At 44.0% G+C, this 1,153,433-nt stretch overlaps 2 protein-coding genes across 5 annotated transcripts; one reads left to right on the top strand and one right to left on the bottom strand.

Annotated features, from left to right (window-relative positions):
• Nucleotides 1–338,773: 338,773 nt before the first annotated feature.
• On the bottom strand, nucleotides 338,774–807,491 carry FARS2 (phenylalanyl-tRNA synthetase 2, mitochondrial). 2 transcript variants are annotated; one of them, XM_077269812.1, is made up of 8 exons: nucleotides 807,401–807,491; nucleotides 782,072–782,157; nucleotides 662,729–663,321; nucleotides 640,573–640,732; nucleotides 632,342–632,473; nucleotides 512,780–512,940; nucleotides 486,681–486,832; nucleotides 338,774–339,033 (listed from the first exon to the last, which is right to left on the bottom strand). In XM_077269812.1, the coding sequence occupies exons 3-8, from the start codon at nucleotides 662,888–662,890 to the stop codon at nucleotides 338,895–338,897; spliced, it is 906 nt and encodes a 301-aa protein (XP_077125927.1). In that variant the 5' UTR covers nucleotides 662,891–663,321; nucleotides 782,072–782,157; nucleotides 807,401–807,491; the 3' UTR covers nucleotides 338,774–338,894. The 2 variants fall into 2 exon arrangements, with proteins under 2 accessions (XP_077125927.1, XP_077125926.1); XM_077269811.1 differs by lacking the exon at nucleotides 807,401–807,491 and adding an exon at nucleotides 797,588–797,704.
• LYRM4 (LYR motif containing 4) lies at nucleotides 797,450–996,778 on the top strand. 3 transcript variants are annotated; one of them, XM_077269814.1, is made up of 5 exons: nucleotides 807,565–807,604; nucleotides 814,053–814,166; nucleotides 849,645–849,797; nucleotides 870,868–870,988; nucleotides 996,306–996,778. In XM_077269814.1, exons 3-5 carry the CDS (start codon nucleotides 849,712–849,714, stop codon nucleotides 996,366–996,368), a joined length of 270 nt encoding a protein of 89 aa, XP_077125929.1. In that variant the 5' UTR covers nucleotides 807,565–807,604; nucleotides 814,053–814,166; nucleotides 849,645–849,711; the 3' UTR covers nucleotides 996,369–996,778. The 3 variants fall into 3 exon arrangements, with proteins under 3 accessions (XP_077125930.1, XP_077125928.1, XP_077125929.1); XM_077269815.1 differs by lacking the exons at nucleotides 807,565–807,604; nucleotides 814,053–814,166 and adding an exon at nucleotides 797,450–797,524; XM_077269813.1 differs by lacking the exon at nucleotides 814,053–814,166 and having other exon boundaries at nucleotides 807,482–807,604.
• The last annotated feature ends 156,655 nt before the right edge of the window (nucleotides 996,779–1,153,433 follow it).

Genomic DNA, 1,153,433 nt, shown 5'->3' with positions numbered 1-1,153,433 from the left:
CGGTAGGTTTAGCTCACAGTCAGCTCGAGTTCCCATCTTCCAAGAGCTAGTCCTTTTGTATGCTTTACTACGGTCTCTTGCCATTGAGAACCATGACACAGGGGGCATTCCTGCGTTGTCTCTAGATGCCGCGCGCCAGCCGGAGAACTAACTACCCCTGGTAGAAGAAAACACAGTCCTGGCTTGCCTCCAGAGAATGTCCCCACAGGAGATAGCAGCCCCCCACATATAATAACGGTGAGAGCAGATGAAAAGACACACGTAGTATGAAAGCAGATTTAGCACAGAGAGGCCCGCTAACTAAATAGCAGAAAGATACAACAGAGGACTTCGCGGTCAGCTGCAAAACCCTTCAAAACACCATCCTGAAATTACCTTAACTCATGTGACAACTCATGCCACTGGAGTGGTAATTTCAGCCCAACAAGAGCTTCCAGCTGCAGAGATTCACATAAGTGCAAACTGGACAAAACATACAAAAATAGACTTAAGGACTAAAGTGTCCAACTTAGCTGAGCAGAAAACTGGGAGCAGGAACATGCAACAGAATCACTCTGGATACATTGATGGCCAGCATTAGAATGACTGAGGAGCAAGGTTAAATAGGATACTCCCACATCCTGATAGGAACAGGTGAACTGAGAAGGCAAAGCTTGCAGGACACCAGTACCACAAGAGACCACCGGGGGAGCCCACGAACCGAATCACAACAGTACCCCCCCCTTAAGGAGGGGGCACCGAACCCTCACAAGAACCACCAGGGCGATCTGGATGAGCCCTATGAAAGGCACGGACCAAATCAGAAGCATGAACATCAGAAGCTGTAACCCAAGAATTATCCTCTTGACCGTAGCCCTTCCATTTCACCAGATATTGAAGTCTCCGTCTGGAAACACGGGAGTCTAAGATTTTCTCCACCACGTACTCCAATTCACCCTCAACCAGCACAGGAGCAGGAGGCTCAACAGAAGGCACAAGTGGTACCTCATACCTCCGCAATAATGACCGATGGAAGACATTATGGATAGCAAAGGATGCTGGGAGGTCCAAACAAAAAGACACAGGGTTAAGAATTTCCAAAATCTTATAAGGACCGATGAACCGAGGCTTAAACTTAGGAGAAGAGACCCTCATAGGGACAAAATGGGAGGACAACCACACCAAGTCCCCAACACGAAGACGAGGACCAACACGACGATGGCGATTAGCAAAACGTTGAGTCCTCTCTTGGGACAACTCCAAATTGTCCACCACCTGCCCCCAAATACGATGCAACCTATCCACCATGGTATCCACTCCAGGACAATCCGAAGACTCCACCTGACCAGATGAAAAACGAGGATGGAACCCTGAATTGCAAAAGAAAGGGGAGACCAAAGTGGCAGAACTGGCCCGATTATTAAGGGCAAATTCAGCCAACGGCAAAAAGGAGACCCAGTCATCCTGATCAGCAGACACGAAACACCTCAAATAAGTCTCCAAGGTCTGATTAGTACGTTCCGTCTGGCCATTTGTCTGGGGATGAAATGCAGACGAAAAAGACAAATCAATGCCCATCCTGGCACAAAACGCCCGCCAAAATCTGGACACAAACTGGGATCCCCTGTCGGAAACGATATTCTCCGGAATACCATGCAGCCGAACCACATTCTGAAAAAACAGGGGCACCAACTCAGATGAGGAAGGCAGCTTGGGCAAGGGCACCAAATGAACCATCTTAGAAAAGCGGTCACACACCACCCAAATGACGGACATCTTCTGAGAAACAGGGAGATCAGAAATAAAATCCATAGAGATGTGTGTCCAAGGCCTCTTAGGAACAGGCAAGGGCAACAACAACCCACTAGCCCGAGAACAACAAAGCTTGGCCCGAGCACAAACATCGCAAGACTGCACAAAAATACGCACGTCCCGAGACAGGGAAGGCCACCAGAAGGACCTAGCCACCAAATCTCTGGTACCAAAAATTCCCGGATGACCTGCCAACGCAGAAGAATGAACCTCCGAGATGACTCTATTGGTCCACTCATCCGGCACAAACAATCTACCAGGCGGACAACGATCAGGCCGATCCGCCTGAAACTCTTGTAAAGCACGTCGCAGGTCTGGGAAGACAGCAGACAATATCACCCCATCCTTAAGTATACCCGTAGGTTTAGAATCACCAGGGGAATCAGGTTCAAAACTCCTAGAAAGGGCATCCGCCTTCACATTCTTAGTACCTGGCAGATACGAAACCACAAAATTAAACCGGGAGAAAAACAACGACCAGCGCGCCTGTCTAGGATTCAGACGTCTGGCCGACTCAAGATAAATCAAATTTTTGTGATCAGTCAAGACCACCACCTGATGTTTAGCACCCTCAAGCCAATGACGCCACTCCTCGAATGCCCACTTCATCGCCAAAAGCTCCCGATTACCGACGTCATAATTTCGCTCGGTGGGCGAAAATTTTCGAGAAAAGAACGCACAAGGTCTCATCACTGAACAATCTGAACTTTTCTGCGACAAAACCGCCCCCACTCCAATCTCGGAAGCATCAACTTCCACCTGAAAAGGAAGAGAAACATCAGGCTGGCACAACACCGGAGCAGAAGAAAAACGGCGCTTAAGCTCCCGAAAGGCCTCCACAGCAGCAGGAGACCAATCTGCAACATCAGCACCCTTTTTAGTCAAATCAGTCAAAGGCCTGACAACGCTAGAAAAACCAGTTATGAATCGACGATAAAAGTTAGCAAAGCCCAAAAATTTCTGAAGGCCCTTAAGAGAAGTCGGTTGCGTCCAGTCACAAATAGCCCGAACCTTCACAGGATCCATCTCAATAGAAGAGGGGGAAAAAATGTACCCCAAAAAAGAAATCTTCTGAACCCCAAAAACACACTTTGAACCTTTAACAAACAGAGAATTGGTCCGCAAAACCTGAAAAACCCTCCTAACTTGTTGAACATGAGATTCCCAGTCATCCGAAAAAATCAAGATATCGTCCAAATACACAATCATAAATTTATCCAGATATTCACGGAAAATATTGTGCATAAAAGACTGAAAGACCGAAGGGGCATTTGACAGACCAAAAGGCATCACCAAATACTCAAAATGGCCCTCGGGCGTATTAAATGCGGTTTTCCACTCATCCCCCTGCTTAATTCGCACCAAATTATATGCACCGCGAAGATCAATCTTAGAGAACCACTTCGCCCCCTCAATGCGAGCAAATAAATCTGTCAGCAATGGCAAAGGATACTGATACTTGACTGTGATCTTATTCAAGAGTCTATAATCAATACAAGGTCTCAAAGAACCATCGCTTTTAGCTACGAAAAAGAACCCCGCTCCAAGAGGAGACGAAGAAGGACGTATATGTCCCTTTTCCAAGGACTCCCTAATATACTCTCGCATGGCAGAATGTTCAGGTACAGACAGATTGAATAGACGACCCTTAGGAAATTTACTGCCAGGGATCAAATCTATGGCGCAATCGCAATCTCTGTGAGGAGGAAGAGAATTAAGAGTAGATTCCTCAAAAACGTCACGATAATCAGACAAAAACTCAGGAATTTCAGAGGGAATAGATGAAGCAATGGAGACCAAAGATGTGTCCCCATGATTTCCCTGACATCCCCAGCTTAGTACAGACATTGTTTTCCAGTCAAGGACTGGGTTATGAGTTTGCAACCATGGCAATCCCAGCACCAACACATCATGTAGATTATACAGTACAAGGAAGCGAATCACCTCTTGATGGTCTGGAGTCATACGCATAGTCACTTGTGTCCAGTATTGTGGTTTATTACTAGCCAATGGTGTAGAATCAATACCCTTTAAAGGTATAGGAACTTCCAGAGGCTCTAGATCAAACCCACAGCGCCTGGCAAAGGACCAATCCATAAGACTCAAAGCGGCGCCAGAATCCACATACGCATCCGCAACAATAGAAGATAACAAACAAATTAGAGTTACAGACAAAATAAACTTGGACTGCAAAGTGCCAATAGCAGAGGATTTATCAACTTTCTTTGTTCGTTTAGAGCATGCTGATATAACATGAGTAGAATTTCCACAATAGAAGCACAAATGATTTTTGCGCCTATAAATCTGTCGTTCGCTTCTGGACAGAAAGCTATCACATTGCATACTCTGTGGTGCCTCTTCAGAAGACACCGCCAACTGGTGCACAGGTTTGCGTTCCCGTAAACGCCGATCAATCTGAATTGCCATTGTCATGGACTCATTCAGACCAGTAGGCGCAGGAAACCCCACCATGACGTCTTTTACAGCATCAGAGAGACCTTCTCTGAAAATTGCCGCCAGAGCGCACTCATTCCACTGAGTAAGCACAGACCATTTTCGAAATTTTTGGCAATATATTTCGGCTTCATCTTGCCCCTGAGAGAGGGCTATTAGGGCTTTCTCAGCCTGAATCTCCAAATTTGGTTCCTCATAAAGCAACCCCAAAGCCAGAAAAAACGCATCCACATTGAGCAACGCAGGATCCCCTGGTGCCAATGAAAATGCCCAATTTTGGGGGTCACCCCGCAGTAAAGAAATAACAATTTTTACTTGCTGGGCAGGATCTCCAGCAGAATGAGATCTCAGCGAAAGAAACAATTTACAATTGTATTTAAAATTTAGAAAACAAGATCGATCTCCAGAAAAAAACTCCGGTATAGGAATTTTAGGTTCAGACCGAGGAGCATGTAACAAAAAATCTTGTATATTCTGAACTTTAGAGGCAAGATTATACAAATTGGTAGCCAGAATCTGGGGATCCATATTTCAACAGATAAAGTCTGAGCCATTCAGAGGTTAAGAGGAGAGGAAAACAGGAGACTGCAATTAGAGCTGGAGTGCAACCTCAGAGGAAAAAAAAAAAAGGTTTCACACAGTTCCTTTTCTCTCCTGCTTCAGCCTATAGATTAAACATTTGGGCTGGCCATACTGTTATGGTTTCCAATGGCAAGGAAACATCAGAAGCACAGAATAAACGGACAAGCTCTCGGGTGATGGAAACTAGAGCTGACCGCGATGCTAAACCTACACACCACACTAGAAGTAGCCAGGGGGCATTCCTGCGTTGTCTCTAGATGCCGCGCACCAGCCGGAGAACTAACTACCCCTGGTAGAAGAAAACACAGTCCTGGCTTGCCTCCAGAGAATTTCCCCACAGGAGATAGCAGCCCCCCACATATAATAACGGTGAGAGCAGATGAAAAGACACACGTAGTATGAAAGCAGATTTAGCACAGAGAGGCCCGCTAACTAAATAGCAGAAAGATACAACAGAGGACTTCGCGGTCAGCTGCAAAACCCTTCAAAACACCATCCTGAAATTACCTTAACTCATGTGACAACTCATGCCACTGGAGTGGTAATTTCAGCCCAACAAGAGCTTCCAGCTGCAGAGATTCACATAAGTGCAAACTGGACAAAACATACAAAAATAGACTTAAGGACTAAAGTGTCCAACTTAGCTGAGCAGAAAACTGGGAGCAGGAACATGCAACAGAATCACTCTGGATACATTGATGGCCAGCATTAGAATGACTGAGGAGCAAGGTTAAATAGGATACTGTTATGAATTTCCCAATGGCAGGGAAATCAAAATAACAACGGACTAGCTCTCGGGTGATGGGAACTAAAGTGACCGTGACCTGAACCTGACACGACACTGGAAGTAGCCGGGGAGTGTTTCCTACGATGCCCTAGACACCACGCGCCAGCCGGAGATCTAACTACCCCTATCAGAGGAATATACAGGCCTGCCTTACCTCCAGAGATGAACACCAAAAGAAGATAGCAGCCCCCCACAGATATTGACGGTGAGTCAAGAGGAAAAGACATACGTAGGATGAACAGCAGATTTAGCACAGTGAGGTCCGCTTACTAGATAGCAGAAGTACAGGAAAGAGTCACTTCACGGTCAACTTCAAAACACTACTCAAAAACACCATCCTGAAATTACTTTAAAACTCCAGTGACAACTCATGCCACTGGAGTGGCAATTCCAGTCCACGAGAGCTTCCAGCTACAGAGAGTCACATTGCAAATAGCTGGACAAAAATAGAATAAACTAGAAACAAAATTCAACTTAGCTGAACAGGATCTTGAGGCAGGAGAATGCAACAGAATGCTACTGATACATTGTTGGCCGGCATCAGACCAGCAGCCAAGCAGCCTTAAATAGGAAACTCCCCTAATGGGTGTCAACAGGTGATCAAGGATAGAAGAAGGCAAATAAGTGGCACTACCATAAAACACCACCGGGGGAGCCCACAAACAGAATTCACAACAGTACCCCCCCCTTAAGGAGGGGGCACCGAACCCTCACCAGAACCACCAGGGCGATCTGGATGAGCACTATGAAATGCACGAACCAAATCAGGAGCATGAACATCAGATGCTGTCACCCAAGAATTATCCTCCTGACCATAGCCTTTCCACTTAACCATATACTGAAGTTTCCGTCTGGAAACACGGGAGTCCAAGATCTTTTCCACCACATACTCCAACTCACCCTCAACCAGCACAGGAGCAGGAGGATCAGCAGACGGAACAACCGGCACCTCATACCTCCGCAACAATGACCGATGAAAAACATTATGAATAGTAAAAGATGCTGGGAGGTCCAAACGAAAGGACACAGGATTGAGAACCTCCAGAATCCTATAAGGGCCGATAAACCGAGGCTTAAACTTAGGAGACGAGACCTTCATATGAACAAATCGAGAAGACAACCAAACCAGGTCCCCAACACAAAGACGAGGACCGACACGCCGATGACGATTAGTGAACTGTTGAGTCTTCTCCTGGGACAACTTCAGATTGTCCACAACCTGTCCCCAAATCTGATGCATTCTATCAACCACAGCATCTACTCCAGGACAATCCGAAGACTCCAATTGACCGGACGAAAAGCGAGGGTGAAACCCTGAATTACAAAAAAATGGAGAAACCAAAGTGGCAGAACTGGCCCGATTGTTAAGGGCAAACTCTGCCAATGGCAAAAAATCAAGCCAATCGTCCTGATCAGCGGACACAAAACACCTCAAGTAAGTCTCCAAGGTCTGATTAGTACGCTCAGTCTGGCCATTAGTCTGAGGATGGAATGCAGACGAAAAAGACAAGTCGATGCCCATCCTGGCACAGAACGCCTGCCAAAATCTAGACACAAACTGAGTACCCCTGTCAGACACTATATTCTCAGGAATACCATGCAAACGCACAACATTCTGAAAAAATAGAGGGACCAGCTCAGAGGAGGAGGGCAATTTGGGCAAAGGTACCAAGTGAACCATCTTGGAAAAACGGTCACACACCACCCAGATGACGGACATCCTACGAGAAACAGGAAGGTCAGAAATAAAGTCCATAGAGATGTGCGTCCAAGGCCTCTTAGGAATAGGCAAGGGCAACAACAACCCGCTGGCCCGGGAACAGCAGGGCTTAGCCCGAGCACAAACATCACAAGACTGCACAAAAATACGTACATCTCGAGACAAGGAAGGCCACCAGAAGGACCTAGACACCAGATCCCTGGTGCCAAAAATTCCAGGATGACCTGCCAACGCGGAAGAGTGAACCTCCGAAATAACTCTACTGGTCCAGTCATCAGGGACAAACAATCTACCAGGCGGACAGCGATCAGGCCTATCCACCTGAAACTCCTGCAAAGAGCGCCGCAGGTCTGGGGAGACAGCTGACAATATCACCCCCTCCTTCAGGATGCCAGTAGGTTCGGAATCACAAGGCGAGTCAGGCTCAAAACTCCTAGAGAGGGCATCCGCCCTCACATTCTTAGACCCAGGCAGATATGAAACCACAAAGTTAAATCGAGAGAAATACAACGACCAGCGCGCCTGTCTAGGATTCAGACGCCTGGCTGACTCCAGATAAATTAGATTTTTGTGGTCAGTCAAGACCACCACCTGGTGTCTAGCACCCTCAAGCCAATGACGCCACTCCTCAAATGCCCACTTCATGGCCAAGAGCTCCCGATTTCCAACATCATAATTTCGCTCAGCGGGCGAAAACTTTCGAGAGAAAAACGCACATGGTCTCATCACTGAGCAGTCAGGACCTTTCTGCGACAAAACTGCACCTGCTCCGATCTCAGAAGCATCCACTTCAACCTGGAACGGGAGCGAAACATCAGGCTGGCGCAACACAGGAGCAGAAGAAAAGCGGCGCTTAAGCTCCCGAAAGGCCTCCACAGCCGCAGAGGACCAATTAGCAACATCAGCACCCTTCTTGGTCAAATCAGTCAAAGGTTTAGCAATGGCAGAAAAACCCGCTATGAATCGGCGATAGAAATTAGCAAATCCCAAGAATTTCTGAAGACTCTTTAGAGAAGTAGGTTGTACCCAATCACAAATAGCCTGAACCTTAACAGGGTCCATCTCCATAGATGAAGGGGAAAAAATATATCCCAAAAAGGAAATTCTCTGAACCCCAAAAATACACTTTGAGCCCTTCACAAATAGAGAATTAGCTCGTAAAACCTGAAAAACTCTCCTGACCTGTTGAACATGCGATTCCCAGTCCTCCGAAAAAATCAAAATATCATCCAAATACACAATCATAAATTTATCCAGATATTCACGGAAAACATCGTGCATAAAGGACTGAAAAACGGAAGGGGCATTCGCGAGACCGAAAGGCATTACCAAATACTCAAAATGGCCTTCAGGCGTATCAAACGCGGTCTTCCACTCATCCCCCTGCTTAATCCGCACCAAATTATACGCACCACGTAGATCGATCCTAGTGAACCACTTCGCCCCCTTTATGCGAGCAAAAAGATCAGTCAGTAAAGGTAACGGATACTGGTATTTAACTGTAATCTTATTCAGAAGTCGATAGTCGATACAAGGTCTCAATGAACCATCCTTTTTACCCACAAAGAAAAACCCTGCCCCCAGTGGAGACAAAGAGGGGCGAATATGACCCTTTTCCAAAGATTCTCTGATATACTCCCGCATAGCAGTATGTTCAGGTACAGACAAATTAAACAAGCGACCCTTAGGAAATTTACTACCGGGAATCAACTCAATAGCGCAGTCACACTCTCTGTGAGGAGGGAGAGAATCAGTTTTAGGCTCCTGAAAGACATCATAAAAATCTGACAGAAATGCTGGGATCTCAGAGGGAGTAGATGAAGAAATGGGAACCAAAGGTGCATCCCCATGAATCCCCTGACATCCCCAGCTCAGCACAGACATTGATCTCCAGTCCAAGACTGGATTATGAATTTGTAACCATGGTAATCCAAGTACTAATACGTCATGTAGATTATATAACACAAGGAAACGAATAATCTCCTGATGGTCTGGGGACAGATGCATAGTCACTTGTGTCCAATATTGTGGTCTATTGCTAGCCAAAGGTGTAGAATCAATACCCTTTAAGGGAATAGAAACCTCCAGAGGCTCTAAATCAAACCCACAACGCTTGGCAAAGGACCAATCCATGAGACTCAGAGCGGCGCCAGAATCCACATAAGCATCCACAGTAACAGATGATAAAGTACAAATCAATGTCACGGACAAAAGAAATTTAGACTGCAAGGTACCCATAGAAAAAGATTTATCAACCTTTTTATCAACCTTCTTTATGCGTTTAGAGGATGCTGATATAACATGAGCTGGATCTCCACAATAGAAGCACAACCCATTTTTGCGCCTGTAATTCTGTCGTTCGCCTCTAGACAATACACTATCGCATTGCATATGCTCTGGTGCCTTTTCAGAGGTCACCGCCAAATGATGCACAGGTTTTTGCTCAGAAGATACCGCCATATGGTGCACAGATTTTTGCTCAGAAGATACCGCCATATGGTGCACAGATTTGCGCTCCCGTAAACGCCGATCAATCTGGATAGCCAATTTCATGGCATCATTCAGACCTGTAGGCACAGGGAACCCCACCATGACATCCTTCACGGCATCAGAGAGACCTTCTCTGAAATTAGCTGCTAGAGCGCACTCATTCCATTTAGTAAGCACCGACCATTTACGAAATTTTTGGCAGTATATCTCAGCTTCATCTTGCCCTTGAGAAAGAGCTATCAAGGCTTTCTCAGCCAAAATCTCTAAATTAGGTTCTTCATAAAGCAACCCCAAAGCCAGAAAAAACGCATCTACATTTAATAACGCAGGATCCCCTGGCGACAATGCAAATGCCCAACTTTGTGGGTCACCCCGCAATAGAGAAATAACAATTTTAACCTGTTGCGCAGGATCACCAGCAGAGTGAGATTTCAGAGACAAAAACAATTTACAATTCTCTCTGAAATTCAAAAAACGGGATCTGTCTCCGGTAAAAAATTCAGGCATAGGGATCTTAGGTTCAGACATTGGAGCACGTATAACAAAATCTTGTAAGTTCTGGACCTTTGTAGCCAGGTTATTCAGACCTGCAACCAAACTCTGTGGATCCATGATTCAAACAGGTGTAACCAAAGCCATTCAGAGATTAAGAGGAGAGGAAAAAAAAAAGGCTGAAGACTGCAGTTTAAGCAAGGAGTACAAATAAGCACTAAGGTGCACTTTCCAAACACAGAAGGAAAAAAAAAACCTTTTCATATCCTTTCCTGCTTTAGTGCATAGTTTTAACACATGTGGGCCGGCCAAACTGTTATGATTTTCCCAATGGCAGGGAAATCAAAATAACAACGGACTAGCTCTCGGGTGATGGGAACTAAAGTGACCGTGACCTGAACCTGACACGACACTGGAAGTAGCCGGGGAGTGTTTCCTACGATGCCCTAGACACCACGCGCCAGCCGGAGATCTAACTACCCCTATCAGAGGAATATACAGGCCTGCCTTACCTCCAGAGATGAACCCCAAAAGGAGATAGCAGCCCCCCACAGATATTGACGGTGAGTCAAGAGGAAAAGACATACGTAGGATGAACAGCAGATTTAGCACAGTGAGGTCCGCTTACTAGATAGCAGAAGTACAGGAAAGAGTCACTTCACGGTCAACTTCAAAACACTACTCAAAAACACCATCCTGAAATTACTTTAAAACTCCAGTGACAACTCATGCCACTGGAGTGGCAATTCCAGTCCACGAGAGCTTCCAGCTACAGAGAGTCACATTGCAAATAGCTGGACAAAAATAGAATAAACTAGAAACAAAATTCAACTTAGCTGAACAGGATCTTGAGGCAGGAGAATGCAACAGAATGCTACTGATACATTGTTGGCCGGCATCAGACCAGCAGCCAAGCAGCCTTAAATAGGAAACTCCCCTAATGGGTGTCAACAGGTGATCAAGGATAGAAGAAGGCAAATAAGTGGCACTACCATAAAACACCACCGGGGGAGCCCACAAACAGAATTCACAACAGGATACTCCCACATCCTGATAGGAACAGGTGAACTGAGAAGGCAAAGCTTGCAGGACACCAGTACCACAAGAGACCACCGGGGGAGCCCACGAACCGAATCACAACAGACGTGTTCTCGAACCCTGACACGGAGCTCCCGGGATGTTAGGCCAATGTAGATCAAATTGCAAGCGCAAGTCGCATAATATACTACATGCGTAGTGCTACAAGATATATAGCTTGTAATCCGGTAATCCCTACCCCCCGTCGCCGCCGAAAAAGTAGTAGCCCTGATGATATTGCTGCATGCCTTGCATGAGCCACATGGGAAACACCCCCATCTCGGTGGTCCTGATCCAAATATTCTAGAGGGAGTTGGAACATAGTGGCTCCTCACCAGCTGATCTTTTAAACTTCTACCTCTTCTGGCCGTAAGGAGGGGACGATCTGTTGTGAATTAGACTTTTTTGGCTCCCTCTTGTGGTCACTAGTGATATGACTCTGGGATTGTCTTTCCTCAGTTTGGCACCCACCTGGGTCGTTAGTCCAGGGGTGTTGCTATATAAACTTCCTGGTTTCTCAGTCCAGTGCCTGGCATCATTGTAATCAGTTCCTTTCTGTTTGCTCCTGTCTGCTGGTCTTGGATCTTGCAAAATTAAGCTAAGTCCTGCTTCCTTGTTTTTTGGTTATTTGCTTTGCTCTTATTTTTTGTCCAGCTTGTACTAAATGTGATTCCTGATTTTGCTGGAAGCTCTAGGGGGCTGGTGTTCTCCCCCCGGGCCGTTAGACGGTTCGGGGGTTCTTGAATATCCAGCGTGGAAATTTTGATAGGGTTTTTGCTGACCATATAAGTCATCTTACTATATTCTGCTATTAGTCAGTGGGCCTCTCTTTGCTAAATATCTAGTTCATTCTTACGTTTGTCTTTTCTCCTTACCTCACCGTTATTATTTGTTGGGGGCTTGTATCCAACTTTTGGGGTCTTTTCTCTGGAGGCAAGAAAGGTCTATCTTTTCCCTTCTAGGGTTAGTTAGTTCTCCGGCTGGCGCGAGATGTCTAGAACCAACGTAGGCACGTTCCCCGGCTGCTGCTATTTGTGGTGCTAGGATTAGATATATGGTCAGCCCAGTTACCACTGCCCTATGAGCTGGTTTTTTGTGTTTGCAGACTTGGTATGTACTTTTGAGACCCTCTGCCATTGGGGTCATAACAGCGATCCGGCAAAATCCTGCTCAGGGTGGGGTCAGTTTTTAATATTGACCAATGTTTTTGTAAAATCCCCCGAATGTCATCCCACCTGTTGTTAAAGGTAGAAATGAATCTAAGTGGCTGGTCTCTCTTGACAGAGGCGAGCCTGGGAGGTACACATAACAACTGGTTTCTAGGCAAGTTCCTGGCACGTAAATAACCCTTTTTAATGACCCTCCTGCTGTAGCCCCGATCCTGGAAACGACCAGCAAGGTCCCGAGCACGGTGCTCGAAGATCCCATCCGTAGAGCAAATCCTTTTCATTCTAAGGAACTGGCCCACTGGTATGGCACGTATCGTGGACCGTGTATGTGCTGAAGTCGAATGCAAGAGGGCATTGACGGATGTTTCTTTACGGAACACGTCAGTCTGTATTAACCCTTCTTCACCCCTGATTATTTTGATATCAAGGAAATCAATATCACCAGCTGCTATTCTATACGTAAGCCGGATGTTACGGCTATTCTGATTCAGTCCACGGATGAAATCCACGAGAGCATGCTCGGGACCCTGCCAAATCAACAACACATCATCAATATAACGGTACCAGCACTGCACATGGGAGGCGGCGCATGCGCCCTCCCCAAAAACCTCCCTCTCCCAGTACCCAAGAAAAAGGTTAGCGTACGAGGGCGCACACGCCGCGCCCATGGCAGTGCCCCGTTTTTGTAGAAAATAGCGATCTTTAAATAGAAAAAAATTGTGTGTTAAGATGAACTGTAATAGCTCCAGGATCAGGGCCCGCATTAACGGGTCAAGGTTACTCATGCCCAGGAAAAACTCAACCGCCTCCAACCCATCATCATGTTGGATACTGGTGTACAAAGACTCCACATCAATAGTTGCAAACACCATGTCCGGCTCCAATGCAAGGACGTCCAGTTTCCTCAGGACGTCCGTAGTGTCCCTGACATAGGAGGGGAGCGACTCCACCAATGGATGTAAATAATGTTCAATAAACTTGCAAACAGGGTGAATGTATGATTTAGCCTTCTGACCGAGCACTCCTCCTCCTAGTCACAGGTGTCTTAATTGCAGCAGGTCCAGTACCCCTCCACAGAGAGAGAGAATGTCAGTCTCATGAGAGGTTTTCACAGGTACCCATTCACATGGAGACGTTTATTCTCAGCGAGGAAGGAAAGCGTAGGACCTGGTATAAAAGAGATGCCGTAAAGTGGCTACCAGGTACACATAAAATTGGCCTTTTTTATGCGCTAAACGCTCTCATTTTTCATATTTTTAGTGCAGTAATGCAATTCAATTTCTGTGTTTCATGTTTGCATGTGTTAGCGCTGCAGTGTGCTGCCTTTTTGCTTGACTGTATAGGAGTTGGTGACTCTAAGGTTCAGCACCTGTTCACACTTGATCTATGTTTGGATGTGACGGTCAGTTTTTTCAAATGTATGATTTAGCCTTCTGACCGAGCACTCCGCCTCCTAGTCACAGGTGTCTTAATTGCAGCAGGTCCAGTACCCCTCCACAGAGAGAGAGAATGTCAGTCTCATGAGAGGTTTTCAAAGGTACCCATTCACATGGAGACGTTTATTCTCAGCGAGGAAGGAAAGCATAGGACCTGGTATAAAAGAGACACCGTAAAGTGGCTACCAGGTACACATAAAATTGGCCTTTTTTATGCGCTACACGCTCTCATTTTTCATATTTTTAGTGCAGTAATGCAATTCAATTTTTGTGTTTCATGTTTGCATGTGTTAGCGCTGCAGTGTGCTGCCTTTTTGCTTGACTGTATAGGAGTTGGTGACTGTAAGGTTCAGCACCTGTTCACACTTGATCTATGTTTGGATGTGATGGTCAGTTTTTTCAAATGTATAATTTAGCCTTCTGACCGAGCACTCCGCCTCCTAGTCACAGGTGTCTTAATGGCAGCAGGTCCAGTACCCCTCCACAGAGAGAGAATGTCAGTCTCATGAGAGGTTTTCACAGGTACCCATTCACATGGAGACGTTTATTCTCAGCGAGGAAGGAAAGCGTAGGACCTGGTATAAGAGAGATGCCGTAAAGTGGCTACCAGGTACACATCAAATAGGCTTTTTTATGCACTAAACGCTCTAATTTTTCATATTTTTAGTGCAGTAATGCAATTCAATTTCTGTGTTTCATGTTTGCATGTGTTAGCGCTGCAGTGTGCTGCCTTTTTGCTTGACTGTATAGGAGTTGGTGACTCTAAGGTTCAGCACCTGTTCACACTTGATCTATGTTTGGATGTGACGGTCAGTTTTTTCAAATGTATGATTTAGTCTTCTGACCGAGCACTCCGCCTCCTAGTCACAGGTGTCTTAGTTGCAGCAGGTCCAGTACCCCTCCACAGAGAGAGAGAATGTAGTCTAAGAAAAGGTTTTCATAGGTGCCCATTCACATGGAGATGTTTATTCTCAGCGAGGAAGGAAAGCGTAGGACCTGGTATAAAAGAGATGCCGTAAAGTGGCTACCAGGTACACATAAAATTGGCCTTTTTTATGCGCTAAACGCTCTCATTTTTCATATTTTTAGTGCAGTAATGCAATTCAATTTCTGTGTTTCATGTTTGCATGTGTTAGCGCTGCAGTGTGCTGCCTTTTTGCTTGACTGTATAGGAGTTGGTGACTCTAAGGTTCAGCACCTGTTCACACTTGATCTATGCTTGGATGTGACGGTCAGTTTTTTCAAATGTATGATTTAGCCTTCTGACCGAGCACTCCGCCTCCTAGTCACAGGTGTCTTAATTGCAGCAGGTCCAGTACCCCTCCACAGAGAGAGAGAATGTCAGTCTCGTGAGAGGTTTTCAAAGGTACCCATTCACATGGAGACGTTTATTCTCAGCGAGGAAGGAAAGCGTAGGACCTGGTATAAGAGAGATGCCGGAAAGTGGCTACCAGGTACACATAAAATTGGCCTTTTTTATGCGCTAAACGCTCTCATTTTTCATATTTTTAGTGCAGTAATGCAATTCAATTTCTGTGTTTCATGTTTGCATGTGTTAGCGCTGCAGTGTGCTGCCTTTTTGCTTGACTGTATAGGAGTTGGTGACTCTAAGGTTCAGCACCTGTTCACACTTGATCTATGTTTGGATGTGACGGTCAGTTTTTTCAAATGTATGATTTAGCCTTCTGACTGAGCACTCCGCCTCCTAGTCACAGGTGTCTTAATTGCAGCAGGTCCAGTACCCCTCCACAGAGAGAGAGAATGTCAGTCTCATGAGAGGTTTTCACAGGTACCCATTCACATGGAGACGTTTATTCTCAGCGAGGAAGGAAAGCGTAGGACCTGGTATAAGAGAGATGCCATAAAGTGGTCACCAGGTACACATAAAATTGACCTTTTTTATGCGCTAAACACTCTCATTTTTCATATTTTTAGTGCAGTAATGCAATTCAATTTCTGTGTTTCATGTTTGCATGTGTTAGCGCTGCAGTGTGCTGGCTTTTTGCTTGACAGTCTTGTGGAACAGACCCCATCGCTATAGAGTCCCTAAATATAAGATATAATGGCTTGTCTATTACATTACTTAGTTCTCTTAGTACTCGTGGGTGTATGCCATCCGGACCCGGAGATTTATCTATTTTAATCTTATTTAGTCGGTTACCCATCTCTTCTTGGGCTAGATTGGTGACCCTTAATATAGGGTTTTCTTTGTCTCTCAGCATTCCACATAGCATTTCATTTTCCATCGTGAATACCATGGAGAAGAAGGTATTTAATATATTGGCTTTTTCCTCATCATCTACAACTATTCTTTCCTCACAATTTTTTAAGGGGTCTACACTTTCACTCATGATTCTTTTACTATTGATATAGTTGAAGAACAGTTTGGGATTAGTTTTACTCTCCTTAGCAATGTGCTTATCTGATTCCTTTTTGGCAACCTTAAGCCCTTACTGACCTCGGACGGGATAGTACGTCCGAGGTCAGCTCTCCTGCTTTGATGCAGGGCTCCGCTGTGAGCCCGCATCAAAGCCGGGACATGTCAGCTGTTTTGAACAGCTGACATGTGCCCGCAATAGCGGCGGGTGAAATCGCGATTCACCTGCCGCTATTAACTAATTAAATGCCGCTGTCAAATGCAGACAGCGTCATTTAACTACCGCATCCGGCCGGGCGGCCGGAAATGAGCGCATCGCCGACCCCTGATTTTCTGCTGCATAGCAGCGAACAGCAGATCGCTGCTATGTAGCAGAGGTGATCGTGCTGTGCCTGCTTCTAGCCTCCCATGGAGGCTATTGAAGCATTGTTATAGAAGGGTAAAAATGGGCAGATGCTCACTGGTGATCTGTCAGCTGACACTGGGTCAGAACAAAAACAGCTACGACAGTTTTGGCGCCCGACGTGCGGCCGTGTAACCAGCCTATTCGGAATCCGTATGGGGGAGCTTCGAGAGAGTTTGGACATGCAAACAACAGCTGCAGCAAGGTGAGAAATATTATTCTTACAATCTGTTTGCACCTGCAATCTCTCTTCCGGATTTCTCCATACCTCTGGGTAAAAGGCTGTAAACACGGTTCAAAGAATCCACACATCACCAGTGAGTTTTGTGTTATGTCCGTATGAGAGTTGAATAATAGAGTAATAAGATGATAATTGTTATCTGTATTATTTGTCAATATCCTAATTGGTTGTGTATTTGTTTAGTGTGTGTAATACAAGAGCTGGGATAGGCTCTGTGCAGTGTTGTTATTTTGGTCATTTTGGATTGGCAGTGCATTATATGAAGCTGTGTTTTGTATAAGGCCGTGGTTTTAGTTGTTTGGCCTTAAAGTGTTTTCAGAGTGTCAGTGGACACTGCTGCAGTTTTATTTATATAGAGTTGTGTTAATTCCAAAGTGCAAAAAAGGCAGGCTGTGTGAACCTTGTATGTATGTCCATGAGAAGCTCTGATTGAGATAAGGGATTTTCTTCTTGTAAAATCAACTAAAAAGTGAAAGGAAAAGAAAAAAAAAACAATCCCTGAGCACGTATGAATGAGTGATCACAAAAGTATCATTACTTGTCTAACTGTTGTTGAAGGTCCAGGATGAATGAGTTGTGGATATTTTTGATGTACATTTAATTTACATCTGAGATTCAGTGAAACCTGTGTTATATATGGTTTGACACTGGATAGGTGTCTATGTGTGTTTTGGCCGGACGCGGTCAGAATCAGCTTATTCAAGTTGTGCAGTGATTTGCCTGTATAGAGAAATTGTTTTTAAATTCCGAGAGGATGAATGTTTTGTAAACTGCTGTGTGTGTGAGGCACCAAGCTCTTATCAGCGCGGAATACCTGATGGGAGGGGTGAGTTGAGCCCCTGCGCGACTTGCTTGAGATTTCTCCCCTTTGCGCTGTGGGCCAGAGGAAGGGGGGCCACGAAGCTGCATTCTAAAGTTTCTCTGTCCTTGGTTTGGTACACGCTGAGAGATTCGTGTTTAAAGCAATACATACTGTATGAAATTGAAAGTGAAAAAGATCTGTGCCTATTTTAGAGGAAAACTTGTAAGTGATTGAAAAGATTGGTAAAAAGATTCACCTGCTTCAAGTTGAGTGACTGATATAGCAAATTGAGGATCAGCAGAGGAGGTAGCCAACTGCACGGCTGATGTAGTGTACGGAGTAACCTGCTACAGTCAGTCTACGGCATTAGGTGGTGTAACCTTGCCGTCCATGGAGCTGTGCTAGCCAGCTGATTTACCGAGTGGTAGGTAGTGCACCTGCTCGGTGCCACTGAGTGGTAGGTAGGGAAACTGCTTGGTGTTGTTGAGCGGATAAGTTGAAGCCATGGGCAACTTATTCTGGGTGCAGTCAGGGCCCGCAATGGGATCCAAAAACCGCTGTATAGATGTGACAAAAGGAAGCAGTGAAAGATGTGAAACCAATATTGAAAAAGGCAAAAATGCCAGTGAGTGGATGTTTTGTTGTTCAAAAAGGCACAGACAAAGGAGGAAAATAGCAAGAGAATAAATGGCGTCTGAGAGTGTGCAGCAGGACGGAAGTAAGGTGTATTATGAATGTTTTGATGCTTAAAAGTCCAACTATGACTGACACATTACTGCTACGGTCATACCTTTGTATAACCAGAGACCCAGACAAGACAGATGGACTGTGGTCAGACAAACCCAGACTGGAGAAATACTTGTATGATCTGTGCTGCAACCCAACCTAAGAGAATTGCACTGAATCCTGTCCGGACAAGATCACATGTAGTGACATAAGAAGCTGACACAGGATTGTGGTTGGTGGATAGTGGGGACATTAACTTTTGGGAGTAGGCTGACAGTAATCCTTTTGGGAAGGAGCTGTAGACCTGCATGTCGTGTTACATCCAACCGGTCATCTAGTCACCCCCACCACCAGAGAACCAACCACATCAGGTAGGGTAAGACAGATACAGGAGTATTATCCCTGGAGGCCCTCTGACTAGCTAGTTACGCAAAACAATTAGCTGACCCTGAGAACCAACCTTTCCCATTTTTCAGATAAAGACAATATGATGGACGTATAAGTGCACCTGGGCAGGCCTAGGGAGCTAGTGAGCACAAAAGCACGTGATGTACTAGGATGTACTTTGGACGGTTACAGCTGAAATGGGAAGACATGGGGTACAGTCCAGTAAACCCACCTGATGTTAAAGTATTGGTAAATACATTCATTGACGGTATGATCAAAGGCTTACGAGACGCAGTACAGACAGCCAGACCTGAATGGAGAAATGTAGATCCAAAAGATCTCCTGAAAATTGCTAAAGGAGTTGAACAAACTAGGACAGTAAGGGACCTAAGGACTTAGAAACAGTAAAGTGCTGGAATTGTGGAGAAAATGGACACTCAGACCAATTTACCACTTCCTTCACCTTCAGACTAGGAAACTGACAACCCAGTGACAAATGTGTGCCCTGTTCTTGTCCCCTCCGGACCTGGTCCAGCCTTGATGACCACCATACCAATGCCGGGAGGGAAAGAGACAGAATTCTTGATTGACACTGGGGCAGCCGGAATTGCGGTACACAAAGACTTGATAATGCCAGACATGATTACTGACGAGACTGTGGAATGCGTGAGTGTAGAAGGACAAGCGACTGAAGCCCCTATGACTAAACAAATAAGACTAGAATCACGAGACAGCCAAGAGGTGCTTACAAATTTATTGTTTGTGACAATTCCCCTATGAATTTGCTGGGAGCAGAGTTGAGTGCTGGCTAGGCCATCATACAGTACTCTCCTGAGGGTATTACAGTCACAAGTCCCCTTTCATACAAACACTTGGGGCAGAGGGATGCCAGGGTCTTCCACGTGCACATTATACCACAAGTAAATCATGCCCTATTATAGTTACACTTAATTCCATTCATTTGCCAGTTTAGTAGTTTCCTTACACAAGATGGTATAGTTACCATATATTTCTAGGTTGTCTTCATATGATATATAGTTTTTTTAGCCATTCATTATATTGGCTCAGACCATAATCACTGTTTATTTGTCTTTTCCACTTCCTATACCTTATCGCAAGCAACTGGTATTAATATTTGGTATTTTTCAAATCCCTTCTTTTTATATTTGGAACTGTTAGTTATGGATTTACATAGGGCTACTACCTTCTTAAAATAAGCTTGTGCTTTGCTGTGGCCTATGGCATTGTGCTCTCCCATTTTACGACTCAGTATCTTTCGTAAATATATATTTTCATATATATAATTTTCTTTTGGTAACATATTCTGTGAATCAAATTTAGTTTTCTTAAGGGGTACCCTACCCAATCAAATACGGGTATAAATAATATTTGGACATTAATGTGTGACTTATATAAACACTTGTGTAATATTGCAGAACTGGTGTATATGGCAAGAGTAGTGACAGTAACACCTGACACCAGAATGTCTGAAGACAGGGAAAAGAGTCAGGTACCAGACACCGTTTGGGCAAGGGGAAATCTGATGTGGGTCGGCTGCCCATTCCCCCTGTCATGATAAATTAAAAGAAGGAACCATTCCTCTTTGGTTAAAGCAATACCCCCTTAAGTCTAGTCAAACCAATGTCCCTGAGCAGGGATATTAAAGAGTATGTTAGGGCAGGGGTTCTGGTGCAGAGATCTTCCCCCTGCAACACCCCTTTGTATCCCATTAAGAAGAAAAAAAAAGGGACCCAAGGGTTCCCCTGACACAGAATAGTTCAGGACTTACAGGCCATTAATGATGTTACAGTGAGTGTAATCTCAATTGTCCCTAATACACACACCGTACGGTCACAAAATGTTCCCAGTCATTAATTTGGAAAATGCATTCTTCTCTGTACCCCTGCACCCTGACTGACGGCATCTTTTCTCTTTTACTCGCAAAGGTAAACAATACTGTTGGACGGTCCTCCCAAAAGGGGGAAAGAACTCCCCAACCATCTATTCAACAGCGATGGCAGGGATTCTTCAGCAGTGGCAACCATCTCATCCACAGACTGTACTATTGCAGTATGTGGATGACCTCTTGCTCTGCTGCCCGGACCAGACTGCAGTTTCCTTGCTGTGTTTTTTGGCAGAGAAGGGTTGCAAGGTCTCACGTGACAAATTACATTTTTAGGACATTGTATTGCTGAAGGTACAAGACACCTGACTAAAGACAGGAAACAGGCAATACAAAATCTCCCTTTACCCAGGTCACACCAGCATCTACGCATTTTTCTAGGTTTGGTGACCGTCGACGACTATAGGCCTTGGATAAGGTCTGCTTCACAAATGATGCAACCACTCTGACAGGTTGTCACCAAACCCCTACAATCTCACTCAAGAAGCAATTGATTCCTTCTATCCTCTGAAGCTACTCATTGTGTCAGCCCCGGCCTTAGGCATTCCAAACTATGATCAGCCATTTTTCTTATTTTGCACAGAGCAGGGAGGACATGCTACCGCAGTACTGACACAACAGCATGGAGAGGAACAGAGACCAATAGCTTACTACTCAGCACGATTAGACCCAGTGATTAGAGGGTCTCCTACGTGTGTCTGTGTTGTAAGAGCTGCTGTATTACAGCTAGGCATGTGAGCTCACACTGACTTTTTCGTTTGACAATTTGTTCCCCACATGACATAAATGCCATACTCATACAAATACAACCAGAACACCTGTCTATGGATAGACAGATCAGACTCGAATGTGTTCTAATACTAATTCCTGAATACGTCACCCTCAAAAGACATAGTGTTCTGAATCCAGCCACTCATCTGCCTGTTGATTCAGAAAAGGGGGAATTGGTGACAGCATTAGAAAAAAAAAAAAAAAAAGTACACTGGTACGTTGACTGTTGTGGATTCTGTTTTTGGGCTCCCTCTGGTGGTTACAACTGGTACTGGGTGACTTTGGTGGGTTGCGGTCTCTGGTTTCCACCTGTCCATCAGAGGCTGGGTGTTTCCTATTTAACCTGGCTTTCCTGTCATTCCCTTGCCGGCTATCAATGTATCAGTGTGTCTCTGTTACCTTTGCTACCTGCTCCTAAAGCCTTCAAGACAAGCTAAGTCTGGATTTCCCTGTTTCATGTTTGCTTTCATGTTTTTAGTCCAGCTTGCAGATATGTAATTCTCTGCTGCTGGTTGCTCTAGTGGTCTGAAATTATCACTCATGTGCCATGAGTTGGCACATGAGTTCAAGTAATTTCAGGATGGTATTTTGAAGGGTTTTAAGCTGACCGCGCATTTCACCTTTTGTATCCTCTGCTATCTAGCTTAAGCGGGCCTCATTTTGCTGAATCTGTTTTCATAACTACGTTTGTGCCTTCCTCTCATTTCACCGTCATTATATGTGGGGGGCTGCTATTTCTGTGGGAATATTTCTCTGGAGGCAAGATAGGTCTGTGATTCTTCTAATAGGGGAAGCTAGATCTCCGGCTGGCGCGAGACGTCTAGGGGCCCCCCAGGAACGTTCCCCGGCTACTGTTAGTTGAGTGTTGAGGTTCAGGATCGCGGTCAGCTCAGGTTCCATCACCCTAGAGCTCGTCCTGTTTTTGCCCGTGTTATGTTGACAAATTCCCTGCCATTGGGATCATGACAGTATAGCCGGCCCACAAAGTGTTAATTGTTTGGGCTGAAGCAGGAGAAAAAGAAGTGTTGAAGGGAAATTTTTTTTTTTTTTTTTCCCTCAGTGTTTTGCTGCCTAGCCCTTAATTGCTGTCTAGCTGCTTCTTACCTCCTCTTAACCCTTGAATGGCTCTGACCTTAGCTGTTTAACATGGATGTCCAGAGTTTGGCTTCCAGCCTGAATAATCTTGCTGCAAGAGTTCAAAACATACAGGATTTTGTTTTTCACACTCCTATGTCTGAACCTAGAATTCCTATTCCAGAGTTTTTTTCTGGAGATAGATCTACCTTCCTGAATTTCAGGAACAATTGCAAATTGTTTCTTTCTTTGAAATCTCGCTCCTCTGGAGACCCTGCTCAGCAGGTCAAGATTGTAATATCTTTCCTGCGGGGCGACCCTCAGAATTGGGCATTTGCATTGGCACCAGGGGATTCTGCATTGCTCAGTGTGGATGCGTTTTTTCTGGCACTGGGATTGCTCTATGAGGAACCTAACCTGGAGATTCAGGCTGAAAAGGCTTTATTAGCCCTCTCTCAGGGGCATGATGAAGCGGAAGTATATTGTCAAAAATTTCGGAAATGGTCGGTGCTTACTCAGTGGAATGAGTGCGCCCTGGCTGCAAACTTCAGAGATGGTCTTTCTGAGGCCATTAAGGATATTATGGTGGGGTTCCCTGCGCCTACAGGTCTGAATGAGTCTATGACTATGGCCATTCAGATTGATCGGCGTTTACGGGAGCGCAAACCTGTGCACCAGTTGGCGGTGTCTTCTGAACAGGCACCTGAGACTATGCAATGTGATAGAATTCAGTCCAGAAGTGAACGGCAAAATTATAGGCGGAAAAATGGATTGTGTTTTTATTGTGGTGATTCAGCTCATGTTATATCAGCATGCTCTAAACGCACAAAAAAGGTTGATAAATCTTTTGCCATTAGTACTCTGCAGTCTAAGTTCATTTTGTCTGTAACTCTGATTTGTTCACTGTCATCCATTTCCGTTGATGCCTATGTGGATTCGGGCGCTGCCCTGAGTCTTATGGATTGGTCATTTGCCAAACGCTGCGGTTTTAGTCTGGAGCCTCTGGAAGTTCCTATTCCTTTGAAGGGAATTGACTCTACACCGTTGGCTATGAATAAACCGCAGTACTGGACACAAGTGACCATGCGCATGACTCCCGTTCATCAGGAGGTGATTCGCTTCCTTGTACTGTATAATTTACATGATGTACTAGTGCTTGGTCTGCCATGGTTACAAACTCATAATCCAGTCCTGGATTGGAAAACAATGTCTGTGTTAAGCTGGGGATGTCAGGGGGTTCATGATGATGCACCTCTGATTTCCATCGCTTCATCTACTCCTTCTGAGGTCCCTGCGTTTTTGTCTGACTATCGGGATGTTTTTGAGGAGCCTAAGCTCAATTCGCTCCCTCCTCATAGGGATTGTGACTGCGCTATAGAATTAATTCCTGGCAGTAAATTCCCTAAGGGTCGTTTATTTAATCTGTCAGTGCCAGAGCATACTGCTATGCGGAATTATATTAAGGAGTCCTTGGAAAAGGGACATATTCGTCCATCTTCGTCCCCTCTGGGAGCAGGTTTTTTTTTCGTGGCTAAAAAAGATGGTTCCCTGAGGCCTTGTATAGATTATCGCCTTCTGAATAAGATTACAGTCAAATATCAGTATCCATTGCCATTATTGACTGATTTGTTTGCTCGCATTAAGGGGGCTAGGTGGTTCACTAAGATAGATCTTCGCGGTGCGTATAATCTTGTGCGGATAAAGCAGGGTGATGAGTGGAAAACCGCATTTAATACGCCTGAGGGCCATTTTGAGTATTTGGTAATGCCTTTTGGAGTTTCTAATGCTCCTTCAGTCTTTCAGTCCTTTATGCACAATATTTTCCGTGAATATCTGGATAAGTTTATGATTGTGTATTTGGATGATATTTTGGTGTTTTCTGATGACTGGGAGTCTCATGTTCAACAGGTCAGGAAGGTGTTTCAAGTCCTGCGGGCCAATTCTCTGTTTGTGAAGGGCTCAAAATGTCTCTTCGGAGTCCAGAAGATTTCTTTTTTGGGGTACATTTTTTCTCCTTCTACTATTGAGATGGATCCCGTCAAGGTTCAGGCGATTTGTGACTGGACACAACCTACATCTGTTAAGAGTCTTCAGAAGTTCTTGGGTTTTGCTAATTTTTATCGTCGGTTCATTACTAATTTTTCCAGTGTTGTTAAACCTTTGACTGATTTGACTAAAAAGGGTGCTGATGTTGCTGATTGGTCTCCTGCGGCTGTGGAGGCCTTTCAGGAACTTAAGCGCCGGTTTTCTTCTGCTCCTGTGTTATGTCAACCAGATGTTTCACTTCCTTTTCAGGTTGAGGTTGATGCTTCCGAGATTGGTGCGGCGGCGGTTTTGTCACAGAGAAGTTCCGATGGCTCGGTGATGAAGCCATGTGCGTTCTTTTCTAGAAAATTCTCGCCCGCCGAGCGCAATTATGATGTGGGTAATCGGGAGCTTTTGGCCATGAAGTGGGCATTTGAGGAGTGGCGTCATTGGCTTGAGGGTGCTAGACATCGTGTGGTGGTCTTGACTGATCACAAAAATCTGATTTACCTTGAGTCTGCCAGGCGTCTGAATCCTAGACAGGCCCGTTGGTCGTTGTTTTTTTTCTCGTTTCAATTTTGTGGTTTCATACCTGCCAGGTTCAAAGAATGTGAAGGCAGATGCTCTTTCCAGGAGTTTTGTGCCTGACTCTCCTGGAGATTCTGGGCCTACTGGTATCCTTAGGGATGGGGTAATATTGTCCGCCGTCTCCCCAGACTTGCGACGTGCATTGCAGGAGTTTCAGGCGGATAAACCTGATCGTTGTCCACGAGAAAGACTGTTTGTTCCGGATGATTGGACCAGTAGAGTCATCTCCGAGGTCCATTCTTCTGTGTTGGCTGGTCATCCTGGAATATTTGGTACTAGAGACTTGGTGGCCAGGTCTTTTTGGTGGCCTTCCTTGTCAAGGGATGTGCGCACCTTTGTGCAGTCTTGTGAAGTGTGTGCTCGGGCTAAGCCTTGCTGTTCTTGGGCCAGTGGGTTGTTGTTATCCTTGCCTATCCCGAAGAGGCCTTGGACGCACATTTCCATGGATTTTATTTCAGATCTCCCTGTCTCACAGAAAATGTCCGTTATCTGGGTTGTGTGTGACCGCTTTTCTAAGATGGTTCATTTGGTACCCTTGCCTAAGTTGCCTTCCTCCTCTGAGTTGGTCCCTTTGTTTTTTCAGAACGTGGTTCGTTTGCATGGGATTCCGGAGAATATCGTTTCTGACAGGGGATCCCAGTTTGTGTCTAGATTTTGGCGGACGTTTTGTGCTAAGATGGGCATTAATTTGTCTTTCTCGTCTGCATTCCATCCTCAGACGAATGGCCAGACGGAGCGAACTAATCAGACCTTGGAAACTTATTTAAGGTGTTTTGTTTCTGCTGATCAAGATGACTGGGTTGCCTTTTTGCCACTGGCCGAATTTGCCCTTAATAATCGGGCTAGTTCTGCTACTTTGGTTTCTCCTTTCTTTTGTAATTCGGGGTTTCATCTTCATTTTTCCTCTGGTCAGGTGGAGCCTTCGGATTGTCCTGGAGTGGACGTGGTGGTGGACAGGCTACATCAGATTTGGAATCAGGTGGTGGACAATTTGAAGTTGTCTCAGGAGAAGGCTCAGCAGTTTGCTAATCGCCGTCGCCGCGTGGGTCCCCGACTTCGTGTTGGGGACTTGGTGTGGTTGTCTTCTCGTTTTGTCCCTATGAAGGTCTCTTCTCCCAAGTTCAAGCCTCGGTTCATCGGTCCTTATAAGATCTTGGAGATTCTTAACCCTGTATCTTTTCGTTTGGATCTCCCAGCATCGTTTGCTATTCATAATGTGTTCCATCGGTCGTTATTGCGGAGGTATGAGGTGCCCGTTGTTCCTTCGGTTGAGCCTCCTGCTCCGGTGCTGGTGGAGGGAGAATTGGAGTATGTTGTTGAGAAGATCTTGGATTCTCGTGTTTCCAGACGTAAACTCCAGTATTTGGTTAAGTGGAAGGGTTATGGTCAGGAGGATAATTCCTGGGTGGTCGCCTCTGATGTTCATGCGACTGATTTGGTCCACGCCTTCCATAGAGCTCATCCTGATCACCCTGGGGGTTCTCGTGAGGGTTCGGTGACCCCTCTGTTGTGAATTGGGTTTCTGGGCTCCCCCGGTGGTCACTGGTGGTACTGAACTTGTGTGCTTCATCTCCTCTGTTCACCTGTTTCCATCAGGATGTGGGAGTTTTCTATTTAACCTTGCTCCTCAGTCATTTCTATGCCGGCCAACAATGTTACCAGAAGCCTTTCTGTTGCATGTTCCTGCTCCTAGACTACTATCAGCTAAGTTGGACTTGTAGTCCTAAGTTCGTTTTGCATTTTTGTTCCAGTTCTCTGTGTTTGAATATTTCTGAGGCTGGAAGCTCTTGTGAGCTGAAATTGCCACTCTAGTGTCATGAGTTGATATTAGAGTCTTAAAGTAATTTCAGGATGGTGTTTTGAAAAGGGTTTTCAGCTGACTGTGAAGTTCCCTTTTCTGTCTTCCTACTAACTAGTAAGCGGACCTCAATTTGCTAAACCTATCTTCATACTTTGTATGTCAATTTCCTCTAAAATCACCGACAATATATGTGGGGGCTACTGTCTGCCTTTTGGGGAAAATTTCTCTAGAGGTAAGCCAGGTCTGTATTTTCCTCTGCTAGGGTCAGGCAGTCCTCCGGCTGGCGCTGGGCGTCTAGGGATAAAACGTAGGCACGCTACCCGGCCACTGTTAGTTGTGCGGTAGGTTTAGCTCACAGTCAGCTCGAGTTCCCATCTTCCAAGAGCTAGTCCTTTGTATGCTTTACTACGGTCTCTTGCCATTGAGAACCATGACAGTTTGGCCGGCCAAGGGTTAAAGTAATTGGCAGAAGAAAGGAGAGAAAAGAAGTCTGCAGAGAATTTTTTTTTTTTTTTTTTTCCTGAGGTTGCTCATTAGTTGATTTCTTGCATCTCTGCTTACTGCAGCCTTCGTCTCTCTCTCCTTCTAATCCTTGAATGGTTCTGATTTCACCTGATAAAAATGGATCAGCAGAGTTTAGCTACAGGTTTGAATAATCTCGCTATGAAGGTTCAAAGTTTACAGGATTTTGTAATTCATGCTCCTATATCTGAACCTAGAATTCCTTTACCTGAATTTTTCTCCGGGGATAGATCTCGCTTCCAGAATTTCAAACATAATTGTAAATTATTTTTGTCTCTGAGATCTCGCTCCGCTGGAGATCCTGCACAGCAGGTCAGGATTGTAATTTCCTTGCTCCGGGGCGACCCTCAGGATTGGGCATTTGCTTTGGCACCAGGGGATCCTGCGTTGCTCAATGTGGATGCGTTTTTCCTGGCATTGGGGTTGCTTTATGAGGAACCTCATTTAGAGATTCAGGCTGAAAAAGCCTTGATGGCCCTGTCTCAGGGGCAAGATGAGGCTGAAATATACTGCCAAAAATTTCGTAAGTGGTCTGTGCTTACTCAGTGGAATGAGTGCGCCCTGGCGGCGAATTTCAGAGAGGGTCTCTCTGATGCCATTAAAGATGTTATGGTGGGGTTCCCTGTGCCTACAGGTCTGAATGAGTCCATGACAATGGCCATTCAGATTGATCGGCGTTTGCGGGAGCGCAAACCTGTGCACCATTTGGCGGTGTCTACTGAGAAGGCGCCAGAGATTATGCAATGTGATAGAATTCTGTCCAGAAGCGAACGACAGAATTTTAGGCGAAAAAATGGGTTATGCTTCTATTGTGGGGATTCAACTCATGTTATATCAGCATGCTCTAAACGTACTAAGAAGGTTGATAAGTCTGTTTCAATTGGCACTTTACAGTCTAAGTTTATTCTGTCTGTGACCCTGATTTGCTCTTTATCGTCTATTACCGCGGACGCCTATGTCGACTCTGGCGCCGCTTTGAGTCTTATGGATTGGTCCTTTGCCAAACGCTGTGGGTTTAATTTAGAGCCTCTGGAAGTTCCTATACCTTTGAAGGGTATTGACTCCACGCCATTGGCTAGTAATAAACCACAATACTGGACACAAGTAACTATGCGTATTAATCCGGATCACCAGGAGATTATTCGCTTCCTTGTGTTGTATAATCTACATGATGTGTTGGTGCTTGGATTGCCATGGCTGCAATCTCATAACCCAGTCCTCGACTGGAAAGCAATGTCTGTGTTAAGCTGGGGATGTCAGGGGACTCATGGGGACGTACCTTTGGTTTCCATTTCGTCATCTATTCCCTCTGAGATTCCGGAATTTTTATCTGATTATCGTGACGTTTTTGAGGAGCCTAAACTTGGTTCACTACCTCCGCACAGAGATTGCGATTGTACTATAGATCTGATTCCGGGCAGTAAGTTTCCAAAGGGTCGTTTATTTAATCTATCTGTGCCTGAACATGCTGCTATGCGGGAATATATTAAGGAGTCCTTGGAAAAGGGACATATTCGTCCTTCGTCATCTCCCTTAGGAGCCGGTTTTTTCTTTGTATCTAAAAAAGATGGCTCTTTGAGGCCGTGTATTGATTATCGGCTTTTGAATAAAATCACGGTTAAATATCAGTATCCTTTGCCACTGCTTACTGATTTGTTTGCTCGAATAAAGGGGGCCAAGTGGTTCTCTAAGATTGATCTTCGTGGGGCGTATAATTTAGTGCGAATTAAGCAGGGGGATGAGTGGAAAACCGCATTTAATACGCCTGAGGGCCATTTTGAGTATTTAGTAATGCCTTTTGGTCTTTCAAATGCCCCTTCAGTCTTTCAGTCTTTTATGCATGACATTTTCCGTGAATATTTGGATAAATTTATGATTGTGTATCTGGATGATATTTTGATTTTTTCGGATGACTGGGACTCTCATGTCCATCAGGTCAGGAGGGTTTTTCAGGTTTTGCGCTCTAATTCCTTGTGTGTAAAGGGTTCTAAGTGTGTTTTTGGGGTTCAAAAGATTTCGTTTTTGGGGTACATTTTTTCCCCCTCTTCCATTGAGATGGACCCTGTCAAGGTTCAGGCTATTTGTGATTGGACGCAACCCTCTTCTCTTAAGAGCCTTCAGAAGTTTTTGGGCTTTGCTAATTTTTATCGTCGATTTATAACTGGTTTTTCTGATGTTGCTAAGCCGTTGACTGATTTGACTAAGAAGGGTGCTGATGTTGCTGATTGGTCCCCTGCTGCTGTGGAGGCCTTTCGGGAGCTTAAGCGCCGCTTTTCTTCCGCCCCTGTATTGCGTCAGCCTGATGTTACTCTTCCTTTTCAGGTTGAGGTCGACGCTTCAGAAATCGGAGCTGGGGCGGTTTTGTCGCAGAAAAGTTCCGACTGCTCCGTGATGAGACCTTGCGCGTTCTTTTCTCGTAAATTTTCGCCCCCTGAGCGAAATTATGATATTGGTAATCGGGAGCTCTTGGCTATGAAGTGGGCTTTTGAGGAGTGGCGTCATTGGCTTGAGGGGGCTAGACATCAGGTGGTGGTATTGACCGACCACAAGAATTTGATTTATCTTGAGTCTGCCAGGCGCCTGAATCCTAGACAGGCGCGCTGGTCGTTATTTTTCTCTCGGTTTAATTTTGTGGTTTCTTACCTACCGGGTTCTAAAAATGTGAAGGCGGATGCCCTTTCTAGGAGTTTTGAGCCTGATTCCCCTGGTAATTCTGAACCTACAGGTATCCTTAAGGATGGGGTGATATTATCTGCTGTTTCCCCAGACTTGCGACGGGTCTTGCAGGAGTTTCAGGCGGATAGACCTGATCGTTGCCCGCCTGGTAGACTGTTTGTTCCGGATGATTGGACCAGTAGAGTCATCTCGGAGGTCCATTCTTCTGCGTTAGCTGGTCATCCTGGAATCTTTGGTACCAGGGATTTGGTGGCTAGGTCCTTCTGGTGGCCTTCCCTGTCGCGAGATGTGCGAGGTTTTGTGCAGTCTTGTGATGTTTGTGCTCGGGCCAAGCCTTGTTGTTCTCGGGCTAGTGGATTGTTGTTATCTTTGCCTATTCCGAAGAGGCCTTGGACTCACATCTCCATGGATTTTATTTCTGATCTCCCTGTTTCTCAGAAGATGTCTGTCATCTGGGTGGTGTGTGACCGTTTCTCTAAGATGGTCCATTTGGTCCCCTTGCCTAAATTGCCTTCCTCATCCGAGCTGGTTCCTCTGTTTTTTCAAAATGTGGTTCGCTTGCATGGTATTCCGGAGAATATCGTTTCTGACAGGGGAACTCAATTCGTGTCTAGATTTTGGCGAGCATTCTGTGCTAGGATGGGCATTGATTTGTCTTTTTCGTCTGCTTTCCATCCTCAGACTAATGGCCAGACCGAGCGAACTAATCAGACCTTGGAGACTTATTTGAGGTGTTTTGTGTCTGCGGATCAGGATGATTGGGTTGCCTTTTTGCCCTTGGCGGAGTTTGCCCTCAATAATCGGGCTAGTTCTGCCACCTTGGTTTCTCCTTTCTTCTGTAATTTGGGGTTTCATCCTCGTTTCTCTTCCGGTCAGGTGGAGTCTTCGGATTGTCCTGGAGTGGATGCTGTGGTGGAGAGGTTGCATCAGATTTGGGGGCATGTGGTGGACAATTTGAAGTTGTCCCAGGAGAAGACTCAGCAGTTTGCCAACCGCCGTCGTCGTGTTGGTCCTCGTCTTTGTGTTGGGGACTTGGTGTGGTTGTCTTCTCGTTTTGTCCCTATGAAGGTTTCTTCTCCTAAGTTTAAGCCTCGGTTCATCGGCCCGTACAAGATATTGGAGATTCTTAACCCTGTGTCCTTTCGTTTGGACCTCCCTGCATCTTTTTCTATTCATAATGTCTTCCATCGGTCATTGTTGCGCAGGTATGAGGTACCGGTTGTGCCTTCCGTTGAGCCTCCTGCTCCGGTGTTGGTTGAGGGTGAGTTGGAGTACGTTGTCGAGAAGATCTTGGACTCCCGTGTTTCCAGACGGAGACTTCAGTATCTGGTCAAGTGGAAGGGCTACGGTCAGGAGGATAATTCTTGGGTGACAGCCTCTGATGTTCATGCCTCCGATTTGGTCCGTGCCTTTCATAGGGCTCATCCTGATCGCCCTGGTGGTTCTGGTGAGGGTTCGGTGCCCCCTCCTTGAGGGGGGGGTACTGTTGTGAAGTGGGTTTCTGGGCTCCCCCGGTGGTCACTGGTGGTACTGAACTTGTGTGCTTCATCTCCTCTGTTCACCTGTTTCCATCAGGATGTGGGAGTTTTCTATTTAACCTTGCTCCTCAGTCATTTCTATGCCGGCCAACAATGTTACCAGAAGCCTTTCTGTTGCATGTTCCTGCTCCTAGACTACTATCAGCTAAGTTGGACTTGTAGTCCTAAGTTCGTTTTGCATTTTTGTTCCAGTTCTCTGTGTTTGAATATTTCTGAGGCTGGAAGCTCTTGTGAGCTGAAATTGCCACTCTAGTGTCATGAGTTGATATTAGAGTCTTAAAGTAATTTCAGGATGGTGTTTTGAAAAGGGTTTTCAGCTGACTGTGAAGTTCCCTTTTCTGTCTTCCTACTATCTAGTAAGCGGACCTCAATTTGCTAAACCTATCTTCATACTTCGTATGTCAATTTCCTCTAAAATCACCGACAATATATGTGGGGGCTACTGTCTGCCTTTTGGGGAAAATTTCTCTAGAGGTAAGCCAGGTCTGTATTTTCCTCTGCTAGGGTCAGGCAGTCCTCCGGCTGGCGCTGGGCGTCTAGGGATAAAACGTAGGCACGCTACCCGGCCACTGTTAGTTGTGCGGTAGGTTTAGCTCACAGTCAGCTCGAGTTCCCATCTTCCAAGAGCTAGTCCTTTGTATGCTTTACTACGGTCTCTTGCCATTGAGAACCATGACACCCCTCCTCAAGGGGGGGGTACTGTTGTGGATTCTGTTTTTGGGCTCCCTCTGGTGGTTACAACTGGTACTGGGTGACTTTGGTGGGTTGCGGTCTCTGGTTTCCACCTGTCCATCAGAGGCTGGGTGTTTCCTATTTAACCTGGCTTTCCTGTCATTTCCTTGCCGGCTATCAATGTATCAGTGTGTCTCTGTTACCTTTGCTACCTGCTCCTAAAGCCTTCAAGACAAGCTAAGTCTGGATTTCCCTGTTTCATGTTTGCTTTCATGTTTTTAGTCCAGCTTGCAGATATGTAATTCTCTGTTGCTGGTTGCTCTAGTGGTCTGAAATTACCACTCATGTGCCATGAGTTGGCACATGAGTTCAAGTAATTTCAGGATGGTATTTTGAAGGGTTTTAAGCTGACCGCGCAGTTCACCTTTTGTATCCTCTGCTATCTAGCTTAAGCGGGCCTCATTTTGCTGAATCTGTTTTCATAACTACGTTTGTGCCTTCCTCTCATTTCACCGTCATTATATGTGGGGGGCTGCTATTTCTGTGGGAATATTTCTCTGGAGGCAAGATAGGTCTGTGATTCTTCTGATAGGGGAAGCTAGATCTCCGGCTGGCACGAGACGTCTAGGGGCCCCCCAGGAACGTTCCCCGGCTACTGTTAGTTGAGTGTTGAGGTTCAGGATCGCGGTCAGCTCAGGTTCCATCACCCTAGAGCTCGTCCTGTTTTTGCCCGTGTTATGTTGACAAATTCCCTGCCATTGGGATCATGACAGTTGACATGATGCACAAACATGACTGCATAGGGACTGATGAGTCAGGAGACAGTATGTTTTACATATGTTCATGAAAAAACAGTTCCTAATGCATATGTTGAGGTTTTTATTTTTATAGATGGCTCCAGATACCACCAGGATGGGCGATTCTACACTGGACATGCAGTAGTATCCTCACATGAGGTAATCCGAGTTGAACCACTCCCTCCTCACATGTCAGTGCAGGAGGCAGAGTTGAGGGCACTCACTGAGGCGTGTAGAGCTGCTGCAGGTAAAGTCGCTAATATTTACACAAGATTCGAATTGTGCATGGGGAATATCCCATGATTATCACCCTGTCTGGAGAAGAAGAACGTTTCTTACATCAGCCGGTAAGCCCATTAAAAATGCAGAGCTGGTGAAACAATTAGTGGAGGCATTGACGTTACCAGTCTAGGTTGGCATCGTCAAGGTAACAGCACACACGGACGGTGACTCTGTGGAGGTAGAGGGCAACAGAAGGGCGGACGAGGCTGCTAAAGTAGCAGCAAGGCGGCCTAGGGAGCAGTAGACGGTGGCGGAGAGTCAGCATATTCCAGCCACACTGAGCCTAGATGTCCTGAAATCCCTCCAGCTGCCCAAACAGAGAAGGACCACGGGGGAGAATGGGAGCTGAGCTGAACTCAAGAAGAGTTTTGGGAGAATAAGGATAAATTGTATATACCAAGGTCCCTGTTCCTAATTATGGCACAAGCAACACTTGGCCCCACTCACACCTCAAAATGTCACATGTGTCCATGGTAGATGCCTTCTGGATCGCTCCTGGTTTCAGTTACGCAGCAGCAAAGCTCGTATGGTCATGCCTCATCTGTGCACAGCACAACCCTGGTAAAACAGTAAAAAAAAAAAAATCCCTAAGAAAGCGACACCCAGGCCTCTCTACCCGTTTCAGAGACTGCAGACTGACTACATATAGCTACCCAAGGTAGGAGTGTGTGAAAAATGTCCTAGTATGTGTAGATCTCTTCTCTGGTTGGCTGGAAGCCTATCTGGTAAAAATGTGCAAATGCTAATGTGACTGCAGACAAACTGATGAAAGAACTGATCTGCAGGTATGGTGTCCCAGAAACCACAGAGAGCGGTAGGGGCACACACTTCACGGGAGAAATATTGAGGGAAATCATGCAGGCCCTGGGAATACAGCAAGCATATCATGCACCATATAGACAACAAAGTAGTGGGAAAGTGTAAAGACTAAATGGGACAATTAAACTGAAAATTCAGAGGCCATGGCAGACACAGGAAAGAGCGGGGTAGAGTGCTTGTCTCTTGCACTCTTAGACTGGTCTGTACTTCCCACAGGTGCTACAAATGCAACACGGTGCTATGACAGCCCATGTCCAGGCCTTGCAGAACATACTTAATGTGGTGCATAAACATATGTTTTCGTCCATTCCAGATCTTAATGTCAGTGCAGATGCACATCAGCTGAATCCAGGTAATTGGGTGGTCATACACAGACACGTGAGAAGGAGCCTAGACCCACGGTTTGACGGCCCGTTGTAAAGTCCAGCTGACCACATTCATTTGAGGGAGCGCCCACCTGGATCCATGCCAGTCACTGCAAAAAGATCTTTTCACTAGCAGAAAGTCTGTTGTTCTAATCACCTTGCTGGCAGTGGTAGGATGTTTGCACCTAACAGAGACACTGGATACACTTTTAAATGTCGACAAGGACAAAACTGCTGGACTGTTGGATCTGTGCATACAGCCCAGTATCTGCAAGGACTATGCTGTACTTTGCCATACCCCAGGAGCCAAGGATGGTATTAACACCACACTGCATACACAATGAGACTTGGACTCAGATTTTCTTGGTTCCTTAAGGCTCTTAATGAGACTAATACAATATAGAGACTCCTTTTTAAATCCAGCCGATTGGCTTAGCGGCCTAGCAGGATGGATTATTTTTGGTATTTTCCAGACTTGTATGCAAATTTTATTACTTTGCTTATTGTTTTATGTAGCCGTAAAAGCGCTAATATATGTCTTATCTAAGGCTGAACCTTCTGTAGTATATCATAGGCCCCGTATGGCCACTGCTGACGGGGGAGTTGAGTGTCCACACTGAGGGTGGATGGGCAAAGCAGGTAGAAAGCCCCCTTGTGGGTACTAGACCCATGAGACAGTAGCTCCTTTGTGGACATCAGCTGACCCCGTAGCAAAGGTTATACCATTTACAAAAGGGGGAAATTGTTATAGAAGGGTTAATAGTTTGCCTTTAACTGCCTTGCCTTTAAGTGCCTTTTACCTTTAAGTGTTAGAATTACTAGAATCTGTTGACGCAGTAGTCTGATGGTCTCCCCCTTCAAGGAGACTACACTTCTTATCATGTATGTTCTCAATAGTCAGTCACAACATGTTCCGAGCTATGGTAAATAGAATATGACCCTGGGTGATGGTGGGGGCTACATGAGTTACATTGAAATGCATTTGATGTAAATGGTATAAAATATTGCTTTGGCTTTTTATATATCAGATAAAAGTGACTTGCTCACAGGATACGTGTGAGGTGTATTTTGTCTCCAAGCGCTTGTCAACTAAGGGCGTAAATCCACAATTAGGCCTCACTGGTGATCTGTCAGCTGACACTGGGTCAGAACAAAAACAGCTACGACAGCATGGCAAAAGTTAAAAAAAAAAGTTAAAAAAAATGTGAAAAAAATAAAAAAAATATAAAAGTTTAAATCACCCCCCTTTCGCCCCAATCAAAATAAATCAATTAAAAAAAATCAAATCTACACATATTTGGTATCGCCACGTTCAGAATCGCCTGATCTATCAATAAAAAATTGCATTAACCTGATCGCTAAATGGCATAACGAGAAAAAAAATCGAAACGCCAGAATTACTTTTTTTTTGGTCACTGCGACATTGCATTAAAATGCAATAACGGGCGATCAAAAGAACGTATCTGCACCGAATTGGAATCATTAAAAACTCCAGCTCGGCAGGCAAAAAATAAGCCCTCAACCGACCCCAGATCATGAAAAATGTAGACGCTACGAGTATCGGAAAATGGCGATTTTTTATTTTTTTTTTTAGCAAAGTTTGGAACTTTTTTTCACCACTTAGGTAAAAAATAACCTAGTCATGTTAGGTGTCTACGAACTCGTAATGACCTGGATAATCATAATGGCAGGTCAGTTTTAGCATTTAGTGAACCTAGCAAAAAAGCCAAGCAAAAAACAAGTGTGGGATTGCACTTTTTTTGCAATTTCACCGCACTTGGAATTTTTTTCCCGTTTTTTAGTCCACGACATGGTAAAACCAATGATGTCGTTCAAAAGTACAACTCGTCCCGCAAAAAATAAGCCCTCACATGGCGAAATTGACAGAAAAATAAAAAAGTTATGGCTCTGGGAAGGAGGGGAGTGAAAAACGAACACGGAAAAACAAAAAATCCCAAGGTCATGAAGGGGTTAATTAGTTTTTTAGATAAAGTATTTTTCTCCCTATAGTTTTTTAGAGCTTCAACGGTGCCATCCTGCTTTAGTAGTTTAAATGCTTTCTTTTTACTGTTAATCACCCCTCTTACTTCTTTGTTTAGCCACATTGGGTTTTTCCTATTTCTTGTCCTTTTATTCCCATAAGGTATAAACCGTTTACAGTGCCTATTTAGAATGTTATTAAACATTTCCCATTTATTATCTGTATTCTTATTTCTGAGAACATTGTTCCAGTCAACCAGATTAAAGGTACCTTCACACTGAGCAACTTTCCAATGAAAACGACAGCGATCCGTGACGTTGCAGCGTCCTGGATAGCCATCTTGTTGTGTTTGACACGCAGCAGCGATCTGGATCCCGCTGTGATATCGCTGGTCGGAGCTAGAAGTCCAGAACTTTATTTCATCGCTGATCACCCGCTGTCATCGCTGGATTGGCGTCTGTGACGCCGATCCAGCGATGTGTTCACTTGTAACCAGGGTAAACATCGGGTTACTAAGTGCAGTGCCGCGCTTAGTAACCCGATATTTACCCTGGTTACCATTGTAAAAGTTAAAAAAAAAACCACTACATACTCACATTCTGATGTCTGTCACGTCCCCCGGCGTCCACAGGGTTAAAACTGCTTTCGGCAGGAGCGCTTGCTAATGCTGCGCTGCTGCCGAGAGCTTCCTGCACTGAATGTGTCAGCGCCGGCCGTAAAGCAGAGCACAGAGGTGACGTCACCGCTGTTACTGCCGGCGCTGACACATTCAGTGCAGGAAGCTCTCGGCAGCAGCGCAGCATTAGCAAGCGCTCTTGCCGAAAGCAGTTTTAACCCTGTGGACGCTGACAGGGGACGTGACAGACATCAGAATGTGAGTATGTAGTGTTTTTTTTTGTTTTTTTTTACTTTTACAATGGTAACCAGGGTAAATATCGGGTTACTAAGCGCGGCCCTGCACTTAGTAACCCGATGTTTACCCTGGTTACCCGGGTGCTGCAGGGGGACTTCGGCATCGCTGAAGACAGTTTCAACGATGCCGAAGTCGTTCCCCTGATCGTTGGTCGCTGGAGAGAGCTGTCTGTGTGACAGCTCCCCAGCGACCACACAACGACTTACCAATGATCACGGCCAGGTCGTATCGCTGGTCGTGATCGTTGGTAAATCGTTTAGTGTAACGGTACCCTAAGGGCATCTCTAAGCTGGTCAAACTTTGCCTTCCTAAAGTTCAGTGGTTTTTGTGACTCCCTGACAAGTCCCCCTAGCGAAAGACAAGTGAAACTGTGCAATATTGTGGTCGCTATTTCCTAGATGCCCGACGATCTGCAGATTTGTTTTTCTTTCAGGTCTAAAAGTGCTGCTCCTCTGGTTGAATTCTGCACAATTTTCCGAGTTAATACCCGAGTACTTAAGTCCCCCATAACAAGGACCTCATTATGGGTGTTAGATTGAACAATTAATAAAATGTTCACTTTCTAGTTGCCTACTCCTGGCCTAATGGATATTGATCATGTGCGCACTAAAGAAATACACCAGACAGACACAGTCAGATGTAAACTCTCCTTGATCAATCTGTGGCTCAGCTCCAAGAGGGTTTTATTAGTTAGACACAAGTTTATATAGTTCCTGTAAGGGGGCTCGGTTAGCTCTAAAATGGGAGTGATCGGATGTATTCCATTGGTTAGTGGGTTGGGCAATGAGCAAGTCCATGGGTGGATCCATGAGGTCATCAGGGTGGGTTGGTCCATGAGGTCATCAGGGTGGGTGTCACTGTGGGTGGATCCATGAGGTCATCAGGGTGGGCGTCATCTTGGATATCAGCACATGGTGTGCTGATACAGGAAATGGCAGCCATCTATAGTGTCTCACTTTGATATGGGAAAACTTATATAAGGTTAAACAATACACGTTATGGGTTGCTTCTCTCAATCTCTTATGTCTTGAGGTTAATTAAGTATTTGATCTTATGGCTCTCCTCAACAGTCCCCCCTAAATACTTTATTAACCCTTTTTTTTATCTTGATCCCACCGTGGTTCCCTAACCCACCGGTGTTAAGTGTTACTATGACATCAGAGACTTCAGGACAATTCGGATGCTATTGACACCAGAGAATGTGTGTCCAATTATGGGTATACCGAGGAGGTATATCAGAGCGCGTTACCCATGTCCTCAGGACTTTCCTACCAGCTGGATATATTACTCTCCAAATCTCCCATCACCATGGTTACATAAAATACACATGTGACTAACCCTGATGCAATACATCCTAGATCTGACCGTCTCGCCCGGGAGGGGGAATTGGAGTTTTCACCAGTTTGAGATAAGTTTTCCCTTGTGGAAAACCTCCCTTTATAGCTGGACTTTGACAAGCAGGTCAGATCCTACTCTGTCCCTAACTGTCTAACAAGTTTACAATGTGAGAGATGGATCCAGGAGGCGCTCAGCAACCCTGACCGAAGTAGGAGTAGTCAGGAACACTTGGTAGGGACCCTCAAATCTCAACTCCAGGGAAGTCTTTCTGACGAACTTCTTAACCAGCATGTAGTCACCAGGTTGGAAAGTATGGGTACCTTCACTGGAATCTGGACCTGGAATGGATGATAAAACTTGTACATGTGTTACTGACAGTTCTTTAGTAAGGGCAATTACATAATTTACAAGAGTATCACTTTCTAAGGCTAGCTGTTGTGGAAAATATTGACCCAACCTTGGAGGCCCCCCCAAAAGAATCTCGAATGGTGTGAGTTTAGTGGAACCCCTTGGAGTGTTTTTTACTGAGTACAAGGCAACGGGCAAAATGTCTGTTCAAGTCTGACCTTCTAACTGGCTTTCAGTAATTTATTTTTGAAGGTGCCATTCAGTGTTTCTACTTTCCCACTGCTCTATGGGTGATATGGAGTATGTAAACCCAAATCAGCTCCCACCAATGTCCATAGTTCCTTAGTGCTGCAATGAATGCGGGTACTTGGTCACTCTCAATCACCTCTGGGACCCCCATATCTGCATACTACTTCAGTCATCAGTCTCTTAACAGTCACTCTGGCAGTCATGTTGGTTACTGGATAGGCTTCGGGCCATCCTGAGAACATGTCAGTCACTACCAGTACATACCCGCACTTCCCTACTTTTGTCATTTGATTGTGATGTATCTGAATTCTCTAAAAGGGATAGAGTGGTTTAGCCAAATGTTTCTGAGTAACTTTCTGAGGCGGTGCTGGACTGCATGCTGCACACACAAGGCAGGACTTGAAATATTTTGGGTGACAGTAGAGATCCCAGGTGCCATGTAAGTCTTCCAAATCAGGTCATTCATCCGATTCTTGCCTCTGTGGGTGATACCGTGTGCCCATTCTGTCACCGAGGGGTACAGATTACGGGGTAGATAGAGCTTTTTGTTCACCCTCCAGACTCCATCTTCATCCTTTTTAGCTCCTCCTTCTTGCCATGACTTCTTTTCATCATCTGATGTCTTGTCTTGATGTAGATGGATAATCCTCATAAGAGAGCCTTTAGTCCCTTCTTCAGTGTCTTGTGACATGTACACCGCTGCTTTCTCTTTCCCAAATGGATCATAGCATAGGTTTTTGCTGTTTTGTCAGCAAAGAAGTTCCCCCTTGCTTCTGGAGAATCCAATCTCCCATGAGCTTTGATCTTGATCACTGCAACCTCCGAAGGTAGATCTAGAGCGGCCACAAGTTCTTGTATGGTAGCAGCATGTTTTACAGGAGTTCCACTGGATGTTAGGTATCCTCTGGCTGCCCAGATACTGCCGAAGTCATGAGCCACTCCGAAAGCGTATCTTGAATCCGTGTAGATGTTGACCACATTCTCCGTCGCTTCCTGACAAGCCAACGTCAAAGCTTTAAGTTCCGCTTCTTGTGCAGACATGTGCGGTGGCAAGGATCTGGCTGAGATGACCTGGTCATGTGTAACCACGGCATATCCCGTATGGAACCTTTCTGTTTCATCTGCAAATCTGGAACCATCAGTGAAGAACGTCAGGTCAGCATGTGGGAATGGGTCTTCAGACAGGTTTTTCTTGGAGGCTACTTCTTCCTGCATTTGTTCAAGACAGTCATGATCCTCCTCTGAGTGTGTAGAAGCATCTTCACCGAGAGCATCAGCATCATCATCCACATCCCCCCTGGAAAGAGGAAGCAGCGTGGACGGGTTGAGGATGGTGCAGTGGACAAGAGTGACATTATCCGGAATCAAGGGGGAACATTGGAGTCTCATATGACGCTGCACCAACAGATGTTTAGGTTGCAAGAATAGCAATTATGTCATGTGGAGCCATTAAGAGAACTGGATGTCCTCAGATGATATCAGAATTTGGGATTCCAAGAGCTGGTGCAGACTGTATGGCCTGTTTAAGAGCGTAGAAAGCTTCCACGGATTTGGTACATAGTGGAAACGCTGACGTCTTGAGGTCATCGTACAATGGCTGCATCAGCTTGGAGGCATCTGGAATCCATTGGCGACAATAAGTGATAGGTCAGCCAGCTCATCCGAGGCCCATGTCTTAGGTTCTTTGCAGAACTCAACACCAGAGTCCCATGTCTTGTCACTGGCAAGCGAGTCATCATTGAACACGATATCCACAACAGGCCAATATGCATCGCCTGCTTTAAGATTTGCCAGGGAAATGAGATCTTGCCACTTGGCTGGCTAAGTACTTTGGACTTGAAGCATGCTTTTGTAGAAAGGCATCGGCTGTTTTTCTGGATCTGGAAGTTGGTTCAACAGAGTAGCAGCTTGCTGGGGAGTGAACTTGACATAGAGGGTGGGCTCCTCAGACATGAGCATTGGCACTGTTGGTGGTGGCACCTGAGGCAGGAGTAGAGATGGCACCGGGAGTACAGATGTTATCCCTTGTGTATGAGGAGCAGGAGGAGGTAACAGTCCCGGAATGAGGGGCTCTATTTGGGCAGCTTCAGTATCATGGTGTGGGGTCCAGGTGATGCAGGCAGTCTTAAAAGCTTTAACAGTCCTGTCCTCATTACTAATTAACCTGATTTCAGAGAGGCAGCAAATGCTTGGGGGGCTACACTTGTTTATTATAATTCCAACGATTTCCCTTGTACATGCATGAACAGGGAAACCGAAAATGCCAACACCAATGGCCGGAATTGTCAAGGTCTCAATCTGCTCACTAATATTTGCATACTCTAAAATGCGAGTTATTGATGCACGAAGTTGTTGAGCACTAACGTCTGGATGAATAGGGTCAAAAGTAGGGGTCACAGCGTGTATGATCATTCTACACGGGAGATTGCCAGCTTTAGTCACTGCTATGTCCCCAACAGCTATCTGACCACGTGACTCAACAATGATTCGACTGTCAGCTTGAATAGTCACCCCTCCTGCTTCCACTATAGCTCTAGCTACACCTCCATTGTGCTCTAACCGAGAATCAGCAGCATTAACAATAGCGTCTGTCTCCATGGTTATGTCACCCTTTCCCACCACTAACAAGGGTCCCTCAGGAAGTTCTTTTTCAAAAATAGGTTGCCAACATTCCCTCCCCTTTGTGCTTCCTGTGCTATTGGTATCCCCCTCCCAGATTGAGCCCCCCTTGTTACAGTTGCCACCATCCCATACAGGTGTGCACTTGGCTGCAAGAGAGCCTGTGAGGTACTGGGTATAGGGTTGGGTAGACTGCGTGAGAGTGCTGTTGTAGTGGAAGCATTGGGAGGAGAGGCCGTTGCTTGGAGCATCTCGTGTGGGTGTGCGGCTAAATTGGCAGTGGAAGTGACAGTAGAAAGGGTCGGTGCCGGGGACGATCCAGGTGGGAGGATTGCTGGATTCACGACAGGAGTGATAGGGGAAAGGGTCAGTGCCCCATTGGAAACCACTAAGACGGGAAACATGGGTAAAGCCTGTTCACTTCCCGAAGGAATATAGTATTGGCCGTTAGTGGTCATTACAGGGTAACAAGAATTTAGTGATGTGGTGTGTAGCCTTAGTCTGAGATGTTCACCACCAGGAGCAGCACATTTGCCATCCACAAAATGGCTGCTGCCAGAAATACATTTGCCATCCACAAAATGGCTGCTTTTAGAATGAACACATTTGCCATCCACAAAATGGCTGCCGCCAGCATTAACACATTTGCCATCCACAAAATGGATGCCGCCAGAATTACATTTGCCATCCACAATATGGCTGCTTTTAGAATGAACACATTTGCCATCCACAAAATGGCTGCTGCCAGCATTAACACATTTTGCCATCCACAAAATGGCTACCACCAGCATTAACACATTTGCCATCCACAAAATGGCTGCTGCCAGCATTAACACATTTGCCATCCACAAAATGGCTGCCGTTAGCATCAACACATTTGCCATCCACAAAATGGCTGCTGCCAGCATTAACACATTTGCCATCCACAAAATGGCTGCTGCCAGCATTACCACATTTGCCATCCACAAAATGGCTACCGCCAGCATTAACACATTTGCCATCCACAAAATGGCTGCCACCAGACTTAGCACATTTGCCATCCACAAAATGGCTGCTGTTAGAATTAGCACATGGCCCATGCATAAAATGGCTGCTATTAGAATTAGCACATGGGCCATCCACACAATGGTTGCTGCCATCAGAATAAGCACATGGCCCTTCCACAAAATGGCTGCTTCCAGAGTTAGCACATGGCTTTGGGCCACCATTATACGGTGGTGGCCGCTCACAGGATATATTTTTGTAATACACATAAGTCAAAACTCTACGCTTTTTATTCCTTTAATATTCTACCCAATTTTCTCTATACAGACTTTCAGAGACTCTTTCCCACGCCCTAGCAGTAGACAACAATCCATTATCTTCTAGGATACCTTTTCTTTCCTTCAAGACAATCTTCCACTCCAGGGGCTGTAACCTTCCCCCTTCTGGCATTCCACACAACTTCATACGTTTTTTACATTGTTTAACATGACTCTTCCCTTCACGAGTCGCTACTAATGTGCACGGGTCTAACTTGCCATCTGAATTTGGCTTAGTGCCAATACGGCAGAACTGCATTAATTTCTCCATCTTTCTATAGATATACAGTATATATATCTATCTATCAAGATAACAAACACCAAACAAACAATAAGACGGGGGAGATGACTCAAACCTGAGATACTAAAGGGAACTGAGTCTGCAGCACTCAGTTCCTATTCCTTCTTGTCACGTGGTCCCTGTCTGACTTCCGTGTTCCGTACTTTACAAACCAATTAATCCCTACTTTATCAAATTGCTCCCTAAATTACCAGTCCCTGTGCAGAGTCAATTCACTCGATGTCACGAGGCAAAACTATAAATTTAATTGGCTCGAACTGAGTCATCTCACTCAAAGTTTAACGGGCCGCTACACAATTTATTAGGCGCCGAACTGAGTCATCTCACTCCAAGTTTAACGGGCCCCTCCTAGGCCGAGTCAATCACTCAAGGTCCTAGTCTCTCCTATACATAACTGAAAATTGTATCACAGGCGACAACCGTGTACCACAGACAAAAATATATATATATTTTTTTTCCAACACTAGCTTTTCTTTTCCAAACACTTGCTTTCCTTTCCTAACACTTGCGTTCCTTTTCCTAACACTTGCTTTCCTTTCCTAACACTTGCTTTCCTTTCCTAACACTTGCTTTCCTTTTCCTAACACTTGCTTTCCTTAACTACCAGTCATCTCCCCTCTTCCCAACACGTAACAGGCAGTAGGCAACTAAAACATGTGACGGTTCTTGCAATTAAATGACCAGCAGCAGAGAGACCCTTCTGCCGTCTTACAGCACGAGACGTACCACGAAAACCGGACACGGTCAGGCAATCTGCACAGGATACCCTGAAGGACACAGGTAAAGACTACAGATTATAAAAAATCAGCAGACTTACCGTGTTCTGATAAGGAGGTGATCAGTCTCCAGGTTCGGGTTATTCAGCGCGTCCTGCTGTTCCACTCGCCAGTCCTCAGGATTCAGGGCTCTTCCTCTGCTGGCCCCACATTGGGCGCCAAATATGTTGGGTTGAACAATTAATAAAATGTTCACTTTCTAGTTGCCTACTCCTGGCCTAATGGATATTGATCATGTGTGCACTAAAGAAATACACCAGACAGACACAGTCAGATGTAAACTCTCCTTGATCAATCTGTGGCTCAGCTCCAAGAGGCTTTTATTAGTTAGACACAAGTTTATATAGTTCCTGTAAGGGGGCTCGGTTAGCTCTAAAATGGGAGTGATCGGATGTATTCCATTGGTTAGTGGGTTGGGCAATGAGCAAGTCCATGGGTGGATCCATGAGGTCATCAGGGTGGGTTGGTCTATGAGGTCATCAGGATGGGCGTCACTGTGGGTGGATCCATGAGGTCATCAGGGTGGGCGTCATCTTGGATATCAGCACATGGTGTGCTGATACAGGAAATGGCAGCCATCTTTAGTGTCTCACTTTGATCTGGGAAAACTTATGTAAGGTTAAACAATACATGTTATGGGTTGCTTCTCTCAATCTCTTATGTCTTGAGGTTAATTAAGTATTTGATCTTATGGCTCTCCTCAACATGGGTTGCACCTTCTTCTATCTGCCTTAGGCCAGTCTCACACGCCCAGATATTTCTGGTACCGGAAAAATAAGTACCGGAAATATCTGTGTCCGTGTGCTCATGTTGCACATCAGTGTGGCACACATGTGGCAGCCGTGTGCCGCCCGTGTGCCGCCTGAGAACCACACGGACCGCCGCAAGAGAGACAGCGCTACAGTAAGCGCTGTCCCCTGCGTGTGGTGCTGAAGCCGGCATTCATCCCTTCTCTCCTGCTCGGCTGAAAGCAGCGCTAGCAGGAGAGAAGGGATGAAAGATCAAGTTTTTTTTTGTTTAAATTAAAGTTTGGGGTCACCTCCCACCTCCCCCCCCGTGCGCCCGCCCACTTGAAGAGAAATACTCACCCTACTCCCGCGATGCCTGCTCTCAGCGCCGGCAGCTCGTCCTGTGTGAGTGGTCACGTGGTACCGCTCATTAAGGTGATGAATATGCGATGAATATCGCGGGATGTGACCCCAAACTTTAATTTAAAAAAAAAAACTTGATCTTTCATCCCTTCTCTCCTGCTAGTGCTGCTTTCAGCTGAGCAGGACAGAAGGGATGAATGCCGGCTTCAGCACCACAAGCAGGGGACAGCGCTTACTGTAGCGCTGTCTCTCCTACCACGGTACGTGCACACGGAGGAGAGTGCACAATATTCTCCATGTGCATGTGTGCGGGACGCTTTGTGGACCATGCTGGCAGAGAAAAACAGACATGTCTACATGTTTTCAACACGGACACATGGTCCGTGAACACACGCAGGCATGTGCATAGACCCATTCATTTGAATGGGTCTACGTGTGTCAGTGTCTCCGGTAGTTGAGAAAACTGTCACTACACATACCAGAGACACTGACGTGTGAAACCGGCCTTAGTAGTAGACTTTCCATGATTTATGTTATATTTGGGGGTTTGTAACAGACTTCAGTGAGAATTTTGTTAGTATTTTTCCCTCCATGTATTTCAACCCATATGGACTCAACATCCTTATTCCCTTCACTAATATCCTCCCTTAAAGTGAACTTTAGACAAGTCTTTACATAAAGACAAACCCCTCCTCCTCTCCGAATTTTATGATCCTTTCTAAGGGAAAATAAACTCCAAGCTAATGTGGCGCTAAGCACCTTAGGATTTTTTGAATGCATCCAGTTCCAGTGAAAAATCTTAATAAAAATTAATTTATTTTCTCAAAGCAAAAAAAGGGAAAAAAATTAATAAATAAAATATATTTTTAAAATATTTTTAAAATACAGTACAACGCGTTTCGGCTGCTATTTTTACAGTGCAGCCTTCATCAGGTAGCAAAAAATAAACCAGACATACAAGCACTATAAAGTGATGTTACAACCTCCAAGTTTTCTTATTTATGAGGGTTCCTAGAAGGGATTAGCAGGGCGGGACCGGGGATCAGGTTCTCCTTTCCTGACGAATATCTACATGGTAGCGTCTAAAGAGACTCATTTTTCTTATATATATAAAAGAGCAATTTAGTACTTCTATTCTATCCAAAATGAGCTTTTAAATACATGGTGTTACATTGTTGCGAGCAAACATAACATTATAAGTATAGGTATAGGCATACACAATTATAACTATGATTCACTCTAGGGCCTGGATCACACATATGCGAGATACGGCCGAGTCTCGCAGGTGAAAACCCAGCTCTGGCGCCGGCACTCCGGAGCGGAGCGTGCAGCTGCACAGCAATACATGGAGCTGCACGCTCCGCTCAGGGGTGCCGGCGCCAGAGCTGGGTTTTCACCTGCGAGACTCGGCCGTATCTCGCGCATGTGTGATCCCAGCCTAATACGTTATCAATTATACTACTATCATCTCTACATGAATCAATTCATCCCATAAAAAAAAAAACACTTCCAAAAAAAGTTTACAAAAATTAACAAAAAAACTCCAAAAAAAGGATTTTTTTCTTTCCTTTTCTTTCTTTACTATCCATCTATTCATTTTTCCCTTTACCTTCCCCTCCTGAAAAAGGGAAAATTAAACTTTTGTATATATTATATTAACCCATGAGCAAACGACTGAGCTATTCTTGACAAACCCTAAGGGTATGTGTCCACGTTCAGGATTGCATCAGGATTTGGTCAGGATTTTATGCAGGTAAAATCCTGACCAAATCTGCACCTGAGGTCACTGGCAGGTCACCTGCGGTGTTCTTGCGTGTTTTGCTCATTGTAAGGACATGCTGCGTTCTTAAAAGGAGCGCCGCATGTCCGTTTCCGCGGGTCTGCCGCCTGCGTGTTTTACCGCATAGTGGAGACAGAATTTCATGAAATCCCCTCCACTATGCTGTAACATCTGGATGCTGCGTGTTTGACGCTGCGGCTCTACGCAGTGTCAAACATGCAGCATTTCCTGAACGTGGAAACATACCCTCACACATTCTCTACTACATCATTAAGTCCATTTGGATAAAGGCTTTGTAACCTATATATCCAATATGACTCCTTACGGTTTAACAATTTGTTCCTGTTATTAGCCCCTTTTGGTATATGCTCCAACGGTGTGACCGTGATGCAGAAGCATTTTTTGTGCTTCAGCAGGAGATGACGGGACAGACTATGTTTAATCTGCCCGTTCTTTGCATTATAGCGGTGATTATTCATCTGGGCACTCAATTCCTGGGAAGTTCGTCCCACGTATTGGAGCCCGCATCTGCAAGTCACTACGTAGATGACAAAATCCGTTCTACATGTGAGTCTCAGCTTAATCTTAATTGTTTCCCCTGTAGTATTAGATTGAATACTCCTAGCTCCATGGTCAATGATCTTACAACATTTACATTTGTTTGAAGAGCATCTATATACTCCTGTATTTACCTTCCCTCCATTCACATTGGTATTGTTTCCTATCATATTTTCTATTTTTGGAACCTCTCTTAATTCACTCCGAGCTACAATATTTTTCACTGCCGCCCCTCTCCTAAAAGTTATTCCCAGTTCCCTCGGAAGCATTTTCCCAAGAATCACATCTTTTTTTAAAATATACCAATATTTTTTTAAAATTCTTCTTATCAATACATTCCCTTTATTATAAGTTGTTATAAAATTAAACTCCAAAGATTTCTCTTATTCTCCTCATTGTTTGCTGTCCGCTCTTTCCCTCCACTATCCTCTGCATTACAATCTTTTCCCTTCTTACATGGGAGACAATCCTCCTGTACTTTGTCCAAATTCTTTCTGTATGCTGCCTCGATTAATTTTTCTGGATATTTCTTATCCCTGCACCTTTTCTTCAGTATTGCTGATTGGGTCACATAATCTTTGGTGTTTGTACAGTTTTTTCGTATCCTTAAGAACTTGCTGAATGGTACATTAGTTTTCCACTTTTTATAGTGCGCATTTCACTTTTTTTTTCCCTCTTTCCCTAAACCAGGGTATTTCTAAAGGCCATATGATCCTTTCTAAACAGACTGTAACCCTGTAAGTTAACTGCCCAGTCATAGCTTTCATCTAACCATAGTGTCAGATATTCCCACTGTGTCATAGTTACCTGTAGATATTTCTGCTTCTAGTTCTTCCATCTTGTTTGTCAGGCTTCTGGTGTTTGCGAGCATGCCGTTTAGAGGATTTTGTTTTGTTCCAATCTCCTTCCTGTGGATTGTTTTAGAAATGTTCTTACCTCTTTTCCGAGTATGTTGTCTTGGGTATTCTTTGCCGCACCTCATATTCTTCATCAGTATATTTTCTGGCTTCATGTTCGTGTCTAATATTTTTCTTCCCGTCCCCTCTTCTTCCAGTTTAACGCTCTCCTGATGAGTGAAGCGAGTCTTCCGACGAATGTGTGTTTCCCAGGTTTATTGAGGTGTAGTCTATCGCTGGCGGGGAGTCCATCGTACAGGTAATTCACACCGTGGTCCAGGAATCCAAATCCTTGTTGACTGCACCATCATCTTAGCCAGTTGTTCACATCAAGGATCCTGCTCCATCTCCTGGTGCCATTCCCATCCACTGGAAGGATAAAAGAAAAATCTACCTGAGCATCCACTTCCTTTACTTTCTTCCCCAACTCTTCAAAGTCCTTGCAAATTGTCGGTAGGTCCGTCCTTGCAGTGTCATTGGTGCCAACATGTATCAGAAGAAATGGGTGGACGTCCTTGGAACTGATGAGCTTTGGTATCCTAACTACTACAATAAAACAACACAACAAAGATACAACAAACAGTGGGAAACACACAACAAATAACACTACTTAGCTACTCCAAGAGGAAACTTCACTGCTGCATATGTAGCAAACTCCTCAGCTTATCTAGAGATAGGCTCCTTCAAAGGGGGCAGCACGGTGGCTCAGTGGCTAGCATTGCAGCGCTGGAGTACTGGGTTCAAATCCCACCAAGGACTATCTAGCGCCCCCACGCCAGGGCAATGGGGTACCCGGTACCGGGTCCTACTCAGTTCTGGGGATGTCACGGTGGCCCAACCCGGTCCGTGGCCCAGTGAGGGGCGTCCAATTAAAGGGGAAGTTTGTATAGTGTTCGTGACGCCACCTGTGGTATTCGGTCAGGGTGACCGACGCTGCTGAGGGGTCCGCTGGGGTGATGTTATGGCAGCTAGATGGTATACCTTCCCACAGGTGAAGTGTATCCCCAGGGCTTCCCAGAAGTGTAGATGGTGATGGTGTAGGGCGCGGTAAATAACGAGGACACAAGGTTGCAGTCTCTTTACCTTTTACTGAAGGCTTCAGCATCCGCAGTCCAGAGCACTGATCACAGGGCAGGAGGAATCCAGCCAGTCCGAAGGCACATCCAGAGTTCTCTTATCCAGGTGGAAATCAGTAGCCTTCCTACTAGCGCCTGTGTGTTGTAGTACCTCCCTGCTGAGCACCACGGGATAGTCCTCACAACTTTCGTGGATGTTTCTGATGTTCTCTCTCTCTCTGTCCCCCAGATGGTATGGATAGAACAACACGTATGACGGGGTAGGCCTGGAGCTTATTTATAGGGACCCTAGAGACGCCCCTCTCCCACAATTTGCCTCTGTGTCTTCTTAGGTATTAAGGTTGGGCAACCAACTTGGAATTGACTGTCCTGCCGGTCTCTGAAGTAATACGTAGAATCTATTACTCCCTCGGTGTTCCGGCCACCGGCTACGCGCCTCAGAAGGAGGCTGCCGTTCTTGGGGCAGAACTCCTCCCGGTATTATCTCCTTGTGCTGTGACTTCGTTTCTCATTCTCCACAATACAATTCCTTTCTTGTCCTTTCTTAGGATGCTGCCGCAATGGGTGCAATCGCAGCTCTGTAACTTTCTATCTCGTGCTTGGCCTCTGTCAGGATCCCACCCCTGACAGGGACCCTCTGTCTGCAGCTCAGATCTTCCTCCTTTCCCCCTGTCTGCCTGACAGGTCCTCTCTGGGTCAAACCTAGGCAGCTTCTGACTGACTACCTATCCAATCCACCAGTTTTACCCGTGTGTGAGGAGTGCCCTAATAGATAGAATCAAGACTCCCCCTGATGGACTGGAGTGTGAAGTGTAGTGTGTGACTTGTGATACCTGGTCAGGTGAACTCCTTTAGTACCATCAGACGTAATATCACTCCCCCTGGAGGAAGAGCGACATTACTGCAATGACCAGGACTCTGGGGAGCTGCAACAACATCTGCAAGGAGTTTGTGTGCTCTCCCTGTGTTTGAGTGGGTTTCCTCTGGGTACTCCAGTTCCTTCCCACATTCCAAAGACATACTGATAGGGAATTTAGATTGTGAGCCCCAACGGGGACAGCAATGATAATGTGTGCAAACTGTAAAGCGCTGTGGAATATGTTTATATAAAAATAAAGATTTTAAATAAAGATTATTAAATAGGTCAGTATAGACAAACTATAACCGTCAAGGAATGAAGCTAGCAGTGGGTTTTACAGTGAAAGGGAGTGGTCACAAGGTGCTGCAGAAAAGTACTCAAGCTCCAAGTTCACAGCCAGAAGAGAAAGAGTTCTTAATCTTTTCAGCACTGAATTAAAGTAAATTCACTCTAATTCAAGGTAAACGACCAATGGATCCTAAGAAGAGGACATGCGATCTAATAAATGTTGTGACCTTCTGATTCCAGATCCTCCAGGAGTCACATCAAGGCATGAAAAGCCTGTGACACCGAGAAACAGATTTCAGCAATGTGTCAAACTGTTGGCTGTTGTTTCCATACAATGAAAGTTATAGCACCAGGAGATTATCACTGCCTGGACCACTGTGCACATGAGCCCCTAGTCCATCAGGTTCCTTCCTGTGATAAGAAGCTTACTGTCAATAGACAATGTACACAGAAAGCTGTGGTGTGGGAGGGGGGAGCTTTCTAAGCTCTGCTACATGCTCAAAACTGATTGTAGGACAACTGCTGCACCCAGTAAACTAAGTGATACATCATTACAATCAGAATCTCTTTTCCGATATTAAACTGCTCTCACATAAGGTGGCAAAAATCTGGTGTCTGATTCCCTTTAGCCTGACAGAATGTCACTCAAAGTCATTTTTAATTGAAATTTTGTCAGAACAATTGACATTAATCTCACATGGTAAAAAAAAATCCATGACAAGAAAGGCCACGGTCTGGAGAGTCGCTAAAACATAGGGCACATTCGAATTTTCTCTGCAAATTTGAGTGATTCTGCTTAATTGAAATTTCGGCATATTAAAGGAAATCTGTCACCAGGTTTTTGTCACGTTATCTGAGAGCAGTGTAACGTAGAGACAAAGACTCTGATTCCATCTATATCACTTACTGCTTGCTGTAGTTTTGATAGGATCACTGTTTAATCAGCAGGAGATTACCACTAGAGTTCTAGAAAATCTACTGCCATGTAGTCCTCCATATTCATGAGCTGTGTATAAGTCCACCCCTCCACTGATGGGCAACTTCCTTAATACACTGTACTGTATCTATATATATAATTGTCTACGGTCCACATCCGTTTGTCTGTAATGGAAATCGGCCGCGACCAATCAGCGATGCGGGATTTCCGGGAAGGGGTGTGGTCTCCACCATCACTGCTGGTGTACAGGAGAGAGGAGCGGAAGAGTGTACCGACCAGGAGGGAACGTGGAGGACTCTGGACAGTGCGTGTACCAGCCCGGGTGAGTGAGGGAGGCAGAGAGGAAGCCGGGGACTGGGAGAGGGCAAAGAGTGGAGGGCAGAGGGGGCTGCGAGGACGCCAGCCTGTGATGATCTATTGTGTGCGGGAACCCGGAGTCCTGCGTGTGCAGAGAGCCAGGGCGCGGGAGCCAGGGCTTTGGGGAGAGGGAGCCGGGGACCCAACTCCCCCGCTGCATTGAACTATACCGGCGTCTGCCGGTACAATTCAAATCAATGATGGAGGAGAGAGCATCACCTGACGCTCCCTCTCCCATCATTCCCCGCTCTGCCTCTGACACTGCGGGTGCGCGATGACGTCATCACGCAGTCACTGTGTCCCAGGCAGCGCAGCGGCAGCTGGTGAGACAGGAGCAGGGAGCAGCACGGGCACGAGGAGAGGTGAGGAATGTGTTGTTTTTTTTACTTGACTGTGGAGCCATTCTCGGAGGGGGAGGGAGGGGGGGAGAGATGTGGGCTGTGCTGTATGCCACTGTGTGGGCTGTGCTGTATACTACTGTGTGGGCTGTGCTGTATACTACCGTGTGGGCTGTGTTACCTACTACGCAGCCAGATAGAGCTATATTCCGTATATGTCCATGTAGCTGCACAGCCTATATGTGTATGTATATATCTATATATATAATTGTCTACGCGTCTGTTTGTCTGTAACGGAAATCCTGCATCGCTGATTGGTTGCGGTGGGCCGGCCATGACTAATTAGAAACAGGCACAGTCCAGCAGCGAATTGGCCCCTCCCTACTCCCCTCCAGTCAGTGCCCCCTCCATTCTCCCCTCCAGTCAGTGCTCCCTGGTAAGGCAATGTGTCGCCCCATCCCGGATCCCTGTGCCGCCGGTTACCCCAAGTTAGGGTTCACGTCGGCGTACACACGGGCTCTGCACCTGGCCTGTGGGCCCGGCATGGAGGCTGGGGGTCTGGAGCTCAGGCCCTGTGGCCCAAGGATAGGTAGGCGGTGGGAGGCCACTTGCAGGAGGCGAGGGCCGGGATCACAGTCTTCTGGGACTGATGGCAAGGAAAGGGCAGGTGGTGCCACAAACTGCATTACAGGCTGCCTGATCCCACGACATCCTGCACCCCAAACCCTCAACATCCTGCACCCCGAACCCCCGACATCCTGCACCCGAACTCCCGACATCCTGCGACCAATCAGTGACAGGAGCAGTCCGCCCGCGAATTGGTGCGGATTTCAACCACGTTTCGTTGATTAGTCGCGGCTGGCCGGCCGCAACCAATCAGGGATATTGGCACGGAATTTAACTCCCACTCACAGTGTGACGTACATACATAAATACATACTCTAGAATATCCAATGCGTTAGAATCAGGCCTCCATCTAGTATGAACATAAATCAGCTAATCAGTGGTGGGGGCGGGATTATACACAGCTCAGCATTCAGAGTGTAATCATTATAGGGGATAACTCAGGAGACTCTTTGCGTGGAACAAGAAAACTACAGGACACAGTTTTATAAGTGGTGAAGTCTATATTATCACATCGTGATTCAAACAGGTGCAGAGAGAAACTCAAGTCCACAACACTTGGTGTAAATATAAAACGGAGTTTAGCAGTCTATAGGAAACTTCAGAGGAAAATGCAATCAAGCAGAAAGTCTATGAAGCACAGTTATTATTGAGGATACTTGACACGAATAAATCCTTGTCTTAGTCCAAACACAGATAGATAAGCTTTATAAGGCAGTTCAAATAATATCTTAGCTCAACCAGTGAGGCCTGGTTAATACTAATCAACAAACACCATACCCATTGCAGGTGAAAAAGAGGCATAGGCAAATATAAAAACCGTATATACTTTATTAAACAATAATAAAAAACAAGACAAGGATAGTCATAAAAAACTGATGGCAGGCAGAGCAGGACAGTATAACAATGTACTCATGAACTATTGAAGCAATAAAAAACGCACCATATTTCAATAGTACAAAATAGTTAATAAATCTGCATAATGACTTATATTTTTAGTCTATATATGCAGAATAAACTACTCAAAAGGCACTTGTATATACTAATACAGTATACTTAGGTTAATTCAGGAAATAGTCTCTATATATAACTCCCCAAGGAAACATATCAATACCTTATGGGAGCCTAAACTACCAGAATATGTTTCTTCTTCCATAAGCAGCATATCAATATAAAAAAGTGTCTAGTGCAAAAGAAATAAAGGTGCTATATCATATCACTAGCTTGAATTGCAGACAAAACCCACTAATACCAGCTACGTCATAAGCGGCTATAGTCCCATATAACTTACATAAATATGCTTCCTGTCCTGCGTGCTCATCAGTCACCCCCGACAGCGCCGTTTCGCCTTTGTGGCTTCCTCAAAATAGGGGCATATGTGTACGCTGCAAAGATTGTTACCTTTATACCCCCGCCCACAGCTGATTTCGATGTCGGCGTACCCGACTTGTAATTGCGCATGCGTCAGTGGCGGACTTCCCCCAATATAAACAGTGACTTCCTATCCTCCGCGCCTGGAACGCAAGCGTGACATGCTCTGCGTCGCCCTATTTGAGCGGAGGAGGAAAGCACATGGTCGTCCCCTATAGCGCATGCGTCAACTGGACAGCGAGATCTTTACATATAATTAAGAAAAAATGCTAAAAAACAATGGACAATGGGCATCTAATAATACAAAATACGATGAGTAAATCCCTAGTGCAAACTCAAACAGTGTAATCAATTAATAAATATAAACATATAATTAAACATAAATACAAATATGAGAAGACAAACTTCAATTATGAATAAAAATATTAATATTATAACACACCTAAAAATTAATAATAGATGAGTAAGTGAAACCACAAATAAATAATTTATCATATATAAAATCAATATAGTGAATATGTGACTATAAACAAATAAATCCCATGATTAAAGCCTCCATAGCAAATGACATAATTTATATAATAAATACTTTAAAAGGCCATGTCCCACTACACCTAAAACATATAAAGTGCATAATAAAATTCTTTTTATACAGTTCATAGGATGTCGGTCCAGGGAAGCATTAATTCCAACAATTCTTCATATATAGATTCCTTAGGATACAAAAATCCCTTTCTTATACAAGGAACACCTCCCAAAAACGAATCCTCCTAAGACTAGGGATAAAATCGGTAAATTAGTGAATTAATTAAAAAACAACACAACATGCACACTAACAAAGTTAAAAACAGGAAAAAGGGGAAAGAAAATTATTTATTAAATTACCTATATTACAGTAGAGACCTCTGTTTACAAGAATGCGTTGAACCCTAAACTCTCATTAAGGCCTTTAGGGGCCATAGTCCCCAGTAGATAGATCCACCTACTTTCTTTTTGAGCTAGAATCCTTCCAAGATTACCACCTCTGGGGCCCAGGCATACTTGATCAATAGCCTGAATCTTAAGCCCTGTAGGATCACAGTTGTGGTGTATTCTAAATTGCTTTGGTAAGGTTTTAAGGGAATTAATATCCTCAATTAATACTGACTTTTCGATATCCCTTATATGCTCTCTTGTCCTCACTCTTAATTCTCTTGTAGTCAGTCCTATATAAATTTTATTACAAGGACAACGGGCGTGATATATCACACCCTTTGATGTACATGTGAGGGCCTTCCAAATTTTATACACTCTACATCCATCAAAATTCTCAAAAGTGGTACTTTTAACATGATTACTACAGGCCTTACAAGAGGTACACGGAAAGAAACCCTTCACCTCTATCTTGGTGCTTGGTGATGACAGACCTGAGTAATGACTGTGCACCAACATGTCATTCAAATTTCTTGACCGTTTTGGCATCATTAGTAGTGTTGAGCATTCCGATACCGCAAGTATCGGGTATCGGCCGATACTTGCGGGTATCGGAATTCCGATACCGAGATCCGATACTTTTGTGGTATCGGGTATCGGTATCGAAACAACATTAATGTGTAAAAGAAAGAATTAAAATTAAAAATATTGCTATACTCACCTCTCCGACGCAGCCTGGACCTTACCGAGGGAACCGGCAGCGTTCTTTGCTTAAAATGCGCGCGTTTACTGCCTTCCGTGACGTCATGGCTTGTGATTGGTTGCGTGCCGCCCATGTGACCGCGACGCGACCAATCACAGCAAGCCGTGACGTAATTTTCAGGTCCTGAATGCAGAATTAGGCATTCAGGACCTGAAATTACGTCACGGCTTGCTGTGATTGGTCGCGTCGCGGGCACATGGGCGGCACGCAACCAATCACAAGCCGTGACGTAATTTTAAAATGCGCGCGTTTCCTGCCTCCCGTGACGTCACGGCTTGCGATTGGTCGCGTCGCCCATGTGACCGCGACGCGACCAATCACAAGCCGTAACGTAATTTTCAAATCCTGAATGCCTAGAATTAGGCATTCAGGACCTGAAAATTACGTCACAGCTTGCTGTGATTGGTCGCGTCGCGGCCACATGGGTGGCACGCGACCAATCACAAGCCGTGACGTCACGGAAGGCAGTAAACGCACGCATTTTAAGCAAAGAACGCTGCCGGTTCCCTTGGTGAGGTCCAGGCTGCGTCGGAGAGGTGAGTATAGCAATATTTTTTATTTTAATTCTTTCTTTTACACATTAATATGGATCCCAGGGCCTGAAGGAGAGTTTTCTCTCCTTCAGACCCTGGGAACCATCAGGGATACCGTCCGATACTTGAGTCCCATTGACTTGCATTGGTATCGGGTATCGGTATTGGATTAGATCCGATACTTTGCCGGTATCGGCCGATACTTTCCGATACCGATACTTTCAAGTATCGGACGGTATCGCTCAACACTAGTCATTAGAGGATAATTTGATAAAACATTTTTTAATATTGGGTCTGACTGCAATATCCCCCAATATTTTCTCATAATAGAGACAAGTTCAGGCCATTGTTTATTGTACTCTGTGATAAATCTCACCTGATTAGCTGCCCCTGTCTTTGGTGTATTATAATATTAATATTTTTATTCATAATTGAGGTTTGTCTTCTCATATTTGTATTTATGTTTCATTATATGTTTATATTTATTAATTGATTACACTGTTTGAGTTTGCACTAGGGATTTACTCATTGTATTTTGTATTATTAGATGCCCATTGTCCATTGTTTTTTAGCATTTTTTCTTAGTTATATGTAAAGATTTCGCTGTCCGGTTGACGCATGCGCTATTGGGGACGACCCTGTGCTTTCCTCCTCCGCTCAAATAGGGCGACGCAGAGCATGTCACGCTTGCGTTCCAGGCGCGGAGGATAGGAAGTCACTGTTTATATTGGGGGAAGTCCGCCATTGACGCATGCGCAATTACAAGCCGGGTACGCCGACATCGAAATCAGCTGTGGGCGGGGGTATAAAGGTAACAGTCTTTGCAGCGTACACATATGCCCCTATTTTGAGGAAGCCACAAAGGCGAAACGGCGCTGTCGGGGTGACTGATGAGCACGCAGGATAGGAAGCATATTTATGTAAGTTATATGGGACTATAGCCGCTTATGACGTAGCTGGTATTAGTGGGTTTTGTCTGCAATTCAAGCTAGTGATATGATATAGCACCTTTATTTCTTTTGCACTAGACACTTTTTTATATTGATATGCTGCTTATGGAAGAAGAAACATATTCTGGTAGTTTAGGCTCCCATAAGGTATTGATATGTTTCCTTGGGGAGTTATATATAGAGACTATTTCCTGAATTAACCTAAGTATACTGTATTAGTATATACAAGTGCCTTTTGAGTAGTTTATTCTGCATATATAGACTAAAAATATAAGTCATTATGCAGATTTATTAACTATTTTGTACTATTGAAATATGGTGCGTTTTTTATGGCTTCAATAGTTCATGAGTACATTGTTATACTGTCCTGCTCTGCCTGCCATCAGTTTTTTATGACTATCCTTGTCTTGTTTTTTATTATTGTTTAATAAAGTATATACGGTTTTTATATTTGCCTATGCCTCTTTTTCACCTGCAATGGGTATGGTGTTTGTTGATTAGTATTGTCTTTTTAGGTGGTGAGTCCACTAGTGGATTTTGGTTATGTATAGGCCTGGTTAATTGTCTCAGGTTTTTGCAGAGCAGCAAACGCTTACATGTCCAGCAAATGCAGATGGAAGTAAACACGAGCAGCAGATGAAGGAGGATTACTGGAACTGGTGTATGCAGCAGGAACTCAGAGCAGAGTAGCAGGATAACCCCACAGGTTCACAGGAGCAGGTATATAGCCAGGGAGTCACCAGAGGTCAGGAGCTGGATGCAAGGCAGAATACTCTAGCACAGACTGAAGGCTGGGGTGGAGTTTTATAGCAGGAAGACACAGTGCACATGAGACCAAAGATGCCATCTTGGAAAAGGGCAGTAATGCACAAAAGGTAAAAAATGTTCAGAGTCCTGACACAGCAGTGATAGATCTGCAAGAGAAAAAAGTGATTTTATCAAAATGATATCAAGCAGCTCAGTAAGTGATACATTGCTGGAACCAAGGTCTTTGCCCCTACATCATGCTGCTCTCAGATGGGGTAGCAAAAGCCTCATAACAAATTCCCTTAACGTCCACAGCGCTTGTCAAACATCATCATCACTGTCCCTATTGGCACATGCAATCTAAATTCATTATCAGTATGTCTTTGAAGTATGGGAGGAACCCACGCAAACACACGGAGAGAACATAGAAACTCCTTTGAAATGATATCCTAACCACTGAACCACCACACTACATATTGTGGAAGATTTTCTCCATTGAGGAACGTTTTTGGTGACATTGCTGGGAATACTGAACAGCCTGAAGGTATTGTCATAATGTTCTGGTGGTACTAGAAAGAGTAAAAACCTAGGAGGACTATTTTGCGTTGTGGTGCACCACACACACTCTGGCTCTTATCATATTCCTTCACATAGAGAGAAAAAGCCCAGGGACAAAGGAGAGCAGCTTAGAGAGAAGGAAAGGATCGATTGAGGTTCACTAGAGCCAATGCTGATGGATTGCCCCCATTGGGCCGTGGGGTACTCGGTACCGGGTCCTGCGGTTCACAGGGGGATGTCACAGTGGCTGACCCAGTCCATAGCCCTGGGACGTCCGTGTAAAAGGGAAAGGTCTTTAAAGGGATAAAGTTTGTGTTCGTGACACCACCTGTGGTATTCAGTCAGGGTGACCGACGCTGCTTTAAGGGGTCTGCTGGGGTGATGTTATGGCAGCTAGATGGTATACCATCCCACAGGTGAAATATGTCCCCAGGGCTTCCCGGTGTGTAGATGGTGGATGGTGAGAGGCGCAGAGAAGAACGAGGAGACAAGGTTGCAGTCTCTTTACCTTTACTGAAGACTTCAGCATCCACAGTCCAGGGCACCAGATCACAGGGCAGGCAGAGTCTGGCCGGTTTGGAGGCAAGTCCAGAGTCCCCTTGTCCAGGTGGAAATCAATAGCCTTCCCTTGCGCTGTAGTGGTGTAGTCCCTTACTGCCTATGGCTTCACATAAGGGTCTCACAGATGGGGTGTCTCTCTCTCTGTCCCCCGTAGTCAGATAGGACAAAACCCGTATGACTGGTGGCTTGAGGCTGTTTGTAGGGACTCTAGCATGCCCCAGCCTCTGAGGGATGCCACCGTGCCTCCTGGGTGTAGGAGCGGACAGGTAACTTGGGGAGTGACCTAATAAATAGGAACAGAAGCTCCTGCTGGTGGTCTGGAGTGTGAAATGTGTTGCATGTTTGTGATACCTGGATGCAGTTATCCCTCTTTGCCTCCAAATGTAGCATCACTCTCCCCGAGAGGAAAGCAATACCACGGCGACGACCAGGACCCTGGGGCGCCACACTCCCCCCCATTAAATCCAATACTCCCAGACTGGGAAAAGAAACAACAGTTACAGGTTAGCAAACAGACATACACATTTTTGAAATGCTATAAAACAAGTTAATACTATATCTAAGCTTCCCTTTATGGGAGGTGAGGACACTTGAACATTGCATAACATATTTACATTGTAGGCCTACTTTTACAAACAATTTAGCAAAACAGTACGTTAACTAACTATGCAATGCGATCACCCTAACGGGTATACTATCTCTCAAGTGCTAAGGCAAACATTCTATCTTTATAGTGCAAAGTTTCTGTCCAACCCCCGCGGGTTACTTTATTCTCTTTATTTTATCAAAAGTGCATCAGGATATCAGTACTCACTATTGGCTATATTGAAACACCATTCTAACTAAATTCAAACCTCGGCTTTCATACTACATTAACTATATTAACTCTTTAATATATTCTATCAAGGTGCAACGATTAAACATTCCCTTTAAGGGTTCCAACAATATTCAAGTCTCCTTTTAATGAGGTAGTGCAAAGTAGCAATTACATTGATATTCAAGTCAATTAAAACTTTAGAACAGCAGGAACAATGCGAGGGACTCGTCATTAACCCTCAACGTTGGTCTTGGGCGGGCTACAAGGCGTGTTTCCAGACTCGGAATCCTGCCACGCCAAACAGGTTTTTCTTTAGGTCTCTGTAAAACAAAATAGCTTTCACAGCAAAATTAGAAACAGTCTCTTTAGAAGCAGTCTCTTTAAAAGCTTCTTTTGTAAAACCAGTAGTAAGCACCTTTAAGAAGGTGCAAACTATTTACAAGACAGTTTGTGAATCATTCACCATCCATGATTCCAATGTTCTTTAAATGAACGGTAACTGTGCAAAACACAGGATCCCTTTAACATGGGACCTCTTTAAGGAGAAACCCTGGTCAGGTTCAATAAACGTTAGCCGCAAAAAGGCAGCAATGAACTATTTACAGCTATTTTCACAGTTACATAGTTACATAGTTAGTAAGGCCGAAAAAAGACATTTGTCCATCCAGTTCAGCCTATATTCCATCATAATAAATCCCAAGATCTACGTCCTTCTACAGAACCTAATAATTGTATGATACAATATTGTTCTGCTCCAGGAAGACATCCAGGCCTCTCTTGAACCCCTCAACTGAGTTCGCCATCACCACCTCCTCAGGCGAAATTACTTTAGCAGTTCCGGAGGTAGTACTGGTGGAGGTAATCCTGTTGGGTATGGATGACTCCCAGGTACCAGATAGAGTGCGTCTGCACTCCTGATGGGAGTTTGGGTGCTCACTGACCTCCGCTCCATGACTGTTTGGGTGCACTTTGAACACATGGTGACCGGTGTAGGAGTCACCTGTTCAGGTGGGGGCGATGCTGGGTGACATGGTACCACTGGTGGTAATGGCTCCAGGCTGCGAGGTAGCGATCTCCCCTCACTCAGTTCATGTTTATGCACATGAAGAGTGTACCATCCCTTGTCTCCCCAATGCCTGGTGTAAGTGACGCGGTCACCAGGGTAGAGGTCCCTGTCAGGATGACCCTCCATCAAGTGTGCCTCCACATCCTTAGTGATACGTATAATAAAACCTGGCACTCAACTTTTATAAAGGTGTTTTTTTATTCTAAGCGGAAGTGCAGTAACAGCAATGCAGTAACAGCAAAACGTTTCGGTCATAAACACATGACCTTCGTCAGTTACGTATGGTGATTGATGGTGAGATAAGTGTTTGCTCTGTTTTAACAAACTGTAATGCTTAATGCCCTTTAAAGGAAGGCACTGAGAATGCTCAGGTATGGGCGCAGCCCTGCTGTAACGCTGCAGACACGGTGTCCACCGCTTGTCCACATCCTGTCTGTTCACGAAGACCTCGGGGTAAAGGTCCAAGTCCTTGATGAAACCCCAGCCAGCATTAAAGCAGAATGTGACCACGGTTCCACACCTCCACGGGCCTCGGTCTCCATGGCCCACCTTCCGGGCCCGAGCTTTGGCCTGCAGATCTTTTTCATGCGCAGCTTGGCGCTGGAGTTTCTCTTCCATCTCCTGCTGCTCACACCGGAGTGTCTGCTGTTGGTGGTACTCCTCCTGGCTGATGACCTCGATTCGTTCCCCCTCAGGCTGGGTCTCCCCAGGGAACCCGATCAGGTCGGTGGTGGTGTGGGTCCACAGAAAAGTCACCCACTCCCCCTGGACATCCACAGTCTGTTTAGTGGGTTGCAGCAGGGCGTCGGAGGTCCTCAGGGTCTCCCAGGGCCTTTCCTAGTCCAGGCGGCTACACACCCGTCCGGGTGGTGGTGGCGGGGGTGTCTATAGCCACTAGCAGGGTGGTATCCTCGGCTACCGGGGCAGGGTCAGTAGGCTTACCCGCTGCCACGGCGTCTCCGGTGCCGGTCTCCTCCACTGCAGGCTGAGGCTCCGCTGGTTGGTTGCACTGCCTCTCCTGGATGCTGGCAGCCGCTCAGTTACAGGAGCTTCGGAGTGGACAACACAGCTCCTCGACCTCCGCGCCAAGAACCTCCGGGTTCAAGAGTGATGATGGGATCTTTCCTCCCTCCAATTGGTGCGAAGCGTCGCAGGTTTTCTCCCCCTTCTCCGGGTGACCTCCGCTCACCATCTTGCCAACCAAGTCTGTGTCGGCATCTTCCTGTTGTTGCTGCTCCTCCTCTCCTGGAGGGCGGTTCCTTCTTCTCCCTCCGCCATCCCAAACTAGGAGGCGGATCCCTTTTGTTGATGGGCATAGTAGAAATAGAAATGTGTGCATTGCTAACCTCGTCACGTGATCCGGGGTCAGCGATGTGTCGGCATGACAACCAGAGGTCTACTAAAGACCTCTATGGTTGTTGCTGTGAGCACCATAGTAATGCAGTAATTCTACTACATAGGAGCAATCTGAGCATCACTCCTACGTAGCAGAGCCAATCATGCTATGCCAGCTTCTAGCCTCCCATGGAGGCTATTTAAGCATGGCCAAAGTAAAAAAAAATGTTTTAAAAAATATGAAAAAAAATATATATAAAAGTTCAAATCACCCCCCTTTCACCCCATTCAAAATAAAACAATTAAGAAAATCCATACACATATTTGGTATCGCCGAGTTCAGAATCGCCCGATCTATCAGTAAAAAAGGATTAACCTGATCACTAAACTGCGTAGTGAGAAAAAAATTCAAAACGCCAGAATTAGGTTTTTTGGTCGTGACATTGCATTAAAATGCAATAACGGGCGATCAAAAGAACGTATCTGCACAAAATGGTATCATTAAATAGGTCAGCTCGGCACGCAAAAAATAAGCCCTCACCCGACCCCAGATCATGAAAAATACAGACGCTACAGGTATTTGAAAATTGTGCTTTTTTTTTTTTAGCAAAGTTTGGAATTATTTTTTTACCACTTAGATAAAAAATAACCTAAACATGTTTAGAGTCTATGAACTCGTAATGACCTGGAGAATAATTTCACCGCACTTGGAATTTTTTTCCCATTTTCTAGTACATGACATGCTAAAACCAATTATGTAATTTAAAAGTACAACTTGTCCCACAAAAATTAAGCCCTCACATGGCCATATTGACGGAAAAATAAAAAGTTATGGCTCTGGGAAGAAGGGGAGCTAAAAACGAAAACGCAAAACTGAAAAAAGATGGGGTCATTAATTGGTTAAAAAATCTCTTGGCCAAGACAAAAGTTGCTGGCTATGTATGTGATATAGTGTTCAATGGGAACTGTTAATGGTCTGATTGGCGAGGAGGTGGTGCAGAAGTGGCATTTTTCCAAGAGTGGGCTATGAGACTGTGGAAAGTTCGAAGGGTGGAGGTGGAGCTGGGGTGGAGCCTGGGCAGAGTCTCAATGAGGCCCAAAAGTTTTGCCAGTATGGGGCCTTGAATTTCCTGCTGGCAGCCCTGATTACATGATCTCTGGTCTCAAGTGCCAAGAAAGTGGGCAATGTTTAACCAGTTCTTGGACAAAAAAGTATCACAAACATAACACTTTTAAAATTTGTATTCAATACATTAATATTTGTTCTGACAAGAGGCTGTGACATGAACATTCCCTGACTTCAGTACTTGTTTAATATTGCAGTTGACAGAGCAGGTATGATTAATGCAAATAAAAAGTACTACAAAAAGGCACAGTCTTAATCAAAGTTCCCAGTGCTAATTACAGGATGTCATTAACAATTCATTCAGGAAAGAGCCTAATAGAAATAGCATCAAATGAAAACTGTGTCTCATGGTGCACTGTGCCGGACTACCTCTGATAGAAATTGTGGAGTTAAATAGCTTCATTTTAATTGCCTTGATTAATAATGTGTTACATCCTTTGTTTGCTTTCAGATATGTTAAAAACAATGTTAAAATACATCACAACATGATTAAAACATTGTCTGTGTTTTAAGACATTGGTTCTGGGTGCACGATGGGCTATTAGGAGCAAAAAGGAACAATTAACAATATTGTGGTTCTTTATCGCAACTTCTATATGTCTTGTGAAGATCTGAGGTTGTGGGTTGTATTAATCACCTAGGCAAGTTAATGATGCAATTAGTTTTATTATTCACAGTCATACAGCAACTCGAGGAAGATGGCCACAATGAGATACCCCAGTCCACAAGATCCCAACCCAGAACCAATAGTTCCACTGCCACGTACCAGGTGATGCCCTCGGACTCCCAACTTTTGGTTGTCCTACAGCTTTTGGATCTCCCAGCGGTATAGCCTGCAGTTACAGCTAGGGTTGAGCGACTTTTACTTTTTTGGGATCGAGTCGGGTTTCGCGAAACCCGACTTTGTGAAAAGTCAGGTCTGGTGAAATCGGCCGATTATTGCGTAAAGTCGGGAACCGAAACAAGAAACCCAATGCAAGTCAATGGGGAATCAAAGTCGGCAGAGAGTGGAGGACAGGAAAACACCTACAGTGCCCATTTTAAATGCTAAAAACATCAATTCTTATTACTGAAGCTTGTCAACCTTAATTTACTTTATAATAATAGTTAGGTATTGAAAACTGGGGGTCATTTGGCTAAAGTTGTGGGGGGGTATGGCTGGCTCAAGTTTTTCGTGGGACCAGGAAACACAGAATACGTCACGGCGGTGGAGCAGGGAGAGGTAAATATTTCAACTTTGCAAGTGCTGTGATCCTGAGCAAGCAGGGGGGGCCCACTCGTTGGCATTGGCACTGGCACAGGGGCCCTCAAAGTACGGCGGTGTGTTTGACGGCGGTGGTGCCTCCCACTGGCAGACACTTTTGCGTACTATGAGGGGCCCTGCGCCAGTGACGTTGCCAACGAGTATGCCCCCCCACCTGATGAAGGAACCTGCACTTTCATCTGCACCTTCCTCTTTGTCCCCGTGTAAGGTGGTATAGTATGCGGGAAGGGAACCTGACTTTCGGCAGGGTCAGATTCTGGCTGTGTAGAGTGCAAGGGGAATGTAGTGGTCTGGTTCAAAACTGGTAAAAGGACTAAACAGGCAGCATAGCTTTGTAGATAAATATCGGTCACACAGTACACATAGAATAAATTTCAAATAACTCACATTCCTATTTATATATCTGTATATGTGAAGAAAGTGTACAGAGTTCCATATGCATCACCCCAGTGCATTGTGTAACAATTCGCTGTGGAAACCACAGCAACAACCAAACTAAAACCAAAACAATCAGTAGAGGACACCAAGAACCAAATGAAATATCAAGACGTGGACATATCAGAATAAACTTTTATTATTTATTATATTATATATGACGATGGTTACAAAATATATTAAAATTTGCATAAATCCATAAATATAAAATATTATGTAAACATAAATATTTAAAAACAACAAAACATGCGCTGCACCAGGAAGATCAGAATAAAAGAGTGAAATATCACTCCTAGCTCCAGCCCCACTATAATAACAGGGTGTCTCAAATTATGCTGGTACCACGTAATAAAAAGTATCTCTGCCAAGACCAACACAATAAAACAACAATATAAAGTGCACAAATGCCAACTCAAAATTGTATTGCTAAGTTCAACTCAATAGAACTAAATTAAAAGTGCATCAGTGCCAAATCCACATTTAGATAACCTCTCATGATTATCAATTGATGTAAATCACTGCATAAAGTGACATAGTGCAAAAAGTGTAAATAGTGCAAAAGTTTACCCACAAAACATACCTAATAGAGTGTCAGTATATGTTGGCGATAGCTCATTATAAGAAAGTGGTGTCAGCAGTTAATTATTAATTTATACCTGCGGGGGCTGAATCCTGGACCTGCGCTTCTCCCGACGCGCGTTTCGGATTCAATATATCCTTCTTCAGGGGGAATAATTAATTAATAATATCAGGGGCTTTTTATAGTGTCCTTATTTCAACCGCCGCGGCCCGATTATGTGCGGCGCGTGCGCAGTCAGGAGGACCGGAAGTTCCGGCCCCTACGTCACATGCTCGGTCACATGGGGCCGGAGTACCCAGCGTTACCTAGATACATGGACGCAGGAAACCGAAACCTCAGGACACAGACCGCGCACGCGCTCTAACAGGGGCGCGGTGTGGGAACAACACACAATGAAGCAAAAACTCTGCTGTGTAGTAGTAAATGGCTGAAAAACTAAAAAGATGTGGGGAAATAGTGCAAAAAGTGCATGTAGCAGTGAAGCATGATAAATACATAAACAAATACCAGATATATATATATATACACATCTCCAAAAGTGAAGTTAATATCGTGGCTGTAAAAAGAAAAAAGAAAAAGCAAAAATGTGAAAATAAGAACTAATATATAGTATATAAAACAACATCTTAATTAATCATATCAAATAGTTAATTTTTTTTATCTTTATCTATAATAGCATTTAACAAATGAAAAATATGATTGTTTCTCTTCTATATACATATATATATATATATAAAAACAGCACTCTATAAAGCCATTCATGACAATATCCATTTATCCATTTAGATTAAAGCAATAGTTCTGGACAATAATAGCTCGTATATAATCACATTAAACAATTTTATCCTATATCTACATATATGTGGTTATTTTCCAAAAGATAATAATAATAGATTTTTTCTTCTCCTCAATAGGTATGAACTACTTCTTCCAGGTTCTCCAATGCAGAGTCCACATCAGGTGAGTTCATCATATAGGTGAATCAAGGATCCATCCTCATAGTGTAACAAAGTAACGCTACTATATAGGAAAATATAATAAAATTATTAGTATTTAGAATTATTAATGTGTCAGCCAAAAAATGCTACTAAAAACTACTAAGAAGACCACACAGAGACATTCAATAAATTAAGGCCCCATAAAAATTTAAAATATTTTAAAATTTATAAAACCAAAATATATATTTAAATTAAAAAAAGAAAATTACTGATGGTTATTATAGGAATGGCACAAAGCTCAGATTTTCGTTGAGGCCCTTTGGTGATACAGTATCAAGAGTCCATATCCATTTAGTTTCTTTCCTAGCTAGAGCAGTGCTTATTTTACCCCCTCTCTCATTGGTTCTTATCATATCTATACCAGTTATCTTCAATAAGGACACATCACATCCATGGTAAAGTTTAAAGTGTTTTGGGATAGTTTTCAACACTGATAGATCATCTATTTCTTTAGCAGCCAAGATGCCCCGAACATGTTCCCTGGCACGCACCTTTAACTGTCTTGTTGTCATGCCCACATATACAAGGGAACAGGGACATGTAGCATGGTAGATTACAGTTTTCGTTGTACATGTTATGACGTGCTTGATTTTGTATTGGGTTGTTCCATTAAAATTGCAGAATGAATCAGTCCTTATAATGTTGGGGCATGCAATGCATTGACCACACGGTTTGCAACCCAATGTCGCCCTGGCTGCCGTTAAAAAGGAGGGGATAACTGGATTATAACTATAATGGCTCCTAACTAATTCATCTTTAAGGTTCCGTGACCTACGATAAGTAATATTGGGTCTCTCTCCAATATATTGGGATAGAACCAGATCGGCCCTCAGAATGGCCCAAGACTTTGTTAGGTAGGATCTCATTAGTTCGGTCTGCCCATGATATTGTGTAATGTATCTAATTACTTGATCAGATTTATCTGTTTTATTCCCATATAGGGCTTCATGTCGTGATATGTATCTCGCCCGATTATATCCTCTCTTGATCGAGCGTTTACTGTACCCGCGTTCCTTGAATCGTTTTTTCATATCCAAAGCTTGAAACGCGCGTCGGGAGAAGCGCAGGTCCAGGATTCAGCCCCCGCAGGTATAAATTAATAATTAACTGCTGACACCACTTTCTTATAATGAGCTATCGCCAACATATACTGACACTCTATTAGGTATGTTTTGTGGGTAAACTTTTGCACTATTTACACTTTTTGCACTATGTCACTTTATGCAGTGATTTACATCAATTGATAATCATGAGAGGTTATCTAAATGTGGATTTGGCACTGATGCACTTTTAATTTAGTTCTATTGAGTTGAACTTAGCAATACAATTTTGAGTTGGCATTTGTGCACTTTATATTGTTGTTTTATTGTGTTGGTCTTGGCAGAGATACTTTTTATTACGTGGTACCAGCATAATTTGAGACACCCTGTTATTATAGTGGGGCTGGAGCTAGGAGTGATATTTCACTCTTTTATTCTGATCTTCCTGGTGCAGCGCATGTTTTGTTGTTTTTAAATATTTATGTTTACATAATATTTTATATTTATGGATTTATGCAAATTTTAATATATTTTGTAACCATCGTCATATATAATATAATAAATAATAAAAGTTTATTCTGATATGTCCACGTCTTGATATTTCATTTGGTTCTTGGTGTCCTCTACTGATTGTTTTGGTTTTAGTTTAGCATAGCTTTGTGCAGAGGAGGACAACTTTAATGGGAGGCAGACACAGTTAGTAGGCCCAAATAAATAGGCTAAATGCAGTTCAAAACTGATAAAAGGACTAAACAGGCGGCATAGCTTTGTGCAGTGGAGGACAACTGTAATGGGAGGCAGACACAGTTAGTAGGCCCAAATCAATAGGTTAAATGCAGTTCAAAACTGATAAAGGACTAAACAGGCGGCATAGCTTTGTGCAGTGGAGGGCAACTGTAATGGGAGGCAGACACAGTTAGTAGGCCCAAATAAGTAGGTTAAATGCAGTTCAAAACTGATAAAAGGACTAAACAGGTGGCATAGCTTTGTGCAGTGGAGGGCAACTGTAATGGGAGGCAGACACAGTTAGTAGGCCCAAATAAGTAGGCTAAATGCAGTTCAAAACAGGTAAAAGGACTAAACAGGCGGTATAGCTTTGTTCAGCGGAGGACAACTGTAATGAGAGGCTGACACACTTAGTAGGCCCAAAAAAGTAAGTAGGCTAAATGCAGTTCAAAATTGGTAACAGGAATAACCAGGCGGCATTGCTTGGTTCAGCGGAGGACAATTGTAAGGAGTGGCTGACACAGTGAGTAGGCCCAAAAAAGTAAGTATGCTAAATGCAGTTCAAAATTGGTAACAGGAATAACCAGGTGGCATTGCTTGGTTCAGCGGAGGACAATTGTAAGGAGTGGCTGACACACTTAGTAGGCCCAAAAAAGTAAGTAGGCTAAATGCAGTTCAAAATTGGTAACAGGACTAAACTGGCGGCGTTGCTTGGTTCAGCGGAGGACAATTGTAAGGAGTGGCTGACACACTTAGTAGGCCCAAAAAAGTAAGTAGGCTAAATGCAGTTCAAAATTGGTAACAGGGATAACCAGGCAGCATTGCATGGTTCAGCAGAGGACAATTGTAAGGAGTGGCTGACACAGTGAGTAGGCCCAAAAAAGTAAGTAGGCTAAAAGCAGTTCAAAATTGGTAACAGGAATAACCAGGCGGCATTGCTTAGTTCAGCGGAGGACAATTGTAAGGAGTGGCTGACACAGTGAGTAGGCTCAAATAAGTAAGTAGGCTAAATGCAGTTCAAAATTGGTAACAGGAATAACCAGGCGGCATTGCTTGGTCCAGCGGAGGACAATTGTAAGGAGTTGCTGACACAGTGAGGACTGAGGTATATCCACTTTGTGAGAATTTGAATCTCACTTTTTTTGGGGGGGAGACAGCACCACAACTCAGGCCCAGTGAGTAACACAACGCAATGTAAGTGGCAGCAAGTCGCTGGAAGATATCTGAAAAAATCCAAGGACTGTAGTACAATTTCAATCTCCCTACAATGATCTCAGGACAAGTATGGCAGCAACAAAAAGGACTGCTGCACACAAAAGTGTGGACAAATAAACAAGATAACTGCAGAAAGGAGCAACAGGATTTTTGCTTTAAAAAAGCAGTTGGTTTGCACAACTATCAGGGAGCCTTATAAGGCAGCCTAATAAGCTACAGAGCTGATGCACAAAGATATAGCCTCCAGTGTCCCTGCAAAACAAAGGTGGTGTTGGACAGTGGAAATCGCTACAGTACAAGCGGTTTGGGGGTTAATCTTCCCTCCCTAACTATATTCCTGCTTCTGACAAAGCTGCAGCAACCTCTCCCTATGCTAAGATCGGCAGAAGTAAGATGCCGGTCGGTGTGCATGCCCCTTTATACCCCCTGTGACGCCGCAGAAAGCAAGCCAATCACTGTCATGCCCTTCTCTAAGATGGTGGGAACCAAGACCTATGTCATCACACTGCCCACACTCTGCGTCCTCCTTCATTGGCTGAGAAATGGCGCTGAACGCGTCATATGAAACGCGACTTTGGCGCTAAGATCGCCGACCTCATGGCCGATCCCACAGTGGGATCAGGTCGGGTTTCATGAAACCCGACTTTGCCGAAAGTCGGCGATTTTTGAATTTGTCCGATCCATTTCGCTCAACCCTAGTTACAGCCTATGCTCCTCCAGATGATGGATACCACAAGCGAAGCACATGTATCCAGCTCCAGCCAGCAATAATGCCCCACATTCCCTAGTCAGTGTCATAAATACCAAAAGCCCCTTGAAATTGTGCCCGATCCTCAGAAAACACTTCTCCCAAAGCTAATTGTGTATTGGTGGATGTATTTTCCTGCCGCCGAGCCCATCACCTGGAACTGCATGTGAGACCCCCGGTGGTGACAGTTCAACTGGTCTACTATCATCATCCACATAATTGGACTAGTGGTTGGCATAACAATGGCTTGAGGCCCCTGACACAATAAAGAGAGTGGTGGAATGATTGCTTTACCTGATTTCCAATCTTGTCTCTTTCATTATGTATGCATAAGCTCAAGCCCACACATCATCCTCTGCTTGCTGTCACTAAACATAAACATTGATTCCTGATGCTGAATACTTTCTGGGAGAGATTTATGCCCTTAAACTGACAAGCTAAGAATTATCTAATAAAACACAGCAAGCAAATTTCCAATAAAACACAATAAGATCGACATAACCAGTGCTCCATGCGAGAAAAAGTCTGCATCCCTTAGACTTGTGGATTCCGCTCTACATGCATTGGTCCAATAGTCTTAAGTCCAAAGCCAGCATCTCACACTTTTTGAGCATGGCCAGCGCTGAGCTACCATTCATGGGATCGACTATCCACCTTCTTCTGGTGACAATTACCGTGGTTAGGGGTTTCTTCAGTTTGTCTCAATAGGCAATCAGCATTGCCGTGGTCTCTCTCCTTTTTGTGCGAAATTGTAATGTTAAATGGTTGCAATGCCAGGCTCCATCATAGCAGTCGCCCATTCTACCCCTGTTGTAGAGATTTCAGTGGTCCATTGCTATAGTGAATTCCCTCCCAGACACATAGGGTAACAGTTTTTTCAGAACCTAGACAATGGCCAGACATTGTTTTTCAATGGTGGCATATGCCTTCTCTCGGTCTAGCAGTTTTCTTGAAAGGTATACCTTTGGGTTTTCCTGCTCTGTGCCATTCACCTGACTAAAGACAGTGTCCCCCCCACTGTCTGATGCATCAGTCTGCACTAGGAATCTCTTGGTATAATCTGCTGCAGCCGGCACAGGGGGCCCCGTCAGGGCTTGTTTGAGCTGCCCAAATGCCTTTTCACATAGATCTGTACATTTTGTCTGTGTTTGGAATTAATTTGCCGTCAAGTCAGTCAGGTGCTTTGCTCTGGCACTCTGCCCTGGGATGAATTTCACACAAATATTTCTGCTGAAAAAAATTGCCATATATTAAAGGGGTTTTCCGATCTAAGACTGTATTTCATTATTTCATATGTTAGTAGGCGGATGCGTGAACACATGTATGCCATTTGCAATACAAAGCAATTCGATATTGGCGGAATGCTTAGTGCAACCCCGGAGCATGGTCCAGGTCAATGCTCTCAGGCTGTGGACAGGACCTGCTCAAATCTCCTTACCCTCTGAGATTCCAAGCTTGGCCTATGATAAGCCAGGCTGGTGAGATATTATCTGTGTACTGCATGCCATGCTAGCAAATCACAAACCATGCTTAAGAACGCGGAAGCTCCAGAAATTTGTGCAGCTCCTGTCCATTCCCAGAGAGGAATGACCTGGACCATGGACTGGGATTTCACAAAGTCTCATGTTCCATGGTTTATATAGTATTGTATTATGATTGTATTGCTCGTATGCTGCAGTCCAATCAGTTTGCATTTTGAAGTCTGTCCTGTCTGTCTCCCTGTAGTCTAGCTCTGATGTAAGCAATCCCTCCCGACCATTGTTTTATATTCATCCTCTGTATATCTTAGGGCTAAGAATCATCTTTTCACCAGCAGATGTTGTTGTTGTGCACAATACAATAGTTTCAGCCTGAGAATAAAGTTCTCCTGTATTCTTAGGCTGAACTGACACTGTCTGAGAAATGGTAGTGGGAATACAGGGGAATCGTGACAGTGTGTGCATCATGATACAGCAGTCTCCAGTCACAAAGTATGACTGCAGACTTTTCTTCAGGAAAACCCCTTTAACCAGGTCCTAGATAATGACACAATATCTAGAAATACAATGCATATATGTCCAAGGTCAGACCATATCAGTTTCTTATATAATATCAATAGCACAGACGGCTCATACAAATGCCCAGTTGACCATGACTTGCCATACTTCATGTAAGTCTCCTCCTCGGGCCCATTCATCTTTCCAAGTCCCATGGATGTGTTAACACATGGTCTAGAGCCGCTGGAACCGCGCCGGCACCGGAGGCGAGTATTAGTATTAGTATTTTTCAGAGGGGAAACATAAAAATTGAGAAGGGGTTATCAGTAGTAGTGGACAACTCTTTTAATCTGGACATAATTATTTATTAATAAATTGGGCTTTGTTATATATTTTAAATTAAACTACATGTAATAATATGTTTATTGCTGTAAGACAGCCCAACTTTATAGATACCGGAATATAGTGATATCTTACACATTTAATGCCATCATTGATCTGTTCTATCAGACTCCTGCAGTACTGTTAGGAGACCAGTGATGATAATGAAACAAAAAACTAATATTAAATACAAAAGCTTTATAAACTGGAGCAACAACAAAAAAAAACATGTAATACATATGGGACAATGTTTCCATGGAAACTGGCATTACAGCTTGCTTCCAATAATTAATGGAGGGTTTTGCTATTACAGTAGGTTGAAACTTCACTTCCCTGTGCTGCACTGCAGAACGTAGCATCATTTCCCCATTCATAAATATTTCATTACCATAGGCTGCTGTGTTTCATCACACCCTAGTCCTAATCTGCTCACTGCCGGATCTTTGTAACCCTGGCAGTGCGGTAACTTTCATTTCCCCCCTTACTTTCTGCCATCTTCATTTCTCGCTCGCTTGATGATTGTAGGTTGCAAAGATGCTTCATTGTGCTTTATTTTCCCGGTCTACTGGGCTTTTTCTTCCTCATTTAAAGCATGGGTTATCAAAAAACGTGCAGAAACAATAATTCAGAGTAAGACAGGTAATATTCTCTGTGGGAAATGAGACAAACGCAAGGTTAAATTTAGAAGAAGGGAAGAAAGCGGCTGTTCATCTCCATTCACGTTGTACTGTTGTTTACACTTACAATATGTTATTTTATGCTGTTGATTTTGTTTCTCACATCAATAGCAGATAATGGCCTCCTCGAACACCTCTACTGGCATCACTACTCTTCACACGTCTCAGCCTGTACCAGTTTTTATTTGATTAAAGAAACAATGAAAAGCTAAAGAGTGATATATGATAGTTGTATGAAGGATGCTATCAGGAAAAGCTGGACGGTAATAGTGCGCTGCATAACACAGTCTTTTTGGGTCTTGTAAATACTTTAAAGGGGTATTCTTATTTTATGAAATTATAATATGGAATATAGTGGAATAAAAAATGCTTCTTTATATTATTGGATCAAGGATTTTCATTTCGGTTAGTGCAGCCCAAATTGTGAACTATCTTTTCTTTCAAGTATCCTGTGGAGTTCATCCCCCAGCCATGGGGTAGCAATAACCATTTTTGAGTTTTCATAGGAGTTGTGCCTACACATCTCTCTCAGGTGAGCATATTACCTGGATCTAATAAATCGTTTTACAAAGGTATCACCCTATGGACTGGTGCACTCTGTTTCTCTACAGTGCTTATCCTTGTTATGAAATTATTATAGACTAGATGGTGGCCCGATTCTAACGCATCAGGTATTCTAGAATATGCATGTCCACGTAGTATATTGCACAGCCCACATAGTATATTGCCCAGCCACTTAGTATATTGCCCAGCCATGTAGTATATTGCCCAGCTACGTAGTATATTGCCCAGCCACGTAGTATATTGCCCAGGTGCGTATTATATTGACCAGCCACGTATGTCACAGGTTAAAAAATAAACATATACTCACCTTCCGAGGGCCCCTTGTAGTTCTGTCGCCTGTGTGCAGTGTAGGCGGCAGCTTCCGGTCCCAGGGTGTGATGATGTCGCGGTCACATGACCGTGACGTCATGGCAGGTCCTTCTCGCATACCATCCTTGCCACCGGAACCTGTCGCTTGCATGGAGCGGTCACCGGAGCGTCGCGAGGAGCGGGAAAGGCAGCGGAAGGTGAGTATATAATGATTTATTTTTTTATTATTTTTAACATTAGATGTTTTTACTATTGATGCTGCATAGGCAGCATCAATAGTAAAAACTTGGTCACACAGGGTTAATAGAGGCAGTAACGGAGTGAGTTACCCGCGGCATAACGTGGTCCGTTACCGCTAGCATTAACCCTGTGTGAGCGGTGACTGCGGGGAGTATGGAGCAGGCGCCGGGCACTGACTGCAGGGGAGTAGGGAGGGACTAATTGGACTGTGGCCGTCGCTGATTGGTCGCAGCAACCATGACAGGCAGCTGGTGAGACCAATCAGCGACTTGGATTCCATGACAGACAGAGGCTGCGACCAATGAATATCCATGACAGACAGAAAGACAGACAGAAGGACAGACAGTAAGACGGAAGTACCCCTTAGACAATTATATGGTAGATAGACAGCATGAAAATAAGCAAGTTTGTATTTGACTTGCTTTTTCTGAGTTGACTTCTTTGTTTTTATTCTCCTGCTATGAAAGCTTTTATCTTACAGTGTGTACATAGAAGATAATCCTAAAGTCAGTCCCTTTATAAGCAATAGCTACATTCCAGGTTGTGGAGTTAACTCCTGAAATTCCAGCCACTTCTCTCCATCCCATTCATTGCTTACCGAGCAGTTTTACTAATCACTGCTCTCACTTTCCTGAGCTACTTGCATGTTTAAAGATTCTATTCTCTTTATATTTAAATAGACCAATAACAGACTTATGAAACATTACAGACCATTAATGTGTTTCACAGTAGCAAGCAAAAATGTCACAGCTCTGTTTTTGAGTGACCCAGGACCAGGGACTCCTTCCCTGTCCCTAATGCTAGGGGTGCCCTAGCTCGCCATGCTCCCCAGATTACTTCTGATGTTGAATAAACCAAGGACACTACCTTGCCTTAGCTTCTGAATCTGCCCTTAGTCTGTGCCCTTCCCCCACCCAGGGAAGAGAGGAGTAGTAGTGTACCGTGGTACACCAACTAGACTAACAAGGTAATATGAACAGAAGTGATGACAAATACCAAACATACAAATATATTCACATATATAGCACAGGAATGGACTGGGGAGTGGAGGATGGGGTTAAACTAAAGTAGGAAAAGAAAGAGAATTATCACACACTTAAAACCTAGCAAAAGTCATAGAAAAATCAACCAAATGCCTTCTCCAATAATAACCAAGAACAACCTCCAGCAATGCAGCAAAAGCTAGCTTTGTCAATGTGCGCTATCCAGGACCCAGTTTATATAGGAGATGGGAGTGGCTAGCAGTGCATAGCTGAGAGCCTTAGTGCTCTCAACTGAGCAGATTAACCCTTGCACTGCTAAAAGAAATTTGCACCATTTAATGTGAAGGTGAAGTGCTTTTAATCAGTGGAGGAGAAGGAGAAATCATGTGCTGCAGTCTTCTGGCTCCTCTCTGTTGCTGTAAACCAGTGACAATAACTCAGCAGTAGGAGGAAGCTAGCAAAACTGTAACTCAATCATGGGTACCTGCCCCCCCAGAATAAAGGAAATGAAAGGTGGTGCAGCTGTGCAATGCTGAACATGCAAGTTGGGAATAACCCTTTAATATTTACCACTACATCACATTGTTTTAAATAGGATGGACACCAAAGACTGAAAAATGTTTAAAACTGTAAAACTTTAAAAGGTTTGTCCGGTCCAAATCAATAAGCCTGCAGTCATTCTGTGTGACTGGAAACTTATGAATCCCCCCAGAACATGTAGTGTGTGCTGAGGGTATTCGCCAGTTTCTGAGCCAGGACAAGAGGGTATGTATGCATTATACATACTCCTGGCCAGAACCAATCTAGTGTTGAGTGATGCTGCACCCCAACTAGTTATGCGGCCGTCCAGTGGGCATGGCTGACTACACGGACCATCCTTGCTCCATACAAGTGTAAGGAGTGAGGCCACACCCACTATATGGTCTCTGTCCAGGAGTATGTATACATGCCCTCTGTTCCCGGCTCAGAAACTAGTTGGGATTCATAAGTCTGCAGTCACACAGGGTGACTACAGACTTATTGATTTGGACTAGACAAACCCTTTAATATAAAGAGGCTATGTAAGCTTTCATCTGCTTGAAAACATTCATTGACCATATCAAGAATCCAGCTTTATCATACATCTATGTAGGAAGAGATTAATAATAGGACAGTCTCTTGTATAAAAAGACATATGATCTATTTTAGAAGGTAAAGAAAGATTGCAATAACTTTGGTCATAAAATATCCTATTTGATAACTGCACATTTTTAACCTAAATAGGCGCATGTTTTCAGCGGAGCAGGGACCCCATCAATGAGCCCTGTTAAAATAAATGGGAGAATGTTCCATGTAATAAGGATCTCTTAAAGTCTATAGTGATTCTTGTTTCCTTGCTCCAACCACTCTCACTCTTTTTGATTGACATGTCTCAAAAGTTGACAGTCATTAAAAATAACAAAAACATATATGATATTAATAGCCTTCATTGTAACAACACTTTGCACAAGTTTCCAAGACCTTTGTTCTTAGCGCAGTATGCTCTAGGAATAATCAGGAGGCACAAATACTATACTATTAATTTGTTGGTAACTTTATCTAGAAATGCGTTACGGACATGATTTTGTGGCACTTACCACAATATATTACAGGTTCTCCCCTTTGTTAAGTGCCACCGACAGCATCATCACAAACTGCACAACACTTTTGTTTTCAAAATGGCAGATTATGGGGAAACATGTGACAAAAACTATCATCGCTTTCAACTGATAACAGCTTTCACATGTGCAGAATTGTTCATTGGAGGATACTGAAGAACAAGTCTGGTCATAAGGTGATCCATCAGCAGGCTTTTTGTGAACAGTAGCATTGATTAATCTGTAAGGAGGTTACAATAACATGTGTGCATTTCACAAAAGAGAACATACAGTACTGTGCAAAAGTTGAAGACACAACTGTGTCTAAAAATTGTGGAACAATTTCATAAAAATGTTCCTCAACGTAAAATTGCAGATATTTGGAATTTCTCACCATCTACAATGTTTGTGATCTACAGGCCCGTAGGCGGCACTGCATTAAAGGCAGCCATGATTCAGTTGTGGAAATCATTTCATGAGCTCAGGAATATTTCAGAAATCATTGTCTCTGAACACAGTTTGAAGTTCAACCCACAAATGCAAGGTAAAGTGCTATCATGAAAAAAAGTAGGTGTATGTCAATACAATCCAGAAATGCTTCCATCTTCTCTGTGCTGAAGCTCATTTAAAGTGGACTGAGGCAAAATGTAAAAAGCTGTTCTATGGTCAGAGGAATCAAAATTTTAAAGAAAACCGGTCAACGTAATTTTGCATGTTAAAGTAAAGGCACAGCCATAATGGTGCTGTCACATAAACTATATAGGTATATTAAAAAAAGAAAATTCTCATAGTAGTTGTTCTTTAATCAGCATTTGCGGTTTAGTGTGATAAGTTTTAGGTGCATAGGAACAGAACTGTGGGTAGGGTCTTCAGCTCCTTCCGCAGCCCCTCCATCTGCCACTATTGTGAGTATGACAGGTCACTACTTTGTGAGAGTTTTAAAGTATGCACCAGTGCTGTCCTCGCCGTGGGCGGCATTTGCGCACATTGGTCTCCCAGCAGTCTTCAGTAAAATGGTGCCGATGACGGCACATGCATCGATTGATGTCTCAGCTAAATTAAATCTCTAAAGGACGTAATTGAGTCAAGATCTCAATCGGCGCAAGCACCTCTACAAAAATCACCGGATTCTTATTTTCTATATACATTGTACAAAGCGTCCTTACTTTTTGCCATTGGGGTTGAAAAGTAGAAGTGTTAATAATCTATTTTTATCAATTAGTGCAAAATGAATGAAAAAAAGAGAAAAGTACATCAAAACAACATCTGATGTGACCATCTTTTGCATTCAAAGCAGGATCAAATCACCCATTCTTCCAGGTACATTCACAAACTTTTTGAAGGAACTTATCAGGTTTGTTGTTTCGAACATATAGGAGAACTATGCACACATCTTGTGTGGATATAGACTTGTGCAAATCCTTCTGTCTGTGTTGAGATCGGGTCTTAATTTCATCAATTTTTACACAGTACTGTGAACCTCCTACTATCTGCGACATCCCCGGGGCCTCTTATGATTAGTAAGCATACAGACTATTTGAAGTCTACTGTAAACTTGTATAATTAGTTATGATTTAGACTATTGTAATTAGTGTCATTTCATGATCTTGACATCCATACCCTATCTGTATTATCTCCATTTTGTTAATTTCAAATATATCCTTTCTTAGTCTTTTTTTGTCAATTTTAGGACAGAACCAGAGAACATGATAAAGCGTGGCCTTCGTGGGTTTCCACATCTCCAGCATAAGTTTGATTCTGCTAAACCTCATGTGAATAATTTTTAATGAAAAAAAACATGTTATCAAAAGTTATTGCTATTCCAAATGTATCATTTAAAGGGGTTAAACTGCAGGTTAATAGTGTTAAGAAGGTGCCCGGCTGCCACACTGAAAGTGCGGCACCCGGGAGAGAGTGAACTTTATTCTTCCTGGCTCTGCACTTATGCACTTACAGTATGACAGCCGGGCACTTTCCTTAGGCCATGTCCACATGTTCAGTATTTGGTATTTTACCTCAGTATTGGTAAGCCAAAACCAGGAGTGGGTGATAAATACAGAAGTGGTCACATGTTTCTATTATACTTTTCCTCTATTTGTTCCACTCCTGGTTTTGGCTTACAAATACTGAGGTAAAATACTGACCAAATACTAAACGTGTGAACGTGGGCTAACACTAATACTCTGCAGCTATAGGGTTGATCTGTTAGTAACATCCAATGTGACAGGTTCCCTTTAAAGTTGAAGTGACAGCACCCTCAATGGAAAAAAGAAGGGAGGGCAAGGAGAAAGAACAGGGGTGCTACCTAAGTGTGGTGATGGGTGATATGTTTTGGGTTTTTTTAAATGTCCACTCACCTTAAAATGTTGTGTAACTAATTGGGCACAACTCCATAGAAGGCATTAGTGAAATGATTCCCTGGTATCCACCAGCTGCAATTTTTTTTGATTCAGGGATCATATTGTCATTTTGGGGCTCTTAGATTCCCCAATGGAACAATCAAATAAGAGCAGATTATACCTTGCACTTATGACCTGAGACGGCACTGGTGGATGGATATAGTCATAAAAAGAACTCTTACGAATAAACAGTGCTTTTTGTGACAATATCCACCCGCAGAACCATCTCAGTTCCTAACTGCAAGGTTTCATCTGACGTTAAAGTTGAAGGCATAGGTTTGGAAGTTATTAGACCATGTATTTCTCTTAGATGTAGATATGGATCTTAATATACAGTATTTCAAAACCATGTAAAATGTTAGGCTGCCGGCTGTGGTTAAGGGATTTCACAAATTTCTCCAGAGGAAAAGGAACACATCTAAAATAATTGCTGGTTTGTCAATTGTGTGGGGGTGCAGTATCTTAGTCATCTTTTATTTCATAAAAAAAATACCATAGCTCAGCTATTTATGACTCACCGTGACTTCTCCATGTTTGATTCTCCATATGCTCCAAAGTCATTAGAAATAAATTACTCTAGTTTTATTTTGAACAACCTCATGTAAATAATAAAAGTATACCTAGTGAGAATGCTGTACAACAGGACGTCTGGTAAAAGACAGCTGTAGCAGTGGGATTTGTTCTTGACGCTCCTTTGGAAACCTTTTAAAAAGTAATCTTGAGTAAAATAACAAAAGTCAGGCTTACAGAATTAGAAAAAACTAATTTTCATATTTTAAGCACACAAAAAAAGTTTAGGGGAATTATATTAGAATTTTAACATTGTGCCAATGTATAAATGGATTAGCTTTTCTGTGAGAACACATTAAGCTAATGTATTCTTGCATAATTCACTCATCATATTCAGTCCTTTCTGTATGAGTATGATTTGGCTGATGTTGTGTTTGGGAGGAACATCTTTTTATATGTAAAATAGATGTAGGATGGTTAGCCTCCTCAAGTCTGATAAAATGTAATAATGCTTGGTGGAAAAGTGGTGCCCTACTCGAGAATGGTGAAGGCAAACATATGCAGTAGTCTCTTGACCTTGGTAAATGTATGTGCAGCGCCCCCACTGTCGCAGGGACGAGGGGTACCCGGTACCGGGCCTCTGAGTCTCTGCTCTGGGGTTGTCACGGTGGCTAGACCCGGTCCGTGACCCTGCTGAGGGGCGCCCAAATAATAGGTGTTGGATGGTGGTAGTGGTGCGGTGTAGTGCCGGTCGCAGTTAATAACGAGGACACAAGGTTGCAGTCTCTTTACCTCTTTACTGAAGGCTTCTGGGTCCTCAGTCCGGAATACAGTTAACCGGGCTGCGCAAGTCCAGCCGGTCCGATGGCACCTCCAGAGTTCCCGTTGCAGGTGGAAATCTGTGCCTTCCTTCTAGCGCTTGTGTGTTGTGGTCCTCCCCTGCTGTGCTTACGGGATAGTCCCCACAACTGTTGTGTCTGTTCCTCGTGTTCCCTCACAACAACTCGATTCTGATGTTCTTCTTAATCTCGTCCCCCAGATCTTATGGTAGGACGCACCCGTATGACGGGAAGGCTCGGAGCTCTTCCGGGACCCTAGAGTCGCCCCTCTCCAAAGGTTGCCCCCTATGTCTGCGTAGGTGATGTAGGTGAGACAGCCAGCCTATAGCTCTCTGTCCTGCCGTTGGTTTGAAGTAATGCCTAGAGCTCTGTACTTCCTCGGCGTTCCGGCCACCGGTTATTTACGCCTCAGTAGGATGTTGCCTCGGTCTAACAGCACGACTCCTACTGGTATTTCTCCCTGTTGCGTTGATCTCGTTTCTCACTCAGCACAATAAATCTCGCTTCTTGTCCTTTCTTAGGGCACCGCCGCTATGAAGTGCAGGCGCGGTCCCGTAGCTTTCTCTCTGATTGCCAGGCCTCTGTCAGGATCCCACCCCTGACAGGGACCCTACCGAATCTTCCCCTACAACACCCTCTCCCACAAGGTGTTGCCTGGTTCCAACCCAGTCAGTGTTCTCTCTAACTTCCTGCCTAACCCCCAGTTTTACCAGACTGTGAGGAGTGGCCTAATGAATAGTACCCTTAGCTCCCCCTGGAGGCCAGACTGTGAAATGTATTGGTGTCTGTGATACCTGGTCAGATGAACTCCTTCAGTGCCATCAGACGTACCATAGCCCCCCTTAGCGGCGGAGCCACAGTACTGCAACGACCAGGACTCTGGGGCGCTGCATATGCAAAGGAGGCAACAAGCTTGCTATTACTCAGTCTTCCAATAGACAATGTGCTTCAAAACAAAAACCTAAAGGGATGAACTGGAATACCAGTTGGTGTGCATGCAGCGTGTAGGCCACTAAACAGACAAAACCTAAGATAACAACAAAATTAGGCTGGTTTCACACTTGCGTAGGGCACAACTGCGGAGGGCTGCGGAGTTACTCCGTTAAGCCCCACCCACTGCTGCACCTCTTCCATTCAGCTCCACCTACGTCAGCATGCGTCCTGCGTACCTATCTTTAACATTGGGTACACAGGCCATGCGAATGTATGCGGATGCCTCCACATGCGCTGTTTTGACGCTGCGCCGAACGCAACATTTGTTTTGCGGTTGGCGCAGCGTCAAAACGATGAATGCAAAGGCATTTGCATACATTCGCATGGCCTGCGTACCCAATGTTAAAAATAGGCATGCAGGACGCATGCCGACGTAGGTGGAGCTGAATGGAAGAGGTGCGGGCAGTGGGCAGGGCTTAACGGAGGAACTACGCAGCCCTCTGCAGCTCTGCCCAATGCAAGTGTGAAACCAGGATTAGCAAAAACACCCTGGAGTAAATAAATAAATAGCAAACTGCATGAAAATAATATAGGGTGTTTAGTTAACATAATTTTATTTTAAAAAAAATAAAAGCCATCCCACCACATCAAGGCGACCCTATTCGAGATGCTCCTAACCTCAAGTATTAAAACTTTACCATTTGTCTGTAATAATTACAAGGGATAACTCAGGAGACTCTTTGCGTGGAAGAAGACAACTACAGGACACAGTTTTATAAGTGGTAAAGTCTATATTATCACACGGTGATTCAAACAGGTGCAGAGAGAAACTCAAGTCCACAACACTTGGTGCAAATAATAAACGCAGCTTAGCAGTCTATAGGAAACTTCTGAGGAAAATGCAATGAAGCAGAAAGTCTATGAAGCACAGTTATTCTTGAGGATACTTGACACAAATAAATCCTTGTCTTAGTCCAGGCACAGATAGATATGCTTATTAGGCAGTTCAAATCATATCTTAGCTCAAACAGGGAGGCCTGGTTAATAGTCTCAGGTTATTGCAAAGCAGAAAACAGCTTACATGACCAGCAAATGCAGATGGAAGTAAACACGAACAGCAGATGAAGGAGGATTACTGGAAACTTGTGTATGCAGCAGGAACTCAGAGCAGAGTAGCAGGATCACCACACAGGTTCACAGGAGCAGGTGTATAGCCAGGGAGTAATCAGAGGTCAGGAGCTGGATGTCATGTCGGACACTGTTCACACTAGGGAGTCCGACAGACAGCGGTAATTCCACATACGTCCACTACACGCTCAGTGGCGTCGGCTAGACTTTATCCAGCTTGCTCGGGGTTAATCTAGCTGGTAATTTGGTTGGAGGCTGGGTCATGCCCACGGCCTTTAAATAGTCGTGCTGGACTTTGGGCGTCGCCGATTATAGCTTGTGCTTTGTGCCTAGCGAATCCGGTCTGGAGTGGTGGTCTTGTTGCAGGAATATCGTATCTGGTGGTGTATTATCCTTTGTCATATTCCTCCTTCCTATATTTGTATTTGTTTTGCCCTGTGCACATTATAGTGTATTCCTGTGTGTCTGCGGCGTGGTGCGTTTTTCAGTTTCCCTGTCGGTGCTTTCTGTGGGGATTGGTGTGTGGTCTCTTCACTGGGTGGCGGGTGGTGGTTTCAGCTTAGGGCTGAAACAGGAGACAGGGTCAGGCCTGGCGGCCCAGACATGCACACCTTTAGTGTAACTTCTGGGAAAGGGTCAGACAGGGTTTCCCTAGCCTGAGGGATATCGCAGGGGCCCGGGTAACCAGCCTTAGTCTACCCAGTACTCCAGTGACATTATAATCGGCCCAAAAGAAAAAAAAAATAATATATATTTTTTGTATGTCATGGATCCCATTCCATAAACCGCCAGTTGGGGGCGCTGTTCTTACAGTTCACTGAATTGAAGGGGGCAGTTCAGCAACAGGGTCTTGTGGTATCTAATGTGCGAGTGGAAACTGCAGGTAGAGCTGCAGAGCCAAAAATCCCTTTACCTGTTTTCCGTGAAGCTTGTAAATTGTATTTTCGTATGCGCCCGCTTTCCTCAGGTAATGAGGCTTGGTTTTGTCATTACTGAACGGAGACCCCCAAGCATAGGCGTTTTCATTACCTTCTGATTCGGCTGCATTTAACTCAGTAGAGAGTTTTTTTTCTGCTCTTGGACTCATATATGATGATCCTGACAGATTGGCTCTAGCAGAATCTAAAATATGCGCTCTCTGCCAGGGGGAGCGAATGGCGGAGGATTACTGTTCTGAATTTCGCCGCTGGGCGGTGGACACACAATGGAATGACCCGACGCTGCAGAGTCAGTTTGTATGTGGGGGTCGAGAAGGGTTAAACAAGCCCTTCTGATCTATGAGACTCCTGCTTCTCTAGAGTCTGCCATGAGTCTTGTTGTCCGCATTGATCGCCGTTTGCGTCAGGGGGCGCTAGAGCCGCCGCCTATGGGGGAGGTTGTAGGTGCACGTGAGGTTGCTGCAGGTGAGCCCACGGAGCCTATGCAAATCGCAGGGGTGTCACGTCAGCAAGCCCCCTCGCTCAGGAAGCAGGGACTGTTTTTGCTGTGGTAAAAAGGGGCATTATGTAAATGCTTGTCCTCTGTTTTCTAAAAAAAAGCGCAACGGCGGAAAACTACTAAGATCAGAGGGTGTGGAAGAGGCCAATCTGAGCTTATGCATATCCTCCTTGGTGGTCCATGGTGGTCTCTCAATGTAGGCTCCCTGCCAGAGTTATGGTCGCTGGCAGAGAGCTGCCAATCAAATTTTTGTGGATAGTGGTTCGGCCACTAATCTCATTGATGAGGAGTTTGCGCGCACGGCCAGGTTCACGGTCGAAAAATTGCCTCATCCTAGCCCGGTGGTCACCATCAATGCTACCCCTCTCCCACAGGGGGAGATTACTGATTTTGTGGCTGAGGTTAAACTCCACATTGGGGTCCTACATTCTGAGCAGGTTACATGTAGGGTGCTCAGTAATCTTCCTGCACAAATGGTTCTGGGTTTTCTATGGTTATCTATGCACAACCCGGTTATTGACTGGAAAACTCAGGACATAATTCAGTGGAGCGGATTTTGCCAGGAGAATTGCCTGGCCACATGTGTGTCCGCTGTGACTCCAAGCATTCCTGAGTCACTGCTGGATTTCGCGGATGTGTTCTCAGAGAAGGGTTGCTCAGAATTGCCACCACATCGCCCCTATGACTGTACTATTAGGTTTAAACCGGCTAAATTGCCGAAAGCAAGGATGTTCAACATCTCTGGTCCTGAGAGGCAAGCATTAAAAGACTACATTGCTGAGAGTCTGAGCAAAGCGCACATCAGGCCTTCGTCCTCACCAGTGGCAGCGGGGTTCTTCTTCATTAAAAAGAAAGATGGCGGACTACGCCCGTGTCTGGATTTCAGGGCGTTAAACCAGATTACGGTTCGTGATCCATACCCTATGCCACTGATACCTGATTTGTTCAACCAGGTGGCTGGTGCTAAGTGGTTTTCAAAGCTTGACCTCAGGGGGCGTACAACCTCATAAGAGTCCGTCAAGTGGAAGACGGCTTTTAATACTCCTGAGGGTCATTTTGAAAATTTGGTGATGCCATTTGGGTTGACAAACGCACCTGCAGTTTTTCAACATTTCATAAATGATGTATTCTCGCATGTTCTGGGGAAATTCGTTATTGTGTACCTAGATGACATTCTCATTTATTCATGCGACCGTGATACTCATTTAGAGCATGTGAGGCAGGTGTTACAGCTACTCAGGGAAAATAAGCTCTATGCTAAACTTGAGAAATGTGTATTTTCGGTTCAGGAGTTGGCTTTCTTGGGTTATATTGTGTCTGCTTCAGGGTTTAAAAAGGACACCGCTAAGGTGCAAGCAGTGCTGCATTGGGAACGGCTTGATAACCTAAAAGCACTCCAGCGGTTCCTTGGGTTTTCCAACTATTATAGAAAGCTTATCAAGGATTTTTCTACCATTGCTAAACCGCTTACTGACATGACAAAAAAGGGTACCAATTTCTCCGCCTGGCCTCAGGCTGCTGTGCGCGCATTTGAATTTCTGAAGAACATTTTTTGCTTCGGCCCCCATTCTGGTGCAACTGGACATATCAAAACCATTTACCGTGGAAGTCGATGCGTCTGAGGTTGGAGTGGGGGCGGTGCTGTCACAAGGCTCATCCTCGGGTGAGTTGCGTCCATGCGCCTACTTTTCCAAGAAGCTGTCGCACGCCGAAAGTAATTACGATATCGGCAACAGGGAGTTGTTGGCTATCAAGTTGGCTTTTGAGGAATGGCGACACTTTTTGGAGGGGTCGGTCCATCAGGTTACAGTTATCACCGACCATAAAAATCTGCTGTATTTGGAGTCAGCCAAGCGTCTGTCCCCCAGGCAGGCTCGCTGGGCATTGTTTTTCACGCGGTTCAACTTTTTTATTACGTACCGATCTGGGTCTAAGAACACTAAGGCAGATGCTTTGTTCAGGTGTTTTTCGGGGGGAGAACCTCAGGAAGATCCGGTACCCATCCTCCAAAAAGGTGTAGTGGTCTCGGCTCTCACAACAGAGGTTGAGGCTGAGATTGCCGAGGCTCAGGAGGAGGTACCACCAGAGCTTCCCATTAATAGTTTGTACCGCTCCATCTTCACCTAAAGGTGTTGGGTGAGCATCATGATGCTGTCCTGGCTGGCCATCCAGGGGTTAGGGGTACCTTGGAGTTGGTGTCGCGTTGGTTTTGGTGGCCCAAAATCCGACAGGACGTGGTCTCGTACGTATCAGCATGTACCACGTGCGCTAGGGCTAAGACGTCCTGCTCCCGTCCTGCTGGCACACTACATCCTCTCGGGGTACCCAGTAGGCCATGGACGGAGATTTCCATGGATTTTATCACAGATTTGCCCTCCTCTGCTGGGAACATAGTCCTTCTGGTGGTTGTTGATCGGTTCTCAAAGATGTCTTTGTGTCCTTGCCTTCGTTGCCTAACGCTAAGGGTACCGTCACACATTGAAATTTTCATCGCTGCGACGGCACGATTCGTGATGTCGCAGCGTCGTATGATCATCGCTCCAGCGTCGTAGACTGCGGTCACACGGTGCAATCACGGCGCTGGAGCGATGCCGAAGTCCCTGGGTAACCAGGGTAAACATCGGGTAACTAAGCGCAGGGCCGCGCTTAGTAACCCGATGTTTACCCTGGTTACCAGCGTAAACGTAAAAAAACAAACAGTACATACTCACCCGTCGGTGTCCTTCAGGTCCCTTGCCGTTTGCTTCCTGCTCTGAGTGCAGCCGTACAGTGAGAGCAGAGCGCAGCACCGCTGCGCTCTGCTCTCACTTTCCGGCCGGCACTCAGAGCAGGAAGCAGACGGCAAGGGACCTGAAGGACACCGACGGGTGAGTATGTACTGTTTGTTTTTTTACGTTTACGCTGGTAACCAGGGTAAACATCGGGTTACTAAGCGCGGCCCTGCGCTTAGTTACCCGATGTTTACCCTGGTTACAAGCGAAGACATCGCTGGATCGCTGTCACACACAACGATCCAGCGATGTCAGCGGGTGATCAAGCGACGAAAGAAAGTTCCAAACGATCTGCTACGACGTACGATTCTCAGCAGGGTGTCTGATCGCAGTAGCGTGTCAGACACAGCGATATCGTAACGATATCGCTAGAACGTCACGAATCGTAACGTCGTAGCGATGGAAATTTCAATGTGTGACGGTACCCTAAGACTCTGGCTCAGGTATTTGTGCAGGAGGTGGTCAGACTACACGGGGTCCCGTCTGACATCGTGTCTGATAGGGGTACTCAGTTTGTGGCAAAATTTTGGAAAGCTTTTTGCTCACGGCTGGGGATCAAGTTGTCGCATTCTTCTGCGTTTCATCCTCAGTCAAATGGTCAGACCAAGCGTATGAACCAGAATTTGGAGCAGTACTTACGCTGTTTTGTTTCTGACAATCAGGAGGAGTGGTCGAAGTTCCTTCCTTTGGCTGAGTTTGCTATAAATAATCACCGTCAGGAATCGTCTGGGGAGTCCCCGTTCTTTTGTGTTTACGGGCTCCGTCCTCAGTTTTGTACTCTGCGTCAGGGGGGTTCTACTGGCATCCCGGAGGAGGACCAGTTAGGAGCACAACTGGCATCCGTGGGGAGGAGAGTGAAACAGCGCTTGCTAAATGTAGGTGCAAGGTACAAACGAGTGGCTGACAGTAAACGTGTGACAGGTCCGGACCTGAGTGTGGGTGACTGGGTGTGGTTGTCCACAAAAAACATAAAACTCAAGATTCCATCCTTGAAATTGGGTCCAAGGTTTATTGGTCCATTTAGGGTTGCCGCCATCATTAACCCGGTATCCTACCGTTTGGCGCTCCCTACGGTATATAAAATACACAAGATCTTTATTAAAAAAGGTGGTGGGTTCTGTGGACACGGTGCCTATGCCACCTCCAGTTTTGGTGGATGGCAATTTGGAGTTTGAAGTCTCCAAGGTGGTTGACTCTCGAGTAGTGCGCCGCACATTACAGTACCTGGTACACTGGCATGGTTATGGGCCGGAAGAGAGGTCCTGGGTACCAGCCTCGGACACACATGCGGACCGGCTGGTCAGTATGTTTCACCACCGCCATCCGGACAAGCCGGGTCCTATAAGTCGTGAGGGCCCTGGGGTCCCTCGTAGAAGGCGGGGTACTGTCATGTCGGACGCTGTTCACACTAGGGCGTCCGACAGACAGCAGTAATTCCACATACGTCCACTACACGCTCAGTGGCGTCGGCTAGACTTTATTCAGCTTGCTCGGGGATAATCTAGCTGGTAATTTGTTTGGAGGCTGGGTCATGCCCACGGCCTTTAAATAGTCGTGCTGGACTTTGGGCGTCGCCGATTATAGCTTGTGCTTTGTGCCTAGCGAATCCGGTCTGGAGTGGTGGTCTTGTTGCAGGAATATCGTATCTGGTGGTGTATTATCCTTTGTCATATTCCTCCTTCCTATATTTGTATTTGTTTTGCCCTGTGCACATTATAGTTTATTCCTGTATGTCTGCGGCGTGGTGCGTTTTTCAGTTTTCCCTGTCTGTGCTTTCTGTGGGGATTGGTGTGTGGTCTCTTCACTGGGTGGCGGGTGGTGGTTTCAGCTAGGGCTGAAACAGGAGACAGGGTCAGGCCTGGCGGCCCAGACATGCACACCTTTAGTGTAACTTCTGGGAAAGGGTCAGACAGGGTTTCCCTAGCCTGAGGGATATCGCAGGGGCCCGGGTAACCAGCCTTAGTCTACCCAGTACTCCCGTGACACTGGATGCAAGGCAGAATACTCTAGCACAGACTGAAGGCTGTGGTGGAGTTTTATAGCAGGAGACACAGTGCACATGAGACCAAAGACGCCATCTTGAAAAAGTGCAGTAATGCACAAAAGGTAAAAAATGTCTGAGTCCTGACATTGTCAAGTGACGTACATGTGAATAATGGATGAGAAGGACTGCTTGAAAACACTTGGCTAAAACGTGTTGCAATTCACTGACACCTGGAAGAGTTTGACGGCACTTTGTTCAACAGCAATCCCATCATTCTGCAACTTCTGTTTCTATGCAAGTATTTTAGAGGAATTTATCAAGGGTGGTGTTGCCTGGTTTGCGAAAATAAAAATTTAAATTGTGCTTTCCTGTACCACTTTACCTACTTTGAAAAGTGATCGTAATCTAGGTAGGGCAATCGCCATAAACAAACCAGATTTTTGATTTGCAATTTTTTTTAAAAATGCACACAAAAAAGTCACAAACTCACTCCATTGGCGATTAGTTCTTGACAGAAGTGTTAGTTCTACAGGTGCACCAAACTTAGCAAACATTGTGTAACACCTTGATAAATTATGTTGGGAATAAGTCTACATGCACTTTTCTGGACTGGCAATCCTCACCCTCTACTTATGGCAGCTCTCTCTTGCACTGGTGGACTGGTCCTCACCTGCTTGGGATAAATCTCATATGCTACTGCTCAGACTGAAGCTCTTTCTTGCTGAGAAGCCCTAAGTTCTGGGGTGTATAGCATATTTAAGTGCTTACTCCCCCCCTACTAAACTTAGATAGTGACATTGATGTGCTGTCGTAATCTTCTCCTGTACCTTTTTATTTTTTTATTGTTTCCGAAACAATACAGTGGCACACAGATGCCAGCTTTAGTGCCCTGTATGTTGATCTATGTCAAAGTCTTTTCAGCTGCAACCCGTTGCATGTATATTTGAGGGCACAGTGTAAAAACATCACACACTATTGCCACTATTTCAGACACTTCACCCACTAACCATTGACCCCTGCATGAAGCATTTCTTGAACTGGGTGCACATCTCCCCCACTAAATTCAGTCATCATGTCATCACTCATTTGCATGCCACTCGCATTAGCAAATTACTTTAGTTACATTAAAGAGGTTGTTGTTTTTACTTAAATTCTGGTTTACCCCCATTTAAAATAAAAAAAAGATACTCACCGCCTGCACCAGTGCTGTTCCAGTGATGTGACAGTTGGCGCTTACATGATATTGTTATGCCACGTGTGTGCTGAAGCTACTCACAGTTGTTTCTGATGGGCTGCAGTGCTCACACTTCCCTCAAACAATACACTGTAGCCCATTAAAAACAAAAACAAAAAACTGAGCTGGAGTATGATTTGAAAACATGCATGATGTAAAGGCATGTTCACACTGGCCATAGAAACAAGCAAAACCAAAGAAAAAGCAATGTGCGCATATACCCTAATGAAAATAAATAAGTAAAAAAGTGCATTAAATAATTAACATAGGGTATTTAGTAAACACTGTTTTTGATCTAAAAAAGCATAAAGCTGTCCCACCGTGACAAGGTGAACCCAATTGGGACAGTAACTACACTCTCTAATGTTAAACCCTACCTAGGGTGAACAGTAGCAGAGAGTAACCAGGTCCCAACCGGACACCCAGCTTTGGAGGGACTATATATGAACTGCCCGCTCAGTGAAAAGGGGGCCACACCCTATTTGTACTGAATACAAATGTATACCCAATTTCTTCTGTATTTTTATATTCAGAACAAATAGGTGTGGTCCCCTTTTCACTGAGCTGGCAGTTCATATATTGTCCCTCCAAAGCTGGGTGTCCGGTTGGGACCTGGTTACTCTCTGCTACTGTTCACCCTAGGTAGGTTTTAACATTAGAGAGTGTGGTTACTGGCCCAATTGGGTACACCTTGTAGCGGTGGGACAGCTTTATGCTTTTTTTAATCAAAAACAGTGTTTACTAAATACCCTATGTTAATTATCTAATGCAGCTGCTTTTTTACTTATTTATTTTCATTAGGATATGCACACATTACTTTTTCTTTGGTTTTGACTGTAGCCCATTAGTAGCCGCTGACTGGCTGCACAGCTCATGTGGCATAACTAGTACAGTGTTAACAGGAGCTTTTTGTTCAAATCATTTAGTGTTTTAATCACTTCCTATACTATTCTTTCTACTGTGTTATTTATGCTACTAACCATAGCAATTAAACTGGCCAAGAAATAAAGAACATCTGATTGTCTATGTATTATGGCACAGCAGAGCTTACAGGTCATAATGGCAGTATTACCAAGGAAACAGTGAGAAACAACTTACAAAATTTCAAATGACATGAAGCAAATCTCAACAAGACCGAACTTGTGCTTTTAATTAACCGTATATAGAGAGACATCTCATCTGCACATCCACGGGCCCCATGGCCTGGCTTCCTACAGGACTGGGATGACAGACTGCACAAAAACCTGTTCTAGAGCTGGTGGAAACCACAACTCTAAGCATGACATGTCTTGGTTATCAAGACATGCTTTTGTTTGAAGACCACCATATATTGACAATGCCTATGTACTCAAGACAAAATACAAAATTCTGCAAATTCAGTGCATCGATCTGGCATCAGTTGATCCTCCCTTCTGCAGATATTAGCTACTCACAAATAGCACCCTTACAAGATCCAGATGCTGCAGCATCTAAAAAAGGATGACCCATATCGGCGTGCTGAATATGCAGAATGGGCAAAATAAAAATTGGAACATGACCCTTAGTTTACACAGAACATTATGTTCAGTGATGAGGCAAACTTTTTTGCGTGGGCCATTTGTATGAATACACCTAAATAACATGGCAATGGTGACAGTATTCTTGCTCAGGGTGTCTTGCATTGAAATCTGCTGCAATGACCCGGGTACTGAATTCACCAGACATCATCACAATTTCAATCCGCTCCTCACGTGTTAACCTCTGCGACACATCAATGGCTGTAAACAAAGAGAAACTTGTAAATAACTCATGAACAAATAAATATACATTAAAATCAAGCACACCATTGTTTTTCTTGTGAAATTTTCAATAAGTTTGATGTGTCACATGACCCTCTTTCCATTGGAAAAAATAAAGTTGGATCCAAAATAGCCGACTTCAAAATGGCCGCCATGGTCACCACCCAACTTGTAAAGTTTTCCCCCTCCCATATACTAATGTACCACAAACAGGAAGTTGATATCACCAACCATTCCCACTTTATTTAGGTGTATCTATATACATGGCCCACTCTGTACTGAGAACGCAAATAAAAACCCACATGACAGAAAAACAGTTCAACAGCTAGTTTATTTGAAGTCTTCCAACAGGAGGAATTTTACTTCAAAATTCTGCCCTATTACTATTTACACCCTCTAGTTTGAAGGAATTTCTCTAAACTTCTTAAGGCCACGTTCACACGCTGCGGGTTCCTCTGCGGGTTAATCCCGCAGTGGAATTGAAAATCTGCAGGGCAAAACCGCTGCGGTTATCCCTGCAGATTTATCGCGGTTTGTTCCGCGGTTTCCGCTGCGGGATTACTGCTGTACTATTGATGCTGCATATGCAGCAATATGCAGCATCAATAGTAATGTAAAAAATAATAAAAATTGGCTATACTCACCCTCTGACGTCGCGATCTCCTCGGCGCTGCAAGCGGCTGTGCCGACAAGGACCTTCGTGACGTCACGGTCATATGACCGCGGCGTCATCACGGTCATGTGACCGCGACGTCACCACAGGTCCTGTTCGGCACAGCAACTGAGACCGGACGCCGCGGGCCGCGCTGAGAGGTGAGTATAGCATCATTTTTTATTTTAATTCTTTTTTTTACACCCAAATATGGTTCCCAGGGCCTGGAGGAGAGTCTCCTCTCCTCCACCCCGGGTACCACCCGCACATTATCCGCTTAACTTCCCGCAACGTGGGCACAGCCCCATGCGGGAAGTTAGCGGTTCAATGCATTTCTATGGGTGCAGAATCGCTGCGATTCTGCACCAAGAAGTGACATGGTCCTTCTTTTTTTCTGCAGAAAATCCGCGCGGATTTTCCACAGAAAAAAAGGATCGTCGGCACAGCGGGTTTTGTTTTCCATTAGGTTACATTGTACTGTAACCTACATGGAAAAAGGATGCGGACCCGCAGCTGCAAAACAGCTGCGGGTCCGCAGCAAAACCCGCAGCGTGTGAACATAGCCTAACACACCGGGCGCACCTGCGTTTGCAATAATTGCGTACTCTCTAAGGGTTCCGCAAGCATCTATGCATGCTACCCAAGCCTCTCAGCCAACTATTCCTCCAGACTCAATAGACTTTCTCTCTGCTCTCTATCTATAGCAGAGACAGAACTACAACACATGGATGCACATTGACATCTTCTTCTGGGTGTATGACATAGCACTCCCAAAATCGACTGCTTGTGTCTTTCTTTACATGTAGAATTTTCCTATCTCTACCTCAAGGATGCCACCGACACTACACCTCAATCTCAGCATCTACAGCACAAATGTGGTCTCTCTCCTAGTGGAGACCTTTTGCTCTGGACGCACACCACCACTCTGCAGGCAACTGCTTCTCTGAAGCCATACTATGCTACCATTTCCAATCTGTCTCTGTGATAGTTTTAACCTCAAAAATTAGGCGTCTACATGGGGAGAGAGAGCCACATCCAAGGGATGAGCATGTATGTTGATCCCTGTGTGTAAAGTGGTTTGACACCACAGAGATGATAAAGCAAGTGAGTGTTGGCTTTGGGAAAGCTATTTGTCCAAGGCAGATTTAAGAAAAGCTGCTCTGGGCTTATATTTTTTAAAAGGGCTACAGGATGGTAGTGGGGCAATCCGTTTCCTTCCCCTGGCCCAGGTTTTCCATGTGGCCGACGGCGACAGGTTCTTTGGTAAAAATCCCTGCAGCAGAGGGTGAGGTGTGTCAGTTTTCATCTTGCAAGCAGGCAGAGCAGTAGGATCTGCAGATCTCAATCTGTGTGAGGCAACACAGGGCCAAGCGGAGCCAAAAGGTCTGGCACCCTCAGCGTACACGGCGGTGCAGTCATCCACGACAACCAGTCACAGACTGTCTTTGTTTTCCTGGCTGTTATCCGAAGGATATAGTGTGCTGTACACTGTGTGAGTTTTTGGACATTAAACACATTTTGTTTTGAACTTTGCTGGGTCACTGCCTCATTACTGCACAGCGTGGACACCACTGCATTACATCAGTGACAGCAAACGCCGGTTGATGGGAGGAGTAGTCTCATCAGCCCACGCCTGCTGACCTGTGGTAAGCGTTATACCATGGGTCACTGCTGCGGGTCACAGTATCTCTGTGTGGTCATGCTGACATCTGACAACATGACCCCGCAGCGCTCTGACTGACGGTTTTACCTGCAATAGCATTACCGCTGATAAGAGCCACCATGCTGGTGTTTCCCATGCTGTCACACAGATGACAGGGTGGGAAACACCATAGGAAGTGAATAAAAATGCAAACAAAAGCTCAGGTAATCCGTAAACATTTTTATACCTGTGTTTTTGCTGTGGATTTGACTGACTCAATTGAAGCCAATGTGTAGGAAGCGCTGCAGAAACGCACAAAGAATTGACATGCTGCAGAAAAAAATGCATAGCAAATACTCAAAGGAAATTTACTGATTATGTGCACAGCACTTCAGGATTGTCATTGAATTAGTTTGCATAAGGTTTCCGTAGCATTTTTGGCCCATTTCCGCCAGAAAAAAACGCAGCGAAAATGCATCAAAATCCCACCATGTGCACATAGCCTTTCTCTTCCGTATCTATTTTATCAGTCAAATGATCTGTGGATCTACAGCAACTGCAGTATTTCATACTGTAATGCTGTTGTAGCACTTGTACGCAGTGAAGAGGCAGTGACCCACAAAGTTCCAACACAAAGTCTCTTTAATGTGTTTCCTCACACAATTAAAGTCCTATTCACACATATGCATATAACTTCAGTGTATATTATCAGTATTCAGTTCACATCCATTCATAGCACTACATACAGTATCATATGACTTTTAGATTGCAGTCCCTAAAAATGCCGGACCTCTCCTTGTCCAGTATCCGTGGGGCGACCGAACACCATACTACAGTGTCCAAACACAGCCTCATATGTTGCAGACACTACACACGCCAGCCCTCCTCTGACTAGTTCCCGAGGTTGTCCTGCAACACTGTATCACAGTCTCTCTACTCACACAGCCATACACAGCCCAGGATATCCTCTGGATAGCAGCCAGGCACGATATCCACTTGTTTGCAATCGTTACCCATGCCTGTCCTCTTTCGGGCCCAGGACATCGACCTCCGGGCACAGAACTGTCCACATCCGACTCCTTCGGGCACAGGACATCCACCTCCGGACACAGGACTGTCCACATTCAAGACCAGTACTATGGACGACTTGCATCGCTATATATGCTGTGGGTGCCAGGTTGTTCAGCTGCCCTGGGTGCTGGCTTCGCTGGCCTGTGCCTCCATGCCCTCACCCAGCGCTCTGCAGGCCTCTGCTCTGCACACCAGTGCAAACCAGACAGGCACTGACATTGCTCCTGACACCTGGCACACCCATACCCCTTACTGCAGGGCTTTTAACAAACAAACCTGTGGCTTTCAGCCACATGGAAAACCCAGACCGGAAATCCATGACTCCCATGCACACCTATGGACTCCATCAGTCTCCATGCAAAACCTGGGGAGAACACAAAGCGACCCCTACCTGTGGCACAAGTCACTACCTCACATTGTAATCACAGCTACACCTGCAACTGCCATGCACGCCTCTGGCCTTCATATGCCTCTGTGCGCATTCTGAGGAGCACAAACAGCACCCCCTAGCTGTAACAGGGGTCAGTGCCTCACATATCCTCCCCTCTGTTCATACCTGTGGGGTTGAACACTTGTTACCTTGTATGGGCGCAAGATAGGGCATCCGTATGACCCTGTGACATCCCTGCCCAAAACAACATTTTCAGTTTCTCCTGCCAATACCTCTAGGGGGAACCTATCGGTATTACACCCTGACCCTAATTTAGCGACCCCTATGGCAGGTATCTCAAAATTTTCGGTTTCTACGCCTAACACAGTACATAAAAACATTCTCTGCTGCTTCCGCTGCAACGGCAGCGCCTCTTGCTGCTGCTGCTAGAACTTCACCTCCTGCTGCTGCAGAACCTCTTGCTGCGCAGACTTCATGGACCTGCCGATCCACAATAAATCTTCGTAACCCCGCCGAGTTACCGCCAGAAGCCTTCAATGTTCGTGGCCCAGCCGAGCCACAGCAAGCTGTCTTGCAAACATTTTTTCCAGCAGATTTTGCAGAATGCTATGCAGCACGCTTTGGGGTATGCCTCAGTTTACACTGCCCGCATTCTTTCCACCACATGTAATGCTGCGGTAGCAAATGTACACAGTGAAGAGGTAGTAACCCACAAAGTTCCAGCACAAAGTCTCTTTAATGTGTTTCCTCACAGCATTAAAATCCAATTCACATAAATGCATATAACTTCAGTGTATATTATCAGTGTTCAGTTCCCACCAGTTCATAGAACTACATATCATATGGCTTTTAGATTGCTGTCCCTAAACACGCTGGACCTCTCATTGTCCAGGATCCGTGGGGTGACCGCACACCATATTACAGTCTCCAAACACAGCCTCATATGTTGCAAACACTACACACGCCAGCCCTCCTCTGACTAGTTCAGGTTGGTGTCCTGCACCGCTGTATCACAGACTACTTACTCACATAGCTGTACACAGCCCAGGATATCCTCCGGAGAGCACCCAGGCACCATATCCACTTGTTTGCAATCGTTACCCATGCTAGTCCTCTTTTGGACACAGGACATCCACCTCCGGGCACAGGACTGTCCACATCCAACTCTTTCGGGCACAGGACATCTACCTCTGGGCACAAGACTGTCCACATCCAACTGCTTCGGGCACAGGACATCCACCTCTGGTATCCAGTACAATGGACGACTGGCATCACTGTATACGCTGAAGGGGGCCAGGCTATTCAGCTGCCCTGGGTGCTGGCTCCGCTAGCCTGTGCCAACATGCACTCAGCCAGTGCTCTGCAGGCCTCTGCTCTGCACACCAGACTGACACTGACGTTGCACCTGACACCTGACACACCCATACCCCTTACTGCAGTTCTTTTAACAAACAAACCTGTGGCTTTCAGCCACATAGAAAACCCAGACTGGAAATCCATGACTCCCATGCACACCTATGGACTCCATCCATCTCCATGCACAACCTGGGGAGAACACACAGTGACCTCTCCATGTGACACAAGTCACTACTTCACATTGCAATCACAGCTATACCTGCGACTGCCATGCACACTTATGGCCTTCATACACCTCTGTGCACATTCTGGGGAGCACAAACAGTGCCCCCTAGCTGTAACAGGGGTCACTGCCTCACAATACCTATACATTGTTGTGTGAACACAACTCCATAAGGTTAGAAAAATCTATCTATATAATTTGATTTTTTCTGGGTAAAACTCTTTTTCTGCTCCCTAGCCCCCGTATATATATAATATGGAGGTTGTGTGAAGCAGGGGCAGACATTCCATTGGTGCAGCCACCCAAGGGCCCAAGATGTAAGGAGGCCCAATACCACCTCCAAAGTGGGCATTGTGTATTATGATAAGATATTGGACTGATAATGACCCATATATTGCTCTTTTGCAAGGACTCTCTTCTGCCTGTGTCCGACCCGGGTCAGAAGGTCATAACTAATTTATAAATTAGAACATGTTTGCATGAATATTGATGGTCTTCATGAAGCGGAGTGTTGAAGTCAGACAGCTGGTTCGCCTGCATAGTGACCTTGACTCGAATAGGGGGTAGATCTGCAGTACCCAGCCATGCGTGGGTACCAGTAGTGTCATACCTCCCAACCATCCCGGATCCAGCGGGACTGTCCCGATTTTGACAGTCAGCCCCCCGATCCCGGGCGGGACATTAGTTGTCCCGCACTGGTTGGGAGGTGTGTATATCACCCGGTCAGCTCCCTGAGCCCCTGCACCCACAGACTCTCTGTGCGCACAGAACCTGTGATGAAGTCACAGGATGGGAGGAGTCAGGGGGTCACATGATCGGGAGGACCTCCATGTACAGGACTCTGCTGGTGGTCATGGCGCTGGAGGAAGGTAAGGGTATGTGTGAGGTCAGGAGGTGTTTACAGTGTGGATGTAGCAGAGCCATGTGTGTGCGAGGTGTATGGATCGGAGCAGCGTGTGAAAGGTGTATGGAGCAGAGTCGTGTGTGTAAGACGTGTACGGAGCGAAGCCACGTGTGTACGAGGTGTGCGGAGCAGAGCCATGTGTGTACAAGGTATACGGAGTGGAGCAGCATGTGCAATGTGTATGGAGCGAAGCCGTGTGTGTACGAGGTGTATGGAGCAGAGCCGTGTGTGTACGAGGTGTATGGAGCGGAGCCGTGTGTGTACGAGATGTATGGAGAGGAGCCGTGTGTGTACGAAGTGTATGGAGTGGAGCCGTGTGTGTACGAGATGTATGGAGAGGAGCCGTGTGTGTACGAGATGTATGGAGAGGAGCCATGTGTGTACGAGGTGTACGGAGCGGAGCCGTGTATGAGGTGTACGGAGCGGAGCCGTGTGTGTGCAAGGTATACTGAGCGGAGCAGCGTGTGCAATGTGTATGGAGCGGAGCTGTGTGTGTACGAGGTGTACGAAGTGGAGCCGTGTATGTGTATGAGGTGTACGGAGCGGAGCTGTGTGTGTATGAGGTGTACGGAGCGGAGCCGCATGTGCAAGGTGTATGGAGCGCAGTCGTGTGTGTACGAGGTGTATGGAGTGGAGCCATGTGTGTACGAGGTGTACGGAGTGGAGCCGTGTGTGTACGAGATGTATGGAGAGGAGCCGTGTGTGTAATGAGGTGTACGGAGTGGAGCCGTGTGTGTATAAGGTGTATGGAGCGGAGCCGTGTGTGTATGGAGTGGAGCCGTGTGTGTACGAGGTGTATGGGGAAGAGCCATGTGTGTACGAGGTGTACGGAGCGGAGCTGCATGTGCAAGGTGTATGGAGCGGAGTCGTGTGTGTACGAGGTGTATGGAGCGGAGTCGCATGTGTACGAGGTGTACGGAGCGGACGCTGGCTGTGTCAGATCGGAGCAGATATTACTCCTCGCTCTGACACTGACTGGCACAGGAGACACAGGAGGTCTTTATCAGTGGCGTATCACAGCTGCAGCGACGTGAGCAGTCAGCGGCGCAGCTGGATGACACCATTCCGCGCCATGGGAGTGGAAGCTGCCGGCTGCTGCGAGGGAGCGCGGTGAAAGGTATGTGTGTGTAGTGATAGAGAAGGCAATGATGGGGGTGGGGTAACCATGTGTGGCCATTATACTGCACCCAGCATTGTGTGGGGCCATTATACTGTATGGAGCATCGTGAGGGGCCATTATACTGTACCCAGCATTATGTGTGGCCATTATACTGTACCCAGCATCGTGTGGGGCCATTATACTGTACAAAGCATCATGTGGGGCCATTATACTGTATGGACCATCACGTGGGGCAAGTATACTGTACGCAGCATCATGTGGGGCCATTATACAGTATGGAGCATAATGTGGCCATTATACAGTATGGAGCATTATGTGTGGCCATTATACAGTATGGGGCACTGTGTGGCCATTATACAGTAAGGAGCATCATGTGGAGCCATTATACAGTAAGGAGCATCATGTGTGGCCATTATACAGTATGGAGCATCATGTGTGGCCATTATACAGTACGCAGCATCATGTGTGGCCATTACACAGTATGGAGCATCATGTGTGCCCATTATACAGTACGCAGCATCATGTGTGGCCATTATACAGTACGAAGCATCATGTGGTGATATTATACAGTATGGAGTATAATGTGGCCAATGGCCATTATACAGTATGGAGCGTCATGTGTGGCCATTATACAGTATGGAGCATCATGTGGCCATTATACAGTATGGAGCATCATGTGTGGCCTTATACAGTATGGAGCATCATGTGTGGCCATTATACAGTATGGAGTATCATGTGTGGCCATTATACAGTATGGAGCACTGTGTGGCTATTATACAGTATGGAGTATCATGTGTGGCCATAATACAGTATGGAGCACTGTGTGGCCAATATACAGTATGGAGCATCATGTGGAGCCATTATACTGTATGGAGCATGTGTGGCCATTATACAGTATGGAGCATCATGTGTGGCCATTATACAGTATGGAGTATCATGTGTGGCCATTATACAGTATGGAGCACTGTGTGGCTATTATACAGTATGGAGTATCATGTGTGGCCATTATACAGTATGGAGCACTGTGTGGCCAATATACAGTATGGAGCATCATGTGGAGCCATTATACTGTATGGAGCATGTGTGGCCATTATACAGTATGGGGCATCATGTGGAGCCATTATACAGTATGGAGCATCATGTGTGGCCATTATATAGTATGGAGCATAATGTGGCCATTATACAGTATGGAGCATCATGTGTAGACATTATACAGTATGGAGCATCATGAGTGGCCATTATACAGTATGGAGCATCATGTGTGGCCATTATACAGTATGGAGCACTGTGTGGCCATTATACAGTATGGAGCACTGTGTGGCCAATATACAGTATGGAGCATCATGTGTGGTCATTATACAGTATGCAGCATCATGTGGGCCCATTATACTGTATGGAGCATCACGAGGGGCCAGTACACTGTACGCAGCATCATGTGTGGCCATTATGCAGTATGGAGCGTCATGTGTGGCCATTATACAGTATGGAGCGTCATGTGTGGCCATTATACAGTATGGAGCGTCATGTGTGGCCATATTTTTTTTTGTTTATAATTATTGTTTACGAAACATTGTGATCAGAAGTGCTAAATGGGTTTGGTTGGGGCGTGACTAGTTGTGAAATGGGTGTGGTCAGAGGAGTGGCCTAAAATTTGCCGCGGCGCGCACAGCGTGCCGCTGACTTTGTCCCTCTTTCCCTTCCTCGAAAGTTGGGAGGTATGGTAGTGTAGCTACTAGGGGGGCAGAGGGGGCCTTCGCCCCGGGCCCTGTCACATGAAGGGGCCCACTGGGAGCCGGCACTGCCACTTCCGTGATGAGGCACAATACAGCACAGGAGGAGAGCAGCAAAATGTCTGCTCTCCTGCCTGAAGGAGATTCTGCACGCTGATAGCACAGTGGCCAGTTGTACAATCTCCTTCCTCACCTCCTGCACTGTATTGTGCTGACTGACCTCAGGAGCTTCTCACAGGCTGCAGGTTTCTTCCCTCCCCTTGCACGCTGGGATTGGCTCAGGGCAGGCACGCTGGGTCCTAGTGCCTACCTCATTACACTCACTCAGATACTTCCTGGTCCTGCTGCAAACTTCATTGGTAAGTGGGGATAAGATGCATTAGATTGATAGGCATGTCATAGTCACTAGGGGGGTAAATGTGAGAGGATGGGGGTATTGTGGGGGCTTAGGTGGGGGAGGGGGACAGGGCACTGGGGGGTGAATGTGAGAAGATAAGCGTATTGTGAGGGCTGAGGTGGTTGAGGGGCGACAGGCATTGGGGGGCTGATTATTATACGGTTTTGTTACGAGATTATATGTACTCCATCACATGTAAGGCTATGTGCACACGCTGCCGATTACTCTGCAATTTTTTCCTGACTGATTTTGGTAAATCCGCAGGAAAACCGCACTGCGGATTTACTGCGGTTTTTACTGTGGTTTTTTTTTTGTGCTGCTGAGGTTGTTTTACACCTGCGGATTCCTATTATGGAGCAGGTGTAAACCGCTGTGGAATCCACACAAAAAAATGACATGCTGTGGAATAAACAATGATACGTATCCACGCGTTTTTTTTCCCGCAGCATGTGCACTGCGGATTTTGTTTTCCATAGGTTTACATGATACTGTAAACTCAGGGAAAACAGCTGCGAATCTGCAGCAAAATCCGCAGCGTGTGCACATAGCCTAATAGTTGTTCTCTGGGATGGGGAGGTAGGGGGCTTATTATACTAACCAGCTGGGTAAGCCATAAGCTGCATCACATTTAAAGCATCACTCCAGCTTTTTTTTTTATTTCACCGCTGGAGTGGCGCTTTAAGGGTATGTGCACACGTTGTGGATTTGGCTGCGGATTCGCACCAGTTTTCCATTCGGTTAACAGTACCATGCAAACCTATGGAAAACAAAATCCGCAGTGCACATGCTGCGGAAAATTCCACGTGGAAACCCTGCGGTTTATTTTCCACAGCATGTCAATTCTTTGTGCAGATTCCACAGCGTTTTGCACCTATTCTTTAATAGGAATCCTCAGGTGTAAAAACGCAGGCGAAATCCGCACAAAAACCACTAAATCCGCGGGGAATCCGCAGGTAAAACGCAGGGCGTTTTATCTGCGGATTTTGAGGAATTCGCGTGGAAAAATCCGCAATGGAATCCGCAATGTGTGCACATACCCTAAGAGGCGCAGTTACAGCTGCTGCTCTCTATACTCAGAGGGGTAACTGAAACTGTGCTGGCGCAGCCCCCAAGACTGCAGTGAGGAATAAAGTTAATTTTCTCCTGGCAGTGTGACTCTCAGTGCAGGAGACATACAGTGTCAGAACACTATTAACTATTAGGCCGGCGTCACACATGCGTGTTTTACGGACGTAAGAGCGCAAAAACTACGTCCGTAAAACTCGCATAACATACGGCACAATGCTTCTCAATGGGGCTGCTCCTATCAGCCGTATATTACGGATCCGTAATATACGGCTTTCTACGGCCGTACAAAATCGCAGCATGCTGCTTTTGTCAGCGTATTGCGCAAATAATACGCCAATGAAAGTCTATGGGGGCGAGAAAAATACGGATTCCACACGGACCAGCAGTGTGACTTGCGAGAAATACGCAGCGGTGTTAGTGAAAAGTCGGTAATTCAATTGCCGGCTTTTCATTTCTCCTGCCTAAACCCAACAGGATATGAGACATGGTTTACATACAGTAAACAATCTCATATCCCCTTTTTTTTTGCATATTCCACACTACTAATGTTAGTAGTGTGTATGTGCAAAATTTCAGCGCTGTAGCTGCTAAAATAAAGGGTTAAATGGCGGAAAAAATTGGCGTGGGCTCCCGCGCAATTTTCTCCGCCAGAGTGGGAAAGCCAGTGACTGACGGCAGATATTAATAGCCAGGAGAGGGTCCATGGTTATTGGCCCCCCCTGGCTACAAACATCTGCCCCCAGCCACCCCAGAAAAGGCACATCTGGAAGATGCGCCTATTCTGGCACTTGGCCACTCTCTTCCCACTCCCTGTAGCGGTGGGATATGGGGTAATGAAGGGTTAATGCCACCTTGCTATTGTAAGGTGACATTAAGCCAGATTAATAATGGAAAGGCGTCAATTATAACACCTATCCATTATTAATCCAATTGTTTGAAAGGGTTAAAAAACACACACACACATGATTAAAAAGTATTTTAATGAAAGAAACAAACAGGTTGTTTTAATAATTTATTGCTCTCTCAATCCATCAGCAACACCCTCACTTGGCAAAATAATAAACACACAATATACATACCTTCTGATGTCCTATCACGTCCCACGAGGTAATCCATCCGAAGGGGTTAACTAATATTACAGGCATGAGCTGCGCGAAACCACTCGCTCGTGCCTGTAATCCCCGGGTGCTGAAAGCAAAGCAGAGTGATCTATACTTACATTCAGTCGCGGTGATGCGCCCCTGCTGGATGTTCTCATGAACTGCAGCCTGGGAACTTTTTCCCACGCTCCAGGTCATATGAGGACATCCACCAGGGGGCGCATCACCGCGACTGAAGGAAATGTAGGTCAATGACCTACATTTCCTTCATTCGCCGGGGAATTACAAGCACGAGCACAGCTGCATTTGCAGGGCTCCTGCTTGTAAATTTTTTTAACCCCTTCAGATGGATTACCTCGTGGGACGTGACGGTTCAACAGAGGGTATGTATCTTGTGCATTTATTGTTTTGCCAAGCGAGGGTCTGCAAATGGATTGAGAGAGCAATAAAATATTAAAACAACCGCTGTGTTTATTTCATTAAAATACTTTTTAATAATGTGTGTGTGTGTTTTTTAACCCTTTCAAACAATTGGATTAATAATGGATAGGTGTCATAATTGACGCCTCTCCATTATTAATCTGGCTTAATGTCACCTTACAATAGCAAGGTGGCATTAACCCTTCATTACCCCATATCCCACCGCTACAGGGAGTGGGAAGAGAGTGGCCAAGTGCCAGAACAGGCGCATCTTCCAGATGTGCCTTTTCTGGGGTGGCTGGGGGCAGATGTTTTTAGCCACGGGGGGGCCAATAACCATGGACCCTCTCTAGGCTATTAATATCTGCCGTCAGTCACTGGCTTTACCGCTCTGGCGGAGAAAATTGCGCGGGAGCCCACGCCAATTTTTTCCGCCATTTAACCCTTTATTTTAGCAGCTACAGCGCCCAAATTTTGCACATACACACTACTAACATTAGTAGTGTGGAATATGCAAATAAATGGGGATATGAGATGGTTTACTGTATGTAAACCATGTCTCATATCCTGTCGGGTTTGGGAAGGAGAAATGAGAAGCCGGCAATTGAATTACCGGCTTTTCACAGATATCGCGCTGAAGTAAATATAAATACAGACTATATATATATATATATGTGTCTCAATGACATATATATATATATATATATATATATATATATATATATATATATATATATATACTGTATATATGTTTTCCCGAACATTTGAGCACATAAATCCATTAGATGTCGGTTTTGCAAGCCTGCGAGAAAATATCGCAGTACGGATGCCATACGGATTACATACGGAGGATGCCATGGGCAAAATACGCTGACACACCCTGACTACGGATCAATATTTTGGTAACATTTCTCCGTATTACGGCCGTAGTACGGATGTATAATACGTTCTGTATTGTCTTACGCCAAGTGTGAGGCCGGCCTTATACTGTGATTTGGGGGACCAATGGGGACATCATTCTATGTATAGGGGAACTGTAATGGACATCATACTGTATGTACGGGAGCTGTGCCCATCATACTGTGTATAGGGGAGCTGTGGGGGCATTATACTGTGTATAAGGGAGCAGTTAGCCCATTATACTATGTACAGGGGAATTGTGGGGGACATCATACTGTATATATGGGAGCTGTGGACCCATCATACTATATATAGGGGAGTTATGAAGGCATTATACCGTGCATAGGAGAGCTGTTGGCCCATTATACTGTATATAGGGGAGCATTATACTTTCTATAGTGTAGCTCTGTTGGCATAAAACTGTGTATAGGGGAGCTGTGGGCTCATCATACTGTGTATAGGGGAGCTGTGGGGGCATTATGCTGTGTATAGGAAAGCTGTGGGCCCACCATACTGTGTATAGTCAAGCTGTACATGGAGGCTACTTAGGGGACATTATTAAATGTTAAGTGGGCATTTAAACATTATTGTTATAGGGGCACTCAGAGTAATGAGACCATCAAAATTTCATATGTGGTATTATTACTTTTTAGGGACAAAATGTGGAGGGCACTAGCACAGGGCATTAACGTTTTCTAGGGGTGAATTTTATTATCTAGAGAGCACAAAGGAGTCATTATTACTATGTAAGGGGCACAGTGGTGGCATTACTATGTGGGGCGGCACCATTATTGTACCACACAGCAGGTGCTATAGGACACATACGGCAGCAGCGGCTCAGTATTGGGATATCAGCAGAATGAGGAGTTTGTGCAGGTTGGGGATAGATGGGGACGGGCTGGAAATGTGAGAAGTCTGATGTGTCGTCATAATTTCTGCAGACGAGTTCTGGGTGGAGAAGTTGTCATGTCGGTCTGGTCCTGATGGAAATGACGAGAAAGATGAACGATTCCATCAGAAAGAATGTCATCTGTAAGTTATCTATAACTGTGCTGTGATCTCTTATATGGTCTGTAGGACTGGTATCTACCAATATATGGTCCTCATATAGTAATATCAGTGTTTATTTTTGTATATAGAAGTATTTTCAGTAATAGTGCGGTCATCTGCTGATGTTTCCTTATGCTCACAATTAGGGTGCACCATGTAGCTGTAGTCAGGGGTACCTCATTAGGGGCCCACTCAGATTTTTCGCCCCCCCCCCTAAACTGAAACCCTAGCTACGCCTCTGGTGGGTACTATTCCGCTGATGGAGTCATGTTATGCAGCATTGCAACACAGCACATCTGACATCCGGAACAGGTGATGGGCTGGGGAGCCGAATGCCGCAACCCCACCGATCAGGTATTGATGACCTATCCTGAGGATAGGATATAAACATATGAGATAAACTTTAACAACTCAAAAACCATGTAGTTTGTATAGTAAATAAGTTTTTCTGATGACAGTAAGTCCTTAATCAATGTTCTTTTCTGCTGAAAAATACTGCAAATGTACTTCAGACAAAACATTTTGGTAATAAAAGCATTGACATACCTCTAACAAAACTACTAAATTAACTCTTCATTATGGAATTAAACGAACAACTGTTACAGCTCTGTAGCTATCAACTACTGTATATGGGTCTCTGTTATAGAGTTATTGTGGACTAATACAAATCACACTGTTTTATTACAAACTGTTCTATTATCTTCTATTGTGCCCAGCAACTCTGAAGAAAAGCCTCTAGAGATTTATTCGATTTTGAAAGTTGAAATAACAAATGTCACAAACGAAAAACGAAATATAATAGACAATTTTTATGTGAAGAGTATTTTTCAGGTACGGTAATTAGATTGCTAACGGGAATTTCTGCACATTACTACACATTATAGTAATTCTTTAGCACCCTTTTGAAAAAATGAACATGAATGACAATTTTTTTCTACTTTGTTACTTTAAGAAACATATTTTCTGCAACTTTTATTAAAGGCATTTGTAAAGGTGTACTGAAGGTGGACAGTAAGATTGGAATCATGAGAGAGTATATACCGGTAGCTGTTTATTGTGGCAATGTACATTTTTTAGACTTTTTTCAATAATGTAAGATTAGGTACTACAATTAATCCTACACAAATATGTATAATAACTGTAGGATCTCTAAGATGAAATCGCTATTGTGTCCAAATACAGACATGCATAAAAATATTACATGATTAATTTACAAAAGATTTGTTTGACATGTCATAAAGTATGCCACTTTTTGGGATTTGCTGTGGTCAGCATGAATCTAACAGAACTGCTTAAATCAGTATTGGGAAGGTAAAAGTGATAACAGAAGACATAAAACTGGGACATTTAATAAAGGCGTTAAATGGGGTTTCTGCTTCCTGACATAGTTAGAAAAAACGGAACAGCACTAGTATTGGATGGGTGCACAGCCTCCCAGCAGTCAATCCATACTTGCCAATATGTAGCAGACAAAAAACAGAAAGCAGCACTCCAAAAATTGTTGTAAATAAGGTGGACTTTATTGGGTCCACATGGCGTGGTTAAGTTTCGGCTCCAAGCCTTTCTTAATCCTTGACATAGCTGTTTTTAATTTTTGCATTTATGTTTTTCCTCTCCTTAAAAGAGCCGTAACTTTTTTTTTTCCATTGACGTAGCCATATGAGGGCTTGTTTTTTGTGGGGCAAGTTGTACTTTTGAATGACACCATTCATTTTAACATGCGATTACTGGAAAGCAGGGAAAAATTTCCAGGTGTGGCAAAATTATAAGAAAATTGCAATTCCACAGTCGTTTAACCCCTTCATGACCTTGGGATTTTCCGTTTTTCCGTGTTCGTTTTTCACTCCCCTCCTTCTCAGAGCCATAACTTTTTTATTTTTCCTTCAATATGGCCATTTTTTAAAAAATTTATTTCATATTTTTTAACCCCTTTCTGACTTCGGACGTACTATCCCGTGCTTTGATGTGGGCTCCGGCGGTGAGCCCACATCAAAGCCGGGACATGTCAGCTGTTATGTGCAGCTGACATGGGTGCGCAATAGCGGCAAGTGGAATCGCGATCCACCCAACGCAATTAACTAGCTAAATGCCGCTGTCAAACGCTGACAGCGGCATTTAACTACCGCTTTCGGCCACTCGGCCGGAAATGCGCTCATCGCCGACCCTCGTCACATGATCTGGGGTCAGCGATGCGTCGGCACAGTAATCAGAGGTCTCCTTGAGACCTCTATGGTTACTGATGCTGGCTTGCTGTGAGCGCCACCCTGTGGCCGGCGCTCATAGCAAGCCTGTAATTCAGCTACATAGGAGCGATCTGATGATCGAAGCTATGTAGCAGAGCCGATCAGGCTATGCCAGCTCCTAGCCTCCCATGGAGGCTATTGAAGCTTGGCAAAAGTAAAAAAAAAAATGTTAAAAAAAATATGAAATAAATAAAAAAAATATAAAAGTTTAAATCACCCCCCTTTCGCCCCATTCAAAATAAAACAATAAAAATAAAATCAAATTTACACATATTTGGTATCGCCATGTTCAGATTCACCCGATCTATCAATAAAAAAAAGGATTAACCTGATTGCTAAACGGCGTAGCAAGAAAAAAATTAGAAACGCCAAAATTACGTTTTTTTGGCTGCCACGACATTGCATTAAAATGCAATAACGGGCGATCAAAAGAACATATCTGCACCAAAATGGTATCACTAAAAACGTCAGCTTGGCACGCAAAAAATAAGCCCTCACCCAACCCCAGATCATGAAAAGTGGAGACGCTATGGGTATCGGAAAATGGCGCAATTTTTTTTTTTTTTTTTTTTTTTTTTTTTTTTTTTAAGCATAGTTTGGAATTTTTTTTCACCACTTAGATAAAAAATAACCTAGTCATGTTAGGTGTCTATGAACTCATAGTGACCTGGAGAATCATAATGGTAGGTCAGTTTTAGCATTTATTGAAGCTAGCAAAAAAGCCAAACAAAAAACACGCATGGGATTGCACTTTTTTTGCAATTTCACCGCACTTGGAATTTTTTTCCCATTTTCTAGTACACGACATGGTAAGACCAATGATGTCGTACAACTTGTCTCTCAAAAAATAAGCCCTCACATGGCCATATTGACGGAAAAATAAAAAAGTTATGGCTCTGGGAAGGAGGGGAGGGAGAAACGAACACGGAAAAATGGAAAATCCCAAGGTCATGAAGGGGTTGAAAATTATTTTTTACTATCCTCTATGGGTACTATCCTGACGCATCGCTGACCCCCGATCATGTGTAGTTAATAACGGCAGGTGGATCGCGACTCCACTCGCCGCTATTGCGCACACATGTCAGCTGTTCAAAACAACTGACATGTCTCGGCTTTGATGTGGGCTCACCGCCGGAGCCTGCATCAAAGCAGGGGACCTGACCTCGGATATACTATCCCGTCCGAGGTCAGAAAGGGGTTAATGGGCTATTTTGTGTACAGCATTCATATTTGGTAAAAACCATCCATCAATATGATTCTCAAGGTCAGAATGATTACGGAGATACCGAACATGCACATCTTTTTTATTATTTAAGGGATGAAAAAATTCAGAACTGTATAAATAAAAAATTACACCTCTGTTGCCATTTTCCGAGACATATATTGCTTTACATTTTCAACAGAATATTGCTGTGTATAGCAAAAATCACAGTTCCCTATGTACACCAGCCAGAATCTGGCGTTCACAGTACCATGATGACAGGCATGTTGGTCTTCAGCTGACTCATGCCATCATAGTAATCAATCAGCACCCTGCGTAATAATGCCCTCCATCCTGGCCCCCATATTATAATAATGCCCCCCGTCTTGTAATAATATCTCATCCCAGAATCTATTATGTAATAATATTACCTATAATGTAATAATGTCCTCTGTCCTGGCCCCATCCTGTAATAATGCCTTCCTTCCTTGCCCCCATCCTGTAATAATTTATTCTGTCCTGGCCCCCATTTTGGCTCTTATCCTGTAGTAATGTCCCCCAGACTGCAATAATTTTTTCTATCCTTGCCTCCATTCTGGCCCCAGTACTCTGGCTGAAAATATCGTTCTGTGAAAGTAGCCATAAATGGGCCAACTCCTTTCCACAGCAACTTACAGGCTTCAATGTCCCATCTCTAGTGTTGAGCATTCCGATACTGCAAATATCGGGTATCGGCCGATATTTGCTGTATCGGAATTCCGATACCGAGTTCCGATATTTTTGCGATATCGGAAATCGGAATCGGAAGTGTGCGGTGCATATGGTTCCCAGGGTCTGGAGGAGAGGAGACTCTCCTTCAGGCCCTGGGATCCATATTCATGTAAAAAATAAATAATAAAAATAAAAAATATTGATATACTCACCCCTCCGGCGGACCCTGGCTCTTAGCGGTGCCTCCGTTCCTAAGAATGCAGGGAGTGAAGGACCTTCGATGACGTCGCGGCTTGTGATTGGTCGCGTGAGCGGTCACATGAGCGGTCACGCGACCAATCACAAGCCACGACGTCATCGAAGGTCCTTCACTCTGCATTCTTAGGAACGGAGGCAGACGCTTGGACCGGTGAGAGCCGGGGCCGTCGGAGGGGTGAGTATAGCAATATTTTTATTTTTATTCTTTATTTTATACATGAATATGGATCTCAGGGCCTGAAGGAGAGTTTCCTCTCCTTCAGACCCTGGGAACCATTCTGATATTTTGTGTCCCATTGATATGCATTGGTATCGGTATCGGCGAGATCCGATATTTTGCCAGTATCGGCCGATCCAATCCGATACCGATACCTTTGCATATGGGTAGTGTTGAGCGATAACTTCCGATCTCTCAACCACAGATTTTACCAAACACTTCAACACAGCCTTCCTCCAAGTCACTCGAGAGAAAGAATCTTGTTTCTCCAGGTAGCCAAGCCAGCCTGAGATGTATGAAATCCATGCAAAGAATTCGCCAGCGCTCTGTATATAGTGCAGAAAACCCATAAGGCCGCTTTCACATTTGCGGTTGTGTCCGCAGCGTTTCTTCCGCAAATATCCGCATGCGTTGTGTATTCCTATAAATAACATTAGGAACGTATGCGTTTTTGTATGTTTGCGTTTTGCCGCGTTTGACGACGCATGTGTCGTCTAGTCGTCTGCGTCTGGGCGCGGAAATGCAACATGTAGTAATTTTTAAAGGCGTCAATTTGCCGCCTAGAAACGTATGCAGCCGATTGCGTTAGGTTTGCGCCCAAAAAACGCATTGTAGTCTATGTAAACGCATGCGTTTTTAAGCACATGCGTTTGGTTGTGTTTTTCAACGCATGCGTTTCAATTGAGAAAAACATGTCTAGTCACTGATAAGCCACTCCCCACATACAAGGTGATAAAGGGAGGTAGTGGACATTTGCAGGTCACTACTCAGCAGACTGCCTTGCAGACGAGATGCCCCACAACCCCTTGGAGCAGCAAACAAGCCTCTGAACAATGTGAGTATATCCTATCCAATGCCTTTCTTTTCAATTTTCTTTCTCTACATGTCCTAATTTCTGCCATTTCTTTCTTTCTGCACGCATCAGAATGTCTTCTTCTTCTGATGATGATGATGATGATGATGAGCAAACGCCTGGGCCTGCACAAGGGGAACATGTCAGCGAAGTGAGTATTCACCTCCTCAGATTGGTAAGTATTCACTGTCACATCTACACATATGACAATGTATATTTTCCTTTTTTCAGACCACTTCTTCTACAGCGGAAGAGACTGGGCAGGAGACTGGGCAGGAGCAGCGTAGTCACAGTCGGGTGGCACGGCGGCAGCGTGTAAGTATACCTGGCTGACTGTTTATTGTATCCTCATTTTACAATTCTTGAATCTTCATTTCTTTCTACTTCTCTCTTTCTTTCCCTTTTGCTTCAGCACTATTTTTTTATTTTATTTCAATATTCATGCCATTCCTCTGCTTCTGTTTTCTGTCTTCCTTATGTTAATGTCTCCAATATTAATGTCCTTTATGTTTTTAGGTTCCAGAACGGGATGAGGACCTCATAGAGAATGAGCACCTCATCTCCCTGGTCCATGAGCGAGTCCCGTTGTGGGACACCCGGGATCCACTGCACGCCAACAACGTGACGATCCGGCGGCTTTGGAATGAGGTGGCCACAGCGTTGTGAGATGGCTGGGCCAATGCCCCGACTCGGGTCCCTTCTGCATTTGGTAAGTATAGCAATGCAGTGTGATGCAGTCAAGACCTTGGCCATGCTCACACAACTGTGTATGATGAGAGAAAGTCATTACTTTTTCTCAGCACACACAGTTGTGTGACCACGGTCAAAAGAGCATTGTCCTAACTATTATGTTTTGTTTTGTCAACAGTGTCAAAAGTCAAAACACGTTAGCGATCGATGAAGGACCGCTTCAACAAGGACCTGCGCCAAGAGAGCCGGCTTCCAAGTGGTTCTGGAGCAAGGATACGAAAATACAAGTACCACCGCATCCTTGCGTTTTTGAGACCGGTCCTTGCACGAAGAACGTAAGTATATTGGTTAAAAAAAAAAAAAAAGTTTTGTAATGCTAGCATTTTTTGGTCAATATTTTGAATCAGTATTTGGAAACCAAAACCATGAGTGATTGATACATGCAGAAGAATGGCTCCTGAATTCATTTTTCCTGACACTTGTCCTGGTGAGTATAGATGTGCCTTGTATGACCTCCATCGTCCATTCATATTTTCCATCAGTATTTGGAAACCAAAACCATGAGTGATTGATACATGCAGAAGTGGGGCACGTGTTCTTTGAATACTTTTCCTCACATATAGTTCCACTCCAGGTTTTGGCTTACCAATACTGATTTGAAATACTGAGCAAATACTGACAGTGTGATGGCAGCCTACACAACAGATCTATAGTCATCAAGTCAGGTGTCAGAAATATTGAATTCATGATGCAAATGGCTCCTGAATTCATTTTTCCTGACACTTGTCCTGGTGAGTATAGATGTGCCTTGTATATAGATATGGCTTGTATCGCCTCCATCGTCTCTTCATATTTTACATCAGTATTTTGAATCCAAAACAAGGAGTTGTTGATGCATGCAGAAGTAGAGCATATGGTTTTATTAAACTTTTCTTCCTACTGTTGTACTCCTGGCTTTCAAACTCTGATGTAAAATTCAGTCCAAATAGTGCTATTGTGACCTCTGCCTTAATCTCAATGTTTATATTCATCTGGAGTTATCGTTGTAAATGTTTGGTATTAATTTTTTTTTTCTTTTTTCACAGCACTTGGAGCTCCACTGTTGGCCCAGGTTCTGGAGCGGTCCTTCATCATTCAGCCACGGACCCGTCCCAGCCATCCTCCAGCGCTGCAGCAAGTGGGCCTGCCACACAACCTGGAGACCAGGAAGCTGGTCCATCAGGTGTTCCCCTTCCCCAGTCCTCTGCCTCTAGCCAATTTTTTATGGGCTCCTCCCGGCAGCGGCAGAGGGCCGCGGACAGGTCACTCATGCCCGAGTTTTTGCACTTGAGCTCGGTCTTCCATGAGGGACTCAAGGCGATGGGTGACCGACTGGATACTGCCATTAGTCATATGAGTACACGTATCCAGGAGGTTACCACAGCCCTTGCCCAAGTGAAAGCCGACCGCCAGAGGCCAGCACATCATTTTTTTAATCAAATAGAACAGGGCATGTCGGAACACCTTAGTCCCGATCTCCAGATTAGTGTTATGCAGGCCTGCAATGCTGCTTACGTGCAGGCTATGCAGCAGAGTCGGTATTTTCATCAGACAGTGGGGGCATTTCCACCTGTGCCCACACTGTCACGCTTTACCTCAATGCTGACCTGTGCTGCATACCACTGCACGGCCACCTCCATTCCAAGCACTGCCGGACACCACTATAGCACCACCACCATGCCGAGTGCAGTAGGACAGCCCACCGCCACCACCATGACAACCGCTGCTCCTGCTTGGACCTCTTCCACTGCCACCACCATGCTGCAGCCGCAGGACCCTGGCCTGGCGTTCCCCGCCACCACAAGAATGCCGCTGCCGGACCCTGCCCTGGCGTTCCCCGCCACCACAAGAATGCCGCTGCCGGACCCTGCCCTGGCGTTCCCCGCGACCACAAGAATGCCGCTGCCGGACCCTGCCCTGGCGTTCCCCGCCACCACAAGAATGCCGATGCCGGACCCTGACCTGGCATTCCCCGCCACCACAACAATGCCGCTGCCGGACCCTGCCCTGGCGTTACCCGCCACCACAACAACATTGCCCCTGAAAAGGCACACAGACCGTGTCAGGTCGGCCACCACGGCCAAGCCGATACCAATGAGCCCAACGCGGCTCCCAGGATAGCTGCGCCAACCCAAGAAAGGGAAAGGCAAACAAAAAAAAAAAACAATAGCTATCCCTCCCCCCTCACCTCCCAATGTGTCTGGTTTGTCTCACCCTTCCAGTGTGTCTCAGCCCTCTCATGTGTCTAGCCCAATCCCCGAATTTCCTGACCCCAGTAGTTTTATTGCGCCTTCTCCTGCCACCCCTATGTCTGCGACAGTAAGCCAGACCTCACAGCTCGACACCCCACAATTTCGTCTCTCAACCCCAAGCAGGCGCCGTTAATTTTATTTCTTTATTTTTGTGTTTTAAAAAATAAAACTGTATTTTGCCCCTATAAGGTTTGGTTAATTGTGTATTTCGCCAACGGCAACACACACCGTGTGCCAATAACAAAAAATGCATAGAACACTTTTTTGGGGGCCACCTGCAACCTCCAGTACTTAGTTAGCAGAACACTGAAGCTTTGTGTGTGTTTGGTTTAGAGATATGAGGTTGACCCCAAAAATAACACTTGTATTTTCTCCAAAACCCCTTCTTTCTGTTTACTCTGTGACTTTTTGTCGCACACAGAAGACAAAATGGTGGTAATACACAGCACAACTATACTCAACAGGTCGTGTCTTCACAAAATCATTATTTATGACCCCTGACCTGCTGATTTGAGAAATGCCTTGTATTACCTCCATTTTATCTTCTTTGTACAGTACATATATTTCACACAAAGTGAAGGGACGATGTACGTCATACAAGGCATATCTATACTCAGCAGGACAAGTGTCAGAAAAAAAGAATTCAGGAGCCATTTATTTGTGCATCATGAATTCATTATTTCTGACACCTGACTTGATGACTATAGATCTGTTGTGTAGGCTGCCGTCACACTGTCAGTATTTGCTCAGTATTTTACAGCACTATTTGTAAGCCAAAACCTGGAGTGGAACTATGTGAGGAAAAGTTCAATAAATACATATGCACCACTTCAGCATTTAACTACCACTCCTGGTTTTGGCTTACAAATACTGATGTTAACCCCTTAGCGACCTTTGACGCATACGCTGCGTCATGAAAGTTGGTGCCAAAGCGACCTATGACGCAGCGTATGCGTCATGGAGGGATCGCGTCCCTGCAGATCGGGTGAAGGGGTTAACTCCCATTTTACCCGATCTGCAGAGACAGGGGGAGTGGTACTTCAGCCCAGGGGGGGTGGCTTCACCCCCCCGTGGCTACGATCGCTCTGATTGGCTGTTGAAAGTGAAACTGCCAATCAGAGCGATTTGTAATATTTCACCTAAAAAACTGGTGAAATATTACAATCCAGCCATGGCCGATGCTGCAATATCATCGGCCATGGCTGGAAAACCTGAAGTCACCCCCCCCACACCCACCGATCGCCCCCCCAGCCCTCCGTTAGTCCTCCGGTCCCCTCCGTCCGCCTGCCGGCTCCCCCGTCCTCCTGTCCGCTCCCTCCTTGCTCAGGATCCCCCCCCCCTGTGCTCCGATCACCCCCCCTGTGCTCCGATCCACCCCCCCACCACCCCTTCATACTTACCGATCCTCCCGGTGTCCGGCCGTCTCCTCGCTGGGCGCCGCCATCTTGGAAAATGGCGGGCGCATGCTTAGTGCGCCCGCCGAATCTGCCACTCGGCAGATTCCTTACAGGTACATTTTGATCGCTGTGGTAGGTTCTATCACAGCGATCAAAATAAAAAAAATAATAAATAACCCCCCCCCCCCTTTATCACCCCCATAGGGACAATAATAAAATAAAGATTTTTTTTTTTTTTTTTTTTCCACTAGGGTTAGGGTTAGAACTAGGGTTAGAACTAGGGGTAGGGTTAGGGTTACGGGTAGGGTTAGGGGTAGGGTTATGGCATGTGCACACAGAGCGGATCGGCCGCGGATCGGCAGCGGATCGGCCGCGGATCGGCAGCGGATCCGCAGCGGATCGGCAGCGGATCCGCAGCGGATCCGCAGCGGATCCGCAGCGGATCGGCCACGGATCCGCAGCGGATCGGCCGCGGATCCGCAGCGGATCGGCCGCGGATCCGCAGCGGATCGGCCGCGGATCCGCAGCGGATCGGCCGCGGATCCGCAGCGGATCGGCAGCGGATCCGCAGCGGATCGGCAGCGGATCCGCAGCGGATTGGCCGCGGATCCGCAGCGGATTGGCAGCGGATCCGTAGCGGATTGGCCGCTGCGAATTCGAAGCAGTTTTCCATCAAGTTTACAGTACCATGTACACCTAAGGAAAACCAAATCCGCTGTGCCCATGGTGCGAAAAATTCCGTGCAGAAACGCTGCGTTGTATTTTCCGCAGCATGTCAATTCTTTGTGCGGATTCCGCAGCGTTTTACACCTGTTCCTCAATAGGAATCCGCAGGTGAAATCCGCACAAAACAACACTGGAAATCTGCTGTAAATCCGCAGGTAAAACGCAGTGCCTTTTACCTGCAGATTTTTCAAAAATCGTGCGGAAAAATCTCACACGAATCCGCAACGTGGGCACATAGCCTTAGGGTTAGGGTTGGAATTAGAGTTAGGGTTGGAATTAGGGCTAGGGTTTGAAATAGGGTTAAGATTAGGCTTGTGGTTAGGGTTACGGATAGGGTTAGGGGTGTGTTGGGGTTACAGTTGTGGTTAGGGTTGGGATTAGGGTTACGGTTGGGATTAGGGTTAGGATTAGGGTTGGAATTAGGGTTACGGGTGTGTTGCGGTTAGGGTTGTGGTTAGGGGTGTGTTGGGGTTAGGGTTGTGATTAGGGTTATGGCTACAGTTGGGATTAGGATTAGGGGTGTGTTGGGGTTAGTGTTGAAGTTAGAATTGAGGGGTTTCCACTGTTTAGGCACATCAGGGGTCTCCAAACGCAACATGGCGCCACCATTGATTCCAGCCAATCTTGCGTTCAAAAAGTCAAATGGTGATCCCGCCCTTCCAAGCCCCGACGTGCACCCAAACAGTGGTTTACCCCCACATTTGGGGTACCAGCGTACTCAGGACAAACTGGGCAACAACTGTTGGGGTCCAATTTCTCCTGTTACCCTTGCAAAAATAAAAAATTACTTGCTAAAACATAATTTTTGAGGAAAGAACAATTATTTTTTATTTTCACGGCTCTGCGTTATAAACTTCTGTGAAGCACTTTGGGGTTGAAAGTGCTCACCACACATCTAGTTAAGTTCCTTCGGGGGTCTAGTTTCCAAAATGGGGTCACTTGTGGGGTGTTTCTACTGTTTAGGCACATCAGGGGCTCTGCAAATGCAATGTGACGCCCGCAGACCATTCCATCAAAGTCTGCATTTCAAATGTCACTACTTCCCTTCCGAGCCCTGACGTGCGCCCAAACAGTGGTTTACCCCCACATATGGGGTATCAGCGTACTCACAACAAACTGGGCAACAAATATTGGGGTCCAAATTCTCCTGTTACCCTTGTGAAAATAAAAAATTGCTTGCTAAAACATCTTTTTTGAGGAAAGAAAAATGATTTTTTATTTTCACGGCTCTGCGTTGTAAACTTCTGTGAAGCACTTGGGGGTTGAACGTGCTCACCACACATCTAGATAAGTTCCTTGGGGGGTCTAGTTTCCAAAATGGGGTCACTTGTGGGGGGTTTCTACTGTTTAGGCACATCAGGGGCTCTGCAAATGCAATGTGACGCCCGCAGACCATTCCATCAAAGTCTGCATTTCAAATGTCACTACTTCCCTTCCGAGCCCTGACGTGCGCCCAAACAGTGGTTTACCCCCACATATGGGGTATGAGCGTACTCACAACAAACTGGGCAACAAATATTGGGGTCCAAATTCTCCTGTTACCCTTGTGAAAATAAAAAATTGCTTGCTAAAACATCTTTTTTGAGGAAAGAAAAATGATTTTTTATTTTCACGGCTCTGCGTTGTAAACTTCTGTGAAGCACTTGGGGGTTCAAAGTGCTCACCACACATCTAGATAAGTTCCCTTGGGGGTCTAGTTTCCAAAATGGAGTCACTTGTAGGGAGTTCCTACTGTTCAGGCACATCAGGGGCTCTGCAAACGCAACCTGATGCCCGCAGAGCATTCCATCAAAGTCTGCATTTCAAAACGTCACTACTTCCCTTCCGAACCCCGACGTGTGCCAAAACAGTGGTTTACCCCCACATATGGGGTATCAGCGTACTCAGGAGAAACTGGACAACAACTTTTGGGGTCCAATTTCTCCTGTTACTCTTGCAAAAATAAAAAAATTCTGGGCTAAAAAAATATTTTTGAGGAAAGGAAACACATTTTTTATTTTCACGGCTCTGCGTTATAAACTTCTGTGAAGCACTTGGGGGTTCAAAGTGCTCACCACACATCTAGATTAGTTCCTTGGGAGGTCTAGTTTCCAAAATGGGGTCACTTGTGCGGGAGCTCCAATGTTTAGGCACACAGGGGCTCTCCAAACGCGACATGGTGTCCGCTAATGATTGGAGCTAATTTTCCATTCAAAAAGCCAAATGGCGTGCCTTCCCTTCCGAGCCCTGCCGTGCGCCCAAACAGTGGTTTACCCCCACATATGGGGTATCATCGTACTCAGGACAAACTGGACAACAACATTTGGGATCCAATTTCTCCTATTACCCTTGGGAAAATAAAAAATTCTGGGCTAAAAATCATTTTTGAGGAAAGAAAAATTATTTTTTTATTTTCACGGCTCTGCGTTATAAACTTCTGTGAAGCACCTGGGGGTTATAAGTGCTCACTATGCATCTAGATAAGTTCCTTGGGGGGTCTAGTTTCCAAAATGGGGTCACTTGTAGGGGAGCTCCAATGTTTAGGCACACAGGGGCTCTCCAAACGCGACATGGTGTCCGCTAACGATTGGAGCTAATTTTCCATTCAAAAAGTCAAATGGCACGCCTCCCCTTCCGAGCCTTGCCGTGCACCCAAACAGTGGTTTACTCCCACATATGAGGTATCGGCATACTCAGGAGAAATTGCCCAACAAATTTTAGGATCCATTTTATCCTGTTGCCCATGTGAAAATGAAAGAATTGAGGCTAAAAGAAATTTTGTGTGAAAAAAAAAGTACTTTTTCATTTTTGCGGATCAATTTGTGAAGCACCTGGGGGTTTAAAGTGCTCACTATGCCTCTAGATGAGTTCCTTGGGGGGTCTAGTTTCCAAAATGGGCTCACTTGTGGAGGAGCTCCAATGTTTAGGCACACAGGGGCTTTCCAAACGCGACATGGTGTCCGCTAACGATGGAGATAATTTTTCATTCAAAAAGTCAAATGGCGCTCCTTCCCTTCCGAGCCTTACCATGTGCCCAAACAGTGGTTTACCCCCACATGTGAGGTATTGGTGTACTCAGGAGAAATTGCCCAACAAAATTTAGGATCCATTTTATCCTGTTGCCCATGTGAAAATGAAAAAATTGAGGCAAAAATAATTTTTTTGTGAAAAAAAAGTACTTTTTCATTTTTACGGATCAATTTGTGAAGCACCTGGGGGTTTAAAGTGCTCACTATGCTTCTAGATAAGTTCCTTGGGGGGTCTAGTTTCCAAAATGGGGTCACTTGTGGGGGAGCTCCAATGTTTAGGCACACGGGGGCTCTCCAAACGTGACATGGTGTCCGCTAAAGATTGGAGCCAATTTTTCATTCAAAAAGTCAAATGGCGCTCCTTCCCTTCCGAGCCCTGCTGTGCGCCCAAACAGTGGTTTACCCCCACATGTGAGGTATCAGCGTATTCAAGACAAATTGGACAACAACGTCCGTTGTCCAGTTTCTCCTTTTACCGCTGGGAAAATAAAAAAATTGTTGCTAAAAGATCATTTTTGTGACTAAAAAGTTAAATGTTCATTTTTTCCTTCCATGTTGCTTCTGCTGCTGTGAAACACCTGAAGGGTTAATAAACTTCTTGAATGTGGTTTTGAGCACCTTGAGGGGTGCAGTTTTTAGAATGGTGTCACTTTTGGGTATTTTCAGCCATATAGAACCCTCAAACTGACTTCAAATGTGAGGTGGTCCCTAAAAAAAATGGTTTTGTAAATTTTGTTGTAAAAATGAGAAATCACTGGTCAAATTTTAACCCTTATAACTTCCTAGCAAAAAAAAAATTTATTTCCAAAATTGTGCTGATGTAAAGTAGACATGTGGGAAATGTTATTTATTAACTATTTTGTGTCACATAACTCTCTGGTTTAACAGAATACAAATTCAAAATGTGAAAATTGCAAAATTTTCAAAATTTTCGCCAAATTTCCGTTTTTTTCACAAATAAACTCAGAAATTATCGACCTAAATTTACCACTAACATGAAGCCCAATATGTCACGAAAAAACAATCTCAGAATCGCTAGGATCCGTTGAAGCGTTCCTGAGTTATTACCTCATAAAGGGACACTGGTCAGAATTGCAAAAAATGGCAAGGTCATTAAGGCCAAAATAGGCTGGGTCATGAAGGGGTTAAGTACTGAACAAATACTGCGAATGCGATGACACCAAACAGCCATCGTCTCTACAGTCTGCGGCAAATAGCTACTGGTGAACCGACACAGGACACAATGACGTCAACAACCTAAGCCCAAAAACCCAAAGTGGTTTGTAAAGGAAATAGATAGGAGACATGGTGAAGAAAATAAAACACAATTATTTTATTAGAAAAAACATTATTAACATTTAAAACATAACTTTACAGAGCCGAAGCCAGCAGGACATTTTACACCATATTGTCCTGCCATGACACATGTCCAATGTCAGAATCAAAAAAGGCAGCAAATTGGTCCCGCATGTGGCCTACATCAACTGTTGACCGCAGCGGGTGATGACGGTAATCAGGCAAAGGGTTTGCAACAGGTTCATCAAGTTCTATGGTGGGTTGCTCCTTAGCCAGAATGAAATTGTGGAGAACCACACAGGCTTTTACCACCTCATCCATTGTCTCCATTTTTAGATTTATGGCAGTTGCTAGAATGCGCCATTTGGACACCATAATCCCAAAGGCACACGCTACTGTTCTGCGGGCCCTGGTTAGTCTGTAGTTATAGATCCGTTTTGTGCTTTTCAAGTCCCGACTTGAATAGGGCTTCAGGAGATTTTCACTCATCTGAAAGGCCTCATCCCCAACCATTACAAATGGCACCGGTGGGCCTTGAGTTTTGGGGAGAAGTCGTGGCTGTGGAAAATTAAAATTTTTGCCATAAACATGTCGGCCCATATCCGAGTTTTTAAAAGTCTGTGAATCGTTGCCACTGCCATAAGCACCAATGTCCACGGAAAGGAAGCGACAGTCCGCATCGGCTATTGCCATGAGAACTACTGAAAAATATTTCTTGCAGTTGAAGAACTGTAATCCCGTTCTGGCTGGTTTGATAATCCGGATGTGCTTCCCATTCACCGCACCCAAACAGTTGGGGAAATCACACACAGTCCAAAATTTATCAGCAATTTCCATCCACATGTCCTCCGTGGGTATGGGTATAAATTCTTCACGGAGAATGTTCCACAAAGCCCGGCAGGTGTCAAAAACTATTCCGGACAGGGTGGAAATTCCAAGGCGGTATTGGAAATGGAGGGATGACAAGCTCTCTCCAGTTGCAAGAAATCTGTAAGAAAGAAAAAATAATTTACAAATATGCAAAGAATACATGTCAGACCAGCAATAATTATGACTAGCATTTTTTTAGAATTATTACGTACCTTAAGGTAACCAGGAGACGTTCCTCTGGTGGAATCGCTCTACGGAGCTGTGTGTCCTGTCTCCGGATGGCTCCTTGGACGCGAGCAAGCAAATCCCGGAAAGAGTCTTGTGACATCCTGGTATATTCCGGGAATTTTTCCGGGTTCTCATTGAGCTCGACATACAGGGTGTGATATGCACCACGGCTCTCCCGCAGTTCTACAACGTGGTGTTGCCAAAAACGCCTACGCCGTGTCCTTCTCTGTCTTTCACGGTTTCGGTGTTGCTCCCAAGCAAACGCACACGCCAGAAAAATCTTGATGCTCAGATCCAGGTTGAAGTAAAAGCTATCCATGTGAAGATCCATCATGTCACAGGATACAGGAGCAAAATCTGAAGATTTCAGCTGTCCTAGGGTCTATATATAGATATCCCATAATACACGCCCTCTGTAGTCCCATTGGCTGTTTCTTGTGATCTAAATTTTTCTCCTGTAAATTTTTTCAACATGCGCAAAAACAACGCAAACGCATGAAAACCGCGTAAAAAAGCATGTAAACGCAGCGTTTTAATGCCGCATGCGTTAACCGCATGCGGTTTAAAAACGTTGCTTTTACACGCGTTTTCTTGCGTTTTTCTTGTCCTTGCGTTTGCGGATTAAACGCTGCAGATTAAAACGCAAATGTGAAAGTAGCCTAACTTATGCTCATCCCATAATCATCAAACTTACAGTAGTGTCATAGTAAACTTGAGTCCTTGAAGGAACATGGGGTTTTGCACTTCACTCTAGATTACAAGTAAAAGACCATAATAACATTCTGATAAAATAGTTGTTATAAAACAAAACACAGTTATTGTTTTATTTATTTAAAATCTTCAATTATATCCTGCTGCTCTAAAGTCTAAAGACGTCTAAAGCTTTACAGCATTCTGTCATAGCCGAATCACATTTGCATCATAACTGTGTCTATAAAGTCTGCCTGTAATATGTTGGAACACTGAAAGCACCACTCCAGCTTTTTTTATTTTAGCACTGCAGTGGTACTACTAATGTTAGTTCCATGACCCTAGTAATATTCTTACTAGCAGCTGTCTTCATCACTTCCCAGCACCATTCTTGTTCCTCGACATCTTGTGACTACAATGTCCTACTGATTGGAAGTCAGAAGTTGGTCACAAGCTCTCAATGTAAGTCTATCAGATCCTCGTTGTCATCTTGTTCTGGCTCTCATAGACTTACATTGAGAAGTGACTTCTGCTTTTCCCAGCAAAATACTGGAGTGATCCAGAAAGTCACAACCTGCAGAAGATGGCTAGAGCAGCACCGATAACAGATGAATATGGTGGATGATAAGTATAAGACTAAGGTCAGGGAATTTACAATAGTGACACCACTCCAAAGGTAATTTTAAAAAAATTATTGAGTAGTGCTTGAAGCATAAGTAGGCTGTTGCACCCTGGTGGAAGGGCTATGTGCTACCACTGCATCACAAATAATATCAGTCTTTTTAAATTTGACAAATGGAAAATACAGGCAATGATACTAAATTATGAAGCTTTGTTCCCTTCTTAGCATTAACGTTATAGTTCCAACTTAACATGATAGTACAATCAGTAGCAGCGCCAGGTAGAACAGGTAGGTACTTGCCTTTGTTAACAACTACCTGCCTGCTAGTTTATAGGACCATAGTAAATAAAATAGTCCTGGACAAGCCCTTTACCAATGAATGGAGTGGAAGGACACATGTTTGACTGACACTGCATCCCTCCCTAGAATATGCCATAACTTTATGATCGGTGGAGGTTTAGAGTCCTGAGCTTTTATCCTGCATAGCAAAGCTCCTGTTCAACTGTTATACAGCTCCTTTATTGTATGGGACGGTTGATCAGGAAGTTATGGTATATCTCAGCAAGATTCTATGATTTCTAATGATGGGCAGACAGATAACAATGAATGACAGATACATTCCAAATTCTGACTAATTCTTTGGCTATCAAAACACCTCAGGCTTCTCTTTTTATTGATCCACAAGATAGGTCATGTCTGAACACTGGGAGTCCCGAGCCTAAGAACAGAGTTTTGTGATTGTGGCTTTTGTCCTCCTCATCGCATGTAAGCTGTGTCTGAAGAATAGCCTGAGTGAAGTGGTGGTCTAGCATGTGCATTGCCATTTAACTCCATGTCTATGATGCTGACAGAAACAACTGATCACTGTATGTTTGGCTTTCTCATTAAAAGGGTTATCCAGGAGTATTTAATATTTTTACTACAGGCTTCAGAACTAACCAGCAGTTGCAGTTGCCTGTTGTGCCAGTCACCGATCTCTGCTGGCACAGAGTAGTCACAGACCACTCCTGCCAGTAATTCTGTGGCTTCTGCTGACATCACATCGACAAAGCAGTAGTTCCTCTTCTGCTCTGCTCTGTAAATGGGGCATGACTGATGATGAAATGCTGATTGACAGAAACTCCTCGCTGCCTAACTGTGGGGAGCCGGCTGTCAATCTGCATGATGTTGAGAGTCATGCCCCATCAACAAAGCAGCCAAGAAGAGAAAGAGCTGCTCTGTTGATTTGGAGCAGCTGAATAGCTGGCAGGAGCGGTCAGTGTGCTCTCTGAGCTGGTGCCAGTTAGAACAAGCAGGTACTTACCTGTGTTAACAACTACCTGACTGCTAGATTTTAGAGCCATAGTGAATAAAGTAAAATAGTCCTGGACAACCCATTTATCAATGAATGTAGTGGCAGGACACATGCTTGACTGACATTACATTCCTCCCTACTGTGGTCATAAAGTTAGGTGAAGCAGGGGATACTTGTCTTGTGGATAGATGATAAATGTCAACTTTGGAAACACCCCTTTAAGTTATTCTGTTACCTAAGGCAAAAAACTTTTCTAGTTAAAAACAGAATTATAAATCGTGATATGGTATGTAAGAGACAAAAAAATAGATTCTAAGAATAGAGGAGACTCATGTTCTGAACTGTACTTCTCAGAAGCCTATACTGACCTAGCATGCTTTAATGTTAACTTCTGTACAATATAATTTCCCAAACAAGGAAAAGTTTAGTACTGCACAATGGTAAGAGTTTAACTTTCAAGGCATGACCTTTAAACAGCTTGTCACCACACATATCAAAAGAAACTTCAGAATTCTATGTGAATCCTGGAGAATTCGATCTACAGCCATAGGCCAAAATGTACCTATTAGTGTTGATTAGACATACCAAGAATTAGCCTTTTATCTCATACTCTTATAATACTTTCTTATATATTTATAGAACCAAAGCAGCTATAAAACCAAAGAGATTAAGAAATAATTATATGTTTTGTAGTTTAACTTAAAAAAATGCCGATTCTCATCTAATAAAGTGAGTTGAAAAGGATATCCAGTTTCAGTTACTTTTCAAAGCTGCGAAAAGAAGTTTTTCAATTCAGCAAAGCGAATTAAAAACCAAAATACTTTGTGACTTCAATAACATAGTAACATGGGCATAAACTATATATCTGACGCGTTTCAGGTCTAGCTGACTCGCAATAATAGATGTAGTTTGATTACTATTGCCCCAAAGTACAGACAGGTCAGTGGCTTGCTCCTTCTAGATTGACAAAGCCGCCGAGCTCGATGTGACAGCAAACATAGACCAAGGCAATGGCATAGACACAGCTCTGGACGCCGGGAAAGAAAATAAAGCACAGTTTGGTTTTTTTACATTAATCTGGGGACAATAGTTTTACTGAAACTCGGAAAATCCCTGTAAGACATTTTCTCATAGGCAGATAATAGCTGTGTACAAATATCTGAAGGGCTGTCACAGTGTAGAGGGATCATCCTTATTCTCATTTGCACATGGAAACACGAGAAGCAATTAAATAAAACTGAAAGGGAGACGATACAGATTAGATATTAGAAAAAACTTTTTGACAGTGAGGGTGAGCAATGGGTGGAACAGGCTGCCACGAGAGGTGGCGAGTTCTTTAATGGAAGTCTTCAAAGAGAGGCTGGACAGACATCTATCTGAAATGGCTTAGTGAATCCTGCATTGAGAAGGGGGTTGGAAACGATGACCATGAAGGTCCCTTCCAACTATACATTCTATGATTCCATGATCTGTGTGTAAAAAGCGCTGATCAGTTGACAATATAGCAAGTCAATCTACTCTTGTTTACTCCCCTTAACATACCACAGTTATTATGGGGATTCCATATGAATGAACTTTGGTACATTTGTTTTCTACCCATAGTATCCTTTATTGTCGCCAGCAGAATCCTGTTAACAAGAGAGGATGTGTTGGTGACAAATGACTGTAATATACACGTAAAAGATACAATTAGCAACAAACAAGCATTTTGAAGTTTGTCGCTCCGTCGTTCAGTAGCTACTTATCTTTACACAGGGAAATGAAAATGATTAGGAGCAAGCTTTTTTTTTTTTACAAACGGTCTTTCAGGCATTTATGTTTTAATTAAAGCCTTGAACGTCTCCTTTCTTTCTAAAAGTTTAATTAATATATGAAAATTAACCCCTTCATGACCCAGCCTATTTTGGCCTTAATGACCTTGCCATTTTTTGCAATTCTGACCAGTGTCCCTTTATGAGGTAATAACTCAGGAACGCTTCAACGGATCCTTGCGGTTCTGAGATTGTTTTTTCATGACATATTGGGCTTCATGTTAGTGGTAAATTTAGGTCGATAATTTCTGGGTTTATTTGTGAAAAAAACGGAAATTTGGTGAAAATTTTGAAAATTTTGCAATTTTCACATTTTGAATTTTTATTCTGTTAAACCAGAGAGTTATGTGACACAAAATAGTTAATAAATAACATTTCCCACATGTTTACTTTACATCAGCACAATTTTGGAAACAAATTTTTTTTTTGCTAGGAAGTTATAAGGGTTAAAATTTGACCAGTGATTTCTCATTTTTACAACAAAATTTACAAAACCATTTTTTTTAGGGACCACCTCACATTTGAAGTCAGTTTGAGGGGTCTATATGGCTGAAAATACCCAAAAGTGACACCATTCTAAAAACTGCACCCCTCAAGGTGCTCAAAACCACATTCAAGAAGTTTATTAACCCTTCAGGTGTTTCAGAGCAGCAGAAGCAACAAATAGGGGAAAAATTAACATTTAACTTTTTAGTCACAAAAATGATCTTTTCGCAACAATTTTTTTATTTTCCCAAGGGTAAAAGGAGAAACTGGACCATGGATGTTGTTGTCCAATTTGTCCTGAGTACGCTGATGCCTCATATGTGGGGGTAAACCACTGTTTGGGCGCACGGCAGGGCTCGGAAGGGAAGGAGCGCCATTTGACTTTTTGAATTAAAAATTGGCTCCAATCTTTAGCGGACACCATGTCGCGTTTGGAGAGCCCCCGTGTGCCTAAACATTGGAGCTCCCCCACAAGTGACCCCATTTTGGAAACTAGACCCCCCAAGGAACGTATCTAGAAGCATAGTGAGCACTTTAAACCCCCAGGTGCTTCACAAATTAATCCGTAAAAATGAAAAAGTACTTTTTTTTTCACACAAATTTTCTTTTAGCCTCAATTTTTTCATTTTCACATGGGCAACAGAATAAAATGGATCCTAAAATTTGTTGGGCAATTTCTCCTGAGTACGCCAATACCTCATATGTGGGGGTAAACTACTGTTTGGGCACATGGTAAGGCTCGGAAGGGAAGGAGCGCCATTTGACTTTTTGAATGAAAAATTATCTCCATCGTTAGCGGACACCATGTCAGGTTTGGAGAGCCCCTGTGTGCCTAAACATTGGAGCTCCCCCACAAGTGACCCCATTTTGGAAACTAGACCCCCCAAGGAACTTATCTAGATGCATAGTGAGCACTTTAAACCCTCAGGTGCTTCACAAATTGATCCGTAAAAATGAAAAAGTACTTTTTTTTCACACAAAATTTTTTTTAGCCTCATTTTTTTCATTTTCACATGGGCAACAGGATAAAATGGATCCTAAAATTTGTTGGGCAATTTCTCCTGAGTACGCCGATACCTCATATGTGGGGGTAAACCACTGTTTGGGTGCACGGCAAGGCTTGGAAGGGAAGGCGCGCCATTTGACTTTTTCAATGGAAAATTAGCTCCAATCGTTAGTGGACACCATGTTGCGTTTGGAGAGCCCCTGTGTGCCTAAACATTGGAGCTCCCCTACAAGTGACCCCATTTTGGAAACTAGACCCCCCAAGGAACTAATCTAGATGTATAGTGAGCACTTAAAACCCCCAGGTGCTTCACAGAAGTTTATAACGCAGAGCCATGAAAATAAAAAAATATTTTTCTTTCCTCAAAAATGATTTTTAGCCCGGAGTTTTTTATTTTCCCAAGGATAATAGGAGAAATTGGACCCCAAATGTTGTTGTCCAGTTTGTCCTGAGTACGATGATACCCCATATGTGGGGGTAAACCACTGTTTGGGCGCACGGCAGGGCTCGGAAGGGAAGGCACGCCATTTGGCTTTTTGAATGGAAAATTAGCTTCAATCATTAGCGGACACCATGTCGCGTTTGGAGAGCCCCTGTGTGCCTAAACATTAGAGCTCCCGCACAAGTGACCCCATATTGGAAACTAGACCTCCCAAGGAACTAATCTAGATGTGTGGTGAGCACTTTGATCCCTCAAGTGCTTCACAGAAGTTTATAACGCAGAGCCATGAAAATAAAAAATTATTTTTCTTTCCTCAAAAATGATTTTTTAACCCACAATTTTTTATTTTCCCAAGGGTAACAGGAGAAATTGGACCCCAAAAGTTGTTGTGCAGTTTCTCCTGAGTACGCTGATACCCCATATGTGGGGGTAAACCACTGTTTTGGCACACGTCGGGGAGCGGAAGGGAAGTAGTGACGTTTTGAAATGCAGACTTTAATGGAATGCTCTGCGGGCGTCACGTTGCATTTGCAGAGCCCCTGATGTGCCTAAACAGTAGGAACTCCCCACAATTGACCCCACTTTGGAAACTAGACCCACAAGGGAACTAATCTAGATGTGTGGTGAGCACTTTGATCCCTCAAGTGCTTCACAGAAGTTTATAACGCAGAGCCGTGAAAATAAAAAATGTGTTTTCTTTCCTCAAAAATATTTTTTTAGCCCAGAATTTTTTAATTTTCCCAAGGGTAACAGGAAAAATTTGATCCCAAAAGTTGTTGTCCAGTTTCTCCTGAGTACGCTGATACCCCATATGTGGGGGTAAACCACTGTTTGGGCACATGGCGGGGCTCGGAATGGAAGTAGTGACGATTTGGAATGCAGACTTTGATGGAATGGTCTGCGGGAATCATGTTACGTTTGCAGAGCCCCTGATGTGCCTAAACAGTAGAAACCCCCCACAAGTGACCCCATTTTGGAAACTAGACCCCCCAAGGAACTTATCTAGATGTGTGGTGAGCACGTTCAACCCCCAAGTGCTTCACAGAAGTTTACAACGCAGAGCCGTGAAAATAAAAAATAATTTTTCTTTCCTCAAAAAAGATGTTTTAGCAAGCAATTGTTTATTTTCACAAGGGTAACAGGAGAAATTGGACCCCAATATTTGTTGCTCAGTTTGTTGTGAGTACGCTGATACCTCATATGTGGGGGTAAACCACTGTTTGGGCGCACGTCAGGGATCGGAAGGGAAGTAGTGACATTTGAAATGCAGACTTTGATGGAATGGTCTGCGGGCGTCACGTTGCATTTGCAGAGCCCCTGATGTGCCTAAACAGTAGAAACCCCCCCACAAGTGACCCCATTTTGGAAACTAGACCCCAAAAGGATCTTATCTAGATGTGTGGTGAGCACTTTCAACCCCCAAGTGTTTCACATAAGTTTATAACGTAGAGCCGTGAAAATAAAAAATAATTGTTCTTTCCTCAAAATTATGTTTTAGCAAGTAATTTTTTTTTTTTGCAAGGGTAACAGGAGAAATTGGACCCCAATAGTTGTTGCCCAGTTTGTCCTGAGTACGCTGGTATCCCATATGTGGGGGTAAACCACTGTTTGGGCGCACGTCGGGGCTTGGAAGGGAGGGCGCACCATTTGACTTTTTGAACGCAAGATTGGCTGGAATCAATGGTGGCGCCATGTTGCATTTGGAGACCCCTGATGTGCCTAAACAGTGGAAACCCCTCAATTCTAACTTCAACACTAACCCCAACACACCCCTAACCCTAATCCCAACTGTAGCCATAACCATAATCACAACCCTAACCCCAACACACCCCTAACCACAACCCTAACCCCAACACACCCGTAACCCTAAATCCAACCCTAATCCTAACCCTAATCCCAACCCTACCCACAACTGTAACCCCAACACAACCCTAACCCTATCCTTAACCCTAACCACAAGCCTAATCTTAACCCTATTTCCAACCCTAGCCCTAATTCCAACCCTAAGGGTACCGTCTCACATAACGATTTACCAAAGATCACGACCAGCGATACGACCTGGCCGTTATCGTTGGAAAGTCATTGTGTGGTCGCTGGGGAGCTGTCACACAGACCGCTCTCCAGCGACCAACGATGCCAAGGTCCCAGGTAACCAGGGTAAACATCGGGTTACTAAGCACAGGGCCGCGCTTAGTAACCCGATGTTTACCGTGGTTACCAGCGTAAAAGTAAAAAAAAAAAAACGTACATACTCACATTTCGGTGTCCTTCAGGTCCCTTGCCGTCTGCTTCCCGCTCTGACTGAGTGCCGCCATACAGTGAGAGCAGAGCGCAGCGGTGACGTCACTGCTGTGCTGTGCTCTCACTTTCCGGCCGGCAGACAGTCAGAGCGGGAAGCAGACGGCAAGGGACCTGAAGGACACCGAAATGTGAGTATGTACGTTTTTGTTTTTTTTTTTACTTTTACGCTGGTAACCACGGTAAACATCAGGTTACTAAGCGCGGCCCTGCGCTTAGTAACCCGATGTTTACCCTGGTTACAAGTGAACGCATCGCTGGATCGCTGTCACACACACCGATCCAGCGATGACAGCGGGAGATCCAGCGACGAAAGAAAGTTCCAAACGATCTGCTACGACGTACGATTCTCAGCAGGGTCCCTGATCGCTGCTGCGTGTCAGACACAGCGATATCGTATGGATATCCCTGGAACGTCACAGATCGTACCGTCGTAGCGACCAAAGTGCCACTGTGAGACGGTACCCTAACTCTAATTCCAACCCTAACCCTAAGGCTATGTGCCCACTTTGCGGATTCGTGTGAGATTTTTCCGCACCATTTTTGAAAAATCCGCAGGTAAAAGGCACTGCGTTTTACCTACGGATTTACAGCGGATTTCCAGTGTTTTTTTGTGCGGATTTCACCTGCGGATTCCTATTGAGGAACAGGTGTAAAACGCTGCGGAATCCGCACAAAGAATTGACATGCTGCGGAAAATACAACGCAGCGTTTCTGCATGGAATTTTCCGCACCATGGGCACAGCGGATTTGGTTTTCCTTAGGTGTACATGGTACTGTAAACCTGATGGAAAACTGCTTCGAATTCGCAGCGGCCAATCCGCTGCGGATCCGCGGCCAATCCGCTGCGAATCCGCGGCCAATCCGCTGCGTATCCGCTGCGTATCCGCTGCGTATCCGCGGCCGATCCGCTGCGTATCTGCTGTGTATCCGCTGCGGATCCGCTGCCGATCCGCTGCCGATCCGCTGCGGATCCGCTGCCGATCCGCGGCCGATCCGCTGCGTATCCGCTGCCGATCCGCTGCGGATCTGCGGCCGATCCGCTGCGTATCCGCGGCCGATCCGCTGCGGATCCGCTGCCGATCCGCTGCCGATCCGCTACCGATCCGCGGCCGATCCGCTGCGTATCCGCTGCCGATCCGCTGCGGATCTGCGGCCGATCCGCTGCGTATCCGCGGCCGATCCGCTGCGGATCCGCTGCCGATCCGCGGCCGATCCGCTGCGGATCCGCTGCGTATCCGCTGCGTATCCGCTGCGGATCCGCTGCCGATCCGCTGCGGATCCGCGGCCGATCCGCTCTGTGTGCACATGCCATAACCCTACCCCTAACCCTACCCGTAACCCTAACCCTACCCCTAACCCTACCCCTAGTTCTAACCCTAGTTCTAACCCTAACCCTAGTGGAAAAAGAAAAAAAAAAATTCTTTATTTTATTATTGTCCCTATGGGGGTGATAAAGGGGGGGGTTATTTATTATTTTTTTTATTTTGATCGCTGTGATAGAACCTACCACAGCGATCAAAATGTACCTGTAAGGAATCTGCCGACTGGCAGATTCGGCGGGCGCACTGAGCATGCGCCGGCCATTTTCCAAGATGGCGGCGCCCAGCGAGGAGACGGCCGGACACCGGGAGGATCGGTAAGTATGAAGGGGTGGGGGGGGGGTGTCGGAGCACAGGGGGGGTGATCGGACCACAGGGGGGCTTTATTCACACAAGGAGGGAGCGGACAGGAGGACGGGGGAGCCGGCAGGCGGACGGAGGGGACCGGAGGACTAACGGAGGACTGGGGGGGCGATCGGTGGGGTGGGGGGGTCCACTTAAGTATTTCCAGCCATGGCCGATGATATTGCAGCATCGGCCATGGCTGGATTGTAATATTTCACCAGTTTTTTAGGTGAAATATTACAAATCGCTCTGATTGGCAGTTTCACTTTCAACAGCCAATCAGAGCGATCGTAGCCACGGGGGGGTGAAGCCACCCCCCCTGGGCTGAAGCACCACTCCCCCTGTCTCTGCAGATCGGGTAAAATCGGAGTTAACCCCTTCACCCGATCTGCAGGGACGCGATCATTCCATGACGCATACGCTGCGTCATAGGTCGGGAAGGCACAGACTTTCATGACGCAGCGTATGCGTCAAAGGTCGGGAAGGGGTTAATGGGATAAATTAACCTGTTAAAATCTACAGCACAAATGAAAGAAAAATTCTAACACTCCTTCTTCCAAGAACTTTTGATTTTTCTGATGACATACCCATATGTACAGGAAAAGTTGTAATTTTGAAGAACACCAATCATTTTACCATTCTGGAAAACAAGAAAAAAAGTCCAAGTTGGATGAAATGGTGAAAATATATGACACCGCTGCTTTTTGAGCAGTAGTTCACCCTGGGCATAGGTTGTATGCCCTCCCCTCCCCTGATGAATCACTAATGAGGAAACGCATCGGGAGATAAGCATGCCTGGGATAGACCAGTGTAGGCTCCACTTGATACAACACATGGACCTTTGAACAGTTGGAAACTCAACCTGCAGTGGGCGGTGAGATTGTTCCTTTATTATGTTGAAACAGGACCAACTTAAAAATTGATGAAAACCACCTTGGTGCATAGTTTATCACATGCCATAATAGGTCAATTATTAAGCACTGTATGACATAATGGTATATGCTGATGTTTGTTACCCAGGTGTGTGGGACTTTATATGCTAATATTATGGGATATTGGTGTTGAGACAATAAATATACCGAATCTTATAAAGCTTGTTCTTGCTGCTATTATTACAAGTAGCCTAGATGCCACTATACTTTATTACCCCTATATAGGACATGCATCTGTATATATGGTGACTAATCCATGCGGTTGTTTATAAAGCGGTATCACTATACTTAGAAATTATATGCATATTGGCATGAGTCAGTGTATAATTTTTCATTAACAATTCGGGATTGATCCTTTTTAGTCAATTTTCTGATCCATATGTACATGTGTTAATTAGGGCCGTATCTTCTATCGTTCTCAGACCCAGCAATCTTGAAGATTAAGCTGGGCTACTGAGTAAAAGAAGATCAGGTCCATATAAGTTAATCTGTGAACCAGATACCGACCTTTTTGTATGTTCTTGAGTGGTAATCTGCTATTTTTTATATATTCACAACACTTTGGCACTTTTTATGTGATTTGTGTGGTCTATAAATCATTTTAAATGATATATTAAAAGTTAAATTTTATTTACCCCAATCTGCTTCTACCACCATTCATTTTACAATTCTGGAAAACAAGAAAAAGAATCCAAATTGGATGAAAAGGTGAAAATTTATGACACCACTGATTTTTGAGTATTATTTTTGTAGCGTTCATTATATAAAAGTGTAAAACCAGATAAAAATTTATTGGAAGCATGAGTCTCCAGGTCTGTGCGATACCAAATTTGCATGATATTTTTTTTATTTAAGTGATTGATGAAAAGAAATTTAGCAGATAGTAAAAAAAAAAAAATCTATGTGTTGCTTTATTCTAAGTTCTGTATTATTTGTATTTTTCTGGTAACTGAACTGTGTGAGGAATTCTTTTTTGTGCTGTGAGCTGACGGTTTTCCTTATATCAATTTGGAGTGCACGTGACATTTTGATGGCTTTTCATTTTGTCTTATTAGGGACGTGTGGTGACCAAAAGACTGCAATCCTATCATTTTTATTTTTTTATTTTTTACAGAATTTACCATATGAAATAATACATTTTATTTATTTATGGAAGAGGTGATACCAAATTTGTTTCATTTTTTTATTTATTTTTAACGAGGGCGGAAAGGGTGGTGATTCAAATTTTTATGTATTTAAAAATTGTTTTCAATTTCACTTTTCAGTCCCCTTAGGCCAGTCTCACACGTCCAGATAATTCCGGTACCGGAAAAATCGGTACCGGAGTTATCCGTGTCCGTGTGTCCGTGTGCTCACGTGGCACATCAGTGTGGCACACGTGCGGCAGCCGCCTGCCGCCTGTGTGCCGAATGGGTACCACACGGACCGTGCAGGAGACAGCGCTACAGTTAAGCGCTGTCCCTGCTTTGGGTGCTGAAGCCGCCATTCATTTCTTCTCTCCAGCAGCGTTCGCTGGAGAGAAGGAATGAAAAATCATTGTTTTTTGGTTTTTTTGCGGTTGAAATAAAGTTCCCGGTAACCAATCCCCTCCCACCCCCTGTGCGCCCGCCCGCTGGAAATAAAATACAAGAGATGGCAGCGGCATGACAATTTCAGAGAATATCTACTTTGTTTCTCCTGGACACTTATTACATGTCAGTACAGCTGAGTTGGCAATATCTGAGGACGCCTTGCATGTGAGTACAACAGTCATATAATTATCTAAGGGATTGATGGCTAAGGATTTAGAGACTCATATTTCCTTGAAGAGTTAGAATAGTGGAAAGAGTGGCCTGCCACCAAGAACAGTATACAGCTTACAATCCAGAGAAAGGAACATCTATAAAGCTAATTGTGAAGATATAGCAGCTTCATAGAGTCTTTTTAGGCACACTAATCATACACACAAGACTGAAGAGTATAATTATTTTTTAAGCACATTATTCATATAGACACAGCGGTAGAGTAAAATTATTTTTTAGGCCCACAAATGGCGGCTGTAGGGTAGAATTATTTTTAGGCCCACAAATTTCATAGGCAGAGTGGCAGACTAGAATTATTTTTTTAGGCACACTACTTGTACAGACACAGCGGTAAAGTAAAATTATTTTTTAGGACCACAAATAGCAAAGAGACTGCTGCAGAATAGAATTATTGTTTAAACCCACAAATGGCACAGGCAGAGCAGCATAGTAGCATTACCTTTAGGCATAATATTCGTGTAGACACAGAGGCAGAGAAAAATTATTTTCTAGGCTCACAAATGGCAAAGAGACGGCTGCAAAGTAGAATTATTTAATAGGCACACTACTCAAACACACACAGCTGCAGAGTAGACTTAATTTTTAGGCTCACCACTCATACAGACACATTGGTAGACTATAGATAATTGTTAGGCCCACAAATGGCACAGACAGAGTGGCAGAGTAGAACTGTTTTTTAGGCACACTACTCGCAAAAAGACGGCTGCAGAGTAGAATTAATTTTTTAATGACTGCAGAGGTGAAGAGTACACACAGAGGCTTAAAGGCACAGTACTCCAACAGATATGTGGCTTTTTTTCACAGTACTCTCAATGAGACTCGAGCAGAGTACACATAAGAGGCTTTTTGGCACAGCGTGCACACACAAAGTCTAATTCTGTCCCTCACTCCAGATGTGTCCTGTCCCTACACTAAATAGAGCAGAATGGTATGGCTGTCATGGTTCAGGAAGTGCCCACAGCCAAAAGCTTTCTGATTGACTTCACTGCAGCCTTTCAACAAATCTTATTCGGAATTCGAACACGAACAATAATCCTGACCGGTAAAAAGTCCATGTTCAGTAACGGACACTAGATGTCCGGTACGAACCCCGAGCTATACAGTTCAGGTTCGCTCATCCCTACTTAGGAGGGTTGATCCTACTGACAGATTCCCTTTAACAGCAGCAATTTGAGCAAGCTCTGCCCCCTGGTATTAGCCATAGATAGTGGCTGTGTAACACAGCCAGCATCTGACGTTAATGGAAAGGGCTCAGCTCCTGAGCCCACTCCACCATTACGGACCCTAGCATGGGCATATATTTACAACCTTTTAAGTGATGGCGTTAAAAAAAAGAACATTTTCTGATTATTCATTCCCTTTAAAAGAAAGCACAGTAGCATACACCTGAACATATTGAGTCGCCCGCCAGGGCTGTAGGGTACCCGGTACCGGGTCCGGTGTGCACAGGGGGATGCCACTGTGGTGACACGGTCCATGGCCCTGGGCCCCTATGTAAAAGGGATAATTGAATAAAGTTTATATTCATGATGCCACCTGTGGTATTCGGTCAGTGGGAACCGACGCTGCTTTAAGGGGTCCTCTGGGGTGATGTTATGGCAGCTAGATGGTGGAACTTCCCACAGGTGAAGTATGTCCCCAGGGCTCCAGGTGTGTAGATGGAAGATGGTGGATGGCGCAGTAAAGAACGAGGACACAGGTTTGCAGGTAAAGAGTTACCTGGCTTACTGAAGACTTCAGGCAGCCACAGTCCAGGGTACCAGATCATAGGGCAGGTAGGGTCCGGCCAGCTTGGAAGGGAATCCAGAGTCCCCTTTACCAGGTGGAGTTAAAAGCCTTCCTCTAGCGCTGTAGTGTTGTAGTCCCTTACTGCCTATGGTGTTGTGAATTCCGCTCTTGGGCTCCCTCCGGTGGTTGTAAGTGACACTTTTGTGAGTTCTGCTCTTGGGCTCCCTCCGGTGGATTTAAGTGGAACTGCTGCTCCTTGGATTTAGCAGTCAGCAGCTGCTTCCACTGATTGTCTATTCTGGCTCGGCTATTTATCCTGGCTCTGTCCTTCAGCTAGTGCCAGTTGTCAATGGTTCCTGCTTGGATTCACATCTCTCTTGGATTTCCCTGATATTCTGACCAGTTCAGCAAAGATAAGTCCTTGCTTTGTTCTTTTGCTTTCCACTTGTTGTGGATTTAATCGTTCAGCACATTCTATGTTTTTTTTCTAGTCCAGCTTGTCAGTATGGATTTATTCAGTTAAGCTGGTAGCTCTGGGAAGCAGATTTACCCTCCGCACCTTTAGTCAGGTGTGGAGATTTTTGTAAACTCTGTGGTGGATTTTTCTAGTTTTTAATACTGACCGCACAGCATTCTGTCCTGTTCTATCTAGCTAGATTGGCCTCCTTTGCTACATCCTAGTTTCATTCTGTGTATGTCATTTCCCTCTCCACTCACAGTCAATATTTGTGGGGGGCTGTCTGTCCTTTGGGAATTTTCTCTGAGGCAAGAAAGCTTTCCTGTTTCTATCTTTAGGGGTAGTTAGTCCTCCGGCTGTGACAAGGTGTCTAGGGAGTGACTGGAACATCCCACGGCTACTTCTAGTGTTGTGTTAAGCTCAGGAACTGCGGTCAGTACAGGTACCACCTCCTCCAGAGCACGTCCCATGTTGCTCCTAAACCACCAGTTCATAACACTATGGCTTAAGATAAGGTCCTCACAGTTTTTCTCTCATGTCCCCCATATAGGATGGGACAATACCTGTAGGACAGGTAACTCAAGCCTTTTGTACAGGGACTCTATCATGCCCCGGGCTCTATGTGTTACTGTGTCTGTGTGGCGGACAGGTAACTTGAAATTCAGCTGTCCTGCTGGTCTCTGATGTAAGTCCTAGAGTCCTGTTGTGAATTTGGATTCTGGGCTCCCCCGGTGGCCGCTTGTGGAATTGGACTTGTCATCCTCTTTCCTGTTTCACCTGATTCCATCAGTAGTGGGTGTCGCTATTTAAGCTCATTTCTCTGGTGGTTTCTTGCCGGTCAACAATGTTATCTGATGCCTCTCAGTGCTTGTTCCTGCTTCTAGACTACTACTAGATAAGTTGGACTTTTGTCCATGTTTTGTTTTGCCTATTTGTTCCAGTTCACAGCTGAAGTTTTGTTACTGTGTCTGGAAAGCTCTCGTTGATCAGGGATTGCTACTCTGGCGTTATGAGTTAATGCCAGAGTTTAAGGTAATCTCTGGATGGTGTTTTGTTAGTGTTTTTCTGCTGACCATGAAAGTATACTATCTGTCTTCTGCTATCTAGTAAGCGGACCTCAAATTTGCTAAGACTATTTTCCTGCTGCGTTTGTTGTTTCATCTGAACTCACCGTCATTATATGTGGGGGGCTACTGTCTTCTTTGGAATATTTCTCTAGAGGTGAGCCAGGTCTTATATTTCCCTCTGCTAGCTATTTAGGTCTTAGGCCAGAGCTGGGCATCTAGCGATAAATAGGAAATGCTACCTGGCTATTTCTAGTTGCGCGGCAGGCTTAGTTCATGGTCAGTATAGTTCCATCTTCCGAGAGCTTGTCCCTCTATAGGCTTGCTATGATCTCTGCCTGCAGAGATCATGACAGTTTGACCGGCCAATAAAGTGTTAAAGACCCAGGTTGAGAAAGGAGAGTTATAAGAAGTCTGCTGAAATTTTTTTTTTTTTTTTCCTCCAGTCTGCCTTGCTGCAGTCTTTTCTCTCTCTCTCCTCCTAATCTCTGTATGCTCTGTGTGCACCTGACAATAATGGATCTCCAGAGTGTAACTGCGGGTTTGAATAATCTCATCACGAAAGTACAAAATTTACAAGATTTTGTGGTACATGCTCCGGTATCTGAGCCGAGAATTCCTTTGCCGGAGTTCTTCACAGGGAATAGAGCTAGCTTCCAGAATTTCCGAAATAATTGTAAGCTTTATTTGTCCCTGAAGTCTCGTTCAGCTGGAGACCCTGCTCAGCAGGTTAGGATTGTGATTTCCTTGCTCAGGGGTGACCCTCAAGATTGGGCCTTCTCATTGCCAGCAGGGGATCCTGCGTTACGCGATGTGGATGCGTTTTTTCTGGCCTTGGGCTTGCTTTATGAGGAACCTCATTTGGAACTTCAGGCAGAAAAAACTTTGATGGCACTATCTCAGGGGCAAGACGAAGCTGAAGTTTTCTGCCAAAAATTCCGTAAATGGTCTGTGCTTACTCAGTGGAATGAGTGCGCCTTGGCGGCAACTTTCAGAGAAGGTCTCTCTGATGCCGTTAAGGATGTTATGGTGGGGTTCCCTTTGCCTGCAGGTCTGAATGAGTCCATGACAATGGCTATTCAGATTGATAGGCGTCTGCGGGAGCGCAAACCGGTGCACCATCTGGCGGTGTCTATGGAAAAGACGCCAGAAAGTATGCAGTGTGATAGAATTCTGTCCAGGAGCGAGCGACAGAATTTTAGACGGAAGAATGGATTGTGTTTCTATTGTGGGGATTCTACTCATGTTATATCGGCATGCTCTAGGCGTACAAAGAAGCTTGATAAGTCTGTTTCCATTAGCACCATTCAGTCTAAGTTTATTTTGTCTGTAACCCTGATTTGCTCTTTGTCATCCATTGCCACGGACGCCTATGTTGACTCTGGCGCCGCTCTGAGTCTTATGGATTGGTCCTTTGCCAATCGTTGTGGTTTTGATTTAGAGCCTTTGGAGACTCTTATTCCTCTGAAGGGGATTGACTCCACCCCATTGGCTAATAATAAACCACAATACTGGACACAAGTAACCATGCGTATCAATCCGGATCACCAGGAGATTATTCGTTTCCTGGTGCTGTATAATTTACATGACGATTTGGTACTGGGATTGCCATGGTTGCAGTCTCACAACCCAGTCTTGGACTGGAGAGCAATGTCTGTGTTGAGCTGGGGATGTAAGGGTATTCATGGGGACGTACCTTTGGTTTCTATTTCGTCGTCCATTCCCTCTGAAGTCCCTGAGTTCCTCTCTGATTATCAAGACGTCTTTGACGAACCCAAGCTTGGGTCGTTACCTCCGCACCGTGAGTGCGATTGTGCCATAGATTTGATACCGGGTTGTAAATATCCAAAGGGTCGTTTGTTTAATTTGTCTGTGCCGGAACATGCTGCTATGCGGGAATATATAAAGGAGTCTTTGGAAAAGGGACATATTCGTCCATCTTCTTCTCCCTTGGGAGCTGGGTTTTTCTTTGTCTCAAAAAAAGACGGCTCTTTGAGACCATGTATTGATTATCGGCTTCTGAATAAGATCACTGTTAAGTATCAATACCCATTGCCATTGCTTACTGATTTGTTTGCTCGTATAGAGGGTGCTAAGTGGTTCTCTAAAATTGATCTTCGTGGGGCGTATAATTTGGTGCGGATCAGGCAGGGGGATGAGTGGAAGACCGCATTTAATACGCCCGAGGGCCACTTTGAGTATTTGGTCATGCCTTTTGGTCTTTCTAATGCCCCTTCAGTTTTCCAGTCTTTTATGCATGATATTTTCCGCGATTTTCTGGATAAATTTATGATAATATATCTGGATGATATTCTGATTTTTTCTGATGACTGGGACTCTCATGTCCAGCAGGTCAGGAGGGTTTTTCAGGTTCTGCGGTCTAATTCTTTATGTGTGAAGGGGTCTAAGTGCGTTTTTGGGGTCCAGAAAATTTCCTTTTTGGGGTATATTTTTTCTCCCTCTTCCATTGAGATGGATCCCGTCAAGGTGCAAGCTATTTGTGACTGGACTCAGCCCTCCTCTCTTAAGGGTCTTCAGAGATTTTTGGGCTTTGCCAACTTTTACCGCCGATTTATTGCTGGTTTTTCGGATGTCGTTAAACCACTGACTGATTTGACCAGACAAGGCGCTGATGTTGCTAATTGGTCCCCTCATGCTGTAGAGGCCTTTCAGGAGCTTAAGCGCCGTTTTGCCTCTGCCCCTGTGTTGCGTCAGCCTGATGTGAATCTGCCTTTTCAGGTTGAGGTTGACGCTTCGGAGATCGGAGCTGGGGCAGTGTTGTCGCAGAAAGGTTCCGACTGCTCCGTCATTAGGCCTTGTGCCTTCTTTTCTCGCAAATTTTCGCCCGCAGAGCGGAATTATGATGTTGGGAATCGGGAGCTTTTGGCCATGAAGTGGGCGTTTGAGGAGTGGCGCCATTGGCTCGAGGGGGCTAGACATCAGGTGGTGGTATTGACTGACCACAAAAATTTGATTTATCTTGAGACTGCCAGACGCCTGAATCCTAGACAGGCGCGCTGGTCTTTATTTTTTTCTCGCTTTAATTTTGTGGTGTCATACCTACCGGGTTCTAAGAATGTTAAGGCAGATGCCCTTTCTAGGAGTTTTGACCCGGACTCTCCTGGTAATTCTGAACCCACAGGTATCCTTAGGGAGGGAGTAATTTTGTCGGCCGTTTCTCCTGATCTGCGGCGGTCCTTGCAAGAGTTTCAGGCGGATAGACCGGATCGTTGTCCGCCTGATAGACTGTTTGTTCCGGATGATTGGACCAGCAGAGTCATCTCTGAGGTACATTCTTCTGCATTGGCAGGTCATCCCGGAATTTTTGGTACCAGGGATTTGGTGGCAAGATCCTTCTGGTGGCCTTCTCTGTCACGAGATGTGCGAGTCTTTGTGCAGTCATGTGACGTTTGTGCTCGGGCCAAGTCTTGTAGTTCTCGGGCTAGCGGACTGCTGTTGCCCTTGCCTATTCCTAAGAGGCCTTGGACACACATCTCGATGGATTTTATTTCAGATCTGCCTGTTTCCCAGAAGATGTCTGTCATCTGGGTGGTCTGTGACCGTTTCTCTAAAATGGTCCATTTGGTTCCTCTGCCCAAGTTGCCTTCTTCTTCTGAGTTGGTTCCTCTGTTTTTTCAGAATGTTGTCCGATTGCACGGTATTCCTGAGAATATTGTTTCTGACAGAGGTACCCAATTTGTGTCTAGATTTTGGCGGGCATTCTGTGCTAGGATGGGCATAGATTTGTCTTTTTCGTCTGCTTTTCACCCTCAGACTAATGGCCAGACCGAGCGGACTAATCAGACCCTTGAGACATATCTGAGGTGTTTTGTCTCTGCTGACCAGGATGATTGGGTTGCTTTTTTGCCATTGGCAGAGTTCGCCCTCAATAATCGGGCCAGTTCTTCCACCTTGGTGTCCCCGTTTTTCTGTAATTCGGGGTTTCACCCTCGATTTTCCTCCGGTCAGGTGGAATCCTCGGATTGTCCTGGAGTGGATGCGGTGGTAGAGAGATTGCATCACATTTGGGGGCAGGTTATGGACAATTTGAAGTTGTCCCAGGAGAAGACTCAGCGTTTTGCCAACCGTCATCGTCGTGTTGGTTCTCGGCTTTGTGTTGGAGATTTAGTGTGGTTGTCTTCTCGTTTTGTCCCTATGAGGGTCTCTTCTCCTAAGTTTAAACCTCGGTTCATCGGCCCTTATAGAATATTGGAGATTCTTAATCCTGTTTCTTTCCGTTTGGACCTCCCTGCGTCCTTTTCCATTCATAACGTTTTTCATCGGTCGTTATTGCGCAGGTATGAGGTACCTGTTGTACCTTCAGTTGAGCCTCCTGCTCCGGTGTTGGTTGAGGGTGAGTTGGAGTACGTTGTGGAGAAAATTTTGGACTCTCGTGTTTCCAGACGGAAACTCCAGTATCTGGTCAACTGGAAGGGTTACGGCCAGGAGGATAATTCTTGGGTCAATGCATCTGATGTTCATGCTTCTGATCTTGTTCGTGCCTTCCATAGGGCTCATCCTGGTCGCCCTGGTGGATCTGGTGAGGGTTCGGTGCCCCCTCCTTGAGGGGGGGGTACTGTTGTGAATTTGGATTCTGGGCTCCCCCGGTGGCCGCTTGTGGAATTGGACTTGTCATCCTCTTTCCTGTTTCACCTGATTCCATCAGTAGTGGGTGTCGCTATTTAAGCTCATTTCTCTGGTGGTTTCTTGCCGGTCAACAATGTTATCTGATGCCTCTCAGTGCTTGTTCCTGCTTCTAGACTACTACTAGATAAGTTGGACTTTTGTCCATGTTTTGTTTTGCCTATTTGTTCCAGTTCACAGCTGAAGTTTTGTTACTGTGTCTGGAAAGCTCTCGTTGATCAGGGATTGCTACTCTGGCGTTATGAGTTAATGCCAGAGTTTAAGGTAATCTCTGGATGGTGTTTTGTTAGTGTTTTTCTGCTGACCATGAAAGTATACTATCTGTCTTCTGCTATCTAGTAAGCGGACCTCAAATTTGCTAAGACTATTTTCCTGCTGCGTTTGTTGTTTCATCTGAACTCACCGTCATTATATGTGGGGGGCTACTGTCTTCTTTGGAATATTTCTCTAGAGGTGAGCCAGGTCTTATATTTCCCTCTGCTAGCTATTTAGGTCTTAGGCCAGAGCTGGGCATCTAGCGATAAATAGGAAATGCTACCTGGCTATTTCTAGTTGCGCGGCAGGCTTAGTTCATGGTCAGTATAGTTCCATCTTCCGAGAGCTTGTCCCTCTATAGGCTTGCTATGATCTCTGCCTGCAGAGATCATGACAGAGTCCCTTACAACCTCGGTGTGCCGGCTGCCGGTTATCTGCGCTTTGCCAGGGAGACAGTCTGCCGCTGGTGTCCTCGCCTGTGCCTCGCTCTCCTTCACTATCACTGAACTATGTCCTTTCCTTCTGTATTTCTATCCAGGAGCTGCAGCACTTTCTCGTGGCTGCACGGCCCCTCATACGTTCTTCCTGCCTCAGACTGCTCCAGTCTGCTTCCTGGCACTTTTTGACTGGAACTCTCCTACCTTTTCCTCCAAAACCATAATATATATATGCATATGCAGGGGAGTCACCTAGGAAAAGGATCAAAAGCTCCCTCTTGTGGCCCGGAGTGTGAACATGTTGTGTGTATGGTGATTACTTGATAAAAGATATCCTTCATCGCTTCCAAACATAACATCACTCTCCCCGTGAGGAAAGCAATGCTACTGTGATGACCAGGACCCTGGGGCGCCACAATATAACATCTGTATTCCGCAACTGAATGACACTGCCATGTCTTGCCCTGCAAAACACCATCTTTGTACCTTGATCGGAGAATGTCAGCATACCATAAATTAATAATACCTTTATTCCATGAAAATAGAACACCACCATACAGTGACTAGATAACACCATCAAGTTGTAATACTATTATACAGTGACTGGATAACACCACAACCTTCCCTGATAAGACCAATATACAATGTTTGGATAACACCACCACATTACTGAATAATGCACCAATTTACTCAGTAGAATTTAAGCCCTCAAGCCCTCTTCCTTCTGTACTTTATGGCTGCCGTCACACTATCAGTATTTGGTCAGTATTTTCCATCAGTATTTGTAAGCCAAAACCAGGAGTGGAACAATCAGAGGAAAAGTATAATAGAAACATATGCACCACTTCTGCATTTATCACCCACTCCTGGTTTTGGCTTACAAATACTGATGTAAAATACTGACCAAATACTGCTAGTGTGACGGCAGCCTATCTGTTTGTAAAGTAGCTTGTTCATTGTAATATCTAATTGTGTTTTGCATGTAACCCCTTCTCATGTGCAGCACCATGGAATCAATGGTGCTCTAAAAATAAATAATAATAATAATCATAATGTGACTGAATCTCACCACCACGTTAAACCTGCGCTATGTAGTCCATCCACGCCCCAACCACTGATTAGCAGCTGTCTACCTATATACAATGTACACAAAAATCTGTTAATCATTGTTGTGGGTGGGATTATACAGAGCTGAGCATTCAGAGAAATGCAGAAGAGAAACCTTTGAGTTTATCAAAACTGCAGCAAGCAGATTTGGAAGTGATACATTGCAAGAATCAAGGTCTCTTCATCTACATCATGCTGGTCTCCGATGGAGTAGCAAAAATATGGTGACAAATTCCCCTTAAAAGAGGCTTAATAACTGTTCCTTTCAGTAGATCATGAAAAATCCCAGAAGGCAAAGAAAAGTTAACTATATTCTTGATTGCAAGATGTCATGCCCGCAAGTGGCATACATAGTTCGTGAACCCACCTTGCCACAGGAATGGACCTGCCTAGGAAGGGATGTAGCTAAGTGGCTACCTGGTGTTCGCTGGAGTTCCTGAGAGTGGAGGCAGACTGGACTGCAGGTAGCCGCCAGGTACCACTCCTAGGCGGGCATCGATACTGCAGCTGCCAATCCAAGGGGTCGGGTTCGCTGACGCAGGGTCACTGACTATCTGGAACCGGAGACGGATTGTAGAGACAGCTTGGATCTAGAAGATAGATTCTTGTTCACAAATCCTCCAAAGAAAAGCAGATAGCGCTCACCGGTATTTTGTAGAAATTCCGCTCTTTATTTGTAGTAAAAAAGCATTTTGGCCGGGGGAGTGAGGACAGAAGTGGGCAGAAGCTTGACGACGGCCATTTCGCGCCTGCTAACACTACCACTCCCGTCCTCACTCCCCCGGCCAACATGCTTTTTTACTACAAATAAAGAGCGGAATTTCTACAAAAGACCGGTGAGTGCTATCTGCTTTTCTTTGGAGGATTTATGACACTAGACTAGCACCCGGAGTCATAAGGCTAAGCCTGAAATATGGTATGACATTGACAGCATAGGAATCAGCAGCACTGGCGGTGCCATCCGTCTTTTTGCCTTATAGCTCAGTAGATCCTTGTTCACACCTATAGGAACAGTACTGGAGCGGCCCGCATTAGGACTAGGGACAACGGACACAGGACTGGCCACAACGGGACCAAGGATTCGAAGATAGGTACCGCAGATGCGGTTTCAGGATTAGAATCACAGGAACACAGGCAAACTATATTAAGGCAGACGGGAACACGGGATATGGGAATAACTTTAACAGACTGGGACAAGGGTCCTGGCAATATATAGTTGCACACACCAACATCACTAATATTAAACTATAAGGGTTGCTCAGGTACATCTCTATTTGGGAGGGTGCCTTACAAACAACATGCCTCCCAGCTATTGGCTGGAAGACATATTGCAGGGGAATACTTTAACTAAATGCCTCCCAGGTGACCACTCGGGCATTTTAATATGTGCATGAACTGCCCCTTTAAGAGCAGGGCAGCACACTGCCGGAACCCAATGTATCACGCACATAGGAGGACGGGACAGCTTCCGGGGATGCTGCTGTGGCCGGGGCGGTGAGAAAGCCAGCTTTCCCACATGGTGGGAGGAGGGGAAGAGTGGAGAGGCGCAGGCAGACGCTACACAAGAACAAACGGCAGGACACTCCAGCGGGAGTAAAGTTTGGCTTTAGCACAGATCACATATTGTTCTGCGGAGACACTGAAGGATTGCTATGATTGCTGGCTCACTTAGCAAATCAAATTTCACACTCCCTCTCCCATCATTCCACCTCTGCCTTTGACGCAGTGGGCGTGCGATGATGTCACTTTATCGTGCGTCACGCTGTGCAAGCAGTGGAGCTGATGAGATCTGCTGCAGAAGCCAGAGCACCGGGGGAGCAGGGAGAGGTAAGTATTTTGTGTGTGTCTGCATTATACTGTGTGTGTTATACTCCTGGACTGTGGGGCTGCATTATAGTGTGTGTATTATACTGGTGGACTGTGGGTCTGCATTATAGTGTGTGTATGGCAGCATTATACTGTGTGTGGGGGGCTGCATTATACTCTAATACTCTATGGGAGGGACTGCATTATATTCTATGGGGGTTGCATTATATTCTGAGGTGTGCAGCATTATACTCTATGAGGGGGGCTGCATTATTCATTGAGGATTATGGGTTGCATTGTACTAAATGTCCTATATGGGGCTGCATTATGCTATATGGGGACTGTATTATGCTATACTATCAAAAACCATGGGGGGTGCATTATACTATATGTACTATATGGGACCTGCATTATACTGTATCGAGGATTATGGGGAATGAATTATACTATATGAAGGACCATGGGGTGCATTATACTATGAGGAGTGTATTGTACTATATTGAGAACTATGGGGGTGCATTATACAATATGGAGGACTATGGGATGCATTATACTATGTGGAGGACTATAGCGGGTACATTATACTATAGGGAGGATATGGGGAGTGCATTATACTACAGAGAGGAAATTGGGAGCATATTATGCTATGGAGGACTATGGAGAGTGTATTAGACTATGGGAAGTGTATTATAGCCTGTGGAGGACTATGGGGCACTTTATACTATGTGGAGGACTATGGGGTGTATTATACTATGTGTAGGATTATTGGAAATATTGTACTTAACAAGCAAAATGCTGCATATTCATCTAGTGATTGGATTGTTTATGCCGGAACAAAAATCATTGTTCTCAGCAGCACAACGCCCGGTGAAAACTGATCTATTAGCGATCGTTCAGTGCCCATCACTGCTCTTCAGCTCGTGTGAAGAGGCCAGGAACCAAGCGGCGAACTACTTCAATATTTTCGATCACGCTCATTTAACATCCTGAACTCAGCGCATGTAAATACAACTAAAATGACAAACATATGTGCATGGTACACTGTCATTTGTGCTCAAAATGAACTGATTGTTCTTTCCCATACAGATTTGTCTGAACGTAGTAAATGACGACTAAATACCTTATACAGTATATAGTCATTCAGGTTTTCATTGTTGCCCATAAACAGTGCCTTGATGACCAGATGTGTGTATAAGATGTGCAGAGTTTCGATACACTGGCCTTCTCTACTGCACAAGGGCCCCAGTGTAATCAAAGACCACTTTACAATATGAGAGAGAAAATCTAGTGTAAATTAAATGGATGGTTGGAGGGGCCCTTGAAAACATTTCCTATCACTCTAGTGTATGAGTAAAGCTGGCTATATACATGAAAAAGCTGTCAGCTGAATGTCTAGTCTGACACTTCCATACACATGAATGCTCAGCTCTGATGAGGATTTGTGTGGTTTTAATCAAGAGAGAAGAGGAAAAAAAAGTATGGAGCATTGAAATTCAAACTATCAAATCTTTCCCCCCCACCAATATCAACTGTCAGGGAAGAGTCGGACGGGTCCAGCAGACTTTCATCTAATGTGTATGTAGGCCTTTACTCTATGCTATATGTCAGGATTCATGGTGATCTATTTGATCATATTTGATCATAGTCATCATGTCTGCAACAAGCAACAATTGGAGGCCACGAAGATAGTGTGAACAGACTACCGTATATCCAATAAGTACACAGTAATGTTTCATTCAGGCTGGTCTGGATATCAGATTTAACGCACTGGCCCTCAATGGCTCTACTACGCCACCAAAAAAAGTTTTCTCACCTTAAGCTAAAAATTTCAATATTTTTTATTTCCTGTTAATTAGAAGGAAAGCAAATAAAAAAGAAAGATAAATTCTTTCTTCATATTGCATTTCAACTAATATAAGTGGCAGAATATGTAGATTTCTATTTTTACTGTTTTACCATTAGGCATGTTGTACACATTGCATTATGGACCACAATGCTTGCCGTGGGTTTCCTTGACATACTCATATATGCATAGGCTGTAAAGTTAAGGTTAAGAGATCTGCAGCTGGTTTGTATGGACCTTAAAATACAAAGTGTGAAGTGGCCTTACACTGGTTTCACACATCCAATCTTCACGACTGGGTATGGACCTCGATGCCTGGACCGGCTGCAGGGCTTCTATATATATTATATATACCTATGAGTTGTTGAGCTCAGGTCAGGAGACCAGTGGCTGATCCAAACATTATGGTCGGCACTCTGACTGGGAATGTCAGACATGTGAAAATAGCATTAAAAAAATGAACAATATTTGTGGAACCAGGGAGAAATAAAACTAAGTGTGGAATTTATTTCCCTTTAAACAGATATTTCTCTTCATTTTCTATATTCTATTACAATATTAGCTGTTTGTTCTTAGAAGATTAGAGTAAATACGCACAGTAAAGCTGAATATGTGGTGTTTATGTGCAATTTATTGATCCAATTCAAATGCAATTTAGAACTCAAGGTTGGATACTAATTGGCTGCAGTTCAAAGTTGAATGTAACTTTCACTTTTAATTGTTTCCTCTCAACCACCTTCAAGGTTCTTTCATTAATGTCTGGGCTTAGCTCATGGTTTACATCTTTAAGTTGAAAAATGCTTTCTATGTACTAGCTAGTGCCAGCTTCAAGCAATAAAAGATAATCTAATTTTGACCTATATCACCATACGTTCATATCTCCATTCATTTACCATCCGTTTCCCTAATGGCATGGCATTATGACAGGCAAATACTGATTTTATTAATACCACTCATATTGTATATAAAGCCACAGTAAATTTAACATTCCATCAGCATTTTCTTAAAAATACAATGAGAAGACTTAATATAAAAGATTTCTGCTTAAAAATACTTTACTGACACTATGTTTAAAGCTCACAGTCACACAAGTCTAGTACAGATTTGTGGTGTACTAAAACCCTACTATTTGCATGAGAAAAAACATTTTTAATAACATGATTATCAATGGCCATCGCGTAAACAGAAGATTTCACACTATTACCGTACTTTTGGACAGACTTTGCTCTTAGCAGGGTGCAAAGGTTCTCTGATATTCACCTTTCATCTTTGTATAGAGATTTCACCCCTAAGTTGCATCCACAAAAGTAATGGTGGCCAGTAAAGTGGGTTAGGGTAAGAGGTCCCAGCTATCTGGGTAACAACCAGAGAATTGGGGTCAATAACAAAATCATGTAATTAATGCAGAGAGGAAATAGTCAGGTCTGAGCCCAAGGGGCCAGGTAGAGATGTGAGGTAGAAGGATAATCAAATCATCGAAGCATTAAGTCCAGAAAGACTCCCTGGTGGTTAAAGTATATGAGGAATCCAGTATAAGAGCACTAAATCCGAAAAAAATTCAAAAACTGTCAGCACAAAAGTGATTTGAATAGGGCGTTGGGAACACCCATCGTCTGCTGAAAATTACCGAGTATTGATCCCCTGACCTGCTGCAGTAATTGGTCAGAAAGCAGGTCTTATTTATTTTACTTGCTTATATAGCACCATTAATTCCACAGCCCTTTACAGACATTATCATAGCTGTTCCCGATGGGGCTCACAATCTAAGGTCCTTATCAGTATGTATTTGGAGTGTGGGAGGAAACTGGAGTACCTGGAGGGCACCGACGCAAACCCAGGGAGAACACACAAACTTCTTGTAGATACTGGCCTTGGTGGGATGCAGGACCCCAGCATTGCAAGGATTCAGTGCTAACCTCTGAGCCACCTTGCTTCCTAATATAAGATCACTTATATAAAAAGGAAACTGCATTATTCATACCTGGATTGGACTCACACCATTAGGAAGGAGAGAACCCTATTTGGAGAAGTTCACAATACTATAGCACATCCTGCGGGATGATCTCAACACATGGCTGAGACATCATCACCACCTCCACTGCTATCACCATTGACTATTGATTTGGAGAGGAAACAAACAACAACAAAGGCATCCTGTGTGGGAGAATCCACATGTAAGTTTGTTACTGTCATTTATGGCTCCAACATACCAAATGTACTGGATACCTGGATACTGCTATATACTTATACAATTCAAAAAAGAAATCAAATACACTAAGTAATCAAAATATACATTTATTGACAATAGCGAGAAGCAAGGGCAAAACAATTTAAAGCCAGAAACAGATAGAAAAATGGAACAATTAAATGATGAGAGGAGGAGGGACACAGCACAAAAATATGGAACTTATAATAGTAAATCCATAATAAATTATGTTGTAAGACAGCGGCTTCATCGCCAGTGTGGTAATTAGACAGTGTCCCAACATAAACGTCTTTATTTTCAAAGTCACAAAATAAATCCAGAACTTTTATCCTCCATTTCGCAGCTGGCCAGAAGACTGCACCACCCTATAATCCGTAGGCGCGGTAAAGTCATGGCTCAAGTCTCTGTGTTTCATTTCACACTGACAGGCATAAACAGAACCCTCCTGCTCTGCTACTTGCAAACTAACAAGTAGGTTTTACTATAGGCTGCGATATCACCGCTGCGATCCGGTCCTGTATACTCACAACGTGCTCTATTACGCTTTTATGGGGAGTAGGTTCCTGTTCCCACGTCTTTTGGAATACGTCCAGCAGTCCACTGAGATGTCTACTTTATAAAAGCTCGAATGGAGAGAACCACGTTGAAGACTGCGGTATCTCTCAAATGGCAAACAGTAAATAAAGCAGTAACATATCCCAATCCCTTCCATCTTTAGAGACCACTTTTTTTGTTAAACTTTTCAACTAGACCAATGGTCTGTGTATGGTACATCACCATGCACAGTTCTTTTGACATTTTGGACACAAAAGGAGTCCCTTCAACTGTCAGGATCTCCTTAGGTAGCCCAAGGTAGCAGAACATGGCACACAGCTCCCTGGCAATACGTTTAGCTGAGGTGTGACAAAGCAGAATTGCCTCTGGGTAACGAGTATCATAGTCTAGTACCACTAATATGTACCCAGGGGAATGAAGAGATCCATTAAGGTAAAATATATCATTTTATTTATTAATATTAAAAACAAAGTACATGAACAAGGTAAAAAAAAACAGAGTGCCTCACAGGGGAGATGCCAGAAACCTCCAATAAATTAAGACCTGTAATTGTAGAAGTACAATCCCAGGCAAAAATTATGGAATCACCAGCCTTGGAGGATGTTCATTCAGTTGTTTAATTTTGTAGAAAAAAAGCAGATCACAGACATGGCACAAAACTAAAGTCATTTCAAATGGCAACTTTCTGGCTTTAAGAAACACTAAAAGAAATCAAGAGCAAAAAATGTGGTAGTCAGTAATGGTTACTTTTTTTAACCAAGCATAGGGGAAAAATTATGGAATCAATCAATGCTGATGAGAAAATTATGGAATCACCCTGTAAATTTTCGTACACAAAAATAACACCTGCATCAAATTACATCTGCTCATTAGTCTGCATATAAAAAAGTGTGATCACACCTTGGAAAGCTGTTGCACCAAGTGGACTGACATGAATCATGGCTCCAACAGGAGAGATGTCAATTGAAACAAAGGAGAGGATTATCAAACTCTTAAAAAAGGGTAAATCATCACGCAATGTTGCAAAAGATGTTGGTTGTTCACAGTCAGCTGTGTCTAAAATCTGGACCAAATACAAACAACATGGGAAGTTTGTTAAAGGCAAATATACTGGTAGACCAAGGAAGACATCAAAGCGTCAAGATCGGAAACTTAAAGCAATATGTCTCCAAAACAGGAAATGCACAACAAAACAAATGAGGAACGAATGGGTGGAAACTGGAGTCAACGACTGTGACCGAACTGTAAGAAACTGCCTAAAGGAAATGGTATTTACATACAGAAAAGCTAAACAAATGCCATCATTAACACCAAAACAGAAAAAAACAAGGTTACAATGGCTAAGGAAAAGCAATCATGGACTGTGATGAATCTCGAATCTGCATTGGGCAAGGTGATGATGCCGGAACTTTTGTTTGGTGCCATTCCAATGAGATTTATAAAGATAACTGCCTGAAGAGAACATGCAAATTTCCACAGTTATTGATATGGGGCTGCATGTCAGGTAAAGGCACTGGGGAGATGGCTGTCATTGCATCTTCAATAAATGCACACGTTTATGTTGATCTTTTGGACACTTTTCTTATCCCATCAATTGAAAGGATGTTTGGGGATGATGAAATCATTTTTCAAGATGATAATGCATCCTGCCATAGAGCAAAAACAGTGAAAACATTCCTTGAAAAAAGACACATAAGGTCAATATCATGGCCTGCAAATAGTTCAATCCAATTGAAAATCTTTGGTGGAAGTTGAAGAAAATGGTCCATGACAAGGCTCCAACCTGCAAAGCTGATCTGGCGACAGCAATCAGGGAAAGATGGAGCCAGATTGATGAAGAGTACTGTTTGACACTCATTAAGTCCATGCCTCAGAGACTGCAAGCTGTTATAAAAGCCAGAGGTGGTGCAACAAAATACTAGTGATGTTTTGGAGTATTTTTGTTTGTTTTTCATGATTCCATAATTTTTTCCTCAGAATTGAGTGATTCCATAATTTTTTCCCTATGCTTGCTTAAAAAAAAGTAACAATTACTGACTACCACATTTTTTATCTTGATTTCTTTTAGTGTTTCTTAAAGCCAGAAAGTTGCCATTTGAAATGACTTTAGTTTTGTGCCATGTCTGTGATCTGCTTTTTTTCTACAAAATTAAACAACTAAATGAACATTCTCCATGGCCGGTGATTCCGGAATTTTTGCTAGGGGTTGTATATGTTACTGAGATGAAAACTATACCATTCTCAGGAAAAGGGGTGAGGAGACACAACTCCAGACTCTCCAAGGTGAATCCGTTTTCCCTACCTACCTCTGGGTACTTAATGCTTATATGGTCTATCTTTATATGTTTCCCATCCTCAATGTTGGGTACTAGCGTACACGCTTCAGGTTTACATAGATTTACTATTATTATTTTTCTATATTTATTGTGAGATTCTGATTTACTTGTTACATGTACCTTCTCTACTTTCAGCATATCAACAGGGAGTGTGAGGAACACTTTTTTTCAGGGTATTGCAATTCTCTAGCACTAGGCACTTTATTTACTTCAATTGACAGCTTATACAGTTGTGCTCAAAAGTTTTTGCTTTCTTGGCCTTTTTCAGAGAATATGAATAATAACACCAAAACTTTTTCTCCACTTATCGTTAGTGGTTGGGTGAAGCCATTTATTGTCAAACTAATGTGTTTTCTCTTTTTAAATCATAATGACAACCCAAAACATCCAAATTACCCTGATCAAAAGTTCACATACCCTGGCGATTTTGGCCTGATAACATGCACAGAAGGTGACACAAATGGGTTTGATTGTGAGTCATGGGGTTAACATATAATATCTGTTATATGTTAACTGTTACCTGACTGCTATAGTCAAGTTCCTGCTTCTAGCAGTTTGCTCATCCTGGGCCAGATGGTACACCATTGAATCTGCAGAAAATGTAGCAATAAAAACAGCACAAATTAAGTAAAAAGTAAAATATTTTAGAGATATATAACATAAGAAAAAATATTTGCCTTTTAATAATGATCTGAGTTAAAGGAAGTTTTAAATATCAGTAATTCATTAGAACACAAATTGGAAATTTGTCTCTGATCTAAATGAGCTCTCACCCATACTAATCAACCAACATCAGACAGAATAGTTGGCAAGGTAGCGAAGCAGGACATTGAACATGTTTTTTAACAAATATAACAAGGGTTCTAGACCAGAGCAAAACTCCTATGCATTTTTATTATACATATATTTTTTTTTTCTTCTTCTTTTTGTCTTTTTAATCCTTTTTGAACCATTTTAACTACCACTTCTCTCCTATAAACAGCCCCCTAACTTAAGGAATCTCCTTGTCAGAAGTGTCCTCTCATCAGTGACTGGCACATTCCCATGTAACAATGAAAAATGCTAAACGTGTACTCACATATTACCAACAAATATAGTCTGCGAACCAAACACAAATCGGGACTATAAGGTCACGGGTTCCTTTTCACGTACGTCCTCCAACGTGGTGTACATGATACAATGTACGAGGTGCCCTGGGAGTATCTATACTGGGGAAACCATGCGAAAACTACAAACTAGGATAAATCTACACAGACACACAATCAGGAATGAAATGGACACGCCTGTGGGAAAACATTTCTCTGGACCTGGACACAGTATGAGGCCTGTTTCATACGTCAGTGGCTCCAGTACATGTGGTGACAGTTTTCTCACGTACCGGAGACACTGACACAGGTAGACACATTAAAATCAATATGTCTCTGCAGATGTCAGTGATTTTTTGCGGACCGTGTGTCCGTTTGCAAAACACGGAGACATGTCAGTGTTCGTGGGAGCGCACAGATCACACGGACCCATTAAAGTCAATGAGTCCGTGTAAACACGTACCGCACACGGATGCTGTCCGTGTGCTGTCCGTGTGCTTTTTCCTGTCATAGGCTTAAAATTGTAAAAATTGTTGCAATACACGGACACGGACACACGTACAGCACACGTACAGCACACAGATAGCACACGGACCTTAAAAACGTACTCACGGACATTACACGGATCCCACACGGATAGTCTACATGAGCACACGGACTCACGGACACGGATAACTCCGGTACCGTTTTCTCCGGTACCGGAATTATCTGGACGTGTAAGACTGGCCTGACAGATATAAAAGTCTTAATACTAAAAGGTCATTTCAAGGATGACAGAAAAAGAAAAATTTGGGAATTCAAACTAATGAAGATGTTCAATTCTTTGATACTAGAACTCAATTTAACACCTGGATTTATGAGTCACTACATGGATACAATTTACCCCTCCACCAGACGGAGTCCAGATAACTAAAAACATCATTCCCACTGCCTCCATTTGTAAGAAAATGCCTAATTTGATTTATTTGGCTTATTTTTAGGAGGCATCACACCTACCACCACCTGAACAAATGTCCTACTGTAGTATTCCTTAAATGTTGTGCTTTTTTCTTATTAATCTATTTGTAATCTTGCCTGAAGAATGAGCCACTGTGCTCTGAAAGCTTGCAAACATATTACATATTATTTTCTGGTTAGCCAATAAAGGTATCACTCCTAGAATACTTTTGTCATCATTGGTCAGAAAAGTATTCACATTAACAAATGTTTGTAATTTATTGTATGTGAATTTTAATTAATCCTGCTTTTATGACACAAAAAACCACGCTTACATTGAACTTTGACACAATCTGAACTGTCAGGTGGTATCTTTTTGGATTCAAAACGTGCACCTAGAAGAATCCACCGTTATATCTACTATGTACATGTGCTCCTTTTTCCTGAGGAAGAAGTTCTTGTAACTTCGAAACACATAGAATAAAGACACAATTTATTAATAAACCACACATAGACTGACGTCTCTTCAATCGCTCAGCAGCACAGAGGATTTCCACTAAACAATTCTTCTGGATAAAAGTCTTTTAGGTTATGTCGTAAACCATGGATTTGCAGCAGCTGTAACATACTGCAAGAGCAAAAGAAGGCTAGTCAGGTTAACACAATCTAATATAACCTATACCCCTATTTTATTTTGATAAAACCCTATTTTCTCTCCCCAGCATTTTTTCAGATTACCTCTATAATAGGCAGAGGAACCAGTAGACTATGAAAACCCATAGTTGACCTGAAAGGGAGACTTTCCAGTGGACTGACTCACATGAGAGTTAAACACAAATTTTGCCATGGGCAATACCTCACACCAGTCTTCCTGTCTGGAAGAGGCCAGGCAGCTCAAAATTTGCTCCAAAGATTGGTTCATGCGTTCAGTCTGTCCATTAGACTGGGTAATAGACAGATGAGAAAGACAGCGCAATCCCCAGCTTCTTACAAAAAGACTTCCAAAACCTGACCACAAATCTGTCTGACACCACATTCACAGATACTTCATGCAACCACACAACATGCTGTATAAATAAGCAGGCCAATGTTTCAGCAAATGGTAATGCGGGCAGAGGTACAAAGTGGGCTTGTTTGGAGAACCTATCCACCACCACCCATACCACTGAGTTGCCCTTGGAAGGAGGGAAATTTGTGATAAAGTCCATGGACAAATGTGTCCATGGCCTATCCGGAATTGGCGAAGGCACCAATTCCCTGGCTGGTGGGGTATGAGAACTCTTGGAATGGGCGCACGCCCCACATGCAGTCACAAACTTTTTAATATCTGATACCATAGAGGGCCACCAGAAACCCCTAGCAACTGCTCCCCGTGTAGCTGCAATCCTAGGATGGGCACTTAACATAGAATTGTGAAACTCCTGAAGGAGTCTGAGACGGTACCGTTTCGGTACAAACAATTTATCTATCTTTGCAAATCAGTTGAGATTTCAGCCACCACTACTCCTGGCTGAAGAATGGAGGAGGGGGTTCTGGAGGGGACATAGAATCAAAGCTTCGGGATAAAGAATCAGCCTTAATATTTTTAGATCCCGGGCGGAATGTGATGGTAAATTGAAATCGAGAAAAAAAAAAGCACCCACTGAGCCTGTCTGGGGGTCAATCTCTTGGCAGTGTCAATAGAGGCCAAATTTTTATGATCAGTGATAACTATAATGGGGTGGATGGCCTCCTCCAGGAAATGCCTACACTCTTCAAAAGCCATCTTAACCGCAATCAATTCCCTATTGCCGACATCATAATTTCTCTCAGCCGGAGAGATTTTTTTTTAGAAAAGAAGGCGCACGCCTTCAGATTAGTCAGTGTGGAAGGACCCTGAGACAAAACTGCCCCCACCCCCACCTCAGAAGAGTCAACCTCTGCAATAAAGGGTCTTGACGGATCGGGTTGTACCAATACAGGAGCTAAAGTAAAGCTTTTTTTAGTGTTAGGAAATAATTTTTTGCAGCCACAGACCAATTTTTCACATCAGCCCTCTTGAGGGTGAGGTCCGTCAAAGGATTTACCACCTGTAAAAAACCCTTAATCTTGCTATAGAAGTTAGCAAAGCCCAAAAATCGCTGCAACCACTTCAAGTCATGAGGCTGCACCCAATCCGTAATGGCCGAGACCTTTTCAGGATCCATGGGAAATCCCTCCCCTGACACAATTAAACCCTGAAAAGGCAGTTCTTGTACAAAAAAATGAACATTTTTCCAGTTTATCATATAAATGATTCTCCCTGAGTCTCCTAAGAACCATACGCAGATGGTGCAAGTGGGTTTGACTGTCCACTGAGTACACTAAAATGTCATCCTGGTAGATGACCACAAAACGCCCAATTAGGTCAGAGAAAACAACATAGATAAAATTTTGGAAAATGGCAGGAGCGTTAGTGAGACCAAAGGGCATAACTAAGTTTTCAAACAGCCCCTCAGTCGTCAGGAATGCTGTTTTCCATTCATCCCCTTCCCGGACCCTTATAAGGTTATAAGCCCCTTGTAAATCGAGCTTAGAGAACCATTTGACCCCCATGAGTTGTTTACATAAATTGGGGATCAGGGGAAGAGGGTGCGTGTTTTTTTACTATAATTTTGTTAGTTCCTGAAAGTCGAGGCACGGCTACAAACCAACATCTTTCTTTTTTACGAAAAAGAACCCCGCTGCCACCGCTGAAACAGAAGGCCAAATATGCCCCTTGTGGAGACTCTCTGCTATGTACTCCTTTTCTTCATGGCTTGATGCTCAGGCCCGGACAAATTAAACAGGCGAGCCTTGGGTAACTTGGCTTCCGGAACTAAATCAATGGCACAATCGAAAGGTCTATGTGGTGGAAGTGCCTCAGCCTCCCTTTCGGAAAACACGTCTTCAAAGTCCTTCAGGTATTCCGGAATACCCTCCAGACCAACAGACGACACAGATTTTACAGGGGTGACAAGAGGAACCAGGTTACAACATATACCGATATCCTTACATCCCCACTGAGTGATCTCCCCCATCACCCAATAAATGATAGGATTATGGCGTTGAAGCCAAGGCATCCCTAGTACCAGTCCAGCAGGCAAATTATCTAGAACAAAATAACTTAATTTTTCCACATGAGTAGAACCCACGTTCAGAGAAAAAACTTCAGACATGAAACAAATTCCATCCTGGGTGAGAGGAGACAAGTCAATAAGCACACTTTTAACAGGATCCTTAAGCCTGACTGTCCCTATCTTATTAAGAGTCACCACCTGGGCATCGATCAGGTTAATGGTAGAACTGCAGTCAACAAAGGCAGTGGTCATGACAGGACCGCCAGCAAGTTCCAATCCCACCTGAAGCAAAATTTTAGCAAGTGGGGAAAAATGTACCTGGTAGTCTGTGTGACTTCCTCGATCGTTACCCAGACTTAGGCTAGGTTCACATTGCGTTAACAGCAGCCCGTTCAACACATGCATTAATGGGCTGCTGTTAACACAAGTGCCATTTTGTCATCGCGCTAGCGCAGATAGAGCATCTGCTAGCTCTATCTGCGCTAGCAGTGACGGACCCGGAAACACTGCAGTCTGAGTCCCAGGGTCCGTCACTCAATGACGGCACATGGCTAGCGCACACCCATTGTGGGCGTGCGCTAGCGATGCGTCCGACATTGCATTCAATGGCGGCGTTAATGGACTACGTTACACCGCGTTATGCCGCAGTGTAACGTAGTCCGTCTAACGGATGCCAGGAACGCAATGTGAACCCAGCCTTAGGCATTTCCCGACAGCTTAGCAGAAGAAGTACGAGAGGGACAGTCCCTTTTCCAATGTCCAGAGGCTCCACAGTAAAAGCATAGTTGATTGTCTCTGCGGTATCTTCTCTCTCTTTCCATCACCGAGATAGCCCCAACCTCCATGGGCTCAGGGACGGATGCAGTGTCACACAGATTGGAGTATAATGGAGACTCCTGCCACATTACTCCCCTGGCATGGAGTCTCCAGTCCATGCGGACCGACTGCGTCATGGCATCATCCAGGGTATACGGGGCGGATGTAATGCCAGCATCCTGTAAACGGTCAGACAGGCCACTGCGGAACAACCCCCTCAGGGCAGCGTCATTCCAGGATACTTCAGCGGCCCAGTGTCTAAACTCTGAGCAGAACCATTCGGCTGAGTGCCTCCCCTGTATCACACTCATCACCTTATCCTCTGCCAGACACACTCAATCAGGCTTGTCATAAATGTGCCACAACGCCTCAAAGAACAAGCTCATCGACATACATTCAGGAGCAGAGGGAGAAAGAGAGAAAGCCCATGCCTGTGGAGCCTCCCTTAACAAGGACATAACGATCCCCACCTTCTGCCTTTCATTACCAGAAGCTCAGGCATGTAACTTGAAAAACAACGTGCATCTCTCTTTAAAAACCCTAAACATTTTTTTATCCCCGGAAAAATTGTCAGGTAACTTTATGGGTGGTTCGGAGTCCTCTAGGGATACATCACTAGGGTCCCCATCCCGAGGCCCAGTAGAGGAATAGGACCCAGTAGAGCACCCGCCACATCTCTCTGCACCTGCTGGTGTGAGTGAACCAGGGCTTGTTGCTCCATGGACAGCTTCTACATAAGTTGCGAAAGCTCATTAACCTGCTCCGTGAGAGCCCGTACCAGATCCATAATAAACTCTTACCTAACCACCTGGAAGAGACTGTAGGGTCAGTTATAATGTCAAGGCTCCCAGGTGTAAATACTGCCGGGAGGCTAGCTGCTGCTGTAAGGGAGCCTAGAGCAGAATGGTGGAGAACTCACCGGGTAGCAAGCAGGACCTTAACCATGTGACAGAGGGGGAGTGGCCAGGGGCAGAGCCAGGTGCCGGGGTGCAAAGGAGGCGAATGGCACTTGAGAGTAGTCAAATGTGCCGAGTAGTGTTGAGCATTCCGATACCGCAAGTATCGGGTATCGGCCGATATTTGCGGTATCGGAATTCCGATACCGAGATCCGATACTTGCCGCATATCGGATACCGGAATCGGAAGTTCTCAATTCAAACAGCACAAATTCAGCCGATGAGGACTGATTACAAGTGTGGGCACATCCTGTTCAGCATGGTGGGCATGAAACTACTGGCAAGGCTGTGATTGGCTGCTGAAATGATGTCATGCTGCAGTTTAAAAGTCGCTGGCGCCATTTTGGGCTCACTCTGCTGTGAATTCAATTAGGCATAGGACGCTGTGTTCTGACTGAGGGCCAGTTGAGATAGCGATTTGCTTCTTTGTGCTTTTCCCAGGCTAATTTAGCAACCGCTGTTCACCTTGCTTTTGCCTTACAGAGCTGTTTTCACAGCGATCTGCAAGGTCTCTGTGTGTGTGTGTGTGTGTGTGTGTGTGAGTGAGTGCAGCCCACTCTGTAGTCTGTGTGCAGCCATAGCTGGTTGTATCCAGCTCAGGGTGGTTCACTGACTCATACAGTTCTATCCATTCCATTGTCCTTTTTTGCAAATAGTGCAGGCCGCTGCACATTTTTTCAAATAATTCCTATTATTGGCTTTCTACCCGTGTCCAGCTAAACTGTGGAAAAACACTACATAGGATAACGTAGAGGAGGTTTTTGGGGCCTTGCAGCGCCGTTTACGGCTGTCTGCACGGTCTCCGTGTGAGTGCAGCTCGCCCTGTAGTCTGTGTGCAGCCACAGCCGGTTGTATCCAGCTCAGGGTGGTTCACTGACTCATACAGTTCTATCCATTCCATTGTCCTTTTTTGCAGATAGTGCAGGCCGCTGCACATTTTTTCAAATAATTCCTATTAGTGGCTTTCCACCCGTATCCAGCTAAATTGTGGAAAAACACTACATAGGATAATGTAGAGGAGGTTTTTGGGGCCTTGCAGCGCCGTTTACGGCTGTCTGCACGGTCTCCGTGTGAGTGCAGCTCGCCCTGTTATCAGTTCAGCCCAAAAAAAATAAATAAATAATAAAGTTCACCAAACACACCACTTTACAGTTGTGTAGGCCACATTAGCTCATATTAAAGTCTAGTCCACACTTTAGAAAATTAGTGTTTCTTATACCTGTTAGGAGCTGTTCAGGAATAAGCACACTAAGCCGTTAGTACTTTTCTGCTTATCTTTATCAGTCAACCAAGATGAAGAAGGCAGGGAGTAAGGCACGTGGGCGTAGGCGCGGAGCAGGGAGAGGACGTGGGGATTCTGTGCCTGCTGCGGGCACCGGTGACTCATCATCACCCATTTTCAGCAGGGAACAGTCCTTCATGCGCAGCTTTGTCGGAGAGCGCCGTACACCGCTGCTGCGTGAAGACCAAATTGAAGCCGTTGTCGGATGGATGGCAGCTAATGCATCGACTTCAATTAGTGCCACATCCTCTCAGACACAGAGCACTGGAGAGCACCCATCTGTCTCTTCGCCACCTGCCAAATTGCCCAGGCAGACAGAGAGCCCAGGACAGGAGCCGTCTCTACTTCTGTTCTCTGAATCTCTTGGCTTGGAACAGGGGGCCAGCCAAGCAGCATTGGAGAAATGGAAGAAGAGGCAGTGTGCAGTGATGCCCAACAGCTTTTTCTCTCTGAGTCTGAAGAGGCGGGTGGGCCAGTGCCTCCGGTCACCACACCGCAGAACGCATCCGCTGATGACACTCAGGTGCCACTTTCTGGTGCGTGCTGTGCTGCTGAGACTACCCAGGAGGAGCAGTTGGTGGCAGAGGGTAGTGTAGATGATGAGTTCCTTGACCCATCGTGGCGTGAGGGACAGGAAGGTGGTGGGAGCAGCTCTGAGGAAGAGATTCCCCGAACAGGCCAAAGAGGGAGAGGGAGGGGGAAGACTGCGGATCCTGTAGCCTCCCCTTTGGCACCCGTTAGGAGCATGTCTCTTCCAAAAGCCAAAAAGGGCGCTCCCAAGACTTGCAGTGCCTGGTCCTTTTTTGACACAGTTGCAGATGACATTTGCTATGTCAAATGCAAGGTGTGTCATCATAAAATCAAAAGAGGGAAAAATGTCAGCAACCTCAATACATGTGGAAACATGTGCGGACCAGGCACGTGGCAGGTTACAAAAACACACTGAAGACCTAGGCCAACCAACAGCGGCAGCTACCACCTCTTCAGCTTGGGTTGCCTCTTCCTCCAGCTCACACACAGCTGGTTCGGCTTCCTCCCAAGATCGCCATGGAAGAACCTCTGGCACTGTTGTCCAGAGACCCACTGTAATTCCACCAGCAGCACCACGTTCCCAGTCATCCTCACACTCCCAGCCCAGTCTACAGCCATCGGTAGTACAGGCATGGGAGAAAAGGTGGCCTTTCTCGGCAAACCACCCACGAGCACAGGCTCTGACTGCAGGCATTGCCAAACTTCTGTCACTGGAAATGCTGTCATTCAGGCTGGTGGAGACTGACAGCTTCAGTGACTTGATGTCATTGGCAGTCCCACAGTACAATGTGCCCAGCCGCTTTTATTTCAGCAGGCAAGCCGTCCCTGCCCTGCACAAGCATGTGGAGGGACACATAAAACACGTGCTACTGAACGCCATCAGTAGCAAGGTCCACCTCACCACCGATGCGTGGACCAGTCACCATGGACAGGGGCGATACCTTTCCCTCACAGCCCATTGGGTTAATGTTGTTGAGCCGAGTACAGATCGTGCGAGTGGCGCAGGACATGTCCTGCCCACTCCAAGGATTGCAGGAATCCAGTCTGTACGCATTGAATCCTCCTCTTACACAAGTTCCTCAGAATCATCGCTGCAGGAGCCGTCACAGTCCACCTCCACATGGACCAGTGATGAACGTTTACCTGTTACGACCGACATGAGCACAGCCATGGCCAAACATCAACAGGCCGTCTTGAAATTAATTTCTTTGGAGAATCGAAGCCACACAGCGCAGGAGCTCTGGAATGCCATCAAGCAGGAGAGCGATGTGTGGTTTGTGGCAGCGAATCTCCAGCCAGGCATGGTAGTGTGTGATAATGGCCGAAATCTGGTGGCAGCGCTGGGCCTCGGCAACCTCACTCACATCCCATGTCTGGCACATGTGCTCAACTTGGTCGTGCAGAGTTTTTTGAGGGACTATCCGGATCTTGATGCACTGCTGCTCACTTGTGGCGTTCAGGCAAAATCGCGCATTGCGGCTCTGCAGCGCCGATTCCGCCTTCCGGAACATCGCATCATATGTGACCTACCAACCAGGTGGAATTCCACGTTACATATGTTGGAGCGGTTGTGTGAGCAGCAGCAAGCAGTAATGGAGTACCAGCTGCATCAGGCGCAAAGAAGTCGCACTCCGCGCCGTTCAGACTTCACAACCACAGAGTGGGCCACTATGAAGGACGTCTGCCAGGTATTGCGTCCCTTCGATTATTCCACGCGGATGGCGAGTGCAGATGATGCACTAGTCAGCATGACTGTCCCCCTTATCTGCCTGCTTGAAAAATCACTGCAAGCGCTAAGGGATGATGTTGTGGAAGAGGTGGAGGATGAGGATTCACCATTTCCATCATCTTCTGGACAGTCAGCGCCACGTGGTTCCTCACAAACGCGTAGGCAGGGGACACTTTGTGAGGAGGATGAGGAGGAGTCAATGGAGGAGGAAGACATCGTTCCAGAGGAGGGAGTTACACAATTGTCCAGTAGTCAGTGTGTACAGCAAGGGTGGGGTGATGACGAGCGGGCAGAGATCACGCCTCAAGCAGGGGACAGCGTTTCTTGGCCAGTTGGCAGTCTGCAGCACATGGTTGATTACATGTTGCAGTGCCTGAGAAATGACGGCCGCATCGCCCACATTCTCAACATGTCTGATTATTGGGTGTTCACCCTCCTCGATCCTCGCTACCGGGACAACGTACAAAGCCTCATCACACCGTTGAACTGGGAGCGTAAAATGCGGGAGTACCAAGACACACTGGTGAATTCCATCATCTTCTCCAGTCCGACTGAGAGAAGTGCTGTTAGTGCTTTACAAAGCAGCTCAGTGCATCCAGGCAGTGGAGGAGGCCCTGCACAAAGAGGGAGCAGAAGCAGTGCCTCTGCCCAAGGCAAGACCAGTATGGCCCAACTGTGGCACAGTTTTGTGTGCCCGCCACAAATGTCTACACCATCACAGACGGCTCCAGTCGGCAGGAGGCAACGGTTCCCTCAGATGGTGACAGACTATATGTCTTGCCCTCTTGCTCTACTCCCAGACGGCTCTTCCCCTTTCAAGTTTTGGGTCTCTAAGCTGGATACATGGCCAGAGCTAAGCCAGTATGCATTGGAGGTGCTGGCTTGCCCTGCGGCTAGTGTATTATCGGAACGCGTCTTTAGTGCTGCAGGTGGTGTACTAACAGACCGTCGCATGCGACTATCCTCCGATAACGTTGACCCGCTTACTTTCCTGAAAATGAACCAGGCCTGGATCTCGCAGGAATTTGCCACTCCTCTTCCTGATTAAATAATTGGGTGACTGTCTACAGTATCCAGGTCTCCTGTTGTGTTCATCTTTCTACCACCTGAACTGTAATTCCTGGGCTCCAACACCGCCAGTTGAGGCTCAGAAGTGCTGTCTGCACAGTCAAAACATACGACGCAGTGTTATTGGGTGTCAGTAACGTCAGCTGATCCCCAGCTGTGTAGCCGGCAATGTGTCCTGCGACCGCCACGCTGACACAACAACTGAAATGTAAGGGAACCTGTCCCCCCCCCCAGGCGTTTGTTACTGAAATAGCCACCTTGTGCAGCAGTAATGCTGCACAAGGAAAAGGTAACTATTTTTGTTTAGCTCCTTGCACACGCAGAACTTAACACTTTTAAAGTGTGTCCACTGATACCGTAAAACCATCCCGGAGGTGGGACTTTCCTTTGTAATGTGATGCAGCACACCCGTCATTCCTACCCCCTTAGCGCCGTGCGCCTCCTCCTCCGCGTTGTTTAATTCTGTCCCGGAGCCAGCGCTGTTATGTTATCCCTTGGCCAGGCACACTGTGCGGTGCCCGTCTTCTGACATCATTTGGTGTCAGGCTGGCTGCGCCCGTGCGGCCGCGCTGGCCGAGATCCCGCCTCGCAGTGTCTTCTGATTTAATCACACTGCGGGCCTGGGATCCATGGGCATGCGCAGTGCATATCTTCACCTCCGCCTCTCACTCATCTCCCTCCACCTTCTTCAGACTGTGCGCCGTCAGCTGATCCCTAATAGCATGCCACGGCCGTGACACCGCACAGTCTGAAGAAGCCGGAGGGAGGGGAGTGAGAGGCGAGGATATGCACTGCGCATGGCCCCGGATCCCAGGCCCGCGGTGGGATTACATTAGACGACACTGCGAGGCGGGATCTGGGCCAGCGCGGCCGCACAGGCGCAGCCAGCCTGACACCAAATAATGTCAGAAGATGGGCAGCGCTAAGTGTGCCTGGCCAAGGGATAACATAACAGCGCAGGCTCCGGGACAGAATCAAACAAAGCTGAGGAGGCGGCGCACGGCGCTAAGGGGGTAGGAATGACGGCTGTGCTGCGTCATATTACAAAAGAAAGTCCCACCTCCGGGACGGTTTAACGGTGTGAGGGGACACATTTTATAAGTGTTTAGTTCTGTGTTTGCAAGGAGCATAATGAAAAGAGCCACCTTTTCCTTTGGCATCCTTTGTGATGCAAAAGCTGGCTCTTTCAGCTACAAACGCCTTTTGGGGGGGGTTAAAGGTTCCCTTTCGACTTGCTCCAATCAGGCTTCGGCCTAAACGGTGTTCCTCTGCTCCTCCTGCTGTCCCTGGGCTCCAACACCGCCAGTTGGTGCCTGGAAGTGCTGTCCGCACAGTCAACAGTCGCTCCTCTGTTATTGGGGTTCAGTAATGTCAGCTGCTCCCCTGCTGTGTGTGCTGCAATACCTCCTATCTGATCCTCCTGCTGTCCCTGGGCTCTAACACCGCTAGTTGGTGCCTGGAAGTGCTGTCCGCACAGTCAACAGTCGCTCCTCTGTTATTGGGGTTCAGTAACGTCAGCTGCTCCCCTGCTGTGTGTGCTGCAATACCTCCTATCTGATCCTCCTGCTGTCCCTGGGCTTTAACACCGCTAGTTGGTGCCTGGAAGTGCTGTCCGCACAGTCAACAGTCGCTCCTCTGTTATTGGGGTTCAGTAACGTCAGCTGCTCCCCTGCTGTGTGTGCTGCAATACCTCCTATCTGATCCTCCTGCTGTCCCTGGGCTTTAACACCGCTAGTTGGTGCCTGGAAGTGCTGTCCGCACAGTCAACAGTCGCTCCTCTGTTATTGGGGTTCAGTAACGTCAGCTGCTCCCCTGCTGTGTGTGCTGCAATACCTCCTATCTGATCCTCCTGCTGTCCCTGGGCTCCAACACTGGTGGTTGCTGCCCGGAAGTGCTGTTTGCACAGAGCCAAACACCTTGCCAATGTGTTAGTGAGGTTCAGTAACGTCAGCTGCTCCCCTGCTGTGTATCCGGCAACATGTCATGCGACCGCCACGCTGGCACAACTAAAACTTAAGGTAACCTGCCCACCCCCACCCCCCCAGGCATTTGTTACTGAAAGAGCCACCTTGTGCAGCAGTAATGCTGCAGAAGGAAAAGGTGGCTCTTTAAATTATGCTCCTTTCAAAGGCTAAACTACACACTTATGAAATGTGTCCCCTCACACCGTTAAACCGTCCCGGAGGTGGGACTTTCCTTTGTAATGTGACGCAGCACAGCCGTCATTCCTACCCCCTTGGCGCCGTGCGCCACCTCCTCAGGGTTGTTTGATTCTGTCCCGGAGCCTGCGCTGTTATGTTATCCCTTGGCCAGGCACACTTAGCGCTGCCCATCTTCTGACATCATTTGATGTCAGGCTGGCTGCACCTGTGCAGCCGCGCTGGCCGAGATCCCGCCTCGCAGTGTCTTCTGATTTAATGACACTGCGGGCCTAGGATCCATGGGCATGCGCAGTGCATATCTTCACCTCAGGCTGTCACTCATCTCCCTCCGTCTTCTTCAGCCTGTGCACCGTCAGCTGATCCCTAATAGCATGCCACGGCCGTGACACCGCACAGTCTGAAGAAGCCGGAGGGAGGGGAGTGAGAGGCGAGGATATGCACTGCGCATTGCCACGGATCCCAGGCCCGCGGTGGGATTACATTAGACGACACTGCAAGGCGGGATCTAGGCCAGCGCGGCCGCACAGGCGCAGCCAGCCTGACACCAAATGATGTCAGAAGATGGGCAGCGCTAAGTGTGCCTGGCCAAGGGATAACATAACAGCGCAGGCTCCGGGACAGAATCAAACAACGCTGAGGAGGCGGCGCATGGCGCCAAGGGGGTAGGAATGATGGCTGTGATGCATCACATTACAAAGGAAAGTCCCATCTCCGGGATGGTTTAACGGTGTGAGGGGACACATTTCATAAGTGTGTAGTTCAGCCTTTGAAAGGAGCATAATTAAAAGAGCCACCTTTTCCTTTTGCATCATTAGTGCTGTACAAGATGGCTCTTTCAGCAACAAACGCCTGGGGTGGGGGTTAAAGGTTCCCTTTCAACTTTCTCCAGTGCAGGCTTCGGCCTACTCTCTGCTCCTCCTGCTGACCCTGGGCTCTAACACTGCCAGTTGGCGCCCGGAAGTGCTGGCTGCACAGAGCCAAACACCTCGCCAATGTGTCAGTGGGGTTCAGCAACGCCAGCTGTTCCCCTGCTGTGTAGCCGGCATCGTGTCCTGCAAACGCCACACAGACACAACAGACCTAAAACTGCCTCCAGTGCAGGCTTCGGCCTACACTCTGCTCCCTCTGCTTCTCCTGCTGACCCCGGGCTCTATCACCGCCAGTTGGTGCCCGGAAGTGCTGGCTGCACAGAGCCAAACACCTCGCCAATGTGTCAGTGGGGTTCAGCAACGCCAGCGGTTCCCCTGCTGTGTAGCTGGCATCGTGTCCTGCAAACGCCACGCAGACACAACAGACCTAAAACTGCCTCCAGTGCAGGCTTCAGCCTACACTCTGCTCCCTCTGCTCCTCCTGCTGACCCTGGGCTCTAACACCACCAGTTGGTGCCCGGAAGTGCTGGCTGCACAGAGCCAAACACCTCGCCAATGTGTCAGTGGGGTTCAGCAACGCCAGCTGTTCCCCTGCTGTGTAGCCGGCATCGTGTCCTGCAAATGCCACGCAGACACAAGAACTGAAATTGAAGGGAACCTGTCCCCCCCCAGGTGTTTGTATGTATAACAGCCACCTTGTACAGCAGTAATGCTGCATTTGTACAAGGTGGCTCATTAAGTTACTCTCCTTGCACACGTCAAACTCAACACGTATAAAATGTGTCCTCTGAGACCATTAAACCGTCCCTGAGGTGTGACTTTCCTTTGTAATGACACGCAGCAGCCCCCTTGGTAGCGCTGCCCATCTTCTGACATCATTGGTTGGCTGGCTGCGCCTCTGCGGCCTCCCTGCCCGACACAACGCCCCTCGGTGTCTTATTTATTTTAACTGTGAGGGTGTGATTGATGGGCATGAGCAGTGCATATGTGTTATGATCCTTAGTGGCTGAGGATCACGAGTAGACCAGCAAGTGAATAAACTAAGGACAAGCTCTAGGGAGATGGTAACTGGACTGATCGCAAATCTGAACCTATCCAACACAAATAGAGGTAGCCGGTGAACGTGCCTAAAAAAATTCCTAGACGTCTCGAGCCAGCCTGAGGAACTAGCTACCCCTAAAGAGAAAGAAAGACCTCGCTTGCCTCCAGAGAAATAATCCCCAAAGATATAGAAGCCCCCAACAAATATTAACGGTGAAGTAAGAAGAAGGCACATACGTAAGGATGAAATCAGATTCAGCAAAAGAGGCCCACTAGTACTAGAAAGCAGAAAATAGAGCAGGGGTCTATGCGATCAATAAAAAACCCTTACAAAATATCCATCCTGAGATTTCAAGAACCCACGCACCAACTAATGGTGTGTGGGGAGAAACTCAGTCCACTAGAGCATCCAGCAAGCGAGGGAATCACATTTTAGCAAGCTGGACAAGAAAACATGATAAACAATGCTGATCAAAAAATGAGCAAACAAAACTTAACTTGTCCTGGATGGACTGGGAGCAAGGTAGTCAGAAGGAATATGAGTAGCACTGATTAAATCGACAGCCGGCAACAAGTTGAAGTAAAACAGAGCTATATAGGAACCTCCCAGAGGATAACGAACCAGCTGATAGCCAGAGACCAGCAGGATAACAAACAAAGCCACCAGGGGGAGCCCAAAGCAAATGTCACACCATACCACCAGTGACCACAAGAGGGAGCCTGAAAACAGAGTTCACAACAGTACCCCCCCCCTTAAGGAGGGGTCACCGAACCCTCATGAAAACCCCCAGGGCGATCAGGATGAGCCACATGGAAGGCACGAACCAAATCGGCCGCATGAACATCAGAAGCGACAACCCAAGAATTATCCTCCTGACCATAGCCCTTCCACTTGACCAAATACTGGAGCCTCCGTCTAGAAACACGAGAATCCAAGATCTTCTCCACCACGTATTCCAATTCTTCCTCAACCAGCACCCACGTATTCCAATTCTTCCTCAACCAGCACCGGGGCAGGAGGCTCAACTGGAGGAACCACAGGTACCACATACCTCCGCAACAATGAGCGATGGAACACATTATGAATAGCAAATGATGCCGGGAGGTCCAGACGGAATGACACAGGGCCAAGGACTTCCAGAATCTTATAAGGACCGATAAACTGAGGCTTGAACTTAGGAGAGGAGACCTTCATAGGAACGAAGCGAGAAGACAACCACACCAAGTCCCCAATGCGAAGTCGGGGACCCACACAGCGACGGCGGTTGGCAAAGAGCTGAGCCTTCTCTTGTGACAACTTCAAATTGTCCACTACATGATTCCAAATCTGATGCAACCTATCCACCACAACATCCACTCCAGGACAATCAGAAGGCTCCACCTGACCCGAGGAAAAACGAGGATGAAACCCCGAATTACAAAAAAAAGGAGAAACCAAAGTAGCAGAACTAGCACGATTATTAAGGGCAAACACGGCCAACGGCAAAAAAGTAACCCAGTCGTCCTGGTCAGCAGAAACAAAACATCTTAAATAAGTCTCCAAGGTCTGATTAGTTCGCTCGGTTTGGCCATTCGTCTGAGGATGGAAGGCCGACGAAAAAGACAATTCAATGCCCAACTTAGCACAAAAGGTCCGCCAAAATCTAGACACAAACTGGGATCCTCTGTCAGAAACAATGTTCTCAGGAATCCCGAGCAAACGAACCACATTTTGAAAAAACAGTCGAACCAACTCGGAGGAGGAAGGCAACTTAGGCAAGGGCACCAAATGGACCATCTTAGAAAAACGATCACACACCACCCAGATGACAGACATTCTCTGAGAGACAGGGAGATCTGAAATAAAATCCATGGAAATGTGCGTCCAAGGCCTCTTCGGGACAGGCAAATGTAACAGCAAACCACTGGCACGAGAACAGCAAGGCTTCGCCCGAGCACAAATTCCACAAGACTGCACAAAGGAACGCACATCCCGCGACAAGGAAGGCCACCAAAAAGACCTGGCCACCAAGTCTCTGGTACCAAATATTCCAGGATGGCCCGCCAACACCGAAGAATGAACCTCGGAGATGACTCTGTTGGTCCATCTATCCGGGACAAACAGTCTCTCCGGTGGACAGCGGTCAGGTCTATCCGCCTGAAACTCTTGCAGCACACATCGCAAATCTGGGGAGATGGCAGACAAAATCACCCCTTCTCTAAGAATACCAGCCGGCTCTGAATCTCCAGGAGAGTCAGGCACAAAACTCCTAGAAAGAGCATCAACCTTCACGTTCTTCGAACCCGGCAGGTACGAGACCATGAAATCAAAACGAGAGAAAAACAACGACCAACGAGCCTGTCTGGGATTCAGCCGCTTGGCCGACTCGAGATAAATTAAATTCTTGTGATCAGTCAAGACCACCACACGATGTTTAGCTCCCTCGAGCCAATGTCGCCACTCCTCAAATGCCCACTTCATAGCCAACAGCTCCCGATTACCGACATCATAATTCCGCTCGGCAGGCGAAAATTTTCTTGAAAAGAAAGCACATGGCTTCATCACAGAGCCATCGGGGCTTCTCTGCGACAAAACAGCCCCCGCTCCAATCTCAGAAGCATCAACCTCCACCTGGAAGGGAAGTAAGACATCTGGCTGACATAAGACCGGAGCCGAAGAAAACCGACGCTTCAGCTCCCGAAAGGCCTCCACAGCCGCAGAAGACCAATTAGTCACATCAGAACCCTTCTTGGTCAAATCTGTCAAAGGCTTAACAACGCCAGAAAAATTAGCGATGAAGCGACGGTAAAAATTAGCAAAACCCAAGAACTTCTGAAGACTCTTAACAGATGTAGGCTGCGTCCAGTCATGAATAGCCTGAACCTTGACTGGGTCCATCTCAATAGTAGAAGGAGAAAAAATGAAACCCAAAAAAGAAATCTTCTGGACTCCAAAAAGACATTTTGAGCCCTTCACAAATAAAGCATTGTCACGCAGGACCTGAAAGACCATCCTAACCTGCTTAACATGAGACTCCCAATCATCCGAAAAAAACAGAATATCATCCAGATACACAATCATAAACTTATCCAGATATTCACGGAAGATGTCATGCATAAAGGACTGAAAGACTGAAGGAGCATTAGAAAGTCCAAAAGGCATCACCAAGTACTCAAAATGGCCTTCAGGCGTATTAAATGCAGTTTTCCATTCATCACCCTGTTTTATACGCACAAGGTTATACGCACCACGAAGATCTATCTTGGTGAACCAACTAGACCCCCTAATGCGAGCAAACAAATCAGTTAACAATGGCAAAGGATACTGAAATTTGACCGTGATTTTATTCAAAAGGCGATAATCAATACAGGGTCTCAGGGAACCATCCTTTTTAGCCACAAAAAAGAATCCTGCACCAAGAGGGGATGAGGACGGGCGAATATGTCCCTTCTCTAAAGACTCCTTTATATAACTCCACATGGCAGCATGCTCCGGCACAGATAAATTGAAAAGTCGTCCCTTAGGAAACTTACTACCAGGAATCAAATCTATAGCACAATCACAGTCCCTATGAGGAGGTAGAGAATTGAGTTTGGACTCCTCAAATACATCCTGGTAGTCTGACAAAAACGTAGGGACTTCCGAAGGAGTGGACGAAGCAATTGACACCACAGAAGCGTCACCATGAATTCCCTGACAACCCCAACTTGACACCGACATAGCTTTCCAATCCAGGACTGGATTATGAGTCTGCAACCATGGCAGACCCAACACGACGACATCATGCAAATTATGCAGTACAAGAAAGCGAATCACCTCCTGATGAACAGGAGTCATGCACATGGTCACTTGTGTCCAGTACTGAGGTCTATTCGTAGCCAATGGTGTAGAATCAATTCCCCTTAGTGGAATAGGGAATTTTAAAGGCTCCAAATCAAAACCACAGCGCCTGGCAAATGACCAATCCATCAGACTCAGGGCGGCACCTGAATCTACAAAAGCATTAACCGGGTAAGATGACAGGGAACAAATCAGGGTAACAGACAAAATGAACTTAGGCTGTAAAGTACCAATGGTGACAGATTTATCAACCTTTTTTTTGCGCTTAGAGCATGCTGAGATAACATGAGCTGAGTCACCACAGTAAAAGCACAACCCATTTTGCCATCTATAATTTTGCCGTTCACTTCTGGTCAGAATTCTGTCACATTGCATAGATTCAGGTGTCTGTTCAGAAGACACCGCCAAATGGTGCACAGGTTTGCGCTCCCGCAAACGCCGATCAATCTGAATGGCCAGAGTCATTGACTCATTCAGACCTGCAGGCGTAGGGAACCCCACCATGACATTCTTAATGGCTTCAGAAAGACCTTCTCTGAAATTTGCAGCCAGGGCACACTCATTCCACTGAGTAAGCACCGACCATTTCCGAAATTTCTGGCAGTACACCTCTGCTTCATCTTGCCCCTGCGAGAGGGCCAATAACGTTTTTTCAGCCTGGTTCTCAAGATTAGGTTCCTCATAGAGCAATCCAAGGGCTAGAAAAAACGCATCTACACTAAGCAATGCAGGATCCCCTGGCGCCAATGCGAAGGCCCAATCTTGGGGGTCACCACGCAAAAAGGAAATGATAATCTTAACTTGCTGAACGGCATCACCAGAGGAACGAGGTTTCAAAGAAAGAAACAACTTACAATTGTTCCTAAAATTCAGGAACCTAGATCTATCTCCAGAAAACAACTCCGGAATAGGTATCCTAGGCTCTGACATAGGACTGTGAACAACAAAATCCTGAATACTTTGAACCCTAGCAGCAAGATGATCCAGACTGGAAGCCAAGCTCTGGACATCCATGTCAGCAGCTGAACTCAGAGCCACACCAAGATTAAGAGGAGGAGAGAAGCCAGCCACAGCAGCTAGACACACGGCAAAAAAAAAAAAAAAAAAAATTTCTCAAGGCTTCTTTTCTCCTGCTTCTGCCATGCAATTAACACTTTATGGGCCGGCTGTACTGTTATGATCCTTAGTGGCTGAGGATCACGAATAGACCAGCAAGTGAATAAACTAAGGACAAGCTCTAGGGAGATGGTAACTGGACTGATCGCAAATCTGAACCTATCCAACACAAAAAGAGGTAGCCGGTGAACGTGCCTAAAAAAATTCCTAGACGTCTCGAGCCAGCCTGAGGAACTAGCTACCCCTAAAGAGAAAGAAAGACCTCGCTTGCCTCCAGAGAAATAATCCCCAAAGATATAGAAGCCCCCAACAAATATTAACGGTGAAGTAAGAAGAAGGCACATACGTAAGGATGAAATCAGATTCAGCAAAAGAGGCCCACTAGTACTAGAAAGCAGAAAATAGAGCAGGGGTCTATGCGATCAATAAAAAACCCTTACAAAATATCCATCCTGAGATTTCAAGAACCCACGCACCAACTAATGGTTTGTGGGGAGAAACTCAGTCCACTAGAGCATCCAGCAAGCGAGGGAATCACATTTTAGCAAGCTGGACAAGAAAACATGATAAACAATACTGATCAAAAAATGAGCAAACAAAACTTAGCTTGTCCTGGATGGACTGGGAGCAAGGTAGTCAGAAGGAATCTGAGTAGCACTGATTACATCGACAGCCGGCAACAAGTTGAAGTAAAACAGAGTTCACAACACATATGTTCGCCTGTCACTCATCTCCTTCCGCCTTCTTCAGACTGTGCGGGTTCATGGCCGTGGCATGCGATAAGGGATCAGCTGACGCCGCACAGTCTGAAGCAGGTGTAACGACCCGAACGAGAGGTGAACATATGTACTGCGCAAGGCCATGAATCCCAGCCCCACAGTGTGAATTAAGGAAAAGACACTGCGGGGCTGGGATTCATGGCCATCACGAATCGCACCGGCCGACATGAAATGATGTCAGAAGATGGGCAGTGCTAACCGCGCAGGGCCAAGGGATAACACAACAGCGCAGACTCCTGTACAGCTAATAACGACGCTCAGGAGGCTGCGCCCAGCACCAAGGTGGGATTTTTGACAGCTGTGTTGCGTCTCATTAAGAAGGAAAGTCACGCCTCCAAGACAGTTTGACTGTATAAGGGGCTAAATGTTATACGTGTTTCATTCAGCGTCTGCAAGATTCAAAACTTAAAGAGCAACCTTTGACTTTTGCAGCATTACAGCTGCACAAGGTGTGGCTCTTCTAGTTTGTAACACCTGAGGGGGGGTTAAAGGTTACCTTTAAAATTGGTTCAATTAGGCTTCGGCCTACACTCTGCTCCCTCTCCTCCTGCTGACCCTGGGCTCTAACACCGCCAGTTGGCGCCAGGAAGTGCTAGCTGCACAGAGAAAAACACCCGCCAATGTGTCAGTGGGGTTCAGCAACGCCAGCTGTTCCCCTGCTGTGTAGCCGGCATCGTGTCCTGTAAACGCCACGCAGACACAAAGCTGCCGCCATTGCAGGCTTCGGCCTACTGTTGTGAATTTGGATTCTGGGCTCCCCCGGTGGCTACTGGTGGAATTGAACTGTGTCTTCATCTTCTCTGTTCACCTGTTCCCATCAGGATGTGGGAGTCGCTATATAACCTTGCTGCTCTGTTAGTTCCTTGCCGGTCAACAATGTTATCAGAAGCCTCTCTGTGCTTGTTCCTGCTCCTAGACAACTACTAGATAAGTTGGACTCTTGTCCATGTTTGTTTTTGCATTTTTGTTCCAGTTCACAGCTGTAGTTTCGTTACTGTGTCTGGAAAGCTCTTGTGAACAGGAATTGCCACTCTGGTGTTATGAGTTAATGCCAGAGTTTTAAAGTAATTTCTGGATGGTGTTTTGATAGGGTTTTCAGCTGACCATGAAAGTGTCCTTTCTGTCTTCTGCTATGTAGTAAGTGGACCTCAAATTTGCTAAACCTGTTTTCATACTGCGTTTGTTATTTCTTCTTAACTCACCGCCAATACATGTGGGGGGCCTCTGTCTCCTTTCGGGGTGTTTCTCTAGAGGTGAGCTAGGACTAATATTTTCCTCTGCTAGCTTTAGTTAGTCCTCCGGCTGGTGCTGGGCATCTAGAATCAACGTAGGCATGCTACCCGGCCACTGCTAGTTGTGCGTTAGGTTTAGTTCATGGTCAGCTCAGTTCCATCTTCCAAGAGCTAGTTCATATATATGCTTATGCTATGTTCTCTTGCCATTGAGATCATGACAGTTTGACCGGCCCAAATAAAGGGTTAAAATCCTTGGCTGAGAAAGGAGAGAAATAAGAAGTCTGCTGAAATTTTTTTTTTTTTTTTTTTTTTTTTCTCTCCTTCTTTGAATGGCTCTGTGTCCACCTGTTTGTAATGGATCTTCAGAGTGTAACTGCAGGTTTGAATAATCTCGCCACGAAGGTACAAAATTTGCAAGATTTTGTTTGTCATGCACCTGTATCTGAGCCGAGAATTCCCTTGCCGGAATTTTTCTCGGGGAATAGATCCGGGTTTCAGAATTTTCGAAATAATTGCAAATTATTTTTGTCCCTGAAATCTCGCTCTGCCGGAGATCCTGCACAGCAGGTCAGGATTGTGATTTCCTTGCTCCGGGGCGACCCTCAAGACTGGGCTTTTTCATTGACACCAGGGGATCCTGCGTTGCTCAATGTGGATGCGTTTTTTCTGGCCTTGGGGTTGCTTTATGACGAACCTCATTTGGAGCTTCAGGCAGAAAAAACTTTGATGTCCCTATCTCAGGGGCAAGATGAAGCGGAAATTTACTGCCAAAGATTCCGTAAATGGTCTGTGCTTACTCAGTGGAATGAGTGCGCCCTGGCGGCGACTTTCAGAGAGGGTCTCTCTGATGCCATTAAGGATGTTATGGTGGGGTTCCCTGTGCCTGCGGGTCTGAATGAGTCCATGACAATGGCTATTCAGATCGATAGGCGTTTGCGGGAGCGCAAACCAGTGCACCATCTGGCGGTGTCCACTGAGAAGTCGCCAGAGAGTATGCAGTGTGATAGAATTCTGTCCCGAAGCGAGCGGCAGAATTTTAGACGGAAAAATGGGTTGTGTTTCTATTGTGGTGATTCTACTCATGTTATATCAGCATGCTCTAAGCGCACTAAAAAGCTTGGTAAATCTGTTTCCATTTGCAACTTACCGTCTAAGTTTATTCTATCTGTGACCCTGATTTGCTCTTTGTCATCTATTACCACGGACGCCTATGTCGACTCTGGCGCCGCTTTGAGTCTTATGGATTGGTCCTTTGCCAAACGCTGTGGGTATGATTTAGAGCCTTTGGAGACTCCTATTCCTCTGAAGGGGATTGACTCCACCCCATTGGCTAATAATAAACCACAATACTGGACACAAGTAACTATGCGTATTAATCCGGATCACCAGGAGATTATTCGCTTTCTGGTGCTGTATAATCTACATGATGATTTGGTGCTAGGATTGCCTTGGCTGCAATCTCACAACCCAGTCCTCGACTGGAGAGCTATGTCTGTGTTGAGCTGGGGATGTAAGGGGGCTCATGGGGATGTACCTGTGGTTTCCATTTCATCATCTATTCCCTCTGAAATTCCTGAGTTCCTGTCTGACTATCGTGACGTCTTTGAAGAATCCAAGCTTGGTTCGTTACCTCCGCACCGAGAGTGCGATTGTGCCATAGATTTAATCCCGGGTAGTAAATACCCAAAGGGTCGTTTATTTAATCTGTCTGTGCCTGAACATGCTGCTATGCGAGAATATATAAGGGAGTCCTTGGAAAAGGGACATCTTCGTCCATCGTCATCTCCCTTAGGAGCCGGTTTTTTCTTTGTGTCAAAAAAAGACGGCTCTTTGAGACCATGTATTGATTATCGGCTTTTGAATAAGATCACTGTTAAATATCAATACCCATTGCCGTTGCTGACTGATTTGTTTGCTCGCATAAAGGGGGCCAAGTGGTTCTCTAAGATTGACCTTCGTGGGGCGTATAATTTGGTGCGAATCAGGCAGGGGGATGAGTGGAAAACCGCATTTAATACGCCCGAGGGCCACTTTGAGTATTTAGTGATGCCTTTTGGTCTTTCAAATGCTCCGTCAGTTTTCCAGTCCTTTATGCATGATATTTTTCGCGATTATTTGGATAAATTTATGATTGTGTATCTGGATGATATTCTGATTTTTTCGGATGACTGGGACTCTCATGTCCAGCAAGTCAGGAGGGTTTTTCAGGTTTTGCGGTCTAATTCTTTGTGTGTGAAGGGTTCTAAGTGTGTTTTTGGGGTACAGAGGATTTCCTTTTTGGGATATATTTTTTCCCCCTCTTCCATTGAAATGGATCCTGTCAAGGTTCAAGCTATTTGTGATTGGACGCAGCCCTCTTCTCTTAAGAGTCTTCAGAAATTTTTGGGCTTTGCTAACTTTTATCGTCGATTTATTGCTGGTTTTTCGGATATTGCTAAGCCATTGACCGATTTGACTAAGAAGGGTGCTGATGTTGCTGATTGGTCCCCTGATGCTGTGGAGGCCTTTCGGGAGCTTAAGCGCCGTTTTTCCTCTGCCCCTGTGTTGCGTCAGCCTGATGTTGCTCTACCTTTTCAGGTTGAGGTCGACGCTTCTGAGATCGGAGCTGGGGCAGTGTTGTCGCAGAGAAGTTCTGACTGCTCCGTGATGAGGCCTTGTGCCTTCTTTTCCCGTAAATTTTCGCCCGCTGAGCGGAATTATGATGTTGGGAATCGGGAGCTTTTGGCCATGAAGTGGGCTTTTGAGGAGTGGCGCCATTGGCTTGAGGGAGCCAGACATCAGGTGGTGGTATTGACTGACCACAAAAATTTGATTTATCTTGAGACCGCCAGGCGCCTGAATCCTAGACAGGCGCGCTGGTCATTATTTTTCTCTCGGTTTAATTTTGTGGTGTCATACCTACCGGGTTCTAAGAATGTTAAGGCGGATGCCCTTTCTAGGAGTTTTGAGCCTGACTCGCCTGGTAACTCTGAGCCCACAGGTATCCTTAAGGACGGAGTGGTATTGTCAGCCGTTTCTCCAGACCTGCGGCGGGCCTTGCAGGAGTTTCAGGCGGATAGACCTGATCGTTGCCCACCTGATAAACTGTTTGTTCCTGATGATTGGACCAGTAGAGTCATCTCTGAGGTTCATTCTTCTGCGTTGGCAGGTCATCCTGGCATTTTTGGTACCAGGGATTTGGTGGCAAGGTCCTTCTGGTGGCCTTCCCTGTCACGAGATGTGCGAGGCTTTGTGCAGTCTTGTGACGTTTGTGCTCGGGCCAAGCCTTGTTGTTCTCGGGCTAGTGGATTATTGTTGCCCTTACCTATTCCTAAGAGGCCTTGGACGCACATCTCGATGGATTTTATTTCAGATCTGCCTGTTTCTCAGAAGATGTCTGTCATCTGGGTGGTGTGTGACCGTTTTTCTAAGATGGTCCATTTGGTTCCTCTGCCCAAGTTGCCTTCTTCTTCCGAGTTGGTTCCTCTGTTTTTTTCAAAATGTTGTTCGTTTGCATGGTATTCCTGAGAATATCGTTTCTGACAGAGGGACCCAATTCGTGTCTAGATTTTGGCGGGCATTCTGTGCTAGGATGGGCATAGATTTATCTTTTTCGTCCGCTTTCCATCCTCAGACGAATGGCCAGACCGAGCGGATTAATCAGACCCTGGAGACATATCTGAGGTGTTTTGTGTCTGCTGACCAGGATGATTGGGTTGCTTTTTTGCCATTGGCGGAGTTCGCTCTCAATAATCGGGCCAGCTCTGCCACTTTGGTGTCCCCGTTTTTCTGTAATTCGGGGTTTCATCCTCGATTTTCCTCTGGTCAGGTGGAATCTTCGGATTGTCCTGGAGTGGATGCTGTGGTGGAGAGATTGCATCAGATCTGGGGGCAGGTGGTGGACAATTTGAGGTTGTCCCAGGAGAAGACTCAGCTTTTTGCCAACCGCCACCGTCGTGTTGGTCCTCGGCTTTGTGTTGGGGATTTGGTGTGGCTGTCTTCTCGTTTTGTCCCTATGAGGGTCTCTTCCCCTAAGTTTAAGCCTCGGTTCATCGGCCCGTATAAGATATTGGAGATTCTTAACCCTGTTTCCTTCCGTTTGGACCTCCCTGCATCCTTTTCTATTCATAACGTTTTTCATCGGTCATTGTTGCGCAGGTATGAGGTACCGGTTGTGCCTTCCGTTGAGCCTCCTGCTCCGGTGTTGGTTGAGGGTGAGTTGGAGTACGTTGTGGAGAAAATCTTAGACTCTCGTGTTTCCAGACGGAGACTCCAGTATCTGGTCAAGTGGAAGGGATACGGCCAGGAGGATAATTCTTGGGTGAATGCATCTGATGTTCATGCCTCTGATCTGGTTCGTACCTTTCATAGGGCCCATCCTGATCGCCCTGGTGGTTCTGGTGAGGGTTCGGTGCCCCCTCCTTGAGGGGGGGGTACTGTTGTGAATTTGGATTCTGGGCTCCCCCGGTGGCTACTGGTGGAATTGAACTGTGTCTTCATCTTCTCTGTTCACCTGTTCCCATCAGGATGTGGGAGTCGCTATATAACCTTGCTGCTCTGTTAGTTCCTTGCCGGTCAACAATGTTATCAGAAGCCTCTCTGTGCTTGTTCCTGCTCCTAGACAACTACTAGATAAGTTGGACTCTTGTCCATGTTTGTTTTTGCATTTTTGTTCCAGTTCACAGCTGTAGTTTCGTTACTGTGTCTGGAAAGCTCTTGTGAACAGGAATTGCCACTCTGGTGTTATGAGTTAATGCCAGAGTTTTAAAGTAATTTCTGGATGGTGTTTTGATAGGGTTTTCAGCTGACCATGAAAGTGTCCTTTCTGTCTTCTGCTATGTAGTAAGTGGACCTCAAATTTGCTAAACCTGTTTTCATACTGCGTTTGTTATTTCTTCTTAACTCACCGCCAATACATGTGGGGGGCCTCTGTCTCCTTTCGGGGTGTTTCTCTAGAGGTGAGCTAGGACTAATATTTTCCTCTGCTAGCTTTAGTTAGTCCTCCGGCTGGTGCTGGGCATCTAGAATCAACGTAGGCATGCTACCCGGCCACTGCTAGTTGTGCGTTAGGTTTAGTTCATGGTCAGCTCAGTTCCATCTTCCAAGAGCTAGTTCATATATATGCTTATGCTATGTTCTCTTGCCATTGAGATCATGACAGCCTACACTCTGCTCCCTCTCCTCCTGCTGTCCCTGGGCTCTAACACCGCCAGTTGGCGCCCAGAAGTGCTGGCTGCACAGAGAAAAACTCTCGCCAAGGTGTCAGTGGGGTTCAGCAATGCCAGCTGTTCCCCTGCTGTGTAGCCGGCAACGTGTCCTGCAAACGCCACGCAGACACAAAGCTGCCGCCATTGCAGGCTTCGGCCTACACTCTGCTCCCTCTCCTCCTGCTGTCCCTGGGCTCTAACACCGTCAGTTGGTGCCCGGAAGTGCTGGCTGCACAGAGAAAAACACCAGCCAATGTGTCAGTGGGGTTCAGTAACGCCAGCTGTTCCCCTGCTGTGTAGCCGGCATCGTGTCCTGCAAACGCCACGCAGACACAAAGCTGCCGCCAGTGCAGGCTTCGGCCTACACTCTGCTCCCTCTCCTCCTGCTGTCCCTGGGCTCTAACACCGTCAGTTGGTGCTCGGAAGTGCTGGCTGCACAGAAAAAAACACCAGCCAATGTGTCAGTGGGGTTCAGTAACACCAGCTGTTCCCCTGCTGTGTAGCCGGCATCGTGTCCTGCAAACGCCACGCAGACACAAGAACTGAAATTGAAGGGAACCTGTCCCCCCCCAGGTGTTTGTATGTATAACAGCCACCTTGTACAGCAGTAATGCTGCATTTGTACAAGGTGGCTCATTAAGTTACTCTCCTTGCACACGCCGAACGCAACACGTCTAAAATGTGTCTCCTGAGACCATTAAACCGTCCCTGAGGTGTGACTTTCCTTTGTAATGACATGCTGCAACCCCCTTGGTAGCGCTGCCCGTCTTCTCACATCATTGTTTGGCTGGCTGCGCCTCTGCGGCCGCCCTGCCCGACACAACGCCTCTCTGTGTCTTATTTATTTTGACTGCGAGGGTGTGATTGACGGGCATGAGCAGTGCATATCTTCGCCTGTCACTCATCTCCTTCCACCTTCTTCAGACTGTACGGCTTCATGGCCGTGGCATGCGATAAGGGATCAGCTGACGCCGCACAGTCTGTAGCAGGTGTAAGGACACGAGTGAGAGGCGAACATATTTACTGCGCAAGGCAATGAATCCCAGCCCCACAGTGTGAATTAAGGAAAAGACACTGCAGGGCTGGGATTCATGGTCAACGCGAACCGCACCGGCCGACATGAAATGATGTCAGAAGACGGGCAGCGCTAACAGCGCATGGCCAAGGGATAACACGACAGCGCAGACTCCTGTACAGCTAATAACGACGCTCAGGAGGCTGCGCCCAGCACCAAGGTGGGATTTTTGACAGCTGTGCTGCGTCTCATTAAGAAGGAAAGTCACGCCTCCAAGACAGTTTGACTGTATAAGGGGCTAAATGTTATACGTGTTTCATTCAGCGTCTGCAAGATTCAAAACTTAAAGAGCAAACTTTGACTTGTGCAGCATTACAGCTGCACAAGGTGTGGCTCTTCTAGTTTGTAACACCTGAGGGGGGGGTTAAAGGTTACCTTTAAAATTGGTTCAATTAGGCTTCGGCCTACACTCTGCTCCCTCTCCTCCTGCTGACCCTGGGCTCTAACACCGCCAGTTGGCGCCCAGAAGTGCTAGCTGCACAGAGAAAAACACCCGCCAATGTGTCAGTGGGGTTCAGCAACGCCAGCTGTTTCCGTGCTGTGTAGCCGGCATCGTGTCCTGCAAACGCCACACAGACACAAAGCTGCCGCCAGTGCAGGCTTCGGCCTACACTCTGCTCCCTCTCCTCCTGCTGACCCTGGGCTCTAACACCGCCAGTTGGCGCCCGGAAGTGCTAGCTGCACAGAGAAAAACACCTGCCAAGGTGTCAGTGGGGTTCAGCAACGCCAGCTGTTCCCCTGCTGTGTAGCTGGCAACATGTCCTGCAAACGCCACGCAGACACAAAGCTGCCGCCATTGCAGGCTTCGGCCTACACTCTGCTCCCTCTCCTCCTGCTGTCCCTGGGCTCTAACACCGTCAGTTGGTGCCCGGAAGTGCTGGCTGCACAGAGAAAAACACCAGCCAATGTGTCAGTGGGGTTCAGTAACGCTGTGTAGCCGGCATCGTGTCCTGCAAACGCCACGCAGACACAAAGCTGCCGCCAGTGCAGGCTTCGGCCTACACTCTGCTCCCTCTCCTCCTGCTGTCCCTGGGCTCTAACACCGTCAGTTGGTGCTCGGAAGTGCTGGCTGCACAGAGAAAAACACCAGCCAATGTGTCAGTGGGGTTCAGTAAACCCAGCTGTTCCCCTGCTGTGTAGCCGGCATCGTGTCCTGCAAACGCCACGCAAGACACAAGAACTGAAATTGAAGGGAACCTGTCCCCCCCCAGGTGTTTGTATGTATAACAGCCACCTTGTACAGCAGTAATGCTGCATTTGTACAAGGTGGCTCATTAAGTTACTCTCCTTGCACACGCCGAACGCAACACGTCTAAAATGTGTCTCCTGAGACCATTAAACCGTCCCTGAGGTGTGACTTTCCTTTGTAATGACACGCTGCAACCCCCTTGGTAGCGCTGCCCATCTTCTGACATCATTGTTTGGCTAGCTGCGCCTCTGCGGCCGCCCTGCCCGACACAACGCCCCTCGGTGTCTTATTTATTTTGACTGCGAGGGTGTGATTGACGGGCATGAGCATTGCATATCTTCGCCTGTCACTCATCTCCTTCCGCCTTCTTCAGACTGTACGGCTTCATGGCCATGGCATGCGATAAGGGATCAGCTGACGCCGCACAGTCTGTAGCAGGTGTAAGGACACGAGTGAGAGGCGAACATATTTACTGCGCAAGGCCATGAATCCCAGCCCCACAGTGTGAATTAAAGAAAAGACACTGCAGGGCTGGGATTCATGGTCAACGCGAACCGCACCGGCCGACATGAAATGATGTCAGAAGACGGGCAGCGCTAACAGCGCATGGCCAAGGGATAACACGACAGCGCAGACTCCTGTACAGCTAATAACGATGCTCAGGAGGCTGCGCCCAGCACCAAGGCGGGATTTTTGACAGCTGTGCTGCGTCTCATTAAGAAGGAAAGTCACGCCTCCAAGACAGTTTGACTGTATAAGGGGCTAAATGTTATACGTGTTTCATTCAGCGTCTGCAAGATTCAAAGCTTAAAGAGCAACCTTTGACTTGTGCAGCATTACAGCTGCACAAGGTGTGGCTCTTCTAGTTTGTAACACCTGAGGGGGGGTTAAAGGTTACCTTTAAAATTGGTTCAATTAGGCTTCGGCCTACACTCTGCTCCCTCTCCTCCTGCTGACCCTGGGCTCTAACACCGCCAGTTGGCGCCCGGAAGTGCTAGCTGCACAGAGAAAAACACCCGCCAATGTTTCAGTGGGGTTCAGCAACGCCAGCTGTTCCCCTGCTGTGTAGCCGGCATCGTGTCCTGCAAATGCCACACAGACACAACAGACCTCCAAATGCCTCCAGTGCAGGCTTTGGCCTACACTCTGCTCCCCCTGCTGACCCTTTGCTCCAACCCCACTAGTTGGGGCTCTAAGAAGACAAGCTTGAATAGGTCCCCATCCTGGTTCCAGTACCGTCAGCTGGTTCCGGGCAGAGCCTTTGGCTTAGGTGCCTCCCTCTGGGTATCCGAGTTCCACCAACGTCAGGTGGTCCTTGGTAGTGCTTTCAGGCACGGGTACCTCCTGCTTAGTAACCGGGTTCCAGTAACGTCAGCTGGTCCTTGGTAGTTCCATTGGCTCTTGGACTTTCGGCTACCCATCCGGGTTCCAGTACCGTCAGCTGGTTCTCGGCAGTGTCTTTTGCTCTTGTACCTTCTGCTCCCCATCCTGGTTCCAGTACCGTCAGCTGGTGCCGGGCAGAGCCTTTGGCTTAGGTGCCTCCCTCTGGGTATCCGAGTTCCACCAACGTCAGGTGGTCCTTGGTAGTGCTTTCAGGCACGGGTACCTCCTGCTTAGTAACCGGGTTCCAGTAACGTCAGCTGGTCCTCGGTAGTTCCATTGGCTCTTGGACCTTCGGCTACCCATCCGGGTTCCAGTACCGTCAGCTGGTTCTCGGCAGTGTCTTTTGCTCTTGTACCTTCTGCTCCCCATCCTGGTTCCAGTACCGTCAGCTGGTTCCGGGCAGAGCCTTTGGCTTAGGTGCCTCCCTCTGGGTATCCGAGTTCCACCAACGTCAGGTGGTCCTTGGTAGTGCTTTCAGGCACGGGTACCTCCTGCTTAGTAACCGGGTTCCAGTAACGTCAGCTGGTCCACGGTAGTTCCATTGGCTCTTGGACCTTCGGGTAGCCATCCGAGTTCCAGTTCCATCAGCTGTTTCTCGGCATTTTCTCAGCCTTCTTGTACCTTCTGCTACATTTCCAAGTTCAAGACCCTAAAGACGATGACCCGGAAGACCACCCCTAAGATGACGACGACACCAGAGACGACAACCACTGAGATGACGACGACCCTGGAGACGACGACGACATGGGAGACCGAGAAGCAGAAGAACAAGAGGCTGCAGAACAAAGAGCAGAAGAACATTAAGCATAACACTAAATATCAGAGCAAAAGATATTATCTAAATTATAAGCAGAAGAAGACAAAGCAGTGTATGGGGGTGAGTCCGTTCCTCCTCTTGATGCCCCTGGATAAAGCCTGATGCTGCAGGCCAAACTGAACGCGGACAAATCTAACTGTTTTGTGACAGGCAGAACGGAAGGTGTAATCTTCAAACTTTTATAGATAACAACTACGGGAATGCCTGTCACAAATAAGAATATGATGAAGAAGTTGAATATGAAGAAGAATAATAGTTAAATAAAAAGAATATGAACAATGTAACAAAAAAAAATTATAGGTAGAAGATGAAGAAGAAGATGAATAAGGTGAAGAAGAACTTGATGTCAAAGATGCTGATGATGATGAAGAAGAAAGTGTGGGAGAAGTAAAAAAGAGGGTGAAGGGCGTGGAAGTAGTGAAACATCAATATCTGACAAAATAAAAAAAATCTTAACATAGTCAATATCTTTGTAACTCCGAACGTCTTAAAAAAAAATTAAAATTCCTGCCATTCTATTTGATTGGGCTAAACCTCTATGCCTTTAATGTCTCCACCACCTCCCCCAATACATCCTACATTATTCTTAGTTGTTTTCCTTCATGTAGAATGAACCTACAAGGAAAGAAAGGGTTTATTTTAATTCCGATATTTTCGTCCCATTGACTTGCATTGGTATCGGGTATCGGTATCGGCGAGATCCGATATTTTGCCGGTATCGGCCGATACTTTCCGATACCGATACTTTCCGATATCGGAAGGCATCGCTCAACACTAGTGCCGAGGTCAATAACCAGGGGACATGCGAGGTACTGGAGGCTGGGACAGAAGGATAGTCAGGTGGAATAGAAACTCAAAGCAGATAAGCCGAGAAGAACAAACAGACCAGATCAAGCACGGAGAGCAAACAAACAACACAGTATGCACATTCACTTCAGGGGGGTCAGACACACAGACCAAACAAAAGTATAACTGACAGAAAATCCTAGTCCAGTGTGGGTATAAATAACCCTCCTAGATCCAAAAGGAGGCCACAACAATTAACCCTGAGAGGGCAGGGCATTAACCCTGTACAAACCATGACATTCCACAACCAGACAGACCTTTATCTTGGGAGGGTTAGTTTTACTCTCCTACAAGGACCAGAACAGGGGCAAGTCTCTTTCCAACACAGCCCAGTAAGGAAGGGTCTTTACTACTCCCACCAAATATTTAACCTTCCCAAACATAGTGGAAAAGGCAACCACCACCATCGAGCACTCCCGAAGTTCGCTCTGCATATAAATGACCCCGACTTTCCCCCAGTGGGCTCTAACCCGGAAATCAGTGACCCATGGATGAGTCTAGGCTCCCTGTGTCCAGCAGAGCATCTGCCCGGTGTTCATTGATGCACACCTGGCACAGATGGGGTTCACCAGCTGAACTGATGGTGTCCACGGTTTAGATGGTCTGAACATGCATCAACAACCAGCGAGTAAACCCTGTTGTCCATGGGTTCAGCAGTCTGGTGTCACGGGGAGACTAGGTAGGCTAAGGCTGGTTACCCGGGCCCCTGCGATATCCCTCAGACTAGGGAAAACCCTGTCTGTCCCTCTCCCAGAATTTACACTAATGGTGTGCTTGTCTGGGCCACCAGGCCTGGCCCTGACTCCTGTTTCAGCCCTATGCTGAAACCACCACCCGCCACCCAGTGAATAGACCACACACCAACCCCCACAGAAAGCACAGACAGGGAAAACTAAAAAATGCACCTCGCCGCAGACACACAGGAAAACACAATAATGTGCCCAGGGCAAAACAAATACAAATATAGGAAGGAGAAATATAACAAAGGATAATACACCACCAGATACAATATTTCTTCTCCAAGACCACCACTCCAGACTGGAATCACTAGGCACGAGTCACAAGCTATAATCGGCGATGCCCAAAGTCCAGCAAAACTATTTAAAGGCCGTGGGCGTGACCCAGCCTCCAACCCGAGTACCAGCTAGATTAACCCTGGGCAACCTGGATAAAAATCTAGCTGGCGCCACTGAGCGTATAGTGGACGAATGTGGAATTACCGCTGTCTGTCGGACGCCCTAGTGTGAATAGCGTCTGACATGACAGTACCCACCTTCTACGAGGGACCCCAGGGCCCTCACGACTTATAGGACCCGGCTTGTCCGGATGGCGGCGGTGAAACACTGACCAGCCGGTCCGCATGTATGTCCGAGGCTGGTACCCAAGACCTCCTCTCCAGCCCATAACCACGCCAGTGTACCAGGTACTGTAAAGTGCAGCGCACTACTCGAGAGTCAACCACCTTGGAGACTTCAAATTCCAAATTGCCATCCACCAAGACTTGAGGTGGCATCGGCGCAGCATCCACGGAACCCACCACCTTTTTTAATAAAGATCTGTGGAACACGTTGTGTATCTTATATACCATAGGGAGCTCCAATCAGTAGGCTACCGGGTTAATGATGGCGGCGACCCTAAATGGACCAATAAACCTTGGACCTAATTTCAGGTATATGGTATTTTGAGTCTTATGTTTTACCCTTCGCCATGACAGCACCCACTGGAGAGATAGGGATCCGCCCCAAGGAACAGGAAACCTACAGAGACATAAAAGGGGGCGGTCCCCCTCTCCTCAGTTTAGGTTTCCTGTTCCCAGGGGACAGGATCTCTGGATTCTCTGAACTACAGGCATACCTGGGCTAGAAGCATCCGCCTGTGTGGTTTCCGCAAGAACGGCAGGGGATGCAGTCCAGAAGCAGCGTTGGGGGAGACTCCGCTAGACGGCTCCCCCCTCGTCTGGCCGGCATGTGGAACGCCTGGTCCGGGGAGGCCACTCGGTTCCACGAGGCAACGCGGCAGAGATGCGGCCCTGAAGGAGCTCCAGACGCGGACCGGCAGGTATGAGGTCCGGGTTCTGAGGCACAGCTGCAGTGGCAGCCGGCACACCGCTCCATAGCGCAGGCCGGGCAAGATGGCGGCCGCGCGTGCGTGGTAGCGGTGAAAAAATCCCCATACTGCCCCGGGGCGGGGAGCACTTCCGGGTCATCCACACAGCGGTGAGGGAAAGCGCGGTTTCGCGCATGCGCAGTACACCGCTGTGGGGCACAGAAGGAAAAAAAAAAAAAAAAAGCTGACCGGATCTTGGCCTATAAAAAGGGGGTAGTTGCAAACGCACAGGCGATGCAACATGTCATCCCCAGGCAAAACAGTAGACCCAGCAGGTGAGCCAGCCAGCAAAAGGTCCTCAGATGCCAGCCACAGGAGCGAGACCAAGGATTCAAGATCCAGAAAGTCGCAACCTCCTATTTCGGTACCGTACAGCTTCACTGGGTGAGTGTAATTCCCCTCAGCCTATAAAGCTGACACTCTCTTCCACAAATGTCTTCTTCACCCAGGCCAAAAGGAGACAAAAATCTAAACACAAACAGTGTGTGTTATGTGACGAGCCTCTCCCAGATTCCCACCCCAAAAAACTCTGCAATCAATGTATGACTGAAACAATGCAGAGTCCATCTATGTCGGTCACAGATATACGGGCCATAATTAGAGAAGAATTACAGGCCATCTCACAAGCCAGTACCCCCCCTAAAAAATCTGGGAAAGAAAAGGCAGTATCCAGCTCTGAGTCCGAGGAGGAAGGCGTTATCCACTCAGACTCCTCGCAGGCGTCATCCTCTTCCTCGACACAATCGGACATTGAGGGTCGAGCTTGTTTTCCCCTTGATGGGGTGGACAACCTAGTAAAATACATCAGGAATACAATAGGTTGTGAGGATGCAAAAGACGACCAAACTGCACAAGACATCATGTTTGCAGGGTTGGCAGAGAGGAAGAGAAGAGCCTTTCCAGTAATTCCTGCGGTTAAGGCACTGATAAAGAGGGAGTGGGAGAAACAGGACCAGAGAGGTTTTCTCCCGTCAGCCTCCAAAAGGAAGTACCCCTTTAATGATGAGGAGTTAATTTCATGGACTAAAATTCCTAAGGTGGACGCTGCAGTCGCCTCCACCTCAAAACAGTCAGCTCTACCAGTCGAGGATGCAGGCCTACTTTCTGATCCTCTAGCTCGGAAGGCAGAATCGTCACTAAAACGATCATGGGAAGCTTCCACGGGCATATTTAAACCATCAATTGCCAGTACATGCACTGCTAGATCCATGCTTGTTTGGATTGATCAGCTGGATCAACAGATCGAACAGGGGGTCTCCAGACAAAAATTGCGGGATGCGATACCACTAATTAGAGGTGCAGCAGCATTCATGGCCGATGCTTCAGCTGACTCTCTTCGCCTTGCAACAAGATCAGCGGGTCTGATTAATAATGCCAGACGTGCATTATGGATGAAGAGCTGGAAGGGGGGAACGCAGTCAAAGGCTAAGATCTGTGCTATTCCATGTGAGGGTGAGTTTTTGTTTGGGAAAGCATTAGACGAGATCCTCAAAAAAGCGAAGGAGAGGAAAAAAGCCTTCCCTGACCCCTCAATTCCTTTCTATAGGAAGACCTTTAGGAAGAGGCCGTTCGGGAAAAGAACACAAAATGAAAGATCGTCACGATGGGCCACAAGAGAGGGAAAACAGGGTGGCACTATGTTTAAAGGCCCCCCCTTCCGTAGAGACAATAAATTCTAAAACACCAGACACCCCAGTAGGGGGTAGGTTAAAATTTTTCTTTCCCCAATGGCGAAAAATCACGTCAAGTTCCTGGGTGCTAAATATTATTAAGGAAGGAATGAAGATAGAATTCCTCCAAATTCCCCATGACTCTTTTATTTTAACAGCCCTTTCCTCACCAGTGCAACAGAAGGCCCTTGAACTGGAAATTCGAAGTCTCATAGTTAAAAATGTTTTAGTTAGGTTGCCAAAGGGACAAGAGGGTAGAGGGTTCTACTCTCCGTTATTTTTAATCCCTAAACCCGATGGTTCATTTCGAACAATTATAAATCTTAGAAAACTCAATACGTTTATTAAAAATTATACGTTTAAAATGGAGTCTATTGGATCGGCCATTAAGCTCCTTTTTCCAAATTGTAAAATGGGCGGCATTGATTTAAAAGATGCCTACTACCATCTCCCTATCCATAGCAGGTATCAAAAATACTTAAGAGTGGCAGTAACTCTTGAGGGGGAGATTCATCATTTCCAGTATACAGCCATGCCCTTTGGTCTCTCCACGGCACCTAGGATCTTCACGAAGGTAATGTTAGAAGTAATGGCCTACCTTCGCCAGAGAGACACCTTAATCATTCCCTACTTAGATGATTTTTTAGTTGTAGGAAATTCGTCCCTTCAGTGTGCGGAATGATTAGCTGACACTGTCTCGTCCTTAGAAAGCCTGGGCTGGATCGTCAACTATAAAAAATCCAGACTCATCCCACTTTCTCTTCCGACATTTTTAGGGTTCAATCTAGATTCCATAAAACAAAAATGTCTACTTCCCCAAGAAAAAATATCTCTTATAGAGGGTAAAGTAGTGGCGGCCATTCACAAACCTCAAATGTCCCTGAGGGCAGGAATGTCCTTGCTAGGATCCCTCTCCTCCTGTACTCCAGCCGTTCAGTGGGCACAACTTCATACCCGAACGTTGCAACACCAGATACTTCGGGAACAGAGAAAATTTCTGGGGCACCTTGAATCAAAAATAACTTTGTCCAAGAAAGTCTTATCCTCCTTAGAGTGGTGGCTAGATAAAAACAACCTAGCGGGGGGTGTCCCTTGGGTAATATCACCATCCCACACGATAACTACGGACGCTAGTCCCCACGGGTGGGGCGCACACATGGGAGATAGATTCTGCCAGGGAACCTGGGATAAAAATGAGGATTTATATTCATCAAACCTGAAAGAATTGAATGCGGTAAACTATGCACTGCGTCAATTTCTCCCACAGCTACGAGGAAGCCACGTCAGAATCTGTTCAGACAACACTACGACAGTGGCGTATTTAAACAAACAAGGCGGCACAAGATCAGACGCTCTAATGTCTTCCGCAAACAGTACCTTAATCCTGGCGGAAAAGCATCTGTTGTCCCTCTCGGCAGTCCACATCAAAGGAGAGGACAATCAACAAGCGGACTTTCTAAGTCGACACACTCTTCATCAAGGAGAATGGTGTCTCAATCCTCACATTTTCCACAAAATAACATTGTTATGGGGCAAGCCCCAAATAGACCTGTTCGCTACAGAACAGAACAAACAAGTCCAGAAATTCGCATCTCGGTCCCGTGCAGATCACCCGGACATTCTAGATGCTCTTCAAACACCCTGGCAATTCAAACTAGCGTATGCTTTCCCTCCGATAATTCTGCTTCCACAAGTAATACGGAAGATCAGGGAAGAGCAGGCCAGGCTAATACTGATAGCTCCATTCTGGCCCAAGAGACCATGGTTCTCGTGCCTGCGGTCAATGTCGGTGACGGATCCTTGGGTCCTTCCCTCAATCCCAAACCTTCTCTCTCAGGGACCTTTCTTCCACCCTCAGGTGGACAGCCTCCACCTGACGGCCTGGAATTTGAAAGGCAGATATTAAATTCCAGGGGTTTTTCAAAAGGCCTAATTGATACACTCCTGCTTAGCAGGAAACCATCTACAACAAAAATTTACACCAAAATATGGAAAAAGTTTCTTCAGTTCCATACTAGTTCAAACCCCTCTGAAGTCCCAATAAAATCTATACTAGAATTTCTACATAAAGGGAAAGAGTTAGGTCTGTCGGTTAATACACTAAAGGTCCAGGTGTCCGCTCTGGGTGCCCTCTATGGCCATAATATTGCTGGTAATAAATGGGTATCCCGCTTCATCACGGCCTGTGAATGAGTAACTCCTGTCCACATACCTAGGGTAGCTCCTTGGGATCTAAATCTAGTCTTAGACTCTCTAACAGAATCTCCGTTTGAGCCTATAGACACAGCATCTTTGAAACATTTGTCGCTAAAAACAGCCTTCTTGGTAGCCTTAACTGTTGTGGATTCTGTTTGTGGGCTCCCTCTGGTGGTTACTGCTGGTACTGGGTGACTTTGGTGGGTTGCGGCCTTTGGTTTCCACCTGTCCATCAGAGGCTGGGTGTTTCCTATTTTACCTGGCCTTTCTGTCATTCCCTTGCCGGCTATCAATGTATTCAGATGTGCTCTGTTTGGTTCCTGCCTACCTGCTCCCAGATCTTTCAGGATAAGCTAAGTGCTGATTTTCAGTTGTTTGGTTTTTTTGTCCAGCTTGCTTATTATGTCTCTATGCTAGCTGGTAGCTCTAGTGGACTGAGGTTCTCCCCATGTGCCATGAGTTGGCACATGGGTTCTTGTAATCTCAGGATGGTTTTTTTGATTAGGGTTTTTTGCTGACCGCTCAGTCCCCTTTTGTATCGTTCTGCTTTCTAGTTTACAGCGGGCCTCAATTTGCTAAAACTATATATATCATCTCTATGTGTGTGCCTTCCTCTCATTTCACCGTCAATACATGTGAGGGGGCAACTATATCTTTTGGGGTTCATTCATCTGGAGGCAAGTGAGGTCTTTATTTTCTCTGCAGTACTAGTTAGCTCTTAGGCTGGTGCGTGGCGTCTAGAACCAACGTAGGCACGCTCCCTGGCTATCTCTAGTTGCGTTTGTCAGGCGTAGGGCAGCGGTCAGCCCAGGTTCCATCACCCTAGATCTCGTTCGTTATCTATTTGTACTTTGCTTGTCCTGTGCTATCCCTAGCCATTGGGGATTCATGACAGTATAGCCGGCCACAAAGTGTTAATTGTTTGGGCTGAAGCAGGAGAAAAAGAAGTGTTTAAGGGAATTTTTTTTTTTTGTTTCCCTTCAGAGTTTTGCTGCCTAGCCCTTAATTGCTGTCTAGCCACTGGCGTAGCTAGAGCTTTTGCCGCCCGGGGCTGTTTCCGAGTTTGGCGCCCCCCCCCATTGCCGTCACTCAACGACGGGCACCGTCCCCTCAGCACTGTTTACCCATGAAATCCGGTGCCTGCGCTGTGTATCGCTGTTTGGTGCAGGCGCAGAGAGCTCTGGCCGTCTGACGTCACAGCCAGGCTTGCAGACTGCGCCTGTGCGGCCACCCACCTTGGTAATCCCAGCCCTGCAGTGTGTTATGCATTATGCAGAGTTCGGGGCTGGGATTCACAAGCAGGGCGGCCGCACAGGCGCAGTGTCCAGCATTGCCCCAGTGTGTCCAGCATTGCCCCCAGTGTGTCCAGCAATCTGCCCCAGTGTCCAGCATTGCCCCCAGTGTGTCCAGCAATCTGCCCCAGTGTCCAGCAATCTGCCCCAGTGTCCAGCAATCTGCCCCCAGTGTGTCCAGCAATCTGCCCCAGTGTCCAGCATTGCCCCCAGTGTGTCCAGCAATCTGCCCCAGTGTCCAGCATTGCCCCCAGTGTGTCCAGCAATCTGCCCCAGTGTCCAGCATTGCCCCCAGTGTGTCCAGCAATCTGCCCCAGTGTCCAGCATTGCCCCCAGTGTGTCCAGCAATCTCCCCCAGTGTCCAGCATTGCCCCCAGTGTGTTCAGCAATCTGCCCCAGTGTCCAGCATTGCCCCCGGTGTGTCCAGCAATCTGCCCCAGTGTCCAGCATTGCCCCCAGTGTGTCCAGCATTGCCCCCAGTGTGTCCAGCAATCTCCCCCAGTGTCCAGCATTGCCCCCAGTGTGTCCAGCAATCTCCCCCAGTGTCCAGCATTGCCCCCAGTGTGTCCAGCAATCTCCCCCAGTGTCCAGCATTGCCCCCAGTGTGTCCAGCAATCTCCCCCAGTGTCCAGCATTGCCCCCAGTGTGTCCAGCAATCTCCCCCAGTGTCCAGCATTGCCCCCAGTGTGTCCAGCAATCTGCCCCAGTGTCCAGCATTGCCCCCAGTGTGTCCAGCAATCTCCCCCAGTGTCCAGCATTGCCCCCAGTGTGTCCAGCAATCTCCCCCAGTGTCCAGCATTGCCCCCAGTGTGTCCAGCAATCTGCCCCAGTGTCCAGCATTGCCCCCAGTGTGTCCAGCAATCTGCCCCAGTGTCCAGCATTGCCCCCAGTGTGTCCAGCAATCTGCCCCAGTGTCCAGCATTGCCCCCAGTGTGTCCAGCAATCTGCCCCAGTGTCCAGCATTGCCCCCAGTGTGTCCAGCAATCTCCCCCAGTGTCCAGCAATCTCCCCCAGTGTCCAGCATTGCCCCCAGTGTGTCCAGCAATCTGCCCCAGTGTCCAGCATTGCCCCCAGTGTGTCCAGCAATCTGCCCCAGTGTCCAGCATTGCCCCCAGTGTGTCCAGCATTGCCCCCAGTGTGTCCAGCAATCTGCCCCAGTGTGCCCAGCAATCTGCCCCCAGTGTGTCTCCGGCAATCTGCCCCCAGTGTGTCTCCGGCAATCTGCCCCCAGTGTGTCTCCGGCAATCTGCCCCCAGTGTGTCTCCGGCAATCTGCCCCCAGTGTGTCTCCGGCAATCTGCCCCCCGTGTGTCTCCGGCAATCTGCCCCCAGTGTGTCTCCGGCAATCTGCCCCCAGTGTGTCTCCGGCAATCTGCCCCCAGTGTGTCTCCGGCAATCTGCCCCCAGTGTGTCTCCGGCAATCTGCCCCCAGTGTGTCTCCGGCAATCTGCCCCCAGTGTGTCTCCGGCAATCTGCCCCCAGTGTGTCTCCGGCAATCTGCCCCCAGTGTGTCTCAAGCAATCTGCCCCCAGTGTGTCTCCAGCAATCTGCCCCCAGTGTGTCTCAAGCAATCTGCCCCCAGTGTGTCTCAAGCAATCTGCCCCCAGTCTGTCTCCAGCAATCTGCCCCCAGTGTGTCTCCAGCAATCTGCCCCCAGTGTGTCTCCAGCAATCTGCCCCCAGTGTGTCTCCAGCAATCTGCCCCCAGTCTGTCTCCAGCAATCTGCCCCCAGTCTGTCTCCAGCAATCTGCCCCCAGTCTGTCTCCAGCAATCTGCCCCCAGTCTGTCTCCAGCAATCTGCCCCCAGTCTGTCTCCAGCAATCTGCCCCCAGTCTGTCTCCAGCAATCTGTCTGTCTGAGTCAGACATAAAGAAAAAAAAAAAAAGTAAAATCCTCACCTCTCCCGTTCCCAGCACAGGTCCCGTGCACTCAGCGTCTCTCTGGCTCTGCAACGCTCAGGACAGAGAGGCTGAGCGCGCAGTGATGACGTCATCGCACCCTCTGCCCTGAGACGTCGCAGAGTCAGAGAGCGGTGAAGAAGCTGCAGCTGCCGCAGGAACCAGGAGAGGTGAGGATTAGAACGGGGGGCCCAATGCCAGCTGGTATGGCGGCCCTGGTTGTGGCGGTGGCGTCGGCGCCGCCCGAAGATTTAAAGGGCCCGCGTCTCAATTTTTTTTCTTTCTTCCTCCTCCTCCCTGGGTCGGAGCCGCCCCCGGCATTGTGCCGCCCGGGGCGGCCCGCCCCCCCCGCACCCCCCTTCCTACGCCACTGTGTCTAGCTGCTTCTTACCTCCTCTTAACCCTTGAATGGCTCTGATCTTAGCTGTTTAACATGGATGTCCAGAGTTTGGCTTCCAGCCTGAGTAATCTCGCGGCAAAAGTTCAAAACATACAGGATTTTGTTGTTCACACTCCCATGTCTGAACCTAGAATTCCTATTCCAGAGTTCTTTTCTGGAGATAGATCTACCTTCCTGAATTTCAGGAACAATTGTAAATTGTTTCTTTCTTTAAAATCTTGCTCCTCTGGAGACCCTGCTCAACAGGTCAAGATTGTAATATCTTTCCTGCGGGGCGACCCTCAGAATTGGGCATTTGCATTGGCACCAGGGGATCCTGCATTGCTCAGTGTGGATGCGTTTTTTCTGGCATTGGGATTGCTCTATGAGGAACCTAACCTCTCCCCGCTTTATTAGCCCTCTCTCAGGGGCATGATGAAGCGGAAATATATTGTCAAAAATTTCGGAAATGGTCGGTGCTTACTCAGTGGAATGAGTGTGCCCTGGCTGCAAACTTCAGAAATGGTCTTTCTGAGGCCATTAAGGATATTATGGTGGGGTTCCCTACGCCTACAGGTCTGAATGAGTCTATGGCTATGGCCATTCAGATTGATCGGCGTTTACGGGAGCGCAAACCCGTGCACCAGTTGGCGGTGTCTTCTGAACAGGCACCTGAGACTATGCAATGTGATAGAATTCAGTCCAGAAGTGAACGGCAAAATTATAGGCGGAAAAATGGATTGTGTTTTTATTGTGGTGATTCAGCTCATGTTATATCAGCATGCTCTAAACGCACAAAAAGGGTTGATAAATCTTTTGCCATTGGTACTCTGCAGCCTAAGTTCATTTTGTCTGTGACTCTGATTTTTTCACTGTCTTCCATTTCCGTCGATGCCTATGTGGATTCGGGCGCTGCCCTGAGTCTTATGGATTGGTCATTTGCTAAACGCTGCGGTTTTAGTCTGGAGCCTCTGGAAGTTCCTATTCCTCTGAAGGGAATTGACTCTACACCATTGGCTATGAATAAACCGCAGTATTGGACACAAGTGACCATGCGCATGACTCCCGTTCATCAGGAGGTGATTCGCTTCCTTGTACTGTATAATTTACATGATGTACTAGTGCTTGGTCTGCCATGGTTACAAACTCATAATCCTGTCCTGGACTGGAAAACAATGTCTGTGTTAAGCTGGGGATGTCAGGGGGTTCATGATGATGCACCTCCGATTTCAATCGCTTCATCTACTACTTCTGAGATCCCTGCGTTTTTGTCTGACTATAGGGATGTTTTTGAGGAGCCTAAGCTCAATTCGCTCCCTCCTCATAGAGAGTGTGACTGTGCTATAGAATTGATTCCTGGCAGTAAGTTCCCTAAGGGTCGTTTATTTAATCTGTCACTGCCAGAGCATACTGCTATGCGGAATTATATTAAGGAGTCCTTGGAAAAGGGACATATTGGTCCATCTTCGTCCCCTCTGGGAGCAGGTTTCTTTTTCGTGGCAAAAAAAGATGGTTCCCTGAGGCCTTGTATAGATTATCGCCTTCTGAATAAGATTACAGTCAAATACCAGCATCCATTGCCATTATTAACTGATTTGTTTGCTCGCATTAAGGGGGCTAGGTGGTTCACTAAGATAGATCTTCGCGGTGCGTATAATCTGGTGCGGATAAAACAGGGTGATGAGTGGAAAACCGCATTTAATACGCCTGAGGGCCATTTTGAGTATTTGGTAATGCCTTTTGGACTCTCCAATGCTCCGTCAGTCTTTCAGTCCTTTATGCACAATATTTTCCGTGAATATCTGGATAAGTTTATGATTGTGTATTTGGATGATATTTTGGTGTTTTCTGATGACTGGGAGTCTCATGTTCTACAGGTCAGGAAGGTGTTTCAGGTTCTGCGGGCCAATTCTCTGTTTGTGAAGGGTTCAAAGTGTCTCTTCGGAGTCCAGAAGATTTCTTTTTTGGGGTACATTTTTTCTCCTTCTACTATTGAGATGGATCCCGTCAAGGTTCAGGCTATTTGTGACTGGACACAACCTACATCTGTTAAGAGCCTTCAGAAGTTCTTGGGGTTTGCTAATTTTTATCGTCGGTTCATTGCTAATTTTTCCAGTATTGTCAAACCTTTGACTGATTTGACTAAAAAGGGTGCTGATGTTGCTGATTGGTCTCCTGCGGCCGTGGAGGCCTTTCAGGAACTTAAGCGCCGGTTTTCTTCTGCTCCTGTGTTGTGTCAACCAGATGTTTCACTTCCTTTTCAGGTTGAGGTTGATGCTTCCGAGATTGGAGCGGGGGCGGTTTTGTCACAGAGAAGTTCTAATGGCTCGGTGATGAAGCCATGTGCATTCCTCTCTAGAAAATTCTCGCCCGCCGAGCGCAATTATGATGTGGGTAATCGGGAGCTTTTGGCCATGAAGTGGGCATTTGAGGAGTGGCGTCATTGGCTTGAGGGTGCTAAACATCGTGTGGTGGTCTTGACTGATCACAAGAATCTCATTTACCTTGAGTCTGCCAGGCGTTTGAATCCTAGACAGGCTCGTTGGTCGTTGTTTTTTTTCTCGTTTCAATTTCGTGGTTTCATACCTGCCAGGTTCAAAGAATGTGAAGGCAGATGCTCTTTCCAGGAGTTTTGTGCCTGACTCTCCTGGAGACTCTGGGCCTACTGGTATCCTTAGGGATGGGGTAATATTGTCCGCCGTATCCCCAGACTTGCGACGTGCATTGCAGGAGTTTCAGGTGGATAAACCGGATCGTTGTCCACCAGAAAGACTGTTTGTTCCGGATGATTGGACCAGTAGAGTCATCTCCGAGGTCCATTCTTCTGTGTTGGCTGGTCATCCTGGAATATTTGGTACTAGAGACTTGGTGGCCAGGTCTTTTTGGTGGCCTTCCTTGTCTAGGGATGTGCGTACCTTTGTGCAGTCTTGTGAAGTGTGTGCTCGAGCTAAGCCTTGCTGTTCTCGGGCCAGTGGGTTGTTGTTATCCTTGCCCATCCCGAAGAGGCCTTGGACGCACATTTCCATGGATTTTATTTCTGATCTTCCGGTTTCACAGAAAATGTCCGTTATCTGGGTTGTGTGTGACCGCTTTTCTAAGATGGTTCATTTGGTGCCTTTGCCTAAGTTGCCCTCCACCTCTGAGTTGGTCCCTTTATTTTTTCAGAACGTGGTCCGTTTGCATGGGATTCCGGAGAATATCGTTTCTGACAGGGGATCCCAGTTTGTGTCTAGATTTTGGCGGACGTTTTGTGCCAAGATGGGCATTGATTTGTCTTTCTCGTCTGCATTCCATCCTCAGACGAATGGCCAGACGGAGCGAACTAATCAGACCTTGGAAACTTATTTGAGGTGTTTTGTTTCTGCTGATCAAGATGACTGGGTTGCTTTTTTGCCACTGGCCGAATTTGCTCTTAATAATCGGGCTAGTTCTGCCACGTTGGTCTCTCCTTTTTTTTGTAATTCGGGGTTTCATCCTCGTTTTTCCTCTGGTCAGGTGGAGTCTTCGGATTGTCCTGGAGTGGACGTGGTGGTGGACAGGCTACATCAGATTTGGAATCAAGTGGTGGACAATTTGAAGTTATCTCAGGAGAAGACTCAGCAGTTTGCTAATCGCCGTCGCCGCGTGGGTCCCCGACTTCTTGTTGGGGATTTGGTGTGGTTGTCTTCTCGTTTTGTCCCTATGAAGGTCTCTTCTCCTAAGTTCAAGCCTCGGTTCATCGGTCCTTATAGGATCTCGGAGATTCTTAACCCTGTATGTTTTCGTTTGGATCTCCCAGCATCGTTTGCTATTCATAATGTGTTCCATCGGTCATTGTTGCGGAGGTATGAGGTGCCCGTTGTTCCTTCGTTTGAGCCTCCTGCTCCGGTGCTGGTGGAGGGAGAATTGGAGTATGTTGTTGAGAAGATCTTGGATTCTCGTGTTTCCAGACGCAAACTCCAGTATTTGGTTAAGTGGAAGGGTTATGGTCAGGAGCATAATTCCTGGGTGGTCGCCTCCGATGTTCATGCGACTGATTTGGTCCGCGCCTTCCATAGAGCTCACCCTGATCGCCCTGGGGGTTCTCGTGAGGGTTCGGTGACCCCTCCTCAAGGGGGGGGTACTGTTGTGGATTCTGTTTGTGGGCTCCCTCTGGTGGTTACTGCTGGTACTGGGTGACTTTGGTGGGTTGCGGCCTTTGGTTTCCACCTGTCCATCAGAGGCTGGGTGTTTCCTATTTTACCTGGCCTTTCTGTCATTCCCTTGCCGGCTATCAATGTATTCAGATGTGCTCTGTTTGGTTCCTGCCTACCTGCTCCCAGATCTTTCAGGATAAGCTAAGTGCTGATTTTCAGTTGTTTGGTTTTTTTGTCCAGCTTGCTTATTATGTCTCTATGCTAGCTGGTAGCTCTAGTGGACTGAGGTTCTCCCCATGTGCCATGAGTTGGCACATGGGTTCTTGTAATCTCAGGATGGTTTTTTTGATTAGGGTTTTTTGCTGACCGCTCAGTCCCCTTTTGTATCGTTCTGCTTTCTAGTTTACAGCGGGCCTCAATTTGCTAAAACTATATATATCATCTCTATGTGTGTGCCTTCCTCTCATTTCACCGTCAATACATGTGAGGGGGCAACTATATCTTTTGGGGTTCATTCCTCTGGAGGCAAGTGAGGTCTTTATTTTCTCTGCAGTACTAGTTAGCTCTTAGGCTGGTGCGTGGCGTCTAGAACCAACGTAGGCACGCTCCCTGACTATCTCTAGTTGCGTTTGTCAGGCGTAGGGCAGCGGTCAGCCCAGGTTCCATCACCCTAGAGCTCGTTCGTTATCTATTTGTACTTTGCTTGTCCTGTGCTATCCCTAGCCATTGGGGATTCATGACACTTAACATCGGCTAGAAGAGTCAGCGACATTCGACACCTTGTCGATAGATCAACCTTACCTTCTCACATTTCACGACAGACTAATCTTAAAACCAGACCCCTTATACCTTCCCAAGGTAGCAGGGAAGTTCCACAGGTCACAAGAGATACATCTTCCTACTTTCTTTAAAGACCCCTCTACTCCTGAAGAACAAAAATTTCATACTCTAGACATCAGGAGAGTAGTTTTGCAATATATTGAGAAAACTAGTAGTTGGAGGCAGAGTAGGGCTCTGTTCATATCCTTCCAGGGCAAAAAGAAAGGATATGGAGTCACAAGAGCAACATTATCCAGGTGGATAAGAGACGCTATCCGGTTGGCCTATTCCATGAAAAATGAAGAACCTCCGGAGGGTATCAAAGCACATTCCACCAGAGCCATGGCTTCTTCCTGGGCCGAAAAAGGGAACGTGCCAATCGAGGATATATGTAAGGCCGCAACTTGGTTGGCTCCTTCCACTTTCTATAATCACTACAGGCTTGACCTGTCTTCCGACTCTGACCTACACTTTGGCAGGACTATCCTCAGCACGGTGGTCCCCCCCTAGGTGTTGGTCTCTGGAAATCTCTCCAGTGGGTGCTGTCATGGCGAAGGGTAAATAGCCGGATTACTTACGGTAATGCTCTTTTAATGAGTCCATGACAGCACCCAGTCACATCCCTCCCTAATAAAAGCCAATGTAATTACTTCTATGAAGTTTATATTCTGATGATACATTGTAATGGTTGACTAACACTGGCGGTCCTCCGGGTACTCTGAAATTAAACTGAGGAGGAGAGGGGGACCGCCCCCTTTTATGTCTCTGTAGGTTTCCTGTTCCTTGGGGCGGATGCCTATCTCTCCAGTGGGTGCTGTCATGGACTCATTAAAAGAGCATTACCGTAAGTAATCCGGCTATTTTTGTGGACAACCACACCCAGTCACCCACACTCAGGTCCGGACCTGGCACACGTCTACTGTCAGCCAGATGTTTGTACCTAGCACCCACGTTCAGCAAGCGCTGTTTCACTCTCCTCCAGACAGATGACAGTTGTGCTCCTAGCTGGTCCTCCTCCGGGACGCCAGCAGAGCACCCCTGACGCAGAGTACAAAATTGAGGATGGTGCCCGTAAACACAAAAGAACGGGGACTCCCCACATGATTCCTGGTGGTTATTTATGGCAAACTCCGCCAAAGGAAGGAATGTCGACCACTCCTCCTGATTGTCAGAAACAAAGCAGCGTAAATACTGCTCCAAATTCTGGTTCATACGCTCGGTCTGACCATTTGACTGAGGATGAAACGCCGAAGAATGCGACAACTTGATCCACAGCCGTGAGCAAAAAGCTTTCCAAAATTTTGCCACAAACTGAGTACCCCTATCAGACACGATGTCAGACGGGACCCCTTGAAGTCTGACCACCTCCTGAACAAATACCTGAGCCAGAGTCTTCACGTTAGGCAATGAAGGCAAGGACACAAAGTGCGACATCTTTGAGAACCGATCAGCAACCACCAGGATGACCGTGTTCCCAGCTGAGGAGGTCAAGTCTGTAATAAAATTTATGGAGATCTCCGTCCATGGCCTACTGGGTACCCCGAGAGGATGTAGTGTGCCAGCAGGACGGGAGCGGGGCGTCTTAGCCCTAGCGCACGTGGTGCATGCTGACACATACGAGACCACGTCCTGTCGGATTTTGGGCCACCAAAACCGACGCAACACCAAACCCCAAGGTACCCCTAACCCCTGGGTGGCCAGCCAGGACAGCATCATGATGCTCACCCAACACCTTTAGGCGAAGATGGAGCGGTACAAGTGATTTGTTAATGGGAAGCTCTGGTGGTACCTCCTCCTGAGCCTCGGCAATCTCAGCCTCAACCTCGGTCATGAGAGCCGAGACCACTACACCCTTTTGGAGGATGGGTACCGGATCTTCCCGAGGTTCTCCCCCGGAAAACACCTGGACAAAGCATCCGCCTTAGTGTTCTTAGACCCCGGTCGGTAAGTAACAAAAAAGTTGAATCGCGTGAAAAACTGCCCAGCGAGCTTGCCTGGGGGACAGATGCTTGGCTGATTTTTATGATCGGTGATAACTAACCTGGTGGACCGACCCCTCCAAGAAGTGTCGCCATTCCTCAAAAGCCAACTTGATAGCCAACAACTCCCTGTTGCCGATATCGTAGTTACGTTCGGCGGGCGACAGCTTCTTGGAAAAGTAGGCGCATGGACACAACTCGCCCAAGAATGAGCCTTGTGACAGCACCGCCCCCACTCCAACCTCAGACGCATCGACTTCCACGGTAAATGGTTTCGATACGTCTGGTTGCACCAGAATGGGGGCCGAAGCAAAACTGTTCTTCAGGAATTCGAATGCGCGCACAGCAGCCTCAGACCAGGCGGAGAAATTGGTACCATTTTTCGTCATGTCAGTGAGCAGTTTAGCAATGATAGAAAAATTTTTGATAAACTTTCTATAATAGTTAGAAAACCCAAGGAACCACTGGAGTGCTTTTAGGTTATCAGGCTGTTCCCAACGCAGAACCGCTTGCACCTTAGCGGCGTCCATTTTAAACCCTGAAGCAGTCACAATATAACCCAAGAAAGGCAACTCCTGAACCGAAAATACACATTTCTCAAGTTTTACATAGAGCTTATTCTCTCTGAGTAGCTGTAACACCTGCCTAACATGCTCTAAATGAGTATCATGGTCGCATGAATAAATGAGAATGTTATCTAGGTACACAATAACGAATTTCCCCAGGACATGCGAGAACACATCATTTATGAAATGATGAAATACAGCAGGCGCGTTTGTCAACCCAAATGGCATCACCAAATTTTCAAAATGACCCTCAGGAGTATTAAAAGCCATCTTCCACTCATCCCCTTGACGGACTCTTATGAGGTTGTACGCCCCCCTGAGGTCAAGCTTGGAGAACCACTTAGCACCAGCCACCTGGTTGAACAAATCAAGTATCAGCGGCATAGGGTATGGATCACGAACCGTAATCTGGTTTAACTCCCTGAAATCCAGACATGGGTGTAATCCGCCATCTTTCTTCTTAATGACGAAGAACTCCGCTGCCACAGGCGAGGACGAAGGCCTGATGTGCCCTTTGCTCAGACTCTCAGCAATGTAGTCTTTTAAAGCTTGCCTCTCAGGACCAGAAATGTTAAACATCCTTGCTTTCGGCAATTTGGCCCCTGGTTTTAACCTAATAGTACAGTCATAAGGTCGATGTGGTGGCAATTCTGAGCAACCCTTCTCAGAGAACACATCCGCGAAATCCAGCAGTGACTCAGGAATGCTAGGAGTCACAGCGGACACACATGTGGCCAGGCAATTCTCCTGGCAGAATCCGCTCCACTGGATTATGTCCTGGGTTTTCCAGTCAATCACTGGGTTGTGCATAGATAAACATGGAAAACCCAGAACCATTTGTGCAGGAAGATTACTGAGCACCCTACATGTAACCTGCTCAAAATGTAGGACACCAATGTGGAGTTTCACCTCAGCCACAAACTCAGTAATCTCCCCCTGTGGGAGAGGAGCGGCATTGATGGTGACCACCCGGATAGGATGAGGCAGTTTTTCGATCCTGAACCCGTCTATGCACGCAAACTCCTCATCAATGAGATTAGTGGCAGAACCACTATCCACAAAAACAGTGATTGGCAGCTCTCTGCCAGCGACCATAACTCTGGCAGGGAGCATACATTAAGAGACCACCATGGAAGATAGGCATAAGCTCAGATTGGCCTCTTCCACACCCTCTGAGCTTAGTAGTTTTCCGCCGTTGCACTTTTCTTAGATAACAGAGGACAAGCATTTACATAATGCCCATTTTTACCACAGCAAAAACAGGCTCCCTGCTTCCTGAGCGAGAGTGCTCGATGATGTGACACCCCTGAGATTTGCATAGGCTCCGTGGGCTCACCTGCAGCAATCTCACATGCGCCTACGCCCTCCCCCATAGGCGGCGTCTCTTGCGCCCCCTGACACAAACGGCGATCAATGCGGATAACAAGACTCATAGCAGACTCTAGAGAAGCAGGAGTCTCATACATCAGGAGGGCTTGATTAACCCTTCCCGAAACCCCATGAACAAACTGACTCCGCAGTGCGGGGTCATTCCATTGTGTGTCCACCGCCCAGCGGTGAAATTCAGAACAGTAATCCTCCGCCATTCGCTCCCCCTGGCGGGGGGCGCGTATTTTAGATTCTGCTAGAGCCATTCTGTCAGGATCATCATAAATGAGCCCAAGAGCAGAAAAAAAACTCTCCACTGAGTTAAATGCAGCTGAATCAAATGGTAAAGAAAATGCCCATGCTTGGGGGTCCCCGTTCAGTAATGACAACACCAGGCCCACACGCTGAGCCTCATTACCTGAGGAGATCGGGCGCATACGAAAATATAATTTGCAAGTTTCACGAAAAATAACAAATTTACTGCATTCCCCAGCAAACCTCTCAGGTAAAGAGATCTTTGGCTCTACAACTCTACCTGCAGTTTGAGCTTGCACATTAGATACTACTAGACCCTGTTGCTGAACTGCCCCCTTCAACTCAGTGACCTGTAAGGACAGCGCCTCCAACTGGCGGGTTATGGAAGTCATGGGATCCATGGAATACAAAATTTTGGGGCCAATTATAATGTCACGGGGAGACTAGGTAGGCTAAGCCTGGTTACCCGGGCCCCTGCGATATCCCTCAGACTAGGGAAAACCCTGTCTGTCCCTCTCCCAGAATTTACACTAATGGTGTGCTTGTCTGGGCCACCAGGCCTGGCCCTGACTCCTGTTTCAGCCCTATGCTGAAACCACCACCCACCACCCAGTGAATAGACCACACACCAACCCCCACAGAAAGCACAGACAGGGAAAACTAAATAACGCACCACGCCGCAGACACACAGGAAAACACAATAATGTGCCCAGGGCAAAACAAATACAAATATAGGAAGGAGAAATATAACAAAGGATAATACACCACCAGATACAATATTTCTTCTCCAAGACCACCACTCCAGACCGGAATCACTAGGCACGAGGCACAAGCTATAATCGGCGATGCCCAAAGTCCAGCAAAACTATTTAAAGGCTGTGGGCGTGACCCAGCCTCCAACCCGAGTACCAGCTAGATTAACCCTGGGCAACCTGGATAAAAATCTAGCCGGCGCCACTGAGCGTATAGTGGACGAATGTGGAATTACCGCTGTCTGTCGGACGCCCTAGTGTGAATAGCGTCTGACATGACATCTGGGGGCAGTTGGCAGCCACATGTACTGACTCTTGGCACCGCCAGCACCTGATAGCCGTGGCACTACTAGTCAATGAGACTGGTTTAGGGGTACCTGGTCCCCTGCCACCCTCAATCCACGTTACCCCCTCAGTATGTGCTCGGTTCTGACTGACCCCATCAGAGGTATTGCTGGTAGCTATACGGCACTCCTAGAGTGCGAATAGGTGCCCTAGTAGGGTTCCAATCCATAAGTAATATAGTAGAGAAAACTTGTGTAATGGGCAATCTGTATCAAATTGTATATGTGCTTGCTTCGGCAGCACATATAAAATTTGATAAAGATTGCCTATTAAACAAATTTTCTAATTTTCAACACAACCTTTCGAGAGCCAAGTTTTTTCTACTATGACCCCATCAGAGGGTTGGGTCCCTTTTTTAGACTCCTGGACTTGCAGGTGCTGTCGTGATACTCTCAGTGGGGTAAGAAGTCCTTGGTGGTCACATAACGCTTGATCAGGCTAACCACCTCATCTAGGTTGCCAGGCTCCCCTTGTCCCACCAAGTGCTGTATAGCTGCTGGCAGAATTTGCACCAACCATTCGACTACCAACCTCTCTACCATCTGGGCTGAGCTCAATGGCTCAGGCTGGAGCTATTTTATACTAACTGCAACAACTTAAAAGCGTGAGACCTAGCAAGTCGGGTCACTCGTTGTGCCTGTACATCTTCCTTAGTGCTGACCCTAATTTGCTTCAGGCCTCAGGATGAACCAGGGTCGGCGATGGAGTGTGTCTCTCGCAGTGCCACGGTCTGTTGCAGAATCAAGTTGTTAGTCGGCTGCCGCTGCTGCTAGTACATCTACTGCTGATGCTGCTCCTGCTGTTGCCACTGAAACTGCAGCTGCTGCTGTTGGGTGATGACCAACTGCCATAGTAGCTTCTCCAGGTGATTGGCAGGCCTGAGCTGCAGTGTTGCAGGCTTGAGCACCCACATGCAGTTAACCTTGGGCTATGCCTCAGTTCATGCTTCCTGCATTCTCCACCATATATCAATAGAACAAAACCCAGGCTCATATTTAGATAGTGCTCCAAAAGTGACGCAATTGATTACATATTACTCAAAAAACATCATATCTCAAAAAGGAGGACAAATGTGGAATTTAAAAAAAAAAATATGTACAAAAATCTTTATTGACATAATAATGAGCATACAAAAGGACAGATAAAAACATGTGCTATAAAGGACACCACAAAAAGTGGTGGCCTTTAGTACAAAGTATAGCTCAATTCACAATAACAAATTTATTAATCGTAAGATGAGGACTTGCTTGTTGAGCTCAGAGAGTCACATTACAATGCCCCCTGCTGTAAGCAAAAAGTGCCATCAGTCATTATACTATTCCTGTGTTTATACTAATGCCCAGGGTTGCATGGTCTGTGGTCAAGAGTTTGTTATTATTATTATTTATTTATATAGCACCAATAATTCCATGGTGCTGTACATGAGAAAAAGGGGTTACGTACAGAGTTATAGATATCGTTTACAGTAAACAAATTTACAATGACAGACTGGTACAGGAGGGAGAGGACCCTGTCCTTGCGGACTTACATTCTACAGGATAATGGGTAAGAGACAGAAGGTCGGGGGTGCGGCAGCTCTGGTGGTGGTGAGGCGGCAGCTCTGGTGGTGGTGAGGCGGCAGCTCGGGTGGTTGGTGATGCAGCAGCTCAGGTGGTTGGTGAAGCGGCAGCTCGGGTGGTGGTGAGGTGGCAGAATGGTTATTGCAGGTTGTAGGCCTTTTCTGAAGGATCCAAGGGTGGTGGATAATCAGATGTGTTGAGGCGTGGAATTCCAGAGGATGGGGGATATTCGGGAGAAATCTTGGAGACGGATGTGTGAGGAACGAATAAGTGTGGAGGAGAGTAGGAGGTCTTGGGAGGATCGAAGATTACGTGAGGGAAGATAGTGGGAGATTAGTTCAGAGATATAAGGAGAAGACAGGTTGAGGATGGCTTTGTAGATCAGTGTTAGTAGTTTGAACTGGATTCGTTGGGGAATTGGGAGCCAGTGGAGGGATTTACAGAGGGGAGAAACGGGAGTAGCGAGGAGAGAGATGAATTCCCCAGGCAGCAGAGTTGAGGACAGATTGGAGTGGTGCAAGAGAGTTAGCGGGGAGGTCACAGAGGAGGGTGTTGCAGTAATCGAGGCGGGAGGTGATGAGGGCATGCACAAGAGTTTTAGTAGATTGTGGGCTGAGGAAGGGACGGATTCTGGCAATATTTTTGAGTTGGAGACGACAGGAGGTGGCAAGATTTTGGACATGCGGTTTGAAGGACAGGGCAGAGTCGAGAGTTACCCCAAAGCAGCGGATTTCAGGTGCGGGAGAGAGCGTGATTCCGTTTACCATAATAGATAGATCAGGTAGGGGGGATACGCGAGATGGGGGAAAGATGATGAGTTCGGTTTTGTCTACATTGAGTTTTAGGAAGCGAGAGTTGAAGAAGGAGGATATGGCTGATAGACACTCCAGGATTCTGGACAGCAGAGAGGTGACATCTCAATTGTGAATTAAGCTATAATTTGTACTAAACACCACTACTTTTTGTGGTGCCCTTTATAGTACGTTTTTATCTGTCATTTTGTATGTTCATTATTGTGTCAATAAGGATTTTTGCAAAAATATATTTTTAAAACTCCATTTGTCCTCCTTTTTGAGATTCTCCACCATATGTAAGACAGCAACTTTCTCCTACATTCGGTAATTAGGCAATGACCCAAGAAAGTTCAACATAAAAGTCTTTATTTTCAAACTCACAAAATAAATCCAAAATTGTTATCCTTTTATTGCAGCTGGAATGTCCGTATCAATCCGTAGGTGCGGTAAAGTTTTGGCTCAAGTCTCTGGGTCTCTGGTCTGTGTTTCATTTCACACCGACAGGCATAAAGAGAACCCTCCTGCTCTGCTACTTGCAAAGTAACAAGTCACACACCCAAACCTTAACTGAAAGTTTAAATGGAAATCTGGGACATGGGCCACTACCAAGACCTGGAGTGGAGGGAGATATCCGTCCCACTACATCCTACAGATCTCTTCAAAAATAAAAGCCCGTGTCAGGTTTTCTTATATCTGATTTGGTCGAATAGTTTAACCAAATCCACACTCTTGTTTATTTTGCATTGTAACGACAGCTGTGGCTGTAATTGCAATTCTTTCCAGTGGGTCTAATATGCTTCTATGCAGATTCTGGGGGACACATAGCATTCCTCATATATGATTCCCTTCACTGCCTCATAATGTGTAGGAGGACGTAAGACCAAATTAAAATATAAATAAATATATTATGTAACTCATGATAAAGTGCACAGTGCACAGTTTTCTTCCCAGTGGTTTACAATTGATATGAAGAAGATAAAGTCAGATCTTGCTATGGAGCGATCTCAAGGGATATCCATTGGAAATTATTCAATGCTAGTAATTTATTATCTTACAAGGCATTTCGGATCCACATCAGCTCTTCTTTAAATAAATAAAAACATTTTATCAAATTGAGAAGTTACAAAGGAGTATGCAGTATATGCCATAAAAAAGTGGCAAATATATAAAGGCCAAAGTTCAGACATAAAGATGCAACAATATAAATAGTATTAAAACATACAGTATAGTATGAGTATAAACCACACAGTATAGCATTAGTATTATTGATGCATTATTTTAATGGTTTACAATGTATTTTCTTATCACAGATGCAAATGCGGGACAATGTCAGGGCAAACTAATTAACCCATCATTATAGTAATTGGCCAGTTGAATATGTAGAACACATTGTAATTCTAAATGGTCAACATATTTTGCGTGGGAAGAAGGTAAACATTCATGTCTATGAAGCAATTTAAATATTTTGAGTCAGTTTAATTTGCTTAGTGAATAATATTTTACTGAAGAATTCTCACACATCAATACTGTACTGTAAAAATTTATAATTGTAAAATATATAATTGTACATACCGTATATACTCGTGTATAATTCGACCTGAGTATAAGCTGAGGCACCTAGTTTTGCCTAGAAAAACTGGGAAAACTTATTGACTTAAGTATAAGCCAGGAATGCATTGTCCCCTAATCCCTATTCTGGGATGCATGGTTCCTCGTCCCCATCCTTGTATGCATGGCCTCCTCATATCTATACTAGTATACATTGTCCCCTCATCCCTATCCTCGTACGCATGGCTTCCTCCTCCCCATCTTTGTATGCATGGCCCCCTAATCTCTATACTAGTATACATTGTCCCCTCATCCCGGTATGCATGGTTCCTCATCCCTATCCTTGTATGCATGGCTCCTTATTCCCATCCTTGTATGCATGGCTACTTATTCCCATCCTTGTCGTCAGCATGGTTCCTTATCCCCATCCTTGTATGCATGGCTCCTTATCCCCATCCTTGTATGCATGGCTACTTATTCCCATCCTTGTATGCATGGCTACTTATTCCCATCCTTGTCGTCAGCATGGCTCCTTATCCCCATCCTTGTATGCATGGCTTCTTTTCCCCATCCTTGTATGCATGGCTCCTTATTCCCATCCTTGTATGCATGGCTACTTATTCCCATCCTTGTCATCAGCATGGCTCTTTATCCCCATCCTTGTATGCATGACTCCTTATTCCCATCCTTGTATGCATGGCTCCTTATCCCCATCCTTGTATGCATGGCTCCTTATTCCCATCCTTCTATGCATGGCTCCTTATTCCCATTCTTGTATGTATGGCTCCTTATTCCCATCCTTGTATGCATGACTCCTTATTCCCATCCTTGTATGCATGGCTCCTTATCCCCATCCTTGTATGCATGGCTCCTTATTCCCATCCTTCTATGCATGGCTCCTTATTCCCATTCTTGTATGTATGGCTCCTTATTCCCATCCTTCTATGCATGGCTCCTTATTCCCATCCTTGTATGCATGGTTCCTTATTCCCATCCTTGTATGCATGACTCCTTATTCCCATCCTTGTCTGCATGGCTCCTTATTCCCATTCTTGTATGCATGGCTCCTTATTCCCATCCTTGTCGTCAGCATGGCTCCTTATTCCCATCCTTACCTGCATGGCTCCTTATTCACATCCTTGTATGCATGGCTCCTTATTCCCATCCTTGTATGCATGGCTTCTTTTCCCCATCCTTGTATGCATGGCTCCTTATTCCCATCCTTGTATGCATGGCTACTTATTCCCATCCTTGTCATCAGCATGGCTCTTTATCCCCATCCTTGTATGCATGACTCCTTATTCCCATCCTTGTATGCATGGCTCCTTATCCCCATCCTTGTATGCATGGCTCCTTATTCCCATCCTTCTATGCATGGCTCCTTATTCCCATTCTTGTATGTATGGCTCCTTATTCCCATCCTTGTATGCATGACTCCTTATTCCCATCCTTGTATGCATGGCTCCTTATCCCCATCCTTGTATGCATGGCTCCTTATTCCCATCCTTCTATGCATGGCTCCTTATTCCCATTCTTGTATGTATGGCTCCTTATTCCCATCCTTCTATGCATGGCTCCTTATTCCCATCCTTGTATGCATGGTTCCTTATTCCCATCCTTGTATGCATGACTCCTTATTCCCATCCTTGTCTGCATGGCTCCTTATTCCCATTCTTGTATGCATGGCTCCTTATTCCCATCCTTGTCGTCAGCATGGCTCCTTATTCCCATCCTTACCTGCATGGCTCCTTATTCACATCCTTGTATGCATGGCTCCTTATTCCCATCCTTGTATGCATGACTTCTTTTCCCCATCCTTGTCTGCATGGCTTCTTTTCCCCATCCTTGTATGCATGGCTCCTTATTCCCATCCTTGTATGCATGGTTCCTTATTCCCATCCTTGATAGATTTCCAACCATTGACTGGATGATGCCAGTTTATTGCTTTCTAGGACTGCATAGCATATCTAAAGCATATATAAAAAATGTATTGCTTGTTTTTATGTACTTTGTACGCCTACCTACCTCTTTCAGTCTGTCAGTTTATTGTTTCATAAAACAAAAATAATCACCAAAGATTGTCTACTACATTAAGGCTTACTGAAAGAGCTAAGCAAATAAAATTACAGGTTCAGCTACCACGTCTGTAGTCCGTCTCTGGCAGACCAGAGCTCTAAGAACCTTACGTACTGGAAGTCCTGGCAACTCTTTTGACTACTAGGGTTGGCGCAACAATGATGCCATACAGGGGAGCTGGGGATACCAGCTGGTAGGAGAAAGTTAACAGAGCTCTTGTCCCCCTGTCAATGTGGCTGTAGACCAGGTTACTGTGAGTGTTTTTGCTCAACTCTATTTATTGATCATTTTCATGAATAATTGAAAAAAGGATTGAGGTCAAGGATTTCACTAAGGTTTTTCTGTTCAAATGTGTTTGATATGAGATGGCTGGTGTTGCAAGAGGTAGAAGGAAACATGGGGAGGAAATTATAAACCGTTTCAAAACTAATCTTACTGGAATTGCAGCATATTTCTTGTAGCACTGAACAAACCCCATCTAATAGATGGCCATTTCTGGGTCAGCTACGCGCTACTATTTTAAATTATTTTAAAGCCGTCAGCTTTAGCATGACTGGTTGTCAAAAATGAGGTGTACCTCACACAGTTTTTAAAATATTTATTAAAATACGGTGTGGGGACCCCTCTGTTCTTGATAGCCAGCCTTGCTGAAGCTGACAGCTGAGGGTTGCAGCCCATAGCTGTCAGTTTTGCCTGGCTGGTTATTAAAAATACAGGGGAACCTCATGTCATTTTTTGGGGTTGTCCCCCATTTAAATAACCAGGAAAGGCTAAGTATACAGCTGTGAGCTGATATTAATAACCTGAGAACCTTTATGAATATTGTCTCTTTCCCAGGATATTAATATCAGCCCCCAGCCGTCGGCTTTCTGTCTGCTGGTTATGAAAATTACGTTGGACCCGCACACATTTATTTAAATGACTTTTTTAATTGTCAACAATAAAAGTAAGGTCACCTGAGTTCATAGAAACTGTTTCTCTTGCTTTGCAAGTGCCAGTGTTGATAAACGGCTGCAAGTCGGGCACTCCAGCAATCAACAGTCCGGCACTGGAGCTACCGTGAGACCCGGTGGCTTAAACTCAGGTAACCTTCAGGTTATAAACCAAGGAAGAAACTGAATTTAAAACCCAGGTTGTGTGAGCAAATATATATATATATGCTTTATTGATCACAAAATAACATTAAAATAGGGTGCAGGTGGACACAAATAGCCAGGGAAGAAAAAGGGACAGGCTGACAACTGGGAAAAAATTGGTAGCAGCAAAAATGGTTTACAACATCAACATTAGGAAAAAGTGCATTTGTGCTGTGCTGCTAAGAGACCAAAGAATGAACAGTTAATATACATATATATAATTGTGCACCCAAGTAAAAAGGCAGGTTACATATATCAAAGAGAAAATGGAAAAATTAAAAATAAAATATGTGAAAGTGCCAGTTCATACGAATCACTCTAAATCAAATAGTAATCACATGGTGAATAGTTAAAGGAGAAACCTCTAAATAGGTTGATATAGTGCCATGCTGCCAAAAAAAATAATTATATGGCACCTGCTGAAAGATGGAGAGGAGGGTCATAAGATATCTTGTGGATGCATCCACCCTGACGCATGTTTCGGTGTCAGCCTTCGTCAGGGAGCTTCGTCAATTCCCCTGATGAAGGCTGATACCGAAATGCAATCCACCTCTGTGCTGTCATGATCCATTTTTTAATTCGTCGCAATTCTGGTTCCACTATGATTTAAATGAAGCCTTTTTCCTTTCAGGACCAGAGGGGGTTAATGCCAGTTTCCCTCACTGTCAATGTGTTGCAACTGCAAAGTTGTTGGGTCAGCTGATGTGGGTGGTGTCCACTCCCTCCATTCTTTAAATGGTCACCTGATGCATCAGCTGACTGTCAGTGATAGAGCAATCTACAGTGACCAAGCCTGGAGTAAGGAGTTTGCTGGCTGCTGTGGTTTATCAGCTGGTTTTGTGAGTTTGTGATCCTGGTGCCTTTATTCCGCTGTGTGGTGCTTTGCAGCAGAGGAAGTAATAAAGCTAAGTTGTGTTATTACCCCGTCTGTCCCATGTTTGTCACTGTCCCCTTTGTTGTACTATCTGCAGTGGTGAGGCTAGCACCCTTACCAGCCAGTGCACTAGCCAGGGCAGTGTGAGGTGACAGCGAGGGACAAGGTTCCTGATGGCAGAGAAGGGAAGGACCCACTTAGGGCGTTAGGGGAGTGCAGGGTCAGGCTCAGGTTTGAGCAAGAGGTGACCATTCCTCATTTCCCTATTGGTATGACCTTCCTCACCTTTTTACCATCCCATTGTGTGTCGTGCTATCCGCTGACCGTTTCTCTGTGGTTGTTCCTTTTCCGTGGTTGTTCCTTCCTGGTGAAAGACCTGGCTATTCATTGCTTGCATTGAGAAACACGTGATGGTGTCTCCGCGGTGTTGGATGTTTTGATCTCCCCGAGGTCATTTATCCTTATGTTTATAGTCTTTTCACTAGGCACTGCTCCTAATAGCCAGTTTCCTACTCCACACTGATGAGGGGCAAATACCCCGAAACAGCTGTCTGTGGATGGATACCATGTTTTGGCATAGGTGGTTTTCCTTTATTGGATGCTGCCCTTCCCGTGGTTGTTCCTTCCCGGTGAAAGACCTGGCTATTCATTGCTTGCTTTGAGAAACACGTGATGGTGTCTCTGCAGCTTTTCTACGTGCATTTGCATATTTCCCTTTAGGGATGGGGCAGTGTTCTGGATCACTGCGTTGAGAAACACGTGATGGTGTCTCCGCGGTGTTGGATGTTTTGATCTCCCCGAGGTCATTCATCCTTATGTTTATAGTCTTTTCACTAGGCACTGCTCCTAATAGCCAGTTTCCTACTCCACACTGATGAGGGGCAAATACCCCGAAACAGCTGTCTGTGGATGGATACCATGTTTTGGCATAGGTGGTTTTCCTTTATTGGATGCTGCCCTTCCCGTGGTTGTTCCTTCCTGGTGAAAGACCTGGCTATTCATTGCTTGCGTTGAGAAACACGTAATGGTGTCTCCGCAGCTTTTCTACTATATATATTGTGACACATGCTTTACAGTAGGAATGGTGTTACTTTCATCATAGGCCTTATTGACCTCTCCAAATGTAACGTTTATGGTAGTGGCCAAAAAGTTCAATTTTGGTCTCATCACTCCAAATTACCTTTTTACCTTCTTACCTTGTGCTGTTTTACATATTGTAGGCGAGATACTTTGTGGCATTTGCACAGTAATGGCTTTCTTCTGGCGACTCGACCATGCAGCCCATTTTTCTTTAAGTGCCTCCTTGTTGTGCATCTTGAAACAGCCACATCGCTAGTTTTCAGAGAGTCCTGTATTTCAGATTATGTTATTTATGGATTTTTCTTTGCATCCCGAACAATTTTCCTGGCAGCTGTGGACAACATTTTTGTTGGTCTACCTGACCGTGGTTTTGTTTTTACAGAGCCCCTGATTTTCCACTTGTTGATCACAGTTTGATGACTGCTGACTGGAATTATCAATTCCCTGGATATCTTTTTGTATCCCTCTCTTGTTTTATACAGTTCAACAACCTTTTCCCATATATCCGTTGACAATTCTTTTGCTTTCCCCATGAGTCACAATCCAGAAATGTCAGTGGCTGGATGAAAGATGCAAGAGTCTGTCTGGATCCCAGAAACTCACTCAGCTTTTATGCACACACACTGATTACAAGCAAACAGGTCACAGGTGAGGATGTTACCTTAGTAGCCATTCAAACCCATTAGTGTTAATTTGTGCATGTTATCAGGCCAAAATCAGCATTGCATGTGAACTTTTGATCAGGGTCATTTGGATGTTTAGGTTGTCATTATGATTTAAAAAGAGAAAACACAGTAGTTTGACAATAAATGGCTTCACACAACCACTAACCATTAGTGGAGAAAACATTTTGGTGTTATCATTCATATTCTCTGAAAAAAGGCCAAGAAAGGAAAAATTCTGCTGGGTATGTAAACTTTTGAGCGCAACTGTACACTCACCGGCCACTTTATTAGGTACACCATGCTAGTAACGGGTTGGACCCCTTTTGCCTTCAGAACTGCCTCAATTCTTCGTGGCATAGATTCAACAAGGTGCTGGAAGCATTCCTCAGAGATTTTGGTCCATATTGACATGATGGCATCACACAGTTGCCGCAGATTTGTCGGCTGCACATCCCAAAGATGCTCCATACAAGGCAGGATGGATCCATGCTTTCATGTTGTTTACGCCAAATTCTGACCCTACCATCCGAATGTCGCAGCAGAAATCGAGACTCATCAGACCAAGCAACGTTTTTCCAATCTTCTACTGTCCAATTTCGATGAGCTTGTACAAATTGTAGCCTCAGTTTCCTGTTCTTAGCTGAAAGGAGTGGTACCCGGTGTGGTCTTCTGCTGCAGCCCATCTGCCTCAAAGTTCGACGCACTGTGCGTTCAGAGATGCTCTTAGGCCTACCTTGGTTGTAACGGGTGGCGATTTGAGTCACTGTTGCCTTTCTATCAGCTCGAACCAGTCTGCCCATTCTCCTCTGACCTCTGGCATCAACAAGGCATTTCCGCCCACAGAACTGCCGCTCACTGGATTTTTTTTCTTTTTCGGACCATTCTCTGTAAACCCTAGAGATGGTTGTGCGTGAAAATCCCAGTAGATCAGCAGTTTCTGAAATACTCAGACCAGCCCTTCTGGCACCAACAACCATGCCACGTTCAAAGGCACTCAAATCACCTTTCTTCCCCATACTGATGCTCGGTTTGAACTGCAGGAGATTGTCTTGACCATGTCTACATGCCTAAATGCACTGAGTTGCCGCCATGTGATTGGCTGATTAGAAATTAAGTGTTAACAAGAAGTTGGACAGGTGTACCTAATAAAGTGGCCAGTGAGTGTATATCACAGAGAAATATTAAATAATAAAATGACATACATGCAGGCAATAACAGTGTAAAAGGGATAAATACAGATATGTTTTCTGTGGTCTAACAAGGATATTTCTTAGATGACATGTCATGAAGGGACTCACCAGACTCCTCACTCCTACCTCCGCTGAGGTAAGAGGGGGATGGCTGATTAGATTCGATTCTGATTCAGTTTCAGTTCTCATTTAGGCAGTGGGTCATATTTTCCCCAAAAAATCTCCAAGAGAAACAACATGGCCATCACCTTACTGAACATTATCCAATCATTCTATACATCATTCTATACATACCACACATGAATATGATATATCCATAATTCAAGGAGATATCACATTCCTGTGGGTTGCCAGCTACCAAAACTTTTGCAATTTAAAGGGAACCTGTCACTTCGCTTTTGTCTATTAAACTGATCCCTATGTGTGGTTGGTGATGCAATGTGCATCACTAATATGTTTTTATCAAAAGAAATCTCCAAGTATTAGGTTACAAAAACCACTTTATATCATTAGAGGATTTCCTTCCCCCTTTTCTTTCCGCCATAGGGGTGATGACTTTATCTTTTTAGTCATGAATCGTTCAGTGTACTTTTGAAATTATGCACACCCACAGCATTGCATTTGATTGCTGTGACTGACCCGAAGTCACGTCACGGCAACTATGTATCAAATCCTGGGCATGCGCACTACCCAACCACTCCCCGAGCATGCACACTGACTCTGGGTGTACAGCCCCAGCTTCATGTGAGATACACACATGCGCCGGAGCCACTCTGAATCAGTGTCTACATGACGTGTGAGCGCACACGCTATGCACGTCATTGTATCCCCATCCACTCTGCGCTCCGGCTGTACACCCAGAGTCAGTGCGCATGCCCGGGGAGCGGATGGGCAGTGCACACACGCATGATTTAATACGTGGTTGACGTGACTTCGGGCCAGTTACTGCAATCAAATGCAATGCTGAGGAAGACCAGCAACTCAACAGCTTGATACTATCAAGACAATGGCAGAGAAAACCATGATGGACCTTTCTAGGCTTGCACATGATCGATCATCTTACAGATCATTCATTCATCAAGTCAACACGGCTCGAGATTGAGCTGAAAGACGTTAAATAAATTAATAATAAATATTAGGACTTGTAGATTTTATTTTTACCTTAATTGAATGTTTATTGAGTTTTAATTATGCAGTGCCTTGCGAAAGTATTCGGCCCCCTTGAACTTTTCAATCTTTTCCTACATATCATGCTTCAAACATAAGGATACCAAATGTAAATGTTTGGTGAATTATTAACAACAAGTGGAACACAATTGTGAATTTGAACGAAATTTATTGGTTATTTTAAATTTTGGTGGAAATTCAAAAACTGAAAAGTGGGGCGTGCAATATTATTCACCCCCTTTACTTTCCTCGATACAGTATAATGCAGGTCCCAAATAGTACATAAAGTATAATGCACTCACCATGGTCCTTGATAGTATAGTATAATGCAGTCCCCATATAGCATAATGCAGCCCCCATATAGTACATTTAGTATAATGCAAGCCATGGTCCTCAACGGAGTATAATTCAGCTCCCTTCATAGAGTATAATGCTGTACACCTCAGAATATAATGCAACCCCCATAGATTATAATGCAGTCCCTCCCATAGAGTATAATGCAGTCCCCCCACACAGTATAATGCAGCCACACACACACACACACACACATACTATAATGCAGACCCACAGTCCACCAGTATAATACACACACTATAGTGCAGCCCCACAGTCCAGGAGTATAACACACACAGTATAATGCAGACACACACACAATACTTTCCTCTCCCTGTTCCCCCGGTGCTCTGGCTTCTGCAGCACATCTCATCAGCTCTACTGCTTGTACAGCGTGGCGCACGATGAAGAGACGTCATCGCATGCCCACTGTGTCAAAGGCAGAGGTGGAATGATGGGAGAGGGAATGTGGCGCTGGGTCCCCTTACTTACAGGCCCCATAGTGGCCACGTGGTGTGCTGCTATTAACAGTATGCCACTGGCTGGGGACCCCTGGAGGAGCGAGGGCCCTAGGCAGCTGTCTAGTCTACCTATCCCTAACGCCCGCCCTGGATGTGCACCTTGGCCACAGCTGCTGCCATGCCCATTACAATGGCAAAAATACCAGTCCCTAAATTAGGTCATTCAATGTCTATCGCAAGAACTACTAATTGATCATGAACAAGAAAAAAAACACATCTTTTTGTATATACCAAATGTAAATTTTTGGTGACAAATCAACAACAAGTGGAACGTAATTGTGAAGTTGAATGAAATTTATTGGTTATTTAAAATTTTTGTGGAAATTCAAAAACTGAAAAGTGGGGCGTGCAATATTATTCGGCCCCTTTACTTTCAGTGCAGCAAACTCACTCCAGAAGTTCATTATGAATCTCTGAATGATCCAATGTTTCCTAAATGCCTAATGATGATAAATATAATCCACCTGTGTGCAATCAAGTCTCCGTATAAATGCACCTGCTCTGTGACAGTCTCAGGGTTCTGTTTGAAGCACAGAGAACATCATGAAGACCAAGGAACACAACAGGCACGTCCGTGATACTGTTGTGGAGAAGTTTAAAGCCAGATTTGGATACAAAATGATTTCCAAAACTTTAAAAATCCCAAGGAGCACTGTGCAAGCGATCATATTGAAATGGAAGGAGTATCACACCACTGCAAATCTACCAAGACCCTCTAAACTTTCATCTCAAACAAGGAGAAGACTGATCAGAGATGCAGCCAAGAGGCCCATGATCACTCTGGATGAACTGCAGAGATCTACAACTGAGGTGGGACAGTCTGTCCATAGGACAACAATTAGTCATACACTGCACAAATCTGGACTTTATGGAAGAGTGGCAAGAAGAAAGCCATTTCTCAAAGATATCCATAAAAAGTGTTGTTTAAAGTTTGCAACAAGCCACCTTTGAGACACCCCAAACATGTGGAAGAAGGTGCTCTGGTCAGATGAAACCAAAATCGAACGTTTTGACAATAATGCCAAATGATATTTTTGGCGTAAAGGCAACACAGCTCATCACCCTGAACACACCATTACCACTGTCAAACATGGTGGTGGCAGCATCATTGTTTGGGCCTGCTTTTCTTCAGCAGGGACAGGGAAGATGGTTAAAATTGATGGGAAGATGGATGGAGCCAAATACAAAACCATTCTTGAAGAAAACCTGTTTGAGTCTGCAAAAGACCTGAGACTGGGGCGGAGATTTGTCTTCCAACAAGACAATGATCCCAAACATAAAGCAAAATCTACAATGGAATGGTTCACAAATAAACGTATCCAGGTTTTGGAATGGCCAAGTCAAAGTCCAGATCTCAATCCAATCGAGAATCTGTGGAAAGAGCTGAAAATTGCTGTTCACAAACGATCTCCATCAAACGTCACTGAGGTTGAGCTGTTTGCCAAGGAAGAATGGGCAAGAATTTCAGTCTCTCGATGTACAAAACTGATAGTGACATACCCCAAGCGACTTGCAGCTGTAATCGCAGCAAAATGGGGCGCAACAAAGTATTAAGTTAAAGGGGCCGAATAATATTGCACGCCCCACTTTTCAGTTTTTGAATTTCCACAAAAATTTTAAATAACCAATAAATTTCGTTCAACTTCACAATTGGTTTCCACTTGTTGTTGATTCTTCACCCAAAATTTACATTTGATATCTTTATGTTTGAAACATGACATGTGGGAAAAGGTTGAAAAGTTCAAGGGGGTCGAATACTTTCACAAGGCACTGTACAATAAAAGGGTATAACATGGTCAATAAACAATTAATTGCTTACATCTGTTATATAATTCATTTAGTTTGCTCATTTATATAGCCCTATTAATTCCCCCACTCTTCATAAACATCATCATCACTGTCCCCATCGGGGCTCTCAATATAAATTCCCTATCAGCCAGTGTTTGGAGTGTGGGCGGAAACCAGAGTGCCCGGAGAAACTGAGTTAACCACTAAACCACCATGCTGTCCATATTGTTTACAGTACCCTGATGATACACATCAAAAACAATCTAAACAAGTGAATAAAGGAGGAAAAACAAATACGGTATATAAAAAAAGCCAAGAAAAGCAAAGTGAAGAAGCTAGTCTCTAACATTTTTTAAATCTTTTATTTGACATAATTTTGCTGTACGTATAATTTAACTTTTATTCATTTTTGGATGGTAACATTCTCTGGGTCTGTAAATTTAAAGTAATGCCATGTGTATGCAGGTTTTTTAATGTTTTACAATTTTTGTTAAATAAAGCATTTTTATGAGAATATAATTGTGTCATAATCGAGAATGAATTTTTTTGTATTGTCATATTAGTTATGGCCTTTGGACTAAGGGTATGTGCACACGTTGCAGATTTGCTGTGGATCCGCAGCGTTTTTTGAGGTGCAGAAACGCTGCAGATCCGCAATTGATTTACAGTACAATGTAAATCAATGAGAAAAAAAAAATGCTGTGCACATTTTGCGGAAAATCCGCTGCGGTTTAAAAGAAGTAGCATGTCACTTCTTTTTTGTGAATCTGCAGCATTTTTGTACCCACTCCATTATAGAAAACCGCAGGGGTAAAAACCGCAGCAAATCCGCAAGAAAACCGCAGCAAAAACGCACAAAAAAACGCTGCGGAACCGCACAAAAAAACGCAGGTGCGTTTTCTGCCAGGAGAGACAGAATCCGCACCAGAAATTCCTAAGCCTAATCTGCAACGTGTGCACATAGCCTGATAGTCCAGCAAATTAGTCTCTACATGTGATGTCCTGATAAAAGGCATAACATGGGATAAGATCTCCTTCAAGGAGTAGTTTCTGATATAAAATATATTTTTCTTATTGTAATTTTACTAAATTATAATGTGAGCTTTCTTAACTATACTTTCTTATAAATCTTTGTAAAACATCTGCCACATTTTAACCCCGATCAAACTCTAGGGTTCTATTGAAATATAATGAGTACCTGTGAATTTGTAAGTATGTAACTCTATGAACGTATGTGGGTGGATGCCATCTGGACTAGGTGCTTTATCAATCTGAACTTGTTTAATCTTAAGTATATTTCCTGCTGATTTAGACCAATAATATCTACTGTTAAGCGTGGGTTATTACAACACAGCATGTTTCCTGGCATTGTTTCTGCCTTTTGTAAACACAGATGAAAATAACATATTTAATAAATTGGCTTTCTCTTTATCTCTTTCAGTCAAGTCCCCTAGTTCATCTGTTAGAAGCCCAATGCTGTTTGAGTTAAATTATTTCTATGGATATACTTGATAAATCTAATAAGGGTACACTTGCATTCTTTTAGCAATTAAATTGTTACTTGATTTGTCTACAAGCATAACAGTTTATTGCAATTCTTTCAATTTTATATTACGCTGTCATTATGAGCAGATAAAATTACTGAAGACTGGCTGGAGATGTTTTCGCAGATAAGATAGCTGTTGGCCTCCATTTATATTCGTTAACTCACCAATAAACATGCAAGTAAGCTGCCAAAAAATAAATACAAAATACAAAGAAAATGCCTAATGATAATTGTGCAGTTGAGAGAATCAAGAATACAATTAGAATATGTTCAAAAACTTTGGCAGATATCTCATATTATTGCATATTTGGCACCCTGAATGATTTCAACAAAAATAATGCAAAATGGGTCGAAGTAAATACTGTATATAACACAATTATAAATAACTAGATGGAAGGAGGTAATGTTACAATGGGGGCAGGCTTTGTAGCGTTGAGAATCTCTCCCCTCCATGTGCTCACCCACCTAACCACTCTCTCCCTATGTGCTGACTTCTCCCGTCTGTGGTCTCTTCTTTGACCTGTCTGCCCCATGTGCTATCCCCCTTGTCTGCTGTCTCTCTCCTTCATGTGCTGTGTTCTCCCCTCATGTGCTGTCCTGTTTGAGCTGTCTCCCCCTGTGCTCTGTCTCTCTCACCCCTGTGCGCTTTCTCTCTCCCCATCTGCTGTTTTCTACTCTCATGTCATCTCTTCTTTGACCTGTGTACCTCATGTGTCCTCCCACTTGTCTGCTCTCTCTTTCTCCACCACTGTGCACGCAGTAAACAGACGACCGCCATCTTTGTGCACACAGATAGCGGCGGTCACATTAAAAGTGTGCATGTGCTCCTCCTGTACAGATGGTGGCGGTCAGTGAATCATTCGGCTGATCCTGGTGGCGGCGTGTTCTCGACGGTGTTCCGGTGGTGGTACCATGCAAGAGGCTGCGAACGGCGTATACAGTGTGTGTGTGGTGTGTACGATGTATACAGTGTGTGTTTGTGTGGTGCGACGGTGTTCCGCTGGTGGTACTGGGCAAGAGGTTGGTACCACCACACCGGATTGCGATCCTGGGGTTGCTGCTGCTAATCCTGAATCGTCATACACGTCAGGTAAGCAGATGTCTGGGGTTTTTTTGTTTTTTTTTATATTGGGTTAACATATTCCGCATTGCTTTACAGGCATGTTTCAAATATTTTTCACAGTGTTGTGTTTTAAACAATATATATATATTTGTTTTTATTTTAGAGGCAGCGGCGGCAGAGAAGGCGTACACAGAAAAGAATGAGGGTGCACCCTCTTGTAGCACAGCGCACACAGAAGGGGCACTTTTATGTCCTTTACAATGACTTGTGGAGGTACGTTGAAATCAATTGAAAGACAAATTTCACTGTTTTTTCAAACAATGTTATATGTGAAGTAACCCTTTTTTTTGTCTTTTACAATTTTCAGATATCCTGACAAATTTCTTTCTTTTTGTCGGCTATCCATTCTGGCGTTCGACAGACTGCTCACCATCCTGGCACCCCATTTGACACTGCAAGACACAGTGATGAGGAAGGCCATCTCTGCTGAGGAAAAGCTGCTCATCACCTTGCGGTAAGTAACTAATTATTTTGTTTGAATGTCGTTAGGGCTCTTTCACACGTCTGTGTGTCGGGTATGTGTGATGAAATTTTTCATATCTCCTGGAGACACTGACCCACTCATCTATGCACATGTCAGCTTGTTTTGGGCGGCCGTGTGTCCGTTGGCAAAACACGCTGACATGCCAGATTGTTAACATTTGCACGTTCCACATAGTGTCCCACGCACGTGCACAGGGAGAACACACATTGATGTCCTACGTGTGACACGCATCGCACAGGTGAAGAAGCGTTACAGGAAGCTCTGTTCTTTGGCGGCAGGTGATGAAGATGCTGTCTTCATTCTCCTCTGCTCTGCATGATTTCAGCGCCATCAGGGAAGAATGGGATTTGACAGGATCACATGCCACCATGTAACTGCGCCTACTGTAGTGCTTTTATCCCTGCAAGCCATCCGTGTTGTTATAATTCAGCCCACGGTTGCGTCAGGTGTGTCTCTCTCTCTCTCGCTTGCACACATACACACACACACACCCACCCCTCTGGTAGGCAGGGAGCACACACAAATGCGAGATACGGCCGAGTGTCGCATGGTAATCCCCGGCCCTGCCGCCTGCACTCTGGAGCGGAGTGTGCACCCGCATAGCAATACATGGAGCCGCACGCTCCACAACGGAGTGCAGGCGGCAGGGCCGGGGATTACCATGCAACACTCGGCCGTATCTCGCATGTGTGTGCTCCCATCTGTACAGTGTTTTATTGTACAGGAAATATCATGTTGACAAGTCGCTAGGAACCTGTTTCCAATTTATGGTTGCTTGCAGATGCGGGCACTGTATTCTACTGCTTATGTATAGCATTCTATAATTAAGGCCCCAAGTCAGTCGAGATAGGTCACAAAAATTACACACATGATTTTGATTATACCCGTGGGTGTTGCACTATCGTGTGATCTTATACCATAGCAGGTCCTGCGGCAACCTTTCTTGCGATAGCACTCTGCTGCTCTATTGTGCAGACGTACTATAGTGTCCTAATAAGGATAGAGCAAAGTGCGCAGATGTGCATGCGCTGGGCTTCTCAAACTTTCCATGCTTTCGCACCTGTTCTGCCCTCAACAGGTATTGCATTGAGCCAAGTAGGAGGGCGGTGGCTAAACATTGCAGTGGCTGGACACAGACCGACAAGTCCCATCTGTTGTCACAGGCTTTTTTTTTTTGCTTACACCCTTTGTGTTGTGCCGGGTGTTAAGGCCGCCATTATAGAGTGCTTTATATAAGACATGAAAGGTGCTGGACGCATATTATAGCGCCCATAACTAATGACATGTTTACTTAAATTTTTGTGTGACACTTCTAATATTCTTTTTTGTTTCTTTGCAGATTTTTGGCCACAGGAGAGAGCTATACATCACTGCACCTCCAATTTAGAGTTGGTAAATCCACCATCTCTAAAATTGTGAGGTGTACATGTACCGTCATCTCGCAGAAGTTGCAGCCCATGGTGATGCCTTCCCCAACTGAGGAGACTTGGCTGCAGGTTGCAGCAGGCTTTCAGTCTGTGGCCAATTTCCCAAACTGCATAGGTGCAGTTGATGGTAAACATGTAAGGGTTCAGCAGCCACCACGATCAGGATCACGCTTCTTTAATTATAAGAAGTATTTTTCAGTGGTCCTGATGGCGGTGGCTGATGCCCATTACAAATTTGTTGCCATTGATGTTGGTGCCTATGGTAGTACTGGAGATTCTCGGGTGTTGCGAACGTCACAGATTGGAATGCAAATTCTTCAAGATGGCGGAACACTCCCAGCCCCAAGACCTTTGCCGGGTTCCACACATCCAGTACCCTTTGTGATGGTATCGGATGAGGCGTTTCCCTTAACGACAACCCTGCTGCGCCCATACCCACAAAGGGGACTGAATGCCCGGCGGAGGATTTTTAATTATCGGCTGAGTCGTGCACGCAGATATGTGGAATGCACCTTTGGGATCATGACTAGTCAGTGGAGGATCTTTCACACTGCCATCCAGTTGGACACAGACACCGTTGACGCTGTGATTAAGGCTTGCTGTGTACTCCACAACTATGCTCGTGAGTACAACACTGACGTAGATGTGGAGTACCAGCAGCCAGTATTTAATCCAGTGGTCAACGTGGGTCTGGGCAGGCCGTCCAACTCAGGTGTGCGTGTGAGAGAATCCTTCACTGACTACTTCATGAGTCCAGAAGGTGCCGTGCACTGGCAATACTCCTGTGCTGGTGTTGGGCAGCCTGACCAGCAGAGAAGGATGCATCTACACTGACCCTCCAAAAAAAAGTTGCCTACATCGCTGAAAACTGTTGTGAAAACAAGTCAAGATCCCGATGAATCAGAATCGACAACAATCAACACAATTGTGTTTAATTATTTTTTTTGTCTTGTACCAAAAAAAAACATTTGGTTGTAATTTAAATAAAGAATTTTTTTGGCTTACTTTCTTTTGTTTCTTTTTAGATAAAAAAGGGGTGTGTTTTAACAAATGTACTATTCTCTCTCTCATACTGCAGTGAACACATAACAATAACACAACCCCCATTCCATAATCCAGTGCCCATATACCCAGGACAACGTCAGACATAGAGGCCTTGTCCCCATTGGCTAAAAACCAGAGAATAATTTTTGAAAAACAAGTTTATTTTAACAACAAAGAAATATTGGAAAATGTAATCATAGATTTTTCAATTTGAAAGAAAGTAAACAGCCCCTTGTCAAGGCAACGTGCAACTGGAGCATTTCCTAATTTTGATTCTACTGCAGATATGTATAATCTGGAGAATACCCGTAGTTTGCTGGGTCTGTGTGTGAACTTTGGCCCAGTTGTTGGTTTGTTCCTCTCTCCGCATAACTGCCTTGTTGACTGCTGGCAAAATAATATGGTCTTGAAGGTGGTTCTGGTGTTCTATGTCGGGGCCTAAACAGTCCCAACACCCCCATTAGAACCTCGTTATAAGGAACAATTGGAGCAGGGTCCTCCAGAGCGGTGAGGGACATCTGAACCATAGACATAAAAAGAGACTGCCTATCCGGTGGCAGTGAGCGAGTCTTCCTTGCTACAGTCAATGCAAATGAATCACAGTGATCCTCGCAAGAAGATTTTTTTAGTAAATCCAGGGTGTCCGTTGCAATTTGAACTGTTTGATCATCATTGCTCTTCTTCGTTATTTTTTTTTTTTCTCTGCTGCCACCGGATAGGCAGCTCTCTTCTCCATTACCACAGCTTCTGCGGAACCAGATGCTCCAGCAGCTGCTGAAGCGGATGTGGATTCAGCAGAAGCTGTGGTAATGGATGGAGAGATGGTCCCTCCCGCTCCAGAGGAACTGCCTGCTCCATCCTCTGTGTCGGTGTCATCTACATCAGCCGTTGAGATGTTTCCTTCCGTCCTGTGAGAAACAAACAGAACAATAATTAATACAGAATTTTAGAAGGCTGCGAAGGAGCAAAGTTTTACATGCAGCAAATCGGCTGCTACGTCAACATGTATGTCCACTATTTTGCTTGTGTAGTGATAACACCTGTTTCCAGGTCATCCACCTGACAGCACCATGGAGGTTGTCTTCTTATCCACAGTGGGACAGGAAACCACGAGTATAAAAGGACCCTCCCCTTACCAATCATCAGTGTTTTTCCTGTCCCACTTTGGATAGGAACTACGAGACTCCGGCAAGCTCCGTGGGGAGTGTGGATCGGGGGGTTTAGGCCCTTATTACCCTTCCCACTACAAGACCCTGTGCGCTGAAACCCGACACAGGGTCCCTCAGCTTACCCAGTGTAGCGCTGCTCCTGGGATCGCCGGTCGTTTCCTCCCAGGGGGGCTCTCGTCCGTGCACGCCGCCCAAGCTTCCCCTGGTCCGCCCCTGTGAACAGGCAGGCGGCCTGGCGGCTCACCGCAGCACCGCATCACTGGAGCGCCGCACGCTGAAGTCCGGAGTAGCCTCTTCCGGGTCACGGTCAGCGGTGGGCGGGGTCGGCGTCTCCGTCTCCGGCTATGGTAAAGACGGAGCACTTCCGGGGCATGCCGGCGAGCGCGAACGCTCCAACGCCAGGAGACAAGAATATAAGGTAAAAGGAGTAGGTAGGCTTCTATCCTGCACAATATCCGAGATGGAGGATACCGCCAGGATAGAGGGTGACAATCAGGCTCACGTAAGTCCCCTGAAGAGGGCAATTATTAATGCTTACCTCCCGGGTGTACATACCTCCTTCTAAAACGGAGCTGCTTCTATTGTTATAGGTAGCCCCCGCCACCGTGGTTAAGAAGGGGAAATATAAGAAGTGTCCTATATGCTCCATTAAATTAAAAGAGACATGGCAGAAACCCCTGTGTGAACCCTGCACTAATCGCATACTGGGTGAAGAGCAGGCCTCTCTCATGTCTAACATGCGGGCTATTATCAGGGAGGAGGTACAGGCGTCAGTCTCTGGCTTAATGACCCCTCAACCCTCACAGCCGGCTAATAAGAAGAGAACGAGGGATTCGGACTCTACGTCTGAAGGAGCGTTGTCCAATTCAGATCTGGAGGATGAGGAGTTTAGAGACCCTCCCGAGAGGGGGAAAAAGTACTTATTTTCTTCTATGGTCACGGACGAGCTGCTTGGTGCAGTAAGACACACCATGCAAATTGAAGAGCCGCCAGCCTCTTGTTCAATACAAGATGAGATGTTCGGCGGGTTACGAGCTCAGACCTCAAAAGTCTTTCCTGTTAATGCTCATATTCGCGGGATGATTCTGGAGGAGTGGGAGGAGGCGGAAAAACGCCTGATCATTCCAAAAGACTTTAAACTACGCCTCCCATTTGATCCAGCGGAGGTCAAAGATTGGGAGGATGTCCCCAAAATAGACATTCCTCAAGCCAGAGTCTCCAAGAGAACTGCAATACCCTTTGAGGACTCATCTAACTTGAAGGAGGCTATGGATAGGAAAGCAGACAGTCTCTTAAAACGAGCCTGGGAGAGCTCAGCAGCTGTAATGCGTGCGAACATAGCAGCAACCTCAGTAGCACGGTCTATGCACTTATGGGTAGATGACCTAGCAGATCAGCTTTCTTCTAAAACCCCTAGAGAAACTATATTAAAATCCCTTCCCCTCCTTAAAATGAGAACAGATTTTCTAGCAGACGCATCGGCAGAAACAGTAAGATTTACGGCCAGAAATCAATCCCTATCAAATGCGGCCAGAAGAGCCATCTGGCTCAAAAACTGGTCAGGGGACGTACATTCCAAAAAAAAGCTTTGTGCCATCCCATTTTCAGGTGGAAGGGTATTCGGTCCGGTACTAGATGACATCTTAGAGAAGGCGTCAGATGATAAAAAGGGGTTCCCAGAGGACAAACGCAGAAAGTTTCAGCCCTTTCGGAGGTCACGTTTTAATCAAAGAACTGACTATAGGGGGAAAGGGAAACAAGGAAGGTGGAGTTACCCGAAGGGTGGAGAAGCTAGAACCAAAAGTAAAGAGTCCACCTTTTCAGGTTCAACATCGGGTTACCACAGAAAATGACGCCACCAGAGTGGGGGGCGTTTAACCAGGTTTTCGGGAGGCTGGCAAAAGATCACTACAAGCCCATGGGTGTTACAACTAGTTGCTCAGGGTTACAGGATAGAATTTTCTTCTCCTCCCCCACAAAAATTCCTAATCTCCAGCCCCCATCTCACCGCGACATCTCCCATGTGGGTAGATATTCAGGACCTGCTAAAAACAGCTGCGATTGTCCCTTTACCTCCCCAAGAGATAGGACAGGGGTTTTATTCAAGCCTTTTTTCCATAATAAAACCCTCGGGGGAATCAAGAACTATCATAAATTTCAAACACCTAAATTCTTGGGTAGTGTACAAATGATTCAAAATGGAATCAATAAAATCTACGATTCCCCTCCTGGACAGGGGAGTGGTGATGTGCACCCTAGATTTAAAGAGTGCGTATTACCACGTTCCTATCTGCCTAAACCACCAAAAATATCTGAGGTTCGCAGTAGAAAAAGGAGGAAAAGTCCTTCATTACCAGTTTCGCTGTCTTCCGTTTGGTCTAGCTTCGGCGCCAAGGGTTTTTACGAAGATTATGATAGAGGTAGTAGCCTAACTAAGAAATCGAGATATCTTAGTCATTCCGTATCTGGACGACTTCCTAGTGGTTGCAGACACGGTAAATCAACTCAGGACCGACTGTCAGTTTGTAATCTCCACACTGCAGAATTTGGGGTGGATCATAAACTGGGCAAAATCCGATCTAGTACCCAAACGGAGGATAAAATTCCTCGGAGTCATGCTAGAGAATGTCCTTTCTGCCGGAGGAAAAACTGCGAGGCATAATAAACAAGATTCATCTTTTCGCGAAGAGCAGGGTTTCCATCAGAGATGCCATGAAGATCCTGGGGCTGATGATGGCCTGCATACCTTGCGTAAATTGGAGTCAATTTCACTCCCGACGGCTTCAACAGGCGATTCTCTCATCCTGGGACAGAAGACAGGGATCCTTAGACAAAGTGATACAGCTGCCAAACCAAGTGAAGACCTCATTGCGTTGGTGGGCAGATCCCAAAAATCTCAGGCGGGGAGTGGCCTGGAATCATGTTCCCGAAGTGATAATTACCACGAACGCAAGTCAACAAGGCTGGGGAGGTCACATCCAGGGAAGGTATTACCAGGGCAGTGGGCCCGGGAAAACAGCACGCGATCCTCAAACTTCAGAGAACTGCTGGCAGTCTGGAAGGTTCTATCTTCAGCACAGGCCTTGGTGAAGAACAAACACGTAAAAGTACTCTCGGACAACACAACAGCAGTTGCTTTTCTTCGACATCAGGGTGGTCCGAGACACAGGGCTCTACAGCAGTTGGCAGAACGAATCTTCAGGTGGGCAGAAGTGACGGTACTCTCGATCTCTGCAGTTCACTTGGAAGGTTCCAGCAACCAAGTGGCGGACTTCCTGAGCAGGAGGACGGTTCTATCAACAGAATGGGAGCTAAACAACGTGGTTTTCAAAGACTTGTGTCGTCATTGGGGGTACCCGGAGATAGACCTCTTTGCAACCAGACAGAACGCAAAGGTCAGCGTATTCTATTCACTAAACCCTCAGGAGAACCCGGCTGGAGTCGATGCCTTCTCCCAATCATGGGAAAGAGGTCTGTTGTATGCGTTCCCGCCGCTTGCGCTAATACCAAGAACGCTCAGGAAAATCGCAGAAGACGGAGCCAAAGTCCTGCTTGTAGTGCCGTACTGGCTGAAGAGGAGTTGGTTTGCCTTACTGAAAAAAATGTCAAAGGAGAAACCAGTTATTCTTCCACAAAGAACGGATCTCCTCTTTCAAGGTCCCATTCTCCACCAAAATCCAGAAACCCTTCGTCTATCGGCCTGGATCCTGAGCGGCAAGTCCTAAGAGCAAAGGGTTTATCGGACGAGGTGATTTCTACATTAAAAGCAAGCAGGAAGCCAGTAACCTTCAATCTATTCCAAAATTTGGAAAAAATTCTGCAGCTACTGTGGAGAAACTACAGTCGATACTGACCGCCCCAATGTACCCAAAATCCTTGACTTTTTACAGGCAGGGTTTAATGCAGGTCTTAGACCCAGTACCTTAAGGGTACAAGTAGCGGCCCTTAGTGTTTTTTATGACTGTACTTTATCAGCTCACCCATGGATAAGTCGATTTTCCAGGGCAGTTGCAAGACTAAAACCATTAATAAGAAAAACTATCCCACCATGGGACTTAAATTTGGTTCTTAATGAATTATGTAAAATTCAGTTTGATTTGGGGGATAATCCAGACATAGGTAAATTGTCCCTAAAAACGGCCTTTCTTGTAGCCATTACTTCCGCAAAGAGACTGGGAGAGCTTCAGGCCCTCTCTATTCAGGATCCATATTTACAGGTTTTTCATGACAGATTGGTTCTGAGACTGGACCCAGCTTTCCTCCCGAAAGTGGTCTCCGATTCAAATATTAATCAGGAGGTCATACTTCCTTCTTTTTTTCAGTCACCCAGAAATCAAAAAGAGTCTCTTTACCATAGTCTGGACGTTAGAGAATCGGTTCTTAAATACCTAGAGGTTACAGCACCCTGGAGGGTAGATAATAATCTTTTTGTTCAGTTTAGAGGCCTGAATAAGGGTAGAAAGGTGTCTAAATCCACAATCGCGAGATGGATTAGATCTACAATAATTTCGGCCTATAAAGCCCGGGGGAGGGATCCACCGGGATATATCAAAGCACATTCGTCTAGGTCAATGGCAGCCTCATGGGCAGAAAAAAGGGGGGCTTCAGCAGATCAAATTTGTAACGCCGCTTCCTGGTCTAATCTTAGTACATTCTCCAAGCATTACAAACTAGACGTGATGTCAACACAATTAAGTTTTGGCAGCAGGGTACTCCAGGCAGTATTCCCACCCTAGGAAGTAGTCTGCTTTGGTACTTCTCCATGGTGCTGTCAGGTGGATGACCTGGAAAACGGTAATTAGTCTTACCGGTAATAGTATTTCCAGGAATCCATCTTGACAGCACTGCTAGTTTCCCTTCCCATGCTGATTTACTAAGAACTGATGTGACGTAAACATTTGTATCTTGTTTGTGTTTAAATAAAATATTCTTTTTGGCATCCATCCAGATGTGGTACTTTGAAAATCACTGATGATTGGTAAGGGGAGGGTCCTTTTATACTCGTGGTTTCCTGTCCCACTGTGGATAAGAAGACAACCTCCATGGTGCTGTCAGGATGGATTCCTGGAAATACTATTACCGGTAAGACTAATTACCGTTTTTCATGTAAGTCATGCGTTATCACCACATGTTATAAATAAATTATCTCGTGGAATGGAAGCGCCAACGCAAGATAAATAGAAAAGGAAGTGGTGTCAAGACACACAACGCACGTGTGTTTACGTAGGGTAGGTATGACACCTTTGTCTTTAGAAGCATAGTGCAGATGGGATTTATGAAAATCCTGTCTTCACTATACTATCACATCTTGATGCAGTGTGTTTAACGCGGTGGCAGGACACAGGGTTGAATACACAGCCAACTGTGCAAGTGCACATGGAAACAGGCTACATGTATATTTGTGGTTTCAAAATTACCTCCGCAATGTCCGGCTGGTGATAAGGAACTGTAGCTCGTCGTTAAACGGGAACGTTTTCTTACTTGGTGACGAGCCACTTCTAGCGCAGGTATTGATGTACTTGTTAAACCTGTCCCTGACGGAGTGCCACCTTTGCTTCACATCTGTTTCTACAAAAAAAAAATAAAAAGAAACAAAAATTTTTTTTTAGATATATAATCAAAGTACATTTGTAATACAATCAATTATTAATTACTAAATAAAATTATAATTACCAATTTGCAGTTGCGTTGCCCCTGGATAGGAGTCCCATTCTGGAAACAGGTCACGGAATATTTTGGTCCATGCAATCTCCCGGAAATACTTGTCTGTATAAGACTCATCCGCAGGGTCCCAAAGGGCTGGATAATCACGAATAGTGTTGAGCATTCCGATACTGCAAATATCGGGTATCGGCCGATATTCGCTGTATCGGAATTCCGATACCGAGTTCCGATATTTTTGGGATATCGGAAATCGGAATCCATATTCATGTAAAAAATAAAGAATAAAAATACAAAATATGGATATACTCACCCACCGACGGCCCCTGACTCTCAGCGGTGCAACCGGCAGCCTCCGTTCCTAAGAATGCAGTGAGTGTAGGACCTGCGATGACGTCGCGGTCTTGTGATTGGTCGCGTGACCGCTCATGTGACCGCTCACGTGACCGCGACGTCATCGAAGGTCCTTCACTCTCTGCATTCTTAGGAACGGAGGCAGACGCTTGCAGCGGTGACAGCCAGGGTTCGTCGCAGGGGTGAGTATATCCATATTTTTTATTTTTATTCTTTATTTTTTACATGAATATGGATCCCAGGGCCTGAAGGAGAGTTTCCTCTCCTTCAGACCCTGGGAACCATCCAGGATCGCTCCCTATTACGTTCCGATATTTGTGTCCCATTTACTTGTATTGGTATCGGGTATCGGTATCGGCGATATCCGATATTTTTTGGATATCGGCCAATCCAATCCGATACCGATACTTTCAAATATCGGAAGGTATCGCTCAACACTGATCACGAACCTACAATGAATACAATAGTGTCATTTGATACTATATCGAACAGTAAAGTAATGTTAAAGAAATGTTTTTCAAAAATTGGAATATATTTAAATATAACCCCTACAGTAACCCAAGGACAAACAAGAAACCCAAACACCAAATTATACCCCGAAAAAACCAAACACAACATAACGGCTGCCCTAACAGAGAACACAGTGTTGTAACTTCAAAGTCATTGGCAACTATCCCAAAGGGCTAATTTCAACTTGCAATAAACACGTCCGTGTGTCGCAGGTTAAAAACAAGCTCTGGCGCCGTCAATCCTGAGCGGGGCGTGCGGCTACATGTGTTGCTGGGTGGGCTCAAGATAAGCTCTGGATTGCCGGTGCCACAGCTTGTTTGCAACCTGCAAGACACTCTACACTCAACACTCTAGCTTTCAAAACCATAACCCTAATCTCAACACCAACCCAAATAACAATCCAACCCCTAAACTAAACACTATTTTACCCAAAAAGTTAACAAATAAGCGATGTGGCCTAAATTAGCGTGGTCTACAGTGGAATTATCAGCAACAGAGTGGGAAAGCAGACAGCTGTGGGCCAATATTTGTGGCCTGGGAAGGGGTTAAAATACCCCTGGCTGTTCCCAGGCCATGAATATTAAGCCCACAGCTGTCTGCGTAGCTTTTCTGGCTCTCAAATATAGGAAGAGCCCCCCAAAAAAAGAGTTGGGGTCCCCCTATATTTTGAGGCCAGAAAGGCTGCGCAGACAGCCGTGGGCTTATATTCATAGCCTAGGAAAGGGGCCATGGATATTTGCCCCCCCCCCCGGCTACAAATAGAAGCCCGCAGCCGCCCCAGAAAAGGCGCATCTAAAAGATGCGCCGATTCCGGCACTTAGCCTCTCTCTTCCCACTCCCGTGTAGCGGTGGGATATGGGGTAATGAGGGGTTAATGCCACCTTGCTATTGTAAGGTGGCATTAAGCCTGGTTAATAATGGAGAGGCGTCAATAAGATGCCCATCCATTATTAATCCTATTAAAAGGATAAAAAAATATATATGGGGAACCCAAAAAAAAATGACATAGGGTCCCCCTATATTTTTAGCCCAGAAAGGCTAGGCAGACAGCTGTGGGCCAATATTTGTGGCCCGGGAAGGGGTTAAAATACCCATGGCTGTTACCAGGCTAGGAATATTAACCCACAGCTGTCTGCGTAGCCTTTCTGGCTCTAAAATATAGGGGGCCCCGAAAAAAAAATTGCATAGGGTCCCCCTATATTTTTAGGCCAGAAAGGCTAGGCAGACAGCTGTGGGCCAATATTTGTGGCCTGGGAAGGGGTTAAAATACCCCTGGCTGTTCCCAGGCCATGAATATTAAGCTCACAGCTGTCTGCGTAGCCTTTCTGGCTCTCAAATATACGAAGAGCCCCCCCAAAAAAAGTGTTGGGGTCCCCCTATATTTTGAGGCCAGAAAGGCTACGAAGACAGCCGTGGGCTTATATTCATAGTCTAGGAAAGGGGACATGGATATTTGCCCCCCCCTGGCTACAAATAGAAGCCCGCAGCCGCCCCAGAAAAGGCGCATCTAAAAGATGCGCCGATTCCGGCACTTAGCCCCTCTCGTCCCACTCCCGTGTAGCGGTGGGATATGAGGTAATGAGGGGTTAATGCCACCTTGCTATTGTAAGGTGGCATTAAGCCCGGTTAATAATGGAGAGGCGTCAATAAGACGCCTATCCATTATTAATCCTATGAAAGGGTTAAAAAAAAAACACACACTAGAAAAAATTATTTTAATGAAATAATGACACCCACTTTTTGACCATTTTTTAATTTAACTCTCAATCCACCAGAAGACCCTCGACCTGAAAAAGAAGTAAAAAAATAAAGCAAATTCATACTCCTTGGCCCTGTCCGCAGAAATCCATCGAGGGTCCCACGAAGATCTGCCATGGAGAACAGACACATCCGGAGATGTGTCTGCTCTCCACGGCTGCAGCAACACACTGACAGGAGCTGTGGCTCCTGTCGGTGTGTAACTGCGCATGCGCGAGAGTTTACCGGCGTTCATTGACCCCGGTACTCTCGCTTTACGGCAGTGCTGCGTGGGAAAGTTCACACGCAGCTGTACTGCCATAAATAGAGACGCCGGAGCAGATGAACTCCGGTAAAGTATGCAATACACTGCTAGGAGCTTCGCTCCTGGTAGTGTATCACCGGAGAGCAGGCGATTGGCGTGGGACACTCGGTTTTGGATTCTGCGGACAGGGAGTATGGATTTGCTTTTTTGGGGGGGATTTTTTTCTAGGGGCGAGGGCACACATACACAGATACACACACATACTTACCAAACCGATCAAACGACCGACATCGATCTCCATGCGACGATATGCCTCCATGATGACAGCCACACTCCGCCCACGCACTTCTGCCCACGCACTTCCTCCCGCTTCCCCGCACTTCCTGCTGCAGCAATGAAGGTCTATGGGTGCAGAACCGCTGCAGTTCCGCAGAAAGAAGTGACATGCTGCGGAATGTAAACCGCTGCGTTTCTGCGCTGTTTTTCCCGCAACATGTGCACAGAAGTTTGCGGTTTCCATAGGTTTACATGTAATTGTAAACGCAATGGAAACTGCAGCGGACCCGCAGCAGCAAAATCGCTGCGGTTCCGCGGTAAAAACCGCAACGTGTGAACATGGCCAAACTCTATAGCGCCACCTGTTGGAAGTAGCGATCCTACAAGTCACAATCAACCCTTTAACGAGTCGTACAATATGACTTAGGATAAAAGCCAAATCAGTATCTCAATTCGCAAGTCCTCTTAAAGAGTTTAAGTCCTCTTTTTCTCAGAAGAGGCAGTTTGCATATTATATTTCCCAGAGGAGCATTGCACGGCGAATAAGCCTCCTTACCTTGGCAAGCCAGAGATAGTATGTCACTCTATATAAGGAGAAACGTTACCCCTTAGACCCCAGTCCAGAGCCTCTCACCTAGCCAAATCAGTTGTCATGCTTCGCACTGACGAGGGCCAACAGCCTGAAACACCGTGTCTGCGAATTGAGATACTGATTTGGCTTTTATCCTAAGTCATATTATACGACTCGTTAAAGGGTTGATTGTGACTTGTAGGATCGCTACTTCCAACAGGTGGCGCTATAGAGTTTATGTCCTCTTTTTCTCAGAAGAGGCAATTTGCATATTTTATTTCCCAGAGGAGCATTGCACAGTGAAAAAGCATCCTTACCTTGGCAAGCCAGAGATGGTATGTCACTCTCCATAAGGAGAAACGATACCCCTTAGACCTGAGTTTTAAAATGCATCTGGAGGTGACCTCAGCACAAAATCTGTGGAACTGTGAGGTTTATTAACCCCTTGACGACCGCCGATACGCCTTTTAACGGCGGCCGCTAAGGGTACTTAAACCACAGCGCCGTTAATTAACGGCGCTGTGGAAAAAGTGAATAGCGCCCCCCAGAGTCGGATTGTCTCTGGGGTCTCGGTTGCCGAGGGTAGCCGAGACCCCAGAGAACATGATTCGGGGGGTTTTTACCGACCCCCGAGTTGCGATCGCCGGTAATTAACCGTTTACCGGCGGTCGCAACAAAAAAAAAAACGCGATTTGCCATTTAATTTCTCTGTCCTCCGATGTGATCGCACATCGGAGGACAGAGAAATAGGGTCCCCGATGGCCCCCGATAGCCTCCCAATACTCACCTATCTCCCCCGGTGCTCCTCGTGGCTCCCGATGGGCGCCGCCATCTTTTTCCGGGGAAAAAATGGCGGGCGCATGCGCAGTGTGCCCGCCGCCCGGCCCCCGGAAGATCTTTGGGGTCTCGACTGCCGGGGGTAGCCGACACCCCAAAGAACATGATCGGGGTCGGTTTTTACCGACCCCTGTTTTGCGATCGCCGGTAATTAACTGTTTACCGGCGACCGCAAAAAAAAAAAAGCGATGTGTAATTCTCTGTCCTCTGATGTGATCGCACATCAGAGGAAAGAGAAATAGGGGGATTCGGGGACCCTATCATACTTACCGGTGTCCCTGGGTCCTCCTGCGTCTCCTCCTGCCGGCCGGCTTCTTCCTCGGGAAAGAAAATCTGCTGCCATCTGCCGGCCGGCAGGAGAGACGAGTTGGGGTTAGGGTTAGGGTTAGGGTTAGGGTTGGGGTTGGGGCTAAATTTAGGGTTAGGGTTGGGGCTAAATTTAGGGTTAGGGCTAGGGTTAGGGTTAGGGCTAGGGTTAGGCTACTTTCACACTAGCGTTTTTTTGGCTTCCGTCGCAATGCGCCGTTTTGGAGAAAAACGCATCCTGCAAAAGTGCTTGCAGGATGCGTTTTTTCTCCATTGATTTGCATTCGCGACACATTGCGACGGATTGCCACACGTCACATTCGTCGTGCGACGGATGCGTCGTGCTTTGGCGGACCGTTGGCACAAAAAAACGCTACATGTAACTTTTTTTGTGCGACGTGTCCGCCATTTCCGACCGCGCATGCGCGGCCGGAACGCCGCCCCCGCACCTCACAATGGGGCAGGGGATGCGTTGAAAAACAGCATCCGCTGCACCCGTTGTGCGGCGCTTACAACGCTAGCGTCGGTACGTCGGCCCGACACACTGCGAAGGGCCGAGTACGACGCTTGTGTGAAAGTAGCCTTAGGCTTCTTTCACACTTGCGTCGGTACGGGGCGGTCGCAATGCGTCGGCCTGACGTAGCGACGCACGTTGTGAAAATTGTGCACAACGTGGGCAGCGGATGCAGTTTTTCAATGCATCCGCTGCCCAGTCTATGTCCTGGGGAGGAGGGGGCAGAGTTATGGCCACGCATGCACGGAAATGGCGGACGCGACGTACACAAAAAAGGTTACATTGAACTTTTTTTGTGACGATGGTCTGCCAAAACACAACGGATCCAGTGCACGATGGACGCGACGTGTGGTGTTGTGAACTCCCTCTTGTGGTCACAACTGGTACTGTGTGAGTGCTGTCTTTGGGCTCCCTCTGGTGGTTCTTTGTGTCATTCTGCAGGTCTGAGGCAGGATCAGCTGTCTCGTTATCTCTTAGCTGGTTTCCTATTTAGTTCACCTGGACTCTCAGTTGTTGGTCAATGTCTTCAGTGCTATTTTGGAGCTCTCCTGCAGTCCTTCGTTATCAGTCTCTTGAAGAGAAGCTAAGTTTTGCTTGGTTCATTTTTTGACCATCAGTGGTCATATGTTTCTTGGTTTATTTTTGTTTTCTTGTCCAGCTTGCTAATATGTGATTTCCTCGCTTGCTGGTAGCTCTAGGGGGCTGAGTTTCTCCCCTCACACCGTTAGTTGGTGTGGGGGTTCTTGTATTCTCAGCGTGGATATTTTGCATAGGGTTTTTTACTGACCGCACAGTTCCCTATCTGTCTTCTTCTATCTAGTATTAGCGGGCCTCATTTGCTTAATCTGTTTTCATTTCTACGTTTGTGTTTTCCCCTTACCTCACCGTTATTATTTGTTGGGGGCTTCCTATATCTTTGGGGTGATTTCTCTTGAGGCAAGTGAAGTCTTACTTTCCCTCCAGGAGTAGATAGTTTCTCAGGTTGCGTCGAGACGTCCAGGATTTTAGGCACGTTCACCGGCTTCCTTTAGTGTGTTGGTTAGGATCAGGTTTGCGGTCAGTCCAGTTACCACCTCCCTAGAGCTCGTGTCTATGTTCATAAACTTAGCTAGTCCGTTTTGTGATCCTCAGCCACTAGGATCATAACAGTGTGGCCATCCGTCAGCAATACAAGTCTATGGGCAAAAAAAGCATCCTGTGGGCACATTTGCTGGATCCGTTTTTTGTCCAAAACAACGGATTGCGACGGATGCCACACGACGCAAGTGTGAAAGTAGCCTTAGGGCTAGGGTTAGGGTTGGGGCTAAAGTTAGGGCTAGGGTTAGGGTTAAATTTAGGGTTAGGGTTGGGGCTAAATTTAGGGTTAGGGTTAGGGCTAAAGTTTGGGTTAGGGCTAGGGTTGGGGCTAAAATTAGGGTTAGGGTTGGGGCTAAAGTTAGGGTTAGGGTTGGGGCTAAAGTTAGGGTTAGGGTTGGGGCTAAAGTTAGGGTTAGAGTTGGGATTAGGGTTAGGGTTGGTATTAGGGTTACGTTTGGAATTAGGGTTGGGATTAGGGTTACGTTTGGGGTTAGGGTTGGGATTAGGGTTAAGGTTAGGGTTGGGATTAGAGTTAAGGTTAGGGTTGGGATTAGGGTTAGGGGTGTATTGGGATTAGGGTTAGGTTTGAGGTTAGGGTTGAGATTAGGATTAGGGGTGTGTTGGATTTAGGGTTTTGATTAGGGTTATGGTTAGGGTTGAGATTAGGGCTGTTTTGGGGTTAGGGTTGTGATTATCGTTAGGGTTGTGATTAGGATTATGGATCAGGTTGAGATTAGGGTTAGGGGTGTGTTGGGGTTAGGGTTGGAGTTAGAATTGGGGGGTTTCCACTGTTTAGGTACATCAGGGGGTCTCCAAACACGACAGCCAATTTTGCGCTCAAAAAGTCAAATGGTGCTCCCTCCCTTCTGAGCTCTGCCGTGCGCCCAAACAGTGGTTTACCCCCACATATGGGGCATCAGCGTACTCGGGATAAATTGGACAACAACTTTTGGGGTCCAATTTCTCCTGTTACCCTTGTGAAAATAAAAACTTGGGGGCTAAAAAATCTTTTTTGTGGAAAAAAAAAAAATTTTCTATTTTCACTACTCTGCATTATAAACTTCTGTGAAGCACTTGGGCATTCAAAGTTCTCACCACATATCTAGATAAGTTCCTTGGGGGGTCTCTTTTCCAAAATGGGGTCACTTGTGGGGGGTTTCTACTGTTTAGGTACATTGGGGGTCTGCAAAAGCAACATAACGCCCGCAGACAATTCTATCAAAGTCTGCATTCCAAAACGGCGCTCCTTCCATTCCGAGCTCAGCCATGTGCCCAAACAGTGGTTTACCCCAACATATGGGATACCAGCATACTCAGGACAAATTGTACAACAACTTTTGGGGTCCAATTTCTCTTGTTACCCTTGTGAAAATAAAAACTTGGGGGCTAAAAAATCTTTTTTGTGGAAAAAAAAATATTTTTTATTTTCATGACTCTGCATTATAAACTTCTGTGAAGCACTTGGGCATTCAAAGTTCTCACTACACATCTAGATAAGTTCCATGGGGGGTCTAGTTTCCAAAATGGGGTCACTTGTGGGGGGTTTCTACTGTTTAGGCACATCAGGGGCTCTCCAAACGTGACATGGCGTCCGATCTCAATTCCAGTTAATTTTGCATTGAAAAGTCAAATGGCGCTCCTTTGCTTCCGAGCTCAGCCATGTGCCCAAACAGTGGTTTACCCCCACATATTGGGTGTCGGCGTACTCAGGACAAATTGTACAACAACTTCTGGGGTCCATTTTCTCCTGTTACCCTTGGTAAAATAAAAATTTGGAGGCAAAAAGATCATTTTTGTGTAAACAAATGCGATTTTTTATTTTCACGGCTCTACGTTATAAACTTCTCTGAAGCACTTGGGGGTTCAAAGTGCTCACCACACATCTAGATAAGTTCCTTAAGGGGTCTAGTTTCCAAAATGGTATCACTTGTTGGGGGTTTCCACTGTTTAGGCACATCAGGGGCTCTCCAAACGCGACATGGCGTCCGATCTCAATTCCAGCCAATTCTGCATTGAAAAAGTCAAACGGTGCTCCTTCACTTCCAAGCTCTGCGGTGCGACCAAACAGTGGTTTACCTCCAGATATGGGGTATCGGCGTACTCAGGAGAAATTGCACAACAAAATTTGTGGTTAAATTTCTGTTTTTACACTTGTGAAAATTAAAAAAAATGGTTGTGAAGTAAAATGTTTGCAAAAAAAAGTTAAATGTTCATTTTTTTCTTCCACATTGTTTCAGTTCCTGTGAAGCACGTAAAGGGTTAATAAACTTCTTGAATGTGGTTTTGAGCAGCTTGAGGGGTGCAGTTTTTAGAATGGTGTTACACTTGGTTATTTTCTATCATATAGACCCCTCAAAATGACTTCAAAGGTGATGTGGTCCCTAAAAAAAAGATGGTGTTGTAAAAATGAGAAATTGCTGGTCAACTTTTAATCCTTATAACTCCCTAACAAAAAAAAATGTTGTTTCCAAAATTGTGCTGATGTAAAGTAGACATGTGGGAAATGTTATTTATTAACTATTTTTCGTGACATATCTCTCTGATTTAAAAATACAAAGTTTGAAAATTACAAAATTGTAAAAATTTTCGCCATATTTCCATTTTTTTCATAAATAATCGCAAGTAATATCGAAGAAATGTTACCACTAACTTGAAGTACAATATGTCACGAAAAAACAATCTCAGAATCAGCGGGATCCGATAAAGCGTTCCAGAGTTATAACCTCTTCAAGTGACAGTGGTCAGAATTGTAAAAATTGGCTCGGTCATTAAGTACCAAATTGGCTCTGTCACTAAGGGGTTAAATATATTTCTAAGACTGTAAACTGTAAACTTTGATGTAAAAAGAATAATAGAATGGGGCTGTTTTTCAGGGTATGTTAGACTCCTTATTTCTAGTGAAGCAATTGGAACAGTTTTAGGATGTTCCAGTCACATTTAATGATAGCCGCTTCATATATCAATGCACTATATACTGTAAATAGACAATCCTCAACATGATGGAAAAATAACCAATTAAATTGATACTACAATATTTTAACTTATTACAAATGGTAGAAATAGGAAACCAAGCAGCTTTATAAATAACAGTTTTTGTTTGAATTAAGTTAAAAAACAAAGATAACATAGTTTGAAAATTGCTTGCTGGTATTATGGTGGTGGGGAATCACATGGAAAAGACCACTTTGTAGGTTAAAGATGTATAATTAAGTATGCTTGAATTGCATATGTATGCATATAACTCAAATGCATATATATGTAGCATATTTCGCACATAATCATCCCCACCCCCATGCAGGGCCGGTTTTAGGCAAAGTGGGGCCCTAGGCAAAAGTTTAAAATGGGGCCCCAAATACTAACATATTGCACATCACACAGAAATAGTAAAAAGATCTAATGTTAAAAATAATAAAAAAACAAAAAACCTGCTATTCTCACCTTCCGTCATCCGCCAATGCGCGCGCGGCTGCCGCCAGCTTCCGTTCCCAGAGATGCATTGCGAAATTACCCAGAAGACTTAGCGGTCTCGCAAGACCGCTAAGTCATCTGGGTAATTTCGCAATGCATCTCTGGGAACGGAAGCTGGCGGCAGCAGCGCGTGCATTGGGACAGCTTCGCTGGACGCCGGAGGTGAGTATATAACTATTTTTTATTTTAATTATTTTTTTAAACATGGATATGGTGCCCACACTGCTATATACTACGTGGGCTATGTTATATACTGTGTGGCTGCTATATAGTACGTGGCCAGTGTTATATACTACGTGGGCTGTGCTATATATTACGTGGGCTGTGTTATATACTGCGTGGCTGCTGTATACTACGAGGGCAGTGTTATATACTACATGAACACTGTTATATTCTGCGTGGGCTGTGTTATACACTGCGTGGCCACTGTTATATACTGCGTGGGCTGTGTTATATACTGCGTGGGCTGTGTTATATACTGCGTGGGCTGTGTTATATACTGCGTGTCTGCTATATACTATGTGGCTGCTATATACACACATACATACATATTCTAGAATACCCGATGCGTTAGAATCGGGCCACCATCTAGTAGATTACATAACCACGATATGTCTGGTATCTGCTCTACATATACTGTACAAACATACACACATATACCGTACATACATACAGATACACATATAAATACAGTATATGCAAACACATACATATACCATACATACACACAGATACACATACATATACCATCATACACATACCGTACATACACACATGCATATACCGTACATTCACACACATACCGTACATACACACAGATACACATACATATACCGTACATACCTATACATGCATATACCTTACATACATACACACATACCGTACATACATATACACATACACGTACTGTACATACACACACATACTGTACATACACAGTTATATACACATATTGTATACACATACCGTACATACATATACCATACATACACACAAATTCACATAAATACAGTATACCGGACATACATACACATACCGTACATAGATATACCGTGCATACACACAGATACACACATACGTACATACAGATACACATACATGTACCGTACATACACACAGTATATACACGTATAGTATAAACATACCGCACACACATATACATACACATACTGTATGCACATGCACATAAACATACATGCTATATACATACAAATTTATTGCACATACACAGATACACATACATATACTGTACATGCATACACACAGCCATACAAATATACCATACATACACACATATACCGTACATATATACACACACAGATAGAAGCATACACATAGATACACACACATACACAGATGCACACATACATATACACACATACAAGCATATACATACACACATACTAATCTGTGATATCAGCTCACAGGTGATCAGATGAGCCCTGGATGAGGTCACATAGTTCAGCTGGAGAGGGCTGCAGACCTCACTGTGGGGGATGGGGCACAGAGCAGGCAGGACTGATATCAGCCCCCTGGTGCTGCCGTGCTGTCCTGTGCAGTGAGCTCCTCCCCCATCTCTTCTCTGTGAGGAGACGCTGCAGCCTGCTCCGATTAGAACAGTGGAGGGAGCAGAAGACCCCCTGTAAGTCCTGCTCTTCCTCCACTGCTGTTCCTGCGTGCTGTGCAGCCGGGGCCCCTGACTGTGTAGGTGAGTACTCACCATTGGGACGCGCCATGCAGGAGGACAGACCGCAGCCAGTGAGCGCTCTCCTCAGTCTAGTGAGGAAAGCGTTCATTGGCCAGCATCTCTCCCTGCATGACACGCCCCCTTTTTAATCTCCTGCACTTCGCGCCCCGCTCTCTCCCCGGCACCGATGTTCCATGATTACAGGAGGGAGTGAGAGGGGCCTGATCCTGCATGATACAGGGCCTGCCTGCAGGGGCCCCCCTCCACCTCTGGGCCCCAGAGCAGTGCCATCAGCAGTATATGCACCACTGGCTGGGGGCCCCTAGGGCAGCGGGGACCCTAGGCAGCTGCCTAGTCTGCCTGCCCCTAACGCCGGCCCTGCCCCCATGTCCCCTAAAAATATTAATGCCCTGGGCAAGTTCTCTAAAAAACAGTGTCCAGCTTCTGCCAACTAGAAAGTAGTAATGCCCACTGTGTGCACCTTTAATGGTCACAATATCCCCGAGTGTCCCTATAACAATAATAATTAAGTGGCCAATTAACATATAATAATGTCCCCTGGGTCTCTCCATTTAACCCCTTCATGACATGTCGGGTCTCCCCCTTTGACGCTGAGCCCACATCTTTTCTGGCACATGTCAGCTGATTTCAACAGCTGACATGGGCCTCCAACAACTGCGGGAGGAAGCGTGAATCACTTCACAAAGGCGATAATCAAATCGCCTGTGTGTAGCAGAAATGCTCCCTTGCTATGAGCGCCGACCGCTGGGCGGTGCTCATAGCAATCCAGCAATGACAACCACAGGGTCTCCTGCAGACCCCTGGTTGTCATGTCAATCCATTGGTGACCCGCGGTCATGTGACATGGGCGCCGATGGGATTAGATACATGCTTCTGGCGCGATCACATTAAACGCCGTTGTCAGAGATTGACAGCGGCATTTAATGGGGTAACAGCCACGGGTGGATCGCGATTCCACCCTCACCTGTTAGAGGCACATGTCAGCTGTTCAAAACAGCTGAAATATGCTGGGAAGGATGTGGGCTCAGCGCTGGAGCCCACATCAAAGGGAGGACACGACATGCGCCATACATATACGGCGCATGTCGTGAAGGGGTTCAATCACCCCTCATTCAAAATAAAGCAATGTAAAAAAATGCACATATTTGGTATCGCCGAGTTCAGAATCACCCAATCTTTAAATGTATAAAAAGAATTAATCCAATCAGTAAACGGCGTAATGAGAAAAAAAGTCAAATTACCAGAATTACAGTTTTTTGATAGTAGCAACATTAAAATGCAATAACAGGCAATCAAAACATCGTATCTACACCGAAATCATATAAATAAAAACATATAAAAAATAGGCCCTCAACCAGCACCAGATCACGAAAAATGGAGAAGCTATGGGTCTCAAAATTATGCAATTTTTTTTTTAACAAAGTTTTTATTTTTTTCACCACTTAAAAAAGTACCTATACATGTTTGGTATCTACAAACTCGTAATGACCTGGAGAATCGTAATGGATGGTCAGTTTTAGCATTTGGTGAACATGGTAAAAAAAAAAACAGAAAACAATTGTGGAATTGCTCTTTTTTGCCATCTCACCACAGTTGGATATTTTTTCCGTTTTCCAGTACACTATATGTTAAAACCAATTATGTCTTTCAAAAGTAAAACTCATCCCACAAAAAACACGCCCTCAAAAGGCCAAATTGACACAAAAATATAAAAGTTATGGCTCTGTGAAGTAAGGGAGCAAAAATGAAAATGGACTGCTGCGTGAAGGGGTTAAAGAAAGAATGTTCTCTAAGTCCCCTCCAATGTACGTATAGTAATAATGTATCCTGAGCAGTGATGGGCGAACATGAATGCTAATATTCAGTATCCGTACCAGACACTTACTGTCAGCATGGACTTCTCATGGAAGTTCATGTTACTGCTTGGCTTTGGCAGCCCAAACAAAGCATCTGCACAGCCAATCAACAAGCTTTTCTGGTGTGGGCACTTCCAGCCCAATCACATCCATGCCAAATATTGGCGTGCCTGTGATTCTCTGGTGCACCATGTGAAGAAAAAATAATAATAAAAAAAAAAAGACGTGAGCTCAGCTGATTGCTTTATCTTAATTGTTATAAAAAATAGAGGGGGCCCCACGATGTTTCTTTTTTGAATAAATTTAAATGAATAATTGAAAAAATGGACTGGTATCCCCCTAATTTTTGATAACCAGCTAAGGAAAAGCAGACTGCTGGGGGCTGGTATCTCAGGCTGGGAAGGTTCCTGGTTATTGGTCCCTTTCCAGCCTAAAAATAGCAGCTCACAGCTGCATCAATTAGATGCACCAATTCTGGCACTTTGCCCTGCTCTTCTCGTTTGCCCTGGTGGTTTGGCAAATGGGGTAATATTTTGATGTCAGCTGTGAATTGAAAGCCAGCATGCAGTCCAGAGGTTAGTCATGGAGTAGCATTTATCAGACACACCCATTACTAACCCGGCAAGTGAATAGTTAAAGGGAACCTGTTACCCCCAAAATCGATGGTGAGGTAAGCTCACCGTCATCAGGGACTTATCTACATCATTCTGTAATGCTGTAGATAAGCCACCGATGTTACCTGAAAGAGGAGAAAAAAATGTTAGATTATACTCACCCAGGGGAGGTCCCGCTCTCAGGTCCGGTACAGCACCTCCCATCTACAGTACTACAGTGCGCAGGTGCCGGAAAGGTAAGAGAGGCCCGGTGCCTGCGCACTGCAGTACTTTGCTCTGCCATCAACAGGGCAGACAAAGTACGCCTGCGCCGGAGCCGTGGCATGAAGACCAGAAGAGGACGTCATGGAATGAAGATAGGAGGCACCAGAGCGGACCGGAGACACCCATTTGACCGGACCGCAGCAGGACCGCCCCAGGTGAGTATAATCTAACCTTTTTTTCTCCTCTTTCAGGTAACATCGGGGGCTTATCTACAGCATTACAGAATGCTGTAGATAAGCCCCTGATGAAGGTGAGCTTACCTCACCATCGATTTTGGGGGTGACAGGTTCCCTTTAAAAAAACACAGACACACAGGAAAAAAAATACTTTATTTGAATGAAGACTTCACCACTCCTTTGTTTACCAATTTATTAAAAATAAATCAAGGAAGTTCCGATGGTAATCTAAAAGTGTAATGTCCCACAACATCCATTGAATCATATGGAGTCTCGTTCAGAGAAAGTTCTCAGAATGAGACTTCATAATTCACACTCATTGCGTTGCAGGCACGGAAATTCTAAGGCTCGTGCCTGCCGCTAACTGCGAGTAACCCTATTGATCCTCGTTCTGGGAACATTCTCAGAACGAGTCTCAATAGGGTTACTCTTGTTCAATGGCAGGCACGAGCATGAGTATTTCTGTTCTTGATGCTTAACAGGAGTGAACTATGAAGTCTCGTTCTGAGAACTTTCTCAGAAAGAGACTACATAGGATTTGATGGACGTCATGGGATTTTACACTCTTGGATTACCACTGGAACTTATTGGATTTATTTTTAATTAATAAATTAGTAAACAAGGGAGTCGGGGGAGTCTTTATTCATTATTGGATTACTGTCGGAGCTTTGTGCATTTTTAATAATATATTGGTGAAAGAGGGAGTGTGGTGGAGTCTTGATGTCAGCTGTCAATTCACAGCTAACACCAACCTCAAAATATTACCCCATTTTCCAAAGCACCAGGGTAAGCTGGAACATACAGAGAAAGCACCAGAATTGGTGCATCTAATGGATGTGCCTTTTCTTGATTGGCTGAATGCTGCTATTTTCATGCTGAGAAGAGCACAATAACTATTGAACTTCCCAGCTTGAGAATACCAGTCCCCAGCTGTCTGCTTAACCTTGGCTGGTTATCAAGAATGGGGGGACCACATGCCGTTTTTTAAATATTTATATAAATAATATTTATTTAAATAACTAAAAAAAAATGTGGAGGTCCCTTTATTTTTGATAACCAGCCATGATCAAGCAGACAGCTAAGGGCAACTGTCTTGTTTTTAAACACATTTTACTTCCTTTTGCTGCACCCTAGTGGATACTATGAACATTTTACAGCCTGAAGTTTGGGTTTCCGTTGATTTATATTGGGTTTGGGTCCATGGTCAAATTACCCTTTTTATGTAGTTTCAAATGTGATTTTTATATTCCCATATCTGTTACTTGCCACAAGTGAGTTTGAATGAGCATCAAATGCTTGAAACAAAGTTGTTTACCCTCAATTTTGTAAAGGTGCCAAAAATTTTGTCCAGCCCATTTTGGAGGTTTTATGTGAAATGATGTCAAATTTGCTTTTTTTTTCTCTGCTTTTATTAGCATTTTTCCAATACACAGAAAGGAAATAAACATGTGTATAACAAAACATGGGTAATTTGAATAATTTTCTGTGATAAATACTTCATTTTCTGGAACAATTTCAAGGGTGCCCTCCTCATTCGGCTGTGACTGTATATCAATTTGGTGTGGTATATACTCATTAAGTGGGCTAAATAAACCATATAAAACAAAAGAGTAGAGATACAGCATACAGTGAAAGTATTCACCCCGCCTTAGCTTTTCACCAATTCCGTTACATGTCAACCTGTGTTTAAATATTTTTTTAATACAATTTGGGTGTGATGCATCAGCACTAGTGATGAGCGAACGTGCTCGCCACTACTCGTTACTCGCTTGTGTATCGCTAAGCTCGGCGTACTCAGTGAGCAGCGAGCATTTCCGGTATTATTCAACAGTAACTGCAGTCTCCACCCAGCAGTTTTGACGGACTTTAGAGACCCAATCACGGTGCAGGGATTGTCTGCCAGGCCATGAAAGGCCGCAGCCATCTTTGTTGTGGTCGTGCAGTGATTGGCTGGGCCACACAGCATCATCCTGAGTATAAGAGACTTGGCGCCGCCCTGCTTGCTGCTTGCTGTTCCTGTTTCAGGGAGAGTAGGAAGAGCTGCTGCCGAGATAGGGTCAGAATCGTGGTTTTAGAGTTAGTGTAGGTCTGCAACTCTTACATCCACAACTCCTCAGAAACCAAAAGTCCTTTTTAGGGCTAATTCGTGGGTCCCGATATTGCAGCGCTAGGTAGGCAGGGCAAAGCATATCCACATCAGTGCAAGGCCTGCAGGCACTGTATATGCGTCCATTGGTCCCACTGCATCCTTCCCAAAGCTCCATAACTGTCTGCTGCAGCTTATTTACTGTATATATACCTTTTTTATCCAATAACAGTCTGTTCTGTCACACTGAGGCCAGATGAAAAGTTATAGTTTGTCAGGCATAGTTGTGTGTGCTACCCTTGTGCCCCCTTTTTTTTGGTGTTTTAAATTCACCGAAAAAGGCCTCATATATCTGCGTGCTCCAAGTTTGGTTATTGCAGGCCGGTGTACTTATTTTTTGGCTGTGTTATACTCAAATTCTATACAGCGCTATTTACCATAAAAAAAATCCAAGGCCACAGATTTGCCAGTGTGGTATTTCTGTTACAGCTGTCATATATCTCTGTGCTCCAAGTTTGGGCAGTGGAGGCCCGTGTACTTATTTTTTGGCTGTGTGATACTCAAATTCTATACAGCGCTATTTCGCATAAAAAAAAATTCAAATGCCACAGATTTGCCAGTGTGGTATTACCGTTACAGCCGTCATATATCTCTGTGCTCCAAGATTGGGCATTGGAGGCCGGTGTACTTATTTTTTGGCTGTGTGATACTCAAATTCTATACAGCGCTATTTAGCATAAAAAAATTGAAAGGCCACAGCTTTGCCAGTGTGGGATTTCCGTTACATCCGTCATATATCTCTGAGCACCAAGTTTGGGCATTGGAGGCCGGTGTACTTATTTTTTGGCTGTGTGACAATCAAATTCTATACAGCATTATTTCGCATAAATTAACTTTAAAAAAAAACACCCAAAATTGAATACAGTCTGTTAGGTCAGGCTGAGGCCTGCCTGGTGTTTGGGTTTGAAAAATCATAGCCTTGCAGGCATACTGATCACATATTATTTCGCTACTAATAAAGACATTTGTGTTGAGCATTTGAAATAGTGCAGTAGTCCATTTAAAATGGTTAAGGCAAGGGGCAAGGGACGGGGAAGTGGACGTGATTCTGATGGTGCATCCAGAGGACGAGGTCGTGGGCAAGGTGAAAGTGGGCAACAACAAAGACCCACATCTTCTCGCTCGACCTTCCTGTCCCAGTTTATAGGGGACCACAGCACTCCACTATTGCAGCCAGAGCAGTGTGAAATGGTTCTTGGTTGGATAGCAGACAATGCTTCCAGTCACTTAGCCACCACCACCACCTTGTTTTCCACACGGTCAAGTCTGAGTAGCAGTGAGTGTGGCCAGGATATTCCTCACCCTGATCCTCCTTCCTCCCACCATGCCGAGTGCCCTGAGACAACTGATCCCACACTTGGACACTCTGAAGAGCTGTTCAGTTTTCCATTTCAAGATTCAGAAATTTCTGCCGGTAAACTTAAAGTGGGGAAAGATGAGATTGCATGTAGAGCTGCCCAAAGCTTTGATCAGCCCCAGTCACACGAAGGCGATGGCCTGACCACCACCAGCATGACAAGGCACATGCAAGCAAAGCACCCGATTTTGTGGGCCGAACCCCAGGCTGGTCACACCACTGCTTCTTCCACTGTTTTGCATAGAAACCAATCCCCAGTACACCGTGCATGTGAAGATGCCTCTAGCCCTGCACCTGTTGTGGCCCACAGTCAAGCAGCACCATCAGCAAGCCCATCCACGTCCTTGTCCCAGCACAGCATTCAGTTGTCTATAACCCAGTCTTTGGAAAACAATCGGAAATACCCAGCCAACGCCCCACAGGCCACAGTCCTCAATTCTAATATTTTTCTTCTGCTTGCACTAGAAATGCTGCCTTTTAGGCATGTTGAGATGGAAGCTTTCCGCAACCTGATGGCGGCAGCCGTCCCAAGGTACTCGGTTCCCAGTTGCCTCTATTTCTCCTGGTGTGCTGTAACGGCATTACACCAGCATGTGTCCCACAACATTACCCATGCACTCAACAATGCCGTTACCGGGAAAGTCCACCTAACCACGGACATGTGGACAAGTGCTTGTGGGCAGGGACGGTACATCTCAATGACAGCACACTTGGTTAACATAGTGGAAGCCGGGACCCAGTCGGACCTTGGGATGGAACACATCCTCCCCACACCGAGGATTGCTGGCCCTATGTCAATCAGGGTTGCCCCCACAGTCTACAGCTCCTGCACCTCCTCCTCCTCTTCATCCTCCATCTCTGAAATCAACACATCAGTCAGAAGCTGGAAGCACTGCAGCACTGCCTCAGCCAAGAGGCAACAGGCTGTGCTGAAGCTAATCTGCATAGGTGACAAACCGCACAATGCAGAAGAGTTGTAGACAGTGCTGAAAGAGCAGTCAGATGTTTGGATGACACTGCTGAACCTACAGCCAGGCATGGTCATGTGTGACAATGGCCGTAACCTGGTGGCGGCTCTGAGGCAAGGTGAGCTCACACACGTACCTTGCTTGGCCCATGTGCTAAACCTCATGGTTCAACGTTTTCTGAAAAGCTACCCGGAGCTGCCGGATCTGCCAGCGAAAGTACTCCGTCTGTCTGCCCATTTTAGAAAGTCAGCTACATCTCCAGCCGCCCTTGCCGTGCTTCAGCAGCGTTTTCAGCTTCCAGCTCACCGACTGTTGTGTGATGTCCCCACTCGCTGGAACTCAACGCTGCATATGTTGGAAAGGATTTGTGAGCAGAAGAGGGCTGCTGTTGACTACCAACATCAATAAGGCCGTCGAATTTCAGGTCAGACTCCACACATAAGACCTCAGGAGTGGACATGGATGTCAGACATATGTAACATCCTCCAAAACTTTGAGGAGTGCACCAAGATGGTGAGCGGCGATGACGCCATAATTAACATCACCATCCTGCTTCTCAGCATTCTGAAAATTTCTCTGTTCACAATCAAAGAAGATGCATTGCTGGTGGAGCATGAGGACATGGAGCAAGGAAACATACAAGGGGATTACACTCAGCCCAGCCTCATGTCTTCTCAACATGGATTGGTAGGCAATGAGGGGGAGGAGGAAGAACAGGAGCTACTTTCATGTGCTATAGACGGTACTACAAACACATCTGTATTAGCTTCTGTTCAGCGAGGATGGCCTGAGGACAGGGAGGAGGAGGAGGACAGCATGGTCAGTCGTCCTGTTGATGAGGACACGGTAGTCATGCCCGTTAGCAGTCTGGCACGCATGGCTGACTTTATGTTTCGCTGCATTTTACGTGACCCTCGGATTATCAAAATTTTGGGTGACACTCATTACTGGTTGGTGACACTTCTAGACCCACACTACAAGGAGAACTTTCAATCTCTTCTGCCTGAGGCAGAGAGGTGTACTAAAATGTTGCAGTACCACAGGGCCCTTGTAGCAGAATTGCTTAGAAAATTCCCATGTGAGAACGCTGGTAGCAGACGTCAGAGTTTGTTGTACAAAGACAGAAGTACAATCCAGCTCAGGCAGGGGAACAATGGCCAAGTTCTGGGACAGTTTTCTCAGACCCTCGCATCGTGGCGGCACAGAGGCATGAGGTGCAGTCACAAGAAGTGCAATGTTTGGGAAGATGGTGTGGGAGTACCTTGCAGATAGTACAAACATCCTCCGTGATTTCTCTGTGCCTTTTAATTATTGGGTATCCAAGCTGGACACGTGGCATGAACTGGCTCTCTACGCCTTGGAGGTCCTAGCCTGCCCTGCTGCTCGCATTCTGTCAGAGAGGGTTTTTAGTGCCGCTGGTGGAATTATAACAGATAAGCGCATCCGCCTGTCAACTGAAAATGCTGACAGGCTGACTCTTATAAAAATGAACATGGCCTGGATTGGGAAAGACTTCTGTACACCACCAAGTGAAAACAGCAAAACATAACCGCAAATACATTCTCTCTTTTGGGAAGGTGTATTCTCATGCACCTCTTCACAACCACACATGGTTATACGCTTCCAGATTTGGTCTGTTTGTTCCTATCCTCCTCCTTATCCTCATCCTCCTCATCCAGAACCACTTTATCACCAGGGTGAACTTGGTCTGTACGGTGCATTTTGGCCACGGGAGCTGTGATGGCACTCTTTTATTTTAAAAAAAAAGAACAACACATTGGGGAATTGGGCATGACATTACATTGGGCCTACTTCTTAACTCGGTCTCCTGCAATCTGTCCTGTACCTGCCAGTAGATCACCAGGGTGAACATGCTCTGCATGGTGCATTTTGGCCAAGGGGGCTGTGATGGAAGTCATTTATCTTTTTAAAAAAAGGACAATACATTGGGGAATTGGGCATGACATTACATTGGGCCTACTTCTTAACTCGGTCTCCTGCAATCTGTCCTGTACCTGCCAGTAGATGACCAGGGTGAATGTGCTTTGGATGGTGCATGTTGGCCAAGGGGGCTGTGATGGCACTCTTTTATTTTTTTTAAAAAAAGGACAACACATTGGGGAATTGGGCATGACATTCCATTGGGCCGACTTCTTAACTCGGTCTCCTGCAATCTAAAATGTACCTACTACTAGATCACCAGGGTTAACGTGCTCAGTACTGTTATAGGCTGTTGAAGTTTGGGCTTGGGGCATGCGCACTAGTGTATTTTTAAAAAAGGTACCCCATTGCGGAATTGTTTGGCAGATCATGCATTACCTGCAAGTCTCAGAGACCCACACCACTACATTGGCCCTCATTTTTTACTCTGTCTCCTGCAATGTCTCTTCCTTATCTCTGATGACATGACCTAGGTGAACATGCTTTGTACTGTTATAGGCCCGTGAAGTTTGGGCAAGGGAAGCTGTGATGGCAATAGTATATTTTTAAAAAAGGTACCCCTCATTGGTGAAACCACATCCTTGATGGCAAACACTTCACATTTGCGTACCTTAAAGAGCTCACTTGAAAAGCTCCTTTTTGTGTTGCCTGGTTGCTCAAATTGGACACAATACACTTCATATAAATTTGATAAAGCAATGCTGTTAGTTTGGCTTAGTAGTTCATTAAAAATATAGCTTTGTCCACTATATTAGTTTCTCTCCTTGAGAGCCATAACTTTGGTTCCTCAATTGTACAAATGGCAAATATACAAATGGCGATTTGTAAACAAGATTGAAATACTGTACACCGAATGCATTCAGACAACCACATAGCTGCATGTCTTGTAAAACATTTACAGATGTGACAGATAATGCTCATAGTGACACAATCTTGATAAATGTTTGTTTACTCACTTCACAAACAGTTTGAAGCCTCTATATGTTTGCTGTTTGTCATTGTAACACATTAAGGTTTACTGAAACTCTGCCTGTGGTGCTTTGATCTAAATTCTTGTGGCTTTTATTTTTTAGGGGTTTATGGTCCCTCGTCTGATAAGTCCATGATATCTCAGTTTCATCCAACCTTGAAAAGTGGCCACTTGAAGGTCTGGGTGAAACTAGAGTTACTACATAGTGTAAATCACTATATAAGACCAGAGAAACACAACTAAGACAGATGCCAAAACTGGGGTACCTGTACATGTACAGTGTGCTGATACCTGCATAATTGGGAATGCCCATGCAGTGTAGGTAATCTCCCAGGGGTTGGGCATCTCTTGGTGTTGCTTCTCGGATATTCCAGACGGATGATATTTAAAAGCCTCTTGGTGATGATCTAAGTAGACTGTATGAAGTTAATCTTCATATATACGTAATCAGTATATTTATGTAATCCTTATATGTACTTATTAACCTTTGTATGTTATTGTTAACATATACAAAAATGTACGCACTCACACTATTCAATCTTAATATTCCTTGAATTTTGTAGTTTTCAATGAAATTGCTTTGTATTACAAGGATTAGCCTTTTTTATAGCCGTATCTGAAACTTAGTGTTAAAAACATGGCAAACACAATTGCCAAATTCTCCTGTAAATAATTCTGCAAAGACGGAAACATCATACCATTAAAAAATATGAATGGATTTTCATGGGCCCATCCACTATGTGGGTTCCAAGGCCTAATGGGGTGCATATGACTGACTATGCAGCAGGGCTCATTTTCCTGCCAATGTGTAAAACAAAGGAGTAAGGGAGTACAAAATGCATATTGTGAAGTGGATTTTCATGGGCACATCCACTATGTGGGTTCCAAGGCCTAATGGGGTGCATATGTCTATGCAGCAGGGCAGGACTTGCCGCCAATGTGTAAAAACCAAGGAGTACGAGAGTACAAAGTGCATATTGTGAAGTGGATTTTCATGGGCCCATCCAGTGTGTGGGTTCCAAGGCCTAATGGGGTGCATATGACTGACTATGCAGCAGGGCTCGCCTTCCTGCCAATGTGTAAAACAAACAAGTACGGGAGTACAAAATGCATATTGTGAAGTAGATTTTCATGGGCACATCCACTATGTGGGTTCCAAGGCCTCATGGGGTGCATATGACTGACTATGCAGCAGGGCTCACCTTCCTGCCAATGTGTAAAACAAAGGAGTGCGGGAGTACAAAATGCATATAGTGAAGTGGATTTTCATGGGCACATCCACTATGTGGGTTTCAAGGCCTAATGGGGTGCATATGACTATGCAGCAGAGCTGGCCTTACCGCCAATGTGTAAAACCAAGGGGTACGGGAGTACAAATACATATTGTGATGTGGATTTTCATGGGCCCATCCAGTATGTGGGTTCCAAGGCGTAATGGGGTGCATATGACTGACTATGCACCAGGGCTGGCCTTGCTGGCAATGTGTAAAACCAAGGAGTACGGGAGTACACAATGCATATTGTGAAGTGGATTTTCATGGGCCCATCCACTATATGGGTTCAAAGGTCTAATGGGGTGCATATGACTGACTATGCAGCAGGGCTGGCCTTCCTGCCAATGTGTAAAACAAAGGATTACGGGAGTACAAAATGCATATTGTGAAGTGGATTTTCATGGGCCCATCCAGTATGTGGGTTCCAAGGCCTAATGGGGTTCATATGACTATGCAGCAGGGCTGGCCTTGCCGCCAATGTGTAAAACAATGGAGTACGGGAGTACAAAATGCATAATGTGAAGTGGATTTTCATGAGCCCATCCAGTATGTGGGATCCAAGGCGTAATGGGGTGCATATGACTGACTATGCAGCAGGGCTGGGCTTGCTGGCAATGTGTAAAACCAAAGAGTACGGGAGTACAAAATGCATATTGTGAAGTGGATTTTCATAGGCCCATCCAGTATGTGGGTTCTAAGGCCTAATGGGGTGCATATGACTGACTATGCAGCAGAGCTCTCCTTCCTGCAAATGTGTAAAACAAAGGAGTACAGGAGTACAAAATGCATAATGTGAAGTGGATTTTCATGAGCCCATCCACTATGTGGGTTCCAAGGCCTAATGGGGTGCATATGACTATGCAGCAGGGCTGGCCTTGCCGCCAAAGTGTAAAACCAAGGAGGACGGGAGTACAAAATGAATATTGTGAAGTGGATTTTCATGGGTCCATCCAGTTTGTGGGTTCCAAGGCGTAATGGGGTGCATATGACTGACTATGCAGCAGGACTTGCCTTCCTGCCATTGTGTAAAACAAAGGAATACGGGAGTACAAAATGCATATTGTGAAGTGGATTTTCATGGGCTCATCCACTATGTGGGTTCTAAGGCCTAATGGGGTGCATATGACTGACTATGCAGCAGAGCTCTCCTTCCTGCCAATGTGTAAAACAAAGGCGTACGGGAGTACAAAATGCATAATGTGAAGTGGATTTTCATGAGCCCATCCACTATGTGGGTTCCAAGGCCTAATGGGGTGCATATGACTATGCAGCAGGGCTGGCCTTGCCGCCAATGTGTAAAACCAAGGAGTACGGGAGTACAAAATGCATAATGTGAAGTGGATTTTCATGGGTCCATCCAGTTTGTGGGTTCCAAGGCGTAATGGGGTGCATATGACTGACCATGCAGCAGGGCTGGCCTTGCTGCCAATGTGTAAAACAAAGGAGTACGGGAGTACAAAATGCATAATGTGAAGTGGATTTTCATGGGTCCATCCAGTTTGTGGGTTCCAAGGCGTAATGGGGTGCATGTAACTGACCATGCAGCAGAGCTCTCCTTCCTGCCAATGTGTAAAACAAAGGAGTACGGGAGTACAAAATGCATAATGTGAAGTGGATTTTCATGAGCCCATCCACTATGTGGGTTCCAAGGTGTAATGGGGTACATATGACTAGGCAGCAGGGCTGGCCTTGCTGAAAAATGTGTAAAACAAAGGAGTACGGGAGTACAAAATGCATATTGTGAAGTCGATTTTCATAGGCCCATCCAGTATGTGGTTTCCAAGGCCTAATGGGGTGCATATGACTGACTATGCAGCAGGACTCGCCTTCCTGCCAATGTGTAAAACAAAGGAGAACGGGAGTACAAAATGCATATTGTGAAGTGGATTTTCCTGGGCCCATCCACTATGTGGGTTCCAAGGCCTAATGGGGTGCATATGACTATGCAGCAGGGCTGGCCTTGCTGAAAAATGTGTAAAACAAAGGAGTACGGGAGTACAAAATGCATATTGTGAAGTGGATTTTCATGGGCCCATCCACTTTGTGGGTTCCAAGGCCCATGAAAATGAAAGAACATCCTCCAAGGCCGGTGATTCCATAATTTTTGCCAGGGGTTGTACTATACTTGTTGGGGGAGTACTCCTTTGAGGACCCGTTTTCTGTTCCTTTCGGGAATTTTTTATCTCATTTGATGACTTTTTCAAGTATAATTATTTAATACATTGTATGATTAGATATAAATTAGTTTAACCATTATATGCCTTTCAGTATTAGCATTATTCTAACTTTAGCAATATATTCTTGATTTAAGATGCATTTTTTTCAGTGGCATATTTTATTCTTTAAGGAGTTTCATAGTGTTTTATTGGTGGAGAATTTTGTGCAGGTTATTATGCACGAGCCAATTTTTTGCAGAACATTTGTTTAGCAGACAGTTACAGTTGAATCCAGAAGTTTGCATACATTATATAAAAAGAATGAAAAGACACATATGCATGTTTTTCTCAATATCTTACTTGAAATCAGAATAACATCTTAGAATAAAATATAACTTTTAATGAAATAAATATAAAATATAGAATACATAAAGTGCAAGGTGCCAGGACAAACAAGACAAATTATGTGGAACACACGACAATATATGGTCTATACAAGAAAGACCAGAACCAAGTGTGGCCACTCCTGTGTCTAACCTAAATTATAGTAGCAGTCCCCTATGTTTGTACACCAAGTGGCATAGCACAGATATTGCAACAATTAGTTTAACACACAATCAAACCTGCCAGCCACGAAAATAGCCTCTAATTTATGGTATAACTAGTAATACTCATAGGTTATCACCCCCAGTATTCATGTTAGGGCTATAGTCAAAACATGACAAAGGCAAACAAAAGGGAAATCTCACTAGTATTGGAGGGTGGCATATGCTTTATGAACTCATCTTTCCTATAGTCATCCAGTGATCGACACTCCTCATTAAACTCCCTCACCTCATATAGGCTATGGATTATTGCAACATTTGGCAAAAAACAAACTGCAAAGGTCTGACCCGATACATAGGACGATAAGCATTAGTCAGATATACAGTGGGGAAAAAAGTATTTAGTCAGCCACCAATTGTGCAAGTTCTCCCACTTAAAAAAATGAGAGAGGCCTGTAATTGGCATCATAAGTAGACCACAACTTTAAGAGTCAAATGAGAAAACAAATCCAGAAAAAAATCACCTTGTCTGATTTGGAAAGATTTATTTTGCTAATTAAAATATGAAAATAAGTATTTGGTCATTAACAAAAATTCATTTCAATATTTTGTTATATATCCTTTGTTGGCAATGACAGAGGTCAAACGTTTACTGTAAGCCTTCACAAGGTTGGCACACACTATTGGTGGTATGTTGGCCTATTCCTTCATGCAGATCTCCTCTAGAGCAGTAATGTTTTGAAAGACCCATCCTTGTTTCATCTTCAATGCCCTTGCTGATGGGAAGGAGGTTTGCACTCAAAATCTCATGATACATGGCCTCATTCATTCTTTCATGTACATGGATCAGTCGTCATGGTCCCTTTGCAGAGAAAGACCCCCAAAGCATGATGTTGCCACCCCCATGCTTCACAGTAGGTATGGTGTTCTTTTGATGCAACTCGGCATTCTGTCTCCTCCAAACACGACTAGCTTTGTTTCTACCAAACAGTTCTACGTTGGTTTCATCAGACCATATGACATTCTCCCAATACTCTTCTGGAAAATCCAAATGCTCTCTAGCATACTTCAGATGGGCCCAGACATGTGCTGGCTTAAGCAGGGGGACACGTCTGGTTTTGCATGATTTGAGTCCCTGGCAGCGTAGTGTGATTCTGATGGTAGCCTTTGTTACGGTGGCCCCAGCTCTATGCAGGTCATTCACTAGGTCCCACCGTGTAGCTCTGGGATTTTTGCTCACCGTTCTTGTGATTATTTTGACCCCACAGGGTGAAATCTTGCGTGGAGCCCCAGATCGAGGGAGATTATCAGTGGTCTTGTATGTTTTCCATTTTTTTATTATTGCTCCCACAGTTGATTTCATTACACCAAGCTGCTTGCCTATGGCAGATTCAATCTTCCCGAGCTGGTGCAGTGCTACAATTTTGTTTCTGGTGTCCTTCGACAGCTCTTTGGTCTTCACCATAGTGGAGTTTGGAGTGTGACTGTTTGAGGTTGTAGATATGTGTCTTTAACACTCCCTAACATAAGTTATGTCGCTTATCCATGTTATGTAAATAAAAGCTTATAACCTGACGTTAAATTCATCCACTAGTTGTATAAATATTCTTTTGAAAGCTGAAACCCTCAGAAATGTGGTTTAGGTTAAGAAAATAAATTGGCATAAATGCAGAAATATTGATCAGTTAATGGACACAGAATGGTCAGATTTTGGCAAGACAAAAGTTTTGTCGCCCACAGAAAGTAATGTGATATTCAAACAAATAATTAATAAAAATATATGTTGCATAACATTGGTGAATGAAGTTGTGGTGCTATTAGAGTCATATTTAATATTTTGTGTGACTTCCATAAGCTTGAAGGACTGCATCTATGCGGTTCAACAATGATTCATACAATTTATTAATGAAGTCATCAGGAATAGCAAAGAATGAAGTCTTACATGCCTCCCAGAGTTCATCTAGATTCTTTGGTTTTGTCTCCTGTCACGATTCACACCGTGGCGGTCACCAATTGTCAAGATCCCTTAGCCACTGCCCACAATATGTCACGGATTGGGGTGACTTTAGACCAACAGATGGCTCTCACATGTGCAGGGGGGTTATCCTAGTTATCCCTCCACTGCCACAATGTGATGAAAACACACACCCGAGGCTATTGACCGCTTAGTTTACAGCAGGGGCTTATTTTAGGTATCCCACTGCTCTTCAATATACCATGAACTGCAGGGATTTGTGTATCCCGCTTACAGTTCCACTTAAACCTTGCAGCTCTCTGGCGCCCCCCTTTCTGTCAGGTCAGATTAGGTACTGCACCTAGGGTGATTAGTCGTCAGAAACGCTGCCTGCTATGTACTGGCTATTGGGTGCACTGCAGCGACGCGATAACTACTCCCACTCAGGCAGGAACAATAATTATCAAGCCGCAGTCGCTACAGTGACCCCCAAAAGCCTGCACACGGTCGCTGCCACCAGCTCCAATTGAACGGGTCTGGAGCTAACCCAAAACAGTAGCGTATTTCCCCTTCAAGAGACTTAGGGTACGTTTTTAGAGCAGGGAGAAAGGACTGGCATGAAATAATATACCCCACAGAAGGTAGGCAGTGCTTTTTATAAAAATATTTTACAAAGATGTTACAAATGAGACAATTGCAAATATGTACAAGGTAATTATGAAAGTAAAAGGATTAAAGGAAGAAAGGATAACTCACATGTTCTTAGTTCATATCAGTTCAGGCAAACACCATGCTAGGGGAAGGGGCTCCCAAAAATCCCAATGCATGAGGTACAGCTCTTCAGGTCAGACCCACATGTTCTTCCAGCAACAGACTCACTGCTGGAGTCCGGCCAAAACAGTTATAGCTTAACCTGGTGACATCACCAAAAAGGCTGGCTATCCCAGTCCCTCCTCTCTCTGCATTCTGACTAAGTATAAGCTAAATCTTTCTAAGACTTGTAATTCCGCTGCTGAACATATCATCATCGCACCATACCTCTCATTCATCTCGTATTATCGCTGGCTTTCTAGTGAGATCAAATATGTCCTATTTGGGATGTATATTTACAGAGAAATCCCTACTTCTTCACCTGATGGAGTTAAAAGCTCATGTTTAGAGTGATGGGTAGCTCCTTCGATGGAGATTACAAATATATGTTTTCGTGGTCTTAACTTAAACGATTTGCCTAATATCTTCCAAAAACAGAACAAAAGACTTTCATATTCTGGAAGGTTCTAATCTAGTAAAAGCTGGGCACTTTCCACCACAGGAAATACTGGTCGTAAATACCTTTCGTCAATAAAACTCTCTTCCCCATGTACATTGACAAGGCAGCTCTTGGCTGAGTGAAAGGGAAGGGGGGTTTTTAACCCACAGCATGCTAGCAACAGAACTAAACTTATATGATATTTCATACCATATCGTGACACCTCCCCCTTTTAGCGTGCGCTACGGTGGCAGAACCTCTCGGTATGCCTCCATGCGCACCTCCGTGGGTTCACCCTGGCGGGAGAGTCCATCTGCATTACCATGCTCTTTGCCCGCTTTGTGTTTAATGGTGGTCAAATTGCTGAAGGGCAAGGCTCCAGTGTAGCAACCTGCCGTTGGTTCCACACATGGTGCTTAGCCAGCGCAGAGGGTTGTGGTCGGTCACCACCGTGAAGGTGCGACCGTACAAGTAGGGCTGCAAGCGCTGCAGGGCCCAGACTATGGCCAGGCACTCCTTCTCGATGGTGGAGTAGGCCACTTCTCTCGGCAAATATTTCCAGCTCAGGTACAACACGGGGTGCTCTTGGTCCTCCGAGTCAACCTGGCTGAGCACAGCACCAAGGCCAAACTCGCTGGCGTCGGTCTGTACCAAGAACGGTCGACTGCTGTCGACTGCTTTCAACACAGGGGCGTTGCACAGTGCAGTTTTCAACGCCTGGAAGGCCCCCTCACAGCCATCTGTCCAGTTGACGATGTCGGGTAGCTTCTTCCTGGTGAGGTCCGTCAAAGGTTTTGCCAGGCTACTATAGTGCTGCACAAAGCGCCTATAGTACCCTGCAGTGCCCAGGAAGGACATCACCTGTTTCTTGGTCCCAGGAGTGGGCCAGTTCACGATCACGCCCACTTTGTCAGGCTCCGGTTTCAGGGTGCCTCCGCCTACCCGGTGCCCCAGGTAGTGGACCTCCCTCATGCCCATCTGGCACTTTTCCGGCTTGATAGTCAGTCCTGCTCGGTGAATTCGCCCGAGCACCTCCTCGAGATGCTGCAGGTGTTCATCCCAGGAGGGACTGAAGATGGCAATGTCATCTAAGTACGCCACGGCGTACTTCTCCAGTCCCTGAAGCAGGAGATTGACCATCCGCTGGAAAGTGGCAGGGGCATTCTTCATGCCGAAGGGCATGACCGTGGACTCGTACAGTCCAAAGAGTGTGATAAAGGCGGACTTCTCCTGCGCCTCGGGGCTCAGGGGAATCTGCCAGTATCCACGACTCAGATCCATTATTGTCAGGTATTTTTCGCCAGCTAACTTCTCAAGCAGCTCCTCGATGCGCGGCATTGGGTGCGCATTAGAGGCTGTAATGGCGTTGAGCCCCCTGTAGTCCACGCAGAACCGGGTGGTCCGGTCCTTCTTTGGCACGAGAACTACAGGTGAGGCCCACGCGCTCTTTGACCGTCGAATCACCCCCAGCTGTAACATCTCATCAATCTCCTGGCGGATAATCTGCTGCACCTGGTCAGAGATTCGATAGGGTGTTCGCCGTAGTGGGGCGTGATTCCCGGTGTCCACCTCGTGGACCGCTAACTCAGTCCTTCCAGGCCGGTTGGAGAACACGACCCGGAAGGGTTCCAGTGTGGTTTGCAACTGCAACCGCTGTGGTTCATCTAGCGAGGCGCTTACCTCCACGTCCTCAATGGACCCACGGGCCTTGGCTTGGGCCAGCATGTCCAGGAGGGTGTCTTCCTCCCCTTCTTCGGGTGCGCTGCAGACCGGTAGGACGAAAGGTTCACGTTCGTGATGAGCCTTCATCATGTTGACGTGACAGGCCTTTCGCCTACCCCGAGTGTGGTCAAGCGTGACCACGTAGGTGACCGGGTTGAGCTGTTGGTGGACGACGTACGGGCCCTCCCAGGCTGCCTGAAGCTTATCCGTTGGTACGGGAACCAGCACCCACACCTTTTGACCCACGTGATAGGTCCGCTCTCGGGCGTTCTGGTCGTACCAGTGCTTCTGATCAGCCTGAGCCTGCGTCATGTTGTCATGCACCAACTGCGTCAAGGTCTGCATCTTGTCACGGAAGCGCATGACATACTCCACTATGGACACTTCAGAAGGGTTCGGCTCCTCTTCCCAGGATTCTCTTACCAACCCAAGGGGTCCCCGGACTCGCCTGCCGTACAGGAACTCGAAGGGGGAGAACCCCGTCGAGGCCTGCGGAACCTCTCGGTAAGCAAATAGCAGGTGTGGGAGGTACCGCTCCCAGTCGCACCCTTGTGTCTCAACCAGCATGCGTAGCATCTGTTTGAGGGTACCATTGAAGCGTTCACACAAGCCATTGGTCTGTGGGTGATACGCACTCGATACCAGGTGCTTCACCTGCATTTTCTTACAGAGAGCCTCCATTAGGTGAGACATAAATTGGGTCCCTTGGTCAGTCAGCGTTTCCCTGGGAAATCCTACACGTGAAAAGATGGCCAACAGGGCATCTGCCACCTTATCTGCCCTAGTTGACGACAGAGCTACTGCCTCTGGGTACCGGGTAGCGTAGTCTACCACAGTAAGAATATATCGCTTTCCAGAGCTGCTGGAGACGGCCAGCGGGCCCACAATGTCCACCGCAATCCTCTGGAAAGGCTCCTCTATCACTGGCAAAGGGATCAGGGGAGCCTTAAGAGCAGGCCCCGCCTTCCCCACTCTTTGACAGGTGACACAGGAGCGGCAGTAGTTTGACACATCTGTCCCCATCTTAGGCCAATAGAAGTGTTGAGACAGCCGGGCCTTAGTTTTGCTGATCCCCAAGTGTCCAGCTAGCGGGATCTCATGGGCAATCCGCAACAAATCACCCCGGAATTGCTGTGGGACGACCAGCTGTCTTTCCCTCAACCACTCCTTTTGTGATTCTCCGGGTACTGTCTCCCGGTACAACCTTCCTCCTTCCCAGAACACCTTCTCCTTATCAGTCTCGGAGAAGGACGTCCCGGCGAGTTGTCTCAAACTCTCTAGGCTCGCATCCGTGTGCAGAGCGGCCTGAAACTCCTGGCTAGGGGAAGCCAGAAGCGATGTCAGGGTCCCTTCCCCACGGGAGCCCTCTGGGACCTGCTCTGGGTCCACCTCTGGTTCAGTCACACTGATGACTGAGGAGGGTCCGGAAGGCAGACAGGTATCTGCGTTCCGGGCACTCTGACTGCGGGTGACAGCAGCTACGTAGGCTGTCTCCCCGGGGATTTCTACAGACCCAACAGCCGACGCTGCTATGGGCTCTACCTCCCCATCCACCCCCATTACCTCAGGAGCATTGCTACTTATGGGCCAGTTACCTTCCTCGGTGGCACTGGTCAATTGCATGGCATCACCTTCCTCACGGTTCCCATGTATCTCCCCATTTCTTGTAGCACCGACACTTGCCCCTGCTAGGGGTTCCTCAGCCGTCTCACTCCGCAGAGCGACTTGGCTGAGCACTACTGTACCTATGGACACATCAACTTTCACAGAAACATCATTATCAGATACAGTTGGCACAGGTACAACATTTCCCCCATCAATCCTAGGGAAAAAATGGTTAACAGATGCATCATTACAAGATAAAGCATGGTCAGGTAACACATGCGATTTCCCATCATCATCATCATCATCAGGGTTAACGTTACCCTTATTAGCAGATTGGGGAGGGGTGTCAGGGACGTAGTATGCAAACAACCTCCCCAAATCAGTCCCCAACAAAACATCAGTGGGCAAATTATCAGACAGCCCCACTTCCTTCACCCCACTCCCGGCACCCCAATCAATAAAAACACGGGCCATCGGTAAGGGACAGCTGATGCCCCCAATCCCAGTGACAGTTAGGGTTTTCCCCGGAATGATTTCTTCAGGGGCCGCCAGTTCGGGTCGGATGAGGGTTCGTTCAGCCCCGGTGTCTTTGAGGCCTGTAGCAACATGACCTCCCACAATGACATGCTGTACGTTATCACACCCCCTCCCAGCCACACCACCCACCAAAAGAACTGCTGCGTTAGGCCCTGGGGCCTGGGATGAGGGGTTCTTCTGCTTGGCTGGACATCGGTGACTGAGGTGTCCAGTCTGCCTGCAGTGGTAACACTGGCGAAGTTCGGTGGTAGGTCTGGTGCTGTTGGCCACGGGGACAGGACCTCTGGGGTGTTGGCTGGCAGGGGTACTGGCGTTGGCAGCAGGCTTACCCCCTCTCCAGCTGGTGGTGACTGGCTTCCGCACTTCCGATCTACGGTTGGCCTCATAGGCATCGGCAATCTGCGCTGCTTTCGTCACGTCTTTGGGTTCTCTGTCCATCACGAACTGTCGCACCTCAGTTGGGCAAAGATGGAAGAACTGGTCTTTGATCATCAGGTCTCGTAGCTGTGCAAAGGTGGTCACTGACAGTCCTTGGGTCCACTGGTCAAAGTGGGTCCCCAGTCCATGCACCACATCACTGTAACTGTCGTGTGGGCCACGTTGGAGGGTCCGAAACTTTTTACGGTACACCTCGGGTGTAAGCTGGTACTTGGCTATCAGAGCCTGCTTGATGGCCTCATAGTCACCATCTTGTTCTTGAGGGAGGGCAGCAAACGCCTCCAGAGCTTTTCCTCTCAGCCCTGGTGTCAGGTATCGTGCCCATTCTTGTGTAGGCAGTTGGTACTGTCTGCAGGCTTTCTCAAAGGCCCGCAGAAAAGTGTCCAAGTCCCCATCCTTTTCCATAACAGGAAAGTGGTCGGGCCGGGGCTTTGGTGCCTGAGCGCTGCTGGGCTCACGGCTGGACTGGGACGACCCCTGCATTTGCAGTCGGGCCATCTGCAGCTGGTACTCCCGCTGCGCTTGGGCCTCTCGCTCGGCTCGCTGGGCCTCTCGCTCGGCTCTCTCTGCCTCTCGCTGGGCTCTCTCTGCCTCTCGCTGGGCCTCTCGCTCGGCTCGGGCCTCAGCCTCCTGCCGGTATTGCTGAATCAGCTGACGACGTCCCTCATGGTCGTCAGTGGGGAATTCTTTCAAGGCCGCCTGCAGGTGGGGGTCCAATTCGCCCGGATTGCTAACAGGGCCAGCATTCAGTGGTTGGACCTCTGCTGCAGCACCATGTTCGCTGGTGCTGGCATCTGCGGCTTCTGGGCTCTGTGAGTGGTCTAGAGCGGCTTCCCATTGCATCAGGGCTGCGACCAGTTCGCTTTTGTTTTTGCTTGCATAGTCAATGTGCTGTGACTTGCATAAGGCAACAAGGGTGTCTCTGGTCTGCTGTTCATAAAAGGCTTCTCCCAGCCCAACCATGGTTGCCAAATAAAAGATAGGATAGAAAAACGAAGAAAAAGGGAGGGGATAATTACCAGTACACAATTGTCTCACAACTAATAAGCACTGAGTTCTTTCTCCAAACTTATTTGCGCAGAGTTCTCGCAAGAACTTTCTGAAAGTTTTTAGTGAGAGGAATGATTGCTCAAACCAAATCACTAATGCTCTAATATCCCACCGCCTTGCCACCAATATGTCACGATTCACACCGTGACGGTCACCAATTGTCAAGATCCCTTAGCCGCTGCCCACAATATGTCACGGATTGGGGTGACTTTAGACCAACAGACGGCTCTCACATGTGCAGGGGGGTTATCCTAGTTATCCCTCCACTGCCACAATGTGATGAAAACACACACCCGAGGCTATTGACCTCTTAGTTTACAGCAGGGGCTTATTTTAGGTATCCCACTGCTCTTCAATATACCATGAACTGCAGGGATTTGTGTATCCCGCTTACAGTTCCACTTAAACCTTGCAGCTCTCTGGCGCCCCCCTTTCTGTCAGGTCAGATTAGGTACTGCACCTAGGGTGATTAGTCGTCAGAAACGCTGCCTGCTATGTACTGGCTATTGGGTGCACTGCAGCGACGCGATAACTACTCCCACTCAGGCAGGAACAATAATTATCAAGCCGCAGTCGCTACAGTGACCCCCAAAAGCCTGCACACGGTCGCTGCCACCAGCTCCAATTGAACGGGTCTGGAGCTAACCCAAAACAGTAGCGTATTTCCCCTTCAAGAGACTTAGGGTACGTTTTTAGAGCAGGGAGAAAGGACTGGCATGAAATAATATACCCCACAGAAGGTAGGCAGTGCTTTTTATAAAAATATTTTACAAAGATGTTACAAATGAGACAATTGCAAATATGTACAAGGTAATTATGAAAGTAAAAGGATTAAAGGAAGAAAGGATAACTCACATGTTCTTAGTTCATATCAGTTCAGGCAAACACCATGCTAGGGGGAGGGGCTCCCAAAAATCCCAATGCATGAGGTACAGCTCTTCAGGTCAGACCCACATGTTCTTCCAGCAACAGACTCACTGCTGGAGTCCGGCCAAAACAGTTATAGCTTAACCTGGTGACATCACCAAAAAGGCTGGCTATCCCAGTCCCTCCTCTCTCTGCATTCTGACTAAGTATAAGCTAAATCTTTCTAAGACTTGTAATTCCGCTGCTGAACATATCATCATCGCACCATACCTCTCATTCATCTCGTATTATCGCTGGCATTCTAGTGAGATCAAATATGTCCTATTTGGGATGTATATTTACAGAGAAATCCCTACTTCTTCACCTGATGGAGTTAAAAGCTCATGTTTAGAGTGATGGGTAGCTCCTTCGATGGAGATTACAAATATATGTTTTCGTGGTCTTAACTTAAACGATTTGCCTAATATCTTCCAAAAACAGAACAAAAGACTTTCATATTCTGGAAGGTTCTAATCTAGTAAAAGCTGGGCACTTTCCACCACAGGAAATACTGGTCGTAAATACCTTTCGTCAATAAAACTCTCTTCCCCATGTACATTGACAAGGCAGCTCTTGGCTGAGTGAAAGGGAAGGGGGGTTTTTAACCCACAGCATGCTAGCAACAGAACTAAACTTATATGATATTTCATACCATATCGTGACATCTCCCAAGCTTCCTCTTTCATCCTTCCCCAAACATGTTCAATGATATTCATGTCTGGTGACTGGGCTGGCCAGTCCTTGAGCACCTTGATCTTTTTTGCCTGGAGGAACTTTGTTGTAGAGATGGATGTATGAGATGGAGCACCATCCTGCTGCAGAATTTGACCCCTGTTATCATTTGGAATTTAAGAGGTCGCTAATACTTCTTGATATTTTAGGCTATTAATATTGTCTTCTACCTTATAGTAATAATAATAATATTTTTTTATTTATATAGCACCAACATATTCCGCAGCACTTTCTAATTAAGCGGGGACATGTACAGACAATACATTCAGTACAAGTTAAGACAATTTAAACAGTGACATTAGGGGTGAGGTCCCTGTCTACAAGGAAATGGGGGGACACAATAGGTGAAAAGTGCTTGTTATTTCAGGTCTGGCAATTATAATAAATAGGGATTTTCATATAAAGCTGCTTGATCCGGTCATCAGCCTGTGTGTTTAAGTGCAATAGTCAAGTATCAAGTGCAGTTATCATGTGCATGGAGGGTGTGGAGACAGATGAATAGTAGGGTGCAGATTCAGAATAATATTTGGAAGGAGGAAACAGGGCAAAGTTAGCTTACTGAGTAGTTGATGTGGTAGGCTTGTTTGAAGAGATGGGTTTTTAAAGCTCGCTTGAATAGGTCGGGGCTAGGTATCAGTCTGATCGTCTGGGGAAGTGCATTCCAGAGACCTGGCGCAGCATGAGAGAAGTCTTGGAGACGGAGGTGCGAGGTTTGGATTATGGGGGATGTTAGTCTTAGGTAATTTGTAGAACGGAGGGCATGTGTAGGGCGATAGACAGAGATGAGAGAGGAGATATAAGGCGGTGCAGAACTGTGGAGAGCTTTGTAGGTGAGAGAGATGAGTTTATACTGGACCCTGACGTGAATGGGTAGCCAGTGTAATGACTGGCAAAAGATGGAGGCATTGGTGAAGCGGCTATGACTCTGGCTGCTGCATTCAAGATGGATTGGAGTGGAGAAGGGAAAGTTTGGTAAGAGGGAGACCAATCAGAAGGAAGTTGCAGTAGTCCAGACGAGAATGAATAAGAGCGACAGTAAGAGTCTTAGCAGTTTCAAAGGTGAGAAAAGGTCGGATTCTGGAGATGTTTTTAAGATGCAGGTGGCAAGAGCGAGTGAGTGATCGGATATAGGGAGTAAAGGAAAGTTCGGTATCGAATATGACCCCAAGACAGCGGGCATGCTGCTTGGGAGTTATGGTTGAACCCTCCAGGGTAATTTTGATGTTGGGTAGAGTGAGGTTAGCAGAAGGGAGAAACACAAGAAGTTCAGTTTTGGAGAGATTTAGTTTCAGATAGAGGGAGGACATGATGTTAGAGACAGCAGACAGACAATCCTTGGTATTTTGAATTAGGGTAGGGGTGATGAAAGGAGAAGAAGTGTATAATTGGGTGTCATCAGCATAGAGATGATACTGGAACCCAAATCTGCTGATTGTTTGTCCAATAGGGGCCATGTATAGAGAGAAGAGAGGGGGCCTAGGACTGAGCCCTGTGGAACCCCAATAGTAAGGAGACGAGGAGAGGAAGAGGAGCCAGCAAAAGATACCAGTGAAAGACCTGTCAGAGAGGTAGGAGGAGAAACAGGAGAGGGCTGTGTCATTGAGGCCTATGGAGCGGAGCATATGAGAAGGAGCTGGTGATCCACAGTGTCAAATGCGGCAGAGAGATCCAGGAGAATCAGCAGAGAGCAATGACCTTTGGATTTACATGTTATTAGATCATTAGAGACTTTTGTGAGGGCAGTTTCAGTGAAGTGTAAAGAGCGGAAACCAGGTTGTAAGGGGTCGAGAAGAGAGTTATCCGAGAGATAGCGGATTAGACGGGAGTGGACCAAGCTTTCCAGGAGTTTAGAGATGAAGGAAAGTTTAGAGACAGGTCTGTAGTTAGCAGTGCAGTTCTGGTCCAGGGATGGCTTTTTAAGTATAGGGATTATGATGGCATGTTTAAATGAGGGAAAGATACCTGAAGAAAGAGAGAGGTTAAATATTTTAGTCAGGTGAGTGGTGACCACTGGTGAGAGAGACTGCAGGAGATGTGAAGGAATGGGTTCACTGTTGCAGGTTGTAGGCTGAGCAGAAGTGAGGAGCTTAGAAACTTCTTCTTCTGAAACAGGCTCAAAGATGTCTAGTGAGCTTGAGATACGGCAGGGAAAGGGATCCAGGCGCTGAGGAGATTGGGCTGAGATATCCTGATGGATGTGGTTGATTTTTTCTAGGAAATAAGTGGCCAGATCCTCACCACTGAGATTGGTGATGGGGGCCTGTACTTTAGGTTTGAGGAGGGAGTTTAAGGTTTCAAAAAGTCATTTTGGATTGTTGGATAGTGAGGTGATGAGGGTGGTGAAGTAGGATTGTTTGGCCAGATAAAGGGCAGGGTTATAGGTTTTGAGCATTAACTTATAGTGGATGAAGTCTTCTGCTAAGAGAGATTTTCTCCACTGCCGCTCTGCACACCTTGAGCAACGCTGAAGAAAGCGTGTTTGCATAGTGTGCCAGGGCTGCCTTTGTCTGTGTCGGGTCTTTCTGCATGTAGAAGGTGCTGCTTCATCTAGGGCATTCTTCAGTGTATTATTGAAGTGTGACAATGCTAAGTCTGGACAGGAGAGGGAGGAGATGGGGCTAAAGATGTGTGGAGATTGTCCATAAGCTGCTGGGTATTAATGGTACGTGTATTCCGATAAGTGTGATAAGTGGGGGTGTCCTGGGTGAGGAGACAATTTTTGACAGAGAAGGAAAGAAGGTTGTGGTCCAAAGAGTGGGAGAGGGGTGTTAGTAAAGTCGTGCAGCAATCCGGGACGGGAGAAAACCAGGTCCAGAATATTCCCATCCTCATGCGTAGGAGAATTAGTAAACTGTGAGAGGCCGAATGAAGAAGTTAGAGAAAGAAGATGAGAGGCAGATTGGGAGAGGGGATCATTGATGGGGATGTTAAAGTCTCCCATGATGATAGTGGGGATGTCACAGGATAGAAAGTGAGTAAGCCAGGTGGCAAAGTGGTCTAGAAACAGGCGGGAGGAGCCTGGAGGGCAATAAACAACAGCCACTCACAAGGAGAAGGGCTTAAAGAGTCTGACTGCGTGGACTTCAAAGAAAGGAAATGTAAGTGAAGGAACCGGGGGGATGACCTGGAAAGCATATTGTGATGAAAGGGGCAAACCAACACCTCCACCCTGTCTATTCTCAGGTCTGGTGGTATGTAAAAATTTCAGCCCACCAAACGAGAGAGCGGCAGCGGCGGTGGTGTCTGAGTGCTGGATCCAGGTTTCTGTAATAGCCAGAAGGTTAAGGGAATTAGAGAGGAAAATGTTTCGCACACCCCCATACTGAATGTTACCCCAGACCATGATCTTTCCACCATCAAATTTAACTGTTTTCTGGGTGTATTTTGGATCACTATGGGATTCAGTAGGTCTCCTGCAGTATTTGCAGCAGCTGTGGTATAATTCTACTGAAGATTTATCAGAGAAATCCACCTTCTGCCACTTTTCCAGAGTCCATCTGTTTAGCAGGCTGTGGGACTTTGCAAATGCCAGTTTTTTATTTGTCTTTTGTTTAGTGCTGGCTTCTGGGCACTGATTTGACCATGGAGGCCATTTCGAGACAGAATACTACAAACTGTTCTAGTTGACACAGGGACTTGAGGTGACCAGGCCTGTTGGAGCTCTGCTGCAGTGTAAGAGGGGCTTGCTTTGAATTTTCTAACCGACAAATGTTCCTCCTGAGCAGTTGTCTTGTGGGGTCTGCCGGACATGGGCTTGTCAAACACATCTCCAGTCTCTTCAAATCTTTTTTAAATTCTTTGTACTTGATGCTGAGACACATTAAAGGTGCCAACCACCTCTGCAGTGGATCTGGTCTTCAGCCTCTTGATAATCCAGGCTTTGGTCGCAGGGTGGATTTTTGGCATGTTGTCAGAGCTCAAGTTGCCATTCAAGTGAAGGTCTGGGGTGCTGGGTTTATTTTTATACACACACTAATTTTTCGCACTTTACCTTATCCCCTTTTTTCTATACATCTGCAGGCGCTCACTAGTCTGTTAGTATCCTGGTTTTATTCATATATTTGCGGTGCGCGCTTGTGGATACTTCCGGTTTTCGGGTCGCTGTGGAGACGCGTCTGTAGTGTGGCTGATTCCGCCCCCTGTTCTGACGCGTCGGAGAGGGGATTGGATAGGCCGCATGTGACGCTGACCGGCAGTGACGTCCGAACCGGAATGTTGAAACAAGCGCCATTACAAACCGCTGCCACCACTGATTACACCTTCTATATAAACCCTGAAATAGCCACTATGTGCTGTGACTATCCCCCTGGACGAAGCATACCGCGAAACGCGCGTCGGGGTTCCTGTACTGTGCTGCATACTTAGGTAATATGCCCTAATTTATTTTCATGCCTTATATGTGCACTATATGTACCTTTTTTTAGTGATGCACTATCCTGCACCCTTCACTGGTGGTGCAATAAGCTATACGTTTTGTTCAACTAGATAGGGTTTCCTCTTTTGTAAGCATGTTTGCTATATAGTGTACTTTATGGGAGTAACCCTTTGATTGTAACATGTTTGCTATATAGTGTACTTTATGGGATTAACCCTTTTGATTGTAAACATATTTGCTATATAGTGTACTTTATGGGATTAACCCTTGTTTGCTACTTTTGGCATGTTTGTATATATCACTTGATTTTGAGGCATATTCTTGTATGCAGACAGCAGTATTCTGTCACATGTATTCCCACTGGCTGCTATGAGATTTGTTTTTATTTTTTGTGAATAATAAAATATTGATACTTTTAATGGTATTTAAGCTTCCGATTGCTTTTTTGATTGATTTTGTGTATATGGAAGTACCTTTTCTACTTAGGCCTAGTATTTGGTTATTGAACCAATCATTTACTGAGCACAGGTGAGGATGTAAACTAGGATTGGGTGCATTATATGACCAGGCGACAAAGCTTTTGTCTTGCCAAAATCTGACCATTCTGTGTCCATTAACTGATCAATATTTCTGCATTGAAAACAATGTATTTTGTTAACCTAAACCACACTTCGGAGGGCTTCAGCATTCAAAAGAATAATTTATACAACCAATGGATGAATTTAACATCAGGTTATAAGCTTTTATTCGCATAACATGGATAAGCTACATAACTTCTGTCAGGGAGTGTATAGGGATAACAAGTTCAAACAGGTGCCATTACTACAGGTAATTAGTGGAGGACAGAGGAGCCTCTTAAAGAAGAAGTTACAGGTCTGTGAGAGCCAGAAATCTTGCATCTTTTTAGGTGACCAAATACATTTTATCCACCATAATTTGCAAAATAAATCTTGTCAAATCAAACAAGGTGATTTTCTGGATTTGTTTTCTCATTTTGACTCTCATAGTTGTGGTCTACCTATGATGTAAATTACAGGCCTCTCATCTTTTTAAGTGGGAGAACTTGCACAATTGGTGGCTGACTAAATACTTTTTTTCCCTACTGTTTGTTCCTTTTCAGTAATCAGCAGTGGACATTTTTTCTCCTTCTCCTGATGCATTTTGTCAATGCTCATCAGGGGAGTGCTTTGGGGCAAATGCGATCATGTCGCCATGTAGAATGCCGTCATATGCGAGCGGTCTTAGACTGTCCATTCATATATACACGCCTTACCCTCAGTCAGCGTGGTACTTCCAATTATAGTACTTCCAGCCTTTGGACTGCAAGATAGTGCAGGTATCAGGTCTCTGACTCGCATGGGTCCTGAGCGCAACGCAAGCTCTGGTTACGGCACATGCGCTGCGGGGAGAAGGATGTCACTATAACATATATCCAAGTCAACCTGCAGAAAGATATCTCCTCTGATAGACATGAGCATACACATGCCATAAAAAGGTCTTTACTCGGAACCTTACTGTTGTTACCGTGGCAGGCAATTTTAACACTTTAATAAGCATGGTAATGGATTTGGTTAAATTAAAAAGCCATCCTATCATGTGCGGGCCCTTGTTCACGGCATGACCTTACAGGAATCCTTGGGTGGTGATTAGATGGTTCAAATACGCAGAAAAAGCAACCCCCCCAGTGTGAACTATGTATGCCAGGGATATGTAGAAACAGGTATAACCACACGTGAGCTAATCAGACCAATCTCCCTAGAATACAGCATGGGAGTGAAAGAAAGGGGAAAAAGAAGAGAAGAAAAAAAGAAAATGGAGGTGGAAAATAGAGAAGCAAATAAAATCCGCGTGAGGAACTATCATCCCTGTGGTTGCTATTCTAACTTATAGCCTACCTAACGTGGAGGTTGGCACCCTAAGGACCTGCGCACTGACGTGCCAAGTCATCAGCAGCTGTCCCTCCCTATCAGTCCCTAGTTAGCCCTGATCTATAAGAAGGAAGAAGTTGGTCATTTAGACCATTAGGGTGTGTGGTCTGGAGCCAGAAGATCCATTTGGATTCTTTTCGAAGGATCATCTGGTCTCAGTTTCCTCCTCTCAATGAAGGATTGATCCTATCTATTCCCATAAATGTGATCGTCTTGGCATCACCCTGATGACAATTGTTGATATGATTTGCCAATGCCATATCTCTTTTATTTGTCTCGATGTCTTGAACATGCTCCCCCACTCTTCTTCGATCACATTTATTGGAATAGATTGTAGATTGTGGGCTCTCGCGGGCAGAGTCCTCTCTCCTTATCTACCAGTCTTGACTTGTATTGATTAAGATTACTGTACTTGTTTTTTTTTATATATACCCCTCCTCACATGTAAAGCACCATGGAATAAATAGTTCTATAATAATAATAATAATAATAGTAATAATTGATAGGATCAATCCTCCATTGAGAGGAGGAAACTGGGACTAGATGATCCTTCAAAAAGAATCCCCTAGCTCTTTCTTGTATAGACTATATTTTCTCATTTGTTCCACATAATTTGTCTTGTTTGTCCTGGTACCTTGCACTTTATACATTCTATATTTTATATTTATTTCATAAAAAGTTATATTTTATTCCAAGACGCTATATACTCAAGAGATTTAGTTGGACATAACCATCTGCTGTATCTCATGAAATCAGAATAAATCATTCCCGTTTTAGGTCCATTAGGATTACCATAATTATTATTTGCCAAATGCTAGAATAATGTGAGAGATAATGTTTTAAGGCATTTTTATTACTACTGCCAAGTCAAAAGTTTACATACACTAAGATTGCTATGCATATAAACAATATGTGTCTTTTTATATAGTGTATGTAAACTTCTAGTTTCAAATGTATCTCTCCCGACTCCCACATAGCCCTAATTTCCCAGATCAGCTGAATGCTCATGTGTTTTAAATGGAGAGAGAGGAAAAAGATGCTGCCAGACTTCTCTGACATAAGTTCTTCTACTCAGAAAATGAAAGTATCAGCCATTGAAATGATGATACCCCAATTTTTCTCTCCCCCAATGTCATCAAGTCGGGAGGACCTTATACACATCGGATGATCAGCCAGTCCATTATCAGTGGTTTATTTAACTTTAATATAATGTGCATGGAGGACTTATTAGGCAATATTTTTTTCACATAGTTGATACGAGTATTGAACACTTTTAGTTTTGAAAATAGGTTTTATGTGAACATGTTACATTGCTGCACAAAGTGATACAAATTCATGTGGAAATAATGATGTTTCAGACGAATAGACTTTTATCAAGTTGTGTCCAACAATGAACCACTCAATATGGCCTTTTGAGCATTTTGTGTAACTTTGGAAGGTGGCAAAAATATTTCAAATAATATAATTTGATACACTGGCATTCCATTAAGATGGCCTGTCTCTTTATACTACCAGGGACATAATTGTTAATATTTTATTATCAAGGCATTTCCAGACATTTTTCTACAGTACAAATAAATAACGGATTAGCTAAATCAAGTATTTAAAGTGACCTTGTTAAATTATTGCTTTCCCAATAAATTTTTCTTAAGAAATAAAGCCACCGAAAGTCCACCCCAAAAAATTATCATGAGCAATGTTATTAGTACTATGCTATGTGGAAAATCATTTTCATGAGAGGCTCATCAATGCTATGCAGAAAAGACAAGAATAGGGAGACTACCATGGTAAAAAAAAGGTGATGGAGAATCAGGTGAAAAGCTACCAAGGAGTGTGATCAATGTCGGACTGGGGTACCAAAGGCCCACCCGTAATCTGTAAACTCCAGGGCCCCACTTTTCAGCCACATGCAAATGAGATATTATCCTCTATCACAAATTTATATATCAATGAACTGGGTAGATTGTTAAATGAATAAGATTCCGCCTTTGTCTGTACATAGTGAATAAAGTATATCGTGCCAAGTACCTCTCTTATAAGAGGGTGGTGGCCCACTCTTGCACTGAGGCCCACCAGACGATTCTCCTGTTCTCCTGTGGGCCAGCTCAAGCCTGAGTGTTTTTAAACCTGAATAACTGCAGTTAATATGTCCATGATTTATTCTGCCTATGGTTTGGGCATCAAAATTGACCTACAAGATGTTCTTTAAATTATCATTAGGTTAAACCTGCACAGTGAGCAAGCAACAGAAAAATAAAATAAACTGTAAAACAATGCTGTTTATGTTTACTGGCCTTCCAAAAAAATTGAGAAAAAAAAAATGTAACCCAAAGAGCATTAATAAGAACTACGACTAGGTTAGTTCTGCATAAAAATACATCCTTTCTCAGCTCTGTCGACAGAAAAAATAAATGGTATTGGCGACACAATTTTTTTTAAACCATTTTTATTAAGCCAAAGTTGTTAACAAAAAAAATATTTTTGGCATTGCCATAATCATAACAATCTGCATAAAAATGATAACATGGTATAGATGTGGCACAGTAGTTGGAGCAAGATTTATAATGCAGTCGTTTGAAAGCCAAAAATGGAACAGTTATGGAGGAATTTTATTTGCTTAAACTGTTCGAACTAGGTACATGCAAAATATCCAGCAGTGTGGGCAATATAATCTACTGTTTAATATTATCCATAATATCTAGATTTATTTCTAAGGGGCGCCATAACAAGTTACACTGTACACATCAACAAGACAATGTCAGACTTTGCATCCCAAATACATAATTCTATCAGATCACAGGTCAGGAGCACTAATTGTCCAGCAATTTACTGCACAACAACCAAAGCCCGATAAACTAAATTGAGCTGTAAATTTGCTGATAGCCTGCTGAAAAGGTAGCCTGTGGCATGTTACAAATTATCTCCACTGTTCCCAGTCTGATGACAGGGATAGTGAAATCACTGACATTAATTAATTAATGAATGTAAACCATTAAGTATCTCGTCTTAGCGCACATGAAAATTAAAATTCAATTTCAAGCTGCAAGGTAAATTAACTTATACTGCAATCTTAGCTCAAAACAGACCATGAAGATTCTTCATCGCAGTGCAACCAAAAAACCCAAACCAAACAAAGCATAATGGGATTTATTAAATATCCAAGTGCAGGAATTAGGACTGTTGATTTTACATTAGGGAAGGGCTATTTGTAGGAGTTTGGAAGGACAAGGCTACCAGCAATAGAGCTTTTCATTGCAAATCCCTTAAGAGTTTCTTAATAGGAGGTTCTCATGATTTTGGTGTTTGAGCACGGATTAGAATAGTCATTAGGAACGAAGACCAATAAAGGAACAAATGATTTCTATGCTGGTAAATGTTACCGTTGCCTGAACTCATAATTCACCGCTGTCTTTCATTAAAGTACAATTACATTTGGTTACTGTTCGGTTTATGTCAGTATGTAGGATGCCACTAAGTTCTTAAATGTGAAAACTGTTGAGACATTATCTCTTTCTTCTTCAAAGTACACCAGACATTTCATAGATTAACAGTCTATGTGAATTGTTGGAACTTTTAAGGTACTTTACTTGGGAAACTGCATTTTCTTCACTTTCTAGCAGCTTATAGTTTCCTATAAAATGAAAATGTTCAGAAATGTCAAGTAGCCCCTCAAAAATATCTAAACAATTTACAGGAAGTGAGAAGGGGAGGGCACACTAGTTTGTTAGGTCTCAAGCAGGCGCTGCTGGTCCTCGGTCTGATCATGGACCACAACGCATTGACTAACTGCGTGTCTCGCAACCCGAGAATAACAGCCTCATAGAAATATGTTAAGTAGTCATGCTCCATTCAGGAGAACCGCAGCCTGTCAATGTATTGAGGTCTGTGATGGGACTGAGATTCCCGGCCGTCTACATGAGCCCATATTCTGTGTTGTAAGAAAGCATCAGGAAAAAGAATGAGGAGGAGCTGCTTTAGACAGGCAATATTTAAATAGTTATTCTCATGATCTTAAATTGGTCACTCAAATTGCAAGTGTATATTGCAAAACTGAGCACGTTTTTCAATTAACTTGCTGTTTCTATGTTGCTCCACTCTCCTGCTATTTGAGATATTAAACATTATTTTTACTGTTCATTGCCTAGGAGACCAGCCATCACTCCAAGCCAGCAGCAGTGGCCAGTCACCTAGATAATGAGCAGTAACAACATTTCATGTAATCACTGAGACTCATTGGGACCTCAGGAACCCATATTTTGAAGTTCCTGATCCTGGCCACCCCTCTCCAACACTATTCATTGTGATAAAATGGCCCCTGGGCATTCAAAACTGATCAGGAGCAATTCTACACATCTCCTCACCTCTCAGCACTAGCTAGACTAGATGCTGTTCTCCCTCCCTGTCAGCTGTTGAGGAAAAGCAGCTCCAGCACCTTTGGTCCCTAATTGGTAATCTCCATGCTCCCAGTTGGATGCAGTGGTGGGTAAGCAGTATTTCTCTTCTTACCTACGCCTATCTCTAGCAGATCCAACACTGCCCTCTCCTGCCTCTCCACTAGTTCATCTAAGGCACCTTAGAGGCACCTGTATCTTTATATGTACATACAGAGAAAGCAGTGTAAAGTTTGGTATCAAGAACTCAAGTGCTTGCCTTGGGGAGTAAAGTATTCCTGAAATGCGATGTTGAGACAACCCTTTTAGTTGGTTAAAAGCACACATAACACAAATGTCATATTTAGATTTAGGAACTAATGCAAAACACCAGAGCAAAGTCTTTGCAAACACGGACCCAAAGAACCAAAGCTTTGGAATTCTAGTCAATGGGGCAAGACTATACAAACTTTGACACTGTCCAGTCAGTGCTGAAGGACTGTATACGACATGAACATTTTTTGACAAGAGAAAGGTATCAATCAATTGTCAATTTATTCATTCATTTACAGAAAAAACAAGGAAAATGAAGAGGAATGGCACAAAATAAAAATAATACTAAAATATGTTCCAGAATTGGAAAATGGAAAACTCAAGTATTTACTAAAACAGGCCTAACAGGAGAGCTAGTAGGTACCCTTTAAAGGGAATCTGTTAGCTGGTTGTTACCCTGTAATCTGAAGACCGCATGATGCAGAGTTTAAAACACAGAATTCAGTAATGCATATATAAGTGGTGTGCTGCCTTAGGCTACTTTCACACATCAGGTTTTTAGCATCAGGCACAATCCGGCGAATGTTGGAAAAACCGGATCCGGAGCAGATTGAGCAAAACTGATGCGACGGATCCATTTTTTCAATGGATGCGGCTAGCATATCTAGATTATTGGATAAAAAAATTGGAGCATGCTCAGTTTAAAAAAACGGAATCCGGCACCGGAATCCGTAATTTCCCGGATCCGGCACCTTCCGGCTCCCATTCTAGCAAACAGCCAGAAGCGCCAGAATCCCGCGGCCATTTTCCTGAAGCCCCGGGCAGCAGAGCGCTCCATCTGCGCGCGCGCGGCCACAGGAAAGATGGCCGCGCCCACCGGTAAACGGCTGAATAGCGAAGACCGCGCTGTTTTGAATCTCCTGGGCAGTGGATCTTCGCTTTGGACATGCGCACACCACTACGCCACCAATGTAATGATGAGCAGGATTCTGGGGGAGAAACAGCGCTGTCACCACACCCATATGACCAGACCAGCGTGAGTGACAGCAGAAAACGGCGACTTTACAAAGGTATTTCGGCAGCATAGGTGGGTAATAAAGGCACACAAAAGACACTAATGTAACGCCCAGCTCTGCCCCTATTTAACGCTATTTTTAGCTCATCTTCAAAAAACGGGGTGACAGGTGCCCTTTAAATATCCCATCCCTATTGAATGACTGCTCGCGTAAGGTGGATGATTGATATCTAGCGCCCGACTTAGCCATCAGCACGTAACACACAAAACAGCGTCTATTGCTGTGACCGCCAGTGCGGCGCCGTGCGCTTTCACAGTACTTTCCTGACCCAAGCCAGGGTGGTTAGTGGCATCCGCCAGTGCGGCACCGCACGCACTCTCGTGCATCTTTATTAATATTATTTCTTTCTCTCTGACACCCCGGTTTCGGTGTTGAGCACAAGAGGTCTATATGAACTCAAATCCTGTGTCTTGGGATTGGGTTCTGGGACTCCTTGCTTGCGCTCTTGGTGCGGTACCGCGGCCCTGTGACGCAACAGGGTTCGCTTCCTTCACACAGGGTGAAGTTAACCAGTGTGTGTATCCACATTGTACCGCCATATAGTCCGTCATTACTTAGCAGCAGGTTCCATCTCTGCACGGTGGACCCCGGGCTGCGAACGCACCTTACTCTATCTTCCTAATTATTTGGTGCATTCCGCTAGCCCTAAAAAACAAGTCTATGGGAAAAAAACGAATCTGGCGGCAACATTCGCCGAATCCATTTTTATTAAACTTAGCCGGATTGAGCCTGACAGCGAAAGCCTGATGTGTGAAAGTAGCCTCATATTTACAGTGAAGGTTTTATCACCAGGACATTATCATTGCTGTGAGTAGCTGGTGTGCGAGTACTTGTCTAACCACTCTCCCTCAAGTGATAATGTCTATAGACAATGTACATACAGACTTTGGTGTGGGCAGGGTTAGCTTTTGAGCTCTGCTTCATACTAAATCTAAGAACTCTGATTGTGTCAGAGCTGCTACACACAGTAAACTAAGCGATACATCGTTGAATTCAGAGTGTCTCTTCCTACATCATGCTGCTGTCAGATGAGGTAGCAAAAACCTGCTTACAAATTCCCTTTAACTACTCCTGGTCCATCTATATACTTTAAACTGCACACTTGACTCTGTACTGACATTCTAAAACGTCATTGCAGAGTAAGCAGCTTGCAGGTCCTTGTTTAGCTGGGTGTAGGGAGAGAGCAGTAGCAGCTGGGTTCAAGAAGACAATTCATTTCCACTATAACTTGGGGTAACAAAGCAACCCAATTACACTGAAAATCAGCAAGAAAAGTAATGTGTTATTATTTACATATTCCCCTAAAAGGTCTTTTGAGACCTAATGAATGGGCAAGGTCCATAAAATAAAAATAAAAATAAATAAGAAAGAAAAAAACAACATCAATCTGAATTAATGTTTATAGCCCTGTGTCCATCGAAAGAAAATATGTTCAATGTATAAAAATAATTTCTACGGAAAGGTAATGCAATTAAAATTATATATTTTTGTTCCTTTGTGATTGAAATTTAAAAAAAAAAATAAAAATATGATAAATACACACATTTTTTATTTTTCACTATATTTTTCTCAGATAGCAGCAAAAAAGGAATATGACATAAAACTTAAGCACAATGTATTGCAAAAAAAAAGCAAACATTATTTGCAAACCCAAACGAGAATTTTTTTTTACAGCCGTTAAAGGTGCATGTACAAAAGAAAAAAATTAAAATGTGCTTTGTAAGGAAAGGGAGAAGATGGCCTAGTCATGAACTGTTTAATTTCCCAGCCATACCACCCCATAGAAAAGAAAGTAATAAAAAGTTCCTTATTTAAATCAAAAGTTGTTCATAAAGTACAGTACAGATGTGCCAAGCACTCAAGAGAGACACTTTTGTAGGTGATCCCTACTTTAGCCAATTGAAATTGTACCCACAGATTGCACAGAAGCCCCCTCTCTATTGATCATACAATTCAGTAGAAGATGTTTTGAGTTTTCTAAACCAGACAACCACTTTAAAAATGAAACATTTCTGCAAATGTTAGTCTAAAGCTGTTTATATTCTGAACTTTGCAGGAGAAAAAAATGAATAAATGAAGCATTTGGCATCTGTAAATGTGTGGGCAGCCCGTTAGTCAAAACTAAGTAACACCTCCTTTGGCACAAATCAGCAACATTTATTGTAGGAAGCTAGCAGACTATATTCTTACTTTAGAGTTTTTCTCCCACTATTATTATAGCATATGACCATTACATGAATGTGAACTTTATTTTTTTACTTGGAGATTTGTTCATTTACCTTTAACCCCTTCCCGACCTGTGACGCCACGTAGGCGTCATGAAAGTCGGTGCCATTCCAACCTGTGATGCCTATGTGGCGTCATGGAGGGATCGCGTCCCTGCAGATCGGGTGAAAGGGTTAACTCCAATTTCACCCGATCTGCAGGGACAGGGGGAGTGGTACTTCAGCCCAGGGGGGTTGGCTTCACCCCCTCGTGGCTACGATCGCTCTGATTGGCTGTTGAAAGTGAAACAGCCAATCAGAGCGATTTGTAATATTTCACCTATGAAAATGGTGAAATATTACGATCCAGCCATGGCCAATGCTGCAATATCATCAGCCATGGCTGGAAACCCTGATCTGCCCCCCCCCCCACCGCCACCGATCGCCTCCCCAGTCCTCCGTCCTGTGCTCCGCTGCCCTCCATCTGCCTGTCCACTCCCCCGTCCTCCTGTCTGCTCCCCCCGTGCTCCGATCCCCCCTCATACTTACCGAGCCTCCCGGTGTCCGTCCGTCTGCTCCATGGGCGCCGCCATCTTCCTAAATGGCGGGCGCATGCGCAGTGCGCCCGCCGAATCTGCTGGCCGGCAGATTAGTTCTAGGTACATTTTGTGATAAAACCTATCACAGTGATCAAAATAAAAAAAATAGTAAATTAACCTCCCCTTTATCACCCCCATAAGTAGGGACAATAATAAAAATAAAGAAAATATATTTACTTAAATTTTTACACTAGGGTTAGGGTTTAGGGTTAGGGCTAGGGTTAGAATTAGGGTATGTGCACACGCTGTGGATTTCGCTGCAGAACCGCAGCTGCGGGTCCGCAGCGGTTTCCCATAAGTTTACAGTACAATGTAAACCTATGGGAAACGAAATCCGCAGTGCACATGCTGCGGAAAAAAACGTGCGGAAACGCAGCAGTTTATATTCCGCAGCATGTCAATTCTTTGTGCGGATTCCGCTGCGGGTTTACACCTGCTCCAATAGAAAACTGCAGGTGTAAACCCGCAGCGGAAACCACACTAGAAACCGTGATAAATCCACAGTAAAAACCACAGCGGTTTTGCACTGCGGATTTATCAATTCCGCTGCGGAAAATTCCGCAATGGAATCCGCAGCGTGGGCACATACCCTAAGGCTATGTGCACATGGTGCGGATTTGGCTGCGGATCCACGGCGGATTGGCCACTGTGGATTCGTAGAAGTTTTCCATCAGGTTTACAGTACCATGTAAACCTATGGAAAACCAAATCCACTGTGCCCATGGTGCGGAAAATACCGCGCGGAAACGCTGCGTTGTATTTTCCGCAGCATGTCAATTCTTTGTGCGGATTCCGCAGCGTTTTACACCTATTCCTCATCAGGAATCCGCAGGTGAAATCCGCACAAAAAATATGCTGGAAATCCACGGTAAATCCGCAGGTAAAACGCAGTGCATTTTACCTGCGGATTTTTAAAAAATGGTGTTGAAAAATCTCACACGAATCCGCAACGTGGGCTCATAGCCTTAGGGTTAGGGTTGGAATTAGAGTTAGGGTTGGAATTAGGGCTAGGGTTAGAAATAGGGTTGAGATTAGGCTTGTGGTTAGGGTTATGGTTAGGGGTGTGTCGGGGTTAGGGTTGTGGTTAGGGATGGGATTAGGGTTAGGATTAGGGTTGGGATTAGGGTTAGGGGTGTGTCGGGTTAGGGTTGTGGTTAGGGGTGTGTTGGGATTAGGGTTGTAATTAGAGTTATGGCTAGAGTTCGGATTAGGGTTAGGGGTGTGTTGGGGTTAGTGTTGGAGTTAGAATTGAGGGGTTTTCACTGTTTACGCACATCAGGGGTCTCCAAACGCAACATGGTGCCATCATTGATTCCAGCCAATCTTGCGTTCAAAAAGTCAAATGGTGCTCCCTACCTTCCGAGCCCTGACGTTCGCCCAAACAGTGGTTTACCCCCACATATGGGGTACCAGCATACTCAGGACAAACTGGGCAACAACTATTGGGGTCCAATTTCTCCTGTAACCCTTGCAAAAATAAAAAATAGCTTGCTAAAACATAATTTTTGAGGAAAGAAAAATGATTTTTTATTTTCATGGCTTTGCATTATAAACTCCTGTGAAGCACTTGGAGGTTCAAAGTGCTCACAACACATCTGGATAAGTTCCTTGGGGGGTCTAGTTTCCAAAATGGGGTCACTTGCGGGGGGTTTCTACTGTTTAGGCAGATCATGGGCTCTGCAAACGCAACGTGACGCCCGCAGACCATTCCATCAAAGTCTGCATTTCTAAACGTCACTACTTCCCTTCCGAGCCCCGACATGTACCCAAGCAGTGGTTTACCCCCACATATGGGGTATCAACGTACTCAGGACAAAAAGGGCAACAAATATTGGGGTCCACTTCTCCTGTTACCCTTGTGAAAATAAAAAATTGCTTACTAAAACATAATTTTTGAGGAAAGAAAATGATTATTTATTTTCACAGCTCTGAATTGTAAACTTCTGTGAAGCACTTGGGGGTTCAAAGTGCTCACCACATGTCTAGATAAGTTCCTTGGGGGGTCTAGTTTCCAAAATAGGGTCACTTGTGGGGGGTTTCTACTGTTTAGGCACATCAGGGGCTCTGCAAATGCAACGTGACGCCCGCAGACCATTCCATCAAAGTCTGCATTTCAAAACGTCACTACTTCCCTTCTGAGTCCCGACGTGTGCCGAAACAGTGGTTTACCCCCACATGTGGGGTACCAGCATACTCAGGACAAACTGGGCAGCAACTATTGGGGTCTAATTTCTCTTGTTACCCTTGTGAAAATAAAAAATTGCTTGCTGAAACATAATTTTTGAGGAAAGAAAAAAGATTTTTTATTTTCACGGCTCTGCGTTATAAACTTCTGTGAAGCACTTGGGGGTTTAAAGTGGTCACCACACATCTAGATTAGTTTCATGGGAGGTCGTTTCCAAAATGGGGTCAAATGTGGGGGAGCTCCAATGTTTAGGCACACAGGGGCTCTCCAAACACGACATGGTGTCCGCTAACGATTGGAGCTAATTTTTCATCCAAAAGTCAAATGGCGCTCCTTCCCTTCCGAGCCTTGCCGTGTGCACAAACAGTGGTTTGTGACCACATATGAGGTATCAGTGTACTCAGTAGAAATTGCCCAAGACATTTTAGGATCCATTTTATCCTGTTGCCCATGTGAAAATGAAAAACTTGAGGCTAAAAGAAATTTGTGAAAAAAAAGTACTTTTTCATTTTTAAGGATCAATTTGTGAATCACCTGGGGGTTCAAAGTGCTCACTATGCATCTACATAAGCTCCTTTGGGGGTCTAGTTTCCAAAATGGGGTCACTTGTGGGGGAGCTCCAATGTTTAAGTACACAGGGGCTCTCCAAACGCGACATGGTGTCCGCTAAAGATTGGAGCCAATTTTTCATTGAAAAAGTCAAATGGCGCTCCTTCCCTTCCGAGCCCTGTTGTGCGCCCAAACAGTGGTCCCCCCCATATGGGGTATCGGCGTACTCAGGACATATTGTACAATAACTTTTGGGTTCCAGTTTCTCTTTTTACCCTTGGGAAAATAAAAAAATTGTTGCTAAAAGATCATTTTTGTGACTAAAAAGTCAAATGTTCATTTTTTTCCTTCCATGTTGCGTCTGCTGCTGTGAAGCACCTGAAGGGTTAGTAAACTTTCTGAATGTGGTTTTGAGCACCTTGAGGGGTGCAGTTTTTAGAATGGTTTAACTTTTGGGTATTTTCAGCCATATAGACCCTTCAAACTGACTTCAAATTTGAGGTGGTCCCTAAAAAAAATTGTTTTGTAAATTTCGTTGTAAAAATGAGAAATCGCTGGTCAAATTTTAACCCTTATAACTTCCTAGCAAACAAAAAATTTTGTTTCCAAAATTGTGCTGATGTAAAGTAGACATGTGGCTAATGTTATTTACTAACTATTTTGTGTCATATAACTCTCTCGTTTAACAGAATAAAAATTCAAAATTTGAAAATTGCGAAATTTTCAAATTTTTTGCTAAATTTCCATTTTTTTCACAAATAAATGCAAATATGATCGACCTAAATTTACCACTAACATGAAGCCCAATATGTCACGAAAAAAGAATCTCAGAACCACTAGGATCCGTTGAAGCGTTCCTGAGTTATTACCTCATAAAGGGACACTGGTCAGAATTGCAAAAAACGGCCAGGTCATTAAGGTCAAAATAGGCTGGGTCATGAAGGGGTTAATGTTGCTCTTCTAGCAAGGCATTCCCTTTTTTTGGTATCCGTTAACATGACGTTACTATAGTGACCAACGACTGATAGTCCAGTTACTGCTTCCAGATTGTAAACAAAAACCAGTAGGGGATCACAGGAGTATCATCGATGAAGCGGTAGGGTACTTAGAGGGGTTGTTTACTATAATAACATTTGAATGTAATTTGGCCCAAAGTGGTGTAATTAATAAAAAAGAAATGTACTCACTTTCAGGATCAGGCCAACTCATCTGCAATCTTTACTGTGTCCCCAACCAATCACCCAGCATCAACAACTGGCAGTGACCACTGCAGCCAATCATACACAAGAAGAGAAGTAGCGGGCACCACAATAAATGAAAAAATCAAAAAATCCGGGATCAACCATATGCATATATAAGAACCATGAACACTAAACAAGAAAAAGGATATGCATACTACTGGGATCAACCAGAAAATAATTTCTGATTAGAGCAGCTTTCAAATATCATCCATACTAGAAGAAAGACTGAGCATGTTAATGCCAAGAAACCGAAAGGGTACACAGTAGTGAGTGAGGAGTGTTGCTGCCTGGAAGGCCATAGTTTTTTTTCTTATTTATTATATTGCCCACGGGACATTTAACTAATTTTTGTATTGGTTGTCAACCCCTTTAAAATGTACCACTGCTCCTATTTTTTTTCTTCTTGGAAACCCCTGGCTTTGACCTCTCTTGGTATAGAGACCACAGTTATGAAAACTTCTGTATGTAACAGGAATAACACACATCACATAATAATTTGACAGATAGGATTTTCAGTAAACTGTTATGGCTTTGACAATAAATACAGACAATGATTTTCTAAATTACTTCTGGGAACGACAAACCCTAAGGCGATCCACATTGCAAGGAAGAATCATTCAGAATTTTACCATGAGCCAAGCAGAAATTAGAGTTCATTGGAGACATTCACCTTTTTGACATTCAGTGTTTATCTAAAATTGTTATTTTAAGACTAGTGTTGAGCGATACTTTCCGATATCGGAAAGTATCGGAATCGGAAAGTATCGGCCGATACCGTCACAGTATCGGAATCCAATCCGATACCGATACCCGATCCCAATGCAAGTCAATGGGACGAAAATATCGGAATTAAAATAAACCCTTTATACACTTGTAGGTTCATTCTACATGAAGGAAAACAACTAAGAATAATGTAGGATGTATTGGGGGACGTGGCGGAGACATTAAAGGCACAGAGGTTTAGCCCAATCTAATAGAATAGCAGGATTTTTTTTTTTTTTTTATGACGTTCGGCGTTAGAAAGAATTTGACTATGTTATTTTTTTTTTTTATGTCAGATATTGATGTTTCACTACTTCCACGCCCTTCACCTTCTTTTTTACTTCTCCCACGCTTTCTTCTTCATTATCCTCATCATCAGCTTCTTTGACATCAACTTCTTCACCTTCTTCATCTTCTTCTTCATCTTCTACCTATTATTTTTTGGGTTACATTGTTCATATTCTTTTTATTTTACTATTATCTTCATCATATTCTACTTCTTCATCATATTCTTATTTGTGACAGGCATTCCCGTAGTTGTTATCTATAAAAGTTTGAAGATTACACCTTCCGTTCTGCCTGTCACAAAACAGTTACATTTGTCCGCGTTCAGTTTGGCCTGCAGCATCAGGCTTTATCCAGGGGCACCACGAGGAGGAACGGACTCACCCCCATACACTGCTTAGTCTTCTTCTGCTTATAATTTACATAATATTTTTTGCTCTGATATTTTGTGTTATGCTTAATGTCCTTCTGCTCTTTGTTCTGCAGCCTCTTGTTCTTCTGCTTCTCGGTCTTCCAGGTCGTCGTCGTCTCCAGGGTCGTCGTCTCCGGGGTCGTCGTCATCGGGGTCGTCTCCGGGGTCGTCGTCATCGGGGTGGTCTTCAGGGTCATCGTCTCCAGGGTCGTCGTCATCACGGTGGTTGTCGTCTCTGGTGTCGTCGTCATCTTAGGGGTGGTCTTCCGGGTCATCGTGTTTAGTCTCTTGAACTTGGAAATGCAGCAGAAGGTACAAGAAGGCTGAGAGAATGCCGAGAACCAGCTGATGGAACTGGAGCTCAGATGGCTACCCGAAGGTCCAAGAGCCAATGGAACGACCGAGGACCAGCTGACGTTACTGGAACCCGGTTACTAAGCAGGAGGTACCCGTGCTGAAAGCACTACCAAGGACCACCTGACGTTGGTGGAACTCAGATACCCAGAGGGAGGCACCTAAGCCAAAGGCTCTGCCCGGAACCAGCTGACGGTACTGGAACCAGGATGGGGAGCAGAAGGTACAAGAGCAAAAGACACTGCCGAGAACCAGCTGACGGTGCTGGAACCCGGATGGGTAGCCGAAGGTCCAAGAGCCAATGGAACTACCGAGGACCAGCTGACGTTACTGGAACCCGGTTACTAAGCAGGAGGTACCCGTGCCTGAAAGCACTACCAAGGACCACCTGACGTTGGTGGAACTCGGATACCAAAGGGAGGCACCTAAGCCAAAGGCTCTGCCCGGAACCAGCTGACGGTACTGGAACCAGGATGGGGAGCAGAAGGTACAAGAGCAAGTGTCTGCGTGGCTTTTGCAGGACACGATGCCGGCTGCACAGCAGGGGAACAGCTGGCGGTGCTGAACCCCACTGACACATTGGCTGGTGTTTTTCTCTGTGCAGCTAGCACATCTGGGCCCCAACTGGCGGTGTGTTAGAGCCCAGGGACAGCAGGAGAAGGAGGAGGAGCAGGAGCAGGGGGAGGGGAGTGTAGGCCGAAGCCTGCACTGGCGGCAGCTTTGGGTGTGTTGTGTCTGCGTGGCGGTCGCAGGACACGTTGCCGGCTACACAGCAGGGGAACAGCTGGCGGTGCTGGACCCCACTGACACATTGGCGAGGTGTTTGGCTCTGTGCAGCCAGCACTTCCGGACAGCAACGAGCGGTGTTGTAGCCCGGGCTCTGCAGGGGGAGCAGAGTGTAGGCCGAAGCCTACTTGAACCAATTTCAAAGGTAACCTTTAACCCCCCCTCAGGGGTTACAAAGTAGAAGAGCCACAGCTTATGCAGCAGTAGTGCTGCGCAAGTCAAAGGTTGCTCTTGTAATTTTTCTCCTTGCACACGCTGAATGGAACACGTATAACATTTAGCCCTTTATACAGTCAAACTGTGTAATGGAGGCGAGAGTTCCCTTTGTAATGAGACGCAGCACAGATGTCAAGAATCCCACCTTGGTGCTGGGTGCAGCCTCCTGAGCGTTGTTATTTGCTGTACAGGAGTCTGCGCTGTCGTGTTATCCCCTGGCCTAGCGCCGTTAGCGCTGCCCATCTTCTGACATCATTTAATGTCGGCCGTTGCGGTTCGCGATGACCATGAATCCCAGCCCCGCAGTGTCTTAACATTGTTAAAACACTGCGGGGCTGGGATTCAGGGCCTGGCGCAGCACATATGTTCGCCTCTCACACGCGGGTCCTTACACCCGCTTCAGACTGTGCGGCGTCATCTGATCCCTTATCGCATGCCACGGCCATGAAGCCGCACAGTCTGAAGAAGGCGGAAGGAGAGGAGGGACAGGCGAACTGATGCACTGATCCTGCCCATCAATCACACCCTCGCAGTCCCAATAAATAAGACACCGAGGGGCGTTGTGTGGGTCAGGGCGGCCGCAGAGGCGCAGCCAGCCAAACAATGATGCCAGAAGACGGGCAGCGCTACCAAGGGGGTTGCAGCGTGTCATTACAAAGGAAAGTCACACCCCCGGGACGGTTAAATGGTCACACAGAGGACACATTTCAGACGTGTTTTCAGTTCCACATGTGCGAGGAGAATACGTTTATGAGCCACCTTGCACACATGCAGCATTACCGCTGTACAAGGTGGCTGGATAACGTAAAAACGCCTGGGGGAGGGGGGACAGGTTCCCTTCAATTTCAGTTCTTGTGTCTGCGTGGCTTTTGCAGGACACGTTGCCGGCTGCACAGCAGGGGAACAGCTGGCGGTGCTGGACCCCACTGACACATTGGCTGGTGTTTTTCTCTGTGCAGCTAGCACATCTGGGCAAAAACTGGCGGTGTGTTAGAGCCCAGGGACAGCAGGAGGAGGAGCAGGAGGAGGAGGAGCAGGGGGAGGGGAGTGTAGGCCGAAGCCTGCACAGGCGGCAGCTTTGGGTGTGTTGTGTCTGCGTGGCTTTTGCAGGACACGTTGCCGGCTACACAGCAGGGGAACAGCTGGCGGTGCTGGACCCCACTGACACATTGGCGAGGTGTTTGGCTCTGTGCAGCCAGCACTTCCGGACAGCAACTAGCGTTGTTGGAGCCCGGGCTCTGCAGGGGGAGCAGAGTGTAGGCCGAAGCCTAATTGAACCGATTTCAAAAGTCACCTTTAACCCCCCCTCAGGGGTTACAAAGTAGAAGAGCCACAGCTTATGCAGCAGTAGTGCTGCGCAAGTCAAAGGTTGCTCTTGTAATTTTTCTCCTTGCACACGCTGAATGGAACACGTATAACATTTAGCCCTTTATACAGTCAAACTGTGTAATGGAGGCGAGAGTTCCCTTTGTAATGAGACGCAGCACAGATGTCAAGAATCCCACCTTGGTGCTGGGTGCAGCCTCCTGAGCGTTGTTATTTGCTGTACAGGAGTCTGCGCTGTCGTGTTATCCCCTGGCCTAGCGCCGTTAGCGCTGCCCATCTTCTGACATCATTTAATGTCGGCCGTTGCGGTTCGCGATGACCATGAATCCCAGCCCCGCAGTGTCTTAACATTGTTAAAACACTGCGGGGCTGGGATTCAGGGCCTGGCGCAGCACATATGTTCGCCTCTCACACGCGGGTCCTTACACCCGCTTCAGACTGTGCGGCGTCATCTGATCCCTTATCGCATGCCACGGCCATGAAGCCGCACAGTCTGAAGAAGGCGGAAGGAGAGGAGGGACAGGCGAACTGATGCACTGATCCTGCCCATCAATCACACCCTCGCAGTCCCAATAAATAAGACACCGAGGGGCGTTGTGTGGGTCAGGGCGGCCGCAGAGGCGCAGCCAGCCAAACAATGATGCCAGAAGACGGGCAGCGCTACCAAGGGGGTTGCAGCGTGTCATTACAAAGGAAAGTCACACCCCCGGGACGGTTAAATGGTCACACAGAGGACACATTTCAGACGTGTTTTCAGTTCCACATGTGCGAGGAGAATACGTTTATGAGCCACCTTGCACACATGCAGCATTACCGCTGTACAAGGTGGCTGGATAACGTAAAAACGCCTGGGGGAGGGGGGACAGGTTCCCTTCAATTTCAGTTCTTGTGTCTGCGTGGCTTTTGCAGGACACGTTGCCGGCTGCACAGCAGGGGAACAGCTGGCGGTGCTGGACCCCACTGACACATTGGCTGGTGTTTTTCTCTGTGCAGCTAGCACATCTGGGCAAAAACTGGCGGTGTGTTAGAGCCCAGGGACAGCAGGAGGAGGAGCAGGAGGAGGAGGAGCAGGGGGAGGGGAGTGTAGGCCGAAGCCTGCACAGGCGGCAGCTTTGGGTGTGTTGTGTCTGCGTGGCTTTTGCAGGACACGTTGCCGGCTACACAGCAGGGGAACAGCTGGCGGTGCTGGACCCCACTGACACATTGGCGAGGTGTTTGGCTCTGTGCAGCCAGCACTTCCGGACAGCAACTAGCGTTGTTGGAGCCCGGGCTCTGCAGGTGGAGCAGAGTGTAGGCCGAAGCCTAATTGAACCGATTTCAAAAGTCACCTTTAACCCCCCCTCAGGGGTTACAAAGTAGAAGAGCCACAGCTTATGCAGCAGTAGTGCTGCGCAAGTCAAAGGTTGCTCTTGTAATTTTTCTCCTTGCACACGCTGAATGGAACACGTATAACATTTAGCCCTTTATACAGTCAAACTGTGTAATGGAGGCGAGAGTTCCCTTTGTAATGAGACGCAGCACAGATGTCAAGAATCCCACCTTGGTGCTGGGTGCAGCCTCCTGAGCGTTGTTATTTGCTGTACAGGAGTCTGCGCTGTCGTGTTATCCCCTGGCCTAGCGCCGTTAGCGCTGCCCATCTTCTGACATCATTTAATGTCGGCCGTTGCGGTTCGCGATGACCATGAATCCCAGCCCCGCAGTGTCTTAACATTGTTAAAACACTGCGGGGCTGGGATTCAGGGCCTGGCGCAGCACATATGTTCGCCTCTCACACGCGGGTCCTTACACCCGCTTCAGACTGTGCGGCGTCATCTGATCCCTTATCGCATGCCACGGCCATGAAGCCGCACAGTCTGAAGAAGGCGGAAGGAGAGGAGGGACAGGCGAACTGATGCACTGATCCTGCCCATCAATCACACCCTCGCAGTCCCAATAAATAAGACACCGAGGGGCGTTGTGTGGGTCAGGGCGGCCGCAGAGGCGCAGCCAGCCAAACAATGATGCCAGAAGACGGGCAGCGCTACCAAGGGGGTTGCAGCGTGTCATTACAAAGGAAAGTCACACCCCCGGGACGGTTAAATGGTCACACAGAGGACACATTTCAGACGTGTTTTCAGTTCCACATGTGCGAGGAGAATACGTTTATGAGCCACCTTGCACACATGCAGCATTACCGCTGTACAAGGTGGCTGGATAACGTAAAAACGCCTGGGGGAGGGGGGACAGGTTCCCTTCAATTTCAGTTCTTGTGTCTGCGTGGCTTTTGCAGGACACGTTGCCGGCTGCACAGCAGGGGAACAGCTGGCGGTGCTGGACCCCACTGACACATTGGCTGGTGTTTTTCTCTGTGCAGCTAGCACATCTGGGCAAAAACTGGCGGTGTGTTAGAGCCCAGGGACAGCAGGAGGAGGAGCAGGAGGAGGAGGAGCAGGGGGAGGGGAGTGTAGGCCGAAGCCTGCACAGGCGGCAGCTTTGGGTGTGTTGTGTCTGCGTGGCTTTTGCAGGACACGTTGCCGGCTACACAGCAGGGGAACAGCTGGCGGTGCTGGACCCCACTGACACATTGGCGAGGTGTTTGGCTCTGTGCAGCCAGCACTTCCGGACAGCAACTAGCGTTGTTGGAGCCCGGGCTCTGCAGGGGGAGCAGAGTGTAGGCCGAAGCCTAATTGAACCGATTTCAAAAGTCACCTTTAACCCCCCCTCAGGGGTTACAAAGTAGAAGAGCCACAGCTTATGCAGCAGTAGTGCTGCGCAAGTCAAAGGTTGCTCTTGTAATTTTTCTCCTTGCACACGCTGAATGGAACACGTATAACATTTAGCCCTTTATACAGTCAAACTGTGTAATGGAGGCGAGAGTTCCCTTTGTAATGAGACGCAGCACAGATGTCAAGAATCCCACCTTGGTGCTGGGTGCAGCCTCCTGAGCGTTGTTATTTGCTGTACAGGAGTCTGCGCTGTCGTGTTATCCCCTGGCCTAGCGCCGTTAGCGCTGCCCATCTTCTGACATCATTTAATGTCGGCCGTTGCGGTTCGCGATGACCATGAATCCCAGCCCCGCAGTGTCTTAACATTGTTAAAACACTGCGGGGCTGGGATTCAGGGCCTGGCGCAGCACATATGTTCGCCTCTCACACGCGGGTCCTTACACCCGCTTCAGACTGTGCGGCGTCATCTGATCCCTTATCGCATGCCACGGCCATGAAGCCGCACAGTCTGAAGAAGGCGGAAGGAGAGGAGGGACAGGCGAACTGATGCACTGATCCTGCCCATCAATCACACCCTCGCAGTCCCAATAAATAAGACACCGAGGGGCGTTGTGTGGGTCAGGGCGGCCGCAGAGGCGCAGCCAGCCAAACAATGATGCCAGAAGACGGGCAGCGCTACCAAGGGGGTTGCAGCGTGTCATTACAAAGGAAAGTCACACCCCCGGGACGGTTAAATGGTCACACAGAGGACACATTTCAGACGTGTTTTCAGTTCCACATGTGCGAGGAGAATACGTTTATGAGCCACCTTGCACACATGCAGCATTACCGCTGTACAAGGTGGCTGGATAACGTAAAAACGCCTGGGGGAGGGGGGACAGGTTCCCTTCAATTTCAGTTCTTGTGTCTGCGTGGCTTTTGCAGGACACGTTGCCGGCTGCACAGCAGGGGAACAGCTGGCGGTGCTGGACCCCACTGACACATTGGCTGGTGTTTTTCTCTGTGCAGCTAGCACATCTGGGCAAAAACTGGCGGTGTGTTAGAGCCCAGGGACAGCAGGAGGAGGAGCAGGAGGAGGAGGAGCAGGGGGAGGGGAGTGTAGGCCGAAGCCTGCACAGGCGGCAGCTTTGGGTGTGTTGTGTCTGCGTGGCTTTTGCAGGACACGTTGCCGGCTACACAGCAGGGGAACAGCTGGCGGTGCTGGACCCCACTGACACATTGGCGAGGTGTTTGGCTCTGTGCAGCCAGCACTTCCGGACAGCAACTAGCGTTGTTGGAGCCCGGGCTCTGCAGGTGGAGCAGAGTGTAGGCCGAAGCCTAATTGAACCGATTTCAAAAGTCACCTTTAACCCCCCCTCAGGGGTTACAAAGTAGAAGAGCCACAGCTTATGCAGCAGTAGTGCTGCGCAAGTCAAAGGTTGCTCTTGTAATTTTTCTCCTTGCACACGCTGAATGGAACACGTATAACATTTAGCCCTTTATACAGTCAAACTGTGTAATGGAGGCGAGAGTTCCCTTTGTAATGAGACGCAGCACAGATGTCAAGAATCCCACCTTGGTGCTGGGTGCAGCCTCCTGAGCGTTGTTATTTGCTGTACAGGAGTCTGCGCTGTCGTGTTATCCCCTGGCCTAGCGCCGTTAGCGCTGCCCATCTTCTGACATCATTTAATGTCGGCCGTTGCGGTTCGCGATGACCATGAATCCCAGCCCCGCAGTGTCTTAACATTGTTAAAACACTGCGGGGCTGGGATTCAGGGCCTGGCGCAGCACATATGTTCGCCTCTCACACGCGGGTCCTTACACCCGCTTCAGACTGTGCGGCGTCATCTGATCCCTTATCGCATGCCACGGCCATGAAGCCGCACAGTCTGAAGAAGGCGGAAGGAGAGGAGGGACAGGCGAACTGATGCACTGATCCTGCCCATCAATCACACCCTCGCAGTCCCAATAAATAAGACACCGAGGGGCGTTGTGTGGGTCAGGGCGGCCGCAGAGGCGCAGCCAGCCAAACAATGATGCCAGAAGACGGGCAGCGCTACCAAGGGGGTTGCAGCGTGTCATTACAAAGGAAAGTCACACCCCCGGGACGGTTAAATGGTCACACAGAGGACACATTTCAGACGTGTTTTCAGTTCCACATGTGCGAGGAGAATACGTTTATGAGCCACCTTGCACACATGCAGCATTACCGCTGTACAAGGTGGCTGGATAACGTAAAAACGCCTGGGGGAGGGGGGACAGGTTCCCTTCAATTTCAGTTCTTGTGTCTGCGTGGCTTTTGCAGGACACGTTGCCGGCTGCACAGCAGGGGAACAGCTGGCGGTGCTGGACCCCACTGACACATTGGCTGGTGTTTTTCTCTGTGCAGCTAGCACATCTGGGCAAAAACTGGCGGTGTGTTAGAGCCCAGGGACAGCAGGAGGAGGAGCAGGAGGAGGAGGAGCAGGGGGAGGGGAGTGTAGGCCGAAGCCTGCACAGGCGGCAGCTTTGGGTGTGTTGTGTCTGCGTGGCTTTTGCAGGACACGTTGCCGGCTACACAGCAGGGGAACAGCTGGCGGTGCTGGACCCCACTGACACATTGGCGAGGTGTTTGGCTCTGTGCAGCCAGCACTTCCGGACAGCAACTAGCGTTGTTGGAGCCCGGGCTCTGCAGGGGGAGCAGAGTGTAGGCCGAAGCCTAATTGAACCGATTTCAAAAGTCACCTTTAACCCCCCCTCAGGGGTTACAAAGTAGAAGAGCCACAGCTTATGCAGCAGTAGTGCTGCGCAAGTCAAAGGTTGCTCTTGTAATTTTTCTCCTTGCACACGCTGAATGGAACACGTATAACATTTAGCCCTTTATACAGTCAAACTGTGTAATGGAGGCGAGAGTTCCCTTTGTAATGAGACGCAGCACAGATGTCAAGAATCCCACCTTGGTGCTGGGTGCAGCCTCCTGAGCGTTGTTATTTGCTGTACAGGAGTCTGCGCTGTCGTGTTATCCCCTGGCCTAGCGCCGTTAGCGCTGCCCATCTTCTGACATCATTTAATGTCGGCCGTTGCGGTTCGCGATGACCATGAATCCCAGCCCCGCAGTGTCTTAACATTGTTAAAACACTGCGGGGCTGGGATTCAGGGCCTGGCGCAGCACATATGTTCGCCTCTCACACGCGGGTCCTTACACCCGCTTCAGACTGTGCGGCGTCATCTGATCCCTTATCGCATGCCACGGCCATGAAGCCGCACAGTCTGAAGAAGGCGGAAGGAGAGGAGGGACAGGCGAACTGATGCACTGATCCTGCCCATCAATCACACCCTCGCAGTCCCAATAAATAAGACACCGAGGGGCGTTGTGTGGGTCAGGGCGGCCGCAGAGGCGCAGCCAGCCAAACAATGATGCCAGAAGACGGGCAGCGCTACCAAGGAGCTTGTTGCGTGTGTCAATACAAAGTCAAATCACACCTGAGGGACGTTTTAATGGTCACAGAGGACACATTTTAGACGTGTTCACTTCAACATGGGCAAGGAGAATAAGTTTCTGAGCCACCTTGAACACATGCAGCATTACTGCTGTTCAAGGTAGCTGTAAAACATAGAAACACCTGGGGGAGGGGGGACAGGTTCCCTTCAATTTCAGTTCTTGTGTCTGCGTGGCGGTCGCAGGACACGTTGCCGGCTACACAGCAGGGGAACAGCTGGCGGTGCTGAACCCCACTGACACATTGGCTGGTGTTTTTCTCTGTGCAGCTAGCACATCTGGGCAAAAACTGGCGGTGTTAGAGCCCAGGGTCAGCAGGAGGAGCAGGGGGAGCGGAGTGTAGGCCGAAGCCTGCACTCGAGCAAGTTGAAAGGAAACCTTTAACACCCCCCCCCCCAGGCGTTTGTAGCTGAAAGAGCCATTGTGTACAGCACTAATGCTGGAAAAGGTAAACTTAGCTCTTTTAATTATGGTCCTTGTACATGCGGAACCAAACATTTATGAAATGTGTCTCCTCACAGCGTTAAACCGTCCGGTAGGTGGAACTTTCCTTTGTCGTGTGACGCAGCACAGCCATCATTTTTACCCCCTTGGTGCCGTGCGCCCACTCCTCAGCGTTGTTTGAATCTGTCCCGGAGCCTGCGCTGTTAGGTTAGCCCTTGGCCATGCACACATGTTGCGCTGCCCGTCTTCTGACCTCATTTGGTGTCAGGCTGGCTGCGCCTGTGCGGGTGCGCTGGCCGAGATCCCGCCTCGCAGTGTCGTCTAATGTAATCCCACCGCGGGCCTGTGATCCGTGCCCGTGCGCAGTGCATATCCTGTCCTCTCACTCCCCTCCCTACGGCTTTTTCAGACTGTGCGTTGTCACGGCCGTGGCATGCTATTAGGGACCAGCTGACATCGCACAGTCTGAAGAAGCCGTAGGGAGGGGAGTGAGAGGAGAGGATATGCACTGCGCACGGGCACGGATCACAGGCCCGCGGTGGGATTACATTAGACGACATTGCGAGGCGGGATCTCGACCAGCGCACCCGCACAGGCGCAGCCAGCCTGACACCAAATGAGGTCAGAAGACGGGCAGCGCAACATGTGTGCATGGCCAAGGGCTAACCTAACAGCGCAGGCTCCGGGACAGATTCAAACAACGCTGAGGAGTGGGCGCACGGCGCCAAGGGGGTAAAAATGATGGCTGTGCTGCGTCACACGACAAAGGAAAGTTCCACCTACCGGACGGTTTAACGCTGTGTGGGGACACATTTCATAAGTGTTAGGTTCAGCATGTGCAAGGAGCATCACGAAAAGAGGCACTTTTTCCCTTTGCATTATTACTGCTGCACAAGGTGGCTCCTTCAGTAACAAACGCCTGGGGGGGGGGGGGGTCAGGTTCCCTTACATTTAACTTGTTGTGTCTGCGTGGCGGTCGCAGTACACGTTGCCGTATACACAGCAGGGGAACAGCTGGCGGTGCTGAACCCCACTAACACATTGGCGAGGTGTTTGGCTCTGTGCGTACAGCACTTCTGGACGGCAACTAGCGGTGTTGGAGCCCAGGGACAGGTGGAGGAGGAGGAGGTTGGAGGAGGTTGGAGGAGGTAGGAGGGATTGCCACACACACAGCAGGGGAACAGCTGACGTTACTGAACCCCAATAACAGAGGAGGGACTGTTGACTGTGCGTACAGCACTTCTGGACGGCAACTGGCGGTGTTGGAGCCCAGGGACAGGTGGAGGAGGTAGGAGGAGGTAGGAGGGATTGCCACACACACAGCAGGGGAACAGCTGACGTTACTGAACCCCAATAACAGAGGAGGGACTGTTGACTGTGCGTACAGCACTTCTGGACGGCAACTGGCGGTGTTGGAGCCCAGGGACAGGTGGAGGAGGAGGAGGTAGGAGGAGGTTGGAGGAGGTAGGAGGGATTGCCACACACACAGCAGGGGAACAGCTGACGTTACTGAACCCCAATAACAGAGGAGCGACTGTTGACTGTGCGTACAGCACTTCTGGACGGCAACTAGCGGTGTTGGAGCCCAGGGACAGGTGGAGGAGTAGGAGGAGGTTGGAGGAGGTTGGAGGAGGTAGGAGGGATTGCCACACACACAGCAGGGGAACAGCTGACGTTACTGAACCCCAATAACAGAGGAGGGACTGTTGACTGTGCGTACAGCACTTCTGGACGGCAACTGGCGGTGTTGGAGCCCAGGGACAGGTGGAGGAGGAAGGAGGAGGTAGGAGGGATTGCCACACACACAGCAGGGGAACAGCTGACGTTACTGAACCCCAATAACAGAGGAGGGACTGTTGACTGTGCGTACAGCACTTCTGGACGGCAACTGGCGGTGTTGGAGCCCAGGGACAGGTGGAGGAGGAAGGAGGAGGTAGGAGGGATTGCCACACACACAGCAGGGGAACAGCTGACGTTACTGAACCCCAATAACAGAGGAGGGACTGTTGACTGTGCGTACAGCACTTCTGGACGGCAACTAGCGGTGTTGGAGCCCAGGGACAGGTGGAGGAGGAGGTAGGAGGAGGTTGGAGGAGGTAGGAGGGATTGCCACACACACAGCAGGGGAACAGCTGACGTTACTGAACCCCAATAACAGAGGAGGGACTGTTGACTGTGCGTACAGCACTTCTGGACGGCAACTGGCGGTGTTGGAGCCCAGGGACAGGTGGAGGAGGAGGAGGTAGGAGGAGGTTGGAGGAGGTAGGAGGGATTGCCACACACACAGCAGGGGAACAGCTGACGTTACTGAACCCCAATAACAGAGGAGCGACTGTTGACTGTGCGTACAGCACTTCTGGACGGCAACTAGCGGTGTTGGAGCCCAGGGACAGGTGGAGGAGGAGGAGTTTGGATGAGGTTGGAGGAGGTTGGAGGGATTGCCACACACACAGCAGGGGAACAGCTGACGTTACTGAACCCCAATAACAGAGGAGGGACTGTTGACTGTGCGTACAGCACTTCTGGACGGCAACTGGCGGTGTTGGAGCCCAGGGACAGGTGGAGGAGGAGGTAGGAGGAGGTTGGAGGAGGTAGGAGGGATTGCCACACACACAGCAGGGGAACAGCTGACGTTACTGAACCCCAATAACAGAGGAGGGACTGTTGACTGTGCGTACAGCACTTCTGGACGGCAACTGGCGGTGTTGGAGCCCAGGGACAGGTGGAGGAGGAGGAGGTAGGAGGAGGTTGGAGGAGGTAGGAGGGATTGCCACACACACAGCAGGGGAACAGCTGACGTTACTGAACCCCAATAACAGAGGAGCGACTGTTGACTGTGCGTACAGCACTTCTGGACGGCAACTAGCGGTGTTGGAGCCCAGGGACAGGTGGAGGAGGAGGAGTTTGGATGAGGTTGGAGGAGGTTGGAGGGATTGCCACACACACAGCAGGGGAACAGCTGACGTTACTGAACCCCAATAACAGAGGAGGGACTGTTGACTGTGCGTACAGCACTTCTGGACGGCAACTGGCGGTGTTGGAGCCCAGGGACAGGTGGAGGAGGAGGTAGGAGGAGGTTGGAGGAGGTAGGAGGGATTGCCACACACACAGCAGGGGAACAGCTGACGTTACTGAACCCCAATAACAGAGGAGGGACTGTTGACTGTGCGTACAGCACTTCTGGACGGCAACTGGCGGTGTTGGAGCCCAGGGACAGGTGGAGGAGGAGGTAGGAGGAGGTTGGAGGAGGTAGGAGGGATTGCCACACACACAGCAGGGGAACAGCTGACGTTACTGAACCCCAATAACAGAGGAGGGACTGTTGACTGTGCGTACAGCACTTCTGGACGGCAACTGGCGGTGTTGGAGCCCAGGGACAGGTGGAGGAGGAGGAGGTAGGAGGAGGTTGGAGGAGGTAGGAGGGATTGCCACACACACAGCAGGGGAACAGCTGACGTTACTGAACCCCAATAACAGAGGAGCGACTGTTGACTGTGCGTACAGCACTTCTGGACGGCAACTGGCGGTGTTGGAGCCCAGGGACAGGTGGAGGAGGAAGGAGGAGGTAGGAGGGATTGCCACACACACAGCAGGGGAACAGCTGACGTTACTGAACCCCAATAACAGAGGAGGGACTGTTGACTGTGCGTACAGCACTTCTGGACGGCAACTGGCGGTGTTGGAGCCCAGGGACAGGTGGAGGAGGAGGAGGTAGGAGGAGGTAGGAGGGATTGCCACACACACAGCAGGGGAACAGCTGACGTTACTGAACCCCAATAACAGAGGAGGGACTGTTGACTGTGCGTACAGCACTTCTGGACGGCAACTGGCGGTGTTGGAGCCCAGGGACAGGTGGAGGAGGAGGTAGGAGGAGGTTGGAGGAGGTAGGAGGGATTGCCACACACACAGCAGGGGAACAGCTGACGTTACTGAACCCCAATAACAGAGGAGGGACTGTTGACTGTGCGTACAGCACTTCTGGACGGCAACTGGCGGTGTTGGAGCCCAGGGACAGGTGGAGGAGGAGGAGGTAGGAGGAGGTTGGAGGAGGTAGGAGGGATTGCCACACACACAGCAGGGGAACAGCTGACGTTACTGAACCCCAATAACAGAGGAGCGACTGTTGACTGTGCGTACAGCACTTCTGGACGGCAACTAGCGGTGTTGGAGCCCAGGGACAGGTGGAGGAGGAGGAGTTTGGATGAGGTTGGAGGAGGTTGGAGGGATTGCCACACACACAGCAGGGGAACAGCTGACGTTACTGAACCCCAATAACAGAGGAGGGACTGTTGACTGTGCGTACAGCACTTCTGGACGGCAACTGGCGGTGTTGGAGCCCAGGGACAGGTGGAGGAGGAGGTAGGAGGAGGTTGGAGGAGGTAGGAGGGATTGCCACACACACAGCAGGGGAACAGCTGACGTTACTGAACCCCAATAACAGAGGAGGGACTGTTGACTGTGCGTACAGCACTTCTGGACGGCAACTGGCGGTGTTGGAGCCCAGGGACAGGTGGAGGAGGAGGAGGTAGGAGGAGGTTGGAGGAGGTAGGAGGGATTGCCACACACACAGCAGGGGAACAGCTGACGTTACTGAACCCCAATAACAGAGGAGCGACTGTTGACTGTGCGTACAGCACTTCTGGACGGCAACTAGCGGTGTTGGAGCCCAGGGACAGGTGGAGGAGGAGGAGTTTGGATGAGGTTGGAGGAGGTTGGAGGGATTGCCACACACACAGCAGGGGAACAGCTGACGTTACTGAACCCCAATAACAGAGGAGCGACTGTTGACTGTGCGTACAGCACTACCAGGCAACAACTAGCGGTGTTGGAGCCCAGGGACAGCAGTAGAAGCAGAGGAACACAATGTAGGCCGAAGCCTGATTGGAGAAAGGGAACCTTTAACCCCCCCCCCCAAGGCATTTGTAGCTGAAAGAGCCAGCTTGTGCAGCTCAAAAGATGCAAAAGGAAAAGGTGGCTCTTTTAATTATGCTCCTTGCAAGCACAGAACTAAACACTTATAAAATGTGTCCCCTGAAACCGTGAAACTGTCCCGGAGGTGGGACTTTCCTTCGTAATATGACGCAGCACAGCTGTCATTCCTACCCCCTCGGCGCCGTGCCCCGGCTCCTCATCGTTGTTTGATTCCGTCCCGGAGCCTGCGCTGTTAGGTTATCCCTTGGCCAGGCACACTTAGCGCTGCCCATCTTCTGACATCATTTGGTGTCAGGCTGGCTGCGCTTGTGCGGCCGCGCTGTCCGAGAGCCCGCCTCGCAGTGTGGTCTAATGTAATCCCACCGCGGGCCTGGGATCAGTGGCCATGCGCAGTGCATATCCTCGCCTCTCGCTCCCCTCCCTACGGCTTTTTCAGACTGTGCGCTGCCACGGCCGTGGCATGCTATTACGGATCAGCTGGCACCGCACAGTCTGAAGAAGCCGTAGGGAGTGGAGCGAGAGGCGAGGATATGCACTGCGCATGGCCACTGATCCCAGGCCCGCGGTGGGATTACATTAGACCACACTGCGAGGCGGGCTCTCGGACAGCGCGGCCGCACAGGCGCAGCCAGCCTGACACCAAATGATGTCAGAAGATGGGCAGCGCTAAGTGTGCCTGGCCAAGGGATAACATAACAGCGCAGGCTCCGGGACGGAATCAAACAACGATGAGGAGCCGGGGCACGGCGCCGAGGGGGTAGGAATGACAGCTGTGCTGCGTCATATTACGAAGGAAAGTCCCACCTCCGGGACGGTTTTACGGTATCAGTGGACACATTTTATAAGTGTTAAGTTCTGCGTGTGCAAGGAGCATAATGAAAATAGCTACCTTTTCCTTGTGCAGCATTACTGCTGCACAAGGTGGCTCTTTCAGTAACAAACGCCTTGGGGGGGGGGGGGGACAGGTTCCCTTACATTTCAGTTGTGTCAGCGTGGCGGTCGCAGGACACATTGCCGGCTACACAGCTGGGGATCAGCTGACGTTACTGAAACCCAATAACACTGGGTCGTATGTTTTGACTGTGCAGATGGCACTTCTGAGCCTCAACTGGCGTTGTTGGAGCCCAGGAATGTAAGTTCAGGTGGTTGAAAGATGAACACAACAGGAGACCTGGATAACGTATACAGTGACCTAATTATTTAATCAGGAGGAGGAGTGGCAAATTCCTGCGAGATCCAGGCCTTGTTCATTTTCAGGAAAGTAAGCCGGTCAACGTTATCGGAGGATAGTCGCATGCGACGGTCAGTTAGTACACCACCTGCAGCACTAAAGACACGTTCCGATAATACACTGGCCGCAGGGCAAGACAGCACCTCCAATGCATACTGGCTTAGCTCTGGCCATGTATCCAGCTTTGAGACCCAAAACTTGAAAGGGGAAGAGCCGTCTGGGAGTACAGCAAGAGGGCAAGACATGTAGTCTGTCACCATCTGACGGAACCGTTGCCTCCTGCTGACTGGAGCCGTCTGTGATGGTGTAGACTTTTGTGGGGGGCACACAAAACTGTGCCACAGTTGGGCCATACTGGTCTTGCCTTGGGCAGAGGCACTGCTTCTGCTCCCTCTTTGTGCAGAGCCTCCACCACTGCCTGGACGCACTGAGCTGCTTTGGAATGCACTAGCAGCACTTCTCTCAGTTGGAATGGAGAAGATGATGGAACTGACCAGTGTGTCTTGGTACTCCCGCATTTTTCGCTCCCGGTTCAACGGTGTGATGAGGCTTTCTACGTTGTCCCGGTAGCGAGGATCGAGGAGGGTGAACACCCAGTAATCAGACATGTTGAGAATGTGGTCGATGCGGCGGTCGTTTCTCAGGCACTGCAGCATGTAATCCACCATGTGCTGCAGACTGCCAACTGCCCAAGAAACGCTGTCCCCAGCTGGAGGCGTGATCTCTGCCCGCTCGTCATCACCCCACCCTCGCTGTACACACTGAGTACTGGACAATTGTGTAACTCCCTCCTCTGGACGGATGTCTTCCTCCTCCATTGACTCCTCCTCATCCTCCTCACAAACTGTCCCCTGCCTACGCGTTTGTGAGGAACCACGTGGCGCTGACTGTCCAGAAGATGATGGAAGTGGTGAATCCTCATCCTCCACCTCTTCCACAACATCATCCCTTAGCGCTTGCAGTGATTTTTCAAGCAGGCAGATAAGGGGGACAGTCATGCTGACTAGTGCATCATCTGCACTCGCCATCCGCGTGGAATAATCGAAGGGACGCAAAACCTGGCAGACATCCTTCATAGTGGCCCACTCTGTGGTTGTGAAGTCTGTACGGCGCTGACTGCGACTTTTGTGCGCCTGATACAGCTGGTACTCCATTACAGCTTGCTGCTGCTCACACAACCGCTCCAACATATGTAACGTGGAATTCCACCTGGTAGGTAGGTCACATATGATGCGATGTTCCGGCAGGCGGTGTCGGCGCTGCAGAGCCGCAATGCGCGCTTTTGCCGTGCTGGAACGCCGCAAGTGAGCACACTCTAGGCGGACCTTGTGCAGCAGTGCATCAAGATCCGGATAGTCCCTCAAAAAACTCTGCACGACCAAATTGAGCACATGTGCCAGACATGGGATGTGAGTGAGGTTGCCGAGGCCCAGGGCTGCCACCAGATTTCGGCCATTATCACACACTACCATGCCTGGCTGGAGATTCGCTGGCTCAAACCACACATCGCTCTCCTGCTTGATGGCATTCCAGAGCTCCTGCGCTGTGTGGCTACGATTCCCCAAAAAAATTAATTTCAAGACGGCCTGTTGACGTTTGGCCACGGCTGTGCTCATGTCGGTCGTAACAGGTACACGTTCATCACGGGTCCATGTGGAGGTGGACTGTGACGGCTCCTGCAGCGATGATTCTGAGGAACTGGTGTAAGAGGAGGAGTCAATGCGTACAGAATGGATTCCTGCAATCCTTGGAGTGGGCAGGACACGTCCTGCGCCACTCGCACGGTCTGTACCCGGCTCAACTACATTAACCCAATGGGCAGTGAGGGAAAGGTATCGCCCCTGTCCATGTTGACTGGTCCACGCATCGGTGGTGAGGTGGACCTTGCTACTGACGGCGTTCAGTAGCGCGTGTTTTATGTGTCCCTCCACATGCTTGTGCAGGGCAGGGACGGCTTGCCTGCTGAAGTAAAAGCGGCTGGGCACACTGTACTGTGGGACTGCCAATGACATCAAGTCACGGAAGCTGTCAGTCTCCACCAGCCTGAATGACAGCATTTCCAGTGACAGAAGTTTGGCAATGCCTGCAGTCAGAGCCTGTGCTCGTGGGTGGTTTGACGAGAAAGGCCGCCTTTTCTCCCATGCCTGTACTACCGATGGCTGTAGACTGGGCTGGGAGTGTGTGGTTGACTGGGAAAGTGGTGCTGCGGGTGGAATTACAGCGGGTCTCTGGACAACAGGGCCAGAGGTTCTTCCACGGCGATCCTGGGAGGAAGCCGAACCAGCTGCGTGTGAGCTAGAGGAAGAGGCAACACGAGCTGAAGAGGTGGTAGCTGCCGCTGTTGGTTGGCCTAGCTCTTCAGTGTGTTTGTCTAACTCCGCCGGGTGCCTGTTGCGCACATGTTTCCACATGTTGGAGGTATTGAGGTTGGCGACTTTTTGACCTCTTTTGATTTTTTGATGACACACCTTGCATCTGACATAGCAAATGTCATCTGCAACTGTGTCAAAAAAGGACCAGGCACTGCAAGTCTTGGGAGCCCCCCTTTTGACTTTTGGAAGAGACATGCTCCTTACGGGTGCCAAAGCGGAGGCTGCAGGATCCGCAGTCTTCCCCCTCCCTCTCCCTCTTTGGACCGTACGGGGAATCTCTTCCTCAGAGCTGCTCCCACCACCTTCCTGTCCCTGACGCCAAGATGGGTCAAGGACCTCGTCATCCACACTACCCTCTGCCCCCAACTGCTCCTCCCGGGTAGTCTCAGCAGCAGAGCACGCACCAGTAAGTGGCACCTGAGTGTCATCATCAGCTGATGCGGCCTGCGATGTGGTGAACGGAGCCACTGGCCCACCCGCCTCTTCAGAGGAAGACAGAAAAAGCTGTTGGGCATCACTGCACCCTGCCTCTTCTTCCATTTCTCCAATGCTGCTTGGCTGGCCCCCTGTTTCCAAGCCAAGAGATTCAGAGAACAGAAGTAGAGACGGCTCCTGTCCTGGGCTCTCTGTCTGCCTGGGCAATTTGGCAGGTGGTGAAGAGACAGATGGCTGCTCTCCAGTGCTCTGTGTCTGAGAGGATGTGGCACTAATGGAAGTTGATGCATTAGCTGCCATCCATCCCACAACGGCTTCAATTTGGTCTTCACGCAGCAGCGGTGTACGGCGCTCGGCGACAAAGCTGCGCATGAACGACTGTTCCCTCGTGAAAGTGGGTGCTGATGAGTCACCGGTGCCCGCAGCGGGCACAGAATCCCCACGTCCCCTCCCTGCTCCGCGCCCACGCCCACGTGCCTTACTCACTGCCTTCTTCATCGTGGTTGACTGATAAAGAAAAGCAGAAAAGTACTAACGGCTTTGTGTGCTTATTCCTGAAAAACTCCTCCTAACAGGTATAAGAAACACTAATTAGCTAAAGTGTGGACTAGACTTTAATATGAGTTAATGTGGCCTACACAAATGTAAAGTGGTGTAACTGGTGTGTTTGGTGAACTTTATTATTTATTTCTTTTTTGGGGGCTGAACTGACAACGGATAGAGCTGCAGTCACACGGAGACCGTGCAGACAGACGTTAACGGCGCTGTAAGGCCCAAAAACCCTCCTCTACTTTATCCTATGTAGTGTTTTTCCACAAATTAGCTGGAGACGGGTGGAAAGACACTAATAGGATTTTTTTAAATTAATTAGCAGCAGACTACAGTACTTGAAAAAAAATTAAAATTGATTTGGCGGTATGACGCAGTTAACAACCCTGAGCTGGAGACAACCAAGCTACGGCTGCTCACAGACTACAGGGCGAGCTGCAGTCACACGGAGACCGTGCAGACAGCCGTAAACGGCGCTGCAAGGCCCAAAAACCCTCCTCTACTTTATCCTATGTAGTGTTTTTCCACAAATTAGCTGGAGACGGGTGGAAAGACACTAATAGGATTTTTTTAAATTAATTAGCAGCAGACTACAGTACTTGAAAAAAAATTAAAATTGATTTGGCGGTATGACGCAGTGAACAACCCTGAGCTGGAGACAACCAGGCTATAGCTGCTCACAGACTACAGGGCGAGCTGCAGTCACACGGAGACCGTGCAGACAGCCGTAAACGGCGCTGCAAGGCCCAAAAACCCTCCTCTACTTTATCCTATGTAGTGTTTTTCCACAAATTAGCTGGAGACGGGTGGAAAGACACTAATAGGATTTTTTTAAATTAATTAACAGCAGACTACAGTACTTGAAAAAAAATTAAAATTGATTTGGCGGTATGACGCAGTGAACAACCCTGAGCTGGAGACAACCAAGCTACGGCTGCTCACAGACTACAGGGCGAGCTGCAGTCACACGGAGACCGTGCAGACAGCCGTAAACGGCGCTGCAAGGCCCAAAAACCCTCCTCTACTTTATCCTATGTAGTGTTTTTCCACAAATTAGATGGAGACGGGTGGAAAGACACTAATAGGAATTATTTGAAAAAATGTGCAGCAGCCTGCACTACTTCAAAAAAAAAAAAAAAAAAGGACAGTATGAGGCAATGAACCACCCTCCCTGAACTGAATACAACCAGCTATGGATGGCCTATGTGGCTGCACTCAGACTAGAGAGTGGGCTGCACTCACACACACACACACAGAGAGACCTTGCAGATCGCTGTGAAAACAGCGCTACAAGGCAAAAGCAAGGTGAATAGTAGGTGAACACAGCGGTTGCTAAATTAGCCTTTGGAAAGCACAAAGAAGCAAATCGCTATCTCTAAACTGTCCCTCAGTCAGCAAACAGCGTCCTGTCACTAACTGAATTCACAGCAGAGTGATCGCAAAATGGCGCCAGCGACTTTTAAACTGCATCATGACATCATTTCAGCAGCCAATCACAGCCTTGCCAGTACTTTCATGCCCTCCATGCTAAACAGGATGTGCCCACACTTGGAATCTTTCTCATTGGCTGAATTTCTGAATTTTGAATCATGGAACTTCCGATTCCGGTATCCGATACGCGCCAAGTATCGGAATCCCGGTATCGGAATTCCGATACCGCTAGTATCGGCCGATACCCGATACTTGCGGTATCGGAATGCTCAACACTATTTAAGACCCTATTATATAAAACTTAGTATTATGCTGCTACAAAGAGCAGTTTTGTTTTATTTATTAGCAGACCGATAACATAAAATGCACTACCACAGACTTTGTGACCTTGACAGAAAACACCTTTTTTTATTTAATGGGATACTATTTGTGGCTTTCCAACATTTTGAAGGTATAATATTTCTAGTATCCAGCTTCAAGAAAATCTTTCACCTAATCTGAGAGCAGCATAATCATAGAATCGTAGAGTGTTGGATATGGATGGGACCTCAAGGGACCTCGTGTCCAACCCCCTGCTCAATGCTGGATTCACTAAACCATCTCAAAAAGATGTCTCTCCAGCCTCTGTTTGAAAACTTCCACTGAAGGAGAAATCACTTTTCGTGGCAGCCTGTTCCACTTATTGATCACCGTCACTGTCAAAAAGTTTATTGTAATATCTGGATCTTCTCCCTTTCAGTTTCATTCCATTTGTTCTCATATTTCCATGTGTAAATGAGAATAAGGATGATCCCTCTACACTATGACACCCCTTATACTTCTAGACAGCTATTAAGTCTCCTCTTAGCCTTCTTTTTTGCAAGCCAAATATTCCCAGATCCTTTAACTGTTCCTCATAGGACATACTTTGCAGCCCACTTACCATCTTGGTAGCTCTTTGTAATGATTATTAGGGATAACTCAGGAGACTCTTTGCATGGAACAAGACAACTACAGGACACAGTTTTATAAGTGGTAAAGTCTATATTATCACACGAGTTTCTCTCTGCACCTGTTTGAATCACCAAGTCCACAACACTTGGTGTAAATATTAAACGCAGCTTAGCAGTCTATAGGGAACTTCAGAGGAAAATGCAATCACGCAGAAAGTCTATGAAGCACAATTATTTTTGAGGATACTTGACACGAATAAGTCCTTGTCTTAGTCCAAACACAGATAGATATGCTTATAAGGCAGTTCAAATAATATCTTAGCACAACCAGGGAGGCCTGGTTAATAGTCTCAGGTTTAAGCAGAGCACCAACAGCTTAATGTCCAGCAAATGCAGATGGAAACAAACACAAGAAGCCAGATGGAGGATTACTGGAAACTGATGTATGCAGCAGAAACTCAGAGCTGAGTAGCAGGATCTCCACACAGATTCACAGGAGCAGATGCAGGTGCAAAGCCAGGGAGTCGTCAGGAGCTGGATGCAAGGCAGAATACTCTAGCACAGACTAAAGGCTGGGGTGGAGTTATATAGCAGGAAGACACAGTGCACGAGACCAAAGACGCCATCTTGGAAAAGGGCAGTAATGCACAAAAGGTAATCAAAATGTTCAGAGTCCTGACACTCTTCTCTAAACTTGCTCCAGTTTTTCCATGTCTTTTATAAAATGTGACGCACAGAGATGGACACTGTATTTCAGATGAGTAGTGATGAGCGAATATACTCGTCACTCAAGATTTCCCAATCACGCTCGGGTGACCTCCGAGTATTTTTTAGTGATCAGAGATTTAGTTTTCATCGCCGCAGCTGAATGATTTACATCTGTTAGCCAGCATAAGTACATATGGGGGTTGCTAGGGAATCCCCACATGTAATCAAGCTGGCTAGGAGATGTAAATCATTCAGCTGCGGTGATGAAAACTAAATCTCTGAGCACTAAAAAATACTCGGAGGTCACCCGAGCATGCTTGGGAAATCTCGAGTAACGAGTATATTCGCTCACCACTACAGATGAGGCCAAACCAAAGAGGAGTAGATAGGGATAATTATTTTATGTGATTTAGACTCTATCTATGCTTCTCTTAATACATCCCAGAACTGTGTTTGACGTTTTTGCTGCTGCATCACTCTGATGACTCATGCGCAGTCTGTGATCTATTAATATACCCAAGTCTTTTTCACATATGCTGTTGCTTAGTTATATTCCTCCAATTCTGTAGATGTAATTTTATTTTTTTTTATCCAGATGTAGAATCTTGCATTTCTCCATGTTAAATACCATTCTATTAGTTGCTGCCCATTGTTGAAGCTTATATGGATCCTTCTGAATCCGTTCTTTGTGTTCTCTAGTGTTTCAAGCGGTGGACACCGCGTCAGAGAGGATCACTCACCACAGCGGTTTCCCTCCAGCCGCCAGATCATATGACCGGCCGCCCTTGGAGGCCATCACCTCTAAATTCTTGATATTATCAATTAAGTGATAACATTATCTGCCTCATAGTCACTTCATGCTTCCACAAGACGGCCATTCACTGTCACACGCATGAACTGCGTTCTAGTGCTAAATACTGTCGATACACTTCGAAAGACATAGCACATGACTGATGAAAGCCTAGTTAAGGCTGAAACGTTCCTCCAGTGCTACTCCAGTACTAATAAATCTGCAAAAATATTTAAGTTGAGTGCGAGATTTTCTTTACTGTTCATTAGCGGAGCAGAGGGCACGGGTAGGGTGGTAGACGAGACCAGAGAGGAGATGTAGGGTGGTGCTGAGTAGGGTTGAGCGACTTTTATTTTTATAGGATCGGGTCGGGTTTCACGAAACCCGACTTTCTCAAAAGTCGGGTCGAGTGAAATCGGCCGATCCTATAAAAAAGTCGGGGTCGGGGTCGGCCGAAACACGAAACCCAATGCAGTGCAATGGGATACTATGGTTCCCAGGGTCTGAAGGAGAGGAAACTCTCCTTCAGGCCCTGGGATCCATATTAATGTGTAAAATAAAGAATCAAAATAAAAAATATTGATATACTCACCCTCGGACGCACCCTGGTACTAATCGGCAGGCTTCCTTCCTAAGAATGAGCGCGTGAATGACCTGCGGTGACGTCGCGGCTTGTGATTGGTCGCGAGCGGTCACATGGACAAGCCGCGACGTCATCTAAGGTCCTTCACGCGCTCATTCTTAGGAAGGAAGGCTGCCAGAAAGAAGCAGGGTGCGTCCGAGGGTGAGTATATACCTAATAGGAATATACTCACCCTCGGACGCGCCCTGCTTTTTTCCGGCAGCCTTCCTTCCTAAGAATGAGCGCGTGAAGGACCTTAGATGACGTCGCGGCTTGTCCATGTAACCGCTCGTGACCAATCACAAGCCGTGACGTCACTGCAGGTCATTCACGCGCTCATTCTTAGGAAGGAAGCCTGCCGATTAGTACCAGGGCACGTCCTAGGGTGAGTATATCACTATTTTTTATTTTGATTCTTTATTTTACACTTAAATATGGATTCCAATACCGATTCCCGATATCGCAAACATATCGGAACTCGGTATCGGAATTCCGATACCAGATTCAGAAGATCGCCGACCTCATGGCCGACCCCACACAGGGGTCGGTTTTCATGAAACCCGACTTTGCCAAAAGTCGGCGACTTCTGAAAATGGCCGACCCGTTTCGCTCAACCCTAGTGCTGAGCCATGGAGTGCTTTGTGGATGAGGGTAGTAGCTTTGTACTGGATTCTGGAGTGGATGGGTAGCCAGTGTAATGACTGGCACAAGGTAGAGGCATCGGTGCAACAGTTGGTGAGGAATATGATCCTGGCTGCAGCATTCAGGACAGATTGGAGCGGGGAGAGTTTGGTAAGAGGGAGGCCAATTAGTAGAGAGTTACAATAGTCCAGACGAGAATGAATAAGTGAGACAGTAAGAGTTTTTGCAGAGTCGAATGTTGTGAATTTGGATTCTGGGCTCCCCCGGTGGCTACTGGTGGAATTGAACTTGTGACATCATCTTCCCTGTTCACCTGTTCTGATTAGATCTGGGTGTCGCTATATAACCTGGCTTCTCTGTTAGATGCTTGCCGGTCAACAATGTTATCAGAAGCCTCTCTGTGCTTGTTCCTGCTCCCAGACATCTACTAGATAAGTTGGACATTCGTCCATGTTTTGTTTTTGTATTTTGGTTCCAGTTCACAGCTGCAGTTTCGTTACTGTGTCTGGAAAGCTCTTGTTGATCAGGAATTGCCACTCTGGTATTATGAGTTAATGCCAGAGTCCTAAAGTAATTTCTGGATGTGTTTTGTTAGGGTTTTCTACTGACCATGAAAGTATGCTTTCTGTCTTCTGCTATCTAGAAAGCGGACCTCAAATTTGCTAAAACTATTTTCCTGCTGCGTTTGTTGTTTCATCTCATATCACCGCCAATATATGTGGGGGGCTTCTGTCTCCTTTTTTTGGGCATTTCTCTAGAGGTGAGTCAGGTCTTATATTTCCCTCTGCTAGCATTATTTAGTTCTCCGGCCGGCGCTGGGCATATAGGGATAAAAAGTAGGACATGCTACCTGGCTACTTCTAGATGATGCGGTAGGTTTAGTTCATGGTCAGTACAGTTACCATCTTCCAAGAGCTTGTTCCTATAGAGGCTTATGCTAGTTCTCTGGCCATGGAGATCATGACAGTTTGACCGGCCCACTAAAGGGTTAAAATCCTTGGCTGAGAAAGGAGAGAAATAAGAAGTCTGCTGAGAGTTTTTTTTTTTTTTTTTTTTTTTCTGTGCTCTTAATTGGATCACTTGCCAGTCTGTCTATGCTGCAGTCTTTCTTTTTTTTCTCTCTCCTTATAATCTTTGAATGGCTTTGTGTTCACCTGTTAATAATGGATCTTCAGAGTGTAACTGCAGGTTTGAATAATCTCACCACGAAAGTACAAAATTTGCAAGATTTTATTATTCATGCTCCGGTATCTGAGCCGAGAATTCCTTTGCCGGAATTCTTCTCAGGGAATAGATCTGGGTTTCAGAATTTTAGAAATAATTGCAAGTTATTTTTGTCCCTGAAATCTCGTTCTGCTGGAGACCCTGCACAGCAGGTTGGGATTGTGATTTCCTTGCTCCGGGGCGACCCTCAAGACTGGGCTTTTGCATTGGCACCAGGGGATCCTGCGTTGCGCAATGTGGATGCGTTTTTTTTGGCCTTGGGCTTGCTGTATGAGGAACCTCATTTGGAACTTCAGGCAGAAAAAACTTTGATGTCCCTATCGCAGGGGCAAGATGAAGCTGAAATTTACTGCCAAAGATTCCGTAAATGGTCTGTGCTTACTCAGTGGAATGAGTGTGCCTTGGCGGCTACTTTCAGAGAGGGTCTCTCTGATGCCATTAAGGATGTTATGGTGGGGTTCCCTGTGCCTGCGGGTCTGAATGAGTCCATGACAATGGCCATTCAGATCGATAGGCGTCTGCGGGAGCGCAAACCAGTGCACCATCTGGCGGTGTCCACTGAGAAGACGCCAGAAAGCATGCAGTGTGATAGAATTCTGTCCAGAAGCGAGCGGCAGAATTTTAGACGGAAAAATGGGTTGTGTTTCTATTGTGGGGATTCTACTCATGTTATATCAGCATGCTCTAAACGTACTAAAAAGCTTGATAAATCTGTTTCCATTGGCACTTTACAGTCTAAATTTATTTTGTCTGTGACCCTGATTTGCTCTTTGTCATCTATTACTACTGACGCCTATATCGACTCTGGCGCCGCTTTGAGTCTTATGGATTGGTCCTTTGCCAATCGTTGTGGGTATGATTTAGAGCCTTTGGAAACTCTTATTCCTCTGAAGGGGATTGACTCCACCCCATTGGCTAATAATAAACCACAATACTGGACACAAGTGACTATGTGTATTAATCCGGATCACCAGGAGACTATTCGTTTTCTAGTGCTGTATAATCTACATGAGGATTTGGTGCTGGGATTGCCATGGCTGCAGTCTCACAACCCAGTCCTTGACTGGAGAGCTATGTCTGTGTTGAGCTGGGGATGTAAGGGGACTCATGGGGACGTACCTTTGGTGTCCATTTCATCATCTATTCCCTCTGAAATCCCTGAGTTCCTGTCTGATTATCGTGACGTCTTTGAAGAACCCAAGCTGGGTTCACTACCTCCGCACCGTGAGTGCGATTGTGCTATAGATTTAATTCCGGGTAGTAAATACCCAAAGGGTCGTTTATTTAATCTGTCTGTGCCTGAACATACTGCTATGCGAGAATATATAAAGGAGTCCTTGGAAAAGGGACATATTCGTCCATCGTCATCTCCCTTAGGAGCCGGTTTTTTCTTTGTGTCAAAAAAAGACGGCTCTTTGAGACCATGTATTGATTATCGGCTTTTGAATAAAATCACGGTTAAATATCAATACCCATTGCCGTTGCTGACTGATTTGTTTGCTCGCATAAAGGGGGCCAAGTGGTTCTCTAAGATTGATCTCCGTGGGGCGTATAATTTGGTGCGGATCAGGCAGGGGGATGAGTGGAAAACCGCATTTAATACGCCCGAGGGCCACTTTGAGTATTTGGTGATGCCTTTTGGTCTTTCTAATGCCCCTTCAGTCTTCCAGTCCTTTATGCATGATATTTTCCGCGATTTTTTGGATAAATTTATGATAGTGTATCTGGATGATATTCTGATTTTTTCGGATGACTGGGACTCTCATGTCCGGCAAGTTAAGAGGGTTTTTCAGGTTTTGCGGTCTAATTCTCTGTGTGTCAAGGGTTCTAAGTGCGTTTTTGGGGTTCAGAGAATTTCCTTTTTGGGATATATTTTTTCTCCCTCTTCCATTGAGATGGATCCTGTCAAGGTTCAAGCTATTTGTGATTGGACGCAGCCCTCTTCTCTTAAAAGTCTTCAGAAATTTTTGGGCTTTGCCAACTTTTATCGTCGATTTATTTCTGGTTTTTCGGATGTCGTTAAGCCATTGACCGATTTGACTAGACAGGGTGCTGATGTTGCTAATTGGTCCCCTGATGCTGTGGAGGCCTTTCAGGAGCTTAAGCGCTGTTTTTCTTCTGCCCCTGTGTTGCGTCAGCCTGATGTGACTCTTCCTTTTCAGGTTGAGGTCGACGCTTCTGAGATCGGAGCTGGGGCAGTGTTGTCGCAGAAAAGTTCTGACTGCGCCGTGATGAGGCCTTGTGCCTTCTTTTCCCGTAAATTTTCGCCCGCTGAGCGGAATTATGATGTTGGGAATCGGGAGCTTTTGGCCATGAAGTGGGCGTTTGAGGAGTGGCGCCATTGGCTCGAGGGGGCCAGACATCAGGTGGTGGTATTGACTGACCACAAAAATTTGATTTATCTTGAGACCGCCAGGCGCCTGAATCCTAGACAGGCGCGCTGGTCATTATTTTTTTCTCGGTTTAATTTTGTGGTATCGTACCTACCAGGTTCTAAGAATGTTAAGGCGGATGCCCTTTCTAGGAGTTTTGAGCCTGATTCACCTGGCAACTCTGACCCCACAGGTATTCTTAAGGAGGGAGTTATCTTGTCAGCCGTTTCTCCAGACCTGCGGCGGGCCTTGCAGGAGTTTCAGGCGGATAGACTGGATCATTGTCCGCCTGATAGGCTGTTTGTTCCTGATGATTGGACCAGTAAAGTCATCTCTGAGGTGCATTCTTCTGCGTTGGCAGGTCATCCTGGAATTTTTGGTACCAGGGATTTGGTGGCAAGATCCTTCTGGTGGCCTTCCCTGTCACGAGATGTGCGAGGCTTTGTGCAGTCTTGTGACGTTTGTGCTCGGGCCAAGCCTTGTTGTTCTCGGGCTAGTGGATTATTGTTGCCCTTGCCTATTCCTAAGAGGCCTTGGACACACATCTCGATGGATTTTATTATCAGATCTGCCTGTTTCTCAGAAGATGTCTGTCATCTGGGTGGTGTGTGACCGTTTTTCTAAGATGGTTCATTTGGTTCCCCTGCCCAAATTGCCTTCTTCTTCCGAGTTGGTGCCCCTGTTTTTTCAAAATGTTGTTCGTTTGCATGGTATTCCTGAGAATATCGTTTCTGACAGAGGAACCCAATTTGTGTCTAGATTTTGGCGGGCATTTTGTGCTAGGATGGGCATAGATTTGTCTTTTTCGTCTGCTTTTCACCCTCAGACTAATGGCCAGACCGAGCGGACTAATCAGACCCTGGAGACATATCTGAGGTGTTTTGTGTCTGCTGACCAGGATGATTGGGTTGCTTTTTTGCCATTGGCGGAGTTCGCCCTCAATAATCGGGCCAGCTCTGCCACCTTGGTTTCCCCGTTTTTCTGTAATTCGGGGTTCCATCCTCGATTTTCCTCCGGTCAGATGGAATCCTCGGATTGTCCTGGAGTGGATGCGGTGGTGGAGAGATTGCATCATATCTGGGGGCAGGTGATGGACAATTTAAAGTTGTCCCAGGAGAAGACTCAGCTTTTTGCCAACCGTCACCGTCGTGTTGGTCCTCGGCTTTGTGTTGGAGATTTGGTGTGGTTGTCTTCTCGTTTTGTCCCTATGAGGGTCTCATCTCCTAAGTTTAAGCCTCGGTTCATCGGTCCGTATAAAATATTGGAGATTCTTAACCCTGTTTCCTTCCGTTTGGACCTCCCTGCATCCTTTTCTATTCATAACGTTTTTCATCGGTCGTTATTGCGCAGGTATGAGGCACCGGTTGTGCCTTCCGTTGAGCCTCCTGCTCCGGTGTTGGTTGAGGGTGAGTTGGAGTACGTTGTGGAAAAAATCCTAGACTCCCGTGTTTCCAGACGGAGACTCCAGTATCTGGTCAAGTGGAAGGGATATGGCCAGGAGGATAATTCTTGGGTCACTGCATCTGATGTTCATGCCTCTGATCTGGTTCGTGCCTTTCATAGGGCCCATCCTGATCGCCCTGGTGGTTCTGGTGAGGGTTCGGTGCCCCCTCCTTGAGGGGGGGGTACTGTTGTGAATTTGGATTCTGGGCTCCCCCGGTGGCTACTGGTGGAATTGAACTTGTGACATCATCTTCCCTGTTCACCTGTTCTGATTAGATCTGGGTGTCGCTATATAACCTGGCTTCTCTGTTAGATGCTTGCCGGTCAACAATGTTATCAGAAGCCTCTCTGTGCTTGTTCCTGCTCCCAGACATCTACTAGATAAGTTGGACATTCGTCCATGTTTTGTTTTTGTATTTTGGTTCCAGTTCACAGCTGCAGTTTCGTTACTGTGTCTGGAAAGCTCTTGTTGATCAGGAATTGCCACTCTGGTATTATGAGTTAATGCCAGAGTCCTAAAGTAATTTCTGGATGTGTTTTGTTAGGGTTTTCTACTGACCATGAAAGTATGCTTTCTGTCTTCTGCTATCTAGAAAGCGGACCTCAAATTTGCTAAAACTATTTTCCTGCTGCGTTTGTTGTTTCATCTCATATCACCGCCAATATATGTGGGGGGCTTCTGTCTCCTTTTTTTGGGCATTTCTCTAGAGGTGAGTCAGGTCTTATATTTCCCTCTGCTAGCATTATTTAGTTCTCCGGCCGGCGCTGGGCATATAGGGATAAAAAGTAGGACATGCTACCTGGCTACTTCTAGATGATGCGGTAGGTTTAGTTCATGGTCAGTACAGTTACCATCTTCCAAGAGCTTGTTCCTATAGAGGCTTATGCTAGTTCTCTGGCCATGGAGATCATGACAGTCGAAAGTAAGAAAAGGGCGAATTCTAGAAATGTTTTTGAGATGCAGATAAGAGCGAGCCAGTGATCGGATGGGGGGGTGAATGAAAGCTCAGAATCAAGTATGACCCCAAGGCAGTGGGCATGTTGCTTTGGAGTAATGGTGGAACCGCACACGGAGATGGCAATGTCAGGCAAAGGTAGGTTAGTAGAAGGAGAGAGCACGAGGAGTTCAGTTTTTGACAGGTTCAGTTACAGATAGAGGGAGGACATGATGTTAGAAACAGCAGTAAGACAATCACTGGTGTTTTCTAAAAAGGCAGGCGTGATATCAGGAGAAGAAGTGTATAATTGAGTGTCATCAGCATAGAGATGGTACTGGAAACCAAATCTACTAATTGTTTGTCCAATAGGGGCAGTATACAAAGAGAAGAGGAGGGGGCTTAGGACTGATCCTTGAGGAACCCCAACAGTAAGGGGAAGGTGAGAGGAGGAGGAACCAGCAAAAGATACAGTGAAGGATTGGTCAGAGAGATAGGAGGAGAACCAGGAGAGACCGGTGTCCTTGAGACTGATGGAGCGGAGCATCGTGAGGAGGAGCTGATGATCCATAGTGTCGAATGCTGCGGAGAGATCCAAGAGAATTAGCATGGAGTAGTGACCATTAGATTTAGCTGTTTGTAGATCATTAGAGACTTTATTGAGGGCAGTTTCAGTAGAGTGTAAAGAGCGGAAGCCAGATTGAAGAGGGTCGAGAAGAGAGACGGGAGTGGACCAGGCGTTCAAAGAGTTTAGAGATGAAGGGAAGATTAGAGACAGGTCTATAATTAGCGGCACAGTTTTGAACGAGGGATGTTTTTTTAAGTAATGGATGTATGATGGCATGCTTAAATGAGGATGGAAAAATACCAGAAGTGAGAGAAACGTTTAATATTTTTGTTAGGTGAGAGGTGACAGCCGGGGAAAGGGACTGGAGGAGATGTGACGGAATGGGGTCACTGGTTCAAGTGGTTGGGCGAGAAGATGCAAAGAGCCTGATTACTTCTTCTGTAACTGGTTCAAAAATGATTTATGATGGTTTATGAATGAATAATGCAAAGTTTGTGGAAATAAGTAGGGTTTTCTTAGAAAAAAGAAGGCGGCCTCTAATTCACATGTGCCCTAACACCTACTCTCTCTTACTTTAGATTCTCTGTTTAAATGGCCAGTAAAATGTATGATTTTTCTTACCCCTTCTATGTTGAAGAAATGAAGAATCTGCTGTTAAATGATGATGAGGGAGACCCCACAATGAGTCATGATTTAGGGAAAGAGAGGGACATTTCATCTCAGGATGAGGTAGAAGAATATAAAAGTGATTCAGGAACAGAGCAGGATGGTGAGAAGACTGATACAGATGAACAAGATACAGATAACACTTATTATTTGGGCAAAGATAAAATGACCAAGTGGAGCAAGAAGCCACATACACTTAGTCGAAACGTCAAGCGCTGGCCAATGGTTATCTTCTTCGCGATGATGAATGTGGGTGGTATCAATTTACAAGTGATTTATCTCAGCAATCAATTGGAACCACTGCGTAGAAGAATTTACCTGAAAACATTGGCTAATGAACTGGTGAGTGAAGAGCTACGCTGAAGAAGTTTGAAGATGAGTAGAATCCTCTCTAGCCTTCAGGTCCAACTGAAAAGATGTAATCAGAAAGATGATCAAGAAAAATTACCACCTCTCACACCTCACAAAAGATGTAGATGATGTACCACCTGCATTGTTGAAACTGGTGGCAGAAGGATGTCAAATTATGAGTGCATAAAATGTCACAACACGATCTGCCTGTCCCATGCAAATAATTCAGCCATGCTTCTCTAAGTGTAACTGTGTGTGTCTTCTGCTGAACATGTTATCTCTGAATCTGAGTGAATAAATGAATAGTAATCAAGTATCATGTAAGTGCATTACCATAATTTTTTTCCCCCTAATTTTAATGTTAAGTAATAGTTATAATATGAGAACTGGAGGCTATTTGGCATTAGTTGAGAAATCTGGTACTTTTTGTTTTAATATGTTTATGGTTATTAACCCCTTTACCCCCAAGGGTGGTTTGCACGTTAATGACCGGGCCAATTTTTACAATTCTGACCACTGTCCCTTTATGAGGTTATAACTCTGGAATGCTTCAATGGATCTTGGCGATTCTGACACAGTTTTCTTGTGACATATTGTACTTCATGATAGTGGTAAAATGGAAATTTGGCGAAAATTTTGAAAATTTCACAATTTTCCAACTTTGAATTTTTATGCCCTTAAATCACAGAGATATGTCACACAAAATACTTAATAGGTAACATTTCCCACATGTCTACTTTACATCAGCACAATTTAGGAACCAACATTTTTTTTTTGTTAGGGAGTTATAAGGGTTAAAAGTTGACCAGCAATTTCTCATTTTTACAACATTTTTTTTAGGGACCACATCTTATTTGAAGTCATTTTGAGGGGTCTATGATAGAAAATACCCAAGTGTGACACCATTCTAAAAACTGCACCCCTCAAGGTGCTCAAAACCACATTCAAGAAGTTTATTAATCCTTCAGGTGTTTCACAGGAATTTTTGGAATGAAAATGAAAATTAACATTTAACTTTTTTTTTTACACAAAATTTATTTCAGCTCCAATTTGTTTTATTTTATCAAGGGTAACAGGAGAAAATGGACCCCAAAAGTTGTTGTACAATGTGTGCTGAGTACGCTGATACCCCATATGTGGGGGTAAACCACTGTTTGGGCGCATGGCAGAGCTCAGAAGGGAAGGAGCGCCATTTGACTTTTCAATGCAAAATTGACTGGAATTGAGATGGAACGCCATGTTGCGTTTGGAGAGCCCCTGATGTGCTTAAACATTGAAACCCCCCACAAGTGACACCATTTTGGAAAGTAGACCCCTAAGGAACTTATCTAGATGTGTGGTGAGTACTTTGACCCACCAAGTGCTTCACAGAAGCTTATAATGCAGAGCCGTAAAAATAAAAAATCATATTTTTTCACAAAAATTATCTTTTTGACCCCAATTTTTTATTTTCCCAAGGGTAAGAGAAGAAATTGGACCCCAAAAGTTGCTGTCCAATTTGTCCCGAGTACGCTGATGCCCCATATGTTGGGGTAAACCCCTGTTTGGGCGCACGGTAAAGCTCGGAAGGGAAGGAGCACTGTTTTACTTTTTCAATGCAGAATTGGCTGGAATTGAGATCGGACGCCATGTCGTGTTTGGAGAGCCCCTGATGTGCCTAAACAGTGGAAACTCCCCAATTCTAACTGAAACCCTAATCCAAACACACCCCTAACCCTAATCCCAATGGTAACCCTAACCACACCCCTAACCCTGACACATCCCTAACTCTAATCCCAACCCTAATCCCAACTGTAAATGTAATCCAAACCCTAACCCTAACTTTAGCCCCAACCCTAGCCCCAACCCTAACCCTAGCCCTAACCCTAGCCCTAACCCTAAAGGGAAAATGGAAATAAATACATTTTTTTAATTTTATTATTTTTCCCTAACTAAGGGGGTGATGAAGGGGGGTTTGATTTACTTTTATAGCATTTTTTATAGCGGATTTTCATGATTGGCAGCCGTCACACACTAAAAGACGCTTTTTATAGCAAAAAAATGTTTGCGTCTCCACATTTTGAGATCTATAATTTTTCCATATTTTGGTCCACATAGTCATGTGAGGTTTTGTTTTTTGCGGGACGAGTTGGCGTTTTTATTGGTAACATTTTCGGACACGTGACAGTTTTTGATCGCTTTTTATTCCGATTTTTGTGAGGCAGAATGACCAAAAACCAGCTATTCATGAATTTCTTTTGGGGGAGGCGTTTATACCGTTCCACGTTTGGTAAAATTGATAAAGCAGTTTTATTCTTCGGGTCAGTACGATTACAGTGATACCTCATTTATATCATTTTTTATGTTTTGGCGCTTTTATACGATAAAAACTTTTATAGAACAAATAATTATTTTGGCATCGCTTTATTCTGAGGACTATAACTTTTTTCTTTTTTCTTTGATGATGCTGTATGGCGGCTCGTTTTTTGCGGGACAAGATGACGTTTTCAGCGGTACCATGGTTATTTATATCTGTCTTTTTGATCGCGTGTTATTCCACTTTTTGTTCAGCGGTATGATAATAAAGCGTTTTTTGCCTCGTTTTTTTTTTTCCCCTATGGTGTTTACTGAAGGGGTTAACTAGTGATATAGTTTTATGGGTCGGGTCTTTACGGATGCGGCGATACTAAATATGTGTACTTTTATTGTTTTATTTTTTTTATTTAGATAAAGAAATGTATTCATGGGAATAATATTTTTTTTTTTTCTTTTTTACTTATGTGGAAATTTATTTTTTTTACCTTTTTACTTTGTCCCAGGTGGGGACATCACAGATCGGTGATCTGACAGTTTGCACAGCACTCTGTCAGATCACCGATCTGACTTACAGCACTGCAGGCTTACCAAGCGCCTGCTCTGAGCAGGCACTCGGTAAGCCACCTCCCTCCTTGCAGGACCCGGATGCCGCGACCATCTTGGATCCGGGCACCTGCAGTGAGTAGGAGGTAAGAGACCCTCGCAGCAACGCAATCACATCACGTTGCTCCGGGGGTCTCAGGGAAGCACGCAGGGAGCCCCCTCCCTGCGCAATGCTTCGCTGTACCGCCGGCACACCGCGATCATGTTTGATCGTGGTGTGCCGGGGGCTAATGTGCCGGGGTCGGTCCGTCACCGCTCCTGGCACATGGTGCCGGATGTCAGCTGTGATAATCAGCTGACACCCGGCCGCGCTCCCCCCATGAGCGCCGCCGATCGCGCTGGACGTACTATCCCGTCGGTGGTCATACGGGCCCACCCCACCTCGACGGGATAGTACGTCCAATGTCAGAAAGGGGTTAAGTGCACCTGCTGTATATAGCTAAGAACCAGGAAATGGATGCAGCAGAGTGGAGTGTGTGGAGGTTGGTGAGCAACCAGCCAAAATGTGAGCTGTAGATGGGAGAGAGACAATCCAGGGTCTCTCTCTGAATGGAGTGACTGGCAAGTTAGCTGAGGAGTGGAGCAGTCTTTGTTCCAAGATAGAAAAATAACCATTTAATGGTAGGCAGAGTACCAGAGTGCGGGACCCAGAGAGCTCTCATACTGATCTGTGTGATGGTGGACGTATACCTACTGGAGTATTGGACATATATTTGCCGGAGTATTAGATGTATACCTGTTAGAAAAAATAACACTTCCTTACTTTTTCAAGTAAGAGGATAGAAAGGAAAGCAATATTAAATTGTGTGGATAAAACAAATCTTGTTTAATGTTCATTCAAAAAGTGATTACAAAAATGAAGTGAAAAGCAAGAAGGTAAACGCAGCACTCACCGCTACTGAGGTCAAAATGTTCTCTTTATTGCGGCATATAAGAATACATCTTCACGGCACGGGGGAGTCTGACGAGTGAGGAGCGTGCAGGATGGGACAACAGCCATTTCGCGCTGAACAATAGCGCTTCTACGGGTCCATGTCCGAGAGGAAGTTACGCAGAGAGAAAAAGGTAGGTATCCCCACCCCCTGCGTCAGCCTCCAATCGGACTATGAACAAGGTGCAAAGTGCATAAGAAATAATTAAAACCAATTAAAAACAAGAATTAACAAACTGACAACTATAGATCTTTTCACAACAATCCTAAGGCTAGGGTCACATTGCGTTAGGGCAATCCGTTAAGCGCATAGCGCTAGAGGATTGCGCTAACGCAATGCTTCTCAAGGGTCCGCGTTCGGTGTCCCCGCTAGCGCAGATCCCCGATCTGCACTAGCGAGGAACGGACCTCGGGCGCGCTGCGGACGCTGCAAGCAGCGTCCGAGGTCCGTCACTCAAAATGACGCGACATCGCTAGCGCACGCCCAATGTGGGCGGGCGCTAGCGACGCATTCACCATTAGGGGCAATGGCGGCGTTAACGGACTACGTTAACCCGCGTTATGCCGCGGTGTAACGTAGTCCGTTTGACGCGGTCACATTAACGCAATGTGACCCTAGCCTTATCGCAATTTTTCGCTTCCCAATATAATAAGACTATACTCAATACAACGCAGATCTTATGGTAATATAGTTAATAAAGAACTGTACATATCTTACTAAATTAAATTAAATTACATCTAGGTACATATTCGATCTATATAAAGTATATATAGACCAACTAGAATAGCAATATTACCCTTATAAGAATAAAAGGGGCAACTACATTAGATATTTAGCTGCATGATAGACAGAAACAGTTCTATCAAAATGTAAGAGAGTTTACACATTTCTTGCAGAAGACAAATGGTAGTAATTATAACGCAGAACATCATATTCAATCAACAGACAAAAAAGCTGTAATTTTAGTTTTAACCTGGGGTAACATAGGTGTCTCACAGGAAGATAGACATGTCCACTCTGTCATTGAGGCCAGCGGGACCGGTGGCACGTGTCCGCATGATCCACTTGGCCTCTTGTTGCAACAAAATTTTACCTAAATCACCTCCCTGTACCGACGGAGTGACTTTCTCAATGCCTGCATAAGTGAGGACAGTCGGATCTCCCCCATGAAACTCTCTTATAGTCTAGGTACCCCCTTTCCTGATGAAATCGATTTGAAATGCTCTCTAAAGCATATAGCTTTCGTATTGTTTTCCCTATGTAAAATCGTTTACATGGGCAAAAGAGAACATAAACAACATACTCTGTTTTGCATGAAATAAATTGTTGTACACTGTGCATTATAGGGCCAATCTTTAAGGATTGACCCGACACATGATACTGGCAGAACTGACAATGCCCACCCCGATAATTTCCTTTTGGGATGGCTTGATCTAACCAAGTGGTTTTTTTATCTTTTGTGACCCGATTACGAATTAATACATCCCTGACTCGAGTACTCCTTCTGTTGGACAAAAGTGGTCCTCCTACAGTTCTACCCACCAGATCATTATCTCCTTCCAATACGTGCCAATGTTTACGGATAGTAGAACGTATCTCCCTATCCATTGGACCGTATTGGAAGCAGAAAGTGAACCTCTGTTTAGAATTATCTCGCGGTCCCTCCTCCTGGTGAGATGTTGCTCCCACTCGTTCTGCCGTAGTTTTTAATAAGTCTTCCGGATATCCTCTATCTCGGAATCTATGGAAGAGTTCCTCCGATTGTGACTGAAAACCGGTTTGTGTATTATTCAGTCGCCGTGTCCTCAATAGTTGACTATAGGGTAAGGCTCTTTTCACATGGTTCGGGTGATAGCTATCATAATGTAGGATGGAATTGACAGAAGTGGGTTTTCGAAAAATAGATGTACATACCTCCCCTTCTACCACTTGTACGGATACATCAAGAAAATCTATATTGGTGCCCCCAAATTTGTGTGTGAAGGACATTCCCATTGTATTACAATCATTGAGGTAATTGACAAATACCCCAAAATCCTCTTCGGTACCGTCCCACACTATGATCACGTCATCCACATACCTCATATAGAGTTTAATGTGTTTCAAGAAGACGTTCCTAGTGGAATACACATAATCTTCAAAAACCGCCATATATAGTTTGGCGAAAGTACATGCAGCCGGGGTCCCCATTGCAGTCCCCGTGGTCTGTCTGTACCACACATCCAAGAACATGAATGCATTGTGTGTGAGTATTAGTTTCAAACCTTCACACACAAAATTATTATATCCCGGACTTTTGTAAGTGGTATTCAAAATCCTTCTGACAGTGTCTACACCTAAATTTTGAGGGATATTGGTGTACAGACTGACCACGTCAATGGATGCCAGGGAGAACCCCGGCTGCCAAACAAAATTCTGAATGTGTCTCAAAAAGGAATTAGTATCTTTAATATACGACGGGATATCTCTTAGTAAGGGACGTAGAAGCCAATCAATGTACTGGGATAGGGGCTCGGTGAGCGATCCTATCCCAGACACGATTGGTCTTCCAGGAGGACATGTAACCGATTTGTGGATTTTAGGAAGATAATACCAGTGGGGTTTGGTGGGAAAATTGGGGAGTAGTTTTTCTGCCTTCTTTTGTGTTAGCACTCCACTCTCTACTGATTTCCTCAGAAAGGTACACAAATTGCTCTTAAATTTTTGTGTGGGATCCCCCGGTAGTCGAACGTAAGTAGTAGTATCTGACAATTGTCTCTCAGCTTCTGCTAAATATGCCTCTCTTGGTAATAGGACCGTCTTACCCCCCTTGTCAGCGGGACGTACGATGACATCTGTCCAGCTAGCTATTTCCCTCAAGGCCTTTTTCTCATTGGCCGCGAGGTTAGGGGGTGCCCTCTTATAGAGTAATGCTTCTATGTCTTTTAGAACTAATGTTTCGAATAAATCAATCATATTCCCCGGAGATACAGGGGGCATATACGTAGAAGGGACTCCACCCATAAATGGAGTGGTCTCCCTCAACGCTAATTTCTCTGATCCCAATGGTTCCATATCTGTTAAACTAAGTAATTGTATAGCGTCATGACAATAATCTGCGAGAACATCTTCTTGTGCACCTGCCATGAAACCTAACGGTCCCACTATGCAAGGTTGTTCCCCCTCTACAGTATTAGTGTTCACAGAATTAGGAAGAAAAGATTTGTATAGATGCATTTTTCTAGTGGCTTTAAATAGATCTATTTGGAAAGAAACAAAGTCAAAATCGTTGGGAATGCAGTAGTTTAAACCTTTAGGCTATGTTCACACTTTGCGGTTTTTGCTGCGGATCCGCAGCGGATTTGCAGCTGCGGATCCGCAGCCGTTTTCCATGCAGGGTAGAGTACAATGTTAACCTATGGAAAACAAAAACCGCTGTGCCCACTTTGCGTTTTTCCGCTTGAAAATCAGCACGGATTTTCTGCGGAAAAAAAGAAGTAGCATGTCAATTCTTTCTGCGGATTCCGCAGCGGTTTTCCACCTGCACCAATAGGAAAGTGCAGTTGGAAACCCGCAGTGGAATCCGCAGTAGAAACCGCACAAAAAACTGCAGTGAAAACCACCGCGGTTTTGCACTGCGGTTTTTCCAAATCCGCAGCTGAAAAATCCGCAGCAAAAAAAGGATAGTGTGAACAAGCCCTTAGACAGTAATGACAGCTGAGCTGAATTCAGCACATGATGCGTAAGATTGAGTACATAGTCCTCAGGACGAGTCCTTAATACCGAGATATCCGTAGGCACTACTATTACGGGTGGTGCGCAAGTAGGTGCCCAAACCATATAATCTTTAAAATTGACTTGGCACACACATAGACTGATGCTGAGTGAAATTTAATAAAGAGAGTACATACAGACGTTTCGGTCAAAGACCTTCTTCAATGTACTGAACAAAATAATAACAATAAAACGTAATAAATAAGGTATATACAAAATACATGAAATGCATACAATACATAAATTCGTGGTCTTTCGTAATTTCCAGCTGAATACAGGAATAACTGCTAAGGCTTATCATGTGCTAGAATTGCTACTGTCTTATACTGTGCAGTTTAGAGAGAAACGTGCCAAAACTCATGCACAAAAGTTATAAGTGTTATGGAGGACTGTTGTCCTGGTGACCGTGGGAGTGAGGGGTAGAGAATGGTAAATATAAAGCGGAAGAGAGCTTACCCTCTCACAAGTTAATTTGTCCGTTACTCAGATGTGTGAGGAAAAGAAAGGGGAACCTGTAGACGTATATAGAATAATTATAAACCTATGGAGGTCTGTGCTGGCATATTGTACAGATGGGATCACATGACATACCCCTTATAGGCTCCGTCCGGAGTCATTCATGAAATAACATGAACTGTGCAGTATTTCCGCTGTGGAGGAAAAGGGAGTACGTATTGCTTACGAGGCACTCTCCTGTAGGGTACAGTCTGTAATCTGGTCCAGTGCTTACCTATATTGGTCCTCTCAGGACGCGGCATCCACCGCTAGTCCTCTGTGCAGGGAGGCTGTAGTGTAAGTGCCGTGAGTGAGCGCGTTATGAGGCGCGTTACCGGAAGTGGCTAGCCGGAAGTGCCCCTGCGCTGTCAGTATCCTGATTCCTGCGTATCACTACCGCTGAAGTAGGTGGGGCCATGCGTTCCACTGTGAGTCTGCGTGGTGGGGCTGTGCCTCAGATTATGGGAAACAGGACCCGCTCATCCAGGGCAATCCTGTTTTGTGATCTTACTCTGTGACCGATTGCTCTATAATAGAGGTGATCCCTTTGGTGTGAGTTAGATAGAAAAGGTATCAAATCCAGAGTGCGTTAGTATAGCCGATTCTGCGGAAAGAAATAGTGGAGTTAGAATCGGGTTCACAAACATAACGGTACATTTATCAACAATGTTCTGCATTAGAAGGTGGCAATGTAAAAGTCCCATCAGTGTTGTTCCGAAGTCATAGTCCACTGGATACATATATCTTTTTAAGAGAGGAAGGATTGAATGTCATAGTCTCTGTTCATACCCCTTGGGGTCAGAGTTTGTAGTTCGTGTATCCAGTAGGCCTCCCTTTTTTTGAGTAGGCTCACTCTATCACCTCCTCTCCGTGGTGCTGTTACCTGTTCTATCACTTGGAATCTTAATTGGGCTATTGTATGGCCCTGTGTGATGAAGTGGTATGGGATGGGTAGTAGGGTATTTTTGCACCTGATCGTGGACTTATGCTTCGAGATCCTTTGTTTGATGGGTTGAGTGGTCTCTCCCACATAATACAGTCCACATGGGCATTTAATTATGTATATCACATACATTGAGTCACATGTGAAAAAGCCTTTGATTGGATATTCCTTGCCATTATGTGGGTGGCGTATGGTTGTGCCCCTTTGTATGTTATTACACTGTGTGCATTGAAGACATGGAAATGTGCCCGTCTTTAAAGACACTCACGGCACTTACACTACAGCCTCCCTGCACAGAGGACTAGCGGTGGATGCCGCGTCCTGAGAGGACCAATATAGGTAAGCACTGGACCAGATTACAGACTGTACCCTACAGGAGAGTGCCTCGTAAGCAATACGTACTCCCTTTTCCTCCACAGCGGAAATACTGCACAGTTCATGTTATTTCATGAATGACTCCGGACGGAGCCTATAAGGGGTATGTCATGTGATCCCATCTGTACAATATGCCAGCACAGACCTCCATAGGTTTATAATTATTCTATATACGTCTACAGGTTCCCCTTTCTTTTCCTCACACATCTGAGTAACGGACAAATTAACTTGTGAGAGGGTAAGCTCTCTTCCGCTTTATATTTACCATTCTCTACCCCTCACTCCCACGGTCACCAGGACAACAGTCCTCCATAACACTTATAACTTTTGTGCATGAGTTTTGGCACGTTTCTCTCTAAACTGCACAGTATAAGACAGTAGCAATTCTAGCACATGATAAGCCTTAGCAGTTATTCCTGTATTCAGCTGGAAATTACGAAAGACCACGAATTTATGTATTGTATGCATTTCATGTATTTTGTATATACCTTATTTATTACGTTTTATTGTTATTATTTTGTTCAGTACATTGAAGAAGGTCTTTGACCGAAACGTCTGTATGTACTCTCTTTATTAAATTTCACTCAGCATCAGTCTGTGTGTGTGCCAAGTCAATTTTAAAGAGTCCTTAATACCGTTCCTGTCTCCATGACACAAATTTCCTCTTGTGCTGCTGATTGGGGCCGTGATTTGCGTTTGCCCCTCCGTGTTTTCCTCCTAAAGGGAGTAACACAGCTGTTTGGGCTTCTGACGTCACGTCTTCTGATGATCCTGCGTTGGTAGTTGGACCCTCGCTCAAGCTGGAATCAGACTCGGTTGTTAAATAGTCTTTTTTACCTTGTTGGTTTCGCCTTTTTTTAAAACTGCGTTTTCTTTGTCTAAAACTACCTCCACTGTTATATGTAGCCCGGTTGTCTTTATTCAATTTATTCCAATTAAAAATATTACCTGAATCGTAATCATTTTTATCGCGGAGAAATGTATCTCTTTTTCTCTGCTTTATCTCCGCTTGTATAGGGATGAGTTTTGCGTCCAGTTTTTTATTGAATGCTGTCCATTGGCTCTCAGTTAATCTGCTCTGCAGTTCGGACTGTGTCTTAGCGATCTCTGAACTCACCATGTCATAGTTTTTTATATTTGATTTAAGTACTAAATTGAGCAGCTCCTGGGAACATTTCAACATGACTTGTTCCCATTCCATTTTAAGTGTCGCATCGCTGCTGAAATAGGACATTTCTTTCCACACGCGCAGTCCTCTTGGGACCCGCCCATTATCAACATATGATCGTAGTGAGTTATTAGTCCAGAATAATCTAATTTCTCTCTATGAGAGATTAGTCAGTTTAAATTCCAAAGACCTCGTGCTTAGCATATGCACCTCGTCCGCCTGTTCGCACTCCTTGAAGTAATTTACCACATCCTCCCGGCCGGCTTGCAGGCTGACATGCACAGGTGCTACATCTGGTTCCATAATGAGATGTTGAGTATAATCTCAGACCCCGGTACACAACCTCTTACAGTAAGCGTGCTCACTTAGAAAAGGAATTGATCAAAAAAAGCAAAAGAAAAAAGCAAAGTGGCACAGCTCGTATTCAGAGGATATACATCATGGTGTACCGTTAATATGGGGCAAACCCACAGACGTATTGAACAGCGGTGCTTGCGTAAGAGCAAAAAAAGTCTTTCATGAGTGAAAAGCAAGAAGGTAAACGCAGCACTCACCGGCACTGAGGTCAAAATGTTCTCTTTATTGCGGCATATAAGAATACATCTTCACGGCACGGGGGAGTCTGACGAGTGAGCGTGCAGGACGGGACAACAGCCGTTTCGCGCTGAACAATAGCGCTTCTACGGGTCCATGTCCGAGAGTAAGTTACGCAGAGAGAAAAAGATAGGTATCCCCACCCCCTGCGTCAGCCTCCAATCGGACTATGAACAAGGTGCAAAGTGCATAAGAAATAATTAAAACCAATTAAAAACAAGAATTAACAAACTGATTATTGTAGCGGACAACTATAGATCTTTTCACAACAATCCTTATCGCAATTTTTCGCTTCCCAATATAATAAGACTATACTCAATACAACGCAGATCTTATGGTAATATAGTTAATAAAGAACTGTACATATCTTACTAAATTAAATTAAATTACATCTAGGTACATATTCGATCTATATATAGACCAACTAGAATAGCAATATTACCCTTATAAGAATAAAGGGGGCAACTACATTAGATATTTAGCTGCATGATAGACAGAAACAGTTCTATCAAAATGTAAGAGAGTTTACACATTTCTTGCAGAAGACAAATGGTAGTACGCAGGGGGTGGGGATACCTACCTTTTTCTCTCTGCTTAACTTCCTCTCGGACATGGACCCGTAGAAGCGCTATTGTTCAGCGCGAAACGGCTGTTGTCCCGTCCTGCACGCTCCTCACTCGTCAGACTCCCCCGTGAAGATGTATTCTTATATGCCACAATAAAGAGAACATTTTGACCTCAGTGCCGGTGAGTGCTGCATTTACCTTCTTGCTTTTCACTCATGAAAGACTTTTTTTGCTCTTACGCAAGCACCGCTGTTCAATACGTCTGTGGGTTTGCCCCATATTAACGGTACACCATGATGTATATCCTCTGAATACGAGCTGTGCCACTTTGCTTTTTTCTTTTTCTTTTTTACAAAAATGAAGTAAGTTCATACGTTCATAGCACACAAAATTAAGTATTAGATTATAGAAGAGAAACCAATCAGTCATTGGTCTTACATATGGTCTTGAGGCATGGTGTGGTCCGTGTAGGAGATTCCCAAAGTAATGAGAAATCTGACTGAACAGGAGTCGGGTCTGCTTATATACTATTTTGACTCATAGACTTACATTGGTTTCTATTTTTCTATCTCATAACCACATATGGTGATCTACCACTGTGTTCGTAGCTTCTATCATATTAGAAGAAAACTAGTAACTTGCATAACATGCATATTAGTTCTGTACTTTACCTCATTTTGAAATGTAAACATATTGCTTGTGACCTTTACAAGAATCATTTACTATCTCCAAATAGCCAAATGTTGACAGTTCTGACAAGAGCCCTATAGTTATGACATACAGAGAACAGATGTATCTAGCAAAGTCCTCAAAATAACTCAGTCACAAACTAACCAGAATCTCAGCTCGCTAGTTAGACTCTGTATACGTTAAGTAATCTTCTATTTTTTTTTATTCTTGATATATTAATATTTTACCATACCCTCCAAAGTATTGGACATATATCTGCAGAAGTATTGACCTACCGCATGTACTGTACTTTCCTGCTGTGTTTACCTTTGTGCCAGAGCAGGGCTGTTTTGTGTTAAAGTCCCTCCAGGAGATAAGCTTGCCTTGTTGGACTACAATGTTGCCTGTGTGAGCACTGCTTAACACCTATCTGAGCAAATTCCTACAGACCCTTTTGTCTGAAAAATTATGTTTTAAGGAACCTTTTGTTTTTGAGCCTATAGCAGATTAGATGACAATACTTACTATATACTGTATGCTATAGCGATCACTTGTATTTGTGATCTGTATCCATCCATGTTAGCAAATGATGCACTTTTGCTTGGCAAAGTAATGACCACTACGGGGGATATATAAACAGCAACTTAATGACACCACAGTATAAAGTAATTGCTTTTGTATCCTTTCTAGGTCATAATGTTTGAGCATAAATTCTTCTGCACGGATGTACAATGGTTTTAGTCTAAATGAGCACAACAAAATCCATATTGTTTTAAATACGCTGTTTCCAGGATAATGTCTTTTGGCTTATTCTCCATGTTTCCCAATTGGTACAGTCTCGATATTAGCTGTGCTGGCAGAGAGCTTCAAAGTAATTTGTGGATTACGTTTTTATGCTTGGTTCATGGTAGAGTTGTATATCGGGTAAATGGTTGATTTAGGACATACTGTGTGCTACTATCTGTTGTAAAGAAGACTTTAAAATCTGATCTTTGCCAAGTGTACGAATGTAGTCAATATGGTGAGATGAGACTCTGGCCCCCATATAAGTACTCATTAAGCAGGTTACAATAACTAAGAATGAGTCCTAGTGATGAACGAGTATGCTCATTACTCGAGTTTCTTCGAGCATGCTCGGGTGGTTTCTGAGTATTTCGGCATGCTCGGAGATACATCTGGAGATTGCCTGTTTGTTAGGGAATCCCAACATTTATCCAGCTGTCTAGCAGCCGCAAATCATGCAGGTGCGTCGACATAAACTAAATCTCCGAGCACGCCGAAATACTCAGAGATCACCCGAGCATGCCCGGAGAAACTCGAGTAACGAGCATACTCGCTCATCACTAATGGGTCACAAATATACTAATAATGGGTTCCAAATAAAGCCACTCCAGACTGTAGAGACCAAGACATTAGACTAAACACAAGAAATTCACTTTGCATACTCATACTTCCAAGACAGAGTTTGTTAACATATACAGTGCTGCTTAAAAGTTTAAATGTTTCTGCATAAATTGGACCTAGAACTATATCAGATCTCCACCTGAGTCCTAAGAGCAGATAAAGGGAACCAAACCCAACAATGAGTCTAAAATATTAGACTTTGTCTATTAGGAAAATGATGTATCACATGGCTGTATGTGGCAAAAGTATGTGAAACTTTAGGATTAGTAGATATTTTGAAGGTAAAATTAGAGAATGTAGTTTTCAATAAATGAGATGAGTCATTTGTGAGTGGGAGACCTGTTTTGTTTAAAGAACAAGTCTGATCTTCACAACACAGATTTTTTTGGACTTTGGCAGAACAGTTATTGATGCTCATCAAGGTGGAAAAAGTAAACAAAAAAATCTCTAAAAAGTTTGGATTCCACCAAACCAGACAAATTGTGTAGAAGTGGAGGAAATTTATCTGTAGGTATGGTCTATAAGCAGCCTTGAGGAGAAAAGTGTCTAAGGAGCAGAACATTTTATAGACTAGGGTTGGCTGAACCCGCTGATATCAGTGGGAATGACCGACAGTCAAATGTGTCTGGGGGGCCGTCCAGTCTCTTCTGACAGATGATGTTGGGGAAGAAAAGGATCCAGCCTGCTGAATTTCAGTTATAGATCCGTCTGTTCTCTAGAGGTAAGCTAGCTACCGCCAGAGAAGTCTTACAGCGGCCTTCTAATAGAGAACACATATGTGCTCGGCCAAGCAATCTTGTGAACTAGAAGTAGGGAGAGATATCTGTGGACAGCTATATAATGCGTATGGGGGCTTTGAAAGGAATGCGTAGTCAAAAAATGAACAACTTTTAAATAAGATTTTTGTGTTAAAGGGAATCTGTCACCTCATTTTGGCCCAATAAACTGTGGCCACCGCCATCAGGGGCTTATCTACAGCATTCTGTAATGCTGTAGATAAGCCCCTGATGTAACCTGAAAGATAAGAAAAACAAGTTATATTATACTCACCCAGGGGCGGTCTGGTGCGGTCCGATGGGTGTCGCAGGTCCGGTCTGGCGCCTCCCATCTTCATACGATGACGTCCTGTTCCTTGCTTCCTGTTGCAGCTCCTGCGCAGGCGTACTTTATCTGTCCTGTTGAGGGCAGTGCAAAGTACTGCAGTGCGCAGGCGCTGGGAAAGGTCAGAGAGGCTCGGCGCCTACAGTACTTTACACTGCCCTCAACAGGGCAAATCAGTACACCTGCGCAGGAGCCGCAACAGAGGCAAGGAGGATGATGACATCGTATGAAGATGGGAGGCGCTGGACCCAGACCTGTGACGCCCATTGGACCCGAACCGAACCAGGACCGCCCCTGGGTGAGTATAATCTAACTTGTTTTTCATATCTTTCAGGTTACATCGGGGGCTTATCTACAGCATTACAGAATGCTGTACATAAGCCCCTGATGGTGGTGGCTGCAGTTTATAGGGTCAAAATTAGGTGACAGATTCCCTTTAAATATATTTTTATAAAAATGTTGGCATTTTTTTTCCCATACTACAATCTATATGAAAAATAAAAATGAGAAATCTTGCAATTTTCACACAGGCCACTGAGGCTACACTAGACACATACTTTAGGAAGTCCACATACAATTTAGCAGTAATAGACGGATTTAAATCCGGTCATGTGTTTTGAATCATCTAATGAGCATGTGCAAAGGTCAATGTGAAGGAAGGGTAAAGCAGGGTCAGCTGTGACACTGCCTATTGTGAAGAGTGGACCTTGTGTTATCAGCTGTGTATAGAGGTGTTACCATGATTAATTATGGTTAGTCTCTTGAAATATGTAGGTCTGCTTTGCCTGTTTTTTTCACAATGTTTTCTCTGCTGGGATTTTAGTGGCTATCAAATAATAAAGAAGAATTTACTGTTTTAATTTTAGCGGCTGAACAATGACATTTCTATTGCTTATGCAGGTGTGCTGAACAGGAGTGTGGTACATGCCTGGGATAAGTGCAACATCTACATCACATAAGCTTTTTTTGTACATTCATGAAGGTGTTAATGATCAGCAATATGTTTGCTATGTTGTAATGCTCATAATCAATCATAATTACGAAAAAGAGGAAAATTCTTGTATCTGTGCCTAGCTTGCTGGTGGTCAGGGGCAAAGTTGAGGGCAGAGGAGACAGAAGTAAAATTAACAGATCAAAAAAATTGCTGTAAGATATGTGGCAAAAGGCCAACACAGACACAGTCAGACGCACTGGTCTTGTGTGCTAAATTTCCATATGAACAGCATTAAAAAATATAAAAAAATATAAAAGTTTGGTTTGGTAAATGTGTCTGATAATAACAGTTGATAGTATTTTCTTCTACTGAAAGGGGTTTTCCAATCTCATAAAGTGATGATAAATTACTACATAAGTTTATAATCTCTGTAGATCTGAACTCTGCGATCTTGATTGATACATAGAATGAGGCAACATTGATTTCTGCAGTCCTGGTGATCCCCCGTCCTAAAGTGTCCCCAGCCAATAGCCCTGAGCGACATAGGGCTGGCTTTAGGTCCTTGCACCACTGTGTAGCCAGTGATGCCGATAAGCAGGGAAAAATTAAAAAGGAAATAGGGAGACACCAGGATTGCTTCACTTCATTCTCAAGATCATTGCAGTCTCTGAGAATGGACATCCAACAATTATATAGTGATGGCAAATCATAAATATGAGATGGGAAAACCTCTTTAACCTCAACTAAGTTTGAAGATGTAAATAAGATGACCCAGAAATTCATGTTACAAAAGAAAAAGCATCTTTAATCAGATATGGTTATATTTGAAGTCATATACCTGACCTTAAACAAATTACATTTTACATAATTTGCATCATAGAAAGAGAATTTGCAAATACAACATGTTAAAATCTTCCTTCCACTCCCAACTCCGTTATTACCAAGCTGCCAATTTTCTTATGTAATAGGCTGACTTCAGTCTGTGTCAGAGTGTGCTCCATGTGTCGATATTTAATTCGGTAACAATGGCTGGTTCTCTTCGTCCTGGAAGAAAAAGAAAGTCAAACAGACATTATATAAAGACATCAGTTCAACATTTTACCTACACTGAAAAACAGTAAGTTGGGACTAAACATGGAACTGAGGGGAGATAATTCATGAAATTGGAATAAGTAGGTGTGAGATAGAGAGTTTAGATTGTGAGCCCTGACTGATGAAAACCGACAGAATCCTTTTAATAAGGTATATCTCTTTGTAGGAAACAGGTAAACTCTTAACAAGTCAGATATAAAAAGTCAATTATTTGCCTAGTGCAAGGGAGAAAATCCAGATATTTTCTTTAAAATATAGCATGTAAAAACACTCAGCATATAGCACACACAGAATATTGCAACACTACATCACAGGAAGTCTGACTGTCATGAAACCCACCAGTCTTGAAAATGAAAGGGTGCCCCAACTTTTGCATCAATTTCACAGCTTTTTCTTTTTCTAAAACTTTCTGCCTATGGATGGAACTTTATACCCAATGTGAAATGGTCTCTTTAGGTGAAACGAAGAATTTAGCGAAATACACAAACATTGTAAGACTTGTTTAGCTAAATGATGAGCTTTTTTATTAAAATAAATCATAATTTAACAGTTCATCATTACAATTCATTAACTTGACTATAATTTAGTAAAATATATGAACGCCTTCTACTTCTCTTTAAATAAACAGTTTCTAGGGTAGTACATACAGTTTTGATTACATAGTAATATAATGGAGTCAAAAGTACAAAAGTTTAGTCGAAAGGAAACATTTCTACTTTTTTCAATGAAGCTTATGAAGTGATAAAACTTTTAAGCAGATGGAGAGACAGATGGGAGTCAATATCCATTAACCTGCTCAATTTGTGTTGGGAGCTAATTATTTAGTCTCTATAACAGACCGCTTTTTGTTGGGAGCGCCACATTGCTATTTTTAATCTTATATTCCAAATTACATAGCAGGCAAAAAGCGGGTCATTGACTAAAATCTAGCAAATGTTTTAGCAACTTTCTGCAACTATTTTTGTTCCATAAAGCTTCCTTTATATTTCAACAAACACTGAAACTAAATTTTAGATTAAATGCCAGAAGCAGATTTGGCTTAATCATGAAAGTCATCAGGAAAGCCCATTAAGTGTGATGTAATTTGAGTAATAGACTTGAAGGGGCAGACACAATCCATGAACAAAATAAGCGGACTTTACAGAAAATAAAAAAATAACCCTTTTAATGCCTTCCCAACATGTTCATCACATGTTAAGTACAAGTGTATAAAGAATGGTCCTTACACAGAGGGTGGTGGATGTGTTACGCCGACGAAGGCATCTAATCAGTTAGTCAGGGTCCCCTGTGTAACTCCAACATCTTACTGACCTCCCACAAGTTATTATGTGGGTACCAATGGGTTGTCAGGACAGACTGGGACCTACTGAACACACCACCTTAAGGCGCCACGTTAATATACTTTTTAAATCCTGCCGAAAAATAGTTTCAAAACACCAAATTATTATTAATAAACATCTGAGGAATTGTATTTTTTGATTCTTCAATAACCAGTACTACTCAACAATGATTTTTATTTCCATTTATCAATACATTATATGGTATTATAAAATGGTGTCATTAAAGAGGATCTGTGTCCAGACTTCACACTACTGCATACATATTTTTTAATAGATCACTTAAACCTGACGAGTCTGGTGTTGTAACATTGATAAGCCACGTCAGAATGACTGTACAGTACTCAAAATGAAAATCGGAATTTTACATGCCAAGCCAAAGAGTGAAAAATCTCATGAGTCCAAGTGTATTCAGTCTGCCCACACCTGGCCTGACTGACAGAGATCTCAGCAGCAGCAGGAAAAAGGGACAGTGAGGACCTGTCAATCAGGCACATTGGGTGGAGACCGAATTTCAACTTTTAAAGAGAATTATACTGATATTATGGCAAGGCTTTTCAAAGTCAGTAGAACAGCTTCATAAGATCTCCGAGAACTACAGTGGCATGTAAAAGTTTGTTCACCCCTGCGCAAAATTACTGTTATTGTGAACAGTTAATCAAGTTGAAGACGAAATGATCTCTAGAAGAGCTAAAGTTAAAGATGACATACTTCATTTGTATATTAGGCAAAAAAAATATATTTTTTCATCTTCTACGTTTTTAAAATTATAAAAAGGAAAATGGGCAGCTGCAAACATTTGGGCACCTTTGGATATTTTTTGTGCTCAGATAACTTAACTAGCCTGATAAGGTTCTGGCTTGTTCACGATCATCATTAGGAACAGCCACGTGATGCAAATTTCCCAGCTTTATAAATAACCAGCCTCCTCTAACCTTGTGCCAAAACACAGCAGCCATGGTTTTTTCTAAGCAGCTGACTAGCACTCTGAAAATAAAAAAGTCACAGGCCCACAAAGCAGGAGAAGGCTATAAGATAGCACATTGTTTCAAGTTGCCCTTTCCTCAGTTTGAAATATAATTAAGAAATGGCAGTTAATAGGAACAGTGGAGATCAAGATAAAGTCTGGAAGACCAAGCAAAATTTCAGTGAGAGCTGCTCGTACGATTTCAACAGAGGCAATTCAGAACCCCTGCTTGTCTTAAAAAGACCTTCAGAAAGATTTTGCAGACTCTGGAGTTGTGGCATATTGTTCTACTGCTCAGAGACAGGTGCACAAATAAGACCGATATGGTTAAAATAGAAATCTTTACCCACAATGATCAAAGGTACCATTAGGCATGGGGGTGGATCAATCATTATCTGGGGTTGTGCTGCAGCCAATGGCACAAGGCACATTTTACGGGTAGAGTGAAAAATGGATTCAATGAAATTTCAACAAATTTTTGATGCAAACATAACACCATCTGTAAAAAGCTGAAGATGAAAAGAGGATGGCTTATACAAATGGATAATGACCCTAAATATGTCAAAATCCACAACAGACTACCTCAAAAGGTGCAAGCAGAAGGTTTTACAATGGTCCTCACAGTCCCCTGATCTGAACATCATTGAAAATGTCTCAAACAAGAGTTGTATTCAATGGGAAATTCATAGTTAAAATTCCGCCACTGTGAATCAACTACATTCTCCTGAAATTCATCCCAGCGGCAGCGCAGTATTTTAACCCTGCTGTTCTGTTTAGATTTCACATACACTTGTACTGTTCCCAAATAAAGTAAACAAAAATTAAAAAAAAAAAAAAATTCCCACAGAGAGTACCCCCCTAATGACGAAAAGTCAGGGAGCCTCAAGTCTCAGAATCACACGCTGAATTTTTATAACATTATAGAATTTCAAAAACGGTCATTTTTGACCTAACAGAACAGCAGGGTTAACTACGAATTTCCCATTGAATACAGTACTTTCTCTGGTCATTGAAGACCTGTGGATCTGCAGCAGCCGCTATGCTCTTATCTCATCCTAACCAGGTGAACAAATTTGGTATATATTCTCTCCTGTGTAACATAGATAAGACCCTATTGCGCTCTGTCTCCCCGTTATCTTGCAATAGTTGTCAAACAAGAGTTGAAAGACTGTTGGCTGGCCATAGAAAGAGTTTACAAGCTGTGGTACTTGCAAAAGGAGATGCTACTAGGTACTAGCAAATTGTTCAAATTTGACCTGTCATTCAAATTTTACAAAACTTGACACAGAACAGTCTTGCATTGAATTGATTTGATAATTTCTACCCATATGGCTATGATGCTGGAAAAAATAAAATAGTTATAGTTCTTGGAGGGAAAGGGTGAAATCAAAACATGGGATTTGTTATAAAGAATTATTTAGGAATGCTTAGATCTTCATAGTAAGAACATATCTGGAAAGCCTGATACAATACATTTGGTGTCACATTAGATTTAGAAATACAATCCTTATATGTCAGCTGCACCTTCAAGATATAGTAACGTGAAATATATCTCCATCTGAAAACTAGCTCTGTTCATCGGAATAAGATTATTTTAGCAGCAGCTGAATAATTTTACAAACGGATTAAATGGACAGTCACCACTCCTGAATATGTCTTAACATCTAATGTGATATGTAATTCAAGAAACAATGCTAGTTTATTTTATCATTCCAGTATCATCACAAATGTGGATTTTTAACGTACCATATTGATAATGACACTATAATTGACCATATCTGCTATCTCATTCCAAACCTAGGAGATACAGAGAAAACTGATAAATATATCTGGCCAACTGGACACTTTCAGGATCAATACTACAGATCTATGAAGAGTCCTTGTGAGCTGGTAGCATTGATCTCTTTCAGGTTGTCTTTAAGTTAGCATCTTCTACCTCGATGTGTCATGCAACAATATTTCTATTGATTGTACAGAACACCCTGCAGTTAGACATATTGACTGTGCTCTATATATAGCGGTCATGCTTGGCCATGCATGATTTTCATTCTTCGCTCCTTTCCATTTTTTGTAAAAATAATTAATTTGAGGGAGTTTATTTGAATTTGGAAGAATATATTCTGCCATATAGCACTAAACAAAAAATTCAGCAGACCAGAGGAACCTAGAACATCTAGAAAATAGCTTAATTTCAGTTCAATAAAAATGTTTGACAAATTTGCTCATTTGAAAATATTTTAAGAATCAAAGATGATTTTGATACAAGACAACCCTACATCAGTGGTCCAGAGGTCACACTTGTCACACCATAGTGAGGCTGCCTGGTAATAACGATTGCCTGTGTCCATGTAAAACAATTACTGCTGAAAACCGTAATCAGACTTAAGATGATTTGATTTGTTTTTATAATAAAATAATATTTTATATACAAAATACTAAAAGTTTTTGTTTTTCTTTTTTTCTTTGTTGATTCTTTCTCATTTTTCATAATCCTCTTATTTTCATTTTCAGATCTGTAACTCAAAAGAATTGTCTGATGTTAATCACATTGGGCTTTTCATAACGAATATGTTCGGGACAATTTTTGCTTCAATGAAAAAGTCTAAATGTGCCACCCCGCTAATTCATCCGATGTCTCCCAATGGGTTTGCAATGTTTGTCGTCTCTGTGCCCATCTTTGACTACTTGTATTCATCTGCATCTTTTGCTGATTTTTTGTTTCTATTCTAAACTTAAAAACATACAAATCCCATGGCTGGACGGTCAGTGACATTGTGCCAATTTATAGGAATGCTGTAGCTCAGTATCTGGTCCGTTACATACCCACTGTAACTCATTCATTACAATAAATCACACAATCTGTATGTAAATACTGAATACAAAACCTATATATACTGAAAATCAAGGATGTTACAAACTATTTGACTTTTACCTAAATTATTCCCCGGTGAGGCTCTGTTGATGGAGAGTCAGAGATGCTCAATATTAGTATAGCAATAATATTTGGTGTTCTGCAATGAGCAATGTTGATCATACAAACCTTATACCCGAATTTCGCAGTTGTAGCAAAATATTACTACTCAAAGTGGTTTCTAACTTATATGAGTTAAGTATAAGCGCTTATTAAATTTAACCTGCACTAAAAGTAATCGGCACCGATAGGAAATACAATTCAATTGTGAAATAATTAGAAACGAAAACAATTATTAAAAAACAAAACCCTGAGGTACAGATATAAATGAACTGCTACATGAAGGTCAGATTGTAAAAACGAATTATATAAAATGCGAAAATGAAAAAGTATATGACATAAGAACTAATATTGATTTAAATGTTATAATAACCCTAAAGCGAACATACTCTTAGGTCTCATTCGCCTGGCTTTGTAGCCCGTACTATGCCACAAGGTATACCAGTGGTTCTGTACTACACAGAAGCTGAACCTTTCTGTGCCGCTGTACAGTACATCTGTTTGGCACTGTATTCGCTCTTGGAAGCAACTCATGACCAGAAGTGGCATCATACGGAGATATCAGCTGATTGCTCCAGATTAGGAAAAATGGATCTGCATTGAATAACTGATTGGGTTGACTTATGTTTACAACTTAGTTCAAGAACGAGTTGCACATAAGTTTTTCTGCATTTGTACAGCAATCCCAAAGTAGCTGTAGACCAAATAATGCCATAAAATAACAATTGGAAGTGCCCAGAAACCTGTAAACTGGTACCTCACTATCCAACCTGTTGTGCAATCATGGATAGAACTTCATTCTAAGGGGGACTGATCAAAAAAGAAAAACATTTTTTATATGTTGTGTTTTGTCAGAAACTTTAACCCCCTCACCTCTCCAAACAACTTATCTTTGTGTAGCCTTTAAAAAGATAAGCTAGTGGATCCCTTTTTGAACCCAAAACTGCTCCAGCAGTGAAAATAATTGTGTTTTGAAGTTAAGTCTGGAAGTGCACTGGGGCGTGACGATGCCCTTCCATCTGTATTCCCTGCATAGCATGACATTCTACATCACAGACAATACTACTACCTTACAACCATTACTTTAATGAAAATTACTTAAAAAAGATTGTCAGTGCAACACCATAACTAATTCAGTACTCCACCAACAGCAGCACGGAACCACCAATATATCACTGCTTTACACTAGGTGCCTACCAAGGAGAGCCTCCCACTAAAGGCGTAAGCCAAGAACCCCTATGTATACACTTCTTTACCTTTATATATCCATGCCTGCGCTAGGTAAGAGTGATCTTCTGATGAGAATGTAAGCTAAATACTATTGTGTTATACACCTGATGAACCTTTGAGACCATCAAAGGGGAAACGCGTTGAGTTTCATATTTAGTCGTATTTATTCATACTGGGCATCATATATAGGTTTTTAACCATTGGTCTGGATTATCTTATACAGCATGACTTATCTTGAACCATATATACTGTACGTATTTCATACAGCATGACTTCGTTTTACTCATATATTTTGGGGTGCCTTTAGGAAACAGGCAGAATTTACACATGTGATACTGCCCGATCCTGAGGTTCATGAGGATCAAGTGGTACTAAATATGCACTTGTCACATTAAATATTATAGACGTTTGCACTGACTGGTGGTTACACTTTAAAGTTATAGGTGCATATCGCTGATTAGTTTATTTAATTTTGTAGATACTATTCAGTATGATGGAAGTGCTGTATCTGCCATTTAGAGAAATTCATACGATCATTATGCCATTTTAGCTAGTAATTCGTGATGAGATAGCATGCTCGGATAAGGTGTCATCCGAGCACACTCGTGTCCTAATCGAGCATTTTTGGTGTGCTCGAAAAAAGAATGCTTGAGTCGCCGCGGCTGCATGTCTTGCGATTGTTCAACAGCGACAACACATGGAGGGACTGCATGTTTGTTGTTTGCTCTGGGTCTCGGAAAATGGTGACATTTTCATTTTATTTTTTTATTACTAACTTTGGATGTTTTTTCACTACTTAAATAAAAAATAAACTAGACATGTTTGGTATGTACAAACTCATAATGACCTGGAGAATCATAATGGCTGGTCAATTTTAGCATTTAGTGAACATGGCAAAAAAAAATAAACAATCGTGGAATTGCACTTTTTTTGCAATATCATCATATTTTGAACTTTTTTCCCCATTTTCCAGTACATGATATGGTAAAAGCAATGATGTCGTTCAATAGTACAACTTGTCCTGCAGAAAATAAGCTCTAACATGGCTATATTGATGGAAAAATCTAAAAGTTATGGCTCTGGGAAGGAGGGGAGTGAAAAACGAAAACTCAAAAACTGAAAACCCAAGGTGGTGAAGGGGTTAATATTGGTGACTATAGATTCAGAGAGATATATACTTTTTATGTGGGTAATATATCTTTATTTTTGTTAATTATGTCACTGTATTATTTATTTTCATGTTATTATATATACAGTGGATACAGAAAGTATTCAGACATTTTGTATTTCTTCCATTTTCTTACTATTGCACCAACAGTTGTCTCCTGCTCAGCCAGCGTCTTACTTATGGTTTTTTCGCCCATTCCAGCTTTGTGTAGGTCTATGATCTTGTCCCTGACATACTTATAAAGCTCTTTGGTCTTGCCCATGTTGTAGAGGTTAGAGTCTGACTGATAAATTGAGTCTGTGGACAGGAGTCTTTTATAAAGGTGACTATGTAAGACAGGTATCTTTAATGCAGGTAACGAGTTGATTAGGAGTGTCTAACTAGGGGGCCAGAATTCTTGTTGGTTGGTAGGGGATCAAATACTTATTTCTCACTGCAAAATGCAAATAAATTTATATAGGTAATTTATACATTGTGATTTTCTGTATTTTATTTTTGATATTCTATCTATCAATGTTAAAATTAACCTACCCTTAAAATTATAGACTGTTCATGTCTTTGTCAGTGGGCAAACTTACAAAATCAGCAAAGGATCAAATACTTATTTCCCCCACTGTAATAAGTACTAAGACCCTGATTCCTAAAATAGTTTTAGCCAGAATTACGGTGTAAAACTGTATGAAATATTACAAAACCTTTTTGAAATGTTGCAAAATCTTGTGCCCAGCTACATCAACATTTTGAAAAGTGGCCTGAGATTTGCGGGGAGGAGGGATGGCCAAGTATGGCCATTCAAACTTATCATAATTGACTGGTTTGGATGACATTTCTTGTGGTGCACAACAGCTGAAAGAAGCACCAAATTCATCAGCAGACACAATTTTTTATGAATTTGATGCATCTTGCTCCACAAATATTATCTAAGGTCCTAAGTATCCTACGCTCTCAGATGAACAACATTTTTGGTATTACTTCCATTTAAAGTAAAGTAAAATGTGCTGTCGTGTAGCATTAAGGAATAATACTATAATTTACATTTACCTGAAATCAACACCTCTGCATTATATCACATCAAATTCAAGACATTTAGATATTATATGTCTAAACGAGCAGAAATCCTGGCTCTAAATTATTTAGTAATTTTCTTTAAAGTGAAAAATCTCCCTGTCCATTTCTGTAGAGCAATAGTATTGACAAAAAGACCTTTCAGGAAGCATAGAATTCCAGCCCGTCAGCACTGCAGATATAAATCCAAGTGGGTATAAACAGAATTTAGTCCATATAGGCCTTTAATAACAACACATCCCAGACGCATATAGAAAGCTTTTCTTTCAATGAGAAGATTGATTTTTACCTTTCAGAATATCTGTTCCTGGGGAACTTCTTCCATTAACAAAAATGAGAAGATGACATACCAAACATAAATAAAATATGGCAGGTATCCTTCTGCCAATTTGTGGCCTTAGCCTGAATGCCTATATTTATTTGACTCATCACACTTACTAAATATCACAGTAGTCATTTTATTGCTCTTCTGACTGTAAAGGTGCCCATACATATCTGTGGATTCTGTCAACTTTTGAGCTCTTCACATGACTGTATTTTTGGTCTGAGTGCTGTTGGTGGAAAAAATGGACAGCACTCGGACCAATGTTATTCAATGGGGAGTGCAGATGAGCAGTAAAAAAAAAAAAAAAAAAAATCGGACTCCATACAGAGCCACAGTATAGCATCCGATTTTTGCAGATGCATTGCAATTCTGTAACACAGAAAACTAGAAATGGTCTTGTCAGATTGCGTACAAGCTGCACATGGATGATAAAAATTGTCCCAATTTTGTGGATGAAACTCTGAACCATTTTTTATAGGCTGGTGTTAATCTACCCTTAATGGCATGGGGGCCTTAAAATGTATGTAAAGAAAAATCATTCAACTAATATGCAAAGTACTACCTGTCAGTAAATAGGGTACCAAGCTAATGTAAATGATATCAATAATGTCTCAAAGTGCTACAACTAGTGTTGAGCGATACCGTCCGATACTTGAAAGTATCGGTATCGGAAAGTATCGGCCGATACCGGCAAAGTATCGGATCCAATCCGATACCCGATACCAATACAAGTCAATGGGACTCAAGTATCGGACGGTATCCCTGATGGTTCCCAGGGTCTGAAGGAGAGGAAACTCTCCTTCAGGCCCTGGGATCCATATTAATGTGTAAAAGAAAGAATTAAAATAAAAAATATTGCTATACTCACCTCACCGAGGGAACCGGCAGCGTTGTTTGCTTAAAATTCGTGCGTTTACTTCCTTACGTGAAGTCCCGGCTTGTGATTGGTCGCGTGCCGCCCATGTGGCCGCGACGCGACCAATCACAGCAAGCCGTGACGTAATTTCAGGTCCTTCAGGATTTTAAAATTACGTTCTGGCTTGTGATTGGTCGCGTCGCGGTCACATGGGCGACGCGACCAATCACAAGCCGTGACGTCACGGGAGGCTGGACACGCGCGCATTAAAATGCGCATTTAATGCGCGCGTGTCCAGCCTCCCGTGACGTCACGGCTTGTGATTGGTCGCGTCGCCCATGTGACCGCGACGCGACCAATCACAAGCCAGAACGTAATTTTAAAATCCTGAAGGACCTGAAATTACGTCACGGCTTGCTGTGATTGGTCGCGTCGCGGCCACATGGGCGGCACGCGACCAATCACAAGCCGGGACTTCACGTAAGGAAGTAAACGCGCGAATTTTAAGCAAACAACGCTGCCGGTTCCCTCGGTGAGGTCCAGGCTGCGTCGGAGAGGTGAGTATAGCAATATTTTTTATTTTAATTCTCTCTTTTACACATTATTACATTAATGTTGTTTCGATACCGATACCCGATACCACAAAAGTATCGGATCTCGGTATCGGAATTCCGATACCCGCAAGTATCGGCCGATACCCGATACTTGCGGTATCAGAATGCTCAACGCTAGCTACAACTAAAGGTTCTCCTTATTTTGGCCAATTTACTTTTTGGAGAAATGTTCTTTGATAATAAAATCACAATGTTCTTCTGCTGGAACCCGCATTGATCTTTGTATTCAATTTATAGTCAGCCCTAGAACTGGGGAGGCGGAGTGCACAGGGCCCATTCAAATCAATGTACTCTCTGTGCAGAATTTTAGTGAAAATATCACCTTCTACGGATAGCACTTTTATCTTTAATGGAGTATAATGGTCTTTTTCAATGAACTTTGCACAAATAGTTTCATTCCATCTATTTTTGCTACCAACAGAAGAATAGGCTTTCTTTGGTTATCATTGATTCTCTTCACTTTGTTTTCCTTCCGGTCAATAATATTCTTAAATGCCCTCACCAACATCAAAGTTCAACGTCTTGAATATTTTTTTTGGCTGTATCTCTTTATATTCCAGAATTCATATAAATATAGAGCCACAGGAGAAAAAAACAAGATAACCTAACAACCTTTTTATTAATATGAACAATTAGATTTATTTCTTAACCTGTAGATCGTGTGTTGTTAATACCCGATTCAGGTACTGTATAGGGGTAGAATATAAACAATAACACTGCACTGCTAACTATCCAGTCATTAATAATATTGCACACAGCCCTAAATTGAGCAGGTTCCATCTCCGGCCACTTTATTTTTCCACAGCCTTTTTCTAAATTCAACTACTTCATAAATAGCCAATAATTAGCACCAACAAATGTATTGTGTAACAAGGTAGCAGTATTTTTTTTTCTTTTTCTTTACAAATCTGGGACTTCAATTGAAACAACATAAAATAAATGTATTTTATTAACCCCTCTAAACTTGTCTACATTCATATGAAAATTAATAAATTAATTAACCAATATTAAGAATAAATGACATTTTTAATGCTTTAGTTGGTACATCTCTACTGACTCCACCCGAAAAGAGCTCTGACTGGCTGGATAAGCCTGAAAGAGGGGCATGAAAAAATTAATCCAAACACATCTTATGAAAATCTAATCTTTTTGGTTGCTAGAATAATGAATACCATAACCCTAACATACAATTAGTTTTAATCCTTTAAAGGGAATCTGTCACCTACTTTTTCGTATATAAGCTGCGGCCACCGCCATCAGGGGCTTATCTACAGCATTCTCTAATGCTGTAGATAAGCCCCCGATGTTACCTGAAAGAAAAACAAGTTATATTATACTTACCTGGGGGGGCAGTCCGGTCCGATGGGCATCGCGGTTCGGGTCCAGCACCTCCCATCTTCATACGATGACATCTTCTTCCTTGCTTCCTGTCGCGGAACCTGCGCAGGCGTACTTTATCTGCTCTGCTGAGGGCAGCACAAAGTACTGTAGTGCACAGACGCTGGGCTTCTTGGACCTTTCCCGGCGCCTGCGCACTGCAGTACTTTGCTCTGCCCTCAACAGGGCAGATAAAGTATGCCTGCACAGGAGCCACGACGGGAAGCAAGGAAGAGGATGTCATTGCATGAAGATGGGGGGCGCCAAACCCGGATCGCGACGCTCATCGGACCGGACCGCCCCCCCCCAGGTGAATATAATATAACTTGTTTTTCTTATCTTTCAGGTAACATCGGGGGCTTATCTGCAGCATTACAGAATGCTGTAGATAAGCCCTTGATGGCGGTGGCCGCAGCTTATATATGAAAAAGTAGGTGACAGATTCCCTTTAACACCCAAATACTTGCAGTGTCCATCATTGGGTGCCTCCCTCTGTTTGGTGTGGACTCCGGCGCTAGGGGTGTCAGGGTTAAGGGTGTGGTTAGGGTTACAGTTGAGATTAGGGATAGGGGTGTGTTTGAATTAGGGTTTCAGTTATAATTGGGGGGTTTCCACTGTTTAGGCACATCAGGGGCTCTCCAAACGCGACATTGCGTCCGATCTCAATTCCAGCCAATTCTGCGTTGAAAAAGTAAAACAGCGCTCCTTCCCTTCCGAGCTCTCCCGTACGTACAAACAGGGGTTTACTCCAACATATGGGGTATCAGCGTACTCAGGACACATTGGCAACAACTTTTGGGGTCCAATTTCTCCTGTTACCCTTGGGAAAATACAAAACTGGGGGCTAAAAAAATAAGTTTTGTGTAAAAAAAATATTTTTTATTTTCACGGCTCTGCGTTATAAACTGCAGTGAAACACTTGGGGGTTCAAAGTTCTCACAACACATCTAGATAAGTTCCTTGGGGGGTCTATTTTCCAATATGGGGTCACTTATGGGGGTTTCTACTGTTTAGTTACATCAGGGGCTCTGCAAATGCAACGTGACGCCTGCAGACAGTGCCGTATTTAGCGTTTCTGCTGCCCTAGGCAATTTTCGTGGTGCCTCCCCCATTGGTGAGTATGACTAATGCAGATCCTGTCGGCAGTGACTTAGGCTACTTTCACATCAGCGATTTTTGCCATTCGCAGAAGATCCGGCAGTTTTTCTGCATCTGCCACGTAGCAGATCACTTACGGCAACACTGCGTTCGGCCTCATTCATTCCCTATGGGACTTGCAGACATATGCGGCACTTACGGTTTTGCCGCGATCCGGAAAATGCGGTACTTGCAGCAATGGAAAAAAAAGTTGCTAGCAGTGTTTTTTTTGTCTCACCGCAAGTGCAAAACCGCAAGTGCCGCACATGTCCGCAAGTAGCCATCACTACCTGTCCCTGCACCTTGCTAGCTCATCCCTAGCATCCCTCTCTGACCTAAAACTACACTATAAAGCTTAGAAAAACAATTTATTAACTGACATATTCCTACGATAATGATGGCTCCAGGCTACGGCGTAAGTGCATTGTTTTCCCTGTGGAGGGATTCTGGAAGACGGCCGCCACAGGCGGCGCATGTGCAGATTGAGATCACATCTGGACCAAGATCCGAGTCTTCACCTTCGGTGGCCCACAGCTTCAGAAATATGTCCGGCAGGAAAGCAATGCACTCCACTTAGCTCTTACCGCCAACATTGGGCCCGCAGCTTTGCACCGCTGTGACACCCCCTCCTCCCATTCAGGGCCCGCTGCATTGTCCCACTTCTGCCACTGCAGACTTCCAGAGGAAGGGGGCACAGTATGCACACACACAGACTGCACAAGGGGGCACAGTATGCACACACACAGACTGCACAAGGGGGCACAGTATGCACACGCAGACTGCACAAGGGGGCACAGTATGCACACACACAGACTGCACAAGAGGGCACAGTATGCACACACACACACACACAGACTGCACAAGGGGGTACAGTATGCACACACACACAGACTACACAGGGGGGCATAGTATACACACACACAGACTGCACAGGGGGGCACAGTATGCACACACATACATAAACTGCACAGGGGGGCACAGTATGCACACACATACATAAACTGCACAGGGGGGCACAGTATGCACACACATACATAAACTGCACAGGGGGCACAGTATGCACACATATACATAGACTGCACAGGGGGGCACAGTATGCACACATATACATAGACTGCACAGGGGGGCACAGTATGCACACACACAGACTGCACACACCCATCACAAGCCAGTGCCACCGGCGCCCAGCAGTCTCCAAAGAGCAGTAGAGCAGAGCCTCAGCAGGATAACCCCGCAGCAGTGTGCCGCTAGCCGGCATGAGCGCCTCACTTCAAGCCGAGGTATCGCTCTGGCTCAGTGTCCTCCACTTACCTGTCAGATCCCAGGACCGTCCTAGCCAGCTGCGATCTGGACTGGGGGCTCTGTGCCACTCTGGATCTCCTCCTTCCAGTCAGGTGAGTTCGGCAGACACTGACTGCACACAGAGTGGGCGTGTCTGGAGAGCAGGGATGCAGCTGCCGACACCCGGCCTTTAACCCAGCAAGCAGCCAGAAGCTGGGGGACCGTCCCAGGGGCATCTGCACCCTGCGCTCCAGCCCAGCCTGCCACTGGTGGGATCCGAGACCCCCACAGCAGCCGGAAGACAGGTGGGTGGGCGGGCCGACACAGGACTGTGAGGCAGAAACTGAACTTGGCGCATCAGCGAGGAGGGGGTAGGGCTTGCACTGTGACTTGTTTCCGTTTCCGGATCCAGATCCCTGTGTAGTACACGTGACGGCGCTGTATCTGAGACCCCCGCAGCAGCCAGAAGACTTAGGAGGGCGGTAAGAGGGCGGGGGAGGGCGGGCGGACCCGGACTATTAAAAAAAAAAAAAACACCTTGCCTTGCTCAGGTGCTGCCTCCCTGCATCTTGCCGCCCTAGGCACGTGCCCTCAAGTGCCTAGTGGCAAATACGGCCCTGCCTGCAGACCAATCCATCCAAGTCTGCATTCCAAATGGCGCTCCTTCCCTTCCGAGCTCTGCCATGCGCCCAAACGGTGGTTCCCCCCCACATATTGGGTATCATCGTACTCAGGACAAATTGTACAACAACTTTTGGGGTCCAATTTCTCCTGTTACCCTTGGGAAAATACAAAACTGGGGGCTAAAAAATATTTTTTGTGGGGAAAAAAAGAATTTTTATTTTCATGGCTCTGCGTTATAAACTGTAGTGAAACACTTGGGGGTGCAAAGCTCTCACAACACATCTAGATGAGTTCCTTAGGGGGTCTACTTTCCAAAATGGTGTCACTTTTGGGGAGTTTCAATGTTTAGGCACATCAGTGGCTCTCCAAACGCAACATGGCGTCCCATCTCCCATTCCAGTCAATTTTGCATTGAAAAGTCAAATGGCGCTCCTTCCCTTCCGAGCTCTCCCTTGCGCCCAAACAGTGGTTTACCCCACATATGGGGTATCAGCGTACTCAGGACAAATTGTACAACAACTTTTGGAGTCCAATTTCTTCTCTTACCCTTGGGAAAATAAAAAATTGGGGGCGAAAAGATGATTTTTGTGAAAAAATATGATTTTTTATTTTTACGGCTCTGCATTATAAACTTCTGTGAATCACTTAATAGGTCAAAGTGCTCACCACACATCTAGATAAGTTACTTAGTGGGTCGACTTTTCAAAATGGTGTCAATTGTGGGGGGTTTCAATGTTTAGGCACACCAGGGGCTCTCCAAACGCAACATGGAGTCCCATCTCAATTCCAGTCAATTTTGCATTGAAAAGTCAAATGGCGCTCCTTCGCTTCCGAGCTCTGCCATGCGCCCAAACAGTGGTTTACCCCCACATATGGGGTATCGGCGTACTCAGGACAAATTGTACAACTTTTGTGGTCCATTTTCTCCTGTTACCATTGGTAAAATAAAACAAATTGGAGCTGAAGTAAATTTTTTGTGTAAAAAAGTTAAATGTTCATTTTTATTTAAACATTCCAAAAATTCCTGTGAAACACCTGAAGGGTTAATAAACTTCTTGAATGTGGTTTTGAGCCCTTGAGGGGTGCAGTTTTTAGAATGGTGTCACACTTGGGTATTTTCTATCATATAGACCCCTCAAAATGACTTCAAATGAGATGTGGTCCCTAAAAAAAAATGGTGTTGTAAAAATGAGAAATTGCTGGTCAACTTTTAACCCTTATAGCTCCCTAACAAAAACAAATTTTGGTTCTAAAATTGTGCTGATGTAAAGTAGACATGTGGGAAATGTTACTTATTAAGTATTTTGTGTGACATATCTCTGTGATTTAATTGTATAAAAATTCAAAGTTGGAAAATTGCAAAATTTTCTAAATTGTCGCCAAATTTCCATTTTTTTCACAAATAAACGCAGGTAATATCAAAGAAATTTTACTACTATCATGAAGAACAATATGTCACGAGAAAACAATGTCAGAATCACCGGGATCCGTTGAAGCGTTCCAGAGTTATAACCTCATAAAGGGACAGTGGCCAGAATTGTAAAAATTGGCCCGGTCATTAACGTGCAAACCACCCTTGGGGGTAAAGGTAATATTCTTCATTTAACCATACTTACCATACTTCAGCGCCTGCAAAAAACTTAAAATAATAAACCATATACTACCTGTCCGCCGTAGTCCAATTAATAACGAGTGTCCCACGACGATCTCCCCTATAGAACAGTGACATCGGGTGGTGTCACTGCTCTATAGGACCTTCAGTGACACACTGACAGGAGACAATGGCTCCTGCAGTGCATCACTGAGAGGTTACTATAGTTCAAAGTCTCACTTTATGGCAAAAAGCTGCGTGGGAACTTTCTCACACAGCAATGCCAAAAGTGAGACTAGGGACTATTTTCTCACAGGGGCGTAGGAATACATTGTAAGGAATACATTGTGGAAGGATATCTTCCATCATTGCATTCCTGGTGCCCCTGGAGAGCAGTCGCAGCAGCTGATGCTGCTGTTCTCCACGGGAGATCGCCGAGGGACACTCGTTTTAATTGGATATCTGCGGATCAGGGAGTATAGTGTTTGTTTATTATTTTAATATTTTTACAGATGACACTGGCTTCGGGGAACAAAGTGACAAGTGATGGTGAGTATGTACTCTATGTTTAATGTATTGTATGTCTGTATGTATGTATTGTATTGTAATGTATGTAGTATGTATGTATGTATGTAGTATGTATGTACTGTATGCATGTACTGTATGTGGCATGTTGCATGTTGTCAGATGTCGCATGTTGTCACATGTCGCATGTTGTCCCATGTCACATGTCGCATGCTGCATGTCACATTCTGTCACATGGTGCATGTCGTTACATGGTGCATGTCGCATGGTGCATGTTGCATGTCACATGATGCATGTCATGTCGCATGGTGTATGTCGCATGTCACATGCTGTCACATGTCGCATGTCACATGGTGCATGTCGCATGCTGTCACATGTTGCATGTCACATGCTGTCACATGTTGCATGTCACATGCTGTCACATGTCGCATGTCACATGGTGCATGTCACATTGTGCATGTCACATGGTGCATGTCGCATGCTGTCACATGTCGCATGTCACATGCTGTCACATGTCGCATGTCACATGGTGCATGTCGCATGCTGTCACATGTTGCATGGTGCATGTCGCATGTCACATGGTGCATGTCACATGCTGTCACATGGTGCATGTCGCATGTCACATGTCGCATCGTGTATGTTCTGTATGTGTGTAATGTATGTTCTACGTATGTACTGTATATGTGTGTACGTGTTGTTGTTTTTTTACATTCAACACATTAGCCGGATGATGGGACTACTACTGTCCCATCATTAGCTAATGTGTCACTCACTGTCACTGCAGCAGGCAAAGCCTGATGGGACTTGTAGTGCCATCGGACTATGCCTGCACACAGAGACACACACCAATGACCCCACCGCACAGCCACGCAGACCCCCCGCCCGCACACCCCAACACCTTCGGCGGATTCACCACACACCCCACCCCCCGCATCGGCCGCTGCCACCACCACAGCACCGGCCGCCGCCACCGCTGCACCGACCACCGCCGCTGCATCGGCCGCCGCCACCACACCGGCCGCCACCGCACTGGCAGCACGTCATAGCATATGAGCACGGCCGGCCAGCAGAATAGCAGATCCAAACAGCTCCCGCCGCCAGCACAGCCCCGAAGGCCCTAGCACAGCCCTGCAGGCAGCCCCCAGCCCTGCCCACAGCCAAGTCACTCTTGAGTGACCGCTGTCTGTGGAGGCTGGGTCACTCCTGTTGCTGACGTCACGTCAATTTCCAGAGTCTGGAAATTGACGTGACGTCGGCGGAAAGCGGCGGCTGCAGCCTGAGGGTCACGTGACCCGGACTCAGTCGCCGCCATAGCGCCGCTCACAGGCGAAAACGGCAACAGAAGGTTATTTATAAAATTCATTAGGGGCCCTGGGGGGATACATTAGGGGGTTAACTGAAAGTAGTGGACAACCCCTTTATTAGAAAGTTGAGTGAAAGGAAAAAGTGTGGTAGAAAAAGGTTAACAAGCAATCAGGGATAACTGCAGCCTTGAAATGTAGGAGTGAGAGCTCTCCCAAATGTATGATATATGGTCACCTGAGGGTCCTTACCAAACTCAGGTTTTACGGCACCTACTGGCACTCTGCAAATTGTAAGCGAGGGCTGCATAATGACATGGCGATGGACATGGCGGTGGTGGCAGGCGATACCCAAAATTCAAATGGGCATGTTTGAAATGGCACTGTAAAGGGATGGGGAATATGAATTCTACTATCTTGCTAACTATTTGGTATGAGGGAGGGGCCTCCCAAATGTAAGAGTACACTGTGTTCCAAATTATTATGCAAATAATATTTCCTCATATTTTCTCTAATTTACCTATCTGAATTGCAGTCATTGTTATTTTCCAGTCATCTACTATTCTAGTATAATTGCAATGTTTTGGAACAAACTGCCTATGAAAGCAGTATCTTTTAAAAAAAAAATAAACACTCAAAATGCATGTTCCAAATTATTATGCACAGCAGAGTTTTCAACCTTTTTTTTTATTTTGAACAAAAAAATGGTCAATTGTGAAGTTATAAGCATTATCAGCTTATTACAAAATGAAATCAAACTGTTTTCAAGTGCAAACTTTATTCTAGGTGATGTTACATTTGCACATAGGACCCCTTGTTCGAAAGAAGCTTCTGAACTCTCTCGTCCATTGAATTTGTCAGTTTTTGGATGGTTTCTGCTTCAATTGTTTTGCATGTGGACAGAATACCCTCCTAGAGCTGTTGCTTAGATGTGAACTGCCTCCCGCCATCATAGACACTCCTTTTGATGATGCTCCAGAGGTTCTCAATGGGGTTGAGGTCAGGGTAAGATGGTGGCCACACCATAAGTTTGTCCTCTTTTATGCCCATAGCAGCCAGAGATGCAGATGTGTTGTTTGTAGCATGAGACGGTGCATTATCATGCATGAAAATGATCTTGCTGTGGAAAGCACGGTTCTTCCTCTTGAACCATGGCAGGAAGTGTTGTTATAGAAACTCCACATAGATTATGGAGTTCATCTTTACCCCTTCAGGGATGGTAAAGGGGCCGACAATTTGTTGCCGACAATTTCTCTCCCCATGATTCCAACCCAAAACATTACTCCACCTCCTCCTTGTTGGCGCCTTAGCCGTGTTTTCATGGGATGTCCATCAACCAGCCATCCTCCACCCCATCCATCTGGACCATCGAGCGTTGCACGGCACTCATCGGTGAACAAAACAGTTTGGAAGTCAGTCTTCATGTATCGTTTGGCCCACTGGAGCCGTTTCTGCTTGTGTGCAGTGGATAGAGGTGGTCGACAGGATGGCTTACGCACAGCTGCAAACCTCTAAAGGACCCTGCATCTTGTTGTTCTGGGGACGTTGGATGCACCAGCAGCTTCAAAAACTTGTCTGCTGCTATGACAAGGCATTTTTGCAGCTGCTCTTTTAACCTTACGCAATCGCCTGTTGGAAAGAGTCCTCAATTTTTCCTTATCAGCACGCACACGTGTGTGCTGGGAATCAGCTACATACTTCTTGATTTTTTTTTTCCTCTCCCTTTGCTGCAGTCTGTCCAGCTTCTCTCATCCCCTTAATCTCTGGGTGGCTTTGAGTTCAGCTGCAGACATGGATATTCAGAGTCTGACTTCTGGTGTGGATCATCTTGCTGCAAGGGTGCAAAGCATTCAGGATTTTGTTGTTCACAGTCCTATGTCTGAGCCAAAAGTACCTATTCCTGAGTTGTTTTCTGGAGATAGATCTAGGTTTCTGAATTTTAAGAATAATTGTAAATTATTTCTTTCTTTGAGACCTCGTTCCTCTGGTGATTCCGCTCAGCAAGTTAGAATTGTTATCTCCCTGTTACGTGGCGACCCCCAAGATTGGGCTTTCTCCCTGGCGCCGGGAGATCCTGCATTGCTGAATGTGGATGCATTTTTTCTGGCGCTTGGATTGCTTTATGAGGAACCTAATCTTGAGAACCAGGCAGAAAAGGCCTTGCTGGCTCTCTCTCAGGGCCAGGATGAAGCTGAGGTGTATTGTCAAAAATTTCGGAAATGGTCGGTGCTTACTCAATGGAATGAGTGTGCCCTGGCTGCAAATTTCAGAGAAGGTCTTTCTGAAGCTATTAAGAATGTTATGGTGGGGTTCCCCACGCCTGCAAGTCTGAGTGACTCAATGGCTTTGGCCATTCAGATTGATCGGCGTTTGCGGGAGCGCAAGTCTGCGCACCATCTGGCGGTGTTTTCTGAACAGAGACCTGAGTCTATGCAATGTGACCGAATTCTGACCAGAATTGAGCGGCAAAATCATAGACGTCAAAATGGGTTGTGCTTTTACTGTGGTGATTCAACTCATGTTATCTCAGCATGCTCTAAGCGCGTAAAAAAATTGCTAAATCTGTCACCGTTGGTACTACACAGCCTAAATTCATTTTGTCTGTTACTTTAATTTGTTCTTTGTCATCCTACTCGGTTATGGCTTTTGTGGATTCAGGTGCTGCCCTGAACCTGATGGATTTGTCGTTTGCCAGGCGCTGTGGTTTTGTCCTGGAGCCTTTGGAATTCCCTATTCCACTGAGGGGTATTGATGCTACACCATTGGCTGAGAATAAGCCTCAGTATTGGACTCAAGTGACCATGTGCATGACTCCTGTACATCAGGAGGTGATTCGCTTTCTTGTGCTGCATAATCTGCATGATGTGGTCGTTTTGGGTCTGCCATGGCTGCAGGCCCATAATCCAGTTCTGGATTGGAAAGCTATGTCTGTTTCAAGTTGGGGTTGCCAGGGGATTCATGGCGATGCTCCTTTGGTGTCAATTGCTTCTTCCACTCCTTCTGAGGTCCCTGAGTTTTTGTCGGACTACCAGGATGTATTTGATGAGCCCAGATCCGGTGCTCTGCCTCCTCACAGGGATTGTGATTGTGCTATAAATTTGATTCCTGGTAGTAAGTTCCCTAAGGGACGACTTTTTAATTTGTCTGTACCAGAACATGCTGCAATGCGGAGTTATACACTCACCGGCCACTTTATTAGGTACACCATGCTAGTAACGGGTTGGACCCCTTTTGCCTTCAGAACTGCCTCAATTCTTCGTGGCATAGATTCAACAAGGTGCTGGAAGCATTCCTCAGAGATTTTGGTCCATATTGACATGATGGCATCACACAGTTGCCGCAGATTTGTCGGCTGCACATCCCAAAGATGCTCCATACAAGGCAGGATGGATCCATGCTTTCATGTTGTTTACGCCAAATTCTGACCCTACCATCCGAATGTCGCAGCAGAAATCGAGACTCATCAGACCAAGCAACGTTTTTCCAATCTTCTACTGTCCAATTTCGATGAGCTTGTACAAATTGTAGCCTCAGTTTCCTGTTCTTAGCTGAAAGGAGTGGTACCCGGTGTGGTCTTCTGCTGCTGTAGCCCATCTGCCTCAAAGTTCGACGCACTGTGCGTTCAGAGATGCTCTTAGGCCTACCTTGGTTGTAACGGGTGGCGATTTGAGTCACTGTTGCCTTTCTATCAGCTCGAACCAGTTTGCCCATTCTCCTCTGACCTCTGGCATCAACAAGGCATTTCCGCCCACAGAACTGCCGCTCACTGGATTTTTTTTCTTTTTCGGACCATTCTCTGTAAACCCTAGAGATGGTTGTGCGTGAAAATCCCAGTAGATCAGCAGTTTCTGAAATACTCAGACCAGCCCTTCTGGCACCAACAACCATGCCACGTTCAAAGGCACTCAAATCACCTTTCTTCCCCATACTGATGCTCGGTTTGAACTGCAGGAGATTGTCTTGACCATGTCTACATGCCTAAATGCACTGAGTTGCCGCCATGTGATTGGCTGATTAGAAATTAAGTGTTAACAAGAAGTTGGACAGGTGTACCTAATAAAGTGGCCAGTGAGTGTATAAAGGAGTCTTTAGAGAAGGGACATATTCGCCCGTCCTCCTCCCCTCTTGGTGCAGGATTCTTTTTTGTGGCCAAGAAGGATGGTTCTCTGAGACCTTGTATAGATTATCGTCTTCTAAATAAAATCACGGTCAAATTTCAGTATCCTTTGCCATTATTATCTGATCTGTTTGCTCGGATTAAGGGGTCCAGTTGGTTCACCAAGATAGATCTTCGTGGTGCGTATAACCTTGTGCGTATTAAGCAGGGGGATGAATGGAAAACAGCATTTAATACGCCCGAAAGCCATTTTGAGTACTTGGTGATGCCTTTTGGACTCTCTAATGCTCCTTCTGTGTTCCAGTCCTTCATGCATGACATCTTCCGAGAATATCTGGATAAATTTATGATTGTGTATCTGGATGACATTTTGGTCTTTTCTGAGGACTGGGAGTCCCATGTGAAGCAGGTCAGGATGGTATTTCAGGTCCTGCGTGCTAATGCCTTATTTGTGAAGGGCTCAAAATGTCTCTTCGGAGTACAGAAGGTTTCCTTTTTGGGTTTTATTTTTTCTCCTTCTACTATTGAGATGGACCCAGTCAAGGTCCAGGCTATTCATGACTGGACTCAGCCTACATCTGTTAAGAGTCTTCAGAAGTTCTTGGGTTTTGCTAATTTTTACCGTCGCTTCATTGCTAATTTTTCTGGCGTGGTTAAACCCTTGACGGATTTGACCAAGAAGGGTTCTGATGTGACTAATTGGTCTCCTGCGGCCATGGAAGCCTTTCGGGAGCTGAAGCACCGGTTTTCTTCAGCTCCAGTTTTGTGTCAGCCTGATGTCTCTCTTCCTTTTCAGGTCGAGGGTTGATGCTTCTGAGATTGGAGCAGGGGCTGTTTTGTCGCAGAGAAGCTCTGATTGCTCTGTGATGAAGCCTTGTGCTTTCTTTTCAAGAAAGTTTTCGCCTGCCGAGCGGAATTATGATGTTGGTAATCGGGAGTTGTTGGCTATGAAGTGGGCATTTGAGGAGTGGCGACATTGGCTCGAGGGAGCTAAGCATCGTGTGGTGGTCTTGACTGATCACAAAAATCTGATTTATCTCGAGTCTGCCAAGCGGCTGAATCCTAGACAGGCTCGTTGGTCGTTGTTTTTCTCCCGTTTCGATTTCGTGGTCTCGTACCTGCCTGGTTCGAAGAACGTGAAGGCTGATGCTCTTTCTAGGAGTTTTGTGCCTGACTCTCCGGGAGTTTCAGAGCCGGCTGGTATCCTCAGAGAGGGAGTGATATTGTCTGCCATTTCCCCAGATTTGCGACGAGTGCTGCAGAAATTTCAGGCGGATAGACCTGACCGTTGCCCACCAGAGAGACTGTTTGTCCCAGATAGATGGACCAGCAGAGTTATTTCCGAGGTTCATTCTTCGGTGTTGGCAGGCCATCCTGGGATTTTTGGTACCAGGGATTTGGTGGCTAGGTCCTTCTGGTGGCCTTCCTTGTCACGGGATGTGCGTTCCTTTGTGCAGTCCTGTGGGATTTGTGCTCGGGCTAAGCCTTGCTGTTCTCGTGCCAGCGGTTTGCTTTTGCCTTTGCCTGTCCCGAAGAGGCCTTGGACACACATTTCCATGGATTTCATTTCGGATCTTCCAGTCTGTCAGAGAATGTCTGTCATCTGGGTGGTGTGTGATCGTTTTTCCAAAATGGTCCATTTGGTGCCCTTGCCTAAGTTGCCTTCCTCCTCCGATTTGGTTCCTCTATTTTTTCAGAATGTGGTTCGCTTGCATGGCATCCCTGAAAATATTGTGTCTGACAGAGGATCCCAGTTTGTGTCCAGATTTTGGCGGATCTTTTGTGCTAAGATGGGCATTGATTTGTCTTTTTCGTCGGCCTTCCATCCTCAGACGAATGGCCAAACCGAGCGAACTAATCAGACCTTGGAAACTTATTTAAGATGTTTTGTTTCTGCTGATCAGGATGATTGGGTGACTTTTTTGCCTTTGGCCGAGTTTTCCCTTAATAATCGGGCTAGTTCTGCTACTTTGGTTTCGCCTTTTTTCTGCAATTCTGGTTTTCATCCTTGTTTTTCCTCGGGTCAGGTTGAGCCTTCTGACTGTCCTGGGGTGGATTCTGTGGTGGATAGGTTGCAGCAAATTTGGAACCATGTGGTGGACAATTTGAAGTTGTCACAGGAGAAGGCTCAGCGCTTTGCCAACCGCCGTGTGGGTCCCCGACTTCGTGTTGGGGATTTGGTATGGCTGTCTTCTCGGTATGTTCCTATGAAGGTTTCCTCTCCTAAATTCAAGCCTCGCTTCATCGGTCCTTAAAAGATTTTGGAAATCCTTAACCCGGTGTCATTTCGTTTGGACCTCCCAGCGTCGTTTGCCATTCATAACGTGTTCCATAGGTCTTTGTTACGGAGGTATGTGGTGCCTGTGGTTCCTTCTGTTGAGCCCCCTACCCCGGTGCTGGTTGAGGGCGAATTGGAGTATGTGGTGGAGAAGATCTTGGATTCTCGTATTTCTAGACGGAGGCTTCAGTATTTGGTTAAGTGGAAGGGCTATGGTCAGGAGGATAATTCCTGGGTTGTCGCCTCTGATGTTCATGCGGCCGATTTGGTTCATGCCTTCCATGTGGCTCATCCTGATCGCCCTGGGGTTTTGATGAGGGTTCGGTGACCCCTCCTCAAGGGGGGGTACTGTTGTGAACTCTGTTTTTGGGCTCCCTCTTGTGGTAACAAGTGGTACTGTGTGAGTGTTGTCTTTGGGCTCCCTCTGGTGGCTCTTTTGTCATTCTGCAGGTCTGAGGTTGGATCAGCTATCTCGTTATCTGTTAGCTGGTTCCTATTTAGTTCACCTGGACTCTCAGTGGTTGCCTGCTGTCGTTGTATTCAGTGCTATTCTGATTGCTCCTGTCTACATCCATTATCAGTCTCTCCAAGAGAAGCTAAGTTTTGTTTGCTTATTTTTGCTCTACTGTGTTCAAGATGTGTCCTAGTATATGATGTGTTTGGTTCAGCTTGCTAATATGTGATTTCCCTGCTTGATGGTGCTCTGGGGTGCTGAGTTGCTCCCCCCACATCATTAGTTGGTGTGGGGGTTCTCGCATTCTCTGCGTGGATATTTTTGCATAGGGTTTTTTACTGACCGCACAGATCCCTTGCTATTTTCTGCTATCTAGCGTTAGCGGGCCTCATTTGCTTAACCTGTTTCATCTCTGCGTTTGTCTTTTCCTCTTAACTCACCGTTATTATTTGTGGGGGGCTTCTATATCTTTGGGGTATTTCTCTGAGGCAAGTGAGGTCTTTACTTTCTCTTTAGGGGTAGTCAGTTTCTCAGGCCATGAAGAGACGTCTAGGATTTTAGGAAACGTTCCACGGCTACCTTTAGTGTGTTTGGTTAGAATCAGGTTTGCGGTCAGTCCAGTTACCACATCCCCAGAGCTTGTCATATTATCTCTGACTTAGCCGGTTAGATTTGTGATCCTAAGCCACTGGGATCATAACAGGGGGGTGCCAGTATAGGGGTAGCACTGCTGCAGCCAGGCATGTCCTTTGAAAGCCGAAGGAGTGACTGCTCCAGTAAGGAGGGAAATAGGAGAGCAGGGCAGGCCAGACAGGTGCTGGTAGTGGGGGACTCAATTATTAAGGGAACAGATAGGGCAATCTGTCACAAAGACAGGGATCGTCGAACGGTGTGCTGCCTACCTGGCGCTCGAGTCCGACACATCGTTGATCGGGTAGACAGATTACTGGGAGGGGCTGGTGAGGACCCAGCGGTCATGGTGCACATTGACACAAATGACAAAGTTAGAGGTAGGTGGAAGGTCCTTAAAGATGATTTCAGGGAATTAGGCTGCAAGCTGAAAGCAAGGACCTCCAACGTGGTATTTTCCGAAATAATGCCTGTACCACGTGCCACGCAAGAGAGGCAACGGGAGATTAGGGAGGTTAATAAGTGGCTCAAGAATTGGTGTAGGGAGGAGGGGGTTGGGTTCCTGCAGAACTGGGCCGACTTCTCAGTTGGCTACAGACTCTATGCTAGGGACGGGCTGCACCTCAATGGGGAGGGTGCAGCTGTGCTGGGGAGAAAATGACTAGAAGGTTGGAGGAGTGTTTAAACTAGGGAATGGGGGGGAGGGTATTCATTTTATAGGAGGGGAAGATAGTGCAGATAGAGACCTGGGCACAAATAAAGAAGTTGGGGGTGGCGGTGATGCACATGAGGAGAACATAATTTTACCTCTATACAAGTCACTAGTTCGACCACACTTAATAATAATCTTTATTTTTATATAGCGCTAACATATTCCGCAGCGCTTTACACACAATATCATCGCTGTCCCCGATGGGGCTCACAATCTAAATTCCCTATCAGTATGTCTTTGGAATGTGGGAGGAAAACGGAGAACCCGGAGGAAACCCACGCAAACATGGAGAGAACATACAAACTCTTTGCAGATGTTGACCTTGGTGGGGTTTGAACCCAGGACTCCAGCGCTGCAAGGCTGCTGTGCTAACCACTGCGCCACCGTGCTGCCCTTAGAATACTGTGCACAGTTCTGGTCTCCGGTGTATAAGAAAGACATAGCTGAACTAGAGCGGGTGCAGAGAAGAGCGACCAAGGTTATTAGAGGACTGGGGGGTCTGCAATACCAAAATAGGTTATTACACTTGGGGCTATTTAGTTTGGAAAAACGAAGACTAAGGGGTGATCTTATTTTAATGTATAAATATATGAGGGGACAGTACAAAGACCTTTCTGATGATCTTTTTAATCATAGACCTGAGACAGGGACAAGGGAGCATCCTCTACGTCTGGAGGAAAGAAGGTTTAGGCATAATAACAGACGCGGGTTCTTTACTGTAAGAGCAGTGAGACTATGGAACTCTCTGCCATATGATGTTGTAATGAGTGATTCATTACTTAAATTTAAGAGGGGGCTGGATGCCTTTCTTGAAAAGTATAATGTTACAGGGTATATACACTAGATTCCTTGATAGGGCGTTGATCCAGGGAACTAGTCTGATTGCCGTATGTGGAGTTGGGAAGGAATTTTTTTCCCCAAAGTGGAGCTTACTCTTTGCCACATTTTTTTTTTTGCCTTCCTCTGGATCAACATGTTAGGGCATGTTAGGTTAGGCTATGGGTTGAACTAGATGGACTTAAAGTCTTCCTTCAACCTTAATAACTATGTTACTATGTTACACGGATATTAGAAATTATCTGCTTCGACTTTCCCAAATCCGAATATTTCACTCACTATATGCCAGCATGTACTTGAGTCATTTTGAGGAGCTGCATGTATACAATTATGCACTCTTTATTAAACACTACAGATGTTGGTATAGATATATCGACAATATTTTTTTGCATCTGGCATGGCCCTCTTGACTCTCTCAATGACTTCTTTATAGTCCTCAGTTCTATCAGACCTGAACTACAATTCATGCTTAACCACAGTAGTCATAGGATCCCATTCCTGGATACACTTGTCTGCATGGACCGTCAAGGCCACCTTTCAACAGACCTCTACACTGAACCAACTGACCGCAATAGTCTTCTCCTGTATTCTAGTGGCCATCCCAAACCCACTAGGAACAGCCTACCAAGGTCCTAATACCAAAGAGTAGCTAGGATCATTAGTGACAAAACCATCTTGCCCACCAGACTCAAAGAGATGTCAGACAAATTCCTGGAAAGGGACTACCCACCAGATCTCAAAACTGAGATACAGAGGGTGTTGAATCTACCACCTCTAGACCCTCCTACATACAAACCTGAACACATTCCATTTGTACGTACTTATCACCCTTTCATGTCCAAAATTCATTCCACTATCCATAGACAGTGGCCCCTCCTAACTAAGGCTTATCCATCCATTGAAGACTTCAAATCCCAGGCAACTATGTGCAGCAGGAGACTTCAAAACATTAGGGATGACTAAAACCAACCCAACAATTCCTGAGTACACCAAGACGGGGCACATTTCCCTGTCTCAATTGCGCTGCCTGTTCAAACGTCATTAAGTCCGATATGGTCGTCCACCCAAGGACGGGTAAGTCCTATCCAATCAAGGACTATTACACCTGCGAGTCCAATTTTGTGGCTTATGTGGTGAAATTTCCATGTGGTCTACTATGTGTAGGAGACAACACAGCACATCAGAGATAGAATCGCAAGCCACAAATCCACAATCAGATGTGGTAAGACTTGGCTTCCTTTACCAGTCCATTTCTCAAATGGCAGACATGCTGTCTCACAACTCAGATTTTAAATTATCAAACAGTCAGGTCAAGACGTGGTGGGAACCATATAAAACTCCTTCAACAAAGAGAGTCCTTTTGGATACATACCCTACAGACACTTTTCCCCAAGGGTCTGAACAACGAACTTAATTTGTTGATCTAATTTCTCCTTTCCTTCATAGACAAAGTAGCAAGCCTTTACCCATATTACCTTGCACCCCTGCATTCAGGTGAGTTCCCTTTTCCCATCTTTTTCCCTCCCCCCTCCTTTCCCTTCCCTTCACCCCTTGTTTTGTCTCTACCCCATCCCATGGTCCCCCTCTTTCTATCCCTTATCACCACATCACATTTCACACATACTTGCAACTACACTTATATCATTACCAACAACATGGGCATTTGATGCCTCTATTTTATCTGACTGGTTACCCTGATCACCTCTATTTTCCAAAACAACTGCACCTGGACACTAGTATCCCTGCATTATACTTTAGTGGTTATACCACTGTTTAGTGGTTATACCACTGTTCATATGCTGCATTTTCCTTTCTTTTTTTTTCTTCCTATTGTGCGCCAAGCCTCATTCTGGTCATTGTTTCCAAACCTCATTTTGGTCATTACACCGCCCAGCGGAGATGCCATTTCCAGGGGCGTGAAGTCATTCCCATTGTGTTCCAAGCCTCATTCTGGCCATTGTGTTCCAAGCCTCATTTTGGTCATTAAACCGCCCCGAGGTGACATCATTTCTGGGGGCGTGAACTCACCTGCACATTGTCAGGTGGCCACTTCAGCACACTACAGTATTATGCCTCCATACTGCACATTGCAGCCTACAATCCAAGGCGCAGATGCACTGGACCTACCCAGGACCCAGATAATCCACGGCCCCATGACTCTTGACACTTTATTACTCTGTTATATGCCCTATTAGTACTAAATCCCCTTTCCTTCAACAGGTGTCCTTTTGCAATCAAGATATCCTTTACATCATTCAGTGAATTTTGCCAACAGGTAATATGGGCTATATCTTTTCATACTCAGCATCAACCTCACATTTAATGGGTACATCTTAGCATAAGGCTATACACCCTACCATATATTTATGGCACTGTCAATTGGGGCTAAATCCCCTATATTCAAACATATCCAGTCATATTTATCCTGATATTGTCTCTTGTACCCCTTTTCCCTCTAAAGGATTGCCATTTTTTGCCTTGGGATGTTATTTGATGGCTTCTATGGCTCATTCCAGACCTATATGTGACTTTTTCCAGATCTATACATGACTGCAATTATGCTTCGAATCATCATTTTGTTTCTCGAAATCTTGTAAGCTTATTGTTTTTACCATGTATATACTCGTACTTTATTTATTCATTTTTTTGGTTTGTAATTATATTATGAAATTGATCTCTCATACCTTGTTTTTTCTTCTACAGCGACTATATGAATAAGACCCTATGAGGGTCGAAACGTTAATGTTCTTGTCGCCTCACCATTTTCTCTATCCCCGCACTAATTCCTTATTCATGAATTGTGTTATTGCTGCATCTACATCTGTATAATAAAGTCTTCACAAGCATCTATCAAGAGTGTGCGGTGATTGAACATTACTCACTGGTTTACAAGAGCTGCTGGGTTTGAGTCTTGACAATATTGCAGTTTTGTACATTTTATTGAGTTACCTGATACATTGTATTATCAATAAGGATTGAGAAATTGTTGGAAAAAAATGCGCATCTGTTACCAGTGTAAAATGCTACGGTCTTCTTTTAAGTGGGTTATTCCTGCATCGTCAAAAGAGCTTATATGCAAGTTTACATATTTGTGAATCTACAGGTTTACATATTGGTGCATGTGCAAAGCATTTACTGTTTAAAGAAGGTTCCGACAAAGAAGGATCCTGAAAACATGTCTGACATAATTCCATGCCATAACATAGAATGGCTGATGTGTCATTGCATGCACATTAAGATGTGCAGAAGAGTTTGTAAAAATCATTAAGGACATTTAGTAGGATCTGGACCATCAGTCATGTCATAGCAGAGTAAATAAAACTCACTTGTATTTATTCCTTTGTTCAGTAATAAAGCCTATCATAACACATTATTATGAAATATTTGTACAATAATACCACAACTGATAATTTTTATCTGGATTCATTTCACTATTTTTCACCTCCTGTCTAAACTTTTAAATAAATTACTTTGTTACTTCAAAAGTAATTTGAGGAATGTTTGGTTAGCTGTTTAATCTTCCATCTACTTGCTAAATTCAGAAGCATAGTCTTGAGACAGGTTCATTTGCTTTCTGATTTCAGTGTAATTTAGTTCTAGCTTATTGTATTTTGATTAGCCATTAAATCACTCTCTTACCGTTTGATCAGATTAGTGTAATGAGGACTGACCATATGCAAACACTGAACACTCCTTAACCCCTTCACCACCTTGGTTTTTTTCCGTTTTTGCATTTGTTTTTTCTCCCCTACTTCCCAGAGCCATAACTTTTTTATTTTTTCGTCAATATAGCCACGTGAGACCTTGATTTTTGTGGTGCGAGTTGTACTTTTGAATGACACCCTTGCCCTATAGTGTACTGGAAAATGGGAAAAAAGTTCAAAGTGAGGTGAAATTGCACAATTGTTTTTTGCTTTGCTATTTTGCCATGTTCACTAAATGCTAAAACTGACCAGTCATTATGATTCTCGGGGCATTGTGAGTTTGTAGATACCAAACACCATTTTCCGAGACCCGTAGCATCTCCACCACCACCAGGTCCATTCATGTGGCCCTCGCTTCTAATTTGCAGAGTGCCAGCAGGTGCCGTGAAATCTGAGTTTGGTAAAGACCCTCCACTGTTCATTTTTGCCACCCGATCCCAATGGAACAACTGTCATAGTGGGTGAAGCCACTGTAAGGTGAATATACAAGAGTTGGAGGAGCTGTATGATCAATGTTAATAAAGTGGATTCTACCAGACACCAAAAGCAATAGAATTAAATTCTGAATACAGTGTATGCAAGCGAAGGCCTGTATTGTGGTCAGTCTGTCAGGTCTGAAACCCAAGTCAGGAACATGTACAAGCCTCATTTTACTTGGTAGAAGCCTACTCAAGGAAAAGAGACAGGAGTGCCATTGACCAATCTGCACAAGCTTACGCAGTTCTACTGGAAACTACCCAACCAGGCAGAATGTATCTTTTGCGTAGTTTTGAGCAACAATGGAGAAATTACAAGATATGTCGCAGAGAGTGTTGAGGTCTGTAGAGTGTATTACTCCGGTGACAGGCAGTGCTACAGAGCTCAAGTAAAGGCCTTAGTGTGGCAATGACCATGTTCCAATATGTGTGAGGCTGCGGCCTGAATAGGTCTGTGGAGCGTATTAACCCAGTCACTTAGATGTGCTTAAAATATACATAAACTGGCCAATACACCACTACCATATTTTGTAAGGACCCGAATTTAGAAAATGTAAGGGAAACAACAGTTTAATAAAGAGACAGAAGTCTAATTTAGGAGCCTGGAAAAAAGTCAACAATCGTCTTTGTCCAGCACCAGACAATATCATTTTCTAACAAATATGTATGCCCTATCTAACTAACAATTTGTGAACAGAGATATATGCTGACAAGGGACCAATGAACGCTGCATTGAGACAATGAATTGGACGTGGTTGCTGACTGTTGCGTCTGTGCAACTGCAGGTTGTAGGCAGGAGGCATCAGCGCCTCCTTCATGGATAGCAGATTGGGATGGACATAATACAAGGGAAGGGTAAGTGATTTCACCATCAGATACAGATTTTGTACCGAGGTGTTCCACCCACCTACTAGAGTGCTGTGTATATGAGCAGTATATGGTGTATGCTAACAGAGGTAAAATGTTGAATTTCCCTTTATAAAGGGATATGTGGGTAAGATTTTCGAACTAGCAGCAAATAGAGCATGTTTTATTATTTATATTATTATTCTGTGTAAGGCTGAAACCTGAAAAATTGTGTGAAACATACTAATGCATTCATGTTCCAAAATGTCCAAGTGCAGACCCAAAAATCAAAATCAGGCTATCAGATACATGCTTAACCCCTTACTGACCTCGGACGGGATAGTACGTCCGAGGTCAGCTCCCCTGCTTTGATGCAGGGCTCCGCGGTGAGCCCGCATCAAAGCCGGGACATGTCAGCTGTTTTGAACAGCTGACATGTGCCCGCAATAGCGGCGGGTGAAATCGCGATTCACCCGCCGCTATTAACTAGTTAAATGCCGCTGTCAAACGCAGACAGCGGCATTTAACTACCGCATTCGGCCGGGCGGCCGGAAATGACGTCATCGCCGACCCCCGTCACATGATCGGAGGTCGGCGATGCTTCAGTATTGTAACCATAGAGGTCCTTGAGACCTCTATGGTTACTGATCGCCGGTAGCTGTGAGCGCCACTCTGTGGTCGGCGCTCACAGCACACCTGCATTTCTGCTGCATGGCAGCGAACAGCAGATCGCTGCTATGTAGCAGAGGCGATCGTGCTGTGCCTGCTTCTAGCCTCCTATGGAGGCTATTGAAGCATGGCAAAAGTTAAAAAAAAAAGTTAAAAAAAATAAAAAAAAATTAAAAAAAATATAAAAGTTCGAATCACCACCCTTTCGCCCCAATCAAAATAAATCAATAAAAAAAATAAAACCTACACATATTTGGTATCGCCGCGTTCAGAATCGCCCGATCTATCAATAAAAAAAAGCATTAACCTCATCGCTAAACGGCGTAATGAGAAAAAAATTTGAAACGCCAGAATTACGTTTTTTTGGTCGCTGTTACATTGCATTAAAATGCAATAACGGGCGATCAAAAGAACGTATCTGCACCAAAATGCTATCATTAAAAACGCCAGCTCGGCACGCAAAAAATAAGCCCTCACCTGACCCCAGATCACGAAAAATGGAGACGCTACGAGTATCGGAAAATAGCGCATTTTTTTTTTTTTTTTGCAAAGTTTGGAATTTTTTTTCACCACTTAGGTGAAAAATAACCTAGTCATGTTAGGTGTCTATGAACTCGTACTGACCTGGAGAATCATAATGGCAGGTCAGTTTTAGCATTTAGTGAACCTAGCAAAAAAGCCAAACAAAAAACAAGTGTGGGATTGCACTTTTTTTGCAATTTCACTGAACTTGGAATTTTTTTCCCGTTTTCTAGTACACGACATGGTAAAACCAATGATGTCGTTCAAAAGTACAACTCGTCCCGCAAAAAATAAGCCCTCACATGGCCAAATTGACAGAAAAATAAAAAAGGTATGGCTCTGGGAAGGAGGGGAGTGAAAAACGAAAACGGGAGAACGGAAAATCCCAAGGTCATGAAGGGGTTAAAGAGACCGTGAGAAGGGCAACATCATAAAAAATTATAATAGAATATATAGAGATTGAGAGTAGAAATTTGACCTTTGCACAATGTACAAAGGTTTCCAAAAATTACCCTAAGGGGTCTGTATCATACAGGCTGAAAGAGGCCATGATAGGGATCTCACAATACATTTAGATGTTATAACAAGAGGTACAGGTAGGGAGTACAAGTTTCACCATTGCACAATGTGCAAAGTTTTCCAAAAATTAACCCAACGGGTCTATATCATACACGCTGAAAGAGAAAGAGGCTGTGATGGGGATCTCATAATACATTTAGCATTTATTACAATAGGTAGAGGTAGGGAGTACAAGTTTCACCATTGTACAATGTGCAGTTTTCAAAAAGTAAAAATTAAACATTACCCACGTGGGGTACAGTATATGTAGATGACCACTAAGTACTTTTTGCAGAAGCAGGAGGAGGAGGGAATTTACTGAACAAAATAGGTTTAGGTGGTAAGGGATGGACGTTAAGACAACTTCCAAAAAAAACCATTTGGGCTGCTTTTAAATGACGTTGCTGTCATCCATAGAGCTTACAAAGCCGGAGTAAATGCAGTCCTTGTTCAGTTTCTAGAACAGTCAGCCTGTCTGCATTTTCCGTTAACAGCTGTGTGCGCCTATCCGTTATGATTGCACCGGCCGAACTAAAAACCAGCTCAGACAACACACTTGAGGCAGGGCATGGCAGCACCTCCAAGGAAATTTTGGGTCAAGTGTGCAGCTTAAGCAACCAATAGTTAAAAGGGCACTGAAGAATCAGGAAGAACGCTGGTATGGTCACTTAAGTAGTCCTTCACCATCTTGGTCAACTTCTCCTTCCTTGTCATAGTTACACCCACAGATAGCCCTTGATGATATGACAGTTTCATGAAAATGGCCCAGTTGGTGGACATTTCTCCCCCCTTTCCTGAGTTGCACCTGGTGTGCGTGGCCCTCCCCTGTAATCCTTGTGGGTGAAAAAAGTCGGTACCTTTGCCAGCAGCATTGTCTGAGGGTAATCTTTTTAGCAAGACTTCCACAAAGGACCTCTGGCATGCATGCACTGCAAATGGCATGTCTGCCCCGGACAGGAGAGAAGCAAATTTCTCCTTGTACCGTGGGTCAAGAAAGGTGCATTGCCAGTATTTCATGTTAGACAAAATGTGTGTCACCTGAGGGTCTTGGAAAAGGCATCTGGACATGAACTGTGCCATATGTGGCAGACTACAAAGAGTCAAACGTTCAGTATCCTCACAAGGAAAAACACTAACCATCCTCTCCTCCTCATGACGCATAGACTCTTCTCTTCCTCCTCTTAAGGCCATCCATGCTGGACAGGCATGAAGCTGGGACTGGGAGTCCCCACTGTAGTGCAGACCAAAAACTGTTCCTCCTCATCCTCCTGTTTCTCGTCATCACCCAGTGTGGCCTGAGAATATTGTGTGAGGCTGAGCTATGTGGTATCAGCCACTGTAAAACCTTGCTCTATAGTAACCTGCTCGGCACTCAAAGCTTCCTCTTTGAGATTCTGCAGCGAATGTTTTAATAGACAGAAAAGAAGGTTGGTTACGCTGATAATAGCATCATCAGCATCCACTATCTTGGTGCAGTACTCAAAGTTTTGAAGGACCTCACATATTTCAGAGATCCACACCCACTCGGCAGTTGTTATGTGTGGGGACTGAGTGTTACTGTAACAACTCTGCTGGCATCACTGCATGGCCTCCCATCCCCCACCTGCATTACACTCAAACTCACTTATTTCTCTGGGCCTTGTTGTGACTTCTCTCTGCTGCCAGCTCCATGCTGTGTGCCTCATGTCTGCTGTTTGCTCTGTGCACGCTCTGTCTGTGTGCATAGGGGGGCGGCGCCGGCAACTCCTGTTTCTTATAGAGACTGTGTGCACCTTGCTAAGGTGTCCCTGGCCAATCGCCATGAGGCTTCCTGTACTTAAGACTCCCCACCCATTGGTGGGGGCCTGTGCAGCTTACTCCCTCAGTCAGTTCTTAGCTGCTGAGGTGCCAGGCCCTGTCTCGCTTACTCCTATGTCTGCCACCCAGGAGGGCGTTGTACCCTGGTCTGTTTTCTGTGTAGCCACCCAGCGGGGCTTCGTACCCTGGCCTATGTCCGCCACCCAGAGGGGCGTCGTACCCTGGCTTGTGTCCATGTCTCTATGTCTCTGTGCCTAGTCTCGTTCCTGACTCTGTCTTAGTCTAGTCCTGTTCCTGTGTCCGTTTATATCCCGGTCTTGGTTTGTTTTTCTGCTGTGAGTACTCTGTGTCTTGCTTTGCCCTGCTCTGCCCTCTGTGTCTTGCTTTGCTCTGCTTTCGGCTCCGCTCTCTGCAACCTTGCTTTGCACCTTTCTCTGCATTCTGTGACCTTGCTCTGCACTCTGTGGTTTTGCTCTCGGCTCTGCACACTGACTTTGCTCTGCGCTCAGCTCTGCACTGTGGCTTTGCTCTCAGCTCTGCTCTCTGTAGCTTTGCTCTGCACTTTGCTCTGTACTCTGACTTTGCTCTGCACTCTGTGGCCCTGCTCTGTGGCTCCGCTCAGCTCTCGCTCTGCGGCTCCACTTCTTGTGGTTTTGCGCTTGGCTCCGTCTCCAGCTTTTGGCTCCGCCTCCTGCATTTCTGCTCTTGGCTCCGCCTCCAGCTCTTGGCTCAGCCTCCTGCGTTTCTGTTCTTGGCTCCGCCTCCTGCGTTTCTGTTCTTGGCTCTAGCTCCTGTGCTTTCGCTCTGCATTCGCTCTTGTGGTATTTCTCTACCTATTCTTAAGTCCTTCTGTCTGAACAGGTTCTTACCTGTTTTACTTGCCTGCCTGCAGACCGGTCCCTAACTGTTCTTCCAGTATTCCAGTCTTGTCCGCCTGTCCTGCCAGAGAGCCAGCCGTACCTGCCTGCCTTCCAGAGAGCCAGCCATGCCCGCCTGCCTGCCAGTGTCTCTGTTGTACCCATCTGCCTGCCTGTGTCCCAGCCGTGCCCGCCTGAGTGCCAGCCATGCCCGCTTGCCTGTCTATGTTCTGTTCCTCGGTGGGATCAGCAGCCACAGCCAGACACCAAAAATTACAGCATAAGTGGAAATAAAACATAACTTTTACTAATAATGGATAAAAGTCAAAACAAAGTCACCCAAAGTGATATAAAACATGGGGTAAGGTCCCCACCATGAGACCTAAAAAAAAAACCATTAGGATTCAAAAAACTCCGCCTGCAGAGGCACTTGCAGAATGAAAACAGACCAAGGTATGGTTCAAACAATAACTGCCAGAATCATATTCATATGAATAGCAGAGCAAAACTCCATACAATTGGTTGCATGTAAAACAAGTATCACTAAATGACAAAATATGGCACCTATAAAATGGTGTCACTAATAATTGTTAAAAGTGAAATGGAAAAGGAACGATCTCACCGATTCCAAAATGCATGAGCAGGAGCACCGGAAAACCTCTGGTCAGGGAGTAGTCCGGAACTTGATGAAAAGAGACGACAATACCCTGTCATTCCCCATGGGGCTACTAGTAAGCTATCCCCAGAGCTCCCACCCTTACAAGGGCAGTCCACATCTACCCCTGTAACAACATGCCCTGCACTCTCCCTAGGGTCAGTCCCGACGCGTTTCCTCCAAGCTAATCATCAGGGGACCTGCTTGTGTAGAGAGATAAGTGCCTACGTGCTCAAAAAGGGAGACAATAAGTTCTGCCACCCCCTATGCTATCTTGCAGAGAGTGAACAGACTGTGGGGCCGGTCTTTAAATAGGAAGTGGTTCATTCAAGCATTTAACCACTTGAGCTGGAGCAATCAAATCACCTGTGTGGCGGCTGTGGGTCACATGTAACATCTTTTTTAATTGGCCAATGCGCTAAAATATGTATATTCCTACCTAGCTGGCCATATGGGTGGACCCTAATGTCTAATACAAAGAGCGCTGTAAGCGCTGTAAAAGGTAACGGCAGGTACACTCACCTATGTGGTGACGTCACACGCCAAAAACCACGAGATGTGCAAAGCACCTGCGTGAATAAAGAATAAACAGAGGCCAGCGCTTGCAGACAAGAGCAGTAGAAACCGGACGCCGTCGTTGCTAGGTAACTAAGGACGCGCGACTGCCCGTCTAAGTACTGTGTCGGCGGTCACAGGAAAGTAGTGTGCCAAAAGAGATCACGAGCAGCATACTAAAATATATACTACCCACGCATGTAGATAAACAGTCATGTGGAGCGCCGCTATAGGCGAATACAGAACGGCACCACGGTACAATAAGATTTCCTGTATCAAAAGTGCAGACCGGAAGTCCATGTAACTAAGGGACCTTAAAACATAATACATGTGCCAATATGAGTACTGTTATTAATTAACTCTTTATGCAACAATTCACATATACAAGGCGCGACACATGTGATATTACAAAATAGGTGCTAGTATACCCAGAAATAGTTACCGTTATTAAATATCAGGACATAGCCTATAAAAATTCCACAAAACAGACGAGCCCCATATTGGATAATGAAAATGATTAAAGTAAACATGCAAATCCCAATAATTATGGGTGACAGTAAGAGGACTTAGGCCTAAGAAGAGTAACAATTGACTGTGTGATAAAAAATGACCATAAATGAGGCACAAAAGACAAATTCAGATGAAACAACTATAATTGATTTGGTCGTTAAGGCCATAGGGGGAAACAGTATTAAGATAAAAAATCCATTTAGCCTCTCGTTGAAGGAGCAACTGGTCCCAGTCGCCCCCACGTATAGGTTTAGTAACTTTCTCAATGGCCATAAATTTAAGATGTTTAGATTGGCCATCATGCATCTGATTTACGTGCCGAGAGATGGGGGTATCTCTCCCATGCTCAACATCACCCACATGTTCACCGACTCTTTTTTTGAACTCTCTAATGGTTTTACCAATATATTCGATACCACAAGAGCAGGATGCCCTATAAACAACCCCTTTAGTGCTGCAATTCATGAATTGCTTGATATATTTCCTGCTAGTGACATTGCTCACAAAGCTATTGCCCACATTAATATATTGGCAGGCCGTGCAATGTCCACACTTATAGCAGCCCATAATGTTGCTCCTCAGCCAGGTCTCGTTGCTAGGGCCCGAAAAATGGCTATGAACCAATCTGTCGTTAAGCGAACGTGCTTTCCTGTAAGTAATCGCCGGAGTGTCCCCCAAATAGCAAGAAATATCTGAATCCATTTGTAAGATAAACCAATATTTTTTAATGATGTCTCTTACATGGGTGGCGCCATTATCAAAGGTAGTAATAAATCGTACCACTTCATCATTCTGTGTCCTATGAGTGGGATTCAGCAAAGTTGTTCTGTCCCTGCTTTTTGTATCGTGATATGCTTTTTTGAGGACTCGAGGTGGATAGCCCCTATCTTGAAAATTTTTTCTCAATTCCTTAGCTTGAGACTCAAAGGTATCCTCATTAGAGCAATTCCTCCGGATTCTGAGGTATTGACTCTTAGGAATCCCTCTCTTGAGATGCTCTGGATGGTAGCTACTCCAGTGTAGGAGAGCAGTGGTGGCTGTGGGTTTTTTGAAGTTAGATGTAACCAACTCGCCATCTGTTCCTTTGGTAATGAGGATATCTAAAAAGGGTAATGAAGAAAAATCAATCACAGATGTGAAAAAAAGCCCAATGGTATTATGATTGAGCCTGTCTACAAAACCCTCAAAATCATCTTTAGAACCTGTCCAAATCAAAAAAATATCATCTATGTAACGTGTCCACATTTCTGAGACACGATACATAGAGAAATCACCCTATTCAGGGTCACCATTCCAGACTGTAGTCTCCTCCCACCAGCCGAGGAAGAGGTTAGCATAGGCAGGGGCACAGGGACTGCCCATGGCCGTCCCCCTCAGCTGGTGGTAGATGTGACGATTGAACGTGAAATAGTTGTGTGATAGACAGAACCGGAGGAGTTTTAAGATGAACTGATTATTTTCTTGAAGGTGTTGTCCTCTCGTTTGGAGAAAAAATTCCACAGCCTCCAAACCCTTCTTGTGGGGGATGGAGGAATAGAGGGCCTCCACGTCGATACTTGCAAGATGTGCCTTCGGGTCAACAGTAATAGCCAGACACCACCCTGGAGTGGTACCTGGTAGCTTCCTATTGCACAAGTCTGACCTCACCATCAGAGGCTCCAGCGAACACCTAGGAAGCTACTTAGTTACGCCCCTTCCAGAGATGTTTGGTCTGTGGTCCAGTTGGGCCACACCCCCGCGCCAACCAGTCTGGGCGCGAGCGTGACAGTTACTCTGACAGGCATTGAGAAGCTGGAATACAGACACTGCCCTCTGCTGCTCTAGCCTTGACAGCATATGAAAGGTCGAATTCCAGCATGTGGGCAGGTCACAAATCAGTCAGTGACGAGGCAAATTAAAACGCTGCTGCAGCGAAGCTACACCGGCAAAATCCTGAGATGACTTTCGGAAATGTGAGCCAACACAGCGTACCTTGGCAAGTAGGTCCGACAAGTCAGAGTACGTTTTTAAAAACCACTGGACAACCAAGTTTAGCATGTGGGCCATGCATAGAACGTGTACCAGCTTGCCGAGCTTTAAAGCTGCCACCAAGTTACGCCCATTATCGCACACCAGACCGGGTTGGAGGTTCAATGGGGAGAGCCACTGATTGGTCTGTTCTTTTATCCCTTTCAATAGCTTGACTGCATTGTGAGCTTTATCACCTAAACAGATGAGCTTTAGCAGAGCGAGCTGCCGCTTCACCAAGACAGTGCTGCAGACTTCCCAGCTGGGGAGTGATGGCGAGGCTAGTTTCGATGAGGATGAGGAGAAGGAGGAGGGACAGGAACTGGAATACAAAGAGACTGAAAACTTGATGGAAGTTTAGCCCGCTATTCTTGGTGTGGGTAAGATGTGTGATGTCCCAGCCTTTGACGCTGTCCCTGACTCCACCAGGTTAACGCAGTGTGCCGTCAGGGAAATGTGTCATCTCTGTCCAGAAGAACTTGTCCACATGTGCTGTATGTGGTTAAGTGGACCTTCTCTTTGAAAGCATTGGCCAGAGCACAGCTGATATTGTGTAACGTGCTTATGTAACGTGGGGATGGCACACCAGGAAAAATAGTGGTGGCTGGGAATCAAGTACCGTGGGGCTGCCACCCCCAAGTGATAGTGGAAAGACTCAGTTCCCACTAGTTGAAACGACAACATTTCCAGGGTTAGCAATCTGGCAATGTGGGTGACTAGCGTTTCTGCCTGCGGGAGGGTGGATATTTCTGCTTTCTGGGAAATGTCTAGGGCAGGGACAACTGAATGCTGCGCTGGGACAATGAACCTGATGTAGTTGCTGACAGTTGTGTCTGTGCAACTGCAGGTTGTGGGCAGGAGGTATCAGCACTAGTGATGAGAGAGTGTACTCGCTGCTCAGGTTTTCCAGAGCACGCTTGGGTGACCTCCAAGTATTTGTTAGTGTTCGGAGATTAAGTTTTCATCACCTCAGCTGAATGATTTACAGCTATTAGTCAGGCTGAGTACATGTGGGGGTTGCCTGGTTGCTAGGGAATCCTCACATGTAATCAAGCTGTCTAGTAGCTGTAAATCATTCAGCTGCCGCGATGAAAACGTAATCTCCGAACAGTAACAGGTACTCAGAGGACACCCGAGCGTGCTCGGGAAAACCCGAGCAACAAGTACACTCGCTCATCACTAATCAGCATCTGTTTCATGGTCAGCAGATTGTGAAGGCCATAACACAGGGGAAGGGGCAGTGGTTTCACCCTCAGACACAGATTTTGTACAAAGACGATCCACCCACCTTCTGGGTGTGCTTCGCTGCCATGTGCTTTTGCATGCTGGTGGTGCTCAGGTTGGCAGTGTACTTGCCTCTTCTTAGCCTTGTTTGGAAGATGCTGCAAATTACAGTTGTTTTGTCTAAAGGAATTTCAGAAAAAAGCTGCCATACAGGGGAACAAAGCACCCTTGTCCTGTTATCTACCCAAATGGGGGGGCTGTGGAACAGTCAAACTACTGCCTCTTCTTGTCTGTTTTCATGCTACGAATCCATCCCTCTCTGCACTCCTGTGCTCGGTAGGCGTGCCACTGTGCCAGGATGGATCAGTGGATTCATCATCGACCACGTCATCTTCCAATTCTTCTATGTGATCCTCCTTCTGAGTTGCAATTTCAGGCTGAACTGATGGCAACTGTGCATCATGATTATCCTCCACCTCTTCAGACATGAATTGACCTTTCCCAACGTGGCTTTCTCCTGGCCGTGGGTGCTCAAATGTTTGGGCATCACTGCACTCCACCTCCTCATGACCCTCTTTAATGGTGCACGTTGAGAGGCCTAACAAATTACAAGGTAACATAAACAGTTCCTCAGAGTGGCCAGCATTGGGGTCATATGTGTCTTGGAACTCTTGATGGTGGGAGGAAGTAGGATCAGGTTGAGGATTCAGAGGCGAAGCCTCTTGGCTACTGAGACTGGACCATGTGGAACACTTTGTGGTGCTGCTTGTGAACACACTGGAGCCTTTGTCTGCCATCCAACCCACAACAGCCTCACACTTGTCTGGGTTCGTTAGTAGTGCAGGGTGCTGACAAAATTTTTACAGGAAGCTAGAACGAGAAACAGTCACCATCAGATCTGTCACATGGCCTTGGTGGGCACCACCACATCATCTGACGTCAACTTTTCTCAAATTGAATGCATTATGCTTAAGAAAAAAAAATACTGGCTTCATTTTTCACAAGTACCCTCACAAAGGTCTTATGTACAAAGTCACCGTATCTAGCAATGTGTGGCTATTTTTTTCAGATCTCAGCTTTATTATACACGGCAACAACAGACTGATGTAAATTAGAGGTAAATAGTCACGTTTGCGTATCTCTGCAGGTTTTGTGCAAGTCACACAAATGCTAGCTAAAGATATGCTATTTATTAAACCAATAGAAAATTAAGATTTTTTTTTAATATTGCCTTGCTGACACACTGAAACAGCAGACTACTGAAAATTATTACAACTGGTAAATTGTGATGTTTGCTTAATTTATCTGAACCCGGATTGTGCAAGTCGCACAACTGCTAGATAAAGATACGCTATTTATTAAACCAATAGAAAATTATAATTTTGTTTTATATTGCCTTGCTGACACAGTTTAAGAGAGGAGTAATGAAAATTATTGCCACTGGTAAATTGTGATGTTTGCTTACTTTATCTCTACCCAGATTGCACAAGTTGCACAACTGCTAGATAAAGATACGCTATTTATTAAACCACTAGAAATTTTTTGCGATTTTTTTTTACATCGCCTCTATGAGACACACCAACAGCAGACTCAGGGAAATTACTGGTAAATAGTGACGTTTCCGTAGTTTAACAGGTTTTGATCCAGTCGCACAACTGCTTGAGAAATATTAGGTATTTAAGCAATAGACAAGGAATATTATTTAGCAATTAGCTTTTAAAATGGATGTTACTGTATGCTGGCACTGATGAATATTATTTTGTGGTGTTAAAAAAAAAATTATAGGCTGCTACACAGGAATATTATGTAGCTCCAAAGAAAATGGTTTTGTATATGCTGGTACTACCTAATATTATTTGCCTCTACAAACAGCTGACTTGTATATTTTGGTAGTGGATGAAATGCTCCCTATTTAATTCTAATCCCACAATCTATTCCTAATACTAAATATACAACACAGTGGGAAATAGAAGAGATCTGCAGCATGTACTTGCAATGATGATAAAACACCCAGGTGCTTGCCTTTTACTCTCCCTCCTATTAAATCTCTCCCTACAGTATCCCCACCTAACAAAGAACTAGTCTTCACAATCTTCAGCTCTTAAAAGAGCTTTTTGGAATGAATAACACTCCCTGTAAGCTCCTATCACTCTCCCTACACTGTTTGTGGCAGCAATGTGAGCAAGATGTTGCCGGCAGCCTTTAAATATTCCCTATGACGCTGTATGACCAAAGATGGTGCCGACATTACCGTGATTGGCAAGCCAGCCCAGTTCATTGCTTGCAAATAAAGTGCAAAACATGCTGGGCTGGTGACTCGAATATACCCAGGCGAATACCTAATTACTCGCTGAGTAACGAATAGCCCGAATAGCGTACTATTTGTGCGAGTAAGAATAGTGCACAATGTATTCGCTCATCACTAATAATTATACAAGGCTGTAAGTGGTACATATCCCAAAGACTTTTCTGGAAAATAAATAATGGATAGGCCAGGTTTCCTTTCTCTGTGAAAAAAAAATGTTATAGGCTTCTGTTTTTATTTTCATGTTTATTCCGGCACTGCAAAAAAAAAAAAACTCATACAGCTCTAGCAACAGAAAACTAAAAAAAAATTAACTCTCAGAATAAGGCAACACAAACCAGATTTTAGGTTTAAAACAAAAATATTAAAAAAGCAACATATATTACATATCACTGTAGAGGAAAGTTAACGTGCTATTTTTACCACAGCAAATATTGTAAAAATTACAACAATTTCAGAATTGACCTTTTTTGTTTAATATCACAATAACTCCGCAAAGATTTTTTTTCCCCATTTTTTTCCATTTTCTATTACATAATATAAATGATGCCTATAAAAATACAACTTACCGTCACGAGGGTGTCACATCTCCCTGGAAGACCTGGCGTTAGACGCTCACGCCAGGTAATGAATCGCCGGTCTTCTTTAGAGATAGTGTGATTTGTGTCCCATATTAAAGGAATTTAGTTTCTTCTGGTGCTGAAGAGGTTAACAACCCATTGTAGGCTGGTCAGAAACATGCATCTCCATCTGATCTGGTCATTACCTCTTCCTATATAAACTGGTCAAACCTTTTTGTCCCTGCCGGTGAACGATTCGCCTTCCTGTGCTGTGTGCTAAAGCTAAGTGGTTGGAGTAGAGTTGTCACTGAAGTGTTCTGTGGTTTGCTGTTCTACATGCCTGTTTATCTCCTGGTCCCTGTTCCCCTTTAGTTTACCCCTCCCTGCCCCTATCCTCCTCCCTATTGATGGCTAGTGCTTTTGTATGATAGGGATTTTCTGTTCTCCCTGTTTTGTATTCTGTGTCTTGTTTACAATACATTTCTGTCCCATGCCTCATGGGCTGGGGTAGGGATAGACCAGGGTTTAACAGGAGCATAGTAAGGTCGGAGACTCGGGCCTCCCTCCCACCCTCAAGAGTATCACCTGGGACAGGGATAGTTGGGGTCCCAGTTCAAGGGACAGTTTGAGGACCCCCTTCCTTACCTGAGACCATCACAACCCGACACTTGTCCCTCAAAAACATGCCCACATACAACCATGTCAAAAGATGAACTAAAAAAGTTATGGCTCTTATAAGACAAATATAAGAAAAAAAAAAAGGAAAAGGAAAAAAATGTAAACTGGCCATGATGTGAAAGGATTAAAAAGCTGCACTCAAGGACAAGAATTTAACAGACATTTTGCATTTCACCGGGTACACAGAAGCTAATTTTCTTGTGAGAGAAGATTTAATTTTGAAAAAGCCATTTCATAAAAATGATCTGGCTATTGCTGTCTGCCAGTATTTGTTTTTTTTTTTTCAAATTCTTTAGATGAAGCCAAGACATCTTATAGGATGGCGCCTCAGAAACCTCAGATTCAGCCCACTTTAAATCTGTCACCACTCTAACTGAGGAGAACATACTCAGAAAACCGGTTATCAGTTATGAAAAGATATCATTTATTCTGAAAATGATTGTTCCGGGATACACAGAACACAAAACATAAAACATTTGGTTCAAAATCATCAACTGTTTGTTTTGCAAGTCCAAAACACTGTTACTTCTCAACTGACATATTGGTTTGAGCATTTTCTGTTGGTGGCAGAGAAAATATCCAAAGCTGCTGTAATTACGCAGCTTATATAATGATGGAAAAAGGTTTTAATACATTTTACAAAAATACGTCTGTTATTATGAAATAATCAAAAGGCATTTAAGATAATGTACTTTTCTGAACTTCATGTCAGTAATTTCATCAAATAGGTGATTCACACAGCATGCAACAACATAATATTGATATACATTGTGGGATAAGGTTCATTCAGATGAGCATAATATTGGTCCATGTCCAAAAATCAAAGCATGTTTTATGGACTAGAAGAATACATGCAATGTAAAGGTAGCTTTGGCACCCATCCGTAATGTTAATGATGGGTAGTGACCTCCTCCAGGGCTCAGAACCCTTTTCCACCCATCATTCAAATTCAAGGTTTTAACTGCAAGCCATGCCTGTTTTCCTTTTTACTACCCATTCACATGAGGCTGGTTTGGCACATATAGGAGGTAGGACATTTAGTGGTTAGGGACCATAGGTGTGCGACCCTATATTTATTTTTCACACTGTCAGTCACAATTCGTTTCCCTACAATTATGCAGAGTAAAAAGGACCTGTGCTGCCAATAACAATAAATATTCAAACAGGCTATCAAATAACAGCAAATAGATAAGTCCGGTGGCCATTTATCGCTGCCGGTCAGGTAGTGTAAATCGTTAAAGCTTAAAGATTCAACTCTTTTCTATCATTTGTGCATCCCAAAAGCATACATTTTTCAACACTTTTATTTGGGGGGGGGGGGGGGGAGAGTTGTATTTTCACACCTTTTGGGTAAACTTAACTTATTCACTTTTTTCACACTTAATTTAGGTAAATTTAAATAAATAAAAAAAAAGAACATTTATTTCCCCTTTTTTAACCACATACCTCCCAAGAGAGTTCTTTTTTTGGAATCTCATTTTTTCCACCTCAAGTTTTTTTTAGGAACCATTATATTTTGCCACTGATATAGCTATTTTTGCAAAACAGGATATAATTTTCAATGACATCATTCATTTTACCATACCAAAAAAACCTTGAAAAAATTATATGACAAAAACAATGACTATGACTAGGAAACATGATTCATCAGGTCATTTAGGTTATAGTGATGAAAAACTTGCAGGTTTTTTTTTTTTTTTTTTACTTAAGTGGTGAAAAAAACAATTACAAAAAAGAAATAATAATTTGTGGTGCCATTCTGGTTTGCTTGTTGCATGCAGACCTGACAGTTTTATTGATAAAAAAAAATAAGTACACTACAGTTCAAAAGTTTAGGATCACTTAGAAATGTCCTTATTTTTGAAAGAAAAGCACAGTTTTTTCCAATGAAGCTAACATTAAATGATTCAGAGATACACTCTACACATTGTAAATATGGTAAATGACTATTCTAGCTGGTTTGTAATGCATACCTGCAAACGTCTGGTTTGTAATGCAATATCTTCATAGGTGTATAGAGGCCCATTCCAACAACCATCACTCCAGCGTTCTTATGCTACTGTGTAAGAAGGCTAATGGATGGTTAGAAAACTCTTGAAAACCCTTGTGCAAGTATGTTAGCACAGCTGAAAACAGTTTGGCTGATCAGATAACCTATAAACCTGACCTTCCTTTGAGCTAGTTGAGAATCTGGAGCATTATATTTGTTGGTTCCATTAAACTCTCAAAATGGCCAGAAAAAAATAAATTTAATGTGAAACTCGACAGTCTATTCTCGTTATTAGAAATGAAGGCTATTCCATGCACGAAATTGCCAAGAAACTGAAGATTTCCTACAATGGTGTGTACTATTTCCTTCAGAGGAGAGCACAAACAGGCTCTAACCACAGTAGAAAGAAAAGTGGGAGGCCCCCCTGTACAATTGAGCAACGACAAGTACATTAGAGTCTGTAATTTGAGAAATCGACACCTCACAGGTCCTCAACTGGCAGCTTCATTAAATGGTATTGGAGCCAATTTCATCATACAACAGGACAATGACCCAAAGCACACCTCCAAATTATACAAGAACTATTTAGGGAATAAGCAGGCATCTGGTCTTCTATCTGTAATGGAGTGGCCACCGCAGTCACCAGATCTCAACCCTATTGAGCTGTTGTGGGAGCAGCTTTACGGTATAGTACGCGGAAAGTGCCCATCAAGCCAAACCAACTTGTGGGAGGGGCTTCTGGAAGCATGGGGTGAAATTTCTCCAGATTGCCTCAGCAAATTAACTGGTAGAATGCCAAATGTCTGCAATGCTGTAATTGCTGCAAAGGGAGAATTCTTTGATGAAAAGTTTGAAGGAGAAAATTATTATTTCAAATAATCTTTATTTCGATCCAAAAAAAAAAAAAGGTGGTTACTCCAGCTCCAGTAAAACCAGTGAAAACTTTATTAGTCCAAAATATTAAAAATAGTCCTTATAAGCGGTGGACCACATAAGTGTCTGTACATATGTAACGGCAACGCGTTTCAACCTATGCAGGTCTTACTCATGCCACATACAATTTAAAATGAGAGTCATACATATAGTACTCACAGACCCAAGCCACTCCCCTTTTTCGTCACATGACTCCAGGAAAGGTCCTGTGAGTATATAGTGCACAAACATGTAAAATACACATAAAAACAATGCCAATTTTTAGCAATAATGATACATCATTTCATTTCTTTTATTTAGCCCTAGTGGGGAACGAGTGTTGAGGTTAAAAATCCAGAAAGCCTCTCTTGTAAGTAAACGTCTCCTAATATCTCCACCTCGACCAGACATATAAATTTTCTCTATACCATGAACCCTAAGAGCTGCAGTATTCCCATTATGATGTAGATAAAAATGTCTCGCTGCCATCGATACATTTCTATTTAAGTTGTTACAATGTTTTACATCACGAAGATGTTCTGTTATGCGTGTTTTTAATTTGCGCGATGTGCAGCCTATATACGAAACTTGACAAGATGTGCAATCTATCTTATATATTACATTTTTTGTATGACAATTGATAAAACTATTTATATTGTAACTTTTAGTTTTGTCCGAATTTGTGAATACATTGCCTATCAGTGCATGTGCACATGTGCTGCAGCCTGCAGTACCGCATTTATGAAAACCTTTGCAGTCCAACCATGTCTTTGAGACAGATTTAGGTAAAGCTCTATTTGGAGAGATGACATCACCGATTGTTTGTGCCCTTCTTGCTATCACATTAATACCATCCCTCAAAATTTCCCTTAGGGATTCGTCCTCATATAAAATTGGTAGCCTGTCATTAATAATTTTCTTTATTTGCTTAAATTGGGGAGAAAATTGTAAAGATAAATACATTTTCTTTGTGATATTATTCTTTAAATTTTTTCTAACGTCCGAGACCAACAAATCCTCTCTACTTCTCTTATCCACTATATTGACCGCTCTATCCAAAGTCCATTTAGGGTAATTACGGACCTTTAACTTGTTTCTTAATTTGTGAAATTCCTTGAGTTTATCCTCCTCCTTGCTGCAATTACGTTTAAGCCTCGTCATCTCCCCCACCGGTATCGATTTTATTGTGTGGGCCGGGTGACCGCTGTTTGCGTGCAGGATTGTGTTTCCACTCAAGGGTTTGGTGTGGGTTCGACTGATAATAGTTTCCCCAACAACACCACACAAATCTAAGTCCAAAAATGATATTCTTTGTTGGTCACACACAAAAGTAAATTTAATACCAAATTCATTGGAGTTGATGTAATTAACAAATCCCGGTATGGCAGACACATCGCCCCCCCATATAATGAGGGTGTCATCGATGTATCTGCCATACCAGGAGATGCACCCCATATATGGGTTGTCCACAGAGTAAATGAATGACTGCTCCCAAAATGCCATTGTGAGATTGGCCAGGGACGGAGAGTACTTGGCCCCCATCGGAACTCCCGACAGTTGTTTGTAAATTTTTCCATCAAAAGTAAAAATGTTATGTTTAATAAGAAAGAAGGTAACTCTTAATACAAAATCAATCAGATCTTGTGAATACTGACCAAAATCAATCAGATGGTACTGCAAGGCCTTCATAGCCACCTCATGGGGTATGCTCGTGTATAGGGAAATAACATCACAGCTGAGCCATGTGTCATTATGTTCCCATTTACGATTCCTAAATATCTTTAGAATCTCTTTGGAGTCTTTAACATAACCTGGCATTTTCATTACTATCGGTTGCAAAAGGGAGTCTACCCACTCACATAAATGCTCCGACATGGACCCAATGCCCGATACAATAATGGACCGTAAAAAACGGAAGTTTGAGAGAGATCTCAAAGACTATTCGACTGATAGCGTCTATGATTGGAGCAGGTGGGAAAATAAATACAAATCACCTAAGTCCATTTTGAGAAAAAGCAATGCTAGAAATAAATCGACCAACAGACCCCAGGTGAATTTCTCATCAACAGAACTTGATTCTTCTGATTCCAATGCGTGTATGTCCGATGTCTCTGTGATAAGCAACACACAGGAAAACAGAAAAAGACATGTTATGTTAAAGACTCCAAAGAGATTCTAAAGATATTTAGGAATCGTAAATGGGAACATAATGACACATGGCTCAGCTGTGATGTTATTTCCCTATACACGAGCATACCCCATGAGGTGGCTATGAAGGCCTTGCAGTACCATCTGATTGATTTTGGTCAGTATTCACAAGATCTGATTGATTTTGTATTAAGAGTTACCTTCTTTCTTATTAAACATAACATTTTTACTTTTGATGGAAAAATTTACAAACAACTGTCGGGAGTTCCGATGGGGGCCAAGTACTCTCCGTCCCTGGCCAATCTCACAATGGCATTTTGGGAGCAGTCATTCATTTACTCTGTGGACAACCCATATATGGGGTGCATCTCCTGGTATGGCAGATACATCGATGACACCCTCATTATATGGGGGGGCGATGTGTCTGCCATACCGGGATTTGTTAATTACATCAACTCCAATGAATTTGGTATTAAATTTACTTTTGTGTGTGACCAACAAAGAATATCATTTTTGGACTTAGATTTGTGTGGTGTTGTTGGGGAAACTATTATCAGTCGAACCCACACCAAACCCTTGAGTGGAAACACAATCCTGCACGCAAACAGCGGTCACCCGGCCCACACAATAAAATCGATACCGGTGGGGGAGATGACGAGGCTTAAACGTAATTGCAGCAAGGAGGAGGATAAACTCAAGGAATTTCACAAATTAAGAAACAAGTTAAAGGTCCGTAATTACCCTAAATGGACTTTGGATAGAGCGGTCAATATAGTGGATAAGAGAAGTAGAGAGGATTTGTTGGTCTCGGACGTTAGAAAAAATTTAAAGAATAATATCACAAAGAAAATGTATTTATCTTTACAATTTTCTCCCCAATTTAAGCAAATAAAGAAAATTATTAATGACAGGCTACCAATTTTATATGAGGACGAATCCCTAAGGGAAATTTTGAGGGATGGTATTAATGTGATAGCGAGAAGGGCACAAACAATCGGTGATGTCATCTCTCCAAATAGAGCTTTACCTAAATCTGTCTCAAAGACATGGTTGGACTGCAAAGGTTTTCATAAATGCGGTACTGCAGGCTGCAGCACATGTGCACATGCACTGATAGGCAATGTATTCACAAATTCGGACAAAACTAAAAGTTACAATATAAATAGTTTTATCAATTGTCATACAAAAAATGTAATATATAAGATAGATTGCACATCTTGTCAAGTTTCGTATATAGGCTGCACATCGCGCAAATTAAAAACACGCATAACAGAACATCTTCGTGATGTAAAACATTGTAACAACTTAAATAGAAATGTATCGATGGCAGCGAGACATTTTTATCTACATCATAATGGGAATACTGCAGCTCTTAGGGTTCATGGTATAGAGAAAATTTATATGTCTGGTCGAGGTGGAAATATTAGGAGACGTTTACTTACAAGAGAGGCTTTCTGGATTTTTAACCTCAACACTCGTTCCCCACTAGGGCTAAATAAAAGAAATGAAATGATGTATCATTATTGCTAAAAATTGGCATTGTTTTTATGTGTATTTTACATGTTTGTGCACTATATACTCACAGGACCTTTCCTGGAGTCACGTGACAAAATAGGGGAGTGGCTTGGGTCTGTGAGTACTATATGTATGACTCTCATTTTAAATTGTATGTGGCATGAGTAAGACCTGCATAGGTTGAAACGCGTTGCCGTTACATATGTACAGACACTTATGTGGTCCACCGCTTGTAAGGACTATTTTTAATATTTTGGACTAATAAAGTTTTCACTGGTTTTACTGGAGCTGGAGTAACCACCTTTTTTTTTTTTTTGGATCGCTACTGCTGGACGTCAGGATCAGGACGAACTCCTTTGCTCCGTGCCTGTGGTCTGGATGGTGAGCTGGCTATGGCTGTTTTCAGCTTTTTTTTCCTTTTACATGAATCTTTATTTCGAACCTTGCCAATGTGTGGACTAGATTTTCAATTCATTTGGCTACTCATTTAATTAATAAAAGTATGAGTTTTCATATAAAACACAAAATTGTCTGGGTGACCCTAAACTTTTGAACGGTAGTGTATATTAGTCGTGTGGGGCCCAAATATATATTAAAATCAAAAGAAAAAAACCCCCCTAAAAATAACTTTTATTTTTATATAACTAAAAAGGTGAGCATAATGCTAGTCCTTTTTTCGTCATGGTTAGACCTATCTAACAATAATGAGCCCTACAAACTTGTTTTGCTACCAAACCGCAGAGGTTGGCATCCTAATATGACAATGTGGTGCCCTCACTCAATGATGAGTGTCCCTGGACACTCTGTTAACCCCTTAGTGACAGAGCCAATTTGGTACTTAATGACCGAGCCAATTTTTACAATTCTGACCAGTGTCACTTTATGAGGTTATAACTCTGGAACGCTTTATCGGATCCCGCTGATTCTGAGATTGTTTTTTCGTGACATGTTGTACTTCAAGTTAGTGGTAACATTTCTTCGATATTACTTGCGATTATTTATGAAAAAAATGGAAATATGGCGAAAATTTTTAAAATTTTGCAATTTTCAAACTTTGTATTTTTATGCCCTTAAATCAGAGAGATATGTCACAAAAAATAGTTAATAAATAACATTTCTCACATGTCTACTTTACATCAGCACAATTTTGGAAACAATTTTTTTTTTTGTTAGGGAGTTATAAGGGTTAAAAGTTGACCAGCAATTTCTCATTTTTACAACACCATGTTTTTTTTAGGGACCACATCACCTTTGAAGTGATTTTGAGGGGTCTATATGATAGAAAATAACCAAGTGTGACACCATTCTAAAAACTGCACCCCTCAAGCTGCTCAAAACCACATTCAAGAAGTTTATTAACCCTTTACGTACTTCACAGGAACTAAAACAATGTGGAAGAAAAAAATTAACATTTTACTTTTTTTTGCAAACATTTTACTTCAGAACCATTTTTTTTAATTTTCACAAGTGTAAAAACAGAAATTTAACCACAAATTTTGTTGTGCAATTTTTCCTGAGTACGCCGATACCCCATATGTGGAGGTAAACCACTGTTTGGGCGCACCGCAGAGCTTGGAAGTGAAGGAGCACCGTTTGACTGTTTCAATGCAGAATTGGCTGGAATTGAGATCGGACGCCATGTCGCGTTTGGAGAGCCCCTAATGTGCCTAAACAGTGGAAACCCCCCACAAGTGACACCATTTTGGAAACTAGACCCCCCAAGGAACTTATCTAGATGTGTGGTGAGCACTTTGAACCCCCAAGTGCTTCACAGAAGTTTATAACGTAGAGCCGTGAAAATAAAAAATCGCATTTGTTTTCACAAAAATGATTTTTTCGCCCACAAATTCTTATTTTCACAAGGGTAACAGGAGAAATTAGACCACAAAAGTTGTTGTGCAATTTCTCCTGAGTACGTCGATACCCCATATGTGGAGGTAAACCACTGTTTGGGCGCACCGCAGAGCTTGGAAGTGAAGGAGCACCGTTTGACTTTTTCAATGCAGAATTGGCTGGAATTGAGATCGGATGCCATGTCGCGTTTGGAGAGTCCCTGATGTGCCTAAACAGTGGAAACCCCCCACAAGTGATACCATTTTGGAAACTAGACCCCCCAAGGAACTTATCTAGATGTGTGGTGAGCACTTTGAACCCCCAAGTGCTTCACAGAAGTTTATAACGTAGAGCCGTGAAAATAAAAAATCTCATTTTTTCTACAAAAATGATCTTTTTGCCCCCAAATTTTTATTTTCACAAGGGTAACAGGAGAAATTAGACCACAAAAGTTGTTGTGCAATTTCTCCTGAGTACGTCGATACCCCATATGTGGAGGTAAACCACTGTTTGGGCGCACCGCAGAGCTTGGAAGTGAAGGAGCACCGTTTGACTTTTTCAATGCAGAATTGGCTGGAATTGAGATCGGATGCCATGTCGCGTTTGGAGAGTCCCTGATGTGCCTAAACAGTGGAAACCCCCCACAAGTGATACCATTTTGGAAACTAGACCCCCCAAGGAACTTATCTAGATGTGTGGTGAGCACTTTGAACCCCCAAGTGCTTCACAGAAGTTTATAACGTAGAGCCGTGAAAATAAAAAATCTCATTTTTTCTACAAAAATGATCTTTTTGCCCCCAAATTTTTATTTTCACAAGGGTAACAGGAGAAATTAGACCACAAAAGTTGTTGTGCAATTTCTCCTGAGTACGTCGATACCCCATATGTGGAGGTAAACCACTGTTTGGGCGCACCGCAGAGCTTGGAAGTGAAGGAGCACCGTTTGACTTTTTCAATGCAGAATTGGCTGGAATTGAGATCGGATGCCATGTCGCGTTTGGAGAGTCCCTGATGTGCCTAAACAGTGGAAACCCCCCACAAGTGATACCATTTTGGAAACTAGACCCCCCAAGGAACTTATCTAGATGTGTGGTGAGCACTTTGAACCCCCAAGTGCTTCACAGAAGTTTATAACGTAGAGCCGTGAAAATAAAAAATCTCATTTTTTCTACAAAAATGATCTTTTTGCCCCCAAATTTTTATTTTCACAAGGGTAACAGGAGAAATTAGACCACAAAAGTTGTTGTGCAATTTCTCCTGAGTACGTCGATACCCCATATGTGGAGGTAAACCACTGTTTGGGCGCACCGCAGAGCTTGGAAGTGAAGGAGCACCGTTTGACTTTTTCAATGCAGAATTGGCTGGAATTGAGATCGGATGCCATGTCGCGTTTGGAGAGTCCCTGATGTGCCTAAACAGTGGAAACCCCCCACAAGTGATACCATTTTGGAAACTAGACCCCCCAAGGAACTTATCTAGATGTGTGGTGAGCACTTTGAACCCCCAAGTGCTTCACAGAAGTTTATAACGTAGAGCCGTGAAAATAAAAAATCGCATTTTTTCTACAAAAATGATCTTTTTGCCCCCAAATTTTTATTTTCACAAGGGTAACAGGAGAAATTAGACCACAAAAGTTGTTGTGCAATTTCTCCTGAGTACGTCGATACCCCATATGTGGAGGTAAACCACTGTTTGGGCGCACCGCAGAGCTTGGAAGTGAAGGAGCACCGTTTGACTTTTTCAATGCAGAATTGGCTGGAATTGAGATCGGATGCCATGTCGCGTTTGGAGAGTCCCTGATGTGCCTAAACAGTGGAAACCCCCCACAAGTGATACCATTTTGGAAACTAGACCCCCCAAGGAACTTATCTAGATGTGTGGTGAGCACTTTGAACCCCCAAGTGCTTCACAGAAGTTTATAACGTAGAGCCGTGAAAATAAAAAATCTCATTTTTTCTACAAAAATGATCTTTTTGCCCCCAAATTTTTATTTTCACAAGGGTAACAGGAGAAATTAGACCACAAAAGTTGTTGTGCAATTTCTCCTGAGTACGTCGATACCCCATATATGGGGGTAAACCACTGTTTGGGCGCACCGCAGAGCTTGGAAGAGAAGGAGTGTCGTTTTACTTTTTCAATGTAGAATTGGCTGGAATTGAGATCGGACGCCATGTCACGTTTGGAGAGCCGCTGATGTGCCTAAACAGTAGAGACCCCCCACATATGACACCATTTTGGAAACTAGACCCCTTAAGGAACTTATCTAGATGTGTGGTGAGCACTTTAAACCCCCAGGTGCTTCACAGAAGTTTATAACGTAGAGCCGTGAAAATAAAAAAATCGCATTTTTTCTACAAAAATGATCTTTTTGCCTCCAAATTTTTATTTTACCAAGGGTAACAGGAGAAAATGGACCCCAGAAGCTGTTGTACAATTTGTCTTGAGTACGCCGACACCCCATATGTGGGGGTAAACCACTGTTTGGGCGCATGGCTGAGCTCGGAAGCAAAGGAGCGCCATTTGACTTTTCAAAATTGACTGGAATTGAGATCGGACGCCATGTCGCGTTTGGAGAGCCCCTGATGTGCCTAAACAGCAGAAACCCCCCAAAAGTGACCCCATTTTGGAAACTAGACCCCCCATGGAACTTATCTAGATGTGTAGTGAGAACTTTGAATGCCCAAGTGCATCACAGAAGTTTATAATGCAGAGTCGTGAAAATAAAAAATATATATTTTTTAACAATAAAGATATTTTAGCCCCCAAATTTTTATTTTCACAAGGGTAACAAGAGAAATTGGACCCCAAAAGTTGTTGTCCAATTTGTCCTGAGTATGCTGGTACCCCATATGTGGGGGTAAACCACTGTTTGGGCGCATGGCAGAGCTCGGAAGGGAAGGAGTGCCATTTTGCAATGCAGACTTTGATAGAATTGTCTGCGGGCGTTATGTTGCGTTTGCAGACCCCTAATGTACCTAAACAGTAGAAACCCCCACAAGTGACCAAATTTTGGAAACTAGACCCCCTAAGGAACTTATCTAGATATGTGGTGAGAACTTTGAAAGCTCAAGTGCTTCACAGAAGTTTATAATGCAGAGTAGTGAAAATAAAAAAATATATTTTTTTCCAACAAAAAAGATTTTTAGCCCCCAAGTTTTTATTTTCACAAGGGTAACAGGAGAAATTGGACCCCAAAAGTTGTTGTCCAATTTATCCCGAGTACGCTGATGCCCCATATGTGGGGGTAAACCACTGTTTGGGCGCACGGCAGAGCTCAGAAGGGAGGGAGTACCATTTGACTTTTTTAGCGCAAAATTGGCTGTCGTGTTTGGAGACCCCCTGATGTACCTAAACAGTGGAAACCCCCCAATTCTAACTCCAACCCTAACCCCAACACAGCCCTAACCCTAATCTCAACCCGATCCATAATCCTAATCACAACCCTAACGATAATCACAACCCTAACCCCAAAACAGCCCTAATCTCAACCCTAACCATAACCCTAATCAAAACCCTAAATCCAACACACCCCTAACCCTAATCCCAAACGTAACACTAATCCCAACCCTAATCCAAACCCTAACCCTAATCCCAACTCTAACCCTAACTTTAGCCCCAACCCTAACTTTAGCCCCAACCCTAACCATAACTTTAGCCCCCGTCGTCACAAAAAAAGTTCAATGTAACCTTTTTTTTGTACGTCGCGTCCGCCATTTCCGCGGATGCGTGGCCGTAACTCTGCCCCCTCCTCCCCAGGACATAGACTGGGCAGCGGATGCGTTGAAAAACTGCATCCGCTGCCCACGTTGTGCACAATTTTCACAACGTGCGTCGGTACATCGGGCCGACGCATTGCGACCGCCCCGTACCGACGCAAGTGTGAAAGAAGCCTTAGGCTACTTTCAGACATAGCGCATTTTTGAGCGCTATTTTGCGGGCGCTTTTCAAAAATGCGCAATGTCATTTTCGTCTGCCGGCAAAGTGAATGAGAAATTCACTTTGCCGTTCAGACACACCGCAAAAAAACGCGGCGCTTTTGTCTGCAAACACGCCGGCGTAAAAAGAATTGACATGTCAATTCTTTACGCAGCGGCGTGTCTGCGTATCCCCCTAGGGCCCCATATTACCTTCCACACACAGCGCCTTTGTCCTGGGTGTCGGCGTCTTTGTACGGAGGGGTTGACACCCAGGACCGGACGTGACGTCGGACAGGAAGAGGGAAGCCCCCGCCCCCCAGTGAAGCAGCATGGAGTCCTTCTGTGTGTGTGTGTGTGCGTGTGTGTGCGTGTGTGTGTCCCCATGCGACGCTAGTGCCACCATTGTGCTAAGTCGCCGTATGGGACTACTACTCCCATCCGGTATTAGGATGGGAGAGTTGTCCCTGTGTCCGGCGACTTAGCACAATTGTAAAGTTACACAAAACACCTACACACAATACACATACATGACACACAGTACATACAACATATAACACAGAGTATATACTCACCAACAGCACACTTGTAGGCGAAGCCCTCGATCCTCCAGGAAAAAATCCAAAAATAATAAACCAAATTCATACTCCCTGTCCGCAGAATCCATAAAACGAGTGTCCCACGCCGATCGGCTGCTCTCCGGCGATACACTGCCAGGAGCGAAGCTCCTAGCAGTGTATCGCGTACTGTTCCGGAGTTCAATGACTCCGGCGTCTCGGTTAACAGCAGTACAGCTGCGTTGAACTTTCCCACGCAGCACTGCCGTTAAGCGAGAGTGCCGGGGTCAATGACCGCCGGTAAACTCGCTCGCGCATGCGCAGTGACACACCGACAGGAACTATGGCTCCTGTCAGTGTGTTGCTGCAGCCGTGGAGAGCAGACATATCTCTGGATGTGTCTGTTCTCCATGGAAAATCTTGATACGTGGCACTTAAATATGTGGCAATTAAATACGTGACACGTGGCACTTATACGTGATACGTGTCACTTAAATACGTGGCACTGAAATACGTGATACGTGGCACTTTGATACGTGGCACGTGTCACTTAAATACGTGGCACTGAAATATGTGGCACGTGGCACTTTGATACGTGGCACGTGTCTCTTAAATACGTGGCACGTGGCACTGAAAGATGTGGCACGTGGCACTTTGATACGTGGCACGTGGCACTTTGATACGTGGCACTGAAATATGTGGCACGTGGCACTTTGATACGTGGCACGTGGCACTTTGATACGTGGCACGTGGCACTTAAATACGTGGCACGTGGCACTGAAATATGTGGCACGTGGCACTTTGATACGTGGCACGTGTCTCTTAAATACGTGGCACGTGGCACTGAAAGATGTGGCACGTGGCACTTTGATACGTGGCACGTGGCACTTTGATACGTGGCACGTGGCACTGAAATACGTGGCACGTGGCACTTTGATACGTGGCACGTGGCACTTTGATACGTGGCACGTGGCACTTTGATACGTGGCACGTGGCACTTTGATACGTGGCACTGAAATATGTGGCACGTGGCACTTTGATACGTGGCACGTGTCACTTAAATACGTGGCACGTGGCACTGAAATATGTAGGACACGTCGCACAAAAAAGTTACATGTAGTTTTTTTTGTGTCGACGGTCCGCTGAAGCACGACGCATCCGTCGCACGACGGATGCGACATGTGGCAATCCGTCGCAATGCGTCGCTAATGCAAGCCAATGGAGAAAAAACGTATCCTGCAAGCACTTTTGCAGGATGCGTTTTTTCTCCAACGACGCATTGCGACGGAAGCCAAAAAACGCTAGTGTGAAAGTAGCCTAACCCTAACCCTAGCCCTAACCCTAAATTTAGCCCCAACCCTAACCCTAACTCTAACCCTAACCCTAACCCTAACCCTAACCCTAATTTTAGCCCCAACTTGTCTTCTCCTGCCGGCCGGCAGATGGCAGCAGATGGCGGGCGCACTGCGCATGCGCCCGCCATGATGAAAAAGCCGGCTGGCAGGAGAAGACAGAAGAGGACCCAGGGACCCCGGGTGAGTATGATAGGGTCCCCGAATCCCCCTATTTCTCTGTCCTCTGGTGTGCGATCACATCAGAGGACAGAGAAATAACTGATCGCTTTTTTTTTTTTTTTTTTTTTGCGGTCGCGGGTAAACTGTTAATTACCGGCGATCGCAAAGCAGGGGTCGGTGCAAATCGACCCCGATCATGTTCTTTGGGGTCTCGGCTACCCCCGGCAGCCGAGACCCCAAAGAACATCCGGGTGCCGGGCGGCGGGCGTACTGCGCGTGCGCCCGCCATTTTTTCCCGGAAAAAAGATGGCGGCGCCCATGGGGAGACACGAGGAGCACCGGGGGAGGTAGGTAAGTATTGGGGGGCTATTGGGGGCCATCGGGGACCACATTTCTCTGTCCTCCGATGTGCGATCACATCGGAGGACAGAGAAATTAAACGGCAAATCGCGTTTTTTTTTTTTTTGTTGCGACCGCCGGTAAACGGTTAATTACCGGCGATCGCAACTCGGGGGTCGGTAAAAACCCCCCGAATCATGTTCTCTGGGGTCTCGGCTACCCCCGGCAACCGAGACCCCAGAGAAAATCCGACTCTGGGGGGCGCTATTCACTTTTTCCACAGCGCCGTTAATTAACGGCGCTGTGGTTTAAGTACCCTTAGCGGCCGCCGTTAAAAGGCGTATCGGCGGTCGTTAAGGGGTTAAACATCTACTCTAGATATTAGCAAGCCCAAATCCTAGGTACACCAACATACTCAAGAATATTAGTTCAAATTCCACAAAATGATGAGAAAATAAGGTTATCTAATATATAAAGCCGAGTGTATGTATGTGTGTGTGTGTGTGTATGTATCGAGCCACGCCACTCCACATAGCAGGCACAGGCAACATCTAGCTCCGTCGTGTCTAGATTGGAGTTGCTTCTGTGAGGCATGACTTCAATAGAAAGGGAGGAGCCTCATGGATAGAGATGTGAGGGGCAACATGAGAGATGTCAGCGGGAAAATGAGATAAGTGAGGTGGTGCTGCAGTATAAGGCTGTGTATAGAGAAGAGTGAAACACTGCAGGTGGAGGCTGGGTATTTGGTCAGCATTTTACCTCAGTATTTATAAGCCAAAACCAAGGGTGGGAGAAAAATACAGAAGTGGTGACATGTTTCTAATAAACTTTTCCTCTGATTGTTTTACTCCAAGTTTTAGCTTACAAATACTGAGGTAAAAATACTGACCAAATAACGTGTAAATGAGGTCTAATACAGGAGGAGATGACACACTGGTATATACTATATACAGGAGCAGATGACACACAGGTAAAAACTATATACAGGGGAGATGACATACAGGTACATACTATATACAAGAGCAGACAACACAGGTATATACTACAGGAGGAGATGACATACAGGTACATTCTATATACAGGGAAGATGACATAGTTTACTTCAGTATTTATAAGCCAAAACAACGAGTGGGAGAAACTTCAAGTTTTAGCTTACAAATACAGAGGTAAAAATACTGACCAAATAACGTGTGAATGAGGTCTAACACAGGAGGAGATGACTTACAGGTATATACTATATACAGGAGCAGATGACAAACAGGTCCATACAAAATACAGGAGGAGATGACACACAGGTACATACTATATACAGGAGGAGATGATATACAGGTATATACTATATACAGGAGGAGATGACATACAGGTATATACTATATACAGGGGGAGATAACATACAGGTATATACCATATACAGGAGGAGATGACATACAGGTGCATACTATACACAGGGGAGATGAAATACAGGTATATACTATATACAGGAGCAGATGACACAAAGGTACATACTATATAGGGGAGATGACATACAGGTACATACTTTATACAGGAGCAGACAACACAGGTATATACTACAGGAGGAGATGACATACAGATACATTCTATATACAGGGGAGATGACATAGTTTACCTCAGTATTTATAAGCCAAAACAACGAGTGGGAGACGTGTTTCTAATAAACTTTTCCTCTGATTGTTTTACTCCAAGTTTTAGCTTACAAATGTTGAGGTAAAAATACTGACCAATGTGAACGAGGTCTAATACAGGAGCAGATAACCCACAGGTACTGTATATACTATATACAGCGGAGATGACATACAGGTATATACTACACTGCTCAAAAAAATAAAGGGAACATTTAAACAAGAGAATATAACTCCAAGTAGATCAAACTTCTGTGAAATCAAACTGTCCACTTAGGAAGCAACATTGTTTGACAATCAATTTCACATGCTGTTGTGCAAATGGAATAGACAACAGATGGAAATTATTGGCAATGATCAAGACACACTCAATAAAGGAGTGGTTCTGCAGGTGGGGACCACAGACCACATCTCAGTACCAATGCTTTCTGGCTGATGTTTTGGTTACTTTTGAATGTTGGCTGTGCTTTCACACTCGTGGTAGCATGAGACGGACTCTACAACCCACACAAGTGGCTCAGGTAGTGCAGCTCATCCAGGATGACACATCAATGTGAGCTGTGGCAAGAAGGTTTGCTGTGTCTGTCAGCGTAGTGTCCAGAGGCTGGAGGCGCTACCAGGAGACAGGCCAGTACATCGGGAGATGTGGAGGGGGCTGTAGGAGGACAACAACCCAGCAGCAGGCTTTGTGCAAGGAGGAACAGGAGGAGCACTGCCAGAGCCCTGCAAAATGACCTCCAGCAGGCCACAAATGTGCATGTGTCAGCACAAATGGTTAGAAACCGACTCCATGAGTATGGTCTGAGTGCCCGACGTCCACAGATGGGGGTTGTGCTCACAGTTTAAAACCGTGCATGATGCTCGGCATTTGCCACAGAACACCAGGATTGGCAAATTCGCCACAGGCACCCTGTGCTCTTCACAGATGAAAGCAGGTTCACACTGAGCACATGTGACAGACGTGAGAGTCTGGAGACGCCATTGAGAGCGAACTGCAGCCTGCAACATCCTTCAGCATGACCGGTTTGGTAGTGGGTCAATAATTGTGTGGGGTGGCATTTCTTTGAAGGGTCACACAGCCCTCCATGTGCTCGCCAGAGGTAGCCTGACTGCCATTGGGTACCGAGATGAGATCCTCAGACCCCTTGTGAGACCATATGCTGGTGCGGTTGGCCCTGGGTTCCTCCTAATGCAGGACAATGCCAGACCTCATGTGGCTGGAGTGTGTCAGCAGTTCCTGCAAGATGAAGGCATTGAAGCTATGGACTGGCCCGCCCGTTCCACAGACCTGAATCCGATTGAACACATCTGGGACTTCATGTCTCACACCATCCACCAACGTCTCGTTGCATCACAGACTGTCCAGAGACATACAGGTTTATACTATATACAGGAGCAGATGACACACAGGTACATATTATATACAGGAATACAGGAGGAGATGACATACAAGTATATACTATATACAGGAGGAGATGACATACAGGTATATACTATACACATGAGATGACAAACAGGTATATACTATATACAGGAGCAGATGACACACAAGTACATACTATATACAGGAGGAGATGACATACAGGTACATACTATTTACAGGAGGAGATGACACACGTATATACTATATACAGGAGGAGATTACATAAAGGTATATACTATATACAAGGGAGATAACATACAGGTATGTACTGAGGGGAAAATGACAGGTGTGAGGTCAAAATGACAGGTGTTAGGGGGGAAATGAGAGGAGTGAGGTGTAAAATGAGAGATGCGAGGGGGAAAATGAGAGATGTGAGGTGTAAAATGAGAGGCGTGATGGGAAAATGAGAGAATTGAGGTGCTATAACTAACCACAGTTAGCTACTATGCCTGAGCAACGCCGGGATCTTCAGCTAGATAGTTTATAAAGGTATCAACTCCTCATGACAATTCAATACAGGATATTAATATATAATAGAGAAGAGACATCAATACATAACCATCACATTATAGAATCCTAGGAATATTCTTGAATGCCACACTTAGCTAAATCTCAAGTCTTCATTGTTTATACTTATTCCATGTCCCAACATGTTTCCCCCTGTTCTTTGGGGTTCATCAGGGGACCCATCTAAATAGAAAACCATAATGGATAGGAGTACTGACAATGTATTGTCTGACTCCTTATTGCCGCCACATGCATTATTCTCCCGATACTGCGGTGATAAGGAGTCAGACACTGCATTGTCAGCACTATCATTATACACCTTTTTATCTTGATGTTTTTGAGAGTGGGTATATTATATTATTATATTGACTGGGGTTTTTTTTTTAGATAAATATGGATAAAAGTTATTTTTGAGGTTATTTTTTTTTTTTCTATACAGCTTTATTGATACCAATTTGGCAAACATACGTTTTGGTCGCTTTTCACTGGATTTTTTTTTTAGGGAGGTGTGGGAAAAACAACCCCCCCCCCCACACACACAAAATTCTGCCTTTTTGTGTATTTTTTTTTCATTATGGCATTAGCAAGTTAATTCATTTTATATTTAAATTTTCCATATTTTATGGACACAGTGACTCCAAAAATGTTTATTTTTTTAAATTTCTTTAATTTTAATGTCATAAAAATAGTTCCTAATCATTTGCTTCAGGACTGCTGGGGTTCTATCGGCCCTACCCCCGGTTATCAGCAAGCTATTTATTCCCTATCAAATCAATATAGGATACGTTAAAAACTTGGTTCTAGAATTTGGTCATAATTAGTGATGAGCGAATATACTCGGTACTCGAGATTTCTCGAGCATGTTCGGAGGTCCTCCGAGTATTTTTTAGTGCTCGGAGATTTAGTTTTTATTGCCGCAGCTGAATGATTTACATCTGTGAGCCAGCATAAGTACATGTGGGGGTTGCCTGGTTGCTAGGGAATCCCCACATGTACTTATGCTGGCTAACAGATGTAAATCATTCAGCTGTGGCAAGAAAAACTAAATCTCCGAGCACTAAAAAATACTCGGAGGAACCCCGAGCGTGCTCGGGAAATCTCGAGTAATGAGTATATTCGCTCATCACTAGTCATAATGTTTGGATATTTTTGGTGCTGACATGTGAAAACATTATTATAGTATTACTTTTTCCTTTGTTTTTTCCCTCAGTGTCAAATAGGCTATGGTTTGGAGAGGTTTGCAGCAGTGACGCCACAACCATGAGGCCTGATCGCAGCAGCCATAAACTGAGCAGAGCAGTCACATGCTTTTGTCATGACATCATCATTAGACACGTCAATAAGAACTAGAGTAGCATCAGTAGAAAGCCGAAACTAGAGCACTAGGGGTAAGTAAGCCGGACCTTGATATTTTACACACAGCAAACCTCTGGTATAAAAAAAGGTAAAGATGGTGAAATCATTTAGGATATACCTATTCTGATGCAGAATAATCTGAGTCACCATTACATCATTCAAATGTTGAAGAAAATGCAGTTCCAACGTCAAAATAAGAACTGATTGCTCAAAGTAAGGGTTCATTTGCACATCAGTTTTTCAAGTATGAGTGCTATCCATTTGATTTCTTGAATAGCACTCATACCTATGACAATCTATGGGGCTGTTCACATGTCCATGATTTTTTGAAGGCCGAGCGGTCCATACAAAATCACGGAGACATGTCTGATGTCTGAATGAAGCTTGAGGGTGCATTTATGCTGGGTGACTACGGTTTTTGAAAAATCTATCAGTTAAAGCAGGCTGCCAATCACCTAGGGAATGCGCAAAATATTAATTAGGAGAAATGAATTCTAGGCATCAATCTATGTGCACAAATCAGTGGGTGGGCAGTCAAAAATAAGCTATTAAATGACCGCTGAACAGCAATCATTTAAAGGTTGCATTTTGGCAACTGTAAACCCACTCTAGGGTATGTTTCTACGTTCAGTAAACCTTCAGGATTTGCTGCGGATTGGACGCTGCCTACAGCCGCAGCGTCCAGATGTTACAGCATAGTAAAGGGAATTTTATGAAATCCCGTCTCCACTATGCGTGCAGGGCTGGACATGCGGTGCGTCTTTATAGACCGCAGCATGTCTATTTATCTTGCGGAGACGCTCCGTCTCCGCATGATAAATAACACAGTCTATGAATACAAAGCGGTGATTCCGCATGCGAATGAACACATCTGAAATCACCACGCGCACAACAGGGAGTGGCGCTTTGGGCGGAGCGGGGTATCCGCTGCGTTCAAAGCGTTGCCAATACCCCCATAGAAACATAGCCTAAGAGTTGCCAAAACCCCTACCGAGAGTTAGGAATAGCAAAAACAATGCAATAATCAACAAATAAGGCCTTATATTTATCTTAATGGTATAGTTATTGATTTACTATGAGATGAAGTTGTCAGTCATTATCCACAAGGTTCATTTGCCTTCCTCTGAAACAAACTAGCTGTAAAAAAAAAACCTAACTAAAGGCCCCATACATTTTAAACTAAAGTCGATGGGATTAGCTGACAGTCTAATATGTATGGGGACCTCCTAAAGATCCATTTGCATGGACCGTCTGGCTGCACAATATGACTGCCGATTGTTTAAGTTTAACCAATCAGCGCTCATATGACTACAAGTCAAAGCACACGATGCGCACTGGGTGATCTATACTAGATCGCTTAGTGCTTATTTGCTGCCATAGTTTTAGGCAGAGCGAGTCCTGTTTAAAATCGACAATGCACCACCGGACACAATGATCATTTTTGCTGAACAAAAGATCATTTCAAAAAGCTCATTCATCTGTGGTCTGTGGGCTTGGGAAATGCTAAACTAGAGAAGGTAGCATTTCATAGTAAGAAAAGTACCAACCCTTTTCGTTTTCAATGTGTGTGCTGCTCAGCTGAACTCCATTTAAGTGCCAGTGTGTAGCTGGTGCCAACATTGGCACTGCAACCTTGACTCAATTGTGGGGTATGACATCAAAAGTCTTCTTATGATACTTATTGTACCTATTTGTTTCGTTAAGATAAGCTTTGGGCTTAGAGCAGTTCACAGCAAGCCAGATTAGTCTCCCCATTGCATGCTGGTGTTCAAGCAATGAGTAATGTACATCATAAATACAGAGTTATCACATTACACCTGCACCATTTCAATAGGAATATTTCCAAGACACCGCAAGTAAGGATCCCGTTATAGCACAGAACTTAAATTTATTGGGCAAAGCAACACAAAAAGACAAAAACATTGTGCTCACAAAGATGCACCTGTGCATACTTGACAAACTAATAAAACCAATGATAAACTCTCTTATTTAGCAATCAGAGTAAGAACACTATTGCTTTCTAGTGAAATGCTTACAGCTTGCTTTTTATGTCTTAACCTGCTTAATTTATGGTTAAAGGAAAGTAAAGATGTGCACTGGAAATATGTACAGGAAGACCGGACAACTGAGGAATTCAGATTTAATGATGCTGCATAGCGCTGCCATTCATCACAGATACAGTTTGTGCATAAGAATGAGACTGCAAAGCGGTACAATAGTAAATATAAACAGTTAGTAAACCTTAGTTTCAGAACATTTCAAAAAAATAATATGTTTTATAAATGTAGTAGTAGGGAAACATATAATATGGCATGATCATGAGAGCTTGCAATTTCTATAAGCGCATTAACAAGACATGGAAAATTGTAATAAGATCCCCATAACACGAACCACACCACCCACTCGCTGCACACATGACTCAGAAGTGACCGTAAAGGGGGACTCTACTTTCCACACTCACTCGTTCACTGACCTATCACAACAGTCTGACAATGACTCACCACCAGTTCCACACCACATTTTCATGCCCACCACTCGCAATTTTGATAGGTCAGCGAGATGACTGCACTGGGTCACAAACTAGGATGCACGCCACCCACCTTCCTTTCCCAGGCATCTGATTGGTTCTCTTCTGGCATATACAGGGCAATACAATGAGGCTACAATTTACATCTTTGAGATTGTGGGCACATTTAGAGCAGCAAGGACAAACCATGCTACAGATTAGATTTTATAAATTAAAAAAACACCTTACAATGCTTAAAAAGGTACACAAATATGAAATAACAAAAAGGCATACAAGAAAGCAAAAACAGTCTAAAAATAAAAGTGATAAAAACAGAAAGGTCTAATGAAATGAATCTGTGAGTGCTTTGGCCAGAGGAGATCACTGCAGAAATTTGGACAGATCTACGTTGTCTCTCCAGGGATCTGAAAATCAGTTTTTCTGGAAGAGATATTATAAAGGGTCTCATCCACATCCCTTAGGCTGCTTTCACACTAGCTTCGGTACGGGGCCGTTGCGCTGCGTCGGCCCGACGTACCGACGCATACTGTGCAAAAAATGCCCGACGTGGGCAGCGGAAGCAGTCTTACGATGCTTCCGCTGCCCCATTGCAAGGTCCGGGGAGGAGGGGGTGGAGTTTCGGCGGCGCATGTGCGGTCGAAAATGGCTGTCTCGACGCACAAAAAAGTTACATGTAACGTTTTTTTGCGGTGTCGGTGCGCCAAAACACGGCGCAACCGTCGCAATGCGTCGCTAATAAAAGTCTATGGAGAAAAAAACGCATCCTGCGGGCAACTTTGCAGGATGCGTTTTTTATCCACAACGACACATTGCGACGTGCAGTGCACGACGCTAGTGTGAAAGTAGCCTTACCCGTTCCCATAGTCAGGGTTTTTAAACCTTGAGAAAGGCGCCAAAATGCGTTGGTTTTAATAAAAACCGTTTTGGAATCCCAAGGCTCTTCATTCCTGCAGCGCAGGCCGCCTAAATGTGCCAGCTTCCATTTTTGCCATTTAGCTCTGGAAGAACCTTTTTCCTCCAGCCACGGGGCAGTAGCAGCGGCTTTGCATGCCTTCATTAGTGTTACGCCTGCACACAACACCTCTACATGAGTGCTACCATTGATTATACCTATCCATTGCCAGACGATATTGCCCTATTTTGTGTGAGCTTCTGTCCCTCTCCAGAGCTTCTCAAAATATTTCCAAAAACCATAGCCAGGACACTCTCCAACTGCTACTGTAAAGGTGTAAAAAGCATACAAAGTGTATGGATAGGTAGAATTCCTAGTCAAAGAAAAAAGACTATAATACCAATCTGTCGCTGATGTTTTTTTCTTTCCAGACAGCTTCTAAAGGAGCCAGGGAGAAAAAGATGACTAAAATGAGATTACTCTTTTATCCGCATGCTCCCATGAAAAGTGGTTCCTGCTGCTGCATCTCAGATTGAGCAAGGTTGTCAAGCAGATAAAATAACATTCCCAGATGCACAGATTGTTCTGTATTAGATGTATTGTATTGGATTTAGCAGAGACACAGGGCCGGTGTCTTTGAAGGGTCAAATAGTACTATTTCTTGATGATGAAAAGATACAACAAAACATCTCACTTTACTAGAAATATAAATAATTAATTAGATATGAGCAAATCAATTTGAGTGCAACTGAATTATACTTGAATTGTACAAAAATCCTCATTCGCCAAAATGTGGATTTTTAGTAATTCGTTTCCACGCGGATTGAGTAGAATGGCGGCTGCTGGCTGCCATTTTCTGACCCGTAAAGGGTCATCGCAGGGTTAAAAAAAATTAAAAAACCTTATACTCACCTTATAATACCTTTACCTCTAATCAAATTTCCTGGGATAAAAAACATGCAAACAGACAAATTTGAAAATGTTCTGATCAGCTCATCTCTAAAAATAATTTATGCATCTCAGGTTTGCATTTATGCCCACTGTCACATGCTACACAACAACAGACAGTGGCTACAGCCAAGATGGATGACTTGGCATCCATTCTTCATAGGGATTTACTGTAAAAAAAAAACCCAAAAGATTACTGCACGGCATACTGTTTTTTGCACTAGCTTTTGGTACAAGAAGGCAGTCTGTTGTGCTTTCCTACAAAGTTAAACCAATGGAATGCAGTCGCATATCATGCATAAGGAGGTCTAAAAGAACACAGTATTGGCCCCGTCTGGTCAATACTGGACTTTGGGATAATTAAAGTTTATGTCAGGTAAAGCTATATACTGTACTTTAGGCTAAAGTGGATTTAGCCTTATTACAATCCAGGCAGCACCTAAAGGTTTTGCAAAACCCAAGATTACTTTTTAGGATACTCACTTTATTTTGCACATCTTACTTAAAGTTAATGTATTCTTGTAAAAAAATACTAAAATCTGTGACAATCCAATTTTTAAAGAGCCAAATCCTTACATAAACATACAGTTAAATGTTAAAATTCTAGGTCCTCCAGTCAGGCATTATAGGCTGGAGATTCTGCTTCACCTAGGGGGAATCTGTATCTCATCTGCTTTCCCTGTTGCTGGTGGGCCGGGCAGTTTGGCTCCTCGGTCTCCTCTGTGCAAGGTGGGTGCAGATGCAATGCAGGTACTCACTACAATTACTATACCAGTAGTTCTGATCCCGTTACTCCTCACTGTATGGGGACTGAGGGGTACCGCATGGCAGCTAGTGCTCCATTTAATGCCTATGGGACTGGCAGGAATAGAGGATTGCAGCACTTGGCTGTCTTCATCAGTCACCTATACAATAAACAGACTCTGTTTCTAGCCTACTGTAGATTAGTTTATGGCCATATATGTGAATTTTTAAGGAGTGTTCCAGGACTTTTACATGATGGCTTATCCTTAGGGTAGGACATGCATATACGATCAGTTGTTCTGCGACAACCATTAGCTGCTCCTGGTGTTGACCGTCAGAGGTGCTCAGTTGTGAAGCTGCACAGCACAGCTTCAACAGTATAGTGGCTGTGGCTGAGTACTGCAAATCTGACTCCTACAGATTTGAATAGGGGGAGGAAGTGCAGTACCTGGCAGTGTCCACTATGTCACTGATAGAGCTGTGCGGGCAGATCAGCTCCTGAGCACTTCCAGTTGCCACTAGCAGATGATCGGCAGGGGTGGCCGATGTCACATCCGCATTGATCAGATATTGATGACCTATCCTAATCAATGTAAAAGTCCTGGACCACCCCTTCTAGTGACATTGTCTAGCCATGCTGCATTCATGCAGATAACAAAGATGTGATGTGCCTGTTGCATAGTGATTAAGTTATGCTTCTTCATAAAACAGTTACCATCATTTATCAGCATGACATTGCTGCTCCATCAGATTTAAGCAAAGTTTACAGTCTAGTTTTTTGGTGAGAAAAATGTCGTATAACATGTCTATTACGCTGACAAATTATCTCAGAGATGACAAGTATACTTCGCCCCACAGAAATTTTTCATAATTTAATTTAGTGTGTAAGGACTAAATGTCCAATAGTTTGTATCTAGAAATATACTAATAGTCATCGACTGATTTATCATAAAATTATATATCTTGACTTCCCCTATGAATTATCAAATGTGTAAAATGAGGACGATTTGCTGAGAAAACCTGAAATTTTGCTGACAGACAAATATGCAAATATATCTTTGCTAAATTAACAGAGAAGCCCAAGTTTTTCTACAGTAAAATCTGTTCTATTCAGCACCACAGTTCTAATTCCATATTGGGCAACAACGATTAAAGACAAAATACCCATCTCTGAAATTACCCATAGGTTTTTGCATGGAAAAAATGATGTGGCCATTACGATGCTAAGAGGAGATGATATACCAACCACGCTGTGGGGCAATGTTTGTAAGGTGCCATACGATCGCAACATCTCTTCTACCATGACTACAGTTCCAATCTTAGGACACAATTTAAGAGCAACACAAATTCTGGTGGCATTACTGCTAAAGAACCACGTTAGCCATCTCATAGACGTCAGATGGGGAAACATTAGTAGTGCCAAGCAAACTGAAGCCAACTGTACCCACAGCCAAATTAAGTCATAGAACCAGATCACTAATGGATTTAAAAACTGCCTGCGTGTGACCCACAACCAAAGCAGTGATATTGAGGACAAGAGTGAAGGCCAGGAAGATCACCACAGAGCACCGGGACAGGAGAGGAGTGCCGAGACATAAATATCGCTGAATAGGAGGATTTGTGGGTTATGATTTTGTCTGTTTCTGGATGAGCGTGGATCATAACCCACAAATCCTCCTATTCAGCGATTTAGCTACGGTCGCATGTCGATCGGTGGATCTGCGGCAGCCGGCACTATATGCCTATGAATCTTCTACATCAGCTGAGCAGTTACATTACTGGCGAATCTTCCTTTAAATAGTGAGATAAGACACTACATGCGCTTTTTCTTTCCTACAAGGTATATTACTAGAGACATAAATATATGACTTTGAAATAAATTAAATGCAAATATAATTAGAAAGGAATTGCCATTGACTTTGATTAAAAAAGGGTCACAGATATGTTTTTGCAGTGCCAAAGAAAAAAAGGAGAATGGTAATCATGCTCAAACATGTAAAAAAAAATCTCTATAGGAAAGGCTTGTTGCATATTGAGTATACAAATGTAAAGGCAAAAGTGATGAGCGAGTATGCACAGGTGTTATCCGAGTATCTTGGGTGTGCTCGGATATTTTCAAGACCCTGCGGCTGCATATTTTGCGGCGGTAGACAGCTCTTCTACTGAGAGAAGTCAAACCTTTCTAGTCGACACATGCGCATATAGCAAACGTGGTCGCATGACCGCCTGATAGTGCCAGTGATATTGGGGACTCATGACAGCAAGCGCTCTCTTTCAAGATTTGGCGGTATGCAGACACATAAATTGACTGCAGACATCTATTCCAAGCCTTTATTAACTTTATAGTAATAAATTGCTTATTATTAAATTATGAAAGCACGACTCCAGCGGGGGAGGGTTTCACTGCTAGAGTGGTTCTTTAAACGGAAGTCCCCTGCCCTGGTTATACAGTCATCCTCCAGAGTATTTGACCTTTTTCGGCACCGCTCCAGTCCCGCAGCTCCATCTTGTGATAGTAGCTTTTGACTGGCCTGAAATTAGAAGCTACATCACAAGCTCTCAATACAAGTCTATGAGAGCTAGAACAAGGCAAGAAAGAGGCCAGAATGAGCTTCTTCTAAACTTACATTGATAAGTTACCTCCGCACCACTCCATGAAACACTGGAGCTGCGGACAGGTCACAAACTGCAGGAGACAGAGTGGTGGTGAAAACAGATGAAACCGCCGGAAGGAGAGTATCAGATGGAGGCAGGGGACTTGGATTTTAGGTGCCACTCCAGTGACAAAATAAAAAAAAAATTGCTGGAGTGGTGCTTGTGATGCAGCTCATGGTTACTATATGTGGGCTTGTTATACTAATACTCATATAAGACCCAGCAGGTAAGTATAAAAAGCCCCCTACCTTCCATCTTAAGCCACCCTAGACAGCAACTATTACATGTGATGGAGTACATATAATCTCATAATAAAATAGTATAATAATAAGCTTCCCTCCAGTGCCCTGTCCCCCCTCTCCCTCACCTCCACTTTAGCCTCCACAATACCGTCTTCATCTCACATTCATTCCCCAGTGCCCTGTCCCATCTCCCCACCTCCACATCAGCTTCAACAACACACTCATCGTCTCACATTCACCCCCCAGTGCTTTGTCCCTTCTTTTACACTTCAGCCCCCACAAAACCCACACCATCTCACATTCACCCCCCCAGTGCCCTGTCCCTTTCCTCCATAATACCCTATCGACTCACATTCACCCTCCAGTTCCCAGTCCGCCCTCACTCACCTACACTTCAGCCCCCACAATACCCTCATTGTCTCACATTCACCCTCCAGTGCTCTGTCCCACCCTCCCCACCTCAACTTCAGCTCCCACAATACCCTCTTCCTCTCACAATCACCCCCCGTGCCCCCTTCCCCCACTTCAGCCCCCACAATATCCCGTCTCATTCTCCCCCAGTGCCATACTCCCTCCCCCACTTAATCCCCCACAATATCCATTGTCCCCCTCCCTCACCTTTGCCACCATAATACCCCCATCATCTCACATTCACCCCCAGTGCCCTGTCTGCCTCCCCCACTTCAGCCCCCACAATACCCCCACTGTCTCACATTCACCCCCAGCACCGTCCCTCCTTCTCCCACCTCCACAATACCCCCATTGTCTCACATTCACCTCCCAGTGCCCTGTCCTTCCTCCCCCACAATACGACCATTGTCTGATATTCACCAACCAGTGCCCTGTCCCCTCTCCCACCTCCACTTCAACTCCCACAATGCCCCATCATCTCACATTCACCTCCAGTAACCATGACATGATTACATTTAATCAACCTAATAAATTCCATCCCCACTTACTGATGAAGTTTGCAGGCAGGACCAGGAAGTGTCTGAGTGAGATGCTATGTGGGCACTAGGACCTAGCATGCCTGAGCCAATAAGAAGCTCCTAAGGTCAATCAGCACCGTACACTGCAGGATTGATACTGCAACTGGCCACTGTGATAGCCAGTGTGAGAGTATCTGTCAGACAGGAGCAAGCATTTTGCTGCTCTCCTCTTGTGCTGTGTTCTGCCTCACCACAGAAGAGGCATTGGATCCCGATGGGCCCCTTCATGTGACAGGGCGACGGCCCCCTCTGCCACCCCAGTAGCTATGCTACTGATAAAAGGTATTTGTAATCACAAGGGTTACTTACCATGTATGACAGGGCAAAATGGACGACATTAATTGTATTTATATATGGATGATAATGTATGAATACAACTAACTATTGGTAATCGGAGTAACAAAAAAATGGAATAACAGCTTTCTACACCTTGCTGAAAACAAATACGAGAAGAAATGACATATTTCATATGCTCAACAGTGATATAGGAAAATTGGTATAACGTTAAGAAAAGCCCTCGGAGAACAGCTATTTGTAACATGGTTTTAGAAAAATGTTACTCCAGACATCAAGTACATTGCAAGCAAAAAGTAATTTTGTTTGTCCCAGTGCTCAGGGGGGCTGCCCGAGGCTGCCAAGCTTAGAACTCTTGATGCTCGGGCTGGGCAAAGTGATTCAAGATGACAAACCTGCCTGGCATGTCACAATGAATTGTGCAAGATCTTATTAAGGACTTTACAGATCGTTATCAGGAAAAGAACGAATACACTCAAAAATATTTACAGGACATGTTGCCAAACCTACAGAAGAACTGTTGCTTTATGTTTTTGCCGGAAACAACAAAGAAATGCTGGTGTGTTATAGAACTTATTAAATAGAAAGTATGCAAAGGCATTATATTGTGACTGTCTCATTAAGATTACATACACAATCTACAAACCTGATTTTAAAACTTTAGACTTCAAATTCTCTCACAAAATCATGAAAAAATAGCACAAATATAAAATAATAGATAAAATGTTTTATCGAAACATAACTATTGAACCACCTCATCGCTGGAAAGAATTTATGTGCAGGGTTTAATGGCTATAATATTTATTCTATTGAGGGTCAATAAAGTGATATTTTTGCTTTTATTTCTTTGTTAGGACTTTCTTTCAATATTGATTTGTATGAAAATAGTCTGCTCTTTAAAGTGGTGTTAGGACAATTTATACTTCTGTACTCTTATAAAATGAAATCACTCTCAAAAAATTGAGTTTCTAGTTAACATGAGTTCATCACTTTCGGTGATATATTATTTGAGGTCTAAATTAGTCATCATCAGCTGGGAAATGTGGGCTCGGCGTGTGAGCCAGCATCAAAGTCAAAGATATGGCATATGACAAAATGTATGTGAAGGGATTAAAGAAACAGGTTAAATAAGGTACTAGATGGTGGCCAGATTGTAACGCATCGGGTATTCTAGAATCTGTATGTAGCTTATTTATGATGACTTAAGAATAATACAATGAATACACAGGATTTGGCCGGCTGGCCAGGCGCGATCAATCAGCGACCATTCGCGGCCGCACTGCGCCTGTCGCTGATTGATTGGTCGAGCCTGGCCGGGCCCGACCAATCAGTGAAGCCAGGGCCGGCTCCAGGTTTTTGAGGGCCCCGGGCGAAAGAGTCTCAGTGGGCCCCCCTTTAACACATACCACGATTCATGATGCACAGATACAGAGAAATATAGCACAGCCACGTAGCATATAACATAGCCCACGTAGTATATAACACAGCCCACGTAGCATATAGCACAGCCACATAGCATATAACCATATAACACAGCCACGTAGTATATTGCACGGCCCACATAGTATATAAAACAGTCCACGTAGTATATAGCACAGTCACGTAGTATATAGCACAGCCACGTAGTATATAACACAGCCACGTAGTATATAGCATAGCCACATAGCATATTGCACAGCCCACGTAGTATATAGCACTGCCCATGCAGTATATAGCACAGCCCACGCAGTATATAGCACAGCCATGTAGTATATAGCACAGCCCACATAGTATATAGCACAGCCACGTAGTATATAACACAGCCCACGTAGTATATAACACAGCCCACGTAGTATATAACAAAGCCCATGTGGTATATAGCACAGCCCACGTAGTATATAGCACAGCCCACGCAATATATAACACAGCCCAGTGTGGGCACCATATCCCTGTTAAAAAAAGAATTAAAATAAAAAGTAGTTATATAATCACCTTCCGGTGGCCCCCGGATCCAACCCAGGCCTTTAGCGATGCTCCCGCCAGGTCCGTTCCCAGTGATGCTTTGCAGCAATAACCCGTGATGATGTCATCTGGGGTCATTACCGCAAAGCATTACTGGGACCGGAGCATCGCAAGGAGCAGGAAAAGCTGCTGGGGACGCCGGAATTTTTTATTATTATTTTTAGCATTACATGTTTTTACTATTGATGCTGCATAAGCAGCATCAATAGTAAAAAGTTGGTTACACTTGTCAAAAGCGGTGAAGGACCCGGAAATGCTGCATGCAGCGTTTCCGGGTCCGTCACAGAATGGCGGCACATCACTAGTGGCGATGCGCCCGGTAACAGGGTTAATGGCAGGTAACAGGTTAACAGGGTTAACGGACTGCGTTACGCCGTGTTATGCCGCGGTGTAACGCAGTCCGTTTAACGGACTGCTAAAACGCTATGTGGGCGCTGACTGGAAAGGAGTAAGGAGGGGTCAATTCACGGCTGGACTGTGCCTGTCGCTGATTGTTCGCACCCAGACGGTCGCGACCAATAAGCGATGCGAGATTTCCACAACAGACAAACAGACGGAAGTGGACCTTAGACGATTATATATATAGATTAGTTTATCCGCAGACTTTTTTAATATTTAGCAGAAAAACCACTGCAGATTCGTGGTTTTTCTAGTTCAGTTTTTTTAGTCGCACACGGTACCCCCTCTTATATAATCTCCTTATTTAAAGATGCCCTGTCTGATTCAGACAACTGATTTAGAGGAAGGACAGTTAAAAAAGTGTCATACACTTTTTTTTTAAAGGGAACCTGTCACCAGGCATTTTTAACTAAAAGAGCCACCTTGTGCAGCAGTAATGCTGCATTCTGACAAGGTGGCTCTTTTAGTTCTGGGTGCTGTAACTGCCGAAATAATCAGTTTTATAATTTGTCCTAAATACCTGGTCTTCAGTCAAGGAGGCAGGCGTTTCCCCCCTGCTTCAAACGCCACACAGCCGTTACTCAAATCTTCTTGGCGCCGGGCGCCGCCTCCTCGCCGCTGTTTTGAAATCTGCCGGCACCTGCGCTCTTTTCCCCTGCCTGGTGCAGGCGCAGTGAGAGCTGCCCGTCCGTCCTCATATGCAGTTTAGCAGACTGTGCCTGTGCGGCCGCCCTGCCTGTGAATCCCAGCCCCGCAATGTGAATAAATCAGAAGACACTGCGGGGCTGGGATTCACAGGCAGGGTCAGCATTAGAAGTACTGTGGCAAGGTTTGGTTTGGAGGGAATAGATATGGTGATAGTTTGCTATTCCAATAGGCTACCTACCAGGTTTGTTGGTAAGCTGGGTCCATGTAATTTCTTTCTCAGCCATATTTGTGAGGACTATAGGTGGGGGAGTTTATTCGAGTGGAATGAAATTCTGATCAAGGTATACAAATATCCGCATTCTAGAAAAAAACAGATTATTTTGGTAATTCATTCCAAGCAAATTCAGTGAAATGTTGACCAGCTGTGGTCATGATCATGCTGAACCTTAAATGATTGGCAAAAGGTTAAAAACAAAAAACATACTGGCCTCTTTTTCTTTTTAACCTTTTGCTGGTCACTGTCCTATGTCCAGTCCTCCATTGCACCACATCTCAAGGCTGTTATTCACTCTAAGCCAGGGATTCTGGGGACAAGCAGGCTCTGGAGTTCACTGCACATGTTCCTGGACCTACTAATGGCTGGAAGTCCAGGCTTAGAGTGATCACAGGGCTGGAGAGGTGACACCAAAAGGTGTACAGGACTGGACAGCGGGCAGAAAGCATCGGGAGCGGCCAAAGGTAATTCATGAGGCAAGAATAAGTATTTTTTTAGTTTTTATATCTTACATCATGATCTGTGGTTCGAAAAGACCCCAGAGCATAAAAAGGGACAATACATTTGCAAAGGATAACTTTTCAAATCAAATTGAATTTCCAAGTAAAATCCAATTTTGCCTGATTCGCTCATCTCTAGCCAAAACAGAATGAAGCCCGAGTTTGTTCAGAGAAATTAGTTATTAATGCATAAAAGTTGATATTGTTGATATTGATGTTGGATAAAAGTTGATAAGATCATCATTAAGTTTATCACTCATGTGTAGCACCTATCCATTCCATTTCTGATACCCATGCTTTCACAGTGATTTCACTAAAATGCAAAACAAGGCAAAATCATGCATATCTCTCCAAATTCTATGTCTGCCCATCCGCTTTTAAATTATTTTACCTGTAGAAATCATGGGGCCAAAGGTTCTAAATTTTGTTTTAAAGACGGTCACAAAAAAAAGTCTGACTAAACTCTAGTACAAAAAAGGTTAGTTAAATACTTCTGGACCATTCATAGATGATATGCATCCAGTCAGTGCACATTCTACTCTGCAGTGATGTTCGAAAAGGTCACTGCATTGTAGAGCAGTTTCATGCAATCATTCAGCTGTGGGAGTGGAGAAGCAGCTGTCAGACACAACTGGACCTCCTATAAAGAAGAAGAAATTTATGACTGTCTTTGCCTTCTCTATCAATCTATACACATCACTGAACAAGCGCATTGTACATAGTAAGAAAAAGCACTAATAGCGCTTTATCCATAGGACCCAGCCTTCATGCAACACGTGAAACAAATGAAAACTAATTAAAAAGCAGGAAAAAATAAATACATTGAATAAAGGCTGCTGTCAATGCAAATCAGTGTTACTAGCCCCACCCCATCTAAATAACAAAAAATAAGTTATTTTGGCAGTCCTTTGCAGTCACAAAAAAGAAATAATGTGTAAAACAGGAATGCGATCCCAACCACCCGATATCGGCAAATAAAGTTGTTTTTTTTAAAAAAAACTGACAATGACATAAAAATGAAGCCTCATGTATCACAAAAAAAGATGCAAGAGTTTATCTGAATAGCTGAACGAGAAAAAAAATTGAAGCTCTTTAAACCACATACTGAAAAAAACTGAAAAACTGTCTGGTCAAAAACGGGGTAACTTTCCTGGTGGTCCTGTATTGGTTAAGAATAAATTCTCACTTATTACTGTCACATCAAATAGGAGAGGATTAAATGGCATCCCATTAACACTACATGTGTAATCATAACACAACACCAAAAATTGCCATGAGGCGGTCATAACAATAAACCCACTCCTTTATGAAACAATATTACAAAACATAAATTTATTGACCTGTCATAAGGTCAAAAGTGGCCAATTTCTGCTCTTATATTATTCTAGTTGTTTTATGCTTTTTTTTTGCTTTATTTTCAATTCCAGAGATATGGCAAGGGAGTGTTGCTCACAGGGTAATAATGCAGAGCACCTAAAGACACTCTGAGAATCCTGTGAGCCACACCCCTTGTAAGGACCATCAAAATAGACACTGACTAAAGAGACCTATGAAACCGTATGGCGTATTTAAAAATAAAATCAGAATATTCAGGGGAGCAGTGGAACTAAATTTAGAGCAATAACTGGTCAATTTTAACCTGGTGACAGGTGTTCTTTAAAGGCAGCTTCCGGTTTCATAGAACCCCTTTCAACCAACTGCCGTTTGTTTTTATTTAAAAAAAACAAACAAACTCTGCTTTACTCACCGTTACCAGGTCCAGCTGAGTCTACATTGCCGCTTCTGATTTCTGTTATTGTCTGCAGCGCTGTCATCACAAATGCCCTCCACCATTTTACACAATGCAGGCGGTTACGTTAGCCAGAGAAGACTCGCTTAACCTTGGACACGACCAATACTGCCTAGCAGATATGGCAACACAAAGTGCAGCACAACCATAACATAGCACATCACATAGTATAGCACAGTTTATTATAGCCCATATAAAAGCTGAGGCAGAGAATGCAGCGCAGCAATCATTTTGGTGTACATCTGTTTAGTGAGACAATGTCACAGCTCACAGATTAGCAATAGAAATAAAAAAAAAGCCACAAAACTCCTAATATACTGTACAGATACAAATTGTGTGCGAAACAAAACAGCAAATATAAGTAGGCTATTTTTATATTACTAAGGCTTGAAGGAGGTTGAATAAAGTTCTACGAGACCTCAGAGTCTTTTTCAGGGCAACTGGAGAATCTGTGGTTTGCGAAAATGTGTTCACCGTGAATCAAATTCTTTTTAAACGTCCGAAAGCTAGTGAATCTATTACTTACTCTAGGTATATTGATGATAAAAACCAACTTGTGCTTGAAAAAAAACCTGAAAATGTACAATACTGTCTTGCGCAGGTTATAATACTGTCTCCATAGTCTCCTGTGGATATTACTGTTTAGTATAATGCTAAACCCTCGCGCGCTTTCTCAAACCCCAATCCCAAAAAGGTTGGAATGCTGTGTAAAATGTAAAGAAAACTATGCAATGATTTGGAAATTTCTTCATAGCCATATTTTATTCACAAAAGAACGGTGAAAGTTAGACATTTTACCATTTCATTTGACAAAATTAACTAATTTAGAAATTATTGGCACCAGCCATGTTGACCATTGTGTAGCATCGCCTCTTCTTTTTATAACAGTCTGTAAACGTCTGGGAAGTGAGGAGACCAATTGATGGAATTTTGTGAGAAAAATGTCCCATTTTTGGGTGATATAGGATTCTAGCTGCTCAACAGTCCTGGTTCCTATTTGCCAGATTTTATCTATATATATATATAATTGTCTAAGGGTTTTTCTGTCTGTCCTGGAAATCCCGCGTCTCTGATTGGTCGAGGCACAGTATCGACGTCGATGTCATAATGGAAATCCCGCGTCTCTGATTGGTCGAGGCCGCCAGGCCTCGACCAATCAGCGACGGGCACAGTATCGATGTAGATGTCATAATGGTTGCCATGGCGATGATGATGTCATAAAGATTGCCTTGACCAATCAGCGACGGGCATAGTCTGCCGCGAATTCTGGAATCATCATTGTCCATATACTACGGGGACATGCATATTCTAGAATACCCGATGTGTTAGAATCAGGCCGCAATCTAGTATTTCATAATGTGCCAAATGTTTATTTGGTGCAAGATATGGATTGCAGGTGGACAGTTCATCATCCAAACTCTTCTGCAAAGTCAATCTGTTGTGATGGATACAGATGATGTGGTTTAGCTTTGTTTTGCTGAAATATACAAGACCTTCCCTGAAGCAGGCTTTGTCTGGATGGGAGCATATGTTCATCTAAAACTTCTGTTAAATGCTCAGCATTGAAAGTGTCTTTCAAGATGTGTAAGATAGCCGTGTCATAGGCACTAATACGATCCCATACTATCAAAGATGCATGCTGGACGCTGAAAACAAGCTGGATGATCCATCTCCTTTTCAGTCTGTAGGAAACGGTGTCCATGGTTTCAATAAAGAATTTTACATTTTGATTCATCTGATCACAGAATGGTTTTCCATTTTGCTTCAGTCCGTTTTAGAATAGCTTCAGCTCAGAAAAGATAGCATTGTTTATAAATTGCTGTTGTGAAAGTGTAGCAACTCACTCGGGAAAATAGGAAACCCACTAGAACTGCAACTCCTACTGGTTTCTGTACAGACTAGAGATCCTGACCCTGCAGTTAGTAATCCTTCCTGTATGAGCTTAGATAGAACTAATTACAAAGTATACAAAGGCAACACGGGCCTATGCTGCCTGAAAGGCTGTAGAGGGCTTCACGTTCCTCCTAAAGAACCGGAGGACAGAGCAGAGTGCAAATTACTTGCAAAACGGAAAGTGTGCTGAAAGAGATCCCAGAGTGAGTAAAACAAGCCACAAAATACAAAATAAAAGATTAAGTATGTACTGTTACAGAATATGCCACCTACTTCCTAAAAATAAACAGAAGATAGGTGCAGGGTAAAGACCAAAGACAGTAGAGAGATAAACCCTAGGTGCTATTTCACTAACTGGTTTAAACCACAGCATGTTACACCCAACAGTGGCTCATGTAGATTTGGACCCACTGTGCCCCAGGGCAGGGCTTACCCGGGAAGGGGCGAAGCTAAGTAGCAACTAGGTGTTCATTGTAGCTCCTGATGGTGGAGGCAGCCTGAGCTGCAGGTACCACTCCTGGGAGGTACCTGATACTGCAGCTGCTGACCCCAGGGGTCAGGTACACTGACACTGATTTAGGGTTTAGTTCAGACTTGCCAGTCTAGGATACTGGATCAGGGTTTGTCCACCCATGGACCGGGAAAAATGTTCATGCACTGGACGCACTGGTGACTTCGGGAACAGGACTGTCCGCACCGGGACCAGGGGATGAAGTTCAGGCACTGGCCGCTCTGGGTCTGGTGAATAAATCTCAGGCACTGGCCTTTCAGGGACCAAAAAACTAAGTGCAGGAACTGGCTGCTCCGCGACCAGGGGACTACAGATACAGGACTGGCCACACCGGGACCAGGGGATACAGGTTCAGGACACTGGCTGCACCGGGACCAGGGAACCTCACAACTCACTAGCTGTACACCTTACTGACTAATGATTCAACTCAATGCTTGGCTATTCCCTAGGTGAGTGGGAGTCTTTTATCTGCATACGGGAGTCAGGAAGCAAGAGCACGTCGAGGACCGGTGCAGTGAGTAATCTGGCATTCCTGCATGGAGAGAGAAGGGGACACCATGTAGGGCCGCCGGTAGCAGCGCTACTCAGCAGTATACCCTAAAAAGACTGAAGTAAGGATACCAGAAACTAAACACCTAGAGAAAATTTGTATCTGCTGTGGTAAAGCGGATAGAGAAGCTGACCACAAAGCTCAGACTCATGGGTTCGAACCCAGGCGCATGATAATTGTGTTTATACAGCATATGACTGCTTCTTTGCATGACAGAGTTTTAACTTGCGTTTGTGGATGGCACAGTGAATTGTGTTCATAGACAATGATTGCTTCAAGTAATCATGAGCCCATGCAGTGATTTGTATGAGGGAATCAAGCCTGTTTTTAAAGCAGTACTGAATAGGGGCCTATAGATCCATTATTGACCATTGATGTTTTTCCCTGTGCAGACTGATTTCTTCAGAATCTATTAATCATTTTGATGCTATCATGTACTGTGGATGACAGGTTATTTAAAGTTTTTGAAATTTCACACTGAGGAACATTTTCCTGAAATTGTTCCACAATTTTTAGAAGCAGTTGCTCAGATTGGTGAACCTGTGACCATCTTTGCTTCTGAAAGATTGCCTCTATAACATGTTCTTTTTATACTTAGTCAAGTGACTTAGTTGAAAAATGGCCCTCAAGAAGTTTTTCATTAGCATCAATTTCTTTTCCAGCCTTCTGTTATCTATTTTGAGATGTATTGCTGCCATTCATTTCTATATGAGAATTTTTTCAGATGGAATGGAAAAATGTTTAATTTTCAACTGATCTGTTCTATGTTCTGATGTGAATAAAATATGGCTGCAAGAGATTTAAAAATCATTACATTCTTGTTTTCTTTACAATTTACACAGCGCCCCAACTTTTTTTGGAATTGGAGTTGTATTTTATACAGAACAAATAATGCTGGCATGGTCCAATTCATGCCATACTATAGAAATATTTTTCATAAATGCATTGCTTAAAATTGCTACTCATAAGACAGGCACCATATGGTATGTCTACAAGTACAAAATAAACAATTGCATGTAGATCACATTACTCGAAGAAGGTGATGCATTAACAGGTCCAACTACTTTTTAGTAGACCTGAAAAATCAGGAATTCAAGATATTTATTCGCAATTCAATTTGTATGTTAATTGTACATACAACATTTTGGTGAACTAGACCTTTTTCAAGTTCACAGATTGATTTTAAGAGAGACGTGTATGGTAGAAAAGGGCTAATGAGCGCCTCACCACTGGAGTTGCTGAACCATTTTTCAGGAGCGCACCACACTTTCCATGTGAAGCATTGTAGGAGTGTACAGACACTGAAGCTGGTTGGATTCAGCGATCGAGCCAACTTCAGAGCTGTGCTTGCAAGCTGTAGTGTGTGCTCCTTGTCTAAGAGACCAGCCAGTTCTGTTAGATTGCAAAGGTGGCTAGTAACCTAGTTAACAAACATCAAACTATAAAATGAAAAATAGCTCCATTTTTAAAGCACAGATATGATTTCTAGTAAGACGTAAATTGCAAAGTTGCTTGCATTTTAAATTTTATCCATTTACGAAGGCGACACAACCCCTTTAACTAATGCAACGAAGCGGATTATGACATTTGGCACACCATACTGTAATAGGACTACATTTATGCATTGTTCTTCTGATGTCTGCTACCGTATTTCATAAAATAATCCACTTTTTATACATAGAACTTTCAATTTGCAATTGGATTTACAAAATGCATTTGTTTGCGGGTTAGGAAATAAATCCAGTTTTCATTTTGTGACAGTTTTTCTAGGGTCTAAAGGCATAAATGACATTTGTAATGTGCCAAAGAGACCTTTACTCTTAACCATTAATTTCGTTTTCCCATCAAATTACCTTTTACTGATTTATTTATAAGGAGGACTTACATAGTTGGAATGACAGCTGAATAATTTATAATCTATAATTTAACAAAAATCCTTATTTCCTGACTTAATTTGGGCATATGTGCATATTTAATTGAAACATTCAGTGAGTGGTAAAACAGAAGTAGAGACCCAGCATCTAATGTTGCCTAGATAATGCGACCATGTGTTTTAATTCCATAGCTGAGACACATCAATGTTGAGTCCGTTTTTTTAAATTATATTTTTTTTAATGTCTAAAAAAAATTGAATACAATCTCTTATTATGTGATCACCGTCATTTAATGGCTAAGGCCAAGTTCACATTGCTCTGACGGCATCCGTTACATAGCGGCACTAAAGCTATGTAACGGATGCGTTAGCGCACCCATTGACAGCAATTATGTAGCGCATCGCTAACGCATGTCATAATCGGCATGCATTAGCGATGTACCATCATTCTGTGATGGACCCTCACATGCGGTCTGCAGCATTTCGGGGTCCGTCACCTCTAGCGCAGATGGAGCATCTGCGCTAGCGCGATCGCATAACACGATCTTTAACGGCACTTGCGTTAACGCAGTCTGTTTAACGCATGCATTGAATGGACTGCCCTAACGCAATATGAACCTGGCCTTAATGTCATGGTTAGGACATGGTTAAAGTCCTGTTCTCGCAGGGTTAATATGGTTGGCCTCTCTTTTAAGATGGGAGGGGTATTTATACTAACTCCCAGCTGGGGTTTTTTGTCAGCTATACTTTGTCTTGGTTTGTGTGCCTGATTCTTGGAGTGTTTGCTCAGTGTGCACTGTGTTTACCTTGCTCTCCCTGTGTTACTCTGTTTGCTATTCTGGATTTCTGACCTCTGGCTTTGCTTCTGACAATCCCCTGTCTCTCCCCTTTGGTACTTTGTGATCTCTTGGCTCTGATCTTTGCTTGTTTGGTAAATCTCTAGCATTTATCCCTTCTCTGTTTTCTGGCAATAATTGAGATAAAATCAAGAACCAATCTGCCAGTCTGTTGGCCATAGTGACCACCCACACTTTAAAAATAATTTTCAAAGATTTTTTGAATGTCAGGAAACCTGTTTTTGGTGCTGATATTACTATGATAAATATATTTCAATTAAAGAGAACGTCTCGCTTGCTCAAAAAATGTAGTTAAATCCTTATAATAATCCCTGAGCTTTCCTCATTCTGCCTCATTTTTCCATTTTGAGATATGTTACTCCATTGCAGAGGTATTCATTTTGTTTCTCCTGGAGTACAGTTTGTGAAATCTCTGCTTCGCCCTCCAATTGAATGTGCGCTTTCACTCCTCACTCACAGATGCTGCCAATCACAGCTCAGCTCCTGATCAAGCAGTTTAGTAGTTTTAGATGCTACAGAGCTGTGATTAGCAGCATTCATGAGGGAGAGGTGAGAGCACCCCCCCCCCCCCAGAAGACTGAATAAATCCTAGTTGGACTGCAAGCAAAAATGTCTCATATTGCGCTCCAGAAGAAAAGAAAGTTAATATTTTGGCAATGCAATGGAATGACACAGAACAAAACAGAAAAATATGACAGAATCAGGGAAGGTCAGGGATTCTTTTTACAAGGCATTTAACTCATTTTTCTGTGTAACAAAAGACAGGTCCCCTATAACTAAAATCTATTTGTCATACTAATATGAGCACCACAAACAGGTTTCTTCGCATTCAAGGAAACCTTGGAAAAAAACATTTAGGTTGTGGATGGACACTTATGGCTAACCAACTGGTTACTTGATTAAAAAATGCATCAGTTTTGCAATTTATTCCAAGAAGAAAAAACTTGCAGATAGATGCACAGATAAACACAAGTGCTCCTCACCAAATTAGAATATCATCAAAAAGTTAATTTATTTCAGTTCTTCAATACAAAAATTAAAACTCATATATTATATACAGTCATTACAAACAGGCTGATCTATTTCAAGTGTTTATTTCTGTTAATGTTGATGATCATGGCTTACAGCCAATGAAAACCCAAAACTGCAAAGGTTTTCTAAGTGTTTAAAAAGCTCCCTTAGTCTGTTTCAGTAGGCTCTACACTCATCGGGAAGACTGCTGACTTGACAGATATTCAGAAGGCAACCATTGACACACTCCACAAGGAGGGTAAGCCAAAAAAGGTCACTGCTAAAGAAGATGGCTGTTCACAGTGCTGTATCCAAGCATATTAATGGAAAGTTAAGTGGAAGGAAAAAGTGTGGTCCAAAAATGTGCACAAGCAACTGGGATAACCGCAGCCTTGAAAGGATTGTTAAGAAAAAGCCATTCAAATATTTGTGCGAGATTCACAAAGAGTGGACTGCTGCTGGAGTCACCACACACAGACATATCCAAGACATGGGCTACAAGTGTCGCATTCCTTGTGTCAAGCCACTAATGACCAATAGACAATGCCAGAAGCGTCTTACCTGGGCCAAGGAGAAAAAGAACTGGACCATTGCTCAGTGGGCCAAGGTGTTGTTTTCAGTTGAAAGTAAATTTAGCATTTCATTTGGAAATCAAGGCCCCAGAGTCTGGTGGAAGAGTGGAGAGGCACACAATCCAAGCTGCTTGAGGTCTAGTGTGAAATTTCCACAGTCAGTGATGGTTTGGGGAGCCATGTTATCAGCTGGTGTAGGTCCACTGTGTTTTATCAAGACCAAAGTCAGTGCAGCCATCTACCAGGAAATATAAGAGCACTTTATACTTTCCTGTGCCGACAAGCATTTTGGAGATGGAAATTTCATTCTCCAGAAGTACTTGGCACCTGTCCACACTGCCAAAAGTACCAATACCTGGTTTAAAAACAACAGTATCACTGTGCATGATTGGCCAGCAAACTCCCCTGACCTTAACCCCTTAGAGAATCTACGGGATATTGTCAAGAGGAAGATGAGACACCAGACCCAACAATGCAGACGAGCTGAAGGCTGCTATCAAAGCAACCTGGGCTTCCACCTCAGCAGTGCCACAGGCTGATCGCCTCCATGCCATGCCACATTGATGCTGTAATTAATGCAAAAGGAGCCCCGACCAAGTATTGAGGGCATTTACTGAACATACATCTCAGTAGGCCAACATTTTGGATTTTAAAATAATTTTTCAAGCTGGTGTTATAATGGGGTTTTCATTTGCTGTAAGCCATAATCATCAACATTAAAATAATAAACACTTGATATAGATCACTCCGTTTGCAATGTCTCTATATAATATATGAGTTTCACTTTTTGTATTGAAGAACTGAAATAAATTAACTTTTTGATGATATTCTAATTTAGTGAGGAGCACTTGTAGATAGATGTGATACAGTCAAATAGACATTATGTTTATTTTGCTTGTAGACATTATGTTTATTTTGCTTGTACATCTGCACATTTAAGTAAAAAAAATGCTGCAAATAAGCAGCAAATATTTCAGAGATTCATTCCTACTTTTTAAGTTATAGTTAACAATACTGCTAATAGATTGTACTCATTACACTAGGATAAATTAATCTTTCCAGATCATCCAAGGGCATGACCAGCTGCTCAGTTACATACATCTCAATCTGTTGACAACTTTTTAAAAACATACTTGGTCTTTCCTCCTGAGACATCATCCTGATTCTGCAATTTCATGTGGGAAAAGAATATATTGGATAGCTGAAGAAATGAATAAAGTAATAACTATGGGGCAGATTTATTGGTCTATTTATGTCAATGTTTTGACAGTAATACATTGTAAAATATGGCATTTGGGTTTAACTCCATATTTATACAATATATAGTTGCAAAAATAAAGCTTTTATCTTTAAAAGTAGGATTTACGAGTAAAATTGCTACAAAACTTTCTAATACCTGACGCCTTCTTCTTTATCAATAAACGGAATTATGCTCAATAATACATATAGCGGAGATAAAAACATGATTTCACTAAAGGAAAGGAACTACAAACTATTATCCACATTATAAGCAAAGCAAACTAAAAGTTCCGACTATAGATGAAGTCTCCCAACAACTGCTATTTACCATGCGAGGCTCTCTAGGTTTTGTCCGCATTGCAGTTCATTGCGCAGTACTGGATACCGTATGTTTATTTTATTTTACAATTTTATTTTCACCGTTGTTACTGCAAAATCTATAGCCATCAGCTCAAGCAAACAAAACAACAGCTGGCCCATGTGAACCTTTACTCTTTCACAACATCCACTATACATGTACGGCATTAAAGGAGGTGTGTTCCCGATTGCGTCGGCTCACTCACAGAGCCAGCATGATCAGTGGGCATAAGCTATAGCGGACACCCTGCAGAAACGCCCATGATCTGTGTTAGCGCTGTTTGCAGGTGTTTAACCCCTCTGATGCAGCTGTCAATAGTAAAAGCAACATCGATCGGCATAACAGAAGGAGGGAGCTGTCTCTCTGCTCCGACTGGCTTGATAGTGCTGTTCCGATGGTCTCCCTGGTAACCCCGGGCCGAAAGATGGCTGCTGGGTCATGCAGGTATGGCAGCCTGTAACTTCCTGCTCAGAGCAGGAGCTGAAATGCCTCCTCCCTGTGTGCACTGCAATGCGAAAGCAGCAATCAAGGCAGAAAAAGTTGATGTTCCATCCTGGGACAAGGTAAAAAAGTTAAAACAAGTTTAAAAAAAAAAAAAATCTTTAAAAAAAATATATAGAATACATTTTTTTAAAAAAATATTATACCAATAAATATATTAATGTAAAAACCAAAAATAAACAAATAACAACTATTTGGCATTGCCGCGTCCAAAACTAACCAATCTATAAAACTGTCTCATTAGGTAAGCTCTGCAGTGTAAAAAAATAAACCAAAAGCGTTACAAAATGCAATGCTTTTTCATCATACCGCCAAACAAAAAATGGAGCAAAGCCGTGCAAAAACATGTTATTTTCTAAAAAAATGTTTTTATTGTGTAAGAGAGGCAAAACATAAAAAAAACACATATTTGATATCACCGCGCCTAGAATGATCTATCAAACTGTCACACTAGTTAAACCCTTGGCAGGTATACAATTTTCAATCGGCAACATCCATTGCTGCTTGTTTCTGGAGAAACACCAATGGAATCAAAATTGTCACTACACCAGTTGCTAAATTTCCAAAATGGAGTTATTTGAGGGGTGATTCTGCTGTACTGGAACTTAGTGGCTATGTATATGTAGTCCGCGAACTATTCTAGGAAAATCTGTTATCCAATAGTCAAATAGCGCTCCATCCCTCCCGAGTCTCGCCGTGCAGCTAAGCAGTACTGTACAGCCACATATGGGGTATTGTCATATTCAGAAGAAATTGTGTGTTAAAGTTTGGTGTCATTTGTACCAATTTCTCTGTGTGAAAAAGTAAAATCTGGGGCCAAATCCAATTTTTGTTGTAGTAATGTATTTAATTTTTCTTCACCACCCAATGGTATAAGGTTCTGTGATACATCCATGGAGTCAATATGATCACTGCTCCCTTAGATGAATTGAGGGGTGTAGTTTGTATGGGTCACTTATGGGAGGTGTAATGCTGCGGTAGCACCGTATGCAGTGAAGAGGCAGTGACCCACAATTTCAAACACAAAATTCTCTTTAATGTGTTACTTCACAAATAAAGGTGCATAGCATTTTATAGTACGCATCATCAAAGTTCAATACACACAGTTGCATCTCGTCTCAGTGCCCATTTCATAGCATTACACATCATATGGCTTTTAGATTGCAGTCCCTAAACACGCCATATTACAGTCTCCAAACACAGCTTCACATGTTGCAGACACTACATATGCCAGTCCTCCTCTGACTAGTTCCCGTGGGTGTCCTGCACTGCTGTATCACAGACTCTTTACTCACACACAGCCCAGGATATCCTCCGGATAGCAGCTGGGCACCATATCCACCTGTTTACAATCGTTACACATGCCAGTCCTCTTTTGGGCACAGGACTGTCCACATCTGACTCTTTAGGGTGCAGGACATCCACCTGCGGTTCACCTCTGGGCATAGGACTGTCCACATCCGAGACCAGTCACCATGGACGACTTGCATCGCTGTGTACGCTGCAGGTACCAGGCTATTCAGCTGCCATAGCTGCTGGCTCCGCTGACCTGTGCTGCTTCACACACACAGCCAGCGCTCTGCAGGCCTCTGCTCTGCACAACAGCACACACCAGACTGACACTGACATTGCACCTGACACACCCACACCCCTAACTGCAGGGTTTTTAACAAACAAACCTGTGGCTTTCAGCCACATGGAAAACCCAGACCAAAAATCCGTGACTGCCATGCACACCTATGGACTTCATCCGTCTTCATGCACAACCAGGGGAGAACACACAGCGACCCCTACCTGTGACACGAGTCACTGTCTCATAGAGGGCTCTGCTGTTCTAGCACCTCAGGGGCTCTGCCAATGTGACACGGTATCAGTAAACTAAACCAAAAATCTACACCATAATATGTTGCTCCTTCCCTTCTGAGCTTTGTACTGCACCTCAAAAATAGCTTTTGACCGCATATGGGATGCTGGCACACCCAGGAGAAATTGCACAACAAATTTTACCTTTCGTTTTCTCCTATTCACCCTTGTGAAAATGAAAAAAATTAAGCTAAAGCAACAATTTTGTGGGAAAAATGTCATTTTTTCATTTTCACGGATGAACCTCATAAATATCTGTGAAGCACCTGTGGATTCGGGGTGCTCACCATACATAAGCTCACTTGTGGGAGGTTTCCACTGTCTAGGCACATCAAGGCTCTCCCAATGCAACATGGAGCCCACAGACCATTCCATAAATGTCTGCACTCAAAAACCTCAATTTTCAACAGCAGAAAAAAAGGCAGCAACACTTACCTGCCCAGATCTTGGAACAAATGCACTGCAGGGTGCAGCCAGCCCATAAAGCAAGATGTTAGCAACACAGGTGCAAAATACCAGATCAACAGCCACTCTCCACATACTCACTCCTGGAGGGGGTGACTGCCCAGAATACAATTGCACAATAAAGGACCACATAGGGCGTTGTTCACACAATAGTACTACATAGTGTCTGGTTCACAGCCTATTAGTCACGCCCCTGCTTTTCGATTAGGCGGGCTGGCCAGTACACTCTCAATGCATCCCAGTGCGAACACCCCTCATGTGAGACCGAACGTGTTTAGGCTTGGCTGCACCTCGAAAAATATAGTGCAAAAAATATACAAAAATAGTGAGGTATTGGTTGATATTTTGTCCAAAATACGCAAGCTCGTAGCCCGCGCCAAGGGTCCCCACGCTTACGAGTCCTACACTAAACTAAATAGCAAAGTGTGCAGTCACCCCCTCCAGGAGTGGGTATGAGGAGAGTGGATGTTGATCTGGTATTTTGCACCTGTGTTGCTAACATCTTGCTTTATGGGCTGGCTGCACCCTGCAGTGCATTTGTTCCAAGATCTGGGCAGGTAAGTGTTGCTGCCTTTTTTTCTGCTGTTGAAAATTGAATTTTTGTAGACCTTGAGTCTCTAGTGGCTTTGCTAGTTAGTTTAGTGTAGGACTCGTAAGCGTGGGAACCCTTGGCGTGGGTTACGAGCTTGCGTATTTTGGCCAAAATATCAACCAATACCTCACTATTTTTGTATATTTTTTGCACTATATTTTTCGGGGTGCAGCCAAGCCCAAACACGTTCGGTCTCGCATGAGGGGTGTTCGCACTGGGATGCATTGAGAGTGTACTGGCCAGCCTGCCTAATCGAAAAGTAGGGGTGTGACTAATAGGCTGTGAACCAGACACTATGCAGTACCATTGTGTGAACAACGCCCTATGTGGGCCTTTATTGTGCAATTGTATACTGGGCAGTCACCCCCTCCAGGAGCGGGTATGTGGAGAGTGGCTGTTGATCTGGTATTTTGCACCTGTGTTGCTAATATCTTGCTTTATGGGCTGGCTGCACCCTACAGTGCATTTGTTCCAAGATCTGGGCAGGTAAGTGTTGCTGCCTTTTTTTCTGCTGTTGAAAATTGAATTTTTGTAGACCTTGAGTCTCTAGTGGCTTTGCTATTTACTCAAAAACCTCACTCTTTCCTTTTTGGAGCTTGGCAGTGTACCAAAGAGTAGTTTCCCACTACACATGGGGTGTCGGCGTACTCAGGAAAATTTAACAAATTTTGAGGTCCATTTTACTCTGCTACCCTTGTGAAAATTAAACATTTGTGGGCTAAAGCAACATTTGGGGGGAAAATCATAATTTTCATTTTCACAGCTCAATGTTATCAAAGAATCTCAATTCCTGTGGTTTTAAGGGGCTCACCACGCCTCTGGATAAAATCCTTGAGGAGTATAGTTTCCAAAACAGGGACGCGTGTGGTATGTTCCACTGTTTAGGTACATCTGGGTCTCTACAAATGCATCATGGGGTCCGCTATCTTTTCAAGACAATTTTGAGCTCCAAAAGTCAAATGGTACTCCTTCCATTTCGAGTCCTGCTGTGTAGCCAAACAGTAGTTTATCACCACATATGAGGTATGGACATACTCAGGAGAAATTGCACAACAAACTCGGTGGTCCATTTTCTCCTGTTATCCTTGTGAAAATGCAAAATTTGAAGCTAAAGAAACATTTTTGTTGTAAAAAAATTATTTTTTCATTTTTCAAGGCTCAACATCATCAAATTCTGTGATGCATCTGTGGGTTCAAAGGGCTGACCACTCTTCTAGATAAATTCCTTGATGGGTCTAGTTTCCAAAATGCGGTCAAGTGTCTGGGGGTTCCACTGTTAGGGCCTCTGCAAACATGACATGCCATCCACTATCTGTTAGGGTATGTGTCCACGTTCAGGATTGCATCAGGATTTGGTCAGGATTTTCCATCAGTATTTGTAAGCCAAAACCAGGAGTGGAACAATTAGAGGAAAAGTATAATAGAAACATATGCACCAATTCTGTATTTATCACCCACTCCTGGTTTTGGCTTACAAATACTGACGTAAAATCCTGACCAAATCCTGATGCAATCCTGAACGTGGACACATACCCTTACAGTCAATTTTGGGCTTCAAATGGTGCTTTTTCACTACCGAGCACTGAGGTGCCCTCAAACAGTAGTTTTCCACCACATATGGGGTAACAGCGAACTCAGGAAAAATTGCACAATGGCTTTGTAAATTTTGTTGTAAAAACAGGGATTTTTGTGTACTAACCGTAAAATCCTTTTCTCCGATACACTCATTGAGGGACACAGGACCATGGGGTGTATGCTGCTGCCGCTAGGAGCCTGACACTAAGTGAATACGAAAAAAAAGTTGTCTCCTCCTCCACAGTATATACCCTCATGCTGGCTCCACAAGAACCAGTTTAGTGCAAAAGCAGTAGGAGAAAACAATATTTAATACAAGGTACAACGTGTAAAAGAGATCCAAATATCAAACAGAGCCATCAGGTCAATAGGCAGGGTACTTTGTGCCCCCAATGAGTGTATCGGAGAAAAGGATTTTACGGTGAGTACACAAAAATCCCTGTTTCTCCTTCACCTCATTGGGGGACACAGGACTATGGGACATCCAAAAGCTATCCCTGGGTGGGAAAATTAACCCAGCGGAATAAGCCACAAATACCAACTGTCTACAGGTGTGCTACCGCCGCCTGCAGAATTTTTCTGCCCAGAATCGCCACTGCTGAGGCCTGAGTGTGGATATTGTAATATTTTGAAAATGTATGCAGGCAAGACCAGGTTGCAGCCTTGCAAACCATATCTGCCCACGCCTGATGCCAAAGGGTCCAAGAGGCGCCCACCGACCATGTGGAGTGTGCCCTGATCCCTGGTGGAATAGGCTTGCCTCTGACGCGATAGGATTCATGAATCGCTGACTGAATCCACCTGGCTATAAATGACTTTGAAGCCACACATCTCTTCTTGTGACCTTCAGGGAGAATGAACAGCACGTCTGTCTGGCAAAAAGGTGCTCTCCTTGACACATACTCCTCAGAGCTCTCACTAGATCCAAAGTGTGAAGGGCCTTTTCCACCCGGTGTACTGGTGCCGGACAAAACGAGGGCAAGACAATGTCCTCGTTAATGTAGAAGGAGGAAACGACCTTCGGGAGAAATGGAGGGGGTGGTCTTAGAACCACCTTGTCCCGGTGAAAAATCTAAAACGAGGCTCGGCAGGAGAGAGCAGCCAACTTCGAAACCCATTATCGCAACAAGAAAAACAACCTTCCATGAGAGGTAAGTTAACGAGACATGCTGTAGTGGCTTGAAAGGAGATTTCTGTAGAACACATAGGACCAGGGTTAAGGTCCCAGGCGTCCAGGGGAGCTCTATAGGGTGGTACAAAGTGGGAGACCCCCTGAATGAAAGTCTTCACCTTCAGATTGGAAGCAATCCTGCACCGAAATAGGACCAATATAGAATAGGCTGAGATCTGTCCTTTGAGGGAACTTGACGCTAGACCCGAGTCCAGGCCGGCTTGAAGAAACTCCAAAATGTCAGGAATGGAAAAAAATAAGTGGAGGATGATCGTGGTCTCTGCACCACGTAAAAAAGATTTCCAGGTGAGCTGATAGATGCGTGCCGAAGCGGGCTTTCGAACGCTAATCATCGTGGTAACTACAGTACATCCCGAGAGAACCCGACCTGAGTCAGGACCCAGGATTCAATGGCCAAGCCATTGAACACAGAGTCCCTGAATTCGGATGGTAGATCGGGCCCTGGGAAAGTAGATCCGGATGGTCCGGTAGCCACCAGGGGACCTCGGCAACTAGTTGCAATAGCTCTGTGTACCATGCCAGATGAGGCCAGTCCGGGGTGAACAGAATTACTGGGAGCCCTTCTGCTTTGACCTTCCGGATGATTTTCGGAAGCAGCGGCAATGGGGGAAATACGTATGGTAGCCGAAACTGATTCCACGGAAGCGTTGACAGATCTGATGATAAAACTCTGGATGGAGAGACCATTCCCCCGATGAGAGACCATGCCTGCTGAGAAAGTCCGCTGCCCAGTTCTCTACGCCTGGCATGTGAACTGCTGAGATCACTGAGTTGTTTTTCTCTGCCCAGCGAAGGACGTGTTCTACTTGGCGCATGGTTGCTCTGCTGCGGGTGCCCCTTCGTGATTTATATAAGCCACGACCTGGCATTGTCCTACTGAATTCGGACTGGGTGCCCCGCCAGAAGATGATGGAAGTGCTGCAAAGCCCACCGAATCACCCGTATTTCTAGGAGATTGATTGGAAGGCGTGACTCCCAAGACGACCAATGCCCCAGAGCCGTGTGGTGATGGAGAGCAGCTCCCCAGCCAAGGAGACTGGCGTCGGTAGTGACCACCAGCCAATGATCTGGGGAGAAGGGTTTTCCTTGAAGGAGGGAGGAGCTCAGCATCCACCAGGGCGGACCGACGGCATGGGCGGTTGAGAGAAAATGGACTCTTGTTCCAGGTTACCAGCAGCGCACGCTGCAAGGGGCGGAGGTGAAACTGGGCAAACAGAACAGCTTCCATTGCCGCCACCATTTTCCCTAGGATCTTTATGCTGAAACAAATGGAATAAGGAATAGGCCGACGGAGTGCCTAGACTCCCAGACAAATGGCTAGGACCTTGTCTCGAGGGAGAGTCACCAACCCTTGGGAGGTGTCCAAGATTATTCCTAAGAAGGACGTTTTCTGAGTTGAGACGGGAGAAGACTTCCTCAAGTTTATGAGCCACCCCAGGTGAGACAGTGTATCTATAGTGATGTGGACGCAGGCCTGAAAAGATGGTCCCTTGATCAGGTCGTCTAAGTATGGCAAGATGACCATGCCCCGAGAATGTAGAATGGACATGATGGCTGCCATAATCTTTGTAAACACCCTGGGACCAGTGGCTAGTCCGAAGGGCAAGGCTGTAAACTGGAAGTGTAGGCCGCGGACAGAGAAACGCAGAAAATTTGATGAGAAGGAAAAATGAGCATACGAAGATAGACGTCTTGGATGTCAATAGACGCCAAGAACTCTCCCCTTCCCTTCGAATAGATGATGGAACGGAGCGACTCCATCCGGAAACGTCTGATTTTTGACGAACCTGCTTAGGAGCTTTAGGTCCAGAATAGGCCTTACAGTTCCGTCCATTTTTTGGAACCACGAACAGGTTCAAGTAGAACCCCTGGAATCTTTTCGTTTTCCGGCACAGGAATGATAACCCCATTGTGCTGGAGAAACTTTATGGCCTGAAAAAAGGATCGGGCGTGTGCCTCTGCTTTGGGGGTACGAGAAAGAAAAAAACTGATTTGGGGGAAGGGAGCAAAATTCTATTCTGTATCCGGAAGACACCAGATCTCTGACCCATGCGCCGAGAACGACGGAGAGAAAGACACTGCAAAAACAGAGCAGGTGACCGCCTACTCTGCCGGTGTCAACTGGAAAGAGCTTCGAGTCATTTGGCTGAAAATCTGTGGGACCTCGATCCCTTAGATTTGGAGTGGTTGGGATGGTTTTTCCACAATGGGTTGGTTTTGTAAGAGACTTGACGATCTCTGTCGCCCTGAGCGGGGTGGCCCGAGTCAGAAGGATTGGTTGACGTGGCCAACGCAGGGCTGCGAAAGGGCCGAACACGCGTTTGTTGCTGGCAACGAAAGGGTCGCCTAACCTTCTGTTGGGGAAGGAAGTTAGTTTTTCCACCTGTGGTGTCTCAGATAAGCTGGTCTTGCTTCTCACCGAATAACTGGCCACTTTGGAAAGGCAGAGAAATTAGGGAATTTTTTGATGTAGAGTCTGCTCGCCATGTCCTGGCCACAGAGCTCTCATAATAGAAATAACATTCGCGGCCGCAAAAAACGTGCAGTTAGCCGCGTCCAGGGATGCATTAACCAAATAGTCCCCAGTTAAGGATATTTGATTAGCAAGATCGGCAACCTCAGTTGGAGAGTCCACCCAGGATACCATGGTCTTAGCCACCCATGCTGCTGTGAAGGAGAGGGAGAGTGCTGAGCCTGACACCTCAAAGACTGAGCGAGCGAGGCTCTCTATTAGGCGATCTGTGGGATCCTTGCTGGAGGATCCGTTAGGTAAGGACAACAGGGTTTTGGAGGCCAAATGTGATATGGGTGGATTCTGCCCAGTTTTTGCGAAGATGCAAAGCAAAAGGGTATCTCACTTCAAGCGCCTTCTGGCCTGTAAACCGCTTGTCTGGCAGCTCATTATGCCGCTGCACTATGTCCTCAAACTCGGGATGACTGCCGAATGTCCTATGGGGCGTTTGGTCTGTTTAAACGACACTTTGTGGCCTGTAGTAAGCGTGGGTTCCTTATCAATCTCCAAGGTTTGATTGACAGCCTCAATGAGACTATCAACTGTCTCCTAATAACTAGGTGCATTTAGACTGAAGGGCCCATCAGAATCATAGTCCGAGTTCTGCTCGCTACCAACCTCTGGTGAGAGGGAGCAAGAGTCGGATCTCATGGGTGCCCAGGTGCCAGAGGGCCTGGGAGACGCATTATGGGATCGTTTTCTGACTGCCCGTGCATGCTTTGAGTGAGAGCGGCCCCTGCAGGCCGATGGATCCTGCGGGATGAAGAATCTCTCTGAGACAGTTGAGCTGTCCCTACCCCTGTCAGGGGCCTGAAGGGACTCCTTTGCTCTAGCCAGTGATGCCATGGACTGCGACAGACGAGGCCCATTCAGGAGGGCCAGGTACACTGGGATCAGTCGCAGCGGAGGGCTCCTGAGCGCGTTCGGGATCGCAGGCTTTGCATAATTGCTTATTCTGCGCTTGCGGAAAAGCAGTGTGACAGGAGGTACATGAAGCGAACAATACCATAAGGGCTTTGTTGGTTCTTCTTGACATACTGTACCCCTGGCTAATACCTGGCTAATATGGGCTGTATACTGCTGGGAGGCTGCTATAGCCGAAGGACTAAGTGTCAGCGCAGCCTATTCTGCTATAGGACTGCACCGCTTACCCCAGGTACTGTGCCCGTGAATGTCCTGGATCTGCGGCATGTCGGTGGTGCCCCTGTTCAGATTCAAAAGAGGCGCCTCTCTGAGAAGCGCCATCGGGTGAATGGAGCTGCTCGATATACACGCGCTTGAGAGTGGGCCCACCGGAAGAACGCGCGCTAGGGGGTGGAGCCATGGCCTTCGGCCTAATAGAGGCCGAAAACGTGGAGAATAGCTTATAGCGCCGGCGCAACGCACGCGCGAATGCAAAGCAGCCGTATAGGAACGCAACGCTGCAGGAGCCCTCCCAGCCCCCCTTCTTCATATACTCACTTCACGAAGATCCAGGTCAGAGGAGAGGGGGGCTATAATATGGACGGTGCAGGCACCCTCAATCCATCCTCCCTTGTAAGGGACGGGGAGAGGGACCGTCCGCCTCCTTCCATCACCGCAGTAAAAAAACACTGGTGATGCAATTTAATTTAATTTAGTTAACCATTACCAACATAAAAAAGGATTGTCCACTACTGGACAAGCTCTTCCTAATAGCTGCAGTGAAAACTGCATATTTACCATGCTATCTGGTGTCACTCTTGCACTGGTGCCCGTCTATGATAGACCTGATATAATACCTAATTAACTTTATAACAAGAGGACGGCTGTCACGGGGTTACTGCAACTGTGTGGAGCTAGAAGAACACAGCGTCTGATTTCTCCAACTCCGGCGCTGAGAAGAAGCACTTCTCCTTCATTTTAACCCCTTAGTCCCCAGAGGTATTTTCATCTTTGCATTTTCGTTTTTTGCTCCCCTTCTTCCCAGAGCCATATCTTTTTTATTTTTTGAAAATGAGAAAAAACTTGGCACTCAAGAAGAAGATCCTTTAATGTGCATCCACAAAGATATAAGTTTGAACATTTCGGTCCACAACCGGACCTTCATCAGAACAATTTTACTGGTATAGTAGGTAAAGCGTGTATGGGGTCAGTGTTGGTTCCAACTGGATTATTCAACTGGCCTGGATGCAATGGGAGATCCTGTGGATGTCAGCGCACGTGGAATGCGGCGGAAGTGCTCAGAGGGACGCCGACCAGCTAATATGTGCCAGAAAAGATGTGGGCTCAGCACCGGAGCCAACATCAAAGGGAGGGTGTCTGACATCAGTGAATTATTACGCCCTATGTTGGAAAGCGGTTAAATGTGTTTATTACTTCTGGCAAAATCTTGGTTAATCGGCCATGTTGGAAATCCCTGTGTTCACGGTTGAGCTCGGTTAGCCACTCCCTTCCCCTTTATAATCAGGGCTCTGTTACAAGTCATGGCTAATGGTGAGAGAGGAGTACATATGAGGAGAGCTGAAGGAGTTATTTGTGACTGTTGCCTGGTTTGTATGCGTAGTAATTCCTTATCCTTCTCTGTTTTCGTTTATTCCCTTACATTTACACCCCAATGTATTCCTCTGTTACATGTGAGTGAATATTTTGTTTTCTGTTAACCCTTGTTGCCTTGTAGTGTTGCCTTGCTTGTTGGGTTAGTATACCTATGGTGCACAGTAGCGCCCCCTCTTCCCTGGGTGGGGGAAGAGAACAGACAGAGGGCTAACTCAGAAGATAAGGCCAAGGCAGAGGCCCTGATATCTTCGCCATTTGAAGTATCCCGGGGAGCAGGGCGAGCTAGGGTGCCCCCTTAGTGTTAGGGACAGGGAAGAAGCCCCTGGTCCTGGGTCACCCGACAGTTGTGCCGTGATATTGGCAATTTAAAATCACACAGCATATGCACTACCAGTGACAGCTGATTGATCAGTATCGGTAACTTTATTTGAGACTACACAATGCACAGGAGCTACTTGCCAGGGGGCTCAAATGCACATGCACCAGCATCCTTCTGTGGTAGGCTAATGCCTATCCAATCTCACAGCAGGAGGGTGGATAATTCAGACCATTACACAGCGCATGTGCAACCTGCGATAAGGGATTGGCTTGTGTCATGATCTTCTGCAAGCCCAGAAGTGCAGTGCACAGGCACAAAAAAGGAAGACATTGGTCTTCAATAGATATATCTGTACCGCATGCTTTTCAGAACTCTAGGGTTTATTTAAAGGCATGGGATGAGGGATCTACTCAGCCCCTCTCCTCCTATTGGTCTTTGATTAATTTGATTGGATTTATAGAGAGTGTGAAGGATGGGAAGATTTAATGGCAGCCTACTATCCTCCTGAAACAAGTGATGTATCAGGAGACCTGGCTCAGCAGGGGGGGCAGCCTACTCAGCTAGCAGTCTCCAAGCTCCTACAGGAAGACACCCTGTGGCTACCATAAGGTCTAACTGCTTTGTTGAATTAGGTGTAATTTCATAAGGAGAATATGGCCTTATCGTACATTCTTGCCACACACCAGTTACATTTTCAAAATCTCTGGAATGGGCCCCTTAATGTGAGGAGATACGTATAATTGCTATTAGGAGCCAGGTAGCAATGCTATATTTGGTCTCCAATCGTAATGGGTCCCAGCCAGACCCGAAGTTGCCAGAAATGCTGCTCCATGACTTTCCGTTGGGAAGTTATGATCTTTCATAGGTTTTGAGAGATGTAGCTACAAACCTCCAGAAAAGGGGAATAAGGACGCTCCCAGGAGTGGAAAAAGGTGTGAGCCACCAAAGGGATAAAGGCTTGTGTAAGCCCATGTGGTCTCTCTCTGTTATGCTTGCTGTTAAGGAACTAGGAACCAGCTGGCAGCCCATGTCCCCTGCGGCATAGCGCACACATGGTCGAACATCAAATCGGTAATCTACATGATCTCTCTGCTCATATCTTTTGTACTTTACGCGTATTTGCATATCTGACCATTGTATACAGTACAGACCAAATGCTTGGACACACCTTCTCAGTTAAAGATTTTTCAAAACTATGAATTAACAGATGTGGAATTATATTTGTATAGTCATGAAAATAGAGAAAAATCTTTAAATGAGAAGGTGTGTCCAAACTTTTGGTCTGTACTGTATGTAAAACCATCATGTATATAGTATAATGTCTTATCTGTCCTTAAGGCGATTAAATATATAATTTAACCTTTGGCTGCTCTTTTATCTCGATCCACATGTCTGTAGTCTCGGCTTTACTTTCCATACTACTGGGGTTGGTTTCTAGCCCAATATAATCCTGTTACTGGACCAGGCATATCTATCGAGGAACTGGGGAAGTCCTACCGGTTTGACCAGGTGGTGTTTCACTGCTGCTAATGAAAGGGGCCTCTAAGCCTGTCAGGGTTGTGGGAGAGTGTGGTACCATGTCACTGACTGCATGGGCCACGCCATCTCACTCTCCGTGCCTCCCTGAACCTATGCAGATTTACTTTCTTTTCAGCGCATATCTCCTCACATGCAATCTCTGTATTTCTACTTGTTACATATAGTTAGTTAAGGGATACATGTGTTATTCTGCATTGTGCTCTGTGTTGCTGCTAACTACCTTTTGCCATGAGATCTGTGTTATGGCATGTGTTGCCAGGCTTTTCCCCTTCCACACCCATCTTGTTTTGTCTTTAGGGTACATACCCTTTAATTTTATGTAATTTCAATAAATAATTCTTTATACATTATTGATGATACTGTTTCTTATCGTATTTGACTGCCTATGGCAGATCACTCCTTTGCTTTTGTAGGATTATGTTATGTTAGAAGTTGCTCTTTTTCTCTTTGATCAATCGGACCTGTTTAGGACCCATATATGCATGTTTAGATCCGATATGTCAGTTGTTGTTAACCACATGTTGTATTCCGCAGCAGAAAAGCACTAAAAACACATATGTGTTTTTCACCTGCAGATTTTCTGCTTCTAATGCAATTCTATGATTGAAATCCGCACATAAAACTCTGTTTCCACCAGAGACATTGACACGTTGTGGATTTGAAACACGCACCACAGGTCATCTTATGCAGCATAAAAGAAAAGCACAGTGGCCTTGAGATTTTTATAAATCCAATCAATCTTGCATTAACTGTAAAGTGCGCTTTTTATTCCTGAAAAATATGCAACATCAAAAACTCATAGTGGGAACTTAAACTAGGAATGCTTAAAGGGAACCTGTCACCCCGTTTTTTCCGTATGAGATAAAAATACCGTTAAATAGGGCCTGAGCTGTGCACTACAATAGTGTATATTGTGGACCCTGATTCCCCACCTATGTTGCCGAAATACGTTACCAAAGTAGCCGTTTTCGCCTGTCAATCAGGCTGGTCTGGTCAAATGGGCGTGGTGACATCGCTGTTTCTTCCCCCAGATCTTGCATATTTTTCCGTTGGTGGCGTAGTGGTTTTCGCATGCCCAAGTGCCGAATCCACTGCATAGGTGAGGATAAAGAGCGCGATCTGCACTATTCCCCTGGTGATCGGTGGGGCCGCGTGTGCGCAGATGGAGCGCTCTTCTGCCCGGGGCTTCAGGAAAATGGCCGCGGGATGCCGCGCGTGCGCAGATGGAGATCGCGGCGGCCATTTTCCTGAAGCCGAGATGCAAACTCTGCTTCAGGAAAATGGCCACCGCGATCTCCATCTGCGCACGCGCGGCATACCGCGGCCATTTTCCTGATGGCCGCCCCCACCGATCACCAGGAGAATAGCGCAGATCGCGCTCTTTATCCTCACCTATGCAGTGGATTAGGCACTTGGGCATGCGCAAACCACTATGCCACCAACGGAAAAATAAGCAAGATCTGCGGGAAGAAACAGCGATGTCACCACGCCCATTCGACCAGACCAGCCTGATTGACAGGCGAAAACGGCTACTTTGGTAACGTATTTCGGTAGCATAGGTGGGGAATCAGGGTCCACAATATACACTATTGTAATGCACAGCTCAGGCCCTATTTAACGGTATTTTTATCTCATACGGAAAAAACGGGGTGACAGGTTCCCTTTAACCTAAAACTAGACTACATCATTCAGAAATGATTCTGGAAATTCTGGATACTAATTGCAGAAAGTTCATTGGGGTTGTCCACTATAGACAATCCATTTTTCTTACCAGGTCCCCTTAAAATAAGTATTAGGGTATGTCTCCACGTTCCGGACGGCCGACGGTATCGCCGCAGCGGCAAAGCCGCTCGGCGCTAAGCCCCGCCCCCTTTCTGGGACGCGATCATGCCGGATGTGTTAACTCTTCACATCCGGGATGATCGCTCTGTCCCATAGGGCCCTGTGATATGCCTTGCGGGGACGCTGCGTCCCCGCAAGGTGTACGGACATGCTGCGATCTGAAAAGAAGCGCAGCATGTCCGGAGTCGCAGGGCCGCCGCGTGCGGGTTTCCACGCATAGTGGAGACGGGATTTCATAAAATCCCCTCCACTATGCTGGAACATCTGGACGCTGCTTTTTTGACGCTGCAGCTCTGCGCAGCGTCAAAAAAGCAGCGTTTCCTGACCGTGGAAACATACCCTTACAGAAGCTGTCCTGCTTCTGGAAACAAGTGATCAATTTACCTACTCTTCCACAACAGATCAAACTGACTATTAGGGTATGTCTCCACGATACGGATGGGCGGCGGTATCGCCGCAGCGGCGAAGCCGCTCGGCGCTAAGCCCCGCCCCCTTAATGGGACACGATCATGCCGGATGTGTTAACTCTTCACATCCGGGATGATCGTGCTCTCCCATAGGGCCCTGTGATATGCCTTGCGGGGAGGCTGCGTCCCCGCAAGGTGTACGGGCATGCTGCGATCTGAAAAGACGCGCAGCATGTCCGTAGTCGCAGGGCCGCCGCGTGCGGGTTTCCACGCATAGTGGAGACGGGATTTCATCAAATCCCCTCCACTATGCTGGAACATCTGGACGCTGCTTGTTTGACGCTGCAGCGCTGCGCAGCGTCAAGCAAGCAGCGTTTCCTGAACGTGGAAACATACCCTAACACATGTAATGTTCTCCATAGGCATAGTGCAGCCGGTCTCCGTTCTGGCTTATTTAGAATGTGATAAAAGGGTGCTCTTTAATTCTTATTTTCAATATGATTTCTCCAAGTACATGTCCACAACTTCATCAGATATGCCATATCTGCTTTTACCATGGCCTTGAATAAAACAGTTTTCTTTCACTTTGCAATTACACATTTGATGATCCGTGCCAACATTTTGTTAGCTTGGCTGACTGAACTTGGCATTTCTTTAAATTTGTCTACATTGAACTTCATCTACTACAAAGCAGTATGTCAATATTTCTTTGCAGAAAAATACAAAGTGTCAAGCATCTCTTATAACTTTGTGTTTCACAAATGGCAAACACTAAAAACATCTCAATGCTAGTTTGAAATGATCTAATAAGCTACAACAAAAATGCCCACAAAAAACGCATTTCAACCTTTATGGGTATCCTACACATACACGAACTGAATGTACGGTATAATGTAAGTACACCATAAGATTACATTATTTGTCTAATTATTCTTATTTACATTTCCATGCCAACTTTTATTTTTTAAAAACTACTACACTAAAATCTCCTTAAAATGTCCACCCAAAATTACAGTGAAATAAGGACTTCTCTGGAATGGAACTATAAGTCTCCTTGCACAACTTGTAACTCTCCATACTGAGAAACTATACCCCTTGGAACCAGAAGCGTACATAGAAATCATGGAGCCCCAAAGCAGAAGATTTAATTGGCCCTTCTAATAAAGAAAAAATAATATATGTCGGGGGTCACAGTAGAGTATATCTCCCAACTTTGCAGTCCTCACAAAGTAATTTTCCTCCTACTGAAACCCTAGATTCCTCTTTCATTGCACCCATAAAGTATGATGACAACAAAAGTGACCCCCAAATGCAGTATGATAAGACCACAGAGAACTCCTTCACAGTACCATGCACACGCACACTATGATGACCCTACTGTACCCCACTGCAGCTACGCTACCCCAGCAAAGTATGGTGACCCAACTGTGACCCCACACAGCTTTCCAAGCAGTATAATGGGTGTACATACATTATAATGGCCCCACACCTCATCACACTGTATAATGGCCCCCACTACCCCTTCAAACAGTATGATGGACCCTACCCAAACCTTTATACTATATAATTACTTGCATACAGTAAAATGGCCCTGACATAGCCCTCCATAAAGTATAAAGGCTCCCACAAAACCCTCCAAATATTATAATGGCCCCCACGTAGCCCTCCAAATATTAAAATGGCCCCCATATAGCACTCTGTATAGTATAATTGGCCCCATAGTCCTCCATATAGTATATTCCACTCCATTGTCCCTCATATAGTATACTGCACCCATTGTCCTCCGTATAGTATAATGCCCTCCCCAAAGACTTCCATATAGTATAATGCTCTCCCTATAGTTCTCCATATAGTATAATGTACCCCACGGTCCTGCATACAGTACTGTATAATGTACCCCATAGTCCTCCATACAGAATAATGCACCTCATAGTCCTCCATATACACTGCTCAAAAAAATAAAGGGAAAACTAAAATCCCACATCCTAGATATCACTGAATGAAATATTCCAGTTGTAAATCTTTATTCATTACATAGTGGAATGTGTTGAGAACAATAAAACCTAAAAATGATCAACGTAAAACTGGAGTTTGAATAATGCTCAAAATCAAAGTGGAAAATGAAGTTACAGGCTGATCCAACTTCAGTGGATATGCCTCAAGACAAGGAAATGATGCTCAGTAGTGTGTGTGGCCTCCACGTGCCTGTATGACCTCCCTACAATGCCTGGGCATGCTCTGGATGAGGCGGGGGATGGTCTCCTGAGGGATCTCCTCCAGGACCTGGACTAAAGCATCCGCCAACTCCTGGACAGTCTGTGGTGCAACGTGACATTGGTGGATGGTGCGAGACATGATATCTCAGATGTGTTGAATCGGATTCAGGTCGGGGGAATGGGCAGGCCAGTCCATAGCTTCAATGCCTTCATCTTGCAGGAACTGCTGACACACTCCAGCCACATGAGGTCTGGCATTTTCCTGCATTAGGAGGAACCCAGGGCCAAACGCACCAACATATGGTCTCACAAGGGGTCTGAGGATCTCATCTCGGTACCTAATGGCAGTCAGGCTACCTCTGGCGAGCACATGGAGGGCTGTGCGGCCCTCCAAAGAAATGCCACCCCACACCATTACTGACCCACTGCCAAACCGGTCATGCTGAAGGATGTTGCAGGCAGCAGATCACTCTCCACGGTGTCTCCAGACTCTCACGTCTGTCACATGTGCTCAGTGTGAACCTGCTTTCATCTGTGAAGAGCAGAGGGCAAAAGTGGCGAATTTGCCAATCCTGGTGTTCTGTGGCAAATTACAAGCGTCCTGCATGGTGTTGGGCTGTGGCACAACCCCCATCTGTGGACGTAGGGCACTCAGACCATCCTCATGGATTCGATTTTTAACCGTTTGTGTAAACACATGCACATTTGTGGCCTTTTGGAGGTCACTTTGCAGGGCTCTGACAGTGCTCCTCCTGTTCCTCCTTACACAAAGGCTGAGGTCGTGGTCCTGCTGCTGGGTTGTTGCCCTCCTAAGGCCCCCTCTACGTCTCCTGGTGTACTGGCCTGTCTCCTTGTAGCGCCTCCAGCCTCTGGACACTACGCTGAAACAGCAAACCTTCTTGCCACAGCTCGCATTCATGCGCCATCCTGGATGAGCTGCACTACCTGAGCCACTTGTGTGGGTTGTAGAGTCCATCTTATGCTACCACGAGTGTGAAAGCACAGCCAACATTCAAAAGTGACCAAAACATCAGCCAGAAAGTATTGGTACTGAGATGTGGTCTGTGGTCCCCACCTGCAGAACCATTCGTTTATTGAGTTTGTCTTGATAATTGCCAATAATTTCTATCTGTTCTCTATTCCATTTGCACAACAGCATGTGAAAATGATTTTCAAACAGTGTTGCTTTCTAAGTGGACAGTTTGATTTCACAGAAGTTTGATTTACATGGAGTTATATTCTGTTGTTTAAGTGTTCCCTTTATTTTTTTTTTTGAGCAGTGTAGTATAATGCACTCCATAGTCCTCTATACAGTATAATGCACCCCATAGATCTCCATATAGTATAATGAAGTCCCATAGTCCATATGATAATGTACCCCATAGTCCTCCATATAATATAAAGCATTTCCCAAACAGTATATTGCACCCCATAGACATCCATATAGTATAATGCACACCATAGTCAGATATATAGTATAATGCACTCTCCATAGTCCTCCATAAGGTATAAGGCACCCCATAGTCATCTAAATAGTATAATGCACCCCGTAGTCCTCCATATTATATTATGGCCACCAAAATGTACTCACTGATTAAAACAAAATACAATACTCACCTCTCTTCCTCGTTTCGCCGCCACCACCACAGGCTTTAGTAAACCCCATGTAGTCACCTAGTCACTCCCCTCGATGGTAAGGCTGGTTTGTGGTGCAGTGGGTGTTGGGTCAACACCCACCGTTACAATAAGCAATATATACAGCAGTACCCTACTAAGTGGAGAGGCAATCCACAATGAAACATATATGCAGCAATCACTCAAGAGGATGTGCAGAAGAACTCAGCTCCTGCTTGAGGGCGCACACAGTGGACCAGGCTGAATTGCAGTCAGGCATTCTTCTGAAGTGTTTCAGAGAAAACATACGGTAGTTTGAAAAGCCATCCAAGGACTATAAGGAAAGATATCACTAGTAGAATAATGTCCCTGGTCATTTTTCCCCAGCTGCTCTAGATGAATTATAGGCCGCTCTACACATGGGAGAGGACTGTCAATCAACTGAAGTGATGCATGGAGAAGCCCACTGGGAGTGGAGGGCACACAAGAATTGTTTTCTCTGCAATACTGCAGTCTTTCAGAGAAAGATATATCTGACTGCAATCACACAGTCTGGCTCTGATTCTTATCTAACTTAATGACAGGCTCCTTTTAAGGTTTACATACACAGGTGTATATATATATATATATATATATATATATATATATATATATATATATAACAATTCATAAGAATGCAGCACTGTTAAAAAGCCTCTATTTGTAAGTAGCTCTTTGCTCTGGCTCATAGTGGGAGTGGGGGTCTTGAATATGGGATGCTTCTTCCGGAGACAAGTGTCATTGGGCACTTCTAAAAGCTTGAGAAAAGCAACTACTCATGCTTGGAAGCCTTAACAGGACACTGTCCATTTTCTTTCCTTTACAACATCCAAGAATCAGTATTAACACTGACATGCCTTATCTGCCTCCATTCCAGTTTCATGTGATGCAATGTTTTGGGGAACGGAAGGGGGCATGTCCCATTCTTCATGCATGCCCCCCAAAGAAATGTCACCTGCAATGGAGACAGACATGGCACGCCAATGGTAATATTGTTGCTTGCATGTTTATGAGAGAAAAAAAAGAGGATATTCTCCAGGAACAGCTGCCAAGAGTAGTTTATTTTCCCAAGCTTTTTAAACAAGTGCCTGATGATACCTGTGCATGTTGTGCACCGATAGAACAAGTTTGTTAAAGCTTGGAAACAGGCCTGGGCTATTCATTGTTTGATAGAAGTTGTAGACCCTTCTGTTTGACATCCACATGTCTTAAATGGGCACATGGAGCAAAATTACTCAATTTGTGAACCTCAAATTTGTGAAAATCTACACTTAACGCTAAATAAGTACATCTTTCTCTACACAGATTTTCTCTATCTGATGTAAAGTGCAGTTCTGATCTGATGCAGTTGTTCTGCTTATATAATATACTAGCTGAAGAGCCCGGCGTTGCCTGGGCATAGTAAATATCTGTGGTTAGTTATAGCACCTCACTTCTCTTATTTTCCCATCACGCCTCTCATTTTCCCCCTCACATCTTTCATTTTCCCCCTCACATCTCTCATTTTCTCCCTCACACCTCTCATTTTCCCCCTCACTCATCTTATTTTCCCCCTCACTCTTCTCATTCCCCCCTAACACTTGTCATTTCGACCTCACGTCATTTTCCAATCACTCCACTATTTTCCCTCACTCCTCTTATTTTGCACTCACACCTTTTCATTTTCACCTCACACCTCTCATTTTCCCCTCAGTATATACGTTTGTCATCTCCCTTATATATAGTATACACCTGTATGTCATTTTCTGTATATAGTATATACCTGTATGTCATCTCCCCTGTATATAGTATATACCTGAACGTCATCTCCCCTGTAAATAGTATATACCTGCTGTATGTCATCTCCTCCTGTATATACCTATGTGTCATCTCCTCCTGTTTATAGTATATACCTGTATGTCATCTCTTCTGTATATAGTATATACCTGTATGTCATCTCCTGTATATAGTATATACCTGTATGTCATCTCCCCTGTATATAGTATATACCTGTTGTATGTCATCTCCTCCTCTATATACCTATGTCATCTCCTCTTTTATATAGTATATACCTGTATGTCATCTCCTCCTGTATATAGTATATATGTGTGTCATCTCCTCCTGTATATAGTATATACCTGTATGTCATCTCCTCCTGTATATAGTATATACCTGTAAGTCATCTCCTCCTGTATATAGTATATACCTGTAAGTCATCTCCTCCTGTATATAGAATATACCTGTGTGTCATCTGCTCCTGTGTATAGTATATACCTGTGTGTCATCTCCCCTGTATATAGTATGTACCTGTATGTCATCTCCTCCTGTATTAGACCTCGTTCACACGTTATTTGGTCAGTATTTTTACCTCAGTTTTTGTAAGCTAAATTGGCAGCCTGATAAATCCCCAGCCAACAGGAAGCCCTCCCCCCTGGCAGTATATATTAGCTCACACATACACATAATAGACAGGTCATGTGACTGACAGCTGCCGGATTCCTATATGGTACATTTGTTGCTCTTGTAGTTTGTCTGCTTATTAATCAGATTTTTATTTTTGAAGGATAATACCAGACTTGTGTGTGTTTAAGGGCGAGTTTCATGTGTCAAGTTGTGTGTGTTGAGTTGCGTGTGGCGAGTTGCGTGTGGCGACTTTTGTGAGATGAGTTTTGTGTGGCAACATGCATGTAGCAACTTTTTGTGTGTCGAGTTGCATGTGACAGGTTAGTGTAGTAAGTTGTGTGCAGCAAGTTTTGCGCATGGCGAGTTTTGCACGTGGCGAGTTTTATGTGTTGTGCGTTTTGAGTATGTGCAAGTTTTGTGTGAGGCAACTTTTGCATGTGTTGCAACTTTTGTCTTTTGTGCATGTGGCAATTTTTCCGCGTGTGCAAGTTTTGCATGTGGCGAGTTTTCCATGAGGTGAGTTTTGCACGTGTGGTGAGTTTTGCGCGAGCCGAGTTTTGCGCGTGGCGAGTTTTGAGCGGTGACTTTTGTGTTTTGACTTTTATGTGGCGAGGTTGGTGTATGTGTGCTGAAATGTGTGCTGAGGGTGGTATATGTGTTCAAGCACGTGGTAGTGTGTGGCGCATTTTGTGTGTGTGTTCATATCCCCGTGTGTGGTGAGTATCCCATGTCGGGGCCCCACCTTAGAAACTGTATGGTATATACTCTTTGGCGCCATCGCTCTCACTCTTTAAGTCCCCCTTGTTCACATCTGGCAGCTGTCAATTTGCCTCCAACACTTTTCCTTTCACTTTTTCCCCATCATGTAGATAGGGGCAAAATTGTTTGGTGAATTGGAAAGCGCGAGGTTAAAATTTCGCCTCACAACATAGCCTATGACGCTCTCGGGGTCCAGACGTGTGACTGTGCAAAATTTTGTGGCGACATGCCAATCCTGGACATACACACACACATACATACACACACACACACACACACACACACACATTCAGCTTTATATATTAGATGGCCATCTTGTTCACTACTATATCCATCCATGCTTAATGCTCATCTAATTCTGTGCTGACAGTGCATTAGCTGCCTGCATATTATTGTTTGAAGACTGTAATATGCTTTTAATGCATTATACATGCAGATGTAAAGAGAAGGGTTATAGACATGATTACAGTTTTATTACATAAGAAAGGACAGCTTAGAATATTTAGCTACACGAGAGTTCTCCAAGAAGCACAGTACATTGGTTAATGCAGAGTTCAATCTAAAAATTATCTTAATGGGCCAAGAAACTGTGCTCTCGTATCAAGTGAAATAAAGGGCAGCAAGAATGCAGTATTCCACAAAGGCACATAAACTACTCGAATGAACAGACTTTACCAAATCATAAAAAAAAAATCAATGGAGCGTCTTTGAAGTTAGCAGCACTGTAATGTAATAATGGAGAAAAGAGAGCAAGTGCCTGTAGAGAGAGAAATAATATTGGCATTCTGCAGAAAAAAACTTGTTTCTTTAGACCTAAAGAAACAATGTATGCTTCTCGGCAGGCAACAAGAGAGGAAACAAACTTGAAACATAGGGCAATGGCTGTAATATATGTAATGATTTAATAGTATCTGCACACAAGCAAGCTTAAATTGAAGCTCCACTTTGAAGTCACTTCCCATTCCCCTAACATACATAAATGTGCCTTCCCACATCTCTTGAAAGTTAGAATAGGATAATGGTTCCCTTTAAGCAGCCTGTATTCAGTCTATGTGTTGCATGCACGTCACTCAGAGTATGAGGGCAATACAAAGAAAACACGAGTCCTTGTTGGAAGTTGGAATCCTGGGGAAATCTTACTCAGGGCGACCATTAATTATAATTCTTCACAGTAGATGGGAGGTAACCATTTACAGGCACACAGCTATGACACAGTTCTGAGCTGAAGTTGATCATATGGGTTTCATTAAAGCTTCTTTTCATCACAAAGAATCACTTCTCTATGTAATGCTTCATCAACATACATGAAAGTCTCTTCACAGATAGCTTCCATTCACACACAGTGTCTTAACCGAAGCAGAACTGTACCTTGCTCATGCATTGAGGTGGGGGGATGAGACCGGTGCTATAGCTCTCTCACTTCTATCCTGAGGCAATAAGTATGCTCCAAGCTGTCATGACTGCTTCTATGATTACAGAAATCACTTCCCAAGAAGAACTGATCTATACAGATTGTCTGATACCAGTCTGACAGGAGACTCTCTGGCATACACCTTGCTCTTGTATTTCCAGGACACAATAATAACTTTCCCAATATCTTCTAGGGCTGAGCTAACCACTTCCTGTCTGATATAACCATTTTAACCCCTATAGTTGCTGGATGATTCTAAATTAACAGTACAGCTTCTATATGTCACATATGTCAAATGACAGATAAGGATGATGACAGCATTCATGGTATTAAAAATTGCTTTGTTCTTCCATCACCAATGAGCAGAACATGGGAACTATGCACATGTCACTTTGCGAGAACCTTCTCCGAGTTCACTTTATCTTCTCTCCTCTTACCAATTGAATGCCTTTCTCTGCAGACATTATGCTTAACATCTTACTACAGAGAGATATATTGTTTAAACGAGAGTGACTTGTGTTCTTGCTAGACATACTTTATCTCCTATTATACTAGGTTATAAATGCACTAGCATTTTAATTCAGTGATATAAACTATCCCTTTTATGTATAGCAATGACACTACTCATTCTAAGATAACCCTTTGATTGCACTTGTAATAAGTATATTATATCTATATATTATTTACTCTGTATTGCATTAGACTACAAAATGTGCATATGATATGGTCTTCATAAAATGTAACCCAATGCTAGCGCACTTCTTTTTGTTCTGTAGCTTGAATTTTATAACCTTCTTTTAAATAATTATAATAAAAATTTATTTTTTAATTCTAATTTGCAATTTAACCGTCTCTCCCTCTTGTCATTTAACTTGAGGGTGTGTGTTACATATATTGATTGGTGGACTTATTGCCCCACAAAAAATAAGAGATTGTGTTGAAATATGTAGAAAGTCTGGCTGGTCTTCAACGCCTGCTGCTCATTATACTTTAAAGAAGCACTCCCATTAAACTTTTATAGGCTAAACCTGTGTAAATATACATGTACTTTAGTAGAAGTGTGTTAATATTATCATGAATAGCCGTCTTCCCCAGTATCCTGAGAGATTCCAGTCTTCTCATGGGTTATCCTGACTTGCCGATTCACACTGGTCTCTACATGTAAGTCGGAAGTCGCTTTTACAATGTAAGTCTATGGAGCCTCGTTCTGACACTCCACATAACTACATTTTAAAGCCACTCCTCGCTCGCAAGTTGGAATAGCCGTCAAGTAACCAAGAAGATGGTTGGAGCAGTCCTGTAAACCGGAGATGATGGCAATCAGTAAATATATAATGCATCTAGACTACACTGCATATACAATTACATAAGCTTAGCCAATAAAAAATTTGATGGGAATGCTTCTTACTGGGATTTTCATGGTCAGCTGTAGAAAAAATAAAACGTAGTCACAGCAGTTCAGCACAAGACCTATTTCTGTTGTGGCAGATGTGCTAGAGAGAAACTGTTTGACCAAGGTAAGTTTTAATTCTACTTTAATAAAAATTAGAAGTATCACCTCCAATAGGGTAGTATCCATGACAGATCAGTACACTAGAGACTTAGACTTTGATTTATGCACACAGGATAGAGGTTCGAAATCTGTCATAGTGGAAACACATTAAGCTAGTTATCCACTGTGCAGTAATATGAACACATAAAAAATACTTCAAGAAATTAAAAGTATCAATAATACAATTGCACACTAAGGTCTTCCAAGTGTAGGGAAATTTGAATTGTCCTGAAAAGCATGAATAAGCTACTGCTAATGGATACATTATTCCTATTGTGTGGTGCTGTACTCCAGGCACTATACCTTTATGAACCACTTGGATTAGGCACCACCAATTCTTCCAATGCATTCATCAAAGTGAAGTAATGATTGTACTGTACACTACAATCTATTTGTGATTTCAAATTTATTTTAGAACTTCTATTGTAAATTATATAATCTCCAGGATACGCTTACTTCACATGTGAAGAGAGGGGACTGCCTATTGAAAAATTATTTATCCAATTTAAAATTCCCTGTCCTGGCACCTAAGAAAATAAACTCTCTTAAAGGGAACCTGTCACCCCGTTTTTTCCGTATGAGATAAAAATACTGTTAAATAGGGCCTGAGCTGTGCATTACAATAGTGTATTTTGTGGACCCCGATTCCCCACCTATGCTGCCGAAATACGTTACCAAAGTAGCAGTTTTCGCCTGTCAATCAGGCTGGTCTGGCCAGATGGGCGTGGTGTCTTCCCCCAGATCTTGCTTATTTTTCCGTTGGTGGTGTAGTGGTTTGCGCATGCCCAAGTCCAGAATCCACTGCACAGGGGAGGGAAAAGAGCGCGATCTGCGCTATTCCCCTGGTGATTGTGGGGGCGGCCATCTTCCTGTGGCCGCGCATGCGCAGATGGAGCGCTCTGCTGCCCGGGGCTCCAGGAAAATGGCTGCGGGATGCGGCGCGTGCGCAGATGGAGATCGCGGCGGCCATTTTCCTGAAGCAGAGATGCGAACTCTGCTTCAGGAAAATGGCCGCCGCGATCTCCATCTGCGCACGCGCGGCATCCCGCGGCCATTTTCCTGAAGCCCCGGGCAGCAGAGCACTCTATCTGCGCACGCGCGAGCACAGGAAGATGGCCGCCCCCACAATCACCAGGGGAATAGCACAGATCGCGCTCTTTTCCCTCCCCTGTGCAGTGGATTCTGGACTTGGGCATGCGCAAACCACTACACCACCAACGGAAAAATAAGCAAGATCTGGGGGAAGACACCACGCCCATCTGGCCAGACCAGCCTGATTGACAGGCGAAAACTGCTACTTTGGTAACGTACTTCGGCAGCATAGGTGGGGAATCGGGGTCCACAAAATACACTATTGTAATGCACAGCTCAGGCCCTATTTAACAGTATTTTTATCTCATACAGAAAAAACGGGGTGACAGGTTCCCTTTAATATTCCAGTTACCCAAGAGGACATAGCTGAAATTTTTAAAGACTTGCCTTTGGGAAAGTCTCCTGGCCCAAACAGGCTGACATATCTATTTTACAAAACTTTTGCAGAGGAGCCGATTCCCCATATGACTACAATGTTTATCTCATTCATTGAGGGTTCTGTTGTGAATTCTGCTCTTGGGCTCGCTCCGGTGGTTGTTGGTGGTAGTGCAGTTGTCTTGGGGTTGTAATCCGGGCAGGTGTTTCTGCTGATTGCAGCTCTATTAGGTATTTAGGTGTGCAGGATCCATGAGTCCATGCCAGTTGTCCATTGTACTTGGAGGGATTGCATCTCTCTCTGGCTCCTCATGCCCTGCTGCCAATTCAGCTAAGATAAGTGTCTGGTTTTTTGTCTCTGTGCACACATGCAGTGTGCTTTGCAATTCAGTGCAATTCATTGTGTTTTTGTCCAGCTTAGACTTTGTTTGGATTTTTCAGTCATGCTGGATTCTCAGGAGATGCAGATATACTTTCTATGTCTTTAGTTAGATGTAGAATATTTGTATTATCTGCTGTGGATATTTTTAGGATTTTAATACTGACCGCTTAGAACTCTGTCTTATCCTTTTCTATTTAGCTAGAAGTGCCTCTTTTGCTAAATCCTGTTTTTCTGCCTGCGTGTGTTTTTCCTCTTATACTCACAGTCAATATTTGTGGGGGGCTGCCTATCCTTTGGGGTTCTGCTCTGAGGCAAGATAGAATTCCCGTTTCCATCTATTGGGGTATTTAGTCCTCCGGCTGTGTCGAGGTGTCTAGGACGTGTTAGGTACATCCCACGGCTACTTCTAGTTGCGGTGTTAGTTTAGGGTTTGCGGTCAGTACAGGTACCACCTACTCCTGAGAAAGTCTCTCATGCGGCTCCAAGGTCACCGGATCATAACAGTTCTCCCATCCCAAATACCCTGTTGCATTCATACTCGATACTTATTCTTAAAGATGGAAAGGACCTTGTTTCTGATGACATTTTATTGACCCTCACTAAACTTCATACAACACTCCACAACCTCATGGCCACGTTAATGGTGGGATATAAACTAAATACCTCTAATACAGAGGCTTTGCCCTTGAATATTCCCCTAATGTCTTTGATAATTTAATAACAAACTTCAAACTAAGATGGAAAACTGAGGCTACTAAATATTTGGGGGTCAATTTCTCCTCTTCATATAACAATCTATATAATAGTAACTACCCATCTTTCTTTGGAAAATTAAGGAGGCTACTGAATAAATGGATGCCACTTTCGTTTTCACTGATTGGCCGGATAGCCTCAGTTAAGATGTCTCTCCTGACTAAACTACTTTATTATTTTGAGACTCTTCCCATCAAGGTTCCCCAGGGGAAACTTAGGTCTCTCCAAGCCACTATAATGAAGTTCATATAGAACAAAATATGGCATAAAATATCCAAACAATTTCTTCCTTCTCATAGATCACAAGGGCACTTGTCGGTTCTGGATATTGCTAATACCTTCATGGGCTTCATTATGAGCTTACAATATTTGGAGTGAAAAAGAAAAGTTATGGTGGGCTCCAATTCACTCGAACTTCCTTTTTTGAACTACTAAGTCTACTAAGATAACATTTACTTTGCTGGGCCCTATGCATTTCACAAGGGATCTTTGGCTTTCATGTGTAAGGCGTTTTAGGTTGGTCTCCCACAATTCCCCAATTATATCTTTTATTTATTAGCCTCTGATACCAAATAATATGTAGCCGACAATGGTCCACCCATGGATTTCAGCAGGATTATTTAGATATGCGGACTTAGGCGATGGAAACACGTTGAAGGGTCTCTCGTTTGATGCTATTAAATCTAAAATTGCTATAACTAGTAGAGAGTTCTTTCAGTTTATGCAGATTAAACACCTTGCGTCTTTACTATATGGCTCATTCACAGTTTTTCAACCCAAGTAATTTGAGAGGTTATGCAAAAAGGGCACGCCGACTAAAGGGCTAATTTCAGATATTTACAGGATTTTAGGTTCTCCTCGGGTGGATCCTCCCTTGAAACATCCTTATATGATTAGAAGGGAGACTCTCCTGAGATTCGAGCTGTGTTCCCAATGCTGGTAGAACATATGGGAAAAATCGGCCAAGTCTTCTATCTGCACCCTCTATAAGGAGAAACAATATAAAATGTTGATGTTTTCATATTATACTCCGGAGCTCCTTCAAAGATTGAAACAACAGCTCCACATTTTCTGGTCTTGTCCTGTGCTGGCCGGATTTTGGGAAAAAGTGAAAACCCTAATACAAAAGGTTCTTTAGGTGGAGGTTGAGCTGGATCCTGCTACATACCTATTAAATGTTTCTATTAGAGTAATGGGGAAGAATTCGGCCAGATTGTTACTGCATATACTAACAGCAGCTAGGTGTTTGATCGCCCTCAAATAGAAACAGACCACTCCCAACTCTTACCAAAAGTTACTAAATAGAATAGTTGGCATTCACATGATGGAACACATGACAGCTTTAACCCCTTCCCGACCTGTGACACAGCGTATGCGTCATGAAAGTCGGTGCCTTCCCGACCTGTGACGCATATGCTGTGTCACAGAATGATCGCGTCCCTGCAGATCGGGTGAAGGGGTTAACTCCGATTTCACCCGATCTGCAGAGACAGGGGGAGTGGTACTTCAGCCCAGGGGGGGTGGCTTCACCCCCCCCGTGGCTACGATCGCTCTGATTGGCTGTTGAAAGTGAAACTGCCAATCAGAGCGATTTGTAATATTTCACCCAAAAAAACAGTGAAATATTACAATCCAGCCATGGCCGATGCTGCAATATCATCGTCCATGGCTGGAAAACCTAATCTGCCCCCACCCCACCCCACTGATCGCCCCCCCAGTGCTCCGGTGCGCGGTCCGCCCCCCTAATTCGTTCTGTCCGCTCCTCCGTCCTCCTGTCCGCTCCCCCCGTGCTCCGGTCCCCCCCCCCTGTGCTCCGGTCCCCCCCCCGTGATCCGATCACCCCCCCTTCATACTTACCGGGCCTCCCGATGTCCGTCCGGCTTCTCCATGGGCGCCGCCATCTTATAATATGGCGAGCGCATGCGCACTGCGCCCGCAGAGTCTGCCGGCTGGCAGATTCATTTCGGAAGTATTTTGATCACTGCGATATAGCCTATCGCAGTGATCAAAATGAAAAAAAAGTAAATGACCCCCCTTTATCACCCCCATAGGGACAATAATAAAAATAAATAATTTTTTTTTTTTTTTTTTCTGCTAGGGTTAGGGTTAGAACTAGGGTTAGAATTAGGGTTAGAATTAGGGGTAGGGTTAGAATTAGGGGTAGGGTTAGGGGTAGGGTTAGGGCATGTGCACACAGTGCGGATTTGGCTGCGAATCCGCAGCGGATTGCCGCGGATCCGCAGCGGATCCGCCGCGGATCCGCCGCGGATTGGCCGCTGCGAATTCGTAGCAGTTTTCCATCAGGTTTACAGTACCATGTACACCTATGGAAAACCAAACCTGCTGTGCCCATGGCGCAGAAAATACCGTGCGGAAACACTGTGTATTTTCCGCAGCATGTCAATTTTGTGCGGATTCCGCAGCGTTTTACACCTGTTCCTCAATAGGAATCCGCAGGTGAAATCCGCACAAAAAAACACTGGAAATCCGCTGTAAATCCGTAGGTAAAACGCAGTGCCTTTTACCTGCGGATTTTTCAAAAATGGTGCGGAAAAATCTCACACGAATCCGCAAAGTGGGCACATAGCCTTAGGGTTAGGGTTGGAATTAGAGTTAGGGTACCGTCTCACAGTGGCACTTTGATCGCTACGACGGTACGATCTGTGACGTTCCAGGGATATCCATACGATATCGCTGTGTCTGACACGCAGCAGCGATCAGGGACCCTGCTGAGAATCGTACGTCGTAGCAGATCGTTTGGAACTTTCTTTCGTCGCTGGATCTCCCGCTGTCATCGCTGGATCGTTGTGTGTGACAGCTATCCAGCGATGCGTTCACTTGTAACCAGGGTAAACATCGGGTTACTAAGCGCAGGGCCGCGCTTAGTAACTCGATGTTTACCGTGGTTACCAGCGTAAAAGTAAAAAAAAAAAAAAAAAACGTACATACTCACATTCCGGTGTCCTTCAGGTCCCTTGCCGTCTGCTTCCCGCTCTGACTGTCTGCCGGCCGGAAAGTGAGAGCACAGCACAGCAGTGACGTCACCGCTGCGCTCTGCTCTCACTGTACGGCGGCACTCAGTCAGAGCGGGAAGCAGACGGCAAGGGACCTGAAGGACACCAAAATGTGAGTATGTACGTTTTTTTTTTTACTTTTACGCTGGTAACCACGGTAAACATCGGGTTACTAAGCGCGGCCCTGCGCTTAGTAACCCGATGTTTACCCTGGTTACCCGGGACCTTGGCATCGTTGGTCGCTGGAGAGCGGTCTGTGTGACAGCTCCCCAGCGACCAAACAATGACTTTCCAACGATCACGGCCAGGTCGTATCGCTGGTCGTGATCGTTGGTAAATCGTTATGTGAGACGGTACCCTTAGGGTTGGAATTAGGGCTAGGGTTGGAAATAGGGTTAAGATTAGGCTTGTGGTTAGGGTTAAGGATAGGGTTAGGGTTGTGTTGGGGTTACAGTTGTGGGTAGGGTTGGGATTAGGGTTAGGATTAGGGTTGGATTTAGGGTTACGGGTGTGTTGGGGTTAGGGTTGTGGTTAGGGGTGTGTTGGGGTTAGGGTTGTGATTAGGGTTATGGCTACAGTTGGGATTAGGGTTAGGGGTGTGTTGGGGTTAGTGTTGAAGTTAGAATTGAGGGGTTTCCACTGTTTAGGCACATCAGGGGTCTCCAAACGCAACATGGCGCCACCAATGATTCCAGCCAATCTTGCGTTCAAAAAGTCAAATGGTGCGCCCTCCCTTCCAAGCCCCGACGTGCGCCCAAACAGTGGTGTACCCCCACATTTGGGGTACCAGCGTACTCAGGACAAACTGGGCAACAACTATTGGGGTCCAATTTCTCCTGTTACCCTTGCAAAAATAAAAAATTACTTGCTAAAACATAATTTTGAGGAAAGAACAATTATTTTTTATTTTCACGGCTCTACGTTATAAACTTATGTGAAACACTTGGGGGTTGAAAGTGCTCACCACACATCTAGATAAGATCCTTTTGGGGTCTAGTTTCCAAAATGGGGTCACTTGTGGGGTGTTTCTACTGTTTAGGCACATCAGGGGCTCTGCAAATGCAACGTGACGCCCGCAGACCATTCCATCAAAGCCTGCATTTCAAATGTCACTACTTCCCTTCCGAGCCCTGACGTGCGCCCAAACAGTGGTTTACCCCCACATATGGGGTACCAGCGTACTCACAACAAACTGGGCAACAAATATTGGGGTCCAATTTCTCCTGTTACCCTTGTGAAAATAAACAATTGCTTGCTAAAACATCTTTTTTGAGGAAAGAAAAATGATTTTTTATTTTCACGGCTCTGCGTTGTAAACTTCTGTGAAGCACTTGGGGGTTGAACGTGCTCACCACACATCTAGATAAGTTCCTTGGGGGGTCTAGTTTCCAAAATGGGGTCACTTGTGGGGGGTTTCTACTGTTTAGGCACATCAGGGGCTCTGCAAACATAACATGATTCCCGCAGACCATTCCATCAAAGTCTGCATTCCAAATCGTCACTACTTCCCTTCCGAGCCCCGCCATGTGCCCAAACAGTGGTTTACCCCCACATATGGGGTATCAGCGTACTCAGGAGAAACTGGACAATAACTTTTGGGGTCAAATTTTTCCTGTTACCCTTGGGAAAATTAAAAAATTCTGGGCTAAAAAAATATTTTTGAGGAAAGAAAACACATTTTTTATTTTCACGTCTCTGCGTTATAAACTTCTGTGAAGCACTTGGGGGTTCAAAGTGCTCACCACACATCTAGATAAGTTCCCTTGGGGGTCTAGTTTCCAAAGTGGGGTCAATTGTGGGGAGTTCCTACTGTTTAGGCACATCAGGGGCTCTGCAAACGCAACGTGACGCCCGCAGAGCATTCCATTAAAGTCTGCATTTCAAAACGTCACTACTTCCCTTCCGCTCCCCGACGTGTGCCAAAACAGTGGTTTACCCCCACATATGGGGTATCAGCGTACTCAGGAGAAACTGCACGACAACTTTTGGGGTCCAATTTCTCCTGTTACCCTTGGGAAAATAAAAAATTGTGGGTTAAAAAATCATTTTTGAGGAAAGAAAAATAATTTTATATTTTCATGGCTCTGCGTTATAAACTTCTGTGAAGCACTTGAGGGTTCAAAGTGCTCACCACACATCTAGATTAGTTCCTTGGGAGGTCTAGTTTCCAAAATGGGGTCACTTGTGTGGGAGCTCCAATGTTTAGGCACACAGGGGCTCTCCAAACGCGACATGGTGTCCGCTAATGATTGGAGCTAATTTTCCATTCAAAAAGCCAAATGGCGTGCCTTCCCTTCCGAGCCCTGCCGTGCGCCCAAACAGTGGTTTACCCCCACATATGGGGTATCATCGTACTCAGGACAAACTGGACAACAACATTTGGGGTCCAATTTCTCCTATTATCCTTGGGAAAATAAAAAACTCCGGCCTAAAAATCATTTTTGAGGAAAGAAAAATATTTTTTTATTTTCATGGCTCTGCGTTATAAACTTCTGTGAAGCACCTGGGGGTTTTAAGTGCTCACTATACATCTAGATTAGTTCCTTGGGGGGTCTAGTTTCCAAAATGGGGTCACTTGTAGGGGAGCTCTAATGTTTAGGCACACAGGGGCTCTCCGAACGCAACATGGTGTCCACTAACGATTGGAGCAAATTTTCCATTGAAAAAGTCAAATGGCGCGCCTTCCCTTCCAAGCCTTGCCGTGCACCCAAACAGTGGTTTACCCCCACATATGAGGTATCGGCGTACTCAAGAGAAATTGCCCAACAAATTTTAGGATCCATTTTATCCTGTTGTTCATGTGAAAATGAAAAAATTGAGGCTAAAAAAAATTTTTTGTGAAAAAAAAGTACTTTTTCATTTTTTACGGATCAATTTGTGAAGCACCTGAGAGTTTAAAGTGCTCACTATGCATCTGCATATACTAACAGCAGCTAGGTGTTTGATCGCCCTCAAATAGAAACAGACCACTCCCAACTCTTACCAAAAGTTACTAAATAGAATAGTTGGCATTCACATGATGGAACACATGACAGCTTTAACCCCTTCCCGACCTGTGACACAGCGTATGCGTCATGAAAGTCGGTGCCTTCCCGACCTGTGACGCATATGCTGTGTCACAGAATGATCGCGTCCCTGCAGATCGGGTGAAGGGGTTAACTCCGATTTCACCCGATCTGCAGAGACAGGGGGAGTGGTACTTCAGCCCAGGGGGGGTGGCTTCACCCCCCCGTGGCTACGATCGCTCTGATTGGCTGTTGAAAGTGAAACTGCCAATCAGAGCGATTTGTAATATTTCACCCAAAAAAACAGTGAAATATTACAATCCAGCCATGGCCGATGCTGCAATATCATCGTCCATGGCTGGAAAACCTAATCTGCCCCCACCCCACCCCACTGATCGCCCCCCCAGTGCTCCGGTGCGCGGTCCGCCCCCCTAATTCGTTCTGTCCGCTCCTCCGTCCTCCTGTCCGCTCCCCCCGTGCTCCGGTCCCCCCCCCCTGTGCTCCGGTCCCCCCCCCGTGATCCGATCACCCCCCCTTCATACTTACCGGGCCTCCCGATGTCCGTCCGGCTTCTCCATGGGCGCCGCCATCTTATAATATGGCGAGCGCATGCGCACTGCGCCCGCAGAGTCTGCCGGCTGGCAGATTCATTTCGGAAGTATTTTGATCACTGCGATATAGCCTATCGCAGTGATCAAAATGAAAAAAAAGTAAATGACCCCCCTTTATCACCCCCATAGGGACAATAATAAAAATAAATAATTTTTTTTTTTTTTTTTTTCTGCTAGGGTTAGGGTTAGAACTAGGGTTAGAATTAGGGTTAGAATTAGGGGTAGGGTTAGAATTAGGGGTAGGGTTAGGGTTAGGGTTAGGGCATGTGCACACAGTGCGGATTTGGCTGCGAATCCGCAGCGGATTGCCGCGGATCCGCAGCGGATCCGCCGCGGATCCGCCGCGGATTGGCCGCTGCGAATTCGTAGCAGTTTTCCATCAGGTTTACAGTACCATGTACACCTATGGAAAACCAAATCTGCTGTGCCCATGGCGCAGAAAATACCGTGCGGAAACACTGTGTATTTTCCGCAGCATGTCAATTTTGTGCGGATTCCGCAGCGTTTTACACCTGTTCCTCAATAGGAATCCGCAGGTGAAATCCGCACAAAAAAACACTGGAAATCCGCTGTAAATCCGTAGGTAAAACGCAGTGCCTTTTACCTGCGGATTTTTCAAAAATGGTGCGGAAAAATCTCACACGAATCCGCAAAGTGGGCACATAGCCTTAGGGTTAGGGTTGGAATTAGAGTTAGGGTACCGTCTCACAGTGGCACTTTGATCGCTACGACGGTACGATCTGTGACGTTCCAGGGATATCCATACGATATCGCTGTGTCTGACACGCAGCAGCGATCAGGGACCCTGCTGAGAATCGTACGTCGTAGCAGATCGTTTGGAACTTTCTTTCGTCGCTGGATCTCCCGCTGTCATCGCTGGATCGTTGTGTGTGACAGCTATCCAGCGATGCGTTCACTTGTAACCAGGGTAAACATCGGGTTACTAAGCGCAGGGCCGCGCTTAGTAACTCGATGTTTACCGTGGTTACCAGCGTAAAAGTTAAAAAAAAACAAAAAACCGTACATACTCACATTCCGGTGTCCTTCAGGTCCCTTGCCGTCTGCTTCCCGCTCTGACTGTCTGCCGGCCGGAAAGTGAGAGCACAGCACAGCAGTGACGTCACCGCTGCGCTCTGCTCTCACTGTACGGCGGCACTCAGTCAGAGCGGGAAGCAGACGGCAAGGGACCTGAAGGACACCAAAATGTGAGTATGTACGTTTTTTTTTTTTACTTTTACGCTGGTAACCACGGTAAACATCGGGTTACTAAGCGCGGCCCTGCGCTTAGTAACCCGATGTTTACCCTGGTTACCCGGGACCTTGGCATCGTTGGTCGCTGGAGAGCGGTCTGTGTGACAGCTCCCCAGCGACCAAACAATGACTTTCCAACGATCACGGCCAGGTCGTATCGCTGGTCGTGATCGTTGGTAAATCGTTATGTGAGACGGTACCCTTAGGGTTGGAATTAGGGCTAGGGTTGGAAATAGGGTTAAGATTAGGCTTGTGGTTAGGGTTAAGGATAGGGTTAGGGTTGTGTTGGGGTTACAGTTGTGGGTAGGGTTGGGATTAGGGTTAGGATTAGGGTTGGATTTAGGGTTACGGGTGTGTTGGGGTTAGGGTTGTGGTTAGGGGTGTGTTGGGGTTAGGGTTGTGATTAGGGTTATGGCTACAGTTGGGATTAGGGTTAGGGGTGTGTTGGGGTTAGTGTTGAAGTTAGAATTGAGGGGTTTCCACTGTTTAGGCACATCAGGGGTCTCCAAACGCAACATGGCGCCACCAATGATTCCAGCCAATCTTGCGTTCAAAAAGTCAAATGGTGCGCCCTCCCTTCCAAGCCCCGACGTGCGCCCAAACAGTGGTGTACCCCCACATTTGGGGTACCAGCGTACTCAGGACAAACTGGGCAACAACTATTGGGGTCCAATTTCTCCTGTTACCCTTGCAAAAATAAAAAATTACTTGCTAAAACATAATTTTGAGGAAAGAACAATTATTTTTTATTTTCACGGCTCTACGTTATAAACTTATGTGAAACACTTGGGGGTTGAAAGTGCTCACCACACATCTAGATAAGATCCTTTTGGGGTCTAGTTTCCAAAATGGGGTCACTTGTGGGGTGTTTCTACTGTTTAGGCACATCAGGGGCTCTGCAAATGCAACGTGACGCCCGCAGACCATTCCATCAAAGCCTGCATTTCAAATGTCACTACTTCCCTTCCGAGCCCTGACGTGCGCCCAAACAGTGGTTTACCCCCACATATGGGGTACCAGCGTACTCACAACAAACTGGGCAACAAATATTGGGGTCCAATTTCTCCTGTTACCCTTGTGAAAATAAACAATTGCTTGCTAAAACATCTTTTTTGAGGAAAGAAAAATGATTTTTTATTTTCACGGCTCTGCGTTGTAAACTTCTGTGAAGCACTTGGGGGTTGAACGTGCTCACCACACATCTAGATAAGTTCCTTGGGGGGTCTAGTTTCCAAAATGGGGTCACTTGTGGGGGGTTTTTACTGTTTAGGCACATCAGGGGCTCTGCAAACATAACATGATTCCCGCAGACCATTCCATCAAAGTCTGCATTCCAAATCGTCACTACTTCCCTTCCGAGCCCCGCCATGTGCCCAAACAGTGGTTTACCCCCACATATGGGGTATCAGCGTACTCAGGAGAAACTGGACAATAACTTTTGGGGTCAAATTTTTCCTGTTACCCTTGGGAAAATTAAAAAATTCTGGGCTAAAAAAATATTTTTGAGGAAAGAAAACACATTTTTTATTTTCACGTCTCTGCGTTATAAACTTCTGTGAAGCACTTGGGGGTTCAAAGTGCTCACCACACATCTAGATAAGTTCCCTTGGGGGTCTAGTTTCCAAAGTGGGGTCAATTGTGGGGAGTTCCTACTGTTTAGGCACATCAGGGGCTCTGCAAACGCAACGTGACGCCCGCAGAGCATTCCATTAAAGTCTGCATTTCAAAACGTCACTACTTCCCTTCCGCTCCCCGACGTGTGCCAAAACAGTGGTTTACCCCCACATATGGGGTATCAGCGTACTCAGGAGAAACTGCACGACAACTTTTGGGGTCCAATTTCTCCTGTTACCCTTGGGAAAATAAAAAATTGTGGGTTAAAAAATCATTTTTGAGGAAAGAAAAATAATTTTATATTTTCATGGCTCTGCGTTATAAACTTCTGTGAAGCACTTGAGGGTTCAAAGTGCTCACCACACATCTAGATTAGTTCCTTGGGAGGTCTAGTTTCCAAAATGGGGTCACTTGTGTGGGAGCTCCAATGTTTAGGCACACAGGGGCTCTCCAAACGCGACATGGTGTCCGCTAATGATTGGAGCTAATTTTCCATTCAAAAAGCCAAATGGCGTGCCTTCCCTTCCGAGCCCTGCCGTGCGCCCAAACAGTGGTTTACCCCCACATATGGGGTATCATCGTACTCAGGACAAACTGGACAACAACATTTGGGGTCCAATTTCTCCTATTATCCTTGGGAAAATAAAAAACTCCGGCCTAAAAATCATTTTTGAGGAAAGAAAAATATTTTTTTATTTTCATGGCTCTGCGTTATAAACTTCTGTGAAGCACCTGGGGGTTTTAAGTGCTCACTATACATCTAGATTAGTTCCTTGGGGGGTCTAGTTTCCAAAATGGGGTCACTTGTAGGGGAGCTCTAATGTTTAGGCACACAGGGGCTCTCCGAACGCAACATGGTGTCCACTAACGATTGGAGCAAATTTTCCATTGAAAAAGTCAAATGGCGCGCCTTCCCTTCCAAGCCTTGCCGTGCACCCAAACAGTGGTTTACCCCCACATATGAGGTATCGGCGTACTCAAGAGAAATTGCCCAACAAATTTTAGGATCCATTTTATCCTGTTGTTCATGTGAAAATGAAAAAATTGAGGCTAAAAAAAATTTTTTGTGAAAAAAAAGTACTTTTTCATTTTTTACGGATCAATTTGTGAAGCACCTGAGAGTTTAAAGTGCTCACTATGCATCTCGATAAGTTCCTTGGGGGGTCTAGTTTCCAAAATGGGGTCACATGTGGGGGAGCTCCAATGTTTAGGCACACGGGGGCTCTCCAAACGCGACATGGTGTCCGCTAAAGATTGGAGCCAATTTTTCATTGAAAAAGTCAAATGGCGCTCCTTCGCTTCCGAGCCCTGCCGTGCCCACAAACAGTGGTTTACCCCCACATATGAGGTATCAACGTACTCAGGACAAATTGGACAACAACTTTTGTGGTCCAGTTTCTCCTTTTACCCTTGGGAAAATAAAAAAATTGTTGCTAAAAGATCATTTTTGTGACTAAAAAGTTAAATGTTCACTTTTTCCTTCCATGTTGCTTCTGCTGTTGTGAAACACCTGAAGGGTTAATAAACTTCTTGAATGTGGTTTTGAGCACCTTGAGGGGTGCAGTTTTTAGAATGGTGTCACTTTTGGGTATTTTCAGCCATATAGAACCCTCAAACTGACTTCAAATGTGAGGTGGTCCCTAAAAAAAATGGTTTTGTAAATTTTGTTGTAAAAATGAGAAATCACTGGTCAAATTTTAACCCTTATAACTTCCTAGCAAAAAAAAAAAATTTCTTTCCAAAATTGTGCTGATGTAAAGTAGACATGTGGGAAATGTTATTTATTAACTATTTTGTGTCACATAACTCTCTGGTTTAACAGAATAAAAATTCAAAATGTGAAAATTGCGAAATTTTCAAAATTTTCGCCAAATTTCCGTTTTTTTCACAAATAAACTCAGAAATTATCGACCTAAATTTACCACTAACATGAAGCCCAATATGTCACGAAAAAACAATCTCAGAACCGCTAGGATCCGTTGAAGCGTTCCTGAGTTATTACCTCATAAAGGGACACTGGTCAGAATTGCAAAAAATGGCAAGGTCATTAAGGCCAAAATAGGCTGGGTCATGAAGGGGTTAATGAATGCAAGAGTGGACAGATTTGAGGTTGTATGGGCTCCCTGGAACTATTTTTGGGGCCAAAATAATAGGACTTCTCGGTTTCTTAACAGGTTTCTTGCTCCCTTACCCTCTCTATTTGTGTGTCTCGCCTTATTTAGTGTTGTTGTTTAATAAGAATTATACTATGAATATGTGGATGGAGTCTGCTAAATTTGGTGTCGATTATAACTTCTGTTTGGTTTTTTGTCCTTTACTGTTCCATTAAGCAATATGTTTTGATGCAATAAGGAGGACACTTCTCTCAACAGTTTATTCTCATTGTACTTTATTCTTTCTAATTTTCAAATCTGTATGTCAAATTGTGACTCTCATATCTTATTTTTTATTCTTACATTTTATAAAATTAAATAAATATTACAGTTCTGAAAGAAAGTGAAGACACAAGACTCCAGCCTCATGCCATTCATAAAAACCTTTTTGCATAATTAGAGAACACAAATGCTACATACAGGCAGCACGTTGTTCCATATAAGGCTTTTCCCAAGCCATATTGCATAAGACTATTTACTTTGCGTACTTTACATGGTAGAAATACAATATTTCTCTGGTTAGTGAAAGGTGGAGCATCAGTTTAAAAAGAACTTGTCAGATGATTCATACTACCAAAACAATGAGCAACATAAGGCTGGGGTCACACTTGCGTGTGCAATGCGAGAAACTCGTGCAAATCTCTCGCATCAATTCCCGGCACTGACGCCTGCACTCGGGACTGGAACGTTCAGCTGCATGTATTTCTATGTAGCCACACGGTCCGGTCCCAAGTGCCGGGTATTGATGAGAGATCTGCACGAGTTTCTCGCATTGCACACGCAAGTGGGACCCCGGCCTTAATAAGAGTCTGCCTGCATGATTGCAGCTAACTGTGTATGTCTCAGAAACACATAAACATAATTTGAAGATCGAGACTAGTCTGGTGCCATCACTTACCCCAGGCCTGCTTCTCTCCATTCCGCTGCAGGTGATTGACATGTCACTTTCAGAGGTACACACATGGGAGACACATGTCATTCACCTGCAGGGTCACTAGAAGCAGCTTTTCCGGGGTGGACCGGTATTAGTTTCATCTATGTCGAAAGTCCACACATGGATCTGAAAACTATATTTTTTTCTGAACCACCAGAACGTGTCAGAGAACAATATGCTTTGCTGCAATCATACTGCTAGGCTCGTACTGATAGGTACTCTTTAAAGAGAACCTTTCACCAATGTTTCATGTTGAACTGGAGATACAATATAATAATGGCTGTTGAGTAGAATAAAACGGTTTTATTTTTGTTTGTTTATTTGTTACATTTTGCCTCTGTTGTGGAGACATTAGAAATCAAAGTATTTCGTACCTAATGAGTTAACTTTCACTAAGTCCAAGTGGGTCTTATTAGACAGTTTTCACTGTGGGCGTGTTCTTCTTCCTCCTGTATGATGCTGACCAATCCTAAGGCCACAACACACTGGAGAAAGAATAACATGCCCCCACCATAGCTTAGAGCAGATTTCTCAGTATGTGAGATAAAATCACTCTTATGTCTACTGTGATCAAGCAACTTGTAATAAATCTGAAGTGAGATCAGGGCTGATATTATGTCTCACATAAGAGCCATCAGTTCTGGGTTACTCCTTTGTGAGAAATAATGAGACTTTGCTCTGATCTCATTGCACAGCAAACAAGAGTTGCAATAACCTCAACAGACAAAAGTGCGATTACTGACATATACATCTCCAGACACTAGAGGGATGGACAATACAGTAAATGATAGCACTAGCAGAGGAGAATAGCTGATTAAAGAGTATGTAATGTGACACAGCTAAATTCAGCTGTGCTTCCCATATCCCCCAAAGGGACTTTATCTAAAAGGTGTAAGTCACCTGTGCTTTCAAATCATGCAGGAGGTTAGACTAGAATATCAGTGCAGACTGTCATACACCTTGCATACTGAGAAATCTGCTTAAACTATGGTTGGTAAATATTTGGTGCTCCATTGAGTGTTGCAGGCTGCTAATGATTGCTCAGCATCATACAGGGAGAAGTATACATCCCCAGTGAAAACTCTGATTACATGCACATAACTGAGGTATTAAAAACAAACAAAACATTTTATTCAATTCTGCAGCCAATATTATTGTTACGCACGCAGACAGCGTATGTGGTTTTGCGGACCCACTGTGCGATGGGGCCAGGCTTATCTAAGCGGCTACCAGGTGTTCACTGGAACTCCTGATAGTCGAGTCAAGCTTGCTTGCGGGGGATTTGGATGTTTTGGCCGCTGCAGTTCGCCCGCAGCAGTTCGCCCGCAGCAGTTCGCCCCGGGTACATTTACTTCACCTGTGGGAAGTTATACCATCCAGCTGCCATACTATCACCCCAGAGGACCCCTTTAAGCAACGTTGGTCCCTACTGACCAAATACCACAGGTGAGATCATGAACACAAACTTTATTCATCAAACCCTTAAAAGACTTTTCCCTTTTATTTGCGTGCCCAGGGCCATGGACCGGTTATCATCCACCGTGACGTCCCCATCAAGTACCGGACCCGATACAGAGTACCACACTGCCCTGGCTGGTGACTCAACTTTGTGTCACGAACAGGATGTACCCGGGGACGAACTGCTGGGGGCGAACTGCTGGGGGGGGGGAGAAACATCTTATAACCGCTTGCGGTTAGCTGCCAAGTACCAATCCTAGGCAGTCATCGGTACTGCAGCTGCTGACCCCAGCGGTCAAGTACACAGACACGGATATGGACTCTGACTCAGTTCAGACTTCTACATTCTGGACTCTCTGGCAGAATGGTTTCTAACATGGACTCTGGCTCTGTTCAGACTAATAAGTTCAGGATCCTCAGGCAGAACTGATACTGACACAGAGGGACAGGACTGATTCAGGCATTGCTGGAGTGCTGGAGCAGCTTCAGGGTTCAGGTGCCACCAATGCGTCTTCAGTGTTTGGAGACTGTTTGTAGCAGTCTGGAGACACTGAATACACGATCAGAACTGGCCGCACAAGGACCAGGCACTTTGGGTTCAGGACTGGCCGCACTAGGACCAGGGACTTCAAGTTCAGGACTGGCAGCACCGGGACCAGGTACTTCAGGTTCAGGACTTGCCACACCAGGACCAGGGATAGGGGTTCAGGACACTGGCCACACCGGGACCATGGATTTTGGTTCAGGGCAAAAACCACAGGACCAGGGGACCTCACAATTTCACTGGTATAACACCACACTACCTAATGACTCAATGTGTTGCTTGGCACCTCCATACCGGGAAGGGTGCCTTTTAAACAAGATGCCTCTCAGTTACTGGCTGGAAGCCATGTTGCAGGTGAACACCTACACTAAATGCTTCTCAGCTATAGGCTGAGGGCATTTTACTATATGCAAGTGCTGCCTCTGAAAGAGTGTGCACAACGCCAGGACTCAGATCAGGAAGGAAGCAGGGAGCACATCAGTTCACCACACCACGCGGTCGGGGTGGTGAGTATGACGGCGTCCCTGCATGGTGGGGGAAGGGGAGCCATGCAGCATTACAATTAAATCCTGTGATCAGTTGAACATGAAAAATTTGGTGAAAGGTCCTCTTAAACTATAATGGTAATGCGGCATCAATAACAAAGCAAAATTATCCTGTACCAATGTAAATCATGGCTAAGAAAGAAAACGCTGGGCATAATGAAGAATATTATCGAATGCACAACATTCTGAATACTATAAAAAGGCAACCATCAAACAAAAGATTTACTAGTCTATACTGAATATACTACATAAATGATTAATGGAACGAAAAAAAAAATCGAGCACAGGAAATCCAGTATTTAGCTGACCCAGAGAGGTAAAATGTTTCACAGCTAAAAGCCAAAGAAAACAAAATCATTAATAATGGAAGACTCCCCATACTGACAGCTATTGTCAAAAGCATTCTTAGCTTTTTTGTTGTTGTTTTTCTTCTACTGCTATTTTACCTATTTTAAAAGTGGATTTATTTAGAGACATTTAAGTACGAGTAAATTTAACTGGCTGACATATATAGAAGAAAAATGATAAAAATATCTTAATACATGCAAAATATTTACAGATTTGTAACTTTCCTCTATCAGAACATAACAGTTCAAAGAAAAAATTAAAATAAACTAAAAAGAAAAATATACATATTTGCACATTATTTATCTCTTGATCTTGATCCCAAAACAAAGGGATAAAAAATGAAGAAAAAAAGTCTTCATGTGGCATAGATAATAAATAATTAACTTTCTTCACTTACAGGTTTTGTGTTCCCTTAAAGGGGATTTCTCATGTTTAACCTTCAGGAGCGCACCTAGCCTATTCTGTATAGATTATTTTTTGCCAGGGGCACCGTACTCCTGACAATTGACAGTTCAGACCAGCGGCATGGTCATGCTGCTGGTCCAAACTGAGTACTCTCCAATGATGCTATTGGAGGCAGATTTGCCTTAGCATCATTGAATAAGCACAGATGGATGGTGTGAAAGGGGTGTGTAGCAGAGCATGACGTGATGGCAGACCGGTGAACAACCAAACTTTATTGCGTCACTTGGAGAATATTCCACCAAGCATAGATATAATTATGCTTATATATAGATGGGTGAAAGACTTGATGAGGAGAGCTATGTTGAAAGGACAGGTAGGTGGCGAGGTGAGTACTTCTTTTTTTCACTCTTTGTTTATTATGCTCTACGGTCTCATGAGACCTCCAGAGCATAATAAGAAACTTTCATTTTGCAACAAATAATTTCAATGTGAATTGAATTTCCCGACCAAATTAAAGGCAACTGCCTTATTCAAATTTTGATAGCTTTGCCCATCACTTGTATTCCTATCTTAATAAGTGATAGTCAGCAAACTGTTAGAAAATTCCATCACTTTATGAGTGCCAGAAGGTCTGGAATCCCACCAAACCTAAGGGTAGAAGTCCCTTTGGCAATTTTCCAGGATATAGTGGGTCATGTTCACCATACTGTAACATAGCAAAGCAAAAGAAAAAAAAAATAGCACAATGCTAGTGATCAAATATTTTCAGGTTCAGTGGAATTCCTGACAGCCCCAGTGACATTCCCACACTTTTTCAAATGAGAAAAGTGGCACTGTTTACAGGCACATCTATTCATTATTGTTCAATTTCCATATGAAAATCTGATGAAAGTGATATTTAAAAAATGTTTAGAGTAAAAATAAACCAAAGATCATACAGTTGGCAGTAGCCTAAAAGTACAGAATTTTATTTTTTGCTATGTACTGTTGATCAAGAAAAATATCTTAAACTTATTACACTTTTTGTATTTCTATTAAATTATACTTTTTTCATGTATGCTATATTTTTTCCGTTGTCTATCCTCCAAGATGTTATAAAATTATCTTTGTGTTGCATCATTTTTTTTATTGCTACATTTGTCATTGTAACTGGACCGTGCACAGAAGCCCAAGTTACAGGGTAAACCGAGCGCTCTCATGTTATAAGTCACTAGTAGAGCTGAACTAGGACTGCTAGCATCTATGATAATTTTGACATCCAACAATCGTGCTGTAGCTGGGACTAATAGAACTCGCGACACTGGGGATATTTTTATTCACTAGATAGAGTATATACACTGTGTTCCAAATTATTATTCACTAGTGTTGAGCGATACCGTCCGATACTTGAAAGTATCGGTATCGGAAAGTATCGGCCGATACCGGCAAAGTATCGGATCCAATCCGATACCGATACCCGATACCAATACAAGTCAATGGGACTCAAGTATCGGACGGTATTCCTCATGGTTCCCAGGGTCTGAAGGAGAGGAAACTCTCCTTCAGGCCCTGGGATCCATATAAATGTGTAAAAGAAAGAATTAAAATAAAAAATATCGCTATCCTCACCTCTCCGACGCAGCCTGCACCTCAGCGAGGGAACCGGCAGCGTTGTTTGTTTAAAATTCGCGCTTTTACTTGGTTACGTGAAGTCCCGGCTTGTGATTGGTCAGGGCGGCCATGTTGCCGGGACGCGGACCAATCACAGCAAGCCGTGACGAAATTACGTCACGGCTTGCTGTGATTGGTCCGCGTCCCGGCAACATGGCCGCCATTAACCAATCACAAGCCGTGACGTCACGGGAGGCTGGACACGCGCGCTTTTTAAAATGGGCGCGTGTCCAGCCTCCCGTGACGTCCCGGCTTGTGATTGGTTGCGCCGCGGTCAACCAATCACAAGCCGGGAGGCTGGACACGCGCGCATTTTAAAATTTTAAAATGGGCGCGTGTCCAGCCTCCCGGCTTGTGATTGGTTGACCGCGGCGCAACCAATCACAAGCCGGGACGTCACGGGAGGCTGGACACGCGCCCATTTTAAAAAGCGCGCGTGTCCAGCCTCCCGTGACGTCACGGCTTGTGATTGGTTAATGGCGGCCATGTTGCCGGGACGCGGACCAATCACAAAGCCGGGACGTAATTTTAAAATCCTTAAGGACCTGAAATTACGTCACGGCTTGCTGTGATTGGTTGCGTCTCCCATGTGACTGCGACGCAACCAATCACAACGCCGGAACGTAATTTTAAAATCCTGAAGGACCTGAAATTACGTCACGGCTTGCTGTGATTGGTTGCATCCCGGTCACATGGGCGGCACGCAACCAATCACAAGCCGGGACTCACGTAAAGGAAAGAAAAGCGCGAATTTTAAACAAAGAACGCTGCCGCTTCCCTCGGTAAGGTGCAGGCTGCGTCGGAGAGGTGAGTATAGCAATATTTTTTATTTTAATTCTCTCTTTTACACATTTTTACATTAATGTTGTTTCGATACCGATACCCGATATCACAAAAATATCGGATCTCGGTATCGGAATTCCGATACAGCAAGTATCGGCCGATACCCGATACTTGCAGTATCGGAATGCTCAACACTATTATTCACATTACATTGGATTTAAGTGTGATAAAGATTTAATTGTTTTGTTTTTCAAATAAACTCGTGGATGGTATTGTGTCTCAGGGCTCAATGTATCACTGAAATCAATCTTAAACACATGGGATAATTAGTTTTCCAGGTGATTCTAATTAAAGGAAAACTACTTAAAAATGATGTTCCACATTATTAAGCAGGTCACAGTTTTCAAGTAACATGGGAAAGAAAAAGGATCTCTGCTGCTGAAAAGCATCAAATAGTGCAATGCCTTAGTGAAGGGATGAAAACATTAGAAATTTCCCGAAAACTTAAGCGTGATCATCGTACTGTTAAGAGATTTGTGGCTGTATCTGAGCACAAATGTGTTTGTGCTGATAAAGGCATAATGAGGAAGATTTCTGCCAGGCAAGTTCATCGGATTAAGAGAGCAGCTGCTAAAAAGCCATTACAAAGCAGCAAACAGATATTTGAAGCTGCTGGTACCTCTGGAGTCACTCAAACCTCAAGGTGTAGGCTCCTTCAAAGGCTTTCTTTGGTTCATAAACCTACTATTCAGCCACCCCTAAACAGTGTTCACAAGCAGAAATGGTTGCATTGGGCCCAGACACACATGAAGACTAATTTCCAAACATTCTTGTTTGCTGATAAGTGTTGAGCAACCCTGGACGGTCCAGATGGATGGAGTAGTGGATGGTTGGTGTATGGCCACCATGTCCCAACAAGGCTGCAACAACAGCAAGGAGGTGGAGGAGTCATGTTTTGGGCCAGAATCATGGAGAAACAGCTGGTAGGGCCCTTTAAGGTTCCTGAAGGTGTGAAAATGACCTCTGCAAAGTATATAGAGTTTCTGACTAACAACTTCCCTCCATGGTATAAAAAACAGAAATGTGCCTTCAGCAAAATCATCTTCTTGCTGACAATGCACCATCTCATGCTGCAAAGAATTTCTCTGAGTCATTGGCTGATATGGGCATAAAAGGAGATAAACTCATGGTGTGGCCACCATCTTCCCCTGACCTCAACCCTATAGAGAACCTTTGGAGTATCATCAAGCAAAAGATCTATGAGGGTGGGAGGCAGTTCACATCAAAACAGCAGCTCTGGGAGGCTGTTCTGACTTCATGCAAAGACATACAAGCAAAAACTCAATGGATGCAAGAATTGTGAAGGTGATGTCAAATAAGGGTTCCTATGGTAACATGTAACTTGGCCTGTTAGGATGTTTTGGAGTTAAATACCTTTTTGCGCAGTGAATGTGACCTCCTAATGCTGCAAATTCCACAAATGAGCATTTTCAGTTCTTTAAAACATATCAAATGTTTAGAAATTCAACTGTGCCTAATAATTTGGAACAGTGCATTTTAAGTTTTTATTCATTTTGGAGATTAAACTGTTATCATTGGGAGGTTTATTCAATAAAATTCAATGTATAATCTAACGGGTGATGACTTTTATTAGACTGACTGTCATTTGCACCAACCATTTAGGAAAATCTGAAAAAAATGTAATCTGCATAATAATTTTGAACATAGTGTAGACTGAAATGGAGCGGTTCTCCATACATGTCTATTGCAGGGGCTTTAATCTCGAACTGGAAATACACAAAGTAATGATCAGATAATCCCTTCAAAAATCATGTAATTCAAAGTTGCACAGATATGTATGATCAATACCGCTCTATAAATAACAATTTGTGGTGTTTCTGCTCGCTAACACCGCAAATCTAGAGTTTCGGGTGTAGATGTTACATATAACATAAATAATTCACCAATCTCTTTCTATTAAAGAGTGTCAGTTTATATTGCTACAAATAGTTACCACCTAGCCTAGTTACAGACCTTGCCTTTCAGCTAACAATCATGCATGTGAAACATAAGGCATAACAAAAAGAAGACCTACAGTTTGCTGATATAAGATAAGGTCCTTGTTATAGTTTACTGGAAAATGGAGGTTATCCCTGTACCTCTAAGCGCTCCTGTGTGCACTGGGGTCTGCTGTAGGAATCCTGTAACCAGAAGCAATAAGAAATGGGCGTGATGCAGCAAGATGCTGTGAGTCAGTTTACTGGAGGATGGGGGTACCCTGTACCTCTGAGCACTCCTGTGTGTACTGGTGTCTAGGCCCGGATTGGCAATCTGCCAAAGCGGGCAGATGCCTGGTGGGCCGGCGGCTCTGAACTACAAAATGGGCCGCCAGCCCTTTAAAACTTCTAACTAGACCCTGTGTGCTCGCACGCTCTGTTGGTACACACTGATAAGGGCCGCAGCGGAACGCGTCAGTGCTTGAGTGCAGCCCCCGTCAGTGCGGGCAAGCAGGAGAGTGTGCGCACCCAGGACTTAGGGCTCCTTCTCACTTGAGTGAAATACGGCCGAGTCTTGCATGGTAACACTCGGCTCTGCCGCCGGCACTTGGGAGCAGAGCGTGCAGCTCCATGTATTGCTGTGCCGCCGCACGCTCCGCTCTGGAGTGCCGGTGGCAGAGCCGGGCTTTAACCTGTGAGACTTGGCCGTATTTCACGCAAGTGAGAAGGAGCACTAAGTCAGAAATTTGAAAAGGCCGTCACGGTGCGCACAGGATGCCTGCCTCTCTGTCTGACGCTGGCCAGTACCAGCGTCAGAGAACAGCATGCTCTCCTCCAGGGGCGTCGCTAGCTTGAAAACTCTGGGGCTCTTGCCCTGAACATTACGCCCAGAGCCCTGGATGTCACTGATTGGCCAATGCTCCTGTCCTCCTGTGCAGCACCGTGGCTCTGAGGGAGAGAGCCAGCAGCAATCAAGATGAAAGGTCAGCATACCTTCCTGTGTGTGCGAGCATTCCCAGGGAGAGATAAGCTCCTGTCAGCACGGTGATGGCTTCTCCTGCTTTTATCTGCTATCCCGGCAGAGAAGGAGAGACTGGGGGATGTGCTGGGACAGTGCAGCGCTGCACATGGACATCAGCCTCCCCTGCACCACAGAGGAGTGTGTGATGTATGAGGTATCTGGTGTGTGTAATGCTGTGTGTGTAAGCTGTGTGTGAATGATGCTGCGTGTGTGTGATGCTGCATGTGTGATCCTGCGTGTGTGAGTGATGCTGCGTGTGTGTGAGCTGTGAGTGTGTGATGTTGCATGTGTATGTGATGATGCGTGTGTGTATGAGAGCTGAATGTGCGTGTGTGATGCTGCGTGTGAGCTGCGTGTGTGTACCATGTATGTTTGTGTGCCATGTACATGTGTGCCATGTACATGTGTGTGTGATCTGTGTGTGATACACGTGTGAGCTTCATGTTTGTGTCAGCTGCATGTTTGTGTGAGCTGCGTGTGTGTGAGCTGCGTGTGTGTGAGAGCTGCGTGTGCGTGTGTGAGCTGCATGTGTGATGTTGCATGTGTGTACCATGTACGTTTGTGTGTGTGTGCCATGTACATTTGTGCCATGTACATGTGTGTGTGCCATGTACGTGTGTGATGCTGCTGCGTGTGTGAGCTGTGTGTGATACACGTGTGTGAGCTGTGTGTCTGAGCTGCGTGTGTGTGAGAGCTGCGTGTGTGAGAGCTGCCTGTGTGTGAGCTGCGTGTCTGAGCTGCCTGTGTGAGAGCTGCCTGTGTGATGCTGCGTGTGTGATGCTGCGTGTGTGATGTGTGTGTGTGATGTGTGTGTGTGATACACGTGTGTGCGTGATACACTATGTGTGTGTGATACACATGTGTGTGTGATACACGTGTGTATGTGATACATGTGTGTGATTCAAGTGTGTGATACACGTGTGTGTGATACACATGTGTGTGATACAAGTGTGTGATACATGTGTTTGATATGTGTGTGTGTGACACGTGTGTGTGTGTGATACATACACGTGTGTGATACATGTGTGTTTGATGTGTGTGTGTGTGTGATACATGGGTGTTTGATACGTGTGTGTGACACGTGTGTGTGTGTGTGTGTGTGTGTGTGTGACACACGTGTGTGTGATACTTGTCCAGCATGCATGTGCTGTGTATATGATGTGTGCCTGCTGAGCGTTTCTTATAGAGCATGTGTGCACTAAGTACATGTACAGTGCCTTGCGAAAGTATTCGGCCCCCTGAAACTTTTCAACCTTTTCCCACATATCATGCTTCAAACATAAAGATATCAAATGTAAATTTTTGGTGAAGAATCTACAAGAGGAACACAATTGTGAAGTTGAACAAAATTTATTGGTTATTTTAAATTTTTTGGGAAATTCAAAAACTGAAAAGTGGGGTGTGCAATATTATTCGGCCCCTTTACTTTCAATGCAGCAAACCCACTCCAGAAGTTCATTGTGGATCTCTGAATGATCCAATGTTGACCTAAATGGCTAATGATGATAAATATAATCCACCTGTGTGTAAGCAAGTCTCCGTATAAATGCACCTGCTCTGTGATAGTCTCAGGGCTCTGAAGCACATAAAGCATCATGAAGACCAAGGAACACAACAGACAGGTCCGTGATACTGTTGTGGAGAAGTGGATTTGGATACAAAATGATTTCCAAAACTTTAAACATCCCAAGGAGCACTGTGCAAGCAATCATATTGAAATGGAAGGAGTATCATACCACTGCAAATCTACCAAGACCCGGCCGTCCCTCTAAACTTTCATCTCAAACAAGGAGAAGACTGGTCAGAGATGCAGCCAAGAGGCCCATGATCACTCTGGATGAACTGCAGAGATCTACAGCTGAGGTGGGACAGTCTGTCCATAGGGCAACAATCAGTCGTACACTGCACAAATCTGGCCTTTATGGAAGAGTGGCAAGAAGAAAGCCATTTCTCAAAGATATCAACAAAAAGTGTCATTTAAAGTTTGCAACAAGCCACCTGGGAGACACACCAAACATGTGGAAGAAGTTGCTCTGGTCAGAAGAAACCAAAATCGAACTTTTTGGCAACAATGCCAAACGATATGTTTGGTGTAAAGGCAACACAGCTCATCACCCTGAACACACCATCCCCACTGTCAAACAAGGTGGTGGCAGCATCATGGTTTGGGCCTACTTTTCTTCAGCAGGGACAGGGAAGATGGTTAAAATTGATGGAAAGATGGATGGAGCCAAATACAGGACCATTCTTGAAGAAAATAAGTTGGAGTCTGCAAAAGACCTGAGACTGGGACGGAGATTTGTCTTCCAACAAGACAATGATCCCAAACATAAAGCAAAATCTACAATGGAATGGTTCACAAATAAACGTATCCAGGTGTTAGAATGGCCAAGTCAAAGTCCAGACCTCAATCCAATCAAGAATCTGTGGAAAGAGCTGAAAACTGCTGTTCACAAACGATCTCCATCAAACCTCACTGAGCTCGAGCTGTTTGCCAAGGAAGAATGGGCAAGAATTTCAGTCTCTCAATGTACAAAACTGATAGAGACATACCCCAAGTGACTTGCAGCTTTAATCGCAGCAAAAGGTGGCGCAACAAAGTATTAAGTTAAAGGGGCCGAATAATATTGCATTCTCCACTTTTCAGTTTTTGAATTTCCACAAAAATTTAAAATAACCAATACATTTCGTTCAACTTCACAATTGTGTTCCACTTGTTGTTGATTCTTCACCAAAAATTTACATTTGGTATCTTTATGTTTGAAGCATGATATGTGGGAAAAGGTTGAAAAGTTCCAGGGGGCCGAATACTTTCGCAAGGCACTGTATGATGTGTGAGACTATATGAGATGTATGTAATGAGGGTGTGATGTCCAGCATGTGTGCTGTGTACTTGTATATAATGTGTGCCTGTGTGATTATATCATGTGTATGTAATAGGCCTGTGTTGCCCAGCATGCGTATATGGCGATGTTCTGTTATAAAGACACATAGACCCCAATTGACCAAAGTGTTTTCAGACAGAAATCTGGCTTAAAACGCTTTGATAAGTCGAAAAAGTTTAAGACGCGGCAGGATTCGATAAGAGGCATAATGAATCCAGCTCCTCTCCCTCCAGCACATCTCATCAAGCCCTGAATGAACAGCACCTGTATTCGATCTTGATGAATCAGGGCCATAGTAGCTGCTGTCTTGTGTTAAAGAGGTTGTCCAATATTCGGACAACTCCTTCTGAATTCCTAGGTTTCCCCCAGAGCAATAATATCATCTATAGTCACTTCCAGTGCCGGTGCCATTCCACTAGTGTTGGCACTGGATCTCCCAGGTATCATGTGACATTGGTATGTCACATAATCCCTGCAGACAATCAGCGCTGGCTTTGCTATTCTCTCCTATGGACATAATTGACATCTGGAGGAAGTGAAAGGGCAGCTACAGCTCTGACTTCCTCTGGATGTCTGATTTGTCCTCTGGAGAGGAGAATACAGCCAGCGCTGATTGTCCGCAGGGATTACGTGACATAGCAATGTCACATAATACACGGGAAATCCAGTACCGACACTGGTGTAATGGCACAAGCACTGGAGGGGACTATAGGTGATATTATTTATTATTATACTGGGGGAAACAAAGGGATTCAGAAAGGGTTACACCTGTAAAGGGAATTTGTCATGTCAAAAATGCTATTAACCTGCAGATATGGGTGTAATCTACAGGCTAATAGCATTGTAAAGGTGTCCTGCTGCCTGGAGGAAATTAACTTTATTTCTCCCATTTTCAGATATAGAGGCATAACCACTGAGTACATAATGAGTGGCGGCTGTAACCGTGCACCATCTCTGACTGACAGCCGGCTCAGTACATAGTGAGCAGCGGTTGTAACCGTGCACCATCTCTGACTGACAGCCACCTCAGTACATAGTGAGCAGCGGCTGTAACTGTGCACCATCATTGGATGACAGCCGGCTCTGTACATGGTGAGCGGAGGCTGTAACCATGCACCATCACTGGCTGACAGCCGGCTCTGTGCATGGTGAGCAGCGGCTGTAATCTTGCACCATCACTGGCTGACAACCGGCTCTGCACATGGTGAGCGACGGCTGTAACCGTGCACCATCACTGACTGGCAGCCGGCTCTGTACTGATGCACTGCTGAGCCGATTGTCAGTCAGTTCCGGCGGCTATGTGTTGAATGGGAGCTATGTATTGAGTGGTGACTGAAGCTGCACCGGCTGCTCCTGTATAACTGAAAACTGGAGGCCTCTGGGACGAATATAGTTCAAATTAACCCCATATCTGCAGGGTTAATAGCATTTTGTGATGTGACCGGTTCACTTTAAAGTGGTTGTGCCCCAATGTGTCAACTAAAATACAAGCGTACAAGCAATACAAGCAATTAGAAATCGGTGCGGTCCACCGAGATGCTGTGAGTCCTTTAGTAAGTCTATCAAGTCTGTGCAACAAGGGCGCTCTGGCTGGTAGTGTCCCCAGCAACTGAGTGAGAGAATGCTGGAGTAGTGTGTGATATCACAGTAAGACGCTATAGTTACCCTGACGAAGAGGAATTGAGATTTCCTCAAAAACCATAGGTTGTAGACAACACAGGACTTCGTAGATGCTTGCTGTGACGTCAAACGCTACTCCAGCATTCTCCAACTCGGTTACCAGGAACGTTACCGGCTGGAACACCCTTGTCACACAGACTTGCCATGTTGGAGGAAGAAGAAAGATGATCACAACCCCAAGAACACCATCCCAACCATGAAGCATGGTGGGTGAAACATCCTACTTTGGGAGTGCTTTTCTGAAAAGGGGACAGGATGACTGTACCTCGTTCCCTCAGTAAGAGCACTGGTAGATGTGCTGTAGCTGGGTGTTCCAGCATGACAATGACCAAAAACACACAGCCAAGGCAATTGGGATGAAATGATGAAAGAAAATGCAATTCCATGATTATTTTCATTTTATTTTTTTTGCGGGAGTATTTTATTGAATGGTAGTACTAAAACTTTTCTGACAAATCTGTTGAGGTGTGCTCACCTATGCTTAACACTGTGAATATATTTATATATACACAGAGCTCAGCACATACACACATAGATTTGTTTAAGATGTAAGCATTAGTACCATGATGTGCCTATTAAACACAATAGCGTTTTGCAGTTTACAACATCCCATTGCTCAGCTGGAATCAGATGTGTATATTCCAACCTGCTGCTACTGTCATCACTTATGAGTTAAAATGACATATGTAAGCTACACCTCTGGATTGCTTGAATAGGGAATGTCATCATTATCAGTGATATTTCCTAGAAGCTGTGGAAAAAGAATTAGCATTCCGTCACTAGATGAAGCAGCAGAATTTTTTTGTCAGCAGGTGATTTTATCCACAGCAATTGTAACCAGTGTCTTTACAGTACCAAAAGTCTTCCAAAAATGGACACTGCCTGAAGGTGAGCAAACATCTCATGCAAGCGTGAAAAAATCAATTGTTGAAATGGATTATTTAATGCTGACAGTTCAATTTAGACGTCAATATGCACAATATTTATCTGACAGCTAAAATATAAAGGCAGATATAGAAACAAGTCAATGAACAAATAAAACACATTCTACCACGTTTGTGGTCATGCCTTTGTTCACACTGGCATCTGTTCCTAATGAAGTCATGATGGATGGGTTGGATTCGTTTACAAATTAATATCTTTGAATTGTAACAGACCCTATTAACCTATTATGGGGTCATGATAATTTCTGCCAAGGTACTGATAATTTAGGTGGTAGAAAGAGTAGAGCGGAATATTCTTGCTCTCATAAACACCTGAAGCTCTGAAGAACTGGAAAATTGCTTTATGAAACGATTCCTTTTCTATGGGCGCACGCACCATTTAATTCCTTCAAATCAAAGAGATGTATTTTTCATTATAAGATTTAATTGCAGACATTTTTGCAGTAAATGATTTTGCAAGCTTCTTGAATACAAATTGAAGATCACTTGACAACTAGAGCACCCATTCTAAGCCTGGGGCTACATGGAAAAAAAAAACTTGTACACTAATTGTAAAAAATATCTATTGCTAATTCTGTTGCAAATTCACCGCAAAATCTGCAAGTATTTGTTGCAGATTTGGCTCTATAAATTGCATAAGCAGAAACCCACAATGAAGATTCAAAGAAAGATTAGACATACTGCAGCCAGTTTTTGTTCTTTTCCCTCCCCTCTTCCAAGAGCCATAACTTTTATCTGTTTGCATTGATAGAATCAAATAAAGGCCTATCTTTAGCATAACAAGTTGTACTGTATCATATCATGCACTGAAATCAGATCTAAAAAATCCAAGTAAGTTGAAATGGTCATGAAAACGCAATTCCGCCATTGTTTTTTGGGTTTTGATTTTTTTATATTCTTCATTGTGATTTTCCAGGTCATTACAAATACGGCAATACCAAATTTGTATAGTTTTATTATTATGATGATGATGATGATTATTATATTATTATTATCATGATTATTATTATTATTATTTTAGTGGCTTGTGTTACCATTTCCAAATACCCATAAGGTTTCCACTGATGGAGCTGTATGAGGAGCCTTTTTTTACATGCCAAGCTGTAGTTTTTAATATTATTTTGAGGTCCAAAAAATATTTTGATAGACTTTTACTGCATTTTTTGGTGACAGTGTGCAGACCAAAACCAGCTATTTTGGTGATTACTGAATATACCTATTTTTGTATATTTTTAATTTCTTTGTAATTTCTAAAAAGTGCTGCACAATATGTTGGCACTTTAAAAATAAAAATTATTATTGTTAATTTAAATGTGGAAAAAGGGGCAATTTCCATTGTTTTTATTTTCATGCATATTTATTAGCCCCCACTGTGCTGTTGGAAGGCCACATTCACGCATCCAGAAACAGACTGATTCAGGCACCAGCCACAGGTCCACTGACATGAACTTGACAGCCACATATAATTGCCTATGAGGATGTAAAGTTCGCATCAGAAGACCAGAGGCCAGTCCATACTCACACTATGACACATGGATGTGAATGCGGTATTGGAGAACACAGCTGTTTAATACTGCCAACACCTGCCCAGTGTGCTCTATATACCTGTACCTGCTCCATGATGTAATACAACCCCTGGCAAAAATTATGGAATCATCGGCCTTGGAGGATGTTTATTCAGTTGTTTAATTTTGGAGAAAAAAAGCAGATCATAGACATGGCACCAAACTAAAGTCATTTCAAATGGCAACTTTCTGGCTTTAAGAAACACTAAAAGAAATCAAGAACAAAATATGTGGTAGTCAGTAATGGTTACTTTTTTTAACGAAGCATACAGAAAATTATGGAATCACTCAATTCTGAGGAAAAAATTATGGAACCACCCTGTAAATTTTCATACACAAAAAGAACACCTGCATCAAATTAGATCTGCTCATTAGTCTGCATCTAAAAAGGAGTGATCACACCTTGGAGAGCTGTTGAACCAAGTGGACTGACATGAATCATGGCTCCAACACGAGAGATGTCAATTGAAACAAAGGAGAGGATTAGCAAACTCTTAAAAGAGGGTAAATCATCACGCAATGTTGCAAAAGATGTTGGTTGTTCACAGTCAGCTGTGTCGAAAATCTGGACCAAATACAAACAACATGGGAAGGTTGTTAAAGGCAAACATACTGGTAGGCCAAGGAAGACATCAAAGCATCAAGACCGAAAACTTAAAGCAATATGTCTCCAAAACAGGAAATGCAAAACAAAACAAATGAGGAATGAATGGGTGGAAACTGGAGTCAACGTCTGTGACCGAACTGTAAGAAACCGGGATAAAAAGAAATGGGATTTACATACAGAAAAGCTAAACAATAGCCATCATTAACACCTAAACAGAAAATAACAAGGTTACAATGGGCTAAGGAAAAGCAATCGTGGACTGTGGATGACTGGATGAAAGTCATATTCAGTGATGAATCGCGAATCTGCATTGGGCAAGGTGATGATGCTGGAACTTTTGTTTGGTGCCATTCCAATGACATTTATAAAGATGACTGCCTGAAGAGAACATGCAAATTTCCACAGTCATTGTTGATATGGGGCTGCATGTCAGGTAAAGGCACTGGGGAGATGGCTGTCATTACATCTTCAATAAATGCACAAGTTTATGTTGATATTTTGGACACTTTTCTTATCCCATCAATTGAAAGAATGTTTGGGGATGATGAAATCATTTTTCAAGATGATAATGTATGATAATGTATCCTGCCATAGAGCAAAAACAGTGAAAACATTCCTTAAAAAAAGACAACATAAGGTCAATGTCATGGCCTGTAAATAGTCCGGATCTCGATGCAATTGAAAATCTTTGGTGGAAGTTGAAGAAAATGGTCCATGACAAGGCTCCAACCTGCAAAGCTGACACTCACACTGTTTGACACTCATTAAGTCCATGCCTCAGAGACTGCAAGCTGTTATAAAAGCCAGAGGTGGTGCAACAAAAAACTGGTGATGTGTAGGAGGTTTTTTTTGTTTGTTTGTTTTTCATGATTCCATAATTTTTTCATCAGAATTGAGTGATTCCATAATTTTTCCCCTATGTTTGGTTAAAAAAAGTAACCATTACTGACTACCACATTTATTGTTCTTGATTTCTTTTAGTATTTCTTAAAGCCAGAAAGTTGCCATTTGAAATGACTTTAGTTTTGTGCCATGTCTGTGATCTGCTTTTTTTCTACAAAATTAAACAACCGAATGAACATTCTCCAAGGCCTGTGATTCCATAATTTTTGCCAGGGGTTGTAGTATTTACTGGAGAGGGAAATTGTAAAAATCTGCACTGTGTGTTAATTTCAGTGCAAAAATATACCTCTGCCGCTTTTTAATCAGATTTTTTTAAACTCATTCACTTACTGCTACTGTAACGCGCTGTGGATTTTCTGCCAGTAAATCCGGACAAAAAATCTGCAGCATATGTAACAATTGTGATCAAGCCCTTACTGTTAAGATTGTTTCTATCTCTTTCCTTATAGGAAAAAATTGCACAGCTTTCATGATATCCAAGTGAAAAATTTAGAACTTGGCCATGTCCATAGCAACTCCTATAAATCTAGAAAATCAAGAAACTTGAAATTGTCCATAACAACTTATATAAATCTAGAAAATCTAGAATCTTGACCATGTCCATAGCAATTCCCATAAATCTAGGAAACTTACGAATTCATATTTTAGCTGGACAGTCCTGTTTCATGACTGTGAATGTTATCTGGTTATCTCTAAATGTTAACTATGCCTAGTTCTCAGCAAGATAAGATGTGATTCAGTAAGTCAAGGGCAAAATGTAAGGTGTCTACTAGAAGAATGTCAGCCAAACAAGTGGTGGTTAAGGGGATGACTAACTTTCTAATATGTGCAGGGTGCTGGGAGGAGAAAGGAAGAGACAACTTTCAACTGCTTCTAATAAAGTCTGGTATGAGCGAACCCTAAGCAAGCATGCATGTATATGAGAGTCAGGAGAAATGCGACCATTCAGCCAACAGCTGTCTATCTAACAGTAGTAGGGTAGTAAAGGGAGCGTAGTAAAACCCAGCTTCATTTCAGTCATGCCAAAAATCTATAAAATCTGAACTTACTTTGGGTGTGTAAACTGGTCAATTAAAGACACTTCTTCAACAATATCTCCTGCAACGTTACGGACCAGGTCATAAAAATCGTTCTCCAGATATCCTTCGCTAGGCAGCCAGAAGGAAATGTCATTGCTCAAATGGGGAAACTTGCTAATTGGCTGAAAATAAATAAAAAAAAGATTATTATTCAACCATACAATTGGAAGCATTAAGACTGCATATTATACAAGTCCGTAATTATAAAAATCAACAAAAATATTTTTTTCCCTTTATGTTGACAATCATAAATTCCTATTCAACCTTTTGTTCTTAACGTAAAATAAAAAACTAATGCTTTTTTTTTTTTTTTTTTTTAAATCAGCCGATTGGATATGAATTAAAGGGAATCTGACACTAGGTTTTTGCTACCCCAGCAGCAGAAATGACTTACTGGACTACTTGCTGTAGTTTTGATAAAATCCTTGTTTTTTCTTCTGCAGATATACCAGTTCTCTGGAAGAGGAGTTCTGTCCACACCACTGACAGGCAGCTTTCTGTGTACACAGCATAGGCAGAAAGCTGTCAATCAGTGGGCGGGATATAGAGAGCTCATAAATATGGAGGAGTACATAACAGCAGATTTAATGGTCCTCGAGTGAATCCCATGCTGATAAAATAGTGAGGCTCACAATCTAAATTCCCTATCAGTACACCTTTGGAGTGAGGGAGGAAACCCACGTGAGAAGACCATACAACCTCCTTGCAGATGTTGTCCTTGGTGGGATCTGAACCAGGGACTCCAGTGTTGCAAAGCTAGAGCTCTAGGCCCATAGCCACGTGCTGCCACGGTCAATCTCTGACAGATGCATCTGAATGACATGTGGCAATCATTTCAGCATCCACTGCAGTATCATGGTGAAACCATGAATTTCTGCTATCATTGTTCTGTAACACAAACCCTGCAGCCAATCAGCCCTGGCTTCACTGTCCCTTCTTGGGATGAATCAGACATCAAGAGGAAGAGTCAGAGCTGCGGCTGACCTCTCACTTCTTCTTGATGTCAGAGTGAAGCTAGGGCTGATTGGCTGCAGGGCTCGCGAGCCCCAGGAGAGCGAGTGAAGGTCAATGTTGTTATTTTGCTCAGGGGGGGATGGGGTTATCCGAGTAGTTGTCCAAGCTTTCAAACAACGGCTTTAAGAGGAAAGGGAACTTTGAAATATAAGTTGCCAATTCTTGACTCTACCATGGTCCTTAATTATGAAGTATGCTTGAATAGCATGGATTTGGTTAGAAACCATAATACTGAAGATAAAATTAGATGAGCTCCAATTGGCAAGCTGTTTGGAGATGCTGAGAGTTGTAGTCTTGCAACAGCTGGAGAGCAACTGGTGGAACGCTACTAGTATATTTGGTATAAGAACGATAAATCGAATTAAAGGAAAGAAAATAATGTCTTGGAGTATATATTGAATTAGATTGGTTATAGTTCCATAGCTAGTGTTATTTTACGTGTGACCTTCTGCATAGCACTTGCACACCATCAGGATGGAAACCAAGACGGAATTCTCAAACTGTTAAGAAAAAAAAGTGTTTTCAACATTAAGCGACTGCTTAAGAAAATGTCTTCAAAATAACCTAGTTGTGAAAATTCCTTGTACACACAAAAAGCTAAAAAAGGTATCTGTGATTCATTTCGGATTAATGAAACCCTCAGCGAATCAGCTGTGAAATCAAAGGGATTTCACAGCCTGTTATACGAATAAACCTGTCAAATGAATTAATTTTCTGCAAAAGAGATGCAAAACAATAAGAGGGAGCTACCGGGACACACAGATGAGTGACATCTATTACTTCTCATAAATTGCCACACTGAATAAAATGCTTCACATCATAGTCCCCCAGTAAGCAATTATGAGCATTACTGCAAAAAAAACAAACAAAAAAAACCATTTTGGAATAATTGTTTTTATATGCTTGTCATGAGCACCGAGACTTAAAGAAGAGAAATTCCTTAGCATAATTAAGGAAAATGGCCTAAGATAAATGTGCAGTGTGTTGAGCAGCAGAACCGGAGAGGAATAACCTGTCTTTAGGGAAGAAAATATTTGTATCCATTTATCATCTCACTGCGCAGCTCATCTACATGTCTTTAATTTCATTGCTTAGTTATGTTTTTAGCGATGCCAATAACTTACAAAGCTTTCTCTTCAGTGTTAATTCAGAATCACAATGTTGTAAATGGTGCGTAATTTTGGATGTGTAAAGTTTTGTTTTAAAGGGAACCTGTCACCCCAAAAATCGAAGGTGAGCTAAGCCCACCAGCATTAGGGGCTTATCTACAACATTCTGTAATTCTGTAGATAAGCCTCCGATGTATCCTGAAAGATGAGAAAAAGAGGTTAGATTATACTCACCCAGGGGCGGTCCCGCTGCGGTGGGCATCGCGGTCCGGTCGGGGCCTCCCATCTTCTTACGATGGCGTCCTCTTCTTGTCTTCACGCTGTGGCTCCGGCGCAGGCGTACATTATCTGCCCTGTTGAGGGCAGAGCGAAGTACTGCAGTGCACAGGCGCCGGAAAAGGTCAGAGAGGCCCAGCACCTGTGCACTACAGTACTTTGCTCTGCCCTCAACAGCGTGAAGACAAGAAGAGAACGTCATCTGATGAAGATAGGAGGCGCCGGACCGCGAAACCCATCGGAATCGAGACCGCCCCTGGGTGAGTATAATCTAACCTCTTTTTCTCATCTTTCAGGATACATCGGGGGCTTATCTACAGCATTACAGAATGCTGTATATAAGCTCCTGATGCTGGTGGGCTTAGCTCTCCTTCAATTTTGGGGGTGACAGGTTCCCTTTAAGTCTTACTATTAGTCTTGGTAACTTATACACTTTGGATTAACCTATGAAATAGTCAAAATATGTCAGTGCACAACAATGTTCCAAGATTGACACTTCTAAATTGCGTTTAAAGAGAACCTGTCAACAGTGTACCTACGATAAAAATTATAGACCTCTCCATTCTTTGGCAGGAAAACTTGCAAAATCGTCAGTGTATTAAATACTTATTTTCCCCACTGTGTGTGTGTGTATGTGTATATATATGTGTGTATATATATATATATATATATATATATATATATATATATATATATAACAACTGTTTAACATTTAGGTAGTCTGTATAAGGGTCCTGTCAGCAGGTTTTTAGAATGCAAACTAACATTATCTATGTAAAGTCCCTGTAATGTTGATCATGTGCATCCCTTTGTTTTAGAACACTGTGTCTCCATTTTAATACCACTCTCGGGCCTCTGTCTCCCTTTTCCCGCCATCCTCATGTCAATGAATGAGAAGTTACTTTTCTAACTGACGAGATCTCATGCTAGACAGCCCAGGAATTTACAGGAACTGGAGGCTTTTTGCCAAGAAGAGTGGGCAGGCTTTACCATCTGAGAAAATAAAGAACCTCATCCACAAGTACCACAAAAGACTTCAAGCTGTCATTGATGTTAGAGGGGGCAATACACGGTATTAAGAAATGGGGTATGTGAACTTTTGATCAGGGTCATTTGGATGTTTTGGGTTGTCATTATGATTTAAAAAGAGAAAACACAGTAATAAATGGCTTCACTCAACCACTAAACATGAGTGGAGAAAAAGTTTTGGTGTTATCATTCATATTTTCTGAAAAAAGGCCAAGAAAGCAAAAATTCTGCCGGGGTGTGTAAAACTTTTGAGCACAAATGTATATACAGTGGGAAAAATAAGTATTTGATACACTGACGATTTTGCAAGTTTTCCCACTTACAAAGAATGGAGAGGTCTGTAATTTTTATCGTAGATACACTACAACTGTGAGAGACAGAATCTTAAAAAAACAGAAAATCACATTGCATGATTTTTATATAATTAATATGCATTTCATTGAATGAAATAAGTACTTGATACAATAGAAAAACAGAACTTAATATTTGGTTCAGAAACCTTTGGTAGCAATTACAGAGTTCCGACGTTTCCTGTTGTTCTCAACTAAGTTTGCACAGACTGCAGCAGGGATTTGGGGCCACTCCTCTACCGATCTTCTCCAGATATTTCAGATTTCGGGGCTGTCGATGGGCAACATCGAGTTTTAGCTCTTTCCAAAGATTTTCTATTGGGTTCATGTCTGGAGACTGGCTAGGCCACTCCAGGACCTTGAAATTCTTCTTACGGAGCCACTGCTTAGCTGCCCTAGCTGTATGTTTCGGGTCATTGTCATGCTGGAAGACCCAGTCATGACCCATCTTCAATCCTCTTACTGAGGGAAGGAGGTTGTTGGCCAACATCTCGTGATAAATGACACCGTCCATCCTCCCTTCAAAACGGTGCAGTTGCCCCCACCATGCTTCACAGTTGGGATGATGTTCTTGGAGTTGTACTCATTCTTCTTCCTCCAAACATGGTGAGTGGAGCTCAACCAAAAAGTTCTATGCCGGTCTCATCTGACCACGACCTTCTTCCATGGCTCCTCTGGATCATCCAGATGGTCACTGGCAAACTTCAAATGGGCCTGGACATGTTCTGACATGACATTGGACATGTGCAGGAGGACCTTGCGTGCCCTGAAGGATTTGAAATCAATGACGGCATAGTGATTACTAATGGTAATGTGTAGTGAAATATGTATAGGTATGGGTGTGTGGCTAGCAGTAATTTAACTGTCCTGAGACTGCAGATCTCATAGGGGTCACAGCATATGTTATACTGAGACGGCAGTCTCCTGTCTCCAATCTCGCCAGGGGGCCTTGCTAAGAACCAGGAAGGGGAAACGTTTCACACCTTCTGGCTCTTTTGAAGAGCGATGTCAATTACAGCCTGACACCATCTGTTTGAGAAAAGTTACACAAAGTGTTTCAGAGAAAATAATATATTAATTGGTGGAGTGGCCATGGTCTAGTCACAAACCAGCAATTATAATATTAACATGAGAGGCTAGTCTAGAAATTTGACCGCCAGGTTGACTCTATAAATTAGGCCTACACACAAAATATGTTCACATGTGGGGAAAACCTGGAAAGCTGATGTGATCCATTCCATATTCCTCCCTCTCTCAGGGACAGAGAAACAGAATGCAAAGTTCGATATTTCTGTAAGTTGTTATCCCTTTATTTTATCACTGTTTTTGCATATTTGTATGTCACTTTTTATTCCCATATTTTTATACCCTTTTTATTGTAAGTACTGTACCTTTTCTATTAAAGCTTAAAACTTTAATAAGCATGAACCTTGTATGCTCTAAAAGAATCCATAGCCTTAAAGTGTGATCCTTATGATTGGCAGACAGTAGTAGTAATATTTCTGGGACTCATCGCCCATGTGTTCGGTGAGTGGTGGCAGCGTTTATGAGCGGGGTGTGTGGCCTGTGTTGATGTGTGATTTATGCTACCCATTACAGCATAGGACAGAGGTTGAATGCTGGACTGAGCGAAAGGAGATAGATTAACCTGTGCAGGCGCAACCCTAAGTCGCGTGCTGAGAAGCGGGTACGTAACATAATGTTTGAGACGGTGGTCCCAGGTCCCTTCAGGTCATTGAACAGGTCCTCCCCTGCAGATTTTGAGATGCCTATATATTCTCCATTTTATAAACAGCATCCCTTAAAGTATTCAAAATTGCATTCAGGATGTTTGTTAAGCCTTCGGGTGCTTAAAAGGAAGTAACACAAAGTCAAATGTAATCATATACCGTATATTTTTTTTAGGTTTTTTAACTAAAAATGTTGAATTTTTCCTACTTTGTAACAAAAATAAACAATCATACCTGAATACGGTAATACCCCATATATGGTTGGAAAGTACTGTTTGGGCACACGGCAGGGCTGGAAAGTGAAGAAGCGCTATTCAACTCTATAGTTGAATTACTCCTATATATTCAGATCTGGCTAGGGATAGCACGTGTGCTTGGTCACTTGTGCAATACATTTTTCAGTGCAATACTTTTAAAGGGTAGTCTGCGGTTATACATGGCATGAAGCTAATACTCATCTACCTTCTCTTCACACAGATATTTATACATCCTTGATGTGTGAACATCATCATCCCATTTTGCAAAATTTTTCTTTGGCATATATTCATTGATCCTGTTGTTTTTTTTTAATTTTCCAAGCTATCTCTTTCACTGCCTTTTTTGGGGGGTGGGGCATGCAGGGAGAAAGGGGTAGTATAGAATGCTAAAAAAAAATACAATTCTGTCAATGGTTCTTGTGATTTGATTTTACGGTGTTCACAGTTCAGTAGAAGTAACATGTTAACTTTATTTTGAGGATCTCTAAGATTACTGTGATATCAAATGTATACATTTTTGCAAGTTTTACTGCTTTTATACAATAAAGCACTTGTTTATATAAAAACTTTATGTTACCATATTTATACAGTTGGAATATTTTTATTTTTCTGTTGACTGAGCGGTATGAGGGCTTGTTTTTTGCCGGGCTTATTTTATGAGGGCTTATTTTCTTTATTGCATTTTGTTCTGTTTTTGGGGAGGTTTGATTAACTGGAAACAGCATATTGGTATTTTTTTTTATGTTATACAGGACAGTATAAATTACATATTATCTTTGTTCTTCAAATTGATACTCTTCTGGCAATATGCATCACAAACGCTTCTGGTTATGTCCCCCATTGTAGCCCCATATACTAATAATGTCTTCCACCATGGCCCCCATTCGGTAATAATGTTCCCCAATTGGCCACCATAGAGTAATAATATCTCCCATCATGGCCTTATACATTAATAACTGTTAACGTATGAGACCAAAATGTGGGACATTCCAATTATACTGGGTCACAAAAGGTGGCTGCTATCACTGTATAGGGGCAGAAAAGGTAAATGTTAATTCAGTATGGGAGCCACTGGGAAGAGGGGCAATATTGCTGTAATTGGGCACACGGACAGACATTACTACTGTATGGGGGCACGAAAGAAAATTTTACTTTTCTACAGGACCACAAAAGGGTACATAAACATTAATATCCTATGGGAGCCCCAGAGGGAGATAATTCTAATGTCAGGGGACACAAACGGGAACACCACTATTGTAATATATTCTTTTGGAAGGTATACTGCTACTGTGGGCACTCTACATGTCTGCGTATTACATTCTGTAGAGATGATTGTGGATGAAAGAAGTTATAGCAGTCAGCGTTGGATGAATAAAAGTAAAAACTTAATTACTTTAATCTGTGATGTCATTGGTTGAATCACTGAATGTAACTTTTAATGATTCGATTAAGAGTGATAGTACATTTATAAAATAAAATCTAGAAAAAACACCTCCCGAGCCATTCTATAGGGGAAAATGTAAAAAAAAAACAAAAAAAGAATAATAGCAAGCAAGGATTAAGTAGTGTAACGTGTCATTCCTATACTGACCCTAATATGTCCTTTTTTGCTGTAGTCCTACCTACCAGCAGAGTTGGGCACCCTAAAGTTCGATGTGGCGCTCCTGCTGAATGTCGGCAGTCCCTTAATCGCCCTGCATGCCCCTTTTGTAAAGAGCTATGACAATAATTCAACATGCATTCAACATACAGTTATAATTATAATTATAATACGTTTTCACACATACTTTTGGCAAACTTGAAGTAGGTTTTGGAAAAGAATAGCTGGGCTTGAATGGTTTCTTCATAAGAAAAGCCTTCTGTCTTGCCATGCTACCCCACAGGGCAGACATATGACGAATACAGGAGATTGATGTCACATGTAGCACACAACCAGTACTTATCAGAAATTCTTGCAGTTCTTTTAATGTTGCTACCGGGCTCATGGCAGCCCCCAGAACTTTCCTTCTTGTCTTTTCATCTATTTTTGAGGGAAGTCCAGTCCTAGGAAATGTCACTGTAGTGTGAAATTTCAGATACTTCTTGATGTCCATCTTTGGAGTGTTCTATGGTAAATCTAATGACTTGGAAAATGTTTTGCACCCTTCTCCTCACTGATAAACTATCTCTATTAAAAGTTATGTTGTAAGATGTATACAAACTACGGCTTTTGCTGTAAAATGCAACGAAGAAAATGTTAGGATAATCCTAGTAGAACAGCTAAACTTTACATGGGGTTAATTAGAATCACTTTAACTGATGGCAGCTGTGTACTGACTACTATTTAACATGAGTGCAAATATGATTGTCTAACTATTATCACAATAGTTATAGTTATACCCCTTAAAATGTTTTCAATTTGTTTCTCAAAGGATTTGTACCGATTGAGGTTGACACTGGAAAAGTTCTGAAATGATTCTTCTTGGTATGATTTTATTTTTTACATGACAAAACCGCAGGCATTTTCACAGGGGTATGTAGACTTTTTATATCCACTGTAACTGCTTTGGGTTCTCATTTCATTTTAATTTATTTTCACATGTGTTCTCTTTGAACCAAAATGATTTGTTTCTATGGCAACCGGCTTTATTGTATTGGAGTACAGTGTGAAAGTTGTTTCAACACTATGTAACATCTCCATTTTGCAAAATCTTATAAATAATTGATTTTTCTATTCAAAAATAAGCACAAAAAAAATTACAGTGTGCAAATGCAAAAAATGCATTAACATTGTAAATTAGTAACATAGTTAGCAAGGCAAAAAAAAAGACATTTCTCCTTCCAGTTCAGCCTATATTCTGTCAGAATAAATCCCCAGATCTACGTCCTTCTAAAGAACCTAATAACTGTAAGATACAATATTGTTACGCTCCAGGAAGACATCCAGGCCTCTCTTGAACCCTTCGACTGAGTTCGCCATCACCAACTCATCAGGAAAGGGATTCCAGATTCTCACTGCCCTAAGAGTTAGGCTATGTGCACACGTTGCGGGTTTTTACCGCGGATCCGCAGCGTTTTTGACCCTGCGGATCTGCAGCAGTTTTCCATGCGTTGTACAGTACCATGTAAACCTATGGAAAACCAAATCCACTGTGCACATGCTGCGGAAAAAAACGCGCGGAAACACAGCGTTGTTCTTTCCGCAGCATGTCAATTCTTTGTGCGGATCTGCAGCGTTTCTGCACCCATTGATTTGCATTGTGTCAGCAAAACCCGCAGCAAAACCTCAGATATAAAAAAGATCAGCGGTTTTGCTGCGGGTTCGGGTGTAAAAAAAGCTGCAGAGGGAAGTGATGACAGGCAGAAGGAAGTGTGTGGGCGGAGTGGAAGTCGGAAGTCACCGTCATGGAGTCCTATCGTCGCATGGGGATTGATGTCGGGCGTCTGATTGATCTGGTATGTATGTGTGTGTGTGTCTGTGTGTGTGTGAAGTCTGTGTCTGTCCCCATGCGAGGACAATGCCACCTAATTGTACTAAGTATTAGGTATTAGGATGGGAGAGTAGTCCCTGTGTCTGGCGACTCAGTACAATTGAAAGTAAAACACATACAATACACATACAATACATGTAACATACATGACAGACAGTACATACACCATATAATAATACAATCGTCAGTAAATATATATACAAACGGCGACTCAAAATCATGTTATTACTACTTGGAGAATATAGAGTCAAAAATAGCCCAAAGAGAATACTATTAATTCATGTTTATTAGAAATTCTATTTAGCATATAAGCACATACATAATACATGTGGAAAAGCTTCATATCAAAAAGCAATAATTGTGACTAAATCCTTGAGTGCAACCAGTACATCAGGTATACAGATCAGGGCACAATAGTAATAATAATATAGTTTATATGTTGCAGCAAGTAATAGTAGTAACCTCCATCTAGGTATGAAGATGCATGGTAGTCAAAACAAGTGTTGACAGCTAACAATAGTGCTAACAGCCTAACCATGCATGCTTTGCAACATATAGAATATAAAAAAGTAGAGATTAATTACCCATGAAAGTTCTGGTGAGCCCGTCTGGACCCTGGATGTGTACCCCTATGGGTACCCAGAACTTTCATGGGTAATTAATCTCTACTTTTTTATATTCTATATGTTGCAAAGCATGCATGGTTAGGCTGTTAGCACTATTGTTAGCTGTCAACACTTGTTTTGACTACCATGCATCTTCATACCTAGATGGAGGTTACTACTATTACTTGCTGCAACATATAAACTATATTATTATTACTATTGTGCCCTGATCTGTATACCTGATGTACTGGTTGCACTCAAGGATTTAGTCACAATTATTGCTTTTTGATATGAAGCTTTTCCACATGTATTATGTATGTGCTTATATGCTAAATAGAATTTCTAATAAACATGAATTAATAGTATTCTCTTTGGGCTATTTTTGACTCTATATTCTCCAAGTAGTAATACACCATATAATATAGAATACATACTCACCATACAGCACATACAGGTAGGCGAAGCCCTCGGTCCCCTATGTATCGCGTTGTTTACCGGAGTTTTGCAGCTCCAACCTCTCATTTTACGACACTAGAGCTGCGTGAGAAATTTCCCATACAGCATGCGCAGTTACACACCGCAGGAGCCATAGCTCCTGTCAGTGTGTTGCTGCAGCCGTGGAGAGCAGATACATCTCCTGATGTGTCTGTTCTCCATGGCAGATCGTTGTGGGACACTCATTATGGGATATCTGCAGACAGGGCCAGGGAGTATGAATTTGGTTTGGGGGTTTTTTTGCAGGTAGATTTAAGCGTACAATAAAGGATTAGTCAAAAAGTGTGTGTCATTTTTTCATTAAAATACGTTTTTCTATTGTCTGTGTTTTTTTTCAGCTTACAAGGATTAATAATGGATGGGCGTCTTATTGACGCCTTGCCATTATTATTAATTATTTACATTATTACCCCATATCCCATTGCTACTCGGGAGTGGGAAGAGAGGGGCTAAGTGCCGGAATGGGTGCATCTTTAGATGCGCATTTTCTGGGGCGGCTGTGAGCTGGTATTTGTAGCCAGGGGAGGCAAATATCCATGGCCCCTTCCCAGGCTATAAATATCAGCCCGCAGATGTCTGCATAGCCTTTCTGGCCAAAAAATATAGGGGGACCATATGTCATTTTTTTTTGGGTCCCCCTATATTTTATAGCCAGAAAGGCTACGCAGACATTTGCGGGCTGATATTAAAAGCCTGGGAAGATCCATGGGTATTTTAACCCCTTCCCAGGCAACAAATATTGGCCCGCAGCCCATCAGCTTTCCCACTCTGGCACTGAAATTTGCACGGGAAATTTTGTCTCATTTGGTGTTTGCCTTTCTTGTTTGTCTTTGGGTTAGGGTAGGGGTGATGTCTAATATATATCCAAAATTTTTTACATATTTTCTTTAAAGGGAACCTGTCATCTCCAAAATGGAAGTTGAGCTAAGCCCACCGGCATCAGAGGCTTATCTACCGCATTCTGGAATACTATAGATAAGCCCCCGATGTAACCTGAAAGATAAGAAAAAGAGGCTATATTATACTCCCCTGGGCAGGAGGTCCAATCCGATGGGCGTCGCGGTCCGGGGCCTCCCATCTTCTTACGATCACGTCCTCTTCTTGTCTTCACGCTGCGGCTCCGGCGCAGGCGTACTTTGTCTGCCCTGTTGAGGGCAGTGTAAATTACTGTAGTGCGCAGGCGCGGGGCCTCTCTGACCTTTCCTGGCACCTGCGCACTGCAGTACTTTGCTCTGCCCTCAAAAGGGCAGACAAAGTACGCCTGTGCCGGAGCCGCAGCGTGAAGACAAGAAGAGGACGTCATCGTAAGAAGATGGGAGGCCCCGGAAGACATGTTTGGTGTCTATGAACTCGTAATGACCTGGAGAATCATAATGGGAGGTCACTTTTAGCAATTAGCGAGCCTAGCAAAAAAGCCAAACAAAAAACAAGTGTGGGACTGCACCTTTTTTTGCAATTTCACCGCACTTGGAATTTTTTTCCAGTTTTCTAGTACATGACATGCTAAAACCAATGATGTCGTTGAAAACTACAGCTCGTCCCGCAAAAAATAGGTTCTCACATGGCCATATTGATAGAAAAATTTTAAAAAATACGGCTCTGGGAAGGAGGGGAGCGAAAAACGAAAAGGAAAATACCCCGGGTCATGAAGGGGTTGAACAACTAAAGTGCTGTTGGTCAAGCTAAGGGTCACATCACCACAGACGGCAGTGATACGTCGTATACGGCACAAAAATAATGGAAGAGGCCCAGGAGGGATTTCTCTCAATCTACTTGAATATATTTCCTCTACTCCTAAGTGTGGTTTGACAAAGACCAGGGTAGGGTGGAAACATTATCTTGCTTTCACTTATTGTCATTTTCCTGTGGTGATTACATATATACTCGAGTATAAGCCCCCTAATTTTGCCACAAAAAAACTGGGAAAACTTAATGACTCGAGTATAAGCCTAGGGTGGGAAATGCAGCAGCTACGGGTAAATGTCAAAAGTTAAAATAGATACCAATAAAAGTAAAATTAATTGAGACATCAGTAGGTTAAGTGTTTTTGAATATCCATATTGAATCAGGAGCCCCATATAATGCTCCATAAAGTTTATGATGGCCCCATAAGATGCCCCATATTAAAATATGCCACATATAATCCTGCATAAAGGTTAATAATGGCCCCATAAGAAGCTCCATAGACACATTTGCCCAATATAATGCTGCACAATTGTTGATTATGGCCCCATAAGATGCTCCATAAAGATATTTGCCCCATATAGTGCTGCACAAACCTTGATTATAGCCCCATAAGAAGCTCCATACAGATACTTGCCCCATATAATGCTCCTCAAATGTTAATTATGGCCCCATAAGATGCTCCATAAAGATATTTGCCCCATATAGTGCTGCACAAACGTTATGGCCCCATAAGATACTCCATACAAACATTTACCCCATACAATGCTGCACATACTCACCTCTCATCGCTCAGGCCCCTGGCACTTTCAATATTCACCTGCTCCTCGTTCCGGCACCGCTCCATCTACAGCGTATTCTGCACTGACGTTCAGGCAGAGGGCGCACACTAACCACGTCACCGCGCCCTTTGACCTGAGCATCACTGCAGAAGACGCTGAAGATGGAGCGGCGCCCCGAAAGGGGAACAGGTGCATATTGCGCAGCGCTGTGCTCCCCTCCCCGTTATACACACCTGCTCCTGGCGCTGTGCAGTCTCTGCTTGCCCGGCGCCGCAGCTTCTTCCTGTATTGAGCGGTCACCGTTACCGCTCATTACAGTAATGAATATGCGGCTTCACCCCTATGGGAGGTGGAGCAGCATATTCATTACTGTAATGAGCGGTACCATGTGACCGCTCAGTACAGGAAGAAGCTGGGGCGCCGGAAAGCCTGGGTCCTGCAGGGACCGCGCCAGGAGTAGGTGAGTATAATTAGACAGCCCCAGCTCCCCCTCCCCTGCCGACCCCTGGGTATGACTCGAGTATAAGCCGAGAGGGGGACTTTCAGCCCAAAAAAATGGGCTGAGAATCTCGGCTTATACTCGAGTATATACGGTAATTTTGCACATGTACTATATCTTTACTAATGTGAGTAAACATTTGCCTTCATTTCTTCTTGTCTTCTTCTTGTCTTTTTGCAATATATGTGCTGGTTTTCTAAGCCCCTTTGCTCTTATTTATTCCAACACTTTGCAATTTATTTAAGCCCTTCATGACCTTGCCCTTTTCCGTTTTTGCGTTCTCGTTTTTCGCTCCCCTCCTTCCCAGAGCCATAACTTTTTTATTTTTCCGTCAATATGGCCATGTGAGGGCTTTTTTTTGCAGGACAAGTTGCACTTTTCAACGACATCATTGGTTTTAGCATGTCCTGTACTAGAAAATGGGAAAAAAATTCCAAGTGTGGTGAAATTGCAAAAAAAGTGCAATTCCACATTTGTTTTTTGTTTGGCTTTTTTCCTAGGTTCACTAAACGCTAAAACTGACCAGACATTTTGATTCTCCAGGTCATTACGAGTTCATAGACATCAAACATGTCTAGGTTACGATTTATTTAAGTGGTAAAAAAAATTCCAAACTTTGCTAAAAAAGAAAAAAAAAATTGCTCAATTTTCCAATACCCGTAGCATCTCCATTTTTTGTGATCTGGGGTCAGGTGAGGGCTTATTTTTTGTGTACCGAGCTGGCGTTTTTAATGTTACCATATTTGTGCAGATATGTTCTTTTGATCGCCCGTTATTACATTTTAATGCAATGTCGCGGCAACCAAAAAAACGTAATTCTGGCATTTCACATTTTTTTCTCGCTAGGCCATTTAGCGATCAGGTTAATCCTTTTTTTTATTGATAGATCAGGCGATTCTGAACGTGGCGATACCAAATATATGTATGTTTGATTTTTTTTTATTGCTTTTTTTTAATGGGGCGAAAGGGGGGTGATTTAAACTTTTATATTTTTTTAATTTTTTAAATTTTTTTTTTTTTCCTTTGCCATGCTTCAATAGCCTCCAAGCTATAGTCCATATTTATTTGCCTTTGAACAAAAAAAGGCTATTTCATTAAAATAGGTAGCAAAGTTTATTGGTAAATTATTTGTAATGGTGTTACCGTATATTTAACTTCTTAATTTTTCTTGTTATTGCCTCTTTATCCCTTTGTATGGATGAGGATATTATGTTTATAAATGTAATAAGCACAGACACTTTTTTGAAACTTGACAACATTTATTGAGTGTGGCTGTTCCCTCTTATTCTCTTGTTCCCTTCTATCTTAAGGATAGACCATCAATGTAAAAGTAGTGGACAACCTCTATAAGGCGTTTACTGACTAGCCAAGCAGTGGAGACTTTGATGTATGTGATGGAGCATTGACCTGCAGAAAAATCATGGTTTTCTTGAAAGACAAACTTATTCCTGAACCACTGCTTGAAGAAAGTGTCATCTGAAAAATGACAAAAGGTTTAGGAGTTGATTTTGAATCAATGTTGAACCCGAAAAGGTCCAAATAGCTCATCTTTAAGAATACCAGCCATAGCAGTTCCCCACCTTCACCTTGCTGGTGTTTGAGTCAAAGTGGAGGTCTTTGCCTGTTACTAATCCAGGCACGGGCCCATCCATCTGGTCCGTTAAGACTCGCCCTCATCTCATCAGTTTATAAAACCTTTAGAAATCTGTCTTCAAATATTTCTTGACTCATTTCAACTTGTGTCTTGTTCAGTGGTGCTCAGGTTCTTAGCCTTCCTTGCCTTGGCCATGTCTCTGAGAACTAAACACCTTGTATGCCTGGGCACTCCAGGCAGGGTGTAATTCTAGTATATGACAGCACTGGAGGATAAAGTGTTCCTGGTCACTTCACATTTGATTCTTCTCAAATCTTTAGCAATTAATGTGTGTTTTTGTCCATACGATTTTTGTGGCCCTATTGGCTATTTGCAACAAAACTTTTGATGGTTCTATGATCACAACGCAATATCAGTATTTTCAAGAACGCTGCATCCCTCTGTAAGACTTGTAACAATTTTTGACTTTTCAAAGTCAGTTACCGTAAATGTCTTTTTTTGATAAAGGGAGGTGTAGCCGTAGGCCTCATCCTTCCTTATTACACAAATACACATAACCTGATCTGCTTCATTCAATAACCACCCAAGGTTATACACCTTGGAGTTGGAAAAGCTGCATAAAAATGATGATATGGTTAAAATACCCACTTGCCTAATTCTGCACACAGTGTAAATGTGCAGTGATATATAGGTCGATGCCATCTGCAATGCCAATTAACATTTTATGACCATACATTATAGTACATGTATATTTTTACAGGCCAGATTTTCACACAATTAAAATCCTTACATACAATGCATGACTAATAACTAACAATAGGCTTATGCTTTCCACAAATGTGCATAATCATAGGAATGCGCTGAGCTCTTAATGAGGACATGTAAAAAAAGGAGATGAGGAGGATGTGTACCAATGTCTGACATTAGATCAGAAGGAAAATATTTCTCTCAAAATGTCAGTGTCATGAGTGAGACTACATAAAGCGCTGGTAGAGAGGATCATTTCAAAAGCCTTTATTGTACAGAATGTCAAAGCGGCTTAGAAGGCAAGATGCACACAGGGGACTAAAGGCAACATATCAGTCTAGTCTGCAAAAGATAAGGAGCCCTGACCAACTCAAAGATAAGTCTCTAAATGTATCCAAACCATACATGCTAGGACAGATTCCAATATAATAGAGGCATTGTCTGCCTCCTACAGGAGTTCACAGACCATTATCAAGCTAGGTTGGCATTATATATATATATATATATATATATATATATATATATATATATATATATATATATATATATATATATATATATATATATATATATATATATATATATTACATTATAAAATGCAGTTTTGGGGCCAAAGTATATTGTATGTATTATTTATGCACTTCTATTATGCATCTTCTATTATTTAATGGTATTGTTTTCTTATTGCAAAAGTTAGGTACTATTAGTATTGTTTTAAATATTTAGTAAGTTCCCACCCAATCAGTTATGCTCTGCTATACCCTGTGCTACTTGAATCTGGTGTTATATTAAGTGTTTGAAACTGAATAATAAATATATTTCATTCTTAAAACTAGAGAGGAAGAAACAATCTTTATTAAAACCTAAAAGGTCTTTTGCATGGGGCTATTTTGTAAAAAATAATCAAGCAATGTTTTGAATTATTGTTCAGTATAAACATGTGCAAGGATTGTCTAATGAGAATTCACTTATTCATTGCTCACTGGATCTTTTACAATGGATTATTTTTATTTGTTGGCATATAATCCACTAATCGTTAACAATGGGGACAAGAGGAAAGGCAAAAAAAAAATCTCAAAACTAATTAAAAAAAAGACAAAAGAAACAAAAAAAAATTGGGTACATATTTTTACTAAATTTAGTATGACTATCTCCTTTATAAAGTTGCAATTGTCAAGAGCCCTGCTGCAGACTTACAGCAGGATTCGGTGCACATGTTACAGAAGGACAGAGAGAGAGTAATGAGCACTGCGGTGAGCTTACCTGCCGAAGCACAGGACCTGAAACACGTGACCTCCGGGGGAGTGGACGGAGGCGGGGCCAGATGCCGAGTGAGGGCGGTGACCGGCTGAGCTGGAGAGTAGTCTGAACGTGCCGAGGTCAAGCCGGGAGGTCGATAAAGTGCCAAAAGGGTGAGACATAAGGGTGGTCGGGATGAAGCAAAAAGGTCGGGGAGCCGAAGATAGCGGTGCAGTACAAATGGGGCAGACAGGAGGGAAGTTAGAGTACCAAGCCGAAGGTCAAAGCCAGAAACAGACAATAAGCACAGAGTCACAAGGCAAAACACAGAATAAGAAAACAGGCCGAGTCATACACCAGAAAGCAAACGGACTAAACAGTATAAATCATCATGGGTGAGGGGAAAAGGATTTTCACAGCGCTCACCAGAGTATCACAGGACGATGCCTATGAGTAAGGACATAAAGTCCAAAATGAGTCAGGCGTGCAGGGTTGTTTGCCCCTTGAGACTCTATGATATGTATGTTTTTAACTTTTTACAAACAATGGATTAAATAAAAGACAAAACTTGAATTTTTATGGAAATCACCTGGTGCTGGTTTTTCCTTTTTTGCCTGGACTAAACAGTATGCAAGCACACCAGGGGGTCAGACACACAGCTAAGACAGATGTATCACTGACAAAGATCCCCAGATGAAGGCAGGTAAATATATCCCTCCCCAAACCAAATGGAGGCAATACAAATTAACCCCGAGAGGACAGGGAAGGAACCCTATCCACAACCATGACAGCAATCCTTTGATCTCAAAAAAGTATTGATCATGCCAGGGTACTGCTTTTTGACCTAAAAAAAAGTACTGATCATGCCAGGGATATGGTTTATGCCACACCCAATAAAAAAGACCATTAAAATTGAGCAATAAGATTGGCAGGACTCTGGTCTGGCATCCCTGTTGGTACTCTGTCAGCCTGACCAGGGTCATATAAACTTTTCACTTTACCCTCAAATGCTGTTACCCTTGGTGCATCTGGCATTTACAAGGCCCCCCGCCAATAGGGTCCTGTTTTGTCATTCTAATAGGTGGTGAAAAGGAAATTCTTCAACTGCCATGTAATCATGTATTATACCAGGTACATTATAATTGACATGCCCAACAGTAGTACCCGAGAGTGACCAATTCACAGTATATGAAGCTCTGCTATTCTGGTCTGTAAACTGTTTGGGCGCTGGGTTTTGCACGTGTGATCTAATATTGATGAGCTATCCTAGAGACAGATTTGTTCATATTGAAGTTATAGGCAACCACTTTAATAGCCACTTTATTAAAGACAACTGCTCTTTCAGGATTGGAGTGTCACTTTCGGGAAATTTGATAACTAATCCTTAAGTGCAGAATAAATTCAAGAGAGTTTTCCAAGTAACAGTTTCATTGTGAAGTCCACATTATGGACTTGTTCACATGCTTCATTTTTGCCACACTTTTTTCAGCTCTTTTTTTTTAGATTAAAATGCTACACTGTAAAGTGAATGAAAATTCTGAAATCTCATGCGCATGCTTATTTTTTCCTTGTGGATTTGAGTTATCAAAGCGTTCTTTTCAAATCTTCAGCATGTCAACTCTTTTAGCACTTTCACTGTAAAAAGTAAAAACTCATGAAAATTGTACATAAAGAAGTGTCAAAAAGGTACATATTTTAGGAGGTATTTTTCTACTAACTCTCTGATCTTTGGTGGTGAAAAATATGCTGCAAATACTCATCATGTGCACATATGCTAAAATAGGAAAATGTAGCTCAATAACTTTGAACCAGACATAACCCATTGTAAGGTTTTTCTCATGCAACAGTTTGAAAAGTATACTGAGAATGGTGTGATTAAGGAGAAGCATCCAGTGAAAGCTTACCCTTTGCATGTAACCAACTCATCAACGAAAGAGCCAGAGGAGGACGAGAAGAATCATTCTGATGATCTGGTGCTGCAACCCAAGCAAACTGAAGCCTAACAGAATGCTGGTGCTCCAGCTCATGTCTTGCTGTTTTCTAGCATGGATGATCTAAAACTGCAACAGACCAATTCGAATGTCATTGCTGTCTAAGAAAACAGAAAAGCAAGACTCCATTGGGCAAAAAGAGCTCAAATTTAGATCAATGAGCAAAGAAAAAGCAAAGCCTGGTCAGATGTATCCATATTTCTTTTTCACCATGCTGATGGGAGTTACAGAATTGGGTGCAAGAAGCATAAATCAATGGACTCTTCCTGTCATGTATCAACAGTGTAGATTGGTTTGGTGACAATGTGAGTCCTCAGTTATCTGAAGATGGATGTTTAGACAGCAGGACTTATTTAAGGATAAGAATTGCGATTGACCAAGTTAATCAATTCAGATAAGCTGTTTACCCAATGGCAGTAGGACAGTGAACCATGCCACAAGAGATATATCGTTATGGATTAGTTCTAGTTTTCCTTGCTTCTCATACCTTCTGTCTACAAATCTTAATTCTGTAGAGTATCTCTCCGACAAGATAGAACAGGATGGCTGTTATGGTCTGGTGATTAAGGAGCGACATGCGACTAGCTCTGAGCAGGTGGTAACTATACCGACCGCAGTTCCTGATCTTAACACAGACACTAGCAGTAGCCGTGGGATGTTCCTGTCACTCCCTGGACACCTCGTCACAGCCGGAGATCTAGCTACCCCTAAAGGTAGAAGCAGGAAAGCTATCTTGCCTCAGAGAAAATCCCCAAAGGATAGGACAGCCCCCCACAAATAATGACTGCGAGAGGAGAAGGAAATGACATACGTAGTATGAAACAAGATTTAGCAACGGAGGCCACTACTAGCTAGAAAGAATTAGTACAGGACAGAACACTGTGCGGTCAGTAATAAAAACTAGAAAAAGTCCACCGCAGAGAAATGCAAAAATTCTCCACACCTGACTAAAGGTGTGGAGGGCAAACTCTGCTGCCCAGAGCTTCCAGCTTAGCTGACTAGATACATACTGATAAGCTGGACAAATGAGCAAAACATAGAAAGTGCTAAACAACAAAGTCCACAACAAGTGAACTGCAAAAAGACAAGCAAGGACGTAGCTTTGCTGAAATGGTCAGAGTGACAGGGAAATCCTCAGAGAGCCATGACTCCAAGCTCAACAATTGACAACTGGCATTGAATTAGGGAAAAGGCCAGACTAATATAGCAGAGCCAGAAAGACGATCAGTGAAAACAGCTGCTGATGCTAAATCCAAGAAGCAGCCATACCACTCAAAACCACAGGAGGGAGCCCAAGAGCAGAACTCACAAAAATGCTACTTATAACCACCGGAGGGAGCCCAAGAGCGGAATTCACAACAGATGCCCATAACACGTCACTACCCTAATCTACTTTGCGGCAACTGCAAAAATCTTTCCTATCCATATTTTCTAGTCAATACTGCTGTAGAATGATTTCATCATGAAGTGGATTTTTTTACACAATGAACGGCTGTTCCAAAGGTGGGGTCTCTATCAAATTGTTCATTTAATATAAATAAGGGATGAAAAGAAAAGTAAAATGTTAACCAGGTTATGCTACGGTTTTACATTTTTTTCTTTTAGGAAAAACGCTACTGCAGATTTTAATGCAGCTTAAAGTATAGGTTCTTCATGTCTATTTCATACTCACTTTAAATCCACTTCTGACTTTTGTCTACAAAATAGCATTAAATTCTTCCAGAAAACTTTAGCAGTTTTACAAAACAATGCAGAGTGTGAAACCAATATAAGAGAAATATTGAACAACACAAATTTCTAAGTAATCTACCTCTTCCTCAGAGACAATTAGTGAGAGAGAGGCCTACAGTCCTCAAAGTCCAAAGTATTTCATATTTTGCTCTTTTGTTCACATTGTATTCACTAGTTTTCTGGCTCTTACATAAGTGTAATGATAATGATGTGAACAGTGAGCTATTTCAGTGGACATAATCACTTTAATACCCACAAGAGGCACAGTGGCCTAGTTTATGTGAAGGTCAATATAACATCAAGCTGAATTTAATGAGACAAACTTTCTCAAGCTACGGTAACTATAAAGGACTGATATCCTAATCTTACCCAAGGTAAGGCCAATTAAATTACTACTGGAGACATGGTTACTTTTGGGCACAATCTCTGAACATTTCAAGGGAAAGGTGTCCAAGCGTGCATGTGCTTTCCATGAGTGAAAAAAAGGAGAACAAAACAATCGGACTTTAATTCGACATGCCCGATACCTCTTTTCCTCATATTCTATTGGGAAGGGGTTTGGAGGTCCCATACACATTAAAGTTAGCTCAGTACACCAATCACCTAATGTGTATGAAGACCTTTAAATGAACATTACAGTAGATTTTTCAGATCATTGCTTATATTACTAACAGTAAGTTGATGGCTAGAATTTATTATTATACCATTGATATAGATATCTAGATACAAAGCTGAAAATAAAGTTCATTTCAGAAAACTCTTGGGATCAAAAGCAGCACAAATGATTCTGAGAAAATTCGCTACTTGAAAAATCTTAGTAATTACAGTCAAGCCTTTTTGAGATGACCACCTACACTTAGAGTAAAAAATAGCCTTATTGAGGAGTAGTGCTCTAAAAGAAGAGAGACTGTATACAAACGATGTTATGGAAATGGAAATTAATCACCAAAAATATCTACTCTAGGGGATGGTCTTCTCAAATGATATTTTTGGGAGGGAGAGATTTCACTGCACTAATATTGTAGTTTTTCTTTGAAAACCAATAAGGATTTCCCATGGAGACAGGCAAACTGTCATGTACAATGGTTTACAAAATACAGTGACCTTTATTGCTGCCCAGCTGTCTTTCTGAACGTAAAAAAGAGATCTTTATAAATGTGATATCAACTGGCTTTAAGGACAAGCCTCCAGTGTATAAACACCAAGCAAGACCTATATTTAGTTCTCAGAAACACTTTCAGAGAAACGTCTCTTTCTGGGATATTTCAACAAGGAATATGAGTACATGTAACACAACATACAGTGGCATGTAAAAGTCTGGGCACCTCATGTCTAAATGACCGCTATTGTCAACAGTTAACCCCTTCATGACCCAGCCTATTTTGACCTTATTGACCTGGCCGTTTTTTGCAATTCTGACCAGTGTCCCTTTATGAGGTAATAACTCAGGAACGCTTCAACGGATCCTAGCGGTTCTGTTTTTTCGTGACATATTGGGCTTCATGTTAGAAGTAAATTTAGGTCGATAATTTCTGAGTTTTTTTGTGAAAAAAACGGAAATTTGGCGAAAATTTTGAAAATTTTGCAATTTTCACATTTTGAATTTTTATTCTGTTAAACCAGAGAGTTATGTGACACAAAATAGTTAATAAATAACATTTCCCACATGTCTACTTTACATCAGCACAATTTTGAAAACAAAATTTTTTTTTTGCTAGGAAGTTATAAGGGTTAAAATTTGACCAGTGATTTCTCATTTTTACAACAAAATTTACAAAACCATTTTTTTTAGGAACCACCTCACATTTGAAGTCAGTTTGAGGGTTCTATATGGCAGAAAAATACCCAAAAGTGACACCATTCTAAAAACTGCACCCCTCAAGGTGCTCAAAACCACATTCAAGAATTTATTAACCCTTCAGGTGTTTCACAGCAGCAGAAGCAACATGGAAGGAAAAAATGAACATTTAACTTTTTAGTCACAAAAATGATCTTTTAGCAACAATTTTTTTTATTTTCCCAAGGGTAAAGGGAGAAACTGGACCACGAACTTTGTTGTCCAATTTGTCCTGAGTATGCTGATACCTCATATGTGGGGGTAAACCACTGTTTGGGCACACGGCAGGGCTCGGAAGGGAAGGAGCGCCATTTCACTTTTTGAATGAAAAATTGGCTCCAATCGTTAGCAGACACCATGTCGCGTTTGGAGAGCCCCTGTGTGCCTAAACATTGGAGCTCCCCTACAAGTGACCACATTTTGGAAACTAGACCCCCCAAGGAACTTATCTAGATGCATAGTGAGCACTTTAAACCCCCAGGTGCTTCACAGAAGTTTATAACGCAGAGCCGTGAAAATAAAAAATAATTTTTCTTTCCTCAAAAAATGAATTTTAGCCCAGATTTTTTTATTTTTCCAAGGGTAACAGGAGAAATTGGACCCCAAATGTTGTTGTCCAGTTTGTCCTGAGTACGATGATACCCCATATGTGGGGGTAAACCACTGTTTGGGCGCACGGCAGGGCTCGGAAGGGAAGGCACGCCATTTGGCTTTTTGAACGGAAAATTAGCTCCAATCATTAGCGGACACCATGTCGCGTTTGGAGACCCCCTGTGTGCCTAAACATTGGAGCTCCCCCAAAAGTGACCCCATTTTGGAAACTAGACCTCCCAAGGAACTAATCTAGATGTGTGGTGAGCACTTTGAACCCCCAAGTGCTTCACAGAAGTTTATAACGCAGAGCCATGAAAATAAAAAATAATTTTTCATTTCTCAAAAATGATTTTTTAGCCCACAATTTCTTATTTTCCCAAGGGTAACAGGAGAAATTGGACCCCAAAAGTTGTTGTCCAGTTTCTCCTGAGTACGCTGATACCCCATTTGTGGGGGTAAACCACTGTTTGGGCACATGCCGGGGCTCGGAAGGGAAGTAGTGACGTTTTGGAATGCAGACTTTGATGAAATGGTCTGAGGGCATCATGTTACGTTTGCAGAGCCCCTGATGTGCCTAAACAGTAGAAACCCCCCACAAGTGACCCCATTTTGGAAACTAGACCCCCCCAAGGAACTTATCTAGATGTGTGGTGAGCACTTTGAACCCCCAAGTGCTTCACAGAAGTTTACAACGCAGAGCCGTGAAAATAAAAAATAATTTTTCTTTCCTCAAAAATGATGTTTTAGCAAGCAATTTTTTATTTTTATAAGGGTAACAGGAGAAATTGGACCCCAATAGTTGTTGCCCAGTTTGTCCTGAGTATGCTGGTACCCCATATGTGGGGGTAAATCACTGTTTGGGCACACGTCGGGGCTCGGAAGGGAAGCAGTGACGTTTTGAAATGCAGATTTTGATGGAATGGTCTGCGGGTGTCACGTTGCATTTGCAGAGCCCCTGACGTGCCTAAAGAGTAGAAACCCCCCACAAGTGACCCCATTTTGGAAACTATACCCCCCAAGGAACTTATCTAGATGTGTGGTGAGCACTTTGAACCCCCAAGTGCTTCATAGAAGTTTACAACGCAGAGCCGTGAAAATAAAAAATAATTTTTCATTCCTCTAAAATTGTGTTTTAGCAAGCAATTTTTTATTTTCGCAAGGGTAACAGGAGAAATTGGACCCCAATAATTGTTGCCCAGTTTGTCCTGAGTATGCTGGTGCCCCATATGTGGGGGTAAACCACTGTTTGGGCGTACGGTGGGGCTCGGAAGGGAGGGAGCACCATTTGACTTTTTGAATGCAAGATTGGCTGGAATCAATGGTGGCGCCATGTTGCGTTTGGAGACCCCTGATGTGCCTAAACAGTGGAAACCCCTCAATTTTAACTCCAACACTAACCCCAACACACCCCAAACCCTAATCCCAACTCTAGATATAACCCTAACCCCAACACACCCCTAACCACAACCCTAACCCAACACACCCCTAACCCTAATCCACCCCTAACCCTAACCACAAGCCTAATCTTAACCCTATTTCCAACCCTAGCCCTAATTCCAACCCTAACCCTAAGGCTATGTGCCCACATTGCGGATTCGTGTGAGATTTCTCCGCACCATTTTTTAAAAATCCGCAGGTAAAAGGCACTGCATTTTACCTGCGCATTTACCCCGGATTTCCAGTGTTTTTTGTGCGGATTTCACCTGCGGATTCCTATTGAGGAGCAGGTGTAAAACGGAATCTGCACAAAGAATTGACAAGCTGTGGAAAATACAACACAGCATTTCCGCGCGATATTTACCGCACCATGGGCACAGCGGATTTGGTTTTCAGTAGGTTTACATGGTACTGTAAACCTGATGGAAAACTGCTACGAATCCGCAGCGGCTAATCCGCTGCGGATCCACAGCCAAATCCGCACTATGTGTGCACATAGTCTAATCTAACCCTAACTCTAGTTCTAACCCTAATTCTAACCCTAATCCTAATCCTAACCCTAGCCCTAGCCCTAACCCTAGTGGGGGAAGAAAAAAAAAATGTATATTTTCTTTATTTTTATTATTGTCCCTACCTATGGGGGTGATAAAGGGGGGTTCATTTACTATTTTTTTTATTTTGATCACTTAGATACATTTTGATCACTGTGATAAAACCTACCTGGAACGAATCTGCCAGCTGGCAGATTCGGCGGGCACACTGCGCATGCGCCCGCCATTTTGGAAGATGGCGGCGCCCATGAAGAAGACGGATGGACACTGCGAGGCTCGGTAAGTATGAGGGGGGAGATCGGAGCACGGGGGGGGATCGGAGCACGGGGGGGTGGATCGAAGCACGGGGGAGCGGACAGGAGGACGGGGGAGCGGACAGGAGGACGGAGGGGAGCGGACCACAGTACGGGGCAGAAAGGAGGACTGGGGAGGCGATCGGTGGCGGTGGGGCGGGCAGATTAGGTTTTCCGGCCATGGCCGATGATATTGCAGCATCGGCCATGGCTGGATTGTAATATTTCACCATTTTCATAGGTGAAATATTACAAATCGCTCTGATTGGCTGTTTCACTTTCAACAGCCAATCAGAGCGATCGTAGCCACGGGGGGGTGAAGCCACCCCCCCTGGGCTGAAGTACCACTCCCCCTGTCCCTGCAGATCGGGTGAAATTGGAGTTAACCCTTTCACCCACAGGGACGCGATCCCTCCATGATGCCACATAGGTGTCACAGGTCGGATTGGCACCGACTTTCATGACGCATACGTGGCGTCAAAGGTCGGGAAGGGGTTAAGCAAGTTGAAAATGAAATGATCTCCAAAAGCCCTGAAGATGACACATTTCCTTTGTATTTTAAGCAAAAAAAAAAAAAAAAAATATATATATATATATATATACAGTATGTATATATATATATATATATATATATACGGTATGTTTTCATCTTTTACATTTTAAAAATAATAAAAAACCCAATATTTATGCGCAACTAGTTACCAATTTAGCAACAGTTAACACAATTCAATTAGCAAGACCCTAATCATTACTTACCTGAAATTGAACTGCCTGGTTGATGTTGGACACATGGAATTGTTTTAGGAAAAGCTCACTTTCACTCCAGAACAAGCGAATGTCAGGAATACTATAAAGAATCATGGCCAATCTCTCTAATCCAAGACCAAACGCCCATCCAATTTTGTCTTGAGCACCAGCTGTAACAAAAAAAAAAAAAATACATTTGAAAATCCAAAAGATTAGTACAAAAGATTTGAAAGGAAATATTTGTATCTGATATTCACAACACTAATGCAAAATATGTTGAAAACTCATCAATGGTGGAGACATCTTACATTATTTAGATCCAAAAAAATCTTCAGTTGACTTGACTTGGCTCGTCCTCATTTATTGGAAGAAACAAAAGCTACAGATTACTGCTAGCATCAACTCTATACATCACGACAGTCTAATGCATCAGTGTCCAGTTGCGGCAATGATTTGCCAGCACTGTATCTTGATCTATTACTAATAAGAAGTTTTACATTTTTTTTTTTTTTTTTTTACACTCTTCATTCCTAATCTTGTGATTTTGCTTAGCATTAATATGGCTCTGCCAGGAAGAACAAAACGATCCACTGCACTATTCTGCCAGGTGCTAGAAAATATTGTTTTTTAACTTTCCAAGTGGCAAACCTATTGCTGCTCCCCAAAAAAGGATATGTAAAAGCCAGATTCTCAAAAAAGCATTGCTTTTTCATTTTCCAAACATTAAACCAATTGCTGATCCAAAAAGAATCCAACAATTTGATGAAAAGTGTTTTATTAGCTGCCGTTTCTTCATTTTCACTACAAACAGCCTATTGTTACTCTCCCAAAAAGGTATGGTTTTTCTACCTTATAAACACGTATAAACATTGGCATGGCATGCATCTGACCCCCAAAAGGGGGAACTTTTTCACTTACATAACACACTGATAGATGGGCTGTTTAAACATTGACATTATTAAGGCTGCGTTTGTGTTAATGAGCTTGAAATGCTTTGAAGACAGCCCTAGGAGGCCTCAGATTGTTATTATACTGTGGGGGTCCCTTGCTGATTTTGTAAGTTTGTCCACTGACAAAGACATGAACAGTCTATAATTTTAAAGGTAGGTTAATTTTAACATTGAGAGATAGAATATCAAAAATGAAATCTAGAAACTCACATTGTATAAATTATATAAATTTATTAGCATTTTGCAGTAAGAAATAAGTATTTGATCGCCGTACCAACCGTTAAGAGTTTTGGCTCCTACAGACCAGTTAGACGCTCCTAATCAACTCGTTACCTGCACTACAGTCACCTATGGTCATACTTTGCACTGACGAGGGGCAATACCTCGAAACACTGTCTGCAAATTGAGATTCTGATTTGGCTTTTATCCTAAGTCATATGACAAAGCTCGTTAAAGGGTCAATATTGACTTGTATTGACCTCCAATAGGTCGAACTAGAGTTTAAGTCCACTTCCTGTCTGAAGAGACAAATTGCATATTTAATTTCCCACAAAAGCATGCAAGGAGTTTAAGTCTCCTCAAACCGGTGTGCCAGACATGGCACATCACTCTGCACAAGGAGGAATTAATTCCTCACCCAAATAACAGCTGTTTCAATTAAAGACTGTGCTTCAATCTACATATGAAAATGATGATCATTATCACACGTTTGGTATAATTGGTTACTCATAGAGTTGACAGTAATCATACAAAATCCCTGGCTTTGAGCAAGTGTACATAGAAAAATGTATACTGTTTTGAAGGCAAAGGGTGATTTCACCAAATATTGATTTGATTTAGGTTTATATTTTTTACATTGATTCTGCATTAAGTTAATTAATAAAAAAGTTTTAAAATATTAACACTTCCATTTTTGGAATATATTAATATTTATTTGTACATAGTGAATAGTATATAGTAAGCTTGCAGCTGTACAGGTACTGGATGAAGGGTGCTTAGCCTTGGTGGTGTGGAACCCAGGGAGATGGCTCTTGCACAATAGATGCTGAGAGGGTGGCTAATGGACACAGTATTTTGGGTTCAGTTTTTTGGAAGCACTGGTACAGCTGGGTGGGACTGGTCATTCCCATCCTCCAATCTAGGAGGTCCAGCTGGAATAAAAGAGCAGCTGATCTGCTGCACAAAAGTCTGGGAGTAGATGTGGAAACACCTCTGGGACTTGGGTTTGTGTGTGCAAAAGATGGAAAGACCTAATGTGTGCTCCTCAGACTCTGCTAGGGTATCAGACTTTAACTATAAGCGGCTGAAAAGCCCTGTTTTCGCATTGCTGTATGGACTTTGTTTTAGTTTATTTTCACCTTTATGTCAGAAAAAGGCAGTTTTTTTCATTTGTCCTGGAAGTTTGATGAACTACAATAAAACCTCCTGATTTTCCAGAAAGAGACTTTGTACCTGTGTGAATGCTACTAGCTGCCAGCAAGAGAGCGAATCCTTACAATATATATTTATTTTACTCACCTATTTAGCGCCATTAATTCCACAGCGCTTTACAGACGTCATCGCTGTCCCCAATAGGGCTCACAATCTAAATTCCCTATCAATATGTCTTTGGAATGTGTGAGGAAACTGGAGAACCCAGAGGAAACCCACGCAAACACGGAGAGAACATACAAACTCCTTGCAGATGTTGTCCGTGGTGGAATTTGAACCCAGCACCCCAGTATATTGTACTTTTTGGAAAGTCCTGACGCAGTTTCTAATTTGATCAGTAAAAAGGCTGTGAAAAAAACTTCAATGGAAACTTTATTTTACTTCAAAAACAGAGTGGACCAATTTAGAAGTTTCAAGTCATACAGATCTAAGATCCCATTAGCAGTCCAGGTCTTTATTATTTTTTTAACTTTCAGCATATAAACAACTCTCTCATATAATTAGTTTTCTATGAATAAACAGATTCCTATTGAAAGAATTTCCCTTTTTAAGCTTCTTAGATTGATTTTATTCCATTAATTAGGTTCACGTACTGTTTGGTAACAGTAAAATAAAACTGCCAAGTTGGTGATAAATTTCCTTTCTCTGCTGATTGGTGCGGATCCCCGTAGTCTGACCCCATCCAATCAGAAAGTTATCATACATCCTATGGATAGGTGACAATGATTTTCCACCAGACAATGTCTTTAAAAGCTGTTATCTAGCATTATTTTTTTTACTACAGGCATAAGAACTAACAGGCAGGTAGTTTAAAACTAGCTGCCTGCTGTGCCCGCAGAATTCTGCCAGCAAAAAACAGTCACAGACCACTCCTGCCGGCAATCAGTGACTTCTGCTGATGTCAAGTCAACAGAGAAGCGGGTTCTCTTCCGCTCTGCTCTGTTGACGATGCTGAATGCCAATGTGATGACGATTGGCAACTCTGGTAAAGCCGTCTGCCAGTGTACATATACATTTTTTACAGAAAGCTTTAATGCAGAGATACTATAAACAAACAAGTCAATTTAAAGGGTTATTTTTTACTTTCAAGAAAGTGGACCCCAAATGCCCAACATAGTAAGCAAAGTAGATATTCCCCCTCTCCAGGATCAGTGCTGGCTCCACACAACTGCTCGGATCTCAGTGATTTGGTTGTAGTGGTTACGTCATGTCGACAACATGCATCACCACTGTAGCCAATCACTGAGCTAAGTGGCTCATGACAACTACCTCACTATAGCCTCTGAGCTCAGTGATTAACTACAACGTCACGTCACCACTCACCGCTGCAGGAAAAACACCAAGATCCAAGCAACAACTGAGAGCCAGCACTTGGACCCAAGGAGCAATCACACAATTTGCTTTTCTTTTTAGGTATTTTACAGTGCTTGAGGTCCACCTTCCCCAAAGTGAAAAAAACCTTCTCTATATAGATGAGTTACAATGTTACATTATTTGTTTTACCAATGCACTGCAAGTATGATAATTATTTAAAAAAATTCTATGTTGACTAGGGTTTTCCAATATTTTAAGCACTGAAAAACCTTTAGAAAAAAAATCTAAAAAACCCATTTTTTTCAAAATATAAAAATGGCTAAAAACAAGTAATACACAAGCAGTTATAAATCATTGTACCAGAAAAACATTGCGTCCCATCAGTAAAATTAGACCAAAGCTAAGTTTTTCTGGATTTCAGACCTGATCCCTAAATTACAAATGGCTAAATCAGACCCCAAAATAAGTCTGACTCAAGTCAGAGACAAAAATAAATATATAAATAAATGAAAAATCATCTTTTAGTGTGGTAGAAAAAGCCAATATTCAGAAAAGAATTGGGAAAAGAAAATCCATTACAGAAAATTCTAGTCCACATAGTGGTTGTTGATCTTTTGGCCTTTGCGAGAGGCTTCCCTGTATTTGCTTATTCTCATTATGGTCTTCTGCTCTCCTTAGGGTTCTTGCTTGCACACAGATCCTAACACCAGCTATAGTGTCTGATGCAGAACACATTTTCTTTATAGCATATTTTTATATGTGCATTATACATATCATCACTTTCTAATAAGTAACATTATAGCGCCCAAGCAGCACTGGTATAATACCCAGGGCCCATGTGCTTGTAAAGTCCAATGTGGGGTAGACAAGGGGCCACTGTGACACTAGCCGACAGCCTACATTTACCCAGAACCTCAAATCACCCTACCTTATAGGCAACAACATAACACATACTGTAGCTTTCCGACAGGTGACCCCTAAACTTGAAGTGCACTTTACAAACTGACTGCAGAAACAGAATTTAGCACCCCAATATTCAGGTTCAGGGGACCTGTACATGCTTGGTGCTTCTATGAGCAGATAACAGTTTCCTTTATTAGGGTTCCACCACCTAATGACTTTGGTGTTCTAAGGTCACCATACACATTAAATCGCATTCGGACAAAAAAGACAATACCAATGGAACCATCAAATCTGTATGTAGGCAACCCAACAAATTAAGTCACGGGAGAGAAATACAGGACAGTATGAATTCAATGCCTGATCTGTTTGTTTCAGACGGAGATCAGACACTGAAAGGGAAGTCCGACGGTAGATTTATCCCTATAAACACATGAACACGCAGGTGAGACAGTGTGGTTATAGAGGAGTAGGGAGAGATAGTCTATCAGAGAGCTATCTAAGATATAGGGGCAGTGTTAGAGCAGACTGAATAAACTGTAGGAATCAAGAACATGAAACTCTCTTGATAGACAATAGGAAATTTGGTGGATCCTGAGGGACCTCACTCCTAATGTCACTGTTTAAATTGTCTTAACTTGTATTGAATTTGTCTGTCTTAACTTGTATTGAATTTGTCTGTATAAGTCCCCGCTTAATTGTAAAGTGCTGCGGAATATGTTGGCGCTATATAAATAAAGATTATTATTATTATTATTATTATTTGAAGTGATCTCATTTATAGCTCACTTAGATGAATAAAGAAAGTCTACAATCAAGCTTGCCAGGTTTATGTTAAACATCATAAAATGCAATACACACCACTTAAAGGGAACCTGTCACCCCAAAATCGAGGGCGAGCTAAGCCCGCCCATTCTGTAATGCTGTAGATAAGCCCCTGATGTATCCTAAAAGATGAGAAAAAGAGGTTAGATTATACTCACCTGTGCAGGCGGTCCGATCCGGTGGGCGTCACGGTCCGGTCCGGTCCGGGGCCTCCCATCTTCATAGGATGCCGTCCTCTTCTGGTCTTCATGCTTCGGCTCTGGCGCAGGCGTACTTTGTCTGCCATGTTGAGGGCAGAACAAAGTACTGCAGTGCGCAGGCGCCGGGAAAGGTCAGAGAGGCCCAGCGCCTGCGCACTGCAGTACTTTGCTCTTCCCTCAACAGGGCTGACAAAGTACGCCTGCGCCGCAGCGTGAAGACCAGAAGAGGACGTCATCTGATGAAGATGGGAGGCGCCGGACCGGACTGCGACACCCATCGGACCGGACCGGGACCGCCCCTGGGTGAGTTTAATCTAACCTATTTTTTCTCATCTTTTAGGATACATCGGGGGCTTATCTACAGCATTCCAGAATGCTGTAGATAAGCCCCTGATGCTGGTGGGCTTAGCTCACCCTTGATTTTGGGGGTGACAGGTTCCCTTTAAAAGGGGCTTTTCCACCATTAGAAGTGACAAAACATTGCTAGGCTTTGTCATCGCTTAAAGATTGTGAGAGTCTAACGTCTTAGATCCTGGAGAACGGCTCCCAGATAAGCATTAGGCAAAGAACTGCAACTCTGTTAGACTCCAATGAATGAGGCTGTTGCATGTATTGCACAGCACTTACAGTAATTGGGTGTGGAAATGGGCAGTGAAAAAATCCAAAACGGTTGCTGTGCTTCACTAGTGATATAGCCCTAGGGTGCATGCGTTAAAAAGAACAACACAATAACTTTTAACTTCTTGAATAAAAATCATTTCTGTTGTTTCAGAACTTTCAATATGTATCCTGGTGATTCTCTGCTAATAAAAAGTCAGACCTCAAAACTTTTGAAAAGATAAAGAAGCAGCATTTTTACTTCATGACATTTTTTTTTTGCAAAGAGTACAAGGAGACGTTAGAATACTGAAGGCAAAGATATGTCATTGCTGGGATTTTTCCTTCATTAATTGGGAACTACGTTGTAGAAAGTAAAGGGAAAAGAATCTTTTCAGTAAAATGTACAGGCACTTGTCTGATAAATTGCTGTAAATGACATGAATCATACAATGTGATAAAAGAAGATGCACAACTCAAGGCAAAAACCAGAGAACACACAGGAGCTTAACCTACAGACACTGGTGAATCAGAAAGCCAGTCTCAAGCCTGCTTTATTGAACTTTATAACTATGTAAGGTAACTTCCCAAGAAACTCAGATTTTGTGTTTATAACAGAATTACATTTTACCATCATAAGCATCTGCATGGCATCCCTGAACATTAAAGGGAACTTGACATGTCCCCAAATACTAATAACCTACAGCTGTAGGGTTTATCTTCAGATTAATAGCGTTAGGCCGGAGTCACACTACAGCGAGATACTGCCGAGTCTCGCAGGTTAAAACCAAGCTCTGGCACCTGTACTCCGGAGCGGAGCTGTGCAGCTCCATGTATTGCTATGCGGCCGCATGCTCCGCTCTGGAGTGCGGGTGCCAGAACTTGGTTTTAACCTGCGAGACGGCCGTATTTCGCTGTGTGTGATCCTGGCCTTACAATGCTGTCTGGCCGCCTTACTAAAAGCACAGCTACTAGGAGAAAATAAAGTTAGTTTTACCCAGGAGCCACTGTTTTTCAGTCATAGAGGAGTATAAGAGCTGGTACTATCATCGCTCACAGCATTGTGAATGGCGGCTATAAGCATTCCCCTGCACAGATGAGCTGCAAAAAGTTTATTTTTCGTTTGCATCCTGACCCTAGTTCATCAATATGGATCATATATTTAGTATTATCTTATTTAGTTACTATTTTCTATTTGGAAATTTATGGAATACATCTCTTCAGTAAAAAAAAAGTACAAGAGGGTCACCATCTTAGTCAAATTAATTTCCTGTATGATTAAACTCAATGGACTGTACCATGCACATGGCAAACAGAAGCTATTGTCACAGATAATGATGATGACTGCACAGCTCCTGTCTCACAGTTATAATGTAGCCTTCTTGACAATGTTTAGAATACAGAGGGGGAAATAAGTATTTGATCCCTTGCTGATTTTGAAAGTTTGCCCACTGACAAAGACATGAACAGTCTATAATTTTAAGGGTAGGTTAATTTTAACATTGAGAGATAGAATATCAAAAATAAAATCCAGAAAATCACATTGTCTAAATTATATAAATTTATTTGCATTTTGCAGTGAGAAATAAATATTTGATCCCTCTAGCAAACAAGACTCTATTCAGTAGGGGTTCATCAGAGCCCCAGTTATAGGGATCACTGGGGGCCATTGCGGATTGGTTATGTCCTATACTATAGATCGGGAATAACTTTCAAACTTGAGAACACCCCTTTAAATGCTACTATTAGAGATGGGCAGTGGCATTTAAATGGTTAAACAGCAGAAGGCATCAAAGCTAGTTCCAATTGCTGCTGTAACAGACTGGGTAAAACACAGCAGGCACCTGTCTTGTGTGGAGGGCTCGGGAGAGCTTCATATTCCCACACCCTGCCCATGATGCACCATTACATTATAGGAAAGGAAGATGTTAATCTGGTCAGTGAAAGCATCACCATATTTATATTAACAGAATTATCCCCTGTAAAATCGTATGACAATCTAATGTGCATAGAGGCCTTATAACAATTAAGAAACAGCAGCCTCAATAGATGTCCCCTCTTCTATTTGGAATAAACACATATGATTGGCTTACACGAATGTGTATATTTATGAGGTGGGGTACATAGTGTTGGAAAGAAAGCCATTGTCAGAATGAGCATTCGCTTATATGTGGCTTTAAGATTTATGGTGCATATACCTTTAACTGATCATCTCTTTATTTATTTTCAGTATTACATAAGTGAACAGGATCCAAGGAGTAACATTTCTCCTTATGGAGAATGACATGTCAAGCATGCCGAGATGAGGAGACTTTTAAGCCATAATACTCCTCTAGGAAATATGCAAATTGTCTCTTTAGAGAGGAAGAGGACTAGAACTCCAGTGCCACCTACTGGAAGTAGCAAAACTAACAGTCAATATTGACCCTTTAACAAGCCTTGTCATATGACTTAGGATGGGTCATACGGGTCAGACACCTCCTACGAGCCAAACCAGATCTCACACTTTGCACTGACGAGGGGCAGTGCCCTGAAACACAGTGTCTGCAAATTGAGATTATGGTTCTGGCTTATATCCTAAGTCATAAGACAAGGCTCAATAAAGGGTCGATATTGACTATCAGAATCGCTAATTCCAATAGGTGGCACTAGTGTTCTAGTCCTCTTCCTCTCTGAAGAGACAATTTGCATAAGTGAACATATAATCACTTTTTATATTATGGGCACTTATCCATACCCTTTCCATCGGAGCCATAAAGTTTTCTCCTTGGAAAGCTTAGTCCATTTAACATATTCATTAATCTGTAAAAAAAACAAACAAACAAAAAAAACCTGAAAAACTGAACATCATACCACAATCTAATGACTTTTTAAGGGGTTCGTAAGTGACGGTCACGGTAAGAAAGCCATTTTACTGATGCACTTATCGATTGCTAACAACTGAAATCTTGTTAAGAAAAGTAGCTAAAGGTAATATTATTTGGTCTTCTAAAGGGTGTAAAAACACGATATAGGAGGTCTGCACTTGGGACCTCCATTCTATGAGCCAGGATAGATAGCGGCTGAGCACAAGAGTCCTCTATAGTGGTAGATTGGAGCTATACTTGCCTTACAGGTAAGGATTATTCACATAACACCTGCAATGTAATACTACCTTCTACACCATTCATTTTCCAGAGTGGCCACATGAGAGACCATGAATATTGTGGAGGGTAAAATCAATAAACTAAAATTAATTCTGCTCAATATTAATATTAACATATTACTTGTAATTATAATTATTATTTTATATTAATATCATCACTTAATATTGAGCAGAATGAAGTATGCTTACAACCCCCTACATGTATGAGCCCCTTACATACTGTATGAGCCTCCACATACTGTAGCTCCTGTATATACAGTATGAGACTACACATAACCCCCTATATACAGTATGAGCCCCACATAGCCCCCTATATACAGTATGAACCCCGCATAGCCTCTCTATATACAATATGAGCTCTCATATAGCCTCCTATATACAGTATCAGCCCTCATAAAGCCCCCTAAATACATTATGAGCCCTCACATAGCCTCCTAAATACATTATTAATATCCACATTGCCTCCTAGATACAGTATGAGCCCCCACAGTCTCCCTATGTAAAGCATGAGCGCTCAGATCCTAGCGCTCAGCTTTGGTCTCCAGTGCACTGACTCATAGAGTTGAGCGAATATGTTCGGAATCGGTCACCAAATTTGATTTTGCCATATTCGTGCCATATTGGTACCCTATTCATGCCATATTTATGTTTGACGATCGATTCTGAACATTCTCGTTCATTTCTACTCCCACTGACTCCAATGATGTTCGGCTGTGTTCAGCGAATATTGCAAATACAATATTCGCTGCCGATAGTAATTGGAACCAAATGAGCAGGCGGCTCTGTCTTCCACCAATGTATTCACCGCTACCTGCATCCTGAAGTTGAGGATAGTGATGACTTTGTGAAGAGAGTGGCAGCAGATGGGCGAGGGCATGGTGAAACGAGGACCATTAATTCGGCCCTTTGGCTGTCTTGGTCCATGGGCTAGAGTGGAAACGCCAGAGTACTGGATGCACTTTGCTCAGCTTCTGTTCTATACTATAGTTGCTGCTGTAGGGGAAATGCTTGGCTGGACACAATTTAGCCAGGAAAATCAGCTGATTACCAAGTGCTGGACCCACGAAAATCATCAGTTTGACTAAGGGGCCACAGTCGAAAAGGGAGACTTATGCTTGGGGTGTGTGTCCTTGATACCATAACCTCCTTAAAAAAAAAAAAAAAAGAGGTTGTCAGAGACACAAAGGTTATCCTTACATTAACCTTTCAATGCTAAGACCTTCACTGCCATAAGCATTTCTTAACTGCTACAAATTAGCTTCTGAGATTACAGTTTGCATATTTTATATCTAATGTGTCAAGTTATCAAAAAGAATTTCTACAAATGTCTTTTTCAACAGTTATACTAGCTAAACAGCTTAAACAACAGAACATGACAAAAAAACCTTACAGTTTGTTATGAATGACTAGTGAGACAAGTGCGCCTGAGGCATAGCTTTAGGTGGTCTACAGCCACGGCTAGAAATTGCTTTGGACAAGCTACACACAACCATAAAGAGTACTTATTTTTGATCCTGTTTATGGCATCAATGGGGATAACATGAACAGAGATACTATGCATGTTAATATCAATTAAACATTGCAAAAACAGGGAGTCTTGTGACGGCCATATCAGGACTAATATACAGCCGATTAACACAGAAAAAACAGACCAGATAACATAAGAAGGAAAGGAAAAAAAGAAGAGATTGAAAGAATGATAAAGAAATAATGAGAGAAAGTAAGTAAAAAATGAAAAACGCGATAAAAAGAAAGTGATAAAAAGAAACAACGAACGTGAGAAAAAAAAGAAAGACAGGTAGATAGACACAAAGATGTCTGGATGGACCGAAAGACTGATCAATTACCATATCAACAGATTTGGCCTATTATTCTTAATTTAAAGGGAATCTGTCACCCCATTTTTGGTCTATAAGCTGCAGCCACCGCCATCAGGGGGCTTATCTACAGCATTCTACACTCACCGGCCACTTTATTAGGTACACCATGCTAGTAACGGGTTGGACCCCCTTTTGCCTTCAGAACTGCCTCAATTCTTCGTGGCATAGATTCAACAAGGTGCTGGAAGCATTCCTCAGAGATTTTGGTCCATATTGACATGATGGCATCACACAGTTGCCGCAGATTTGTCGGCTGCACATCCCAAAGATGCTCCATACAAGGCAGGATGGATCCATGCTTTCATGTTGTTTACGCCAAATTCTGACCCTACCATCCGAATGTCGCAGCAGAAATCGAGACTCATCAGACCAAGCAACGTTTTTCCAATCTTCTACTGTCCAATTTCGATGAGCTTGTACAAATTGTAGCCTCAGTTTCCTGTTCTTAGCTGAAAGGAGTGGTACCCAGTGTGGTCTTCTGCTGCTGTAGCCCATCTGCCTCAAAGTTCGACGCACTGTGCGTTCAGAGATGCTCTTAGGCCTACCTTGGTTGTAACGGGTGGCGATTTGAGTCACTGTTGCCTTTCTATCAGCTCGAACCAGTCTGCCCATTCTCCTCTGACCTCTGGCATCAACAAGGCATTTCCGCCCACAGAACTGCCGCTCACTGGATTTTTTTTCTTTTTCGGACCATTCTCTGTAAACCCTAGAGATGGTTGTGCGTGAAAATCCCAGTAGATCAGCAGTTTCTGAAATACTCAGACCAGCCCTTCTGGCACCAACAACCATGCCACGTTCAAAGGCACTCAAATCACCTTTCTTCCCCATACTGATGCTCGGTTTGAACTGCAGGAGATTGTCTTGACCATGTCTACATGCCTAAATGCACTGAGTTGCCGCCATGTGATTGGCTGATTAGAAATTAAGTGTTAACAAGAAGTTGGACAGGTGTACCTAATAAAGTGGCCAGTGAGTGTATAGTGCTGTAGATAAGCCCCCGATGTAACCTGAAAGATAAGAAAAAACAGTTAGATTATACTCACCCAGGGGCGGTCCCGATGTGGTTTGGTCCGATGGGCGTCGCGGTCCGGTGCCTCCCATCTTCATACGATGACGTCCTCTTCCTTGCTTCCTGACGGCGCTCCTGCGCAGGAGTACTTTGTCCTGTTGAGGGCAGAGCAAAGTACTGCAGCGCGCAGGCGCCGGGAAAGGTCAGAGAGGCCCAGACCCTGCAGTACTTTACGCTGCCCTCAACAGGGCAGACAAAGTACGCATGCGCAGGAGCAGTGACAGGAAGTAAGGAAGAGGAAGTCATCGTATGAAGATGGGAGGCACTGAATAGTAAATATAGAAAAACTGACTGAACAGCCATCTAGTCTGAACTGGTGCATAACCAAAAAGTCTTACATAGCAAATAGATAATGGCTGCACTCAAGTTTATTGTGCTAAAGCAAGGAAATGTGCAATACATGAAATGTGAACAGCATAATGGCTTGTGAAATTTATGAAAAAACACATGAGATTTTTAGCACAAAATTTGGCCAAAAGTTGTGAGCCCATTCACCAAACGTCAAGGTAATCTCAGATCGAATGGGTAACTAACCTGTCTGCCTAGTGTGAACACTTACCTATGGCTAATAAAATGGTCAAGCCTGCATTTATAGAGGAGGTTAGAACCAACTGTGTTTGGATGTAATTAAAATCACAGCATGGTGAAGGGCGGGGCGTTCAAGTCAGAAACCGCAATAAATAGTAAATATAGAAAAACTGACTGAACAGCCATCTAGTCTGAACTGGTGCATAACCAAAAAGTCTTACATAGCAAATAGATAATGGCTGCACTCAAGTTTATTGTGCTAAAGCAAGGAAATGTGCAATACATGAAATGTGAACAGCATAATGGCTTGTGAAATTTATGAAAATGGGTAACTAACCTGTCTGCCTAGTGTGAACACTTGGTTAGTTACCCATTCGATCTGAGATTACCTTGACGTTTGGTGAATGGGCTCACAACTTTTGGCCAAATTTTGTGCTAAAAATCTCATGTGTTTTTTCATAAATTTCACAAGCCATTATGCTGTTCACATTTCATGTATTGCACATTTCCTTGCTTTAGCACAATAAACTTGAGTGCAGCCATTATCTATTTGCGATGGGAGGCACTGGACCGCGACGCCCATCGGACCGGACCGCACCGGGACCGCCCTTGGGTGAGTATAATCGAACTTGTTTTTCTTATCTTTCAGGTTACATTGGGGGCTTATCTACAGCATTATAGAATGCTGTAGATAAGCCCCCTGATGGCGGTGGCCTTAGCTTATAGGCCAAAAATGGGGTGACAGATTCCCTTTTACAATTATTAAAAACAAACTTAGGTTCCGTTCACACTTTTTTTTTCAGTTTTTTAGGAATTAATGGAATCAAAGGGTTATTCTGAAGTTCTTAAATTGGTAAAAAAAAGCAACTTTACCATTTACCTCTTGCTAATAATCCCCTTGTTTTTCAAGAAAGCAGGGAGTTTTAATTTTATTGCAAACTGCTTGTTGCCAATGTTACAGGCCACCTTTGCAGTATATCAGCAGTGGCAGGTCTCCTAGGGAAAGATACTTACCTGCTGTGTCTTACAGAGCTTGTGCTTCTCTAACGCTGGTCAGATGCTTCAGAGACATTGTGTTCCCTGATGATGCAGAGGCAAAGTGGTCTGCTGTTTGTGCTTACAACATGGGCGAGCATACTGTTAGGAGCAACAGCACAACAAAGCAGCTGGTCCGAGCTGCCAATCAGGAATGCATCCGATCCTTGCAAACAAGAAACCTGGAGTCTGGAGAGCTAGGCTCTCCGGAAAAGCCAACCTATGACAAACTTTTAATATTTTACAAATCGATTATTATGTGGTCTAACTAATTTCCACTATATGTCGTATTTCAGAACAGATAAAAGGGTTCTGCATACTGGACTTGTCCTTCTATTCTAAAAACGGACACATAATGGAACATAAACACCTTATAAGAGACCCAATATATGAATGACACTCCTAAATAAATTATACAACCTACAAAAAGTAAACAGGAGTAACACCGCCAATGTAAAATATTTAATTTTTACTTATTTATTAAGTGATTTTAATAAAAAACAGAAGTAAAAACAGAAATCAAACAGAGGCAAAGAACACACAGGATATTCTACAATTAGTTGTAAATATTCATCTGGATAGTATGATTTAATAGAAATACATGCCTAGTACAGACCACCTATTATGTACAATGGCACAATAAATATAAATATGGCACAATAAAGTAAGTGTCACAAATCAAAGGTATAAAGGTATACACATAAAAAAGCAGCTCTAGAAATTGTTATGGTTGTGGACAGGGTTCCTTCCCTGTCCTCTCAGGGTTAATTTTTAAAACCTCCTTCTGGTTTAGGGAGGGCTATATTTACCCGCCTTCATTTGGGGATCCTTGATAGTGATACATTTGTCTTGGCTGTGTGTCCGGCCCCTGGTGTGCTTGCATACTGTTGTCAGGTTGCATTCTTGTGTATGACTCAGTCTGTTTTCTCATTCTGTGCTTTTCCTTGTGACTCTGTGCTAATTGTCTGTTTCTGGCTCTGACCTTCGGTTTGGTACTCTAACTTTCCTCCTGTCTGCCCCGTTTGTATTGCACCGCTATCTTCGGCTTCCCGACCTTTTTGCTTCGTCCCGACCACAATTATGTCTCACCCTTTTGGCACTACACCGACCTCCCGGCTTTACTTCGGCACGTTCAGACTACTCTCCGGCTCCGCCGGTCACCGCCCCCACTCGGCGTCTGTCTCTGCCTCCGTCCGTGCAGAGTTCTTCTCCTTCTGGGGGTCGAGGTGAGGGTGCCACAGGTGTTTCCCTAATATTCCCCGAACCACCTGTTAAGTTGCCTGACATCTTTTCTGGGGATAAAAAAAATATTCAGGGTGTTCAAAGAAGGGTGTTAATTGTTTTTCTCCCTGTGTCCGCACGCCTATGGGAATGACAGCCAGAGGATGGGAATTATTATTTCTTTATTAAGGGGGTCTCCACAGGTTGGGCTTTTTCTCTCCCTCCACTCCAGAATGTATGTCTGTGGATCTGTTTTTTGAGGCGCTTGGACATATTTATGATGAGCCTGACAGAGTGCATCTGGCTGAGGATATGGTGATGAGTGTGACACAGGGGAAGCACTCAGCAGAGTTGGTGGTCCCGATTCGACTACCACTTTTGTTGACTGTGGATCCACCATCAATTTAATTGACTCTCGTATTGTGACTCTTTATAAGATAGGGACAGTTAGGCTTGAATCCCCTGTCAAAGTGGTGGCTATTGACTCCTCTCCTTTCACCCCAGGGGGAATCTGTTTTGTGTCTGAGGTTTTATCACTAAGAGTGAGTCCTGCTCATGTGGAAAACATAAGCTGTTTTGTCTTGAATAATTTGCCTGCAGGTCTAGTTTTAGGTATGCCTTGGCTTCAACGCCATAACCCCGTTATTGATTGGGTATCTGGGGAAATTGTCCAATGGGGTCCAATTGTACCAGTCTGTGTTGCAATTCTGTGCCATTGTCCACCACTTTAAAATCTGTATCTGTGTCGTCTGTCAGTCTGGAGGGTATTCCGGAGCACCTAACAGACTTTGAAGACGTGTTTTCCGAAAGGGAGATTGAGGCACTACCACCACATAGACCTTTCGATTGTGCCATTAATATTTGTTTAGTCTGCCGGGCTCGTGCGCCAAGCCATGAAGGAGTATATTGCAGAGTCTCCGCAAAGGGCATATTTGCCCTTCTGTCTCGCCTGTAGCCGCTGGGTTTCTTGTTAAGAAAAAAAGATGGAGGTTGCGGCCGTGCCTGGACTTTCGGGAACTCAACAAGATTACCATGAGAAACACATATCCACTCCCCCTCATTCCAGACCTGTGTAACCAACTCTCGGGGTCCAAATAGTTTTCCAAGTTTGATTTACAGGGGGCTTATAACCTGATAAGAATTCATGAAGGGGATCAGTGGAAAACTGTGTTTCTCACGGCTGAAGGACTGTTTGAGAACCCAATCATGCCCTTCAGTCTGACAAATGCTCCTGCTGTCTTTCAAAATTTTATTAATGTCATTTTTTCTGATATGATTGGGCGTTTTGTGGTCATTTATCTTCATGACATTTTATTGTACTCATCTGATAGTCAATCCCACTTGCGCCATCTGCAAACTGTTCTTCTTAGACTTAGAGAAAACCATTTGTATGCTACATTGGAGAAAAGTTCATTCTTTGTACAGGAATTGTCTTTTTTGGGTTTAATTATTTCTTGTGAGGGATTTCGCATGGATCTGAAAAAAGTCCAGGCTATTACTGATTGGGTTCAACCTCATGATTTAAAGGGTTTGCAATGCTTTCTGGGCTTTGCAAACTATTATCGAAAGTTTATTAAGGGTTTTTCGCAGGTGTTTAAGCCCCTGACTGATCTCGCACTCAAAGGGGCTAATGTGAAGAATTGGTCAACTTTTGCGAAAAATTATTTTCTGTCTTTAAAAAAGCATTTTATTTCCACCCCAGAGTTGGTCCGTCCAGACCTTTTATCGTGGAGGTCGATGATTCTGAGCTGGGAGTGGGGGCAGTGTTGTCCCAGGGTCCTGCTACTCTGACCATCCTTAAACCTTGTGCCTTCTTTTCCAGAAAGTTCTCTTCTGCCAAGAGAATTTATTATGTGGGTAATAGAGAGCTTCTGGCGGTCAAGTTGGCCTTTGAAGAATGGAGGCATTTTTTTGGAGAGGGCTGTTCATCCGGTCACCGTGATCAGTGATCACAAAAATTTAGCTTATATCGAGTCTGCCAAAAGATTGACCCCCCAGAAAGGCCCGGTGGTCGCTTTTTTTTCCTGATATCAATTTTCCATCACCTTCCGTCCAAGGTCTAAGAACGTTAAAGCAGATGCAGTGTCTAGAAGCTTTGATCCGGTGTCTCCTCCCAAACCCCCGTCCTCCATTCTTCAGCATGGGGTGGTGGTGACCGAAACCTTGTCTGATTTGGAGACATTTTTGATGCCCAGACTCTGGCTCCCAATAATAAACCTGTGGGGAAATTGTTTGTACCGGAATAATTCCATCTCAGACTCCTGCGGGAGTTTCATGAGTCTGTACTGAGTGCTCATCCTGGGATTTCGGCCACCCAGGAGGCAGTTGCTAGGGTTTTCTGGTGGCCCTCATTGGTCAGGGATGTTAAAAGGTTTGTGCCTGCATGTGGGGTTTGTGCCCATTCTAAAAATTCTCATTGCCGGAAGGCCGGGGAATAGATGCCTTAACCAATTCCAGATAGACCATGGACACATTTGTCCATGGATTTTATTACTAATCTCCCTCCATCCAGGGGTAACTGTTGTGTGGGTGGTGGTGGATAGATTTTCCAAACAGGCTCATTTTGTACCTCTGCCCGCTTAACCATCTGCCGAAACCTTGGCCAGGTTGGTTGTGCTGCATGTGGTCTGTCTGCATGGTGAGCTTACGAATTTGGTGTCTGACAGAGGTGTGCAGTTTGTGGCCAAGTTTTGGAGGGCTTATTGTAAGAAGTTGGGAATCACTCTGTCTTTTTCCTCTGCCTATCATCCGGAGTCTAATGGGCAAACCGAATGCACTAACCAGTCCTTGGAGCAAATTCTGAGATGTTTGGCATCTTCCAGACAGGATGACTGGTGTGATGTGTTACCCGTGGCAGAGTTTGATTTTAACGGTCGTGTGAGTCAGTCCACGGGAATGTCTCCTATCCTGGTCAACTATGGGTTCAATCCACATTTTGGGGAGTTTTCTCGCAAGGACTCGGGTTGTCCAGGGGCGGAGGGTACTGTACAATGCTTAAAAGCCCTGTGGGTGGAGGTTCAGCAAAACATCACCAAGGCCCAGGGAAGGTATACATTTTTGCAGACAAGAGGAGGGCGTCGGGTCCCGCGTTCCTAGTGGACGAGAAGGTGTGGTTATCCACCTGCAATATTAAGCTTAAGGTCCTCTTGGCTAAACTGGGTCCTAAGTTCATTGGCCCATATAAAATTATTGAGGTTGCCAACCCGGTGGCATACAGGTTACAACTTCCCGCCTCCTTCAAAATATCCAATGTTTTTCACAGGTCCCTTTTGAAACCATTGGGGGCGGTCAAGGAGGAGTACTCATTCATCACTCCTTCAGTGTTGGTGGAAGGTCATATGAAGTATGAGGTGGGGGACATCGTTGATTCTCCGTTGGTGCGCCAGAATCTGCAGTATTTGGTGTACTGGAAGGGGTATGGTCCGGAGGATCGGTCGTGGGTGTCGGCCGGTTCAGTGCATGCCGATCAGTTGGTTCAGGCTTTTCATGCCAGACATCCAAAGAAGCCTGGGGGTCCAGTGGCCCCCCCATTAAGAGAGGGGTACTGTCATGGTTGTGGACAGGGTTACTTCCCTGTCCTCTTGGGGTTAATTTGTAGACCTCCTTCTGGTTTGAGTAGGGCTATATTTACCCACCTTCATCTGGGGTTCCTTGTCAGTGATACATCTGTCACGCCGTTAACGGCGATAAAGGGGCAGGATGGCGTACTGGGACCCGCAAGTGTCCCTGCCACTATAAAGGGGCCCTGGCTTACCCTTATCTCAGGGGTACCTATAATGGTTAGGAGGCCTGAGCCGCCAGCGTATCCCTGTCTCCTGTGCAGGCCCTATCAGTGGCCCCCTCTCCCCCCAGGGAGGAGGACTGCACCAGTGTATTAATATGACAAGTAAACAGGGTATGCAGACAAGGTAACCAAAATCTCAAACTCACCAAATGCTCACACAGCCACAGAGGAAACACAGAGAAGGGAAGAGGGGGGAAAAAACTAGGAAGGAAAACAGGTTTAAAATGCAACCAAAACAGCAGACAACAATCTCTGTAGATAAACCTCCAAGCTCCTAACACCACGCTCCTTCCCACTTCAAGCCAGGCAGCAGAACTGATCACTGACAACAGTTGTAGTCAAAGCTGAGTCTATATAGGAGAGGAGATTACAAAAACCAATTCAGCTGAGAGACCAAGCTCTCAGCAACTTCAGCAACAAGGTTTAACTCCTGCACTGCTGGCACAAGACAGCCAGGTCAGAATTCAGGAGAAGAGCTTCTGTTCACCGTGTGTGAACAAGGCCCAGAGCGCTGCGGTTCTCTGGAACCTCTCTGTCGCGGTAGCCCCGTGACACTACCCCCCTTCTACAAGGGACCTCCGGAACCTCAAGACCAGGTTTCTCAGGGTGGGCTGTATGAAATGCCTGGACTAACCTAGCCACATGGACATCGGCTGCAGGTACCCACATCCTCTCCTCAGGACTGTACCCTTTCCAATGTACTAGATACTGTAGAGACCGGCGAATAAATCGAGAATCCATGACCCTGGCTATCTTGAACTCGAGATTTCCATCAACAATGACCGGAGAGGGAGGTGAAGGTGATGGATTAGGTGACGCCACAAACCTCTTGAGTAAGGAGCGATGAAAAACATTATGGATCCTAAACGACTGAGGTAAAGCCAGCCAAAATGCAACAGGATTGACGACGGCCACAATCCTATAAGGGCCAATAAACCTAGGGCCCAATTTCCACGAGGGAACTCTCAGTTTAATATTCTTTGAGGACAACCAAACCCAATCACCCACACATAGGTCCGGACCTTCCATACGTCTCCGATCAGCCGCATTCTTATATCTGGAACTCATCCTCTTTAATTTATCAAGAACCCCTTGCCATACGGACGTGATGGACAAAGAAAACCTCTCCTCTTCAGGAACCCCTGAGGAATCCTTCCTATTAAATGAACTGAATTGAGGATGAAAACCATATGCCCCGAAAAACGGGGACTTACCAGTAGGCTCATGAGTACGGTTGTTTATTGCAAACTCTGCCAACGCTAAGTGCTTAACCCAGTCCTCCTGATTTTCTGAAATGAAACACCTGACATAAGTTTCAAGATTTTGATTTACACGTTCTGTCTGACCATTGGACTGAGGATGAAAAGCTGAAGAAAACGACAAATGAATCCCCAGCCAGCTGCAAAAAGCCCTCCAAAACTTAGAAATAAACTGCACCCCACGGTCTGACACAATATCTGAAGGAACACCATGCAATCTCACAACCTCCTTGATAAAGATCTGTGTCAGAGTCTTGGCATTAGGTAACGCGGGAAGGGCAATAAAATGTGACATCTTGCTAAACCTGTCAACTACGGCTAAAATAACTGTATTACCCTCAGAAACCGGTAAGTCGGTGATGAAGTCAATTGAGAAATGGGTCCAAGGTCTATTGGGAATCTCCAGAGGTTGGAGAGACCCAGACGGGCGAGTACGAGGGGTCTTGGAATGCGCACACATATTTCTGTACATCATGATTTACCTCAGACCACCAAAAACGCCGAGTGAGAAGGTCTGTGGTAACTTTACTTCCATGGTGTCCGGCCAAAACCGAATCATGATGTTCATTGATGACCCTAAGACGAAGATTAGCAGGAACATAAAGTTTACCTAAAGGACAGGCTGCTGGGGCGTCCCCCTGCGCCTCTACCACCTCTCTCTCAAGATCAAAATTAAATTGTGGCGACAGTTACACCCTTCTGCAGTATAGCTCCTGGCTCACAATTATCCCAACCCCCCAGAAAACAACGGGATAACGCATCAGCCTTGACATTCTTGCTTACTGGCCTATACGTAATGTAGAAATTGAACCTGGCGAAGAACAGAGACCACCTAGGTTGCCTAGGAGTGAGACGCTTCGCAGATTCTAAATACAACAGATTTTTGTGATCTGTGATCACCATGACAGGATGAAGTGTTCCCTCCAAAAAATGACGCCATTCTTCAAATGCCCATTTAATAGCCAACAGCTCCCTGTTACCAATATCATAATTCCTCTCAGTAGGAGATAATTTTTTCGAGAAAAATGCACATGGACGCCACTTACTCGGAGAAATCTCCTGTGACAATACAGCTCCCACCCCCACCTCAGAGGCATCCACCTCTACCACAAATGGCTGCGTGATGTCAGGCTGTATTAGTATGGGTGCAGTGGAAAAACACTTCTTCAAAGTTTCAAAAGCCTGGCAGGCCGCACTGGACCAGACAGAGAAGTCCGTGCCTCTTTTGGTCATGTCTGTTAAAGGTTTGGCTACTACTGAAAAGTCTTTAATAAATTTGCGATAGTAGTTTGCAAAACGTAAAAACCTCTGTAAGGCCTTAAGATCCTCAGGACGCTCCCACTCCAAGACCGCCTTGACCTTAGCCAGATCCATACGAAATCCTGTGGAGGATAAGAAATAACCCAAGAACGGAATCTCTTTGACCGCGAACATGCATTTCTCAAGTTTGGCAAATAGTTTATTGTCCCTGAGTACCTGAAGGACCTGCCTTACATGAACCTGATGGGACTCGAGGTCAGGGGAATAAATTAAGATGTCATCGAGATATACCACCACAAACCTACCTATCAGGTGACTAAGTATATCATTGACAAAGTGTTGAAACACAGCAGGAGTATTACATAACCCAAAAGGCATAACCATGTTCTTGTAATGTCCCTCTGGAGTATTAAACGCCGTTATCCATTCATCCCCCTCCTTCATGCGAATGAGATTATATGCCCTCCTGTCTAATTTGGAGAACCACTTAGCCCCCACAATTTGATTAAAGAGGTCCGGAATAAGAGGGATTGGGAAAGAATCCCGGACCGTAATTTGATTTAATTCACGGAAGTTTAAGCATGGGCATAAACCCCCATCCTTCTTCTTTACAAAGAAGAACCCAGCAGCAATGGGTGATGACAAGTGTCTGATATGACCCTTGGCCAGACTCTCCGTGATATAGTCCTTCATGGCCTGTCTCTCTGGGGCAGAGATGTTGTATAGCCTACTTTTAGGCAGTTTAACACCAGGAATGAGACGTATGGCGCAATCATAAGGGCGGTGTGGAGGTAGCTCCTGACTCCCCTCCTCAGAGAATACATCCTCAAAATCTGAGATGAACTCTGGCAGAACCTGAGAACTCAACCCGGCCAACCGAGTGCCCAGGCATTGTTCCTGACAAAACTCACTCCATCTAGTAACCTCCCGAGTCTGCCAGTCTAGCACAGGGTTGTGTAACGTGAGCCATGGTAAACCGAGAACTACAGGCGACGGCAATCCCCCCAACACATAACAATCTATTGACTCGGAGTACAACCCCCCTATTTGTAGACTCACCCCACGGACGATCTGAGTGAAAGTCCCCTGGCTCAAAGGTGCAGAATCAATAGCAATTATAGGTATGGGTCTAGACAACTCTTGCGGTTTAAGCCCCTGTGCCTGAAAAACCCAGCATCAATTAAATTAAACCCTGCCCCAGAGTCCAGGAAGGCAGAGATTATGAGCCTACTTTCACCAAGACGAATCTCGGCTGGTAAGAAAAAATGTGGCTTACCTATGGAGGAAACAAGTACACCCGAGTTGCCAACCTCCCCGCAACCCAGGATCAATAGTTTTCCGGTGGTTGTCTTCTAGAAGGACACACATTTGCATAGTGACCCCTTCTGCCACAAAAAAAAACATGCAACTCCCTTATGCTGTAATACTGCAGCCCCCTTAGAACGAGAAGCGCCACCTAACTGCATAGATTCCCCTAGAGACTCAGGTTCTGGTAAGTCCAAATCCGAGTTACCCTTGAATAGCGGTGATTCATTAAGTCTCTGGCACAGGCGGCGGTCCACATGGATCGCTAGAGACATAGCTGCCTCCAGTGTGGTTGGTGTCTTCTGTAGGGTGAATGCATCTTTTATCTTATCAGATAGTCCCTGATAAAATTGACTGCGGAGTGCAGGGTCATTCCACTTTGTGTCAGTAGCCCATCTCCGAAACTCAGAGCAGTACTCTTCTACTGGCCGGTCTCCTTGCCGAAGGTGGCGTATTGTGGACTCAGCGAGGGAGACGCGGTCAGGATCATCATACACTTTACCTAAGGCTCAAAAAACTCCTCCACAGTCCGAAACGGCAAAGCGTCAGCGGGAAGTGAAAAAGCTCAGGCCTGGGGATCACCTTGTAGGAGCGATACTAAAATTCCAACCCTCTGCTTTTCTGAACCTGAAGTGTGAGGACGCAACCTAAAGTATAATTTACAGGCCTCCCTGAATGTAACAAATTTGTCGCGCCCCCCAGAGAACCTGTCAGGTAATGCAATTTCAGGCTCCAGCGAAGCTTGTGGAAGTGTAGCAACCCCTGCAGTGGCCACTGGAGTACGCTGTACAACCGCCGAGCGAAGGTCAGCCACCTCTAGACTGAGTTGCTGCAATTGTCCAGCTAAAGCAGCAATGGGGTCCATATTGGACCAAGAAAATTTTATGCGTCAGTGATACTGTCACGCCATTAATGGCGATAAAGGGGCAGGACGGCGTACTGGGACCCGCACCTGTCCCTGCCACTATAAAGGGGCCCTGGCTTACCCTTATCTCAGGGGTACCTATAATGGTTAGGAGGCCTGAGCCGCCAGCGTATCCCTGTCTCCTGTGCAGGCCCTTTCAGTGGCCCCCTCCCCCCCCCAGGGAGGAGGACTGCACCAGTGTATTAATATGACAAGTAAACAGGGTATGCAGACAAGGTAACCAAAATCTCAAACTCACCAAATGCTCACACAGCCACAGAGGAAACACAGAGAAGGGAAGAGGGGGGAAAAACTAGGAAGGAAAACAGGTTTAACATGCAACCAAAACAGCAGACAACAATCTCTGTAGATAAACCTCCAAGCTCCTAACACCACGCTCCTTCCCACTTCAAGCCAGGCAGCAGAACCGATCACTGACAACAGTTGTAGTCAAAGCTGAGTCTATATAGGAGAGATTACAAAAACCAATTCAGCTGAGAGACCAAGCTCTCAGCAACTTCAGCAACAAGGTTTAACTCCTGCCCTGCTGGCACAAGACAGACAGGTCAGAATTCAGGAGAAGAGCTTCTGTTCACTTTGTTTGAACGAGGCCCAGAGCGCTGCGGTTCTCTGGAACCTCTCTGTCGCGGTAGCCCCGTGACAACATCTGTCTTGGCTGTGTGTCTGACCCCTAGTGTGCTTGCATACTGTTGTCCAGTTGCTTTCTTGTGTATGACTCGGTCTGTTTTCTCGTTCTGTGCTTTGCCTTGTGACCATCGTCGGACTGGCCCACCGGGAGATCGGAGAATCCTCCGGTGGGCCCGCCTCCCAATGGGCCCTCCCCCTCACCAGCAACAGACTCCTGCCTCATTCATTAGGGCCTGCTCTGCCCTGTATTAGGATTGCGTGCACCCAGCAGTGAATTCGTTATTCCACACCCGGTGCCGGCCGTCTGCACTGCTCAGCAACAAGTGATGTGAGGTGAGTGCTTTCTCATTTTTTGCTGCGGCTTTTACTGATCTTGTGGCGCTCACTGCTCTATCAGCTGTGGCGTGCTGGATGAGATCAATAGAAGTGGCAGCAGCAGGTGATGAGAAAGCGTTCACCTCACATCACTTGTTGCTGAGCAGTGCAGACAGCCGGCACCGGGTGTGGAATAACACACCACACACAGCACAGAGCCACAGGCTGTGAGACTGCACTGCACACAGCCTCTAGAGCGGAGTTGATTTTTTGAGGGCAATGGCATGATGTAACTGGAAGGGGTGGGGCCTGCATCAGACCAGTGACCTGAAAACAGGAAGCAGCGTTGTTCTGAGGCTGCTGGAGAGGAATGAAATGAGAGGCTGCACCATGGAGCCCCGTGAGGAGAAGACCGAGAAGCTGCATAATGGACCCTTGCACAAATAGGAATGAAGACCCAGGATTTAGTGAGAGTGGTGAGAGGATGTATTTTGGAAAGGGTTGATGTAACTTGAGTGGGGCTTGTAAAGGGAAGATGATGAAGGGCTGTGTGGAGAAGGGGAGATGATAATGAAGGGCTGTATGGAAAAAGGGTCATTATGAGGGGCTGTGTGAAAAGCGGGATGATGAGGGGGCTGTTTGGAGAAGGAGGGATGATGAGGCTGTGTGGAGAAGGAGGGATGATGAGGCTGTGTGGCGAAGGAGGGATGATGAGGCTGTGTGGAGAAGGAGGGATGATGAGGCTGTGTGGAGAAGGAGGGATGATGAGGCTGTGTGGAGAAGGAGGGATGATGAGGCTGTGTGGAAAAGGGGGTGATGAGGGGACTGTGTGGACAAGGAGGGATGATGAGGAGCTGTGTGGAGGAGGGATGATGAGGCTGTGTGGAGGAGGGATGATGAGGGGCTATGTGGAGAAGGGGGATAATGAGGAGCTGTGTGGAGAAGGAGGGATGATGAGGCTGTGTGGAAAAGGGGGGATGATGAGGCTGTGTGGCGAAGGAGGGATGATGAGGCTGTGTGGCGAAGGAGGGATGATGAGGCTGTGTGGCGAAGGAGGGATGATGATGAGGCTGTGTGGCGAAGGAGGGATGATGCGGCTGTGTGGAGGAGGGATGATGAGGCTGTGTGGAGAAGGAGGGATGATGAGGCTGTGTGGAGAAGGAGGGATGATGAGGCTGTGTGGAGAAGGAGGGATGATGAGGGGCTGTGTGGAAAAGGAGGGATGATGAGGAGCTGTGTGGAGAAGGAGGGATGATGAGGCTGTGTGGAGAAGGAGGGATGATGAGCGGCTGTGTGGAGGAGGGATGATGAGCTGTGTGGAGAAGGGAGGATGATGAGGCTGTGTGGAGAAGGAGAGATAATGAGGCTGTGTGGAGAAGGAGGGATGATGAGGGGCTGTGTGGAAAAGGGGGGTCATGAGGGGACTGTGTGGACAAGGAGGGATGATGAGCTGTGTGGAGGAGGGATGATGAGGCTGTGTGGAGAAGGAGGGATGATGAGGGGCTGTGTGGAGAAGGGGGATAATGAGGAGCTGTGGGCAGAAGGGGGGATGTGTCATGATCTCTGCAGGCAGAGATCATAGCAAGCCTATAGAGGGACAAGCTCTCGGAAGATGGAACTATACTGACCATGAACTAAGCCTGCCGCGCAACTAGAAATAGCCAGGTAGCATTTCCTATTTATCGCTAGATGCCCAGCTCTGGCCTAAGACCTAAATAGCTAGCAGAGGGAAATATAAGACCTGGCTCACCTCTAGAGAAATATTCCAAAGAAGACAGTAGCCCCCCACATATAATGACGGTGAGTTCAGATGAAACAACAAACGCAGCAGGAAAATAGTCTTAGCAAATTTGAGGTCCGCTTACTAGATAGCAGAAGACAGATAGTATACTTTCATGGTCAGCAGAAAAACACTAACAAAACACCATCCAGAGATTACCTTAAACTCTGGCATTAACTCATAACGCCAGAGTAGCAATCCCTGATCAACGAGAGCTTTCCAGACACAGTAACAAAACTTCAGCTGTGAACTGGAACAAATAGGAAAAACAAAACATGGACAAAAGTCCAACTTATCTAGTAGTAGTCTAGAAGCAGGAACAAGCACTGAGAGGCATCAGATAACATTGTTGACCGGCAAGAAACCACCAGAGAAATGAGCTTAAATAGCGACACCCACTACTGATGGAATCAGGTGAAACAGGAAAGAGGATGACAAGTCCAATTCCACAAGCGGCCACCGGGGGAGCCCAGAATCCAAATTCACAACAGTACCCCCCCCTCAAGGAGGGGGCACCGAACCCTCACCAGATCCACCAGGGCGACCAGGATGAGCCCTATGGAAGGCACGAACAAGATCAGAAGCATGAACATCAGATGCATTGACCCAAGAATTATCCTCCTGGCCGTAACCCTTCCAGTTGACCAGATACTGGAGTTTCCGTCTGGAAACACGAGAGTCCAAAATTTTCTCCACAACGTACTCCAACTCACCCTCAACCAACACCGGAGCAGGAGGCTCAACTGAAGGTACAACAGGTACCTCATACCTGCGCAATAACGACCGATGAAAAACGTTATGAATGGAAAAGGACGCAGGGAGGTCCAAACGGAAAGAAACAGGATTAAGAATCTCCAATATTCTATAAGGGCCGATGAACCGAGGTTTAAACTTAGGAGAAGAGACCCTCATAGGGACAAAACGAGAAGACAACCACACTAAATCTCCAACACAAAGCCGAGAACCAACACGACGATGACGGTTGGCAAAACGCTGAGTCTTCTCCTGGGACAACTTCAAATTGTCCATAACCTGCCCCCAAATGTGATGCAATCTCTCTACCACCGCATCCACTCCAGGACAATCCGAGGATTCCACCTGACCGGAGGAAAATCGAGGGTGAAACCCCGAATTACAGAAAAACGGGGACACCAAGGTGGAAGAACTGGCCCGATTATTGAGGGCGAACTCTGCCAATGGCAAAAAAGCAACCCAATCATCCTGGTCAGCAGAGACAAAACACCTCAGATATGTCTCAAGGGTCTGATTAGTCCGCTCGGTCTGGCCATTAGTCTGAGGGTGAAAAGCAGACGAAAAAGACAAATCTATGCCCATCCTAGCACAGAATGCCCGCCAAAATCTAGACACAAATTGGGTACCTCTGTCAGAAACAATATTCTCAGGAATACCGTGCAATCGGACAACATTCTGAAAAAACAGAGGAACCAACTCAGAAGAAGAAGGCAACTTGGGCAGAGGAACCAAATGGACCATTTTAGAGAAACGGTCACAGACCACCCAGATGACAGACATCTTCTGGGAAACAGGCAGATCTGAAATAAAATCCATCGAGATGTGTGTCCAAGGCCTCTTAGGAATAGGCAAGGGCAACAGCAGTCCGCTAGCCCGAGAACTACAAGACTTGGCCCGAGCACAAACGTCACATGACTGCACAAAGACTCGCACATCTCGTGACAGAGAAGGCCACCAGAAGGATCTTGCCACCAAATCCCTGGTACCAAAAATTCCGGGATGACCTGCCAATGCAGAAGAATGTACCTCAGAGATGACTCTGCTGGTCCAATCATCCGGAACAAACAGTCTATCAGGCGGACAACGATCCGGTCTATCCGCCTGAAACTCTTGCAAGGACCGCCGCAGATCAGGAGAAACGGCCGACAAAATTACTCCCTCCCTAAGGATACCTGTGGGTTCAGAATTACCAGGAGAGTCCGGGTCAAAACTCCTAGAAAGGGCATCTGCCTTAACATTCTTAGAACCCGGTAGGTATGACACCACAAAATTAAAGCGAGAAAAAAATAAAGACCAGCGCGCCTGTCTAGGATTCAGGCGTCTGGCAGTCTCAAGATAAATCAAATTTTTGTGGTCAGTCAATACCACCACCTGATGTCTAGCCCCCTCGAGCCAATGGCGCCACTCCTCAAACGCCCACTTCATGGCCAAAAGCTCCCGATTCCCAACATCATAATTCCGCTCTGCGGGCGAAAATTTGCGAGAAAAGAAGGCACAAGGCCTAATGACGGAGCAGTCGGAACCTTTCTGCGACAACACTGCCCCAGCTCCGATCTCCGAAGCGTCAACCTCAACCTGAAAAGGCAGATTCACATCAGGCTGACGCAACACAGGGGCAGAGGCAAAACGGCGCTTAAGCTCCTGAAAGGCCTCTACAGCATGAGGGGACCAATTAGCAACATCAGCGCCTTGTCTGGTCAAATCAGTCAGTGGTTTAACGACATCCGAAAAACCAGCAATAAATCGGCGGTAAAAGTTGGCAAAGCCCAAAAATCTCTGAAGACCCTTAAGAGAGGAGGGCTGAGTCCAGTCACAAATAGCTTGCACCTTGACGGGATCCATCTCAATGGAAGAGGGAGAAAAAATATACCCCAAAAAGGAAATTTTCTGGACCCCAAAAACGCACTTAGACCCCTTCACACATAAAGAATTAGACCGCAGAACCTGAAAAACCCTCCTGACCTGCTGGACATGAGAGTCCCAGTCATCAGAAAAAATCAGAATATCATCCAGATATATTATCATAAATTTATCCAGAAAATCGCGGAAAATATCATGCATAAAAGACTGGAAAACTGAAGGGGCATTAGAAAGACCAAAAGGCATGACCAAATACTCAAAGTGGCCCTCGGGCGTATTAAATGCGGTCTTCCACTCATCCCCCTGCCTGATCCGCACCAAATTATACGCCCCACGAAGATCAATTTTAGAGAACCACTTAGCACCCTCTATACGAGCAAACAAATCAGTAAGCAATGGCAATGGGTATTGATACTTAACAGTGATCTTATTCAGAAGCCGATAATCAATACATGGTCTCAAAGAGCCGTCTTTTTTTGAGACAAAGAAAAACCCAGCTCCCAAGGGAGAAGAAGATGGACGAATATGTCCCTTTTCCAAAGACTCCTTTATATATTCCCGCATAGCAGCATGTTCCGGCACAGACAAATTAAACAAACGACCCTTTGGATATTTACAACCCGGTATCAAATCTATGGCACAATCGCACTCACGGTGCGGAGGTAACGACCCAAGCTTGGGTTCGTCAAAGACGTCTTGATAATCAGAGAGGAACTCAGGGACTTCAGAGGGAATGGACGACGAAATAGAAACCAAAGGTACGTCCCCATGAATACCCTTACATCCCCAGCTCAACACAGACATTGCTCTCCAGTCCAAGACTGGGTTGTGAGACTGCAACCATGGCAATCCCAGTACCAAATCGTCATGTAAATTATACAGCACCAGGAAACGAATAATCTCCTGGTGATCCGGATTGATACGCATGGTTACTTGTGTCCAGTATTGTGGTTTATTATTAGCCAATGGGGTGGAGTCAATCCCCTTCAGAGGAATAAGAGTCTCCAAAGGCTCTAAATCAAAACCACAACGATTGGCAAAGGACCAATCCATAAGACTCAGAGCGGCGCCAGAGTCAACATAGGCGTCCGTGGCAATGGATGACAAAGAGCAAATCAGGGTTACAGACAAAATAAACTTAGACTGAATGGTGCTAATGGAAACAGACTTATCAAGCTTCTTTGTACGCCTAGAGCATGCCGATATAACATGAGTAGAATCCCCACAATAGAAACACAATCCATTCTTCCGTCTAAAATTCTGTCGCTCGCTCCTGGACAGAATTCTATCACACTGCATACTTTCTGGCGTCTTTTCCATAGACACCGCCAGATGGTGCACCGGTTTGCGCTCCCGCAGACGCCTATCAATCTGAATAGCCATTGTCATGGACTCATTCAGACCTGCAGGCAAAGGGAACCCCACCATAACATCCTTAACGGCATCAGAGAGACCTTCTCTGAAAGTTGCCGCCAAGGCGCACTCATTCCACTGAGTAAGCACAGACCATTTACGGAATTTTTGGCAGAAAACTTCAGCTTCGTCTTGCCCCTGAGATAGTGCCATCAAAGTTTTTTCTGCCTGAAGTTCCAAATGAGGTTCCTCATAAAGCAAGCCCAAGGCCAGAAAAAACGCATCCACATCGCGTAACGCAGGATCCCCTGCTGGCAATGAGAAGGCCCAATCTTGAGGGTCACCCCTGAGCAAGGAAATCACAATCCTAACCTGCTGAGCAGGGTCTCCAGCTGAACGAGACTTCAGGGACAAATAAAGCTTACAATTATTTCGGAAATTCTGGAAGCTAGCTCTATTCCCTGTGAAGAACTCCGGCAAAGGAATTCTCGGCTCAGATACCGGAGCATGTACCACAAAATCTTGTAAATTTTGTACTTTCGTGATGAGATTATTCAAACCCGCAGTTACACTCTGGAGATCCATTATTGTCAGGTGCACACAGAGCATACAGAGATTAGGAGGAGAGAGAGAGAAAAGACTGCAGCAAGGCAGACTGGAGGAAAAAAAAAAAAAAAAAAAAAAATTTCAGCAGACTTCTTATAACTCTCCTTTCTCAACCTGGGTCTTTAACACTTTATTGGCCGGTCAAACTGTCATGATCTCTGCAGGCAGAGATCATAGCAAGCCTATAGAGGGACAAGCTCTCGGAAGATGGAACTATACTGACCATGAACTAAGCCTGCCGCGCAACTAGAAATAGCCAGGTAGCATTTCCTATTTATCGCTAGATGCCCAGCTCTGGCCTAAGACCTAAATAGCTAGCAGAGGGAAATATAAGACCTGGCTCACCTCTAGAGAAATATTCCAAAGAAGACAGTAGCCCCCCACATATAATGACGGTGAGTTCAGATGAAACAACAAACGCAGCAGGAAAATAGTCTTAGCAAATTTGAGGTCCGCTTACTAGATAGCAGAAGACAGATAGTATACTTTCATGGTCAGCAGAAAAACACTAACAAAACACCATCCAGAGATTACCTTAAACTCTGGCATTAACTCATAACGCCAGAGTAGCAATCCCTGATCAACGAGAGCTTTCCAGACACAGTAACAAAACTTCAGCTGTGAACTGGAACAAATAGGAAAAACAAAACATGGACAAAAGTCCAACTTATCTAGTAGTAGTCTAGAAGCAGGAACAAGCACTGAGAGGCATCAGATAACATTGTTGACCGGCAAGAAACCACCAGAGAAATGAGCTTAAATAGCGACACCCACTACTGATGGAATCAGGTGAAACAGGAAAGAGGATGACAAGTCCAATTCCACAAGCGGCCACCGGGGGAGCCCAGAATCCAAATTCACAACAGGGATGATGAGGGGGCTATGTGGAGAAAGAGTGTTTGCCACGCTGTCTTGCACCTCACAGAGTGGTAAACACTGGATGTTCGGGCCCCCCATTCAAGTGAATGGGTCCGGGTACTGTTCTGTACCCGAACCTGGACTTTTTTTAACTGTTCGGCTAGACCCGAACATCCAAGGGTTTGCTCATCTCTAATCCTGTGTCTAGTGTGTGACTGGTGTTTGTATGCTGTGTGAGTGTATCCTGTGTCTAGCGTGTGACTGGTGTGTGTCACGTGTATGTATCCTGTGTCTAGTGTGTGACTGGTGTGTGTCACGTGTATGTATCCTGTGTCTAGCGTGTGACTGGTGTGTGTCACGTGTATGTATCCTGTGTCTAGTGTGTGACTGGTATGTGTCACGTGTATGTATCCTGTGTCTAGCATGTGACTGGTGTGTGTCACGTGTATGTATCCTGGGTCTAGCGTGCTTGACCAGATGGAATCTAAGGGAAGACTCTGCAGCTAGTACCCCTTAAGCATGGTGGGCCCTTAGAATGATTTTCTCTGGTGGGCCCAAGCTACTCCAGTCTGACGCTGCTTGTGACTCTGTGCTAATTGTCTATTTCTGGCTCTGACCTTCAGCTTGGTACTCTAACTTCCCTCCTGTTTGTCCCTTTTGTACTTTACCGCTATCTTCGGCTTCCCAACCTTTTTGCTATATCCCAACCACGCTTATGTCTCACCCTTTTGGCACTACATCGACCTCCCAGCTAGACCTTGGCAAGTTCAGACTACTCTCCGGCTCTGCTGGTCACCGCCCCCACTCAGTGTCTGGCTCCACCTCTGTCCACTCCCCGGAGGTCACGTGTTTCAGGTCCTGCACTCAGGCAGGTAAGCTCACCCCAGCGCTTCTTACTCTCTCTCTCTGTCCTTCTGTCTCTGACCTTCTGTAACACGTGCAACGACTCCTGCTGTAAGTCTGCAGCAAGGCTCTTGATAGAGATGCTGCAATGCGGTGGCCTATGGGAAAATGGCCGCCAGAGGAGGTGCATGTGCAGATTCAGATCTCACCACCGAACCTGCCGCACCAGCCTGGGATGAAAGTCAGATCATTGCCGGACCCCCGAACACCTCCTGTGACCCTACTCCACCAGCGCTGCCGATCTCTCACTCCCCCTGATATCCTGAATTCAGACTGTAAGACGGACCCCCATTTGACGCATTCATTTTTTTTCTGTTTTCTTTCTGAAAATTTGGGGTGCGTCTTATGTTCCGGTGCATCTTATAGTCCGCTAAATATGGTAGATAGAGCTCAAGGGCACATATAAAAGAGATCTTAAATAGAGACAGACATAAGGCTCTAGTGGTGCCATATTCTTTATGATTACGAGCTGTGCAAAGTCAAAAATGTACTCCTGCATGACAGTGGACATAGTCCTACTGAGAGGTGTCAGTAGTTGACAAGTGTACTTAAAAACAACACATATAGCTCCAGGGCACAATCTAAAATCAATGATGGTGTATAACAACCATGCAGCTACATAGCGGTGGACAAATTCCTACTTAGAAACATTAACCCTAAATGAGTATAGATGTTACAACAAAATAATGGACGATTACTGGCCCAAAATAGATGCAAATAAATCCCTGGAGATAGACTTACACATACACTGGGGAAAGTAAGTATTTGATACACTGTTGATTTTGCAAGTTTACCCACCTACAAAGAATGGTCTTGGCCTTACAGAGCGGCTGGGTACAATAGTCAGGCCTTATAAAAGTTGGGTTTTTTCACAACTCAGACAGATGCCGCACCACAGTAACTCTTCTATTTTTTTCCTTTAAAAGGTATGTTCACACATGGCGTTTTTGCTGTGTATTTTAGAGTAACTGGTGTGCCAAGTCCGGAGTGCTGTACTGTACCAGCTTTATCAATGAAATGTGTGAAATCTCATGAATATAGTGTTTTATGTGTGAATTTGAAATGTGATGCCAAAATTCGGCATGTTAATTCTTTCAGCCATTTATTTGATGAAAGTAAAAACTCTTCAAAAAAGCACATAAAACGAGTATCGTACGCAGCTTTTTCCTGCCACCAAGCTTTCTTTCAGTGCAGAAAAAAAACTCAGCAAAAATGCCAGGTTTGATCATACCCTTATTCTGTTTTAAGGAATGCCCTAATGCAAGTGTGAACATAGACCTATTGTCATAGCAGTTATAAAAGCAATCTGTTAAGCATCTTCTCAGCAGCGACTGTTTATTCAGGGAGATACAGCTACAGGTCTAGACACTCAACCATCTTTCCCCTAAGGTAGGGATTACTGCACATGTTCTCGCTATGCTGCCATGTACTTTACTTAAAATGAATGGCACAAAATCTCTAGAAACCCCAAACAATAAACCTAAAATAAACAACTGTGCGATCTAGTTATCACATAACGCACAACAGAAAAAAACACTTGTGTTAGAATCTCAGCGTGGCATCTACCCGTTCTGTCTCCGTAAAGGAAAGACCTTGTCTAGTATAATACAGCGGTTACACACATCTCTGGCTTATTGATCAGCTACGGCTTTTTTAGTTAGCACTAAAGACATTAATCAAATTTAGGAAGAAATTGTTTCAGTATAGATTTTTTTAATGAATTGTCTGAATTACACACCTAATGTAGTTCTGCAATCTTAAGTAAGGAACATCAATGACACCTGAAAAAATGAGTTATAAAGACTCCACTCTTTTTGCAGCTAACAGTAAATATATCATCTACTTTTTTACTAATTCAAACCAAAGACTAATACATACTCTTTTATTAAAATCTATTTTTTACTGATTGTATTTTTTTCTATACCATGGGGAACGATTATGCCTGAGCTGCTGAAAACAGCATTTACAGATATGCTTTACAGCAGCCGCCTGGCACATTAGCACACAATTGCCCAGATATGTTTATTTTCTATATAGGATCCCCAGAATCAAAAATCTAAAAGACATTGAGAAAAGTCTTGTCATTATTCATGCTCTAATTGACTCAATGACTGCACTTTGAGTCCATTGTGAGAAAAGCACAATACAAGTTTATGATTTTGCTACTATTGGAATTTTTTGGGTATGCTTTTGACAGTAAATGTTTGGCTTAGCATATATTTAACTTCTATATAAATTACTTTTTGGAAAAAGAATGATCAGTTCATATGTAGGGATGAGCGGATCTGTGGAAGGTTGGTCGGTCTCCTGAACTCCCGAACTGTAAAACGGAATTCCAGGAGAGATCCTTGGTTGGAGTTCAGCACAGTACGAACCCCCCAAATTTACAGTTCAGGATCGCTCATCTCTATTTGTGTTTTTTTTTTTTTTTTTTTTAAAGAAATGTAGAGGTATTCCTTTTGGGTGGGCTGAATGATTTTCAGCATTTGGTAACAGAATATTTATAGCCCATTAGAATATTATACTGTGCATTAATGTATAATAATCATGTTGTAGCTACATGTCAATCTTTACAACCAGAACATAATTATTACAATAACAAAAAGCCAAGAGTCATTTCATCTCATTAGATAAGTCAAATATTTCAGTAGTCAATGAAAATTGGACATAAAACTATGAGTACAAGTGCACCTCTGAAAAAGAAACAACTAGGAATAAAGAATTGGTGAAATGTGTATGTACTTAATACCTGATACAGGATTATTTTAAAAAAAAAAAAAAACACATGAACAAACTGGAGCAAGTTCAGAGAAGAGCGACCAGAATGGTGACTGGTCTGCAAACAATGTCCTATGAGGAACGGTTAGAGGATTGGGGAATATTTAGCATGCCAGAAAAGGTTAGTAGCCAAAATATAGAACATAGACAACCAAAACGACATATAAAGTGCTAGTGCTAAAATTAATCAATGCTCGTATTAAAAATTGGTTTGGTTTCACCAATGTTGTTTCTTTCTCTGTCACAAATTCACAAGAATAAGTTGCTCTTATCCTCTAAAGCTCCTCGTCATGCCCCTGCATTGCTCCTGCCCTAACAATGGCAGTCCCCAAGTGTAGGCCTGCTCACAATTTACCCATAAGGTGTATAGCCTTCTAATGTTTTTACCCCTCCGTTCGGGGGGGTTCAGCAGGGGGAATTTAGAATAGAATATGTGACTATACAAGTAGTTTGGACTCTTGTAGTGGAAAGTAATATCAAATCAAATCTGACCGATTGTGTCAATGTACATGTAGGGGCACTAACACAATTAGTCAGATTTGATTTGATTTGGTACTACTTACCACTGCAAGAGTCCAAACTACTTTTATATTCCCATATTCTATTCTAAATCCCCGATGTCCCCCCCCCCCCCCGATCCCAGGGGGGGGGAGCGTTGGGAGGCTACACAATCCTTACGGGTAAATTGTGAGAGGTCTCCACTTGGGGGCTGTCCTTTTTAGGGCAGGAGCAATGCAGGGGCATGACAAAGAGCTTTAGAGGATAAGATCAACTCCTTCCTCCTCCCCTCCCATTGTCCTGCTCCTATCCTGTGAACTTGGGCCAGAGAAAGAAACAACATTGGTGAGACCAAACCAATTTTTAATATGAACACTGATTCATTTGAGCACTAGCTGTCACGCACAGTGTAGGAAAGACTAACTGCATCATGAAGGGATAAGCGGAAAAGAACCCAACACTAGGGAAGGAGGAGTGGAGACCCCTAGGCAGATCTAACGTCACCCTGTCTGCCCTAAGTGTCCCTATAAAGGTTCCGCGCCTATCGGTGAGCAGGATACCTAACCCCTGCCTGACCCTGGCGACAAGGCCTGCATAGGGAAGGATAGGACAAGCTCTGGTCAATCCGCACTAGTACTAAAGACAGATACAATAAACAAACAAGAGGAACACTTAGCTTGAGTAGACTCAGAGAGAAACACAGACATCCTCCAAGGACCAAACAGGAATATAGCTGACTGCTATAGCTCCAAGCCTCAACAGGGAAATGGGAATGGAAATATCACCGGCAACTTCCAGCAGCAAGCTGGGAGTTATAAACACCCGATCCCGGGTGTGTCCATTAAAGGAGAAGGAAGGTTGCCACTGGGTCCTAGAGTCAGAAGAACCAGAAAGAAGTCTACAAAGCAAACTGCTGAGACCTTCTGGAGTAATGTAGTGTGACAGTCTGCAGCCTTTGACACACCTTTTATGGTAATAATTAAAAATTATATTTTACCAATTTTTCATGCCCTCAGGAAACTTTACTGTACCTTTTGGAAGAATTATAGAGGCCAGTTAGATTTACTGTACTCCTGCTATTACAATGTTTAGCTTGCAAAAGAGAAGACTGAGAGGAGAGTTAATAGCTATCTACAAATATCTAAAGGGATGTCACAGTGTAGAGGGATCATCATTATTCTCATTTTCAAATGGAAACACGAGAAGCAATGAAATGAAACTGAAAGCGAGAAGATACAGATTAGATATTAGAAAAAACTTTTTGACAGTGAGGGTGATCAATGAGTGGAACAGGCTGCCATGAAAGGTGGCGGGTCCTCCTTTAATAGAAATCTTCAAACAGACGCTGAACAGACATTTGTATGAGATGGTTTAGTGAATTCTGCATTGAGCATGGGGTTGGACATGATTACCTTGGTGGTCCCTTCCAACTCTAACATTCCATGATTCATTTATGAACATGAGAAGAATTATGAAGTATATATAATAAAAAATTAGTGAAATGCATTAACAGAAATTCAATTTTGTAGTATCATGAAAGGGGTTTTACCACCAAGGATATTAATCACGTATCCACGTGATCGCTGTGATCCCACCAAGAACATATTTCAGCCGGCAGTCTCACACCATGAATGGCAGCTGAGTGCCAGCAATCAGACATTTATTAACCTGTAGATAGATAATAAATATACTGCACAAACAATAAGGGAACACTTAAACAACAGAATATAAGTCCATGTAAATCAAAATTCTGTGAAATCAAACTGTTCTCTTAGGAAGCAACACTGTTTGACATTCAATTTCACATGCTGTTGTGCAAATGGAATAGACAACAGATGGAAATTATTGGCAATTATCAAGACACACTCAATAAAGGAGTCGTTCTGCAGATGGGGACCTCAGACCACATCTCAGTACCAATGCTTTCTGGCTGATGTTTTGGTCACTTTTGAATGTTGGTAGTGCTTTCACAATCATGGTAGCATGAGACTGACTCTACAACCCACAAAAGTGAATCAGGTAGTGCAGCTCATCCAGGATAGCACATCAATGCGAGCTGTGGCAAGAAGGTTTGATGTGTCTGTCATTGTAGTGTCCAGAGGCTCTACCAGGAGACATGCCAGTACACCAGGAGACGTGGAGGGGGCCGTAGGAGGGCAACAATCCAGGAGCAGGACCACTACCTCAGCCTTTGTTCAAGGAGGAACAGGAGGAGCACTGCCAGTGCCCTGCAAAATGACCTCCAGCAGGCCACAAATGTGCATGTGTCTGCACAAATGGTTAGAAGCTGACTCCATGATGTTGGTCTGAGTACCCGAAGTCCATAGATGGGGGTTGTGCTCACGGCCCAATACCGTGCAGGATGCTTGGCATTTGCCACAGAACACCAGGATTGGCAAATTCGCCACTGGCGCCCTGTGCTCTTCAAAGATGAAAGCAGGATCACACTGTGCACATGTGACAGAATCTGGAGATGCCGTGGAGAGTGATTGGCTGCCTGCAACATCCTTCAGCATAACTGGTTTGGCAGTGGATCAGTAATGGTGTGGGGTGGCATTTCTTTGGAGGGCCGCACAGTCCTCCATGTGATCGCCAGAGGTAGCCTGACTCCCATTTGGTACCGAGATGATATCCTCAGACCCCTTGTGAGACCATATGCTGGTGCGGATGGCCCTGGGTTCCTCCTAATGTAGGACAATGCCAGACCTCATTTGGCTGGAGTGTGTCAGCAGTTCCTGCAAGATGAAGGCATTGAAGCTATGGACTGGCTCACCCATTCCCCAGACCTGCATCCGATTGAACACATCTGGGACATCATGTCTCGCACCATCCACGTCACGTTGCAACACAGACTGTCCAGGACTTGGCGGATGCTTTAGTCCAGGTCTGGGAGGAGACCCTCAGGAGACCATCTACTGTCTTAGGAGCATGCCGAGGTGTTGTAGGGAGGTCATACAGGCACATGGAGGCCACATGCACTACTGAACATCATTTCCTTGTCTTGAGGCATTTCCACTGAAGTTGGATCAGCCTGTAACTTCATTTTCCACTTTGATTTTGAGCATCATTCCCACTCCAGACCTCCGTGGGATATTAGTTGTGATTTACGTTGATCATTTTTAGGTTTTATTGTTCTCAACACATTCCACTCTGTAATAAATAAAGATTTACAACTGGAATATTTCATTCAGTGATATCTAGGATGTGGGATTTTAGTGTTCCTTTCTTTTTTTGAGCAGTGTATATTTGGTGGTAAACACCACTTTAATAGGATTATTACTTTATAGTTGTCAAGGTTGTGTCAGATGCTACAGTCACTCTGCATCTGGCTTCAGAAGTTCTCTGCATTTGGCATTGCAGACATCTTCTTAATCCTTCTGACTTTTGACCCAGTGGCAACCTATCTCTAGCTCTTGACAAACCTGAACCTGGGTGTTTATAGACTCTCAGTCTACTTCAGGGAGTTGCCGGTGATATTCACATTTTCCCTTGTGAAGTCTTGGAGCTGTAGTAGTTGGCTTACTTCCTCTCTGGTGCTGTTAGAGGACATTCGGGGTTACCTGGCTGAGTCTGCTCAAGCTAAGTTGCTTCCCCCTTATTTGTCTCCCTTCTTCTCTTTAGTGTACAGTGGGGACTGACCAGTGCTCATCCCCCACCTTCCCTATTAGCTCTAGGGATATACAGGGCTTAGATTCCTGCTCTGTGATTGGTGTGGAACCAATATAGGGACGGTAGGGGAGGCAGGGTGCTATTAGATCTGCCAAGGAGTCTCCACTCCCCATTTCCCTAGTGTTGGGCTTCCTTTCCCTCATGTTGCACTTAGTCTTCCCACACTGAGTGTGACAATAGTGTGTAGAAGTATTGTTTCTCCTTGTGGAGATCGACATGCTAAGCACGCCGAGATGAGGAGACATAAAGCCGCAATGCTCCTCTGGGTAATATGCTAATTATGTAAATTTTCTCTTCAGAGAGGAAGAGAGCTAGAACTCTAGTGCCACCTATTGGAAGGTCGCAATCTTACAAGTCAATGTTGACCCTTTAACGAGCCTTGTCTCCGCAAGGAGAAACGATACTTCTTGGATAACGGTCTGACGCCTCTCACCCAGCCAAACCAGATTTCTGCTTTGCACTGACGAAGGGCAGTACCCCGAAACACAGTGTCTGCAAATTGAGATTCTGGTCTGGCTATTATCCTAAGTCATGCTTTGTACAAAAAGAAAAAAAAGAGCATGAACCGCACCTCCAAAAACTATACGTTGATCTAAAGCCGCTAGGCAAAAATTTATATTACTGAACATGAGGTTTTCAGTTTAACATTCTCATCAGACTGTATGAAGCCCACTGCCACGTCACGGCAAACCTCGTAGTGGGTCCTACCACCCTAAGGGAGCGAATCCATGCGCCAACCACCGTCACAGCAGCAATGGACCAGCAGGGCGGGTGGCCTGTTGCCCCACAGCACCCATGCTGCAAGACTGAGCCCCCATGACTCCAGACCGCACCGCCCCACCAGCACAAAGCCACGGCAACAATGGCCGCCACACAGCACCAGCACCAAAATAAAAGGAGCACTTAAACTCACCTTCCTCCAGCTCTTCAGTGAGAGCCAAAATGGGTAATAGCAATCCTTCAAGGCAGTGTTGACTCTTTAACGAGCCTTGTCACATGACTTAGGATAATAGCCAAACCAGAATCTCAATTTGCAGACACTGTTTCGGGGTACTGCCCTTCATCAGTACAAAGTGGAGATCTGGTTTGGCTGTGTGAGAGGCGTCAGACCGTTATCCAAGAAGTATCATTTCTCCTTGCGGAGACAAGGCTCGTTAAAGGGTCAACGCTGACTGGTAGGATTGCTACCTTCCAATAGGTGGCACTAGAGTTCTAGCTCTCTTCCTCTCTGAAGAGGAAATTTGTATAATTAATAGTGTGTAGATCACAGTATCCAGACATCTCTAATTGGCAAGTCAAAAAACACACAAGGGAAATGGACGGGTGTTTAGACAAAAGGAGATAATATTTTCGCCTAGTGCTTAAGAATGTGTATTACATAGTTTATTCCTAAAAAAAAATAGCTTAGGAGGTAGCAAAAAGCCTCACACACATGGGTGAGATGTATGAATGCAACCTGGATGGGGAAGCACAAATTCTCTATGGATCCTTAAATTAACTCATTGCCCTTCATAATTCTAGAAGTATATCTGTTAAAAAAAACACCAACAGTTTTCTAGCAGGGGTCCATAGACTTCTATGGCTGCCGTGTTATGGCACTCAAAACATAGTTCCATCCATCAGCTCTTATTCTCACATTCTCTCATTCTCACACTTTCTATGAAGTGAAGGCATCTTTAACATTCTCTCTATCATTCCGGCCCCAACTCTTTCAGATAAGGAGTACAGCACAAAATTTTATGGATCAGTTTCAAACAAGGCAGCTGTAACCTTCCCTTTGTAAGCACACTGAGTCTGTCAAAGGTTCCTCTGAGAAAAAAAATGACAGAAAAAAAAAAGACAAGACGTTTCTTTAGTATGAAAAAGACGTTGATGTTGACATCAATGCGATGCATATTCGTGCCATTAATACGGTAAATAATTGTGCATTCAAGAGCATAAACATATTGACATCAATCAAGAATATGCTAATTAGGCGAAGCTCTAATGATCAAGAAATTACAAAGTCCTAATGACCCCAGATAATTTACATAATACACCCACCTAAAATATCTTAATAATGATTAGTTTCGAATTTAGGGTAGTTGTACATAATGCACATGGCTTTAATTTGTTACCAATGCACAAGTCAAGCATCCGAAAACAGCATCTCCAAGCCATCAAATTCATATTAAAACTACATGTGGGTCTAGGGTCATGCATGGCACTAATGCCTCACAGTTAGAAGCATGGGAGTACATATCTACAGTAATGTAGCTACAAGGGTGGCAGACGGGGTGGTTGCCCTGGGCCTCCAGCTCTGAGGGGGTCCAGAGCTACGCTACTGTAACTGTATCGGCATGCACAGTGCACCCATACTGTTACACTCTATGGCAGAGCAGGGAGAATCGATCACCCTGCACTGCCACACGCCCATCATCGCAAGTTCAACTGTATTGGCTAGATGCCGATATAGTTGACCGCATTGATGAGTGAGAGCATTACGCTCCCTCTCCCATTATGCCTCTCTCAGCGTCTGACGTACCTGACGCAGACACTGACAGGGGTCATGATGACGTTGCTACTCAGTGCCCGCTGTCCAGAGACTTGCGGGCACTCGGAGCAGCGGAGGAATGAGGAGAGGTGAGCATTGGATTTATTTATTTTATGGGGGTGCATTAGACTATATAGAGTCTGCCTATGAGGGGTGAATTATACTATATAGAGTCTGCCTATGGGGAGTGCATTATAAAATATTGAGTCTGCCAGTGGTGGGTAAATTATACAATATACAGTCTGCCTAAGGGGAGCGTATTATACTATATAGAGTCTGCCTATAGGGAAAGCATTGTACTATAGAGGCATATGAGGAGTGCATTATAATAAATGGAGGCCTAGGGGGAGTGCTCTGTCCAGCAATACAATTGCTGTCTAAAAAGGTTTAGTCCTTTTTGTGTTTCAGTTGTCACAGACATTGTATTTTCTGTGTATATTAATCCTTCCTATATTTTTGTATTGTAATAAGCTAACAGTAACAGCGCTATCTGCTGGCGGTTTAATGTAAACATTCTAGTTCAGTTTGCAATGTGATATGGGAAGTTCCTAGAGCTTCGTAGGATTGTTCCTGTTGCATTGGGGTCTTGACACGGTGAAAGGAACAGCAGCCATTATTCCTGTATGCTTCTGAGGAGAAAACACACCACTCGTTTTTCTGCATGCTCCTTGTAAACAGCCTGCTCTAGGAATAGTTGGCAAGCCATTATCTGTTACAGTCCTGTGTTTATCAGTATGTTTGCTGTATTAAAGGGAAACTGTCATCCCATTTTTGGCCTATAAGCTAAAGGTACCGTCACACTAAACGATATCGCTAGCGATCCGTGACGTTGCAGCGTCCTGGCTAGCGATATCGTTTAGTTTGACACGCAGCAGCGATCAGGATCCTGCTGTGATGTCGCTGGTCGCTGAATAAAGTTCAGAACTTTATTTGGTCGTCCGATCGCCGTGTATCGTTGTGTTTGACAGCAAAAGCAACGATACCAGTGATATTTTACACTGGTAACCAGGGTAAACATCGGGTTACTAAGCGCAGGGCCGCGCTTAGTAACCCGATGTTTACCCTGGTTACCAGCGTAAAATGTAAAAAAAACAAACAGTACATACTTACATGCGTCCCCCGGCGTCCGCTTCCCACACTGACTGAGCGCCGCAAAGTGAAAGTGAAACCACAGCACAGCGGTGACGTCACCACTGTGCCCTGCTACTGCCGGCGCTCAGTCATTGCAGGAAGCGGACGCCGGGGGACGCATGTAAGTATGTACTGTTTGTTTTTTTTACATTTTACTCTGGTAACCAGGGTAAACATCGGGTTACTAAGCGCGGCCCTGCGCTTAGCAACCCGATGTTTACCCTGGTTACCCAGGGACCTCGGCATCGTTGGTCGCTGGAGAGCGGTCTGTGTGACAGCTCTCCAGCGATCAAACAGCGACGCTGCAGCAATCGGCATCGTTGTCGCTATCGCTGCAGCGTCGCTTAGTGTGACGGTACCTTAAGGCCACCTCCATCAGGGGCTTATCTACAGCATTTAGTAATGTTGTAGATAAGCCCCCGATGTAACCTGAAAGAGAAGAAAAACAAGTTATATTATACTCATGGGGGGGTCCCGGTGCAGTCCGAGGGGCGTCGCAGTCCAGGTCCGGCACCGCACCGGGACCGCCCCGGGTGAGTATAATGTAACTTGTTTTTCTTCTCCTTCAGGTTACATCGGGGGATTATCTACAACATTATAGAATGCTGTAGATAAGCCCCTGATGGCGGTGGCCACAGCTTATAAGCCTAAAATGGGGTGACAGATTCCCTTTAAATAGGTAATCATCAGCTTGTATACAGTATTACTTCATGTTAGTGTGTATTGCAGACTATCTGTATTTTATGCACTGTACAGTTATATATTCTGAAATGCTCCTGCATCTTATAGTTTCACCCTTTCCGGTCACATCTACAACCAATAAAAGAAGGTTACAACTTTACAGCCCCTTTTCTTAAAGAAGACAGGGGGTTTAGCTACATGTCTCATTACACACCGTGCTAACGTGTATGAGGACAGCATAGGGAGTGCATTATATTATATTGAGGACTATCTGGAGCATTATACTATATGGAGGCTATTTAGGGGGCCATCATACAGTGTGGAGATTACAGCGAGGGGGCCATCATACAGGGTTGGAGACATCAAAAATTTTGGGGCCTACCAAGGGGTCAGTATACTGTGTGGGTGGAACTATACAGTGAGGGGGCATTATACTGTGCATAATAGGGGAGCTGCACAGGGGGGAAACTCAAGACATTATTAAATGTAAAGAGGCCACTTATTGTTATAGGGGAACTCAGGTTACTGTGACAGTCAAAGGGGCACACAGGGCATTATTACCTTTTAGGAGACAAAATGTGGGCACTGTTTTCTAGGGCACTTGCACACAGCATTACTATATTATAGAGGGGTGCTTTAGAATTTAGAGGGTACATAGTACAACACAGCAGGTGCAGTAATAGGGACACATACGGCAGCAGCAGCAGCTCAGTATTGGGGTATCAGCAGGAGGAGCAGTTTGTGCAGGTTGGGAATAGTCCCATTGGTGACAGTGCTGAAAATATGAGACATGACGTGTCTTTGTTGTATTGTATAGTCCTGGCTGGGATAAGTTGTCGTGTCGGTCTGGGCCAGATGGAAAAGACGTCAAAGTGAACGATTCCATCAGAAAGAACATCAGCTGTAAGTCACCATCTATAACTGTGCTGTAACAACTTGTGGGGTGTTCAAACGTAAGTCCCAAATGGGGCCAATGAACATGGGAAAACGGCAATGTAAAAGGGCACTAAGAAATGGGCTAACCTGTGCCTGTCAACTTTCACCACGTATCTTTTTTCCAAATATATATATATACAGTATATACTCGAGTATAAGCTGACCCGAGTATAAGCCGAGGCACCTAATTTTGCCACGGAAAACTGGGTAAGCTTATTGACTCGACTATAAGCCGGGTATGCATTGTCCCCTCATCCCTGTCCTGGTATGCATGGCTCCCCCCGTCGCTGTCCTGGTATGCATGGCTCCCCCCATCGCTGTCCTGGTATGCTTGGCTCCCCCTTCCTGTACTGCGTGGCTCCCCCCGTCGCTGTCCTGGTATGCGTGGCTCCCCCCGTCGCTGTCCTGGTATGCATGGCTCCCCCCATCGCTGTCCTGGTATGCTTGACTCCCCCATCCTGCACTGCGTGGCTCCCCCCATCGCTGTCCTGGTATGCTTGACTCCCCCATCCTGCACTGCGTGGCTCCCCCCGTCGCTGTCCTGGTATGCGTGACTCCCCCTGTCACTGTCCTGGTATGTGTGGCTCCCCCTGTTGCTGTCCTGGTATGTGTGGCTCCCCCGTCCTAGCCTGGTATGCGTGGCTCCCCCCTCCCGTCCTTGTATGCATGCTTCCTATTACAAAAGAAAATCAAAACATCCTACTCACCCTCCAGCGTGCCCTCGCAGCAACTTGTTCCGGCTTCCAGTTGCTTTTCCTGTGCTGAGCGAGCACGCGGCACCGCTCATTAAGGTAATGAGTATTTCTCTCACGATTATGGAAGTGGAGATGCGTGCATATTCATTACCTTAAAGAGCGGTGCCACGTGATCGCTCAGCACAGGAAGAGCAACTGGAAGCCAGCACCAATGAGATGCTGCGAGGGCACGCTGTAGGGTGAGTAGGATGTCTTCTGGAAGCCGGCGGCTGCAGCTGCAGCTGTCACTGTGCGCGCTATAAGAGAAATTAATAGTTATTTCTCTTTAGCAGTGGCACAGGCTTTAGCCACAGCAGCCGGCTCCTGCCTCTGTGACCCGCTGCTACACCGCTCCCCCTCCCCGCTGGCTTTCTGGGACAATGACTCATGTATAAGCTGAGAGGCGCATACGAGATATATATATATATATATAACATTGCTTACATAGAGCTAACATATTACGCATATTTAAATACTGAATATGGATCATTGTTTTCTAGAACTGCACATTTTGACATTGCTCTGTTACAATATAAAAACTCAATGGCCAATAAAATATAATCATAGACCAGCCAAAAAAGCAAAACCAGACGGAGAAGACAAACTAATCAAATAAATACAGTGCATTTACTCACGTCAACACAATCCATTAATAAAAATCCTATATAGAAATGGAGATGAATGAATTTGCCACATTAACAGACCAGATACAAAAAAAGACACACTAAGGGGAAGAGAGTAGGATAATAAAACAGTCACACATCAAAATTACCCCTTACTGTAAGGGCAGAAAGCCCCCAGTCATCAAAAAGAAAACAAAGTGTATTAATTTATTTTACTTTCTTAACCACTTTACCTCGAAGCCTGTTTTCACCTTAATGACCAGGCCATTTTTTTCAATTCTGACCACTGTCACTTTATGTGGTAATAACTCCGGAACATTTCAACGGATCCCACTGATTCCGAGACTGTTTTCTCATGACATATTGTACTTCATGAACGTGATAAAATTTCTTTGATATGACATGTTTATTTGTGAAAAAAATCTGAAATTTCAAGACAATTTAGCAATTTTCCAACTTTTAGTTTTTATGATATTAAACCAGAGCTATGTCACACAAAGTTGTTAATAAATAACATTTCCCACATGTCTACTTTACATCAGCACAATTTTTGAAACATCATTTTTTTTTGTTAGGAAGTTATAAGGGTTAAAAGTTGACCAGCAATTTCTCATTTTTACAACACAATTTCCAAAATCATTATTTTAGGGATCACATCACATTTGAAGTGACATTGAGGGGCTTATATGACAGAAAATACTCAAAAGTGACACCATTATAAAAAACTGCACCCCTCAAAGTACTCCAAACCAAATTAAAGAAGTTTATTAACCCTTCGGATGCTTCACAGGAATTAACCCCTTTCTGACATCAGGTGTAATGTTGGACTCCCGGTTTGGTGCGGGCTCCGGCACTGAGCCTGCACCTTTCCGCAATACATTTGAACATCGGAAGGCAGTGGAGTGTGTGCGGCGGCAGGCCTGGCATGCGTGCCCACAGAGAGGGCTCTGAGTGCCCCCTGTGGTATGTGTGCCAAGGGTTTACCATCACTGCCCTAAGTGATAGAAAAGCAGAATCCCCCCTCAATGACCCTATTTTGGAAATTATACCCTTTGGGAATTTATCTACAGATGTAGTGACTATTTTGCCTCCATGGGTGTTTTCCAGAAACAGGCAGCAGTGGATGTTGCTGAGTGAGAACTGCAAACTGCCATAGTGACCATTAAGCAGTAGTGACCAGTATGTTATGCCCAGCTCATGCTTGTGGAGACACGCATCTGTAAATTAGGCAGGCTCTCATCACTACAGAAATGCCAAATATGTGGGCAATAAATGTGGTTTAGGCACGCTGTGGCTCAGAAGGGAGGGGGGGGGGGCATTTGCCTTTGGGTGCACAGAATTTGCTGAATTTCTTTTAAGGGGCAAGGAGCCATTTAGCTTTTCCAGAACCTTTGTGCTACCAGCAATATTGAGGTTGATTTTATTTTTTTTTTGATTAGTGATTAGGAGAATTTATTCTTCGGGTCGGGGCGATTACAGCGATACCAGATTTATAGCGGGTTTTTATGTTTGGCTGCTGTCACACACTAAAAGACGCTTTTTATTGCAAAAACTAGTTTTTGCATCCCCATATTTAGACAGCTATAATTTTTCCTTATTTCGGCCAACAGAGTCAGGTGAGGTCTTGTTTTTTGTGGGACGAGTTGACTTTTTTATTGAAACCATTTTTGGGTACATGACATTTTTGGTGTGCTTTCTATTCCGATATTTGGGAGGTAGAATGAACAAAAAACAGCAATTCAAGAATTGTTTTTTGAAGTTTTTTTTAATATCATTCTGCGTGTGGTAAAATTGATAAGGCAGATTTATTCTTCAGGTCAGAACAATTACAGCAATACCCAATTTATTTTTTTATGTTTTGGCGCTTTTACATTATAAAAACTATTTTATAGAAAAAATAATTATTATTGCATTGCTTTATTCTGCAAGCTATAACTTTTTTATTTTTCTGCTGACAGAGCTTTATGATGACTTGTTTTTTGTGGGACAAGAAGACGTCTTAAGTGGTACCATGTTTATTTATGTCGGTCTTTTTGATTGCACTTTTTGTTGGGTGGTATTGTGATGATAATGCACTGTTTTTTGCCTCGGATTTTTTTCAAGTTGTACACTAAAAAGGTTAACTAGTGAGACAGTTTAATAGAGCGGCTCGCTCCAGACACAGCAATACAAAATATGTGTACTGTTTTTGTTTTTTGTTTTTTACATAAATAAAGCTTCCTTTGGATTATAGGATGCATCCCCATTTTCCTTCTAAATGTGGAGGAAAAAAAGTGTGTGGAAAAAGAGCTCAGACTTGACCCCCATAATGTGGTGGTGCACCATATTATGGGGGTCAGGTCCAAGCATTCCTACATGAACAGTTTCCTGGTAAGTGGATTGGTTGTCGTGGGTAAGTTGAATGGTCACCAAGGTCTCCTGATCTGACCCCCTTAGACTTTTATATTTGGTGTTATCTGAAGGCAATTGTCTATGCTGTGAAGATATGAGATGTGCAGCATCTGAAACAATGGATACCGGAAGCCTGTGCTAGCATTTCTTCTGCGGTGTTGCTATCAGTGTGTCGAGAGTGGGAGAAGAGGGTTGCATTGACAATCCAACACAATGGGGAGCACTTTGAGCACATTTTATAAGTGGTCATAAACACGTAAATAACTCATGAAAGAATAAAGTTACATTAAAACCAAGCACACCATTGTTTTTCTTGAGAAATTCTCAATAAGTCTGATGTGTCACATGACCCTCTGCCCATTGAAAAAAATAAAGTTGGTTCCAAAATGGCCGACTTCAAAATGGCTGCCATGGTTACCACCCATCTTGAAAAGTTTCCCCCTCCCATATACTAATGTGCCACAAACAGAAAGTTGATATCACCAACTAGTCCCATTTTATTTAGGTGTGTCCATATAAATGGCCCATCCTGTATATTAGATTGTAAGTTCTTTGGAGCAGTTCTATATTAGTCTATAAGCTCTTAGGGGCAGCATGCATAGGAGCAGGGTATATTTATCTATTCCTTTCCAAGTCAGCTCTCCTGAGCTTATGATACATGCAGATATACCGCAATATGTAGCAGGACAGACGTGATCCAGGGAAATATCAGATCGCCACTACTGGGGTCAGGGAGGAAATCCCCCCACCAAAGTAGAACTCACCGGGGGGTTTCTTTGCCTTCCTCTGGATTTTTTGGTCCACTGGCTCTCAGCTGGTCCTCAATGCTCACAGCTAATTCTGTGGTCTCTATGAGGCCTGACCTGAGAGTCACTGTGATCACTGTTTAATTTCTTAAAGGGCAGGTAATATTTATATTACAGCGTATTGCTATATAAAAATAACAAAAAAGAAAAGTGTCATGGGAGTTTTTGTGTCTTGACTATCTTTATATTTAATGATGGAAGTGATCATTACTACTTTCAGCACTCCACAAGTAGAACCAGAAATTATGAGGGGGGGGTGCCATTTACAGAAGGTAGACCACATATATCTCCACCTATTGTGGTATCATAATGTCAACTCCTGTCCCGAGTTACATTAAAAGTGTTAGGGTATGTTTCCACGGTCAGGAAACGCTGCTTGTTTGACGCTGCGCAGAGCTGCAGCGTCAAACAAGCAGCGTCCAGATGTTCCAGCATAGTGGAGGGGATTTTATGAAATCCCGTCTCCACTATGCGTGGAAACCCGCACGCGGCGGCCCTGCGACTACGGACATGCTGCGCGTCTTTTCAGATCGCAGCATGTCCGTACACCTTGCGGGGATGCAGCGTCCCCGCAAGGCATATCACAGGGCGCTATGGGAGAGAGCGATCATCCCGGATGTGAAGAGTTAACACATCCGGCATGATCGCGTCCCAGAAAGGGGGCGGGGCTTAGCGCCGAGCGGCGATACCGCCGGCCATCCTGACAGTGGAAACATACCCTTATGGGGCCAATCTCTGTGATGGGGCAGGGCACTAAAATAGTATGTCCCACACAACAAATTACATGATAGAAGACTGAAAACAGGGACACAAGCAGTGTAGGATTGGGAGCCAACGGCCCACCAGTAACCAACTTCGAGGCCCCACTTTTGAGCGACATGCAAATGTGACATTATCCTCAATCACAAATGTATATAACAATGAACTGTGTAGATTGTTAAATGAATAAGATTCCGCCTTTGACTGTACATAGTGATTAAAGTATATTGTGACAAGTACTGCTCATATAAGAAGGTGGTGGCAGACTATTACATAGGGGCCCACAGAAGAACAGGAGAATCCTCCGGTGAGCCAAGTCTGAGTTCAACCACAGTGAGGCTAAACATTACATGAGATTTTTTAACCAATCGACATAGGTTTGCATTTCTTCAATAGAAATGGCCATAATTGCAGCTTCACACGCAGAAGATATTCTTTAGAGAATTATCTGGTCTGAAAAATACATTTTCAAACACTCTATTAGAAAATACTGATACAGTCAGGGTATGTGCACACGTCAGGATTTCTTGCAGAAATTTCCTGAAGAAAACCGGACATTTTCTGCAAGAAATCCGCATTTTTTTTTTGGCGTTTTTTTCCCGTTTTTTTCGCGGTTTTTTTTGCATTTTGCAAGCGAAATTAGCTTGCAGAATGCTAAAGTTTTCCAAGCGATCTGTAGGATCGCTTGGAAAACTGACTGAAAGGTTGGTCACACTTGTCAAACATAGTGTTTGACAAGTGTGACCAACTTTTTACTATAGATGCAGCCTATGCAGCATCAATAGTAAAAGATAGAATGTTTAAAAAAAATTAAAAAAATGGTTATACTCACCTGCAGACAGCCGATCTCCTCAGCGGCGTCCGTTCCTATAGATAGTGTGTGTTTGCAGGACCTTCGATGACGTCGCGGTCACGTGAGCGGTCACATGAGCGGTCACGCGACCAATCACAAGACTGCGACTTCATCGCAGATCCTTCACACACACCATCTATAGGAACGGAAGCGGCAGCATGCACCGCTGAGAGGAGGGAAGACTCCGGGGCCATCGAAGGTGAGTATATCACTATTTTTTATTTTAATTCTTTATTTCTTACCAATTATATGGTGCCCAGTCCGTGGAGGAGAGTCTCCTCTCCTCCACCCTGGGTACCAACCGCACATGATCGGCTTACTTCCCGCATGGTGTGCACAGCCCCATGCGGAAAGTAAGTACATCAATGCATTCCTAGGTGTGCGGAATCCCCGCAATTCCGCAAATTTAATGAACATGTTGCTTTTTTTCCCGCGATGCGATTTTTTCGCGGAAAAAAATGCAACATTTGCACAAGAAATGCGGAATACACTGTAAATAATAGGAGGCATATCTCCTACATCTCCTCTCTGGTCTCAGTCTACCACCCTACCTGTGCCCTCCGCTCCGCTAATGACCTCAGGTTAGCATCCTCAATAATCAGAACCTCCCACTCCCGTCTCCAAGACTTTACACGTGCTGCGCCGATTCTTTGGAATGCACTACCTAGGTTAATACGATTAATCCCCAATCCCCACAGTTTTAAGCGTGCCCTAAACACGCATTTGTTCAGACTGGCCTACCGCCTCAACGCATTAACCTAACTATCCCTGTGTGGCCTATTAAAAATAGAAGAAAAAAACAAAACACATAATCAGGTTCCTTGCATCGTGTTCTCATACACTTTATGCAGTTAATAGCCTCTGTGTCTGTACTGCTACATACTTAGGCAGTTAACTGGTTCATGCAGCTTTACATGAACACCCGAGCCTTACACTATGGCTGGTCCAAATAACTAAAGCAATTGTTACCATCCACCTCTCGTGTCTCCCCTTTTCCTCATAGTTTGTAAGCTTGTGAGCAGGTCCCTCATTCCTCCTGGTATCTGTTTTGAACTGTGATTTCTGTTATGCTGTAATGTCTATTGTCTGTACAAGTCCCCTCTATAAGTTGTAAAGCGCTGCGGAATATGTTGGCGCTATATAAATAAAAATTATTATTATTATTATAAGCGTTTTTTTCGCGGTTTTTTCACATTTTTATCACGTTTTTATAGCGAAAAAACGTGACAAAAACGCGAAAAATACTGAACGTGTACACATGGCCTCAGGGGTGTTCATAGAGTCCTAAAAGATAAAGGACCCAAGCCCCAAAGAGTATGTCTCCCATTACAAAACCCCCAGCCATTTAAAACAGGATCTGTACATATATAATTACAGTATACCACTGTCGCTACCCTAAAATACACTATGCAAACAACCAAAATAACATTGCTACAAAATGTCCTCTACCATCACCACAATCCAGTGAAGACATAATATGACCAATACCTTTACATAACAAAAAACTCCGTACAAAGGCCAATAATACCACCAATTTCAGAAAATGGACCACAAAATTTATTGTCTAATTTCGCTTGAGTAGTTGAAAACTACTGTTTGGCCACACGACAGGGCTCAGAAGGTATGGAGTGACGTTTTGGAACGCAGATTTTGATGGAATGGTCTGCAGGTGTTATGTCGTTTTTTGAGAGCCCCTGATGTGCCTAAACAGTGGAAACCACCCACAAGTGATCCCATTTTGGAAACTAGACCCCTCAAAAAATGTATGTAGATGTGTGTTGAGCAACTTTAACCACCATGTGCTTCACAAACGTTTAAAATACCGAGCCGTGAAAATTAAGAAAAAAAAATCAAAATTTTCCCACAAAAATGTGATTTTAGCTCCATATGTTTTTCACAAGAGTAAGGGAGAAAATGGACAGCAAAATGTGTTGTACAATTTAGCCTGAGAACGTCGATTCCCCATATGTGGTCAAAAACTACTTTTGCGGCACAGCGCAAAGCACCCGTAAATTAGGCGGGCTCTCACCACTACAGAAATGCCAAACATGTGGACGCTAAATGTGGTTTAGGCACACTGTTGAGCTCAGAAAGGAGAGGGGCCTTTGGATTTGGGAGTGCAGGATTTGCTAAATTCTTTTTTCTTTGCAGGGTTGCATTTCACTTTTCCAGAGCTTTTGTGCTACCGGTAACATGGAAGCTCCATATATATCCACTGACAGATGATGGACCTAAGTGGGGACTTTTTTTGTGGATTGAGCTGAAGCTTTTTCTGGTATCATTTTACATAATGTTTGGGATCACATTTATTCTGTGCTCTACGCTGAGCACTTACTTTGGGGTTTTCATCTATGACTCCGAGTGACATAAGATGAAACCCCCAAAGGATCCATTCAATATAATGAAGCAGCAGAGTTACCCCTGTTCAGCAATGTCCTATTTTTCAGAAATGCACAAAACTGTAGTGGACCACATTTTTATGCACGCCTAAAAAGACGTACTGAATAATGGGCCAGTGTACACAGCGTCTACCTAATTACAGGAAATCTTCCGCCGGGGGTTCCATCTGAATCACATATTTCAGAGATTTAAATGGAAACAGCGGTCCAAGAGCTCAACACAGAGCACAGGATAAATGTGCGCCAAGCCTAATTGAGATCTTTGAGAGGGAGAGTGAACAAATCAACAGCAGGTGAAGAATTGTTTTTATTCATTTTAACATCGATCAGTATAAGTGATTAGACTACTTTATTCTTTGGCTCGGTGTGATTACAGCTATACCAGATTTATATAATTTTTTAACATTTGGCTCCCGTCACACATTAAAAGACACTTTTTTTAAACAAAATAAAGTTTTTGCATTGCCGTATTTTGAAAACTACAATTTTTCCATATTTCGGCTGACGCAGACATGTGATGGTCCACTTTTTTGCGGGTGTGTTGACATTTTTATTGGTACCATTTTTGGACACATGACATTTTTGATCACTTTCTATTTCGATTTTTGGGAGGCAAACAAAAACCAGCAATTCAGGAATTGCTTTTTGGGATTTTTTGTATGCAGTTCCGCGTATGGTAGAATTGATAAGGCAGCTTTATTCTTTGGGTCAGTATGATTACAGTGATACCACATCAATATAATTTTTTTATGTTTTGGCGCTTTTACACAAAACCTATTTCATAGAAAAATAATTATTTTTTCATCGCTTTATTCTGAGAGATATAGCTTTTTTATTTTCCTGCTGATGGATGTGAATGGCGGCTTGTTTCTTGCGGCACTAGATGATGTTTTCATCTATACCGTTTGTATATATATTCATCTTTATTATCGTGTTTTATTCCACTTTTTGTTCAGAGGTATGAGGAAAAAGCATTGTTTTTTGCTGTTTTTTTTTTTTTTTTTAAATGGTCACTAAAGGTGTTAACTAGTGGGACAGTTTTAGTTTTATAAGTTGAGTTGTTCCACACGCGGTGATACCAAATATGTGTACTTTTTTTTTTCAGAAAAATAATTATTAATGAGTACAATACATTTAAACTTTTTTTTTATTATTATTTTGTGTTTTTTGTTTTTTTTTTATATAAAGCATATTTTTACTTCTTTTTTTTTTCACTTTTATCCACTGTTTTACTTTGTCCCACTATGGGACTTTTACTTTTTGCAGCGTGATCGCTTGTAAAGCATAGCAAAGCAGGAGCTTTGCTATGCTTTACAAACTGTCAGCACTGCACTGACAGACAAACCTGTTACATCGCATTCCGAGTTTGTTGTAGCAAGTTTGCTAGCTCTGGTGACCCGGATGTCGTCATGACGACATCGGGTCACATGGCAACGATCGGCCACTCGTGATAACGTCGTGGGGGCGCTGATCAGAGAGCAGAGGGGGCTCCCTCCATCTGCTTGCCTGCTAAATACTGCGATCAATATTGATTGCAGTATTTAGGGGGTTAAAGTGTCGGAAGTGGTGCTCCTACACCGAGTGTCGGGCGCAGTTGTCAGATTCAGCTGAAACCCGGCGGCGATTGCATGCGCACAGCCTTGGTGCACGCAAAATCACCATGACATATCCATACCCATACATATCATAGGTCAGTAAGTACCAACCGACCATGACGTATGGATACGTCTAATGTCATGAAGGGGTTAAACAACAATATTACCACTATACAGTGACATACAGTGGTAGATATCAGTCCTGCAGAACATACTGGAGATTACAGTACAGTTACAGACAGTAACTTACAGTTGATGTTCTTTCTGATGGAGTCGACTCGTCTTCAGAGATTACATTAAAAAAAACATTTAATTTCTCACACTTCCAGCACCTTCCCTATCTAATAGCAACCTACAAAAATTTCCCATTCTGCCTGCACCTGCGGCGTGAAACAGTGACCCCAATATTTAAAAAAATATGTCATTACTATGACTACCCATTTCCCCCCAAAATAGAGTCCCATAGAAAGTATTAATGCACCTACTGTGCTACCTATCTTCTATATATATAATTGTCTAAGGGGTACTTCTGTCTGTTTGTCTGTAACTTCCATAATGGAAATCCCGGGTTGCTGATTGGTCACGGCCGGCCGCGACCAATCAGCGATATTGGGGCGGGACTTAAACACCGCTTCACTTTTTACTATTGATGCTGCCTATGCAGCATCAATAGTAAAAACATATAATGTTAAAAATAATAATAAATAAAAAAAAACATTATATTCTCACATTCCGGCGTCCGTGGCACCCTTTCCTGCTCCGCGTGACGCTCAGGTCCCAAGAATGCATTGCGGCAATGACTCGAGATTAGGTAGCGGTCTTGCGAGATGATGACGCAGCGGTCTCACGAGACCGCTACATGATCACGGGTTATTGCCACAAAGCATTACTGGGAATGGAGCGTCGCGAGGAGCATTGCTAAAGGGCTGGGCTGGATCTGGGGCCCGCCGGAAGGTGAGACTATAACTATTTTTTATTTTAATAGTTTTTTTAATAGGGATATGGTGCCCACACTACTATATACTACGCGGGCTGTGATATATACTACATGGGGTGTGTTATATACTGCATGGGCTGTGTTATATACTGCGTGGGCTGTGTTATATACTGCGTGGGCTGTGTTATATACTGTGTGGGCTGTGTTATATACTACGTCGCTGTGCTATATACTACATGGGCTGTTATATACTTTGTGGGCTGTGTTATATACTTCGTGGGCTGTGTTATATACTGCGTGGGCTGTGTTATATACTGCGTGGGCTGTGTTATATACTGCGTGGGCTGTGTTATATACTGCGTGGGCTGTGTTATATACTGCATGGGCTGTGTTATATACTACGTGGGCTGTGCTATATACTGCATACATATTCTAGAATACCCAATGCGTTAGAAGCGGGCTACCATCTACTAAAAGTTATAAAGCCCTATATGCTCCTTTTGAAGGTTATAATATCCGAAGTGCCCCCTTCCAGCAACAGGTACTTTAAAATGGCACTCAAGGGTAACAATGCCCCTCCTAAAAAAATATTAATACCACCTGAGTTTCCCAATCAAAATAATGCCCACAGACCACATATTACCACCACAATGTGTCTGAATATCACCACATACAAGGGACAAATACCGCCACACCATGACCAGACCACATATTGCCACAACATAGTGATAAAACACTACACTTCTGATCATAAATAAAATCCACAGCACCAATATTACCATCAGTGCCATTAGATGCAGGAGCTCTGTATATAGTGCGCATGTAATACAGCGATCCCTGGTGACATTATACACAGGAGTTCTGCATATAGTGTCAGATGTAATACAGTGACTCACAACTGACGTCTCTGGTTGAAGTCATTCATCTTCGCTTTCATGACCGCTATCATGCCTTCCACCCAGGACTTGTCTCTACAGAAAATAACACATTCATCTATAGCTATTCGCTTCTAGAGCACATAGTGCCACCTGAACAGTAACTGGACCACCCCACTGAAAACAGTATCCTCAAAAGTAAAATATATTACAGAAGTAATAGTGTCCCCATATGTACTCCATCCTGGACTTCGTATGTGCTCCACCCTAGTCCCCATATGTGCTTCATCCTGGTCCCCAATATGTGCTCCATCATGGTCCATGTGTCTCCCATCCTGGAATTCATGCATATCCCATCCTGGTCCCCTATATCTCCCACGCTGGCCCACATATATCTCCCATCCTGGTTCCCATGTGTCTCCCATCCTGGTGCTCATATGTGCTCCATCCTGGTCCGATATGTCTCCCATGCTGGTCCTCATGTGTCTACTATCCAAGTCCCCTATATCTCCGTTACCGGTCTACAAATATCTTCTATCCTGGTCCCCCATATTTCTCCCATCCTGGCCCCCATAGGTCCCCCATCCTGGTCACCCATATATCTCCCATCCAGATCCGTATATGTCCCCTATATCTCCCATATATCTTCCATTCTTGTCTCCCATATATCTCCCATATCTCCCAGGTTCTCAGCTATCAGGGGGTGGCACAGTGCTCCTTCTGCTGGAGGATTGTAATGCCCCCCGAGAGACACCTCGGAGAGCAGATGTTGACTTTCGAACCGGATCGGGGCACTTCTTGCTGGTTCTGTGAACCGGCTATGATTTGAATAACTGATAAGAAATGGCTGAATGCAGACCCTATTCATAAATGCAATTAAAAAAAATAAGCTAAACTGAGATTTGGAGCAGTGCACTCATGTGCTGGGGCCCAGTTGGTCAGCAAGAAGAGATTTCACATACTATGCTCCAAATGCAACAAATATGAATATCTCTGTAATGGAGTGATGCAGCGCAAAACGGAAAACAGCAATAGAATCAGGAAAGCTCAGAGATTTTTACAAAGTATTTAACTCAATTTTTTTCCAGTGAGTGAGTCACAGATTCTCTTTAAACACAAATTTACAAAATGCACATAAGATTCTGCCAAAATCAAAGAGGGTTTAGCCTGGAAACAGAAGTGATGTTGACTTGTTCGGATGCAAATGGAGTAACAATGACATTGGCCAAGGTGCAGTGCTGCACATAACAGGGAAGGGCAGAGGATGTAGCATGAAAACATCCCTTAGTATGTAGTACGATCAGAGGACTGTGTTTCATTATATTTGTCGTAACTAGAAAAGTCATGGATGCAGATTGCTTCTTTATATATAAACATACAGATCTTTTCACTATAAAGAATGTTGGCTTCTAATATCTCCGTTTTTGTCTCTTTTCTTAGTAGAGGTCAGCTTCATTCAGTCAACAGTAAGGGCATGAGACGCGACTTCACAAGATCTTCAAAAATCGAAGTGTCATTTAACTGAAAAAATAATTAAATGTGATTTATGGAACATGGAACATGCTTTTAAGCAATGTCCAGCTGGCATAAAAATCCATACGCCTTGAATATTTTCTTACATAAACTTTCTATCCTCCCAAAAACAAATGGTGGTTGTGCTGCTTAGCAACCAAGGGCACATGAGGCAAAGGAATCAATAAGCCTGCAAATGTGAAACCTTTTCTAAAGAGGACTAAAAACAGCAGCACTTCTGAAACTGTAGAAGACATCTCCCTGGTGCCTTTAACTTTCATTTCCTGCCTCAATTCATGTTCATGACGCGTTATACCTCCCATAGCTGGTACATCGCAAAAATACTAACATCTTCGTCAATATTCAAAACAGTTCGTGTCGACGATCCTATTTTTGGCTTCTGGTGTGAATCCTTTCATATTCCTGTATCACATGGAGATATATTCTGCAACCCAGTGACATAAACGTGACGTTTTACTCATAGGAGCTGGTACAATTCACTACAATCTGAGGAAATGACTGAAATGAGCAAAACAATATATGAACGTAGTGTGTAAGAAAATGGGTTAAAGGGAACCTGTCAGGTGATTCATGCTGCCCAAACCACGGCTAGCCTGAATAGTAACCTGGCTCCACAACTGCAGTCAGGTATCTTATTCAATGAAATGCTCCGATGTTTCAGAGACAATGTACTGGGACAAGGTCACTGGTAAAGTGCTGGAGGGGAGATATGTCTCACTGCGCTTAAGGGCGTCAGTGATATAAAACCCAGAGATTTTCCTCCAGCACACTAAGTGTGGTGAGGGGTTAACAGCTAATTTGTATAATGGGTTGAGTTTTATGTGGACATCCATAGAGCGGATGGGAGGATGTCCACCTAATTTCAACCCCAGGGTATGGTCAGGGGCTTAAGTAGCTGACCTCCATAGGCAGTAGTTCAGTGTCTGGAGAGGAACACTCCAAGGAACTGTATGTGGTTTGCCAATTCCTAAACCGTGGGTCTTGCTAACGATGAGTCAGCTGATCCCCACTAATACAAGGACTGTGCTTAGTCCTACGGTTTTTGTTTTGCTCTTTTGCCCAGAGGGCCAGGTTTACTTTGTGCTTCACCTTGGTTTATGCTGCATATATTAAACCAAGGACATTCCTAAAGCTAATGTTCCCGTGTCTACCTCCGTGTACAGCCAAGTGAGCTGATCTACTACAATACCTTTGAAGAATCAGCCGGCATCCATAGACAGAGATAGACAAGTCCAACTCCGTTCCCAGGTGGCAATTCCAAGAGCTGCAGCTGGAGGTTGACAGATCTTTCCTTATATGTACGCAAGGGAGAGACCTGTAGCAGCAAAGGTAAGTGCTGGCGGGGCAAAGTTGGACTAGTCTTTTCTCTGGCTATAGTCTCCAACCAGATTTTCAAGGGTATGTAGAATTATAGAATGTTAGAGTTGGAAGGGATCTCCAGGGTAATCGTGTCCAACCCCCTGCTCAATGCAGGATTCACTAAACCTGAAGGGTTAATTAACTACCTGACAGCAGTTTTAAGTATATTGAGGGGTGCTGTTTTTAAAATGGTATCACTTTTGGGGTTTTTCCAATATATATGACCCCTTAACTTCAAACCTGAATAGGTCCCTAAAAAAAATAAATTTTGTACATTTCCATGAAAAAAATGAAACGTTACTGCTACATTTTTAAACCTCCTATAATGCTAACAAAAAAAATTACATTTTAGAAATGGTGCTGATGTAAAGCAGACATGAGGGACATGTTATTTGTTGAAGCGTTCCAGAGTTATTACTACATATTGACACTGGTCAGATTTGGCTTGGTCACTAAGGGGCTAAGTAAAACTGAAAATTTTGTAGTGAAAGTTATATTGATCAGGATCTCTTCTATTCCTAGAGAACCCTTTTAACTCTGGGGCTTGAAGAACATTCAAAGATACATAGAAAAAATATGAACAATTTGGATAGTAATAAAGCTATTTTTTTAAGCCATGGTTTTGTAAAAGCACAGTGGTAAATTCACACACAACTCACGTCCAGTTGCAAGATTCATCCATAGGGTCCTGATCTATCTATAAAAAGTCATGCTAAAGCGTGAGATGATGCAATATTTCATCATGTCATATGTGACAACAGAATTATCTTGTAAACATCTCAGGACAAGTGTGTTTTAGACACAGAGCGTCGCAGGGTTGTGATTTCGGAGAAAAGTATGTGAAAAATTTACATCAGCCTCAAGAACCCTCTGATCACCAGACAAAGAGATGAGAACAACAAATCGCCCCAATGTCAACTTTGGAATGTCAGATGGATGGAGATAATTGTGACTCTCTCTGTGCTATCCCTGTCACGGCATCAGCAATTAATGTCATCCTAACCTCCCACGGGGGCCGAGCCACATCTGTGATACGAGTTTTAGCCAAGATGGTGTTGATAATATACATGTAAATGTGATATAAATCTAACATGATTAGATATAAGCACATTAAGGACAGACAATTTGATTTATGGTAATTATTTAGCTGTTAGATCACAGGACACATCTTATGTTTTGTCCACTACATAAAAAGTACAATGTTATATAAAACTACTACAAAGACACTACATTGAGTGATTAAAGACTGCTGCTTACCTGCACACAAAGTTAATAAAGGTAGACAAGAATTCAATAATAGCCGGTAGACCAACACTCAGTGACTGAAAGCCGGACTATTCAGACAGACTATAAACACATATACTGCAAGTTCCTTAAAACCTTAGTTATGAGTCATTATCATAAACTATATATAGTATATCATATTAATATGCAACAATGTCTATCCTTAGAAAACAATATTCCTGAAAGGGAAAGTTCACACTAGGTGTTTTTGCTGCATTTTTTTTTTTCAGCAGCAAAACATGAGTGCTTGACAGGAAAGAAGCTGTGGCGAAAAAGCAGGTTTTGCTGTGTTTTTTGCAGTGGTTTAGCTGTGTTTTTTCCATTCAATGGGTGAAAAACGTTGAAAAAATGCGGAAAGAAGTGGCATGCTCTATAGCCAAAAAAAAAACCAAGCAAAGCACAAAATACTGATGACAAAAACTAAGCTGTGTGCACGACATTTCTGAAATCTCATAGACATAGCTGGTACTGGCAAATTCAGCTGAAAATTAGCATAAACAAGCAGCAAAAACGCCCAGTGTGAATTTAGCCTAACTCTATGAACGTATCTATTGTAGTTGCTTCAATAAGCCCACCATAGAAGTCACTAGGTGCCATATACACAACACTCAAGCCTTCCATTGGAGGTATAGCTATGGCTGAAAACTCGGACATATGCCCTGGTATTGGCAAATAATGGTTCTGTTGTGTCGTGTTTTTAAGGACACTTGTCACGCCTATCATGTTTCCCAAACCACAGGCAGCATGAATCGGAGCAGAACGACTGAAGCCAGGTATAGTTTTCTATGAAACACTCCAGGAAATATTGTTAGAAGATTCGTCCAGGGACCATAAGAAGAGACAAGACGTGTCCAAAGCTCCCACGGGCTGGTCTCTCCTAGTGACACCGTGGGTCACTGACCGTCTTCTCGCTATGGGAGAGACCCGTCAATGACCTGTAGAACAGCGGGTAGAAGCTTGCCGGGGTCCTGCGCTGCCCCTTTAGCTATATTTTCTCTGAAACAAGCATTTCAGAGAAGGATGTACCTTGCTGCAATCGTCCAGGCATGCTTTCATCCATGCTGCATGGTTTGGGCAGCATGAATCACATAACAGTTTCCCTACAATGCTGTAGACCAACTATGGTTGTCATCAGAAACAACAGAATAGGACCCATTACCTATCCGAGCAGAGAAGGCACTGCTTTTTTATATTAATAAATTGTGTCTGGCAGTTTTGTGAATTTCAAGCTAGATTTTACATTCTTGTAGCATAGCCAATAAGGCATTACTGGGACAATCGTAGGCCACCCCAAAAATGTACAATCTCCTTGCAATCACGGTGAAAATCCTACAAGTCCACAGGACTGATATCTCATCCAGACTTTTAGGGCATGTGCACATGTTGCAGATTTTTTTGCCTTTTTTTTCGACGCAGATGTCACAAAACCTGAAGCAATCCTGATGCCAGCAAAGTGAATGAGAATCCTGAATTCAGGGTCAGTGTCAATTCAGAGTTTTTGCTGCAGATTTCATCCATTCTAACAACTGGCAGAAAATCTGCACCAAACCACATGTAAAAAAACCCACATAAAAACGTGGCTATTTTCCGCAAATACTCAACGTGTGCACATAGCCTTAGAAGTCCTTACAGGACATCCATAGTGGCCAGATCCAAGGTGCTGGATGCAAAGTAACTACATTTCACTCCATAGCCAATATTAGTGCAGATAGTATGACAACCGAATGTCTTCATGCTTCCGCTGAGAGTTTTAATTATTTCTGCTGAGATCATTTAGCAAAAAATAATCATGCATTGAAAGGTGTGCCATGGAAGCACAATACCGAAGTGATAAAACAGCCGGCGGAAGCTGTCAGCGCGGCACTGACGCTCCTCTGATACACATCACTGGCCCTTTTGCTGGTAACTAGACAAATATATATTCGCAGTTACTCATCTGTGATACAAGAGGGAATTCCTGGCAACAAAATATGTGAAGCCTGCTGATTCGTTACTAAATAATTGAACCTGCGACCACCAAAAACCGGATTTGTGGTTTGCTCAAAAACTCCACACTGACTTGGAAATTAATCTGTCATACTTTCATGTCCTCACTAACAAAAAATCTCAGATTCGAAGAGCAGGCTGCGGAGAAGGGACCGAGAATGGGTTTAATCTGAGTGTGATTAATTCAGTGTCAGCGGAAAATTGATTGAGCCAGCTGTATCATATCCATCCTGCTGCATTATGTGTCCTTTCCCTCTGCCCTACTCCCCCCTTCCTTCATAAAACACCACCCTCTGTGAATAAACCTGCAGGAGAGTTAATTGTCACATACATGGATTTAATCACATTGTCCGCAGCCTTTGGGGTCTCGCCTGCAGCCATCCATGACTAATTGTGGTGGTAATTTTTCAATCATCAGCAGCAGCGCATATGTTTCCAACAAATCCCAAGGCGCTCACTAAACCCCAGAGGCGTGAAGGGAGCCCTGCCGAATAACAGACCACCATTCAGCCTCCCGGCTGTTTAACACAGACACCTTCCCCTTGATGACTCCATTAATATGCATTTATGACCTTTTCTGCCTGGATATGTTTTCGAATACATTATTGGTTTATTTATTTGAGGCAGAACAAAATAATATGTATTGGTCACAATCTCCATCTGGGACTTTTCTTGCGGGGGCTTCTCTGCGTTCTGCTTGTTTTCATTACATTTCTGCTGTGCTCCCGTGCTTTTGCAAGTGGCCTTTCTTTGAAATTCAGCTGTATTCTGAGATCTCCATGGCAACCGCTGGTGCTCATCTGCAGCATCATACCGCAGTCCCCTCCGCTGAATTCTAGAGTCACCTCTGTGTCAGCCGGGCCATGCTATATGTGCTGGTGGGACAAGACCTTGCCCGGGGGAATCCTTACTGATTGAAACCCTGCTCTAATCGCCTCATATTATGTCAAGATGACCATCAAAAAATTGAGTTTCCTGTCTCATGTTCGTGGAATTAAAGAGGCCAGCAGCTGCTTTGTAGCATAGATTGGCTGAGGAGGGGGGAGTAACAAATCTTGAGCTGGCGCATGCTGTCACTTGAAAAAAAAAAAAACATTAGTTTTGCAATCCTAAAACCTTTTCAGATCCAACCCGCAGATATGAGTTTTGTTCTTCTAATAAGGGCTGACTAATATAGAATATAGATACATTTTTATAAAGTGGGTATCTATTATACTGTGCTGCAACAAATGTATAAAACCAGGTAGTGTTCAATTAAAACCTATAAGCAGAATGCAGGCAGTGATGTCGGGGCCTCAGTTCTGTTTGGGGTTAGGGCAGGCAGTGATGTCGGAACCTTAGTTCTGTTTGGGTCTAGGGCAGGCAGTGGTGTCCGGGCCTCAGTTCTATTTGGGGCTAGGGCAGGCAATGATGTCGGAGCCTTTGTTCTGTTTGGGTCTAGGGCAGGCAGTGGTGTCAGGGCCTCAGTTCTGTTTGGGGCTAGGGCAGGCAGTGATGTCGGGGCCTCAGTTCTGTTTGGGGCTAGGGCAGGCAGTGGTATCGGGGCCTCAGTTCTGTTTGGGGTTAGGGCAGGCAGTGGTGTCCGGGCCTCAGTTCTGTTTGGGGCTAGGGCAGGCAGTGGTGTCCGGGTCTCAGTTCTGTTTGGGGCTAGGGCAGGCAGTGGTGTCAGAGCCTCAGTTCTGTTTGGGACTAGGGCAGGCAGTGATGTCAGGGCCTCAGTTGGGTTTGGGGCTAGGGCAGGCAGTGGTGTCGGAGCCTTAGTTCTGTTTGGGGCTAGGGCAGTCAGTAGTGTCCGGGCCTCAGTTCTGTTTGGGTCTAGGGCAGGCAGTGGTGTCCGGGCCTCAGTTCTGTTTGGGGCTAGGGCAGGCAGTGATGTCGTGGGCCTCAGTTCTGTTTGGGTCTAGGGCAGGCAGTGGTGTCCAGGCCTCAGTTCTGTTTGGAACTAGGGCAGGCAGTGATGTCGTGGGCCTCAGTTGTTTGGGTCTAGGGCAGGCAGTGGTGTTCCGGCCTCAGTTCTGTTTGGGGCTAGGGCAGGCAGTGGTGTCCAGGCCTCAGTTCTGTTTGGGACTAGGGCAGGCAGTGGCGTCAGGGCCTCAGTTCTGTTTGGGGTTAGGGCAGGCAGTGGTGTCGGAGCCTCAGTTCTGTTTGACTCTAGGGCAGGCAGTGGTGTCAGGGCCTCAGTTCTGTTTGGGATTAGTGCAGGCAGTGGTGTCGGAGCCTCAGTTCTGTTTGACTCTAGGGCAGGCAGTGGTGTCGGGGCCTCAGTTCTGTTTGGGGTTAGTGCAGGCAGTGGTGTCGGGGCCTCAGTTCTTTTTGGGGCTAGGGAAGGCAGTGGTGTCCGGGCCTCAGTTCTGTTTGGGGGAAGGGCTCCAAGTCAACATGAAGTCACCCTAGAGGAGTTGTAGGGTTATCATCATCTTTCGAGAGCATTCAGACCTCTATACAAATCGGTTTGAGATAGGACTACAATTCACAGACCGGCTGCTGTTCTCCTGTCCCAAGTGTGACAGTTTCATAGAAATACAGTTATATGAAAAAGTTTGGGCACCCCTATTAATCTTAAGCTTAATGTTTTATAAAAATTGATTTTTTTGCAACAGCTATTTCAGTTTCATATATCTAATAACTGTTGGACACAGTAATGTTTCTGCCTTGAAATGAGGTTTATTGTACTAACAGAAAATGTGCAATCTGCATTCAAACAAAATTTGACAGGTGCATAAGTATGGTCACCTCACCAGAAAAGTGACATTAATATTTAGTAGATCCTCCTTTTGCAAAAATAACAGCCTCTAGTCGCTTCCTGTAGCTTTTAATGAGTTCCTGGATCCTGGATGAAGGTATTTTTGACCATTCCTCTTTACAAAACAATTCCAGTTCAGTTAAGTTCTGCATGCTCTATAGCCAAAAAAAAAACCAAGCAAAACACAAAATACTGATGACAAAAAACTAAGCTGTGTGCACGATATTTCTGAAATCTCATAGACATAGCTGGTACTGGCAAATTCAGCTGAAAATTAGCATAAACAAGCAGCAAAAACGCCCAGTGTGAATTTAGCCTAACTCTATGAATGTATCTATTGTAGTTGCTTCAATAAGCTTTTTCATATAACTGTATATGAAGCCGTCACACTCGGATCAAGAGACCTGCGGTAAGTCCGTGCATTGCAGTCCAATTTGTACGAATGTCTGAATGCGCCCTTAGAAGTTATAACCTAAGTGATAACTTACTGATCAGTGGGATTAAGATATCTGGAATCCAAACATCAAGAGGCCGGAGCATAGAGAATAAAGGAGAAATGGTGCACATGTCCCCACGGCTCCATGCAGATGGGGCTCCATAGATCAACAAGTAACCAGCAACTCTATGGATATGTGATTTCCAAAGATGAGAATAATCCTTCAGCTGCCATTTACTATTTAGGAATATTAACATGGTTGTCCACTACTTATGAGGGCGAGTCAATTTTTTTTTTTATTAAAACATCTGTTGGCTGCACTGTCTTTTCATCACTTTCCATATGAGGTCAGTGTCTACCCAGTCACTGCTATGCAGGGTAATGTATTACATCAGCTCATTTGTGACTGTGGTGAAAGAAACAATGGCTGCCCAACCTGCAAGTGTCGGGGCCCCTGAGCAGGCGAGGGAGCCAACTCACCATCGGGGACATCGGCACACTATGGGAGCCCGCTACCAGCCCCCCGCTGCTTGCTCAGGGTCCCGGTATGTGCAATACTTATCTCTCCCCATTCCTAAGGTGCGGCGTGTCTTCTGACTGTGACGTTACAGGTCAGAAGGTGTGATGACATCACGTCCGTTTGCGCCCTCTGCCTGAGCAGTCAGAGAGCCAGATGATGGAGACAGTGAGGAGTCCGGAACAGAACAGAGGCCAGCGAGGAGAAGTGAGCATTTAATTTTTTTTTTAATGTTTGAAGCATTATATGGGGCCCATAATATACTGGAGCATCATATGGGGCCAAGTACATATGGAGCATCATATGGGGCCCATCATATACCGGAGTATCACGGAGTATCATATGGGGCTCATCATGTACTGAAGCATCATATGGGGTCCATTATATATGGAGCAATATATGGGGCTTATTCTGTATGAAGCATTACAGGGACCCATAATATAATGTATGGAGCATTATATGGGGTCCATCATATACTGTAGGGATCATTATGTGGGGCCCATTATGTAGACAGCCTTATATGGGGCTCATTATGTATGGAGCAATATATGGGGACCATTATTCTGCAATGAGCATTATATGGGGACCATTATACTGTATGGAGCATTATATGGTGCTCTTTATACTGTTTGGAGCATAATATGGGGCTCATACTGTATGGAGCGTTACATGGGGTCAATTATTTTGTACGGAGCACTATATGGGACTTATTATTCTGTATGAAGCAATATATGAGGCTCATTCTGTATGGAGCATTATATGGGGTCCATTATTCTGTATGGAACAATATATGGAGGCTCATTATTCTGTATGGAGCACTATGAGGTGCCCATAACACTGTATGTAGGACTATACTGCTCGGTTTCTGAGCTATTGATATCACTCATGTAATGTAAGAAGTAAGTGAAATCTATGGCTTTGTACTATACCTAAATTTCTCTGCCGTATCGGTGCATCATTAATTGTGGTATGTGTTAAAGGGGCCAACTGAGAATCTTTCGCCCAGGGCCCACAAAAACCTGAAGCTGGCCCTGCATGCAGTATTGAGTGTTTTAAGGTGTATCTAATTCATCAAAGCTTCCACACCAGAATTGGCGTGACAGCTTTGAAAAGTAGCAAAATTTAGGCACAACTAGGAGATTCACCAAATAATGCAATTTTTGGCGTTGTCACATTAGTTTCTCCCAGATGCACCAAAATGGGCTGAGCTGTGGCGTGACTGTCTTGTCGCTGCAACTCATCTAATTCATGACGAGCAGTGGAGCTCTCCAAGCCAGAAATATCACTTCAGTTCCTGACTTGAGTAAGATTTCTGGCGTGGCACACACCATTTGTCAGACTTCTTCATGAAGTTTTAGTTTGTCAGTTTTAGTTTGTCAGACTTCTTCACTTCTGGTGTCTGACTCTAGTACACCCCTCATCAAGACCGATACATACAACGCCGATCTTGATAAATCGGGCCCTTTGTGCACAGTATGGAAACAGTGTTTTGACACAAAGAAGTGTGTACAGATGGATAGAAAAGTTCAAGGAAGTTAGAACAAACGTCGGCCATGAAGAAAGAGCCAGACGCTGTGCACCTGCTTCTCTTTGAGGTATTTGAAAATTCTCTCGATAGTCCGGATCTTACCCCGTTGGAAGATCAACTGTTTGGTTCCCTGAAAGTAGCCCTTTCAGGGTCAAAGATTCACAAGTAAAGACAGTGGTGCATTTGTGGCTCCCAACCCCAACTAAAATATTTTAAAATGAGGGAATATGAAAGATTTGTTGACAAATGGACAAAGTGTGTGGAAAAGAAGAGAGATAGGGTCAAAAATTATGTACCGTATATACTCGAGTATAAGCCGAGATTTTCAGCCCATTTTTTGGGGTTGAAAGTCCCCCTCTCGGCTTATACTCGAGTCATACCCAGGAGTCGGCAGGGGAAGGGGGAGCGGGGGCTGTCTAATTATACTCACCTGCTCCTGGCGCGGTCCCTGCAGGTCCCTGGCTGCCCGGCGCCCCAGCTTCTTCCTGTACTGAGCGGTCACATGGTACCGCTCATTACAGTAATGAATATGCGGCTCCACCTCCCATAGAGGTGGAGCCGCATATTCATTACTGTAATGAGCGGTAACGGTGGCCGCTCAGTACAGGGAGAAGCAGCAGCGCGGGGAAGCAGGAACTGCACAGCGCCAGGAGCAGGTGAGTATAAAGGGGAGGGGGAGCGCAGCGCTGCACGATATTCACCTTCCCTCGTTCCAGCCGCCGCTCCATCTTCAGCGTCTTCTGCAGTGACGCTCAGGTCAGAGGGCGCGGTGACGTGGTTAGTGCGCGCCCTGTGCCTGAACGTCAGTGCAGAAAAGGCTGAAGATGGAGCGGCGCCAGAATGAAGTCAGGTGAATATTGAAAGTGCCGGGGGCCTGAGCGACGGAGAGGTGAGTATGTGATTTTTTTTTATCGCAGCAACAGCAAATGGGGCAAGTGTCTGTATGGAGCATCTATGGGGCCATAACGTTTGTGCAGCACTATAATGGGGCAAGTGTCTGTATGGAGCATCTATGGGGCCATAATCAACGTTTGTGCAGTACTATATGGGGCAAGTGTCTGTATGGAGCATTTATGGGGCCATAACATTTGTGCAGCACTATATGGGGCAAGTGTCTGTATGGGGCCATAACCAACATTTGTGCAGCACTATATGGGGCAAGTGTCTGTATGGAGCATCTATGGGGCCATAACATTTGTGCAGCATTATACGGGGCAAGTGTCTGTATGAGGCCATAATCAATGTTTGTGCAGCACTATATGGGGCAAAAATCTTTATGGAGCATCTTATGGGGCCATAATCAGCATTTGTGGAGCATTATACGGGGCAAATGTGTCTATGGAGCATCTTATGGGGCCATAATCAGCATTTGTAGAGCATTATATGGGGCAAATGTCTGTATGGAGCATCTTATGGGGTCATAATATTTGTGCAGCATTATATGGGGCATATTTTAATATGTAGTATCTTATGGGGCATGTGCAGTGTTATATGGGGCAAATATCTGTATGGAGCATCTTATGGGGCCATAATCAACATTTGTGCAGCATTATATGGGGCATATTTTAATATGGAGCATCTTATGGGGCCCATCATAAACTGTATGGAGCATTATATGGGGCTCCTGATTCAATATGGATATTCAAAAACACTTAAACTACTGATGTCTCAATTAATTTTACTTTTATTGGTATCTATTTTTATTTTTGACATTTACCAGTAGCTGCTGCATTTCCCACCCTAGGCTTATACTCGAATCATTAAGTTTTCCCAGTTTTTTGTGGCAAAATTAGGGGTCTCGGCTTATACTCGACTATATACGGTAATCTCTGTTATACTGCACTTCACCAATAATCGGGTATTCTTCAAGATCTTATCCCAGTATCTAGTACGTAGAATAATAATAATGATATTAGCAAATACCTTCAATCATAAATATAGTATAGTTTTTCTAATTCACTAGGTCTCTTTCCTCATGTGTCTGCATTGCAGGACCTTAGGTATCCATGATTGCAACCACTAATAACTGTCACTATGAGTGGTTGTAACCATGGATACCCAAAGCTACTGCAATTCCCTGCATAGCGAAGGTGACAGCAAATCTGGAGAACTATACTACATTTCTAATTGGAGATATTTGCTAATATTATTCTTATTACACCTACTACATATTGGGATAGGATCTTGGAAATGTCAATACCCCTTTAAACCGTACGCAGCATTGTTAATGTGGCCTGTAAAGTGGCATACAAGATCCCTGCAGCTTTGTAATGGTAACTGCATGTGTCGCCTTACACGCCTCCGGACAGAACCCACTCAATGAATTACTAAACTTAATAAGGGGTTTAGAGTGGAATTCAAGCACCAGAATCAAAAATTCAACTTTGTTTTTCATTAGATGATCCAATTATTCATATGGAGCAGTGATTCTGTTCCCAGGTAAAGTAGCCCATGCCCATCCCTCAAGGCTATGGTGAAACAATGTACAGGATGGTTGAGAGAATATATAAAATGCAATATTCTTCTATTAAAAAAAGAACCAGAAGACGATGCAACAGGAAAAAATGGTGGGTAAAAAACAATAGATGCATACTGTTTCTTGAGTCTGCAACTTGTAAGTAACATACTGTATGTCACGCTGTTTATCATGTTATACTTGTGAGTCATTTCAGAGTTTACTCCAACTGCGGATGGTGTTACATGCTATTAGAAACAAATCCACCTACAATGATAATATTGAGAGTAATATGTAGGAAGTTGTATGGCATGGACATTTAACCCTGCAGAAAAATGATGAAATGGTATACTTGGTGATAAAGATGTAAAGTAGCATTTTAATGAGCAGCAGACTAAAAAAAAAAATCAGCTAAGCGAGTAAATAAATTATATACAGGTCATTTACACTCACCGGCCACTTTATTAAGTACACCATGCTAGTAACGGGTTGGACCCCTTTTGCCTTCAGAACTGCCTCAATTCTTCGTGGCATAGATTCAACAAGGTGCTGGAAGCATTCCTCAGAGATTTTGGTCCATATTGACATGATGGCATCACACAGTTGCCGCAGATTTGTCGGCTGCACATCCCAAAGATGCTCCATACAAGGCAGGATGGATCCATGCTTTCATGTTGTTTACGCCAAATTCTGACCCTACCATCCGAATGTCGCAGCAGAAATCGAGACTCATCAGACCAAGCAACGTTTTTCCAATCTTCTACTGTCCAATTTCGATGAGCTTGTGCAAATTGTAGCCTCAGTTTCCTGTTCTTAGCTGAAAGGAGTGGTACCCGGTGTGGTCTTCTGCTGCTGTAGCCCATCTGCCTCAAAGTTCGACGCACTGTGCGTTCAGAGATGCTCTTAGGCCTACCTTGGTTGTAACGGGTGGCGATTTGAGTCACTGTTGCCTTTCTATCAGCTCGAACCAGTCTGCCCATTCTCCTCTGACCTCTGGCATCAACAAGGCATTTACGCCCACAGAACTGCCGCTCACTGGATTTTTTTGCTTTTTCGGGCCATTCTCTGTAAACCCTAGAGATGGTTGTGCGTGAAAATCCCAGTAGATCAGCAGTTTCTGAAATACTCAGACCAGCCCTTCTGGCACCAACAACCATGCCACGTTCAAAGGCACTCAAATCACCTTTCTTCCCCATACTGATGCTCGGTTTGAACTGCAGGAGATTGTCTTGACCATGTCTACATGCCTGAATGCACTGAGTTGCCGCCATGTGATTGGCTGATTAGAAATTAAGTGTTAACAAGAAGTTGGACAGGTGTGCCTAATAAAGTGGCCAGTGAGTGTAGAAAGTATCCATGCGCACTTCTTTGACTACAGTAATGGGTTTGCTTCTCTCGGTTTTATGGCAACAATATCCCTTTCCATGTACAAGTGTGGGCTTCCGGATGTCAAAGAAAGTCAGTAGGATCACTATCTTCACCCACCAACACTAAATATGTAATGTTTATTACTATTTTCATATGTTACAATGATATATTGTATTTTTCGGACTATAGCACACACCTTACTATAAGCTCCCCCAAAGTATGTGCACACTTTCAGGATTTCTTGCAGAAATTTCCTGAGCAAAACCGGACATTTTCTGCAAGAAATCCGCATGCGTTTTTCTCGCGGTTTTGTCACGTTTTTTGCGCGGTTTTTTTTGCCTTTTTTCCGGAGCTTCCCAATGCATATAGCGAAAAAAACCGCAAAAAATCCGCAAAATTAATGAACATGATGTGTTTTTTACCGCAATGTGTTTTTTTCGTGGAAAAAAACGCATCATGTGCACAAAAATTGTGGAATGCATTCTAAATGATGGGATGCATAATGTAAGCTTTTTTATGCGTTTTTATAGCATTTTTATAGCGAAAAAAAAAACGCAAAAAAATTGCAACGTGTGCACACAGCCTAAGACATCAGAAAATAGGAAACATATATTTTCTATTATGCAAAACTTCTCTGAAGTACAAAGGTCAAAAAAAGTGCTGTAAGGAGGTCTAATAGGGATATGATAGGGGAAGGTAATAGGTTAAAAGTCCGCTTCTGTCAGCATATCTCTTCAGTATTCACATTATACACACTCTGCTATGGACACAACTGTGCTACATGTCCAGTAGACACACACAGCCCTGCTACTCAGACATCAGTCATACAAACAGTTCTGCTACAGAGACACACACACATATACCTCTGATGCACACATCCTAAACCATGGCAAATAGGCAGTGCAAGAGTGAGCTTCATTGCAGCATGGTTCGGGAGTTGGTGGTGTGTTGTATGTGAAGGTGTTAGGTAGATTTATCTAAGGCTGTTGCTAGGTTTTGGTTGCATGCAAATCCTCTCCTTCTCCTACTTTGGTTTTTCCCATCCTTCACTCCCCAGTGTCTCCCTCTATAGTTTGTTTGTGCATTTTTGTATGATTAGTATTTTCCTTTATCCTTGTTCGTATTACCTTGTTAGTCTGGTAGGTGCACAGCCATACACTACTACTCCCCTCTTCCTTGGGTGTGGGGAGGGATCAGACTGCGGGCGGATTCAGGAGCTCAACAAGGTACGTGGCCCCGGCATCTTCACCATTAGAAGTAATCTGGGGAACAGAAATAGCTAGGGCGCCCCTAGCGACAGTGACAGAGAAGGAGCCCCAGGCCCCGGGATGCCCAACAATAGAGTAGTGACAGAACTGTGCCATTGTCGTGAGGTGCCCACAATGAAAAATAATTATTTATCTAATATTGATAGTATTTGCAAGATATGCTTATGTATTGATTGGGGTAGTGATGTGTCATTATTAAAGGTTTATTTTGAAAAAATTAACATATTCCTTACCAGATCGGGTTATTTGAACCCTGAGAATGAAGCTCTGCAGCAAGGCACTGAATACAGAAGATGTGCATACTCATGGCTTTATTTCCATTCATTGTCAGTGGGACAGCTGAGAACAGTGTCGGCTATTTACAGCATAAAATGAATCGGGCATAACAATTTTTTTTTAATAACCCTTTAAATTAACTATATATACCTAGAACTTTGCACTTTTGTATTTGCTTGAAAAGACTCATTTTAGGGAATAATTTATCTTCACATCTTCAACTTATCTTCATCACTGTAATTCAACAGTCTTTCTGTCTTTGAGGCCTCATTCAGACATCTATCATTTGAATACTATCCATTTTTTCACTGTTTAATGGATAGGAGAAGCTAGGAAATTAATAAAAAATTTGATCCAGTACACCAGAATTATGCCTCTTTGTGGATCTGGAACTTGTTTAGGGCCCCCAATCCCCCAGCCAGTGGCGTGTCGCTAATAGAGGCACACTACATGGACACTATAAGGCCTGTAAGTCGGGGGGGGGCATACAGTTGAAAGCAATAATGGAGGAGAAAGAGTCAAATGACAATCCTTCCCCCATCATTCCCCACTGGTTCTGACATAGCAGGTGCGTGAAGACATCACTTCATTGTGCGACATACTGTGTGCCGGGCAGTGGAGCTACTGAGATGCGATGCAGAGCCTAGAGCAGTGGGGTAATGAGGAGGAGAGGTGAGTATCGCAATTTTTTGGGCAGTGCATCATACTGTATGTACTATATGGGACCTGCATTATACTGCATCGAGGACTATGGGGAATGCATTACACTGAGAAGAACTATGAAGAACTATGGGGTGCACTATACTATAGAGAGTGCATTATACTATATGGAAAACTATGGGAAGTGCATGATACTATATGGAGGACTATGGGGAGTGCATTATACTATATTGAGAACTATGGAAAGTGCATTATACTATATGGAGGACTATGTGGAGTGCATTATACTATATGGAGAACTATGGGAAGTGCATTATACTATATGGAGGACTATGGGGAGTGTATTATATTATATGGAGGACTATGGGGAGTGCATTATACTATATGGAAGACTATGGGGAGTACATTATACTATATCGATGACTATGGGAAGTACATTATACTATATGGATGACTATGGGGAGTGCATTATACTATATGGAGAACTATGGGGAGTGCATTATACTATATGAAGGACTATGGGGAGTGCATTATACTATGTGGAAGAATATGGGGGGTGCATTATACTATATGGTGGACTATGGGGCGTGCATTATACTATATGGAGGACTGTGGTGCACATTATATTTTATGGAGGATTATGGGGTGCATTATACTATGTGGAGAACTATGGGGTGCATTATACTATGTGGAGGACTATGGGGTGTATACTAAACAAGCAACATGCTGCCTATTCATTGAGTGATTGGATTGGTTATGCCATAACAGAAATCATTGTTCTCAGAAGCACATCGCCCAGTAAAAACTGTAGATATGCTGCTGATAACACTGTGTTACAAATGTTTTGTCCCTTGGACAATTTTGAGTGTTTCTGATAGATTTTTTCATGCTGATTTCAGAAATGACTTCAGATTTTTTCTATCACGTAAGGTTTTTGAGAAATGATAAGAAACATTAGAATATGTTATAATTCTAAAAACTCATATATGAACTTTTTCTGAAACTGTACATTCTGAATTTTCCACTGAAATAATATAAATCACTGATCTACACATATGCAAGAATTTATTATGCGAATTGCGCGCAGGAGCAGTGAATCATTTGGCTGACCGTGCACAGAGTGCATACCACATCTCCTGGGCAGGGGAGGAATCAAAAGGCAATACTGACATTACAGCAGGGGATCACCGAGGATTTCTTATGTCAGGTAAAATATTTCACTGACTGTTTTTAAACAATATTTTGATATTGTTGTTGATGGCAGATTGCTATGAGTGCCACCCTGTGTTTGGCACTCATAGCAAGCCTGTAATTCTGCTTCACAGAGGTGATCTTGGCATCACCTCTATGTAGCAGAGGCGATCGCGCTATGGCAGCTTCCAGCCTCCTATGGAAATGCCAAAAGTAATAAAAAGTGTTTAAAAAAATAAAAAAAATAAAAAAAACATAAAAGTTCAAATCACCCTCCTTTCGCCCCAATCAAAATAAAACAATAAAAAAAATAAAATCTACACATATTTGGTATCGTCGCGTTCAGAATCGCCCGATCTATCAATAAAAAAAAGAGTTAACCTGATCGCTAAATGGCGTAGCGATAAAAAAAATCAAAACGTCAGAATTACATTTTTTTGGTTGCTGTGACATAGCATTAAAATGCAATAACAGGCAATCAAAAGAACATATCTGCATAAAAGTAGTATCATTATAAACGTCAGCTCGACACGCAAAAAATAAGCCTACACCCAACCCGAGATCACAAAAAATGGAGACGCTACGGGTCTCGGAATATTGGCCCTTTGAACACGTGTTCAGCTCTCTCCACCTTGTTCTCCTTTATCAATGTCCCCTCTTCTGGTGAATGAAAACATTATTTATAGGAACTGTGGGTTGTGGAGGACACATGAGTGCATTTTTCTAAAAAAAAAAAAAATTTTCCAATTAATGATATCAAGTAATCTATGCTTAATCATAACATGAGTTGCCAATATTGCAATCACACTCTTTTCCATCATGGTTAGGTGAATCGGGGCCTATGAAAATGGTTGGCTCACTCTATACGCTGGACATATATAGGTCACTATTTTTGCTCTGCAGACAAGATTAGTTGACTATGCTATCCTATGAAAAGGCAACCAGTAATAAACATTTGCAGAATAATAAATGTATTGAGAACTTACTTCTTATTAGGAGAAAAGAGTCTTGTAATATTCTTAGCTGTGGCGGATTCCTAAGGGATATCTATTAGCAGAGCATTTGTTTATGACTATCTATGCCACAACCATTACTCTCCTTCATTCAGTCAGTGTCATTAAAATGATAACACCACCTGCTTAGTGGGGGTGAGTGGTACCGTAGTAGGAGACTGCAATTTCCTAACAGTGACTTTAGAAAGTCCCTGGCACGAGCAGATGGCATGGGAGGCACAACTGTATTAATTAGCAGGTAATTCCCGGGTTCTGAAGGTTGGGAAGCAGGAGGGGAATAACAGCACGGAGACATCAGTGCCTTTTCGCTTTGGGAATGTTAAGTGTTGAGCTAAATACAGGAAAGTGACAAGTTTTCTTTAGAAAATATTTAAGCTCCATTCTTCCATTGCTCGACAGTACTAACTGCCTTCAAAATGTTTGCTGTAACATACCACATGCGAATTTCGGATGTGCATACAGATATATGCAGCTCTGTTAACAGTATGCCTTTGCCACGTGTTTTGGATTTCTTTTTTTTGCTGTAACCTTTTTGTTTCTACATTGAGGAATAGTACTGAAGTACAGAATGTTAGAAATGTGCGTGTTTTTTTTTCAGTATACTGATATAGCAGGTATAAAAAACCAAAAACATTGGTTCTGTGACATAGCGCTCTATTTAATTTGTGCGGGGCGGGTTCTCCAACGCATTTTGAACAAGTGTATATTAGATATTGATGGTCCACTGAGTCCATACAAAGCAAAGAGTCCATTTAGAAGCAATATATTACATGTTTGACTGCATATTCATTAATATTTGATTCCCTGCTTCACAAATTGTGTAAATGTGCATTACAGTAGCAGTGTAGAGTGATGCAAATTTGGGTTAGTGCTACTACATGTGTTTAGCAACTCAGCTGCAAAAATGGCCGGTGTGTGTTACCAAATGTGATACTTCGGGCAACAAATAAGTGTTTTCAGTGGAGAAAGAGTCTTCAGTGCATGGGGTTTAGCTTAAAACTTGGAATAGGGCCTGGTTGTTGGAGTAGGGAAGAGGGAGTCTATCCAGTGTGGATGAGGCCTAATTAGGCTCAAGGTGGTAGCGGAGATGGCTCCTCGAATAATGGTTGTTGGTTATTTTCACTGAGCTCCTAGCCTCAGAAAAATGGGATGCAAGGCAGAGGGATTTAAGAGTTTGGGTATTAATGTTTCTATTATTATAGTATTATAAAAAATATATATATATATATATATATTTATATATATACATATACACACATACATACGTACACACAGTATACCACAAAAGTGAGTACATTTGGTGTACTCTAAATAACTCAATACACAGCCATTAATATCTAAACCACTGGCAACAAAAGTGAACACGCCCCTAAGTGAAAATAAATTGTGCCCAAAGTGTCAATATTTTGTGTGTCCACCATTATTTAAGCACTGCTTTAACTCTCTTGGGCATGGAGTTCTCTATAGCTTCCCAGGTTGCCACTGGAATCCTCTTCCACCCCTCCATGACAACATCATGGAGCTGGTGGATGTTAGAGATCTTGTGCTCCTCCACCTTCGATTTGAGGATGCCTCACATATGCTCAATAAGGTTTATCTCTGGAGATTACAGCTGCCTATTGAAGTCTATGGAGAGGAGAGGGGTAGCAGGAGTGATGGGCTAAGTGAGAGAGAGGCAAAGAGACATACATATGCCATTGTTGCATTCTAGCAAGTGTTTTGTACCGCCATTGTGCTGGATTCACAGCTGCATTACTCAGTACTTGTGTACAATGTCCACCTTGCCGATGCTTCTGAACATGTGTTACACAGAGAAAGAAGTAATCTATCTGTGTATGAGCGACATCATAGCAGCTAGTCTCCGCCCAATAGCTCAAGGAAAATGGAAAATTGCAGCTAGAGCTTTCAAAGCTTAGGAAAACTAAGGAAAAATGAATGAATTCAGGTCAAATATTGTCCGTATATAGTGCTAATTTTCAGGGATAAACACCTCACAGCATATTCTGAAAAGTCATCTGAAAGCACAGATTCACTTTATGCAGAGTTTTTTGTCTTACAAAGGCAAACACCAAAACATGTAGAGATAAAACTCCTAATCTAACAATGCCTCTGCATAGTGCAAATATATTGTTTTTTATATATTCAGATTTCACCCCTTCATGACCGATGATGTATACTTACATCTTCAGCCGTGTCCCTGCCTTTGATGTGGGCTCACATGCTGAACCCGCATCTTTCCCCACACTTGATGGCTGATTTATTCAGACATCAAGTGCATCTAACAGCCGCGTCTGTTAACCAGATAAATGCTGCTGCTAATCACTGACAGCAGCATTTAACACGAGCAGACGGAGTGCGCCATTGATCCCGTCCATTAACACGCCTGTCACGCTGATTGGATGTCATGACAGTTGGTGTTCTGCTGAAGATCCCCATGCCTGCCATCACAATCTTCCTGTGAACGCCGGCCAATGGCTGGCGTTCATAGGAGTTTCCTGATTTTTGCTGTAGATAGCAGTGCTGAAATGCTACTATGTATAACACACGTAATCGGATGGTTGCAGCTTGAAGTTTCCTAACGAGACCATTAAATACAGTAAAAAAAAAAAAAAAAAAAAAGTTAAATAAAATATATTTAAAAAACCCCCCACAAAATTTCAAATCACCCCCCTTATGCCACATTAAAAATGAAAGAATTAAAAAAAATACACATACTTGGTATCGCAGTATTCAGAAATATTTGATCTATCAAAATATAAAATAAATTATTCTGTTCGGTAAACGGCGTAAGGAGAAAAATAAATCAAAATGCCAGAATTACGTTTTTTTAAGTCACCACAACACTGCAATAAAAGGCGATCAAAACATCGTATCTACCCCAAAATGGTATCAGTAAAAAATGAGAATGTTACAGGTCTAGGAAAATGGAGACAAAAGCAACATTTTTTTTCTCAAATTTCTGATTTTTTTTTCACTACTTAAAAAATAAAAAAATCTCAACATGTTTGGTATCTGCCTACTCGTACTGATCTGGGGAATCATATTGCCAGTTCTGTTTTACCATATATTGAAAATGGTAAATAAAAAAAATTAAAAACATTGTGGAATTGCATTTTTTTTTTCAATTTCACAGCACTTGGACGTGCTTTTCCCCATTTTAAGTACACTACATTGCAGAATGAATGGCGGCATTCAAAAGTACAACTCGTCCTGCAAAAAACAAGCCCGCACACAGCTATATGGCTGAAAAAAAAGTTATGGCTTTTGGTAGAAGGGGAGGAAAAAGTGAAAGAAAAAAAAAGAAAATCTCCCGGGGGTGAAGGGGTTAAGATGAGAATGGTACCTTGCTCTTAAAAGTATACCTAAACGTGAATAAAAATAAGAAAACCCACAAAAGTGACACTTGTCATTAAACCTCATGCAGAATGCAAGAACAAACACTTCAAGGGACCTTGAAAACGGAGTTACAAGTTACATGAGCCTTTTGGGTGTAATTATCTGCGGTGACTGATGTGCAGCATCTGAAGTCATGGAAAGGACATATCTATTGTAAACTCTGAACAGAAAAGTGTGAGGCTGCACTACAAAATTCAAGAAAAAAAAGAAAAATGTCATCTATTCAACCATGCTATGTTTTAGGGCGGGCTCACACTTGCGAGTGCAAGGCGAGAAACTCGTCTCAATACTCGGCAGCAGCGTAGAAATACATGCAGCCGCACGCTCTAAGTGCCCACAGCAGTGCCGGGCATTGAAGAGAGAGACTCGCACAAGTTTCTCGCATTGCACTTGCAAGTGTGACCCCGGCGTTAGATAGAGTTGAGGAAAAACATTTGCAGAAACCAGGTCCAGAGGCCTGTACTGTAGTCCTTGGCAGCCAGGACAAGACCCTGCAAATCTCCTACTTTCTGCCAACATGCTTGGCATTTCCACTGATTAGTAGGCTCAGTTCTACGCCAACATATGTCACAACATAATGATGTTGTGCGTTTAATAATCATCAGAGGTGTTGGAGATGCCGACACGTAGTAGAAGGTTTGCAGTTCTGTGGTCCAATGACCAAGGACTACCAACATAACTGCTGAAGAAGGTTCTGCAAAGCTTTTTGGTCAACTCTAATTTCAGGTCTGCCAAATGGAGCCTTTCTCAAGCCAGATATATTGTGAACTAATGGGCTGATTCAACAAAGAGTACAAAATACCAGTCTTGATTAATTGGCTCCCAAGTGTGTTTTCAAAAGGAAGCACATGACTATTGCTAAAAATTGTATTCTCCCCATTCCTATGTATACCATGAGTTGTAGAATAACCAAGGATGGAACAAGATTATTTGCATTACAAGATTATTTGCATTTGAAGGCATTATCCACTACTAGAACAACCCCTTCTTAAACTAAATGTTCGGCCTCGATAAAATAATAAAGCCTATACTCACCTCAAGTGCCATCTCCGTTCCTACAGAGAACGGCTCAGTTCCTCCTGTTCCGGGACTGTGATGCTGTGGAATGACATGTGATGCCCAGTGCCCCATCAGTGTTGGCATCACTGTTTCACCCTTTAAGGAACTGAACATGAAGAGGAAGTTTGGGCAACAGCTCATCCCAGACTTCCTTTTCATGTTCTGTTTGTCCGAAGGCGGAGACAGTGATGCCAGCGCTGAATGGGCACTAGGCATCACGTGTCAATCCACTGTATCACAGGCCAGGGCCCGCCAATGCCGACACCACAGGAACGGAGACGGCACGGTAGGCGAGTATAGGCTTTATTATTTTATCGGGGCAGAACATTTAGTTTAAGAAGGGGTTGTCCTAGTAGTGGACAACCCCTATAATGATGTTGATAAGACTAGGTTTAGACCACAATCATACCCTTATCAAGCCCTCAAAATGGGATTCACTGGCCCCTAATGTAGCCATAGACGTCAGTTAGACAAAACATGCAAATTTGGACTCCAATTGAACTTTTCTCAGTGGATAAAATAGTGTAGCAATGCAATCTACTATGAAGTAGCCCTATAACCTTGCTGGGCCTATTCCCGTCTATACATATACGCACTCTCAGAGTTTACGTATCAAAGCATATTGCTGTAATTTTCTCCTGTTTCCTCTTGTCACCCAGATTTCACTGAACACTGCAATATACTGATAAGCACAGTGTTTTTCATGTTGATGGTGCACAGACTATACACACTATATGTCTTTCTTACAAACATAGCATTAATGTTTTATCTATACTATTTAGAGCATAACAAACAATACACAAAACATCAAATATAATGAATCTACTCAGAAACTACATTTCATGGCATTTACCTGCCCAATATCTGTCATACTGTATTTCTTTCAATATCGAAGATTAATTGAAGCCAGAGATTAATGTCAAGACTCAAGAGCAGTCATTTATATCTGACAAAAACTAAACAAGTCTATGCCTGGCCCTCTTAGTTATAGCTGTAAAGTAGAATCCTGGAAGATCACATATACACCCAAGGCTTTATGCATTGTGGTAAAACTAGACATTTGTTTCATGACTCCTTACAACATTTCATTATCACCCAGTAGGTGATATTCAATGTGTTAACTTGGGTATAAGATTCCTCATAATTTGCACAAAAAATCAATAGTCTGTAATGAACCTTGATAAGTTTGATACAAGTACAGCTTAAGTCATAAGTGGGTGGTCACATGCCAACTAGAATCTCATCCACGTCTCTGAATAGAACATTAACATGACCACCTACTTGCCCTGGAAATAGAGGGGAATTCTGACAGTGTGGACATTGCACACTATCACGATTCAGCAATCTGCAGACATACAGAGGAATTTCTCTTGAGCCAAAAGACCCCCTTAATCTCTCTTTGGTTAGATAAGATCACAACTACAGTTCAAGAATGTGAAATGTCTGAATAATATTAGATGATTTAGGCTATGTGCAAACGTTGCGGATTTTGATGCGTTTCCGCAGCATTTTTGGACACGCGGAATTGCATCAAATCCGCAGTGTAGTGCACAAGCAATGGTAGTCAATGGAAAAATGACAATTGGTGTGCACGTGCTGTGGAAGAAAAGAGCAGATTCGAGGCGTTTTATTTCCCGCAGCATGTCAATTCTTTTTGCGGATCTGCAGCGTTTCTGCACCCATTGACTTCCATTGATTCAGTCAAATCCGCAGCTAAACTGCAGGTTTAAAGAGATCTGCAGTTTTGCTGCGGAGTTAGGTGCGAGAAACGCTGCAGATCGGGAGGAGGAAGAGTGTGTGGGTGGAGTGTGGGCAGACACTATGTGTGTAGGCAGAGACTGTGTCTGCAGAGAAGATGTGCGTGTCTGTGTGCGGTTGTTTGTGTGTATCTGTGTGTGTCTGTGTGGTGGTCTGCGGGGGTGTGCGTGTGTGCGGGGCTGTGTGTAGGCTGGTATCGTCTTATGGGACTACTAGTGCCTGCTACTGTGACAGCTAGCTAAATGATGGGACAGTATTCCCGTCATCCGGCTACTGTATTCAAGTTTAAAAAAAAAAACACACACACATATACACATACAGTACATACAACATACAGTATATACTCAAAAATCACTTGGCCCCTGAAGCCCTTGATCACCTGTGAAAAAAAATAAAATAATAAACCAACAGTATACTCTCTGATCTGATGTAATCCATTTAATAATGAGTGTGCCACGCGATCTCCCGTGAAGAGCTGTCACATCGGCAGATGTGACCGTTTTCCAGGGGCTCTGGTGATACAATGACAGAAGGTATCCTTCCGAACTGTATCCCTCTGCCACCGTGACTTCAAGAGAGTTCATACTCTCACTTGCGGCACCGCTGCATGGGAAAATTCTCATGCAGCAGTGCAGTTAAGTGAGAGCCTGAACTTATTGAACCCTTAGTGATAACACTGTAGGAGCCATTGTCTCCTGTCAGTGTGTCACTGGAGGCGCTGTGGAGCGGTCACACATCTTGATGTGACTGCTCTATAGGGGAGATCATCGTGGGACAGTCGTTATTATATGGAGTGCATCAGACCTTTCACAACTATAGGATTAGTAATGGATAGGTGTCTTATTGATGCCTCTCCATTACTAAGCCAGCTTGATGTCACCTTACAATACAAAGGTGATATTAACCCCCTATTACCCCATATGCCACAGCTACAGGGCAGTGGGAAGAGAGATGGCAAGTGCCGGAATTGGCACATCTGATAGATGCACCATTTCTGGGTTGGCTGTGTGCTGGTGTTTGTAGTCGGGGGGGGGGGGCAATATCCATGGCCCCTTCCTAGGCTATGAATATCAGCCTGCAGCTGTCTGCATAGCCTTTTCTGGCTATTAATTATAGGAGGACCCTATGTAATTTTTTTGGGGGTCTCCCTATTATAATAGCCAGTAAAGTCTGAATATATAGCTGCGGTCTGAGATTCACAGCCTGGGAAGATCCATGGGTATTAACCCCTTCCTAGGCTATAAACATTGGCCCCCAGTCGCTGGCTTTCCCTCTCTGGCACAAAAACTTGCACAGTAGCCCACACCATTTTTTTTTCACATTTTTTAAAAATTAAACAGATATTACATTTAAGGTTGGGGTCACACTTGCAAGAAACTCGCATGAGTTTTTCGCATCAATACCCGGCACTGACGACCGACACTCGGGACCAGAGTGTGGGGCTGAATGTATTTCTATGCAGCTGAATGCTCTGGTCTGCGTGCCTGCGGCAGTGCCGGGTATTGAGGTGCAAGACTCGTGCGAGTTTCTCGCAAGTGTGACCCCAACCTAACGCAAATTTTGTGTGTGTGTGTATTTTAATTCTTTATGTACCATTGTATTACTAAACATTGGGCTTGGTATTATCTATCCATCTATCTATCCATCTATCCATAGATAGATAGATCTATAGATAGATATATCTATAGATAGATAATAGATAGATCTATAGATTATCTATCTATGGCTCTATCTATCTATTTATAGATTTATCTATCTGTCTATAGATCTATTATCTATCTATCTATAGATCTATCTATAGATCTATCACTCTATAGATCTATCTATCAATCTATCTATCAATCAATCTATCTGTGTGTAAATATTATTCATCAATGGAGTATGTAAATGAATAGGTTGGACAAGAAATGACATCACAATTCTTTTTTTTGTTGTTAAATAAAAGATCTTTATTTAGCTTGCAAAAACACATACAAATCCGCAAAAAAAAAAAAAAAAAACGCATGACAATCAGTTTTAAAAACACATCAAATCTGCACGGATTTCTACCTGCGTTTTCTGCCAAGAGATGCAGAATCTACTCAGAAAATTCCACAGACAAATCTGCAACGTGTGCACATACCCTTAATTTACTTCTAGCCCCTTCAGTTCCCAAGCATGTTTTCACCTTCACGATCAGGCCAAATTTTACAGTTCTGACCATTGTCACTTTATGAGGTAATAACTCTGGAACGCTTCAACGGCTCACACAAATTCTGAAACTGTTTTTCATGACATATTGTAAGTCAAGAATGGAAATTTGGTGAAAATTTAGCAGTTTTCAAATTTAAAATTGTTATGCCCTTAACCTCTTCATGACCTTGGGATTTTTCGTTTTTCCGTGTTCGTTTTTCGCTCCCCTCCTTCCCAGAGCCATAACTTTTTTATTTTTCCGTCAATATGGCCATGTGAGGGCTTATTTTTTGCGGGACGAGTTGTACTTTTGAACGACATCATTGGTTTTACCATGTCGTGTACTAGAAAATGGGAAAAAAATTCCAAGTGCGGTGAAATTGCAAAAAAAGTGCAATCCCACGCTTGTTTTTTGCTTGGCTTTTTTGCTAGGTTCACTAAATGCTAAAACTGACCTGCCATTATGATTCTCCAGGTCACTACGAGTTCATAGACACCTAACATAACTAGGTTATTTTTTACCTAAGTGGTGAAAAACAATTCCAAAGTTTGCTAAAAAAAAAAAAAAAAAAATTGCGCCATTTTCCGATACTCAAAGCGTCTCCATTTTTCATGATCTGGGGTCGGTTGAGGGCTTATTTTTTGCGTGCTGAGCTGGCGTTTTTAATGATTCCAATTCGGTGCAGATACGTTCTTTTGATCGCCCGTTATTGCATTTTAATGCAATGTCGTGGCGACCCAAAAAAACGTAATTCTGGCGTTTCGATTTTTTTTCTCGTTACGCCGTTTAGCGATCAGGTTAATGCTTTTTTTTATTGATAGATCGGGCGATTCTGAACGTGGCGATACCAAATATGTGTAGGTTTGATTTTTTTTATTGATTTATTTTGATTGGGGCGAAAGGGGGAGGATTTAAACTTTTATATTTTTTTTATTTTTTTTCACTTTTTTTAACTTTTTTTTTTTACTTTTGGCATGCTTCAATAGCCTCCATGGGAGGCTAGAAGCAGGCACAGCACAATCGCCTCTGCTACATAGCAGCGATCTGCTGTTCGCTGCTATGTAGCAGAAATGCAGGTGTGCTGTGAGCGCCGACCACAGGGTGGCGCTCACAGCTGCCGGGGATCTGTAACCATAGAGGTCTCAAGGACCTCTATGGTTACAATGGAGAAGCATCGCCGACCTCCGATCATGTGACGGGGGTCGGCTATGCGCTCATTTCCGGCCGCCCGGCCGGATGCGGTAGTTAAATGTCGCTGTCTGCGTTTGACAGCGGCATTTAACTAGTTAATAGCGGCGGGTGAATCGCGATTTCACCAGCCGCTATTGTGGGCACATGTCAGCTGTTCAAAACAGCTGACATGTCCCGGCTTTGATGCGGGCTCACCGCGGAGCCCTGCATCAAAGCAGGGGAGCTGACCTCGGACGTACTATCCCGTCCGAGGTCAGTAAGGGGTTAAATCAAAGTTATGTTACGCAAAATAGTTAAAAAGAAAACATTTCTAACATGTCTACTTTACATCAGCAGAATTTTTTAAACATAATTTTTTTTTTGTTTCCTGCTTCACAGGAATTTTTAGAATATGGAAGGAATAAATGAACATTTCAATTTTTTTCACAATTTTTTTTTCCTTAGATCTAAATTTTTATATTTTCAGAAGGGTAACCAGAAAAACAGACTCCAACATTTGTTGTACAATTTCTCCTGACCATGCAGATACCCATATGTGGGGGAGAACCACTGTTTGGGCGCATGGCATTGCTCGGAAGGGAAGGTGCACCATTTACATTTTTGCAGGCAAAATTTGCTGAAATAATTAGCGAATGCCATGTTGCCTTTGGAGAACCCCTGATGTTCCTAAACAGTGAAAACCCCCCATCAAGTGACTCCATTTTGGAAACTATGCTCCTTCAAGGAATGTATATAGATGTATGGTGAGCACCTTGATTCCCAAGGGGCTTCTCAAAAGTTTATCACATTGAGCCGTGAAAATAAAATAAAATAAAAAAATTCACACAAAAATGTGTTTTTTTGCCCCAAATTTTGCATTTTCATAAGGGTAACAGGAGATATTGCACCATACAATTTGATGTACAATTTCTCCTGAGTACGCCGATAACCAATATATGGAGGAAAACTACTGTTTGGGCCCACAGCAGAGCTTGGTAGAGGAGTGCCATTTGACCTTTTGAAAGCAAAATTTTCAGAATAATTAGCAGACGAAATATCACATTTGGAGAGCCCCTGATGTGCCTACACAGTGGAAACCCCCCAAAGTGACACCATTTTGGAATGTGTGCTGAGCACCTTGAAATTTGCAATTTCTCCTCAGCACGCAGATACCCCATATGTGGTGAAAAACTATTGTTTTGGCGCACGGCAGGGCTCATAAAGGAAGGAGTGACATTTTGGAACGCAGATTTTAATAGAATGGACACCAGATGTCATGTCGCATTTGGAAAGCCCTGATGAGCTTGAACAGCAGAAACCCCCACAAGTAACCCCATTTTGGAAACTAGACACCTCAAGGAATGTATGTACATGTGTGGTAAGCACCTTGAACCCCCAGGTGCTTCACAAATGTTTATAACGTAGACCCCCTTTTTTTAATTTTCACAAGGATAACAGGAGAAAATTGACCTCAAAATTTGTTGTGAAATTTCTCCTGAGTATGCAGATACCCCATATGTGATTGAAAACTACTTTTGAGGCACAGTGCAAAGCTCAGAAGGGAAGAAGCGCCATATTGTTCAGATTTTGCTGGACTGATTTGAGGGTGCCCCTCACACTGCCAGAGCCTCTGAGATGCTAGAACTGCAGAACCGCCCGTAAAAAGACAGCTGTCACGGTTTTACAGTGACAGAGGGAAGCCAGAAGACTCCAGCATCTGATTTCTTCTACTCCTGCACAGATTAGAAACACTTACCCATCTTATTAAATGGAGTAAATTTATTTTGGCAGTGCAGTGGCTAATCTGCTCTGTTAAGAGCTGCTGGAGCGAAGGTTCTCAGCTGTGCACTGTTAGCTACTCATCTCCCATATAAAATGGGCCTTGGCTAGCACTCATTGTCAGAGAGATATCTTATGCTGGATGGCTGGAGGTTGTTGTTGGTTATTAGAGTAGGTGGTTGGTGGATTTATCTGTGACTGTTGCTTAGCTTTGAATGTGGAGCTTTGCTATGTTTTACAAACTGTCAGCGCTGCACTGACTGACAAACTTGCTACATTGTGCTCTGAGCATGATCTAGCAAGTTTGCTAGCTCTCGTGACCCGGATGTTGTCATGACGACTAGTTATCATAACATTGATTGCACAGCGGGACGCTGATCGGAGAGCAGAGGGGGCTCTCTCCCGCCTCTTGCCTGCTGTTAGGAATTGTGGTTCTGTGCACTATAGTGCAGGAGTATCCACGCTGTGCAGTGATGAGGAAGTGACCCAGCAAAGTTCAAAGCAAAACATTGTTTAATGTCCAAAACTCACACAGTGCACAGCACGCTGTATACTCCGGATCGCAGCTGGGAAAACAAAGACAGTCCGTGACCAGTTGCCACTGGCGACTGCACCGCCGTGCACGCTGAGGGTACCAGGCCGTTTGGCTCTGCTTGGTCCTGTGTTGCCTCACACAGGTTGAGCTTTGCAAAGCCTTCTGCTCTGCCTGCTTGCAAGACCAAAACTTACACACCCCACCCTCTACTGCAGGGATTTTTACAAAAGAAAGGAAATGAAAAAAACTTGTTCCAGCACACTTGAATAAAATCCAGGCTTGTAACTTTATTTTCGCCAGAGTAAAAACAGTGGTAACACGCTCTTCGAAACACACCAGGGCACAAACAGCGACGCGTTTCGATCTACTGATCTTTATCAAAGCTTTGATAAAGATCAGTAGATCGAAACGCGTCGCTGTTTGTGCCCTGGTGTGTTTCGAAGAGCGTGTTACCACTGTCTTTACTCTGGCGAAAATAAAGTTACAAGCCTGGATTTTATTCAAGTGTGCTGGAACAAGTTTTTTTCATTTCCTTTCTCTGACAACTGCGTCCATCCACGTGGAGTTCCGTGCACAGACGGTGGTCATGCGGTGAGCTGGTTTTGTTTCCTTTTTTAGTTATTTTTACAAAAGAACCTGTGGCTGTCGGCCACATGGCAAACCTGGGGCTGGGGAGGAAACGGACTGCCCGGCTGCCATCCTGTAGTCAGCCAAATGATACATTGCGCTCAGGGAAACCGTTCCAATCTCTTGAAGTGTTGCATTTTGAAGTAGTTAGATGTCTGGGGATGCATGCTGCCGTATCTCCCACAGATTTAACTGCCTGGGGAACATGTGATGATGTGTTCCCTTGTTGTCAGGCAATGAGGGAACTGCTATGTCTGGTACTAGGCAGTGGTGGGATTTTGTCCATTCTGCTGTGCAAATTAGCAGGGAGTCATTATCTAGGGATGTTTGGGAGGTAAGTCAACACCTGATCAGTTCCTTCAGCATCAGGTGGGGTATTTAACCCTGCTCAGGCCTTGGCTGTATATTCTGTTATGCGCTGTGCAGAGACCCAGCAAGACTGGCAATATCGGTAGCTATCTTTTCTGGGTTTTATGTAGGGTTCTTCCCCTGGTCTCTTTGCGATACAGTCGAAGAGTTTTTTGCAGAGGTACCCACCTGGTTCTTGACTAGGAACCGGCCACGTCACCAGACGCTAGCTGCCAGATGACAGTGGGCCTGGGAAGGATTCTTGCAAAGTCCCCCTTCCATCTCTGGGAGCTGGGTGAAAAGTATTCCTGACCCTCAAGGGCCCGCCTAGCTGGGCAGCTTGTGCCAAGTGCGTCTGTGACTGCACCTTTGCTGGCATGGTGCCAGTCTTGCTGGGTCTCTCTGCGTAGCGCATAACACCTGCTAAATACTGTGATTGAAATCAATTGTAGTATTTGGGGGGTTAAAGTGCCAAGAGGGCACCGCTCCTGCACTGAGCGCCGTGTGTCAGCTGTCAGAATCAGCTGACAACTAGTAGCGATCGCTCATGCACAGCCTCATAGTGTATCCACATGTCATAGGTCGGTAAGTGCCAGCCGACCATGACATATAGATATGTTCAATATCGGTAAAAGGTTAATGGGTTAATTACAATTTACTGGAGTGACTTAGACTTCTGATCTAGCATAGATATTTGCGTATCAATTCAAAGGCTATTTTCTCAGTAACAGAGGAACAGCCGGCCATGTAAAAGTATTGCTGAACTTTGAAAGAGCCATATGCAGGTATAAATATTTTTAAGTTTGAAATTATGAAGTTAGATTCCTTTTTAAAAAAAAAATGGTTCAAAGACTCTTATTCATTTTTATTGTAAAACTTTGTGGATCATCTATCCAGTTTTATGAGCATTTTTTTCTGCCTCGGGTTTAGAAAAATCTTTGGCGGAAAATAAGACTGTTCCAAACTAGATACTGTCAAATCAAAAGGTTGCAAAAAATGCTTCAGGAACAAAAACTCTTCCAGAATATTTTCAAAACTCTTCAAAATCGCTTCAGGAAACAAAAAAACTACTCAAAGAAGCAACATTTCCTGAAGAAGTTTCCATTTAAAAAACTCATCAGTTTTGACCACCTCCAAACTTTGTCTGCACTTAGCCTAAAAGTACTAGAAAACCCCTTTAAAAGCACAGTCTACTTTTCGTATGTAAACTGGTGGGTGATGCTTGCGCAGATAGAGAGCATCGATTGCCACTGGATGCTACTGCTCATGCGCCGCCACCATTTTGTTGGAGCAAATAAAAAATAGCCTCCAGTAAGATGGCAGTAGCGCATGCGCAGTAGCATCTACCAGTAAGCGATAGATGCTACAGCGCAGGTGCCGCCGGCACTATTTTGCTGGAGGTAATTTTTTTATTCAAAGCTCACAATATTAAATGCAACATTTAAAATAGGAGGCAGGAAAATGAAGAATCAGTAACCAGTCATTTAAGCCACAATAATTAAGATTAGGCCAGAGAGCACCACATAAAGTCCAGTCTACAGGATACCAAGGAGCACGAGAATCTCATTAACTGAAAACGTAAACCAAAGATGAAATAACATCCACAAGATGGATTTCTTCAACTCAAGTATCATCATAATCAGTGTAACAGTGCCAACGTGACAGTGTCAGTAGTTTACATAGCAAAATCCTGTTGAGAAGTTCTCTTTAACGGAATCTTTATTGGGTACTAATTAAAAAGGGGGAGGATTGTCCTAACCAGACAACAAACGTCAAAAATATAACATAGATGGAAAGGAAAGAAGAGATTGCTATCACAACCCTATCAGGGACCTATTCTCAGCGAAGTTTGGCACCCTAAAATAAACTTAAGGGTAGGTTAATTTTAACATTGAGAGAAAGAATATCAAAAATAAAATCCAGAAAATCACATTTTATAAATTACCTATATAAATTTATTTGCATTTTGCACTGAGAAATAAGTAATTTATCCCCTACCAACTATTCAGAGTTCTGGCTCCTAAAGACCAGTTAGACTCTCCTAATCAACTTGTTACCTGCAATAAAGACCACTGTCTTACATAGTCACCTTTATAAAAGATTCCTGTCCACAGACTCAATTAATCAGTCAGACTCTAACCTCTAAAACATGAGCAAGACCAAAGAGTTTTCTAAGGATGTCAGGAACAAGATTATAAACCTGCAAAAAGCTAGAATGGGCTAAAAAAACATAAGTAAAATGCTGGGTGAGAAGGAGACAACTGTTGCTGCAATAAAAAGAAAATGGACAAAATACAAAATGACTGTCAATCGACATCGATCTGGGGCACCATGCAAAATCTCACCTTGTGGGCTATCCTTGATCATGAGGAAGGTGAGAGATCAGCCTAAAACTACATTGGAGTAACTTGTTAATGATCTCAAGGCAGTTGGGACCACAGTCACCAAGAAAACCAATGGTAACACATTATGCCATAAAGGTTTAAAATCCTGCAGTGCCCGCAAAGGTCCCCCCTGCTCAAGAAGGCACATGTGCAGGCCCATCTGAAGTTTGCCAATGAACACCTAGATGATTCTGTGAGTGATTGGGAGAAGATGCTGTGGTCAGATGAGACAAAAATTGAGGTCTTTGGCATTAACTCAACTTGCCATGTTTGAGGAAGAGAAATGCTGCCTATGACCCAAAGAACACCGTCCCCACTGTCAAGCATGGAGGTGGAAACATTATGTTTTGGGGGTGTTTCTCTTCTAATGGAACAGGACTACTTCACAGCATCAATGGGAGAATGGATGGAGCCATGTACCGTAAAATCCTGAGTGACAACCTCCTTCCTTCCGCCAGAACATTAAAAATGGTTCGTGGCTGCGTCTTCCAGCAAGACAATGACCCAAAACTTTCAGCCAAGGCAACAAAGGAGTGGCTCAAAAAAAAGCACAGTAAGGTCATGGAGTGGCCTAGCCAGTCTCCGAACCTTAATCCCATAGAAAACGTATGGAGGGAGTTGAAGCTCTGAGTTGCAAGCGACAGCCTCAAAATCTTAATGATTTAGAGATAATCTGCAAGGAGGAGTGAACCTAAATTCCTCCTGACATGTAATAATAATAATAATAATCATCTTTATTTATATAGTGCCAACATATTCCGCAGCGCTTTACAGTTTAACAGTTTCAAACACAACAGTCATAAGTAACAACGTTAACAATACAATAATTAAAGCAAAATTAGACGACCCTGCTCATGAGAGCTTACAATCTACAATGAGGTGGGGGAGAAACAAGGTAGAGATGTGTATTTACAATGATGGTCCAGCCATCTTCAGGGGGTGGGGGATAGATGGAAGTAGTGAATGGGCTACACACACACACTTACACATAAAATTACTTTGATTAGGGGATGTGATAGGCCACTCTGAACAAATGTGTTTTGAGGGAGCGCCTAAAACTATGCAAATTGTGGATGGTCCTAATTTCTTGGGGTAGAGCATTGCAGAGGATTGGTGCAGAACAGGAGAAGTCTTGGAGTCAGGAGTGGGAGGTACAGATTAGTGCAGAGGTTAGTCGAAAGTCGTTTGCAGAGCGCGGTGGTCGGTTAGGCAGATATACAGAAATGAGGGAGGAGATGTAAGGGTTTGTCACACTGTAGAGAGCTTTGTGGGTGAGAACAAGTATTTTGAATTGGATTCTATAATGAATGGTCAGCCAGTGTAAGACTGGAAAAGAGCGGACACGTCTGAATAACGATTAGCTAGATGGACAACCCTGGCTGCTGCATTAAAGGGCCACTGTCACCCCCTCCAGCCGTTATAAACTAAAACAGCCACCTTGTGCAGCAGTGATGCTGCTTTCTAACAAGGTGGCTCTTTTAGTTTTTGGAGCATGTATTCCCAAAATAAATCGTTTTATAAGTTCTTCAAAATACCTGTCTTTGGCCAGGGAGGCAGGTCCTCACCCCCCTGCTTGAAACGCCACACTGCCGTCACTCAAATGTTCAGGGGCGCCGGGCGCCGCCCCCTCCGCTCTGTTTTTGCATGAAATCCGGCGCCTGCGCTGTGTATTAATGTCTGGTGCAGGCGCAGTGAGCTCTGGCCATCTGACGTCACAGCCATGGCTCGCAGACTGCGCCTGTGCTGTCAGTGCGGCCACCACCTTGGTAATCCCAGCCCCGCAGTGTGTTATGCATTATGCAGAGTGCGGGGCTGGGATTCACAAGCAGGGCGGACGCACAGGCGCAGTCTGCGAGCCATGGCTGTGACGTCAGACGGCCAGAGCTCACTGCGCCTGACATTAATACACAGCGCAGGCGCCAGATTTCATGCAAAAACAGAGCGGAGGGGGCGGCGCCCGGCGCCCCTGAACATTTGAGTGACGGCAGTGTGGCGTTTCAAGCAGGGGGGTGAGGACCTGCCTCCCTGGCCAAAGACAGGTATTTTGAAGAACTTATAAAACGATTTATTTTGGGAATACATGCTCCAAAAACTAAAAGAGCCACCTTGTTAGAAAGCAGCATCACTGTTGCACAAGGTGGCTCTTTTAGTTTATAACGGCTGGAGGGGGTGACAGTGGCCCTTTAAGGATGAACTGGAGAGGAGAAAGTCGAGTAACGGGGAGGCCAATTAATAGAGAATTGCAGTAGTCCAGGCGGGAGTGGATCAAGGCAACAGTGAGGGTTTTTGTTGTTTCCATGATGAAAAAATGGCGGATTCTAGAGATGTTCTTTAGGTGTAAGCGGCAAGAGCGGGCGAGAGATTGTGGAGCGCCCCATGGGGTACTCGGTACCGGGTCCTGCGGTTCACAGGGGGATGTCACGGTGGCTGACCCGGTCCGTAGCCCTGGGACGTCCATATTAAAGGGAAAGGTCTTTAAGGGGAATGTTCGTGACGCAACCTCTGGTATTCGGTCAGGGTGACCGACGCTGCTTTAAGGGGTCCGCTGGGGTGATGTTATGGCAGCTAGATGGTATACCTTCCCACGGGTGAAGTATATCCCCAGGGCTTCCTGGTGTGTAGATGGTGAATGGTGCAGTGAAGAATGAGGACACAAGGTTGAAGTCTCTTTACCTTTACTGAAGACTTCAGCATCCACAGTCCAGAGCTCCAGATCACAGGGCAGGCCGGTTTGGAGGCAAGTCCAGAGTCCCCTTCGTCCAGGTGGAAATCAGTCACCTTCCCTTGCGCTGTAGTGGTGTAGTGTTATGATCCGGTGACCCTGGAGTCGCATGAGACTATCTCTGGAGTAGGTGGTACCTGTACTGACCGCAATCCTAATACTGACACCGCAACTAGAAGTAGCCGTGGGATGTACTTAACCAGGCCTAGACACCTCGACACAGCCGGAGGACTAAATACCCCTAAAGATGGAAATGGGAAATCCTATCTTGCCTCAGAGCAGAGCCCCAAAGGATAGGCAGCCCCCCACAAATATTGACTGTGAGTTTAAGAGGAAATGCGTACATAGGCAGAAAAAACAGAGTTTAGCAAAGGAGGCCCTTCTAGCTAGATAGAAAGGATAGGACAGAATTCTAAGCGGTCATTATTAAACACTAGAAAATTCCACAGCAGAAAATACTATATACTACATCTAACTAAAGACATAGGATGTATATCTGCATCTCCAGAGAAACCAGCATGACAGAAAAATCCAAAACAAGTCAAGCTGGACAAAAACACAATAGATTGCACTGCACATAAAAGCACACTGCATGCGTGCTATAGAGAACTAAAACAAGGCACTTATCTTAGCTGAAATGACAGCAGGGCAGTGGAGCCAGACAGAGATGCAATCCCTCCAAGATACAATGGCCAACTGGCAGGGATTGATGGATCCTACAAACCTAAATACCTAATAGCGCTGCAATAAGCAGAAACACCTGCCCTGGCCTAAAATCCAGAGACCACTGCACTACCACTAACAACCACCGGAGGGAGCCCAAGAGCAGAATTCACAACAGTACCCCCCCCCCTTGAAGAGGGGTCACCGAACCCTCACCAGAGCCCCCAGGCCGATCATGACGAGCCAGATGAAAGGCCCGAACCAAATCAGCAGAATGGACATCAGAGGCAAAAACCCAAGAATTATCCTCCTGGCCGTAACCTTTCCATTTGACAAGGTACTGAAGCTTCCGTCTCGAAAAACGAGAATCCAAAATCTTCTCAACCACATACTCCAACTCCCCATCAACCAACACAGGAGCCGGAGGATCAACAGAGGGAAGAACGGGCACCACATATTTCCGCAATAAAGATCTATGGAAAACATTATGGATAGCAAAAGATGCCGGAAGGGCCAAACGAAAAGACACCGGATTGATAATCTCAGAAATCCTATAAGGACCAATAAACCGAGGCTTAAACTTAGGTATTCAAAATGGCCCTCGGGCGTATTAAACGCAGTTTTCCATTCGTCACCCTGCTTAATACGAATAAGATTATATGCCCCTCGAAGGTCCATCTTAGTAAACCAACTAGCCCCCTTAATCCTAGCAAACAAATCAGAAAGCAAAGGCAAAGGGTATTGAAATTTGACAGTGATCTTATTCAAGAGGCCATAATCAATACAAGGTCTCAAGGAGCCATCCTTCTTGGCAACAAAAATAAATCCCGCTCCCAATGGTGAAGAAGATGGCCGAATATGCCCTTTCTCCAAAGACTCCTTAATATAACTCCGCATAGCGGTATGTTCAGGCACCGACAGGTTGAAAAGTCGGCCCTTAGGAAACTTACAACCTGGAATCAAGTCAATAGCACAATCACAGTCCCTATGCGGTGGAAGGGAACTGGACTTGGGCTCACCGAACACATCCTGAAAATCAGACAAGAACTCTGGAATTTCAGAAGGGGGGGAAGAGGAGATTGACATCAAAGGAACGTCACCATGAACTCCCTGACAACCCCAACTAGTCACAGACATAGATTTCCAATCCAACACCGGATTATGTACCTGCAACCATGGAAAAGCCAGCACAATAGGATCATGCAAATTATGCAACACCAAAAAGCGACAATCCTCCCGATGGGCTGGCGCCATGCACATGGTCACCTGTGTCCAAAACTGGGGTTTATTTTTATCCAAAGGTGTAGCATCAATGCCCCTTAAAGGAATAGCGTTCTTTAAAGACTGCAAGGGGAAACCACAACGTCTAGCGAATTCAAAGTCCATTAAATTCAAAGCGGCGCCAGAATCTACAAACGCCATGACAGAACATGACGACAATGAGCAGATCAATGTCACAGATAACAGAAATTTAGGTTGTACGGCACCAATGGTAACTGAACTAGCAATTCTCTTAATACGCTTAGGGCAGACCGAAATTACATGAGAAGCATCGCCACAGTAAAAACACAACCCATTCTGACGTCTGAATCCCCGTCGTTCAGCTCCAGACAGAATCCTATCGCACTGCATAGGCTCAGGTATCTGCTCTGAGGACAACGCCACAGCGCGCACAACTCTGCGCTCACGCAGGCGCCGATCAATCTGAATGGCCAGAGACATAGAATTGCTCAGACCAATAGGCGTGGGAAACCCCACCATAACATCTTTAACAGATTCAGAAAGACCCTTTCTGAAAATTGCCGCCAAAGCATCCTCATTCCATTTAGTCAGCACAGACCATTTTCTAAATTTCTGACAATACAATTCTGCCGCTTCTTGACCCTGAAACAGGGTCAACAAGGTCTTCTCAGCATGATCCACAGAATTTGGTTCATCATATAATAACCCTAGAGCCTGACAGAAGGCTTCTACATTAAGCAAGGCAGGATTCCCAGATTCCAGGGAAAATGCCCAATCCTGAGGATCGCCACGCAGCAGGGAGATGACTATTTTAACCTGCTGAATGGGATCACCAGAAGAACGAGGTTTCAGAGCAAAAAACAGTTTACAGTTATTTTTAAAACTCAAAAATTTAGACCTGTCCCCAAAAAATAACTCAGGAGTAGGAATCTTAGGCTCTAAAACCGGAGTCTGAACAATATAATCGGAAATACCCTGTACCCTAGCAGCTAGTTGGTCTACACGAGAAGCTAATCCCTGAACATCCATGCTAGCACACAGCTCCTCAGTCACCCAGAGGAAAAGAGGGAAGGAAAGACAAAACAGACTGCAGAAAAAAAAATGGCTAAGGACTTTTCTTCCCTTCTTCTGAGATGCATTTAACTCATTGTGGGCCAGTTGTACTGTTATGATCCGGTGACCCTGGAGCCGCATGAGACTATCTCTGGAGTAGGTGGTACCTGTACTGACCACAATCCTAATACTGACACCGCAACTAGAAGTAGCCGTGGGATGTACTTAACCAGGCCTAGACACCTCGACACAGCCGGAGGACTAAATACCCCTAAAGATGGAAATGGGAAATCCTATCTTGCCTCAGAGCAGAGCCCCAAAGGATAGGCAGCCCCCCACAAATATTGACTGTGAGTTTAAGAGGAAATGCGTACATAGGCAGAAAAAACAGAGTTTAGCAAAGGAGGCCCTTCTAGCTAGATAGAAAGGATAGGACAGAATTCTAAGCGGTCATTATTAAACACTAGAAAATTCCACAGCAGAAAATACTATATACTACATCTAACTAAAGACATAGGATGTATATCTGCTGTTATGACCCCAGTGGACAGGGTCTCAGAGGAACGTGTAAGTCTGCGAGATTCAAAAATCCAGCTCATAGGGCTGTGGTAACTGGGTTGACCAAATAGCTACTCCTAACGCCAACACTAGAAGTAGCCGGGGATCATGCCTACGGTGATCGCTAGATGACTCGCGCCAGCCGGAGAATCTAACTACCCCTATGAGAAGAAAACAAAGACCTCTCTTGCCTCCAGAGAAAGAAGACGGACGGATGTGTTCTTTCTCCAGAGACTCCTTGATATATGAACGCATAGCGGTATGTTCAGGTATCGACAGATTAAACAGTCTTCCCTTAGGAAATTTACTGCCTGGAATCAAATCTATTGCACAGTCACATTCCCTATGAGGAGGCAATGCACTGGACCTGGACTCGCTAAAGACATCCTGATAATCAGACAAATACTCCGGAACTTCCGAAGGCGTAGAAGAAGCAATATACACAGGCAGGGAATCCTCATGAATACCACGACAGCCCCAACTAGACACTGACATAGCCTTCCAGTCAAGGACTGGATTATGGGTCTGTAACCATGGCAGCCCCAAAACAACCAAATCATGCATTTTATGTAGAACGAGAAAACGTATCACCTCGCGGTGTTCAGGAGTCATGCACATGGTAACCTGTGTCCAATACTGCAGTTTATTTTCTGCTAATGGCGTAGCATCAATACCCCTAAGAGGGATAGGATTTTCTAATGGTTCAAGAATAAAACCACAGCGCTTAGCAAATGAGAGATCCATAAGACTCAGGGCAGCACCTGAATCTACAAACGCCATGACAGGATAAGATGACAGTGAGCAAATCAAAGTTACAGACAGAATAAACTTAGGATGCAAATTACCAACGGTGACAGGACTAACAACCTTAGATATACGTTTAGAGCATGCTGAGATAACATGTGTAGAATCACCACAGTAGTAGCACAAGCCATTCCGGCGTCTATGAATTTTCCTCTCATTTCTAGTCAGGATTCTATCACATTGCATCAAATCAGGTGTCCGTTCAGACAACACCATGAGGGAATTTGCGGTTTTTCTATCACATTGCATCACATCAGGTGTCTGTTCAGACAACAACATGAGGGAATTTGCGGTTTTGCGCTCCCGCAACCGCCGGTCAATTTGAATAGCCAGGGACATGGTATCATTCAGACCTGTGGGAATGGGAAAACCCACCATAACATTCTTAACCCCTTCACCACCAAGGGTGGTTTGCACGTTAATGACCGGGCCAATTTTTACAATTCTGACCACTGTCCCTTTATGAGGTTATAACTCTGGAACGCTTCAACGGATCTTGGCGATTCTGACATTGTTTTCTCGTGACATATTGTACTTCATGTTAGTGGTAAAATTTCTTCGATATAACTTGCGTTTATTTGTGAAAAAAACGAATATTTGGCGAAAATTTTGAAAATTTCGCAATTTTCCAACTTTGAATTTTTATGCCCTTAAATCACAGACATATGTCACACAAAATACTTAATAAATAACATTTCCCACATGTCTACTTTACATCAGCACAATTTTGGAACCAAAATTTTTTTTTGTGACGGAGTTATAAGGGTTAAAAGTTGACCAGCAATTTCTCATTTTTACAACACCATTTTTTTTTAGGGACCACATCTCATTTGAAGTCATTTTGACAGGTCTATATGATAGAAAATACCCAAGTGTGACACCATTCTAAAAACTGCACCCCTCAAGGTACTCAAAACCACTTTCAAGAAGTTTATTAACCCTTCAGGTGTTTCACAGGAATTTTTGGAATGTTTAAATAAAAATGAACATTTAACTTTTTTTCACACAAAATTTATTTCAGCTCCAATTTGTTTTATTTTACCAAGGGTAACAGGAGAAAATAGACCCCAAAAGTTGTTGTACAATTTGTCCTGAGTACGCTGATACCCCATATGTGGGGGTAAACCACAGTTTGGGCGCATGGCAGAGCTTGGAAGCAAAGGAGCGCCATTTGACTTTTCAATGCAAAATTGACTGGAATTGAGATGGGACGCCATGTTGCATTTGGAGAGCCCCTGATGTGCCTAAACATTGAAACCCCTAACAAGTGACACCATTTTGGAAAGTAGACCCCCTAAGGAACTTATCTAGATGTGTGGTGAGCACTTTGACCCAACAAGTGCTTTACAGAAGTTTATAATGCAGAGCCGTAAAAATAAAAAATCATATTTTTTCACAAAAATGATCTTTTCACCCCCAATTTTTTATTTTCCCAAGGGTGAGAGAAGAAATTGGACCCCAAAAATTGTTGTGCAATTTGTCCTGAGTACGCTGATACCCCATATGTGGGTGTAAACCATTGTTTGGGCGGAGGGCAGAGCTCGGAAGAGAAGGAGCGCCATTTGACTTTTCAATGCAAAATTGACTGGAATTGAGATGGGACGCCATGTTGCGTTTGGAGAGCCCCTAATGTGCCTAAACATTGAAACCCCCCACGAGTGACACCATTTTGGAAAGTAGACCCCTTAAGGAACTTATCTAGATGTGTGTTGAGCACTTTGACCCAACAAGTGCTTCACAGAAGTTTATAATGCAGAGCCGTAAAAATAAAAAATCATATTTTTTCACAAAAATGATCTTTTCACCCCCATTTTTTTATTTCCCCAAGGGTAAGAGAAGAAATTAGACCACAAAAGTTGTTGTGCAATTTGTCCTGAGTACGACGATACCCCATATGTGGGTGTAAACCATTGTTTGGGCGCATAGCAGAGCTCAGAAGGGAAGAAGCGCTATTTTACTTTTCAATGCAAAATTGACTGGAATTAAGATGGGATGCCATGTTGCGTTTGGAGAGCCCCTGATGTGCCTAAACATTAAACCCCCCCACAAGTGACACCATTTTGGAAAGTAGACCCCCTAAGGAACTTATCTAGATGTGTTTTGAGAGCTTTGAACCCCCAAGTGTTTCACTACAGTTTATAACGCAGAGCCGTGAAAATAAAAATTATTTTTTTTTTCACAAAAATGATTTTTTAGCCCCCAGTTTTGTATTTTCACAAGGGTATCAGGATAAATTGGACCTTAAAAGTTGTTGTCCAATTTGTCTGGAGTACGCTGATACCCCATTTGTGGGGGGGGACCACTGTTTGGGCGCATGACAGAGCTCGGAAGGGAAGGAGCGCCATTTGGAATGCAGACTTAAATGGATTGGTCTGCAGGCGTCACGTTGCATTTGCAGAGCCCCTGATGTACCCAAACAGTACAAACCCCCCACAAGTGACCCCATATTGGAAACTAGACCCCCCAAGGAACTTATCTAGATGTGTTGTGAGAACTTTGAACCCCCAAGTGTTTCACTACAGTTTATAACGCAGAGCCGTGAAAATAATTTTTTTTTTTTTTCACAAAAATGAAATTTAGCCCCCAGTTTTGTATTTTCACAAGGGTATCAGGATAAATTGGACCCTAAAAGTTGTTGTCCAATTTGTCCTGAGTACGCTGATACCCCCTATGTGGGGGGGAACCACTGTTTGGGCGCATGACAGAGCTCGGAAGGGAAGGATCGCCATTTGGAATGCAGACTTAAATGGATTGGTCTGCAGGCGTCACGTTGCATTTGCAGAGCCCCTGATGTACCCAAACAGTACAAACCCCCCACAAGTGACCCCATATTGGAAACTAGACCCCCCAAGGAACTTATTTAGATGTGTTGTGAGAACTTTGAACCCCCAAGTGTTTCACTACAGTTTATAACGCAGAGCCGTGAAAATAAAAATTATTTTTTTTTTCCCACAAAAAATGATTTTTAGCCCCCCAAATTTTTATTTTCCCAAGGATAACAAGAGAACTTGGACCCCAGAAGTTGTTGTTCAATTTGTCCCTAGTACGCTGATACCCCATATGTTGGGGTAAACCCCTTTTTGGACGCACGGGAGAGCTCGGAAGGGGAGGAGCACTGTTTTACTTTTTCAACGCAGAATTGGCTGGAATTGAGATTGGACGCCATGTCGCGTTTGGAGAGCCCCTGATGTGCCTGAACAGTGGAAACTCCCCAATTCTACCTGAAACCCTACCCCTAACCTCACCCCTAACCGTTTACTGAACATTTTCTGACAGTCATAAGTGCCACGTATATAAGTGCCACGTATATAAGTGCCACGTATTTAAGAGCCACGTATTTAAGTGCCACGTATTTAAGTGCCACGTATTTAAGTGCCACGATATTTCAGTGCCACGATATTTCAGTGCCACGATATTTCAGTGCCACGTATTTCAGTGCCACGTATTTCAGGCACTGAAAAATACGTGGCACGTAAATACGTGGCACGTAAATACGTGGCACGTAAATACGTGGCACTGAAATACGTGGCACTGAAATACGTGGCACTGAAATACGTGGCACTTAAATACGTGGCACTGAAATATCGTGGCACTTATATACTTATATACGTATATAAACGTATATTTCAGTGCCACGTATTTCAGTGCCACGTATTTCAGGTTAGGGGTAGGGTTAGGGTTTTTTGTTTTTTTCTTGTTTTCTTGTGTTTTTCTATAAAAACGCATGCGTTTTACCGCGTTTACATGCATTTTTTCACACATGTGGTTTTTTTAAAAAACGCATGCAGATAAAAACGCAAGTGTGAAACCAGACTAAAAGACGCTTTTTATAGCAAAAAAGTTTTTGCGTCTCCACATTTTAAGACCTATAATTTTTCCACATTTTGGTCCACAGAGTCATGTGAGGTCTTGTTTTTTGCGGGACGAGTTGACGTTTTTATTGGTAACATTTTCGGACACGTGACCATTTTTTATCACTTTTTATTCCGATTTTTGTGAGGCAGAATAACCAAAAACCAGCTATTCATGAATTTCTTTTGGGAGAGGCGTTTATACCGTTCTGCGCTTGGTAAAATTGATAAAGCAGTTTTATTCGTCGGGTCAGTACGATTACAGCGATACCTCATTTATATCATTTTTTTATGTTTTGACGCTTTTATACGATAAAAACTATTTTATAGAAAAAATAATTATTTTGGCATCGCTTTATTCTGAGGACTATAACTTTTTTATTTTTTTGCTGATGATGCTGTATGGCGGCTCGTTTTTTGCGGGACAAGATGACGTTTTCAGCGGTAACATGGTTATTTATATCCGTCTTTTTGATCGCGTGTTATTCCACTTTTTGTTCGGCGGTATGGTAATAAAGCGTTGTTTTTTGCCTCGTTTTTTTTTTTTTTTTTCTTACGGTGTTTACTGAAGGGGTTAACTAGTGGGCCAGTTTTATAGGTTGGGTTGTTACGGACGCGGCGATACTAAATATGTGTACTTTTATTGTTTTTGTTTGTTTTTTTTAGATAAAGAAATGTATTTATGGGAATAATATTTTTTTTTTTATTATTATTTATTTAGGAATTTTTTTTATTTTTTTTTTACACATGTGGAAATTTTTTTTTTTACTTTTTTACTTTGTCCCAGGGGGGGACATCACAGATCGCAGATCTGATAGTGTGCACAGCACTCTGCCAGATCTGCGATCATACTTTCATCGGAGCAGGCTGCAGCTTTCATCTGCAGCCTGCTCCGACCCGGAAGTGCTCCCTGCAGGACCCGGATACAGCCCCTCGGCCATTTTGGATCCGGGGCCTGCAGGGAGAAGACGTTCGGTACGAGGTGAGTACATCACCTTGTACCGATCGTCTCAGGGAAGCCCGCAGGGAGCCCCCTCCCTGCGCGATGCTTCCCTGTACCGCCGGTACACCGCGATCATGTTTGATCGCGGTGTGCCGGGGGTTAATGTGCCGGGGGCGGTCCGTGACCGCTCCTGGCACATAGTGCCGGATGTCAGCTGCGATATGCAGCCGACACCCGGCCGCGATCGGCCGCGCCCCCCCCGTGAGCGCGGCCGATCGCGTATGACGTACTATCCCGTCGGCGGTCATGGGGGCCCACCCCACCTCGACGGGATAGTACGTCAAATGTCGGGAAGGGGTTAATGGCCTCAGAAAGGCCATTTCTAAAATTAGCGGCCAGTGCACACTCGTTCCAATGTGTCAGCACGGACCATTTCCGAAATTTTTGGCAATACACCTCAGCCTCGTCCTGGCCCTGAGACATAGCCAGCAAGGCTTTCTATGCCTGAATCTCAAGATTGGGTTCCTCATAAAGTAAACCGAGCGCCAGAAAAAACGCATCAATATCAGCCAATGCCGGATCTCCTGGCGCCAACGAAAAAGCCCAATCTTGAGGGTCACCCCGTAAGAATGAAATAACAATTTTAACTTGTTGAGCAGAGTCTCCAGACGAACAAGGTTTCACGGACAAAAACAATTTACAATTATTCCTGAAATTCCTAAACTTAAATCGGTCTCCTGAAAACAGTTCAGGAATCGGAATCTTGGGTTCAGACCTAGGATTTCTGGTAACATAATCTTGTATACCCTGCACACGAGCGGCAAGCTGGTCCACACTTGTAATCAAGGTCTGGACATTCATGTCTGCAGCAAGCTTAAGCCACTCTGAGGTAAAGGGGAAAAGAAAAAAAAAAAAAAAATGAGAGAGGGAAAAAAACCCTCAAAATTTTCTTTCTTATAATCCCACTTCTGCAATGCATTAAACATTTAATACTGGCCTGGCATACTGTTATGACCCCAGTGGACAGGGTCTCAGAGGAACGTGTAAGTCTGCGAGATTCAAAAATCCAGCTCATAGGGCTGTGGTAACTGGGTTGACCAAATAGCTACTCCTAACGCCAACACTAGAAGTAGCCGGGGATCATGCCTACGGTGATCGCTAGATGACTCGCGCCAGCCGGAGAATCTAACTACCCCTAGGAGAAGAAAACAAAGACCTCTCTTGCCTCCAGAGAAAGGGACCCCAAAGCAAGATACAAGCCCCCCACAAATAATAACGGTGAGGTAAGAGGAAATGACAAACACAGAAATGAACCAGGTTCAGCAAAGAGAGGCCAGCTTACTAATAGCAGAATATAGCAAGATAACTTATCTGGTCAACAAAAACCCTATAAAAATCCACGCTGGAGATTCAAGAACCCCCGAACCGTCTAACGGTCCGGGGGGAGAACACCAGCCCCCTAGAGCTTCCAGCAAAGGTCAGGATACAGATTGGAACAAGCTGGACAAAAATACCAAACAAAACAAAAGCAAAAAGCAAGGAAGCAGACTTAGCTTGAAATACAGGAACCAGGATCATAGGACAAGAGCACAACAGATTAGCTCTGATTTCAACGATGCCAGGCATTGAACTGAAGGTCCAGGGAGCTTATATAGCAACGCCCCTGAACTAACGGCCCAGGTGAGGATATAGGAAAAGACAGAAGCTCCAGAGTCAAATCACTAATGACCACTAGAGGGAGCAAAAAGCAAAATCACAACAATCTGCATCTCCAGAGAAACCAGCATGACAGAAAAATCCAAAACAAGTCAAGCTGGACAAAAACACAATAGATTGCACTGCACATAAAAGCACACTGCATGCGTGCTACAGAGAACCAAAACAAGGCACTTATCTTAGCTGAAATGACAGCAGGGCAGTGGAGCCAGACAGAGATGCAATCCCTCCAAGATACAATGGCCAACTGGCAGGGATTGATGGATCCTACAAACCTAAATACCTAATAGAGCTGCAATAAGCAGAAACACCTGCCCTGGCCTATAATCCAGAGACCACTGCACTACCACTAACAACCACCGGAGGGAGCCCAAGAGCAGAATTCACAACAGTGTAGTCCCTTACTGCCTATGGCTTCACATAAGGTCCTCACAGATGTAATGTCTCTTTCTCTGTCCCCCATAGTCAGATAGGACAATACCCGTATGACTGGTGGCTTGAGGCTGTTTGTAGGGACTCTAGCACGCCCCGGCCTTTGAGGGGTGACACCGTGCCTCCTGGTTGTAGGTGCGGACAGGTAACCTGCAATTAGCTGTCTTGCCAGTCTCTGAAGTAAAGCATAAAGGCCCTTACTCCCTCGGTGTGCCGGCTACCGGAATTCTGCGCCTCAGAAGGAGGCAGCCTGTGCAGGGCTGGTCCCCTTCTGGTATCCTCTCCTTTGCTCTGACTTCATTCACGCTCTCTGCAATCTGTTCGGCTTTCTATCCATCTGTTTCCTAGGAGATGCATCACTTTAGGCCACAGGGCTCCTCTCCTTCCTTTCCCTCTGTCTCTCTCACAGGAACTGAACTCTTTCGCTCCAGATCAGGATGTTCATATAGGGGAATTCACCTTAAACGGGCTTAGAGCTCCCACCTCTGGTCTGGAGTGTGAACATGTTGCATGCATTGTGTTACCTGACAAAGAGTTCTTCATTGCCTCCAAATGTAATATCACTCTCCCCGAAAGGAAAGCAATACCACTGCGACGACCAGGACCCTGGGGTGCCGCACTTGTATATGGGATGTGAAGGAGAGATCGGAGTGAAAAATAACACCCAGACAGCGCGCCTGCTGCCGGGGCATTATTATGGTGCCACTCACGGAGAGGGAAAAGTCAGATTTAGGGAGGTTAGTTGATGGCGGGAGCAGAATTATTTCAGTTTTGGAGAGGTTGAGTTTCAGCTAGAGAGTGGACATGATGTTGGAGACTGCAGACAGACACTGGCTTTCTGTAGTACTGCGGGGGTAAGTTCAGGGGATGATGTGTATAGTTGTGTGTCATCAGTGTAAAGATGGTACTGAAAGCAAAATCTGCTGATGGTCTGTCCAATTGGGGCCGTGTAGAGCGAAAAGAGAAGGGGGCCAAGGACTGAACCCTGAGGTACCCCGACAGCAAGAGGAAGAGGAGATGAAGTGGAGCCAGCAAACAAAACACTGAAGGAGCGCTCAGAAAGATAGGAAGAGAACCAGGAGAGGGCAGTGTCCTTAATGCCTAATGACTGGAGCCTAGAGAGTAGGAGACAGTGGTCAAGTGACAAAAGCTGCAGAAAGGTCGAGCAGAATGAGCAAAGAGTGGTCACAATTACATTTTGCTGTCAGAAGGTCATTGGTCACTTTGATGAGTGCAGTTTCTGTCAAATGTAGGGGGCGGAAGCAGGACTGTGAAAGGTCTAGGAGGGAGTGAGTGGAGAGGTAACGGGTAAGGCGGGAGTAGACCAGGCACTCCAAGAGTTTAGAGATGAAGGGGAGATTGGAGACTGGTCTATAGTTATTTGTGCAGGATGGGTCGAGAGCGGGTTTCTTTAATAATGGAGTAATGATAGAGCGTTTGAAGGAGGATGGGAAAATGCCTGAGGAGAGGGAGAGATTAAAGATTGTAGTTAGGCGAGTTGTGATGACTGGAGAGAGAGACTGGAGGAGATGAGAGGGAATGGGGTCAGTAGCATGTGCGGACGAGAAGAAGAGAGGAGCCTGGAGACTTCTTCTTCTGTGATGGAATCAAATGTTGAGAGAGAGCCAGGGGAAATGCAGGGAGGGATGGGAGTCACTGAACTAAATTCATCGCCCGAGGTGATATTTCATCTTTTTGTCCCTGTTACATGCTCGTCAGTTTTTAATTCGGTATCTTTAATCTTTTGTTATTATAGTGTGCTTATACTTTTGGTCATGTCTCATATGACTACTCAAGCTGGGAGGATACATGAGGAAAATACAAGAATGAAGAACACCATTTACTACTTGGGAGAGGAGAAGATTGATTAATGATAATGGACTGTGTTTATATAAAAAGATAATATATAATTTTTCCTCTCTACTATGTGCATACCTATTTAAAAGTGTTCTATTGCATGTGACCCGACATTCATTTATATAATATCCTCATGTTTAGATATATATCTTCTGTACTTGATCCTTGGGTAGACTCTTAATGTTCATGACCATAGTATATTTTATATGGTTCTTTTTCTTTCCTTTCATGTGTGAGTAAGATAATATATTTAGTTTTATTAGTTATATATAGTGGAGCAAGCATGTTCTTAATTATCACGGTCTTATGCACTTATAGCACTTTGTTAGGTTGAGATATTTATTACCAGCGATATTCCTTGTCTCGATACTATATATGCGGGTCGGGCTGAGGAACGAACTGGACTTATATGTACTTTGTCACACAAATTGCGGCTTACGCATGTGCACTATTATTCTAGTGCCCAAATATTGTTGGGCGCTTAGTATGTTATGGCTATTGCACTGAACCAATTACCTCACAAGCACTATGTCACTTTATACGTTGGAGCGTATCTTCTGCTGTCCCTAGCTATTTTTCCGGCAGCGATCACGTGTTGTGTGGTGTGGGCGTGGCGCCGACCCGCTCACATGACCTGGTCCTGCTGTCGAATCTGAGGCCTGGTATGCAGTGATGATGTACCCTTTGCGTTCCACGTTACCGCACCTGTTGGTCACATGACCGGATTTGGTCATGATATATACCAGATTGGGATCCCGTATTAACCACGCCCCCTGAGGAAGCGGTTATACATAGACGCGAAACGAGCGTTGGGGTACACATCCAGGATCCAGACGGGCTCACTTGAACACTAATGGGTAATTAAGTCTTATATTTTTACGTTTTGTGTGTTGTAAGGCACTTTTATATGTATGGTAATACGGCTAGTACCATTACAAGCTGGTAACATTTACTTTGGTTGCCATGCATTAGATATAATCCTCTATACATATATGGAGTTTATTGTTATCCATTGCCGCAACACATAACTTATACTATTACTACATTTGTGTCCCGATCTGTGATCCTGGTGTATGTTACACCTATGGACATAGTCACAATTTCACTTTTTATGATGTTTTCTCCATATGCGATATGTATGTGCTTTTATGCAAGTGGAATTTTCAAATAAACATGTTGTAATGTTACTTTTTGGGCCATTTTTTGACTCTCTGTCCTCCAAAGCTAGCAATATATTCTTGAGTCGCCTTGTGTTTAAAAATTTTCTGACAATTGTGTTAATAAATATTAAGTCTTGTTTGCCAAAGAAATCAAATACTTATTTCTCACTGCAAAATGCAAATGAATTTATATAATTTATACAATGTGATTTTCTGGATTTTATTTTGAATATTCTATCTCTCATTGTTAAAATGAACCTACTCTTAAAATTATAGACTGTTCATGTCTTTGTCAGTGGGCAGACTTACAAAATCAGCAAAACAGAAAGGGATCAAATACTTCCTATTTCCCCCACTGTACATATTTTTCATATGGATTCTTATCCATCTCATTGTTGGAAAATAGGCATATTCCCCATATTACAGGAGATAGAATGTTTTAAATTCTGGGGGAAAAAAGGGCTTTATATTATATTTCACAACTGTTTGGATGTTGTTCACTCACATGAAAGCTTGGCCACTAAATTTAAGTTCGGGTCTAATGAGATCTTCTTGTATTACCTGCTTAAGTAATGTGCATTTATTCTTGCGTCAATAAGATAAGCCAGCAAGTGTATAGTGAGCATTAATTAAAGGGCCAAAAATCACAATAGCATAAGGAAACAAGGCACGGTAAAACGAAAAGTAAAATAATTCAATTTTTATTGCGTAATAATTAAAATAGTGCATAGAAAAGTTAAGAAACCAGAATAACAAACTGGTAAGTATTAACATCAAATAGGTGAATGCATGGATCAATGTAAAGAGTGCATCGTAACTGATATAGTCACAATATTGCAAACCGATACCTAAAACGATCTATATTCAAAGATAGATGTTGCAAAGAGCATGCCAGTCAACCAGCCAGAGTAAGTATAAGCAAGAGATGCCAAACAGAAATGAATAAAAAAGTAAAGTGTTCAGTGGCATGTAAATAACCTCATCAGTCAGGAGAACGCATCCGGCGCAAGTTTTACACCTAGCTTCGTCAAGGGATGGTGTTTCACCACAAGTAGAAGACCTATGGATGTCTGGCCTTCATATGTATTTTGCCCACAGAATGATAATATACCTTGGAGGCACCAATCAATTTAGGACCAGTGCAAAATGTATCCAAAATAGAGAGTGACACGCTGGTGACTCGAACAAGTGGTAAGCGCTGCCCTCTTCATTGTAGTCATCGCTCTGCTCTTCCCAGTCACAGGCTGTCTCGCTGAGCTGCCTCTTGTAGCATTTCCAACATTGCTGTCTTCTCCTGCTGTTGGTAAGTATAAACCTGGCCTTATGGAGGTGTGGACACTTTCCACAGGTATTTAACCCCGTCTTCTACTGCAGAGGTGAGATCCTCTGCCCCATCCCCAAGTGGCAGGGATTTTTAAGGCAGCTCCTCAAGATACTCCTCGCCTGATCTAAGGTTCTAGTTCAGTCTCCATCTAGATTCATGTAAAGTGTGGTCTTCTATCATCTCTCTTGTTTTCTGACTTTGCTTGCCTACCTATTTATCCTGACCTCTTTGCTGCTGACCAACGCTATGTATATTGAATCCGTGCTGTCTGCCCTCACCATGTCTTTGGCTCCATCCACCTGTACCTTGTGCCTAGGTCTCTGACTCTAAGGTCAGCTGCTGCAGATCCTGGGGCTGCCCTGGATTGCTTCCTGGTGACTATCAGTGGACAAGCCTATGCTCACCATCAGAGGCTCTAGTGAATGCCCAGTAGTCACTTAGTCACTCCCCTCCATGGTAAGCTAGGCCTGTGGTATAGTGAGTCCACACCCACCAACTGCTAAGCTCCAGCTTCCTCTTCTGTCTCGATAAGATGTAGACCTCAAGAAGAGCTGCGGCTTCATTAATCAGTGTCAGATCCATTTCACACTCCATGCTCACCTCTTTCCTTTGGCCCAGACAATGATAGTGTTTATGGTCTCTCCGCACTATAGACAAGCCCTGGCCTGGGAAAACCCCCGCAACTGTCCGAAACACCGGCAACACTGGGAAGTTCCTGGAGATGTTCCAAGCAACATTCAAGGTTCAATGCTGCACCTCCTCAGCTGCTTTGTCTCTTTTGTCGCTAAGACAGAGCATGAATACCTTGACCCGGTATGCTTTACGTGAATGTACCTTGGAGGAAGAGCTGGCTTGGAATGAAGAAGCCCTGGTGGAGACCTTCTGGCAGAGCCTGTCCACTTGAATAAAGAATGAGGTGGCAGGCATAGATCTAAAATCCTCACTGGATGCTATTATGCATCTGGCCACTAGGAAAGACCTCTGCTTCTATAAGCGGGACCTGGAACAAACTTTGGTGTCTCCACATGCCAGAAGGCCAGCAAGACTGGATCCAAACCTCCGGTTCCCCTTGATGCCGCAAACTGCCACTACCAGTCACTGAGCCTACCCAGGTTGAAAGGACTAAACTTTCTAACCTATGCATGTTTTGTGGAGGCTTGGTACATTTTGCTCGTCAGTGCACTGTGAAACCGGGAAACTCAAGCATCTAGGGTTGGCCAGAGAGATGACACTAGGTGAGAGGAATTGCTCTCCAAAGCTACTGACTGAAGTTACCCTATCCTGGAAGGAGAGGTCTCTCTCTGTGGCTGGTAATGTGGATTTCGACTCCTTTGGCAACTTCATCTATCAAGATCTGGTCCATCAAGTTCAGCTCTCTACACAACAGCTGGGTTACCCTCGGTCTATTACCTCCATTGATGGACAACTCCAGGCAGAGCCTATTCGACTCAACAAGCTGCCAATTTTGCATGCTGAAAATATTTCCTTCTATATGCTACCCAGATCTGTGAATTCTGTTTTCCTGCATCTTCCATAGCTATGTCTACATGTGCCAGTTATTGACTGGTCTTCGAGTTAGGTGCTTCCAACTGGCCAATGTCACACCGAAAACATTGCCTCCTGTGCCCTCGAACCTTGCTTCTCTGACCATCCATTATCGTGCCTTGACAGACAATTTCTGTGTAAAAAAGGAGAAAAAGGTCCTGCCACTCCACAGACCTTATGACTGTCCAGTCGGCGTTCTACCTGGTACTTCAAAACCCCAATGCCGGGTCTATCCTTATCTATACCGGACACTCGGGAGATGCCACAGTACATCCAAGAGAACTTAGCCAATGGATTCATCCATAAGCTCTCTTCTCCTGACGGCTTTTTCTTCAAGGTCTTAACAACACTATAAAAAACAAGTACCCAAACCCTTGCCTTTGATTTCAGAACTGTTTGATAGAATCTGTGGGGCAAGGGTGTTCACCAAATTGGATCTAAGGGGAGCTTATAACTTGATTCGGATCCGTAAGGGTGACAAATTGAAGATGGCTTTTAAACCTGTGACAGTCACTAAGAGAATCTAGTCAAACAATTTTGGTCTTTGCCTTCTGTATTTCAGGAATTTGTTAATCTCATCTTCCTGGACCTCCTTTATGTCTCTGTGGTTGTGTATTTAGACAACATCCTGATTTTCTCTCCCTATCGACCTACCCATCAATAGATGACACCTCTATCAGGTTTTGCAATGCCTATGGGAGAACAATCTGTTTGTCAAGAAATCCAAATGTGTCTTTGAAAGACCCTCCTTGCTTTTCATTGGCTACATTTTTTCCAGCCAGGGCCTCAAGATGAATCCGGAGAAGGTTTCTGCTGTTCTCTCCTGGCGTCATCCCCAAGTCTTGCATGCCATCCAGCAGTTCAAAGGTTTTGCCAACTTCCATAGACAATTTATTCCACACTTTGCGTCCCTCATGGCACCCATCTCCGCCTCAACCAAGAAGGGGGCTAATGCCAGAGTCTGGTCATAGTCACCCTTCCAGTAGTTGAAGGCAAGCTTCTCAAGAGTTTCAGTTCTGCACCACCCCAATCCCAACAAGCAGTTTCTGTTGGAAGCAGATACCTCTTCTATCCGTGCTGTGGTGGTGCTTCTACAAAGTACTTCTTCTGGAAACTATGCTACTGGACATCGTGAGCTTCTAGCCATTTAAATTGTGCTCAAGGAATGGTGACATCCACTGGAGAGCACCAGCTCTCCAGTATTAATTACGGTAATATACCATAAAAATCTGACCTTCCTGCAGTTCACCCAGCGGTTGAATCCTCATCAAGCCAGGTTGGCATTCTTTTTAAGTAATTTTAACTTTGAATAATAGTTTCATCCTGCAGGGAAGAATTTCAAAGCAGATACTCTGTCTCGATTCTTTGATGTGACCAATTCTGTGGAGGAGCCTCAGCACATCATTAACCCAGACAGGATCATTGAAGCAGCTCCCATTCTTTGAAAAGACATTCCTTGGGGAAAAACCTTTGTCCCTACTACTAAGAGGAAGATAATTCTGTGCTAGGGACACAACTCCAAATTGGCTGGTTATATGGGCATGCACAAGACCAATGAGCGCTGATTGCTTGTCACTTCTGGTGGCCCTCGCTGATAAAGGATGTCCAAGACTTTATAACTAACCGCCTGTCCACAGTGTGCCAGAAACAAATCCTCCACAAACAAGTCTGTTCATCAGCCTATGCCGATTCCTTCCACTCCCTGGCAACACAAAGCCATTTATTTAATCATGGACCTGCCTCTCACCGAGAGTTGCAACATCAACTGGGCTTTGGTGGATTGGTTCCCTAAGATGGCTCACTTCATTCCCCTGCCCTGTCTTCCCTCTGCACTAAAACTAGACATACAGTTCTTCCAGCATATATTTTATCTCCACGGTCTTCCCCATCCACAACGTCTCTGATCGTGGAGTCCAGAACACTTTAAAACTCTGGAGATCTCTTTGCAAGCTGCTGAAAACCTAGCTAGATTTTTCATCCGCGTACCATCTTCAGTCAAATGGGCAAGTGGAATGGGTTAATCAGATTCTTGTAAACTACCTTTGCCACTTTATCTCTGACCATCAGATTGACTGGGTACAGCTACTCCTGTTCAGTTTTCTTTTATAACAACCACTTTGGAGAGTATTCTGGAACATCTTCAGTCTTCATTGTATACTCCCAGCATCATCAAGTGTCCTCTGTCTGCTTCCTCCAGGGCACCAGCTGCTGACTCCTCTTACAGAGACTTAATTCAGATACGGCAGCAAATTCAGTCCTTCTTCCTTAAGGCAGTGTTTCGGATGAAGATTCGTGCAGATAACAAGAAGTTTGGCTCCCCAGTATCACCATGGAGATAGGGTCTGGTTGTCTTCTGGGAATATTCAGCTAAAGGTGCCTTCGTACAAGTTTGCTCCTTGGTACCTTGGGCCATTCAAGATACTCAGGAAGGTCAACCTGGTGACCTACAGTATAAGCTTCAGCCCAATCTTGAGATCTCAAATGCATTTCACACCTCTCACTTTTGGAGCCTGTAGTCCTAAATCGGTTCTCCAAGGCCCGTACTTCTGCCAATATGTCTGTTCCTGAAGGTCCTTCAAATATGTTCGAGGTTAAGGCTATTTTGAACTCTAAGATTGTCCAGGGGAAGACCTTCAATTTGGTTAACTGGAGGGGTTTTGGTTCTGAGGAGCGGTCTTGGGAGCCCGTTTGGGACATCAACATCGCTACTAGTGGTGAGCGAATATACTCATTACTCGAGATTTCCCGAGCACGCTCGGGTGTCCTCCGAGTATTTTTTAGTGCTCGGAAATTTAGTTTTTATTGCCGCAGCTGAATGATTTTCATCTGTTAGGCAACCCCCACGTGTACTTATGCTGGCTAGCGGATGTAAATCATTCAGCTGCGGCAATAAAAACTAAATTTCTGAGCACTAAAAAATACTCGGAGGATACCCGAGCATGCTTGGGAAATCTCGAGTAACGAGTATATTCGCTCACCACTAATCCCTACCATTCTCAAAAGGTTTCTTCGATGGTCTGGCCAAAAAAGGAGAGAGCATAATCAGGGTGGGAGTGGGACTGTCACACCGATGACTCTCACAGTAGGTAAGCGCCACCCTCACTGCGGTCATTGCTCTGTTCTCCCTAGTCACAGGCTGTCTCACTGAGCTGCATCAGGTAGCAATTCCAACACTACTGCATCCTCCTGCTTCTGGTAAGTCTCCACCTGGTTGTAGGGATGCGTGGCCAGTTTCTGCAGGTATTTAACCCCATCGTATCCTGCAGAGGTAAGATCGTTTGGTCTATCCCCAAGCAGCAGGGAATTTTTAAGGCAGTTCCTCCCACCACGGTTTACCTGATCTAAGAATCAGTCTCTGTCTTGATTCCTGTAGGGTTCTGTCTTGTATTGTCTGTCCTGTTTTTTGACCCGGCTTGCCTACCCGTTTATGCTGACCTCTCCACTCCTGACCTCAGATATGTATGTTGAACATGTGCTGCCTGCCCTGACCTTTAATTGTCTGACCATATCTTTGTCTCCATCCACCTGTACCTCGTACCTGTGTCTCTGATCATCCAAACTCAACTTTGGTGAATTATGTGGGAAAATTTATTGTAGTAATTGTATTGTAGCTTGGAACACACGGCCATCTTGTTTCCGGCCGGCAGCCACCGAGCGCCATTGGCCGCACTCCCCCTAAGTCCCGCCTCTTTTTTTCTTATACCGGCACGCTACCTAACAAGGCCAGACGAGCGGGGGACTCCGCGTCAGTGAGCACGTTTTCTCCAGGTAACGGCCTTGTTTTTCCCTGCAATCCCCCGGTTTTTCATGATTACTTTAAAGTGTTCCTTCCTAATGTTTTTCCAGTGATTGCCTCACCACTATTTAACTGGGCTACCCGTGCCAGCAGCGCACAACAAATTTATCTAAGTAAGTGTACCTATTCCCCCTTCGGTTCACTCGGCTTTTTTATAACACTCAGCTGATTTACTTTACCCTAACCCTCTGCATAAGTTGACGCAGGGATTACTTTACCCACCAAACTACAGCTATTTTGGTATGTCCTTACTCCCACTTGGGCACCCTATCAGTTTCTCCTCTCTTATATTTCACTCATTAGATTTGGAATTGTGCTGGAATCTTGGTTCTGCTTGTATATCTTTACTTTGTAACATGACCTTGCAAATACTTTTGTATATACTTTAGTTATTATTATTTATTTGTTACTCTTGTTATGTATTTACCCATATGTTTGTATTTTGATGATTTATGTAGTAACTGAAGAAGGTCACCATTGACCAAAACGTTTTCCTGCATTTACTACAATAAATTTTCCCACATCATTCACCAAAGTTGAGTGCTAGGTTTCTTCAGTTTTAATTTGTATGGTTTGGGAATCTGAACCTTAGCACCCTTTCTCCGCATAGTAGTGCTCACGCATATCTTCCTATATCTGATCATCCAGACAGCTGCTGCAACCCAAGAGAATTAGTCACAGCCCTTCAGGGTAAGCCCAACCTGTCTGCAAGTGGATCCACACCCACCAGCGTTACATAAAGTGCAACTTTTCCTTTTTATGAGTGCCTATTGGCAAATTACAGCTACTTAGTTATTGTTTAATTTATCACTGGTATGAAAGATTCAGAATGTCATCATAAGCTTGAAGGAAGCAGCTAGATATTTTACTTGATTTATCTGTTCTTAAAGAGGTTTTCTCATGCTGTTGCTTTAGGAGCACACTGCTAGTCTGCCTCCATGGAGTGACTGTGGACTTGTAACTTAAGTTGGGACAACCTGTTTAACAAAATAGAATATATGGAGCACTTATTTTGTGAAATGATAAGAAAATAAATGAAAAAAATAAAATACGCCCAAATACATGATGATTTTATTTCAACCTAACAAGCAAATATATGGAGCAAGTAAGTTTTAAAGGGGCTGTCCACTACCAGGACAACCTCTTCTCATTCCTCATATTTGGCCTCACTGAAATAAAAACACATATGCTGATCTCCTGTACCAGCAACATTCCAGAGGTGTCGGCACTCGTGCGGTTGGTATGACACGTGAGCCCTGCACCCAATCAGTGCTGGCTCGACTGCTCCAGCCCACAACAGCCGACACACGTTTGGGGACCTGCTTAGTAAAATATGAGCTTAGCAAACATTGATTAGGACATCTGTAGAATAATCACAACATGAAAACCATTTACCTTTTACCAGATACAGTATCTCCTTTAAGCCAGATGGAGTGACTGTACTTTCTCTAAAGATGCATGAAAACATTCACACAAGATGATAATTTTATTTAGAGAGCATTTTGTGCCCATGCAATCAGATGTCCATTGTAGCTTAAAAAAAGCTATGTAACGCTTTAGAACTTAGTTACAGCAATTACAGCATTCGGCCTCTGCAAGAACTAATACTATGTGCTTGAAAATATTCACTATTTCGATTATGTGGTAGAATTCTTTAATGTGAGCGCTTCTTACATAAACATGCTTTTTCGTAACCTAATTGTGTCGGAACAGCTCATGAAAATGAGACATCACATCAAAGACCATTAATTATGCATTACTGGTGGCTGCTATGCATGAGAAAGAATACCTTTAAGAAAATATTCACACAACTTTGACGGCTTTAATTAATTCATTCACCTTGTTTATGACTGAGAAGAGTACCTGCCCCCCTATTTACATGGCATAGTTTGTCAGTTGACCATGCTAACTCTCACATATATCAGCACACTACACTAAGCTACTGTGTTACTATTCTGACTTTGCTTAGTCCCATTGATAAATGATATATGTATAGCGAGAGGTTGACAAGTTCCATTAAAGGACAACTTAAAAAAAGTAAGATAGTTGGATTCACTAAAGGAGTACAGTTAAATAATTGAAAAAAAAAAATTGGAAACTTTTCCTTGAACATAAAGCTAGCCAAAAACATATGTTATTGTCTGTAGCTTTCCCTATGGACATGTAGCATGGGATATCGCGGCTACTGTAATTGTTCAAGAAACCTCCCTCCATTGGAATAACATGTCCTATTGGCCAGTTATATGTTCTCGGGGCATCTGGTGTGATCACTATTGCCTTAAAAGCTTTCTGAAAGTTATACAATGTCCTCAGCCAGCTAAGGCGTAAAGGTATACTGTGTCATGGCGGCCATAATACAACAATCAAAGGCGCAATGTATTCACAAGTATAACATCAAAGGCACAAATAATTTCCAAGCACCATCTGTTTGACGGTTTTGAAGAGGAACAGTCATGAATGCATATGTATACGCTGTAATTTTAAAACTTAATTTAAAACCCACAATTTATATTTCATTTAAATATTTGCATATATTACAGAATCAATCTATGCCCACGAAACACCTGTACCATTACTGATCCCCACACTTCATGCAAATTAGGACAATGATGTGACAAATCACCAAACATGTTAGAACTTCAAAGCCTGGTTGTTTAAGTATAAAGCCGTCGGAAATCTGGAGTACCTGTCTATGTCACGAAAAAAATGCAGATATTGATACCACCTTCCCTTTCAACAGAATAGAGAAGAAATGGGTACTGTACATACATGAGCTTTATAAGGGTGATAAACTTAGCAGTGTCTGTGCTTGGTATTGCAGTTTTGTCACATTTCCAAAGCCACAAACCACAACTACATCATGAAGATACCAAAAATGAAACCACCGTGTGCTGTATGGTAAACTTTCAATAATTACTGCAGATTTTAAAGTAGCACAGATCGGCTAACTTTTACTGCAAGTTTCTGTGTGGTCGCCCAACAAGATTTTTACTCATAACACGAACCTTTTTTTTTTTTTAAAAAACCAATCATTGTTTCTTGTCCTCAACGTAGAATTTGGACTACAGGACTCATGATCGAGCATCCCGATGTCACACACAAAAACAATCTGGAAGCGTAAGTTTATGGTTAAGCAGCACCTGGTAGATGCGCTAATTCTTCCAGGAGGTCACTAATTTTCTGGAGGCTTCCCAAACATTTCATGAGAATGGTGATGAGATGTTGGCTCTACCTCTTGGCTTCCAGTGTTTTAGGATTCAAAAACTGTGAAAAGTGCCATAAAAAAACTGCAAAAAACTTGGTGTCAATCCAGCCTAATTTTTCCCCGCTCTGAAACCTAAGAAAGTACGTCTTTGGAAATAAAAAAAATAAGAAGTGCTGAGCTCAGGAAAATAATTTTCTAGATCTATCTCTTACATGGGATACATCTAGTTACTATGGTGAGATGTCATATACCCTTGCCTTATCAAAAATCAAAACACAGAATATAACAGGGATAGTCCACGCGTGACAAAACGTTCTTCAGCATCTTGTGCGGTATAGCTGTCCTTCCTCTATTACATGATGCCTGGGGTACAGAAAAAAAGAAAGACACAATATCTTTCTTGTCTGGCAGTCGGCAAATGAATTTTCTGAGATAAAATATCCACAATCCCTGTAATCTAATAAAATGTTTCCTTTATATCTGCTGTAGCCAATGTCTGAAAATGTCTGGCAAATATATCATTCGATAATCTAGAAATTCTGGTGCTAGTTTCCAAGATCAGCAAGATAAGCATTTCACAAGGAGAAAACCAGAATACTGAGAAGAAGTAACCAATTAGGAGCCTATAATTAAAAAAGTAATTATGGAGTTCTATGCGTCAGCCCTTATGAGTCCTTATGCCCAAAGCTAAAATGTCACCTTTTGGAATCCAGTATTTTAAGAGTACTTTCACACATAGCAGAATAGTTGTGGATTTATGCCTGGACAGAAAATCTGCAGTGGAAAACAGTAGCAGGAAAGTGGATAACACATGAACAAATCTCATCGCTAAACTTAACTGCAGCAAAACTGACCTACAGAGCAGATTGTTAAATGCTGTGGTGTTCTGTAAGGCCAATCTGAGATTCTACAAAGCTTTTACGGTCAGTATTAGATCACTTTGGTAGAATAAGTTAGCGGGCTGGGTTCTTACCTGAGTTTACTAACTTCTGCTCCATGACACCACATCCTAATACTTCCATCCATTCTCCTTGAAATTTGATCTCCATTTCGAAAGATGGATGAGTGAAGGGAAAGTAACAGTCTACCCATCTAATCTCCAGGCCTGTAATAAACAGAAAAAGAACTAAGTCTTACCCTTGACTCAGATCATAAAGATTTGTAAATTCTACATTTACATGAAAAAGTGCTCACGTCTCCAATAGTCAGCAAAGAAATGTACTCAATTCATAAACTTTGTAAGTGCGCAATCAATCATTAGTCATGTTCCTACCCGTTTCTGGACAAAAAGGGTAAAACAAAAAGATCATGACAATAGCAGTGAGCTCTGAAATGAGAATCACTGGTAACTACTGAGAATATGTCTATATACAGTATTTCACATGGCAGAATGTGCTATTGACAGAAACCAAAGCAAGACTGCAGGCATTCTCATGGCTCATTTCTCAACATCGGGTCTAAAATGTCACAATGCAGTTACAAAGTAGGTAGAAAACGTACTGAAGACGACATGGATGGATAGATCGATAGATTATCAAAAACCAAATGCTACAGGTTCTTCTCCTGCACTTGTTTGTGCATCCTCATCACAGACTTCACAGCACTTCTGCCCAAAAATAGTTAAATGGGGAGCATGTGACCAGATCTGTCCATCACAAATTAAGAAAACAACTACTCCAAGTGCAGTGTTTTTCTATTGGAAGACGCTGATGGACAGTCCTGATCAGATGATCCTCCATCAACTAACATTCTGAGAATGCAGGTCTATATGATTAGTCTCACACATCTAAAAAAAAAAAAAAAAGATCCTAAACTATTTGGGAAGTGGTATGGATAAAACAGTGAAATAATGGAACTCTTGATAACACAGGTTTGATTAGGTCTTGCGTTCAGCAAACACAGCCAAACATCCTACCAACAGGCAAACATAATGGAATACACAACAAAACAATTATTGAAAACATTGCTTCTTGGTTTACTGGTGAGGTGCCCCACCACCCTGTGTGTTGGTGGAACAAAATTGGAGAGGCAGTTTTTTTTTTATATAAAGTGATTATTATAGTATTTTTTCGGACTATAAGATGCACCCCAAATTTTGGGGAGGAAAACAGAAAAAAAATATTTTTTTATGATATGGGAGTCTATCTTATAGTCCAAATTTAAGGTATCTTACATGGGGGCGGCAGCTGTGGAGTGGGGTCACAGGAGGCATGGTCCCTTCCTCAGGAAGCTGGCGGCAGCAGAAGTGAATTAATGCAGACGGCCCTGGGTGGCAGAAATGAGCGCCCCAGCAGTGCGATGCTATCGGACCAGTGTCGGCAGTAAGATAGAATGGAGAGCATGGCTTTCCCGGCGGCCATCTACCTGATGCCTTGGGCATCAGGGAAATGAACACCGAAGGCAGCGCTTGCTTGCCGCCGGGAAAACAATGCACTCTTCTCTGCCTCACCACCAACACCGGGCCTGCAGCACTGCACCACTTCTGCTGCCGCCAGCCTCTTTAGGAAGGGACCCTGCCTTTTGTGAGCCCGCTCCACCACCGCCACAAACCCCTGGTAAGCTACATTTGGACTATAAGATGCACACCTGATTTTTCCCCCAAATCAGGGGGGAAAAATGCATCTTATAGTCCAAAAAATACAATAGATGCAACAATATTTGGCATACCAACAGAACTGACTCATTTTGTGTTTATTAGCTCTGTATACATCTCCGTTATAGTTTACCATTAGAATTGATTCCAGTGATGTCTCTCTTGCTGGGCTGCCTGCTGTGGTTTTTTATAAAATCCCTTTTTTATCAGCAGGAGATTAATCACTAGAGGACTAACAGTGTAAATTAAATAAATAAATTGAAAAAACAAAGTGCAGTCCCTCCTTTTTTTCAATAACCAGCTAAGGGAAAGCAGACAGCTGAGAGAGGCCAATATCCATGGACTTTCCCAGCCTATTAAAATCAGTTTGCTTTACCTTTTCTGGTTATTGAAAATGAAGGGCCCCTAAAAAAAAAAGATGTGGGGTCCCCCCTAATTTTAATAACCATTAAGGTAGACATTTAGGGGCTGATATTAATAGCCTGGGAAGGTCCATGGATAATGGCCTCTTCCCAGCTTAATAAGACCAACCTTCAGCCACCACAGAAATGGCACATCCATGGCCGTTTTGTAGAAAAAATGCATCCTGCAAAAGTGCTTGCAGGATGCGTTTTTTCTCCATAGACTTGCAATAGCGACGCAGTGCGACGCATTGCCACACGTCGCAACCGTAGTGCGACGGTTGCATTGTGTTGCGTCGGTCCGTCGTCACCAAAAAACGTTGCATGTAACGTTTTTTGGTGCGTCAAAACCGTCTTTTCCGACTGCGCATGCGCGGCCGGAACTCTGCCCCCGCCTCCCCGCACATCACAATGGGGCAGCGGATGCATTGAAAAACAGCATCCACTGCCCCTATTGTGCGGCGCTTTCACTGCTTGCGTCGGTATGTCGCAACGACGCAATTCGTCGTGCGTCGTACGATGCTAGTGTGAAAGTAGCCTTAGTTATCACCGATTGCCCTGCTGCATTGGCAATCAGGGTAATTGTTTTGCATAGTTGATGTCAGCAGCTGTCGCTAACATCAATCCCACAGGTTAGTAATGGAGAGGAGTCTGTCAGACACCCTCATTACTAACACCATAGTCAAAAGAAATAAACACACACACACACACACACACACACACACACACACACACACACACACACAAAAGTCCTTTATTTGAATGAAACCCTCCCGACAATGTCCCTCTTTCACTCATTGATTAACCCCTTCCCGACATGTGACGGTATAGTACGTCACATGTCGGGACCCCCGCTTTGATGTGCGCTCCGGCGGTGAGCGCACATCAAAGTCGCGACATGTCAGCTGTTTCTTACAGCTGACATGTGCGCGCAATAGCGGCGGGTGAAATCGCGATCACCCGCCGCTATTAACTAGTTAAATGCCGCTGTCAAACACAGACAGCGGCATTTAACTACCGCATCCGCCCGTGCGGCCGGATATGAGCGCATCGCCGACCCCCGTCACATGATCGGGGGTCGGCGATGCATCAGGACAGTAACCATAGAGGTCCTTGAGACCTCTATGGTTACTGATTGCCGGTGGCTGTGAGCGCCCCCCTGTGGTCGGCGCTCACAGCACACCTGCAATTCTGCTGTGTAGCAGCGATCTTATGATCGGTGCTGCATAGCAGAGCCGATCGGGCTGTGCCTGCTTCTAGCCTCCCATGGAGGCTATTGAAGCATGGCAAAAGTAAAAAAAAAAAGTTTTTAAAAATGTGAAAAAAAAAAAAAAAACATAAAAGTTTAAATCACCCCCCTTTCGCCCCAATCAAAATAAATCAATAAAAAAAGCGCCCAACCTACACATATTTGGTATCGCCGCGTTCAGAATCGCCCGATCTATCAATAAAAAAAAAGCATTAACCTGATCGCAAAACGGCGTAACGAGAAAAAAAATCGGAACGCCAGAATTACGTTTTTTTGGTCGCCACGGCATTGCATTAAAATGCAATAACGGGCGATCAAAAGAACGTGTCTGCACCAAAATGCTATCATTAAAAACGCCAGCTCGGCATGCAAAAAATAAGCCCTCACCTGACCCCAGATCACGAAAAATGGAGACGCTACGAGTATCGGAAAATGGCGCAATTTTGTTTTGTTTTGTTTTTTGCAAAGTTTGGAATTTTTTTTCACCACTTAGGTGAAAAATAACCTAGTCATGTTAGGTGTCTATGAACTCGTACTGACCTGGAGAATCATAATGGCAGGTCAGTTTTAGCATTTAGTGAACCTAGCAAAATAGGCAAGCAAAAAACAAGTGTGCGATTGCACTTTTTTTGCAATTTCACTGCACTTGGAATTTTTTTCCCGTTTTCTAGTACACGACATGCTAAAACCAATGATGTCGTTGAAAAGTACAACTCGTCCCGCAAAAAATAAGCCCTCACATGGCCATATTGACGGAAAAATAAAAAAGTTATGGCTCTGGGAAGGAGGGGAGCGAAAAACGAAAACGGAAAAACGGAAAAAGCTCCGGGGGTGAAGGGGTTAAAAAAAACAATGATCACTGATCCGCTGTAGTCCAAATGGTTGTCCCACGACGAGCTCCATCTTCTTCGTTCAGAGAATGAAGATCCATAAACTGGAGCAGCAGTTGCTGATGGGTCTCATGCTGCACTCTGAGAGACCCGACTGCTGTTAACTGAGATGACATCGTTACCTCAGTTCACAGGTGTCGGGTGTCACGAGAGCTGCACAAGGACCGAAATGATAAGTAGTGACGTCACTGCTCATCATTCACGCTCTCCTTTTCCCTGTCCACATCATGGCTCGCAATCTGAATTACCTATCAGCTTGTTTTTGGAGTGTGGTTATAAACCAGAAATCCACACAAACACAGGCAGAACATACAAACTCCCTGCAGATGTTGTCCTTGGTGGGTTACAGTGCTATCCACTGAGCTGCCCACACTAAGATTGGAATAATCATTCCAAAGTTCTTGCCATTTTAAGAAAATCATCAGATTTGAAAAATAGGGCTGTCAGGAAGACGAAAACCGGCTCAAGCAGTTAGGGCTTCCCTGGATGTAAAGCTATAGGCTAGTCTCCAAAACCCTTTGTCTCACTGTGAAAGCAGATGTACTGAGACCTGATTGCTGGCATTTCTGAGCAACATCTGCACTGGTGTTGATCATGTAGCCTAATCCATTTTAGAAGATGATCCTGGCACTTTCTGGACTTTCTTGCGTGTCTTGAAGCCTTGTTTACAACAATAACCCCACTCTTTGTAGTTCCTAATGATCCAGTGAATAGTTGATTTATGGGTGGTGTGTATCCATGGAGATCTCCGGGAGTACCCGACTGCAGAGGTTACATTTTCCATAATATGTGGGTAAATAAAACATGTGGTGAGATTGGTGAAGACTCTTCCATATGGGACTGTGTTGGGAAGAGACTTGCCCCTGTTCCGGTCACTATGGGAAACCAGGGTTAACCATCCCAGGGTGAATGGTATTCCGGGCGCAGAACCCGAAGATCCTGAGTCAGGGATATCTGCCAAAGGGGTCACCAACCTAGAGACAGAGTGTCACCAATAGGTTTCCCCTAGAGCTATTGGCAGGAGATGTTGAGGATACCCCATCGATTCCCGAGTTGGAAGTGTTCCCTGATAAGTAAGGGACAGCTCAGCTTCAGGATCTCACTCTGACACAGGCACGGGAAAGAGTAATCGAAGTAAATGGGGTGGCTCACCAACCGGGTGTGTAGACGGTATTCCTACGTATGCCGATCAACCAGGAGTTATTATACAGCGTGGATAAAGTCTAGGATGAGGTGGTGGAACAACTGGTAGTTCCCGAATCCTACCGTCGGGCGGTGCTCGAAACCCACATGCTGGGAGGGCACTTGGGGGCCAAAAAGATGCAGGAACGCACACTACAGAATTTCTTCTGGCCTGGAGTCTACGCTGAGGTCCAGAGGTACTGTGATACGTGTCCGGAGAGCCAACTAACCTCATCCACCGCGAACTACAAGAGTCTATTGGTGCCTCTGCCCATTATAGAGGTACCTTTTGAGCGGATAGCAATAGACCTGGTTGGGTCAAGAGTAAAATCCACCCGGGGCCACCAACACATATTAGTAGTCGTAGACTACGCCATCCAGCACCCGGATGCCATTCCGCTTTGGCACACTTCGGCTAAGCTTATCGCCCGGGAGTTGCTTGCCATCTTCTGTCGCCTTGGGCTACCAAAGGAGATCCTCACTGATCAGGAGACTCCTTTCATGTCCAAGGTGATGAGGAAACTGTGAAGGCTCCTTAAGATAAAGCAGTTGCGCACGTTGGTGTACCACCCTCTGACCGATGGGTTAGTTGAGCACTTTAACAAAACCCTAAAGTCCATGGTCAGTGTGAAGGAAGCCCGTTCCTCCCACGTCACCAATCCGTGACGTCACTACACAGGCACAGCTCTCCGGCGCCCCCTTTGTCTCTCAAGTCAGTAAGAGAACTGCACCTAGAGCAAATGACCGCCGGTGAGACTGCCCTGTTACCCACGCTGGGTATTCTAAGATTCGCAATCAGAGTAAAAGGATCAGCCCAAAATTAATTTATGATTTAATTGCCTTAAGGGCGCACTAGGTAATTACAAGAAATATACAGTAAAAATATATCAAGAGTTACAGTCAGAGTAAAATATAACAATCATAAGACAAGGCTTAGAGGTATAAAGCTGGTGGTCAATTTACCAGGTTGAAGGTCGCTTGTGGAAGCTGGGGGGCTCAACGTTCCGCAGGTCCAAGACTTAGTTGCCGGGCAGGCCCCAGAAAGCGTGTGCTTGCTCCCCTCTGGCTGGCATACCCTCTCCCTTAGTTCCTTAGTTAGTCATCTTCCTCTGTTCTGACCCACTCTCCAGCTCTTAACTCTGCTGTGTCCCTCCCCGCTGTACCTGGGCGGGCTAAGAATCTCCACCCCTCAGCTTCCCTGCAAGATCTGTATCCAATATCTAATAAATGGAATAACTTCTCTCAGGATGATCGGATCAGCTCACGGGCGGTACCAGCGCACGAGGTTTGTTCTGCCGGTCGCACAGGGACCAAACCCGGACCCATTCGGTCGCTGTGGGAGGCTGATCTCCATATCTCAGGTTCCAGAACTCCCACGGACCCGGGAGTTGTGCTGTCAGATGCACAATTTCTTTAGGGCGAGGGGGATATTTTTTATAAGCCTGTACCTCGGACGATACATCCATAATTCATGATTCCATGTTGGAGACGGTTCCTGTGGCCACTTGACATGCATGCTTTAATTGAGCCCCCAGGCACCTCTTTGTCCCCTGCTGGTGTGGCTTCCTCATTGAGCTTTGAAGCACCTTCTGCCTGCTACACTGAGCTTAATACCATTACCATGCTAAAATGAACTTTATTCATGAGAAAAGGTGGGGGCCAGGAGTGCTCATCTGTGCAGACCTGTGACCAGGAGACAAAATGGAGTCACACCAATCTCTGTTAGTATGCCCGTATCCAAGATAGCGGCTGTTTCCCCATCAAAGTCAAGAAGGTGGTTTCCAAGGATGGAAGGGATTGGGATATGTTGTTGCCCTACTTGATGTTCGCCATTCGCGAGGTACCTCAGACTTCCACAGGGTTTTCACCCTTTGTGCTACTGTATGGCAGGCATCCTAGGGGTCTGCTGGACATAGCTAATGAGACGTGGAAGCAGGAACCTACGCCACATAAAAACGTGATAGAACATGTGGCCTATATGCAGGACTGGATCGCAGCGGTCATGCCTATCGTAAATGAGCACTTGGTGGATGCTCAGGCAGTGCAGGGCCGCGTGTATGACAAAAAGGCCACGGGTCCACTCCTTTAAAGCTAGAGATCGGGTTTTAACTTGGTGACACCACCAAAAGCAAGCTTATGGCCAAGTGGCAAGGGCCATATGACGTTCGGGAAAAAACGGGGGCGTAAACTACTAAGTGTACCAGCCTGGGAAAAGAAATCCTGAACAGCTGTATCACGTCAATCTGTTGAAAGCATTGAAGGACTGGGAATGTTTGGTCGCGGAAGCGACCCCAGTAGTACAAAAAGGGAACCCTTTGTCACAGGCCAAAGACAAGAGAAAGGTAAAAATAGGAGACACTCTCTCGAAACGGTAGCGATGAGAGGTGCGGAAATTAGTCCAAAAAAATGCAGATGTATTCTTGGAATTATCCGGTCGTACCTCCGTCATCCAGCATGATATTGTCACCGAGCCTCATGTAGGGGTACAAATAAAACCATACCGGGTGCCCAAGGCAGTGACCTGTGTTGTATGCGAGGGTTGCTATGTGTCACTATGTGTCCCCAAGGATACGCACAGCAAAGTATTGAGGCCGCGGGAGTGCATTGCTGTCACAGGTATAGCTGTGAATGCAATGCAAAATAAAAGTAAGTGTTCATCTTGGGCAAGCTATTTGTCCAAGGCAGATTTTAGGAAAACCTGCCATGGGCTTTTATTTTTTAAAGAGACTACAGGATGGTAGTGGGGCAGTCCGTTTCCCCCCCCCCAGCCTGGGTTTTCCATGATGCCTAGGGCCACAGGTCCCTTGTAAAAAACCCTGCAGCAAAGGTTTAAAAATACTTAGTTATAAAATGCATCCTTCTTATCTAATATAAATGATCTGCACATACCTTCACCAAACAGATGAGTGATTAGTTTAGAAAGTGTTTGCTTTAGGTGATACTCCAAAAGTTTCATGGCTTCAAGTGTATGGCTCTCTTGTTTGCTGGCTGTGCGAAAACCATTCTCAAACAATTGGCATGCATCATTATTTTCAACTTTGGCAAAAAGCTAGAAGAAGAAGAAAAAAAAGAGAAATTATTGTGCTGTAATAATGCTTTATTCATGGGTTTTATTAGTTTAACTGCAACATGCAAAAAAATCAAAATTCATTTTTGTCCAAACACAGCCCCCTGTTGGCCAAATATACATTTGAGGTTTTGGCAGGTAGCCAGACAAAAAAAAAGGATCACAACATAACGGATGGAAAGTATTACGTATGATCAGCTATAGCTATTTACATGGTGGAAGAGGTGACATGCTGGTATAAAACGCCATCAATTCATGTCTTTAGAGACCAGAGAGTGACTGCCAGCAGTGGGGAGGCTGTCGAACAAATTAAAAGTAGAGTAAGGTTGCTTGTTTTTTATACATCTGAAGCTGCTATTTTAATTAACTTAAAAGATGTGTTCAGAATTCCACATTATAGGGGATAACGTTCAGAATTCCACATTATAGGGGATAACGTTCCGATTGCTGGGGGTCCGACCAACCGTGGATCTCTCCGAGATCCTACAAATGGAGAGGATGTTGATCATGCGCATTGCCACTCCATTTACTTTAATGAGAGCACCGAAGATGAGAAGGTGCAGTGCCCAGCAATTTCAGGAACTGCAAATAAGAATAAATGAAGCTGTAGTGCGCATGATGGAATATTTTTTTTTTCCACTACCCTCTTCCTATCAAGATTGACTTTAATAGTATTGGACAAGCTCTTAACGAGCCCTCAACAATAGCGGAGATTTCCAAAGTTTAAAGGGAACCTGTCACCCCCCCCCCCCCAGTCGTTTCAAACTAAAAGAGCCACCTTGTGCAGCAGTAATGCTGCATTCTGACAAGGTGGCTCTTTTAGTTCTGGGTGCTGTAACTTGAGAAATAATCAGTTTTATAATTTGTCTGAAATACCTGGTCTTCAGTCAAGGAGGCCGGCGTTTCCCCCCTGCTTCAGACAGCACACAGCTGTCACTCACATCTTCTTGGCGCCGGGCGCCGCCTCCTCCTCGCCGCTGTTTTCAAAATAGCCGGCGCCTGCGCTCTTTTCCCCTGCCTGGTGCAGGCGCAGTGAGCGCTGCCCGTCTTTCCTCATATGCAGCCCAGCTGACTGCGGCTGCGCGGCCACCCTGCTTGTGAATCCCAGCCCCACAGTGACTTATGATTTATTCACATTGCGGGGCTGGGATTCACAGGCAGGGCGGCCGCGCAGGCGCAGTCACCGAGACTGCATATGAGGACAGAGGACGGGCAGCGCTCACTGCGCCTGCACCAGGCAGGAGAAAAGAGCGCAGGCGTCGGCTATTTTCAAAACAGCGCTGAGGAGGCGGCGCCCGGCGCCAAGAAGATGTGAGTGACAGCTGTGTGGCGTCTGCAGCAGGGGGGAAACGCAGGCCTCCTTGACTGAAGACCAGGTATTTCTGACAAATTAAAAAACTGATTATTTCTCTAGTTACAGCACCCAGAACTAAAAGAGCCACCTTGTCAGAATGCAGCATTACTGCTGCACAAGGTGGCTCTTTTAGTTTGAAACGACTGGGGGGGGGTGACAGGTTCCCTTTAAAAAGCCTCTATAGATCATATATATGAGCTGAGATTTGTTAATCGATAAGAAAGAAAAAGAAGAAAAATAACAGTCTGTTTTCTTTTCATTTATACCACTTTTGTGTATATACTGTATATTGATCACTTTTTAATGCCATGTGGGTAACTGCCATGACTGAAAAACCTTAAATCTGGTATTTTGACTTTCTTTCTTTTTTGCGAATTTTATGGACATCCTGGTAACAATTATGTGTATTTACTATTATTATTTTATTCCTTTTTTTTCCCTTTACATTTAGATTAACCTGAGATAGCATGATCACTTATCAATTGCGGCTTCCTTTGAAGTTCAGCTGAGCTTCAGCCCTACCAAAATGTTGGTAATGGAGGCCTTCAACAGACAGACTCCCAGCTGCCATGGCATCCCATCGGCCGGGGTCAGTGGGCAACAGCGAGTGCAAGCACAGGCGATCATGCTGTTTAAATGCTGCTGTCAGTGATTGACAGCAGCATGTAAATAGTTAAACAGCAGCGATCGCGACTAATGCTGATCACTGGTGCTATTAGCAGATACCAGCTATGCGTTACAGCTGGCACTGCTCTGTATGGAGCGTGTACAACCCCTGAGCCTGCTCCATACACGGGTACTTGGACTGTGATGCCTATATGCGGCTTGGGGGATAATATAAAAAGCAACCATAGGGAACTTACATTCAGCAGTTCAATCTTACTGCTGTGTCCGCTACAAAGAAAATGTAATCTTATGTAAGGCCATATAAAAAATGGCCGTCCATGTACCAGGTATGCCAGACCGCCTGTATAATTGTGACTTCCCTCTTAGTTTTACAGAGGGAGGCCCAACTGTATCATGTGCCCTATTAGAGCTGATGGAAATAGGTGTTCTAGATCAGAATTGCTCATACTGTGATGCCCCCCATATTGTTGGCGAGGTGCAGCTCACAGACATGACTTTGGCAGATGTGACCGTTACCCAGTTTTTCAATGGCTGCAGTAAGTATGGTTTAGCAACATATCTAACTTATTCTCTGCTAATTTTATATTAACACAGTTTAGGAAACACATAGTAAGAGAGGTAAAATGAGCAATATTGGAATTTTGGCACTGAGTTGTACCACAGGTGGGGAGATCCAAGTATCACCAGGGTCTGTCCGCCGAGAAGGGTTGATAAGCCCTGTGCTAGCTGGCATAGTCATCTTGTTGGTGGGTAGCCTGGGGAGATACAGTGAATTGTGTGGCAATGATATGGTGCTATTATCAGGAAGCTGAGAAATTGCAAATCTCAAAAGTCAACTTTGATTCACTAGTATGCATATGAACAGAAGGTTTAATTAAAATAAAGCTTTTCAATTATTTATGTGAAGATTTTTTTTTTCATCCTTAAAATTCACATGTGGGAAAGAACATTACATTCCTTTTTTAAGAAGAGACTAAAAAACATGTTGGCATAGAATAGAAACAAAGAAATAAAAGGCATATATCCTCTAACGTACATAGGGTAAAAGGAATAATGTGATGGATATGGGATAAAGCACCTGTACTGTGAGTTATTAGAATATTACAGTCACAGCAGAGTTCTCTGGCCATAAAACACACATGGCAATTACTGGGGCGCAGGGTAGAACCTAAAAGCGATCCCATTCTGACATCGCAATAGCAATGTGTGATCTGAGAGCAGTACAGTACGACAGTAACATCAATGGAATCTGGCACTAGGCTGTTGCTATGTAATCTGACAGCAGCATGATGTAGGAGCAGACATTCTGTTTCTAGTGATGTATCACTTAGTTTAGTTGTGACAGAATCACAGTTTTTTCTGCCGCAGATCTAGCAGTGCTCAAATGCTGAGCTCTGTATAACCCTGATCACACCACTGATTGGCAGCTTTTGTGCACAAAGAAAGCTGATAATCCTTGGTGGGGGTGCAGCTGGACCAGGAGACACTAGACACCTAGTCTGTTATGGACCTGGTGGTTAGGAGCACCCGGAATGACCTGATGAGTAAATTCAAAATCGGGACTAGCTCTGGGTAAGTGGGAACTCTGCTGACCGCAAACCCTACTCCTATCACACACACTAGAAATAGCCGTGGAGCGTACCTAACTCTCCCTAGACGCCTCTTCACAGCCTAAGAGCTAACTACACCTAAAGATAGAAATAGAAGCCCTACCTTGCCTCAGAGAAATTCCCCAAAGGTAAAGGCAGACCCCCACATATATTGACTGTGAGTTAAGAGGAAAGTCACAAACACAGGAATGAAACAGGTTTTAGCAAAGGAGGCCAGAATTCACTAAATAGTCAGAGGATAGAAAAGGGAACTATGCGGTCAGCACAAAAGACTACAAAAAACCACGCAGAGTAAGCAAAAAGACTCCACACACCGACTCACGGTGTGGAGGTGCCACTCTGCACCCCAGAGCTTCCAGCTAGCAAAGGAATATCATGATAGCAAGCTGGACTAGAAATTAGCAGTAACAACAAATGAACTAGCAAAGACTTAGCTTCTGCTGGAGTAGACAGGTCCTCAGAGAAGTCCAAGAGAGATCTGAACCAATACTGAAACAATGACAGCTGGCATGAAGTAACGATCTGAGTGGAGTTAAATAGGGAAGCAGCATAGCAATAAACGAGAGCGGCTGATAAAGCCAACCTCAGTGACCAGCAGTTCCGCTCAAAGCCACCAGAGGGAGTCCAAGAGCAGAACCAACCAAAGTACCATTCATGACCACAGGAGGGAGTCCGAGAACGGAATTCACAACACTAGTCCTCTAGTCATAATCTCCTGCTGATACAACACGGATTGTATTGAAATAAAAACACACAACCCAGTAATTGACACATCGCTGGAATCCGTGTCTCAACCCATACAACATGGTGCTCTCAGATTACAGATTACATAGCAAACCTGCTGGCAGAGTCTCTTTTATGTATTGAGTGATATGTTGAAACCATATAATGGTTATTGAAAGAAGGTGCAGTGCAGCAAGAGACACCAGTACTACTAACAAATCCTAATGTAGATTACCCAAACTGTAATCTATGACCTAAAAATCGGAGACCCTATAGCCTACTTTATGTGCACACAAGATGATGCACCGCCATGAATGATGATTGTTAAGGATTTATCAAACAAGTAAGAGTTCTGCTAGTTCATCAGGCGATTGGTAGCCTTTGTACCCTGCCGGATTATCAGGAATTGAGCATTTTGGGTTATGCTTGTTTTTGATAACTGAGAAGTTTAGATGCACCCTTAAGGCTTTTTACACTGGTCATCCTGTGGCTGTAAATGACCGCCCATCGGCTATAGAGAAGCTAATCGGTCATTTAATAGCCCATCTGAACAAGGCTGACAACGCTTCCAATGAAAACAAAGCAATCGCCAATTGATTATTCTGTATACATAGACTGTCGATATTCTCGGCAGCACATTTCCTATTTACACAGGACTTATGTGCTGCTGAGAATGATAATTTTTAATTCAGTTTAAAAATCAATTTAACATGGTGATTTGCAGCTTGTTTACGCTGACCGATCATCCTAAGAATACTCGCTCTCAATAGTTGCACCCGTAGGTCAAAGTGGTTGTCCGGTCCAAATTGATAAGTCTGCAGTCTGTGTGACTGCAGACTTATGAATCCCCCCAGATCACGCAGACACAGGAACGGATGGTATGTATGAGTGACCCTTTAAGTTTCTACGATAACTACACTGCTACTTTTCTCTGCATCAAAAGACATCATAAGACACTGCAGTCTTACAGTTTCAGCAAAACGGATGAGATTTATAGAAGTCTCATGCCCGTTGTACTTTTTCATTATGCAGCATAAATTGATCTACAGTGCCTGTTTCAAATCCTTAACATGTCAATTTTTGAAGATTTTCCCAATAGAATTGCATTAGATGTGGAAAATCCACAGGTAAAAAAATGCAGATGTGTTTTTAGCATGCAAATTGCCTCTTCTGAGAAAAAGAGGACTTGACCTCTATAGTGCCACCTATTGGAAGTAGCGATCCTACAAGTCACAATCAACCCTTTAACGAGTCTTGCAGTATGACTTAGGATAAGAGCCAAATCAGAATCAAATCAGGCTACTGGCTCTCATCAGTGCGAAGTATGAGAACTGATTTGGCTAGATGAGAGGCTCAGGACTGGGGTCTAATGGGTAAGGTTTCTCCTTATGTAGAGTGATATACCAGCTCTGGCTTGTCAAGGTAAGGAGGCTTATTCACCGTGCATGTGTTTTTAGTGTCTTTTCGCTGGGGAAACCCACTAAAAACACATGTAACTTGTCAAAGCCAAATATCAGGAAGTATAAAAATCAAAGCAGCTTTATTTAAAACCTGACATACCAAAAGAGGCAAAAACTATTGCGTCAAAAATGCATGTAAAAAACGCATTCAGAAATGCAATGAAAGAAACGCAACTAACCTCATTTACATAATAGGTGCAGAAAATCTACAACATCAAAAACTCACCAATCACTCATGAGAATAAAGTCCATTTACACCAAGATTCCCATGAACACGCATTCCTAGGAACACTAGATCACAATAATCTTGCACTCTGAACAGGCTGCAGATCACCTGACGAACAAATAAAATGTTTGTTCATGGAGTGAACAGTTCGTCTTTTGTGCTGCACAAAAAAAAAACATTGTTCTCATCAGCACATTATCCTGTGATTTCGACTCCTGCTTTATCTCATGGTAAATAATGGCATATTACTTTCAGATATTGGTTGTTGGTGGTCTATTTGCCACAACCCCTCTGCTACATCTGTCGGAGGCCACAGGCTCAAAAAGCCTATCTCAGACAGACTTGTCGCGAGACATTACGGCTGGCAGATTCCATTGGAACCCTGGCCTTCACCCTTTAACCCCAAATAATGATCTGGTTTCACAATGGGGCCCACTAGATTGCTTCCACAGAAGGGCTGCAGGCCGGAGGAGTGAACTAGAGGAAAAAAAGGTCATCACACTCGTTCAATACCAAAAGGTGACATCAAGGACAAAATCAGAGCACAACTTGGTGGTCAAAATACAAGTCAAACTCAGAAAATTGGATGAATGAGGAGACACAGAATGAGCAAGGACTACGGCTGTAGCCCAGGTAAGCAGAACAAATTGACAGGTAATGGAAATCAGTGGCTCAGGGGTTTAAATAGCAGCCAGCCCCGCCGAGGGTTGTCAGAAAAGAGGAATTAACCAAATAACAACCCCATAGCTCCCTGATTTAGCAGCACCAAATGTCCCAGGAGTAAAATTAGACCATAACAGTCAAATGGCACCCACAACAAAAATGTAACACTGACCAGCAGCTGAAGCAGAAACATAGAGGACAGGAACTGGCTCAGATGTTACACCCTCGATCCTCAGAAGGATGAGGCCACAGCGCTAGGTAAGCCCTGATGGTCTACATGAATGTGGGTGGCTGAGAGTACTGCTGTGTAGGAGAAAAAGACAAAGGGGCTTACATTTCTATGTTCTCCAGGATCTAGAAATACTCTAAATGTTTTACCATAACCTAAACATATGCTATTATGTTATCAGATGGGCTTAAAAATATACAGTTATATGAAAAAGTTTGGGCACCCCTATTAATCTTAAGCTTAATGTTTTATAAAAATTGTTTTTTTTGCAACAGCTATTTCAGTTTCAGATATCTAATAACTGTTGGACACAGTAATGTTTCTGCCTTGAAATGAGGTTTATTGTACTAACAGAAAATGTGCAATCTGCATTCAAACAAAATTTGACAGGTACATAAGTATGGGCACCTCACCAGAAAAGTGACTTTAATATTTAGTAGATCCTCCTTTTGCAAAAATAACAGCCTCTAGTCGCTTCCTGTAGCTTTTAATGAGTTCCTGGATCCTGGATGAAGGTATTTTTGACCATTCCTCTTTACAAAACAATTCCAGTTCAGTTAAGTTTGATGGTCGCCGAGCATGGACAGCCCTCTTCAAATGATCCCACAGATGTTCAATGATATTCAGGTCTGGGGACTGGGGTGGCCATTCCAGAACAGTGTAATTGTTCCCCTGCATGAATGCCTGAGTAGATTTGGAGCGGTGTTTTGGATCATTGTCTTGCTGAAAGATCCATCCCCTGCGTAACTTCAACTTTGTCACTGAATCATGAACATTATTGTCAAGAATCTGCTGATACTGAGAGGAATCCATGCGTCCCTCAACTTTAACAAGATTCCCAATGCTGGCATTGGCCACACAGCCCCAAAGCATGATGGAACCTCCACCAAATTTTACTGTGGGTAGCAAGTGTTTTTCTTGGAATGCTGTGTTTTTTTTGCCGGCATGCATAACGCCTTTTTGTATGACAAAATAACTCAATTTTGGTTTCATCAGTCCACAGGACCTTCTTCCAAAAAGAAATTGGCTTCTCCAAATGTGTTTTTGCATACCTCAGCCGACTCTGTTTGTGGTGTGCTTGCAGAAATGGCTTCTTTCCCATCATTCTCCCATACAGCTTCTCCTTGTGCAAAGTGCATTGTATAGTTGACCGATGCACAGTGACACCATCTGCAGCAAGTTGATGCTGCAGCTCTCTGGAAGTGGTCTGAGGATTGTCCTTGACCATTCTTCTTCTCTGCCTTTCTGATGTTTTTCTTGGCCTGCCACTTCTGGCCTTAACAAGAACTGTACCTGTGTTCTTCCATTTCCTTACTATGTTCCTCACAGTGGAAATTGACAGGTTAAATATCTGAGACAGCTTTTTGTATCCTTTCCCTGAACAACTATGTTGAATAATCTTTGTTTTCAGATCATTTGACAGTTGTTTTGAGGAGTCCATGATGCCACTCTTCAGAGGAGATTCAAACAGGAGAACAACTTGCAAGTGGCCACTTTAAGTAGCTTTTCTCATGATTGCATACACCTGGCTATGAAGTTCAAAGCTCAATGAGGTTACAAAACCAAAAAAAGTGCTTTAGTAAGTCAGTAAAAAGTAGGTAGGCGTATTTAAAACAAGAAAATGATAAGGGTGCCCATACTTATGCACCTGTCAACTTTTGTTTGAATGCAGATAGCACATTTTCTGTTAGTACAATAAACCTCATTTCAAGGCAGAAACATTACTGTGTCCAACAGTTATTAGATATATAAAACTGAAATAGCTGTTGCAAAAAAAACAATTTTTATAAAACATTAAGCTTAAGATTAATAGGGGTGCCCAAACTTTTTCATATAACTGTAATTCTATATGTATAAGCCATAGGCTTTTCAGGGTTATCAAAAATTCATCTAGCTATGTTACCAGTACAGTATAACTTGTCCTGGAGAACGGAGAACATATGAAAAGCTATAACATCACCATGGGCAGACAAATCATTTCTGCGTTATGTGGCGCAGAACATGGGACCCTCTTGCAATCACATTTCTGGCTTTTCGGCATGGGTCCTGAAGCTACATGTGACAACAACCATGCATAGCTATTCTGATTTGCCAGTCGCTGCCTATACTTGTAGTGATCTGATCTTCAAGTATCTATTTACACAGGCCCAAAAGCAAGAGAACGAAGTAACACTGCTTGTATGCATAAGTTGCCAAGCATCCTAATCATTACCTACTTGGGCTTGTCTCAGTATTAGCAGACAAAAACAGATTAGGAAAAAAAAGACTGTTCAATTGTTATTAACTCTCAGAACATTTTGGTTTTGCTTCATTCCCCATTCCCCTGCTGCGCTTAGCAAATGTAATTACAACGCGAGAACCTCAACACAATGTTCTAGAATAAATATTAAGTATTCACATTATTAGAGATATTTCAGAAAGGTGCATTCACATTGTGTAGAAAAGACAGTGCTTGGGGAGTGAAGATTATTGACCTTGACATTTAAAAGGGGTTTCCTCTTCTGCATTAAAACCAAGAAACCTCCTAGATACCATGAGATTATTTACAGACAAGGTGTACTATATAGTGAAGGAAATAAGTATTTGATCCCTTGCTGATTTTGTAAGTTTGCCCACCGACAAAGACATGAACAGTCTATAATTTTAAGGGTAGGTAAATTTTAACATTGAGAGATAGAATATCAAAAATAAAATCCAGAAAATTACACTGTATGAATTATATACATTTATTTGCATTTTGCATTAAGAAATAAGTATTTGATCCCCTGCCAACCATTAGGAGTTTTGGCTCCTACAGACCAGTTAGACTCTCCTAATCAATTCATTACCTGCATTAAAGATAGCTGTCTTACATAGTCACCTTTATAAAAGACTCCTGTCTACAGACTCAATTAATTTATTAATCAGTCAGACTAACCTCTACAACCTCTTTTTTAAATAATTGTTTTCTTGTTTCTACAAGACTATGGAGTTCTCCACCTCTCCTTGTGAGCCATGGGCACAAGAGCCGTTCTATGCAGCGTGTCCACATTGGACATTTCCTTTCTGAATCCTGCTCATACAGGTATTATACATATGACCAGGTTTTTAAATACATCAGATAGGGATTACATACATTAGTTAGGACTGCTCTAATACGGGTATATCTTGACGTTTAGTAGAGTGGCTTAATATACAATTTTTGCAAAAAACGTATTAACCAAATACCCTGTGTTTTTCCATCTTTTTAGTAGCACTTGCTGTTTACTGTGATTTTTTTTGCAACAGAGTATTTTTTTGGTTTTACTGTGCTTTTTTTGTGTTTTCAGTCTCTTGGTGGTGTGAACATGTCCCTACAGGCTTGTTCACTGTGCGCATGGCTCATGTGTTCCTGTTTTAAATAACCTCTACAACATGGGCAAGACAAAAGAGCTTTATAAAGATGTCAGGGACAAGATAATAGACCTATACAAAGCTGGAATGGGCTACAAAACCATAAGTAAGATGCTGGGTGAGGAGAAAAATGGTGCAACAGTAAGAAAATGGAAGAAATACAAAATGACTGTCAATCAACATCGATCTGGGGTGCCATGCAAAATCTCATCTCGTGGGGTATCCCTATCATGAGGAAGGGGAGAGATCAGCCTAAAACTACAGGGGGAACTTGTTAATGATCTCAAGGCAGCTGGGAATATAGTCACCAAGAAAACCATTGGTAACACATTATACCGTAAAGGTTTAAAATCCTGCAGTGCCCGCAAGGTCCCCCTGCTCAAGAAGGCACATGTGCAGGCCCGTCTGAAGTTTTCCAGTGAACACCTGGATGGTTCTGTGAGTGATTGGGAGAAGGTGTTGTGGTCAGATGAGACAAAAATTGAGGTCTTTGGCATTAACTCAACTCGCGGTGTTTTTAGGAAGAGAAATGATGCCTATGACCTAAAGAACATCGTCCCCACTGTCAAGCATGGAGGTGGAAACATTGTGTTTTGGGTGTGTTTCTCTGCTAAGGGCACAGAACTACTTCACCACATTAATGGGAGAATGGATGGAGCCATGTACCGTAAAATCCTGAGTGACAACCTCCTTCCCTCTGCCAGGACATTAAAAAAGGGGTTGTGGCTGGGTCTTCCAGCAAGACAATAAACCAAAACATACAGACAAGGCAACAAAGGAGTGGCTCAAAAAGAAGCACATTAAGGTCATGGAGTGGCCTAGCCAGTCTTCACACCTTAATCCCATAGAAATCTTATGGAGGGAGTTGAAGCTCTGAGTTGCCAAGCAACAGCCTCAAAATCTTAATGATTTAGAGATGATCTGCAAAGAGTGGACCAAAATTCCTCATGACATGTGCGCAAACCTCATCATCAACTACAAAAAACATCTGACTGCTGTGCTTGCCAACAAGGGTTTTGCCACCAAGTATTAAGTCTTGTTTGCCAGAGGGATCAAATACTTATTTCTCACTGCAAAATGCAAATACTTTTAAGTAATTTACTACTATGTGTTTTTCTGAATTTTATTTTTGATATTCTATCTCTCAATGTTAAAATTAACTCACCCTTAAAATTATAGACTGTTCATGTCTTTGTCAGTGGGCAAAATCAGCATTGGATCAAATAATTATTTCCTTCACTGTACAGTAAAACTAACTACCAGTTACTAATTTAAATGAGTTGGCCACTATTTAATAAGTCCTTTTCATGAGAACTAACTGCCATAGATAAGCTTTTTCTAAACAACTTTCTTTCTCAAATTCTTCTGTAACCTGAGATGCCCTCCTGGTCACATTATTTCTGTCTGAGAATCTTCTGATTTCTTGTGATGTCACGTCAGAGTTCCCGGAGTTCCTGACTATAGAGTCTGATGCGCCATCACAATCATGTGACTTTCATGCGGTATGGGTGTGTGGGGCTGTGTTCAGCAAAGCTCACTCACTGCTTCTGTGCATACTGCACACAGCTCTTCTATCTCCCTGCCCCTTTCTCCCTCCAGAGTACCATCCACCCTGTTACAGCAGAACATGATTAGTCAGTGAAAGGGAGTAGGGAATAAACGTTATTGCCAAGACTGGTGTTACGGTGCCTTCTAACAACTCTCCTTATTACTGATTGTATTCATACTTATGACTGCTGCGTTCAAGTAACTTGTAATCACTTGCAGTGAGATCAAGGCTGTTGTTATGTCTTACCAGGGCAGCCATTAGGGCACTACTGCCCTTACTGGTGTATGTGGACGTGAGAAGAAGCAAAAAGGTGGACCTCCCTTTTTTACTTCTGCTCACCGGATTCCAAGGGCAGGTGTGTGTTGTGTCACACATCTCGGCGAAGGGAGCTTTCCTGGAGTTCCACGGCCATCAAATCAAAATGATACCGAGCCTCCAGGGGAGCTCCCTCAGCCTATTCTGTGACTTGCTGGTGACTGCCTCTGTGCAATGACGTCATGAAGTAGGCAGCAGCATTTACGCAAGCTGGATACCGGAAGTAGAGCTGCAGGGGATCATATGAAACACTTTTTTTCTTTTTTTAATAAAATGAATTAAATGGGTGTGGGTGCAACGAATGATAATGAATTGAGTATGAGGGACAGTAAATGATGATGTATGGGAGTGCACATAATTATGAATTCAGAGTGGGGGACAGCAAATGATGATGAATTGAGGGTGGGGGACAGCAAATGATGATGAATTGGGGGTGGGGGACAGCAAATGATGATTAATTGAAACTGGGGGTTGGGGGAAAAAAATGATTATGAATTGAGATGGGGATGGGATACATCAAATGATGAATTGAGACTGGGGGCTGAAGACCATCAACTGATGATGAATTGAGGGTGGTTAGAACAAATGATGAATTGAGGGGGGTTCTGTCACTGTGCAGGGTGGTAGTATGTCACTTTTTTTCTTCACCTGGCTTAGGGTAGAAGTTGGGGACAAATTGGGGAATGTGCTCTGGAACAAGGAGACAAGTCCTGGCTGGAAGAAGTGATGTCGGTCAGCGCTGTATGAAGAAGAAAAACTAAGATGAAGGACTTCAACTAGAGACTTCAATGGTGAGTCAGTATGCTACCTGTACACTATATAGAGAGTTCCTGTGTATAATGTCACTGTGATCCCTGTATTATCTGTACACTAAAGTTATATATAAAGCTCCTGTGCATAATGCAACTGGTGATCCTGGTATAACCTGTACACTATGTGCTATATACAGAGCTTCTAAGTATAATGTCACTGGTGATCACGGTATTACCTGTACACTATACACTATATACATAGCTCCTGTGTATGTCACTGGTGATCACTGTATTACCTGTACACTATATACAGAGCTCCTGTGTATAACGTCACTGGTTATCACTGTATACCTGTGCACTATACAGTATATACAAAGCTCACGTGTATGTCACTAGTGATGTCTGTATTACCTATACACTACACTATATATACACAGCTCCTGTGTATGTCACTGGTGGTCACTGTATTACTTGTACATTTACACTATATAAAGAGCTCCTGTGTATAATGTCACAGGTGATCACTGTATTACCTGGATACTGATATTATATACAGAGCTCCTGTGTATGTCACTAATGATCACTGTTTTACCTGTACATTATACTTTATATACAGAGCTCCTGTGTATAATGTCACCGGTGATCACTGTATTTCCTGTATACTATATAGAGAGCTTCTGTGTATAATGTCGCTGGTGACACAATACACTGTATAGTATATACAGAGCTCATGTCACTAGTGATCACTGTATTACCTGTGTACTAGACACTATCTGCAGAGCTCCTGTGTATAATGTCACAGGTGATCCCTGTATTACCTGTACACTATACATTGCTTTTGTGTAATGTGACTGGCGAGTCACTGTATTACCTGTACACTATATAGTATATACAGTGTTCCTGTGTTTATTGGCACATATGGTACTAATAATATTGTGCTTTTGTATTAATGATCAGTATTGTAGTATTAGGTCACTATGTGGTCTGGTCATGGTGTGGTGGTATTTGTTCCTTGTATGTGGTATTGTTTGGTCACTATGTGGTGGTAATATAAGATCTGGTCATGGTGTGGATGCATTTCTTCCTTGTATGTGGTATTAGAGTATGTGCACATATTGCGGATTTGGCTGCGCATCTGCAGCGGATTTGGCCCTGCGGATCCGCAGCAGTTTTCCATGTGTTGTACAGTACCATGTAAATCTATGGAAAACCAAATCTGCAGTGCACATGCTGCGGAAAATTAAGCGCGGAAGCGCTGCGGTTTATTTTCCGCAGCATATCAATTCTTTGTGCGGATTCCGCAGCATTTTACACCTATTCCTTTATAGGAATCCGGAGGTGTAAAAACGCAGGCGAATTCTGCACAAAATCTGCAGGTAAAACTAAAGGAGTTTTACATGGGGATTTTTCAGAATCCGCGTGGAAAAATCAGCAATGTTTGTACATACCCTATTCGGTCAATATGTGATGGTAATATGTGAGCTGGTCATCGTGTGGCCGTATTTGTTCCCTTGAATGTGGTATTATTGATCATTTTAAAAAATGTATGTGACACATTTCCTTCAAGAAATATACGGTAAATAGAAACAATTTTAAAGGAGTAGGAGTATTGCATATTTTAACAATTTTGAATGTTAGAGTAGAATAGGGCCCTGCCAAAAAAGTTTACCTTGTCGTGGTGCCAGGCTTAAAAAAATCTTTTGACCAAAGCAAAAGGTGATGGCTATGTATATAATATGGTGTTTGATGGGAATAGTTAATGTGCGATTGGTGGGGACGGGATGCAAAGGTGAGGTTTTTCCAAGAGCGGGCAGTGGGACTGTGTCTTACACAGGAGTAATCTGCCTGTTCTAGACTACTGCTGTGTGAAGTGTAATGACAGCCCGCTCTACAGAGAAAATGGGGAGGGACAGAACACCAGAGCTGACAGTGCTAGGAGAGGGGGAAAGTTGATAGAAATGATTATAAGGTGACACAGCTAAACTTAGCTGTACTGCTCCTTCCCCTCACATGAACCTTATCTGAAAAATGTTAGCCATCTGGGCATTCTAATCATGCAAGAGGTTAGACCAGGAGGTCAGAGCTGCATCATTACATCTCACACACTGAGAAATCTGCTCTAAGCTATGGAGAGGACATGTTCTTTCTTTTAAGCTTTTCTACTTGCTTATGATTGGTCAGCATAATGTAGAGAGAAGTACATAGATAATATCTCCATAAGGAGATGTGAAATTTAAACAAAACATTTTATTTCACTCATAACCCCTTAACGACCGTCGATACGTATTGATACAGCGGCTGCTAAGTGCACTTATTCACTCATTGCCGTTTTAAACTAGTGATTAGGGAGGCCCTACAGCCTTATTCCCAGAGTCAGAAAATCTCTGGGTCTTGGCCACCCCGGAGAACGTGATCGGGACGGATTTTCCAGTGAATAACAGCGATAAAAAAAAAAAAAATGTGCCCGCTGTTTCAGTTATTTTTCTCTTTTCTGACATGATATATATGTCGTCGGAGAGAGAAATCATGCCCCCCGAGACCCCATAAAATCTCCGCCTTCTGGACCAGGCCCTCCTGATCCATCCCCCGGCATGACGTCATCTTCCTGGAAAAAAATATGGCGGGCGCAAGTGCAGTGCGCATGTCGAGATCTGCGGGCTGGTACCTGGCAACAATAGGACATTTTTCCTATTAGTTCCATTTGATCACTGTAATAGACCCTTATCACAGTGAGCAAAATAAAAAAAATAGTAAATCAAATCCCTTTTGACACCCCTTTAGTTACATAACAATTATAAGATTAATGTTAAGACTAATGTTATCAAATTCTGTGTCGTACATGTGAGTTCAAAATGCTCACTATACCCCTGGATAAAATTCCTGGAATTGTGAGTTCCAAAATGGTGTCACTTGTGAGGGATTTCCACTGCTTAGGCACATCAGGGGCTCTCCAAACGTGACATGTCGTCAGCTAATGATTCCAGCAAATTTTACATTCAAAAAGTCAAAAGGTGCTCCTTTCCTTCTGAGCCCTGTCATGCGCCCAAACTGTAGATTTCCACCACAAAAAAAGGTATCGATTTATTTAGGAGAAATTGCACAACCAATTTTGTGGTCAATTTTCTATTGTTATAAAGAAAAAAATACTTGAAAAGTAATCTATAATATAACGCTGGGAGCGTCACTCTGTCCGAAGCCTTTATAGACTGCGCAGGCGCAAGAGCCGGCGCAGTCTGGACCCCACAGAGTGACGCAGCCCAGGAGATCGCGGTATGCGTAAGCACTGAACGCACACCGCGATCTCCAACGGATAGGCAGGGACGTGCCAGGAGGGTGAGTATGCTATATTCACCTATCCCGTTCCAGTGATGCGCGCTGCTCCGTCCTCCACATCCTGCCTGTGACGTTCAGTTCAGAGGGCGCGATGACGCGCTTAATGCGCACCGCCCTCTGACTGAACAGTCACAGCCAGAGGACCCGGAAGACGGAGTGGCGCGCCGCACTGGATCAGGGCCAGGTGACTATAGCAAGTGCCGGGGGCCTGAGCTAGCGGCGACTCCGGCACCTGACCCCCACAGTGCGCCGGTGTCCCCGCCTGCTCAGGCCCCCAGCACTCGGCGCCCAGCGACGATAGGTGAGTATGTTATTATATTTTTTTTTTTTTTATTGCATCAGCATACAGGGCATATAATACTATGGAGCATCTTATGGGGGCCATCAACCTTTATGGATCAGCATACAGGGCATATACTATGGAGCATCTTATGGGGGCCATCAACCATAATGGAGCAGCATATGAGGCATATACTATGGAGCATCTTATGGGGGCCATCAACCATAATGGAGCAGCCTATGAGGTATATACTATAGAGCATCTTATGGGGGCCATCAACCATAATGGAGCAGCATATGAGGCATATACTACGGAGCATCTTAAGGGGGCCATCAACCATAATGGAGCAGCATATGAGGCATATACTATGGAACATGTTATGGGGGCCATCAACCTTTATGGAGCAGCGTACGGGGCATATGGATGGTAGCAGCACATGACAGAACTGGGGCGTAGGATGGAAGCAGTACATGACAGAATTGGGGCTCAAGATGGGAGCAGCGCATGACAGCATGGGGGCACAGGATGGGAGCAGCACATGACAGAACGGGGGGTAGGATGGGAGCAGAACATGACAGAATGGGGGCGCAGGATGGCAGCAGCACATGACAGAATCGGGGCTCAGGATGGGAGCAGCACATGACACAACGGGGGCGCAGGATAAGAGCAGCACATGACAGAACAGGAGAGCAGGATGACAGCAGCACATGACAGGATGGGAGCAGCACATGACAGGATAAGGGCGCAGGATGGGAGCAGCACGTGACAGGATGGGGGCACAGGATGAGAGCAGCACATGAAAGGATGGGGCGCAGGATGGGAGCAGCACATAACCAAAATGGAGGCGCAGGATGGGAGCAGCACATGACAGCATGTGGGTGCAGGATGCAAGCACTACATGACAGGATGAGGGCACAGGATGGGAGCAGCACATGGCAGCATGGGGGTGCAGGATGGGAGCACCACATGACAGCATGGGGGCGCAGGATGGGAGCACATGACAGGATGAGGGCTCAGGAAGAGAGTAGCACATGACAGGATGGGGGCGCATGATGGTAGCAGCACATGACAGAATAGGGCAGCACATGACAGAACGGGGGTGCAGGATGGAAGCAGCACATGACAGAACGGGGGCACAGGATGGGTGTAGCACATGTCAGAATGGGGGCGCAGGATGGGGGCAGCACATGACAGAATGGGGCCGCAGGATGGTAGCAGCACATGACAGAACTGGGGCGTAGGATGGGAGCAGTACATGACAGAATGGGGGCTCAAGATGGGAGCAGCGCATGACAGCATGGGGGCACAGGATGGGAGCAGCACATGACAGAACGGGGGTAGGATGGGAGCAGAACATGACAGAATGGGGGCGCAGGATGGCAGCAGCACATGACAGAATGGGGGGTAGGATGGGAGCAGAACATGACAGGATGGGGGCGCCTGATGGTAGCAGCACATGACAGGATTGGGGTGGAGTATGGGAGCACCACATGACAGGATTGGGGTACAGGATGGGACCACCACATGACAGGATTGGGGTACAGGATGGGAGCACATGAAAGGATGAGTGCTCAGGAAGACAGAAGCACATCACAAGATGGAGGCACACAAAACAGGATGGGGGCTGCACATGACAGGATGGGGGCGCAAGATGGTAGCAGCACATAACAAGATTAGGGCGCAGGATGTAAGCAACACATACCAGGATGGAGACCATATACCAATATAAATGCTCGCCACCCTGGCGTAGAACGGATACAATAGCTAGTCACTATATAACCAAAGATCATTCAATGAAACAAATTTTCACTTCATTAAGACACCAATAAGGACAAAAGTACATTAGTGACGCGAGTTTTACATGTTGTTTCATCACTCCCTGACGTGTGAAGGAAAGGGTCATTGATATTCCCCCTCTTTGACTAAAAACACCAGCTATCAGCCATCTCAGAAATGGCGCATCCATGAGATGTGCCAATTCTGGCACTTAGCCTTGCTCTTCCCACTTGCCCTGTTGCAGTGGCAAGTGGGTTAATAGTTGTGAGGTTGATGTCCGATTTGTAATGTCAGCTGATATAAAGCCAACAGGTTAGTAATGGGGAGGTGTCTATAAAACACCCCCATTACGAACCCCATAGCCATATTGTAAAAAATACACAGCAAGAGTAAAGTGCTTTAATTTAAAGAGAGACACAGACTCCTTTATTTTAAATAAATACTCCTCTTTATCCCATTTATTAATGTAAAATAAAAACTAATAACCCACCATATTCCTCCCCTGTCTGCCGAGAATCCTTATGTGATGCTGTCCCATGAAGAACTGCAGCTCTGCTACTTCTGGGTGGTTTGTTGGGCACTGGCATGATGTGACTGCTCAGCAAGCCAACCAGAAAATACTGAGACTGGAGCATGATTACGCTCCTGCAGTGTGTAGCGCTGACATGAAAAAGGTCCTCAAAATTCATAGCTGATGAACCCCGGTCACCTCACTGAAGTCAACGCTACCATCGTGACAAAGATCTCACGAAGTGAGCGGTGATGTCAGTGAGGTGACCAGGGTTCAGCAGCTGTGGATTCGGGTGACCTTTCTCACGTCAGTGCTATACACTGCAGGAGCGTAATCACGCTCTTATCTCAGTGTTTTCTCGCTGGCTTCCTGAGCAGTCGCATCATTCCAGCGCTCAACAAATCACCCAGATGTAGCAAAGCTGGAGTTCTTCCTGGAACAGATATGGATTATCTGTTGGCCTGACAGAGGAATATGGTGGTTTATTATTTTTTATTTTACAGTAAAAAGTGGGACGGGGAGTAATTATTTAAAATATATGAGTCTGTGTCTTTGTTTCAATTAAAGGACTTTAATCTTGCTGTGTAATTTTTACAATTTAACTATGGGGTTAGTAAAAGAGGTGTCTTATAGACGCCTCTCCATTACTAGCCTGTGGGCTTGGTGTCAGCTGACATTACAAAGTTGACATCAACCCCACAACTATTACCCCACTAGCCACAGCACCAGGGCAAGTTTAAAGAGCAGGGCAAAGCGCCAGAATTGGCCCATCTAATAGATGCGCCTTCTCTGGGGCAGCTGCAGGCTGCCACTTTTATGATGGGGAAGGCCAATATCCATGGCTCCTTCCCAAATGTCTGCTTTAGCTTGGCTGGTTAACAAAAATGGGGGGACCCCAGAAAGTTTTTTAAATTATTTAAATAATTAAAAAAAAAAAAACGGCATAGGACCCCTCTGTTTTCAATACCCAGCTAATATAAAGCTGGGAGCTGCAGCCCGCAGCTGTCAGCTTTACTGGTGCTGGAAATCAAAAATACAGGAGACCACACAATATTGTCTTTTAAATTTATTTATTTATAGCAGAAGTGCCGAATAATGAATATGCTCATCAGTCTCACCTGATTTCGCTGCTATCTGTGAGACCAGGTGTATGATGGTAAGAGTAGCACTTTCTCATAAGCTGATGCTTGTGACAGGCAGTAACCTTTTACCTGCCGGTCACAGCTGCTGCGTGGGAACAGGAGAGCACTCATTGGCAGTAATGAACTTACCGCTGATCAGAGCTGGTGTTTCTCATGCTGTCACACAGATGACAAAGTAAAAAACACTGGCTGTTCGGGACCCTCATACATTTGAATGAGGTCTGGGTTCGAGTTGAAGTTTGGTACTGTTCTAGTACCCCAACCAAACCTTTTTTTAATGTTCGGCCGAACCAGAACATCCACGGGTTCATCCATCTCTACCTAATAGCAAAACAGCAACTGACCCTCAAATTCTTCTTAGGATCCTAAAATTTACGACAGGTTTAAGCATAATAACAGACGCGGATTCTTTACTGTAAGAGCAGTGAGACTATGGAACTCTCTGCCGTATGATGTTGTAATGAGTGATTCATTACTTAAATTTAAGAGGGGACTGGATGCCTTTCTTGAAAAGTATAATGTTACAGGATATATACACTAGATTCCTTGATAGGGCGTTGATCCAGGGAACTAGTCTGACTGCCGTATGTGGAGTCGGGAAGGAATTTTTTTTCCCAATGTGGAGCTTACTCTTTGCACATGGGTTTTTTTTGCCTTCCTCTGGATCAACATGTTAGGGCATGTTAGGTTAGGCTATGGGTTGAACTAGATGGACTTAAAGTCTTCCTTCAATCTTAATAACTATGTTACTATGATAGGCCTTCAATGTCTCAGATGGGAATACTCTTAAGTTAAATGTGACCCTAGGGGGAGATGCAGTCTGAGGGTGTAAACCTTGTGACATAAAGTCTGTGCACAGCTGAATTTATGGATATTGTGAGGCAGTGAGGGGAATCATATACAAGGGTCATTATGTGTCTCTTAGGATGTACATAGAAACATATTAAACCTGCTGGAAAGCATTGTAATTACAGCCACAGCTGTGGTTACAATGCAAAATGAAAATGTCGATTTAGTCAAACTATTTGACCAAGTCAGATTTAAGAAAACCTGACATAGGCTTTCATTTTTGGAGAGCTCAGTAGGATGGTAGTGGACAGAGCTCTACCTACACTCCTGGTCTTGGGAGTGGCCCATGTCCACGATTCCCATTTAAACTCTCAGTTAATGTTTAGAGGTGTGTCTGTGCTGTGATTTGAAAGCAACAGAGCAAGAGCTCTGTGCAGGCTTGTCTGTGTGAAACTAAACACAGACCAGAGACTTGACCAAGTCATTAACTCACCAATGGATTATACGGTGGTACAGTCGTCCATAGCAACTGACTAATACGGGCTGACACGGACATTCCAATGGAAATGTTGGAGGATAACTTTGTTTGCATTTGTTTGTAAGTTGGAAAATAAAGACGTTTAAGTTGAACTTTATTAGGTCACTGCTTCACGGCTGCATGGACACAAAAGCCGCTCTCTTAGGCTACTTTCACACTAGCGTTAACTGCATTCCGTCACAATGCGTCGTTTTGCCGAAAAAACGCATCCTGCAAAAGTGTTTGCAGGATGCGTTTTTTCACCATTGATTAACATGAAGCGACGCATTGTGACGGATTGCCACACGTCGCACCCGTCCTGCGACGGATGCGTCGTGCAGTGGCGGACCGTCCGGTGCAAAAAACGCTACATGTAACGTTTTTTGCTCACGACGGTCCGCTTTTTACGACCGCGCATGCGCGGCCGGAACTCCGCCGGAACTCCGCCCCCACCTCGCCGCACTTCCCCGCACCTCACAATGGGGCAGCGGATGCGCTGGAAAAATGCATCCGCTGCCCCCGTTGTGCGGCGGGGACAACGCTAGCGTCGGGGACCTCGGCCCGACGCACGGCGACGGGCCGAGCCCGATGCTAGTGTGAAAGTAGCCTTACAATATCTACTACAATAAAAACTAAATAAATATGTCTCCAACATTCTCTTCCTTCTCAAAGATTTATGGTGGAAACTTTTTGGTAGTAATATAACCTTTTAGCAAGAAACACATTATTTACTATACATTGCTACTTTACCTCATGGTTTGAGAAAAGGCAGACACCTTCCATTTGATGAAAAACCGGGTAATGACTCCTGTCAATTTCATCACGTCGGTAGACATCCCCCACCACCAGAAAAGCATCTAGTCCTGAGTGCATCAAATCCCACTGATGGGCTGAAGTGTGAGCACGTAGCATGTGTGTCTTGTTTAAATAGTAATTGTCACCTTTTTTTCTAGTAGGATGATCCAAAGGAATGAGCAATTTGTCGAAATTCTGTTCTGTGGTAACAATCGGGCTAAGATCATCATAAACTGAAAAAAGAGGGTTTCCAAAGCGACCTATAAATTCCCTATAAAAGAACTCCTTGATCCTTTCTTTTATTAACCATAGAGGATGGTATTTCTGATTGTGCAGGTTCTTCCCAACCAAGGATAGGATTTTACTTGTGACGTTTGTGTAATCATCTCGTGGGAAGGGTCTACCGAGAAGTTCTACTTGGCTTGAAATATCGGTTGAAGATGTTTTAGAGGTTATTGTTCGTAGGCATCCTTGCCTTATCCTATTGATCCATGTCCTTGGAAAATGTTGAACTGTCAAACACTGAAGAACATTGTGTTTTGAAGGGCCTAAAGGTAAAAGAAGAAGAAATTGTTAATTTTTTCTCAACAAAAAGTAAAGACATGGAGAACATAAATTATGCATCCCGGCAAACTTCTTGGTGAAGACATCCAATCCCCCCATAGAAGACCACTATCAAAGTAATTTTAGGAGTTTGATTCAATGGGTTGTAATTATCGATATCTATACACAAATTAAAGAGAACCTTTACTCCTCTCTTCAAAAGGGATCACTCATCATTGCAACCCTGCAATAAAGTTGTAGCTAGCACATCTTCCAGGAGCAACAACTTCAATGGAATCTGTCACCAGGTTTTTCCTACCCCATCTGAGAGAACAAAGGGGCCTGATTCCAGCTATGTATCACTTACTGGGCTACTTGCTGCATTTTTATAAAATCACTGTTTTATCTGCGGCAGATCTACCAGTTCTCTGAATGCCCAGCTCTGCATAACCTAGCCCAAAACACTGAATAACAGCTTTCTGTGTACACTGTACATAGGCAGAAAGCTGTCAATCACTGCAGCAGGCAGGGTCACACAGAGATAATGAATATGGAAGACTATAAATCAGCAGGTATACTAGTTCTCTTGTGATAATTTCCTGCTGACAAAACTGTGATTTTATCAAAACTACAAGAAGCAGCCTAGTAAGTTACACATTCTTGGACTCAATGTCTGCCTCTACATTATGCTGCGCTCAGATTAGGGTCAAAAACCTGTGGACAGATTATCTTCTATGTATTTTTCCAGATAATACCACCACTAGTGATTAGGCAAATGTGAAGAAGTTTTCCACCTGATAAGTGATAATGCATTGGCATGCATAGATATTTCAATTCAGTATATTCTAAACACATTCCTGCCACTTCAGACCTCAAATGGCAGAAATATATTTAGGGTATACTGATGATTTCTATTTTTTTGCATTCAACCACTCCACCCTACTTCCAAAAACTGTAGCTTAAAGTGATCCTGTCAGCAGGATTGTTCTCAGTAACCTACAGACAGTGTCAGGTTGGCGTCGTTATACTGATTAAAATGATAACCTGGTTGATTAAATCCATCTTGTGGCTGTCTAATCTGTATTTGTAGTTTTCAGTTAATGAGATTCTCGTGCTATGGTGGGATGGCTTGTGGGGGGAGGTCTTTATTTGGTGCTTTGTTCATAAATTCATCTTTATGGGCTTATGACCTCCCCCCTATTTTACATAATAAATATAATATTGTTGGCTTAGAAAAAAAATTTCAGGAAAATGGTGGCACATGCATAGTAGCATCTATGGCATAACGCATATAATATTGTTGGCTTATAAATAAAAATGTAACTTCAGCAAAATGGTGGCAGTGGCAGCGCATGCACAACAGCATCTATCTCTTGCCGGCGCCATTTTGTTGCAGCAAATTTTATTATTTTTTTTTTTTTTTTTACCTCCAGCAAAATGGTGCCATCGCATGAGCAGTAGCATCTATCGCTTGCGGCGCCATTTTGTTGGAGAAAAAAATGTTTGGGCTGCAGTAAAATGGCAGCGACGCTTGCGCAGTAGCATCTATTGGCAAGCGATAGACGCTACTGCACATGTGCCGCCACCATTTTTATTTTCTAAGCCAACAATATTATAGGCATTATGCGATAGATGCTCCCGCGTGGCCACCAGTTTGCTGGAGTTAATTTTTTTTTCTAAGCCAACACTATTATATGCAGTATGTAAAATAGCAGGAAGGTCACTGAAGGATCAAATACAAAAACTGCAAATACAGATTAAACAACCACAAGACGGATTTCCTCAACCAAGGTATCATTTTATTCAGTATAATTGCGCCAACCTGACAGTGTCTGTAGTTTACTAAGAAAAATCCTGCTGACAGGATATGTACGGTATATAATATTTTCACATAATAATATATATATATATATATTTGTATCTTTGAGGCTCGAATACATTTGAAGACTGTGGTGCTGGGACAGGGGCAGAGGAGTGCTCATCAGCCCTCACCCTGACACGCAGCGGCATGATGAGGTCAGCACATTGTGACCTCATCACACTGCTGCTACCACCTGCACTGCAGAGAAAGTGGACACAGCAGGCACCAGTAAGCACTCTATTCTAAATATGAAGATGTTCACATTACTAGAAGTGAACCAATATGAAAGAAAGCATGATCAATAAAATGGCTTCATGTGTGAACCTTTAAATACTGCTTTACAATATGATATTTCACTATATATACACTATATACATATATTGTAAGGCAACTTTACTTTCGCATCTTACAACATAACTCAAACTTTATCTCCTGGTTCTGGCAACTTGCAAAATAACTCAAATGTTATCCTCCGGTTCACAGCCGGATCGTCCCTAACAGTCCGTATCAATCCGTAAGGATGTGCCGGACCTATTTACTGCATACGCGGGATCATGGACTAGTTTGCATATATTAAAAAATAAGTTGTTTCCTTATACTGAAGAGGATATGCCCTTTAAATGGGTGTTTCAACATGACCATGATCAGCAAACAAGCAAAATCTTGGCTCCAGTCCAACAAAATTGACGTTATGGACCTGCCAGCCCAATCCCCGGACCTTAATCCGATAGAACACTCTTTGGGTGACATTAAAAATGTAGTTTCTGAAGCAGAGCCAACAAATGCCAAAAAATTGTGGGATGTAGTCCAAACATCCTGGGCTGGAATAACAGTTGACAGGTGCCAAAAGTTGGTGGAACATAGATGTGAAGCAGTTCTAAAAAACTGTGGGTATACAACTAAATATTAGGTTAGTAAATCACAGGAATGATACGGTAAGTCCACAAAAAATAAATAGTACATATTGTGAGTTTGTAAAGACTAATTCAGACACTGGTATTTTTTAGAAGAGCCCAATGTTCTTTTTTTCCGTAAAGTAGTTAAAATTCTATACATTTCTCTTCATATTTTGAATTAGAAAACAGTGTGTGATGTTTCCAATTCATGGAAATAAAAACTAGTATACAGATTTAGTAATTAACTCACGTTTTTGATCACACTGCTATTATTTTGAACACTACTGTAAAGTGACAGTGGTCAGAATTGTAAAATGAGGCTTAGTCAAAATTGGCTCGGTCACTAAGGAGTTAAAAGAAAAGCATTCCTGTGATTACCTCATTAAGCAGCTGAATGAGCCGATCTAACACTATATATATATATATATATATATATATATATATATATATATATATACACACACACACACACACACACACACACACACACATATATATGTATATATATACCTATATATATATATTTGTATACCCCTAGGTAAATATGGCCAAATTATGCCCAAAGTGTCAATATTTTGTATGGCCATTATTATTTTCAAGCACTGCCTTAACTCTCTTGGACATGGAGTTCACTGGAGCTTCACGGGTTGCCACTGGAATCCTCTTCCACCCCTCCATGACGACATCACAGAGCTGGTGGATATTAGAGATCTTGCGCACCTCTAACTTCCATTTTAGGATGCTTCACAGACACTCAATAGGGTTTAGGTCTGGAGACATACTAGGCCAGTCCAGCACTTTTACCCTCAGTTTCTTTAGCAAGGTAATGGAGGGATAGAGGTATGTTTGGGGTTATCTTGTTGGAATACTGCCCTGAAACCCAGTTTCCGAAGAGAGGGGGATTATGCTCTGCTTCAGCATGTCACAAGACTAAGGAGGTGGAGGGCACCATCAAATTACAATACACAGCTGGGATCAACCTGGAGTATGTCAAGAAGAACTGTATTGAAAAAAGGAAGAAACATACTACAACCAGGGATCACCAAGATGAATAAAGATAACAGTTTTATTAGAGTCAAAAAGACACACCAAACAGCTTAAAAACATTTAAAAACAAAATAATGCATACCCCCTAATTGGGTAAGCCCCCCGAGACCGATACACTATCAAAAGTAGATCATAAAATAATATTCATTATAATGCACTCTGGCCATAGAAAAGTGTGCAAATAGATGCAATAAATACACAAATGATCTATCAATAAGTCATGGAAATGAAAACACAATATCATGAACACTCCATATACAGTGTGTCAATATAAACCATGTTTTTGCCCCCTATATATGTGCACCAAGGATTAACTCAATAGGCAAAATAGTCCATATGAAAATATAGCTGTCATGAATCCACACCGCTGCCACCAATTTGTCACGATTCACACCGTGACCGTCACCGCTACGTCACGGATCGGGGTGACTTTAGGCCAACAGACGGCTATCACACGGGCAGGGGGCTTATCTTAGTTATCCCTCCACTGCTACAATGTGATGAAAAACACACACAAGGCTATTGACCTCTTAGTTTACAGCAGGGGCTTATTTTAGGTATCCCACTGCTCTTCAATATACCATGAACTGCAGGGATTTATGTATATCCCGCTTACAGTTCCACTTGAAACCTGCAGCTCTCTGGTGCCCCCTTACTCTCAGGTCAGAGTAGGTACTGCACCTAGGGTAATTATTCGCGATAAAGGCTGCCTGCTATGTACTGGCTATTGGGCACGCTGCAGCGAGACGATATAAACACTCCCACACAGGCAGGAACAATAATTATCAACACCGCAGTCGCTACGACGACACCCAAAGGCCCCGCACACGGTATGCTGCCACCAGCTTCGATTAAACGGGTCTGAAGCTAACCCAAAACAGTAGCGTAATTCCCTTCAGAAGACTTAGGGTACGTTTTAGAGCATGAAGAACGAAACTAGTACTTTAGATATTTTACTCCGAAGAGAAGGCAGTGTTTATAGAAAAATATTACAAGGATGTTACAAAAGAGACAATTGAAATATACAAGGTAATTATAAAATAAAGGGATTAAATGAGAAAAGGTAACACTCACATGTTCTCAGGACATTGCAGGCAACCAGGCTAGTGGGGGGGGGGGGGAAAGTTCCCATATGTCCCAATGCATCAGGAGGTCTGAATAGAAACAGCTTCTCCAGTAAAACTCTGCTGACTACTGCAGGCTGTGTTAAGAGTAGAGACATATATACTCTAGCCTCGGGGCATCACTAAAGGGCAGGTTAATTATATTCACTGAGGTCAGAGATCTTTACGTTCTGAGACTCTGGAGACAAAGACATTCCTGACTGAGAAGGTAAGAACCACAGGTGGCTTTGCAGGATTGGTCACCTGCAGTTTAAAGCCACACCCTGCTCACACACAAGCTTCAAATTACCCAGTGTCTGCCATGTGTTTTTGGGACCATGGTTAGAAGTGCAAAAATCCGTCAGCTATGGTTTTTACATTATCGTGACATACATTTTCCTCACAATAGCAATGCAGATGACAGACAAAATAACAAGTGAACACTTCCCCCGAATGCTGTAGCATAATCAAAACCATAGAATAAACAAGATTCAATACTTATAGGTACTAAAATAAGCTGCAATATCAGTAGGTCTTGTTACATGCTACTAGTGACTGAGGAGATACTCAAGAAGGAGAGAATATACCCACTGAAGGATAAAGCTCCTGTACCGTTATTCCTAAAGTACAGTGATAATGTGCATAAGGGTCTGTCAAGGAAATATATATCTGCAGTCGCCCCCCCCATAGCATGTCATAGTACATGTTGGCATTCATGGTTCCCTCAATGAACTGTAGCTCCCCACACTAGGCGGCGCTCATGCAGCCCCAAACCATGACATTTCCACCACCATGCTTGACTGTAGGCAAGACACACTTGTTTTTGTACATCTCACCTGGTTGCTGCAACAGACGCTTGACACCATCTGAACCAAATAAGTTTATCTTGTTCTCATAAGACCACAGGACATGGTTCCAGCAATCCATGTCCTTAGTCTGCTTGTTTCCAGTAAACGGTTTGCAGGCTTTCTTGTGCATCATCATTGTCATCCCAGAAGAGGCTTCCTTCTGGGATGACAACCATGCAGACCAATTTGATGCAGTGTGCAGCGTATGGTCTGAACACTGACAGACTGAAACCCCACCCCTTCAACCTCTGCAGCACGGCTGGCGGCACTTATACATCTATTTTGAATAGACATCCTCTGGATATGATGCTGGGCACATACACTCAACTTCTTTGGGTGACCATAGTGAGGCCTGCTCTGAGTGGAAACTGCCTTATTAAAACTGCTCTATTGTCTTGGCCACCATACTGCAGCTCAGTTTCAGAGTGTTGGCAAACTTCTTATAGCCTAGAACATCTTTATATAGAGCAAAAATTATTTTTTTTTTCAGATCCTCAGAAAGTTCTTTGCCATGAGGTGCAATGTTGAACTTCCAGTGACCAGTATAAGAAAGTGGGAGAACAATAAAAACAAATTTAACACTTCTGCTCCCCATTCACACCAAAGACCCTGTAACACTAATGTGTCACATGACACCGGGGAGAGAAGATGGCTAATCGGGCACAATTGGGCCATTTTCACTTAGGGGTGTGTTCAGTTTAGATGGCACAACAAATTTGCGTTGTTTACAACTTGTACACTGACTACTTTACATTGTATCAAATTGTCATATCTTAACCCCTTCCCGACCTGTGACGCCACGAAGGCGTCATGAAAGTCGGTGCCAATCCGACCTGTGACGCCTATGTGGCGTCATGGAGAGATCGCGTCCCTGCAGATCGGGTGAAAGGGTTAACTCCAGTTTCACCCGATCTGCAGGGACAGGGGGAGTGGTACTTTAGCCCAGGGGGGGTGGCTTTGCCCCCACGTGGCTACGATCGCTCTGATTGGCTGTTGAAAGTGCAACAGCCAATCAGAGCAATTTGTAATATTTCACCTATGAAAAGTGGTGAAATATTACAATCCAGCTATGGCCGATGCTGCAATACCATCGGCCATGGCTGGAAATCCTGATCTGCCCCCCCACCGCCACCGATCTCCTCCCCAGTCCTCTGTCCTGTGCTCCGCTCCCCCCATCCGCCTGTTTGCTCCCCCGTCCGCCCCCCCCCCCCCGGGCTTCGATCCCCCCCCTCATGCTTACCAAGCCTCCCGGTGTCCGTCCGTCTGCTCCATGGGCACCGCCATCTTCCAAAATGGCGGGCACTTGCGCAGTTCCATGTACATTTTGATCACTGTGATAAAACCTATCACAGTGATCAAAATAAAAAAAATAGTAAATGAACCCCCCTTTATCACCCTCATAGGTAGGGACAATAATAAAATAAAGAAAATATATTTACTTTTATTTTTCCACTAGGGTTAGGGTTAGAACTAGGGTTAGAACTAGGGTTAGGGCTAGGGTTAGGGCTAGGGTTAGGGTAAGGCTATGTGCACACGTATTCTGGTCCTCTGTGGATTTTTCCGCAGCGGATTTGATAAATCGCAGTGCAAAACCGCTGTGGATTTATTGCGGATTTACCGCGGTTTTTCTGCGGATTTCACTGCAGTTTTACAACTGCGGTTTTCTATAGGAGAAGCTGTAAAACCGGTGCGGAATCCGCAGAAAGAAGTGACATGCTGCGGAATGTAAACTGCTGCGTTTCCGCACAGTTTTTTCCGCAGCATGTGCACAGCAATTTTTGTTTCCCATAGGTTTACATTGAACTGTGAAATCATGGGAAACTGCTGCAGACCCGCAGCTGCGGACACGCTGCGGACACGCTGCGGATCCGCAGCGTTTTAAGCAGCATGTGCACATACCCTTAGAATTAGGCTATGTGCACACGGTGCGGATTTGGCTGCGGATCCGCAGCGGATAGGCCGCTGCGGATTCGTAGCAGTTTTCCATCAGGTTTACAGTACCATGTAAACCTATGGAAAACCAAATTCGCTGTGCCCATGGTGCGGAAAATACTGCGCGGAAATGCTGCGTTGTATTTTTCGCAGCATGTCAATTCTTTGCGGATTCTGCAGCATTTTACACCTGTTCCTCAACAGGAATCCGCAGGTGAAATCCGCAGAAAAAACACTGGAAATCCGCGGTAAATCCGCAGGTAAAACGCAGTGCCTTTTACCTGCGGATTTTTCAGAAATGCTGCGGAAAAATCGCACACGAATCCACAACGTAGGCACATAGCCTTAGGGTTAGGGTTGGAATTAGAGTTAGGGTTGGATTTAGGGCTAGGGTTGGAAATAGGGTTAAGATTATGCTTGTGGTTAGGGTTATAGTTAGGGGTGTGTTGGGGTTAGGGTTGTGGTTAGGGGTGTGTTGGGGTTAGGGTTGTGGTTAGGGTTGTGGTTAGGGTTGGGTTAGGGTTGGGATTAGGGTTAGGGGTGTGTTGGGGTTAGGGTTGTGGTTAGGGGTGTGTTGGGTTAGGGTTGTGATTAGGGTTAAGGCTAGTGTTGGGATTAGGGTTAGGGGTGTGTTTGGGTTAGTGTTGGAGTTAGAATTGAGGGGTTTCCACTGTTTAGGCACATCAGGGGTCTCCAAACGCAACATGGCGCCACCATTGATTCCAGCCAATCTTGCATTCAAAAAGTCAAATGGTGCTCCCTCCCTTCCGAGCCCTGACGTGCGCCGAAACAGTGGTTTACCCCCACATATGGGGTATCAGCATACTCAGGACAAACTGGGCAACAACTATTAGTTTCCAAAATGGGTTCACATGTGGGGGAGCTCCAATGTTTAGGCACACAGGGGCTCTCCAAATGCGATATGGTGTCCACTAACGATTGGAGCTAATTTTTCATTCAAAAGTCAAATGGCGCTCCTTCCCTTCCAAGCCCTGCCGTGTGTACAAACAGTGGTATACCCCCACATGTGAGGTATCGGTGTACTCAGGAGAAATTGCCCAACACATTTTAGGATCCATTTTATCCTTTTGCCCATGTGGAAATGAACAAATTGAGGCTAAAAGAATTTTTTTGTGAAAAAAAAGTACTTTTTCATTTTTACGGATCAATTTGTGAAGCACCTGGGGGTTCAAAGTGCTCACTATGCATCTAGATAAGTTGCTTGGGGGGTCTAGTTTCCAAAATGGGGTTACTTGTGGGGGAGCTCCAATGTTTAGGCACACAGGGGCTCTCCAAACGCGACATGGTGTCGACTAAAGATTGGAGCCAATTTTTCATTGAAATAGTCAAATGGCGCTCCTTCCCTTCCGAGCCCTATCGTGCGCCCAAACAGTGGTTCCCTCCCTACATATGGGGTATCGGCGTACTCAGGACAAATTGTACAAATAACTTCTGGGATCCAGTTTCTCTTTTTACCCTTGGGAAAATAAAAAAAATGTTGCTAAAAGATCATTTTTGTGACTAAAAAGTTAAATGTTCATTTTTTACTTCCATGTTACTTCTGCTGCTGTGAAGCACCTGAAGGGTTAATAAACTTCTTGAATGTGGTTTTGAGCACCTTGAGGGGTGCAGTTTTTAGAATGGTGTCACTTTTGGGTATTTTCAGCCATATGGACCCCTCAAACTTACTTCAAATGTGAGGTGGTCCCTAAAAAAAATGGTTTTGTAAATTTCGTTGTAAAAATGAGAAATCACTGGTCAAATTTTAACCCTTATAACTTCCTAGCAAAAAAAAAAATTGTTTCCAAAATTGTGCTGATGTAAAGTAGACATGTGGGTAATGTTTTTATTAACTACTTTGTGTCACATAACTCTCTCGTTTAACAGAATAAAAATTCAAAATTTGAAAATTGCGATATTTTCAAAATTTTTGCCAAATTTCCATTTTTTTCACAAATAAACGCAAAAATTATCAACCTAAATTTACCACTAACGTGAAGCCCAATATGTCACGAAAAAACAATCTCAGAACCGCTAGGATCCGTTGAAGCGTTCCTGAGTTATTACCTCATAAACGGACACTGGTCAGAATTGCAAAAAACAGCCAGGTCATTAAGGTCAAAATAGGCTGGGTCATGAAGGGGTAAGTGTTGTCAAATGAAAAGATATAAAACTGTTTACAAAAATGTAAGGGGTGTACATACTTTTGTGATATACTGTGTAATATATACAGCTCTGGCAAAAATTGGGAGTGCACTGCAAAATGTTCAGTTTGTACGATTTTTCTCTTTCTAGGTATATTTTTGAGTAAAATGTAAGTTGTTCTTTCAGTCTATAAACTTCTGACAACATGTCTCTGAATTTCCAAGCAATACATTTTTTATTTTTTTTCTGAAAAGGAGAAATGGTCAATTTTTTTTTTTAAAAAAACAGTGCTTTCAGACCTCAAATAATGCAAAGGAAACAAGTTCATAATCATTTAGAAACAACAATACTAATGTTTTATCTCAGGAAGAGTTCAGAAATCAATATTTTGTGGAATAACCATGATTTTTAATCACAGCTTTCATGCGTCTTGGCATGCTTTCCACCAGTTTTTCACACTGCTTCTGGCGCAAAAATGTAAGCAGTTCTTCTTTGGTTGATGGCTTGTCACTATCCATCATCCTCTTGATTATATTCCAGAGGTTTTTAATGGGGTTCAGGTCTGGAGATTGGGCTGCCCATGACAGGGTTTTGATGTGGTGGGCTCTTAATTTTTGCCAGAGCTGTATATCTAAAAAACATGGCAGCATCCCAGGCACACTATACAACCAGTAAGTATGAAAGAGTGCATGGTTGTGCTTTGTAGGAGCTGATGACTGAAAATGAATAAATGCTGAGACAGAGCCTACATTTCCCCATCTTTAATGTAGACAAAATGGTCTATTTTATTTTTTGCCTTCTCCCCAGCGATATCAACAAGTTGAAAAACTAAGGCTTGTCTTATGATTATGAAAGTAGTTCAAGGATTTCAAGCTGTTTTCTTCACTCGAATGAAAACCCATTCATCACAATAAGACATAGAACTGCAGTTCAAGACTACTTACATTGGCGGAGATGATTACAAAATGTTTTACACTTAAATAATGTCAACAGAGTTGACATTTTGTATCATATAAATTATTGCACTTTAATAAAGGTTTCAGTTAACCTCACAAAAATGGTTAAGTTTTTATTGTTCAGATTTTGTAGATCCTTGTATGAGGAAAAAAAAGCAACCTTATTTACAAAGATACTGTGAATGTGTGGAAGAGGACAGTAAACTGACCGCGAGGTTAGAGGGGATGAGAAGGTTATTTGAAAGGTTGTGTCAAGCATGTAATTTACCACTTAGCTAACCAGAGGGTAGGAGATAACTTCCTGATTACCACGGGCTCGACTGCTCGACTGCTGTGACCTTCACTGATCCTGAGAATCGGGGCTCTGAAGACTCCTACGTGAATTGGGCAGTGGTGAATCATGCATACCTCCATTGTATTAATTACTGATAAGAGTGCAGTAGACCAGCAGATATATACAGTTGACATGTGCCCGCAACAGCCACGGGTGGAATTGCGATCCACCTACGGCTGTTAACTAGTTAAATGCCGCTGTCAATTTCTGGCAGCGGCATTTAACTCGTGCTTAAGAGCGTCGTAAACTCAGCCCATCGGTGACACCGTCACATGATCGCAGGTCACCAATGGATTGGTATGAAAACCAGAGGTCTCCAGCAGACCTCTATGGTTGTCATAGCTATAGCCAGTGGTCAGCATTCATAGCTAGTGAGCATTTTTGCTACATACAGGCGATCTGATCATCGCCTGTGTGGAGCAGAGGTAATCGAATTATTGCAGCTTCTAGTCTCCCATGGAGACTATTGAAGCATGCCAAACGTAAAACAAAGTGTTTAAAAATCTTAATATATATATATATATATATATATATATATATATATATATATATATATATATATATATATATATATATATATATATATACACACAGTACAGACCAAAAGTTTGGACACACCTTCTCATTTAAAGATTTTTCTGTATTTTCATGACTATGAAAATTGTAAATTCACACTGAAGGCATCAAAGCTATGAATTAACACATGTGGAATTATATACTTAACAAAAAAGTGTGAAACAACTGAAAATATGTCTTATATTCTAGGTTCTTCAAAGTAGCCACCTTTTGCTTTGATGACTGCTTTGCACACTCTTGGCATTCTCTTGATGAGCTTCAAGAGGTAGTCACCGAAAATGGTCTTCCAACAATCTTGAAGGAGTTCCCAGAGATGCTTAGCACTTGTTGGCCCTTTTGCCTTCACTCTGCAGTCCAGCTCACCCCAAACCATCTCGATTGGGTTCAGGTCTGGCGTAGCACCCCATCACTCTCCTTCTTGGTCATATAGCCCTTACACAGCCTGGAGGTGTGTTTGGGGTCATTGTCCTGTTGAAAAATAAATGATGGTCCAACTAAACGCAAAGGGGATGGAATAGCATGCTGCTGCAAGATGCTATGGTAGCCATGCTGGTTCAGTATGCCTTCAATTTTGAGTAAATCCCCAACAGTGTCACCAGCAAAGCACCCCCACACCATCACACTCCTCCTCCATACTTCATGGTGGGAACCAGGCATGTAGAGTCCATTCCTTCACCTTTTCTGTGTCGCACAAAGACACGGTGGTTGGAACCAAAGATCTCAAATATGGACTCATCAGACCAAAGCACAGATTTCCACTGGTCTAATGTCCATTCCTTGTGTTCTTTAGCCCAAACAAGTCTCTTCTGGTTGCTGTCTGTCCTTAGCAGTGGTTTCTTAGCAGCTATTTTACCATTAAGGCCTGTTGCACAAAGTCTCCTCTTAACAGTTGTTGTAGAGATGTGTCTGCTGCTTGAACTCTATGTGGCATTGACCTGGTCTCTAATCTCAGCTGCTGTTAACTTGCGATTTCTGAGGCTGGTGACTTGGATAAACTTATCCTCAGAAGCAGAGGTGACTCTTGGTCTTCCTTTGCTGGGGCGGTCCTCATGTTAGCCAGTTTCTTTGTAGCGCTTGATGGTTTTTGCAGCTGCACTTGGGGACACTTTCAAAGTTTTTCCAATTTTTCAGACTGACTGACCTTCATTTCTTAAAGTAATGATGGCCACTCGTTTTTCCTTACTTAGCTGCTTTTTTCTTGCCATAATAAAAATTCTAACAGTCTATTCAGTAGGACTATCAGCTGTGTATCCACCAGACTTCTGCACAAAACAACTGATGGTCCCAACCCCATTTATGAGGCAAGAAATCCCACTTATTAAACCTGACAGGGCACACCTGTGAGGTGAAAGCCATTCCCGGTGACTACCTCTTGAAGCTCATCAAGAGAATGCCAAGAGTGTGCAAAGCAGTCATCAAAGCAAAAGGTGGCTACTTTGAAGAACCTAGAATATAAGACTTATTTTCAGTTGTTTCACACTGTTTTGTTAAGTATATGATTCCACATGTGTTAATTCATAGTTTTGATGCCTTCAGTTTGAATTTACAATTTTCATAGTCATGAAAATACAGAAAAATCATGAGAAGGCGTGTCCAAACTTTTGGTCTGTACTGTGTATATATATATATATATATATATATATATATATATATATATATATATATATATACAGGTCCTTCTCAAAAAATTTGCATATAGTGTTAAATTTCATTATTTACCATAATGTAATGATTACAATTAAACTTTCATATATTATAGATTCATTATCCACCAACTGAAATTTGTCAGGTCTTTTATTGTTTTAATACTGATGATTTTGGCATACAACTCCTGATAACCCAAAAAACCTGTCTCAATAAATTAGCATATCAAGAAAAGGTTCTCTAAACGACCTATTACCCTAATCTTATGAATCAACTAATTAACTCTAAACACATGCAAAAGATACCTGAGGCTTTTAAAAACTCCCTGCCTGGTTCATTACTCAAAACCCCCATCATGGGTAAGACTAGCGACCTGACAGATGTCAAGAAGGCCATCATTGACACCCTCAAGCAAGAGGGTAAGACCCAGAAAGAAATTTCTCAACAAATAGGCTGTTCCCAGAGTGCTGTATCAAGGCACCTCAATGGTAAGTCTGTTGGAAGGAAACAATGTGGCAGAAAACGCTGTACAACGAGAAGAGGTGACCGGACCCTGAGGAAGATTGTGGAGAAGGACCGATTCCAGACCTTGGGGAACCTGAGGAAGCAGTGGACTGAGTCTGGTGTGGAAACATCCAGAGCCACCGTGCACAGGCGTGTGCAGGAAATGGGCTACAGGTGCCGCATTCCCCAGGTAAAGCCACTTTTGAACCATAAACAGCGGCAGAAGCGCCTGACCTGGGCTACAGAGAAGCAGCACTGGACTGTTGCTAAGTGGTCCCAAGTACTTTTTTCTGATGAAAGCAAATTTTGCATGTCATTCGGAAATCAAGGTGCCAGAGTCTGGAGGAAGACTGGGGAGAAGGAAATGCCAAAATGCCTGAAGTCCAGTGTCAAGTACCCACAGTCAGTGATGGTGTGGGGTGCCATGTCAGCTGCTGGTGTTGGTCCACTGTGTTTCATCAAGGGCAGGGTCAATGCAGCTAGCTATCAGGAGATTTTGGAGCACTTCATGCTTCCATCGGCTGAAATGCTTTATGGAGATGAAGATTTCATTTTTCAGCACGACCTGGCACCTGCTCACAGTGCCAAAACCACTGGTAAATGGTTTACTGACCATGGTATTACTGTGCTCAATTGGCCTGCCAACTCTCCTGACCTGAACCCCATAGAGAATCTGTGGGATATTGTGAAGAGAAAGTTGAGAGACGCAAGACCCAACACTCTGGATGAGCTTAAGGCCGCTATTGAAGCATCCTGGGCCTCCATAACATCTCAGCAGTGTCACAGGCTGATTGCCTCCATGCCACGCCGCATTGAAGCAGTCATTTCTGCCAAAGGATTCCCGACCAAGTATTGAGTGCATAACTGAACATTATTATTTGATGGTTTTTTTGTTTGTTATTAAAAAACACTTTTATTTGATTGGCCGGGTGAAATATGCTAATTTATTGAGACAGGTTTTTTGGGTTATCAGGAGTTGTATGCCAAAATCATCAGTATTAAAACAATAAAAGACCTGACAAATTTCAGTTGGTGGATAATGAATCTATAATATATGAAAGTTTAATTGTAATCATTACATTATGGTAAATAATGAAATTTAACACTATATGCTAATTATTTGAGAAGGACCTGTATGTATATATATATATATATATATATATATATATATATATATATACGTATATATATGTTCAAATTACTCCTCCTTTTGCCCCGTTCAAAATAAAACAATAAAAAAATCAAATATACACATATTTGGTATCGCCGCGTTCAGAATCACCCGATCTATCAATATAAAAAAAAGAATTAAACTGATTGTTAAACGGTGTAGCAAGAAAAAAAATTTAAAAACTTCAAAATTACGTTTTTTGGTTGCCGCTTCTTTGCAATAAAATGCAATAATGGACGATCAAAAGATCGTATGTACACCAAAATGATATCAATAAAAATGTCAGCTTGGCAGGCAAAAAATAAGCTCACACCCAGCCCTAGATCAGGAAAAACGGAGATGCTACAGGACTTGGAAGATGGCGACAATTTTTATTTATTTTTACCAAACTTTGGATTTTTTTTTCCACCACTCTAATAAAAAAGAACCTTCACATGTTTGGTGTCTATGAACTCGTAATGACCTTGAGACTCATAATGGCAGGTCAGTTTTAGCATTTAGTGAACATAGTAAAAACAAAAAAACAACTGTGGAATCACACTTATTTTGCAGTTTCACAGCACTTTGAATTTTTCCTGTTTTCCAGTACACGATATCCTAAAACCAATAGTGTTGTTCAAAGTACAACTCGTCCAGCAAAAAAACAAGAACCTCACATGGCCATATTGATGGAAAAAATAAAAACATTATGGCTCTGGGAAAAAAGGAAAAAAAAAACGAAAACGCAAAAACAAAAACAAAAATACCTCTGATAGTGAACAGGTTAATATTTGCCAAATGTCAGAATAATGAGAGAGAATGTTTTAAGGCGTTTTTATTACTTACTGCAAAGTCAAAAGTTTACATACATTTCATTGGTATTTGCTACCATTGCCCTTAAACTGAATGACTTGGGTCAAACATTTAGGATATCCTTGCACAAGCTTCTCACAATAGTTGGTCACCTTGCTCCCACCTGCCTTTTCAGCTTTGCCCATATCAATAGGATTGAGATCAGGTCTTTGTGGTGGCCACTTCAAAACATTGACTGTGTTAACCTTAAGCCACTTTGTTACCATTTTGGCAGTATGCTTCGGGTCATTGTTCATCTAGAAGACTCATTTCCACCCAAGCTTTAACTTCTTGGCTGATGTCTTGAGATGTTGCTTCAGTAATGTCACATAATCTTCTTTTCTCATGCCATCTATTTTGTGATGTGCACCAGTCCCTCTTGCAGCAAAATAACCCCACAACATGATGCTACCACCCCCGAGTTTCACAGTGGGGATGGTGTTCTTAGGCTTCCAAGCTTCTTTTTTTTTCCTCCAAATGTAACGATGGTCATTATGCAAAGAAAGTTACATTTTAGTTTCAGCAGACCACAAGACAAAAATTAAGGTCTATGTTCCTGTAACATAGTTAGCAAGGCCGAAAAAAGACATTTGTCCAACCAGTTCAGCTTATATTTTGTCAGAATAAATCCCCAGATCTATATCCTTCTAAAGAACCTAATCACTGTAAGATACAATATTCTTACACCCCAGGAAGACATCCAGGCCTCTCTTGAACCCCTCGACTGAGTTTGCCATCACCACCTCCTCAGGCAAGGAATTCCAGATTCTCACTGCCCTAACAGTAAAGAATCATCTTCTATGTTGGTGGAAAAACCTTCTCTCCTCAAGACGCAGAGAATGCCCCCTTGTGACCGTCACTTTCCTTGGTATAAACAGATCCTCGGAGAGATATTTGTATTGTCCCCTTACATGCTTATACATGGTTATTAGATTGCCCCTCAGTCGCCTTTTTTCTAGACTAAATAATCCTAATTTTGCTAATCTCTCTGGGTTTTGTAGTTACCTGATCCCCTTTATTAATTTTTTTTATATAACACAGCCACGTAGTATATAGCACAGCCATGTAGTATTTAGCAGCCACTAAGTATATAGCAGCCAGGTAGTATATAACAGCCCACGTAATATATAGCACAGCCCACGTAATATATAGCACAGCCCACGCAGTATAAAACACAGGCCACGTAGTATATAGCACAGCCCAGGTAACACAGACAGCCACGTAGTATATAGCACAGCCACGTAGTATATAGCAGCCACGTAGTATATAACAGCCCATGTAATATATAGCACAGCCCACATAATATATAGCACAGCCTATGCAGTATATAACTCAGGCCACGTAGTATATAACACAACCCATGCAGTATATAACACAGCCCACGTAGTATATAGCAGTGTGGGCACCATATCCCTGTTTAAAAAAAAAATTAATAAAATAGTTATATACTCACCCTCCCTCCAAGCCTCGCAAGACCGCTAAGTCATCTGGGTAATTTCGCAATGCATCACTGGGAACGTAGGCAGCATCAATAGTAAAAGGTTGGTCCGGGATGGCGCGACACACTGGCGCTGACTGGAGGGGAGTAGGGAGGGGGCACTGACTGGAGGAGAGTAGGGAGGGGCCAATTGACGGCCAGACTAAGCCTGTCGCTGATTGGTCGCGGCCTGCCGGCCGTGACCACTCAGCGACGCGGGATTTCCGTTACAGACTGACAAACAGGCAGACAGGCGGAAGTAACCCTTAGACGATTATATAGATAGATGACTGAAATGAAAATAAAAATATAGCTAGGGAAATAGACAATAGCTCAGGACACCAACAGGGTACAAGATATGGACAGAGTTCAAGCATACACAAAAAGAAGAAAATCCACCAGCACCACAAGCAGACCCAGATCTTCATAAGTATCATACTCTACTGCTTACACCTTAACCCTTTGTTATATTCCAGAGTCCCCTTAGGAATATAGACAGCATTGTCAGGTGGGTAGACTGCTTCCGCTTGTGTTTGTTAGTGTGTGTGTCTTTATAAGTGGGTGGGTGTACCATACTCTTACTGGGGTTTTCATATATTGCAATCGTGTATAATTTTAGCATATTGATTCATATATGTATTGACGTGCTAATATTACACTGTTTTATTGTGATTTAAGTGTAGTGTTGTTAGGCAATAACTTGTTATATTTTAATATAAGAAAAAGTATTGTGAATCAGCGCATCTGTGTGTCATACCAGAAAGTAACAGAAATATTTTAGTACAAAGAAAAGGGAAGCAAACTAGGTATCCCTTAGCGACCTGAATAAAGGGAGAATATATTATTAAAATATTAATAATTTGGGAGTCCTTTAACAGGCATAATTTGGCACATCTTACTATGCCACATTATTCTTTAAGGGTGGAATAAGAAACACCTGTCTTGATGAATTGGCCCTTTACAGTTTATGCTTCATTTAAAGCATGTCCTGTTGGTCACATGATTTACATCAGGGGTCACCAACCAGGGCCGGGACAAGGTATTTTGGAGCCATAGGTGAATAGATGAAGCTGATGGCATCCCCACCCCTCAGCGCCTAAGCAAAGTAATGGGTCCGAGACTAAGGTAGTAGGACTCCTAAAGCACTTTCCTCTACCTGATCAGGTAGCAACATATGACAATCACACTAGAATTGTTATCTTTTCACTAAAAAGTACCAGCAAACTTAAAAATGTGGTGTACTTTAGGGGTGAGACTCAACAGGGACTGCAACTTCAAAAAGGTAGATATAGAATCACTCATTATTTGAGGACCATTTACACAATACCAGGGACAAATAGTGATGTCCGTCACTGACAAATGTTGGACCGAAGGATAGTTATGGAAACTAATATTGCTTAACTATAATGGGGCCATTTCGATTCAATTAAACTGTCCAGCATTTGGTGGATAGCCTAATGAGAACTAAACACACACCGTTATTATTATTATTATTATTATTTATTGTTATAGCGCCATTTATTCCATGGCGCTTTACATGTGAGGAGGGGTATACATAATAAAAACAAGTACAATAATCTTAAACAATACAAGTCATAACTGGTACAGGAGGAGAGAGGACCCTGCCCGCGAGGGCTCACAATCTACAAGGGATGGGTGGGAATACAGTAGGTGAGGATAGAGCTGGTCATGCAGCGGTTTGGTCGATCAGTGGTTACTGCGGGTTGTAGGCTTGTCGGAAGAGGTGGGTCTTCAAGCTCTTTTTGAATGTTTCGATGGTAGGCAAGAGTCTGATGTGTTGTGGTAGAGGGTTCCAGAGTAGGGGTGATACGCGAGAGAAATCTTGTATACGATTGTGGGAAGAGAAGATAAGAGGGGAGTAGAGAAGGAGATCTTGTGAGGATCGGAGGTTCCGTGTAGGTAAGTACCGGGAGACGAGGTCACAGATGTATGGAGGAGACAGGCTGTGGATGGCTTTCTACGTCATGGTTAGGGTTTTGTACTGGAGTCTCTGGGCAATGGGGAGCCAGTGAAGGGATTGACAGAGGGGAGAGGCCGGGAAATAGCAGGGAGACAGGTGGATTACTTGGGCAGCAGAGTTTAGAATAGATTGGAGGGGTGCGAGAGTGTTCGAGGGGAGGCCACAGAGCAGGAGGTTGCAGTAGTCAAGGTGAGAGATGATGAGGGCATGGACTAGGCTTTTTGCAGATTCTTGGTTGAGGAATGTACGGATCCGTGAAATATTTTTGAGTTGAAGTCGGCAGGAAGTGGAAAGGGCTTGGATATGTGGTTTGAAGGAGAGATCAGCGTCAAGGATTACCCCGAGGCAGCGAGCTTGTGGGACTGGGGAGAGTGGGAAGCCATGTACTGTAATGGATAGGTTCGTTGGGGGGGGTCGCGTGAGATGGGGAAAGTTATACATAAAAGTGATATGTCTGAAGTTTTTTGCACCTGTCATGCGACAAATACAGCTTGCAACAAAACTGATGGTGGTTCTAGTGCCATATAGCTGTTCTGATGATGGTTCTGGTGATGTATAACTGTTCGGTTAACGGTTCTGGTGACAAATTCATGTTGTGATAGTTATTCTAGTATTGTATTCATGGAATGATGATGGTCCTCATGCACTCATGCTTGTTCTGGTGACTTAGGTACTTACTTATCACCAAAACCATAATCTGTATATGAATACGAAACCAAACTCATCATCAGTACATACATAAAACCTTAGAGTCATTAATAGTACGTTAATACAGCATCAGAACCATCATCAGAAAATAAACAGGTCAATAGAACCATCAGTACATAAATGGCTCATGAATTTCTGCCAGATTCATGCACTAGCACCAGGTCTAGCAGATGGTGGTCTCCAGATGGTGACTTTTATGACTACCCACATGTAGAAAAGAAGATCTGGTTGCATTTATACTAAAGGTACCGTCACACTCAGCAACTTTGCAAAGAGAACGACAACAATCCGTGACGTTGCAGCGTCCTGGATAGCGATCTCGTTGTGTTTGACACGCAGCATCGATCTGGATCCCGCTGTGCCATCGCTGGTCGGAGCTAGAAGCCCAGAACTTTATTTCGTCGCCAGGTCGGCGTGTATCGTCATGTTTGACATCAAAAGCAACGACGTCAGCAACGAGCATAGGGGGCGTCGCAGCGTCTCCTTCTAGCCAGTCGGTACACTCCGGCTGTTTGACATGGAGCTAACAACCAGCGAGAACGAGAAGTGAGTCGCCGTTACATCACTGGATCGCTCCTGCATCGTTCTGGAGTTGCTGTGTTTGACGTCTCTACAGCGACCTAAACAGCGACGCTCCAGCGATCTAGTTTAGGTCGGCTCGTTGTCTATATCGCTGCAGCGTCGCTGAGTGTGACGGTACCTTAACTGTTTGGATGGAGAGATAAATGTTATGCTTGAGATAAGATGATACTGCTAATTAAAGGCACTACTGGAGCTGAATACTATAGTCTGGTGGGAATGCTAGATGAAAGAATGGCCAATGTGGGTAAGTATGCTACCTATAGGAGAGGGCAGCACAAGGACTTTATTTAATTTCTGTGGCAAAGCTTTGGTTGTTATTATAGCGGTAAAAGGAGGTTCTTGAAATAACTAATGTGAGGGAAAACATTGGATGTCACTGGCTGTTGTCTTTGACAATAGAGGGAAGGGCTCTAGATGTGGTCCATGACCACATCTCAGAGCTGAAATTGGCTTTAAGGGTAAGAAAGGTTGAGTACAACTGATCTATAGTGTTAAATACAGAGATATAGGTAATATTCACTCTTTGATTTTAACTTTCTTCACAACCACTTTTACGTAAGATTTTAATGTAATTATTTACAGTACCTCTAATTCTGGTACTGATGACCCACAATTATCCTTTAGTAATTGTATTAAAATTATAGTATATTATAGAATAATAAATACAGTGCTAATTACTGCTGTTGCGTGGTTTATACATGTGGGCTGGTAATGATTTTTTAACTAATCATGCATATCTTTGGATCATATTGCATTGTACAATCCTTTACTTGAGAATCAATTAGAAGTAACAGGCTATAGAAACTGATCAATGTACTATTAAAAAAAAACTATATTTTACAAAACGCGCCCCCACTTAATTATCTATCACTATCTTGATTTTTATGTACAATCTACTAGCTTCCATGCAACTTCAGCTTCCAGATACTTTCTTTACAGACTCCATCTTAAATGTCATATTTCCTTAACTTTCTTTCCATTTGTGCTCTGCGGTCAATTCCAAGGTAAATCAATATAGTATCACATGAGCAGATCGAGGTAGCACCATTTCTGCCTGTTTGTGGACTATCCTAACCTCTCTATTCTCCTAAATAAACTATTATATAATACAGCATACAATAAGGAGGCTGAAGTGCAGGAAGTTGTAACTGTGTGACAGAAGCTGATTAGTCATCATTAGTAACTGTGATAGGAGTTTCCATCTTCCTCCTGTGCAGAACTTGTGTGGTGCAGTCTATGCAGTTTAATCACACAGGAAGTTCTGGTGATGCAGATGGCGACCCACTTAAGAGAAAAGGCATAAAGTTCCCACTAGGGTCACCATGAGTTCATATGATACAAATGAAGAGGATAACTCTATGAATTTTCAGAAATATACTAAGAAGTTAATACAACCCACAGTTCCTAAATAATTAAGACACTGTGTAAATTGTAAAAAAAAACAAAAAAAAAAAACCAAGGATGCAATGATTTTGTACTCTCTTATAGCTATATTTTATTCTCAACAGAATATACTGTGGGGAAAATAAGTATTTGATACAATGCAGATTTTGCAAGTTTTTCCACCTACAAAGAATAGAGAGGTCTGTAAATTTCTATGGTAGGTATACTTCAACTGTGAGAGACAGAATCTTAAAAAAAAAAATACAGTATGATTTTTACATAAATAATTAGCATTTTATGGCATGAAATAAGTATTTGATACAATGAAAAAACAGAACTTAATATTTGGTACAGAGACTCTTGTTTGCAATTATAGAGGTTAGTTTCAGATGTTTCCTGTAGTTCTTGACCAAGTTTGCACACACTGAAGCAGGGATTTTGGCCCACACCTCCATACAGATCTTCTCCAGATCTTTCAGGTTTTGGGGCTGTCGCTAGGCAACATTGAGTTTCAGCTCCCTCCAAAGATTTTCTATTGGGTTCAGGCCTGGAGACTGGCTAGGTCACTCCAGGACCTTGAAATTCTTCTTACGGAGCCACTGCTTAGTTGCCCTGGCTGTGTGTATCGGGTCATTGTCATGCTGAAAGACCCAGCCGTGACCCATCTTCAATGCTCTTACTGAGGGAAGAAGGTTGTTGGTCAAAATCTTGCAATACATGACCCCATCCATTCTCCCTTCAACACAGTGCAATCGTTCTGTCCTCTTTGCAGAAAAGCCCCACCAAAGTACTGCAGTGCGCAGGTGCCAGGGTAGATAAGTATGCCTGCGCAGGAGCGCAATGCCGGGGAGCCCGTGTGGATGATGCAGGGTCGCGTCAACTACAAGAAGCAAGCAGGAGGGTGGTGATCACAAGAAGAAGGGAGGCGCCGCACCAAGACCAGCGACACCCCTCGGACCGGACCGCCCCACAGGTGAGTATAATAAAACTTATTTTTCAGTTCTTCCAGGTCGGGTAGGGCATATACAGCATTATAGAATCCTGTATATAGTCCCTGAAAGGTGATGACCGTATATCGGCCAAACCTGCTGACAGGTTCACTTTAAATAAAAACAGGTCTGTGAGAGCCAGAATTCTTGTTGGTTGGTAGGTGATCAAATACGTATTTCATGGAATAAAAATTCAATTTAATTATTTAAAAATCATACAATGTGATTATCTGTTTTTTTTATTTTTAGATTCTATCTCTCGCAGTTGAAGTGTACCTACGATAAAAATTGCAGACATCTCCACTCTTTGCAGATGCGAAAACTTGCAAAATCGTCAGTGTATCAAATACTTATTTTCCCCTCTGCAGATCACATAACAGAAGTTGAAAGTTAATTTTTTTCAAATGAAGTGGAAAAATGTCTAACTCATATAGAAATTAAATGTAGCAGAACACCTCAAAAAAGTTGGGACATAGCCATGCCTAGAATGATGTGGCACACCCTCTTCTTTTCACAACAGTCTGTAAACATCTGGGAAGATAGGAGGCCAATTACTGGAATTTTGGAAGAGGAATGTTGTCATGCCTTCAGCATGAAGTTTCATTGTTGATTGCAGCACACGGGCTCAATATAGTGGCTGAATTTACTTATCGGCATTGGCTTTTTGTCCCTCTGCTCTTCCTGTCTCTTGCTCTGTAGTGGTGCATTTTGAGAATAACGAGCTCAATACCTCATTGACTGGTGTTCAGAGGTCAACCATCATTTCATTCCCCTTTGTGATCACATTGCTGGTAAGAAGGATTATGTGGTACTAGTTTGCAGCCACCAAATACCTTATTCTCCCACCCCCGCATTAGTCAGCTTCATTTATAAGACTGGAAGGCAGGCTGATTTAACACATTATTTATAAACTGTTCAGCCATTTGCCTCATGTATTTCTGTGTTACCTCCGCAAGGAGAAGCGATACTTCTTGGATCCCGGTCAGACGCCTCTCACTCAGCCAAACCAGATCTCCACTTTGCACTGACGAGGGCCAACAGCCCGAAACACAGTGTCTGCAAATTGAGATTCTGGTTTGGCTTTTATCCTAAGTCATGTGACAAGGCTCGTTAAAGGGTCGACATTGACCCTCTACTGCCAATAGGTGGCAGTAGAGTTCTAGTCCTCTTCCTCTCTGAAGAGACCATTTGTGTTACCTGTATACATGTAATGATACCTTGTTATTTCATTGCTCCTAGTTTCACAGAATATATTTGCCAATGTTCGATAATCTGCACAGACCTCAAGATAGTCTTCCCTACGGTAGATCGGTTTAGCTGCCTGTCAGACTACGAGCACACCTCGGGGTAACATTTAGTGAGGACAGAACAAATGTCCCATTCTTGTCTGATATACCATTCTAGATGCTCAACAATCCTGGGTCATTCTTGCCATTGATGGTGCTTTTCAAGATGTGTAAGCTGCCCATGCAATAGGCACCAATGAAACTCCATACCATGAGAGGTGAAGGCTTTTGCATTGTGTGCTGACAACAAGCTGGATGGTCCCTCTCCTCTTGAGTCTGCAGGACAGAGAATCCTTGGTTTCCATAAAGAATTTCACATTTTGATTCATCTGACCACACAACAGTTTTCCATTTTGCCCGAGTCTATTTTGAATGAACTTGTCCCAGAGAAGACAGCAGCATTTTTTTTTACTCTGTTGAAGTACGACTTATTTGCAAGATAGAGCTTCAACTTGCATTTACTGCAAGGCTAACTATGCTCACAGACAATGATCTTTGGGGAGAGTGTAGTGATTTATGCCCGTTTTTAATGTAGAGCCGCCTGAAAGCTTATAGATCAAGAGCATCCAAGATTGAAAGCTAGCCTTATCCCTTTAGTACATGGATTTTTCCAGAACCTCTGACTCTTTTGATGGTATTATGTAAGGTACAGTGGATATAAAAAGTCTACACGCATGTTAAAATATTAGGCGTTAGTCATGTAAAAAAAAAAAATCACAAGACAATGAACCATTTGAGAACATTTTTCCCCTTTAATGTCATCAATAATCTGTGCAAATCCATCGAGAAAGAAACTGAAATCATTTTGAAGGAAAAAATAAAAATTAAGCTAAAATAATGTTGCATAACTGTGAACACCCTCTTATAATTGGGGACGTGGTTGTGTTCAGTTAGCCAATCACATTTAAACTTATGTTAAATAGTACTACCCAGCTGCCACCATTTAAAGTTATTCTGATTAACGCCATATAAAGTTTGCTGTTCCAGTAAGATTCTCCTGACATTTTCATAGCTGCATTTTACAACAAAAGTCATGGACCGTAAACAGCTTACAGCACAGCAAAGGCATCTAATTTTTTTAAGTTTTCTGTCGCGACTCGGTTGTTGGGTGACCTGGGACCAGAGGCTCCTTCCCTGTCCCTAACACTAGGGGGCGTCTTAGCTCGCCCTATTCCCCGGGTTACTTCTGAAGGTGAAGATGCCGAGGCCACGTAACTTGCCTTATCTCCTGTATCTGCCCTCCATCTGTACCCTTTCCCCACCCAGGGAAGAGAGGAGCAGCCGTGCACCGCAGTACACCAAGTAGACGAATAAGGCAACTGAAAATAACAGGCATACAAATATTCATTCACATATAACAGGAGAATGCATCTAGGAGTGGAGGATTGGGAAAAACAATATAGAAGGAAAGGGAATTATCACACTTACAAACCCAAGCAACAGTCACAGATAAATGCACCAAACTGCTCATATAATCACAAACAATTATCCTCCTAGCCATGCAGCATAAGATAAACCATGGAACACTGTGAAGATGGTCATCAAGAAGAGACATACATTAGGCACCACATTGACATTATCTAAATTGGGAGTCCCTCAAATATTAATGAAAATATACTGTATGAAGAAACAAACATCTTGCATTTTAACAGCGATGTTAAAATCTTTGCTTCTGAGAGATGCTGCCTCTCTAATGCTCTTTTTATACACAGTCAGGTGACTTAGTTAAAACCTGACCATTACTTTTCGTGCTTTTTCCTAACCAAGCCCCAGCTCTCTTTAGATGTGTTACGGACATCAATTTCTAACTATTTTTTTCAAATGAAATGGAAAAATAAATAACTCAACTTCTAATATCTGTTCTACGTTCTGTTGTGAATAAAATATGGTTATAAAGAGATTTCCAAATCTTTGCACTCTTGTTTTCTTAACATTTTATACAGCACTAAATGGAAGGAACTGCACACCAAAAGTTATGTAGAGAAGCTTAATTAGGAATAATTCTGAACATGTCATATCCAGGATTACACTGCCATCAGTACAGCAAAAACTTAAAGGGAATCTGTCACCTACTTTTTCGTATATAAGCTGCTGCCACTGCCATCAGGGGCTTATCTACAGCATTCTGTAATGCTGTAAATAAGCCCCCGATATAACCTGAAAGAGAAGAAAAACAAGTTAGATTATACACACCTGGGGGGCGGTCCAGTGCGGTCCGGTCCGATGGGCATTGTGGTCTGGGTCCGGCGCCTCCTATCTTCATGCGATGTTGTCCTCTTCCTTGCTTCCTGTCGTGGCTCCGGCGCAGGCGTACGTTATCTGCCCTGTTGAGGGCAGAGCAAAGTACTGCAGTGCGCAGGCGCCAGGAAAGGTCAGAGAGGCCCAGCACCTGCGCACTGCAGGACTTTGCTCCGCCCTCAACAGGGCAGATAACGTACACCTGCGCCGGAGCCGCAGCGTGAGGACAAGAAGAGGACGTCATCCTATGAAGATGGGACGCCCCGGGCCGGAAAGCGACGCCCATCGGACCGGACTTCCCCCCCAGGTGACTATAATCTAACCTCTTTTTCTCATCTTTCAGCATACATCGGGGGCTTATCTACAGAATTTATTCTTTTCCATTTAAGATGTTTACCAACTGGGTTAATTGTTTTTATATTTTGACAGATCAAACTTTTATGAATGCAGCAATACCAAATGTGTATTTTTAATATGTTTTTTATATCTTTATTTTCACTGGGGAAAAGGGGGTGATTTGAACTTTTATTTATATATTTTACTTATTTAAACATTTTTTTTTTTACTTTTTACTGACTTTTTTAGCCCCCTTAGGGGGCTTGAAGATGCGATCATCTGATCACTTGTGCTGTATGCCTCAACATTGCTCCATATAGCAGAAATAACAGTCTCCTTTGAAGCTCTGTCATAAGCAGGGTTTCAAAGGAGTTACATAATGACAGTCACGGGGGTCATCAACTGACCCCCCAGCTATTATGACAACCCATCGGCGTTCGGCAATGACGTCACAGAAGAGCCGATGGGCAGAAGAAAGGACTTGCGCACTCATCGGCGCGAGTTAAATGCCGCTGATATTGCCGATGACTTTCGTATTGATAAAACACAGTGGACCTACACCAGCAGATAACATGGCTCCCCAAACCATCACTGAGTGTGGAAACTTCACACTAGACCTCAAGCAGCTTGGATTGTGTGCCTCTCCACTCTTCCTCCAGACTCTGGAACCTTGATTTCCAAAATAAATGCAAAATTTACTTTCAACTGAGAACAACACCTCGGCCCACTGAGCAACAGTCCAGTTCTTTTTCTCCTTGACCCAAGTAGGACGCTTCTGGAGTTGTCTATTGGTCATGAGTGCCTTGACACAAGGCATGCGACACTTGTAGCCCATGTCCTGGATACGTCTGTGTATGGTGACTCTTGAAGCAATGACTCCAGCAGCAGTCCACTCCTTGTGAATCTCCCCCAAATTTTTAAATGGCCATTTCTGTTGTGAATTCCGTTCTCGGGCTCCCTCCTGTGGTCATGAGCGGTACTGTGTGAGTTTGTTCTGGGGCTCCCTCTGGTGGCCTTTAGCGATATGGCTGGTCTTGGCTGGGCTCAGCTGCTTCATTTCCTGCTATGCTGGGCCTATTTAATTCACCTGGCCCTTCATTTGTTGCCTGCTGTCGGTGTATTCAGTCCTGATTCTGAGTTCTCCTGAATATTCCTTGTGACCAGTCTCCTGCTGGAGAAGCTAAGTTTGTTTGTTCATTTTGCTCATTATTTCCTTGAAAACGTTTCTCAGTATATGATGAGTTCAGTCCAGCTTGCTTTTATGTGATTTTTCGCTTGCTGGTTAGTTCTGGGGTGCAGAGTGCGCCCCTCACATCGTGAGTCGGTGTGGGGGTTCTTGCATTCTCTGCGTGGTTTATTTTTGATAGTTTTTGTACTGACCGCACAGACTCCTATCTATTTTCTGTCTGTCTAGTGTTAGCGGGCCTCATTTGCTAAACCTGTTTCATTTCTACATTTGTCTTTTCCCCTTAACTCACCGTTATTATTTGTGGGGGGCTATCTAAAACTTTGGGGTTATTTCTCTGAGGCAAGTGAGGTCTTTGCTTTCTCTCTAGGGGTAGTCAGTTTCTCAGGCTGTGAAGGAGGCGTCTAGGATTTTAGGAACGCTCCACGGCTGCCTTTAGTGTGTGTGGATAGGATCAGGATTGTGGACAGTATAGCTTCCACATCCCCAGAACTTGTCCTATATTCTGGTCATATGTGTCAGGTCAGTTTTGAGATCCTACCACCGGATCATAACAGTACAGCAGGCCACAAAGTGTTAATGCAGCAGAAGAGGGAGAAGAGAAATCCTGAAGTCATTTTTTTTTTTCCTCTGCACTGTGTTTAGCCTCTCCCCTCCCCTTAATCTTTGGGTGGTTCTGAATTTAGTTGCAGATATGGACATTCAGAGTCTGTCTTCTAGTGTGGATCATCTCACTGCAAGGGTGCAGGGCATTCAGGATTATGTAGTCCGCAGTCCTATGTCAGAGCCTAAAATACCAATTCCTGAACTGTTCTCCGGAGATAGATCTAGGTTTTTGAACTTTAAGAATAATTGTAAGTTATTCCTTTCTCAGAGACCTCGCTCCTCTGGTGACTCTGTTCAGCAAGTTAAAATTATTATTTCTTTGTTACGTGGTGACCCTCAAGATTGGGCATTCTCTCTGGCGCCAGGAGATCCTGCATTGCTAAATGTGGATGCGTTTTTTCTGGCGCTTGGAGTGCTTTATGAGGAACCAAATCTGGTAGACCAAGCAGAGAAGGTTTTGCTGGCTCTCTCTCAGGGTCAAGATGAAGCAGAGGTTTACTGTCAGAAGTTTAGGAAGTGGTCTGTGCTCACTCAATGGAATGAGTGAGCCCTGGCGGCGATTTTCAGAAAGGGTCTTTCTGAAGCCCTTAAAGATGTTATGGTGGGGTTCCCCACGCCTGCGGGTCTGAATGAGTCAATGTTTTTGGCCATTCAGATTGATCGGCATTTGCGGGAATGCAAACCTGTGCACCATCTGGCGGAATTTTCTGAGCAGAAACCTGAGCCTATGCAATGCGACAGGATTCTGACCAGAGTTCAACGGCAAAGCCACAGACATCAGAATGGGTTGTGCTTTTACTGTGGTGATTCTGCTCATGTTATTTCAGAGTGTTCTAAGCGCACAAAAAGGTTCGCCAAGTCTGTCACCATTGGTACTGTACAGCCTAAATTCATTTTGTCTGTTACTTTGATTTGCTCTCTGTCATCCTACTCTGTTATGGCTTTTGTGGATTCAGGCGCTGCCCTGAATTTGATGGATTTGTCATTTGCCAGGTGCTGTGGTTTTATCTTGGAGCCTTTACAATTCCCTATCCCACTAAAGGGAATTGATGCTACGCCATTGGCCAAGAATAAACCTCAGTACTGGACTCAAGTGACCATGTGCATGGCTCCTGCACATCAGGAGGTGATTCGTTTTCTTGTGCTACATAATTTGCATGATGTTGTCGTGTTGGGTCTGCCATGGCTGCAGGCTCATAATCCAGTCCTGGATTGGAAAGCAATGTCTGTGTCAAGTTGGGGTTGCCAGGGAATTCATGGCGATGCCCCTTTGGTGTCAATTGCTTCTTCTACTCCTTCTGAAGTCACTGAATTTTTGTCGGACTACCAGGATGTATTTGATGAGCCCAAATCCAGTGCCCTACCTCCTCATAGGGATTGTGACTGTGCCATAAATCTGATTCCTGGTAGTAAGTTCCCTAAGGGACGACTTTTTAATTTATCTGTACCAGAACATGCCGCTATGCGGAGTTATATAAAGGAGTCCTTGGAGAAGGGGCATATTCGCCCGTCCTCGTCCCCTTTGGGTGCGGGGTTCTTTTTTGTGGCCAAGAAGGATGGTTTCATATCTTCCGGGTTCGAAAAACGTGAAGGCTGATGCCCTTTCTAGGAGTTTTGTGCCTGACTCCCCGGAAGTTTCTGAACCGACTGGTGTCCTCAAAGAGGGGGTGATTTTGTCTGCCATCTCTCCTGATCTGCGACGGGTGTTGCAGGAGTTTCAAGCCAATAGACCTGACCTTTGTCCACCGGAGAGATTGTTTGTCCCAGACAGATGGACCAGTAGAGTTATTTCCGAGGCTCATTCTTCAGTGTTGGCGGGTCATCCTGGGATTTTTGGTACCAGGGATTTGGTGGCGAGGTCCTTTTGGTGGCCTTCCTTGTCGCGGGATGTGCGTTCCTTTGTGCAGTCCTGTGGGATTTGTGCTCGGGCCAAGCCTTGCTGTTCTCGTGCCAGTGGATTTCTATTGCCTTTGCCTGTCCCGAAGAGGCCTTGGACGCATATTTCCATGGATTTTATTTCGGATCTTCCTGTCTCTCAGAGGATGTCTGTCATCTGGGTGGTTTGTGATCATTTTTCTAAAATGGTCCATTTGGTACCCTTGCCTAAGCTGCCTTCCTCCTCCGATTTGGTGCCACTGTTTTTTCAGAATGTGGTTCGTTTACATGGTATTCCGGAGAACATTGTGTCTGACAGAGGATCCCAGTTTGTGTCCAGATTTTGGCGGTCCTTTTGTGCTAAGATGGGCATTGAATTGTCTTTTTCGTCAGCCTTCCATCCTCAGACGAATGGCCAAACCGAACGAACTAATCAGATCTTGGAAACTTATTTGAGATGTTTTGTTTCTGCTGATCAGGATGATTGGGTGACTTTTTTGCCATTGGCTGAGTTCGCCCTCAATAATCGGGCTAGTTTTGCTACTTTGGTTTCACCGTTCTTTTGCAATTCTGGTTTTCATCCTCGTTTTTCCTCGGGTCAGGTTGAGCCCTCTGACTGTCCTGGGGTGGATTCTGTGGTGGATAGGTTGCAGCAGATTTGGAACCATGTGGTGGACAATTTGACGTTGTCCCAGGAGAAGGCTCAGCGCTTTGCTAACCGCCGTCGCTGTGTGGGTCCCCGACTTCGTGTGGGGGATTTGGTATGGTTGTCTTCTCGTTATGTCCCGATGAAGGTTTCCTCTCCTAAGTTCAAGCCTCGTTTCATCGGTCCTTATAAGATTTTGGAAATCCTCAACCCTGTGTAATTTCGTTTGGACCTCCCAACATCGTTTGTCATTCATAATGTGTTCCATAGGTCATTGTTGCGGAGATACGTGGTGCCTGTGGTCCCTTCTGTTGATCCTCCTGCTCCGGTCTTGGTCGAGGGGGAGTTGGAGTATGTGGTGGAGAAGATCTTGGATTCTCGTGTTTCGAGACGGAAGCTTCAGTACTTAGTTAAATGGAAGGGCTATGGTCAGGAGGATAATTCCTGGGTTGTCGCCTCCGATGTCCATGCGGCCGATTTGGTTCGTGCCTTTCATTCGGCTCGTCCTGATCGGCCTGGGAGCTCTGGTGAGGGTTCGGTGACCCCTTCTCAAGGGGGAGGTACTGTTGTGAATTCCGTTCTCGGGCTCCCTCCTGTGGTCATGAGCGGTACTGTGTGAGTTTGTTCTGGGGCTCCCTCTGGTGGCTTTTAGCGATATGGCTGGTCTTGGCTGGGCTCAGCTGCTTCATTTCCTGCTATACTGGGCCTATTTAATTCACCTGGCCCTTCATTTGTTGCCTGCTGTCGGTGTATTCAGTCCTGATTCTGAGTTCTCCTGAATATTCCTTGTGACCAGTCTCCTGCTGGAGAAGCTAAGTTTGTTTGTTCATTTTGCTCATTATTTCCTTGAAAACGTTTCTCAGTATATGATGAGTTCAGTCCAGCTTGCTTTTATGTGATTTTTCGCTTGCTGGTTAGTTCTGGGGTGCAGAGTGCGCCCCTCACATCGCGAGTCGGTGTGGGGGTTCTTGCATTCTCTGCGCGGTTTATTTTTGATAGTTTTTGTACTGACCGCACAGACTCCTATCTATTTTCTGTCTATCTAGTGTTAGCGGGCCTCATTTGCTAAACCTGTTTCATTTCTACGTTTGTCTTTTCCCCTTAACTCACCGTTATTATTTGTGGGGGGCTATCTAAAACTTTGGGGTTATTTCTCTGAGGCAAGTGAGGTCTTTGCTTTCTCTCTAGGGGTAGTCAGTTTCTCAGGTTGTGAAGGAGGCGTCTAGGATTTTTGGAACGCTCCACGGCTGCCTTTAGTGTGTGTGGATAGGATCAGGATTGCGGTCAGTATAGCTTCCACATCCCCAGAACTTGTCCTATATTCTGGTCATATGTGTCAGGTCAGTTTTGAGATCCTACCACCAGATCATAACACTTTTCTTAACAATCCTTTCAAGGCTGTGGTTATCCCCGTTGCTTGTGCACCTTTTTCTTCCACAATTTTTCCTTCCACTCAAATTTCCATTAATATGCTTGGATACAGCACTCTGTGAACAGCCAAATTCCTTAGCAATGTCAAGTCAGCAGTCTTCCCCATGATTGTAGAGCCTACTGAAAGAGACTAAGGGACCTTTTTAAACGATTAGGAAGCTTTTGCAGGTGTTTTTTGTTGTCTTTCTTCTCAAAGCATTTTTCTGCTGTAATTATCTGGACACTGCAGGAGGTCCGCACTTCAATTGATTTTGAAGTGTTAGCCTTCTCTATAGTTCACATGTTTTAAGAAGTTTCTCTGAGCCACAATTAATCCCATATGTTTATTGTGGTGATATGTCCCTCTCTGGAGATGTCTTATGGATTTTTAATTTTTCTCTATGTCAATTAGCAATATTTGAAGACACTGTATTGTTTATTTTTTATTATACACTCATCATGATGAACTTATTTATACATATCAAATAATATTTTTTGGATGTATGCAAGTTTACACTGAGCCATAGTGACTCCTCGCCCTGCTATAAGGGGTCAGTCCTTGTGCACGGACTCTACATACACACTTCTTTCTAGCTTGGTAAAGCAAGTCTGGGAGTAGATTACAGAGTGTGCCATATCTTTGATATGCAGACCTGTATGACAACATTTACACAGAGCTTCATTTACATACTATTTTAGGCAGAAGTTTCACAGAAGGTGTCACACATCATGCTCAGCTGATTTAATCAGACACTTTGCCTTGCAGCACTTATTACAGCCCAGAAGTGTCAGCATTCCCTAAAATAGACTTTTTTTTTTAAATACACACAGAAAGACCTATAAAGACAACCAAGGTTGGAGTATGTACTGTAGGCTGGTACATGATCTACCATAATTATTTTCACAATTAACTTGAAGGCAATTGATAATGATGCATATACTGACATCATCAGAGTAGGAATAAATGTAGCAATATCTGATTTGACATAAAACGCTTCTAAATACAAAATAGTAATTTTGGAAATAGGAAAAAAATCTGACTGCTGTGATTTGTCATCTGTTAACAGAAATATAGGGGATTTCACGTTACTGGTAGAACAAAGACTTTGGGAAAGCAAAATGGCTCCTCCCTTCTGAGCTTCACATTGTGCCTAAACCACATTTAGCCTCCATATGTTTGGCATTTCTGTAGTGATGAGAACCCACCTAATTTACAGGTGATTGTCTCCAGAAGCACAAGCTTGTCATAACATACTAGGCAGTACAACGGCAGTTTGTAAGTTTCACTTAGCACCATCCATTGTTGCTTGTTTCTGGAAAATACACCTGTGGATAAATTCCCAAAGGGGTATTATTTCCAAAATTGGGTCATTTGAGGGGGGATTCTGCTCTTCTAGCACTTACAGGCTCTGTATAAGGAGTCTGCAAACTATTCTAGGAAAATCTGCGTTCCAGGAAGCAAATAACGCTCTGTCCCTCCCAAGTCTCGCCGTATGGCTAAGCAGTACTGTACAGCCACATATGAAGTATTTCTCCATTCAGCAGAAATTGTGGGACACATTTTTGTGCCATTTTTACCCATTTCCCAGTATGAAAATGTAAAATCTGGAGCTAAACTAACTTTTGGTGGTGAAAAGTAATTATTTTTTTCTACACTGCCCAATGGTATAAAATTCAGTGACACACCCGTGGTGTCAATATGATCACTGCACCCCTAGATAAAACCATTGAGAATCAGAGTTTGTAAAACGGGGTCACTTATCTGAGGTTCTGTTGTTCTGGCACCTCAGGGATTTTCCCAGTGGGTCATGGAACCTGCACATTATAATAGTAAAATCTGCACTATAGTATGGTGCTCTCTCTTCTGAGCTTTTCACTGTGCCTGAAAAATATTTCCCGATTACATGTAGGATATTGGTGCACTCAGGAGAAATTTTTACAACAAACTAAGGTCTATTTTTCCACATGAGCATTAACAAAAATTAAAAACTTGGGGTTAAAATAACATTTTAGTTTAAAAATGTGACTTTTTCTTCACTGCTCAATGGCATAAAATTCTGTGAGGCACATGTGGCGTCAATATGATCTCTGCACCTCTAGATGAATTTATTGGAGGGGTGTTTATAAGAGTCACTTATGGGGATTTTCTGCTGTTCTGGCACCTCAGGGGCTCTGCCAATGTGACATGACACCCTCAAGCCATTCCAGCAAAATCTGCACTCCAATGCCTCTTCCCTTCTGAGCTTTGCACTGTGCCTCAAAAGTAGTTTTCAACCACATATGGAGTATCGGTGTACTCAGGACAAATTTAAGTTCAATTTTCTTCTGCTATCCTTGTGAAAGATCCACGTTGTAAAATAAACACAACATGACACCCCCAGACCTTTTCATCAATGTCTGCATTCCAAAATGTCACTCCTTCTGAGCCCTGCATGCGCCCAAACAGTAGTTTTCCCCACGTATGGAGTATCTACGTACTTAGAAGAAATTGCACAACATATTTTGGGGTCTATTTTCTCCGGTTACCTTTGTGAAAATAAAAAAATGGGGGCCTAAAGAATTTTTGTAGAAACAAAGTGACTCTTATTTTTAAATTATACACTTTTGTGAAGCACCTGGGGTTTCAAGATGCTCACTACATATCTAGATACATTTCTTGAGCGATCTAGTTTCCAAAATAGTGTCATTTGTGGGGGGGTTCCAGTGTTAAGGCACATCAGGGGCTCACCAAATGTAGAATGGCATTCGCTAGTGATTCCAGCCAATTTTGTGCTCCAAAAGCCCAATGTTACTCCTTCCCTTATGAGCCATGCCGTGTACCTAAACAGTAGTTTTATCTCACATATGGGGCATATTATCGGCATACTCAGGGGAAATTGCACAACATATTTTTGAGTCCATTTTCTCCTACTAACCTTGTACAATGTTCATTTTTTGCTCTAAATTGCATTAATTTCTGTGAAGCACCTGAAGAGTTAATAAACTTCTTGAGGGGTGCAATTTTTTTTAGAATGGTGTCACTTTTTTGAATTTCCTGTCATATAGGCTCCCGAAAATCACTTCAAATATTTTGAGGTCCCTAAAAAAATGGTTTTGAAAATTTTGTTGGCAAAATGAGAAATTGTTGATCAACTTTTAACCCTTCTAACTTCCCAACAAAAAAATATTGTGTTTCAAAAATGATGCAGCTACAAAACAGACATGTGGTAAATGTTATTCATTAACTAGTTTGTGTGAAATAACTCTCTGGATAAAGGGAATAAGAACTAAACGTTGAAAATTGCTAAATTTTCAAACTTTTCTCCACATTTCTAATATTTTCACAAATACCATCAATGATATTGAACATAAAGTGACACTGTTCAGAATTGTAAAATTTGGCCTGGTCATGAAGGTGAAAACGGGCCTGGCGGGAAGGGATTAAGGAGGTAATTCTTCCCTGGAAAGGAAGGGTATGTGCGCTGTATACCTATGAGCCTGCATTGAAGATTCTACTCTGCAAATACCTACATATGTAAGTGAACTTGAGATGTCATCGGCCCTGACAAAGCATTTAAAAAGCTAAGCTTATTCTGCTCTAGATGGAACTATAACTCTCTGCCTGGGGCACAGTGTGGCTATGGCTTGTAAGAGCACTGCTGAAATATTAATGAGAATTATTTGTCAGAGAAATTATGCAGAGGGTATGGCGCCTGCACACAAGGATCGGCGATAGAACATACAGTGCCAGGGCTGATCTCAGAACTGAGAGAAGATGTTAAAAGCAACTAGCCCCTTTGAAATTGTTCTTTAAAAAAAAAAAAATGATAAGCTAAACGCAGCACTAAGTATTTCAGGAATTAACTGGAGTGAAGAGATATTCTTGGAGCCGAGTCAGCCTTTGATTTTACGGTATAATGCACCAATGAATACCAATAATCATCTTTTAGATGGTAAAATACTATCTTGTTTATGAATCAGACGGGGTCTGTCTGCAGTTGCCTGTTCCATTATTTAAGAAGAGAGGATAACATGAAAGAATTCATTCATTACTAAACGTGTACTGTGAGGAGAATGCCAAGCTGCCGCGGTGTCAAAGAAGAATCTACCTTTTATGTGGAAAAATGTGCAATACATCTTATTTAGGATGACATAAAGAAGTAGTTTGCGAATACAGCGACAACTTTCATGAAAAGATGTGCAAAATAAATTATCGGCTGAAGTTGGCTTTTTATTAATATAATTGTGTGTACAGGCTACACAGTCACAGGAATAGTTTACATATATAGATTATACGTATTGACACCTGTCAATATATCCTGCAGGATGCTTTTCTGCAGATGAAATTACACTAAATGTCCTTTCCGCAGTTCTGTCTATCTGCCCATGACACAATACACCACCTGTCTGCCCATGACATCGGACTACTGTCTGTCCATAATGTGACACTGTATCCCGCATCTGCACACAACGTGACACACCACCCATTTGCCCATGACATGACAATACACCACCTATCTGCCCAAGACGGGACAATACACCATCTGTCTGCCCATGATGTGACACCAGACCACCCGTCTGCCCATAATGTGACACCACCCATGTGTACATGACGTGGCACCACACCACCCATAATTTGACACTATCTGTTTGTCCATAACGTGACACCACACCACTTGCATGCCTATGACAAGACAACACACCACCTGTCCTGTCTGTTTATGGCATGACACCGCACCACCTGTCTGCCTAGTATGAGACACCGGACCATCCAACTGCCCGTGGCATGACACTGCACCACCCATCTGGCAATGATGGAACAGCATGTCAAAGTAGGCCACAGTCAACTTTCCTCTATTGGTCTCAGAAAAAAATCTGAATGCTGGCATGTGAATGAGATCTGGTGTGAAATAGAATTTGCAACTACAGCTAAACACTACAAATTTACCTCTCTGGAATGCACTTATAAACTTTTTTAATGAGATGGTAACTTAACTGGTACCCATTCAGTTTGAACATTATGTTCCAGGTTAGCTCTTTTCCTATTTTCAAGGCTACACTGACCCATCTTCCAGGTTGGCTCTTTTATTATTTCCAAGGCTACATGGACCCATGTTCCAGATTAGCGCTTTTCCTATTTCCAAGGCTACACTGACCCATGTTCCAGGTTAGCTCTTTTCCTGTTTCCGAAGCAACACTGACCCGGGGGCATGCTACATACTATGTTCAACCTTCCCAAACATAGGCTCTGGTCCATAATTTTTGTAATGATACTTAGAAAAAAAATTATTATGAGAGGAATTTTTTCAGTTTTGCTTGAGGCTACGTTGCTGTAGTTTGTGCCAAATTTATGAAGTGTTGGCATGATGTTTCATAAATCTTCAGCTATAACACTTTTGCCTACAGCTGTTTTCTCACTCTATATTCCCTTCACTGATTAAAGAATTGCAATTCATAAATCTGGCTTACAACTCTCCCCTCTCCAATCTATCTTGAAGCCAGGATCATATTCCTTACCGTTACACTGATGTCTCTACCGTGTGCCAATCATTGCACTGGTTACCCAACCACTCCAGAATTCAATATAAACTTATCACTCTCATCCACAAAACACTCCACGTCTCAGCACCACCCTACATCTCGTCCTCATCTCAGTCAACCACCCTACCAGTGCCCTCCGTTCTGCTAATGACCTGAGGTTAACATACTCAGTAATTAGAACCTCCCACTCCCATCTCCAAGACTTTTCACGTGCTGCACCAATTCTTTGGAATGAACTACCTAGGAGAATTTGATTAATCCCCAACACCCACAGTTTTAAGCGTGCCCTAAAAATGCATTTCTCCAGACTGGCCTACCGCCTCAACACATTTGTTTAACTATCCCTGTGTTGCCCAGTCAAAATTTTCACCATAACCAGGTTCTTCACATCATGTTCTCACAGGCTTTATGCATTTAATAGCCCTCTATGTCTGCACTTTTACATACTTAGGCTGATAACCGGTTCATGCAGCATTACATGAACACCCGATTTCTTACATTATGGCTGGTCAGAACAATGAAAGTAATTGTTGCCATCCACCTTTCATGTGTCCCCTATTTCCTCTTGGTATCTGTGGATTTATGTGATTATTGTTACTCTGTAATGTCTTTTATTATATGTACAAGTCCCCTCTAAAATGTAAAGTGCTGCAGACTATGTTAGCACTACAGAAATAAAATTATTATTATTATAGCTTATTTGCATTGCTACCATGCCCAGTTTCCTACCCACATTTCAATAGGGTCAAGAAGTCACAATTTGACAAGACTTGCAACTTAATTTGTGCCTTTTGGAACCCAAAACTGGAGAAAAAACCCTTAATAAATTCCAATCTTAGTCTATTAAGTGCCATTATCTGATGTATGGTGAATTTTGCCTCTTAAAAAAAGAAAACATTAAGGGTGAATTCACATGTTGTAGCAACAGTGCATTTTTTCTGTCATAATTGCAGCACAACAGCAGCATTTTCACAGACATTTTTGAACATTGTGGCAAGACTCTGCATTAAAACAAAATGTGTGAATGCAGCTCAGGGATGTAAAAAAATGCAGAAAAAAAGTGTTAAAAAATGTATTTTTCTGCTGAGTTTCACTTAACATCTAGCTACAGCATATTTTGCATAAAAAGAAAAAAAGGACCAAAACACCGTAAAAAATAAATAGATAAAACCAGGCTGCATTCTTGCCAGAAAACGCAATGTATAAATTCACTATAAGATTATATTGGTGAGTTTTTGATGTTGCGTTTTTGCACCTGATAGGTTAATTACCGTATATACTCGAGTATAAGCCGACCCGAGTATAAGCCGACCCCCCTAATTTTGCCACAAAAACCTGGGAAAACTTATTGACTCGAGTATAAGCCTAGGGTGGAAAATGCAGCAGCTACCGGTGAATTTCAAAAATAAAAATAGATGCTCCATACCGTTCATTATGGCCCCATAGCTGTGCCATATAGTGCTCTGCACCATTCATTATTGCCCCATAGCTGTACCATAGAAAGCTGTGCCATATAGTGCTCTGCACCGTTAATTATTGCCCCATAGCTGTACCATAGAAAGCTGTGCCATATAGTGTTCTGCACCGTTCATTATTGCCCCATAGCTGTGCCATATAGTGCTCTACACCGTTCATTATTGCCCCATAGCTGTGCCATATAGTGCTCTGCACCGTTCATTATTGCCCCATAGCTGTGCCATATAGTGCTCTGCACCGTTCATTATTGCCCCATAGCTGTGCAATATAACCGTCCCGGCGTCTCTCTGCACTGACTGATCAGGCAGAGGGCGGCGCGCACACCATATGCATCATCACGCCCTCTGACCTGCACAGTCAGTGCGGAGAGACGCCGGGAAGATGGAGCGGCGCCCGGCGTGTGGAACGCGGACAGGTGAATATGTAATACTTACCTGCTCCCGGCGTCCCGCTCCTTCCCCCGGACAGCTGGTCTTCGGTGCCGCAGCCTCTTCCTCTATCAGCGGTCACCGTTACCGCTCATTAGATAAATGAATATGCGGCTCCACCCCTATGGGAGTGGAGTCCATATTCATTTCTCTAATGAGCAGTCCCACGTGACCGCTGAACAGGGGAAGAGCTGCGGCACCCGGAGACCGTGGGACTGCAGGGACAGCGCCAGGAGCCCCGGAAGCAGGTAAGTATGCCTCAGCGCCCTCTCCCCCTCACCCGCCGACCCTGCCGCCGACCGTGACTCGAGTATAAGCCGAGAGGGGCAAAATCTCGGCTTATACTCGAGTATATACGGTAGGTTACTAGTGGTTTTTTTTTTCCATTGCGTGTTTATCATGTTTTGATGCTCTGGTTTTCGTCTCTTTTTAACATGAGATGCCATGTTTTAAATAAAGCTGCTTTGTTTTTGATACTTTCTGGTTCTTGACTTTGCCCAAACATCATTAATACCGTCATGTGCGGATTGCATCTGTTTTTAGTGCCTTTCCGCAAAGGAAAAGTACTAAAACCGCATATGCGTTTTTTACTTGCAAATTTTCCCAATCTAATGCAATTACTTGGGGAAAATCTCAGCGTACCCCCAAGAGAAACTGACATGGTGCGGATTTCAAAACACGCACCACAGTGCAGTTTATACAGCGTAAGAAAAAGAAGTACAGTGGGCATGAGTTTCTATAAATCCCATCCATTTTGCTGGAACTGTAAGATGCTGCATTTTTTGCTCAGTGAAAATATGTAGGGTCAAAAACACATCACGGGACCTAAACTTCAAGTTTTTTTTTTCACTCTGGAGTTAATGTGTAATGATGCAATTTTCACCATGACAGCAAAATCAACAAATACCAAGAACTACAGGGGTATAATACTATTTGGAGTTTCCAACTGGTAACAATATGTTCTTGACTTGGTACCAAATAGCTAGAGAACCACAGGTAAAGTGCTTGAGACCAGCCATTGGTTGGAATAAACTTGTGCAAATAAAAGGCGGTTTCTAACCCTTTTTATGCTGGATTCACACATCTGTGTTTCGCAGGCTGAGTAGGCAGATATGAGGCTGTCAAGTTGGGGTGTCAAGTTCAGCCAGTCCATATAAATACGGATGTGCGAATCCAGCTTTACTGATGGTGCAGACGAGCGTATTTTTCAGTATAAGGGAGATCCGACAAAATATGTTGGTGTATGGGGCCGTGCACATGTCTCACTAGTCTCCCAAGTGGCTTGGTTCTCAGTAGCTTATAAAGTACAGTGGGTACGGAAAGTATTCAGACACTTTACATTTTTCACTCTTTGTTTCATTGCAGCCATTTGGTAAATTAAAAAAAAATTCTTTTTTTTCTCTTTAATGTACACTCTGCACCCCATCTTGACAAAAAAAAAAAAACAAATGTAGAAATTTTTGCAAATTTATTAAAAAAGAAAAACTGGAATATAACATATAACGTCATTGGCTGGATGAAAGTTGCAAGAGTCTGTCTGGATCCCAGAAACTCACTCAGCTTTTATGCACACACACTGATTACAAGCAAACAGGTTACAGGTGAGGATGTTACTTTTAGTAGCCATTCAAACCCATTTGTGTAAACGTCTGTGTAGGTTATCACCAAGGTATGTGAACTTTTGATCAGGGTCATTTGGATGTTTTGGGTTGTCATTATGATTTAAAAAGAGAAAACACAGTAGTTTGACAATAAATGGCTTCACCCAACCTCTAACCACGAGTGGAGATGTTTTGGTGTTATCATTCATATTCTCTGAAAAAAGGCCAAGAAAGCAAAAATTCTGCTGGGGTATGTAAACTTTTGAGCACAACTGTATAATAAATTGGGTACAGTAGTAAAGTGCAGTATGTGGTGTAAATGTTTTCATAAGAATTTGGGAAAGTTCTGAAATGTCCTACAATGTCTGTTCGGTTCCTTATATAAGGATTTAGGCTTTTAGTTGAGATGAATCTGTGCTGCACTTTATGTACCTGCTCAAAAGTGACACTGGGAAGGAATGCCTGCACTCATCTCAGAACTGTCGTATTCCAATAAATATGTTTTATGTTCTATCTAAATAGCTTTATTATTGTATCATAATGGTGATGAAAAGTATGATATTACCATTTAACTACAGTACATTTATCATTTAAACAAAAGCCATGTATGAGGGAGTCTGAGTTGGAGTTAAGGAAATTGAGAAGTCGGAGTGGAAGGTATGGCTTACTGATTCCACAGCCTTGCTGGAAAAAGCCAAAAGCAACGTTTAAGGAAAAAAGTAACAGTTGCTTTCTTGAAGTGTCACCTTCTTAAAAAATTTGCCGGCATCAAAAAGAACCATAACAGTAAAAAAAACAAAAAAAAACAAACAAAAAAACAACAAGCACTAAAATGGATACTTCAGTTCACTGGTGAATATCATGAGCACAGTCTGTAAAGGAGGTAGTCTTGATGATAAATCACAGCCAAAAATGTATATTCATTTAAAAGGAGCAACTTCTAACCACATTAATTTCTATCCAACAAAAAATGATTCATATATAATCCAAATATTTAGAATAATTGTGGAACTAGAAGAAAAGGATAATAAATGTAATAATAAGTGTTCTACAATGGAATCTAAAACACAATTAAAGAATAGTTTTATTACACATAAAGCCCGGAGCCTGACTCCAATCACAACTCCCCACTGTTAAGGACACCAAAATCTCTAGATGGTGTGCACAAACTTGGTTTTATAGAGCTGCTTCAGCTGGCCCCTGTACCTGCAGCACTGTGAGAGAACAGTGTGGCCACCAGTGAATTCTTGACCTACCTAGCAAAATATTACTTCTGCGGGTTTCAAGCTTGTCATTGCCCAAGTTATATATATACCGTAAATTAAAAAAAGTGGCGTCTTCAGAGTTTGTTCTAAGAAGTTGTTCTTTCAACTATAAACTTTAACGGAAAGAAACTAAAGTCAACAAACTTGAAGAATTGTGAGAACTGTATTTGGTTTGCCTGTATAGAACTTCTCCCCTCTCTAAACTTATGTAAATCTTAACTCTTTTACTCAAGTAAAACATGGGAATGGGATCCCTGAAAACATTTTAAAACATGAAGAGTAGGGCAGCAATGTTATGTAACTGAGCGCTTTCACATTGGACAATTAGCACTGACGAATGTCCAGATATGAGTTATACATCTTGTTCGATTGAGTCATTTATTGTCCAGACAGTACATTATTGCAATAATATATACCGTACATTGCCTAGATGGTGATATGTATTGTAGAGAAACTTAGGGGGAATTATTAACACTGCTGTTTTATACGCCTGTCTTAAACTGAAAATCGCTAGAGTACAATGAGCCAAATGTATTGGCAGGAGCACACCTTTATTAAATTTGGTTTTTTTGGCCTATGACTGACCATGCCTCTACCTATAAAGACTCTTTTAGATGTCAGTGATTCTTTCTCGTACGCAAAAAAAATAGAGTTACTCTCACACTGAGATCAGGCTGTATATGGAGCCTTTGTTGGTTCCTATAGGGTGTGTACGCTGAGCTTTTTTGAAGGTTTTAGGTTAAAAAAAATGAGTGAAAACGCTCCAATTTACCCAAAAAAACTCAAAACTCCTACAAAAACACGGAGCTTCGGCTCCTTAAACTTAGCAAGAAAACTCAGTGTGCACATACCCTTAAATGCGACAGGAAGACTATCAGACAATGGTAGTTCAGACATTCTGCTGAAGAAGAATGAGCTTCATGACCTGTTCACATCTGTGTTCTTTATTTCCATTGCTCCGCTCCATCAGAGGAGCAGAAAACAAAACTTATGGCAGTACCAATTCCATCTCACAATACCAATGTCACGTAATGGACTCCATTAGCTATAATTAGGGTGGGTTAGATTTCTGTCACAGTGTCTATCCATTTTCCAGTTAAATATTGTCTGGTAATTTGGGGCAGATCCACAATGGAGCCGCCAAAGCAGATCTAAGCAGATCTTAAATGTGCGAAAGCAGCCATTCACCAAAAGGTGTATTATAGGAAGCTGGAATATCATAATTTGTGTTATCCCGCCAACTCTCTGTGAGCAGATCAGAGATCATAGTGATCCAATACCTGCCGGTTACTAGCAGTGATCACAAATGATTGCTGGGAGGACACAGATCATGCCGTCCCAATGTGCTCCTCTCCTCCATCACACTACTGGAAACAGTGGTTATAGTTCCACAGCAATGCCTGGAAATCAGGAAGGGTGTCTCCTGCTCTTGGGTCCAGCTGCTTAACACAGTGCTCAGTTTGATCTGTGTAAAAAGGAATCTGACATATCAATCGACCCTCCACATCCCTCCTAAAACTGCTTCTATGGTCATGCAGCTCTTTGAACGATAAACCAATGTATACCTTAATTTATAAAATCTGCCACTCTACAACCGAAAAATCCACGTTGGAAATGAGATGTGATCAAAGCAATCAAATCAGTTCCTGAGCCTCAGCCTCCTCCTTTCTATTGTCTGTATTATCTACTTGGCTTTGAAGTCAACCTAGTGGGCTGTCAGAGAATCAGAAGAAGGTGGCATGGAGTAGAAAATGGAGCCATGGAAGAAGAAGCTTGATCATGCCCCGAGCACTGCAACCTTATTTACATGTGGGTTAAATCATGGATTTTTAAAATATGGAGCATTGAATTCTATAAAAATATACCTTAGCTTATTTTTCAAAGAGATTCATGACAATACCACATAAGTGGATGGGGAGGGGTGGATTGATTGTCATGACCAGTTCTTTTTTTAAATGGAATCTGTCAGTGGGTTTTTGCCACCTCATCTGAGCAGCCTGTTGTAAAAAGAGAAACCCTGAATCCAATGACGTATCACATAATTTGTTGTTTGCAGTGGTTCTAACACAATCTGAGTTCTTAGATTTAGCAAAGCAGCAGAGTTGAAAAGATAACCCTGCCCACACCAGGCTCTGTATATACAATGTCCATAGACAGTGAGCTGCTTATCTCAGGAGGGGCGGAGTCGGACAAGAGTCTGCACCAGCTAGTCACTGCAATCATAATCACCAGGTGCTAAAATCTTTACTGTAAGTAAACAACAGCTCAGTTTGACATGTGACACATCAATGAATTCTGTGTTTTAACCCCTATCTCATGCTGTCCTCAGATTACATAACAAAAACCTGCTGACAGATTCTCTTTAAGTATTTCTTTTTATGACTGACCACTGTAGTGTACAGAAGATCAGAGTACTAATATGGATGAAACACTTATTAAAGCGTAATCTGCACTGGTGTCTATGATCCCTATATAGCCGTTACTCTGACCTCTGCTGGCATGAAAATTATAAATAATTATCTGGGTAAATGTTATTAGTTTTAAAACAGCAGCTGTGAATATGTGTGGGAAGAACAGAGAAGTGACCATTCATCTCCATGCAAGAGTTCCTTTTAAACATCTATCGGGTGATGTAATGCAGGGCCAGACAATTCCCAGGAAACACATACCCTGGCTTTGAGCGCTTCTTCCTACTGAGGTCTATAGAAGTATTTATGATCTGGCCACTAAGCACAGACCATATAGTGAAGCTATTGCTATCTGGCTTATGCATTTTATAGAGATTGTAAGCTTGAGAGCAGGGTCCTCACTACTCCGGTAAGGGTAAGTTCACACAGGGCGTTTTTGCTGCTTTTTTTTTCTGCCGCAAAACCTGATCTTCTTGGCAGGAAAGAAGCTGAACCAAAAACGCAGGTTTAGGTGTGTTTTTGGTGCGTTTTTTTGTTGTGTATTTGGTGCTTTTTTTGGTGCGTTTGTTTTTCTTTTTGTCCATGCTAAAGCACAAAATACTGATCAAACAAAAAAAACAATGCGTGTGCGTGACATTTCTGAAATCTCATAGGTTTTGCTGGTACTGTAAAAAGCAGCTGAAAATTAGCATTAAAAAACGCAGCAAAAACGCCCTGTGTGAACTTACCCTAACTGTGGAAACGTGTTACTTTGTATTGTTTTTATACTCTGTACATGTCCCTAATGACCTAGTTCTAAAGTGCTGCGGAGTATGTTAGCGCTATATAAATAAAAATGATTATTATTATTTTGCAAAAACTGGTCTACCCCTATTTTATTCTTTCCATGCAACAAAAAAATAAAAAATAAAAAAGGGTAAAGTGTCCACTCTCTCTAGGCTTTTGCGTCTTTAGCCTTACAAGAGAGGGAGGCAGAATATTATGGTACTTTGGTCCAAAGGGCCACCAGTGACTATCCTCTATTCACTAGATCCTGTATATAGTACTCACCGAAGAAAAGTTTATTTTTAGAGAAAATTAAGTTAATAAAACTGATCTGTGGGAATGTAAATACACTGGGGCTACCAAGAAGCAAAGCAATTACAGGCATGGCATTTATTAAGACAAGTGAAAAAAATGACCCACTATGCTTAAATTCCAATTTTGATTATATAATTATAATATATTTGAGTGTGGAATACTACAAGGGAGCAGTTTGTTGGAAAAAGATAAATGTTAGAAGGTTATGTCAAATTTCTTGAATCTTTTTGGCATTTAATTTACAGCATTTCGGAGCGTGCATTCTAAGTGGCTTCTCAGGAGAATCCCTCCTTTCCTTTTCTTCTTCATTCTGTCATTTGCTGGGAGGCAGAATAAAATAATTAAATTGATTTCAGCAGTTGCTGATTGCTTTCCATTTAAAGTTCACTCCTTGACCCTAGAGAAGGAAGGTTCGCTAAATAATGATCAATAGCCTGAATGAGACTGTCTAAATCTGTTTATACAGCACCGGAAAACAACCAAAACCAAAGTAAACATTTATGCTGGAAATATCTAAGACTAATTGCTATTCGGAGTTAATTTCCTTATGACACAAAGGAGAATATCCTAACAAATAGTTTAATAGAATAGATTGAATACACGAAAATTACATTTTAAGGGGTTGCTTCCCACAAAACCATTAATCACTAATCCACAGTGGGTCCAGCTGCGGAATATGGGGTTCTCCTTACTTCTACCTGAGGATTACGGCAGCTGGGAAAAGGTATAGGGTCCAATAGCCAAATAGACACACATCTTGTTCTGTACATGTCACTATGAGCTTACTCATCTGTTTCCATATGCTGAGCATGCTTGGGGATTGCTACACACAATTTACCCACACCATGTCTTAAAATGAATCTGTCAGCAAAATGTCACCCCCTAAACTACTTACATGTGCATGTAGCTCTTTCAAAGACAAGTCCAGCAATACCTTTACATGGCCAGTCCGTTCCTCCATTGCTGAGAAATTAGCGATTAAATTGATATGCAAATGAGGCTGTAGATGTGAAGCCTCTGTCACTCCAGCTCTATTCGCCGCCCAGAGCCGCCTCCTCATGCTTGAATGACAACAACTCTGCCTGAAGTCACACAGCATAGAGGCGGTCAGTGAAGCAGAAGGTGGCATTGCTGGGCGAGGATCATTTGCATATCACTTCAAAAGAGGATTTCTCAGTAATGAAAAAGCGTAGTTGTCATATAAAGGTATTGACTTAAAAGAGGGAGGAGAGGAAAGCATCCTTTAATATATTTTTTATTCTAAGGGAAATGTTCATGAACAAAAGACTCATTGCTGTACGAGATACAAAAGAGAAATCTAAATCAAAAGCGAAAAGAGGAATCAGGACAACCCCTTTAACCCCTTAATGACCGCCGATACGTCTCTTAACTGACCTGAGATAGAAGAGAAATGCATCCACATACAGGTGACAATCCAGCAGCTTCTGGCTGTACACTATAGCTGACAACTTGCTGCATCAGCCACGATCAGTGTTTGCACCGTCCATACCTGTTTAACCCCTCAGATGCTGCAGTCAATAATGACTAAATCATAAAAATAGTTAAAAGAGTGTGGGGGCTTTCTCTTTATGTCCATTGGCACCCTGAGATCATGATTGTGTGGTCCTGATATTTGCCATTGCAATTCACAGCCAAATAGTGGCCTTAGAGTCTCCGGGCTCTAGCGGCATATTCAGAAGTTAGCGACATTTAGGTGGTAAGGATACACTTTTCCGTTTCTGTTATGCTTCTTTGCATTAATTCCTGAAAATCACCCGAAGGTTTAATAATCTACCTGACAGCAGTTTTCAGTATGTCAAGGGGTGCTCTTTTTAAAATGGTATCACTTTTGGGGGTTTCCAATATGTAGGACCCCCAAAATCACTTCAAACCTGGATAGGTCCCTAAAAAATTACATTTTGTAAATTTCCATTAAAAAATGAGAAATAGTTGGTCCATTTTTAAACCTCCTAAAATGCTAACAAAAAAAAAAACAAAAACATTTTAGGCCAGTCTCACACGTCCAGATAATTCCGGTACCGGAAAAATCGGTACCGGAGTTATCCGTGTCCGTGTGTCCGTGAGCTCACGTGGCACATCAGTGTGCCACACGTGCGGCAGCCGTGTGCCGCCTGTGTGCCGACTGGGTACCACACGGACCGTGCAGGAGACAGCACTACAGTAAGCGCTGTCCCCTGCTTTGAGTGCTAAAGCCGCCATTCATTTCTTCTCTTCAGCAGTGTTCGCTGGAGAGAAGAAATGAAAAATCATTGTTTTGTTTTTTGTGTGTGTTTAAAATAAAGATCCTTGTCACCACCCCCCTCCCACCCCCAGTGCGCCCGCCCGCTGGAAATAAAATACTCACCCGGCTCCCTCGATGCTTCCTCTCAGCGCCGCAGCTTCTTCCTGTATGAGCGGTCACGAGGTACCGCTCATTACAGTGATATGTGGCTCCACCCTTGTGGGAGGTGGAGCCGCATATTCATCACTGTAATAAGCGGCACCACATGACCGCTCATACAGGAAGAAGCTGCGGCGCTGAGAGGAAGCATCGAGGGAGCTGGGTGAGTATTTTATTTCCAGCGGGCGGGCGCACAATGATTTTTCATTTCTTCTCTCCAGCGAACTCTGCTGGAGAGAAGAAATGAATGGCGGCTTCAGCACCACGCTGGGGGGACAGCGCTTACTGTAGCGCTGTCTCCTGCATGGGACACGGACTGCACACGGACAGCATCCGTGTGCGGTACGTGTTTTACACGGACCCATTGACTTTAATGGGTCCGTGTGATCCGTGCGCTCCCACGAACACTGACATGTCTCCGTGTTTTGCACACGGACGCACGGTCTGCAAAAAATCAATGACATCTGCAGAGACACATTGATTTTAATGTGTCTACGTGTGTCAGTGTCTCCGGTATGTGAGAAAACTGACACCACACGTACCGGAGCCACTGATGTGTGAAACCGGCCTTACAAATGGTGCTGATGTAAAGCAGACGTGTGGGAAATGTTATTTATTAAGATATTTCTATGATATGACTCTCTGGATCAAAGGGATAACATTCAAAATTTGAAAATTGCAGATTTTTTTACATTTTTGTCAAATTTCTGATAAATTTTATAAATACACTCAAAACATATCAACCTAAATTTACCATTATCAAAAAGTATAATGTGCCACAGAAAAAAAACAATCTCAAAATCACGGGAATTTGTTGAAGCATTCCAGAGTCATTACCACATAAAGTAACACTGGTCAGATTTTAAAAGTTTGTCTCTGTCATTAAGGGGTTAAACCCTTCACGGCTTTTGACGTACATGTATGTCAAAAGCCGTGTCCCTGACTCTTTCTCCACACATGATGGGTGATTTAATCAGCCATCAGACTTCAACAGCAGCGGGTGGAACGGCTCGGACAGCGGCATTTAACAAGTGCTGGTAGGCAGCGCGTCATTCCACACTTCAATCGGGGCACCGATGTGTTTTCATGACAGCCAAAGGTCTGCTGAAGACCCCCATGCCTGTCATTACGATCCTCCTGTGAAAGTCAGCCCGTAGCTGGAGTTCATAGAAGATCGTGATTTACTCTATACATAGCATAAGCAATCGGACGATTGCAGCTCCTTTTAAATACTGTAAAAAGTGAAAAAAATATGTTTTGAAATATAAAAAGCACAAGTTGCTCCATTACAAATAAAACTATTTAATAAATACACATATTTGGTATTGCTGAAGTCGTAAATGTCCGATCAAATTATAAAATAAATGAATCCAATTGGTTAGAGGCTTGATGAAAAAAGAAATCAAAACACCAGAAATACGTTTTTTGGTCACCACAACATTGCAATAGCATTCAATGAGAAGTGATCAAAACATCATATCTACCCTACAATGGTATGAAATTAAACGTACTATCAGGACGCAAAAAATAAGCCCTCACCCAGCATCATATCCCCAAAAATGAAAATGTTACAGGTCTCAGAAGATAGTGACAAAAGCTAAAAAATATTTCTTACAAAATTACTGAAATTTTGGTTTTACCACTTAAAAAAAACTAGACATCTTTGGAATCTATAATAACACAATAGTAACACCTACTGGGGTAGAGTTAAATTATAGTAGATATATATATATTATATATATATATATATATATATATATATATATATATATATATATATATATATATATATATATATATATATATGTATATATATATATATATATATATGTGAATATTTAACTTGTAAGACTTTATGTATACACCCAGTGTACCACAGAAGAAATGAGTGAGAGACCACTCAAAAAGTGGAGAACATCAACACAATGGAAGACCATAGAAAAATCTCAGATAGGGGAAATGATAATTAAAATTGTCTTTATTTAATATAAGTGACAGATAATACACAAAATAATAATTAAAAGTGTGCACACAACAGAATAATATTTTATGCCAGACTAGATATAAAATAAAAAATAACTAAAATAAATATATCTTATAATCCAAGACCAAGGATGTTTAGTTAGACCCAAATAACATATATAATAATTAGTATATTATCTCCAAGAAAACGGAACTATCCGTACAAAAAATGGATACTAAAAAGTGCCAAAGAGATGTGCAAAACCGCAAATAACTTAGAATAGTGCAACAATATTTTATTCTTCCCAAGTGGGAATAAAGTGCAATGTGATAAATGACACAGCCAAATATGTGCAAAAGAGAAAAAAAGGTGCAAGGGAAAGTATACCAGTAAACATAATGAGGTAGATCAATAGGTGAACTGATGGGAGAAATATACCTTTAAGGTCCATCTGGTCTGTAAGGTGTGCGCACCCCGACGCGCGCCCTGACGAAGGAAAAACCTTTCCGAAACGCGCGTTGGGGTGCGTACACCTTACAGACCAGACGGACCTTAAAGGTATATTTCTCCCATCAGTTCACCTATTGATCTGCCTCATTATGTTTACTGGTATACTTAACAATATTGAGCACTAATGGATATAGCCCCCTATGGAGCACTAATTTATACGGCTCTTTCCCTTGCACCTTTTTTTCTCTTTTGCACATATTTGGCTGTCATTTATCACATTGCACACTTTTAATTATTATTTTGTGTATTAACTGTCACTTATATTAAATAAAGACAATTTTAATTATCTTTTCCCCTATCTGAGATTTTTCTATAGTCTTCCATTGTGTTGATGTTCTTCATCTTTGGAATCTGCGTACTCGTACTGAACTGGAGAAACATATCGCTCATAAAAAAATATAATAGCTAAAAAAAAAAATGGTGGAATTGTATTTTTATGCAATTTTAATGCACTTGGAATTTTTTTCCTGCTTTCCAGTGGATCACATAAAAAAATTAATGGTGTAACTCAAAAGTATAAACTGTACCGAAAAAAACAAGTACTCCATATGGCTATAGTGACAAAAAAAATAAAAAAAGTTAGGGTTTTTGGAAGGGGGGAGGGGACAAAAATGTAAAATTGCCTGGAAGTGAAAGTGTTAAGGCTCACATACCATTCTTTTCTAACCCGACCTTGTATGTACATACGTCCTAGCGATTGAGAGGGCACTGGGGCTATGCACTTGGGAAGACCATGGAATGTTCAGCTAACATGAAAGCGGACACCTGCCATTGACTGCCTGCACCGCCCCCGGATATTTAACCCCCTAAATACTGCGACCGATGTCAAAGCATGGTCTACAGTCGGTGCACTGCAATGAATTATACTAGCAATCAGACTGCTGAAAGTTGAAATCCTGTAAAGGGACTAAGTAACAAAAGTAACAAAACAAAAAGGTAACAAAAAATGCAAAACTATTTTTAAAAAATCACAAATTTTTTAAAAAAAGGAAACACATAAATATGTATTTTTATGTAAAAAAAACAAACAAAAAAAGTCACGTTTGGTATTGCCGCATCCAGAACGACCTGACTTATAAAACTGTCCCACTAGAAAACCCTTTCAATGAACACCGTAAAAAAAGAAAAAATAAATTATGCATTTTCATCATAGCACAGAACAAAAAGTGAAACAAAACATGATCAAAAAGTCGAATGTGAATAAAAATGGTACTGCAGAAATCATCTTATCCTGCAAAAAACTATCCGCCATAGAGCTCGATCAGCAGAAAATAAAAAAGTTATAGCTCTCAGAATAAAGCGATGCCAAAATAATTCTTTTTTTATACAAAATAGTTTTTCTTGTGTAAAAGCGCCAAAACATAAAAAAATTATATAAACGTGATATCGCTGTAATCGTACTGACCCGAAGAATAAAACTGCCATATCAATTTTACCAAATGCGGAACGGCATAAATAAATAACAAAAAAACAATTCCTGAGATACTGATTTTTGTTCATTCCGCCTCCCAAAAATTGGAATAAAAAGTGATCAAAAAACATTGTTACCGAACATGGTACCAATAAAAACGTCAACTCGGCTCGCAAAGAAACAAGTCATCACATGAATCTGTAGAAGCATGGAAAATTTATAGCTCTCAATTATGGCGGTGCAAAAACTTATTTTGCAAAAAAAAAATTGTCTTTAACCCCTTTCTGCCAGCTGACGGAATAGTACGTCAGCGGGCAGGTCCCCTGCTTTGAGGTGAGCTCTGGCGGTGAGCCCACCTCAAAGCCGCGACATGTCAGCTGTTTTGTACAGCTGACATGTGCGCGCAATGAGCGCAAGCGGAATCGCGATACGCCCGCACCCATTAACTAGCTAAATGCCGCCGTCAAACGCTGACAGCAGCATTTACCGTATTTTTCCGACCATAAGACGCACTTTTTTTCCTCCAAATTTGGGAGGAAAGTGTGGGAGCGTCTTATGGTAGGGATGTAGCATGTGGGGAGGGGGGCAGCAGCGAGTGGGATCGCACTGTTATCCGATTTCAGGAGGCAGAAAAATGTCCCTGCTGCCCGGAATCAGTGCTGGGGAAACCATGTGGTCCCGATGATTAAGTGCAGTGAATATTGATTAGCTGCTTCCCCGCCCACCTATCAGCTGAGAGGTAAGCCTGGAGCAGCAAATGAATACTCCACTTAAGCAGCGACACACATGGTTTCCTCAGGGCTGGATTCCTGCAGCAGCTGGGGAGATCTGTGTGTCTGGGGGAGGAGGAGGCAGCAGCAGCAGGGGCCAGGGGAGAGATCGCTGCATACCTGCCTGGGCTGGACGCTGAGTGCTGTGCACAAGGAGGACCTGTGTGATGTCAGAAGTGGGCGGGCTGGAGCATCACATGGCAGCTCAGAGCCCTCCCTCTTCTGATGTCATCACAGGTCCTGCAGACTCCCCACTAGAATCTGCAGGCTTCCTCTTATAACCTGTGCTGTGGAAAGGCAACAAGAGGGAGGGCTCTGTGTGTGCAGTCATGGGATGCTTTTACCTCACCACAGTGGCTGGCTGGCTGCCACAATTAAGAGGTTAGTCTTTACAAAACACAATAAAGCACTCTGCCACTCCTTTGGCGAACTATAACTTCCAGCCTGTCATAGGATCTGCAGGACATGCTGGGAGTTATACACTCACCGGCCACTTTATTAGGTACACCATGCTAGTAACGGGTTGGACCCCCTTTTGCCTTCAGAACTGCCTCAATTCTTCGTGGCATAGATTCAACAAGGTGCTGGAAGCATTCCTCAGAGATTTTGGTCCATATTGACATGATGGCATCACACAGTTGCCGCAGATTTGTCGGCTGCACATCCCAAAGATGCTCCATACAAGGCAGGATGGATCCATGCTTTCATGTTGTTTACGCCAAATTCTGACCCTACCATCCGAATGTCGCAGCAGAAATCGAGACTCATCAGACCAAGCAACGTTTTTCCAATCTTCTACTGTCCAATTTCGATGAGCTTGTGCAAATTGTAGCCTCAGTTTCCTGTTCTTAGCTGAAAGGAGTGGTACCCGGTGTGGTCTTCTGCTGCTGTAGCCCATCTGCCTCAAAGTTCGACGCACTGTGCGTTCAGAGATGCTCTTAGGCCTACCTTGGTTGTAACGGGTGGCGATTTGAGTCACTGTTGCCTTTCTATCAGCTCGAACCAGTCTGCCCATTCTCCTCTGACCTCTGGCATCAACAAGGCATTTCCGCCCACAGAACTGCCGCTCACTGGATTTTTTTTTCTTTTTCGGACCATTCTCTGTAAACCCTAGAGATGGTTGTGCGTGAAAATCCCAGTAGATCAGCAGTTTCTGAAATACTCAGACCAGCCCTTCTGGCACCAACAACCATGCCACGTTCAAAGGCACTCAAATCACCTTTCTTCCCCATACTGATGCTCGGTTTGAACTGCAGGAGATTGTCTTGACCATGTCTACATGCCTAAATGCACTGAGTTGCCGCCATGTGATTGGCTGATTAGAAATTAAGTGTTAACAAGAAGTTGGACAGGTGTACCTAATAAAGTGGCCAGTGAGTGTAGTTCTCCCATGGGATTTTAAAGCAGCAATCCAGTGTTATTTTGCAGTGCTGGAGTGGTGCTTTCAATATAAGCCCTGTGCCCCCATTCTTATACTCACCCTCCAGCACCTTCATATAGTATTTCACAGACACCACACTGGTCCCGCAGCTTCCAACATAATAACATACTATTATATATAATAACACCACATATAATAGTATGTCATTATGTTATTAAATATTTTACCACATTTTTTTGCTTCAAATATTTTTTTCCCTATTTTCCACCTCTAAAACCTGAGTGCGCCTTATAGTCCGGTGCGTCTTATAGTCCGAAAAATACGGTAACTAGCGCTCCCGGCCGTGCGGCAGGAAGTGCTCGCACCGCTGACCTGGATCATAGGAGCATTGCCATAACAACCAGAGGTCTCCTTGAGACTTCTATGGTTGTCGATGGCCGATTGCTTTGAGCGCCACCATGTGGTCGGCGTTCAAAGCACACCTGCATTTCTGCTACATAGCAGAGCCGATCGTGTAGTGCATGCTTCTAGCCTCCTATGGAGGCTATTGAAGCATGCCAAAATTAAAAAAAAAAAAAGTGTTTAAAAATATTAAAAAATAAAAAATATATAAAAGTTCACCCCCCTTTCGCCCCAATCAAAATAAAACAATAAAAAAAAATCAGACCTACACATATTTGGTATTGCCGCGTTCAGAATTGCCCGATCTATCAATAAAAACAAAGGATTAACCTGATCGCTAAATGGCGTAGAGAGAAAAAAAATCAAAACGCCAAAATTACGTTTTTTTGGTCTCCGCGACATTGCATTAAAATGCAATAACGGGCGATCGAAAGAACGAATCTGCACCAAAATGGTATCAATAAAAACGCCAGCTCGGCATGCAAAAAATAAGCCCTCACCCGACCCCAGATCACGAAAATTGGAGACGCTACGGGTATCGGAAAATGGCGCAATTTTTTTTTTTTTTTTTTTTTTTTTAGCAAATTTTGGATTTTTTTTTTCACCACTTAGATAAAAGAGAACCTAGACATGTTTAGTGTATATGAACTCGTAATGACCTGGAGAATCATAAAGGCACGTTAGTTTTAGCATTTAGTGAACCTAGCAAAAAAGCCAAACAAAAAGCAAGTGTGAGATTGCACTTTTTTTGCAATGTCATCGCACTTGGAATTTTTTTCCTGTTTTCTGTTACACGGCATGGTAAAACCAATGGCATCGTTCAAAAGTACATCTCGTCCCGCAAAAAATAAGCCCTCACATGGCCATATTGACGGAAAAATAAAAAAGTTATGGCTCTGGGAAGGAGAGGAGCGAAAAACGAAAACGGAAAAAGCTCCGGGGGTGAAGGGGTTAACGGCGCCTTCCCAAAATCCAAATGCCCCCTCCCTTCTGAGGCACCACTGTGCCTGAACCACATTTAGCATCCACATTCGGCATTTCTGCAGCGATGAGAGGTCGCTTAAATTACGGGTGCATGTCTACAAAAGCATAAGCTGGGCATAATCTACTAGGTACTACAATATATGGGGGCACTACAATGTACAGGCACTACAATAGCAGATTTGCAATTTTCACTCCGCAAAATTCATTGCTGCTGGTTTCTGGAAAACACCCATGGAGTCACATCATCACTACACCTGTGGATAAATTCACAAAGGGTATAATTTCCAAAACAAGGTTACTTGAGGTGGGATTCTGCTCTTCTGCGCTTCTGTATATGGGAGTCTGCAAACTATTCTAGAAAAATCTGTGCTCCAGGAGGCAAATGGCGCTCTGTCCCTTCCGAGTCTTGCTGTATGGCTAAGTAGTACTGTACAGCCACATATGGAGTATTTATTTCTATGTTCAGCAGAAATTGTGGCACAAATTTTGGTGTCACTTTTACTCATTCCGTTTGTGAAAATGTAAATTCTGGGGCTAAAACAAAATTTTTGTTGTAAAAATGTAAATATTTTCTCTTTACTGCACAATGGTGTAAAATTCTGTGACACATCCGTAGTGTCAATAGGATCAATTAACCCCTAAATGAATTCATTGAGAGGTGTAGTTTGTAAAATGGGATCACTTATCGGGGTTCTACTGTTCTGGCACCTCAGGGGCTATTCCAGTGGATCATGGCACACGCAAACCATAACTGTAAAATCTGCACTATAATATTGCCCTCCTTCCCTTCTGAGCTTTGCACTGTGCCAGAAAAGTAGTGTTTGATTACATGTAGGGTATTGGCACACTCAGGAGATATTGTACAACAAACTGAAAGGTCCATTTTTCCTGGTTAGCCCTTATTAAAATTAAAAACCTTCAGGCTAAAACATTTTACTAGAATTAAAATGTTATCATTCTTCCTTCACCACCCAATGATCTAAAATCCTGTGGGGGAACATGTTCACTGCACCCCTAGATGAATTCATTGGAGATGAAATATGTAAAATGAGGTCACTTAAGGAGGTGTTTCTGCTGTTCTGCCCTCTCAGGGATTCTGTCAATGTGACATGGCACCCTCAAACCATTCCATCAAAATGTGAAATCGTATATGGCACTTCTTCCCCTTTGGGCTCTGCACTGTGCCTGAGAAGCAGTTTTCAACCGTGTACAAAGTACTAGTATACAAAGGAGAAATTGCAGATCAACAATTGGGGTCCAATTTCTTCTGCTATCCTTGTGAAAATGAAAAATTTGGGGGCTAAAACATTTTTGTGGAAAAAATAAATTACTTTCATAGTTTAATGTTATAAACTTCTGTGAATCCCCTCTGGTTTCAAGGTACACACCACATGTCTAAATAAATTCCTTGAGGGGTCTAGTTTCCAAAATGGAGGCACTTGTGAGGGATTTCCACTGTTTAGGCACATTAGGGGCTTTCCAAACATGACATGACGCCAAAGTTCATTCTAAAAAAAAATCTATTGTTTCAAAGCAAATCGCTTTCCTTTCCAAGCCCTGCCATAAGCACAAACAATAGTTTTCCCCCACAAATGGGGTACTGACGTACTCAGCAGAAAATGCACAAAAATGTTTGGGGTCCATTTTCGCTTGCTGCCCTTGTGAAAAAAAAAACTAGGGCTAAAACAACATTTTTGTGGGAAAATGTTATTTTTTATTTTCACGGCTCAACATTGTAAACTTCTGTGAAGCACCTTGGGACTCAAGGTGCTCATCACATATCTAGATAAATTCCTACAGGGGTCTAGTTTCCAAACTTGTGTCACTTGTGGGGGGTTTCCACTGTTTAGGCACATCAGGGGTTCTCCAAACGCGACATGGCGTCCGCTATCTATTCCTGCCAATTTTGAGGTCAAAAAGTCAAATGATGCTCCTTCCCCTCCAAGCCCTGCAGTGCACCCAAACAGTAGTTTTCCACTGAACATTCCACTGTTCCATTGAACAACAAATTTTGGGGGCAACTTTCTCCTGTTAACCTTGTGAAAATAAGAAAAAAATTGAGGCTAAAATAACATTTTTGTGAAAAAAAGTAAAATGTTCATTTTTTCCTTTCACGTTTCTTTAATTCCTGTGAAGCACCTGAAGGGTTAACAATCTTCTTGAATGTGGTTTTGAGCACCTTTGAGGGGTGCAGTTTTTAGAATGATGTCACTTTGGGGTATTTTCTGTCATATAGGCCCCTCAAAGTGACTTCAAAAATTATGTAGTCTCTAAAAAAACTGATTTTGTTGGAAAAAATGAGAAATTGTTGATAACCTTTTAACCCTTGTAACCTCCTAACGAAAAAATGTGTTTAAAAAATTATGCAGATTTAAAGTAGACATGCGGGAAATGTTATTTATTAACTATTTTGTGTGACATAACTTTCAGGTTTACGGGGATACATTTTCACCAAATTTTCAATAATTTCACAAATCAAACAAATTTACCACCATCATGAAGCACAAAATGTCACGAAAAAACATAATCAGTGGGTTATGTTGAGGCGTTCCACATCGATAAGCTCATAAAGTGACAGTGGTCAGAATTGTACAATTTGGCCTGGTCATGAAGATGAAAACAGGCTTGGGGAGTGAAGGGTATAAAATAAGAATAAATTGATAAAATCTAAAGGTTTCCAATACTATAGGGATATGTCTTGGTATACAGAATATAGCCATTTATAGCTTGGATTTGTATCTGCATAGACCAGAAAAAAGAACACGTTTAGTTTTACCTCTTCCAATCTGCATTGTGGCAGTAAGGAGAACATTATTTGTTGTCACCTTACAACCAACACTCTGAGAGATCTCCATTAATTGAGTCACTGGCAGTCATTTACAGCAGCATATGGAACAGGAGTCTCACACCAGATGTCCATGTCACATTTGTTAAGAGCAACGCGCTTTGGGGACTTTTGTTAAAAAATGCTTTTAATTGCTGGGGCCGTTTTACAAAACTTCATGTTACAATCCCATTCTGTAAAGTTACTAATTGGTAAAGGAAATAACAAGGGATGTGACAAACACTATGTTTCTGCCCTGAAATGAACATTATTAAAGGGGAATTGAAATCTGACCATGACAATTACTTTTAACTCAGGTTTTTTTTTAATTCTAACAATATTTTTGGAGATTTTCTATATTTATTTCATTTAACTATTCACATGAAAATTTGAAGTTTGCACTTTTAGCCTGGTAACTACAGCTGCCACAGCAACCTAGTATAATTTTTTGTGTGGCTCATTTGCCAGTGTTGCTGTACAGATTGGGTAGGAGGAGCAGAGCCATCTCATTACCACTCAAAGGTTGGCCAATTTATACCAAAGTTGTAAAGACAGATAAGGCTCTAGATTTTCTGTCATTCCCCGAGTCAGCTGTACAATATTTTTTTTGAAGTTTTTGAGTTTTTTGAAGACGGTATTAAGCTATAATATGTAAAGTGACTTCTTTCTAATGCTGCTATTACAATACATACACCAGACTGCACTGTCTACACAGGCGCCCGCGTAGACTGTGCAGTGGCTGTTTCTGATATACTAATCCCAGGAAAAGTATCCAAAAACAAAGGCATAAAATAATAGTTCATAAACTATTCACTCGAGGTGGAGAATATATGTTTAACCCCTTCACCCCAGGAGCTTTTTTTGGTTTTACGTTCTCGTTTTTCGCTCCCCTCCTTCCCAGAGCCATAACTTTTTTATTTTTCTGTCAATATGGCCATGTGAGGGCTTATTTTATGCGAGACAAGTTGTACTTTTGAAAACATTATTGTTTTTATCATGTCGTGTACTAGAAAACGGGAAAAAAATTCCAAGTGCGGTGAAATTGCAAAAAAAGTACAATCTCACTTGTTTTTTGTTTGGCTTTTTTGCTAGGTTAACTACCGTAAATGCTAAGACTGATCTGCCATTATGATTCTCCAGGTCATTATGAGTTCATAGATACCAAACATGTCTAGGCTCTTTTGTATCTAAGTGGTGAAAAAAATTTCAAACTTTGTTAAAAAAAATGGTGCCATTTTTCGATACCTGTAGCGTCTCCATTTTGCGATACCTGCAGCATCTCCATTTTTCAATACCTGTAATGTCTCCATTTTTCGTGAAGAGCTGTATAAGACGACATGTAAGAGGCAGTACTCTGGCTTCTGGGCAGTGGCCACAGACCACAACCATGGCGGATGGAATGAGCCAACTAATTTGCACCAACTCTAGTTTTAACAGAAGCTTTGACACCAAAAACTGTTTGTTTTTAACAAAACAGAGCAAGGGGGAAACTTATTTTTCTCTCTTTAAATATTTTTAAATATCCAGATAGGGACTTGGGACTTCTATGAGCTTCTTTGGTCATATAATACACTACAATACTTTTTGTATTAAAAAAGCATCCCATTAAACGCGGTCTCTGTAAGACCTAATAAGTGTAGCAAGAGAGACCTGGGAGTGACACAAGAAGTCCCATCACTGAGTTAGCCATTTAACTAAGGATCTAAAATGCCAGCACTGCAGATACGATTAATTCTGCCCAATAAAACACCAGGCCTCCAAGCTTATCATGAAATACGATCATGTAAACTTTGTGAAAAATAGCCACATAGGCTATGTGCACATGTTCAAAATTTTTCTCGTTTTTTTCGTCCGTTTTCCGTGGAAAAAACGCTTAAAAAACGCATACATAAGCATCCCATCATTTTTAATGCATTCTACCATTTTTGTGCAAATGATGCATTTTTTCTGAGAAGAAAAACGCATCGCGGTAAAAAATGCAGCATGTTCATTAATTTTGCGGATTTTTTGCGTCTTTGCCACTATTTAATGCATTGGGAAGCTCCGGAAAAAAAACGCGCAAAAAACGCATGCGGATTTCCTGCAGAAAAAGTCCGGTTTTGTTCAGGAAAATCCTGACGTGTGCACATAGCCTTACAATGAAGCAATGGTTTCGCTTCCCCAGTAGTCAGAACTCGTTTAGGTGGTTAGAAAAAAGCAGCTTCCCCTCTCAGGACACGTTCACAAGGTCAGTATTTTACCTCAGTATCTGTAAGTCAAAACCAGGAGTGGGTGATAAATACAGAAGTGGTGCATATGTTTCTATTATTCTTTTCCTCTGACTGTTCCACTCCTGGTTTTGGCTTACACATACTGAGGTAAAATACTGACCAAATACTGAGCGTGTGAACGTGGCCTAATAGTGAAAATGATCCTCCAAGTAGGTAGCCACACCTTTACTTAACACCATTATTTGCTCAGACATTGCAGGTAAAACTGCATGTACTCATATTAGGATTGACCATAGGACTAGTGCAGTTTCACCACCCAATGTATACATTTGCAATTACCAGTGTAAATTTTCCTTATAGTTTTCCTCACTACCTCCCTAGTAGTCACATCAGTTTTCCTACATTCCCTGAATTAATGGTAATACTGTCCTACTAGCCCATCTCCCTCACAGAACCAATAGCCATGTATTTTGAACTAGCCATTAAATTAGTGCTGAAAGGTAAATCTAGTCTTCAAGCCCAACTTTTTTAATGACGATGGCAGCCAGCCCTAAAATGTATAGTACAATATATTTAACAAAGTTTCATCATTACTTGGAGCTATCTCAGTACTGAAAAGAAAAAAAGAAAAGTTCACTTTAGAACAACCCCCTGGAAAGATCAAATCAAGCACTTGATCGCCCAGAAGCTACAAAATTTGACAGCTTGCTGCTTTAAATCAATTTCCTGTGGCCCAAAGCCACAGTTCCTTAAAAAGAATCTAACAGTAAAGAAATCTCTGAGAAGCATACAGTTCAGCTTCTTGAAAAAAAAATTAGAAATCTTGAAATTTAGGTAACTCTTAATACACCTAAAATGCTTACCGTACTTACCGTATATTATCTTGAGTAAATTGAATTCTACTGAGTAAACTCAAGCATGTCGAAAATTGTAAAACAAAAATTTTGCAGCACAAGTAATTGCGATTGACGACATTGTACTATACAATGTGCAGAAAAATGGGCAAAAAAATCCAAGTAGCATGAAATGGCAAAAAAAAAAAAAAATCCTGCAATTATGTGTTTTGTATGTTTTGTTATTAAAGCACTCATTTCATGCTAAAAGTTGCTTTGGGAACGTGATTTCTAAGGTCAGCACAATTACGCCAATATCAAAACTTGTATAGTTTTTTTGCAAGTGATGAAAACAATAAGAAGTTTGTAAAAAAAATAATGCAGGTCTTTGTCTTCATTTTCAAAGACCTATAGTGTTCTTATTTTCCAATCGATGGAGCTGTGTGAGATCATGGTGACACATTGCTTTCCTGAGGTCACATCGTGAATCCATTTACAGTGGGTAAGGAAAGTATTCAGACCCCTTTAAATTTTACACTCTTTGTTTCAATGCCGCCATTTGGTGAATTCAAAAAAGTTCATTTTTTTCTCATTAATGTGCACTCTGCACCCCATCTTGACTGAAAAAAAAACAAAAAACAGAAATGAAGCAAAAAAAAACTGAAATATCACATGCCCATAAGTATTCAGACCCTTTGCTCAGTATTGAGTAGAAGCACCATTTTGAGTTTTTCACTCCTGGATTTGGGGGTCCTCTGCCATTCTTCCTTGCAGATCCTCTCCAGTTCTGTCAGGTTGGATGGTGAATGTTGGTGGACAGCCATTTTCAGGTCTCTCCAGAGATGCTCAATTGGGTTTAGGTCAGGGCTCTGGCTGGGCCAGTCAAGAATGGTCACAGAGTTCTTCTGAAGCCACTCCTTTGTTATTTTAGCTGTGTGCTTAGGGTCATTGTCTTGTTGGAAGGTGAACCTTCGGTCAAGTCTGAGGTCCAGGGCACTCTGGAAGAGGTTTTCATCCAGGATATCTCTGTACTTGGCCGCTTTCATGTTTCCTTCAAGGACAACAAGTTGTCCTGTCAATGTGGCTGAAAAACACCCCCATAGCATGATGCTGCCACCATGTTTCACTGTTGGGATTATATTGGGCAGGTGATGAGCAGTGCCTGGTTTTCTCCACACATACCACTTAGAATTATCACCAAAAAGGTCTATCTTCGTCTCATCAGACCAAAGAATCTTATTTCTCATAGTCTGGGAGTCCTTCATGTGTTTTTCAGCAAACTCTCTGTGGGCTTTCATAAGTCTTGCACTGAGGAGAGGCTTCAGTCGGGCCACTATGCCATAAAGGCCTGACTGGTGGAGGGCTGCAGTGATAGTTGCCTTTGTGGAAATTGCTCCCATCTCCATACTGCATCTCTGGAGCACAGCCACAGTGATCTTGGGGTTCTTCTTTACCTCTCTCACCTTCTCTAACGATTTGTCAGTTTGGCTGGACGGCCAGGTCTAGGAAGACTTCTGGTGGTCACAAACTTCTTCCATTTAAGGATTATGGAGGCCACTGTGCTCTTACAGTACTGCAGAAATTCTGTTGTAACCTTGGCCAGATCTGTGCCTTGCCACAATTCGGTCTCTGAGCTCCTTGGCGAGTTCCTTTGACCTCATGATTCTCATTTGGTCTGACATGCACTGTGAGCTGTGAGGACTCCTATAGACAGGTGTGTGCCTTTCCAACTCAAGTCCTATCAGTTTAATTAAACACAGCTGGCCTCCATTGAAGGAGTAGAACCATCTCAAGGAGCATCACAAGGAAATGGACAGCATGTGACTTAAATATGAGTGTCTGAGCAAAGGGTCTGAATACCTATGACCATGAGATATTTCAGTTTTTCTTTTTTATTAAATTTAGAAAAATTTCTACATTTCTGTTTTTTTCAGATAAGGTGGGTGCAGAGTGTACATTAGTGAGAAAAAAAATGAACTTTTTTGAATTTACCAAATGGCTCCAATGAAACAAAGAGTGAAAAATTTAAAGGGGTCTGAATACTTTCCATACCCACTGTATGTGTTACAGTCATATATTGACAACAAAATATAAATGGTTAAACAAAAGTGATCCACGTAAGCGACAGTCTCTGCTGTTAGTGACACATGCTGGTTGTACAGTGACAAGTGAAAGTATTCACTTCCTTGGCATTTTTCTTGTTTTGCTACCTCACAATCTGGAACGTCATTGGTGTTTTTTTGCGGATTTGCATCAGTTCATGTAGAGAACATTTCTACAACTGTGAACTTTTGGTTTTCTATTTATTGAGAAGCAAACAAATAGTACAAAATAACTGAAAACCTCAGTGTGCATGACTAATCACTGCCCTTAAGTCAGTATTTTGTAGAGCCTTCTTTTGTACCAATTACAGCTGCAGGTCGCTTTGAATAAGATTTTATGACATGTCCACATTTTTGCCCATTCCTCAAGGCAAAACTGTTCCAGCTCCTTCAAGTTAGATGGTTTCCTCTGGTAAGCAGATATCTTCAAGTCTAACCAAATAGATTAAGGTCTAGGCTTTGACTAGGCCACTACAAAACATTTACGTTTCCCCTTAAAGCACTCTAGTGTTGCTTTAGCAGTATGCTTTTGTCATTGTCTTGTTGGAAAGTGAACCTCCATCCAGTGTCAAATCACTGACAAACAGGTGTTGCTCAAGAATATCCATCTTCCCCTCTATTCAGATCATTTTACCTATCTCTGCTGCCGAAAAACATCCCCACAGCATAATGCTGCCACCACGTTTCACTGTGTTCTTGTGGTGATAAGCTGCGTTTGTTTGGCGCCAGACATAGAATTTACCTTGGTGACCAAAAAGTTCAATTTTAGACTCATCTGACCACAACACCTTCCTCCATACAGTTGGAGAGTCTCCCACGTGTCTTTCTGCAAACTCAAAACGAGCCTTACAATTTTTGAGTGCAAGTAAAGGCTTTTTTTCTGCCCACTCTTCCATAAAGGCCACCTCTATGGAGTGTACAGCATATTGTGGTCTTATGGACAGATACTCCAGTCTCTGCTTGGGAACTCTGCAGCTTCTTCAGGGATACCTTTGGTCTCTGTGCTGCCACTCTGATTAATGCCCTCCTTGCCCAGGCTCAGAGCTTTGGTGGGCAGCCCTCTCTTGGCAGGTTTGTTGTGGTACCATATTCCTTCCATTTGGTAATATTGGATTTGATGGTGCCGAGGGGATCATCAGAGATTGTTTTTTGTTTTTTTAAAACAAAACCCGTACTTGTACTTCTCAGCAACTTTATCCCCAACTTCTTTGGAGATCTCCTTGGTCTCCATGGTGTTGCTTGGTTACTGGTGACTCTTGCTTAATGGTGTTGCAGCCTCTGTGGCCTTTCAGAAAAGGTGTGTATATACTGACAGACCATGTGACACTTAGACTGCACACAGTTGGACTTCCTTTCACTAAGAATGTGACTTATAAAGGTAATTGCCTGCACCAGAAATTTTGGGGGGCTTCATAGCAAAAGTGAACATATGCACAATTTTTAGCTATTTGATTGCATAAATGTAATTTACACCTATATTTTTCTCACTTCACCACCTTAAACTATTTACTGCTGATGCATAACACACAAATTAGAATACAAAAATATTTAAACCCAGGTTGTAATGTAATAAAACAGATAAAAAGGCAAGAGGGGTAAATACTTTCGCTAGCCAGTGTATCACACAGCCTCCATCTGTCAAGTGTGGGGTTTAATAATCTTTAATAATAATAATCTTTATTTTTATATAGCGCTAACATATTCCGCAGCGCTTTACAGTTTGCACACATTATCATCGCTGTCCCCGTTGGGGCTCACAATCTAAATTCCCTATCAGTATGTCTTTGGAATGTGGGAGGAAACCGGAGAACCCGGAGGAAACCCACGCTAACACGGGGAGAACATACAAACTCCTTGGAGATGTTGTCCTTGGTGGGGTTTGAACCCAGGACTCCAGCGCTGCAAGGCTGCAGTGCTAACCAAAGCGCCACCGTGCTGCCCATAAGTCGGGGGTTTAAGTCGTTCCACCTTTTCAGACCACAGCGTGGACATACTCCATTTGCACTTAGGGGTTGATGATATATTACATCACAAGAAAATGGTACATGTTGAGAGATTGTGACTAGAAAATGAGCCAGTTGGTTAGAAATAGGAGGAGAAAAAAATGGGGAGAAAAGTCAAGGACTCCGCATGACTGACAGGCTCTTTCTAACGAAAAACAGAACATTGTCAGTTAAAGGGCGTTGTGCAGTACTTTAATATTGATGGCCTACCCTTTAGATAGGTCATCAATGCCAAATCAGCGGGGGTGCAACACCTGGCACTGTCGCCGGTCAGCTGTTCCCAGCGCCAGCAGTGGCCAGAAGTGATCAGTAGCAGACCAGCACAGCAAACTCAATATTAAAGTCTCAGACAACCCCCTTAAATACAAAAGTAGCAAAGTGACAAAGCGGGCTTACTTTAAGTTGCTCTCTTTTGAAGCAATTTGGAGTCAATTTTTAAAATTAAATGAGCATGATGTTTGTGACATCACAACTAATGTCGGACTCCACACAACACACTGCCCAATTGCTGAGATGCATGATGCCAATGAGTCACATTAATTGCAGGCTTGAAACCTACCACCGAGATGTACACTTCAAACAGTTATGTTATTTTAATAAGCAACAAAGCGGTAATTTACACATAATTAATGGAATGCTATAATTAATGTTGTGTCTCATTTCCAAGCAAATATGTTGACTAATTTAGTTTTTTGTGTTAGCAAGTAAATGCATGCGTGCATATCTCCATTTTACTGCTCATAAATAATCCCAAATTACATTATAAAAGTCTCCACATTACCTCACTACTATAAAACCGGGATCAAATGAATGAAATGTGGGCATCACACTAATATAAAACAAGTATGATGTGATTAACTAATGTAATTAGAATTCGGAGTTCTGTCTGATTAAACATTTGTAATAACTGGAGAAACCATATATCAGATTCTCTGACTCTCTAGTTCCTTACCGAATTCCGAACAATAGCAAAGTGTCTCTTGCTTTGAATAAATTGTCTGTTAAACACTCCCTAATGAGAGATAATAACCACTATTTAAGAAAAATGTTACGTTAAAGTGAACCTGTCAGCAGGATTTCACCCCCCAAAACTATTTATATGTGCATGCATCTCTTTCAAAGACCAGTCCTGCAATACCTTTACATGGCCAGTCCGTTCCCGTTAATGAGAAATCAACTCTCCTCCTGTACCAGTCACTGATTTGTACTGTTCATGATTATTGTACATGTTTATATTATATATATACCCCTTTCACATGTAAAGCGGCATGGAATAAATGGAGCTATAATAAATATTAACCCCCTTTGATGTGGGCTCTGGCGCTGAGCCCACATTTTTCCCAGCACATATCCGCTGTTTTGAACAGCTGACATGTGCCTGCGATCCACCCGCCGCTGTTAACCTGTTAAATGCCGCTGTCAATCTCTGACAGAGATATTTAACACGCGCATCCGGCAAGCGCGCTGGAAATCCCGCCCATCAGTGACCCCGTCACGTGATTGCGGGTCACAGATGGGTTGGCATGACAACCAGAGGTCTCCAGCAGACCTCTATGGTTGTCACTGCTGGATTGCTATAAGCGCCGCCGGGTGGTCGGCGCTCATAGCAAGTCAGCAATTCTGCTACATACAGGCGATCTGATTATCGCCTGTATGTAGCTGAGCCAATCAGGTTATGGCAGCTTCTAGTCTCCCATGGAGACTACTGAAGCATGCAAAAAGGAAAAAAAAAAAATGTTTTTAAAAATATTTAGAAAAATATAAAAGTTCAAATCACTCCCCTGCGCCCCATTCAAAATAAAACAATAAAAAAAAAATTAAACATACACATATTTGGTATCGCCACATTCAGAATCACCCGATCTATCAACCTATAAAAACAATTAATCCGATTGGTAAACGGCGTAGCAAAAAAAAAAGTCAAAACACCAGAATTACATTTTTTGGTCGCCACTACATTGTATTAAAATGCAATAGCGGGCGATCAAAAGATTGTATCCACACCAAAATGGTATCATTAAAAACATCAGCTCGACACACAAATAAAAAGCCCTCATCCAACTTGAGATCACGAAAAATGGAGACACTACAGGTATCGGAAAACCCGTAATGACCTGGAAAATTATAATAGCAGGTCAGTTTTAGCATTTGATGAACATGGTAAAAAAAATTTTTAAAAAAAGTTGTGGAATTGCACTTTTTTTTAGCAATTTCACTGCGCTTGTAATTATTTCCCATTTTTGAGTACAGGAAATGGTAAAACCAATGGTGTCGTTCAAATGTACATCTTGTCCCGCAAAAAACCAGCCCTCACATGGCCATAAGAAAGGAAAAATAAAAATATTATGGCTCTGGGAAGAAGGGGAGCGAAAAACAGAAACGCAAAAACTAAAAGGGGCTCCGTCTTGAAAGTGTTAATATGCAAATGAGGTTGAAGAACTATTTGTAGATCTCACGTCAGCTCTATTCCATCCGATCAGCACTGCCGCCTCCTGATTGAATGAGGACTACTGATTAATCTGAGTTTTAATTGATATGTAAATGAGGCTGCAGATCTGAAACCTCTGTCACTCCAGCTCTATTTCCAGCCCAACATCTCCTCCTGCCTAACTGATGGTTATTTTCCCTTAAGTCACACAACAAGTAGGCGGACAGTCAAGAAGGAGGAGGCAATGCTAGGTGGGAATATAGCTGGAGTGACAGAAAATGTAGATCTCTCATATGTATTTGCATATAATTTCAAACACTGATTTATCAGTAACGGAGGTACAGACTGGCCATATAAAGGTATTGCTGGACTTGTCTCGTAAAAATCTACATGTGTATATGAAAAGTTTGGCGTGTGAAATCCTGCTATCAGATTCCCGCTAAATATTTAATGACTAATGTAACAGATTATGAGAATTGGGCTGCGATGCATGGTAATATTAATCAAACATTAGAATTATGGTTAAATGTCACTTAGTTTTCAGCGATGGGGCTCGTGCACACGACCGTATTTTCCTGTTCGAGTGCTGTCCGTGAAAAAAAAAACAGACAGCGCCTGGACCAATGTTATTCAATCAGGCAGTGAACATGAGATATTTTTTTATTGACCGAATCTCCGTGAAAAAAAAAAATTGCAGCATGTACTAGTTTCTAGTAGGATATTACTCACCCATTCAAGTCTAAGGGTATGTGGAAAAAATTCAGATGCCATACATTGACACAGTATAGCATCCCTTTTTTATGAATACATTGCAATTCTGTAACAGGGAAACTGTAAATGGTCCAGTAAATTATCAATAAATGTTGCTGTAAAAAATTTGCTTGCACATGGACGACAAATGAAAAAAAAAATTGTCCCACTCTACTGGATGAATCTCTGAATGATTTTTTTTACACTTGTGTGAACCTACCCCAAGATGAGCATTCATTTTCAAAAAAACTAATTTTAATTATTTCCTGCCATTATCTAGGAAACTTATGACAGGTTATGCGTACATTTGTGGACACATAACAACACATATACAATGTAGCAAAGCCAGGTAGGAATGGGTTAAATCCTTGTATTGCATATATTGATTAGATGCACATGGCTAGGGCATGTGGTCACTAAGTATGTCAGACTGCTGGATGTTGAGCAAAGCTGAGTGTGCTGCTGGTGAGTGAACAGCCAAAATGTGAGTTGTAATTGGGACACAGACGTGCCAGAGTCTCTCTCAATGGAGACTGCACAGGTCAGCTAGGAAACCTGAGCAGTCTGTGTGTTGGAGCTGCAGAGAACTGTGTGAAAGATGCAGACTGTTCTCCGGATTCTGTGGGGCAGATATTTAAGCTGCATTATTACCCTGTGAGCCTCACCTCCTTTGTAAAGACCAAAAAAATTGCATAACTAAATAACCTATATACCTGGGACTGTATAGTAGATTACAAGAAAATCTAAAAAACCTTAATATTCAGGGGGGAGGCAGCAATAAAATAGTAGCAATAACTGGCTCCTTTTAATCTGGTAACATGTCTTCCTTAGAGGTGTGTGCATACATTAATTATTTGCTGCAGATATTTCTGCATTAAAAATGTTGTTTTTTTATGGGGTTTTTTTTTTGCCCCATGGGGAAAAAACACTGAAAGAAATGACAAGCCCAGGATGTGAAATTGCTTCAAATCTGCAATGAAAGAATGAGATTTCAAAAAAGTAATTCCCTTTGCTAGGACAGTAAAATGCTGCATTTTTCTTTGCAAAACCGCGATGTGTGAAAATCACCCAAGAGAAAAAGCGAAGTCGCTTAAATGTTACAGCAGACAACTTTCATAAATGATAATATGGCCAGTTAAACATGGAGGTGCCACTGGTATCTCTGTGCAGTGTTAAGACATGCTTATCGTCTCAAAAAATATCACATGGTCAGTTAACAATGGAGGTACTACAAGTATCACTGGGCAGTGTTTTAAACATGCTTATCTTTAACCTCTCTGCTTCTGGGGTATTTTTACTATAATTCATTAACCGCTCCTTACGGTCATCACTGTGGTGTCAGTATCTACCTCACAGCTCTCCATACTTGGGGCAACTGGCTGTCTGGACTGGACACCATCAGCTCCAGTCCCGATAAAATTTCCAATGTTTCAGCAATAACTCAGGCCATGAGGCCTAAACCATAGCAGCGCACAAGTCATGTCTCATCTCCCAAGGGCTGACATCTTGTGAGTCCAACCAATCTGTTAAGTGGGAAGGACATTCATTAAATCAGATCTGCCATGGGTACACATGGTTCATAATGTCCGATGATCTCAACTAGTCCTACTCCATAATGTCACGGTATGTGATTAGCAAAGAGAGTTATTTGATTATTGTTACTGTAATTTTCAGAATGGTATTTATCTAGAATTATCATGTTTAGACTGATCTAATTTCCCGTGTGAAAATGTCTGTCATTATAATAAGATCTAAAGGGTAACGTTTCTCCTTCCGGGGAGTGACATACCGGCTCTGGCATGCCAATGTAAGGAGGCTTATTTACCGTGCAATGCTCCTCTGGGAAATTTAATATGCGAATTGCCTCTTAAGAGAAGAAGAGGACTTGAAATCATAGCGCTACCTGTTGATCCAACAGGTGGCGCTACAGCGTTCAAGTCCTCATCCTCTCTGAAGAGGCAATTTGCATATGTCATTATAATAATATTCTGTTCTTTGTAATAAAAATAAGATTAAGTAAAACAAAAGTACAATAGCCTAAAAAGGAGATGATCCATCTTGACCTTGCCATGCTGCTTCCCCTTCATTACAATCTGCCAAGGGATGTCCATTATAGATGGTTTAGCCGGAAACTTTCCAATGAGTTGGCAGGGAGCCTGCTTTCCCAGACTAGGCAGAGCAAAGGGCAATTGTCCCTATTCTAAGGGCAAGGGAGGTGGAAGGTTAATGAAATATACAAAGAATCCGGGATTGAATCATAATCATACTGTCCTCAGCTATATTTGTATAAAGCACGTTACTTGATGTCGCAGGACTGATGCAACCGGCGTCGCAGCTCCAAACTTATGTCTGGTAACCTACAAGCTAATTACTACCTAATGCTATGTTTGGTAAACTAAACACTAACTAAAGATGTGCAGATAGTTTAGTGGCCCCGAATTTAGTGACAGGATACATTTAACCTTACGTCAGGCGCAAAAGGCCTGCCAGGCACAGCTCACACGTTCTTGGTTCCACATCCTCACCCAGAACCTCCCTATATTTAGATACTGCTTGACACCCCCTCACTCAGTTTTACCGCCATCCTTACGGAAAGCAGACATGACCTCCGGAGCCTCTCAGGCTCATTGCCCCTGAAGGTTCTCACTGTTGAAGGTTCCTACTTAGTTTTGTTTTTCGTCACAATTATTTTGCTTGCGTTATGAATGAATAATGCAAAGTTTGTGGATATTTCACAGAAATAAGAGGGTTTTCTTACAAGTAAAGGGTTGTCACGATCCATTTTTGGATTTGTGGCAGCTCTGGTTCCACTATGTTTTAAATGTAGCTTTTTTTTCCTTTCAGGACCATGGGGGTTAATTTCAGTTTCCCTTGCTGCAAGCCTGCTGCAACTGCAGAGTGGCTAGGTCAGCTGATGCATCAGGTGACCATTTAATGGATGGTGGGAGTGGTCACCACCCACATCAGCTGACCTAGCCACTCATTAACCCCCGCTGGTCCTGAAAGGAAAAGAAAAGCTACATTTAAAACATAGTGGAAACAGAGCTGCCACGAATCCAAAAACGAATTGTGATTGTGACAAAGGTTTTCTTAGAAATTGCCCAAATACGTAATAATAATGTGTGATATAATAGGATGCCAACCTAGCTTTTCTCTCTGCCAATGTGTTTCTTTTGCTAAACGTTTAACGTCTGAGTGAATATGACTCCAGTAACTAAGTGCCTTACAATTATGTTTTTGTTCCTAATTTTAATGTTTAGTAATAGTTATATCCTGAAAACTGGAGGCTATTTGGGGGTAGCTGTGAAATTTGGGTACTTTTTGTTTTATTACGTCTATGGTTATTTTTTTTTTGTATCGGATTTTGTGTACTATTTTATATTACATCCCTATGAAGGTCATTGATTACATTTAGAGACAAGAAATTGAGATAATTAGATATTACAGATGGTTTTCTTACCTGTGCATGTCAGGCACACTGCGCCTGAACCCGAGAGTGCAAAAGATGTGCCTGACCCCTGAATCTGTGCTACACTTTATGTACATGCTCAGTAGTGAGGCAGGGATGAGGAGTCGGAGTCGCAGTTGTAAGTCAGGGAAACTGAGGACTAAGAGGTTTGGCTTACCGACTCCACAGCCCTGCCTGGCACATAAGCTAAACATGCACAAATAATATGGTGTGAACATATCCTAATTGCTGACTGATATTTACTATTTGGCAGTCAATTTACTTAAAGGAAGTCTGTCACCCCAAAAATTGTATCTGAGCTAAAGCCACCGGCATCAGGGGCTTATCTACAGCATTCTGTAATGCTGTACAGGTCCTTCTCAAAAAATTAGCATATAGTGTTAAATTTCATTATTTACCATAATGTAATGATTACAATTAAACTTTCATATATTATAGATTCATTATCCACCAACTGAAATTTGTCAGGTCTTTTATTGTTTTAATACTGATGATTTTGGCATACAACTCCTGAAAACCCCAAAAACCTGTCTCAATAAATTAGCATATCAAGAAAAGGTTCTCTAAACGACCTATTACCCTAATCTTCTGAATCAACTAATTAACTCTAAACACATGCAAAAGATACCTGAGGCTTTTAAAAACTCCCTGCCTGGTTCATTACTCAAAACCCCCATCATGGGTAAGACTAGCGACCTGACAGATGTCAAGAAGGCCATCATTGACACCCTCAAGCAAGAGGGTAAGACCCAGAAAGAAATTTCTCAACAAATAGGCTGTTCCCAGAGTGCTGTATCAAGGCACCTCAATGGTAAGTCTGTTGGAAGGAAACAATGTGGCAGAAAACGCTGTACAACGAGAAGAGGTGACCGGACCCTGAGGAAGATTGTGGACTGAGTCTGGTGTGGAAACATCCAGAGCCACCGTGCACAGGCGTGTGCAGGAAATGGGCTACAGGTGCCGCATTCCCCAGGTAAAGCCACTTTTGAACCATAAACAGCGGCCGAAGCGCCTGACCTGGGCTACAGAGAAGCAGCACTGGACTGTTGCTAAGTGGTCCCAAGTACTTTTTTCTGATGAAAGCAAATTTTGCATGTCATTCGGAAATCAAGGTGCCAGAGTCTGGAGGAAGACTGGGGAGAAGGAAATGCCAAAATGCCTGAAGTCCAGTGTCAAGTACCCACAGTCAGTGATGGTGTGGGGTGCCATGTCAGCTGCTGGTGTTGGTCCACTGTGTTTCATCAAGGGCAGGGTCAATGCAGCTAGCTATCAGGAGATTTTGGAGCACTTCATGCTTCCATCGGCTGAAATGCTTTATGGAGATGAAGATTTCATTTTCCAGCACGACCTGGCACCTGCTCACAGTGCCAAAACCACTGGTAAATGGTTTACTGACCATGGTATTACTGTGCTCAATTGGCCTGCCAACTCTCCTGACCTGAACCCCATAGAGAATCTGTGGGATATTGTGAAGAGAAAGTTGAGAGACGCAAGACCCAACACTCTGGATGAGCTTAAGGCCGCTATTGAAGCATCCTGGGCCTCCATAACATCTCAGCAGTGTCACAGGCTGATTGCCTCCATGCCACGCCGCATTGAAGCAGTCATTTCTGCCAAAGGATTCCCGACCAAGTATTGAGTGCATAACTGAACATTATTATTTGATGGTTTTTTTGTTTGTTATTAAAAAACACTTTTATTTGATTGGCCGGGTGAAATATGCTAATTTATTGAGACAGGTTTTTGGGGTTTTCAGGAGTTGTATGCCAAAATCATCAGTATTAAAACAATAAAAGACCTGACAAATTTCAGTTGGTGGATAATGAATCTATAATATATGAAAGTTTAATTGTAATCATTACATTATGGTAAATAATGAAATTTAACACTATATGCTAATTTTTTGAGAAGGACCTGTATATAAGCCCCCGATGTATCCTGAAAGATAATAAAGGTTAGATTATACTCACACAGGGGCGGTCCCGCTGCGGTCCGGGTCCGATGGGCGTCGTGGTCTGGGTCCAGCGCCTCCCATCTTCATATGTCCTCTTCTTGTCTTCCTGCCGCGGCTCCAGCACAGGCGTACTTTGTCTGCCCTGTTTCTCTGAATGTGCACTTTGCACCTCTGCTTCTTGAGTTATGAAAAAATACATCTTATATAAATATGGTCAGAAACAGTGCTGCATTTAGGCTATGTGCACACATCAGGATTTCTTGCAGAAATTTTCCTGACAAAAGCCAGACATTTCTGCCAGAAATCCGCATGCATTTTTTTCGCGTATTTTCATGCGTTTTTGACGCTTTTTTGTGCGTTTTTTCCCAAATGCATAGAGTTGAGGGAAAAAAGCGGAAAATCCGCAAAATTAATGGACATGCTGCTTTTTTTACCGTGATGCGTTTTTTTCGCGGAAAAAAACACACCATGTGCACAAAACATGCAGAATGCATTCTAAATGATACGTGCATAAAGTATGCATCTTTAATGAGTTTTTATAGCGTTTTTATAGTGAAAAAAACGCGAAAAAACCTGAACGTGTGCACATACCCCTTTTAGTCGTGGAGGCTGGTCTTAACCCCCCTGGTGCACACGCCACACTGCCGTCACTCAAGGCTTCTTCGGTGCCGGGCGCCGCCCCCTCCGCGCTGTTTTCAAATCAAATCCAGCTCCTGCGCTGTTTTGTTCTGCCTGGGGCAGGCGCAGTGAACGCTGCCCGTCTGACCTCAGATGCAGTCTTGCAGACTGCGCCTGTGCGTCCGCCCAGCTTGTGAATCCCAGCCCCGCACTGTACATAATGCATAACACACTGCGGGGCTGGGATTCACAAGCTGGGTGGCCGCACAGGCACAGTCTGCAAGACTGCATGTGAGGTCAGACGGCCAGAGCTCACTGCGCCTGCCCCAGGCAGAACAAAACAGCACAGGTGCCGGATTTGATTTGAAAACAGCGTGGAGGGGGCGGCGCCCGGTGCCGAAGAAGCCTTGAGTGACGGCAGTGTGGCGTGTGCAGCAGGGGGGTTAAGACCTGCCTCCACGACTAACGACAGGTATTTTTGCAAAATTATAAAACGGTTTATCTCTGCTTTGACTGCACCAATAACTAAAAGAGCCACCGTGTCAGAATGCAGCATTATTGCTGCACAAGGTGGCTCTTTTAGTTTCTAACGGCTAGAGGGGGTGACAGAGTCCCTTTAAGGATTATTGAGGCAGAATTTTTTCTTGTTACCATAAACCTAGTTAACTGTATAGTGCACATGATGGTCACTTGTTGAATTAAGACCCTTCAGTGAGAGCAGAGACAGTAACTCTGCCACAATCAAATATATAATCATGACTGCATGTCTAGGCATGTAGCTCCTAAAGAAACAGTTGTCCCAAAAATCACATTTTATTTCAGGATATAAAGAAATGTAATATAATAGAATTCAATAGCAAGAAATCTCTAGTTCAGCAAATGTCTAACGCTGATGATTTTTGAATAAAATGGCTTTGGCCTTCAGCCATTTAGAGTGAGGAGTGGTGCACATTATATTCATTAGCTTTTCAACAGTGAAACTGCCAACAGCCATTCTTATTTCCCAAAAGTGCAGTGAAAACAGAGCTCTTTATCTGCCGAACAGAAGTCTCTGTGTGATAAAACCGTGCAATCATGCTCAAGAGGGCTAGCAGTTCTGACAAGTGGAATAAAAAAAGAGAATTGTGAGCCTGCACACGCTGCTGGTTTATTAGTTACCTCACTTGGCATGGGAACTGTTTTGGTGACTACGGCAGGTCAACACTTCATTGAGTAATTGAACCAAAATATTTTTCCTACTTGCTTTCTAAACTGGGACTGGTTCTCGAAATACATTACCTGCATCTCAACTGTTTATTTTCCATAAGAGATTGTCTACTTGATTCAGCCTTCCGAGCTGCTACAGGAACAAAAGGAGGATGAACGATACAGTTCAGATATGGCGAATCGAAAAATGTTAAATAATTGTGCAGTTAAATGCATACATACTGCATAGCTGCATCCCAAAGGTAGCGCTAGTTACCTGTCCTCTTCCTCTCTGAAAAGGCTATTTGTAGAATTTGAAGACATCTTATCACTTATATTGTACTGTGAACTGCGCAAAAATAAAAATAGGAACTGTTCTTGTATTGTGCTCAATTTGTTCAATCTACCGACCAAAAATCAAAATGAGTTTCAGCTCGCATTTATCCTGCACTCTCCGCTGAGCACTTTGGGGTTTCTGTGTAAATCCCCAAAATCATAATTCAGACAAAACCCCAGATGAAACCAGTCACTTATGATGCACATGGATAAACTATGGATGCCGTCTGGTCTCTGTTCCGGTGATGTCAGGTTATTTTAGGTGTCTTTATAAAACACAAGTGTGGACGACCACAGTTCTGTAAACACCTAAACCACCAGAACACACTCTAAACGGAGTTCAACGTGTCTCCATCTGCCTCATTGGAGTGAGTGGTTCTGTCTGAGTTGCATTTTTGTGGCATTCACATGGAAACTGCAATGTAAGTGCTCGGCGTTGAACACAAGAATGTGATCCAGTCTTATTCTGCAAGCGATCGAAAATTATTATGTACTCCAAAACATTGCCAATGAAAAACATAATTTATCCCGCACAAAACCAGCCCCCACTCAGGTCTGTCATCTGCCACAGGAAATATAAGAATTCCAAAGATACATATACGTCAAAGGTTGTGAAGGAGTTATAGGGACTCTGTCACTAGATTTTTGTTAGTCCATCTGCGAGCAGCCTTAATGTAGGGTCAAAGACCTTGATTCTAGCAATGTTTCACTTACCTAGGCTGGAATTAGACAAGCGTGTAGCATCAGATGTGATAGGCTAATGACACTCAGCTCCAGCTCTGCTGCCAGTGTGAGCCGAGTGTCAGTTCACCGTGTACCGATCCTCTCACATGAGACAATCGCAGCACAGGTGTGGAGGAGATGGAGAAAGTCATTTCTCCATCTCCTCCAATGCCTGTCTCGGCGTATATCGGACTGCACCGGGATGACATGGTCACCCATTGGTTAGAACACGACTGTAACAATAGTGAGTTTCTTTACCACTTCAGTAACACATCAAAATGCCATATTGCTGTGATGCTGCATAAGCAATAGTGATAGAGTGACTGTGTCTGCGAAGAGGCCGAGCTCCAATAACGATTCTAGAGAGTGTTTAGACTGTTCACTCTCAGCCCCTCTCAGTATGATATGTGTTTCATTACATTTTTACACATTCAAAACTGCATAACTCACTTAAATTACAGAATTTTCAGATTAATTTTGGCAGCTTTGTTTCATCATATGAATTGGGAATGTTTGGCTTTATTCTCCTTTCTTTACAACATTTAGACATTTTGTTATTAACTCCTTCCTGACATGGCTATACTATCCTACAATTGTTTTTTGGGCTGTTTATTTACCATGCTCATTATCCATGTTAAGTACGATTACTGAGATATCATACATGTTTTGTTTTTTGTTTTTTTGTTTGTTTTTTTCATTTAAAATTCAGAAATTTGTAAAAAGAAAAAGAAAATTTTGCTTGTGTCACCAATTTCCGAGACGCATAACGTTTCACTTTTTGGTTGACAGGTTTGTGTAAGGGCTTATTTTTTGCGCCTTGAGCTGTAGTTTTTATTGATACCATTTAGTGTAGCTACAATGTTTTGATCACCCCTTATTGTATTTTTTTGCCAAAAAAAACCCCCACAATCCTGGTGTTTAGATTTTTTTTCCCTCATTACATTCTTTATAAATCAAGTTAATACATTTTATATTTTAATAGATACGGACGTATCTATATGTCTGTATCTATCAAACATGTAACTACACATATATATATATATATATATATATATATATATATATGTACACATACATACACACACACGTATAATATGTGTAGTTTTTCTTGCTTTTAATGGGGCACTTTAATATATATATTATAATAAAAGAAACATTTAATTTTTACTTTTTACTGTACTTGTGAATCCCAGTAGGGGACTTGAACCTGCAATCGTCCGATCACTTGTGCTATATACAGCAATACCATGGTACTGACTTGTATACAGCAAAAATCACGGTGTGCTATAAACACCAGCCAGAGTATGGAGTTCACAGAAGTACTGTCAATACAGGCACGGGGAGGGGGGGGGTCTTCAGCTGACTACAGGCTCTCAAGGCAACTCATCAGCACCTTGCCATCACACCATGGAGGTGTCAATAAAAGCATGCAATGAAATGCCCCCCTTCCCCTGCCAGTTTGAGTAAATTTAACCGGTGAACAACCGTGGGTGGAGCTCTGCTCCACTTGTGTCTTTTAGAATCAGATGATTGCTGAATATCACATCCATCATCTGCCAGGAAAGATGAGGGCTCAGTTTCTGAGCCCGTATCAAATGCCTGCTACCTGCCTATCACATAACTGTACATCATATGTCCGGTAAGTGGGTTAATATAATTATGTATTGTATTTTGGATCAAATCTTAGCACATGCCATCCAAGAGTGGGCACTAAACACTGTATGGAGGTGTACAGTTCTGTTGATTTTTGTGCTTTGCATACAGTATTCACTGTATGGTAAAAATGAGCCAGAAACATGATCCTCCAGGTCAGAACAAATATGGTGATTAGTGATGAGCGAGTATACTCGTTGCTCGGGTTTTTCCGAGCACGCTCGGGTGACCTCCGAGTATTTTTTAGTGCTCGGAGATTAAGTTTTCGTTGCCTCAGCTGCATGATTTACATCTATTAGATAGCCTCAGTACATGTGGGGGTTGCCTGGTTGCTAAGGAACCCCCACGTAGTCAGGCTGTCTAGCAGCTGTAAATCATGCAGCTGAGGCAATGAAAACTAAATCTCCGAGCAGTTACAAATACTGGGAGATCACCCGAGCGTGCTTGGGAAAACCGGAGCAACGAGTACACTTGCTCATCACTAGTATCTAGCACAAAGGGGTTTTTTTTATTATTATTGAATCGAGGGAGAAAATTCCCAAAGAAAAAAGTAAAAAAATTGACAAAATCTGTAAAACAAAAAGAAAAACTTTAGTTTGTAGAGCATCCTTCTGAGACTGCCATTATGATTCTCCATGTCATTACGAGTTCATAGATAACAAACATGTCTAGGTTATCTTTTATCTAAGTGTTAGAAAAAATTCAAAACTTTGCTAAAAAAAAAACAAAAAAACCATTTTTCGTGATCTGGGGTCGGGTGAGGGGTTATTATTTGCATGCCGAGCTGACGTTTTTAATTATACCACTTTTGTGCAGATAAGATCTTTTGATAGCCGTTATTGCATTTTAATGCAGTGTAGCGGCGACCAACAAAAATGTAATTTTGGCGTTTTGATTTTTCTCTCGCTATGCCGTTTAGCGATCAGGGCGATTCTGAACGAGGGGATACCAAATATGTGTAGGTTTGATTTTTTTATTGTTTTATTTTGATTGGGGCGAAAGGGGGTGATTTAAACTTTTATTTGTTTTTATTTTTTTAAACACTTTTTTTTTTATTTTGGCATGCTTCAATAGTCTCCATGGGAGGCTAGAAGCATCCACTACTCGATCGCCTCTTCTACATAGAGGTGATGCACAGATCACCTCTATGCAGCAGAATTACAGGCTTGCTATGAGCGCCAACCACAGGGTGGCGCTCATAGCAATCTGCCAACAACAACCATAGAGGTCTCGAGGAGACCTCTGGTTGTGATGGCAACGCACCGATGACCCCCTATCACGTGACGAGGGTCAGCGGTGCGCGTACTTCCGGACGCGAGGCCGGTAGCGCTTGTTAAATACCGCTGTCAGAGTTTGACAGCGGCATTTAACTAGTTAATGGGAGCGGGGTGGGTTGTCCGATCCGATGGGTGTCGCGGTCCGGGGCCTTCCATCTTCTTACAATGACGTCCTCTTCTTGTCTTCATGCTGCGGCTCCGGTGCAGGCGTACTTTGTCTGACCTGTTGAGGGCAGAGCAAAGTACTGCAGTGCGCAGGCGCCAGGAAAGATCAGAAAGGCCAGAACCGGACCGGGACCGTCCCTGGGTGAGTATAATCTAACCTCTTTTTCTCATCTTTCAGGATACATCGGGGGCTTATCTACATCATTCCAGAATGCTGTAGATAAGCCCCTGATGCCGGTGGGCTTAGCTCACCTTCGATTTTGGGGGTGACAGGTTCCCTTTAAAACAACAGCATTGCTTTACACAGTGACAATCACAATCTCCTGAGCTTCATAGGAGTACCAGGATGGTAGTGTCAGAGTCCTTCAGCAGGGAATCTGATGGAATTATCTTCTCCATTTCAATACAGATGTCAGAGATTGACGCTGGTATGTAAATAGTTAATATCAGCAATCAGTGCTCAGCTCTGCGCGCTGCCATTAGAGACAGATGACAGCTATGTACCACTCGGCTCCTGAGCCCGCTCCACACATGATGACCACAGTGTTGACATACATGCATGTCATTTTGCGCCAAGGGGTTAACATAGGATCATAGTCTTGCGTCAATTCATCATTACAAACATCAAAGTAAAAGTAGGTAATCAGAAACAGAGAATACATTGTTAAAAGGGCAAAGAGGGGCAATTTCCCTGTAGTACACAGGGCAAGTATTTTTCAGATTAACATTCTGTAGCTATTTCATATAGAAGTAACATATTTCAGGAGTTTGCCAGGGTCATTGGCAACTGGACTGTAACATGGCATATATTTTATGCGCTTTTAAAACTTTCATAAATTCCATCCACATTGACACCTTACAGGGTATATTACCTTTGAAACCTATGTTACACCTGATATGTAAATACAATCAAGTCCAATTGCATTGTTTATCTTGACCTGATCCAAAGTTAGAGTCTGATCTAGTCCAGAGCAGTATTCACAATTCTGCGGACTGCTATTGCATACATTCTACAGGGCCAACGCCAATAATAACAGCTGTATTCTACAGCCTATGAATCATAAATGCAGTTCTAAGTTATCGTGTGTTTGACTGCAGTGGTCATGTGTGTAGATGGGAGGTCAGCATCACAGCCGCGTCAACAAAAAACTCAAGAGATCAACAGAGTGGTATCTGTGGAGAAGGATGCTGACATTGGGATACAGTGACAATGGCCAGAAGACTGCGGTGTCTACTTTCACGAACTCCAACATTGGTTAGAAGCACTTCACTATCATACAAAACAGTGCAGGCTTTTTCCTCTCCTGTTTCGTTTCTTTTTCCTTTAACTCTCGTGTCTCACTCTGTGTTTGGTGTGTGTGTGTATATTGTATGGATGGTATTTTTATTTATCCCTGTCCATATTCTATTGTTTGTCTGGTTAGTGTATTCATATATGCTTCAAGCTTGCCACCACTCTGGATGGAGGAGGGGACAGATCAGGGATGACATTTGAGCATAGCAAAACACATGAACCTGGCGTCTTCACCTTCAGGAGTAATCCAGGGGGACAAGAATAGACCAGGACGCATGTAAACTTTAAATTATGTCCTCACTCCTCAGGTACCGAGGAGCAACGGGTGGGGATCATAATTCTCCCCTGCAGGGTGACCCCAAGCCTGGGCTTTTTCTCTCCTGTCGGATTCTCAGTCACTTTGGACGGTTGAGGAATTACTTCAGGCTCTGGGTCATCTTAACTACGTCCGCTTCAGCAGGGGGACCAGCCAGCAGAGGAATATTGTTCTGAGTTCATTAGGTTGTCCACGAATACTAAGTGGAATGACCACGCGCTCAGTAGGCAAATCTGTCAGGGTAAAGATGTCGTTGCTCTGTATGAGACACCGGTTTCTCTGGAGGCAGCCATGTCTCTGGCTATCCATGTGGACCGCTGCTTTTATTAGAGACAAAGAGACTCTCCAAGTTTCAGGGGTCCTGGGTGCGAGAGAACCTAGGACTGCATCAGGGTAAGGATGCCGTTGCTTTGTATGAGACACCAGTTTCTCTGGAGGCGGCCATGTCTCTGGCTAGGCTATCCGTGTGGACCGCTGCTTTCATCAGAGACCAAGAGACTCCAAGTTTCAGGGGGCCTGGGGCAAGGAAATCTAGGGCTGAGTCAACAGAGGAACACATGCAGTTGGGAGGGACGAGTAGGTTATCTAATACTTCTTGGCCAGAGAGGCAGGCTGGTAGATTTGTGGTGGTCTATCTTGACATATTGATTTATTCACGTGAACTCAAATCACATCAGGTACATGTCTGGCAGATACGGAGCAACACATTATTTGTCAAACCAAAGAAATTAATTTTTTTGGTTCAGGAGATTCCTTTTCTGAGTTATTACTTATCATCCACCGGTTTTCACATGGATCCGGCGAAACTCTGGGTGGTACTGGATTGGGATCGTCTTAAGGACTTAAAGGCTTTACAAAGGTTTTAGGTTTCGCCAACTACTGCCGTAAGTTCGTCAAAAACTTTTCGGTAGTGGTCAAACCTCTGAGTAATATGACCAGGAAAGGGCCGGATTTTCCAAATGGTCCCGTCCGGACAGTAAAGCATTTAATACCTTAGAGAAATTATTTACTTCTGCGTCGCTTCTTATAGCATGACGTCACTCAGCCATTCATTGTAGAGGTTAACGCGTCTGAAGGGGGGATTGGGCTTTATTGTTGCAGGGCGTGTCTCCAAGTAAATGGCATCCCTGTGCATACTTTTCAAAGAAACTATCGTCTGTTGAGAAAAACTGACATTGGTAATAGGGAACTCTTGACAATAAAGTGGGCTTTTAAAGAGTGGCAACATTTTTTGGAAGGGGCAGTACATCGGGTCAAGGTAATCACCTATCATAAAAATCTTTTATATTTGGAATCTGCTAAGCATCTGACACCTAGACAGGCAAGATGGTCATTGTTCTACACCAGATTTAACTTTTTTGTGATGTATAGGACAGAGAATAACAGCATTAAAGCAGATGGGTTATCTCACTGTTTTCCTGGGAGGTAGAGATGTTAACCGGTTACTATATTACAGAAAGGGGTATTTATTGCAACTAGATGTTCTAATCTAGAGAGGGAGGTTGCAGAGGCTCAGGGGTACGCCCCTGCTGCCTGTTCTTTAGGTAAACCGTGTGTTCCTCTTAATCTCTTCCTAAAGTTTTAAGCGAACATCATGATTTGGTCTTGTCTGGGAATCCCGGTAGTAAAGCCACCACAGAGCTCCTTACATAGCGTTTTGATGTTTTGGGGAACATCAGGATTTCAGGAGTATGTAGCTGCCTGCAGTGTTTGTGCGCATTCTAAGACCCCTCATATTGGTCCGTCTGGGTATCTTCAACCATTGGCCATTCCCAATAGATCTTGGACTCATTTGTAGGTAGATTCCATCACCAATCTACCCTTATCTTCAGGTAATACTGTAATATTAGTAGTGGTGCACACATTCAGCAAGATGTCTCATTTCATTGGGCTACACACTTTACCTAACGCCAAGATCTTGACGCAAATTTTAATCAAAAGAAATGAAAAAAGTTACATGGGATTTCTACTGATATTGCTTTTGACCGGGGGGCGCAATTTATTTCCAAAGTTTGGAAAGCATTTTGAAGTCATTTAGGGATTCATGTTTAATTTTCTTCAGCCTTTCATACACAGTCTAATGGGCAAAATGAAAGTGTAAGCCAAAACCTTAAGACTTATCTTAGGTGTTTTTTTGTCTGAGAATCAGAAAGATTGGGTTACCTACTTGCCTCTAGCTGAATTTGCAGTGAATAATAGTTGTCACGAGTCTACTAGTAAGTTCTCGTTCTTCGGAACATACAGATTTCATCCTTAGTTCTGCTCTTTTAATAGGAATCGTTCTTCAGGAGTACTGAAGGAGGAACGGTTTTCTTCATAAATGACATCAGTGCGGCAAGGTGTCCAAGTATAAGAGTGTGGCTGGTCGGAGATGTTTGGTGGTTCCGGACCTGTGTGTTAGTGATTTGTTGTGGTTGTCCTTGAAGAACATTAAGTTGAAGGTTCCTTCTTGGTAACTGGGACACAGGTTCATCGGTCCCTGTAAGCCTTGTGGTCGTCGTCAATCCACTAGCATTTCACCTTGCTTTGTCACCCACTTTTAGGATCCATCATGTGTTTCACCGATCTCTGCTAAAAAAAAATACATTGCTTCCTCTTAACCATCTTTACTACAACCTTCCCTGGTCATTGTTCATGGGAATTTGGAATGAATGTGTTCATTCTTACAGTTGTGGCCAAAAGTATTGACACCCCTGCAATTCTGTCAGATAATACTCAGTTTCTTCCTGAAAATGATTGCACACACAAATTTTTTTGGTATTATTATCTTCATTTAATTTGTCTTAAATGAAAAAACACAAAAAAGAATGAAGCAAAAAGCAAAACATTGATCATTTCACACAAAACTCCAAAAATGGGCCAGACAAAAGTATTGGCACGCTCAGCCTAATACTTGGTTGCACAACCTTTAGCCAAAATAACTGCGACCAACTGCTTCCGGTAACCATCAATGAGTTTTTTACAATGCTCTGCTGGAATTTTAGACCATTCTTCTTTGGCAAACTGCTCCAGGTCCCTGATATTTGAAGGGTGCCTTCTCCAAACTGCCATTTTTAGATCTCTTCACATGTGTTCTATGGGATTCAGGTCTGGACTCATTGCTGGCCACCTTAGAAGTCTCCAGTGCTTTCTCTCAAACCATTTTCTAGTGCTTTTTGAAGTGTGTTTTGGGTCATTGTCCTGCTGGAAGACCCATGACCTCTGAGGGAGAACCAGCTTTCTCACATTGGGCCCTACAATATGCTGCAAAATTTGTGGGTAGTCTTCAGACTTCATAATGCCATGCACATGGTCAAGCAGTCCAGTGCCAGAGGCAGCAAAGCAATTTTTTTTGAATGCCTCTTTTTTTCTCCTGTAAACTCTATGTTGATACCTTTGCCCAAAAAGCTCTACTTTTGTCTCATCTGACCAGAGAACATTCTTCCCAAACATTTTAGGCTTTTTCAGGTAAGTTTTGGCAAACTCCAGCCTGGCTTTTTTATGTCTCGGGGTAAGAAGTGGGGTCTTCTACCATACAGTCCCTTTTCATTCAGACGCCGACGGATAGTACGGGTTGACACTATTGTACCCTCGGACTGCAGGGCAGCTTGAACTTGTTTGGATGTTAGTCGAGGTTCTTTATCCAACATCCGCACAATCTTGCGTTGAAATCTGTTGTCAATTTTTCATTTCCGTCCACATCTAGGGAGGTTAGCCACAGTGCCATGGGCTTTAAACTTCTTGATGACACTGCGCTCGGTAGACACAGGTACATTCAGGTCTTTGGAGATGGACTTGTAGCCTTGAGATTGCTCATGCTTCCTCACAATTTGGTTTCTCAAGTCCTCAGACAGTTCTTTGGTCTTCTTTCTTTTCTCCATGCTCAATGTGGTATACACAAGGACACAGGACAGAGGTTGAGTCAACTTTAATCCATGTCAACTGGCTGCAAGTGTGATTTAGTTATTGCCAACACCTGTTAGGTGCCACAGGTAAGTTACAGGTGCTGTTAATTACACAAATTAGAGAAGCATCACATGATTTTTCGAACAGTGCCAATACTTTTGTCCACCCCCTTTTTTATGTTTGGTGTGGAATTATATCCAATTTGGCTTTAGGACAATTCTTTTTGTGTTTTTTCATTCAAGACAAATTAAATGAAGATAATAATACCAAAGAATTTGTGTTTACAATCATTTTCAGGAAGAAACTGAGTATTATCTGACAGAATTGCAGGGGTGTCAATACTTTTGGCCACAACTGTATGTGCATTTTCTAAGTGCTTTTTCAAGAAGGTATGGAGCAGACCCACCGTAAAGAAAACTCATGTACATATAACCTTAGCGTTTCTGCAATCAGGGCAAAAATGTTAATTTCAAATCTGCTGTAAATTACGTTTTGGATTTGATATAGATTCCTCCCTAAGCATTGCAAAAATTAAATCCGCAATGAAAATCCTGATAAAAAAAACTGACAAACTGCGAATTTCAAGCACAAAAGCAGCAACGATGTGTGAGATATTGCTGCAACTTAACCATGGAATTTTCCCATATACATTGAGTGTGGGACTTCTGTGACATTTCCACAACAGAATGAGTAGTCTGTGGATGTGGAAGTCTGAAATATTCACATTTGTCCACATGCAAAATTAACGCTACATGAAGATGGCATTTTCAAAACCCCAGTCATAGATATGCGGTGCCAAGCAATTGGCGAAACTTTTGGATGATTTAGCTACACCATGTAGTAAGTACATTTTGTGAGATACTAGGTGTTACTTTGTGGGGCTGTTCTTTGAAGGTATTACATCAGATAGTTCGGTTGTAATCTAAAGCACTCTGTCAAAACTTGTCATAAATTACTGAAAAATGGTATAAACGAATTCTTTTTATCACAAATCGGATCAAAACATAGTTATAAACAACTGCAAAGATATATGAATAAGACATATACAAATCGCTTTGTCAATAATCATCTCTTGAAATAACCCTCCAATGGCAATACCATCTGTCACTCTGTACAATAGCATTCAGTCATGGGGAGCACTGTCACACTGCTAACAATGAGAATACTCGCTCCATGAGATGATGGAAAACTGTTATGCCACCCTACCAATCCAGGTAAAATCATCACTTAGGCTAGGGCTCTATGGCAACTTATCAAAAAGAGCATTGCGTGTCCTCAATGTTTCTCTAGGAAGTAAAAGTGATGAGGGCGGCTATGATGGAATTTATCCAAATGTCTTTGGACTTCTACCCGTTGACATGGAGGAAGTACTATGGTCGCTTTTTCCCCTTATGTTACCGTGAAAGATGTGCAAATGAAAGTCTGTATAACTGCAGAGTATAAATCTCAACAAAGCTAAATTTTGACATCAATTCCCTATCATCAACAATTTGCCATGTGGCCAAGAACTGCTTAAACATTCAAAGACCTGATTCAGACATCCGCAATTTTTCTCAAATATGGGCTGATTCATTAGTGATTTTCATGCGATTTTCATCAGTGTTATTCAGCGTAGGGGCGGACATACCTCCGATGCAGATGCACCAGGGCCCAGAGGTGGAGGGGGGCCTCTGCAGGGCAGTTAACACTGAGGGCAATCTGGCCTGTTCCTCTCACCCCAAGGCTCCGGGAGACCAAAGACCAGATTGCCCTCATGTGCAGTGGGCAGGGAACAATCTCTGCAGCTCCACATCTGACAGAAGAAAATGGCAGCCAAGTGGAGCTGCAGGGATCCGTCCTCTGCTTCCTGCTGGCGTGGATGGATGACATCAGCATTCAGCGCAAGCGTGTGTCAGAGAGAGAGAGAGAGCTGCCGGTGACGATGATGCTGCGGGGGAACGTGCAGAAGTGAGTGGTGCTGTATTTTTTTTTAACAATACATTAGGGGTAGGTGCGGGGGAACAATGATGGAGGTGGTGGAGAGGACAATGAAGGAAGTGGTGGTGAAGGCAATGATGGAGGTGGCAGAGAGGGTAATGATGGTGGTAGTGGGGTAGAAGAATGAATGGGGTGGTGGGAGAGAACAATGATTGAGGTGGTGGAGTGTACCGATAGGGGTGGTGGAAAGAGCAATGATGGGGGTGGTGGAGAACACAATGATGGAGGTGGTGGAAAGGGCAATAATGGTGGTAGTGAGGGAGAACAATGATTTGGGTGGTGTGAGAGAACAATGATTGAGGTGGTGGAGAAGGCAACGATGGAGGTGGTGGAGAGGGCAATGATGAAGGTGGTGAAGAGGGCAATGATGGAGGTGGTGGAGAGGGTAATGATGGGGGTGTTGGGGAGAACAATGATTGGGGTGCTGGAAAGGGCAATGATGGTGGTAGTGGGGGAGAACAATAATTCGGGTGGTGGGAGAGAACAATGATTGAGGTGGTGGAGATGGCAGTAATGGGGGTGGTGAAGAGGGCAATGATGGAGGTGGTGGAGAGGGTAATGATGGTGGTAGTGGGGTAAACAATGATTTGGGTGGTGGGAGAGAACAATGATTGAGGTGGTGGAGAAGGCAACGATGGAGGTGGTGGAGAGGGCAATGATGAAGGTGGTGAAGAGGGCAATGATGGAGGTGGTGGAGAGGGTAATGATGGGGGTGTTGGGGAGAACAATGATTGGGGTGCTGGAAAGGGCAATGATGGTGGTAGTGGGGGAGAACAATAATTCGGGTGGTGGGAGAGAACAATGATTGAGGTGGTGGAGATGGCAGTAATGGGGGTGGTGAAGAGGGCAATGATGGAGGTGGTGGAGAGGGTAATGATGGTGGTAGTGGGGTAAACAATGATTTGGGTGGTGGGAGAGAACAATGATTGAGATGGTGGAGAGGGCAATGATAGGGGTGGTGGGGGAGAACAATGATGGAGGTGGTGGAAAGGGCAATGATGGGGGTAGTGAGAGAGAACAATGATTTGGGTGGTGTGAGAGAACAATGATTGAGGTGGTGGAGAAGGCAATGATGGAGGTGGTGGAGAGGGCAATGATGAAGGTGGTGAAGAGGGCAATGATGAAGGTGGTGAAGAGGCAATGATGGAGGTGGTGGAGAGGGTAATGATGGGGGTGTTGGGGAGAACAATGATTGGGGTGCTGGAAAGGGCAATGATGGTGGTAGTGGGGGAGAACAATAATTCGGATGGTGGGAGAGAACAATGATTGAGGTGGTGGAGATGGCAATAATGGGGGTGGTGAAGAAGGCAATGATGGAGGTGGTGGAGAGGGTAATGATGGTGGTAGTGGGGTAAACAATGATTTGGGTGGTGGGAGAGAACAATGATTGAGATGGTGGAGAGGGCAATGATAGGGGTGGTGGGGGAGAACAATGATGGAGGTGGTGGAAAGGGCAATGATGGGGTAGTGAGAGAGAACAATGATTTGGGTGGTGTGAGAGAACAATGATTGAGGTGGTGAAGGCAACAATGGAGGTGGTGGAGAGGGCAATGATGAAGGTGAAGAGGGCAATGAAGGAGGTGGTGGAGAGGGCAATGATGGGGTGGTGAGGGGAACAATGATTGGGGTGGTGGAAAGGGCAATGATGGGGTGGTGGAAAGAACAATGGTGGTGGGGAGAAAACTGATTTGGGTGGTGGTAGTGTGGGAGAACAAAGATTGGGGGATGGAATGGGAAATTTTGGAGGTGGTGGACAGAGCAATGATGAAGGTGGTGAAGTGGGCAATGATGGAGGTGGTGGAGAGGGCAATGATGGGGTTGTTGGGCAGAACAATGACTGGGGTGCTGGAAAGGGCAATGATGGTGGTAGTGGGGGAGAACAATAATTTGGGTGGTGGGAGAGAACAATGATTGAGGTGGTGGAGATGGCAATAATGGGGGTGGTGAAAAGGGCAATGATGGAGGTGTGGAGAGGGTAATGATGGTGGTAGTGGGGGGAACAATGATTTGGGTGGTGGGAGAGAACAATGATTGAGGTGGTGGAGAGGGCAATGATAGGGGAGGAGGGGGACAACAATGATTGGGGTGGTGGAATGGGAAATAATGGAGGTGGTGGAGAGGGCAATGATGAAGGTGGTGGAGAGGGCAATGATGGGGGTGGTGGAGAGGCCAATGATGGAGGGGGAGGAGGACGACAATGAGGGATGTGGGTGATTGGGATGGTAGGAAGGGGATCTTATAATGGACTTATGGGGAGGGGAGGAGGATGTTAGATATGGATGTAAAATGAATTGGGTGGTGGAGGAGGGTGCTAAGCCCCTGAGAGCGTCCTCCTCCATCTCATAATTCATTGTGATGCTATTGGGGTCTTTTTTTGGGGAGAGGAGGGGGTAAGGTGCATAGGGCATTTTCTAATAAATTGAAAAGTGGGAGAATAAGCTGTCTGGGACTTGTAACGAATTGGAAGGTAGCTGAGAATGCGAAGTACCTGATGTCTTCTCCCACCCTCAAATTCATTATGATGCCATCTAGTACTTATAATGAATGAAGGGATACATGAAAGTGTGCACATAGCCTTATTCCCTGTCCTTTCTGTCCAGGCCTAAATTCTGTGGAAGCATGGTTGACAAGCAATGTCTGACTTTCATTTGTTCATTTTCATAGATCTTTTATGTAATACTACTTTTGTCAGATTCAAGTTATTTCTGTGACCATTGTGGGTTTTTCTGTCATTAAACGAGGTGTACCAACAATTTTGACCACGTATGTAGGTGATAACAGGTCCAATGACCCTCTGTGATCAGCTTCTATCATTGTCCTCCTTAACAGGTACTATCCTTTGCAAACGACAAATATAACACTGGTCAACAGCATTTTTGGTGCCAAAGATATTTAATCGAATTTAGGGTATTTTTGGGGTGCTGATTCTGAATATGTCATCAGTTTTGCCAGATTGGCTCAAGTTTTTGAGATTTTTGGTATCTTATTTATAGCACTTGTTGGTAAATGCGACGCATCATCTCATTAATTTCTTTGGATTAGTACTTGAACTGAGCAGTTCTTAATATAGTTTTGTGTTAATTAGTGTTCTAAAAGTTTGTTCATAGCTTGATTTTTGCACTAACTTTATGTTGTTGTCTGTTTTCCAGTGAAAAGCATGAACTCATCAAGAAGAAGTTGTCTTAACGATCCAGACTAATTCTGTTACATTTGTGGTGAATACACACTGCCAAAACATAGAAGAAACATAACAGACTTCGTAAAAAAAAGTGTATTTTGCCTATTTTGGGGTTATGCTTGGGGACCAAGACAAGTTTTGGGCACCACACATAGTGTGCAAAGCATGTATTGAATTATTACGAAAATGGAGCAAAGGACAAAGAAAAAGCTTCAAATTTGGTGTTCCAATGGTGTGGAGAGAGCCAAAAAATCATCATGATGACTGTTATTTATGGTTAACACAGGTACAGGCACATCTTCACAATGAGGGACAGGCCTTCTTGCAGATTCCATGTTACTCCCATTTTCGTTTCTTATGCTTATTGAATCCTTGCACTTGCACTGCACAGAAATAACAGTCATCATGATGATTTTTTGGCTCTCTCCACACCATTGGAACACCAAATTTGAAGCTTTTTCTTTGTCCTTTGCTCCATTTTCGTAATAATTCGATACATGCTTTGCACACTATGTGTGGTGCCCAAAACTTGTCTTGGTCCCCAAGCATAACCCCAAAATAGGCAAAATACACTTTTTTTACAAAGTCTGTTATGTTTCTTCTATGTTTTGGCAGTGTGTATTCACCACAAATGTAACAGAATGAGTCTGGATCGTTAAGACAACTTCTTCTTGATGAGTTCATGCTTTTCACTGGAAAACAGACAACAACATAAAGTTAGTGCAAAAATCAAGCTATGAACAAACTTTTAGAACACTAATTAACACAAAACTATATTGAGAACTGCTCAGTTCAAGTACTAATCCAAAGAAATTAATGAGATGATGCGTCGCATTTACCAACAAGTGCTATAAATAAGATACCAAAAATCTCAAAAACTTGAGCCAATCTGGCAAAACTGATAGCATATTCAGAATCAGCACCCCAAAAATACCCCAAATTCATTAAAATATTTTGGACACCAGAAAAAAAATTTTTTTTTGTTGACCTGTGTAATAAATTCAGAATGGCAGAGGATGGATGTTGTAAAACTTCCTATACAAATTTCTGGGTAGCTCATTACAGGTTCATTCCAAGTTGTTAATCAAGGTCTGATTTTCTTTAAAAACATAGTGCAACACTTGTCCAAGAGCTGTGCATGATGTTACAGATGTACAAAAGTCTTAACCCTTCAATATCCGACACAATCCAAGGACAACAGCAGCGCTGCTGCCCAAAACATAGACCTTTGTTTCAAGTAATTGGAACCTGAACCTGTCAAAAACTGAACTCTGTGTTTCCTCCCTCTACTAATGCACCTACGCCCGACATTGCCATTTCCGTGTGTGGTTCCACCATAACTCCCCAGCAACATGCCCGCTGTCTTGGGGTCATTCTTGATTCCGTGCTTTCATTCACCCCCCACATCCGATCACTGGCGTGCTCTTGTTATCTGCACCTCAAAAACTCTCACTGTTTCTCTTATTCATTCTCATCTGGACTATTGTAACTCTCTACTAATCGGGCTCCCTCTTACCAAACTCTCCCCTCTCCAATCTGTCCTGAATGCTGCAGCCAGGATCATATCCCTCACCAATCGTTACACTGATGTCTCTACCTTGTGCCAGTCATTACACTGGTTACCGATCCACTCCAGAATCCAGTACAAACTTATTATCCTCACCCACAAAGCACTCCATGGCTAAGCACCACCCTACATCTCGTTCTTTGTCTCAGCCTACCACCCTACCTGTGCCCTCCGTTCTGCTAATGAACTGAGTTTAGCATCCACAATAATTAGAACCTCCCACTCCCATCTCCAAGACTTTTCACGTGCTGTGCCAATTCTTTGGAATGCACTACCCAGGTACATACGATTAATCCCCAATCCCCACAGTTTTAAGCGTGCCCTAAATGTGCACTTGTTCAGACTGGCCTACCGTCTTAACGCATTAACCTAACTATCCCTGTGTTGCCCATTCAAAATTTTTACCATAATCAGGTTCTTCGCATCATGTTCTCATACGCTTTATGCATTTAATAGCCCTATGTGTCTGTACTATTACATATTTAGGCTGTTAACTGGTTCATGCAGTTTTACATGAACACCCGATTCTTACACTATTCAATTGTTACCATCCACCTTTCGTGTTTCCCTTTTTTCCTCATAGATTGTAAGCTTGTGAGCAGGGCCCTCACTCCTCTTGGTATCTGTTTTCATCTGTGTTTATTGTTATGCTGTAATGTCTATTGTCTGTACAAGTCCTCTCTATAATGTAAAGTGCTGCAGAATATGTTGGCGCTCTAAAAATAAAATTATCATTATTGTTATTAATTTTCTACTTGTAAGGACAGACTTGGACCTAGTATAGTCTATGAGACTGTTCACCTGTCTGTTTTGGGTTTTTTTGTGTGGACTGAATGCAAAATTGTGGAGACATGTCCAATATTGATCCGAGTTTTGAATCAAAATTGGCAATGCAAATCTACGAGTTCATGAATAAATCAGACTCAGTCGGATGCAATCCAAATGCTGCCCGTTTTTCCTGGACTACAAGACCAAACTTTGATGAAATTCAGATAACATTCTGATGAAAATGGTGGACTCAGCATTTGATCCAGGAAGGGTAGAAAAGCACAGTTTTTTGTTTAATTAAACAAAGCTGCAGTCAGGAAACAAGAAAACTCCTAAAATACAAAACCTCCAATAATCTTAGGGGAAACCTGGCAGGAAGACCTCTTTTACCTTCCAGTACCACCAAATGTGGAGGCTGAGCATTATACAGCATCTACTGAAATACGAGAGCTACCTGGGTAATGCAGGAACATTACCCCACAGCGAGATGTTCTCTTGGTAAATAGTCTCTATTCTGGCCATTTATTGAGAATCCTAAAAAAGGATCCCCTCTATTATTTCAGAGTTTCCAAATAGCGTATAAGAAAATTAGTTTTCTAATCAAGACACTTAAGTGAAAAAAAGTTTGTCTCTTTCCTGGAAAGTTTTAGTGTGCTAAACCGTTAAAAGAGTTACCATGACTCAAAGGAATATGTGCACTCCACGTCCTCAGTGGATTCTTTGCCAGTGACAATTAAACAGAAGGATTTTGACTGAAGCCATTCACTGTAATTAAAAGTTCTGCTTCAATTTCTTTTTGATGATCTATCCAGTTTTACATGCTGATGAGATTCTCTTCTGTGCTGTGCTTCTCGCCCCTGGCATATCTGCAGTCCTTAATTTGTTTAAAGAGAGAATGTAACCACCTAATTAATCATTTTCTTGACCTTCAGCCTTCCTAGTCTTCCACTGTTTCAAATCAAGTCAGTAGATTTATGATCTGCTTTTTACAGCAAGTATTCTTTTCTTGAGAAAGAATTCTGGGTCACATTCAGTGATTTACTGAGCATCAAAGCATGTGTGTGCCTCTCAAATTGACATTAGGCACTCTTCACATTTGCATTATACGCCAAAAAGGTATTGTAGGAAGATCAGAACTTATACACTTTGTGCATTATTTAATACCCCTTCCAGCACAGTGCTGTACTTTCACATCATGGACAAAAAGGATTTCCTGCACTGTTCCTTAAAGCACCACTCTTGTGCTTTTTTATTATTGCCCCGCTGAAGTGGTGCTTTAAATATAATTCCCCTGCCCCTTGTCTCATACTGACCTGCAGCCTCCTTCATCCTTTTCCACCTGCCGGCAGCTCCAGTGTTTCATGGAGAGCATCGGAGATCGCTTGTCAATACATCTCTATGAGAACTTTGTTCTGGCTCTCATAGGCTTGAATTGAGCTCTTGTGATGTAACGTCTGACTTCCAGCCAGTCTGAAGTCATGGGCACAAGATGGTGCCAAGGGATTGGAGTGGCGTCTGTAAAAGATGAAGCCGCCGGGAGGTGAGTATAAAAATAGGGCTTATTTTAAAGCACCACTCCAGTGCAGAAAAAAAGACCCGCTAGTGGTGCTTTGAAAGTACAGAACAGCGGTGGCACGGGCTTGGGACTCATACCAGTTGCCATCACCCCTAGCACTAATTCCAATGAGGTTATTGAACTTCTGCATGCTGTCCGTATACAAAACTAACAGCATACGCACAGCACACTGACCAATGCAAGTCAATGTGGTAGTTCTCATGGCCCTATGTACACACGGACAGGTATCCTGTGTGTACAATATTGCAGCATACTCGGATCTGTATTCTGGATCAGACCTGCCCATTGTAAGTAAATGATGAGCAAAAAACTGAGCACATATGGACTACTATCCATACACTGTGCGTTTCTCACAGGTCCATTAAAATTATTAAGATAGACAACGGTATTTGGTCTTTGCCATTTATTAAATTGTTTATGGAAAGCACAGATGCCATACAGATTTACCAAACACGTATATGGACAGTATATGAATGGACCACAAATGAAAAACAGACAGATTGAGCACTATATGGATGTAAAAATGCAAAACAGAACCTCGGTGACATTCTAGATGTCATAAAAAAGGGGGTGAGAACCACCTCCCCATACACAGCAGCGATAGAATACCCGCTCCCAGAATCATGCAAAGAAGGAGAAAGGCTGGAGCAACTAGGTAAAAAATATATATACTTTATTAACAATAATCTCAAGTGAGTACAAAAATCATAACACCACAATAGAAGAAAGACCAGGATAGACACAGATATGCCCAGAAGAGTCCACCATTGCACATGCCCATGTAAGTAGATATATCAATCCATTAAGTAAAGTGACAGTGCATAAGGTACTATGGTACGATTGCCATCAGTAGTCATGTAGAAATCAATAATACCGCTGGACAAAAACATCGCCAGAGGGGCAGAGCTTACCGGGGGCAGAGCTGGGGGACCCAGGGTGTAGATGCAGGGTCAAATTATTAAGATAGACAACGGTATTTGGTCTTTGCCATTTATTAAATTGTTTATGGAAAGCACAGATGCCATAGTGATTTGCCAAACACGTATATGGGCGGTATATGAATGGACCGCAAATGAAAAACAGACAGATTGAGCACTATACGGATGTAAAAATGTACAATTTTGATTGTGCTCATCTAAACCCACCATTAGGCATGAGCTCCGACTTAAGGTTTGTTCGTCCGTGTGCTGTCTGTATGTAAAACTAACGGATACAACACTGACCAATGCAAGTTACCGTAATTCACGTGAACTTTTTTCATACAAATCAACGGTCTGTGTGTGAAAAAAACAAAAAGCAAGTATTACTTCGATCCATATTTCGGATTATATTCCCCCATCAGTCAGTGGGTGAGCAAAAATGGTTACCATCCATATGTATGTCATGCATTTTTCACAAATCAATTAGAATTATTAAGATAGGAAACTGCATTTGACCTTTTTAGTAAGTAGTTCATGCACAAAACAGATGCAATACGAATGTACAAAATGGGCACAAGGATGGTTCATGGATGTAAAAAACAGACATACTAACAGCATACGGATGAAAAATAATCCTGTTTTTCTTGATGAAAACAGACAATGTTGCATATTCCCGTCTGAAGTCGGCCTACCATCTGACATCCCGATGATGGTCAGGGTCAGATATAAACCTAATCCCAGTTATTTAACACCATGCTATGGGTAATACCACACACAACAAACAAAAGGAAGGAAGCCCCCGTAGTTACCCCTTCTGTGGCACACATTCACAGGCTTGCCATTGAAGAAAATGGTCTAACAAAGGCCCCCCGCCTGCCATCAGGAGAGACCCTATGAGGCTTATGCTTAGATTTACACTGATAAGCAATGCTGCACTGAAACAAATAGGTACGGCAATCAGAATCATTATTCAGTAACACTAAAGATCATCAGTGTAAAATTGGAATAAGAATATAACTTAAAATGATTCCTTCTGAACACGTAGGAATAAACTGACAATTTGGCGTTATCATTACCCCTATCAATAAGGTATGTCCCGAACAAATCGGATACTATCATCTTATGGTGGGCATGTGCAGAGATATAACCATCTCTTACCTACGTCAACCAAATAATACTAGCTTCTGAAAAGTATTCACTCCCTTGGCTTTTTATATATTTTGTTACACTACAACCTGTGTTTAAGTATTTTCGTAATCCGATTTGTGTGTGATGCATTAGCACTCAATAGTCTTAGTGGGCGGAGAGAGAACAATGTATGCCTAAAATGAATTTATGGGCTCAAATAACGAAAAATTGTCATGTACTTATGTATTCACCCCTTCTGTTATGAAGCCCCTAAAAATTTCTGGTGCAAGCAATTACCTTCATAAGTGAGAGGAAGTCAACCTGTGTTCAATCTAAGGCTATGTTCACGCGCTGCGTTTTTTTAAGTGTTTTTTACTGTGTTTATTATGCAAATTTAAGTTGTGTTTTACAGTACCAGCAAAGTCTAAGAGATTTCAGAAATCTCATGCAAACCACATTAGTTTTATTTTCCTGACCGATTTGGAAAACTGCTGTGTTTTTTAAAACGGCATCACGTCACTTCTTTCAGCGCTTTTTTCTGTGTATTTACAGCATTTTTTCTCCCGTAGGAAACGAGTAAATGAGTAAGAGCAAAAACATAGCAAAAATGCAGCAAAAAACACAGGTATCTGTTATTGCAAAAACCTTAAAGAAGTTGTATCAGGATTGGTGATGAGCGAGTGTACTCGCTGCTCTGGTTTTCCCGAGCACGCTCGGGTGACCTCCGAGTATTTGTTAGTGTTGGGAGATTAAGTTTTCATCTCGGCAGCTGAATGATTTACAGTTACTAGACAGCTTGATTACATGTGAGGATTCCCTAGCAACCAGGCAACCCCCTCATGTACTCAGGCTGGCTAGTAGCTGTAAATAGCTCCAAACACTAACAAATACTCGGAGATCACCCGAGCAACGAGTACACTCGCTCATCACTACTCAGGATATTTTTGGGGGTCACTAAACTTTATCAGCATGCACAAGCCACAACAAAAACGCAGCCATATGCAGCAAAAAACGAGCTTCGAGCAGGTGTTGCCTGGATAAAAAAAAGCAGCAAAAAACAACATGTGAATGTGACCTAAGTGTCACATGGTCTGTCAGTATATACACACCTTTTCTGAAAGACCACCGAGGCTGCAACACCATTAAGCAAGAGGCGCCACTAACCAAACACCACCATGAAGACCAAGGAGATCTCCAAACAAGTCAGGGCCAAAGTTGTTGAGAAGTACAAGTCAGGGTTGGGTTACTTGAGAGCAGGATTTATATTTATCTATCCTGTCTACATTTTGGTCTTTGTATGTGCATCTCCTTGCTTGCAAAATGGAGTCTATGTTTAGATAGAGGCTCTAAGGAATGTCTTTGTCTAAAGACTTAGAGATAACGAAAAAGTGAAACTAAGGAGTAGAGCCACACCTAGATCCAAAAGCTGGGTGTGAATAGGGTTAACTTTAGCCAATTAGAAGTATGTATGCTAATGCCAGTAAATATTCAGAGATAAGCTGAGCCTATTATATTGTTACAATGCATGACTATTAAAAACCTACAGTTGAGCTCAAAAGTTTACATACCCCGGCATAATTTTTGCTTTCTTGGCCTTTTTTCAGAGAATATGAATGATAACACCAAACCTTTTTCTCCATTCATTGGAAGTGGTTGGGTGAAGCCATTTATTGTCAAACTACTGTGTTTTCTCTTTTTAAATCATAATGACAACCCAAAACATCCAAATGACCCTGATCAAAAGTTCACATGTCCCATTTCTTAATACCGTGTATTGCCCCCTCTAACATCAATGACAGCTTGAAGTCTTTTGTGGTAGCTGTGGATGAGATTCTTTATTTTCTCAGATGGTAAAGCTGCCCACCATTCTTGGCAAAAAGCCTCCAGTTCCTGTAAATTCCTGGGCTGTCTATAATGAACTGCACGCTTGAGATCTCCCCAGAGTGGGTCAATATTGAGGTCAGGATACTGAGGAGGCCACTCCAGAACCTTCACTTTGTTCTGTTGTAGCCAATGACAGGTCGACTTGACCTTGTGTTTTGGATCGTTGTCATGTTGGAACATCCAAGTGTGTCCCATTCGCAGCTTCCGGGCTGAAGAGTGCAAATTTGCCTCCAGTATTTGCTGATAACATGCAGTATTCATCTTTCCTTCAACTTTGACCAAGTTTCCTGTGCCTTTGTAGCTCACACATCCCCAAAAATCAGCGATCCACATCCGTGCTTTACAGTAGGAATGGTGTTCCTTTCATCATAGGCCTTGTTGACCTCTCTCCAAATGTATAATTTATGGTTGTGGCCAAAAAGTTAAATATTGGTCTCATCACTCCAATTACCTTGTTCCAGAAGTTTTGAGGCTTGTCTCTGTGCTGTTTTGCCTATTGTAGGTGAGATATTTTGTGGCATTTGCGCAGTAATAGCTTTCTTCTGGCGACTCAAGCATGCAGCCCATTTTTCTTCAAGTGCCTCCCTATTGTGCATCTTGAAACAGCCACACCACTAGCTTTCAAAGAATCCAGTATTTCAGCTGATGTTATTTGTGGGTTTTTCTTGGCATCCCGATCAATTTTCCTGGCAGTTGTGGGCAAAATTCTTGTTGGTCTTTTGTTTTTACAGAGCCCCTGATTTTCCATTTGTTAATCACAGTTTGAACACTGCTGACTGGCATTATCAATTCCTTGGACATCTTTTTGTATCCCTTTCCTGCTTTATACAGTTCATCTACCTTTTCCCGTAGATCCATTGACAATTCTTTTGTTTTCCCCATGAAGCACAATCCAGAAACGTCAGTGGCTGGATGAAAGATGCAAGAGTCTGTCTGGGTCGCAGAAACTCACTCAGCTTTTATGCACACACACTGATTACAAGCAAATAGATCATATGTGAGGATGTTACCTTTATTAGCCATTCAGACCCATTGGTGTCAACTTCTGCATGTTATCAGGTCAAATTCACCAGGGTGTGTGAACGTTTGATCAGGGTCATTTGGATGTTTTGGGTTGCCATTATGATCTAAAAATAGAAAACACTGTAGTTTAAAAATAAATGGCTTCACCCAACCACTAACCATGAGTGGAGAAAGTATTGGTGTTATCATTCATAATCTCTGAAAAGAAAATGCCAAGAAAGCAAAAATTCTGCCGGGGTATGTAAACTTTTGAGCACAACTGTATATAAAGAGTGACCAATGATATAATAAAGGAGTTCTATTCTGATACTAAGCATGTCAATGTGGTTCTCTCTCTCTGTACATGTACTTGGTTTTAACAATTAATTTTGAACAGGCACAACATTTCAGGACGTCACACAATATGTGAAGACGACAATTATACAAAAAAATCCAAATCTCAGATAATCCCAGGAGCATCATAAAATCCATTATCAGCAAATGTAACACGGCACCACAACAAACCTACATAGAGAGGGCTCAAACCTCTTAGCCTGGGCAAGGAGGGCATTAATTAGAGAGGCAGCAAAGAGAGCAAAGTTAACCCCGAATGAGCTGCCGAGTTCCAAGCAGAGACTGGAGTATCTGTCTATACTACCACAATAAGCTGTACATGCCATAGAGGTGGCCTTTATGGAAGAGTAGGCAAAAAAAAAGCCTTTACTCACACACAAGAAATGTAAGGCTCATTTTGAGTTTGCCAAAAGACATGTGAGAGACTCCCCAAACGTATGGAGCAAGGTGCTGTAGTCAGATGGAGTCTAAAATTTAACCTTTTGGCCACCAAGGTAAATGCTATGTCTGGCACCAAACCAACACAGCCCATAACCCCAAGAACACCATCTCCACAGTGAAACATGATGGTGGCAGCATCATGCTGTGGGAATGTTTTTTTGGCAGCGGGCAAAATGGTCCGAGTCGAGGGGGAGATGGATGGTGTGAAATAAAGAGATATTCTTGAGCAAAACCTGTTTGTCTGTCAGTGATTTGAGACTGGGACGGAGGTTCACCTTCCAACAAGACAATGACCAAAAGCATACTGCTAAAGTAACACTCGAGTGGTTTAAGGGGAAACGTGTAAATGTTTTACAGTGGCTTAGTCAAAGCCCAGACCTTAATCCAATTAAGAATATGTGGTCAGACTTGAAGATTGCTGTTCAGCAGAGAAAACCATGTAACTTGAAGGAGCTGAAGAAGATTTGCCTTGAGGAATGGGCAAAAATCCTATTGGCAAGCTGTGGAAAGCTCATAGAGGCTTATCCAAAGTGACTTGTAGCTGTAAATACCACAAAAGAAGACTCTACAAAGTACTTACTTTAGAGGGGTGAATAGTTATGCACACTGAAGTTTTCAGTTATTTTGCCCTATTTCTTATTTTACTCACAATAAAAATAAAACCAAATGTTTGCAGTTGTAGGCATGTTCTTTACATGAACTGATGCAAACCCTCAAAAAAAGCAGAGAAATTCCAGGTTGTGAGGTAGCAAAACACAAAAAATGCCAAGGGGATGGGGAGTAAATACTTTTTGCTAGTCATTGTATATTACACATAAGATTCACCAGCATATAGTGTATATAACTTAAAGGTGATCAACTTAATTTTTGGAGTATTCAAAGGCTATATCCACAGGATAGAAGGTAAATCATCTAGTAGGCGAGAGTCACGTCTAGGACTCCAACCTGTAGGGGAAAGCTCTGCTTTTCTGACAGTGGGGACCACAGACTTCCACTAATCAGGCCTCTACACTACTTCCTGTTTGTAGCAAAATAATTGTTTACTGCTTTTTCCCACAAATTGTGCTTTGGTTCCAAATTGCAAAACATTTTGAGAAGGAATTAAACACTAATTTAGTATATCTCCTTCTAAATATATTTAGCTGGAGGGAGTATAAATAAGGTATCACATTTAACCCCTTATGGACTTATGGATTTTTAAAATCTGACATGCGTCACTTTGCGGTAATAACTCTGGAATGCTGCAACGCATCTCTGATTCTGAGAATGTTTTTTCGTGACATCCTGTACTTCATGTTGGTGGTAAATTTTGGTTGACATGATGTGTTTATTTATGAAAATATAGACAATTTAACAAAAAATAGAATTTTGCAATTTTCAAACTGACTTTTTTGCCCTTAAATCAGATAGTTATACCACACAAAATGGTTAATAAATAACATTGCCCATATGTCTACTTTACAGTAGCATCATTTTTGCAGCATCTTTTTTTGTTGGATGGGTTAAAAGGTCAGCAATTTTCCAACAAAGTTTAGGGACCCTAGGACATTTTAAGTGACTTTGAGGGGCTACATGACAGAAACTGCCCAAAAATGACACAATTTAATAACTGCACCCTTCGAGGTGCTTAAAATCACATTTAAGAAGTACATTAACCCTTTGGGTGCACCACAAGAATTACAAGAATGTGGAAGGAAAAAATGAAAATTTAACTTTTTCCCACAACAATGTTGCTTTAGCCTCAAATTTGTCACTTGAGTAACAGTAGAAAAGGGACCACTAATTTGTTGTCCAATTTCTCCTGAGCACACAGAAACCTCATATGTGGTGGAAAACTACTGTTTGGGTGCACGATAGGGCTCAAAAGGGAAGGAGCACCATTTGACTTTTGGAGCTAAAAATTGACTGGAATAGGTAGCAGAGGCCATGTTGTGTTTTCAGAGCCCATGATGTCCCTAACAGTGAAAACCCACAAGTGACCTTATTTTTGAAACTACACCTCTCACGGAATTTATCTAAAGGTGTGGCGAGCACCTAGAACTCACAGGTGCTTCACAGAATTGTATAACGTTAAGCCGTGAATATGGATAAATACATTTTTCCCATAAAAAATGTTGCTTTAGCCCCAAATTTATATTTTTACAAGGGTAACAGGAAAAAATGGACTGCACAACTTGTTGTGCAATTTCTTCTGAGTAGACTAATATATGTGGTGAAAAAGTAAAGTTTGGGCGCACAGAAGGGCTCAGAAGGAAAAAAGCACCATTTTACCTTTGGAGTACAAAATTGTCTAGAATAGACATTTGGAGAGCCACCAAGGTTCCAAAACAGCAGAAACCCCCATAAGGGACCCCATTTTGGAAACTACACCTTTTGAAGTTTGAAGAATAGTTGTCCTCCAGACGCTTCGCCATTAGTAAGCCATGGGCTTGATGTTACAAGACAATACAAAGGTGACATCAACCCCACAAATATGACTCCCTGGATATTTTCCAGAAACAAGCAGTAATGGATGTTGCAGAGTGAAAATACAAATATGCCATTGTGGTGCCAGTACATTGTGCCCAGCTTGTAGGTCTACAGGTATGCACATCGTAAATTAATTGGGCTCTCCTCGTTACAGTAATGCCAAACATGTGGAAGCTATGTTGACAGAAAAATAAAACAGTTATGGGTTTTTAGAGGCAAGGTAGGATAATACAAAAGTGAAAAAAAAAACAATAGCCATGTTTCCAAAGAGTTAAAGCTAGCATGCAGCTTCATCCTAAAATTCCATTACAACAATGCTGGTGCTGTTGTTCTCAATGGGTGATTGTTGTGCCAAGCGACAGCTGGTCAATATTTCATCATAACGGATGAAAAAGTAGACACTGCAGACAGTCAGCATCTATTGCAGCAGTCTCATGATACAACCATCTTTTTATTTTCTGTGGGGCACTGTATTGATTAAGAGTTTTCCAGTAGAGGTCATCACTTTAAAGGGAATCTGCCACCACGTTTTTGCTATGTAAGCTGACAGCAGCATGATGCAGGGGTTGAGACCTTGAATAAAGTGATGGGTCACTCACTTTTCTGCATGCTGTTTTTGAGACAATCCAAGTTTTCTCTGATGCAAATCTATCAGTGCTGAAGAAAGCTGAGCCCTGTATAACGCCGCCCATACCACTGATCGGTCACTTCCTATGTTCACTTTGCATGCACAGAAAGCTGCTAATCAGCAGTGGGGGCGGGGCTTGAAAAGAGCAGCAGGACTAGGAGACACTAGACTTGTAGTCCTGTAGTGATAACATCCTGCTGCTAAGACACTTCTTTTATTGAAACCTTAACACACATCCTAGTAAGGGACACATTGCTTGAATCAGGCTCTCAGCCCCTACATCCTGCTGCTCTTGGATTTCATAACAAAATATTGATGGCAGATTCCCTTTAAGAGTAAACAGAGTTTCGGAAGCCGACTGATGTGCTCTTCTGCACGTGAAGGTGGAGTCTATTCCTAGTATACTTCTCTAGGTTTACCCAGCATCAAAACCACAGAATTCCAATAACAGTACACCATATTACAGAAATTTGCAAATCCCGTTCCAAACCTCTGACGTAAATAGTGATTGTAAACCAGCAAAACGGTATTGGAATTCTAAATGTTACGCTGTTATATTATACATAAGGCAAGAAAGGCAGAACGGCATACTAGTACCAATGGAGATGAGAAAAATCTGCTGATGACAGACCTCTGCAGTACTGACAGCCTATGTACAACTAATAAAAGGAGGATTTCTTATACGTGAAGGGCTGTACGATCAGCAATAACTTGGAAAGGAAAGGCATTCCTGGCAGCACCATCTAATGGGCATATCGAAAGGCAATGTTTACAAATTCAGAACTAATGTGAGATGATTAGGAATCGCGTTTTAATAAGTCAAATGTCCCAAGTTCCTGTTTCAAACTTCACTCACTGCTAACATTTCCATTAGCATGATAATAACCAGTTAAACTATAATTCTCACATTTTATTGCTTTGCCATCAAACTTCTGACAGGGAACAATTAATTGAGACTAGTCTCAAAAGGCATATGAATGACACACAGTAATCTGTTACTAAGCAGCTAACAAACGCTAATGAGGCTTGGATTGGAAATCAATGTCACAACACTATTTTGGTTCAATGAAACAGAAAATGTAAGGTGTATGATCAATTTCCTTCACCTTTGTCACACGGTGACATGAGGATGTAACGATCTGCTTCACCAATGAGGGGAGACCTCTTTGATCAATCTGCGTCGAGTAATTTGCAGAATAATTATGGCGGTCATTTAAAGATTCTACTAAAACCACTAATGGCAAATCTAAAAGTGAGAAAATAATAAGAGGCTCGATTTATGGTCAATACGCTCATAAAAGACAGTTTATATAGTCAGCCCGCTCTCTTTACTGCCCTGGTACTATGATACTGCCATTCTCCCCAAGCGGGTCAATTCTCTGCAATTTCATTCAGAAGCTTCGCTCAAATTAATTTCCATGGTGGGAAGAAGACATCTAGGTAGTCTAGAGATGTGGGGAAGAATTCATCATCAGAGGCATTATTTGTCATATCACTAGAGCAATTTCAGATAAAATTACCAAAAGACGTATGAGGAATAGTACATTTGTAGTACGGGTAACTGTTTCTATTTGTAAGTGGGAAAAGCACTCATGTTACACCTCCTTTTACCTGGAGTGAAATTGTAGCGAAACATGAATCCTAAATCTATCAGAAATCTTCAAGAAAATCTATCAGTAAAATCAATTCCCCCTAAAAAACGTATTAATGGATATGCAGGTCTTTAAAATGTAAATCCTTCAACACTTTTATATCACCTATCTGTTGCTGCATTCCTGAGAAATTAGCCTTTTAATTAAAGAGGACCACATTTTTCATGATGGAATGGACACACAATGTAATTATGGCTGCAAAGCGGAATAAAATATATATATTTTTTTTAATTTTTCTGTATGAGTTACTATCTGATAATACCCACTTTGATTTAACAAAAGTTAACTTACAGTGCCTACAAGTAGTATTCAACCCCCTGCAGATTTAGCAGGTTTACACATTTGGAATTAACTTGGCATTGTGACATTTGGACTGTAGATCAGCCTGGAAGTGTGAAATGCACTGCAGCAAAAAAGAATGTTATTTCTTTGTTCATTTTTTTTTTAAATTGTGAAAAGTTTTTTCAGAGGGTCATTTATTATTCAGCCCCTCAACCCCCCAGAATTCTGTTTGGTTCCCCTAAAGTATTAAAAAGTAGTTCAGGCACAAAGAACAATGAGCTTCACATGTTTGGATTAATTATCTCTTTTTCCAGCCTTTTCTGACTATTTAAGACCCTCCCCAAACTTGTGAACAGCACTCAAACATGGTCAACATGGGAAAGACAAAGGAGCATTCCAAGGCCATCAGAGACAAGATCGTGGAGGGTCACAAGGCTGGCAAGGGGTACAAAACCCTTTCCAAGGAGTTGGGCCTACCTGACTCCACTGTTGGGAGCTTCATCCGGAAGTGGAAGGCTTATGGAACTACTGTTAGCCTTCCACGGCCTGGACAGCCTTTGAAAGTTTCCTCCCGTGCCGAGGCCAGGCTTGTCCGAAGAGTCAAAGCTAACCCAAGGACAACAAGGAAGGAGCTCCGGGAAGATCTCATGGCAGTGGGGACATTGGTTTCAGTCAATACCATAAGTAACGTACTCCACCGCAATGGTCTCCGTTCCAGACGAGCCCGTAAGGTACCTTTACTTTCAAAGCGTCATGTCAAGGCTCGTCTACAGTTTGCTCATGATCACTTGGAGGACTCTGAGACTGACTGGTTCAAGGTTCTCTGGTCTGATGAGACCAAGATCGAGATCTTTGGTGCCAACCACACACGTGACGTTTGGAGACTGGATGGCACTGCATACGACCCCAAGAATACCATCCCTACAGTCAAGCATGGTTGTGGCAGCATCATGCTGTGGGGCTGTTTCTCAGCCAAGGGACCTGGCCATCTGGTCCGCATCCATGGGAAGATGGATAGCACGGCCTACCTGGAGATTTTGGCCAAGAACCTCCGCTCCTCCATCAAGGATCTTAAGATGGGTCGTCATTTCATCTTCCAACAAGACAACGACCCAAAGCACACAGCCAAGAAAACCAAGGCCTGGTTCAAGAGGCAAAAAATCAAGGTGTTGCAGTGGCCTAGTCAGTCTCCTGACCTTAACCCAATTGAAAACTTGTGGAAGGAGCTCAAGATTAAAGTCCACATGAGACACCCAAAGAACCTAGATAACTTGGAGAAGATCTGCATGGAGGAGTGGGCCAAGATAACTCCAGAGACCTGTGCCGGCCTGATCAGGTCTTATAAAAAACGATTATTAGCTGTAATTGCAAACAAAGGTTATTCCACAAAATATTAAACCTAGGGGTTGAAGAATAATTGACCCACACTTTTATGTTTAAAATTTATAAAAATTTAACTGAGCAACAAAACTTTTTGGTTTGTAAGATTTATGCATCTGTTAATAAATCCTGCTCTTGTTTGAAGTTTGAAGGCTCTAACTTATTTGCATCTTATTAAACCTGCTAAATCTGCAGGGGGTTGAATACTACTTGTAGGCACTGTATTAGGTGCTCTTCAGATACTAATACATGATGTGTATAGCTGAAAATTAAAATAAAATGGTGAAAGGTACTCTTTAATACGCAAATGAGGCATTAAGTGCTCTGGGTGTGACAGAGCACTTCCAGAGTACCTCCCTTCCTAGGTTACATTTCTGTCCAGCACCAGCCTCTTTAGATTGATTGATAGCTCTCTTCTGTAGTTCCTTGACTGGTGCCTGACGTCATACAGAAAGTAAGCTATCAATCAATCTAAAGAGGCTAGTGTTGGGAAGGGAAACAAGCTCAGGAAGCAGATGCTAGGGCAGTACTCTGTCATACCACGATCAATAAGCCCCCAATTCATTACAGCGACTACACCAGAATTCTATAAATCGCTTTGAAATGCTAAAAGATTTTGCGATTTTTGTCATTTTCACAACACTTTTGTAAAGCTCCACCAAAATTGCGCTCACTGCGGTGATGTCACGATCATGTGATCATCACATGGTCCTGGTCAAATACCTGGGTAGGAGAGACAGTCTGGGTGTGTGTTGGGAGAAGGAACACTCCCACATGGCTCCAGGAGGACATTGCTAGGTGTCTGCAGGAGAAACCTGCACAGAAATGACTCTGTTACACTTTATTGGTTTTGTTTTCCATTAAGCCCGGAAGGTTCTGCTTCTGTTTTCTGAACCCTGCCTTGCGGTATGCTGACTTAAATAAACCAGCAGGTCTTTCACTATCTAAGTGTTTCTGTGTCTACCTGAGGAAGCAGCAAAGCGTGTCAACCCCTTACATCACATATTGAATGATTTCAATTTTATAACATTATATTTTTCTTAGCTGCTTTTACCTTATTCCATAATGGATAGGCATCGATTCATCTTATAAATCCATATTGAATGGAGCCGGTTCAATTTTTATTGATACTGACCATTTTTGATAGATAAGGTTTGGTTGCATTCGCCTTACTACTGGGTATACATCACTTCCATTTCTAATACCATATTAGAAGGGTTGTGTGTTTTGTTTATACACTACGTCTATTGACGGTTACTCCATCTATTCATTTTAGCACCTTTATACTATTTAATTATGTTTATCAAAATCCATATCGGATGGGATCCAGCTTACAACATAATAGTATATTATATTTGGCTTCCTTAACCTCATCACTCCTGGGCGAGTTTACATTTTTTCTTTCCATTCGTTAACAGGGCTATTAAAGGCGCATGAAGCCTAATTAAGTCAGCTGTCATATACTAGAAAAGATGTGGGCTCCGCGTGCTTGCCAGCCCGCATCAAATTCAGGGACAAGATATATGACTGTCCCTGACATATATAAATGTACATCGTGAAGAGGTTAAAGGGAATCTGTAAGCAGGATTTCACACTCCAAACTATTCATATACACATGTAGCTTTTTACGAGACCAATCCAGCAATACCTTTATATGGCCAGTGCTTTCTTTCATTACTGAGAGATCAGCCTTTGAATTTATATGCAAATGGGGCTGTACAACTATTTGTAGATCTGAAACCTGTCACTCCAGCTCTATTCTCCGCCCAGAGCCACCTCCTTCTGCTTAACTCACAGCTCCTTTGCCTGAAGTCACACATTATTGAGCTATCAGTCAAGCAGAAAGAGGTAATGCTGGCAAAAAACAGAGCTGGAGTGACAAAAGCTTCAGAACTACAAATAGGTCTTCAGTCTTATTTTCATATCAATTCAAATGCTGATTTCTCAGTAACAGAGGAACGGGCCGACCATGTAAAGGTATGGCTGGACTTGTCTTTGAAAGCGCTATATGCATATATAAATAGTTCGGGGGTGAAAACCTGCTGGCAGGTTCCCTTAAACCTTATCTCATATTGGATGGGTATGGAAATTTTAAAATTCCTTACTGGAAGGAGCGTGTTCTATTTCTATTGATACCATCAATGTCCCATAAGCAAATTGACCTCCCTATATATCCCTGGCACAACTTACTGTATTCTATTCCTTTATTGGAAGGTTTGGTTTCTATTTTTTTACAATTGTCACATATTAGTGATTTTTCCAATCCCTTTTCTAGAAGTGTTGGGCTTAATTGCAATCATTTGCATTAGATATTTGAGGGCCAGTGCTTACATCTAACAAGGCAATGTTCCCCTAAAAAAATGTTATACTGAGTAATATACAGTATTTACTAATTGTTGATCCTATACCATACTTTATGGTTCTCTCCCACTTTCTTGATTTTAAACCATTTCTAATTTGGCTTTTGTGCAATGTATGTGTTTCTACTGTAAGTGCAACCACTTATGTACAAATAAAGTATTGTACTTTTTGTTTCTTGTTGCAATTGGTGCATCATTTCCTTTGTCTGAAGCTTAGGCTACTTTCACACTAGCGTCGGGCTCGTCCCGTCGCGGTGCGTCGGGCCGAGGTTCCCGACGCTAGCGTTGTCTCCGCCGCACAACGGGGGCAGCGGATGCATTTTTCCAGCGCATCCGCTGCCCCATTGTGAGGTGCGGGGAAGTGGGGGGAGGTGGGGGCGGAGTTCCGGCCGCGCATGCGCGGTCAGAAAAAGCGGACCGTCGGGAGCAAAAAACGTTACATGTAACGTTTTTTGCTCCCGACGGTCCGCCACAGCACGGCGCAACCGTCGCACGACGGTTGCGACGTGTGTCATTGCGTCGCAAATGCGTCGCTAATGTTAGTCAATGCAGAAAAAACGCACCCTGCAAGCACTTTTGCAGGATGCGTTTTTTCGGCAAAACGACGCATTGCGACGTAATGCAGTTAACGCTAGTGTGAAAGTAGCCTTACCGTATATTGTTTACACATACTGGGAGGTCTGTCATTACTTTGACACTTTCCATATGTAAGAAAGTGCTGATACATTTACTAAGATACACTAACCTAATAATTAACTAGTTGTTAATGTACATGAAATGAAGACGAGATGGGACTGGCTACCATACATTATGCCACCCCACACTATAATTCTGGGATGACTGGTGTGACGTTGCCTCTTCATGGCATTGTCTATGTGGTCTACAGACCAATTTTAAGCTATCATTGTGCTGAAGATAAAAGCAGGACTCATTGCTGAAGAGGATTGACAAGACCATTCCAGCCTCTGGTCTCCATCTGGAGACCACAGCCACTGATGACCTGCAGAGCTCACACTTCTCCCAGAAGGAACATTTTTGTCGGCGGTGGTCCGGGACGTGAGCATATGCTGATTTTTTTTTTTACATTGGGTAGTATTGCATTTAAAAAGGGATTGGCCAAATAGTGGAAAACCCCTTTAATAAATAAGTGGACTTTGAAAAGTTTACACGCTCATGTATTCAAATCAGACATTATATATGTCACTTTAATCTCTATGGCACTTTAGGAATTTTTATACATAAATCCTAATGCAATCCTAATTGGTTTGGCAATGTTTATTTGAGTTTGGTTTCTCCTATTTACAGTTGCATCCTGAATTGAATTGTTGCTTCAAAAAGGCTCAGTACATAAAGCTGAAAATATCACATCCATGGGCTGCTTTTTTTGGACTATGTTGTGAAGGGTTTTCATAAAAAGCCTTCACCCATCATCCATAAAGACTTGTGCTGCTCTCAATTTTCATATATTTATGTGTCTATATATACAGGGTGGGCCATTTATATGGATACACCTAAATAAAATGGGAATGGTCGGTGATATCAACTTCCTGTTTGTGGCACATTAGTATATGGGAGGGGGAATCTTTTCAAGATGGGTGGTGACAATGGCGGCCATTTTGGATACAACTTTATTTTTTCCAATGGGAAGAGGGTCATGTGACACCTCAAACTTATTGAGAATTTCACAAGAAAAACAATGGTGTGCTTGGTTTTAACGTAACTTTATTCTTTCATGAGTTATTTACAAGTTTATGACCACTTAGAAAATGTGTTCAAAGTGCTGCCCATTGTGTTGGATTCTCAATACAACCCTCTTCTCCCACTCTTGACACACTGATAGCAACACTGCAGAAGAAATGCTAGCACAGGCTTCCAGTATCCGTTGTTTCAGATGCTGCACATCTCGTATCTTCGCAGCATAGACAATTGCCTTGAGATGACCCCAAAGATAAAAGTCTAAGGGGGTCAGATCAGGAGACCTTGGTGGCCATTCAACTGGCCCAAGACGACCAATCCACTTTCCAGGAAACTGTTCATGGCACGTTCCCATGAGTTTTTCCAGCAAGATGGTGCACCACCACATTATGGGTGTCAGGGCCGAGAATTCCTACATGAACAGTTTTCTGGAAAGTGGATTGGTCATCTTGGGCCAGTTGAATGACCACCAAGGTCTCCCGATCTGACCCCCTTAGACTTTTATCTTTGGGGTCATCTGAAGGCAATTGTCTATGCTGTGAAGATACAAGATGTGCAATATCTGAAACAACAGATACTGGAAGCCTGTGCTAGCATTTCTTCTGCAGTGTTGCTATCAGTGTGTCAAGAGTGGGAGAAGAGGGTTGTATTGACAATCCAACACAATGGGCAGCACTTTGAGCACATTTTATAAGTGGTCATAAACTTGTAAATAACTCATGAAAGAATAAAGTTACATTAAAATCAAGCACACCATTGTTTTTCATGTGAAATTCTCAATACGTTTGATGTGTCACATGACCCTCATTGAATTGGAAAAAATAAAATTGGATGCAAAATGGCCAACTTCAAAATGGCCGCCATGGTCACCACCCATCTTGAAAAGTTTCCCCCCTCCCATATACTAATGTGCCACAAACAGGAAGTTGATATCACCAACCGTTTCCATTTTATTTAGGTATATCCATATAAATGGCCCACCCTGTATTCATTACTACAGTAATATGCCCAATACGCGAATTCCCACAGTTAAGATATGCCCTCTCTGTTATAACTGGTGGGTGTCTGCTCTACAGATCTTAAAAATAATTATGTCTACTGATGGGAAAACTCATTTAGGCTACTATCACAAACACTATTTTGTGGGGGTATTTTCTGTGTTCTAGTTTAATGAAAAAAATGAAAGTGATAAAAGTTTACATTGGCAGAGCACAGCGATTTTCTGCAGTGGTGATGAGAGCTGTCAACGTTACGTCACTGCTACAGCCAGATCACCGGACAGGAGCAGCGCTAGACCCGGGGTTGGGGCAGAGTGAGTGGCTGCGCTGTATATTATTTTACAGAAATACAAGCGTTTGGGGTTCACTATTTTTTAAAGTGTAAAACCCCTTTAAACTCTTCCCCCACATTGAATGTAACAGTGTGTTCTATTTTGCTGTGTATTTGCACAAATGTATGTACTGATGCGTCCTAGTGATTATACAGGCGCAGGACCTGTGCCTGCACAATTGTCACTGTGAGCTTGGATTCACTGATAGCAGAGTTCCTGCTGAAACAGCCTGGGCTGTTTCCTGCACTGTTCCTACCTGTTTAACCCTTTCAATAATGACCTCTGAGTCTGCCAGCCACGGTGGCCTGTTAGAACATGCCATAAAATGGGTCTAAAAGGCGTTTTGTCAGTGTCACACTGACAGCTGTAATGCATTGCAATGCATGGGTATTGAAATGTGTTAGAGCAGGGATAAGGCAGATAAAAATTAAAGTACCATAGGGAGACTACGTAAAAAAAAAAGTAAAAAACAAACTAAGAAAGACATCAAAAAGTATTACGCTAGTAAATATTGAGATTTTATGTAAAATCAAAAAACAAACAAAAAAATACACATTTGTTATCACAACTGGACAAAACATTAGATACAACCAGATCAAAAATTCTTATGTAAATAGAGATGATGTCCCTGAAAACGTCATCTTCACGGATGATTGAAAAAGCTAAGCTCTCAGAGTATAGCCATACATAAAACAATTTTTTATTCTATAAAAAAAATCGTAATATAAAGGGATCAAACATTATGTACACCAAACTAGTATCAATAAAATCTTAAACTCGCCCATCAAAAAACACGCCCTCACATAACTCTGTCAGTAAGAACATGGCAAAATTAAAGCTCTCAAAATATGGTGATGCAAAAAATGTGTGTGGTACTAAGGAAATGTATAAAAAAGACCATTATAAATCTGGTATCGCTGTAATCATACGGATTTGAGGAATAAAGTAATCTAAGCACTTATACAGCATGAGGAACAGCGTAGAAAATAAATAAAAGCGATTCTTGAACTGCTGTTAATTCATTCTTTCAGCCTCCCAAAGATTGCAGTAAGGTTCGCGCATATTCATCCTCTACGCTGAGCGATTGCAGTGAGGTTTGCCTGTAAATCTCTAAAATACGTGATTCAGACAAAACCCCAAATGGGAGATTCTCTATAATGAGGCAGATGGAGGCTCTGGGCTTCGTCTGGTCTATGATCCAGTGGTGTCAATGTTTTTAGACGAACACAAAAGCATAGTCCACCACTATTTTGTGCACCTCTGAAAAGACTGACACCACTGAACAGAGGCCAGGCGGAGATCAGAGATACTCTGCTGCCTCATACATCTGCTGCCTCATTATAGTGAATGGATACATCGGGTGTTTCATCTGAATCTGTATTTCGGAGATGTAGAAAGACACCCCGGAGTAAATGGTCAGTGAAGATCACAGAGTAAATGTGAACCTGGTCTTAAAGGTGTTCCAAAATGCCACCAATAAAAGCTTCATCTCAACCCACAAAAACAAGTCCCCACTCAGTTCCATCATCTGTGAACAGAAATATAGGGGGTGTCCACATTACTGGTAGTTCAAAGGCTCTGGAAAAGCGACATGGCTCTCCTAAAAGAAATCCAGCAGCATCTGCGCTCCCAAATCCAAATGCTCCCCTTCTTCTGAGCTACTTAGCCAACATGTTTGATAACACTATAGCTAGGAGAGCCTACATAATTTACGGGGAGCATATCTTCAGAACCATAACATTGGGCAGACTGTACTGGGCACTACAATGGCATATTAGTAATTTTCACTATGCAACATCCAATGCAAGAGCACAAGAAGAGGATTCAAAGACCTTCAAAAATTAGAAAAAACAGCAAAACAAGGCAGAGATGCTTACCTGCCTAGGCCTCCAAACAAATGCACTATCAGGATGCAGTGGACCCATGTGGTTAAGGGCTGTCCCACACGTCCAGATAATTCCGGTACCGGAATAAATCGGTACCGGAGTTATCCGTGTCCGTGTGCCTGGGAACTCACGGAGGCCATACCTGCGGCACACGTGTGCCGCCCGTATGGCGAGTGGGTACCACACGGAGCGTGTGGTACCCACTCTGCATGGTGCTGAAGCTGCGATTCATATCATCCCTGCAGCAACGTTTGCTGCAGGGAAAATATGAAGAATAGTGTTTAAAATAAAGATCCATGTGTCCGCCGCCCCCCCACCCCCTGTGCGCCCCCCCCGCTGGTCAGAAAATACTCACCCGGATCCCCCGTCGGCAGTCGCTCCTTCCTGGTCTGGCCGCGGCTTACTGTATGCGGTCACGTGGGGCCGCTCATTTACACTCATGAATAGGCGGCTCCGCCCCTATTGGAGGTGGAGCCACATATTCATGAGTGTAATCGGCCGCATACAGTAGAGAAGCCGCGGCCAGACCAGGAAGGAGCGACTGCCGACGGGGGATCCGGGTGAGTATTTTCTGACCAGCGGGGGGGGCGCACAGGGGGTGGGGGGGCGGCGGACACATGGATCTTTATTTTAAACACTATCATTCATATTTTCTCTGTAGCAAACGCTGCTACAGGGAACATATGAATGGCGGCTTCAGCACCATGTGGGGGGGGACAGCGCTTACTGTAGCGCTGTCTCCGGCACGCCACACGGACCCCAGACGGAGAATGTCCGTGTGAGGTCCGTGTTTTACACGGACCCATTGACTCTATTGGGTCCGTGTAATCCGTGCGCTCCCACGAACACTGACATGTCTCCGTGTTTGGCACACGGAGACACGGTCCGCACACGGTCCGCACAAAATCAATGACATCTGAACAGATGCATTGATTTTTATGGGTCTACGTGTGTCAGTGTCTCCGGTACGGGAGGAAACTGTCACCTCACGTACCGGAGCCACTGACGTGTGAAACCGGCCTAAGATGGAGACAACACAGGTTTTTTCAGGCACAACTGCACCCTGAAAAAAAATGCAAAAAACACATAAAAAAAAATAATAATTTATGTGAGGTATTAGTTTATATTTGGGCCAAAATACGTGAGCTCGTAACCCGCATCAAGGGTCCCCACGCTTACGAGTCCTAATTCTAAATAGCAAGAGCACAAGAAGAGGATTCAAAGAGGCCTCCAACCAAATGCACTATCAGGATGCAGTGGACCCATGTGGTTAAGATGGAGACAACGCAGGTCCTGATAGTGCATTTGTTTGGAGGCCTAGGCAGGTAAGCATCGCTGCCTTGTTTTGCTGTTTTTTCTAATTTTTGGAGGATCTTTGAATCCTCTTCTTGTGCTCTTGCTATTTAGAATTAGGACTCGTAAGCGTGGGGACCCTTGACGCGGGTTACGAGCTCACGTATTTTGGCCAAAATATAAGCTAATACCTCACATAAATGAATTATTTTTTTTTATGTGTTTTTTGCACTTTTTTTTCGGGGTGCAGTTGGGCCCATTTTTGTCTTGTAAACTGTGGTGTCTGTTCACATGGGGTGCATTTGGTTAGCGCTGGGCAGGCCCGCCTGATCTAATAGAAGGGTGTCACTACTAGGCTTGCCTGGATGCTGTGCATCTCCATTGTGTGAACAGCGCCACATACAAGTCTTTTATGTGCAGCAATGTGCCAAGCAGCCACCCCCTCCATTAATTTGGTAGGTTGTGAGTGGCTGCTTCATCGGTTATGCTGCACCTGTGTTTTTTCTACCACATGGGTCCACTGCATCCTGAGAGTGCATTTGTTTGGAGGCCTAGGCAGGTAAGCATCTCTGCCTTGTTTTGCTGTTTTTTCTAACATCCAATGCAAGAAACACCCAAGGAGTTAAAGTCGCCACTAAATCCGTAGATGAATTCCCAGATTCCCAGGGTGTACGTATTTTACAAACTTATACCATATATTGGGTATTTCCAAGTTCAGAAGTTGTATATCAAATTATGGGGTCATTTTTGCCTATTTCCTTTTGTGAAAATGTTAAATCTTTGGTGTAAACAACATTTTAGTGGTAAAAATGTAATTATTCTTTCTTCACTGCCCAATGGTATTAAATTCTGTGAGGCACATGTGGTGTTAATATGATCACTGCACCCCTAGATGGATTCACTAAGGGATGCAGTTTCTAAAATGGGGTCTCTTATGTTTTTTTTTTGCTGTTCTGGCACCTCAGGGGTTCTGCCAATGTGACATGGCACCCTCAAACCATTCCAGCAAAATCTGAACTCCAACATAGAGATCCTTCCCTGCTGAGCTTTGCCTGAAAAGTAGTTTCCAACCACATATGGGGTATCGGCATACTCAGGAGCAATTGTACAACAAATTATTGAGTCCAGTTTCTCCTTTTACCCTTGTGAAAATAAAAAATTTGGGACTAAAGCGCTATTTCAGAAAAAAATGTAATTTTTGATTAATTTCATCCAATTTGCATTAATCCCTGTGAAGCACCTAAAGCGTTAACGTTTCTGAATTTGGTTTTGAATATGATGAGAAGGAAGATTTTAAAACGGGGTCTTGTTTGTGTGTTTTCTGTCACATAGGCCTCTCAAAGTCACTTCAAAAGTGAAATGGTCCCTAAGAAAAATAGGTTTTGGAAATTTCATTGAAAAATTGCTGCTAAAACGTTTAACCCTTCTAACAACCTAACAAACAAAAAGCAAATGAAGCTGATGTAAAGTCGACAAGTGGTAAATGTTATTCTTAACTTCTCTGTACAGCACGACTATGGTGCAAAAATGTTAAGTTCAAAAATTGCAACATTTTATTTTTGGCCATTATTTTTGATATTTTCATAAACACAATTCATATCAACCAGAAATTACTACCACCATCAATTGCAATGTGTCAAGAAAAAAAAAAAAACAATCTCAAAATCGCTGGGATATGAAGAATTTCAAAGATATTACCACATAAAGTGACACTGGTTGGAATTTAAAACTTTGTCCTGGTCAGAGAGGTGAAAATAGGCTTCGGCAGGAAGGGGCTAACCTAAATATTTCCTACTTTTTGCACACAAGAATTGCTTTTAATCAGCAAAAAAGTGTAGGGAATGTAAATGAATAGCTGTATAACATGATTCCACTCTTCACAGACACTAAATGGAGCCTATAGAAGAGCTGGAACCACCAACAACCTAGCTCTATGTTTCCAGAGGAGCAATGCGTGGCCTAGAAGTCTCCGGACACTGGCATGTCACTCTCCACAAGGAGAGACGTTACCCTAGATGTCAGCATTATGTGCCTACACTAAGGTGAAGAACAGAGACATAGGTAGCCAAGCAAGCTTTGCACTAAGTACAGTGTTCCATGGAGGTAAAAGGATGTGGATCTTAACAGATCAGACATTTTATGATACTGAAAACTGGTTTTCCCATACGTTTTAGTAATGAAACAACAATTCTAGCCAATTCTATCCTGGTTTTCCTTTATTTGTAGTTCACTGTGCAGGAAAAATGACATTTAAGGCCGGTTTCACACATCCGTCATTGCCTGTTCAAGTATGGACCGCAACTCAACAGCCTATGAGGCCACTGAGATAGGATCAGTAGACACGCGGCCCACCCAGACATCGCAAACCGGACAGTGAATGTATGCTATGTGACAATACTGCCATAGAATCATTCTGTGGGTCAGTATCGGTTTTTATGTTTTACAACTTGTTTTTCTGTCAATGGAGCTAAATGTAGGATAAGCTGTATATTTAGTTTGGGGCCATTTTGCCGTACATGGGACTATTCATTCTTTTAATGGAGTTTACCTTTAATAGTGTTTAACGTGTGGGATAAGGAATGTGATATTTTATTTGTGTGGACAGTCATGGCCATAAGATACATGTTTGGAGATAGCAGATAAAGATTGGAGTGATTCAGAACCCCGATCTCCAGCAGTTGGACACCCACAACCTTCTGAAGAGGGGACAACTTCCAATGTTGAGAATACGGTACCTCTTTAAAAGTCGGCATGTTCTATAATACAAGACATGAAAAGCAATAACAACTAAGTTCAGAAGGTTCCTTACCAGAAATTCTGTTACTGACTGTGGAATACCATTTCCAGCAAGGCTGTGAATTTTTCAGTATGGATCTCCTGACTTCAGAACAAGGCCTGAAACGCACCAAAGAAAGAATCAGCTCCATCTGCAATCATGTTCTATACCTGCACACATGTCCTGTAACTAGAGGGAGAGTGCGGCCTCATGTAGGATAGCCCATACAGCCAGCCGTCAGAATCCGGGACACAATATTCCTCTACACTGAGTGCGGTATTGTGCAGATTACACACTTACAAATATACATTTTCTAATTTAACTGCATGTATTTCTCAGTTATTTCTCCAGCATGTGTATTCAGTTGTGACTGATTGTATAGTGATCCCACTGTACCACTCAGGCCTCATTCACACATTCATGTTTAAACACATATGTGAAAAAATGGTATTGGTGTCATCAGGGTGTCCCATTTATCATCAGTGTATGGTCCGCATGTCATCAGTGTATGGTCCGCGTGTCATGTCCGCATGTCATCAGTGTATGGTCTGTGTGTCATCAGCGTATGGTCCGTGTGTCCGTTTTTACCATCAGTGTATGGTCAGCGTGTCATCAGTATATGGTCCGCATGTCATCAGTGTATGGTCGGCGTGTCATGTCTGCATGTCATCAGTGTATGGTCTGTGTGTCATCAGCGTATGGTCCGTGTGTCCGTTTTTACCATCAGTGTATGGTCAGCGTGTCATCAGTGTATGGTCGGCGTGTCATGTCTGCATGTCATCAGTGTATGGTCAGCGTGTCATCAGTGTATGGTCCGCGTGTCATCAGTGTATGGTCCGCGTGTCATCAGCGTATGGTCCGTGTGTCCGTTTTTATCATCAGTGTATGGTCCGCGTGTCATCAGTGTATGGTCCGCGTGTCATCAGTGTATGGTCCGCGTGTCATCAGTGTATGGTCCGCGTGTCATCAGTGTATGGTCCGCGTGTCATCAGTATATGGTCCGCGTGTCATCAGTGTATGGTCCGCGTGTCATCAGTGTATGGTCCGCGTGTCATAAGTGTTTGGTCTGTGTGTCCGTTTTTACCATCAATGTATGGTCTGCATGTCATCAGTATATGGTCGGCCTGTCCGTGTTTACTATCAGTGTTTTTCAAAAATGCATAAATAAATAAATGAATTAAATAAGGGTAAGATCACACAGGACGTTTTTGCTGCATATTTTTGTTGCTTTTTTATGCTAATTTTCAGCTGCTTTTTACAGTACCAGCAAAGCCTATGAGATTTCAGAAATCTCATGCACACACATTGGTTTTTTGTTTGATCAGTATTTTGTGCTTTGCTGCGTTTTTTTGGACATAGAGCATGTCACTTCTTTCAGCATTTTTGCTGCGTTTTTTCACCCATTGACTTGAATGGGTGTTGAAAAAAATGCAGCAAAAACGCAGGTATCATTATTTGCTGCGTTTTTGCTGCTGAAAATCCAAGGAAATTAGCTTGGACAAAAAGAAAAAAAAGCGCACAAAAAAACGCACCAAATACGCAACACAAAACGCACCAAAAACGCACCTAAACCTGCGTTTTTGATGCAGCTTCTTTCCTGCCAAGATGATCAGGTTTTGCTGCAAAAACTCCCTGTGTGAACTTACCCTAAAGCTTCTCCTATCCATGTCCTGTACATGTTTTTCATAGACCCAAAGACTTGTTTAGGCACTTTTCATAGATACAGAGAAAAAAGGGAAATGCCTCAGTAAGTTTTGCATGGACACATGGTCGATCAAAAAACAGACATGTGAATAGCATTATAGGCTATAATGGGTACAGTCCTGCTCATCGCATAATCTACTATATAATTCTCTAAGGGTCACTTCCATCTTTCTTTCTGTCTGTCACGGATATATTCATTGGTCGCGGCCTCTGTCTGTCATGGAAATCCAAGTCACTGATTGGTCGCGGCAAAACAGCCACGACCAATCAGCGACGGGCACAGTCCGGCGGCAAAATGGCCGCTCCTTCCTCCCCGCAGTCAGTGCCCGCTCCATAATCCCCTCCAGTCAGCGCTCACACAGGGTTAATGGCAGCGGTAACGGACCGCATTATGCCGTGGGTAACACACTCCGTTAACGCTGCTATTAACCCTGTGTGACCAACTTTTTACTATTGATGCTGCGTATGCAACATCAATAGTAAAAAGATCTAATGTTGATCCAGGGAACTAGTCTGATTGCCGTATGTGGAGTCGGGAAGGAATTTTTTTCCCCATGGTGGAGTTACTCTTTGCCACATGGGGTTTTTTTGCCTTCCCCTGGATCAACATGTTAGGGCATGTTAGGTTAGGCTATGGGTTGAACTAGATGGACTTACAGTCTTCCTTCAACCTTAATAACTATGTAACTATGTAACTATGTAACTATGTAATGTTAAAAATAATAATTAAAAAAAAAATCGTTATATACTCACCGTCCGTTGGCCCCTCGGATCCACAACAGGCTTTCCCCGCTCCTCGCGACGCTCCGGTGACCGCTCTATGCATTGCGATCTCGCGAGATGATGACATAGCGGTCTCACGAGACCGCTACGTCATCATCTCGCGAGACCGCAATGCACTCTTGGGACCGGAGCGCGCGAGGACCATCGGTAAACGTTTTGCCTGGATCCGGGGGCTCTGGAAGGTGAGTATATAACTATTTTTTATTTTAATTCTTTTTTTAAACAGGGATATGATGCCCACATTGCTATATACTACTGGGCTGTGCAATATACTACATGGGCTGTGCAATATACTACGTGGGCTGCGCAATATACTACGTGGGCTGCGCAATATACTACGTGGGCTGCGCAATATACTACGTGGGCTGCGCAATATACTACGTGGGCTGCGCAATATACTACGTGGGCTGGGCAATATACTACGTGGGCTGGGCAATATACTACGTGGGCTGGGCAATATACTACGTGGGCTGGGCAATATACTGCGTGGACTGTGCTATATACTGCGTGGGCTGTGCTATATACTGCGTGGGCTGTGCTATATACTACGTGGGCTGTGCTATATACTACGTGGGCTCTGCAATATACTGCTTGGGCTGTGCTATATACTGCGTGGGCTGTGCTATATACTGCGTGGGCTGTGCTATATACTGCGTGGGCTGTGCAATATACTGCGTGGCTGTGCAATATACTGCGTGGGCTGTGCAATATACTGCGGGGGCTGTGCAATATACTGCGTGGGCTGTGCTATATACTGTGTGGGCTGTGCAATATACTACATGGGCTGTGCTATATACTACGTGGGCTGTGCTATATACTACGTGGGCTGTGCAATGTACTACGTGGGCTGTGCAATGTACTACGTGGGCTGCGCAATGTACTACGTGGGCTGCGCAATGTACTACGTGGGCTGCGCAATGTACTACGTGGGCTGTGCAATGTACTACGTGGGCTGTGCAATGTACTACGTGGGCTGTGCAATGTACTACATGGCTGTGTTATACACTACATGGCTGTGTTATACACTACATGGGCTGTTATACACTACGTGGGCTGTGTTATACACTACGTGGCCTGTGTTATATACTGCGTGTGTGGGCTGTTATATACTACGTGGCTGTGTTATATGCTATGTGGGCTGTTATACACTCTGTGGGCTGTGCTATATTCTCCGTGGCTGTGCTATTTACTACGTGGGCTGTTATATACTACGCGGCTGTGCTATATACTACGTGGGCTGTGCAATATACTACATGGCTGTGTTATACACTACATGGCTGTGTTAAACACTACGTGGGCTGTTATACACTCCGTGGGCTGTGCAATATACTACGTGGCTGTGCTATTTACTATGTGGGCTGTTATATACTACGTGGCTGTGCTATATACTACGTGGCCGGCCGCGAACAATCAGCGACACGCGCAGTCCATTCGCTAATTGGTCGCGGCCGGCCGAATCCTGTGTATTCAATGTATTATTCTAAAATCTTCATAAATAAACTACATACATATTCTAGAATACCCGATGCGTTACAATCGGGCTACCATCTAGTAGTACATAATGTGGAATATCTCCTGAAAAAAATGAATCAAGTGAAACAGTTTTTTTGTATAGCGCACTTCTTTTAAATACAAAAGAGCAAATGATAAACAACAATTTAAAACAAAAAACAATGGGAGGGAAAAATAGAAAACCTAAAGCTTGTTGTGACACTGGTATTGGCATATTTTACATTAAATTAGTATTAAAGCACATTTTCACTCTCCTGTGGTAAATCACAAATGAGAATCACCTCTGATTAATTGTCGGTGCCCATGTGACATGAATTAGCCAATGAATAATGACTTCAGTGTTTTAAATACCATATTATAGGTCCTATTCCTTTGTCACAATGGTGAAGGAGCTGTCTGAGTACATCAGAACTGCTATTATTAGCAAATTCAAGACTTCCAAAGGGAAAAAGGCAATTTTCAAAGACCTTGGTATCCCAGTTTCAACAGAGCACAATGTTATAAAAATGTTTGCCAAGCATGAAAAAGTCAAGAACCTCCCTCGACATGGCTGAAAGAGGAAAATTGACAAAAGATGTCTTCGAAGGTTGAAGCCAACTGTGTAAAAAACACCACGTCAAACAGCCAAAGACCTGAAGGCCAACCATCCTGTAACAGTCTGGGGTCATGGTTTCAACAAGTCCCATACGCCGCACACTAAACCACGCAGAGCTTTATGGGCGGAGACCAAGGAAGGAACCATTGCTGAAGAAAAGATATAAAAAGGAAAGAATGATCTTTGCCAAAGAGTACCTTGACAAACCACAATCCTTCTGGGAAAATGTTCTGTCTATAAATCAAACAAAAATAGGGTTCTTTGGCAATGCAGTGCAACATTATGTTCACACACGGCACAATGAAGCTTATAAGGAAATGAACACCCTACCAACAGTTAAGCATGGTGGAGGATCCATAATGCTGTGGTGTTGCTTTGCTGAGTCTGGTACTGGATGCCCTGACCATATCACAGGAATCATGGAGTCAGAGAATTATCAAGAGTTTTTAGAGCAAAATGTCCTACCCAGTGTAAGAAAACTTGGTTTGAGTTGAAGATCATGAGTCCTCAAGCAAGACAATGACCAAAAGCACACATCCAAAAGTACACAGGAATGGTTGAAAGAAAAAATGGACTGCTTTAAAATGGCCAGCAATGAGTCCTGACCTCAATCCCACAGAAAATCTTTGGGGTGAGCTGAAATCTGCCATTGGAAAAAAGAACCCTGCAAAAATTCAAGAGCTTCAACAAACTGCAAAGGAAAAGGAAAACACGAGCTGAGAAGAAGCGATCATCTTGTAGTGTATAGGCCCCCTTAGGTTGTATAGGTAATCCCAAAAAAATTCCAACAAGTATGTACAAATTGATCTGATCTTTATCAATGAGTGTTATCAAAACATTACATAGAATTGGTGAATTAAATAAAGAAAACCACCAAAGCGTCGCATAGGATAAATCGTACCAGAAGATTAAATTATATCGCAAATGGTTCCTGACCAGCAGATAATAAATTCTGTACATTAGTAGTAAGGTAGGAAACTATGAAAACTAGTGGGGTAAAAACTTACTGATATAACTAACCAGTCTAATGCTCTGCAGGGTAGGTAGTGAACCCTCCCAAATCAGGTACTAAACAGCACACAAGTAACCTGCTTTACAGCACTGGGGTCCTGGGTTCTCTCCATGTTTGCGTGGGTTTCCTCCTGGTTCTCCGGTTTCCTCCCACACTACAAAGACATACTGATGGGGAATCTAGATTATGAGTCCCGATGGGGACAGCGATGATACCTGTAAAGCGATGTGGAATTAATGGCGCTATATAAGCACAGAATAATAAGTAAATAAAAATCAATAATAAGGTAGTAAGGATAACAAGAGAAAAACAAGCAAGGAGAAACGTGTTCCACCACCACCGGGTATGTATGGATATTGTTTGCGCTACCCTGCATTTCTGATTGATTGCCATCATTACCATGACTATCTTCAGGTTATTTGGATATATTGTTCAGTATCTGATAATAGGGGTTCACTTCTTGCATTGTAGAGCAGTGGGCGATTATATTATTTATATTTGTAGGCTTTATAATATCCCACTAGTTTCGCAGCCAAGTGCTCATGTATATACGGAATGGTCAGGAGTCATATGTAATGTAATATAATCTTCTGGACTTGTACTATTTATCCTATGCATGTAATTCTCCCAATTTTATGTAATGTTTTTATTATTATTCGATAATAAAGAGAACATCAATTTGTATATATTTTAGTTGCCCAAATTGTTTTTTGGTTTACATATACAACCTAGGCAGTCATTGGCTATCCCTCCTAAAGGTGCTTGGATACTTATAGGTCGTATTTAGTGATGAGTGAATGTGATTGGATAAGGTGTTATTGGAGCATGCTCGGGTGCTGAGTGACTTCGGAGTGCTCGAAATACATGTTAGCGTCCCAGCGGCTGCATGTCTTGTGGCTGTTCAACATCTGCAACACATGCAGGGATTACCTAACACACAGGCATGAGACATGCAGCCGCGGGGTCTCGAACATATTATTTAAGCACGCCGAAGACACTCGGTTAGCACACCTTCTCCCAGCATGTTCACTCATCACTTGCCACCTTAGGCCAGTTTCACACGTCAGTGTCTCCAGTAGGTGTGGCGACAGTTTTCACAGGTACCAGAGACACTGACACAGGTAGATCCACTCAAGTGAATGGATGTGCACGTGTTCTACAAGCAGACATGTCCGTTTGTTACCATGAGCATGGGCCGCAAAACGTCCCGCACACGTGTACATGTATAACACTCTGGGATGTCATCTGTGTGACGTCCCAGCACCTGAGAAGCAGCGCTACAGTAAGCACTGTTTCCCAGCGACGAGTGCTGAAGATGGCTCTCATTATTCTCCCTTGATCAGCGCAAGCAGGGGAGAATGATGAGAGTTGTATTTAATTGAGAACAATGACAGCAGACGGCGGCTGATGGGACTATTACTACTATCAGCCTACACCTGCTGCTAATAACAGCAAGAGCAGGAGCGGCTGGTGGGAGTATTCATCAATCGACAACTGTGCTGTAAATAATAGAATTATTCTTACCGTTAATTCGGTTTCTAGGAACCTTCCACGACGGCATATGGAGGTTGTCTCTTTGCCCTAATGGGGAACAGGAAACAGAGAGGTTAAAAGGACCTCCCACCTCCCACTTGCCAGTGACTTACAACTGAGACCATAGCACCGGTTTACCTTCTGAATCCCAGAATTAATCCAGGAATATATAGAGGGCGGGAATTAGCGCCGTCGTGGAAGGTTCCTAGAAACCGAATTAACGGTAAGAATAATTCTATTTTCTCTAGTCACCTTCCACGACGGCATATGGAGGAATACCAACTAATTTGATACTAGGGAGGGACAACGGCCTGAAGAACATTGCGGCCGAAGACCAAATCCTTATTGGATAACACATCCAACCTATAATGTTTGGAGAAGGTGTGAAGTGAGGACCACGTAGCTGCCCTGCAGATCTGCTCCGGAGATGCGCCTGCTCTTTCTGCCCAGGAAACTGACGTAGATCTGGTTGAGTGGGCCTTGATTCCTACCGGAGGTATTTTATTTTGAGCAAGGTAGGATTCTGTTATAGCTTTTTTAATCCATGTAGCAATGGTATTTTTGGCTACCTTTTTCCCCTTATTTTGTCCCGAGGAATGGACAAAAAGGTTATGATCAATTCTAAGATCTCGAGTTTGATCCAGGTAATGAAGCAGGATACGACGAACGTCCAGAGTGTTAAATTTCCTTTCCTCTGAGTTTGCAGGTTTGTTGCAAAAGGTAGGTAGAACGATTTCTTGAGAATGATGAAATTCAGAGACCACTTTAGGAAGGAAAGAAGGATCCAGACGGAGTATTATTGAGTCATCTCTAACCAGTAAATAAGGTTCTCTTATTGATAAGGCCTGTAATTCACCCACTCTTCTGGCTGAAGTTATAGCCACCAAAAAAACAGTTTTGTAAGCAAGATTTTGTGGGGAACAGGAAGACAGAGGTTCAAAGGGTGGACCCGTAAGACCTTGAAGTACAATGTTAAGATCCCATGGAGGAACTATGATTTGTTGCCTAGGGTTTATTCTGATTGCTGAGGTCATGAATCTTTTGATCCAGCGATGGCCTGCTAGATCTTGATCGAACATAGAACTGAGCGCAGAAATCTGGACCTTCAGGGTACTGGGTTTCAGGCCCATTTCCAAGCCTTTCTGTAAGAAATCTAATATCTTAGGTATATCCGGCCTGAGAGGGTCTGGAAGAATAGGTAGGCAAAAAGATGAAAACATTTTCCAAATTTTATTGTAAATGGCGTTTGTTACTGGCTTCCTGGATTTTTGTAAGGTGGCTATGACAGGGATTGATAGCCCCTTTGCTCTCAAAACCTGGGCTTCAGAAACCACGCCGCTAAATTCCATTTCTGAGGGTCTGAGTGGAGAACTGGCCCCTGAGAGAGGAGATTGTCTTTTATTGGTAACATAACCGGCCCGTCCACTTGTAGTTGGATGATCAAGTTGAACCAACTTCTTTTGGGCCAAAAAGGAGCAATCAGAATAGTTGGAGTCCCTTCCATCCGAATTTTCCTCAGCACCTTTGCAAGGATTGGGATTGGTGGGAATGCGTAGGCCAGATGAAAGTGCCAATCTTGAACTAGAGCATCCACTGCTCTGGGATTGCCTGTTGGGTTCAGGGAAAAAAATGTTTCGACTTTTGCATTTTGATGGGAGGCAAATAGGTCGACATCCGGGAGACCCCACCTGCTTACTAAAAGATTGAACGTTTGAGGATCCAGACTCCATTCACCCGGGTGGATATCTCGCCGGCTCAGATAATCTGCCTGAATATTGGCAGTACCTTTCAGGTGAGTTGCCGTCAGGGACAGCAAGTGATTTTCGGCCCAAGCAAAGATTCGGGCAGAGACCTTCTTTAGGCTGGCGAATTTTGTGCTGCCCTGGTGTTTGATATGAGCCACCGTGGTCATGTTGTCTGAGTGTATCAGAACATGATGGCCAGAAATCTGACGATCTGCTGCTAAGAGGGCTTCTTCCACCGCTTTGAGTTCCCGGAAATTCGAAGATCTCCCTCTGATCGTCTGGTCCCAGAGACCCTGATAGGGAACATGATTTATCATGGCTCCCCAGCCCCTCTTGCTGGCATCTGCCTTGATTGTAGTTATTGGGGACTGAACCCAACTCACACCTCTGAGAAGATTTTTCAATCTCATCCACCATGTTAAGGATGCTTTCACCCGACCTGGTGTGCGAATCCTTTTGGTCAGTGAGCTGGGATGACCATCCCAATTGTCTAAGACATGGGTTTGAAGAATTCTTGAGTGGGCTTGAGCCCAAGCCACCGACTGAATGCAGGCTGTCATGGAGCCTAACAGCGACATTCCGTCTCGGAGTGTAGGAGATCTCATCTCCTTGTATTTCCTGATCTTTACTACTAATGGTAGTCTGTGATCGTCTGGAAGAAAGGACATTTGTTTTACCGAGTCCAGAACCACTCCTAAAAACTTTCTGGTTTTTGAGGGTTGAAGCTGAGATTTCTTCATATTCGGAATCCAACCCAGAGACTTCAGTATCTCTAATGTTGCTGACACATGGGACTTCAGGGTTGCCTCGGTGGGAGCTACTATCAGCAGATCGTCCAAATAGGGCACTATACAAACCCCTTGTCTCCGGATAAAGGACACTGCCTCTGCCATCACTTTGGAGAACACCCTCGGGGCTGAAAAAATGCCAAATGGGAGGACTCCAAACTGATAGTGCTCCACCCGGTGATTTCCCTGTATCGCAAACCTGAGATATTTTCTGTGTCCCGGGTGGATAGGAATGTGGAAATACGCATCCTTTAGATCGATAGTTGCCATAAAGGAGTGTTGATTTATTAAAGGGATGGATGATTTTACAGACTCCATTTTGAATCTTCGATATTTCACGTACTGATTCAGACCCTTTAAATTTATAATAATCCGAACTTCCCCCGATGGTTTGGGTACCAGGAATAATCGGGAATAATGTCCCAGACCTTGTTCTGACTGTGGAACCGGGGAAATCACGTTTGATCTCAGAAGATCTCTGAGACCCAACGTTAACAAATTGTGATGTCTTGCCGGAAGGGAAGTAATTTTTAGACCCTGAGGGGGGGGGGAGAAATTAACTCGATCAAAAGGCCCTGTGGGAACTGGTGATGTTTTCCCACTGATCCACATATTTTGAGAGTCTTCCCCCCACCGGGTCGGAGTCATTGTTTATCTTGTTGGGATGACTGCTGCTGCTGTTGTTGAGGGACAAAAATATTTTTCCCTCTCCCTTTTGCATAGCTCCACCTGCCGGTCTTGCCTTTACCCCTCGGTTGAGAGGACTGCGACATAGGGGCACGAAAAAACGTTTTTTCGGTTGCTTTTGCTCCGGGAGTGCCTTTTTCTTGTCAGTCGCTTTGTCAAGAATGTCGTCTAATGCTGGGCCAAACACAGTCTCCTTTAAAGGGAATGGCGCACAATTTAGCTTTAGAGGTGATATCGCCACTCCATAGTTTGAGCCAGAGAGCCCTTCTGGCAGAGTTGGAGAGTACTAGAGACCTGGCAGCAATCCTGACGGATTCCAGGGAGGCGTCCGCCAGAAAACCAGTAGCTCTAAGTAGTATAGGAAGTGAATCTAACATTTCACCTCTAGGGGTACCCTGCGATATGTGAGACTCCAGTTTTTCTAGCCAACAGGAGAGGGCCCTGGCTACGCAGGTAGAGGCGATATTAGCCTTCAGGACAGACGTAGAGGATTCCCAAGACTTCTTCAGGAGACTCTCAATCTTCCTGTCCATAGGATCTCTTAATTGCGAAGAGTCCTCAAAAGGGAGTGCCGTTTTTTTGGCGACTCTGGCTACCTGCACGTCAACTTTGGGAATGTCAAGTTTGACAAAATCACCTTCTAGAGGAAATCTATGTTTCATCTCTGAAGACATGCTAAAGCGCTTTTCAGGGAGTTCCCATTCCTGCTCAATCATGTTAACCACATTAGCGTGAACGGGAAACCCTGTTTTCTTCTCCGATCTGAGCCCACCGAACATATGATCCTGTATGGACTGAGGTACAGGTTCCTCTTCAAGTCCCATCGTGTTACGTACAGCAGAGACTAGGTCCTCAATATACTCTGAAGAAAAGAGGTATTTCCTGACCTCAGCTTTAGGGGATGCAGGATCTTCCCAGCCAACAGATGAAGTTTGAGAGTGGTCTGAATCAGAGTCCGATTCAATGACCTGTATCTTCCTTTTCTTAGCTGGGGAGTGTGGTGGCGGAGGTGGAGGTGTGAAAGCTGCCAAGGAAGATTGTACCTCCTGTATAACAAGAGAGCGAATATCATCTAGTAGCGATGGTTGCTCCGCTTTAATTATCTTGTCAGTGCATGGCTGACAGAGCTTTTTATCCCAGTTAGGAGGGAATTTAGCAGCACAGACCGGGCACTTCTTCCTATAGTTAGCTTTAGGGGTAGACCTTTCTCCCTGAAACAAAGAGGGAGAGAGGAGTGAGGAGCTAAACCCCCTAAGGGAACTACCTCCCGGATCCCGTCCCTGCGTACTCACAGTAGCAGGGGCAGCGCTGGGCTCTGCAGATGCAGGGCATAAGGAACCGTCCATACTGAAGAATTTGGTCTTACCTCAGTGGTGGTTCAGCAGGCTCTTATGGATAGCACTCCCAGCACCTGCCTCCAGCGGCCGAATCTCCCCCTCCCCCTCCGGTATCCATGTGTGGGACGCCATTGCTCCGACAACGCCGGCCGGCGAAACCCGGAAGTACCGGCTTCAGGGAGCATATGAAAACCGGAAGTGACGCGCGCGCGCGCGCGACGCTGACGTCACTTCCGGAACGCCGAGCCGCATGGAGGGGAAGAAGCCGGGAAGCTCAAAGAGGATCCCAGCTGGGGATCCAGGCCTGCTTTACCCTCGTGGGGGCGCAGGAAGGCCTGGAGGGGGTCCCAAGGTACCTGGAGTACAGGACGACGGGAGCAGCATAAGGGGAGGCACGGAGCGACACCAGCTGCCCGGCTAAGCAGGTAAAACCTGCTAAAAACACTGCAGTTCACCGGCCACTACAGCATATGAAAAAAACCTCTCCTTGTCCCAAGGGGAACAGGAAAGACACTGGCAAGTGGGAGGTCCTTTTAACCTCTCTGTTTCCTGTTCCCCATTAGGGCAAAGAGACAACCTCCATATGCCGTCGTGGAAGGTGACTAGAGAAAAATAATTTAAAAATAAATCCGGGCTGGGTTCCCCTCTATTTTTTATAACCAGCCAGACAAAACGCACAGCTGTCACTTTCACCAAGGCTAGTTATCAATAATAGAGGGGTCCCTCCATTTTTTACAACAATCCAAGTTGAAAACTATTTATCCCCCAGATATGGATTACGGCGTGGGACAGAAAGATGGACAGGTGAGGGATATTGTTTTTTATTTTAGTTTTATTACAGAAAACGAGGGCTTAGGTGTAATAGGCGTTAGGTGAGTATAACTGTGTTTGTTATTTTTAAATAAAAAAGGAAAACTGTGTTTTGTTTTATTTCTAATAAAGGACTTTATTCTGGCTGTGTCTTTATTTACCATGTAAGTATAGGATTAGTAATGGATAGATGTCTTATAGACGCCTCTCCATTACTAAGCCGTGGTCTTGATGTCACCTGACAATACAAAGGTGACATCAACCCCACAAGTATGAACCTCACTTGCCAACGCCACAGGGCAAGTGGGAAGAGCCGGAAAAGCGCCAGAATTGGCACATCTCATAGATGCGCATTTTCTAGGCAGCTGCGGGCTGCTATTTTTAGGCTGGGGGGACAAATATCAATAGCCCCTTACCAGCCTGACTGAGAATACCAGCCCCTAGCTGTCAGCTTTAGCAAGACTGGTTGTCAAAAATGGGGAGGATGCCACGCAGTTTTTTTTTTATTATTTCTTTAGAGACTTGCTGAAGCTGACAGCTGAGGGTTGCAGCCCCCAGCTGTGAATTTTGCATAGCTGGTTATATAAAATAGAGGGGAACCCACTCCATTTTTTTTTTAATTATTTACTTACAGCGCCAGAGCGGCTGATGAATACTCCCATCCGCCGCTCCTACTCTCACTTATATTAGCGGCAGCAGGGGTAGGCTGATAGGAGTAATAGTCCCATCAGCCGCCGCCTGCTGTCATTGTTCTCACTTAAAGGGAACCTGTCACCTCAAATTGACGGGATATGTAAATGCCTTTTTTCCGGTCCGATGGGCGGCGTTTCGTCTTCATTTATCCAACCCATCTGTCCCTGTTGTCCGCAATATGTTCGAGAATTAGAGTACTTGTCCTCCATAGTTCGCGCATAAGCAATGCAATCTTCGCTCACGCACACGCAGTATGCTTTGCCCAACTACGGGCAAAGCCAAAAAGCATTACTGCGCATGCGCCTGGTTGCCACACGTGTGCTGTAAGTATTACACACATGAACATCTCCGGTACCGGAAATATCAGAACGTGTGAAACTGGCCTTAGAACGGGGTCTTGTGTGGGACCTTCTGTTGGTCCCGTCTCCTCCCCTCCCCCCCCCCCTCATATGGTATACTATCATATTGTGTACAAATAATTCTATAAAAAACTTATTATAAGTGCCGGACATTGTGGTACAGAAACAGTCCAAGTAATGGGACAAATAAAACTTCCAGAGTTCCTTGAATGACACAGCACTGCACAATACTGTCAAGCTGTCAGTGCAACAACATGCAGTAGACAATATATGATGCATAAATTATATCAACATACAGTAACCAAATAACAATGATTGCAATCAAGAGGCGTTATATTAAAGGGTTTATCTGCCAGTTCCCAGAGCCGCCAGCTTTGGTATCAGAAGTGAGCGGTGCCAATGACATTATGACCCACACACCAGCTGAGAGGTATGTGTATCATCAGTATTCACGTGGGCATCTCAGTAGGAGGATACCGTCACTTATTATGCGGTCATGATCGGTACTGGACCTTCAAAGGGAATCTAAACATGATTTTGCAATGTAATCTGAGAGCAGCATAATGTAGGGGCAGAGCCTGATTTCAGTGATGTGTCACTTCCTGGGCTGCTTGTTGTTGTGGTAATAAAATCAGTGTATTACTTGCAGGAGATTATCACTACAGGACTAGGTGTCTCTTGCCTCCTAGTCAACTGCTCTGTGTAATCCTGCCCCCACCACTGATTAGCTGCTTCCTATCAATGCACAGTGTCCACAGTAAGCTGCTAGTGGTGTGGGCGGGGCTATACACAGCTCAGCATTCTGAGGCCTGCTAGAACTGGAGCAGAGAAAACTGTGATTGTATTAAAATGAAGGCATGCAGACCAGCAGGTGACACATCACTGGAATCAGGGTCTATGTGCCTACATCACGCTGCTCTCAGATGACATAACAAGAACCTGCTGATAGGTTCTCTTTAAACACTCGCATATCAATGCTATACATGAGCCTGGTGTACTTAGAAAATCCATATAAGAATGGCTATGCATTTTTTTTAAGGAGTTCAGCAAGAGAGAGCTCATGAGCAAGGTGTTTTCACTCTCTATCCACCCAGTCTGACAGCTGCAGCTTGTACTGACTAGTGTGAGCCCTCAGCAGCAGTGAGGACGGACATTGAGGAACTGTCAATCTCATTAGGGGCGGCGCGGTGGCTCAGTGGTTAGCACTGCAGCGCTGGAGTCCTGGGTTCTAATCCCACCAAGGACAACATCTACGAGGAGTTTGTATGTTCTCTCCGTGTTTGCGTGGGTTTCCTCTGGGTTCTCCGGTTTCCTCCCACATTCCAAAGACCTACTGATAGGGAATTTAGGTTGTGAGCCCCAACAAGGACAGTGATGATAATGTCTGTAAAGCGCTGCGGAATATGTTAGCGCTATATAAAAATAAAGATTATTATTAGATGGGCAGAGAATGAATGCACTCTGGCACGCCGCTAGCTGGACTCACAACATACGCTTTTGCAGTCAGACAGAAAACTTTCAAAAAAGATTGCACAGCCGATGTGACATGCATCTTCTAAGCAAGTACACCAGCTTCATCAAGTAGCACATAGCTAGTTAGTAATATCCGCAGTTTCCATTGTGACATCCCACACACAGGATGTGCAGTGCCCTGTGAGCATACAATGCTGGGCTTCCCGCATGGCCAGCTCCCTCGCCTGCACTAATAGTGGATCAGACATTATGCTGCATCCTAATGAGAAGCTCCCTTCCCTGATGAAAGGGTTAACTATTGTGTACGGCACTGAAACCGTCAGCGACCAGGAAATCAGCAGCAACGCTCACACCCCCACCCAGTGCCCTCCCCACCTCGGTACAAGTCACATGCCCCTCTATAGTCAGCTGGTGCAGCACCCTGGGCACGACAGGACAGGACTCGGGCCTCCAGGGTAAGAGGCTGCAGAGCCGGAACGCACAGCACGGAGCACACTACACACTCACTACACACTCACAGCAGCGGTGCAAGGAGGCGCATGACTGCGGGCACAGAGAGCTCCCAAAGGCTGAAGGACCTTCCGTGACGTCACCACCATGTGCTCTGTCACGTGTGAGGGCGGAGTCCGGGCGTGCAGCAGGGATACAAATGTGGGAGTGTCGGAAAGTAATGAGTATACAGTGCACGTGTATGACAGGCACACTGTCCAATGTAACTGCAGTGTATGACAGGCACACTGTACAATGGGTGACACACAGCTGTACAATGTAACTACAGTGAATGACAGGAACACTGTACAATGGGTGACACACAGCTGTACAATGTAACTACACTAAGACAGGAACACTGTACAATGGGTGACACACAGCTGTACAATGTAACTACACTGTATGACAGGCACACTGTCCAATGGGTGACACTCAGCTGTACAATGTAACTACAGTGTATGACAGGCACACTGTCCAATGGGTGACACTCAGCTGTACAATGTAACTACAGTGTATGACAGGCACACTGTCCAATGGGTGACACTCAGCTGTACAATGTAACTACAGTGTATGACAGGCACACTGTACAATGGGTGACACACAGCTGTACAATGTAACTACGGTGTATGACAGGCACACTGTACAATGGGTGACACACAGCTGTACAATGTAACTACAGTGTATGACAGGCACACTGTACAATGGGTGACACACAGCTGTACAATGTAACTACCGTGTATGACAGGAACACTGTACAATGGGTGACACTCAGCTGTACAATGTAACTGCAGTGTATGACAGGCATACTGTACAATGGGTGACACTCAGCTGTACAATGTAACTACAGTGTATGACAGGAACACTGTACAATGGGTGACACTCAGCTGTACAATGTAACTGCAGTGTATGACAGGCACACTGTACAATGGGTGACACTCAGCTGTACAGTGTAACTACAGTGTATGACAGGAACACTGTACAATGGGTGACACTCAGCTGTACAATGTAACTGCAGTGTATGACAGGAACACTGTACAATGGGTGACACTCAGCTGTACAATGTAACTACCGTGTATGACAGGAACACTGTACAATGGGTGACACTCAGCTGTACAATGTAACTACAGTGTATGACAGGCACACTGTACAATGGGTGACACACAGCTGTACAATGTAACTACAGTGTATGACAGGCACACTGTGCAATGGGTGACACACAGCTGTACAATGTAACTGCAGTGTATGACAGGCACACTGTACAATGGGTGACACACAGCTGTACAATGTAACTACAGTGTATGACAGGCACACTGTACAATGGGTGACACACAGCTGTACAATGTAACTACCGTGTATGACAGGCACACTGTACAATGGGTGACACACAGCTGTACAATGTAACTACCGTGTATGACAGGCACACTGTACAATGGGTGACACACAGCTGTACAATGTAACTACCGTGTATGACAGGAACACTGTACAATGGGTGACACTCAGCTGTACAATGTAACTGCAGTGTATGACAGGCACACTGTCCAATGGGTGACACTCAGCTGTACAATGTAACTACACTGTATGACAGGCACACTGTACAATGGGTGACACACAGCTGTACAATGTAACTACAGTGTATGACAGGCACACTGTACAATGGGTGACACTCAGCTGTACAATGTAACTACAGTGTATGACAGGAACACTGTACAATGGGTGACACTCAGCTGTACAATGTAACTACAGTATATGACAGGCAATGAACAATGGGTGACACACAGCTGTACAATGTAACTGCAGTGTATGACAGGAACACTGTACAATGGGTGACACTCAGCTGTACAATGTAACTACACTGTATGACAGGCACACTGTACAATGGGTGACACACAGCTGTACAATGTAACTACAGTGTATGACAGGCACACTGTACAATGGGTGACACTCAGCTGTACAATGTAACTACAGTGTATGACAGGAACACTGTACAATGGGTGACACTCAGCTGTACAATGTAACTACAGTATATGACAGGCAATGAACAATGGGTGACACACAGCTGTACAATGTAACTACACTGTATGACAGGCACACTGTACAATGGGTGACACACAGCTGTACAATGTAACTACCGTGTATGACAGGCACACTGTACAATGGGTGACACACAGCTGTACAATGTAACTACAGTGTATGACAGGCACACTGTACAATGGGTGACACACAGCTGTACAATGTAACTACCGTGTATGACAGGAACACTGTACAATGGGTGACACTCAGCTGTACAATGTAACTGCAGTGTATGACAGGCATACTGTACAATGGGTGACACTCAGCTGTACAATGTAACTACAGTGTATGACAGGAACACTGTACAATGGGTGACACTCAGCTGTACAATGTAACTGCAGTGTATGACAGGCACACTGTACAATGGGTGACACTCAGCTGTACAATGTAACTACAGTGTATGACAGGAACACTGTACAATGGGTGACACTCAGCTGTACAATGTAACTGCAGTGTATGACAGGAACACTGTACAATGGGTGACACTCAGCTGTACAATGTAACTACCGTGTATGACAGGAACACTGTACAATGGGTGACACTCAGCTGTACAATGTAACTACAGTGTATGACAGGCACACTGTACAATGGGTGACACACAGCTGTACAATGTAACTACCGTGTACGACAGGAACACTGTACAATGGGTGACACTCAGCTGTACAATGTAACTACAGTGTATGACAGGCACACTGTACAATGGGTGACACACAGCTGTACAATGTAACTACAGTGTATGACAGGCACACTGTACAATGTAACTACAGTATATGACAGGCAATGAACAATGGGTGACACACAGCTGTACAATGTAACTACACTGTATGACAGGCACACTGTACAGTGGGTGACACACAGCTGTACAATGTAACTACAGTGTATGACAGGCACACTGTACAATGGGTGACACACAGCTGTACAATGTAACTACCGTGTATGACAGGCACACTGTACAATGGGTGACACACAGCTGTACAATGTAACTACACTGTATAACAGGCACACTGTACAATGGGTGACACACAGCTGTACAATGTAACTACACTGTATAACAGGCACACTGTACAATGGGTGACACACAGCTGTACAATGTAACTACAGTGTATGACAGGCACACTGTGCAATGGGTGACACACAGCTGTACAATGTAACTGCAGTGTATGACAGGCATACTGTACAATGGGTGACACACAGCTGTACAATGTAACTACAGTGTATGACAGGAACACTGTACAATGGGTGACACTCAGCTGTACAATGTAACTACAGTGTATGACAGGAACACTGTACAATGGGTGACACTCAGCTGTACAATGTAACTGCAGTGTATGACAGGAACACTGTACAATGGGTGACACTCAGCTGTACAATGTAACTACCGTGTATGACAGGAACACTGTACAATGGGTGACACTCAGCTGTACAATGTAACTACAGTGTATGACAGGCACACTGTACAATGGGTGACACACAGCTGTACAATGTAACTACAGTGTATGACAGGCACACTGTACAATGTAACTACAGTATATGACAGGCAATGAACAATGGGTGACACACAGCTGTACAATGTAACTACACTGTATGACAGGCACACTGTACAATGGGTGACACACAGCTGTACAATGTAACTACAGTGTATGACAGGCACACTGTACAATGGGTGACACACAGCTGTACAATGTAACTACCGTGTATGACAGGCACACTGTACAATGGGTGACACACAGCTGTACAATGTAACTACCGTGTATGACAGGCACACTGTACAATGGGTGACACACAGCTGTACAATGTAACTACAGCGTATGACAGGCACACTGTACAATGGGTGACACACAGCTGTACAATGTAACTACCGTGTATGACAGGAACACTGTACAATGGGTGACACTCAGCTGTACAATGTAACTGCAGTGTATGACAGGCACACTGTACAATGGGTGACACTCAGCTGTACAATGTAACTACAGTGTATGAAAGGAACACTGTACAATGGGTGACATTCAGCTGTACAATGTAACTGCAGTGTATGACAGGCATACTGTACAATGGGTGACACTCAGCTGTACAATGTAACTACAGTGTATGACAGGAACACTGTACAATGGGTGACACTCAGCTGTACAATGTAACTGCAGTGTATGACAGGCATACTGTACAATGGGTCACACTCAGCTGTACAATGTAACTACAGTGTATGACAGGAACACTGTACAATGGGTGACACTCAGCTGTACAATGTAACTGCAGTGTATGACAGGCACACTGTACAATGGGTGACACTCAGCTGTACAATGTAACTACAGTGTATGACAGGAACACTGTACAATGGGTGACACTCAGCTGTACAATGTAACTGCAGTGTATGACAGGAACACTGTACAATGGGTGACACTCAGCTGTACAATGTAACTACCGTGTATGACAGGAACACTGTACAATGGGTGACACTCAGCTGTACAATGTAACTACAGTGTATGACAGGCACACTGTACAATGGGTGACACACAGCTGTACAATGTAACTACCGTGTACGACAGGAACACTGTACAATGGGTGACACTCAGCTGTACAATGTAACTACAGTGTATGACAGGCACACTGTACAATGGGTGACACACAGCTGTACAATGTAACTACAGTGTATGACAGGCACACTGTACAATGTAACTACAGCATATGACAGGCAATGAACAATGGGTGACACACAGCTGTACAATGTAACTACACTGTATGACAGGCACACTGTACAGTGGGTGACACACAGCTGTACAATGTAACTACCGTGTATGACAGGCACACTGTACAATGGGTGACACACAGCTGTACAATGTAACTACCGTGTATGACAGGCACAATGTACAATGGGTAACACACAGCTGTACAATGTAACTACACTGTATGACAGGCACACTGTACAGTGGGTGACACACAGCTGTACAATGTAACTACAGTGTATGACAGGCACACTGTACAATGGGTGACACACAGCTGTACAATGTAACTACCGTGTATGACAGGCACACTGTACAATGGGTGACACACAGCTGTACAATGTAACTACCGTGTATGACAGGAACACTGTACAATGGGTGACACTCAGCTGTACAATGTAACTACTGTGTCTGACAGGCACACTGTACAATGGGTGACACACAGCTGTACAATGTAACTACCGTGTATGACAGGCACACTGTACAATGGGTGACACACAGCTGTACAATGTAACTACCGTGTATGACAGGAACACTGTACAATGGGTGACACTCAGCTGTACAATGTAACTGCAGTGTATGACAGGCACACTGTCCAATGGGTGACACTCAGCTGTACAATGTAACTACCGTGTATGACAGGAACACTGTACAATGGGTGACACACAGCTGTACAATGTAACTACCGTGTATGACAGGAACACTGTACAATGGGTGACACTCAGCTGTACAATGTAACTACTGTGTCTGACAGGCACACTGTACAATGGGTGACACACAGCTGTACAATGTAACTACCGTGTATGACAGGCACACTGTACAATGGGTGACACACAGCTGTACAATGTAACTACCGTGTATGACAGGAACACTGTACAATGGGTGACACTCAGCTGTACAATGTAACTGCAGTGTATGACAGGCACACTGTCCAATGGGTGACACTCAGCTGTACAATGTAACTACCGTGTATGACAGGAACACTGTACAATGGGTGACACTCAGCTGTACAATGTAACTACAGTGTATGACAGGCACACTGTACAATGGGTGACACAGCTGTACAATGTAACTACAGTGTATGACAGGCACACTGTACAATGGGTGACATCAGCTGTACAATGTAACTGCAGTGTATGACAGGAACACTGTCCAATGGGTGACACACAGCTGTACAATGTAACTACAGTGTATGACAGGAACACTGTACAATGGGTGACACTCAGCTGTACAATGTAACTACACTGTATAACAGGCACACTGTACAATGTAACTACAGTATATGACAGGCACAATGAACAATGGGTGACACACAGCTGTACAATGTAACTGCAGTGTATGACAGGAACACTGTACAATGGGTGACACACAGCTGTACAATGTAACTGCACTGTATGACAGGCACACTGTACAATGGGTGACACACAGCTGTACAATGTAACTACAGTGTATGACAGGAACACTGTACAATGGGTGACACACAGCTGTACAATGTAACTACAGTGTATGACAGGCACACTGTACAATGGGTGACACACAGCTGTACAATGTAACTACCGTGTATGACAGGCACACTGTACAATGGGTGACACACAGCTGTACAATGTAACTACCGTGTATGACAGGAACACTGTACAATGGGTGACACTCAGCTGTACAATGTAACTGCAGTGTATGACAGGCACACTGTCCAATGGGTGACACTCAGCTGTACAATGTAACTACCGTGTATGACAGGAACACTGTACAATGGGTGACACTCAGCTGTACAATGTAACTACAGTGTATGACAGGCACACTGTACAATGGGTGACACAGCTGTACAATGTAACTACAGTGTATGACAGGCACACTGTACAATGGGTGACACACAGCTGTACAATGTAACTACAGTGTATGACAGGCACACTGTACAATGGGTGACATCAGCTGTACAATGTAACTGCAGTGTATGACAGGAACACTGTCCAATGGGTGACACTCAGCTGTACAATATAACTACAGTGTATGACAGGCACACTGTACAATGGGTGACACTCAGCTGTACAATGTAACTACACTGTATAACAGGCACACTGTACAATGTAACTACAGTATATGACAGGCACAATGAACAATGGGTGACACAGAGCTGTACAATGTAACTGCAGTGTATGACAGGAACACTGTACAATGGGTGACACACAGCTGTACAATGTAACTGCACTGTATGACAGGCACACTGTACAATGGGTGACACACAGCTGTACAATGTAACTACAGTGTATGACAGGAACACTGTACAATGGGTGACACACAGCTGTACAATGTAACTACAGTGTATGACAGGCACACTGTACAATGGGTGACACACAGCTGTACAATGTAACTACACTGTATGACAGGCACACTGTACAATGGGTGACACACAGCTGTACAATGTAACTGCAGTGTATGACAGGCACACTGTACAATGGGTGTCACACAGCTGTACAATGTAACTGCAGTGTATGACAGGAACACTGTATAATGGGTGACACACAGCTGTACAATGTAACTGCACTGTATGACAGGCACACTGTACAATGGGTGACACACAGCTGTACAATGTAACTACACTGTATGACAGGAACACTGTACAATGGGTGACACACAGCTGTACAATGTAACTGCAGTGTATGACAGGCACACTGTACAATGGGTGACATGCAGCTGTACAATGTAACTGCACTGTATGACAGGAACACTGTACAATGGGTGACACACAGCTGTACAATGTAACTGCAGTGTATGACAGGAACACTGTACAATGGGTGACACACAGCTGTACAATGTAACTGCAGTATATGACAGGAACACTGTACAATGGGTGACACACAGCTGTACAATGTAACTGCACTGTATGACAGGCACACTGTACAATGGGTGACACACAGCTGTACAATGTAACTGCAGTATATGACAGGAACACTGTACAATGGGTGACACACAGCTGTACAATGTAACTGCACTGTATGACAGGCACACTGTACAATGGGTGACACACAGCTGTACAATGTAACTACACTGTATAACAGGCACACTGTACAATGGGTGACACACAGCTGTACAATGTAACTACAGTGTATGACAGGAACACTGTACAATGGGTGACACACAGCTGTACAATGTAACTGCAGTATATGACAGGAACACTGTACAATGGGTGACACACAGCTGTACAATGTAACTACACTGTATAACAGGCACACTATGCAATGGGTGACACACAGCTGTACAATGTAACTACAGTGTATGACAGGAACACTGTACAATGGGTGACACACAGCTGTACAATGTAACTGCAGTATATGACAGGAACACTGTACAATGGGTGACACACAGCTGTACAATGTAACTGCACTGTATGACAGGCACACTGTACAATGGGTGACACACAGCTGTACAATGTAACTACACTGTATAACAGGCACACTGTACAATGGGTGACACACAGCTGTACAATGTAACTGCAGTATATGACAGGAACACTGTACAATGGGTGACACACAGCTGTACAATGTAACTGCACTGTATGACAGGAACACTGTACAATGGGTGACACACAGCTGTACAATGTAACTACACTGTATAACAGGCACACTGTACAATGGGTGACACACAGCTGTACAATGTAACTACAGTGTATGACAGGCACACTGTACAATGGGTGACACACAGCTGTACAATGTAACTGCAGTGTATGACAGGAACACTGTACAATGGGTGACACACAGCTGTACAATGTAACTGCAGTGTATGACAGGCACACTGTACAATGGGTGACACACAGCTGTACAATGTAACTACACTGTATAACAGGCACACTGTACAATGGGTGACACACAGCTGTACAATGTAACTGCAGTATATGACAGGCACACTGTACAATGGGTGACACACAGCTGTACAATGTAACTGCAGTATATGACAGGCACACTGTACAATGGGTGACACACAGCTGTACAATGTAACTACAGTGTATGACAGGCACACTGTACAATGGGTGACACAGCTGTACAATGTAACTACACTGTATGACAGGCACACTATGCAATGGGTGACACACAGCTGTACAATGTAACTACACTGTATAACAGGCACACTGTACAATGGGTGACACACAGCTGTACAATGTAACTGCAATGTATAACACTGAGACTTGTAAGCGACTGGGAGTCAAACAAAAGTCCAAAAAACATTAAAAAAAATAAAGTTTATTACGTAAAGGAGAATCACAAAAACAGTAGTACAAATGTAAAAAATAAAAGTAAAACAGCAAATGGTGATGGCACAGGATATCACTGAAATGCAATTTCACACAAAAGTAGAGGGTCCTGGTATGATTGGTCTCCTCATCCATATCCTGATATGCATGGCCCCCTAAGGGTCTCGGAAAATGGCAACTTTTAATTTATTTTTAATTTTTTTTACAAACTTTGGAAAAAAAATTTCGCCACTTAAATAAAAAAAGAACCTAGACATGTTTGGTGTCAGTGAACTCGTAATGACCTGGAGACTCAGAATGGCTGGTCAGTTTTAGCACTTAGAGACCATGGTAAAAAAAAAATTCCCAAAACAATTGTGGACTTGCACTTTTTTTTTGCAATTTCGCCACACTTGGATTTTTTTCCCTCGTTTTCCAGTACATGATATAGTAATACCAATGTGGCTGTTCAAAAGTACAACTCGTCCCGCAAAAGAACAAGCCCTCACATGGCCATAGTGCTGGAAAAATAAAAAAGGTTACAGCTCTGGAAAGAAGGGGAGCAAACTATAGAAACGCAAAAACGGAAGTGGTCTTCAAGGGGTTAATCCCCCAAAAAGCATCAGACATCTGGAATGTAAAAACTCGGGTGTGATTCTAGTCATAGGCCGGGGCCACAGGGCGACTTTGGCTGTCGCTGCTACGTCGCAGTGCAACACATGAATTGCGACACCAGGGGACCTCGACAAGACAGGTGCAAGAAGGCCAGCCTTGCTGTATGTGTGTGACAGGCTTCTCGCAGCGGCCATACGAGTAGCAGCGACACCTACCAACGTGTCGCAGTGTGGCCGCAGCCTATGCGCTGTCCGCCTGTGGAGAAGGCAACAGGCTCTTCAGCAGCTCCCGCGCAGGACACGCCCCCAGGTGCAGCCTGACTCCTCCCGCACGTGTGACTGATCACATGACCGTGACGTCACCCAAGGTCCTTTGCCTCCTGAGATCCGGCTTCTCCTGTCACCTGGGCCCGGAGCAGAGTGAGTGTCCCGCGTGCACCCCGCACAGTGTCCTCCTGCCCGCACACAGCCCCTGGCCGCCCGGCACTGAGGGTCTCCCCCTCCAGACAGGCACAGAGCCCCATTAGCTTGTGGCCCAGCTTGTACCTGCACTGTGAGAAATCCTTTGACATCAGTGGGGTTCGGACCCTGAGACCCCCACCGTCCGTACTTCAGACTGTAGTCTGTGACATGTGAAGCGCTTCACAGGAGTCCACCTCATCGCGCCGCCATCTCTGAGGCTGGAGTTGGGTTCCTAGGTGTCCAGCTTTTTATTTACAATGGTTTTATTTTGTTGTTTTAATAAGAAACAAATAGCACAATGATAAACTTACAGCTCAGCGGCGCCCTGAGGTGAGCAGGGTTAAAAACAGCTCCAAAAAGTGCTACAAGTGGCCCGATTGGCGTCTTAGTGGGAGCTGAGGGGGTATCAAAAGGGTTAATTGACTTTGCACCACCGGTCTCGCACCACCATGACACTGTGCTGCCACACGTCACATTCATGTCTCTCCAGCCTGGCCCAGATGGGTCTGGGCATCGCAACTGGCATCTGAGTGGGCAAGGCACCATTTTCACAGTAACTGGTGTTTTTGAAAGGGTTAAATGACTTTGGCCGCTGATGCCACACCACATATAAGTACATAGGGCTGCGCCAGGTCAAACGCAAGTTAAGATATCCTGGCCCAAACAGGTTTTGGTCCTCAGTGCTGGCATCATAGCGGGCAATTAGCCAATATTCACTGATTTCAATAAGTGGTGTTTTTCATGGGTTAAATGAATTTGAGCCACTGTTCCTACACCAATGACACACAGATAGTGATGCCCCGCATCAAATGTGGGTCACTGCAGCCTGGCCCAAATGGGGTCTGCGCATCAGAGCTGGCATCAAAGTGGGCAAACAGCCAATTTTTACAGATTTGAAAATGTAACTGGTGTTTTTAAAGGGTTAAACTACTTTCAGCCACTGATGTCACACTAAGAATACATAGTGATGCCCCGCATCATACACCGGACACTCCAGTCTGGCACAAATGGCTTCTGGGCATCAGAAATAGCCACATGTCACAGAGCTGAATAAGTCCCTGGTGCTTATAAAGAGTTAAGTGACTTTGGCCACTGATCAGGCGCAACCTTTCCACATATACCGAATCAAGAGCAGAACGCTGTTACCTGGCCCAAACAGGTTCCCTCCATCATAGTGGCCACATAGCCAATTCTCTGATGTTTACATACCTATTATTTATTCAGATCTGTGAAAACCAACTATGCCCACTTTGGTGCCAGCTCCGATGCCCAGGACCCCTTTGGCCGGGTACATCTTTATCTGTGTAACGGGGGGGGGGTGAGATCATTGTGACCTATAGAAACACCAGTTACTTATCCACATCTGTAAAATGTTGCTAGTTGCCCACTTTGATGCCAGCTGTATTTGGGTCAGGCTGCCGTGACCTGCTTTTGATGTGGGGCAACCCTCTCTGTGTCACGGTTGTGTACGATCAGTGGGCCAAAGCCATTTAACCCTTTTGATAACTCCCTGCAATGCCCACTTTGATGCCTATTATTGTGCCACTTTGTATATTTTTTTAGCTGCATTTAAGTCTGTTGACCTCAGGGCGCCTTACTGCATTGTATTTTCACTCTGCTCATTTCTGATTGTTATTAACCCCTTCATGACCGTGGGATTTTTCGTTTTTCCGTGTTTGTTTTTCACTCCCCTCCTTCCCAGAGCCATAACTTTTTTATTTTTCCGTCAATATGGACATGTGAGGGCTTATTTTTTGCGGGACGAGTTGTACTTTTGAACGACATCATTGGTTTTACCATGTCATGTACTAGAAAACGGGAAAAAAATTCCAAGTGCGGTGAAATTGCAAAAAAAGTGCAATCCCACACTTGTTTTTTGCTTGGCTTTTTTGCTAGGTATACTAAATGGGACGAATACTTTAGGGAGAGTGCAGGGCATGTCTATATACAGGGATAGCTGTGGACTGTCCTTGTAAGGGCAGGAGCAACGGGGTTAGTCTATCGATAGCCCCATAGGGAATGATATAGGGATTGTCTTCCCTGCACTGTCTGAATATCGACCTAAACAAGGGATTATCCAGTGCTCCACTGCCCTCTTCTTTCTACGGAACTGGTAAGACCGTTCCTTTTTCTATGCTTAGAGGAATCAGCAGGCATTCCTCATAATGTTTGCCGTTACTGATTTTCTATTTGTTCTACTAGGCGACTGAGGGTATGGTGCTGTACTTGTCGTAATTGTTTAAACAGGTTCTCAGCTTTTGCATTTAATCATACCCCAGTTATGTATTTCTCGCCAGCAATTTTGCTGTCGGGATTTTTTTAATAATCCTGTGAAAGGCGTATTAGTCTCCAGGGATCATCATATCCCATGGTGGAGATTTTGCCTTGATTTATGTGTTATTGATCACATGGGTGACGTGTTTTTTTATGGTCTTTTATAACATTAAAAGTTATGTTTTATATTTATCCCATTTTTTGCTATATTTTCAGTTTTTCGTTATTGGGATTTTCTGTATGGTTTACACCCAAACACAGATATTGCTTTGTTGGTAGGTATACTAAATGCTAAAACTGACCTGCCATTATGATTCTCCAGGTCATTACGAGTTCATAGACACCTAACATGACTAGGTTATTTTTTACCTAAGTGGCGAAAAAAAATTCCAAACTTTGCTTAAAAAAATAAATAAATAAATTGCGCCATTTTCTGATACTCGTAGCGTCTCCATTTTTCATGATCTGGGGTCGGTTGAGGGCTTATTTTTTGCGTGCCGAGCTGGCGTTTTTAATGATTCCAATTCGGTGCAGATACGTTCTTTTGATCGCCCGTTATTGCATTTTAATGCAATGTCGCGGCGACCAAAGAAAAGGAATTCTGGCGTTTCGATTTTTTTTCTCGTTATGCCGTTTAGCGATCAGGTTAATGCTTTTTTTTTTATTGATAGATCGGGCGATTCTGAACGTGGCGATACCAAATATGTGTAGATTTGATTTTTTTTTTAATTGATTTATTTCGATTGGGGCGAAAGGGGGGTGATTTAAACTTTTATATTTTTTTTATTTTTTTCACATTTTTTTTTACTTTTTTTTTTAACTTTTGCCATGCTTCAATAGCCTCCATGGGAGGCTAGAAGCAGGCACAGCACGATCGCCTCTTCTACATAGCAGCGATCTGCTGTTCGCTGCTATGTAGAAGAAAATCAGGTGTGCTGTGAGCGCCGACCACAGGGTGGCGCTCACAGCTGCCGGGGATCAGTAACCATAGAGGTCTCAAGGACCTCTATGGTTACAATGGAGAAGCATCGCCGACCTCCGATCATGTGACGTGGGTCGGCGATGCCGTCATTTCCGGCCGCCCGGCCAGATGCGGTAGTTAAATGCCGCTGTCTGCGTTTGACAGCGGCATTTAACTAGTTAATAGCGGCGGGTGAATCGCGATTTCACCCGCCGCTATTGCGGGCACATGTCAGCTGTTCAAAACAGCTGACATGTCCCGGCTTTGATGCGGGCTCACCGCGGAGCCCTGCATCAAAGCAGGGGAGCTGACATCGGACGTACTATCCCGTCCGATGTCAGTAAGGGGTTAAACCTGTAAAAAGAAAACAAAATGGAAGAAACTACTGAATAAGAGTGACCCTGGCTTTGGTTGGTCTACAGAGATGATCAAAAAGAGATTTCCACTCTGGCGCAGTGTCCAGTCCTCCACAGCATCCTCGGCTTGGCACCCTGGGTGCTTCAGGAGCTTACTATGCCCTATGACATCATGATGAGGTGGTGAGCGACAGAGGCGCCAAGGAAGCCAGCTGCAAAACTTATAGGGTTGTCTGTTTCAGAGAAAAGTCTGTAGACACCTCATATTACTGTGGATGTCTGAATCCTGGCTGCTGTCATGATTCTCCAGTATTGCTGGTGCGAGCAAGCTGTGACATGATCACATGTAGGTGATCACATTCTGAGTAGACGCGTTCAGCTTCTCCCAATTTCTATTGAGATGAGCTGTATGAGACCAGTCGGCATGTAACCGCAGGTATGCAGCCACTCGCACAGGGAATCGTGACAGAGTGATTGCAGACTTTGCTCACAAACTTGGGTAACGCCTTTAAAGGGAACATGTCACCTGAATTTGGCGGGACCAGTTTTGGGTCATATGGGCGGGGTTTGTCTTGCGCAGGCGTGTACTCCGGAGGACAGAGAATGAACTTCAATCCAATATTGCGGCCAGCATGCAGCCAGCGGGTAAGGAAAGGGTGAATCAAACACCCAAAAATCCCGCCCATATGACCCAAAACTGGTCCCGCCAAATTCAGGTGACAGGTTCCCTTTAAGACTACCCTGTTCCAGCTGCCAAGGAGGACCAGACTGGACAATAGACATTTTCTGCACAATGTCCATGTTTAACTGTATTATATATGGATGAGTGGACATGAGGGACAGTTTAGAAAATATCCATTGTACAGTCATGGCTAAAAGTGTTGGCACCCTTGAAATTGCTCCAGACTGAAGTATTTCTCACATAAAATTATTGCAATTACATGTTTTGTTACACTCACGTTTATTTCCTTTGTGTGTATTGGAACACTACACAAAGGATAAAAAAAGGCACATTGGCCATAAGTTCACACAAAACCTCAAAAGCGGACCGGACAAAATTGTTGGCACCCTCAACTTAATATTTGCTTGCACACCTTTTGGAAGAAATAACTGCAATCAATCTCTTCCTATAACCATCAACTAGATTCTTACACCTCTCAATTGGAATTTTGGATCACTCTTCTTTTGCAAACTGCTCCAGGTCTCTCATATTTGAAGGGTGCCTTCTCCCAAGAGCAATTTTAAGATCTCTCCATAGGTGTTCAATGGGATTTAGGTTCGGACTCATTGTTGGCCACATCAGGACTCTCCAGCACTTCATTTCCCTCTATTTCTGGCTGATTGTTGAAGTATGTTTGGTGTCATTGTCCTACTGGAAGACCCATGACCCTAGGACGCAAACCTAGCTTTCTGACAGTGGGCACTACATTACGTCCCAAAATCTGTTGGTAATCTTCAGATTTCTTGATTCCTTGCACACTGTCAAAACATCTCTGGATTTCCACCATATTTGATTGTAGGTACCGTGTTCTTTTCTTTGTAGGCCTCATTCTGTTTTCAGTCAATAATACGATGTTGTGCTTTACCTAAAAGCAATATCTTGGTCTCATCTGTCCACAAGACGCCCTCCCAGAAGGATTTTTTGCATACTTGCGCACATATTGGCAAACTGCAGTCTTACTTTTATATGTTTTTATGTCAGCTGTGGGGTCTCCTGCCATAGCGTTTAATTTAATTCAAATGTCCAAGGATAGTTTGCACTGACACTATTGCACCCTAAGCCTGTAGGAGAGCTTGAATTTCTTTGGAACTTGATTGGGGCTGCTTATCTACCATCTGGACTATTCAGCGTTGCAACCTTTCATCATTTTTTTTCTGCCATCTACATCCAGTGAGATAAGCTACAGTGCCTTGGGTTGTAAACTTTGTGATTATGTTGCGCACTATGGACAAAGGAACTTCAATATCTCTGTAGATGGATTTTTAACCTTGAGATTGTTGATATTGTTCAACAATTTTGGTTCTCAAGTCCTCAGATAGTTCTCTTCTCCTTTTTCTGATCTCCATGTCCAATTTTCAACTTTTTTCTTTGTGTATTTTTTGTGTTATTCCAATACACGCAGAGGAAATAAACAAACGTGTATAACAAAACTCGTGTAGTTGCAATAATTTTCTGTAAGGCTGCTTTCACACTAGCTTCGGTACGGGGCCGTTGCGCTGCGTCGGCCTGACGTACCGACGCATACTGTGAAAAGAATGCCCGACGTGGGCAGCGGAAGCAGTCTTATGATGCTTCCGCTGCCCCATTGCAAGGTCCGGGGAGGAGGGGGCGGAGTTTCGGCAACGCATCCGCGGTCGAAAATGGCGGTCTCGACGCACAAAAAAACATTACATGTAACTTTTTGTGGCGGCGGTCCGCCAAAACACGACGCAACCGTCACACGACGGTTATGACGTGTGGCACTGCGTTGCAATGCATCGCTAATAAAAGTCTATGGAAAAAAACGCATCCTGCGGGCAACTTTGCAGGATGCGTTTTTTCTCCACAACGACGCATTGCGACGTGCAGTGCCCGATGCTAGTGTGAAAGTAGCCTAAGACACACTTCATTTTCTGGAATAATTTCCAGGGTGCCAACACTTTCGACCATGACTCTGTGATGCAAAGACATATAAAGCGAGAGGCGTATGTCATTTAAGTCATTTTGTGGCAGATCAATACAACACCAGTTTTCTGTAAACGACACTAAAAGGTATCACTGTATAAATGGAAACTTCTGCTAATCTCTAATATACCTTGTGGTTTGTATTCTCAGCATCAGGCCAAAGTTCAGCTGCAAGTTCAAGTCTGGCCACAGGTCTCCTGACCCGAGCTCAATTGCTTCATACCGTGGATATAAAAAGTCTACATACACCTGATAAAAAGCCAGGTATCTGTCATGTAAAAAGTAGTAACAATAAGAATAATTTCAGAACTTTTCCCATCTTTAATGTTGCCCATAATCTATACAAATCCTTTGAGAAACAAACTGAAATCTTTTAGGGCTGCACATTCCTATTCAGTTCAACCCAGATTTTCTATTAGATTCAGGTTTTGGCTCATGCTTGGCAATTCCAAAACATTGGTCTTTTTGCAAAGCTAATTTTTTGTTGACTTGGAGGTATGCTTAGGGTCGATATCGGGCTGAAAGTGAAATGCCTCATTAGCTTCACCTTTTTATCAGAGGCCTGATATTTGGAACTTTTCATTATTTTGTCCTCCTTCACTAAAGCCTCAAATTGTGCTGCCTAAAAATTACCCTAAAGCATATTGCTGCCTCCACCATGCTTCATTGTAGATATGGTGTTCTTTTGGTGATCCACAGTGGTGGCTTTGCACCCAAAAGAGCTTTTTATATTATTACCAATAAGTTCAACCTTGGCCTCATCAGACTGTAACACACTTTCCCACATGCTTTTGGCAGACTTGATGTAGGATTTGACCAAACATAGCTGGGTTTGGATGTTTTTCTTTGTAAGAAAAGGCTTCAATCTTGCCACTCTACCACACAGGTGAGGCAGATGAATAATTTGGAAGATTATTATCACAAGCGGTACACAACGAGTGCTTGACAAAAATTATTGCATCTCATTGACTGTTGCTGGCAGCCTCCAATTTTTTTCTCGTCCTTTCATCAATTTTTGTTGGACAATTACTTCTAAATGTCAATGTTGTGCCAAATTTAAGCCACTTCTTGATGATGTCTTCCCAGTGTTTCAGGGAATAACTAATGCCTTGGATAAAAATTGTTGTACCCTTCTCCTGACTTATATCTTTCAACAGTGAGATCCTTTTGCTGTGATTTTACTGTAAAGTGGAACTATGAAAATGTCAGGATAATGTTACTAGAACAGCTAAACTTTATATGGGGTTAATTAGAATCCCTTTAAATGATGGCAGCTGTGTTCTGATAACTATTTAACCTAAGTTTAAATGTGATTAGCTAATTCTCAACACAACTACATCCACAATTATAAGCGGTCTGTTCACACTTATGCAACAACAATATTTTAGTTTTGTTATTTTTATTTCCCCTTCAAAATTATTTGTTTCTAAATGGTTTTGCACAGATTAGGTAATATAAAGAAGCACTCCCAAAGTTTTTATCCTCTTAATATATTGCAGTCACCATATTGTATAGCACTGTGTACTTACAATTGCTCATTTTGACTTTCTACCCAGCTAATTATTCTCTTATATCTACTCTATGTAGAAACAGGAGGTCTCTTGTCCCTGCATTTATATTCCCCTCTTTTATTCTTGTTCCAGCTTCTCCTCCCCCTGCCAGGGATTTTTGCAGTGACTTATGACATGTGCAGGAAAAATTGACCTCCTGTTTTTATATAGAGCTTAGAAGGATTCAGCTGGTCTGTTATTAATCATGTGATGTCACAGACCTAATGGAAAAGAGAATAATTAGTTGGGTATAAAGGCAAAATGAGCAATTGTAAGTACACAGTGCTATATAATATGATGACTGCAATATATTAAGAGGATAAAAATTTTGATGAGAGGAGTTATTTAAAGGTGGAAAATATTCTGAAATTCTTCTTCTTGTTATGATTTTTTACATGACAAAAACCTGACATTTTAACGGGTGTGTAGACTTTTTATAAACCGTGTATGATGATGATGCTGTTGAGTCCAGGACAGTAGGAGCTCCATCCGACCGTAAATTACGACCGCTCTCAGATGTCTGTATTGTATAAAATTAAGGGGATTTGGATGTTTCGCCCCCAGCAGTTCGCCCCCGGGTACATTTCTCCCTGTTTGTACCGTTTTGCCCCCAGAATTTTGTGTTTGGATGTTTCGCCAGTTTGTCCTTGTGGTTCATGAATTCCCGTCAGTCATCAATCCACGTCACAAAAGTACTGTACAGAGTGCTGCACTTTTGTGACATGTTAAATCAACTGTTTTCATCTGATGTCACGGGGAACCGCTAGACTGCACTCCGTGACCCAAGGAGCTGCAACTGCGACAGGTAAGTATCATCCTGGGGGACAAATACTGGGGATGAAATGTGCGTGGGCGAAATGTACCCGGGGGGTGAAAGATCCTATAACCAAAATGAAGAGACCACTGCACAGTTTTATAAAAATCAGCTTCTCTACGTGTCTGACAGCCATTCCATTCCAGTGTCAGGTAAAATTCCAACCAGAGTACACCTCATTCTACTTAATGTGCTTCTGATTAGGTGATCACCTGAACCAAATCTTATTTAACGAAGGAAAATATAAAAAACACTGCTTGGGTGTTCACAATCCTCTTGCAATAGGACAAGCTGGATGTCAAAACAAGAGCTGGTAATAACCTAATAACTTGTAACCATGCCAAAGGAGTTGAAAACAAAAATCTTGAATGAGGAAAAGAAGGGCTCAATTCTGGCTGTGTCCCTTTACTAGCAGAGGGACACAGTGAACGTCCTGTTGCCTCCATCCTTAATATTTCTAAGACTGCAGTTCATTACAACAAGGTCAAGTAGCAGACATTGGGGACAACAAAGCTACAGAAAAGCAGAGGGCGAAAATGACTCTCCACTGACCGGGATGACTGTCCACTTATTCGAATGTCACTCAGCAACCGCCGGATTACATCAAGTGACCTACAAAAGAAATGGCAAATGGCAGCTGGGGTGAAGTGCACGGCAAGAACAGTTCGTAACAGGCTCCTAGAGGCAGGACGCAAGTCATTTAAAGCTAGAAAAAAGCCTTTCATCAATGAGAAGCAAAGGAGAGCCAGGCTGAAGTTTGCCAAAGACCATAAGAATTGGACCATAGAGGACTGAAGAAAGGTAATCTTCTCTGATGAGTCTAATTTTCAGCTTTACCCAACACCTGGTCGTCTAATGGTTAGACGAAGACCTGGAGAGGCGTACAAGCCACAATGTCTTGCACCCACTGTGAAATTTGGTGGAGGATTGGGGATGTTTCAGCAAGGCTGGAATTGGGCAGGTTAATCTTTGCGAAGGACGTATGAATCAAGCCGCTTACAAGGTTATCCTGTAAAAACAGTTGATTCCTTCTGCTCAGGCAATGTTCCCCAACTCTAAGGACTGGTTTTTCCAGCAGGACAATGCGCCATGCCACACAGCTAGGTCAATCAAGGTGTGGATGAAGGACCACCACATCAAATCCCTGTCATGGCCAGCCCAGTCTCCAGATCTGAACCCCACTTAAAACCTCTGAAATGTAATCAAGAGGAAGATGGTTAGTCACAAGCCATCAAACAAAGAAGAACTGCTTATCTTTTTGTACCAGGAGTGGCATCAGGTCACCCAAAAGCAGTGTGAAAGACTGGTGGAAAGCATGCCAAGACGCATGAAAGCTGTGAATAAAAATCATGATTATTCCACAAAATATTGATTTCTGAACTCTTCCTGAGTTAAAACATTAGTATTGTTGTTTATGAATAATTATGAATTTGTTGTTTTTTTGCATTATTTGAGGTCTGCAAGCTATGCATTTTTTGTTATTTTGACCATTTCTCATTTTCAGAAAATAAATACAAAATTTATTGCTTGGAAATTCGGAGCCATGTTGTCAGTAGTTTATAGAATAAAAGAACAATTTACATTTTACTAAAAAATGTACCGTATATACTCGTGTATAAGCCGAAATTTTCAGCAGATTTTTATGTGTTGAAATTGCCCCCTCGGCTTATACACGAGTCATGGTCCAGAAAGCCGGCTGTAGCACAGTGACAGCTGCAGCCGCCGGCTTCCAGAAGGCCTTAATACTCACCCTCCGTCGGTGCATCTCTCTGCATCTCTGTCCCAGCATGACAGCTTCTCCCTGTGCTGTGCTTAAGGTAATGAATATGGACCCGACTCCACTACCATAGGCGTGGAGTGCATATTCATGACTTTAATGAGCGGTACCACGTGACCACTCGGCACAGTAAAAAGCTGCGCGCCGGGACAGATGCAGGGACGTTCAGCGACGGTGCAAGGAGGGTGAGTATGACGGGGGAGGACAGCCATGCATACAAGATGGGACAGGGGAGGCATGCATACAAGGATGGGGGGAGGAAAGCCGAGCCATGCATACAAGATGGGATGGGGGGAGCCATTCATACAAGGATGGGAGGGGGGAGCCGAGCCATACATACAAGATGGGACCGGGGGAGCCCTGCAAACAACAGGGGAAGCCACACAGAGCAAGACAAGACAGGGGGAACCACATATACCGGGATAGGAATGAGGGGACAATACATACCCGGCTTATACTCGAGTCAATAAGGTTAGCCAGTGTTCCGTGGCAAAATTAGGTCCCTTGGCTTATACTCTGGTCGGCTTATACTCAAGTATATATACGGTACCTATAAAGAGAAACATCAGACAAACTGAAAATTTTGCAGTGGTCTCTTAATTTTTGCCAGAGCTGTATATGCAGAAAGTTTCTCAGCTGTGATGTGTATCCAGTGTAGGCATTGCTCTGTGAGCTATACAGTCTGAACTGAAAAATTTGTGCTGCTGATGTTTTTAGTTTAGATGACATTGCCTAGACTAGACACAACTGCTTCACATGTGTAGTAATTAAAGGGTACTTGTCTTTAGATTTATGTTGCCCTAACCAGCATCTGCATGAATCAGAGCCTGGCTGTGTGATTGCAGACACATATGTTTTAAGGCTCTTTCAAACTTCAATTTTAATTGTATGAGTTCTATCCATGGTTTTTAGAGATTAAACTCATACCTATTATAATCCATGATGCTGTTCACACATATCCTTGTATTTCTGGCAATCTTCTGGACACTCTTGATGACGGGGTGGAGTAGAGTGCGAGGCTCCTGATTTATTAAGAGGTGCTTGCCTCTAAATGACTCAAGTGTGTCTGAGTGGCGTACGTCACTCTGTGCTCCTCTTCACAAATCCTACTTTATTCCCTACTGGAGTAAGATTTGAGGCATAGCGAACACTGCTGCTTATCATGAATATGTGCCTGCCCCACCTTAGTTCTGCCCACTTTGCCGAAGCTGAACAAAAATGGTGTGAAAACGCCAGAAGTCACAAAATGCTAGCAAAGCCTCCAGTTTCACCAAAATTACTTGACTTTTCAAAGCTTTTTATGCAAGAATGTAAAAACTTTGATGAAGTGGCCATACAAAATTATGGAGACATGACCCATATTGATCTAAGTCTCGTCTCAAACTTACCAATGCAAATCTATGGGTCCATGAGAAAATCCATGCCATCTGTGTACATTTTTCACAAACTGCTAGATATGAGAATCTTAAGAAAATTCTGTCCCTTTCTTTTTCACCTGAAACAATGAAACGTTGACAAAAATCTGATGGTAAAAACTGACACTGATGAAACTGGTGACAGTGATAAAAAAAAGCACCCATAAAACTTGTATTGTTTTTTGTTTACTAGAAAAAGGACATACACGCACTGCTCGAAATAATAAAGGGAACACTAAAATACCACATCCTAGATATCAATGAATGAAGTATTCCAGTTGCAAATCTTTATTCATTACGTAGTGGAATGCGTTGAGAATGATAAAACATTAAAATGATCAATGCAAATCAAAGTTAATATCCCATGGAGGTCTGGATTTGGAATTATACTCAGTCAAAGTGGAAATTCAAATTACAGGTTGATCCAACGTCAGTGGAAATGCCTCAAGACAAGGAAATGATGCCCAGTAGTGTGTGGCCTCCACGTGCCTGTTTGACCTCTCCAACGCCTTGACATGGCCCTGATGAGGCAGCGGATGTTCTCCTGAGGGATCTTCTCCCAGACCTGGATTAAAGCAACAGCTCCTGGAAAGTCTGTGGTGCAATGTGTTGGTGGATGGAACGAGACATGATGTCCCAGATGTTCTCGATTGGATTCAGGTCTAGGGAATGGGCAGACAAGTCTATAGCATCAATGCCTTTATCATGCAGGGACTGATGAGGCTTCAGCCACATAAAGCCTAGCATTGTCATGCATCAGAAGGAACCCAGGGCCCACTGCATCTGCATATCATCTCACAATGGGTCTGAAGATCTCATCCCAGTATGTAATGGAAGTCGGGGTACCTCTTGCGAGCACATGGAGGGCTGTGCAGTCCTCCAAAGAAATGCCTTGACACACCATTACTGACCCACTGCCAAACCGGTCATGCTGGAGGATGTTGCAGGCAGCAGAACGTTCACCACCGAGTCTCAAGACTCTGTCACATGTGCTCAGTGTGAAACTGCTCTCATCCGTGAAGAGCACAGAGCGCCAATGTCGAATCTGCCAATCTTGTTGTCTGACAAATGCCAATCGACCTGCACGATGTTGGGCTTTAAGCTCAACACCCACTTGTGGACATCAGACCATCATATCGCACTCATGGAGTCTGTTTCTGACAGTGTGAGTAGACACATGGATGTCAATGGCCTGCTGGAGGTCATTTTGCAAGGCTCTGGCACTGCTCCTCCTGTTCCTCCTTGCACAAAGGAGGAGGTAGCTGTCCTGCTCTTGGGGTCCTTGCCCCCTACTACAGCTGCCTCCATGTCTGTTAATTCATAACTGGACAGGTTGATTTCACAGAAGTGTGATTGACTTGGAGTTAAACTGTGTTGTTTAATAGTTCCATATATATATATATATACAGTACAGTCCAAAAGTTTGGACACACCTCATTTAAAGATTTTTCTGTATTTTCATGACTAAGAAAATTGTACATTCACACTGAAGGCATCAAAACTATGAATTAACATATGTGGAATTTATACTTAACAAAAAAGTGTGAAACAACTGAAATTATGTCTTATATTCTAGGTTCTTCAAAGTAGCCACCTTTTGCTTTGATGACTGATTTGAACACGCTTGGCATTCTCTTGATGACTTTCAAGTGGTAGTCACCGGGAATGATCTTCCAACAATCTTGAAGGAGTTCCCAGAGATGCTTAGCACTTGTTGGCCCTTTTGCCTTCACTCTGCGGTCCAGCTCACCCCAAACCATCTCGATTGGGTTCAGGTCTGGTGACTGTGGAGGCCAGGTCATCTGGCGTAGCTCCCCATCACTCTCCATCTTGGTCAAATAGCCCTTACACAGCCTGGAGGTGTGTTTGGGGTCATTGTCCTGTTGAAAAATAAATGATGGTCCAACTAAACGCAAACCGGATGGAATAGCATGCCGCTGCAAGATGCTGTGGTAGCCATGCTGGTTCAGTATGCCTTCAATTTTGAATAAATCCCCAACAGTGTCACCAGCAAAGCACCCCCACACCATCACACCTCCTCCTCCATGCTTCACGGTGGGAACCAGGCATGTAGAGTCCATCCGTTCACCTTTTCTGCGTCACACACAGACACGGTGGTTGGAACCAAAGATCTCAAATTTGGACTCATCTGACCAAAGCACAGATTTCCACTGGTCTAATGTCCATTCCTTGTGTTCTTTAGCCCAAACAAGTCTCTTCTGCTTGTTGCCTGTCTTTAGCAGTGGTTTCCTAGCAGCTATTTTACCATGAAGGCCTGCTGCACAAAGTCTCCTCTTAATAATTGTTGTAGAGATGTGTCTGCTGCTAGAACTCTGTGTGACATTGACCTGGTCTCTAATCTGAGCTGCTGTTAACCTGCGATTTCTGAGGCTGGTGACTCAGATAAACTTATCCTCAGAAGCAGAGGTGACTCTTGGTCTTCCTTTCCTGGGGCGGTCCTCATGTGAGCCAGTTTCTTTGTAGCGCTTGATGGTTTTTGCCACTGCACTTGGGGACACTTTCAAAGTTTTCCCAATTTTTCGGACTGACTGACCTTCATTTCTTAAAGTAATGATGGCCACTCGTTTTTCTTAGCTGCTTTTTTCTTGCCATAATACAAATTCTAACAGTCTATTCAGTAGGACTATCAGCTGTGTATCCACCAGGCTTCTGCACAACACAACTGATGGTCCCAACCCCATTTATAAGGCAAGAAATCCCACTTATTAAACCTGACAGGGCACACCTGTGAACTGAAAACCTTTCCCGGTGACTACCTCTTGAAGCTCATCAAGAGAATGTCGAGAATGTGCAAAGCAGTCATCAAAGCAAAAGGTGGCTACTTTGAAGAAACTATAATATAAGACATAATTTCAGTTGTTTCACACTTTTTTGTTAAGTATATAATTCCACATGTGTTAATTCATAGTTTTGTATAAATCAATTTTATTGGTCACAGTAATAAAGAATAATGATACATAATACAAATTAGTATATCTGAGCAATAATAGGCAGAGGTTACAAGTTAGTCAAGTGAAATAATGTTGCAGCATTTTAGTTTTATAGTTTGACTTTCTTGTTAACAGTGTTGTTACTTATCCCAAAAATTACAAAGTGTTAACAGCAGGGATAGACAATAACCAATATTGAATTCTTTATAATCATTGAAAAGTACAATGTACAGTCAAACTGAACATGAGAAAGACAAACAGGAGGAGAAAGAAAAGGGAAAGAAAAGGGGGTGGGAGAGGAAGAGAGGAATGGGTGGGGGTATGGGGGATGCGGGGAGGGAGTAAGGCTGCCATCCCGCTCCAACGGACAGGGCGCAGGCCGATAGGACGGCCCGAGACTACGCAAGAGTGAGCTACATGATACATCAGGTTCCGGAAATCCAAAGATCAAGCTCAGGGGTTTCCCTGAAAGCAATCCAGGGGGCCCATGTGTTATAAGTTTTTTCTACATTGCCTGATGACTGACTTATCAGCTGTTCCATTCTATAGATGCTGTTAAGTTCATCCACAAATTCCGATCGGGAGGGTAACTTTTCTTGTTTCCAGAAACGTGGAATAAGATTCCTAACTGCGGTAAGGAAGTGTCTCAGGATGCCCTTCTTGAACCTAGATATCGTTAATTCATAGTTTTAATGCTTTCAGTGTGAATGTACAATTTTCATAGTCATGAAAATACAGAATATCGTAGTTACTCACCGATAACGGTATTTCTCTGATCCCATGACGGCACCACGGAGAGAGAGGGATCCGCTCTCAGGGACAGGAAACCCACAGGTTAAAAAGGCGGGACCTCTCCTCCACCTCAGTTTGGTTTACAGAGCTTTAACAGGACTTCAGCTGTAATTTAATTGGTTATTTACAAGCACAAAAACATCATATACCTATATAAATATACATACATATGGTTTGTTTTTTTTGCGACACCGCGTGACTAAAACATTAGTAGAGTGCACACCCATATGTGAAGGGAGGGAATACACGGGTGCCGTCATGGGATCAGAGAAATACCGTTATCGGTGAGTAACTACGATATTCTCCTACCCCCATGACGGCACCATGGAGAGAATTTCAAAGAATGTGTATTTAGGGTGGGATTACTGCCTCTAGAACTCTCCTACCAAAGGTTAAGTCTGAAGAGGGAGATAGGTCAAGTTGGTAGTGCCTAAAGAAAGTAGAGGGAGAGGACCAAGTGGCTTCTCTACATATCTGGTCAATCGATGCTCCCGCTCGCTCTGCCCAAGAGGTTGCCACCGATCTGGTTGAATGGGCCTTAATTGTCTCTGGAACCTCTTCTTCGGATGAGGTATATGACAATGTGATGGCATCCCTTACCCATCTCGCCAACATGGCTTTTGATGCTTTGTGCCCCTTGTTTGGCCCCTGAAAACAGACAAACAGAGCCCTCCCTTTCCTACACTCCCTCGTGGCTGATAAATAATGGACTACTAGACATCTCTTCACATCTAGCGTGTGCAGAGTTCTTTCCTTTTCATTTTTAGGATTTGGGCAAAAGGATGGTAAGGAGACTTCTTGGGTTCTATGAAATCTTGATGCCACTTTAGGAAGGTAGGATGGATCTGTCCTAAGGACCACTCTGTCCTCTAATATCTGGGTTAGAGGTGGGTAAGCTGATAGAGCCTGCAGATCACTGATCCTGCAAGCTGAGGTCAGTGCTACCAGCAGAGAGGTTTTCAAGGAAATTATTTTTAAGGAAGCCTGCGACGGGTTCAAAATGCGCTTTAGTTAGTGCCGAAAGAACAAGGTTCAGATCCCAGGGAGGAGAAGTGTGGTGTATGACAGGTCTGGATCTGGTTGAAGCTTTAATAAACCTTTTTATCCAGTGGTTCCCTGCCAAATCCTGGTTATAAAGAGCGCCTAATGCTGCAATTTGAGCTTTTAGAGTGCTTGTTGCCAAGCCTTTCTCTAACCCTTTTTGGAGGAATTCTAGTACTTCCTGAATTGGGATTTTTTTCTGATAAGCTGACCCCTGAACTAGAGAGGATTTTTTTCCAGACTTTGCCATATGCTCTCGTAGTTATTGGTTTTCTACTGGCCAACAGAGTTGAAACTAGATTTGGAGAAAACCCCCTCTCAGTTAAAAGGTCCCTCTCAAATTCCAGGCCGTCATATGCAAGTTTTTTATTTGTGGATGATTTACCGGCCCCTGGCACAGAAGGTTTGGGATATCTGGGAGGACCCAAGGCTCTGATATGGACATTAGGCGCAGCCATGGAAACCACGTTCTTTTTGGCCAAAACGGGGCTATCATGATCACTCTTGCCCTGTCCTCCCTGATCTTCTTTAGAACTAATGGAATTAACGCTATCGGAGGAAATGCATAAGCAAGTCTGAAATTCCAGGGAATTAGAAAAGCGTCTAGGGTCACTGGATTCCCCCGTGGATCTATTGACCAAAATGCCTGTTTTCCGGTTTTGACTGTTTGCAAACAGATCTATATCCGGGGCCCCCCACCGATCCACTATGTGATCGAATATCTCCGTGTTTAATTCCCATTCCCCCTGTTTTAGTTGTGTTCTGCTTAAAAAAATCTGCAGTCTGATTTTCTGTCCCTTTGATGTGAAGAACTGTCAGAGAGGACAGGTTGGCTTCTACTTGTGACCGGATGGATTTCGTCACTTTCATCAGAGGTTGTGACCTTGTCCCCCCCCCCCCTGATGATTCAAGTACGCCACTACCACCCTGTTGTCTGACAGTACTCTTATATGATGGGAACGGAGGGAGACTAGAAATAATAATAATAATAATCTTTATTTATATAGCGCCAACATATTCCGCAGCGCTTTACAGTTTAACAGTTTCAAACACAACAGTCATGGGTAACAATGTTAACAATACAGTAATAAAGCAAAATAAGACGACCCTGCTCGTGAGAGCTTACAATCTACAATGAGGTGGGGAGATACAAAGTACAGGTGTGTATTTACAATGATGTATTTACAATGATGGTCCAGCCATCTTCAGGGAGTGGGGGGCAGATGGAGATTGTGTGTGTGTAGCCCATTCACACACACACTAACATAAAATGAGTTTGATTAGGGAACGTGATACGCCGCTCTGAACAAATGAGTTTTGAGCGAGCGCCTAAAACTATGCAAGTTGTGGATGGTCCTAATATCTTGAGGTAGAGTATTCCAGAGGATTGGCGCAGCACGGGAGAAGTCTTGGAGTCGGGAGTGGGAGGTATGGATTAGTGCAGAGGTTAGTCGACAGTCGTTTGCAGAGCGCAGTGGTCGGCTGGGCCGATAGACAGAAATGAGGGAGGAGATGTAAGGGGGTGCCGCACTGTGGAGAGCTTTGTGGGTGAGAACAAGTACTTTGAATTGTATCCTGTAATGAATGGACAGCCAGTGTAACGACTGGCGAAGAGCGGACACGTCCGAGTAACGATTAGCCAGATGGACAACTCTGGCTGCCGCATTAAGGATAGACTGGAGAGGGGAAAGTCGCGTGAGGGGGAGGCCAATTAATAGAGCGTTACAGTAGTCCAGACGGGAGTGGATTAGGGCGACAGTGAGAGTTTTTGGTGTCTCCATGGTGAGAAAAGGGCGGATTCTAGAGATGTTCTTTAGGTGTAAGCGGCACGAGCGGGCAAGAGATTGTATGTGGGAGGTGAAGGAGAGATCAGAGTCAAACATAACACCCAGACAGCGTGCCTGCTGCTGGGGTGTTATTATGGTGCCACCCACGGAGAGGGAAATGGGTCATTCCACATCAAGTGGACCAGTTTTAAAAATCATCCCCACTCGACCTTCTCCGATTTTGCTGAAAATTTATAAGGATGTACATGTATGTTTGAAAAGAGGTTCTGTACATTTTTAGGGCCAGATCTCAAATACATTGGGCACTGTTGACCTTTCACTGGAGGTTCCACCAAGCCTGCCGCTTCAGCTAAGAGGATTTTGCAAACTTTGGCACATAGCCATTAGAGTTCTATTCTGGCTATGATGCTGAAATTTGGCATACTAGCTCAACTTTTGCTGCTAAACACGATAAAATTATTACCGGCTATGACAAAACAATATTTCGGCCGCAATTTTGTGTCAAAGTAGCTTGAAAAACGCGTCGCATAAAATTTATGCTAAACTTTGCCCATATATAACTCAAGACCAAAAACCAATAGTAACTGGTGCTTTGCCCTGTACACCAAACATCTACATGACTTTGCATTGCTGCAATATCACGGTCAAAGCATATGTATTTGTGGAAATATTCACGCCCACATATGATGAAAAACTTAAAAAAAACGAATTTTACCTATTTTTAGGTCAAATTTCTCAAAAAGGGTACCCCTAAAATATATTAATTCTGATATCATTAGAAAGAGCACATTTTTCTCTACAAGGATCATTGTTTTCTTTTTTGGAGTCTCTCAGTTTAAGAAATGAAAAATGCCACTGAACATGGTGTTATTTATTAATACGCAATGAATGGTAACTGCACTATTCAAACCCTTGCGTTGGTCCATGGTGGTTATACCACATCCAATTCCCTAAGAATTGGTATTCTAATCCTATTAAGAATTGTAATAATGCTGTCTTTCGAGAATTGGCAGCCCCATCGCCTAGGAGCCATGGCCGATAGCCATGCAAGGCGAGCCTCGGGCGGTCTCTTTATCGCAGGTTCCGAAGCCTGAGGGTGGGTGTCTTTGCCTAGGATCCCAAGCCTAATATTGGGTATCTTTTGTTGGTTCCCAAGCCATAATGCTCAGTCTAAGTGGTCTGGAATTGTTGCTGAATTTGCAACATAATCGGTTCAGAGAAGCTGTATTGTCGGCCCATTGATGTTGCAGCTGGTGCTGGAATTATTGCAATGATTGACAGCTCGGGAATCCAGCATGTATCATTTCTCACAGGCCAGTGAAAGAAGCTAGCTGGTCCATGAGGATGCATAAAATTTATTAATGCATCATGCTCGTCGACTGAAATTTCAGAAATATTTCCAATCCACCAGTTTCTATCGTAAATGCAGGCAATGTATTGCCCTGGCTGGAGGTTTACAATTGGCACAAAAGGCATTTCTGATCTGACAGATCTATCTACATGAGCAATGAAAGATGATGGGTCATTTGACACCCTTGAAATGCGAATCTTTTTGTCATCAATTGGCACAAACTGGTGATTTTCTCTTGTTCCAGCAATTGTATGTCCATCTTTGAACCTTTCCTCTTGAACTACCCGTATTTCGTCAATTTTTTTTTTTTTTGGAATAAAAAAAAAAACTTGATTCCATGCAGTTGCTCGTTGCAAAAGTTGAATAAATCCATCGGGGTCAGTATTTGGTTTTCAGTTGGGCGTTGAAGACTGGCACGAGCTGCCAACCTCTTTGCTGTCCCTCCAATCCCATCACAGGGCGACTTTCCATGACTGGTACCAAAAAAATTCCATTCAGCGATGATATTGAAATCAGCATTGTGGTGGCACAAGTTGAGAAAATTTTTGTACTGTGCTGCAGATCCATCGCTGAAGTAGTGGATATGACGAATCCCATAGATGAGTCTTGAGATACTCCACAATTACTGTTAAGAAAGTGTGGACTGCAACTGTGTCATGTCATGAGCAATCACTGATTATGCACAAGCTGATGTTCTGCGCAGCTTCACCATTTAACTCCTTGAAGTAAATTACAAATGGGTGTACTGTAGCTTGACTATTTTCCCAGTGGAAACCTTGAATGGCATCTTGAACAATAAATGAGTAATTTTCAGCAAAGTCCATAAGGATCACAAGCTCTCCAGGTCTCAGATTTTCCTTCAACGATTTCAGATAGCAACTTTGATGCTTGGCGATGTAGTGATGGCTACAAAGTTTAGAAATTTTCAAAACCAATTCTTCAATGAAATCTTCTATAGTCAGTTTGGTATCAAGCTTGTCTCGATCAGTGTGAATCCATTGTTGGAACTCAATAATATCTTCAGGGTCACTGTTGACAAACACATTGACTAGAAATTCTTTTAAAACTTCAGGACCCGGGCATTTATCACAACGGCCAAGCATACAGTCCTTGGATTCAATTCCACAGACCATTTTGCATATGAGCTCTTTCTAGTCATCATTGATTGGGCATGCTGCAGGCATTAGTTTGACATTTTGGTGAATGGTACACACACAAACGGAATGTGTTCTAGCAGATCCAACGGTTACGCACCACTTTGGCCGAAGCTCACAAAACTTGGAAAATCCAATTTCAGGGCCATTCCGATCCCGATAGGCAACAAACATTTCCCTCATATTGCTCAGTAATAGTCGCTTTTGCATCTGCTTTTTTTCTCCTGCTATTCGCGCTGATACATAGTCCTTTTTACCAGGGCACATTCGACTGAATTCATCATCCTCAAAAAAATGCCTGCACCTTTTTCTTCACTTCCTCAGAAACTTTCTTGCCACACTTGATTCTAGGTAAGATGGACATACAATTGCTGGAACAAGAGAAAATCACCAGTTTGTGCCAATTGATGACAAAAAGATTCACATTTCAAGGGTGTCAAATGACCCATCATCTTTCATTGCCCATGTAGATAGATCTGTCAGATCAGAAATGTGCTTTTGTGCCAATTGCAAACCTCCAGCCAGGGCAATGCATTGCCTGCATTTACAATAGGAACTGGTGGATTGGAAATATTTCTGAAATTTCAGTCGACGAGCATGATACATTAATAAATTTTATGCATCCTCATGGACCAGCTAGCTTCTTTCACTGGCCTGTGAGAAATGATACATGCTGGATTCCCGAGCTGTCAATCATTGCAATAATTCCAGCACCAGCTGCAACAGCAATGGGCCGACAATACAGCTTCTCTGAACCGATTATGTTGCAAATTCAGCAACAATTCCAGACCACTTAGACTGAACATTATGGCTTGGGAACCAACAAAAGATACCCAATATTAGGCTTGGGATCCTAGGCAAAGACACCCACCCTCAGGCTTCGGAACCTGCGATAAAGAGACCGCCTGAGGCTCGCCTTGCACGGCTATCGGCGATGGCTCCTAGGCGATGGGGCTGCCAATTCTCGAAAGACTGCATTATTACAATTCTTAATAGGATTATAATACCAATTCTTAGGGAATTGGATGTGGTATAACCACCATGGACCAACGCAAGGGTTTGAATAGTGCAGTTACCATTCATTGCGTATTAATAAATAACACCATGTTCAGTGGCATTTTTCATTTCTTAAACTGAGAGACTCCAAAAAAGAAAACAATGATCCTTGTAGAGAAAAATGTGCTCTTCCTAATGATATCAGAATTAATATATTTTAGGAGTACCCTTTTTGAGAAATTTGACCTAAAAATAGGTAAAATTAGTTTTTTTTAAGTTTTTCATCATGTGTGGGTGTGAATATTTCCACAAATACATATGCTTTGACCGTGATATTGCAGCAATGCAAAGTCATGTAGATGTTTGGTGTACAGGGCAAAGCACCAGTTACTATTGGTTTTTGGTCTTGAGTTATATATGGGCAAAGTTTGGCATAAATTTTATGCAACGCGTTTTTCAAGCTACTTTGACACAAAATTGCGGCCGAAATATTGTTTTGTCATAGCCGGTAATAATTTTGTCGTGTTTAGCAGCAAAAGTTGAGCTAGTATGCCAAATTTCAGCATCATAGCCAGTATAGAACTCTAATGGCTATGTGTCAAAGTTTGCAAAATCCTCTTAGCTGAAGTGGCAGGCTTGGTGGAACCTCCAGTGAAAGGTCAACAGTGCCCAATGTATTTGAGATCTGGCCCTAAAAATGTACAGAACCTCTTTTCAAACATACATGTACATCCTTATAAATTTTCAGCAAAATCGGAGAATGTCGAGTTGGGACCACTGGTCCACTTGACATGGAATGACCCAAATGTCAGATTTAGGGAGGTTAGTAGAAGGCGGGAGCAGAAGAAGTTCAGTTTTGGAGAGGTTGAGTTTCAGATAGAGAGCGGACATGATGTCAGAGACTGCGGACAGACAGTGGCGTTCTGTAGTTCAGCGGGGGTAAGGTCAGGGGATGACGTGTATAGTTGTGTGTCATCAGCATAAAGATGGTACTGAAAGACAAATCTGCTGATAGTCTGTCCAATTGGGGCCGTGTAGAGGGAGAAGAGAAGGGGGCCAAGGACTGAGCCCTGAGGTACCCCGACAGTGAGAGGAAGAGGAGATGAAGTGGAGCCGGAGAACAGAACACTGAAGGAGCGTTCAGAAAGATAGGAAGAGAACCAGGAGAGAGCAGTGTCCATAATGCCTAGTGACTGGAGCCTAGAGAGTAGGAGAGGGTGGTCAACCGTGTCAAAAGCTGCAGAAAGATCGAGGAGAATGAGCAGAGAGTGGTCACCGTTACGTTTTGCTGTCAGAAGGTCATTGGTCACCTTGATGAGTGCAGTTTCTGTCGAATGTAGGGGGCGGAACCCGGACTGTAAAGGGTCTAGGAGGGAATGAGTGGAGAGGTAACGGGTAAGGCGGGAGTATACTAGGCGCTCCAGGAGTTTTGAGATGAAGGGGAGATTGGAGACCGGTCTGTAGTTGTTTGTGCATGATGGGTCAAGGGTGGTTTTTTTTTAGTAATGGAGTAATGATAGAGTGTTTGAAGGAGGAGGGAAAAATGCCAGAGGAAAGGGAGAGATTAAAAATTGTAGTTAGGTGAGTTGTGACGACTGGAGAGAGAGACTGGAGGAGGTGTGAGGGAATGGGGTCGGTGGTGCATGTAGTCGGACGAGAAGAGGAGAGGAGCTTGGAGACTTCTTCTTCTGTGATGGGATCGAATGCAGAGAGTGAGCCAGGGGAGATGCAGGGAGGAATGGGAGTCATTGCACTTGGTGTCTGGGAGCGGATTTCCTGACGGATATTGTCTATTTTCTCTATAAAGTGGGAGGCCAGGTCATCAGCACAAATGTCTGTGATAGGGTCTTGTGCTTTTGGCCTGAGGAGGGAGTGAAAGGTGTCAAAAAGTTTCTTGGGGTTGTTGGATAGTGAGGAGATCAGGGTGGTGTAGTAGGACTGTTTGGCGAGGTGAAGGGCAGAGTTATAGGTCCTTAACATAAATTTTAAGTGTATGAAGTCTTCTGGGGTGCGAGTTTTCCTCCATAAGCGTTCAGCACTCCTAGAGCATCGCTGGAGAAATCGGGTTTGCGATGTGAGCCAGGGCTGTTTCACTCTGTGTTTGGAGGTTCTGAGAGTGAGGGGAGCTACATGGTCTAGGGTGCTTCTAAGAGTGTCATTGTAGTGATGTACAGCCAGATCAGGACAGGAAAAAGAAGAGATTGGGGACAGTGATGAGTGTAAGGAGTCTGAAAGTGTATGATGGTTAATGGCTTGTAGATTTCTGAATGTGTGGTAGGTAGGAGAGTGCTGGGGTGGACGAGGAATTGTGAGTGTGAAGGAGAGAATGTTGTGGTCAGAGAGGGGAAGTGGTGAGTTATCTAGGTAAGAGATTGAACAGAGCCGGACAAAGACCAGGTCCAGGGTGTTACCGTCTTTGTGTGTTTCAGAGGTTGAGAGCTGTGAGAGGCGTAGGGAAGTGGTTAGTGATAGAAGCTGGGATGCAGATGTGGAAGTGGGGCTGTTAATGGGGATGTTGAAGTCTCTCAGGATAAGGGTTGGTAGTTCTGAGGACATGAAGTGCGTCAGCCAGGCTGAGAAGTGGTCCAGGAAGTGGGTGGGTGAGCCTGGGGGCCGGTATATGACCGCTACTCTGAGGGAGAGGGGACGGAAAAGCCTGATGGTGTGGACCTCAAAAGAAGGGAATGAAAGTGAAGGAACTGGGGGTATAACCTGGAACGTGCATTGGGGGGACAAGAGTATGCCGACTCCACCACCAGGTCTGTTTGTGGGTCTTGGGGAATGGGAGAATTGTAAGCCACCATGGGAAATGGCAGCAGGGGAGACAGTGTCAGAGTCCTGGATCCAGGTTTCAGTGAGAGCCAATAGATTTAGAGAGTTGTTCACAAAGTAGTTGTGCAGGAAAGGAAGCTTGTTACATACAGACTGGATTCCAAAGGGCACAATTGAAAGGGAGAGATGAGGGAGTGCAAGTAATATTAATAAGGTTAGTATGGTTTTGATATGAGGTAGGGTAGCGGTTGAGGTTGGGGGATGGGGGACCGGGGTTGGGGGATATGTCCCCCGAAATCAGTAGGAGTAACAAGATAAAACGCAAGTAGTTTTTTGAAGTGTAAGGAGTTTTTTTGTGCAGTGTGTTTGGGTAAGATGGGCTGAGGTTTTTCAGGAAGGTGAGAAGTGCATGGGAGCTGTACATGGGAGAGGGAAAGAGAGAGGAGCTGATGTATGAGTCGTGGTGGAGGGGGGATTGGGCGGTGAAAGTGGCTTGCAAGGGAACACAGGAGGATAGGAATTAAGCACATGGATAGACAGGAGAGCAGAGTGTGGGTTACCTGACTCCTGCCCTGACTAACTGCCATGGAATAACTGCTGTATCACGACGCTTATCTTCGTGACGCTTTGCTTCTGGGACGCTTGCGTGCATCCCCACTTGCGTGCACCCCTAAGGATGGTTCTACATTTATAGTCCAATGCTGGGTCAGAAGAGATGGATTGTGGGACCAGGGTGGGGATAATTTGGCAGCTGGGGCCAGCACACCAGGGGGTGATTAAATGATCAAACACAAAGTGATTGAGGGCATACTTTACTGCCAAAAGCTCTTTCATGTATGAAGTGAGGGGTTTTTCTTCCCGTGACCAAGGACCCTGAGCAATTTGACCGTTTAGGTGGGCTCCCCAACCCCATGGACTTACATCCGTGGTCAGGGTTACTGAAACCGGCCATACCCATGGGACTCCTCTGATGAGATTGGACGGGTCTGTCCACCAAGCTAGGGAAGCTATTGTTTGCGAGGATATTTTTAATCGCTTCTCTAAATCTCCTTTTAAGCGGAATTATGCTTCTAATATTTCCCATTGGAGATCTCTGGAGTGACTCTGAGCCCACTGGACCGCTGGAATGCAAGCTGTCATTGATCCTAGTATGGACATTGCCTTCCTTAAAGTAACGACCGGAGAATGTCTCAAATGGTCCACTAGTTGTACCATGTTGGACACTTTTGCTTCTGGAAGGCCACATTCTTGTTCTGTTGAGTCTATTATTATCACTAAGTATTGTTGTACTTGTGTTGGGATAAGTCTGGATTTTTCCAGATTCAATAACCACCCCAGATTTGATAGGGCCGCCATCACTTTGTCTAGTTGCTGACTGCAATTGAGAGGCGATCTGCCCATCACTAGGAGGTCGTCCAGATAAGGGACAATCAATATGTCTTGTTCCCTTATGTGGGCTATTACTTCCGCCATTAGTTTTGTAAACACCCTCGGGGCTATGGCAAGGCCGAACGGAAGCGCTCTGTATTGATAATGTTTCAGTTCCCCTTGTATCATTACTGCCACCCTGAGATATTTTTGGTAATCCGGATGGATCGGCACATGGTAGTATGCTTCTTTTAAGTCTATGACGGTCATGAAACAAGACGGATGAAGGGTTCTGACACATGATTTTATTGTTTCCATCTTGAATTTTTCTGTTACTAGGTATTTGTTTAATTTCTTCAAGTTTATTATTGTTCTGAAAGTCCCGTCCGGCTTCGTCCGAAGAAAAAGAGGAGAGTAGAACCCTGTTGCTTCCTCCTGATGCGGTACTTCCTGTAGGACATTTTTTGATAGGAGACTGAGGACTTCTTTCTGGATGCTCATTTGTTCAATTTTGGATTTCCTTTGCGGTGTTACTACAAATTGGTGGTGTGGCCTTGTATGGAATTTCAGCTTCAGACCCGTCTCTATTATGTTTAAAGTCCAAAAACTCCCAGATATTTTTTTCCCAGGCTTGGAGAAAGTAAGTCAGTCTCCCTCCTACCTGGGGCGCACCTTCATTGGGGCAGTTTTTTACTATCCGGCTTGTTGAACATGAAGCCTCCCCTTTTAAATTTTTTATCTTCCCATCCATCTTTTTGGTTTTTTGAGGGGCGTCTTTGCATAAATTTCTTCTCTCGAAAGGGCCGCCTATAGGATTGGTTGGAAAATCCTGGAAAAGCTTTTTTCTTGTCTACGGCTTTTTCGAGGATATCATCCAGGGTAGGTCCAAACAAAAATTCCCCTTCACACGGTATGGAGCATAGCTTTGCCTTTGTTCGCAAGTCACCTAGCCAGCTCTTCAGCCAAAGTGCTCTTCTGGCTGCATTTGAAAATGAAGCTGATCTTGCCGTCAGCCTCACTGAGTCTATGGAAGCATCTGCTAAATATGCCGCAGCTCCCCTCATGACTGACACAGAGTCCAATATAGACTCTCTTGCTGTTTTATTTTTTAATTGTGTTTCCAGATGGTCCAGCCAGACCATTAATGCTCTGGCCGTACATGTAGCGGCTATCCCGGGTTTTAACCCTCCGCTAGCGGCTTCCCAGGATCCTTTTAAGAACACATCCGCCCTCTTATCCATAGGATCCTTGAGGGTTCCCATATCCTCAAAGGGTAAAGCAAATTTTTTAGAAGCTTTCGCAATAGCGACATCCAATTTTGGTGCTTTCCCCCATGAAGCACAGGCTGGGTCATCAAACAGATATTTCCGTTTCGGGGTCAGCAGGACTTTATCTGGCCTCTTCCACTCCTTCTTTATTAGGGCCTGTATTTTTTCATTTAATGGAAACACCCTATGTCTCTTTTGTTCTAGGCCACTAAACAGAATGTCTTGTGCGGTTTTTTTTAGCACGACTGTCTGTCAGCCCCATGGTTGTTCTAACCATTTTCACTACCGCATCTGTTTCTTCGATTGGAAAACAGTTGCGGCCGCCTTCTGAAGATGCAGAGGATGATGATGATGATAAAGATGCAGAGCTCTCCGAGCTGTAATGTACACTATCTTCCTCGCTGGAACTGTAATTTGGGGATTTGTTTTTCTGTTTTCTCTTACGGTTTTTTACACCCTTTAGTGCCTCTTCTACTTGGGTTTTAATTAAGTCTTTCAGCTCAGATGCAAATCTTGGGGTCTCTTCATTAATAGTGTTCTGTATGCATAAGGCACAGAGCTTTTTTGCCCATGCAGTTGGTAAATCTGCCGAGCAGAGCGGGCACACTCTGTTTGGTTTTCGCCTGGCATTTCTTTTCCTAAGAATTACAATAAACCCCTATTTAGAATATATACATTCACGGAGGTCACTTACCCTCCTAACGTGAGGAAGATACCGGTTCTGGTCTTGGGGATGCCTCGTCCATTTGAACCGCCGTTTTCCTTCTGGATCCACTGGAGCCTCTGCTGCGTTGGGATCCAGAGCTGTGATGCTGCATGGGTTGTTTCTTCTGTGGGTGGCGGCGCTCCTGCGGGTCTTTCTCCTGCGGGGTTGCGGATTTTCCTCCACCGACTGCTCTTTTCCACTCATAGTGGTAAAATTTGAGCAGCAGTGACCGGTTTCTCCGCCTATTTTATCTATATTGTGCGGCGCAAGGCAACATCCGGTCTACCCAGAGGTACCCTGCGCCTGCGCAGTAAATTGCCACCGACCTCGCGTGCGCGCTCTACTGTCTGCCGGCTAGGAGGGACGGAGGAATCGCCGCAGCCGCCGCTGCTTCACCGTGTTCACACCAGGTATCACACCAAGTAGCCGCCGCTACCTACTACCGCAAATAGATCAATGGCTGCACTCAAAATTAACTGTGCTAAGGCAAGGAAATGTGTAATACATGAGATGTGAATAGCATAATGGCTTGGGAAATTTATGAAAAAACACATGAGATTCTTAGCACAAGATTTGGCCAAAAGTTGTGAGCCCATCCACCAAACGTCAAGGTAATCTCAAAACGGATGGGTACCTGAGCTGACTGCCTAGTGTGAACACTTACCTATGCCTAATAACATGATAAAGCCTGCTTTTATAGGAAGCTCAGAACCAACTGTGTCTGGATGTAATTAAAATCACAGCATGGTGAAAGGCGGGCTGACGTGCAGATCCAGGATTCATCCACGAGCCAGCGTTACTTCCACTATAGGAAATATACAACTTACATGGCGGCATTACCGCCCTGTGGGCTAGTGGATAGGAGGGTTGTTTTGGTTTTATCATCAGACAATGGGGTTCTATTCTATGTGCTGCAGCTGCATTCTTAGTGTATATAGTGTGTGGACACCATTTTTGTGAGGGTTAGATCCCTTTTTCCATATTGGTTGTAGCCACATGGTATATAGCTATTTTGTAATGAAGTCCACAGCGGGGTATTATCCCTGTGCTCATGTATATTGGCAGTCTGTACATATATAGTATTTGTACACATACAGTATCTGTTGTCTCTCATTAATTATCCTCTCCCTCTCTACATATGTATACGGACTTGTGTCCGATCTGTTTCCTGGTCTGCACATCTACGTTTGCACGGTTGCATTTTGCTTGCGGTGTGTGCATGCTTTACATTCATCCTATTGTGTCCTATAGTAAACTTTTTACCTAGTCTTTTATTGTATTTTGTACTAATAAATTTTCATATATATTATTTTTTGACTTTTTTTCGTTTTTTCTGTGGTTTCCACACCCCTGTTGTTGCTATTGGTAACGATTAGTCATTAAACAAGTCCTATGGTAAATGACTATTATGTCATCCAATATCAATAAGGGATAATCATGTTACTATATACCATTATTCTATTTATATGTGTGTGTATGTGTGTGTATATATATATATATATATATATATATATATATATATATATATATATATATATATATATATATATATATATACATACATACATACTAGACTGTGGCCCGATTCTAACGCATCGGGTATTCTAGAATATGCATGTCCCCGTAGTATATGGACAATGATGATTCCAGAATTCGCGGCAGACTGTGCCCGTCGCTGATTGGTCGAGGCAACCTTTATGACATCATCGTCGCCATGGCAACCATTATGACATCTACGTCGATACTGTGCCCGTCGCTGATTGGTCGAGGCCTGGCGGCCTCGACCAATCAGAGACGCGGGATTTCCATTATGACATCATCGTCGCCATGCTGTGCCCGTCTCTGATTGGTCGAGGCCTGCCGGCCTCGACCAATCAGAGACGCGGGATTTCCAGGACAGACAGACAGACAGACGGAAAAACCCTTAGACAATTATATATATAGATATATTATATTTGTGAGGCAGTGACAGGTGTTTTATGTGAGGGTTGCGATATGTGATGTGTCCCCCAGGATGCGCATAGAAGCATATTGAGGCACCTAGAGTGCATTGCAGTCACAGATATAGCTGTGATTGCAGTGCAAAATGAAAGTAAGTGTGGTCTTGTACAAGCTATTTGCCCAAGGCTGATTTAAGAAAACCCGGCATGGGCTTTTATTTTTGGAGTTTGGGGCTGTCCGCTTCCTTCCGGCCATGTCTTACAAGTGGCCCATGGCCACAAATTCCATTCAAAAACCCTGCAGCAAAGGGTTGGGTGTGTCAGTCTTGGTTTGCAAACTGCAGAGCAGGTGGCTCTGCAGGTGTCAGCCCGTGTGAAGTAACAAGAAGCCAAGCGAAGCCATAAGGCCGGGCACCCTTCAGTGTGACACGGTGGTGCAGTTGCCCATGGCAACAGGTCTCGAATACTGACTGTCTTGATTCCCAGTTGCGATACGGAGGATACTATTTGTTTTCCGTTTGTGAGCATGTTGGACATTAACCCCTTCGCGACATGCGCCGTACTAGTACTGCGGCTGGCACTGCGCCGCGGTGATCGGGTGCGGGTGTCAGCTATATATGACAGCTGACACCCCGCAGCAATGCCCACGATCGGCGCTAGCGCCGATCGCGGGCATTTAACCCCTCTGATGCCGCTGTCAGTAGTGACAGCAGCATAGAGGGGGATCGCGCAGGGACGGGGGCTCCCTGCGCTCTCCCACCGGAGCAATGCGCTGCTCCGGTGATCCGGAAGGAGTCCCCGGATCCAAGATGGCCGCGGGACTCCTTCCGGGTCATTTACTGACCTGGCTTGCCGGCGCCTGCTGAGAGTTCCTAATAGCAGACGCCGGCAAGCCTCTGTAAGTTGCCTGTCAGATCGTTGATCTGACAGAGTGCTATGCACACTGTCAGATCAACGATCTGATCTAAAACAGTGATGTCCCACCCTGGGACAATGGTAAAAAAAAAAAAAATACAATGTATAAAAAATAAAATAAAAAAATCCCCAAATAAAGAAAAAAAAAACATTTCCCAGTAAATCCATTTATTTTTGTAAATAAAAAAAAAAACAATAAAAGTACACATATTTGGTATCGCCGCGTCCGTAACGACCCGCTCTATAAAACTATCCCACTAGTTAACCCCTTCAGTGAACACTGCAAAAAAAATAAATAAAAAACAAGGCAAAAAACAACGCTTTATTATCATGCAGGCGAACAAAAAGTGGAATAACACGCGATCAAAAAGACGGATATAAATAACCATGGTACCGTTGAAAACGTCATCTTGTCCTGCAAAAAAAAAGCCGCCATACAGCATCATCAACAGCAAAATAAAAAAGTTATAGCTCTCAGAATAAAGCGATGCAAAAACAATAATTTTTTTTTATAAAATAGTTTTTGTGTAAAAGCGCCAAAACATAAAAAAATTACATAAATGAGGTATCGCTGTAATCGTACTGACCTGAAGAATAAAGCTGCTTTAACAATTTTACCACACGTGGAACGGTATAAACGCCCCCCTAAAAGAATTTCAGGAATTGCTGTTTTTTGTTCTTTCCGCCTCCCAAAAATTGGAATAAAAAGCGATCAAAAAATGACATGTGCCCGAAAATGGTACCAATAAAAACGTCAACTCGTCCCGCAAAAAACAAGATCTCACATGACTCTGTGGGCCAAAATATGGATAAATTATATCTCTCAAAATGTGGTGATGCAAAAACTATTTTTTGTAATATAAAGCGTCTTTTAGTGTGTGATGGCTGCCAACCATAAAAATCCGCCAAAAAAACGCTATAAAAGTAAATCAAACCCCCCTTCATCACCCCCTTAGTTAGGGAAAAATAATAAAATTTAAAAAAATGTATGTATTTCCATTTTCCCATTAGGGTTAGGGTTAGGGCTAGGGTTAGGGCTGGGGTTAAGGTTGGGGGTTAGGGCTAGGGTTAGGGTTTCAGTTATAATTGGTGGTTTCCACTGTTTAGGCACATCAGGGGCTCTCCAAACGCGACATGGCGTCCGATCTCAATTCAAGACAATTCTGCTTTGAAAAACTAAAACAGTGCTCCTTCCCTTCCGAGTTCTCCTGTGCCCCCAAACAGTGGTCCCCCCCAACATATGGGGTATCAGCGTTCTCAGGACAAGTTGGACAACAACTTTTGGGGTCCAATTTGTCCTGTTACCCTTGAGAAAATAAAAACGTGGGGGCTAAAATATCATTTTCGTGGAAAAAAAAATATTTTTTATTTTCACGGCTCTGCGTTATAAACTGTAGTGAAACACTTGTTGGTTCAAAGTTCTCACAACACATCTAGATAAGTTCCTTGGGGGGTCTAGTTTCCAATATGGGGTCAATTTTTGGGGGGGTTTCTACTGTTTAGGTACATCAGGGGCTCTGCAAATGCAACATGACGCCTGCAGACCAATCCATCTAAGTCTGCATTTCAAACGGCGCTCCTTCCCTTCCGAGCTCTGCCGTGTGCCCAAACAGTGGTTCCCCCCCATGTATGGGATATCCGCGTACTCAGGACAAATTGGACAATAACTTTTGTGGTCCAATTTCTCCTGTTACCCTTGGGAAAAAAAAATTGTGGGCTGAAACATCATTTTGTGGAAAGAAAAAAAAGATTTTTTTAATTTTCACAGCGCTACATTCTAAACTTTAGTGAAACAATTGGGGGTTAAAAGTGCTCACCACACATCTAGATAAGTTCCTTAGGGGGTCTTCTTTCCAAAATGGGGTCCATTGTGGGGGGTTTCCACTGTTTAGGCATGTCAGGGGCTCTCCAAACGCGACATGGGTTCCGATCTCAATTCCAGCCAATTTTGCATTGAAAAGTCAAACGGCGCTCCTTCCCTTCTGAGCTCTGCCATGTGCTCAAACAGTGGTTTATCCCCATATATGAAGTATCAACGTACTCAGAGCAAATTGCACAACAACTTTTGATGTCCAATGTATCCTGTTACCCTTGGGAAAATAAAAAATTTGGGGCAAAAAGATCATTTTTTGTGAAAATTAATATGAAATTTTCTTACGGCTCTACATTATAAACTTCTGTGAAGCACTTGGAGGTTCAAAGTGCTCACCACACATCTAGATTAGTTCCTTAGAGGGTCTACTTTCCAAAATGGTGTCACTTGTGGGGGTTTCCACTGTTTAGGCACGTCAGGGGCTCTCCAATCGAGCCATGGGTTCTGATCTCAATTCCAGCAAATCTTGCATTGAAAAGTCAAATGGCGCTCCTTCCCTTCCGAGCTCTGCCATGTGCCCAATCAATGGTTTACCCCAACATGTGGGGTATCGGCGTACTGAGGACAAATTGTACAATGACCTTTGTGGTCCAATTTCTCCTGTTACCCTTGGGAAAATAAAACAAATTGGATCTGAAGTAAAAATTGTGTGAAAAAAAAGTTAAATGTTCAATTTTTTTTAAACATTCCAAAAATTCCTGTGAAGCACCTGAGGGGTTAATAAACTTTTTGAATGTGGTTTTGAGTACCTTGAGGGGTGCAGTTTTTAGAATGGTGTCACTTTTGGGCATTTTCTGTCATATAGACCCCTCAAAGTCACTTCAAGTGTGAGGTGGTCCGTAAAAAAAAATGGTTTTGCAAATTTTGTTGCAAAAATGAGAAATCGCTGGTCAACTTTTAACCCTTATAACTCCCTAACAAAAAAAAATTATGTTTCCAAAATTGTGCTGATGTAAAGCAGACATGTGGGAAATGTTGTTTATTAACTATATTATGTCATATCTCTCTAATTTAAGGGTATATAAACTAAAAGTTTGAAAATTGCTAAATTTTCATAATTTTCAACAAATTTTAGTTTTTTTCACAAATAAATGCAAGTCATATCGAAGACGTTTTACCACTATCATGAAGTACAATATGTCACGAGAAAACCATGTCAGAATCACCAGGATCCGTTGAAGCGTTTCAGAGTTATGACCTCATAAAGTGACAGTGGTCAGAATTGTAAAAATTGGCCCTGTCACTTAGGTGGAAACAGGCTTCGGGGTGAAGGGGTTAAATACACTTTGTTTTGAACTCTCCTGTGGTCACTGCCTCTGTCACAAAGCATCAACACTGCTGTACTACAAAATATATATATATATATATATATATATATATATATATATATATATATATATATATATATATTTACACTGCGTAAAATATATAAAAAAGTGAACAAAAAATAAAAAATATATAAGTGTCAATCAAATATAAATATATATTTTTTTATTTTGTGTTCACTTTTTTATATATAATATTTATATTTGCTCACATTTGTAGTCCATGATTTCTCACTTTGTTAATGTATTTTGTTGCTCCAAATTGTGATTTGCTGCCATTTGCACTTATACTTGCCCTGATCTAAGATGACTGATTTGATGCCGGTGCGCATCTCCTGCTTCCGCTGCGTGCGTGCTCCATCGTGTCTCTTGCTTGTGACGTCACGGACGGTGCTGTGGCGCCTTCCTGTGACGTTGCCGCGGGGCACATTCCGGGGCCGCTATCGTCGCAGCAGCATGCGATGCGCCGTGTGGTAATCACATCTGTGATTAACATTCAGTATTGCTTTTTCTGCTTTAATCATGGGTGGTTGTCACTTGCCCTTATGCTTGCCCAAATCCAACATGGTGGATATGGTGCTGGTGCGCATCCCCTGCTCTAGATGTGGGCGGGCCTTGTCACGTGACCCACCTGTGACGTCGTGGACGGCGCCGATGCGCCTTTCTATGACGTGGCCGTGGGACATGTGCCGGGGACGCCGGCGTCGTAGCAGCATGTGATGCGCCGCTTAAAGTACCATGATTGGCTCAGGATGTACATCGCTATTATATAAATGGCAGGCATGACCCCCCTATGTATCACTCCCTGACGGAGCAACGTGTGAAACGCGCGTTGGAGTGTGGGGTTGAGGTACAGAACGCCAGCATGAGCACCGGTAAGGATCGTTATATGCACTCTGCACTTTGTACTATTTAATATTGGCAGGGATTGCTATATGAACTTTGCACTTTGTATATTCGGAATATTTATAGGGGTTTATAAGGGCTTATATATCCACTTACCTGGATAAATTAATGGTATTAATTATGCCCCTTTGTTTTCCTTATCGTTGCTCATGCATGTACTATTAATCTATTTAAAAGCAAGGGTATGACTATTATTATATATTAAATTATTACATTTTGCTCCTGTATATTGCTTCTGGTATTTGTATTATGTGCCTCCTCCAAATTTCTGTGTTTAGTTTTGTCTAGTGTCTTTTAACAATAAAATACCTAGTTTTTATATGATTTGTGTTTCTGAATATTTTCTCAAGTAGTTCTTTTGCGTTTAGGCTTGTGTATCTACTTGAAATTTATATCATTATTGGGGTAGATTTCTCTCCTTGGTTTTTGGTTAAACTGTTCCGAGAGGTGTACTGTTTCCCCTCCCTGTAGATCTCGCATTTTATGAGGGACCACAGGTTCTCTATGGGGTTCAGATCAGGTGAACAAGGGGGCCATGTCATTATTTATTCTTCTTTGAGACCTTTACTGGCCAGCCACGCTGTGGAGTAGTTAGAGGCATGTGATGGAGCATTGTCCTGCATGAAAATCATGTTTTTCTTGAACGATACCGACTTCTTCCTGTACCACTGATTGAAGAAGTTGTCTTCCAGAAACTGGCAGTAGGTCTGGGAGTTGAGCTTTATTCCATCCTCAACCCGAAAAGGTCCCACAAGTCATCTTTGATACCAGCCCATACCAGTACCCCACCTCCACCTTGCTGGCGTCGTGAGTCAGAGTGGAGCTCTCTGCCCTTTACTGATCCAGCCTCTGGCCCATCAAGAGTCACTCTCATTTCATCAGTCCATAAAACCTTTGAAAAGTCAGTCTTAAGATATTTCTTGGCCCAGTCTTGACATTTTATCTTATGTTTCTTGTTCAAAGGTGGTCATTTTTCAGCCTTCCTTACCCTGGCCATGTCCCTGAGTATCGCACACCTTGTGCTTTTTGATACTCCAGTAACGTTACAGCTCTGAAATATGGCAAAACTGGTGGCAAATGGCATCTTGGCAGCTTCACGCTTGATTTTCCTCAATTCATGGGCAGTTATTTTGCACCTTTTTTGCCCAACACGCTTCTTGCGACCCTGTTGGCTATTTGCCATGAATCGCTTGATTGTTCGGTGATCACGCTTCAAAAGTTTGGCAATTTCAACACTGCTGCATCCCTCTGCAAGACATCTCACAACTTTGGACTTTTCAGAACCCCTCAAATCTCTCTTCTGACCCATTTTGCCAAAGGAAAGGAAGTTGCCTAATAATTAAGCACACCTTATATAGGGTTTTGATGTCATTAGACAACACCCCTCCTCAATACAGAGATTTACATCACCTGATTTACTTAATTGGTAATTGGCTCTCAAGCCTGAACAGCTTGGAGTAGGACAATATGTATAAAAAGTATCATGTGATCCAAAAAACAACTTGCCTAATAATTCTGCGCTCAGTGTATGTATGGATATGTGTGTGTATATATATATATATATATATATATATATATATATATATATATAAATAATATGCCACACATGCATACACACATATATACTGTGGGTTACATAAGTATTGAACACGTGACCAATTCTCTAGCTAAATATTTTAAAGGTGCTATTGATATGAAATTCTCACCAGATGCCGGTAACAACGCATCCAATCCACACAGGCAAAGAAATCAAACCACAGATGTCCATAAAATAGGTCATGTGTAATAATGAGACATGAGACAAGGAAAAAGTATTAAACATGCTCTCTGAAATGCATTTAATACTTCGTACAAAAGTGTTTGTTGGTGATAACAGCTTTGACGCCTCCTGTATGGAGAAACTAGTCACATGCATTGCTCAGGTGTGATTTTGGCCTATTCTTCCACACAAACATTTTTCAAATCCTAAAGCTTCCGTGGGCTCCTTCTATTAAATATGAGCTTTATTTTCTTCCATAAATGTTCGTTTGGATTTAGGCTAGGTAATTGACTGGACCATTCTAGCAGCTTTGTTTTCTTTCTCTGAAACCAATTGATCCTGAGATCCCCGCTGATCAGTCAAATCACAGGGAAGAAGGACGTATGAATCAAGCCGCATACAAGATTATCCTGGAAAAACAGTTTATTCCTTCTGCTCAGCTAATGTTTCCCAACTCTGAGGACTGGTTTTTCCAGCACGACAATGTGCCATGCCACACAGCTAGGTCAATCAAGGTGTGGATGGAGGACCACCACATCAAATCCCTGTCATGGGCAGCCCAATCTCCAGACCTGAACCCCATTGAAAACCTCTGGAATGTAATCAAGAGGAAGATGGATAGTCACAAGCCATCAAGCAAAGAATTGCTAACATGTTTGTACCAGGAGTGACATAAAGTCACCCAAAAGCAGTGTGAAAGACTGGTGGAAAGCATGCCAAGGTGCATGAAAGCTGTGATTAAAAATCATGGTTATTCCACAAAATATTGATTTCTGAACTCTTCCTGAGCTAAAACATTAGTATTGCTGTTTCTAAATGATTATAAACTTTTTTTTTTTTTTTTTTTTTTGCATTATTTGAGGTCTGCAAGCAATGCATTTTTTGTTATTTTGACCATTTCTCATTTTCAGAAAATAAATACAAAATTTATTGTTTGGAAATTCGGAGACATGTTGTCAGTAGTTTATAGAATAAAAGAACAATTTACATTTTACTCAAAAATATACCTATGAAGAGAAAAATGAGACAAACTGAAAATTTTGCAGTGGTTAATTTTTGCCAGAGCTGTATGTAACTACATAAAGCTTATGGGGCGCAAATGCATTCAATTTTTTTAATTGGAAATATAACATAACCTTAAAGTCCATATGATTCATAGCTCATTCCAAGATTCATTCTAAAAACACCGTTGTTTCTAACCCCTTCTCACAGAGGCCATTTTTTCATTATTTCCCTTTTGTATTTTTGTCCCCATATTCCAAAAAGCTTAACTTTGTATTTTTTTTTTTTTTACTTTTCAATTTACCGTATATACCGAGAATTTCAGCCCATTTTTTTAGGCTGAAATTGCCCCTCTCGGCTTATACTCGAGTCATTCCCAGGGGTTGACAGGGGAGGGGGAGCAGCAGCTGTCTATTCATACTCCCCTGCTCTTGGCGCGGTCCCTGCATGTCCCTGGTTCTTCGGGCACCAGCAGCTTCTACCTGTGTTGAGCGGTCACATGGTACCACTCATTACAGTAATGAGTATGGACCCGACTCCACTCCCATAGGGGTGGAGCCGCATATTCATTACTGTAATGAGCGGTACTATGTGACCGATCAACACAGGAAGAAGATGCCGGTGCCCGGAGAACCAGGGACGTGCCGGGATCGCACCAGGAGCAGGTGAGTATAACGGGGGCATTGCACGATATTCATCTGTCAGCGTTCCACCGCCGAGCTCCGTCTTCCACGTCCTCTGCAGTGACGCTCAGGTCAGAGGGCGCGATCACGCGATTAGTGTGCGTGCCGCCCTCTGCCTGAACTTCAGTGCAGAAGATGCAGCGGCGCCCAGCGGTGGAACGGGGAAAGGTGACTATAGCAAGTGCCGGGGGCCTAAGCGATGAGAGATGAGTATGTGACTTTATATCTTTTTAATCGCAGCAACAGCATATGGGGCAAATGTCTGTATGGAGCATCTTATAGGGCCATAATCAGCATTTGTGCAGCATTATATGGGGCAAATATCTCTATGGAGCATCTTATGGGGCCATAATCAACATTTGTGCAGCATTATATGGGGCATATTTTAATATGGAGCATCTTATGGGGCCCATCATAAACTGTATGGAGCATTATATGGGGCTCCTGATTCAATATGGATATTCAAAAACACTTAACCTCCTGATGTCTCAATTAATTTTACTTTTATTGGTATTTTTTTTTATTTTTGACATTTACCGGTAGCCTCTGCATTTTCCATCCAAGCTTACACTCGAGTCATTAAGTTTTCCCAGTTTTTTGTGGCAAAATTAGGGGTCGCTGCTTATACTCGGGTCGGCTTACACTCGAGTATATACGGTATATAGACACAGTGCTTGTTTTGTTTTGTTTTTTCGGGATCAGAAAAATGGGAAAAAATTCTTTGTTTGATGAATTGGGATGTAAGGCTGCTTTGACGCATCAGTTTTTGCCATTAGTCACAATCTGTCGAATGTTGAAAAAAACAGATCCGTCGCAGATTGTAAAAACGGATCCGTTTTTTCGCCGGATCCGACTAGCTGATCCAGCTAATTGGAACCTAAAAAAATCGGAGCAGGCTCAGTTAACCCCTTTCTGCGAGCTGACATCAGCTGGCGGAACCCCTGCTTTGAGGTGGGCTCCGGCGGTGAGCCCACCTCAAAGCCGCGACATGTCAGCTGTTTTGTACAGCTGACATGTGCGCGCAATGAGCGCGAGCGGAATCGCGATCCGCCCGCACCCATTAACTAGTTAAATGCCGCTGTCAAGCGCTGACAGCGGCATTTAACTAGCGCTCCTGGCCGCGCGGCCTGGGATGCTCACACCGCTGACCCCCGTCACATGATCGGGGATCATCGGTACATTGCCATAACAACCAGAGGTCTCCTTGAGACCTCTATGGTTGTTGATGGCCGATTGCTTTGAGCGCCACCCTGTGGTCGGCTTTCAAAGCACACCTGCATTTCTGCTACATAGAGGTGATCTGTGCTTCACCTCTATGTAGCAGTGGCGATCGAGTTGTGCATGCTTCTAGCCTCCTATGGAGGCTATTGAAGCATGCCAAAAAAAAAAAAGGGTTTAAAAATATAGAAAAAATATATATATAAAAGTTCAAATCACCCCCCTTTCGCCCCAATCAAAATAAAACAATAAAAAAATTAAACCTACACATATTTGGTATCGTCGAGTTCAAAATCGCCCGATCTATCAATAAAAAAAGAGTTAACCTGACCGCTAAATGGCGTAGCGAGAAAAAAAATCAAAACGCCAAAATTATGGTTTTTTGTCACCGCAACATTGCATTAAAATGCAATAAGGGGCGATCAAAAGAACGTATCTGCACCGAAATGGTATCATTAAAAACGCCAGCTTGGCACGCAAAAAATAAGCCCTCACCCGACCCCAGATCACAAAAATTGGAGACGCTGCGGGTATCGGAAAATCGCGCAATTTTTTTTTTTAGCAAACTTTGGAATTTGTTTTCACCAATTAGATAAAAAATAACCTAGACATGTTAAGTGTCTATGAACTCCTAATAACCTGGAGAATCATAATGGCAGGTTAGTTTTAGCATTTGGTGAACCTAGCAAAAAAGCCAAACAAAAAACAAGTGTGAGACATTCGTTTTCTGTTACACGGCATGGTAAAACCAATGGTATCGTTCAAAAGTACATCTCGTCCCACATAAAATAAGCCCTCACATGGCCATATTGACGGAAAAATAAAAGTTATGGCTCTGGGAAGGAGGGGAGCGAAAAACGAAAAAACGGAAAAAGCTCCGGGGGTGAATGGGTTAAAATCCGTCGCCATAGGCTTCCATACTAGCAAACGACAGACGGCACCGGATCTTGTCGCTGTCCGTTTTTTTTTTCGACTGACACAGAAAAAGTTACTATGTCCTTTTTCGCCAGCCGCCGGGTAAACAATTTTCGATGGATCCAGCGAATGACGGATGAAACATGAGGCCATCCGTTGCTAATACAAGTCTATGAGAAAACGGATCTGGCGGCAACATTTGCCGGATTCGTTTTTTTCAAAATTCGCCGGATTGAGACTGACGGCAAAAGACTGATGTGTGAAAGGGGTCTAACACTGCCACCATTGTTGCTTGGGGTTGATCTTTACAAAATTTACTGTACTGTAAAATTGAAACAGTAAAGTTATTTTCCTGGTCAGTACAATGATGGAGATATAAATCTTGTCAAATTTATTATTGCTTTAATTTTTTTTTAAAATGAAACACTTTAAAAAAAATATATACTTATTTGATTTGTGTTTCCATTTCCTGGGACTCCTACTTTTTCATTGTCTGTTGGTGGAGCGGTGTATGGGCTTGTTTATCAAGTTGCGAGTCTTAGTTTTTGGGGTTTTGTACCATTTTGAGTTTATATTTTTTTTGGTCACTATTTATTTTATGTTCTTGGGAACAAGATGACCGAAATTTAACAGTTCTAGCAATTTATTTTAGTTACGTTTATTATGTTTTTTTTGTAGTTTTTATTTTATTTGAAAAAAGAAGGGAAGAGGGTTGATGTGCAAATTGTTTATTTAGTTTATATATATGTAAAGAAATAAAAAATGTACCGTAACTTCCTAGAGGACATGAACCTCCAACTACTTGATTGTGTGCAACAAACAGCAGTATTTCTGCAGTTTATTGTCATTTTGGTGATCTTTTATTAAAGTAGAAAAAAGACCATCTGCTCGTAATGGATGGACATCCTTAGGTGTTCGGAGCACAGGAAATGCTGTGTCAAGGCGTAGAGCAATCAAAAACAAGGGAAGTCTAGATCAACGAACTTGTTAACAAACCTCTTTGTTTAAGGGTGCATGAAACGCGTCAATGTCGCATATCATGTAACTTCCAACTCTGATGTTGTTTTATCCTCTGCTGAGCACTTTTGATGAATAAAGAAAGAAGTTTGTTTACAAGTATGAAAACCTATAGGACCCCTTTTCCCGCGATTGTGATAAAGGAAATGGTGTAAGAGATCCCCCCTCCAACCCTCCCTCTCCCGTCTAACAATTAAATCCTGGCGTCAAATGGATTATAGCAGATTTGTCATATCGATCACAGATTCTGTAAAAATCAGAAGCCATTGTAATGAGGCGGCATCTGACCCTTAGGCCAGTTTCACGCGAGCGTTATATGGGAACCTTTTCTACCCTGTTATAAATATACATAGTACTGACTCTGATGGAGGCTTTTGTAGATGTTTTATTTAAATCTTCATTTCATATTCAGTCATTTAAGATTTATCATTTTTTTTACCTGCTCAGAAAATCCTCTCTGATCGTATGTCAGAATTTCTGTGACAAAAACCCTTGTATCATTTGAAGAAAAAAAATGGCATCTTCAAGTCGGACGCAAGTGTTAAATCTTTACAAGGTCTTATTAAGAGAAAGCCAGAAGTTCAATTCCTACAACTACAGGTAAAGGAGAATGATGATGTGTCCTGTGAGAAATACTTTTACTGCAAGCAATATAAATATTAAATGATAAGAATACCATGCAACAATATCAGGAAATATTATCATTAACAGTACCAATTTCAAATGTTAAGATTACTGCACAATAGCATTATGCTTACCTAGATTCTAGGGGATAGTCAGCAAAGGAAGCACAGCAACAAAAGTGTATGAAAAGATATGGTTCTATATCCTGGATCAAATGAACAGTCTACAAGTGATGATTTCTGGAAGGGAATCTGTCAGTAGGATCATCCCTCAGCCGTCTATATGGCACGCAGATCATAGGATGCTCAATAAAATGACACCTTGATATCTGCATTTATTTTTTGTTTAAAGTGAAGCTGTCAGGTCCCCCATGCCCTCCACCCCAGCAGCATTCACTTATGAGTAAATTCCCTGCCTAACCAGCCCTGTTAAATGTTTTTTTCTGGTCAAATGAGGTTTAAAAAAAAAGCATTTATATTGCCCCCGTTTGCTTTGCTAATGAGAGCTTTGACTAGTTCCCCAGACTAGTCGGCCCTTTATCCATGTTATTACACCTCCGTGGGCGTGATAACGTAATTTACAGGAGCTGCTTCAGAGGCGCTCACTGCGCATGCCCGGAAGCCATCTTATGAACTTCCAGACATGCGCAGTGCGCGCCTCGGAAGCGTACACCAAAATAAGCGGCGCGCATGTGCCAGATTTGCATGAGCGGCAATGACACATCTTGTGCAAATTATTTTATCAAACATGGAAAAAGAGCCAACTAGTCTGAGGAACTAACGCCCCATTGCTAGTCAAAGCCCTCATTAGTATAGGAAACGGGGACATTATAAATGCTTTTTTTTCCAACCTCGTTTGTGCAGAAAAGCGTTATACTGGGCTGGTTATTCAGAGAATTTACTCCTAAATGAGTGAATGCTGTTGGGTTAGGGGACAAGGGGGACCTGACAGGTTCCCTTGAAAATAATCTCTGGAGGCAGATTCTCATGCAGATCAGATAAGCGTTCGAACCATTGATCTTATTATCTCATTATAATATAAGAAAAATGTGTATTTCTCTGGAATAACACATCGGATCACGGATATCAAGGTATCATTTTACTCAGGCCTCCAATGACCTGCACTCCTATATAGACTGCTTAGAAGGGTTGATCCTACTGATAGATTCCCTTTAATGTTACAGTCTTTTCCACAATATCATAGTTACCAAAAAAAGACCCCTCCCTACATACTCAGGTCTCATCTGCAGTCATTATCTCACTGGTATCTTAGTGCCTCTTTGTTATGCCAACTTGTTGTAGCCTTCTTACCTTCTTGGAATGTCCTCTCCTTAGAGTGGCCTCCTCCTCCTTATTCATTGCTCCCTGGACTCCATTCCCCAGGAATGGTTTCCTCTAGGGAGATCTTCTAAGGCCGGGATCACACTTGCGAGTGCAATGCGAGAAACCCACACGTCAATACCCGGCACTGCCGCCGACATTCGAGACCGGAGCGTGCGACTGCATGTATTTCTATGCAGCTGAATGCTCCGTTCCCAAGAGCCGGCTGCAGTTCCTTGTATTGATGCGCGAGTTTCTCGCATTGCACTTGCAAATGTGACCCTGGCCTAAATCCCCTTCTCTCTGTGGACCCCGTCCTGAATGCCAGTACTTCCAATCTCTCCCCACTCCCCCAAAGTGCCTCAGTTGGATCTTTTATACCCCTTTTTCAGACTCCAGCGATGCAAAACCTGGAGATATTATGATTAAAGCCCTATGCAAAAGATCATAATATCACCTCTTCTCCTAGTTTGCATTTTAAACTACCTCTGGATTATTCTTTTGGCTGAAAAATAAAACAGTTATGGCTATGGAAAGAAGGGGAGCCAATAGCAAAAACAGAAAATTGCTAGGTCGCGAAGGGGTTAAGGACTAACATGTACCAATATGTATGTTTTAAAATTATGCTGAATAATTAATTTTATGCATTAATTTCAGTGTTAATTTACATATTGATGGAAGGGCACAGATTATTCTTATGGAGTAAATTCTGCTAAGCCCTCATGATGACAAAGAGCTCTTCTGTAGAGAGACCCCATGCAGCTCCTGAGGGTTTCACGTTTCCAAGTGTCTTGTCTCTTTGCCCTTCTGCTGCTTTTGTGATTCCCCTCTGACCCATAAACCCATTAAATTGCTGTCTTCTGGTTTATCCATCTGATGCCAGTGATTCAGGCGGATCCCTATCACCAGCGCCTGGTTATTATAGCTCAGATCCATCTGCTTCTCTCTGTCTTTAGCTCACTGCCATTTTCCAGTGATGTTTGAACCATTTTATTACCCCCCATATTTGTGTTGGTTACAGATTGAATGAATTATCTGTTTTTCCATTAACTACAGAATACTTGTAATGTTTCCAACAATTTCAGGAGACATATTTTACTATCCCTTTTATGGATACTATTCCCTTTCTCAATGATCAACATTGGATTGTCTTTCATTCTAGGTTTTATTGGACCTACAACTATAATGTGGCATCACTTTTTGACTAAGAGATGGAAATGCTTAGAGATAATCTATCAATTTGATGTTACTTTACAAATTAGGAAGTACTAAAATAATTGTTTTATGGAGAACCTGTCATGTCCATTAACACTGTTAACCTGCAGATATGGGGTTAATCTGCAAGTTAATAGCATTATGAAGTTGCCTGTCATCAGATGATCACCCGGTCATTGGTAAAGACAGCAATTTAACGCCTCTAGCCGTTTCATATTTGCACGTTTTCTCAACTTACCAGGAGACCTTGAAAAAGCGTGTGTACATGCGAAACAGCTGTAGGTCATCTTGGAATACTACTACTCCCATGCACCTGATAGTTATGAATAAGAAAATAATTGAAATGGTCCGTGCCATGGATTATACTGTTATTAATGAGAGGAAATGTCTCAGACGGTTACTTGCACCCATATTGTCAATATAGAGCAGCAGTAATCTAAAATAATCCTGAGATTGTCACACCGGACAGTGATCATTCTACCATTTGTGTGACTCCCATCGTGTGGCCTCCTCTCCATTCATTCTATACCAGAAGCCACCTCAGAAGATAAAGCCGGGGATGGCAGAAACTTGTCCAGGAGATAAGTGTAAGGGTACATGGCCACGATCAGGAACTGCTGGCAGTTTTTATGCATCGTCAGATACGCAGCGACCAGATGTTACAACATAGTGGATGGGATTTCTAGAAATTCCATGTCCACTATGCGTGCATAGTCGCCTGCGACTCAGCTGCGGGGACAGACATGCGGCGCATCTCTCCAGACCGCAGCATGTCAATTTCACTTGCAGTGATGCTAGTGTCCACAACAGAAATTACACCAAATCAACATAAGTCCAAAAAGTACTTAAGGGCACTTCATCAAAATGCAACCATCAAATCCCACATCATTTAATGTTAGGGACAAAGAATAGATTCCACACAATATAAAATCAATAATTTTTATTCAAACCAATAAAGAACAATAAACCACAGTAAAAAAGCAAAAATGCCGTCTAGGGGACGCCAGAAAAATACAATAGAAAAATTCCCCACATTTAATCAATAATTATTATAATTATAAATATATATATAAATAGATTATAATCTAATTCAAAAATTTCCTTATTATCAACCGATACAAAATATGTTATAATTGTATAAATCCTTTTTTTTTGGCAATAATAGCCATTCAAAAAAAAATTCCACGCCTTTTTATTCCAACAAGACTCAATATGTCCAAAGCCAGGTTATATTAACATCAGTAATCCTGTGTTATGTTTAACAAACAGGAAAAGGAGACCAGTCTTTATAAATCACTGCATGGTCTCCACATTATACATGCCAACAACCTTCCCCTGGTATCCGGTGATTAGGGTGGTACAATAGAAAGTAAAGGTTGATAGTTACCTAATGTGTGGTTTGTTCTGGCGTCCCCTCACCCCGACGCGCGTTTCGCCGCCTGCTTCTTCCGGATAATTCTACTATATAATTGTCTAAGGGTCACTTCCGTCTTTCTGTCTGTCCTTCTGTCTGTCTGTTACGGATATTCATTGGTCGCGGCCTCTGTCTGTCATGGAATCCAAGTCGCTGATTGGTCATGGGAAAACGCCCACGACCATTGCCACGACCAATCAGCGACGGGCACAGTCCGGCGGCAAAATGTCCGCTCTTTCCTCCCTGCAGTCAGTGCCCACTCCAAACTCCCCTCCAGTCAGCCCTCACACAGGGTTAATGCCATCGTTACCGGAGCGCGGTGTAATGCACTCCGGTTACGCCGCTATTAACACTTCTTTCCCGCACTCTAATTGTTTATGAATGTGAACAACGCACTGCAATTTCGTTCCATTGTTTGCTCAGTATGCTACAATCTATGGACAGATCGCTCAAAGCAGCCCAGGTGTTTGGCTGTGCCAGCACCAGTGTTAATGTTGACACTAATTTGGTAACCTTACTGGTTGAAGCCGAAAGACTGGCTAAAACAGAATTGAGATTATGGTGGAATTACACTACATTACAGAATTACTTGGAGATCTCAGAATTAAAAAAATACCCACAGTCATATATAATGATGAATTTCAAAAAGAGTGGAATCTGATCTTAACGAATTGTTCTCTGAACTTAATGAGATTGTTGATTAAATATGACGAGTCTAAGATTGCTGAAGTGCAAAAAAATCTAGAGGAAAGTAATATCAGTCTTGATGAATTTAAACTTACACCAAGTTTTGAAACCTCGCTTTCAAAATTGAAAGAAAATGTCGCTGCACTTGAAATAGACATCATGGATCACAAAAAAAGAAAATTTGAAAGAGACACAAAAGACTATGCCACTGATAAAGTATATGACTGGGGTCTCTGGAATAAACCCTATAGATCGCCAAGACCAATTCTTAAAAATAAACCAGCTCGCAACAAATCAACAAACAGAGCACAGGTCAGTTTTTTGTCCTCAGACCCAGATTCTTCGGATACTTATGCCAGCTCATTGGATGTCTCTGTAGAAAGTAATACTAATGAGAATAGAAAGAGTCATTTCTCAAAAAACGCAAGAGAAGAGGTGGGAGGAAACATAAAAAATCAACCATACATGGCTACACGCCAAAGGAAGAAGAGACATTAGTAACTAAAGAATTTAGTGTGGTAAACCTCTCCTCGCAGTCATTGACACAAGATCAACTAAATGTACTTGCGTTAGGATTGAATTTTGTGCTTGATACAAACTTTAATTTATTCATGACAATCTTGGACATTAACAAATTTATTCGGAATTTGACTGTAAAAAAACATTATTTGAAAGAAGGAAATGAAATGTGTACGGATGAAACCAATTTAATCATCAATGAATATGAAGAGCTGGACTTCAGGGACCAAGTAGCACTTGTATGCCTACATGACTTATCCATGGAACGGGAAGAGAGTGGAGATAAAATAAATCAATCTAAAATCTTCAGATTAAAAAATCCTTATTTTTACCCTATACAAACTAGGGTTGACAGTATGGACAGGTTTCAGGAGCTTATAGAAAAAGATTTGTTGAAATTAAAGGATGAACTAAGTTCCAAACCTGAAAAAAGTAAAAATCACAATCTTACAATGAAACGAAGAAAGGCTTTACGTGAATTAAGAGATGAAAAATATTGTTTTTAAGAAAAGTGATAAAGGATGCATGATAGTTGTCATGAATGCAGATGATTATAGAGATAAAATACAAGAAATGCTAGCGGATACAGAGACTTATGAAAAGTTAATAAAAAATCCTACTAAGGAATATAATGACGAAATAAGAAAAATAATTGAAGAAGGTCTCAATCTGGGAGTATTATCGAAGAAACAAGCCGACTATCTTTTTGTCTCTTCTCCTGTATTACCCATATTGTATGGTTTACCGAAGGTGCACAAAGAGGGACCATTGACCATGAGACCCATAGTCTCTGGTATGGGCTCTATGACGGAACATCTGTGCGAATGGGTAGATTCGCTTTTGCAACCCATTGTAATCAGATCTCCAGGTTATATTAAAGATTCCCGTGAGGTTCTTAGAATTTTTTCCAAAAAAATTTGGCATGACAGTTTTTCTTGGTTATGCTGTGATGTTATCTCCCTTTATACTTGCATCCCTCATGACTTAGCCATGAGGGCGTTACAGTTCCATTTTACTAATTCAAATTTATATTCACATGATTTAATTGAATTTGCGTTACAAGTTACCTTTTTTCTTTTAAAACACAATATTTTTCATTTGATAATGCTATTTTTGCACGGAAGACTGGAGTGCCTATGGGAGCGGGATACTCCCCGTCCCTTGCTAATTTAACTATGTCTTTCTGGGAGAAAGAATACATCTATTCGGTGGACAATCCCCATTTGGCAGATCTCGTGTGGTATGGCAGATACATCGATGACCTACTCATTATTTGGGGCTGCGATGTATCTGCCATACCTAGTTTTATTGAATATATCAACACTAACGAGCTTGGTATTAGATTTACTCATAGATGCGACAAAAATCAGATATCTTTTTTGGATTTGGAACTGAGTGGGATTGGTGGGGAAATAATTAATAGTAGAACATTTATTAAACCAATCAGCGGCAACACAGTGCTGCACGCTAAAAGTAGCCATCCCACGCATACAATAAAATTTATACCAATCGGGGAATTTACAAGACTTAAAAGAAACTGTTTCAAGGAAGAGGATAGGATTAAAGAATTTGATGCCCTTGAAAATAAATTAATAAAACGCAAATACCCCAAGTGGTGCCTTGACAGGGCTCGCAAAATAGTGGATAAAAAGGAGAGGGCTGATTTGTTAATACAGAAAAATACAAAACTAATATAGACAAAAGAAAAGAAAAACCATTTGTGTGCCTTCAATTTAGCCCCCAATTTTCAGACATTAAAGGGCACCTGTCACCCCGTTTTTTCAGTATGAGATAAAAATACTGTTAAATAGGGCGTGAGCTGTGCACTACAATAGTGTATATTGTGGACCCCGATTCCCCACCTATGCTGCCAAAATACGTTACCAAAGTAGCCGTTTTCGCCTGTCAATCAGGCTGGTCTGGTCAAAAGGGCGTGGTGTCTTCCCCCAGATCTTGCTTAGTATTCCGTTGGTGGCGTAGTGGTTTGCGCATGCCCAAGGTCCCGAATCCACTGCACAGGGGAGTTAAAAGAGCGCGATGTGCACTATTTCATTGGTGTTCGGTGGGGGCGGCCATCTTCCTTTGGCCGCACGTGCGCAGAAGCGGCGCTCTGCTGGCCGCGGCTTCAGGAAAATGGCCGCGGGATGCCGCGCGTGCGCAGATGGAGATCGCGGCGGCCATTTTCCTGAAGCAGAGTTCGCATCTCGGCCAAAGGAAAATGGCCGCCGCGATCTCCATCTGCGCACGCGCGGCATCCCGCGGCCATTTTCCTGAAGCAGAGTTCGCATCTCGGCCAAAGGAAAATGGCCGCCGCGATCTCCATCTGCGCACGCGCGGCATCCCGCGGCCATTTTCCTGAAGCAGAGTTCGCATCTCGGCCAAAGGAAAATGGCCGCCGCGATCTCCATCTGCGCACGCGCGGCATCCCGCGGCCATTTTCCTGAAGCCGCGGCCAGCAGAGCGCCGCTTCTGCGCACGCGCGGCCAAAGGAAGATGGCCACCCCCACCGATCACCAATGAAATAGTGCACATCGCGCTCTTTTAACTCCCCTGTGCAGTGGATTCGGGACCTTGGGCATGCGCAAACCACTACGCCACCAACGGAATACTAAGCAAGATCTGGGGGAAGACACCACGCCCTTTTGACCAGACCAGCCTGATTGACAGGCGAAAACGGCTCCTTTGGTAACGTATTTTGGCAGCATAGGTGGGGAATCGGGGTCCACAAAATACACTATTGTAATGCACAGCTCAGGCCCTATTTAACAGTATTTTTATCTCATACTGAAAAAACGGGGTGACAGGTGCCCTTTAAGTCTATTATTTATGAGCGCTTGCCTGTATTATTGGAAGATGAGGAAACTGCTAAAATTTTAAGCAAGGGAATTAATATTGTTTCACGTAGAGCCCCCACAATTGGTAATATAATTCCACCAGGATTGTTTCTATCCAGACCTAGATCCCAAACTTGACTGGATTGCAAGGGATTTCATAAGTGCGGCACTACGTCTTGCACCACTTGCGCTCACAGCTAGACTGGCAAAACTTTTACCAATTATAATAATACAAAGGAATTTAACATAAAAGAATTTATCAACTGTCATTCTGAGAATGTAGTATATAAAATTGGGTGTAGGGAATGTAAGGTTGCATATGTTGGGTGCACAACTAGGAAACTTAAAACAAGGATATCGGAACACCTGAGAGATATTACAAATTTTAATGCCATTAATAGAAATATATCTATGGTTTCAAAACATTTTGCAACGCACCATGAACGTAATATTTCCGCTATGTTCATTCAGGGGATTGAGATATTAAAGAAGTCTGTCCGTGGAGGAGATATTAAGAGACGCCTCCTCACAAGGGAGGAGAACTGGATATATAATTTACAAACTAGATTGCCTTTGGGACTTAACAAAAGGAACAAAATTATGTACCACTAGATGGTGGCCCGATTCTAACGCATCGGGTATTCTAGAATATGCATGTCCACGTAGTATATTGCCCAGCCTCCTAGTATATTGCCCAGTCACGTAGTACATTGCCCAGTCACGTAGTATATTGCCCAGCCACGTAGTATATTGCCCAGCCACGTAGTATATTGCCCAGCCACGTAGTATATTGCCCAGCCACGTAGTATATTGCCCAGCCACGTAGTATATTGCCCAGTCACGTAGTATATTGCCCAGTCACGTAGTATATTGCCCAGTCACGTAGTATATTGCCCAGTCACGTAGTATATTGCCCAGCCACGTAGTATATTGCCCAGCCACGTAGTATATTGCCCAGCCACGTAGTATATTGCCCAGTTACGTAGTATATTGCCCAGTTACGTAGTATATTGCCCAGTGACGCAGTATACAGCACAGAGCCACGTAGTATATTGCCCAGCGACGTAGTATACAGCACAGAGCCACGTAGTATATTGGCCAGTCACGTAGTATATTGCCCAGCCACGTTTGTCACAGGTTAAAAAATAAAAAATAAACATAGACTCACCTTTCCGAGGGCCCCTTGTAGTCCACGGCAGCTTCCGGTCCCAGGGTTGGTTTGAGCGCAGGACCTGTGATGACGTCGCGGTCACATGACCGTGTAGCGGTCACATGACCGTGATGTCACGTCAGGTCCTTTCCGCGCAGGCGCGCAGGACTTGTGATGACGTCGCGATCACATGACCGTGACGTCATGGCACGTCCTTCTGCCATACCATCTTTGCAACCGCAACCTGCAACGGAAGATGGCGGGCTGCGCGAGCGGCTCAGCGGACTACAGAGGGTGAGTATAGCAGGTTTTTTTTTTTATTTATTATTTTTAACATTACATTTCGTACTATTGATGCCGCATAGGCAGCGTCAATAGTACAAAGTTGGGGGACACACAGGGTTAATAGCGGCGGTAACGGATTGCGTTACCCGCATCATAACGCTGTCCGTTACCGCCGGCATTAACCCTGTGTGAGCGGTGACCGGAGGCGTGTATGCGGGCGCCGGGCAGTGAGTGCGGGGAGTAAGGAGCGGCCGTTTTTTTCCGGACTGTGCGCTTCGCTGATTGGTCGCGGCAGCCATGACAGGCAGCTGGCGAGACCAATCAGCAAACGAATAACCGCGACAAACAGACAGACAGAAAGACGGAAGTACCCTTAGACAATTATATAGTAGATTATTGTTAAAATGTTAATTTTAATTTATTTTTTTCTTTTTATTGTTATTATATGGTTTTTGTATGTTTGCAGGACCTTTGATAAGATCATGTGATCTGAAGTTTTCAGTGTGATTTGCTAAAAGCATTGTATATATACTTTCTCTGCATTTGTGCTTGCAGGACCTGCGATCAGATCATGTGATCTGAAGACTTCACTGTGATTTGCTAAAGCACTGTATATATACTTCCACTGAATGTGTGTGTAGATAGCCATGATGAAGATCTTTTAGATTGAAATGCGTAGCTATTAGCAGGTTTTTGTCGCTGTTCACATTCCCTTTTGTGCAGGGATGATTATTAAGGATATGGATCAATAAAGGATTTTTAATTGGAAAGGAGCTGGAACAATGTTCACATTTCTTATGTACGCAGCTATTAACCCTGTGTGACCAAATTTTTACTATTGATGCTGCGTATGCAGCACCAATAGTAAAAAGATATAATGTTACAAATAAGAATAATAAAAAAAAAAGGTTATTCTCACCCTCCGACGTCGCCCGCTGTCCTCGGCAGTGCAAGCGGCAGGTTCCGGTGCCAAGGATGCTATGCAAGAAGGACCTTCCATGACGTCACGGTCATGTGACTGAGACGTCATCACAGGCCCTGCGCTCATACCAACCTTGGGACCGGAACCTGCCGCGTGCACCGCACACAGGGCCAGGACTTCAAGGGGCCTTCGGAATGTGAGTATATGTTTATTTTTTATTTTAAGTCTTTTTTAACCACGGATATAGTGCCCACATTGCTATATACTACGTGGGCTGTGTTACATACTGCGTGGGCTCTGTTATATACTACAGCTCTGTGCTATATACTAACGTGGCTATGCTATATACTGCGTGGGCTGTGCTATATATTACGTGGCCAGTGTTATATACTACGTAGCCTGTGTTATATACTGTGTGGCTGCTATATACTATAGTACGTGGGCTGTCTTATATACTGTGTGGCCTGTATTAACGCAGCGGGTATTCTACAATATTTATGTATGTATGTATATAGCAGCCACATAGTATATAGCACAGGCCTTGTAGTATTTGTCTGCTATATACTACATGGCTCCTATATACTACGTGGCCTGTGCTATATACTATGTGGCTGCTATATACATACATACCGTATATACTCGAGTATAAACCGACCCGAGTATAAGCCGACCCCCCTAATTTTGCCACAAAAAACTGGGAAAACTTATTGACTCGAGTATAAGCCTAGGGTGGAAAATGCAGCAGCTACCGGTGGATTTCAAAAATAAAAATAGATGCTCCATACCGTTCATTATGGCCCCATAGCTGTGCCATATAGTGCTCTGCACCGTTCATTATTGCCCCATAGCTGTACCATAGAAAGCTGTGCCATATAGTGCTCTGCACCATTCATTATTGCCCCATAGCTGTACCATAGAAAGCTGTGCCATATAGTGCTCTGCACCATTCATTATTGCCCCATAGCTGTGCCATATAGTGCTCTGCACCGTTCATTATTGCCCCATAGCTGTACCATATAGTGCTCTGCACCGTTCATTATTGCCCCATAGCTGTGCCATATAGTGCTCTGCGCCGTTCATTATGGCCCCATAGCTGTGCCATATAGTGCTCTGCACCGTTCATTATTGCCCCATAGCTGTACCATAGAAAGCTGTGCCATATAGTGCTCTGCACCATTCATTATTGCCCCATAGCTGTGCCATATAGTGCTCTGCACCGTTCATTATTGCCCCATAGCTGTACCATAGAAAGCTGTGCCATATAGTGCTCTGCACCATTCATTATTGCCCCATAGCTATGCCATATAGTGCTCTGCACCGTTCATTATTGTCCCATAGCTGTGCCATATAGTGCTCTGCACCGTTCATTATTGCCTCATAGCTATGCCATATAGTGCTCTGCACCGTTCATTATTGCCCCATAGCTGTGCCATATAGTGCTCTGCATGGTTCATTATTGCCCCATAGCTGTACCATAGAAAGATGTGCCATATAGTGCTCTGCACCATTCATTATTGCCCCATAGCTGTGCAATATAGTGCTCTGCACCGTTCATCATTGCCCCATAGCTGTGCCATATAGTGCTCTGCACCGTTCATTATTGCCCCATAGCTGTGCCATATAGTGCTCTGCACCATTCATTATTGCCCCATAGCTGTGCCATATAGTGCTCTGCACCGTTCATCATTGCCCCATAGCTGTGCCATATAGTGCTCTGCACCATTCATTATTGCCCCATAGCTGTGCCATATAGTGCTCTGCACCGTTCATCATTGCCCCATAGCTGTGCCATATAGTGCTCTGCACCGTTCATCATTGCCCCATAGCTGTGCCATATAGTGCTCTGCACCATTCATTATTGCCCCATAGCTGTGCCATATAGTGCTCTGCACCATTCATTATTGCCCCATAGCTGTGCCATATAGTGCTCTGCACCGTTCATTATTGCCCCATAGCTGTGCCATATAGTGCTCTGCACCATTCATTATTGCCCCATAGCTGTGCCATATAGTGCTCTGCACCGTTCATCATTGCCCCATAGCTGTGCCATATAGTGCTCTGCACCGTTCATTATTGCCCCATAGCTGTGCCATATAGTGTTCTGCACCGTTCATTATTGCCCCATAGCTGTGCCATATAGTGCTCTGCACCGTTCATTATTGCCCCATAGCTGTGCCATATAGTGCTCTGCACCGTTCATTATTGCCCCATAGCTATGCCATATAGTGCTCTGCACCGTTCATTATTGCCCCATAGCTGTGCCATATAGTGCTCTGCACCGTTCATTATTGCCTCATAGCTATGCCATATAGTGCTCTGCACCGTTCATTATTGCCCCATAGCTATGCCATATAGTGCTCTGCACCGTTCATTATTGCCCCATAGCTGTGCCATATAGTGCTCTGCATGGTTCATTATTGCCCCATAGCTGTACCATAGAAAGCTGTGCCATATAGTGCTCTGCACCGTTCATTATTGCCCCATAGCTGTACCATATAGTGCTCTGCACCGTTCATTATTACTCCATAGCTGTGCCATATAGTGCTCTGCACCGTTCATTATTGCCCCATAGCTGTGCCATATAGTGCTCTGCACCGTTCATTATTGCTCCATAGCTGTGCCATATAGTGCTCTGCACCGTTCATTATTGCCCCATAGCTGTGCCATATAGTGCTCTGCACCGTTCATTATTGCCCCATAGCTGTGCCATATAGTGCTCTGCACCGTTCATTATTGCCCCATAGCTGTGCCATATAGTGCTCTGCACCGTTCATCATTGCCCCATAGCTGTGCCATATAGTGCTCTGCACCGTTCATTATTGCCCCATAGCTGTGCCATATAGTGCTCTGCACCATTCATTATTGCCCCATAGCTGTGCCATATAGTGCTCTGCACCGTTCATCATTGCCCCATAGCTGTGCCATATAGTGCTCTGCACCGTTCATTATTGCCCCGTAGCTGTGCCATATAGTGCTCTGCACCGTTCATTATTGCCCCATAGCTGTGCTATATAGTGCTCTGCACGGTTCATTATTGCCCCATAGATGTACCATAGAAAGCTGTGCCATTGCTGCTGCTGCTGCAATAAAAAAAAAAAGACATACTCACCTCTCTTGCTTGCAGCTCCTCAGCGTCCCGTCCCGGCGTCTCTCTGCACTGATTGATCAGGCAGTGGGTGGCGCGCACACTATATGCGTCATCGCGCCCTCTGACCTGCACAGTCAGTGCGGAGAGACGCCGGGAAGATGGAGCGGCGCCCGGCGTGTGGAACGCGGACAGGTGAATATGTAATACTTAACCTGCTCCCGGCGTCCCGCTCCTTCCCCCGGACAGCTGGTCTTCGGTGCCGCAGCCTCTTCCTCTATCAGCGGTCACCGTTACCGCTCATTAGAGAAATGAATATGCGGCTCCACCCCTATGGGAGTGGAGTCCATATTCATTTCTCTAATGAGCGGTCCCATGTGACCGCTGAACAGGGGAAGAGCTGCGGCACCCGGAGACCGTGGGACTGCAGGGACAGCGTCAGGAGCCCCGGAAGCAGGTAAGTATGCCTCAGCGCCCTCTCCCCCTTACCCGCCGACCCTGCCGCCGACCGTGACTCGAGTATAAGCCGAGAGGGGCACTTTCAGCCCAAAAATTTGGGCTGAAAATCTCGGCTTATACTCGAGTATATACGGTACATACATATTCTAGAATACCCGATGCGTTAGAATCGGGCCACCATCTAGTAAATAAATAAATGCCCTGCAGTAAGTGAATAAATACGAGTAATGCATGTAACACACATAAGGAACTGATGGTAGTTGACACCATGTTGATCTATAAAGGATGTCAAGTACACTAGTCTCCGCGGTGTATTTTCCCTGATAGACAGTCATTAGATGGTTCACTGAACACATGCAGATTTACCTGCCTGATTAGACATTTTGGACGCAGCAAATAAACACTGCTATATCCTGATCGTGGGCATGTGGCCTGATACTTATATATTGGTAAGTGTAAAAAAAAATCTTGTCCCTGATACATTTTTGAAAATAAAGATAAACTAGACAACCCGTCAAATTCAAAACATTTAGAATGAAAATGTGATTACTTAAAAAAAACTTCTTTTTTTTTTTTTAAAAAACTAAAACATGATGTAAATTACCCAATAATTTATATGTACCCTTTTCAAAAAATGCAAAGCAAGCACACTGCCACCTCTCGACTGAGCTCTCCCTTTATTGAGTTAGATGCCGGTCCCAGCTATGTTAGAGATGGGAATAACCATTGCCAACTGCTTTGTGTGTACAGCGTCTTTGCATGCCAATGGATCTCCATGGTAACAGACAATAAGCAAACTGTATAGTCTGATTCTGAAGTTATAATCCCTTTTGTCCAACCCCCTACAAATTGTAAATGAGCAAGATGGAAGGAAGTTAGGGTCTATTTACACTGCAAGATTGTCATTGACAAGTGTTCCTAAAAATGTGCATTCACAAAAATCGTGCAGTCTATAAAGTCTATTGATCACCCACCCAATGAATGAGCATTTCGCTTGTTCTTTATGTGAAATGATCTAGTGCTGCATAAAAGATCATCATTGTTGGCAGCACATTGCCCTGTGTAAACAGAACTCGTGCTGCTGAGCATAATAGCAGTCTATTTGTATGGCAGTCTAGTGTGCATCTAAAGGTACTTTCACACTCAGCAACTTTACAACGAGAACGACAGCGATCCGTGACGTTGCAGCGTCCTGGATAACGATCTCGTTGTGTTTGACACGCAGCAGCGACCTGGATCCCGCTGTGATATCGCTGGTCGGAGCTAGAAGTCCAGAACTTTATTTCGTCGTCAGGTCGGCGTGTATCGTCGTGTTTGACAGCAAAAGCAACGATGCCAGCAATGTTTTACATGGAGCTAACGACCTGTGAGAACGATAAGTGAGTCACCGTTACATCACAGGATCGCTCCTGCATCGTTCTGGAGCTGCTGTGTTTGACGTCTCTACAGCGACCTAAACAGCGACGCTGCAGCGATCGGCTCGTTGTCTATATCGCTGCAGCGTCGCTGAGTGTGATGGTACCTTAAAGCCAGGTCAGCCTGTGTAAACATGCTATTAAATGACCGCAAACAAGTAGCTGATCATTTAGTGCTAATGGTCGTCACATATCGACGGACCTTAAAGGCGTTGTTCGAGTTTGTGACGACTTTCGAATAGTCATAGTACACAAGCCACACACTGTCAGGATTCACTGATGCCGGCCCAACGAGGCATTCATGTGACCGCATACTCCCAGACACATTTCCGTTAGTCGTGTGCGGCTTTCACTTCTATTGATCAAAGCCGTGTACGTCTAGTCGGACTGTGACCGGAAGTATGCATATTGTACACTTGCGGTCACATGACCACCCGCTGCTGGATCCAGAGAATCCTGGTAGCACATGCTGTGCACGTTGTGAGGTTCAAGAGTCTGCAGTCACAGAGAATAACTGTAGATTTTCTTAACAAACCTGGAAAGACTACTGGATGATATTGTATAGGGTTTGAGTCTAGCCTGTAACAGTGGAGATACAAAGGTCTACACCGAAGCTATACACTGTGTTCCAAATTATTATGCACAAAGAGTTTAGGAGTGATAAGGTTAGAATTTTTTGTTTGTCATTTAAACTCATTGATGGTGATGTTTGTCAGGGCTCTTTATATTACTGAAAGCAATTGCAGATACCTGTGCAAATTAGTTTGGCAGGTGTGTCCAAATAAAGGCAAGACTACTTAAGAAGGCTGTTCCACATTATTAAGCAGCCTACATTTTTTGCCAAAATGGGAAAGAAAAAGGATGTGTCGGCTGCTGAGAAGCAACAAATTGTGGAATATTTAGGTCAAGGCATGACTCAATCAACATTGCCAAGACACTTCATCGTGATCATCGCACAATCAAGAAGTATGTAGCTGATTCCCAGCACACACGTGTGTGTGCTGATAAGGAAAAATTGAGGACTCTTTCCAACAGGCAATTGCGTAAGGTTAAAAGAGCAGCTGCAAAAATGCCTTGTCATAGCAGCAGACAAGTTTTTGAAGCTGCTGGTGCCTCCAACGTCCCCAGATCAACAAGATGCAGGGTCCTTCAGAGGTTTGCAGCTGTTCGTAAGCCATCCTGTCGACCACCTCTATCCACTGCACACAAGCAGAAACGGCTCCAGTGGGCCAAACGATACACGGAGACTGACTTCCAAACTGTTTTGTTCACCGATGAGTGCCGTGCAACGCTCGATGGTCCAGATGGATGGAGTGGAGGATGGCTGGTTGATGGACACCCCATGAAAACACGGCTAAGGCGCCAACAAGGAGGAGGTGGAGTAATGTTTTGGGCTGGAATCATGGGGAGAGAGATTGTCGACCCCTTTATGATCCCTGAAGGGGTAAAGATGAACTCCATAATTTATGTGGAGTTTCTAAAACAACACTTCCTGCCATGGTTCAAGAGGAAGAACCGTGCTTTCCGCAGCAAGATCATTTTCATGCATGATAATGCACCGTCTCATGCTGCAAAAAACACATCTGCATCTCTGGCTGCTATGGGCATAAAAGAGGACAAACTTATGGTGTGGCCACCATCTTCCCCTGACCTCAACCCCATTGAGAACCTCTGGAGCATCATCAAAAGGAGTGTCTATGATGGCGGGAGGCAGCTCACATCTAAGTAACAGCTCTGGGAGGGTATTCTGTCCACATGCAAAACAATTGAAGCAGAAACCATCCAAAAACTGACAAATTCAATGGACGAGAGAGTCCAGAAGTTTCTTTCGAACAAGGGGTCCTATGTGCAAATGTAACATCACCTAGAATAAAGTTTTCACTTGAAAACTGTTTGATTTCATTTTGTAATAAGCTGATAATGTTTATAACTTCACAATCGACCATTTTTTTGTTCAAAATAAAAAAAACAAGGTTGAAAACTCTGCTGTGCATAATAATTTGGAACATGCATTTTGAGTGTTTATTTTTTTTTTTAAAGATACTGTTTTCATAGGCAGTTTGTTCCAAAGCATTGCAATTATACTAGAATAGTAGATGACTGGAAAATAACAATGACTGCAATTCAGATAGGTAATTTGAGAAAATATGAGGAAATAATATTATTTGCATAATAATTTGGAACACAGTGTAAACCTGAAATGGTAGATTATTATTTTTATACAAGTGTATTAAAAAAATAAAATAAGCAATTGTAAATCCACCCTCTAAAGCTGCCATGCTCCTAACTATTACAATAGAACCGAGAAGTTGTCCTTCCATTTTCCTTGTTCTGAGAGCTCCTGGAACATGAGGTTCCCAATATGTTGTTTACTTGAGGAAATGCCAAAATCCTAAAAAAAGGATTAAAAAAATCTGAAGGCTTGATGATGTCCTGATGGACCATAAAGAAGATGAGCGGGGTTATTATAAACTGCTGATTTAGGGGAAGTGGTGTATCAATGGAGATGGGTGTTGTATAGGACACATTTTGTGACCATTTTGGCAGCTCAGCAAAGTGATAAACATAGTTTGATTAGAGGAGAAGGTTATGGCTCTGGATACGTGATGGCGCCAAGATAATGATAATTCTCAATATCAGCCATAATTATTTTCCTTCCTCACTGAACATAACACAGACACGATACCCTTTATCCTTTTTGTATTGAAAGCTAAACATTTCATCTTTACCGGGAACAATAAAACCCATCCTAAGGTGCCAGCTGTTTAATGAGTGCACTTCCATATTTAATAAATTCTATTAACAATACACACCCAAGTCACATTCTAGGTGAACGGGCCCTAATTAAAAGCACACACCATCTGCTGGTGCATGGCAGCAGGGTGGCACACCACAGCCAGCGTGCTCCCTGGGATTGGAGATGTATTATGCATGAGCCATGTCTGGAAAATGTCAGTGATCCCATAGAAGACATCCTGGAAGCTGCTTAGCTCCATCTAATGGGCACATCTGTCATTAATCCCCTTTTTGAAAATAAATGGCAAAAATCATTTTCTTTCATGCAATATCAACACACGGGATTAACCGTCATTAGGCAAAGTAAACCGGTCACAAATTGGGATTTTTTTATTTTTGTTCCCTTTAGGCTTTTTTTCTACGTTTTATTTTAGCTGTTGGATACTATTGGCAGTTCTATTTTATACCAATGCAGCATCAAATGGAATAAAATGCGCTAGTTACTTTTATTTGTCACAGTGTAACGCTTCTTGGGCAGTTTTATACGCTTGCAGGGGATTGTTTTAGTTTGAGGACAAAAATATAATTTATTACTGCTTCATTTAAAAAAAAAAAACTTGATGCCTTTGGCTGCTAAACTGAATAATTTAGGAGTAAAAAAATGTTTAAAAACCTATCAATAATGTTATAATGGAAAATATTTAATGTGTGGAGTGCCCCTCCTCTCCTTAGGCTAGGTTCACATTGCGTTCTTGGCGTCCGTTAGACGGGCTACGTTACACCGCGGCATAACGCCGCATAACGCGGTGTAATGTAGTCCGTTAACGCCGCCGTTGAATGCAATGTCTGACGCATCGCTAGCGCACGCCCACAATGGGCGTGCGCTAGCCACGTGCCGTCATTGAGTGACGGACCCTGAGACGCGGGCTGCAGCGTTTCCGGGTCCGTCACTGCTAGCGCAGATAGAGCTAGCAGATGCTCTATCTGCGCTAGCGGGATGTAACGTCGGCGTTAACAGCAGCCCGTTAGCGTATGTGCTGAACGGGCTGCTGCTAACGCAGTGTGAACCTAGCCTTACCCCTTCTGATTCTTCCTTTCCTGTTCCTAACAGCTCATAGGAGCCCTTAGAGGGAACCTGTCAGTGTTGCCAAACCACGGTCATCATGATTTAAAGCTTGGTTTCAGCCAGGTGTAATCTTTTTCTGAAACGCTCCGGAATTTGATAGTAAACCCAAGCGCCTTTTTCCTGCACTGCTGTAGTTGATTGACAGGTCTTTTCCATGTGTGCACATAGGCATAGACCGGCCCCGGGCGGCACCAGACTTGTCTTATCTCTGCCCATTGTTCCTGGATCTACAAACGTTGTTTTCTCTGAAACGCTGGTGTATGTCTTAGAAACTTGAATGGCAGACCATTCGAGATACCTGAGAAACCAAAAGAGTATGCTGGACATGGATCGAGAAGGATGGATATGGGACTGAAAGTTGTGAAATAAAACACCTATATTTAACAGTAGGTGGTAATTATTGGCACTGTGTGGAAAGAGTGACCTCCCTGACGAAGGACTGGGTTCCGAAACGCGCGTCGGGGTGTGCGCCGAACATGAACCGAGAACCACTACCAGACTACATCAGATAACCATAGCTGCCATCCACATTCCTTCTCCCTATACAGCCTTTTGTAGATCATATTCTCTTGTATTATAACATTTATCCTGGGAGAGGTGTCATGCACAAGCACATATCCTATAGTGGAATACTGCCACTTCCACATATATAAAAAAAAATATATGGTTAAATTAAAGGGATTACCAGTTCTATGTATTTCAACTATCATTTTAATATTTCTGTTTACTTCTATTACATATATTTATTTTTGTGGTCCTGCTCCTTTTTGAATCTACCCTGTACCTCTGTGTATAAATCCTGTTTTTATAATTATGTTTTTATATTGAATTACTGTTTACTTGTGCGGGCACTCTTTGCACACAATGCCAATAATTACCTCCCACTGTTAAATAAAGGTGTTTTACTTCACAACTATCAGTCTCATATCCATCCTTCTTGATCCATGTTCAGCGTGCTCTTTTGGTTTCTCTTCCCCAGACATGTCTGTGTTAGTGGATAAGTGTACTCCTCAATATATAAGGCTGCTTTCACACTGCATTTTTGCCCCCCTTCGTTGGCCCTGTCTGGGCTTGTGTCCAGACCCCCCGCAAACCTGAATTTGGGTGTATGCGTCAACAATTGCTCTAACGTACCTGTTGGAGGCAGATACTCAGTCGCTGGGTGTCCACCTCTAGTAGGTATTTACGCCCGAAAATGATGCAAGTCTGAGGTCACATTGACTTTATTTGCACCATTGTAGTCAATGGCCCCATCGGTGGATACGCCCAAAGCCCATTTTGTGGGGGGTTCGGATGCAAGCCTGGAGCCTCTAATGTGGGCAAAAACACAAGGTGAAAGGAGCCTAAGCTCATGGTGTTTGAGAACTCTGCTGCATTGTGCTGTGCCTCTGGTCTCATAATATAGATAATGAACATGAAAATGACAACTCTGGGGGAAAAAGTCCCTAAACAGGATGATATTGTTCAGTTATTACTTCCATTGCCAGACACATTTCTAATAGGAATAACAGAGAAACGGCACGATACGGCAATCTAATTTTTTTCATTATTATTTTGTGGTGAATAGAGATGGGTGCACACCTGGAAGTTCGGGTTCGGCTTTACTACTTCTGATCGGTGGTAAAATCACCACCGCACAGAGAGCCGCAGTCCTCACGCTGTCAAAAGATAGCGTGTGCCCACAGCTGTGATTGGAGGTAGCTGGTTATCAAAAATACAGGGGAACCATTGAGGGCGAGATTCATTGACATTAGTGGACATCCCTGGACCAATCACATTACAATAAAGCAATCCTCTTTTTCTCACACATCTTTGTTTTAGGAAATCTCTGCTTTTTTTATATACATGGTGAATATTGCCATTTACTGTCCTATTTCCAGAACATATGCCATCAGAAGAGTAAGAGATGCCTTCAGAGAGAAGAAGAATGTTGATGATTTCCATGAGATACAGTCTCTCATATACAGGGCCAAAGAAAACCTGGAGGTCATTCAGCGTCAGGTAAGACCAATGGTATATGCCCTTTCATATGTCATGTCGTCTCCTGTCTTCCACCTTCCAAGAAGAGACTAGTTATTTCTGCTTTACCATATAGTTGTGGACATAAGCACAAAGAGACAAATGCTGGGCCATCAACCATCAGAGTAATAGTATGTACTCTCTTTGTTTTCAGTTTGCTATACTTTGCTAATGCCTGGGAAAGGCTACAGAGGTGTAGAATTTTAATGGCTAAGCCAGCCCCCTTCTCTCTATATGCTTCACTGTAACAGAAGAGGTCTGGCTTAGCTATTGTAATGCGCCAGTCAGGCGGTCCTCTTCTCACACAGCATTGGTCACATGGAGACACATGGGACCGTATACTGTGTCAAAAGTAAGCTGGAAGTCGTGATGCAGAGGCTCTGGATCATTGACAGCAGGTTGTTAGAGGAGCTTTAATAACCATAGTATATAAGTAAGTTGTATATATACTACGTGCTTCAACCTTGGAGTGTGGAACTGTAATGAAGGCGGAAGCTCATGGATTACTTCCAGACCCCCAAGGGTTGAATGTGTTTATATACTTGTATGTGGTACAGGTAGAATATCCCCATGGGCTGCAGTTGGTTAGGAAAGAGCTGTAGTGACCAACCCATATGGGAGGGAGGATTGAGTGTTAGAGACAGAGGCAGGAAGTGTTATTTCAGTCTATGCTAAAGCAGGAGTTCCTTTACAGCAGGGGTAACAGGCTGCTAAGGGAAAATGTGAGCTTAATATTCCGGATAGCAGATTGCCGTAAATACCTTTCATGTGAGTCCGTCTAATGGCCAAGGGCAACCTCGAGATAAACATCGGGGGCCAGGGGCACACACCGCTTGCGACGCTAGATAGAAAGATGGACTGAGACTACATGTGGCAGAAGGTATTGCAATCCAGAAATGCTGATAGAGGTGAGGAAGATTCCCAAGGGCTAGGAAAGCCAGAAAGGGGGATATGCCGCCTATCCCGAGAACCAGGGCTAAAGTTGTATCCGCTACCTGCGGGAAAATGACAACCCGTTGGACCTTATCCTTTATACCTGATGGTAAATATTGTACAGACTGCAATTCTCTCAGTAAAAGTTTGTTTTTTTAATGAACCACTTGGACGGTTTGCTGCCCTGGTTCCAGAAGAGGGATTCCTTGACTCAGAAGAGGCCTGCTGGCCACAAGTAAGTGGAGAGCACCACATACACAACAGCATACCAGGACTGAGACGCCCCTTGTTTGTAGGATGCCAGAGTGAGTGGGGACCAGAGCTCGCCCACGACTACTTCATTTGGGCATCTTACAGAACCTCTCATCTGCAGCAATGTGGTGGTCTTCAAACACCTATCCTGAATTTCATTATTGTGTGCAGAAGAAGGGAATCTTCTATCTGCTTGTGGACTGCAGTGGCTTACACTAACACAGACTTTTATATTAGAGTTGTTATAATCCATGCCATCAGGTGAACAGCATCTTGCCCCCACCCCTACATACCATACAATATCACCCTATGGGCGCTTGTCTTCTTTCTTACTTTCCATATAGGTGATCTTGGCACATTAAGCACAAAGGTGCAAATTTGTTCAGTCTAAATGATATAGTACAGTTAGTTTAAGTAACATCATTGCTGACCTCCGCCATCGGTCGTGGCTAAACATCTGTTATAGACTGATTCCTTGAAAGGAGAAAAATATGCCATATTGAGTACATTTGACAGTAAGGGGGGTAGGGTCATGATTTAGCAGATGCAAAGTGAGTAATTGGTGGATGCAAAAAATGTGATACCTTGTTTTCTCATTTATTTTATAATCTTTTCTTTTTAAAGTAAGGCATATTGTAGCTCATAATATGAACCCTACATAATATGAACTCTAATGCCGTGCCGGGGGCACGGTTACAGTTGCCACTCTCCATACAAAGAGCGGTGACTGAACCCGCACCGACACCGCCCACATGACTGAAATCGGTACGCTACCCTGAGGAATAAAGTAATTTCCTCCCGATAGCCTGTGACCAAGTGCTGGCGCCGGGCAGGTTTACAGTGCTATTAACCTTCAGATTAACCCCATATCTGTAGGTTAATAGTGGTTTTTCATGTGACAATTTCCCTTTAAAAGTAATTCTGAATGGGCCAAGGGTGGTGGAGTAATAAGCAAAAGTTGTACACTCACCTCTAGGACCGACACCGCTCCTTCACATTCACTACTGTATTTCTCTCTGGACCAGGGACATGAACATATGGAGGAGACATTATAGGATAAGATCTAGCCACTCTAGTTTCTAGAGGGTAGCAATTAATTTCAGGGCAAGCTGTGACATAAATATGCCAAATGGGACAACCCCATTTAGGCTGTGTCACATAGACCCCACTCACATGCTCTGGTGAAAATCTCTATATTTCTCTTCTCGTGCAGGAGATGAAGAACAACCATACTGAAACAGTGAGGAAGTTCACTCATCTGCACGAAAAAGCTATTGATGAGCAGCGTTAAATGAAAACAGAGCTATTTCTCAAGCACATGTGCGGCACATCATTGGAAGAAAGCCAAGTGTCAGTCTCAGTGTCAGTTGCTGCAGATCCTAGACATTAAGTTAAATATATTGTAGCGTTTCACCCGCTACAGGTCATGGGGACACTTGCTTGGCAGCAGAATCATCATAGACAGGCACGGTTCCTCACACAAATCTGTCCGTATGGTGTATTTAAACTGCACATAAACCATATAGGGTACAGTCCATTTCAATACAGCCACGAAACATTAAAAACATCAGACAGTTCATGTAGCAGATGGGCTTCTCTGCCGTACATTATAATCCCCTTGTCCGGGGTTACCTCTCCAGGTCCTCAACACAGACCGCCCAGGTCTACGGTCTCCAGGTGCTTCCAGGACGACTCCACTCCCAGGAGTCTCCAACACTGACCGTCCAGGACCTTGCACAGGAACAAACAAGACCATGTGACCCACCCCCTGGTCACATTATCTACCCTTAACCACTCCCCTGGGTGGGAGTGTGTGTGTGTGTGGCTAGTTTGACCCTCCCATCTCTCATAACTAGCCCTGCCAATCTCCCATTAGAAATACACAATTACTTGTGGGACTACAGGTCCCAGAACACAACATAACTTTAGACTAACAGCGCAGAGTGTCCTCCTCTGCGACACACATACTGGCCATTCACAACACTGCCGGACTTTGTCTCGTCACAATTATGCCTCCAAGTGCATCTTGCAGCGCACACACAGCACCCCCTGGCTGTAACATTGGTCACTACACCACAAAATATATGAATCTATAGCTTTTTCTCTAGTGAGCTGCAATCCTTGACATGCTTACAAAAACATTACACTGTTTTGCAGCAATCACATCTAATCTTTCTAAAAGTAGAACTGAATAATTACGGTATATTACACAGGTCTAGATCACCATAGGTGAGGGGAGCAGGGATCGTACATACTGTACATCATGATGCAACGGGATCCATCAAACCTTTTATGTCCAAATATACACTATATGGTCAAAAGTATATGGACATGTGACCATTACATCTATAAAAAGTTGTTGCATATCTCTTTCCAAAACTTCAAGTGTTAATATGGTGTTGAGGTTTTTTTGCAGCTCCTGGGTTAGTGTTGCACAAAATAATACAATATTGCAGTGTGTCTATGGGAATTGGCATGCCAAGGTAAGGAGGCATGCCATAGATGGTATGCCACTCTCTACAAGGAGAAACGTTACCCTTTAGACCACAGTCCAGAGCCTCTCACCTAGCCAAATCAATTCTCATACTTTGCACTGACGAGGGCCAACAGCCCGAAACAGTGTCTGCAAATTGAAATTCTGATTTGGTTTTATCCTAAGTCATATTGTAAGACTCGTTAAAGGGTAGATAATGACTTGTAGGATCGCTGCTTCCAACAGGTGGCGCTATAAAGTTCCACTCCTCTTCCCCTCTGAAGAGGCAATTTGCATTTCTATAGGAATTGGAACCCATTTATCCAGAAGATAAAGGTCAGACCCACATGTTGGACAAGAAGGTCTGTCTTGCAGTCAGTTTTGAAACACTGCACCAAGTTGTTCAGCGGGGTTGGCATTGCGGCTTTGCGCAGGTCTCTTGCGTTCCTTCTCAACAAACTCACAACATAAGGACCTTCCCAAAATGTTGCCACAAAGCAGTCACCACTAAATCCTGTACCATTAATCCTCTTTATTATTTATTATTATAGTGCCATTTATTCAATGGCACTTTACATGTGAAAAGGTGTATACATAATAAAAACAACGTACAATGATCCTGAACAAAACGAGTCACCAACTGATACAGGAGTAGAGAGGACCCTGCCCGCGTAGGCTCACAGTCTCTTCCATGAAATGTTCCAGTAGTCACGGTGCAGTCTGGCAGGTAGCATATTCTGGGCATCCACCCAACTCAGGATCGACAATCAGCCTGGATTACTCCGAAGAACATGTATCCAGCACTTTAGAGTACAGTGGCAATGTGGTTGGCATTGCATTGCTTATGGATTTCTTAGGCTTGTGTACACCTGATTAATCATGGAAACCTTCATGACGTTGCCCACATACCAATGTTGTGCTGTGCTCATTTACAGAGGTAGTTTGGAACTGTAATGAGATGCTAAAAAGGACAAGCAATTTTTACGTGCCATGCGCATAGGAACAGATAAGAAATTTAATAAACTAATGGCTCCCTTCTGAAAAGTATCTAATTTAAAAGTACTGAACTCTTCAGTATGGCCCAGACCATGACAAATTTTGTCTACGGAGAATGCGTTACTGTGTGCATGACTTTATGCACCTGTTTGTGGGGGATGGCTACTTGCTGAAAGCTATATCCACTGTATGCACAATTATTCTGAAAGTATAATGACCATTTCATCATTTTTATGCAGATTTTCCAACTCCGAGCTGTATAAACTTGCATGCTTATTGATTCAAGCAGATCAGGTGATGTGTATTTGTGTAATGAACGACGGTGAGGCAGCTTGTTTTCCTCCTGGAAAATGGGCCAGACATTGAAAAGTCAAAAATTCGTACAAGTCTTACAGAGGGATGCAGCACTCACTAAATTGCTAAGATATTATGCCGTGATCACAGAACCATCAAAGGTTTTGTTTCTAAAAGTCAACAGGGTCACAAAAAGCATGTTAAGAAAAAAAAGACTCAAATTAAGTGCCAAAGATTTGAGAATAATCAAACGCGAAGTGACCAGGAAACCATTGTCCTCCAGTGCTGTCATATTCCAGAACTGCAACCTCTGTGGAGGCCCAGAATGCAAGGTGTTCACTGCTCAGAGACATGGCCAAGGTAAGGAAACCTGATCACCACTGAAGAAGTCACATACGTTGCAACATCTAGAATAGTCCAAGAAATATCTGAAGACAGATTTTTCCATAGATTTTATGGACTGATGAGATGAGTGACTCTTGGCAGGCCATATAGATGGGTCCCCGACTGGGTCAGTAATGGGCACAAACTTCTACTTTGACTCAGACACCTGTAAGATAAAGGTAGGGTACTCTTTTGGGCTGTTATTGTTAAAGATGAGCTTGTTGGATCTTTTCAGGATGAGGATGGACTCAAAATCAGCGCCCAAGCCTACTTCAAATTTGTAGAAAACACTTTCTTCAAGCAGTGGTACTTGTAGAAGTCTGCATCTTTCAAGAAAACTATAATTTTTCTGCAGGATAATGCTCCATCTCAGACATAGCAGTACTCCACTGCTTGGCTGGCCAGTAAAGGCCTTAACGATGAAATGATAATGACATGGACAATATTACACATGAAAATAAGAACTTTGTAATATATCTTAACCGATAAATCCGCTTTTTTCTCTACCAGGGCTGATCATTCTCAAAATTCTCAATTCATAGGTAATTATCTGTATTCAGTGAAGACAGACTTTTACGTTTTTTTAGATGGAATCTTATCAGTAGTAACTGCCATCTCCTATCTCAGTAATGTAACAATCTGTCTCCACTGAATAAACATTTTACCTGTGTATTGAGATGTTTGAGAATGAATGATCAGTCCTGTAGGAGAAAGAAGCAGATTTCTCTGATAAGATATATTACAAAGTTACTTATTTTCACATGCGTTTATGATTTATGACATAAATATTAAAATATTACTCTTTAACCCCTTTCCGACTTTGGGTGCAATAGTATGCCCATGTCGTACTCCCCATGTTTGGTCCGGGCTCCGGCACTGAGCTTGCACCTTTCCGTACACATGACATGATCTACACAGCTGACATGTGCCGTCAACGGCCGCAGGTGGAATTTCGACCCACCCACGGATGTTAACTAGTTAAATGCCACTGTCAATCTCTGACAGTGACATTTAACTCGCGCTTACTGGAAACGCGTCGCTAATCCTGCCCATCGGTGACCACGTCACATGATTACGGGTCACTGATGGATCAGCATGACAATCGGAGGTCTACAGCAGACCTCTATGGTTGTCAGTGCCAAATTGTTATGAGCACCATTCCGGTCAGCGCTCATAGCAAGTGAGCATTTCTGCTACACACAGGTGATCTGATCATCGCCTGTGTGTAGCAGAGGAGATCAAAGTGCTGCAGCTTCTAGTCTACCATGGACGCTATTGAAGCATGCAAAAAGTAAAAACAATGTTTTTAAAATATAAAAAAAATAAAAGTTCAAATCATCCCCCTTTTGCTCCACTCAAAACAATAAAATAATCAAATATACACATATTTGGTATCACCAAGTTCAGAATCACCCGATCTATCAATATAAAAAAAAATTAACCTGTTCGCTTAACGTCGTAACAAGACAAAAATTAAAACCGCCAGAATTATGTCTCTTTGGTTGCCGCTACATTGCAATAGCATGCAATAACGGGCGATTAAAAATATCATATCTGCACCAAAATAGTATCATTGAAAACGTCAGCTTGACACGCAAAAAATAAGCCCTCACCTCCCCAGATAATGAAAAATGAAGACACTATGGGAAAATGGTGCCACTTTTTTTTATTATTTTTTTATTTTATTTTTTTTTTAGCAAATTGTGGATTTTTTTTCACCACTTAAATAATAAAAAACCTATACATGTTTGGTGTCTGTGAATTCGTAATGACCTGGAGAATCATAATGGCAGGTCAGTTTTAGCAGTTTGAGAGCATGGAAACAAAAAAAAAAACTGTGGAATTGCACTTTTTTGTAATTTCACCACACTTGTAATTTTTTTCCCGTTTTCCAGTACTTGATATGTTAAAACCAATGGCATCCTTCAAAAGTACAACTTGTCCTGCAAAAAAACCCCTCACATGACCATATTGACCAAAAAATAAAAAAGATATGGCTTTCGGAAGAAGAGGAGCAAAAAACAGAAATTCAAAAACTGAACGTGTAAGGTTTGATTCTCCAACATTCTTGGGATCTGCTCCATGCTCATGACTGCTTCAGTGGATATGGTGGTGTTATTTGCCGGGCTAGCAGCATTGGATCCTGGGCTAATGAAATTTTGCCATGAAATAATATTATTTTTTTTTATTTCTTTTGCACATATTTTTATACTGTTCCAAGTTTTCCCTTCTGTGCATTGTCCACAGTTCCATGCTCCTATTATGTTTTGTGTTTCTTTCCCCCCAATCATTACTCACCCCTATTCTTCTTGCATTAATATTTGCTTGAAATCTATTTGCGCTCAGCAACAATTTTGAAGAAATGTTTGGAGCTGGTAAATGAATTGAATAAAAATCAGCATGATGGCTCTAGACTGTATTAAATCAAACCAGTCAATAGTACAATTGATTAAAGAAAAATAATTGTACGCAGGGGATGCCATGTTTTTGTTTGACTCGACATGGTGCGCTAGCAACGATTTCTTCCATTGTTGGGCAGTATTAATTAATTGTAGTGAAAATATTAACGCCACAATGTCACACTTTCTATTTGCTGTGTGGGGGGTTTGGGTTTCTTTCAAAGTCATTTATTGAGACAACAATGGGTGAGATTTCTGAAAATCTGGATTCTTTAGGAATGAACATAGCACCTTTGCCTACACAAGCTGTAACTGCTGAATATCACAAAAGTTTTGTCCAAATTTGATATTCTCATTTCTGTGTGTCAGCACTTACATTTCTCACTGCTTCAGTGTCTCTGAGTCAGAGTAAAATGCCCCAAGTCCACAAATACAAGAATGATCATAAAGGATAAAGATATTCACTCAATATGCCGGACGACCCACCACCTGTTGCCCAGAATGTTCAAAATGGAAACTTCTCATCATTTCTGTGTAAAACAGCAGATTATGTAAAATTACAACTAGTACTGTATTTTTTTCAAACTATAAAATGTACAGTTTATCATGAAAATAATCTTGCTTTAAAACTGTGTGCACCTAACATACTGGAGACAGGTTATTGTGATCAAAGAAAACATTGACATTCTGCTCTATCTGATGACTGAGAGATCTGCTCCGTCCTTCTGCCAGACAGACCACACTGATCAATCTGATCGGTGCAGGGCAGAAAAGAAAGCTTACCAGGACCTGCACGGATGTGGCTCATCCTGAGTATCTGAAGGATTTACTTCTCAGATCATGTGATCAGTCTACAGTATGCAGCAGAGGTGTGTGTATGTAGCCGCTGTGTATATGTGTGTATGTAGCTGAGGTGCGTGCGTGTGTGCTTGTGTGTGTGCGTGTGTATGTGGCAGGTCTCTGTATTTATGCAGCAGGGCCATGCATGTTTACATATTGCAAAGTTAGTGTGAATGTAGTATCTGTGTATGTATGTGTGTGTAGCAGAGCTGTGTGCGTTTACATGCAGCAGAGCTGAGTGTACATGCATCATTGCTGTGTGTATGTAGCAGAGCTGTATGTGTTACATACAGCAGTACAGCAGAGCTAAGTGTGCGAGTACTCTGCATGCAGCAGTATTGTGTATGTATGTATGAGCTGCAGAGAGTGTGCATGCTGTAAAGCTATGTGTGTATAAAGCACATACTGCAGATAAACACTAACAGTAGATCTATTACCTCTATTTGTTTTACCCTAGTTAATTAAAATTAGTGATATTGACCTCTCTACTTCTGTATCCCAACAGAGAAGTTTTAATTAGTATGAAATATGTTTTTCTTTTTTTTTTCTACTGTCTAAACCTGGTATGCCTCTTAATGTAGTCCAAAAAATATCGTACCCCTTTTGCATTGCCATAGAAAGATTTCTCTGTACCTCTGGTCTCCTGTGATGACCTCTCACGTGACTGCCTGCAGCCTGTGATTGGAAAGGCAAGAGTCCCAGGGTACAGAGACCGGTGGGCACCAGAAAACCAATGCTGTGGGTCACCATAGGAGAGGAGTACAATGTGTAAACTATCAAATTAACAATTCCCCTCCATTTTACCTACTTAGTTAGATGCATAAACACAATCTGACCATGTATACATTTCCAGGATAAGGAAGATAAATATGTCACATGTATTAAAAATTACATTATTTATTGAAAATTAGTTAAAAAGAATATCTAAAAAAACGGGTAACCTCAAAAAAGGAGAAATACATGTGGTAGTTGTGCAAGGGCTTATTATATAGCTACCGCCATGTATGGTGAACTGCTAGCAAAGGGTCTAATAATATGGGATCCACATGCCAGAATCAAGGAGGGATGCAGGCGGGGACCACCCCTGTGCGTATCGCTGCTGCAGGGCAAGAATTTTAACATACCGTATATTATTATTATTGACTCTAGTATAAGCCTAGGGTGGAAAATGCAGCAGCTACCGGTAAATTTCAAAAATAAAAATAGATACCAATAAAAGTAAAATTAATTGAGACATCAGTAGGTTAAGTGTTTTTGAATATCCATATTGAATCAGGAGCCCCATATAATGCTCCATACAGTTCATTATGGCCCCATAAGATGCTCCATACAAAATAGGCCCCATATAATTCTTCATGCAGTTCATTATGGCCCCATAAGATGCTCCATATACAAATATGCCCCATATAATGCTCCATGCAGTTCTTTATGACCCCATAAGATGCCCCATATAATGCTCCATGCAGTTCTTTATGGCCCCAAAGAGGCCCCATATAATGCTCCATGCAGTTCTTTATGGCCCCATTGATGTCCCATATAATGCTCCATGCAGTTATGTCCCCATAGATGCGCCATATAATGCTCCATGCAGTTATGTCCCCATAGATGCCCCATGTAATGCTCCATGCAGTTCTTTATGGACCCATAGATGCCCCATATAATGCTCCACGCAGTTCTTTATGGCCCCATAGATGCCCCATATAATACTCTATGCAGTTATGGCCCCATAGATGCCCCATATAATGCTCCATGCAGTTATGGCCCCATAGCTGCTCCATATAATGCTCCATGCAGTTCTTTATGGCCCCATAGATGCCCCATATAATACTCCATGCAGTTATGGCCCAATAGATGCCCCATATAATGCTCCATGCAGTTATGTCCCCATAGATGCTCCATATAATGCTCCATGCAGTTCTTTTTGGCCCCATAGATGCTCCATATAATGCTCCATGCAGTTATGGCCCCATAGATGCCCCATATAATGCTCCATGCAGTTATGTCCCCATAGATGCTGCATATAATGCTCCATGCAGTTATGTCCCCATAGATGCTCCATATAATGCTCCATGCAGTTCTTTATGGCCCCATAGATGCCCCATATAATGCTCCATGCAGTTATGGCCCCATAGGTGCTCCATATAATGCTCCATGCAGTTATGGCCCCATAGATGCCCCATATAATGCTCCATGCAGTTCTTTATGGCCCCATAGATGCTCCATATAGCATTGTGCCACATGTAATGCTGCTGCTGCACTAAAAAAAAAAAATGACATACTCCCCTTTCGTCGCTGCCCGCTGCTCCTCAGCGTCCCATCTCTCCGCACTGACTGTTCAGGCAGAGGGCGGCGCACACACTAATACATCATCGCGCCCTCTAACCTGAACAGTCACAGCAGAGGACGGGGAAGACGATGTGGCGGTGTAACGCGGAAAGGTGAATATGAAATACTCACCTGCTTCTGGCGCGGTACCTGCATGTCCCACGTCTCCGGGAGCGGCAGCTTCTTCCTGTAGTGAGCGGTCACGTGGCACCGCTCATTACAGTAATGAATATGCGGCTCCACCCCTATGGGAGAGGAGTCCATATTCATGACTTAAATGAGCGGTACCAGTGACCGCTGAACAGGGGAAGAAGCCGCCGCGCCCGAACACCGTGGGACATGCGGGGACCGCGTCAGGAGCGCTGGGAGCAGATGAGTATTTGACAGCCGTCGCTCCCCCTCACCCGCCACCCCCCCCCCCCCCCCCCCCCCCCGCCTTCCATGACTCGAGTATAAGCCGAGAGGGGCACTTTCAGCCCATTTTTTGGGGCTGAAAATCTCGGCTTTTACTCGAGTATATACGGTAATTTGTATTTAAAAAGTGTTTTGAGAAGGAGTTTAGAATAGAAAGCAAGTGCGTTGACATGCACCAAACTGCAACAAAATGTAGTCACAAAATATTGGTCTAATGTAAATCAACCACAAAGTGGTGTTAGGCAGACCAAATACATGGCAGAATGCTCCAAATATGCGCCTCTGTCAGCCTAGTCTAGTTTTACACTAATTAAATAAGGCAGAAATGATACATTTGTATTATAGCTTGAAGTTTCTGGGTGACAGTTTGACATGCAGGAAAAGTATAATCCATCAGAAAGTGTGTGACAATCCCTATGGTTCTTATCACTTTCAGATTTGTGAATCCGGACAATGTATTCTTGGACAGAATAGTACACAGGATTCGGATGTCATTCTATATTAATTGGCTTGTCTGTTAAAAAACCCCAATAGTGACCGCTTGCAATTTGCGTTAAAAATGATTTGTCAATTTGTGCCTTTATTCTTGCCTTATATATTTATTTCTTAATTTATTGTTATTTGTATTGAAAATGATTGCATCCCCTTGTTCTGCAGCCTGTTACACACCCAATGCATATGTAAGAGGACTTGTCATCATATCAAAAGAAGCTATTTTTTCTCTGATTTCATTCCCACTGCTCCCCTGAGTATTCTGTTTTTTTTTTTTTTGTTTGTTTGTTTTTCAATCTGCCATAGGTTTCCAGAGATATTGGCCTTTTAACGTAGTGCTCCTCTTTATGGTCTTAACCAAGGTGGCGTGGCTCACAAATAATAGAAAACCCTAACGGCACACCGAAGAGAATCCTGTAAGCAACTCCCCCTTTGCAAAGACCATAAAATTGAGCACTGAATAAAATCGCCATATCTCTGGCTCCATATAGCGGATTTAAGAACGGAATACTAACGGAGCAGCGAGAATAAAATAAGCAAAAACTGGCCACTTTTGACCTTGTGATGGTCCTGTTTGATTATATCTTGAGGAATAACCTAAATAGTAGTTATCTAAAGAAATCTACAAAGTGGTTTGTAGGGATACACTTAATACAGAAGGACTACATGACAAGGTGTCATTGCCAACGGCATGTCAATATGTCTCCTTGGATAGTGTTCCTACATTTCATTAGTAGTATGGGATTGGTGCAGTGGTCTATGACTTCACACTGATAATATTGGTCTATAAAACTTTTATTATGTGGGTATATTAGATTTAGCAGAGCTGACCCTCCTGATCTATGGTTTTTATATTTGGGATCTCTAGGTGCATATTATTAGTGCCACACAGGCCTAACATACGGCGCTATTAATCTATGTATAAAACTGCATTCTCCTGAATTGGACAGCTTGATAAAGATCCTAGTGTTCTGTAATAATAATTGAACAGAGTTAGTGCAGAAAATAACATTCTCGATTGATACTTTGATTGATGGCGTACCTATATGACTTTTTTGTTGCAGACAAATTGAACTGTTCTCCTTATAATGCCATGAGTAATCACAGCAGGGGTGACAGCAGAATATTAAGAGCACATCTAAAACTCTCACTTGTACCTTCAGAAGGAAATGATGCAGCTGTGCTGCCTAATAAATAGCGTCTTTGAGCCACATGAAGGGGTTAAAAAGCGAAGCACTGACTGCACTGCAGAAAAAATGCACATTAAATAATTAATGAATATTGCATGTTGTAAATGGAAGTGACATTCAGGTCAGAACAATAAGTACCATAGTTGCCATAAAGCTAACTGCTGAGATAAATCAGGCTGGAAGTGCACTGGGGCCGTGTTCATGCGTCAGGACTGCCCCAATGAACTTCCAGCCTGATCTGCATACAACTTCTACATTAGATTTGTCATAAACGGACATCAGATCTCTACAAAGAAGTTATTTTTATTTGGGGCCAAGCATCTATACAGCCACACCACTAAACCAATGTGCAAAAATGTGCTAACAAATTCAATTTAACCCTAAGGGTCTTTTAACTGACCTGAGATATAAGAGAATAGCCTCCCCATACAGGTGACAATCCAGCAGCTTCTGGCTGTACACTATAGCTGACAACTTGCTGCATCAGCCACGATCAGTGTTGGCACCATCCAAATTCGTTTAACCCCTTAGATGCTGCTGTTAATCGTGACTACATCATTATAAATGGTTAACAGAGTGTGAGGGCTTCCTCTTTATCAAAATTGGTGCCCTCAGATCATGATTGTGTGGCCCTGATGTTTGCGATGGTAATTCATGACAAATAGTGGCCTAAAGGTACCGTTACACTAAGCGACGCTCCAGCGATATAGACAACGATCCGACCTAAACTAGATCGCTGGAGCGTCGCTGTAGAGACGTCAAACACAGCAGCTCCAGAACGATGCAGGAGCGATCCAGTGACGTAACGGCGACTCACTTATCGTTCACGCTCCATGTAAAAACATTGCTGACATCGTTGCTTTTGCTGTCAAACATGACGATACACGCCGATCTAGCGACCAAATAAAGTTCCAGACTTCTAGCTCCGACCAGCGATATAACAGCGGGATCCAGATCGCTGCTGCCTGTCAAACACAACGAGATCGCTATCCAGGACGCTGCAACGTCACAGATCGTTGTCGTTCTCGTTGGAAAGTTGTTTAGTGTGAAGGTACCTTTAAAGTCTGACAGCTGTAGTAATCTGTTCAGAAGTTAGTGACATTTAGGTGGTAAAAATACACTTTTTCATTTCTTTCATTCCACTTTGCATTAATTCCTGTAAAGCACCTGAAGGGTTAATAAACTACCTGACAGCAGTTTTCGATATGTCAGGGGGTGCTGTTTTTAAAATGGTATCACGTTTGGGGGTTTCCCAATATATGAGACCCCTAAAGTCACTTCAAACATGGATAAGTTCCTAAAAAAATAAATGTTGTAAATTTCCTTGAAAAAATGAAAAATTGCTGCTACATTTTTAATCTTCCTAAAATGCTATCAAAATAAAATAACATTTTACAAATGGTGCTGATGTAAAGCAGGCATGTGGGAAATGTTATTTATGAATGTCTTGCTGTGGTAAGGCCATCTGGATTAAAGGGATAATCCATTCAAATTTAGAAAATTGCTAATTTTTTAACATTTTTCTCAAATTTTTGATATTTTTTATAAATAAACACAAAACATATTGACCTAAATTTACCATTATCAGAAAGTATAATGTGTCATGAAAAAACAAACTCAAAATTACTGGGATTTGTTGAAGCGTTGCAGAGTTATTACCACATAAAGTAACACTGGTCAGATTTTAAAAATTTGGCTCCGTCACTAAGCCACTCCAGTGTGTTTTTATTGCCCTGCTGGAGTGGTGCTTTAAACATAATTCCCCTGCCTCCTGTCTCAAACTCACTGTCAGCTCCAGTGTTTCATGAAGCGGCGCGGAGGTCACTTTCCAACATCCTTGTTCTGGCTCTCATAGGCTTGCATTGAGCACTTGTGACATAACTTCTGACTTCCGGCCAGTCAGAAGTTACAGGCACAAGATGGAGTCATGGGATTGGAGCGGTGTCGGGAAAAGATGAAGCCACTGGGAGGTGAGTATAAGAATGGGGGCAGGATGCTTACATTTAAAGCGCACACTGGAGTTGTGCGTTAAAGCATATGTTTAGTTCAAGTATAGCCGGTGATGCATCCCTAGGACTACAGATAGACTATTGGCAATATCATTAAAAGGGTTGTCCACTCACATGTTGACCAAACCTTAGGACAGGTTATTAATTTCAGGTCGGTGGGAGTCCAGCGCCAACACCCACCAATCAGCTGTTGTACACACTGAACGTGACAGCTCTGCTCAGCTCAGTGTGATGTGCTCTGGAATAGGAGCCGCCAATGCTAATAACAGATGATCGGTGGAGGTGCCGGTTGTCAGGCCCCCACCAATTTCATATTGATGACCTACGCTAGAGGCAAGCTCATCAGTATCATGTAACTGGACAACTTTTCCTCTACTTTATCAGGTCTTCTTCCTGCATTCTGTTAGTAACTATGTGATGGCACCGCCTTCCGTCTGCCCTGCCCCTGCTGTGTATATTGTGCTTGCTTACCCTGTGGAGGGAGGATAAGAAAACGGCATGTGTGGACCTATCGCACAGGGAAGGAAACAGCAACGCTTTACCCAGCAGTGTCCATCTGTACATGCTTATACTGTAAAGCCAGAAGTACTGGATGGGGCCTGTAGTGGCAACCTGGCATAAAGAACGGAATAGCATGGGGTATATTACTGGGTCCTGGCAGATAATCATCATTCACCAGTGCTGTGTGTGATGGGGGATGGCTGAGTGACTTATTGTAGAAGTCAGCACATCCCCCTTGTCAGTCTTCACATTGGCCATATTTACATACACATTCTTTTCTTCTTTGTACTGGACATACTACAATAGATTGTGTCACCGTTACACCTCTCCCCCCGTCTCGCTGATGGCGGTTCAGGCAGCTTTTCCTCCTGGAAATCATCTTTCACTGTAGCGGGTGCTGCGTTGGGCAATGTAGTATTACATACCAATCATTCAAAAAATCAAGGGGTTCAGACTTTTGTTGTCTCAATCTACTATGTTGTTGTTCCAGTCTGAAAGGATGGACTCTTTTTCAGAAAAAAGTGCAAACTGAGTCAATTTGAACTTGTCTTAGCAGTCTATGACTCAGTGGGGGGATTACTATCTGGTTACTCACAGGTTCCCCGAAATGTAATGCAGAAACACTTTGGACCTGATTCATTAAAGTGTTTTTGCCATTTATTTTGTCGTAAAGCACCTTGAAATATCGCACAGGTTTTACACAACTTGAAGTTGCACAAAAATGTTGTGAGTTTTACTGTTTTTACTCCAGTCTAGCCTAGCTCCACCAATGTGGATGGAGCTTGGGTGGAATAAGACATGACGAGTCCCACCCTGGCAAACTCATCAAAATTAACTCCAGATTGGTAGTGTAAATTACACCAGAAGTGTACTCCAGTCCTTGACTGGAGAAACACTTCTGGTGGCGCTAAAGAAGTGCATAATTCATTAAGAGGTGTGCACCCTTTGATGTATTAGGTCCATCCTTCTTCTGCTGTGCCATGCACAATGCCACTCTTCATAAATCGGGCCTTATGTGATCAGGGCCCTTGGCTAAAGGGGGACATATTCATGTATCCCAGTACTTGGATCCATACTTTTCTGAAATGTAGTTCTGTAGGTTTTTCTCATGAAGTGGTGAACTGAACCTACAGTTATGTCTATAACGCACAGGATATTCCCAGTTTAATGCTGAGAAAATCACTGTAATTGTAAATGAACTCCTGGTCTTGTAGGCATTTTGTTGTGTGTTAGTCAGCAGTATACTGGTATTGATGGTCATTGCTTATGCCAGTGCACCTCTGGGTAAATAATCAATCTTGTGTTTTTTCTAATTGGCATCAATAATGTGCTTACATTTATCAATATCTCCTAACTGCCAAGCTTTAACAATGGACTTAGCAGGATAAATCAGGTTCACATGTAAGCTGGAACATAGCAGACTTCTGTAATCTCTCATGCTTTGTTTAATTTTATAATTGCAGTCCAGAGAAGGCACTAAAGATTAGTGAGGAATAAGTAGAAATACTGATGAAAGCAAATAATTTGATTAAAACCTTACTGCGCCGCAGAAGCTGAGTACACACAGTATAATTTGTGTTAAACAGCATTGCTAAGTCTGCTTATTTCTCTTCTTGGAGCCCCCTACCCTCATTACTGTGTCTTGTAAAAGGGTTTTGGCCACTTTTTATTGCTAATATCTGATATCAATACCTGATTGGTGGTGGTGCCACATTCCCCAACCCTGCCGATCAGGTGCTACCGGTGGCGGTCAGGAGTTCTTGAATGCTGCTGGAACACAGCAGCTCCATCAAAACTATAGTGGCCGGGAACGGGTACTACAGATTCACAGATCTGCAGCACCCGGCCATGGCTACTATAGAACTAACCGAGCTGCTGAGTTCCAGCATCATCCAAGAAATTTTGCCACCACTGGTAGCAACTGATCAGTGGGGGTTGTCGGTTGTCGTACTACCCCCCAACATCTGATCAGATATTGATTACTGAGGATAGACCATCATTTTAAAGGTAGTGGCCAGACCCGTTACGATTACTAGCAAACATACTGTCTAGATGACCATCAAGTGATGTAGCTACACATTCAGAATTTTTCACTAGTTATCCAGTGAAAATATGTAAAACAGTCAATTTATATCACAGATTTTCATTGCTTATAGAATAACAATACAGATCCATTATAGGTCACTACTGGTCCAGAAGCAGAGGACATCTCACCCCATTACTTATAGCAATTACAAAACGAAAAGGAAAGATGTCCTAAGATAGCTGAGAACCGAAAAAGAGTCTTTGGTAGAATTAAATGGGTTGTGTTGTGAGATCTAATTCTGCGATCCTCACCTTTCTTCAGAATGGTGGTCTCCCTTTACCACATTGTATCTGGCATCTGACCAGCGGTGAGTGGAGAAGTTTTTCCTCTCTATTCATTGCTATGCATAGTGCCTGGCTGTAGTGATGGCATTTATGGCATATTCCATGGAAACAGCTCTCTGCTGATACCACTCATGGTGTCCACAGAGAGCCAGGTAAGAGAGCGTGCCCAGCCACTGTGTGCACAAATGGTTAACATTGCCAGTATCCGTGCGCATGCGCACACACACGGGGCAGCATTCACTCTAGGAGTGAGCGCTTTCCATCACAAGCCAGGGCAGTCCCCAACATGCAAATTGAGGGGGCGTAACGGTGCACCCAGCTTATGGCCACGCCGTGGGTGCACCGAAGCCTTCTCATATGAATATGACTGAAATGTTAATTTCACAAGCCCTGAATTAGTAACAAGTAAAGTGCTAGTATGATTTGTATAGGCATGAAGTCCCCTATATCACTATAGCCAGTCTAGAAAGCATTTTGAGGGTGATAGGCTCCCTTTAATATAAGAGAACTGTTCATTCTTACACCCTGGCTCTCCAAATGTAAGTTTCCAAGGTTCCCTTTATACCATAGGTCCATTACACCACAGGTAATACCAACTACTGCTGCTAATTTAGCCCTAATTGTGGCTAATTTGCTCTACGTTTTGGTCCAAATGTTGTGAAAATGCCCCTGGAAATCTTCTGTGGCACCAGGCAGCTTCAAGTAGGTATGATGGCAGCTTCAAGTAGGTATGATGACTTGGGCCTTACGTGTGCATTATAAGGTTCCTGCGCTCATTAAGGGGGTTGTCTTAATACTGGACAATCCCAGCTTAATCACTTCAGTGACCCACATAAAATAACACTCTCTACTCACCTCACGCCATTCCACACTCCACTCGCCTCATGCCATACCAATCTCTACTCTCCTCACGCCATTCCACTCTCTACTTGCCTCATACCATGCCACTCTCTCCTCACACCATTCTACTCTCTACTCGCCTCATGCCATTCCACTATCTACTCGCCTCATGCCATTCCACTCTCTGCTCTCCTCACGACATTCCACTCTACACTCACGCCATTCCACTCTACTCTCCTCACGCCATTCCACTATCTACTCGCCTCACGCCATTCCACTCTACTCTCCTCACGCCATTCCACACTACTTGCCTCACGCCATTCCACTCTCTCCTCACACCATTCTACTCTCTACTCGCCTCAGACAATTCCACTCTCTACTCTCCTTACATAATTCCACTCTCTACTTGCCTGACTCTATTCCACTCTACTCACCTCATGTCATTCCAGCCACTGATCAGCTGCATTTCATCAATATTCTATGGGAGTAAACGTGGCTCTGACAAAATAGTAAGGCTGCAGCCAATCAGCAGCTGCTGATTAGCTGCAGTAGTCACATAACATAATGTGATATGACCTGATAGGAATACCACCACCAACATGGTTGCAATGGCACCACTGTAGAAGGTGAATATAGTGTTTTTATTGTACATGGGGCACTGAAGTTATTAAGAAGCGGTTGTGCAGCAGTAATAAATCCCTAAATCGGAGTAGCTTCCCTTGTGTGTATCTATAGAGAGGTGGAAAGCCTTACTGAGCAAAGTCTCATTGTGACTGCTAATAAAGTGGCTCCAAGGGTAAGTATAAGTTATAAATGGCAGTGAATGGAAAGCTACCAAAAATAAGCAATTATGTCTTTTTGATAGTAATTTCGTAAATACAAGTATAATCTTAATAATGCTGAAATGTGAGAGGCTATTAGTGAGACACAACACCTCTCCTCTAGTCCTTATGTGAAGTGCATTTGCTATGTAGCTCTAATAGGTTGCCGTTTGCTAGGCAACCCTGTTCTTATGTGCGGCATATCAGCCTGAGAAAATAGCTGCATTGCAGAGATTGCCGAAGTATTAGGATCCAGGTTACAATTGGTACTTGATAATCTCTTTATCCAACTTTCTTGTCCCTGCAGGATGAAATTTATCTTTCAGTAATGTTTGTTTTATAAAGCACAAAATGGCCATGCAGCAAAATCACTCACAAAGAACCTTATTCCCAAATCACAGATCAAACTAATAACCTAAAATATTCTGATAATAATTATTGGCACAAAACACATCTCTAATTTCACACTGTCAATGCAGGTTTATAAGCCAACAGTTCATTTCTACTCCCTTGCCTTCTTAGGTCTGATCCACCTATTCAGCAATAGTGTTATAAATGAGAGCCATCTCAGAAATACTGCATTAATATGTGCCATGATCCCAGCATTTGTAAGGAAAGGTGTGTGTGTGTGTATGTATATATATATATATATATATATATATATATATATATATATATATATATATATAGTGAGAGATGTGTGTCGCTTCGCTTAACGGCGTCCGTGATATGAAACCAGAGCATTTTTCTCCAGCACACTGTGTTGTGAGGGTTACGTTGCATAAAAGGGCTGGTTTTATGTGGTCCTTCATACAGCGGGTGGGAGAAGGGCCACTTTATCTTCCCAGGCAGACCTGCCAGGACCTGCGTGAGGTCATGATCATGTGATCAATCACATGATGGGAAAATCACAGGCTCAGGTTTAACCCCTTCAAGACTGTTGTGAATTCCGTTCTGGAGCTCCCTCCTGTGGTTGCTAATGGTATTTTTGTGAGTTCTGCCCTTGTGCTCCCTCTGGTGGTTTCGAGTGGAACTGCTATTCCTTTAGGTAGCTGTAGCAGCTGCCTTCACTAATCGCCTTGCCTGGGTTTGTTATTTAAACCTGCTCTGGGCTTTAGTTCATGCCAGCTGTCAATGTTCTTGGTTGGATTTGGTTCTCTCCTTGGATTTCTCATATGGCCTGTCCTTGTCAGCAAAAGATAAGTTTTTGCTAGTTCTTGTTTGTCCATTTGCTTGGACTCTATTGCTTTGCAAATATGTCTCTTTTTGTCCAGCTTGTCATTATGTAATATTCAGGCTAGCTGGAAGCTCTGGGAAAGCAGATTTGCCCCTCCACACCTTGAGTCGGTGTGGAGTTCATTTTTGTAAAACTCTGCGTGGATTTTGTAGTTTTTAATACTGACCGCACAGTATCCTTTTCTCTCTGTCTATCAAGTTTAGTATTGGCCTCCTTTGCTGAAATCTGATTTCATTTCTGTGTACGTCATTTCCCTCTCCACTCACGGTCAATATTTGTGGGGGGCTGTCTTTCCTTTTGGGGTTTTCTCTGAGGCAAGATAGCTTTCTATTTCCTTCTTTAGGGGTAGTTAATTCTTAGGCTGTGAAGAGTTGTCTAGGGAGAGTCAGGAACATCCCACGGCTATTACTAGTGTTGTTGTTAGGATTAGGGACTGCGGTCAGTAGAGATACCACCTTCTCAGAGCTCGTTCCATGTTGCGTTTTAGCCACCAGGTCATATCAGTGTGGCCTCTTAACCACCAGGTCATAACACAAGACGCAGCCCTTTTTCGTTTTTGCGTTTTTGCTTTTTACTCCCCTCCTTCCCAGAGCCAAAACTATTTCATTATTTTGTCAATATGGCCATGTGAAGGCTTATTTTTTGCGGGGCGAGTTGTACTTTTAAAAGACACCATTGGTTTTACCATGTCTTGTACTACAAAACGTTTTTAATGATACCACTTTTGTGCAGATATGTTGTTTGATCGCCCGTTATTGCATTTTAATGCAATGTCGCGGCGACAAAAAAAACGTAATTCTGGCATTTTGATTTTTTTTCTTTCTATGCCATTTTACGATCAGGTTAATCTTTTTTTTATTGATAGATCTGGCGAATCTGAACGCGACAATACCAAATATGTGTAGGTTTTTTGTTTGTTTCATTTTGAATGGGGCGAAAGGGGGGTGATTTAAACGTTTATATTTTTTTAATATTTTTTAAAACCTTTTTTTTTTTTTACTTTTGCCATGCTTAAATAGAAGCTGGCATAGCCTGATCGGCTCTGCTACATAGGAGCGATCCTCAGATCGCCCCTATGTAGTAGAATTACAGGCTTGCTATGAGCGCCGACCACAGGGTGGTGCTCACAGCAAGCTGGCATCAACAACCATAGAGGTCTCAAGGAGGTGATGGGTGATGCGCGTATTTCTGGCCCTTTGGCTGGAAGCGGTAGTTAAATGCCGCTGTCAGCGTTTGACAGCGGCATTTAACTAGTTAATAGCGGCAGGTGGATCACGATTCCACCCGCCACTATTGTACTCACATGTCCGCTGTACAAAACAGCTGACATGTCGCGACTTTGATGTGGGCTCAGCGCCGGAGCCCACATCAAAGTGGGAGACAAGACATGCGCTGTACTAGTACGGCGCATGTCGTGAAGGGGTTAAATAACCTAGCTCTACAGGCAGTCTGGGTTCAGGTAGCCCGGAGAGAGGAGTCTCCAGAGGCTTTGTGGCTCGTCAAGCACAGACTGAACCTGTTCTGCTCCAGTGCGAGGTGCCGCCCACAACATACGGACTGTGTTGCAGCATTTTTGTTTTCCTTTTGTTGTTTTGTTCCTGTTTTAGCCAGAAAGGCTGAGTTTTGTTCCCATGGGTTGGTTTATGCTGCCTGACAATAAAGCAACAAACACTTAAAGAGATGGCGTTCCCATTTTTCCTACCTCTATGAGTGAATTAACACATATGTATGCATGTATGTATGTGTATATATATATATATATATATATATATATATATATATATACACTCACCGGCCACTTTATTAGGTACTCCATGCTAGTAACGGGTTGGACCCCCTTTTGCCTTCAGAACTGCCTCAATTCTTCGTGGCATAGATTCAACAAGGTGCTGGAAGCATTCCTCAGAGATTTTGGTCCATATTGACATGATGGCATCACACAGTTGCCGCAGATTTGTCGGCTGCACATCCCAAAGATGCTCCATACAAGGCAGGATGGATCCATGCTTTCATGTTGTTTACGCCAAATTCTGACCCTACCATCCGAATGTCGCAGCAGAAATCGAGACTCATCAGACCAAGCAACGTTTTTCCAATCTTCTACTGTCCAATTTTGATGAGCTTGTACAAATTGTAGCCTCAGTTTCCTGTTCTTAGCTGAAAGGAGTGGTACCCGGTGTGGTCTTCTGCTGCTGTAGCCCATCTGCCTCAAAGTTCGACGCACTGTGCGTTCAGAGATGCTCTTAGGCCTACCTTGGTTGTAACGGGTGGCGATTTGAGTCACTGTTGCCTTTCTATCAGCTCGAACCAGTCTGCCCATTCTCCTCTGACCTCTGGCATCAACAAGGCATTTCCGCCCACAGAACTGCCGCTCACTGGATTTTTTTTCTTTTTCGGACCATTCTCTGTAAACCCTAGAGATGGTTGTGCGTGAAAATCCCAGTAGATCAGCAGTTTCTGAAATACTCAGACCAGCCCTTCTGGCACCAACAACCATGCCACGTTCAAAGGCACTCAAATCACCTTTCTTCCCCATACTGATGCTCGGTTTGAACTGCAGGAGATTGTCTTGACCATGTCTACATGCCTAAATGCACTGAGTAGCCGCCATGTGATTGGCTGATTAGAAATTAAGTGTTAACAAGAAGTTGGACAGGTGTACCTAATAAAGTGGCCAGTGAGTGTATATATCACAGACCAAAAGTTTGGACACCCCACATGTGTTAATACATAGTTTTGATGCCTTCTGTGTGAATGTACAATTTTCATAGTCATGAAAATACAGAAAAATCTTTAACCCCTTTCTGACATCGGATGTACTATCCCGTCGAGCTGGTATGGGCCCGTATGACCACTGATGGAATAGTACGTCATCACCGATCAGCCGCTCTCACAGGGAGAGCGCGGCCGATCGGGGCCGGATGTCAGCTGACACGGACCGCTCCTGGCACATTAACCCCCGGCACACTGCAATCAAACATGATCGCAGCGTTCCGGCGGCATAGGGAAGCATCGCGCAGGGAGGCGGCTTCTTGCGTGCTTCCCTGAGACCCTCGGAGCAATGCAATGTGATCGTGTTGCTCCGAGAGTCTCTTACCTCCTCCTCCCTGCAGGCACGGATCCAAAATGGCCAAAATGATAACCGGGTCCCTGTAATGAATGATCTAGGACTAAGAGCACGTTGTAAGCATTATGCAACCATTTCATCACCATTTGTGGTCATGTTATGGTCCTTAAGTATGTTTGATCAGCATAGCATGTCAGGATCTTTGCTCTTAGTTTGATGCATATTTATAATCTGGAATGCTCCCAGAATCTTGTTTCTATCGCTTTCATTTTGCATTGAGTTGTACAGTAGAGTGATGACCAAGGTTGTAAAAGTAAGTGTTCTTGAATGTCTGTTTGATCTTGCGTTAAACCCTCAGATGATGAAGGATTGAGCAACATGAAGCTCAGAAAAGCATTTCTTCAATATTTCTTGTGGCTTATCGACATAGAGAGACCAGACAACCCTTATTATAAGTGCACGCATCTGCTGACAAGGCTGAAGGCTGCTTAATAAATTTGTTCTATTATAAAAGGAAAACATAGTAAATGTGGTAGAGGAATAATGAAGATGAATATTTCTAGTAATAATAAACGATGTCTGTCATCGTGATGCACATAGAATTTATGATGCTGGATCTCCGCCACCACCAGTGAGAGAAGCAATTCTAATAGTACCAGTACACCAGGCATTATAGTGGCTCTGTACATGAAGCTGAAGACAGGAGCAGCATACAAACTAGTCCGCATTCACTGTTCATTCGAACGGGCACCAGACTGTGGTCTTCTAAGAAGTGACTGATGACCAACTGATGTAGGCTGAAATGATATGTAGAAATATGTGGGCAGAGCTGTTAGAACTGTCTGTCTAATATCAAAAGACTGACCGTCACTTCCGAACAGAAATCAGGTGTGAACAGGTGCGTACTAAGAGTAGCCATCTCCATATATAGCCATCAAATAATGTTGCACTCTGTAGCATGAAAACATTACTGCAAAAAACTCATCAAATCCGCATCTGCGTTTTCTGCCAAGAGATGCAGAATCCGCACAAAAAAATCCAGAGGCTAATCCGCAACGTGGGATGCCGCGCGTGCGCAGATGGAGATCGCGGCGGCCATTTTCCTGAAGCAGAGTTCGCATCTCGGCCAAAGGAAGATGGCCGCCCCCACTGATCACCAATGAAATAGTGCACATCGCGCTCTTTTAACTCCCCTGTGCAGTGGATTCGGGACCTTGGGCATGCGCACACCACTACGCCACCAACGGAAAACTAAGCAAGATCTGGGGGAAGACACCACGCCCTTTTGACCAGACCAGCCTGATTGACAGGCGAAAACGGCTACTTTGGTAACGTATTTTGGCACCATAGGTGGGGAATCGGGGTCCACAAAATACACTGTTGTAATGCACAGCTCAGGCCCTATTTAACAGTATTTTTATCTCATACGGAAAAAACGGGGTGACAGGTGCCCTTTAAAGTACTGTATATTTTGACAACCCAGGGCCTGCAGGAGACCCCTGTGGTTGTCATTTCCGGATTGCTATGATTTCTGCCCAGCAGCCGGCGCTCATAGCGAGTAAGCATTTCCTGCTACACACAGGCAATGTGATCATTGCCTGTGTGTAGCAAAGGCAATCGGATGATCGCAATTTCTAGTCTCCCATGAAAACTATGGAAGCAAATGAAAAGTAAAAAAAGTGTTTTTAAAAATATATAAAAAAAAAAGTTCAAACCACCCCTTTTGCCCCATTCAAAATAAAACAATAAAAAAATTAATACACATATTTGGTATTGCTCATCTGTCCATATTTAAAAAGAATCCGATTGGTAAACGGCATAGCGAAAAAAAATTCAAAACTCTAGAATTAAGTTTTTTTGGTCACCACAACATTACATTAAAATGCAATCTCCGCTTCGGCTGTGAGCCCACATCTTTCCCGGGACATGTCAGCTGTTTTGAACAGTCGACATGTGCACCCAATAGCTGCGGGTGCAATCGCGATCCACTCATGTCTATTAACCAATTAAAAGCCGCTGTCAAACTCTGACAGTGGCATTTAACAAGCTCTTCCCAGAATCATGCTGGAAATACGCCCTGCGTCACGTGTTCGCTGGTCACCGGCGTGTTGGCATGACAACCAGAGGTCTCCTGGTAACCTCTATGGTTGTTAGTGCCGGATTGCTGTGAGCGCCACCCAGTGGTCAGCACTCATAGCAAGTGAGCAATTCAGCTATATACACTGTGTTCCAAATTATTATGCACAAAGAGTTTAGGAGTGATAAGGTTAGAATTTTTTTGTTTGTCATTTAAACTCATTGATGGTGATGTGTGTCCGGGCTCTTTATATCACTGAAAGCAACTGCAGATACCTGTGCACATTAGTTTGGCAGGTGTGTCCAAATAAAGGCAAGACTACTTAAGAAGGCTGTTCCACATTATTAAGCAGCCTACATTTTTTGCCAAAATGGGAAAGAAAAAGGATGTGTCGGCTGCTGAGAAGCAACAAATTGTGGAGTATTTAGGTCAAGGCATGACTACAATCAACATTGCCAAGACACTTCATCGTGATCATCGCACAATCAAGAAGTATGTAGCTGATTCCCAGCACACACGTGTGCGTGCTGATAAGGAAAAATTGAGGACTCTTTCCAACAGGCAATTGCGTAAGGTTAAAAGAGAAGCTGCAAAAATGCCTTGTCATAGCAGCAGACAAGTTTTTGAAGCTGCTGGTGCCTCCAACGTCCCCAGAACAACAAGATGCAGGGTCCTTCAGAGGTTTGCAGCTGTGCGTAAGCCATCCTGTCGACCACCTCTATCCACTGCACACAAGCAGAAACGGCTCCAGTGGGCCAAACGATATACGGAGACTGACTTCCAAACTGTTCTGTTCACCGATGAGTGCCGTGCAACGCTCGATGGTCCAGATGGATGGAGTGGAGAATGGCTGGTTGATGGACACCCCATGAAAACACGGCTAAGGCGCCAACAAGGAGGAGGTGGAGTAATGTTTTGGGCTGGAATCATGGGGAGAGGGATTGTCGGCCCCTTTATGATCCCTGAAGGGGTAAAGATGAACTCCATAATCTATGTGGAGTTTCTAAAACACTTCCTGCCATGGTTCAAGAGGAAGAACCGTGCTTTCCGCAGCAAGATCATTTTCATGCATGATAATGCACCGTCTCATGCTGCAAAAAACACATCTGCATCTCTGGCTGCTATGGGCATAAAAGAGGACAAACTTATGGTGTGGCCACCATCTTCCCCTGACCTCAACCCCATTGAGAACCTCTGGAGCATCATCAAAAGGAGTGTCTATGATGGCGGGAGGCAGTTCACATCTAAGCAACAGCTCTGGGAGGGTATTCTGTCCACATGCAAAACAATTGAAGCAGAAACCATCCAAAAACTGACAAATTCAATGGACGAGAGAGTTCAGAAGCTTCTTTCGAACAAGGGGTCCTATGTGCAAATGTAACATCACTTAGAATAAAGTTTTCACTTGAAAACTGTTTGATTTCATTTTGTAATAAGCTGATAATGCTTATAACTTCACAATTGACCATTTTTTTGTTCAAAATAAAAAAAAAAGGTTGAAAACTCTGCTGTGCATAATAATTTGGAACATGCATTTTGAGTGTTTATTTTTTTTTAAAAAAGATACTGTTTTCATAGGCAGTTTGTTCCAAAACATTGCAATTATACTAGAATAGTAGATGACTGGAAAATAACAATGACTGCAATTGAGATAGGTAATTTGAAGAAAATATGAGGAAATAATATTATTTGCATAATAATTTGGAACACAGTGTAGAGGCGATCTGTTAATTGCATGTATGTAGCTGAGCCAATCGGGTTATAGCAGCTTCTAGTCTCCCATGGACACTATTGAAGCATGCCAAAAGTTAAAGAAAAATGTTTTAAAAAATATAAAAAAATATAAAAGTTCAAATCACCCCCCTTTCGCCTCATTCAAAATAAAATAAAAAAACAAACATGCACATATTTGGTATTGCTGCGTTCAGAATCGCCCGATCTATCAATTAAAATAAAGGATTAAACTGATCTCTAAACGTCGTAGCGAGAAAAAAAAGTCAAAACGCCAGAATTACGTTTTTTTGGTTGCTGCGACATTGCATTAAAATACAATAACAGGTGATCAAAAGATAGTATCTGCACCAAAATAGTATCATTAAAAACGTCAGCTCGGAGCGCAAAAAAAAAAGCCCTCACCTGACCCAAGTTCACGAAAAATGGAGACACTACGGGTATCGGAAAATGGCACATTTTTTTTTTTTTTTTTGTACGACGTTTGGAATTTGTTTTCACCACTTAGGTAAAAAAGAACGTAGACATGTTTGAGTCTATAAACTCGTAATTACCTGGAGAATCATAATGGCAGGTCAGATTTAGCATTTAGTGAACCTAGCAAAAAAGCAAAACAAAAAAAAATTGTGGAATTGCACTTTTTTTGCAATTTCACCGCACTTGGAATTTTTTCCCGTTTTTTAGTACATGACATTGTAAAACCAATGGTGTAGTTCAAAAGTACAACTCGTCCCGCAAAAAAACAAACCCTCACACGGCCATATTGACGAAAAAATAAAATAGTTATGGCTCTGAGAAAAAGGGGAGCGAAAAACGAAAGCGCAAAACCGTAAAAAACTTTCGTGGTTAAGGGGTTTAAAACATCAGCTCGGCACACCAAAAAAGCCCTAACCCAGCCCCCAGATCACGAAAAATGGAGATGCTACATGTCTCACAAAATGACGCAACTTTTTTCTTTTTTAACAAACTTTGGATTTTTTTCACCATTTAAATAAAAATCAACCTACACATGTTTGGTATCTACAAACTTGTAATGACCTGTAGACTCATAATGGCAGGTCAATTTTAGCAATTGGTGAACATGGTAAAAAAAAAAATCCAAAAAAATAATTGTGGAATTGCACTTTTTTGCAATTTTACCGCACTTAGAATTTTTTTCCCGTTTTCTAGTACACGATATGGTAAAACCAATGGTGTCGTTCAGAAGTACAACTCGTCCTACAAAAGACAAGCCCTCACATGGCCATATTGATGGAAAAATTAAAAAGTTATGGCTCTGGGAAGAAGGGGAGCGATAAACAGAAACTCAAAAAGAAAAAGGGCTGCGACGTGAAGGGGTTAAAACTCTATTTCTCCACACCTAGACCACAGCCGTGAGGCATACAGGTAAGACTGGTTTAACCATTCTATTACCTGTGTGCCCATAGTAATAGCTTGAAAGCGTCCCAGGGGTGACAGATTAAAGCTGTGAACAGGACCCTTGAGAATGGAAAATCCCAAGGTCATGAAGTGGTTAATGGAGTTTGTGATGATGGTGGTTCTGTACCCTACTGGCTAGGCCTACCCTGAAGGGGCATGACTAAGTGGCTATCTGGTCTGCGCTATAGCCTCTGATGGTGAAGTTAGGCTTGGGCAGCAGGGTAGCCACTAGGTTCTACTCCAGGGCAATATCAGGACCTGCAGGAGCTGATCAATGAGTCAAAGCAGGTATACGCGGTACAGAGGGCACAGACAGAAATGTAGTCAGACAGTCAAAGGTCAGGGCAGTCAGCAGAGGTTCAAGATACAAAGCAGAGATCAGGAGTGGAGAAATCAGACGGAACAGATTGTGGTAATGCAACTCACTCAGCTGCTTCACAGAAGTAGACACAGGAACATTTCTTCTCTTGGTTTATTTAAAACATGGCATGAACCAGTGCAGAGTTAACTGAAATAAACATAGCCGTTCGGGCAAAAACAGGAAACAAAAAAAGATACTGTATATCACAGTCCACGTGTCGGTGGTAATCCACCCGTTCAGGGTACAATCAACTAAGTCCAGAAACGCTACAAATAAAGTTTCTCTGGACACTTCCTTGCCTCCAAACACACAGAGAAAAATATTAATTGGCCGGACATTTAACCTGCCGAACCACACCCTTGAGGTGGACATATGGGGAGTAGTGTCCTGCAAATCTCTTACACCTACTCACAAAAAAACACCAACTCTCCTGGATTTCACATCACGGAAGATACCAATTTCTGTTGAGACTGGCTCTGCCTCCATATAGCCAGAAGGAATGTGCAGCAGAGCAAGGGAATGCTACAAGAGGCAAACTCAGGGAGATGGCCAAAGACGAGGAGAAGCAGAGCAGTGACCGTAGGGAGTCAGACATCGCTGAGAGGGCATGCGAGTTATAGGCTTGACAGTGTATTGAATGTGCACAGAGGCTTATCAAGATAGCAGAACTACAAAATAAAGTAAACTGCTATAAACAAAAATATAAAAAGTTATGGTTACCGTACTAGATTACTGGAAGTGGGGAGCTCATCTGGACATTAAATCGTATTACCATACTTGGATTTTTTTTTCCCCAATAGAGAAGAAAACTGGATTCTGTCTCATAGGGAGATAGTTCCCTTCAACTAAATCAACAATGAAAGATAAAAAGTTAATCCAAATGGATTTATGTCTTTCCTCTTGACTCGCATGCGAAATAAGGTTAATTTTGTTGCTAATGTTGCTAATAAAATTAAGGACACGGTAAGGTTGCAAATGACATTAAAGTCTAAGTAATGGATATAAAATAAATGAGCTTGCCAATATTGATTAAAGAAAAAGAAAGAAAATATAGTTTATTGCATATCCCCTTCAGCTTTCCTACAATTCTGAGAACGGCAAGGTCGGCATGGAACATGTCTTTCTTACTGTGAACACAACATGTAATAGAGCTGTCTCCATTTATGTTATTGTTGGTACTTTATTGATTTAAATCCCTCTCCTCTCTCCTATTTAGATGTAATAGCCCCATATTTAGTAAGTGCACCTTAGTGGAGGAAAATGCTATTTTTATAATTAATTTTGAACAGTTCCATTGTGAGACAAGGTAACACAACAGCATGACTGACTTACGCTCGGATAAACTCACTGAGCAACAGGCAGGGATCTGCAACCTTCAAAACAAAGCCAGGGCCTGCAAAATCTATAGTAGGCAGTGATTACATTTTGTAGGAAGAGGAACAGAGGAATGCTACATACCATACCGTCTCTTCCAAGGCAACCACTCAATGCAATCACTTATTGTAAAGATAATAAACACCACCCACACAAACTGTGCTAGGATCATAGTACTACATGTAGTATTACATGCTCATCACTCAGCAATACAAATAATATCACACTGAAATAAACTATGGAAACCTTAAGTTCTGTTTCCAAAAATTGATCAGTGATAAATTGAAATCAGTTAATGGGAATCTGTCAGCAGGTTTTTGCTATGACATCTGAGAGCAGCGTGATGTAGGGGCTGAGACCCTCATTCCAGTGATCTGTCACTTGCTGGTCTGCATACCGCCATTGTAATACAATTACAGTTTTCTCTGTTGCAGTTCTAGCAGTGCTCAGAATGGTGAGCCCTGTACAACCCCGTCCACACTGTCACACTTGTCAGTGCGGCCACGCTGTTGCTGAAACCCCCGCCCCGCACTGTTATTCATTATGCACAGTGCGGGGCTGGGGTTCCTGGGAAGGCGGGGGAGCGTCGGAGCTGGGGAGCGTCTAAACAGCGCAGTGCGCATGCCCAGGAACCCCAGCCCCGCACTGTGCATAATGAATAACAGTGCGGGGCGGGGGATTCAGGTGGCCGCACTGACAATGAACACTGCGCAGGCCCCAGGCAGGCACGCACAGCGCAGGCGCCGGATTTCAGAAGATAACAGCGCTCAGGGGGCGGGTACCATCGCCCCTGAAGAGAAGAGTGACGGCAGTTGGGAGCTTCATACAGGACGCTCGGACCGCCTCCTGGTACAATATCTGGTATGTGTGGCCAATTTTTAAAACGCTTTTTTGAGGTAATAAATGAATCAAAAACTAAAAGAGCCACCTTGTTAGACTGCAGCATTACTGCTGCACAAGGTGGCTCTTTTAGTTTATAACGGCTGGAGGGGGTGACAGTGGCCCTTTAATGACCGAGCCAATTTTTACAATTCTGACCAGTGTCACTTTAAGAGGTTATAACTCTGGAACGCTTTATCGGATCCCGCTGATTCTGAGATTGTTTTTTCGTGACATATTGTACTTCAAGTTAGTGGTAACATTTCTTCGATATTACTTGCGATTATTTATGAAAAAAATGGAAATATGGCGAAAATTTTTTAAATTTTGCAATTTTCAAACTTTGTATTTTTATGCCCTTAAATCAGAGAGATATGTCACAAAAAATAGTTAATAAATAACATTTCCCACATGTCTACTTTACATCAGCACAATTTTGGAAAGACATTTTTTTTTTTGTTAGGGAGTTATAAGGGTTAAAAGTTGACCAGCAATTTCTCATTTTTACATCACCATGTTTTTTTTAGGGACCACATCACCTTTGAAGTCATTTTGAGGGGTCTATATGATAGAAAATAACCAAGTGTGACAACATTCTAAAAACTGAACCCCTCAAGCTGCTCAAAACCACATTCAAGAAGTTTATTAACCCTTTACGTACTTCACAGGAACTGAAACAATGTGGAAGAAAAAAATGAACATTTAACTTTTTTTTGCAAACATTTTACTTCAGAACCATTTTTTTTAATTTTCACAAGTGTAAAAACAGAAATGTAACGACAAATTTTGTTGTGCAATTTTTCCTGAGTACGCCGATACCCCATATGTGGAGGTAAACCACTGTTTGGGCGCACCGCAGAGCTTGGAAGTGAAGGAGCACCGTTTGACTGTTTCAATGCAGAATTGGCTGGAATTGAGATCGGACGCCATGTCGCGTTTGGAGAGCCCCTAATGTGCCTAAACAGTGGAAACCCCCCACAAGTGACACCATTTTGGAAACTAGACCCCTTAAGGAACTTATCTAGATGTGTGGTGAGCACTTTGAACCCCCAAGTGCTTCACAGAAGTTTATAACGTAGAGCCGTGAAAATAAAAAATCGCATTTGTTTTCACAAAAATGATTTTTTCGCCCACAAATTCTTATTTTCACAAGGGTAACAGGAGAAATTAGACCACAAAAGTTGTTGTGCAATTTCTCCTGAGTACGTCGATACCCCATATGTGGAGGTAAACCACTGTTTGGGCGCACCGCAGAGCTTGGAAGTGAAGGAGCACCGTTTGACTTTTTCAATGCAGAATTGGCTGGAATTGAGATCGGATGCCATGTCGCGTTTGGAGAGCCCCTGATGTTCCTAAACAGTGAAACCCCCCACAAGTGATACCATTTTGGAAACTAGACCCCTAAAGGAACTTATCTAGATGTGTGGTGAGCACTTTAAACCCCCAGGTGCTTCACAGAAGTTTATAACCAGGGCCGGACTGGGACTAAAATTCAGCCCTGGCATTTGAAGTCACACAGGCCCACTTGTCGCATGGTGACTGTATAATATCTTTGTACACTTGTAGGTTACAAGAAGTGAGGGGAGTGTAACACAACTATATAACATATAATTACAGCTGTATCCAACATTACAGCTCAGCCCCCATAGACTATAATACAGCACAGCCCCATAGAATGTAATACAGCACAGCCCCCATAGACTATAATACAGCACAGTCCCCATAGAATGTAATGCAGCCCAGCCCCCAAAGAATGCAATGCAGCCCAGCCCCCATAGAATGTAATGCTGCACAGCCCCCATAGAATGTAATGCAGCACAGCCCCCCATAGAATGTAATGCAGCACAGCCCCCATAGAATGTAATGCAGCACAGTCCCCATAGAATGTAATGCAGCACAGTCCCCATAGAATGTAATGCAGCACAGTCCCCATAGAATGTAATGCAGCACAGCCCCCATAGAATGTAATACAGCACAGCCCCATAGAATGTAATACAGCTCAGCCCCCATAGACTATCATACAGCACAGCCCCATAGAATGTAATACAGCACAGCCCCCATAGAATGTAATACAGCACAGCCCCATAGAATGTAATACAGCACAGCCCCCATATAATGTAATGCAGCACAGCCCCCATATAATGTAATGCAGCACAGCCCCCATAGAATATAATGCAGCACAGCCCCATAGAATATAATGCAGCACAGCTCCCATAGAATGGAATGCAGCCAGCCCCATAGAATATAATGCAGCACAGGCCCATAGAATGGAATGCAGCCAGCCCCATAGAATATAATGCAGCACAGGCCCATGGAATGCAGCCAGCCCCATAGAATATAATGCAGCACAGGCCCATGGAATGGAATGCAGCCAGCCCCATAGAATATAATGCAGCACATGCCCATGGAATGGAATGCAGCCAGCCCCATAGAATATAATGCAGCCAGCCCCATAGAATGTAATGCAGGCAGCCACCATACAATATAATGCAGCACAGCCCCATAGAATGTAATGCAGCACAGCCCCATAGAATGCAATGCAGCACAGCTCCCATAGAATGGAATGCAGCCAGCCCCATAGAATATAATGCAGCACAGGCCCATGGAATGCAGCCAGCCCCACAGAATATAATGCAGCACATGCCCATGGAATGGAATGCAGCCAGCCCCATAGAATATAATGCAGCCAGCCCCATAGAATGTAATGCAGGCAGCCACCATACAATGTAATGCAGGCAGGCAGCCCCCATAGAATGTAATGCAGGTAGGCAGCCCCCATAGAATGTACGGCAGGCAGGCAGCCCCCATAGAATGTACTGCAGGCAGGCAGGCAGCCCCCATAGAATGTACTGCAGGCAGGCAGCCCCCATAGAATGTACGGCAGGCAGGCAGCCCCCATAGAATGTACTGCAGGCAGGCAGGCAGCCCCCATAGAATGTACTGCAGGCAGGCAGGCAGCCCCCATAGAATGGAATGCAGGCAGGCAGCCCCCATAGAATGGAATGCAGGCAGGCAGCCCCCATAGAATGGAATGCAGGCAGGCAGCCCCCATAGAATGGAATGCAGGCAGGCAGCCCCCATAGAATGGAATGCAGGCAGGCAGCCCCCCATAGAATGGAATGCAGGCAGGCAGCCCCCATAGAATGGAATGCAGGCAGGCAGCCCCCAGAGAATGTAATGCATGCAGGCAGCCCCCATAGAATGTACTGCAGGCAGGCAGCCCCCATAGAATGTACTGCAGGCAGGCAGCCCCCATAGAATGTACTGCAGGCAGGCAGCCCCCATAGAATGTACTGCAGGCAGGCAGCCCCCATAGAATGTACTGCAGGCAGGCAGCCCCCATAGAATGTACTGCAGGCAGGCAGCCCCCATAGAATGTACTGCAGGCAGGCAGCCCCCATAGAATGTACTGCAGGCAGGCAGCCCCCATAGAATGGAATGCAGGCAGGCAGCCCCCATAGAATGGAATGCAGGCAGGCAGGCAGCCCCCCCCCCCCAATAGCTCCACAATCCACTCATCACTCTTTGTTAAAAAACAAACAAACACTCTACTCACCTCTCTCCTCGTGCCCCGCGCTGCTCTCCTCTGGCTCCGGTCTCAGCAGCTGCAGTCTGCCCGGCGCCCGGTCACACTGCAGGTGCGCGATGATATGACGTCATCGCGCACCCGCAGTGTCAGCGGCAGGCAGAGCGGGGAATGATGGGAGAGGGGGCGTCAGCAGACGCACTCTCCTCCATCATTGCATTCAACTGTACCGGCGTCTATGACGCCGGTATAGTTGAATGCGGGGCCGGGAGTGCGCCGACAGCGGGGAGAGTGTGCCGACAGCGGCACACTCAAGCGGCCCACTACTGCCATCGGCCCTTCTGGCATTTGCCAGAATTGCCCGATGGCCAGTCCGGCCCTGTTTATAACGTAGAGCCGTGAAAATAAAAAAATCGCATTTTTTTCTACAAAAATGATCTTTTTGCCTCCAAATTTTTATTTTACCAAGGGTAACAGGAGAAAATGGACCCAGAAGTTGTTGTACAATTTGTCTGGAGTACGCCGACACCCCATATGTGGGGGTAAACCACTGTTTGGGCGCATGGCTGAGCTCGGAAGCAAAGGAGCGCCATTTGACTTTTCAATGCAAAATTGACTGGAATTGAGATCGGACGCCATGTCGCGTTTGGAGAGCCCCTGATGTGCCTAAACAGTAGAAACCCCCTAAAAGTGACCCCATTTTGGAAACTAGACCCCCCATGGAACTTATCTAGATGTGTAGTGAGAACTTTGAATGCCCAAGTGCATCACAGAAGTTTATAATGCAGAGTCGTGAAAATAAAAAATATATTTTTTTTAACAATAAAGATTTTTTAGCCCCCAAGTTTTTATTTTCACAAGGGTAACAAGAGAAATTGGACCCCAAAAGTTGTTGTCCAATTTGTCCTGAGTATGCTGGTACCCCATATGTGGGGGTAAACCAATGTTTGGGCGCACGGCAGAGCTCGGAAGAGAAGGAGCGCCATTTTGGAATTCAGACTTTGATAGAATTGTCTGTGGGTGTTATGTTGCGTTTGCAGAGCCCCTGATGTACCTAAACAGTAGAAACACCCCAAAAGTGACCAAATTTTGGAAACTAGACCCCCTAAGGAACTTATCTAGATATGTGGTGAGAACTTTATAATGCAGAGTAGTGAAAATAAAAAAATATTTTTTTTTCCCACAAAAAAGATTTTTAGCCCCCAAGTTTTTATTTTCACAAGGGTAAAAGGAGAAATTGGACCCCGAAAGTTGTTGTCCAATTTATCCCGAGTACGCTGATGCCCCATATGTGGGGGTAAACCACTGTTTGGGCGCACGGCAGAGCTCAGAAGGGAGGGAGCACCATTTGACTTTTTTAGCGCAAAATTGGCTGTCGTGTTTGGAGACCCCCTGATGTACCTAAACAGTGGAAACCCCCAAATTATAACTCCAACCCTAATTCCAACACACCCCTAACCCTAATCTCAACCCAATCCATAATCCTAATCACAACCCTAACGATAATCACAACCCTAACCCCAAAACAGCCCTAATCTCAACCCTATCCATAACCCTAATCAAAACCCTAAATCCAACACACCCCTAATCCCAACCCTAACCCTAATCCCAACCCTAATCCAAACCCTAACCCTAATCCCAACACTAACCCTAACTTTAGCCCCAACCCTAACCCTAACTGTAGCCCCAACCCTAACCATAACTTTAGCCCCGTCGTCACAAAAAAAGTTCAATGTAACCTTTTTTTTGTACGTCGTGTCCCCCATTTCCACGCATGTGTGGCCGTAACTCTGCCCCCTCCTCCCCAGGACATAGACTGGGCAGCGGATGCGTTGAAAAACTGCATCCGCTGCCCACGTTGTGCACAATTTTCACAACGTACGTCGGGCCGACGCATTGCGACCGCCCCGTACCGAAGCAAGTGTGAAAGAAGCCTAAGGCTACTTTCACACTAGCGTCGTACTCGGCCCATCGCAGTGTGTCGGGCCGACGTACCGACGCTAGCGTTGTAAGCGCCGCACAACGGGTGCAGCGGATACTGTTTTTTCAACGCATCCGCTGCCCCATTGTGAGGTGCGGGGAGGCGGGGGCGGAGTTCCGGCCGCGCATGCGCGGTCGGAAATGGCGGACACGTCGCACAAAAAAGTTACATGTAGCTTTTTTTGTGCCGACGGTCCGCCAAAGCACGACGCATCCGTCGCACGACGGATGCGACGTGTGGCAATCCGTCGCAATGCGTCGCTAATGCAAGCCAATGGAGAAAAAACGCATCCAGCAAGCACTTTTGCAGGATGCGTTTTTTCTCCAACGACGCATTGCGACGGAAGCCAAAAAACGCTAGTGTGAAAGTAGCCTAACCCTAACCCTAGCCCTAACCCTAAATTTAGCCCCAACCCTAACCCTAGCCCTAACCCTAATTTTAGCCCCAACTCGTCTCTCCTGCCGGCCGATGGCAGATGGCAGCAGATGGCGGGCGCACTGCGCATGCGCCCGCCATGAGGAAAAAGCCGGCCGGCAGGAGGAGACGGAAGAGGACACAGGGACACCGGGTGAGTATGATAGGGTCCCCGAATCCCCCTATTTCTCTGTCCTCTGATGTGCGATCACATCAGAGGACATAGAATTACAGATCGTTTTTTTTTTTTTTTTTGCGGTCGCCGGTAAACTGTTAATTACCGGCGATCGCAAAACAGGGGTCGGTGCAAACCGACCCCGATCATGTTCTTTGTGGTCTCGGCTACCCCCGGCAGCCGAGACCCCAAAGATCTTCCGGATGCCGGGCGGCGGGCGCTCTGCGCGTGCGCCCGCCATTTTTTCCCCGGAAAAAAGATGGCGGCGCCCATCGGGAGCCACGAGGAGCACCGGGGGAGATAGGTGAGTATTGGGGGGCTATCGGAGGCCATCGGGGACCCTATTTCTCTGTCCTCCGATGTGCGATCACATCGGAGGAAAGAGAAATTAAATGGCAAATCGCGGTTTGTTTGTTTTTGTTGCGACCGCCAGTAAACAGTTAATTACCGGCGATCGCAACTCGGGGGTCGGTAAAAACCCCCCGAATCATGTTCTCTGGGGTCTCGGCTACCCTCGGCAACCGAGACCCCAGAGAAAATCCGACTCTGGGGGGCGCTATTCACTTTTTCCACAGCGCCGTTAATTAACGGCGCTGTGGTTTAAGTACCCTTAGCGGCCGCCGTTAAAAGGCGTATCGGCGGTCGTTAAGGGGTTAAAGGGACTTAGGTGGAGACCAATTGCAAGACACATTCTATTATAATTTTGGGGGGTATATATAATTTAATGCATCTTTATCTGTTCACTATTGATTATATACACCTATTAGGCTATTTTCACACATCGGGTTTTCGGCGTCAGGCTCAATCCGGCTAAATTTCAACAAACCGGATCCGGCGAATGTTGCCGCCGGATCCGATTTTTTTTCCCATAGACCTGTATTAGTGCCGGATTGCGCCTGATGATCTTGCATTTCGTCCGGTTTTCGCCGGATCCAGCAAATCTGCCATTTCCGGTTTCTTGAAAAAACATCCATAGCAATGTTTTTGGTCTCCGGCGAAAAAGCCGGAAGCATCGGATCCGGCGTTTCCGGCTGTTTGCTAGAATGGAAGTCTATGGGAGCGGAAGGTGCCGGATCCGGAAAATTATGGATTCCGGTGCCAGATTCCGTTTTTTTAAACTGAGCATGTTCCAAATTATTTTTAGACAATAATCTAGATATGCTAGCCAGATCCGTCGAAAAAACAGATCCGTCGCATCAGTTTTTCACAATCTGCGCCGGATCCAGTTTTTCCAACATTCGCCGGATTTAGCCTGACACTGAAAACCTGATGTGTGAAAGTAGCCTTATTGTCACTACTTGGTAGTATTGTGCCATCTTGTGGCTACCCTTTGTATTGCTTTTTTTATCTTTATTATTTTGTGTCTCTCAGGCCATGTTCACACTTTGCGGGTTTTACCGCGGATCCGCTGCAATTTTGATGCTGCAGGTCCGCAGCAGTTTCCATAGCGTTTACATTTACATGTAAACCCTATGGAAACCGCAAACCGCTGTGCACATGCTGCGGGAAAAACCGCGCAGAAACACAGCGGTTTACAACCCGCAGCATGTCACTTCTTTGTGCAGAATCGCTGCGATTCTGCACCCATAGGAATGCATTGATCCGCTAACTTCCCGCATGGGGCTGTGCCCACGTTGCGGGAAGTAAGCGGATAATGTGCGGTTGCTACCCGGGGTGGAGGAGAGGAGACTCTCCTCCAGGCCCTGGTAACCATATTTGTGGTAAAAAAAAAAAGAATTAAAATAAAAAGTAATGCTATACTCACCTCTCAGCGCTGCACGCGGCCGTCCGGTCTCAGGTTTGCTGTGCGAGCAGGACCTGCGGTGACGTCGCGGTCACATGACCGTGATGACGCCGCGGTCACATGACCGTGACGTCACGAAGGTCCTTCTCGCACAGCATCTTTGGAAACGGACCGCCGCGTGCAACGCCGAGGAGATTGGGACGTCAGAGGGTGAGTATAAACCATTTTTTTTTTATTTTTAACATTACTATTACATTACTATTGATGCTGCATATGCAGCATCAATAGTAAAACCAAAACCCGCAGCGGAAACCGCAAGACAAAACGTGATAAATCTGCAGGGATAACCGCAGCGGTTTTGCCCTGCAGATTTATCAAATCCGCTGCGGGAGAACCCGCAGGGACACGAACCTACGTGTGTACATAGCCTCACCGGTCTCCCCTTGCTTTCATTGCTTTTATTATTTTTTTAATTTTATTTTTATTGTGCAGTTGAGTATCAAAAATATATTTATTGTATACATACATTTGTCTGATTTCTGATTAAAATGGAGTAACACTTATTATATGATATTTTAGATATCTGACTTAATCCTGAAGACATTAGTGTGATGCTATTCACGGACAAGCCGCGAGGCTGGGTAATCATAAGGCCTGAGGTCAGAAGCCAGAAGGGTACATCATAAACAGAGTAGTGATACAAAAGAATAGTCAGGTCACGGTCCAGGAGTCAAAATACCAGGAAGATATTGGTTCAAGCAAAGTCTCAAAGCAAGCGGATGGTCAAAGCGTGGTCCTAGGTCAGGCAGCAGTAGAACAGAGCATAGAGAAACAAGGCAAACATAAACCAATGATCAAGAAGCTACAATTGGCACTAGTCTGAGGCAGAGATGGCTAATTTTCCAGGTAATTATCCAAACAGGAGACATGGATGAAGCTCAGGCACCACCCTTACTCCGATTGGATGGCTAAACTGTCATTCAAGACACTGACAGCACAGGATGCCCTAGCATCGGATTGGGCAGCTGAACTGTCCATCAAATAGCGACAGCTCAACATTGCTCTAGATTGAATGGCAGACAGCAATTCACTGCATCCAGACACACAGAAAAGTGGAATTGTGACAATTAGTACATAATAATTATGTCACTACACTAAACTATATAATGTCCATTTCATAATCTGAGTAATACATATTTGTATTCTGCCTAGTACTCTCAAGAACAGGGGATGGGGGACCTCCGCTCAATTAACTTTTCTGCGGCCCCTGGGCAGATTCCCGGGGACCACAGTGCTGGAGTCAGCAGCCGCATTTTGCCGGCTGCCAGCCCTTTACACCCCTACTTGCACTGCGAGCATGCTCACTCAGTGTTCACTACTGAACACTGCATGCACATGCATTGAAGGATTATGTCCTCACGCTGGCCAGTGCGAGCGTGAGGACGTACCTGGTAGGTGGAGTTAGCACACGATGCGCTCCCATCCCACAGAAGAAGAGAGCATTGGCAGCCCCACCAGTCCCCAGTGATGTCCAGTTGTTTGAAAAAGAGTTTGCCCCATCCTGATTTCCTATTCTTTTGCATGTTTGTCACACTTAAAGGGAACCTGTCACCAGGTTTGGCCGATATGAGATACGGCCATCACCTTTCAGGGCTGATGTACGGCATTCTATAATGCTGCATATCTGTCCCCAACCCCACCTGTAAGAGAAGAAAAATAACTTTTATTATACTCACCTGCGGGCGATCCGGTCCGATGGGTGTCGCTCTTCTTGGTCCGGTGCCTTCCATCTTCTTGCGATGCCGCCCTCCTGCTTGCTATGTGTGGATGATGCATATCCTCGGCATCATGCTCCTGCGCAGGCGTACTTATCTGCCCTGTTGGGGGAGAACAAAGTACTGCAGTGCGCAGGCACCGGGAAAGGTCCAAGAGCTCCATTATTTTGCATAGGCCACTCAGTCCGCAATAATTACTGACGTGATCAGTCTCATAGACTATCACAGGTATGAGTGCTATTGGTAAAAAAACACTGATTGCACTCGAACATGAAAAACTGACTCGTGAAAGAGCCCTAACTCTAATATGGTGCAGAGTTGGAGGAAGCATACATTTTTGCATCCCTTTTCTTCTCCCTTGATAAACAGAATCTGTCACCAAGTTTTGGTACCCCATCTGAGAGCCATAGGATCTGGACGCAGAGACAATGATTCCAGCAATGTATGTTTTATTACCTATGCACTGAATGCTGAGCTCTTTATAATTCCACCCACAGCACTGATTGACTGCTTTCTATGTACACTGTGCATAGGCATAAAACTGTCAGTCAATGAAGGGGCAGGGTTATACAAAGCCAATGAATATGGTGGAGTACATGGCAGCAGGTTGACTAGTCCTCTAGTGATAATCTACCAACAAAACAGTGATTGTATCAAAGCTGCAGTAAGCAGCCAATAAGTGATGCATATCGGAGGGGGCCTTTGTCTCTAATTATGCTGCTCTCAGATTAGCTGGAACAAAAACTGTCAATTCCCTTAAAAAAAGATAAATATATCTCAAATAACTTGATTATCATAGCCAACAGTGAGATCCAAACTGGCTTTGTGACTGTAGTGAGAGCCTGCCAGCTAATTACACCCTGTGATCCCAGCAGCATTGGCACTAAATCAAGCCAAAGGCTTCTCTGCAGTGAAGAGGAGTGAGGGGAGGAAGTTGTAAAGTGAGCTAGCAAACTTATGAAAACAATGACCCTGACAGGTCTGCACCACAAACAGCTAAACTAGTTAGGCTATATGAGCACTGTGAAGTTTCTATATTTCACAAAATGAGAGAATTGAGAAACTTGATTCGATAACTATGTATTATACAGTGTCATGTAAAAGTTTGGGCACCCCTGGTTAAAATTACTGTTATTGTGAACAGTTAAGCAAGATGAAGATGAAATGATTAGAGATGGGTGAACCCGAACAGTAAAGTTTGGCTTCTGTACAGAACACCTACTGTTTGGACACGGACACTGAACACTGACTTCACTAGGAAGAGACGGGCATAAGTGCCAGAATTGTGCATCTAATAGATGTGGACTGCTATTTTTAGGCTGGGTGGGGTCAATATCTATGGCACCTTACCAACCTGCGAATACCAGCCCCAGCTGTCTGCTTTAGCAATGCTAGTTGTCAAAAGTGGGAGGGACCCTATGCCATTTATTAAAATCATTTATTTAAATAATTTAAAAAAATTGCATGGGGACTCCTATTCTTGATAACCAACCTTGCTAAAGCTGACAGCTGCAGGTTGCAGCCCCCAGTTGTCAGTTTTGCCTGGCTAGTTATCAAAAATTCAGGGGAACCCATGTTATTTCTTTTTTTACTATTTATTTAGATTGCAGGTGCCAGCTGATGAATACTCCCATCAGCCGCTCCTGCTCGGTGTTTTTAGCGGCAGCAGGCGTAGGCTGGTGGGAGCAGTAGTCCTATCAGCCTACGCCATTGACCATCGGTAAACTTTTTACCTCCGATGACAGCTGTGGGCTTACACTGTCATTTGACAATTCAGGAACCGTGGCTCTCTGACTGGCAGTAATAATTTTTACCACCGATCAGGAGCAGTGTTTGCTGCGCTGTCATGCACATGGCAGTGTTGCAAACAATGGTTGTTCGGGCCCCATATTCAAGTGAATGTGGTTCTGGTCTGGGCTTCACCCAGTTGCAGGCACCCCATCCTGATTGACTGGGCTGTTGGCGGAGTTTTTCCACATGTCACAGCTCAGTTTCCAGCGCCCGGAGGATAGAGGGAAAGCGTGTGCACACGCTGGATATTGGGCTGTGATATATGGTAAAAGTCTGCCAACAGCCCAGTCAATCTGGGTCGGGAGGGTTGCCTGGTACTGGGTCACGCCTGGCTGAATGAAGGGATTCCGGAAGTTCACGTGATGTCAGCGGTGGCTGCAGCCGGGGTCCATAACGCCGCTCACAGGCACATTTGGAAGCAGTATATATTTACAAAAAGACTTATTTGCAAGGTTAAAATTGATGGGGAAATTATAAAATGTAATGGACATCCTCTTTACCTGTACAGAATAACAGTAATTTTGTCCTAGGGTGCCCAGACTTTTACATCCCAATGTATACATGGTTATCGAAATTAGCAAAATTAAATTCTTGGGGGATAACTACTCTATAGCTGAGTCATATACCTTAATTAGAGGTGAAAATGTTATTAATTTGTTCTAAACGTATTTTCTATTACTCTGTTCTAAACATTTATGCATACACAGATTGAGTCATTTGATCCAGTCTCAATTTTAGATTACATTTTAATTTTACTTAACAATTTTTAATAGATTTTCTGTTGAATCGAACACCCTTTTTTTCTTCATGCTTAATTCAATATTGCTCAATAAAGGTGGTGATGTCTATGCTATGGTAATTGCTCTCAGCAGGCTGGCAGTAATGCAGCCCAGAAGTGCCAGCCACTGTTCTATTATGTTTCTCTCCTTCCCCCTGTCTACTCCACAAAGTCAGGAGTGAAATGCTTTTCAAATGCCAAATGCTTTTCTCTTTTTCAGTAATGGATCTTCACAAAGAAGCTTGTAAGACCATGGGTGGAATGCCAGGAATTGATCATTATTCAATCATTGGCCTGATTTTATTTCTCATTCTGGAGCATTTCTTCCTAAAAACAGCAAACAAATGTTCTTAAGTTGTTCTATTTTGTCTTATTTTGAATTTTACTCTTTATAATCCATAAAATGAGATGCATATAAAATCTATGACAAAACCTACGGTTAAAAACAGATGTAAAAGTTGTACATTTTGCTGCAAATTCAGGTGAATTGTGCCACAAATAACCTGATGGTAGCTGCATTGGCCATCACCCAGCTATCTCGGAAACTGAACAATGTTAGTGTTTTACCTTCCTACAGTATTGTTTCTTCTATAACCGCACTCCCTCGTGATTGTCTGTCACACTCGGCACTTGCTAGTAACCTAATACACCCTAGGAAGTGTAGAGTAGAGTGTGACAATCAGATGAGGGGTGTAAATGTTAACCCCTTTTCATAAGTCCTAACTCTTTTTAACAATCACTATTGATATATATATATATGGTATATTAATACCATATATGTATGGCTACATGACAACAAAAGGTTATGTGACTCACACAGAGATGCGCAGGTACTAAAGGTATATTAGAAAAGTTATTTTTAGGAAGAGTTAAAGCGGAATCTATCATGTGTTTGCTATATAACCTGAGACTACCATGATGTAGTGGAAGAGACCTTCTTTAAAGTGGTGTCATTTACTCCTCTGTGTTTCTCTGTGTCAGTACAATCAGAGTTTTATCAGCAGGAGATTATCACTACAGGACGACGGGACTCGGGCGTTCTAGTCCAACTATGCCCCCAGCACCGATTATCAGCTCTCTCTCACTGTACAGTGTACACAGGAAGCTTTGGTGTGGGCAGGGGTGTACACAGTTCAACAACTAAGCAGCATGGTGGATCAGTGGTTAGCACTATTGCTTTGCATCACTGGGGTTTTGGGTTCAAATCCCATCAAGGAAAACATCTGCAAGGAGTATGTATGTTTTCCCCCTGTGCGTGGTTTTCCTCCGGTTCTCCAGTTTCCTCCAACACTCGAAAGACAGACTGATAGGGAATTTAGATTGTGAGCCTGAATGGGGACAGTGATGACAATGTCTGTAAAGTGCTGTGGAATATAATGGTGCCATACTGTATTATAAAGGCATAATAATTAAATAATGACTAAGCTCTGTTAAATCTGTAACAGAAAAAAGCTGTGATTCTATCACAACTGCTGAACCCAGTAAACTAAGTGATACATTCTGTCCCTACATCATGCTGCTATCAGATTACATAGCAAAAACCTGCTGACAACGTCCCTTTAATTAAATATAGAGGATAATGGTTATGAAACAATCAAATGTTTACTTCAAGTCTGAAGCTTCATTAGATTCTGTCATTTTTGGCAGGAAGAGTAGCATTTCATTCGGCGAAACAATGAACACCTCAGTGGAGCCCAACAGACCCTATTATAAAGTCAGTGAGATGCTTTGGTCGAGGCTAGTGTACATTGTTTGGCAGATTTGGCACTGATTTCTGTTCACTACATGACTAGCAGAGGACCTGATAGAAGTAACACTCATCATCAGATTTATTTCCAGGACCCACATACAGGTGCTTCTCATTATATTAGAATATCATCAAAAAGTTAATTTTATTACAGTTCTTCAATTCAAAATGTGAAACTCATATATTATGTAGAGTCATTAATAACAGGGTGATCTGTTTCAAGTGTTTATTTCTGTTAATGTTGATGATTATGGCTTACAGCCAACGAAAACCCAAAAGTCATTATCTCAGTAAATTAGAATAATTAACAAAAAACACCTGCAAAGGCTTCCTAAGCGTTTAGAAAGGTCCCTTAGTCTGTTTCAGTAGAATACACAATCATGGGGAAGACTGCTGACTTGAGAGGTGTCCAGAAGGCAGTCATTGACACACTCCACAAGGAGGATAAGCCACAAAAGGTCATTGCTAAAGAGGCTGGCTGTTCACAGAGTGCTGTATCCAAGCATATTAATGGAACGTTGAGTGGAAAGAAAAAGTGTGGTAGAAATAGGTTCACAAGCAACCGGGATAACCGCAGTCTTGAAAGGATTGTTAATAAAAGGCCATTGAAAAATTTGGGGGAGATACACAAGGAGTGGACTGCTGCTGGAGTCATTGCTTCAAGAGCCACCACACTCAGATTTATTCAGGACATGGGCTAGAAGTGTCACATTCCTTGTGTCAAGCCACTCATGACCAATAGACAACGCCAGTAGCGTCTTACCTGGGCCGAGGAGAAAAAGAACTGGACCATTGCTCAGTGGTCCAAGGTGTTGTTTTCAGATGAAAGTAAATTTTGCATTTCAATTCGAAATCAAGGTCCAGAGTCTGGAGGAAGAGTAGAGAGACCACAATCCAAGCTGCTTGAGGTCTAGTGTGAAGTTTCCACAATCAGTGATGGTTTGGGGAGCCATGTCATCTGCTGGTGTAGGTCCACTGTGTTTTATCAAGACCAAAGTCAGCACAGCCGTCAACCAGGAAATTTTAGAGCACTTCATGCTTCCCTCTCCTTACAAGCTTTTTGAAGATGGAAATTTCATTCTCCAGCAGGACTTGGCATCTGTCCACACTGCCAAATACCTGGTTTAAAAACAACAGTATCACTGTGCTTGATTGGCCAGCAAACTCGCCTGACCTTAACCCCATAGATTCTTGGGGTATTGTCAAGAGGAAGATGAGACACCAGACCCAACAATGTAGACGAGCTGAAGGCTGCTATCAAAGCAACTTGGACTTCCATAACACCTCAGCGGTGCCACAGGCTGATCGCCTCCATGCCACGCCACATTGATGCAGTAATCGATGCAAAAGGAGCCCCAACCAAGTATTGAGTGCATTTACTGGACACACATTTCAGTAGGCCAACATTTTGGATTTTAAAATCATTTTTCAAGCTGGTGTTATAAAGTATTCTAATTTACTGAGATAATGATGTTTGGATTTTCATCGGCTATAAGCCATAATCATCAACATTAACAGAAATAAACACTTGAAATATATCACTCTGTAATGACTCTATATAATATGAGTTTTCACTTTTTGTATTGAAGAACTGAAATAAATTAACTTTTTGATAATCTAATTTAGTGAGATGCTCTTGTAGTTGTTGATGGCTAATACATTTTTCTTGGTCATATCCTGTTACGGTAATTTTGAAAATTTTTCTGAACAGTCTGGTTTCTATCAGGACGACCTGACATTTCCTCAAATTTGATGATACAAAAGACTCTGAAGGGTTGAATTTTAGGCTGTCCAATCCCATGTTCCCCTTAAATTAGGTGTTTTGCCTTCATGGATGAAGCGAGAATCACTCAGTCTAAGATCTAGTCCAGGATCCAAACATTGGCGGTTGATCGTAACCATCATCCATTCTTTATATGTGTTATGATTATAATTTATAAACCATTCGTATGTTGTTCTATTGTGTAACTGTGTTTTGATACCCACCAGTAAGAAGGACATGTCATTTCCTTGTGTCACGGCCTCATTTGGAAGTTGTTTTATATATTTCATTGTATGATAGGCTGAAGAACATGGCCATCACAATGGGTTTTTTTTCAAATTTTTTGCCTCGCAATCACTATATAAATAAGGGGTCTTGAAGGAAATGTGTTGGATGGACGTTCTTTGAGGGGGCTCATTTGCAACACATGATTAGTGATGATCGAGTATGCTCGTTACTCGGGTTTTCCGAGCATGCTCATGTGATCTCCAAGTATTTTGGGAGTGCGTAAAGATTTAGTTTTTGTCTCCGCAGCTACATGATTTGCGGCTGCTAGACAGCCTGAACACATGCAGGGATTGCCTGTTTGTTAGGGAATCCCCACATGTGTTCAGGCTGTCTAGCAGCCGCAAATCATGCAGCTGCGGAGACAAAAACGAAATCTCCGAGCACTCCCAAAATACTCGGCGAACACCCGAGCATGCTCAGAAAACCCGAGTAACGAGCACACTGGTTCATCACTACACATGATGTCATTTAATAGACTGTTTACACAGGCCAATTCGGCTCCAACAATCAAAACAATTTTTAACAGATGTTTCAGCACTCATAGGCTGCCATTATTCTCCTCCTCACATGTCTTTTTTACACCAAACAATGCGCTTCCGAGACTGATGATCTTTTGGGCAAAACAAAAGATCATTTCACTCGACAAATCAACATTTTGATTGTCTATTGGGCGATCAGCCTCCTGTTTAGAAGATTATCATGAGACTTGCGTTCCCAGGAATATTCATTTACAATAATCTTGAAGTGTAAATGGACCGTAAATGTCATTTGAAAAGTATACAGTAAATTGTGGTATAAATAGTCAAAGTAAAGTGGTGTCAGAGATAAGGTGTCAAGACGCCTTCAAAAAACTTATCTTAGGCCATGCCAATGGGGCAACGAACATCCTTTTTTGACTATTGACGAAAGATAATTTTGTAGACCACAAAAGCATAAAAAATGTATGATTTTGTGGTGTCTAAGTCCCTATATGGTTTTCTACCTAGTTTATATTTGAGTTTTGGCTGTGAAAGTTTCCCATTCGTATAATCCTTTAAAAACTACAGTAAACCATCATTGGCGCAGTTGCCGTGATGCATTAGTATTTTTTTTTCATTGCCCTTCCAATTTGAGGTTTTCTCATATTTTGTTTTTGAGAAGGCTTCTGTTTGCCTTGTTGTACATTTTATAAACCATACGCCTTATTTTATAGAAATTTTAAACATAAATTGTGGTCATTTTCTGACACGGGCTGATCCTGATATTTTGAAGGATATTTTTCACCAATTAATTGGTCCGAGGCATTCATAAACTCGACATTTCCCAACTTGTTTACTAGACTTTGTTTTTAGCCCATAGAGCAGCTGCTGCTTCATCCTTTTCCAATCACATTTGCCAGATTTGAACATGAGGAAGATAATTTCGACCTCCCGCTATCCACAAAGACACCAGGGACGTTGCTCCAAAATAAAACTATTTGATAGAAGCCAATTTCCGTTGGGCCTATAACTCAATTAAATGCCATTAATGCCAATTTATTTTATTTTTTCCGTTTGCCGAGCACAAAGATAAAAAACGCCTCTTTATAAAAGGCCAGGATTTTGCTTGCAAACACTGTTGCATGAAAATAGCAGTCTGCAATTGGTAAATGGCAGGATATTTGCTGTCTTGTTCTACTGAAGGATTATATGGAACTGTTCACAATCCAGCTTCTGACATATCTAAAATCAACATTTGGCTACATTGAAGCGACCAGTGCGTTGGTTAAGATTTCATCCGTATCATAGACACCAGCTGCAAGGACCAGCCGTCTGGCATAATCATCTTTTATTGTAGACATCAGTGGACTCTATGGTGCGAATAGGATTAGTGTCCTCTGACGTCAGAACACAGCAATGGGGCTGGACCATGAGGAGGACATTACTCTCTGACAGCTTGGAAACTACTTTGCCAAGATCACCTCTCAGTTCGATACCACCACACTGGCTCTTGGTTTTCCGGCCAAGCCTGCCCACCCACTTTCCTCCCACCCCAAAAAAGATGCATTCCTTTTCATCAATGGATAGTGATTGACATTAGGCTCTGTTCACATCTGGGTCAGTAATTCAGTTTTTTTGTTCCCTCATTGGAACAGGAAGATAGAATTCAAGTCGGGGATACATCCATCATGTATCAGAAATGGAGTCCAACAGACCTTGTTAACCTAAAGAGGTTGTCTACTTATTTTTAAGAGTTTGTCCACAACTAGGATTGGTCATCAATGTCTGATCAGTTGGGGTCCGACACCCGGCACCCCCGCGAACAACCTCTTTAAAATGAGGCCTTTTATTGTTTTGGGCCGCAGCATGTTGACACTTTTTTTTCTAGCAAATAAGTTGATTTTGATCCTCCAATGTAGATGTGAACACAGGCTTAAGCTGTCCTTGTCACTGCAGAACGTTTTTGACAGCAGGGCTAACCAGGGCTAAAGAGTCAGGAGCCTACATTGCCTGAAGGAGTTATCCAGGCATTAAAATTGTTAGCCATCAATAAAATGGGCCATTAATATTAGATTGGTGGTAGTCTTACTCTAGGCACCCCTGCCGATCATCAGCTTAAAGGGGCAGTGAATAACCCGAAGCTTCCATAACTAGTGCAGCCACTACAAAATAAACAATGTTATCCATTATAGAGCAATGTAAATAATTAAGAGATTACCATAGGATCATGGACCCTTTAGAGGTAGGTTGATTGAATGAAGTGTCAAAAATTGGATCCTTACCAATCTAATATAGATGCCCTATTCTAAAAATAGGATATTTATTGTATAAAGCTGGGTCACGCATTAAATATAATGAACTAAATGATTTTAATATGACCCGTCTTTTACTCAAAAGTTTCCCTGATTCTAACAGTGATTTCCATTTTATGCTGTGCCTCTCAATCGAAGAGATATTCACATTTAAAATCCCTGCTTGTAGCAGCTGGGTGGTCTTTTTTCTGAGTCTTCTCAGGGGGCATGCGTTATTCCCCAACCCAGATGCTGCCAATTACAGTTGATCTACAGTCTATCAATCTTATATGCTGCTGAGCTAATTTGGAGGGAGGGGTGAAAGCGCACACCCCCATAGAATACTGTGAAGAAAAGCCCAGTTGGTCTGCAAGGAGAGATTTCACATACTGCGCTCCAAAAGCAACAAATGTGAATACTTCTACAATGGAGCGACCCAGTGCAAAATAAAGAAGAGTGGCAGAATCGGGGGAGCTCAGGGATTTTTACCAGTTATTTAACTCAGTTTTTTAGCAGGTTCTCATTAAAGATTATAAATTTTAAAACGTGTTGTGGCATCTTTCTATTACTTATCCTTTAAAGGAGGATGAAGTTTAGGATCACAGTGCAAAGACATTCTGTTGTTGACAGCAAAGTGATGCTGACATGTGGACAGTGTCACCCAGGACGGCCGGCAGCTTCTATTCTGTTAGTTTGTGTTGCTCGTAGTATCATGCGCTGGGGTTAGATACGCAGAGTGTATCACGTGCCGGATTAGATACGCGTACTGTAACACACGCAAGGATTAAATACAGGCCTCAGTGTAGTGTATCACATGATGGGATTAGATACACAGTATCTAATGTATGTAATGTGTGACACTGCAACATCCACTTCTGTGGGAGTAGTGGTTTAATGTATGACACAGCTCTGTCCACTTTTTTGGAAGCCATATTGTAATATGAGACACGGCTCCATCTACTATTATGGGATCAGTAATGTAATATGTGACATGGCTCCATCTACTTCTATGGGAGCAGTAGTGCTATGTGTGACACTGTTCCATCCACTTCTATGGGAGCAGCAGTGTAATCAATAAAATTGTCAGCTTAGGGAGCAAAAAATAAGCCCTCACATAGCCCTAGATGCTGAAAAATGAAAAAGCTACGGCTCTTAAAAAATGGCAACAAAAGCACAAAACATTTCTAAATTTATTTTCACCATTTGAAAACCCCCCACAAAACTATGCATGTTTGGTATCCACGTGCTCATACTGACCTTGGAGAATCCTATTGCCAGCTCAGTTTTACCATATGGTGAATATGGTAAATAATAATAAAAAAAGATTGTAGAATTGCACTTTTTTTTGCAATTTCACTGCACTTGGAATTTCTTTTCCCATTTTCCAGTACACTATATAGGAAAAGCAATGGTGTCATTCAAAAGTGCAACTCCTGCAAAAAAACAAGCCCTCTTACTACTATATGGGTGGAAAAATGTAAAAAAAAGTTATTGCTCTTGGAATAAGGGGAGGGAAAAACAAAAAAAATGGAAAATGGCCCCCCCGGGGGTGAAGAGGTTAAGAAGGGAATGTTGTCATAAATGAGAGGGACACCATAGTTTTTCCCTTTTTAAAGCGAATCTGTCAGCAGGTTTCTTTGCTATGCAATAAGACAGCAGCATTAGGTAGGGACAGAGACCCTGATTCCAGCAATGTATATTGCATAGTGACAGAGGGGCTGCTCATCGGTGCTAGAAGCCTGGTTGGACAAGGATGCACGAGACCAGTTGTCCTCTAATGATAATCTGCTGCTGATAAAGCACTTATTGGACTGAAACATAAAAACAAACATCAGTAGGTGACACATCACTGGAATCAGGGTCTCTGCTCTTACATTATCGTGTAAATTACATAACAAAAACCTGGTGACAGATTCCCTGTAATGTTATGTTCTTCTGCTGCAATAACTTGTTACTCTATGGTATCAGACAGTGCTCAGGCTGCGATGTAGCAGCACAGCAGTTATGCAGCAGCACAGCAGTTATGCAACAGCAGGCTGTTTTCCTGTTCAAGCTTCCTAACTATTGACCTAGATGAGATTAAAACTCTGAAATAGCCTTGATGGTACCTAATAATTAAAAGACTTGAAAACCCTCATTGTGAGACCCCCCTGGTGACTCTTTGGATTAGACGTAGCCCTGCTTTGGATTAACATACAAATTGAATTGCCAGTGTACCCGGACAGAACACTGCTCCCATTCACTTGGCTTCTTATTGTACGGCGTGCAGCCTACTGTTCCATTTCTCAGAGGCCTCTATAAGGAGTTTTAAATTATAAACAAAATCATGTCGGCATCCGGAGATAGAGGAGACAGACGTCCTTTACAATGCAGCACGGCCGTAAGGAAGTTGTGACTCTTGATAGGTTAAATTGATATGTCGGTATTAGCAAACGTGCAGTGGCATACAGCACAATGTATTACATTACAACTCGTGCACATTCATATTGTGGCAGAGAGGGAAAAAGGACAGATGGCCGAGAATAGCTGTAACATATTCTGCTGCATGTCTCTGAAAATTCATTAGACAGACATTGAGGGGGGCGGTTATTAATGGCTTGGAGCCAGTCCACAAGCAGTGATTTCAGGTGACATATCACACAAGGGTTGCTCCAGTGTTTTTGATCACAGCTTCCACTTGTCATGCACCGTATATTAGTTTTTTCTGTGTATGTGTCACATTCATGTTTCCTTCAATGACAACCGGTCTTGTCCCTGCAGCTGAAAAAAAACCCCATAGCATGATGATGCCACCATCATGTTTCACTGTTGGGATTGTATTGGGCAGGTGATGAGCAGTGCCTGGCTTTCTCCACACATACCGCTTAGAATGATCACCAAAAAGGTCTATCTTCGTCTCATCAGACCAAGAGAATCTTATTTCTCATAGTCTGGGAGTCCTTCATGTGTTTTTTTTTTAGCAAGCTCTATGCAGGCTTTCATATGTCTTGCACTGAGGAGAGGCTTCCGTCGGGCCACTCTGCCATAAAGGCCCGACTGGTGGAGGGCTGCAGTGATAGTTGACTTTGTGGAACTTTCTCCCATCTTCATACTTCATCTCTGGAGCTCAGCCACAGTGATCTTGGGGTCCTTCTTTTCCTCTCTCACCAAGGCTCTTCTCCCACGATCGCTCAGTTGGGCTGGACGGCCAGGTCTAGGAAGACTTCTAGTGGTCCTAAACTTCTTCCATTTAATGATTATGGAGGCCACTGTGCTGTTAGGATCCTTGAGTACTGCAGAAATTCTGTTGTAACCTTGGCCATATCTGTGCCTTGCCACAATTCTGTCTCTGAGCTCCTTGGCCAGTTCCTTTGACCTTGATTCTCATTTGGTCTGACATGCACTGTGAGCTGTGAGGTCTTATATAGACAGGTGTGTGCCTTTCCAAATCAAGTCCTATAAGTTCAATTAAACACAACTGGACTCCAATGAAGGAGTAGAACCATCTCAAGGAGGATCACAAGGTAATGGACAGCATGTGACTTAAATATGAGTTTCTGTGCAAAGGATCTGAATATTTATGACCATGTGATATTTCAGTTTTTCTTTTTCAATAAATTTGCAAAAATGTCTACATTTCTGTTTTTTTTTTCAGTCAAGATGAGGTGTAGAGGGTACATTAATGAGAAAAAAATGAACTTTTTTGAATTTACCAAATGGCTGCAATGAAACAGAGTGAAAAATTTAAAGGGGTCTGCCATCCTCTGATTGCTTTGTTTTTATCCAGTACTTCTCCCATTTATTTGCTGGCAGCCACATCAATATTGAACGATCAACTCATTCAGTGAATGGATAAAGTTCAGTAGTGAATGATGTAAGCAGCGTGTAATAGACGGTTCCTTTGTGTGCGCTGACATTGCTGTGTGTGTGATTGGGGATTAGCTATTTGCTAATTCTACCTACATTTGCTAATTGTTTTATATATTTGGTTTGCTAGAATATACACAGTATGATCTATTTATCAATCATATCATCTTTTTAAAAAACTCAGAAAATCAACTTGTATTGTCGTTGAGTTTGGGACAACTTGGCTAGTAATTTTTTTTATCTCTAAACTAGAAGTGTAATTGGATGAATTGTTTTTGAACAATCAAAATGTGGCTTAAAGGGAATCTGTCTCCAGATTTGTCCGATATGAGTTACATCCATCACCTTTCAGGGTTGATATACAGCATTCTATAATGCTGTATAATCTGCCCCCAACCCGACCTGGAAGAGGTGAAAAGTGCTTTTATTATACTTACCGGGGCTCTTTGACCTTTCCGGGCATCTGTGCACTGCACTGCACTCAACAGGTCAGAGAAGTGCGCCTGTGCAGGAGCGTGAAGCCGGGGAGACTGGATGTCGTCAGGCGCGTCATCCACTTGAAGCAAGAAGGAGGATGGCATCACAAGAAGATGGAAGGGGTCGGACCAAGACCAGTGACACCTGTGTGACCGGACCGCCCCGCAGGTGAGTATAAGAAAACTCTTTTTCTTCTTTTGCAGGTCAGGTTGGGGGGCAGATATACAGCTTATAGAATGCTATACATCAGGCCTGAAAGGTGGTGGTCTTACCTTATATCTGCCAAACCTGGTGACAGTATCGCTTTAAAGTTGCATTTAAATTGCTTGATTATCGTGAACGAGCAGTCCTAATTGTAGAGTCTATACTGGCTGCCAGTCTCCCGTGGAGTGAGCAAGGCGCTAGTTTCTTGGGTGAAATGATCTTTTGGTTTGTCCAAAGCATCATTGTTCTCGGCAGTGCATCATCCTGTGTAAACAAGATCTGTGCTGCTGAGAGCAATTGTAGCCTATGCGCACTGAACTGAGCATTCAATGCGTGTCTGAAGAATGGATTGTTGTGTAGACAGGTTATTAAAAGGCTGCCGATCAGCAAACATGTTAACGGACTGCAGCCATTTAACACGGCACATCATGAAATGTAAATTGAAGGGTTTGTCCAATAATTTTTATGTGTTTTAGGGAGAATTATCATATCACTCTGAAGGTCTCAAGGGTTGCCAGTTGATCTTCAGTGCTACAGCGTCACCCTACGGTAATAGCTCATTGCTAAGGCCAGATACAGTCAGATTACTATCAGGTGGTCCGCCACCAGAAAGGGGCTGTCCAGCACCAGGAAATCACCTTGTTAGCAGGGAGGCTGCAAAAAATAAGCAGAGGTTCTATTGATGGGATATCCCTTTATTCAATGTTGTAGGACATCGTGCTCCAGTGGCAGGTGACATCGATTCAATTCATGGACTTCTCAAATCAATCCAGATGTATGAATAATAATAGAAGCAAAGTCCATGTTTTGTAAGAGATGCTTGCTAAGCAAATTAGAGCTTTTTCTGCTGAGACGAGCTCTATAAAAGATTCAATGAGATTACTGCGCAACAGAATTGTTAAAATGAATGTTTTGTCAGGGAAAGAGAAAATTCTCTTTCAGTTGTCAAGATCCTATTGATTTAAAACTGCTGTATTTTAAGTGCTAAAGTTACCTTGTAAAGGGATTTCTTATGCCTTTTCAGAAAAATAGAAAGCTCTGCATATTTTTAGGATTGCGGTCAAAAACGTACTTCATTGTTGATGTTCAGGGTTTGAAACAGTGAAAGTCCAATCAGAAACCAATTTTATCTGCTGTGATCATAATATTACAAGCCGACAGAATTGCTTAAAGGGAACCTGTCACCAGAAAAATGCCATGAACCTGCAGATATGGGGTTAATAGTGTCATAATGCTGGCCAGTGCCTCCATTTAGCCTAATGCTGCGGAGAGAAAATGAATAGTGATGAGCGAATATACTCGTTATTCGAGATTTCCCGAGCATGCTCGGTTGACCTCAGAGTATTTTTTAGTGCTCGGAGTTTTAGTTTTTCTTGCCGCAGCTGAATAATTAACATCTCTTAGCCAGCATAAGTACATGTGGGGGTTGCCTGGTTGCTAGGGAATCCCCACATGTACTTATGCTGGCTAACAGATGTAAATCATTCAGCTGCGGCGCTAAAAACTAAATCTCAGAGCACTAAAAAATACTTGGAGGACCCCCGAGCGTGCTCGGGAAATCTGGAGTAACGAGTATATTCGCTTTTCACTAAAAATTAACTTTATACTTCAGTCATGGGGGCGGTGCCGTCGCTGCTTCAGTCACTGCTATGAGTATACAGAGCGGCAGCTGTAACCTTGTCCCTGGCCCTGACTAACACTCCCTCAGCATTGGGGCCGGCTGTCAGGGCTGGGGAGGCGATTACAGCCGCCACTGTGTATACTTAGAGCTGTGACTGAACCAGCTTTGGCGCTGTCCCCTGACTTAATTGGGAATGCTACCAGAGGGAATAAAGTTGATTTTCTACCCACAGCCTTAGGGTACTGTCACACAGTGCAATTACGATCGCTACGACGGTACGATTCGTGACGTTCTAGCGATATCGTTACGATATCGCAGTGTCTGACACGCAGCAGCGATCAGGGACCCTGCTGAGAATCGTACGTCGTAGCAGATCGTTTGAAACTTTCTTTCGTCGCTGGATCTCCCGCTGTCATCGCTGGATCGTTGTGTGTGACAGCGATCCAGCGATGCGTTCGCTGGTAACCAGGATAAACATCGGGTTACTAAGCGCAGGGCCGCGCTTAGTAACCCAATGTTTACCGTGGTTACCAGCGTAAAAGTAAAAAAAAAAAAACCGTACATACTCACCATCTGATGTCTGTCAGGTCCCTTGCAGTCTGCTTCCCGCTCTGACTGTGAGCGCCGGCCGGAAAGTGAGAGCAGATCACAGCGGTGACGTCACCGCTGCGCTCTGCTCTCACTGTACGGCTGCACTCAGTCAGAGCGGGAAGCAGACGGCAAGGGACCTGACGGACATCAGATGGTGAGTATGTACGTTTTTTTTTTTTTTACTTTTACGCTGGTAACCACGGTAAACATCGGGTTACTAAGCGCGGCCCTGCGCTTAGTAACCCGATGTTTACCCTGGTTACCAGCGAACCTCGGCATCGCTCCAGCGCCGTGATTGCAAAGTGTGACCGCAGTCTACGACGCTGGAGCGATACTCATACGACGCTGCGACGTCACGGATCGTGCCGTCGTAGCGACGAAAATTGCACGGTGTGACGGTACCCTTAGACTAAAGGCAGGCTCCAGGCGGCATTATAATGCTATAAACCTGCAAATTAACCCCGTATCTGCAGGCTAATAACTTTTTTTCTGGTGACTTTTCCCTTTAAAACTGCCCATTAGGCCCCATAAATGAAGTAATTGCCTGTTGATATAGGGTGTCCTGACATTACTAGGTGTAACAACTCTGCTGGCATTACGGCATGGCCTCGCATCTCTCACACTATCTTACCCACTGCTCCAGGCCATGATGTGGTTTCTGTTTCATGCCAGCTCCATGTTCTGTGTCTCTGCTCTCTGCATGCTTCATGGCTGTGTACATAGGGGGGGCGGCGCCTGAACTCTCTGGTTCTTATAGGAATCAGGTGCGTCTGTCCAATCTGTTCCTGACCAGTTGCCAGGAGGCCTCCAGTATATAGTGCAGCTCCACCCAGTGGTCTGGGCCTGTGCAATGTGTTAGCTCAGTTTGTGTTTAGCTGCTGAGTTTGCCAGGCCTTGCTCTGAGTTACTCCCTCTCTGGAGGCTTTTCTCTGTGCTATTGCCTTGATCTTGTTGTCCGCCCTCCAGGAGGCAGAATATCCTGGTCCCTGTGTCTTTGTCCTTGTTTCTTGTCTTGTTCCATTTTCTTGTCTGAACTTAGTCTTATCTCGGTCTCCTTGTCTGTGGCTTCCTTCCCTGCCATGTCTTTCCTCGTGTTCTCAGTCTGCTTACACTCCACACTCTTGCGGCTCTGCCTGCTCTGTACCCTTGTGGCTTTACCTCTGCTCCGCACTCCTGCGGTTCAGCTCCTTTCTACTCTGCTTATCTTCTGCTGCTGCAGTTATCCCTTGCTGCAGCTCCTCTCCACATTCCTTGTGGCTCCGCTCTGCTTTGCTGCGGAAACCTCTCGCTGCATCTCCTCTCCATATTCCATGCGGTTCTGCTCTGCTTAGCTTTTGTTGCTACACTATCTCTTGCTGCTTTACCATTCCCATCCGCAGCCTTGCGGATCTCTTCCTGTGTGAACAGGTCCCAACCTGTTCCTTCATTCTCCTTTCCTTTCTGCTTGTTTCCTTTCCTGCACCTCTTGTGTGAACAGGTCCCTACCCTACCTGTTCCTCCACACTACATATCCATACCTGCACCTCCAGTGTGAACAGGTCCCTACCTGTTCCTTCATAAACCACATCAACCAGTCCTGTGTTCTCTGCCATGCCTTCCAATCCAGTGTTCCTGCCACTCCTGCCGTTCCTGCTGTGCCTTCCAGTCCTGTGTTTCCTGCCGTCCCAGCCAGTCCTGTGTTTCCTGCCGTCCCTGCCAGTCCTGTGTTCCTGCCAGCCCTGTGTTCTCTGCCGTGTCTCTGCCAGCCCTGTGTTCTCCGCCGTGTCTCTGCCAGCCCTGTGTTCTCTGCCGTGTCTCTGCCAGCCCTGTGTTCTCTGCCGTGCCAGCCTACTCGTCTGAGTTTCAGCCGTGCTCTTCTGCCAGTCCTGCCTGATGCCCGCACCAATCCTGGTGTTCCTGTCTCCCAAGTGGGATCAGCAGCCACAGCCAGACACCACCCTGGAGTAGCACCTGGCAGATTCCTGCTGCACAAGCCTGACCTCACCATCAGAGGCTCCAGTGAAAACCCAGGCAGCTGTCATAGTCACGCCCCTTCCAGGGTAGTCTGGTTCGTGGCACAGTGGGGCCACAAACCCCCCCGAGCTCACGCCCACCAGTCAGGGTGTGAGCGTGACACTAGGTTGCACCCACATATATAGAAATATTTAGATTTCAAGGAAAATGGCGTTATAAAGGCACCTCGAAATGTTTCCTTTTGTTTTGTAACTTTTTTATTCGTTTGTGGACTGCCCATAGACTTTATACTTCCGGGCTGTCCTCTCTTATTCCTGCGCTGACGTTTAGTGTTGAGCATTCCGATACCGCAAGTATCGGGTATCGGCCGATACTTGCGGTATCGGAATTCCGATACCGAGATCCGATACTTTTGTGGTATCGGGAATCGGAATCGGAAGTTCCCAGTGTATGGTTCCCAGGGTCTGAAGGAGAGGAAACTCTCCTTCAGGCCCTGGGATCCATATCCATGTAAAAAATAAAGAATTTTAAATAAAAAATATTGATATACTCACCTCTCCGGGGGCCCCTGGACATCACCGCTGGTAACCGGCAGCCTGCTTTGCTTAAAATGAGCGCGTTCAGCACCTTCCATGACGTAACTGCTTCTGATTGGTCGCGTGCCGCTCATGTGACCGCCACACGACCAATCACAAGCCGTGACGTAATTCTCAGGTCCTAAATTCCTAGAATTCGGAATTTAGGACCTGAGAATGACGTCACGGCTTGTGATTGGTCGCGTGGCAGTCACATGAGCGGCACGCAACCAATCAGAAGCCGTGACGTCATGGAAGGCCCTTAACGCGCTCATTTTAAGCAAAGAAGGCTGCCGGTTACCAGCGGTGATGTCCAGGGGCCTCCGGAGAGGTGAGTATATCAATATTTTTTATTTTAATTCTTTATTTTACACAGTAATATGGATCCCAGGGCCTGAAGGAGAGTTTCCTCTCCTTCAGACCCTGGGAACCATCAGGATACCTTCCGATACTTGGTGTCCCATTGACTTGTATTGGTATCGGGTATCGGTATCGGCGATATCCGATACTTTTCGGGTATCGGCCGATACTATCCAATACCGATACTTTCAAGTATCGGACGGTATCGCTCAACACTACTGACGTTTTAAAACATTATTCGACTAAGCAGCTTTCGCTAGATTATGAAGCTGTGGTGGAGAGCTATAGTGATGGGTAGTTTGCAACCGATCAAAGAAAAAGAGCTGGCTCCCTGATGGGCTGACCAGTGAGAGCCACCAAAATCTCTGAATGGCTGTCACTGAGGGTAAAATGAGGCTTTTGGCGGCCCAAATCATTCCCACCCATTGATCCTATTGGCTGGCTGCAAGGAGGTGGGGTTTCGGCTCCTGGAGAAAGGTGTTTCTGCGTTGATTTCATGGACACATTTAATAGAGATCCATTTCCGATCCAAAACAGTGGGCTCTTTCTGGTGAGCGGAGCCAAGTGATCCAGACCACCAAAAAGAACCAGGGGTTATTAGAGCCATGCATACAGGGGGGAATATGAGCCATGCATACAGGAGGGGGAATATGAGCCATGCATACAGGAGGGGGAATATGAGCCATGCATACAGGGGGGGTTATATGAGCCATGCATACAGGAGCGGGAATATGAGCCCATGCATACAGGGGGGGGAATATGAGCCATGCATACAGGGGGGGAATATGAGCCATGCATACAGGGGGGGGGAATATGAGCCATGCATACAGGGGGGCAATATGAGACATGCATACAAGAGGGGGAATATGAGCCATGCATACAGGAGGGGGGGATATGAGCCATGCATATGGGATGGGAGGGAGATGAGCCATGCATACAGGAGGGGGGTCATTATACAGTATTGAGCATCATGTGGGATCATTATACAGTATGGGGAACTGTGTGTGGCCATTATACAGTATTGAGCATCATATGTGGTCGTTATACAGTATGGAGCATCATGTGCGGCCATTATACAATATGGAGCATCATGTGCGGTCATTATACAGTATGGAGCATCATGTGTGGCCATTATACAGTATGGAGCATGATGTGTGGCCATTATACAGTATGGCGCATCATGTGCGGTCATTATACAATATGGAGCAGATGCGGTCATTATACAGTATGGAGCATCATGTGCGGTCATTATACAGTATGGACCGTCATGTGCGGTCATTATACAGTATGGAGCATCATGTGCGGTCATACAGTATGGAGCATCATGTGCGGTCATTATACAGTATGGAGCATCATGTGTGGCCATTATACAGTATGGAGCATCATGTGCGGTCATTATACAGTATGGAGCATCATGTGCGGTCATTATACAATATGGAGCATCATTGTGCGGTCATTATACAATATGGAGCAGATGCGGTCATTATACAGTATGGAGCATCATGTGCGGTCATTATACAGTATGGAGCATCATGTGCGGTCATTATACAGTATGGAGCATCATGTGCGGCCATTATACAATATGGAGCATCATGTGCGGCCATTATACAATATGGAGCATCATGTGCAGTCATTATACAGTATTGAGCATCATGTGTGGCCATTATACAGTATGGAGCGTCATGTGTGGCCATTATACAGTATTGAGCATCATGTGTGGCCGTTATACAGTATTGAGCATCATGTGTGGCCATTATACAGTATTGAGCATCATGTGTGGCCATTATACGGTATGGAGCACTGTGTGGCCATATTTTTTGTTTAATTATTGTATGTGAAACAGTGTGATCAGCAGTGCTAAATGGGTGTGGTTGGGACGTGGATATGGGTGTGACTAATTGTGAATGGGTGTGGTCAGAGGCGTGGCCTAAAATTTGCGCGCCGCAAACTTTGTCCCTCTTTCCCATCTTCAAAAGTTGGGAGGTATGCTGAACCAGCGCTTGTGTATACAGTTTAGGAAACACTTCACTTTAACTTGCCTGGTTCCTCCTCAGACCGTGAATATGTGATCACTAGGAGCAGGGAGAGGAAGAGAAGCTGCTGATTCCTAGGAAACCCAGACAGGTCTGACCTTTCTCTGCACTTGAGGCTAATATGCAAGTCCGCTACAGGAGAAAATCAGCACAAAATAAATAATGTATTGGTATGTTAACACGCTTTCCCCCTCTTTTGCAAATATCTTTTTAGACTTTACATACAATATATATTATAAATGAAAAAAAATAATAGAAAAATGAAAAAATAAATCTTTAAATATGAACAAAACTATAAAAAGAGACACTGCCAGTCTAAATCAGTTTCTGGCCCCACATCGAAAAAATATGCCCAAAATATAAAAATTATTTTTTATGGAAAGGGGAACACGTTGATGAATGTTATTATCTTACCTGCTCCCCAATTTTCTGTGCTCTTTGCTGCAATGGGAGAAGACACCTTTATAGAATCGTATGCCAGTCATTAATGTACTGGTAGTAAGAGCCCAGCAAATCATTAGAACAAACTTTTGATTCCTGCCTTTACTGAGGAACAATGGTGTCAGGTCATAGACTGTGATGACCTTAGGGCATTTCCCCAAAATGTTTCTGAGAGAGGTTAATTGTAACGAAGGGGTAAACACAACTGTCTGTTCTATCGACTATATAAGTATAACACTTAAACCCATCTAACTTAAGAAGTTCTGTTTTTTATTGAAACCTTATATTCTTCCTAACAAATAGATTATTGAATCTACACAAAATCAGTTTTATAACTGGGTTTGCGATATGCTAATTAGTGCGGAACTAGTTATGGGAGCTTTGCATTCCCCTGACTAATCTTCCCACTGATCATGTTATCATGCCCCTGCTGTCTAGAGTAATATGATTTGCCAGAGCAGCATCACCACCAGGTCTTTGTGAATATCTGCCAAGGTGGTGGCAGTGACATAGGACTCAGCCAGCCGTAACTGCTGGGCCTTTGCAAGTCTTCCGAGTTCTTCACCACCGCTGCCTCCCTGGGCATGTGCCGTGCACTGACAAAACCAAGGTACGTACATCCGCTTCAATGCGTATTTCCTGGCAGGCAAAATATTGTGTATATGTCCAAGATTTGCCAAGAGCCTGCTGTGACACTGCTTTTGCAAATCATGTTACTCACACCCACGTGGGCTTGATAATATGGTTAGTGGGAAGATTAGTCCGGGGAAAACAATGCCCCCATGAGTAGTCACCCACTAATTAGCATGTCACAATCCCAGTTATAAAATTGGATTGGTGGAGATTCAAAAATTTAAAGTAGCATTTTAAGAAATACATAAAGGGTTCAATAAGGACATAGTGATGGTTTGAAGGCCCTTTGGAAGCCAACAGGAGCCCTTCAAAGACATGTCCAAAGATTTGCTGCTGGTGGCGGAGCATTTGCCCAGACCAGTCCATCAGCCTCCTCCACCTCACATGGTAAAGATGCTTTTCTATTGAAGGAAATGCAATAGTAGAAAGGGTTAAACTGATAATTCTGCTGTGTTGCAGGTCAAGAAGATATCCAATGGAGACGATGGTGTTGAACAAAGCAGTTTTATTAATCTACGCGTTTCAGAGTTAAACAAACTCCTTCATCAGGAAAAAAACGTTGTTGTTTTTTCCTGATACAGGAGTTCGTTCAACTCTGAAACGCGTAGATTAATAAAACTGCTCTTTGTTCAACACCATCGTCTCCATTGGATATCTTCTTGACCAGCAGCGCAGCAGAATTATCCGTATATTCCTTTCTATTATTGCATTTCCTACAATAGAAAAGCATCTTTACCATGTGAGGTGGAGGAGGCTGATGGACTGGTCTTATCACATGCTCCTCCACTGGCAGGAAGGAAATTTGCACTAGCAAGAGAAACTGGCTGACCTCTTTAAGAAGATCTATTTAAAAATGAAGTTCTGAAAAGAAACATTTTAACAAAATCTTCAGTGATTGTTCCAGTTGGCAAATTTTTTTTAGAGCAGATTGTAAGAGATAGAAAAGCAGGTGGCCCATAAATGTTTAATGCCCCACTTTTAAATGGCAAATTAAAAGAATTGGTTGAAATAACGTGTTCGCCTTCATGTAACTGATGAAAATTCCTATTCCAATGCATCATTAACGTGCACATTAAAGGAGAATCTGTCACTTGAGAGCTCTACTATGAACTGGTAAATGCCCTGAAGTAGTATCAAGTACTGAAGCTAAGATGCTGCTACATACCCCAAACTGTAATCCCCACCTGCATTTCCTCACTAAACATGTTTGTTCCAACATTTGTGATTCTGTGTCTTAACACAGCACCACCTTGGTGGGGGGTTATAGTAGTTCATTGGAGATTTAAGTGTTTTATTGTGCTCCAGCAATTTTTCCCCACATCTTAAAAAAGCACTGGTTAAGTAGAAACAATGCTTCTAAACTCATTATAACAGGTGAGAGGCTGGTATACTTACCTTCAAAATTCATGTTGAAATGACTCTATATTGCTTTATATTAAAAGAAGAGTTTTAGAACCCAGCTAAAGTGAGTGAGCTCATGATTCAGTCACCATCCACCCAGCCTGACTGACAGCTGCTGCTTGTAGTGAGCAGTGTGAGATCGCAGCCGGAAGGTGGGACACTGAGGATCTGTCAATCAGACTAGGTGGGCAGGGATTGAGTTAAGTTTAACCTTTCAAAAAGTATTATACTGCCATTCTGTCTTGGATTTTAAAGCTAGCGCATAATTTATGTCAGCTCTAAGAAAACTATGAAAAGACAACCACCAGAAATTTCTAGGCCCCCAAACTATTTATATGCCTGTGTAGCCCTTCAAAAGATAATATGTGGGGGCCTTAGTAGGCATGCTTCAATGGATTTATCAGTTATAACCTACCCAGTGAATGGGTGATACCGTAATTTGTCATACACAGAGAACCTGTCAGAAAATGTTACGCCCCCAAACCATTTATATGAACGTGTAGCCCTTTAAAAGATAAACAAGCTGTTCTATTTATGACCCCAAAGTGATTCTCCAGCAGCGAATAATCCCGATTTGAAGTTCCGTATGTATGTATGCATGTGCCTGGAAGTGCATTGGGGTGTGATCAGGTATAGACTGGGGCATTTGAAATCACACAGGCCCATGCTGTCCCCGTCCCCAAGCACCAGATAGGATATATTACTAATATTACCCTGTGTGGAGGAAAGCAAGATTTACTACAGGACCAATATTCCTAATTATACCTCCGTCACAACTCTTATCAATATAGGTATCTGGAGAACAGATCTGTTAACAGTGTAGCAGACAATGTGGCCCACAACAAGACAGGCCCTTCGGGCATTTGCCAGATGGCCAGTCCGGTCCTGGGTGTGACCATGCACTTCCAGCTCCGCAGTCTCATGCTGAGTTCTCTGTCATTACACATAAATACAGAACTACATAATGAGATTCCTCACTGCTGGAGAATCACATTGGGGGCATAAAGAGATCAACTTGCTTATCTTTCAAAGGACTGTAGACCTATAATCTCTGATCTCTTTATAACCCTAATGCAATGCTGTAGCAGGGAGAAATCCCATCTTGAAGTTACAGTATGTGCATATGTGTCTGGCTGTGCTTTGGGGTATAATAACGATGCACTTACAGCTCCTCAGCCTCACACTGTTTTCCCTGCTCCACTCCTCTGGTTGGTTGACTGACCAGTCAATAACTCCGATTCAGGGGAGGGAATACAGCGTGAGGCTGAGGAGCTGGATGTCCATCGTCACGCCCCAATACTCTTCATAAAACACATATACAGAACATCAAAACATGATTTCAGTCTGCTAGAGAGCCACTTTGGGTTTATAAAGAGATCAACTTGCTCGTCTTTTAAAGGGCTACACAGACCTACATGGTTTGAGAGTATAGAAGTTTCTGACCGGTTCCCTTTAATAACATATTCAGAAAATCAGGGAATTTAGCCAGTAAAATAGCCCCTACAGCGATCAGAAATACATTGTGAAATCTGATGACAGATAAACTTAGGAAAGTATGTATTGGGCCCTATGACTGACTAGATAGCGTGTTTCCCTGATTGGGAGGCTGAATGACTGTGTTTAGCGTTTTACTGTAGCCAAATATGTCTGCTGGCTGATGTAACTTTTATTACCCAGATGATGTCCTGCGAATTAAACCGCATTCTTACTTCCCACATGTACAAGGCAATTCCTTATTTATATGATTAGTGTAAATTGTGCTGACCCAAGATGATTTCTTACGACTGCTAGAAGACCTTTAAAGCAATCACTTATTTGCTCTCCGGTATCTTTGGTCAATCAAAGCTGAAGCAATGCAGTCTTTTAGTTAACGGTCTTATAATGTATTTGCTGTGCTTTATAATAACTTGGTAATGACTCCTTTACGGATGCACTTTCCTTTCTATGATTTTTCTTATTACTTTTGGATATGCTCATTTGGGACCTGAAATACAATTGAACTTTCTGCTTGTGAATGTCAACGAGTCCAGGAATTGCCAAATGATGAGTGAATACCATTTCATCGATAATGAGTGCTTAAAGTTTATTTGGCAGCTCATGTAACGCTGTTCCTGAGATGTTTATATCTGAAGCAACTGTCAAGTGAATTTAAATGGTCTTCATTTTGCAGCACAAATATCATTCTTGTTAAACTTCTGGATTTTTTTTTTATTTAATAGCTATTGAAAAAAAAACGTTTGTACTTCTTTTCATTCAAAGAGCCCTGTTCATTTTTTAATGACCCCATGATGAAATTGTCGCCCTAATATTTTAATAAGTATTTTTTCATCTCATAATTTAATGTTTATATTTTTATACCTCGACTCAAATAACTCGACTCTAGCATGTGATAGCTTTGAAATCTAATGCTTACAGCCAAGATCTGGGACCACATAATTGGGAATGGCATGGATAAGAAAGGAAAAGTCATTAACTGAACGTTAGACCTATCTACATTTGTAGTGGTAGAAAATGACTGTCTCTAGTAATAGTAACAGAAGTTATCCACTACCCTGACTCAGTTATGGCTTTTGTCCTAAGTTCTTAAGGATAATGCCCCTAAATATCCCCATATAACTTTTCTGCCAAGTTTCATGTTGTTTTAATCTTTCTGCTTCACTTCATGTGCCCTGTTGTCATAGTGATCACTTCCTCTTCAGAATCCTCTGCTCCCTTCTTACTGCATTTCTCATCATTCCTTCTGCTGAGCTGCAAGCCAGCAGGGAGGACAGACTCCTAAACTCCTCCCACTCCTTATGTCACACACAGGACCAGCACTATGTCCTGTACAGGACACTGTAGAAGTAATGAACAAGTACCATTACACCAGTCCTGTCAGTAAAGATTATCTTCTACCCCCCTCACTAACATGGATGATGGTTTGGATATATGGATGGATGGGGAGAGATCTCAATGTATTCATATTATAAAGAAAATATTGCAGGGTGTATATACATTACACAGGGTATACAGCAGTGTATGTACATGTATTTGCACCCTGCTATCTATATATACAGATACAAGGAAGAGCTGGCAGTGTTCACAGAAAGCCAGTGAGCTCTGCTGAATGTAGCCCTGCACACCTGTGCAACAAGCTCCGCCCAAGCTCATGGCAAGCCCCTCCCACCTGTCAGTCTTTAAAGACCAGAACTGAGGGATAATCTGGTGAAGCAGGAGATTGTCAGCCAGAGATCATGTTTCTAGGGGAGCAGCTCAGGTTACCGCAGAATTTGGCAAAGTAAGGTATTCAGTGAAGAGTATATCTATGGGAGTGACATGTAAAGTAGTGTCCAACCACTTTAATCATTCTAGGTCAGGGATAGCCAAATCAGGTCACTAAGACAATTACAAAAATGCTCTTGTCTTCACAGCAATGAATACATAAAATAACGGGGTGTAGCCATTGATACCATTGGTTTCCATCTTTCTCAGCGAAGGTGATCATAGACTATTCTTGCCTGGCAGGGAGCATAAATTGGTGAGACACCTAGAAAATAGCAATGATAGGCGCTAAATGTGAAGAATACTAATAAATGGTCTGCTGAGCGCCTACCTGCCAATTTGAGTAGACTCTGTGTGGATGGCATTTGAAATCCTCTGTACTGATTGACAATCTGTGGTATGGCTAATGGAAGTGCTGTGGATCCTTGCACCTTGAATCCATGCAGTGCTGGACAATCAGGGTTGGCAGCGTTCCGACTGGTCACGCTTGCTGTTTGAAAAAGAAAGTATTAACACCCTGGTCACGTGTCGTCACTAGCTACAGGCTCTCTTCGAGGCAAAATAGAGTTATCACAGTACAGTATATTATGTAGAAGGGCAAGAGGGTGTCAGTATATGCAGCTTTAAACACCGATATTCATTGGCAGTGCTGGTGTACATTTGTAATTTGTACCCAAAAATGAAATGCGTTTGGTAAAAAAAAAAAACCCTTTTGATTTGTGTCGCTAATTTTCTAGATTTCAATGGAGCTATATGAGGCCTTGTTTTTTTGAGTGATGAGCTGGTCATGTGATTCATACCAATTTGGGCTTTTTATGATATGTTCATCACATTTTATTATTTTTTTGTGAAGAAGTGTTGCCTGAAAAAATGCAATTCTTACAGTTACCCCAGACTGAGCCAGTGTACTGTATGCTAGCCAGCTTGTGTGACCAGGACTGGCTGACAAGAGACTTTGTCCAAAGAACTGTTGTTTTTTTTGCCTCCCCAAGTGAATAGCATTCCCTACTCTATCTATCTATCTATCTATCTATCTATCTATCTTCATATCAATCTATCTATATTTTGGTAAATCACCTGCTGGTTTATTAACCCCTTCATGACCTTGGGATTTTTCATTTTTCCGTGTTCGTTTTTCGCTCCCCTCATTCCCAGAGCCATAACATTTTTATTTTTCCGTCAATTTGGCCATGTGAGGGCTTATTTTTTGCGGGACGAGTTGTACATTTGAACGACATCATTGGTTTTACCATGTTGTGTACTAGAAAACGGGAAAAAAATTCCAAGTGCGGTGAAATTGCAAAAAAAGTGCAATCCCACGCTTGTTTTTTGCTTGGCTTTTTTGCTAGGTTCAGTAAATGCTAAAACTGACCTGCCAATATGATTCTCCAGGTCACTACGAGATCATAGACACCTAACATGACTAGGTTATTTTTTACCTAAGTGGTGAAAAAAAATTCCAAACTTTGCTAAAAAAAAAAAAAAATATTGCACCATTTTCCGATACTCGTAGCGTCTCCATTTTTCATGATCTGGGGTCGGTTGAGGGCTTATTTTTTGCGTGCCGAGCTGGCGTTTTTTTTTATTCCAATTCGGTGCAGATACGTTCTTTTGATCGCCCGTTATTGCATTTTAATGCAATGTCGCGGCGACCAAAAAAACGTAATTCTGGCGTTTCGATTTTTTTTCTCGTTACGCCGTTTAGCGATCAGGTTAATGTTTTTTTTTTATTGATAGATCGGGCGATTCTGAACGTGGCGATACCAAATATGTGTAGGTTTGATTTTTTTTAATTGATTTATTTTGATTGGGGCGAAAGGGGGGTGATTTAAACTTTTATATTTTTTTTATTTTTTTCACATTTTTTTTAACTTTTTTTTTTTACTTTTGCCATGCTTCAATAGCCTCCATGGGAGGCTAGAAGCAGGCACAGCACGATCGCCTCTGCTATATAGCAGCGATCTGCTGTTCACTGCTATGTAGTAGAAAATCAGGTGTCCTGTGAGCGCCGACCACAGGATGGCGCTCACAGCTACCGGCGATCAGTAACCATAGAGGTCTCAAGGACCTCTATGGTTACAATACTGAAGCATCGCCGACCTCCGATCATGTGACGGGGGTCGGCGATGACGTCATTTCCGGCCGCCTGGCCGGATGCGGTAGTTAAATGCCGCTGTCTGCGTTTGACAGCGGCATTTAACTAGTTAATAGCGGCGGGTGAATCGCGATTTCACCCGCCGCTATTGCGGGCACATGTCAGCTGTTCAAAACAGCTGACATGTCCCAGCTTTGATGCGGGCTCACCGCGGAGCCCGCATCAAAGCAGGGGAGCTGACCTCGGACGTACTATCCTGTCCGAGGTCAGTAAGGGATTAAAGCACAGCATAAACCATAGCAGGGTTGAACAAAGTAAATCTGGCCTAATGGCAAAACAAAACAAAGATAAAGTCGAATAGAGTTGTTTTTCCTGCAGGATTCACCCGCAAGTAACACCCAGAGTCCTCCGCTCCTCCTGGAGCCAAGTCTGGAGACTTTCCTGTCCAAACACAACAGAAAAAAAGCAGTGGCTCAGCATTTAACTCCCCAGCCACTGCCTTCAGGTGGAGATATGGAGAGTAAGTGTCCTGCCCATCTCTAACCTACTCACCTAAAAAAGCCTCCCTTATCATGGCCGACTAACCCCTTCAGCACATAGCATGCTCACATACAGTGCCAGTGACCCAGTCACAATATATATATATATATATATATATATATATATATATATATATATATATATATATATATACTAGATGGAGGCCCGATGCTATTTCATCAGGGGGCGGTAATGTCACGATGGGAGCAGGCAGGCATATCTGTTGTTGCCTAATGGTATCCTGTGATAATCAGATTACTTTTGTTTAGGGGGACTGATGTGCTTGACGCCTATGCTTATATGCATTGTTTTTGTCCCGGTGATGCTGTTGCTCTTCGAGTCTCATTTGCCCTTTGTTTTCTTCGAGGTTGTGCCTTTGCTGCTTTCATTTAATTGTCATTGGCGTACTTTTTATGAGGAGCCATGTTGGCGTTGATATTTGCTTTTAAAAGGTTTTCCCACAAGCAAAACTTCATTTTAAAAATTGTCTGTGTCTGACCGTGTACCGAACATACCACAGTTCCTAGGCAGGGGAGGAAGCAAAAGACAATACTGACATTACAGCAGGAGATTGCAGAGGATACATTTTGTGGGGTAAAATATTTTTTAAAAACAGTCAGTGAAATATTTTACCTCACAAAATGAATCCTCTGTGATCCCCTGCTGTAATGTCAGTATTGTCTTTTGCTTCCTCCCCTGCCCAGGAGATGTGGTTTGCTCCATACACGGTCAGACACAGTCAATTTTTAAAATTAACTTTCGTTCTTGGGAAAACCCCTTTAATGTGACCGGTTTCCTGTGCCTGTAGACATGTTGCGCATCTGCCGCCGGGATCAGCCGAATGATTCACTGCAGCTGTTCCTAATTCACACAGGTGCAGTAAATCAGACTGCAGCCATCTTTGTGCAGACAGATATCGGTGGTCATATTAAAACTGCGCATGCACACCTCCTGTACAAAGATGGCGGCAGTCAGTGAATCATTCGGCTGATCCCGACGGCAGCGTGTTCCTAACAGTGTTCCGCTGGTGGCACCGCGCAAAAGGCTGCGTGAGTGTGTGTGTGGTGCGTACGGCGTATAGAGTGTGTGTGTGTGGTGTGACGTTGTTCTGCTGGTGGTACCGCGCAATAGGTTGGGACCAGCAACAGTTTCCATATTGAGACACCAATCACTTGGGTGTTCCAATATGGCGGTTGTTGAACTTCCTCCGCTTTGAATTCTGGGATACTGTGACATCTGGACAAAAGAGGAAATTAAAACATTACAAGGCAATTATATAAATAAATATATATATACACAGGTATATAGGAGTGTTTTCCTGAAGTGTCTTCCTCTTACAAAATTCGGCGGGTTTGCCGGCACCTAAAAGAAAAGTGTACACATGCCCTATGAGAGGGCAATAACTGACCTGATGCTTCATTGCAGACTACTGGATTGGGAAATAGGCTAAAACAAGGGTCTTTTAATAAACAACTACAACATTTTTTAAAAAGCCATATTATGCATACCTTGGAGAGATATTCTGCCGTGATCACTGCAAATGTATTATAGATATTATATGATGTTAAATCATTGTTATAAAGGTTGCACTGTGTTAGTAACTTGACGTTTTGCTAATAAGGCTACTTTCACACTTCCGTTTTTTGAATCCGTCACAATGCATCGGTGCGACGTATCGATGGATGCATCAAAAATAGTGAAAAACGGATGCAACGCATCCAGTATTTCGACGGATCCGCTAAACGGTCCTTTTTTACCATCCGTTTCATCTGTTTTTTTGACGGATCCGTTTTCCATGCCTAAAAATGGGAGTCTCCCAAATGTGATTGGCTACTGATAAATAGGGAAACCAATATATTGACTGGCTGGCTGTCTTCAGGCTGGCTGGAGTCTTGCTGGCACATTTGGGGGTGGCGCCCCAGGCCAGGTTTATATAGATTTGGGGCCTGTCTGGCCAATTGGCTACAAATTCCTGATTCTGAGCATGCTCAGTGTAAAAAAACAGATTCCAGCGCTGGATTCCGTCATACGGATCCTGCGTCCATAGGCTTCCATTCTAGTCAACGACGTATGCCGCAGGATCCGTCGTGACACGTTTTCCCGACGCAGACAAAAAATGTTACATTGAATGTTTTTTCCAGACGACGGTCCGCCAAAACACGACGGATCCGTCGCACGACGGATGTGACGTGTGGCCATCCGTCGCGATCCGTCGCTAATACAAGTCTATGGGAAAAAAACGGATCCTGCGGGCACATTTACAGGATCCGTTTTTTCCCAAAACGACGCATTGCAACGGATCTGAAAAAACGGAAGTGTGAAAGAGGCCTTAGGAAACGGAAGACTTTGTGCAGCTTTCTTCTTTCTAAGGGTTCATACTCTTGAGAAAAACAGACGAGTGCAAAACGACAAAAAATCGGATTGCACTCGGACCAATGTTATTCAATAGGTGACATCTCATTTGCGAGTTTTCTCTCATCCGAAATCGGACTGAGAAAAAAAATCACAGCATGCTGCCATTTGCTGCGTATCTCGGACAAGACCCAATCCAAGTCAATGGGTGCGAGAAAAAATTCCACAGCATTCGCACCATGTGAGTGCTGTCCGATTTTTACGCACCGGTGTCCATTGAAAAGCTGGCAATTCATGTCCGGCGTACAGTAAAATCACACTGACATGTTAAGAATAGAATGGATAGAATAGATATATACACATAAAATACATATGTCAGTGACACACACACACACACACACACACACACACACACACACACACACACACACACACATATATATATATATACATATACACTCACCGGCCACTTTATTAGGTACACCATGCTAGTAACGGGTTGGACCCCTTTTGCCTTCAGAACTGCCTCAATTCTTCGTGGCATAGATTCAACAAGGTGCTGGAAGCATTCCTCAGAGATTTTGGTCCATATTGACATGATGGCATCACACAGTTGCCGCAGATTTGTCGGCTGCACATCCCAAAGATGCTCCATACAAGGCAGGATGGATCCATGCTTTCATGTTGTTTACGCCAAATTCTGACCCTACCATCCGAATGTCGCAGCAGAAATCGAGACTCATCAGACCAAGCAACGTTTTTCCAATCTTCTACTGTCCAATTTCGATGAGCTTGTACAAATTGTAGCCTCAGTTTCCTGTTCTTAGCTGAAAGGAGTGGTACCCGGTGTGGTCTTCTGCTGCTGTAGCCCGCCTCAAAGTTCGACGCACTGTGCATTCAGAGATGCTCTTAGGCCTACCTTGGTTGTAACGGGTGGCGATTTGAGTCACTGTTGCCTTTCTATCAGCTCGAACCAGTCTGTCCATTCTCCTCTGACCTCTGGCATCAACAAGGCATTTCCGCCCACAGAACTGCCGCTCACTGGATTTTTTTTCTTTTTCGGACCATTCTCTGTAAACCCTAGAGATGGTTGTGCGTGAAAATCCCAGTAGATCAGCAGTTTCTGAAATACTCAGACCAGCCCTTCTGGCACCAACAACTATGCCACGTTCAAAGGCACTCAAATCACCTTTCTTCCCCATACTGATGCTCGGTTTGAACTGCAGGAGATTGTCTTGACCATGTCTACATGCCTAAATGCACTGAGTTGCCGCCATGTGATTGGCTGATTAGAAATTAAGTGTTAACAAGAAGTTGGACAGGTGTACCTAATAAAGTGGCCAGTGAGTGTATATATATATATATATATATATATATATATATATATATATATATATATATATTTATAATTAATAGATAGGTGGCAGAATAGCTGCTAATTCATTTGTCGGCTTCTGCAAAATCATTGCAGAAACCGACAGGATAGGAGACATGGTTTACATACAGTAAACCGTTGCAGAACAGTCAGATTTCTATATGTCAGTGTCTAATCCTGTTAGTAGTATGTGTGTGTAACATTTTGGACTTGTATGTATTTAATAAAAGAATGTTTTCACGGAAAAAACTGGTTTGGGCTCCAGCGCAATTTTCTGCTCCAGAGAGGGAAAATCAGTGACTGAGGGCAGATATTAATAGCCTAGAGAGGGACCATGGTTATTGCCCCCCCCCCCCCCCCCCCCCCCCGGCTAAAATCATCTGCGCTCAGCCACCCCAGAAAAGGTGCATCTGTAAGATGCACCAATTCCGGCACTTAGCCTCCTTCTTCCCACTGCCTTGTAGCATTGGCATATGGGGTAATAAGGGGTTAATGTCACCTTTGTATTGTAAGGTGACATTAGGCCGGCTTAGTAATGTAGAGGTGTCAATAAGACACCTATCCATTACTAATCCTAAAGTTTATATGGATCACGGTGTGGGACTGACTGTAAGCCAGACAGGTATGGGTATATTTTTGGTTTGTTATGATTTCATTTTTTACAGGAGATCGATGGCTTCGCTTGGATTACCAGTACAATAAAATGGTCAAACATTGTTTAGTGTTTTATTTCACTAAAAGACTTTATTCTGCATGTGTGTATTTATTTAACCCTTTATAAACTTAGGATTGGTAATGGCACCTCTCCATTTCTAAGCCGGCTTAATATCACCTTACAATACAGAGGTGACATTAACCCCTTATTACCCCATATGCCACTGCTACAGGGCAGTGGGAAGAGAGGCTAAGTGCTGGCCTTTTCTGGGGTGGCTGGGGGCAGATGTTTTTAGCCAGGTAGGGGTCCTATAACCATGGTCCCACTCTAGGCTATTAATATCTGCCCTCAGTCACTGGCTTTCCCTCTCTGGCACAGAAAATTGCGCAGGAGCCCACAACAGTTTTTTCCGTGAAAACATTATTTTATTAAATACATACAGATCCCAAATTTTTCACACACATACTACTAACAGTATTAGACACTGACATATATAAATTGTTCTGCAATGGTTTACCGACAAATGAATTATTGGCTATTCTACTACCTATCTCTCTATGAAATATAAATATATATATATATATATATGTATATATGTGTGTGTGTCACTGACATAAACACACATATATATATATATATATATATATATATATATATACACACACACCTATACTATGTGTATATATCTGTTCTATCCTATTCTAACCTATTCTATACAGTACGTGGCATCTGCCGGCTTTTAATCTAATTCATAAATATATATATATATATATATATATATATATATATATATATATATATATATATATATATATATATATACACTCACTGGCCACTTTATTAGGTACACCTGTTCAACTTCTTGTTAACACTTAATTTCTAATCAGCCAATCACATGGCGGCAACTCAGTGCATTTAGGCATGTAGACATGGTCAAGACAATCTCCTGCAGTTCAAACCAAGCATCAGTATGGGGAAGAAAGGTGATTTGAGTGCCTTTGAACGTGGCATGGTTGTTGGTGCCAGAAGGGCTGATCTGAGTATTTCAGAAACCGCTGATCTACTGGGATTTTCACGCACAACCATCTCTAGGGTTTACAGAGAATGGTCCGAAAAAGAAAAAAAATCCAGTGAGCGGCAGTTCTGTGGGCGGAAATGCCTTGTTGATGCCAGAGGTCAGAGGAGAATGGGCAGACTGGTTCGAGCTGATAGAAAGGCAACAGTGACTCAAATCATCACCCGTTACAACCAAGGTAGGCCTAAGAGCATCTCTGAACGCACAGTGCGTCGAACTTTGAGGCAGATGGGCTACAGCAGCAGAAGACCACACCGGGTACCACTCCTTTCAGCTAAGAACAGGAAACTGAGGCTACAATTTGTACAAGCTCATCGAAATTGGACAGTAGAAGATTGGAAAAACGTTGCTTGGTCTGATGAGTCTCGATTTCTGCTGCGACATTCGGATGGTAGGGTCAGAATTTGGCGTAAACAACATGAAAGCATGGATCCATCCTGCCTTGTATGGAGCATCTTTGGGATGTGCAGCCGACAAATCTGCGGCAACTGTGTGATGCCATCATGTCAATATGGACCAAAATCTCTGAGGAATGCTTCCAGCACCTTGTTGAATCTATGCCACGAAGAATTGAGGCAGTTCTGAAGGCAAAAGGGGTCCAACCCGTTACTAGCATGGTGTACCTAATAAAGTGGCCGGTGAGTGTGTGTGTATATATATATATATATATATATATATATATATATATATATATATATATATATATATATAGATTAAAAGCTGGCAGATGCCGTGTACAGTATAGAATATACTGTATGTACGTTTTGAAGATTATTTGGCATTAAAATGATGTGTATAGTTGTATTTTACAATGTGATTTTAACATGAGCTCTTACATAGAGAGAACTGCTGTATGTAAAAACCTCATGTTAAAATCGCGTTGCATACGGATGTCATACGGATATTCCGTGGAAAAAAAATCGCACGGAAATCGCATTACACTCGCATAGCACTTATCCGGAAATTGGACCGTTTTTTTCTCGCAAATGGGTATGAGCCCTAAGGATAGGACTGGATTCATTCATATTGAATTGTTAGCTTTATTTCACAGAGAACAAGCGAGTTTTTGTCATTTCACATTCGAATCATGGAGAACCATTTATCTCTGTCTGTTCCTGTACAATTCTGCATTTTGCAAAATAGATGGCACCTGGAAAAATTCACAGTGAAGCATGCCGTTTTATTTTTTAAACTGATTTTCAAAAAAGCAAAACAAAAAAGTAATTCAATTAGCCAAGACTCGGCACACATTTATTTTTTTGCCTTTATTAGTGAATTACTTTTGTTGCCTTTTCTTGCATTTTACTGCCCTCTATCGGTCAGATACAATCAGCATTCCAACTAAAATCATTTCCCCATATATTACGAGTGAGATCTTCTATGATTTCTGAAAAAAATAAAAAGAGCTGTAAATGTTAATAAAAAAGTCGCACCTCTTTATTTTCCCACTGATCCAGAGCAGTTGCTTTGCCGTTTCCTTCCAATTTTTGTTGACAAGCTATCTCCATGTTACCAATCAGTGGCCACCTGGAGATATGATGCCAGCAATACAGAACATAACTGCAGAGGCTAATTTTTCTGTGTTTCTTTTTTACAATTTGCTTATGTCTGTAATGTCAGCTCACCAAATAAGGACAATCTGTAGCTGTTCATTGTAGACAGACCTTTTTAAAGGGTTATTACCATCTCAGCCATTCATGGTTGAGACAGCAATGTCTGAGTATACAGTTAGGTCCATATATATTTGGACAGAGACAGCATTTCTCTAATTTTGGTTATAGACATTACCACAATGAATTTTAAACAAAACAATTCAGATGTAGTTGAAGTTCAGACTTTCAGCTTTCATTTGAGGGTATCCACATTAAAATTGGATGAAGGGTTTAGGAGTTTCAGCTCCTTAATATGTGCCACCCTGTTTTTAAAGGGACCAAAAGTAATTGGACAATTGACTCCAAGGCTATTTCATGGACAGTTGTGGGCAATCCCTTCGTTATGTCGTTCTTAATTAAGCAGATTAAGGGCCTGGAGTTGATTTGAGGTGTGGTGCTTGCATTTGGAAGGTTTTGCTGTGAAGTAAACATGCGGTCAAAGGAGCTCTCCATGCAGGTGAAACAAGCCATCCTTAAGCTGCGAAAAAAGAAAAAACCCATCCAAGAAATTGCTACAATATTAGGAGTGGCAAAATCTACAGTTTGGTACATCCTGAGAAAGAAAGAAAGAAAGCACTTGTGAACTCATCAATGCAAAAAGACCTGGGCGCCCATGGAAGACAACAGTGGTGGATGATCGCAGAATAATCTCCATGGTGAAGAGAAACCCCTTCACAACAGCCAACCAAGTGAACAACACTCTCCAGGAGGTAGGTGTATCAATATCCAAATCTACCATAAAGAGAAGACTGCATGAAAGTAAATAAAAAGGGTTCACTGCACGATGCAAGCCACTCGTAAGCATCAGAATAAAAAGGCTAAACTGGACTTTGCTAAAGAACATCTAAAAAAGCCAGCACAGTTCTGGAAGAACATTCTTTGGACAGATGAAACCAAGATCAACCTCTACCAGAATGATGGAAAGTGAAAAGTATGGCAAAGGCGTGGTACAGCTCATGATCCAAAGCATACCACATCATCTGTAAAACACGGCGGAGGCAGTGTGATGGCTTGGGCATGCATGGCTGCCAGTGGCACTGGGTCACTAGTGTTTATTGATGATGTGACACAGGACAGAAGCAGCCAAAATGATTGGTCATTGTTTCATAATACAGATGGACAATGACCCAAAACATAAAGCCAAAGCAACCCAGGAGTTTATTAAAGCAAAGAAGTGGAATATTCTTGAATGGCCAAGTCAGTCACCTGATCTCAACCCAATTGAGCACGCACTTCACTTTTTAAAGACTAAACCAGAAAGAAAGGCCCACAAACAAACAGCAACTGAAAACCACCGCAGTGAAGGCCTGGCAGAGCTTCAAAAAGGAGGAAACACAGCGTCTGGTGATGTCCATGAGTTCAAGACTTCAGGCAGTCATTGCCAACAAAGGGTTTTCAACCAAGTACTAAAATTGAACATTTTATTTAAAATTATTGAATCTGAACAATTACTTTTGGTCCCTTTAAAAACAGGGTGGCACATGTTAAGGAGCTGAAACTCCTAAACCCATCATCCAATTTTAATGTGGATACCCTCAAATGAAAGTCTGAACTTCAACTGCATCTGAATTGTTTTGTTTAAAATTCATTGTGGTAATGTCTATAACCAAAATTAGAAAAATGTTGTCTCTGTCCAAATATATATGGACCTAACTATATGTGAGGACCATAGGAGGTCAGGACTCTGGAAACAACCATGAAGGCATTGATTTTAATGGGTATTGCAAAAGCAGCATAGGATGTCCAGCTGTTCCCATAGCCCAACCATTCGTGACCAACATAGAGACAGATTTTCCTGTCTCATGAATGGCTAACATAGGACCAACACTTTTAAGTCTTTATCCACCTGATTTTTTTTACCTGTAGTTTGATTGATATAGCAGGATGATTTATCACAGTGTTTATGCCAGAAAACTGGTGTAAAACATTTTGAAGAGTAGCAAAACTTTTGTGCAATGCGAAGTTGTGCAAAAATGTTGCAACTTTTGGGGTTTTCGTGCCAGTTTCAGGCAGCTCTGTCAAAATGGGTAGCACTGTGTAGGAAGAGTAGGAGCATGGCTATCTTTGCCCATTAAGTGCAACAAAAGTGGCGGCATTCCTTACACTAAAAATGTTACTCCCATCTCTAACTTATCTAGCGAGGAGCACGCCACTGAGAAGATGCACCAAATTCATTCAGGGGTGTCCACAGCTTAATAAATTTGGCACATGTTCCTGCACGTCCCTCATTAAGACTGGTGCGTCTTTTGTTACTTCTCCTGTCCTCAGTTCACTTACAACTATGCCTTGAGCTGAATCAAATCATTTAGGACAGACTGGTTGCTAAGGATATGCTGTTATATTGAAAAGACTGGTTATTAAGCAGTTTTTCCCTAAGAAACCGATTGTCAGACATAATGGTAAGCGAGTTAAAGAGGCGGTATGCGGACAATAGAGAAGAGAAAAAGCTTTTCTGATATCATAGGATGCCTTTACTAAACTATCAATAACTGCTAAATTTCAAGCACCACTCCAGCGTTTTGTATTTTTTCTTCAGTGCTGGAGTGGTGCTACCAATCTAAGTTCCCTGCACTTAGTCTTACCTTACCAGATGCTGGCTTCATCTGTTCCCAGTGCCACTCCTGTCGGTCTCCAGCTGATTGTGACCTGCAGATTGCTCTAGTGTTTGCTGGGTGATCTGGAAGTCACAACTCTTACTAGAGCCAGGACAAGGCTCATAGACTTACGTTTAGAGCTTGTGACCGCTACCTCGGACTTCCAGTCAGTCAGACGTTGCTGTCACAAGATGATGGCACGGGACCAGGAAGTCACTGGGAACAGATGAAGACGGCAGTTGGTAAGTATAATGCTATGGTCAGAGAACTTGGATTACTAGCACCACTCTAGCACTGAAATATGCTGGAGTGGTGCTTTCACTGCCCTGTACCCTGAATTGTGGTCCTGTATGGCTGGGAGCATTTCTATAATTGATAAGTGGTACACTGCAGTGCCCTATACCCAGAATTGTGCTCATGTATGGATGGGAGCATTTCCAAAACTGATTTTCTAGTTAGTCACACGAAATGACATTTTAATTGAGAAACTGTAACGCAGTGAAGCAGTTGTAGGAAGACAGAATGTGTTCCAGACTGTGTACACATGAGTATGTAAATGCAAAAGCCTCCGCTTCTGGTGATGAATCAACTGTTATCTTCTTGAAGTCTGTGCGCTTCCACAATTATCTTTACTATTAAGCATATTACTCCCTCCCCCTCCTCTTATGAGGCTGTCTTTCTGGATCTTCATTAAGTACAAGATATGTTGATGTTACCATCTGTAATAATTACTGCGTAAATTGTGGGTTTATGTCATTTCCTTTAGGTCATATTGCAGAAATTAAGGAAAGCAAAGTTGTATTTAAAAACATGGCATTGGTTAAGAATTACGTAGTATGGAAAAAATTAAATAAGATAAAGGTCGTTCTCTCACTATAAGGCTGCCGTCACACTATCAGTATTTGGTCAGGATTTTTCATCAGTATTTGTAAGCCAAAACCAAGAGTGGGTGATAAATACAGAAGTGGTGCATATGTTTCTATTATACTTTTCCTCTATTTGTTCCACTCCTGGTTTTGGCTTACGCATAGTGATGTACAATACTGACCAAATACTGACCGTGTGACGGCAGCCTAACAGTCACTTCTTAAGAAACAGCCAGCCCTGCCAATCAGCTGAACAAAATAAATAATGATTCTGAATCCCTAGTGATCAGCTGAGACCCCTTTTAACAGGACATATAACTGGATTTTCTAATTTAAACTGATTATTTCATTCAAATGGTGCTGCTCCACAGATTCTGCAAATGGTTTTCTTTTTCTTCTGTACCACTCCATTCCAATCTTAGTAACGGTAGTAAAGCTGCACATTTTTTTGTCAACAAATTGGGCGTATACTGCGGAACTTCTTTCCGGGTGTTGCCATGTTTTGATTGGCCAGAGTCAGAGGAGAAAAAGCAAGTGTCCACAAAGACATTCTGTAGTATACGCCCAGCTCATTGAAAGGAAAATGTACTTCTTTATTACCGAGGGCATAACTTTGAAACGGTGGGGCAGAAATGAACAGTAAAAACTGTTCCCGAATCAGTGGAGCAGCACCAATTGGAGGACCAATCAGTTTAAATAAAACAAATCTAGTGAAAAGTCCTCTTTCAATTAATGTTTCTACATGTAATACACCCAACAATGGCTACTGTGCTGCAAATTAATAGACCAGTTTAGTTACTTGGTTACTTTCTATGTAAAGAAACAAAAGGCCTTTTGTACAGTTCTTCTACATGCACTTTATTACATAATGAACAGATTTGTCTCCATCAAAATACCATCCATAGTTTCAACTAAATAATGAGCAAACTCCTTGTCCTAATTGCTTTATAGTTGGCCATAGATACACAGATATTCCAATTGATAAGTGTTTCAATCAGTAATTAGTGTGTCTTTGGTGACAAAATTGTTAAATCCAGCAGATGGAAATGTGTTACATCACTCAAAATACGCTGGAAATAATAACAGCATGCAAACAGATTATCAGTATCACTATCCGGGACAATCCGGGACTATTCTAAAATTAAAATTAGCTTTTTTTTTACTGCAGAAATAAACAATTCTGTAATATACCTCCCTTCCTGTTGAGGCGCCATTTTCCAGATTGCAGCATTGGTTACTTCATGTTCATGATTTTTAAACTTCCTCTGAGGTATCTTTTTCTCAGACTTTAGATTTAGATTCTCAGGTGAAGTGTACCTACAATAAAAATTACAGACCTCTCCCTTCTTTGTAGGTGGAAAAATTAGCAAAATCGGCAGTGTATCAAATACTTATTTCCCCCACTGTTTACGTGCACATAGTCTAGTGTGTGTATTAATATACTCACCTACTGCTGCTTTCTCCGGGTGCCCAGCGCCGTTCTGCTGCTATTCTCAGTCAAAACACCACAATAATGTTTTTTTTTGGTTGCCACAACATTGCAATAACAGGCGATAAAAACATCATATCATATCTACATGAAAATAGTATGAATAAAATCATCAGCTCAGCACGCAAAAAATTAGCCCTCACCCAGCCCTAGATCACGAAAAATGGAGAAGCTACGGGTCTCGGAAAATGGTGCCTTTTTTCCTTTTTTTTTTCTTGCAAAATTTGGATATTTTTTCACTACTTAAATGAAGAAAAAACTTAGACGTGTTTGGTGTCTGTGAACTCGTAATGACCTGGAAAATCATAATTGCAGGTCAGTATTAGCATTCAGTGAACATGGTAAGAAAAAAAACAACAATTGTGGAATTGCACTTTTTTTTTTTGCATTTTTGCAGCTTCTCTAAATGTGATAGCCTGTATAAACGAAGAGTACAGGAATGATTAAGAGCACATGCAAGAGCAGAGATACGCTTGGGCTATATTCCCAGATGAGCTTTTAGTGCGTTTTTTATGTTGCATAATTTCTGCACCATTACTGCACTTTTTATTTAAATTAGGTTACTTGTGGTCTTTCATTAAGTTTTGTGTGTTTTTTACACACGTTTTTATCAAATGTTTGATGCTGCATTTTTGTCTCTTTTGGTATGTTTTGCTTTCATTAAAGCTGCTGTGTTTTTGATACTTCCTGGCATTTGGCTTTGACAAAACTTTTGCATTTTTTACCTGTAGATTTTCCGCATCTAGTGTACCATATACAGTATATACTCCTGTATAAGCCGAGATTTTCAGTACAATTTTTTGTGCTGAAAACGCCCCCCTGGGCTCATACACGAGTCAGTTGTCCAGAACGCAGGAAGGGGGAGCGGACATCATACTCACCCTCCATCACTGCATCTTCGTTGTCACAGTGCTGGCAGCTCTTCTCTCCTGTGCTGAGCGGTCATGTGGTACCACTCATTAAGGTAATGAATATGAATGCGTCTCCACTCCCATAGGCTTGGAGCGCATATTCATTAACTTAATGAGCGGTACCATGTGACCGCTGAGGAGAGCCGCCGGCACCGGACAATGGAGATGCAGGCGCGAGGAGGATGAGTATGACAGGGGGCAATGTGAGCCATGCATACAACCAGGGGAAGGGGGGGAGCCGAGCCATGCGGACCGGGGGAGCTGGACAATGCGGGACCTGGGGAGCTGAGCAATGCGGGACCAGAGGAGCTGAACAATGCAGGACCGGGGGGAGCTGAGAAATGCGGGAACAGAGGAGTTGAGCAATGCGGGAACGAAGGAGCCATGCATACAACAGGGGGAGCCACACATACCATGACAGGACAGGGGGAGCCACATACCAGGACAGGATGAGGGGAGCCACACATAGCAGGACAGGGGTGCCACATACCAGGACAGGACAAGGGGAGCCACATACTAGGACAGGACAAGGGGAGCCACATACCAGGACAGGACGGGGGAGCCACAAGACAGGACAAGGGGAGCCACTTACCAGGACAGGACGTGGGAGCCACATACCAGGACAGGACAAGGGGAGCCACATACAAGGACAGGACAAAGGGAGCCACATACCAGGATAGGACGGGGGAGCCACATACAAGGTTCATTAAAGGGAACCTGTCAGGTCCCCGTGTCACCTGAACCACTGGCAGTTTTGTCTACATATATAAATTCCCTGTGTTACATTACATACATAAACAGGTCTTTAGAAACAGTATTTCTATAGTTTGTTTATGATATGTAAATGAGGCCTTTGACTATTCGAGAGGCATTAGTTTTCTCAGACTAGTCAGCCCACTTAGATGTTATCACGCCCCTGACTTACAAGTGCTGGCATCATCACCAGTGCTATGCACATTCGCCAGGGAAGTATAGTGCTAGTGATGACGCCAGCACAGGTAAGGCAGGGGCATGATTACATGCTAAGTGGGCTGACTAGTCTGGTGATACTAACACCCCCTCGACTAGTGAAAGCCCCCTCATTTACATATCATAAGCAAACTTTAGAAATACTTTTCCTAAAGATCTGTTTGTGTGTGTAATGTAACACAGGGACTGTTAGGCAGGGTGTTTATATATGCAGACACAACTGCTGGTGGTTCTGGGGGCACGGCGGACCTGACAGGTTCCCTTTAACAAAGCCAATACAATCAATACAATCCAGGCTCTAAAACGACTGTCTGTTTCCCAGCCATTATCATACTAACTCTTCTCAAGATGACAGACTCACTGTTCACATGCTGTAGAAAGGCTCATGTGCCTCAGGTGACATTTTATAACAGATGGAAATCTATTCTTAACTTGTTGCCATGTCTGACATCTGTGAATGGTGCACTGAACCGAAAAGCCGCAAAGTAGATGCCAATTAATTGTCATATGAAGCCCAGGTATTGCCTATTTGAAGTGAAGTTGTATTGTGTGACAGTTACACTAAGCCGTCTCTGATCCTTAGCCACCTGTATATATACTGCACTGCATCCTACACTCAAGATTGAAATTGCAGCACCAAGAAGGAAAACTTGTGAAATTATTGAAATCACCGGAAGGATAGAGTGGTTAATAATAAACAGATGTTATAAAAATGGATTCAAAATTTTTAAAATATCACAATTTATTCAGTATCAAGTTTGGGATACATGTGCAGAAAAACATTCCCTTACACACCTTGGCTGCTAACAATGAGTTTATTATAGAAGCACTCCTCCCATCAAAGTTTTTATCTTAATATATGGCAGTCATCATATTATATAGCACTGTGTACTTACAATTGCTCATTTTGCCTTTCTACCCAGCTAATTCTTCTGTTTGCTCTACTGGAACAGGAAGTTTCTTGTCCCTGCATTTATTATTCCCCCCTTCAAATCCTGACTCAGATGCTCCATCGTCCCCCTACCAGGCACTTTTGCAGTGACTTATGAGTCATACAGGGAAAATAGACCTTCTGTTTCTACACAGAGCTTAAAAGGATTTAGGTAGTCAGTGATGTCATAGACCTAATGGAAAACAGAGGAATTAGCTGGGTAGAAAGGCAAAATGAGCAATTGTAAGTACACAGTGCCATATAATATGATGATTGCAATATATTAAGTGGATACAAATTATGATGGCAGGAGTGCTTCTTTAATGTCTGAGCAATGCTCCATGCTGAATGCACTTGAGCAAATCATCAGGTTCCGCTGCTGGCATTTCTCTTTGCAATTGCCACATAATGGCATCTCAGGTTTGCTCGATGAGAGAATATTCTGGAGAGGCTTCAGGGCATGATAACTCCTATAAGCCACACAGGCTGCTCAAAGTAGTATGAGCAACATACGGCCTGGTATTGTCTTGTTGAAAGTGGCTCCTGGGACACCACCATACATTATGCCACCGTACACCATAATTCCAGAAGTAGAACCAGTGTGATGTTCTCTTGTGAAGGGCTCTTCATGACATTGTACAGATAGTCTCCAGATCACTGGCTATCATTATGTCCTAGGCAAAATCGGAGTTCATTGCTGACAAAGACTGATCTCCATTACAGCCTCCATTTCTGTTTTACTCTGCACGATGATAGCCTTTAAGAGTGGTGGTGTTAGGCTAAATCACCACTCCAGCGTTTGTTTTTTTTAATTTCAACACTGGAGTGGTGGTACCAAAGTAAGTTCACAGCCCCTAGTTTTATACTTGCCAGCTGCTGTCTTCAACTGTTCCCAGCACTGCTTCGGTCCCCATCTACCATCTTATGACGACTGTAGCTCCTGACTGGCAGGAAGTTCGAGATAATGGGCATAAGGTCTCAGTGTAAGTCTATGAGAACCTCGTTCCTGGCTCTCACAGACTTACATTGAGTTGTGATTTCCGGCAAACAACCCAACAAACACTGGAGCGATTCAGCAGGTCACAATGTACTAAGGATGATCGGAGCAGTGCTGATAACAGATGAAGACAACAGCTGGTGAGTACAGTACTAGGTGGTGGCAACTTACATTAGTGCCACCACTGCAGTGTGAAGTAAAAAATGCTGGAGTGATGCTTTAATGGAACACTGAAGCTATATACAGGTCCTTCTCAAAAAATTAGCATATAGTGTTAAATTTCATTATTTACCATAATGTAATGATTACAATTAAACTTTCATATATTATAGATTCATTATCCACCAACTGAAATTTGTCAGGTCTTTTATTGTTTTAATACTGATGATTTTGGCCTACAACTCCTGATAACCCAAAAAACCTGTCTCAATAAATTAGCATATCAAGAAAAGGTTCTCTAAACGACCTATTACCCTAATCTTCTGAATCAACTAATTAACTCTAAACACATGCAAAAGATACCTGAGGCTTTTAAAAACTCCCTGCCTGGTTCATTACTCAAAACCCCCATCATGGGTAAGACTAGCGACCTGACAGATGTCAAGAAGGCCATCATTGACACCCTCAAGCAAGAGGGTAAGACCCAGAAAGAAATTTCTCAACAAATAGGCTGTTCCCAGAGTGCTGTATCAAGGCACCTCAATGGTAAGTCTGTTGGAAGGAAACAATGTGGCAGAAAACGTTGTACAACGAGAAGAGGTGACCGGACCCTGAGGAAGATTGTGGAGAAGGACCGATTCCAGACCTTGGGGAACCTGAGGAAGCAGTGGACTGAGTCTGGTGTGGAAACATCCAGAGCCACCGTGCACAGGCGTGTGCAGGAAATGGGCTACAGGTGCCGCATTCCCCAGGTAAAGCCACTTTTGAACCATAAACAGCGGCAGAAGCGCCTGACCTGGGCTACAGAGAAGCAGCACTGGACTGTTGCTAAGTGGTCCCAAGTACTTTTTTCTGATGAAAGCAAATTTTGCATGTCATTCGGAAATCAAGGTGCCAGAGTCTGGAGGAAGACTGGGGAGAAGGAAATGCCAAAATGCCTGAAGTCCAGTGTCAAGTACCCAGTCAGTGATGGTGTGGGGTGCCATGTCAGCTGCTGGTGTTGGTCCACTGTGTTTCATCAAGGGCAGGGTCAATGCAGCTAGCTATCAGGAGATTTTGGAGCACTTCATGCTTCCTGGCACCTGCTCACAGTGCCAAAACCACTGGTAAATGGTTTACTGACCATGGTATTACTGTGCTCAATTGGCCTGCCAACTCTCCTGACCTGAACCCCATAGAGAATCTGTGGGATATTGTGAAGAGAAAGTTGAGAGACGCAAGACCCAACACTCTGGATGAGCTTAAGGCCGCTATTGAAGCATCCTGGGCCTCCATAACATCTCAGCAGTGTCACAGGCTGATTGCCTCCATGCCACGCCGCATTGAAGCAGTCATTTCTGCCAAAGGATTCCCGACCAAGTATTGAGTACATAACTGAACATTATTATTTGATGGTTTTTTTGTTTGTTATTAAAAAACACTTTTATTTGATTGGACGGTTGAAATATGCTAATTTATTGAGACAGGTTTTTTGGGTTATCAGGAGTTGTAGGCCAAAATCATCAGTATTAAAACAATAAAAGACCTGACAAATTTCAGTTGGTGGATAATGAATCTATAATATATGAAAGTTTAATTGTAATCATTACATTATGGTAAATAATGAAATTTAACACTATATGCTAATTTTTTGAGAAGGACCTGTATGCTGTATTTGGTGCATAGTCCGATTTAGTGCTACTCCTTAGATTATGGTTTGGGGTGGCATGAAGTATAGTAGCCGAATCACTCTAGTCTTCATGCCAGATATACTAACAGCTCGGAGTTACATTGATTTGTTTATGGAATCAGTGGTACAGCCAGTTCTGTTGTTCTATACAGTGAAAGCTAAGATATGCCTGTGCATAATGGCCAGGAGTATGCTTTAGGGATTGTTCACACGTTGCGGATTTTTTTGTGGATCCGAATTGTTTTTGGACGCGCAGAATTGCACCAAATCCACAATGTAGTGGACAACCAATGTTAATCTATGTGAATCCAGAATTGGTGTGCACATGCTGCGGAAAAATCAGCGCAGATTCGCAGCATGTTATTTTCCGCAGCATGTCAATTCTTTTTGCGGATCTGCAGCATTTCTGTACCCATCGACATCCATTGAGTCAGTCAAATCCGCAGCAAAACCGCAGGTGTCAAAAGATTTACAGATTTGCTGCGGATGTGCGTGTATAAAATACTGCAAAAAGGCAGGAGGAACAGTGTGTGGGTGGAGACTGTGTGTGCGGAGATATGCGTGTCTGTGTGCTGGTGTCTGTGTATCTACGTGTGTGTGCAGGTCTGTGTGTAGGCAGGCATCGTCCGGTATGACTACTAGTGCCATCCAGCTATGTCTGCTGTCACATAGAACAGTGACAGCGTTAGCTGGTGATGGGATAGTACTCCCATCATCTGGATTCTGTGTTGAATATTAGGAAAAAAAAACACATTTACATATGCACATACAGTACATACACCATGTTCCAAATTATTATGCAAATTATATTTTTCTCGGATTTTCCTAAATGGTCGGTGCAAATGACAGTCAGTCTAATAAAAGTCATCACCCGTTAGAGTATACATCGAATTTTACTGAAGAAGCCTCCCAAAGATAACAGTATAGTCTCCAAAATGAATAAAATCTCAAAATGCACTGTTCCAAATTATTAGGCACAGTAGAATTTCAAAACATTTGATATGTTTTAAAGAACTGAAAATGCTCATTTGTGGAATTTGCAGCATTAGGAGGTCACATTCACTGAACAAAAAAGCTATTTAAAGGGAACCTGTTACACCCAAAATCGAAGTTGAGCTAAGCCCACCGTCATCAGGGGCTTATCTACAGCATTCTGTAATGCTGTAGATAAGCCCCCAATGTATCCTGAAAGATGAGAAAAAGAGGTTAGATTATACTCACCTGGGCGGCGGTCCGATCCGATGGGCGTTTTGGTCCGGTTCGGGGCCTCCCATCTTCTTACGATGACATCCTCTTCTTGTCTTCACGCTGCGGCGCAGGCGTACTTTGTCTGCCCTGTTGAGGGCAGAGCAAAGTACTGCAGTGTGCAGACGCCGGGCCTCTCTGACCTTTCCCGGTGCCTGCGCACTGCAGTACTTTGCTCTGCCCTCAACAGGGCAGACAAAGTACGCCGGAGCCGCAGCGTGAATACAAGAAGAGGACGTTATCGCCACCCTGTGGTCGGCACTCATAGCAAGCCTGCAATTCTGCTGCATAGAGGTGATCTGTGCATCACACCCATTTCGCCCCAACCAAAATAAAACAATAAAAAAATCAAACCTACACATATTTGGTATCGACGCATTCAGAATCGCCCGATCTATCAATAAAAAAAAAGATTAACCTGATTGCTAAACAGCGTAGCGAGAAAAAAAATCAAAACGCCAAAATTACGTTTTTTTTAGTCGCCGCTACATTTCATTAAAATGCAATAACGGGCGATCAAAAGAACGTATCTGCACCAAAGTGGTTTCATTAAAAGTATCAGCTTGGCACGCAAAAAATAAGCCCTCACCCGACCCCAGATCACGAAAAATGGACACGCTACCGTTATCGGAAAATTGCGCTTTTTTTTCTTTAGCAAACTTTGGAATTTTTTTTTAACACTTAGATAAAAGAGAACCTAGACATGTTTGGTGTCTATGAAATTTTAATGACGTGAAGAATCATAATGGCAGGTCAGTTTTAGCATTTAGTGAACCTAGCAAAAAAGCCAAACAAAAAACAAGTGTGGGATTGCACTTTTTTTGCAATTTCATCGCACTTGGAATTTTTTTCCTGTTTTCTGTTACATGCCATGGTAAAACCAATGGTATCGTTCAAAAGTACAACTCGTCCTGCAAAAAGTAAGCCCCCACATGGCCATATTGACAGAAAAGTAAAAAAGTTATGGCTCTGGAAAGAAGGGGAGTGAAAAACGAAAATGAAGAGCTCCGGGGGTGCAGGCATTAAAGGGCCTTACCAGCTGTTTCTCCATGATTCCGGCCTAAAACATGACTCCTCCACCTCCTTACTGATGTTGCAGCCTTATTGGGACATGGTGGCCTTCCACCAACCATCCACTACTCCATCCATCTAGACCATCCAGGGTTGCTCGACACTCATCAGTAAACAAAACTGTTTGAAAATTAGTCTTCATGTATGTCTGGGCCCATTACAACCGTTTCTGCTTGTGAACACTGTTTAGGAGTGGCCGAATAGTAGGTTTATCAACTTGCCTGGCAGAAACCTTCCTCATTATGCCTTTATCAGCACAAACACATCTGTGCTCAGATTCAGCAACAAATCTCTTAAAAGTACGATGATCACGCTTAAGTTTTTCGGGAAATATCTGTTTTCATCCCTTGACAAAGGCATTGCACTATTTGATGCTTTACGGCAGCAGAGAGATCCTTTTTCTTTCCCGTGTTACTTGAAAACTGTGGCCTGCTTAATAATGTGGAACATAATTTTTAAGTAGTTTCCTTTAACCCCTTCATGACCCAGCCTATTTTGGCCTTAAAGGGAACCTGTCACCACGTTTTTGGAAGATGGGATAAAAATAGCGTTAAATAGGGGCAGAGGTGGGCGTTACATTAGTGTGTGTGTTATGCGTTTATTACCCACCTAAGTTGCCGAAATAACTTTGCAAAGTCTCCGTTTTCGCCTGTCAATCAGGCTGGTCAGGTCACATGGGCGTGGTGTCTTCACCCAGATTTGGCGTAGTTTTCCGTTGGTGGCGTAGTGGTGTGCGCATGCCCAAAGTCCGGAATCCTCTTCCAGGGGATTTAAAATAGCGCGGTGTTCGTTATTGCATTGGTGATCGGTGGGCGCGGCCATCTTCCTTTGGCCGCGCGTGCGCAGAAGCGGCGCTCTGCTGGCCGCGGCTTCAGGAAAATGGCCGCGGGATGCCGCGCGTGCGCAGATGGATATCGCGGCGGCCATTTTCCTGAAGCCGCGGCCAGCAGAGCGCCGCTTCTGCGCACGCGCGGCCAAAGGAAGATGGCCGCGCCCACCGATCACCAATGCAATAACGAACACCGCGCTATTTTAAATCCCCTGGAAGAGGATTCCGGACTTTGGGCATGCGCACACCACTACGCCACCAACGGAAAACTACGCCAAATCTGGGGGAAGACAACGCCCATGCGACCTGACCAGCCTGATTGACAGGCGAAAACGGAGACTTTGCAAAGTTATTTCGGCAACTTAGGTGGGTAATAAACGCATAACACACACACTAATGTAACGCCCACCTCTGCCCCTATTTAACGCTATTTTTATCCCATCTTCCAAAAACGTGGTGACAGGTTCCCTTTAATGACCTTGCCATTTTTTGCAATTCTGACCAGTGTCCCTTTATGAGGTAATAACTCAGGAACGCTTCAACGGATCCTTGCGGTTCTGAGATGGTTTTTTCATGACATATTGGGCTTCATGTTAGTGGTAAATTTAGGTCGATAATTTCTGAGTTTATTTGTGAAAAAAACGGAAATTTGGCGAAAAATTTGAAAATTTTGCAATTTTCACATTTTGAATTTTTATTCTGTTAAACCAGAGAGTTATGTGACACAAAATAGTTAATAAATAACATTTCCCACATGTCTACTTTACATCAGCACAATTTTGGAAACAAATTTTTATTTTGCTAGGAAGTTATAAGGGTTAAAATTTGACCAGTGATTTCTCATTTTTACAACAAAATTTACAAAACAATTTTTTTTAGGGACCACCTCACATTTGAAGTCAGTTTGAGGGTTCTATATGGCTGAAAATACCCAAAAGTGACACCATTCTAAAAACTGCACCCCTCAAGGTGCTCAAAACCACATTCAAGAAGTTTATTAACCCTTCAGGTGTTTCACAGCAGCAGAAGCAACATGGAGGGGAAAAATTAACATTTAACTTTTTAGTCACAAAAATGATCTTTTCGCAACAATTTTTTTATTTTCCCAAGGGTAAAAGGAGAAACTGGACCACGAATGTTGTTGTCCAATTTGTCCTGAGTACGCTGATACCTCATATGTGGGGGTAAACCACTGTTTGGGCGCACGGCAGGGCTCGGAAGGGAAGGAGCGCCATTTGACTTTTTGAATGAAAAATTGGCTCCAATCTTTAGCGGACACCATGTCGCGTTTGGAGAGCCCCCGTGTGCCTAAACATTGGAGCTCCCCCACAAGTGACCCCATTTTGGAAACTAGACCCCCCAAGGAACTTATCTAGAAGCATAGTGAGCACTTTAAACCCCCAGGTGCTTCACAACTTAATCCGTAAAAATGAAAAAGTAGTTTTTTTTCACACAAAATTTCTTTTAGCCTCAATTTTTTCATTTTCACATGGGCAACAGGATAAAATGGATCCTAAAATTTGTTGGGCAATTTCTCCTGAGTACGCCGATACCTCATATGTGGGGGTAAACCACTGTTTGGGTGCACGGCAAGGCTCGGAAGGGAAGGCGCGCCATTTGACTTTTTGAATGGAAAATTAGCTCCAATCGTTAGTGGACACCATGTCGCGTTTGGAGAGCCCCTGTGTGCCTAAACATTGGAGCTCCCCTACAAGTGACCCCATTTTGGAAACTAGACCCCCCAAGAAACTAATCTAGATGCATAGTGAGCACTTAAAACCCCCAGGTGCTTCACAGAAGTTTATAACGCAGAGCCATGAAAATAAAAAAATTATTTTTCTTTCCTCAAAAATTATTTTTAGCCCGGAGTTTTTTATTTTCCCAAGGATAATAGGATAAATTGGACCCCAAATGTTGTTATCCAGTTTGTCCTGAGTACGATGATACCCCATATGTGGGGGTAAACCACTGTTTGGGCGCACGGCAGGGCTCGGAAGGGAAGGCACGCCATTTGGCTTTTTGAATGGAAAATTAGCTTCAATCATTAGCGGACACCATGTCGCGTTTGGAGAGCCCCTGTGTGCCTAAACATTGGAGCTCCTGCACAAGTGACCCCATTTTGGAAACTAGACCTCCCAAGGAACTAATCTAGATGTGTGGTGAGCACTTTGAACCCCCAAGTGCTTCACAGAAGTTTATAACGCAGAGCCATGAAAATAAAAAATTATTTTTCTTTCCTCAAAAATGATTTTTTGACCCACAATTTTTTATTTTCCCAAGGGTAACAGGAGAAATTGGACCCCAAAAGTTGTTGTCCAGTTTCTCCTGAGTACGCTGATACCCCATATGTGGGGGTAAACCACTGTTTGGGCACATGCCGGGGCTCGGAAGGGAAGTAGTGACAATTTGGAATGCAGACTTTGATGGAATGGTCTGCGGGAATCATGTTACGTTTGCAGAGCCCCTGATGTGCCTAAACAGTAGAAACCCCCCACAAGTGACCCCATTTTGGAAACTAGACCCCCCAAGGAACCTATCTAGATGTGTGGTGAGCACGTTCAACCCCCAAGTGCTTCACAGAAGTTTACAACGCAGAGCCGTGAAAATAAAAAATCATTTTTCTTTCCTCAAAAAAGATGTTTTAGCAAGCAATTGTTTATTTTCACAATGGTAACAGGAGAAATTGGACCCCAATATTTGTTGCCCAGTTTGCTGTGAGTACGCTGATACCTCATATGTGGGGGTAAACCACTGTTTGGGCGCACGTCAGGGCTCGGAAGGGAAGTAGTGACATTTGAAATGCAGACTTTGATGGAATGGTCTGCGGGCGTCACGTTGCATTTGCAGAGCCCCTGATGTGCCTAAACAGTAGAAACCCCCCCTAAGTGACCCCATTTTGGAAACTAGACCCCCCAAAGAACTTATCTAGATGTGTGGTGAGCACGTTCAACCCCCAAGTGCTTCACAGAAGTTTACAACGCAGAGCCGTGAAAATTAAAAATCATTTTTCTGTCCTCAAAAAATATGTTTTAGCAAGCAATTTTTTTTTCACAAGGGTAGCAGGAGAAATTGGACCCCAATATTTGTTGCCCAGTTTGCTGTGAGTACGCTGATACCTCATATGTGGGGGTAAACCACTGTTTGGGCGCACGTCAGGGCTTGGAAGGGAAGTAGTGACATTTGAAATGCAGACTTTGATGGAATGGTCTGCGGGCGTCACGTTGCATTTGCAGAGCCCTTGATGTGCCTAAACAGTAGAAACACCCCACAAGTGACCCCATTTTGGAAACTAGACCCCAAAAGGATCTTATCTAGATGTGTGGTGAGCACTTTCAACCCCCAAGTGCTTCACATAAGTTTATAACGTAGAGCCATGAAAATAAAAAATAATTGTTCTTTCCTCAAAAATTATGTTTTAGCAAGTAATTTTTTAATTTTGCAAGGGTAACAGGAGAAATTGGACCCCAACAGTTGTTGCCCAGTTTGTCCTGAGTACGCTGGTATCCCATATGTGGGGGTAAACCACTGTTTGGGCGCACGTCAGGGCTTGGAAGGGAGGGCGCACCATTTGACTTTTTGAACGCAAGATTGGCTGGAATCAATGGTGGCGCCATGTTGCGTTTGGAGACCCCTGATGTGCCTAAACAGTGGAAACCCCTCAATTCTAACTTCAACACTAACCCCAACACACCCCTAACCCTAATCCCAACTGTAGCCATAACCCTAATCACAACCCTAACCCCAACACACCCCTAACCACAACCCTAACCCCAACACACCCGTAACCCTAAATCCAACCCTAACCCTAATCCTAACCCTAATCCCAACCCTACCCACAACTGTAACCCCAACACAACCCTAACCCTATCCTTAACCCTAACCACAAGCCTAATCTTAACCCTATTTCCAACCTTAGCCCTAATTCCAACCCTAAGGGTACCGTCTCACATAACGATTTACCAACGTTCACGACCAGCGATACGACCTGGCCGTGATCGTTGGAAAGTCGTTGTGTGGTCGCTGGGGAGCTGTCACACAGACCGCTCTCCAGCGACCAACGATGCCAAGGTCCCGGGTAACCAGGGTAAACATCGGGTTACTAAGCGCAGGGCCGCGCTTAGTAACCCGATGTTTACCGTGGTTACCAGCGTAAAAGTAAAAAAAAAAAACCGTACATACTCACATTTCGGTGTCCTTCAGGTCCCTTGCCGTCTGCTTCCCGCTCTGACTGAGTGCCGCCGTACAGTGAGAGCAGAGCGCAGCGGTGACGTCACTGCTGTGCTGTGCTCTTACTTTCCGGCCGGCAGACAGTCAGAGCGGGAAGCAGACGGCAAGGGACCTGAAGGACACCGAAATGTGAGTATGTACGGTTTTATTTTTTTTACTTTTACGCTGGTAACCACGGTAAACATCGGGTTACTAAGCGCGGCCCTGCGCTTAGTAACCCGATGTTTACCCTGGTTACAAGCGAACGCATCGCTGGATCGCTGTCACAACGATCCAGCGATGACAGCGGGAGATCCAGCGACGAAAGAAAGTTCCAAACGATCTGCTACGACGTACGATTCTCAGCAGGGTCCCTGATCGCTGCTGCGTGTCAGACACAGCGATATCGTATGGATAACGCTGGAACGTCACGGATCGTACCGTCGTAGCGATCAAAGTGCCACTGTGAGACGGTACCCTAACTCTAATTCCAACCCTAACCCTAAGGCTATGTGCCCACGTTGCGGATTCGTGTGAGATTTTTCTGCACGATTTTTGAAAAATCCGCAGGTAAAAGGCACTGCGTTTTACCTGCAGATTTACAGCAGATTTCCAGTGTTTTTTTGTGCGGATTTCACCTGCGGATTTCTATTGAGGAACAGGTGTAAAACGCTGCGGAATCCGCACAAAGAATTGACATGCTGCGGAAAATACAACGCAGCGTTTCTGCACGGAATTTTCCGCACCATGGGCACAGTGGATTTGGTTTTCCATAGGTGTACATGGTACTGTAAACCTGATGGAAAACTGCAACGAATTCGCAGCGGCCAATCCGCTGCGGATCCGCAGCCAAATCCGCTGCGGATCCGTGGCCAATCCGCTGCGGATCCGCAGCCAAATCCGCACATGCCATAACCCTAACCCTAACCCTACCCGTAACCCTACCCCTAACCCTACCCCTAGTTCTAACCCTAACCCTAGATCTAACCCTAACCCTAGTGGAAAACGAAAAAAAAAAAAAAAATTTCTTTATTTTATTATTCTCCCTACCTATAGGGGTGATAAAGGGGGGGGGGGGTATTTATTATTTTTTTTATTTTGATCGCTGTGATAGAACCTACCACAGCGATCAAAATGTACTTGTAAGGAATCTGCCGGCTGGCAGATTCGGCGGGCGCACTGAGCATGCGCCCGCCATATTGGAAGATGGCGGCGCCCAGCGAGGAGACGTACGGACACCGGGAGGATCGGTAAGTATGGTGGGGGGGTGGATTGGAGCACAGGGGGGGGTGATCGGACCACAGGGGGGGTGAATTCAAACAAGGAGGGAGCGGACAGGAGGACGGGGGAGCCGGCAGGCGGACGGAGAGGACCGGACCCCATAACGGAGGACTGGGGGGGCGATCGGTGGGTGTGGGGGGGGTCACTTAATATTTCCAGCCATGGCCGATGATATTGCAGCATCGGCCATGGCTGGATTGTAATATTTCACCATTTTTTTAGGTGAAATATTACAAATCGCTCTGATTGGCAGTTTCACTTTCAACAGCCAATCAGAGCGATCGTAGCCACGGGGGGGTGAAGCCACCCCCCTGGGCTGAAGCACCACTCCCCCTGTCTCTGCAGATCGGGTAAAATGGGAGTTAACCCCTTCACCCGATCTGCAGGGACGCGATCATTCCATGACGCATACGCTGCGTCATAGGTCGGATTGGCACAGACTTTCATGACGCAGCGTATGCGTCAAAGGTCGGGAAGGGGTTAATTATAATCACCTGGAAAACTAATTATCACATGTGTTTAAGATTGATTTCAGTGATCCATTGATCTTTGAGACACAATACCATCCACAAGGTTATTTGAAAAAAAAATAAAATCTTTGACACTTAAATCCAATTTGCATAATAACTTGGAACACGGTGTATATACACATACAGTACATACATATACATATATAGTACATGCATATACACATACATACTTATCAAACAGCTAACCCCCAATGCCCTTGATCGCCTACAAAAAAAAAATAAAATAACGAACAAACCCAATACTCCCTGTTCCAATGTGTATCATCGGAGGCTCCTGCAGAGCAGTCACATCTCCTGATGTGACAGCTCTTCACGGGAGATCATTGTGGGACACTCGTTATTAAATGGATTACATCGGAACAGGGAGTATTTGTGTTGGTTTTTTGTTTTTTTTGCAGGAAATCGAGGGCGTTGCAAGAATTAGGTGTATAATAAATATGGGAAACTGTGGTGTTTTATTTCATTAAAAGACCTTATTCTGCCTGTGTCTTTAACATGCAACAACTATAGGATTAGTAATGGATAGGTGTCTTATTGACACCTCTCCATTACCAAGCCCTGGGCTTGATGTCACCTTACAGTACAAAGGTGACCTCAACCCCACAGCTATTGCCACACTTGCCACCGCTACAGGGCAAGTGGGAAGAGAGAGGCTAAGTGCCGGAATTGGCGCATCCTAGAGATGCGCCATTTCTGGGGCGGCTGAGAGCTGGTGTTTGTGCCAGACAGGGCCAATATCCATGTCCCCTTCCTAGGCTATCAATATCAGCTCGCAGCTGTCTGCATAGCCTTTTCTGGTTATAAATTATAGGGGGACCTCACATCATTTTTTTTAGGGTCCCCTATTTTAAAAGCCAGTAAAGGCCAACTATACAGCCGTGAGCTTTTATTAATAGCCTGGGAAGATCCATGAGTATTACCCCTTTACCAGACTATAAACATTGGCCCCCAGTCATTGGCTTTCCCTCTCTGGAAAATTGCTCTGGAAGCCACTCCATTTTTTTTCCATTTTTTAAAATTAAGCATACTGCGTTTAAGGCAGGGGTCACACTTGCGAGAAACTCGCACAAGTCTCGCTCCTCAATACCCGGCATTGCTGACAGCACTCAGAAGCGGCGTGTGCGGCTGCATGTATTTCTATGTAGCTGAACGCTCTGGTCCGAGTGCCGGCGGCAGTGCCGGATATTGAGGTGCGAGACTCATGCGAGTTTCTCGCAAGTGTGACCCCGGCCTAACGCAGATTTTGTATGTGTGTGTCTTTATTTAACTCATTATGTACCATTTTATTATGTTTATTATCTATCTATAGATATATCTATCTAAATATCTATCTATCTATAGATCTATCTATCTGTGTGTGTAAACATTCTTCAATGGAGTATGTAAAAGAAGTGGTTGGCAAGGAAACAACGTCACAATTCTTTTTTGTTAAATAATATATCTTTACTTAGTTTACAAAAACGCATACAAATCCGTATGAAAATCCGCGTTGATTTTCAACTGCGTTTTCTGCCAAGAGAGGAAGAATCCGCACAGAAAATTCCACAGGCAAATCCGCAACGTAGCCTGATGGATACAAATTTTTTCATATGCTAGCACAATGAGGCCTGTGAATGTACATATTTTGCCAAACTCATACTTTGTCACTGCTTTAATTTGGCATAAATTGTATTTTGAATTGTAATTAATTGGCCCACTTTTTACAAGCCAAAAAGTTGTCATTCACTGTCCTGTTCAGACATGCCCACAGAGCGATAATTTACAGGATTGATCTGTGCCCATTGAATATCATGTTATTGGCAGCATATCCCCTGTGTACACGGAGCAATGTGCTGCTTATAACAATGATTTCCAAGCAAGCTTAAAAATCATCACACCCGATGAATGATCATTTTACTGGTATGTTGAATGTCGTCGTCTTTAGAGCAGTCCATAGTCTGGAATAAGATGCTTGTACCTCCATTATTGGCTTGTGTATATGAGCTTTTCTGCATCTTTTGTGGCTAATGTTTTATTGCATGTACATATTCTACTACTTGTTTAGGCTTTGTGCCCATGTTGAGTATGTGCAACTGAAAAACACTGCGTAAATTTTGCAACTTTTGACATGGTTTTGAATGCATTTTTGATGCATTTTTACACGTGTTTATTCCCATTAAATTGAATAAGTGAAAAACTATGAAAGAATTAAGATGCTGCAGACGTGAAACAAAATGCTTTGATGGTTCAAATCTGCAAGGAAAAAATGCTGCATTTTTTACTCTTAAAACTGTTTAGGGAAAAATGTGACAAAAATGCAGCATGTGAATAAACCCGTTTACAGAACAACTCTGTGACCATTCTTGACTGGCCCAGCCAGAGCCCTGACCTAAACCCAATTGAGCATCTCTGGAGAGTCCTGAAAATGGCTGTCCACCAATGTTCACCATCCAACCTGACGGAACTGGAGAGGATCTGCAAGGAAGAATGGCAGAGGATCCCCAAATCCTGGTGTGAAAAACTTGTTGCATCATTCCCAAGAAGACTCATGGCTGTACTAGCTCAAAAGAGTGCTTCTACTCAATACTGAGGAAAGGGTCTCAATACTTATGACCATATGATATTCCAGTTTTTCTTTTTTATTAAATATGCAAAAATTTCTACATTTCTGTTTTTTTCAGTCAAGTTGGGGTGCAGAGTGTACATTAATGAGAAAAAAAATAACTTTTTTGAATTTACCAAATGGCTGCAATGAAACAGTCAAAAATTTAAAGAGGTCTGAATATTTTCCATACCCGCTGTATGTAGGAATATATAACATTTGAAATATATGCCCACATGGTGCCTATAGTGTACATTAAAGAATGTTAAGAGTTGAATTATTGCATCAATTTTCTATTAAAAGCAGCTCAGAGTAAGCAAGGCATTTCATGTTAGAGGTCACAATAGTTTGTCTGGAGAGAGTATTCAGTTCATTTCATCCCTCACCTTGTTTGCATAAAAATCCAATTCCGGCCCTGTAATTGCACAAGGAATGGAATGACCTTGACATTTACGAATTTAGCCTTTTCTGTTATAAGTTGCAACTTGTTGGAACAGATTTCAATGTTGATTTTTATTGCGTAGTGTAATGACTAATGATTAATTTGACAACAATTCCAAGTAGAGCGCTTGGGACGGCATGTAATTGTATAATGCACCAGACTAAAATTACATTTTATTTCTGACATATGTATATTAGACAACTTCACACAGGGGTCATATCTTACATTGCAGGAAATATGAGATGCATGCATTCATTAAATGTGGAAAAAGGTCGGGCATTGAACCACAAGTATAGAGCTGATAGGATAACTGTATAGAACGTAGAATATTCATATCAATATGTATTATTAGCGACAGACAACAATGGTGTGGTTATAGTACCTAGAGGGGTTGTCCATGAAATTGTGCTTTACGAGAAGGGTGAACGGATTCAATTAGTAGCACTGCTAGAAACTCTAGTGATGGACCATAACTTGCGTGGGAATCCAGCTTAATTGTGTTTGAAGAGGACCCTTAACCAGCTCAAAAACTAAAAACCTCTTAAAAATCCCCAAACTTCCCTGATTCAGCTGCTTTCTGTTTTGTGCTACGTCATTCCATTGCAGAGATGTTGACATTTGTTCCTTCTATGGTGCAGTATATGAAATCTTTGCTTGTAGTACAACTGGGCGTTTCTTCAGAGATTTTCGAGGTGTTCACTTTCACCCCTCCGTCCCAGACACTGTCAATCACAGCTCGGCAGCTTATCTAACAGACTCTGGCGCTATTGATTTGTGACTGTCAACATCAACAGCTCAGAGAAGACAGCAAGAAGCGGACCTTTTGGCCTCATTTGGACGTCAATGATTTTTCAAGTACTCAAAAAATGGTTACTAGTGTCACCAGTGCTTTTGATTTAATTTTCTTCAGTGTTTGGTCAGTGTTTCAGTTTTAGGCCATGTTCACACATCCAGTATTTGGTCAGTATTTTACATCAGTATGTGTAAACCAAAACCAGGGGTGGGTGATAAATACAGAAGTGGTGACGTGTTTCTATTATACTTTTCCTCTGATTGTTCCACTCCTGGTTTTGGCTTACAAATACTGATGTAAAATACTGACCAAATACTGATAGTGTGAACATGGCCTTAAATAAACAACTTGTAAAGATTATTCCTATCCACTACAATGTTAATTAAGGACAGCAAACGGATCCCATCCATGTTATTTCCATGATTTTCACTGATCCATAGACTTGAATTGCTTGAATTGGTAATTAAGATCTGTGATGCAGATAAAAACCAGACATATTTCCATGATTAGTTTGCGAACACGCAGTGTGAATAGATGTAAATAATTAATCAAGAGGCTCAGGGTAATGGCTCACATGGGAAGACCACCAAAATAATAAATTAGAACTTTTATTGAATGTAAATATTTAAAATGACTAAAAACATGTAAACCTAACAACACAATGCAAATATGGATAATTTTGAACTAACCCTATAAAATTTCTCACCTGTGCTCCTGCCTGCCAGCAGAGGTTGGCACCCTTGATATGTGATATTGGCGCCTTTGCTCCTCGGCGGTGTCCCTCCTTGCCCTGATGGCCCTATTACGTAAAGTACGTGGCACTTCAACCACAATGCAAACTGTCAATTAAAAGTCAAATCCTAAAATGAATCCATTAGAGACTATAATGTCAATGTATTGCGCAAGATAAGTCACTGAAGATTAACTCCATAGACAAAGCCCACACATTGAAGCAAATAGAGGAGGCCAAAAGGAGGTGATTAGCCCAGGTAAAGGCCCCGTCTCACATAGCGAGATCGCTAGCGAGATCGCTGCTGAGTCACAAGTTTTGTGACGCAACAGCGACCTCAGTAGCGATCTCGCTATGTGTGACACGTACCAGCGATCAGGCCCCTGCTGTGAGATCGCTGGTCGTGTCGGAATGGCCTGGACCTTTTTTTGGTCATTGAGGTCCCGCTGACATCGCTGAATCGGTGTGTGTGACACCGATCCAGCGATGTCTTCACTGGTAACCAGGGTAAACATCGGGTTACTAAGCGCAGGGCCGCGCTTAGTAACCTGATGTTTACCCTGGTTACCAAAAAAAACAAACAGTACATACTCACCATCTGATGTCCGTCAGGTCCCTTGCCATCTGCTTCCCACACTGACTGAGCGCCGCAAAGTGAAAGTGAAAGTACAGCACAGCGGTGACGTCACCGCTGTGCTCTGCTCTCTGCTCTCACTGTACGGCGGCACTCAGTCAGAGCAGGAAGCAGACGGCAAGGGACCTGACGGACATCAGATGGTGAGTATGTACTGTTTGGTTTTTTTGGTAACCAGGGTAAACATCGGGTTACTAAGCGCGGCCCTGCGCTTAGTAACCCGATGTTTACCCTGGTTACCCGGGTGCTGCAGGGGGACTTCGGCATCGTTGAAGACAGTTTCAACGATGCCGAAGTCGTTCCCCTGATCGTTGGTCGCTGGAGAGAGCTGTCTGTGTGACAGCTCCCCAGCGACCACACAGCGACTTACCAACGATCACGGCCAGGTCGTATCGCTGGTCGTGATCGTTGGTAAATCGCTATGTGTGCCGGGGCCTTTAATCCCAGTGATGAAAAACAGAGATTCAGATAAACTGACAACAGTACCCATAAACTTGACCTAATCTGCATCATAATGTCTGAATCCCTACCTAGACAGAGGAGGTTATTATAATTTAATGTTACGATTAAGGCTGGAGAGTTAAAATGCATCAACATTTATTCTGGCCTGCTATGAATGTTTTTTCTAGATGGCTTATAAATAAGGCAACTAATTTTTAATAGAGAATACCAACTTTTTCCTTTGTTTGGACTGTCATCTTGTATGCCCACCTTTTTAGTTGACCACACTGTTTTCTTTTCACTTTGCAATAGTTCTTTTGAAGCACCTGAAGTGTTAACAAACTTCTTAAATACTGTTTAGTATTCTTTATGAGGAACTTTTTTAAAATTGGGGGAGATATGTGTGGCTTCTAATCTATTAGCTTCCCCTAAAACAATAGGTTTATGAAAGTTTCTTGAATTGCTGTTCAACTAATATAATTATAATGTCACCGAAAAAGAAATGGTCAAAATAAAATTCTTACACACCTGTCCCGGGTATCCCGGGCTCTGCTCCCTTCTCATTGGTCCCCTGCCTTCTGTTGTGCTCCACATCGGGTGTTGCAGGTTGCCTAGCATGGATCAATGACATCATCTCCCTAGATCTATTTAAGGCCCTTTGACACACACACACTTGTGTCTTGGGATTTTGACTCTAGTGTTTGATATGCTCCATTATCTGTACTACTGTTTCAACTCGCTTGCATCTGCTGGGTACCACTTCATCTGTCCATCTGCTCAGGAGTTTCCAGTTCTAGTCCCCATGATTCCACATGTCCCATGGAAGCTGTGCTAGTGTCTGGGGTCCGTGTTCCCCTCCGGACTAGAGGGTTAGTGGATCCACCTCATCTGGTGAGCCCTAACAAAAATGATGGCAACATAACATAGACATATGGGAAATGTTAATTTCAAACTATTTGGTCTAACTATCTTTTTTATGTGCAGACATAATGTTAGGGCTAGCGGAACGCACCGAGTAAATATAGAGGTTTTATTATAATAGATGCGTTCGCAGCCCGGGGTCCACCGTGCAGGAGAACCTGCTGCTAGCAAACAGCGGAACTATAAGGCGGTATGAGCTAACCCTGTTACTTCACAGAGTAGCCGAAACTCAAAGCACTGCGCCCTGTTTGACTTCACCGTGGCACAGGCTAACTACTCAACTGAGAGCAGTCAGTGGTCATACATGCACACAAACTCCTCGCCGGAGGTGCCAGCATTCTAGGGGCTTATTTCAGCCAGGTCCCTGAATACATTCACACAAAATCTCGCCGGAGGTGCCAGCATTCTAGGGGCTTATTTCAGCTGGGTCCCTGAACACAAACTCACATGACCACACTGGCGCAAAGCACATAACATAGAACAATACTAGTGCATGGCCGTGCGGCCATGCGAGCCTTAAATAGTTGCAGCACGTACAGGACCTTCCTAGAAGGACCAATGAGAGGCTGCCACAGAGCGTGAGCACCTACAGAACCTTCCTGAAGGACCAATGGCCTAAGCTGCAGTATCTGATCATGTGACCCTCGATCTCCACTGAGAGATCTTACTCTGGGCATGCTCAGAACTAGAAAAGCAGGACTTAGTCCCAGAAGCTCTAGAAGTGCTCGCCGCTGCCCAGCACTGACTTCCATGGCAGAAGCACGAAAAGCAGCAGTAACTCTTTGTACATAGTCAGACTGAGCGAGACGCCGGGACCGACGTCTCCGCTGAGCTGGCTCCACTGCAGCAGAAGAAGAATGGGAGACCGCAGCGGAGATGGCCCGAGATTCCCCCTGTGCAGAGGCGGGAACTCGACCCCTAACACATAATTTTTCAAAATTTTTGTAAATTTCAGGTTTTATTTTTTTTAAGAATTCAGAACATATTGATTTATGTTTTTTATTAACCCCTTCCCAACCTTGGATGGTCCCAGTAGTAGTAGTAATTCCCGACCTATGACATACTGGGTGCTTCATGGTGATTTTGCGTGCACAGCCGCTGTGCTCATGCGATGGCCGCCAAGTGTTCAGCTATCACAGCTAACACCCAGCTCTCACTGCCAGAACCAGTGTCTGCACCACTCCCATCAGTTTAACCCCCTAAATTATGCAATTGATATTGATCGCATTTAGAAGGCAATCAAAGGGAGGGTGCTTCTTCTGCCCTCTGATCGACGTCATCGCTGGGGCCTGATCGTTGCCATAGTGACCTTATGCCATCATGGTGACATTCAGGTCTGCTGAAAGTCAAAGTCACATGGAGTAACGAAGTAAAAGAATAAAATAAAGTAAAAAAATTGTAAAAATATTAAAAATATCAGAAAATAGTTAAATAAATATATATATATATATATATATATATATATATATATATATATATATATATATGGATATCGATAGGAGAAGAAGGAACGCACTCACATGGACGTCCGATGCAGGTAACTTTATTGTAGTATAAAAGACATCTTCACAACCGGGGGCGCTGTGTAAGGAGTGCGGCTGAGCTAGACAACAGCTGTTTCGCGCCTGGCTGGCGCTTCAACAGGTCAATGCAAGTGTGCACAGAAACGCCGGGTGAAGTAGGAACAGGTGAGGTCGTAACGCCACCCACCTACTTCCTCCCCTCGCAAACTGATCACACCCCACCTTACAACAAATCAGTGTGATCAGTTTGCGAGGGGAGGAAGTAGGTGGGTGGCGTCACGACCTCACCTGTTCCTACTTCACCCGGCGTTTCTGTGCACACTTGCATTGACCTGTTGAAGCGCCAGCCAGGCGCGAAACAGCTGTTGTCTAGCTCAGCCGCACTCCTTGCACAGCGCCCCCGGTTGTGAAGATGTCTTTTATACTACAATAAAGTTACCTGCATCGGACGTCCATGTGAGTGCGTTCCTTCTTCTCCTATCGATATCCATAGATGCATCTTTTTCACGGAGCTCTGCACCCAGGACCGGACGCTTTGGCTATCATCACGCAGGTGAGCGGTTCCCACCACGTCTCTCTCTACAGGCTGTTGGTGCGGTCCGATTTCTTTCTCATTTTCTGGATATATATATATATTGTACAGATACATTTTATTTTTATGCAAAAAAAAAAAGTACACATGTTTTGTATTGCTGCATCCAAAACCACCCGCCCCATCAATATATCACATAAAGGGTGTATCTAGATATGATACCCCTGAGGTCCTCAAAATGTAATACCCAAATCAGCAAAGAGACCCACTAATATACTGTACGACCTAAAACATAGCTTTTAATAAATAACATTAAAATATCAAATGGATGATAGCAATAAAGTGCAAAATAAGTGCTCATGTGACCTGTGCCAAATTAAAAATTGGTTTTGTCTCACCCAATGGTCCTTATACTTTTTCTTTTTCTTTTTCGGGAGCGTCCAACAGTTCTTGCGGAGGGGGGGGGGGAAGAAATGTATTTCTATATTACCCCAGTCATGCCCCTGTATAGCTCCCGCCCTGACAAGGGCAGTCCCCAAGTCAGTCTGTTATTGTACCCACCAAAACAATGTACCCTTCCCTACGCGTTTCCTCTCCCATAGGGGAGAATCATCAGGGGAACTGAAAAATATATGTGGGATATTCCTATCAGGAGAGAGTCCCTGCATCCGCAGGTAACTCCCGTGTTCAGAGTTCCCAGTAGTGGGATCAGACCTATGGTGAGGTGAGCTGGGGGGCCCGATACTTCCACTTAAATAGGTTATCATGTGAACTCGGCGTCCTACCTCACTTCCGGTTATCCACGTGCTTCTTTTATTCTATTATCATTACCCACGGTCATGGCAATATATAAATAAATCCAAAACCACCCGCCCCATCAAACTATCACACTAGTTAATCCCTTTAATGAACACCATAAAAAAATAAACAGGGCAAAAAAAAATGCTTTTTCATCATACCCCGAACAAAAAGTGGAATAAAATGCGATCAAAAAGATGAATGTAAATAAAAATGTTATAATTGAAAACGTCATCTTGTCCCACAAAAGAAATGGCCACCATACAGCTTTATCAGTGGAAAAATAAAAAAAAGTTATAGCTCTCGGACTAAAGTGATGAATTTTGTTTTTTTTTTTCTATAAAATAGTTTATTGTGTAAAAGCGCCAAAGCATAAAAATATAAATGTGGTATCACTGTAATCATACTGACCCGAAGAATAAAGCTGCTTTATCAATTTTACCACACACGGAGCGGCCTAAAAAAAACAATTCCAACAAAAGTCATGTGCCCAAAAATGGCACCAACAAAAATGTCAACTCGTCCCACAGAAAACGAGTCCTCACATGACTTTGTTGGCCAAAATATGAAAAATGATAGCTCTGAAAATATGGCGATCCGCAATAAAAAGCATTTTTTAGTGCACAACAGCAGTCAAACAAACAAAAAAAAAATCTGGTATCGATATAATCGCACTAACCCGAAGAATAAAGTCAGCTAATCACTCATATCGCACGAGGAACGGTGTAAAAAATAAATAAAACCAATTCTACACCTTCTGTTGATTTTTTTCTTTCGGTCTCCAAAAGATCGCAGTAAGGCTCTGCTCATATTTATCCTGCTTTCTAATTTGAGTGCTTACACCAGAGTTTCCGTGTAAATTTCCGAAATACTTGACTCAGATGGAACCCTCGTCAGAAGATTCCCTATAGTGGGGCAGATGGAGGCACTGTGGAAACCGTCTGGCCTATGATCCGGCGGTCAGTCTTTTTAGGTGTGCAAAAAAGCGCGGTCTGCCACAGTTTTGGGCTTCTTCAGAAAAGGACAACGCTGAACAGAGGGCAGATAGATTCCAGAGTAACTCTGCTGCCTCATTATTGTGAATTGATCCCTTGGGGGATTCATCTGAATCTCGTCACTCGGAGATTTAAATGGAATCAGCTCAGGGCGCAGGATAAATGTGATCCAAAATATTATGTAAAATGTTCCCAAATAAAGCTTCAAATCAATCCACAAAAAAGCAAGTCCCCTCACAGGTCCATTATCTGTTTAAAGATATAAAGGGAGTGTCTACGTTATTGGTAGTAAAAGGGCTCTGGAAAAGCGAATTGGCTCCTCGGCCCCCAAAAGAAATTCAGTAAATTCTGCACTCCCAAATCCAAATGTCCCCCTTCTTTCTTAGCCCCAGTGTGCCTAAAACACATTTAGCGTCCACACGTCTGGCATTTGGGTAGAGATGAAAGCCTGCCTAATTTATGGGTGCGTGTCTTCAGATGCATGAGCTGGGCATTACAATGTACTGGGCACTAAAATATATGGGCAATACAATGGCAGTTTGTGATTTTCACTCAGCAGCATCCACTGCTCCAACTCCACACTTCAGCTACTTAGCTTTAGCAAACAGCACAGGAATATGAATCTTTCATCAGCTGTGACTAAATACCCAGCGCCTGTATATATAGAGGGAGTAAAGGGTAAGCAGTTGCAGCTGAGAACAACCAGGCTGTATTGTCTCAGCCAGCATGGAAAGAGTCCTTAACCCTCAGCACTGAAGGATAGGGAATCCATTTAAATTAGGACATGAATCACACCATCTCTAAAGAGAACTGCGATTCATTACCCGATGTGACCATCTAATTCCAATTCTTCCAGGGGGATGTGACATCATCGTGACACTATCGGAGGATAGCAAAGCATTTTCAAGATGTCCTGTCCTCAGTTCGAAATGTAATTAAGGAATGTCAGTTAACAGGAACAGTAGAGGTCAAGATAAGGTCTGGAAGTCCAAGCAAAATTTCAGTGAGAGCTGTTTGTAGAATTGCTAGAGAGGCAAATCAGAACCCCGCTTGACTGCAAAAGACCTTCAGAAAGATTTAGCAGACTCTGGAGTTGTGGTATATTGTTCTATTGTTCTGAGACACCTGCACAAATATGACCTCTCCTGGACCCTCACCATAATGTTCCGCATCAGAAGTATGCAAAAGAACATCTAAACAAGCCTGATGCATCTTGGAAACAAGTCCTGTGAAGCAATGAAAATAGAATTATTTGGCCACAGTTGAACAAAGGATCAGGAAAAGATCATCTCGCCAACCATTAAGCATGGGGGTGGATCAATCATGCTTTGGGGTTGTGTTGCAGCCAATGGCACGGGGAACATTTCATGGGTAGAGGAAAGAATGGTTTCAATGAAATTTCAACAAATTCTTGATGCAAGCATAACACCATATGAAAAAAAGCTGAAGATGAAAAGAGGATGGCTTCTAAAAATGGATGCTGATCCTAAAGACATACCAAAATCCACAATAGTGTATCTCAAAAGACGCAAGCTGAAGTTTTTAAAATGACCCTCACAGTCCCCTGATCTGAACACCATTGAAAATCTGTGGCTGAACCTCAAATTAGCAGTGCATTCAATACGACCCAGGAATCTCACAGAACTGGAAGAATTTTCCATGTAAGACTGCATGAAAATTAGTGATGAGCGAATATACTCGTTACTCGAGATTTCTCGAGCACGGTCAGGTGTCCTCCAAGTATTTTTTAGTGCTCGGAGATTGTTTTTCTAGCTGCAGCTGAATGATTTACATCTGTTAGCCAGCTTAAGTACATGTGGGGGTTGCCTGGTTGCTAGGGAATCCCCACATGTACTTATGCTGGCTAACAGATGTAAATAATTCAGCTGCGGCAAGAAAAACTAAATGTCCGAGCACTAAAAAATACTTGGAGGACACCCAAGCGTGCTTGAGAAATCTCGAGTAATGAGTATATTCACTCATCACTAATGACAATCCCTGAAACAAGAATTTAAAGACTCTTGTCTGGCGACGAAAGTGTTTACAAGCTGTGATTCTTTCAATCTTTCAAAAGTTGGAGCTACTAGGTAATAACCATGCATGGGTGCCCAAACTTTTACATTGGCCTGTTTTCCTTTTTGTCATTTTTAAATTTTTTTAAATGTAAAAAATTAAACTATATATATTACAGATTTTACGGGCAGCCTGAGAGATGGTCGGGTCTGGCTGCCCACATACCTCGTGTGGTTTACAGGTTAAACTGGAGTCTGTTGTTTGGAACATGTTTGTCTGGGGAGGGAGAAGTCCTCACTTGTGGATATCCAGACTGAGCCAGTGTACTGGATGCTATCCAGCTTGTGTGACCAGGACTGGCTGACCAGGGACTTTGTCCAAAGAACTGTTTTTTGTTTTTTTCCTCCAGTGCAGTGAAGGCTGTTTATTTTTCCTTTGCTTATGGATGGTTTAAGACCCAGCAATAAACCAACATGGTCATTTAAATTGGAATGCTTCCTGTTTTGCTTCCTGACACACCCAAGTGAGTAGCATTCTCTCTCTCTCTCTCTCTCTCTCTCTCTCTCTCTCTCTCTCTCTCTCTCTCTCTCTTCAAAAGTGTAGGGTCACCCAGACAATTTTGTGTTTTCCATGAAAGCTCATGCTTTTATTAATCAAATGAGTTGCCAAATGAATTGAAAATTCAGTCCAGACATTGACAAGGTTCGAAAAAAAATTTTTTTATTTGAAATAATAATTTTCTCCTTCAAACTTTGCTTTCATCAAAGAATGCTCCCTTTGCAGCAATTACAGCATTGCAGACCTTTGGCATTCTAGCAGTTCATTTGCTGAGGTAATCTGGAGAAATTTCACTCCATGCTTCCAGAAGCCCCTCCCACAAGTTGGTTTGGCTTCATGGGCACTTTTTGTGTACCATACGGTCAAGCTGCTCCCACAACAGCTCAATGGGGTTGAGATCTGGTGACTGCGCTGGCCGCTCCATTACAGATAGAATACCAGCTGCCTGCTTCTTCCCTAAATAGTTCTTGCATAATTTGGAGGTGTGCTTTGGGTCATTGTCCTGTTGTAGGATGAAATTGGCTCCAATCAAGCGCTGTCCACAGGGTATGGCATGGCGTTGCAAAATGGAGTGGTAGCCTTCCTTATTCAAAACCCTTTTACCTTGTACAAATCTCCCACTTTACCAGCCCCAAAGCAACCCCAGACCATCAAATTACCTCAACCATGCTTCACAGATGGCGTCAGGCACTCTTCCAGCATCTTTTCAGTTCTGCTTCTCACAAATGTTCTCCTGTGTGCTTAAAACACCTCAAACTTGGATTCTTCTGTCCATAACACTTATTTCCCATCTTCCTCTGTCCAATGTCTGTGTTCTTTTGCCCATATTAATCTTTTTCTTTTATTAGCCAGTCTCAGATATGGCTTTTTCTTTGCCTCTCTGCCCTGCAGGCCAGCATCCCGGAGTCGCCTCTTCACTGTAGACGATGACACTGGTGTTTTGCGTATACTATTTAATGAAGCTGCCAGTTGAGGACCTGTGAGGTGTCGATTTCTGAAACTACAGACTCTATTGTACTTGTCTTGTTGCTCAGTTGTGCAGCTGGGCCTCCCATTTCATTTTCTACTCTGGTTAGAGCCGGTTTGTACTCTCCTTGGAAGGGAGTAGTACACAGTTGTAGGAAATCTTCAGTTTCTTGGCAATTTCTCACATGGAATAGCCTTCATTTCTAAGAACAAGAATAGACTGTCGAGTTTCACATGAAAGTTCTGAGAGTTTAATGGAACCAACACATGTAATGCTCCAGCTTCTCAACTAGCTCAAAGGAAGGTCAGCTTGTAGTTTCTCTAATCAGCCAAACTATTTTCAGCTGTGCTAGCATACTTGCACAGGGGTTTTTAAGGGTATTCTAACCATCCATTAGCCTTCTTACACAGTTAGCAAACACAAGGTACCATAAGAACACTGGAGTGATGGTTGTTGGAAATGGTCTCTTTACACATTTGAAGAGATTGCATTACAAACCAGACGTTTGCAGCTAGAAAAGTCATTTACCACATTAACAATGTATAGAGTGTACTTCTGAATCATTTAATGTTAGCTTAATTGGAAAAAAAACTGTGCTTTTCTTTCAAAAATAAGGAAATTTCTAAGTGACCCTAAACTTTTGAATGGTAGTGTGTGTGTATATATATATATATATATATATATATATATATATATATATATATATATATATATATATATATATATATATATATTGCTCAAAAAAATAACGGGAACACTACAATCCCACATCCTAGATATCACTGAATGAAATATTCCAGTTGTAAATTATCAACGTAAATCACAACTAATATCCTACGGAGGTCTGGAGTTGGAATGATGCTCAAAATCAAAGTGGAAAATTAGGTTTCAGGCTGATCCAACTTCAGTAGAAATGCCTTAAGACAAGGAAATGATGCTCAGTAGTGTGTGTGGTCAGCCTGGGGAACGGGCGGGCCAGTTTATAGCTTCAATGTCTTCATCTTGCAGGAACTGCTGACATACTCCAGCCACATGAGGTCTGGCATTGTTCTGCTTTAGGAAGAACCCAGGGCCAACCGCACACATATGGTCTCACAAGAGGTCTGAGGATCTCATCTCAGTACCTAATGGCAGTCAGGCTACTTCTGGCGAGCACATGGAGGGCTGTGCGGCCCTCCAAAGAAATGCCACCCCACACCATTACTGACCCACAGCCAAACCGGTCATGCTGAAGGATGTTGCAGGCAGCAGATCGCTCTCCACAGCGTCTCCAGACTCTGTCACGTCTGTCACATGTGCTCAGTGTGAACCTGCTTTCACCTGTGAAGAGCACAGGGCGCCAGTGGCGAATTTGCCAATCCTGGTGTTCTGTGGCAAATGCCAAGTGTCCTGCACGGTGTTGGGCTGTGAGCACAACCCCCATCTGTGGACATCGGGTACTCAGACTATCTTCATGGAGTTGGTTTCTAACCATTTGTACAGACACATGCACATTTGTGGCCTGCTCGAGGTCATTTTGCAGGATTCTGGCAGAGCTCCTCCTGTGCCTCCTTGTACAAAGGCTGAGGTAGCGGTCCTGCTGCTGGGTTGTTGCCCTCCTATGGCCCCCTCCATGTCTCTTCGTGTACTGGCCTGTCTCCTGGTAGTGCTTCCAGCCTCTGAACACTACGCTGACAGACACAGCAAACCTTGCCACAGCTCGCATTGATGTGCCATCCTGGATGAGCTGCACTACCTGAGCCACTTGTGTGGGTTGTAGAGTCCATCTCGTGCTACCACGAGTGTGAAAGCACAACCAACATTCAGAAGTGACCAAAACATCAGCCAGAAAGCATTGGTACTGAGATGTGGTCTGTGGTCCCCACCTACAGAACCACTCCTTTGTTGAGTAAGTCTTGATAATTGCCAATAATTTCCATCTGTTGTCTATTCCATCTGCACAACAGCATGTGAAATTGATTGTCAAACAGTGTTGCTTCCTAAGTGAACAGTTTGATTTCACAGAAGTCTGATTTACTTGGAGTTATATTCTGTTGTTTAAGTGTTCCCTTTATTTTTTGGAGCAGTGTGTATATATATATATATATATATATATATATATATATATATATATATAATTTATATTGCCTTAAATACAAAGGCAATGTGTCTTTAACTTTAGGCCTTTTAGAGATCATTTCATCTTCAACTTGCTTGACTGTTCACGATGACTAATTTTAACCAGGGGTGCTGTTACATGCCTCTGTATGATTGCACTACCAAAGGAGGAAGACGTGTAAGACGTGAACTCTGGTTGAAACAGTTATTGCCAGTTAAGAATTTCCTTCTCCTTTACTTGAAAAATGAAGTAACTTTTATATATTTCATTTTGTTTTTTTAATATTAAGGAACCATCTAATCAGAATATTAGTGACAGACAGAGGCTTAGCTTGGAGTTCATCACGTTCAGGGCAAAACCCGTCTGGGTGGGCCCCTAACCTTGGTAATCATGCTTACAAATAAGTAGGAGCTCACTAATTATTGGGGGTGTAGTGAGTACCTCAGCAGATGACAATGCTGATATTGAATAAAATTCAGTATACAAATACCAAGACTGATATTACCGCCGTACTGGGCCAATATAGTGGTAGATACAAGTCCTTCAGATCATGCATGTAATTACAGTACAGTTATATAGCAACTCACATTTGAGGTTTTTTATGAATGGTGCACTCTGAAATACTATAATATGCAAACATTGAGTTTAAAAAATTGAAACCGAATTACTGCTATAGAAATTTTTTAAAAAAAGTAAGTTATTTAGTGCACAAATTGGCCAATTCATGTGAGCCCATCAGACGCGACAAGGTGTTCCAGTTTGATGAGACCCTAACCTTATATGCATCTTGCGGGATGAAATGCCTGCAAATTTAAGAACAGGCAGCATCTAGCTCTAAAAAAAAAATGCCCGGGAGAGGCGTATAAAGTTAGGGTGTCCTCAGGGGGGTACAGCTTTCTATGGCTGGTGGGCTGTCATGAATTGGCCATGCTGCTGTTACCCCAATGCTGAGCGGCTGCTGCCTTATGTGTCCTTATTACTGCACCTGCTGTGTGGCACAAAACAGTAAGTATCACTCTTCTTAGTTCCCCGCATAGTAATGACAATTGCTCTCGATTTATTACTCAGAAATAATATTGAAAATAATTGTCATGTCAATATTTATTTGTGCCCCACATAGTATTAAGAATTACTCTCTATTTGAATTACGGTACTCTCAAAAACTTTCTCTCGAATTAGCTCACTATTGCGTGAGTGGGTCCGGGAAAACCGCCCCCTTTTTCCCTCCAGAAGCAAAGCTGCTGATAGCAGAGGAATACAAGACAGCCGCCTATTTTACTGGTTTATGACATGATAAAGGAGAATCTAGATCACCAAAGAGAAACGGCTTTTGAATAGATGCTCCCAACCTGCATCGGCCAATGCAGAGGAAATATAGCCTTGCATGGACCAGAGCAGACAAAAACAGGCTCACAAAAAAGCAATAGGGCACCAGCATGGTAAAAGAGATCAACTTAAAACAAGGGCTGAACAGATACGATAATACATATGCCTAACTCCCAATATATTAATTGTAAAAGACCAAAAGAGTAATGAAAAACAATACAAAGATGATACAGTCAGACTACACGTATAGTGGACTGCCAGCACAACCTACTGATGGCAAGTAAACTAAAAGGAAGGCAAGTAGGTAAAACCTGTGTAGTAACTGATGAAAGGATAGGGGGAAAAACCCACACGTATCACCACCTGCAGTGTAGCTTCCTCAGGGGCAAAGTGCACTCTGTTGTTCCCAGTAAGGATGAACAGAGCGGCAGTGCACCTAGTCAACCTTTTCTCTATTGACCTAGGGCTCAGAGCCCTGGTTCTCAGGATTGGTGGCTATCTCAGCAATTGGACCTCAGCGATCCGAAGGTTATCCCCTATCGCATGGATAGGGAATAGCTTCTAAATTTGGAAATACCCCTTTAAGTCTGCATACAAGGTTTGAAGGCTTTGTTGAAATATATTGCAGTTGGTGCCATCCCAGAGGGAAAGGATTGCCACTGGTAATTCCTTTATGTATCACAATTTGTATTGTCACTGTCATGTTTAAGAATAATAATCTTTATAATAATAATGTTTAATGGGCCTACTGACGTCCGGTGTATTTTAAGCATTTGTCTGCTATTCCATGCACTTTATATTATTGCATTCATGATTGTGGACTTATACATACTGGATCTCGCTTTATATGATTGTGGACTTATACATACTTGCTCCCGCTTTATATGATTGTACTAGCTGTTTCCAGCCAGCTAATGCTCGGCACGCTCATTGCTACCTAACTAATGCTGCTGGTGATTAAACTAAAGTAAATAATGACAACATTCAATAGCGCTTACGCAGGTGGTAAATTAACTTAAAATGAAGTTAATAACAATAATAATAATTAAAAATCTGAGTACTACTAATAATACGTTTTATTCTCAGTGTAAAATCAAAAACAAACTGGATTCAGTAAGATGTGCGTTTTTTATTCATTCCAGCATCTAAATGAATTTCATAACAAAACAAATTAATTTAAAATTTCTCTGTAAACACAATTAAATGTATAGTCTTGTGGGGGGGCGGGATTATGTGTGGTAATGTGGTGGGGGGTGGGATTATGTGTGGTAATGTGGGGGCGGGATTATGTGTGGTAATGTGGTGGGGGGCGGGATTATGTGTGGTAATGTGGGGGGCGGGATTATGTGTGGTAATGTGGTGGGGGGCAGAGTTATGTGTGGTGATGTGGGGGGGCGGGATTATGTGTGGCAATGTGGTGGGGGCGGAATTATGTGTGGTGATGGGGGCGGGATTATGTGTGGTGATGTGGTGGGGGGCGGGATTATGTGTTGTGATGTGGTGGGGGGCGGGATTATGTGTGGTGATGGGGGGGCTTTATATGATTGTATTCATGATTGTGGACTTATACATACTGGATCCTACTTTATATGATTGCGGACTTTTACATACTGGATCCCACTATATATGATTGCATTCATGATTGCGGACTTATACAGCGGGGGAAATAAGTATTTGATCCCTTGCTGATTTTGTAACTTTGCCCACTGACAAAGACATGAGCAGTCTATAATTTTAAGAGTAGGTTAATTTTAACATTGAGAGATTGAATATCAAAAATAAAATCAAGAAAATCACATTGTATAAATTATATACATTTATTTGCATTTCGCAATGAGAAATAAGTGTTTGATCCCTCTGGCAAAGAAGACTTAATACTTGGTGGCAAAACCCTTGTTGGCAAGCACAGCAGTAAGGCTATGTGCACACTTTGCGGATTCTGCTGCGGATTTTTCCGCAGCGGATTTGATGAAATCCGCAGTGCCAAAAGTACTGCGGATTTATCGCATTTTTTTGTGCGTTTTCCACTGCGGTTTTAGACACCTGCGGGTTTTTAACATGGAGCAGGTGCCAAAGCGCTGCGGATTCCGCACAAAGAATTGTCATGCTACGGAATGAAAACCGCTGCGTTTCCGCACGTTTTTTTTCCGCAGCATGTGCACAGCGTTTTTTGTTTTCCATAGGTTAACATAGTACTGTACACCACATGGAAAACTGCTGCGGATCCGCAGCGTCCAAAAACGCTGCGGATCCTCAGCAAAAACCGCAAAGTGTGCACATAGCCTCAGACGTTTTTTGTAGTTGATGATGTGGTTTGCGCACATGTCAGGAGGAATTTTGGTCCACTCCTCTTTGCAGATCATCTCTAAATCATTAAGACTTTGAGGCTGTCGTTTGGCAACTCGGACCTTCAACTGCCTCCATAAGATTTCTATGGGATTAAGGTCTAGGGACTGGCTAGGCCACTCCATGACCTTAATGTGCTTCTTTTTGAGCCACTCCTTTATTGCCTTGGCTGTATGTTTTGGGTCATTGTCTTGCTAGAAGACCCAGCCATGACCCATTTTTAATGTCCTGGCAGAGGGAAGGAGGTTGTCACTCAGAATTTTACGGTACATGGCTCCATCCATTCTCCCATTGATGAGGTGAAGTAGTCCTGTGCCCTTAGCAGAGAAACACCCCCAAAACATAATGTTTCCACCTCCATGCTTGACAGTGGGAACGGTGTTCTTTGGGTCATAGGCAGCATGTCTCTTCCAAACACGGCGAGTTGAATTAATGCCAAAGACCTCAATTTTTGTCTCATCTGACCACAGCACCTTCTCCCAATCACTCACAGAACCATCCAGGTGTTCACTGGCAAGCTTCAGACAAGGCCTGCACATGTGCCTTCTTGAGCAGGGGGACCTTGTGGGCACTGCAGGATTTGAAACCTTTACAGCGTAATTTTACCAATGGTTTTCTTGGTGACTGTGGTTCCAACTGCCTTGAGATCATTAACAAGTTCCCCTGTGTAGCTTTAGGCTGATTTCTCACCTTCCTCATGATCAAGGATACGCCACGAGGTGAGATTTTGCATGGTGCCCGAGATCAATGTCAATTGACAGTCATTTTGTATTTCTTATTTTTGTACCAACAGTTGTCTGCTTCTCACCCAGCATTTTACTTATGGTTTTGTAACCCATTCCAGCTTTGTGCAGGTCTATGATCTTGTCCCTGACATCCTTATAAAGCTCTTTGGTCTTGCCCATGTTGTAGAGGACAAACTAAATACAGTAGTACCTACATCATAAAATAAAACAACACATCAGTCAATATATATATATATATATATATATATATTTCCTTATAGTGAATGACGTATAGGTGCTTTATATGTTCCCCCTGACGAAAAAATGTATTCCGAAACGCGCGTCGGGGTGTGCCTTGTACTCAGACCGGAGGACATTAAAGGTACAGGCCCCCTTTCATTGTTCTTACACCATTGCCTTTGCACATAGCACTTTTTTGTGCTTTATTGCCACTGCATCATATGCTTTTGCACGCAGCACTTTATCCATAATTGCACTTTTGTTATAGTAGCACCATTTTTTTGCATTTACAATTGCTTTTTAGTTTATATATCACTGCAGGATTATTCTTTGGGCATATGCTCCTTTTTGGACTTATTTTTTGTGCATTTATTTTTTGTGCATTTATCTGCGTATTGTGGGATTTGATACTTTTTATGATATGTACTATCCCTTTCCTCTCTTCTGTGAATTTCATTTGGGCCCTATTTACAGTGGGGAAAAAAGTATTTAGTCAGCCACCAATTGTGCAAGTTCTCCCACTTAAAAAGGTGAGAGAGGCCTGTAATTGACATCATAGATAGAACACAACTATGAGGCCATGTGCACATGTTCAGGATTTTTCACGTTTTTTCGATATAAAAACGTAATAAAAACGCGAAAAAAACGCTTACATATGCCTCCTATTATTTACAGGGTATACCGCATTTTTTGTGCAAATGTTGCGATTTTTTCCGCGAAAAAATCGCATCGCGGAAAAAAAAGCAACATGTTCATTAAAAATGCGGATTGCGGGGATTCCGCACACCTAGGAGTGCATTGATCTGCTTACTTCCCGCACGGGGCTGTGCACACCATGCGGGAAGTAAGCAACTTATATGCGGTTGGTACCCAGGGTGGAGGAGAGGAGACTCGCCTCCACGGACTGGGCACCATATAATTGGTCAAAAAAAAAGAATTAAAATAAAAAATAGTCCTATACTCACCTTCTGATGGTCCCTGAAGTGTTCCCGCCTCTCCGGTGCATGCTCTCTCTTTGGTTCCTATAGATGGTGTGGTTCAGGACCTGTGATGACGTCACTGTCTTGTGATTGGTCGCGTGACCGCTCATGTGACTCTCGCGACCAATCACAAGCCGCGACGTCATCACAGGTCCTGAACCACACCGGCATCTATAGGAACAGACGCCGCTGAGGAGATCGTCTGGGTGAGTATAACCATTTTTTTATTTTTTTATTATTTTTAAACATTCTATCTTTTACTATTGATGCTGCATAAGCAGCATCTATAGTAACAAGTTGGTCACACTTGTCAAACAGTATGTTTGACAAGTGTGACCAACCTGTCAGTCAGTTTTCCAAGCGATGCCACAGATCGCTTGGAAAACTTTAGCATTCTGCAAGCTAATTACGCTTGCAGAATGCTAAAAAAAACGCGAAAAAAACGCAAAAAAAAGGCAAAAAAAAAATGCGGATTTCTTGCAGAAAATTTCCGGTTTTGTTCAGGAAATTTCTGCAAGAAATCCAGACGTGTGCACATACCCTGAGAGTCAAAATGAGAAAACAAATCCAGAAAATCACCTTGTCTAATTTGGCAAGATTTATTTTGCAAATTATGGTGGAAAATAAGTATTTGGTCACCTAAAAACATGCAAGATTTCTGGCTCTCACAGACCTGTAACTTCTTTTAATTATGTATTTTTTTTAGTGTTGATTTTATATTCTGCGTACGGGCACATTTTTTGATTTAGTATTACCGTCTACCACTTTTGTTTAATGAAGGTAATATTATTCAAATATTTGTTGGTCCTGGTATTTCCTTTTAGACCATAAGTTCATCGTTTTTTCTTCGGTTTCTCCATGTTATAGAGGTTTAGAGTCTGACTGAGTAATTGAGTCTGTGTACAGGAGTCTTTTATAAAGGTGACTACAGTATGTAAGACAGCTGTCTTTAATGCAGGGATCGGGTTCATTAGGAGCGTCTAACTGGTCTGTAGGAGCCAGAACTCTTAATGGTTGGCAGGGGATCAAATACTTATTTCTCACTGCAAAATGCAAATAAATGTATATGATTTATACAATGTGATTTTCTGGATTTTATTTTTGATATTCTGTCTCTCAATGTTAAAATTAACCTACCCTTGAAATTGTAGACTGTTCATGTCTTTGTCAGTGGGCAAATTTACAAAATCAGCAAGGGATCACATACTTATTTCCTCATTGTACATACTGGATCCCGCTTTATATGATTGCATTCATGATTGCGGACTTATACATACTGGATCCAACTTTATATGATTGCGGACTTATACATACTGGATCCCGCTTTATATGATTGCGGACTTATGCATACTGGATCCCACATTATATGATTGGATACATGATTGCGGACTTATACATACTGGATCCCACATTATATGATTGGATACATGATTGCGGACTTATACATACTGGATCCCGCTTTATATGATTGCGGACTTATACATACTGGATCCCACATTATATGATTGGATACATGATTGCGGACTTATACATACTGGATCCCGCTTTATATGATTGTGGACTTATACATACTAGATCCCACATTATATGATTGGATTCATGATTGCGGACTTTTACATACTTGATCCCACTTTATATCATTGCATTAATGATTGCAGACTTATACATATTGGATCCCACTTTATTTGCTGGCCTGCACTGCCCCCTATTGACTACAAACAATATTAACCCACATTGTCGCTAAGAAACTTTAATTTTATTTGTTGAGCATTTTCATAGCCTTCTGTGTGCATTTATCCATCTGTTCAGTGCATTTTTATGCTATTTTCTAGCTGGTGATTTCTTCCTACCATGCTTTCCTGTTTTGAGCTTACTGTTTGTTTTTTTGTAGTATTGGAAATATATATTTTTTTACAAATATACTGTGATTCAGCACTGTTGTTTTGCAGCACTGGGGTCCTGGGTTTAATTCCCTCCAAGACAACATCTGCAATGAGTTTGTATGATCTCCCCCTTGTTTGCTTGGATTTCTTCCAGGTAGAAAGCGGGATTCGAGCAAAAGGATCCTTTTTTCTGCATGGATTTTAATATGTCGCCATAAAAGTGTTTTTAAAGGGTCCTCTTGTGGATTCTTGCTCTCTTCTGGATCTTGCAGTGCTACAGGTTTCCTCCGGGTTCTCCTGTTTCCTCCCACACTCCAAAGCCATACTGACAGGGACTTTAGATTGTGATCCCCAATGATGGACAGTGATGTCTTCAAGACACTATAGAATATGATGGCGCTATATAAATCATGTGTCACATGCTATGCACTAACTAGTTCCATTTTCTCCTGTCCCTCTTTGTTGTCACTGGCTGTAAGGAGCCATTACACAGCCTTGTACAAGGGCCTTTTGAGACCGTGACCGGATCTCTGAGATGTCGACTTTGTGTGCTCTGCATGTTTGGTTAGCTAGTAATGTGTTACACATTTTAGTTTAGTGCTAATACTGCACAATCAGTCACTGCCAGCCAGCGGTGTGGGGAGGCCAACGATAGATATCTGTATGAGCTGGAACTGGCTTTATTTATAGAAGGAGTGTCATACACTAAGTGTTTTTTGCCATATTGCGCACCCTGGAATACTATGATAACGTCTTGCCTAATCATGCTTGATCATTTATGAGAAAATGGCAATAAAAGACGACAGGTATGTAAAATTACTGGAGTATGAGTAAATCCCCACAAACAGCCCAAATCTCTTAAAAAAAAAAAAAAAAAACCTTAAAAAAGAAGTATAGTTCCACACGGTACCCACTGTACATCAGCACTACGTTCTTTTTGCAGTCATACTATGCAGCTGGTGGCCATCTTCTGGTATATCCTGGGGGCTTTGAAACCACAAAGAAGCTTATAATCAGGTTTCCTTTCTCCATTTTGTTCTCCTTCCCCAATGCATTATATCTGTTATATCAGCCTGCTGGTACTGAATTAGTATACTATCTTTTTCTCTGAAAATTAAGGAAACCAGGATTGAAGAGGGAATTTGTCACCTCATTTTTCTCATAAAAACTGCCGCCACCGTCATCAGGGGCTTATCTACAACATTCTATAATGCTGTAGATAAGCCCCGATGTATCCTGAAAGATAAGAAAAACAAGTTAGATTATACTCACCCAGGGGTGGTCCGTTCTGATGGGCGTCCAGGTCCGGGTCCGGCGCCTTCCATCTTCATGCGATGACTTCCTCTTCCTTGCTTCTGTTACGACTCCTGCGCAGGCCTACTGATTTGCCCTTTTGAGCATTACAGAATGCTGTAGATAAGCCCCTAATGGCGGTGGACGCAGTTTATAGGGCCAAAATTAGGTGACCGATTCCCTTTAATTTTATCTGTAATTGAACTAAGGTTATGTTCACATGTAGCTTTTTTGTTTGTGTTTTGGCAACTATGGCATTGTACAGCTTTGAAAAGTTCCATTACACTTTTTTAGTGTACATAGCACAACACAGTGTTGCGGTATTACATGTGGTCTCTTCAGGAAATATTGTGTCCATGAACTGCTTATATGACAGCCATGGACATATCTTTGTTTTCGGAGCCTACATTTAAGGCCATGTTCACATGTTCAGTATTTGGTCAGTATTTTACCTCAGTATTGGTAAGCCAAAACCAGGAGTGGGTGATAAATACAGAAGTGGTGACGTGTTTGAATTTTACTTTTTCTCTGATTATTCCTCTCCTGGTTTTGGCTTACAAATACTGAGGGTCAAATTGCACCAAATACTGAATGTGTGAACATGGCCTAAGTGTTAAGCACCAGTAATGATGCAATCTACAGACAATGTATAGACATTTGGTTTTGCACAATACATACTCTTTTCCCAAAGCTTGTATCAGATTAACAAACAAGGTATCCCTTCCCCCCTTTCCATGGTCATAGCAGCAGCACCAACTTTACCCCTATAATAATAGCAGCATGGTGTCTCCTGTGTTTCTCGCTTGTAGCTGAGGTAGCAGGGGTCCTGATTAGCCAGTACAGTAGTAGATGCTGTAGAATGAATACACACACCCTCCCCATTGTTGTGGTTCTGTGCATGCCTATATTCCTGTCTTATGTGGCGCCCCCTGTTGGTTAGCAGCTGTATATAGTAGCTACCCATTTCTGAACTGACATCTACTCTTGGTGACCACGTCTGACAAGTCTTCATGTGTAGTTGACATTAGCATCATTTATTTTTCTCGGGAAGTAGAGGATGGAGGGAGGGCTGTTGGTTAAGAGGTTGGCACTGTGGGCAGCATAGCTCAGTGGTTAGTACTGTTGCTTTGCAACACTGAGATTCTAGGTTCAAATCCCACCAAGGAAGGACAACATCTGCAAGAAGTTTGTATGTTCTTCCCGTGTTAAAGTGGGTTTCCTCCAGGTTCTTCTGTTTCCACCCACACTCCAAAGACAAACTGATAGGGAATCTAGAGTGTGAGTCTGAATGGGGACAGTGATGATGGTGTTGGTAAAGCGCTGTGGAAGTAATGGTGCTATATAAGTGAGTAAAATAAATAAGGAAGCTGTAAGCGGGTTCTGCTGCTTGTGCCCGTCTGTGTCATCCTTGCTGGTCACCGTGGAAGTAAATGTATGATGCCCACTACAGTATCCGGATCTTCCACCGGACACCATCGGATGAGAGCACAAGCTATATAACATGCAGTGGTAAAAGGATTGCAGAGCTGGTAATAAAGCTCGGACTTGCTAAATCCCATTTATGGACATGTAAGGGGCCACTAACCCTGAAATGGAACGTTTGCTGTGTGATCCACAAAGCACTTTAGTTCATTGCTTCCGATATCGATTGTTCCAGAGCAAAGTTCTGATTCTTCCGTACAGCGAGTCATTGGAGAGGAGTAGTTCTGGACTCGCCGTACCTCTTTTGCATGCAGGGTATTGTGTATTTTCAGGGCCGTGTTTGTTTTTGGTAACTGAACTGTTATGAAAATGTTGAGACATTGACCTCTGGAACATGGCAGACAGCCAAGAGTGGCGCTCTCTGCTTCGTGTGTAAACTCACATGCAAGTGTATTTAGTCTGGGGAAAGAAAGTGAATTTAAAAACAAAAAAAAACTCTGATCACGTCCGGCTGTGCTGTAGTGAAGATCAGATGGTGTTGTGCAAGCTGCCGCAATAGTTCTTACATTGTCTGCTGTGAAATACTGTGTCCGTCCCTGTGCCTGGGTCCATTCCTATTGAACAATGCACATGGGCATGGCCTCATAGAGATTGTATCCCCTTATGTAATTGAAGTAAACATGGCAAGGAGCATGGTTTTCTGCTAGCCCGGAAAGCCAACAGCTAATAAACATCAATGACCTCATTACATTTGCAAATTTACTATCATTAAATTGGTAATATGGGTGACTTTTCTCAATTTACTCATTCTAAATTAAAAAAATGATGTACTGTATAAACAGAGGTGCATGTCAGGAAACCAGGTCAATCAATAGCGCCTTCACAAAAAAGAAGAGCGACACCCCTCGGAGCGGACCGCCCTGCAGGTGAGTATAATAAGTTCACGTTGGGGGCTTATATGCAGCATTATACAATGATGTACATAAGCCCTGAAAGGCGGTGGCCGTAACTCGTAGCGGCCAACCCTGGTGACAGGTTCCCTGTAATTTATTATCCCACATTTAGAATATGTGGATTTGCCTTTCTATTGGCAGGTATGGATTATTTTCATGCTGCAAACACAATATGACAAACTTTCATTTTTCAAGAAGTGAATTCTAGATGAAAGCTGTGCTGTCATTGGATGTGATAGGCAGTTTTTCTTTAAGACATTGATTAATCTCTGCTATTGTGTCTCATACTTTAACTGTCCTACAGAGAAAGCTTGGTCGCTCTTCATTTCAGGATAAAGCATGGTCTCTAGTTGCGATGGACCAAGTAGAAATAATACATTTGCACCTTCTTTTTTATTGATACATATTCGGGCAAATAGAGGGGTCAGGACAATGTACAGACATTGAGTGGCCTAGAGACATTTTGTGTCAGTCCTATAATAATTTTTTATGAATCTGCCCTGAGAACAAGTTGGACTGACACAAAATGGCCTTGGGCCACTCGCTGTTTTCTTTGTCCCTGTTCCTTTTTTGCACGTGGATATCCAGTATAGCACTAAAAGATGCTGCTTCTTAAGACTGAGCTTCAGGGACTTCATTCTTTCCACTTGGATAATATATATGGATGACTGAGTACCACCAGTGTTGCAGGAACCACAGTTACCATTGTTTTATCTCTTTGATCCAAGAAGCACGTGTTGTTGGCTTTCTGTTTGGAGTCTCTATTTTTGATGTGTGAAGTGATAACATTGTTTCTCTTTTCTTTTGCAGGTTACAATTGGGCACTTGTACACCACTAACAAGTTGATCATCGAGTCTTCAGGGAACCAGTAATATCGCCTTCACCTTCAGGACGACTGACACATCGGTCCACTTCTATAACTCTCTTGCGTTGCATTTCCGGATTGATACAAATTTATATTCTTCATCCATTCTTAACTCATCTAATAACTATATAACTGGTGTATATTTTTTTTATTTATTAAAAGGTTCATGGCTTCAGCAGTAATATAGAAAGGATATGTTAACTCTTTTTTCCTTTAAGAGAATAAATCAGTCCGATCAGATGAAATCCATTTATTTAACTGTATGATTGAACAAATGACATATAACTCTCTGTGATACTCTTTCTAGAATGAAAATAAACTAAGAATTGTCAAATATTAGTTTGCTAATGCATTGTTATATCATATTGCATCAGGGCTATTTGCCAATTGGTGAATACAGTTGAAAAAGAAAAGGGTGCATCGAGTTCAATCTATAGCCTAACATGTTGGTCCACAGGGACACAAAAAGCTCACAAGGCAGACACTAATTGCCCCATATTTGGGGAAAAATTCCTTCCCGACTCCAAAATTATCCAATCAGGCTAGTTTCCTGGATCGGTGTCCCATTGAAGAAATCTATCTCTTATAACACTTTATTTGATCATATTAAGACATCCAGGCCACCCATTCCTTTAAAGGGTTACTCCCACAATGTTATTATTTTGTCACAAAGCATAGTAAATCTATAATACTTCTTACTATTTTTCTTGTAGCCGTATGTCTCTTGTCTTCTCCATCTGCCTGTGTGGTCAGCTTCACGTAGCTGAATGGACGATCTTTTTCTGCAAAAAGTACATTTCTGTGTAGTACAGTGTTTCTCCTCAGCCCTGTAGGCCACTTTCTCTGTGTGCTCCTGACTAGCCGCATAGCATAGAGCTTGTGCTTGAAGCTACCTGACACTGCCCTTGAGAAAGCAAAATTGCAAAACGCGCATTGAGGCGGTTGTGGTAATGTGTATGGTCCACTGACTTCACCATGGGTAAACATTACATTGCAGTCATTTCTATATCGACTGACCAACTTCATTGGCAGTTATTTATATTTTACATGTATCTTTGAATTTGATCAGTATCTTTTGGTTTAACAATGCACAATATTTTTTACTGTCTGACTTCTCTTAACACCTCCTTTTTTCTACACTTGATTTATTTTCTCTTTTTGAATCCTCTAACATGTATCGGTTACTATATGGTCCATGTTTTTTAACATAATTTTTGTGCAATAAATTTGCATTTAGTTTTTTATTTCCATGAGTTGTGTTATTTTGGATACTTTGTATTCTTATGTAGGTTGTATAATATAGTAACCCACAAATTGATTATTAATGGTGAGACTAATATTGATATGTCTCTAGCCACTATAATTATGAATATATGTTTTTTGGATATTTGTATGACATGAATGTGTCAAACAGCACAGGCTTCCAGCAGAGCTCTGCTGTGTTTTGCCGGGCTCTGCCTCCACTACAGATATTTGACCAATTATCAGGCTTTTACGTGCACTGTAGAGCTTATCTTGGTTGCCTTTTCCTCTAGAATCGTGAGTACAGCAACATACCTCATGAAGCAGTCATCATCTGCCTCTAATAGCTGCACATAGAGCTGAGCTCCACCCGTGGCTGGTAACCTGTTATCTGCCATTCTCAATCTCTTACAACGGCATTTACATCGTGCCGTTGGGGGGGAACGTTATTCCATGCTCCCATTAACACCCCTGTGACTTGTTCACTGTGCACTGAGGAGTTGCAGCTGGGGTTCTGCTGAAGATGCCAGTAATGACGGCATGAATGCCAGCTTCAAACTGGATTTTATAGTAGACTGTTATATACAGCTGAACTGTGCTATTGAGACAGGGACGGACATAACTCCGCTACGGCCGGTGTAGCTGCATCGGGCATGGAGGTGCAGGAAGCCCCTTGCAGGGCAGCTAATACTGAGGGCAATCTGGCCTGTTTCTCGAAGCCCGAAGCACTGGGAGGCCAATGACCTGATTGCACTCATCAAACGCAGTGGGCAGGGAGCGATCCCTGCAGCTCCGCTGCCTACAGGAAAAAATGACAGCGGAGCTGCAGGGAACCGTCCTCTGCTTCCCGTTCGGTGCGGCTCTTTCTGTCTGACACAAACACGTGCAGCAGAATGATGTCAGCAAACAGCAGCACGCGCCTGTTCAGAGAAAGTTGCTGGCGACAACAATGCTGAGGGGGAATGGACAGAGAGGTGGTGTTTTTTTTTTTTTTGTTTTTTTTTAAACAATACACTGGGAAGAGGTCCAGGACAATCAGGGGTTGTGGGGGGGAGATCAACAAGAGGTGGGGGAGAAGGCAATGATGGAGGTGCAGGAGAGGGCAATGATGGAGGTGGGGGAGAAGAGAATAATGATGTAGGTGAGGAGAAGGCAATGATGGAGGTGGAGAGAGGGCAATGATGGAGCTGAGGGATAAGGCAATGATAGAGGCTGGGAGAACAATAATGTGGATGGTGTAGAGCGCAATAATGGAGGTGAGGGAGAGGACAATGATGGAGGTGGGGGAGAACACTGATGTGGATAGTGGAGAAGACAATCATGGAGGTGGGGAAGAGGGCAATAATGGAGGTGGGGAGAACGATGATGTGGATGGTGTAGAGGGCAATGATGAAGGTAGGGGAGAGGGCAATAATGGAGGTGAGGGAGAGGACAATGATGGAGGTTGAGGACAAGGCAATGATGGAGGTGGGGGAAAACAATGATATGGGTGTTGGAGAAGACAATGATGGAGGTAGGTGAGAAGGCAATGATGGAAGTGGGGGAGAAGGGATTGATGGAGGTGGGGAGAAGGCAATGATGGAAGTGGAGGACAAGGCAATGATGGAGGTGGGGGAGAACAATGATATGGGTGGTGGAGAAGACAATGATGGAGGTAGGTGAGAAGGCAATGATGGAGATGAGGGAGAAGGCAATGATGGAAGTGGAGGACAAGGCAATGATGGAGATGGGGGAAAACAATGATATGGTGGTGGAGAGGGCAATGATCGATGCAGGGGGACACTGATGTGGGTGGTGGAGAGGACAATGATGGAGGTTGAGGACAAGGCAATGATGGAGGTGGGGGAATCAATGATATGGTGGGGAAAGGACAATGATTTAGGAGGAGGAGAGGGCAATGATCGAGGCGGGGGGACACTGATGTGGGTGGTGGAGAGGACAATGATAGAGGTGGGGGAGAAGGCAACGATTGAGGTGGCGGGAGTACAATGTTGCATGTGAGGGAGATGACAATGATGGAGATGGGGGAGAGGACAATGAGAGGGGTGGGGGAATGGAATGGGAGGAACAGGGACTGATGTAAAATGAATTCGGTGGTGGAAAGGGTGCTAAGCCTCTGATAGCGTCCTCCCCATCTCACAATTCATTGTGTTGCTATCAGGGACTTAAAATTTATGGGGGAGTGGGAGAAGAGGCGCTAAGGTGAATAGGACACTTTATAATGAACTGAAAGGTGGGAGAAGGCGCTATCGGGGACTTCCAACAAATTGGGAGGTGGCAGAGGATGTTTAATTCCTGATATCGTCTTCTCCCACCCCCAAATTCATTATGATGCTATCAATGACTTATATGGAGGGATATAGGGCAGGGACTAAGGCTATGTGTAACGAAAGGAAACGGAGGCACAGATGTAGAAGTTCACATTTGTATTTATTAAGGTTTGATGTGGAACCACTAGACCACGGTCCGGGGGGCTCCGAAGGGGGCGTTACTGCTTGAGCCCCAGACACCCGTAGTAAGTCCCCTCGAACAGGGACAGAATGGAATGCCTGGATGACACGGGTGCTACCTTCAGTTAGACCCCGAACTCGTGGTGGCTGTCCCAGCGGAACAGACGGACCAGCAAGGTTAACGGACGTTGCAGAGCTGACTGGAAGATACCGGGTGTAGGAGTGGACGCTGGCTCCCGGAGTACTGACGTGGTCCGGAAGTGAGGCTGGTGGACTGGCAGAACTAGACGGGTCCAGTGCAGATACCGCGGAAGCAGTCTAGAATGACCTGGTAACTGGTAGCAGAAGATCTGTGGAGACAGACAGAATGAGCGGAGTTCCTTGCAGATACTACAGAAACAGCAGCGCAAGATAACAGGAACTGGAAGTTAGCAACAGTAGGATCTTGTTGCTCCGGCGCCGTCCCTATGGTGGAAGGGCTAGAAATAGTAGTAAAACACACGCCATTGGTTAGAGGCAACATTTGGAAAATGCACACTGTCTCTTAAAGAGACCGGGAGCGAGCACGCGTGCGACCTAGTAACCCTGTCATGAAACCTGCTGGCCGCATGCCAGGAAGCAGGAGAGGAAGGAGGGGTGGGGGCTGTGTTCAGACAGCGTGAAGCCGGCACAGAGCGAGAGTCCCGACGGAGACCTCCTGGAGGTACAGTAAGCAGACCGGGTGTATCAGTATCCCCCTCTTTACGCCCCCTCTTTTTCAAGCCTGCGTAGAATCTTTTCAGAAGAAGAGCACGGATATTCTCTCTAGGCTCCCATGACCTCTCCTCAGGACCGAAGCCCCTCCAATCCACCAAAAAATAGATCTTACCCGATATCCTTTTAGTGGCCAAGATATTCTCTACCTCAAAAACATCCTCCTCACTGACGGGATCTGGAGTGGAACCAGGATCTTTAAAGAATTAACTCAAAAGTACGGGTTTGAGGAGGGAAACATTAAAAGAATTAGGCACCCGTAAGGAAGCCGGCAGTTTCAATTTGTACGAGACTGTGTTAATCCGTTTCAGGTCTTCAAATGGACCGATGAAGCGGGGACCCAGTTTGTAAGAGGGCATCTTCAGACAGATATACTTGGAGGAGAGCCATACCTTATCCCCTGGCCGGAAGGAGGGAGCCTCCAGACGTCTTTTGTCTGCATGCTTCTTCATACGTAGTGAAGCTCTCTCTAAGGCAACCTTGGTGTTGCTCCATACTTTCGAGAATTCCTCCGTAAAGGTATCAGCTGCAGGATCGCCAGAAGACCCAGAGATGGGAATCGGAATCCTGGGTTGGAGCCCAAACACAATCTGAAAGGGAGATTTACCAGAAGACTCACTTACTTGATTGTTGTACGAGAATTCTGCCCAAGGCAGCAACTTGATCCAGTCATCATGATGTACGTTGACGAAGTGACGCAAGAATCCTGTCAGAATTTGATTGGTCCTCTCTACTTGCCCATTGGATTGAGGGTGATATGCGGAAGAGAAGTCCAGCTCCACTTGTACAGACTTAAAAAGTGCTCTCCAGAACTTGGAGGTGAACTGGACACCCCTGTCGGATACGATGTGGAGAGGAAACCCATGAAGACGGAAGATATGTTGAATGAAATGATCAGCGAGCTCAGAAGCAGACAGGAGACCAGGTATCGGAACAAAATGCGCCATCTTCGAAAAACGATGCACCACAACCCAGATGACTGAACAGCCAGAGGAGACAGGAAGATCAGTCATGAAGTCCATTGCGATGTGCTGCCAGGGTACTGAAGGAACAGAGGTAATAACCGCCCGGAGGGCAAACGCTTATCAGTCTTGTTGCGAGCACATGATGGACAGGCAGCAACATACTCCTGAACATCTTTGCCCAAGGTAGGCCACCAGAAGTAACGGGAGATGAGTTGCAGAGTCTTCCTTTGTCCGGCATGACCGGCCAACTTAGAAGAATGACCCCACCGAAGAACTTGTTTCCGATCTGAAGTAGATACAAAAGTTTTACCTGGAGGGAGTCGAGCAAGATTAACCGCGGCCACCGACACTAATCTGGATGGTTCAATGATGTGGTGCGGTCCTTCCACAAAATCTGGAGGCAAAAACGCTCTGGAAAGTGCATCGGCCTTAATGTTCTTATCAGCTGGTCGGAAATGAGAACAAAATTAAATCGAGCAAAAAACAAAGCCCACCGGGCTTGACGAGGATTCAGTCTCTGATCAGATTGAAGATAAGCAAGATTCTTATGATCTGTGTAAATGATAACCTGATGAGCAGCACCCTCAAGAAGATGACGCCACTCCCGCAGAGCTAACTTGATAGCCAATAATTCACGATCTCCTACGGAGTAATTTCTCTCAAAAACAGAAAAGACTTTCGAGAAGAATCCACAGGTAACCATCCGGCCGGATGTCGACTTCTGAGTGAGAACTGCGCCAGCACCTATGGAGGAAGCGTCTACCTCAAGCAAAAATTGTTTCTCGGAATCCGGTCGATGAAGTATGGGTGCGGAGGAGAAAGCATGCTTTAGGGAAGTGAAAGCCTCCTCAGCCTCAGTTGCCCATCCCTTGGCATTCGCGCCTTTCCGGGTCAAAGCCAAAATGGGTGCCACTTGAGTGGAAAAATTTGGAATGAACAAACGGTAATAGTTGGCGAACCCCAGGAACCGTTGTATTGCCTTCAGACCGCAGGGGCGAGGCCACTTAAGAATGGCGGATACCTTCTCAGGATCCATCTTTAGACCTGTAGGCGAGACAGTATAACCCAGGAAAGGCAGAGAGGATTGGTCAAAGAGACACTTTTCTATTTTAGCATAAAGTCTGTTCTCCCTGAGTCTTTGTAAGACCATACGTACTTGTCTCTGGTGGGAAGCTAAATCAGCAGAGAAGATCAAAATGTCGTCCAGGTAAACAACAACACAAGAATAAAGCAGATCTCTGAAAATGTCATTTACAAATTCCTGAAACACTGCTGGTGCATTACTTAGCCCAAACGGCATTACCAGGTATTCGTAGTGTCCGTCCCGGGTATTAAAGGCGGTCTTCCATTCGTCTCCTTCACAAATGCGTATTAGATTGTAAGCCCCTCTGAGATCTAGTTTGGTGAAAATTTTAGACGATCAAACAATTCTGAAATTAACGGCAGCGGATACCTGTTCTTTACCGTAATCTGGTTCAGGCTCCTGTAATCGATACAGGGTCGTAGAGATCCATCCTTTTTCTTCACGAAGAAGAATCCAGCTCCAGCAGGCGAGGAAAACTTCCAGATGAATCCTCTGTCCAGATTCTCCTGAATGTATTCAGACATGGACTGAGTCTCTGCTTGAGAAAGAGGATAGATCCGTCCCCGTGGAGGAGATGCTCCAGGAAGCAGATCAATGGGGCAATCATACGACCTGTGTGGAGGTAGTTTCTCTGCCTCTTTTTCCCCGAAGACATCAGCGAAGGACCAGTAAGGAGACGGCAAACCCGGCAGGGCTTCAGGTTGTACTGGAGGCAGAGCAGGACGAACCGGAATCATACAACGATCAAAGCAGGAATCTCCCCAGCACAGGATCTCTCCCGTCCTCCAATTTAGAACAGGTTCATGCATCCGGAACCAGGGTAGACCTAAAAGCAAGGGGTGAGACAAATCTGGCAACACATAAAAACGGATTCTTTCAGAATGGGTTAGACCTACCCGGAGTTCCAAAGGCTCGGATAAACGCTGGACTGGAATCTGATAGCGATTCACTACCGCCTGCGAAATAAGGTTCCCGGCAGCACCAGAATCCAGGTGACAGGACTCCGAAAATCTCGTCTCGCCGAAGGCCACAGAGATTGTTATTTGCAGAGCTGGAGAGAGATGATCCTTACCTAGGGTAGCCTCTCCTACAGAACCTAGGCACTGGAGTTTCCCGGTTTCTTAGGACAAGAGCAGATATAATGCTTGGCACTGCCACAGTAGAAACAGCTCCCCTCCAGGCGACGCACCTCCTGGCCTCCTGGCGACGGTTGACCAGACTTACACGATCCACCTCCATAGCCACAGGAGCGGGAGACAAAGTTGGAGGATTCGCAGATTTAGGAGCACAAGCAACCAGGTGATTGGATTCTTTTTCACTTCTGACCTCGTTTGACCGTTCCTGAAACCGTAGATCAACCCGAACGGCCAGGGAAATCAGGTCATCCAGAGCAGTAGGCAAATCACGTCCTGCCAACTCATCCTTTACTCGTCCAGAGAGTCCCTGCCAGAAGGTAGCCACCAGAGCCTCATTGTTCCATGAAAGTTCTGACGAAAGAGTATGGAACTGCACCGCATACTGAGCCACCATAAGAACCCCCTGCCGTAGTTGAAGAACAGCAGAAGCTGTCGACGTAGTACGACCAGGTTCGTCAAAGGTCTTACGAAACTCTATGCGGGCTCTCATATGTCTTGCACTGAGGAGAGGCTTCCGTCGGGCCACTCTGCCATAAAGGCCCAACTGGTGGAGAGCTACAGGGATAGTTGACTTTATGGAACTGTCTCCCATCTCCCTACTGCAGCGCTGGAGCTCAGCCACAGTGATCTTGGGGTCACAGTGATCTTGGGGTCCTTCTTTACCTTTCTCACCAAGGCTCTTCTCCCACGATTACTCGGTTTGGCTGGACGGCCAGGTCTAGGAAGACTTCTGGTAGTCCCAAACTTATTCCATTTAAGGATTATGGAGGCCACTGTGCTCAAGGAACCTTGAGTACTGCAGAATTTCTTTTGTAACCTTGGCCAGATGTGTGCCTTGCCACAATTCTGTCTCTGAGCTCTTTGGTCAGTTCCTTTGACCTCATGATTCTCATTTGGTCTGACATGCAATGTGAGCTGTGGGTCTTATATAGACAGGTGTGCGCCTTTCCAAATCAAGTCCTATCAGTTTAATTTAACATAGCTGGCCTCCAATGAAGGAGTAGAACCATCTCAAGGAGGATCACAAGAAAATGGACAGCATGTGACTTAAATATAGGTGTCTGAGCAAAGGGTCTGAATACTTATGACCATGTGATATTTCCGTTTCCCTTTTTTTTAATAAATTTACAAAAATTTCTACATTTCTGTTTTTTTTCAGTCAAGATGGGGTGCAGAGTGTACATTTAATGAGAGAGAAAAAATGAACTTTTTTTGAATCTACCAAATGGCTGGAATTAAACAGAGTGACAAATTTAAAGGGGTCTGAATACTTTCCATACCTACTGTATATATGGTGCCCTTCCTTATATAGCTTCCTCTGCTGTTATGTACAGTGCTATGCCATTATTACATAGCATTATGTCTTGTTCTATAGAGCACCGTCCCTCACATAGCGTACTCTTGTTATTTTTGTTATTCACAGTGCCCTGTGTGGATATATATATATTATATATATATATATATATATATATATATATATATATATATAATCTGTAGCATTGTCCACATAAAAGGAGGGAGGTCCAGACACGTTTCTTGCATAGGGGCCCCAAGCTGTCAGTGTCCGCCCCAGTGTTGAGGTATATAGCAAAAGCGATCGGATGATCAAAGGTTCAAGTTACCTAAGGATAATATCCTAACAAGTTTTTTTAAACAATTCACTATAGATCTAGTAAATCACATGTCAGCAAAATAATTTCCAGCAAATTATCTTTTAGCTAAATTGTCACTTGTCAGCTAATTATTGCAGCAAAATAAATTATATACCAATCAGGAAGGTTTCCTATAATGACTGGAGACTTCCTATAAAAGTCACTCCATTGATCAGAACAATACATTATAGTGTGGTTTATGCAGAATCTCTTAAGCAGCATTTACCACTAAGACATTAATAAACAATCGCCCACAATCTTACATTGTAGTGCCAGCGTTATAAGTTATACCCGTAGAACTAAATGTACAGACGGCTGGAGATGAGGAGCGTGGAGAGGTTTGGCACTTGCACTGAATCTAAACCATATCTGTCACGGTCGCACAGTGTCTAAGCCCGGGAGGCGCTGACAGTCGTGTCTGCACAGCATCTAATGACCAACTGAGGGTCAGCAGTCGTGGCCGCACTGTTGCTAATGGCCAAGCTGTCATCATGGCTGCACTTCTGCTGATGGCAATCAGAAGTAAATTAATCCTTGTGGTCTGTTTGTTCCGGCGTTTGAACCTGCTACGTCTCCACTTCGTTGACCAGATTTAGCCATGGACAGACCTCGAGCCTCAGCAAGACCTTGTCTAATTATACTGATTCTTCTACCTCGACTATGCCCATCTATTGCCAATCTGGACCTGTTTGACCATGGATATTCTCCATCTGCAGCCTCCAGTTAAAAGAGAGCTAAAAAGGAATCTGTCAGCAGGTTTTCACACCCCAAACTATTTATATGCATCTGTAGTTCTTTCAAAGACAAGTCCAGAAACACATTTACATGGCCAGTCCGTTGCTTAGCATTTTAATTGATATGAAAATGAGGCCGAATAGCTATTTGCATATCTGATAGGAAGTCTCTGTCACTCCAGCTCTATTCTTCACCCAGTGCTGCTTCCTTCCTTTACTGATAGCTCATTTGCCTGTAAAAACACAGCATACAGGCCACAAATGTTTACTTACTATGTAAGTCCATTACATGGTCTTCATTTAAATAAATAAGCTTTGTGTCAATACATTCTACTGCAGGGTCCTCAGTAGTGAAAGTGTCAGTCAAAAAATTTTTTATTTAAATGTTCTCAGCTATTCTCCACTCTAGTTCATAGATGTGGATCCTGAACAGAATTGAATAATACATTCATTAAAGGGAATCTGTCACTAAGTTTCTTGTTGTGAATTCTGCTCTTGGGCTCCCTCTGGTGGTTGTAAGTGGTAGCGCTGCTGTCTCTGAATCACAGCATTTATCAGGTGTTTTCACTTTTTGCAATTTGGACAGGGCTATTTAGTCTTGCTTCACCCTTTAGTCAGTGCCAGTTGTCCATTGTTCCTGGAGGATTCACATCCCTGCCTGGTCTCTTCTGCTTTGCAGTTCTTTTCAACAAAGATAAGTTCTGGCCTTGATTTTGCTGTCCACATGCTGTGGTCTTATTGTTCAGTTATTTTCCATGTTTTGTCTTGTCCAGCTTGGTCTGTATAAGGATTTGTTTAGCCAAGCTGGTATCTCTGGAGATGCAGATATACCCTCCATGTATTTAGTTAGCTGTGGAGTTTTTGTATTTTCTGTGGTGGATATTTTCTAGTGTTTTAATACTGACCGCATAGTACTCTGTCCTGTCCTTTCTATTTAGCTAGAAGTGGCCTCCTTTGCTAAATTCTCATTTCAGTCTGTGTATGTTTTTTCCCTCTCCTCTCACAGTCAATATTTGTGGGGGTCTGCCTGTTCTTTGGGGATTTTCTCTGAGGCAAGATAGTTTTCCCTTTTCTATTTCTAGGGGTAATTAGTCCTCCGGCTGTGTCGAGATGTCTAGGGAGCGCTAGGTACATTCCACGGCTACTTCTAGTTGTGGTGTTAGGTTCAGGGTCTGCGGTCAGTACAGGTACCACCTTCTCCAGAGTACGTCCCATGCTGCTCTTAGGCCACCAGATCATAACAGTACAACTGGCCAACAATGAGTTAACCGCATCTCAGAAGAAGGGAAGGAAAATGCTGAGCCATTTTTTTTTCTGTAGTCTGTTGTGTTTTTTTTTTCTCTTCCCTCTTTGCCTCTGGGTGGCTCAGGAGTTCGGCGCTGGTATGGATGTTCAGGGATTGGCTCCTCGTGTGGATCAACTTGCTGCTAGAGTACAGGGTATTTCCGATTATATCGTTCAGACTCCAGTTTTAGAGCCTAGAATTCCAACTCCTGATTTGTTTTTTGGGGGATAGGTCCAAATTTCTGAGCTTTAAAAATAACTGTAAACTTTTTTTTTCTCTGAAACCCCGTTCCTCTGGTGATCCCATCCAGCAGGTTAAAATTATTATATCTCTGCTGCGTGGTGACCCCCAGGATTGGGCATTTGCCCTGGAACCTGGGAATCCGGCGTTGCTTAATGTAGACACCTTTTTTCAGGCGCTTGGGTTATTGTATGACGAACCTAATTCAGTGGATCATGCTGAGAAGACCTTGTTGGCCCTGTCTCAGGGTCAAGAAGCGGCAGAATCATATTGCCAGAAGTTTAGAAAATGGTCTGTACTGACTAAATGGAATGAGGATGCCTTGGCGGCAATCTTCAGACAGGGTCTTTCTGAATCCGTTAAAGATGTTAAGGTGGGGTTCCCCACGCCTGTTGGTCTGAGTGATTCTATGTCTCTGGCCATTCAGATTGATCGGCGCTTGCGCGAGTGCAGAGTTGTGCACACTATGGCATTGTCTTCCGAGCGGAGTCCTGAGCCTAGGCAGTGTGATAGGATTGTGTCTAGAGCTGAACGACAAGGATTCAGACGTCAGAATAGGTTGTGTTTTTACTGCGGCGATTCTGCTCATGTTATTTCTGATTGCCCTAAGCGTACCAAGAGAATCGCTGGTTCTGTTACCATCAGTACTGTACAACCTAAATTTCTGTTATCTGTGACCCTGATCTGCTCATTATCGTCATTTTCTGTCATGGCATTTGTGGATTCAGGCGCTGCTCTAAATTTAATGGACTTAGAATTTGCCAGACGTTGTGGTTTCCCCTTGCAGCCTTTGCAGAGTCCTATTCCTTTGAGGGGCATTGATGCTACACCATTGGCTAAAAATAAACCTCAGTTTTGGACACAGCTGACCATGTGCATGGCGCCAGCCCATCAGGAAGATTGTCGTTTTCTGGTGTTGCATAATTTGCATGATGCTATTGTGCTGGGTTTCCCATGGTTACAGGTGCATAATCCGGTATTAGATTGGAAATCTATGTCTGTGACTAGTTGGGGTTGTCAGGGGGTTCATGGTGACATTCCTGTGATGTCAATTGCCTCCTCCCCCTCTTCTGAAATTCCTGAGTTTTTGTCAGATTTCCAGGATGTATTCAATGAGCCCAAGTCCAGTTCCCTTCCACCGCATAGGGACTGTGATTGTGCTATTGACTTGATTCCAGGCTGTAAGTTCCCTAAAGGCCGACTTTTCAACCTGTCTGTGCCAGAACATACCGCCATGCGGAGCTATGAGAAGGGGCATATTCGACCATCTTCTTCACCATTGGGAGCAGGTTTTTTCTTTGTTGCCAAAAAAGATGGCTCCTTGAGACCCTGTATTGATTATCGCCTCTTGAATAAGATCACGGTCAAATTCCAATACCCTTTGCCTTTGCTTTCTGATCTGTTTGCTAGGATTAAGGGGGCTAGTTGGTTTACTAAGATTGACCTTCGAGGGGCATATAATCTGGTTCGTATTAAGCAGGGGGACGAATGGAAAACTGCGTTTAATACGCCCGAAGGCCATTTTGAATACCTTGTGATGCCATTCGGACTCTCTAATGCTCCATCTGTGTTTCAGTCCTTCATGCATGATATATTTCAGAATTATCTTGATAAATTCATGATTGTATATTTGGATGATATTTTGATTTTTTTCAGATGATTGGGAGTCTCATGTGAAACAAGTCAGGATGGTATTTCAGATCCTTCGTGATAATGCCTTGTTTGTGAAGGTGTCTAAGTGCCTCTTTGGAGTACAGAAGATTTCTTTTTTGGGCTTCATTTTTTCTCCCTCATCTATAGAAATGGATCCAGTTAAGGTTCAGGCCATTCATGATTGGATCCAGCCCACATCCGTGAAGAGCCTTCAGAAATTTTTGGGCTTTGCTAATTTTTATCGCCGTGTCATTGCCAACTTCTCTAGTGTGGTTAAACCTCTGACCGATTTGACGAAGAAAGGCGCTGATGTGACGAATTGGTCCTCTGCGGCTGTTTCTGCCTTTCAGGAGCTTAAACGCCGATTTACTTCTGCCCCTGTGTTGCGTCAGCCGGATGTTTCTCTTCCTTTTCAGGTTGAGGTTGACGCTTCTGAGATTGGGGCAGGGGCCGTTTTGTCTCAGAGGAATTCTGATGGTTCCTTGATGAAACCGTGTGCTTTCTTTTCTCGAAAGTTTTCGCCTGCGGAACGCAATTATGATGTCGGCAATCGTGAGTTGTTGGCTATGAAGTGGGCATTTGAGGAGTGGCGACATTGGCTTGAGGGGGCCAAGCACTGTATTGTGGTCTTGACCGATCATAAGAATCTGATTTATCTCAAGTCTGCCAAACGGCTGAATCCTAGACAGGCCCGATGGTCCCTGTTTTTCTCCCGTTTTGATTTTGTGGTCTCGTATCTTCCGGGTTCTAAGAATGTTAAGGCTGATGCCCTCTCTAGGAGCTTTTTGCCTGATTCTCCTGGGGTCCTTGAGCCGGTCGGTATTCTGAAGGAAGGGGTGATTCTTTCTGCCATCTCCCCTGATTTACGACGGGTTCTTCAGAAATTTCTGGCTGATAAACCTGACCGCTGTCCAGTGGGGAAATTGTTTGTTCCTGACAGATGGACTAGTAAAGTGATTTCGGAGGTTCATTGTTCTGTGTTGGCCGGTCATCCTGGGATTTTTGGTACCAGAGATTTGGTGGGTAGGTCCTTTTGGTGGCCTTCTTTGTCACGGGATGTGCGTTCTTTTGTGCAGTCCTGTGGGACTTGTGCGTGGGCCAAGCCTTGTTGCTTTTGCCTTTGCCGGTCCCTGAGAGGCCTTGGACGCATATTTCTATGGATTTTATTTCGGATCTTCCGGTTTTCCAGAGGATGTCAGTTATCTGGGTGGTTTGTGACCGGTTTTCTAAGATGGTTCATTTGGTGCCTTTGCCTAAGTTGCCTTCCTCTTCTGATTTGGTTCTGCTGTTTTTTCAGCATGTGGTTCGTTTGCATGGCATTCCGGAGAACATTGTGTCCGATAGAGGTTCCCAGTTTGTTTCTAGGTTTTGGCGGGCCTTTTGTGCTAGGCTGGGCATTGATTTGTCTTTTTCTTCCGCATTTCATCCTCAGACAAATGGCCAAACCGAGGGAACTAATCAGACTTTTGAAACTTATTTGAGATGCTTTGTGTCTGCTGATCAGGATGATTGGGTGGCTTTCTTGCCATTGGCCGAGTTTGCCCTTAATAATCGGGCTAGTTCTGCTACCTTGGTTTCACCCTTCTTTTGTAACTCTGGTTTTCATCCTCGTTTTTCTTCAGGGCAGGTTGAGCCTTCTGATTGTCCTGGGGTGGACTCTGTGGTTGGCAGGTTGCAGCAAATTTGGGCTCATGTTGTTGACAATTTGGTGTTGTCTCAGGAAGGGGCTCAGCGTTTTGCTAACCGACGTCGCTGTGTTGGTTCCCGGCTTCGGGTTGGGGATTTGGTCTGGTTGTCTTCCCGTCATGTCCCTATGAAGGTTTCTTCCCCTAAGTTTAAGCCTCGGTTTATTGGCCCTTATAGGATTTCTGAGATTATCAATCCAGTGTCTTTTCGTTTGGCCCTTCCAGCCTCTTTTTCCATCCATAATGTTTTTCATAGATCTTTGTTGCGGAAATATGTGGTGCCCATTGTTCCCTCTGTTGATCCTCCTGCCCCGGTGTTGATTGATGGGGAGTCGGAGTATGTGGTTGAGAAGATTTTGGATTCTCGTTTTTCGAGGCGGAGGCTTCAGTATCTTGTCAAATGGAAGGGTTATGGCCAGGAGGATAATTCTTGGGTTGTTGCCTCCGATGTTCATGCTGATTATTTGGTTTGTGCCTTTCATTTGGCTCGTCCGGATCGGCCTGGGGGCTCTGGTGAGGGTTCGGTAACCCCTCCTCAAGGGGGGGGGGGGTACTGTTGTGAATTCTGCTCTTGGGCTCCCTCCGGTGGTTGTAAGTGGTAGCGCTGCTGTCTCTGAATCACAGCATTTATCAGGTGTTTTCACTTTTTGCAATTTGAACAGGGCTATTTAGTCTTGCTTCACCCTTTAGTCAGTGCCAGTTGTCCATTGTTCCTGGAGGATTCACATCCCTGCCTGGTCTCTTCTGCTTTGCAGTTCTTTTCAACAAAGATAAGTTCTGGCCTTGATTTTGCTGTCCACATGCTGTGGTCTTATTGTTCAGTTATTTTCCATGTTTTGTCTTGTCCAGCTTGGTCTGTATAAGGATTTGTTTAGCCAAGCTGGTATCTCTGGAGATGCAGATATACCCTCCATGTCTTTAGTTAGCTGTGGAGTTTTTGTATTTTCTGTGGTGGATATTTTCTAGTGTTTTAATACTGACCGCATAGTACTCTGTCCTGTCCTTTCTATTTAGCTAGAAGTGGCCTGCTTTGCTAAATTCTCATTTCAGTCTGTGTATTTTTTTCCCTCTCCTCTCACAGTCAATATTTGTGGGGGGCTGCCTGTTCTTTGGGGATTTTCTCTGAGGCAAGATAGTTTTCCCTTTTCTATCTCTAGGGGTAATTAGTCCTCCGGCCGTGTCGAGATGTCTAGGGAGCGCTAGGTACATTCCACGGCTACTTCTAGTTGCGGTGTTAGGTTCAGGGTCTGCGGTCAGTACAGGTACCACCTTCTCCAGAGTACGTCCCATGCTGCTCTTAGGCCACCAGATCATAACAGTTTCTGCTATTTAATCTGATAGCAGAATTATGTAGGGACAGAGACCCTGATTCCAGTAACGTGTTACTTACTAGGCTGCTTCTTGTGATTTCGATAAAATCAATGTTTTATCAGCAGGAAATTATCACTAAAGGACTAGGTGTCACATGCTGTCCTCCTACTCTGTGCAATGCTGCCCCTACAACTGTTTAGTAGCTTTTTGCCAATGTACAGTGTACACAGAAAGCTGCCAATCAGTGGTGTGGGCTGGGTTATACAGAGCTCAGTATTCAGAGAACTGCTGGTTCTGCAATAGAGAAAACGGGGCTTTACAAAAACTACATTGACACATTGCTGCAATAAGGATCTCTGTCCCTACACTATGCTGCTTTTAGATTGCATAGCAAAATCTTGCTTACATATTCACTCTAATGGGTTATGTAACAATGTGTTTCCTAAGCCAGACTACTGTTTCAAAAAACCTGTTATCTCATATTATTCTTGTCCCATTTTTACTCTCCTTTCTTAAAGGGTTGTATTGAGAAAACAGTTTATTACTTATCCACAGATAGGAGATAACATATTGATCGGATCCAGACCATAGGATATAGGATCCACACTGTTTGGCCCAACAAAGCACTTTCATCCCTGTTAGACTGTAACGATAGTGTGCACGCTTGCTCACTGCTCCATGTATTGGGTTGCTGAGCAGTGCACCCTACTTATCCTGGCATTCCCATAAAGACTGAATGGATCAACAATCCGGTAGGCATACTGTGGCTCCATTGTAACGGGGATAAAAATTGGAGCGATTCCCAGAGGTCATACCAGAACCAGTCAATAAGCGACCACTTGTATTCACTGGTCAACCATTTCAAGTGATAGTGTGTGTGTGTGTGTATGTATGTATATATATATATATATATATATATATATATATATATATATATACTGATACACTACTGTTGCAATTACTGGACATTAACTAGCACGCTTCCTCTGCAGGTACAAAGACAGTTTGAACTTCCTTATTTGAGCATGATATAGGAGCTATAGCACTATATCTCTGAATTTCCTTCTCACACATCCTTGCAAAGTTTAGGGTTACAATAATTCAAGTGTCCTTCTCCCCTGCCAAGGCTGCCATATTCTGAGATGGGAATGAACAGCATAGCACACTTAGTTTATACACTAGTTTAGTAGCTTAATAATTCTGCAGAACTGTATAATTCAGAGGGTGGATGTACAAACAATATCAGACATTACAGAGGAACACAATTCTACAATTTAAACAAGAAGAGTAAGGACCCAGGTCACAAGCTTACAATCTATAAGAAAATAGGGGCGATACAAAAAGTTAAAACTGCTTGTCGTATATAGTCCAGCCATCATTATAATACATAAGGGTATTCAAGTAAAATTGCACGTGACGGTCAGGGGCCAGTATCTTTATGTATACCGATACAAATTGCTACTGAGTACATGAGGATGAATGAGAAGATGATAGGACCAGATTCTGAGAAAAATGTAGAAAGTAAAACAGAAAGCCGCTAGATTGGAACGGTGATGTGATATGCCCATCAATAGAAATGTGTTTTTAAGGCACGGTTTACATTATGAACACTGGCAAGTAACCAGATTGTCTGGGATAGTGCGTTACAGAGGACTGTTGCAACACAAGAAGAGTCTAAAAACTAGGAGTGGAAGTTTTGAAATATGGAACATGTTATCCTTAGATCATTAGCAGAATGGAGAGCACGGGTAGGGTGATAGACGGGGATAATGGTATGAAGGTGTTGGGACTTTGGGGGCTAACCAGATCCCTAGACCTGGGACGCCCTGGTCAATCCCTGTCCCTCGGATTACTCCTGAAGGTGGAGAAGCCAGGTTCTCATGTCTTGCCATACTCCTATATCTACCCTGATCTGTCCCTTCTCCCACCCAGAGTAGTGGTAAGCTGAAATAGCAGAGGATGAGGATATGCACATAGACAAAACTGCAAGCAATAATCTCCTGAACAATCATCAAATTTTGCAAGCTAAATTTATTGTTAAGACACACCCTTATCTTTATCTATTTAGCCCCTTTCTGCCCTCGGACGGAATAGTACGTCCGAGGGCAAAACCTCTGCTTTGATGTGGGCTCCGGCAGTGAGCCCACATAAAAGCTGGGACATGTCAGCTGTTTTTTACAGCTGACGTGTGCCCGCAATAGGCGCGGGTGGAATCGTGATACACCCGCACCTATTAACTAGTTAAACGCCACTGTCAAACTCTGACAGCGGCGTTTAACCCCTTCCCGACATGCGCCGTACTAGTACTGCGCTGCCGGCACTGCATTACTGACAGCCGCAGTACTAGTACGGCGCCCCGATCACCGCGGTCTCGCGCTGAGCGCCGCGGTGTATATGACAGCTGACACCCCGCAGCAATGCCCACGATCGGCGCTATCGCCGATCGTGGGCATTTAACCCCTCTGATGCCGCTGTCAATAGTGACAGCGGCATAGAGGGGGATCGCGCAGGGACGGGGGCTCCCTGCACTCTCCCACCGGAGCAACGCGATGAGATCGCACTGCTCCGGTGACCTGGAAGGAGTCCCCGGATCCAAGATGGCCGCGGGACTCCTTCCGGGTCATGAGATGACCCTGCTTGCCGGCGTCTGCTGAGAATTCCTCATAGCAGGCGCCGGCAAGCCTCTGCAATGTGCCTGTCAGATCGATGATCTGACAGAGTGCTGTGCACACTATCAGATCACCGATCTGTGATGTCCCCTCCTGGGACAAAGTAAAAAAGTAAAAAAAAAATTTTTCCACATGTGTAAAAAAAAATAATTAAAAAAAAATTCCTAAATAAAGAAAAAAAAAAAAAAATTCCCATAAATACATTTCTTTATCTAAATAAAAAAAAAAATCACACAATAAAAGTACACATATTTAGTATCGCCGCGTCCGTAACGACCCCACCTATAAAACTATATCACTAGTTAACCCCTTCAGTGAACACCGTAAAAAAAAAAAAAAAAAAAAAAAAACGAGGCAAAAAACAACGCTTTATACTCATACCGCCAAACAAAAAGTGGAATAACACGCAATCAAAAAGACGGATATAAACAAGCATGGTACCGCTGAAAACGTAATCTTGTCCTGCAAAAAAAAAAGCCACCATACAGCATCATCAGCAGAAAAATAAAAAAGTTATAGCCCTCAGAATAAAGCGATGCAAAAACAATTATTTTTTTTATATAAAATAGTTTTTATTGTGTAAAAGCGCCAAAACATAAAAAAATTACATAAATGAGGTATCGCTGTAATCGTACTGTCCCGAAGAATAAAACTGCTTTATCCTTTTTACCAAACGCGGAACGGTATAAACGCCCCCCCTAAAAGAATTTCAGGAATTGCTGATTTTTGTTCATTCCGCCTCCCAAAAATCGGAATAAAAAGCGATCAAAAAATGTCATGTACCCGAAAATGGTACCAATAAAAACGTCAACTCGTCCCGCAAAAAACAAGATCTCACATGACTCTGTGGACCAAAATATGGAAAAATTATAGCTCTCAAAATGTGGTGATGCAAAAACTATTTTTTGCAATAAAAAGCGTCTTTTAGTGTGTGATGGCTGCCAACCATAAAAATCCGCTAAAAAACGCTATAAAAGTAAATCAAATCCCCCTTCATCACCCCCTTAGTTAGGGAAAAATAATACAATTTAAAAAAATATATTTATTTCCATTTTCCCGTTAGGCTACTTTCACACTAGCGTCGGTACGGGGCCGTCGCGCTGCGTCGGCCCGACATACCGACGCATACTGTGCAAGCGCCGCACAACGGGGGCAGCGGATGCTGTTTTTCCCCGCATCCGCTGCCCCATTGTGAGGTGCGGGGAGGTGGGGGCGGAGTTCCAGCCGCGCATGCGCAGTCGGAAATGGTGGACCGTCGGCACAAAAAAAGTTACATGTAACGTTTTTTGCTGCCGGCGGTCCGCCACAACACGACGCAACCATCGCACGACGCTTGCGACGTGTGTCAATATGTCGCTAATGTTAGTCTATGGGGAAAAAAACGTATCCTGCAGATGACTTGGCAGGTATGAGTTTTTTCGCCAAAACGACGCATTGCGACGTATGCAAAAAAACGCTAGTGTGAAAGTAGCGCTAGGGTTAGGGCTGGGGTTAGGGTTGGGGATTGGGTTTCAGTTAGAATTGGGGAGTTTTCACTGTTTAGGCACATCAGGGGCTCTCCAAACGCGACATGGCGTCCGATCTCAACACGTTTGTTTGCGTTAAAAACGCATGCGTTTTTATACAAAAAAAAACAGAACACACACTGAAAAGTCACCCACCACCATCAAGGTGATAAAGGGATCCAAACCCTAACCCTACCCCTAAACTCACCCCTAACCGTTTAATGAACATTTTCTGACAGTCATAGTGCCACGTATTTCAGTGCCACGTATTTCAGTGCCACGATATTTCAGTGCCACGTATTTAAGTGCCACGATATTTCAGTGAAATACGTGGCACTGAAATATCGTGGCATTTACGTGAAATATGTGGCACTTATATACGTGGCACTTATATACGTGGCACTTATATACGTGGCCACTGAAATATCGTGGCACTTATGTACGTATATACATATATAAACGTATTTCAGTGCCACGTATTTCAGGTTAGGGTTAGGGGTAGGGTTAGGGTTTTTTGGTTTTTTCTTGTTTTTCTATAAAAACGCATGTGTCTAAAAAATGCATGCGTTTTGCCGCGTTTACATGCGTTTTTTCACACAAGCGTTTTTTTAAAAAACGCATGCAGATAAAAACGCAAGTGTGAAACCAGCCTTACCCTTGGGAAAATAAAAGCGTGGGGGCTAAAATATAATTTTCGTGGAAAAAAATATATTTTTTATTTTCGCGGCTCTGCGTTATAAACTGTAGTGAAACACTTGGGGGTTCAAAGTTCTCACAACACATCTAGATAAGTTCCGTGGGGGGTCTAGTTTCCCATATGGGGTCACTTGTGGGGGGTTTCTACTGTTTAGGTACATCAGGGGCTCTGCAAATGCAACATGACACCTGCAGACCAATCCATCTAAGTCTGCATTTCAAACGGCGCTCCTTCCCTTCCGAGCTCTGCCGTGCGCACAAACAGTGGTTCCCCCCCATATATGGGGTATCAGCGTACTCAGGACAAATTGGACAACAACTTTTGTTGTCCAATTTCTCCTGTTACCCTTGGGAAAATAAAAACGTGGGGGCTAAAATATAATTTTCGTGGAAAAAAAAATATTTTTTATTTTCACGGCTCTGCGTTATAAACTGTAGTGAAACACTTGTTGGTTCAAAGTTCTCACAACACATCTAGATAAGTTCCGTGGGGGGTCTAGTTTCCAATATGGGGTCACTTGTGGGGGATTTCTACTGTTTAGGTACATCAGGTGCTCTGCAAATGCAACATGACACCTGCAGACCAATCCATCTAAGTCTGCATTTCAAACGGCGCTCCTTCCCTTCCGATCTCTGCCGTGCGCCCAAACAGTGGTTCCCCCCAATGTATGGGGTATCAGCGTACTCAGGATAAATTGGACAATAACGTTTGTGGTCCAAGTTCTCCTGTTACCCTTGGGGAAAAAAAATTGCGGGCTAAAACATCATTTAGTGGAAAGAAAAAATGATTTTTTAATTTTCATAGCGCTACATTCTAAACTTTAGTGAAACAATTGGGGGTTAAAAGTGCTCACCACACATCTAGATAAGTTCCTTAGGGGGTCTTCTTTCCAAAATGGTGTCACTTGTGGGGGTTTCCACTGTTTAGGCACGTCAGGGGCTCTCCAAACACGACATGGGTTCCGATCTCAATTCCAGCCAATTTTGCATTGAAAAGTCAAATGGCGCTCCTTCCCTTCCGAGCTCTGCCATGCGCCCAAACAGTGGTTTATCCCCATATATGAAGTATCAGCGTACTCAGGACAAATTGCACAACAACTTTTGGGGTCCAATTTATCCTGCTACCCTTGGAAAAATAAAAAATTTGGGGCAAAAAGATCATTTTTTGTGAAAATTAATATTCATTTTTTTTTACGGCTCTACATTATAAACTTCTGTGAAGTACTTGGAGGTTCAAAGTGCTCACCACACATCTAGATTAGTTCCTTAGAAGGTCTACTTTCCAAAATGGTGTCACTTGTGGGGGTTTCCACTGTTTAGGCACGTCAGGGGCTCTCCAAACATGACATGGGTTCCGATCTCAATTCCAGCCAATTTTGCATTGAAAAGTCAAATGGCGCTCCTTCCCTTCCGAGCTCTGCCATGCGCCCAAACAGTGGTTTATCCCCATATATGAAGTATCAGCGTACTCAGGACAAATTGCACAACAACTTTTGGGGTCCAATTTATCCTGCTACCCTTGGGAAAATAAAAAATTTGGGGCAAAAATATCATTTTTTGTGAAAATTAATATTAATTTTTTTTTACGGCTCTACATTATAAACTTCTGTGAAGCACTTTGAGGTTCAAAGTGCTCACCACACATCTAGATTAGTTCCTTAGAGGGTCTACTTTCCAAAATGGTGTCACTTGTGGGGGTTTCCACTGTTTAGGCACGTCAGGGGCTCTCCAAACATGACATGGGTTCCGATCTCAATTCCAGCCAATTTTGCATTGAAAAGTCAAATGGCGCTCCTTCCCTTCCGAGCTCTGCCATGCGCCCAAACAGTGGTTTATCCCCATATATAAAGTATCAGCGTACTCAGGACAAATTGCACAACAACTTTTGGGGTCCAATTTATCCTGCTACCCTTGGGAAAATAAAAAATTTGGGGCAAAAAAATCATTTTTTGTGAAAATTAATACTAATTTTTTTTACGGCTCTACATTATAAACTTCTGTGAAGCACTTGGAGGTTCAAAGTGCTCACCACACATCTAGATTAGTTCCTTAGAGGGTCTACTTTCCAAAATGGTGTCACTTGTGGGGGTTTCCACTGTTTAGGCACGTCAGGGGCTCTCCAAACACGACATGGGTTCCGATCTCAATTCCAGCCAATTTTGCATTGAAAAGTCAAATGGCGCTCCTTCCCTTCCGAGCTCTGCCATGTGCCCAATCAATGGTTTACCCCAACATGTGGGGTATCGGCGTACTCAGGACAAATTGTACAACAACTTTTTTTAGTCCAATTTCTTCTGTTACCCTTGGTAAAATAAAACAAATTGGATCTGAAGTAAAAATTTTGTGAAAAAAAAGTTAAATGTTCAATTTTTTTTAAACATTCCAAAAATTCCTGTGAAGCACCTGAAGGGTTAATAAACTTTTTGAATGTGGTTTTGAGTACCTTGAGGGGTGCAGTTTTTAGAATGGTGTCACTTTTGGGCATTTTCTGTCATATAGACCCCTCAAAGTCACTTCAAGTGTGAGGTGGTCCGTAAAAAAAATGGTTTTGCAAATTTTGTTGCAAAAATGAGAAATCGCTGGTCAACTTTTAACCCTTATAACTCCCTAACAAAAAAAAATTATGTTTCCAAAATTGTGCTGATGTAAAGCAGACATGTGGGAAATGTTGTTTATTAACTATATTATGTGATATAACTCTCTAATTTAAGGGCATAAAAATGAAAAATTTGAAAATTGCGAAATTTTCATAATTTTCGACAAATTTTAGTTTTTTTCACAAATAAATGCAAGTCATATCAAAGAAGTTTTACCACTATCATAAAGTACAATATGTCACGAGAAAACAATCTCAGAATCACCAGGATCCGTTGAAGCGTTTCAGAGTTATGACCTCATAAAATGACAGTGGTCAGAATTGTAAAAATTGGCCGTGTCAGTTAGGTGAAAACAGGCTTCGGGGTGAAGGGGTTAATAAGTGCTTCCGGCCAGAAATGTGCTCACCGGTGACCCCCGTCATGTGATCAGGGGTCATCGGCGCGTCGGCATAACAACCAGTGGTCTGCTTGAGACATCTATGGTTGTTGATGCCGGATTGCTATGAGCGCCAACCAGTGGTCGGCGCTCATAGCAATGCAGTAATTCTGCTACATAGGGGCAATCTGAGCATCGCTCCTATGTAGCAGAGCCGATCAAGTTGTGGCAGCTTCCAGCCTTCCATGGAGGCTATTGAAGCATGCCAAAATAAAAAAAGAATAAAAAAAAAATATGAAAAAAATATAAAAGTTTAAATTACCCCCCTTTCACCCCATTCAAAATAAAACAATAGAAAAAAAATCAAACCTACACATATTTGGTATCGCCGCGTTCAAAATCGCCCGATCTATCAATAAAAAAAGGATTAACCTAATCGCTAAATGGCATAGCGATAAAAAAAATCAAAACCCCAGAATTAAATTTTTTTGGTTGCCGTGACATTGCATTAAAATGCAATAACGAGCAATGAAAAGAACATATCTTTACCAAAATGGTATAATTAAAAATGTCAGCTCATAAGCCTTATGGAGAGTGACATACCAGCTGGCTTGTCAAGGTAAGGAGGCTTATTCGCCATGCAATGCTCCTCTGGGAATTTAAATATGCAAATTGCCTCTGCTGAAATTGCCAGCTGGTATGTCACTCTCCATAAGGAGAAACGTTACCCCTTAGACCCCAGTCCAGAGCCTCTCACCTAGCCAAATCAGTTCTCATGCTTCGCACTGGCGAGGGCCAACAGCCCGAAACACCGTGTCTGCGAATTGAGATACTGATTTGGCTTTTATCCTAAGTCATATTGCACGACTCGTTAAAGGGTTGATTGTGACTTGTAGGATCGCTACTTCCAATAGGTGGCGCTATAGAGTTAAGTCCTCTTTTTTTCAGCAGAGGCAATTTGCATAGCTCATAAGCCCTCACCCAACCCCAGGTCAAGAAAAATGGAGATGCTACAGGTATCGGAAAATTGTGCAATTTTTTTTAGCAAATTTGGGATTTTTTTTCACCACTTACATAAAAAAGAACCTAGACATGTTTGTGTCTATGAACTTGTAATGACCTGGAGAATCATAATGGCAGGTCAGTTTTAGCATTTAGTGAACCTAGCAAAATAACCAAACAAAAAACAAGTGTGGGATTGCACTTTTTTTTGCCATTTCACCACACTTGGAATTTTTTTCCTGTTTTCCAGTACACGACATGCTCAAACCAATGATGTCGTTCAAAAGTACAACTTGCCCCGCAAAAAATAAGCTCTCACATGGCCATATTGACAGAAAAATAAAAAAGTTATGTCTCTGGAAAGAAGGGGAGCGAAAAACGAAAATGCAAAACCGAAAAAAGCTGGGTTCACGAAGGGGTTAAATTTGATGAAATTGTATTGAGGGAGACAGGAGATTGTGCTAACATATTTGTTATGCATCCATGCTAGCATGATCAATTAATAAATTATCTTACAAACTTAGGTGTGGACGATTTCTAATTGGAAAAAGACTAAATCTCCACTGAAATTAATACCAACCATGAACTTCTCCTCCAACTCCAGAACCAGGTAGTAAGAACTAACATTGGCAATCCCCAAGTGTCAGAGGCCAGCATATATAGCCGTTTCACAATTATCTCCACCCTCAGAAAAACAATGACATAATGCATCCACCTAATGTTCTTATTCCCAGCCTATACGTCACAAAAAAGTTAAATCTGATGAAGAACAATGATCATCTTGCTTGTTGCTTGTTTGGTGTCAGCGCTTAGCAGATTACAAATATATAAGATTTTTATGATCGGTGATTACCATGACCAGATGTACTGCCCCCTCCAAAAAATGTTGCCATTCTTCAAATGCCCACTTTATTGCCAAGAGTTCCTAATTACCAATGTCATAGTGTTTCTCAGCAGATGACAGATTTTTTTTTAAAGTATGCACACGGACACCATTTACTTGGAGATGCGACCTGCGACAATACACCACCCCCACTTCAGACATCTCAACCTCTATAATGAATGACTGAGTGATGTTAGGCTGTATAAGAATCGGCATGGAAGCAAAACATTTCTTTAGATATCAAATGCATCACTGGCCGGACTGGACCATATGGAAAAGTCCGTCCCTTTCCTGGTCATATCCGGCCGAGGTTTGGCCACTACCAAAAAGTTTTTCATGAACTTATGTCAGTAGTTGGCTAAACCTAAAAATCTTTGTAAAGCATTTAAGACCTCAGGACGATCCCAATCCAGTACCACCCAGACTTTCGCCAGATCCATGCGAAAACTGGTGGACGATAAGTAATAACCCAGAAAAAGAATCTCCTGAACCTAGAACATATGTTTCTCTGGTTTGACAAATTATTTATTGTCTTTGAGTATCTGTAAGACCTGCCTGACATGTACCTGATATGACTCAAGGTCAGGTGAATAAATCAATATGTCACCAAGATAGACCACCACAAATCTACCTGTGAGGTGACAGAAAATGTCATTTACAAAGTGCTAAAGGACAGCAGGAACATTAGTTAATCCAAATGGCATCACTAGGTTTTCACAGTGTCCCTCAGGTGTATTAAAGGTGGTCTTCCCCTCATCCCCCTCAAGTCGAATGAGATTATATGCCACCCTGAGATCCAGTTTAGAAAATCATTTTGTCCCAATGATCTGGTTAAAGAGGTCCGGAATGAGAGGGAGAGGATATGGCTCCCAAACCATGATCCGTTTAAGTTTGCGGAAATCTAGGCAGGGGCATAACCCCCTCATCTTTTTTTCTTTAAAAAACCTGGACTGCATCCCTTGTGTCTCCTCAGATCTTGGTATCATATGCTGCTGCATATCAGTGGTCAGATTGGGTGAGGCTCATAGTCACGCCCTACAAGGCCTTCCTTGGGCTCCGGCACAGTGGTTCCACCGCCCAGCCAGTTACAGTTTGCACAGGCCATGGAATCCGCTGGCTCTCAGGCATCCTCCATCTCTGACCTATATCAGGAGGTTTCCCACCAGAAGGATCAACAGGATAAGATTTTATCCTTTCTAAGGACTGTGAATACCCGTCTTGATACGTCGGCAGTTGCGGCTGCATCTGCATCCTCTCAGGCGACAGTCTCCATGACAGTAATTCATCAGGCTGCCAGTTATATACCCGGTTCTGGATCTCATTTGTTGCCCCCCACACACTTCTGCGCAGATCACACCCTGTGACGGGGTCCATTAGCCAGTGCGCGCTGCACTTCGAACTCCTGGCTCATCAGTTTGCCTCGGACCTGAACCAAATTGGCCTTTGTCCCATCTATTGGTGAAGCCCTGGCATGTATCAATTCCCTGTGGGAGAGAGAAGATCTGTTGGTGTCAAATCTCCAGTCCTTCTTAGAAGCCTTTTGTAAAGTCTTCAATGAGCCTGGCTGCATTTCTTCTGCAGCTTCCTCTCTACTCATGTTATACCACGGTAATCTCTCTGTGGGCATGTATGCGGTTCTTTTTTGTGCCATGTCATCTGAGCTCGCTTGAAATAATGAGGCTCTGGTGGCAACATTCTGGGAAGGCCTCTCCTGTCAAAACAAGGAGGAACTCGCAGGTTGGGAGATACCCACCTCACTGGATGATCTGGTGTCTTTAGCAACAAGGATAGACATCAGGTTCCAAGAGCGGACCAAGGAGGTGTCCCACGAGAGATGATGCATGTGCTTAGCCCCCTCCTTCCAAAGACCAATCTCCAAGCAAGTTCTTGCTATGACATCACTACTTGAACCAATGCAGTTTGACCAGGTGAAACTGGCTAAGTGGCGCTAGAAAGTTCGTTGCGCTGAAGGAACGGGTTTCCATTGTGGCAGCTCCTAACACTTCATCCTGAGAGACCGGGAAACAGCAGTGCCTAGGGTCTGTTGGAGAGGATATCTTGGGCAAGACTCTCTCCTCTCTATCCTTGACTCTGACTGTTTCGGTCTTCTGGGACAAAAAGCTCTTTTATTGAATTAGCCCAACTGGACTCCGGTTCCCCAGGTAATTTTGTTCAACAGGCTGTGGTCAAGTGGTAGAAAATGCCAATCCTGTGCCTTCTGGATCCAATCGTGATTTCTTCAGTGGATGTAAAGCTCTTCCTGAGACCATCCAGTTAGTTACGGAGCCCATGGAGATTCAGGTAGGGATGCTACATTCTGAGAAGATTTCTCTCTATGTGCTGTCCAGTCTATCTCACCCTCTGCTCCTAGATTTGCTGTGGTTGCGGAGATACAAGCCCATCTTTGATTGGAGTTCTGGAGAGGTCTTCCTTTGGGGACAGGGATGCCACGAAACCTGCCTGGTTCCCATTTGTCCAGTTTGACCTCAGATTTCTCCATCTAACCTACCTGGTTGTCATGCACCTTATTGGAGAAAAGGGAGACAGAGTCTTTACCACCAAATTTGCATTATGGCTGTTCTATTGACCTTCTTACAGATGCATCTCCTCCAAGAGGTTGAATCTATCCTCTGTCTCAAGCTTAGAACCGTAGTATGTCTTAATATATTGAGGAGTGCCTTGCCAGGGGTTTTATCCAGAAGTTGACCTCCCCGACCGGAGCAGGATTCTTTTTCATAAAGAAGAAGGATGGCTCTCTCTGACCGTGTATCGATTATAGGGGATTGAATCAGATCATGGTAAAGAATAAATACTGTAGGGATCTGTACTCAATCGGCTGCAATTGAGGCAGGCACAGGAAGCGGTAATACTGGAATGTCAAAGCAAGTTTATCAAACTGCATAAACCACTCTGGATAGAAAAACAAATTTCAGCCTTTTCCGGCACAACGTGAAAAAAAAAGGAAATAAGCAGTCCATGAAGCACTGTGGATCTGCCCGCTCAGGTCACTGTGTTCAATAACACACACATGGAGGTCTCTACACCTCCAGCCACAGACACTGAATGAGGTAATCGGCCTCAATTTTATAAGCTAAACCACACCTCTGGGGTGGGGATATGTGAGCGGTCATTCCCACCCATCTCTTATGACCGCTTGTAAAACCCGGCCCTGGAGTGGCATAAACAACGTTCTCAGCACTATACATCCTGAAGTATACTTCCAAGTTCACATCACCGCAGCTAATAGCCACAATGACACATATCTCCCCTCAAGGACTTGTCCGGTGACATCTTACCATACCCTCTGCCTCTCATCTATGAGCTGTTCGATGGATTAAAAAGGTCCAGAGTTTTCACCAAGCTCAACCTGTGGGAGCATACAATCTACATAGTAACATAATAACATAGTAAGGCCGAAAAAAGACATTTGTCCATCCAGTTTAGCCTATAGACCGTCAGAATAAATCCCCAGATCTACGTACTGCTAAAGAACCTAATAACTGTAAGATACAATATTGTTACGCTGCAGAGAGACATCGAGGCTTTTCTTGAACCGCTCGCCTGCGTTCGCCATCACCACCTCCTCAAGCAAGGAATTTTCACTGCCCTGACAGTAAAGAATCCTATTCTATGTTGGTGGAAAAACCTTCTCTCCTCCAGATGCAGAGAATGCCCCCTTGTGACCATCACCTTCCTTGGTATAAACTGTCATGATCTCTGCAGGCAGAGATCATAGCAAGCCTATAGAGGGACAAGCTCTCGGAAGATGGAACTATACTGACCATGAACTAAGCCTGCCGCGCAACTAGAAATAGCCAGGTAGCATTTCCTATTTATCGCTAGATGCCCAGCTCTGGCCTAAGACCTAAATAGCTAGCAGAGGGAAATATAAGACCTGGCTCACCTCTAGAGAAATATTCCAAAGAAGACAGTAGCCCCCACATATAATGACGGTGAGTTCAGATGAAACAACAAACGCAGCAGGAAAATAGTCTTAGCAAATTTGAGGTCCGCTTACTAGATAGCAGAAGACAGATAGTATACTTTCATGGTCAGCAGAAAAACACTAACAAAACACCATCCAGAGATTACCTTAAACTCTGGCATTAACTCATAACGCCAGAGTAGCAATCCCTGATCAACGAGAGCTTTCCAGACACAGTAACAAAACTTCAGCTGTGAACTGGAACAAATAGGCAAAACAAAACATGGACAAAAGTCCAACTTATCTAGAAGTTGTCTAGAAGCAGGAACAAGCACTGAGAGGCATCAGATAACATTGTTGACCGGCAAGAAACCACCAGAGAAATGAGCTTAAATAGCGACACCCACTACTGATGGAACCAGGTGAAACAGGAAAGAGGATGACAAGTCCAATTCCACAAGCGGCCACCGGGGGAGCCCAGAATCCAAATTCACAACAGTACCCCCCCCTCAAGGAGGGGGCACCGAACCCTCACCAGATCCACCAGGGCGACCAGGATGAGCCCTATGGAAGGCACGAACAAGATCAGAAGCATGAACATCAGATGCATTGACCCAAGAATTATCCTCCTGGCCGTAACCCTTCCAGTTGACCAGATACTGGAGTTTCCGTCTGGAAACACGAGAGTCCAAAATTTTCTCCACAACGTACTCCAACTCACCCTCAACCAACACCGGAGCAGGAGGCTCAACTGAAGGTACAACAGGTACCTCATACCTGCGCAATAACGACCGATGAAAAACGTTATGAATGGAAAAGGACGCAGGGAGGTCCAAACGGAAAGAAACAGGATTAAGAATCTCCAATATTCTATAAGGGCCGATGAACCGAGGTTTAAACTTAGGAGAAGAGACCCTCATAGGGACAAAACGAGAAGACAACCACACCAAATCTCCAACACAAAGCCGAGAACCAACACGACGATGACGGTTGGCAAAACGCTGAGTCTTCTCCTGGGACAACTTCAAATTGTCCATAACCTGCCCCCAGATGTGATGCAATCTCTCCACCACCGCATCCACTCCAGGACAATCCGAGGATTCCACCTGACCGGAGGAAAATCGAGGGTGAAACCCCGAATTACAGAAAAACGGGGACACCAAGGTGGAAGAACTGGCCCGATTATTGAGGGCGAACTCTGCCAATGGCAAAAAAGCAACCCAATCATCCTGGTCAGCAGAGACAAAACACCTCAGATATGTCTCAAGGGTCTGATTAGTCCGCTCGGTCTGGCCATTAGTCTGAGGGTGAAAAGCAGATGAAAAAGACAAATCTATGCCCATCCTAGCACAGAATGCCCGCCAAAATCTAGACACAAATTGGGTACCTCTGTCAGAAACAATATTCTCAGGAATACCGTGCAATCGGACAACATTCTGAAAAAACAGAGGAACCAACTCAGAAGAAGAAGGCAACTTGGGCAGAGGAACCAAATGGACCATTTTAGAAAAACGGTCACAGACCACCCAGATGACAGACATCTTCTGGGAAACAGGCAGATCTGAAATAAAATCCATCGAGATGTGTGTCCAAGGCCTCTTAGGAATAGGTAAGGGCAACAGCAGTCCGCTAGCCCGAGAACTACAAGACTTGGCCCGAGCACAAACGTCACATGACTGCACAAAGACTCGCACATCTCGTGACAGGGAAGGCCACCAGAAGGATCTTGCCACCAAATCCCTGGTACCAAAAATTCCGGGATGACCTGCCAATGCAGAAGAATGTACCTCAGAGATGACTCTGCTGGTCCAATCATCCGGAACAAACAGTCTATCAGGCGGACAACGATCCGGTCTATCCGCCTGAAACTCTTGCAAGGACCGCCGCAGATCAGGAGAAACGGCCGACAAAATTACTCCCTCCCTAAGGATACCTGTGGGTTCAGAATTACCAGGAGAGTCCGGGTCAAAACTCCTAGAAAGGGCATCTGCCTTAACATTCTTAGAACCCGGTAGGTATGACACCACAAAATTAAAGCGAGAAAAAAATAAAGACCAGCGCGCCTGTCTAGGATTCAGGCGTCTGGCAGTCTCAAGATAAATCAAATTTTTGTGGTCAGTCAATACCACCACCTGATGCCTAGCCCCCTCGAGCCAATGGCGCCACTCCTCAAAAGCCCACTTCATGGCCAAAAGCTCCCGATTCCCAACATCATAATTCCGCTCTGCGGGCGAAAATTTGCGAGAAAAGAAGGCACAAGGCCTAATGACGGAGCAGTCGGAACCTTTCTGCGACAACACTGCCCCAGCTCCGATCTCCGAAGCGTCAACCTCAACCTGAAAAGGCAGATTCACATCAGGCTGACGCAACACAGGGGCAGAGGCAAAACGGCGCTTAAGCTCCTGAAAGGCCTCTACAGCATGAGGGGACCAATTAGCAACATCAGCGCCTTGTCTGGTCAAATCAGTCAGTGGTTTAACGACATCCGAAAAACCAGCAATAAATCGGCGGTAAAAGTTGGCAAAGCCCAAAAATCTCTGAAGACCCTTAAGAGAGGAGGGCTGAGTCCAGTCACAAATAGCTTGCACCTTGACGGGATCCATCTCAATGGAAGAGGGAGAAAAAATATACCCCAAAAAGGAAATTTTCTGGACCCCAAAAACGCACTTAGACCCCTTCACACATAAAGAATTAGACCGCAGAACCTGAAAAACTCTCCTGACCTGCTGGACATGAGAGTCCCAGTCATCAGAAAAAATCAGAATATCATCCAGATATATTATCATAAATTTATCCAGAAAATCGCGGAAAATATCATGCATAAAAGACTGGAAAACTGAAGGGGCATTAGAAAGACCAAAAGGCATGACCAAATACTCAAAGTGGCCCTCGGGCGTATTAAATGCGGTCTTCCACTCATCCCCCTGCCTGATCCGCACCAAATTATACGCCCCACGAAGATCAATTTTAGAGAACCACTTAGCACCCTCTATACGAGCAAACAAATCAGTAAGCAATGGCAATGGGTATTGATACTTAACAGTGATCTTATTCAGAAGCCGATAATCAATACATGGTCTCAAAGAGCCGTCTTTTTTTGAGACAAAGAAAAACCCAGCTCCCAAGGGAGAAGAAGATGGACGAATATGTCCCTTTTCCAAAGACTCCTTTATATATTCCCGCATAGCAGCATGTTCCGGCACAGACAAATTAAACAAACGACCCTTTGGATATTTACAACCCGGTATCAAATCTATGGCACAATCGCACTCACGGTGCGGAGGTAACGACCCAAGCTTGGGTTCGTCAAAGACGTCTTGATAATCAGAGAGGAACTCAGGGACTTCAGAGGGAATGGACGACGAAATAGAAACCAAAGGTACGTCCCCATGAATACCCTTACATCCCCAGCTCAACACAGACATTGCTCTCCAGTCCAAGACTGGGTTGTGAGACTGCAACCATGGCAATCCCAGTACCAAATCGTCATGTAAATTATACAGCACCAGGAAACGAATAATCTCCTGGTGATCCGGATCGATACGCATGGTTACTTGTGTCCAGTATTGTGGTTTATTATTAGCCAATGGGGTGGAGTCAATCCCCTTCAGAGGAATAAGAGTCTCCAAAGGCTCTAAATCAAAACCACAACGATTGGCAAAGGACCAATCCATAAGACTCAGAGCGGCGCCAGAGTCAACATAGGCGTCCGTGGCAATGGATGACAAAGAACAAATCAGGGTTACAGACAAAATAAACTTAGACTGAATGGTGCCAATGGAAACAGACTTATCAAGCTTCTTTGTACGCCTAGAGCATGCTGATATAACATGAGTAGAATCCCCACAATAGAAACACAATCCATTCTTCCGTCTAAAATTCTGTCGCTCGCTCCTGGACAGAATTCTATCACACTGCATACTTTCTGGCGTCTTTTCCATAGACACCGCCAGATGGTGCACCGGTTTGCGCTCCCGCAGACGCCTATCAATCTGAATAGCCATTGTCATGGACTCATTCAGACCTGCAGGCAAAGGGAACCCCACCATAACATCCTTAACGGCATCAGAGAGACCTTCTCTGAAAGTTGCCGCCAAGGCGCACTCATTCCACTGAGTAAGCACAGACCATTTACGGAATTTTTGGCAGAAAACTTCAGCTTCGTCTTGCCCCTGAGATAGTGCCATCAAAGTTTTTTCTGCCTGAAGTTCCAAATGAGGTTCCTCATAAAGCAAGCCCAAGGCCAGAAAAAACGCATCCACATCGCGTAACGCAGGATCCCCTGCTGGCAATGAGAAGGCCCAATCTTGAGGGTCACCCCTGAGCAAGGAAATCACAATCCTAACCTGCTGAGCAGGGTCTCCAGCTGAACGAGACTTCAGGGACAAATAAAGCTTACAATTATTTCGGAAATTCTGGAAGCTAGCTCTATTCCCTGTGAAGAACTCCGGCAAAGGAATTCTCGGCTCAGATACCGGAGCATGTACCACAAAATCTTGTAAATTTTGTACTTTCGTGATGAGATTATTCAAACCCGCAGTTACACTCTGGAGATCCATTATTGTCAGGTGCACACAGAGCATACAGAGATTAGGAGGAGAGAGAGAAAAAAGACTGCAGCAAGGCAGACTGGAGGAAAAAAAAAAAAAAAATTCCAGCAGACTTCTTATAACTCTCCTTTCTCAACCTGGGTCTTTAACACTTTATGGGCCGGTCAAACTGTCATGATCTCTGCAGGCAGAGATCATAGCAAGCCTATAGAGGGACAAGCTCTCGGAAGATGGAACTATACTGACCATGAACTAAGCCTGCCGCGCAACTAGAAATAGCCAGGTAGCATTTCCTATTTATCGCTAGATGCCCAGCTCTGGCCTAAGACCTAAATAGCTAGCAGAGGGAAATATAAGACCTGGCTCACCTCTAGAGAAATATTCCAAAGAAGACAGTAGCCCCCACATATAATGACGGTGAGTTCAGATGAAACAACAAACGCAGCAGGAAAATAGTCTTAGCAAATTTGAGGTCCGCTTACTAGATAGCAGAAGACAGATAGTATACTTTCATGGTCAGCAGAAAAACACTAACAAAACACCATCCAGAGATTACCTTAAACTCTGGCATTAACTCATAACGCCAGAGTAGCAATCCCTGATCAACGAGAGCTTTCCAGACACAGTAACAAAACTTCAGCTGTGAACTGGAACAAATAGGCAAAACAAAACATGGACAAAAGTCCAACTTATCTAGAAGTTGTCTAGAAGCAGGAACAAGCACTGAGAGGCATCAGATAACATTGTTGACCGGCAAGAAACCACCAGAGAAATGAGCTTAAATAGCGACACCCACTACTGATGGAACCAGGTGAAACAGGAAAGAGGATGACAAGTCCAATTCCACAAGCGGCCACCGGGGGAGCCCAGAATCCAAATTCACAACAATAAACAGATCCTCAGAGAGATATTTGTATTATCCCATTACATACTTATACATGGTTATTAGATCGCACCTCAGTCGTCTTTTTTCTAGACTAAATCTGAATTTTGCTAATCTGATCCAAATTCACGGATGAGATGAATGGAAGACAGCTTTTAATACTCGTGATGCCCACTACGAGTATCGAGTAATGCTGTTTGTACTCTGCATTGTACCAGCCTTCTTTCAGAAACTAGTAAATGACATCTTCCGGGACCTTCTCTACTCGTGTGTGGTGGTGTACCTGGGCGATATCTTGGTGTTCTCTCCTGATAGGAGTTCCAAAACATCATTGAGCTCTACAAGATTATTATGGTTGCTCTGTTAGATTTGGCCTGGCTCCCTTCGAGTAAGACTTATGTGGCCGAACCAGATAAGAAGCAGGTTCTTCTGTGGAGTCATTCATCTAAGGTAGCTAGGCATGCTGGTCAGAGGAAAATGGTCCTCATGTCCCGACATTATTGGTGGCCTACCCTGCGCCAAAATTTTGCGGATTTAGTCTCTGCCTGTCCCTTTTGTGCCTAGAACAAGACCCCGAGACAGCTTCCCTCCGGTCGTCTAGTACCTTTGCCTGTACCTTCAGCACCCTGGCAGCATATTGCAATGGACTTCATCACCAATCTCCCACTGTCGGCAGGTTGTACCGATAGCTGGGTGGTTGCGAATCATTTTTCCAAGATGGCCCATTTAATTCCACTCTCTGGTCTCCCATCTGCTAGTGTACTGGCAGAGAAGTTCATGTTACATGTTTTCCGCCTTCTTGGCCTTCCGTTCCATATTGTCTCGGATAGATGAGTCCACTTTACTTCCCGCTTCTGGAGGGCCACCTGAAAACTGCTCAAAGTCTCCCTGGATTTCTCTTTGGCCTACTGTCCTCAGTCCAATGGTTAGGTGGAGCAGGTAAATCAAATCCTGACCAACTTCCTGTGGCACTTCGTCAATGACTGGTCCGAAATGCTGCCATGGGCTGAGTTTTTGTATAACAGTCACGTGAGTGAATCTTCTGCTAAAGCTCCATTTTTTGTAGAGTACTGTCAACACCCCAATATCCCGTTCACTATTTCCTCTACCTCTGATATACCTGCTGCTGAATCTCTCCTGAGAGGTTTTTCTGAAATCTGGGAAGACACTGTGGTAAGTTAATTCACTTGGTGGAACACGGAGGTAGAAAAACAGGAACACTGTCTCTTTAAGTCTTCAATTGGTTTATTATAAGGCAGTATAAACCAACTAGAAGTGGAAAGTAAACACAGCCCTTCGGGGCAAAAACAGGAAAACAACAAAGAAAACAAAATGCTGTAACATTAAACATAAAACCAGCCCATTATGCAACTTTAACTTAACCCTCACAACACATAGTGTGCTGGAGGAAAATATTCTGGTTTCATGTCACTGATGCCATTAAGCGCAGTGATACATATCTCACCTCTATTACATTACCAGTGACTTTGTCACAATACCGAGACCACATTATTAAACCCCTTCCCGACCTCCGCCGCACTATTACTGCGGTGGTTGGGTCCCCTGCTTTGATGTGGGCTCCGGCGCTGAGTCCACCTCAAAGCCGGGACATGTCAGCTGTTTTGAACAGCTGACATGTGCCCACAATAGCGGCGGGTGAAATCGCGATTCACCCGCCGCTATTAACCAGTTAAATGCCGCTGTCAAACGCTGACAGCGGCATTTAACCGTCGCTTCCGGCCGCGCTGCCGGAAATGATTGCATCCCTGACCCCACCCTGTGGTCGGCGCTCGTAGCAAGCCTGCATTTCTGCTGCATAGCAGCGATCTGATGATCGCTGCTATGTAGCAGAGCCGATCGAATGGTGCCAGCTTCTAGCCTCCCATGGAGGCTATTGAAGCATGGCAAAAGTAAAAAAAAAGTTTTAAAAAATATGATAAAAATAAAAAATATATAAAAGTTTAAATCACCCCCTTTCGCCCCATCCAAAATAAAATAAAAAAAAAATCAAAAGTACACATAATTGGTATCGCCGCGTTCAGAATCACTCGACCTATCAATAAAAAAAAAGCATTAACCTGATCGCTATACGGCATAGCGAGTAAAAAATTCGAAACGCCAGAATTACGTTTTTTTGGTCGCCGCGACATTGCATTAAAATGTAATAACGGGCGATCAAAAGAACGTATCTGCACCGAAATGTTATCATTAAAAATGCCAGCTTGGCACGCAAAAAATAAGCCCTCACCTGACCCCAGATCACGAAAAATGGAGATGCTACGGGTAACGGAAAAATCATGTTTGGTGTCTATGAACTTGTAATGACCTGGAGAATCATAATGGCAGGTTAGTTTTAGCATTTAGTGAACTTAGCAAAAAAGCCAAACAAAAAACAAGTGTGGGATTGCACTTTTTTTGCAATTTCACCGCACTTGGAATTTTTTCCCGTTTTCTAGTACACGACATGCTAAAACCAATGATGTCGTTGAAAAGTGCAACTTGTCCCACAAAAAACAAGCCCTCACATGGCCATATTGACGGAAAAATAAAAAAGTTATGGCTCTCGGAAGGAGGAGAGTGAAAAAACGAAAACACAAAAACTGAAAAGGGCAAGGTCGTGAAGGGGTTAAGGTCCTCAGAGAAGATAAAGAGACGTGCAGACAATAGACTTCTGGATCCGCCTCAGTTTCATCCGGGGGGGACAAGGTCTGGCTGTCATCTAAGTATATCCGTCTCAAGGTACCCTCCTATAAACTGGGTCTTCGCTTTATCGGTCCATTTGAAGTTCTGAGACAGGTCAATCCAGTGGCTTACAAGCTCAAACTTCTGGGCTCTTTACGGATTCCCAATTTTTTTCATGTATTTCGCCTCACATCTGTTATACTCTGTCCTTTCTAGAGATCCTACTACTACTCCTGCGCTGGACAGTACTGAGGTCAGTCCTGGAGTAGCATCTTCCTTGTCTCTCCTCAGATCTCAGTATTGCATGCTGCTGGGTATCTGTGGTCAGTCTGAAAAATATTGGCTAACATATGCAAACCTCTAATTAAAACAATATATACTTTATTAGTACCGTATATACTCATGTATAAGTTGATCGAGTATAAGCTGAGGCACCTAATTTTGCCTAAAAAAACTGGGAAATCTTATTGAATTGACTGAGTATAAGCTGGGTATACATTGTCCCCTAATCCCTGTTCTGATATGCATGGTTCCTCATCCCCATCCTTGTATGCATGGCTCCTTGTATGTATAGCCCCTTATTCCCATCCTTGTATTCATGGCTCCTTATCCCTAACCCTGTATGTATGGCTCCTTGTCCCCACTCTTGCATGCATGGCTCCTTTTTCCCATCATTGTATGCATGGCTCCTTATCCCCATCCTTGTATGTATGGCCCCCATGAGAAAAGCATAAAAATAAAACAAAAAAAACCATCCTACTTACCTTCCTTACACGCCCTCGCAGCATCGCGTTCCGGTGCCAGCAGCTCCTGCGGCCGGGTGATCACGAGTCCCTGCTCATTAAGGGAATGAATATTCACCTCTCTCCATGCCTATGGAAATGGAGAAAGGTGAATATTTATTACATTAATGAGCGGTGACACATGATCGCCCAGCAGCAGGAGCTGCTTGCACCGAGACGAGATGCTGCGAGGGCGTGCAGTGAAGGTAAGTAGGATGTTTGTTTTTCAGCAGCTGCGGCTGTAACTGTGCATGCTATAAGAAAAATGGATATTCATTGCCAGTGCAGTGAATATTCATTTATCTTTAGCAGCAGGCACAGGCTTTAGTAGCAGCTTCCGGCTCCTGCTTCCTGTGACCCACTGCTCTGCCGCTCCCCCTCCCCTGCCGTAAACTGGGACTTATGTATAAGCCGAGCGGGACATTTTCAGTATAAAAAAATGTGCTGACAAACTCGGCTTATACATGAGTATATACTGTACATTCTACCAGTCCATTATGAGAACATACAAACAAAACAACACAACACAATGTAAACATATAATGATAATGAATCACAGGTATATCCTCACTTGCTCTGTTAGGACACCTGATTCTTAGCCTCTACCTATCAGCGGAGGTTGGTACCATAGTATTTTTGACAGTGGCGCCTACCCTCCTCTGTGTCTGTTCCTGGAATCCCTGGTATGCCCTAATATATGTATATAAAGATATACACAATGATAAACATAATAAGAATCAGATAGACTCTATTGTGTAAGAGGACCAGATGAGCCCCAAACAAACACTAACACAAAAGCAAAAAGAAAAGGTGGTATTATGATTATTAAAAAATTAGGATATTTCTGGAGAAGCACTACATAACCCTACTAGGGTTTTTGCTCATTTTGTTTCTTGTAGTTTTTGTATGGTTTATGGCCAATGTGAACATGTGTTTACGTGCTGCATGTATACCAACTCAAACCAAGCTAAATTTGTGTGTTTTTTTCTTTGTACTTTTGCATTCTGTGCAAGCTGGGGTGTGGCCTCCCCTTCCTGAGCTGGATATCTCATTTAACCCCTTAAGCCCCAAGGGTGGTTTGCACGTTAATGACCGGGCCAATTTTTACAATTCTGACCACTGTCCCTTTATGAGGTTATAACTCTGGAAGGCTTCAACGGATCTTGGCGATTATGACAATTTTTTCTCGTGACATATTGTACTTCATGAAAGTGGTAAAATTTCTTCGATATAACTTGCGTTTATTCATGAAAAAAACGGAAATTTGGCGAAAATTTTGAAAATTTTGCAATTTTCCAACTTTGAATTGCTCTTAAATCACAGAGATATGTCACACAAAATAATTAATAAGTAACATTTCCAACATGTCTACTTTACATCAGCACAATTTTGGAACCAAAATTTTTTTTTGTTAGGGAGTTATAAGGGTTAAAAATTGTCCAGCAATTTCTCATTTTTACAACACCAATATTTTTTAGGGACCACATCACATTTGAAGTCACTTTAAGGGGTCTATGTGATAGAAAATAACCAAGTGTGACAACATTCTAAAAACTGCACCCCTCAAGGTGCTCAAAACCACATTCAAGAAGTTTATTAACCCTTCAGGTGTTTTACAGGAATTTTTGGAATGTTTAAAGAAAAAATGAACATTTAACTTTTTTCACAAAAAATCTACATCAGCACCATTTTGTTTTATTTTACCAAGGGTAACAGGAGAAAATGGACCTCAAACGTTGTTGTACAATTTGTCCTGAGTACGATAATACCCCACATGTGGGGGTAAACCACTGTTTGGGTGCATGGCAGAGCTCGGAAGGGAAGGAGCGCCGTTTGACTTTTCAATGCAAAATTGACTGGAATTGAGATGGGACGCCATGTTGCGTTTGGAGAGCCCCTGATGTGCCTAAACATTGAAACCCCCCACAAGAGACACCATTTTGGAAAGTAGACCCCCTAAGGAACTTATCTAGATGTGTTTTGACAGCTTTGAACTCCCAAGTGTTTCACTACAGTTTATAACGCAGAGCCGTGAAAATAAAAATTCTTTTTTTTCCCACAAAAATTATTTTTTAGCCCCCAGCTTTTTATTTTCCCAAGGGTAACAGGAGAAATTCGACCCCAAAAATTGTATTCCAATTTGTCCTGAGTACGCTGATACCCCATATTTGGGGGAAACCACCGTTTGGGCACATGGCAGAGCTCAGAAGGGAAGGAGCGCCATTTGGAATGCAGACTTAGATGGATTGGTCTGCAGGCGTCACGTTGCATTTGCAGAGCCCCTGATACACCTAAACAGTAGAAACCCCCACGTGACACTATTTTGGAAACTAGACCCCACAAGGAACTTATCTAGATGTGTTGTGAGGACTTTGAACCCCCAAGTGTTTCACTACAGTTTATAACGCAGAGTTGCGAAAATAAAAATTATTTTTTTCCCACAAAAATGTTTTTTTAAGCCCCCCAAATTTTTATTTTCCTAAGGGTAACAAGAGAAATTGGACCCCAATGACATGGCGTCAGATCTCAATTCCAACCAATTCTGCGTTGAAAAAGTAAAACAGTGCTCCTTCCCTTCCGAGCTCTCCCGTGCACCCAAACAGGGGTTTACCCCAACATATGGGGCATCAGCATACTCAGGACAAATTAGGCAACAACTGCTGGGGTCCAATTTCTCTCGTTAACTTTGGGAAAATAAAAATTTGCGGGGCATTTTTTTATTTTCACGGCTCTGCGTTATAAACTGTAGTAAAATACTTGGGAGTTCAAAGTTCTCACAACAGATCTAAATAAGTTCCTTGGGGGTCTAGGTTCCAATATGGGGTCACTTGTGGGGGGTTTCTACTGTTTGGGTACATCAGGGGCTCTGCAAATGCAACGTGACGCCTGCAGACCAATCCATCTAAGTCTGCATTCCAAATGGCGCTCCTTCCCTTCCGAGCTCTGCCATGCGCCCAAACGGTGGTTCCCCCCACATATGGGGTATCAGCGTACTCAGGACAAATTGGACAACAACTTTTGGGGTCCAATTTCTCTTGATACCCTTGGGAAAATAAAAATTTGGGGGGCTAGAAAACTATTTTTGTAGGAAAAAAATGATTTTTTTATTTTCACGGCTCTGCGTTATAAACTGTAGTAAAATACTTGGGAGTTCAAAGTTCTCACAACACATCTAGATAAGTTCCTTGGGGGGTCTAGTTTCCAATATGGGGTAACTTGTGGGGGGTTTCTACTGTTTAGGTACATTAGGGGCTCTGCAAACGCAATGTGACGCCTGCCGACCATGCCATCTAAGTCTGCATTCCAAATGGCGCTCCTTCCCTTCCGAGCTCTCCCATGCGCCCAAACGGTGGTTCCCCCCACATATGGGGTAGGAGCATACTCAGGACAAATTGGACAACAACTTTTGGGGTCCAATTTCAACTGTTAACCTTGGGAAAATAAAAAACTGGGGCTAAAAAATTATTTTTGTGGGAAAAATGTTCACAGCTCTGCGTTATAAACTATAGTGAAACACTTGGGGGTTCAAAGCTCTCACAACACATCTAGATGAGTTCCTTAGGGGGTCTACTTTCCAAAATGGTGTCACTTGTGGGGGGTTTCAATATTTAGGCACATCAGTGGCTCTCCAAACGCAACATGGCGTCCCATCTCAATTCCTGTCAATTTTGCATTGAAAAGTCAAACGGCGCTCCTTCCCTTCCGAACTCTCCCATGCACCCAAACAGTGGTTTACCCCCACATATGTGGTATCAGCGTACTCAGGATAAATTGTACAACAACAGTTGGGGTACAATTTCTTCTCTTACCCTTGTGAAAATAAAAAATTGGGGGCGAAAAATCATTTTTGTGAAAAAATATGTTTCATTTTTACGGCTCTGTATTATAAACTTCTGTGAATTGCTTAATGGGTCAAAGTGCTCACCACACATCTAGATAAGTTCCTTAGGGGGTCTACTTTCCAAAATAGTTTCACTTGTGGGGGGGTTTCAATGTTTAGGCACATCAGGGGCTCTCCAAATGCAACATGGCATCCCATCTCAATTCCTGTCAATTTTGCATTGAAAAGTCAAATGGCGCTCCTTCGCTTCCGAGCTCTGCCATGCTCCCAAACAGTGGTTTACCCTCACATATGGGGTATCGGCGTACTCAGGACAAATTGTACAACAACTTTTGCAGTCCATTTTCTTCTGTTACCCTTGGTAAAATAAAACAAATTGGAGCTGAAGTAATTTTTTTGTGAAAAAAAGTTAAATGTTCATTTTTATTTAAACATTCCAAATGTTCCTATGAAACACCTGAAGGGTTAATAAACTTCTTGAATGTGGTTTTGAGCACCTTGAGGGGTGCAGTTTTTAGAATAGTGTCACACTTGGTTATTTTCTGTCGTATAGACCCCTCAAAATGACTTCAAATGAGATGTGATCCCTAAAAAAAGATGGTGTTGTAAAAATGAGAAATTGCTGGTCAACTTTTAACCCTTATAACTCCCTAACAAAAAAAAATGTTGGTTCCAAAATTGTGCTGATGTAAAGTGAACATGTGGGACATGTTACTTATTAAGTATTTTGTGTGACATATCTCTGTGATTTAATTGCATAAAAATTCAAATTTGGAAAATTGCGAAATTTTCAAAATTTTCACCAAATTTCCGTTTTTTTCACAAATAAATGCAGGTAATATCAAAGAAATTTTACCATTATCATGAAGTACAATATGTCACGAGAAAACAGTGTCAGAATCACCGGGATCTATTGAAGTGTTCCAGAGTTATAACCTCATAAAGGGACAGTGGTCAGAATTGTAAATATTGGCCCGGTTATTAACGTGCAAACCACCCTCGGGGCTTAAGGGGTTAAATGCACTTTTGATTTTTACTTATTTAGTTACAGCAGGGTTTTTGCTCATTTTTTTTCTTGTAGGTTTTGCATAACCCTACTGGGTGCCTATTTATCTGACCTCTACCTACCAGCGGCTATCCCTTGATTTCTGTAGATAGCCTAAGGTTGATAATACAATAGGTACAGAAAATGAAAATTGTATAAATCAGATTAGTAATGAACAAATCATACTCAAATAACGTCTTATCCGAAAATGTTCAGATGTTATCCGCGCATCTGGCAGTGCTCATATATTATGTTTGTGTCTCTGGGGCTGCATGATTTGCGGCTGTTAGTTAGCCTCAACATATGTGAGGATTCCCTAACAAACAGGCAATCCCCACGTGTTGAGGCTGTCTAACAGCGGCAAATCATGCAGACAAAGGGACTCAAACATAATATAAGAGCACTCCCAGATGCTCAGATAAGCAGGCTGGCAGACACGGCTGATTGCCAGGCTGTCATAACATAACACAGAGGACACAGTTCAGACAGGATTAGGTACTGGATATGCAGCCTCCAGGATGGGCGGATCTGGGTACTCTGCCCCCAGAACAGGTGGAAAAACAAGACATAAACGGATCTGGGTACTCTGCCCCCAGAGCAGGCGGACAAACGAGACACAAACGGATCTTGGTACTCTGCCCCCAGAACAGGCGGAAAAAATTAGATACTAACAGATCTGGGTACTCTGCCCCCAGAATAGGTGGAAAAATGAGACATAAACGGATCTGGGTACTCTGCCCCCAGAACAGGCGGAAAAACAGGTATCGGCTCTCCCAGAACATACTGCAGACAGAACAGGAGCTGCATACCTCACATACAAGGCAAGACTCAGAAACACAATGCAATGCTCTGGCAATGCCCAACAGGAAAGATAGTTTATATAGGAGCTGCCCCTCAGCGATAGGCTGTGGAAAGCAACACAGGTGCACACATAAACCCTAATAAAAGCAGGGAAGGTGTGGCCGCGCGCACCCTAAGCACAAACAGAAACCATTATAGCACAGACAACACAGGAACTGTGGCTTAGGGCATCTGGCAGCAACTGCTAGCGTGAACACAAATGGAAAGTCATGCACCAGCTGCAGAGGACCTTGCAACCCGCGGATAGCTTCCACAGCGGCAGCCAGGGACAGCACATGTGGGTGGTCATGCAGCAGAGCAAAGACATCACAGCAAATGTACAGCTACGCAGCGGCACAGGGTACTGAGCCGCATTCATACAGGTAACAGACTACAGTATCCCTGCAAGTTAGGGGGAGAGGAGCAAAGGGTTAAAGCAGAGACATGCAGAGTAACGCCGAAGAAACAAGGTATAAACCCACGGGCGCTACAGTATCCCCTCCTCAGGCCTCTGCTGAAGACCCCCAAAAAAATTCACCAGAAAATTCTCTTGGGTTAGGCGGTAAGTCTCACAGTTCACAATATGGCAGCAGAGTCCACAGCTCAAAAAATTAAAACTGCTGACCTAGCCCTGGATTTGAGCAATCTAATCCACTACTAGGTGGGATCTGAGCAGTCTAATCTGCTGACCAAGCGGGGCTTGGGAAAGTTCTGCAGTCCACACATGCTCAGCGGAGTCCATGGCCAGAGCATTCTGTTACGACTGCGACCGTAGTCGCGGCCGAGCGAATGCCTCCACGTCGCCAGGCCATGACGATGTGGGCGAGCGTCCCAAGTGGGAATGGAATGTGGACCCACTGGGCCACATAGAGTAACCTGGACCTACCCAGACTAGGGAAGGGCAGCAAGCAGGGTCTGTGGCAGCTGAGCAGATGGAAATGTGCAGAACTAGATTACATCGCACAACTTCAGGTATGAAGAAACAAAGTTTATTTAAATGAAAACACAGTACATAAACAAAACATAACGATGTCAGGATCCCGATTCCACACATCAAGGAAGGGTACACGTCTCAGGATAACAGACGAAGGCAGGAGGACATCACGGGTTGATGCAGTCCATGGTTATCTGGCACGGGCATACTAGGACAGCCTATCTCTCAGGCCTCAGGCGTAGCACAGGCTCAGCAGGAGAACATCAGACACCGACCTTGGACAGACATTAGACGATGGCAGGGGTCATCACAGGTTGATGCAGTCCAGGGTTATCTGGCACGGGCTTACTAAGACAGCTTCTCTCTCAGGCCTTGGGTGTACCACAGGCTGAGCAGGAGAACATCAGACACCGACCCAAGATAGACATCATCACAGGGTGGACCCCGGTGAACCGGTGGAACATCAGGTCACAGACAGGACATCAAGACATAGGCTAGACATCAGGACACAGGCTGGACCTCAGGACATTGGACTCAGGTTGGATATCACGTCATCGGACACAGGCTGGACATCTGGACACAGGCTGGGCCTCAGGACATTGGACTCAGATTGGACATCGGGTCATCGGACACAAGCTGGACATCTGGACACAGGCTGGACCTCAGGACATCAGACACAGGAAGGAAATCTGGACATCAGGACAAAGGCTGGATATCTGGACACATGCTGGACCTCAGGACATCAGACACAGGAAGTACATCTGGACATCAGGACACAGGCTGGACATCAGGACATTGGACACAGGCTGGACATCTGGACACAGGCTGCACATCAGGACATCCGACAAAGTCAGATATGATGACATCTGACAAAAGAAGGACATCGGAACATCGGAGAGTCATCTGGGACACTAGCGTGGAAGCCCAGGTCATTGGCTACATCAGGACATCAGGGACACCGGATAGACATCTGGGACACTTGGGCGGCAACCCAGATAATCGGCTGGGATGCGGATAGCACAGGACCAGGCAGCGGTGGTAATTAGGTTCCCAGCTACGGCCTTTAGGCTCTGGGCATCGGACCTAGGAAGGAACTCAAGCAGGAAGGTGCAAGCATCACTGGACTGGACCTGGGCTGGGCAGAGTTAGCACTGCATAGCATGCTGAGCAAGAACACCGGGCTCCATCTTTAAAAGATGAGCCTAGGAAGTTCACAGTCACTGGGTACGGGGTGTCAGCCACAAAAGAACTTCAGCAACATAACACAGACGACACAGTTCAGACAGGATCAGGTACTGGATACGCAGCCTCTAGGCTAGGCGGATCTGGGTACTCTGCCCCCAGAACAGGCGGAAAAACAAGAGATAAACAGATCTGGGTACTCTGCCCCCAGAACAGGCGGAAAAACAAGATACTAACGGATCTGGGTACTCTGGCCCCAGAACAGAAGAAATAACAAGAGACTAATGGATCTGGGTACTCTGCCCCCAGGACAGGCAGAAAAACAGGTATCGGGTCTCCCAGAACATACTGCAGACAGAATGGGAACTGGATACCTCACACAGAAGGCAAGACTCAGAAACACAATGCAATGCTCTGGCAACGCCCAACAGGAAAGAGAGAGTTTATATAGGAGCTGCCCCTCAGCGATAGGCTGAGGAAAGCAACACAGGTGCACACACAAACCCTAATAAAAACAGGGAAGGTGTGGCCGCGCGCACCCTAAGCACAAATAGAAACCATTACAGCACAGACAGCACGGGAACTGTGGCTTAGGGCACCTGGCAGTGACTGTTAGCCTGAACACACGTGGAAAGTCATGCAGAGGACCTTGCAACCCGCGGATAGCTTCCACAGCGGCAGCCAGGGACAGCACATGCGGGTGGTCATGCAGCAGAGCAAAGACATCACAGCCATGTACAGCTACGCAGCGGCACAGGGAGCTGAGCCGCATCCATACAGGTAACAGACTACAGTATCCCTGCAAGTTAGGGGGAGAGGAGCAAAGGGTTAAAGCAGAGACATGCAGAGTAATGCCGAAGAAACAAGGTATAGACCCACCGGCGGTACACACATTATAATTTATAATAATGGTAAATTTAGGCATGTTTTGTGCTTATTTATAAAAAATATCAAAAATTTGACAAAAATGTTTAAAAAAATTAACAATTTTCAAACTTTGAATGATTATGCCTTTAATTTAGATAGTCATACCACAGAAAACCATTAATAAATAATTTTTGGATTTTCACTGGCTGTAAGCCATAATCATCAACATTAACAGAAGTAAACACTTGAAATAGAACACTGTTTGTAATGACTCTGTATAATATACTAGCTATTGAACCCGTTCTACGCCCGGGTGGCGAGCATTTATATTGGAATATGGTCTCCATCCTGGTATGTGCTGCTCCTGTCCTGTCATGTGCTGCTCCATCCTGCGCCCCCATCCTGTCATGTGCTGCTCCACCGTGTCATGTGCTGCTCCATCCTGCGCCCCCATCCTGTCATGTGCTGCTCCACCGTGTCATGTGCTGCTCCATCCTGCATCCCCTGTCATGATCTCTGCAGGCAGAGATCATAGCAAGCCTATAGAGGGACAAGCTCTCGGAAGATGGAACTATACTGACCATGAACTAAGCCTGCCGCGCAACTAGAAATAGCCAGGTAGCATTTCCTATTTATCGCTAGATGCCCAGCTCTGGCCTAAGACCTAAATAGCTAGCAGAGGGAAATATAAGACCTGGCTCACCTCTAGAGAAATATTCCAAAGAAGACAGTAGCCCCCCACATATAATGACGGTGAGTTCAGATGAAACAACAAACGCAGCAGGAAAATAGTCTTAGCAAATTTGAGGTCCGCTTACTAGATAGCAGAAGACAGATAGTATACTTTCATGGTCAGCAGAAAAACACTAACAAAACACCATCCAGAGATTACCTTAAACTCTGGCATTAACTCATAACGCCAGAGTAGCAATCCCTGATCAACGAGAGCTTTCCAGACACAGTAACAAAACTTCAGCTGTGAACTGGAACAAATAGGCAAAACAAAACATGGACAAAAGTCCAACTTATCTAGTAGTAGTCTAGAAGCAGGAACAAGCACTGAGAGGCATCAGATAACATTGTTGACCGGCAAGAAACCACCAGAGAAATGAGCTTAAATAGCGACACCCACTACTGATGGAATCAGGTGAAACAGGAAAGAGGATGACAAGTCCAATTCCACAAGCGGCCACCGGGGGAGCCCAGAATCCAAATTCACAACAGTACCCCCCCCTCAAGGAGGGGGCACCGAACCCTCACCAGATCCACCAGGGCGACCAGGATGAGCCCTATGGAAGGCACGAACAAGATCAGAAGCATGAACATCAGATGCATTGACCCAAGAATTATCCTCCTGGCCGTAACCCTTCCAGTTGACCAGATACTGGAGTTTCCGTCTGGAAACACGAGAGTCCAAAATTTTCTCCACAACGTACTCCAACTCACCCTCAACCAACACCGGAGCAGGAGGCTCAACTGAAGGTACAACAGGTACCTCATACCTGCGCAATAACGACCGATGAAAAACGTTATGAATGGAAAAGGACGCAGGGAGGTCCAAACGGAAAGAAACAGGATTAAGAATCTCCAATATTCTATAAGGGCCGATGAACCGAGGTTTAAACTTAGGAGAAGAGACTCTCATAGGGACAAAACGAGAAGACAACCACACTAAATCTCCAACACAAAGCCGAGAACCAACACGACGATGACGGTTGGCAAAACGCTGAGTCTTCTCCTGGGACAACTTCAAATTGTCCATAACCTGCCCCCAAATGTGATGCAATCTCTCTACCACCGCATCCACTCCAGGACAATCCGAGGATTCCACCTGACCGGAGGAAAATCGAGGGTGAAACCCCGAATTACAGAAAAACGGGGACACCAAGGTGGAAGAACTGGCCCGATTATTGAGGGCGAACTCTGCCAATGGCAAAAAAGCAACCCAATCATCCTGGTCAGCAGAGACAAAACACCTCAGATATGTCTCAAGGGTCTGATTAGTCCGCTCGGTCTGGCCATTAGTCTGAGGGTGAAAAGCAGACGAAAAAGACAAATCTATGCCCATCCTAGCACAGAATGCCCGCCAAAATCTAGACACAAATTGGGTACCTCTGTCAGAAACAATATTCTCAGGAATACCGTGCAATCGGACAACATTCTGAAAAAACAGAGGAACCAACTCAGAAGAAGAAGGCAACTTGGGCAGAGGAACCAAATGGACCATTTTAGAGAAACGGTCACAGACCACCCAGATGACAGACATCTTCTGGGAAACAGGCAGATCTGAAATAAAATCCATCGAGATGTGTGTCCAAGGCCTCTTAGGAATAGGCAAGGGCAACAGCAGTCCGCTAGCCCGAGAACTACAAGACTTGGCCCGAGCACAAACGTCACATGACTGCACAAAGACTCGCACATCTCGTGACAGAGAAGGCCACCAGAAGGATCTTGCCACCAAATCCCTGGTACCAAAAATTCCGGGATGACCTGCCAATGCAGAAGAATGTACCTCAGAGATGACTCTGCTGGTCCAATCATCCGGAACAAACAGTCTATCAGGCGGACAACGATCCGGTCTATCCGCCTGAAACTCTTGCAAGGACCGCCGCAGATCAGGAGAAACGGCCGACAAAATTACTCCCTCCCTAAGGATACCTGTGGGTTCAGAATTACCAGGAGAGTCCGGGTCAAAACTCCTAGAAAGGGCATCTGCCTTAACATTCTTAGAACCCGGTAGGTACGACACCACAAAATTAAAGCGAGAAAAAAATAAAGACCAGCGCGCCTGTCTAGGATTCAGGCGTCTGGCAGTCTCAAGATAAATCAAATTTTTGTGGTCAGTCAATACCACCACCTGATGTCTAGCCCCCTCGAGCCAATGGCGCCACTCCTCAAACGCCCACTTCATGGCCAAAAGCTCCCGATTCCCAACATCATAATTCCGCTCTGCGGGCGAAAATTTGCGAGAAAAGAAGGCACAAGGCCTAATGACGGAGCAGTCGGAACCTTTCTGCGACAACACTGCCCCAGCTCCGATCTCCGAAGCGTCAACCTCAACCTGAAAAGGCAGATTCACATCAGGCTGACGCAACACAGGGGCAGAGGCAAAACGGCGCTTAAGCTCCTGAAAGGCCTCTACAGCATGAGGGGACCAATTAGCAACATCAGCGCCTTGTCTGGTCAAATCAGTCAGTGGTTTAACGACATCCGAAAAACCAGCAATAAATCGGCGGTAAAAGTTGGCAAAGCCCAAAAATCTCTGAAGACCCTTAAGAGAGGAGGGCTGAGTCCAGTCACAAATAGCTTGCACCTTGACGGGATCCATCTCAATGGAAGAGGGAGAAAAAATATACCCCAAAAAGGAAATTTTCTGGACCCCAAAAACGCACTTAGACCCCTTCACACATAAAGAATTAGACCGCAGAACCTGAAAAACTCTCCTGACCTGCTGGACATGAGAGTCCCAGTCATCAGAAAAAATCAGAATATCATCCAGATATATTATCATAAATTTATCCAGAAAATCGCGGAAAATATCATGCATAAAAGACTGGAAAACTGAAGGGGCATTAGAAAGACCAAAAGGCATGACCAAATACTCAAAGTGGCCCTCGGGCGTATTAAATGCGGTCTTCCACTCATCCCCCTGCCTGATCCGCACCAAATTATACGCCCCACGAAGATCAATTTTAGAGAACCACTTAGCACCCTCTATACGAGCAAACAAATCAGTAAGCAATGGCAATGGGTATTGATACTTAACAGTGATCTTATTCAGAAGCCGATAATCAATACATGGCCTCAAAGAGCCGTCTTTTTTTTGAGACAAAGAAAAACCCAGCTCCCAAGGGAGAAGAAGATGGACGAATATGTCCCTTTTCCAAAGACTCCTTTATATATTCCCGCATAGCAGCATGTTCCGGCACAGACAAATTAAACAAACGACCCTTTGGATATTTACAACCCGGTATCAAATCTATGGCACAATCGCACTCACGGTGCGGAGGTAACGACCCAAGCTTGGGTTCGTCAAAGACGTCTTGATAATCAGAGAGGAACTCAGGGACTTCAGAGGGAATGGACGACGAAATAGAAACCAAAGGTACGTCCCCATGAATACCCTTACATCCCCAGCTCAACACAGACATTGCTCTCCAGTCCAAGACTGGGTTGTGAGACTGCAACCATGGCAATCCCAGTACCAAATCGTCATGTAAATTATACAGCACCAGGAAACGAATAATCTCCTGGTGATCCGGATTGATACGCATGGTTACTTGTGTCCAGTATTGTGGTTTATTATTAGCCAATGGGGTGGAGTCAATCCCCTTCAGAGGAATAAGAGTCTCCAAAGGCTCTAAATCAAAACCACAACGATTGGCAAAGGACCAATCCATAAGACTCAGAGCGGCGCCAGAGTCAACATAGGCGTCCGTGGCAATGGATGACAAAGAGCAAATCAGGGTTACAGACAAAATAAACTTAGACTGAATGGTGCTAATGGAAACAGACTTATCAAGCTTCTTTGTACGCCTAGAGCATGCTGATATAACATGAGTAGAATCCCCACAATAGAAACACAATCCATTCTTCCGTCTAAAATTCTGTCGCTCGCTCCTGGACAGAATTCTATCACACTGCATACTTTCTGGCGTCTTTTCCATAGACACCGCCAGATGGTGCACCGGTTTGCGCTCCCGCAGACGCCTATCAATCTGAATAGCCATAGTCATGGACTCATTCAGACCTGCAGGCAAAGGGAACCCCACCATAACATCCTTAACGGCATCAGAGAGACCTTCTCTGAAAGTTGCCGCCAAGGCGCACTCATTCCACTGAGTAAGCACAGACCATTTACGGAATTTTTGGCAGAAAACTTCAGCTTCGTCTTGCCCCTGAGATAGTGCCATCAAAGTTTTTTCTGCCTGAAGTTCCAAATGAGGTTCCTCATAAAGCAAGCCCAAGGCCAGAAAAAACGCATCCACATCGCGTAACGCAGGATCCCCTGCTGGCAATGAGAAGGCCCAATCTTGAGGGTCACCCCTGAGCAAGGAAATCACAATCCTAACCTGCTGAGCAGGGTCTCCAGCTGAACGAGACTTCAGGGACAAATAAAGCTTACAATTATTTCGGAAATTCTGGAAGCTAGCTCTATTCCCTGTGAAGAACTCCGGCAAAGGAATTCTCGGCTCAGATACCGGAGCATGTACCACAAAATCTTGTAAATTTTGTACTTTCGTGATGAGATTATTCAAACCCGCAGTTACACTCTGGAGATCCATTATTGTCAGGTGCACACAGAGCATACAGAGATTAGGAGGAGAGAGAGAGAAAAGACTGCAGCAAGGCAGACTGGAGGAAAAAAAAAAAAAAAATTTCAGCAGACTTCTTATAACTCTCCTTTCTCAACCTGGGTCTTTAACACTTTAGTGGGCCGGTCAAACTGTCATGATCTCTGCAGGCAGAGATCATAGCAAGCCTATAGAGGGACAAGCTCTCGGAAGATGGAACTATACTGACCATGAACTAAGCCTGCCGCGCAACTAGAAATAGCCAGGTAGCATTTCCTATTTATCGCTAGATGCCCAGCTCTGGCCTAAGACCTAAATAGCTAGCAGAGGGAAATATAAGACCTGGCTCACCTCTAGAGAAATATTCCAAAGAAGACAGTAGCCCCCCACATATAATGACGGTGAGTTCAGATGAAACAACAAACGCAGCAGGAAAATAGTCTTAGCAAATTTGAGGTCCGCTTACTAGATAGCAGAAGACAGATAGTATACTTTCATGGTCAGCAGAAAAACACTAACAAAACACCATCCAGAGATTACCTTAAACTCTGGCATTAACTCATAACGCCAGAGTAGCAATCCCTGATCAACGAGAGCTTTCCAGACACAGTAACAAAACTTCAGCTGTGAACTGGAACAAATAGGCAAAACAAAACATGGACAAAAGTCCAACTTATCTAGTAGTAGTCTAGAAGCAGGAACAAGCACTGAGAGGCATCAGATAACATTGTTGACCGGCAAGAAACCACCAGAGAAATGAGCTTAAATAGCGACACCCACTACTGATGGAATCAGGTGAAACAGGAAAGAGGATGACAAGTCCAATTCCACAAGCGGCCACCGGGGGAGCCCAGAATCCAAATTCACAACAATCCCCATCCTGTCATGTGCTGCTCCACCGTGTCATGTGCTGCTCCATCCTGCGCCCCCATCCTGTCATGTGCTGCTCCACCGTGTCATGTGCTGCTCCATCCTCATCCCCATCCTGTCATGTGCTCCCATCCTGCGCCCCCATCCTATCACGTGCTGCTCCATCCTGCGCCCCCATCCTATCACGTGCTGCTCCATCCTGCGCCCCCATCAGTGCGGGCGGCTGTGCTGAGTGCGGGCGGCTGTGCTGAGTGCGGGCGGCTGTATGTGGCTGTGCTGAGTGCGGGCGGCTGTATGTGACGTGGCTGTGCTGGGTGCGGGCGGCTGTGCTGGGTGCGGCAGCTGTGGACCGCTGTGCTGGGTGCGGTGGCTGTGCTGGGTGCAGCGGCTGTGCTGGGTGCAGCGGCTGTGCGTGGCTGTAGGCGGCTGTGCGTGGCTGTGGGAGGCTGTGCTGGGTGCGGCGGCTGTGCGTGGCTGTGGGCGGCTGTGCTGGGTGCAGCGGCTGTCCGTGGCTGTAGGCGGCTGTGCGTGGCTGTGCTGGGTGCGGAGGCTGTGCATGGCTGTGGCAGCTGTGCGTGGCTGTGCTGGGTGCGGCGGCTGTGCTGGGTGCGGCGGATGTGCTGGGTGCGGCGGCTGAGCTGGGTGCGGCGGCTGTGCTGGGTGCAGCGGTTGTGCGTGGCTGTGGGCGGCTGTGCTGGGTGCGGCGGCTGTGGGCGGCTGTGCGTGGCTGTGCTGGGTGCGGCGGCTGTGCGTGGCTGTGGGCGGCTGTGCGTGGCTGTGGGCGGCTGTGCTGGGTGCGGCGGCTGTGCTGGGTGCGGCGGCTGTCCGTGGCTGTGGGCGGCTGTGCGTGGCTGTGGGAGGCTGTGCGTGGCTGTAGGCGGCTGTGCGTGGCTGTGGCGGCTGTGCATGGCTGTGCTGGGTGCGGCAGATGTGCTGGGTGCGGCGGCTGTGCTGGGTGCGGCGGCTGTGCGTGGCTGTGGGTGGCTGTGGGCGGCTGTGCTGGGTGCGGCGGCTGTGGTCGGCTGTGCTGGGTGCGGCGGCTGTGCGTGGCTATGGGTGGCTGTACGTGGCTGTGGGCGGCTGTGCTGGGTGCGGCGGCTGTGGTCGGCTGTGCTGGGTGCGGCGGCTGTGCGTGGCTATGGGTGGCTGTACGTGGCTGTGGGCGGCTGTGCTGGGTGCGGCGGCTGTGGTCGGCTGTGCTGGGTGCGGCTGTGCGTGGCTGTGGGCGGCTGTGCGTGGCTGTGGGCGGCTGTGCTGGGTGCGGCGGCTGTGGTCGGCTGTGCTGGGTGCGGCGGCTGTGCGTGGCTGTGGTCGGCTGTGCTGGGTGCGGCGGCTGTGCGTGACTATGGGTGGCTGTGGGCAGCTGTGCTGGGTGCGGCGGCTGTGCGTGGCTGTGGGCGCCTGTGCGTGGCTGTGGGCGGCTATGGTCGGCTGTGCTGGGAGCGGCGGCTGTGCGTTGCTGTGGGCGGCTGTGCGTGGCTGTGCTGGGCGCGGCGGCTGTGCTGGGTGCAGCCATTTTCTTGGTCCTGCTCCCGGAGTCGGCGCCTGCGCAGTCCGCGCTTTCCGGCGCCATTTTCTTGAAGACACTGCAATGTGTCTTCAAGAAAATGGCGCCGGAAAGCGCGGACTGCGCAGGTGCCGATTCCGGGAGCAGGGGGACAGTCACGGCCCGGAAGCACGTCGGTGGAACGGGTCAGGTAAGTATACTCACCCTCCGCCTCCTGGCTCGTCCCTGCTTGTCCGGTGGAGATCGCGGTGTGCGTTCAGCGCTTACGCATACCGCGATCTCCTGGGAGCGTCGCTCTGTGCGGTCCAGACTGCGCCGGCGCTTGCGCAGTCTATAGAGGCTTCGGACAGAGTGACGCTCCCAGCGTTATATTATAAATAAGTTGCACTTTTTGTATTGAAGAACTGAAATAAATTAACTTTTTGATGAGATTCTAATTTTGTTAATTTTGCAAGAAGCATATGTATATTATATACTCCATATAAAAATATATACACTGCTCAAAAAAATAAAGGGAACACTAAAATCCCATATCCTAGACATCACTGAATGAAATATTCCAGTTGTAAATCTTTATTCATTACATAGTGGAATGTGTTGAGAACAATAAAACATAAAAATGATCAACATAAATCACAACTAATATCCCACGGAGGTCTGGAGTTGGAATGATGCTCAAAATAAAAGTGGAAAATAAAGTTACAGGCTGATCCAACTTCAGTGGCAATGCCTCAAGACAAGGAAATGATGCTCAGTAGTGTGTGTGGCCTCCACGTGCCTGTATGACCTCCCTACAATGCCTGGGCATGCTACTGATGAGGTGAAGGATGGTCTCCTGAGGGATCTTCTCCCAGACCTGGACTAAAGCATCCGCCAACTCTTGGACAGTCTGTGGTGCAACGTGACATTGGCGGATGGTGCGAGACATGATGTCCCAGATGTGTTCAATCGGATTCAGGTCTGTAGAAGGGATGGGCCAGTCCATATCTTCAATGCGTTCATCTTGCAGGAACTGCTGACACACTCCAGCCACATGAGGTCAGGCATTGTCCTGCATTAGGAGGAACCCAGGGCCAACCGCACCAGCATATAGTCTCACAAGAGGTCTGAGGATCTCATTTCGGTGCCTAATGACAGTCAGACTACCTCTGCCGAGCACATGGAGGACTGTGCGGCCCTCCAAAGAAATGCCACCCCACACCATTACTGACTCACTGCCAAACCGGTCATGCTGAAGGATATTGCAGGCAGCAGATCGCTCTCCACGGCGTCTCCAGACTCTGTCACGTCTGTCACATGTGCTCAGTGTAAACCTGCTTTCATCTACGTTGACAGACACAGCAAACCTTCATGCCACAGCTCGCATTGATGTGGAATCCTGGATGAGCTGCACTACCTGAGCCACTTGTGTGGGTTTTAGAGTCCGTCTCATGCTACCATGAGTGTGAAAGCACAACCAACATTCAAAAGTGACCAAAACATCAGCCAGAAAGCATTGGTACTGAGATGTGGTCTGTGGTCCCCACCTGCAGAACCACTCCTTTATTGAGTGCGTCTTGATAATTGCCAATAATTTCCATCTGTTGTGAGTGTTGTCTATTCCATTTGCACAACAGCATAGGAAATTGATTGTCAATCAGTGTTGCTTCCTAAGTGGACAGTTTGATTTCAAAATTATTTACAAAATCTAGAGATATAAGGATTGAAAATTTAGAGGTTTTTTTACTTTTTTTCTCCTACAAATGGCATAGCTTTCACTGTTCATAATTTCCTAAACAGATATGATGCAAGATACTAACCATTTCATCATGGTTAGTGTCTTATTGAGTCTTCCCAAATATTTTATTATTATTTTATGTGGGTTCAACGCTGAAGTTGATTATTTGTGGTAATTTTGAAAAGTTGTTTGATCTTATTTTTTTTCTCCAATTTATTTGTTACTATTTAATCTTTTTTTCTCCAATTTATGTTACTTTTTAACCCCTTCACCCCCAAGGGTGGTTTGCACGTTAATGACCGGGCCAATTTTTACAATTCTGACCACTGTCCCTTTATGAGGCTATAACTCTGGAACGCTTTGACGGATCTTGGCGATTCTGACATTGTTTTCTCGTGACATATTGTACTTCATGTTAGTGGTAAAATTTATTCGATATAACTTGCATTTATTTGTGAAAAAAACGAATATTTGGCGAAAATTTTGAAAATTTCGCAATTTTCCAACTTTGAATTTTTATGCCCTTAAATCACAGACATATGTCACACAAAATACTTAATAAGTAACATTTCCCACATGTCTACTTTACATCAGTACAATTTTGGAACCAAAATTTTTTTTTGTGACGGAGTTATAAGGGTTAAAAGTTGACCAGCAATTTCTCATTTTTACAACACCATTTTTTTTTAGGGACCACATCTCATTTGAAGTCATTTTGAGGGGTCTATATGATAGAAAATACTCAAGTGTGACACCATTCTAAAAACTGCACCCCTCAAGGTGCTCAAAACCACATTCAAGAAGTTTATTAACCCTTCAGGTGTTTCACAGGAATTTTTTGAATGTTTAAATAAAAATGAGCATTTAACTTTTTTTCACACACAATTTATTTCAGCTCCAATTTGTTTTATTTTACCAAGGGTAACAGGAGAAAATGGACCCCCAAAGTTGTTGTACAATTTGTCCTGAGTACGCTGATACCCCATATGTGAGGGTAAACCACTGTTTGGGCGTATGGCAGAGCTCGGAAGGAAAGGAGCGCCATTTGACTTTTCAATGCAAAATTGACTGGAATTGAGATGGGACGCCATGTTGCGTTTGGAGAGCCCCTGATGTGCCTAAACACTGAAACCCCCTACAAGTGACACCATTTTGGAAAGTAGACCCCCTAAGGAACTTATCTTGATGTGTGGTGAGCACTTTGACCCACCAAGTGCTTCACAGAAGTTTATAATGCAGAGCCGTAAAAATAAAAAATCATATTTTTTCACAAAAATGATCTTTTTGCCCCCAATTTTTTATTTTCCCAAGGGTAAGAGAAGAAATTGGACCCCAAAAAATGTTGTGCAATTTGTCCTGAGTACGCTGATACCCCATATGTGGGTGTAAACCATTGTTTGGGCGCATGGCAGAGCTTGGAAGGGAAGGAGCGCCATTTGACTTTTCAATGCAAAATTGACTGGAATTGAGATGGGACGCCATGTTGCGTTTGGAGAGCCCCTGATGTGCCTAAACACTGAAACCCCCTACAAGTGACACCATTTTGGAAAGTAGACCCCCTAAGGAACTTATCTTGATGTGTGGTGAGCACTTTGACCCACCAAGTGCTTCACAGAAGTTTATAATGCAGAGCCGTAAAAATAAAAAATCATATTTTTTCACAAAAATGATATTTTTGCCCCCAATTTTTTATTTTCCCAAGGGTAAGAGAAGAAATTGGACCCCAAAAAATGTTGTGCAATTTGTCCTGAGTACGCTGATACCCCATATGTGGGTGTAAACCATTGTTTGGGCGCATGGAAGAGCTTGGAAGGGAAGGAGCGCCATTTGACTTTTCAATGCAAAATTGACTGGAATTGAGATGGGACGCCATGTTGCGTTTGGAGAGCCCCTGATGTGCCTAAACACTGAAACCCCCTACAAGTGACACCATTTTGGAAAGTAGACCCCCTAAGGAACTTATCTTGATGTGTGGTGAGCACTTTGACCCACCAAGTGCTTCACAGAAGTTTATAATGCAGAGCCGTAAAAATAAAAAATCATATTTTTTCACAAAAATGATCTTTTCGCCCCCAATTTTTTATTTTCCCAAGGGTAAGAGAAGAAATTGGACCCCAAAAAATGTTGTGCAATTTGTCCTGAGTACGCTGATACCCCATATGTGGGTGTAAACCATTGTTTGGGCGCATGGAAGAGCTTGGAAGGGAAGGAGCGCCATTTGACTTTTCAATGCAAAATTGACTGGAATTGAGATGGGACGCCATGTTGCGTTTGGAGAGCCCCTGATGTGCCTAAACACTGAAACCCCCTACAAGTGACACCATTTTGGAAAGTAGACCCCCTAAGGAACTTATCTTGATGTGTGGTGAGCACTTTGACCCACCAAGTGCTTCACAGAAGTTTATAATGCAGAGCCGTAAAAATAAAAAATCATATTTTTTCACAAAAATGATCTTTTCGCCCCCAATTTTTTATTTTCCCAAGGGTAAGAGAAGAAATTGGACCCCAAAAAATGTTGTGCAATTTGTCCTGAGTACGCTGATACCCCATATGTGGGTGTAAACCATTGTTTGGGCGCATGGCAGAGCTTGGAAGGGAAGGAGCGCCATTTGACTTTTCAATGCAAAATTGACTGGAATTGAGATGGGACGCCATGTTGCGTTTGGAGAGCCCCTGATGTGCCTAAACATTGAAACTCCCTACAAGTGACACCATTTTGGAAAGTAGACCCCCTAAGGAACTTATCTAGATGTGTTTTGAGAGCTTTGAACCCCCAAGTGTTTCACTACAGATTATAACGCAGAGCCGTGAAAATAATTTTTATTTTTTTTCTCAAAAATGATTTTTTAGCACCCAGCTTTGTATTTTTACAAGGGTAACAGAATAAATTGGACCCCAAAATTTGTTTTCCAATTTGTCCTGAGTACGCTGATACCCCATATGTGGGGGGGAACCACTGTTTGGGCGCATGACAGAGCTCGGAAGGGAAGGAGCGCCATTTGGAATGCAGACTTAAATGGATTGGTCAGCAGCCGTCACGTTGCATTTGCAGAGCCCCTGATGTACCCAAACAGTACAAACCCCCCACAAGTGACCCCATATTGGAAACTAGACCTCCCAAGGAACTTATCTAGATGTGTTGTGAGAACTTTGAACCCCCAAGTGTTTCACTACAGTTTATAACGCAGAGCCGTGAAAATAAAACATCTTTTTTTTCCCACAAAAATGATTTTTAGCCCCCCAAATTTTTATTTTCCTAAGGATAACAAGAGAACTTGGACCCCAGAAGTTGTTGTTCAATTTGTCCCGAGTACGCTGATAACAAATATGTTGGGGTAAACCCCTTTTTGGGCGCACGGGAGAGCTCGGAAGGGAAGGAGCACTGTTTTACTTTTTCAACGCAGAATTGGCTGGAATTGAGATTGGACGCCATGTCGCGCTTGTAGAGCCCCTGATGTGCCTGGACAGTGGAAACTCCCCAATTCTACCTGAAACCCTAACCCAAACACACCCCTAACCCTAATCCCAACGGTAACCCTAACCACACCCCTAGCCCTGACACACCCATAATTCTAATCCCAACCCTAATCCAAACGTAAATGTAATCCAAACCCTAACCCTAACTTTAGCCCCAACCCTAACTTTACCTCCAACCCTAGCCCTAACCCTAACCCTAACCCTACCCCTAACCCTAACCCTAAACGTGACTGAAATACGTGGCACTGAAATACGTGGCACTGAAATACGTGGCACTGAAATACGTGGCACTGAAATACGTGGCACTGAAATACGTGGCACTGAAATACGTGGCACTGAAATACGTGATACGTGGCACTTAAATACGTGGCACTGAAACACGTGGCACTGAAATACGTGATACGTGGCACTGAAATACGTGGCACTGAAATACGTGGCACTGAAATACGTGGCACTGAAATACGTGGCACTGAAATACGTGGCACTGAAATATGTGATACGTGGCACTGAAATACGTGGCACTGAAATACGTGGCACTGAAATACGTGGCACTGAAATACGTGGCACTGAAATACGTGATACGTGGCACTGAAATACGTGGCACTGAAATACGTGGCACTGAAATACGTGATACGTGGCACTTAAATACGTGGCACTGAAACACGTGGCACTGAAATACGTGATACGTGGCACTGAAATACGTGGCACTGAAATACGTGGCACTGAAATACGTGGCACTGAAATACGTGGCACTGAAATACGTGGCACTGAAATACGTGGCACTGAAATACGTGATACGTGGCACTGAAATACGTGGCACTGAAATACGTGGCACTGAAATACGTGGCACTGAAATACGTGGCACTGAAATACGTGGTACTAAAATATGTGGCACTGAAATACGTGATACGTGGCACTGAAATACGTGATACGTGGCACTGAAATATGTGATACGTGGCACTGAAATACGTGGCACTGAAACACGTGGCACTGAAATACGTGGCACTGAAATACGTGGCACTGAAATACGTGGCACTATGACTGTCAGAAAATGTTCATTAAACGGTTAGGGGTGAGGTTAGGGGTAGAGTTAGGGTTAGGGTTTGGATCCCTTTATCACCTTGATGGTGGTGGGTGGCTTTTCAGTGTGTTTAAATGCATGCGTTTTTAACGCAAACAAACGCATGTGCTTAAAAACGCAAGAAAATACTGCAGGTTGTATTTCTGAAAATGAACGCATGCAGAAAAAAAACGCATGCGTTTGAAAACGCGACCAAACGCGTACAAAAAAACCGCATGCGTTTTCAATGTTAAATATAGGGAAAAAACGCATGCGTTTTTTTGTGCAAAAAACGCTGCAGACAAAAACGCAAGTGTGAAACCAGCGACGCTTTTTATAGCAAAAAAGTTTTTGCGTCTCCACATTTTGAGACCTATAATTTTTCCACATTTTGCTCCACAGAGTCATGTGAGGTCTTGTTTTTTGCGGGACGAGTTGACGTTTTTATTGGTAACATTTTCGGACACGTGACCGTTTTTGATCGCTTTTTATTCCGATTTTTGTGAGGCAGAATGACCAAAAACCAGCTATTCATGAATTTCTTTTGGGGGAGGCGTTTATACCGTTCCGCGTTTGGTAAAATTGATAAAGCAGTTTTATTCTTCGGGTCAGTACGATTACAGCGATATCTCATTTATATCATTTTTTTATGTTTTGGCGCTTTTATACGATAAAAACTAAAATATAGAAAAAATAATTATTTTCGTATCGCTTTATTCTCAGGACTATAACTTTTTTATTTTTTTGCTGATAATGTTGTGTGGCAGCTTGTTTTTTGCGGGACAAGATGACGTTTTCAGCGGTACCATGGATATTTATATCAGTCTTTTTGATCGCGTGTTATTCCACTTTTTGTTCGGCGGTATGGTAATAAAGCGTTGTTTTTTGCCTCGTTTTTTTTTTTTTTTTCTTACGGTGTTTACTGAAGGGGTTAACTAGTGGGGCAGTTTTATAGGTTGGGTCGTTACGGACGCGGCGATACTAAATATGTGTACTTTTATTGTTTTGTTTTTTTTATTTAGATAAAGAAATGTATTTATGGGAATAATATATATTTTTTTTTTATTATTTATTTAGGATTTTTTTTTTTTTTTTTTTTACACATGTGGAAAAAATTTTTTTTAACTTTTTTACTTTGTCCCAGGGGGGGACATCACAGATCATTGATCTGGCAGTGTGCACAGCACTCTGCCAGATCGACGATCTGCTGTGCAGGGCTGCAGGCTTACCAGCGTCTGCTCTGAGCAGACACTCGGTAAGCCACCTCCTTCCCTGCAGGACCCGGATGCCGCGGCCATCTTGGATCCGGGACCTGCAGCCAGGAAGGAGGTAGGAGACCCTCGCAGCAACGCGATCACATCGCGTTGCTCCGGGGGTCTCAGGGAAGCCCGCAGGGAGCCCCCTCCCTGCGCGATGCTTCCCTATACCGCCGGTACACTGCGATCATGTTTGATCGCGGTGTGCCGGGGGTTAATGTGCCGGGGGCGGTCCGTGACCGCTCCTGGCACATAGTGCCGGATGTCAGCTGCGATATGCAGCTGACACCCGGCCGCGATCGGCCGCGCTCCCCCCGTGAGCGCCGCTGATCGGTGATGACGTACTATCCCGTCGGCGGTCATACGGGCCCACCCCACCTCGACGGGATAGTACGTCAAATGTCGGGAAGGGGTTAATCTATTGAAGTTGTTTATTCTTTTCCTCCATTGAGGCTCAGGAAAGATCTGTAATATACAAATAATGAGACGGAGTTACTGAAAAACATACATTGTTACTGTAAACGGCTGGGCTAACTGTGAATATTTCATCCAGCTGATTAAATTACACAAAGAAAGTTGTATTTGACAGGTTGTATGATATATTTTGTAATTATACATTAGTGACCTACTATTGTAATGATAAGATTTTTTGCCAATACTGTTAGGGTACCGTGTCACAGTGGCACTTTTGTCGCTACGACGGCATGATCCTTGACGTTCCAGCGATATCCACACGATATCGCTGTGTCTGACATGCAGCAGCGATCAGGGACCCTGCTGAGAATCGTACATCGTAGCAGATCGTTTGGAACTTTATTTCGTCGCTGGATCTCCCGCTGTCATCGCTGGATCGGTGTGTGTGACACCGATCCAGCGATGCGTTCGCTTGTAACCAGGGTAAACATCGGGTTACTAAGCGCAGGGCCACGCTTAGTAACCCGATGTTTACCCTGGTTACCATCGTAAATGTAAAAAAAAAAAAACGTACATACTCACATTCCGGTGTCCGTCAGGTCCCTAGCCGTCTGCTTCCCGCACTGACTGACTGCCGGCCGGAAAGTAAAAGCAGAGCACAGCGGTGACGTCACTGGCGTGTTTATTTAGGGGTGCCAACCTCCGCAGCCAGGTAGGGACAGTATACCTAGGGTTTTGTAAGGGCCAGTCAGACCTTCTATAGCATATTATACCCATATTCCAAACTACTTATTGGTGTTCCTGTGGTTAAGTGTGTCTATTTAGGCCATATTGGCTCCTGATATTATAGGCAAGACAATGACATTTGGCGTTGTGGCCTTTGATATGTAATTATTTTCCCATATCACTCACCATCCTCCTTTCTTTTCATTTCCTAGCGGCACGCTTTGTGTAAGTACGGGCTGCATCTTTTGGTCCTGTATCTACAGTAGGGCTGACTAGATTTTTCAAGGACAAGCCGTCGGTGAGTGGGGGCACCAATTTGCGTACAAGCTAGGGTGCCAACCTCCACTGCTAGGAAGGGTTGACTAGGGATTGATAGGGGAAACTAGGAGTCTGTTTGTTAATCTGTCATTTTTGTTTGTGGGTTTGCGGGTATTTAAAGAATTTTTTCATAATAAAGGAATTTTAGGTATTAGTCGGTCTTTTGAAATAAACTGACTGGAGGATACCGGGTGTAGGAGTAGAAGCTGGCACCGGGAGTACTGGCGTGGTCCGGAAGTGAGGCTGGCAGACTGGCAGGACTAGACGGGTCCAGTGTAGATACTGCGGAAGCAGTCCAGAATAACCGGGTAACTGGTAGCAGAAGATCTGTGGAGACAGACAGAATGAGCAGAGTTCCTTGCAGATACTTCAGAAACAGAAGCGCAAGATAACAGGAACCGGAAGTTAGCAACAGTAGGCACTTGTTGCTCCGGCGCCCTCCCTATGGTGGAGGGGCCAGAAATAGCAGATAAACACACGCCATTGGCTAGAGACAACATTTGTAAAATGCACACTGTCTCTTTAAGAGACGGGAGCTCGCACGTGCGACCTAAGAACTCTGCCAGGGAACCTGCTGGCCGCACGCCAGGAAGCAGGAGAGGAAGGAGGGGTGGGGGCTGTGTCCAGACAGCCTGAAGCCGGCACAGAGCGACAGACCCGACGGAGACCCCCTGGAGGTACAGTAAACAGACCGGGTGTAACAGTATCCCCCTCTTTACGCCCCCTCTTTTTCAAGCCTGCATAGAATTTTTTCAGAAGAAGAGGAGCACGGATATTCTCTCTAGGCTCCCATGACCTCTCCTCGGGACCGGAGCCCCTCCCATCCACCAAAAAATAGATCTTACCCCTTATTCTTTTAGTGGCCAAGATATTCTCTACCTCAAACACATCCTCCTCACTGATGGGATCTGGAGTGGAGCAAGGATCTTTAAAAAATGAACTAAAAAGTACGGGTTTGAGGAGGGAAACATGAAAAGAATTAGGCACCCGTAAGAAAGCCGGCAGTTTCAATTTGTACGAGACTGTGTTAATCCGTTTCAGGACTTCAAATGGACCGATGAAGCGGGGACCCAGTTTGTAAGAGGGCATCTTCAGACGGATATACTTGGAGGAGAGCCATACCTTATCCCCTGGCCGGAAGGAGGGAGCCTCCAGACGTCTTTTGTCCGCATGCTTCTTCATACGTAGTGAAGCTCTCTATAAGGCAACCTTGGTGTCGCTCCATACTTTCGAGAATTCCTCCGTAAAGGTATCAGCTGCAGGAACGCCAGAAGACCCAGAGATGGGAAGCGGAATCCTGGGTTGGTGCCCAAACACAATCTGAAAGGGAGATTTACCAGAAGACTCACTTACTTGATTGTTGTACGAGAATTCTGCCCAAGGCAGCAACTTGATACAGTTATCATGATGTACGTTGACAAAGTGAAGCAAAAATCATGTCAGGATTTGATTGGTCCTCTCTACTTGCCCATTGGATTGAGGGTGATATGCAGAAGAGAAGTCCAGCTCCACTTGTACAGATTTAAAAAGTGCTCTCCAGAACTTGGAGGTGAACTGGACACCCCTGTCGAATACAATGTGTAGAGGAAACCCATGAAGACGGAAGATATGTTGAATGAAATGATCAGCGAGCTCTGAAGCAGATGGGAGACCAGGTAACGGAACGAAATGCGCCATCTTCGAAAAACGATCCACCACAACCCAGATGACTGAACAGCCAGAGAAGACGGGGAGTTCAGTAATGAAGTCCATTGCGATGAGCTGCCAGGGTACTGAAGGAACAAACAGAGGTAATAACCGCCCGGAAGGCAAACGCTTATCAGTCTTGTTGCGAGCACACGAAGGACAGGCAGCCACATACTCCTGAACATCTTTGCCCATGGTAGGCCACTAGTAGTAACAGGAGATGAGTAGCAGAGACTTCCTTTGTCCGGCATGACCGTCCAACTTAGAAGAATGACCCCACCGAAGAACTCGTTTCCGATCTGAAGTAGAAACAAAGGTTTTACCTGGAGGGAGTCGAGCAAGATTAACCGCGGCCACCGACACTAATCTGGATGGTTCAGTGATGTGGTGCGGTCCTTCCACAAAATCTGGAGGCAAAAACGCTCTGGAAAGTGCATCGGCTTTAATGTTCTTATCAGCTGGTCGAAAATGAAGAACAAAATTAAATCGAGCAAAAAACAAGGCCCACCGTGCTTGACGAGGATTCAGTCTCTGAGCAGATTGAAGATAAGCAAGATTCTTATAATCTGTGTAAATGATAACCTGATGAGCAGCACCCTCAAGAAGGTGACGCCACTCCTGCAGAGCCAACTTGATAGCCAACAATTCACAATCTTCTACGGAATAATTCCTCTCAGAAACAGAAAAGACTTTCGAGAAGAATCCACAGGTGACCATCCGGCCAGACGACGACTTCTGGGTGAGAACTGCGCCAGCACCTATGGAGGAAGCGTCTACCTCAAGCAAAAAATTGTTTTTCGGAGTCCGGTCAATGAAGTATGGGTGCGGAGGAGAAGGCATGCTTTAGGGAAGTAAAAGCCTCCTCAGCCTCAGGTGTCCATCCCTTGGCATTCGCGCCTTTCCGTGTCAAAGCCGAGATGGGTGCCACTCGGGTGGAAAAGTTTGGAATGAACAAACGGTAATAGTTGGCGAACCCCAGGAACCATTGTATTGCCTTCAGACCGCATGGGCGAGGCCACTTTAGAATGGTGGATACCTTCTCTGGATCCATCTTTAAACCTGTAGGCGAGACAATATAACCTAGGACTCAGGGAGAACAGACTCTATGCTAAGATTGAAAAGTGTCTCTTCGAGCAATCCTCTCTGCCTTTCCGGTGGGAAGCTAAATCAGCAGAGAAGATCAGAATGTCATCCAGGTAAACAACAACACAAGAATAAAGCAGATCCCTGAAAATGTCATTTACAAATTCCTGAAACACTGCTGGTGCATTACTTAGCCCAAATGGCATTACCAGGTATTCGTAGTGTCCGTCCCGGGTATTAAAGGCGGTCTTCCATTCGTCTCCTTCACGAATGGGTATAAGATTGTAAGCCCCTCTGAGATCCAGTTTGGTGAAAATTTTAGATCCCCTAAGACGATCAACGGATACCTGTTCTTTACCGTAATCTGGTTCAAACAGCTGTAATCGATACAAGGTCGTAGAGATCCATCCTTTTTCTTCACGAAGAAGAATCCAGCTCCAGCAGGCGAGGAAGACTTCTGGGTGAATCCGGGTTCTCCTGAATGTATTCAGACATGGACTGAGTCTCTGCTTGAGAAAGAGGATAGATCCATCCACGTGGAGGAAATGCTTCGGGAAGCAGATCAATGGGGCAATCATACGACCTGTGTGGAGGTAATTTCTCTGCCTCTTTTTTCCCGAAGACATCAGCGAAGGACCAGTAAGGAGACGGCAAACCCAGCAGGGCTTCAGGTTGTACAGGAGGCAGAGCAGGACGAACCGGAATGATACATCGATCAAAGCAAGAATCTCCCCAGTGCAGGATCTCTCCCGTCCTCCAATTTAGAACAGGTTCATGCATCCGGAACCAGGGTAGACCTAAAAGCAAGGGGTGAGACAAATCTGGCAACACATAAAAACCCATTCTTTCAGAATGGGTTAGCCCTACCCGGCGTTCCAAAGGCACAGTCTGGAACCATATGGACTCCACCAGAGGTCTGCAATCCACAGATGTCACTTGCAAAGGTTCCGATAAATGCTGGACTGGAATCTGATAACGTTCCACTACTGCCTGCGAAATAAGGTTCCCGGCGGCACCAGAATCCAGGTGACAGGACTCCGAAAATCTCGTCTCGCCGAAGGCCACAGAGATTGTTATTTGCAGAGCTGGAGAGAGATGATCCTTACCTAGGGTAGCCTCTCCTACAGACTCTAGGCACTGGAGTTTCCCAGTCTCTTAGGACAAGAGCGGATATAATGCTCCTCCTGGCGACTGTTGACCAGACTTACATGATCCACCTCCATAGCCACAGGAGCGGGAGACAAAGTTGGAGAATTCGCAGATTTAGGAGCACAAGCAACCAGGTGATTGGATTTTTTTTCATGTCTGATCTCGTTTGACCATTCCTGAAACCGTAGATCAACCCGAACTGCCAGGAAAATCAGGTCATCCAGAGCAATAGGCAAGTCATGTCCCGCCAACTCATCCTTAACTCGTCCAGAGAGTCCCTGCCAGAAGGTAGCCACCAGAACCTCATTCTTCCAGGAAAGTTTTGACGAAAGAGTACGGAACTGCACCACATACTGAGCCACCGTAAGTGCCTCCTGTCGTAGTCGAAGAAGAGCAGAAGCTGTCGATGTAGTACGACCAGGTTCATCAAAGGTCTTGCGGAATGCCTCTAGAAAAGACTGGAGATTAGTAACCAACGGATCCACCCTCTCCCACAGCGGATTCATTCAGGCGAGTGCCTCTCCATCAAGGTGGGACATGATGAAGCCAACTTTGGCCAAATCAGAAGCAAACCTATGCCCCAGTAGTTCAAAGTGCAGTGTGCACTGATTTATGAACCCTCGACACAAAACGGGGTCACTTCGGAAGCGGGTGGGAGCCGCCAAGCGAGAATCCTTACTTGCTGTGCAGTTAGATACCTGGACACAGGTGGCAGGAGCAGGAGCAGGTGCCATCGAAGAAGCCAGAATATCCAGGCGAGCAGATACGTGGTGCAGGAAAGGCATGATTTTATCCTGTTGCTCCTTCAGCTGGGAGATCTCCTGACATAACTCCATGACTGGTGATTTCTGGGATCCAGCGGGTTCCATGGCCAGAGCAATCTGCAACGAATGGAAACGGAGGCACAGATGTAGAAGTTCACATTTGTATTTATTAAGGTTTGATGCGGAACCACTAGCCCACGGTCCGGGGGGCTCCGAAGGGGGCGTTACTGCGTGAGCCCCAGACACCTGTAGTAAGTCCCCTTGAACGGGGACAGAATGGAATGCCTGGAGGACACGGGTGCTACCTTCAGTTAGACCCTGAACTCGTGGCGGCTGTCCCAGCGGAGCAGACGGTCCAGCAAGGTTAGCAGATGTGGCAGAGCTGACTGGAGGATACCGGATGTAGGAGTAGAAGCTGGCACCGGGAGTACTGGCGTGGTCCAGAAGTGAGGCTGGTGGACTGGCAGTACTAGATGGGTCCAGTGTAGATACTGCGGAAGCAGTCCAGAATAACTGGGTAACTGGTAGCAGAAGATCTGTGGAGACAGACAGAATGAGCGGAGTTCCTTGCAGATACTTCAGAAACAGAAGCGCAAGATAACAGGAACCGGAAGTTAGCAACAGTAGGCAATTGTTGCTCCGGCGCCCTCCCTATGGTGGAGGGGCCAGAAATAGCAGATAAACACACGCCATTGGCTAGAGACAACATTTGTAAAATGCACACTGTCTCTTTAAGAGACCGGGAGAGCGCGCGTGCGACCTAAGAACTCTGCCAGGAAACCTGCTGGCTGCACACCAGGAAGCGGGAGAGGAAGGAGGGGTGGGGGCTGTGTCCAGACAGCGTGCAGCCGGCACAGAGCGAGAGACCTCCTGGAGGTACAGTAAACAGACCGGGTGTAACAGGTTTAAAATCCTGCAGTGCCCGCAATGTCCCCTTGTTCAAGAAGGCACATGTACAGGCCCATCTGAAGTTTGCCAATGAACACCTGGATGATTCCATGAGTGATTGGGAGAAGGTGCTGTGGTCAGATGAGACAAAAATTTAGCTCTTTGGCATTAACTCAACTCGCTGTGTTTGGAGGAAGAGAAATGCTGCCTATGACCAAAGAACACCATCTCCACTGTCAAGCATGGAGGTGTAAACATTATGTTTTGGGGGTGTTTCTCTGCTAAGGGCACAGGACTACTTCACCGCATCAATGAGAGAATGGATAGAGCCATGTACCATAAAATCCTGAGTGACAACACTTCCCTCCGCCATGACATTAAAAATGGGTCATGCCTGGGTTTTCCAGAAAGACATTGACCCAAAACATACAGCCAAGGCAACAAAGGAGTGGCTCAAAAAGAAGCACATTAAGGTCATGGAGTGGCCTAGCCAGTCTCCAGACCTTAACCCCATAGAAAACTTATAGAGGGAGTTGAAGGTCCAAGGTGCCAAGCGACAGCCTCACAATCTTAATGATTTAGAGATGATCTGCAAAGAGGAGTGGGCCAAAATTCCTCCTGACGTGCACAAACTTCATCATCAACTACATAAAAAGTCTGACTGCTGTGCTTGCCAACAAGGGTTTTGCCACCAAGTATTAAGTCTTGTTTGCCAGAGGGATCAAATAATTAATTCTTACTGCAAAATGCTAATAAATTTATATAATTTATACAATGTGATTTTATTTTTGATATTCTATCTCTCAATGTTAATATTAACCCACCCTTAAAATTATAGACTCTTCATGCCTTTGTCAGTGGGCAAACTTACAAAATCAGCAAGGAATCAAATACTTATTTACCCCACTGTAACTAAACAATGCATTTACTATTAAGTCTAAGAGATACTATTAACCCCTTTCTGTCATTGGACGTACTATTCCGTCCATGTGGGGTGGGCCCTACTTCCCCAGGACAGAATAGTACGTCCAGCGCTATCAGCCGTGCTCACGGGGGGAGCGCGGCCCATCGCGGCCGGGTATCAGCTGACTATCGCAGCTGACGTCCGGCTCTATGTGCCAGGAGCGGTCACGGACCGCCCCCGGCACATTAACCCCTGGCACACTGCGATCAAACATGATCGCAGTGTTCCGGCGGTATAGGGAAGCACTGCGCAGGGAGGGGGCCTGCGTGCTCCCCTGAGACGATCGGTACAAGGCGATGTGCTCACCTTGTACCGAGCGTCTCCTCCTTGCAGGCCATGGATCCAAAATGGCCGCGGGGCTGCATCCGGGTCCTACAGGGAGGTGGCTTCAGAGCAGGCGCCGGGAAGCCTGGAGCTGTGCACGTCAGATCGCCGATCTGACACAGTGCACAGCAAAGTGTCAAATCGGCGATCTGTCACTTTACTGTGATGCCCCCCCCCCCCTGGGGCAAAGTAAAAATGTAGAGAAAAAATTACATGTGTAAAAAAATAAATAAATAAAAAAAAAATTCCTAAATAAATAATAATAATAAAAAAAATATTGTTCCAATAAATACATTCCTATAGCTAAATAAAAAAAAAAACAATAAAAGTACACATATTTAGTATCGCCGCGTCCGTAACGACCCGACCTATAAAACTGTCCCACTAGTTAACCTTTTCAGTGAACACCGTAAAAAAGAAAAAAAAAAACCGAGGCAAAAAACAACGCTTTATTATCATACCGCCGAACAAAAAGTGGAATAACATGCGATCAAAAAGACAGGAATAAATAATCATGGTACCGCTGAAAACGTCAACGAGCTGCCATAGAGCATCATCAGCAAAAAAATAAAAAAGTTATAGTCCTCAAAATACAGTAATGCAAAAATAATTATTTTTTCTATAAAATAGTTTTTATCGTATAAAAGCGCCAAAACATAAAAAAATGATATAAATGAGGTATCGCTGTAATCGAACTGACCCGAAGAATAAAACTGCTTTATCCATTTTACCAAACGTGGAAAGGTATAAACGCCCTCCCAAAAAGAATTTCATGAATAGCTGGTTTTTGGTAATTCTGCCTCACAAAAATTGGAATAAAAAGCGATCAAAAAATGTCACGTGCCCGAAAATGTTACCAATAAAAACGTCAACTCGTCCTGCAAAAAACAAGACTTCACATGACTCTGTGGACAAAAATATGGAAAAATTATAGCACTCAAAATGTGGTAATGCAAAAAACATTTTTTGCAATAAAAAGTGTCTTTTAGTGTGTGACGGCTGCCAATCAAAAATCCGCTAGAAAACGTGCTATAAATAGTAAATCAAACCCCCCTTCATCACCCCCTTAGTTATGAAAAATTAAAAAATTTAAAAAATGTATTTATTTCCATTTTCCCACTAGGGTTAGGGTTAGGGTTAGGGCTAGGGTTAGGGCTAGGGTTAGGGCTAGGGTTAGGGTTAGGGCTAGGCAGGGCCGGTGTTAGGGGCAGGCAGACCAGGCAGCTGCCTGGGGACCCCGCTCCCCCAGGGGTCCCCAGCTAGCGGCAAGTCACGCAGCCGCTATGGGGCCCCTGTGAGGCAGGGGGGTCCGCCTGCTTCCAGCGCCGACTCCCCCACCGCATTGAACTATACCGGCGTCTGCCGGTACAGTTCAATGCAATGATGGAGGAGAGAACATCACCTGACGCTCCCTCTCCCATCATTCCCCGCTCTGCCTCTGACACAGCGGGTGTGCGTCATCGCGTACTCACTGTGTGCCAGGCAGTGCGGCGGCAGCCGCCGGCACATGAGCATGGAGCAGCACAGGCTCGGGGAGAGGTGAGGAGCTTGTGTTTTTTTTGTTTTTTTTTTTAACTAGACTGTGCGGCCATTCTCAGGAGGAGAGAGGCGGGGAGGGAAGGGGTGTGTGGCCAGTGCTGTATACTACTGTGGGCAGTGCTGTATACTACTGTGGGCTGTGCTGTATACTACTGTGGGCAGTGCTGTATACTACTGTGGGTAGTGCTGTATACTACTGTGGGCTGTGCTGTATACTACTGTGGGCAGTGCTGTATACTACTGTGGGCTGTGCTGTATACTACTGTGGGCTGTGCTGTATACTACTGTGGGCTGTGCTGTATACTACTGTGGGCAGTGCTGTATGCTACTGTGGGCTGTGCTGTATACTACTGTGGGCAGTGCTGTATACTACTGTGGGCTGTGCTGTATACTACTGTGTGAGCAGTGCTTTATACTACTGTGTGGGCTGTTCTATATACTACTGTGTGGGCTGTGCTATATACTAAGTGGCTGTGCTATATACTACTATGTGGGCTGTGTTACATACTACTATGTGGGCTGTGCTATATACTATGGGGGTATATTATATTCTATGGGGGAGGCTGTATTATATTTATATTCTATGAGGGGTGATGACATCATACTCTATGAGGGGGCTACATTATACTATATGGGGGGCTGCATTATATTCTATGGGGAGGTTACATTATACTCTGGGGGGGTACATTATACTCTGGGGTGGCTGCATTATACTCTGTGGGGTGGCTGCATTATACTCTGTGGGGTGGTGGCTGCATTATACTATATGTGGGCTGAATTATACTGTATCGAAGACTATGGGAAATACATTATACTATATGAAGAACTATGGGGTGCATTATACTATGGGAAGTGAATTGTACTACATGGATGACTATGGCCGTGCATTATACTTTATGGAGCACTGTGAGGAGTGTATTATGCTTTATGGAGGACTGAGGAGTATATTTTAATATATGGAGGACTATGAGGAGTGTATTATACCATATGGAGGACTATGGGAAGTGTATAATACTATATGGAGGACTATGAGGGGTGTATTATACTATATGGAGGACTATGGGGCACATTATATTATATGGAGGACTATGGGGTGTGCATTTTACAATATGGAGGACTGTGGTGCACATTATAATATATGGAGGACTATGGGGTGTATTATACTAAACAAGCAAAATGCTGCATATTCATTGGGTGATTGGATTGTTTATGCCGGAATAAAAATCCTTTTTCTCAGCAGGACGTCGCCGGTGTAAACTGTAGATGTGCTGCTGATAACATGATACTGTATGGTGATCTGTTAGTGATCTATTAGTGATCGTTCTGTCCCCTTCATTCTTTCTCAGATGGTGGAAAGAGGCCGGGAAATAAGCATCCAACGACTTCAGTATTGTCGATCACACTCGTTTAGCGGCCTGAGATCAGCGCATGTAAATACAACTGAAATGCTTCTGTATGATGTGCAATATGTTAGTATTTGGGGCCCCATTTTAAACTTTGCCTAGGGCCCCACTTTGCCTAAAACTGGCCCTGGGGCTAGGGTTAGGGCTAGGGTTAGGGCTAGGGTTAGGGTTAGGGCTAGGGTTGGGGCTAGGGTTAGGGCTACAGTTAGGGTTGGGGCTAAAGTTAGGGTTAGGGTTTGGATTACAGTTACGGTTGGGAATAGGGTTGGGATTAGGGTTAGGGGTGTGTCAGGGTTAGGGGTGTGGTTACGGTTACAGTTGAGATTAGGGTTAGGGGTGTGTTTGGATTAGGGTTTCAGTTATAATTGGGGGGTGTCCACTGTTTAGGCACATCAGGGGCTCTCCAAATACGACATTGCATCCGATCTCAATTCCAGCCAATTCTGCGTTGAAAAAGTAAAACAGTGCTCCTTCCCTTCCGAGCTCTCCCGTGCACACAAACAGGGGTTTACCCCAACATATTGGGTATCAGCGTACTCAGGACACATTGGACAACAACTTTTGGGGTCCAATTTCTCCTGTTACCCTTGGGAAAATACAAAACTGGTGGCTAAAAAATAATTTTTGTGTAAAAAAATATTTTTTATTTTCACGGTTCTGCATTATAAACTGTAGTGAAACACTTGGGGGTTCAAAGTTCTCACAACACATCTAGATAAGTTCCTTGGGGGGGTCTAGTTTCCAATATGGGGTCACTTATGGGGGTTCTACTGTTTAGTTACATCAGGGGCTCTGCAAATGCAACGTGACGCCTGCAGACCAATCCATCTAAGTCTGCATTCCAAATGGCGCTCCTTCTCTTCCGAGCTCTGCCATGCGCCCAAACGGTGGTTCCCCCCCACATGTTGGGTATCAGCGTACTCAGGACAAATTGCACAACAACTTTTGGGGTTCAATTTACACTGTTTCCCTTGGAAAAATACAAAACTTGGGGCTAAAAAATAATCTTTGTGAAAAAAAAGGATTTTTTATTTTCACGGCTCTGCGTTATAAACTGTAGTGAAACACTTGGGGGTTCAAAGTTCTCACAACACATCTAGATAAGTTCCTTGGGGGTCTAGTTTCCAATATGGGGTCACTTGTGGGGGGTTTCTATGGTTTAGGTACATTAGGGGCTCTGCAAATGCAATGTGACGCCTGCAGACCATTCCATCTAAGTCTGCATTCCAAATGGCGCTCCTTCCCTTCCGAGCTCTCCCATGCACCGAAACGGTGGTTCCCCCCCACATATGGGGTTTCAGTGTACTCAGGACAAATTGCACAACAACTTTTGTGGTCAAATTTCTCCTGTTACCCTTGGGAAAATACAAAACTGAAAATACAAAACTGGGGGCTAAAAAATAATTTTTGTGGGAAAAAAAAGAATTTTTATTTTCACGGCCCTGCGTTATAAACTGTAGTGAAACACTTGGGGGTTCAAAGCTCTCACAACACATCTAGATGACTTCCTAAGGGGGTCTACTTTCCAAAATTGTGTCACTTGTGGGGGGTTTCAATGTTTAGGCACATCAGTGGCTCTCCAAACGCAACATGGCGTCCCATCTCAATTCCAGTCAATTTTGCATTGAAAAATCAAATTGCGTTCCTTTCCTTCCGAGCTCTGCCATGCGCCCAAACAGTGGTTTACCCCCACATATGAAGTATCAGCGTACTCAGGCCAAATTGGACAACAACTTTTGGGGTCCAATTTCTTCTCTTACCCTTGGGAAAATAAAAAATTGGGGGCAAAAATATCATTTTTGTGAAAAATTATGATTTTTTATTTTTACGGCTCTGCATTATAAACTTTTGTGAAGCACTTGGTGGGTCAAAGTGCTCACCACACATCTAGATAAGTTCCTTAGGGGGTCTACTTTCCAAAATGGTGTCACTTGTGGGGGGTTTCAATATTTAGGCACATCAGGAGCTCTCCAAACACAACATGGCGACCCATCTCAATTCCAGTCAATTTTGCATTGAAAAGTCAAATGGCGCTCCTTCCCTTCCGAGCTCTCCCTTGCACCCAAACAGTGGTTTACCCCCACATATGGGGTATTATCGTACTCAGGGCAAATTGTACAACTTTTGGAGTCCAATTTCTTTTCTTACCCTTGGGAAAATAAATAATTGGGGGCGAAAAGATCATTTTTGTCAAAAAATATGATTTTGTATTTTTATGGCTCTGCATTATAAACTTCTGTGAATCACTTAATGGGTCAAAGTGCTCACCACACATCTAGATAAGTTCCTTAGGGGGTCTACTTTCCAAAATGGTGTCACTTGTGGGGGGTTTCAATGTTTAGGCACATCAGGGGCTCTCCAAATGCAACATGGTGTCCCATCTGAATTCCAGTCAATTTTGCATTGAAAAGTCAAATGGCGCTCCTTCGCTTCCAAGCTCTGCCATGCATCCAAACAGTGGTTTACCCCCACATATGGGGTATTGACGTACTCAGGACAAATTGTACAACAACTTTTGGGGTCCATTTTCTCCTGTTACCCTTGGTAAAATAAAACAAATTGGAGCTGAAGTAAATTTTTTGTGAAAAAAGTTAAATGTTCATTTTTATTTTAATATTCCAAAAATTCCTGTGAAACACCTGAAGGGTTAATAAACTTCTTGAATGTGGTTTTGAGCACCTTGAGGGGTGCAGTTTTTAGAATGGTGTCACACTTGGGTATTTTCTATCATATAGACACCTCAAAATGAATTCAAATGAGATGTGGTCCCTAAAAAAAAATGGTGTTGTAAAAATGAGAAATTGCTGGTCAACTTTTAACCCTTATAACTCCCTAACCAAAAAAAATGTTGGTTCCAAATTTGTGCTGATGTAAAGTAGACATGTGGGAAATGTTACCAATTAAGTACTTTGTGTGACATATCTCTGTGATTTAATTGTATAAAAATTTAAAGTTGGAAAATTGCAAAATTTTCAAAATTTTCGCCAAATTTCCATTTTTTTCACAAATAAAAGCAGGTAATATCAAAGAAATTTTACCACTATCATGAAGTACAATATGTCTCGAGAAAACAATGTCAGAATCACCAGGATCCGTTGAAGCATTCCAGAGTTATAACCTCATAAATGGACAGTGGTCAGAATTGTAAAAATTGGCCCGGTCATTAACGTGCAAACCACTCTTGGGGGTAAAGGGGTTAAAACATTCTATCTTATCAGAAACCATTGACTAATAAGCTCTATAGGAATTTATGGGTGACCACAGTAAGTCCTTAGACAATGTGCAATATTAACTAAACCAATTCCTGTGACATGCATTCAAAACGAGCATATGTATCAGACCATCGGCTCCATACAGATTGAAAGCCAAGCCATTGCTTATATTGTTAGGCCATTTAATATGCCAATTAATTATTGCTGCAGGTATGTGCATCTATAAGTGATGTAATAGGATGTACCTGGGGAAATTCCTAGTGTTATGATCAGGGCCGGCGTTAGGGGCAGGCAGACAAGGCAGCTGCCTGGGGCCCCCACTGCCCTAGGGGCCCCCAGCCAGGGGCAGACATACTGCTGATGGCACTGCTCCAGGGCCCAGAGGTGGAGGGGGGCCCTGGAGGCAGGCCCGGTATCATGCAGAGTCGGGCCCCTCTCACTCCCTCCTATAATCATGGAACACCGGGTGCCGGGGAGAGAGCGGGGCGCGAAGTGCAGGAGATCAAAAAGGGGGCGTGTCATGCAGGGAGAGACGCTGGCCAATCAACGCTTTCCTTACCTCACAGTGACCAGACTGAGGAGAGCGCTCACTGGCTGCCATCTGTCCTGCTGCATGGAGCGTCCCAATGGTGAGTGCTCACCTACAGTCAGGGGCCCCACCGCACAGCACATAGACCATCATGGAGGAAGAGCAGGACTTACAGGGGGTCTTCTGCTCCCTCCACTGTTCTGTTCAGAGCAGGCTGCAGGGTCTCCTCACAGAGAAGAGATGGGGGAGGAGGCTCACTGCATGGGACAACACCAGGGGGCTGATATCAGTGCTGTCTGCTCTGTGCCCCATCCCCCACAGTGGGGTCTGTAGCCCTCTCCAGCTGAACTATGTGACCTCATCCAGGGCTCATCTGATCACCTATACAAGATTAGTATGTGTGTATGTATATGCTTGTATATGTATGTGTGTGTGCATCTGTGTGTCTCTATGTGTATGTTTCTGTGTGTGTATCTGTGTATGTACAGTATATGTGTGTATGTATGGTATATTTGTATGGCTATGTGTGTATGCATGCACAGTATGTGTGTATCTGTGTATGTGCAATAAATTTGTATGGATATATGGTATATATGTATGTTTATGTGCATGTACATACAGTATATGTGTATGTATATGTGTGTACGGTATGTGTATATACTGTATGTGTGTATGTACGGTACGTGTATCTGTATGTTCGGTATATGTGTGTATGCATGTACGGTATATGTATGTATGTACGGTATGTGCATTTGGGTGTGTGTATTTTATATGTATGTACGGTATGTGTGTACTATATGTATATAACTGTATCTGTGTATGTACGGTATATGTGTGTGTATCTGTGTATGTACGGTATATGTGTGTACGGCATTTGTGTGAATGTATGGTATATGCATTTGTGTATGTACGGTATGTGTATGTGTATGTATGACGGTATATGTATGTGTATCTGTGTGTATGTATGGTATATGTATGTGTTTGCATATACTGTATATGTATGTGTATCTGTACGTACGGTGTATGTATGTGTATTTGTGTGTATGTATGGTATATGTATGTACAGTATGTGTATACTATATGTGTATATAACTGTATGTGTGTATGCATGTAAGGTATATGTCTGTGTATGTATGTACGGTATGTGTATCTGTGTGTGTACGTATGGTGTATGTATGTGTATCTGTGTGTATGTATGGTATATGTATGTATATCTATGTGTGTGAATATACGGTATATGCATGTGTGTATGTACGGTATGTGTATGTATGACGGTATATGTATGTGTATCTGTGTGTATGTATGGTATATGTATGTGTTTGCATATACTGTATATGTATGTGTATCTGTACGTACGGTGTATGTATGTGTATTTGTGTGTATGTATGGTATATGTATGTACGGTATGTGTATACTATATGTGTATATAACTGTATGTGTGTATGCATGTAAGGTATATGTCTGTGTATGTATGTACGGTATGTGTATCTGTGTGTGTACGTATGGTGTATGTATGTGTATCTGTGTGTATGTATGGTATATATATGTATATCTATGTGTGTGAATGTACTGTATATGCATGTGTGTATGTACGGTATGTGTATGTATGACGGTATATGTATGTGTATCTGTACGTACGGTGTATGTATGTGTATTTGTGTGTATGTATGGTATATGTATGTACGGTATGTGTATACTATATGTGTATATAACTGTATGTGTGTATGTACAGTACGTGTATGTGTATCTGTATGTATGTACGGTATGTGTACCTGTGTGTATGTACGGTGTATGTATGTACAGTATATGCCGGAACAAAAATCATTGTTCTCCTCAGCACATCGCCCAGTTAAAACTGTAGATATGCTGCTAAGATGATACTGTATGGGGACAGATTGATTTACTAGTGATCATTCTGTCCCCATCATTGTTCCTCAGCCGGTGTAAAGAGGCTGGAAACAAGTGGCGAATGACTTCAATATTGTTGATCACACTCGTTTAGTGGTCTGAAATCAGCGCATGTAGCTACAACCAAAATGTTTCTTTTTGTTGGTGCAATTTGTTAGCATTTGGGGCCCCATTTTAAACTTTTGCCTAGGGCCCCACTTTGCCTAAAACCGGCCCTGGTTATGATATACCAGAGCTTTTAAAACCTATGCCATTGACTCTTGTGAACATCAGTAGCTGGGGAACAATGTTGAGGGCTTGGGAAGAATTTTTCGTGTTTTTTTACGTTGACCTGGTACCTCTATGTAAAGGGAGCCTGTCATCTGATTCATGCTGTCCGACGCATGGGGCTGGGCTATTGCAGGTTTTTATGTTTTTTTCTGAAACACAGCAGAATTTTAAACAAAACTTATTTGCACAGCTGGGCGGGGCTCATGGGGCCAATGTATTAAGTTTGGCATTTCATACGTCCTCTTAATGAAGGGACTTGCTGAAGTACGATGTACAGTTAGGTCCATATATATTTGGACAGAGACAACATTTTTCTAATTTTGATTATAGACATTACCACAATGAATATTAAACAAAACAATTCAGATGCAGTTGAAGTTCAGACTTTCAGCTTTCATTTGAGGGTATCCACATTAAAATTGGATGAAGATTTTAGGAGTTTCAGCTCCTTAACATGTGCCACCCTGTTTTTAAAGGGACCAAAAGTAATTGGACAGATTCAATAATTAAAAATAAAATGTTCATTTTTAGTACTTGGTTGAAAACCCTTTGTTGGCAATAACTGCCGGAAGTCTTGAACTCATGGACATCACCAGACGCTGTGTTTCCTCCTTTTTGATGCTCTGCCAGGCCTTAACTGCGGTGGTTTTCAGTTGCTGTTTGTTTGTGGGCCTTTCTGTCTGAAGTTTAGTCTTTAACAAGTGAAACGCATGCTCAATTGGGTTGAGATCAGGTGACTGACTTGGCCATTCAAGAATATTCCACTTCTTTGCTTTAATAAACTCCTGGGTTACTTTGGCTTTATGTTTGGGTCATTGTCCATCTGTAGTATGAAACGACGACCAATCAGTTTGGCTGCATTTGGCTGGATCTGAGCACACAATAAACACTAGTGACCCAGTGCCACTGGCAGCCATGCATGCCCAAGCCATCACACTGCCTCCGCCGGGTTTTACAGATGATGTGGTATGCTTTGGATCATGAGCTGTACCAAGCCTTCGCCATACTTTTCTCTTTCCATCATTCTGGTAGAGGTTGATCTTGGTTTCATCTGTCCAAAGAATGTTCTTCCAGAACTGTGCTGGCTTTTTTAGATGTTTTATAGCAAAGTCCAGTCTAGCCTTTTTATTCTTGACACTTATGAGTGGCTTGCACCGTGCAGTGAACCCTCTGTATTTACTCTCATGCAGTCTTCTCTTTATGGTAGATTTGGATATTGATACGCCGACCTCCTGGAGAGTGTTGTTCACTTGGTTGGCTGTTGTGAAGGGGTTTCTCTTCACCATGAAGATTATTCTGCGATCATCCACCACTGTTGTCTTCCGTGGGCGCCCAGGTCTTTTTGCATTGATGAGTTCACCAGTGCTTTCTTTCTTTCTCAGGATGTACCAAACTGTAGATTTTGCCACTCCTAATATTGTAGCAATTTCTCGGATGGGTTTTTTCTGTTTTCACAGCTTAAGGATGGCTTGTTTCACCTGCACGGAGAGCTCCTTTGACCGCATGTTTACTTCACAGCAAAACCTTCCAAATGCAAGCACCTCACCTCAAATCAACTCCAGGCCTTTTATATGCTTAATTGAGAATTACATAACAAAGGGATTGCCCACAACTGTCCATGAAATAGCCTTGGAGTCAATTGTCCAATTACTTTTGGTCCCTGTAAAAACAGGGTGGCACATGTTAAAGAGCTGAAACGCCTAAACCCTTCATCCAATTTTAATGTGGATACCCTCAAATGAAAGCTGAAAGTCTGAACTTCAACTGCATCTGAACTGTTTTGCTTAAAATTCATTGTGGTAATGTCTATAACCAAAATTAGAAAAATGTTGTCTCTGTCCAAATATATATGGACCTAACTGTATCTAATTCATGAATTAGACCCATCTGTTAGTTTGTCTGTGCTGCCACCAGAAATGTTACTCCAGTCAGAATATGGGGTACATGTCTGGAGTAATTTACACCATTTAAGTGGTGTAACTTTTCATGAATTTGAAGAGTAGCAACACAGCATCCTGCCCATGCTCCACCCATGGAGCAATAGTCTTGTTCACTTCCAAGTTAAGCAAAAATATACTGACTTATTAAGGTATTTTTACTCCAGAAAACCAGCATGCTCACCTTAATGTAATAGTTCCTATGTGTTTCGTCTGGCTAGTCTGAGGTTCCTTCACAAGCCCATTTTTTGTGTCCGCATGCAGTCCATTTTTTAAGGACCACAAATACAGACACAAGCACACCCATTGTATTCAATGGTGGTGCACACATGTCAGGTTTTCACATGGACCGTGTGTCCGTGTGAAAAACCTGCAGACATATCCGTTTTTTAAGCACACCACATACAGAATGTGTGCCGTACACGGGCACACAGATGACATACGGATGACATCCATGTGTCATCAGCGTGACATGTACCAGTGCCTGGGAAAAAGTGGTAGAGTTCATAATGTTCCCAGTGTCAATGACAGTGTAGGAAAGACTAAGTGCAACACGAAAGGATGAAGTGAAGGGAGCCCAACACTAGGGACGGGGGGATTGGAGACCCCTAGACAGATCTAAAATCATCCTGTCTGCCCTAAATGTCAATATATAGGTTCTGCACCTATCGCCGAGCCTGACCCTGGTGATAAGCCCTATTTAGGGAATGACGGGGTGAGGACTAGTCGATCACCACTACCACTGAAGAAAGCTGGTATAGACGAACAAGGGGAACACTTATCTTGAGAAGACTCAGAGATGGAACACAGACGTCCTCCAGCAACACCAAGAAGAACGACAGCCAACTGCTATAGCTCTAAGCCTCAACAGGGGGAAATGGAAATATCATCTGCAACTCCCAGCAGCAGGCTGGGAGTCTATAAACACCCCAGAGCCAGAGAAAGGTTGCCACTGGGTCAAAGATTCAGAAGGGTTAAGAAGGTGTCTGTAAGGCCAAACGCAAAGACCTTCTGCAGCTAGATGCAGTGCGACTGTCTGCATCCTCTGACACACCTGTGACACTGTGACTTCTATATTCAAATGCTGATTTAGAGATATGAACATTGGGCAAATTTATTTCACAGCATCTTATGTTCATCAGACTGATTTGATCAAGCCAGACTTTACAAATACGTTTCGTAGAATTTAAAGACTTTATTTGGGTGTTGGTGGTGGCTTTTAGGATGGTCTGTTGAGGGTCAGGTAGGGGCAGCCTACATTGAGCTAGGTTTCCATCAAAATCTCCAAATGACAAATGAACTGAGCCTTAGCGCGATCTTTGGAAGGCAGAATAAACAAATCAAGTCAAGAATTAGTTTTATTTATTTTTTACACCATTTCTCATGTGGTATAAGGGATAATGCGGCATTATTCTTCAAAACAAAGAGGGAGCTCTGTAAGCTGATCAATACTGCTAGCACCGATCATGGGCGTATCTTCATGCAGGGTGTCAAGTTTGATATGTACAGTAGCTGATGTCCACTGATGATTAGTGTTGAGCGATACCTTCCGATATCGGAAAGTATCGGTATCGGAAAGTATCGGCCGATACCGTCAAAATATCGGATCCAATCCGATACCGATACCCGATCCCAATGCAAGTCAATGGGACGAAAATATCGGAATTAAAATAAACCCTTTATAAACTTGTAGGTTCATTCTACATGAAGGAAAACAACTAAGAATAATGTAGGATGTATTGGGGGACGTGGCGGAGACATTAAAGGCACAGAGGTTTAGCCCAATGTAATAGAATAGCATGATTTTTTTTTTTTTTTTATGACGTTCGGCGTTAGAAAGAATTTGACTATGTTAATTTTTTTTTTTTTATGTCAGATATTGATGTTTCACTACTTCCACGCCCTTCACCTTCTTTTTTACTTCTCCCACGCTTTCTTCTTCATTATCCTCATCATCAGCTTCTTTGACATCAACTTCTTCACCTTATTCATCTTCTTCTTCATCTTCTACCTATTATTTTTTGGGTTACATTGTTCATATTCTTTTTATTTTACTATTATCTTCATCATATTCTACTTCTTCATCATATTCTTATTTGTGACAGGCATTCCCGTAGTTGTTATCTATAAAAGTTTGAAGATTACACCTTCCGTTCTGCCTGTCACAAAACAGTTACATTTGTCCGCGTTCAGTTTGGCCTGCAGCATCAGGCTTTATCCAGGGGCACCACGAGGAGGAACGGACTCACCCCCATACACTGCTTAGTCTTCTTCTGCTTATAATTTAGATAATATTTTTTGCTCTGATATTTAGTGTTATGCTTAATGTTCTTCTGCTCTTTGTTCTGCAGCCTCTTGTTCTTCTGCTTCTCGGTCTTCCAGGTCGTCGTCGTCTCCAGGGTCGTCGTCTCCGGGGTCGTCGTCATCGGGGTGGTCTTCAGGGTCATCGTCTCCAGGGTCGTCGTCATCACGGTGGTTGTCGTCTCTGGTGTCGTCGTCATCTTAGGGGTGGTCTTCCGGGTCATCGTGTTTAGTCTCTTGAACTTGGCAATGTAGCAGAAGGTACAAGAAGGCTGAGAAAATGCCGAGAACCAGCTGATGGAACTGGAACTCGGATGGCTACCCGAAGGTCCAAGAGCCAATGGAACTACCGAGGACCAGCTGACGTTACTGGAACCTGGTTACTAAGCAGGAGGTACCCGTGCCTGAAAGCACTACCAAGGACCACCTGACGTTGGTGGAACTCGGATACCCAGAGGGAGGCACCTAAGCCAAAGGCTCTGCCCGGAACCAGCTGACGGTACTGGAACCGGGATGGGGAGCAGAAGGTACAAGAGCAAAAGACACTGCCGAGAACCAGCTGACGGTGCTGGAACCCGGATGGGTAGCCGAAGGTCCAAGAGCCAATGGAACTACCGAGGACCAGCTGACGTTACTGGAACCCGGTTACTAAGCAGGAGGTACCCGTGCCTGAAAGCACTACCAAGGACCACCTGACGTTGGTGGAACTCGGATACCCAGAGGGAGGCACCTAAGCCAAAGGCTCTGCCCGGAACCAGCTGACGGTACTGGAACCAGGATGGGGAGCAGAAGGTACAAGAGCAAGTGTCTGCGTGGCTTTTGCAGGACACGATGCCGGCTGCACAGCAGGGGAACAGCTGGCGGTGCTGAACCCCACTGACACATTGGCTGGTGTTTTTCTCTGTGCAGCTAGCAGTACCGGGCCCCAACTGGCAGTGTTACAGCCCGGGGTCAGCAGGAGGAGGAGATGGAGCAGAGTGTAGGCCGAAGCCTGCACTGGCGGCAGCTTTTGGGTCTGTTGTGCCTGCGTGGCAGTTGCAGGACACGTTGCCGGCTGCACAGCAGGGGAACAGCTGGCGGTGCTGAACCCCACTGACACATTGGCGAGGTGTTTTTCTCTGTGCAGCTAGCAGTACCGGGCCCCAACTGGCGGTGTTGGAGCCCGGGCTCTGCAGGGGGAGCAGAGTGTAGGCCGAAGCCTAATTGAACCAATTTCAAAGGTAACCTTTAACCCCCCCTCAGGGGTTACAAAGTAGAAGAGCCACAGCTTATGCAGCAGTAGTGCTGCACAAGTCAAAGGTTGCTCTTTTAATTTCGCTCCTTGCACACGCTGAATGAAACACGTCTAACATTTAGCCCTTTATACAGTCAAACTGTGTTGGAGGCGCGAGTTCCCTTTGTAATGAGACGCAGCACAGATGTCAAGAATCCCACCTTGGTGCTGGGTGCAGCCTCCTGAGCGTTGTTATTTGCTGTACAGGAGTCTGCGCTGTCGTGTTATCCCCCGGCCTAGCGCTGTTAGCGCTGCCCATCTTCTGACATCATTTAATGTCGGCCGGTGCGGTTCGCGATGACCATGAATCCCAGCCCCGCAGTGTCTTAACATTGTTAAAACACTGCGGGGCTGGGATTCAGGGCCTGGCGCAGCACATATGTTCGCCTCTCACACTCGGGTCCTTACACCCGCTTCAGACTGTGCGGCGTCATCTGATCCCTTATCGCATGCCACGGCCATGAAGCCGCACAGTCCGAAGAAGGCGGAAGGAGAGGAGGGACAGGCGAACTGATGCACTGATCATGCCCATCAATCACACCCTCGCAGTCCCAATAAATAAGACACCGAGGGGCGTTGTGTGGGTCAGGGCGGCCGCAGAGGCGCAGCCAGCCAAACAATGATGCCAGAAGACGGGCAGCGCTACCAAGGGGGTTGCAGCGTGTCATTACAAAGGAAAGTCACACCACCGGGACGGTTAAATGGTCACACAGAGGACACATTTCAGACGTGTTTTCAGTTCCACATGTGCGAGGAGAATACGTTTATGAGCCACCTTGCACACATGCAGCATTACCGCTGTACAAGGTGGCTGGATAACGTAAAAACGCCTGGGGGAGGGGGGACAGGTTCCCTTCAATTTCAGTTCTGGTGTCTGCGTGGCTTTTGCAGGACATGATGCCGGCTGCACAGCAGGGGAACAGCTGGCGGTGCTGAACCCCACTGACACATTGGCTGGTGTTTTTCTCTGTGCAGCTAGCAGTACCGGGCCCCAACTGGCGGTGTTAGAGCCCGGGGTCAGCAGGAGGAGGAGATGGAGCAGAGTGTAGGCCGAAGCCTGCACTGGCGGCAGCTTTTGGGTCTGTTGTGCCTGCGTGGCAGTTGCAGGACACGTTGCCGGCTGCACAGCAGGGGAACAGCTGGCGGTGCTGAACCCCACTGACACATTGGCGAGGTGTTTTTCTCTGTGCAGCTAGCAGTACCGGGCCCCAACTGGCGGTGTTGGAGCCCGGGCTCTGCAGGGGGAGCAGAGTGTAGGCCGAAGCCTAATTGAACCAATTTCAAAGGTAACCTTTAACCCCCCCTCAGGGGTTACAAAGTAGAAGAGCCACAGCTTATGCAGCAGTAGTGCTGCACAAGTCAAAGGTTGCTCTTTTAATTTCGCTCCTTGCACACGCTGAATGAAACACGTCTAACATTTAGCCCTTTATACAGTCAAACTGTGTTGGAGGCGCGAGTTCCCTTTGTAATGAGACGCAGCACAGATGTCAAGAATCCCACCTTGGTGCTGGGTGCAGCCTCCTGAGCGTTGTTATTTGCTGTACAGGAGTCTGCGCTGTCGTGTTATCCCCTGGCCTAGCGCTGTTAGCGCTGCCCATCTTCTGACATCATTTAATGTCGGCCAGTGCGGTTCGCGATGACCATGAATCCCAGCCCCGCAGTGTCTTAACATTGTTAAAACACTGCGGGGCTGGGATTCAGGGCCTGGCGCAGCACATATGTTCGCCTCTCACACTCGGGTCCTTACACCCGCTTCAGACTGTGCGGCGTCATCTGATCCCTTATCGCATGCCACGGCCATGAAGCCGCACAGTCCGAAGAAGGCGGAAGGAGAGGAGGGACAGGCGAACTGATGCACTGATCATGCCCATCAATCACACCCTCGCAGTCCCAATAAATAAGACACCGAGGGGCGTTGTGTGGGTCAGGGCGGCCGCAGAGGCGCAGCCAGCCAAACAATGATGCCAGAAGACGGGCAGCGCTACCAAGGGGGTTGCAGCGTGTCATTACAAAGGAAAGTCACACCACCGGGACGGTTAAATGGTCACACAGAGGACACATTTCAGACGTGTTTTCAGTTCCACATGTGCGAGGAGAATACGTTTATGAGCCACCTTGCACACATGCAGCATTACCGCTGTACAAGGTGGCTGGATAATGTAAAAACGCCTGGGGGAGGGGGGACAGGTTCCCTTCAATTTCAGTTCTGGTGTCTGCGTGGCTTTTGCAGGACACGATGCCGGCTGCACAGCAGGGGAACAGCTGGCGGTGCTGAACCCCACTGACACATTGGCTGGTGTTTTTCTCTGTGCAGCTAGCAGTACCGGGCCCCAACTGGCGGTGTTAGAGCCCGGGGTCAGCAGGAGGAGGAGATGGAGCAGAGTGTAGGCCGAAGCCTGCACTGGCGGCAGCTTTTGGGTCTGTTGTGCCTGCGTGGCAGTTGCAGGACACGTTGCCGGCTGCACAGCAGGGGAACAGCTGGCGGTGCTGAACCCCACTGACACATTGGCGAGGTGTTTTTCTCTGTGCAGCTAGCAGTACCGGGCCCCAACTGGCGGTGTTGGAGCCCGGGCTCTGCAGGGGGAGCAGAGTGTAGGCCGAAGCCTAATTGAACCAATTTCAAAGGTAACCTTTAACCCCCCCTCAGGGGTTACAAAGTAGAAGAGCCACAGCTTATGCAGCAGTAGTGCTGCACAAGTCAAAGGTTGCTCTTTTAATTTCGCTCCTTGCACACGCTGAATGAAACACGTCTAACATTTAGCCCTTTATACAGTCAAACTGTGTTGGAGGCGCGAGTTCCCTTTGTAATGAGACGCAGCACAGATGTCAAGAATCCCACCTTGGTGCTGGGTGCAGCCTCCTGAGCGTTGTTATTTGCTGTACAGGAGTCTGCGCTGTCGTGTTATCCCCTGGCCTAGCGCTGTTAGCGCTGCCCATCTTCTGACATCATTTAATGTCGGCCGGTGCGGTTCGCGATGACCATGAATCCCAGCCCCGCAGTGTCTTAACATTGTTAAAACACTGCGGGGCTGGGATTCAGGGCCTGGCGCAGCACATATGTTCACCTCTCACACTCGGGTCCTTACACCCGCTTGAGACTGTGCGGCGTCATCTGATCCCTTATCGCATGCCACGGCCATGAAGCCGCACAGTCCGAAGAAGGCGGAAGGAGAGGAGGGACAGGCGAACTGATGCACTGATCATGCCCATCAATCACACCCTCGCAGTCCCAATAAATAAGACACCGAGGGGCGTTGTGTGGGTCAGGGCGGCCGCAGAGGCGCAGCCAGCCAAACAATGATGCCAGAAGACGGGCAGCGCTACCAAGGGGGTTGCAGCGTGTCATTACAAAGGAAAGTCACACCACCGGGACGGTTAAATGGTCACACAGAGGACACATTTCAGACGTGTTTTCAGTTCCACATGTGCGAGGAGAATACGTTTATGAGCCACCTTGCACACATGCAGCATTACCGCTGTACAAGGTGGCTGGATAACGTAAAAACGCCTGGGGGAGGGGGGACAGGTTCCCTTCAATTTCAGTTCTGGTGTCTGCGTGGCTTTTGCAGGACACGATGCCGGCTGCACAGCAGGGGAACAGCTGGCGGTGCTGAACCCCACTGACACATTGGCTGGTGTTTTTCTCTGTGCAGCTAGCAGTACCGGGCCCCAACTGGCGGTGTTAGAGCCCGGGGTCAGCAGGAGGAGGAGATGGAGCAGAGTGTAGGCCGAAGCCTGCACTGGCGGCAGCTTTGGGTCTGTTTTGCCTGCGTGGCGGTCGCAGGACACGTTGCCGGCTACACAGCAGGGGAACAGCTGGCGTTGCTGAACCCCACTGACACATTGGCGAGGTGTTTTTCTCTGTGCAGCTAGCAGTACCGGGCCCCAACTGGCGGTGTTGGAGCCCAGGGTCAGCAGGAGGAGGAGAGGGAGCAGAGTGTAGGCCGAAGCCTGCACTGGAGCAAGTTGAAAGGGAAACTTTAACCCCCCCCAGGCGTTTGTAGCTGAAAGAGCCATCGTGTACAGCACTAATGCTGGAAAAGGTAAACTTAGCTCTTTTAATTATGGTCCTTGCACATGCTGAACCTAACACTTATGAAAAGTGTCCCCTCCTACCGTGATACCGTCCGGTAGGTGGAACTTTCCTTTGTGATGTGACGCAGCACAGCCGTCATTCTTACCCCCTTGGCGCCGTGCGCCGCCTCCTCAGCGTTGTTTGAATCAGTCCCGGAGCCTGCGCTGTTAGGTTAGCCCTTGGCCATGCACATATTTTGCGCTGCCCGTCTTCTGCCATTATTTGGTGTCAGGCTGGCTGCGCCTGTGCGGCCGCGCTGGCCGAGATCCCGCCTCGTACTGTCTTCTGATTTCATCCCACTGGGGGCCTGAGATCCGTGGCCATGCGCAGTGCATATCCTCGCCTCTCACTCCCCTCCCTACGGCTTCTTCAGACTGTGCGGTGTCACGGCCGTGGCATGCTATTAGGGACCAGCTGACACCGCACAGTTTGAAGAAGCCGTAGGGAGATGAGTGAGAGGTGGAGGTTCAGATATGCACTGCGCATGTCCACGGATCTCAGGCCCCCAGTGGGATGAAATCAGAAGACAGTACGAGGCGGGATCTCGGCCAGCGCGGCCGCACAGGCGCAGCCAGCCTGACACCAAATGATGTCAGAAGACGGGCAGCGCAAAATGTGTGCATGGCCAAGGGCTAACCTAACAGCGCAGGCTCCGGGACTGATTCAAACAACGCTGAGGAGGCGGCGCACGGCGCCAAGGGGGTAAGAATGACGGCTGTGCTGCGTCACATCACAAAGGAAAGTTCCACCTACCGGACGGTATCACGGTAGGAGGGGACACTTTTCATAAGTGTTAGGTTCAGCATGTGCAAGGAGCACCACGAAAAGAGGCACTTTTTCCCTTTGCATCATTACTGCTGCACAAGGTGGCTCCTTCAGTAACAAACGCCTGGGGGGGGGGGACAGGTACCCTTAAATTTAACTTGTTGTGCCTGCGTGGCGGTCGCAGTACACGTTGCCGGCTACACAGCAGGGGAACAGCTGGCGGTGCTGAACCCCACTAACACATTGGCGAGGTGTTTGGCTCTGTGCGGACAGCACTTCTGGACGGCAACTAGCGGTGTTGGAGCCCAGGGACAGGTGGAGGAGGAGGAGGTGGAGGAGATAGGAGGGATTGCCACACACACAGCAGGGGAACAGCTGACGTTACTGAACCCCAATAACAGAGGAGGGACTGTTGACTGTGCGTACAGCACTTCTGGACGGCAACTGGCGGTGTTGGAGCCCAGGGACAGGTGGAGGAGGAGGAGGTTGGAGGAGGTAGGAGGGATTGCCACACACACAGCAGGGGAACAGCTGACGTTACTGAACCCCAATAACAGAGGAGGGACTGTTGACTGTGCGGACAGCACTTCTGGACGGCAACTGGCGGTGTTGGAGCCCAGGGACAGGTGGAGGAGGAGGAGGTTGGAGGAGGTAGGAGGGATTGCCACACACACAGCAGGGGAACAGCTGACGTTACTGAACCCCAATAACAGAGGAGGGACTGTTGACTGTGCGGATAGCACTTCTGGACGGCAACTGGCGGTGTTGGAGCCCAGGGACAGGTGGAGGAGGAGGAGGTTGGAGGAGGTAGGAGGGATTGCCACACACACAGCAGGGGAACAGCTGACGTTACTGAACCCCAATAACAGAGGAGGGACTGTTGACTGTGCGGACAGCACTTCTGGACGGCAACTGGCGGTGTTGGAGCCCAGGGACAGGTGGAGGAGGAGGAGGTTGGAGGAGGTAGGAGGGATTGCCACACACACAGCAGGGGAACAGCTGACGTTACTGAACCCCAATAACAGAGGAGCGACTGTTGACTGTGCGGACAGCACTTCTGGACGGCAACTGGCGGTGTTGGAGCCCAGGGACAGGTGGAGGAGGAGGAGGTTGGAGGAGGTAGGAGGGATTGCCACACACACAGCAGGGCAACAGCTGACGTTACTGAACCCCAATAACAGAGGAGGGACTGTTGACTGTGCGGACAGCACTTCTGGACGGCAACTGGCGGTGTTGGAGCCCAGGGACAGGTGGAGGAGGAGGAGGTTGGAGGAGGTAGGAGGGATTGCCACACACACAGCAGGGGAACAGCTGACGTTACTGAACCCCAATAACAGAGGAGGGACTGTTGACTGTGCGGACAGCACTTCTGGACGGCAACTGGCGGTGTTGGAGCCCAGGGACAGGTGGAGGAGGAGGAGGTTGGAGGAGGTAGGAGGGATTGCCAAGGAAAAAGGATTCGTTCCAGCTCCAGAGAGTAAAATTCCAATTCTTTATTAATCCATATTAAAATTACAGGCTGAATTACTCCTCTATGTATGGTAGGAAACGAGCTACGCGTTTCGATCTTAGCAGATCTTTGTCAGAGCTACAAATAAATAGACATTTGACTTCATATAGCCACCGTCAGCCAATAATCAACTGACCCAAAATCACATGACAGAGACAGGTCCTGCTGATATAAAAAGTGTGCACATATAAAAACATCATTACATTTAAACAATTATACAGATATAAACATATTTAAAATAAACTTTTATCCTCCAAAACTCATGACACAAAAAACCCTAATAATGGTACATCAACTCATTACGTTTATTGAGACCTGCAGGAAAGTGAGTGTTCAGGTGATAAATCCAGAACGCCTCCCGCATAAGAAGGCAGCGTCTGAAATCACCTCCTCGCAAGGGTTTGTTAACTCTTTCAATACCATATGCACTGAAACCATCTGTGCTGCCTGCATGTTGAACATTAAAATGTCTAGATACTGCCGACATGGAACGACCTAAATCACCCGACCTCCCTATATCCCGTAAATGCTCCGTGATTCGTATTCTTAATTTACGGGAAGTACACCCTACATAAGACAGATTGCATATGATGCAATCAATCTTATAAACTACAAAGGCTGTATTGCAATTGATGTATTGTTTTATGTTAAAACACTGAGAGGCCGTGGAATTTTTGTATGTCTTGGTAACTAATGCATGAGCACATGTTATACATCTATTACCACCACACTTGTAGAAACCCGTATAATTTAGCCAGGTTCTACTCATGTTAGTATGAGTGCGGAACATACTTGGTGAAACCCTATTGCCGATAGTCAAAGCTTTCCTAGATATTACATTAATTCCAGTGCTTAAGATTGTAGCCAAACTGGCATCTTCATAGAGAATTGGTAGAAATTTATTAACTATATTTTTTACCCTGTTAAACTGTGAACTAAACTGAAAACAAACATATGGTTTGCTGTTTCTATCAACAAGCATGGATGCTGAAGAAGTCAAATTTTTAGGTGCAATTAAATTCTCCCGTTTTTTTGAGGCTATTATTTTCTGAGCTCTATCAAGCTGAACCTCTCACTCCCCTCCCTATGGCTTCTTAAGACTGTGCGGTGTCACGGCCGTGGCATGCTATTAGGGACCAGCTGACACTGAACAGTCTGAAGAAGCCATAGGGAGATGAGTGAGAGGTGGAGGTTCAGATATGCACTGCGCATGTCCATGGATCCCAGGCCCCCAGTGGGATTAAATCAGAAGACACTGAGAGGCGGGCTCTCGGCCAGCGCGGCCGCACAGGCGCAGCCAGCCTGACACCAAATGATGCCAGAAGACGGGCAGCGCTAAGTGTGCCTGGCCATGGGATAACATAACAGCGCAGGCTCCGGGACGGAATCAAACAACGCTGAGGAGCCGGGGCGCGACGCCGGGGGGGTAGGAATGACGGCTGTGCTGCGTCATATTACGAAGGAAAGTCCCACCTCCGGGACGGTTTTACGGTATCAGTGGACACATTTTATAAGTGTTAAGTTTTGCGTGTGCAAGGAGCTAAACCAAAATAGCTACCTTTTCCTTGTGCAGCATTACTGCTGCACAAGGAGGCTCTTTCAGTAACAAACGCCTTGGGGGGGGGACAGATTCCCTTACATTTCAGTTGTTGTGTCAGCGTGGCGGTCGCATGACACATTGCCGGCTACACAGCTGGGGATCAGCTGACGTTACTGAAACCCAATAACACTGGGTCGTATGTTTTGACTGTGCAGACGGCACTTCTGAGCCTCAACTGGCGGTGTTGGAGCCCAGGAATTTAAGTTCAGGTGGTAGAAAGATGAACACAACAGGAGACCTGGATAACGTATACAGTGACCTAATTATTTAATCAGGAGGAGGAGTGGCAAATTCCTGCGAGATCCAGGCCTTGTTCATTTTCAGGAAAGTAAGCCGGTCAACGTTATCGGAGGATAGTCGCATGCGACGGTCAGTTAGTACACCACCTGCAGCACTAAAGACACGTTCCGATAATACACTGGCCGCAGGGCAAGACAGCACCTCCAATGCATACTGGCTTAGCTCTGGCCATGTATCCAGCTTTGAGACCCAAAACTTGAAAGGGGAAGAGCCGTCTGGGAGTACAGCAAGAGGGCAAGACATGTAGTCTGTCACCATCTGACGGAACCGTTGCCTCCTGCTGACTGGAGCCGTCTGTGATGGTGTAGACTTTTGTGGGGGGCACAGAAAACTGTGCCACAGTTGGGCCATACTGGTCTTGCCTTGGGCAGAGGCACTGCTTCTGCTCCCTCTTTGTGCAGAGCCTCCACCACTGCCTGGACGCACTGAGCTGCTTTGGAATGCACTAGCAGCACTTCTCTCAGTTGGAATGGAGAAGATGATGGAATTGACCAGTGTGTCTTGGTACTCCCGCATTTTTCGCTCCCGGTTCAACGGTGTGATGAGGCTTTCTACGTTGTCCCGGTAGCGAGGATCGAGGAGGGTGAACACCCAATAATCAGACATGTTGAGAATGTGGGCGATGCGGCGGTCGTTTCTCAGGCACTGCAGCATGTAATCCACCATGTGCTGCAGACTGCCAACTGCCCAAGAAACGCTGTCCCCTGCTGGAGGCGTGATATCTGCCCGCTCGTCATCACCCCACCCTCGCTGTACACACTGAGTACTGGACAATTCGGTAACTCCCTCCTCTGGACGGATGTCTTCCTCCTCCATTGACTCCTCCTCGTCCTCCTCACAAACTGTCCCCTGCCTACGCGTTTGTGAGGAACCACGTGGCGCTGACTGTCCAGAAGATGATGGAAATGGTGAATCCTCATCCTCCACCTCTTCCACAACATCATCCCTTAGCGCTTGCAGTGATTTTTCAAGCAGGCAGATAAGGGGGACAGTCATGCTGACTAGTGCATCATCTGCACTCGCCATCCGCGTGGAATAATCAAAGGGACGCAAAACCTGGCAGACGTCATTCATAGTGGCCCACTCTGTGGTTGTGAAGTCTGTACGGCGCTGACTGCGACTTTTTTGCGCCTGAAGCAGCTGGTACTCCATTACAGCTTGCTGCTGCTCACACAACCGCTCCAACATATGTAACGTGGAATTCCACCTGGTAGGTAGGTCACATATGATGCGATGTTCCGGCAGGCGGTGTCGGCGCTGCAGAGCCGCAATGCGCGCTTTTGCCGTGCTGGAACGCCGCAAGTGAGCACACTCTAGGCGGACCTTGTGCAGCAGTGCATCAAGATCCGGATAGTCCCTCAAAAAGCTCTGCACGACCAAATTGAGCACATGTGCCAGACATGGGATGTGAGTGAGGTTGCCGAGGCCCAGAGCTGCCACCAGATTTCGGCCATTATCACACACTACCATGCCTGGCTGGAGATTCGCTGGCACAAACCACACATCGCTCTCCTGCTTGATGGCATTCCAGAGCTCCTGCGCTGTGTGGCTACGATTCCCCAAAAAAATTAATTTCAAGACGGCCTGTTGACGTTTGGCCACGGCTGTGCTCATGTCGGTCGTAACAGGTACACGTTCATCACGGGTCCATGTGGAGGTGGACTGTGACGGCTCCTGCAGCGATGATTCTGAGGAACTGGTGTAAGAGGAGGAGTCAATGCGTACAGAATGGATTCCTGCAATCCTTGGAGTGGGCAGGACACGTCCTGCGCCACTCGCACGGTCTGTACCCGGCTCAACAACATTAACCCAATGGGCAGTGAGGGAAAGGTATCGCCCCTGTCCATGTTGACTGGTCCACGCATCGGTGGTGAGGTGGACCTTGCTACTGACGGCGTTCAGTAGCGCGTGTTTTATGTGTCCCTCCACATACTTGTGCAGGGCAGGGACGGCTTGCCTGCTGAAGTAAAAGCGGCTGGGCACATTGTACTGTGGGACTGCCAATGACATCAAGTCACGGAAGCTGTCAGTCTCCACCAGCCTGAATGACAGCATTTCCAGTGACAGAAGTTTGGCAATGCCTGCAGTCAGAGCCTGTGCTCGTGGGTGGTTTGACGAGAAAGGCCGCCTTTTCTCCTATGCCTGTACTACCGATGGCTGTAGACTGGGCTGGGAGTGTGTGGATGACTGGGAAAGTGGCGCTGCGGGTGGAATTACAGCGGGTCTCTGGACAACAGGGCCAGAGGTTCTTCCACGGCGATCCTGGGAGGAAGCCGAACCAGCTGCGTGTGAGCTAGAGGAAGAGGCAACACGAGCTGAAGAGGTGGTAGCTGCCGCTGTTGGTTGGCCTACCTCTTCAGTGTGTTTTTCTAACTCCACCGGGTGCCTGTTGCGCACATGTTTCCACATGTTGGAGGTATTGAGGTTGCTGACATTTCGACCTCTTTTGACTTTTTGATGACACACGTTGCATCTGACATAGCAAATGTCATCTGCAACTGTGTCAAAAAAGGACAAGGCACTGCAAGTCTTGGGAGCGCCCTTTTTGGCTTTTGGAAGAGACATGCTCCTAACGGGTGCCAAAGCGGAGGCTGCAGGATCCGCAGTCTTCCCCCTCCCTCTCCCTCTTTGGGCCGTACGGGGAATCTCTTCCTCAGAGCTGCTCCCACCACCTTCCTGTCCCTCACGCCAAGATGGGTCGAGGACCTCATCATCTACACTACCCTCTGCCCCCAACTGCTCCTCCTGGGTAGTCTCAGCAGCAGAGCACGCACCAGTAAGTGGCACCTGAGTGTCATCATCAGCTGATGCGGCCTGCGATGTGGTGACCGGAGCCACTGGCCCACCCGCCTCTTCAGAGGAAGACAGAAAAAGCTGTTGGGCATCACTGCACCCTGCCTCTTCTTCCATTTCTCCAATGCTGCTTGGCTGGCCCCCTGTTTCCAAGCCAAGAGATTCAGAGAACAGAAGTAGAGACGGCTCCTGTCCTGGGCTCTCTGTCTGCCTGGGCAATTTGGCAGGTGGTGAAGAGACAGATGGCTGCTCTCCAGTGCTCTGTGTCTGAGAGGATGTGGCACTAATGGAAGTTGATGCATTAGCTGCCATCCATCCGACAACAGCTTCAATTTGTTCTTCACGCAGCAGCGGTGTACGGCGCTCTGACACAAAGCTACGCATGAATGACTGTTGCCTGGTGAAAGTGGGTGCTGATGAGTCACCGGTGCCCGCAGCAGGCACAGAATCCCCACGTCCCCTCCCTGCTCCGCGACGGCTCCCACGCCCACGTGCCTTACTCACTGCCTTCTTCATCTTGGTTGACTGATAAAGATAAGCAGAAAAGTACTAACGGATTTGTGTGCTTATTCCTGAGCAACTCCTCCTAACAGGTATAAGAAACACTAATTTTCTAAAGTGTGGACTAGACTTTAATATGAGCTAATGTGGCCTACACAAATGTAAAGTGGTGTAACTGGTGTGTTTGGTGAACTTTATTATTTATTTATTTTTGGGGGGCTGAACTGACAACAGATAGAGCTGCAGTCACACGGAGACCGTGCAGACAGACGTAAACGGCGCTACAAGGCCCAAAAACCCTCCTCTACGTTATCCTATGTAGTGTTTTTCCACAAATTAGCTGGAGACGGGTGGAAAGACACTAATAGGATTTTTTTGAATAAATTAGCAGCAGACTACACTACTTGAAAAAAAATGAAAATTGATTTGGCGGTATGACGCAGTGAACAACCCTGAGCTGGAGACAACCAGGCTACGGCTGCTCACAGACTACAGGGCGAGCTGCAGTCACACGGAGACCGTGCAGACAGCCGTAAACGGCGCTGCAAGGCCAAAAAACCCTCCTCTACGTTATCCTATGTAGTGTTTTTCCACAAATTAGCTGGAGACGGGTGGAAAGACACTAATAGGATTTTTTTGAATAAATTAGCAGCAGACTACACTACTTGAAAAAAAATGAAAATTGATTTGGCGGTATGACGCAGTGAACAACCCTGAGCTGGAGACAACCAGGCTACGGCTGCTCACAGACTACAGGGCGAGCTGCAGTCACACGGAGACCGTGCAGACAGCCGTAAACGGCGCTGCAAGGCCAAAAAACCCTCCTCTACGTTATCCTATGTAGTGTTTTTCCACAAATTAGCTGGAGACGGGTGGAAAGACACTAATAGGAATTTTTTGAAAAAATGTGCAGCAGCCTGCACTACTTAAAACAAAATGAAAATTGATTTGGCGGTATGACGCAGTGAACAACCCTGAGCTGGAGACAACCAGGCTATGGCTGCTCACAGACTACAGGGCGAGCTGCAGTCACACGGAGACCGTGCAGACAGCCGTAAACGGCGCTGCAAGGCCCAAAAACCCTCCTCTACTTTATCCTATGTAGTGTTTTTCCACAAATTAGCTGGAGACGGGTGGAAAGACACTAATAGGATTTTTTTGAATAAATTAGCAGCAGACTACACTACTTGAAAAAAAAAAAAAAAAAAAAAGAACAGTATGAGGCAATGAACCACCCTCCCTGAACTGAATACAACCAGCTATGGATGGCCTATGTGGCTGCACTCAGACTAGAGAGTGGGCTGCACTCACACACACACACACACAGACCTTGCAGATCGCTGTGAAAACAGCGCTACAAGGCAAAAGCAAGGTGAATAGTAGGTGAACACAGCGGTTGCTAAATTAGCCTTTGGAAAGCACAAAGAAGCAAATCGCTATCTCTAAACTGTCCCTCAGTCAGCAAACAGCGTCCTGTCACTAACTGAATTCACAGCAGAGTGATCGCAAAATGGCGCCAGCGACTTTTAAACTGCATCATGACATCATTTCAGCAGCCAATCACAGCCTTGCCAGTACTTTCATGCCCTCCATGCTAAACAGGATGTGCCCACACTTGGAATCATTCTCATTGGCTGAATTTCTGAATTTTGAATCTTGGAACTTCCGATTCCGGTATCCGATACGCGGCAAGTATCGGAATCCCGGTATCGGAATTCCGATACCGCAAGTATCGGCCGATACCCGATACTTGCGGTATCGGAATGCTCAACACTACTGATGATTGCTCTGACTCAACACAATCATCATGTCATACATGATCAGCAGCTTGCGGGAACGCAGCTCCCGCTGCATCGCACATGTATAGCGGATGTCATGAAGGGGTTAATATAGTTTAGTAGATACAGCAGAAAATGTGGCATTATAAAAATATAGCTTTTAATAAATCCCCTATCATTGAGCTTGCTCATTTGGATCCGATTTAGAGTAGAAAGCATGGCACGTCCCCATTGCTAACAGAGGAGATTGTATTTTCGTTACACACCCCGTCCCTTCCTCTTGTTGCTCGGTGACATTTTACATATAAAAAAGCCTAGATCAGGTAGCGTGTACCCCGGATTTGATGTTTGCGCTCAACTGCCGGTATGGGGGACTTTTTGATACCGAGGCAACACTTAGAGAGATTGCGGGTCTTGATTTCCTTCTTGGGCCCACATTAAATTATTGTCCGGTACCAAGTGTCCAGTACTGAACTCCGAACACGGACTTCAAACTGGAAGTCCGTTTTAGAGAGCCGTATGATGTCTGAGATGCCAGCCATGTGAAGCATCTGAAATCTAAGCCTGGTGCTGCGTACGCTTGCAGTCTTTGAAGAGTTCCCGTACAGCCCGATGCACAGTGCACATACAGCCTATGTAGAGTGCCCATACAGCCTGGTGGACACTGCACTTCCTGACTTTGCAGAGTGCCCGACTGCCCGTACAGTTTGATGCACTGTGCGCTTCTAGCCTTTGTAGAGTGCCTGTACAGCCTGGTGCTCAATGCATGTACAACTTTTGTTGACTGCCAATACAGCATTGTCCACAGTGCACTTACAGCCTTTGTAGAGAGCCCGCACAGTCTGGTTCTGTCACGCACAGTGTAGGACAAACTAAATGCAACACAAAGGGATAAGGAGAAGGGAGCCCAACACTAAAGAAGCAGATAGTGGAGACCCCTAGGCAGATCTAACATCACTGTGTCTGCCCTAAGAGACCCTAAATAGGTTCCGCACCTATCGGAGAGCAAGATACCTAGTCCCTATCAGACCCTAGCGGTAAGCCCTGATTAGAGAAGGAAGGGGTAAACGCTGCTCGAACACCATTAACACTAAAGACAGCTAGCATACACAAGACAAGGGGAAACTTAGCTTGAGTAGACTCAGAAAGAAACACCGCCATCATTCAAACTCTAAAGAGGGCGCTAGCCGATTGCTGCAACTCCAAGCCTCAACAGGGAAGTACAAATAGAAAATAACACCCGCAACTCCCAACAGGAAGTTGGGAGTTATAAACACACAGATCCAGGTGACACTATTAAGGCCAGGGGAGTGGCCACTAGTCTGCAAGGTCTACCGCTGAGACCTTCTTGACCCAGATGAAGTGCAACTGTCTGCAGGCTCTGACACACCCGTGACCTGCTGTGAATTCTGCTCTTGGGCTCCCTCCAGTGGTTGTAAGTGGTAGCGCTGCTGTCTCTGAATCGCAGCATTTATCAGGTGTGTTCACTTTTTGCAATTTTGACTGGGCTATTTAGTCTTGCTTCACCCTTTAGTCAGTGCCAGTTGTCCATTGTTCCTGGAGGATTCACATCCCTGCCTGGTCTCTTCTGCTTTGCAGTTCATTTCAACAAAGATAAGTTCTGGCCTTGATTTTTACTGTCCACATGCTGTGGCCTTATTGTTCAGTTCTTTTCCATGTTTTTGTCTTGTCCAGCTTGGTCTGTATAGGGATTTGTTTAGCCAAGCTGGTATCTCTGGAGATGCAGATATACCCTCCATGTCTTTAGTTGGCTGTGGAGATTTTGTATTTTCTGTGGTGGATATTTTCTAGTGTTTTAATACTGACCGCATAGTACTCTGTCCTATCCTTTCTATTTAGCTAGAAGTGGCCTCCTTTGCTAAATTCTCATTTCAGTATGTGTATGTTTTTTCCCTCTCCTCTCACAGTCAATATTTGTTGGGGGCTGTCTATCCTTTGGGGATTTTCTCTGAGGCAAGATAGTTTTCCCTTTTCTATCTCTAGGGGTAATTAGTCCTCTGGCTGTGTCGAGATGTCTAGGGAGCGCTAGGTACATTCCACGGCTACTTCTAGTTGCGGTGTTAAGTTCAGGGTCTGCGGTCAGTACAGGTACCACCTTCTCCAGAGTACGTCTCATGCTGCTCTTAGGCCACCAGATCATAACAGTACAACTGGCCTACAATGAGTTAACCGCATCTCAGAAGAAGGGAAGGAAAGTGCTGAGCCATTTTTTTTTCTGTAGTCTGTTGTGTTTTTTTTTTTTTCTTCCCTCTTTACCTCTGGGTGGCTCAGGAGTTCGGCGCTGGTATGGATGTTCAGGGATTGGCTTCTCGTGTGGATCAACTTGCTGCTAGAGTACAGGGTATTTCTGATTATATCGTTCAGACTCCGGTTTTAGAGCCTAGAATTCCAACTCCTGATTTGTTTTTTTTGGGATAGGTCCAAATTTCTGAACTTTAAAAATAACTGTAAACTGTTTTTTGGTCTGAAACCCTGTTCCTCTGGTGATCCCATCCAGCAGGTTAAAATTGTTATATCTCTGCTGCGTGGTGACCCCCAGGATTGGGTATTTGCCCTGGAACCTGGGAATCCGGCGTTGCTTAATGTAGACACCTTTTTTCAGGTGCTTGGGTTATTGTATGACAAACCTAATTCAGTGGATCATGCTGAGAAGACCTTGTTGGTCAAGAAGCGGCAGAATCATATTGCCAGAAGTTTAGAAAATGGTCTGTACTGACTAAATGGAATGAGGATGCCTTGGCGGCAATCTTCAGAAAGGGTCTTTCTGAATCCGTTAAAGATGTTATGGTGGGGTTCCCCACGCCTGCTGGTCTGAGTGATTCTATGTCTCTGGCCATTCAGATTGATCGGCGCTTGCGCGAGCGCAGAGTTGTGCACACTATGGCATTGTCTTCCGAGCGGAGTCCTGAGCCTATGCAGTGTGATAGGATTGTGTCTAGAGCTGAACGACAGGGATTCAGACGTCAGAATAGGTTGTGTTTTTACTGCGGCGATTCTGCTCATGTTATTTCTGATTGCCCTAAGCGTACCAAGAGAATCGCTAGTTCTGTTACCATCAGTACTGTACAACCTAAATTTCTGTTATCTGTGACCCTGATCTGCTCATTATCGTCATTTTCTGTCATGGCATTTGTGGATTCAGGCGCCGTTCTAAACTTAATGGACTTAGAATTTGCCAGACGTTGTGGTTTCCCCTTGGAGCCTTTGCAGAGTCCTATTCCTTTGAGGGGCATTGATGCTACACCGTTGGCTAAAAATAAACCTCAGTTTTGGACACAGCTGACCATGTGTATGGCGCCAGCCCATCAGGAAGATTGTCGTTTTCTGGTGTTGCATAATTTGCATGATGCTATTGTGCTGGGTTTCCCATGGTTACAGGTGCATAATCCGGTATTAGATTGGAAATATATGTCTGTGACTAGTTGGGGTTGTCAGGGGGTTCATGGTGACGTTCCTTTGATGTCAATTGCCTCCTCACTCTCTTCTGAAATTCCTGAGTTTTTGTCAGATTTCCAGGATGTATTCAATGAGCCCAAGTCCAGTTCCCTTCCACCGCATAGGGACTGTGATTGTGCTATTGACTTGATTCCAGGCTGTAAGTTCCCTAAGGGCCGACTTTTCAACCTGTCTGTGCCAGAACATACCGCCATGCGGAGCTATGTTAAGGAGTCCTTGGAGAAGGGGCATATTCGGCCATCTTCTTCACCACTGGGAGCAGGTTTTATTTTTTTGTTGCCAAAAAGATGGCTCCTTGAGACCCTGTATTGATTATCGCCTCTTGAATAAGATCACGGTCAAATTCCAATACCCTTTGCCTTTGCTTTCTGATCTGTTTGCTAGGATTACGGGGGCTAGTTGGTTTACTAAGATTGACCTTCGAGGGGCATATAATCTTGTTCGTATTAAGCAGGGTGACGAATGGAAAACTGCGTTTAATATGCCGAAGGCCATTTTGAATACCTTGTGATGCCATTCGGACTCTCTAATGCTCCATCTGTGTTTCAGTCCTTCATGCATGATATATTTCGGAATTATCTTGATAAATTTATGATTGTATATTTGAATGATATTTTGATTTTTTCAGATGATTGGGAGTCTCATGTGAAACAAGTCAGGATGGTATTTCAGATCCTTCGTGATAATGCCTTGTTTGTGAAGGGGTCTAAGTGCCTCTTTGGAGTACAGAAGATTTCTTTTTTGGGCTTCATTTTTTCTCCCTCATCTATAGAAATGGATCCGGTTAAGGTTCAGGCCATTCATGATTGGATCCAGCCCACATCCGTGAAGAGCCTTCAGAAATTTTTGGGCTTTGCTAATTTTTATCGCCGTTTCATTGCCAACTTCTCCAGTGTAATTAAACCCCTGACCGATTTGACGAAGAAAGGCGCTGATGTGACGAATTGGTCCTCTGCGGCTGTTTCTGCCTTTCAGGAGCTTAAACGCCGATTTACTTCTGCCCCCATGTTGCGTCAGCTGGATGTTTCTCTTCCTTTTCAGGTTGAGGTTGACGCTTCTGAGATTGGGGCAGGGGCCGTTTTGTCTCAGAGGAATTCTGATGGTTCCTTGATGAAACTGTGTGCCTTCTTTTCTCGAAAGTTTTTGCCTGCGGAACGCAGTTATGATGTCGGCAATCGTGAGTTGTTGGCTATGAAGTGGGCATTTGAGGAGTGGCGACATTGGCTTGAGGGGGCCAAGCACCGTATTGTGGTCTTGACCGATCATAAGAATCTGATTTATCTCGAGTCTGCCAAATGGCTGAATCCTAGACAGGCCCGATGGTTCCTGTTTTTCTCCCATTTTGATTTTGTGGTCTCGTATCTTCCGGGTTCTAAGAATGTTAAGGCTGATGCCCTCTCTAGGAGCTTTTTGCCTGATTCTCCTGGGGTTCTTGAGCCGGTCGGTATTCTGAAGGAAGGGGTGATTCTTTCTGCCATCTCCCCTGATTTACGACAGGTTCTTCAGGAATTTCAGGCTGATAAACCTGACCGCTGTCCAGTGGGGAAATTGTTTGTTCCTGACAGATGGACTAGTAAAGTGATTTCGGAGGTTCATTGTTCTGTGTTAGCTGGTCATCCTGGGATTTTTGGTACCAGAGATTTGGTTGGTAGGTCCTTTTGGTGGCCTTCTTTGTCACGGGATGTGCGTTCTTTTGTGCAGTCCTGTGGGACTTGTGCGTGGGCCAATTCTTGCTGTTCCCACGCTAGTGGGTTGCTTTTGCCTTTGCCGGTCCCTGAGAGGCCTTGGACGCATATTTCTATGGATTTTATTTTGGATCTTCCGGTTTCCCAGATGATGTCAGTTATCTGGGTGGTTTGTGACCGGTTTTCTAAGATGGTTCATTTGGTACCTTTGCCTAAGTTGCCTTCCTCTTCTGATTTGGTTCCGTTGTTTTTTCAGCATGTGGTTCGTTTGCATGGCATTCCGGAGAATATTGTGTTCGATAGACGTTCCCAGTTTGTTTCTAGGTTTTGGCGGGCCTTTTGTGCTAGGCTGGGCATTGATTTGTCTTTTTCTTCCGCATTTCATCCTCAGACAAATGGCCAAACCGAGCGAACTAATCAGACTTTGGAAACTTATTTGAGATGCTTTGTGTCTGCTGATCAGGATGATTGGGTGGCTTTATTGCCATTGGCCGAGTTTGCCCTTAATAATCGGGCTAGTTCTGCTACCTTGGTTTCACCCTTCTTTTGTAACTCTGGTTTTCATCCTCGTTTTTCTTCGGGGCAGGTTGAGCCTTCTGATTGTTCTGGGGTGGACTCTGTGGTTGACAGGTTGCAGCAAATTTGGGCTCATGTTGTTGACAATTTGGTGTTGTCTCAGGAGGGGGCTCAGCGTTTTGCTAACCGTCGTCGGTGTGTTGGTTCCCGGCTTCGGGTTGGGGATTTGGTCTGGTTGTTTTCCCGTCATGTCCCTATGAAGGTTTCTTCCCCTAAGTTTAAGCCTCGGTTTATTGGCCCTTATAGGATTTCTGAGATTATCAATCCAGTGTCTTTTCGTTTGGCCCTTCCAGCCTCCTTTTCCATCCATAATGTTTTTCATAGATCTTTGTTGCGGAAATATGTGGTGCCCGTTGTTCCCTCTGTTGATCCTCCTGCCCCGGTGTTGATTGATGGGGAGTTGGAGTATGTGGTTGAGAAGATTTTGGATTCTCGTTTTTCGAGGCAGAAGCTTCAGTATCTTATCAAATGGAAGGGTTATGGCCAGGAGGATAATTCTTGGGTTGTTGCCTCCGATGTTCATGCTGATGATTTGGTTCGTGCCTTTCATTTGGCTCATCCGGATCGGCCTGGGGGCTCTGGTGAGGGTTCGGTGACCCCTCCTCAAGGGGGGGGTACTGTTGTGAATTCTGCTCTTGGGCTCCCTCCGGTGGTTGTAAGTGGTAGCGCTGTTGTCTCTGAATCGCAGCATTTATCAGGTGTGTTCACTTTTTGCAATTTTGACTGGGCTATTTAGTCTTGCTTCACCCTTTAGTCAGTGCCAGTTGTCCATTGTTCCTGGAGGATTCACATCCCTGCCTGGTCTCTTCTGCTTTGTAGTTCATTTCAACAAAGATAAGTTATGGCCTTGATTTTTGCTGTCCATATGCTGTGGCCTTATTGTTCAGTTCTTTTCCATGTTTTTGTCTTGTCCAGCTTGGTCTGTATAGGGATTTGTTTAGCCAAGCTGGTATCTCTGGAGATGCAGATATACCCTCCATGTCTTTAGTTGGCTGTGGAGATTTTGTATTTTCTGTGGTGGATATTTTCTAGTGTTTTAATACTGACCGCATAGTACTCTGTCCTATCCTTTCTATTTAGCTAGAAGTGGCCTCCTTTGCTAAATTCTCATTTCAGTCTGCGTATGTTTTTTCCCTCTCCTCTCACAGTCAATATTTGTGGGGGGCTGTCTATCCTTTGGGGATTTTCTCTGAGGCAAGATAGTTTTCCCTTTTCTATCTCTAGGGGTAATTAGTCCTCTGGCTGTGTCGAGATGTCTAGGGAGCGCTAGGTACATTCCACGGCTACTTCTAGTTGCGGTGTTAAGTTCAGGGTCTGCGGTCAGTACAGGTACCACCTTCTCCAGAGTACGTCTCATGCTGCTCTTAGGCCACCAGATCATAACAAGTACCGCCCTTTCTACGAGTGGCTTCCGGACACTCAGGACCAGGCTTCTCGGGACAAGAGGTGTGAATTGAATGAACCAGCCTGGGAGCCATCACCTCTGATGCCGAGACCCACATCCTTTCCTCTGGACCATAACCCTTCCAGTGCAAGTCCAAATATTTAAATACACTTTTTTGCTTTTTATTTACTTAGTTACAGCAGGGTTTTTGCTCACTTTTTCTCTTGTAGGTTTTATATGTTTTGTGGCCAATGTGAACATGCTTTTAAGTTCTGCATGTGTACAAACTCAAGTCAAGCTCATTTTTTTTGTTTTTTTCTTTGTATTATTGCATTCTGTGCAAGCTGGGGTGTGGCCTCCCTCTCCTGAGCTGGAAATTGTATATAAGGCTTCCCCAGACTGGTGTTCCACTGGTTTGGCCCAGTCCTTTTGTCTGCACTTATTCACACTGAGGTCAACATTGACACATGGTAAGGTTTTAATATTAGAGAGTGTAGGACTGTCCCGATTGGAATTATCTTGTTGTGGTGGAATGGCTTTAATGCTATTTTTTTTATCAAAAAAAGTATTACTAAAAACTCTGTGTTATTTAAATGCACTTTTTTGCTTTTATTTACTTAGTTACAGCAGGGTTTTTGCTCACTTTTTCTCTTGTAGGTTTTGCAAGTCCAAGTATTGTATGAAATGAGGTTGGAGATGAGAATCTACAATCCTCAAAATCTGAAACTCCAAATTTCCATCAACCATTATTGAGGGCGGCGATATGGGTGAGGGCTCAAGAGGTTCCATATATTTCTTGAGCAATGACCTGTGGAAGACATTGTGGATTAATGACAGTGGTTATTTTATAGGGACCAATTAATCTAGGTCCCAACTTCCAGGAATGAACCCTCAACCTGATATTCCTGGTCAACAACCACACAAAGTCATTCATATTTAGGTCCGGACCTGGCACATGTTTTCTTTCAGCCATATGTTTATACCTGTCTCTCATAATCTTCAAATTACTCAGAACCCCCAACATACTGGGGAGAGTGACAAAGTAAAACATTCATCTTCAGGAACTTCCGAAGCCCCTCCCCCGCTAAAAGTACCAAACTGTGGATAGTAACCATATGCACCAAAGAACAGTGACCTGCCGGTAGATTCCTGCCGGTGATTATTGATGACAAATTTTGCCATTGGTAAGTAGGGTGCCCAATCCTTCTGATTTTTGGTGACAAAACACCTGAGGTAGGTCTCCAAATTCTGGTTAGCGCGCTTGTTCTGTCCAGTCGACTGGGAATGAAAGGCAGAGGAAAATTACAGCTGTACCCCCAGTCGAGAACAGAAAGCCCTCCAAGACTCGGAAACAAATTGGGTCCCCCGATCTGACACCACATCGGAGGGAAGCCCGTGAAGCTTCACAATCTTATTTATAAACACGTGAGCAAGAGTCTTGGCATTCCGAGGTGCCAATAATGTGACGAAATGGACTATTTTACTGAACCTATCTACACCATCAAAACAACAGTCTTGCCCGCAGATACCTGTAGGTCAGTAATAAAATCCATGGACAAGTGTGTCCATGGTTTGCTGGGAATAGGCAGCGGAACAAGAGTACCAGACGGACAGGTATGTAATACCTTAGAACGTGCGCAGACACTACAAGCAGATACCTGCTCAACCACATCCCAATGCAACCAAAAATGACAAGAAATGAAGTCCGTGGTTGCCTTACCACCTGGATGACTAGCAAGCACAGAGTTGTGATGCTCCATTATTACTTTGCGGACCAGATTTGATGGTACAAATAACCTTCCTGGAAGGCAGGAGACAGGGACATTCCCCTGGGCCTCCAACACCTCACCCTCCAGCTCAGGATACAATGCAGAAATAACTACCCCCTTCTGAAAAATCAGGGCAGGGTTGTCATGATCACCTCCACCAGGGAAGCAATGGGACAAAGCTTCAGCCTTGATATTTTTGACCCCTAGACAGAAAGTAACTACAATATTGAACCTAGTTAAAAACAGGGACCATCTAGGCTGCCTAGGGTTGAGACATTTAGCCGATCGGAGATATGACAAGTTCTTATGGTCAGTGATACCAGTAATAGGATGGACAGCCCCGTCCAACCTATGTTGCCATTCTTCAAATGCCAACTTGATTGCCAAAATCTCCCTATTACCCACGTCATAATTTCTCTCAGCCGAAGAAACATTTTTAAAAGAAGGCACATGGATGTCATTTACCAGGGGACGGACCCTGAGACAACACAGTCCCAACCCCCACCTCTGATGCATCAAACGCCACAACAAAGGGTTGGGAAACCACTGGTTGACTGATTATAGGAGCCATGGAAAAACAGTTCTTTAGGGAGGAAAAAGCCTGCAGTACAGCGTCTGACCATTTGGAAAAGTCAGACCCCGTTCCTTGTCATGTCAGTAAGGGGTTTCACAATTACTGAATAATTCCAGATGAATTTCAGGTAAAAATTAGTAAAGCCCAGGAAATGTTGTAGGGCCTTCAGGGTCTTGGGACAGTCCCAATCAAGGACAGCACGGAAGAACAGGGGATGCCTGTTTGTTAGGGAATCCCCACATGTAGTCAGGCTGTCTGAAAGGACTCAAACATTAATATTATTATTTATTTATATAGCACTATTGATTTTATGGTCCTGTACTTGAGAAGGGGTTACATACAAATTACAGACATCACTTACAGTAAGCAAACTAACATTGACAGACTGATACAGAGGGGCTAGGACCTCCCTGGGATTTCTTCAGGCAACTTCCTGACCACAAACGACAGGAGGTTTGCACGCTGTGCCGTCAAAGCTTGAAGCGAGGCATAAGTCTTCTGAACCTGAGAACCACCTGCATGATGAGGCATCTGTAATCTAAGCATGAGGTGCAGTGAAGTACACATCTTAAAAAGTCTGACAGAACTGAGCCTCCTCTTCTGCTGCTGTCTCAGACTTTTTCTCCCACTTACGATCAACAGGGCCACCTGCCTCCCTGCAAAAGAGGATGTGCCAGCACCACCACCATCACCGATCATCTCCACACTGTCCCATGGAAGTGTTCAATTTTCCATCCCCCAAACACTCAAGAGGAAAGGAAATAAACACCTACCCACCCATGAGCCATGATCCTGAATGACAGCAATTCCAAATTACTGGCCTTCGAAATGCTGCTATTCCAGCTGGTGGAAACAGGCAGTTTAAAAAACTGAAGGCAGTGGATGTCCCACGGTATGTTGGTTGTTCCCAGCTGCTACTACTTTTCCAGGACGACCTTCCCTGCAATGCACACACATGTGGCGGATCAAATCAGAGGTGCACTGCACAAGACCATCTGTGGCAATGTCCATATAACCACTAATATGTGGACCAGTAAGCACAAGCAGGGACATTACATCTCCCTAACTGCCCACTTGGTAAATGTAGTGGCGGCTGGGACAGAGATGGATAGCGTCCCATCACCACCAAGGATTGATGGACGTTTCCCTGTCCAGGTTGCCTCTTTCTTCTACTCCGCTTCCTCCACCACCTCATCATCCACTCCCAGTAAGACCTACACCACCAACTTCACCACAGCCAGGGGGAAAATACAGCAAATTGATCTGTTTGGGGGACAGATCACACAGCGCACAGAAACTGTGAATGGGGATCAAACAACAGACAGACAAGTGATTGGTGCTGCTGAATCTGAAGCATGGTCTGGTAGTGAGCAATAACAAGCAAAATCTCATACAAGCTCTGGGCCTAACCAGGTTGATGCACATCTCTTGCCTGGCACATGTGCTGAATTTGGTGGCACAGAGCTTGCTCAAAGTTATCCAGACATGTCCGATCTGCTGGTGAAAGTGCAGGCACTGTGTGCGCACTTTCGGAGTTCTTATCCTGCTGATGCTCTCCTGTCTGCTATGCAGCGTCACTTCTATCTTCCTGCTCACTGCCTCATATGTGACGTACCAACAAGGTGGAACTCCTCCTTGATGTGCTGGAGAGGCTGGGTGAGCAGCAGCAGGAAATAGTGAAGTTTCAGCTGCAGCAAGCATGGGTGAGTCGCTCTGTGGGACAACCCCACTTCACCACCAATGAATGGGCCTACATGCGGGACGTGTGAGCTGTGTAGCGCTGATTCAAGTACTCCAGCAACATGGCCAGCTCTGATAACGCCATCATCAGCATTACTATATCCATAGCTCCCAACCGTCCCTCATACTGCGGGACTGTCCCGATTTTGAGGCTGTGCCCCTCAGTCCCACACGGGACTCTGCCTCTCCCGCACAGCCAACAGGAGAAGAAGCCGACACGCCCCTTGTATTAGACACGCCCCCTCCGTATCTTCTTCCGGGACGGTGGTTCAGAGAGGGAGAGACGACATTCTGAGGTACGTATGTGTGTGTGTCAGTGTGTGTGTACTGCACACATACATGCAGCTGGCCCTGCTCTGCTGTACTTACAGTACAAGGCATTATAGCCATTTTTTGCTGCAGTTAGAGCAATCCAGTGCATCTTGTTTGTCATAGGCACAGTATGTATATATATATATATATATATATATATATATATATATATATATATCCTTTATATTCTACAGCAGTTATGGTGTGGAGCCTGTAGATAGTGGTGTTGTCTGAGTGCATGCAGAGATCGCAGAGCTGGGCTACATTGCAATATGCAGGATCTGTGAGGCAGCAGTATAGACAGCGACAGGTGGTGAAATCTTTGCCTGCATTGTAAGCAGAGCTGCTGGGACACATCTACAGCTAAAGCAAGCCAAACTGTAAGATGTATCCAATCAGGATACCCCAAAAAAGATCTCTAGTGCAAAATATCCAAATAGCCAAGAGACTACCTTATAGACAATGTTAAAACATAACCTTTAATGGTACTCATATAAAAACGTTTTCATGGATAATAAACGTGATAAAGTGCAAACAGTGCTCAAATTACCAGTGCTCAATAAAAAAATGTTTTTTTCTCACCAAATCAGTCGTTTGTTCTTGGCAGGAGCTTACTGATACATGAAGGGGGAGGGGGGAAATGGTTACTATCCTACCCCAGTCGTGCCCCTGTATTGCTCCTGCCCTGACAAGGGCAGTCCCCAAGTCAGGCTAAATAGTTGTACCCACCACAAAACAAGGGAAGTTTATTTGTTTTGTGGTGGGTACAACTATTTAGCCTGACTTGGGGACTGCCCTTGTCAGGGCAGGAGCAATACAGGGGCACGACTGGGGTAGGATAGTAACCATTTCCCCCCTCCCCCTTCATGTATCAGTAAGCTCCTGCCAAGAACAAATGACTGATTTGGTGAGACAAAACCATTTTTTTATTGAGCACTGGTAATTTGAGCACTGTTTGCACTTTATCACGTTTATTATCCATAAAAACGTTTTTATATGAGTACCATTAAAGGTTATGTTTTAACATTGTCTATAAGGTAGTCTCTTGGCTATTTGGACACATCTACAGCCCCTGACTGGCATAATCAGTGTGGCCATTATACAGTATTGAGCATCTTGTGGGGCCATTATACAGTATGGAGAACTGTGGGGCCATTATACAGTATGGAGCACTGTGTGGCCATTATACAGTGTGGAGCATCATGTGTGGCCATTATACAGTATGGAGCATCATGTGGGGCCATTATACAGTATGGAGCACTGTGTGGTCATTATACAGTATGGAGCGTCATGTGGGGCCATTATACAGTACTAGATGGTAGCCCGATTCTAGCGCATTGGGTATTCAAGAATATGTATGTAGTTTAGTTATGAAGATTTTAGAATAATACATTGAATACTCAGGATTCGGCCAGCCGCGACCAATTAGCGAAGCGTGGTTCAAATCCCGTGCCAATTCGCGGCCGGACTGCGCCTGTCGCTGATTGTTCGTGGCCGGCCATATAGTATATAGCACAGCCACGTAGTATATAACAGCCCACGTAGTAAATAGCACAGTCACATATTATATTGCACAGCCACCTAGTATATTGCACAGCCACGTAGTATATAGCACAGGCACGTAGTATATAGGACAGCCCACAGAGTATATAGCACAGCCCACAGAGTATATAGCACAGCCACGTAGTATATAACACAGCCCACGGAGTATATAGCACAGCCACGTAGTATATAGCACAGCCCACGGAGTGTATAACAGCCCACATAGCATATAACACAGCCACGTAGTTTATAACAGCCCACGTAGCATATAACACAACTCACGTAGTATATAACAGCCCACGCACGCAGTATATAACACAGCCCACGTAGTGTATAACACAGGCCACATAGTGTATAACACAGCCCACGTAGTGTGTAACACAGGCCACATAGTGTATAACACAGCCCACGTAGTATATTGCACAGCCCATGTAGTATATAGCACAGCCCACGCAGTATATTGCACAGCCCACATAGTACATTGCACAGCCCACGTAGTAAATAGCACAGCCCATGTAGTACACTGCACAGCCCACGTAGTACATTGCACAGCCCACGTAGTACATTGCACAGCCCACGTAGTACATTGCACAGCCCACGTATTACATTGCACAGCCCACGTAGTACACTGCACAGCCCACGTAGTACACTGCACAGCCCACGTAGTACATTGCACAGCCCACGTAGTACATTGCACAGCCCACGTATTACATTGCACAGCCCACGTAGTACACTGCACAGCCCACGTAGTATATTGCACAGCCCACGTAGTATATTGCATAGCCCACGCAGTATATAGCACAGCCCACATAGTATATTGCACAGCCCACGCAGTATATAGCACAGCCCACGCAGTATATAGCACAGCCCACACAGTATATTGCATAGCCCAAGCAGTATATTGCACAGCCCATGAAGTATATTGCACAGCCCACGCAGTACATTGCACAGCCCACGTAGTACATTTTACAGCCCACGTAGTATGTTGCACAGCCCACGCAGTACATTGCACAGCCCACATAGTATATTGCACAGTCCACGCAGTATATAGCAATGTGGGCATCATATCCCTGTTAAAAAAAAGAAAATAAAAAATAGTTATATACTCACCTTCCGTTGGCCCCGGATCCAGGCGAAGCGTTTACCGATGCTCCTCACGCGCTCCGGTCCCAAGAGTGCATTGCGGTCTCGCGAGATGATGACGTAGCGCTCTCACGAGACCGCTACGTCATCATCTCGCGAGACTGCAATGCATGGAGCGGTCACCGGGGCATCGCGAGGAGCGGGAAAGGCCGGTTCTGGATCCGAGGGGCCGAAGGACGGTGAGTATATAACTATTTTTTATTATTTTTAACATTAGATCTTTTTACTATTGATGCCGCATAGGCAGCATCAATAGTAAAAAGTTGGTCACACAGGGTTAATATAAACAAACAAAAAAGGAGTACCAGACTACCCATATAATATATATCAAATATTTATTAGTAATCAATATAAAAGATAATATTTAATACACAATGCTAAAAAGTTATACAGTAAATGGACAAACAGTTGTATCGTGAAGGACACAAACAAGACCGAAACAGTCGCATGTATGTAAAAAGGACCGGGAGTTACAACAGCCGTAATATGTATACTGCAACACTGTCACAGAGTACAGTGTATTATATATATTTAATCAAAACCACATCATCACCATGACCATGGCCCTATGTAGCGATACCCAGATAATATAAATCAAATACAGAGCGTCATATCTCACCTAAGTAAGTCCTTCCACTGGTCAGACAACGCAGCCCCAACGCGCTTTTCGCCTGGGCTTCCTCAGGGGGTCGTGCATAAACTCATGTGTCTAGATTCGTATATGTACCCCACACACCTGTTCCCAATGTGGACATAGTAATCGGTGCATGTGAGTGAAGTGCGCTGGGCCGGACATGACATCACCCCAGGCCTCCAGTGCGATGCACACAAGCAGAGACAGTAACATAGCAACCTCCGCAAACCTGCATAGCACCAAGGACGCCGGAAGCAATGTTCCGATCCCCACACATCACAGACATGCGCACATGTCCCACATAGAAGGCCGGTTGTTATGATCCTGGTGGTAGGATCTCAAACTGACCTGACACATATACCCTGAATATATAGGACAAGTTCTGGGGATGTGGAAGCTATACTGACCGCAATCCTGATCCTATCCAAACACACTAAAGGCAGCTGTGGAGCGTTACCTGAAAACCTAGACGCCTCGTCACAGCCTGAGAAACTGACTACCCCGAGAGAGAAAGCAAAGACCTCACTTGCCTCAGAGAAATATCCCCAAAGTTTTAGATAGCCCCCCACAATTAATAACGGTGAGTTAAGGGGAAAACACAAACGTAGAGATGAAACAGGTTTAGCAAATGAGGCCCGCTAATACTAGATAGGCAGATAAAGATAGGTGTCTGTGCGGTCAGTACAAAAACTATCAAAAGTAAACCACGCAGAGAATACAAGAACCCCCACACCAACTCACGATGTGAGGGGCGCACTCTGTACCCCAGAACTAACCAGCAAGCAAAAAATCACATGAAAGCAAGCTGGGCTGAACTCATCATATACTGAGAAACGTTTTCAAGGAAATAATGAGAAAATGAACAAGCAAACTTAGCTTCTCATAGCAGGAGACTGGTCACAAGGAATATTCAGGAGAGCACAGAATCAGGACTGAATACACTGACAGCAGGCGACAAGTAAACGTCCAGGTGAGTTAAATAGGCCCAGCCTAGCAGAAAATGAAACAGCTGAGCCCAGCCAAGACCAGCCATATTGCTAAAGGCCACCAGAGGGAGCCCAAGAACAAACTCACACAGTACCACTCATGACCACAGGAGGGAGCCCGAGAACGGAATTCACAACAGCCGGTGTACTCACACCACACACCTACTATCCCTGCAACCGGAAATGACGAGCCTCCCGAATCCCCGCCCAGACGCGTCCGAGACACAGCAATCACCAAGGATATAATAAATATTTGATATATATTATATGGGTAGTCTGGTACTCCTTTTTTGTTTGTTTATAGTTGTAATTTGGAGTATGTTTTATGCCTGTTTTTAACAGAGCTGATTTTTATTAATTTTTTCTGGGTGTTTTAATTTACACACAGGGTTAATAGCAGCGTTAACGGAGTGCGTTACACCGTGGCATAACGCGGTCCGCTAACGCTGCCATTAACCCTGTGTGAGCGGGCACTGACTGCGGGGAGTAAGGAGCGGCCATTTTGCCGCCGGACTGTGCCCGTCGCTGATTGGTTGTGGCCGTTTTGCCGCAACCAATCAGCGACTTGGATTTCCATGACAGAGGCCGCGACCAATGAATATCCGTGACAGACAGACAGACAGAAGGACAGACAAAAAGACAGAAGTGACCCTTAGACAATTATATAGTAGATGGAGCACTGTGTGGCCATTATACAGTATGGAGCATCATGTGGGGCCATTATACAGTATTGAGCATCATGTGGGGTCATTATACAGTATGGAGCACTGTGTGGCCATTATACAGTATGGCACATTATGTGGGGCCATTATACAGTATGGAACATCATGTGTGGCCATTATGCAGTATTGAGCATCATGTGTGGCCATTATACTGTACTCAGCATCATGTGGGGTCATTATACAGTATGGAGCACTGTGTGACCATTATACAGTATTGAGCATCATGTGTGGCCATTATACTGTACGCAGTATCATGTGGGGCCATTATAGAGTATGGAGCAGTGTGTGGCCATTATACAGTATTGAGCATCATGTGTGGCCGTTACACAGTATGGAGCACTGTGTGGCCATTATACTGTACGCAGTATCATGTGGGGCCATTATACAGTATGGAGCAGTGTGTGGCCATTATACAGCATTGAGCATCATGTGTGGCCATTACACAGTATGGAGCACTGTGTGGCCATTATACAGTATTGAGCATCATGTGGGGCCATTATACAGTAAGGAGCACTGTGGGGCCATTATACAGTATGGAGCATCATGTGTGGCCATTTTGCAGCATGGAGCACTGTGTGACCATATTTTTTTGTTTATAATTATTGTTTATGAAAGTGTGATCAGCAGTGCTAAATTGGTGTGGTTGGGGCGTGAATATGGATGTGACTAGTTGTGAAATGGGTGTGGTCAGGGCCATGGCCGCTACTTTTATCCCTCTTTGCCTTCTTCAAAAGTTGGGAGGTATGACTATACCACTTGTATGCCTGCTGGAAACAACACTTCAAGCAATGATGCATGAGGTAGTGGCACAGGCGGAAGAGGAGTAGGGGCCATTTTCATGATTATCAGCCTGTCATCCACACATGGCTCAGAAGGTGGGTTCTTGTACCAACAGCAGCTAAGTACACAAGTGTCCAACCAGGGGACAGTTTTATGGGGTCAGCAGGAGGAAAAACCATGTTCACAGCAGGGTGGCACTCAAAGCAGCTCACAGGCATCACATGAGCATGGCTGGGGGCATACAAAGGACCCAGACGATACATCTCCCACCGAGGACAGCTTATCATTGTCTCTGGGCAGCCTGGTACACATGAGCCAATACATGCTGCAGTGCCTGTACAATGACAACCGAGTTTCCCGTATTGTTTTCAATGCTGATTACTGGGTGGCCACCCTACTGGATTCCCGCTACAAGGACAACATACCATCATTACTTCCGTTACTGAAGTGGGATCGGTAAATGTGGGAATACATGCACATGCTGGCACAGTCACTAGTGACAGCATTGCTACCTGACAGCAGGAGTTCAGTGGAAGAACAAGGCAGAGGCAGAGGAGGAAGTCACCAACATCACCTCAAAAGGCAGGATTAGCATGTTTGCCATTTGGAAAAATGTCATGAGCAAGCCACAACATCAAGCAAATGCATGTGATACTGTCCATATCAGCAGGAGGCAGCATTCCAACAACATGGTGGAAGAGTATGTGTCCACACATATCATCGTAATAGCTGATGGCTCTACCCCTTTAATTTTTGGGCATCCAAATTGGACATATGGCCAGAGCTTACCCTGTATGCTTCGGAGATGTTGGCCTGCCCTGAGGTAACTGTCACGTCAGAGGCCGTCTTTAGCACTGCAGGTGGTGTGATCACAGACAGGCGTATCCGCCTGTCGACAACCAACATTGGGAAGTCAACTTCATTAAAATGAATCAGGCGTGGATCACTCAGGAGGACTAGTGATGATCGAGTATACTCGTTGCTCGGGTTTTCCTGAGTATTTGTTAGTGTTCGGAGATTAAGTTTTCATCGCCTCAGCTGAATGATTTACAGCTACTACCCAGACTGAGTACATGAGGGGGTTGCCTGGTTGCTAGGGAATCCTCACATGTAATTAAGCTGGCTAATAGCTGTAAATCATTCAGCTGCAGCAATGAAAACTTAATCTCCGAACACTAACAAATACTCGGGAGATCACCCAAGCGTGCTTGGGAAAACCCGAGCAACGAGTACACTTGCTCATCACTACTCAGGACTTGTCCGTACCTTTGGCTGACTAGACAACTATACTAGCTGCACCTGCCAGGGTTACACTTTATTTGGCATTTGTTTCATTTTGGTGCATCCGCAAATTTAAACAAAAGAAAAAAAAAAAAAAAAACAGTGTTGGCTACCTCCTACTCCATGTCTTCAACCGACACGTCCACCTCCACTTGGACCTCTGCCTCATGGTTCTATTTTTTTTGTATTTTTGTTTATTTATTTAATTCCGTTATTTTAAGTCATTTGAGTAAAAAATAATAGTGTTGACCCCTTCCATCTCTTCCACCTGCATCACCACATCCACCTCCTCCTACACTTGCATCATGGTTCTATTTTTTATTTTCATTAGTTTGTTATTTTAAGTCATTCCCCTATCCACATTTGTTTACAGGGCAACTCTCCAGCTCTTGCCCTCATTTTTCTTCCTTTTGCAGCCCTTTACCCCTTACTAACAACATTTAATAGCCATTTTATAGCACTGAAATTCGGGTCTACACTCCTTTTTATTAATCATTTATAAAAAATAAGTAGTTTAAAAAAACTAGTGGGATCCCCCTATTTTTAACCCCTTCATGACCTTGGGATTTTCCGTGTTCGTTTTTCGCTCCCCTCCTTCCCAGAGCCATAACTTTTTTATTTTTCCGTCAATATGGCCATGTGAGGGCTTATTTTTTGCAAAACAAGTTGTACTTTTGAACGACATCATTGGTTTTGGCATGTTGTGTACTAGAAAACGGGAAGAAAATTCCAAGTGCGGTGAAATTGCAAAAAAAGTGCAATCCCACACTTGTTTTTTGTTTGTCTTTTTTGCTAGGTTCACTAAATGCTAAAACTGACCTGCCATTATGATTCTCCAGGTCATTATGAGTTCATGGACACCTAACATGACTAGGTTATTTTTTATCTAAGTAGTGAAAAAAATGCCAAACTTTGCTAAAAAAAAAAAAAAATTGTGCCATATTCCGATACCCATAGCGTCTCCATTTTTCATGATCTGGGGTTGGTTGAGGGCTTATTTTTTGCGTTCTGAGCTGGCGTTTTTAATGATACCATTTCGGTGCAGATACGTTCTTTTGATTGCCCATTATTGCATTTTAATGCAATGTCGCGGTGACCAAAAAAACGTAATTCTGGTGTTTCAAATTTTTTTTCTCGCTACGCTGTTTAGCGATCAGGTTAATGCTTTTTTTATTGATAGATCGGGCAATTCTGAACGCGGCAATACCAAATATGTGTAGGTTTGATTTTATTTTTATTGATTTATTTTGATTATAGAGCGAAAGGGGGATGATTATTTTTTTCACTTTTTTTTTACTTTTGCCATGCTTCAATAGCCTCCATAGGAGGCTAGAAGCTGGCACAACTCGATCGCCTCTCCTGCATAGCAGCGATCATCAGATCGCTGCTATGCACCAGAAATGCAGGTGTGCTATGAGCGCCGACCACAGGGTGGCGCTCACAGCTAGCCGGGATCAGTAACCATAGAGGTCTCAAGTACCTCTATGGTTACTATGCAGAAGCATCGCTGACCCCCGATCATGTGATGGGGGTCAGCGATGCGCTCATTTCCGGCCAGATGGCCGGTTAAATGCCGCTGTCAGCGTTTGACAGCGACATTTAACTAGTTAATAGCGGCGGTAGAATCACAATTTCACCCGCCGCTATTGCTGGCACATGTCAGCTGTTCAAAACAGCTGACATGTCCCGGCTTTGATGCGGGCTCATCGCCGGAGCCCGCATCAAAGTCGGGGTTCTGACCTCGGACGTACTATCCCATCCGAGGTCAGAAAGGGGTTAATAACTAGCCAAGGTAAAGCAGACAGCTGGGGGCTGCAGACCTCAGCTGTCCTTGTCTGGTTATAAAAAAATAGAGTGGCCTCCACGGCTTTTTTAATTATTAAAAAAACTATTTACAAAATTACGTGGGGCCCCTCCCATTTTTCATAACCAGCCAAGGTAAAGCAGACAACTGGAGGCTGGTATTCTCAGGTTGGGAAGGCCCATGGTCACTTGGCCCTTTCCAGCCTAAAAAGAGCAGCCAGCAGCCTCCCCAGAAAAGGCACATCCATTATATGTGCCAATTTGGCACTTTGCCCGGCTTTTCCCGTTTGCACTGGTAAAAGAGGTAATATTTTGGTATTGATGTCTGCTGTGAATTTATAACTGACATGAAGCTTAGAGTTTAGTAATGGGATGGCGTCTATCAGACACCCCCATTACTAACCCAGTAAGTGAATAGTTTAAAAAACACATACAGGAAAAAAATACTATTTTTGAATAAAGACTCCCCCACACTCCCTCTTTCACCAATTTATTATATAAAGTAAATTGAAAAACCGGCATGGGGTCCCCCCATTTTTGATAACTACCCATGGTAAAGCAGACAGCTAGGGGACTGCAGCCCTTCAGTATCTGCTTTCCCTTAGCTGGCTATTAAAAATAGGGGGGACCCCAAACCATTTTTAAAATGTATTTATTCCTAATAAAATGAATAAAAAAGCAAGTTGGGTCCTCCCTATTTTTAATAACCAGCCAAGGGAAATCAGACAGCTGTGAGCTGATCTTATTATGCTGGGGTGGGGCCAATATCCATTATATCAGGCCCCAGCTGTCTGCTTTGCTGGTTATTAAAAGAGGTACTGTAAAAAAAATTCTGTGGGGTCCCCCTTAATTTTAGTAACCAGGTAAGTCAAAGCAGACAGCTCAAAGCTGATATTAATAGACTGGAAAGGTCCATGGTTATTGGCCCCTCCCCAGCCTAATAAAACCAGGCCTGAGCTGCCCCAGAAATGGCGTATCTGTTAGATGCGCCAATTCTGGTGCTTAGCCTCAGCTCTTCCCGATTGCCCTGTTGTGGTGGAAAATGGGGGAATGGGATTCTGGGGTTGATGTCAGCTGTTTAATGTCCTAACGTCTGCTGAAATCAAGCCCATGGGTTAGTAATGGAGAGGCGTCTATAAGAAATTCCCATTACTAACCCAGTAAGTTAAAAGAGAAGAAAACATACTGAAAAAAAATATGTATTTGAAAACATTCCTCAACAATTCTCCTCTTTTTGCCATTTATTAAAAAAGTTATAATAATAGAAAAAAAGAGAGAGAACGCTCATACTGGAGCAGCAGCCATTGCCAGGTCTCGCTTTGCACTCCATGAGACTTCTGTAAACTTAGGTGACGTCAGTAAAGTTATCTCAGTTCACAGCGTCCAGTTCTCAAGAGGGCAGCGCTGCTGTGAACCTTACTGACATCACCTCAGTTCACAACAGCTGGGTCTTGCATAGCCCAGCGTTAGACCCAGCAGTGGCTGCTGCTCCAATCTATGGGATCGTCGTGGGACCTCCATATTATGGCGGACCGTGATTATTATTTTTTTATTTACTAAATAGGGAAAAGAGGGAAATTGTTGGGGAGGTTTTTTTTTCAAATAAAGATTTTTTTTTCTGTGTGTTTTCTTATCTTTTTACTTGCTGGGTTAGTAATGAGGTTGTCTTATAGACACCTCTCCATTACTAAACCATGGGCTTGATGTCAGCAGACATTACATAACTGACATCAACCACACAATCCCATTACCCTAATTGCCAACGCACCAGAGCAATCAGGAACAGCCGAGGCTAAACATTTTTTATCTAATATTACAGTCATGAAGCACCAATATACTTTGTATAGATGAGTGGTAAATACCAACTCTCTCTAGGCACTCCTCAGGTGCCCTTCTGGGACTACTCCAAACCAATACATAAACAAGAACACGGAGAAAAAAAGTCCACTTAAACATATTTAGAAAACAATATTCAAAAGGTTTATTAAGTAATAACAATCATATACAAATACAAATATGTAAGATACAAAACATGGGTGTATTGTCAATACAGCCATATAGCAGAAGACACATAAAGGAGAAAATGCGGCACTGACCAAGTCAGGGGGGGAGCACACGAATAAACCTTTCGGGTAGCAACATCAATTCAAAGTATAGGGAAAACATATGACCAAATACAGTCACTATATCCAACTCACGTGGCTAAATTGCCCAAAATACATGATCACATATTCAAATTGATATATAATCGCTGCTTACCCATTGTGGATCAGGTATGGCCTCCCCACCTCACTCGGTCCCCCCGGACGCGCGTTTCGCGTAGCTTTTTCAACAGGGTGTATCCATAGTGTGTCTCATTGTGCTTAAATATCATAAACCCGGAAGTAGAACCGGTGAAATCGGCGCATGCGCAGTGGCATCCAGGGTGCATCATCCAGTAGGGCCATCACAGTGGGGCGTGTGTTAGAGGCGGAGCTCCACCTTCTAAACACAAGGAGTGTAACACTCCCCACTTGTAAGTGATAGGTCCACGAGAAGATGGCTACGATGGACGACACCGGGCATGCGCACCACCAGCTCCCAATTAAAAGCCCATGGCTGCAGCCATTTTTTTGGTGATGAAAACAAACTCGAAAAACAGATCGCCGCAGCGTCCCAAAATGTACGTAAACCCGGAACGCTAAATAGATTCAAAAACGTCCTCAGTAGAGTGGAAAAGCGGGACGCTAAAGAGATGCAAAAATTTATAACGCAACCCATATATTCAGAGTAAGTGAATTTACATATAAACAATAAAAAAGAGAAAAAACACAATTTTAGAAAGAGACAACCAACAAACAAAGACGGTGACATTCATATAAATATGTGATGTCAAAGAAGCATATATCATGCATGTGAAGCATTTATGTGACTCTCTGTGTATATATTAGGAAACAGACCCCACTTCACAATGGGGAATATAATATACTATGTGCTAGTAGACGCTTACAACCCCAGCGTACATTCTTAATATCAAAAGGTCCTCTAAGAAGACCTTAATATAAACAAATAAGGTCAGAACTGGTATGTGATCCTGCACATTCTTAAAAATCGCAGGGTGCCAAAGTGAAACCTAGTGAGTAACCAATGGACCCAACCCCAAAACAGGGCCCAATCATATAAACATATGGAACAGTCTCATACAGACATTCATTAAAAGAGTAGTGTATAAATATGAAAACCACATATTAAAAGTGAAAACACATAAAACACATAAAAAACATGTAAAAAGCATGTAAACAACATATAAATAACATGTAAAAAACATGTAAAAAGCATGTAAAAAACACTTCTTTTTTTCTTTTTTTCGTGCTCCGTAACGTTGAACGGGTATTGCTGCGGCCTCATCACCAGTACATGGCCATGGACGACTAATAACAAAACTAAAAGGAAAAACACAACAAGACAGTAAATACATAGAAAAATTAAAAGCGAATGGTGAAATAGTCACCCAAGAGAGGACAGCCAGGTCAAAGGTCACAAACTGTTATCCATATTACATCCATATTATATCGCTGCACACAAGAACAAAGCCGGAAAACTACATTAGGGACAAGGTGACGATGTCAAATATAACAGGGATCCTACGGGACTCTCACAGAAAAGGAGCAAAACTGAGCTGTTCATTAAGTCCCTTGGGGGCAAGGGTATCAAGGGTGACAATCCACTTACACTCGCACTGTGCGAGTAGCTTGGTCATATTGCCACCCCTGATACCTCCATGTATTTTGTCTATCCCTCTCACTTTTAGGCCCCTAGGGTCTGATCCGTGGAACAGCCGAAAGTGCCTGGGTATTGTTTTTAAGACCGATGGATCTTCTTCTTCTTTACCAGCCAAAATATCCCTTACGTGTTCGCGCGTCCGAACCTTTAATTTCCTAGATGTCAGACCAACATAAATCAGGGAGCAGGGACAGGTCGCGTAATAGACCACAAAAGTAGTGTTACATGAGATGTATTCTCTTATCTTAAATTCCCTGCTCCCATCCGAATTCCTGAAGGTCCCACATCTAAGGATGTTCGGACACGCGATACACGAGCCACAAGGAAAACATCCCTGTCTAGGATTCCTCACGCCAAGAAATGTTTTACTTTTTGTTGTTATGTAATGGCTCCTTACTAATGTGTCTTTCAAGTTTTTGGCTCTTCTTTGTGTCATCAGAGGAGATTTTGTGAGATATGGGACCAAAGCACTATCGGTCTGTAGCACGGACCAGTGTTTACTGAACACCTCACGAATGCGGTGCCATTGGCAATTTGCAGTAGAAATAAATCTAATTGCCATCTCATCATTCGCTCCTGATCTGTTCGACCCCCTAAGTAGGTCCTCTCTCCGTGTATGTCTAGCCCGTCCATACCCTGCCCTGATGCTACGATGGCTGTATCCTCGTGCCCTAAAACGTTCCGTAAGGATGGCGGACTGTCTCTCAAAGCGGGCATCTGTAGAGCAAACCCGCCTGTTCCTCAAGAATTGTCCAACTGGGATGGCTTTGATAACCGAATAATTGTGTGCCGAGGAGGCGTGAAGCAAGGAGTTCACAGATGATTCCTTGCGATATAAATCTGTTTCGATAGAGCCATCCTCGGCAACACACAAAGTAATATCCAAAAAAATAATTTCCTTGGAATGCCAAGTATGTGTAAATTTCAAATTAAAATTATTAATATTCAGGGCCTGCATAAATTTGGATAGGCTGGCTTCGCCACCATTCCACACCATCAGAATGTTGTCAATGTAGCGAAACCAGCCCACCACTGGGTCCGTGGCGTGTGCGCCATCGCCCTGGAAAATGCACCTTTCCCAGTAACCCAAGAATAAATTTGCATACGAAGGCGCACACGCCACGCCCATTGCAGTGCCCTGCAACTGTAAATAAAACCTATCCTTGAAAACAAAATAATTATGGGTTAAAATAAACTCAAGCAATTCCAAAATAAATTCAGAAAAATGGCCATCCCAGTTGGTAGTCTCAAGGAAGAAGCGGGCGGCCCTCAGACCATCTGCATGTCTGATCGAGGTGTATAATGTTTCTACATCAATGGTAACTAAAATCATGCCCGCCTCCAGAGACAGTCCGTCCACCCTTCTCAGCACATCAGTAGTGTCTCTGACATAGGAGGGCAGCGTCTCCACCAAAGGTTTTAAATAAAAATCAATAAACTTACAAATATTCTCGCATAGCCCTCCCATGCCAGAGACAATAGGACGTCCGGGCGGGTTAACAGCGTCTTTGTGCACCTTGGGCAGGGCATAGAAGGTGGCCACCTTAGGAGACCTTGACATGAGCCCATCAAGGACTTTTTTGGGGACAACACCCGACTCGCTCGCCAACTCCAAGATATGTTCCAACTCTCCCGAAAAAACCGAGGTGGGATTTTGGGGTAAGCACCGATACGTTTCTTTGTTCCTTAATTGTCGAAATATCTCTTTTTCGTATTTTTCAATTGGCCAGATCACCACATTCCCCCCCTTGTCTGCAGGTTTAATAACTACTGTGTCCAAGGCCTGTAGCTCCCTTAGCGCCTTCCTTTGATCTGACGTTAAATTATCATTGTAAAGTCCCCTCGGAATCTTAGTTAGGTCCTCAATGACAAGTCTACAAAAAATGTCTATCTGTGGACACAGAGACAAAGGGGGGAAGGTGGATGATCTGGGCAAAACTGAAGAAGGAAATTTACCTACTGAGTCTGGTTGTTGTTCCTCAAGTAGATCCTCCAGGGCCGATAAAGCAACAGCTTCCACATCACTGGGAGGTTGATTACCAGAATTTTTGGGGGCGTGTAACTTCTTCAATAGTAATTTACGACAAAATAAATGAGTGTCTTTTACAGCTGTAAAAAATTAAATTGATTAGATGGAACAAAATTAAGACCAAGTTTTAGGACTTCAGACTGAGTTTTAGAGAGGGGATAGGTGGATAAATTAATCACCTCTAAGTTGTTATTTTTCGCCTTCCGCTCATACGTGGGAGGGGAGGTAAATTTTCTCTTTTGGGAAGTATATCTTCCTTTTGCAGCTCTATTAGGTTGTATTTTTCTCCCTCTATCACCATGCATAGTCTTGGATTGATCCGATGTCACACTCAATTCGTCCACTGAAGTAGCGGATGACATTGAACCCAACCTAATCAGTGATGTTGGACGAGTTCTCATCCTCCCTGTCCTCCACCTGTACACATGATTATCGCGGTAGTCTGAGTTGTCTCTTTGTAGTTTTTTTGTCTTAACAGCACTTATCTCTTGCTCCCATTTGAGGAAATCACTTTCGAGATCACCATTTAATTTCCCCAATGCTTCTGGTGTCAAATCCTCTTTTATGATTAGTTGAATATCATCAATTTCCTTCTCCAATTCCGCCAGTTTGGTTTCATCTAGCTTGATAAGCAAACCGATGAAACCTCTGGAGCAAATGTTAGCAATATTCTCCCATTCAGTTTTAAATATCTCGTCTTCAATCGGATAAGAGGGAAAAATTTGGACACGTAAGCCCCTCGGAATCAGATTACTGGTCAGGTATTGCCCCAAAGTGGCCCTGTTCCACCACAGCTTTGTCCTCTTATGCAGCAATGACCTTAGCCTGGCAATCCTCTCCCTAGAGTCACCACCACTCGCAACAGTAGAACCGACATTATCCTCCTTAAAGGCCTCCTGCAGTCGAGACAACCAAGTCTGGTCCCGACTACGAAAATCCATTGACTTCTGACTAACTGCTGTGGAAAACACAGAAATACAATATTTAATATTACAGTCATGAAACACCAATATACTTTGTATAGATGAGTGGTAAACAGTTTGTGACCTTTGACCTGGCTGTCCTCTCTTGGGTGACTATTTCACCATTCGCTTTTAATTTTTCTATGTATTTACTGTCTTGTTGTGTTTTTCCTTTTAGTTTTGTTATTAGTCGTCCATGGCCATGTACTGGTGATGAGGCCGCAGCAATACCCGTTCAACGTTACGGAGCACGAAAAAAAGAAAAAAAGAAGAAGTGTTTTTTACATGTTTTTTACATGTTATTTATATGTTGTTTACATGCTTTTTACATGTTTTTTATGTGTTTTATGTGTTTTCACTTTTAATATGTGGTTTTCATATTTATACACTACTCTTTTAATGAATGTCTGTATGAGACTGTTCCATATGTTTATATGATTGGGCCCTGTTTTGGGGTTGGGTCCATTGGTTACTCACTAGGTTTCACTTTGGCACCCTGCGATTTTTAAGAATGTGCAGGATCACATACCAGTTCTGACCTTATTTGTTTATATTAAGGTCTTCTTAGAGGACCTTTTGATATTAAGAATGTACGCTGGGGTTGTAAGCGTCTACTAGCACATAGTATATTATATTCCCCATTGTGAAGTGGGGTCTGTTTCCTAATATATACACAGAGAGTCACATAAATGCTTCACATGCATGATATATGCTTCTTTGACATCACATATTTATATGAATGTCACCGTCTTTGTTTGTTGGTTGTCTCTTTCTAAAATTGTGTTTTTTCTCTTTTTTATTGTTTATATGTAAATTCACTTACTCTGAATATATGGGTTGCGTTATAAATTTTTGCATCTCTTTAGCGTCCCGCTTTTCCACTCTACTGAGGACGTTTTTGAATCTATTTAGCGTTCCGGGTTTACGTACATTTTGGGACGCTGCGGCGATCTGTTTTTCGAGTTTGTTTTCATCACCAAAAAAATGGCTGCAGCCATGGGCTTTTAATTGGGAGCTGGTGGTGCGCATGCCCGGTGTCGTCCATCGTAGCCATCTTCTCGTGGACCTATCACTTACAAGTGGGGAGTGTTACACTCCTTGTGTTTAGAAGGTGGAGCTCCGCCTCTAACACACGCCCCACTGTGATGGCCCTACTGGATGATGCACCCTGGATGCCACTGCGCATGCGCCGATTTCACCGGTTCTACTTCCGGGTTTATGATATTTAAGCACAATGAGACACACTATGGATACACCCTGTTGAAAAAGCTACGCGAAACGCGCGTCCGGGGGGACCGAGTGAGGTGGGGAGGCCATACCTGATCCACAATGGGTAAGCAGCGATTATATATCAATATGAATATGTGATCATGTATTTTGGGCAATTTAGCCACGTGAGTTGGATATAGTGACTGTATTTGGTCATATGTTTTCCCTATACTTTGAATTGATGTTGCTACCCGAAAGGTTTATTCGTGTGCTCCCCCCCTGACTTGGTCAGTGCCGCCTTTTCTCCTTTATGTGTCTTCTGCTATATGGCTGTATTGACAATACACCCATGTTTTGTATCTTACATATTTGTATTTGTATATGATTGTTATTACTTAATAAAGCTTTTGAATATTGTTTTCTAAATATGTTTAAGTGGACTTTTTTTCTCCGTGTTCTTGTTTATACATTTTTTATCTAGAAGAAATTTTTAGAACAAATTTCAGATTCTTGTCTGAATTGCTTTTGGGGAAACTAAGTAATAAGGAGACTTCTGGATTTTCAAATTCTGCAATTTATGTCCAGAGGGTCTGAATGAGAAAAAACATACATGTGGGTGCTGCATCTATTCAACAATTTATATATAAAAATGTTTGTTTGTTTTATAAGTGGGTAGGTCATCACTTTTAGTTACTAACACCTTTTGTTTTTGCATCTCTCATTTTCAATATATTAGTTAGTCTCTATAGCATCTATTATTACACATATACATTTTTTGTAACTGTATTATAGTACAGGTGTGTGTTTATATGCTACATTTTTGCTTTGTAATATTTTTAATCCATTACTAATCCTACAGGTTATAGGATAAAGACACAACAAGAATAAAGTCCTTTATTTGAAAGAAAAACACAGACTCCTTTATTATTCTTAAATAAACCACACTTATAACATCACCTAATTCCTGCGAAGCCCTCGATCTCCTGTAATAAAAGTAAAATAACAAATCAACAATATACCATACCTGTCCATCGTTGTGTCCCACGCAGTAATCCATGTCTTGGAGATAATTAGTTTTCAACCTGGACGGTGCCAAGATGCGAACGTCCCGGCTGAAAACCACTTTAACCGATGTGTAAATGTATGAGAATTGCTGTATGTAAAAGCTCATGTTAAAATTGCATTGCAATCGGATAGCAATCACACTGCATTTGGATGTAAATCGGATGCTAGGTGGGAAAAACTCTCCTGCATCAAAATCGGACCAATTTTAAAATTGCTAGTGTTTCTCCAGCCTTAAGCTGTTCATACATGTGTTATCTGTCGACAGACTGCTATTTCTCCCAACTGTCTCACACACAAGAGCATTCATGTGTTCTAAATAATTAAAGAGGAGAAAACCCCCGAACAGACACTACTGGCAGCATCTCTTCCCCCCTAAAAACTAAAGTATTGACCTGATCCTTCTCTTCCCCGGAGTCATCTGTTGGGGATAGCGAGTGGAGGTAGTTGGGGAGCCTCCATGCACATTAGATGGTCAGTGGGTTCAAACAACTCTCCTCCTATGTGCATTTTGTAGAGATAATCAAAAATATTTGCAGGACCCTGGTCCAGAGGTACTGTTGATACAGTAGTTTTCAAAATAATAGCATTGTGTTGAAAAACATGAGTTAAAGGGAACCTGTCACCCCGTTTTTTCAGTATGAGATAAAAATACCGTTAAATAGGGCCTGAGCTGTGCTTTACAATAGTGTATTTTTTGTCCCCTATATTTTCCTGAAGCCGAGATGCGAACTCGGCTTCAGGAAAATGGCCGCCGCGATCTCCATCTGCGCACGCGCGGCATCCCGCGGCCATTTTCCTGAAGCCCCGGGAAGCAGAGCACTCCATCTGCGCACGCGCGGCCTCAGGAAGATGGCCGCCCCCACTGATAACCAGGGGAATAGCACAGATAGTGCTCTTTTTCGGCCGTTGCGCAGTGCATTCGGCTGCTGCGCATGCGCGAACCACTACGCCAATGCCGGGAAGATAAGCAAGAGGTGGGAGAGAAACAGCCATTTCACCACGCCCTTTTGACCAGACCAGCGTGATTGACAGGCGAAAACGGCGACTTTTGTAAGGTATTTCGGCAGCATAGGTGGGGAATCAGGGGACAAAAAATACACTATTGTAAAGCACAGCTCAGGCCCTATTTAACGGTATTTTTATCTCATACTGAAAAAACCGGGTGACAGGTTCCCTTTAATCACAAAATCTATATACTATTTTTTTTTCCATGCATTTGGCACATTGCACACCATTTTCCAATTCAAAACATGAAGAGAAATGTATATAATTTTTAACTATACCGAAAATAACAAAAACTGAACATTGGTCTGATCTAAAAAATAGCAGTGTCTGCATTTGTCTTTACAAACTCATAATATGTACTTTTTTTGTGGATTTAGAATTCCTGTGAATCATTAACCTACTATTTAGTTGTATACCCACAGGTTTTTTTAGAACTGCTTCACGTTTATGTTACATAGAGTCCACCAACTTCTGTCACCTGTCACCTGTTATTCCAGCCCAGGATGCTTGGACTACATCCCACAATTTTTTAGCATTTGCTGGCTTTGCATCAGAAACGGCATTTTTTATGTCACCTCACAAGTGTTCTATCAGATTAAGGTCCAGGGATTGGGCTGGCAGCTCCATAACCTCAATTTTGTTAGACTGGAACCAAGATTTAGCTCATTTACTGGTGTGTTTAGGGTCGTTGTCATGTTGAAACACCCATTTCAAAGGCATATCCTCTTCAGCGTAAGGCAGCATGACCTCTTGAAGTATTTTAACCCCTTCTTGACATCTGACGTACTATCCCATCGAGGTGGGGTGGGCCCGTATGACCCCGACGGGATAGTACATCATAGCGATCGGCCACGCTCACGGGGGGAGCGCGGCCGTTCGCGGCCGGGTGTCAGCTGCCTATCGCAGCTGACATCCGGCACTATGTGCCAGGAGCGGTCACGGACAGCCCTCGGCACATTAACCCCCGGCACACCGCGATCAAACATGATCACAGTGTGCCGGCGGTACAGGGAAGCATCGCGCAGGGAGGGGGCTCCCTGCGGGCTTCCCTGAGACAATCGGTACAAGGGAATGTACTCACTTTGTACCGAGCGTCTCCTCCCTGCAGGCTCCGGATCCAAAATGGCCGCGGGGCTGCATCCGGGTCCTGCAGGGAGTACTTCCGGGTCAGGAGCAGGCTGCAGCTGCAGCTCTGTAAGCCTGCAGCGATGAGTGAGATCGCCGATCTCACAGAGTGCTATGCAAACTGTAAGATCGGCGATCTGTGATGTCCCCCCCGGGACAAAGTAAAAAAGTTAAAAAAAAAATTTCCACATGTGTAAAAAAAATAATAATTCCTAAATAAAGAAAAAAAAAATATTCCCATAAATACATTTCTTTATCTAAAAAAAACAAAAAAAAAAACAATAAAAGTACACATATTTAGTATCGCCGCATCCGTAACGACCCAACCTATAAAATTGTCCCACTAGTTAACCCCTTCAGTGAACACCGTAAGAAAAAAAAAAAAAAAACTAGCCAAAAAACGCTTTATTATCATACCACCAAATAAAAAGTGGAATAACACACGATCAAAAAGACGGATATAAATAACCATGGTACCGCTGAAAACGTCATCTTGTCCCGCAAAAAACGAGCTGCCACACAGCATCATAAGCAAAAAAATAAAAAGTTATAGTCCTCAGAATAAAGAGATGCCAAAATAATTATTTTTTCTATATAGCTAATAGCTTTTATCGTATAAAAGCGCCAAAACATAAAAAAATGATATAAATGAGGTATCGCTGTAATCGTACTGAACCGACGAATAAAACTGCTTTAGCAATTTTACCAAACGCAGAACGGTATAAACGCCTCCCCCAAAAGAAATTCATGAATAGCTGGTTTTTGGTCATTCTGCCTCACAAAAATAGGAATAAAAAGTGATCAAAAACTGTCACATGTCCTAAAATGTTACCAGTAAAAACGTCAACTCGTCCCGCAAAAAACAAGACCTCACATGACTCTGTGGACCAAAATATGGAAAAAATATAGGTCTCAAAATGTGGAGACGCAAAACCTTTTTTGCTATAAAAAAGCGTCTTTTAGTGTGTGACAGCTGCCAATCATAAAAATCCATTATAAAAAACGCTATAAAAGTAAATCAAACCCCCTTTCATCACCCCCTTAGTTAGGGAAAAATAATAAAATAAAAAAAATGTATTTATTTCCATTTTCCCATTAGGGCTAGGGTTAGGGCTAGGGTTAGGGTTGGGGCTCGGGTTAGGGCTAGGGTTGGGGCTAGGGTTAGGGTTGGGGCTAGGGTTAGGGCTAGGGTTAGGGGCTAAAGTTAGGGTTAGGGTTGGGGCTAAAGTTAGGGTTGGGGCTAAAGATAGGGTTAGGGTTGGGGCTAAAGTTAGGGTTAGGGCTAAAGTTAGGGTTAGGGTTGGGGCTAAAGTTAGGGTTAGGGTTGGGGCTAAAGTTAGGGTTGGGGCTAAAGTTAGGGTTAGGGTTTGGATTACATTTACGGTTGGGATTAGGGTTGGGATTAGAATTAGGGGTGTGTCAGGGTTAGGGGTGTGGTTAGGGTTACAGTTGGGATTAGGGTTAGGGGTGTTGTTGGATTAGGGTTTCAGGCAGAATTGGGGAGTTTCCACTGTTCAGGCACATCAGGGGCTCTCCAAACGTGACATGGCATCCGATCTCCAACCAATTCTGCGTTGAAAAAGTAAATCAGTGCTCCTTCCCTTCCGAGCTCTCCCGTGCACCCAAACAGGGGTTTAACCCAACATATGGGGTATCAGCGTACTCGGGACAAATTGGACAACAACTATTGGGGTCCAAGTTCTCTTTTTATCCTTGGGAAAATAAAAATTTGAGGGGCTAAAAATCATTTTTGTGGGAAAAATAATTTTTTTTTATTTTCACGGCTCTGCGTTGTAAACTGTAGTGAAACACTTGGGGGTTCAAAGTTCTCAAAACACATCTAGATAAGTTCCTTGGGAGGTCTAGTTTCCAATATGGTGTCACTTGTGGGGGTTTCTACTGTTTGGGTACATCAGGGTCTCTGCAAATGCAATGTGACGCCTGCAGACCAATCCATCTAAGTCTGCTTTCCAAATGGCGCTCCTTCCCTTCCGAGCTCTGCCATGCGCCCAAACAGTGGTTCCCCCCCACATATGGGGCATCAGCGTACTCAGGACAAATTGGACAACAACTTTTGGGGTCCAATTTATCCTGTTACTCTTGTGAAATTACAAAACTGGGGGCTAAAAAATCATTTTTGTGAAAAAAAAAAAAAGGAATTTTTATTTTCACAGCTCTGCGTTATAAACTGTAGTGAAACACTTGGGGGTTCAAAGCTCTCAAAACACATCTAGATAAGTTCCTTAGGAGGTCTACTTTCCAAAATGGTGTCACTTGTGGGGGGTTTTAATGTTTAGGCACATCAGGGGCTCTCCAAACGCAACATGACGTCCCATCTTAATTCCAGTCAATTTTGCATTGAAAAGTAAAATGGTGCTCCTTCACTTCCGAGCTCTGCTATGCACCCAAACAGTGGTTTACCCCCACATATGGGGTATCGTCGTACTCAGGACAAATTGCACAACAACTTTTGTGGTCTAATTTCTTCTCTTACCCCTGGGAAAATAAAAAATTGGGGGCGAAAAGATCATTTTTGTGAAAAAATATGATTTTTTTATTTTTACGGCTCTGCACTATAAACTTCTGTGAAGCACTTGTTGGGTCAAAGTGCTCACCACACATCTAGATAAGTTCCTTAAGGGGTTTAATTTCCAAAATGGTGTCACTTGTGGGCGGTTTCAATGCTTAGGCACATCAGGGACTCTCCAAACGCAACATGGCGTCCCATCTCAATTCCAGTCAATCTTGCATTGAAAAGTCAAATGGCGCTCCTTCCCTTCCAAGCTCTGCCATGCGCCCAAACAATGGTTTACACCCACATATGGGGTATCAGCGTACTCAGGACAAATTGTACAACAACTTTGGGGGTCCATTTTCTCCTGTTACCCTTGGTAAAATAAAACAAATTGGAGCTGAAATAAATTTTGTGTGAAAAAAAGTTAAATGTTCATTTTTATTTAGACATTCCAAAAATTCCTGTGAAACACCTGAAGGGTTAATAAACTTCTTGAATGTGGTTTTGAGCACCTTGAGGGGTGCAGTTTTTAGAATGGTTCACACTTAGGTATTTTCTATCATATAGACCCCTCAAAATGACTTCAAATGAGATGTGGTCCCTAAAAAAAATGGTGCTGTAAAAATGAGAAATTGCTGGTCAACTTTTAACCCTTATAACTCCCTAACAAAAAAAAATGTTGGTTCCAAAATCGTGCTGATGTAAAGTAGACATGTGGGAAATGTTACTTATTAAGTATTTTGCGTGACATATTTCTGTGATTTAAGGGCATAAAAGTTCAAATTTGGAAAATTGCGAAATCTTTAAAATTTTTGCCAAATTTCCGTTTTTTTCTCAAATAAACGCAAGTTATATCGAATAAATTTTACCACTATCATGAAGTACAATATGTCACGAGAAAACAATGTCAGAATCGCCAAGATCCGTTGAAGCGTTCCACAGTTATAACCTCATAAAGGGACAGTGGTCAGAATTGTAAAAATTGGCCTGGTCATTAATGTGCAAACCACCCTTGGGGGTGAAGGGGTTAATATATGCAAACTGGTCCATGATCCATGGTATGCAGTAAATAGGTCCGGCACTGTAACGCCTTTGGGAGGAGAGTGCCCTAGAGACAGGGTTGGACTAGGGCACCGGGACACCGGACAATCCTCCGGTGGGCCCCGCCCCCAGCCCCTGCCTCCTTCATTTGTGCCTGCCCTGCATGCTCATAGCTGCGGGGAGCAGGGCGCACTTTATTGTATAGCCGGCATCGGCTGGCAAACTGCACAGGTGATGGGAAGTACAGGCGCAGCTCCTTCCCATCACCTGCTGCCGCTGCCGACCTCTATTACTCTGCCAGGAGTTGCGTGTGTGTGCCGACCCTCACTTCAGCCAGCACAGTCAGAGGCTGAGAGGAGACACACACACACACACACACACACACCGGACCCGCAGTCACCTGTTTCCTGTGCGCTGTCCCTCTGCTCCTCTTCCACAAAGCCCTGGGCAGCAGTGTAAACGCTGATTGGCTGCAATTAAGCCAATCAGATGTTAGATTTCTTTGTGTGAGCTCACAGCACAGCTCAAGCAAGGAGCTGTGCTGTGATTGGTCAGCTGTCCTGCCCAAGCAGCACACAGCACAGCCATATATTGTGCACAGAGGAGCAGAGGGATGGCTGCAGTCAGTGTGACTGTAAGTACAGAACTATATGATGCCTGCACCCTGAGTAGATCTCCGGCCACAGAGGCAGGAAGGGGAGGGGTCCCACGCAACCTAATGGTGACACAGGGGAGGAGGCCCACAGTTATAGTCTAATTTTCTTGTGGGCCTCCTCCCTCATTGTGTCAACCACCTCTATTTTACTGTGGCTCCCCTTTCCCTCTCTGAGCAGGCCCATAGGAAATTAGAGGTGAAACAGCGGGGGAGGGGCCCACAGGATATTGGGTGACACAGTGGGGGAGGGGCCCACAGGAACATAGAGGTGAAACAGTGGGGGAGGGGGCCCACAGGAAATTAGAGGTGAAACAGTGGGGGAGGGGGCCCACAGGAAATTAGAGATGAAACAGTGGGGGAGGGGGCCCACAGGAAAATAGAAGTGAAACAGTGGGGGAGGGGCCCACAGGAAATTAGAGGTGAAACAGTGGGGCAGGGGGCCCACAGGATATTGGGTGACACAGTGGGGGAGGGGGCCCACAGGAAAATAGAGGTGAAATAGTGGGGGAGGGAGACCACAGGAAAATAGAGGTGAAACAGTGGGGGAGGGGGCCCACAGGATATTAAGTGACACAGTGGTGAAGGGGGTCCTCAGGTAATTAACACCTTTACGACATAAGCCTTACATGTATGGCGCGTGTTAAATGCCACTGTCAATCTCTGACAGCAGCATATAACACATGCCAACATGCGTGCGCATCATTCTCTCACCCATTGGCGCCCATGATGTGATCGTGGGTCGCCGATGGGTTGTAATGACAGCCAGGGGTCTTCTTCGTGTGGCCGGGCTTTAAAGGAGACCATGATTTCTGCTATATGCAGTGATGCTGTGGTATCACTGTATATAACAGCACATGCGATCGGATGATCGCATCTTCATGTCCTCTAAGGGGGCTAACTGTACCAGTGAAAGGTAACAACAATTTTTTAAAAATTCCTAAAAGTTCAACTCACCCCTTTTTATCCCAATGAAAATAAATATATTTTAAAAATAAAAAATAACACATATTTGGTATTGCTGTGGTCAGAAAAGTCCGATCTATCAAACTATAAAAACAATTAACCCGATAAGTAAACACCGTAAACAGAAACAACTTAAGAACGTCAAATGTCCTTTTCTTTCTGTTCGCCACATCTATCCCAAAATCGTACTAATAAAAACAATGTCTCGCCCCCAACAAAAAGTTATGATACAGCTTCCCTGTGTGTAATAAAATACGCAGCAGTCGCCGTCTTCTGCCGCTGTGTCATTGCTTCTGTCTTCTTCATTGCAGTGGAATATGGACACCGGTAAGTATTTTACTACACACACTGGACCTACATTACTGCTCTCCTGTGTGGTATAGTATATAGAGGATCTGTCAGCTCTCCTGTGTGGTGTAGTATATAGAGGATCTGTCAGCTCTCCTGTGTGGTGTAGTATATAGAGGATCGGTCAGCTCTCCTGTGTGGTGTAGTATATAGAGGATCTGTCAGCTCTCCTGTGTGGTGTAGTATATAGAGGATCTGTCAGCTCTCCTGTGTGGTGTAGTATATAGAGGATCTGTCAGCTCTCCTGTGTGGTGTAGTATATAGAGGATCGGTCAGCTCTCCTGTGTGGTGTAGTATATAGAGGATCGGTCCGCTCTCCTGTGTGGTGTAGTATATAGAGGATCTGTCTGCTCTCCTGTGTGGTGTAGTATATAGAGGATCGTACAGCTCTCCTGTGTGGAGTAGTATATAGAGGATCTGTCAGCTCTCCTGTGTGGAGTAATATATAGAGGATCTGTCAGCTCTCCCGTGTGGTGTAGTATATAGAGGATCTGTCAGCTCTCCCGTGTGGTGTAGTATATAGTGGATCGGTCAGCTCTCCCGTGTGGTGTAGTATATAGAGGATCGGTCAGCTCTCCTGTGTGGTGTAGTATATAGAGGATCTGTCAGCTCTCCCGTGTGGTGTAGTATATAGTGGATCGGTCAGCTCTCCCGTGTGGTGTAGTATATAGTGGATCGGTCAGCTCTCCTGTGTGGTGTAGTATATAGAGGATCTGTCAGCTCTCCTGTGTGGTGTAGTATATAGAGGATCGGTCAGCTCTCCTGTGTGGTGTAGTATATAGAGGATCGGTCAGCTCTCCTGTGTGGTGTAGTATATAGAGGATCTTACATAGCAAATAGATAATGGTTGCACTCAATTTTACTGTGCTAAAGCAAGGAAATGTGCGATACATGAAATGTGAATAGCATACTGGCTTGTGAAATCTATGAAAAAACACATGAGATGCTTAGCACAAGATTTGGCCAAAAATTGTGAGCCCATCCACCAAACGTCAAGGTAATCTCAGATCGGATGGGTAACTAACCTGTCTGCCTAGTGTGAACACTTACCTATGGCTAATAACATGGTAAAGCCTGCATTTATAGGAAGGTTAGAACCAACTGTGTTTGGATGTAATTAACCCCTTCACCCCCAAGGGTGGTTTGCACGTTAATGACCGGGCCAATTTTTACAATTCTGACCACTGTCCCTTTATGAGGCTATAACTCTGGAACGCTTTGACGGATCTTGGCGATTCTGACATTGTTTTCTCGTGACATATTGTACTTCATGTTAGTGGTAAAATGTATTCGATATAACTTGCGTTTATTTGTGAAAAAAATGGAAATTTAGCGAAAATTTTGAAAATTTTGCAATTTTCCAACTTTGAATTTTTATGCCCTTAAATCACAGACATATGTCACGCAAAATACTTAATAAGTAACATTTCCCACATGTCTACTTTACATCAGTACAATTTTGGAACCAAATTTTTTTTTTGTGACGGAGTTATAAGGGTTAAAAGTTGACCATCAATTTCTCATTTTTACAACACCATTTTTTTTTAGGGACCACATCTCATTTGAAGTCATTTTGAGGGGTCTATATGATAGAAAATACTCAAGTGTGACACCATTCTAAAAACTGCACCCCTCAAGGTGCTCAAAACCACATTCAAGAAGTTTATTAACCCTTCAGGTGTTTCACAGGAATTTTTGGAATGTTTAAATAAAAATGAGCATTTAACTTTTTTTCACACACAATTTATTTCAGCTCCAATTTGTTTTATTTTACCAAGGGTAACAGGAGAAAATGGACCCCCAAAGTTGTTGTACAATTTGTCCTGAGTACGCTGATACCCCATATGTGAGGGTAAACCACTGTTTGGGCGTATGGCAGAGCTCGGAAGGAAAGGAGCGCCATTTGACTTTTCAATGCAAAATTGACTGGAATTGAGATGGGACGCCATGTTGCGTTTGGAGAGCCCCTGATGTGCCTAAACACTGAAACCCCCTACAAGTGACACCATTTTGGAAAGTAGACCCCCTAAGGAACTTATCTAGATGTGTGGTGAGCACTTTGACCCACCAAGTGCTTCACAGAAGTTTATAATGCAGAGCCGTAAAAATAAAAAATCATATTTTTTCACAAAAATGATCTTTTCGCCCCCAATTTTTTATTTTCCCAAGGGTAAGAGAAGAAATTGGACCCCAAAAAATGTTGTGCAATTTGTCCTGAGTACGCTGATACCCCATATGTGGGTGTAAACCATTGTTTGGGCGCATGGCAGAGCTTGGAAGGGAAGGAGCGCCATTTGACTTTTCAATGCAAAATTGACTGGAATTGAGATGGGACGCCATGTTGCGTTTGGAGAGCCCCTGATGTGCCTAAACATTGAAACTCCCTACAAGTGACACCATTTTGGAAAGTAGACCCCCTAAGGAACTTATCTAGATGTGTTTTGAGAGCTTTGAACCCCCAAGTGTTTCACTACAGATTATAACGCAGAGCCGTGAAAATAATTTTTATTTTTTTTCTCAAAAATGATTTTTTAGCACCCAGCTTTGTATTTTTACAAGGGTAACAGAATAAATTGGACCCCAAAATTTGTTTTCCAATTTGTCCTGAGTACGCTGATACCCCATATGTGGGGGGGAACCACTGTTTGGGCGCATGACAGAGCTCGGAAGGGAAGGAGCGCCATTTGGAATGCAGACTTAAATGGATTGGTCAGCAGCCGTCACGTTGCATTTGCAGAGCCCCTGATGTACCCAAACAGTACAAACCCCCCACAAGTGACCCCATATTGGAAACTAGACCTCCCAAGGAACTTATCTAGATGTGTTTTGAGAACTTTGAACCCCCAAGTGTTTCACTAAAGTTTATAGCGCAAAGCCGTGAAAATAAAAATTCTTTTTTTTTTTTCACAAAAATGATTTTTTAGCCCCCAGTTTTGTATTTTCACAAGGGTAACAGGATAAATTAGACCCCAAAAGTTGTTGTCCAATTTGTCCTGAGTACGCTGATACCCCATATGTGGGGGGGAACCACTGTTTGGGCGCATGACAGAGCTCGGAAGGGAAGGAGCGCCATTTGGAATGCAGACTTAAATGGATTGGTCAGCAGCCGTCACGTTGCATTTGCAGAGCCCCTGATGTACCCAAACAGTACAAACCCCCCACAAGTGACCCCATATTGGAAACTAGACCTCCCAAGGAACTTATCTAGATGTGTTGTGAGAACTTTGAACCCCCAAGTGTTTCACTACAGTTTATAACGCAGAGCCGTGAAAATAAAACATCTTTTTTTTCCCACAAAAATGATTTTTAGCCCCCCAAATTTTTATTTTCCTAAGGATAACAAGAGAACTTGGACCCCAGAAGTTGTTGTTCAATTTGTCCCGAGTACGCTGATAACACATATGTTGGGGTAAACCCCTTTTTGGGCGCACGGGAGAGCTCGGAAGGGAAGGAGCACTGTTTTACTTTTTCAACGCAGAATTGGCTGGAATTGAGATTGGACGCCATGTCGCGCTTGGAGAGCCCCTGATGTGCCTGGACAGTGGAAACTCCCCAATTCTACCTGAAACCCTAACCCAAACACACCCCTAACCCTAATCCCAACGGTAACCCTAACCACACCCCTAGCCCTGACACACCCATAATTCTAATCCCAACCCTAATCCAAACGTAAATGTAATCCAAACCCTAACCCTAACTTTAGCCCCAACCCTAACTTTAGCCCCAACCCTAACTTTACCTCCAACCCTAGCCCTAACCCTAAACGTGACTAAAATACGTGGCACTGAAATACGTGGCACTGAAATACGTGGCACTGAAATACGTGGCACTGAAATACGTGATACGTGGCACTTAAATACGTGGCACTGAAACACGTGGCACTGAAATACGTGATACGTGGCACTGAAATACGTAGCACTGAAATACGTGGCACTGAAATACGTGGCACTGAAATACGTGGCACTGAAATATGTGATACGTGACACTGAAATACGTGGCACTGAAATACGTGGCACTGAAATACGTGGCACTGAAATACGTGGCATTGAAATACGTGGCACTGAAATACGTGACACTGAAATATGTGATACGTGGCACTTAAATACATGGCACTGAAACACGTGGCACTGAAATACGTGATACGTGACACTGAAATACGTGGCACTGAAATACGTGGCACTGAAATACGTGGCACTGAAATACGTGCAACTGAAATACGTGGTACTAAAATATGTGGCACTGAAATACGTGATACGTGGCACTGAAATACGTGATACGTGGCACTGAAATACGTGATACGTGGCACTGAAATACGTGGCACTGAAATACGTGGCACTGAAATACGTGGCACTGAAATACGTGGCACTATGACTGTCAGAAAATGTTCATTAAACGGTTAGGGGTGAGGTTAGGGGTAGAGTTAGGGTTAGGGTTTGGATCCCTTTATCACCTTGATGGTGGTGGGTGGCTTTTCAGTGCGTTTTCTGTTTTTTTTCGAAAAAATGCATGCGTTTTTAACGCAAACAAACGCATGTGCTTAAAAACGCAAGAAAATACTGCAGGTTGTATTTCTGAAAATGAACGCATGCAGAAAAAAAACGCATGCGTTTGAAAACGCGACCAAACGCGTACAAAAAAACCGCATGCGTTTTCAATGTTAAATATAGGGAAAAAACACATGCATTTTTGTGTGCAAAAAACGCTGCAGACAAAAACGCAAGTGTGAAACCAGCGACGCTTTTTATAGCAAAAAAGTTTTTGCGTCTCCACATTTTGAGACCTATAATTTTTCCACATTTTGCTCCACAGAGTCATGTGAGGTCTTGTTTTTTGCGGGACGAGTTGACGTTTTTATTGGTAACATTTTCGGACACGTGACCGTTTTTGATCGCTTTTTATTCCGATTTTTGTGAGGCAGAATGACCAAAAACCAGCTATTCATGAATTTCTTTTGGGGGAGGCGTTTATACCGTTCCGCGTTTGGTAAAATTGATAAAGCAGTTTTATTCTTCGGGTCAGTACGATTACAGCGATATCTCATTTATATCATTTTTTTATGTTTTGGCGCTTTTATACGATAAAAACTAAAATATAGAAAAAATAATTATTTTGGTATCGCTTTATTCTCAGGACTATAACTTTTTTATTTTTCTGCTGATGATGCTGTATGGCGGCTTGTTTTTTGCGGGACAAGATGACGTTTTCAGCGGTACCATGGTTATTTATATCAGTCTTTTTGATCGCGTGTTATTCCACTTTTTGTTCGGCGGTATGGTAATAAAGCGTTGTTTTTTGCCTCGTTTTTTTTTTTTTCTTACGGTGTTTACTGAAGGGGTTAACTAGTGGGGCAGTTTTATAGGTTGGGTCGTTACGGACGCGGCGATACTAAATATGTGTACTTTTATTGTTTTGTTTTTTTTTATTTAGATAAAGAAATGTATTTATGGGAATAATATATATATTTTTTTTATTATTTATTTAGGAATTTTTTTTTAATTTTTTTTTTACACATGTGGAAAATTTTTTTTTTTACTTTTTTACTTTGTCCCAGGGGGGGACATCACAGATCATTGATCTGGCAGTGTGCACAGCACTCTGCCAGATCGACGATCTGCTGTGCAGGGCTGCAGGCTTACCAAGTGTCTGCTCTGAGCAGACACTCGGTAAGCCACCTCCTTCCCTGCAGGACCCGGATGCCGCGGCCATCTTGGATCCGGGACCTGCAGCCAGGAAGGAGGTAGGAGACCCTCGCAGCAACGCGATCACATCGCGTTGCTCCGGGGGTCTCAGGGAAGCCCGCAGGGAGCCCCCTCCCTGCGCGATGCTTCCCTATACCGCCGGTACACTGCGATCATGTTTGATCGCGGTGTGCCGGGGGTTAATGTGCCGGGGGCGGTCCGTGACCGCTCCTGGCACATAGTGCCGGATGTCAGCTGCGATATGCAGCTGACACCCGGCCGCGATCGGCCGCGCTCCCCCCGTGAGCGCCGCTGATCGGTGATGACGTACTATCCCGTCGGCGGTCATACAGGCCTACCCCACCTCGACGGGATAGTACGTCTGATGTCAGGAAGGGGTTAAAATCACAGCATGTGAAGGGCGGGGCGTTCAAGTCAGAAAAAACAGTACATAGTAAATATAGAAAAACTGACTGAACAGCCATCTAGTCTGAACTGGTGCATAACCAAAAAGTCTTACATAGCCAATAGATAATGGCTGCACTCAATTTTACCCATCTGATCTGAGATTACCTTGACGTTTGGTGGATGGGCTCACAACTTTTGGCCAAATCTTGTGCTAAGCATCTCATGTGTTTTTTCATAGATTTCACAAGCCAGTATGCTATTCACATTTCATGTATCGCACATTTCCTTGCTTTAGCACAGTAAAATTGAGTGCAGACATTATCTATTTGCTATGTAAGACTTTTTGGTTATGCACCAGTTCAGACTAGATGGCTGTTCAGTCAGTTTTTCTATATTTACTATGTACTGTTTTTTCTGACTTGAACGCCCCGCCTTTCACCATGCTGTGATTTTAATTACATCCAAACACAGTTGGTTCTAACCTTCCTATAAATGCAGGCTTTACCATGTTATTAGCCATAGGTAAGTGTTCACACTAGGCAGACAGGTATATAGAGGATCTGTCAGCTCTCCTATGTGGTGTAGTATATAGAGGATCTGTCAGCTCTTCTGTGTGGTGTAGTATATAGAGGATCTGTCAGCTCTCCTATGTGGTGTAGTATATAGAGGATCTATCAGCTCTCCCGTGTGGTGTAGTATATAGAGGATCTGTCAGCTCTCCTATGTATGTGGTGTAGTATATAGAGGATCTGTCAGCTCTCCTGTGTGGTGTAGTATATAGAGGATCTGTCAGCTCTCCTGTGTGGTGTGGTATATAGAGGATCTGTCAGCTCTCCTGTGTGGTGTGGTATATAGAGGATCTGTCAGCTCTCCTGTGTGGTGTGGTATATAGAGGATCTGTCAGCTCTCCTGTGTGGTGTGGTATATAGAGGATCTGTCAGCTCTCCTGTGTGGTGTGGTATATAGAGGATCTGTCAGCTCTCCTGTGTGGTGTGGTATATAGAGGATCTGTCAGCTCTCCTGTGTGGTGTGGTATATAGAGGATCTGTCAGCTCTCCTGTGTGTTGTAGTATATAGAGGATCTGTCAGCTCTCCTCTGTGGTGCGGTATATACAGGATCTGTCAGCTCTCCTGTGTGGTATATAGAGGATCTGTCAGCTCTTCTATGTGGTGTAGTATATAGAGGATCTGTCAGCTCTTGTGTGTGGTGTGGTATATAGGATCTATCCTGTGTGGTATTTTTAAACTGCATGGTGGGCCCCAAGAAAGATTTTTCTCTGGTGGGCCCAAGGTACTCCAGTCCGACGCTGGACAACAGATGGAAATTATTGGCAATTATCAAGACACACTCAATAAAAGGAGTGGTTCTGCAGGTGGGGACCACAGACCACATCTCAGTACCAATGCTTTCTGGCTGATGTTTTGGTCACTTTTGAATGTTGGTTGTGCTTTCACACTCATGGTAGCATGAGACGGACTCAACAACCCACACAAGTGGCTCAGGTAGTGCAGCTCATCCAGGATTCCACATCAACGTGAGCTGTGGCATGAAGGTTTGCTGTGTCTGTCAACGTAGTGTCCAGAGGCAGGATCTGTCAGCTCTCCTGTGTGGTGTAGTATATAGAGGATCTGTCAGCTCTCCTGTGTGGTGTGGTATATAGAGGATCTGTCAGCTCTTCTATGTGGTGTAGTATATAGAGGATCTGTCAGCTCTTCTATGTGGTGTGGTATATAGAGGATCTGTCAGCTCTTGTGTGTGGTGTGGTATATAGGATCTATCCTGTGTGGTATTTTTAAACTGCATGGTGGGCCCCAAGAAAGATTTTTCTCTGGTGGGCCCAAGGTACTCCAGTCCGACGCTGCCTAGAGAGGACCCTCAGGGCCGAGGTACCGAACCTCCCCTGGGTGAGCTGAACCTAGTGATCCGACCCCTATACAGGGATCATCAGGCAAGCCCAGGGGTCCCAAGTACCATGACTGCCAGTAGCAAGAGGGGCAAGGACTAAGAAAGCACAGAGGGTAGCAGCTGGCAGATTCGTGATTAGTCACAGGGCGATGTAATGCAGCAAAGCACGGCACTCTGGGTATTTGGGAGGTGCTCAAGTTAGGTATCCAACCCGTGGTACATAAGCAATAATATACTTGGCACTCAGGAGAACTTTGTGGTGAAGTAAAACATGATTTATTCAGTGCATCCAGTTCAACATGAACGTTTTCGGTCCCAACATAGGACCTTCATCAGACAGGATTTTGAACACTGGAATACACAGCGTGTCTGAATGGGCCCACGAATGGTTCCAATATCAGACAGGGTCCAGGAGGTGTAGTACAGCCTTGCGTAGACAAATGAGGAAGCGCTGTAGGCAAGGCGAGATACTCGCTGATGTAGGGAGCGCTGGTGCTGCTACGATGCGAAGGCGCCGTACTGCAGGGAGCCCTCCTGGAGAACCTAGTGATCCGACCCCTATACAGGGATCGTCAGGCAAGCCCAGGGGTCCCAAGTACCATGACTGCCAGTAGCAAGAGGGGCAAGGACTAAGAAAGCACAGAGGGTAGCAGCTGGCAGATTCGTGATTAGTCACAGGGCGATGTAAATCCATCTGAAGGGGTTAAATCATTTTACACCCAGGAGCTCTGCTAAAGCAGCTGTGCTTGTGGTTGTAAAAATACGGGGACTGAAAGGAAAGCAGGGGAAGGTCCTCTAGTTACCTTGAGTCGCAGTGATGCGCCCTCTGCTGGATGTCCTCATATGAACTCAAGCCTGGGAATTTTTCCCACGCTCGAGTTCATATGAGGACATCCAGCATAGGGCGCATCACCGCGACTCAAGGTAACTACAGGACATTACCCTGCTTTCCATTCATTCCCCGGGGTTTTACATCCACAAGCACAACTGCATTAGCAGAGCTCCTGGGTGTAAAATGATTTAACCCCTTCAGATGGATTTACATCGTTGGGCGTTCCAGAACTCCGGAAGGTATGGGATATTGTTGATTTTTTATTTTTCCTTTTTTACAGAACGAGGGTCTTCAGGTGGATTAAGAGAATAATAAAATATTACAACACCCTGTGTCTTTATTTCATTAAAGTACTTTGTAATAATGTGTGTGTTTTATTAACCATTTCGTACTATTGGGTTAATAATGGATAGATGTCATAATTGACACCTCTCCATCGTTAATGTGGCTTAATGTCACCTTACAATAGCAAGGTGACATTAACCCTTCATCACCCCATATCCCACCGCTACTTGGGAATGGGAAGAGAGTGGCCAAGTGCCAGAATAGGCACATCTTCCAGATGTGCCTTTTCTGGGGTGGCTGGGGGCAGATGTTTTTAGCCAGGGGGGGCCAATAACCATGGACCCTCTCTAGACTATCAGTATCTGCCCTCAGTCACTGGCTTTACCACTCTGGTGGAGAAAATTGCGCGGGAGCCCACGCCAATTTTTTCCGCGATTTAACCCTTTATTTTAATAGTGCGCCCAAATTTTGCACATACACACTACTAACATTAGTTGTGTGGAATATGCAAAAAAAAAGGGATATGAGATGGTTTACTGTATGTAAACCATGTCTCATATCATGTCGGGTTTGGGAAGGAGATAGCAAAAGCCGGCAATTGAATTACCGGCTTTTATGATATCTAGCGCTGTATGAAATATATATATATATATATATATATATATATATATATATATATATATATATATATATATATATATATATATATATATATATATATATGTATGTATGTCTCACTGACACATATATATACCTATTCTATGTGTAGACATTTATTCTACCTATTCTATCAGTGTGATTTTACTGTACACCACACTGAATTGCCGGCTTTTCTCTATAACACCGGTGCGTATTTCTCGCAAGTCACACACATGGTCGTGTAATCCGTATTTTTCTCACCCCCATAGACTTTCATTGGCGATTTTTTTTTGCACTATACGGTGACAAGCGCAGCATGCTGCGATTTTCTACGGCCGTACAAGACCGTATAATACGGATCAGTAAAATACGGCAGATAGGAGCTGGGCCATAGAGAATCATTGTACCGTATGCAATCCGTATTTTCTGCACCTCTCATACGTCCGTAAAACTCGCTAGTGTGACGCCGGCCTTTCAAGGAGAAATACATGTACAACATGTCTTGGCTTTACCCTTAAATAAGGGGCACCTGATTCACACCTGTTACTTCACAGAATGATTAACCTCACTAATTGAACTCCATACTGATATTATTTTGAACACGTCAATTAACCCCTTTACCCCAAGGGTGGTTTGTATGTTAATGACCAGGCCAATTTTTACACTTCTGACCACTGTCCCTTTATGAGGTTATAACTCTGGAATTCTTCAACGGATCCCAGTGATTCTGACAATGTTTGATCGAGACATATTGTACTTCATGATAGTGGTAACATTTCTTTGATATGACTTGCGTTTATTTGTGAAAAAACAGAAATTTAGTGAAAATTTCAAAAATATCACAATTTTCCAACTTTGAATTTTTATGCCCTTAAATCCGAGATATGTCACAGAAAATACTTAATAAGTAACAATCCCCACATGTCTACATCAGCACAATTTTGGAACCAAAATTTTTTTGTTATGGAGTTAAAAGGGTTAAAATTTGATCAGCGATTTCTCATTTTTACAATACCATTTAGAAAATACCCAAAAGTGACACCATTCTAAAAACTATAACTTATTTTTTTGCTGATGATGCTGTGTGGCGGCTCGTTTTTTGCGGGACAAGATGACGTTTTCAGCAGTACTGTGTTTATTTATATCTGTCTATTTGATTGCGTGTTATTCCACTTTTTGTTTGACGGTATGATAATAAAGCGTTGTTTTTTGCCTCTTTTTTTTACGGTGATCACTGAATGGGGTTAACTAGTGGGACAGTTTTATAGGTTGGGTCGTTACGGACGCGGCGATACTAAATATGTGTACTTTTACTGTTTTTTTTTTTTAATTTAGATAAAGAAATATATTTATTGGAACAATATATTTTTTTTTTTTTACTTTGTCCCAGGGGGGGACATCACTATATATTGTCAGATCCCTGATCTGACACTTTGCAGTGCACTGTGTCAGATCAGCGATCTGACAGGCACTGCAGGAGGCTTGCTGGCGCCTGCTCTGAGCAGGCGCTTGCAAGCCACCTCCCTGCAGGACCTGGAAGGAGCCCTGCAGCCATTTTGGATCTGGGGCCTGCAGGGAGGAGGTAGGAGACCCTCGGAGCAACGTGACCACATCGCGTTGCTCCGAGGGTCTCAGGGAAGCACGTAGGGAGCCCCCTCCCTGCGCGAAGCTTCCCTATGCCGCCGGAAAGCTGCGATCATGTTTGATTGCAGTGTTCCGGTGGGTTAATGTGCCAGGAGCGGTCCGAGACCGCTCCTGGCACATAGTGCCGGATGTCAGCTGTAATAATCAGCTGACACCTGTTGGCGATCGGCCGATCGCCTATGACGTACTATTCCGTCCATGGGAAGTAGGGCCCACCTCACATGGATGGAATAGTACGTCTAATGGCAGAAAGGGGTTTATGAGGTGTGTCCAAACTTTTGGTCTGTACTGTATCTCTGTGATTTAATAAATAATATTTCCACATGTCTGCTTTACATCAGCACAATTTTGGAACCAATTATTTTTTTTGTTAGTAAGGTGCTTCACAGATGTTTATAACGTTGAGCCGGGAAAATAAAAAAAATATTTTCCCCACAGAAATGTTATTTTGGCCCAAAAGTTTGCATTTTCTTAAGGGCAACAGGAGAAATTGCACCACACAATTTGCTGTGCAATTTCTCCTGCGTACGCCGCTACCCCATAAGTGGGGGAATACTACTTGTGAGGCACAGTGCAAAACTCAGAAGGGAAGAGGCGCCATATTGGAGTTCAGATTTTGCTGGATTGGTTTGAGGGTGCCAGAACCCCAGAGGTGCCAGAACAGAAACCCCCCTATTTGTGAAGTCATTTTACAAACTACACTCCCCAAAGAATTCAATAAACATATTTCTGGAGTTGTGATTTTTTTTTCTCGTTACACCACTAACGGATAGGTTTAATATACTTAATATTTTGATAGATCAGACATTTCTGAATGCAGCAATACAAAATATATATTTTTTATTATTGCTTTATTTTAAATGGGGCAAAAGGTGGGAGATTTGAACTTAAACATACCTGATTTTCTAAAACATTTATTTCTTAAATATTGATAGTCTGCCCTACACATAGGCTTCAGCTCTATTATGTGTATCATAAATCAGTATCGTTCATAGGATATCTACAATGACAGGCATGGAGGTGAGGGTCATCTACAGACCCTGTCTGTCATGACAACCCATCGGCAACTTGCGATCATGTTACAGGGGCGCAGATGGGCGGGTTTTATGATACGCTTCCACTTTGCATGAATTAAATGCAGCAGTCAGGGATTACACTGCGGGTGTATTGTGAATCCACCCGAGGCTGTTAGAGGCAGATGACCGCTGATCAGTCAGCTGTCCTGTGCAGGGAAAGATGGGGACTCAGCGCCGGAGCACACATCAAATGCAGGGAGAGGACCTTGGATGTATCTATACATCCAAGGTCATAAAGGGGCTAAACACTAGAGAATTTTAAATTTTGTCATCATGGACATAAGAAGGCTTGTTTTTTTTCAGGGCGGGTTGTACTCTTCAATGACACTTTTTCCAATACAATATACTGGAAAATGGGAAAAATTTTCCAAGTGGGATGAAATGGTGAAAAAAAAAAATTCGGCCATTGCTCTTACGGTATTCATTGTACTGTAAAAATAAAAACATTATACATGTCAGTGAGATTACAGAGATTCCAAAATAGCAAGGATTTTTTCTATTTAAAGGGAGCCTGTCAGCAGTTTTTTGCTGCTATAAGATGCGGCCACTGCCTTTCAGGGCTTAGCTACAGCATTCTATAATGCTGTAGATAAGCCCCCGGTCCGACCTGAAATACTCAAGCTACTTACCAGGTAGCGGTGTTTTTCAGGAGTCCATGACAGCACTAACGAGAGAGGGGATCCGCCCTTCAGGGACAGGAAACCTACAGAGATAAAAGGGCGGCACCTCTCTCCCGCATCAGTTGGATTACAGAGCATGAGAGGACCTCCATTGATTAGTAACACATAAATATCTAACACATTTCACCTTGTGACTAAATTTTGTAGAAAATTAACCTACATGAGAATATACTTATCGTGATGAAACCCATACCAGTAGAAAGGGAGGGAATATAGGAGTGCTGTCATGGACTCCTGAAAAACACCGCTACCTGGTAAGTAGCTTGAGTATTTATTCAGTCGTCATGACAGCACTAACGAGAGAATTACAGAGAAAAGAGTATTAGGGTGGGATTACTGCTTCCAGCACCCTTCTACCAAATGTGAGATCGTTGGAGCTACCAAGATCTAATCTATAATGATTCAAGAAAGTAGACGGAGATGACCATGTGGCCGCCTAACATATGTCCTCAATTGACACCTCCGATCTCTCTGCCCAGGAAGTTGCCATGGCACGAGTGGAATGAGCCTTTACGCCTTCCAGGACTTCTATGCCACCTGCTGAATAAGCCAGAGAAATTGCCTCCCTAATCCATCTACCTAAGGTGTTTTTGGATACTCTAAACCCTTTCTTGACTCCCTGATAGGATATAAACAAGGAATTATCTTTTTTCCAGGGATCTGTTAAAGAAATATATTTAAGAAGGCATCATTTGACATCTAATGTATGAAGTTTGAGTTCCTTTTGGTTTTTAGGATTAGGACAAAAAGTGGGGAGATTTATCTCCTGGAGTCTGTGAAACTTAGACGCTACCTTCGGGAGATAGAGGGGATCAGTTCTTAATACTACTCTATCTTCTCTAATCTGCATATATGGAGTCAGTCTAGAGAGGGCCTGTAAATCACTAACTCTCCTAGCCGACGTAAGAGCAATCAAAAGAGCTGTTTTCAAGGACAGGATTTTTATAGACGCAGAATCTAAAGGTTCAAAGGGGGGTTCCGTTAACGCTGAGAGGACTAGGTTTAAGTCCCACGGGGCTAGTCTTTTTTTAACGATGGGTCTAGATCTAGCCGCCGCTTTAATAAAACGAGCAATCCAATAATTTTTAGCTAACCCACAATTATACAACGCACCTAAGGCTGAAACCTGGACTCTAAGGGTGCTTGTAGCTAGCCCCATCTCTAGGCCTCTCTGCAGGAACTCCAAGATTTTTGGAATATTAGCTTTCTGAGTCATAACCGATCCTGAGACCGAAAGGAATTTTCTCCAGATTCTTACATAAATATTTGTCGTGGAATCTTTTCTGCTTTTTAATAGGGTATTAAGACCATCTGAAAATCCCTTTTTTCTTAGTAATGACCCTTCAAATCCCACGCCGTCAGATGTAAACTGGCCACTTGTGGATGGAAGATCGGGCCTTGTGAGAGGAGGTCTGGGAGTTCTGGGAGAATCCACGGTTGAGAAATGGACATTTTCCTCAGCCAAGGAAACCACGGCCTCTTGGGCCAGAACGGCGCTATCAGAATTACATGAGCTCTGTCCTCCCGAATTTTCCTGAGAACTATCGGGATCAAGTTCAGCGGGGGAAAGGCGTAGGCTATATCGAAGTGCCAAGGGATTAGGAGGGCATCCACCGCCACCGGATTGTCTCTGGGGTTTAGGGAACAAAATCGACATTTTTTGTTTTCCTTGTTGGCAAAGAGGTCTATCTGTGGGCACCCCCAACGATGGGTGATCTGATCGAAGATGACCTGATTGAGCACCCAATCTCCTTGCCCGAGTTTTCTGCGACTTAAAAAGTCGGCTACAACGTTGTGTTTCCCCTTTATGTGCAGTGATGTGAGTGACCGTAGATGACTTTCGGCTATCTGTAAGATACGACCCGATACCTCCATTAAAGACCTGGATCGGGTTCCCCCTTGGTGGTTAATGTAAGCTACCGTTACCTGATTGTCTGAGAATAGCCTGACGTGATGGTCCTGTAAGGATATAAGGAAATGTCTCAGAGCTCGTTCTACGGCTAACAACTCTTTAAGGTTAGATGACAAATTCTGTTCGGAGGGTGACCAAACCCCCTGGACCCACATCTCGCCCATATGCGCCCCCCATCCCGTGGGACTAGCATCTGTGGTTATTACTCGCGATATGTGGTTTATCCAGGGAACCCCATTACGTAGGTTTGGAGCGTGTAACCACCAACGTAAGGACTGAATAGTGGAATCAGACAAGGAAAAGGAACTATCCAAGTGACCCTATAACAGACGAGTGTTGTACAGAACCTCCCACTGTAGGACTCTGGTGTGGTATTGGGCCCAACGTACTGCCGGGATACACGACGTGAGTGAGCCTAACAGTGACATTGCTCCCCTCAATGTTATTACCGGATTATCAATCACTCTAAGAATCTGTCGTTGGATTTTTTCCAACTTAACGTCAGGTAGACGGCATTCTTGTAACCTCGAGTCCAATATGAGACCCAAGAATTCTTGAACCTCTAGAGGCTGCAACCGCGATTTTTTAAAATTAATTATCCACCCCAACCTTTGCAAGGCTGCAATTACTTTGTGTAGTTGGGACGTGCAGTGTGATTCAGAGTTTCCTATTATTAATAGGTCATCGAGATATGGAACTATGAGAATATCCTGCTCATGGAGATGTGCCATGACCTCCACCATTATCTTCGTGAACACCCGAGGGGCCACCGCGACACCAAAGGGGAGTGCCTTGTATTGGAAGTGTTTTATCGATTCCCCTAAGAGGACTGCAACTCTTAAATAACACTGGTGGTCTACGTGTATGGGGACGTGATAATATGCGTCTTTAAGATCTAAGACGACCATAAAACACCCGCCAAACAATAACTTTATTGCAGACTTGACCGACTCCATTTTAAATGACGGGATCCACAAAAACCTATTTAGGCCCTTAAGGTTTATAATTGTGCGAAAGGTATTATCTGGCTTTTTAATCAAGAAGAGGGGAGAATAGAATCCTTTACCCCTTTGTACTTCAGGAACCTCCACCAAAACGCTTTTCTGTTGGAGTTCCTGGACCTCAGTCTCTAATGCCAGCTGTTCTGCGGGGGAAGAACGCACCGGTGTTACTAGAAACCTGTCATGAGGAGTGATTTGAAAGTCAAACTTTAGTCCAGACTCCACAATGTTCAGGACCCACGGGCTATTGGAAATATTACGCCACGCCGGATAGAAGGCTAGAAGCCTGCCTCCTACCCGGTCCGCCAGTCATTGTGGCTTCCTGTTGTCTCTAAAGGAATTAAACATGTAGCCTCTACCTTTCTTTTTATTGGCGTCATATCTGGGTTTTTCTCTATTTGGTCTTGTTCGGTCAAACCACCTCCTATTAGTGCCTCTTCTGTAAGTGAGTCTACCGAGGTAGGGAAAACGTTTCTTACTGTCTCCCGCTTTTTCTAATAATTCGTCCAGGACCGGACCGAATAAGTGCTCCCCTTCGCACGGAATGTTGCATAATTTGGATCTGGCCTGCATGTCTCCTTGCCAACATTTCAGCCAGATTGCTCTACGGGCCGAATTAGAGAGTGCGGCCAACCTAGCTGCCAATTTAACTGAGTCCGCTGAAGCATCGGCAAGGTAAGCCGCAGCGCCCTGAATCATAGAGGGAGGATAATATTTCATCTCTCGGGGTTTTGTTCCTCAGCTGACCCTCCAGGCTATCCAACCACACCATCATAGAGCGTGCTGTGCAGGTGGCAGCAATTGATGGTCTGAGAGCCCCTGCTGAAGTTTCCCAGGCTCCCTTGAGAAACACATCTGCCCTCCTGTCCAGTGGGTCTTTTAAAGTCCCCAGATCCTCAAACGGTAGAGAGGATTTTTTAGAAGCCTTGGCTACAGCTGCATCGAGCTTCGGGGCTTTATCCCACGTCGCCGATGCGGACTCTTCGAACGGATACTTCCGTTTAAAGGATGGAGGAAGAGAACCTTTCCTTTCCGGTTTTTTCCATTCTCTGGAAATTAGGGCACTAACTTTCTCCACCACCGGAAAGCATCGGCGGGATTTACGGTCCAGACCTTTGAACATGACATCCTGCATGGATTTTTCTGGCGGCGTCTGCTCAATTCCAATTGTGTTATTTACCGCTTTAACGAGGCGGTCTATCCGGTCAAAAGAAAAACAAGAATGTCCGTACTCAGAGCCCGAGGAGGATACTGATGAGAGAGAAGCTTCTGACTTTAGATCTCCTAAGTCACTATCCTCACGTGAACTTGGGGATCCAGGGTCTATTATTTTAGACCCCCTACTATGAGATTGAGATCTTGAAGAATTTCTAATCTCTTGTCTAACAATCTTAGACTAGTAGCGAAATCTGGCGTCTCCTCCGCTATCAGACGCTGGATACACGGACCACATAGTCTTTTAACATATTCGTCTGGGAGAGGAATACCACATTCTGCACATTCCTTGTGCTTGGATTTAGAAGACCGCTTTTTTCCCTGATGTAAGAAAGGGAATAAGGAGGGACACCAATCACTAAGTGAACTTTCACGACGATCACTTACCCCTATAGTGTCTGAGTGGTACCGAAGATTGCGGGGGGACCCTCTCCACCGAAGCAATATCCATCCAGCTTGAGGACTTTCCGGCTTTAGAAGATTGGTCAGCTCTACCTCCAGGACGACTACTGCCACTAGAACGTCGCTGGGTGTTAGCTGCATGGGGCTTCTCCAGGGGTTGACACTGTTGCTCAGAAGGCAACGGATCCTGCTCCTGAGACTCCATTGTAACAATGGATATGAAGCATGAAGCAGCCATCATTGAATCCTTAAGTAGCCGGCCCCCTAAAGGTACCTCCCCCCGATGGGGGACAGCCGGCCAATCCTAGTGAACTGCCTGGTACAAGCCGGAGTGTGGGAGGCCCCTCCCCTCCCCGAGACCCCCGCCAATGGTACTCACGATATCAGTCAGGAAGTACCGCCGCAAGTTGCCACCGAAAGAACCCCCACGCAGACTATTCAGGGGAGACCGACGGGCGCCGCCATGTTTTTCCTCAGTGTGACGCACTGCGCATGCGCCGGGCGTCATTGCCTGTTGCCGTACTCAGCACCGCCCCCCCATGCGCGTCATCTCCGGTGCGACGCTTCCGGGACGCTGAGCGCAGCGCTCGAGCTGCTTAGGACGCCGGTGCAGAGGGGAAGCTCCAGCGCCCAGCGCCGGCAGCAAGGGTACCGCCGCTGCGATGTGCGCTACCAGCGGGAATATGCGCTCGTGCCGCTTAGGACGCCGGTGCCGAGGGGAAGCTCCAGCGCTCAGTGCCGGCAGCAAGGGTACCGCCGCTGCGTTGTGCGCCACCAGCCGGGAATACGCAGACACATTCTCCGTTTCGGAGGGCCTCCCACACAATACTCACCCGTACCTGGCGATGGGACACCACTCGAGACAGCACTCCCCCTGAAGGCTGCTCCTGCCGTGCTGCTGCCCACCCCCACAGCCCTCTGTGGTGCGGCACTTCCAGCGTCGCGATCAACACCGGGGAAGGGACCATCCTGCCTCCAGGATCGGTGAGTCGGACCTGGGTCAAAAAAACTTCTTCGCCTTTCTTCAAAAGGCCTCTGCAGGGTCCCCTGTCAGGGACAGGAAACCAACTGATGCAGGAGAGAGGTGCCGCCCTTTTATCTCTGTAGGTTTCCTGTCCCTGAAGGGCGGATCCCCTCTCTCGTTAGTGCTGTCATGACGACTGAATAAAAATAAGTTTCATTATACTCACCTGAAGGGGGGGGGGGGGGTTTGCAGTCCTGTGCAGTCCGGTCTGATGGGACCTGTGACACCCATCGGACCGGACCGCCCCCCCCCCCCGGGTGAGTATAATAAAGCTTGCTTTTCTTATTTTGCGGGTCGGACCGGGGGCTTAGACAGCACTCTATAATGCTGTATATATCAGCCCTGAAAGGCAGTGGCCGTATCTTACATCGGCCAAAACTGCTGACAGCTTCACTTTAAGTGATTAAAAAAAAAAAAAATCTGAATTTTGAAAATAAAAGGATTTTTTTTTTACTGTCCTTATTTTTGACAACTTGCAACATTTTTATTTCCCTGGAGTGGAGTGTGGGCTTGTTTTTCACATGGTAAGCTGACTTTTTTTATTCACTATTATTTGGGGTACTTACGTTTTGATCACTTTAATACTGTTTTTTTTATTTTTATTATGATTCTCCAGGTCATTATGAATTCATAGACACCTAACATGTCTAGGTTATTTTTTATCTAAGTGGTGAAAAAAAGTTCCAAAGTTGGCTTAAAAAAAAAAAAAAAATGCGCGATTTTCCGATACCCGTAGCGTCTCCAATTTTCGTGATCTGGGGTCAGGTGAGGACTTATTTTTTGCGAGCCAAGCTGGCGTTTTTAATGATACCATCTTGGTGTAGATACATTCTTTTGATCGCCCGTTATTGCATTTTAATGCAATGTCGCGGTGACCAAAAATACGTAATTTTGGCATTTTTATTTTTTTTCTCGCTGCGCCATTTAGTGGTCAGGTTAATCCTTTGTTTTTATTGATAGATCGGGCAATTCTGAACGCGGCAATACCAAATATGTGTAGGTTTGATTTTTTTTTCTTTTATTGTTTTATTTTGATTGGGGCGAAAGGGGGGTGATTTGAACTTTTATATATTTTTTTTATATTTTTAAACACTTTTTTAATTTTGGCATGCTTCAATAGCCTCCATAGGAGGCTAGAAGCATGCACAACTCGATCGGCTCTGCTACATAGAGGTGAAGTACAGATCACCTCTATGTAGCAGAAATCCAGGTGTGCTTTGAACGCCGACCACAGGGTGGCGCTCAAAGCAAATCGGCCATCAACAACCATAGAGGTCTCAAGGAGACGATCATGTGATGGGGGTCAGCGGTGCGAGCACTCCCGGCCGCGAGCGCTAGTTAAATGCCGCTGTCAGCGCTTGACAGAGGCATTTAACTAGTTAATGGGTGCGGGTGGATCGCGATTCCGCTCGCACTCATTGCGCGCACATGTCAGCTGTACAAAACAGCTGACATGTCGCGGCTTTGAGGTGGGCTCACCGCCGGAGCCCACCTCAAAGAAGGGGATCTGCCAGCTGACGTACTATTCCGTCAGCTGGCAGAAAGGGGTTAATATTAGCAAGTACCTCCAATTAGAAATGTAGTATAGTTCATCAGATTCGCTATCTATATGTACTACTATATGTAGTGTATAATAATAATAATATTAGCAAATACCTCCAATTATAAATGTAGTATAGTTCTTCTGATTCGCTATATTGCTTACCCCATGCGCAGTGCATTGCAGTAACTTAGGTATCCATGGTGACGACCAGTAACAACTAACAGAGGTCGTAACCATGGATACCCAAGCTACTGCAATGTGCTGCACATGGGGTAAGCGATATAGCAAATCAGAAGAACTATACTACATTTATAATTGGAGGTATTTGCTAATATTATTATTATACCTACTACATATAGGGCTAGGATCTTGGAGATGGGACTACCTCTTTAAGAAAAGGTTTGTCCAGAAGCGAGCAACCCCTTTTATCAATTTACATTTATCTGAAAATGATTCTAGGACAAATATGACCTGGCAAAAAAGGAAATTGTACATAAACCTCACAAAACAATTAGGGATAGGCCATTCTTTGTTTTAAAGGAAACCTGTCACCCCCAAAATCGTAGATGTGCTAAGCCCACCGGCATCAGGGGCTTATCTACAGCATTCTGTAATGCTGTAGATAAGCCTCTGATGTATCCTGAAAGAAGAGAAAAAGGTTAGATTATACTCACCCAGGGGCGGTCCGGGTCCGATGGGCGTCACAGTCCGGCGCCTCCCATCTTCATACGATGACGTCCTCTTCTTGTCTTCTTGCCGCGGCTCCGATGCAGGTGTACTTTATCTGCCCTGTTGAGGGCAGAGCAAAGTACTGCAGTGCGCAGGCGCCTGGAAAGGTCAGAGAGGCCCGACACCTGCGCACTGCAGTACTTTGCTCTGCCCTCAACAGGGCAGATAAAGTACGCCTGCATCGGAGCCGCGGCAAGAAGAGGACATCATCGTATGAAGATAGGAGGTGCCGGACCCGGACCAGCAGCGGGACCGCCCCTGGGTGAGTATAATCTAACCTGAATGCTGTAGATAAGCCCCTGATGCCGGTGGCCGCAGCTCATATACAATTTTGGGGGTGACAGACTCCCTTTAAATAAACTACAATATAC

This window comes from Ranitomeya variabilis, chromosome 6, assembly GCF_051348905.1.
Source record: "Ranitomeya variabilis isolate aRanVar5 chromosome 6, aRanVar5.hap1, whole genome shotgun sequence".
Lineage (NCBI taxonomy): Eukaryota > Metazoa > Chordata > Amphibia > Anura > Dendrobatidae > Ranitomeya > Ranitomeya variabilis.
The sequence above is the reverse complement of the archived record's forward strand: the minus strand, read 5'-3'. Positions and strand labels throughout refer to the sequence as shown.

Coding starts and splice junctions, on each gene's coding strand:
- FARS2 (XM_077269811.1), bottom strand. CDS start 797,610: ATGCGCCTCCTTGCACCGCTGCT. Junction 512,941..632,341: donor GCAGAAGTTAGTAAACTCAG/GTAAGAACCCAG, acceptor TTTTTGTTACAG/CTGGTGCTCAAGACAAAATT. Junction 486,833..512,779: donor ACCAGGCAGTTCAATTTCAG/GTAAGTAATGAT, acceptor ATTTATTTTCAG/CCAATTAGCAAGTTTCCCCA.
- LYRM4 (XM_077269815.1), top strand. CDS start 849,712: ATGGCATCTTCAAGTCGGACGCAAGTGTTAAATCTTTACAAGGTCTTA. Junction 849,798..870,867: donor TTCAATTCCTACAACTACAG/GTAAAGGAGAAT, acceptor TCCTATTTCCAG/AACATATGCCATCAGAAGAG. Junction 870,989..996,305: donor TGGAGGTCATTCAGCGTCAG/GTAAGACCAATG, acceptor TTTCTTTTGCAG/GTTACAATTGGGCACTTGTA.